Source organism: Saimiri boliviensis, chromosome 12 (assembly GCF_048565385.1).
Source record: "Saimiri boliviensis isolate mSaiBol1 chromosome 12, mSaiBol1.pri, whole genome shotgun sequence".
Classification (NCBI taxonomy): domain Eukaryota; kingdom Metazoa; phylum Chordata; class Mammalia; order Primates; family Cebidae; genus Saimiri; species Saimiri boliviensis.
In genome coordinates this window covers 89,362,219-90,515,651 of record NC_133460.1, presented here as the reverse complement: position 1 = coordinate 90,515,651, position 1,153,433 = coordinate 89,362,219, and the positions used below count along the sequence as shown (strand labels likewise).

Here is a 1,153,433-nt window from a genome sequence, read left to right as displayed (position 1 = left end):
TAAATGTAAAACATGTGGACTATAGTTAATACAATTGTTTTGTGTTGGAGGTTTTTGTCAAATAAGTAGATTTTAGCCATTCTTATCACAAAAAGGAACTATATGAGATTATAGGTATATTAATTTGCCTTAATGTTATAACTATTTTTCTACCTATATATATCCCATAACACATACTATACACCTCAAATGGACGCAGTAAATTTTACTTAAAAAAAAAAAAAGAAAATCAACAATATCCAGAACTGTCAGTGTAAAACTCTATTTTGTTCACAATAGTATACTTACTTACTGTCCACTCCCCCAGCAAAATAAACTTGAACAAAGTAGATTTTATGATGTTTTACAGCAAAGACAGGGTTTAAGATGCTTCTGTTAGCCAGAAAACAAGTGTAAGCATAAAGGGCTTTGCCTGATTCTTCAGCTCACCAGTGTTTCCATGTGTTCCCTCTTCTGTTCTGCAGAACTGAACAGCTTCTGAACGTCTCCCTTTGAATAGGCAGCATATTAATTGCTTTACAAAGACAGTGTTCCAACCTGTCCAACATAGTAAAACTCCATCTCTACTAAAGATACAAAAATTAGCTGGGTGTAGCGGGATGTGCCTGTAGTCCCAGCTACTTGGGAGGCTGAGGCAGGAGAATCACTTGAACCTAGGAGGCAGAGGTGGCAGTGAGCTGAGACTGTGCCATTGCACTCCAGCCTGAGAGCGTGACTCCATCTCAAAAAACAACAACAACAACAAAAAACAATGTTTATTGGAGATAACCACAGATCTTCTGTAAACCTGTCACATATTTTAGCAAAGCCTTTAGAAGCAGTCAATTGTCCTACTGAACAAATATGACCAACTTTTTTGTAGCTGGATCTTACTACACATGCATCAGAAACACAAAATAGTATGTCATCATGAACATTTGTAGAAGTTAGGATCAATTAGAGTTGTTTGGGGAAAAAATGGCCAAGAAACTCAAGTGACCTTACAATCAGGAAAAAAAACACTGGGAATATTGATAGCAAGAAATCAGAGTATCAACCCACAAAAAGCAAGAGGGAGTCAGAATATATATAAATGCACCCTTAGTTCCTGGACCATATTCCTCTAGAGCAGTGTTCCAACACACACATAAACAAATACCCACAAGTAATACCCTCATGTTGGGTAATCATGACACAGTAGACACACACACACACACACACACACACACACACACACACCATACCCTTAAATCAGGTTATGTCCTGACATTTCCCTACTTTTGTTATTATGATGGAATAATTTACACATAGCAAAGTACACAGATTTTCGGTGTACTGTTGGATCAGTTTTAACACACATTTTAAAGTTTCTCCTGACTCTCAGGCACTTCTTTGTAGGCAGTGAGATTGTTAGCATAAGTAAAACAAATCCTCTGATTTCAAGAAACTTACATTCTAGCAGAGCATGCAGATGGTAAATTTATAAATATATAGGAAAACAGACTATAAGTCAGGGTGAAAAAGGGAAGGATGTATTATTCACAAATGGAGGTAATGGAACTTCTCCTCAACAAGATGACATTTCAGCAGATCTGAGAGGGGTGAGGGATTGAGCCATCCAATTCTCTAAAGAGGGCAAACACAGGCAGAAGAGAATGTATCCACTAATGTTACCATCACCCAAACAAGATACAGAACATTCCCAACACTCCAAAAGATTTCTGTACCCTTTTCAGTCAGCCCTCTCCTCTACCCCGATAACTACTATTCTGATTTCTTCTATCATAGATTAGTTATGCCTATTTATGAACTGCATATAAATAGAATCATACATTATACACTCATTTGCATTACCCAATGCATTTTACTAAATTCATTTTATAGCTCCCTCGCGGGTTGCAACCCAGTTTGAAAAACAAATTGATTTAACGGATACCATACATCAGATTGACTTGGTGGGCTTTAAAAAATTGCAAATTATCAGCCCCCCACAGAGATTCTGATTAAAATGTAGATTACTGGACCCACTCCAGATCAATAAACATACATCCTCATGTGGTGCTGCAGGTTGTTCCAAAACTACACTCCAATATGGTTTACAGCTGAGTTTCTCAATCACTCTAAACAATGCTTTCACCATGTCCCCACCTCTATCCCAGCTGAGAAAATACAATGACTCCTTGTTTACTGCCCACTGAATCAAGCCAAGTGCCCCTGTCAGACATGTGAAGGCTTCCATCAAAGAGCTTTGCTTTCCTGGCTGAAACACCTTCCTGTTACTCAGCAACAGCAATGAGAACCCCGCCTGTTTAGTGACCTCCTCCTGCCCAGTCGTCCCTCCACTGCAGAATTGAATTCTGCATTCAAGAACCTATCAATGCTTGTTAAGTTGAATGACAGCCTCAGATTTGTATTCCCTGGAAACCGTGTTGGTCATGGGTGGATCTGTGAATAATAGCTAAGTCTGTAAGGCATCACAGGTTCATGCAGAGGTAGATCAATCGACTCGTGTTGTTAAGTCTCCTCCATGAAATTGTGATCTGTGCTATTTCTCTTTTAAAGGGAGCATTCTTTGGCTCTACCACCTTGTTAGAACATTGGTACTATGTGGTCTCCTGGGTATATCTGGGAACAGATTGGCCTCATTTCTCCTTATGCTTTCTCACTCTGCAAATAGGAGGAAAAAAAGACTGAGTTATGGTTGAAACAAAAGTTACAGAAATACATCACAAAGGGCAGGAAATAAGGGGTAGAATAAAGAGAGGAGGATGGTAAATTAAACAAAACTTTCAATTTCTAATCTCTGTTTTACTCGCTTCTCTCTGACCCATAAAAAACACTGTACAAATGCATAGTTACCTTGGTTCAATACCCTTTCTGTGTTATATTTATTAATTTCTTTATTCTTTTATTTAACATACATTTTTAAGTTTCCCTTGGCTCTCGGGTACTTTTGTAGGCACTGAGATTGTTAGCCATAAGAAAAACAAAGCCCCTGCCTTCAAGGAACTTGCATTCTAGCGGAACATGTAGGTAGTAAATCCCACTGCCCTGTTGCAAGTTACCAATACGGTTTACTTGGCTTTGTGTAATAGCTGCCCCAATTCCTTCTTTCCCCGTTAGTCTATTTCAACACAGTAGTAAGAGTAAATCTATGAAAACGTAAAATATGTTACATGTGTCTCAGCTCAAAACCCTGTTTTAACGGACTCAGAATAAATGCCAAAGTTCTTACAACGGCCCAAAGGTCCCTTCGTATTCTACTTCCACAATCCTCTTCTGACCGGCCTCACAACAGCTTCCTTGCTATTGCCCAAACACAGGAAGAAGACGTCCACCTTGGGGCCTCTGCAGTTCTCTTCTGCCTGCATTTGCCCTCTTCAGAGAGTTGGATGGCTTAATCTCTCATCCCTCTCCGATATATTGAAATGCCGCCTTATTGAGAAGTTCCATTGCCTCCATTTGTGAATAATGCACGCTTCCCTTTTCACCCTTATTTAGAGTTTGCTGTAAACTCTCTGAAGAGGGCAAATGCAGGCAGAAGAGAACTGCAGAGGCCCCAAGGTGGACGTCTTCTTCCTGTGTTTGGGCAATAGCAAGGAAGCTGTTGTGAGGCCGGTCAGAAGAGGATTGTGGAAGTAGAATACGAAGGGACATTTGGGCCGTTGTAAGAACTTTCGCATTTATTCTGAGTCCGTTAAAACAGGGTTTTGAGCTGAGACACATGTAACATATTTTACGTTTTCATAGATTTACTCTTACTACTGTGTTGAAATAGACTTAACAGGCAGAAAGAAGGAATGGGGCAGCTATTACACAAAGCCAAGTAAACCGTATTGGTAACTTGCAACAGGGCAGTGGGATTAAAAATAGTAGGATTATGATTATATTCTGATGGTGGCAATGACAAGATTTGTTGAAGTGTGGTGTATAAGAAAAAGAAGATATCCCAGGATACTCCCAAGGCTTTTAGCCTGAACAACATGAGATATGAGGTTACCATTTACTGACACTATAGAAGGATTAAATTGGAAGAGGGTCTGGGAAGTCATTTTTAAACACATTTACCTTTTAGGTATCCAAACAATGATGTCCAGAAGACAGCATATGTAAAACTGCAGCGTTCACGTGACATGTTTAGTCAGAAATATAGAGCTTGAATGTCCATTCATGGATAGCATATATATGTACAGGAATTTTTTTTATAGATGGCATATATATATATATATATAGGATTTGTCAATTTATAGACAACATATCTCTCTCTATATATGTCATCTATAAATTGACAAATCCAATACATATATGCCATCTACAGATCCATATGAATGTGAATCTCCATGAGATTGGATGGTTGTGCAAGGAGAAGGAACAATGTCTAAGCGCTGAGCTCTGAGCTATTTCCAATACATGGCTGTCAGAGAGAAGTAGAGAAACAAAGAAGACAGAAAAGAAATGTTCAGGTATACAAAAGGAAAACCTTTTGGAAGAGGAAGTCGGATCCTGGAAGCCGAGTGAAAAGAGGATTTTAACAAGGCGTGTGTGATCAAACAACGATGTCAAATGCTCCTGATGGGTTAAGCAAGATGAGGTCGAGAATTAATTACTTAATTTCAGAACATGGAATTCATTAGTCATTTTGACAAGAGCACATTCAGTGGAATTAGAAGGGATGAAATCCTCATAGAAATGGGTTGAACACTGACGTGAAGGAGAAAAATTAGAGACAGGTTTTCTGTCTGAGAGTTAGAAACAACTCTCTCAAGGAGATTTGCTATAAAGTAGGTAGAGAAATGATAAGTAATTGAGCTATATGAACAGATACACACACATATCTCTTATCTTAAATAAACATACAGTACATTTGTGAGCTCAGGAAATAATCCAGTTGAGAAAGGAAAGAGCTGAAGATGCACGAGAGAAGTGAGGGAGTGAAACTTATCCCTGAAGTGATGTATTTAAGTAGGTGACAGACAGTGAAATCTGGAGCCCAGGGGAGGTGCTGGTCTTGGAAGCATGGATAACTCACCTATCGGACCAGGGGGGAAAGGGGAATGCATGGACACTGATGTTGCACATGAGGTCAGGGGAGCTGGCAGAAGTTTTCTTCTCGTTGCTACTGTTTTTTCCGTGAAATAGAAACTAAGGTCATCAGCTAAAACTGAAGATGCAGAAGGAGGTATCGAAGGAGCATAAGAATAAATACATCCTCTCGAAGAATTAGACTGTGAAAGGATTAGGGAAATGCAGTAGGATTTCTAGGTGTCACTGAGGGCCCACAGGAGGGTAGAGTCATCAGGGTAAAATATGAGTCAGAACTTCATCTGAGTTCATCTTTATTAGCCCTATCTTGCAGATGAAACAGACCCACCACGTGATACAATTGTCAGAGGTCACATAACAAGTATCAGAGATAGTCCCGGTCCTAGTTCACTGTTTCCACGTACATGCCCTCGTGTTTTGCCCTCAGTGCCATGTGTTTTGATTTGCTCCTCTTAGGAGATCTAAAACCCCTCCTGGACAGTGGTGTGTCTCCTATGCTACCTGAGACTTTCACAGGGCCTTATACTGTAGAGGATATAAACTTACTTAATTCCATCATTGACGTCTTTAGCAAGTGTTTATTTTCTGAGAATCAGAATTGTGACAGATGGTAAAGCATACCAGGTCTTATTCCCTTGGGGAATGCTCTAAAGTGACTATTCCCTAATTAGGGAAAAGAAAATCTACATAAGCAAAAAACAACAACAACGGCATGAGTGATCACCCCTCCCTCACCTCTAAGATTTTGTTCCCAGGAGGCAGAGGACTTGGTAAAATGAGAGGCCTCTTTGTTTTAGATAACAATAGCTGTGGAATATTATTTTATCAAACTTGTAATCATAAAACATTATAGCTGGGAGGGACTTTTTGATTGCCTTATGTAGAAAAGAAGTCCAAAAATCTTAGCAATGTGCTTGTCATTGATAGAAAACAGCATTGGAACCTATGATGACCAATTTTGCCTTACAAAATCAGAGGGATGGACCAGAAACTAAAGATGTTCTCCCTCTGTGCCTCTAGGTAGCCTGACTGCTTTGCTCTCTCCCTCTCAGGCTTGGGCTTGAAGGAGTGAATTAAGATGATGCATTTTTTTCTCTCTTTTTTTGCTTTCTTTTTTCTTATTTATAAAAATGTGTGAGGTACATGAGAAACTTTTAAATATATATAATTTGTACATAATGTATAGTACTCAAGCCAGAGTATAAATGTCCATCACCTGAGTACATTTTATAAACTATAGTCATCCTACTCTGCTGTCAAACATTGAACTTATTCCTTCTATCTTACTATGTGTTTGTACCCTTGAACCTTCTTCTCTTCATACTCCCCTCTTTTCTTCACTTACTCTTCCCAGTTTGTTATCAGTTTTTCCAATCTATACCTCAATGCGTTTAAAGTTTCAAAATTCCCACATATAAGTGAGAACATATAATATTAGTCTTTTTGTGCCTGTCTTATTTCACTTAAGATAATGACCTCTAGTTCTATCCATATTGCTGCTAATGAAAGCATTTCATTCTTTTTGTGGCTGAGTAGTATTCCACTGCATATATGTAGCACATTTCCTTTGTCCATTCATCCATTGGTAGACACTTAGGTTGATTCCATATCTTTGTATCATGAGCAGTGCTTCAATACACATGTAAATTCAGGTATCCCTTTGATATATTGATTTATTTTCCTTTGGGTGGATACCCAGAAGGATGAAATGGTAGTTCCATTTTTATTTTTTGGGAGAAATTTCTATACTATTTTCCATAGTGGTTGTACTAGTTTACATTTCCACCAACAGTGTATAAGAGTTCTCTTTTCTTTACATATTCACCAACATCTGTTATTTTTGTCTTTTTAATAATAGCCATTCTGACTGGAGAAAGATGATACCTCATTGCGGTTTTGATTTGCATTACCTTGATGATTAGCAGTGCTTAGCATTTTAAAAATATACTTGTAGGGCATTTGTGTGTCTTCTTTTTAGAAATGTATAATCATGTTTTTTGTCCACTTTTTGATGAGATCTTTTTTTTAAATTCCTGTTTTCCTTTTGAGTTTCTGTAAATTCTGGATATTAGTTTCCCTGTTGGATAAATATTTGCAAATATTTTCTCTCATTCGCTAGCTTGTCAGTTCATTCTGTTGATTATTTCTTTTGCTGTGCAGAAGCTTTCTCATTTAATTAAGTTTGATTTGCCTATTTCTGTTTTTGCTGCCTGCACTTTTGTAGTCATATTCACAATTTTTTTGCTTAGACCAATGTCCAGAAGAGTTTTCCCTAGATTTTCTTTTAGTATTTTTATAGTTTCAGGTCTTACCTTTAAACCTTTTAATTCTTTAAGAGTTGATTTTTGTACATAGTGAGAGATGGAGGTACAGTTTCATTCTTCTGCCTGAGGCAATCCAATTTTTCCAGCCCAATGTGGTGCATTTCTGAGCTCTCACAAGAGGAAACATTTAATTTTGTCACACCAAATTGCAAAAATTGAACTCTAATGCATCTGTTCTCAATAGATGGTCTGTCAAGGTCTTCCAGATTACAGATGCAGTGGACCTTCATAGTATTCATGTTAGAAGAAGAAGGAGGAGAAGGAGGAGAAGGAGAGGAAAAAGGAGGAGGAGGAGATGGGGAGGAGGGAGAGGTAAAAAGAGGAGGAAAGAGAGGAGGAAAAAGGAGGAGAAGCGAGAGGGAAAGGACAAGAAAACAAAGGAGAAGGAAGAAGAGAAGAAGACAATGGTCAAGCTTTCTTCTTCCTTGTGAATGGTTTACTTCCTTGTGAATAATTTTATTCAATTCAATGGAATTGAATAAAAACCAGGCTGGTCTTTACTTGTGTCTCAGAAGAAAGTCAGAAAAGTTCTTTCCATCCAACCTGCCTGTGTTTTTTTGAAGCTGATCAAAATATATTTTTAAAGCACCTACTAATTCAATACTGACCTAAACATGGGACTCATAAGAATGAGTTTCCACATACCCTAGTGGCTAAAAACATTGTCATTAGACTAAATAGACTTGGGGCTAAGCCCCATGCCACCATTTACTTTCTCTGTGTCCTGGGCAATTACATTTACTTCTGTAAGTTTCATTGTCTGGAAAATAAAAATAATGATACTGTAATGGTCATTAGTTCTATTCACTAAACGTTTCTGGTTCTCTCACCTTTCAGGCACATGGTTAATTATACTTCCTCCCCTTTGAAGTTATATGTGTTCCTGTGACCTGCTTTACCAATGAATTATAAGTTGAAGAAGCTTTAAAACACCTAGGCAAGATTAGTCTCACCCTTTTCTCCTCTAGCACACCTATTAGTGATATTTAAAATGGATGGTGGCTATTCCATTAGCCTAGGCTCCTGATATGGTTTGACTGTGTCCCCACCAAAATGTTACCTTGAATTGTAGTGCCCATAATCCCCATGGGTCATGGAAGGTAACAAGTGGAGATAAATGAATTATAGGGTTGGTTTCCCCCATCCTGTTCTCATGATAGCGAGTTAGTTCTCAGGAGATGTGATCATGTGATGGTTTTATAAGGGGCTTCCCCCTTCACTGGGCACTCATTTCTCTCTCCTGCCACCATGTGAAGAGGATGTGTTTGCTTCCCTTTCAGCCATGATTGTAAGTTTCCTGAGGCCTCTCCAGCTCTGTGGAACTGTGAATCAATTAAACCTCTTTCCTATGTAAATTACCCAGTCTCAGGCAGTTTATAATAGCAGTGTAAGAACAGACTAATACAGTCCTTCTGTAGGTGTGATGGAAAAGGCCCATGATAGACATATAGCAGAAAGTAAGAAATGTTTTTTTTGTTTTGTTTTGTTTTGTTTTGTTTTTGAGAGCATCTCACGCTGTCATTGAAGCTGGAGGACAGTGGCATGATCTCGGCTCACTGTGCAACCTCCACCACCTGAGTTCTAGTCATTCCTGTGCCTCAGTCTCCCAAGTAGCTGGTACTACAGGCGTGAACCACCATGCCCATCTAACTTTTGTATTTTTAATAGAGATGATGTTTCACCATATTGGCCAGGCTGGTCTTGAATTCCTGACCCCAGGTGATCCACCCACCTCGGCCTCCCAAAGTGCTAGAATTACAGGCATGAACCACCACGCTGGGCTGAAATAGTTGTCTTAAGTCACTGATGTGTTCATGTAGTGTGTGTGTGTGTGTGTGTTTTAATCATAATATTACTAATTTAATCCTTATATCACTCACATAAAGTAGTGGTATGGACTAACTTGTGTTTCCTCAAGATTTATATATTGAAGTCCTAACTTCCACTACCCCAAAATATGACCATATTTGGAGATAAGGCCTTTAATAAGGTAATACTAAAATGAGGTCAGTAGGGTATGTCCTAATATAATTGGACCGGTGCCTTGTAAGAAGAGGAGATTAGGACATACAGAGAAACACCAAATACGCATGTGCACAGAAGATAGTGCCTCTATATGGAGACACAGAAGGTGGCCATCTGCAAGCCAAGGGAAGAGGTCCCAGAAGAAACGAAACCTGCAGACGTTTTTTTTGTATACTTTTGACCTCCAGAATTGTGAGAAAATGAATTTCCAATGTTTATGCCACCCAATCTATGGCATTTTGTGATGGCAGCCTGATAAGGTTCAGATATTTTTCCCCTTCAAATATCATAATGAGGCCAGGCTCTCTGGTTCATGCCTGTAATCCCAGCACTTTGAGAGGCCGAGGGGGGTGGATCACAAGGTCAGAAGTTCAAGAACAGCCTGGACAAGATGGTGAAAACCCATCTCTACTAAAAATACAAAAATTAGCTGGGCACAGTGGCAGGCACCTGTAATCCCAGGTACTCAGGAGGCTGAGGCAGAAGAACTGCTTGAACCCACCATGGGAGGACGGAGGTTGCAGTGACCTGAGATCACACTATTACACTCTAGCCTGGGCGACAGAGTGAGACTCTATCTCAAAAAATGATAATAATATTAAAAACAAATATCATATTGAAATGTGCTGTGTTGGAGGTTGGGCATGGTGGGAGGTGCTTAGAGCATGGGGGTGGATCCTCTATGAATGGCTTGGTGCTGTCCCCATGGCAATGAATGAGTTCTTGCTCTGTTAGCTCATATAAGAGCTGATTGTTTAAAGAAGCCTGGTACCTCCTCCTCTCTTGTTCCCTCTCTCACCATGTGATATACTAGCTTCCCCTTTGCTTTCCACCATGACAGGGTGCTTTCTGAGGCCTTGCCATAAGCCAGGAAGATGCTGGTGCCATGCTTGTGCAGCCTGCAGAACCACTGTATTAGTCTATTCTCACACTGCTATGAAGAAATACACAAAACCAGGTAATTTACAAAGGAAAGAGATTTAGTTGACTCACAGTTCTGCATTGCTGGGAAAGCCTCAGGAAACTTACAATCATGGCAGAAGGCAAAGGAGAGGTAGACACCTTCAGAGTGTGGCAGGACAGAGTGAGTGCAAGCAGGGGAAATGCCTGACATCTATAAAACCGTCAGATTCTGTGAGAACACACTATCAGGAGAAAAGCAGAGAGGAACTACTCCCACGACTCAATTACCTTCACCTGGTCCTGCCCTCAATATGTGGGGATGATTAAGATTACAGTTTGAGGTGAACTTTGTGTAGAGACACAGAGCCAAACCATATCAACCATGAACCAAACAAACTTGCTTTCTTTATAAATTATCCAGTCTTGGGTATTTCTTTATGGCAATGCAGAATGGACTAACATAGCCCTAGCAAATAAATGCAAGTAGGTACCACAGATATCCCATTTTACAGATGGGGAATCTAAGATTAAGTATTTTCCTGAGGTGTTAACAATCAGAAAGTAATGGAGCCAGGGTTAGAACTAGGCACTGTTGAGTCTAAAATCCCTTATCTAGAATACCACTGTGAAAGATCTCTTTTCTACTTGCTTAATTTCTGACATCTCAACTAGATTAAAAATTCCGTGAACAAAATCAATCCTACCTGTTCTGCTCACTGCTGAACATGCACCTCCTTGAAAAGAGTAAGCAAAATAAACACTTGTTGAATAAAAACATATAGAAAGTACCAGACACATAAAATAATACCAGAATGAAGTGGTATTTTAAGGAGGATTTAAAGAAAAGACAACCAGCAGAGGTATGGGCAGGTTTAAAGAAACCTTCAAACTATGCTAAGTTACCTTGGAACTCGCAGCAGTAAAAAGCCATTACTATAACCAGACGTGAAAAAACAAAGAGAGAAAACAAAATGACCAGGGATTGATAATGAAAGAGCCGAGGAAGGATTGTTCCCTGCAAGAGAATGTCGTTATGGAGGGCTTCAGCCAATACCAGAAAGGTGCACCGAAGCAGGGAGGCAGTGGAGCAAGAAAAAAATGCCTGTCTTCTCCTACACTCCATTCTCCTTGTGATTCTCACTAAGCAAACCCAGTGGTAACCCCAAAAGGCAAAAGTGAGTGATGCAGTTCACAGGAGTCAGTCTCTCAGAATATCAAAGCCAGGGAAGAGTAAAGATTCAGGACATGGAGAAACGGAGTTTGGCTATGAAAAATAAGCAATGCCCTGGTGGTATTAAGCAAGGTGTCATCGGTATCTTAATATTCATTTTCAAGAACAAAATGTAAACACACGGAAAGACTTCATAAAGGAGTGGTAGTAAAATGTTTTCGTCTATTCATTCTTCAGACAAGTCCAACAAATGGGATGCTAATTAACCTGAAAGAAGTAAAACACTATCCAGAATTTATAAAAATCGACACCTTGCAATAAAGGACTATCATTCTAAGTTGCTAAGAGTTCAGAGCAGTTTGTTCTTTCACATCCCCTCTAATCTAAATGTGCTCAGCAAGGAAACGATACAGCTCAAATGTTTTCTTCCTCCCCGGCAGCCCAGCCTGACCATTGCTCAGTTCAACCAATTAGCAATTTGCAGGGAGAAATGTGAACAAATTAATGCTGATGACTTGGGGCCACTAATTGGCTGCTGGGCTGTCAGAGTGGCAGCGCAGTTGCTAAATCAAATTGATGGCTAAAGGCTGTGAACTGTTCAGCCGTCTGCTCTTCTCATTTGGGGCTTCGAGGCGGAGGAAGAAGAGTGTTTGCTGTGGCATTTAGGTCAATCTGCCAGGACCGGCTCATCATCCCCACAGCTGTGTATGGTCAGGGTGTTTACTGGTAATTGCAGGGCTGGTTATGAGGCTGTGGCTCTGAAAAGGCAAGAGGCTGCCACTCTTGGAGAGATGCTCTCATCGTTTCTGACAGGCAGCAAGCCACCTGAGGTGAACTGTGAAGCTGACGCTGTATGAGAAGAGCTGTGTGAATCTTCGGAGGCCACCTGTTGGAGGGCAGGTGCAGAGACTAGAAGGAAAGTAGAAGGAGCAGCTTAAGAAGTAGAAGAAGGGGCATCAGTAAAAGAAAGAATACAGGCTTCGCAGGCAAGACACCTGGGAGCAAGTTAAGTCACCTCACCCACGTCACCATGTCCCATGGGTCCCTTTCTTACATGATAAATAAGAAGATTGATAAGAAGCACTGCTAGCCTTTATAGGGGAAGATGTACTACATCACAATGAAATAAGGAGTTTAATTTTCTTAAATTTAAACAAACTCACAAGAACGTCAACATCAAAATCAGTGTTGTTTCCTATGAAGTAGTCCTATTTTGAAGGAGTTACTTATTCCAGAGATGCTATTGTTTCTCGAAGCATGTCTGGATATCTTTTTAGAGAACTGTCAGAGAAACAAACACTTGCAACCCATTTAACAAACAACTTTCCTAATGGTTGACAACAGTGCTTCTTCAGCAAGGATGACTTTGCTCCATGTCCCACCACCCACTTGGCAATGCCTGGGGACATGTCTGTTTGTTACATCTCTGGGCTGGAAGGGGTAAGGGGATGCTATTGATATCTAGTGGGTGGAGACCAGGGATGCTACCAAACAACAATGCGCTGGACAACCCTCCAACAACAAGTAATTATCCAGTCCAAAATATCAGTAGTAGCCATGCTGAGAAACCCTGATTTACACTAATGTCCATCAGAGGGTAATTTGGGTAACTTTGTGGATTTATCCAAGGTCAGTTGAAACTAAGTCTTACGATTGAGGTAGTTCATCAAGCTAAATAATACCATTCCTGGACTGAAATGAAGGGTGATTATAGAGTAATGAGACTGATTTTCTTGCTTGTCAATTTCCAACATGAAGTCCACAAAAAGGTTTCAAGCAATATTGGCATTCATGTATTAATTCCTCCATTCGTTACATATTTATTAAACATTTAATATGCACCAGGAACTTATTTGACAAACAAAATTCTTATGTTCAAGGTATTCTTTGTCTAGAGGCATACAGAGTAATGGGTCAGGGCTGTCTGGAAGGGCACACCCTTTCAACCCCTTCACTGCTCTGCTTCTCCAAAGATTGTTTCCTATGAGGATTGCATGAGTTAATATAGGTAAAATATTTGGAACAAACATGCTAAGCACTCAATAAATGTTAGATATGCGATATTATTACTAAAATATAATAACCATAGATGGCTTCCTAAATGGATTTCTTGGAGGAATAAATATTCTCCAGGAGTATACACTTGGGCATCCCTGAAAATATACAGATATTTCCAATTGTGCATTTTCTATATTAGGCTGTGATTAACAATGTCCTCCACCAAAGGAAATATGATTACATCCTCATCGAAGATGGTTAGTTCAAGAAAAAATAAATCAAGCATTTTGTAGATACTCACTAGTATTTCTGATCTGGAAGGCACTGTTCAGGTTACTGTCATAGGTACAAACTATTAATAATTTAGTCAACTATCTCTGTCCTCATTTGACTTTCAATAATCTTGAGAGACAAACCACAAGATAATCAACCAGGAGAAATAAGCAAAACTAATAAATTGTGGAGATGGTCAAACAAGAAGATCCTTCTAGGCTAAAGGGACAGCTTTCAGAGGAATGGCAGTGACAGAAAGAAGAGCAAAAGAGAGAGAGACTTTGGTCCTTCATTCTTCTCATCCATAGAGGTCTCAGCAAAATGTAAGGATATTAAATCGGATGATGTGCAAAGGAGTTGCCAGGAAAGACAAGGTTGGAATAGAGTCATGAGCAAGAAAAGAAAAGGAAGTGTTTAACTGCCTAGAAGCTAGGAACTTTGGTCTAACTGCTGATTCAGAATTATCTCAGACTGGCTTGATAGAGCCAGGGAGGCCTGGAATGGCTCAGTCAGGAAACTCAAAGCTGGATGCTCTAGAAGCCTCACTGCTATTTTCAAAAACCTGGCTTCTTTCCTAAGCTAGGAGCACCTTGATGATTCTTTCTGAGACTGGGCAAAAATTGAATATTCATGAGTATCTGCTAGAGTATCTGTTTAGCATTAGGCAAAAGAAAAACTAGAAAAAGGTGGTATGTAAATCGTATCTCTGTACATCTAACTGTACTTGAAATGCACTAAGGAGGTTCATTATTTAAAAGAACTTTATAGTAAATCCTTATGAAAATTAAGTAAGACCTCTAGGATTGTCCCGGCTCAACCATCTCCTAGCTGAGAAACTTGAAGTAAGTCATTTCAGTTCACTGAGGCTTATTAGGACCCCATATCATAAATAAAGAGATTTTTTTCTTTGACCTTTTCCAAGAGGTTCTGATAAGTCTCAGATGAGTTAATGTATGTGATAGCACCTGGTAGAGTGGAAAGCCACCTCAATTTCTTGAAGATAAGTAATTTGCATCTTACTGGTTGTCTTAGAATGGAACTGTTTTCTATTAAGTTGAGTCACTTAAGTTTATAAGTTAAGAAAAATCTGAATTCTGGCAAAGTCAAGATTTAACCTAATTATTTCAGCCTTCTTTGTACATGAAATAGTATCACTGAAGTCAACTTGGAGAAAGTGTGTAAGACTTAAGCACGATGAGTCATTCCCCTGGACTTGAAAAACCAGGGAAATAATGCTGAAACAATTTGCTCTACAGAATTTTGGTACAACAAAATGTGCTAATGGTTGAGAAAATTTTTTCAAGTTAATACGATTACCTCATTGCTATAGATAAAAACAATGCTACTTTTTTTCTTCTTATAGTATGAATTTGAGCTGAACTTAAAAACCATATGGTGAAGGTACATCTCGGTGAAGATTAAGGTTACCTAGATAGAACCTCTTCCCACCCCAGTCCACTCATGCAGGATGTTCTAGTATGTGTTTTAGAAATTACAGTCACTCCAGTTGTAAAATAACCTTGTAGTAAATCTTCATGAAAAGCAAATACAACTTTGGGGTTGTCCCAGCTTTATCATCTCCAGGTATGTGAGAACAGAAAGAAAACTCTACTTCCATACTGCCAATTATCTATCAGAAACTACACAATAATAAAATTCCATGGCTGGCAGGACTTTTATCTAAATAAAACCAGTATATTTATGCTTTCAGGTTTTCAGGAAGTAAGGAACTCACGTAGTGATTATTCTTAGTGTTCTATTAAACCAGTTCCAGATTGTTTGGCCCCTAGCAGGACTCCTCTGATGAAAAGGATAGGTCTAGGATGGCTGTAGCAGCCTAGCAAGCTAATTGCTTTGTAAGTGCTTTAACACAGTTTCAGGAGGCAGTGGAAACAGATGAACCATTAAAAGGAAAAGCAGGACTTTCACTGTCCCTCCCTCCTTACTGGCAGAGCTCTCTGCTCATAGCTGCCTGGAGGCTGGGAGTCAGCAATTTAGTTACACATCCATCTCAAGGGAAGAAATTGTCAATTACCAGAAACAAAATAAATAAATAACCAAACCTACCCAAACTTCTATTTATTTCATGTCTTAGCATTTCCCAGGCAACAACTGTGCCCAAACAGCATGCCTGATTCTTCTTGACAGTGATACATTTTAATGTTTAGTCTTTGGTCTCAAATATCTGTGCTTGAATTTGTGTTTGATGGGAAAAAAAAGTCTATAAGCTAAAAATGCCAAATACCATGAGCTGAAATGAGGGATACGTTACCATGAGCTGAAATGAAGGATAAGATACCAAGTCAAGTCAAAGCCTAGGCTGTCACGGAGATGGGGTATAATGATTAACCACCTTGAAGTGTGATGGTGAGAATAATCATAGCAATCCCTGATAATAAAAGAGCCCTTTATATTCTACAGAGGTGTTGAGATCCATTTGCCTCTTTCATTCAATCAACCTTAGGAATCACTTCTTATGTTACAGACATTTTCTAGGCGCTGGACTGCAATGATGATAAACACACTGAACAAGGTAACTATTTCCTGGGAGCCTAAATTCTAGATGGAAGAATACGTACACAATAAAACAGCACTGACAAGTGCGGCGATGAAACTGAGCAGTCGCCATCACAAGCCAGTGAAACAGCTCAAGCGGGTAACTGGGATTTCTATTTTGTAAGAAATTATCGAAATGTTCTGATTAAGCCAAGTTCAGATAGCCAGGAATCACCAAATCAAGTATTAACTCCATGTCCAAACCTCTCTTCTCTACACCATACTGACTTTTAGCAGCATCTTATTTTTATTACCTGCATATGGCTAGATGTTTCCACACACTGTTTGCACACACATGGCCAGGTGTTCGCACACACTGAGATCCTAGCCTTATGAAGACTCAGGACTGAAATTTATCAAACGATGAATAATGACTCTAAAGTTAGAGCCAACTTTAAATTCTGTCTTCTCCACTTACTGTTCTTGTAAACCTGCACCTCTCTAAGCTTTCATTTTCCTATCTGTTAATAGAGATAGTGGTTCTCTATAGATTATAAGTTGTTAAAAATGTTGAAAAAAGATTTTATTGTGTTGTAGAATTGGTTGAGTAAATCATATCCGGTAGGATAAAGAGCAGGATGGATCTTCTATTAAGTGATTTCCTACTACCCATGCTCTCAGAGGCACTTAAACTTCCCTAAGAAACATTTCAGATGTAAAGACCTTAACATCAGTTCTCAGTACACTGGAAAGCTGGTTATGTACTAAAAGTTTTCAAATTTGCCTCTCTTTTTTGACATTCTTAAGTTCAAATTATAAGAAAAATATTTGTGTCTTTAAGAACTGAAGACTATTATAGCTGTCGTCTGAAGTTACAACTGAATAAAAAAGGACTGAGACTAACACTAAAATATCAATCATACTGATTATTTCTGAACTTGAAAAATTTGGATTTCAAAAGACTTTTATAGACCTCCAAGTCAGATTAAAGATCAGGTCACCTATATCTAAGAGCGCTGAGCTAAATTGATCAAGCTTCCAGCAAAGTAGACAGCCCACTTCCAAGGACATGTAAAGAAACAAAATTCATTCTTGCTGCAAAATGTTTATCAGTTGAGCTTTTTTTTTTTTTTTTTTGCAGCTTTCATGTACATCTAGTCAGCTGAGGTTCAAAAAGCAGCTTATGCATGGCTTAATGTTCCTTGTCAGGAACCAGTGATTTATTTTAGTGTCTACATTTTAGATTCTTTAATTAAATAAGGCTAATAATAAGCCTCAACTTATAGGTAAGTTTGGGAATTTTTCCAGCTTTATTGAGATATTATTGACAATGCAAGTTGTTTTGAAGAAAGGTTAAGGAAGACAATTTACCTCACTTATCGTAGGATCTGGCACAAAATAGGCACTCAATAAATGTTAGATATTATTACTGTGAATCTCTAGAAGTTGAATCCATTAAAAAATTTTTAAAGTGAAGCTGAAATAAAAGTTGTATAGAAGCAGAAATCAGTATACTAATCGTTTTTAGAACTTTTTTCCCCCAGTGGCTGTGAAGTAGTGAAAGGGAATCTGCTTCTACTTACAATATTTTGTGTTTACAGTTTTCTTAAGAAAAAATTCACCTTCTCAACCTCATTTACAAATATTGAATAAATATTTAAAGAATAGTCATTGGTAATGGAGCTTAATTACTGGCTTGCTTGCAACTTTCACATATCCTGACCAGGTTTTTTATATAGAACGTATTGCTAGAACATCCAGCACTTTATTTTACTCATTTTAACTACTGCTGACTTTCCCAGTTCCCCAGTTCCTAAATATCTGGTATCTCTTCTGATTGTGTGGTCAGTGTTTACAGGATGCCTGTTATAGCAATTATTTCTGTACCTGTCTGGATTCCTAACTTCAAGGAATATCCACTAGAGAAATAGAGACAAACCTTATGCATGTCTGTAACCTGCATGGGATGAACACTGGCACCCCCACGTTGCAGGGCACCCCCACATTGCCGGGCTAAATGAATGCTAGACACATGAATAGCTTTCTCTCCAGGGAGCAAAGAGAAGTGATGGAAAATTATGTGGAACCATAAAGTGCTCTTTAGATACCTTTACCGTGCCTTTCCATTGATTCAAAGGGATAAGACTGTTTTTTTATTTTTCTTCATAAAGCCCGTAGAATCTAGAGACTTCCTGTATTTTACTGTAATATTCCTAACCCATGAATACAAATGTAGGTTTCTGGATACTGACACAATAACTGAATTGTGTAGAAAGTTGAATTCAGCAAGGCTCTTTCCCTGAACCATATTGAACAGGGACCTTGAATGGATTTCTGTTTCTGTGAGCATTAAGCCAAGAGAACATCTTCCATTAGAATCCAGTTGATTCTGCTGTTCGCTTGTGTATATAGCTAAAAAGCTGAGCTATAGCTGAGTGGTTTTTTTTTAAGCTTACTTCTTTTGTTCTGTTTTTCCTGTCTATTGTATTTGTCTAATTCTATGTTTTATCAGCACGTTGGAAATGAGATTCCTACTACCAATATTAACAGGATGCAAATCAGCTTTGATTGAACTCTTGCAGACAGACACACATTTGCCTAAATACAGTCATTTGCTATGCACTTCTTTCTCGGGACACAAGAGAAGGAGGAAATGTGTATGTGCTTGGTTAATCCCAACCTCAGTATCTTTCTGTTTTAACGGTGCAATTAATGACTGCTGTAAGAGCAGGATAGAGGTGGAAGGGAGTTCTATTTTCAGCAACTTCAAACTACACAGCAAAAATATTTGCTTCGGCTGTGTCCTAGGCACTGAGTCAGCCCACCTCTGAGCAGGCAAGGCTGCTCCAGCACCACATTCCTCAAGGACTACAGAGTGCCGTTGGGTTTAGTACCCTATTACAGTCAGTAGGGAAAATCTAGGTTTGCTTCTCAGCCTACACACTCCTTATCTTTAGAATCATGTTTTAATCAATTACATTTTACTTTAAACTTTGAAATGTTGCTGCTCATCAGGAGTGTGGCATCAGAAGCTAAGGGGTTTACATCATGGGTGTTAGCCAGGAATTGATGTCCACTAGCAACATATAAATCTTAGCTAATAAACTGTCTCATCTGTATCCTTTTGCCACGTAGTCAACTCTAAACTGGAGCCCTGGCAGCCTTTTCTCTTGTCATTGGAGGGATGTCAGCCATATAGAACTTTCTAACCCAGCAGGACTGCTCAGTCCCATTATACACAAAGCTTGACCACCACCATCTAAAATGGTTTGGATTAATGGTCTTTTCGTTAAGAGTCAATAAACAAGTTCCTGGGTCCACACAAGCTTCTTATAGCAAAAGCTCAATGTTGCCATTCGTCATTGCCACCCGAGAACCAGAAACTCCATTTGTTTTCTGTGCTGCTGACAAATGTAATTTATAGGCTTTAAAGACCTAATTATTTTCTGCGATGCAGGATTAAATCTGAACACTTCTACCAGACAGGTGAAAGAGGTAGTGGATATTTTAGAAGTCAAGCCTCCAAACTGTTTCAAGTGAGAGGAAGTAATGGGTAAAAGAAACTGCAAGTTCAGGCCAATATGTAAAGAAGGCAAAAAATAATGTTCTTATAAAACCAGGATCCAGCAGAAGCATTTACTACTGATGTTCATTCCAGATTGTCTCAAATATTTTTGTCCATCCATCTCCTGGCCTTTTTATTTAGTGTTCTATCTCCAGGTTCTACTCAGAGGACTACCTGAGGACTGTTTTGCCTTCCAACCTGGAGAGCTAGAAGTGCCTGGATGTTTGCTTTCTTACCTTCTCCCCTGGGAATTCCTCAGCCAATGACGAATCAGTAGAGGAAAATTAAAACCCACTTCCCTTACCTTGAAGAATTTAGAACAAACTCCAAAGTTCAATTAAATCCCCAGGTTTTCTCTGCAAGATGAGGCCAGCTCTTTGCCTGAAATCTCTTCCTCACTTGGCTTTTTCCCTTTCCTTGTCCTTGTGTCACCACTCTCTTACTGGATTTTCTGGGGAGTGTCTCCTTGATAAATCACTTGACTATGAATCGTAGTCTCAGAATCTGCTTCTCAGCCACCTGCCTTAAAGCTTACATACAAACCAGCTTTATTAAAAGGAAAGTACCCATATGACATTGAAAAAGAGGTGGAAGTAGATATTCGTGACCAAAAAAGACACTTGACAATGACAACATCCACAATCTGTGTCTGTGCTGGGTTAATCCCATTTTAAACCTCCACTTGGCCAGTTCTCTTTAGAAAGGGTTGGCTTGGTAGGTGAGAGTCTGCTGAAGAAACACACTTATCATTGCAGGTACTAAATCACCTCACACCTAGGTGTACTTCAGCTGGCTAGCTATGACAACAATACTCTTCTACAACATCTAACATCAAGTGCAGGCACCACTCTGCATGCTTAAAGATTTCCATGACCTTTCCTTACCTCTCACCTAGCCAACTTCAATTTCTACATTACTCACCATGCATCCTCTATTCTCCAAAATATATTGACTCTTTATTGTCCACAAGATGTTTCATCCTCATGCCAACGCAGTGCCTTTGTTCATATTACTTGTCTACCTAGAATGCACTCTCTTTCTACCAGTGACTAATCTACCACAAATTAATTTTGACCCCAACACAGACTTGCGACATATATATCTCCTCCTTTCTTATTGTGAAAGTCCCTTCTTTGCCAATCTTTTACTTTTCTAAATGTGAGATTTTTCTTTCCTAGATGATGTATGAATTCTTGATATTTAATTGGAAAACACGACTTCAGTTTTTTCTGATTCCAGATGCGTTCAATTTCACTAGGTAACTTACAAGAGACCAAGAAATGAACTCAAATAATATCAAATATATATAATTTAAATTTTCCGCGCCTCTTAAACTGCAGAAAATGAAGGCCTGGCTAAATCCCTTTGTACGTCACTTGAACTTAAACCAGAAAGGTATATGGGAAGCTTGTCAGAAGCCCTAATAAAGAGGTTATATTTATCTGTAAACTAACTGAAAGCACAGACAATTTTTATTCTTGTAAAGAAAGACCACTCACTTCTTCCAATCTACTTGTCTAAAGTATGGAATAACATAGGTGTCTCTTTGGCAGAAAAGTTAACAGTATAGAGAAAACTCTATTGGCAGATAAATTAAACAAGTTGTCTTTGACAAACCGGCAGATAAACCAGTCCACCCCATGTGTATATATCTCTGGGCAGGTAGAAAAATAAGTGATCTCTTGCCCTCTTTTTGTATGTTTGCTTCTGAGAACTTGTCCACTGAGCTATAGTTGACTTCAACCATGGAATGAAGGCTGGGTAACTGTTTGTTATTAGCACGTGGTAAATCTCTTCTTGAGACCTAAGTCTGTTTATGTTACTTTATATGAGGCATATTATTTAAACTTTGTTACAATGTTGCTGTTATTTTGCAACATGGCTAATTTTCTAAACAATCTAGTTCAGTAGGAATGTATCTCAAGGAAATTCGTAGAATTTGTCATCAAACCCATTTTTCTCTCCTTTTGCAATGATATAAAAATGATTTCTAATTTTGGCAGTGCACTGAGATGCTATGAAGTCTTTATCTTGTTTGAGTTGGGTAACTTCACCATATCTCCAATTTTCCTGTCTGGAAAATGGGGAAAATCAAATCTTATCATTTCTTTTTCTTCCTGATTCTGTTGAGAGAGACCAGCCTTTATAAGTTTCATTTTAAGCAATAAAATATTGCCATAACTTAAAGATAATAAAGAACATTGAAGAATTACTGTGGTGCTCTGATAGTCTTGGGTGACAGCTACTATTTAAATACTAATTTCTTCTCCTGGATTTTCTGTATCTTTATATTGTTGTGGCGAAATATATTTCTCATGTAGGAGATTGGAGTGTATGTTCTTCCTTTATATATGTGAGAAGAAGCAATTAAGAATTTTATATGACTTTACAAAGACTACTTTATCATCCTGAAAAAAAACATATAGATATGGTGTGAGCTCATCACATCATTTTAAATGATGGCAACTATCTCTCAGCAACTGCTTTTTGGGAGGACAAGCAATATTTTAAGCTGTTCAGTGTGCTCTTTGCTGAAATGAATAGATGACTACAGTGATTATAGCAGCTAGGTTATGATCACAGAATAAAGCTACTTACACATTGCATCTGTTAAGGAGATATAAGGATATTTAAAAAAAACAACACTTCCAGCTTCGAAATTTTAAAACAAGCCAATAATTATTGATGGCCTATTATGTGCCAGATTTTAGGATTTATTTTACTTGATCCCCACAACAACCTTGTAAAGTAACTATGGTAATTATCCTCATGTTACGTACTAGAAAATGAGGTCCAGAAAAGTAAAGTTATCCCTTGTCTAAAATCATACTGCCAGCAAGAGGCTGAGTGAGAACTCAAACCAGACAGTGTGACATTACAGAGTTCTCACTCCTAACCATTGTACAATACAGCTTCTCACAGGCAGCCACATTTCACCTTCACCCTCAAAGTGTATGGAGTCAGGTGTTCTACATGTGGGATTGTATTATACAAGACATTTTCCTAGCACTTTGGGATGCCAAGGTCAGAAGATCATTTAAAACCAAGAGGTTGAGACCAGCCTGGGCAACATAGCAAGACCTCATCTTTATATTTAAAAAAAAAAGAAAGAAAGAAAGAAAGAAAAGTAAAGTAAAAGCTGGGCATGGTGGGCTCCCTCCTGTAGTCCCAGCTTCTTGGGAGGCTGTGATGGGAGAATCACTTGGGTTTGAGGCTGTGGCGAGCTACGATTACAACACTAAACCTGGGCAACACAGCAAGACCCTACCCCTTAAATTATTTTTTTTAAATCCTAGCACTTATACATTTCTTTAGGAGAGTGCAGACTAAAGAACCAGAGTACACAGAAAAAAAGTCTGTTACCTGGAATATCAGGGAATGGGTTTGTAAGATTAATCAACCCAGAAATGAGAAAAAATCAGGATGTATGGAGAATGAGAGACAGACCAGCATACAAATATCTCATTACCAGTTGCTCATGTAAAATAAAGTAAGTCAGCCTGAGTTGAACTACTCAAAACATCATAATCCAACAGAAGAACGGAACAGGTGACTATGGGGGTAAAGTCCTCACTCTTGCCTTCATAAGTGCAATAATTACATCTGAGAAACTTCCAAACTTCTCATTTCTGTCACGTTCCTTTTTCATAATTATTAAATGTAAGGATAGCAGATAAACTGTTTTCAACCAAACCCTAGAAGATACTAATAAAAATCATCAAGGAGGGTCACTTATTCATCATTTACCCTTTGTAAAGAGAAGGAAAACTTTTACATAAAATGAGTGTTCCAGTTGGGCAGGTTCTAGACTTAAGTTAGTCACTTCGCATTTGGAATCAGCCAAAAGATGTATAGACATTGCTGCTTTGAAACACAAAAAACGCACTTTGACAGTTGAAGAACAGACATGCCTTGAGGTAAGGCAGAGAGAGAACGACATAACTTCTAGCCATTTTGAGCATGTCATGATTTTGTTCCACTTTTCAGTACAGGGTGGCCATGCAGAAGGAGAGGAATGTACAAAGCAAAGGACATTTGGCTGAACATGATTATGAGCTAAATAATGCCCCCAAAATATATCCATGTCTTCATTTCTGGGAGCTGTGAATATTACCTTATATGGAAAAGGGGTCTTTGCAGTTATGATTAAGAATCTTGAGATGGGGTAGACTGTCATGGGTTATCCCTGTGGGACCAGGATCTTCACAAGAGTCCTCATAAGAGAGATGCAGAAGGAGTCAGGTCACTCCAGACGATGGAGTCAGAGCATATGATGAAGGAAGCAGAAATTAAAGTGATGCATTTTGAAGACTAAAAGAAAGGCTACAAGCCAAGGAACATTTTCAGGTGGCTGCTAGATACCACAAAATACAAGAAAATAGATTCTCCCCTCAGACCTTCTAGAGGAAACGACTTATAAAGACATCTTGATTTTTTGACACTTCGATCTTAGCCCAGTGAAACTGAACTCCAGCACAGTAAGAAAATAAATTTGTGTTGTTCTAATTCATGAAATTTGTTACAGCAGAAATGGGAAACTAATGCAATGTTCAAGGCACTTACTAGTCTTTACTCCTGTCAGACCATTTGCCTCTCTGGCCAGGTTTTCTAGCTCCTTAAATTAAGCCCTTACAAACTTAGAAACTCTGTTTCTGGATCACAGTGATCTCTTCCCTGTCTGGTACTTCCCAGTACTCTAGACCTCCTTAAAGCTGGTCCCTAGTTTGGCATCATCACTCAAGAACTTCCTAGAAAAGCACATTCTCATGGCTAGGCACGGTGGCTCACGCCTGTGATCCAGCACTTTGGGAGGCCGAGGTGGACAAATCACAAGGTCAGAAGTTCAGGACCAGCCTGGCCAACACGGTGAAACCCCATCTCTACTAAAAATATGAAAAATCAGCTGGGTGTAGTGGTGGGCACCTGTAATCCCAGTTACTCAGGAGAGTGAGGCAGGAGAATCACTTGAACCTGGGAGGTGGAGGTTGCAGTGAGCTGAGATGGGCTACTGCACTCCAGCCTAGACAACAGACAAACAACAATCTACAACAACAACAAAAACACCCAAGTGCTCTGGGGATAAGGGTGGGGCAGCAAGAGCTGTTTAAACCAGTCTTCCAGGTGATTTTGAAGCATGATTTGGAAAGCATGAGCACACCCATTTGATGAGGCCATGAGAGACACTCTCCATCCACCTTTCCTTTAACCTGTTACCGCCTTCCCTCCACAGGATGGTGACCTGGTCTTCAGTCTTTCTCCCTTTTCATCCTTCCCTCATTATTCATTCTTTCTTCATGACTTTGCCCAGCTAATTTGAGACTTAGATGGACTGGAAGTCTAATTACTTTTTGTAAACGTGCCGGACCACAGCCCACCTTTTTGGAGAGTACAGGTGCAGAAAAGGAGGACAGGCGGGTTACCAGAGTTTCTAGAATAAGTAGTTTACTCTGGATGATGGAGTGCTTATTTTATTCCAGATGGTTTAATCAACTCGCTCCCTCACCTATCTTTTTTCCTTCACCAAGGCGTCATATGGAGTTCTGGATTATGTGCTTTCTGAGACCTCATCATCCACACTTAGACTCTTCTCCAAGAAGATCACACATTTTGCTTCAAAACATAATTGTAAAGTTTTCTTTCAGAGGACAAAGATCCTATGTGTATGAACCCATGGGTAATGAGAGGGGGATGTGTCCAACTAGCTTAGTTGTTTTAAAAGCAGTTTACAGTTACCCTGAGGATTGCCCAAAGCAACTCCTGTCCTTTGTGTTAGCTGACAAAGTTTGAGCATCTCACCAGGTGTCTGTGAATTTACCCTGCTTTATTTTACCTTTTTATTATACCTTGAATCTGACTTAGACTGTTCTGTATCTTCCAATATTTACTCAAAATAAATGACCTTCTGCCGGCTACTTTTCTTGATTTGCAACACTACTATAGTGTCATTATTTTTTACATGTATTTTCTGTTACCTTAATGTCTTCTCTCATCATTCACCATTGAATACTATTCACTAAATTTTTATTTTGAGAGCCCATCCTGCAATCTTTCTAAGAGCTGAGGTCTGTGTGCTATCCTTTGGTGATTATTCTGGCTTCAGCTATCCTCCTTTTATTGAGAAACCCCAATTTAAATCCATAATGCTGTCAAGTCTTCCCTGACCTTTACATCTATTCGTCCAGGTTTTGCTGAGCATCCCTGCTTGTACCCACGTTTTTACATGTATTGCAAAAATCCACTGTATCTTCCTTTCTTCCTGAACACAAGGGTGAGTGGAAGAGAGAGGATCATTACTAAAACCTGGACGTCTTTCTTCTCTGTCGCTGATTTTCTTCTTTCTGTATCCTCTCTCAATCACCAAAGCATTGTGCTGGTTTTTCTTCCTGATGTTTTTCTGTTCATGTATTATTCCTTTAGCTTTGACCTCCATTACTTTTTGCCTGAAATATTATGTACTTGACTACTAAGACATCTTATCTCTAGTTTTGGTATTCATCTTCCTAACGTAAAGCTCCGACCATTCTCTAACTTAAATCTTTAAGTAAATTCTCTTATCATTCACAGGCTTTGGATGAACACTGTTTGGTCCAACTTACTCTTCATAATCTAATCACAATTTAGATGGTCTGAAATGTAACCTCTAGATCCAGCAAACTGGAATTTTTAATTAAAATATAACGTTTTCCCCCACTTTTATACCTTTGGTGTGCCCTATGTGACAATTTCCTGTATACTCCTTCCTCGTTCCACCTGGAGCAATCTACATTCTTCTGCAAAATGCCCTTACTACTCCTTATCTTTCATTCTGTATTTTTTCAACTCCCTAGGTTGAAGCTATTTGTCTTTCCTATAATTATAATGTTTCTATATATTTCTTATCTTATTCTGCCATGTATAATAAGTTTACCTGTCTTAGGAAATATGTTTCTTTAGGACAGGGACTCGTTCTTATCATTTTTTAAAACCCCCAGTGAATTGCACATCTGTAAGAACATAAATTTGAAGTGAATTAATTGAAATCAACAGTTGCTTTTAGGCCAGGGTGACTAGAGAGGTATAGTTTAGTAGTTAATATGTGCTTCCTTTTCACAGGTCATAAAAACACAGGAGTTGAAGAGTATCTGTTCATAACCTTTGTCCACTTTTGAATGGGTTTGTTTTTTTCTTGTAAATCTGTTTTAGTTCTTTGTAGATTTTGAATATAAGTCCTTTGTCAGATGGGTAGATTGCAAAAATTTTTTCCCATTCTGTTGGTTGCCAGTTCACTCTAATGATTGTTTCTTTTGCTGTGCAGAAGCTCTGGAGTTTAATTAGATCTCATTTGTCTATTTTGGCTTTTGTTGCCAATGCTTTTGGTGTTTTAGTCATGAAGTCCTTGCCTATGCCTATGTCCTGAATGGTTTTGAGGCCAAAGAAACATATGAAGAAATGCTCATCATCACTGGTCATTAGAGAAATGCAAAGCAAAACTACATTGAGATACCATCTCACACCAGTTAGAATGGCGATCATTAAAAAATCTGGAGACAACAGATGCTGGAGAGGATGTGGAGAAATAGGAACACTTTTACACTGTTGGTCGGAGTGTAAATTAGTTCAACCATTGTGGAAGACAGTGTGGCGATTCCTCAAGGACCTAGAAATAGAAATTCAATTTGACCCAGCAATCCCATTACAGGGTATATTTTTAAAGGATTATAAATCGTTCTGTTATAAGGACACATGCACACATATGTTCATTGCAGCACTGTTTACAATAGCAAAGACTTGGAACCAACCGAAATGCCCATTGATGATACACTGGACAGAAAAAATGTGGCACATTATACACCATGAAATACTATGCAGCCATAAAAAACGATGAGTTCATGTCCTTTGTAGGGACATGGATGAACCTAGAAACCATCATTCTCAGCAAACTGACACAAGAACAGAAAGCCAAACACTGCATGTTCTCACTCATAGGTGGTGTTGAACAATGAGAACACATGGACACAGGGAGGGGAGCATCACACGCTGAGGTCTGTTGGGGGAAGACTAGGGAAGGGACAGTGGGGGGTTGGGAGTTGGGGAAGGATAACATGGGCAGAAATGACAGATCTAGGCAATGGGGATGGAGGCAGCGAACCACATTGCCATGTATGTATCTATGCGACAACCCTGCATGTTCTTTACATGTAGCCCAGAACCTAAAATGCAATAAAAAATATAGATATATTAAAAAAAAAAACATAGGAGTTAACACATGACCAAAGTAGCAATAAGAAAATTAGAATGATAAGATAAAAATAGATCTCTGTGAATAGTATAACATGTGAAAAAGAGGGTGAACTGCTACTCTAAAAGTGAGCTTATGTCTTTTTCCTCTGCAAATTATCCTATGTACACATTCCAGATTATGTTAGATCAGCATTAGAATTTACAGGTTTAAGTTTCAAATAATTTGACTGGACCTGCACCATATCTAAATCCCTGAAAATACAACACTTATTAGAGTAGGGTTATTGTGCTCTTATTAGAAAATACTCATTTATATTAGTATAAGTAACATAGATTACCATCCTAAATCCTGGTAGGCACTTAAGGATTTGAGAGGTCTAATTTAATCCTCTCCAAATTAGCCTCCAAATTTCATTATCAACATTTACATATGTTTCTAACAGGCATGGGGTTGATTGTTTTTAGAGGTATTAGCTTATAGAGTTCTCAAAACAATTTAACTTCATAGATGAGGAAACTGAGACTAACAGAAGTCTGAATATTGCACAAGGTAGCAAAGCTCATGAGTTACACAACCAGGATTCAAAGAGATGTTTTTCTGCTGCAGAGCCCATAACCCGTAAAGCTGTGCCTAAATCACTGGAATTCCTGCTCTCTTTTGATGTTCTCTTACAAATTAGGAACTACTCAGGTGACGCATAAGCCTTGAACTGCATAAAGAAAGTTAAAGGCACAGTAAAAACCTCTATTGATTGATTAGAAGAATCAATGGTCAAATAGATGCAGATCCTTGTATTCTATGTAGTACTGAACTCTGTGCTTTCTCTCATCATTAGAACATTTTCAAATAGCTAATGCAAAAAAAAAAAAGTATATTGTGCAATTCTGTGTTAGATTTTTGCTTTTGTTTCTGTTCTTCAAAAGGAGACCCAAGGGGCTCTTGAAATGTCTACACCTGCAGCCTGAAGAAAGTGCCTCAGCTCAGATGAGTTCCTCTGAGAGATTATGTTCACCCATCTGTTTTCATAAAAGTTTAATGCCAGATAGCAAACTCATATATTGTTTTGTTTTAACTTAATTTTTATTTAATCTGTTGTCAGTAACCAGATTTCAGCAATCTGGCAGCAGGTGCATAGTAACAAACGCACAATGTGTTCTCTCCGTGCTTCCCCAAGGAACGGTTCACAGATGCACTGGCTCTACTGCACATGGCAATAATTTGGACCCTTGCTGGGAGGCAGCCATTGACCCTGGAGGTTTATATCTTCCCTTTTTAATCAGTACATCTCTTGTTACTCAACCAATGCCAAGCACCATAGCTTTTCTTCTCCCTTTGCCTTCTAAAATCTAGAGCCCAGGAGAACTGCCCTCGTTTCACCACCTCACTGACCCCCCCAGACAACAGCAAGCAAGTCATTTGCTCTAGTCCTACAGAGGAAGCGTTCCTGCTGAGTCTCAAGTTTATGTCCAGCACCAGTAGCCTCAGGCATTATTTTAATAACCCTCATCGTGTAGACAAGGAGACACTTTTTTTTCAGTTTTTATTATATGCTGTTATACTTCTGAGGAAGTTTCCCTCAACTTTCAGATAACACACTGTTTCCCTTCCAGTCAGCCACAGCACATGTTAGTGATGATTTCTCATCCTTATTTTTAACCTGTGGACCAAGAATAGTAGAATAGCTATAATTCCAGGCCCCTCCAAATAAGAGAGAGGCCCTGACCCTTAGTGGATAACTGAATAATCAACTTTCTAGCAGTAAAATTAGTGTCTCCTTTCAAGTAACTCCTTGTCAAAGAAGTTCCCATCACAAAAGAAAAAAAAAGAGAGAGAGAGAGAAAGAAAAAGCAAAGAAGTTCCCATCAGGAAAGGTGATGGATACGGTTGAATGAAACTTCTGTGTATGGTTTTGATGGCCTTGTCACTGAAAGTGATGAGTCCTTGCAAGTAATATTTAGTAACTATCCAGTATCATTTCATTCATTTTCATCAAGATGCAGAGATGAGATTGGCTCAAAGATAAGACCAGGATTAACATATGGGTAGAGTTTACATGATCTCAGCTGGAGAGATTAGAGTAAAGGTTTCAACCCAAGGGAACTTGGGAAACACACACACAAGAGTAGAACTCCACCAGTACTGATACTTCCTAATGCTAAGATAGAGGCAAAGAAAGAAAGCGACTCAATGTTTTAGTGCCATGATTCTCAAACGTCAGTGTGCACCAGAATAACTTGATGGGTTTGGTGAAACATAGATTGCTGGGCCCAGCCCCTGGAGTTTCTGATTTAGCCTGTTTAAAGCAGAGTCCCATATTTTCTAAGAGGTTCCCGGGTGATGTCCACGCTCCTGGTCTGGGGCCCACACTGTTCCAGTGATTCTGAAGTCCAGTTGCACATAAGAATCACCTGGGGAGCATTTAAAAAGCACAGATTATTTGGCCTTATCCTAGACCAATTAAATTATAATCCCTATGCCTGGTTCTCCGCATTATTGTTTTCAAGAGCTCCTTGGGCAATTCTAACATCTAGCAAGCTTTGAGGACTACTTTGATATAATTGTAAAAGACAAACTTTCTGCTGGACTTGTTCTCACTTTGTGCCTTACATTTCCAGGAAGAGGCTCTGATACTTCCTTCAACCTTAGATCATAGTTCTTCCAGAACATGCTGTACTTGATATCTTCAACTTCTCAGATCTAGTCAAGACATTTATTGATATAAAACTCTATTTTGTGCTATGGGAATGTAGAAAGATGGAAATTTCTCTTAGGAAGTGGAAATGTCTCCTACATTCCCACACCTCTCTCTTCCTTTCCTTCCCTCTTTCCATCTTTACATGGGAGAAATTTACTTTTTTTTTTTTTTTTAGCTCAATGCTGAATCTGACAGAGGGCAGGGAAGGAGACTGAGACTCCTGTTGTGTGATACACAGAGTCTGATATCCCCCATAGAGCACATTCATTCCCTTCCAGGAGCAAAGGGTGTCAGATAATTGCTCTATACTGGAGAGGCACCTCGAGTCAGAAGTTTAGCTGAATTAATTGGCAACTCTGAAAATAATGGCATGTTGTGGTGCTGGGACTCAGCTGGAGAGAGCACATCACAACAGACTAATTAACCATCCCCCAGCCCTCACTGTTCTCTGGCTTTTCCCTACAAAGCTCCTTATTGCTTCTCATCTCCCCTACTCAGTGGGTCTGGGGTGGAAGTAGACAGCACTGAAGGTAGTTTGAACAATGCTCTTTATATATTTTCAACTGAGATGAGAATTGCCCTGAGCCTGGGCCTGTGGATAGTCAACCAAATGAGCAAATAAATCATGTAGTCCGAAAGACTGGAAAGATGCTCTGTTTTCTCTAAAAGCCTAGGAGTTAGATAGAGGTTAGAAGACCGCAGCTTCCGGGGAAAGGTGTTTTTCCTAACGCCCTGGCTCATTAGGAAAGATTTATCTGGGTTGAACTAAACATGCCCTGAATTTATTTTGGGCACCTAAAAGACTGGAGTTTTTCTGAGTCTGAATGTGTCAGTATCTGAAATGTTGACACAATTTTCTTCTTTACCTTAGAAAGGAGCAGAAGGGTAGGACAGCATGATGTGAGTCTGGTTACAAGTTTTACTTTTCTTTCCAGCCAATTTGGACTTTTGTCTAAATTAAGATTTCTCAGCATGATCACTCCTGACATTTTGAACTGATCATTCTTTGTTGTGGGGGCTGTCCTGTGCATTACAGGGTGTTTAGCATCCCGGTCTCTGCTAACTAGATGCCAGTAGCAAACCACACCCCCACCCACCCAGTGCTGACAGCCAAAAATGTCTCCTGTGCACAGGGAGGGGGAAATCAGCACTTTGGTGAACCACTGGTCTTAAATACGTCATCCATTTCTTTTGACAAGCTTCATCAGATAGTCTGGCACCTGCAGAGGATTTTAAGCTTTAAAAGTGCTTTTTTGTGTGCAAATTTGCTAATTTGATCCTTACAAGTGATGTACAAGGTTGAAAGGAGAGCAGATAATTCTGGAAACAAGAAGAAATGGAGGATCTTGCTTGAGGCCATACCTGAAATTTGTGAAAGGGTTGGGATAACAGCGTAGGTCTCTAGATTTCCAGCTCTGCACTGTCATTGCCACCATTCTAAGTGGGCCATGAGTCTGTCACTGTGGTGTCATATTTAGACTAAGAATCGTGACTGTCTTGAGAACCCTCCTTATTACAATATCCTCATACATTCCCATGAGCTTGCATACCGACTAGAATCTACAGTGGGTAGCAAGTGTTTTATCTAGCTATGGTTAAGGCCCATCCATCATTACACTCTGTAGTATGGAAAGGAAAATGTAGACTAAAGGGAAATGATGATATATTCTTCTGTCTTTGGGTCTTTGTCAACTATAAAGTCCTTTTCTAAAATATTACTTGTGAAGTTTTAAGAGTCAAAAGACATGTTCATGTGCCTTACATCTCTGAGCCTTAGTCTTCTCAACCCACATGTATTCTTGAGGATTAAGCATGACTAACTCACTTGTCTAAGAGCCTGGATGTCTAGTTATACATACTTGGTTTGTGAAAAATGCCCAAGGCTATAAAAGTTGAGTTACCTAAGGTCACTAAAGCAGTCAGGAAAGTGGCATAACCAAGATATAGCCTTGGTTCCTCTCTGCTCAGACTTTTTCATGCTATTATTTTAATGAATTAATACGTAACTTAAATCAGCTCTCCTCTTTTTCCTAGAGGAAGATGGTAGAAGAGAAAGGAATAGGCCAACCCAGTTAAATTGATTGTTTATAGCATTCAACAAGCAAATATTGGGTATATTCTCTGGACAAGGTATTGTGCAATGCTGCCTCTCTTGAATTCTCCTTTGTAAACTGCTTCAAGGCTGCATTCAGTATTAAAGATGCACTGAAAAGCTGTCGATTATGTATTTGTTCATGATCTGTTGCTTCTTAGTAAACCTTTATGTATTTCTGTATTTTCATTATTCTTCTATTAAATTTGCAAGTCTTTTTTTTTGTTTTGTTTTGTTTTTTGAGACGGAGTTTCGCTCTTGTTACCCAGGCTGGAGTGCAATGGCGCGATCTCGGCTCACCGCAACCTCCGCCTCCTGGGTTCAGGCAATTCTCCTGCCTCAGCCTCCTGAGTAGCTGGGATTACAGGCACGCGCCACCATGCCCAGCTAATTTTTTGTATTTTTAGTAGAGACGGGGTTTCACCATGTTGACCAGGTTGGTCTCGATCTCTCGACCTTGTGATCCACCCGCCTCGGCCTCCCAAAGTGCTGGGATTACAGGCTTGAGCCACCGCACCCGGCCTAAATTTGCAAGTCTTATTCTTATTAACTGTTCACAGATATGTGTGTGTCATCACATCTAACCATAGCTCTCCATTTTCATAATGTTTTCGAATGGTCCATTCAAACTTTTAGTCAATTTACAGAGGTTTGTACAAAGAGTTGAACTTTCACCTAACTTCAGTGAAATAGCTCTTGGCTTTATTATCAGTGGCTACTTCTCCATGGAAAGAGAGACACTAAGTAATAATGTTAATGAACAATGATTTCTTGTTGTAGTTGTTCAAATGAAGACCTAAAATTTAACCTGGAAGAATTATTTATTTCCATTGGGCATGGCTTGCTTAGATTAAGAGAAAAAAAAAAAAAAAAACCTCACAGCTCTTTCCAGCTATCATAGGAAGGGCTCCTTTAACTTACTCGGTATTGATTGGAAGTGACTTGGATGGTGACAGAAGAGGAATAGGACTTATTAAGGTGGTGGCCTTAATTTATGAAGAGATTGGGATGGCTGGGCCAACTGCCAGCCCCAAGTCTGACTTACATGCCCCAGCTACCTGGGACCAGACAGGCCAAAGCAGACTTCTTTTCTCTCTCATATTCCTTTTTGATGGAAGCTGGCTATTCCAGACTATCATTTGTTACTCATCCTGTGCATTCTTCTCCCAATCACTCATCCTCAGTAGAAAATATCAATCAACAAACCATGAAAAGTCACATTACTTTAAAAACTAATTTCAGACTTTAAAAGCATCTGTCGAACTTTATTTTTAAAGGCTACAGTTCTCTACAGAGCCTTGGCAGGGGTAAAATATTTTCTTTTTGAAGAGGCTTTTTAAAAACAATTCAAGTGAAAATATTGGCAGCCGTCTCTGAGTTCTTTAGCAAATATAATTTCATTCCTCAGAATTAACTAAAAACTAGAAATGAAGAAAAAGCGTATTTATCTTCTTCCATTGATGTAATAGACAAACAGGTTTTCACTTTGAGAAATGTCAAAATGTTCTAATGTCTCATTGCATATTTTAATTTACAAATCTCTTATTTGTTTTTTTTTTTCCTCATCTATTCTTTAGAAATACTGCAAGCTTTGAGTTCTGTGTTTAACTACTTAGCCCACAATCTTTTTTTTTGTTTTTTTATTTTTTGTTTCTTGTTTTTCTTTAAGAACTTCACCGATGCTTTTTACCATGAATAGTTGGGAAAATGAACAAAGCTTTTGTAGATTGTGTCAGCCCCATGTTAAGCTATAATTTATGGAGTGACTTTGAGATTTGGAACAAGGTAATTGGTGGAGTAGTGAACACTGTGGGAAATGTTTTACATGATTAAAAGGGGGAAAATTAGTTAACCAATATTTATTTAGCAGCTGCTGTGTTCGGAACCCTTTGTTCAGCAGCTCTGTAGATAAGAAGGTGGTGAAAGAAACAAGAAGTGCTGAGAAGCTTACTCTACAGGTGGGGACCCATGGCCAGGAAAGTATTAAAATAATTTACAAAGGCCTATAACAAAGGGAAAAGTTACCTAAGACAAGACAGAACAAAATTCAATAAGCAAAATAAAATAGCAGAATGATTATCAGCTCATTCCAATACACTTGTGTTTAAAACATGGTTTCATCATCTAATGGCTATATGAACTTTAGAAATTTACACACTGTATGCTCTTCCAATGCCATTACCCAGAAGTAAAATAGGCATGATATTCTTTAGATAACAGAGTCAGAGGTAGTATCTGTGAAACACCTTGCACAATATCTGGCACATAGGTAGACACTGAAAATGTAATAATTTGTGGAGATGATGGTGGAGATTTTAATTAACTGTGATTACTATTGCTGTTGCTACTGCTAGCACCATCACTACTTTCATTACCACAGTATTGCTTTGTTCTTCCAATCATAACCCAAACACTTGGAAGGAAGTATTAAAACTTCATCATATATGTTCATTGTGGCACTGTTTACAGTAGCAAAGAAAGACTTGGAACCAACCCAAAAATGCCCATCAGCAATATATTGTTAGGATATTAAATAAATATCCTAGGATATTAAATAAATACCTAAAGTTAGGATAAAGAAAATGTTGCACGTATACACCGTGGAATACTATGCAGCCATAAAAAAGGATGAGTTCATGTCCTTTGCAGGGACATGGATGAATCTAGAAACCATCATTCTCAGCAAACTGACACAGGAACAGAGAACTAAGCACTGTATGTTCTCACTCCTAAGTGGGTGTTGAACAATGAGAACACATGGACACAGGAAGGGGAACAGCACACAGTGGGGTCTGTTGGAGGATGAGGGTCTTGGGGAGGGATAACCTTAGGAGAAATACTTAATGTAGGTGACAGGGGGATGGCGGCAGCAAACCACCATGGCATGTGTATACCTGTGTAACTATCCTGCAAGATCTGCACATGTACCGCAGAACTTAAAGTAAAATTAAAAAAAAAAAAAGATTAAAAATAAATAAATAAAACTGGACTTTAAAAAAAAAAAACAAAACTTCACTTTTTTTGGCTGGGTGTGGTGGCTAATGTATGTGATCACAGCACTTTGGGAGGCTAAGATGGGCTGATTGCATGAGTCCAGGAGTTTGAGACCAGCCTGGGCAGCATGTCATAACCCTGTCTCTACAAATACAATGCAAAAACTATAAACATGGTCATTTAAATATTTTCCGTCAGTGTGCTTCTGAATTATCTTGATAACTTTGTATTTGTTAATCCTTTACTTTTATTCATATGAAAAATTGGCCTTTGTACGTTTTCTGTGATCTTTGTTGGGTTTTAGTATCAATATTATACTGACCCTAACAAAAGAATTAGGAAGCTCTTCTTTTTCTATGCTCTGGAATAGGAAATCAGGGAAATGCAAATAAAAGACATAGTATAACATTTCAGATGCATCAGATAAAGCAAAATTAAAATCTGTCAATTCTACATGCCAGGAAAGATGTGGAGCCACACACCCTGCTAATAGGAGCATAATTTGGTAATACCTATTTAAAGAACAATTTGGTAAATTCTAGTAAATATTAAGGGGTATAAACCATGCAAGCAACCATTTACACTCACTCTCAGGAATATAACTTAGAGAAATTCTTACTTTTTTTTTTTTTTTTTTTTTTTTTTTTTTTTTTTTTTTGAGACAGAGTCTTGCTCTGTCGCTGGGCACCAGGCTGGAGTGCAGTGGTGCCAGCTTGGCTCACTGCAACCTCCTCCTCCAAGGTTCAAGCAATGGTCCTGCCTCATCCTCCCAAGTAGCTGGGACTACAGGCACGCGCCACCACGCCCAGCTAATTTTTGTATTTCTTAGTAGAGATGGGGTTTCACCATGTTGGCCAGTATGGTCTCAACCTCTTGACCTCGTGTTCCTCCTGCCTTGGCCTACCAAAGTGCTGGGATCACAGGCGTGAGCCACCATGCCCGGCCAACTCTTATGTTTTTTAATAAAACCTTGTAAAGGCATGTTTTTAGAACTATTGTTTTAAAGCAAAATATTGAAACCACATAAATGTCTATCAATAAGAGAACTGATAAGTCAATCGTGCCTTTGCTATATTTGAAATAAGTAAGTTGAAGCTATGGGTTAAGTATAAGAAATACATTATAAATATTAGAAAGCATGTTACAGAAAGATGTTACCTACAAAAAATATTTAAAATATACAAAGAAAATATTTCTTTGGTAAATATATTTAGACTATAAAGACATGCATTGAGTCAGGAATGGATCTCAGAATTTAATGCCTTATTGAATTTTAATGTCTTTTAAACATTTATGGACAAAGTTTTCTTTATTTGGATTAATTAATATAGTGAAATACATTGATAAATCTGATTTTGAAAGATTATTATATTCTTATTGTAAAATACACTTAAGTGTCAATTATTTTAATATGTTGCTGGATTATATTCATCTGGAATTTTTGCACTTTCATACAAGAGATTACTCTGTATTGTCATTTTGTAATATTTTTATTAAAATTTAATCATATTATCCTGAATTTATTGTCCTTATGCTGTACATTAGAGCCACAGAACTTATTTATCCTGCATATCTGAAATTTCATACCCTTTGACCAACATCTTCCCTTTTCCCTCACCCCACAGTCCTTGGCAAATCACCATTCTACTTTCTGCTTTTATGAGTTTAAATTTTTAGAGTCCACATATCAGTGAGAGCATGCTGTATTTGTTTTTCCATATCTGGTTTATTTCCCTTAGCAAAATGTCCTTCAGGTTTATCCATATTGTCCCAATTGGCAGGATTTTATTCTTGTTTAAGTTTGAATGGTATTCCATTGTATATATGTATATATAGACATAGCACATTTTTTTCTGTTCTTTCTGTTCATCTGCCCGTGCGCACTAAGTTCATTTCTATATCTTGCTGTTCTGAATAATGCTGCAATTAACATGGGAGTGTGTATCTTTTTAAGACACTGACTTTATTTCCTTTGGATATATACCCAGGATAGTTAGTGCTGGATCATGTGGTAGTACTATTTTTAATTTTTTTAGGAAACTCCAGTCTTTTCCATAATGGATCTACGAATTTACAACTCTTTTCCATAATGTATCTATTAATTTACATTGCCACCAATAGTTTACAGGGTTCCCTTTTCTCCACATCCTTACAAACACTTATTAGCATTCATATTTTTTATAATAGCCACCCTAACAGATGTGAGATTATATCTAATTGTGCATATGGTGTTAGATACAGATCCAATTTTATTCTCCTACATGTGGCTGTCCAGTTTCCCAACACCATTTATTGAATATACTACCTTTTCTCCATCTGAAGTTGTGGGATGCTTGTTGAAAATGAATTGACCATATATGCATGAATTTATTTTAAATCTGTTCCATTAGTTGATATATCTACTTTTGTTCCAGTATCATAGTCTTTTGATTCGTGAGGCTTTGTAATATATTTTAAAATCAGAAAGTGTGATGCCTCTAACTTTGTGTTTATTTTTCTCAAGATTTCTTTGGCTATTTAGGGTGTTTTGGGATTCCATACAAATTTTACCATACTACATGGACAGTTTAACAATAATAATTCTTCCAATCCATAAACACAGAAAATCTTTCCACTGATTTCTGTCTTGAATAATTATTTCTTTTATCAATGTTTTGTAGTTTTCATTATGCAGATACTTTACCTCTAAGTTAATTCCTAAGCATTTTTTCTTTTGATACTATTGCAAATGTCATTGTTTCCTTGATTTATTTTGGGAGTAGTTTTTTGCTAGTGTAAAGACCCACAACTTATTTTTGTATGTTAATTTTGTATCCTGAAACTTCACTGAATTTGTTTATTAGTTGCAACATTTTTTTGGTGGAATACTTAGCTTTTTTCTACAGATAAGATCATGTTACTTGAAAGCAAGGACAATTTTACTTCTTCCTTTTCAATTTGGAATGCCTTTCATTTCTTTCCCTTTTTTTTTTTTGAGAGGGTCTCACTCTGCTCACTCTGTCATGCAAGTTGAGTGCAGTGATATGATGACAACCCACTGCAGCCTCTACCTCCCGGGCTCAAGAGATGCTCCTGCCTCAGTTTCCTGAGTAGCTGGTACCACAGACACAGACATGTGCCACCAACCCTAGCTAATTTTTTATTCTTTGTAGAGATGGGGTTCTGCTATGTTTCCCAGACTGGTCTGGAACTTCTGGACTCAAGCAATTCTCCTGTCTTGGCTCCCAAAGTGCTGGGATATACTCACTTTATCTGTGAGCCATTGCACTCAACTGTTTCCTTTTCTCACCTAATTTATTTGGCTAGGACTTCCAGTACTATGTTGGTTGGAAGTGGTAAGAATGGGCATCTTACCACTGATTGTCTTGCTCCTGATCTTAGAAGAAAAGCTTTCAACTTTCCACAGTGGAGTGTGATTTTTGCTATATGCTTGTCGTATGTAGCCTTCATCTGAATAATTTTGAATTTTTTTCTCTATGTTCAAGTGAGTTTAAATAGCATTTTTTTTTTTTTTTTTTTTAAGAGATGGAGTCTTGCTCTGTTGCCCAGGCTGGAGTGCAGTAACAAATTCATGGTTCAGTTCTCCCTTCACCTCCTAGGTTCAAAAGATCCTCCCATCTCAGCCTCCAGAGTAGCTGGGACTACTGGTACATGCCACTATACCCAGATAATAGTGTATCTTTTACTTTTATCTTTTGTAGAGACAGGTCTCCCCATGTTGCCCAAGCTAGTCTCAAACTCCTGGCTTCAAGTGATCCTCCTGCCTCAGCCTTGCAAAGTACTGGGATTACAGACATGAGCCACCACACCCAGACTAAATATCATTTCTTCATCTATTCCTAAAACTTTAGTAGGATTTACCTATAAAACCATTGATCTTGATAGTCTTTTGATAACACTTGTATAATTTTTCACTATTACTCTATTTGCCTATTTTATTTTCTTCTCTGGTTAGATACAGAAAATTTTATTTGCTAAGGAAAGTATTTATTTCACATGGATTTCAATTCTATTTTCACAAACTTGAGCTAAGATATTTTAGTTTAATAACATTTTTTGTAACAATAGTTATTTCCTTGGTCTCATTTATTTTATAAGTGTGCTTCCTCTTTTAATTTTATTTCAATAAATAATCAATTTTTTATTTTGTTGCAGTTTTCAAATGAAAAGCAAATCGATTTACTTATTATGTTACCTATTTTTTCCAACTCATTTTTATTATATCTTTATTAATAGATTCTTCTCCTTCCATAGGTTTCTATTGTTGGTCACTTTTACCAGGTTGATATAAATGCTTAATTTTTACTTTTTATTATTTGAAAATTACTTATGTTTTACATTGCTTTAGCTGTATTTCATATGTTGAAATATAAACCTTCAAACTTTTACTTTTTATAAATCCTGTGATTTTATATTTTATTATCTCTTTGCATTTTTTGCTTTCTAGCTTGTATAGATTTATTAATTTTTACTAAAGAATGTCACCTATACCTTTTCTGGTTTTTTTAGAATTCATTAAATTTGTCCTAATTATTATAGAAATGTAGTGTATTTTCCCTTTTTGTGAAATATATCAGACCACATTAATTAGGTTTTTTTAAACATCTCAATTTTTACTTTTGCAGGTTACATGGTTTCTCATGGACATAGTTATGATTTGACATTATTTGTAATGTGAGGTCTATATCCTGTAAGTAGTATTCATAGCTAAATAAAGGTTTTTTAAGCAACATAGTAAGTGTTACAATACAATGAAATAGTATGAATTTTATTTTTAGAGTATCAAAGATCAGTCAATAAAAATTCCCACTTGTTTGCCTACAGTGAGTTATGTTATATTTGTGAGTTATGTTATATTTAAAGAAACTATGGAAGACCAGTGGATTCAGTTATTTCTAGTGTTTGCTCTGGTGAGAGTAAGAAGACTAGTTAAATACACACACACACACACACACACACACACACACACACACACATACACACACAAATATTTACATAGACATACAACTATCATATCCCCTGGATTTGCTCACATTTGTATAAAGGACTCTTTACAAACTAGTAAATACTCTCATTACTTACAAGGCTGGTTTATATGCTGTTACAAGTCAGAATAAGTAAACATATAAAAGTTCTTTTCTGTTTTGTTATCATATATACAAAGTAAAATGGCATGTACGTTTTTAGACTCACTATGGATTTCCTTTGCAAGATATACTCACTTTATCTGTGAATGAGTTCACAGGTGGTTGCGTTATTTCAAGTACACTTGAAGAACCAACACACATAACTCAGTTATGAGTTGGAGAGTGGAAGTGGGGAGAAGAAGAAAGCCAGTGTGAATGTCCTTGAACTCAGAGCTAGTAGGGAGTAGTTTCAATTTCATCACCATCACAATCTGAATATCTTTGTAAAAGCTACAATTCTATTTACATCTTTTAGTTTTGCCATCTGTGTAATAGGTGTAATTGCCATCTTCCTGCATACTTGATTGTGCTGGTTCATACACACACACAAAAATGAGATGTATTTTGACAATTCCGAAGCCAAAAAATCTCTAGATTCAAAATGATGGATGATATTGGTATTTCCTCCTAACCTCCTACCCCTAGAACAGATATATTTGTCCTCCTCTCCAACCAGCCCTTGAATGCACCGTATGTTGGAGTTTTTAGCTAAACTTGAGTTTATCTTCTCCCCCTGCTCAGGAAATCTCCTTTACTGTTTTGTTTACCAGCTCAAAATCAGGGGGTTTATATTCTAAGTGTATCTTCACAGAAATACAAATGCATTTAACGATAGCTGAAGTCAGCTGCTCAAGCACACTAGTTTTCTGACCTTTCGTGGTTGGTTTAGAGCTCAGGACATTTCAGAATCAAAATAAAGATAGGTCACCTGTCTGTGCAGGCAGTTCTACTCATTTTCAACATCCAGTCATTCACTTCTTACATGCTGTAACAAAACCTTGTGTTAGGTGCCTGGGAAATCAGCAAAGTGGATTGACATTATGTCCTCCAAGAGCTTCCAGTCGATTGTAGTTAATCTTGCTATTTTTCTCCTTACAAAAATACATGATTACAAGAAGCGTAATCATGTGGAAAGCTCACATTGGAGCTGAGAAGAAAATGGCTTCTAGAGTAACTTTCACAATTCTGAATATCATTAGCCTGTTTCAAAATAAGAAATTTACCAGGATTGTGGTGAGCCCATATAATAACAGAAACCTAAATACTCACAATGAACTGTCCTAAAAAGATGGAAAGTGAGCCATTTCTATGCAGTTTCTGTCAGGCTTTCTCCAAGGCAATGAACGGAATATAGGAAGCGTTATGCAGGCAAATGAGGTTAGCATCAGGCACAAAGAAAAGTCCCACTGGGAATGACAAATATGCTAATGCTCATTATTATTTTTTTTTTTTTGACTAATTGCTTAAAAATATAAGAAAAAGAATTATATTTATTTTCCTATGTTTGGGTTTGTTATTTGCTTTATAAAATGCAAAGTGCAAAAGAACCATATGTGGTGTGTCTGAGTGTCTACTTAAAGGAATCTTCTATGTACTGTATTGTTGCTATGTATTCATTTTAATATCAAAATTTCCTACCGAGTATGATTGGTTAGGGTTGTGTTTGTCCAAGGTTTGCATTCAAGACTCATGTCACAAACAAACAAAAAAGAAAAGGATTTGTATATGCAAGAGCCCAGGCATTGCCTCTTTTGAACTGAATCTTCTTACATGATCCACAGCTGTATACTAAAAATGGAAGAGCCTTTGTGTGTATACATCACACTATCTTTATCCATTCATTATTCAGTGGACATCTAGATTTTTTCCTGTCCATTCTGAATAGTGCTGCAATGAACACTCAAGGACTGTATCTCTTCAAGATCCCGATTTCAATTTCTCTGGGTAAATACCCAGAGTGGGATTGTTGGGCCTCGTTGTAGTTTTATTTTTAGTTTTTGAGTAATTTCCATACCATTTTCCATAATGGCTGCACCACTGTGCATTTTTACCATCAGTATTCAAGGGTTCTAGTTTTGTAACATGCTCACCAACACCTGTTGCCTTTTTTTTTTTTTAAACAATAGGCACCCTAACAAAGAAAGAAATCCTGCAACATGTGACAACATGGATGAACCTGGGGGGATTATGCTAAGTGAAATAAGCCAGTCAGAGACAGACAAATACAATGATCCTTCTTACATGAAGTACCTAAAATAACCAAATGCATAGAAGCAGAGAAGAGAATGTTGGCTGCCAGGAGAAGGGGAAAGGGGACAATGGGGAGTTGCAAGTCAACAGTTATAAAGTTTCAGTAATGAAAGAGAAGCAAGTTCTAGAGATCTGGTGTACAACACTGTGCCTATACTTAACAATATTGCATTGTATGCTCAAACATCTGTTTTGAGGGTAGATCTAACGTTAAGTGTTGTTACCACAGTAAAGATAATGTTTTAAATGGCAGAGTCTTGGGGTCACTATGCTCTTTCTCGGAGTGACAGTAAAACTACAGAACCATTCTGAGGGTCCCCACCATGGTGTTCATAAGCAGATAGTGTTTACATATCAATGCATTTTCAGTTCCCGTGTCTGAGTAAGAAGAATCTGAAAATATTTAGGTGGCCAAATGCACAATACAACATCATTCTTTATCTCTGTCAATTACTATCTGGGAAAATAAATCCCTGCCAATTTTGAGCAGCTTCTAAAAAGCTATTTATTGTGACTAATTATTCTGGGGCTCCAGAATATCTAGGCAGCTGCCCTGGTCTCACACACCTCAGTTGTTCGCCAGTATGTATGACATTCATGGGCACTACAAATGGGTTCTTAATACCTAGGCTCATTAAATCCATTTTATTTTTTGTTTTAGGGGTTGTTGTATTTGTAGAATTCTGTTCCTTTAAGCATGTGTTCACATGCACCCAAGCCTGAGTGTTTAATAGAACCTAGGTGACTCCATTAACTATCTCTCTGATGGCATCCATAAATAACTAACATAAAAACAAATCATTTTTATATTCAGCTGCTTTTTCCTAACCCCTCTTGCTCTTCCATTTTTGCTCATAGTTGCTGTTGAACATTACCCTGTCAACTCTTCAAGTATTTGACTACAAAATATTCCTGGTAAATAATATAGGGAGATTAACTAAATGGCACATAATTACCACAAATTTAGAGTCCTGTAAAAGAATATATTTTACCCATGATTAGAAGGCTTACAGACTTTCCAAATCCATTTTAATATATTTGACAGTAAGCCATGGGAAATTTTAAACAGCAGACAACGCTTATTCAGAATTTATAATGTTGGCCCTAGATTACCGTATTATTAAAGACTTCAGCCTATGAAGCTACTAATTTGTTTCTTTTCCTAAACACACATTCTCCCTCCCAGCACATTGCTACCACCCCCCATCAGCAACAACTATAAAGCTCTCTATGTTGAAAGCTGCATGGAATTGAAATGTAAGTCGATTTTTAAACTTTGCCACACTAACAAGATATTTCCAGTTCTGGCACACACTCAAACAAGTCAATTAAGTAAAGCAATGAAGCAGTACAAGAAACTCTAAATTTTTCCTTTTCTTTTTTTTTTCTTTACTTAATTGATGCTAGGGAAGGCTGGGCCCATTCCCTCTGGCAAAGGAAAATGTCCATGCAGTAATTGTCTGAAGAGCTTTGAAATGTCACTAAAAAAACTTCATCTTCTCATAACAGGTCTGTGATCATGAAACCAACATGCTTATCTGTGAGCAACTGGGGAGCCCTGTTAAGAACTTGCACAATTTTTTTGAACTGGTCATCAAATGGACCAAAATTGATGAATACATCGCATGTCTCTCTATTCTTTCTCTCCAAAAAGGTGTTTTCAAGTTGAAACAGCAGTGCCATCTTTATTCCACCCAGGACTCCTTGGCATTGACTCTTCCACCAGCAGCTGGTGGCATGACTCTTTGCTAAAACCTTCCATGGGATTGTGCTCAGTTTCCATTGTGCTAGCCATTGAGGCTAGACATGCATGAGAATGGACAGCCCAGGAGCTGCCCTAAAGAAGTAGGAACTGGTGAGTCAGCTTCCCTGCTAGTTGGGTGGCATGATTCTGAGTGTGTCCTGTACCATCTCTCAATGGGCCCCAGCAGGTTGAGCCCCAACCTACCAGTAACCTGCTCATTAATGCATCCTGTCATTGGTGTCCTTCCCTTCTCTCTCTAGTTCATTTCTCTCAGCGATGCTTCTTGGATCACTTACCAAATAAATTACACTTAAATATTTCTTTCAGGCCCTCCTTCCATGAGAACCCAATCAAAGGCAAAGCTTATTATAACTAAGGTTGTAAGAACATGGACTCTGGAGACAAACACCGGTTTCAACTTCGTCTCCATCAGACTAGCTGTATGATTTCGGGAAGCAGACTTATCTTTGCATTGTTTTGCTTCAGTTCACTCATCTTTTGTGATTATCACATGGAATACTGTATGCAAAACACACTTAAAATATTACCTGGAACATTGAAAATATCAAACAAGTATTAAGCTAAAATTAATTACTATTATTGTTATGGCCAAACATTGGGCTAAGTGCTGGGGATAAAACAAATTAACAAATTAGTTAAATAAGATAAAAATCAAATGCTCAAATTGCTCATAATCTAGAGGAAAGCTAGCCAAAGAAACAAAAGTCAGAAACAAATCAGTAATAACTGTTGTATATTAAATAGTTTGCTTTTATCTTCTATGAATATGTGGATGGATTTCTACTTGACATAAATGTGTTTATGTCTATAAGGATAGTTGGGTATAAATACAATTTTTCTTGTTATTTAAGTGAAATAATATAAATAGATATCTATAAGGATAGTTGTGTATAAATACAATTTTTCTTGTTATTTAAGTGAAATACTACAGAATTCTTACAAAACTAACACTAAAGAATCCTGCTTTAAATTAAATTTAGCAAACACCGATGCCCTGACTTACATGTTCTGTGTGTTATATCCCCTTAAAATTAGGCTAACCTGTACTGAAACACGTGTCAACTGCTGCTTGTAGCCTCCATTCATACCATGGTCCACCTTCAATCTAATACATAGAAAGACTGCAAGGGGATAAATGACATGGCCACCTGTTAGGCTAATGGATACACGAATGCAATCATTCTAATTCATCAGAAGGTTTCCATTGTTTATTCCTGGAAATATCAAAAGGCAGTTTTCAGAGGAGTCTTTCATAGTGTCCCAAAGGACAACTGATACAGGATAACAAGGAAGAGATGGACAGTAGAGCAGGATTGCTTAAACCAATCCCGATAATGCAGCGTACCAGAACATCCTTCTGAAAATGCACTATGATCACTTTTCTCTATTAGATAGAAATGTACCGAACAGAAGAGTTTTAAAGAGGAGACTTTGTTATCCATTGGGCCAGGACCCAGTTGGCTTCATGATGAACCTATGATTGGTTCTGGGATAGCAGCCAGTGCCATGTGGTATATACAGAGTACTGAGAGAAAAGTTTGTTCACTGGCCCAAATCCAGAAATGATTAGAGCACCAGCTCTAATTAGAAGGGGAAAGTCTGTTTGTTCCTTCTGTGTGCTAGCTCCTTCCCTTCCTCCAGTCACTTCAAATAATGATAATAATATTATTAATAAATTTTAAAAGACAAATATAAAGATAACAAAGGTTATCCCTTTGTTATCCCTTTGTGCCCCTCATTCTCATCAACAACTTGGAGCTGGTGCCTGTAAAATATCAAGTATCAAAAAAGGACAGGATATTTGCCCTTTAAGAGACAGCGTTTCCCTCCAAGCATGTTAACAGACTGACTATAGCTGGCGTGAGCTAACAGGTATGGCTGGTTTCTATAGATGATCAGTTCCTTTAGTCCCTTTGAAAACATACGCATTTGAACTGATGAAAGAAATTTTGTTGTGAGTAACAGGGAGACCTGCCGTGCTGTAACTTGAAAGTCCTTTAAAATTGAAACCCCAACCCAGCCCGTGGGGAAAAAATAAAAAAAGCAGTTCTGTTTTGCTTTGAGAAAAACCTCAAGTTTCAAGAGTGAATAATTAGAGAAAATCACAGTTGTGCCTTGCTGCCTTTTTTTTTTTTTTTCATTTCTGTGTTCTCCTTGGCAAGACCTTGACATTAACCATAGTTTATTCTTTCCTTCTAAGATTATGTAACTCAAAATGTGAACACTCCCTAATGGCTGTGGAACACGGACCTCTGAGTTTGGCATCAGTGCCACGTGGTTTTAGAAACTCATGGCTGGGCAGTTTGTTCTTATTGGATGATACCCCCACTGTGGATTATGAGGTGATTTCATTAGGACTTAAGAGAATTTATGAAATATTTTTTTCTTCAAATCATGACAGTATTTGTTTCCTACACCACTCATTCTGAAAGAGAATTGTCTTATCTTGGATTCAGCCCAGATAGAACTACTTAGCATTCATTAATCACACACCCTGATCCTTCCCTCTTTGCTTGTGAGTGCTCTTGCTTTAGAGTAGTAGTCTTAAATATCTGTATGCTCTTAAAACAATAGCTTTGTTGTTTTATCCTTCAAAGTGCAAATCAACTTATTTCATAAAGCTACCTTGATTTTTTCAGTAAAAGGGATCTTTCCTTCCTCCCTATAACATGCTATTTTTTACTTATATGCACCCTCTTCCTGTTGCCTGTTTGTAGAAGCTTCTCTATTTGACACCTCCTGACTAGGTCAGGAGGCTGAAATAAGCAATTCTAAAAGACAGAATAAACGGAGCTCTAGAGAAGAGGCATGTCGATGGATCTAAAGGAATGGCCAAAGGTGTGCAGATCTTTGTGTCTTACTTCAGTACCCAACAGAGATCTTCAACTGTGTATGAGGGATTAAGGGACCGGGTGAATGAATGACTCATCCTGTGGCTATCAGCCAGCTTCTGTGCTAGGCCACTCCAGGCCTGGCACAATGGGGCTATAAAAGGAACAGTCCTGGTGGCAGAGATAAAAGCTCTGAATGGACTGTCTCGTGACAGTTGATCTAGCCACTGCTACAACCAGTCAACAGCAGTGACAGAATCTGAGTGCTCAATATGGGACTCAATAAGATCAAACAGTTACTTGGTGGCAAGTTGATCCAATTGGAATCTTTCAACCCTGAAGAAGCAGTGATTCTTCCTTACTAAAAATGACAACTATTTCAAATATGGGTTTAACATGCCTTTCTGCCATACTCTGCCAACCTTACTATCTTGAGGGCTTATAAATTATTAAGATTACCATGATTTAGTGACATGGATACTATATGATATTGCTTTGGAACAAGAGACCCACTTTAAACAAGTGAGATATGACGATGGACTCAAGACCAGAGTGTTAATTCTTCCTACCATATGCTTTATCACCTCAAAGCAGATATCTTGATAACTTTTAATATATTATTAAAGGCTCAACTAAGGAGTCACCTTGGGAAAGACACACTAAAGGGGTGGGGAGTTCTTCGGAAGGATGCTATGTTATGCGGTAAACCCACCACAAGACACTGAGTACATCAGACTGGACACCAAAAATGAGATGTATGATTGGCCTCTTAATTACTCTAAGCAACCAATTATAAAATTTGTACTTTCTGGCCTCACAATGTTAAGCTTTGCTGGATTGAAAGCCCTGTTTTCCAGCAAGCAATATTTCCACCGAGAGTCACAGTGAGAATTCTATTGAGCTGTAAGTTACAGTTCCACCTGGTCACTTTGGGCACCACATGCAGGTAGGCTGGCCAACAGGCAACGAAAGTTTGGGACTTGCTATGGACTGAATGTTTGCCAAAATTCATATATTGAAGCCCTACTCCCTTGTGCAATTTCGAGCTGAGGCCTTTGAGAAGTACGTAGTTCTTGAGAGTGGAGCCCTTATGGTGGGAGTAGTGCCTTTATAAAAAGAGAGCAAGAAAGACAATCTATCTCTTTCCCTCCCTCTCTTTCTTTCTCTCTCTGCCATGTGAGAATAGAGCAAGAAGCAGGTCATCTAAAAACCAGTAAGAGGGCCTCCACCAGGTAACAAATTGGCTGATACTTTGGGATCGTGGATTTCTCAGCCTCTAAAACTGTAAGAAATAAATGTTTGTTGTCTAAGCCACCCAGTCATTGGTATTTGTTCAAGTATAGCAGCCTGAACTAAGACAGGATTATTAACACAGCATGAGGAGCTGGGGTTACTACCATATCACGGAGCTGAGAAAGACTATATGCAGAACTGTGGGAATTTACTAGAATGTAAATTTGGATTTTATGTCTGGCGTTAACACTGAGAATAAAATTGAGGAAAATAGTCTGACAATAACAGAAAATAAAGGAATTATCCCTCAAGGATGAAGGATTAGATCACCACAACATGTAAGCAAACTAGCCACTGAATTTCTCCCTCAAGGTAAGGGAAATCTACAACAGGTATGTCAAGCCAAAAGGAAGCTGAGGAAATATTAATACAAGCAGAGAGTTTATTTGGGCCAAGTTTGAGGATTGCAACCCAGGAGCACAGATTCTCAGTATAGAGTCTTTTCAACAACCTGAAAAGACTTTCTGATTACCATCAGTTACAAATGGATTTTATTTTTATTTATTTATTTATTTATTTATTATTTATTTATTTCTAGTGACAAGGTCTCACTATGTTATCCAGGCTGGTCTCAAACTCCTGGCCTCAAATTATCCATCTTCCTACCACAACCTTCCAAAATGCTGGGACTGTAGGCATGAGCCACCCTGCCTGACCACAAGTCAATTTTTAAAGAAAACGTAGGGACAGTTCCTGAGTAATTTACTAAGAATTTACATTCAAATAACATAAGCTATTGATTAGCTATAGATTGTTTTTTGTATCACAGATTGCAGGAATGTGAAGATAACAGGTGAGGCAGCTCCTCAGAACCAAAAAGACTTTAAACAATTGCCCCCAAGCATGAGGGAGAGGGCATGAATAAGTCCTAGACTCTTGTCTCTCTGAGCCTTCATAGTTCACATCACTTGAACTGCCCTGGGGTGTTTTTATTTTCTCAGGTGGTAAAGGAGAGGTATAATAAATGTCAGTTTTACTCTCAGAACTTAGTGTGGTAGGACATCTGTATTGCGTTCCATGAAACTGCATTTTTGTTGGGGTTTTTTTTTCTACTCTTTCTAGAGATCCTTGCCAAGTTCACCTCTCTTTGCCAACGCCAGCCCCTTCATAACAGGTCTTTATTGAATTTTCTTCCTTTCCTGTCTCAGTCTCTCTACTGTTATTGCTTCTGTTTGGAATTATTTTCCAAATAATCTATCGCAAATTAAGTCTTTATCTTGGGTTCTACTCTTGGCAAAATCCAAATCAAGGCAAGCACTATTTTTATACATTTTATAAACACATATGCTTTTGAATGTAATACATACATAATATGATTTTTAAGTAGAATTATATTTTGGAAAAAAATACTGTGCTGATGGCAAGTTGCTTCTGTCTTGACCAAGTCAACCTTAAAATTTCCCTCAGCTCCCTCAGACTTTAGACCCTTTCTCTCCAAGTCTCAAGGTCCAGGAACTCCCTTTCCTTAAGTTAGAAAACTTGTAACTGCAAATTCTTTATCTGCCCCTTTGAGATGTAAATCTTATTCCAGCCTCTGGCCAGTTTTGCAACCCAGGAATGTCTCAAAGACCAGGAGCCATCCTTTGAAATATAATCAACAAAGTAAATGGTGTCTTTTTTTCTTAATCTCTGAGGGAGCCTAAAAGCCTAAAGGCGATGGGTGTCTTGCTCCCAATTGTGAAAATATCTGATGCCATTAAGACAGGAGGCAGTTTACTGTTCTTTTAGGTGTGGCCAATTAGCAAATACAATTGGCATAAGATTGGGCCCCACCAGCTCTTAAAACCTCTCCAACCTCTTGTTTCAGCTTGGTTGAATTCTGACTGAGTTCCGGTTTCTTCCTGCTATTGCATTAGTCTTGAATAAAGTCTCTCATAACCGTTTAACTTTGTCCAGTGCAAAGAAATCCCAATCTTCTACTATGAACAGGGACTGTCACATATTTTTTCTTCTATAAGACCCTGCACAAGGCCGGGGCACGGTGGCTCATGCCTATAATCCCAGCACTTTGGGAGGCTGAGATGGGCAAATCACAAGATCAGCAGACGGGAACTATCCTGGCCAACATGGTGAAACCCTGTCTCTACTAAAGATACAAAAATTGCCGGGCGCGGTGGCTCAAGCCTGTAATCCCAGCACTTTGGGAGGCCGAGGCAGGTGGATCACGAGGTCGAGAGATCGAGACCATCTTGGTCAACATGGTGAAACCCCGTCTCTACTAAAAGTGCAAAAAATTAGCTGGGCATGGTGGCACGTGCCTGTAATCCCAGCTACTCAGGAGGCTGAGGCAGGAGAATTGCCTGAGCCCAGGAGGCGGAGGTTGCGGTGAGCCGAGATCGCACCATTGCACTCCAGCCTGGGTAACAAGGGCGAAACTCAGTCTCAAAAAAAAAAAAAAAGATACAAAAATTAGCAGGGTGTTGTGGCCCGTGCCTGTAATCCCAATTACTTGGGAGGCTGAAACGAGAATCAATTGAACCTGGGAGGCAGAGGTTGCAGTGAGCTGAGATTATGCCACTGCACTCCAGCCTGGCGACAGAGTGAGACACCATCTAAAAAAAGAAGACCCTGAACAAAAGTCTGTCTACCGTTATCTCTTCTCTGCCCATCTCAGCTCTTCCAAGCCTCAGTCTTACTGCATGCAGCCAGAGTTACATGCCTGCATACAACATTTCAATGCTAGGAAATCCCTTGTTCATGAGGTAAAGTTCAAAATTAGCATGATTTGCGTGATTTTGCAAGCTCTAACCCTACTTTGCCTTTCTAGATTCTTCAGTGATCATGCTCCTTCTCAAAATATATGCATGAAGAAAGTTGCACAAATATATTATCTTAGCACATAGTGCTTTTTCCATCTTGAAAATGTTTCCTCTCCAATGTTCCTTTGAATCCCATCCTTCAGGTCTCATTATTTCCTTTGAAAAGTTTTCTGAACTGCAAGTCTTAATTAGATGCTGTCTTATGTATCTTTGAACTTTTCCTATTTTTATTTTATTTATTTATTTATTTTTGAGACAGAGTTTTCACTCTTGTTGCCCAGACTGGAGTGCGATGGCGCAATCCAAAATTGGCTCACTGCAACCTCCACCTTCCAGATTCAAGCGATTCTCCTGCCTCAGGCTCCTGAGTAGCTGGGATTACAGGTGCCTGTCACCATGCACGGCTATTTTTTGTATTTTTAGTAGAGATGGGGTTTCACCATGTTGGCCAGGCTGATCTCGAACACATGACCTCAGGAGATCCACCCTCCTCAGTCTCCCAGAGTGCTGGGCTTAGAGGCAACTTTTCCTATTTTAGCACTTCATCTTTTCTATTCTCTATGGGCTTTTTTGTCTCCCTGCCACATCCACCCTTCCGTCCAAACTATGAGAATCCTACTGCCCAGCATATAGTAAACACAAAATAAGTATTTGCCAAATGAATGATTAAGAACCTTCATTTTTTAAATCATAGTCACATGCTACCTTTGGCTGATTGATATTTGATCTAATAGACAAGTCATCAAAAATAATAGAAGGAAGAAGAAAAATAAGCTTCACTTGAGAAAACATATTTCCAGTCTGGAAGAAACAAATGAGAATTTGAGGAGGCTTTATGTTTATTTCATTCCTATACTTTTCTAGAAATTATTGAAAACATTGACATTTACTTTCTGGTGCCTGATTTATATAATTTTTCCTAATACAAGAAAAGGTATTTCCCAAAGGAGAAATCACCCACTGAAGCAGAGGGCCAGGACTCACCTGTCCGATTTATAAGACCCTTGGAGGCTATGAATTCCATTTGCTAGTGAAGAAATCAATTTTTTTTTTTTGATACAGGAAAGAAAAAAAGTTCAGATTACAAAAACTTCATCTATCAGAGCACTGGTTCTTATAAAGTGATAGGCAAGTCTTTGAAAATCATAGTAGCAATCCGTTAATGTCAGATCATTAAAAATTACATGGCACATTCATATACCTATTTTTTAAAATGCTGCAACCAGATTGTGAGATTTACGTTATTATTTACAGATAAGGAAATAGGGCTCAGGTGATCTGTAAGGCATGGCCTTAGGTCAATCAGAGGCTCTGGCAATGGCCTCCACTCTCTCTGGCTGCTGTTTATTCAAAGGAGTTATGACTTATCTTGATCCTCTTCCTCCATCCATCATCTACATGTCCATGATTAGTTTGTATGCCAGCTGCCCACACTCGCCCTCAGGTTGCCTGTGAGCAGATGTACTTGATATCCCCATAGCGGCTCAGTTTAAGAAGTAGATGGCTCTTCCTCCCAATATGTGGAGAGTTCTTACCATCTGCCACAAGAAGCACACATATGGCCCCTCTGAAAGGCTGAAAGCAGCCTTCCACTTGGTGTCAGGTCAACATGCAGAACTGTTACAAAAGTTGAGAGCCTTCAAAGGCCAATCCAGATTGCCACCATAACTTTTGGTTTACAACAGCAGTGGGTACTACTAGGCAGAAAAGAAAGTACAGAGGTGGGAGAGAGATAAGCCACCCCACAGATGCAAGGAAGGGTCATTTTCTGATGTCACTAGGTTGCAGTTTTTTTGCTGATAAATGCTCATTATGGTGCGGAGTGGAGGCTGAGGAACTGCATCAGACTGCCATGAGTCACAAGCAGTGTGTTTTTTTTCACAAATTAGTGTATACTACGTACTTATACAGTCAGGAGAACCAGACACGACCAAAGATTGGGGAAATTAAACACCCACAATTTGTGCTTGATGAGTTTTTACCTCTTGTTTTACTTCACCTTCTTCCCTATCTCCTGCTTCCCACAAACCTCCGTTATATACAGCTTTTTGCATATTGCTATATATCACTTACTGAGTTTTCATTTATTGGGTACTCTGATAAGTATTGTGTTTTGGTTTTTTATTAAATTCTCCACAACCCTATGAAGTGATGTTAGTAAATCTCTCATCTTACAGAAAAGGAAACTGAGGCCCAGAATGTTAGAAAACTTGGCCAAGGCAACATAACTAGTAAATATTAGGAAACAGTTTTGAACATGTATTAGATTCTTCAATATTCATACAGTAATATTATCCAGAATCTTCCTCTAAGTTGACCAATTCCTGACTATGATATTACTTTGATTACAAGTGCATATATTTTTCTAATCAAATATGATTTGATTTTAATAGGTCATAATGACATTCCCTCCAAGAAATACATTTCTATTGGAGAAAAGTTAGGCATTAAGGGCAAGAACAGTATCTATTTCCAGCACTAGGCATGTCGATGCCTCTTCATATGGTGGAGATCTATGTTTCAAGTTGTGGTATGTGAGGTATTAATCACTCCAGTGGGATCTGGAATTGGAATGCTTATCTAGAGCTCAGCTCAGTACTGAGATGCACAATAACAAATTTTTTCTTTCTATCAGACAAACTTCCTGCAAACCTTTACTGAATGTGTGAGGTGGTCTGGTAGATATACACATGATTCATAAAAAGAACATTTGGGAGCTCAGAACAAAAAATAAAATATCTACATATAAAATTTGCACAATATTGTAAATAAAAATGCTAAAAGGAAAGTTTAGATAAAGAATAATGAACATTCAGGATAAAGTAACATTACTTTTGAAGTCACATTTGTAGTGAATGAGAAAGTGATTTTAGAGCCACACAGACCTTTGGTAGGAAAAAAAACCCAGCTTTTAAACCTCGGTTTCATGTCAAGTGAAACAAGTCACTTAATCTCATTGTGCTAGATGTTTTATGTATAAAATGAGGATTAAATTTATTTTTTATGTTAGACATATCTGTTCTATATAGATGTAGATATCTATACATATCCACACACACATCATAGTCTGTGGCTTACTGTAAGAACTCTGTAAACAATGTTTTACTTTCGATGGTGGGATAAGAGAAGAGACCACAGAGAAATAGCAAAGTAAGGAGTCTGATAAGATCAGGAGAGTTTGTCAGAGCCAGGAGGTGTTTGTTAGACAGGAAGGAGAGAGGATGAATCTAGGAAGAGTGAAAATCCTAAGTGATGCTAAGGTGAAAAAAAATGCTGTGAGTTGAATTTTCAAGACAAGTCCTTTCTACATTTGTTAGTACAAAGGTAAGTCAATCTGGAATGCCAGTTTAGACCCAATCTGGAGACGACACAGCAATAGACTAAAGAGTTTAGAAATATTTGTGAATATCACAGAGATTCACAGAAGCATAAGGATGTTACCTCATGATCATGTATATCCTTCTGGGAAACTATTTTTAAAAACGAAGTCAGTAACTGATTAAAAGAGGAAACTACTGTAGCCCAGGAGATCATAATAGTAGTCAGAGCATTGATCTAGGCGAAACTATTGAATGAGTAAATTTGGGAAATGACCTTGTCAATGAAATAATTTGGCCAGGATAAGATAGCTGTTGGGAAGAGTGGTGTATTGCTCAGATCAAAGATGACACTGGCATTTTGACACTAAAAGACTGGGAATGTAGTAGGATGTTTAATAGAAAATTATTTTGGAATATACAGTAAGGTTAGAGGAAGTGATCTGTTTTGGGGTTTGAATGTTCATAGAGAAATTTATAAAAGTAAGAGAAAGGCAGGAAAAAAACCCATCTTTTTAGCTTGGGAGAGAGGCTGAAGCTCTAAGAACAGGCTGTGTTTCTAATTTGCATAGAGGTCATAATAGAAGCTATAGAGTTATGTGAGGAAATAATAAAAAGTGATTTATTTAGGGACAGGTCCATAGAGCCTTACATTGGAAATGTAGAAGGATAAAAGATTTGAGAGTGAAAATAATCTTAGAAGTCAGATGAAAAGCAAAAGATAGAACATCCTGGGAGCTAATGTAAGTGTAAATCAAGAGGGATTTTTAAAAGTTGGATAAAAACCAGAAATGATAAAGACATGCCAGATAGTCAACACATTTGGTGGGCACTAAACTTTACAGAGAACTATTACTGACTAATGATATACAAGGAAAATTATAGGATGCAGGAATAAGTGGGTGAAGAGTACATAGAAATAATTAGTATAGAACAATAGTTCTCAACTGGAGGTGATTTTTCTCCCAAGAGATATTTGGCACTGTCTGGAGATGTACTTGGCTATCACAATGGTGGGGTAGGGTTCTGCTAGTGACACCTAGTGAGTAGTAGAGCCCAATGATGGTGTTAATCATTCTATAACACACAAGACACCGCCCCCACTCCCCCCGCCGCCCGCCACACTGACAACAAAGACGTATTTGACCCTAATGTCAATAGTGCTGAGGCTAAGAAACTGGTATAGAATGAAAGGAGAGTTGTTGGGAGTTTCAGAGAACAATAAGATCAAAGATGAATCTCTTATTGTACCATTAGGCAATGTTTGCAGGTGTAGGTGAAGTAGAAATTGAAGAGGAAATACTAACTGTTCAACTGAGAAAAGTTTTTATTGGTGGAATATTCCAGATAAGTTGTATATAAGATCAAATCAAAGACATGATTGGAGAACTTTGCCTTAAAGGGGTTTGCTTTCTCTAAATTGCTTAATCCAACAATATTTCAACCACACCCATTTGTTCCCTGTTCAGTCTTTTGACTCTATTACTTCCCTCACTTTCTCATTTTTCTTCTCATCCAACTTAAATTCTGTAGTCATCATTATAACCACTCTTGCAAACAACCATAACTTCCAGAACCTCTACTTTTTATATTACATTCACCTACAATACAGTACCACCAAAAATTAGTAAAATCCTATTGGTCCCACTTTTTACTTAGGATGTCAAATTTTAAAATGGGCTCTTAACACTGTCCAACTTCTCATCCATAGAATGTTTACACTTCCACTTTCTACAATGATTATTTTATAATTATCTCTTTAAACTTACTTTACCTGTTTACGTTCCTTAATCTCAGATGATGATGTAGCCCCAAACTTCACTTATAAAATAGGAACAGACAAAAATTTCTTAAGTTTCTATCACTAGTCTGTCACTTAACCTGCATCTACCCCCAAATCTCTGCCTCTCCTCTATTTACAACAAAATAAATACCCTTATCCTCATCAAAGGCCAAGCCCTTTATTTGCTCCTGGTTCCCCACTCCTTGTATGTATATATACACATTATTACCTTCATGATACGCATCATTATCTAAAATTATCATATTTATACATTTGTTTTTAAAAGTTTATCTTTTTATATTTAGAATTTAATTTCTAAAGAAGCAGAGAATTTTCCTTTTTTCCCTCTTGCATCCCAAGAAGCTAGACCAGTATCTGGACAAAATGGGTTCTTATTTCTATGCTTAATGAAAAAAATACCAAAAAAAAGGAGAAGAAAATAATTACATATTTCTCTTCATTGGAAAGGGAGTCTGAAACGATATATTTTCAGCAGGATTAAAGTGGTAGATATTCAAATTATTTTACCTCTATTTTGGGACTGTGTCTTATTCATCTGAGTCCATTCCAACTATGACAATGCCTAATTCACAATGGAAACATATTCAATATATTTTTAAGGAACCAGAAAACCAGGGGATGTGGTCTTTTGCAGATGTCAGAATTGAAGAAGCAGAGTTAAAGCCTCAAAAATAAGGGCCATGGGTAACTGAGAGACCTCAGGTAAAGAAAATACAGTTGAGTTGAATATCATGGATTTGTAATAAAGTCACAGCATCAGGAACCCTTAATGTACAAAGGTCATCAGTCTAAGAATACTTGACTATCTCCAAACAACCCAGCATGCTTGACATAAGGGAGCTCTTAATAAGGAGCTACAGCTCAAGGACATTAAATATTAACAAATATACTTTTTCCATTAACAATCTATAGTTCCCTTAACACCATTTGAAAAGCCTTTAGAGTAAACAGAATCATCTTTGTCTCTGGAGTCAATCTCAGCCTAGTAATCATTTGCCATGTACAGGACTGGAGGCGTCTGTGAGGTGTCTGTGTGTATCAGCATCAAGCATGGCCTTCACATATGTCTGCACAAGAGTTGGCAGTAATTGGCATGTGGTGAGGAGGCACTGGCCCTAAAGACTGAACAGTCCCTTATCAAAAATGTACCTGCCAGACAAAATTGAGGCCTGGCTGCAAAAACTGGAAAGAAGAGAGCATGTTTTGTCTCTTGAAACATTTTCAAAAAGAGTAGAATTCTTAACAGTTGGCAAAGTTACCCCAGTATTATGAATTATTTGAACCCAAAGAACATTGAACTGGATAGAACAGTAGCTTGAAACTTTATGATTGTCATCTATTATAGACTGAATGTTTGGGTCCTTCAAATTCATATGTTGAAATAATAACCCCCAATGTGATGATATTTGGAGGTCGGCCCTTAGAGAGGTAATTAGGATTAGATTACACCATGAGGTTCAGGTCCACGTGAATGGAATTCATACCCTTATAAAAAGAGAAGGAGACACAGGATCTCTCTCTCTCTCTCTCTCTCTCTCTCTCTCTTTCACACACACACACTACACACACACACACACACACATACACACACACACACACACACACACACACAGAGGTTTGAGAGACCTCTATGTGTCTAACTTTGTCCTCTATGATTTGGGGGACAGATAAAACATGTTGTACTTTTTAGTTACGATGAAATATTTTTCCCCAAAAAGTTTTGAAATTACTACAGCAAGACACAGAACTCTGGAAGCAGGTGGGGAGAATTAGCTGTAATGTGAGTCAGAGTAGTGCAGAGGTGACAGTCTCTGAGCTTGATTCAATAATCAGAAGTTAAGGCCAAATAAAGATGTGGCAAATTCAACCTCAGTCCTCAGACAGACATCCAGACCTAGAAGGACATGGTTCAGAGAACATGCTGGAGCAAGAAATCGTAAAATAGACATGGCAGAAGTGCCAGTGTTGGGTAACTTCAAGGTTTCTGTTGGAAGTCACCCTAAGGAAGAGCAGAATAGGACTCAGACCCTGGAGAGTGGAGCCCATAAGAAAACAGCAGGCATTTGGTGTTGCAGTCAGCCCACGTCACCTATTACGTGCCTTCTCCTTCATGAAATACATGTTTTGGATGAGGAAAGAAACAGACAAATTTTAATTTTCCAAGTAGCTCTGGAAAAAAAGGAACATAAGGGTTATCTCAACATACCCAGAGGCATGAAAACATGGCACCCCAGATGGGCCTGACCAATCCATAATTAGTTTCATGGGAAAGTGAGTACTCTTTCCAGAATGGCTGGGATATTGTGCAGCTGTGGGATGCTCAGACCAAGAGATTCATAGATGTGAAAAATTAAAGAACAGGGACTCAAATGTCAGTCCTGAGCACTGAGACTGTCTTTTAATCACTGCTTTGCCAGATATAAAATACTTTCCTTTTTCTCTGGAAGAATTTTTTTTTAAATTGTGCCTCGTAATAGATGTTTCTGAATGAAGATAAACAATTCTTCCAAAACAGTAGCCAGTTTAATCATTTATTCAATAGATTTGTGTTTAACCCACATTTTATGAAAGGCATGGAAATACAGAAAGGAGCTGCAAGTTTGGCAAACTTCTCACATGGCAGTCTTGTAAGAGAAGGAAATGAGAAAGGTAGTCACAAAATGCAAGTGTGCTGAAGGAGCCGATAGGAGGGACTCAAAACCCAGGCACGGCAGGGAGCTTCCCCTGGAGAAAGTGTTATCTAAATTGATTTCGGAAAGTCGAATTGGATAGCTGGATGTCAAAGAGATTGGTGGATAATGTTCTGTGCAAAAGAAAGAGCATCCCAAGACTTGGAGATAATACAGAATTATGGAACATTTGAGGGACAGGACAAAGTCTGATACAGCCAAGTTGTGACATGAAAAGAGGTTGCAGGGAGAAGACTGTAGAGAGATGAGATGGAAGAGGTAAGTGGTATGGATTGTGCAGGGCCACAGACATCTTGATCAAGCCAAGGAGCTTGACCACAAAGCCCCTCTCCTTCTCAGAGTTTCTCCAATAGTTGCTAATTGTATCAAGATATTTGCATTGGATCCACCCCGGGTACTGTTTACCATTTTGTGTGTGCTCCACATTCCAAACTAGTATACAAGGACATGGAGGAAATTAAAAAGCATTTGCAATTCTTTGGAATGTCCCCAGTGTTTAGACCAAGTAGGAATTGGATCAATATTGGCAATTGATTGGCTAATCCCAGTGAATGTTTCAAGACATTAAACCCACTACTATGAGCCAGATGAAGTAGGTCTGCACACAGATAAGATTGTCAAGCCTTGGAGGACAGAGGATCCACAAGAGGAGGCCGAAGGCCAAACAGGAGCAGGCAAAGTTCAAGGTGGCCGGAACAGCCTGTACATATCAAGATGGACAAAAAGAGTGCTAATATTTGTAGTCCTTGTAAGATACTACTCAGTGTTCTAAGTTCTTTACATCTATTAACTCATTTTTTCTTAAAGTAACCTAATGAGACCAGGAGGATTACTATTTTCCATTTTCCAGGTAAAGAAACAGAGGCACAAAGAAAGTCAGTAGCTCACCACAGATACTCATCTGAAATGCCAAAATGGAGACTCAAAAACAAGCATTCTGACTCTTCTGGGCAAACTTTATCTCTGGGGAATGCTGGATCCCAGTACACACACGTACAGAAACAAGCATGGTAGGATGTGCACTAAGCCATTACTCATATCCACCTCTTGGAAATAGGATTTTATGGACTCATTTCCTTTAGAATTATTTGTATCTGCTACTGTCTTATTGCCTGTGCATCACAGGTGACGTAGCGAGCAACAGGAAGGCTGTAGAATTCCAGAGCATCAAATCAAAAAGGCACCTGAGAAACTGTAAAAGCTAAGACCTTAATTGTAAAAAAAGAAGGAAAAAAAGAAAGAAGAGAAGGAAAGAAAGAAGAAGGAAGCAAGGAACACAGAAAGGAAGGAAGGAGAGAAGGGAGGGAGGAAGAAGAAGGAAACGAGACCAAATGAGGTGAGGTGACAGAGATCCTTTACACATGCAGTGCCTGCTCTGTGCCGGGAAGTGGTAGGTGTAGTGAATGTGTGGAAAACAAGAGCAATTAAAACAACAAGCCAAAGCCATCCTTGGATAGGACCGTCATCCTCCTGGGGAAGAATAGCAATAACAAGTAAAATAAGAGGTAGTGTCAGGTGGAGATAAATGACTGAAAATAACACAGAGTAAAAGAGGAATGGTGTTGAGGGCAGCCCAGGTAGAGAGGATGGTGAGAGAAGCCGCTCTGAGGATACCAGGTTCCAGTGCAAAGCCTTGTGGGGAGCCCACGAAGGGTGTCCAGTGGACTCCCTATCAGAGGGAGGCTCCAGGCAGAAACGCATCTGTGGATGAGCCTGGGAGCCAGCATGGCTGGAGTCCAGTGAAGAGAGGAAAGAGTGGCAGAAAAGGTGGGAGAGTTAGCCAGGGACTGTGTCCATTAGGATGTGGTAAGCGTTTTGGAGAATATTCAAAGTGGGATTTGAAGCAGGAGAGTGATCTGATTTGATTTTTGTTTTAGAAAGAGCATTCTAGCCAGGGACAGTGACTCATACCTGTAATTTCAGTACTTTGGGAGGTAGAGGTGGGCAGATTGCTTGAACTCAGGAATTCAAGACAGCCTGGGCAAGATAGTGAGACTCCATTTCTTTAAAAAAAAAAAAAAAAAAAAAAAATTAGCCAAGCATGGTGGTGCACAGCTGTAGGTGTAGCTGCTTGGGAGGCTGATGGGGGAGGATAGCTGGAGCGCAAGAATCTGATGCTGCTGCAGTGAGCTGTGATCATACCACTGCACTCCAGCCTGGATAACAGACTGAGACCCTGTCTCTCTAAAATTAAAAAAAGTGCATTCATATAATGCAATACTACACAGCAGAAACAAAGAGAAAGAGCATTTTGGCAGATGTGTGTAAAGATGATGGTATCATGCACTTTCATGGAATAATGATAAAGATAGAATTATTTCAATTTTCTGACAGAAGAAATGAGAAATATTAGATAAACAGACATGAAGGGTTTGGGGTCTGAGTAACTGAATATCAAAGGAGAACTGAAAACAAGACCTTGGTTCTCAATTCTTCATCTAAAGTTTTTGCTACTACTGCATAATGGTAGAGGCCAAAAAAATTATTGTCATTTAACTCCAGAGGAAAATCATGATAGAAAAACTGCAGTTAATAATGACACTTTGGTTTTAAATAAAAAGGTAAGAAAACAACATTCGGGGGATTTCACATTTCCCTACTTCCATCCCTCCACTCCCTTCAGAATTCAGGGTAAAGGGAATTATAACTTAAATGCCATAGAGAGGCAATAACAGTTTTATACATAAATTGGAGGCTTTGGAATACATGCTTTTGGCAAAGCAGTGGCTGCCATGTAAAATCCCCTCCTGTCCGGGGTAAGAATGGCAATGTTTTGGGGTTTTTTGTTTGTTTTGTTTTGTTTAAGCTCCTGGCTAGGTAAACTCGGGTTTTAGCAGAAACATAAGGCGTCGGCTGTAGTCTGAGGGTGAACAGAGCAATCCAGAGTGCGGTTGCTTTCAGATTCCTGAAATCGCTTTTGGGCAGCGTGCTCATTCGAGCTAGGCAGATTTCATTTGTACACCTCGTCTTCATCTGGCCTTGTCTTTCTCCCCTGTGCTCTGAGATTCTTGTAAGCACAGAAACTTATCTCTAACTGGACTTTTCAGAAGAGATGCAGGAAGAAATTATTGTTTCCAGTGAGACATTGCTGCAAGGCCCTATACTGGGGACCTTTTGTGAACAAAGCCCCTCGTTCCACTCCCTGGTCTAGAGGTTCCATTTCTTTTCAGCTGGCACATGACTCCTACTGAAAAACCATCACTAAGCCAAATGCATCCAGTCTAAACCCACAATCATTGCACGTGTTATAATGTGAACCTATTACCAATAATAAATAACCTTTTGAATCTCCATTTCTCATGGCTCCAAGAGTAATGATGATTTTTTTCCAGTCCTTTCTAATGCCACCTTTATGAGTGCCATTACTGAGGTAATAGCTGATGGAAAAGAATGAAAGCATTTTATTTCTCATTTTTCACTCACTCTCCAGGATAGCGAATACGGGGCTCAATTAAAAGAACATTGCTGTGGGTTAGCATGGACAATGGGGCCTTGAAGTCACTCTCAGTGAACAAGCAAGTCTGGGCCATGACCTTACTCTTTATCAGAAAGTCCTCACTAAGGTGCTTTTGCATTTCTTTAAATATCATGCTTCCGGGAAGCAATGAGACTGGGCCAATTTTCTAAGAGGAATAGAATGCAGTTTCTAAGCATCCTTCATCAAGTCACTGTTTGTAACAAAATTTTGTTTAATCCACTGAGTCCTAACCTTTGGTGGAGACTAGGGAAAAGAGTGGGTTACCCTGTTAAAAAAAATAGACCATGTGATGAAATACTTTGAGACCTTATAAAAAGTAAAGCAAATATTAAAAAATAGATGGCAATGTTATCAGTTGCTACTCTGTTCATGTGAAACCCACTCTGAATTTCTACTGCTGTTAGGGCTGACTCTACTTTCTATTGCTGTCAGGCCTGACTCTTCATAGTTTCTCAGGCAAGGTTCTCACATGGGTGGGATTGAGGGTGTTCAGGTTTTTATTCTTTTGAATGGTTGCTGTAGGTCAGCTGCTCTGGAAAAACAAGTGCTGTTGGACTTAAGGACAGGAAGAATGAGGAAGAAAATGTTGATGATTTGCTCGAAAGGGTGGGCCAGATAGGGAATTACAACAGAGTTTCTATATAGCCATGGAGCCACATGAGTGCTATCCAGCAACAGAATGGCTGGGAGGCAAGATTTTCTGGAGATGGATGAGAAAAGAGTAGTTCTCAAAGAAAGCACAAAGAAAGGCATGGGTTTTGCTTAAGAGTCTCGCTCTGTCACCCAGGTTGAAGTGCAGTGATATCATCATAACTCACTGCAGCCTTGAACTCCTGAGCTCAGGTGATCCTCCCGCCTCAGCCTTCTGAGTAGCTAAGATTACAGGCATGTGCCATCACACCCATGAGGCTATTTGCTAGCATTGGGACTTTAAGCAAGTAACTTACTTGTTTTAGAATCCTGAACAGTAATAAAAGTACTTAAGTCATAGAGTTGTTTTAAGTATGAAATGTATACATACAGGAATACCTAGCACTTGATCTAGCACATGGTAAGCATTTAATAAATGTCACACATCATCATCATTGACACTGATAATAGATTTGTAACAACATTACTTTGGGGCTGGACATGAAAGAGGAAGAATCAGAAGGAATTTTGTACCTAAAATGGAAACAGAAAGCCTAGAAAGAGAAAAACAGGTCAGCGTAAGCAATAGGAACATACCCACATAAAATGATAAAAGATATGGCACTGACCCAAACCTTGTGAAAGAGTCTTAGTCATCCAGTTCTCATGGACCTTAGAGTCAGATAGTGAAATAATTTTTATGATGATATTTTTGTCTCTCTAATTCGATTTTCATCTACAAGAATCGAAAAGGAGTGGGATACAAAAATGCTTTAAGAAGTCTCCAAACATTTGTAAGTTAACAGGCCATTCCTAGAGTCATGATTATATTGAAATTTTCTGCAGTAAAACAGACACTCAAAAGGAGAGGGACACCCTGCTTTCTGTTCATCCCACAGGGAGAAAGGAAAGCTAAACTTCAGCATAAGAGCTTAGTGTGTTAGAAAAGCCATCAGCTTTGGAAGCCTGGAGAGAGGGATTCCACCAGATACTCTATCACTTTCTAATGATGCCCCCTTGAGAAAAGTACATTGGATTTCTAAAGCTGAGCTTCCTCATCTGCAAAATGGAAGATGATAAAGTAGGGAAAAATAAAGATGTGATATCAACAGCAGATGGACATAAACAATTAACTTTTCTGGTAGCTTGGAATTGTATGGAGGTAGAAAAAAAGGGACAGTTTCACAATTGAATTACCTTAGTTTCCCACCGCTGATGAAAAAATGACCACATACCTCGTGGTTTAAAAGAACCCACATTTGCCGGGCGCGGTGGCTCAAGCCTGTAATCCTAGCACTTTGGGAGGCCGAGGCGGGTGGATCACGAGGTCAAGAGATCAAGACCATCCTGGTCAACATGGTGAAACCCCGTCTCTACTAAAAATACAAAAAATTAGCTGGGCATGGTGGCGCGTGCCTGTAATCCCAGCTACTCAGGAGGCTGAGGCAGGAGAATTGCCTGAACCCAGGAGGCGGAGGTTGCGGTGAGCCGAGATCGTGCCATTGCACTCCAGCCTGGGTAACAAGAGCGAAACTCCGTCTCAAAAAAAAAAAAAAGATCTGTAATTTAATCACATCTGTATGTTCCCTTTGTGATAGAAGGGAGAATTCACAAATTCCAGGGATTAAGATGTGGACACCTTGAGAGCTGGTAGTCAGCCTGCCGTAAGAGCCATTTACCTATTTCTTCACCTGCCTAGTTAAAGAAACAGGCAAACACACAGCCCAGCTATCCAGGATATAGGAATGAGAAGACACATAAATTGTGGGATAAGGAGTGAGATATAAGGCCACTGTTAAGTTCAACTTTAATAAAGATTTTGAGGAGCCTGGATTTGAGAGGCCTAAGATGTGGAAGATGAATATATCATACAGTTGAAAATGAAGGTTAGCCTCAGTCAGACACACCAGCAGCTGCTCAGACGGAGCTCTTCATCTCCCAAATTGCCTCAGCTCTAAGCCATCTAATCCACATCAGTGACTGACAGCTACGCCGGAGTAAGGTTATCATGAAAGCAACGCCTCAGCACTGTCTTGAGACAAACATGAACATAAGTATCATAACTAATCAATAATGGAACTGAACTTGCCAACAGACAACAACACCATGAAGACTAAGATTTTTTAAAAGACAGACTGTTAAAACGAGACTAGATAAAAACAAGCAAAAAGTACCATATTGTGTGAACTATGCTAATGTTTTGAATTCCCAACTATTTACTTGATACGTGCTGATAATTTTATTTCTAATTCAATGTCAGATTCTCAAATGAGCAGAGCCCTTGAAAGCCAGATGACTTACTTTGTCAGAATGTAGGCATACTTTGGAAATATTGTAGATTTAGTTCCAGATTACTGCAATAAAGCAAAAATTGCAATAAAGTAAGTTACACGTTATTTTGTTTTCCTAGTAAATATAAAAGTTATATTTGTGGTATACTGTAGTCTGTGCAGTAGCATTATAACTATAAACTGTATATACTTCAAGAGTACTTTATTGCTTAAAAAATGCTCTAACAATCATCTGAGCCTTAAATTAGTTGTAAAATCTTTTTGCTGGTGGAGAGTCTTGCCTCAGTGTTGATAGCTGCTGACTGATTAGGATGGTGCTAAAGTTTTGGGTGGTTGTGGCAATTTCTTAAAATATGACAACGATAAAGTCTGACTCTTCCTTTTACGAAAGATTTCTCTATACATGTGATGCTGTTTGATAGCATCTTACCCACAGTAGAAATTCTTTCAAAATTAAAGCCAATTCTCTTAAACCCTGTCACTGCTTTATCAACTAAGTTTATGTAATATTACTTTTTTTGATGCACTTCCTATTTATTTATGTTTGAAATTTCTTTTTTTTTTTATTTTTATGGATTTAGGGGTACAAGTGTGGTTATGTTCAATAAATATTTTGCCTAATGGTGAAATCTAGGCTTTTAGTGTACCCTTCACCCAAATAGTGTACATACTACCCAATAAGGTTGTATTTCATTCCTTACCCTCCTCTCACCCAATTTATATAATATTCTGAATCCTTTGTTGTTTCAACAATGTTTGCAGCCTCTTTACCAGGAATGGATTCCATCTCAATAAAACACTTTCTTTGCTCCTCTACAAAAGCAACTCTTCATCTGTTCAGGTTTTATCATGAGATTGCAACAATGCAGTCACATCTTCAGCTCCCACTTTTAATACTAGTTCTCTTGCCATTTCCACCACATCTGCAGTTACATGAGGGTTAGAATAACTTCTTTCAAACTCTTGGTTAATATCAATTTCTTGACCTTCTCCCATGAATCACAAATGTTCTGAATAGCATCTAGAATGTTGAATCCTTTCCAAAAGGTTTTCAGTTTACTTTGCCCAGATCCATCAGAAAAATCGTAATCTATGGCAGCTATAACTTGGTAAAATGTACTTCTTCAATAATAAGACTTGAAAGTTGAAATTGCTCCCTGATTCATGGGCTGAAGAATGGATGCTGTGTTAGCAGGCAAAACAACAACATTAATTTTCTTGTACATCTCCGTCAGAGCTCTTAGGTGACTGGGTGTGTTGTTGATAACAGTAATATTTTGAAAGGAGTCTTTTTTCTAAGAGTAGTTCTCAAAAATGGGTTTAAAATATTCAGTAAAGCATGCTGTAGACAGATGTGCCAGCATGCAGACTTAGTTGCTCCTTTTCAGGAGCACAGACAGAATAAATGTAGCATAATTCTTAAGGGCCCTAGAGTTTTTGCAATGGTAAATGAAAATTGACTTCAATTTAAAAATCACCAGTTGCATTAGCCCCTACCGAGATCGTTAGCCTGTCCTTTGAAGCTTTGAAGCCTGGCATTGACTTCTCCTTTCTAGCTATGAAATCCTAGATAGAATGCTGCTTCGTCTACATTGAAAATCTATTGTTTTGTGCAGTCGCTTTCATCAGTTATCTTAGATCTGGAGAATATGCTGCACCTTCTCCCTCGGCACTTGTTGCTTCACCTTACACTTTTATTTTACATATAAAGAAGGCGTCTTTCCTTAAATTCATGAACCAACCCCTGCTAGCTTCAAACTTTTCTTGTGACACTTTCTCATCTCCCTCTGCCTTCATAGAATTGAAGAAAGTTAGTAACCATTGGTCTGAATTATGCTTTAGCTTAAGGAAATGTTCTGGCTGGTTCAATCTTCCATCCAGATCACTAAAGCTTTCTCCATAGCACCTATAAGGCTATTTCACTTTGTTACTATTGTGTGTTCACTGGAATAGCACTTTCAAATTCCTCCAAGAATATTTCCTTTGCATTCAGAACTTGGCTAATGGTCGTGCAAGAGGCCTAGCTTTCAACATGCCATGGTTTTTGTCATGTCTTGCTCACTAAGCTTAAACATTTCTAACTTTTGATTTAAGATGAGAGATGTATGGCTCTTCCTTCACTTGAACGGCCATTGTAGAGTTATTAACTGGCCTAATTTCAATATAGTTGTGTATCTGAAAATAAGATGGCCCGAAGAGAGGGAGAGAGAGACAGGACACGGCTAGTCAATGGAGCAGTCAGAACACACACACAACACTGATTAATTAAATTTGCCATCTTATATGTGTGAAGTTTGTTGTGCCCCAAAATAATTATAATAGTAACATGAAAGATCACTGATCACAGATCACTATAACAGATATAATTGTTATGAAAATATTCAAAACACAGAGGAATTACCAATATCTGACACATAGACAGAAAGTGGGCATATACTGATGGTAAAATAGCACTAATAGAGTTTTGAGATGCAGGCCGAGCATGGTGGCTCACATTTGTAATCCCAGCACTTTGGGAAGTGGAGGTGGGTGAAGCACCTGAGGTCAGGAGTTCAAGACCAGCCCGGTCACCATGGCAAAATCCTGTCTCTACTAAAAATACAAAAATGAGGCCGGTGTGGTGGCGCACGCCTGTAACGTTCAGCTACTTGAGAAACCTCTTGAACCCAAGAGGTGGAGGTTGCAGTGAGCCGACATCATGCCATTGCACTCCAGCCTGGGCAACAAAGCAAGACTAGATACACCTTCAATTTATAAAAAATGCGTTTTCTGTGAAGTGCATAAAAGTGAAGTTCAATTAAACAAGGCATGCTTATATTGCTCCTGGAGTTCTGTTGTTTTATTGTGTGATCTTCCACTTTGATTTGGTTTCAAAGTTTTCTTTTTGCGTTTTTTGGTAATATTTGTATTTCTACTTTAACAAGTGACTGGCTTACTTATCTAATGAGCTATATAACTTTGGGAAAGTCTATAAACTTCCCTGGGTTCTGGTTACACTTTTCACCAAGCAATGGGGCACATCAAATGGTCTCTTTAGGCAGTGGTCCCAGTCATTATTCACCTCACAACTCCCATGGAACAAATTTTTTGTTTGTTTGTTTTTGAGACAGTCTCACACAGTCACCCAGGCTAGAGTGCAGTGGTGCCGTCTTGTCTCATTGCAACCTCCAACTCCCAGAATCACACAATTCTCCTGCCTCAGCTACTCTCCAGCCTCCTGAGTAGCTGAGATTAGAGGTGAGCACCACCATGCCTGGCTCATTTTTATATTTTTAGTAGAGACAGGGTTTCACCTCAGTGGCCAGGCTGGTCTTGAACTCCTGACCTCAGGTGATCTGCCCACCTGGGCCTGCCTCCTGCTACTTTCCTGCCTCCCTCCCAAGTAGCTGGGATTACAGGCACACACCACCACACTCAGCTAATCTTTTATATTTTTAGTAGAGATGGGGTTTCACTATGTTGGCCAGACTGTTCTCAAATGCCTGACCTCGTGATCTGCACACCTTGGCCTCCCAAAGTGCTGGGATTATAGGTGAGAGCCACCGTGCCCAGCCAGAACAAAATATTTTAATGACTTGTTGGAGTCAACAGATAAGATAATCCAAGGCCAGTGGTTCCTGACTCAGGGACTCTGCTGTCCAAGGCCCTACATGTTGCCCCAAAGGCTCAGAGGATCAATATATCTCCACATCTATAGCCCTCTGTGTGACTAGGCATATAGAGGGTAGCACTGCCTAAAAGAATTAAAAGTCTATGGGATGGCAGTTTGGAAGTGTCTTAAATGGATAATCTTTCTTAGCTTTGAACCTTTCTGCTTCCTTAAATCACATTATCACCAAAGTCATCAGTTATAGGTACAGAAAGAGAGATATCAGGCACATTGGTACCTTTTTCCTTTTGCTTTTACCTCATTCTATGTCTCATCCCAACAGACCCATTCTTTAATTCATTTGCTTAATATTTGTGTTGCTGGTCTCCCTAGCTTATTGTTTGGCATTTTTGTTCTTTTATACCTGAATGTTTTGGGATGCGTGTCATTGTCAAATGCAAGCCATTCAAAAAAGTGAAAGGGAAAAGTAAAACACCCCAAATTTCAGTACCTGGAAGTGACTACTCTTAACATTTTAGGGAAATCCTTCCAGATTTTTCTCAATGCCAATAGTATATTTTCATTCAATTTTTTTTTTTTTTTTTGAGACGGAGTTTTGCTCTTGTTACCCAGGCTGGAGTGCAATGGCGTGATCTCGGCTCACCGCAACCTCCGCCTCCTGGGTTCAGGCAATTCTCCTGCCTCAGTCTCCCGAGTAGCTGGGATTACAGGCACGTGCCACCATGCCCAGCTAATTTTTTGTATTTTTAGTAGAGACGGGGTTTCACCCTGTTGACGGGGTTGGTCTCGATCTCTCGACCTCGTGATCCACCCGCCTCGGCCTCCCAAAGTGCTGGGATTACAAGCTTGAGCCACCGCGCCCGGCTCAATTTTTTATATATAAGATTATCTTTACCCACCTTTGCTGCTAAGTGATCTATTGTAGTTGGACATTCATCTTCACTTTTAATGACCAAATAGAATGACTTTATATATGTTACGTTGATGATTTATTTTCCCTGCTTCAAAACAATATTTCAGATAACCACTTTGATGCATTTTTTCACTCTTTTGCAGTTAGTATTGAAATTACAGATATAAAAGGCATGGCCATTTATGTTTTGATAGATGTTGATTGAGCCTGCTGCCAAGGATGCATGAGCACACCCTCTTGCAGTTTTCTCTATTTTCCTGCATCATACTCCTGCCTGACACCCACAGCTGCCAAGAACTATCTAGCCCTATGCTTCAGTTGTAGTGTTACTGCTTTGGGGAAGCCTTTCTTACCCCGCTCAGAAATTGACTTTTATTCTTGTGTTTTCTGACAGACCCTTCTACGCACCTCTATTGTGGCTTTTATTACAAGCACACAACATATTCTGCATTTCTGTCTCATCCACGGCTGTTGGTCCCTAAAGCACAGAGCTCATAGGAGGTCATATACAGAACATGATAATATCTTGAGCTCTGGTTTCAATTGCCTGCACTCAAATATTTGCTCTGTCACTTAATAGCCATGTACTGTTGAGCAAGCTATTTACTCTCCTCAACTTTTTATTTCCTCATCTGTAAAATAGAGACAGATATAGTGCCTACTTCATAGGATGGGTGTGAGAACTTCAGTGAGATAATGCACAAAGCAGTTAGACTCCGTGACAAAAATGGCGAAGTGAACAACTTTCACTGAGTATTCATTCACTCTGTGCCAAGCACTATGTTGATACATAACGGCTGCCCACTGTATTTTAGATGAATGAAGAGCTCCAAAATCCTAATTATTTGGACCTATGGTTTTTCAATGAGCATATTCAAGTTATAAACCATACGACTTGTGTATGGCAATGTTTTTACCAAGGCTGATTGTATGTGTACACACACACAGGGCATTTATTGTTCCCTCTTTTCCTGTTGCCTTTCTGCTACATCTATGGTCATTGAGGGTTGGCGCTAGCCCCCTAATTATTCATTCTTTTATTCATACACCTCTCCTGTAGTATTTTGTTCTTAATATTGGGCCTGTTCCAGAACAAGGACTGTTTGGCTTGACTGTTAAGTTCCAACAAAGGACAACTATAGCAGCAAGGTCCTTTTAATTTTCTTGTTCTGAGCACTTGATTTCAAAGCGGCATGATGTTCAGTCTCTCTGGTTGAGTTAACCATAATAAAAACTAACAGTTATCTCCTATGGATATTATTTCTTGAGTGAAACCATGCTTTTCTTACCCATTTCCCCACTAAGACTTGTACAGCTGGCAGCCTTTTTCTGCACTATCTGCTACTGTACCTTGTGGTAACTCAGAGCCTTGACCCTACTGGGAACTTCCAGTCTACTTTGAGGTCCTCCACTGAGTTTTCTCCACCTGTCCCTAACACCCGCCCAAATTTCTGCCTCCCTTCTAAAACGTAAAGCACTTGACAGGGTTGTTTTTTTTTTTTTTCCCTCGTATTTTGAGTTGTTACATGTGGGTCACATCTCCCCACTGGATGTGAGCTTCTTGAGACAAGAGAGAAACACCACATCTTACATTTTATCTTTCTACATGATTAGCAAAGTTACTAGAATATGGCAAGTGTTCCCCCAAAGATGTAAGCTATTTTATATAGGTATTTCCTACCATAATAACACAAGCTAATGCTTTTGGAGTGCTTTTTATATAAACAATGCTGGTAAAGACTTTACATATGTGTCTTTTCTATTCTTCTCAGTTGCTATTATTATTCTCACATTCTTTTTATTGCAGAGAAAAACCCAGGCACAGAAAGGTTAAGTTATTTGCCTAATGTCACACAACTGTTAGCTGGTAAAGACAGTGTTTGAGTCAAGTCAGTATGACTCCAGAGACTGAGTTTTATCAGAAATAGAATGTTGCTGCCCAGAGGGATGTGTTTCTGGGAAAAGTGCATGAAGGTTAAACAGGATATGTGCATCAAAAAATAAAAAATAGCTCTCCTTCAGCGAGCTTAACGCAGAGGGACTACTCCAGCTTAAAGGACAAACAAGCCAAGAAGTCTTCTTCTAAAAGGATGGTGCCTTGCTTGGGATCCCATATTTGTCTTGTTTGGCTTCTAGAATCCGCATCACCTAGGAGTTAGTGTGCCCATCAATAACCCCTAAATGCAGATGCTTTTAAAAATGTCATACAAATCACAGCTGTTACATTTATGGAGTACAAAAGAATCACTGCACTTAACTCTATATAGAAATAAAAAGTAACAAAATTTATTTCTACTGTTCTCTTTATTGAATAACAAATAGAATGATGAAATGATACTTGCAGGCATCCAAAAGGCCACCACCACATCAAAACTGATCTTGAGACCTACTGTTTTCACCTGTACACAGCTTAAATCTATAGTCATAACCCAAATTTTCTTTTAGAAAAAAAGGTGAGAAGACAGGGAAATATCACTGCTGCTGATTTTGGGAAACATGGTATTATTTGTTGTTATTTGAGAGGATTTAATTCCAAACTGTAGTGTTATCAAAATACTTTACAAGTGAGTGGCCTGCAGACTCCCCCAAGGGCTGTACACCTGTGACATGAGACACTGTAGCAGATGTGCTAGAAATTAGCCAGGCCAGACTCAGGACCCACTCTACCAACACATGCGTATTCAGTGCCATGATACAGCTAGAACAGGGCTGAGCACTGTGTTGATTAACAAACTCTGTGTGAGCCAAGTACTAGAGTGTTGGCCCACGTGCTTTGCACTATTAAACCAAGAAGGCATTTAGGATTCATTGAGTGCTAGGTATCATGCCAGGCAATTGGGTGAGTGTTTTTAATCTCTGTTTTGCTAATGAGGGATTGAGACTTTGTATCCTTTAGGGTTTGATCAAGAAAACTAAAGACTCTCCAAATAGTCCAAGTAAAACTATTTGCATGCAGGAACTAGAGGCTTGCACAATTGTTGGAATCTCTTCCTGGATAAGGGAGCTGAAAATCAGAGAAGCTTCCAGCGGAATTCCAAAACCAAGAAACCTGTGCACAAGATCTCATCACCTGTGCCACTATAGCAGAAATTAAAGGTGTTCATCCAGAGGAAGATGCACACATAACAATCACAGGGAAGAGCTGCCAAGGATCTCCACTGTCTGTATCACCTGCCTGGGTACTTCCCCAGGTACCCTAAGTCATGGTTATGACATTCTTGTCTTCACATGTTTCTGTCTCTAACCACCACCAGAGAAGAAGTGCTCTCCTTCTCATCCAATCTCTGACAGTGCTCCCATCTACCCTTTAGGAATCTTGGGGCCATATAGGAAAAATGTTTCTGGGTATTGTTGTTGTAGACTTTCCCGCTTCTATACAGAGGACAATGTAAAAGGGACTGGTAGTGATTCCAAATTGACAACAGAACATCGGATATGTGCTGAAAAATGTGGTGAAGCTTGCCTAACAGCATACAAGTCATTAGTAGTAGGAGTGTCAGGAATGAAACCCTCAAGGGTCTCACGCTAATGTGTGTTCCACTGAATGATTGAAATATATTACAAGAAATATAAGAAATATTATATTACAAATATAACACAAGAACATTAGCCTAGGTAGCCATGAAAATTTTCAAAGAATAGGTATAATTTGAGTTGGTTGGTAATGTTCTTTCTCTCTCTCTTTTTCTTTCTTTTTTTTTTTTTTTTTTTTTTTTTGAACAGGATTTTGCTGTATTGCCAAGGCTGGAGTACAGTGAACAATCATAGCTCACTATTACCTCCAACTCCTAGTCTCAAGCAATTCTCCTGCCTCTGTCTCTTGAGTAGCTAGGACTATAGGTGCATACACCTAGCTAATTTATTTTTTTGGTAGAGACTGGGTCTCATTATGTCACCAGGCTGGTCTTGAACTCCTGGGCTCAAGCAATTCTCCCACTTTGGCCTCTCAAAGCATCGAGATTACACGTGTGAGTTACTTTGCCTGACCTCGGTAGAGTTCTAAAGGGTAGATGGGAGCACTGTGAATATGCCAAAGGGTTGAAATGGCCTGAGCAATCAGAGAGAAAAGAGTGTTGGTACATAGCAAATCGGTTTGAAGGACTATAAATCTGAAGTGCATTTTTGTCACTTCTTGTCTTTGTCTCCAGTTCCCCGCCTACCCTGGGCAGTGAATGAATATTGCTGAAAATAATGACAATGACCTGTAATCAGCCATGTTTAGAAACATCTGGATCCCTTCAGGCAGTGGCAGTGGACTGAAAGGGCACATGTTATGCTCCTGCCTTCTGTTACCCCTGGCTGAAAAACAAGGTGAGCTGGGGAAAAGGCCAGGACCAGCATAAGTCAATGACTTGCTTCTAATCTCAAAAAATTCTTACTGTGAGGCTGGGGTATTTTGCTTTTTTTTTTTTTTTTTCACACTGGGGTTTGTTTGTTTTTTAAATCCCATGTCTACATCAATATGACAGGATAGAAGAGGAAAGAAACGAAATGATAAGCAAACCGGATATTTATATGTAAATATGAAACTCACACTTGTTCTGCATTCAAGAGATACAGAATTTGACAATCATTACTTTGAAAACAGCTTTAGCTTGCTGCAGATTTCTTCTCTGCCCATTTCCAGCGACAGAGCCATCATGAAGAAGAATGTTCGAAGACATCGCATCTATAACCTTTGCCAAAGGCACACACAATCTTTGGAAGGAAGACTTTTATTTTCCCTGTCACCTTTAATGCTGGATATACCAGCTGAAAGTTGAATTCCAAATATAAGGTCACTGTACGGAGGCTTCCTACAGACACAGAGCTTGAAAAGAAATCTTTTCTGAATGTCACTCTCATTTCAGCTCACATTTTCCTGATACAGCACAGATGTACTAATTGGTCTTGCTGTCGACAGAAATAAACAAAACAAAACATTATTTGCCAACATCCCCCATAGAGGCATTCATGCCCATAATAAGCACAAGTCTCAGTTCAGGGTAATTAATTAAGACACACACAGGAAATGTCTAATGCACAATTTCCTTGTTCACATATTGTATGAATGTCCATGTTCATTCTTTAGAAAAGAATCCTGTGCATTTTGTCTCACTTGAGTCTTTGTAAGAGCTACTTAGAGATCAAAGCATGGGAATCAGATGGTGAGAGTTTACATTTTTCTCCACACATTGAGAACTCTGCATTTTATTCTTGTAGAATCTACATTTCACAACAGTACCCCAAATAATGCCTCCTCTCCTCTTGCAGTAAACATAACAAGACCTGGTGTCTTAAACTGATGACCTACTCACCACATCTATTTGGCACACAGGTCTTATTTTTTATTAGAATAATTTTAAGCAAACATAGCAAATTGGCTTCTTGCAACTGAAAATTTCACCAAAATTCAGATGATTTGCGATAAGAGTAGGCCTCTATCTTTACACAGAAACTGGCTGAAGTTAAGTAGCTTCCACATCTTTTTAATGAAGTAGACTCTTCAATGCAGCATCCTCTTAGCCCTGTTCCCCTTACTGTGCCACTCACAGCGTGGCTCGCAGAGCCACAGGTCAGCACCCCTGGGAAGTTTATTAGAAATGCAAAGTCACTGACCCCACTCCAAACAGTTCAATCAGAATATCCAGGGAAAAGGCCCAGCAATATGAGTTTTAATAAGATTCTAGATGATTTATTTATTTTTTATTTTTATTTTTTATTGCATTTTAGGTTTTGGGGTACATGTGATGAACATGCAAGATTGTTGCATAGGTACACACTTGGCAGTGTGGTTTGCTGCCTTCCGTCCCCTCACCTGTATCTGTCATTTCTCCCCATGCTATCTCTAGATGATTTAAATGAATATTAAGAGTTTGACAAATTCTGCTCTCTACTAATTCACTTAGCTGCCCAACTTTGGTTAGCATTTACATTTATACCACTAACCTGGGCCCAGCAAACACTGTTATTTCCCTAGGTTTCCATTACCTCAGGAATCTCACAAGAAGAGCAAAACCAAAACCATTGGGCTTTATCCACAGTCAGTTAATTATAATTGATGGAATTTTCTTTTCCCCGGCCTCGATTATATTGCAAGCACCCAGTTGCTTTGCGACCTCTTAGAAAATGTGGACTTAGTGATAGTGGGTGAGTAAAAGCCGTTGGCACCTTTGGATATTAGTCAGTGAGGTATCCCTGATTTGTTTTGCTTTAGAGGATCACTGAAAACTGCTGGATTTATTTTTTTGTTTTCTGGAGCTCAGTTATTTTGCCGCTCAGATTTTATCTCCTTCCCAAGGGCAGCAAACTAGTTTCAGGCTAAAGCAAAAAAGAAGGCAAGGTAGAGTGGTCTTTTCCCCAGCCATGTTGAATCGCACAAGGTCCTCTGGCTAGAGCCATGTGCCTGCACTAGAGTATAAAATTAGACCTCTCCCAGCAGCGGCAGAAGCTTAGCATCCTTCAATCACCATTCAAAGCTAGATCTTCTCTGCCCTAAAAAAGCAGTTTTAAATGGCAGCCCCACTGAGTAACATCATAGCTGATAATAGCTCTGTTAGATGCTATGTAAAGCATCTTGGCTAAACTCTTCATTACCATTTGAAAACATCAGATGCTTTAGAATTGCTTCAGGTCTTTAAAAATCCCATCTTCTACTCCTGGCAGGACTAAGAGATTCAGTAAGCTGGAGTCATGGCTCAGCCCAGAGATTCAAAATCACTGTGCCATGTAATGGTATTTCACATCTCTCTTTAGATCACCCAAAGCTGAATAGTCTAATTGTTCACGCTCAATTTATTTGTGCTCTCGGTTGCATTCGCGTGGTCAGGGTGGACAGTCTAAAGGGGGAGCAGAGTGTAAAAATCATTCAAATTAGCAACTGATAGTTACAGTAATTGAGGAACCAGCCTCGAGGTTAAGGTATTGATTCATTTTGATAATATTATATAGGCTGTGAAATTTTCTGATGGTTAAACTACCACTGAGATCTACTGAGGTAATAATACACACTTACTAATATTTCAGACAACACCACAGATTTGAAAATGTATTTCAAAATATGCACTTTTCAGCTCCACCATAAATTAGCATACAGGGATTCTGTGGATGCTGGCATTGGCTCAGAATTTCAAAATTTCAGAAAACATCCCTGGCTTCAGCAGAGTTGGGGATGTTTTCCTATCAATAACTTCAAAATGAAAAAAAAAAAAAAAAAAAAGATCTGTCTCCTTGTCTCTTTGCACCAAAATGGAACTTAAAATACAGTCGCTCTTCTCAGGATCCAGGCCAGAACTGCCACAGTCATCTCTGAGCTTGACAGAAAAAGAAACACAGGAAAACCACAGGATGCCTCTAGGTACTCAACACTGGAAATTGTCTATGCTAATAAAGAGAAGGTGTCACCTACAGCAGCTACTGGTATTCGTCCCTAAATGAGTGAGGATATTTGCCTCCTGGGACCACTGTGGAGGGGTACTGCAAAGGACTCAGTCTTGGAGGAAAAGCAACTGAGAATATATTCTCTGCGGCTCTGCCTTGAAATGTTTGTCAGCACAACTGAGAGAGTCCATCTTAGAGCACAAGGACTTAAGAGAGCAAATGAAAATGCTTTTGTGTTGGGTGAAGTCCAAACGGTTCACTTCAGCATTCAAAGCCTCCCAGTGGCCCTCTCTCCCTCTAACTTTGTCTCCTAGGGCTCTGAAGCAGGGACCACATGCCCCACCCTTCCCCTAGGGACTAACTGTGCCTGTCTTTGCCCGTCTGACCGCAGAGCTTACTCACAGACTTTGCCCCTACCTGAAGAACATCATGCTTTCTCTCTGGACCTGAAGCTTTTTTTTTTTTTCTTGACTGAGTTTTGCTCTTGTTACCTAGCCTGGAGTGCAATGGCACACAATCTCTGCTCACTGCAAACCTCCGTCCCTGGGTTCAAGCGATTCTCCTGCCTCAGCCTTCCCAGTAGCTGGGATTACAGGCATGCGCCACCAAGCCCGACTAATATTGTATTTTTAGTAGAGACAGGGTTTCTCCATGTTGGTCAGGCTGGTCTCGAACTCCCGAACTCAGGTGATCTGCCTGCCTTGGCCTCCCAAAGTGCTGGGATTACAGGCATGAGCCACTGCAGCCAGCCTTCCTTTCTTTTTAAGACTAGCTGTGTCCCACGTTCCTTCTCCAGAAATCTTTTCCTACAGCCCCAGGTCTCCCTTCTTCCCTTCTTCCCTCTGCTGAGCTGGATCCCACGGGCGTAGGGTGGGTCCCTCGCAGTCACTTGCCTTGCTGTCCTTTGCAGGATACACACTCAGTGAGCACTTGATCTGGAGGAAATGTACCTTTTGCTTCTATTCCTTGTTCTTGTGGTTTATGTTGCAGGTGGAAGACCTCTGCGTATCATACACTGGCTTGGCACTTTCATTCACCATTTTGAAGGCAGCAACATTTCTTTTTTTTTTTTTTTTTTATTATTATTATTTTTATTTTTTTTATTGCATTTTAGGTTTTGGGGTACATGTGGTGAACATGCAAAATTGTTGCATAGGTACACACATGGTAGTGTGCTTTGCTGCCTTCCGTCCCCTCACCTGTATCTGTCATTTCTCCCCATGCTATCTCTTCCCAACTCCCCACTCCCCGCCCCTCCCCCATTTCCCCCCAATGGACCCCAGTGTGTAGTGCTCCCCTCCCCGTGTCCATGTGTTCCCATCGTTCAACACCCGCCTATGAGCGAGAATATATGGTGTTTGATTTTCTGCTCTTGTGTCAGTTTGCTGAGAATGATGGTTTCCAGGTTCATCCATGTCCCTATAAAGGACCTGAACTCATCGTTTTTGATGGCTGCATAATATTCCATGGTGTATATGTACCACATTTTCCCTATCCAGTCTATCATCGTTGGGCATTTGGGTTGGTTCCAGGTCTTTGCTATTGTAAACAGTGCTGCAATGAACATTCGTGTGCACGTGTCCTTGTAGTAGAATGATTTATAATCCTTTGGATATATACCCAGTAATGGGATTGCTAGGTCAAATGGGATTTCTATTTTTAGGTCCTTGAGGAATCGCCACACTGTCTTCCACAATGGTTGAATTAATTTACATTCCCACCAACAGTGTAAAAGTGTTCCTATTTCTCCACATCCTCTCCAGCATCTGTTGTTTCCCGATTTTTTAATGATCACCATTCTAACTGGTGTGAGATGGTATCTCAATGTGGTTTTGATTTGCATTTCTCTGATGACCAGTGATGATGAGCATTTTTTCATATGTTTGTTGGCCTCCTGTATGTCTTCTTTTGTAAAGTATCTGTTCATATCCTTCACCCATTTTTGAATGGGCTTGTTTGTTTTTTTCTTGTAGATCTGCTTTAGTTCTTTGTAAATTCTGGATATCAGCCCCTTGTCAGATGGGTAGACTGCAAAAATTTTTTCCCATTCTGTTGGTTGCCGCTTCACTCTACTGACTGTTTCTTTTGCCGTGCAGAAGCTGTGGAGTTTGATTAGGTCCCATTTGTCTATTTTGGCTTTTGTTGCCATTGCTTTTGGCATTTTGGTCATGAAGTCCTTGCCTACACCTATGTCCTGAATGGTTGTGCCTAGATTTTCTTCTAAGGTTTTTATGGTATTAGGTCTGATGTTTAAGTCTTTAATCCATCTGGAGTTAATTTTGGTGTAAGGTGTCAGGAAGGGGTCCTGTTTCTGCTTTCTGCACATGGCTAGCCAGTTTTCCCAACACCATTTATTAAACAGGGAGTCCTTTCCCCATTGCTTGTTTTTGTCAGGTTTGTCGAAGATCAGATGGTTGTGGGTATGTTGTATTTCCTCTGAGGCCTCTGTTCTGTTCCATTGGTCTATATCTCTGTTTTGGTACCAGTACCATGCTGTTTTGATTACTGTAGCCTTGTAGTATAGTTTGAAGTCCGGTAGTGTGATGCCTCCCGCTTTGTTCTTTTTGCTTAGAATTGACTTGGCTATGCGGGCTCTCTTTTGGTTCCATATGAAGCTTAAGGTGTTTTTTTCCAGTTCTGTGAAGAAGGTCATTGGTAGCTTGATGGGAATAGCGTTGAATCTGTAAATTACTTTGGGCAGTATGGCCATTTTCACGATGTTGATTCTTCCTAACCATGAACATGGAATGTTTCTCCATCTGTTTGTATCCTCTCTTATTTCGTTGAGCAATGGCTTGTAGTTCTCCTTGAAGAGGTCCTTTACGTTCCTTGTTAGTTGTATTCCTAGGTACTTTATTCTCTTTGTAGCAATTGTGAATGGCAGTTCGTTCTTGATTTGGCTCTCTTGAAGTCTATTACTGGTGTATAGGAATGCTTGTGATTTTTGCACGGTGATTTTGTATCCTGAGACTTTGCTGAAGTTGTTTATCAGTTTCAGGAGATTTTGGGCTGAGATGATGGGGTCTTCCAGATATACAATCATGTCATCTGCAAATAAAGACAATTTGATTTCCTCCTTTCCAATTTGGATACCCTTTATTTCTTTTTCTTGCCTGATTGCTCTGGCTAGAACTTCCAGTACTATATTGAATAGGAGTGGTGAGAGAGGGCATCCTTGTCTAGTGCCAGATTTCAAAGGGAATGCTTCCAGTTTTTGCCCATTCAGTATGATATTGGCTGTTGGTTTGTCGTAAATAGCTTTTATTGTTTTGAGATACATTCCGTCAATACCTAGTTTATTGAGGGTTTTTAGCATAAAGGGTTGTTGAATTTTGTCAAAAGCCTTCTCTGCATCAATCGAGATAATCATGTGGTTTTTGTCTTTGGTTCTGTTTATGTGGTGAATTACGTTTATGGACTTGCGTATGTTGAACCAGCCTTGCATCCCCGGGATGAATCCTACTTGATCACGGTGGATGAGCTTTTTGATATGCTGTTGCAATCGGTTTGCCAGTATTTTATTGAAGATTTTTGCATCTATGTTCATCATGGATATTGGCCTGAAATTTTCTTTTCTTGTTGAGTCTCTGCCGGGTTTTGGTATCAGGATGATGTTTGTCTCGTAAAATGATTTGGGAAGGATTCCCTCTTTTTGGATTGTCTGGAATAGTTTCAGAAGGAATGGTATCAGCTCCTCCTTGTATGTCTGGTAGAATTCAGCTGTGAACCCATCTGGACCTGGGCTTTTTTTGGGTGGTAGGCTCTTTATTGCTGCCTCGACTTCAGACCATGTTATTGGTCTATTCAGGGTTTCGGCTTCTTCCAGGTTTAGGCTTGGGAGGTTGCAGGTGTCCAGGAATTTATCCATTTCTTCCAGGTTTACTAGTTTATGTGCATAGAGTTGTTTGTAATAATCTCTGATGATGGTTTGGATTTCTGTGGAATCTGTGGTGATATCACCTTTATCGTTTTTTATTGCATCAATTTGGTTATTCTCTCTTTTCTTTTTTATTAATCTGGCTAGTGGTCTGTCTATTTTGTTGATCTTTTCAAAAAACCAGCTCCTGGATTTATTGATTTTTTGAAGAGTTTTTTGTGTCTCTATCTCCTTCAGTTCTGCTCTGATCTTAGTTATTTCCTGTCTTCTGCTAGGTTTTGAGTTTTTTTGATCTTGCTCCTCTAGCTCTTTCAATTTTGATGATAGGGTGTCAATTTTCGATCTCTCCTTTCTTCTCATGTGGGCACTCATTGCTATATATTTTCCTCTAGAGACTGCTTTAAATGTGTCCCAGAGATTCTGGTATGTTGTGTCTTCGTTCTCATTGGTTTCGAAGAACATCTTTATTTCTGCCTTCATTTCATTGTTTATCCAGTCAACATTCAAGAGCAAGTTGTTCAGTTTCCATGAAGCTGTGCGGTTCTGAGTTAGTTTCTGCATTCTGAGTTCTAACTCGATTGCACTGTGGTCTGAGAGACTGTTTGTTATGATTTCTGTTCTTTTGCATTTGCTGAGGAGTGATTTATTGCCAATTATGTGGTCAATTTTAGAGTAGGTGTGATGTGGTGCTGAGAAGAATGTATATTCTGTGGATTTGGGGTGGAGAGTTCTGTAAATGTCTATTAGGTTTGCTTGTTCCAGGTCTGTATTCAGGTCCTGGATATCCTTGTTGATTTTCTGTCTGGTTGATCTGTCTAATATTGACAATGGGGTGTTAAAGTCTCCCACTATTATTGTGTGGGAGTCTAAGTCTCTTTGTAAGTCATTAAGAACTTGCCTTATGTATCTGGGTGCTCCTGTATTGGGTGCATATATATTTAGGATCGTTAGCTCTTCTTGTTGCAGTGATCCTTTTACCATTATGTAATGTCCTTCTTTGTCTCTTTTGATCTTTGTTGCTTTAAAGTCTATTTTATCAGAGATGAGAATTGCTACTCCTTGAAGGCAGCAACATTTCTTTACCTAACATTACTAAAAGCTAAGAGTGTGGGGAGGGGAGTAGGAGGCAGGTGGTATGTGTATGCAGTTCTCCTGGGACTTCACAATATGCATGTGGTGGAGGGTGGGGAGAGCTCCACTGTCTGAGTCGGTACAAGGGTACAAGCTTAATAAATCAGGGAACTGAAAATAAATCAGGGAGTGCTTAGAGAACTCCACCAAACATTCATCCTTCTGAATATGATCTAAGCCCGGCCAACAAGGGTAAGGGAGCTTATTCACAAAAACGTACTTAAAATCTCCATGTTTTTAGTAAATTTCAGCATTGCTTATTTATTAATTCAACAAATATTTATTGAACATTTATTCTATGAAAGGAGCTGTTCTGAGTGCAGGAGTTGGGGCAATTCAGAAGGCAGACACTGTTCCTGTCCTCATGTACCATGCATACCAGTAGCAAGAATACTCCATATGGGTGGCCGAGGGATTCAGTTTCTTCTCTGTCTCTAGCATTTAGGTTTTGAAATGGGTTTTGCAGGATGCATAGGAGTCTTTGAGGAGGGAACAGCATGCACAAAAGCATAAAAATTTAAAACCATGTGGCTTAATTAGGAAAATGCAAACAGAGGTTGAAAGAGCAGAAGCCGTAGTGGCCAGGACCCTTTTCATAGAGAGCCTCAAATTCCCACTAAGTCAGAGCACTTAGAGTAACAATAATAAAATATGAGAATAGATTTGCTGTAGCCTTTTCTTCTCCTCTGAATTAAAGCACAAAATAAATTTAAAAATCTTATTCTTCTTCAATGTCCACTCTGGCTTCAGAAGCGGCAGATAGTAGACTGTATATATTGAAAAAACACAGACAGCTTTTAGTTCCTCTTTCCTCTGGATCACTCTCTAGGCCTCCTTTTGGTTCCTGTACATAGTAATAAGGTTTTTGCGAAATTATCTAAAAGTAGACACAGCTGATGCATAGAAAGAAAAAGGAATAATCAAATGCCCTAGCAGCTCACACCCACTTTACTGTGATAAAGAGCCTTTCTATTGGAGAGACCTTAGCTGGAGAAGTGGCTCCCACATTGCCTCTGATCACTGTCAGTACATCTTTATGTTCTTCATAAATTACATCTTTTATCTCATTAAATTCATGTGTTCAATGGTTATTAAAATGGTGCACCATTCCAATAACTTTGTGGTAGTGTGCTGGGTAAATATTTTATTTTCTGATGAGTGCTTGAGTTTTATTTGCCAGCATTAAAACTAGGGCAGAATGACTGGAAATACGAATAGAGATATTTGCCAACACAAGGAGATGATACACAGATGTTAATGAAAGCTCTGGGGGTAGTTTTCTGGGCTGTTGAATATAATTTCTCACATCCCCAAAAGGCTATAATAGGGAAACACCCTGAAAAGAATTCTCTAATGTCTGTGCATATGCAGCAGAGGACCATTGGGAAGTTAATGTGCTATGCAAGGCAGATATTCATTCATTCATTCACTTGGATGGTGTAAGGCATAGAACTGAACACTGGAACTTTTGTGCCTCTCTGTCTGCCCATTTGGTTTCCTTACCACAAATCCCCATTTCTGCCAAGTTAGCTTCCCTTCAAAGATCAAGGCTAAAGCTCTTATTTTACCTCCTCTTATCACCTTCCCAAACCTCCCAGACTGACTCATCTCTACTCATAGAGAACCATAGACACACTTCTGTTAGAATAATTTGCACATTTATTAACTCTTTGCTTATCTCCTTGTGTAGTTCACTGAATTATGGTTGCTTAAAAGCAAAGAACATGCTTTATTCTTCATTATATTGACTCCAAAACCCCTCTCCAATGAGCCCTGTATTTAGCAAAGATATCACCATGTGTTAATCTACCCTCTCATTATTCCTGGTACCAAATACCTGTTTATTGAATGAAAAATGAGTCAGTGAGGCAGGAGACCTTGGCTGACTCTACCAAAGTTACCTGATCTTTTGTGCACTTTTCGTAAGCTTTATGGGCTAGAAGTCATTTATATATTCAATCATTTTATAAGCATTTAATATGTCTTCAATATGAGCAGGACACTGGGAAGATGCAAGCATCTATTCTCAAACTCCCTGGAATCCTGGAGGGAGCTAGTAGGAGTTATTGCCAAACAAATACGAATGTATGTTGCTCAAACCATAGCTAGAAAATTTTGAGTAAATACAAAGTAAGATCATGATCAAGACACTATAATTTTGCTTCTAACTTCTTAGGTCTACCCATGACTCTAGAAAGTGGCTAGTTGTTCTTTGCAGGCACAAGGCACAGAATATATAATGTACAGCTGTTGACTTTTGTCGATTCCCAAATCCTAATTCTGGCACCAAGATGGTAATTTTTATATGGAGGAGAACCTATCCCGCAAGATCTCAATTGTTCACCCTATGCTAAAGATAAGGCTCCAACCAATGATCTCATCCTAATCAGTAATCAGATCGATACCTCTGAGACTCATGCATCTGTTTGTATATTTACCTAGGATACTTCTTTAAAATAAACCATATTTCCTCCACCCAGTGCTCATTAGATGAGTTCAGTCTTCTTGAGGAAACTTCCTGTATCTGCGAAGAGAAGTCTCTTATAATAGAGATTGCAGCTCTAGTCTCTAAAAAGAGCCTTGTGTACTATGTCAATCCTCTTCATTCCTAGATACTGTTCATTACACATGCCACATGGTCTCTAGAAATAATTTGGCACACACACCATGGCTATTATCTGAAAAGGAAAAGAGAACACAGTAATTGATAACCCAACCCTAAGAAAATTAATTATCCCCCTTTCTGATTTTCACTTAGAGCAAAGTACACAGTAACACTGCAGTCTATTCCCAGCCCTAACCGAATCCAGCAACTCCCTACTGAATGAGCAATTAGAAGAACTATATATTGCATGCCAAGCAAACTCTGCCATGATAAAAGAACTTGTTTCATGTTATCTTTTCTTTTGTATGCCAAAGATTAGAAAATACAAATTCGAGTGACTGAATTATCTACAATACAAATTGCTGATAATTTTTTAATGTGCCCTCAACTACATGCAAGAAGGAGAAGAGTAAAGAAGCTAGAAATGAGTGCCTTATCACAAGAACCCATCGGTATGTTTCATGCAAGAAAAATAAGATGACATGATTTTAAAACTAGTCTGATGAGTCTATTTCCAAAGTCCTAGACTTAACTTGGGCTTTGGAAATAGAGAAAATGCCAAATCATCTCTACCAAAGGTCAACTGAAAGAGCAAGTGTGCAGAAGGGCCTACCTCCTGGCTTTCTTAAAGGGGAGCCTTCATCATTGTGTTCTGGCTTGGATTCTTGGGGAAAAAAATAGAAGAAGAAGAATACTGGATCAAAGCAATTGGGTGCTCTGTGACAGGGACGCGGCTGCAGATGGAAATACGTAACCATCTCTGCCACTTTGATTTGCTTTTGCATGTATTGAGACAGAGGTGCCTAGAAGACCAGTTTCTGGAACAGTCTGAACAAGTATAAAAGGGATGTTCGGTGCCAGGCACCGTGGCTCACACCTGTAATCCCAGCACTCTGGGAGGCCGAGGCAGGCAGATCACGAGGTCAAGAGATTGAGACCATCCTGGCCAACAGGGTGAAACCCCGTCTCTACTTAAAAAAAAAAAAATACAAAAAAATTAACTGGGCATGGTGGCATGTACCTGCAGTCCCAGCTACCGGGGAGACTGAGGCAGAAAAATTGCTTGAATCCGGGAGGCGGAGGTTGCAGTGAGCCGAGATCGTGCCACTGGACTCCACCCTGGTGCCTGGCTAGAGTGAGACTGTGTCTCAAAAAAAAAAAAAAAGAAAGAAAGAAAGAAAAGGATGTCCATCCTTTCATTTTCCTCATAGTCTCTTCAATTGGGAAAGTCCTGATCTTCTACACCATGCATAGCATCCCCGCCTGCTCCTTGCCTCCTAGAAGCCCAAACGTGATTTTGGCATGTCACTTGTAGGTTGGCTCTGTCCTTACTCCTCACCATCTCATAAGATCCTCAGCTTTCTTTTGCTATATTTGTCATTTTCTTATTTATTCCCTATCCCTCCATCTAATTCCCTTATTCCCCCATATGACTTCTCAACTAGTTTTTTGCTCCTATCAAACCACCTTAGCAATAGCCCTCCAAATGATATGTTAAAGTTTTAGTTTAAGTATAATAATAATAATCTTCTAATTATAAGGACCTTCTTTTTCTGCCATTATTACTTAAAGTCATGCCTAATATTCCAAATGTTAATCACTTTGCATTTCTTGCAAAAGTTAATGCAAGAGCAGTTGCAAACTTTTGGTGCATGAAGGTGAGAGAATGAATAAATGGTTTGGCACAGTTTAATTTTGACTGCAGAGTAAAGAGAAGAACCACTAAATTCATTTCTAGAAAACAAATGATTATCATGTGGGATGAATAATTAATATCAGGTAACAGGTATAACACTTTATATATTAGTTAATTTAGTCCTTACATATTTTACAAATGAGCGAATTTCAGAGACAGATCCAATAATTTGCCCAAGAGCACATTTGTAGCAAATGGCTGAACCAGGACTCAAATTATTTGTCTGTGTTGTTGATAGGTGTCTATATAATATGAATTCAGTAGGAAAGGAGGAAGGGTAAGAAAGGGGGGATCAAAAGGAATTCATGCCCCATCTAGATACATTCCCTACAAACTCTCCAAAAGACTTGAAATTCCAGAATAAAAGTGTCAATTCCTTTGCTTAAAATATTGTTCATTGAACAGCATATAAAAGTGATGTTTGAAAGATTAACTTTCAGCTCTCTGTCATTGTCACATTCATGACAGTTACCTTTGGAACTCTTCCTGAAAGTTGACTTTGATAGTCAAAAGAACCGGTGTGCCACAGAGAGCTAGTACCCTATATAAAGAGCCTCAGGCCTAGGGATGAGGTGAGACCTGCTTTGGTACTTTGGTCCTGGCACTGCGTAATGTATGTCTTTCCTAGATATTCCCAAGGAAGTGTCCATAACTTGAGAAAATCTAATTTGAAAAAGAATTGGAGAAGAATAATGATTGAAACACCTCTGCCCTGATTCAGTATATAATTTAACACTAATTCCTCAATCCTAAAGAGATGTTTATGCCATCTGTTTAATGCTGCCTACACAGCCAGCTTCATAATAGTTTAATCTTGGTCTCTTTGTATATACTGCGTTTCTTAAGGGTTATTAACAAAAAGGCTTTTTGCTTTCAGATATGGCTTCTGGTTCGTAGGTTCGTAACAATTCAAGAGCAAACAGATTGATGCTGTAGAGTTTAAAGATCTGCCCATCCTAGAACCAAGCAAGGACCAACCAAAGGTCATAGAGCAGGTCTACAGACTTTAAATAGCTGTGGCTTGGAAATAAAAAGGAAAAAAAAAAAAAAGAGAGAAGAAGTGAGGAAAGAAAAAAGGGAAGAAAGGAGAGAACGGAGAAAAAAGGGAGGTGGGGAAGAAAGGAAAAGTTTATCTTAAAACTCTGTCTTTTCTTTTATACAATGTCTTTTCCAACCTGTTTCCAGAGACTTCAAATATTATTATCTACATAGTTCATATAGTTGAGCTGAAAGCTACCTCAAGCTCCATGCTTTTGTTGTTGTTGTTGTTGTTGTTGTTGTTGTTGTTGTTGTTGTGAGACAAAGTCTCCCTCTTGTCACCCAGGCTGGAGTGCAGTGGCACAATCTCAGTTCACTGCAACCTCCGCCTCCTGGGTTCAAGCGATTCTCCTACCTCAGCCTCCTGAGTTGCTAGGATTACAGGTGCCTGCCTGGCTAATTTTTGTATTTTTAGTAGAGACAGGTTTCACCATGTTGGCCAGGCTGGTCTCAAACTCCTGACCTGGGGCAATCCGCCTGTCTCAGCCTCCTGAAGTGCTGGGATTACAGGCATGAGCCGCGGCACCCAGACAAGCTCCATGTTTTTATTGGGAGCTTCTATTTTCTTATGTACTGTCATACAAACAAAATTTATTCCCCAACACCAAAGCATGGGTTTTGTCTCTGTTAGACCTCTAATATCCCAAACTTATTTCCAACTTGGCTACTGCCTGCAAAGAAACAGAGAAGAGTTAAACATAATGAATGACCAATAAATGTCAACTATGATGATGATGATTGACAATGATGATTGAGACCATTTTTGCTTATGAGCACTTAAAAGACATAATTCACATCATGTGACTGTTCTAATTTCCATGTCTGCATGTACCTTTTTGGTCTACTTAATTTTAAAGTCATTGCACAAGTGTGTGTTTGGATACGTACACATAGTCTACAATTTTGAAATTTTTAGTTTAGTATTATCCAAGGAACATAACATTTATCATTTTAAAAAATTTCCTTTTGTCATTTCTCCCCTTCCAACCCCAAGAGAAAAGTAAATAATGCTTCTTTAAAGGTAGTATTCCCCAACTCACTCATAACTCACCGAGGCCTCCTGGAAGAGCAGTGCTCTCATTCTTGGGAAATTCATACCTATGAGAATCATAGACAGAATTTTACTTCTCCTTCCTAGGAGAATTGGAAGAAACCACTTTCCTGTAATGAGTCAAAGCCTCAGAGACGAACAGCTTTCTCAGTACTTAGTGTGGATCAGCAGCTTGTGTTGACTTAAGGGTCTGGGAGTATGCTTGGGGAACTTAATGTCCTCCTTTTAAGAAAAAGGTATTATTTGGGGTATGAAGTAGTTTCAGAAGACAAATTATAAAAGTCATCTAACCTATGTGTTACATTGTTGTTTGTTGTTTTTAATTTAAGCATATGCAAAAGTCAAGTAGGGAAACATACCAAAGAAGGTACCTCACATCTTTCTCTGTATCTACAGATCTTATTATGATATACATGACAGACACCTAATACATTATGTCCAATAATCAATTTAAGAGATGCTATCCCTAAGGAGTCTCATGAACTAGTGTCATCAGATATTCAAGAGGGAAAGAAAGGTAATAAAGGTATCTTCATGGTGAACATGGACTTTGAACCCACTGCCATATCTTCAGAGTGGGTGAAAATGGAGTTTATTGAAAAACAGAGTTCATACACTTCAGAAGCTTGGATCTATGTAGCTCCTAGAAATCAGAACAGTGGTGGGATTTTAAGTTAATTAGGGCATGATCAAGAGTACTCAAAAAAAGTTTACAAAGACCATCTGCTTAAGGTAAATATAATAAATCTGGGAAAATCCTCCCAGTAGAGGGGGCTGTAGGTTTAAGAGTTGTACCTGTCACAATATGCAAATAGGGCAAATCTTAAGATTCCATTTATCTGTATATTCCTGGTAGATTTTTGCTGTAGCAAGATACATATCAAATATATCTATCCTACATCAAATACACACATATCTATTTATCCGTTTATCTACTCAATACTTTTATCATCATCACAATATAAAAATTAGACTTCTGAATGGGGCTTGGGTGTAGAGAGTAAACAAAGAGAAGGTTGCATTTAACTCCAGGAATTGATAAGGGGGAAAAGTAAGGAATTGGAAAGAAGTATTTTATATGGTTTTCAAAAACTTGAAAAATTCTGAAGGTTTACAGGAAGCTAAACACAGAAAGACAAATACTGCAGGTTCTCACTGATGTGTAGAGTCTAAAACAATTGAACTCATAGAAGCAAATAGGGAGAGGTGTTTACTGAGACTGGACGGTAGAGGAATGACGAGATGATACCAAAGGGTACAAAGCCTTAGATAGGAGGATGAGTTGAGTTTGTTTCTGTTTTTTGTTGTTATTGTTGTTTGTTTGTTTTGAAGATCTATCGCAGTGTGGTGAATATAACTAATCGCTGAGTACCACATATTTCAATACACCTGAGAGAGTAAACCTCAAATGCTTTTATCACAAAAAATGCCAAATATTTGAGGTGATGAATAGGTTAATTAGCTTGATATAAGAATTCCACATTGCATTAAAAATCATCACATCACTTTGCACCCCATAAATATATACAACTATAATTTGTCAATATAGAATTTTAAAAACTCATTAGAGTGAATCCATTTTCTTGGTCCGCGTGGGATTGATAGCAAGCTCATGTTCCACTTAGAAAGTTCTGACATACTAGGAACATGATTCCCAAGGTCAAGGTAGAGTGGGATGGTGGCTAATATGCTTATCTATTTCCAAAAATCTGCCACTAGCAAGCACTATTCAGGTTGTTTGGAAGCTGGTCTAAAGGACCCCTGTGGAAAATGTTAAGGCTGGGAAGAAGTACCCAGTACATAGAAATTATGACTCTAAACAAATAAGGAGACAAAAAGACTTACCCAGAAAAGTGACTGGCAAGGTACTTGAAGCAAGATCTAAAGCTGATTGTTAGTAGGATAGATACAGTTAGTTGTAACAATCAATTGTTTTCTGATCCACACGCAATGGAGCTGTTGATCCTAGTTCACCAAAGATAGAAAAAAATAAAACAGTCAATCTGACTAATAGGAAAGTCATTAATAAGTATAGCAATAGTGGAAAAATGTCCCTTTCTTCTCCTATCAAACAGCATAGGGAGCTATAGCCAGCAAGGCTTCAGAGCCCAGCATAACTAGGATTTGAAGACATAACGTAACACTTGTGTTAAGGGCTTGAGATGCACAAAGGAATAATGCCAGGAGGTGTCACAGTGGAAACTGATAAGCTGCTCTAATTGGACTATTTTAACAGCTCCCAAGAAGATTGCGTAGGGGCCCAGCAATCTCCCATTGCAGGAGAGAATGTTAAAGTCCTGGTAATTCCAGTGGTGATAGCTCAGAGCCAAACAGATTCCGATCACCCTCAGTGTTATTGTTCATACTAAAAGTAAAAACACTTCAAGTTATATCTATCTAAAATAAAATATACAAAAAGTCATAAACTGGCTTGTTGCAGGTTCAGGGATTGCCTCTGCCAGTGAAGACACATTGTCAATTTACTCTGTAAACTTTTCACAGGCGACATGGCTATTTCAAAATATTTTCAGTGAGTTCTTCATAATAGAATAGCAGAAATGTGAGATTTGCAGTGACCTTTTCATATGCCTTTAAAATATTTTTTTGAATTGATCAAGTAACAAGATAGAAAACTTGCTGTTTAATTCAATGTCACTGCTCTGAGTATAATATCCACCCCCTTCTTCCTCCCTGTCCCCACTGCAACAACAGATTTCATTACACTCATTTTAATAAATGGCCAGCATTTCACAACATAAGTTTATATTATCTTAAACCTGTAATCCCTTAAATATGTGGAGCATAATAACTTCACGTACGAGATAAAATAATTTTAGAGCTAATGTAGACTTTAGGAAACACACCGTTAATGCAACCATTTAAAGATTTAAAAAATAGGCTAAAGTGATTCAGCAGAACCAGAAGTACATTTTAATCTTTTAATTCCAAGTCTTTTATGTTTTTGCTTTTTTTTCCTCCATTGCACTTTTATTTGAATGTAATATTTGAGACAATTATCCAAAAGGGCCAATATTTCCCAATTTAATCTGAAATCATAATAAAAGAAGCAACAAAACAGTGTTTGGGATTTTCAGTTTCTCACCCTTATCATCAAGATTCACTGCTTCCCATCATCAACATTTATTGAGCATTTACAGTGTACTAGGCACAATTAAACATGCAGAAAACATTGTCTGTGCTCTTGAGGAGCTTACATTCTACAAGAAAAAAAATACACCTTTTAAAATGGCATTTTTGTTTGGTGTTTTCTACAAAGTACTGAGGAAATATTTTGTAAAGTGAGCTTTGGGTATAACTTAGTCCCATCATTATTTAGAGAATAGAGGAAGAGAAAGACGAAGGATTTTAAAGGCAGACAAGGACAGACCATTCAGGATAGGCAGGGTTTTAAAAGGAGATAAACACTTTCTCGTCAATTAAGAAGAGATTTGCTGCAGTAAACAGGATGGAGGAAATAGTTTGTGGGATGCAAGCAAAGGAAGCAGGGTATCTTAGACATTGAGTGGAGCCAGAAAGATCATGCAGCCTTTTTCTAAGTACATGGCCACCAAGTAGGAATGGTTGGTGACAAGACAGAAGGCTATAAAAGGAAGGTAATCTTGTGCACCTAACAAATAGAAAGAATAAAGGTTCAAAACTGAAGGCAGGCTATCAAGAAATTCTTAAAAACCAAAAAGTGATTTGGAAGGACAAAACTTATAGTTAGTGCTACCTAATGTCATGTGGGCCAAGAACATTGTGGTTTCCTGTTAGAAAATGCCATATATATACCAAAATTTTAAATGGAACACATTACTTCCCCCCACTCCACCGCTGGAAAACATAGGAACTCATTTTTTTCAGGGTGGGGAGGAAGAGAAGGGATCATGAGACATGGTTGGAAACAGTAGTTATACTAGTAGTATTTTTGTTGTTTAAACTTTGTGTTTAAATTTAGGCAAACACATTAGCTGCCAAGAGGGAATAAGGAATAAATTTCTAAAAATGCACAATTTCCTGTAGAGAAGTTTCAGAGCCAAAAGACTAATATTCATGAAAAGCTGTAGAGAAAGTAGTCAAAAAGTCCACTCATAAAACTTGTATTTCACTTGCATGAATTTAATACACATGTTCTTAACAATTATGCTTGAATTGTTCATGAGAATTTCATAAGACATTAAACAAAGCTAGGCATCATCTCAAGTTATTTCCTGGTTAACTAATTTTACAACACATACATGTTAGGCAAGTTAAAAAAAATCACAAAAGCAAAAAACCTTTAAAAAAATTACATACATGGGTTTTTGTGGTACTGCTGTGCTTGATATACATGAAGTAATGAATATCAAGCAATTCACTTTTACTGCATCTTTACTTTTTCATTTGTTCTTAGGTTTCCTAAACCTTTAAATACAAATAAAATGAGTGTAGCAAAAATAATGAAAGTTATTAAACAGCAGGTAACTTTACTAATAATGAAATGTGAACCATTTCTACCCTTATCCAGAGTAAAATGGGTCACAACATTGTATAAATGAGCACTTCTGCAGCTGTAGTCAGAGGTGCACACATTGAGATTGACTATTCCACAGATACACATGGTTTCACCTGTGGTATCCATGGATATCTGTTTCTACCGCAGCCTTGAAAGTGCTCCAAACCTTAAGGTACCCACAATTACTACACCTGTGACTGGAACCCATGATCCCTTTTATTCCCCACCAGGACAAACTAATATGTAGGCAGTTTTCTTTGCTTAGACATGGAAGCAGTTTTAACACTGGCCCTTGTGAAGCCACAATGTACCAAAAGTAGTGTGCCAAACATTTCTCACATGTATAAAAATTCTACATCCCCATATTGGCCACCTGAAGATAAAAACAGATAACTCCCTAAATGTTAACTGGCTCTACTCTCCTAATATTAAACATAAAAACCACATGGGAAATACAGAAATACAAATAGGAGCCACACAAATCTGTCGTAAATTGTAAACAAAAAACTATTTGTGGGACAGCATGGGTGATAAATGGTTTACTGTGTGAATTTCAGAATGAGGCAGACAAAAGTTGGAAGGCAAGTTAATTTTCCCCTCCTTCTCCTGCTTCAGCTTCATCTCCTTGGGAATCCGATGTCCGCAATGTCAAGTTGTCTCTCAGTAATTGCATTATTAGCATGCTGTCTTTGTATGACTCTTCACTTAATGTGTCAAGTTCAGCGATGGCTTCATCAAAAGTTGTCTTTGCAAGAGAGCAGGCTTTCTCTAGGGAGTTCAGAACCTCAAAATAGAACACAGAGGAGTTAAGAACCAGACCCCATCATGTGTTGGTTGCATTTCCTTTCTGCTGATTTCAAAAGTTCCTTGGTAGGCTTGTTGTGACTGATCCAGAATCCCTTTCTTGTCATCACCAGCGGCAACCTCAGCCAAGTTAACTGTAGTAACCTCTTCACTTTCAAATAGAAGACTTTGCTCTTTGCTTGTGGAGCACTGGGGATCAAAAACTTTTCCAAAAGAGACAGTACATCATTGCAGATATCTCTTAGCTCTGTCTCATTTTCTCTCTATATTCTCTAGCCATCTGCTGTTTTATTTCTCAGCACCTTCCATTTTTTGTTCAATACCTGAGATGACCCTCCAAAATGACCAATGGGCTACTAAAACATTTTTATAAGCAACTGAGAGAAGATTCTTCTCCTCTTTGGAAAATTGAGCTCCTCACTCAGTTATAGACTTCATGCAGGCTGCCATGTCATCATATCTCTCAGCCTGCCGTGTCAGTTTGGCCCTCTGAACCAGCTCATTTTTATCCATGACTGGATGTTCTGTGTCCAGGGTGGCTGGTGGCTGTGGATGGGCAGGGGCTCAGCAGTCTCTGGGCAGTAGTGGCAGCAGCAGCGAGACTGAGACTCTGTCCCCAAGTCTTCTATTTTTCAAGGTTAAAGTAAGTTTCATCTAAATAAAAAAAATAATATCAGGAATAATAATAGTGATTCCAAGATTCTGATCACTGCATTTTATTTTAAATGCCTTCAGAAATTTAATTTCTTAAAGCAAGTGTTTTAATCATAGGCTAAATTTCTGTTCTTGGGTAAAATTAATTCAAATATGACTTGGACTCTGTCAAGATATTGAATGGCTTGAGCAGAGATTGCTTGAATTTATTAAGACCAGCAAGCAGAAAGAAAAGTAGTCAAATAATTTAGATTATTAAAAAAGAAAAGAAAAGAAAACGGTCCTTTTTGCAGATGCTGACACTGCCTGGAGCCCCCTGCCACCAGCCACGGCCAACCTCACAACCCCTGCCACCAGTCATAGCCAAAAAACCACTGTGTTCTTCAACATCGCTATTGCTGGTGAGCTCTTGAGCCAAGTTTTCTTTAAGATGTTTGCAAACAATTTTCCAAAGACAGCAGAAAATTTTCATGCTCTGAGCACTGGAGAGAAAGGATTTGGTTATAATGGTTTCTGGTTTCCCAGAATTATTCCGGGGTTTATGTGTGAGGGTGATGACTTCACATGTCATAATGACAGTGGTGGCAAGTCCATCTATGGGGAGAAATCTGATAATGAGAAGTTAATCCTGAAGCATACAGGTCCTGGCATCTCGTTCATGACAAATGCTGGACCCAACACAAACAGTTTCCAGTGTCTCATCTGCACTGCCAAGACTGAGTGGTTAGATGGCAAGCATGTAGTCTCTGGCAAAGTGTAGGAAGACATGAATATCATGGAAGCCATGGAGCACTTTGGGTCCAGGAATGGTGAGACTAGCAAGTAGATCATCACTGCTGACAGTGGACAACTCTAATAAATAGGACTTGTGTTTTATCTTAACCAGCAGTCCATTCCTTCTGTAACTCAGAAGAGCACCTCTTCACCCCGTTTGCTCACTGTATTCCATAACCTTTGTGCTCTCACTGAACTCCCTTTCCATTTCCTTATTCCTTTCCTTGCCTAGTGGAATTGTAGAGTTAAGTTTATGATTATGAAATAAAAACTAAAATAAAAAATACTTATAGTTCATTTCAGAAAGGTTTTACTTAAAAGGAAGAATACCAACATATTTCCTTATACCATCCATTAATAGATACCTAGAAGAAGGAAAACAATCACTGGGTTTGTGTAAAGTTTACAGACCATACAGTGTGGTAGTGAGGGTCACTCCATCAGATCACTGAGTAGAACCTAAGATGGAAACATATTAGACAAAATATCATATATAATGCAGTGCATGTGCTTTGCTTTCTCTATATTGTCTCAGTAATTAGGTGGGGTTAGATGAGCAGCCAGCCTATTTAGATTGAAAATAGGTGCCCTATACACAGAGGAAGAAAAATGAAGTACCATATAAGGGAAGGCAGCAAAGGAACAGAAGGAACTATTATGCTGTATTTGTGTAGGGCATAACCAATGAGTGTAGTGTCATAAAAACAGTATGTCGGAACAGAAGGATGGCTAAGCCAGAGGACAAATGGGATGCTTCCTTTCTGTGCAGTGGTGGCGAAGAATAGAAACCTCTTTCTTACTCTTTTCTTTTTTCCCCTAATTCATTTAATGCCCGACCAAGGAAAGGATACTGCCTTTAGTTATGTAGATATAAGTCCGAAATAACTGTAACTCCAAAACAGGATGAAGCATGGCTATTATATATACTTCATTTATTCATATATGTATTAACATAAAGCAGATCTGTAAGTATAAGATTGTCATTCCTGACAGGGATAGTGATAGGATGACTATTTTTAATCTGTTGAAGTTAGAAGTATAATCAGCAAATCATTCTAACAAACATGGGTTTATAATGTGAGAAACTGGTTCTAGAAGAATGACCTTAATGAATCCCAAATTGCAGTAAAAGTGATTTGCAATTTATAAAAGCAGAAAAATAAAAGTGAATAATCAGCAGGTCAAAAATGTTGAAGGCTTTCTAAAAGATAGAACATTGATGAATTGAATGAAAGAAAGAAACCACTGACCAAAACACATTGAAGAAAGGTAATTAAAAGCGAGGCATAATTTCAGAGGTTGTTTAGACTAAGATGTGACAAATTAGGGAAAATAAAAGGCCTCTAAAAAATAAGCAGATGCTTAACTGAAGACTCTTTTAGAGCATCAGGCTGGTGGAACCTCCACTTACACAGATATTTGCTGATGGAGGATTTTATCATTTGGAAGGAGAATCAGGGCAATGTATCAAGCGGGTGTCTCCTCCAAGAGAAACAGATTCTTTACCCCAAATGCAAAGCATTGAGCACAACTTCTTCAGTAGCATATGCAGCCAAACTCTCAAAGATTTCAGAAAAGGTCTTCTGTAGTCAGAAATGGCATCCACATTAAGTAGACCAAGGATACTAAATGGAAAATATAGCCAAACATTTGAAGAGGTCCTACAACTTGAAAGAATGGCAACTTACTCCACAAATGAAGGAACTAATACCCAACGAGGCAAGACACATTCTACTTATTTTAAGAACTTCCTATAATTTGTTTTGAATCTTAAATATTCTGGAGGATATTACATTCCATCCATTTTTAAAGTACCCATAAATCACAAAAATAGAAATGTAATTATAAAAATGAAAACCTGAGACTTCTAGTTCCAGCTTCAACAAACACTATGGAAGTCGTCACTCCTGTTCATACTACAAGAAAAAGTAAACTAAAACTCAACAATTTTTCTTGGACGCATTAGAGAACTGAGATTGCCCCAAATCTGGAAAAACAGGCAAATTCAGCGAGTCACAGCCAAGAGCCACTTCCCTGAAGAAAAAGCCACTGTAGCCATAACTTCTAATGTAAATTAACTGCTGAAGCTGAATGTACACTAGTTTGAAAGTGAGAAATCCTGGGTGGAGTGATGTGTGCTGCTAGGAGGACCCTACATTTTTGTGGGTTTTATCTTCAGGAACTATATCAGATTCTTACTGTGAAAAGCTAAGAAAGATTCTCCACTGGCTTTATCAAGGGAAAGGAAGAGTAACCATTGTGAAAAATACACCGAGTATTTTCCAGAACAAAGGCGTTACTCTTCAGGGGAGATGATTTCACTAGACTTTTATCTGGGGTTAGGGCATGTCTCCAACCCTGCCCCTCTCACCTTTCTGTGTCATCTAAGAGGGAAGAAATAGGTTTAGAGATCCAAGCATAGGTCACACAGCCTTGGGACACATTGATAAAACTGAGATTTAATTATATGATTACAGAATATCCCTTCTTTCTCACACTGTACCATCATACCAACAGGGCTCCACTACAAATTAGTAGCTGAAAGAGCCACAAGATGCAAATCCTGTCTGAAAATGAGTCTTTAGGAAATCCCAAAATAGCACAGGAGGCAAAAATAAGGATATAAGAGAAATGTGAAGCCTTTGTCACCCACAGCTACAGTAAACATAAAACACAGCACAACTCTTACCCAGATTAACATAAGATCACATGCTGAAGGCCTAGAAAAATATCTAACTTTTTATTACGTGGCATATCATGTCCAGCTTTAACCAGAAAATTACAAGTCACACCAAAAGACAAACAAAACAAAACAAAATAATTATCAGAACCATGCTCAGATACTACATAGAACACAATGTGTAAAGTAATTGTGTTAAAAGATCTAATGGAAGAAATAGGTAAAAGCAAAAAAGCATGGGCAAACTATACAAAGACATTGAAACTCTAAGAGAGTATCAATAGAAAATGCTGGAACCAAAAACACTACAATGACAATGAAGAATGTTTACGATACACTTATCATTAGGTTAAACACCAAGAAAACAGTGAGCATGAAGATAGGCCAATAGAAATTTCCCAAAATAAAATAACAAAGACAAAAATAATAATAAAATTATCTTTTTTTTTTTTTTTTGAGACGGAGTTTCGCTCTTGTTACCCAGGCTGGAGTGCAATGGCACGATCTTGGCTCACCGCAACCTCCGCCTCCTGGGTTCAGGCAATTCTCCTGCCTCAGCCTCCTAAGTAGCTGGGATTACAGGCATGCACCACCATGCCCAGCTAGTTTTTTGTATTTTTAGTAGAGATGGGGTTTCACCATGTTGACCAGGATGGTCTCAATCTCTTGACCTCGTGATCCACTCGCCTCGGCCTCCCAAAGTGCTGGGATTACAGGCTTGAGCCACCGCGCCCGGCAATAAAATTATCTTAGAAATATAGGATACTTTGTTTAATTGACATGTGGAATTAGAATATCAGTGAAGAAGAGAGAGCAGAGCAGGAGAAATATTTCAAGTGATAGCTAATCAGAACTTCTCAAAACTAATGACATATACCAAACCACAGATCCAGAAAGCTTAGAGAACACCAGCCAGGAAAAGTGCCAAAAACACTACAACCAGTTATATCATATTCAAACTGAAGATGAAGAGAAAAATCTTGAAAGAAGCCAGATAAAGTAAAATACTTTACATAGAAAGGAAAAAAGATTACAGTAGACTTCTTGTCACAAACCATGCAAGCAAGGAGAGAGTGGACTAAAATACTGGAAGAGTTCAAAGAAAAACCACCAATCCAGGATTCTATATCCTGTTTAATTGCCCTACAAATTAAAGAGAATTAAATACTGTCTCAGAAAAACAAAAAAATGAGGGAATTAATCACCCCATTAATTACCTTTCTGCCCTACAAGAAAGGTAAAAAAGGATAATGAAATGAAATGGAAATTATATAGTCTGAAAACTTTGATTTACATAAATAATCAAAGAGTGTTAGGGAAGAAATAAATGAAAACATATTTTTTTAAATTCATAAGTAACTTAAAAGATAAGTCTGTTTAAAGTAATAAAGGTAACAATGTAATAGGTGATTTTAGCATTTTAGCATATGGATAAGTAAAATGAATGACATCAATTTCACAAGGTATAGGAGGGAGCTACCAGGAATATTCTGCTATACAGTATGTGAACAATATATGAAGTATATAGAGTTATTTGAGAGTAGACTAAGATTAGCTTAATATTATTTAGTACATTGCAAACTCTATGGAAAACACTAAAAACTTTTGTAAAATGAGAATAACTGATATGATAATGTTACAGGAAAGGAGTCTGGATCCAGACCCCAAGAGAAGGTTCTTGGCTCTTATGCAAGAAAGTATTCAGGGTGAGTCCACAGTGCAAAGTGAAAGCAAGTTTGTTAAGAAAGTAAAGTAATAAAAGAATGGCTACTCCATAGACAGAGCAGCCCCAGGGACAGCTGTTTGCCAAATAGCCTGTCTGCAAGCACATTAATTCTTTCTTCCACTATTAAAAGACTCTGAGGCATTGTTCAGTATGCCAACTGCAATTTTCAACTCCAGAATTTCTGCTCATTTCTTTTTAATTATTTCAATGTCTTTATTAAATTTATCTGACAGAGTTCTGAATTCTTTCTCTGTGTTATCTTGAATATTTTTGAGTTTCTTCAAAATAGCTATTTTGAATTCTGTCTAAAAGGTCACGTATCTCTGTTTCTCCAGGACTGATTCCTGGTAACTTATTTAGTTCATTTGGTTAGGTCATGTTTTCCTGGATCATCTTGATATTTGCAGATGTTTGTCTATGTCTGGGCATTGAAGGGTTAGGTATTTATTGTAATCTTCCCAGTTAGGGCTTGTTTGTACCCTTCCTTGTTGGGAAGGCTTTCCAGATATTTGAAAGAACTTGGGTGTTGTCATCTAAGCTGTATCTGCTTTAGTGGAACCTTCTATTTGTCATATTCCAATTCTTTATAGAATTAGAAAAAAAAAATTTAAAAATCATATGGAACCAAAAAAAGTGTCTAAATGGTCAAGACAAAAAAAATGACAAAGCTGGAGGCATCATATTACCTGACTTGAAACTATATAATAAGGCTACAGTAAACCAAACAGCAAGGTACTGGTACAAAAACAGACATATAGAGAAATGGAACAGACAGGAGAGCCCATAAATAATGCTGCACACCTGCAACCATTTGATATTTGACAAACCTGACAAAAACAAGCAATAGGGAAATAATGCAAGTAACTGCTGCTGTGGTAACAAACTAGCCATTTGCAGAAAACTAAAATTGGACCCCTTTCTTAGATGACATACAAAAATTAACTCAAGATAGATTGTAGACTTAAATGTAAAACCTAAAACTATAAAAGCCCTAGAAGATAACCTAGGAAACACCATTCTGGACATAGGCCTTGGCAAAGATTTCATAAAAAAGACACCAAAAGAATTTGCAACAAAATTAAAAACTGACAAATGGCAAAATTAAAGAGTTTCTGCACAGGAAACAAAACAAAACAGCAACAACAACAACAACAAAACACTATCCACAGAGTAAACAGATATCCTGCAGAATGGGAGAAAATTTTTGCAAACTATATATCCAACAAAAGTCTAATATCCAGAATTTATAAGGCACTTAAACAACTTAACAAGCAAAAACCAAACAACCCCATTACAAAGTGGGCAAAGGACATGAACAGAGACTTTTCAAAAGAAGATATACATATGGCCAATAAGCATATGAAAAAATGCTCATCTTCACTAATAATTAGAGCAATGCAAATCAACACAATGAGATATCATCACACTAGTCAGAGTGGCTATTTTTAAAAAGTCAAACAATGGCAAAATTGTGGAGAAAAGGAAAGCTTATACACTACTGTATAGTGTAAATTAGTAATATAGGAATGTAAATTATTTCAGTCATTGTTTGGTGATTTCTCAAAGAACCTACAACTGAATTGGATATACACCCAAAGGAACATAAATTGTTGTACATAAAGACTCATGGAATCATATGTTCTTTGCAGCACCCTTCACAATAGCAAAGACATGGAATCAATCTAAATGCCCATCAGAAGTAGAATGAATTATAAAAATGTGATACATATACACAGTGGAATACTATGCAGTCACAAAATGAATGAGATTATGTCCTTTGCAGCAACATGCATGAAGCTGGAGGCCATTATCCTAAACAAACTAATAGGAACAAAAAACCAAATACCATTTGTTCTCACTTATAAGTGGTAACTAAATATTGAGTATACATGGAAACAAAATGGGAACAGAAGACAATATGGCCTAGCTGAGGTTTGAGGGTAAGAGAAAGCTGAGAATAGAAAAACTATCTATGGGATACTATGCTGATTAAATGGATGATAAAATAATCTGCACATCAAACCCCTATGACATACAATTTACCTATGTAACAAACCTGTACATGTACCCCTGAACCTGAAGTAAAAATTGGGAGGAAGGAAGGTAGGGAGGGAGGGAAGGAGGGGAAAAGAAAGAACCATCTTTCTATTTTACAGTTTACGTTATATTCAGTGGTAAAAATCTAAATCCTTTTCTCCTAAGATCAGGAACATGGCATGTATATTCTCTCTTAGTACTTCTATTCATTATCATAATGAACCTCCAGCCTGTGGAATAAGAGAAAAAAAGGAAATAAAATGTATATAGTTTGTGAAAGAAGAAATAAAATTGTCTTTGTTCACAGATGACACAGTTGTTCGTGTAGAGCATCCCAAAGTATCAACAACCCCAAAACTCCCAAAACTATTAGGCTAGTACTGCAAAGTTGCAGAATGTAAGGTTAATATTCAAGTCAATTGTCTTCTTTTTATCAGCAATGTATAATTGGATTCTGACATTTTGGAAAAAGCAGTACAATTACAGTTGTAAGGGTCAAGGGGAAACTATCCCTTTGCCTTCTGAAGATTCACTGAAAATTAACTGACCAAAGGCAAAGAAGTGGGAAAAAAAAGTCCTACAAAATGTATTTATGTGCACATATGTGCACCGGAGTCATACAGAACATAAAAACTCAAAGGAAGAGCCAGATAGTTGATGCTTTTGTACCATCTTGAGGTTACAGAAAGAATAGGAGTTTCGAGCATGGCAAGACGTGTTAACAGAGGGAGAGAAAAGGAAAGGAATAGCTTGTGAAGGTGGTCTTGTTACATAGCTGCTGCACAGGTAGTGGCTCTCAGAAAGAGTAGATTGTGGTTGAGTTAATCTTTCTTAGATGCAGACAATGGGGGAGGGTCTCAGAGAAAGCCTGGCTGTTTATTTCACTGATGCAGATTTTTCTCTACATGCAAATCTCCTCCATGAAAGGCAGCTTTGCAGGGCTATTCCTGTCTGCAGGCTCTCTGAATAGCCATCTCAAAATATGTCATAGAAATATATTTTGGGATAGACAATTTTTGGTTTACTCTACAATCAAACTGAAAATAGAATAAAATATTTAAGTCTTTTTTTTAAGTTTAGGATCTATATGTGAATAACAATAATACTCTAATGAAATAAACAGAAGACCTAAATAAGGGAAGAGACATACTGTTTTTATACATTAGAAGATCCAATAGTGTTAAAATGTTAATTCTTCCCAACCTGATCTATAGATTGCACACAATCCCAATTAAAATCTAAGCTAGCTGTATTGTAGGTATCAAAAAACTGATTGCTATGTTTCTCTTGAAAGGTAAAAGATCTATAATAGTCAACATAATACTGAAGAAAAACATAATTAGACTCATACTACCAGATGTCAAGATTTATTTTAACGCAATAGTAACCAAGATGTCAGAAGCATTTGAACCAGAGCAACTCCATCTTGAATAGGGACTCAGTAAAATGAAGCTAAACCCTACTGGACTGCATTCCCAGATGGTTAAGGCACTCTAAGTCACAGGATGACATAGGAGGGCAACACAAGTTAGAGGTCATAAAGACCTTGCTGATAAAATAAGTTGCAGTAAAGAAGTTGGCCAAAATACACCAAAACCAAGATGGTGACAAGAGCGACCTCTGGTTGTCCTCACTGTTACACTCCCACCCGCGCCATGACAGTTTACAAATGCCATGGCAACATCAGGAAGTTACCCTATGTGGCTTAAAAAGGAGAGGCGTGAATCATCCACCCCTTGTTTAGCATATAATCAAAAATAACCATAAAAATGGGCAACCAGCAGCTCTTGGGGCCGCTGTGTCTATGGAGCAACCATTATTTATTCCTTTACTTTCCTAATTAACTTGCTTTCACTTTTTGGACTTGCCCTGAGTTCTTTCTTCCTTGAGATCAAGAACTCTCTCCTGGGGTCTGCATCGGGACCTCTTTCCAGTAGCAAAGACAGTGTGGTACTGGTGAGACTAGTTACATAGATCAATGGGTCAGAATAGAGCACCCAGACATTGACCCACACAAACATAGTCAACTGATCTCTGACAGGGAGCAAAGGCAATTCAATGAAGAAATAATAGTCTTTTCAGCAAACAGTGTTGGGACAACTGAATATCTACATGCTAAAACAAAACAAAACAACCTACAGCATTACTCATATCTCTTACAGAAAACAGCATACGTTGTATCATAGACCAAAATGTAAAACACAAAATTAGAAAACTTTCAGTAAAACATAGAAGAAAATTTGGGTAACCTCAGGTTTGGCAATCAGTTTTTAAATTAAAATTAACCTAAAGCTTCCTCCTTACATAGTTTAAGTTTGGCCTAAAGTTTTCTCTGCACATGGTGAGTTGTAACCTAATGGGATAGGTAAACACACGTTAACATACTCTCGTACCAATCGCCAGTTTTCCGCCCATCAAAGGCAGCAAATTGCTCAAACCAAGTTCAAATAAGGCAAATGCCAAGCTGTAAGCAATCAGCTATTTCTGTACCTCACTTTTGCTTTTTGTACATGACTTTCTTTTTCTGTCCATCAATCCTCTGCAACCACATGGCAGTGCTGGGGTATCTGAGTATATTCTGGCTCAGATGGCTGTTAGATACATGAATTAAACTCTGTTAAATTGCTCACTTAAACTCTGTTATTGAATTTATCTCAAGTTTTTGTTTTTGTTTTTGTTTTTTAACAGATGATGTCAGAATTGGAACATGAAGTTGAGCTTCCAGCAACCCCTAGGAGCATTGAATGACCCAAAGAGGTAAGCCCCCAGGGCCCATTGCATCCATTGCTCTCTCACAGCCACTGGGAATCATGGGTAAATTCCCTCTTAGATTGTGAAGTTTCGCAGATTTGTGGTTTGTGCTATCTGAGTTTGTTTCATTAAATTTTTATGTGAACTGTGCTCGGAAGTCACGACAGAAACTAGACTGGGTCCAGGATAAGATTAAATCCAATAATTAATTGGATTTGATCCAGCTAGAGGCTTTAGATGTCTGAATGACTCAGAGGGAAACTGGCAGTAAATGAATAATCATGAAGAGGATGTAAATTTTGGTTTTAGGAAATTTACAGGGATTTTTGTGTTCTATCCTCTTTGTTTCTTCTTGCATGCTTAGGTAGGGAAAAATCATTGGCTACATTGATCAAGGGGAGCTCAGAGTCACAGCTAAGATTCTGCATAAAAATGAGAATGTTGGTTGGTCTCGATCTCTAGACCTTGTGATCCACCCGCCTCGGCCTCCCAAAGTGCTGGGATTACAGGCTTGAGCCACCGCACCCAGCCGCTTCATCCTATTTTTAAATTTTAGGTAACAATATATTTTATAGTTGACTAAGCTATTTCTAAAAGTAAGTTAGTTATTATACCATAGAAAAATAACCTCTTGGCTGGGCGCGGTGGCTCAAGCCTGTAATCCCAGCACTTTGGGAGGCCGAGGTGGGTGGATCACAAGGTCAAGAGATCGAGACCATCCTGGTCAACATGGTGAAACCCCGTCTCTACCAAAAATACAAAAAATCACCTGGGCATGGTGGCACGTGCCTGTAATCCCAGCTACTCAGGAGGCTGAGGCAGGAGAATTGCCTGAACCCGGGAGGCGGAGGTTGCGGTGAGCCGAGATTGCGCCATTGCACTCCAGCCTGGGTAACAAGAGCGAAACTCCGTCTCAAAAAAACAAAACAAAACAAAACAAACAAACAAAAACAAAAACAAAAAAAAACAAAAAAAAAAAAAAACGAGAATGTTGGATAGGCAAAGTGGCTCACACATATAGTCCCAGCACTTTGCGAGGTTGAGGTGGGCGGATCACAAGGTCAGGAATTCAAGACCAGCCTAGCCCCCATAGTGAAACCCCATCTCTACTAAAAATACAAAAAATTAGCTGGGCGTGGTGGTGGGTCCCTGTAATCCCAGCTACTCAGGAAGCAGGAGACTTGCTTGCACCTGGAAGGAATAGACTGCAGTGAGCCGAGATATCAGCATTGCACTCCAGCATGGGAAACAGTGTGAGACTCTGTCTCTAAAAAAAGAAAAAAAACAATGGGAACCTTAATTTCTAAAGAAGTGAGTACTCCACCGTCCAGCTATGCCTATCTTTACAGGTACAAGTATTAGGCCCTGAAGAAATAAACTCTTACAGAAATGGCAAAATATTACTAAAAATAACCTAAAATTTCAGTGGACTGTTCCAAATGAACAACATTGAACTTTAAAAAGTGCATTTAAAAATGAGGGCTCCCAAATTAGGCTAACCAAGCAATGTCTATTAATGTGCAGAAGCTTCTGTAAATATTTCAATATTTTTATTTATTTTTCAAAAAAGACTTTATTCAATTATTTTTTTTTCTGGAGATTGGGCCTTGCTGTGTTACCCAGGATGGTCTTGAACTCCTGGCCTCAAGTGATCCTCCTGAATTGGCCTCCCAAATGGCTGGGATTATAGCATGAGCCACCACACCCGGCCAACATTTTCTTTGTTGTTATAAAAGGCAAATAAAAAGCTTAAGCAGCCAAGTGACAAGAGTAATTAAATGTGCTAACCTTTTGGCTTAGTTACTGCCCTCCTGAAAGGCTAAAGGAAATCTGTAAGGGTTAATGCTGAGTTTTAAATGAGGAAACTGAGGCCAGTATAAGAAAATTAAATGCCAATTTATTCAGCTGCCTGGTGAGCTTCCATGGTCCCAGGGAAAGGGGCCAGAGAAGTCGTGCACAGCTTCCCGAGGCATGGGGTTTTATAGGGTGAGGGTGTCTTGATTGGCTATGAGGGAACAGGACATGGTTGGGGCAAGCTGCTATTGGTAGGTAGGCGGGATTTCCGGTGAGTGGGCTACCTAGGGGGAGTGGGACCTGAACAGGGCAAAATGCTATTGGGCAGGTTTTCGCGGGGCTCCTTTTAAATTTTGGCGGGGTTTTCCAATGGCAGGCTAGGTGCCAAGTGCAGAGCTTGGTGTCGGTGCAGAGTAGTGAGGTAGTCTTCAGGCCCAGAGAGGGATGGGCGTGTTTGAGCTCCCGCCGAGGCAACCAGCCTTACAAAAGCTATGCTGGATACAGTGTGTGTAAAAGGTAGGCCTTCGGATAATGTAGACATGCTTCTTTTTCAAAACTATACATGATGAATCCTCGCATAGAGAATGCTTTTTCATCCTATTCCTTAATGGGATCTACTCTGAACTTAGTATTTTAGCTAAGAAACAGTACCTTAGTTAAAAAAAGACCACCCATTTAAGGACATCAGTCTTGCAAATACATCTTTATGGCATTTAGCTGGCTACTTTGAAATCCTTTTGTAAACAATTAAATTTTCTAAATTACCATTTTAAGAGTGTCTGCCTTTGTACACCACAATAGAGGAAGAACTGAGTCACTAGAAACTTTTACAATTAGTTTAAATTTATATCATAAGACTTAAGCTTTGCTTAAGGTGCTCTTCCTGTCTATCTTGTCTTAATTGCACTTTTACCTACAACCTTTTTTCTTGGTTTGAGCAAATCATTGTACAGTATTTGGCTTAAAACCTCTGCTCTGTGCTTTTGAGATATGAATTTTCTGTCTTGTTTCACCAAAAAGTCATCCCTTTATAAATGCAAATTTAGAGTTGCCCAGCTAAAAATTGCTTAGGACAATGAAAACACTAAATTGGAAGGGTAATACTTTGAATGGGGAAAATAAACTCTATTTGAATGTAAATGAGAATTGTCTATGAAATCAGTAAGATTTGCTTCTGTCTGTTTGTCTGTATGTTTATATCTCTATACAATTATGTGTATGTGATAATATTTGGTAAGTAAAGCCAGTTTTAAACTTGTTCTCAGAATAAAATAGGAATGTCTTTAGAATTGTCCATTACATATAATTCAGATATTTTTGCCCAGGTCTGTGAGTCAGAGACTATTATGCTGTCTCTCATACATGTTTTAAGTTGATAAAACTGCTGCTCAGTAATATTTTTGGTACTTCCTTGATTTGTCTGTGAGATTGCTTTTGTATTTGGGACCTCTGGATTCTGAGGTCTGAATAAATGACCATGGTGAGGCTTGGGTTTATGTCCTAAGCACTTGGACCACCAGCTTCACGGCAGAGGAAAGTACAATATCATTTCATCCTCCCTGTCTCACCTTTGCTTTCTAGCCAGGCTGACAACAATTAGATCAGATCTTCCATGCATTCTCTTCACAGCTCTGTTCTGTGTCCTAAACACCACACTTCGTATGTAAATTGAAGACCCAAATGTACCATATCTTTTGTAGACTTCTTTGGGTAGCACATTAGTACTTGGGATCCAGGACAACAGGGAAGACATTAGGGAGGGTATCTGTGTCATAAGATCAAAATTCTTTTCAGTAATATAATGTCTTATGGTCATGTTATATTAAATTAAGTAATAGACAATCAGAGAATGGGTGAGTCATTTCTAAGTAAGTTAAAACACTGAGGCTGGGCGCGGTGGCTCAAGCCTGTAATCCCAGCACTTTGGGAGGCCGAGGTGGGTGGATCACGAGGTCAAGAGATCGAGACCATCCTGGTCAACATGGTGAAACCCCGTCTCTACTAAAAATACAAAAATTAGCTGGGCATGGTGGCGCGTGCCTGTAATCCCAGCTACTCAGGAGGCTGAGGCAGGAGAATTGCCTGAACCTAGGAGGCGGAGGTTGCGGTGAGCCGAGATCGTGCCATTGCACTCCAGCCTGGGTAACAAGAGCAAAACTCCATCTCAAAAAAAAAAAAAAATTAGCTGGGCATGGTGGCGTGTGCCCGTAATCCCAGCTACTCAGGAGGCTGAGGCAGGAGAATTGCCTGAACCCAGGAGGCGGAGGTTGCGGTGAGCCAAGTTTGCGCCGTTGCACTCCAGCCTGGGTAACAAGAGCAAAACTCCGTCTCAAAAAAAAGACAAACAAACAAACAACAACAACAACAACAACAAAACCCACTGAAATATTAATTAAACATAAGTTTAAGTTTGTATAATTTGGCATCTTATTTTTATATGGCATAGAAGAGCTAATTAGAGTTTGAAGGTTGAGAAAACATCTTTCCACAAAAATTATGAAATGTTTTTTATCTACAAATATTGATATAAATTAGTTCAAAAATTATTTATTTCCTAGGTTTTCATTAGAAATTGGGGCTACTAAGAGTTAAAATTGTGGTTATGTAATTAAAATTACTAGAGATAAAGGAAACAATTCTATATACAGAGTTTGCGAAGAAAAAATGTTTTTGATGAGATGAATCATAAAGGCATGAAAATTTGTGTTTAGTAAGAAAAAAATAATTTCGTGTTGTTAAAAGTTAAAGATTGTTTCAAGTTGAAGGAATAAATAAAGATATACATAACTAAATAAATATGGAAAGTTGTAAAAAGAAAGAAAAAAATTGTAAGAGATTATAAAAGCTTTATGAAAATCTTTTGTGGTCAAAAGCTGACTGATATTGGATAGATATATTCTTAAGGTTTATTACAATTTATTTTAGTATTGATAATTTGCTAATATAAAAGTAAAATTAGGTTTCCCTTTTAAATAATAATTTCATGTAATATTAATAAGAAACAGTAAAAATAATTTTACTCACCTTTTGAGTAAACTCCAAAAAATGACAGAGAAAAGGAGAGATGGATTCAATCTTATGCTTTCTTTATTAGGTCTTTAAATTATGTGAAACACAGAATTTCCTCTTTATCAAAATAAAAAAAAAGGTTTCACTTTTTAAAACCTTTTAATTATCATTTTGGCTAAGTGAATGTTATTATTTTTATTATTTTATAGTGACTTGTGATTCCATTTTGATTGTGTTTTAAACACTTGACATATTTGACAGACTTCCTGAAATCAGATTTCGAATTCAAACTTGTCTTTTGACCAAAACTAAATTTGAGGTGTTACAGAGGTCTTCTTCAACATCCAAGAGAGAAATAGCAAACAGGACTATTTGATATTATAAATTACATAAAAAACATTTTAAAATAAAATATAATGTTTAACCTTCTTTGAGTTATATTTTTGGATATGTTAAAATATATTCCAAAATTGTATGAGATTTCTAAAGTTCTGATGTGTCTTGGTATGTTATTAATCATAATCATGGCTATTATGTTAGATTATTATAGACCACAGAAATAAGCAAATTTTCTTTTCCCTTGTATCTTTAACCATTACCATATTAAGTCTTGTGCACAATTAATTGCTCAATTCTGGTGCATTTTCTGAAAGCTCTTTACAAGCAAACGAAATTCTAAAGTGTTGTATCTTCAAGGAAGTTCATGGAAAGGAAAGAAAGGACCCTGCTAAGCACTCCTAAATATATGTTCCTGATAACTTTAGGATAATATTACTAAGACTGGGTAAGAGTTCTCAGAACTCTAATAAGGAAATTGGTTTATAAAACTGCTGACCTTAGTAGGACAGGAGTTCACTGAATACCATAAAAATACTTCCCAGATTTTTGTGCTAAATCAGTCATTACTGAAGTTGTTAAGACATGCCATTTGAATGAACTTTGTGATCCAGGTTAAATTACCTATGATAACCCGTTTAATAAACAGTGCTATACACCTGAATTAAAAAATCAAAATTAATATATAAGGATATAAATCCAATGTTAAGCTTGGATATATAGGAAGCCTGAATGGCTGCCTGGTCCTTTATGTTTTTTAGAAGTTCCACTATTAAGAGCTCTGCACTCCATGACTCATTATGGAAGAGAAAATGAAATATATATATATATATATATATATATATATATATATATATATAAATATATATTAGAACAACTTAGAACAGTCATCACACACACACACACACAAACACACACACACACACACACACACACACACACACACACACACACACACACACACATATTGGTTTATCAAACCCATATTCCTGGGAAAACACTCAAAACTTCAGGTACATTTCTGCTACCTGATAGGCCATTTGAACCCTTATAGAGGAGTTTTACGCAATTGGCATTTCCAGTGCCTGTTTTATGGTGTTGTATAGAAGCTTTCTCAAGCAAGAGGGTTGTTGTTATAACAATAGCTAAAAGGTTATACAGAAATGTGTTTTCCATATGGGACATTCCTGGATAAATCTCCAATGATAGAGGTACTTGTTTCACTGGACAAGTTATAAAACTGTGAAATAAGGTATTGCAGATACAATAGCATTAGGAAAAGCTAACTGAATTGACTGGATTGCCTTGGTCAAAGGTATTGCCTGTTGATGACAATCAGATCCATTTAGAGTGGAAACATAAGTTGACCCCTTATAAAATAGTCACTGAAAGGCCTATGCATATAATAATAGAACTTCATGTATCTTTTGCTACTGAACTCTCGTATGACTATATTCTGCAAAGCTCTAATGAATTATGTCAGTGTATTTTCACCAGATTATGAAAGCCTTTTATGATCCACTGACCAAGGACAATAAAACCCTTCACAACATAGAACCCAGAGACTCGATTTTCTAAGAATGACATCGAAGAAAGACTTCCCTTATCATCACACTGCAACAGAACTTAGGACCTTGACATTTGTGTTTATAATCTTACAGTGCAATTTCCCTATCGATGAATACTTAAAGGCCCTTCCAGACTCTTGGAACTGAATGTCATTGGAGGCCTTAAGGTAACGCTAATCAGGGCAGTTTCTTAAGGTACAGCTAACCAGGGAGCTTTACCCAGAGTCACTCATTCCATGAATTTGGCATTTAAAAAAAAAAAAACTTTTGTGTTTATTTTTATATTATTATTATTATTTTAGTATGCCCACAATGTTTTTCATCAAATAAATTTACTCATCCTGGCTGGGCACAATGGCTCACACCTGTAATCCCAGCACTTTGGGAGGCTGAGCTGGGTGGATCACCTGAGGTCACAAGTTTGAGACCAGCCTGAACAACATGGTGAAACCCCGTCTCTAAAAAATTAGCTTGGCAAGGTGGCAGGTGCCTGTAATCCCAGCTACTCAGGAAGCTGAGGCAGGAGAATTGCCAGAGCCCGGGAGGTGGAGGTTTCTGTGAGCCGAGATCACACCATTGCACTCTAGCATGGGCAACAAGAGGGAACTCTCAAAAAAAAACAAACAAAAAAATTAACCTTGTACACTTTAATGGAAACTACTTTTTTAGAGTACTCTATCACTGGTTCCCAATCTGGACTGTTTCCTCTGTAGGCCTGCTCTACAGTTTTCATTTTTAATTTGAGACATAATTTTAAATTTAATTATAATTAAAATTTCTGCAAATATGCTCTTGTTTTTTTTTTATTTCTTTTGCATAGCATTTTGTTTTTGCTTTATAGGTGTAATTTTTAAAAATATTTCTGAGCTTATTCATTACTATTCCCTCCCCCAATTTCTTTTATAATGTCCAAGTTATCTCCATTTCCTCTGGTGTCAATTTTTAGTTTCTTAATTTTGGCTATTCTATCTCATTCTGCTGCTTTACTCATATTTCTGGTAGTACCAACTATTAAAAAAAACTATCATTAATAAAAGTCCATGACTTTTTTGTTAAAACTAATTCCCATTTGGAATTCTCACTTGGAGTTCTGTGTAAAGTAAGCAAATATGAGACTTTGCTTTAGGGGGATCAGCAAGAGAACTAGGAAGCCATCTGTCAGGCTACAGAGTCACTCAACTTCAAGAGTGAAGGTTTCACTACAGACCTAGCAATTTGTTCAGTTTCACTGAGAAAGTGTCAACTGTTTTTGCTGGAAGTAGATGCCAGCTGCCTGATTTTTGTCTGCATTACAGTAGGGGAAAACAAGTGAAAAATTGCTCTTTTACAGACCTTTGATTAATCCCTTTATCTTCAGTTTCTTTTTCTCACCCGTCTTAAACCTTTTATTTCTAATTACATTAATCCAATATGGATCTATAAAAACACACAATTTTATTACACATGTTTATTTTGTTCTGGTTGTTTGGATTTGGCTTATTTTATATAAAGGATATAATCTTTACATATTAATCTGCATGTTTCTTCTTTTTATTGAACACTTGGAGTGAAACATCTTTCACTTGGACGTCTATCCATATCAGGATATAAATCTACCTAATTTTACTTAACTGCTCTATTTTCCAATATTCTATTGTTTATCTTACAATTTTCCTATTGATGCATATTAAGTTGCTTCTGAATTTTAGTCTGCCATGAGCATCTTTATGCATGCTACCTTGTGCACATGTGTCATTTATTTCTGCTGGATACACAGATACCTGAAAGTGATTATCAGAATGAAGAGTATGCTCATATGAAATGCAATAGCTTATGACATATTGATTTCCAAATGGGTGTACACATTTATCAGTGTAGTATGAGGTAGTATTTTTCTACAGTTTTCCAACATTTGTTATTAAACTAATAGCTGCTGAATGATGAGTGAAATCTTATATTGGTATAATTTCCTTTTCTCTTATTGTGAAATTAGTCATGTTTCATGTTTATTGTCCATTTATGTTTGTAGTTTTGTGAATTGCCCCATTTGATATTAGATTTCTCTATGTTTTTGTTTTGATTTTTGTCTTATTGGCTTGTTGAGATTATTTAGTAATTTTATAACTTAATCCTTTGCATATTATATGAATGGTAAATAGTTTTACCCAATATGACAGTTGTCTTTTGATTATTAAATGATACATTGGATCATTTTTCCCATTTGGACTTTTACACATATACATTCATATGTTGTAGAGAATAACGCATTATAAAATTATTTTTGACAGTGAAAGTAAGACAAAAGTAGGAAGTATCTAAAAAACATGCCAACCAATATAGGGCAAAAAGGGGCCAAAAGGCACATACACACATGAACACACACATACATCATTTTAAAATGCCTTCCGACAATCTCAAAGGGAAAAAATATAATTGTGACAAGGTCCTGGAGCAGGTGGCAAAGTTAATAGAATCAGGTTTGCCAAAGAGAACAGAAGCCTTCTATTCCTTTGAAAAGAAGGAAGGATAAGAGGACTGACTTGGAATCAGTTAGACAGGGAATAGAAGATGGTAAAATAGTGAAACTTATATATAGCATTACCAGATTTAACAAATACAAGTATAAGACATCCAGTTAAATTTGTATTCCATACAGTAAGAATTATATCATGAAACACCCAGTTAAATTAGCATTTTTTTCTTAGTCAAAGTGTATCTCGAACAATATTGGGACATACCTATACACAAAAAAGTATTCATTGTTTAAATTCAAATGTAACTGGACATCTTGTACGTTATGTGGCAATCCCATTCAAGCTGTAGCTCTATTATTGATTGAACAGAAAGATCAACTATGAAAACTTGGAGCTTTAGTCTGAGAAATATTTAACAACTGGATATTTTAATGATTCTTAATGACTCACAGACTTTCTAACATATTATATTAAAAAACAAACTGCTAGGCTGGGCACAATAGCTCACACCTATAATTCCAGCACTTTGGGAGCCTGAGGTGAGATAATTGCTTGAGGCTGAGTTTGAGACCAGCCTGAGCAACACAGCAAAACTCCATGTTTTTACAAAATAAAAATAATAAAATGACATCCTGAGTTACTCAAGCCAGAAGCCCTTCCTTGACGTCTTTTTCTACCTTCCTGCCAATATGTAATTCATCAGCAAATGCTGACCAATCTGCCTTCAAGATATACCTGAAACCCCATACATTTCTTTCCATCTCCACTTTGTCATCTGTTTTGAGAACACCTAAATCCCAGGACTGGATTATTCCAGTTGACAGAAGTGAACTTCATACATTTCCTCACCACGCATCCAGAGTGGACCATTTTCCCCCCAGCTTATAGACCTTTAGTTGATTCCGTGTAAATCCATGCAAAATAAAACTCCTTATCATATCCTACAAGACTAAATATGAGCCAGCCTCTGCCCATCTCTCTACTGTTACCTTGTGCTGTCTACCCTCCCAGTTGGGTTTCTGCACCTTTCATCTTAGTTCCGTTTTCTTTCCTCCCTTGTTAACACATTTGCATACACTATGTTCTTGGTTTTCTCTAGGTTTTAGCTGAATATTACCTCTGCAGGACACCTTTCTTCCTGACCGTATTTAATATTGGCCTAGCAGGCTGGGCACAGATTTTACTTCCTCCAATGATACCAACCTTGAGAAAAAAAATGTGAGTGACTTTGAAGGATGTAATTCTGAACCCCACAAGAATGAATGAAATGAGCACATTCTGGTCTCTATTCTCTTTTACTTTATGTTCCCTGTGAAGTTTCTGCTCCAAGCGAACTAGGTTATTTCCTTCCCCAGATCATTCCACATGCATGTATTGCAAACACACTTCCCTTATTAGATTGTCTCCCCCAACCTTTAGTTTGTCTGGGTAATAATTTTCCCTCAATCCAACTGAACTTCTACTCCCTCCATGAAATTCTGGGGCATTCCTCCTGCCTTCTCTAAATTTTACCTCCCTTGAACTACTATTATTCTGGGTATTGTGTTCTGAGGCAGAGAATGCATGGAGCCAGACATTCTTGGTTTCAGTCCCACCACTGCCACTTACAGACTTTCTTAACTCCTCAGAGCTGTAGATTCCTCATCTATAAAATATGGAGGATAAGATGATACTTACAGATTTGGAGGAAAAAAAAACAAGATATAATAGCAGAGTACCTGGCACACAGCAGACAGTTTACATTAGCCTCTGTCTTTCTTTCACTTTATTTTGTTTGATATGTAGAATATGCCACTATAAGATCTGATGGGTTAATATAGATTGATAAGAGCACACTAATAAGGAAGAAAATTAATAGAGTCCCAGGACCGGCAGAAATCTTGGAGATCACTGAGCCCCTGATTAGTGCTCTCCTTAGGTCATTCCAGGCTCTTCCAGAAGAACAGCTATTCTGTTCTGAAATGCCCCTCTAAAGATTCTATTACGAACTCATCTCCAAGAGGCTCCTGAAGGAATTAGAGACTGAAATTTATTCTTTTCTCATCATAGGAACTACTGGAAGATGGACACCCTTTTCCTTCGTATTCCTGCTACACATAGACCATCTAATTCTATCTCCAATATGGAAGATTCTGATAAACTAAAAATATTGTGTTCTAAGTGTTTACTCTTTAAGATGAATACCTTTAAGATACTGATACTGATATCTTTAAGATGGATATCAGTTATAGCTAATTGGGGTCATCACACTTGCTTCCAAATTACATTTACTTTAGTCTAAAGTGAATAGTTTCAACTTCTACAATGTTTCACTTTCAATATCTAAAACATTATTTTAAATGTATTTTAACTTGAAAAAGTTGCTTATCTCTTTCTCCTTGGACCCTAACAGGAAAAAATTTTCAATTAAGGGAAAGGAGAGATCATTTTGTGGATTTTTTTTCTTTTAAAAGTATCTGTATTTTGAAAATGAAAAACATAAATTTTAATTCTGAAGGAGAAAAACATCACAGTGTAGATTGTATATAAAGTTATTACACGTACAATGACTAGAAAACACCATACTACAGTTAAATTGGCATGGAGTATTCATTTCTTACCATTGTCTTAGACAATGGCAACATTAAATCTGATGACATGATTTACCTTAGCGCAAGAACCTTAGTGCATTCTTCAGTCATTGAAAGTCTCTGGAACCTGAGCATCTTTCCTTCCAGTCTCTCTAATGGTCCCTAGCTGGATGCAGTGCAAGATGCTGAGCCTCTTCTTTGCATATCAGATTCTGCTCAAGGCCAATTGTAAGGTGGCTAATACCTCAGTGTGATCCCTTCTCATTTCCTTTTCCAAGGTCTCTTCATTGGCTGGAGAGAAACACAGATGAAACCTCTTTCAGGTTTTGTTTGGAGGACAATATGGCTTTGAAAAGTCAGATGAGGAAGCTTGAAAGAGGAAACACCATTTTCCAAGTGGATTTGGTTCTAATCTGTCTGTTCTGCCGAGAAATTTTTAAGTGGAGGGAAAGGAATGATTTGATCGCGAGGTTTGGGGCACTCTGGAGGCCTATTAAAAAGTTCCATTTATTTGTATTTATTTACATTTGTGCCAGCAGTGAAACCTTTCGAGGAAAGTACACTGTATGTACATACTAAATATCAGTTACATTGGGTTCCCATGTTCACATCCCTCATAAAGCATGATTGGAGCACAATAAATACGGAAATACGAAATGCATTAAATTAAAGTGTTATTAGTTGAAGCAGTTGTAAGAATTTCTTATACATAAACATAAAGCCATGGCTCCCATTAAAACATCAGGGAGGATATTTCAGGCAACTTTTCCCCTGCAGACCTGGAAAGCATTAGACATTATAAAAATCCTTGCTCATTTAAAGTAGATTTATATCAGCCACCGAAAAGACCTAAACTGTCAGTACTTTGTATGTCTTATATGATAGACTTTGTTTCCAGGTGAAAAAAAAACTATAGAAGCCAGAAGAAATGTTTGGCTCTCATTTTGTTTTGGAATTCACCTACGCTAATACTGGAGAGTGTGATTTTCTAATTTTTATCATCTATATATAATATATAAGAGAATAATGATTAAGTCAATTAATTTTAAATGTATTTCTTCAATAAGTAGCTTCCAATGTGACTTTAGGCAAGTCCTATGTCTTTTCTAATGTCTCCCTTTCTCCAGTAATTTAGGACTGGAGTGGCGTTAGTAGGAAGGAAGAGTCTTTGAAGTTAGATACACCAGGTTGTAATTGCACTTCCACCAACTAATAGGTCTGTTACTTTATGCTGTTTATCTAACTTCTCTGGATCTCTTTCTTTTAAGTTTTAGATAAGACGGGAAGTGAGTAGAGTAGTGTGATAACCGGTGCCTAATAAATATTAACTTTTTTTTATTATTATTGAGTAGCTATTATTGCAACACTTATTATGTGTCATGTACCTGGCAGACATAATATAAAAAATAATATAGGAATACGGATTCCAAGATGTCAACTAAATGCAATTGTATATCAGGCACCTACCAAAAGGAAAACATTCTACGAGACATTTTTTTTTTTTTTTTTTTTTTTTTTGAGATGGAGTTTCTCTCTTGTTGACTGAGTTGGAGTACAGTGGCAGGATCTCAGCTCACCACAACCCCCACCTCTTGGGTTCAAGCGATTCTCCTGCCTCAGCCTCCTGAGTAGCTAGGATTACAGGCATGAACCACCACATCTGACTAATTTTGTATTTTTAGTAGAGATAGGGTTTCTCTATGTTGGTCAGGCTGGTCTCAAACTCCTGATCTCAAGTGATCCATCTGCCTTGGCCTCCCAAAGTGTTAGGATTACAGGCATGAGCCACTGCACCCCGCCTCTGTGAAGCTTTGTGAAACCACAAAAGATGTATGTGATAAAGTACTGCCCTTTAGGGTTCTTTAAAAAAGGAGGAAGCCTGTCTAATCCTCTCAATGACACTGCAGATGAATAAATATTGCTGGCATCACATCTTCAGTATCTAGCAAAGAACACTAGATCTCTGGATAGAGCTATTCAAGCATGACTTCACAAAAACGATGACACTTGAGGAAGGGAAAGACAGAAAGAAACCAAAGGTTCAAAAAAGTGTTTCAGACAGGATGAAGAGCATAGACTAAAGCATTGAGTCAAAAAGTATATAGCAGCACATTTGGGGCCTGGGGGAGTAGTAATCTCAGCTAAAGAAGAGGCTTTATTTAGGCCCTAGTAGGAAGAAAGCAAGACAGCTAGGCTTGGGCTTGTAGCCACGTAAATTCCAGAGCTACAGCAGTCCCTAAATTAAGGAAACAGTCCTAAATCATGGTTATTAGTTGTTTCAATATAGTAAAGCATCTAGTACATACCATGTGTGGCTACCATAGTTAGAGAAGGGAAGATGTCTGTGGTGGGGAGACTGGGAGAGGAACAGGATGTGGATGATTTTGGATCTATCTTCTTTTTTTTTTTTTTTTTTTTTGAGACAGAGTCTCACTCTATGGCCAGGTTGGAGTGCAGTGACGCGATCTCAGCTCACTGCAACCTCCGCCTCCCGGGTTCAAGGAATTATTCTGCCTCAGCCTCCCGAATAACTGGGACTGCAGGCATGTGCCACCAGCCTGGCTAATTTTTCTATTTTTAGTAGAGACGGGGTTTCACCATGTTGGCCAGGATGGTCTCCGTCTCTTGACCTCTTGATCCACCCGTCTCGACTTCACAACGTGCTGGGATTACACTTTAAGAGGCCACCTGCGCCTGGCCGGGTCTATCTTTAATTATTCCGTTTCATTTCCAAAGAGGAGCATCCACAATGCATTCTTTGATAAACTCTTGTCTACAATATGTTATGGGTTCAATGATTAGCTTAAATTATTGAAAAGGCAAGCTAGGTCTCTTCTTGCAAGAAACATTGTTCTTTTCTTTTCTATTTTCTCCTGTATGAATATGTACCCTTTTCTTTGCTGGACACCATTAAACTTGTTCTCTTCCTGGAGAGCTTGAGAAAATGTGCTTTTCAAAAGCCCTTAAGAGCAAATTGGTGAAATAGCACTGAGAGTGAATGTGTTACACAACGAAAAAGCCCTGTTACTCTCCATCCAGGCAGGAAGGTCTGAGCAAAGAGCATTCCACAGGAGGGGCCCCCCATGCACCCCGTAAATGGTGTGAAGTGCCTGCTTAACACTCAGCCTTTGTTGGCTGAGGTCTGACAGTTTACTTTGAGCACTGACTCCACCAGGGTTGAGAGCAACATAACGTGGCTCCGGAGACTTGAGGCTTCATCAGGAGTGGAAGAAGGAAGCCATGCTTGTGGTTGTTGTTACCACTGCGGGATACTACAGAGAGCTAGTCCTAAGAGAGAACCTAGCTGTGCAAACTGGGCAAGCCCATGAAAAATGTGTAAATTCAATGGAATAGGAGAGGTAGTCAGTGGAAGAATTCGGAGGCTAGTAGATTCCTATTTGGTCTTTTGCCCTAAGGTGCTCGTTCGCAAAGTGAGATTCTCCTGTCGGCATCATTAGCATCACCTGGGAACCTATTATAAATGCAAAATCTCACCTCCGCCCCAGACCTCCCGAATCAGAAACTCTGGAAGTGGAACCCAGAAATCAATGTTAACAAACCCTCTCAGCTCAAGAACTACTGCCTTAGGAAATAAACTCAGTCCCCAGATCTTTTCCTTTTGGTGCTGGGAACCTATGAAATTTAACTTAGAAGTTAGTATATTACAGGACTCAAGTCAGAATTTCGCTTCTGTCTGGTGATCTTTTTATAATGGCGTGATGAGTCTAATCCACTACCAATGCAAATCAGCATTAAACTGACACTATTTCAAAACTTCCAAAGGTTGTTGATAGGAAGAATGAGAAAACTCATGCTAAAACTTCCTATCTGGTTATGCAATTGCTCCTAAATTCTATTGCATTTTGAAATTCAATCCAAGATTTTTATTCTATTTTAGGCATTTTGTTCTATAGTAATAGACACTTAAGAATCTTGTGGGTTTTTTTATGCATATTTGAGGACATGCTTTCTCATCTAATTAATTTTTTCATCTCGGCAAAGTAAAGGATGCATTTTTCTAGATAATGATATCTTTGGAACAAGACTAGTCACATACTGGCCTGCTATCAAATGACTATTTCTAATTTTGACTGTGTTTTAGGTAAGCACTCACTCAATCAGCACTAGTTTATTGAGAGCATTTTTTTCTGCCCAGGAATGTACTGGTCTTCTGAGTATACTGAATTAGATACAAGGCCACTACCCTCAAAGAAATTTAGATTTACATAAGGATAAATCTGTCAGAAAATAGACGAAAGCGTCAGAAAATATACCAAACCATATTCAAAGGTAGCTGATGTAGTACAGCCTGAAAATCCCATAGGAGGTGCCAAGATTCCTTATTTTCATTTGATTCTAATTGGAGAACTAGTAGTCTGAGTTCTCCTTTATTTTTTTCTATGATATAAATGCTATCTTCTGAAACTATTATTCTCCCAGTGCTCTATTGTGTTATTCATGCCTTCTCTCACCTGTTTATGCCTGAATATCTTGATTCAAGTCGACCATTTATTGAAATTACATTTGAGAAATCAAAAGAGCAGCTTTTCTATGGAAAAAAAAGTGAGAGTGAGGGTGTCAGTGTGGGGCTGACAAATGGTGTATGCAGGTAAATCCACCTGAGACAATTGATGTTCCTCTACAATAGGAAACTAAACAAGATGAGTTTTTCCCCAGTTCTCTGGGGAAATCATTCAAATATACACTTTTATCAAACTCTAATATTGTTCTTGCTTTTTGCCTATTTGCTTTGATGAAGCTGATAATAACAGAAATTTACATTTATTTGCATCTTTCTACTAGAAGTCACTGAAGCATCTCAGAACATCATTTTAAAGTGCATATGCCTATAAGTGGCAAAAACATGAAATGTCATACAAATGTAGGCAGTGGAGTTCAGGAATAGAATCGTTTCAAGAATGAGCTGTGAGCTTGCATTCCTCTTTGTTTTTGAACTGGGTAGTACGTAGGGAAGCATCTTTTTCTGTGAGTCTTCTTCAGGCTGAAAAGATTGTAAAAGCATTTCTTCCCAGCAGTGAGACTAAATCTTCCCCCATTTCCGTTTCCATTTCTCACCATCCCCCAAACACATGCACACCACACACACAAACTGATTGAAAATAATACAGAAACCAGCTTTAAAGATCATCTATTACATTCATTTCACTTTACAGATTTGAACAGTGTATCTCAGAGAAAATAAATGATGACTCCAAGACCACAAAGCCAAATCAAACAGCAGATAGAGGCAGAAAGAAGGAAAGCTGCCCCATTCCCATAGCTGTACCCTCTAACACCTCAGCATCCTGTAGTTTCCACACTCAAGCTCAAAACTCACATTAGGAAATCTCACCTGCTTTTTTAAAATTTCATTTTTAATTTTAGGCTCTTTCTTGATGCAGATTGCCTTTTTCACTTGATTGACTAGTTGTGAAAGAATACTGGTCCCTTCCAGCTCTGAAATGTTGAGATTCTATGATTCAGGTTAATTTGCGTGAGTCAATTCTAAAGGCATTTGCTGAAGCTGACGCAGAATGAAAACAGACCTTGACAGTTTCAGAGTCAGCTACTCTCTTTTATACACTTGTAATTTTGTGATTGACTTCCTAGGAGTTCTAAGGTACATCGGTGGCCATGGGGAGGCATGATTTTAAAGAGGAATTAAAATAGAAACTTTGGAAAACTTACAAAAATAAAAGACAAAACCTGAGTTCACAAGGTAAAAAACAAAACAAAACTTTCTGCCACTACAAAGCACAGAAAGTCCCCATCAGTCTCTCAGAAAGTTTCCATCAGTTTTTCAGCTACTCTAAGAGATAGAGAGAGAGAGGAGGAAAGCAGATAGAGGAGGAAAGAAGGAAGAGTAGCTGAAAAGAGCATTTCGAGATGCTCTCTTATCAACTGGCAGAGAACCTAGCAGACTATGTGGCAATGGATTCCAGCATCATCACCTAGTACTGTAACTGGAGGATGTTAGACAACCTCTCTATACCTGGGCATCTTCATCTATGAAAGGAACAACAGTAGTACACACTTAGACATTTGTTATTGTGAAAAATGAGTTCATACTTGCAAAGCTGTTAAAACAGCATGTGAAATAATAAATGCTCAAAGATGTTAGTAAATTTTTAAGTTATTGTTATTATTAGTGCTGAATATAAAGTCCATCAAGTTGGAAAAGCCACTTTTCTATAAAATAATGAACAATTCTGTGGCACTTCTCAGTGCACAAAGTCTTTTCTGCTATCTGATCTTATTTGTTCATCACACTAAACGTTGAGGGAGAAGAGAAAATGTTTATTATCCTAATTTTATAGATTACATATCTGAGTTAAAATTTAAAAGGGGGAATATAAGCAACTTTTACACAGGAAAATGGGATTTGAACTCCTGACTCAAATTTCATGCTCTTTGCATTTACTACATTTAGTTACTTACAGGCAAACGATGCTATTTCAGATTCCTGTATTTAAGTTAGAGTGAATGTTCCCAAATAGAAATAGTGCTGATCATATGAACTAATATAATGTATTAGTTATATGTAGCTAACTTTCAAAATATTATTCATGCATTATAAAATTGGAAATTAATACAATAGTATAAGTGATTTAAAAATTTAGTCCCTATCCCGGTTTTCCAGTCTCAGAATCTATTTCTAAAACCAAAATTAGTGTTTCAGAATAAGTTCATGCAGGAATTGAGCATAACATACATATTGTTCTGCAACCTGTTGGGTTTTGTTTTGTTTGGGGTTTTTAGATTAGCCATGTTTGTTGGATATCATTCTATGCAAGCATACCTATTTCTAATTATTTTCAGTGTTACAAAGTATAGCACTGTGTGGATATAGAGTATCTTAATCAGTCATTTTCCTCAATCTTTTACTATAACACAAAATACTATAAACATGGACCTGAAAGGCTGTTGGAAACACAAATATTTTTCTTTGTGAAGTTTACCTATCAGACTTGATGTGTTCAGTTTTCACATTGCAGCAACTCCTTTCATGAGTTGACCCTTCCTGAGAAAGTCTTTGAATATTCTTAGCATTTTGGGAGTCTTTATTTCACTCCCACAGGAACAAAGCAACCATTAACCAAGAGGACGATGAAAGGGTAAAGAATGCAGAGAAGAGCTTTCTTTCTGTGTTTCATTCTCCTCATGATGATGGGGTCAACTGTGGGAGGAACAGAACATTGTAGTCATATATCTGAATATTATTATGAATATAGATGCCACTTCTTGTTCTAGGGCCATTTGAACATCATCCAACAGACAAAAAAGTGATAACAATAAGACAAAGAGCATCAATTTTTTAAAACCTAAAATGAAATCTTATTCTGCAGCCGACTGTTTCTTTGTTAACATTAAAGGAACTCCCTCAGTGAATGAAAAAAAGCTTTTTTTTTAAATCATTTAGCTTATTTAAAATTAATTTTTAAAAAATCATAGTGTCATTTATCTATCTATGGTAAAATCATCACTTTTAACTATTAATTATTCCATAATCTTCAATTTTAATAAATTGCATTTACTGTGTTTTTTTCCCAATTTTATAATATTTGTTTCTTGCTAAAATAGTTAAGAATTTTTAGCTCTATACCATACATACCCTATACAATTTATGAAATTGTGCCTTCCACTGCTGAAATCTTTCCAACACAATTGTATCACTCTTAGGAGAAACTTAACTGATTAAGTTTGACATTACTATAACTATTTCCATGTGATATTACAAATCTAGAATGTATGCAATTACATTTTTATTCTTATATTTCTTTTTTCTCTGTGTGATAATGGCTTTTTCCCAGTAAACTTTTTATGTTTTGTTACCAAGCTTTTTTATTATTTGTTTTTCCCCCTAAATGTTCTAAAAGATTTGTCAAATGTCTATAAGTTTTGTCCAAATGCTCAAATATTTTCAAACACACTATAGAGTTCTAATTCTTTTATCTTTGAAGCCATCCCTCGCAGTCCTTCAGCTTCCTGCTTTCATGTAAACTATTTGCTGTCTACTGCAGACCTGGCACCTCTCATCTGGATGGGATTTCCTGTGTCTTGAATCCTAAATCCCATTATTTTTTTCTTTACGTTGCTGAATGCACTTGCTAGTAGCTTATCAAGAAAGGGTGCCTGAAAGCACGTTTTTAAAGTCCTCTTATTTATAGAAATGTATCAATTATGCTTGAAACCAGTAGTAATGGTTAGCTGGATAAAGAATTAAAGTTTGAAAATTATTTTTTGTCAACATTTGGAAGGTTTAAGTCTCCAGCCTCCAGGCATGTGCCGTGGCTGGAACATGTGATGCCGTTCTTCCTCCTGGTCCTTTGAAAACTCCATTCTGCTTTTGCTGTTGCAGTGGGGCCTGATAGGATGTCCCGGTATGGATTTTTTTTTTTTCTCTCTCTCTCTCAGTGGCCTCTTTCAATCATGAGAATACATGTCCTTCTGTCCTGGAAATTGTTTCTTCTGATCTATTTGATAATCCCTTATGCTTCATTTTATCTGTGCTCCCTCTTTCTAGGGAATTTCCTTGACTCTATGGTCTAATGTTTTGTTGTTGTTTTGTTTTTGTTTTCTTTGCTATCATATTTGTGATTTCTAAGAGCTTATTTTTGCTTTTTGTTTTCTTATCCCCCTTAAATCTTATGTCATTTATAGCATCCTGTTTTTATTACATGGTTTGTATTAGTCCGTTCTCACATTGCAATAAAAAAATGCCTGAGACTGGGTAATTTATAAATAAAACAGGTTTAATTGGTTCATGGTTCTGCAGGCTGTACAGAAAGCATAGTGACTTCTGCTTCTCTACGGAGGCCTCAGGAAGCTTACAGTCATGGTGGAAGGCAAAGGGGAAGTGAGATGTTCCATATGGTGGGAGCAGGAGCAAGAAGGAAGAGATCTTATACACTTTTAAATGATCAGATGTCATGAGAACTTGCTCACTATAACAAGAACAGTACCAAGAGGATAGTGTTAAATCATTCATGAGAAATCCGCCCCCATGACCCAGTTACCTCCCACCAGGCCCACCTCCAACACAGGATTACAATTGAATATGAGATTTGGATGCAGACACAGATTCAAACCATATCATGGCTATTAAATCTTGCCTTAATTCTCTAAAAAAAATAACAATAGACTTTTCTTTTAAATTTTATTCTTCTCCCTGTGTTGGATCAATTTTTCTGAAGTCTGTTGTCTTTGGCCTCCATCTTACATATTGAAGTTCTCATCAAGTATTTGATAATCTTTGGTTATTGATTTGAATCACAGAGTAAGACATTGAATATCTCATAGAATCTCTAGATGCAGCAGAAGTTCTTTCTGACTTGAGGCCTTTATAGTAGGTTGGATAACAATTCTGATTCTTATTATAAGCCCTTCAAAAGCTAGTATCTGTTTTCCATAGAATTCTATTTCCCCTAAAAAAAACTGCTCTAGTCCATTTCCCGTGTGTTTCTTGTGCTTTACGTGGATGGGTGGGTAATACATCTCAGCAGCCTTACTCTGGTAGCTGTAAGGAAAGAAGACTGGGTGACTTATGATTCACTTTGCATACTTTCTTAATGCTCATATTTTCTCTCTTGTACCTCAATACAGTTTACCTACCACAAACACCAGGACCAGCTACATAATTTATAGGGCCCAGTGCAAACTAAAAATATGGGCCTTCTTCAAAATTAAGAATTTCAATTATTACATCAGAGTATTAAACAAGTGTGAGGTTCCTCTGAGTGTGGTATTCTGTATAATTCCACAGGTGTTACACCCATGAATTTGGTCCACGCAAACACACACTCTGTCCTCTGCTTGGTTCAGTTTCTCCAGAAAAGAATGAATATGCTGTCTTCCAAGAGGCTCTCATCATCTGGCTAAGAGGCATGAGAGTGAGGCTCTGGGGAATGAACTTTAAGCCAATCCACCTGTTTCATTCTTACACCTGACTCTCATTTCCTGCAACTCTTGGTACCGCTAAAAATTCAGTCTTTTCAGGATTCTATGAAACAAGACAGGTCATTCCTCCCATTTTCATAATTATCACTCTCTGGAGGCATGGTCTAGTCTTTGAAAATGAATTGCTTCTTCACTTCATTTTTCAAAACTCCACTGATAATGATTATCAGTTTAGTCTCCATTCTCTGGATGTTTGTCCATATGTGCTTGTATCTTTTATTATTTTAATGTAATTTTGGGAGAATATCAAATGGAATAGATATAAAAGCATTTTGTTTCCCAAATTATAATATCTAACCAGAGCAATGATATAGTACTTAGTCATTTTCTTATTTTAATATACTTATAAAAATACCTCATTTTACTCTCCAATGACTTAATATGTGTCACCTTTGGCTAAATTTTACTTTACTGAGTCATTTAAGATTTTGAGATCTAAGTTTGAATGCATTTTGCTCTCACATGCCTCCAATTTCCACCTCCTCCTCCAGATCCTTTAAGAAGAGGGGGTGGGTGTCACTTTTTCTGGAAAATAGAATAGATTATGTGGTATATTTATTGACCCAAATATTTCAAGACAGTATATGTCTTGTTCCAGCCAAATTGCTGGCTGAATAAGATAAGATATTGAATTTTTAATTGCAAGCCATTATGAAACTAGCTGTTTTATATCAACTAACATATAATCAGTAGTTAATGATTCTCCATTGGTTTCAAGACAAAAACCTTAAATTTAATTAGTTCTCTGAGGCACAGCCAAGAATTTGGTGACTGATAACCATTCTGACAGAACTAAAACTTGAGGAAGCAGAATGTCAGTAGAAACCTTGAATCCTAATGAGGGAATGGATTATTTTGACCTTACAGTGTTTGCATATACCAATGTGATACCATTTTAAACAGAATTTTTGGTTCAGACTGCAAACAGCGTTATTTCAACTCTTCCTTGCTGGAGTTTCACTTAAAATTAATATTAGTGTGCTGTCAGTACCCAATTGTCTAGCATAACTGAAGAGGTAGTAAACTATCAAGACAATTAATTGGACCAGATTCAACTTGTCGATAATGTCAGCCATCTCAGAATCATAGAAGCCTAATAGATCCCAGCTCTCCCAATTGGTTGTGCATTGACTGTCTAATTAAGAAGCAAAACTGTCTAAGGTGATTTAAGATCTAGCCTCATTCTAAAGTGAGATGGATGTCTTGTCAAAAATCTGCTAAAATATTCACCACCACAACCTATTCAACCCAGATGCTACTCAGTCAAATGTGGAAAGAAGAGTGGGAGAAAGAATATGCATTTTTTTTGTGTGTGTGAATTATTTTTTAAAATTTTTGTAAGCACTGCTCTCCTATTTTATTTCCCTAGGACTGAATGGATATCTCTCCTACACTTCTTAGGACTAGGAAAATAAATGAGTATCTATGAGCAGATATGTCAGAGAACTATTTTGTAGGAAGGTGATTAAGATTTTCTTCTTGTAGTATGACCTGCCCTACCGTGGCCTCTTTTGAGAGAAGGAAGCAGAAGTGAAAGTCCAGAACTAAGTATCTTGTCACCCCTGATAATAGAGAAAGAAAACTTTTTTTTTTTTTTTTTTTTTGAGACGGAGTTTCGCTCTTGTTACCCAGGCTGGAGTGCAATGGCGCGATCTCGGCTCACCGCAGCCTCCGCCTCCTGGGCTCAGGCAATTCTCCTGCCTCAGCCTCCTGAGTAGCTGGGATTACAGGCATGTGCCACCATGCCCAGCTAATTTTTTGTATTTTTAGTAGAGACGGGGTTTCACCATGTTGACCAGGTTGGTCTTGATCTCTCGACCTTGTGATCCACCCGCCTCGGCCTCCCAAAGTGCTGGGATTACAGGCTTGAGCCACCGCGCCCGGCCTAAGAAAGAAAACTTTGACGAGATCTTCACATCTCCCTGCCAAAGGACTTCCCAAAGTTACTCTCCATGAAATTTAAGGCTGCTGCCTTTAACTCTTATGAAGCCAAAGCACTTCGCTTTTATTTTTCCAGCAATGGAAAAAATACCCTAACCATTCTTGATTTAACAAAAATAAAATGGAAATAATTAAGAATGGTGAATTCTCTTTATCTGACTTTTTTATAGGCTAGGCTTTCCACTGACAACATGTAACTTGATGTTCCCCAAAGTAGGTTAAATTTGTGATAATGTAGAAAGAACACCTACCTACCTAGAAATTTGAGTGTCCAGTTCAGTTCTTTGATCTTCTAGCTGTATATCCTTAGAAAAGTCTATTAGATTCTTTGGATCTCAGTCATCACTTTTTAAATTGAGAATAATAACACCTGCTCAATTGTTTGTGTAATTCATTAAATGTTTCCTCTGGGTCACACCTTTTCTATACACTCATATTAAAGCTATCATTTTATTTTAGTCTGCACAATAATCCTATTAGATGTAACATAAATATAGGTTCAGAGAAGTTAAGCTACTTAAAGAAGGTCACACAATTTATAAGCAAGAGAATCAAGATTCATAGTTAAGTCAGTATGGCAATGCAATTTATAACCCAAAGCCATACTGTTCTTTATGGCAAACCATTCCATGTCTTTTTGACATCAGGTTCTTATCTATGAAGTGGAGCAAATAGAATTACTGTTTTCTAGGGTTGTGAAAAGATTAAATATGGCAAAGGATGCACAATAATTAGACCTGTGCACACATGAAATAAAATCATTGATATTATTATAAGAAAAATAACAAGTATTAGTAAATGATTTTTAGCATCTTCAGGGCTTATCACTTAGGATCTGTTGCCTTTCATTAGCTGGCTGAGAAAGTTCTAAATTAGGAGTACACAGGACCTCACTCTACTCTCTGGGGCTTAGAAGTCCATTATGCCCCATTGTTTTGGGGGGATTTCATCTACCATTCCTAGAGGAAGTCTGAGCACTGTACTCTTTCTCAGTTTGTATCAGCAATAACAAGCTTCCCCTGCTAGCCAAAACTCCCATGCTGATACCAGAAAGTGTTTAGGACAAAGCAGATGGTTGTTCTCTTCCCCAGTTTCAGGAAATCTCAGAGACTAGACAGATTATACATAGTTTGGACTTGGAAAGGAAGGGTATCCTAAATACTAGAGTATCCTAAAGATGGTCTAGAAACTGTGAATAATGTTAGTAGGTTTCTTTTTTTATCATGTGAGCATTACCTCTTCCCACTCAGATCCCCAGAGTGATGATACACTGCGTGACTTCTCAAAAACCAAACACTGTAAGGCAACTGCAGGTGGAGTGGTATTCTGGTAACCAGAACTCGTTCTAACTTTCTGCAAACATATTGGTTAATTCCTATAAGCGCTGAAGCGGTGGTGCTACAGACTGTGAGTGGGCCATTTGAGACTGAGACGTATGCATTTTCTCAGATTAGGACTTGCAGGGCATCCACAAATCACATTACGTTGCTGTTCAAGTCCCCCCTTTCTATTCCTCCCCACTCCCTGGCCCCCACAACATTATATGAAACTCCAATCTCATCTCAGTCAAACAGGTAGCTGCACAGGCCCCTGGAAAGCCAACAGATATATTGGAAGTTTGGATTCTGCAGCACAGCCCTCAGGGTGTCTGTGCAACTGTCAGGATTGATGCGCTTTAATGGTTGTCTTGCAAGAAGCCGCCTTGTGTGAAATAGTTGGCTCTTGAACTGGTCAAATACTTGTTACTGATCTCCCCTGCTGTGAGGTGGGATGATCTCTGACAGATAAATAAGAGCCTGAGTTAAAAGGAATCCTCTTAAAATAAAAGCAATTCATTTCCCTTTTCTATTTTAAAGTGCAGCTTTGCAAGGGGCCCTCGTCTTATCTTCCTTTTCCCTGTTGCAGTAGCCCCCATAATGAACTTCCCACATATAAAGAGAATGTATATGTGTAGGGCATCATGGCCTGCCCCTATTCTGGGAGAGCAGAGTGACAATCGCTGCTTGTTTATTACTTATAACTGAAAGGCATAAAAGAGGCTGCTGCAACAAAGCAGTCTCAGAAGAATCACTGGGGGGGAAGGTGAAAGCCCCCAGAATGAATCTATATTTATGGAAGGACAAAGATGGTTTATCAGAGTGGCCCTTAAAGGAAAACACAATAATCAGAGCATGCTGGGGCCCGTTTTAACTGTTTGCTCAAAATATATATGTTTCTTACTAAAGTTGGGGGTTTTGCAGGTTAGTTTACTAATGGATTCCATAAATAGAACAGAGGCAAGCCCTTAAAAGGAAAGATCAGAAGCAAAGGTTGTGGTGAGGAAGAGTAGACGGGGGCAATATAACAGTTTTAAGCATGGCATTGGGAAGAAAGAATAGAGTTGAAGCAGGCAAGGAATTAAGCAGCAATCGGGTTATGTGGGCAATTTCCGTTTGCCGATGTCTCTGCAGAATAGGAGGGGGTCTTGCTTTAAATATTTTTGTCTGAGGAGTGACCCAAGTACAGGCACAGTTTAGTTATTTTAGTTTCTGAACCGTTTTTAGCAGAAGAGTCATTTGTGCGTTTATTCTGGAGACCAGAGGAAGAGATAGCAAGCAAATACTAAGTTAAGATAGCTAGTCAGGAAAGCTGGGGATAAATTAAAAAAAAAAAATTAACTACATTAAGACACTTGCTTCACTTGTCGGTTCTGTTAAGGACAAGATTGACTCTTGTCAATAGCAGTAAAAATAGAGAATTAGCAAAATATTTCACACATCTCTTGAATTCAAAGGTGGAATTTTGTGAGAATCTGGAAGTGTTAGGCAAATAGTTTCGTTTGGAGTATTTTGAGTTCATCTGTCTAACAGTGAACTGCTTTACAGACTTTAAGATACATTTCCAGTTTAATATATAGGTGGAAAATAACTTCTTCCCTCAGTTCTCAGTAGGTCTGTATATGTTGGAAACCAATTTTTAATATTTTAGATTTGAATCAGTTAAGCTGTTAAGTGTGAGGATTTTCAATTATATGGAGATTATTCTGGATAAGAAAAACTTGACTGCAGGTAACAGTACTTGGTCTCAGCAGAATTTACAAACTAAAATAAATTAGGTTTATTTTATCAAATAGCTATTTATGTCTTATTAACTATCTTTATTTATTGGAAAATGATAACATCTGCTAATCCATAATACATAAGCACTCTTGATAATCAAAACAGCAAAACACTTTTTAAAACATCATTTGCTAGGAGATGATGTTTTAAATGAGTTTAAGATTTAGCAGCTCACTTTCACTTCCTGTTGTCTAATTTAGGCCAACTCTGGGGCCTTCACTTTAGAAATCGCAATTTTTGGGGGCCATTCATAACAGCTTTATGCTGTGAGATTTCAACAATAAAACGTCCCTGTTTAAGGATTCAATTTTCCCATCCGCTGACATAGGTCTGAGGCAGTTTGTGTTAAACTGCCTTGCAGAGTAAGGTTAAAGGCTTTTGAATGGGATCAAATGTAGGTTGATGAATTCAGGCTTGCAGATTTTTTCATTATAAGGAGCACTACCATGCTGCAGCTGGAACAATTGTTTTTAATTAATCTGAATAAACAGTGGGGCTTTCACAAACAAATAATAACCATCAAATTAAATAGCTTTCTGGGAGGAAAACCTTCCAAAGTGGCAGTATTGCCTTTGGGCTTTTGAGAGATTATATTTAATAAGAGGCTTGCTGCTTTTTTTTTTTTTTTTTTTTTTTGAGACAGTTTTGCTCTTGTTGCCCCAGCTGGAGTGCAATGGCGCAATCGCGGCTCACTGCATCCACCGCCTCCTGGGTTCAAGTGATTCTTCTGCCTCAGCCTCCAGAGTAGTTGGGATTACAGGCACGCGCCACCACACCTAGCTAATTTTTTTGTATTTTTTGTAGAAACTTGGTTTCACCGTGTTGGCCAGACTGGACTCGAACTCCTGACCTCAGGTGATCCACCAGCCTCAGCCTCCCAGAGTGATGGGATTAAAGGCGTGAGCCACGGTGCCCGGCTGGCTCACTGCACTTTTTCAGGAAGAAAGGGAAATAGAGTTTTTATATTGAGATCTGGGGAGAAGTATGGGACTTACCTGGAATTGCAGGAATGTGAGAACAATATAATTTTGGAACTGAATGGGATGTTGGTCATTATGTATACCAGCTAGCCATCATAATGTCCAAAATGGGGGTAAAATGAACTGCAAAGAGCAAACAAAACCTGCCCAAGGTTTTATGTTTCATATTTATAGGAATAATCATGGATTGTAAGAGTAGGGGAAATCTACATTCAGCTTATTCTGTTTACTAGGAAAGGGACTGAAGGGGAAAGGGAAAACCTCCCTTTTGCCCTCTACAGTTTAAGTGAAAAATCAACTGAAAAACGGCAGATGAATAGGAGAAAAGGCATGAAAATGTGTTTAATAATAGTTTTATGTGACACAGGAGACTTCAGAATGAAGACCTACAGATACAGAGCAAATTTTCCATTGTTACACTTAGGTTGAACAAAGTATAGACAGCTGTGTAGAACTGTGATTGAACAAAAAGCATGTGAGCTTAGAGATGGAGTGGGAAACCCCAGCAAGGCCTGCCTGCTTAGATTCTTCTTGGCCTCTCTATATAGCCTTTCTTCCTTCTGGGTGTGGGGCTGGATCCTCTCTAGAAAAAGGTCTTATGACCTACAATCAAACTAGGTAGGTCAAATAATTTTTTTTAGGACCAGATCTTACACAGAAAGGCAAAGGAAAGTTAGAGTCATATTTTTAGGTTTTATGGGCTGGCTTTGGGGAAAAGGGGTTCTGGTTTCTATAATCCGGCTTTGAGAAGAGGGATTCTAGTTTCTATGGCTAGCCTTGGGGAAAAGTGAGGAGGAAGAAATAAGAGGCCAGAGAAAAAGAGGTCACAGAGAAACTATTGCTTCTGATGCTACTTCTGAGGCTTTCGCTTTGGCAAATTATTTTCTGATTCCAAACAGAATGCAATTAAAAACTTTATAAATCTTAATTACAAGGTTCTGAGTTTCCAATAACTAGAAATTCATGATACTCATAATGTCTTCAGAGGTTTGCAGTAATGAGGGACCACCAACCTCTGTTATATATGGGGCAGAATCATTATCAAATGCATTATCCCAAGAGATCTGTGTCATCAAGATTTAACTCAGATCACCATATTCTAGAACTTGCTGTTTTGAGTAGAAGCATTACATCTATTTAACCACCTTTCCCCATTTGTGGAATCCAGGCAGTTTGACTAGAAAGGACTTCTTAGTAAAGCAGCATTAAAAGCTCAGCCTGCTATGACCCTGCTCATCATTGCTATTCTCCATGATCTGCCATATAAAAAGATGAAGAGCCAGACTGCTGTGTCTCCTCTAAGGGGTTGTTCCTTCAATCCTGGGGTGTGAGTTGTGACACAACACCAATTCTAGTCAGTCGTTTTCCACCTTCAGTCACTTCCTCCAGCTCCAGACTCACCTTTCCATTTTGGGTGGGATTTATGGGCACCTTTTGTTAAGCTATGAGCAAGGGGAAAGATGATGGCCAAAATCTAAAGTGAAAAATAAACTTGGAAAAAACAAAAAGGGTGCTGCACAGGTGCCACAATCTCTATTTGTACCTAAATCTTTATTTTGTTCCCCTTGTAATTCTTTATTTCTTTTTCTTTTCTTTTTTTTTTTTTTAAGACAAAGTCTCACTCTGCCACCCAGGCTGGAGTGTAGTGGTGCAATCCTGGCTCACTGCAACCTCTGCCTCCTGGTTTCATGCGATTCTCATGCCTCAGCGTCCCAGGTAGCTGGGACTACAGGCACCTGATTTTTGTATTTTTCTATTTTTAGTAGAGACAGGGTTTCACCATGTCGGCCAGGTTGGTCTCAAACTGGTAGCCTCCATTTATCCACCCGCCTAAGCTTCCCAAAGTGCTGGAATTAGAGGCATGAGCCACCATGCCCAACCAAATGTTTCTTTATGGAGGCCAGCAGAGTCTTGATATGTTCCCAGACGTTTAACTTGGGCTTATTGGAAGGTTTACTCTACAGACAGGACATAGATGCATAATTTGGGTGGCAAGTGTATTAATGTAGATGCTAAGACAAACAGCTTCCGTGATACCTTTTTTAATGCTTCATTGTGTTCATGGTCAAGTCCCTCTATGTGAAAAGACGTATCTTCTCCCTTACGATGCACACACAATACAGGTGCAGCTCTTACAAGTTTTTTAAAATTCTACCTTAATTGCAGGAAGATGGATATAGAGTATTTTAGAAGGAGGAGCAATCGGGTGGAGGATGGTAGTAAAGAGGATCTGAGGCTGGTGGCTGCACTTGGAGAAAGACACAACTCAAGAAGCAGCTTGTTTTGCCTCCCTCTTTTTCATAAATACCCTCATGCCACCTTACCTCCCACATCAAGATATGCTTGCTGGCAATTTATGCCATCCTACATTCATGGCATGTGCACACACACATCCATACACACATTCTCACAAATACACATAATCTTGTACTCACACCATTCACCTACCAAAAGAGTCACATGTATCTTCTACAGCAACATCCCAAATTTCTTACCACCTTCAAAGCCAACACTTACTTTCTCCCATCTCTGTTCTCCCAGAGTGCCTAATAAAATATATGTTCTGATGAACGTTACCAAATATGTCCAGGACCATCTAAGATTATGTGCTAGGATTCATCTGCTGACAGCAGCCCTAGGAGTTTTTGGCTCATTTAAAAAAGGAGACATCTGGCTTGGTGTGCTGGCTCATGCTGGTAATCCCAGCACTTTGGGAGGCCGAGGCAGGCAGATCACCTGAGGTCAGCAGTTCAAGATCAGCCTGACCAACATGGAGAAATCCCATGTCTACTAAAAAAAAATAATACAAGATTAGTCCAGTGTGGTGATGCATGCCTGTAATCCCAGCTACTCCTGAGGCAGATGTTGCAGTGAACTGAGATTTTGTCATTTATGCTAGTCTGGGCAACAAGAGTGAAACTCCATTTCAAAAACAAAAAAACAAAAAAACAAGAAGAAGAAGAAAGAGAGAGAGAGATCTAGAGAAGAGATATTTAGCTAAAAGCAAGACCCAGAAGGCTAGTCCCACTCTTGAATGTTGTGGCCAAAGTTTGCTTCACTAGCAAAGAAGTTAGCTTGTGATTCTACATTCCTCCTGCGTTGTCCAGTAAAGAGCATCCTGGAAGAGCTTCCACGGTTTGTGGATGGTAGGCAAAAGCTTCCAACAAATCCTCAGATTAGATCCCTGGAGATGGTGTGTGTGACCATTCGCACGTGATTGTGTCATTGAGTGTGTGTGTTAAGCTTTTCCTCACTGCAGAAAAACAGAGAACCTTCCACTGGGAAAGTTTTCAACAAGGATTAAGCAATAAAAGTATTGCCACTCTCTCTGTTCCTTGCTGCTGTGTAAGGCGTGCCGCTTCTGCCATGATTGAAAGTTTCCTGAAGCCTACCCGGCCCTGCAGAACTGTAATTATCCAGTTGATATTCATCTTGCTCCAGTCACCTTAAGAAAGCTGTTTGGTCTGACCACACTGTGGATGGCATGGCAACGTCCATGACCCACAGGTACACCTCTGGAGGGCCTTCTGGATTTAGAAAGCCTGAAGTAACTGGGAAGCGGAAGAATGATCAGCCCCTGTGGCACCTAACTAACCCGAGACATTCTTCAATTGTTTCTTATTCCAGCCTCAATTGACAAGGCCATTGGACTTTTTAACTGACCTTGGTCAACCTCGTGACTCCAGACCCTATGACCCCTTCCCAGCTTGCAAAAACCCACCCTAAACTGTAACTTCTGCAACTTTCCACTGCCTACCCCAAACCTATAAAACCAACTCCTATCCCTCCAGTGACTCTGTTTTTGGACTCAGTCTGCCCACACCAGGGTGAATAAACAGCCATGCTGCTCAAAAAAAAAAAAAAAGAAAGAAAAAAGAAAAAAAAAAGAAAAAAAAAAAAGCTTATTTCTCTCAAAGACAGCTGGATGATTGTTCTCTACTGAGAGTTCTCTACTGATTTGCAAAATGAGATGAAAAAAATGCATAATATATTTTTCTCCAAAAATACAAAATATAGGACATGGAGTAAGTAATTTGATTCAACAGGGAGATGTGGGAGAGTGAATTAAAAGTAACTCTACTTAGCATTTATTTACTATCAACTACGGATGAAATGCTATGCTGAGCATGATATATAACTTGTATATCCTTCTCATGTGAGCCATGTAAAATGGCCAAGGTTAGCCAATGCTGGGTCAGCTGGTGCTATCATCCACATTTCCCATTGTACTGTTAGCAGCCTGTCCTAGAACACATCTGTATTAGGGTTCTCCAGAAAAACAGAACTAGTGGGATATATGTACATATGAAAGGGAGTCTGTTAAGAACAGTTGACTCGGCTGGGCGCGGTGGCTCAAGCCTGTAATCCCAGCACTTTGGGAGGCCGAGGCGGGTGGATCACAAGGTCGAGAGATCGAGACCATCCTGGTCAACATAGTGAAACCCCGGCTCTACTAAAAATACAAAACATTAGCTGGGCATGGTGGTGTGTGCCTGTAATCCCAGCTACTCAGGAGACTGAGGCAGGAGAATTGCCTGAACCCAGGAGGCGGAGGTTGCAGTGAGCCGAGATCGCGCCATTGCACTCCAGCCTGGGTAACAAGAGCGAAACTCTGTCTCAAAAAAAATAAAAATAAAAATAACAGTTGACTCACATGATCACAAGGTGAAGTCCCATGATAGGCCATATGCAAACTGAGGAACAAAGAAGCCAGTGGTGGTTCAGTCCAAGTCCCAAAACCTCAAAAGTAGGGAAGCTGACAGTGCAGCCTTCAGTCTGTGGCCAAAGGCCAAGAGCCTCTGGCAAACCACTGATTAAGTCCAAGAGTTCAAAAGCTGAAGAATCTGGTGTCTGATGTTTGAGGGCAGGTAGCATCCGGCATGGGAGAATGATGAAGGCTGGGAGACACAACACATTAGCTTCATCCTGTTTTTTCTAGCTGCGCTGGCAGCTGATTTTATGATGCTCACTCACATTGAGGGTGGGTCTGCTTCTCCCAGTCCACTGACTCAAATGTTAATCTCTTCCGGCAGCACCCAGAAACACCCAGATACGTCCAGAAACAGTCCTTTGCAAGCTTCAATCCAATCAAGTTGACATTTAATATTAACCATCACAGCACCTGTATAAAGACAGCAAAGTCATGTCAAAGAAATGGAGAATTTTTATATAAAAGGCTTCCCAAATAGTATGCTTCTTAGATAGGAAGCATTTTGTTCTCTTTTATAGCAGAGTTGATTTAGGATGAATATGAGGATTTTTGTGAGAAACAGATTAAAAACTCAAAAGTGAGTTTTTAACCTATGAGCTGCCCAGCTATGGAACAGGGACAGCCATAGGAAAAACATGACCATCTGTTCAGGAGTCTATAGAAGAGGATTGTATGTTTGTATCTGAGGAACTGGTTGTCAGGGAACTCCCAAGCTGTAAAGTTCAATGATTCTGCTAACTGGTAATAGTGTTTCCCAAGCTTGGTAGATTTTATTTGCCTGCACTGCACCTTCCCCCCTAATGTCACGTTTACTCTGACTGCATTAACTAACTTTTGTGTTGCAAATTTCATGCTTACCATCTTATAGTTAAATAGTAATGAATCTATATTTTTATTTTTGCGTATTTTTGTAAGCAGCATTTGAGAAGCCCTTAGGGACAGTGTAGTATGTGCTTCTGTGGTCACAGTGATAATATTTTAATTATTTCCTCGAGATCAGAACTTTAATCAATAAAATGAGTACTCTTTAAAAAATTAAACTAAGAGATGTATAAACCACCAGAATCATAAAGTCATCAGCATACAATATTCCGTATGACTGAAACAGGAAAGGGGTCCCCATTTAGACCGCAAGAGAGGATTCTTGGATCTCGCACAAGAAAGAATTTAGGGCAAGTCCACAGAGTAAACTGAAAGCAAGTTTCTTAAGTGGAGGAATTAAAGAATAGCTACTTTATAGACAGAGCAGACCCAAGGGCTGCTGATTGCCCATTTTTATGGTAATTTCTTGATGTCATGCTAAACAAAGAGTGGATTATTCATGCTCCCCACTTTTAGACCATACAGGGTAACTTCCTGATGCTTTTATGGCATCTGCAAACTGTCATGGTATTGGTGGGAGTGTAGCAGTGAGGATGACCAGAGGTCACTCTCATGGCCATCTTGGTTTTGGTGGGTTTTAGCCAGCTTCTTTACTGCAACTGTTTTATCAGCAAGATCTTTATGACCTGTATTTTATGCCGAGCTGGTATCTCATCCCGTAACTTAGAATGCCTAATCGTCTGGGAATGTAGCCCATTACGTGTCAGCCTCATTTTATCCAGCCCCTATTCAAGATGGAGGTGCTCTGCTTCACACACCTCTGACATGACCTCCAACAAGTTGTGAACATTGGTAAGAAGGAGGTCTAGCTTGTTATAAGAAATACCTTGAATTTAGTGCACTTCGGGTCATATTTCACAAAAATAATCAGAGATTTGAACAAAACAGTGTATTTTATCTAGGAACCATAAATTTACCTTAGAAGTTAATTTAGAACTTCTAAAGACCATAGAGTTCATTACCTTCTTTACCTCCTTTATTTGTACACATATTCACAACAGGATTTTACTAGTTTGATATAACCATTCCACATCTCTATTTTGCATATATTTTGTTATATTCTGTATGATTATATTATTTGGAATGTTGTGCTATTCGTCAGTATTAAACACTATTAGGCTTATTTTGTTTCTCAGTAACAGAAAATTAGCTGAAGCAAAACAGGGAGATGAAATTTAGGATATACATGTAGTTCAACGACCCCAAAGGCAGGACCTTGAAAGTGAGCTTAGGACCTTCAATGTTGTGAGGAAGATCTCTCTTTTTCTGTTGTTTCCGAGTGTGGTTGTTTGGTTGTTTGGTTGTTTGCTTTTGCTTTGATCTTATAGCTGTGTCTACTACATTCATCTCATACTTTCTTCATGTCAATTTCATACATCTCCAATTCACTTGGAAACAAACAAACAAAAATTAAAAACCACTGCCAACAAACCATAAATCTACCCATACAAATCTGACAATTCAGAGAGAGCCTTACCTCTTGGACTCAGTTGCAAAGTTTCAGGAAAGAAAAGCAGATGGGCTAGATTGGGAGAAGCCAATTGTTTCTGGCCAGAATGATTCATGTTTCGCAAAGGTGGCTTCTAGGAACTGAAGGTACGTGGATTGGAAAATAAGGCACAATTCCTCAAAAACCCAGAGAGGTCTGTCTAGACAAATCAATGAATTTAAACCAAGAATGGCAGATGAACAGCATAGTGCTATAGTTTTAAGCAAGGGTTGTATAGACATACTGCTTGAGTTAAAGTTCCAGATCTGTCTCTTCATAATTGTGTGGTCATGGGCAAGTTACATAATTCCTTTTTTTCCTAGATTCTACCACTTGTCTTATGCAAGTAATAAATATCTACCTCATAAGGTTGTTGTGAAGATTAAATTAATAATTATATGTAAAATGCTTTGAATAGTGCCTTCCATATAGTACACAAATAATGAACACAGGGTAATGTTAGCTGTGATTCAACCCAACCTCTGATGGGTAGAACACATCCAGAGATTGTCTTGCCTTCTATAAGATTGGATCTGGTGGTAAATAGTAGGACCCCCCCCTCAAAATAAAAAGATTCTACTGTTAAAAACTGTATTTAAATATAAATGTCCCAGTCACTATTTGCTCCTTCTCTCTTTCTTTTCTTTTTTTTTCTTATTTAGTTCGAGTATAAGTTAAAGCAAATCCAATAAATAAAATTCACAATAAATCTCGCACACAAACATTCCCAAAATGCTTATTTTCAATATTGCCTGCTAGACTTCAACCATAGGTTGAAACAATTTATGTGGCTTTAATTCCAGTATAAATATAATTGTTTACTCAGCTTCTCTTCCATTTACATCAAACATTTTTATGTTATTTCTAAGAGTTGTTTTAATGGTTAAATGATATTTCACAGTGTTAATTTATCATAATTTTATTCCATTTTTCATTCCACTATTGGAATATTGCTGGATATGTGTATATTTCTTTTCATTATAATGAAGACATAATCATCAAATTGTTTTCTAAGATAGAGTAGGAACTGTGTTTATAAATAACCATTGACTCAAAATCAATCAGTTTTTGCTAATTAAAATGTTGCTTTCACAAGTAAATTGAAGAATCAGCTAAGAACAGAAAGTTCAAACAACAATATAGACAATAATATAAATGATAAATTTTTTTAGAGAATTCACACAATTTTTATGTAAATGTGAGATGTCTTCAAATGCTCCAAGTTATAAATATCTGCTGAAATTTATTATATAGAAAGCATGAACTTTAAACATCAGCTTTACTAATGTGGATTTGTGTAAGCCTAAATAATATGTATAAAATACATTTTTTTTTTTTTTGAGGCAGAGTTTCGCTCGTTACCCAGGCTGGAATGCAATGGCGCGATCTCGGCTCACCGCAACCTCCGCCTCCCGGGTTCAGGCAATTCTCCTGCCTCAGCCTCCTGAGTAGCTGGGATCACAGGTACGCACCACCATGCCCAGCTAATTTTTTGTATTTTTAGTAGAGACGGGGTTTCACCTCATTGACCAGGATGGTCTCGATCTCTTGACCTCGTGATCCACCCGCCTCGGCCTCCCAAAGTGCTGGGATTACAGGCTTGAGCCACCGTGCCCGGCTGTATAAAATACATTTTAATGAAATTTATTACTTTCAAATACTGAGAGCAACCAATTATAAATAAGCGTTTCTGAGCAAACCATGGTGGACCCTAATTACTTGATAACCAGTTGTAAATAACAGTCCTTTGCATACAACCAATTAATGAACTTAGGTCCTTAGAGCAGTTGATTCTTTTTAGTAGGTTACATATAGTTTTATAAAATGTCATTCATACTAAGCAAAACTTAACAAAGCTTCTCTTCTTATTGAGAGTCAAAGGTAAGTTTAAGCCCAAGCTAAATCAAATGAGGAATAACTTCCCAATTATTAGAGTGTGAATTAATGTAAAATTTTTGTATGGTACCATAGGTGGAGAAAGAACGTATTAGCTTCTTAAGGCACTTTTCCTTCTTAAAAATAAGTAGTAAGTACAAGGTTTGATGCTGACTTGAACCCCACTGGGATTGGCAATGACTCAGATAGCCTCTGCTTCTAAAATCTAGACTCATGAGGTCATCTTTATGTAATTATCATCTCATAAATGAATATAAATATTTCTCATTAGAGTCAATGAAGTTGCAAACAGATATTGAGGAAAATACACTTGGGTTTAAACTTAAAGGGTCTCTTCATAAATCTAGAGGTAGTTTTTATTCTCCTGTTAACTCAAAGCAGTGATAAAGATTTTCTTATTGAGGCTATTGAACATTCTCAGCCCTGACCTCCTTGGGTAGTGAAGCTAATATGTTTTAAAAATGTAGCCCTTTTTTTGCACATAGATACATTTATGCTATAGTAAAATGGAACCAGGAGTAAAAGTAGTCCTCAAAATGTGTGCCACACCTTCCTGATGATGAGGAGGAGGAGGAGGATGACAAAGACAATACTATTATTATGTGCTTACTGTCTTCATTGATAATCATCTAAGTGCATTGCATGTTTTCATTATTTGATCCTCACAAGTCAATGAGGTTAATAATGTTTTTGTTCTCATTGTACAGATGAGGAAACAAGCTTAAGCTCATGATTATCCAGATATTATATACTGGAGACTGGATTGGCTCCAAGGCAGTCTGGTTTCAGAGTCTATTCTGCTTTTCTGGTGTTGGTAGAAATTAATCATGAAATTAACAAGTTGTCTGAAAGTGCTGAAAAAAGTCATCTCACTTAGCACTTGTCAAGTACTTATGGGCTCAGCATTTAGTATGTATTTATAGATAGACCAGTCAAGCCACATCACTTAGTTTTGTTTAGGCAACTGTCTTAGTTGGATGTCATAACAAAATACCATAGACTGTGTGGCACAAACGGTAGAACTTTATTTCTCACAGTTCTAGAGACCGGGAAGTCCAAGATCAAAGCACTGCTAATTCAGTTCTTTGCAAGACTCTTTCCCTGGCTTGCAGATGGCTGCCTTCTCTCAGTATGCCTGTATTAGCCCATTTTCACGCTACTGATAAAGACATATTCAAGACTGAGAAATTTATAAAAGAAAGAAGTTTAATGGATTTACAGTTTCACATCACTGGGGAGGCCTCACAGTCATGGCAAAAGGCAAGTAGGAGCAAGTCATGTCTTACATGGATGGAAGCAGGCAAAGAGGAAGCTTGTGCAGGGAAATTCCCATTTTCAAAACTAGCAGATCTCATGAGACCCATTTACCACCACAAGACATGCCTCCACAATTAAATTACCTCTTACTGGGTCTCTCCCACAACACATGGGGATCATGGGAGCCACAAGATGAGAGCTGGGTGGGGATGTGGAGTCATACCATATCAGTGCCCATATATCTTTTCCTTGTTTCATAAATGTGTTTTGTCTGATCTTATAAGGGCACTAACCCTATCATTAGAGCCCTACCATGGTAACTTCCTCTAAACTTTATTACCTCCTACAAGCCCCATCTCCAAATATGATCACACTGGAGTTAGAGCTTTAACATATGGATTTGGGGAGGGACACAATTTAGTCCATAGCAGCAACATTTGAAAATGTACACTTCTATTCTCTTTCTATCATCATTTCCCGGTAAATTAATCATCTTATCAAGGATATAATGGAAGATAGTCTGATTTGGAAGGAACCGGACTACTTTTTCTTTCTCTAAAGTTCCTTTTAATTCTAGAATGTTGTAATTCCATCAAGTTACTTCTCTATAGTTAGCACCTGTGGAAGTTCATCCTTTTGGAGATGCAGATGATTATTACTTTAGATTCTTTTAAAAATATGAGCTTGATGTAGTAAACTGGATCTCTGAAACCTTTTTGCCATATCTTAGATCAGAATCATGTACAAGCACATGCCTTTTCACTAACATTGTCACTGGTTGATCCACCAGGAATACCTAGTTGTTGGTGGAAACAGAAAACGGTATATTGGCAAAATCTGGGTACCATAATTTTATTGATTTATTTGCGCAGGGCTTCTTTTTTTTTTTTTTTTTTTTTTTTTCCTTTTTTTTTTTATTGCATTTTAGGTTTTGGGGTACATGTGATGAACATGCAAGATTGTTGCATAGGTACACACATGGCAGTGTGCTTTGCTGCCTTCCGTCCCCTCACCTGTATCTGTCATTTCTCCCCATGCTGTCTCTTCCCACCTCCCCACCCCCCACCCCTCCCCCATTTCCCCCCAACAGACCCCAGTGTGTAGTGCTCCCCTCCCCGTGTCCATGTGTTCTCATTGTTCAACACCCGCCTATGAGCGAGAATATACGGTGTTTGATTTTCTGCTCTTGTGTCAGTTTGCTGAGAATGATGGTTTCCAGGTTCATCCATGTCCCTACAAAGGACGTGAACTCATCGTTTTTGATGGCTGCGTAATATTCCATGGTGTATATGTACCACATTTTCCCTATCCAGTCTATCATCGTTGGGCATTTGGGTTGGTTCCAGGTCTTTGCTATTGTAAACAGTGCTGCAATGAACATTCGTGTGCACGTGTCCTTGTAGTAGAATGATTTATAATCCTTTGGATATATACCCAGTAATGGGATTGCTGGGTCAAATGGGATTTCTATTTTTAGGTCCTTGAGGAATCGCCACACTGTCTTCCACAATGGTTGAATTAATTTACATTCCCACCAACAGTGTAAAAGTGTTCCTATTTCTCCACATCCTCTCCAGCATCTGTTGTTTCCCGATTTTTTAATGATCGCCATTCTAACTGGTGTGAGATGGTATCTCAATGTGGTTTTGATTTGCATTTCTCTGATGACCAGTGATGATGAGCATTTTTTCATATGTTTGTTGGCCTCCTGTATGTCTTCTTTTGTAAAGTATCTGTTCATATCCTTCGCCCATTTTTGAATGGGCTTGTTTGTTTTTTTCTTGTGGATCTGCTTTAGTTCTTTGTAAATTCTGGATATCAGCCCCTTGTCAGATGGGTAGACTGCAAAAATTTTTTCCCATTCTGTTGGTTGCCGATTCACTCTACTGACTGTTTCTTTTGCCGTGCAGAAGCTGTGGAGTTTGATTAGGTCCCATTTGTCTATTTTGGCTTTTGTTGCCATTGCTTTTGGCGTTTTGGTCATGAAGTCCTTGCCTACACCTATGTCCTGAATGGTTTTGCCTAGATTTTCTTCTAAGGTTTTTATGGTATTAGGTCTGATGTTTAAGTCTTTAATCCATCTGGAGTTAATTTTGGTGTAAGGTGTCAGGAAGGGGTCCTGTTTCTGCTTTCTGCACATGGCTAGCCAGTTTTCCCAACACCATTTATTAAACAGGGAGTCCTTTCCCCATTGCTTGTTTTTGTCAGGTTTGTCGAAGATCAGATGGTTGTGGGTATGTTGTATTTCCTCTGAGGCCTCTGTTCTGTTCCATTGGTCTATATCTCTGTTTTGGTACCAGTACCATGCTGTTTTGATTACTGTAGCCTTGTAGTATAGTTTGAAGTCTGGTAGTGTGATGCCTCCCGCTTTGTTCTTTTTGCTTAGAATTGACTTGGCTATGCGGGCTCTCTTTTGGTTCCATATGAAGTTTAAGGTGTTTTTTTCCAGTTCTGTGAAGAAGGTCATTGGTAGCTTGATGGGAATAGCGTTGAATCTGTAAATTACTTTGGGCAGTATGGCCATTTTCACGATGTTGATTCTTCCTAACCATGAACATGGAATGTTTCTCCATCTGTTTCTATCCTCTCTTATTTCGTTGAGCAATGGCTTGTAGTTCTCCTTGAAGAGGTCCTTTACGTTCCTTGTTAGTTGTATTCCTAGGTATTTTATTCTCTTTGTAGCAATTGTGAATGGCAGTTCGTTCTTGATTTGGCTCTCTTGAAGTCTGTTACTGGTGTATAGGAATGCTTGTGATTTTTGCACGTTGATTTTGTATCCTGAGACTTTGCTGAAGTTGTTTATCAGTTTCAGGAGATTTTGGGCTGAGATGATGGGGTCTTCCAGATATACAATCATGTCATCTGCAAATAAAGACAATTTGATTTCCTCCTTTCCAATTTGGATACCCTTTATTTCTTTTTCTTGCCTGATTGCTCTGGCTAGAACTTCCAGTACTATATTGAATAGGAGTGGTGAGAGAGGGCATCCTTGTCTAGTGCCAGATTTCAAAGGGAATGCTTCCAGTTTTTGCCCATTCAGTATGATATTGGCTGTTGGTTTGTCGTAAATAGCTTTTATTGTTTTGAGATACGTTCCGTCAATACCTAGTTTATTGAGGGTTTTTAGCATAAAGGGTTGTTGAATTTTGTCAAAAGCCTTCTCTGCATCAATCGAGATAATCATGTGGTTTTTGTCTTTGGTTCTGTTTATGTGGTGAATTACGTTTATGGACTTGCGTATGTTGAACCAGCCTTGCATCCCCGGGATGAATCCTACTTGATCACGGTGGATGAGCTTTTTGATATGCTGTTGCAATCGGTTTGCCAGTATTTTATTGAAGATTTTTGCATCTATGTTCATCATGGATATTGGCCTGAAATTTTCTTTTCTTGTTGAGTCTCTGCCGGGTTTTGGTATCAGGAGGATGTTTGTCTCGTAAAATGATTTGGGAAGGATTCCCTCTTTTTGGATTGTCTGGAATAGTTTCAGAAGGAATGGTATCAGCTCCTCCTTGTATGTCTGGTAGAATTCAGCTGTGAACCCATCTGGACCTGGGCTTTTTTTGGGTGGTAGGCTCTTTATTGCTGCCTCGACTTCAGACCATGTTATTGGTCTATTCAGGGTTTCGGCTTCTTCCAGGTTTAGGCTTGGGAGGTTGCAGGTGTCCAGGAATTTATCCATTTCTTCCAGGTTTACTAGTTTATGTGCATAGAGTTGTTTGTAATAATCTCTGATGATGGTTTGGATTTCTGTGGAATCTGTGGTGATATCACCTTTATCGTTTTTTATTGCATCAATTTGGTTATTCTCTCTTTTCTTTTTTATTAATCTGGCTAGTGGTCTGTCTATTTTGTTGATCTTTTCAAAAAACCAGCTCCTGGATTTATTGATTTTTTGAAGAGTTTTTTGTGTCTCTATCTCCTTCAGTTCTGCTCTGATCTTAGTTATTTCCGGTCTTCTGCTAGGTTTTGAGTTTTTTTGATCTTGCTCCTCTAGCTCTTTCAATTTTGATGATAGGGTGTCAATTTTCGATCTCTCCTTTCTTCTCATGTGGGCACTCATTGCTATATATTTTCCTCTAGAGACTGCTTTAAATGTGTCCCAGAGATTCTGGTATGTTGTGTCTTCGTTCTCATTGGTTTCGAAGACCATCTTTATTTCTGCCTTCATTTCATTGTTTATCCAGTCAACATTCAAGAGCAAGTTGTTCAGTTTCCATGAAGCTGTGCGGTTCTGAGTTAGTTTCTGCATTCTGAGTTCTAACTCGATTGCACTGTGGTCTGAGAGACTGTTTGTTATGATTTCTGTTCTTTTGTATTTGCTGAGGAGTGATTTATTGCCAATTATGTGGTCAATTTTAGAGTAGGTGTGATGTGGTGCTGAGAAGAATGTATATTCTGTGGATTTGGGGTGGAGAGTTCTGTAAATGTCTATTAGGTTTGCTCGTTCCAGGTCTGTGTTCAGGTCCTGGATATCCTTGTTGATTTTCTGTCTGGTTGATCTGTCTAATATTGACAATGGGGTGTTAAAGTCTCCCACTATTATTGTGTGGGAGTCTAAGTCTCTTTGTAAGTCATTAAGAACTTGCCTTATGTATCTGGGTGCTCCTGTATTGGGTGCATATATATTTAGGATCGTTAGCTCTTCTTGTTGCAGTGATCCTTTTACCATTATGTAATGTCCTTCTTTGTCTCTTTTGATCTTTGTTGCTTTAAAGTCTATTTTATCAGAGATGAGAATTGCAACTCCTGCCTTTTTTTGCTCTCCATTTGCTTGGTAGATCTTCCTCCATCCCTTTATTTTGAGCCTTTGTGTATCCTTGCATGTAAGATGGGTTTCCTGGATACAGCACACTGATGGGTTTTGGCTTTTTATCCAATTTGCCAGTCTGTGTCTTTTGATTGGGGCATTTAGTCCATTGACATTTAGGGATAGTATTGTTATGTGTGAATTTGATGCTGTCATTTTGATGCTACCTGGCTGTTTTGTTGGTTAGTTGATGCAGATTCTTGATTGTGTTGCTGCTTTTTTACCATTTGGTGTGTTTTTGGAGTGGCTGGTACTGGTTGTTCCTTTATATGTGTAGAGCCTCTTTCAGGAGTTCTTGTAGAGCAGGTTTGGTGGTGATGAAATCTCTGAGTGCTTGCTTGTTCACAAAGGATTTTATTTTTCCTTCACTTATGAAGCTGAGTTTGGCTGGATAGGAGATTCTGGGTTGAAAGTTCTTTTCTTTAAGGATGTTGAATATTGGCCCCCAGTCTCTTCTGGCTTGTAGGGTTTCTGCTGAGAGATCTGCTGTGAGTCTAATGGGCTTCCCTTTGTGGGTAAGCGCAGGGCTTCTTTAAGGGCTCCCATGACACACTTAAATGTAGGATTAAAGACTATTAGCTCTTTCATAAAAAGGTGAGATGTGAACCATAGAAGCATAGCATAGGTTAGGATATCTTTTATTGACCTATGAGATGAAAATGTAATTCTTGAACTTCTCTTGCAAATTACTGAGCAAAATGAGGTCAATTTGTAGAAATTAGATTTATGTGTGTCTCTTCAAGAGTATAGCTGCTGCAAAAAGTGAAACATGCCTATGTCAATAAGGCAATGGTTGCAGAAAAACTTAATGATGTCAAAATCTTGTGCTTTGAAAGTCTTCATGATGATTTAATGTCAGTTTCTCAATAGAGGCCTGCCGAAGAGATTTAGATTCAGAACAGGCATAATCTGGAGTCCAAGGGAACATGACCTTGGGCACATTTTTTTACTTTCTTTAAGTCCCATTATCTTTTCATGTAAAATAGACAAATATTGGTACCTTCTTGTTGCACCAGCCACAAACCTTAGGGGTTTTCTTCTTAGATAAAAGTAACCCTCAAAGAAATTTGAAATAGCAGACAGCAAGGAACTAAACCAAGCTAAACTAATACTTCTGTGCAAATTCGAAAAGTTACCACCTTCTAGAGGGACAAAGTGATAAAGAAAAAAGGGATATACTCATGGAGTTTCTGCTACCCTGACTGGAACAGAGCTATTGGAGAACAAGGCTGGATTCAACCTCTATGTGCTCTCTTGGCCTGAAAGCCACAAGAAAAACACACACTTTACAAACAAATGTGATGGCTTTATATGCGATTACAGTCTTGCTACTGGGTTATAATGAAACAAGTTCAGAGGAAATTCTACACATATAGTGACATGTACTGAGTATTCCATAGTAAGTAAAAAACAAACAAACAAAAAAAAACAACCACTATTCTGTAAACTCAAAATTCACTTCTCTCTCCTTTTAGATGTTCCAACTACTCCTTGCATGAAATGCTTGTGCAAGGCAGATGAAACAATATTTCAGAGGTAGGGTACTGTTTTTCTAGTGATTGGCATAAGCCAGTCAGGAATTCTCCAAACCAATGGTACAGGTCTGTTTAAGAATAGAGTTTCAAGTGCCAGTCCCAGAAACAGAGCAGGCTCCACCAGGTTCTTATATTCTATTTTGCAAAAGAAGGGGAGAAACTCTCTATTTTCGTTATTGCATCTATTGAAAATGTTCATGGCATTGATGAAAGCCCACTTCTAACATTTGTTATGCCATTTAATAAGCTTATAATTTCATCAATAAAGTCCACTTCTGAAATTGCTAATTAATGAACCATTTAGTGTTTTATTGGATATGAATAACAAAAATGTTTGGAGTAGTTGCCTCTGAAGCATGAGCTTCCTGATTAGATCGCTAGCTCACTACTCCCGGAGTGTATATTCCCGTTAAAATCAACTAAACCTAAGTTGCTGTTTAAGAAACAACCATATATAAATAAAATCAAAAACATTCATGCACTATCATACTCAAGGACAGAAATTACAAAGCAAGTGATACCACTCAGACTGTCTTGGAGGGAGAATTTGATATCATTTATGCAAATGCTTACCATGGTTGCTAGTAATAATAGGAACTTGAACTTGAGAGATTTTCATATTCCACTAAGTAGAAAATATTTATTGTAAGATGCGCCATTATTTTATATATGTCAGAGAGAATACCCAAACTGCCCAGGATGGGAAAATTAGTGAGGAAGTGGTATGGAAAGCCATGATAATAAAGAGCTCTATGCTCTTGAAAGGGTTAGCGGAGATTAAACCCACCATGCAGAAAGGGATCACAAGAAAACATGCATATCTCAAACTTGACACCAAGCAGAAGGAACGGAGAGAAAAATCTCTACTGAATTTGTTTGTGTTTTGTTTTTTGTTTGTTTGTTTGTTTTGAGATGGGGTCTTGTTCTGTTGCCAGGCTGGAGTGCAGTGGCATGATTTCTGCTCACTGCAACCTCCACCTCTTGGGTTCAAGCAATTCTCCTGCCTCAGCCTCCCGAGTAGCTGGGACTACAGGTGCCTGCCACCACACCCAACTAATTTTTGTATTTTTAGTAGAGACAGGGTTTCACCATTTTGGCCAGGATGGTATCAATCTCTTGATCTCATGATTCACCCACCTCAGCCTCCCAAAGTGCTGGGATTACAGGTGTGAGCCACCGCATCTGGCCCACTGAGTATTTTTTTTAACCAAGCATGTACTCATGCAGGTTTAAAGTCTGAATGCAGACTACCAGTACAGTTTTAAAACCTTAATTTAGTTTAAAGTATCTCCAGTGAGTAGTGCCCCTAGCCAACTGACAGCGGCCAATGTAAATCCTCTCTGAAGACAATAGCAACAACAACAACGTCTGTCCCAGCAATGGAAAGACAGTGGATTTTTTTTCCTTTCTTTTTTTATTTTCTTGAGACAACATGTTCCTCTGTTGCTTAGGCTGGAGTGCAGCAGCATAATCATATTTCACTGCAGCCTCAAACTCCTGAGCTTAAGTGATACTCCTGCCTCAGCCTCCCCAGTAGCTAGGATTACAGGCACGCACCACCTCTCCATATATATAGTGGTGGTGCTATACATATATGTATATATACATACATATATTTATACATATACATATATATAGCCTGGAGCGGCGGTGCACACCTGCATTCCAGCTACTTGGGAGGCTGAGGCAGGAAGATTTCAGAGATATTAACATGTGAAAAATATGTGCATATTATAGCCAGTGAAAATGTGGTTTATTTATTCCTTTGTAAACTGACTGCATTGAAGTCTGTAGACAGTGGGTTTCCTTTACAATGGGCATTGAAATCCTACAGAGGAGTTAAGTATATTTTGGGTGCAGTTAAATAATAATTATTGGCTATACCTATAGTGTCAAAGGAATTGTGATGAGTGTGGTGGAAGGAGATAATTTCAAAGCTGTATTCTATCATCTCAGTGGCATTAAAGTCACCTGGCTCAAAGAGAAAGGCTTTCCTTTTGCTGACTTCTCATCAGTCTTCTCTAATGGAAAAGAAACCCTTTGGAGAGAAGGCGTCTAGGAAGCCTCTTTTATAATATTAAGTTCTTTCAGGTTCATCCTTTGATTTTTCAGTAGATCTCTAGCAGATAGTTCTGTGCCTCTGAAGTACAGTTGTTGGGAGTTTTAACTTGATTAAGCTGTCACTCAAAATTGTTGTTTATATTATTGATCCAACATCAAAAAGCTGCCACACCATGGATCTGATGTCAAAAATTTTCAGAGTGACAGCAGGAGGAGCAGATGGAGTGTTCCAGCTTGGATGCTCATTTCTAAACCTCTCTGAGGTTCCACAACTACCTGTGGAAAACACGAATCCTCAGATTAACCCCAGGACATGTACAGAGAAAACTGAATACATTGTTTGAGTTGGGAGATAGTTTGAACAGGGAGGCTTCTCAATCTTATATTTGAAAAGAATCACTGGAGATCAAAATATGTTTGTAATAAACTTTTTATACTGTAATCATTTTAGATTCAGAGAAAAGTTCCAGAAATAATTGATCTCTTATTTACCCCTCACATAGTTTCCCCGAATGGTTTCATTACCACAGTACATTTGTCAAAACTGTAAAACCAACATCCATACATTTAAATCCTTTGAAAATAGTCAGTACCCACTGTGAAGCTCCAGATAATACATAAACACAAGAGAGAATCTACAAAGCACCCTGGCTTCTTATGTATGCTAAGCTCTATTTATTTCTCACTTTGTTGATGCTATTCCCCCCTCCACTCACTTCCTCCTACCTAAAGTTTAGATAAAGAACCTTACTAAGGCTCAATTTAAAGCTCAGCTCTTCCACGCTCTGCTTTTACTATCAAGGACTTACTGTTCCCCAAACTCCTATTCTGTATACGGATTCCTACACAAGTTTGCAACTATTTTATTTTTGATTCACACAAACATATTTTCATTCATAAATATATTCTAAGCTGGGATTTTGGGATATATTCCAAACCTGGGTTTTTATCCTGATTTCCCCATCTTCCATAGCTGTATAATCTTGAGCAAGTAGGAGTAGTGTTACCACCATCTACCTGATAAGAAATGTCAATATTTAACTCTTACAGTGCTTAGTACTTGGGACATAGGATGGGGCAATAAATATTAACTATACCTACCAATACTGTCATCATTACAAGAGCAGGGTTCGGCAAACTCTGGTTCATGGGCCAAAATTTTCCCACTGCTGGCTTTGCCATAGTCCATAAATTAAAAATGGTTTTACATTTTTAAGTAAATGAAAACGATTTAGAAGAAGAATATTTGGTGACATATAAAAACTATGTGAAATTCAAATTCAGTGTCCACAAATAACTTTATTTCAACCGAACAATGGTAATTGGTTTAGGACTTTTCTTGGTGTTTTTGAGCTGCACAGACAGAGTTGTCTAGCTGCAACAGATACCACCTGACCTGCAAAACTTAAAATATCTACTATCCAGACCTCTTCAGAAAAAGGTTACTGCTGCTTGCTGTGTAAGCTTTGTTTCCTATGTCTCTCATATTGATCTCTGTAGAAAAACAATGATGTCATATTTGTTTATTTACTTTGTAAGCTGTGGATACTACCTGTCTTAGTCTAATGGGGCTTCTATAACAAAATAACATTAACTAGATCACTTATAAACAACAAAAATTTATTTCTCACAGTTCTGGGGGCCAGGAAGTTCAAGATTATGATATCCATAGATTTGGTGTCTGGTGAGGGCTCACTTTCACCTTCTGTGGTCTCACATAGTAAAAGGAGCAAAGCAACTCTGTGGGACCTCTTTTATAAGGTCACTAATCCCATTCCTAAGGGCTCTACCCTCATGACCTTGTTACTTCCCACAGGCCCCACCTCTTAATGCCATCACATTGGTGATTAGGTTTCAATATATGAATTTTGTGAGGACACAAACATTCAAACCGTAGCACTACTTAAGGGGAGCATAACAGCATCACTCTGAACCAAAGGTTCTTCATCTCAAAATGGAGGTAATAATGAACATCACCCGTCTCACATAACTAATGAGGATTAAATGAGAATGCATGTGACGTGCCTGTCAATGTTTCAATCACAAAGTGCTCAATGAAGTGAGTGTTTTTCTTTAAACCTGTCTGTGTGATAATGAAAACCCCTTAGAGCTATTTATGACAAACTCACAGCCAATATAATACCAAATGGGCAAAAGCTGGAAGCATTCCCTTTGAAAACCAGCACAAGACAAGGATGCCCTCTCTCACCACTCCTATTCATCACAGTATTGGAAGTTTTTGCCAGGGCGATCAGGCAAGAGAAAGAAATAAAAGAGTATTCAAATAGAAAAAGAGGAAGTCAATGTCTTTGTTTGTAGACAACATGATCCTGTATCTAGAAAACATGATCTCAGCCCAACAGGTCCATAAGCTGATAAGCAACTTCAGCAAGGTCTCAAGATACAGAAATCAATGTGCAAAAATCACAAGCATTCCTATACACCAAAAATAGACAAGCAGAGAGCCAAACCGTGAATGAACTTCCATTCACAATTGCAGCAAAGAGAATAAAATACAAGGGAAGTGAAGGACCTCAAGGAGGTCCTACAAACCGCTGCTCAAGGAAATGAGACAGGACACAAACAAACGGAAAAACATCCCATCCTCATAGGTAGGAAGAATCAATATCATGAAGATGGCCATACTGCCCAAAGTAATTTATAGATTCAGTGCCATTCCCATCAAACTACCATTGGCATTCTTCACAAAATCAGAAAAAAACTACTTTAAAATTCATATGGAACAAAAAAGCCTATACGGCCAAGAAAATCCTAAGCAAAAAGAACAACTGGAGGTTTCACACTACCTGACTTAAAACTATACTACAAGTCTACAGTAACCAACACAGCGTGCTACTGGTACCAATATTAGATCTCTATTCTGTTCCACGTAAAACAGTGGAACAGAATAGAGATCTCAGAAATAAGACCCCATACCTACAATCATCTCATCTTTGACAAACCTCACAAAAACAAGCAATGGAGAAAGGATTCCCTATTTAATAAATGGTGCTGGGAAAACTGGCTAGCTATATACAGAAAATTGAAACTGGACTCCTTCCTTACACCTTATACAAAAACTAACTCAAGACGGATTAAAGACTTAAATGTAAAACCCAAAATTGTAAGAACCCTAGAAGAAAATTTCGGCAACACCATTCAGAACATAGGCATGGGCAAGAATTTTATGATGAAATCACCAAAAGCAATTGCAACAAAAGCTAAACTTGATCTAGTTAAACTAATGAGCTTCTTCACAGCAAAATAATTTATCATCGGAGTGAACAGACAGCCTATAGAATGGGAGACAATTTTCTACCCTCTGACAAAGGTCTAATATCCAGACTCTATAAGGAACTTAAATTAATTTACAAGAAACAACCCCATTAAAAAGTGAGCAAAGAACATGAACAGACACTTCTCAAAAGAAGACATTTTTGTGGCCAAGAAACATGATAAAAAGCTCAACATCACTGATCATTAGAGAAATGCAAATCAAAACCACAATGAATACCATCTCATGCCAATCAGAATTATTTAAAAGTCAAGAAACAACAGATGCTGGCAAGGCTGTGGAGACATAAGAATGCTTTTATACTCTTGGTGGGAATGTAAATTAGTTAAACCATTGTGGGAGACAATGTGGTGATCCCTCAAGGATCTAGAACCAGAAATGCCATTTGACCCAGTTATCTCATTACTAGATATATACCCAAAGGAATATAGACCATTCTATTATAAAGATACGTGCACGCATATGTTTATTGTAGCACTATTCACAACAGCAAAAACTTAGAACCAACCCAAATGCCTATCAATGATAGACTGGATAAAGAAAATGTGGTACATATACACCTTGGAATAATACTACGCAGCCATAAAAAGGAACGAGCTCATGTCCTTTGCAGGGTCATGAATGAAGCTGGAAGCCATCATCCTCAGCAAACTAACATGGGAGCAGAAAACCAAACACTGCATGTTCTCACTCATAAGTGGGAGCTGAACAATAAGAATACATGGACACAGGAAGGAGAATAACACACACCAGGGCCTGCCGGGGGATTGAGGGGCGGTAGAGCATCTGGATAAATAGCTAATACATGTGGGGCTTAATACCTAGGTAATGGGTTGATAGGTACAGTAAACCGTTATGGCACACTTTTACCTTTGTAACGAACCTGCACGTTCTGCATATGTATCCCAGAACCTAAAGTAAAATAAAAATTTTTAAAAAAGAAAGTTTAAATCTCAGACAGTTCTTTCTTAAGCTATTCTCCACACTATATCAAATGCCAAATGATCAGGATTCAGTATGTATACGGTCCTAATATCTACAAACACTGAAACACATTAAATATAGCTCATAATACAGTACTGTCATTGGGTACTTTTTCAGTTACTTGATTAATTTATTCTCATTTCCAAGTGGCTTATTATCAGAGATTAATTGATAGAAAATAACTCCTTTTTTGTTAACTAAAGTTAATATGGCTCTTGTTTAATCTTGATCACACACCCGAGAGACATGCATTCACTGAATCTTGAACTTTTCAGAATTAATTATGTTTCTGTTATTTTAAGTTATTCACTAAGTGCAACACTAGGCATAGTACCATTTGCAGTGGATAAAATAATGAACCCAAACAGACTCGACAGAATTTGCAGCCTAGGGAAAAAACAGACATTACTGATATTTCATCTACAGGCATGCTATATTGCCCTGTGTTAAATGCTATGAAAAAGAAGTATAGGGAGTTATGAAAATCTTTGACTCAGTCAAGGATAGGAGTGAAGGATGACTTGGAGTTGACTACACTGCAGGAGACAAGATTTAGAGTAGAAATAGCATTATATACAAAGGCCCAGTGGTTTAAGGGAGGACAGAGAACAGGAAAAGTGCCAGGCCAAGGGACAGTTAAAAGGGAACAAGCTACCACTTGGTCAAGTCCTTCCTTCTTCCAGTCCCTGGTTTCTTCTCCAGTCCCACCAAAGGACTTGACCAAGTGCTAGGTTGTTCCTTTTAATTATAAGACCATTGCCCTGGATATCTCTGCTGCAAAGTGAAACAATCCATTTATTTAGTAAATATTTCTTAAGTACCTACTATGTGTCAAGCAGGTTCTAAGCAATGAGGGTACAGCAGTGAAAGAAAAAAAAAAAGGGCCTAAATTCTTGTGCTTACGGAACTTAAATTCTAGTGAATTCCTGCATAAAACTTAGTAAAGGATGATACAGCACAATGTTTGTTCAACATATTTTTTCATTACCATCCCTCACTCCCAACACTCACACAAAGAGCCCTTGAGACTTTTTTTTTTACCTGATTATTCCCTCCATGAAATTATAATACCAGAGATACACCATATATCTGTTTAGGTACTATATATGTTTCTGTGTTTATACAAAAAACAAGGAAGAAATTTGGCCCTCCAAGAATTAATTTTTACTCCCTTGAAGGCAATATTACTTGCATTAAGAAGGCATGATATACAAGTATGAGCTTACGATTAAAAAATTTTCTTTTTTTTTTTTTTTTTTTTGAGACAGTGTCTCACTCTGTCACCAGGCACCAGGCTGGAGTGCAGTGGTGCAATCTCCGCTCACTGCAACCTCCGCCTCCTGGGTTCAAGCAATTCTCCTGCCTCAGCCTCCCGGATAGCTGGGAGTACAGGCACACACCACCATGCCCAGCTAATTTTTTTGTATTTTTAGTAGAGACAAGGTTTCACCATGTTGGCCAGGATGATCTCGATCTCTTGACCTCATGATCTGCCCACCTCAGCCTCCCAAAGGATAAAAAAAAATTTCTATTTGGTAATAGCTGACCAGAGATTACTTACAAGGCCACTTGACTAATATTAATTCTGTATATTTGTCATTGCCTTGATTAAAAATGATAAATTAGCAACACTTTTGTTAGCTTCCTGGTATTGACCGATTTGCTTTCCTGACCCATTTCCCTATTCTGCACATGTCTATTTGTCTCAGTATCTCACACCTTCCCATCATTCTTACTTCCTTAGTCAAAACCTTTTTACTCCTAGCACTATTTACTTGAAGACCTACTTTCAAATTATTCTGTATTAGGATACATGCATAAAGTTTCATGATTCTATAAATAATTTTATGTCGCTAGTTTAATTCTATGCCACAAAATGTTCATTTATTTTATTTAGCTTGAATCACATTATTATTAATAAAAATAACATGTAAACAACAAGACTATGGGTGGTTTAGGTGACAAAGAAAGGTTCAGGACTGTGGGTAGTTCATTTGTATGCAAATATGTTAGTCACTGTGCATATATTTCAGTGAAAAATTAGTAAACGACTTCATAAAATGCAAGATAATTGGGAAACACCAAAACGGGTGAGTTCTAAATTGTTTTGCAAACTTTATATAGATGTGTTGAGCAAATCATATTTTAGGCTGCCAGTTTTTAGTGCCGTAAAATGCATTAAAAAGTGCTGGCCATATATCTTGGATTTTGTTTTCTCTTTGTAGAATTTAATTCCAGATTTGCTTTGATCTCATTCTTGTATTTACATCTTGCTCCTTTGTTTAAACTGTCTTCTTTTATTTACAATATGCAGAGAGGGAAGCAGGTTTAAGTCCAATTACCATAATTTCTGCTTGACTTACGTGCACTTAAGCAGTTTAAATCTTGCTTTGGTGACAGGAGACTTTCCCTTCAGGATTCCACAATAAATCCTTCCAAACTGATGAATAATTGGATTTACAGTGAGTTCCTTCAGTGCATAAAATACTTTGGTTCCTGGGTCTCGCTAAGTTTGAGGAGGAGACCTTGCATCTGGAACACAACTTAACAGTAGCGACATCCCTCAGCTGTGCCAAGTATGGAACACATCAAACCGCACTGCACAATTCCCTTTCTCTCTGAAAATATAACACACTCTCAAGTGCTGAATCAAAGGCAAATTCCTTATCTTGAGATTTCTTAAGGTTCTACTTGAAGTGGCTGCCCAACTTTACTTACGCTTGTCGTATTACTCTCAGATCAAATGTTTGGCCTCAGTGGGATCTTTGTGTCTGTTCCGTCTCCAGGCCCTGGCTTGTGCTACACACCCTACTCGGTTGACTATTACACATCTCTCTACCCAAATCCTACTCATCATTCAAGGGCAAGCTCACATTTAAATCTCCCTTGGCCACTTTAGCTCCTGTCCATCTAACCCTTCTCTAACTCTTACGGATATGTATTGATATTCATTTATTTTCACCAAGATCCTCACACAATTTTGTTTTCTTATTATTAAAATGTTCAAAGTGAGTCTGTAAATGCAAGCATTGCCATTATGCAAACTCGAATCCAAAATGTCACCTGTCATGGTTTTACCATGTGTGCACATTCCTTTGGCACTCCTGTCTTCAAAAAGTGAACGTAATTCCCATCCCCTTGAGTATGGCTGGATTAATGACCCATTTCTCCCGAGGAAGACATAGTAAAAGTCAGTGTGTGACTTCTAAGGCTAGTTTATCAAAGGTTACTGCAGGATCTAACTTGCTCTGTCTCTTGGATCACTTCTTCTGAAAAAAAAACAGCTGCCATTTTATAAGGACCCTCAAGCAGCCCTATGGCAAGGCCCACACGTGGATAAATAGGAGGCCTCGGCCAGCAGCCATATGAGTGCATCATTGTGGAAACAGATCTTCCAGCCTCAGTGAAGCCTTCAGATGGCTGAAGCTTCAGCTGATGTGTTGACTGCAGCCTGGCTGAATGCACCCTAAATTCTAACCCATAGAAATCGTCATATGATAAATGTTTGTTATTGTAACTGCTTTGCTTGGGTGTAATCTGTTATGCAGTAATAGACAACAATACAGCATCCTTGACTCTTCCTCTCTCACTTGCCACGTCCCTCCTACCCATCATTAAGGCCTGCCTAGTTTTTCTCCAATGTATATCCACAAAACGAAATTTTCTTCACCTCCACTACCAGCATCAGCTCTCACTACAGCATTATCTTTCTGACTGTTATTCCTGTTTTATTACTTGTTTTCCCTCACACACTCTACTCCCCACTTCCTAGTAAATCCTCCTACTCCATCCAGAGGGATCCTTATGCAACCCAGTTGTATAAACTAGTTGTGCTTTGCAATGGCTGAAAAGCATACCGTAATAGGCAGGCTTCTAAGATGACCCCAAAGATACTTGTCCCCTGGTAAAACGCCTTGTATGATCCCTGTCATTCGAAGGTGTGTAAGACAGTAAATACGAATATGGCTGTCACTCTTGTGATTAAGTTATATTGTATGAGAAAGGTAAAGGGATTTTGCAGATGTCATTAAGGTCCCAAATTAGCTGCATTTTCATTAATCAGAGGTGCTTATCCTGGGTGGGCCTGCCTGAATCTGGTGAATTCTTAAAAGGGACTGAGTCTCCCCTAAAGGGAGAGATTTGAAGCATGAGAGATTCTCCTGCTCAATTTGAAAAAGTAAGTTACCATGTTGTAGAGAGAGTCATGTGGCAGGAATTGCTGAGGGCCTCCATTCCAACAATTATAAGAAGCTAAAGGCCGGGTGCAGTGACTTAGGCCTGTAATCCCAGCACTTTGGGAGGCCAAGGTGGGTGGATCACCTGAGGTCGGGAGTTTGAGACCAGCCTGGCCAACATGGTGAAAGCCTGTCTTTACTAAAAATAAAAAAAATAGCCTGGCATGATGGCGGGCACCTATAATCCCAGCTACTCAGGAGGTGGAAGCAGAAGAATCACTTGAACCTGGGAGGCAGAGGTTGCAGTGAGCCAAGATCGTGTCACTGCACTCCAGCCTGGGTGACAGAGTGAGACTTCCTCTCCAAAAAAAAAAAAGCAGCTAAATTCTGCCAACACTCAGTGAGCATGACAAGAAACTTATGCCTCACATGAGATCATAGCTCCAGGAGACCTCTCTCTCCATTTGAGCCTTGTAAGATCCAATCAGAGAACCCAGATGCGCTATACTTAGCCTGGTGACCCATGGAAAATGTGAGACAATAAATGTCTTGTTAAGCTGCCAAATTTGTTAAGCAGCAATAGAAAATTAATGTACAGAACCTGTCACCACCCAAAAAGAAACAAGTACATCAGTAATCCACTGGCATAATTCTTGATTCATATATTTGATCCAGCATTTTCTTATTCACATTGCTGCACTTAAGTCTAACTTGAAAAGGTATTTATCACTCAATCCTCACATTCTTCACAATAGACTGTATATTTATTTAAGAAGCAATTATATAGCTCTTACTATGTTCCAGGCACTGTCTAAGCGCTTTAGAAATATTACCCCTTTTAGTTCTCCTAACAATCCTAGGACATTGATACTATTACATTATCCCTATGTCAAAGATGGGGATGCTGGTATGCAGCTGTGATCTCAGTCACAAAGCTCTGGGGCTGACAAGAGATTCTTGTTCACCAAGAGCCACTATTTATTTAGGGAATGAGGGTGTCACTCCTTTCTGGTAGTAAGGATGTGGCCGAAGCAGTGAAATAAAGAAAATGGAGAAACCTGGAAGATGTGAATCTAATAAAGTTCCCATAAAGAAAAAAGAAATAAGTGAGTTCCCATAAAGAAAAAAGTGAGTTTTTTTCTCAATACATTAAAGATAAAATCTGAAATGCTTATTTTGCCTTCATGCCAATGCATAATCTTGTCTCTTCCTCTTCATTTCACACTCTATAATTAGCAAATTTCCATGCCTTAGTTATATTGACAAATCTCTGTATACAAAACAGGTGTATATGGAAAATTTACTATGTGCTAAATCAAAGGAATACAAGAATGATGACATGGACTCTACTCTTAAGCCATCAAGTAGAGTGGATAAGCATATAAATGCTTATGGTATCAACTGATAAGCACAAGCTGGAGAAATCAGAATCTCTGCAGAATCAACTTTGGTATTTTACATTCTTATTTGTCCAAATGCAAAAACAGAAAGATTGTGGTAACTTTTCAATCAGTGTCTTTTACATTCTAATAAAACCATAATTCTTAGTAAACAAACAAACAAAAAAAAGGAGCAACTATCCTGGTTTCAGTGAGAATCAGAGATTACTAAGGAAGTGGGACTTGTGGGCTGAAATCAGGATAGCCCTAGGCAAACTGAAATGTTTGGTCACTCTGCATTTACACCAAACCCAGCCCATACACATATATTCAAACATATTCCATATGTTTCTACTTACACGGATACAATTGGAATACGTTTTGTAAAACTAATTATTCTTATGGCATGTATTAAATTCCAACATTTTCCTTTCCAACATTTTCTTTTTTTAAATGATCTTTATGGCTTACTAATTTTTTAAATATTCTCCTTGATTTTGATTTGAAATTTGAATAAAAGAGTTCTCAATGTTTTTGATTTGTTATTTTTGTCCCCTAACTTATAAGTTACTTATGAGTACAGACTGAGCATTTCCATTTTATTTTATTTTTTCTTGGGGGTTGACAATGCAAGCTCAGATTTATTGAGGTATATTTTACATAGAGTAAAATTCACACTTTTTAGTTAAACTACGAGTTTTGGCAAATGCATATGGTCATGTAACCACCACCTAATCAAGATACAGAGCAGTTGCATCATTTTCTCACCTCTATAAAGCCTCAGTTTATTTGGTATCATTCAAATGTATTGCATTATTTTTTCTTCATTGCACTGTTCTTAATATATATTAAGTGCTCAAGAGATGTTAACTGTTGTTTTTGTTAATCTTTGTTGTTAATTTTATTGCAAATTAATTTCTGTTGTTAATCTTGCAAAAACAAGGGAATGAATGGTTGGTTGAGCCAGTCGCAGCAATCAGGCATGTATCACTAAGTGTTATGGCCTTTTGTAAAAATTAGGCTTGGTTTTTAATAGAAAAGAGGCTAGAATTTTGAAACTGCTACCAGAGATTTATTGCTGTGCGCTGCAGGGCATCAGTCCTCCACATATTGGTGAATGTCACATTCAGAGAATAGGATCTTCACTAAGAAAATACCAGAGTTTTACCTACAGTAGAATCAAGCCCAGGTATTTCGTGTGGGGTAATATGGCCCAGCACCTCACCTAGGTGCTCCAGAGGCACAGCAAAATAGCATTACCAATGCTATTTTGTTCTCAGTTTATAGACACGCCAAGAATACAAGGGTAACACGTAAAAGAGCAAATAATATATGACTCTTAAGTTCAAGATGTTCTAAGGAGAAGGAAACATGGAGTATGAGCTGGAAGAGTCAGAACAAGCTTTCTTGGAGTGAGGTTGAAACTGACTGTACCAGGCCTGGAGCCCTTGCTCTCTGCTTGACAACATCCCATTTAATCTTGATATCGGTAAGAATTCTCTTCAGCAGCATATAACAGAAGACTTTTTAGGGGTCTTTTAGTAAGAAAGGGGCTTATTTTTTTTCTTGCATAATAAGAAATCCATAGGTAGGAAGTCCAGGCAAGCTATAGTACCTCCAAGATGTCATGAGGTAAACATCTCCTGTGTTTCTTGCTCTGCTGAACTTTACATGAGACTTTCATCCTCATGTTCTCAAGTTATTTGCTGCTTCCACACGCTTTGGCATTTACCCAAGAAAAAGAAAAATCTATGTCCATGCAAAAACTTGTACACAAATGTTTATAGCAGCATTATTTATAATAGCAAAAAGTGACAATAAATGAAATGTCCTCTAATTAATAAGTGAATAAATAAAATATAATCTAGCCACATAATGGAATATTATTTAGTCATCAAAGAAAATGATGTACTGATGCATGTGACAACATAGATAAATCTTAAAGACATCCTTACGAGGCCAACCATGGTGGCTCATAGCCACCATGTAATCCCAGCACTTTGGGAGGGTGAGGCAAGAGGATTGCTTGAGGCCAACAATTTCAGACTAGGCTTGGCAACATAGACCTCACCTTTACTAAAAATATTCTAAAAAATTAACTGGATATATGGTGGTGTACACCTGTAGTCTGGATACTCAAAAGGCTGAGGCTGAAGGATCACTTAAGCCCAGGAGCGCAAGGCTGCAGTGAGCCATAATAGTGTCACTGCAATCCAGACTGGGCATAAGGAAGGAGTCCAGTTTCAATTTTCTGCATATGACTCACCAGTTTTCCCAGAACCATTTATTAAATAGGATATAGAGAGAAATCCTTTCTCTATTGCTTGTTTTTGTGAGGTTTGTCAAAGATCAGATGGTTATAGATGTGCAGTCTTATTTATGAGTTCTCTATTCTGTTCCTAAAAAAAAATACTTCAAAATATGTTAGGGAAAGAAACTAGACCACAAAGGTCATACATTGTATGATTCCATTTATAGAAAATGTTCAGAGTAGGCAAAGCTATAGAGACATAAAATATATTAGTCCTTGCCCAGGGTTGGGTTAGAAATTGGGGAAATGAAGTGATACTGCAAATGGGTACAGGACTCATTTGGGGGTGATGAAAATGTTCCCAAATTGATTATGGTGATGGTTACACACCTCTGTGAATACACTAAAAACCACTGAATTGTATACTTTAGAGGTCAGTTGTATGGTATATGAATCACAGCTTAATCTGTTACGAATATATGGTAATATTCATAAATATATGTATATATTAATTGTAAAATTCATTTTTATAATTGAAATAAACAGAATATACAATAATTTTTAAAAAGATATTTGCTGCATTTCTTATTATTTTTATCCTCTGGGCAAGTTTAGTGGAGTAATGGAAAAAGGCATATCCAACCAAGTCTGACTCTTCAAGAATCTTTCTGAGAAACCTCACCCAGAGTCTTTGACTTATATCTCATTGCCCAGAAGCAGGTCGGTTATACAGACGCTACTAGCTGCAAGGGAATCTGGAGTGGTTTAGTTGAGCATACTGTCATTACCTTTCTTTTAAAAGGAAGGAGAAGCCAAGTGTGGTGACTCACACTTATAATCCCAGAATTTTGGGAGGCTGAGACAGGAGGATTGCTTGAACTCAGGAATTCGAGACCAGCCTGGACAAGATGGTGAGATCCTGCCTCCATTTATTAAATAAATAAATGGAAGGAGAGAAGAGACATTGAGAAGACAACTAGCAGTGTATGCCACAATCCTGCAAACAAACAAATATCTCGAAAAGTGTCAAAGCCAAGAAGACCTATGGAGACATGATACTTTAATGTAATGTTGTATCTCAATGAAATCCTAGAACCAAAAAAAAAGGCTGTTAGGTAAAAACTAAGAAATTCTGAGTAAAATATGGATTTTAGTTAAGAATATTATGTGCATATGTGTATATATGGAATAATAATATATAATATTGTATAATAATATTAGTTCTTTAATTGTAACTATGTATTATAGATGTTAATAATCAGGGTACTCCCTGTGGGTATATATGGGAATGCTACTATTTTTGCAACCTTTCTGCAAACCCAAAGCTATTTTAAAATAAAAACTTATTTTTAAAAGCAGTCAGAAGCATACTCTAATGTCACTTTTATTGCCTCCATTATACTCTTGCAAAAACAGACTCCAAACATTGAAGAGGTTTATCAAGGTCAAACAGCAGGTAAAGCCCAGCATAGCAGCTCATACCTGTAGTCTCAGCTACTCAAGAGGCTGAGGCAGGATGTTTGCTTGAACCTAGGAGTTCGAGGCTGCAAGGAGCTATGATCATACCACCGTACTCCAGCCCAAGCAACAGAGAGCCTGTCTCCATCTCCAAAAAATAAAATAATAATAACAATTTTAAAAACAGCAATTAAGAGAAGGACCTAAGTGCAGTCTCAGTGTATTATACTGCATTATTTTCTCAAAAGGAATCCTTCTTGAGAATTAGGGCAAGTTCTCATTAAATTGCTAGAGTCCTCAGTGGATGAGCTAATTTCTCTTGTGACTGTGCCAAGTGTTTTACATGGCAAAAAGCCTGTACCAAGCAAGCCTTAGAAACAGGTGCTAAGAAAACCTAGGAAATCCAAGCCAGAGTAATTTATAAGAGAAATAAACATTTACAACAAGGAAGTTCAGAGCGTTTAAGGCCTACTGCCTGCTATTAGATGTTTGCTAACACTGCGAACTCCAGGAGGACTCTGAAATTTGGACTGTGACTTACACCCTTGATAGTACCCACAGCATTTATTACAGATTAGACACACTTAAATGTGCTTCTTGATTGAATACATCCGTCCGAAACACCATATCCATAAATCAAATACTGAAACGTACAGTGAGAGAAAACTCAGACCAAAGTCCGAAGATTTCATGTTCTATCTGAGATACTGTGTGCTTAGGCTTCTTTGACTGCCTTCTTCCTTCATCATACATTTAGACTCTTTGCTGCCACATTACGAATAAAATCCAATTAAAATTTTTCATGAAATAGTGCCTTTCGATTCTTTTCTATTAAAAAAGCCAGAATATCAATTTTATTATCTGCTGCAGAGCACCAAGGTTTTCTTTTGGGGCAATGCCTGTCTGAAGTGGCTGCTCTCTTGAGGTCTCCCTGGCCTTTTCTGTAAAAAGGAGCAAATTTTTCCATGTATTCCAGCAACAATCATGTTATTTAAAAAATAATTAATTAATTTAGAAACAGGGTCTCTCTCTGTTGCCCAGGCTAGAGTGCAGTGGTGTGATCACGGCTAACTGCAGCCTTGACTCACTGGGCTCAAGTGATCCCCCCACCTCAGCCTCTTGAGTAGCTGGGACTACAGGTGGTCACCACCACGCCTGGCTACATTTTAATTTTTTTGTAGAGACAGGGTCTTACTATGTTGACCAGGCTGATTGCAAACTCCTGGCCTTAAGCAATCCTCCCACCTCAATCACCAAATAACTAGGATTACAGGTGTGAGCCACTATACCCGGCCTCGACAATCATTTCCTGATGGCTCATCTTTGCCAGGCTCCATGCTAGGCATTAGAGATAGAATGGTAAAAAAGATAAAGCATCTCCTTCACAGACTGCAGCTTTTTGCAGGGCAAACAGACAATTCACATATGTTAACACAAACAACAATATCAGTGTCATTGCGACAAATGCCATGCTGGGGAGGTTACTATGGAGGGCTTTGAGAGCTTGTAGTAGGTGGTATAATATAGGCTGGCATGTTGAACATTTAGGGAGCACACAGAATGAAACCCTCTCTCTTCTGTGCTTGTGATTAAGTGCAACTGAGAGAGAGAAGAGTCAGAAAGATGAGGAATTTTTTTTTTAAAAATTAGTAATACAAATTTACTTATTAAATTTATATTTAGTAATAAAAATATCAGAGCTGATACGTGGCTTCTGCAGGAAGGTAAGTCCCAAGCAGTCAGAGGGGAAAGATCAGTTGAGCCACACATGTCCAGTTTTTCTCCCAACTTTCCCAATCAGATAATTGCATCCTTCTCTCTTAAGACAGGATGAGTGAGGCCGCAGAGAAGGAAAGGAAGGAAGAACAGCATTCCAGGAATGAATGCGAAGGAAAGGGCAGGAGAGAAAAGGTCCATGGGAGACAGTTACTTTGTGCATGTAGCTTGAAAGGCATGTGGGCAGCAAGACCTGATCAAACAAGGCTTATGGGTCCTGTTAAGAACTTCTCCCCCTTGCATTCTGAATGTAAATGTAATTTTTGACTTGGGAACAAATTTGCATTTAAAAAGTAGTTCTTTGGTAAAAGAATAGAACATTTTGACTTTTTTCATGGTACAGTGAGTAATGATGGTGGTTTGAACCAGATCATGACTATGGAGATCAAGGAAATTTGTCAGCTTTGGAAATTATTTACAAGGGAAATATAAAGAGTAGTTTATTGGATGCCAGTAGACTGGTGAGGTCAAGAAATGTACTAAGCATGGCATCTGGGATTCTAGTTTTAGCAAGTGCAAAGGTGTTTCCATTTCCCAAGGGGGGGCATTGGATGAAGTCTGGCTATAAGGATGTGAGCTTTGCTTTTGACTGTTTAGCTTTAAGTGCCTTATGCTATCCAAGGAAGCTGGAAGGTAGGTAGTGGGTTATGCCCACCAGGATTTTGGACAACCTGTTGCTGCTTCTTGCTATTGTGAATTTCTGGGTTGCCTTGCTATCTTCTACTTGTATCCTTTGCACTTTCATCACTTCTGTAACAAAATCAGTGTATTAATTTTTTTGGCCAAAGCATATATGGTGGTTTCTGTTTTAATGTCTGGACCCTGGATGAGGTTCAGGTTTGAACACAGAGCTGTTCCAACTAAAAGAACGAGGTGGAGTGGAGATAGCCAGAAGAAGACACTGAGAAAGTCCAAAAGAAGAGCGAACACTTTAAGTGTTTGTTTTCATGGACACTAAGAGAAAGGACTATTTCAGTAAGGGAATTGGTGCATGTTTAAAAAATGCTGATGAGGAATGAAAACGTCCTGAGTTTGGTAAGGTGGGTGCCATTGGTGATCTTAGCTGTGACGGATTTGGTATGATGGCGAATGCAGAAGCCAGATTTAGAGTGGAAAGAAGGCCACGAGAAAGGAAGAAAGAGGATGTGTATTTTCAACTATTTTGAGTAATTTTGCTATAACGAGAGAGGGAGAGAGAGAGAGAGACAGAGAGAGAGAGAGAGAGAGAGAGAGATTGAGATTGAGATTGTGGGAGAAATAACGGAGGGAGAGAGGAAGAGAAGCAACATAGAGGGTCTGGTAAGGTTTCTTTTGGTTCTATTTGTGTTTGGCTTATTTCGTTTAGTTTGGTTTGATCATTGATTAGTTTTCAGTTTCTGCTGTGACTAATTACCACAAACTCAAACTAAGAAATTACCACAAGCTCAATGAACACATATTATTACACTACAGTTGTGTAGGTCAGAGCACTGCAGACAACTGGGTCTCACCAGGCAGAAATCAAGGTATCTTTAGGGCTGCCTTTCTTCCTGTAGGCTCTGGGTAGGATGCTTGCTTTCTTTTTAGCTTTTCAACGCCACCCATGTTCCTTCGCTCATAGTTTCCTTCCTCCATCTTCGAAGTCAGCAAATTCATGTTGAGTCTTTCTCACAGTGTACAATGTATCACCCTGACCTCTTCTGCTGCCTTTCTTGTCCACTTTTTTTTTTTTTTTTTTTTGAGATGGAGTCTCGCTCTTGTTGCCCAGGCTGGAGTGCAGTGGTGCAGTCTTGGAACACTGCAACCTCCACCTCCTTGGTTCTTCCTGGGTTCAAACAATTCTTCTGCCTCAAGCTCCAGAGTAGCTGGGACTACAGGTGCACGCCACCATGTCCAGCTAATTTTTGTGATTTTGGTAGAGATGGGGTTTCATCATATTGGCCAGGCTGGTCTCAAACTCCTGACCCTGTGATCCACCCACCTCAGCCTTCTTGTCCACCTTTTAAAGAACCTTTATGGCTACATTTGGTTCACCTGGATAATCCAGGCTAGGCTTCTTATTTCTGAGTGAGTTGATTAGCTAGCAACTTAAATTCTACCCAAAACTTCAATTCCCCATAGCCATGTAACTTATTTTATTCACCATTTCCAGAAATTAGGAGGTAGCTATTTGGCAGATGTGGAGAATTATTCTGCCTGCCACAAAATGTTTTATGTGCTGGATATAATAATAAAAATCTCATCTGATAGTTATCTTTTTTTTTTTTTTTTCATGAAGAATGAAGCCAAGCCACCGTTGACTGAAGGAGAAAGGTGGAAGAGAGCATTCGGATGCCTGAGGGGTGTATCGAAGATATGAAGTAATCATTTAGGAGGCGCACAAGAGACAGACAGAGAACAAGCTATGAAACACAGGAGTACGCTAAGAGTCAAACAGCCAATTCTAACTGATTCTCAGAACAAGAAAAATAATTTTATAAATTCCTTTTTTATGTTCAATATTTACTTTTGATATGGACCAACCTAAGTTATGTACAAAGTACATCTCAATTTTGTGAAATGCTACTAAAATGTAGAAGAAAGAAGATTAGAATAAAAAGAACATCAGAAAAACTAAAAATGAGTTATTAGGTAGAAAATGGTATTTCCAGATACACTAGATAGTTACCTTTCTAGAGAAAGAGAATGAATAAATAGTCCATTGGCATTACAAAGACATATATGATGCTGCATAATTATAAAAATTGAAATAAAAGAAAAAACACAAATGTGTGCAGGACGGAAGAGGGTAAAACACACAAAGATTTGAACTTTAATGTTTGCCCTGTCTGAGCAAGTTACAATCCAGAGATCTGAGTATCCTGAAATACTATAAAAATGCTTTCTTTGGGAATCCAAGAAAAGGAGCCAGGATAAAAGCTCCAATTTCTCCTTACGTGCTGTCTCTAGCATTGAGGTCAGGAGTTCGAGACCAGCCTGGCCAATATGGCAAAACCCTGTCTCTACTAAAAATACAAAAGTTAGCTTCTCCTCTATGCTTTGTGATCGGGGTGACTATGACACATTCAGCTATGCTCATTTGAAAGGAATGGCTGACCTTGATCACCGAAATGAGTGTTGCCTAAAAACCTTAATCTATAGACAGGCTTGGCCTCAAATCCTCGTAAATAGTGGTAAGAAACATCAGCCGCACGCCATTAAATCTTTCATCTGAGAGAATAAATTGTTTAAATACCAGGAATGAAGGAAAAGGAAAAGAAAATGAAGAAGGTATTTGAACAGAAAGCCAACAAAAGTTCCTTTGATGCAGTTCCTGCTGACACCCTGGGCAAGATGTTCATTGTGTAAGATAGATCACAAAATGCATTAAGAGATATTGTGCCATACACTCCAATTAGCATCACTAGTATCCTTTTGCTGGCTCACTGTCCAAAAAATTAATTTTATTGCTTCCAGAACTTTGAACAAACTCATATAATCCTTCAAGCAGATGTACGAGGCATTAAAAACCACAATTACATTACTTCAAAGCCATAATTAAAAAGTTTGGTCCTCATTCCAGGCCTACTATTGATTTCTAAGAGAAACATACTTCAGATCTGATGTAAGATTAATAAATTACCACCTTCGAGCAAAATAAGTTTAGCTTCCCATAAAGAATAAAATGGGGTTTTATTGTGGGAAAAGGGGAAGACTAAATGATTGTAAATTTGTATTGCATTTTTATAACCACTTGGGTTGGAAGTCAAATATAATTTGACATTTTATTGATATTTCCAGTGTTTAAAACTGACAAGAAGTACATTAAATTTTACCATGTAAATCTGATATGACAATAAAAATCCTTTTGCATTTCTCAATGGAATTGTTGCAGTAAAATGAAATAAGAAGTGCCATCAAAAAATAATTTTTTTAAAGAAGGTCTGAGCTGTCAGGAGTTCAGGTGTCTGTTTTTTGGTAGAAATAGACTTTTCCTCCAAAGGAGTGAACTTCCAACACTTGCAAGTAGGCCCCAAGCTACGCCTCACACCACGCTCATCCCTTGGGGGCTCTATTCTATTGGTCTTCTGATGATAACAATAATAACTGTAACAATCTGTATTAATTTCCTAGGGGTGCTGTCATGAAGCGCCACAAACTGGACAGCTTAAAACAATAGATTTTTCTATTTGTAATTTTAACTTTTACTTTAGATTCAGGAAGTACAAGTGCAGGTCTGTTACATGGGTATGTTGTGTGAATGCTGAGGTTTGGGGTAAGGATTCTGTCGCCCAGATTGTCAGCATTGTACCCAGTAGGTAGTTTTTCAACCCACATCCGCCTCCCTCCCCACTCTAGTAGTCCCCAGTATTCCCCAGTATGTATTGTTTCCATCTTTTTTTTCTTTTTTCTGAGAGAGAGTCTCACTCCGTCATCCAGGCTGAAGTGCAGTGGCACAATCTCAGCTCAGTGCAAACTCCACCTCCCAGACTGAAGCAATTCTCCTGCCTTAGCCTCCCAAGTAGCTGGAAGTACAGGCGTACACCACCAAGCTCAGCTAACTTTTCTATGTTTAGTAGAGACAGGGTTTTGCCATATTGGCCAGGCTGGTCTTGAACTCCTGACCTCAAGAGATTCACCCCTTTCAGCCTCCTAAAGTGCTGGGATTATAAGCTCAAGCCACCATGCCTGGCCTATTGTTTTCATTGTTCTATTCATGTATACACAATGTTTAGCTACTACTTATAAATGAGAACATGCTGTATTAGGTTTTCTGAACAACAGAAATGTACGTCTTACAGTTCCAGAGGCTAGAAGTCTAATCGAACTGTCAGCATGGACATGCTCTCTCTGAAGGAAATGAAACCCTTTCTTGCCTCTTTCTAGCTTCTGGTGCTTTGCTGGCAACCTTCCACATTTCTTGGCTCACAGCTGCATAACTCCATAACTGCCTTTGTTGTCACGTGACATTCCCCCTGTATGTCTCTGTTTTCACATTGCTGACTTCTTATATGGATAACAGTCACATAAGATTAGGAGCCACCTTATTCCAATATGACTTCATCTCGAGGTAACCAATCAATCTGCAAAGACTCTATTTCGAAACAAGGCCACATTCTGAGCTATCAGAGCTTAGTTTATCAATATATCTTTTTTCGGGGGAAGCGTACAGTTCAACTATACCACAACCTTTATCGAAAATCAACAGTGCAAAGACATCCACTTCCATTGCAGCACACAGGCATGGCCCTCAGAGAGAAGCATGTGTTGCTGTCAAGCTGTTTTTAAAAAGTTATATTTAGTAAAACCGGAACCTGAGGTTTCTCTTGCCTGGTGTTCACAGCCTGTCACATAGACATCCATCTGAAGCTACACCAAAAACATCATTTGACACTGATGAAATTAAACATGAAGTAGGAACATAATGTAACACAACTCGGCAGCAGTCTCAACCAGAATTGGCCAGGACATATGACCTAGCAAGGTTGAGCTGGATCAAAAATTACACTTATTCCCAAATACAAAGGTAAAATTTCCCTCTTTCCAACACTAACAACAAAAAAATCCTCAATCTATGATTAAGGTTGCCAGATAATCTACAGGACACCAAGTTATATTTGAATTTCAGATCTACATCAAGTAATAGGATTTTTAAAAAAGTTTTTTTTTTTGAGACAGGGTCCCTCTCTGTCACCCAAGCTGTAATCCTCCAACCTCAGCCTCTTGAGTAGCGGGGACATACCACCATGCCCCTCTTTTGTTGTTGTTTTTGTAGAGACAGGGCCTCACTACATTGCCCAGGTTGGTCTCAAACTCCTAGCCTCAAGCCATCTTCCCACCTCAGTTTCCCAGTGTCGGTATGACAGGAGTGAGCCACCATGGCCAGCCCAAATGATAGGTTTTCAGGATATCCCATGCAGTATTTGTTTATATAAAATTAAAACTTAAATGGCATCCCTTTTTATTTTTTGGATCTGGCAACTGTATCTATAATGCAATGATTGCCTACTAAGTGTTTTTCAGTTATTTTCCTGGTGTGTATGTAGAGTATGGTGGTGTGTGAGGGGGAGCACATGCATGAATAAGCATCTGCAAGGTTCATTTATCTTTTGCAATTGCTTCAGTTCAAAGGTTACACATATACCAAGGTTGATGATAGAAATATAAATGTGCGTGTGGAGTGTGTGTACATATGCATTCATAGACATGTTGTGCACTGAATTACATGCCCCCAATATGCATATGTTGAAATCCTGACCCCCACCCCACGTGACTATGTTTGGAGATAGGGCATTTAAAGGTGTAATTAGGTTAAATTAGGTCATATGAACAAAGTCTAATCCAACAGGACTGGTGTCCATATAAAAAGAGAATCACCAGAGAGCTTTCTCTCTGCGGCACAGGGGAAAGGACAGGAATCAGCAAAAAGGAGCTGTCTGCAAGCTCAGTCTCACCAACCCCTGACCACCTTGATCCTGGACTTCCAACCTCCAGAACTCTGAGAAAATCAATTTCTATTTTGAGCCACCAAGTCTGTCTGTGGTATTTTTGTTAAGGCAGCCTAAGCAGACTAATACATTAGTTGTAGCCATCAGAAATATATTATTACTGGAAACTTTTAAAAGATTCAGAACTTAATACACTGCTTTAAGTTTAAAAAGTACTTATTGATAATCAATGACATTGGTATCTGATGTTAACTTTGAATTACTTATTATCTATATGGATATTGTATACCTTTTTGTAAGTTGAAGACATCTTTTGGGATGGATTAGAATACATATATTTTTATCTCCTTACATTAATTTTATCCTTATTTCACATATAAGATTTGTAAAAAGACATATTCAGTAAAATGCACACTAGATTAAAGAAGAATTTATTTGTATGTTTAACTGGAAAGATTAGGTATAAAGATTTGATTTAGTAGCTTTACAGTGGTGGCAATAAGGACCTACTTTTCTTCTGCCAGGTTTTCTCTGGTCATTTTTAAATGACTCTCAATAATTTTTTAAGTTTAGCTTTCCTCTACAACCCAAGAGAAAGATCAGATGGTTTCAGAAACTCTCCAAAGAGTGAGGAAATTTCCTTCCCCTGAGGATGTCAACAAACTTCACTCAAATCTTAATAGCCTATCTTGTGTGTGTGTGTGTGTGTGTGTGTGTGTGCGTGCGCGCGTGCATGCGCGCGCGTGTGTGTGTATACATATTTATTTTTGTGTGTGTGTGTGAGATGGAGTCTTGCTCTGTCGCCCAGGCTGGCATGCAGTGTTTCAATCTTGGCTCACTGCAACCTCCGCCTCCCGGGTTCTAGCAATTCTCCTGCCTCAGCCTCCAGTGTAGCTGGAACTACAGGCACACGTTGCCATGCCCGCTATTTTTTTGTATTTTAGTAGAGATGGGGTTTCACCATGTTGCCCAGGCTAGTCTGGAACTTCTGAACTCAGGCAATCCACCTGCCTCGGCCTCTCAAAGTGCTAGGATTATAGGCAGGAACCACACCAGGCCTATATCTTCTTACTTGAATCAGTAACCATGGATAAGAGATTGGATTATCTGATTAGGTTAAATTTCAGCTGTCTTGACCCATATCCTAAAACACAGAAAAACACTAGTTTTGTACAAATGCAAGAGGTACACAAGTAAATTATATGTCCTGAATATTCACAGCCTTCCTGAGGAGACATATTGTATTGCTTTTATTTACCAATATTTTACTGTGAAATTTTTCAATCATAAAGAAAATTTGAAAGAGTTGTATAATGAACACCCATATATCCACTATATAAATTCTGCAAGTGATGTTTTATTATATTTGCTTTATTACATATCTAGCAATCTATCCATTGCACGAGATTTTGATGATCAAATAAAGGTATTGGTACCTACAAAATCCAATGTATTTCTAGAGTCAATTACATTTATATGAGCTTATATTTGTTTGAAAACTCCTTTCACAAGATAAGTGAAAGTTAATCCTCAAGCTGCACATTTTGCATTCAAAGCTATCTAAACATGTTACAGCCTCCATTTTCTCAAGGTTCTGCTTCTACATTTGACCACTTTTACTGATTCTAATGGCTTTCAAATATTTGCTCATTCAAAGCTCAATTCAATTTTCACCTCCCCCCATAGAGTTCCCACACTTCTATATTTAGCTTTAGGCTAATCTGTCAGCCTGAGTGTAATTGTACATTTTGTTATGATAATACTCATCATGTTATAATTAGTTGTTTATGATCCTGTATCCTTGACTAGAGTACTTCTATTATCTAGCTCTGCCTTTGTGATTCCTGTCACATAGTGGGTTGTCTGTAAAGGTTTGTAGAATTAAAGTCAAGAGATACACGTTGGACGTTGGATTCTTCAACATTTGAAACTAACAAGGAGGAAAGCTTCACCCTTCACTACATTTAAAAAATCCCCATTAGATGCTTCAAAAATCAAAATCAGCTTGGCAGTATATCAAGTTATTTGTTGTAAGTATCACTCTTCCCAAAATCATGTAACAAAAAAAAAATCACCCTAGGTATTGTACTTTTATTAAGCCACAAATAGCATAAAGAATAGGATTAATCAACATAGAAAAGTGATGGGTTCAAGAGATAAAGTGATGGGGTTCAAGTTCAAGCTCTGCTCCTTTTTAGTTCTAAGACCTTGAGCAAATTATTGAAACTTTTGCTGCTCAGTTTCCTCGTCTGTAAAATGAAGATAACATTACCTACTGCATGGGGTTGTTGGGAGCATTAAGTTAATTTACGTCAAGTTTACGGTACCTGACACATAGTGTAAGTTTCCAGTAGATGCTAGTTTTAAAAGAAAAGGTATGGTAGACAATATCGACTGTTTAAACAATGTCCAAACCTCCCCAGTCCCATATTTGTTTTCTAAAAAAAATCCAGATTTATTCAGGCGGCAGAGATCCCTTGATCTCAGGATGGCTGGACTCCCTTAGACTCCCAGAGTGGTCTCCATGAGGAAGCAAGGAGGGAAAAAGTCAGCATTCCAAGGAAGGTGGAGAAGACAAGTGGAAAGAGTCTAAGTCTACAACATTACTGAGCCAGTGCAGCAACACTAGATCACCTACCTCTAGACTTCTTGTTAGACAATACCTGTATTGTGTAATCATTGTGGTGCAGTTTTCTAACACTCCTAGTTAACACAGCCTGACTGGTACAATGTTATACAGCCTAGTTTGGTGCTGTGGGACTTTCTCTGTAGTCTATGTATCTTTACATGATAATAACATTCTCAATGATAAGAGATTTGTTAAAAGGTAGACTAGTAAATACCACGTTGTAAACACTTTATTTTGTAAGAGGTTCATCGGTCATTAAGAGTTCAGTCCCTGCATGATCCTTCAATTTCCCCTCTGCTACAGAGGAAAGTTATACCATCAGTCTTGAAATTCTCTTGTTTTGTCAGCTTGGTCTTTAACTACAATGAACTAGAGAGGAGGAGAAAATAGGTGACTCGGAACCGATTCCCCACCATCTACTGAAAAGATAAATCAAAACAGTCTTCTGTTTGAATGAGTAAATAGCAGTTTGAAGTAAACCCCAAGAAGACATTTCTAAAGTAAAATAAACAATGAAAAATTTAGGAAACTGGCATTTATGTCAGCCTGTGACAAAACCAAACAAATGTGGGAATATACAACTTTGAAATTTGCTGAATATTCAAGAAATATTTATTAGGTGTGTATTACATGCAAGGCACTGTGAGCAAAACAAACCTCACCTTTGTGCTTACGGAGGTTACTATCTTATGAGGCAGAAATATTTTGGGGGTTTCTTAATATAAGCGACGGCCAGATTAAGGTTGAACCCTAAGTTATGAGGGAGGCCAAGATAAGGTTGGAGACTAGCTTCTTTTCGCATAAATGAAAGATGTGATCATAAGCTGTTAATACTGTTGTCAACAGTAGAGAAAATGTTTGAACTTCTGATAGGAATCACCTTCTGAAACTAGTTACACTTATAGAATCAAAAGACCCTCACAGAATTTGCTCTCCACCTGCTTCAGTTATATACATTCCTCCTGTCTTTTGGTTCATTTTTTGAGTTCAGAAGTATTAAGTCTAGCCAGATCCCTGGCTATACCTTTTCAAGGGAATTATCAAGGGAATTCCCAGCTTGAAAGTACAGGAGCTGCCAAATAATACAAGTGCCATTATCTTAAGGGGTGTAGGGGTGAGGGTCAGGATGGGGAGGAGGTTCTCTAGTATCAGGATAAACTGCAACTGCATAATTTATAGAATCTTTGACTTCTTCAAATGCACTTACACTGAAAGCAATATTTTGTTAGGATTTGTGAAAGAAAAATTATACCAGTCCAGTTAAAAAGCAAGGAAGACTTTATTCAAGACTATTGTAGTAGAGGAGAGAGATTGACCTCAACTCCACAGAAACAAAAAGCTAGAGGTAAAGTACTGAGGGGTATTTAGAGGGAAGATTGGCTATGTGAATTAGCCCCCTGTGTTTGCTAACTGGTGTTCATCAAAGTTATTCTCCTACTCTCTCTCAGAGCCTGGGATATGGTGGGGTTTTTTCTTGATGATTGCATTTGAGGTAGATTTCTCTGGTGTCCTTAAGAGAGACTTGGTTTGTAGAAGATTTACATCTCAAGGGGGCAGAGAAGAATTTATAATTTCATGTTTTCTAAAGCAAATGGTCTAAGTAAAGGGAAGTCAGGTACTTTCAGTCAGGAAGAAACTTGTCTAAAGTTTAGTCCATCTGAGGGGACTATTAAACTTAGAAAACCATTTTAAAGATGCCTGGTCAGTTTCTTACCACCATCAACAGAGTTGGTAGCACCTAGCACCATCCAGTGAAGGAAAGGTAAGCCACTTCCCCAAATTACTTTTAAACTTATATATATATATATATATATATATATATATATATATATATATATATGCAAATCTTACCTCTTTTGAAAAGGTTTTCTTTTACTTTTTCCTTTACCTTTAAAATAGAAGTTTAAAGCAGGGTAGAGTAAGAATGATAGAGATATATTGATACTATTGATACATGTTTAAATGCCTCAGAATCAATGAATCAATGAAGACATAGGTGGAGAAAGAACTATCCCCCAAAGCCAGACATCTCCCTATTTCTCGCCCATTTTCTCCATGTATCTTCAATTGAATTAATTTTGTCTCTTCTATCTCAATCCATTCCCAGCATTTAGAACAAACAGATAATTTTATGTTCAACAATGTCAATTATTAGCTTATGTTAGGTCACAAACCATAAAACTATAGTAATCACACAGATATTTATGTCCTTCAGTTAGGACATAAAGGATTAAATACTAAGCAGTTTTATAAAAGTATCTTAATGAGTTCTTATCAATCCTTAATTTTCTTCTTTGTTAAAGACAAAGAATTCATAGGGATCTCTACCCCTCTTCTTTGTTCTTCTATTACCACATACCCCAACTGTTCTTCTATTACCACATACCCCAACATACCTCTGTCATCTGGGGTTTTATCTGACTTTGCTTGCTCCTTTTTTTATTCCTCTCTGGCTCCTATTGTATTCTGTTCTGGAAAGAATATGGAAATCTGGGCCAGGCACAATGGTTTATGCCTGCAATCCCAGTATTTTGGGAGTGGATCACTTGAGATCAGGAATTTGAGATCAGCCTGGCCAACATGGCAAAACACTGCCTCTACTAAAAATACAAAAATATCCGTAGTCCTAGCTACTCAGGAGGCTGAGGCAGGAGAATCACTTGAACCCAGGAGGTGGCGGCTGCAGTGAGCCAAGATCACACCACGCACTCCAGCCTGGGGGACAGAATGAGACTCTGTCTCAAAAAAATTTTTAAAAAAGAATATGGAAATCTATACTTGACAGTGGGAAGACTGACAGTTCTATGTGTAATTATTATGAACCTCTCTACAAACTCAAGGAATTGGAGAGTGTGATGAAAGACACCATTACTAATCCTAAACAGGTTTTCTACTACCTCTCTAAGAAAAGAGAGAAACCACAAATGTAACCTCTGGCAGGGTATCATGTTACATACCAATGCTTTTTTTCTTACAACATCTGCCTTCTGGCAATGCAATTCTCATTTGCATTTCAAAAGCAGCTCCTATTGGCTTTGACTACATTTCTAAAAATACTTAAGCTCTATCTCCATTTATATGTGAACCCAGATGACTCTGCCTACCCTGTCTAGGGTTGCTCTTGGAAGGATAATGAAGGGCATATCCCTTTGCAAGGTAGTGGACAAAACACATATTATGCTTATGTAAAAGCATAGAGAAGAGCAGTTAGACTTGTCTAGAGATCAGTTTCTTGGTAAAAGTTTAATATGTTTAAAACGAGTATGTGGCAGGTGTGATATGCACAAAGGATTCCTAAGAACTGAACTGATCAGAAAAACAAAGACATTTTCTTTTGGTCTCATAATGAGATGGATTTCACAAAAACCAGCCATAGTTGCTCAGGACCATGGAACTGTTAAAGGAAATATAAAAATAGAGCTGAAGCTAGGAACTTGCAAAAGAGAGCATATGATAATGAAGATTTAACATTTGGCATGTCCTAGTCATTTCTCCAGAGTATTCACATCTAATCATAGACTGAGGTGTTGAGTTCTCCAATACCCTTCAATAGAATTGCCGAAAATGTTAATTAAAGGGTGCAGCATTAACTTGCTGACAAGAGTCAGAATTTCTCCTTCTCAAGGAATGTGCAATCAGTGTTGCCATTAATTCTTAAATGGCTTATGTTCGTATTTGTTAAAATAAACTTTTCATTTGAAAATAACATATATAAATATAGTAAAGCCACAAATCATAAGGGTACTCCTATACTCAATGAATTTTCATAAAGACAACACACTCATATAGATAACACCCCCGATCAAGAGATAGAACATTCCACATGCTGTGGAATGGCACCTGTTATTCCTAGCCAGTCACTAACTACATGCACCACTTTTCTTAAGGCAGCTACTACTATCCTGACCTCTCAAACCACAAATAGGTTTTGCTTGATTTTGACTTTATGTAAATGGAGCCATACAATACGTATGCTCTGCCTGGTATTTTCCTCTCTATGTGATATCTGCATATTTCATCCATATTGCGGAATAGGACAGTAGTTTATTCATTCTCATTGCTTATATTTTCTTATAACAAAATAGAATATATTTATGTATACTACTATTATGGATGTTAGGTTTTTTCCCCCAGTTTAGAGCTGTTAAAATTAATGCTGCTATGACTATTGTTGTTCATACCTTTAGTATTCATGTGTTTGTATTTTAGTTAGATATGTGCCTAGAAATTGATGATCTGGGTTGTAAGGTTGTTAGGTAGAAAGGGCCCATTCCCCATGCCCGGGACCCACATCCAGCGGACCGCCTCCGGAGCCCATCCCCTCTTGCCACATGGCTCTTCCTTCTTCTTTGTTTAACCTCCACCAGTCACTCCATAACACCTCACCTGTACTCCCCACCTTAGCCCGCCAAAGCTAAGCCAATCCCTGCACTCCACAATACTCCCCCTTCGCCCATGCCCAACCGCCACCAATCACTTCACAACGCCTTGCCTAAACAGGCCGCCGCCCCTATAAAAACCCTCTCCGGCAGCTGCTGGGTGCAGCTCTTCCCTCTCCCGCTCGAGTTGCCCGTAAACCCCAATAAACCTGGACTCGGCCCAGCGGTTCCTTGGACTGAATTATTTCGGGAAGGGTCTCTACGGGTCGCACATTTGGTGCCGAAACCCGGGAGGTGTGGGCGGCTGGTCCACCAGCGGCCCCCTCCCTTTGGCGACCCCCTTCCTCTGAATTGGCCTCCACACTCCGGATAAGGTAAGTCCATTTACTTGCCTATCTTCCCCGCGGTGCGTGTGGTGGCCTCTTTTCCTTTTGCGTCTCCCCTTCCATGGATCCCTCGCCAAGCGCCGGCCGGCCCGAGAGTCAGATCCTCCAACCAGGCTCCAGGAGCCTTGGAAGTGATCAGACGAGGGACGCCTCCTCTGGTCCTTCCCCCACTTCCACTTCCACAATAGGAACGGTCAGACAAGGGGACGCCCTTCCTGACTCTTCCTACCGTCCTCTAGAGGGGCTGTGGGACAGACGGGACGCCTCTTCCCACACCGCTCTAGCCCAATCCCGCTAAAGGAAAGGTCCTGCCACACGCGCCATGGGGAACACGGAGTCTCAAATTCCTAACAACACCCCTCTCAGGTGCTTACTCCTCAACTTTTCTCAGCTGGGCTACTCCCAAATCCTCCTGTCTCAAGTGGCCTGGCCCCAATACCAGCTTAATAACTGGTCACATTGGCCTCCGACTGGTACTTTCGATTTTAACGTCCTACGAGACCTAAACAATTTTTGTCGCCGTACTGGCAAGGATCGTGAGGTGCCGTACGTCCAGGCTTTTTGGGATTTGCGTCCCCACCCCGACCTCTGCTCCTCCTGTTCCACTCATCAAGTTCTCTTAGCTCGCACCCCTCCCAAGGTCAGCTCTCCCCCTCCTTACGAACAGCAGGAGGAGCTGCCTGACCACCTATCCCATCCCCCTCCTGCTCACTCCAACTCCCTTCCTCCGCCAGTTGCAGACCCTGCCCCCACTCCCACAGCTCCTCCTCCTCCCTCCTCGTCCTTCTCCTCCCCTCCAACTGTTGCGCCAGTTGCAGACCCTGCCCCCACTCCCACAGCTCCTCCTCCTCCTTCCTCGTCCTCCTCCTCCCTTCCAACTGTTGCGGCGCCGCCCCCTTTAAGTTCTCCAGTTGCGGCCCGTACTAGATCCCACCCACCAGCTGTCTTGGCTCCGCTCCGCGAGGTGGCCGGGACGGAGGGACTCGTCAGAGTTCACGTTCCTTTCTCTCTCCAAGACCTGGCTCAAATTGAACGCCGACTTGGATCTTTCTCAGCCGACCCCTCCACCTATATTAAGGAGTTTCAGTACCTTACTCGGGCCTATAGTCTCACTTGGCATGATATCCATGTCATCTGCACCTCCACTCTTTCCGCGGAAGAGCATGAGCGCATCCTAGCAGCAGCTAGGCATGCAGCTGACAGGGACCATGCTATAAACCCCAACCAGGTCCCCGTTGGAGCTGAAGCTCTCCCTAGCACAGACCCCCAGTGGAATTATCAGGAGGGGCCAGGATCCCACATCCCAGCTCGCGATCGCATGCTCCAATATCTCCTACGGGGCATGGATACTGTCTCCAATAAGGTAGTAAACTATGACAAACTCAGAGAAATAACTCAGAAGCCAGATGAAAATCCCGCTCTCTTTCTCAGCCGCTTGCAAGATGCCCTTGTCCGTTTCACCCGGCTAGACCCTGCGTCCCAAAACGGGGCAACTGTTCTCGCCTCTCATTTCATCTCACAGTCTGCCCCTGATATCCGAAAAAAACTAAAAAAGGTTGAGGATGGGCCGGAAACCCCCATACAGGACCTGGTAAAAATGGCCTTTAAAGTTTTTAACGCCCGGGAAGATGCAGCAGAGGCAGCCCGCCAAGCCCGGGAAAATGCGGCAGAGGCAGCTCGCCAAGCTCGAATGAAACAGAAGGTCGCTTTACAAACCCAAGCCTTGGTAGCAGCTCTGCGGCCGGCAGGAGGCGGAAAAACGGGTGGCCGTCAGCGGCCCCCCCCGGGAGCCTGCTTCAAATGCGGGAATGAGGGTCACTGGGCCTCCAACTGCCCACAACCCCGTCCGCCTACTAAGCCTTGCCCCCTTTGTCAACTCACGGGACACTGGAAGTCAGACTGCCCTAGTGCGTCCGAGACCTCAGCCGCCCCTGGCAGAGGGATTGGATCGCGCAGGGCAACCCCGGATGATCCAGCCTCCGGCCAAAGTGCACGGAAGTCGGATTCTTCCGGAGGTTTCGGCCCCGAGTTGCTGGGACTCTTAGACGACTAGGGAGGCCCTGGCTCTTCAACCCCGGTTACCCTTGCCGAGCCCAGGGTGTCGCTTCAGGTAGCGGGTAAAAGTGTTTCCTTCTTACTCGATACGGGGGCTACCTTCTCTGCACTCCCTTTTTACCATGGCGAAACTCGTCCTTCCCAGGTTTCTGTTGTGGGGATTGATGGCGCCCCTCACGTCCCACGGCAAACCCCTCCGTTAATTTGCTCATACGGTCCCACTTTGTTTAGTCATTCCTTCCTAGTCATCCCCTCCTGTCCTGTACCCCTGTTAGGCCGAGATATTCTTGCCAAACTCCACGCCAACATCACCTTCCCTCCTATCACCAACTGCAGCTTCCTAGCGCTACTCCACAGCTCAGACCCTACGCCAACTCCCACTAACTCTCCTTCCCTCCTCCCGGACGTCAACCCTCAGGTCTGGAACACTGAAACACCCACAATTGCAAAACACCACCAGCCTGTCAAAATTTCCCTTAAGGAACATTCTCCCAGATTCCTCTGTCGTCCCCAGTTCCCCATCTCCAGGAAGCATCGCCTTGGACTTTCTCCCATCGTTAACAGACTCAAAGGTCGTGGCCTCCTCATCCCCATCAACTCCCCATGTAATACTCCCATCCTCCCTGTTCGCAAACCGTCTGGAGAGTATCGACTGGTCCAGGATCTCCGCCTGGTCAACGATGCCGTCATCCCCATACACCCGGTTGTCCCCAACCCCTACACCTTGCTCTCAAAGATCCCCTCCAACGCTGCTTTCTTTTCAGTCCTGGATCTCAAGGATGCCTTCTTCACCATTCCCCTTCACCCTGATTCGTACTTCATTTTCGCCTTCACCTGGGAGGACCCGCACACGGACCTTTCTCAACAACTCACTTGGACGGTCCTCCCCCAGGGCTTCAGGGACAGCCCTCACTTATTTGGGCAAGCTCTGGCCGCTGACCTCCTTGACTGCAACCTCGCTCCTTCTGTTGTCCTTCAATATGTTGATGACCTGCTGGTCTGCTCCCCCAGCCACCCTGAATGTATTCGGGCCACCACCCTCTTGCTGAACTTTCTAGGCGCGAGGGGGTACCGCGTATCCCTCAAAAAGGCCCAAATAGCCACCCCCTCTGTAACCTACCTGGGCCTGCAAATAACTCCTGGGAAAAAATCTATCACAGCTGACCGCTTGCAGGCCCTCAGGTCCCTCCAACCGCCCCAGACGGCAGCAGAAATACTCTCCTTCCTGGGAATGGTTGGGTTCTTCCGCCACTGGGTCCCAAATTTTGCCCTCCTGGCAAAACCATTATACCAAGCCGCCGCGGACACTCCTGAGGGACCGTTGTCCTCTCCAGGCGTGGTCGCACGAGCCTTCCACACCTTACTCCAAACTCTATGCGCCTCCACAGGCCTGGCCTTACCAAACCCTAGCCTCCCCTTCCACCTGTACACTGACGAAAGGGCTCATGTGGCCCTAGGAGTCTTAGTGCAGCCCGTTGGCCCCACCCTTCTTTCCTTAGCCTATCTCTCTAAGCAGCTGGGACCCACCGAAAGAGGGTGGCAACCTTGTCTCCGGGCACTGGCGGCAGCCGCTATTCTCACTCCAGAAGCCCTCAAGATAAATTTGCAGCAGCCACTTCAGGTCTTCTCCCCCCATAAGCTCCGAGAACTCCTTTCCCATCAGTCCTTGCCACATCTGGGACCTTCTAAAATCCAGCTCATGCATCTACTTTTTATAGAAAATCCCAACATTACTCTTTCCCACTGTCCTGCCCTAAACCCGGCCACCCTCCTTCCTAATCCCGCTGCTCCCTCCCTGGAGCATAGCTGCCCCGAGGTTCTATCTGAGGCCCAGTCCCCCCGATCAGATCTACAGTCTACCCCCATAGAGGCAGCCGTAACCCTCTTCGTAGACGGCAGCTCTTTCTCACGTCCCTCCAAACCTCGCGCAGCTGGGTATGCCGTCGTCACCCACTCTGAAGTCATTGAAACCCGCCCCTTACCTTTAGGTACCACCTCCCAACAGGCAGAGCTTGTCGCGCTCACCCAAGCTCTTAAATGGGCAAAAGACAAAATTGTCAACATCTACACAGACTCCAAGTATGCCTTTCTTATTGCACATTCTCACTGTATGATCTGGAAAGAAAGAGGGTTCCTCACCACCAAGGGTACCCCGGTAATCAATGGCAAGCTTGTCGCTGGCCTCATCGAGGCCATCCAACTGCCCAAACAAGTAGCCATCATTCATTGTCGGGGACATCAGTCCTCGGGGTCTCCTGAGGCACTCGGTAATGCATTTGCCGACAGGACAGCAAGGAACACTGCGCAAAACTGTCCACCCCCAGCCAAAATATGTTTTCTATCTCATTGTTACAACCCCCAGTATTCTGACACCGAACTCCAAACCCTGCAACAAACCCCTGGTGTTGCCTTCAGGGATGGATGGGCCTTTAAGCATAACCTACTTATCCTTCCCCAGTCCCAGAAAACCACTATCATACAGGACATCCATAACTCGCTCCATATTGGACCAAAAGCCTTACTTCACTTCCTTACACCTCTGCTACACCCCAGTGGACTTGCTCAAACTATCCACCAAGTCCACGCAAGCTGCTCCACGTGTGCAAAGACCAATTCTCAAGGGGCGTGTCACCTCCGCCAGCAACTTCACCAACTTCGCGGGTTTCTACCGGGTCAGGACTGGCAGATAGACTTCACCCATATGCCTAAACACAAACGCTTTAAGTATTTGTTAACCCTGGTTGACACTTTTTCAGGATGGATAGAGGCTTTCCCTACCACCTCTGAGTCGGCTGACCAAGTAGCCCACCATCTGATCCAGGACATCATTCCTCGTTTTGGACTCCCGGCTACCATCCAGTCCGACAACGGTCCTGCCTTTATCTCCAAAGTCACTAATGCGGTCTCTACCTCCCTAGGAATCCAGTGGAAATTCCACGCGGCCTACCATCCTCAATCTTCTGGTAAGGTGGAACGGGCCAACGGGCTCATCAAGGAGCAGCTCACCAAACTCTCCTTAGAACTCCGACAGTCGTGGATCACCCTGCTTCCCTTAGCCCTTGCCAGGTTGCGGGCACGTCCACGGGGCTCATCACAGCTCAGCCCGTTTGAACTCCTTTACGGGCGCCCCTTTTTGCTGTCCACCCCTCCACCTCCAAACACAACCCCTTTAGAAAACTATCTCCCCTACTTCACCCTCCTCAGAAACCTCCTCAGGGAACACGCCAACTCCTCCATACCCCATCCCTCTAATTCTCCTACCAGTTCCAAGGGTATCTCCCCTGGTGACTCAGTCCTCATAAAAACCCTTACCCCAAAGCCCCTAGTTCCTCGGTGGGAGGGTCCTTACACAGTTATCCTCGCCACCCCTTCAGCCATTAAGGTCGCACAAATCCCGTCGTGGGTCCACCTGTCCCGAGTGAAGAGGTGCCCTGATGGCTCTCTCTCTCCCCGCTGGGAGTGTACTCCTACTGGCCCTCTATCTCTCAAGCTTACCAAAACTTAGCTCCTCTCAGTATGTCTGGAGATTCTTCCTTACTGAAAACTATACCAAAACACAACATATCTGTGACCCTCCCCCTTACTCTCACAATTATCTTCTAGCCACCACTGACTGCCCCACAACGGGGTGCTCACGCCCCATACAGCTCAACTTTTCTAGGTTTTACAATTCCAGGGTCCCCTTCCCTGTTCTCTGCTACCATTACAGACAACCTAAACCCTGTAAGACTTCTACCTGGCATTCTTGTCTGGGTTGTGTCTGGATGAACTCCTGTGCCCTGGAAAAAACTCTGAAAAAAGGCAGAAACAGTCTCTCACGTCTAACCAAAACTGACGCACTCAATTCCCAGGGCGCCCCTACGGGAGACGACCAATTCACTCTGCCCATTCCCGACCCTTGGGACCCAAGATGGACCAGCCCCCAAAAGGCAGCACTCTATGACTTCCCAGGGCAATCGTACCCCTCCTCACACCTTTACATATGGCGCGCTTATGTGCTCACTTCTGTAAGCGCCTCTATACAAAAGCAGGAACAAGTGCTAACCACCCAACTCCAATCCCACAATACTCCCTTTTCCTGGATAGCCCTCCTCAGGGAGGGGTTAGCACTTGCTAACCAGTCCGGACTTACTAATTTAACCTCCTGCCTTCTGTGTGCCACTCTAGGACAGACTCCTCTCGTTGCGGTACCAGTTCCCTTTCCGCGTAATGCTCCGGGATCATCTATCCCCTTTACTCCCATTCCTAACGTACAACTCTATGCCTTACCTGAGTCTCAGCTCCCGGCCTGCTACTCCCTAGGCCACAATTATTCCCATTGTAACTACACCAGACAGGTTTCGACCGACCTAACCGCTCCACGAGGCATTTTCTTCTAGTGCAATGGCACCCTAACCAAAAACCTGTCCTCTAGCCAACCTCCAACCCTCTTATGCCTTCCAGTCACCGTAGTACCTCGACTCACTGTCTACTCTCCGGCCAAGTTCCTCTTACTACAGGTCCCACAGGCTCCGTCTCATCGCACCCGAAGGGCGGCCTTCCTCCCGGTGGCTGTGGGCCTGTCCCTTGCAGGCTCCGCGCTGGCCGTGGGGTTAGGAGAAGGGGCATTGTTCCATTCTCACCAAGCTCTGGCTTGCCTTTCCTCACAACTTCAGGCAGCCATCGAGGACTCAGCGGAGTCTCTAACATCTTTCCAACGACAGATCACCTCGGTCGCCCAGGTAGCCCTACAAAATCGGAGGGCGCTGGATCTACTTATGGCAGAGCGTGAAGAAACCTGCATCTTCCTACAAGAGGAATGCTGCTACTATGTCAACGAATCTGGACTGGTAGAAACGCGAATCGAAAATCTCCAAAAAATCAAAACCAGCCTCCAGAATTACAAGTTCTCAACAGAAGCCTCCGCATAGTGGTCGTCTTCCATGTACACCCTCCTATCCCCATTACTCGGTCCCTTACTGGTTATCTGTCTTGTTCTGCTCATTGCTCCTTGTTTTTTCCAGTTTCTCCAACGGCGGTTCCAAGAACTAACCCGAGTTACCATCAACCAGATAATGCTACAACCAGTCTTCCACGATAACACCATACCAACACCAGCCCCCCGGAAACAATCACGTCACTTCCCACCCACCAACCTCCATGGAAAGCTACGCCCTTCTGCCCACTTCCCAAACCCCCTAAAGAAAATCAGATCCCTCCGCCGCCCATTTTCAGCAGGAAGTAGCCAGAACGACCTCGTCGCCCTTTTTCCCTTTTTAGGGAGTCGGGAATGTTAGGTAGAAAGGGCCCATTCCCCATGCCCGGGACCCACATCCAGCGGACCGCCTCCGGAGCCCATCCCCTCTTGCCACATGGCTCTTCCTTCTTCTTTGTTTAACCTCCACCAGTCACTCCATAACACCTCACCTGTACTCCCCACCTTAGCCCGCCAAAGCTAAGCCAATCCCTGCACTCCACAATACTCCCCCTTCGCCCATGCCCAACCGCCACCAATCACTTCACAACGCCTTGCCTAAACAGGCCGCCGCCCCTATAAAAACCCTCTCCGGCAGCTGCTGGGTGCAGCTCTTCCCTCTCCCGCTCGAGTTGCCCGCAAACCCCAATAAACCTGGACTCGGCTTAACAACTCCTCACTCTCATTTGCTTTGGGAAGGGTCTCTGCGGGTCGCACAAAGGTAAAGCAGAGGCTCTCGGTATTTCACTTATAACCACATGGTTCTCACCATTTCTGTCCTTTGCATGAGGGCTTTTTGTGGCCACTGAAGCTGGCTGAACACCCTGCTCCCCAGACACATGCACATATATACACTGAGTCATACATGCACATAGTGGGCCTGAAGTCAGGGCATTAACATCTCTGCTAGTAGCCGTTGAACAATGATGGACTCTAATCCCAGTGCATCTTCTACGCTGTCTCCCAAAGCTCTCTAGTAAATTTCAATGGTTAACCATGGTAATTCACTTAATAATTCACCCACGCTTCTTCAGCTTTCTTCCCTGCCCTTTCTCCCTTCTCCAAATAAACTTCTTGCAATAGGATTGTCTGTGTTTGATTTCAGGGGAGTACAATCTAAAACAAAGGGTATGGATATGTTCAGTTTTGGTGATAGTGCTGGTTAACACCTCCCCCCATCACTGCCCCACAAGACTAGAGTGTATGTGAGTTATAAGTGCTCCACATCTTCACAAAATCTTAGCATTGAGTCTTGACAGTTATTATGATTGTGCCATTGCACTCCAGCTTGGGTGACAGAGGAAGACTCTGCTGCTAAAAATAGATAGACAGATAGATAGGTAGATAGATAGACAGACAGATGATAGATGATAAAATTTAGCTATTTTGGTTGGCATATGGTATATAATTCAATTTTTTTTTTTTGCATATTTCTGTTCATGAATGATGCTGGGATATATACACATGCATATGTATTTGTCTCTCTGTGTGTGTGTGTGTGTGTGTGTGTGTGGTTTAGATATTCTGTTTTGTGAAATGCCTATTCAAATCTTTCTCTATTGAATTTCTCACTGAATTGTAAGATTTCTTTACATGCCTTTTTTTATAATCCCTTTTCTGGATATTTGTGTTACAAATATGTTTTATTTTGCAGATTTTTCACTGTCAGAATGCTGTTTTTTAACGGATAAAATTTTTCCTTTTAATCTACCTAATTTGTCATTCTTTTAACGTTTAGTGCTTGTTTTGCATATAAGTAGTCTTTGTCTAACTCGTCTTGAACATATTCACTTTTATTACCTTCTAAAAGCTTTATTGTCTAATTTACACCTACGATCAAGTTGGAATTGATTTTTTGTGTTGCATAAAGTAGAGTCAAGAACTATATTTTCCATACTGGTATCCTATTGAGCCAGCTCCATTTATTTAAGAGGCCACCCTTTCCCAATGCTAGGTACTCCCCTCTTGGTATGATGTCCCATTGGCAGCATAATAGTCAACCAATTATATGGGTGTGATCTATTTCTCTACTCCCTATTGCGTTCCATTGGTCTATCTGTTTTATTCTTGTGAATACAAGTGTTTTAACTACAGCTTTTTAATGTCGTAAAATCTAATAGTATGTTATCTTATTTTTTGTATATCTAAAAATATTTTCAGTTAAACTTATTTTCAAAGGAATATTTTCACTACATAAAAACAGTAGACAAATTATTTTCTTTAAGCATTTAAAATTTGTTATTTTCTCATTTTTGGTTTTGTCATTTTTATCTAACGCAATCAACCGTCAGTCCTATTCTTCCTCAAAAATAGTATATCTTATTTTTCTCTGTCTTTTTCAACTAGAAGTAGACAGAAAGAAGTCTCTTTTTCTTTCTGATTGTCTTTGGGTTCACTAGGTTTACTCTGATTTTCATAGTAATGGCTTTGCTTATTTTTCTCCATTGATGTTTGCAGCAGTACTTAACTATGTACCTTAATTTCTTTCAATCTATTTAAAAATGTTTAACCTTTAGCCCTTCAAATACCATATTCCCCTATTCTCTCTCTATTCTCATCCTGGGACTCCCATCAGAGGTTTTCACCACAGCCCACCTGTCTATATACTCTTCTGTATTTTCTTTCTTCTGTTTTCATGATTCAACTTGGATATTTCTATCAGTCTTTCCTCTAGTTCACTGATATTATTTTCAGCTGTGTCTAAACTGATATGAAATGTGTAAATTCTTCATTTCAGTTACTATATTTTTTAGTAGAACTAAAAGTTCTATTTTATTATTTTTATAGATCCCTTTTTCTGTTGAAATTTGAAGATACAAACGACTGATATTGTAAATCTATGTCTGAGAACTCCAGTACCTGGATTGTCCCTGTATCTGTTTATACTGAGGGCATTTTTACCTGTTTTTCAGTTGTTTGGTTTTATCTCGTGCTATACATAGTAAATTAATTAAATGATGAATATTATATATACAAATTATAGAAATAATTTAATACTGTGGATGATATTGTGTTCCACCAAAGATAATTTACTTCTGATTATTGCAGACTGGTAGAGGAAGCATGAATCAATTTACTTCAGTCTGGGATTGGGCTGATTTAGAACTGGCTATAAGTCTTTATAATGTCTGCCCTAATTTTGGCTGATCCTGATGTCCTACCTTCCTAATGAAAGCTATGGTATAGCTAAAGTATTGTCCAGAATCCTCCCTCAAGGATCTTAACCCTCTCTCTCTCCAGATAGATTAGATAAATAGATAATAGATAGATAGATAGATAGATAGATAGATAGATAGATAGATAGATAGAGATGATAGAGATGGATGATAGAGATAGATGGTAGATAGGTAGATAGATGATAGATAGATAGACCATAGATAATTCATTATACATTTGTGTATATACACAGTCATTCCTTGGTATCCACAGATTTTGCATCAGTGGATTCAATCAACCACAAATAAAACAATTATTAAAAAATACAAAATGACAATACAATAAAATACAAATGATGCAGTATAACAACTAGTTACAAAGCGTTTACAATGTAATAGGTATTATAAGCAATCTAGTGATGCTTTAAAGTATATGAGACGATGTGCATAGACCATATGCAAATGCTATGTCATTTCATATCAGCATCTTGAGCATCTGCAGATTTTGGAATCTGCAGGGGTCCTGGTATCAATCCCTTGCAAATACTAAGAGAAGATAGTATATGTATACATGTGGAGACAGAGAGAGAGAGAGAGAGAGAGAGAGAGAGAGAGAGAGATCCAAGACTGCCATTATCTCTACTACGTTTTTCAGTCTTTTATCTGATATTATTTGTTGGTATTGTTTGTTCCTGAGAAAAGACATCTAAGGTTAAAGGGTACCAAATATCAGGTCCACCTCAATGGGATTCATCTTTCTCTGTAATAATAGCCCCCAAGTCATGGCTATCTTAAGCTCTGGGATACAATTTTTATCTTCCCAGCTGAAATTGTTGACAAATTGCTGTTTTTCTCAGTTTCTTAGCAACTGCTTTCACCTTAATTTCTTAGCCTCTTGATTCTACTTCTCTTGGAGATCCTGGTCCCTCAAGCCTTGGATCTGTAGTTAGTTCTCTGAGGATATCATGCTTTCATGCAGAGTTTTAAAAATTATATTTATCTTGTACAGTTTATCTTGACAGGCCAGTTTCTCTGCTACAAGCTAATCTGTCATAGTTTAAAGAAGATATTTCTCTATGTAATATTTATTCAGAAGAGTCTGCAGTACCTAAATGGATAGCATCTATTAATTTTCAAACCTGTGTATTCAGTACCCAGATTAAGAAATATAACAATCCCCCATGACACAAGTGTACTTACGTAAAAACCTACATTTGTACCCCTGAATCTAAAATAAAAGTAACCAAAAGAGAAATATGACATGGCTGGAATGCAGAAACCCTTTTTCTGCCTTCTTCATGTCACAACTTCCACCAAAGGACCTTTACTCTGACTTGTAACAGCTTTGATTCATTTTTCCTGTTTTTGAAATTTATGCCAATGGTATTACAGAATATGTATCCTTTTTTGTCTGGCTTCTTTCATTCCATATTAGGCATATGAGATTCACTCATGTTTCTTGTAATATAGAATCATTCTTATTACTGTATAGTATTTCATTATATGTTTAAACCACAATTTATTTATCCTTTCTGTTAAAGGTAGAAATTTGGATAGTTTCCAGTTTCTAGCAATTACTAACAGTTCTGCTTTATTTATGATTTAATAAATGTATTTTGGCAGATCTATGTATGAATTGCATTAGTTACATGTCTCTCATTTATATTTGATGCAAAAAAACACTCCTAAGTCTCCTGTTTGCAATTAGTCAAAGAACGCTCCCCCTCAGCTTTGGTATCTGCCTTTTTTTGTGTGTTCCACAGGACCCTATTACATGATGAACGGATCTCCTCCTAGAATTCATCTAGCATCATGTGGAAAAACCAACATTTTTGCTTGTCCCACTCTGTTTCTAATTTGGCAAAATAGTTTAGAACTTTATATATCTCCCCAAAATGACCACCCCTCCTACTCATTTCAGTGTATGGCCCATCTCTTCATTGTTGGCACAGATGGACATTTTTCAGAGTGAAAGAGGGGTTGGTTTTGTGGCCAACCACATCCTAGGGGTCAGGATAGATATTCTACCTTTTCTACCTGTCGTAAAATCTTCCCAACTATACCCCATATCTGCTAATCCTGAATGATTGTTGTTAAGCATCTTGGTCTCATCATTTCTTGACTTTTTCACCTTGGCCTCTCTTCTAAGTTCACATCAACACCCTAGAACTTATCATCACTGAGGACTGGGATACCTCAGACATTCCAGTCTCATTTGATGAGTCTTTAATTCTTCCCTCTCCTTTGGGCATCCACTCTCACTAAAATTTCCTTGGGCTTTTTAAGAGTCCATAGCTGGTTGACCTCTTGATGTTCTCAGGTCCATCAGACTACACAAGGATCATTATTGTTACCACTCTCTTCACTTGTATTCTTGTCTCAGTACCTCCTTTCTTGCAACCCTGTCCTTTAAACATGTATCTCTTGCCTCTTCTACCACAACCTACATCCAGTATAGTCCTACATAGCCTTTTGAGCATTGTCCCGCAAAGAAAATAAGTAAGTAAATAAATAAATGGATAAACTAAAAAATTTCACAGCTCCACAGCTCTTCAGATTGCAGCCCTAAATAATTCATGGCCATCACACCAGCCAGGATCCTGACAGCACTCAATGATTAGTTGAATTATCAATTTCTTCTGCCATTTTATTCAGCAACTATTTAAAACTTCATTACTCTTCTCAAGTTCCTTAACTTCCTACTTAAGACCCAGTTCTCTCATTCTCACCAAATAATTTTCTTCATAAAATTCAGAGTGGTTGAAACAACTAGGAATGGATTTCTTTAATTTACCACATCCATTATATTTATTTTTATTCAGACTACCGTTTTGTCTCAGAAGACCTGGTATTTCCCTTGCAACTCAAGATCAATTTCTCTATTGTGAAAGTAGATCTGATCTCATCTTAATTTCTCCATGCCTTTCTTTATCAGTTACTATCATTCTCCCCTCATTGTATTGTTAATATTTTAAATATTTCTGACTCTACTTGCTTATGAAAAAGTTCAAATCAACTTAATGATAATTATTTTAAATGCTAGTCTAAATTATTTCCTTCACTTTAGCTCCGCCTTTCATTTTTCTTATGAATTTCAGAGCCATGAGACTTGGGAACACGGTTTGGACTTGCTATTTCTGCTTATTCCTTACCTCTTAATTATGCCTTAGCCACAGCAATTTGTCTTCTGCCCCTAATGATTTCACTGGAACTGTTCTTGTCTATGGAAATTGCTTCCTTGAAACCCTCTTAGCATTCGTAGACTCCATAGAAACATATTCTTTTAATTATTTTCCTATCATTTTTAATGCTATTCTCTCCTAAGCCATTCTTTTCATTCTTTCTTTTTTTTTTTTTTTTTTTTTTTTTTTTTTTTTTGAGATGGAGTTTTGCTCTTGTTACCCAGGCTGGAGTGCAATGGCGCGATCTCGGCTCACCGCAACCTCTGCCTCCTGGGTTCAGGCAATTCTCCTGCCCCAGCCTCCTGAGTAGCTGGGATTACAGGTACGTGCCACCATGCCCAGCTAATTTTTTGTATTTTTAGTAGAGACGGGGTTTTACCATGTTGACCAGGTTGGTCTCGATCTCTCGACCTCATGATCCACCCACCTCGGCCTCCCAAAGTGCTGGGATTACAGGCTTGAGCCACTGCGCCCGGCCATTCTTTCTTAATATAACCCTTGAATACTGATGTTTCCCAAGGCTCATCCTTGGCCCACTAATCTCATTTCATACATTCCATGAAACAACTCACTTCTCATCAGGACTTTTTTTTTCTCCTTCTAATTATAAAATAATACATACTTATTATAGAAAAAAAATAAGACAGTAATGCAAATTTAATGAACAAACTTAATTAACTGAAATCCTGTCTTTAATAAATAACTGTAATTATTTTTACTATAATTTTTCCTGTTTCTACAGGTCATTTAGGTGTCTCGGATTGAGCAGAGGGAGAAGTTGAGCTAGGTTGCTGAGGCAGTTTTAAAGGAAGACTCAGCAGACTCTAAGAAATTCTAAGGTTTATCCCTCAGAGTTACTCCAAGTAGGGTGGGGGAAGTAGAATTTTATGCTCCCATGTCACTTAGTGGGTGTGGGCCACTCCGGAATGGGGCATAATCTTGATTGAGGTAGCTCCATTCAGTAGAGGCAGTCTCTGTAAGGAGTTGACAGTGAAGGGATGGGGCTGCAAGTCCTTCCCTCCTGAAGATCTGGGTCGTGCATTGCCATATCAACCACAAAAGCCAATAGTCATTTCTTCATGTTTTTTGGAAACCACTGCCATCAAGTTTTACATTTTAAAAGTGAAAAAGTTAAATGCTTTTAAGACATAGTCTTGGAAGTTAATTAAGCACCTAATACTCATTTTAGAAATGGAAGTTCCTGGTATCTCAGTAACCGCTGAAACATTTCAACAATGAAATTATTTCTATTGTGATCCATCATTCACTTTTACTCAGCATTTTGAAGTCAGTCATAAAATAATCCAACAGTCTTGTTTGCAAATGGAACTCAGGAACCTACCTCATTGTTACCAGTGAGAGAACATCTGCTCTTCCTAAACTAAAATTTTCAGGTCTCCTTGTGAAATCTTGTTGTTTACCTCCCCAATAGTTCTAATAATGTTTCTGGTTCCTTATATTCCTTAATGCTTAGAAAGTTTAGAAAATGGTATGAAAGTTTGTATCCTCATTTGCGGAAACATATATTGTATTCTTTTCAGCTGTGTTCAAATACAGCAAAATGCAATTTGACAATCTCATGGCCTCATGAAGGTACTTATAAGTAATCCCTATGGTGTGTGCATATTTATTTATTTATCTTCTACTAGAGTGTAAAAAAGGAAGAAGAGAAAGCCAAGTGAACTTGGGGACGTACTTAGTCTTGGCATAGCCCTGGGTCACAGCTCTTGCTCACTGTACATGCAGTTGGGAGATATATAAATAAAGCTGGAATCCCTATACCAGTGATCGCACTATAAAATAAACATTCACATAAATTTCTCAAGTCTGTTGTACATGTAAGCTACAAGCTTTGGCTTTAACCCAACTAAGTCACATCAAAAGTGTTTGGTTTGGTCACCAATTAAGTTATATGGAAGGGCCAAATTCATTTATGGCTAACAAATGAATTTGGCCCTTCCATATAACTTAATTGGTGACATCTAAAACATCAGAAGGATAATGCACAGAACAGCAATAATTTACATGCCTATTTTCTCTTCATTCATATTCAACAAATCAAAAACAATCCCATTCAGGCATACTGAAAGTTCCTTGTAACAGATACAGACAAGAGCATTAATAAATTATGACCATCATTAGAATTCTTAAGTCAGTATTTGCAATCAGGCATGCTTCTTGTTATCAGTTTTAGAATTAGATAGAAATATTGCATATATGGAATGTTAATTAATGAAATCATTACAGTTGACTAGTTACTGAAGATTACCAGCAACACAATCATGGTTTAGAAAACAGTCAAGGCCAGGTGTGGTGGCTCAAGCCTGTAATCCCAGCACTTTGGGAGGCCGAGGCGGGTGGATCACGAGGTCAAGAGATCGAGATCATCCTGGTCAACATGGTGAAACCCCGTCTCTACTAAAAGTACAAAAAATTAGCTGGTCATGGTGGCATGTGCCTGTAATCCCAGCTACTCGGAAGGCTGAGGCAGGAAAATTGCCTCAACCCGGGAGGCGGAGGTTGCGGTGAGCAGAGATCACGCCATTGCACTCCAGCCTGAGTAACAAGAGCAAAATTCCATCTCAAAAAAAAAAAAAAAAAAAAGAAAAGAAAATAATCAAGAAATTTGATTGGCAAAATGTCTATGGAGGCATGTTGCTGCTAATAAATTTGCACATCTCGTGACCATGCATACAAGCCTTGGGCAGAGTGAGGTGACCCTGATTGTTTTTGTGTTTGTGCATAAGCTCTCCATCTGAGCCCAACTTTAATCAACTGTGTCTTTGAATTCACATGATTATATATGCAAATTGTGCACAGCAAAGCCACATAGGTATAAACTGGGATTTGAAGAACCAGATGAAATTGTATCATTCTAAGTGCTGTGTAGCTTACAGCAGATGCTGAGAGCTAAAGTTTCTACACAAATAGCATTAGACAATTAGTGATAGCCACAAATAGGACTCCAATTACATCAGCAAGCTCCACAATACCAAGCATAAGTTTCTGATACAAGATTTTAAAGAGGCCACACAATCAAATTAACATTTCAGCAGCTTCTGAATCTTTTAGTCTACCAAATCCTTCTTAATTCCAATTGAGGTGGAAAATCTTTTTTTGTCTATTCTAGCTCTAGCTGTATAGTGAACAATCTTAGAAAACTGGCTGGGCACAGTGTTTCATACCTTCCAGCACTTTGGGAGTCCAGTCTGGGAGGATCCCTTGAGGTCAGGAGTTGAAGACCAGACTGACCAACAGGATGAAACCCTGTCTCTACTAAAAATACAAAAATACAAAAATTTTTGTACTAAAAATACAAAAACCTCCCTGTAGTGGGAGCCTGTAATCCCAGCTACTCAGGAGGTTAGGGCAGGAGAATTGCTTGAACCCAGGAGCCGGAAGTTGCAGTGTGCGAAGATCATGTCACTGCACTCTAGCCTAAGCAACAGAGCAAGACCCTAGCTCAAAAAAAAAAAAAAAAAAAAAAAAAAAAGAAAAGAAAAGAAAAGAAGCCGGGCGCGGTGGCTCAAGCCTGTAATCCCAGCACTTTGGGAGGCCGAGGCGGGTGGATCACAAGGTCGAGAGATCGAGACCAACCTGGTCAACATGGTGAAACCCCGTCTCTACTAAAAATACAAAAAATTAGCCGGGCATGGTGGCGCGTGCCTGTAATCCCAGCTACTCAGGAGGCTGAGGCAGGAGAATTGCCTGAACCCAGGAGGCGGAGGTTGCGGTGAGCCGAGATCACGCCACTGCACTACAGCCTGGGTAGCAAGAGCGAAACTCCGTCTCAAAAAAAAAAAAAGAAAAGAAAAGAAAAAGGAAGGAAATTGTGTTGATGTTTGTATTAATTTATTTAAATTTATTTTTTTAAAGAAATGGGGTCTCATTCTGTCACCCAGGCTGGAGCGTAGTAGCACAAACACGGCTCACTGCTGCAACTTTAGCCCCCTGTGCTCAAGCAATCCTCCTGCCTCAGACCCCAGGTGGCTGGGACTACAGGCCCAGGCCGCTATGCTTAGCTGTGTCAATGTTTTAATAAGAAAAAATTATATGGGAAATAATAAACATGCACTATATGAAAGCCACCCATCCCCATCTATGCTACAAGTACTTAAATGATTTTTTAAACTTTATTAACTTTATTTGAAAAAAAAATTTGTTTTAAAATGTGCTGATACCTTTGACTATTTATGACAAGCACTTAAAATATTAAGAGGCTTTGCCTAAATGTGTTTTTCCTTGAAAGGATGATATCTTCAAAGGCTCTTAACAAACATGCTGTTATTCAACCCCTTGTTGCGTCCACATATTTGTCAAGTGAACATGTAGTTAGGACCAAGGCAAAGTGGGCATTATTTACTCAATAAACCTTAATAGCTTTATGAAAACACTCTAGATTTAGCTCTTACGAAATACAGATTGTTTACAGCATGGGATCTTACTGGAATTTGTCTTCGATGGACTTCGTTCTAACAGAATTCAAGTATCTATAGCAAAGGATTGTTTCTGCAACAATGTGATCATAAGCTTAAGTTGTCATTCATTTTCCAACTGCTTCAGGAAGTGAGGAGGAGATGGTAGTTTATGGTTTAACTTTAAAGTGAGTTCTCTATGATGGCAGGCTAGATTTTGGCAATTATTTGAGTAAGACACAAAGGCCCTGTTAGATTGCCCTTTTCATGTTAAAATTACTCCCCTTTTCTGGGAATAAATAGACTAATGAAAACATTAGTGCACAATGAAGTGTAACTTTTAAAATTTTAAGTCAGCTGGTGTTCAGTTCAAATATGATGTTTTCAGTCATCGTAAATATAGGCTCAAGTACTATCCCCCAAATACAGTATCACCCTAGCTGTGAGAAGACCAGTACAAGTTGGAGTTAGTTAAAAAGATTAAAGAGATTTCTCTTGTCCCGGATGTTAAAACTTATTGTACCCTCCTGTCTGAAAAGTGGTTAAATCTGTCTATATCTTTATGCTAGGTCACTTTGCCCTTGCTCTGTAATCTTTGTCTAATTCTTCCTCTTTTCATTGTATAAAGAAAGGGGCTCAGTCTTTAAGTAAAAGCAGATAACATGTTGAGGTGCCCTAGCCTTGCTAACAATTCTGTCTTCTTCCTTTAATTGTCATCACCTTAAAGTGAATTGGGAGCAGGGAGAGGCTGTCAGTCACTGAAAAGTGGAAAGGGAGAGGATTGCACTAAATTCTGCAAAAGAGAGAAAGAGATAATAAAATAAAATGGGTGATCATTCCAAATAAAGCTAGGTGGCTAGTAGCAGACACTTATTATAATTAGAACTTTACATTTTTACCCCTGAAATGAAACAGAGAAAAAGAAAATCTAAATTTTAATTTTGGGAAGCAATTCAAAAAATACATATCCAATAATAAGTGTTGGATTAATCATCTAATGGAAGTATCTTGACTCATGATTAATGGTATACTTCACTAGATAACAGACAAATCTGAGTGTTATTAGTGATGAAGAAAATCTAGTTTCATCTTAGTCAAGCAAGGTTTTGTTACCAGTCTTTTTGACTGATTCATTCATTATTCATTCATTCAAGAAAATTATTTATTAAGGGCCCACCAAGTGCCCAGAATTATTCTGGACTCTGGGGATAATAATAGTGAGCAACAAACTTTCTGCTGTCAGTGAGTTTCTTGTTTTGTGGAGGAGGAGAAGAAAATAAAACTGTATACAAATAAATGATTTAAAATTTCAGGTACTAGCCAATGCCCAGGAGGTTAGAGTATAATTGAATGTATGCAGACAGTGTAAGATTATGTGACCAAGGAATACCTGTCTGAGGAAGTGATGTTGGTGGCAAGTCTGCCATGATAAAAAGGTGAAGCGCTGGGAAAGAGTGTTCTAAGTAGCGAAAAGAACAAAGGACTTGAGATGGGAACAAGCTCAGTGTGTTTGGAGGTTAGAAAAATGGCCAGTGTGGGCAGACCATGTCAGCAAGGGAAGTGGTATGAGACGGGTGCAGAGGCAAGTTGAAGCCAAGGCATATAAAGCCTTGGGCACATGGAAAAGATGTGGATTTTATTAAAGTGGTGCTTTAAATCCCTTGAAGTGTCTCATCTATTCTTTAAGAAGAGTATGTTTCACTAGCTGTTGTGTGGACAATTAACTATACAGAGGGCAACGTTTGAAACAAAACATCCGTTTGTAACAGTACTTTTGAACCTAGGAAAGTCCATGGCTTGGACTGTGGTGGTAGCAATGGAGATGGTGACAACAGTCATATTTAAAATCGATGTTGTAATAAAGTCAATGGGCAACACTGGGTTGAGGGGGTCAGATGTGGGACATGTAATTTTAAAAAACAACAGTCACAACTGGGCACAGTGTAATCCCAGCACTTTGGGAGGCCAAGGCAGGTGGATCACAAGGTCAGGAGATCTAGACCATCCTGGCTAACACAGTGAAACCCTGTCTCTACTAAGCATACAAAAAATTAGCTGGGCATGGTGGCACGCACTTGTCTGAGCTACTCAGGAGGCTGAGGCAGGAGAATCACTTGAACCTTGGAGGCGGAAGTTGCAGTGAGCTGAGATTGTGCCAATGCACTCCAGCCTGGGCAACAAGCTGTCTCAAAAAAAAAAAATCACATATAACTTGTAGGTTTTAGATCTGTACACTAATTAGAGTTACAAAGAAATGTTACAAGGAAGAAATGGAAGTGCAGATGCTAAAGACATTACTAAAAGTCCCACAGCTAGCTAATACCAGGGCTGGGACTACTACAAAGCCCTGAGAACCTATTCCATTTAATTTTCCTCATTTCAGATAGCTCCCCAGTGACCTTTTCTTCTATGATTTCCTTTGCTTTCTTTTCTCTAGGTAGAAAGAAAAAGTCATTCTAATACGTAAACATTGTGTGTTCTCAGAAATTATTTCCTTTACTTCTCTCTCTTCCCCACTTTGTTCATGATTTGTTTTTCCTTTACTAACATTAATCATTTCACAGTATCCAACTAAGGCTACACAGGAAAAGGAAGCATTTATATCAGATTTATGGCAAAATATCAATTCACTTTTAATAAATTGATAGAGCCCACAGGCTCAAGTGAGTCTCACATAGGGGGTTTGCTATATACAGTTCTTTGTCCCAGAAGAATCAGACCACATTCTCAATCCTGTTTCGTTTTTTATCATTTTTCTCTTTTAAGAGTCTTTCATCCTTTTGTTGTCTGATTCTGCCATTCTTACAAATTAGTAGCAGTATGAGTATAGAGAGTCAAAAGATATAGAAGACATGTTGCAATATTTCCTGTATCTTCTTTTATCCCACTAAGGAGTTCTTGAGTGGGTGAAAACCTAGGCATGCCACTAAATTTATGAACACAATAATGACTAGGGTATGATCTTAGGGAAGACTTAACCAGTCCATGAAATGTGAACAGTGGCTTCAAATTAAGGCAGTGATTAAACATGCAATTATGTTAAAGATATATAGAATGTTATGCATGTAAATGCAGATTTGACATGTAGTTAGCACTCTTTGGCCTATGTCTACTATAAATAATGTTTTTGAGATGCAGTGTTGAACTCATATCTTGAGTCTTCATTTTAGCATATCTCTGTGAAACAACAAGTTATTAGACTTTAAGAATTTATGAGAACATAAAACATTTTCAACCAATCTACAAAGTTCTGGGCACTATTCTGGGAGTTAGCATTTTAACAGTGATAGGAAAACGTCTGCTCCTAATGTAGTCTGTATTTCAGGATAGGAACAGACAGGAAACATATGTAAATGATATCTAGAGAGGGAGAAGAATTACCAGTAAAATATAGTAAAAGAACAGTGGGTTCATCTAGGAGAGGTACTTTAATTAAGAGGGGTAGGGAAGGACTTTCTGAGCAGGTGATCTTTCAGAGACCTGGATAAGGTGGAACCACATTCCAAGAAGAGTCTTCTGGTAAAATTAAAGCCAACATACTTCCTGTCCCATATCCCTTAACACTCATTACTCTGAAATTTGAGTCCACTCATGACCCAGCCTTGAAAATGACATCTCCCTCTTCCTTCCACTTCACCTTCCCCACAACTGCCTACTGCCTGAAGAAGAAATTTAATCTCAGAAGTTAGGAGAAGGGGCTCACTGAGTCTATTTACAAAAAGTCCTAAACAAACAGAATCAACTAAATGTTTAACTCTCCACCATATTTTTAAAAGAGTCTGTTACTGCTAAGAGAAGAGTTAACAGATTCTGTTGGTAGAATCTGAGAATCTTTATTTTGGGTGGTGAAAGGAGAAAAGTCAGGGTCATGTGTACTTGTCTGGTTACATTTTATTGTGTGGAGGAATGGCTCATCTATTCCATCTGACTACACCGATCCCCATGTCTTAAAGATATTTTCCTTCACACCCTTCCAGATCTCTTCTGATATGTATTTATTGTAGGGAAAAAATGTAATACAGTCAACAATGGAGGTAAACAGAGTCAGAAAATCCAAAACAGACACTACCGTAGTTATTCACATTCTCGAGTTCATTTAACATATAGATGCTTTGTTTTTACATACACAGAATAAACAAGATCCTTATCTTAAAAATGATAATTTTAATTTTTTAAATATTTATCTAAAAGTGGTAGGAGTTTTGTTTCAAAGAGTGTCCTCTTTACTGAAACCAATGCAAAGCATTGGATGTCATGAAATTATTTTAGTCTCAGCCAACTTATTGTTAACCTACTGGGTTTTTGCTGAACTTATGCTTAGTTTTAGGCTTTTAAATATTTTTTAAATGAATCTTATGGTGTTAAGCATTGTATCTGATAAGTGAAAGAGCAGTGAGAGTATTGAAAGAGTTTATAGGTAAAGCCTGAAATTACAATAGAAAATTTGAAAATTGAGGTGACTCGAGGAGCAAACTGTGGGAGGAAGTGTTTAGTAGGGGCTTGTGCTTGCTCCAGGACTGAGTGTGTTCACAATCAGTTGTATAAGAAGTTTTCCAGCATTCAGCCCACATAACGGTACTCTGCCTCACTCTGTGTGCAGATGTCCCCAGGATTTCTGCAGAAAATAATATATTGGCATTTCCTATGTTAAACATTGAAGGGTCTGAAGGAAAACAATTTGAGGATCCCTCCTTAGGAGAAAGAATACAAAATTTCAACCATCAAATGTGATGCAAATGTGATTACTGAGATAAATCAGAATAAATCCAGCAAAAATGTTTAAAGGTTCCATTGCTATCAAGAGTTGGAAAAGGTGTTTTCAGTTTTAAAACTTATCATTAGTCATGCCATGCTCACTGTAGGCTTCTTAATCATGCTTCTTTCATATGTGACCTATGATATTTCAAGGCATTTTAATTGTTACAGGAATGACTAATATTAATCTTTCAATGATCATACTCATTAACCAGTTTGTCAATGACACACTTTTTGTCATAATACATTATGAATTTTATATCTTCACTTACTTTAGTCATTTATTTTAAATGAGCAATAAACCTAAGCCTTTGTCTTTTGCATTTACATGATCCACTCCTGTTCATTAACTGGGTTATCAAAGAGTTCAAGAGCCTTATTTATTCATTTAATTACTCTTTAAAATTCCTAAAAATATGAAAATAAGGAACACATAAAAACAAGTGCCTGGGGCCGGGGGCGGTGGCTTACGCCTGTAATCCCAGCACTTTGGGAGGCCAAGGCGGGTGGATCACAAGGTCAAGAGATCAAGACCATCCTGGTCAACATGGTGAAACCCTGTCTCTACTAAAAATACAAAAAATTAGCTGAGCATGGTGGCACGTGCCTGTAATCCCAGCTACTCAGGAGGCTGAGGCAGGAGAATTGCCTGAACCCAGGAGGCGGAGGTTGCGGTGAGCCGAGATCGCGCCATTGCACTCCAGCCTGGGTAACAAGAGCGAAACTCCGTCTCAAAAAAAAAAAGAAAAAAGTGCATGTAAAATAGTCATTACATAATACTGAGCCACATAATTGCATAATCAAATAATGATCATGTTACATACATTAACTTACTGGCGAATATATGTGGAAGTTTTAGAATTGGCACACTTGTTTTTTCAAGCTTTTCCCCTTTGTTGGTAGCAATGTTGTTTGCCTTTTTGCCTGAACTAACAGAATTCTCTTCAGGATAAACTATGTCAGATATGCTCAAAGTCTCATATGTTGGAATGCATAAATGCTGCACACAAAAAAACATACTTAGCTTTTGCAGTGTTTATGTAGCTTTGTGCCTTGAAAATGAAAAATGTTGATATTTCACGTGACTTCAATAAAAAGTAATGTTATAGTTTCAATTGCATATTGTCTACATTATTAAGCATATTTCTTATAAGCGTAAACTTTTGATTGATGAAAATTGAATCTATCACTTATACTTTCACATGTCTAAAGATTAGAAGAATATTCTACAGACTGGCTTCTGGTCTGTACATTTCACATGTTGTTTCTTTTCCACTATGTGTGTGCTTCTAGTGCCTGGCATCAAAGAACATATCATATTCCTACTGTACACTCTGGCTCTGCACTGTCATGCTACCACACCAGAGAAGTTGGTACAGTGGATGGCAGGAATATTCTTAGAAGCCATTCCTATGCCAGAATAATTAAACACAGTCACTAAAAACTTCATACACGCATCCCACTAAACCAAAACTAAACGTATCTTTATTTCAACTTTCTCAGTTTAACTATGATAGCCACTAAAGAGTCTCTTATGATACTTAGAAAGATCATTAAGAAAGAGATTACCTCATTGAACATATTTTCAGAGCACTTTAAGTTGGTCTATTTTGAAATAAAAAATCCTACTCAAATTTTTCAGCAATAAAAAAGTATGCCAGATTTTAAATTACATTTAAACTTCTAATTTTCTTATCAACTTATGCACATCAAAGACATCATTAAAGAAATAAAAAGGCAAGCCACAGACTGGGAGAAAATATTCACAATGTACGTATCTGACAAAGCACCTGTATCCCAAATATATGACTATTGTAACTCAATAATAATAATACAAAGAACTCTACATTTTAAGATGAGAAAAATATTTAAACAGACACTTAATAAAAGCAGATATACAAATGGCCAATCAACATCACTAATCATCAGCAAAATTTAAATTAAAATCACAGTGAGATACTAGTAAATATTTATCAGAATGGCTAAAATTAAAATGACTAGGAATACAAAGCCTTGGCAAAAATACGGAGGAAGCAACTAGAATGATCTTTTTGTAAAATACAAATTAGACTTCTCTTTGCCATTTTTGTACCTCTGAAACTGTAAACCTTAGCCATTTTAATCCTAGGTATTTACCCAAGAGCAATAAAATATGTCTACAAGAAAACTTTTTAAAGAATGTTCAAAAACTTTATTTGAAAATAACCAAAAGCTGTAAACAATCCAAATGCTTATCAATGGAAGAATGGATAAAAAAATTGTAACAAACTCACATAATTACAATTCCACAATAAAAATGAATGAACTGTCATTCTTGCAACAACATGCATGAATCTACAAGGCCAGTTTGTTAAGCAAAACAAGAGGCACACAAAAGAGTACTAGCTCCAAGACTCTAACCAAATGAAGTTCAAGAACAGGCAAAAGAAACAAAAAACTAGTCATGATATGTATCAGAAAAACAATTGCTATGAAAGTGTAGGGCTAAGGGTTGACTGGAAAATGGCATGACAATACTTTCTGGCTTAATTAAAATGTTCTCTATTTTGATTTGGGTGGTAATAACAAGGGTGCATACATTTGTCAAAACTTATCAAACCATACACTCAGTATCTATGTTTTTCTATATATCCACATTATGCCTTAATTTTAAAAAATGTATTTGGAGATGACCAGTCTAAACAGTTCTTAATCTCTTTGAACTCACAGATAAATGCATTGATGCCTTTGAGATCCCAGCCTGCTTGTAAGTTAAAACAAAGAAAAAACTTTCTTTTACAATTTCAGAGGTACAAAAATGGCAAAGAGAAATCTAATTTGTATTTTACAAGCTTAAACGTGTAACTGCAATGAATTTGCTATCTAAGTTATCATATCAGAAGTGGCACCTAGCAGTGACATTTTGGGTCTTTTCTGGTGGCTTTTCGCATACCCAGGGTGGAGACAGAGGAAATCACAAACAAAAATCACTAGAACACAACCTCATAAATCAAGATCTTGTCCTCTATGCAAAACAGATCATGGGGAAGAACAAATAAAAGAAAATGGCAGAGGTAGATTCACATCTTTAAAGATGTCATGAAACACTGAAATAATCACAAAGTCCTACAGAATTACTTTTGATCAGAGAATTTTTTTAACAGAAGAGGCCTTGGTCATTATTATGAGATATAGTAACAGAGATTTCTCTGGATTGCCCATTATTCCCCTATTTCCTAAGAGATTTGGGATCTTTTAAGAAATAATCTTTTTTTAACAAAGAAATAATCTACATTGCTTGAAAATCTAGATAGAAAATGCAGCTTAGAACTGCAGGTACATCAGGCTGCCCCCTGTGAAAACAGAAACTGGCAAAGTTCATATTTAAAATTCTGCTCTGGATAGAAAAACAACTGAGATTAGAGACTCAATTGTTGGCTAAGAAATTGTTAATGAAGCCATTAAAAAATGGGAGAATGTTGGCACAGTTCTTAGAGAAGCAATCCTGGGCTGTTATTACATCACGTTAGATCAGTGAAGAAAAAGATCAGGTGTATATTTCCATACTGTTTTCATAGAATTTCAGATAAATTTATATTTGTTTTGTATCTTGTAAACTAAGTTTCATTTATCTCTGATTTTTCACTAATAAACACAAAGGTCTTAATTTCTTTAAATAGACAAGAACCACTGATTTATAAACTTAAGATTAAAATTTGTTATTAAAAGTCTCAAAGTTATTATGAAGAAAACTATTATTTATATTAATCTATGCTTTTCATAAGAAGTTGACTTTACTGACCAAAACTTTGGGAGTAATTAAATTTTCATAACCCTATTATCAAGCTCTAATTAATTCAAATATATGTTAAAAAGACTGTGCTTAGTCTTTAAAAAATGGTTACATAGCTAAAGGCACTTTCTTCCTCTATAAATATAGTTTATGAGTAAAAATGCACTGGCTCAGACTGAGAATCTCAATTTGCTTTGACATACTCTAGTCTAAGTATTGGAACCAATGTAGGTTGAAAGTTGATTTGTTAGTTTTACAGAAATGATCATATTCACCCATTCAGCCACAGGCTCAGAAGGTGAAGAACTTTATTTCAACTTCCCAACCAGCTCAGCTTTCACCCTCAGTACCATTTCTGTCACCTCAAAAGTGACTGCTAACTCCATGAAAAAGACTCCATTTCCAGTTAACAAGCAGGAAGATCCAGAAGAGACAGGTGGAGAGAATGTGCTGCCAATGCTCAGAACTCTTCTCCCTGTATTACCCATCACTCAAGTCATTCCTCCTCTGTGGAGCAGAAATGAGTCATCGAGAAGGGCAGAAACAAGATTTTCATACTTCCCACATGGTACAGTTCCCAATTTTATGGACCTGGGCAGAATAATCAAGAAAGAGGAGAAATGTTTCTCCATAAATTTATCTGCCTCAGATATGTTTCAGAAAATCTCATCTCTCTGTGACATAGATATCTATGGAAAACAGACTGACTTTAAAACTGGTTAATGGGAGGGATTGCATTTATATTTTCCAAAATGAAGATTCATGCATATTTTATTCATATTTATTTTGCAAATTATTTTTCATTTAAGCTCATTTAGTTTGCTTTTCTCCAGAACATTCAAAGTGGGAAGCAAACAAGAAAACCTAAGAAAGACCATGCTGATTTAATATAAAAATTTTATGGAGCATCTACTATGAAAAAGAGAGAGAGAAAGAGAGAGAGAGAGAAAGAGAGCATACTGATATTTGCATAAAATATTCAATGATTCAATATTATGCAAAATAACTTTTGTATTTTTTCAGAACCTTGCAAGTTAGATTCTTTTAATTGTGGAATTCTGAAAATAAAAAAAGTATTCTTTGTTCGAATCACAACAAAGACCCCAGTGATGTTGGTAATTGAGAATAATAATTCCTGGCATGCTGTAGCAACAAAATTCCTATAACATTCACTTGTGATGGATTGAGACTATGGAACAGTTTAAAGTGAAGTAGTAGTTTATATAGTAATGCAGGAATGTAAAGACCTTCAGGAATGTAAACACAGTTGATTTGGAAATCTTAAAGAAAATGACAAGCTATGAAAATCAGAAGACATCCATAGCAGTGTTTGAAGAGATCTTTATTTCCCACAGCAAGGAAGCAGACCGGGCTGAAATTCATACCCAGGATTTAGTTGTAGAGGTGGCAGAGCTGCAAAGGAGACTGAACATATAACTTAATAAGAATTGGTCTGTTAGGTTACAATTAGGACTGTTATAGGAGGACATAGTACCTGTAAACTGAACTGAGGACATTTGAGTGACAAGCCTAAGAATCTTAAATTTCCATCTTGCCCTGTCACAGGGGACTAGCAGAAGTAGAACTCATCTCCTTGCCAGAAAGAAAAGAAAGAAAGAAACAAAGAAAATTAACTTCACCTGGAGGGCTTGCAAAAGACCACACTTGAAGCAGATTACTTTCAAGAGAATGCTTGTTTTACCCCGTTTCTACTCATGGCCTTCAGACCACTAATGAAGGACAGGTTTCAACATAAGCTGAATAGGAAAATATAATCCCTGTTTGGAAGGAAAATCGCTTAATCACCAAAATAACGGCAAGACTTGGCTGATCCAGAGACAAGTGTAAGAGTGGACATTCTTCTATGACTCAGGATTTAATGTCCCAGGAGACACACCTGCAGCCTACTTTAATGTGTTTTTGGGGTGGTGGTTCATCCAGGTAATAAGGCGAAGACACTGCAACAGCCTCGTAGAATGAATTACCTGACAGCAAAGAAACCAACATGACTAAATTGCCTAAGAGGGCCCTAAGAACACCTCCCTTCATCAAGACAATTAAAAATATAATGGGAAACCAGTAACATCCAGTATGGAAGACCTCAACAGTCTTTTTGTATCTAGAAAGGGTAAGATTTTACCCTTGGGGGCAAGAAAGAACAAGCTATCTACAATTTCAACATTGCTGTCATAGATGATACCATTGATTTGTTCTTAAATTCGAAAGTTAAATTTAGCCGAATTAGGGGGCAGTGGTAGCGGTTAGAATTTAGAGACTTATTCTCAAGCTGAAAGAAAGCTATCAGAAAGATTTTGGGACAATGAATAACATTAGCAGACTGTTTGGGAAGATCCACTTGGCAATGATTATGTTCACTTGAAAAATATTGGATGGGTAGATCTTAGAAGTAGGAAGATTATAAAGTTGGCTTTTGGATTAGCCCAGGCTTGAGGCTTCCAGATCCTGAATTAGAATAGGAAGTGTAAATTTAAAAAAAAAAAATTATGCATTTATTTCAAGTAAACCATTTTCCAATGAATTATAACTATGTTTAAGACACGATTCAAGATGCTAAGGTACTACACTTTGTGGTCTTAATTTCACTCAGATAAATATATTTATATCTAGAGGTAGTGGTTTATATTGAGAGGTGATTATTTTTTAAAAGGGATTTAGTGAACCTTTATTCCTCAGTGTGCAAAACTACCACTTAAATTATATTTAGAGGTAAATGCATTATTACCTTCATCTCCAATTTCCCCGCGTTCATTCTCCAATCTTGAAGTACAGCCAAGGCGGTACTTCAATACCAAGACCTAGAGACTTGGGATACATTTAGAGAGAGAAAATTCATGAAGCGTTTGTATGCTGGTGCTTATGGTAGTATGTCAAGCAATTTTAAAGGTCACCTTTCTGAGAAAGCATATTAGTTTTAACATAAGGAAGAAACAATTGAGTGGACAAATGTTAAACCTGGGTTTCAGGAGTTTCCCGATTGCTCCAATTTTTTAGTGTAATTAATGTCAGACTACAAATGCTTCATGAGGGTGGGAAGGCAGCAATTGAATAAGCTAACAGATAGAGGGCAAAATTTAAAAAACAAAGTTTTGCAGTAATAGGTTACCATGTGTATATCCATAATTTAAAACAATGAAATAATTTGCTCTCTTGGATTAGGCAGTGATTCATTTTGCTATGGTGTGAAACCTGTACTAATTAACATTGATTTCTTTTAGATACGAAAGTCCTTTTAAACCTAACATCACAACACATCTTCCCCTGTGCAGAAAAGAGTTAACACAGAAGGTCTGAGACTGCTACCCCTAAAAAGACTTCTTTGCAAGGTTGGGCCTTGGCTGGCATCTGAAAACTTGGCTCTTGGTGTATTCCCAGTCAAGATCTAACTAAGAAGGGTGAATCACTGTGCCAGGCTGTTTGTGCAAACAATATGGTTTATACTGAACACCTGCTTTATTTCTGGGCATCTGGAATTTTGGTACATGTTAGGCAGACAGTGCCTTTGGGATCAGCCTCCAATAAAAACCTTGGATGCTGATTCTCTAATAGACTTTCCTGGGTAGAAACATCACAAACATGTTGCTACATTTTCATTGCTGGTGGTGGGGATAGTGTGCTCTGTGTGACCCTTCATGGGAGGGAGAAAACATGAGGAAGTCTATACATGGATTCCACAAGACTCCAGCTGTGTCTTTTCCCCTTTTGATGTAGCTGTATATTACTATTTTCCTGCTATAATAAATCTTGGCTGTAAGTACAACTATACGCCAAGTCCCAGGAGTCCTTTCTAGCCAATCTCCAAACACGAGGGTGGTCTAGTCTTGGAGACTCCCAACACAACCCCTTTCTCACAGACTTAATAATTCTGGGCAAAGACATTTCATCATCTTCTAGAGTGAGAAATAGCACTTTTTGTATCCAGCTGAAGATTGGCTTTCTTTTTTTAAGTAGAAAAACAGACACTTCTTAAAGAAAAAGAAGCCAATGTTAGCCAGAAGTACAGAATTTATTTTTCTACCTATTTGGGTTGTAAAATGCTCTCCTCATTCACACACAAATGTTTAATTGTTTCAGTAATCTTACTTGGCAATCTGCAGCCAGCGTCTTGAGTTCATTATAGGCTGTGAAGTTTCCTTTCATTTGTTTTAAACCTGCGGCTTTTTGATTCCCCCAATTGAATGAGTGCCCTCTTGTTGTTCTGTTACGGGAAGGGGTAAATAAAAATGCCAGCTGGCCTTCCCCAAACCATCTATCATGCTTTACTACCTGCGTCATAATTCTTTCCTATTTTCAGCACCGCTGAATGGTACTCAATTCCCTCTCCAGAAAAAAGCTGCTTCTCTCTTCTGAATAGCGTGACTAGAGGTGTTGTAAGCCATTCTCAGGTCACCATTTGGGTGGCTTCAAAGCAAGTGTTTAAGACAATTATAGATTACAGGTTGGCAGTCAAGCAAAGCATCTGGGTACTAAGGTACTCTATTAAGGTTAAAACAACTTCTACCTTCCCCTCTTCACTCTTCATCAGATTGCAATAAATTTATTTACCAAGAGTGCTGAAAGCTGACCAGTTTCTCCAGGGCTCTCAGAAACTATATCCAACAAAAAATAGAAGTCCATCATCTCCACTCCATATTGCTACTTCTGATCATCCCAATACCATTATCAGAATCTTGAAACATTTTCTAAACAAAAGGTGTTTATATATTAGTAATTCTCACATATGTATGTGGATCAGAATTTTCTATTAAATTTTGAAAATATACATTCCCAGTTCACACTCTCCTGAGACTCTGATTTTGTACATCTAAAAAGGGACCCAGGAATTTACGTTTTTTAACAAGTTCCCCTGATAATGCTCTATATAAAATGATGTGATACAAATGTAAAAAATCTTATACGTGATTTGAGAAAAATATCAGAAAGAACAACATTTTCACGTATTTCTCTTGCTCTTACATGTTTATCTTAAAGAGGTGAAAAAGGGAGGCACTGAACAAGCCAACTAGCCATGGCTTTTAAACCCAACAGCTTTCTGCAATACGTATGCAGCAGGAAGACAAAGAAAAATGAACTGACCTCTTTGGGAATTATCTTTTCTTCCCCTTCTCCTCCCACTCTTCTGTGAATTTGCATAGATTTTCATAATCTCCCAGTCTCTAAATAGAGCTGTTCCTTTTATTTTTTCTATGCATCAGTGATGAACACAGTTTGATGAGCATTGATGGTAAGGAAGGACCTGGAACAGGGAGTCCTCAAAGGACTCAGCCTAAGAAACAAAGAAGGGGCACAGGGAAATCGAATCTATTTGCCTGCTTGTTTGGAGGTCTTTATAATTAAGAGGAACATGCGATGCACAAAACTATTTAGCAATTATAACGCATAAAAACAGATCAGATTTAATCCATCCTGGGCCACAAATGACAGGACACGCATACTTTATAAATACTTCTGCTAAATTAATTTGAAATTCTTGAGACACCAACCTTTCAGGAGTTGGTGCAGATGCTTTAAAAAGGAAGGAGAGGCTGGGCGCGGTGGCTCAAGCCTGTAATCCCAGCACTTTGGGAGGCCGAGGCGGGTGGATCACGAGGTCGAGAGATCGAGACCATCCTGGTCAACATGGTGAAACCCCGTCTCTACTAAAAATACAAAAAAAAAATTAGCTGGGCATGGTGGTGCGTGCCTGTAATCCCAGCTACTCAGGAGGCTGAGGCAGGAGAATTGCTTGAACCCAGGAGGTGGAGGTTGCGGTGAGCCGAGATCGCGCCATTGCACTCCAGCCTGGGTAACAAGAAGTGAAACTCCGTCTCAAAAAAAAAAAAAAAAAAAAAAAAAAAAAAAAAAAAAAGGAAGGAGATCTACTTTTTCACTTTTCCAGTTGGCCATCTAATGCATGAAGACAGCTGCCCAGGATACACCTCATTTAATTGCAATTGTTGTGAATAAGTTTACGATTCTCTCTGAAATGTGGAGCTATCATTTACAGTCTCATTTGTTCCCCTCTCTCAGACACTCTTGGCAACCTTTACTTGTTTATTTTTCTCCCCATGTCCTAGTGTTCTTTTCTTTTTCTCTCTCTCCACTCTCTCTCCTCCTTCTCTCCTCTCTCAACATTTTGTTTTCTCTCTCATGCATCACACTCTGCACCCATCTGGAAAGAATATCTATGAAGTCAGGAAATCCATCCTTGTCTGCGCATGCATTTATAAGTATGTGCACACATACATGCAGACACAATTACATGTATATATGTGTGTATGTACTTAATAGGCAAGTCCATAATTTCCACTGTTAGATTATACCTTATAAATACAACCTTTAATTGCAGTCTATTGAATTCATATTCACTCTGATTCTGTCATTCTCTATTTGTACTTAATCATAGCTTTATGCCATCTACAAATTTAATAGCATATTTCTGATGGCAGTGGGGAGCACTCTTGAGCTGCTGCTGCCATCACACCAGCCGCAGCAGGGAGGTGGGGCTGGGACTACAGGCTCCATAGAGCCTGCAAGAGCTGGGGAAAAGCAGGAGCCATGCCTCTTACAAATTGGGGAGGGAGCTCCTTGGGTGCCACTACAGCTGCCCAAATCACTGCTGTGGACTCAGGAATCTCTGCATTCCTGGGAGCTCAGGAAGACTCCCCCACTGCCCTTCCAGGCTTGTAAGTGCCTATTCCCACTGCCTGACTTCTCCCTGCTGTCGACACTTGCTCAGATTTTGGAGCGCTGTTGGGCCAAGCCCTCCAGTGAGGCCCCACCTTCAGGCCAGGGAGTGCCTGATGTCTGGGGTCCAGGCTACCGGTCCCGTAGACTTGGCTGGGAACTTGTGGTGCCTTTTCTGGGCTTGCCTGTGGCTGCCCATGGACCAATCAGTGTATACATCCTCCCTTCTGGGGCCTATAAAAGCCCCAGGCTCAGTCAAAGCTGAGCTGACATAGGGACAACCATCTGCAAAGAGGAGCTTCCCACTCTAGGGCCCCCTCTGAGCTACTGTAGCTTAGTAAAGCTTTTCTTCACCTTGCTCACTCTCCATTTGTCTGAGTACCTGATTCTTCCTGGGCACAGGACAAGAACTCGGGACCTGCTGAATGAGGCTAAAAGAACTGCAACACAAATTGGGCCGAAACATGCCCCTTGCTCATCATGTTGCAGTCAAATAGGAGAGAAGAGCTATGTCCCTTTGGGGATCCCAGATCTGAGAGCTCACTGAGCCAAAGCTGTGACTCCCTCTTTGAAGCCCTGTGGCTCCCAGTGTCTCCAGCTTCTGGGTGCCACCATATTCCCTGGTGCCAGCTCTGGAAGCTGCTTGTGGTGTGCCTGGTGCAGCTGCAGCCTCGCAGAGAGCTGGTGTGCATGTGCATGTTAGCACCTAGAACTGCTAGCCCTGCTGCAGCAGCCAGCATGTTTGACTGTGTGCAGTGGCCAAACCCTGTGCTCACTCACATACCCCTCCCTGTTCCATGCCTGACTCGCCTTTGGCAGGCATGGGACCTGGCCTGGTACCATGAGCTGAGCTCCTCTTGCCAGGCTGAGTAGGTGAAATGAGCCCAGCAGGCCCAAGCAAAATGGGTATAGGCACCACTGGCCAAAGGTTTCCTGCCAGAACGACACTGCAAAGATCTCAAAACATTTCTATGTCTTTATTCAAGGAATGGTTCAAAGCTGACTATGGTGAATACAAAGATAGAACCCAGAGGCATAATATGAATGACTAATTTGCTTGTAGTTCTTGAGCTATTAAATACACGCTTTCAAGATACAGTGATGAACCACTTAAAGTCTCCGTAACTTCTCTACCTCTTCTTTGAGAACATAATGCTCTACTGAATTCTTAACGCCCATCATTTCCCCAGTACTCTAGTTCAGTATCAACATCTTAGAAAGCACAACGGCACCCAGGCCCTAACCTTCTCCCCATTACCTGTGGTCTCATAGAGTCCCAGGCCACCATGGGGAAGACCAGAAATATTGACTTCCAACTTTTTTAAATTTGGGGACCCATGTTTTCTGGCAGTACTTCATGCAAGAAATATGATGTCCTAAAGTTGCTTCAGTGAAATACATGTTGATGAAGAGATTCCAAGAAACCTCTCTATTCTGGCCTTTGCATTCCACAGATAGGTCAGACACTTTCAGGGTAAGAAATCTGTATTTGATATTCCCTCTGTCTTCCATGGATGGCTTCTTGTCATCTCAGCTTCAGCTCAAATGTCACCTTCGCTAGAGGCTGTTCCTACTATCTTATCTTAGTCTCTGATCAGCTGTGAGACACTGCCAAGCTACTTAACATCTCTGGGCTTCTGTTTACCCCTCTATAAAAGAAGGGTAAAAATTCTACCTACTTCACTGAGCTTTCGTGAGAATTAGATGATTAATAAATGTAATTCTCTTCAAACAGTGTCTTTGCATGTTAAACACTATTATAGTAATAAATTGCTATTATTACTATTATTATTTGAACACTTACTTCCTTTCCTCCCAGTGACTGTCACATTTTTACCTATTTAATTTTCTTTAAAGCATTATTACTATCTCAAATGACCTCATTCACAATTTGCTTGCAGATTGTAGAACAACCTCAGCCTGATGGATGGGTACCTGGAGAATGCACTTGTCTCTGCATGGCTGCATATCTGTTGACTAGAATGGTGTCTGACATAAAGTAAGCATTCAACACCGTCAGTTGATTGAAAAAATTAAAGTACAAATGCATGAAAGACAGTCTTCTATAGAATAGTTTTATAACTCTACTATTTCTTGGCATATGGAAACACCAAATACATGTTTTTAAAGTTGAAATGGGGAAGCTTCTAGCCATTCTAGACTTCATGGGATATAGGAGATTTATGTTCCTAAATTTGGCCTGTAAGCATCTCGTAATTATCATATCAGATGAGGAAGGAAGAAGAAACAGGATTATATTCATGACTGAGGATGATGGACTATTTTTGTAGAGAAAAGTCCTGAGAGTAGGACTTGCCAGCATGCTGTATAAAGCAAATCAGTAGCTCTGAAAAGGAAACATGGAAAACACCATACAAATAGAAGCACTGAACTATTTGGGGCTAGTTTATCCAAAGAAAATGACACCTGTAATCCCAACTCTTTGGAAGGCTGAGGCAGGCTGATCACTTGAAGTCAGAAGTTCAAGTTCAGACTGGCCAACGTGGTAAAACCTCATTTCTACTAAAAATATACAAAATTAGCCAGGCATGGTGGCAGGTACTTGTTATCCCAGCTACTTGGTAGGCTGAGGCAGAAGAATCACTTGAACCCGGGAGGTGGAGGTTGCAGTGAGCCAAGATCATGCCACTGCACTCCAGCCTGGGCGACAGAGGGAGACTCCATCTCAAAAAAACAATGCAAAACAAAAAACAAATCCTTGTCACACACAAAAGAAAAGTAGGAAACAGGTTTTAAAGTATACTGATTAAATAAACTATGATATTTTATACAATGAAATGTTCTGCAGAACTCAGTAAAATAACTTACATCTTTCTTTGTTTTGAGAAATATGTGTTAGTATTTTTAATAAAAGATTCAGAATAGTTTTAAGAAAATATGACATCTTTGTGTAATAAAAATATAATCAAAATATTAATATTTATTTTTCCATATGTGTAAATAAATTGGAGAAATAACAAAAATTTACCCAAAATATTACTATTTATTTTATCCATTTAGGAGTGAGTGTGTGTGTGTGTGTGTGTGTGTGTGTGTATATAAATAGGAGAAAGTATGGAAGAATATACTAAAATCTCCAGTGGTGATCATTTTTAGGAAAGGACTGAGGAGAACAGAACTGGTTGAGGTAATCATAGGAGTCTCTAGACTCACTGATAATGTTAAATTTTTCACAGGGAACTATATAATTGTGCCTTGGTCGATTGATGAATTGTTTTAAATTGAAAAGTAAAAAATAAAATACATTTTCCATTTGTGTGGCTATTGCCCTCAAATTCTGTTTGCATGTTAGACTTGTATATGGCTAATAAAACCGTAATACTTATCAATATCACTTAACAGAAATGAGATAGTTTGGCACATATTATCCTGAATAAACTTAACGCTATACTGAAATGAATGTAGTTTTCTTTTTCAAGTGCAGATAAACATCTGTTTATATGTCTTAAAATTTGGCAATAGATTGTTAGTAAACTAATGTATATTTCTTCCCCACAATCTATTTTTCTGTCCCTTTAAAAATAAACATTTTTTTTCTACTTTCAGTTGTGGGGCTTCTCTTCCAAACTCTAAAGCCCATCAAAAATTACTGATGGTTTCAACATGAAAACCTTTATTAATTTTTATCCACACCCTTGAATTAATTCTATCTGGATCTGGAGACATAAGCTTATTTACTATGCCTGAAAAAAAAAGTATTTCTTTATGCAAATCAACATCACAATGAGATACCATCTCACGCCAGTCAGAATGGCAATTGTTAAAAAGTCAAAAACAACAGACGCTGGTCAGGTTGTAGAGAAAAAGGAATGCTTTGTACTCTTGGTGGGAGTGTAAATTAGTTCAACCATTGTGGAAGACAGTGCAGTGATTCCTCAAAGATCTAGAGGCAGAAATACCATTTGACCCAGCAATCTTATTACTGGGTATATACTCAAAACAATATAAATCATTCTGTTATAAAGATACATGCACACATATGTTCATTGCAGCACTATACACAATAGCAAAGATATGGAATCAACCCAAATGCTCATCAATGACAGACTAGATGAAGAAAATTTGGTACATATACACCATGGAATACTATGCAGCCATAAAAAGGAATGAGATCATGTCCTTTGCAGGGACAACGGATAGAGGCAGAAGCTGTTATCCTCAGCAAACTAATGCAGGAACAGAAAACCAAACACATGTTCTCATTTATACGTGGGAGCTCAATGATGTTTCACATTGCAGGAAACAACACACACTGGGGCCTTTCACATGGGTGGGGAGAGCATCAGGAACAATAGCTGATGGATGCTGGGCTTAACACCTATGTGATGGGATGATCTGTATAGCAAACCAACATGACACACGTTGACCCACGTAACAAACTTGTGCATCCTGCACACGTACTCCTGAATTTAAAATAAAAATTGAAGAAAAAATATAAATTAAAAGTTGAAAAAAGCAAACAAGTATTTCTCCTTCTTTGGATTTTTGTTTCTGTCTCATAATGAGAAGCCATGCTTGTTGTAGGGTTTCCAACTGGGGACAAAAACATCTGGAAAAGGTTAGAAAAATAAGAATATGTAGATGTGTTCCTTTCTGTCACAGGTAAATATACTGCTCTCTGTCCCACTAGATGGGCTGTCTCTCCTTTTGTTTGTTGCCCCGCCTGTTACACAAATCCCAGTTAATTTAGTCCTTTGCATCCTGATTCACTCTTAGATCTGTACCCATTTTTAGGTTCAGTCCTTTCTTCTATCTCATATCGTTCCCATGTTTAATGGAAGTCACACAGAGTTCCCCAAGACATGGCATTGGTTTTCTTAGCTGATTCTTTTCTTCCTGATGTGGAATACTTGCGATGGATTGTATGGTCAGATTTTCAGTTTTTAATCTTCTACTCCATTTGAGCCACATCCTGTCTTAACCACTAGTTACCAAATCCTCCTTTTCTGTGAATGTTTTGAAATTTGTTCTTCATTCTCCTGTTACCCACAATAAAATATACACTGACATGGTCACTTTCTCCCACAGTTCTCATACCCACAGACACCAGTACATTCTTCTTTGTTGGCCATAATTACATCCAGAGGGGCAGTTACACTCACTTCTTTCTCCACTACTGACATTGTCAGATGCTTGGCTCTAATGCGGATGAAATTTCCAGCTGGTATCTGGATAACTGATGTTTGTAGCACCATGATGTTTGACAATGTAGTATCTTTGTCTGGCAAGAAAGTCCCTTAGTAATTATTATTAGTGGGTTTTTTTGTTGTTGTTTCTATTTCCTTTAAACTTCATCCAAATACTGTACCATGTGTGGGACCTGAGAATCTTGACAGCTATATGTAAAGATTTTTCCTCCAACTGGAAAGCAAATGGGATTTTTTTTTTAAAAAAATGAACTGTTGCTGTTTTTCTGTTCTTAAGAAAAAATATCTTTGTGTCTCTCTCAAGAGATAAACAGTAGTAAGGAAGGGAAAAACCATGCGAAGGCTGAAAATTCCCTGCTACATGTCTCTTTTGCTTAGATTATTTTTTATAATTCTATAAAAGAATAAGGAAAAATAGCTGTGACAGACACCACTGTGTGTTCACTATTTGTATTCCTATTTCTTCTTCCTCCTGCGTGTGCAGGTCCATTATGTTTTCCAGTTGCCCTGGCAGTTACAGGCGGTTGTATTAGTCTGCTTTCACACTGCTGATAAAGACATATCCAAGACTGGGTAATTTATAAACAGAGGTTTGATGGACTAACAGTTCCATGTGGATGGGAGGCCTCATCGTCATGGCAGAAGGTGAAAGGCATCTCTTACATGGTGGCAGACAAGACAGAATGAGAGCCAAGTGAAAGAGGCAACCCCTTGTAAAACCATCATATTTCATGAGACTTAAACCACCAGAACAGCATGGGATACCACACCCATGATCTAATTATCTCCCTCTTGGACTCTCCCACAACACATGGGAATTACAGGAGCTACAATTCAAAATGAGATTTTGGTGGGGACACAGCCAAACCATATCAGAGGTCATGCAATTGGGTTCTGGCTAGTGGAATGTTAAGAGATGGGATGAGCATAATTTCAGGGTCTTGCCCCTATAAAACCTCCCACGTGGTCCTCCATACTCTGGCCTTCCCACAGCCTCTGAATGAATCATGGGATGATGGTGACAGATCTAGAAGATGATGGCAGAGCCATACCATGGAGGGAGTCTATGTCCCTGCAAGGCTGTATGAAGCAGAATTCTCATTCTGCTGGTTAATTCACTTCAGTCTAGTGCCTGTATTCACAGCCCACACAAACCATATTTACTGAATTTATGATATTAAATCCAAGTTATTTTTTTAAATGCATGTACTCTTCCTCCTTCATTGTATTGTTCCCATGGGCCACACCTTACTTCATCAATATCTCTCCATCCTTGAATGCTGTGGCATTACCTTTTAGAGTTTTCATGCTCCCTCTCTAATGATTTTCTACCTCTTGGAGTTCTTCTTTTGATGAGGATATTTTTGAAGTTCTGTTATCATCTACATTTGTTCAGCATGCTCTTTTCAGTGTTTAATTCTATTTCTATTGTTTTTAACTAACAATAGCACATTTCAAAATCTGGCCCCAAGCTGTCTCCAACTTTATATTTTTTTTTACAATATACTCTGCCTTCACCCCATGTGTTGGTAATAGTGTACATCTTACACTTCCATGGATATACTGTACTATTGTATGTCTCTCTTTTCACAGATAGGCTTCTATGCATTTCATTTTAAAACTTCTATCTTCTCAAGGAGACAAATCACCTTGAGTTTCTCTGAAGTTTTTTCTGTCACTCTCTAAGCAGAAATGGGTTCTCCCTTCTTGATAATCTAACAGTAATATCCACTCATTTATATTATTAAAATTTTTCACAATTATTTTTACATACTATATTTACATAGCCAGCAAGTCTGTGAATTCTTCAAGGGCAGGTTTCATATTGTACTCATTTTTTTTATCTCATTTTTCAGTATAGCACCTGTCTGCCACATTAAAGGAATTCAGTGAAGGTGAGTGAAAAAAATACGAAATGAAATTATATTTCACTAAAACTATTTTTTGGATATACCAACATTTGAAAGGATTTAATTTCCTGGGCTAGACCCAAGCAATCTGTGGATAGATGTTTTGTCTTCTTCCAAAAGTACCAAGAAAGAACAAAAGGCCTGCTTTTTGTCTTCTTCCAAAATACCAAGAAAGAATATTTTTTGTTAGTCTGATGTAATGTGGTTTGATTGGTGGTTGTGATAAACACAGAATGGTTTTGCTTCTTGTTTATACTGCAGGCCTCTATGGAAAGTATTGGATTTTATAAAGTGAGCATTTAGGAGTAAGGAGAGATGTATAGGAACACCCTCCTAGGGACAAAAATTATTGTGAGTACATAATTATATTTTTTATAATTCTCTGATTTCACTTAGGAGTCAAAAACCAATACATTACTCAGGGAACACTGACTATAGTAACCAAAAAATTTAAACCCTAAGTAGTTATTTATATCACAGTAGAAAGAACAAGTCTAGAGAGAACTCTATCTATAGGCTTGAGTAAAAAGAAAGGAGAAATGGAAGTCTGCAATTGAATAAGGAAGATATAAGATGGAGAAATTTTATTTTACTCCCTTCACTACATCCCTCATTGGTTTTAGGATAAAAATTGAGCACATTTCTACTGAGGCTTTATTTTTTTTTAACTTACATTTTAGGATCAGGGGTACATAGGCAGGTTTCTTATATAGGTAACTTGCATGTTCCAGGGATTTGGTATACAGATTATTTCATCACTGAGGTACTAAGAATAGTACCCAACATGTAGTTTTTTGTTTTTTTTTTTTTTTTTTTTTTTCGTCTTCTCCCTCCTTCTATCCTCCATCTTTAAGCAGGTTCCAGTGTCTGTTGTTCCTTTCTTGGTGTCCATGTGCATTCAATGTTTAGTGCCCACTTATAAGTCAGAACATGCAATATTTGGTTTTCTGTTCCTGCATTAGCTCACTTAGAATTATGACCTCCAGCTCCATTCTTGTTGCTGCAAAGGACATGATCTCATTCTTTTACATGACTATATAGTATTCCGTGGTGTATATGTACATGTTCTTTATCCAGTCAGTCATTGATGGGCATTTAGGCTGATTCCATGACTTTGTTATTGTGAATAGTGCTGCAATGAATATATAAATGCCTGGGTCTTTATTGTAGAATGATTTATATTCTTTTGGTTATATACCCACCAGTGGGATTGCTAGATCGAATGGTATTTCTGTTTTATGTTCTTTGAGAAATCACCTAACTGCTCTCCACAATGACTGAACTAATTTACATTGCCACCAGCCATGTATAAGTGTTCCCTTTTCTCCACAAAATTGCCAGTATCTATTATTCTTTGGTATTTTAATAATAGCCATCCAGACTGGATGGCCTCTCAGTGTGGTCTGATTATCATTTATCTAATGATTAGTGATGATGAGCATTTTTTTTATTTGCTTGTTGGCCTTGTGTATGTCTTCTTTTGAAAAGTGTCTGTTCATGCCCATTGCCCACTTTTTAATGGCATTGTTTTTTGCTTGTTAATTTGTTTAAGTTCCTTATATATTCTGGATATTAGACTTTTGTCAATGCATAGTTTCAAATACGTTCTCCCATTCTGTAGGCTGTTTGCTGTAGTGATAGTTTCTTTTGCTGTGCAGAAGCTCTTTAGTTTAATTAGGGCCAATTTGTCCATTTTTGTTTTTGTTACAATTGCTTTGCTGTCTTTGTCATGAAATCTTTGCCCAGTTCTATCTCCAGGATGGTATTTCCTAGGTTATCTTCTAGGATTTTTATGGTTTTAAATTTTATATTTAAGCCTTTATTTTATCTTTATTTGATTTTTGTATATGGTAGAAGCCCAAAAATCTATCCATAGATTGCTTGGGTCTAGCCCAGGAAATTAAATCCTTTCAAATTTTGGCATATACAAAAAACAGTTTTAGTGAAATATAATTTCATTTCATAATTTTTCACTCACCTTCACTGGATTCCTGTAATGTGGCAGCCTGGTGCTATGCTGAAAACTGAGATACAAAAAAAAAAAAAAATGAGTACAATATGAAACCTTCCCTTGAAGAATTCATGGCTTACTAGCTGCACAAATACAGATTTTTGTATATCATAGAAGAAAGGGGTCCAGCTTCAATCTGCATATGGCTAGCCAGTTATCCCAGTAGAATTTATTGAATAGGGAGTCATATTCCCATTCATTGTTTTGATCAACTTTGTCAAAGATGAGATGATTGTGGGTGTGCAGTTTTGTTTCTGGGCTCTCTGTTCTGTTGGTCTGTGTGTCTGTTTTTGTACCAGTACCATGCTGTTTTGGTTACTGTAGGGGATATGGTTTGGCTGTGTCCCCACCCAAATCTCATCTTGAATTGTAGCTTCCATAATTCCCATGCATCATGGGAGGGATCCTATAGGAGGTAATTGAATCATGCCAGTGGGTCTTTCCCATGTTATTCTCTTGATAGTGACTAATTCTCACAAGATCTGATGGTTTATAAAGGAGAATTGCCCTGCACATACCCTCTTTGCCTGTCACCATGTAAGACGTGGCTTTGTTCCTCCTTTACCTTCCATCAGATTGTGAGGCTTCCCCAGCCACATGGAACTGCAAGTCCATTAAACTCTTTTTTCTTTATTAATTACCAAGTTTCAGGTATGTCTTTATTAGCAGCGTGAGAATGGACTAATAAGGTAGGCTTGTACCATAGATTGAAGCCAGGTAGCATATTGCCTCCAGCTTTGTTTTTTTTTTTTGCTTAGGATTGCCTTGGCTATTCAAGATCTTCTTTGGTTCCATATAAATTTTTAGTTGCTTGTGCTTGTTGGATATTGCTCAAGAAGTCTTTGCCCAGACCAGTGTCCTGGAGATTTTCTCCAATGTTTTCTTGTAGTAGTTTCATAGCTTGAGGTCCTAGATGTAAGCCTTTAACCCATGTTGATTTGATTTTTGTATATGGTGAGAGATAGGAGTCTAGTTTAATTCTTTTCCATATACTCAGTTTTCCCAGCACCATTTATTGAAGAGACTATCTTTTCCTCAGTGTGTGTTATTGGTACTTTTGTCAAAATGAGTTCACTCTAGGTATGTGGATTTGTTTCTGTGTTCTCTATCTGTTCCATTGATCTATGTGCCTGTTTTTACACCAATACCATGCTATTTTGGTTACTGTATTTCTGTAGTATAATTTGAAATCATGTAATGTAATTCTTCCAGTTTTTTTCTTTTTGCTTAGGATAGCTTTTGCAATTCTCAGTCTTTTGCAGTTCCATATAAAATGTAGGATTTTTTTTTCTATTTCTGTGGAGAATCCCCATTGGTATTTTTATAGCGACTGCATTGAATCTGTAGATTGCTTTGGGTAGTATGGACATTTTAACAATATTGATTCTTTCAATCTAAGAACATGGAATACTTTTCTATTTTTTGGTGTCTTCTTCAATTTCATCAGTGTTTTATAGTGTTCATCACAGAGATCTTTCACTTCCTTGGTTAATTCCTAGTTATTTAATTTTATGTGTGACTATTGTAAATAGAATTACTTTTTTATTTCTTTTTTACATTAGTCACTGTTGGTATATAGAACGATGTGAATTTGTAAGTAGCTTTTTTTAAATTCTGTGAAGAATGTTATTGGTAGTCTGAAAGAAATAGCATTGAATCAATAAATTACTTTGGGTAGTATGGCCATTTTAAGAATATTGATTTTTCCTTTCCATGAGCACAGAATATTTTTCCAATTGTTTGTGTAATCTCAACTGAGGCTTTCTTTATTAAGAGGAGGAGCACACCTCTCTGCTTCAAGACCCTATATTCCTGCCTCAATTTTACCTATGTTCAGAAGACAACCAGCTCAAATGCCACCTCTTCCATGAAGTCTTTCTTGGTTCTTCCTAACCAGGGGCAAACTTTCCCTGTTCTGATTTCAGTAGTGTTTTGATTCTGTTTGTCTAGTGATATTTACCACAATTTTTATTGCCTTGGCATATCCATTATTCCACTCTGATAATTCCTTGAGTTCAGGAACAATACCTAATTTTACATCTTGGTATGATCAATAGTACCTAGGGTAGTATCGGATACATTCTAGTTTTCAACAGGCATTTATAAAACTCGCATTAATAACCAGTTTTCTCTTATGTCAGAATGAAGCCTATTAAAACACACACACACACAAAACTATCCTCACTGCTTCCTGTACATGGAAATTTCCTAGCAAGAACATTTAAGAATATTTACCATAGGCACTTATTTGTGTGAAATGAATCCTCCAGCAGGTAGCTGCTGGAATTAAAACCAACATTGAACATCTAGTGAAAATGAAGGATTTAAAGAGACTGGTGTTTAGAGTCAGCCTTTTGAAATTTCAGATGCTTGCATCGGGGAAGAATGAAATTCCTTTAGCTGGTAACTCTAACCACTTGGCAATGATGAAAAGAAAGTCCTTGGTTAGATGTCATATATGTGTCCCAGAGAAATTCAGAGAGAAAAAATAAATGATTTTTGGAAGATCTAGATTCAATGGTCCAGGTTAAGATTCCCTACAGAGGCAACTACTGTGTTTTGCATCTTTGTACTCTCCAATTAATTCAAACAAATGCTGAGTGGAAATGGAAAGCTGGTTTGTTATTACTGAACACGGGTGATAATGACTTTGGAGTCAATACTTGCTGAATCTTTCTCCCTCTCCTCTTTAAACATACAGATGCTGCTCAATCAAAGACAGGATTGTTACAAAAGGATTGATTTCCCATTTCCCAACACACATGGCTTACCTTGCAGCCAATTATGTGAGTTACATTCAACCCTTTTCTAGTAGAAAGAAGGCTGTAAGTAAGTAAATAAGGGGGCTGTGTTTTTCTACCTTCATAAGAGTAGATTTCTGAGCTCCCTTCTTTCTGGAAAAATTGATGCAGTATGTTCTGCTTCCAGCTCCACACTGTAAATAACATTTTGACTTTGGGCATCTTGGTGAAATATACTTAAAAATAAATCAGATGGGGCTCTAGGCAAAGATAAATTTGGAAGCTGATATTTGCTATGGCTTAGGACTCTGTTGCCATAGGGCTATGCAGCCCAAACTGTATTCCTCTTTAGGCCATAAAAAGGAAAAATGTGTGTTTGCAAATTATTATGTGCGATTTTTTTTTTTTTTTTTTTTTTGCCTGTTGCTACCTCATACATGTGTTTCCTGAGGATGTCAATAGAATGGGTTAGCAAAATAATGATAGATGGCAGAAACATAATTCTGAAGTTTTTTTGTTTTTATTATTATTGTAAGGCAACTATTATAGACACCCAACTGCACTCATTTTTAGCCAGAGATTTTGCCATGCATTTTCTTCACTCCTTAGAGCCAGTTGCAATTCCTTGCTCTAACAAGGGCAAGTGGTAAGCACTTTGATACTCGTCCAGACATTTCAAAATTTGAGAGAAATTACTATAAGCCAGGCACTCAAAGTGCAGGAGAGAAACTAAGGTGACAAAATGTCTGGTGTGAAAACTGATCGCAAAAATAGTTTCAATTATCTACCTTTCCCTAGACTCAAGTACTTTGGGTTGTAAACTTCCCCATTCTTGTCATCAAGGGTTGGAGATCATTTTCCTATTCCTTAAAGCTGGCTTTTGTGACTTGTTTTGCACAATAGAACTCAGCAGACAAATAGGGAGTTAGTTTTGAACTCAGAGCTCAAGAGGCCTTATGGACTAGACTCTGCTCTCTCAGAACTCTACCACTACCATGTGAGCAAGTCAGACCTATTTTGTGGGAGTATAAGAGATGACATGGATGACAGCTCAGTTGTCCCAGCTGAGGTCATCCCAGTCTAGTCTATACCAAGCCAACATGGAAACATATGAGAAAAACCAGGTAAGGGCAGCAGAGTTGCCTCTCCCATCACATACTGACAAGAGATACCTTGTCAGAAGAATTAGCCAACTGAGCCAAACCTTGAGTGCTGAGCTGAAGAAACATGAGCTAATTCAATGGGGGTTGTTTTAAGCTATCAAGTTTTGGGGTATTTTCATGCAGAGATCGCTAACTAAAATATATGGTATAATGAAATTGGAAGCAGCTATTGAGTTAGATTAGCTGGTGTTCAAATCCTGGCTGTAGTATGCAAACACTAATTTTATTATTTAAAAATTAGTGATGATAATAACACATTTGTGTTGTTTCTAAGGAAAACAAATTATACATGCAAAGCATTTAATCCTAAGCATATGACAGCTATTACAATTAAAGAGAAGTAACTATGGGTAAAGAAGCAAAGAGAACAACAGTGAGAGAGATATGAGACTATCATAGGACAGATCGAAGAGAAAATAATAGGAGAGTGGAAAGAAAGAGAGAGATTTAAATATTAAAGTAGGACAATCCAGAGTATAGAAAATTGAGACTGGAAGAGTGATTTCAGCTTCTTTCTTAAGCCGAACCCATGTTTGCCATCTGTGTGTGTACACCACATTACTGGATTAATAAGAGAAAAACACAGCTATTATTTATTGATCTCATAATACATTTTGGGAAAGTTTCAGCTGAGGCCTTCAGAAATAATATTTCAGTTAATCCTCATGGTACTCCTATTAAGTAGTTGTGATTGTTATCCTCATATTACAAATGAAAAAACTGAGGCTTAGAAAGTTTAAGGGGCTGCCTAAGGCCACACAGGTGGTGAGGAACAAGGCTAAGACATGAGTTCTGAGTGAAGAAGATGGGCCCTTAAGCACCATTCAGTACCCCCCTATTTTTGTAGAAAGGCTGTATTTAGTGAATAATCTGATATTACCAAACCTACCATAATAGACCAAGAAAAGACTCCTCTATAATCAAGAAAGCTTTGTAAATTAGATGTCTTATTTGCCTATTAAGCTTCATAAATCAGACACATCCTGGCTCATCTTTAAAACATCAGGGAACCTGATGGGGGCCTAGTTGGTTCTTGGTGACAATTCTTTTGTCTTCATCCTTCTCTTCAAGAAAAAAGAGACCTTTGCAGTAGAGCCAGAACTTGGCAAGTTGGCAGGTACATATTTGATGGCCATTAATGCAAGAAGTAGAATTTTATATGAACCAGGTCAGAAGCATTACTTTGAATCAGAACTTAGACACCAGTTACATGAGGCTATGGTTTGAATGTTTATCCCCTTCAAAGTTTATATTAAAACTTAATCCCCAGTGTGGTAGTATTGACAGGTGGGGCTTTTAAGAGGTGATTATTGGGTCATTACAGCTCCACTGTCATAAATGGATTAATACATTCATGGATTAATGGAAGAAGGAGCTAATGGATTTATGGGTTATCATGGGAATGAGACTGGTGCCTTTATAAGAGGAGAAAGAGAGATGTGAGCTAGCACATGCAGCCACTTCACCCTGTGATATCCTGTACCACCTCAAGACTCTGCAGAGAGTCCCTGTTAGCAAAAAGACCTTTAATGAATACAGTCCCTGCACCTTGGAAATCCTAGTCTCCATAACTAGAAATAAATTACTTTTCCTTATAAAGCACCCAGTTTCAAATATTCTGTTATAAGCAGACAGAAAATATACTAAGATACATAATATTTAGTTAACACCACATTTGCTATTTGACATCTTTCTCCAACTGGAAGAAAGGTAATCTGAAACAAACTCAGAAAGCCCAGGGGATTTTGGCTCTCTCACATTTTGAATATGGAAATAAGGGACCAAATATGCTTTATTTCTAAGCCTTGACTGTTTTTACACAATTCTGAGCTGTCATTTTCCTTACTCCATTCAACATATGACTTTCCTTACCATTACACAATTCAGTGAATAAATTTCTGTCTCTGAATTTGTGTTTCAAAAAAATTATTTTACACATTGCTAGAAAACCTGGTGAGCTTTTAAAATAATTTAAAGAATATATATACATACATACACACATACATATATATAATACATGTAATATGTATCATACATGCATATGTGTGTGTGTTTGTGTGTATGTGCATTTGAGCTGATTTGTAACCTCAAGGTATTTATTTATTATATGGATAAACCCATATTTGAAAATTACAGTCTTACTGCCTTCAAATAACTTATAATTCAGAATTGCGATGAAGTACCACAATTTCCAGTAGCTAAGAGATGTCTTATGTTAGCAAGGGTTTCAAGTGACCCATCTCAGGCAAAATCAAATGTGCTTATAAAATTATCTCCAAAGCTCTTATGCATATCCCAGAGTGTTGTCTTCTGAGAGAGAAAAAGAGTCTAAGCACAGCAGGGTCTGAATTGATGGCAAGACTATTACAGAGTTGATTGTAGCAGAACCAAAGAAAAAGGAAAGGCATCTTTCATGTTTTTCAGAACGTGAAAATCAAATGTAAAAATGTGAGAGTGTTTCAGTCACTTTTCTTAGAATGGTCTCCCTGTGATTTAACCAAAAATCTTCCCAATATTCAAAGCACCACAAATTTAAATATACAATTTTTGCCTTCCAGAAAGATTTCCCCAGAACCTTCGTCCTTATGCATTATTTATTTTTAAACTCAACTTTTCAACCGGCTAAGGAAATCCTCTTAAAATGAAGACTCTTGAAAAACCATAGCCAGATTTCTGTCTGGTTGTTGACTTAATGGCAACAGTATTTTATAAAGCCAGGTATCCTTTGAGATGCCATGAGTACTTCTAAACCACTTGCATTTAGGACATTGTCTTTATCCAGTCTGTCATTGATGGACATTTGGGTTGCTTCTATGTCTTTGCTATTGTGAATAGTGCTGCCATGAACATATGCGTGCATGCAACTATGCTGGTGAGCTTGTGGAGAAATAGGAACACTTTTACACTGTTCGTGGGAATGTAAGTTAGTGGAAGACCATGTGGTGATTCCTCAGAGATTTAGAACCAGAAATACCATTTGACCCAACAATCCCATTACTGGGTATATATTCAAAAAAATATAAATCATTCTATTATAAAGGGGCACTTCTTGAATTCCTACTATTATCCTGTTCCTTAAACATTCATCTGATTTTCACTTAATTCCGAGAACTACTCACTGACTGCAATAAGATTACAATCCCCAATTTGAATGCATGAGAAAATGGAAGGAAATCACCTGCTTGAGGACAGGTAGCACCGAGGAAGTCCTAGCATAGAGATCCCAGTTTTCATCCATCTGGGTCCCCATTTCCGGTTCCTTCCCCCTCATTTTGTTGCCTTTCTGAGTATATATGTTACTGAATATATGCTCACCATGTATTTATCCAGTCTATCATTGATGGGCATTTGGGTTGCTTCTATGTCTTTGCTATCGTGAATAGTGCTGCAAGAAACATGTGCGTGCATGTGTCTCTGAAGGGAGTCTCCTTCTCCCTTGAAAACTTAAGAAGTGATATGAATGAAGTAATCTGTTACTTGCTTGTTTCTCACAGTTCTACTAGGAAAAAAATGTGTTTTATTCCCTCTATTTTCTACTTTGCTAGCTTTTGTCCTTGTTACTGTATAACCCCGATTTTTTTTTTTTTTTTTTTTTTTTTTTTTTGAGACGGAGTTTCAGTCGTTACCCAGGCTGGAGTGCAATGGCGCGATCTCGGCTCACCGCAACCTCCGCCTCCTGGGTTCAGGCAATTCTCCTGCCTCAGTCTCCTGAGTAGCTGGGATTACAGGCACGCGCCACCATGCCCAGCTAATTTTTTTGTATTTTTAGTAGAGACGGGGTTTCACCATGTTGACCAGGATGGTCTCGATCTCTTGACCTCGTGATCCACCCACCTCGGCCTCCCAAAGTGCTAGGATTACAGGCTTGAGCCACCGCGCCCGGCCCTTAACCCCGATTTTAATACTGTCTGGACTTCTGTTCTACTAAAAAATGAACAACTTCTATGCGAGTAACCTTCCCACTGCTCCCAGAAGACCCAGATTTTTCCTGTCACTCTGGAAGGCAGATAATAATCCAGTGACTATGTAAATAGCACTTTACACAAAACAGGCCTAGGAAGTCAGTGAACCATGAGTACAACAAGAACAATTTAGCTCAAAAATACAGTTATTAATTCACACCATCAGGATTATTGCTTTGTGTAAAGGTATTTTTAATGAGGAGAGATAAAGATTTTAAAAATGTATGCCACTTTAACTCTGGATCATTGATTTTTAATGATTTCCTTGGGGTGTAAGTATGCTCATAAAAATTTTTTGGTAGGGGTGAGATGTTTGTATTACATAAACTGATATGGGCAAAAAGGTCTTCTGCTTTCTGCGAGACAAGGGACATTTATATTATTGTTCATTTTTATTTATGTAACTGTTATCATAGACTTTCCAAAGAAAACCTGAGTGCACGCATGTATGAGTGTATATTCTTTTTTAACCCCTCTAAATTCTCTTATGTGGAAAGAACACTCTGAATTCGTATGTGTAAGATACAATCTCTATCAGTGTCTAGCTTTAAGTGTGTGTGTGTGTGTGTGCATGTGTGTGAAAAGTGCTTTTCGTAGGCTTGCATTTTGTACTTATACAACATTCAATGTGCTTACGAGACCCAATGAGTCCTCCAAGAGTTTATAAGAACAGTTGCCTCAGGGATGCCAGTCTTTAATCACTCTTGTGACATGATCAGATATACTACGGTCCTCCTGCTTTCTTCATAACACTTCTGCTTAGAAATACTACAACTCACTTATGAACATAGCTTGTCGGACTTTGCAAATGTTATCACAGCAACCATATGTTTGTAGTTAGAAGTTTATATAACCTTTCCCAGGTCCTGCAAGACATAAGAACCATGAAAAGATCCTACTGAGAATCTCATAATTCCTGTTGCTCTGAACTGAAACCTGAATGAGGACAATTATGCAAGATACACAGAAAGAGGACCTTAGAACTTGTATCAGACTCTATAACTGCCACAGAGAAAGCCCTTGGTTCAGTCTATAAAATCCAGCAGGACTAGGACCACATCTAGCTTATTCCCTACTCAATCTCCAGCATTTAGGACAATATCTAGGACATGGGTTGTTTTAAAATGTTGGTTATATTATTATTCAGATATGGTGAGGCTATCAGATCAGAAGACAATTGTTACTAAAAAAATAGGTTTGTTGTCGTTGTTGTTTGTTTTGTTTTTGAGATGGAGTTTCACTCTTGTTGCCTAGGCTGGAATACAGTGACGCAATCTCAGTTCAGTGCAACCTCTGCCTCCCAGGTTCAAGTGATTCTCCTGCCTCAGCCTCCCAAGTAGCTGGGATTACAGGCATGCCACCATGGCTGGCCAATTTTGTATTTTTAATAGAGATGGCGTTTCACCATGTTGGCCAGACTAGTCTCAAACTCGTGACCTCAGGTGATCCACTGGCCTCGGCCTCCTGAAGTGCTAGGATTACAGGTGTGAGCCACTGCACCTGGCCCCAAAAAAATGTTTCTTACTCATGGTTCCCAAGAAGAAGACAGGTCATGCCATGCCATACAGAACCACATGGGGAAGCATCAGGGTTAGCCAGGAGGCAGGAGGAGTAAAGGAAAACTGTGGGCAAAACTCTTTATTGTGATTTTTGTGGAAAGAAGTGGGGGAGGCAAGGTAAGCCAATTTAGGATTGTCTAGTCTGAATAATTTCAGTGGACTCTGGGTATAGAGGCCATCCTGAGTTGTCTGGTACCTGACCCCACATTGATTAAGGCAGGAGAATATTGGCTTGGCAAGAGAGAGTTCAATAAAGAAAGTAGTTGTGGAACACGGGCAAAAAAAGATTAATGCAATCACGCAATACTTATATATTAAATGAATGAATAAATGAATGAATGAATAGCTGATTTTTACAACTCTGGGTTATAAGCTTTGTTCAGATCTTCTCTGACCCCTCTGAAAATGAACAAATGATCTTAAAGAAAGCCGAGTACAGACATGTCCCAAACTTTGCCACTCCAAATGTTATTTGAGTTATTCAAGTTAGAGATTATACTCTCTCCAAAAGCAAATACGGAATATGTAGACATGACTGCATCTAAAACTCGGAATCCCCCAGCTTTGACTACATCTAGGTGCTGCGTGACACTGAATGATTCATTTTTTCACTCTGAGTCTCAGGTTCCCACCTACTGAAGATGTCAGATCTTTACATTAAGTAGACGTCAGGGGTACTAAGACAAACTGTAAGCTTTCAGAGAATTAATTTGAAGTGAGTATTTTAAGGAATAAATGAAAGAAGAAGGTACTTATTTTAATTTCTGGAGCCCTTTAATGACTATATGATACACATTGAACCCACCAAAGAGTAGCACTGCTATTGGAACTTTGTTCACACAAATAAATTTGCAAGGACAGTTTAATGACATTTGCAATTAAAATTATTCTCCAGCACTGGAAGGACGGCTTTCAATTACATGTAGATCATTGGATTCATTTAATTCATGTGACTTGTAAATTTGAGAGTCTGTGCTTCTAAAAATAAAGCCATGAAATCCTTCCTGAATATACACAACTCCATTAACAACTTCCTTAATTAAAATTATCAACAGTAAATACGTTTGATTACAGTTGCTATATATCATGCCTTATTTAATGTTCCATCTATTTTATATATTATCTTATTGGAATTTCCAACTATTACCTTCATCTTCATATATTTAGGCTTACTAGAACTTTATTTAAATTTTGTTTCCTTTTTTAAAGGAAAAGATTTATGCACTGTGTTTTACTTACAAGCATTTATGTTGAATCCAATGGAAAAAATTAGTCAAGAAACAAAAAAAGAAGCAGTTGGTCAGTCTACTTGACTAGGCAAAAATGTCCATCACGGCAGATCAGATGCTTAGACAGGCAAGTCCAGAGTCTGAGAGAAAGGATGCAGAAAAAGTGGCAATAGCAAATGGAAGTGAGGTTTTGGAGACTCTCGGCTGAGTGGGTATGATTGGGATTTGCTATAAGCATTAGAGAGGAGAACTGCAGTGAGCATCTTGTTTCTGCCAGATGCAGAAAGAAAGGTTAATCTCATAGTGAAGCTTTTACTGCCATTTTGCAGCATTGGCAAACAAACAAAATGGCATATACCTAAGGCAGAACAGCTAAGATTTGGCTTAAGAGTGATTCTTTGTTCATCTCCAATGAGATTCATGTATATTCCATGAGCCCAATTTGTGTATGTGGTTATGACTCTTTGGCAGAAACAGGCCTTGTGACAAACTGGCAAATGAGGTCTGTACTTTAAAATGACTGGATTTAGAAAAATTATATTCATATTAGAAAAATATCAAAGTATGTTATGCTGTATTTCTTTCAAGTAAATAACTGATTTAGTATCATTAATAAGAGTGCATCTTGAGATGAATAGGGGTGGTCCTGAGATTCAGGCATAGCTGGCCATGTATGGGGCATGGTCACCAGAAGTCTGCTTACATGAGGTTGAAAAAGCTCCCTGGAAGAACCTCATCCTAGGACAAGTGATCTGCAGCTACCGTCTCATGTTAATTACAGCAGATGATTGAGTTCATTACAGTACTTGTCATACAAATTATCCTATTGCCTAGCCAGTAGGGAGGTTTGCTTAGGGTAAAGAAGAAAAAACATAATGTTAACAGAATATCTCTCAACAATGCGCATGGATCATTGATCTCAGCCCAGTGTTAACAGGATTGGCATTTCAGCCTCAATAACATTATTGGAGGGATCTGAATTAGCACCAGAGGTTTTTGCATGCTGGTATTAGGAAGAATGAGCAGGGGTTAGAGGAAGGCCTGAGGAGTGTGGTATAATTGAAGCCAACAAAAAGAATTTTCAAAGAGGAGCAGATTTTTGACTATATACAATTATAATACTGTAGATATGATACACAAACCCCAGTGAGAGGTCAAGTAAGAAATACGTATTTCTATAGAATTGCTATATTGAAAAGGAGGTGAAGGGACACTGTCTCTACTATTAAAAAAAGGAAGAATAAAGATAGATTTATCTGGTCACTGGAAGCTTAGAATGTATAATAGCAGACATATTCCAGTTTAATTGAATATCAAATTATGAGATAACAAGGAGATCCTAGAGCTCCTTAATTTATAAAAACCTATTTGAAATTAGAGACAGTATTTTTCTTTCAGGAAAAGAGATACCAAAATAAAGTGACTTTTGGAGGGGATATTCTATTGTTCTTATGATCTTATTTTCAAACGTGCTGCTTCTGTTCTTCCTACCTGTGGTGCTGAATGTCTCCGTGTGCTCACTTCCTAACAGAGGCATCATTATATATTCCATAATATCATGTTAGGTATGATTTAATTCTGTAAACTCATCGAGGGGTTTCTAGCCTCTGGAACTTAAGGAAATCAAGGTGTATTAGGTCTACAATCTGAAAATAAATATAGCATCAGTCATGAGTCTGGAATTTGTTGAAAGGGAAAGTTCCCCATGAGCTGAGAGAAGCACAACCTCATACTTCGTAAAATATAGAAATTTTGGCCGGCTTTCCCTAAAATGATATCAAGTATACCTTCCTTTCGGAAATTACTTGATATTAAAATTATTAAAAGCAGATCATCAAAGCATGTGAATTATATTTTTGGCCTTCATTACTGAATGTAGTTTGAAGGAATAGCAATACATTATTAGAGTCAATATTTATGGAGTATGGTATTAGATGCTGGTGCACTAAATAGCAAATTAACATAGAACTTACTTTCAAATGGCCTATTAACTGAATTGAGAGCAGCTAATTAGATAGATATTTTAAAACAGAAGTTAATATATTTTTTACTTATAATTTTAAAGGCTTTAGTGCTTCAGGAATTCAAGGGTTGCATTAGTCAGGATTCTCCAGAAAATCAGAACAAATAGGATATAGATATAGATGTAAATATATAGATATAGATATGCAAACTTATCATAAGAAGTTGGATAACATGATTATGAAGGCTGAGACATTCCAGCCTAGGTCCAAAGACCTGAGAAAGAGGAGAGCCAATGGTGTAAATTCCAGTCTAAACACAAGTCTGAAGTCAGGAGTAGACAAAGGTCTCAGCTCAAGACTATAGGCAGAAACAAAGAATTCTTCTATCTTATTTTTTTCCATTTTTTTCTTTTTCTCCCTTTTCTTTTTTTTTTCTTTTCTTCTTTCTTTGAGAGTGAATTCCCTCTCATTCAGACTTTCATTGGGCAATCTACTTTTCTCAGTCTATCAATTCAAATGTTAGCATCATTCAGAAAAACACTCACAGACACACCCAGAATAATGTTTAACCAAATCTGGAAACCCTATGACCCAGTCAAGGTGACATAAAATAAACCATCACAGGCATGAACAGTCATTGAGAAATCAGATACTCAAAGAAGGCCTTACTGAGAACTCCTAGCTGGCTGGGTAATGTTCCCTAATGTTGTCATTCTAGGTCTGACAATATGCACCAATATCCACACAGCAGTGAAGTTCTGTGCATCTTTCTAATGCTGTTCTGCCACTTACTACCCAGAGCAGGCACAGACTTAACAGGTTGGGGGCACAGTCCTCCGTAAGACTCCCATCACTCCAGACACCAGCTATGTATTCCCAGGCTACCCACACTTAAAACCAACCAGCTACAAATTTGAGGGTTCCCACTAGCTTCCTAGGTTGAATAATTACCTGAAAAAAGTCATAGAAGTCAGGAAAGTGTTTTACTTATGATTATAGTTCAAAATTCTAACCCCCAACGTGACTGTACTTGGAGAGAGGACCATTAAGGAAATAATTAAGATAAAATGAGCTCATAAGATGGGCTCCTAATCTGATAGAACTGGTGCCCTTTTAAGAAGAGGGAAGGATCAATTATTCTCGCTCAATCTCTCTGCATGTGCCCAAAAGAAGAGCCATATGAGGACACAGTTTCAGAAGGTGGCTGTTTACAAGCCAGAAGGAGAGGCTTCAGCAGAAAGCAACCTTAATGCCACCTTGATCTCGAACTTCTAGCCTCCAGAACAGTGAGGAAATAAATTTCTGTTGTTTAAGCCACTCGGTGTGTGATATCTTGCTATGGAAGCCCAAATAAACTAATACAACATCTATTAATGTTGCAAACTCAACAATGCATTGTTCTAATTACTCTCTCTTATTTTCTCAGCCCACTACACTTTTGCTTCCATCCACCCTCTTTGTGCTGTTATGGATGATTTTTTTTTCTTTGAGAACTTTGTTATTCTGCTTCCTTCTGGCTCCCTTGTTTCTGCTGAGAAGTAATCTTTTAATCTTATTGAGGTTCCTTCACAAGTGATGAGTTATTCTTTTGCTGCTCCCAAGATTTTCTTCTTATCTTTGACTTTCAGCATTCTTGTTATGTGTCTGTTGGTGGACTTCTTTGTATTTATCCCAGTTGGAGTTCTTTGAGCTCCCTGGATATGTAGGTTGTTTTTCAGTAAATTGGGAAGTTTTTTGTTAACCAAGAATTCCAAATCTAACAAATCTATCTTTCAAAAACAAAGAAAAGAGAAGGACTTTCTTAGATAAACACAAACTAGGAGAAATTGTTGCTAGCAGACAGTGATGGTTAATTTTATGCATCAGTTTAAAACTATAATATATAGAGAGGAAATTTCTGTATATTTGCTTTTCATCTCAACCTTCATTGTTCTTAAAGCTTGAACCCTTAGGCTTGAACTTCACATTCTGTTTAAATGCAATCAGTTATTTGGGGGAAGAGACTAGAAGCTATCTTTTTCTTTTTGCAGAAAAGTGATTTTATTTAGGTAGAGAAAGAGAAAAAAAGGAGAAGAAGAGAGAGAACTTCCACAGGAGACACACACACACACACACACACACACACACACACACACACAGAGAGAGAGAGAGAGAGAGAGAGAGAGAGAGAGAGAGAGAGAGATAGTATGTGGAAGGGGAAAGTTATCTTTTTAATGGGCTTGTTCTCTCCAAGGCAAAAACTTCTGAGCCAGAGATCTGGAGCTGTGGTTGGTATCAATGGCAAGCTTCTCTTTGAAGCACACTTTGGATCTTGGTGCTAAGCACTTGGTAATGAGGAGCAGCAGCAGCAGCCTGAGATCCTCTTGGCCTGTCTCTTCTGGTGTGGTAGTACCTCTTCACAAACGAGGATATAAATAATCAGGGCCCTAGATTCTCAACATCGTTGAACTCTTCGTAGAGCCTCCATGCCATGAGTTAGAAAGAAGGGATCCCCAACTTCTCAACTGCACTTACCCAGGATTTAGCCTCAACTTTAGGAAGCTTGGGTCAGGATAACAAATAATGAAGTCCTACTCTTCTCAGGAAGACGGTCCTACAACTGGGACTGATAGAGAGAAGGAGCCTTACGGTTTTGGCTGCAGCAATCTGGATGAAGTCTCTGCCTCACTGAGCTGAGATGAGGGAAGGGGGATAGTTTTGATTCAAGTACCACATACGGTTGCCTTTCTTACAGAATTTTTGTAGTTTTTGTTTGCTTGTTTGTTTTGTTTTGAGACAGAGTCCCGCTCTGTTGCCCAGGCTGGAGTGCAGTGACGCGATCTCGGCTCACTGCAACTTCTACCTCCCAGGTTCAATAGATTCTCCTGCTTCAGCCTCCCAAGCACCTGGGACTACAGATACCTGCCACCACGCCTGGCTAATTTTTTATATTTTTATAGAGACAGGGTTTCACTGTGTCAGACAGGATACTGGATCTCTGGACCTTGTGATCTACCGGCCTCAGCCTCCAAAAGTGCTAGGATTACAGGCATGAACCACTGTGCCTGGCCTGTAGTTTTTGGATCCCTTTAGTAATAATTCTAATTATCATACTCAGTTATACTGCTTCAGACTGAGGTAAATAAATTTTTTTGTCTCTGTACAAATGATGTCAAAGTTCACCATTCTCACTAGATTTCTCTCCTTTTCTCAAAAAAATCCGCCCCCCACAACCCAAATAGGCAGAAAGGGATATGTGTCTTTAGATGAGGTTAGTAGTTGGATCAAGGGAGAAATGGGAACATGCATGAGACAGTCACAGAATATGAATCAATTATTTTAGCAGTAGATTCTTTTTGATAGGGAGTACGTGAAGAGAAGAGAAAACATGGCATTGAGTGGCATGATGAGGAGTTAAGACAATATTCTGAAAGAAACTTAGGAGCTATAGCCCAGAAGACCAATAGTAAAGGAATATTTTCTCAACTATCAAAATCCAACTACAGTACCAATGTCTTAGGTGGACATTGTGATTGTGGGTATAGCTTCAAATTTTTTATTCCACTCCTTCAATAATTAGCAAAGTACAATGAGAGGTCATAAGTTAAGTCAATCTTCCACATGTAGACCAGGTATCTCTATCAGATGCTATTACAGAAATAATATACCTCTCTGTGTTAGTCCATTCTCACACTGCTATAAATAACTACCTGTGTTGGGTAGAAATAGCCCATTCCCCATATCCGGGGCCCACATCCAGCAGGCTGCCTCTGGAGGTTGGTCTGCCCAGCAACAGGACTAGCCAATTGCTTTCCCGTGTCAGCCCGCCAAAACCCGTACACGCCCCGACAGCAGCCCACCAAAACCTAGCCACGGGGCTCTTCCCTCTTCTTTGTTTAGCCTCCACCAATCATCTCCTCACTTTAGCCCGCCAAAGCTAAGCCAACCCTTGCACCCCACGATATTCCCACTCCGCCCATGTCCAACCTCCACCAATCACTCCACGACACCCCATATACGCGGGCCCCCTCCCTATAAAAACCCTCTCCGGCAGCTGCTGGGTGCAGCTCTTCCCTCTCCCGCTCGAGTTGCCCGTAAACCCCAATAAACCTGGACTCGGCCCAGCGGTTCCTTGGACTGAATTATTTCGGGAAGGGTCTCTGCGGGTCGCACACCTGAGACTGGGTAATTTATGAAGTAAAGAGGTTTAAGTGACTCACAGTTCTGCAGGTTATACAAGAAGCACGACTTGGAGGCCTCAGGAAACTTACAATCATGTCAGAAGTGGAAGGGGAAGCAAGCATGCTTCATCATGGCAGAGCTGGAGAGAAAAAGAGAGAGGAGAGTTCAACACACTTTTAAACAACTAAATTTCCTGAGAACTCACTATCGTGAGAACAGCAAGGGAGAAATTTGCCCCCATGATCCAATCACCTCCCACCAGGTCCCTCCCCCAGCATTGGGAATTACAATTTGATGTGAGATTTGGGTGGGCACACAGAGCCAAACCATATTACTCTCATTCATGGTAGTGATTATAGCTATGACTTCACATTAATTGTGTGTTAACTTGACTTATGCCTATCTTCTCACAAGTATGAAATCCAGAGGGCAGGAAATGTGTAGTGTGTATGTGTTTGTCATTTATATCTCCACTGTCCACTTCAGAGTCTGGGTAATGGTACAAGTTTAATACACATTCCTTGCATCAGTGGGTAGATAGGTGGACAGAAGATGGATGAATTAATAAATAGATTTTTTAAAATCACCAGTCATCTTAGTTTGCTGCACGTTAAATTTGAGATGCTTGAGGCCTTTCTCTTGTTATCAAATTCAGTGAAGAAAAAAAACCTGTATTCCTTTAATTGCAAAAAGACCTTACATGCCTTCTCTTGAAGATGGTATAGCTATCCAGAGGTTGGTGAAGCTCACCAAATGAAAGGTGCCCCTGGATACCAGTAAAGGTTTATGGTATCGAATGAACTGACCAGGCTGGCTAGGGCCATATAAAACCATTCTAAGAATGCTACCTTTAAATAATCTTTTATTCTTAAGAAAATATAGATAGCGTTTCTAATACAAAACTGCTGAGCACTGTTTTTTCCAATCCATCAAAGTGTAAAGCAGTCTATACACAAATCAATTTTGGGGGTGTGCAAAGGAGAGGAAAGGAAACTACCAAGACAAAAATATCCATTAAAAGTGCAAAGTACAGTCATGATTAGGAGTCTATACATACTCAACCCTCACAAATGGCAGCAACAAAATGTCTCAGTAAACCTCCCTCAAGTAGGTCAAGGCAACAAGGATTAGCTGAAGGTGAATGGACAGTAATGGAATCTGATCAATTGCCCTCAGTATGCTTTAGACATTTCGAAGTGTCAAAGCAGCTTGATCCGATTGGTTGTGTCAAGGGTTGGCTTGTCAGAAATTCAATTCACATAAGTTGAGAAACCAAACAAACTTATACTTCTCAAGGGCAAACTTTGTTGGAACAGGAAGCAGACACCCTGCAGATTTCAAACAATTTGCATGGGATATATCCTAATATTAATTTTTTCCTTTTACCTGCAAAAAAATAGTGTCTCATCTAACACCACGTCCCCAAAGTCTCCCACTATCTTTAGATCCAATTACGGTGGGTTTCATAGCACTTAACATTGGCAATCAAATTTTGTTTCTTTTTAATTGTTTTTAAGCTCATGAAATGAAGCTAAAGAAGTATTACCAGGTCAAGTGTAGCGGCTCATGCCTGTAGTCCCAGCACTTTGGGAGGCAGAGTCGAGCAGACCACCTGAGGTCAGGTGTTCAAGACCAGCCTTGCCAATATGGTAAAGCCTCATATCTACTAAAAATACAAAAGTTAGCTGGGTGTGATTGTGCATGCCTGTAATCTCAGCTACTCAGGAGGCTGATGCAGCAGAATCACTGGAGGAGAAGGCTACTGTGAGCAGAGATTGTGCTACTACACTCCAGCCTGGGCAACAGAGTGAGACTCTGTCTGAAAAAAAAATAAAGAGGTATCATCAAATCTTGGGTCTATGCCCACCATAGCCAGATAACTTCTGGCAAGTACAGACTCAGAGATGTAGGACTTGGCAGAAGACTAAACATGTCCAGGAGAGAGGTTCACGCTCCACAGAGCTGCTCCAAATGCTGGTGTTGAAGGAAGCATCACTCTGACTGGCTAACCTGACACAATGTCATGGCATAAAATGAAGCAGTCCTGGCTGGCAGTGGTCTACTCTAGAAGATGAGAGTATAGCATAAAAAGAGAGACCCAGCAGAGAAAGACCATCATGGATCCTAAGAAGCAGGCAATTAACATTAAAGATAGCATCTTAGGCAAGACTATAGTCCTAGCAGGCATTTTTATTCATTCCTTCCTCTATTCACTCACTCAACAATATTTTTGAGTACCTATTTTGTGACAAGCACCAGGAATATAATGTGCTTAAAAAAAGGTGGTTTGGTGCATTGCCAGTTACATGGAAGGATGAGGCAGGAGGATTGCTTGAGCTCAGAAGTTTGAGTCCAGCTTAGGCACCATAGTGAGATCCCCATCTCTAATTTCGTTTTACTGTGATTCATGCCCTCATAGATTTTACTATCTATTGAGACAGATGGACATTCTTATAAAAAGCATGCACGTAGATGCAGTCTCATAAACAATGTTTAACTATAAGAATCAGAAGCTCATAGGACTATGGGTGTGATAAGAAGAAGCCCTGAAGTAGACTGGTTTGTATGGTGAAGACTTGTTTCTCAGGAAGAGACATGTGAACTGAGATATGAAGAAGTAGAAAGAAAATGGGAGGCTGGAGGCATCCTTAAAGGAGCCTCAGGGCTCTCAGATGAAAGATAATTGTGCATTTGAGGAATGAAAAGAGGCCAGGGAAGGTGAATCACAGAAAACAAAAAGGAGATTGTCGAAGGGGTGGAGGAGGAAACAAGCTTGTGAATCATGATAAGGATGTTGGTCTTCATTCTAAAATAAACAGTGTTTTAAATGAAATGATGACATGATTGGGTGTGTTTTTATAAGATTACTCTGATTAAAACCTGGGGAAAGGGTTGTGGGTCAGGAGGGTGGAAAGAAAAAGAATAAAGTGATTCTGGTGCTGGAGGAACTTAGAAAGCGTTTTGTGGTTGTTTTCTGATGAGAAATGATGGCAATCCGGATTAGGGTGCTGCAGGAGGAGATGATGCAGGGAGGTGGACATATTAGAGGAGGTGAGATCAACAAGAGTGGTGATGGATTGAAGAAGGTGTGTGGGTGGCTAACAGAGAGATGTCAGAATTACACCTCCATTATTGCAGAAGTACCTAGATGGTTTACCAAAATAATAAACATTAGAAGAAGAGGAAGTTGGGATGGAGTAGAAGAGAGGACTGGGTGCAGTTTTAGACATCCTAAATATGAATTCCCTTGAGACAATCTAGGAGAGATGCCGAGAAAATAGTTGGACATTTGAGTCTGCAGCTCAGAGTAGAGATCTGGGCTACTCAGGTAACATTGGGACTTATTTGCATGTGGGCGAGGGTTGATAGTAGAAGCATTTGTGAGTGTTAGATTACCTAGGGAAAGAGTACAGAGTGAGGGGGAAAAAAAGCTTTAACAACCAAGCCATCAAAAAGTGGGTGAAGGATATGTACAGACACTTTTCAAAAGAAGACATTCATGCAGCCAACAAACATGAAAAAAATCTCATCATCACTGGTCATTACAGAAATGCAGTTCAAAAGCACACTGAGATACCATCTCATACCAGTTAGAATGACAATCATTAAAAAATCAGGAGACAACAGATGTTGGAGAGGATGTGGAGAAATAGGAACACTTTTACACTGCTGGTGGGTGTGTAAATTAATTCAACAATTGTGGAAGACAGTGTGGCAATTCCTCAAGGATCTAGAACTAGAAATACCATTTGACCTAGCAATGCCATTACTGGGTATATATCCAAAGGATTATAAATCATTCTATTATAAAGACACATGCACACGTGTTTATTATGACACTGCTAACAACAGCAAAGACTCGGAACCAACCCAAATGCCCATCAATGATAGACTGGATAAAGAAAATGTGGCACATATACACCATGGAATATGATGCAGACATAAAAAAAGGATGAATTCATGTCCTTTGCATGGACATGGATAAAGCTGGAAACCATCATTCTTAGCAAACTGACAAAAGAAGAGAAAACCAAACACCACATGTTCTCACTCATAAATGGGTGTTGATCAATGAGAACACATGGACACAGGGAGGGGAACATCACACACCAGGGCCTGTCAGGGGGTGGAGGACTAGGGAAGGGATAGCAGCGGGTGGGGGAATAGGGGAGGGACAGCATTAGGAGAAATACCTAATGTAGATGATGGGGGGGATGGATACAGCAAACTACCATGGCACATGTATACCTATGTAACAAACCTGCACATTCTGCACATGTACCCTAGAAGTGAAAGTATAATTTAAAAAAGGGGAGGGGGGAGAACCAAGCCTTGAAAACTACCAATACTTAGAGGTTAGGAACAAGAAATGAACCAAAAAGCTGCTAGAAGTAGTAGGCAGAGTTATAGAAAAGAAGTCAGAAGTGTGTATGATATATCACAGAAAACAAGGAAAGAGTATTTTAAGAAGGAGGGAGTGATCAACAATATTGAATGCTGGTAAGAAATCAAGTACAATGAGGACTGAAAAAATGTTCATTTAATAGTGACATGGAGGTCACTGGTAACTACAAAGAACTTTTTTTAGTGGAATTTTTGTGATTGTTGATATTGTTTTCTCTCCAAATCAATGAGCCTCTTTCTCTCACCATCAATAAACCTATTGCCTTGCTGATTAATGAATTAACAAAGAATTTCAGCATAAAGCAAGTTTGAAAGGAAGAAGGTAGGAGGCAGATGAGGGAGGGAAGAAAGATGCACTGTAGAGATACTCTAGGAAGTGTGTTAAAAATGCAGACAACCTGTATCCAACTTCCCAAGATTTTTACACCACAGGTGTAGGGTTGGGTAAAGGAAGCCCTCTGTAGGTAGGTCCCATGACCATGCCTCCCAGCGTTCTTGCCCTCGCAGGGTTCTCCACACTGGCTCGGCGGCTCCTCCGTCTGATTGACTTAGGCTAGTGGGATATTAGTGTGAAGCAAGTGAAGGCGTGAGAAGTGCTTACCTGCTGGAGCCTGTCATCTGAGAATGTTTCTTTTTGGAACTCAGCCAGCAACGGCGAGACAGCCCTGACTGCATCCTGAAGAAGCTCACGGGGAGAACTGTAATCTAGCAAAGCTGAAAGCCCCAGCTGAACTTGCAGCAGGCAATGAGTACCATCTGGGGGAGTGAGGCTATTCCAAGCCGTTCCCAGATCCCAGCATCTCTGTTAACCCCACTTAATGCAGCCAGTTCAGCTCACAAAATCATGGAAATCTATTGACTTGTTTTTGTTTTACAACACTATGTTTTGGAATGGTGTGTGATGCATCAATGTGAGCAGAAAGAGTCCCCATTGTAGCAAACTCCCCAGATGATTCTAATGATACTTTTCTTCGGTGTAATGTATTAGCGCATTTGGCATTTGCTACCATCTTCTATCCTCTTGTTCCTTCTCTCCCTTCTTCAGATTCTGCTCTTTTCAGCTTCCTGAATGAAGGCATGGAAGATGAGAGGATTGAGCAGGAATTTGAAATATTCCCTCACTCACTGACTTAATTCTAGCAGCTCCCGTTTCCTCATTTCTAAGATACAGATGACATCCACTCCGTCACAGGGAAAAGTGAGGGGGTATGAGTGTGAGAGCTGGCATTTGGGAAAACTTAGCTCTTTTCCCCTGTCAACTCTTTGATTTTTCCCTTGAAGTACTCCTTAGCATATACGTCCAAGCTATTTTACTCATCACTGACAACCTCTACTTTTATTGTCTTCACCGTTATCTATGCTTATAAACAATAGGGCTTTTTATAGATTTACAAATACAGTACTAATAGGATTTCTGGAGGGGTTAGTCTCTTTTCTGAAAATCTTCTATACTGAAATGCAGTCTTATAGTAAAGCAATCATTTGATGAAGTCAGGTAGGTGGGGGCTGCACAATGAGTGCCCTCTCCCTGCACCTGAAGGTTTCAAGGACTGCAGATTTTGCATAATAGAAAACTTGTGGCTTTAGAGACACCCAGGAGAAGACAAAGTTCCTATTATGTCGCTCAACTCTTCTTTTCTGCTTGAACAAGTAACAGCATCACTCACCTATACAAGCTATCTATAGGAAATTCTGATATTCTCTCCCTCAGGACAAATCTAAAATAAATTGTCAGGAGCCTGTAATGGTACCAGGCTCTCAAACAACCGGAGTCTCCAGGCATTTCTCAGGATAGATAAGGAACTGGTGAAACTCATTGTGTTCCCCCATCTCCTCTGAGCCCTCAGTGACCTGTTATTGTGGCGGATCTCTGGTTGTTCTGCTTCAGAGTTGCTCATGCAAGTGATTGGAGGTAGAGCACAGGCAGCAACCTAATCAAGCCAAGGGCTGCACAGCTGGGAATTCACTTGTGTGGCTCGGCTTAGTAATATGCATCATGGTCACACTGGACCGCTCAAGGAACTTAGCGGGGAATTTAGATTACTGGAGAAGTGGAGGAAGGTTTTACTTTTCTAAAATCACTAAAAGGGGGCTTTGTGAAATCTGCCACCAGTTTGCTAGTACATCATTTCACACCACTCATTTGACACATAATCCTTTAACAGGTAAAAAGGCAACATGGCTGGCCTGAGTCTTAGAGAGAAGATGGTAGGCAGATCATCCTAGAGTTTGAATCACTTTTAAACTTTTTTTTTTCTGAAATTTGTTCTAGAGGTTAGAAAAAAAATAGTCCCTTTCTCCCAATTAGACTAAGACGTGCCATAGCAGAATTGCTAAGAAATGCAGATTCCTGGTCCTCATATCCAGAAATTGTAATTCAAAGGATCTAGGAGGGGCTAGGAATCTTTGTTTACTAAACCTGCTTAAGGCAGTGCTGTTGCAAGGGGTGGTGGCAATATCACCTATCTTACTCAATGCCTTTCTCTGGGATACTAAAGGAAGTTTGTTAAGAGCATCATCCTCTCTTTGCCTCTACTCTTAACCCTCCAGTCACTGATAAACAAATAATATTCATTCTTTCATAAGTATTTACTATGTCTAGATCCTATTAGATGCTGAGGAATCAGAAATGAATATGACATCGTCCCAATAAAATAAGCAGACTACTAGGGAGAATAGACATGTAATCACGAAAGTTTATACAAGATTAAGTGATAGCTCCAAGAGCAGAGTGATTAACTCTGCCTGAAACTGTCAAAAAAAAGTCTTTGGAGAAATGACGCCACTCGATCTGCATTCCGTAGAAGGAATGGAAATTCTCTGGGAGACAGAGATAGAACTCATCTTGTTGTGAAAATACCCTAAGTATTTTTTATTTCTCTTCATAACCAATGACACATCTGTATTCTTGGTTCTTGGCCTGGGGGTCTGTAAGAATCATCAATGGGACTAAAACCAAACAAAACAAAATTTTACTCAGTATGTGGACACTGTAAGGTACTGCTCAAATCTGCCCTCGGGTTTCTGGCAGAAGGCCTTCCACTGTGAGTCCCTCTATAGATTGCTGAGCCTAAAGACTAAGGTCTCATTTACCTCCTGGGGGGATTAGGGGGAGCCAACTTCCCATGACTGATCAGCATGGAGGTTTGAAGGTTCCCGTTCCCTCATTCCAGTTAAGAACAACTCTAACAGGACAGCTGAGGTTCACAATCTTGTGGATTGGCTAAGGACTCTGTTGAGACAGCTTCACAGCTCATCTCTCTCTGCCCAATCTCCTTTCCTTTCAGAGATGTCACTCTCCAGAGCCCTCTTTAATAGATCCCCTGAACAAAAATCTTTCTTCCTGGGGAACCCATTCTATGATCCTGGCCTCCTTCCACAGAACCCTGAGTTCTATTGTTCTGAGCACTGGTCAGCATAGTTTTGTAAAGCTCTGCAGGTGATTCCAAGGCATGTCTCTTTAAGAACCACTAAGTGGTCTTCTCAAAAAGAGATCTGAAAACCTCTTGCAACAGAACCATCTTAAGGACTTTTATTAAGTGAAGATTCCTAGGCCACCTCCCAGACCCTTTGAATTATAATTTCTAAATACGAAAACAGGGACTCTGCATTTTTAACAAGTTCCTGGCTTTCTTCATATGCACACAGGTGTCTGAAACCACTAAAGCTAATTTCAGGCTTTCATGAATGTATGTATTCTTTCATAGTTAAGCAAATAGAGGAATAGGATCTTCCTCTCTGACCATGAGACTTTCTGCTCCTTGTATCACATGCAGCTTTGGGTAAACAAGATTCAGCAAGAGAATTGCTGGGGTTACACCGGGAGCAGTTGTTACCACCCATGCTCAATATCTGGGTCTTGATTTAGTGACCTCTGGTCATATGCCAGAAGAGGATGTGCCTTTTAAGGACTTTTTTTTTTTTTTTTTTTTTTTTTTTTTTTTAGCATCTGAACATTTCTGTTTGGTAGCCCTAGTGCACACTAGGTCTCTGATTTTGATCATTGCATTTCTCCCTGCTGGCAAGCAGTCAATGTCAGAGATACAGGGCTGTTGCTCAATGTATCCTAACCCTTTCAAATGGAAGCCTCTGGATGATCAAGCATGACTCCTGTCAGCTCTTCCAGGCCCTTTCTCTGTCTTTTCCCCTAGTATACGTTGCTAATAAATTTTAAAATAATCTCCAGCCATGTTGCCTCAATAACCCTTCCTTGGCATGCACTCCATTGTCTAAATGAACTCCTAACGTATTTTCCTTCTCACTTCCATATTTTCTCACTCTTTACTCAAAGAAAGAAAGAAAAAGAAAGAAAGAAAGAAAGAGAAAAAACAGAAAAGAAAGAAAAAATGACAAGGATAAAAACAAGGCTATTGCTTCTTCATGTTCTTTTCTTCTTCAGTGCTGCTCTAAAGAGAGAACAGAAATACAGCCAGTGTGATACAGTTGTTAGCTAAGCCCCTGATGTCAAACTCTCAGGGTCTGAATCCTGGTTCTGTTGCTTACTAGCTGCATGATTTTGAGCAAGTTGCAAAATCTCCCTTTTTCTTTGCTTTTTGATCTGTAAGTTTGAGGTAATAGTGCCTACCGCCTGGAGCTGTCATGAGGATTCAGTGAATTCTCACATATAACGAACTTTAAGCAGTTCCAGGCATGGAGGAGATGGTGTTCAATACATTCTATCATTGTCATGAATGTGAGCAAATGGGAACCAAGCTACTTGCCTGTTTTTCATTTCTGGGTTCTATTTGCATCTTTCAAAATTAATTCAAAATAAAACTCATCAAATTAATAAGAAATGGGCAGAAAAGATTTGATCAGAGTGACTTTTCATAGAGATGAATAGAATCATGGAGGGTAAATGTACTTTCTCAAGTAAGAGCCCAAGAACATGCCAAGGTGAAGAGGTCTCAGATCTAACACTCCTGAAGGCAATCTTTTACCCAAAGTATTACAGATCAGTGTAGGTTTGAATCCTGTGTTGCCAAGCTATCTGGATAGTTGTGGGGAAATTGTTTAACCACTCAAAACCTCAGTTTCATCTTTAAATTTAAATTACTCACTGGATGGTAATAAAAGGAAGTGACAGGTATATGCCATCTCTGGCCACAAAGTTGGCATTAATTAAGCATCAGAGAAATCCAGCGAATACTAAGATAGAGGGAGTTGGAGATACAGCAAGAAGCAGAGAACACCCCTGTGAATGCCAGAAAGAGAGGGCTTAACGCTGGGCCTGCATGAGCTGTGATGCTACAAACCCAGCATGGTCTATTTAACTTCCCTCTGTTTTGATACTCCCAGCGGTGGCTGCCTCAGGAGTAAATACTGATGGCTAAGAAATGTATTTGACAAATGAAAGTCAGTGACAGTCACTCTCCCACACAGCAGGCAGCCCCCGGAACAGGCAACTTCTTCCCATGCCACAGTCCCTGGAGGGAATCATAGCAGATCTTATTTTTAAAAGGTGAATTTCTGACTTTTCACCTCTGCTTTGAATTCCACACACCATTGGGCTTTAATGAACAAAAGCAGTCAACCCCAGGATCCCCTGCACAGGACTTATTAAATAGACCCAAGTAGAATCCACAAGGTTCCTTTTCCCCGCTAGACAATTACCCTGATGAATTACACATATCCACAAGCTTAGATACATGTTTCCTTCTCCTAGATTACCTTTCACCTTCATCTTCAGAGATGTGTGGGCAAAGAGAAATAATTAACATATGTAAAAATAAAGCCAATGTTTCCTAGAATTTCCTATGTGTCAACACCTTTATGCTTTATATTTAATTTTCACAACAGCAACAACTTAACGTAGATAGTCTAGTCCCAATTTTACAGATGAGGATACTGTAAATAGATGCAGAGATGTCTAGTCATTTATCCTAGGTCACACAGCTAGTGAATAGTTGGCTGGAATGCAGATATATTTTTCTGGACTCAAGGCCCATGTTATTTCCATTGCAGCATGCTGCCCTTCCCTGAAAATCATTCAGGCTGATGACGATAATAAACAGGAATGAGAGAGGATAGAATTTCCCTCATTTGCAAGTAGTCCAAGAGTGTCTCTGCTCGTTTTAAAACTAAGTTGACTGTTTCTGCCTATAGACTCCCTAAGAATCAAACGGCAAATAAAACCATTACCTAAGGTCCATGCTTGGGATAGTCTTGCAGTGATTCTTTGGTTATAAAGTGATTCAGAGAGATCCAGTAGTGATGAAGTTGTCCTACTTGGCCTCTCGGAAAAACAGAGTTTAAGCACTTCATTTCTGGCATTGCACGAATATATTCAGTTAAATTTTTCATCTTTGTTATGCAGAAGAAAGAGATTCAAACATTCCACAAACATCTATCCAGCATCTACTGTGTGACAGTTGCCATTCTAGCACTTAAGGTGTATCATTGAATAAAACATATAAAGATGGCTATTTTCAATGAGTTTATTTTGTCAGATACTCATAAATCGCAAGAAACAGGGAGTCTTAGAAGAGAGGCTGAAGCAACTAGTAGTACTCTGAAGTAAACTGCAACTTTCAATACATGGGACTAGCAAGCATGTTCTGTTTCCACAGTTCTAGGTGTCCATGACATAGTTAAGAGCTATTGCAAATGGGCCTTTGTAACATACAAAAAGATGTTCTTTGACAATTGCAGTGTGTTCAGTAAAGAAGACAAGGCATAAGGTGTGCTTAGAGGGAAATTTCTAATAGCAAAAGCAATTCAGTAGCGTACAATGATAGCAACTCTGGTGTTATTTTACAGCTAGACCTGGTATAACAACACTATAGCGACCTGTGCTATGGAGCAAAGAGGAACCGATACAAGTCCAAATTCCAACTCTGCCACTTCGTGGTGTAACCTGGGACAAGTCAACTGGCCTATCAGAGCTTTTCTCATCATCCAAGAAAGATGAATTGTGTTGACATCGTTTTGATTTCACTTTTTGTGTGTATGTGTATCTTTTTTCTTTTCAAAAAAATGAAAGATACGCATAGTGTCATACATTCGCATAACTCTTTATAGCTTACAGAGTAATTTTTATCACTAACGACACCAGGGTATATTTCTTGTCATCCTGCCATCTCCTTTACTTATATTATTAATTCAATATTTCTTTTATGTTGTTTCCAGTTTCAGGTTTTTTTTTCCTCTTGCAGTAGTGCGGATTCCCAAGGCCTCACTCCTGGAATACCGTAACAGCTGAACATCTTTCTGGCTCTATTCATTGCCTGTTCCAATTCCACATATTTTTGACAGATGAATCTAAATTAAAATAGTTCTTCCATTAGAAACCCTATTTTTCTACTACTGCTGAATGTCCTGTGTTATACATAAAATAAAGCACAAAGTTTGTATATTAGATCATAACTTATTTTTATATGTCTTTACTCATCAGACACTAAGATTCTCTTTTTCTGACTATGTCTTCTATTGTCTTACACCAGAGTCTGCTCAGACCTCTCTCATTGAGCAGAAGCCCGCTTTCCCCATCACCATGCATTACTCTTGATTGTGTACGTGTCTGACATCTCTGAAACATATAAGAATGTTCTTTTATTCTTATCACTGTCATTAGTGCCTGGTACCAAGTAGGAGTTCACCGAATGCTTGTCAAGTTGAGAAGAAAAGAACATATCAATGCATACTTAATTGACGAATTGATTGATTCACTCTTCACAGGGTAATTTCCAGGTATTCTATGCATTTCTGAAATTTCTGGGTATTTTTGGAATTTTCAGTTCATTCTTTGATCACGTAAAAAACTACATTTCTATGGCATTGTAAACATCTGACAAATTATCTAATGACATAATGAAGACCTCAAGATTAATTTAATAACTCAATTCTATTATTTCCTTGGCCCATAAATCATTGTATTCCCCATCATTCAACATCTAACTTATTAGGGACAAACAAAAATACTCACCATTGCCTAATTATCTTTCTTATTTATTGATTGATTTTCAAGATGGAGTCACACTCTGTTGCCCAGGCTGGAGTGCAGTGGCGTGATCTCGGCTCACTGCAACTTCCGCTTCCTGGGTTCAAGTGATTCTCCTGCCTCAGCCTCCCAAGCAGCTGGGACTACAAGTGTGCACAACCACACCCCACTAATTTTTGTATTTTTAGTAGAGATGGAGTTTCACCATATTGGCCAGGCTGGTCTCGAACTCCTAACCTCGTGATCCATCAACCTCAGCCTCCCAAAGTGCTTGGATTACAGGTGTGAACCACTGCACCTGGCCTATCTTGTTTATCAAAACATGTAATAATATGGAGTAAGTACTTTATCTTATTTTTATTTGTATTCAAATGCTGGGAAAGGGGTATCATTATATCCTTCTTTTGCAGGTAAAAATTTGAAACAATGACTTAAAAAATTATTCAAACGCCTATAGTTTTCTCAGAGGCAGAGCAAGATTTGAACCCAGATCTTTGTAATCCCCAGTCTGGACAATTATTCAATAAATAAGTTTATATGTCTATGTGTGATTATCCATTTAAGTTATATTGTCTCTTGTCTTGCTCCCTCAAACAGATATTCCATAATGCTTTCAGAAATTATTTTCAGATATCAAATGTTTCTCCTCCACTGGACATCCTTCAGAGGCTCTCCAAGGCCTGCTAGATGATGTTCAAATTCATAAGGTCCTTCCTGACAAGAGTCCTGCCTTTCCAAACACCCCAGGACTCCTCTAGAACCATTCATTCCACTAAATATGCCCCAGAAGATACTGTCTTCCTCTGAGTTCTGTTGCCTTTGGGACATGCCCCAGGCTCAGTGGCTGGACAGTTAGCTTCTCATTATGGATCAGAAGAATACATAACTGTGACCCCTCCATCCAGAATGCAGGCCTAGAGGAGGTTGCCTGGAGAGTGTAGCCTACTCTGTCAGTGGGGTCCAACCCCTATTGTTTGAAAAAAAAAAATTATGGTTGAACAGAACACAACTTGACAATATCTTCATATGTGCATAAACACTTCAGTCATTGGGGGAAAAAAACCTTGATTTTGCTTGACAGACATGTAGCATCTATCATGAAAGAAAGGCAAATGTGTGACAGGTTGTAAAACGGAAGGCAATATCACCTCATTAGAGTTCATTTTAAGTTGGTTTTAAGTGACGTTTTGTCATGCATCTAAATAACTTAAGTGGGTACCAGGAATGTGTTTATCACATTGCTTGGAACAAGCTGTTTTTTTTCCTCTCCTAAATATATACCTTCTCAGAATTGCAAAGAGGAGAAAGAGCTTCCTTCCCTCCAGGAGGCTGTGAGTGTAATCAGGACTTTAATGACATTTTCCTCTCAGAGCCTGCCCTTGTCTTTTACCAGGAGTGGCTCAAAGCAAGAAAAGCTAGAAAAGTCACCGTTCTGATGGTTTCTTTCCTTTAGGCTCATGTCTCCCTTGGTGTTTTTACAAAATTTTGTTGTAAACATGACTAAAGATGCAGTAGATGGAGTGGCTAAGAGCATGGACCCTTTGTGTCGGACTGCACTGGTTCTAATTCTGACTCTGCCACTTAATAGCTATGTGACCTTGGACAAGTTACATGTTCTTTCTGCAACCCATTTTCTTTTAATAACAACTTTATTGAGATGTAATTCACATACCATACCATTTACTTATTTGAGATGTACAATTCAATTATTTTTAGTATATTGACAGATCTGTACATCCAAGGACACAACCCATTTTAGAATATGTTCATCATCCCCTACCTAAAAAGAACCCTGTACCCATTCATTAGCAGTCACTCCCCATTTCCTCTCTTCATTTTCCCAGCCCTAGACATCCACCAATCTACTTTCTGTCTCCGTGGATTTGCCTCTGGACATTTCATATAAATGAAGTCATGCAATGTGTAGATTTTGTGTCTGGCTTCTTTTACTAAGTGTAATGTTTTCAGGATCCATCTATGTTATAACATCTATCAGGGATAGACTTCGTTTCTTTTATACCACATTTTTTGGCTTACTCATCAGTTGACGGACATTTGGCTTCTTTCCACTTTTTGGCTATTATGAATAATGCTGCTATGAACATTCATGTGCAAGTTTTTGGGTAGACATATGTTTTTATTTTGCTTGGAACTATACCTAGGAATGCAATTACTGGGCCATATGGTAACTCTATGTTTAACCTCTTGAGGAACTACCAGACTGTTATCCAAAGCAATTGCTTGATTTTAAATTCCCATCAGCAGTGTATGAGAATTCTAATTTCACCACATCCTTTCCAACATTCATTATTATTTATTTTTTATTACAACCATTGTCTTGGTGTGAAATGGCATCTCGTGTGGCTTTCATTTGTTTGCTTAATAAATCATTCTACTATAAAGACACATGCACACGTATGTTTATTGCAGCACTATTTACAATAGAAAAGTCTTGGAACCAACCCAAATGCCCATCAATGATAGACTGGATAAAGAAAATGTGGCACAGAGACACCATGTAATCCTATGCAGCCATAAAAAAGAATGAGTTCATGTCCTTTGCAGGGACATGGATGAAGCTGAAAGCCATCATTCTCAGCAAACTAACATAGGAACAGAAAATTAAACACTGCATATTCTCACTCATAAGTGGGTGTTGAACAATAAGAACACATAGACACAGGGAGGGGAACATCACACACCAGGGCCTGTTGGGGACTGGGGGGAAAGGAAAGGGAGAGCATTAGGAGAAACACCTAATGCAGACGGGGCTTAAAAACTAGATGATGGATCGATGGGTGCAGCAAACTCAATGGCACATTTATATCTACGTAACAAACCTACACTTTCTGCACACGTATCCCAGAACCAAAGGTAAAATTAAAAAATAAAAAATTAGTAGATGTCATGTTTCAAAACAGTTTAGATTTATAGAAAAAATCAGCAGATAGCACAGAAGGTTCCCATATAACTCCCTGCCCTCCAACACTTACAGTTTCCTCTATTATTAACATCTTACATTTGTATGATACCATATGAGTTTTCTAGGGCTACTGTACAAATGACCACAAACTCAGTAGCTTAAAACAACCTAAATAACCTTCTTCCAGTTCTTAGGGCTAGAAGTCTGAAAATAAGGTGCTGATAGGGCCATGTACCCTCTGAAGGCTCCAGGAAGAATCCCTTCTTGCCTCTGCCCAGCTGCTGGTGGTTGCTGGCAATCTTTAGCATTCCTTGGCTGTGGCTGTATCACTCCCATTTCTGCCTCTCTCTTCACCTGGCCATCTTCCTTGTGTGTGTGCCTGTGTCTCTCATGGCCTTCTTAGAAGGATACTGTCATTGGATTTAGGGCCCACTCTAATCCAGTATGACTTCATTTTAACTTAATTCCATCTACAAAGACTTCATTTCTAAATACAGTTACATTCACAGTACCTAAGGTTCGTATTTCAACTTATCCTTTTGTGGAACACAATTCAATCCTCAATAGGTATATTTGTTATAATTAACAAACCAATGTTCTTACATTACTATTATTATTAGCTAAGATTCATAGTTTATTCCGATTGCCTTATATTTTACCTAACGACCTTTGTCTGTTCCAGAATTCCAGTCAAGGTACAACATTACATTTTGTAGTCATGCTTCCTTATGCTCCTCTTGAAGGTAAGTTTCTTTGCCACTGGTTACTTTTGATGCCCTTGACAGTTTTGAATACTAGTCAGGTATGTTATAGGATGGCCCTCTATAAAATGTCTGATGTTTTTCTTTTTTCTTTTTTTGAGACATAGTTTCACTCTTGTCATCCAGGCTGGGGTGCAGTGGCACCATCTTGGCTCACTGCAACTTCTGCCTCCCTGGTTCAAGCAATTGCCCTGCCTCAGCCTACCGAGTAGCTGGGACTACAGTCACACACCACCACGCCCGACCAATTTTTTGTATTTTAGTAGAGATGGGGTTTCACCGTGTTGCCCAGGCTGGTCTCGAACTCCTGAGCTCAGGCAATTCGCCCGCCTCAGCCTCCCAAAGGGCTAGGATTACAGGCGTGAGCCATGGCGCCCAGCCTTGTCTGATGTTTTTCTTATGATTGGACTGAGGTTATAGGTATTTGGGAAGAAGACCACACAGTGTCATTTTCATTGCATCACATCAAGGGTACATACTATCAACATAACTTATTGTTGATGATAACCTTCATCACCTGGATGAAATATTGTTTGTCAGGTTTCTCCAGTGTAAAGTGACAAAGATCCCCTCCTTCCCACATTATACTCTTTGAAAGAAAGTCACTCCACGAAGCTCATTCTTGAATAGGGGATTTTTTTTTACTCTCCTTGTGACCCACATTTTCATCTGTAAAATAGGGCTAAAAATAGTACCTATCTATTCAGAGAGATGAGGTACAGACTTATGAGTTAATTTAGGTAAAGTTTTAGGAACAATAACTCACACTGGGTAATAATTAATAAACGTTAATGATTATTAGCATTATTATCATCATTACGAAAGTCCTTACCACCTTTTGCCTTTTATTATTATAGATCTGTGTGTATGGCCTCTCCTAAGTACAATAATTTCCTTGAGGTTAGACATATATTATCTGAATATTTCCATAATATCTGGAAATGGCAATATACCCCAATAAAGTGGATGTTCAGTTTAAAATGTATGTATATGTATCTATATCAAAACACGTCTACATCTTAATAAATCCCTATCTTGCCCCCAGTATCTTTAGCTTGTTAGGTTATTCTAAGAAGAAAAAATCATTTAACTGACCTTGTATGGGTGACCACAGAAATTGAGGGATCCTTATTTGAGGACCACTGCTCAAACATATTTTTTTAAATGCTCATGCACCATCATTATAATTTATCTCCTTAGTGTCCTGAAGAATTTTTATTTTCAATTTCCAAGTTCACCATCATTATAATTTATCTCCTTAGTGTCCTGAAGAATTTTTGTTTTCAACTTCCAAGTTCTGAGGGCAATACAGAGCCATTAACAGATGATGAGCAACTTTGTAAGTTCAAACTGGGTTTTATTGAGGAGAGAAATCCATGGTTTTGGTGGAGAAAAGTGTATTAGGTTTACTTAGCTTAAATAAATTTAGAGAAACAACATGCATTAGAAATAACTTGTTGAAAAGAAGACAATAAAAGGGAAGGGAAATTGCAAAATGTTCACATTCTTATGACCTTAAGAATGAAATGAGCTGGGTGTGATGGCTCATTCCAACTACTCAGTAGGCTAAGTCGGGAAGATCACTTGAAGCCAGGAGTTCAAGACGAGCCCGGGCAATAAATCAAGACCCCATCTCTAAAACATTGTGTTTAAAAATTAGCCAGGCATGGTGGCATGCACCTGGAGGCTGACACGGGAGGATCACTTGATCCCATGAGTTCAAGGCTACAGTAGCCATGATCATATCACTGCACTCCAACCTGAATAGAGCAAGAATCTCTTAAGAAAATTAAAACACACACACACACACACACACACACACACACACACACAAATTATGCAAATGGACAAGTTACTCAGAAGACCTAACCATCACAGTCTTCATATGTTTGTTGCTTTAGTAAAGATGGTTCCTACTCACGTTATTATTGTAATGAAGAAACAGCACAAAAACTCTAATAAGGTTGGAGCAATGTACAGCCCAATTAACTCTACCTTATAGGAAGACCTAGAGGAGTATGGAAGGTGTTGGTGCATTAAAAATAAATATTAAATATCCTTTAGATTTAGCTTAAAAATAAAAATGAATATACTAAACATAATCAGGAATTCTTGGTATTACAGGCAAGTTGCATTCACTGCTAACTTAATCATAGTCAGTTTTTATAAACAATACTCTGTATATCCATGTGAAGATCATTTGTCCTCCTGTCTGATGCCATCATGAGTTAAATGGGTTGATAACGTGGGGAAATCCATGAAGGAAACAAGACTGAGGAGTCCGTAATCAGAAAGCGTATTTTGACCATAGTATTTGGAATAGATTGGAGGACAAGACTGAAGTAAGAAAATAGGAAGACTGTTTCAGTCAATTACAAAAGACTGAATAAAGCAATGTTTAAAGTATTTTCTTTAAAATTATAGATATCCCTGAAAAAACAAATAGCTTACACAATTTCATGATTATGTATCTAGCTATGGAGACCCAAATGTTAGATTTACAAGGCATCGCCCCTTCTATGGAACAGCCTTGTTCATCCCTCTCCATTAAAGAAGGAAAAACAGAGGCTTAGAGATGAGGGATAAAATATTCAGGTCTCTAGAAGAATTAGAGGAAGAATTGGGACCAAAACTGAATTCTATGGCTTCCTGACCAGCCTGCTTTCCAAAAAACCATATTTGCCAGTTATAAATCTAGAGGACTGGTAGCCAACTGAAGGAAAGAATGAAGAAGAAACAGGACCTAAATGTTGAGAAATGTGGAATCAGCATCAATAATTGTAATTATTAACTCAATATTTTCTTTTTTTTTTTTTTTTGAGACAGAGTTTTTGCTCTTGTTACCCAGGCTGGAGTGCAATGGCGTGATCTCGGCTCACCGCAACCTCCGCCTCCTGGGTTCAGGCAATTCTCCTGCCTCAGCCTCCTGAGTAGCTGGGATTACAGGCACGTGCCACCAGGCCCAGCTAATTTTTTGTATTTTTAGTAGAGACGGGGTTTCACTATGTTGACCGGGATGGTCTCGATCTCTTGACCTCGTGATCCACCCGCCTCGGCCTCCCAAAGTGCTGGGATTACAGGCTTGAGCCACCGCGCCCGGCAATATTTTCATATTAAAATAATAAAAAGGAAGAGAAGAGGTCAGAGAAAAATGAACTTTTCCAATTAACATTTTTGCTAAAAGGTAGCCCATTAAGCCATCATAGTAATTTTCAGCCTATGAAAAAAATAAATGTACACAGAATTATCTTTTTAATAAAAAGTATTTGCCTTGAGACCCTATCCCTTTCTAGGCACCAAACATGGTTTAACATTTTTTCTTTTTAACTTCTCCAAGCATCACTGATTTACAACCAGTCTCTTGAAGAGTAAAATAATTAAAGGTTAGCATTTTCTAAAGACCATATGTTAGAATGATCATCAAGATTTAAAAAAAAAAAAAGCCATTCCAGGCCAATGTAACAGATATTATATGAATAAATATGACTAAGAGATAGATAAAATGTCTTTATCCATGATGATGACTCTTTTCTGCGTGAACTAGAGATAGTCGCGTGACTTGTTTCCTTATCCATAAAATGAAAAAGATGCTATAAACCTTCTTTAGTGGGCATTTATAAAGGCTTATGGCAACATGCTTTTAAGATTGAAAGCTCCGTGTAAATCGAATTGCACCGTAAGTTGTTAATGCGCTCCCAAGTTCTTTGAGTCATACACTAAAAGATCTTAAATTTAGGCTAAATTAACTCAAGCTTTTCAAGCATTCCAGCAGAAGGTAGGCTGAAGATTGTTTTATAATGTTTGTTTTGTTTTGCATATAAACATTACATATAGCTGGTGTAGAAATCTGTAAAATTAGAGCCTGGCTAAGGGAAGCAGTGAAGCACAATGATTAGGTAACAGCTGGCTCTGCCATTTATAAGCAGTTTAGCCCTGTACTTCAAGTAATATCTTTCAGCAAGGGTTAAAAGGAGAAAATAACAATGGCTGCTTCTTAGAGTTGTGGTGAGAATTTAAGTTCTTGTAAGATGTAAAGTTCTTAAGAATTATTTTTGGCTCCAAGTTAAATACTCAATAAATGTTAGTAACTGTTATTACTATTATCATTTTTCTTCCTTTAATGGTAGATGATTTATATAAGTAAATTATGCATGCAAGATAGATAACAACACAGGTTAAGAATTACAAACACTTAACTGGCACTTTTGAAGCCTTACCCCTCTTCCTGATTCCTTCCTGATTCCAAGCCTCTCTATCCCAATGTCCTGAATTTGGTGTATATTATGCCCTTGTTATATTTCCTAGACTCTTTTTAAACCACATTTATGTGTATTTCTTAGCAGTTTTATATAAATAAATTTATACTGGCGTATTATGTAGCTAGATTTTTTTTTTTCCTCACAGTATTATTTTCCTGAAGTCCATTCAATTGATTCATGGAGTTGTAGATCACTCTTCCTCTCTGCTACATGGTATTTGATCATGTTCCATAGAAAACATTTCAAATGAAAATTTATATTGGTTCCAGTGTTTTTGTTTCTTTATTTCTATGGATTATGATGTTGCTATTAATTTTCCTGCATATGTTTCCTGAGGTATTAGTACAAGATTTTCTCTAGGGTAAATACCTAGGAGTAGAATAGTTAGGTTGTAAGGTATGTACCCAAACTTGAACACTTTTCTATTAATAAGCCTATTCATAATTAGGCTTAGACATCAGTCATATGTTGGAACTGTTCCCTAGAGAAAGGAGGAGGTATGGTCACTCAAACTCTTCTATGTAATGCCACATTGCTTTCTAAAGGATTCTAATTTATTAGAATAATTTCTAAAGGCTTCTAATTTATTCAGCAAAGTATTTTAAAAAATTAATTTGTTCATTTTAATATACAAATAATAATTGTGTATATTTATGTGGTACAATGTGATGTTGTAATCTATGTTTTCATTATAGGTTCAGTCAAGCTAATTAACATATTCATTGCCACACCATTTTATTATTATTTGGCAGTGAGAACACTGAAAACCTATTTCAGCATTTTTTTTTTTTGAAATATACAAAACATTATTATTAACTTTGGTCAACATGCAGTACAATAGATCACTAAAACTTATTCTTCCAATCTAATTGAAACTTTGTACCCTTTGATCAATATCTTCCTTTTCCTCATCTTCCCCCTTCCCTTTACCTCTGATAACTACCTTTCTACTCCCTGTTTCTATGAGATTGACTTCTAAAAATGTTTCAAAGGACATGAACAGGTTCTTTACAAAAGAAGACATACAGGAGGCCAACAAACATATGAAAAAATGCTCATCATCACTGGTCATCAGAGAAATGCAAATCAAAACCACATTGAGATACCATCTCACACCAGTTAGAATGGCGATCATTAAAAAATCAGGAAACAACAGATGCTGGAGAGGATGTGGAGAAATAGGAACACTTCTACACTGTTGGTGGGAATGTAAATTAGTTCAACCATTGTGGAAGACAGTGTGGCGATTCCTCAAGGACCTAAAAATAGAAATCCCATTTGACCCAGCAATCCCATTACTGGGTATATATCCAAAGGATTATAAATCATTCTACTACAAGGACACGTGCACACGAATGTTCATTGCAGCACTGTTTACAATAGCAAAGACCTGGAACCAACCCAACTGCCCAACGATGATAGACTGGATAGGGAAAATGTGGTACATATACACCATGGAATATTATGCAGCCATCAAAAAGGATGAGTTCACGTCCTTTGTAGGGACATGGATGAACCTGGAAACCATCATTCTCAGCAAACTGACACAAGAGCAGAAAATCAAACACCGTATATTCTCACTCATAGGCGGGTGCTGAACAATGAGAACACAAGGACACAGGGAGGGGAGCACTACACACTGGGGTCCGTTGGGGGGAAATGGGGGAGGGGCGGGGGGTGGGGAAGTGGGAAGAGATAGCATGGGGAGAAATGACAGATACAGGTGAGGGGACGGAAGGCAGCAAACCACACTGCCATGTGTGTACCTATGCAACAATCTTGCATGTTCATCACATGTACCCCGAAACCTAAAATGCAATAAAATGCAATAAAAAAAAAAAAAAAGACAATGTCCTACTTGAGGAACTTAATTTCTGTAATAGATAGCCTAAGTGATAGTAGGTGCTGAACTAAGCAACTCCCTAAATCTCCATAGCTAAACACAACCAAAGTTTATTTCTCATTTATATCATAGTCTAACGCAAGTCAGCAGGTGAGTAGACTCTGCTTCACTCAATCAGACAGGGATCCAGGGTCCTTCTATAATGGGGCTCTGCCATTTTTAACATGTGCTTTCATAGTCATCCTGATATGGTTCAGATAACAAATGTGTGTGTGAAGGAGTGGGTGGGTAGAGAATTTGGAAAAGGTAAATCTATTCATAACTGGCTTGAACTGGAAGTGACACATTAATTTATATTCCATAGAAAGGAAATACACAGATCATCCCATCTAAATGCAAGAGGGCTGCAAAGTATACTTTAGCTATATACACAGAGAAAGAAAACAGGATGGTGAACATTTAGCCAGTTCCTGGCACAAATTTTATGTGTGAGTTTTAGTTATTTTCAATAGGAGAATTGTTTAGAATACCTCGTCTGGTCCATAGCTAAAAATGAAAGTGTATTTTTATTTTCATTATTCTCGATCTAGTCTGAAATTAGAGTTTTTGACTCCCCTATGAGCTAATGGTTTCATAAGAGATTTATTTTTAATTCTCTGGGTAATAGATTTTTTTTCTTTCACTTCTGTTGTTAATTACTGTTTTATGTCATTATGTAAAAATAATGTGACTTGTATAATTTATGTTATTTGCAACTTAATGATGCCTACATTTAGACTAATATGCGGTCATTAAAAAATAAATGTTACATGAAGGATGGAAAATAAGGTAAATGAGAAAATGAGAGGCTTAATTTCCAATTACTTCCCATCTCACTTAACTAAAATTCTGCTTCTCATAAAGCTCTAAATGACATGATCGCTGTCTGTCTCCCCACATTTGTCTCAATCACTTTCCTTCCACTTACCTGTGAAACTCCAGTCACAATGGCCTCTTTATTCTTCCTGCTTTGGGTCTTTGCATCCGCTATTTCTACTGTTTCCAGGCCTAGCCCTTTTCGGTCATTTCGCTCTAGCTCAAATGTCTCCCCTCTGAAACCATTTCATAGGCCAGCCCAGTAACATGCTATCATATCACATTATTTTATTCTTTTCACAGCATTCATCACTATCAGAAATTAAATTGTTAGTTTGTTTGTACATTATCCGTCTTCTCCATCTAAAATGTCATTATATGAAAGAGGAAATTTTGCCTTTCTGATGACTGTTTTATTCCTAATGCTGACTAGAGTACTGAGAATACAATAAACACTAAATGAATACCTGTTGAATGAACGAATGTATGACTTATCTCACTTTCTTATCCAGGCCTAACTCAAGATGCACTGAACCATTTAAGAGCTGCTGTTGCTTCTCTCTCTCTCCATCTCTTTCTTCTTCCCTGCCTCTCTCTCTCTCTCTCTCCTCCATTACGCCTTCATCTTCTCCACGTTTGGAGAAGTTCGTCTTGCGAAGGTGAGACGTGCATTGAAAAATACATTTCTCAAGATAAAACTTTCGACTGGGATTTGCTAAATGACTTTTTAAAAAATGTTTTATTTACGGTTCTATCATCACATTTTATCATCTTATGTATCTTTATTTCTTATTTTGGTAAAAGAACAACAAGAAATGTCTCAGTGACATTGAACCATTTACCATGTTTTTCCACAACTCTAACAGAGGTTTTATCTGTGCCCTATTCTTCAAAAGATTATTTGAAAAAAAAAAAAAAGAAAAATCTATATAAAATCTCAGAAACAAATTGGAGCTTTTCATGCAAATACATTTTTCAAATGTTATACCAGCTCTCATTTACACAGGCTTGACATTGTAACGAATTAGTCTTAATCTCTTTATGGAAGCACTGCACTCTAGAAATCCTGCCTTGATGACATGATGTTGCAGTTGCCTCTGGTATTGGGTAAAAACAATTTGATTCCCCCTTAAACTCATTTTTAAATTCTAATTTCTATATCTTCAGTTATCTACTTACCTGATTACTTCAAACTAATAATGTTTCACTAAAAAAAAAAATTAATTTGATACTAGGTCTAATTCACTGTGTACATGTCAGAGAGGAGGTAGCAGCACCATCTCCATCTGTCATGGAGGTTGGGGAAGGATGTAAGGGTTTTTTTCCAGTTAAGAAAATGAAAACTGATTCAAACTGTGACAAGGGTATTGTAAACATGTCTCATGGGTGAGGGCTGGTGGCCCAAGGAAATTTCCTGTTATTCAGGTCCCTTAAGAATAGCGGGGTTATTTTCAAGATAATCTATGTGGAAGGGGCCAGGTACTGCCTTCAAACTGATGTTCATTTGGAATGAAAACTGCCAGAGCAGTTTATGCACATCCTGTCCCACGTCATGTCTGGTCCTGATTGTTCTGTCCAAGGTAGGGTATCTTGAATTCTGTGGAAAGCTCAGAATATGAGCCTCATGTTTTACTCATAAGAAGTATCCTAGCTAAAGGAGGAGTCAGTAGGTTGGAAATTCATATAGGATCCTTAGAGAACAGTTTTTTTTTTTTTTTTTCTGGGGATGAGCACTATTCAGTAAAAGGGTGATTTCCTCTGGCATCTATGAGGTTGAAAGTAATTAACAAAAGTAACATAACAGAAGAATTATTGAGAAAATTTTTTGAGTAGCAATGGTTTAGCACGTACATAATTAATATTTGAATGAAATAACAATGATCACATTTGACACTGAGTGATTACTACATTCTGGACCCAGTGTTAGGCATTTTAACACTTTAACTGCTTAATTCACAGCAAGGAATCCATGCGCATTATTATCACTATTACCTCAATTTTATACAAGAGGGAACTGCAGCTTAGGAAGGTTAAGTAAATTGTCTAAGGTTGTATTGTTACTAAGTTGAGGTTCAAGATTCAGAAATTGGCCGGGCGCGGTGGCTCAAGCCTGTAATCCCAGCACTTTGGGAGGCCGAGGCGGGTAGATCACGAGGTCAAGAGATCGAGACCATCCTGGTCAACATGGTGAAACCCCGTCTCTACTAAAAGTGCAAAAAATTAGCTGGGCATGGTGGCGTGTGCCTGTAATCCCAGCTACTCAGGAGGCTGAAGCAGGAGAAATACCTGAACCCAGGAGGCGGAGGTTGCGGTGAGCCGAGATCACGCCATTGCACTCCAGCCTGGGCAACAAGAGCGAAACTCCGTCTCAAAAAAAAAAAAAAAAAAAAAAAGATTCAGAAATTCAGCAATGAAACTCCAAGGCCCATGCTTTAGTTGATCATGTGGATGGATGGATGGATGGATAATAAACAGCAATTGAATGGATGGATAAATGTGTGAGTTAATTTTTATGCGGTGTCAGATAAATGTAGGGAAATCACATGTATTTGAAAACTTGGTTTTAAGTTGATTTTATTGACCTTTCAGTTAAAAAGACACTAATTTTTCTCAAAGGGCCAACTGCAGTGCTGCTGTCTTCTTTAAGGTGTCTACACTTCATGGAAGCTGTCAAACAGCTTTAATCTCTCATTAGCACAAAGAAACTTACTACCCATAGAGTCACCTGTCCCAAAGGAAAAGAGCTGGTGGTCAGTTCTGCTCATTCATTAACACCATCTGAGGGCCAAATCAATGTTTTACATTATTTACTTGCCTCTCATTAGAAGCAAGGATGTAGCACCATCCAGTTCTCAGAGCAAAACACCCCAGAGCTTTCTCACATACAATTGCATATCATATAATGTTAAGGGTTGTTAAAATACGACATGCTTGCAAAATTTTTCAATAATTGCCACAAATATTCACCAGTGGGAGAATGTTTATTCATTTCCTTAATTTCTAACAGTATATTCTGCTATGGTAATATTTTGTTAGTCTCTCTACATTTAATTTGGCATCTGATCAATTGGATTTATGCTTTTCAGCAAACAGTACAGGCTTTGAACGTTTAGTATCTCATTCATGTTATTTGTTCTTAGATTTAGTACCCTGTTGGCCATGTTACTTTCTAATAAGACTTTTATAAAATGCCTTGGAGGCTCATTACAGTTTGAGTGCCTTCAAATACACCCTATTTTCAAATACAGCAATTCTTGCCACTGAATGAGCTTTGGCTGTAGAGAACACAAGCTTTTCTCCAGAGAGCCCAAGTTGCTGCTGGAACTGACAATGCCAGCTACGTGTGTGATGTTAAAGCTCACTCATCTAACCTAAGAGAGCTTTCCTTCATTTACAAATCTTGACATACCTTCTACCTCTCAGCAATTAAGGTGAACATTGATTCCAGGACATTTACTACTCCTGGAGATTCATATACAGCCTTATATATTATAATTCTTGACATTAACTCTGAGAGTATTATCATTATCCTGTTGAGAAAACTGAGACTCAGAAATGTCAGACAACTTGTCGGTTATCATCTAGCTGGAAATTCTGGGGTCTACATTCACACACATATCCTCTAACTCAAAAATCCCATGTTCTTTTTCCATAACCCCCTCAAATACACTGATATCTTTAGTATTATACTACCTCACTCTAAGATACACATTTCTTATGTGAACAGATTTTAATATTAAAAATGTGTTTTATAACATCAACCATGTATTTTTATTGTTACCTGTTATTTCTCACGGAATTAACTCTCCATTGTCTTCCATATGAACACTTTTAAGTACTAGGACATAGAATACATAGCATAATTTCTTTTTCTGCTATTCTGCTAATAAAATTCTCTAATTTCTTTATCTGTGACTCTCCTTCTTGTATACATTATAGTTTGCCTGCCTGTCATGGCCACTTTTCTTGTAACCTGTTTTATTTGTTTAATCTGACCTATGCAGAGTAGAACTGTATGAGCATCTTCCTATTTCTGGACACTCTACTCTGGTTAATGCTACCCGATGCAGTATTGTTTTTGTTTGTTTTGTTTGGCTTGCGCACTACAGGACATGGTTAACCCATGCTATTTTTACCATGGGCCAAGTCGCCTTAATCATTCTCACGTAGTTGCTAAAGACGTCCTTCTCCTCTACCTTGCATTTTTACAGGTAATGGAGAAAATGCTGTGAATCACACACCTCTTATGCATGACAGTTACTACTTCCAGCCACTGCTGTGGAGGCCAACTCTGCATGGTTCTGTCCTTCTGTACGCAGGGACAACCCAACAGCATCTTAACCTCATTCCCCTGCACCTCTCTTGCCCCTCACACCAGGCTTTTGACCTGCAGCAAAGGGGCACTGTGAGACTTCACATGGATCCCCGTTTGTGCAAATCAGAAATGTTGGGGGCGGGGTCAGAGTTAATACCTTTTGGAGTGAATTTTTACCAATAAGATGCAGGTGCTGATGGATAAATCCTCTCCCCAGACAAGCTGTTTGAGATACAGTTTAGGATGCTTCTCGGAAGGTGGTTCCACAACATCAAACAGTCTTCCTCAGTGGTGCCAGCTCGATAAAGCCCTTGTGCTCGTGCTCCCTCCTGCTCTGCTGTCCTCTCTTTTGTTCACGCCTGCTTTTCTCTGATTTTATTTGCTAATAAAATACTTGCTTATAAATCTTGGGGTCAAGCTCTGCTTTCTGGAGATTCTAGCCTAAGATCAATTTCAGAATTGTTAACATCTTTAAAGTTTACTCCATTTTAGATTTTAAGCATGCAAATGTATAAAATATTTTAATTCTTTTATGTAGAATATTTATTTTTATCTTTATGTTCTTAATTGGGTAAGAATTTTCGAATATATGATAAAGCATTGAACATATTAATACTAATTGGAACCTATGTCGCTGGACAACTTTTTAGTGTCAAGATTTCTTTCTAAGCAAAAATACTTTCTTATGAAAGAGATAGGGGAATGAAGGAAAAGTACTTAGTACCTATACTGAGTAAAGGTACAGGAGGAATAGCATTTTCACTACAAAGATTCCAAATTAAGGTAGGCACATCTAGCAGGATTCAAAGAGCCACATATTCTGCTATAATAAGTGCTACTTGCCATTCTTTTGAACAAATTTTACTTCCTAAACTATATCAACTTCCAGGATCTATTCTAATATTAGTGAGAAAACGATATCATCAACGACCATTTTCAGTTTTAGAAAATATATCTGACTAAAGACTGCTTACGTATGTTAAAATTAAACCTTGTAACTTATTAAACATGGTCCTTTGCATAAAGAGTGTAGCTGGAAAGAACCTTAAATATTTTCCAATTTTTGCTTCTCACTTACACATTTCAAAAAAGGAAGCTAAGGCCCAGAGAGGTAGAAAAACCTTTTCTAGGTCACCAGGAAAAATCAGCATTAGAGCTTGGACCAGATTCCTAGACCCAAGGGCTTTTCTACAACACTAATTTCTGAGCTTTAAGAGTGAAGGCTTTTTGTCCTATTCTCAGAAATTCCTACTGGGAATAGTTCATTAAATCGTGGAAATGTGGCTGAGAAAAAATACAGTTTGTGACACCTATTTTTGGTATTATATCATTTTTAAGTCTCTCCTTAACCCTTGAAAATAAGTGTCTTCTCTTATTCTCATATACCACAATTCGCTTAACCCCCAATCTTGACAGCTGTAGTTGAAGATTATATCCTGAATCTGAGCATCCTCACCTTCCCCACCCTTTAACTATGGTCCAAAAAATCATCATCTCCTGAAAGAGCACATAATTAGTCTCCCTTCTTCCTCTCTTGCATCTTTGTAGAGAATTATCCATAAAACAGTGAGTGTGATCTTTCTAAAATGTAAACCAGACCATGCCATCCCTTTGCTCAAAATCTCTAAATAGCTTCACAATTTGAAGAAGGCCGCCAGTGTCTGCATGGTCTGGTCCCTGTCTGCCTTTTCCATCTCATTGTCTAGAACTTTGTCTTTGCTCATTTACAGAAGTCAATATGGCCATTTAGCATTGCTTCAAACGGGCCTTTCTTATCCTCACTTTAGGCCCTTGAGACACTTTACTCAGAACATCCTTTGCCCAGAACATCCCTCTCCCAGATTCATCATTTACTCCTCCATATCATGCAGGCTGTTGCTCAGAACACTTTCAGAGTCCTCTCCTGACCATGTAACACCTCTTTTTATTGCTCTACTATCAGATTTCACTCTTTCTTATAACTGTTGTTATAATCTGGTTTAAGATAATGATAATTATCTTAAACCAGATTATAACAACAGTTAAATACATAAGTTTTGTATGTTTCTTACTAGAATAGAAACTCCAGGAGGTCAGAAAATTTGTATTGGTTATCTCAGTAAACACAGCACCTAAAGCAATGCCTCACACTAGAATGGTGATGAATAAAGGTTTATTAAATGGATGAATGCATAAGATTATAAATATTTACTATAGAGAAGTCATTTTCTGCCTACATACGCTATTGTGATTTTACTTCCCATTCCCCAGCAGTTATCATGTTAACTAATTAAACAGTTTATCATTAATAGTCAATCAGGAAAGCAAGCGTTCAGTTCAAGCTGTAAGAGTACATTGAATTACCCTCTGCATGAGAATGCTTGGAACCTGAATGTCAAAGCTATTTGGCTGACATTATTAACTGCTTTTGGACCACAGAGATGGTTATTTTTAAATGATCTCATAATACCAGGAGAGCTCCTAGATGGTTTATCATTAATTATATTATTACTTTATGTTCTGTGAGCAATATTTAGTCTCCAAAGCATCCCTGGTTGGGAGCAGAGGGAACTAAAAATTCTTTTTGATAGACATCATCATGGGTGACTTCAGTGTATTAATGAGACTCTGAGTATTCAAAGAGCAAGCTTGCTTCTCTCTTTCAGACCTGCTATATCTAGTTTATAATATTCACTGAACAAATAGCATAGTGAATCTTCATCTATTTGTATTTCTTGCCTAATTTAAGAAGTTGCAGTTTACCTCTAAGATACTAGGACGCAAAAGTTTTTTAAATGAACATTCAGTGATGCACTGTTGGGGGTAGAGATTTCATCAGGGAGTGGAAGAAATTTAGAAGCAATATAACATAGTGAATAATGGGATTCAGCCAGAATTAAATTCAAGTCCATGCCCTGCACTTTCCTATCAATACATTTGGGGGATCTTAATGACCTTGCTTGAGACTCATTGTCTTTATCTGTAAAATTGAGATGACAGTACAACTCATCTTATATAGCATTGTGATTACTGCAAGGAGACAATGCATGAAAGCAATTAGTCAAATGCCTAGCACGGCGAGGGTGCTCTCTATAGCGTAGCTATTATTACCTTTATTTTTTGTGTGTGTGCATTTCCACCATCAATCAACAGGTATTTATTGAGGGATGTACTAAACTAATATAATGTAATTGAGTAACTAATATGTAACTGACTCTGCCTTATAAGAGGTTATGATCACTTTGATGAAATATGGTAAAATATATATTTGTGTATATAAACATATATGATAATAAAAGTTGGATGCAAGAGATTTTTAGGCTGAGAGAACCTGTTTTGTCTCAGAAAGGTGGACAAAATTCAAGGAGTATTGAAAGAAACATGGCAGGAGAATTGCCTGAACCCAGGAGGCGGAGGTTGTGGTGAGTCGAGATCGCGCCATGCACTACAGCCTGGGTAACAAGAGCGAAACTCCATCTCAAAAAAAAAAAAAAAAAAAAAAAAAAAAAGAAAAAAAAAGTTAGAAATAGAGGTAGAGAGATTCTTTGGTGGAATAAATTATCCTGATTTCAAGTTCCTATTATCTGGGTTCATTACTGTTTATCTTGTGGTTGTTTCCATTGAATACAAGGCCCCTTAGAGAATTCCATTTTGGAGATACTTTGTTAGCCTCATTCTCTAACATAGTTTTTGTTCAAGAACTTTATTTTATAACATATCTAACACCTCATTTTGCATATTTGAAGATTCAAGTGTCCGTTACAGTTAGTTTTTGTTCATTGTATTATAATGGCTAGTTGAATAGATGTAGTGAATTAAAAGTAAGTATTAGAGACATGAATAAGTAAGCTTGTTCTTCAAGGGAAAAAAAAAATGACCCTACTTCTAGGCCACACAAAAGAAGTAAAACGATGAGTGGATTTGATGCTTTTTCCCCTACATTTCTCCTGAATGCATTTTTTTGGTAGTTAGCACAAATTACATTGCATTATGCTTGTTAAATATTTCAATAAAAAAGTGAGACTGTAGCACAAAATGACTGCTGTATACTGAAAATGGAATTTTTTACAGGGCTTTTATGGGGTATGACCTCATTGCATTATTAATAATGCACTTTGTGAGTTTTCTTTCATCCGCTGATCTTGTCGAAGCATTGCTAACATTAACTAATTAATCTTCTTGTCATCTCCACGAGAAAGGTGAGGCATTTACTTAAAGGCTTACTCTGCTGTGGAGAAACTTGGGTGAAAACTATTTGATAGTGTTTGATGAGTGTGTGGCGCCAGGTGACAGGGAGAGTGGACTTTTAAAGGAAAATGTCTGATTCAACTTTCCTGGCACAGACCCCTCTATCTCACAAGCAATCTGACCACTTTCTTCGTATATTCTTACTGACTCAAATCTATCCCCATCTGTTTGGAAGGCATAGTGCCCAACCAGGCATTGGTCAGATCCTTGGTGCTGATCTTGGGAGACAAGCACTTTCTGGGTAGTCTGTATCTCCCTGCCACGTTGCATCTGTTTTGCCAGATGTCTCACCTCTGGGTCCATTGGTATGCCAGCCCTGTTGCCGCAAGTCTATTTACAGCACATCTGCTGCTGTGTAAATGCCAAGCAACAAAGTAAATGGCAGAGCTGTGTGTATATGTGCGTGTGCATGTGTGTGTGTGCATGCCCACGCGTGTGTGGGGGTGTTGGCAGACAACTAGAGCACAAGATTCATGATGCACTCACATAGCATTGCCCCTATAGGCCTTCTCATGATGGTGTTTGCTTCAGGCTACAGCTAGGGAACATTAAGACACCTGCCTTTAACCATCAAAATAAATGCCTTAAAGTATATTGCTTCCAGAATCAAATATTGTTAAGACTTCAGCCTCTCAAGTCTGGATCACAAAGTTAAAAGGATTATAACATCTCTCCCAAATGGAAGCAGTAATAAGGCATATTGGAGCTCACCTTAATGGTTCCTTCATGTCATCATTTATTCGTTTATTTAACAGATATCTATTGAGTAACTACAAGGTAAGCAGTCCTATAGTAGACGAATAAACAACTGTAGAGAAATGATACTTGGCCTCCACCTAGGGAAACAGGATACAAACATATGAAAGAGTTGAGTGACCACACAAAGTAGTCATTGGTAGGTGTCCGAAGAAGAAGTTTTTGTGGGTTACAGGGAAAAGAGAATGATGCCTTAATGGTGAAGGTGAATTTCCATTACATTTGCCTTAGAAAGAAACAGAAAATATTCTGGACACAGAGGAACAGCCCCAGAGATGGCATGAAGGAAGACATTTATCTATGTTGTTTTGTCCTCATGTATAAATAGTAAAATATATGTGTTTGCACTGTTCAACTCTAATCCACACCCTACGGTCAGTTAGACTGAATCTGAAGCATTTTCATCAGAGAGGTATACTCCAAAGTACTCCAAGGGTAATTAGCTAAGAAATAAACTATCCCAAGAAGGAATTAACACATTTAAATGTGGTTATTTAGTGCTTCATATATCTTTGTTAAAATCCACACCAGAAGGCCAGGCGCGGTGGCTCAAGCCTGTAATCCCAGCACTTTGGGAGGCCAAGGCGGGTGGATCACGAGGTCGAGAGATCGAGACCATCCTGGCCAACATGGTGAAACCCCGTCTCTACTAAAAATACAAAAAATTAGCTGGGCATGGTGGCACATGCCTGTAATCCCAGCTACTCAGGAGGTTGAGGCAGGAGAATTGCCTGAACCCAGGAGGCGGAGGTTGCAGTGAGCCGAGATCGCGCCATTGCACTCCAGCCTGGGTAACAAGAGCGAAACTCCGTCTCAAAAAAAAAAAAAAAATCCACACCAGAGAGGATTTAAAAAAAAATAGCCTAGTGATATTAGAAATTAGAATTTGGTTAGAAAGATTGCTTGGACTTTGCCAACTTTTGAGAGGTTTAAGGACTCAGCAAACTTTGCAGTCCAATAACATTAGGGCAACATTCATTCGAGTTTTAGAGACTTCTTGGACTCACATCTTTCAACAACCCTGCCACTTGGTTCAATTACGGTGTTAGTGGATCTTGTCATCAGAGTTTACTGTATCTACCTTGGAAAGAGCTTTGTATATAAGGTGACTGTCAAAGTGCCTTAGAGCCAGAGAGTAGGAATTTTCTGACCAAGAGTACAAGTAATACTTTTGTGCCAGTTTACCAATGCTTGTTTGTACGCTCAGAATTTGCTCTATATCTTGCTTTTGTTGTAATGTGTAAACTGACAAGGAACCTATACCCTTCCCAAGCTCACCTCTACTACTGCGGTTTAACCATAATCTCTGAAAGAATCTGATATTGGCTCAACAGAAAACTGGCTTCAGCGTGTTCTCTAGTATGAAGAATAGTTGGTAATTGAATTTAAAGACAATAGGCAGAGGACAGGCACATGAACCATAAAATACAAAATTCCGTAACTCACTGAAAATCATGGTTTACAATTATTGACACTCACACAGGATAATTAAACAACGATGACTAAATTGGCAGAGCTTGCTTCTAATCCCTCTCTTATTTCCCCCATCCCACCTTGTATATGTACCTGGCATAAACTTTTAAACCATTCATAATCCTAAAATCACTCTTCTCCTGAGGACAGGTTATCTTTTAGCAGTCATGGCTGATCCCCTAACATTTATAATAGCAACTGACATATTTTTGAAATAATGATGGTGGCTTCTTCCTTTGGATTCCTACCAACAGATGGTATTTTAATAGATTCAAGCTACACTGAAGTTTTCTATGCAGCTCTTCAATTTAAACTTTAGTAACCTTTTATACTTAGAAACTAAAAATTCAAATAAAGAAAATATATTCTTTTAGCTCTAGTGATAGGGTTTAATAAACTCTGACTTTGGACACATACATTCCAGCTCATCAGCCCTAGGGTGTGTTGCTTGTTTGCTTCTTAATTTTACTAATTTATTCTCATTTTATGGGGAATTTTTAAACTCCAAGATAATTATTCAAAGTTGGAATCCTGCTGAAAGGCTTCTACCCGTCAAATCTTTCAGTAATTCTTCCATAGTTATAGAGAGTTCTGTGGGAATGCGTTGGTAATTTCATCTGTAGGTGGGATATGTAAATGAACAAATGCAGGAGAAACGGGTTTTCAGTCATGTAAATCAGTTCCTTTTCTTTCTCTTACTGCCTTCTACTTTTTTTTTTTTAATGTAATCCTTTTTCCAGTACCAAATCATAGTACACATTTACAAGACATTTTCTAAGGACATTAACTGTATGTATATGATCATTTTGTTCTTGAAGACTATAGCTAGTCTTAAATATGTTGACAATAGGCCTGTTGAAAATGTCGAATTAGGTTCACTCAAGGGACAACCATGAAGACTTTTGTGCATGTGTGTGGCATACAATCCTAGAACATGTCATTTAACGAAATCCTGAAATCACAGAGAAGAAACAGATTTAACCCAGTTGTTGATTCCATTATTGATATGTTAATCTCGGAACAGTGTTTAATGTGGATGATAAATGTCTTTTTAAATGTGACAATTTTGACAATGATTCTGGTCTATGTTGAAATGTCAATGGGAAGAAATACTAACGGAGCATGCATTTAAGCTGATCAGAAAAGGTAGCAGGGGAAGGTAAAGAAAACATGGGATTTGAATTCATAGACTATTATCCCACCATAATGGAGCCTTAGTCTTCTCCTCTTTAAAATAGAAACCATAACAATCACTTCATTAGGTTAATATAGACAAAAATCAGATAAAACACGCAGGGATTGGCACACTCCACACCTATTCTCAACATTTTCTAGCAAACGTTTTATACCACAGAGCTGGAAAATCAAAATTCTTTATTTTAGAGACTTGCTTGCAGTTAAACCTGCAGATGCTACCTAAATTCTGCCACATGGTTACACTTGCATGAAGTTTGGAAGGAAGAAATGAGAAGTTGGCATTTTTCAGCTACACAGATGCATTCTGCTTGCAAGAATGAGGGGCATAGGCACTTGGTTCTTATGGCAGCTGTGGTAAAAATTCCAGTCACCAGACCCAGAGCATCACAGGTTCCAACCCACAGCCTAGGGGGCCATTGAATTTTCCCTAAAACCCTTTTTCTCCTAGTTGTTCTTTCTATCTGTATAGCATTCACATATAATCCCCTAATCTTCCTAGAAATTATTATAAGCTACTTAATGCCATCTAACAAATCCCTTCCTGTTTAAACTTATGGAAATTAATCATGAGAACTGCAAACACAATCCCTAACTGAAGCCATATCTGAAGAGTATGTTGAAAATGATAAAGATACATTAGCTGTTTTTCAAAGAAAGAATCATATTACAATTGTATTTATTTATTTCAAAGTGTAATAACATTATCTTAAGAAACCAACTTTCAGAATCAGAGTGTTGAGAATGTAACTCTTTAATATGCCTCAGCACAGGTATTTTACTGATAAGGTCTCTATATTCTGGGTAGAAATTTGATTACCAGATATTCCTAAAAGTTACTTTATAACACATGATTTAAACTGACTTTGCAAAATTTTGACAGTGAGAGAAATCTGGCATAGTTGACTCCAGCTTGCTTCTGAACTGCAAGCTGCTCATGGTCATCCCTGGGCATAGGCCAAGCTAACTTTGGGAAGAATTTAGTTTATAGTTTAATTCTGAAGTAAGGATGACAATGATAGAGACAGGAGACAGCCAAGGGGCCCCAGCAAAACCCCACCTTCAAGCCTAAAACAGTCTGAAGGCTGGAAAATTGGATGGCTGGTCCCAGATGAAGCCCATCCTTTCCCAACGGATACATTCATAATAATGCCCACATGTGCACTGGAGGAATGGGGTGGAGCTCCAGAAATCGGCATCTCTTAGCAGGGGAGGAGCCTGGCCTCTTCAGTTGTGGGGCAGTGGCCTGGGATTCAGTCGATGGGACGGCATCCTGTTAACAGGTCTCCCTCTCACTCTACTGAGTCTTTTGTTTGTTTGTTGTTTTTCCTATTCACCAGATAAATTTCATTGTTTCTCACCCTTATATGTGTTATTAGTCATTTGACAAGTACTCAGTTTTAGCTGAACTAAGGAGAAAGTTCTGCAACAATAATATGACCTCCCTAAAACTAATCCTCTTCCTGTTCTGGGGCTTGTAACACTAATGAATTGGTTTTTCTTGTAACACAAGAATTGGTTTCTGCTAAAATGTAGATGTAATTTCTATAATCTCTTACCGCTCAGGAGTCATGTAGCCAGAGGTCACAACATTTGTGATGTCCCTACTTGTTCCTGTAGATAACACCACTATTATAGAGCCTAAGGTTTGTTTTTAGATGTCTTTCAGACTGATCTCACCTGGATTCGTGACTCATGACTCAGTCAGTCCTGTGGCCCCAACCCGAAGCAGACTCAGCACAAAATAACCATTGCCCATACTCTGGTGATTTCATCACCACCAATCAGTAGCAACCATTCCCTAGCCCACTGCCCACCATTGTGCATAGAAACCATCACCACTGAGCCCTCAGAGAGACTGATTTGAGTAATTACTCTGTCTCCCATGTGGTCAGCCTGGCATCAATTAAACTCTTTACTGCAATGCCTTGGTCTCAGTGAATTGATTTTGCCTATGTGGCAATCAGGAAGAATCTCTCAGGCAATTACAGAATGATTCTCTTTCTTTAGTTATGCTTTATTGGCAACTCCACATCTACTTCCACCCTCACCTACCCCAATTCATATCTACAGGGAAATCTGATGTTTGGGGTAAAAAAAAAAACATATACATGGACAAGATAGTGAAGAGCATCAACACAAAATACTTGTATAATCATATAATACCAGTGTTGGGGCTCAGAAACAATACCCCAAAGTCTGGTGCTTTGGCATGCTGAGTCCTTGGAATGAAAGGAAACTGGAAGGTCTTAGAGGCAGCCTTACAATTACGTTCTCTGACCTTCTCCTTTCCTCCTGTCTCCTGCCCTTCTTTTTCCCCTAAAGCACAGGGAGGGTCTCTCTGAAATTTTCTTATCTGCCTAAAGAAAGGTCCTTCAGAAATAATGCAATTGTTATGAGTCCCCTCCCTGGGAATCTCACTAACAGAGAAGATGAACTTATTAGAGAGGAGACTACTCAGGAGGCTGAGGTGGGAGAATTGCTTAAGGAAAGATTTGAGGTTACAGTCAGCTATGATTGCTCCACTACATTTCACCCTGGATGACAGAGTGAGACACAGTGTTTTAAAAATTTTAAATTAAGATTTTAAAAAATAAGAGACTAGAGGCCTATATCTGACACAAATCAGACTTTTTCACAGACTATCACCCATTCTGAGGGCTGCTTAGAGACCAATTTTATTACTCAAGAGACGTTCTAGCTACATAACAAGGCAACTTTTGTTTATCATTCATTTTCTCCCCTCGCCCTTCCATTACTCATGTTACTATCCCTATATCCTGCCCTGTGAATCTCCAGGCCCCTATTCCTTTCTGTAGATCAGGATGCTTTAGAAGTTTCATCTGACCCTTTTTTGAGTCTCATATGCATACAAAGTAGAACTCCCATGGATCTGCATGTAATTAAAATGACTTTTCTCCTGTTAATCTGTCTACCTTTCAGTTTATTTCATAGACTTAATTATCAAACCCTCCAAGGGTAGAGAGATAGTTTTCTCTCCCCTACACCATAATTGAAATACAGATATTATCTGTAAGAAGTTGACAACTGGCTAGGCATGGTGGCTCACACCTGTAATCCCAGCACTTTGGGAGGCTAAGGTGGGTGGATCACTTGAGGTCAGGAGTTCAAGACCAGTCTGACCAATATGGTGAAACCCTGTCTCTACTAAAAATACAAAAACATTAGCCAGCTGTGGTGACACATGCCTGTAGTCCCAGCTACTTGGGAGGCTGAGTCAGGAGAATCACTTGAACTCAGGAGGTAGAGGTTGCAGTGAGCCAAGATAAGAGAAAAAGAAAAGTTGATGATTTAAGAGTATTGGTTATAAGACAAAGGCTCAAATCAAAGGTAAAAAAAAAACACAACTGAATTTATTGGTCTTTGTATCTGGTACAACTGAGTGTAGGAACTTAGAGCTGACCTTCACCTCTCTTCTTTCCTTGTGTTTTTCTCAATTCCAACTCTTATGGGGAAGATTCCTTCTTCCAGTCCCATATTAATATAGTCCCAGAAACATAATCAAAAGGTACAGTGCCTTTTCTTAAGCTCGAAATGAAAACTACTTGGGAAAATACTGATTGCTAATATAAAACTCAAGCTCAACGCAGCATCAGTCCCTGTAGTCTGGGTGTGGTCTGTCCTAGACTAAGGCTGGGTCTTAGAAGCAACAGAGAATTTCAGAACTGTAGTAGGCAGTCCCAGCAGAAGAAATTTCCCAAAGGAGGTTTGGGTACTTAATAGAAGAAAGACAAAGGAGGTCTGCTCCAAAGTATTCCTAAATTTAAAAGAACAAAAGGGATTCCCAGTGCTCATTCCTATTAAAAATACATCTCTAGGTGTTTCTTTATTATTGAAGATATAATTTCTATATCCCTTACCTATTTATGTCAGCATGTGAATTCCTTTCCTCCAAATGAGATAGGCAAGATATAATCACATGCACTCAACAATAAAGAATTTTTAAGGAAAAACTAAACAAAAGAACAATACTTACTCTTAGATTGTATCCCATCACCTCTCAAAATACAGGGCAATAATATCTTGGGACAACTTTAGTTTTTAACATTGTATGTCCCTTTATAATCAAAAGTGAGTATCTTGTCTCCTTTAATCTTTGCAATCACTCTGTTAGGTAGGTAATGATAATGATGAACATGATGAGGATGATTTTACCCATTTTATTACAATAACAACTGTTATTATTTCTACCAATTTAGAGAATATAATAAAATAGAGGTAGGTAAAATAGATAGTTAAATTAATAGAAACATTAAGAGGCAAATAAAGGATTTTTATCTAGGTAATGAGATACCTAAATAACTTGCTTTTTCCACCACTCTACTTAAAATAGACCAGTCATGGAGGTCAATTGTGGAAGATGAATTGATTAAATCTTTCTGATGAGTTCTGAAATACCTTGAGAACTGCAGATAAAGTGGCATGACTCTTTGGGCTGCCCAGTTTAAGGAGAATTACATTGACTGGAACAACTCAGAGAGCCCACACAAGTACTATTATGCAATGTATTATTGAAATGCTCAAATTTCTAACAATCCACAGGAAAGGAAGCTCCTAGCGTGTCTTCTCCCGGGCTTTGCCCATACCAGCAATCATAGGAAGCATCTCTCAAACACATTGGAATCGGGGATGTAGATCACTTCACTGATGTCCCCATCCTAGCTACAAGCAGAACCTGCCACACTCTCTTGATGAGAAATGCTTTTTTCCTTAGGTCCCTAGAGACCTACAGATGGTCCTGGACATATGCTAGGGTTAATACCAAATAAACCCATCTTAAGTTGAAGATCTCTTAAGTCAGTAATGCATTTCATACACCTAGTCTACCCAATGTCATAGCTTAGCCTAGCCTACCCTAAATGTGGTCATGACACTTACATTATCCTACAGTTGGGAAAAATCATCTGGCAACACAGTAAACTCGATTAACAGTCGTTAACCCTCCTGATCACCTGGCTGACCAGGAGCCGGGGCTCCCAGCTACTGCCCAGCATCACAGGAGTGTAACACTGCCTATTTCTAGCCTAGAAAAATATCAGAATTTAATATTCAAAGTATAATTTCTACTGAATGTATATCATTTTTCCATCCTCATAAAATCAAAATAATAAATCAAACTGCTGTAAGTTGGAGACTATCTGTATTTCAGCTCATCACGCAGATTGCCTCAGAAGTGAGTGTTTAGCCCCTACAGTGTACCAACTCACAAAGGAAGTTTTTTTCTGTTATTATTTTTAAATTTTCTAATGTTAGCTTCTCCCGTAATAGTACTTTCTCTCTCTAGGGCTAGCTAAGTGATTTTTGATCCACCAAAAACCTCTATTGTAAGTAACGTTTATGACTTAAAAGAGCAAAAACAAACAAACAAACAAAATCCAAAAGAAGTCTTCATTTGTGTTGTGCAAAACACTTTCAAACTCTCACACTTCAAGATCCTCACAACATCCCCGTAAGACATGCGGCACAGATATGCATATCTTCCCAAGACTGCCGGAGAAACCCAAACTGCAGTGACTTACCAAACTTCTCTACTTATTTAGTGCAAGTTAGGAGAAGCAGTCAAACCTCCATCCCAGTCCCAGATCTAAGCTTTCTCAATGTAATAAACCAGTGGATTTCAAAAACATCTTTTAATATAATCCTTCTTTTCAAATAAAATCTGACACTGATGCTCAATATATAAAACAGATGATAAGAGCGCTTCCTATATTGAAGTTAGAGGACCAAGAAATTCAGCTTCACGATTGCAACTCCTGAGTGTTCTTGCAAAAGGCCTATTGAAATATTGTTTGAGAATTGCAGAACTAGCCCAGTAACCATCCCCTCAGAACCACGTAACCAGCCCCAGTTACCATCTCCTCCTGTCTCTCTCTAGTCCAGTATTGCTGAGCACAACTTCTCAACTGGGATGCCACAAATGTTTTAAAGATGTGCTAAAATGTCGATCTCCTCAGCCACCAGGACTGCCCAAGAAGCCTAAACCCTCTGGGGTTGATCTTTAGCCAGTAACGGCCTTCTCTGTTTACTCCAATGTGCTATACAAATATCATTTATATGTACAAATGGAATTTTCACTGTAGAAAATTTAAAAGGGCTCAGAAACAGAACACTATTTTTCTCACTAGATTCAAGTTAACATCACTGATATTTATTGTAATGATTTCTCTCTTACCTGAATAGGATCATATTTTCTACTTATATTCATTATTTATTATATGAATTTTTACATGTGTCTAAAGCAGATGTCCTCAACAAAGAGATAGGTTTCCATAAAATTCCTACTTGGCCTTTTGTCTGATGTCCAATTAATTAATCGCTTGACTGATATTCATTGAGGGTGATCTCAGTTACCACTATGTTTTTAGCAGTTCTTTATATTGCTTCTCTAGTTGTTTTAATCACACCAGATGATGCATAATGAAATTCTTTCTTGGCTTCCCTTTGGCATTAGTAATTTTTTCCCATTTTTAGCAAATGGGAAAATTTGCTTATATATTATTCTATCATTATGCAAATACAACCTGAATTCAGTCCATCACCTCTTCATTCACTTTTTCAGTTTCCTTAATGAGCCACTATCCTTCTTGCCACAGGGCCTTTGCACATACTATTGCTCATACATGGATGCCATTCACCTCCTCTCTGTCAAGCTAGCTTTGCTCATCTTTGAGCCTTCAGCTCAGATGTCACCACCTGGAGGAGCCTTTCTTAATGCTACAGGTCTGATTGGGCCTTCCCATTATGCATCATGTGCCTTTTCTTCACGGTATGTTTTACATTGTAATTTCACATTCATTTGCATATTTAATTATTGCTGATCACCCTAATAGACTGTAAGCTCTGTGACAGTAGACAGCATGCCAGGTTTTTTTCACCATTAATTCTCATGCCTGGTACATAGCAGACCCTTAAACAATTCCTAAGTGGATTAATAAAGGAAGTCATTAACTGATGATGGCAATGACGACGATGGTGACAAAAACTATGGCTGGAGGAAGGAGGAGACCAGGCAAATTTAGCCCTTACGTGTCTATTTTTGATTCAAGGCGGGGCCATACAGGAAATTGATTACAAATCTCTTCATCTTGGGGAGATGAAGGGGATGCAGGAATTAAGGAGAAAAGATGCTACAGTATTAAATATCAACAAAAACAACAATAATGATGATAATGGATGATTTTTTCAAAATCTTCAAGTCATTAACTCAGCTTGATATTGCCTATTTCCCCAAGAATGAATGAACCCACTCTATCCATTAAATTTATAATTGCCCCAGTTTGAAGGGTTACCCCAGGCAGAATACATTTCAATTCATTCCCTATCTTGCTGTATGTCTTGTTAAAAGTCCCTTTGACTTTCTTTGCATTATATATTTTTTTATTTGCCTAAAGGGGATGAAAATATCTACATAACTATTTCATAGGATTACTGTTTTTTATCCCACTTTCTGGACTGCAAGTTTCGGGAGATGCTGCTGACCTACCCAGGAGTAGGGAGTCTAGGAAATAGTAAGTCCTTTCTTATGCTGAGTGGACTTCAGGGACAGGAAAAAGAGTCAGGTTCTGACCCAGCAGCCTGTCCCAAACACAGCTGATTGTGCAGAGGAGCTTTGGGAGAAACCAGGTGTAAAGCTGGAGACCACAGAAAGATAACTAGAGAGATTTGAACAGAGGATGGCAAGTTTCTAATATCAAAATAATCCCAAAGCTGAACAGCAGGTGCAGTATTCTGTTTTTGCTTTGTGTGTGTGTGTGTGTGGTTTTATTTTATTTCTTCGTTATAATCCTGTTTTCCACAGCCTCTGGAAGAAACATGCCAAAAGCTTTTTATGTAAAAGTCGAAGGCAAACTTTATAATGGAGAGATTAGATTGGTAACATCTGAAGGTGATGCTCACTCTTCACACTATAAGAAAGAGAAACACCCAGACACTGATTCTGCCAATATGATGAAATAGGTAGTATCCAGCACAACCCATGAAACAGTTTCATGTAAAAAATAATGACAGTCTTTTTTTTTTATTATACTTTAAGGTACATGTGCAGAACATGCAGGTTTGTTACATAGGTATACACAAACCATGGTGATTTGCTGTATCCATTCCCCTGTCATCTACATTAGGTATTTCTCCTAATGTTATCCCTCCCCAATCCCTTCATTCCCTGCTATTCTTTCTCTTGCTCCCCTACCCCCCTACAGGCCCGTGTGTGATCTTCCCCTCCCTATGTCCATTGTTCAAATCCTGCTTAAGAGTGAGAGCCTGTCGTGTTTGGTTTGTTCTTGTATCAGCTTGCTGAGAATGACGGTTTCCAGTTTCATTCATGTTCCTGCAAATGACATGAACTCATCCTTTTTTATGGCTGTGTGGTATTCCATGGTGTACATGTGCCACATTTTCTTTATCCAGTCTATCATTGATGGGCATTTGGGTTGGTTCCAAGTCTTTGCTATTGTGAACAGTGCTGCAATAAACATACGTGTGCATGTGTCTTTATAATAGAATGATTTATAATCCTTTGGGTATATACTCAGTAATGGGATTGCTGGGTCAAATGGTATTTCTGGTTCTAGATCCTTAAGGAATCACCACATTGTCTTCCACAATGGTTAAACTAATTTAAACTCCCACCAACAGTGTAAAAGTGTTCCAATTTCTCCACATCTTCTCCAGCATCTGTTGTCTCCTGATTTTTTAATGACCACCATTCTAACTGGCTTGAGATGGTATCTCAATGTGTTTTTGACTTGCATTTCTCTAATGACCAATGATGATGAGCTTTTTTTTCATGTGTTTGTTGCCTGCATGAATGTCTTCTTTTGAAAAATGTCTTTTCATATCCTTCACCCACTTTTTGATGTTTTTTCTTGTAAATTTGTTTAAGTTCTTTGTAGATTTTTGTTATTAATCCTTTGTCAGATGGGTAGATTGCAAAAATTTTTTTTCCCATTCTGTTGGTTGCTGGTTCACTCTAATGATTGTGTCTTTTGCTATGCAGAAGCTCTTAAGTTTAATTAGATTCCATTTGTCTATTTTGGCTTTTGTTGCCGTTGCTTTTGGTGTTTTGGTCATAAAGTCCTTTCCTATGCCTATGTCCTTAATAGTATTGCCTAAGTTTTTTTCTAGGGTTTTTATGGTGTTAGGTCTTATGTTTAAATATTTAATTCATCTGGAGTTAATTTTTATATAAGGTGCAAGGAAGAGATCCAGTTTCAGCTTTCTGCATGTGGCTAGCCCAATACCATTTATTAAATAGGGAATTCTTTCCCCATTGCTTGTTTTTGTCAGGTTTGTCAAAGATCAGATGGTTGAAGATGTGTAGCATTAATTCTGAGGCCTCTGTTCCATTTCATTGGTCTATATCTCTGTTTTGGTACTGGTACCATGCTGTCTTGATTACTATAGCCTTGTAGTATAGTTTGAAGTCAGGTAGCATGATGGCTCCAGCTTTGTTTTGCTTAGGATTGTTTTGGCTATGTGGGCTCTTTTTTGGTTCCATATCAAGTTTAAGGTGGTTTTTTCCAATTCTGTGAAAAAAGTCCATGGTAGCTTGTTGGGGGTAGCACTGAATCTATAAATTACTTTGGGCAGTATGGCCATTTTCATAATATTGATTCTTCCTAACCAAGAGCATGTAATATTTTTCCATCTGTTTGTGTCCTCTCTTATTTCCTTGAGCAGTGGTTTATAGTTCTCCTTGAAGAGCTCCTTCACAGCCTTTGTTAGTTGCATTCCTAAGTATTTTATTCTCTTTGTAGCGATTGTGAATGGGAGTTCACTCCTGATTTGGCTATCTGTCTGTCATTGGTGTATAGGAATGATTGTGATTTTTGCACATTGATTTTGTATCCTGAGACTTTGCTGAAGTTGCTTATCAGCTTAAGGAGATTTTTGGCTGAGAAAATGGGGGTCTTCTAAATATACAATCATGTTGTCCGCAAATAGACACAATTTGACTTCCTCTACTACTGATTGAATGTCCTTTATTTCTTTTTCTTGCCTGATTTCCCTGGCCAGAATTTCCAATACTATGTTGAATAGGAGCAGTGAGAGAGGGCATCCTTGTCTCATGCCAGTTTTCAAAGGGAATGCTTCCAAGTTTTGCCCATTCAGTATGATATTGGTTGTAGGTTTGTCATAAATAGCTCTTATTATTTTGAGATACATTTCATTGATACCTAGCTTATTAAGAGTTTTTAGCATAAAGGGTTGTTTAATTTTGTCAAAGACCTTCTCTGTATCTATTGTGATAATCATGTGGTTTTTTGTCTTTGGTTCTGTTTATGTGATGAATTACATTTATTGATCTGTATATGTTAAACCAGCCTTGCAACTCCGGGTTGAAGCCAACTTGATCATGATGGAAAAGCTTTTTGATGTGCTGTTGGATTTTGTTTGCCAGTAGTTTATTGAGGATTTTTGCATTAATGTTCATCATGGATACTGGCCTGAAATTTTCTTTTTTAGTTATGTCTCTACCAGGTTTTGTTATCAGGATGATGTTGGTCTCATAAAATGAGTTAGGGAGGATTCCCTCTTTTTGTATTGTTTGGAATAGTTTCAGAAGGAATGGTACCACCTTCTCTTTGTACCTCTGGTAGAATTGGGCTGTGAACTTGTCTGGTCCTAGCCTTTCTTTGGTTGGTAGGCTATTAATTGCTGCCTCAACTTCAGACCTTGTTATTGGTCTATTCAGAGATTCAACTTCTTCTTAGTTTAGTATGGAGGTGGCTTTCAATAAAAACCACCAATGTATCAGAACTCTTTTATAAGGCAATAAGCCAAAATAAAAGAAAAAAAAAAGGATAGTTACAGCAGCAAATCTAAGCTTGGAGAATATTCTGTAGCAGCATACAAAATGCTGTTTTGGCCAGAATCAAGCAAGAAACAAGTTGTACCACGATCATCACCCATGGGTCTCAGTTTTCGTATTCACAAAATGGGTGAAAAATGAAAGTTGGATGAAAACACTTTTAAGGTCTTTTGAAGTTCAGGTGTTTCTGGGAAAAACCAGTATGTACATTTCTGAAAATATTTCCTCTATTTCTATATAATGAAGCACTATCACAAGCCTAACGAAAAATTTGGGATTAAGCAGCTCACTCATAAACTGTGTAACTTTGTAACCAGAGAATTATATGAATAAATAATAATAATGATGAAAATACTAGCATGGTTTAAAAGGAATTGTTAAATTATAGATAAATAAAGCAATTCTACAGTACATAGAAGACTTTACATAAAAAAATAAAGGGGCTGGGGAGGAATATTTGTTGGTGGAAGCCTGTGTAAGGAAAGACTGAAACTTAATGGATTCAAGGACAAAATGTACGTAGGATGAGGCAACACATATAATTAAAACTTTAAGGCAGAGCATGAAGCCAAACGGAGGCAAGATAAAGTACATACAGTGAAAAGTCATAGTGTACAGTGTAACAATCCTCAGCTGACTGCTGCATTCAGCTGTGTTCACGTGCTTTGAATTCAATTACAATTACTTAATGGGGCCAACTATTAAAGTGCTGGGGAAAAATGAACCACAGGACTTGTACATTATTTGACATTGTATCCCTATTTGCTAATCAATATGAAATGTTTTACTTTAAGGAAACACATTGTATAGAATAGACTACATAATGGTCTTTGAATTCAAATAGAAATACACAGATTAATAGGAAGAAAAGCAACTGTGACTAGGACTTGATCAGTATTTTCTATCAAGATATCTAAGAGTTTCTATATTAGACTAGACACATTTGGAATGCTCAGTTGTATGTAGTATTGATTTGGCGATTACTGTGTAGGGGACTAAAAGGCTAGTAAGGTGTAACAAACAAAAGATATAGGAGAGTTATAGCCATGAGGAGGTTATCATCTAAAATGATGACCGGGAGAGAGAATGTGGGGTAATTGTTTAAAAAACTAAACAAAACATGAAAAGGTCATGAGAAGACGGAGATGAAAATCATGAATAAATTCAGAGTGGCCACAGAAAATCAAACAAAGAAAACTCGTTTGGCCAAAAGAGAGTTCATGGAAGATTCAAATATCAAACAGCTTTGAGAAAAGGAAAAGGAATTGTCCAGCCATTCCCACTTTCTGTGTAAAATTCTTTTAAACAAGTGTTTCTCACCAGTGAAAATTTTGCCTCCCCAGAGTACATTCAGCAACATCTGGAGACATTTTTGTTTGTTGTACCTGGGGAGGTGCTACTGGCATGTAATAGGTAGAAGCCAGAAATGTTGTTAAACAATCCACAATGCACAGGTGAGGCCCCTAAAACAAAGTATCTGGCCCAAAATGTCAATAGCGCCATGGCTGAGAATCGAGAATAAAGACAAGACTGCATAGTGAGTTCATCTCTCCTTGAGGCATTTTCGGTGAACCACTCTGCTTCCCATGACCTGAGTGGAATAAAGATTTTTTTTTCCAATTTCTTAACGTGATGCCTGTAAGATCCATCTGTTCCCACCAATCTCATCTTTGATACCTTTAGCTTAAGTTTGGCTTAACTGTAAGCCATATCTCATGTTTTTAAAAGTATTCCCATTTATTTCCTTCTTTTTTCCCTGATTTAGCTCTTCTGACCCCTTATGAATTAATATTTTGACTTATGGGGTGATGACCCTCAGTCTTACCTGGTCATGACCCTTTCTCTTCTTTTAGTTGTGCTCCTTCTCTGATGTCCTGAACTTCATTGCTCTCAAATGGTATTCAAGTTGATCACGTAAGTGAACAAAAAAACTAATTTGAACATGTTTTGTGTGCAACCAAGTTTCTGAATATTTGAAGTCTATTTTGTATCTCTCAAGGTATTCTGTCATGCTAAAATTATGAAAAGAGTCCGTAGATTGGCTAATACTTTGACAAAGGAGATAAAGTGAACCATGTGAAAACAAAAAAACTAAAATCAAAAGCACTGTTTCTAAAAAAGGAGAAGTATGTTCTTGTAATCACATGAGGAGGAAGACAACGGGACAAACAACTGGCTTTGGGATTTTTTTTCTTTTCTGAGATTCAGACCAAATTTCTATATGCTTGAGGTTTACTTAACTTAAAATTTTTAGTCTGGAAATCAGTAGAAACTCAGTTGACTGTTTTAGGGGAGGTTGTGCGTCGACAGTGGATTTTATTTAAATGGGACAATATTATGGAAAAGTTTGCCCTTTACTAGCTGTTGCAAATGCCAATTCCATCTGAGCCTTCTTCTATAAGGGGACATTAATGTCTTTTTCTGACACTTTTCCTCATGATTGACATTCACCAGAAATTTCTCCCCAGCCATTAGTTTCATTACCATTATTATTGCATTTGGTTGACATTCTTTCCTCTACCTAATCTGTAAAGATCAGATAGTATTTGTTCCAGAGATAAACTTTTCTTTCCCATACCCACACTCAGTATACAAGAAGCCTGCAGAATCTTACATGAAGGCAGCCTATGTAGACCCAGGCAGAGGGAGAAATTTTCAGTGACAGCCTATACTTCTCACTGATATTCCAGAACAGGGAGAAAGAGGAAATGTTTTCACCTCTGTGTAGTAAGTGTTCCTTATTTTGATGACACCAGAAAGCTATTTCATGGACATTGCATCTACCCTTTCTTTAGTCTAAATGGAAAACAGAATTACACAGTTAACCAAAGATATGCTGAAAAAGATTACTTAAAACACACTGAAAGATAATTATAGTAATTTATTAGCTCATCTCTTAGAGTACACGTGTATGTGTGTGACTGCATGCAAATCTGTGTGCATGCAATAATAAATGTAATTCACTTTTTTGCTTTTCACAGTGGATCCTGTATTTTAGGATTTGTGAGCTGTCAGAATTTCAATAAGTGAAAATGTCGCTCTATTTCTAATGATATATTTGATTAAACCATGCTGATATGTAATAGATGGTCATCAAGACTTTACTGAGACCAGTCAGTACATAAAATATTTTCTCTACTGGTAAACAATATTTATTGAATCCCTTCTGTGTGTGTCCAGGGCTCTACACATGTTATTTTATTTGATTCTCATATGTCTTAGAATTATGAACTCACCAAATCATTCCTTTCAAGAAAAATATGTTTTCCAGGCTCTTCAAGTTAGGTGGGACCATGGAACTAAGTATGGTCAATAAAATGTGGGTGTAACTAGCATATGCCATTTTCACAGCTTGTCCTCAGTAATACACACACACACACACACACACACACACACACACACACACACACACGCTGCCTTCTCATTGGCTGGCTGGATAGAGAGAGGATCCAGGAAAGGATTCTGAGACCCGTGATAACTACTGGATGCTGGATGACTGGAGCCTGGATTCCGTGGAGGAGAGCTCCTCGGGGAAGCTCATGGTGATGATATTAATTGATGACCTTTCATGGGCATTAAATAAAGTTAAGCAATGCTAAGAACTTAGATTTCATTGTTATTTTGCAGCACTGAGTACTATTAAACTCACCTAATGTAGCAACTAGTAACTAGAAAAGAGTGCTGCTAAAATACAAACCTTAATTATGTGGTATTTGCCTTATAGGTTGGATGATAAGCAGCAAGGAAATTGATGTTCAAGTCTGATAAGACAGAACTCATGTTACTCAGTGATAAACATTTTTTATAACTACCGCTTGCAATTGTGTTGAAGGCAAACCACATGCCCGCTGAGCCAGCAGCTCCAGTGGAAATAATTAGAAGAATCAACAGTTAGCATGTGTTGGATACTATTGGCTGCTTTGACAAGGTATTGCAATATTACAAGAAAGGAATGAACTCAGGAAAACCCTGGCTGGTTTGCAAGCAGAGATGAAAGGAAGCAAAGAGAGACACAAAGCAAGGACTTTATTGCTAAGAAAGCCATCTGCTTCTAGACGGAAACAATAAGATGGAATTTTGAAAGGTTTTAAATGTCAATGGCCAAATAAAACTCAGATGAATAAAACGTCCAAAACCAAATATCTAATTAAGAGTGTGGCTTTCCATTCAATGACAGCCACTATTTTCTTGAGAGAGAGAAAGGCATAGATATGAAGAAACAACAAAATAAGGGAGGCTTGATAACTTAAGTTTCAGAAGAAAATATGAATGTGGATACTGGCATATGTAACTAATTGTAATCAAAAGACAGTGTTATGGATTGGATTGTGTGCCCCCCAAATTCATATTTTGAAGTCCTGGCCCTCAGTACTTTAGAAAGTACCTTATTTGGAGATAAGTTATTATAGAGGTAATCAAGTTAAACTGTCATTAGAATGGGTCTCAACGCAATGTGACTGATGTCCATACAGAAAAGGAAATGTGGACACAGACTGGCACAGAAGGAAGACCATGTGAAAACACAGGATGACAAAGCAAGCAAGTGAATTATCTATGCTTCATTCTTCAGTTTTCTAAGTGGTAGTATCACTGTGGTTATCCTGACCCTGATCTAGCACTATATATGAGGTATTTGAGGAGGAAGGAGATAGCTTGTCTCTTTAAGTCATAGGTAGAAGACCAAGAAGAGCCCCATCTAGTGAGATGGAGAAAGTGTCTCATTACCCAGCAGTCCTGCTGGATGCAGTGCCTGGATGGAACTTTGGGATGTCTTCCTTGGGTGCTGTTAAATACATTCTATGTATGAGTAGAGCATAATTAAGATGCTATTCTTTGTCCTCCACACTTTTTCATTTCTTTTTGGGCAAACATACAAGCTACTATTGCAAGCTGCATTATGAGTAGTGAGACAATGTGAATTAGGTATGGTCTAAGAAATATCGGGCAAATGACCCATGAGTTTTCCAATTACAGGCTCTAAACACCTCTCACAAAGTCTCTTGTATGGAATCACTGGCTCAACAGATAAAGAGAATCCATGTAGAACTCCAAAGACTTAAGGGAGCTCACAATTTCTAGAATGGATGAAAGGAGCCCAGATCCCAGAGTCACTGCTTTAAGGGGTAGCTGCCAAGGAGAAATGCCCAATCTAGGGGATTTATAAGGGCCTTTATGAGAGCAAGAAATAATAAAGTTTTCTTCAGTCAAGTCATGAAATTTTAGGGTTTATTATCAAAATAGCTAGAATGACTTCTGCTGACTCATATACTTCTCAATAATCCAGCACAATAATAATAGCCTTTCAGAGTAGTCTCTTAAAGATTGCTAAATTGCCTAAAGTTATACAATCAATTAGGCAGTATAAAATGAATTAATCAAGTCACAATAGTTTTAGCCCCAGAATGAAGAAACTTGGATTTTATGCCACTATGTAAACACATAAAGCAATCTTTACAAAGTCATGACAGAAATATACATCTGATCTGTCAATAACACACACACACACACACACACACCCCTAAAGTTTGTATTCATTTTGTTTTTCTGATCCATGTGATGAATCACAGTGATTTAAGTAAATTAAGAAGAGAGGGAAATTACCAATGTTGGAAAAATATTAGTTGACTCTTATCCTTGCCAATTTATAGCAAGTATAATGGATTATGAACATTAAAACGTGAAAAAGTCATTGCAATGTTAAATGGCAGTTGCTATAGAATATGTTTGAATAGAAAAATTACTAATGAGGCAGTCTAGGTCTCAAGGCAGCTATCCAAATGCCAAGTACAACTGAAATAGTGCTGCAGATCAGGGAGTTAGTAGCAACACAAACACCAGTGAACAGACTTGCCAGCCCATAAAGAGAGCTGTGTGAGCTAAGTATGCTACCTGGAGATGGAAGCATTAGGCTATCACAGTTCACAATATGCATTAATGTCCTAATGAGAAATGTAATCCCAAGCTACTTCCCTGCTTGTGATTTCCAAGGATGACTAATCATAGAGGGAATTAAGAAACGAAATACTTTAGAATTAGTGCCATTATAGAAATCAAACTGTACTTGTTTAAGAAGAAAAACAACCGTAAGATTTTTTTTAACCAAGTATTCACAGAGACGTATTGGTTACTTTTCTTTGAATGTTGGAGTTATCTTCAACTTTACTGACAATGTATTATGATCAGACAGAATTTTGGATTTTTCTCTTCTATTCAGACATGATTAGGTGTTGACTGTAGATATGAACAATAGGCAACTAGAAACAAATGATCCTAATGTCACGGGAGAGATAAAACAGATCTAAAATGCTACTTCACACAGGTGTTCGTCAAAGCCTGATCTAGTCATTGCAGAAGGACTATGGGTCTATGCCTGGGTTTAGGTTGGCTTTTACAAGATATTTCAGCCATGTTCCTTATAACAGAGACAATCATTAGGGATGTTATTAGATCCTTGCTTCTCTCTTTCCCTTCTGTTTTTTTTTTTCTTCCTTCTTCCCTCTTTCTTTTCCTTCTTTCCCTCCATCTTCCTTTCTTAATAGATGTGGACTATGCTGTAGTTGATCTTTAAAGTCCTTTAAAAGGTCAGAGGCATTTCAAACACCTTTTGTTTTACAAAGATAAAACATTGTTTACATACTTCTAGGACAAGAATAAGCAACATATGACACATAGAAGGACTAGGGGAAAAGATAGGAGTTTTTTTCCTCTTTCTTTAGTATCTTCTTTCGTCACTCCCAATCACCATCCCTTCTGTCTACTCTCCCCAACACATTGTTTCTCCTCCCACCCTGTTCTTGCCGTGGGTGCAGCGGTGCATCCACGCACTTTCCACTTCTTCCCATAAAGTCTCAGTGAGTTAGCAGAGGATTTTCTACATTTGGTTTAACTCTTTTTTTTGTTCCCCATAAAGATTTCTCAAAACACGCAGACTAGGCCTTCTCTGAAGTTAAACGATCCTCCAATTATATCTTCCTACAGACATAGAGGGTCTAGGGACACAGGGAGTGTCTTCACTCACATGCCACATTGCTCCTTCTGCCAGCCTAACACTGTGAAGGAAGGTGGTATAGTGAGATGGGCTTTCTTTTACGCCAATCTGAGGTTAAGTCCCAACTCTGCCACAAATCTGCTGTTCTTAAAAAAATTCCTTAATTTTTGGTTCTCTGTTCCCTCATCTACAAAACGGGGATAATAACACTCAAGCCTCCATGGAACACGACAGGGCAGATCTGTCCATCACAGAATACAATGCATGGGAATTATCTGTGGCAGACTGTGGCCCATTGTTGGCACTCAGTGATTTTTAACTTCTTGGCAGCTCATTTCTTCTCATCCTTGCCATAGCCAGCATCCAGGCTTTTAATTGTTTTAAAATTTTTTCATAACTTCCTACTTCATCAGCTGGGAACTAGTCTTTCTGAATTGTCTTAGTTTTAGATAAAGGATCCTGTGGGCCCAGGATGGTGGGTAAGAACAATTTTCCTCTGTTTGCCTGCCTAACAAGGATAAATGTCTCTGTCTCCGTGGTTTATGTTGAATGCCTGATAATGCATCTCCAAGAGAAGCACTTAGCAAGAAAACTCATAAATATAGCTATAATGTTTATTCAAAGTACTCTATTAGCAAGGCCAAGTATACAAATGAAGGATGAAAACAGACAAAATGGGTCACTAGCATTAGCCTGTGCTGTTTGTGAGGCAGGTAATAATAATACAATGTGTTGTCTCTTAGTGCCTGTTTTTCAGGGAGTTTTAGTTACATAACAAAGATTTATTGTAAGAATAAGAAACTTATTCTCTTTTATCTTAATGGGACGTCTGCTGGTCTGGAAATGCAGATCATAGAGATGTATTGCCCAAAGTGCATGTTTTAGAAGGTCCTTTGTCTCCAAAACCTTGATACTTGCATAATATATAAAGTCAATTTATATTCCTTCATCATACACAAATACTGCATCTCTTTCCCTTAGCATTCTGGCAACCATGTCCCACAGGAATGGAATAGAACCTAGAGGTTATTTACCTTTAAAGAGAGACAAATAAAAGAACAGAGAATAACTGATCATGAAAGTGAAACTCAATTTAATCCACATTGATCCAGAGTTGAATGGAGGATAAATGGTTGAGATAGAAACAGGCAGATTTTTGCCTCAACAGAAGAAAGAAGGAAGCAAACTAAAAATAAGTACCTATTATATATGAACAGGTGTACTTAAAATGTTCATATTTCATCTCATTTATTTGTGAACTAAAAGTTGAAATTTTACCCTTTCAAAAAGTAGACAAGAGATATTTATTTCTTGTTATGGTCACTCAGCTAGTGAATGGCACAGTGGTGTTTATCTGAGTTTGTTACTCACTCTAAAACTCACACGTTCCATTCTACTGTTATATCGCTGTAACCTCAGTTAAATCTTCATGCCTAAAGCTGCTGAAAAATTTAATCAGTGACTGAATGGGTAATAAGTTGCTTATCACAAAAATAGGTGTCCAGAGCCTGCAGAAAAGAGAAGCCCCATAAAGGGTGCGGGTTGAAATTCTACAGTAGCTGTCATATCTGTGTTTCTGTGTTCATCTCTCTTCTTACTACCATTGCTTGTGGTCGGAATGTTGGAAGCTGCATATGAATAGTGTTTTAAACAGCAACTGCGGCAACAGTCGCATCTGTCCTCTATCACTGGGTGCCTTGTCAAGCATTTTATAAACGTTACCGCATTTAGCCCTTAGTACTTAATGAAATGTTGTTTTATTGCCTCATTTTTTCAGGTAAGAAACATTAATTTCAGAGAGGAAAATAAACTTGCTTAGGTGGGATATTTCAAACTTTGGATTCTAATCTGGATCTATCTGACTCAAAGAAAGGTGTAATATTTTGATCTGTATGTCAAACACCTCAAAACTCTTAGGGAAAAAAAATTACAGGAGGAAAAAGGTCAACACTTCCCTTTCAAGGAATTTACTTTACTCAAAATTATATCTTGCACAGGTAAACATAGAGAATGATAGAGGTGCTACGCCTGGTCTTGTTGGTTTTCCTAAATGCAATTCACCTTACATGTTTTCCTACTGTTTAGCTATCCACCGGACTCTCCTTTTTTATTGTTCAGCTTGTCAATGTTTCTCTTAAATATGAGAAAGGGTCTTGCACCCTGCATCTGTCCATCAAGCTAAACAAGTTGGTTAGAGCTGTTCGAGGAAAACACTGGTCTTGTCTATTCCTACACACACACACACACACACGCACACACACACACACGTACACACGTCACCCTCCTGACATTTGAGAGGCTAGATGTCATTGCCACAATCAACTGCATTTAAATTTGGTTCCTTAAATACGTAAACAAATACATACATACATGAATGAATAACTGAACAAATAAGTAAATGAATAATCAAGGCCAAGTGTGGTGGCTCACACCTGTAATTCCAGCAGTTTGGAAGGCCATCGTGGGCGGATCACCAGGTCAGGAGTTCAAGACCAGCCTGGCCAGCGTGGTGAAACCCCATCTCTAATAAAAATACAAAAAATTAGCCGGACATGGTAGCGTGCAACTGTAGTCCCAGCTATTTGGGAAGCTGAAGCAGGAGAATTGGTTGAACCCGGCAGGCGGAGGTTGCAGTGAGCTGAGAATGCACCATTGCACTCCAGCCTGGGTGACAAGCACTAGACTCCATCTCAAGATAATAATAACAATAATAATAATAGTCAAAACCTCATAACAGTTCCTTCACTTTCATTCCAAAACATGCATTCCTGAAAGGAAAGACATGGGATGAATTTCTTCCATGGAAACCTCTGCCTGATCCTCATACTCCCCAGGATTGCAGAGAAGTAGACTCACGCTCCACACCTGGAGCTCAGGTACGATGATTTGTAAGAGAGGGAATTTTTAAAAGAGAGATGGTTCTTTTAATGGAAGTCTTCAGAGTCTCTTCCAGTCCTCTTGCTACCTTCATCTCCTTTCAAACCGAATGTTCTGAACATGGATATCTTAGCTTTTCATATTGCTTTGAACAAAAGAAAGGAAGTTGGTTCAAATCAAGCAAAACTGTGCATTTGAAACATCTTTATAATCTTATTTTCGGTGATTTTTAAACCTTATTTTCCTTCAACTTAGTCATTAACTTCCTTTAGAGCAATGAGCTAGTACCCTGCATTAGGCGAACTTGCTGTAAATTAAATGCATCTTCAAGATTAGCACTACTCTCTGATATGCGCACCTTCTTATCTCCAAGTCTACGTGTGTTAGCCAGTAATGCAGGAAACAGAAGACACTCTCAGATTATAACAGTTCTAGAAGAATTTAATAAAGAGACTATTTTCAATCACATGGGCAAAGTTTAGGGAAATCACAGGAGATAGTAACACTCTGCCCTAACTCTGTCATTTCTTGGTCACAAGGGGAAAAGGGAGGAAGTGGTACTAAAACCAGACAGGAGAGAGTACACAGCGACCAAAATAGAAGCTGTTCTATCTGAGGATGGAAAGCTCCTAACTGCAAGCTTACAAGGAGACAGAAGATAAATACCAACTACAAACTCCTCCTCCTATCTTCTTAAGGGCCCCTTCAATGGGCAAAGCCCATAAGAGGCCTGAAGGCAAAAGGACTCATGAATGTAATCTAAACATCAGTCTACTGGAGTAAAGAGGTGAATGGAGAAGGGTGGACAGTGGATGTGGATGAGCAAAAAAGACATCACACCATGACTTCAGATTACACTCGGCAACTTCCTATGCACTATGAAACCCTTGTCACAATACTCCCTCTTTCTTTGAAAACTGTAACAATGAAGAAATTTCTTTCTAATCCTTTGCAGAATAATTACATAGACTCTCACTCATTGCTCATTTCATAGGTGGCTGATTTTCCAATTATATTAAATACTCTTGGAAGGGTTGGGACTACATGTAATACCTTGAAAAGTCTGGTGTGTGGAAGACCAAGACCCAAACTGCTGAGGTCAGTCTAATGTATGTGAAACAATGAAACTCTGGGCACTTCTCTATCATGAGTGTATAAATGAAATACCATTGCATTTAAGCAAATTGTTCAAAGCCTCACAGTGAATAAAGTTGAGAAAACATGTAGCCTTGTTCCAGATTTTATGCATTTAGGTTTTGTGACTTCATTTGCAATCAGAACTTCCCTCCTCTTCCCTTTCTCCCTCCTTCCCTCCTTCCTTCCTTCCCTCCCTCTCTCCTTCCTTCCCTCCTTCCTTCCTTTTCTTTCTTCTCCTCATCCTGTTTTTCTCTTCCTTCTTCTTCCTCTTCCTCTTTCCTACCTTCTCTTTCTCTTAAATTTAGACATTGTCTCTCAGACTAGAAATCATTTTTGGAAAGGCAATCTTCACCTTTTGCAAGAATTCATGTGGGAGAAGTTGATATTCACATGAATGTGGCAGGAAGTCATCATGTTCTGCCTTTCATTTTGAGTCTCTCTACTGTCTCACTCCCTCTAAATCACCGTGTAATCAATCTGAAGCAGCAACATGCAACAGCATTAAAATTAGGGATGTTTGAAGAGGGAATTAGTCTACTCACTCATTATTCTTGATTAATAGAAAATTATCCTGCTAACATTTACTATGCTATTCATTTGTTATTTGGAAGTGATTAGCCACAAATAGAAGTTAAGAACAAGCCAGCGCTGTGGTTTCAGCCACAGCTGTAATTACCTCCGTAGTGCCCCTTTCTTCAAACACACCTTCCTCACTTGAAAATAACTCATACCTTCCTTAAACACTGCCTCTTCTCCCATATCAGCTTTTCTCTTTCAACCAGAGAGAAATCGGCGGCCCTGCTCACTTTTACCCCGTTCATGAAAACACAGAAACCTCAGGGAGGAAATTAGTTTATGGCCCAAAGCTGGGAGAACTCAGGGCACAGATGGTTCTATTTCCCAGATATCCCTATTACCTAGATTCTATCTTCAGCCCTCAACGCATTCCTCATTAATTTGCTTTCCTTCAAGAAGAAACCTGAGAGCCTCAGGCCAGACACTGACCTAGCACCACTGCTTGCCTCTGAAATCTCTGACCTCTGTCCTTGCTTTCTGTTTTCCTTTTAAACAACCCTATCCTGAGAATCTTCTTTCTGGTCCTCAAGATGCCCTCAGGTTGACCAGTATTACCCTAGGCATTGCTAGATTGTCAACCTTGATTTCTCCCACCTAACTTTCCTTTTAGTGTATTTTACACTCAGAGAGAATTAGCCTCACCTAGTTGCCTCTTAAGAAAAATGCAAATAATTAATTTACCCTCAAGTGTTAACAATGATTGAAAAATGACTCGTTAAAGTGTTAATCATTCTGAGATGTTTGCATTTTGTCACTTTTAAAGCCCTAAAAGAGGAATTATCAGCCTGAACTTTTCACTATTGTCATCTCAGAAGACTTTTCTAAAACTACCAATGAATTTCTGAGCCTCAGCCATGTCAGAGTTTCTCATAAAACAGATAGGGTAGAACTGTACCTAAGAAATGGCTCTTGATAGTAATTTTAGTCATCCATAGCAAGATAATGAGGGCATATACACACACACATATATAATGTAGATTTATATGTATTATTTATATATGTAAAATGTGTGTATACACACATACACACACACATACATACTTTTTTGGTTCAGCTGACCAATGTAATTTCCTTACATTCATGGTATTTTGGGGATGCTCCTTCTTTCTCCCCCAAAGTCTAAAACTTCTGCCTACTATTACCAGGCCATTTTTTAAAAAACTGTTTTTGAAGAATCATTCAGGAGGACGGTGCCTATTCCTACACCCTATTCCAGAACTCTGCATTAGGATCTGTAGGAATCTGCATTTTAACAAATTTTTGAGACTGACTAGTGCATGCTCAAGTTTGCGAACCGCTCACTGCACTGGGGAAACTCAACAGCAGACTTATCAGGATTAGAAACTGATTGGATTTAGGGTTAATTCTTTCATTTCTTCAAGTTACCTTGCAGTGACTCATAGATCCCAGACATCAAAATATATGCCAAACTTCATCTTTGACTTATCGTAGAGAGTATATATATATATATATATATATATATATATATATATTTTCATATGGGATACATTTAATGAAGTTTTTGGTACGACATTTGCATTGCCTTATGTCCAGCTGTTTTAGTCAACTCACTATTTAATTTAACATTTAACTAGCATCATGTAGCATAAGTTACTGCCTAGCAATAAATGCAAACAGATTAACTTCCCTCGAGAAGCTTAGGGACCAGTCAGGAAGAATGATGTGAATGCAACTAACACAATGCTGAACGTGATAAGTGCTAACATCAAGATGTGGAACAAGAATAAGCACAAGAATATTCCAAAAGACTTTATTTGAAAAGGATAGCAGATGAGTTGGGACTTTAAGAATGGGCTATTTTACAATGGGCACTTAGAGACCAAAGACAGACAAACTACTGAATACCAGGATGGGTCTTGGCTCACGCTGTTCCCTCCTCCCCAATAGCTGTTAACACATCAGGTGTGTCTGGTGAATTCTTATTTATCCTTCAAAGTCTTGCTCTAGTTCTGCCTCCTCTACGAAGCCCGTTGATTCCCTTAGTGTTCAGCACATCACCCCTTCTTTGTTCTACTACTTAACTTCAACTGCTGCTATGCTAAAAGCATCATGCTAGTCTCAGTTGTATAGAATGATCTGTACACACACACACACACACACACACACACACACACACACAGAACTGACTCCACACTAGACTGTGATCAGCAGAAATCATGACTTACTCATCTTTGATTGTCCAACACTGAGCAGACCACCTGGTGTGTTGGATGTGGATGTAATACATGTTTGTTGATTTAAAACTTATATTGTAGTAGTTGAAAGCCAAACTGATTGGTTTGCATGCTAAGTCTATAACTTGATTGCTATGCGGAATTTGTAGTAAATAACTGAAAATAGTAAATAGCACTGATAGTAAATACTCCTAATATTGAAATAAGGATAAAATGAGTTAATACATGTAAAGTGTATAGGAGAGTTTTTCATTGTTAGTGTTTAATAAGTATTTGCTAATTATTAGTTTGCTTATAATTTTTGTTATTAGTAATACTGAATAGGTTGTTCTCTATATCATTCTCCATGGAATTCATTTTACTCTGCTATTTACACGTTGAAGTGCTAGGAAAAGTGACTATCCACAAATGCATCTGTGACATCTTATTTTGATATAGGACTCCCATTCCCCGCACTTAGAGTCTTTTATGGACATTGTCTTGAGTCACTACATAGCATAAGGCATCTAATAGCCAGTGATATAGAGAGGTCCCAGGGATTGTCACAAGCTACCCAATGAATCAGTGGAACAGCCCAAGCCAGACTCTAAACTTTTCAGGTCAATGCCACCTAGTCTACTACTAAGGACTGAGAAATTCGCAGAGTGAGTCTTAACTGTCAAACTATATGTTTCCCAAGGAGGTACATTCATAATATCAATCTCACCTTTCTAAATGAATAAATGGAGTTTCTCTCCACCTGTAATATAGAACAGGTTATGTTGTCTTTCCTTTTCTATTACTGGAGAAAAGTTCTGAAGCAGCTTATAGCTGACTTAAGTTATCCTGGAGAGGACCCCATTCAGTCCACCAATTTCAATCTCTAAAGCAGAAGTTCTCAACCTGGGGTAATTTGACAATGTCTGAACACATGTTTGGTTTTCACAATTGGAGGATGCTAGTGGGATTCTAATGGGTAGAGGCTGGGGTGCTGCTAAACATTCTACAGAACGGCACCTGACAATTAATAGTTGTGCCACTTAAAATATCAGCAGTACTGAGGTTAAGAAAATGTGCGCTAGAGCCAAGTTACTGCCTCACCTGAGCATGGGTTTTGAGAAATGATAAACATTTTAAACATCTTAAGTGCTAGTTCAGTTTGAGTTAGTAAAACTCATGGGAGGAAAAGATTAAACAAAGGGAAGGTGAGTTTAATAGAGAAAGACACAGAGGCTTGTTTTTGATAACTTCACTATTTGGATGCTTTCAGCTTTCTATATCCCAGCAACCCAATTTCCTACATTTTTCTGGTGACAGATATGCTGCACAGTCATTTGACTCTTGGTTTCAATGGTAATGATGCCCAGCAAGAACACTGAGCCTTAAGAGCAACTTTGTGGATTCTGTGGTCTGACCCACTGCCCTTTAATAAGACTAAGTTTTTTTTTGTGACTTTTCGTTGGTGAAAATCGGGATAGTGGGAGCAAAAGCCTAGTTTGATTCACTTTGTTTTCTAGTTTCCTTTACAATTGCAAACATCACCATGGAAGGCCCCAGGTGAGAAAAGAAGCAGGCATCAAATTGGATAAAATAATAAAGCAACTGAAGTCACAGCCCTTTCTTCCCCTGCTACCTTCCTGAGATGGTCAGTTTTCTGTCTATGAAGCAAAATCACCTGATGGTACCTACACCATTTGAATTTAACATGCATGTCACATTTTAGTAATTATTGCTCATAATTACAAAGAACCTATCATATCTTTTTTACAGAGAGATTATTTTAATCTATTAAAGCCAAAGTCAATGAATTAGCCCTAAGTGTGGACAAATTTTGTTCATGAATTGATGATTCAGAAGAATTTGTTAAGAAGATATGTGAAATAGTTTGTTTTTACAGCTACCCTCTCCTCAGTACTCCAAATTTATAATATTTAATATTTACCTAGTTTACAAATTTTTTTGACCTATGATGAGACATTGCTTCTCAGAGAAATTTAAATTTATCTCTGAAATTTTGTTATTAATGCATAATTAAAAGTGTAAGTTTTCATAATTTATTTATGATCTTTCTCTATCAGAATATATTTTTCTATTGTGATTTACCTAGTGTTCTATAATGCAAATTTATGGATACATGTTTGGAGATTCAATTAGCAGAAAAGTTTGCAGATGTTTAAATGTATTTCTTTTCTACATAATCCTTTTCCTGCTAGGTTATTGGGAGCAGGCTCAATGGAGACATCCATGAGCCCAGTGCACTCTGAAACCTATTGCAAATATGGTATTTCCCACTGTTAATAAAGGTGAATTCATTTACTCCTCAGTCTCTTTCAAATCCCAGTGCCAAATGCCTGAGCTTCTGAGTACAGTATAGAGATATAAGATAAACTACTCTGTAACACAACAATTAATAAAAGAAAAAAATTGTTAAAGAAATGAAGGCAAGTTTTCTTTACCAATATCTTCTTTTTGGCTCAAAAAGTATATTGACAAAGGATACCCTAGTTAAGAATTTTTGATGTACTGTAAGTAGAAAAGACCAATTCGTGTTAGTCTAATCAAAGCAGATGATCACTTTAAAAATGGACCTTATTTGCTGGGATAACTGGCTAGCCATATGCAGAAGAATGAAAATGTACCCTTACTTTTCACCACATAGAAAAATTAACTCAAGATGGATCAAGGATTTAAATGTAAGAACTTATACAAATCCTATAAGAAAACCAAGGAAATATCATTTTCAACCTTAGTCTTGGCAAAGAATATATGACTATGTTCTCAAAAGCAATTGCAACAAAAACAAAAATTGATAAGTGAGACCTAATTAAAATAAAGAGCTTCAGCATAGCAAAGGAAACTATCAACGTCGTAAACAGACAATCTAAAGAATGGGAGAAAATATTTGCAAACTATGCATCTGACAAAGGTCTAATATCCAGAATTAATAAGAAATGTAAACAACTTAATAGGCAAAAGAAAAATAACTCCATTAAAAAGTGAGCAGAGGACATGAACAGACACTTTTCAAAAAAAGACATATAAGTTGCCAACAAAAATATGGAAAAATGCTCAATATCATTAACCATCAGAGAAATGAAAATTAAAACCACAATGAAACACCATTTCAGACCAGTCAGAATGGCTATTAATAAAAAGTCAAAACATAACAGATACTGGGGAGGCTGCAGAGAAAAGGGAATACTTATACACTGTTGATGGAAATGTAAATTAGTTCAGACACTGTGGAAAGCAGTGTGGAGATTTCTCAAAGAACTGAAAACACAACTGCCATTTGACCCAGCAATCCCATTGCTCATTATAAATCTGTATTAGTCAGGACTCTCTAGAGGGACACAACTAATAGGATAGATGTATATACAAAGGGGAGTTTATTAAGGAATATTAACTCACACAATCACAAGGACCAACAGTAAGCTGTCTGCAAGCTGAGGAGCAAGGTTGCCAGTCCAAGTCCCAAAGCTGAAGAACTTGGAGTCTGATGTTTGAGGGCAGGAAGCATCCATTACCAGAGAAAGTTGTAGGTTAGGATGCTAAACCAATCTAGCCTTTTCATGTTCTTCTGCCTTCTTTTATTCTGGCCATATTGGCAGCTGATTAGTTGATGCCCACTCAGATTGAGTGTGGATCTGCTTTTCCCAGTCCACTGACTCAAACGTTAATCTCCTTTGGCAACACCCTCACTGACACACCCAGAAACAATAATTTGCATCCTTGAATTCAATCAAGTTGACACTTAGAATTAGCCATCACAATACCCAAAGGAAAAGAAATCATTTTATGAAAAGGATATATGCACTACCATGTTCATTGCAGTACTATACACAATAGAAAAGACACAGACGCAACCTACATGTCCATCAACATGTAGGTTTGTGGATTGGATAAGGACAATGAGGTACATATACTCCATGGAATACTATACAACCATAAAAAGAATGAAATCATGTCCTTTGCAGCAGCGTGGATGACGCTGGAGGCCATTATCCTAAGCAAATGAACATGGGAACAGACTACAAAATCCCACAGGTTCTCACCTATAAATGAGAGCTAAACATTGGGTATACATGGACATAAAGATAGGAACAATAGACACTGGTGTCTACTAAAGATGGGAGAGAGGGATGTGGAAAAGAGCCCAAGCCTCAGCTTCACATAATAAACCCATGTAACAAGCCTCACATGTACCCCTTGAAGCTAAAATAATTGTTTTTTAAAATTCTCACTTTACTCAATTCCTCACTTCACTCAAATGCCCTCATTTCGTTCTTTTTACTTCACTCAAATATCATGTCAAGGACTTCACTAGCCACCTGTCTAAAGCTGAACCTCCCATGATACTTCCCACGACATTTTAGTTTTCCTTTTACATTTGACACACCCACCATACTATTTTAATTATGTATCTTGTTTACTTTGTATTTTCAACGTCTGAATATAAACTTTACGAGGGCAAGGATCTCTGTGAATTTCTTTTTTCATTGCTATATCTACAACGCCTAGATTATTGCTAAGAACATAGTAGATGTTCAGTCAATAATTATTGAATTAAAGAATCAGGACACAATTATGCTTCATGCAACTCAAAGGCAAGTTAATTTAGGATTTACAAAAGACCAGGAAACAGTAGGAACTTTGGAAGCTTCTCTCTGTGGGTTTATAGGTTCTCCTACATGATCTCCATATCTGGGTCATTTGTGCTGCCTCATTTTCATTGATTCATTGTATGAAAATTGAGTTCCTATGAACTCAGTTCCAGCCAAGATCTCAACTAAATTCTCCAGACCTCCATGTTTCTGGAAGAGATCACAGGATTGACCAACATTGGGGTAAGGTGTTCTCCCCTTGTGGCCAATCAACAGTAGCTGAAGGAATAGAGTCGAAGCATGCAAACAGGGATCCAAGGGAGCATATGTATGGATGTGGGAAAGGGTTTACTTCATAGATTTGAGATATTTTCCAGATTCACGTTTATACCCTATAACCAATATATAGAAATACTCGCAGCAAATAAGACAGGTTTAGAAAGAAGACGGCTGTCTCTACTCTGGCCTTGTATAAATGAATACGATCCTCTGATAAAGAGGGTTCTATAAGAAAAAAAATCAGATTCTGCATAGCCACATCCTAGGGGCAGACAATCCGAAAGAACCAAGGCTATTAGTGGCAACCAATTTTCAATGCCTTAGGGTAGGATTTTTCAACCTTTAATTTGTGTGTGTCTCTTTTCATTTAATATTCTAATACCTCATGGGCAGCCTTCATGATGTAGTATAATCCTACTTGTATTCACCAATTGAAGGTGCAAGTAAAAGACAAGGAGCTATTAAGACTTAAATAACACATTTAAACAATTCTGTATTTTAGAAATCACAACAATATCTACACACAGTCAAAAAATAATAAGACATCTATGTGTAAGACTTGCGTCTTTTGTTGGCAGAAATTGTTTTACAGACGTTTCACAGCAGTTGTGCTAGTTCAGAAGGTCTGTGGGCCAATAGATTGGGAACTACCACAAATATACTCACTGTATTCAGGCCTTCAAACAATTTGTTCACTCTTTTATGAAGTCAATATGTTCTTATATACTTATTTTATGCTGGCACTATGCTAGTGATGCATAAGATAGATGTGGTGTCTGTCCACAATGAACATACATGGTTAGCCATTATTTGCTAGTACTCTTAGGCCTTTGGATGATCATTATAATTATATAACATATAAAAATAATATAATAATCTCTGTTCTTCAGATAAAGAAAGTGGGGTACAAAGTTGTCCAATGATTTGGCAACATTTATATAGCTGATAAGTGATGTAGCCAGGACTTGGAGCTCTAAGACTCACAAAGGAAGCAGCTGTGTGAAGGGATTATTAAAATACAACTCTATAAGTTTTTGAATATAGGATTTTACAAAGTTTTATGAGAGCTCACAGAATAGAGTGACAATCAGCCAATTCCTACAGTAGATAGGGGCAAGGAAAGCATGACATTTGCAGAAAGAGAGTTTGAGTCTCATTTCATCCACAAACAGTTTATTTGACCTTTGACAATTGCTCAACCTCTGACTCTCGTGTATGTTTATCAGAAAAAAATGAAAACAACACACAGCTTTTCACATTTTGTTTTGGTCATTGATAAATAATCAATATCAAATATTTTCCAGACATTTAAGAATTACAGTACTACATTATGGAAGTGCTGGTGCATAGTATTAGACTCAAGAATTATTAGTTTTATTCCTTAATTTTTGTTTTTCTGGTAAACTCTGAATGTATGGAGTAAGAATCTGGACAAAAGCTTTGTCATCTTTTTCAGGAGTGTTCATTTCACTTTGGTGTCTCTTGGACAAAGAACAGTTTTGACTCATTTCTGTGTCCTGACTGTCTTTAGTTCACTGATCTGTAACAGTAGTAAATATTACTTTGGCTGGGTGCCCTGGAGTCATAAGAAGTGAGGGGTAATTTTAGGTCTTGACTACTCTGCTGGCAACAAAAGGCTTAATTGGCAATCAATGTATGTAAAGCCATTTAGGAAAGAAAGAATGGGCTGTACATGGCCACAGGCTGCTCCTACAGTGGGATCACAGAGAACTTGCTCGAGGATCTGACCTTAGGGGGTGTTTTACAGCTCCTGTTCTCCCTGCTCGAAGGACAGCTACCTTTTCAGAGAATAGGGAAGCCATTCCACCAACTGTGACATTGCCATCATCCCAAACTCTGATATTTCTTACTAAAGGAATACCAAGATTGAAGGATAGTGGGTTAAATCTTGAATTGGCATTTAAAGAGGCCTGGGTTCCAGGCTCAGCTCTGTATAATTTGTATAATTTAATTAGCATCTCTGAACTCCATTTTCTCCCTTCCCAAATGGAGGAAAGGTGTATTGGAGTTGTCTATGCTCATTGAGAATCACTATGTGCTACAGCAACAATACATCAGGATATTCACATGTGGACAGCTTTCTGCACTTAGGAGACAGGCAGGCTCTAGTCATATGTTTACACTGGCATTTCCCTATTAATTACTTCTCCCTCTTTTTATATTTGTGGTCAGGGAAATCTTCCTTGTAGTGAAGAGGAGAGAAAAGGTTTAAAACAAAAGGGATGGGTTTAGCGTAGTATGAAAAGCTTTGAAGCGTTAAGAGAAAATACAAGGAGGGAAAAAAGATTTGAAGGGAACTGGGAATTTCACTGATTGTGTTGATGTTTCTGATTCTGTCTGTAACTAATTCAATTGACAAACACACCAGGACTCTGGGCTAGGAGCAGGAAGGGATAAAACAGATCTCTGTCAAGTCTTCTCCTCAAGGGACTCAAATTCTTACTAGAGAAATGGGACAGATGGGACAGAGCTGCCAAGGTAAGAAAAATAGTCCTCTCCGTTAGGCAGTGTATTCTTAAACCAGGTAAGTGGCATGGACATTGAGTTCAGATGTAGGGGATATAGGGTGACAAGGGAGAATGCAGCGAAACCAGGCCTTAGAGGCAAGTAAATGTGATTCGTCTTGTCGACAGAAGCAGAGAGGGCATGTGCATTCCAAGTAAGGAGCAACCTGAGCCAAGAGACACAGTTAGACAGCCATGGCTGGATTGAAACATTCTTGTTATGAAATACTGGTGCTTACATTAAAGGTATGTGTTAGTCACCTTGGAAATGATTTTTTTTTTTTTTTTTTTTTTTACACAGCCATCAAAAACGATGAGTTCACGTCCTTTGTAGGGACATAGATGAACCTGAAAACCATCATTCTCAGCAAACTGACACAAGAGCAGAAAATCAAACACCGTATATTCTCACTCATAGGCGGGTGTTGAACAATGGGAAATGATATTTAACATTGAATTCAAAGAAAGTCAGCTGAAAGTCAATGCTAATTATTGATGGTTGTTGCTAAGGTGGATCAGCCCTGAGTGTGAAGCAGCCAGTGTTGTGTCTCTCTCCAACTCTCTCCAACCTCCCCTCCTTCTTTGCTGTTCACTTCCATCTTCATGAGACCAATGAATATGACCAAACCCTGCCCCTAGAAGAATTTTAAAGGAGTCGCATGTGCTGTTGGCCCTTCTTCCAGGCCTACCATGTTTGTGGTGGCCTTAGACTGTCTTGCAGCATCCCCTTGTAGTGTCCCATATCCCTGTCCTTTATCACCTGTTGAACTTCAACTGTATCTGTCCTGAAGCTTCCACGTGCACCCCAACTCTGTTTCCTAAGACTACAGTTGGCTAAATTGATAAAATGATTGAGCTAATGGCTACGAGTGAACTCAAAAGAGACAGTTAGACCCCCGCCACCAACTCCACACACAAACTTTTTAGACACTAGATGTTCAGGTTTGATTTTGGTCACTAGAAGTAGTTGTTTTGCACAAATTCAAAGAAGTAATCCTAATGGTAAGAAATCCCAAGCAGGATAGGGGGGTGTAAGGGAGTATCACGTCTTTCAGCTTCACCTGCAGGTGAATGCAGAGGATGCTCTGTTCCAACTGTATCCCTGCCTAGAAAGTCTTGCTACAACTCTCTTCCTGTGAAAAACACTACTGTCTTTCAAAGGTCAACGAAAATATCACCACCCTTGGGAAGACTTCTTCAACACCTAATAATAATTAACTGCTTGTTCTTCATATCATCTTTAATAAAGTGGTTTCTCTTATTATCTTCAATTTACAAATGAGAAAACCAAAGTTTAAAGCAGTTAAGGACATGTTCAAGGTTACAGAGCTAGTAAATGGTTAGAGACATGGGGTCAAAACTCTTAACAACCAGTTAATCCATTAAAATTTTATCTCTTCCTCCTCTGAGCCCCTGAAGAATTTTGCTTATGCCTTTTATTATAATAACAACTAGAACAGTCTGTCTGGACTATGATAAAGTGTATACTCCACAGTTTGCCTCAATAAATTATAAACTTGAATTTAAGTACCATGTCTTATTTATCATTTTATCACCCAGAGCACCTATTATTTGATAAGAATAATGTGCTCAATAAATTTCATTTGAATTTTTGAAAACAAATCAAGAGAAAGCATGATAAAAATTTCCTTAAAGTTGTTGTTATTTTTCCCGTATTTACCTGTGGATCTGTGTGTGTGTTAACGCACATACGCACACACATTTATGAGAGATTCAGGGAAAACTTATCAGCCTATGTTCATGTCAGATGCCTGTTATTTTGCCTCCTGTGAATAGTGTGGAGGTAGAAAACACAGCAGAAATGGGTCCATAAAGTCACTGTTATTTTACAGAAGAAATTACCTTGAAATGTTAATGGGTTGTATCCACAGAACTCTCAGAGAACAAAGCCAACTGCATTCTAATGTATATCCCTGACAGAATTCCCTCTACATTTATTATTCAGTGTAAATCGTATGTTAATGAATTTTTTAGCTTTCTCCTCCTGGCTTTAGCTTTTATATGAAAAGGAATTCAGCCTTAACTCCAGTTGTTTTCAGTTAGGGGTAGGGATTTTAGAGGAATTTTAGCTTCCCTGTCTCTTCTTGCAGTAAGCACCATGCAGATAGGTTTTTCAAGATCAAAATGCATATTGATGCAGGATCAAGAGTGGTTCCCTTCTTTCCAACTCAGTAAAGTAAGATACCCTTGAAACACGCCCCAGGCCTTTCCTTGGCCGAATTGCCAATACAGTCACTTTCTAGAATCAAACCCTTAGCCAGACAGTATTTAGCCAGATCTTGTTTGGATGTTTATTCCAAAACATCTTTCAGCCGAAAAAGTTGTTCTGAATCTGTCTCTAGGAGTATAATCTCCCCAGGTCCCCAGGAACTCTCCAACTCTATCTGTTAAAAAGCAGATACATTCTAGCACTATGCATAGCATACTGTAGGTACTCACACCAGATATGGCCACACGTTATTTATCTTATGCAGATTAACAAATTCACCAAATGTAAGACACCTTCGAGAGACAGCAAAAGGAAAGCCCGAATCAGTTTTGTTTTCATTAGTAAGTACTACACGTTGCTTCTGTCCAATTCAGAACCAGTGCATCTTTAATCCATGTGTATCACAGGCCAATAAGCAAGAGAGAGATGGTTTAGTGTGCAAGGTCTGTTGTCAGAGAACTTGGATAAAATCCCAGCTCTGCAGCACATGACCTCCATAACATCGGACAAGTTACCCACTCTCATTGAGTCTCGGTTTATCAGCTGGATGTACAGCAGTGCCTGCCTCATGAGGCTGTTGGGAGGATTAAATAAAAGGCTGACCACAAAGCACTCAGCACATTCTCTGTTCTACACATCTGAGTTATCTCATAGTGGGTGTGGGTGTGTGTGAGTGTATTTTTTCATGTTGCCCAGGCTGGTCTTGAACTCCTGGGCTTGAGTGATCTGCTCGCCTAGGCCTCCTAAAGTCCTGGGATTACAGGTGTGAGCCACTGCACCCGGTCTCATAGTGTTTTCATCATGATAATCAAGTTCTTCCTATGACAAAGTGAGAAGGCAACATGAACTTGACTTCCTTTCTCACGTTACCATGCATTAGATGTGTGGGCTCAGGTAAATCCCCAAATATCTAGGAACCTGAGTCATATCTTCTCATGTGTAAAATTAGGCTAACAATAATAACCACTTCATTGGGTGGTCATGAGCACTGGGTACTAATGTGTGTAAAATCTTTAGCACACAGTCTGACTACACTGATGAACTTAATAAATATGATCATTAAAACTTATTAGCAGGCATATGAGTATCATATTAGTAGTAGTAGCATATTAGTATATAGTGTTTTGTACCCTATTAATATTATTATCGCATCATTAGCAGGCATATGAGTATCATATTAGTAATAGTAGTATTGTATAAGTATTATTATCATATTAATATTATTATCACATTATCATTACTATCAGTCAGTTATATGCTTTTTGGTACAACAGCAGACTTCTCTAGACTATCTATCACTGGCTGTCCTTAACTTTCCAAATGGTTTCAGATGCTGAACACCTAGAGCAGCACACCAGGGGGCATTATTTTGCCACTGGAAACACAATGTCAGCATGTGAGCAGAGTGACTGGCCATTTGGCTACAAATATTTCCATAGAAACCTGCAACTGAGCTCTCAGCCCTGGGAATCGTTCTCCTCCCTCCCTTCCTCTTTCTTTCACGTCACATGTAGAGTACACAGGTATTCGTTGCTGATGAATAATAGGAACTTCGATCCTAGGTTTAAACAGTCCTCTCTTAAATTTCTCTCTCTTTCTGAGAGTTTTTTAGGTTCTTTCCTTTTCTCTCCCTGTTTGAATTTTGTTAGAGGACAGATACCATGCTCTGACTCGGTGCTGTGATGGGCATCTCTTGTTTGTCACATGGCACTTCAGGTTTAGAGAGGAAAGACATTTGTACTCACTCTCACTGCTTCTTCAGACTCTCTATTTCTCAGTGAACAAACATCTGCTTTGTAACCCTTGCTCCCCAATGTGTACACACACAGACAATTCTTTTTTCAAGTGCATGCTTCCCCAGATGTCTAAAAACTTACTAGACAATAACTGTTTCTGCTTTACCTCCTGCCTCTCTGATTGTTCCTTCTCAGTCACTTTCATGCGTGCCTTTCCTCCATGCTTATGAAAAATTTATTCCAAATTCTACCTCCTTCTTCATAAATGTACACCTCCCCCAAGATCCTTGTCTTTAGGAATAGATCCACTCAGATTCTCAAGCCAGTAATCTGGACAGAGTCCTTGAATTCTCATTCTTCTTCATCAATACACATACACAGACACACATACACACACACACACACACACACACACACACACACACACCAGAAATCACTAAGTTCTCACTGTCTTATATTTCTTGAATTCATATATATCTCCCTACTTTTATTACCCTAGTATAGGCCACCATATGTCTTATCTGAATTACTACAATAGCCTCTTAATTTGTCCCCCATTGCTAATCTTATTTCATATCCTTCCAATTCATGTCCATAGTTTAGCTAAACTGATCTTTCTAGGCTATAAGCGTAATCTGTCTAGAGCACCATTTAAGCCTCTCAGTGCTTTCCTTGCCTCTCGAGCTTTTATCTGTCACCATGCCCAAACTCCACATTCTGACCATAACGGGTGCTTTCTAAGTTCCAGCATGCCATGATCTCCTGTTTCCATACATGGCGTTTGCTCTTCTTTAAACCTCTACTTGTTTCCTGTTATCTCAGTGTTATGATAAAAAAAAAAAGAATAAAATAAAAATTAACTATCCTCACCTTCCTCAAACAACATAACTTCACACATAACATAACCAGCTCCTCTTCCTGCGAGTTTCAGTGGAGAAGTTGCTTTCCCAGAAAGCCTTCCCGCTAAGCCCAATTTTTTTTTTTTTTTTTTTTTTGAGAAGGAGTTTCGCTCTTGTTACCCAGGCTGGAGTGCAATGGCGTGATCTCGGCTCACCGCAACCTCCGCCTCCTGGGTTCAGGCAATTCTCCTGCCTCAGCCTCCTGAGTAGCTGGGATTACAGGTGCGCGCCACCATGCCCAGCTAATTTTTTGTATTTTTAGTAGAGACGGGGTTTCACCATGTTGACCAGGATGGTCTCGATCTCTGGACCTTGTGATCCACCCGCCTCGGCCTCCCAAAGTGCTGGGATTACAGGCTTGAGCCACCGCGCCCGGCCCATAAGCCCAATTTTTAATCTGGAAATCCTCCTATGTGCTCACAGACTTACCCAATGAGAGCATTCATCTACATTGTAATTGCCAATCAGCTTTCTGTGTTCTTCACTGTAAAATTATTCATCATGAATGAGAAGGAACTATATAATTCTTATTCATGAATATAGATATAGGTGTGTGTGTGTATGGGTGTGTGTGTGTGTGGTGTGTGTGTGATTTTCCTTAGCACTATAATTTGTTCCCCCTTGGGGAAGGAAAGGAAGGAAAGATGTGAAGAAATAAAAAGATGCAAAGGAAGGAAAGATGTGAAGAAATAAAATGGTCAAAGAAACGTAGAAACGTAATCTAACCTCACAGATAGGATGAAGAGAAGGATGCTGTCACAACTTTCCCACATAGGATATCTCCAAAAAAATCATTTACTGATATCTACACGGATTTTATGCCCAGAAATTCTTTGCTGCTTGGTTTTATAACTGTTAAGTTTTCTCTTTTTTTCTTGCTTTGTTTAATTGCCTGACTTTTAAACAAGTACATTTGAGGTTGTATGTAGTTGAAATTTCAAGCATACCTGCAAATAGCATTAAATGCCGTTTTGTTTGTGGAAAATACTCAGAGCCTTTTCCCCTCACATTATTTATATTCGTTGATGCTTTACTCAACACAGCAGTGCTGTCCACACTTTGAACCAAATGTTCAAATTATCCTGTGCTTATATCTCCAAAAGCACTAATTCCTACCTGTTAAGTTGCAATTATATCCTATTAGCATAAGTGACTTAATTTTGAATCACTGTTTTTTCAGTCCCTAAATGCATGATTGAGGGAGGGGCATCTAAGAAAGCTGACAACAAAATGAATCAAAATTTAGCCATCCTCCAGAAATTAAAACAGCTCATCAACAATTTGGTAATTGGTCCAAGTTAGTTGCTTCAGCGTTCTTTGAGTGAAAAAGAGTTATGACTGGTGACAATTCTGATTATTAGAGTGATGGCAATGACGATAATGACGATGATGATGATGATGATGATGATGATGGTATTGGTCATAATGATGATGGATGATAATAGTCAACATTTTATAAACTCCCATAATATGCCAGGAAGGATGATATGCGTTTTTACATTGATAAGTTTATTTAATATTTATGATAAGCCAGACAGATAGATGTTATTGTAAAGTTTATTCTCTGTAGGTTTATTGCCGAGTTAAAAACGAGGAAACTGAGGCCAGCACAAGAAAATTAGATGCCAATTTATTCAGCTCCCAGGCGAGGTTCCGTGGTCCCAGAGAGAGGGGCCAGGGAAGTCGTGCTTGACTCCTCTCAGGAGTGGGGTTTTATAGGGAGTGAAGGCGTTTGATTGGATTGGGAGAAACAGGATGAGGATGGGGTGAGCTGCTATTGGTAGGTAGGTGGGACTTCCGGTGAGCAGGCTAAGTGCTGAGTGCAGAGGGGATTTCCAAGGTTGGGGTTAGGTGCCGAGTGCAGAGGGGATTTCGAAGGCGGAGCTAGATGATGGGCATATTCTGATAACGTAATTTTCAAGCAGGGAGGGAGATGGGCGGGTCCAAACTCCCAGCGAGGCAACCAGCCTTACAGTTATTAGTATTACTATGATTTCTATTTTACAGATGAGAAAAGTGAGATTTGGAAATGTTAAGTAATTTGGCAAAGGTCTTGCAGCTAGTTATAGGTAGGGAAGAAATCAAATTCAGATTATTTAATTAAAAAGACTTTGTGCATGACATCATGCCAAGGAAATTCTACCAAAGCAAGCTTAAAACTCATGAGGCTCTATCATCTTCTATTTAGATTTGTCAAGTTTAGCAGGCAACACTATTTACTTCCTTATTTGGTATTTTCCTCATTATTACAATACATTATGAGACTTCAGCTCCAGAGAGATCTGAGGAAGAAAGAAGCAGTTTCTTTCATTGCTTTCCTTATTTCAAAAATAGAACCCTTTGTTTAAAAATGCAAACATAGTACATTATTTTTTCAAAAGTTATTATACCAGATGCCGTTTGTATCACACGATAAACAATTCAGCCAGACTTTTAAAATATAAACACTTAGGTATAATTTACTTTTACATACAAATTCTTAATTTGTATTAGCCAATTCATAATTCCTCATCAGTCCTCTCCAAACTACATACCTTCTCTATGCCTCCATATTCTGATTTGTATAGTACGATAATATTATTAGCAAGTTTACTGGGGTTTTGTAAGATTTAACAGAGATAATTTAAGCAAAGCACTTTGTACCATGTCTGGGACATATAGTGGGCACTCAGTGAAGGCCAACTATTGTTATTATTAGAAGCTGAAGACTAGAAACTCCCTTTATAGTTTACCCTATAGGCAATTAAACATTCTATAAGGTGATTTCAAAGTTAGAGAGCATTTTGTCACCTGTCATTCCTTTTAGGGTTTGTCATATGTCTCAATAAGGCACAGCCAATTGTCCTCCTTGAAGATTTGTAAGCTTAAATGCATGGTATATCAGGCATTGCTTTCCTAGTTTCTAATTAGCTATAAAAGTCTACTTTGCCTTCTGCCTAACTTGCTTATTTAACCATAGAGCAAAGAACAGAAAGCTACTGTGGAGATGTTCTACAACTGCAGCAATAATTCTGTGACAATTTTTAAATTTGAATTTCTGGGCCAAAATTTCTTTTTATTCTTTTTTTCCCATATCTCATATGTATTAGGATTCATGTTTATTTCTTATGCTTGGTGTGTATGACATACATACACATGCACACACACAAACACAAACACAAATACATAAGCATGGTTTCTGCTTGCTTGGAAGCCTGTGGGAACCCTGTGTCATAGTCTCTGTGTAACTGGTTCTGGGCTTAACTCTTTCCATCAGAAATTTTCCTCAACAACTCTTGACTTTGCTAGCTGCTACTTGGCTTCATTGTTAGGCTATTTCCACATGGATATGGGATGGAAAAGTCAGAAGCTGTGGCAGAAACAGTAATACACACCTTCCTTTTACTTGCAGTTTGGTGGGTTATGTCATTGGTTCTAGACCAGGGGTCCCCAAACTACGGCCCGCAGGCCGCATGCAGCCCCCTGAGGCCATTTATCCAGCCCCCGCCCACACTTCAGGAAGGGGCACCTCTTTCATTGGTGGTCAGTACTAGAGTACTGTATGTGGCGGTGCTGCAAAGTATGGCGTTGCTCAGATACAATACTACTTCCGGTGACACGGGACACACGCGTCACAGCTCCAGAAGCACGTCATGTGACACACATCCAGTCTGCGGTGCCCCACATCACTGGAAGCAGTGTGAAATAACAGCAGAAGTAGGAAGAAAGGCAAAGCACTATAACCATTACTACACAGTACAATGGTCCCCATACTCCCCCAAATGTACAACATAATGGCCCTTATAACCTCCCTTTGCCCAAAAGTCTCCCCTCACATTACTACACACCATGTTTCCCCATTATAAGACCCTGCCTTATATTAATTTTACCCCCAAAAGACGGGGGCTGTCTTATTTTTAGGTGTCTTATAATAGGGGAAACATGCAGCAGTGGCCTTCCCACAGAAGAGGCCCACCGCTGCTGCAGATGTCCAGGACGCTGTATACACAGTGTCACAGGCTGATCAGCGCCATCCCTGTATACAGTACTGGAGGTGGTGCTGGGCCTGTGACACTGTACACCGCTGTCAGGGATAGTGGAGGCGGCAGCGCTGGCTGTGAAGGATGTCACACCTTGCATAGTCCAGCCCTCCAATGGCCTGAGGGACAGTGAACTGGCCCCGTGTGTAAAAAGTTTGGGGACCCCTGTTCTAGACAGTGCACTGCAGAAGGAAGTGACCCATGTCACTCTCAGGTTGATGCAGCGAAAAGTTCATGCTTGAAGTCCCCCATGGCCAGTATCATTTTACCTTCAACATTGACCAGAATTGTTTTACCTGAAATATTGCCCACAATGACACAGGTCCTTGATGAGAATTTTAATCAGACTGGACACATAAGTCACCATGTGGTGAACTTCTTAGAATGATGGTGAACTTCGTGTAAGAGAGAAATACAGAAATAAATCTTTGCAATGTGAATCTCTAGTGATTTGGGGATTTTGTTATTATAACAAAAACATATTCTATCTTAACTAAAATGAAGGCTATCAACTTGGTAGCTTACAAATACTAAAGCAAGAGACTGTCTCTCTCAATTGTTCTGCAACATTTTTCATAGGGTTCTTATAGGCCTGCTTGAGTAACACAATGATTCCTAAACTATCACTACGACTGCTGTGGATAAGTAATCTGAGCCTCTAGTCCTATGTCATAATCCACACCCTAGTTGGAGAAAAAAGGAGCCAAATAAAACCAACACTATCAGTTGGACTGGAAAGGACTACTGTGGAACAATGAAGGATTTGTTCTCCAAAGCATGCTATGTTTATACACTGGGGCTCTGATCATTTCCTGAGACCCATCTCTTGTTGACCTGTAGTGATCTTGCTGTAATAACAATATTGTGAAGAGGAATAATACATTTGCTCTTCCTAAAGTGCTTAAGTGACAGACAGTTTAGATTTTTACTTTTCATCAAACATTTTACTAAAAACATGAACCACACAGTGGGGAATGGAGAATGCTGTTAAATCCCAAGAGATAGACTTAATCTTTTATATTCTTTTATCAGATACATGCAATGCCTCACCTTCAATTCAATGCAACAAACCCATATAGAGAACTGGCTAACTAAAATATATTGTGTTGAATGGTATGGAGTAGTGGTCACCAACGCTTTTGACACCAGGGACCAGTTTTGTGGAAGACAATTTTTCCCATGGACTAGGGGTGGGGAGATGGTTTTTGGATGGTTCAAATGCATTACATCTTTTGTGTACCTTATTTCTATTATTACACTTTATATAATGCAATATAATTAGACAACTTACCATAATGTAGAAACAGTGGAAGCCCTGAGCTTGTTTTCCTGCAACAAAATAGTTACAGTTGGGAGTGATGGGAAACAGTAACCCATCATCAGGCATTGAATTATCATAAAGAGCATGCAATCTAGATCCCTCCCATCTGCAGTGCACAATAGAGTTTGCACTCTTGTGAGAATCTAATGCTGTCACTCATGTGACAGGAGGTGGAGCTCAGGCAGTAGTGTGAGTGATGGGGAGCAGCTGTAAATACAGATGAAGCTTCATTTGCTTGCCTGCCACTCACTTCCTGCTGTGCGGACCAGTTCCTAACAGGCCACAGACCAGTACCAGTCCATGGCCAGGGGTTGAGGACCCTGGGTGTGGAAGATAGGGCCAGTGGGACAAAGCATGAGAATAGTCTGATTAATAATATAAGTGGAAACCCAGAATAAGGAATACTTCTGATTTTTGGAAGTAGAAAAACTGAAAGGAAAAAGAGCAGCAATTGGGATGGACCCTGAATAGTTAACATGATGTTATAGCTAGAAAATGAATAAAATGGCTTTCCAGCCCCAGAGACCAGCACAGGAAAGAAGCATGGGTCTTTATGTTTGTTGGCGTGATGGAAGAATGGTCCCAAAGTGTACAGGATGGGCAGGAAACAAATGATAGGCTAAAAGGGTGATTAAACAGAGTCTAACAGGGACCTCTACAGGTATTGAGATGGATTTATGGGATTCGGGAAAGGCTGATAGAATGGCCCATGACTAGCAATAGCAAGGAAGTAGTTAAGTCAGATAATCTGGGACACTATTGGCACTCAGCGAGTTAAACTGGTGTTCATAAGACTGTTTTTTGGGTCTTTTAATATACTAAACTCTGAATCTCAAAAAGTGGAATATAATAATGTAGCATTTCCAAAATGCATTTGACCATGAAACTTTTAAAATATAGCATCTCTTGGTACTATATAGAGTTCAGTAATGCATATTCAGGAATAATGAATTGGGATAAACTCAGTTATTCTCTTTTGGTTGGCTGTGTGTTATATACTTACATTGTACATTTTAACCTATTGAGAACAAGAAGTTCCCTTCTATATTATTCTTGCAGCACTATTGCTGGTGTGTTGTAGATGGTGAGCATAGAAGAGGCCTCTATCTGAAAGGGATCAAAGAGTCAAAGGAGGGCAGTGAGACATATGATAAAACTGAACTGTGGGCAGTGGTGTTACTGGAGAACAGTAATTAGAAAGGTACATGGTACTTTTGAAAAGATTAAGCCACATGGAGGCATCAAGTTGGGAGTGAAAATTGGAAAAAGACCTTCAGAACGGTGTAGCCACACACAGAAAATGTGGCTGGTTTGCCAAAGCAGTAAGCAGTTTCACGGGATTAAGAAACAATAGTTACTTTTTATGATTGCATAGTATTCCATGGTATATGATGTGCCACATTTTCTTTATCCAGTCTATAATTGATGGCATTGTGGTTGATTCCATGTCTTTGCTATTGTGAATAGTGCTGCAATTCAGGGACATGGATGAAGCTAGAAGCCATTATCCTCAGCAAACTAACACAGGAACAGAAAACCAAATACCACATGTTCTCACTAATAAGTGGGAGTTGAACAATGAGAACACAAGGACACAGGGAGGGCAACAACATACACCGGAGCCTGTTGGTGGCAGAGAGTTGGGGGAGGGAGCGCATCAGGATGAATAGCTAATGCATGAGGGACTTAACAGCTAGGTGATGGGTTGATAGATGCAGCAAACCACCATGGCACACATTTACCTATGTAACAAACCTGCATGACCTTCACATGTATTCCAGAACTTAAAATTAAATTAGAAAAAATTTATAAATAACAATAGTGCTAATTAGGATGAATGGGATTTATCCCCCCAAAAGCATGTGCCTTTTCACATCTCAGGCTCCTTCTCCCATGGTCACTTATTTTTCATCCTAAATGTACGTAAAATTGAATGTTGTGCTTAGTGTTGTATTTTCTGAAAAACATTGTAACTGGTGGAAATCCAATAATCATTTGCCAATGACTGAAGAGTAATGTAATAGTTTGTCAATATATCACTCAAAGATTTAGTGAACAGAATATTTACTATCTATTATACAGAATTTTGTCACCTACTCCCTTCTCTCATATTTTATAATTAACAAAAGTAAAAAAGAGTATGCCAGATGCCAAAAACAGTCTTTAAATTAATGAAACAGGAAAGCAGAAAGAAAGAATGCCTTTTGAAATATATGTAGTTAAAACAGGACACAAATTCTTTAACTAATATGCCATATGCAGTGTATGCATAGAATACACGCAGACAGACAATATTTTCTGTTCTCTCATCTCTCAATCTATTCCAGATTTCTGCAGGAACCCACTGTGGACCAATCAACAGCCTCCCAGCAGGGGTCGCAGAGTTCCAAAGTTCCCATTTCAGTGCCAACTGAGAATCCATTTGGAAAATAACAGAGCAAAAACTCTGGTTTGGAGAAAGCTTCTGTAATGTTTTTCTTTTTTCCTTTTTTAGTGGAAGAATAAAGCAGGATGTTGCCTAGTAAGCATACAAAGAAAAAGTCATGCCAATTTCACTAGAATTGCTCAGAACCTCAGCTCTGGTGAACTGCAGGTGACACTTTAAACTACACTGTGTATACGATTGGGGGCTTCCCTGGAATCCGTGCTGACCCCAAGAGGATTGAACATTTGGAGTAAAACACTTGATACCATTCGTAAAATTGGATTCAAATGAAAAGTTTAATGTGGAGCCATTCAAATATAACACTAAGAGCTCTTCCCTAAATTCAAAGGAAAAGCAAGGAAAACAGGTTAGTCTCAACAGGAGCCAAGACTGTAGGTGGGGAAAGGTGGAGAGGACACTCTTTTTGTTTTATTATGTTTGCTTTTCTCTTACTGAAGACTAAAAGGTGGATGGCTTGTTGTCTGAGGTAATTCAGTACACTGCACCAATTTGGAGATAGTCATTTGTCCATATTAAGTCTCAGAAATTATGTTGAAATATTATAATTTCTGTAAGCTGGAAAGGTCCTAATATGGTGGTTGTCATTGCCTGGGCATGTATGAACTTGGCAGTGTTTGGTGGCATGATTAGAAAGACAACTGCAACAACCCCTTGACACTTAATTCTAGAAATCATTTAAGAATCACTTGAAAAAGGATATATTGTTGTTGCCCTTCCAATAACCAATTGTCTTCTGAAAACCTTTCACTGTCGCTTTCTGGTACTACCCAAGGACCAGAACTTCCTGAGTGAGCATTAACAGCACAGAAAAAAATCTGAGAGATAATGGTGGAATGCTGTTAAGAAATGCTATATCATCAACATTGTTAACACATTTAATGGCAGGAAGAATAATATTAAAAGAAAATATACAGATAGTGATGACTCTGAGTCAGAGTGACTCGAATCTAATTCTGAATGTGAAGAAGTGTGGGCCATCTTAAACTTACTTATATTTTATTTTATTACATACGTACAAGACTTATGTAAGATAGCAGTCAATGTCTATATAAGTTTAAAAGATCCATTTCTTTTTTTTTTTTTTTTTTTTTTTTTTTTTGAGAGGAACTTGTTGCCCAGGCTGGAGTGCAATGGCACGATCTCAGCTCACTGCAACCTCTGCCTTCTGGGTTCAAGTGATTCTCCTGCCTCAGCCTCCTGGGTAACTGGGATTATAGGCATGTACCACATGCCCAGCTAATTTTGTATTTTTAGTAGAGACGTGGTTTCTCCATGTTGGTCAGGCTGGTCTCAAACTCCCGACCCCAAGTGATCCTCCCACTTTGGCCCCCCAAAGTGCTGGTATTACAGGCGTGGGCCACGGTGCCTGGCCAAGATCCATTTCAACAAGTATTAAAATATACGATCTAAATGAAAATGATACATTGTTTTAAATTTTAACTGGCATTATTCTTTCTTAAGTGTGCATTTTAAAAAATGGCTTATCTGGCAAATCACGGTGGCTTATATTTTATAGAAAACAGTAGAACAGTAGATTTCTTTCTCTTGAATGTTGTCTTCCTGACACTAAAGATGCCAAAGACAGTTGCAGATTGAACTGGGGTTGGAGCCCAAGCTGTGACCCATCCATCCTACTCTCCCAGAATCAGAACTGTTCTTATTTGACTTTATCCCTTCTGTTAGAAACATCTTGACTTCAGCAAGGTCACCACCCACTCTGAGAATGAGTTCTCATTAAGCCTTCAATGTGCATGACCCAGATACGCTCCCTCAGCTATATGAATCAACTGCACTGCCTGCCTAACCACCGGTCCAATAGCAAGCAGCTGCTACCAAATTTTCCTTTTTCCCTTATCCTGTTGAAGATGAAGTTTCCATACTTCCAGATCACTCTAATGGAGTATCGCAAAACTTTTCCATTAAAAATGTCTTACTGTATGAACACACTCTTCTCTACTCCAATTGGTGTTATAGAGTCGAAATTGAATTGTACAAGATTATAGAGCAGCACACACACACATATACCCCCCCCACACACACACACAGACACACACTTTCCCTTTTCTTCTCCGTCCTTTTATCTTAGGAGAAATGATTTTTAGGGCTTTCCGTGTTCAACTTTCTTTCTTTCCCTTCTTACTACCAAAAGGAAGTAGAACCTATGCTTAAAAAAACAAACCAGCATTTACTCATAAACGGTGATTTCGTTTTTGTCTTTGGGTAGTTTCCCTACTTTGTCAGCAAATTACGTGTTTACCTACAGGTCCTTCACTGAATTACCATGTTTAAACAACCACTCCTGCCATCACAGTGAAGAAAAATGATGACTACAAAGAAATAATTATTAGAAATTTGAAGTGAATCATTCTTTCATGATCCTGTACAAAGACTGCAAATCTCCCTGAGGGAGATGACCAGAGAAATATTTAAGCCTCTCTTTTTCAGTTGACATTTTTATCTAGAAATTGGAATAAGGCCGAAAAAGAATTGAGTATTCAAGTCTTGAGTAATGAGCTAATTTTGTTATTGTTATTTGAAAGATTTCAGGGAAAACATGATATCCACAGAGGAAGAAATGTGTCTGAAGTTTACAATATTTGACTTTTTTATTTTAATGATAAAAAAGGAAAACTTCAGCTTTTTAATGTTCTCTTAAAATACTGAGCTGCGGATCCGCTTGAAATAAACAATTTTATGTGTCAGTTATTTCCACTATGATTAGGTCAGTATTCTATCATTTATTGAAATTGTCTTAAGGTAGAATAATGTGAATAATTAAATTTTTTACATAATAGAAAAATAAAAATTTTAGGTTTATTGCTGACCAATGGGAAACTTAATTTAAAATGTCTTAACATTTCACTACCTTAGTAAAGAATGTAAATGAAACATAATTTCACTTTTCATTGATAATAGCATTATTATAAGCATAAATTACTATATATCATGGGGAATTGCTCTTCTATTCTGGTCCTCAGTTTCCTCATTTGAAATAAGGAGAAGGGTTAACTAGGACAATCTTAAGGTCATTTTATGCTTTGAACATCTATACTTTTATTCTGTTGGAAACATTCACATTTTAGGCTGGGATAAAGCCATCAGGCTTCTTCACCCTTGTGTTAAAAACTCTAACCGAGAGTGTGTGTATAGGTGCAGTGGAAGTAACAGCATAGCGAAGTCTGGCACTGAGACAGTCTGTGAAGTCACCAATTCTCGGTCACAGTTCCCTTCTCTGTAAAGAAGAGCAACCGTATGAGGGGTTCATAAAGCTCTAAACTACTACTATTTTTAATGACACAAGTTTAAACATATAGAAGTCAGTGGAAATTAGAGATAGTCTTAGACTCTTTGGCTTGCTCTTGTGGAAAGCAGTTGTAAAGTGAAATCGCGAGTGATATTCTGAGCAAACTTCACCTGCGGCATACAGGTAGAGAGTAAAGCTTCCGCTGTACTTCCTCCTGCTCTTTGAATGGCTGCCATACTAACAGAACTCAGATCTCTGCTAATGTTTGCATCAGTAAACCAGTGCATTAGCAAATACATATCAAGTACCTATTTTATGGAAGGCATAGTTTTAGGAGTTGACTTTCCTGTCATAGAGAGACAAAATCTGACCAATTTATTCAAACTAAGCTTAGGGACTCCTAACAGGGAAACAATTAGAAACACAGATGACCCTTCTGGTAGTGGAAACTCTGCTCCCTCTGTGATTAAGGGTCCAATTAACAAGGCTAGTTTAGTAGTTACCATAGAATTATTTGCAGGGTGCAAGTGTTTATGAAGGTAATTATGAGTTGGCTCAGTTTTGCCTGCTCAGAAAGAATCATATACATGTATTTTTAAGTTTTTCTTGTGGAACCATTTGGGGCACAAAAAATTACCTAAGTTCCCAGGATATTTCAAACCAACAAACAAAAAAGATTTTTTTTTTAAATACAACACCCAAACTCTCTATTGTTTCTAGATCAAAGGAATATTTAGAAATTTCCCACTGATTATTGTTTTGAAATTTTAAATTTCTTTTTCTTCAAACATATGAAAATATCTGATGTTATGTAATCCCTATAATACTGGCTTATATTATTACTTCCATTTTTGAGTTTAATTGTTTAGTATTCATGTAACACATAGGATTTGTAAATCAGTTTACAATAATTAATTTGTTGAAGAAAAACACAGATGGATATTTTGGTATTCAAATTATATTGCACTTTGGTATTTCCTTTAAATATGTATACATGTATATAACCAAACTGTTTTATAATTATGAACATTATAGTTTTTTTTTCAAAACAACTTTCTATTTCCACCAAAACTCTATTATGTTTACTCTTCTAAATATCATGTATTTTGGCAAATAAATATCAACAACTGCCACTTTATAAATTCCTCGGTATCACAGACATTAATGTAAAAGCATTTTTCTACAGCCTTCCTTCACCAAGGGGTCATACTTAGCAGGCATTTAAGAAGATTCTCTTGAACAAATAAATGAATGATTATGGTTTTTTTTCCCCCAATACTTTGTTCGATTTTTACATTGCTTGATATTTATGGGCTCTTTTTCACATCTCTGAACCAGGCAGTCCTGATTAGTAATAATGTATGCTGCCCTCTGTTTCTTCACCCTTTCTCTCTTCTTTAGATACATACAGATACCACGGTATAGTAAATCCCATAAACGTTAAGTGACACTGCACATCTAATGATAAAAATAGCTTAGCTTGGAAGAAGAGAACATAAATACAGGCATACCTTAGAGATATTGCAGGCTTGGTCCAGACTACCACAATAAAGTGAATACTGAAATAAAGTGAGTCGCAATTTTTTTTTGTTTCTCAGTACATTTAAAGGTTATGTTTACACTATAGTATAATCTATTAAGTGTCCAATAGCATCATAGCTAGAAAAATCGCAAATATACCTTATTTTAAAATATTTTATTGCTTAAAAATGATAATTATCTGAGTCTTCCGCAAGTTGTAATTTTTTTTTTTTTTTTTTTTTGAGATGGAGTCTCACGCTGTCATGCAGGTTTGAGTGCAGTGGTGCAATTTCAGCTCACTGCAACCACCACCTCTCAGGTTCAAGTGATTCTCCTGCCTCAGCCTCCCCAGTGGCTGAGATTATGGAGGCGTGTGCCACCATATCTGACTAGTTTTTTGTATTTTTAGTAGAGATGGGGTTTCACCATGTTAGCCAGGATGGTTTTGATCTCCTAAACTCATGATCCGCCAACCTCAGCCTCCCAAAGTGCTGGGATTACAGGCGTGAACCATGGAGCCCGGCCAAGTTGTAATCTTTTTGCTGGAGGAAAGTCTTGCCTTGATGTTGATGGCTGCTGACTTATCAGGGAGGTGGTTGCTGTGACAAAACTAAACATACAAAAAAATTAGCCGAGCATGGTGGCACATGTCTGTAGTCCTAGCTACTCGGGAGGCTGAGGCAGAAGAATTGCTTGAACTCAGGAGGCAGAGGTTGCGGTGAGCCAAGATCGCGCCCTTGCACTCCAGCCTGGGTAACAAGAGCGAAACTCCATCTAAAAAAAAAAAAAAAAAAGCATAAGGCAACAATAAAGTTTGCTGCATCAATTGATTCTACTTTTCATAATAGATTTCTCTGTAACACACGATGCTGTTGGACAGCATTTTACCAACAGTGAAACTTCTTTCAAAATTGGAGTCAATTCTGTCAAATCTTGATGCTGCTTTTTCAACATTTATCTAATACTCTAATTTTTGGTTGTCATTTCAGCAATGTTCACAGCATCTTCACCAGGAGTGGATTCCATTTCAAAGAAACACTATCTTTGCTCATCCATAAGAAGCAACTCCACAATTATTCAAATTTTATAAGATTGCAGCAATTCAATCACACTTTCAGGCTCTACTTCTAATTCTAGTTCTCTTACCATTCCCACTACATCTGCAGTGACTTCCTCCACTGAAGTCTTGACTCAACTACAAGTCATCTATAAAGGTTGGAATCAACTTCTCCCCCACCCTTTGTCATGTATTATCGTTTTTGCATATTGTTGGATTTGAGTTGCTAATTTTTAAAAGAAAATTGTTGAGTCTAAGTTCATGAAGGATATTGGTATATATATATTTCTTATAATATCTTTCATTGTGGTATCTTAGTAATGCTGATTATGGGTCTCATTATATGAACAATGACTTCATTATATGAGCTGAGAAGTGTTCTGTCCTTTTCAATTTGGGGAAACATTTTACATAGAGTAGTATTGTTTAACCTTAAATATTTGGTGTAATTCACCAGTGATATCATCTATGTCTGGAGTTTTATTGTGGAAAATAATTTAACTACTCATTGAATTTACTTCATATATGCATATAGATACACACATATATATATGTGTGTGTGTTTGTGTATATATGTGTGTGTGTGTGTGTGTGTGTGTGTGCCCTCTCATGTTTATTGTAGCAGTATTCACAATAGTCAAAATATGGGATCAACTGAAGTGTTCATCAACAGATGAATGGGTTAAAAAATATAATATATATACACAATGGAATATAATTCAACCATAAAAATAATGAAATCATGTCATTTGCAGCAACATAAATGAAGTTGGAGGACATCATGTTAAGTGAAATAAACAAGGCACAAAATGCAAATATCACATGATCTCACTCATATCTGGACTTTAACAAAGTTAATCCCATAGAAGTAGAGTAGAATGGTGGTTACCAGAGAAGGAGGTGGTTGAGGAGAGACATTGGTCAAAGGATCCATAACTTCTGTTGGATAGGAGACATAAGTTTAAGAAATTTATTGCACAACATGATGGACATAGTTAATAATAAGATGCTATTGAAAGTTGCAAAGAGAATAGATTTTGAGTATAATCTCAAAAATGACAAGTATGTGAGAAAATTAATGTGCCATTTCACAGTGTACACAAACTTCAAAACATGTTGCATGTGATAAGTATATATAATTTGTGTCAATTAAAAATTATGTTTTAAAAATTGAATAAAATTAACAAGAAAAGACAATGAAGGAAGTTAGCCTTTGTTACATCTTCATTTAGTTTACCACTCTGATCTCTAAGAACAATATAGATACTATTGTACATTACTGTAAAGTTAACCAAGTAGTAGTATCAACTGCAGAGTTACTTCACCTCCTGCTTGTAGGATGTGGGCATTGAACCAATGAATGTTTATGTCTCATCACTATCAGGAAGAAGAACCAGAAGCAGGACACCTTTATGTGGTAAAGACAATGTACACTTATGGTCTTTCCTAGGATTATATTAATACTCACATCCTTTGTCATAATATGTCCAAGGGTACTTGGATCATCTGCACATCTTGCAGAACATCACATTGATACACCATATCAGAGGCATTACTCTAATAAGACTGAAGGAGCAGCAAGAAGTGGAGGCCATAGTCAGATATACATGCTCCAAAATAGTGACATCAGTGAAGTTTTATGGATTTAGTAGTCTAGGATATATGAAGTCATTCCCTTCCTATTAAGAAATAGATTATACCTCGCACCAATCAGAAATTAGCAAAATGATTGAAAGGCCTCTTCATGTTCTGAAGGCAGCATATTCCACACTTGGAAATACTATTCTGATCCGTTTACCTGGCGCTATAATTATTTTCTAGCTTGAGTAAGACTGACAGAAATAAATGGCTCTACAACTGGTCCAGGCTGCTTTACAAGCTATCCTGTCACTTGCGCTGTATTAACAAGCAGACCCTAATATATTAGGGTACAAATTTCCATGTAGAGTTTATAAGTCCAAATAGAAGAATCACAACATAGACTTCCAGGGCTCTAGGGCAAGCCTATGCCATCTGCAGCAGAAAACTACACACCATTTGAAAAGCACGATATGCTACTAGGCCCTGATAGACAATGAGCCTCTAAGCATGAGATATCAAGTGACCATATGGCAGGAGATGCCTATGATAAGTGAGTTATTCCAGACCAACTAAACATAAGGGCAGGTGGATCCAGCAGCAATTTATTGTAAGACTGAAGTGGTACATCTGGGCTGGAACACTAGACGGGCCAGAGGGCACAAGTAAGCTATGAAAGCAGTGTTTCAGATCCCTATATATTTTTTCAACCACTGTTTCACTGGCACCTCCCCATTAGCTCACATTTATGGCCATGTCAGTAACCTTTATTATCAACAGAGAAAGGAAAAATATTCAGCTGTGTTCATGGATAAGTCAGTTTAGTATGTCAGTGAGAGCTGAAATGTACTGCATGTTCACCATAACCCCAAGCAGGAGTGGCCCTGTAAGAAAGCAGTGGACCAAATTCTTCCTGATCATCTAAGTATTGTGGAATGAGAAGTGACCTGAAATAATAATGTACATGGACACATAGGCAATGTCGAGTGACCTGGATGGTTGAGCAGAGTCCTGGAAAGAGAAAAACTGGAAAGAAACTTGTAAAGAAGAATGTAGATAGATCTACAGGAGTAGACCCAAAATGGAAGATCTTCATATCACATGTTGAAGCCCACTGAGAGTATTCACCATTTAAAAAGCACTGAATCATTTTTTAATTTAAATTTTTAAATTTTTATTTTTTATTATACTTTAAGTTCTGGGATACATATGCAGAATGTGCATATTTCTTACACAGGTATTCACATGCCATTGTGGTTTGCTGCACCCATCAACCCATCATCTAATTAGGTAGTTCTCCTAATGCTATGTCTCCCTAGTCCCCCATCCCCCGATAGGCCCCAATGTGTGATGTTCCCCTCCCTGTATCCATGTGTTCTCATTGTTCAACTCCCACTTATGAGTGAGAACATGTGTTTGGTTTTCTGTTCCTGTGTTAGTTTGCTGAGAATTATGGTTTCCAGCTTCATCCACGTCCCTGCAAAGAACATGAACTCACCCTTTTTTATGGCTGTATAGTATTCCATGGTGCATATGTGGAATAATTTTATTATTTTTTTAATTGCATTTTAGGTTTTAGGGTACATGTGAAGAACAAGCAAGAATGTAGTATAGGTACACACATGGCAGTGTGATTTGCTGCCTTCCTCCACTTCAGCTTTATCTGGTGTTTCTCCCCATGCTCTCTCTCCCTAACTCCTCACCCCCTACTGTCCCTCCCCCATTTCCCCCCAACTGACCCCAGTGTGTAGTGCTCCCCTCCCTGTGTCCATGTGTTCTTATTGTTCAACACCCGCCTATGAGCAAGAATATGTGGTGTTCAATTTTCTGATCTTGTGTCAGTTTGCTGAGAATGATGGTTTCCAGGTTCATCCATGTCCCTACAAAGGACATGAACTCATCGTTTTTGATGGCTGCATAATATTCTGTGGGGTATATATGCAACATTTTCCCTGTCCAGTCTATCATCGACAGGCATTTTGGTTGGTTCCAGGTCTTTGCTGCAATGAACATTCATGTACACGTGTCCTTATAGTAGAATGATTTATAATCCTTTAGATATATACCCAGTAATGAAATTGCTGGGTCAAATGGAATTTCTATTTCTAGGTCCTTAAGGAATCGCCACACTGTTTTCCACAATGGTTAAACTAATTTACACTCCCACCAACAGTGTAAAAGTGTTCCTATTTTTCCACATCCTCTCCAGCATCTGTTGTCTCTAGATTTTTTAATGATCACCATTCAAACTGGCATGAGATGGTATCTCAATGTAGTTTTGATTTGCATTTTTCTAATGACCAGTGACGATGAGCATTTTTTCATATGTTTGTTGGCCTTATATATGTCTTCTTTTGTAAAGTGTCTGTTCATATCCTTTGCCCACTTTTGAATGGGCTTGTTTTTTTCTTTTTTTTTTCTTGTAAATCTGTTTTAGTTCTTTGCAGATTCTGGGTATCAGCCGTTTGTCAGATGGGTAGACTGCAAAACTTTTTCCCATTCTGTTGGTTGCTGATTCACTCTAATGACTGTTTCTTTTGCTGTGCAGAAGCTGTGGAGTTTGACTAGGTCCCATTTGTCTATTTTGGCTTTTGTTGCCAATGCTTTTGGTGTTTTGGTCATGAAGTCCTTGCCTACGCCTATGTCCTGAATGGTTTTGCCTAGATTTTCTTCTAGGGTTTTTATGGTGTTAGGTCTTATGTTTAAGTCTTTAATCCATCTGGAGTTAATTTTAGTGTAAGGTGTCAGGAAGGGGTCCAGTTTATGCTTTCTGCACATGGCTAGCCAGTTTTCCCAACACCATTTATTAAACAGGGACTCCTTTCCCCATTGCTTGTTTTTGTCAGGTTTGTCAAAGATCGGATGGTTGTAGATATGTTGTGTTGCCTCCAAGACCTCTGTTCTGTTCCATTGGTCTATATCTCTGTTTTGATTTAAAAATTTTTTTAAAAAGCACTGAACCTAGAAAAAATTCCATGCTCATGGACATGAAAAATCAATATTGTTAAAATGTTTATACTTCTCATGAAGTCCTTGCCTATGCCTATGTCCTCAATGGTAATGCCTGTGTTTTCTTCCAGGGTTTCTATGGTATTAGGTCTTATGTTTAAATTTTTAATCCATCTGGAGTTAATTTTTGTATAAGATGTAAGAAATGGGTCCAGTTCCAGCTTTCTACACATGGTTAGCCAGTGACATCAGTGAGAGTATTCACCATTTTAAAAGAATCATGTATTAAACAGGGAATCCTTTCCCCATTGCTTGTTTTTGTCAGGTTTGTCAAAGATCAGATGGTTGTAGGTGTGTGGCATTACTTCTGAGGCCTCTGTTGTGTTCCATTGGTTTATATCTCTGTTTTGGTAGCAGTATCATACTGTTTTGATTACTGTAGCCTTATAGAAAGGCAACAAAAGCCAAAATAGACAAATGGGACCTAATTAAACTTAAGATCTTCTGCACAGCTAAAGAAACAATTATTAGAGTGAACTGGCAACTAATAAAATGGGAAAAAAAATTTTTGCAAGCTACCCATCTGACAAAGGGTTAGTATCCAGAATCTACAAAGAACTAAAACAAATTTACAAGAAAAAAACAAACAACCCCATCAAAACTTGCGTGAAGGATATGAACAGGCACTTTTCAAAAGAAGACATTTATGTGGCCAACAAACATATGAAAAAATGCTCATCATAACTGATCATTAGAGAAAAGCAAATCAAAACCACCTTGAGATACCATTTCACTCCAATTAGAATGGTGATCATTAAAATATCTGGAGACTACAGATGCTGAAGAGGATGTCGAAAAATAGGAATGCTTTTATATTATTGGTGGAAGTCTAAATTAGTGCAACTATTGTGGAAGACAGTGTGGCAATTCCTCAAGGATCTAGAAATAGTAATACCATTTGACCCAGCAATCCCATTACTGGGTATAAACTCAAAGGATTATAAAACATCCTGTTATAAAGACACATGCACACATATGTTCATTGTGACACTGTTTACAATAGCAAAGACTTGGAACCAACCCAAATGCCCATTGATGATAGACTGGACAGAGAAAATGTGGCACATATGCACCATGGAATACTATGCAGCCATAAAAAACGATGAGTTCATGTCCTTCATAGGGACATGGATGAACCTGGAAACCATCATCCTCAGCAAACTGACACAGGAACAGAAAATCAAACACCACATGTTCTCACTCATAGGCGGGTGTTGAACAATGAGAACACATGGACACAGGGAGGCGAGCAGCACACACTGGGGTCTGTGAGGGGTAACTAGGGGAGGGACAGCAGGAGGTGGGGAGTTGGGGAGGGATAACATGGGGAGAAATGCCACATATAGGTGATGGGGAGGAATTCAGCAAACCACACTTCCATGTGTGTACCTATACAACAATCTTATATGTTCTTCACATGTACCCCAAAACCTAAAATGCAATAAAAAAATTTAAACTCAAACAGTGTTAGATTTCCCCCCTTACGATATTGGAACAGAAACTGAGAACAAACGCAATAGCTTCTTTGCTATCAAGACAATTTGTATTAAATAAAATGTCCATTTCTTCCTATGGAATAATCTCAAAACCATGAATTTGACATGGGTATAATGTGTGTCATTTTATCACAGGTGAGTATTTTTGTAACCACCACTGCAATCAAGATACAGAATGATTCCATAACCACAAAGATCTCCCTCATGCTACTCTTTGTAGTCTGGTAAGGAGTAGAATAAGTACAATAGAAGGATCCTCACACTACTAAGGCCCTTGGGATTGGATGCCAAGAGGAGATTTTCATCTACAAACTTATGTTCAGTCTGGGCCATAACTGAGTTATGAGTAATGAATAAAACAGCAGGCAAAATTGCCTACACTATCTGAATTTTTCTTTTTATAAAAAAACTTTCATGTTAAATTTAGGAGTACATATACAGATTTGTTACATAGGTAAACTTGTGTCATGGGGGTTTGTTGTACAGATTATTTCATCAGCCAAGTATTAAGCCTAGTACCCATTAGTTATTTTTCCTGATCCTCTTCCTCCTCCCACTCTCCACTGTCCAAAAAGACCCAGTGTTTGTCGTTGCCCTCTCTGTCTTCATGTGTTCTCTTAATGTTTGTTTCTACTTTCTTAACCAGGCATATATACACAGTTAAATCTGTGAGCATTCCATGAATGTTTTTGGTGATTTTAAATTCCAAAGTTGATCAATAATTACATCATTAGACAAAAATCAGTACTGCTTAAACATCATCTCTTCTTGTTTCATATGTGGATACAGTAAACGATGGGTCATTGTCTCCACTGCCCAATTTGAGAGCCTCTGCTCTCTCATTCTGAGTAGCGTGTTTACAGATAATATAGGGGAACACACCAAAATATAAAAGCCAACAATTATGTATGACCTTTACTTAAAAAACACAATAAATTTTGGGGAATTACCATACTGTTTTCTCAGTATGGTACATCATTGATTGTTGATAGGAATATAAAATTGTAAAGGATGTACAATTTTATATTCCTATCAACAATGTAAAAAGATTTCTATTGATCTACATCTTTGCCACATATGTTGTCTTTGAAATGTTTTTATACTAGCTATTTTAGCAGGTAAGAGATGATACCACATAGTGATTCTGATGATTAGTGATGTTGAGCATCATTTCATATATTTGTTGGCCATTTGTATGTTCTCATTCAAGAACTGTCTATTCAAGTCCTTTGTCCATTTTTAAATCTTTTTTTGTTATTTAATGGTGGGAGTTTCTTATATATTTTGAAGATTAACCCCTCATCAGATATATAGTTTTAAAATATTTTCTCCCATTCCACAGGTTGCTTTTTTATTCTCCTGATTGTTTCCTTTGCCGTGTGAGAGCTTTTTAGTTTAATGTAACCCCACTTTTTCACGGTTGCTTTTGTTGCCTGTGCTTTCAGTGTCACATCAAAGAAATCATCGCCAAGAGAAATGCCAAGAAGATTTCCTGCATATTTTCTTCTAGGAGTTTTACTGTTTCCAGTTTTATGTCTAAGTCCTTAAACCACTTTGAATTTACCTTTGCATGTGATGTAAGATAAGGGTCCCATTTCAGTTTTTGCATGTGAATATCCAGTTTTCCAGCACTATTTGTTGAAATGATGACTTTTCCCTATAGTGTATTCTTGGTAACTATTGATAAAGATCAGCTAACTGTGAAAGTGTAGGGTTAATTCTGAGCTCTCCATTATTTTTAACATCCTAAAAGAGGATGAAATACAGACGTTTCTTCTCCTTTGTGGAAAGATGAGGAATGGAAGGGATATGCAGTGAGGAGATAAGTGGTGTAAGGAGGCAATGTGAAACTGACGGTGCTTTAACAGTTTCATCCATTTACTTCTCCAAACAACCTATGAACAGGATGGGTGGATTATTGCCATTTAAAATGTAAAGAATTTGTGCTTCAGATAGATGAAGTGCTTTGATACCTGCTGGCTCTGTAATACTGGGCAAGCTCAAGGTAAAAATGGAAATCCAACTGTTTTCAGTTCTCAGCCTCCATATACCATGCTGCAAGAGCTCCATGATGAGTGTGACCAACTGGGAAACAACTTGGTTTATTATATACGGGAACCATCAGGACAGACTAATACGTGAGTCCCATCTGGTAACCAGAGAAACCTCGGTCTCAATTTAAAAGATTGCTGTCATAAAAATCTAAGTTTTTGTATTATTTAGTTTTTTCTTACACGGTGCTTTACATGTGTATAACATATGCACATACAAATACAGTACATATGCACAGTTTGATATAAAAATTTAGTCTGTGCATGTATCAGAAAGAAGGAAGATCACATACAAACTATTTTATATGTATTGTTCTACTTCACACTTGGGACTCTTCTTGTCTTGGGGTGTAGCATTCTAGGTATTTAATAGGGATTCAGCTCTCTGATGGACTGACTTTCTGTGGCATACACAGCAGTGAATGCAGGGCTTTACCAAAAGGAAAATAAAGACAGACAGACAGAGAGAGAGAAAGAGAGAGAGAGAGAGAGAGAGAGAGAGAGAGAGAGGAAATTATTGTCTCATTAAGCAGATGATAATTGCAATTATTCACTAATAATTATGAATCACAAATGTGGATTGCAAAGTCAATTGGGAAACAATTTGGCTATAAATACTCATATTAAGCAGTCTAATAAAATCCACTATGCTTTAGAAACTTCCACTCCTGTTTTCATCAAGTGTTTTCTGAAAGTGCAAATCTTGATGAATTATTTATGCCAACTTGCAATTCAGAAAAAGGAAGAAAGCAAAGTACTATAATAAGCATGTTGATAGCTGCAAGATCTTCTCATGGTAATAATATCACCTACAATTCAATTGCACAAGTTTTTCAGGCCTTCCTAACCCAGAATCATTATTTCATGTGATGGTCACAACACCACGTAATATGAAGCAAGACAAATAATAGATTACAAAATTTACAGCTAAGGAAAATGTAGTATACAAAGTTATAATGACAGCCCCAAGGTCATACAGGGGGTCACCAGAGTAGAATCCGGGTCTGCTTATTTCCAATGATGAGATATTTTTTCCTCTAAATCACATTGCCTCCAATATTTATTTCAGTACTTTTAGTTTCATATTGAAAATTGAACTAAAATTGACTTGAACATCAACATAATTTATTGGTTCCTGCAAAGAGTAAGTACAAATGTCAGTAGGTAGGTATGCTAGTCAGTTTGATATACTAATTCAGCATATCAACAAGAACTTGATTTCTTTCTAACTCTTCACTTTCTGCAGTGCCTTCCTTTTGTGATAAGAACTGCTCATTCTATCTCATAGCATAACTATCAAAAGCTTTCAGAAAAAAAAGAGAGGCAGGGAGGTACGAAGAAAAATGAGAGAGAGAGGGATTATCACAAACACAATTTCTAGACTTATGTCTGATGAGCCACTGTAGTTTAAATTGCATTTTCATATCCAATAACTGTGACTAAAGCAATATCATGTACTGATTGGCTTCAAGCAATATTAATGACCATTTCTTTACCAATTCCCATGACAAAGCCCAAACTGATGTTGAATGTGTTAGAGCGCCCAGCTCTGGAACCAGAGCAGAGTGAATCCTACCTAAACTCAACCAAGTAGGTGCTATGCAATGATGTGGGATGATTATTCCACAAAGAAAAATCCCAGTGAAGATAGAAAATGAACTATAAAATGGGGAAAAGACTGTCTCACCAATAAATGATATTGGGAAAATTGAATATTGAGACATAGAAGTATGAAATTGGACACTTATCTCACATCATGTAGAAAAATTAACTCAGAATACATCGAAGGCTTAAACCTAAAACCTTAAACAATAAAACTCTTAAAGGAAAACAGGGAATAAGCTTCTAAACATTGGATTGGGCAAAATTTTCTTGAAGGTTTTACTAAAGCACAGGCAACAAAAACAGAAATGGACAACAGGAGCTATATCAAACTAAAAAGTTTCTCCACAGTAAAAAAATAAAAATAAAAATAAACAGAATGCAAAGCCAACCTATAGAATGGAAAAAATATTTGCAAACTATACATCTGATAAGAGGTTCATATCCAAAATATACACAGAATTCCTACAACTTAATAACATGAAACAAATAACCTGATTAATAAACAAGTAAAGGACATGAGTAGACATAAAAAAAAGACATACAATTGACTATTAGGCATATAAAAATATGTTCAACATCACTAATCATCAGAAAAGTGCAAACCAAAACCACTATGAGATACTACTTCACACCTATTAAAATTACTACTTTCAAAGAAAAAGAAAGAAGAAAAAAAAAGAAAGAAAGAAAGAAAAAGAAAAGAAAGAAAGAAAGGCAAGTATTAGGAAGAAGACAGAGAAAAGGAACCTGTTTACACTGTTAGTGGGAATGTAAGTTAATGCAATCACTATGTAAATAAATATGGAAGTCAATAAAAAAAGAAATACTATTTGATCTAGCAACCCCACATCAGGTATAAATCCAAAAGAATTGACATCTCAAAGAAATAACTGTATTCCTGTATTTATTGGAGCATTATACCCAAAAGCCAAGATATGTCAACAATCTAAGTGTTCATCAATGGATGAATAAAGAAATGTGGTATTATGTATAATGGAATTTTTTCAACCTTAGAAATAAAGACATCCTGTCATTTGTGACAGTGTAGATGAATCTGGAGGACATTAGGCTAACCAGCCAGGCACAAAAAGACAAATACTGTCTGATCTCACTTATACGTGTAAACTAAAACAGTCAAACTCATAGAAGCAGAGAGCAGACTAGTGGTTATCAGGGGTTGGGTGGAAGGGGAAGTGAAGAAGTGTTGGTCAAAGAGCACACAATTTCAGTGTCCAAGATGCATGAATTCTGGAGATCTAATGCACAGCAATGTGAATATGGTTAATGATATTCTTTTATGTACTTAACATTTGCTAAGAGAGTAAGTCTTAAATGTTCTCACAAAAAAAGAAAAAAGAGAAAAAAATGGTAATTATATGTGAAATGATAGATTTGATTGTGAAGAACAATTCAGAATATAGATAGATAGATATAGACATAGATAGATATATATCTCAAAACACCAAGTAGTACACTTTAAATGTATACAGTTTTTATTTGTCAACTGTACCTCAATGAGGCTGGAGAAATAAAATGGAGTTGTGTATAAACAAGTGTTTGAAAAATCACAAATGAATTTCCATTCTACCTCTAAATGTGTCACTGATTAAACAAAAATGAGCAGAGCCTAGAGGTAGCTATACATGGATCTAGAACATGAAAGAGACAGTCCACAGCTGCGAATGAGAAGGTTATGAATGTACATTTGTCAGGTCGTATAAGAGATTTGAGATGGGATAAAGAAAGAAAGTCCAGGTAAAGAAACAAACTACTTCCTGTAGTTTGAAATAAGCTATGAGGTCAGTGAATCTTCAGTGATCTTCATATTATAACTATACCCATCTCCTCATTATTTTGCCCCATTTTTATAGCTTTTTCCTAATATTAGACAGCACTGGTATTTACCCTGCTAACTATTGATCCTATCCAAATCCATCTGGCTGCAACTCTAGCTGTGTGATCTTATAAAAATTATTTGATTTCCCTGGGCTTCAATTTCCTCTTTAAAAAATTTAGCAGTTTTATAAAACTAGTTATAAAATGCTTTATAATCATTCTAAAGTCCCTTCCAGTTTGTATTTATTTATTCATTTTATTTATTTATTATTTATTCATTCTTTCTTTTTTATTTTTGAGACAGAATCTCTCTCTGTCACCCAGGCTTGAGTGCAGTGGCACAATGACTGCTCACTGCAGACTTGATCTCCTGGGTTCAAGCAATCCTCCCTCCCCAGCCTCCCAGGTAGCTGGAACTACAGGCACTTAACACCATGCCTGGCTTTTTTTTTTTTTTTTAAACATTTTGTAGAGACAAGGTCTCACTATGTTGTCAGGCTGGTCTCAAACTCCTAGCCTCAAACAATCCTCCTGCCTCAGCTTCCCAAAGTGCTGGGATTATAGGCGTGACTCACTACATCTGGTCCAGTTTTAATATTTAGATAACTTTCCTGCTCTAAAGATGAGTTTGTTCCCACATGGGAATTCTGATTGGAATATTATAGTTGGATTTTTCATGTATGAGAGAGAAAGGCAGGGAGACTTGGGCTAGAAACTTCGGTTTCGCATTTTATTATACACTACTGTTTGCTTGAATAGAAGAGGAATTGAAGAACTTTTTGCAATTTGAAATTGACCCCAGTCTTCTCTTGTCTGGCTGGTAGCAGGCAAAAGATTACATGCAAATAAATTTCCACTTTCTTACCAAGGACTTAGTTTAGTTTTTACCATAACATTTGGTAACCTACCTGAACAGTGGCTATTATTTTAATTGAACAGTGTTTCAGGAATAACATCTGATGTTCTCTTTCAAAACCTTTTGGTTTGACAGTTTAACCACCAGCTCTAATCATGCATCTAAACTTTTGCTGTTACTAATACTCCTTCCATAAATAGCATTTATAATTTTACCCATATATCTTTGGAATAGATTTTAAAAAGTGGAATCAGCAGGTCAAAGAAAAAATATGTATGTGATTTTGCTAAATATTGCCAAAATCTCAAGGATAAATGTTGTACCATTAAAGTTTGAGAATACCTGTTTCCCCATAAATTCACAAATAGTGAATGCTGACAAACTTTGGAATTAGAGCCAATAGGTGAGAAATTACATTGTTCTAAAGTTTTCATTTGCATTTACTTTATGTAAGTGAGGCTGAGCATGTTTCATGTGATTAAGAGTTATTTCAGTTTTGGCCTTTTTTTCTGTTAACTCTGCTCACTTCTTTAACCCATCATCCTACAGGGTAATTGAGGGGTTTTTTTTTTTCTGTTTTATTAAGTTCTTTAAATATTAACTCTTGTCTGTGACAAACAAATGCAAATGTTATTTTTTCCAGTTATTTCATTTGTCTTTTTGCTTTTATTACAGCTTATTTCTCTTGGAGGTTTTATTATTATTATTATCATATAATTTGTATTTCTTTATTCAGATGCCACTTAGGGTGCTGAGGTAACGTCTCTCTGGGGAGGTAATATTAAACCATTAAACCTGAGAGGCCTCAAGGCAGGGTGGCTAATCATCCAGGGCTGCTAGCACTAGGGGACTTCTCAGGAGTGGGACTTTAAGTGCTAAAACTGGGGAGGTCCCAGGCGAACTGGAACGAGCTAGTCACACTATCTGAAAGTTGAGGGGAGTCAACCAGGTTGAGAAGCCCAGTAAGAGTGTTTTGAGTTGCATAAACATCAAGAACAAGCTCTAAAGCAGGAAACAAACTGAACATTTTTCTAAGAAATGCCTTAAGACCGTTGTAGCAAGAATATAGCAGAGGAAGAAGAAAGTAGCTTAATTAGGTAATTAAATAGAACTTCTGGAGATGAAAACCGCAATGTTTGAAATGAAAAACACATTGGGTAGAATAAACAGTGGGTTCAACACTAAATGAAATAGGATCGTGAAATTGAAGTCATAGCAATAGAATTATACATAATAAAACCCCTAGAGAAGAAAGACTGAAAACACAAATAAGCAGAGCATCAGGGACCTTCAAGCAGCCCAATATAAGTGTAACTGAAGTCCTGGAGTCCCTGATGGAAAGTGGAGGGTCCAGGAAAATGTTTTAAATAAATAATGACTTAAACTTCTCTAGATTTGATGAAAGCTATAAATCTGTAGATTCAAGAAGCTCAACCAGCCCCAAGTATAGGAAGCAAGGATAAAATTTTATTAAGGTATATTGTAACTAAATGGCTTAAAATAAAGAGAAACTCTTCAAAGTAGCCAGAAGAAAAAACTACAAAGTTGTGCTGTCTCCCTTAGATTGTGGAATGCTCAATTCCACACACCCTGGCCTTGGGAAACCATAGGAGATGGAGATCTGGGACCTCTGGAACTAGAGAACGTTGCTTTACTCCTTAAGTAGTATTCCCAAGTAGTGTAGAATATACTTCCCAAGTATTATAGAGTATAACAGAATATGAGTTATCAACTATGGATTTATTAATGCTTCTCCTCAACAGGGCAGGAACCAGGATAATCAACACATCAGGTACAAATTTTAAGGGGTACCAAAACATAATTGAGATAAATAATATTTTCATGTAATATATTCAAGAACCAAAATAAATGCCAGAAAATCCATGATTATCAAAATATCAAAATTTATATTAAAGGCAGGGTCTGACCCTGAAAAAAGAAGATAATTAGATAGAAGGGCTGGATCATGCAAGTGGAAATAACTTGCATTTATTCTAAAAGCATCCAGATGTCATTGACAGGCGTTAATACAAGTGTTAGGATCCATTTATGTTATTTGAACATAAATGGATGTTTATCTGTCACTGATAGAGTGTTGGCTTTTGGTCCAGTTTTGAATTTTTGCACTGCAGTCTCTCTATGAGAACCGTTTTCTGTTATACTGAATCTCTTACTCTCCACTTCAACAAACCCACATGGCATCTATTGTAAAGGCCTGCACAAAGAGTGATGAAAAATCCTTGTTGGATAAACAAATGGCAGAAGGACTGAAAAGCGGTTCAGGCTTCCTACACATCAACCCTTTAAAAGGCCTTCTCAAGGGAAAAAGCCAATAGGAAAGCTTTTACAGGCCAGAAATCCCCTCGAATGTAATACATAGCCTTTAAATTTATAGCAGCTCCATTTTTCTACATCTTTTCTTGAGGTTCAAGGGGGAAGTATTTATAGGTTTACCCTCTAGTACCTGGATATTTTCCATGTTGTTGTACCTTTTTAACTTTAAGTATAAAAACAAAATGGTTTAATTATTCTGTCTTCAATCCCTTGTACAATCATATTCTGTCAAACCTCTTTTTGGATTCCTTAACAATATTGTAGGTAGATTCCCTGATTTTAGGTTATTAGAAAAGTCACTGAGCCCAGAACAATGCAACACTTCGGTCTCGTATCACCCACCCCAGGAAAGGCCTCACTTTACAGCACTTGGAGTATGAATGGGATATGGGGTTTGATTTTAGATTCTCACACTCTGACAGCTTAGAGAAATGTTTGCTTCTGGAATCTCTCCTCTCTCCTCCCACTTCTACGTCTAGCCATCTGTGTAAGCAGCGGATAGGAGGGAGTAGAAAAGAAGGAAGGGTATTGATGGCGGAAGTATCCTGTCTTACTCTGACTCAGGTTAATTCTATTTGTTGCTGAAATTATTTACCAATGTGGTAATTTCTGCAAGTATGTGAATAGTTTTCTTGAGGTAGGAATTAAGTTCCACTCTGGCTCCATCTATTGTTAAACATGCAAAGAAAAGCAACTCTTATCTCCTTTCAACACTGAGATTTCCACAAACCCACTTCTCTCTCTGTCATTCTCTCTCTCTCTATGTGTGTGTCTCTCTGCCTCTGCCTCTCTCTCTCTCTCTCTCTCTCTCTCTCTCTCTCTCTCTCTCTCTGTGGGCTTTCCATCTTTCTCTGAAGCACAGTGGGCAACATCACATTCCTTCTTCTTGTTCTATTCAAGAGGTTTTCACCCAACTTGAAGGCACAGAGGCCTGCTGAGATGCTGTTACGTATCTTCCAAGGGTAGAATTCAGGCATTCTCTCCAGCATTCATTTCCTCACACATCCATTTGTTAACATCATCCAGGTTTTCTTTTAAGGAATGACTATTGCCTTTACCATTACATTATTGTGTGGCACCTCTCTGGTTTGACTTTGGTTTGGATTTACTCTACCTTAGTTCTAGAGCTGGGCTTTGGTTGTTCAGAAGCAATTCACCTTAATTTAACTATTTGCCAGATAGGTTGAGTATGAGTTCCAGTCTTCTTCCTCCTAAGTGTACAATCCAGTAACTCCAAATTGCTCTGTTGATCTGGGAAATTCTGTCTCCAAATTTATCCAGGGTGACAAGCAGTCTTTTGTCTTTTTGGAAACTCCCCGCAAACTCCAGTAAATAAATGCCAAGCTCTGCCAAGAAATTAAGATTCATTCTCTCTCCTGTCTATGCCTGCAGATTCTATAGCTGAGTAATCTAGCAGAAAGGTGGTGACACGTCAGCATGTCCTTTTTGTAGACACCCAAAGTTCCACTCATTTGTAGAGTTTAGAGCCCCCACTTGCATGGCTTTGGATAAAGGAAAGTACCTACAGCCTCCATGGGAAGGAGGACAGGAGCTACAGATTCTCCTCTCCTCTCCCCAGTCTGGTAGCAGGTATGGACTAAAAGGAAATGGGAAGGAACAGGGAGTACAAAGAAATGGGGGTGAGGTGAGGCACTAATAAAGGTGCTGCTAGTCCACATGGCCTCTACTAATGAATTAATGAGCAGTAGTTCCGCTCTGGAAGAAGATAGCTCATGCGTACATGGCTAGGTTTACAGAGTTCAGGCTACATTTCAGTCCTCATTACCTTCTTAGCTTTGCACATTTGGACAATAAGCAAACCGCACAACATAGCTACGGGCTGTGGTCCTGATACTGCAGTGATAATCAGAGACACTGGGGCAGGTTTGGCTACTGCTTAATAAATACAAAAGAAGGGGGTTTGGCCTCAACCAGTAGTTGCTGTGTACTAGCTGTATCATTCAAGCAAGAAGCCAGATGAAAATTTTCACACAACTTCCTTCTGAATAAATATAATTACTTACAATTGAACATTGTGTTCAGTGACTTGCATTGCTGCTTGGAAAAAGAATGTTTTTAAAATAATATCCAAGGTTAATTTGAAAGAGAAGCTATTGCTTATAATAATTTAGAGGAACCTGGTGCTTAAAAAAACAAAACTATATTTTGAGAATAAGTCACACTATCTTCACCTAACACACAAAATAGAAGGAACATATTTTAATTAAGAGAACCAAACTCTGGAACAAAATATAAAATGCTCTGAGAAAGTCACACACGCACAAAATAGCTTGCCTTCAGCCTACTGAGAATTTTGATACAGCCAAATCTCCCCAATATTTTTGTTGTCTTTGGTTTGTTAATTTGAAAGAGTTTATTTTTTATTTCTCTTTTTAAACAATGTAGAGTTACTCATATTCTTTAGTTCAAGACAAAATCATCATAATTTCCTCTATGATTTACTTATTAATTAGTCTCATGTTTCTTCATTCCAGATTGATTCTTCTCCCACCAACAGGTCACTATTTTAATGAGTTTAAAATATATCTGTGAATATTTACGTATCTTTGAAAAATGCATGTAATGTGGAAACATTTTCAAATCCTTAATTTTAATTATGTTAAAATTATTGTATATCTATGTTTTTATAATTATTTTATATAAAGTTTAAAAATATTTACATACAATATAGAATTCTTTCTATTTCTCAGTTTTGTATTTTCAGCATTGTTTTTAAGATAATTCATTTTTATTGTGTGTGCAGGACTGTGTGTATGTGTGTATATTATCCTTACTTCTACTTGCGGCAGAGCATTTTGTAGTTTGTATTTACCACATTATGGTTATTCTTTCTTTTAATAGTAGATTTTCTCCAACTCTGCACATACTGATCGATGTGTCCTTGTGAACCTGTATAAAGCTTGGACAGCTGTGTCATAGGATATATGCACACTTACTGTGACTAAATACCACCATGTTGCTTTCCAGAATGGCCGCAACGTTCTACACCCTCACCCCAAAGAATTATGAGCTCTCCACTTTTACCAACAAACATCACCTTTACAGTTATCTTGCTGTGACTGTCTTAAGGGGACTTTCAGGAGAATTAATGCGAATGGGTATGTGTATTCTCGGAGATCCCTGAGAAGAAGTTGTGATGAAGACAGCTATAAGGTGTACAGATAGGTATAGAGAGGATATTAACATTGTTAATGAGGCTGATTCCAATTGAATAGGCTAAATAGATGGTGGTTAACAATATGAAAAGAAACTAGTTGTATTACTCTCTTTTGTTTTTTTTAATTAAAAATATTTTGTACATTTAACGTATAGAATATAATGTTATGGCATGCAGACTGATCTCTTACTCTCTTTCAGAATCATATTCTGATTATCACAGTCATACATGCTTATTACAGATATTGGTAACCTATAGAAAAGTAGACAATGAAAAAATAATGTTTTTTTCCAGGTGCTGTGGCTCAGGCCTGTAATTCCAGAAATTTGGGAGACTAAGGCAGGAGGATTGCTTGAGCCCAGAAGTTCAAGACCAAACAGGCAATATAGTGAGACTCCATCTCTACAAAAAATAATAATAATAATAAATAAGTTAGCCAGTCATGGTGGCACATATCTATAGTCCTAGCTACTTGGGAGGCTGGTGGAGAAATTACCTGAGCCCAGGAGGTTGAGGCTCTAATGAGCTGAGATTATACCACTGTACTCCAGCCTGGGCAACAGAGCAAGACCATGTCTCAAAAGAGAGACAGAAAAAAGACAAATTTGTACCATGTTTCTTATTAAGAAGCGATTAGGCTAGGCGTGGTGACTCATGCCTGTAATCTCAACACTTTGGGAGGCTGAACGAGGTGGATTATGAGGTCAGGAGTTTGAGCCTGGCCATTATGATGAAACCCTGTCTCTACTAATAATACAAAAATTAGCTGGGCTTGGTGGCATGTGCCTGTAATCCCAGCTACTTGGGATGCTGAGGTAGGAGAATTACTTGAACCCAGGAGGTTGCAGTGAGTGGAGATCACGCCACTGCACTAAAGCCTGGGCAACACAGTGAGACTCCCTCTCAAAACAAACTAGCTAACAGAAAAAAGAAGTGATTATTCTGTTCTATAATTTTAAAATGTATTTTTGAGATTTCATGATATAGTACATTTTCTGTACTTTACCCAAAATATGTTTCATATTTGGTCCTGTATAATTTAAAGCTTTTCTTCAAACAGTATTTTAAAATGCTACTTAATTTGTTACATTATATGGATAATGCCGACTTACATCTCCATGTCATTCTTTAATTTATAATTAGAAGTTATGGTGATGATGATAAATCCCTGCAAATCTGTAATTTATGACACTCCATGTAAAAACAAAGACTTTTGCCTCTGATACCACTGCTTGATATCTCCCTTGATTCAAGAGTAGTAGCAACTTCAGTTCTTAATCAACTTGCTTTCTAGCAGTCCAACTTTAAGAATATTTGATATCTAGATGAAAGTTTTCATTCACATTCTCTAAAGAGAATAAAATTGAAAATGATAGGGCAGGAAGTTATGATGGAGTCTGGGGAGGAGTCTCCTAATTTCACCTTATAACATTGTTAGGAAATAATGTTATTAAACAAAGAGGGAGGGAACAGTTAAAAAAAAAAAAGTAGGACTTGTTAAATTTATCTTTGGCATTGGAAAGGCGATGGGGTTGTCAGCTTGTCTAAACTTCCCACTAAGAAAAACTAAACAAGTTGGACAAAATTTTCTAAGTTTTTCTGAAGTCATAGGAGAGCTAAAAAAGAAGTCAGAATTTTTAGGGCCGACATTCCAGAAAGTAGGGAAGCCCAAAATGATGAGCCTAACAGTTGGCACTGCATTTCTCTTTGAGGCAGTTGCTGATTTTAAAACAACAGCTGAGAGGCTACAAATGTAAGCATAAAGTAGAAGCTGAGAATATTGGCATTCTCACAGGTCTAGGGGTGAAAATAGAGTTCAGGAGCTGTCAAAAAGGAGGAGTCTTTGCTTACAAATGAGATTTAATTGGGGCCCAGAAGGATTGCATTGTAAAGATACATATTAACCAGATATAGATTAGGTTCTACATGGACTCAAATTTAGCTTTGAAATAGCTCAAATCATGATGGGATTAAAGTACTACCCCTTGCAAAAGTCCTGTTTGCACTTCTTTCTCTAAACTATGAAATGCAGAATGTCTAGCATTCATTAATAAAGTAACAAAGTGTATCAGTCAGGGTCCAGTTAGGAAACAGAAACCAAGCAATGTATTTCAGCAGAAATAATTTAATATAAATAATATTTCAATGAAAATTGAAGAAAGGGCCAGGTACAGCGACTCACGCCTATAATCCCAGCACTTTGGGAGGCCGAGGGGGTGGATCACTTGAGGCCAGGAGTTCAAGACCAGCCTTGCCAACATGGGGAAACCCTATCTCTACTAAAAATACAAAAATTAGCCAGGCGTGGTAGGGGGTGCCTATAGTTTCAGTTACTTAGAAGGCTGAGGCAGGAGAATTGCTTGAACTTGGGAGGCTGAGGTTGCAGAGAGCAGAGATCACGCCACTGCACTCCAGCCTCAGTGACAAAATGAGACTCAGTCTCAAAAAATAAGCAAAAAGAAGAAAAGAAAAAAGAAAAAAGGAAGGAAAAGAAAATTGAAGAAAGGGTTAAAAAAAAAAGAACATTAAAGTATCACAAAGTTAGCAAATGCAGAAGCAATTTCTTCACTTACAACTGGTGGAGCAAAGGAAAGAGGTTGGAAATATTAAAGCAGAGATTGGAAGAGAGGACCCTTAAAGATAAGCACTGAGACATTAAGAAGCATTTACTACATAGCTGCTGGTTATCTCCGAGCTTGAAAGAGTACTCTTGAGGGGCTGAAACCCAGAGTTCTCCGGGAAGTAATGATGAGCAGCCTTAGTAAGGATGGGTCTGTGTCTGCCTGAAAAACTGAAAACTGGAATCAGTTGCTGCTACTTAAATGAACACCTGCTCTGGAGTGAAAAAAAAAATTTTAAGATAATACTAAGTAATAGGAACACGAAGAAAATAGCGAGAACATCCCTCTGCCTTCTCCAACCTTCCAGTCTCCCTCATGTGTTCTTTACTGGCAGATCCTAACAGGAAGCCAATGGAAAATTAGAAATAATTTTGCATATTCTCACCCCCAGGGCAAAAGTATAGAATTATGGGATTGAGACTGAGAAAATGTAGCTCAACAAGTGCCACACCAAACATGTAAACACACACAACTGACCAAGTGCAAGTGAAAAACCAGACAGTAGAACAGTCGGAGGAGATCCAGATATCAGAGTTGCCTAATTATTTTCAAATAACTGTGATTAATACATTCAATAAATAAAACGACAAGACGCAAAGAGTTTTGGCAATGAACTGGCAACTACAAGAACCCCTCCCAAAGGATTATAAATCGTTCTATTATAAAGAGACATGAACACATATGTTCATTTTGGCACTGTTTACAATAGCAAAGACCTGGAACCAACCCAAATGCCCATCAATGATAGACTTGACAAAGAAAATGTGGCACATATATACCATGGAATACTATGCAGCCATAAAAAAGGATGAGTTCGTGTCCTTTGTAGGGACATGGATGAATCTGGAAACCATCATTCTCAGCAAACTCACACAGGAACAGAAAACCAAACACCTCATATTCTCATTCATAGGTGGGCAATGAACAATGAGAACACATGGACACAGGGAGGGGAGCATCACACACTGTGGTCTGTTAGGGGGGATCCTAGGGGAGGGACAGCAGGGGGTGGGGAGTTTGGAGAGGGATAACATGGGGAGAAATGCCAGATATAGGTGATGGGGAGATGGAGGCAGCAAACCACCTTGCCATGTATGTACCTATGCAACAATCCTGCATAATCTGCACATGTACCCCAGAACCTAAAGTACAGTTCAAAAAAAAAAAAAAAGGAACATAGAAAATATAACTGGAAACTAAGAACTCAAAAAAAGTTCAACTTCTGATTAAGAAGTGCTAATCATAATTAATAACAGAAAGATATAAAAGACATTCATATCCACCAAACCGTTAAGAAATCAATTTAAAATACCATCCACTATTTTCTTTAAAGCCATTAAAGATCTGAGGACAAAAGGAAGCTGAACATTTCAATATATGCAGAATAAAATATTTGACAAAATTCAACCTCCACTGATGATAAAAACTCTCAGCAAACCAGAAATACAAGGAGACTTCCTCAGCTTAATAATGTATAATATTTAAAATATAGTAATAGGGAATTAGAGATTTCTATATGTTAAATACACATATATATACATATATATGCTAATTCACATATATAAAGGAAATATATAGAGACTGGAAATGAAGATAAACATTTCTCATTATTCATAGATACAATTGTATATGTAAAATTCAAATGAATCCATAAACTACTAGAAATAATAATAATTTGTCAATATTTTGTTGGAATCAAGATTATTTTACAAATATCAATTGTATTTCTATATAACAGCAATATGTTATTAGAATACAAAATCTTTAAAAATGATACTACACACAATGGCATAAAGCATCTAATTACTCATAATAAATCTAATATAAGGAAATGAACACCTCCATACAGAAAACTTCAGAGTATTATTGAGAGAAATTAAAGACCTAAAATACTGTTTACTATGTTTATGAAGCAGAATACTCCTTACCAGCAAATTGTTTATTTCCAAATTGACCTATAGATTAAATACAAAATTGGATCAAAATTCCAAGAGAATTTCTTTCTAGAAATTTAAAACCTAATTCTCACTTTTATATGGAAATGACAAGAATCCAAAATAGCCAGGAAAATCTTGAAGAGAAAAAACAAAATCTTTCTGCAACAGATAGCATGGTATTGGTGCAATGATACATAAATACAAATAGACAAATGAGAACTATATATATCCTATTACTTCTGTTCCTCTAGGGAACCTTGACTAATACAGATTTTGGTACCAGGAGTGGTTCTAGAGGAACAAAATATTAAGGATGGAGTTCTTTCATTGGCTTTGGGCTTTCTGGAGTTGGTTGCTCAATATAAGACTCCCAAATGCTAAGGACTCGACTTTTAATAGTATAGAGAATACTGATAATCCCTGGTATGAACTGTTGAGAGAGTTATGCAAACTAAGTGCATTTGAGACTCTTGACTTACTGCTCATGAGAAGGAAGGAGTTTAGTGACCCTAGGGGTTTAGAGAACGGAGGAACATAATGAAACTGGTTGGTTGCTCCTAAGTTCAGTGGACAAAGTGATGAAAGAAAACGATGAACTCAGGGATTCTGTCTTCCAGCTTCAGAAGCAGATACTAAGCCTCAAATCTGCTAAGATTGTCCTGAGTCTTGTCTCCTGTAGAGAAAAAGCTGAAATTGTGGAAAAACAAATATATGTTCTAATCATGCAAGTGGCTGACCTGCAACAAAAGGTGCATGCACAGCCTTACCAGGTGTCTCCTGTTGAAGTGAGGACATTGGGAAAAGAATGAGACCCTGCCACTTGGAACAGGGATGTGTGGGAGGACCCTGATGAAGTTGGGGACACAGAGTTTGTAAACTCTGATGAACCTTTTTTGCCAGAAGAAACAGCTTCCCCATCGCCAGTAGTGGCAATATCCCCTCCCTGACCCATGCTGCCATCAGCATTTTCACCTTGTCTGAGGAGATAAACCCTGTGCTGCCTGAGGCAACAGTGATGGCCTTCTCTGAGGCAGTTGCCAAACAAAATCATGTTGATTCTCCTCAGGAGCCATCCCTAACACCCCTATTTGCTTCTAGACATTATAACTAAAGTCCCAGTGGACCCCAAAAGGTGAGGTTGAGAATGTGACCCATGAGGAGGTGTGCTACACTTGAAAAGAACTGCTTGAGTTCTCTAATTTATATAAACAGAAATCTGGAGAACACGCATGGGAATGGATGCACAATCTATCAGCTGCCAGTGAATATAAAGCAGGCAGAAAAATGTAAAAAGACAAGACTGGCCTAGGCTCTCAGCCTATATCTTTCTCCCCTGCTGGATGCTTCCTGACCTTAAACATCATACTCCAAGTTCTTCAGTTTTGAGACTCACACTGGCTTTCCTTGCTCCTCAAGCTTGCCTACAGCTATTGTGAGACCTTGGATTGTGTGAGTTAATACTTAACTCCCGTTCTACTCATATTAATAAATACATATATTTATTAACATATATTTATATATAAGATTAATATATATAATAAGATTATATACAAATACGTGTGTGTGTGTGTGTGTGTGTGTGTGTGTGTGTGTGTGTATCTCCTATTAGTTCTCTCTCTCTATAGAACCCTGACTAATGCATTATACCATATATAAGGGTATGGGATGTACAGATGTACATCCAATGTACATTTTTTTAATTTCACTTTTGAATTCAATAATTTCCATGAGTTTCAGTAGCATTTTGAGCATTAGAAGTTAATTACATTTCTAATGAGATACCCAGAATGAATAATGTTCACATATATGTCCCCATAGTATTTGGTAGGTGGAACTCTGCCTCTAAAGATGATTCAAGAAAACTAATCAGAATGTGGATAATATTAAAAGGACAATATTAAATTTTACTCTAATAAAAATTATACACAGACTTCAGGATTTACTGTTAGTAGTAAATTACTTGTTACCTCTCTTCTAATTGAAGATGAAAGTCCAATTATTTAAAACATCAACACTGAAAATGTTAGTTCTCAATGGAAAGTATGCTGGTATGAGCTTTAGAAATAAATTTTCTATATGCAAGTTCTGTATTCAATACTTACTAATTATCTTACCCTAAACAGGTAACATAACCCCCATTCTACTCAATTTGTACATATGTCAAATGGAAATTAGTTAAATTTAATTCCCATCCTAGAATGAGTGTACTATGTCAATACATGCCAAGAGCTCATAACAGTTTCTAAACCATGGCAAATTTTGATTAAATACTAGATTTCATAGTATTAAAATATTAATCATCATAATTTAAAATAATTTGTGTAATTTATTAGATATAACCAGGAAAGTGAAGTATGAAAGAAGATACTGGAAATCAAAGTTGAGAGAATTCTGAAGCACTTCATTTGCACCAACAAAAAATTTTACTTTTATCTTCTAAGTAGTTTACCAGTTAAAATATTTTCTAACCCTGGTCTCCAAACTTTTGAATTTATAGCCTCATCCCTAGCCAACTCACATTCCCTGGAGTTCCAAGGTAAAGGTAGCTAAACCTGATTTCACACTGCCACTGAAGTTTGTTCTAATACTGGTAGCTAAAATATATTCTATGATTCATTTACAGATTTGTTTTCTCAGGGAAAGTGAGTTTTTCAATTGCAGTGATAACTGCTTAGATTTTTTTCTATCCATTCCATAAGAATGTTTCTGGCTTGTTTATTACTATATGTCTAGTGTTTAGTGCAATGCCAGAAACATAGAAAGTACATAAAATATTTATGAATGAATAAATAAATCTATGTTTTTAATACCTAAAACATATTTGCTCCCAAAAACTTTTATGGAGTGTGTCAGTGACAGATAAAAGGATAAAGACAGATAGATGGCTGGATTAAGCTAAAGTTTATACTTAGGGAGAAAGATGCCTCACCCAAATCTGTACTAGAAAAGCTTCAAATGTTTGAGAGGCTCCAAAAAAAAAAAAAAAAAAAGCAGTATAGGAAACAGCGTATCATTCCAGGGTTAGTTTAAATAATATTAATCTCTGGTTTTACTTAGGTTGTTTTATGGCACAGAATTGATGAGACTTCTACACATTACATTAAAAACATTTACTTATTTCTTACCTACATGGAATAAAGGATTTGTCCCTACTGTTTAGCTTTGTATATGTTAAGTCAAGTAGTTTCAGAATTTCATTATATACAAGTTTAGAAATAAGATTTTTTAAACCTCTAGAAACAATATAAATATATATTAATATATATAATTTATATATATGAATTTATATAATGCATAAATAGTAAATGCAATATAATATGCATTTATATTACCTAAGTTAGCTATTTCTTGGGCATTACATAAGTCTCATTGGGGTCAGGACCATGTATTCCTAATATTGTGACATGTACCTTATTGGTAATTGATAAAAAAATATGCTGAATAAAATCTACAGAAAAGTTAAGGCCAGATATGTTTTAATTTGTGAAAAGAGAAGAGCATAGAGTTTATATTTTGAGAATAATTCTTAGGTTTTACTTTTAAATGCCTGTATTATCCCATTAAGACATATGGGACAACAGGACTAGAAAAATCTAAGAGTGATCATCATAAAGATTTCCACTGACCAACAGGATCTGGTAGACACAGAATGCTGAGTCCAAGATAAATAAGGGCAAGTGTCCAAAAGTTTCCAGTATCCAGAAAGTCAAAGAGTTGGTAAACATTGCATACTAATAGCAATCTCATTTGCATACATTGTAAAATTTGGGTCACAAATCAAGGCATTACTTTCTTCCTTGTTCATACCTCTGCTGAGTGAATGTAGCTTGGGTCAGCAAATGTTCATCCATCCATCTAACCACACAATAATTTGCTGAATAAATATTGGTCGATTATCTACTAAGCATTAAAAACTAAGCACAAGGGGCCTAGGGATTGGTAACATAGACACGTATTTACCTTCAGGAGCTTAACGGCTACAAGGGAAATAAATCAATTAAATTATCCATTATAATAAAATATGATAATGCCATCGGGCTTCATCTAGAAGAAAGAGCAGGAGTAAATGGCCTTTTCTAGAGAGGATCAAAAGTAGGATTTTGTCTGAGTGGAGAATTAGAAGATATATAGGAATTTACCAACTGAGGAAGTGAGAGAATATTTCAGATAGAAGAAACAGCAGTTAATGGTATTAAGAAGATGGACATCAGCCTGAGGATAAAGACTTCCTCTTATGTAGCATAGCTTGAGAAAGCCTGAGGTCACCTCAAGACCCACACCAAATGGAAATATGGATGCAGCAGGTAGAAGGTAATTTTACTTTCTTATTCTTTATAATTATCAGAAAGTCAGAGAAGTTCTTTGTAGACAAGAACACTGATAGCCACACTCTCAGGCAAGACAAGTGAATATCCTTGAAATGATTTGACTACTACTGCCAACTGAGAAATCAAGAAAATTTCAAACAAATTTTGGACAGATACTTGGGTTGTTTTATTTAAAAGAGGGTCATGGGACAAAAGAGCCAATATTCATAAAATTCAGGCTTTGGGATTAGTGGCACTTATTTTAGATCATTATATGGTTGAGCTTCTTGATTCTCCTAAGACTCTGAGCCAATGTACACTTGCGATATTACTGCTGGAGGTATGCACAAATGTATTGGCCACTGAATTCGTCTATTCTAACCCTAAAAAAGACATATCTGAGACTGGGTAATTTACAAAGGAGAGAGGTTTAATTGACCCACAGTTCCACATGGCTGGAGAGGCCTCACAATTACGGTGGAAGGCAAGTGAGGAGCAAAGTCACATCTTACATGGTGGCAGACAAAGAGAGCTTGTGCAGGGGAACTCCCATTTATAAATCCATCAGATCTCATGAGACTTATTCATTACCATGAGAAAAGTATGGGAAAAACTGCCACCATGATTCAATTATTCCCACCTGGACCCACTCTTAACACACACACGTGGGGATTATTATAATTCAAGGTAAGAATTTGGTTGGGACAGAGCAAACCATATCAGCCACCAACCATTCCTTGGTGCCCTAAGTTTGCCTCAAGCACATAGTTAAGAGAAAACCCTTATTTCAAGACATCTTCCAATCCTATTGATCTCAGATGACAAGAATAGAACTCTGTAAAACTACACATACTTATTCTCTGAGGTTCACAGCTATTCTTAGCTCTCTTTGATAAAATGGTCCAAGAACCCTGGACTTTTGCCTGCTTCAGGGCTTTTATGCTATCTGTGAAGACCTTCCTGATAGACACAAGAATTATGTTAACATATTAGGAATCATTGTCCCATAATGGCTCAGAGTAAGCCTATGCAACTGTATTGGGTTCTATGCTCTGCTGGTGTTAATGGTGAATTCCAGTAAAATTTTTCTCTAGAATTGACTCCAAGCCATCTTTACCTCATGATATTTATTGCCCAATTTGGATTTCAATATTTCCAGATTGAACATTTACAGCATGTACATTTAAGAATATTCCTCACCCAGATTTATCTATAGAAGAAAATAGAGAACCTGCAAATGTTTAAAATAAATATGTGCTGAGTCTGCAATGCATACTTGGTCTTACCATTTCTTAATATTTTTTGTGTTAATCTATTTTTTATGAAACATAAGTATTTTTCAAGACGAAAACCATTTTGGTGGAAAGAGTGGCATTGCTTTATATTTTTAATAAATTTCTTTTATGCCAGGCTTAATAGAAGACAGTTGGACTCTCAAATTTGCTTTTACATTCAATCTGGTACATGTCATTTTATCTGAAGTATATGAAGAAAATATGTGCTCACATAGACAAATATTTTAGGAGCAGAAGACCTTACAGAATCCCTGAAAGAAGATTGCAGGGTCCTCAAAGCATACTTCAGAAATGCTGATTAACCCACAGTGGGCAATGAGTATTTACAGAATTTGGAGAAGAATGAAACAAACCCTTGACAGATGAGGAAGAAGAGTCAGAGAGAAGTGATTGTAAAATTTAGTTAATGCTAACATAGAAGCAGCTTCCCTTCTTCTGTCTTCCTTCTCCTCCTCTTACTCCTCCTCCTCCTCTTCTTCCTCTCCTTCTTCTTCCTTTTTCTATCGATTCTTCTTTATAGTAGTGTTTATTTATTACTGGGAGGAAATTAATGTCTCTATTTTTTTTCCTTATCTAAGCATTTGATGGTTTTGTTACAGCAACATGGGCAAAAAAACTGGTAAAAATACAGCATCACTCATTAGACAATAACCTACTCTTCAGGGCACAGTTTCTACACTGCCCTTTCCTTAGAGAGGGGCAAGACTATTCTTTGAGTATTCAGATTTCAATGCACTTGATCTTATTTTAAAATACATATGAAACATCTTGTGTGGTTCATCTCTGTACTACATTCTTAATTATTTGTTCATATTTCTTGAGTAGATGAAATTTATATTTGTCATTTACCTTCTCTTACTACACCAAACAGGAAGTTAGCAAGGTAGAAACTCATGAGTAAGTGTAACATTCAGCAAGCACTGGTTGAATAAGAAGATTAAAGGATTGGTTTTGAAGATGAATCTCTCTACCCAGACATATCCCCATGCCTAATTTAAAATTAAACCTTTGTGTGGGGCTTGTTACTTTTGAAAGAGCCTGAATAAGGTGGTGTGACATCCTGCAGCAGTGGCGGGGACTTCAGCCACTTGGCACCCAGTCCTATTCCATGACATTCTGAAATGATTGATGCTTATTTTCTCCATTTCCAGCAGCTACAAGTTGGCTGATATAAAATGAATATAATAGTAACTCTCAAAAGACTTTGGAGCTAGAAATTTTGTACTTTGAAAATATTCAAAGGGATTTAGAAAAATAATGTATACAGAAGATATTAATAATAAAAGTGTGAAAAGAGATGAAACAATTCTAAATAGCACAGCTCCTTTGAGAGGCCCAGTTCAAACCCATTTCGATATATGTTTATTCTTTATTTTTAAAATATTTAATAGTGCTAAGTGCTACTCTCTTTATATGAAGGTGAAAATATTACAACAATTTCTCTACATCTGGGAAACAAAAGGGCACTAATCAGTGCCATCAGCCACAGACAAAACTAAATGGTATCACACTCCAAAATATGCCTAAAGAAATTCGTTTACATGTTTTGGTAAATGTATAAATATCTGTTCGTCTAAGATAAATACACTTTCTTCTGTCATTTAAACTAGCTTATTTTTTGAGGATCCATTTATTGTTTCCAATGCTCTATTTCACTTAGAACCTTAGATCCATCTTTTCTAAGTGTCTTTTGTTTATTGAATATTTGGGCTTTTACAATAATGATGTTTTCATTTTTGAATTTCCCACCCACTACACTAAATTATATACTGCTAAGTTTCTTCAACTACTTAAGATCCTTGTAATGTTTTTATTTATCTTCAGTAATAATATTCGAACACTTCCATGATATCACCTTGGAGATGGAGCCACTGGCAGACATTTTGGTAAATAACTCACTTTTATAGTTTTAATTTTTAAAATATGTAAGAAAAATATTTGTTCACCCATACATCTTATACAGACATAAGATACAGGTAAAGACAGATTGATTAGGAATAGTATCCCAGATTTGCTAGGGATCTTGAAATACCATATGGAATTTACCCATTTATCAAACCAGCAATTGTTGCTGAGCGCCTGCTGTAGTATGATAATATATTGAAAACTGTACAAATTACAATAAATCACAAGACTTTGTCTTAGAGGGACCTACAATAACATAGATTAAAAACATTCAAAAATTTTTAAAGTTTAAAAAAACCCGTCTGACAAGACTGCATTGCTTGTTTTGTTTGTTTGTTTTTTATATTTTTTAATTGTATTTTAGGTTCTGGGGTACATGCGCAGATCATACAGGATTGTTGCATAGGTACATGCATAGCAATGCTTGTTTAAAATAGAAAATCAGAAAAGGTGGCATGTTCCTCTTGATTCTTATCTGCATAGTTAAAAACAAGTGTTACAGAAAATGCATATTTCTGATATTTTAATTTTTCAAGTGTGTTTTCTAGGGTATCTTCTTTTTTTCTTATTTTACCAAATTTGATGCACACTTCTGCTTAAATGATGTATCTAAAATAGTCAAACTCATTGAAACAGAAAACAGAATAGTGGTTGCCAGACACAGCGGGGAGAGAGCAATGAGAAGTTGCTAACCATTGCATCTAAAGTTTCAGTAACACAAAATAAATAACATCTTGAGGTCTGCCATACAGCATTGTGCCTATAGCTAACAATATTATACTCTAATTTAATATTTTGTTAAAAGGTAGATCTCATGTTAAGTGTTCCTGCCATATTAAAACAAAAATAAAAATTTTAAAACAATACAGATTCAATTGTCACCTATATGCCAATGATTAGTATATGTCTACACATATACATACATAGATACACACACACATATATATGTAAATACACACATACTTATGTATCTTCAGTTTATATCACAGTCTTATTGCTTAGCCTTGTCTCTTAGCCATTAAGAAATGCCAGAACACTGCGGGGCATTTGCTGAATAAATTATCTGATAAATGAATTAACTACCACTTCCTTCATGATTCTGACTAACAAGGAAGCACCCACTGGTGATTCAGAGGTGAGTATGATATTTTGAGAAAGCACCATAAAAGGGCAGGCAAGAAACAAAAGGAGACAGACTTGCGCTCTATATTTGGGTAAAGCAGATTCAACATATTCAGAGAATATTATAATAGTACCATATAGACACATGCTATTAAAGGAAAAATATCCCTTGACTCATCCAGCAGTATTTACTGGTGGTTTTTACGTACCCACTGTGTTAGGCACTGGGACAATTTCAGATAAAGAATGAGAAGCCCTAAAAAATGAATTTCTGACAATAAAACTGATCATAAGAAAGCTGATCTCAAACACCTTCCAATCTAAGATTATGTGAGTCTCTAATCCTTTCTGTGGATAAGAGGTTCCCACCAAGTGAGAAAAAAGTCATTGTTAATCTGCAAGAACTGGAAATTTTACAACCCATTCTCCCTTAAAAATTTATAACCTATGACAGAAGCATGCTTCAAACAGAATATTGGTGTGAGACAAGGTCAATATCACTAAATTTCATTTGAGATAAAGTTTCTCTTACTGTGAGATTATTCATAAACATTTCTTTCTTATCTGCATGAAGCTTCTCTGGGGCAAAAATATTTTCTATAATTTTAAATCTTGTATTTTGTTTAAAAATAATATATAGAGAGTAAAATTTAGAATAGAGAGTAAAAAAGTATAAAGCACACAGAATAAAAAGCATAGAGTATGTATATTGTAAAGTCACCTGTAATTTCATTGCCTTACTACAAATATTTTTATATTGTATTCATTAAAAAATAAACTGGTAATATATGCTGCATGTATTTCCTTAAGTAATAGTTTTATGTTTTATACATTGGATGCAATCTATGCTCTGGGAATGAGAATTTTATTCAGAATGTGAACCAACAACAATGGCTGAGAAATGATAATAATATGTTGCAATCCAAATCCAAAGAGAAATTATCTGAAGACAGTTTGTTCTTTCAGATACTAGCACAAATAACCAAGGTTGACTCCATTTTACTGAACTGTATGACAGCAAATACAATCTTAGCTTTCACTCACTCACTGAGCATTCATTGGGTGCCTGACATGGAGTTGAGCATATCACATGTTCTGTAGACTTTTCCAGAGTTCTGAAGTACCTTAAGCCAAATTTAACTGATCGAAAGAGAGATGGGGATGGACAGAGCATGGCTTAGAGTTCCCCTGGTCTAGGTAGATAAGGTAAACTGAGAGCAATGAAGCTTCTCCATTTTAGCTGAATTATCTCAAAGGCGATTCTCACACACCTTCAGAAATCATTCCTTTTTTTTTTTTTTTTTTGAGACGGAGTTTCACTCGTTACCCAGGCTGGAGTGCAATGGCGCATCTCAGCTCACTGCAACCTCCGCCTCCTGGGTTCAGGCAATTCTCCTGCCTCAGCCTCCTGAGTAGCTGGGATCACAGGCACGTGCCACCATGCCCAGCTAATTTTTTGCATTTTTAGTAGAGACGGGGTTTCACCATATTGACCAGGATGGTCTCAATCCCTCGACCTCGTGATCCACCCACCTTGGCCTCCCAAAGTGCTGGGATTACAGGCTTGAGCCACCGCGCCCGGCCAGAAATCATTCATTTCTAAGGCAAGATCAACATCAGTTGCTAAAACCAGGCAAGTTGAGCATGTCAAAGGGACAGCCATGGCATAAAGGATGGAGCTCTGAGTCATGCTGAGCCATGCCCTTAGCCATGCAAACAGCTCTGTCTGTTCGTTCATTCCAAGTCCCCTTTTCTGTGATTGCTATCACTAAACTTGCGTATTCCTTTATAATATACTGTTGGTTACTCCAGTAAAGGCAGATTTTAGAAGGAAAGCATGCCAACCTGAGAGGATGGAGCGAATATTCCATTGATTATAGTATGGAATGTATCTTGTTGGACAACCATTCAAACTGAATGAGTTCTCCTATTCAAAGGCATAAAATATTGCAGGAATGAAAAAAATGAAAGCTCATGGATGAGGACCAAACATGTGTAGGGATTATTAAATCATTCTCCTAATGGTGGGTGCAAGGATCCCTGAGGAGACAGAAGAAAACAGAGGGACAGATCCAGAGAAAGGCAGTCCTGCTGGCAAGCGTAGTGTGAGCAAAGCAGATCAAAGAGAACTCTGAAACAAAAAGAAACATTTGTGTAGCTAAGGGACATGCTGCAGAGCTGGTCAGGCTGAGTCAGCAGAGCAAAAGGAAGGTCCAGGTTTTGCTGAATGGACACCGCTGCCTTGGCTCATTCCCCCTCATTCTTGTGCCTCCACTTAGTTAGTCATCATTTTTCTGGAAAGCTTGGGTTACTTGCTCCTCCAGTGGTCTCATATAGAAGCCTGACTTCCTAGTCTTAGAAATTATCAGTAGAATGCAATGGTCAAGTATGTGACTCTGGCAATCCTCAGTTCAAATCTCAGCATTATCACTGACTGATTGAATATGATTTTGGCTAAAATAAAGTTGCTATACCTCCATTTTTTACCTGTAAAATGACATTAATGGTATTATCCAATTAGTTCATCGTGAGGACTAAATGAGTTAACACATGAACACAAATTTAATACTATTCAATACTTAAGAAAGTATCTGGTAATAGTCATTCCTCAATAAATTTTGGCCATAGTTATGAACACTCTTTATAGTTTGTATTCTTGTTTGTATTCCCCACTAGAAAGTAAGTTCCATGAAGACATGGATTTAGATGTTTATTATTATAGGGCTTCTCAAATCTTTATAACCCACATAGTCCCTTTCATATACAAATCCTCTGGGGATCTTGTTAAAGACAAATCTTTCTCAATAGACTTGGGCTGGACTAAGTTTCTGTATTTCTAATAAGCTCCAAGGTGGTCAACTATCCATTTAGATCAACAACACACTAAAAATCAAAGTCACCTGACAGCTAGAAATGCAAGTCCTGGAGGATTTGGCCAGCACCACACCCCTACTTCCTTCTGCCTTGGTTCCATGGAATAAGTTTTACATCCTATTTGAAGATGGCAGGACTGCCCATGCCACTCCTTCATTTTGCTTCTGTAAAGTCAGTACCACTGGAAGAATGAAATCTCAAATCAGTTTCTCTGCGTGGTGAGTTTCCCAGACTCCTGTTACAGTGTCTACTCATTTCATCAGGTGGCCAGAGACCCTGAGGGAGAGAGGCTGAGTCGACTCTGTAAATTGTAGCCAACTGGGTTTTCCCAGCTTCTTCTGGTCCAACAGATAGATGGACTTCTGAGCAGTGGCTGAGAAACTGGTTCTCTATCAGAAAAGCAGTCACCTCCTTTGGTTGTACATGAAGTTTTTTGTGGGTTATGAAAACTACCCAATCACCAATCTGAGGGTTCAAGGAGTATCGCCCAGCCGTGGGTCCAAATTTTTAAAGATTTCTATTTGATGGCTTGTAAGTAGCTACACAGTTTTCCCACTATTGGTATTTCTTTGTGGAACTAGGCAATATGATTATGTTAGGATGGTAATCATACATGGTGGGCAAAAGATATTGCGCAAATACTTAAAAATGGTTGGTTTTACATACAGGAACACTAGTGAGTACGACTGCCTAGGCAAAAGCACTTACAGGAAGGTTCTTTTGATTTTTGTAATACCTAGTTTCTTCTTTCTCTGAAATCATACTACTAAAATAGTCTAAATAATTAAAATTTGGGACTGGGTATGGTGGCTCACACCTGTAACCCCAGCACTTTGGGAGGCAAGGTAGGTGGATCACCTGAGGTCAGGAGTTCGAGACGAGTCTGACCAACATGGTGTAAATACATCTCTACTAAAAATACAAAAATTAGCTGGGTGCAGTGGCACAGTGCCTGTAGTCCCAGCTACTTGGGAGGCTGAGGCAGGAGAATCATGTGAACCCGGGAGGCAGAGGTTGCAGTGAGCCAAGATGGCACCACTGCGCTCCAGCCTGGCAACAGAGCTAGACTCCGTCTAAAAAAAAAAAAATTAAATTTGGTGTTTGAGCACCATTCTTAAAAATATCTTATTACAGTCTACTGTTTTTCTTTTGTTAAAATCTAGTTTGCAAGACTGGACTATACTTCCTTTCAGTAAGTAAAGACCTTGCCTGTCTCATCCCTTTGTCAAAATGCTAGCTTAGTGCTGAGTGCCCAAAGCATTCCTGCTGCACTTGGGAATCTAGTTATTAGCTTCCTCTTGGACATTAACAGCAACTAGTTTTGAAGCAACAGAGACTGGAATCTCAAACTGTTTTTTTTTTAAGACAGAGTCTTTCTCTGTCACCAAGCTGGAGCATGCAGTGTCATGAAATCAGCTCACTACAACCTCCACCTCCTGGGTTCAAGCCATTCTCCTGCCTCAACATCCCATGTACTGGGACTACAGGCACACACCACCATGCCCGGCTAATTTTTGTATTTTTAATAGAGATGAGGTTTCACCATGTTGGCCAGGATGGTCTCCATCTCCTGACCTTGTGATCTGCCCGCCTCAGCCTCCCAAAGTCCCGGAATTAAAGGTGTGAGCCACTGTGCCTGGCCTCTTCTCTATCTTTAAAGGAAATAAAGGCCTTCTAGGGTACACTATATAAAAATTGGATTAGACCAAACTTGCAGGAAGGTTTTCTGTTTAAAAAAGTCCAGCTGTGTAAGGTTTCTTACTTTAGGGATTTACGATCCTTAGCATATATGATAAATGATGATCAAGTAATTCTTTGTCTCTGAAAAAGCCATGTGAGAATTTGATAAAACATACCAGATAAATTGCATTATGCCTTTGTGTGTGAGGGTGTGTGTGTGTGTGTGTGTGTGTGTGTGTATGAGAGAGAAAAACAGAGACACAAAAAGTAACAGTGGAATATATTTTATATATATATATATATATATATCATATCTGTCTATATATATATAATTGTATATACCATCACATATAATAAACAAATATAAAAATAAAATCATTTCTTCTCCAAGTCTAAAAGAGAGTATGTAAACATAATGCTATGATTTATAGGTTACTTAATAGGAAGATTAGGTCTAAGAGTACCAGTAAAGCAGGAATATCAAATAAATAATAGGAAATGATGAAAACAACATTTTAAGCATCAAAATTGCTTGGAGAAACTCAGGTCTACATTGGCCTTTCTTCAGTTAATTTTATGAATTACTAGTACTTCAGTTTTTATTTTGAATTATATATGGCCCTATTCTCTTTTCTATGCTTATAGTACTTGAAGTTCTCAATATTGTTCTGGGAAAACCAAGAATTTTAGGTTAGCAGATGACAGAGATAAGAAGTATACAAAATCTGTTCAAACCATGCCTGAAGAGTCTGTAGCACAGGTCCAAATTCCTGATATGATACTAATTCATATAATATGGTACAAATCACTTCACCTTTTAGAAATTTAATTTTTATCAGCAGTTAAATGACAATAGCAACACTAGCCTTTTACATAACAGAGAAATTTTCAGACCAAAACAGAGTAGAAGTTGTTATGAAAATGATATGTGAAGTTAAAGTTTCTGTACAAACAAAAGCTCTTAGCAACTGATGGGATGTGAGGGACTAGGTAAAGAGAGAAAATGAAACTAATTTTGTGGTTTCCTACTTTAGTAATGGGAGGAGAATAATGTCGTAACACTGAACAATGGAGAGGACTCATTATAAAGAATTCAGAGAATTGTGTTGAGCTGGAGGCAAGCTGGAATATCTAATAAATTTTGTGAATTCTCTGCACGATATGATCTTTGTACATTGTCATTCTTAGAAAATAGTCAACTTTTACATACAACTCTTGCTACATTTTAAGGTTTTTTTTAATGGTAGAGACGGTCTTAAACATCTTTTTATACTTTTCTAGGGTTAAGGCATTGAAATGCACAAGATTTAGTTAGGTCTGGGTATTTTCCCATAATTTCAGATGGTAGTCCATCTTAGCTTTCTTTCTTCTAGATTAATTTGCTTGGCAGAGTGCTTGGGCTTCTGATTTAAGCAAGACAGCTGTAGTCTCTTTATCCAAAGTCATTTCTGCCTGTACAGTATTTATAGTACTTCCTAACACATAGCGATATACAAATGTTAGCTATTATTATTCTTTTTAGTGATAAGTGCTAAAATTATAGGACTATGAATTTTCCTCTGAATAAGATTTTGGCTGCTTATGTTGCATTTTGAATCATATATTCTTAAAATTTCAGTTGTAAGAGATCATATTGGTCAGCATCCTCATTTGTTAAGAGGAAAATATCAGAAAATTGGAGTCGGAAAATGACTTGACCAATAACACAATACTAGTTTCCAAAATATATACAATTATACTTGGTAAATATAAAGCAGGAAAAAATTAATCTTTATTGTCTTTTGACTGACTTTTGGAGGACCTAATAATATATTAATCCCTACAGTTACAATCAATTGAGCTATTGCTATTTTCAAGGAAGTTCTTTCATAAGCAAATAATACCTAAAGTAGATAGCAGGTTCATGGGTGCAGCAAACCACCACGGCACGTGCACGTGTATACCTATGTAACAAACCTGAACATTCTGCACATGTAGCTCAGAACTTAAAGTACAGAAGGGAACAACACTCACTGTGGGGGGATGGAGGGGAGGGGAAGGGAGGGACAGCGGTGGGCGGGGAGAATGGGGAGGGATAACACTGGGAGAAATGGCGACGGTGTAGGAGCGGGGATGGAGACAGCAAACTACCACGGCATGTATGTAGCTATGCAACAACCCTGCAGGATGCAGGATGTGCACATGTACCCCAGAGCCCAAAGTATCAAAAAAAAAAATCAAGCAAAAAGAATGGAAATAAAAAATTAAGCCAATTAAACAGCAAAATCTGAGCTTCATTTTTCCAAATAGACAATTAAGGTAGATTCTAAAAACAAGATCCATAGCTGTTTTTAATTACCTGGATAATTATTGCTTTTTAAAATCAATTTTGACAGTGTAGATCTAAGCCTTTCTAGGTTATATAATCTAGGATGTATTGACAAAATTAGCTATTTAGTTTCCTTCCTTCAGTGTCAGTTTTAAGAAGAAACTGCTGTATGATTGTACATTCATAACTAGAAATTGGTTTTGAAAAATCATCCACCACTTTATGATAACTCATTTCCTTTTTTGTTATACAACCCTAATTATTATTATTGGCATATTCGGGTTTTCCTCTTTGGAAAGCTTAAAAAAATCTCAACGCCACTGACTATATAGAGTTGACATGCCCTTTACAAAGTCTCATTATGTGTCTCATTTGAAAAATGTGAACCAAATGAACAAAGTACAGGTTTAATTTTGTTTCATTAGATTGTGAAGAGATCAACATGAATCAATTAATGATATCTACAACATACTTCACTAATATCCTGCCAACACAAAAATTTCCTACAGTGCCAAGATGAGAGACATGTTCAAGAGGATAAGAGAAATGTAAGTGAGTTGATGCAATTACTACAATTATTGCTGCAAAGAGTTTAATTGAAAGGAGATTTTGCATTTTGGGGGTAATAAGATCCTTGGCTAGATATTTAACTTAGTTTTAATGACATAATTCATGTTAAATGGATGCAAATGAATTATTAAAGTATATTTATTGTTATTATGTACACAGGCTTTAACATCTTAAAATGACAAAACAGGGACTTTCGAAAGGTAACTCAGTTACTTAGCCCCCCATTGAGTTGAAGTGATGGTGAGTTGGTAAGAAGACTTGGATAATTTCCATTTATGTGGTGAGGAAGTTCTCCTTAGCAGAAACATGCTATTGGTAAGGCTTTGCCTTCAGGTATACTATGTCTCTAGGCATTTAAAATTTGGTACCTTTTCTTAGTAAAACAACACCTATTGTATATGTGATGAAGTTTTCAGCAATGGGAATGGTGTGTTCACTCTACGTATTGCAATATAAGTCAAACAATGTTAGAAAATTAGTGGCAACGTTTTGTCCTCTGGAGTTCCTAGGGAGCAAAATATACATTCCAATAAAACAGAGGCACAATGCAAACTGCAGAGCTAAATAATGTATATTTGTGTGTATGCCACATAAAAATTGCACACTGCAGTGATTTCTAATGATTTTCCTGTGCTTCAGAACCACATCCAACAAAGAACTATAATTCAGTCCTTACTCCTGTAAAATGTTCTCTGTGATACTACTAGCTGTCACTCAAAGACAGCAGCAACTTAAATGGCAGAGACGCACCCACTATGCAGACAAAATCTTTAAATATGTCCTGATTACTTAGTATTTGCAAAACACATGCCTAAGCTTTTGGGAAATGAGGGAAAATTCCATGACTTGGCCCCTTTTCTTGAATTTCTAATGATACATTTAGGGACTCAAACACATTATTATAAGAAAGTAATTTGCATTTCTCTGGTGATTAGTGATGTTGAACTTTTTAAGAATGTGTTTGTTGGCTGCTTTTGCTTCTTCTTTTGAGGACTGTCGGTTCATGTCCTCTGCTCACTTTTTAATGGAGCTGCTTTTTATTTGTTCAATTGTATTCGTTTCTTATAGATTCTGGATATAAGATCTTTGTTCAATGCATTGTTTGAAAATATTTTCTCCCATTCTAGAGGTTGTCTGTTTATTCTGTGGAGAGTTTATTTTCCTGGACAGAAGCTCTTTCTTTTAATTAGGTCCCACTTGTCAATTTTTGTTTTTGTTGCAATTGCTTTTGAGGGCTTAGCCATAAATTCTTTGCAAAGGCCAATATCTAGAATGGTATTGTCCAGAATGGTATTCCCAGGTTTTCTTCTAGGATTCTTACAGTTTGCAGTTAATCTTTAATCCTTCTTGAGTTAATTTTTGTACATGGTGAAAGGTAGGGGTCCAGTTTCATTCTTCTGCATATGGCTAGCCAGTTGTCACAGTACCATTTATTGAATAGGGAGTCCTTTCCCCATTGCTTATTTTTTGAAGATCAAAAAAAGGTCAGCTTTATTGAAGATCAGCTGGTTTTAGGTGGGTTGCTTCATTTCTGGATTCTCTATCCTTTTCCATTGATCTATATGTCTACAGTTGTATCAGTGCCATGCTGTACTGGTTATTGTAGCCTTACAGCATAGTTTGAAGTCATGTGATGCCTCCAGCTTTGTTCTTTTTGCTTAGGATTGCTTTGGCTATTTGGGCTCTTTTTTGGTTCCCTATGAATTTAGAATAGTTTTTTCTAATTCTGTGAAAAATGATATTGGTAGTTTAATAGGAATAGCAGAGTCTTTAGATTGCTTTGGGCAGTATGGCCATTTTAATAATATTGGACCCTCCAATCCCTGAGCATGGAATGTTTTTTCGTGTTTCTCTTATTTATGATTTCTTTCAACAGTGTTTGTAGTTCTCCTGGTAGAGAACTTTCTCCTCCTTGGCTAGCTGTATTCCTAGGTATTATACTTTATTTTTTTATTATGGCTATTGTAAATGGGACTGTGTTGTTATTTTGGCTCTCAGCTTGAATGTTATTGATATATAGAAATGCTACTGATTTTTGTACACTGATATTGCATCCTGAAACTTTACGAGGTCATTTATCAGTTTCAGGAGGAGCCTTTTATTAAAAGTCAAAAAATGACAGATTCTGGTGAGGCTTCAGAGAAAAGGAAAGGAAAACTTATACAGTGTTGGTGGGAAGGTAAGTTAGTTCAGCCACTGAGGAAAACATTTTGGAGATTTCTCAAAGGACTAAAAATAGAGTTACCATTTAACCCAGAAATTCCATTACTGAACACTGAATAAATACCCAAAAGAAGATAAACTATTCTTTGAAAAAGACACATGCTGGGTCATTACAACACTATTTATAATAGCAAAGACATGGAATCAACCTAGGTGCCCATCAATAGTAGATTGGATAAATAAAATGTGGTACATATACATCATGGAATACTATACATTTATAAAAAGAACAAAATCATGTCCTTAGGCAGCAACATGGGTGCAGCTGGATGCCATTATCCTAAGAGAATTAACACAGAAACAGACAACCAAATACCATGTGTTCTTACTTGTAAGTGGGAGCTGAATATTAAGTACACATGGATGTAAAGACACAAACAATAAACACTAGAGATTACTAGAAGTGGGAGGTAAGGAGGGAGGCAAGTGCTGAAAAACTACCTTTTGGGTGCTATGCTCACTACTTGGGGTCAGGACCATTTATACTCCAAACTTCAGTATCATGCATTAACCCCATTTATCAAACTCACACACATACCCCCTGAATCTAAAATAATAGTTGAAATTATAAGTACAAAAAAAAGGAACTTTATGCTAAGCATTACCATGATGTGAGATGACAGTCAGCCTTGACTTGGACCGTTTAGGAAGTCATCAATGAAGGAGTAAATAATAGATGCAGAAACTGGATAGGCAGGGGGATAGAAGAATGTTCCAGGATGGGAAAAAATAGAATTGGAGGCGATTTTGACATGCTTATGAGACAGTGACTAGAAATAAATTCTCATATGGGGGAGTAACATAATGTCAGATGGATGGAGTACAGACTGAGTATCTTGGTGGCAAATAGGACGAAACCAACATATGAGGAATAACAGTCACCCTGTGATATTCTTAAAAGGCGGCTTCTAATTCAAAAGCATAGCTTCTTCCTCAAAGTGAAGCTTTTTAGAGGTAAGTCATTGTCAAGATAGACTTAAGCTTCCCAGGCACTGGGATTTGCTAAAGTGAAATCTCCAAGAGTTTTCATTCAAATCTTAGAGATAGATGCCTGATTTCCCTGAAGAAAAATGGCATAGAGTTCTCCAAACTTCTGCAAAATAAAGAGATTTAAAAAAAAAAAAAAAAAAAAAAAAAAAAGATGTGTTGAAAGGATACAATGACCCTAGGGAATTGTGAGCAATATGGTTTGTTTAGAAAAAGATTGAAAACATCTGAGTTGATGTGGCTTGAAAAATGGTAGGGGACTTCCACCATCACACCACACCACCACCACTGCCATCACTTTACAAGCCAAGTTGAAACATCGAAGTTCTAAAAATTCTATGATTTGGAGAATTATCAACTTTATAAAATTATTTATGCTTATGGATGCTAACAATTAAAGAAGACTTTATTTAGTACGAAGATCCTAAAAATACTAAAAGATGAGATTGCAGCCCTATGAAAAGAGAATTTTATCTCCACAGCTTCATGTACTTTAGAACACATGAAGAATTTGGGAACATTTTAGTGTCTACTTTCAAATTATGAAAAAATATTTAAATATTTCTGGAAATTTCAAATTCAGAAAAAGTTAAAATATGACTTTAATAAATAAAATATAGCTATAATAAATTTTTATATAATTTATTAATTTTATATGCTAAATTTTCATTTATTTTTAAAGTCATTCTTTTTTTAGAGCAGCTTTAGGTTCACAGAAAAATTGAGAGGAAGTTACAGACGTTACCCACATAGCCCCTAACCCCATATTAGCATCTGCGAAAATGGCACATTTGCTGCAATTGGTGAACCTGCATTGACACATCATAATCACCCAAAGTATATGAGTCCATTCTTGCTGTTGCATATTCTGTAGATTTGAACAAACATACAATGACATGTATCTATTATTACAGTATCATACAGAGTATTTTTACCACCCTAAAAATCTTCTGTGGTCCGTCTCCCCATTCCCAACCCCAACTGCTGGCAAACTCTGATATTTCTACTATGTTCATAGTTTTTCCTTTGGACAAACATACAATGACATGTATCTATTATTACAGTATCATACAGAGTATTTTTACCACCCTAAAAATCTTCTGTGGTCTATCTATTCATCTCCCCATTCCCAACCCCAACTCCTGGCAAACTCTGATCTTTCTACTATGTTCATAGTCTTTCCTTTTCTGGAATGTTATATAGTTGGAATCATAAAGCATGCAGCCTCTTCAGATTTGCGTCCTCACTTAGTAATATACCTTTAAGATTCTTCATGTCTTTATATAGTTTGATAATTTATTTGTTTTGGGTGCTAATGTTCCATTGTCTTGATGTAGTACAGTTTATTTATTCATTCACCTACTGAAGGATATGTTAGCTGTTTCTATGTTTAGGTAATTACAAACAAGGCTGCTCTAAACATTTGTATAGAAGTTTTCTTGTGGATATAAGTTTTAACTCCTTGGGGTAAATATCAAGGAGTATAATTGCTGGACTGTATGGTAAGAGTATATTTAGCTTCATAAGAAACTGCTAAACTATTTTCCAAAGTGGCTGTATCATTTTGCATCCACCAGCAATGATGAGTTACCGTCGTTAGGCATCCTTACCAGCATTTGGTGTTGTTAATGTTCTGAATTTTGGACATTCTAATAGGTGTTCAGTAGCATCTCACTGTTTTAATTTGCATTTATTTTTTCTGATGACATACATGATCCATCTTTTTATATACTTACCATTGTGTATTGCCTATAGCATTCAGTACAGTAACATGCTATACAGGTTTGTGGCCTGGGTGCAACAGGCTATACCATATAGTCTATGTTTGTAGTAGGCTGTACCATCTAGGTTTAAGTACACTCTATGATGTTTGTACAACAACAAAATCACTGAATGATGCATGTATCTGAACATATTATTATTAAATGATACATGACTGTACCTATATATACAGTCATACATATATATGACATGTATAATCAAATGTCATTACTATCATTATTTTAAACAAACTGTTATCCATTAGATCTATTAAGAATAAAATAAGTTTTTTTTGGCCGGGCGCGGTGGCTCAAGCCTGTAATCCCAGCACTTTGGGAGGCCGAGGCAGGTGGTTCACAAGGTCAAGAGATCGAGACCATCCCGGTCAACATGGTGAAACCCCGTCTCTACTAAAAATACAAAAAATTAGCTGGGCATGGTGGCACGTGCCTGTAATCCCAGCTACTCAGGAGGCTGAGGCAGGAGAATTGCCTGAACCCAGGAGGCAGAGGTTGCAGTGAGCCGAGATTGCGCCATTGCAGTCCAGCCTGGGTAACAAGCGAAACTCCTCCACCTCAAAAAAAAAAAAAAAAAAAAGAATAAAATAAGTTTTTATTTCACCTTCATGTCTTCTTCAATGCTCTATTTTTTCTTAGATTTGATTTGCTGAACTATATTTTCTCTAATGAACTGCTTTTTAAATTTTATTTTTAATTGAAAAATAATATATATACAAATATATATTATCTATAAAATGTATTTACATATAAATTATATATAATCTATATACATATAATTTGCATGTATAAAATTTATATATATATGGGGTGCAATGTGATTTTTTATATATACTTATAAAGTGAAATGAGTTAAATCAAGCAAATTAACAAATATATCACTTCATAGACTTATATTTGTGGTGAAAATACTTAAAATCTATTCTCTGTTAGTCTGTTTTGATGCTGATAAAGATATAACTGAGACAGGGAAGAAAAACAGGTTTAATGGAACTACAGTTCCACGTGGCTGGGGAGGCCTCGCAATCATGGCAGAAGGCAAGGAAGAGCAAGTCACATCTTACATAGGGCAGCAGACAAAAAGAGAGAGCTGGTGCGGGGAAGTTCCCCCTTTTGAAACCATCAGATCTCATGAGACTTATTCGTTATCATGAGATCAGCACAGGAAAGACCTGCCTCTATGATTCAATTACCTCCCACCAGGTCCCTTCCACAACACATGGGAATTGTGGGAGCTACAATTTGAGATGAGATTTGGGTGGGGACACAGTCAAACCATATCGTACTCTTTTAGCAATTTTAAAATACATGGTGTATTATTATTTTAGTCACCATTCTGGGCAATCTACCACTAAAGCTTATTTCTCCTGTCTAACTGAAACTTTGTGCCCTTTGACTATCTCCCCTTTTCCACTCCCTCCCTCAGGCTCTAGTGACCATAATTCTACTCTCTACTTTGAGGCCAGCTTTCCATATTTCACATATAAGTGACATCAGATGGTATTTTTCTTGGGCCTAGCTTATTTCACTGAGAATAATGCACTCCAGATTCATCCATGTTGTCTCAAATAATAGGAGTCTTCACCTTTTTAAAGGCTGAATGCTATTCTATTATATGTGTGTATATGTATGTGTGTGTATAATATATGTACATTACATATATGCTGTATTAGTCCATTCTTGCATTTCTATATAGAACTACCTGAGGCTGAATAATTTATAAAGAAAAGAGGTTTAATTGACTCACAGTTCCATAGAATGTACAGAAAGCATGGCTGGGGAAGTCTCAGGAAACTTACAATCGTTTCCTGAGGGCACAGGGTAAGCAGGCACATCTTCACATGGCACAGAAGGAGGGAAAGAGAGAGAGAAAAGGTAAGTGCTACACACTTTTAAACAACCAGCTATCATGAGAACAGCAAGGGGGAAGCCTGTCCCCATGATTCAATCAACTCACACTAGGCCCTTTCTCCAGCAGTGAGGATTACAATTAGACAGGAGATTTGGGTGGGAACACAGAGCCAAACCATATTTTATATATATATATATATATATATATATATATATATATATATATATAATATTTTTTGTTCATTTGTCTAATGATAGACATCTAGTTTGCTTCCATATCTTAGCTATTGTGAATAATGATGCAATGAACATGGGAATGCAGATATCTCTTCAGCATACTGATTTCAGTTTTTTTGGCTATATACCCAGAAGTGGGATTATTGGATCATATGAAAATTACGTTTTTGCTTTTCTAAGGAACCTCCATACCATTTTCCATAATGGCTGTATTAATTTACATTCCTATCAACAGTGTACAAGGGTTCTCTTTTCTCCACATCCATGCCAATAGTTGCTACCTCTCATCATTTTTTAAAAAGGTGTAATAGCCTATCAGGCATGAGGCGAATTTTATTGTGGATTTAATTTGCATTTCCCTGATGATCAGTGATTATAAGTAGTTTTATTTCTCTATTCGCCATTTGTATATCTTCTTTTGAGAAGTATCTACTTAGGTCTATTGTTTATTTGTTTTCTCGGACTTTTTGTTTCCTTGTTGTTGAGTTGTTTGAGTTTCTTATGTATGTTACATAGTAGCCTCTAATGAGATGGATGGTTTGCAAATATTTTCTTCAAATCTACAAGTTGTCTCTTCACTCTTTAGTTGTTTCTTCTGCTATGCAGAAGCTTTTTAGTTTGATGCCTTACCATTTGTTTATTTTTGCTTTGTTGCTTCTGCTTTTGGGTTCATATCTAAGAAATCTTTGCCCAGACCAATACTGTTAAGTATTTCCTTTGTGTTTTCTTCTAATAGTTTTGCAGTTTTAGTTAACAATTCTTGCAAAGCAGATTTACTGACAATAAAGTTTCTCGATATTTTTTTCTAAGAAAGGCTTTATTTATCTTCTCCTTTGAAGAATACATTTACAAGGTACAAAATTTTAGGTTGATAGCTTTATTCTCTCAACACTATGCTCACTCCACTCTCATCTTTCTTGCGTGGTTTCTGAAGAAACATTAGATGTAATTCTTACCTTTATTTCTCCCCAGATATGGTATTTTCTCTCCTACCCTGAGTTGCTTCAAATTTTTATCTTTATCTGTGATTTTTTGTAGTATAAAGATGACATACTGAGGCAGAGAGTTTATTGTTGTTGTTGTATTGTTTTGTTTTGTTTTCTGACATTTATTTTGCTTGGTGTTCTGTGAACTTCCTGAATCTGATTTGGTATCAGACATTCATGTGGGGAAACTGTCACTCATAATTGTTTCAAGTATTTTTTCATTTCTTTCTCTCTTTATTGTCCTAGATTCACATTACATGAATATTATAACTTTTGTACTTAGATTTTCTGTTCTGTTGTTGTTGTTGTTGTTGTTATCTTGGTCTTCATTCTCTTTGTTTTCAATTTTGGATGTTTCAATTGATATATTCTGAAACTCAGAGATTATTTTCACAGCTGTGTCCAGTCTCTTCATAAGCCTATCAAAGACATTCTTTATTTTCATTACAGTGTTTTTACCTCTAGCATTTCTTCTTGGTTCTTTCTCATGATTTTCTTCTCTCTGTTTACATCGTCTATCTCTTCTTGTAAGCTTTTTACTTATTAGATGTTTTAACATATTAATTATAGTTTTTTTCAAATTCCAAATTTGATAATTTCAGTATACCTGCCATGTCTGGTTCGATGCTTGCACTGCCACTTCAAATTGTCTCTTTCTTGCCTTTTTGTATATTCTGTAATTTCTGTGTTTTGTTTTGTTTGTTGTTTGTTTTGATAGCCAGGCATATCATACCAGGTAAAAGGAACTGCTGTAAATAGGCCTTGAATAATGTGGTGGTGAAGTTGTGAGGGGAAGGAAAATGTTCTATAGTCCTATAATTAGGTATATGTTTTTACCGAGCCCAGGACTCTGGTCTGTGAAATTCAGAATAGTTTCTCAGGTTTTTCCCCCCTTAGGTCAGACAGAATGGCTAAAGCAGGCTGGAATGTTGGGCATTTCCCTTCCCTCAGGCTAGCTGGGCACTGATAATACCTGACAAATTAGGCTCCACTTAACTAGTTTCTTCTGAGAGAGAGCCTTATTAGGAAGAGCAGCATACTGTAGCATATTTCACAATGGTTCCTTTTCCCTACTGGAAGAAAAAGAGGATTTTTCACCAACAGTTACTGTGAAAACCTGATTGAGCTCCTGGAGGTAGCACTCACAAAAGGGTAGCTTCCCTCTATGACTGTCCCCCGCTGGAGATTTTAACTCTTAGATTTCTCCACACTGAGCTTTCAGCAATTCATCAATTACAGTTCAGGTTTTCCTACCTACCCGACACTGCATCCCTTGGCAACTTCCCCTCCTGAGTCTCTGCTCCTGGCATTTGCCTGTCTGTCTCTCCAGTCTCAGGGGCAGCAGTTTGCCCTGTGTCCTCATCTCTTTAATGGATCCAGAACCATTTATTTTTTAGTGTGTTCAGCTTTTAACTTTTTGTTGGGATGCAGTAATGCACACTTCCTACATGTGGAACCAGGAACTTGATGTCAAATTTCATTTAACTTTGCTTAGTTGTGGTAGCAGTTATGCCCTTTGCTTGCTTTTCTCCACACCCCCTACCCCAGGAAAAAAAGCAATATTCATCCCATTTTATATGTCAGATTCCATCCTACCTCTGTCACTTAAAACTGACAAACTTCCACATTGTTTCTCTGTTTTGAGACCTCTCCTTCCTCAACCCACCCCTATTTTCTATCTTCCTCCTTAACTTGTAGGTTAGAAGAAATATTATTATTTTCTCTTTTAAATAAATGAATGTTTATACTTCTTGCTATTTCTTTAAAACTAATGATTGAGTGATTATTATTTTATCATCTTAAAAAATGAATTCACTAGCTACTTAACTGTGAAACTACTCATTTGTTTTGCTCTTGAAAGACACCTACTCTTTGGACAATTAGTAGTAGAAAAAATACTTATTTCTTTTTTTCTTGTAACTAGCACTTTAACCAAATGAATCATGGTTACAAACACACCCCCACGTGATTTGTAAGCAAGCTTCACGTCCTAGTTTTAAGACAGAAACTCACTTCCACCTCACTTCCACACATCCTGCCTAGAACCAGGTTTTCATGATCTACCATCACCCTTATTAAAAAGGACGAAGGGTTTTCCTGTCCTCTGTGTGTGCAAAGCATCAGCTGATAAGAGTCAGGAAATGGATCTGAATTCCCAGAATTGCCATGTGAAGGGCAGACAGAGGACTCTGTTCCCACGTCTGCTGCCATCCCCTTTCTTCCTGGCTGTGGCCTTCCTTTGGCAATTTGCCGTCACATAGGGTCAGAAGCTAGAGTCAGCTTCTGAATGTAATGTCTCTGCTCTGTTTACGACATTTCACTCACCATGACAAATGGGACTTGGTCAACCTCACTGTATTCTAAAGCCATTCCCGGTGGGTTTCATCATTTAATTCTTTGACCGAATGTACATTTCTGAATATATATCTGTCAGGGCACTCCTGCAGAAATGCTGAAAATTTAACCCTAAGTTAGATAGATGCTAGAAACAGAACTTTAAAAATAAATTAACAAATGCATTTTAGGGTGTTACATTCTGATTTTTCCCCTTTCAGATGAATCATTGACTTGTCAGTCTATAAGCAGAATTTCATGCCTCTCAGATTACTCTGGGTCTCTTTGACAATTAAATCCTCAATCCATACTCTGCTAATGTCAAGATTCCCTTTTTCTTCTGGGTGTTACCATCTCTCTTCCTGTATTAGAATCTATTTAAGGAAATTATTCCATCTGAATTGACTCCCATAGACCTTCTGTAAACCTCCTCTGTCTCTCCCCTTCCTTAACCTTATGAAATATGGCTTTTAAAAATCCATCCATTCAATAAATATTAACTGATTATCTCATTTCTTTTGTTTTTCAAGTAGAGTATTTTAAGTTACTGTTAGTTAATAATTACCTTTTGATCACATAACTGAAAAGTACCAAGAATAGCCTCATGTGTAGATATACCCAGGATATGGGAAAGAGGGTTACAATGATCTTATCTCCTTTCTCTATCTTCACCTCTGTCTGTCTGTCTCTCTCTTCCTATCCTTTCCTGTGATTATAGGTCTTGCTTCTTTTGGAGTATTCGCCTCAGTGTCTTATTTAAAATGTTTTATTTCTCCATGTGAGGGGTAAAAAATAGCCAGAAGATGTTCATCTTGGGTGTCCTTAGAGCTCTGACTCTAGAATAAGAGAACATCTTTCTCCACACTCTCTAAAAATTCTGGCTTGATCTTATGCCCATCACTAGATTTAAAGGGTCCAAGAACAGACACAACAGAATCACATAAAATTAGTCCTATGCGGCTCCTAAAAGAAAGAATTTTAGGAAACACCTTACAATTGGGCTCATAATACTAGACACTGAATACAGATGTAAAAGCCATGCCTATTAAGGAACTTGTATCTGCGGAGGAAGCAGACAAAAACAATTCTAATTTTCTGTGATGATTACTTAATGTCCTTATGCTCAGAGTGTTCTGGCAGTGCAGATGAATGCAAACCAGAGGAGGGGTCACAAAAGGATTCCTGGGAGAACTAAGCCTTGCAGAATGCTTAGGGGTTTGCCAAGCAAAGAAAGTTGATGTGGGTTCTGCAACTATTTGTAAAAACATGAGAAAAATATTGCAGACAAGAGATCCTGATGCAGTCCAAGATCTGCAAGCAGTTCTGAGCTCAGAGGGGAGGGAGCAGAAGAGGGAAGAGAGAGAGAGAGAGAGAGAAGGATGAAATTGGAGACTTAGATAAAAGCTAGACCTTCAAGAGTAAGATTCAAAGCCCTAAAAGCAGCATGCTACAGGGAGTCATTAAAACCTATAACATGATTACATTTATGTGTTCATAAAAAATAAGTTTAGAAACAGTAGAAAGAATGAAACTGTGTGTCAGGTAAAGGAGGGCAGAGAGAGCTTTCAAAAGGTAGCTGTACTGATCTCCATGAGAATTTACAGGGAAAAGGAGTAGCAGTCAGGAGGGAACTTGAAGACAAAACTGGGTGACATATTGGGTAGGTTGGGACAGTACCTACAGTGGTATCTAGGTTTGAAAGGATGATAGAATCGGAGAGGAATGATAGAATGAAATCAAGATGCAAAAGGCTGCATAAGGAATAATACTGACCAATTATTTACTGTAAGTCTACTCTGCAAGCCTGCTGACCTTTAAACAACCTTAAGCAACTACCTCAGGCAAACATCATTTGATATTCCATTTTTTTTCTTCTGAATTTACTGAACTTCAACATCTTTTAGCCCAGAAAAAAACTCAATTTTATGTGATTTAGTCTAAAACTAAGGCCATGGTTAGGTCCCAAAATCAGTGCCACTCAATATGGTATGATGTTTAGGTAGATGTAATCCTGGATCTGATGGAGAGCTCTGACAGAGAGATCCTGGCAGGAAAACAAGGATGTGAAAGAACTGAGCATCTGGCAGAAGAGACCACGTACTTTAAGTTAGTTAGACCCAAAGATGCAGAACGCGCTGATTATTTACAAATGCAATTAGAAAAATGTGGAGATCAGCTTTAAATTGTGAAGCTGCATGTTCACTTGCCTGTCTTTTATATGCATTTCATTCTCTCTCCTCAAAAACACATCTATTGTAAAGCTTCTCATCTCAAAGCGTCAGGTTTTTGAAGATAGATTGAGCATGAGCTAGCCACCACTAATTCAGTTATCTTTAACAAATAAAAGTGGTTAAAATAATGCCAAGAGTTATTGAACTTTTATTTCTCTCAGTCTTTCTCTTTGTTTTTACTCCTGTCTCTTATTTCCTGCTCTCTCTCAATTTCCCTTTCACTCTTCTTGGCCAAGATATTTGCTTTCTTTACAGAATAAACAGCTGAAGTCCTCATAGTCTGACTTCTTACCTTGACATTCCATAGAAAAGGCAGGCTATTAATCATGAGGTAGACTTACCTGAACTACTTCTCAAAGACGAGCAAGAGAAAAAGGAAACATTTATAGGATGATAGATCATTGTCACTGATTCCTGTCTATGGGGACAGAGGGCCATATTGTTCACATGAAGTACCATTGCCAAGGCAGCAAGGATGAGATTAGTCTAATCTTTAGCTGACATTCTCAGAGCTACAGCTGAGAAACCTAACGCAAACCAGTTTCTGAAGCCCCAGTGGTGTCGCCCACCCCCACTCCCTAAAAAAAAAAGCAAACTCCTTCCAGCTCCTTGACTATTTGATTTATCTTCTGGCCTCTTCATTTAATCAGTCCTTAGCTCTTCTCAAGGTGTCCACATACTAGGCCCCTCTCAGTCTTCTCCCTTTTGATTATCTCAACTGATCTTCTTGCCATATCCTTTGGTCAAGGTCAAATTCAATATGTACTTCCTCCAGATAATATCCCCACGTCATCTTTACCTGAAAAACATCTTTTCCAATTAGTAATACTTTGAGATGGTATGTGTAAAACTACACCCATCTCCGTGTAACTGTCTACTGTTCTGCATTATTATTCTAGCTCATTCATTTGGCAGCTGTGAGACCAAACACTTGTATATGAGTACAAGCCCTGGGCTAATCACCGGGGACAGAGTGTGTATTAAACGAGATATGCTCCTACATCTCAAGGAATTCATGGCCTAGTGGGGATGCACTAAGTAAACTAACAGCATCCATCCAGGAAGATACATTCTAGCTGGAGATACGTACAGGAGCTATGAGAGCTCAGAAGAGGTATGTGAATTTCAGACAGGGGAGTCAAGAGAGGTTTTCTGGAAGATATGGTACCTCAGATAAGTTTAAAATGGACAAGAAGTGTTAGCTTCTGGGAGGTAAAGGTGAAGAACTCCAGAAGATTCGAAGCAAGATATTTAGGGAAATCTTAGCAGCTTGGCATGGTTGCAGAAGAAAATGCATGTAGTAAGTGGTGAAAAATAGGCCTGAGAAAATCTGATAAGACAGTCTCGACTTTTAACTATAACAAAATTTTGAACTACATCACCTAGGGAATTTACTAAGCGATAGATTTCTGGCCAGATCCAGGAAACTTGGTTCAGTGGGGCTCAGTATCTACATTTTTAAAAGGAAGCTGTCTTTATGAAGCACTGTTCTGGATCTTGAAAAGGATCGAACACTAAGGCAAAGACTTTAGAAAAGGATTCTGAAAGATTTGAGGAGCCATTGAAGGGTTTTATGTAGGAGAAAGACAAGACCCATGTGTGGAGCAGAAGTTGACATAGAGGGGACCCAGACTGAAGACTATTTGCAAGGAAATTTCAGGGATCCATTTGTTACATTTATACATGATAAATGTTATATCTTACTGCTACTTTTTAAATCCCCCAAAGCAGTGTTTGTAAACTACATCATATCATGATGCCCTGAGATGTTGGAAAATAAAAATTCTGGGTTTCATTTCTTGCGTATCAGAATCCCTTCAGTGGGTCCCATTGATCTTGCTATTTTCACAAGTTCCTTAAATGAGTCTTATGTACCACAGTGTGTCTCCAGAGCATTGCAGAGTGAACTCAGTTGGCGCCTTTCAATCCAACCCTTTAGGTGAATACAATGGTCTCTAATCTGAATGCTTTCCAGCCTGCAAGCCAGAATTCATCACTGCCACACCATCCCTAGAGTCTTTGTGACATAATATTCTGTCACCGGAAGAGTATCTCCACACAGCAGGTAATTGCTATCCCCATCGCCGTTAGAAACAAAACAAAACAAAGCACCCTTCTGCAAACTTTCTAGGCTCATGATTAAAGAACAGCAGCCTCTGGAAGATACGCGGAAGTAACCGCATATTAAGATGTATCTTTGAGAAAAGCTGCCAATGCTGCTGTGAAGTTTAAGAAGCTTTTCTCTAAGAAGAAATCAGGTAATTCGTTTTGAATTAAGCACTTGGCTTAGTTCTCTTTCATTTTTCTTCTTGTAAATCTCTGACTAAATTAATTAAGTGGGTGTTTAAAACTGGCAGCCATTCTGACACAGGAGGCCATGCGGTAAGCTAGGTATGGAGGATGAAATTATAAAAAAATTTAGAATATGCTGCTTGGGTAAAGCAGGCTGCTGTCTCTCTTCTCCCCTTCCTCATCCCTCAGCATGCCCACAGATGGCTACCAAGACCTCCCTTATTGAATGCTTCATCCTTGAGTCCCAGAGCTGCCTTTTTTTCTTCTGTTATAGATAAGTAAGGTAGGATAAACACACGAACGATAAAAAAAAGAAGCTCAGCCATTTCCACTCAAAGTTAACTGCATGCACAGTTGCAGCTGATCTTGCAATCAAAAGCTAGACCAAGGCAGAATGCTCAGGCCAATGGCAGCAGAGAGCCTGGCCAGAGTAGCAAGTCCTGGAGGTGCTGAGATTCCATCAACACCAGGCACTACAGCATAGACCCATGTGCTGAAATTAATCTCTTTTCCTTGCTCCCTCCTTTTCTCTTTGCTTCCTCTCTTCCTTCCTCTCTTCTTTCCTCCCTTCCTTCATTCCTTCCTTCCATATTAATTAAACACCTATTATGTGCTATTTAGGCAACTGAACTGTTTAGGTAAAGTGAACTGTTTAGGCAAAAATCCCTGCCCCCTTAGGGAGCTTGCATTCAAGTGAAGAAAGCAGATAATATACAAGTAAAACAATTAATGAGTAAAGTAGTTATAGACTGGGACACTGTTATAAAGTAACAAAACAGAGTGTCCTGGTGAAGAATAAGAGAGAGGGCCTTAGGGTGGAGACGGAGAGGAGTGCTTTTGAACTCAGACACACAGCAGGACAAGGAGCCAAGAAAGCTTGTGGCAGAGGGTCCCTGGCAGTTAAGAGAGTGAGTAGAGGCTCCTGGCATGATGCTTCCAGGATTTGTGTAGAACTTGTTAGTCTCTTAGAAACAATCCACCTCTATTCTTTTTCATTCCCTTTCAAAAAAATTATGTTTTCTAAGTGATCTAAGTGGAAATTTCACAGGGATGTGTAAAGAAATCTCTGGAATGAAGAGATTGCTTTCATCCTTTTTTCTTGTGCGCTTAAGACATAAGTAACTAGAGTGCGTGAGGATCAAGGCTCCTTCAAAAACACCAGTAGACCTTGACGGCAGCAGAGCTGTTCCCTCACCATAATTACCCTACATTCTAAGTTCTGTGTTCAGCACAATTCCTCCTAGCGTTGACTACCAGAAAGAGGAAGGCAACCTTGTCATCTGCAGTGATAATATGGGCTCAGTTATTTGAGTCCCTGAAATTTGTTTGACTTGAGGATTAAGGCAATCTAAAGCACAATTTGTTTTGGTTCTGGGGTGAGGGTGTGGGGGTCCTGAATGATGATTTGTGGCAATTTTGAAATACCACCTGGACCCTGATAGGACCAAGATTGGTACAACCCTTTGCTGCTCTGATTTGTGCCTGTCACCTCAATGCAAGGTGATGTGAGTTGACACCAATTAGCTGGTGTGAACAAAAGTCATCTCTTCCTTTAGTTAGCAGTAACTGTACAGTGCCATACACCTCTTCAGACACGACAAGTGAAATACAAGTCATTGCCTTCCTTAATTCACATCAGGCTTGACAGATGGTGATTTACAGGGAGATGCTTGAAAAGCGGAAAATATGATTGGGCACAAACATAGAATCAGGGATAATAAAACCTCCCGATGTTTGGACCAGATGAAATAACCAGGCAGAATTTAAGTGTATTACCGCCCAAAGCATGAACTGGCAAGGTGCCTGTAAACATCCTTTACATCTCAGAGGACTCATTGATGTAGGAAGAGGAAAGATGCTTCCTAGACGATTCCCAGGGCTGAAATCTTTCTTGTGTAGGGAAGATTGACACATTAACTGACTTCCAGAGAACATGTAAGTTTATAGTCTTCAGAAGCTTTCAAAAATTGAAAGCATTCTCATGAAGAAACAACAACAAAAGCCTAAGAGTGTCTTTGATGGCCATCACTTTAAAATTTATAAATGTGTGTGTTTGCTTGAAATCATGAACCGCAATGCATAAAAGCAGGAACGTGCATCATAACGAACACTATTTTATCATGCCGCTGATTGCCAGAGCTGAACTAAAACTCTGCTCTTCCATGCTCTCTCCCAGCCTAGGAACTAATGGGATCTCCCATTTCTTGTAAGATCCCAAGACTCCTCAACCCAGAATTCTTTTCAATTCATGCCTTCCTATGCAAACTTCTGTTTATGAAATCACATCTTGTAGTTTATACTGGTCCTCTTCTTGTCTACAGTGTGACATCTACTACAAAATTTTATGCAGTTTTAAACAGAATAAATATATATTCGAAGGACAAAGAAAGATCCCCAGGGGGTATCTTAAGGTAAAGAAAAGCCAGGAGTAGAACAATATATATTATGTAACCCTGTTGTTTTTAAAGACTATATATTTATATACTCATTATGTTAATGGAATATGTTAAAGCCCAATGAGAAGGAAGCTTAAACTTTTTTTTGTGTGTTCTTCTGAATTTAGAACATTTACAATTACCATGTATATGCATGTATTGATTATGTTAACTTTATAGATGTATTTTACTAACAAGAACTCAGGATCTATAATGGTACCTCAGAAGCCCATAAATAACTCAGCATTTGTTTGTTCATAGTACTTGCAAAATAAATTAAAGCTGTAAGAAAAAAATGGAGACAAAATGAGTCAAAGGAAAAATAAGAGTAAAAATTGAGCCAACACAATGTTCACAGGACACCTGCCAAATTCAAAAGCCTCCAGCAAAATCCCAAAGAACCATAACACAAGGAAAAAATGATTTACATATCCAACCTAAATCAGTTTGTTAAAAAGAAATAGACTAGTCAATGACACGTCCTCCTCAGTGTTTTCAATATTGACAGGAGGAAGTTTATCCTTTATTCCAACCAGCTTGAGTAATGACATGTTTAACTGGAATCAGAACAGAGCGACACTCCAACTCTTAAATTCAAACTCAAAAACTCAGTTGATAGAAATGATATTTATGACCCATTGCCTGAAGGAATGACAATTCTGCCATGTCCTTCAATCAGCATTTCCTAAGCATGTTTTTGGGACATAAATTCCACAACATGTCCAGTGAAGAAAGAATTATTTGGTCAATCAAGTTTGGCAAATGCTACATATTATATTTCTTCCTTCCCACCCCTGGAGATTCAGAATACACATGGTATACAAAAACGTCTGAGAACTCATAGAGGAAGAAAAAACTTTTAATTTATTTGATAAAGAGCCAATTTTATGTAAAATCTTGTGAAATATACTTGAGACACACTATTCCAGCTATTCCCAATGTACTTCTAGTTTATAACCCCCGAAACATCTAACTCAATCCTGTTGTTTTGCCCATCCCACCTGCTACTCTGAAGAACTGCAATTACTAAACTGAAAAGAATGAAATTACTAATCTGAAATTTTTCTTGATGATTTCTATCTCTTTATATCTATGTACGTTGAAACTTGTTATTTTGATCAATGGGGAAAATTTTTATTTGCACAAAGAGTAAAGAGTCATTAAATTTTAGCTAGTACTATAAATAGGCACAATGATGAATTCCTATCATATATTTTTCAAAGATAATCCTCAAAACAATCCTATAAGGTGAGCACTGTTGTTCCTAATTAGTGATGAGAAAAAGGGCCTGAAGCAGTTCAAATAACCTCACTCAAAATAACAGACTGAATACATTACAGAGCTTGGAGTCAAACCTAAGTTCCTGGGCAAATGACTTAACCATCATTTAAGCTCTGAATCTAAGGTAACCCATGAAGGACAATTCCCTATCAGAAATAGTTTGACTTGTACATACATTTTTATTGTTTGTTTTTATTTGTAATATTTTGCTAATTGTGTGTTGTAAAACGGGTGTGTTTCCCTCTTCCCAATGGTGCTCAAATACCTGCAGCCCAAATTGTGGTCTAGCGGATACAGAGGAGCTCAAGACATCTCTGTAATGGACCAAACTTACAAAGGCTCTGTCTGACATTTTTACCCTTATTTTCCTTTGCCTCATTTTGCCTCATTGTGTTTCTCATAAGCTTTAATTATTTCTATTGTTATCCTCTGCCAATGGCATACAACTATAAGGTAGAGAGGTAATAGGAGCACAGTGCATCTCTTAAATCTTCTACATATCCCTTCACTGTCATAGACTTTTTCTCTCCAGCTGCATCATCATAAAATATCATCAGGTAAATGAGCTGGATTTGAGTCCCAGTAATAAACACACTTTTACCAGAGAGCTTTACCCCTGGTCAGTCAATTAGCACACAGTGTATCACATGGGAGAAAATTTGTCAAGTGCTTAATTTGTCATCAACAGATAAGTAAAAGGTAGTTAATGTAAATCTCATTTCCAAAATTCATTTCACTTAGCACGGTTCAGGAAGGACCTTGAAATTGCAATCTAAAGATGGCAATGGGAGTGAATAACGTGGCGGCAGTTTCCATTTATGTGAGCATCTTTCTCCAGAGAGCATTTTGCAGGTGTCCTATTTACTCCTCCTCATTATACTTGTTTGGTTGCACCAGTGTGTTAGGAGAGCATTGAAACCCTAGCAAACATTAGTAGCAGCTCCCGAGAGCACACTGCTTACACTGTGTTAAGAGCCCTAGCTCAAACCAAGCTCAAATAAGCATTACTTGCCTTGCGTCAGGAAAGGTCCCCATTTCAAAAATGGTTGCTCATATCAGAAGCTGATCTGGTTCACCTGGGCAGCAGGCTAGCACATGACCTTGTGGTCATCTGTTTTAGTTATCAGAATAACCAAACTGAAGATCAGATTCAGGGTACAAATATTCAACCAATATTTAAAATACAGATATACACAAAAAAGACGATATATAGTGCCAAAGTGGTCTTCTGGTCCTTGGTAACCTGGGTGAATTATTTCCAGACTTGAATATGCATGTATGTGCATGCACGCATGTGCATATGCGCACACACACACACACACGCTGTATGAATTTATGTATGCATACATGTTTGTGTGTATGTATGTGTGCATGTTAGTTTTACAAATCAAGCCCAAGAGTCAGGATTCCATACTTTCACTCAAGTACCTGGTAGACTTGTATTACTCTTTTCCCATATATGGCTGCTTTCCCTGCAGGAAGATTTTATTTTCCTATCTCCTTGAAGTCAGAGTTGGCTGTGTCACTTGCCTTGACCAGTGAAATATGAGGAAACTGATGTGAGACACTTATGTATGAAAATGTTAAGAGCCTGTGCATGATTCACCATGTTCTCTTTTTTTTCCTCTCCATGACAACCACTCTGTCAGCCTAGGCTTTAAAATGATGACAATGGCGGTGCAGTAGCAGAGCACCCACCCAGCTCTCTGTGGACATGTATGGTGAGCAAGAAATAAACTTTTGTTGTTTAAAAAATCACTGGGATTTGGGGATTGTCACAGCATTACCTAGCCTGCACTTACAGCCACACCACCTTAACATAAAGCAGTTACAGTCAGTTTAAAATGGCCATGCCAAAGCTAAAGGAGCTGTCACTTAAGGAGGTCATACGAGGCAGCCAAAAACAGCTATGCTACAAAAGATGATCAGCTAATGGGGTGAGCCAGGTTCCCTTAAAAAGCCGTGAGTTGAAGGTAGGATCTTAGGTTTTGCTTCTCCTGTGACCATCTCCATCTTTGGGCAGCTTGAGATGCTATAATAAATTTCCGTAGACCACATGGTTTAAACAACAGGCATTTATTTCTCACGGTTCTGAGGCTAAAAAGTTCAAGGTCAAGGTGCCAGCAGATTTGGTGAGGCCCCTCTTCCTGCTTTGCAGTTAGCCATCTTCTCGTTGTATCCTCACATGGCAAAAAGTAGTGAGAGGAAGCAACTTTTCTCAGCCTCTCATCACGAAGGCTCTATACTCACTGCCTCATTGAAACCTGATTACCTCCCGAAGATCCCGTCTTCAAATACCTTCCCACTGTGGATTAGGGTTTTAACATGTGAATATGGGAAGGACTAAAACATTCAGTCTATAGCACATACATTCGAGAAATTTAAGTGTTTCATTTTCATTAGTACAGTAATATCCTGCCATATATCAATAGGTGATGTCCAAAAAATTCAAATGTGTAAGATGTGGTATTGTATTCTTGCAATGTTATCTGGCCTCTGCCTACCTTTATTACCAATATTTATTATCTATAATTATCTGGCCTCTGCCTACCTTTCACATTCCCCTTTTTTCACTTCATAAGAGAAGAACTTTAGATGTTTTCTGCTTAGGAATGAGCTGGGCAATTGAATCTGATATTGTGTTATCATGAAAGTCATGGAATTTCTTGTTTCCTGAGACACAGACACTCAAGTTTAATCCAGAGTAGGTTGTCTTGATTTATTTTTCAGTGTTTTCCATTTCTACTGCTCTGCAATGTTGTAACTGGGTATTGTGCCATCTGAACAATTTAAGAGGCTCTTTGAGTATTCACTATAATAAAATCCCCTTAAACGGAGTTTAAAGTTTGATACATTTCTAGTGGACTTAACATCTTTATTCTAATAAAATTTAAATGTAGTCCACACCAAGTTACACAAATAAAATGACATAGACTATTTCCACCATCACCAGAAATCATTTTAAAATAGAAGTTGTGATAACAAAAACAATGTTGATCATATAACAAAAATTATTCTAATACCTCATCCTTACTCATCATTCAATACATATAGATAAACAAGTCAAGGTGAAGTGTTAGTAACTAACTCAACAAGGTTTGAGAGCTAACACAAGGTTTGAACACAGGTCTATGTGACCTAAAACTGTTGTCCTATCTTAGTCTGGTCCTCAGATATCCAGGCAAATTTAAATACTTGCAAACAAAAGAGATGCCATTTCTATGACTTCAGAAGGCTTATGATATCTCCTGGAATAACAGTCTCTAAGAAACACCTTTATGAGAAAAAAAAGAAAAGGGATCATGTTTTGTTCTTTTAATCTGTCCATCAGTCAGCATGTTGTTAAGTCCACAAAAATTTACTGAACACCAACTATTTGACAGGTGCTATGCTAGACATTGGGTATACAGCAGCTAGCAAGAACATCTAATATCTCAACCCTGTAAAAAGTTAGTCTTGTGAAATATAAACTAAATGTAAATAAATAAATGGATAATGACATAAATGAAATCAACACTGTTTGTGATAAGGGTTGTAAATGTACTATACCACTGGCACCCTGGGAGTTGTATATGTGGGTGGACGGGGGGCAGGGACACTTTAGAGAAGATAACAGGATAAACCTCTCTGAAGAGGTGATATGTAAACAAAGAGTTGTAGGATAAAGAGCCAGCCTTGAAGAGCAAAGCAAATCAAAACTTGCAGGAGAAACAGCCAAGGCCCTGGAAGCAGAAAAGGCTTTGAAAGATGGAACCTGTGGGAGAGGGTGTCAGATGAGCCAGAAAGCCAACCAGGACTTTCATATTAAATGGAAATTAGACTGGTGTTTCTCAACTTGGTAAGAAAGCACCCAGGATTGAAAGAATATTCAAAAGAAGTGTTTGACATAGACAGAAGGGGCTAGTTATGGCCAATGAATCCAATTAGGTCATATATGCCAGGTGCCTAGAACACAGCCCAGTGCTTAGAAGATGCTTGGTATATACAAGTTCATTCAGCCTTTCCCTCTCCTTCTAACAAGGCAGATCTCTTAAAATCATTTGCAGGATATTCTCATCTGAGGCCTCTGCTGACTACTTCAGCCCTCTACTGCCGTTCGACTAGAGAGTCCTCAGCATAATCCCAAAGACCCCAGAATGCCATCTTTAGATTATTTTGCTGTTCTAGTTTACAAATAATTTGAGCCAAAAGCTTGCATGCATTTAGCCTATGTATCAGTAATCTTTCTTATAGAATGCAACTTTGTTAAACACTTTTACAGAAAAATATTTATAAAGATGAATCCCCCATAGTATAACTATTTATATCTTGATAGACATGTAAGTTTACATAGCTGTAATCAGTGTTTAAATATAGTTGTGTGGCATTTTTAAAATTAACATCTCTTGTAGGTATTTTTCATGCTTCTATAGTTTTGATGGTCATCATTTTTACAGCTGTAAACTTCTAAGAGGCCCGGGTTTAATAATTTTTAGTTGAGAAATATATCGAAAATCCATGAATTTTCCTTCTCTAAATGAGTTCCCAGGTCCTTCTCAATATATTTTATTATTCTTCCATGTTTCTAGATCACTTGTGACCTTTTCAAATAAAAATGAAAATTAAAGAAAAATTATATTTTAAAACTATTTAAAAAATATTCCTGACATTCAAAGATATTTTTCTTCCTAATTAAAAAATAATAATTTCTACAAAGTGTGTCTAACTTACTTTGTTCACTATTTTAGCTTTATTGCTAAAAATCTCTACTGTGTCTTTGCCCTTCTCATTAATCTTGGCTCTTCCTTTGGTTCCATTTTCATTAGACCTGTGAACCCAGAGTAGCTAAATCACTGGATTCTATTTTCTCACACTTTTTGAGTTTGAATCTTTTCCTTTAGGGCCTGAAGTTTCTTAGACTTCTTTCTTTTGAAAGAGAATCATGACTGTTTCTTCTTTTTGTTTCATTTTTTCAACAGAATTAGGGTGGCTTACCCTTTAAAAATGTGGAAAATATGGGAAAAATAAAAAGTTAATATATATGGAGCTCCACCCCTGAGCTACACCTAGATTTAATTTGTTGACATAAAGTGATCCTTTTCTTTATGCATACTAAGTTCATAGCTGTAATCATGCTGAAAATAATTTTATCTCACTTTCCCATTTATCCTTACCCAAAAAGCATTTTTCATATTATTACAATTTTTTCAGAACCAACAATTTTCAAGGCACCATAAACTTTTATTGGTTGGTGCCATAATGGTTTTGTTAACCATCTCTACATTCTGTTTTCTAAATTTGTGTGTCAGTCTGGTTTACTAAATTCACTGGTTTACCAAAAAAGCAGAAGACATCCTTAAAGCCCCTTAAAGCAGTGTCTCCATTGTCTCCTGGGTTGATGCTGCTTTTCAGGTGTTTGCATCTTATTTATTAGGAAGCATTTTCACTTTCTCCTGGCTATTTCTTTTCTCTGCTGCCCTTTCTACCTTCCAACACAGCTTGGAATTCCCTGTGACAAGCATTTGATTTGATTTCCCCCTTGTTACAAAGCATCTTCTAATCTGTCAGGAAAGCTCATGCCTGACATTGCTTACCCCATGAACTGAAGCCTAGCAGGCATCAATGATTGTCAAACACATCATAAGCCCTGTAAAGATGAGCCCAGAGGTCCTACACATTCAGAGAAAGGAAGAGGGAGAGTGGAGGAGGGAGACACAGAATATAGGTGCACCTCCTCTGTGAGAGAGGGAAAGAGTAATGACTTTAAAAAGTGAAAGGGCAGCTTTGGTTTCTAGAAGAAACATTCTGCAGTGAGAAATGCCTAGGAATGAAATTGACTCCCATGATGGATCGTTACGTGGATAAGGGAGACCTGGAAAATGGCATTGGTTAAACAGCACTATCCATTCAGTGCATTAATGAGACAGCTTTCAGAATTCACTTATATAAAGAGGACCATCAATATTGGAAAAGTCCAGGGGTGCTGTGGCAGATTAGAGCAGGATGAATGTTTGCCAAGGGGATGGGTATTTTTCATGCTGTTCCTCATTTTCCTGTACACCACCATCAAACTCGGCAATGCCTAGAAGCCTGAGAAATCCAACCTCACGCTTGCAATAACTGGATGATAATTTCATTGAAGCAAATGTGAAGAGCACGAGTGGATTATGCACTCTCATCAGCTGTTGAAGCTGACAGCACATGCAAGGGATATAGGCTCCACCAAGCCCTGAGAATGAAAACATTTTACTGTTCAAACAGATATCCAAAGACAACACTGTATCTGACCAGACTTTTTTTCTTGTTGCTGTGTTATTTTAATAATGGGCATTTATTGTTCATTCATTCATTTACATATACACTACTATGTATCCCACAAAGGATTTGAAGCAGTTGCTAGACTGTCATTAGAAAAGATAATTAGGTTTTTTCAACAGAATTATTAAAAACCAGCTATCAGTCGTGAAATATTATGCACTGTTATCAGATGAATTTCACTGGTAGTGACCAGAGTGCTCCATCTACCAGCTTAAAATATATCATTATGTGTTATATACTTAACATATATTCCATGAGGTCATTGTTTATGTTGCCCACTAATTATGCAACAATTGACAATTTCAATATAAGAGCAATTTAAAAACTTTGTAAATCACAAAATGCCAATTACATATATGAATTAATCCTTGTATCCTCACGAAACTCCCCTAAGTTGTGAGAGTGTAAATAAAGATAAATTATAAATATACAAAAGGAACAGACCACAGAGGGGATTTGGAGTTTATAGAATATTGGAAGTGGAGGAAGGGATTAGGTTTTCTAAAAAACCTGAATCCCAAAGGCTTGCACAAGTGGAAGACAATTAGGACAAAGTCAATGAGAGCTTCAGAATTCAGGAGCACCAATACCACAGAAGATAATGGTGAAGCACTGGGAAAAAATGTGGGGACATTGCTAGAAAAGTCAGTACCCTTATTCTTTCTCTCTTCCACCTGGTTGGGCAACTTCACTTTGCCCACCACGGAGTGGGGTTTATCTGTAGAGAATTCAAGTCTTAGAGGTTTCATTCTAGGAAACACTCGGTGTGGCACACAGTGGGAGAGACACCTTGTGGTAAAAACAAAGACGCTAAGTTGAAGTTACTCCAGCCACCAATCACAGTTTTTACAAGAATTCTGGAACTGACTCTCAGACCTAATAACCCATCCAAACTCTGGGCCTAACCTTGGCTGAAGATAAATAAAGTCTTTTGTTTCATTCCTACAGAACAAGAATACGTGAGAGAAAAAAACCTGAGAGACATAGCTAATTAGTATTTCCATAAGAGCAATTGCCAGGATTCCAACCAATCACTCAACAATGTCTCCTCATGTTCCAATCAGCTATGTAGTGCCCAGTCTCTAATATAAATTTCCAAACACCAGAGATAAAAATAAATTTCTAAAAGATTCTAGACAACAAACAAGCAAACAAGGTCATAGACAAAAAGATAGATATCAGAATGATATAGGATTTTTCACTAGCAACACTAGAGCTGAGTGAAAATGAAGCAGTGCTCTCAAAATTCTGAGGAAAAATTCACTTTTGACCCATGATGCCATGCCTGGCAAAATTCTCAGTCAAGCATGAAGAGAGCAAATAACACTTTCAGAAATGTTTTAGGTCTCAAGATTCCCTCTGATGCCTTTATCTCAATAAATCACTTGAAAATGGGCGTCTCCTAAATTAGGGCATAGAGCATGAAGGGCAAAGGCACTTCATTCAGGAAACACTGGATCAATCACAGGAGAAGCACAGAAAAATCCCAAAAGTTTAAATATACTGCTCAGAATGTCACCAGTCTAGAGCAGAGGTGGAGGTTGGAAGGCACAGGATGGAGGACTGTTTCAAAGGGAAAAAGAAATATTTACTTAGCTACTACAGAAAAAAAGTATTCTGAAGGATTCTTTGCTTCTTTTGTCGAGTTTGCCGAAAAATGGTGATACTAGTATATTGAAAACTAAGCAAATTTCCATATAAAGGCAATTATTAACTACAATATAAAAAAGTGATACCAGTCAGAATATGTAATCACAGTACTCTGCAGTTGAACAATACCATGTATCATAAAAATACAGTAAATATATATTTACTTTAACCAAAGTTGGACTGCAAAAATATTGTGTAAATGGAGGGAAGAAAAGAGGTGTACAGAGAGAACTGAGGCAGGGTATAAGCCTGTTAAATCCTTATTTATCACACAACCAAAGCCCAGATCCTTTAATAGGTTCTTTTAAATACCATCTTAGCCAGGCGCGGTGGCTCAAGCCTGTAATCCCAGCACTTTGGGAGGCCGAGGCGGGTGGATCACGAGGTCGAGAGATCGAGACCAACCTGGTCAACATGGTGAAACCCCGTCTCTACTAAAAACACAAAAAATTAGCTGGGCATGGTGGCGCGTGCCTGTAATCCCAGCTACTCAGGAGGCTGAGGCAGGAGAATTGCCTGAACCCAGGAGGCGGAGGTTGCGGAGAGCCGAGATCGCGCCATTGCACTCCAGCCTGGGTAACAAGAGCGAGACTCCGTCTCAAAAAAAAAAAAAAAAAAAACAAAAAACCATCTTACTGAGACAATGCATGATTCCCCATGGCGTCTGTCCTTTCTCTCTCTGCAAGTAGTAATAATCAACCCTTGTTCAATCAGCAGTGTGCTCCAGGTGAGCTTTGGCTGGAGTTCATTGATACTATGGATTTCTTCTGTACATGGAAATTTCCTAGGCTGAGTACAGAACAAGTTTCCATGTGAACAAGAATCACTTTTCTCTGACAATAAATACAGTGTGACTTGGACGAGGAGCGCTTTAGCCCAAGCAATGCACCCGCTTCTTCCATCCTGTTAAGGAACTCGAGTTCTAGATTCAGATTGCCAGATATCAAATGTCCACAACCCCACTGCTTATTGTTTCTTTAGTTACCTAATCTCCCTACATCTTAGTTGCCTCGCCCTAAAGCTTGAATTATCCTACTCCCAGCCACTTAAGGTTGCCATGTCACTTAAAGAGATGATGATCATCGGTCAAGTGGTATTTCTAGTTCTGGATCCTTGAAGAATCACCATACTGTCTTCCACCATGGTTAAAGTAATTTACACTCCTGCCAACAGTGTAAAAGTGTTCCTATTTCTCCACATCCTCTCCAGCATCTGTTGTTTCCTGACTTTTTAATGATTGCCATTCTGACTGCTGTGATATGGTATCTCATTGTTATTTATTGCATTTCCCTAATGACCAGTAATGATGAAAGTTTTTTCATGTTTTTGGCTGCATAAATGTCTTGGATCTAGAACGAGAAATATCATTTGACCCAGCAATCCCATTACTGGGTATAAACCCAAAGAATTATAAATCATTCTACTATAAAGACACATGGACACGTACGTTTATTGCAGCACTATTCACAATAGCAAGGACTTGGAACCAACCCAAATGCTCATCAATGATAGACTGGATGAAGAAAATGTGGCACATATACAATGTGGAATACTATGCACCCATAAAAAAGGATGGGTTCACGTCCAGAACTGAAAGTATAACAATAACAAAAAAAGAGATGATGATCATGAAGGATCTAGCATAGGGCTTGGTGCATTTCAGTTCTTAACAAATGTTTACTATTATTAACATCATCCATTGCCCACAACAGAATCACTTTGAATGAAGGAAGTTTAAAATTAAGTGTGGAGAAGAGAAGTTTATTTCATGTCTTTTGAAAGTACCTAGCACATCATAGGCATTCCATACATATTTTGGAATGAATGGATAAAACTTATTTTGTAATTGACTTTCTCACAGAGTGGAGTGTCAATTCCATTTTTAAAAAGTGAAAACATACTAGGCACGTTCAAAGTTGTCTTCTCGTATAACACTAGCTAATGTGAATAAACAAAATTTTGGGACTTATTTTTAAACTTGAGGTTGCTCTCACGTGAAGTGTGTATCTATAGTGTTGTCAACTACTGAATTTTTAGAGCAATAATGTGTCATCGGTGCCTTTTATTGAAAATATATTGCTTTTGCTCAAAACTGGAAAACATTTATCTACCTTAATTTCATACCTCAATCTTTTTTAATGGTGAAACTTCCCTAAGATGTTTTTGCAAGTCTTATCAATAGGTGGACTATTTTCACACATTTTCACCCACTAAAGTGTCACTTGTTTTTAAATAAATTCCTTGCTTACATTTTGAAAAAATAAATATATCCATCTATCATTCTTTTGAGATTTTAGAAGGAAGATGCCAAAGTCAACAAGATATACCTCTGGCAGCCATGATTTAGAACATATTGCAACAATCAAGTATGACATTGTTAACAGTCTACCTGGCTCAACCTGAATTCTGATACGCTAACAAGTGATAAGCTGGTGATGCAGAAAAACAGTGTGTAGATTATCTAATGTTTCAAACGCTCAGTGAAGCTTCCTTCTAAACTATTTCCACTTCACTCTGTGCCCTAACTCCATCTTGGAATAATATCTTTCACAGGCTTTCAACTTTGTTTTGTTCTTGTTACACAAGACAGAGTCAGGAGTTAACATTACGTATTTAAATTGATCTATATGTCTGTGTGTGTACATATACATGTTTATATGTTTTCTGTCAAAATATCTCTAGTAAAATCTCAATAATGTGGATTTTAAAAATATAATTTACACAGTGTGTTGGTTGAATGGTACTTTTGATTTATGTGTAAAAAATTTCAACCAAATTAATCTACAGCAGCAGCCCTCAAACTTTTCTGTGTTCAAATGAACTACTGAATTTAGAGGTTTTGATGCTGAGACTGTACCCAGTTCCAATGAAATCCCTGGGTGTAGAAACCAGTAATTTTATTTATTTATTTATTTAGAGTCTTACTCTGTCACCCAGGCTGGAGGGCAGTAGCGTGATTTTGGCTCACTGCAACCTCCACCTCCCAGGTTCTAGTAATTCTCCTGCCTCAGCCTCCTGAGTAGTTGAGACTACAGGTACATGCCACCATGCCTGGCTAATTTTTGTTTTTGTTTTTCAGTAGAGACAGTCTTTCACCATATTGGCTAGGCTGGTCTCAAACTCCTGACCTCAAGTGATCCGCCTGCCTCTGCTTTCCAAAATGCCATGTGTGAGCCACTGCACCTGGCCAAAACCAGTTATTTCTGTTTTCTGAAGCTTCCTGACGAGTTGATTCCAATGCATAGTAAATCTGAAACCAGTGATCTAAACAGGCTACTCTATGAGCAATTAATGGGTTAACAGCACAGGCACTATCTAGAGGCTCATAAAAAAATCAGAGTTCTAGGTTCCTCCCTAGACCTGACCTACCGACTTAGAAGCTTATCCAGACCGGTGCTTTCCAAACTTTAATGTGTTTTCCAGTGACCTAAAGATTATTATCACAATGCAGATTCAGAGTCAGTTTTCTAGCCAGGGGGCCTCAGACTTTGCATTTTTAACAAGCTCTCAGGGGCTACATAAGTTGCTAGTGCAAAGACTATGCTTTGAGTAACAAGGATCTAGCTAGTACAGGAGGAATCATCTTTCTCAGAACGGAGAACAGGAGGATTATGGGAAAAGCACAGCCATCACATTCTCCAATTTAGCAAAGACAAAAATAACTACAGTTTTAGGCAACTGCTACATGCCAGATGATGAGCTAAGATGATAAGATGATCAGCTAAGATGATGAGCTTGTAGACCTTTCTCTACAAGCTCTATGAGGAAGAACTATGAACATTTATTTTCTGAATGTTTTACACATATCGTCACAGAGCCTCTTGGCATTCATGGAATTAGCTGTTAATCTTATTGGGGATCCCTTAAATAAACAGCATAACTTTTCTACTTTAAATAAATAAATAAATAAATACAATAAAAAAGTAAGCTGAAGTCCATAGAGGTAAAGGATGTGGCTCAAACCTGAGAATTTAGGTCTGTGCTTCCATAACAAACGTTTCCTCTCCGATATTGAGGGGTCTCAGACTCTGTGGTGATTATCAATCAACTGATGTGCTTATAATTTATGCTTACACCACAAAATCACAAAATCTTATTCAGTGTGGTTGAGATGAGGGGACCCAAGAATCCATTATTACTCCAAGAGATGGTCTGAGTCTCTCCTTAAGTTTCAAACAATGACATCCAGGCAACAGGTTAGTAAAGTGTTCCTCAATGGAATGTGCCAAATTAATCCAGGAGGATTTCTATGTAGCAACACTTTATGAATGTTGGTAATAGACAGTTAACTCTATGAACTTAAAGTAACAAGACATACTATTGAAATGAATTTTTCAAAGGATGAGTTTCTTAAGTTTTTTAATAAATGGGAAGACACCATCACTGTGATTACCACTCTGTGACATACAAAATAAGCTTAAGATACAGCACGTCTATAAAAGCCACTTTCACAGGAGACAGATATCAACCCATAAAGTAGTTAAATAGTAACACACGGTGGCATATGCTAGATGCCAAATGAGCAGTAGAGGCAGCACTCATGATAATAGCAGCTACCACATATTGAATGCTTATTATGTGGCAGCTGTTTTATGCAAAGTGCCTCATTCAATCACTACACTCTACATGAAGTTATAATTAATATTCCTATTTTAAAGATAAGGAAAAGAAAACTTAAGGAATTATATGATGTTCCCACAGACTCATTGATATTAAATGCCAAACTGGTATTCCAAGTCTAGGTCTCCAAACGCAATACTATTTCTGCAATGCCTTACTGACTTTCTTACACCACACAGTCTCCTCTGTATTCTTCTAAGTCAGTGAAGAAAACACACAGCAACAGAGAACGCTTCATGGGGACATTTTACATGAACTGCTTCTGTAAAGACTGAGGGATTTAGACAAGTAAAGAAGGAAAAAAAAACAGGGAGCAGAGTTAGGAAGCATGGGGTATTAAGGTTGACAGAAATAGCTTGTTTGGGGGAGAAGTAAGGGGAAAAATAAATGAGACAAGGTCACAGATAAAGGACCTTCAAAATTAATCTCAGGGATATTAGTCTAAGGTCAGTGTGTCTCACAGAAGTTTTTAGCGGAGGAAGAGAAATGATGACCATGGAGTTTTCATAAAATGAATGAGACTCCAATGTGATGAATGATTTGTAGTACAGGAAAGAAAGGAGTTTGTGACATATATATATTATATTATATATATATATATGCATATATATACATATATTATATATATAATATAGAATATATATAATATAGAAAATGTCTTCTATAGGTTAGTATGACCGGTTACAATCTAAGAAAGAAAGGACTTTGTGACATATCCTAACCAATCGCATTTGAAGATGAGAGGGTCTAATCTAAGATAGTGGAGATGATACAGGTAAGAAAAGGATGGATGTCAGGGAGATTGCAAATGTAGGAATTGCAAGGACAACATCACCAGCAATATTAGGTAAATATGATACCGTTTATACATTTTTTTCAACAGTTAAGTAAGTACCCTATGTTGCCTTAGGCACTAGTCTAGGAGCTGAGAATCAACACACATGGACACACACACACACACACACAGACACACACACACACAAAATGCAAGTACGCAGCTGTTAGAAACAGTTGGTTAGATGTACAGATAACAACGTGAATGGACCTTAAAAGCCCTGCTAAAGAAAAAAAGTCATTACATTTGTAATTTATAACATACCATCACATTTATGTTAAAGTATATGTAAATTTTTTAAAGTATACATTTTGCAAGAATAAACACAGATGAATATGCACATTAAATATGTTAGAGTTGTTATTTATGGAAGTAAAGTGTAAAATGGAAGGGGAAATGGGCACTAATGGGGAACAGATGATTAAATAAGAGAGCATATGTGCAGACAATTAATGACGCTGTGTCATGAATTGAGGAATGTAACTAATTAGTACCATTTAGAGTCTAATATACACCCAAACAAAAAGGTGAATAAGATTTTTATCATATGTTCAAAGGGTCACATCTATTGTAGATGATAGAATGTTCATTGATTCAATGCCTACATTTAACTGCTTTTTATAGCACTCTGTTAGATGCTAGAAATTCAAAGACAGAGTTTCGGGAAAAAAGCGCACAATAACAATGAATTGTGAGAAATAACCATACACACTGATTGCAGCATTTATAGATGCACAGAGAAAAGAGCCACCTGACCCAGACAGAAGACTAGTGCAGGCTTCCAAGAGGAGCTAAACCCGTGCATAGCTTTAAAAGATGATATGTTAGTTTACTAGAGCTGTACTACAACATGTACCACAGACTGGTTGTCCTAAGCGGCAGAAACTTATTTTCTCACAATTATTGAGGTTAGAAGTCTGAGATCAAGGTGTTGGCAGGGTAGATTTCTCCGGAGGCCACTCTCCTTGGCTTCTAGATGGTCATCTTCTGCTCTCTGTGTATTCACATGCTCTTCCTTCTGTGCATGCCTTTGTCCTTCTCTTCTTATAATTAAGGACATCAGTCATGTTGAATTAGGGCCCATCCTAATGACCTCATTTTAATTTAATTACCTCTTCAAACACTCTTTCTCCAGATCCAGTCACATTCTGAGGAACTGGAGATTAAGATTTCAACATATAAATTTTGGGAAACAAAGTTAAGCCATATGAGTAAAAATTAATTGATCAATTCTGCTTTACCAAAGGTAAAGCTTCCAATGGAAAGCTTGAGATATGGGACACCATTAAGTCTCAGGATGTTGAGTTTGGAGAAAGGGCAGCATGGCCAACAGAAAATATGGAATGAGCTCTTGAAGACATACACCTGGACCCCTGCTGTATGAACAATAAAACGCAGATGAAGAACAAAAATAAATGGAACCAGAAACAGAGAAGAGGACAGGTGGTTGGAGACAGTCAAGCTCCATTTAACTGTATTAGAATCTGTTATGTAGAGCAGAAACTGGAGGCTTTACTAAAAAGATTTTTGACAAAAGAAGTAAAGATGATATAAACATCATCCTGATACCAAAACCCGGCAGAGACTCACTTCCAAATATATATTTAAATGCTATGTCATAAATTCAAAGGGCATATGTAGAGGGACATTTGAAATAAAAAAGAGAAATTTCTGGAAAATATTTGATGAAGTAAGAACTAAATAGTGGGTTTGCAGATTGTTTAAAGATTTTGTGAGTCTTAGAAACTTTTGGATATCTGCATTCCCATAAGTATTGTCAAACTTGATTTGATTGGACTGAAGTATGTAAAAGCAGAGAGGCATCCTAAAATAGAGTTCACTTTGTGTCAGAGGAATTATTTTGAATTTATATTATATGGTTATAAAATCTTCTTCTATTTTGACCAATTATCCTTAAATTATATGGTTTAGCATGAGTTTATATAATAGGAACATTTCAGAACTTAGTGGTTTACCACTTGAATATTTTTTAATAGGAAAGACTTTGGGAGGAGTTCTGCATTTGCTTAGGTTCTGTAAGCTGCAAAGAACATTGCTCTCACCCTAAACCTAAGAAAAATGTAGATATATGCAAACATAGTTTTTGAGCCCATCCGAGTTGAATTCCAAAGGATAGCAAAATCCCCTGAGGACATTTAGGACAGATGAGCTATTTTACCTTTGGTAAAGCAAAAGAAAAAGATGTGGAAGCCATAATAGCAAGTAAGAAAAGAAACTGTATTGATATCTAAAAGACCTAATGTGGGTGATTGAATAATATACTCACTTTCTCCTCTGAGTATATCTATGTCTTAATCCCCATAAACTGTGAATGTTACATTATATGGCAAAGAATATGGTTGCAGATGCAGTTAAGGTTGTTAATTATTTTACCTGGAGGTGAGGAGATTATCTTGAATTATCTGGTAGACCCAGTATAGTCACAAGGGTCAAAATTGGAAGAGGGAGGCAGAAGAGCTAGAGATTGGAAGATGCTACCCTCTTGGACTTGAAGAGGGAGAACACAGACATGAACCAAGGAATGTGGGTAGTTTCTAGAAGCTAAAAAAGGCAAGACAATAAATTCTTCCCTAGAGTCTCCAGAAGGAATGCAGCCCTGATGACATTTCGGTTTTAGGGGAATGAGGCCCATTTGAGACTTCTAATCTTTAGCACTGTACAATATTACATTTGCGTTGTTTCAAACCACTATGTTATGGTAATTAATTGCAGCAGCAATAGGAAACGAATATGTCTCCCATAGGTTAGTATGACAGGTTACAATCTTGGAACCTCACACCCAAGAGGAGTCTATACTCACTCACCATTTATTTTACACAGACCTCCGCCACATGTTCATGTGAAAGACTGAGGACATGGGAGACCTGAGGAAGACTCTCTTTGTAGGATAACTGTGTAGGTTCTTACAAGATCTGTGGGTATAAGCAGTATTTTCAGAGGCCCATTGCATGCTGGGACTTACATGAGTACAAGGTGGTGATGGGTTGCGGTTAGGGGCAGAAACAAAACATGATCTAGTCCTGACCTTCACACACACACATACACAGATAAGAAGCAAAAACCAGTGGGTTCTGGGGGTGAAGAAAGACCTACCCCTGCTGTGGACTTAACTATACTTTAAAACAAGGAAAAAGCCATTCACTAATGAGCAGGGTAGGAAATCCTTGTGTCCTTAGTCTAGACAAATTAGGTCACTATTAGAGAAGGCATAAAAGACTTGAACTCAACACCAGATACTAGGTAAAAATTCTCAGCTGCTGTAGAGGGGAAGAAGACTCACTAATTCCCAGAATCATTCACTGAAACAAAGCGGAAGTCTGCTACTGTCTGGGAACACCAAGAATCTTGTCATTCCCACCCATCCTTCCAACAATACCTGCGGGAATTTAGTTTCCATCAAGAAAAATGTAAACTCGACCTGTGCTTTAAGCTCTGAAATCAGGAGAAATTAGAGCTTTCCTGCCACTGGGGAAGGGGCAATAACATTGAAAAAGCCTGAGACCTGAGATGTAGGCACATAGACCTGCCTGCCTAATACACAGGTTGAAGAATCGAGGAGGGAACCAAGAAAACTTTCTGCCTCCATTAGGAGCTTTTCACTGAGAAATGATGAGCCGCAGTTTACCACTGGGGGATTGGTGAGAGCTCAGAAACAGACTCACCATAGGGTCTCGGAAAGCTGAGAGTAAAGAAAGAACACTAAGAAAAGTCTAACACTTTAGGCCTCAAATTAAGAGCTAGGTAATGTCAGTCCACAACTGGTAGAATTGGAAACTTGTGGAGCACTGACAGTAACTATAGCAACAACAAAACCCAAACACAATTTAGTCACCAACTGAGTGGACTCAACCACCATACTAATTGCCTGAGAGAAGAAATAGCATTCCAACTTCTGAATGTAAATAAAATTTATCTCAGCTTTCTCTGTACTTTTAGAAATGTTAGACCTTCAATAAAATATTACACATACACACAGAGATACACACATCAATAAAAAAAAAGTGCCATTGCCAAGAAATAAAACAATTGACAGAGAACAAGAGCCAAAAATAGTCTAGCACTTGAAACGATTAGAAAGGGACTTTAAAACTGTTATGATTAAAACTGTGATCAATATGATTGAAGGATCTAGTGAAAGCAATAGACAACATGAATGAACACAAAAGGAAATTTCAAAGAAATGAAAACCATACATTTTAAAAAGACAAATTCAAATTCTAAAAATAAAAAGTACAATCTTTATGCCAATAAGTTCAATAATTTAGGGAAAAAATAGACACTTTTTAAAAACACGCAAAACAACAAAGCTAACTCTGGAAGAAACAGATACTACGAATAATATTATGTCTAAGACATTAAATAAATGAGATTTATAGTGAAAATGTCTCCCATAATGAAAATTTTAAGCCAAAATTGGCTTCACTAGAGAAAAGACAAATACTTAAGGAAGAAATTACAGCAATTATACTCAAATCATTCCAAGAAATTGAAAAGAATAAAAAACTACCCAATTTGTTTTATGGGGCCCACAAAACCATGATAGCAAAACCAGATGAAAACATCACACACACACACACACACACACACACACACCCGGCTACAGACCAGTATCAGAACATAGATTTAATAAAAACCTCTGAAAAACTTTCAGCACGTTGAATCTAGCAATGCATAGAAAGAATTAACACATCATAACCAAGTGGGATTTATTGTAGGACTATAAGACTGCTTCAACATTTAAAATTAAACAGTATCTATCTATATACACAAACTAAAATAGAAAAGCCAAATGATCCATTCATTCAATATAGCAAAAGCAACTAAAAATGTAATATTCATGCAGAGTACAAAAATATTTCTGCAAAATGGGAATAAAAAATAACGTCTAATACAGGACACCTACAAAAACCTAGGGGTACCTTACATGTAATGCTCAATACTTTTCCCTTAAGATTCAAACAAGACAAAAATATCCAGTTTAATCATTTTATTCAATATTGTACTAGAAGCCCAGACTATCATAATACAGCAAGAAAAATTTCTAAAAACATATAGATTTAAAAGGAAGTAGTACGCCTGTGTTTATATAAACCTAATTGTCTATATTAAAATTCCCAAGAAATCTATTAAAAAGATACTAGAACTAATAATACATGAGTTAAGAAGCATGAAAGAATATATAAAGCATTTCAAAAAATCAACTACATTTCAATATATAAATAATGAACAAAAGCAAATCGAAATAAAAGAAAAATAATACCACCTAAAATAGCATTGCAAACCAAGAAATACATAGGGACAAATTTAATAAAATATGTGTTAAGCCTGTGCAATGGAAACTACAAAACATCTCTGAGATAATTTTTTTTTTCATTGTGCTTTAGGTTCTGGGGTACATGTGCAGATCATGCAGGATTGTTGCATAAGTACAAACATGGCAATGTGGTTTGTTGCCTCCCGCCCCCCGTCACCTATATCTGGCATTTCTCCCCATGTTATCCCTTCCCAACCTCCCCATTGCCCTGCTGTTCCTTCCCTGCCCCCTGCAACAGACCCCAGTGTGTGATACTCCCCTCCCTGTATCTGTGTGTTCTCATTGTTCAACACCCACCTATGAGTGAGAATATGGTGGCTTAGAGTTAATACGAAAGACAAAAGATAACAAGTGTTGGCCAGGATGTGAAAATAAGGGAGCCCTTGCACACTCTTGGCGAGAATGTAAATTAACACAGCCACTATAGGTAACAGTATGGAGGTTCCTCAAAAAATTTAAAAGAACTACCATATGACTCAGAAAACCCACTCCTGAGTATAGAGCCAAAGGAAATGATACCTGTACATTGAAGAGATATCTGTACTCCCAGGTTAATTGCAGCACTATTCACAATAATCAAAAGAAAAAAAAAATGGAATCAACTATTAATTAACAAATAAATGGATAAATAAAACGTATATATACACAATGTAGTACTGTTCAGCCGTTAAAAAAGAAGGAGATTGTATCATTTGGGACAACTTGAATGAACCTGGAGAACATTATGCTAAGTAAGCCAGGCATAGAAACCCAAATACTGCATGATCCCATTTATGTGTGAAATCTAAAAAAGTTGATTGGATAGAAGTAAGAGAGTAGAATAGTGGTTATCAGAGGTTGAGGCAATCAGCAGGGCAGGGGTGAATGGAAACACGTTGGTTAAAGGAAACATATTTACAGTTAGAGATATTCAATAAGTTTAAGATATATATTATACAGTATGGTGACTACAGCTAATGATTATATATTTTATTCTTGAGAAATCCTGAGTGAAAGGTAAGTGTTCTCATCACAAAAATGATAACTAGTGAGGTAATGCATTTGTTAATTAGCTAGGTTTATCCATTCCACAATGTATGTCAAAGCATCATGTTGTACCATGTAAATAAATACAATTGTATATGACAACTTAACAATAAATACATTTGAAAAAATGTAACATTTTAAAAGCCCAATCAAAAAAACCCAGTGGACTTTTGAATACAAAATTAATGAACTGCTTCTACATTGTACATAAAAATGCAAAGAAAATCATTTTTTAAGACAAAAAAATTGAAGGATTTGAACACCTGATTTCAAAATTTAATATATGTTTACAGTATTCAAAACAGTGAGGTATGAGAGCAAGGGCAGACAACAAATGAAACAGAACAAAGAGTATGTAAATAAACACAGATTCACCCACATATGGTCAGTTGAATTTTGAAAAAGAAACCAAGATAGGCTGGTCTCAGTGGCTCACACTTGTAATCCCAGCACTTTGGGAGATCAAGGCAAGTGGATAACTTGTGGTCAGGAGTTTGAGACCAGCCAGGCCAACACGGCGAAACCTCGTCTCCACTACAAATACAAAAATTAGCTGGGCGTGGTGGTGCTAGTGGGAAATCTCAGCTACCTGGGAGGTTGAGGCAGGATAATTGCTTGAACCTGGGAGGCAGAGGTTGCAGTGAGCTGAGATCACATCACTGCACTGGAGCCTGGGTGACAGAGTGAGACTCTGTCTCCAAAAATAAAAGAAGAAAAAAAAGCAAGATAATACAATGGTAAAGAATGATGTTTACAACAAATTGTGCTGGCATATATGTAAACAAACTTGGACCCTTAATGTAGCATAATATATAATACCTAAAACTGTAAAACATCTAGAAGAAATCACAGAAGGAAATCTTTGAAACTTTGGCTTTCACAAAAACTTCTTAGATAGAATACAGATAGCTCAACCATAAAGAAAAAATGATAAATTATTCTTTATCAACATTATATAAATGGCAGGCACAGACCAGGAATAACATACTGGAAGAAAACACTTTTTGAATATTAGGAAAAAAAGACATAGAATTTATAAAGGATTCTTAAAATTCAATAATAAAAGGCAAGAAAAAAATCACATAAAAATGAGCAAATAATGTAAATAGAGGCTTAAGTAAATAAGATATACAGAGGACAAATAAGCCCATAGAAAGAGGCTAAACATCTTTACTATTAGGAAAACACAATTTAAATTATGAGATTTTACTTCATGCCCACTGGAATGATTAAAATTACAAAGACTGACAACATGAAGTGTTGACCAGGTAATGGAGCAACCGGGGCTCTCATATATTGCCAAAGTTTTTATGAAAATACCTGCTCCATTTTGTATTTATAAATTATTTTTGTTTGCAAGTTAAACAATTATTATGACTCAGCAATTACATTTCTAGGTATTTATCCAAGACTAATGAAAATATATTTCTACACAAAAGCCTGTATGGGAATATTCATTTCAGTTGTATTTATAATACTCAAAAAATACAAAGAATCCAAATGTCTAGAATATCTATACAATGTAATACTACTCAGAAAAGTAAAAATCAGTAATTTCCAGGGGATGTTAATGGAAGAAGAATGAAAATATTCTGTCTCAATTATAATGACTGTTACACACATTTGTTGAATGTATATAATTTTGACATTATATACATTTATATGCAAATAGAAATTATATACACTTGTCAAAGCACTGTACTCTTAAAATGGGTGAATTTTATTATATGTAATTATACTATAATTTTTTTAACGATGAACATACATTGATTGGGTTGCATTTTCTGTGCTTTAAAGCAAACTATTTTCTTAGCTTTGTGGTCTAAAATGAAGAGATTCTAGAACAGAAAGAGAAAATTTGTGCTATCAATGGCTATTACTTAAATATTTAGTATAGCCCAGTCACTTTGCTAGCATCGTAGATATAATGATGTGCGAAACATGACCCGATATCTAAAACACACGAATGAATACGTTGGCTTAGAGTTAATACAATTCAGCCAATAAGAAGTCGTTCTGCAGCAGGGTGATGCAGAAAAGTTCTGAAATAAAGAGGAAAGATTTTATGTGGTAAATGGCAAAGCACAGCTTCCATATAACTAATATGAGCTAGTTGAAAACAGAACAAGTTATTTTCTAGGAATAGTGAAACTATCAAATTTTCTGGAGTAGAAGGTTTCTTTATAGAAATTGAAATATAAGCCAATAATGCCTTGATACATCCAAATTATAGGGGGCTAAGGGATTTGAAATTTTTCCTAGGCAATGGAAAGCCATTACAAAGATCAGTCAAAGACAGTAAGAAAATAGAAAGGCCTCTCGGAAAACAACTGTTTTGAAATGAGGTAGTGGCAGTGGAAATGGTAATGAAGTGATACATTATAGGAACCAAGAAGTGGAGTTAAGAGGTGACTGATTAGAAATTTGGTATTTGTATTAGTCAGGGTTCTCTAGAGGGACAGAACTTAGGATGTAAATACATATCCTATTAGTTATATATATATATATATATATATATATATATATATACACTATTATATACAATGTTTATATTACATATAACATATATATTATATATTTATTATATAGGATATTATATATTTATATTACATAGGATATATAATTATATATTTATATTATATCGGATATTATAAATTGTGCATATTATATATACTATAATACATATTATATAGGATAAATACCTATATTATGTACAATAACTATTAAACATAATAATTAAATATATATCCTTTAAATTTTTTGTAGAGACAGGGTCTCACTGTATTGCCTAGGCTGGCCTCAAACTCCTGGCATCATACTCCTAGCCTCAACTGATCCTCCTACCTTCGACTACAAAAGCACTGGGATTATAGGCATAAGCGACCATCCCAGGACCATTTTCTTTTATTTAAATTTGAAAGGATTTATAATAAAAGAAATTTCACTATTATTCATCCTATACTACCTTTGGTATAAATGTTTTTGATATCACACAAGAATAATTCTTTTAGAAATACTTTCTCTATATATATTTATCCATGTAAGTTTTAGTAGATTGGTCTGGCTGAAAAAGAACTTACTTTAAAAAAGTTCTGGGAAAGAATATGTTTTTCTCCAAAGGGGTTTATATGAAGAAAATTAAAATTGCATAGTGTAAAATCAAGTATTATACTAAATGTTTTATATGTTTATGCTTTGTATCATCATTGAGATTGCAAGCTTCTTGAGGATTGAAATCAACATTTTGTTTCTCTTATAAACTCTGTTATGATAGAATATCTCAAAATAACTATTTATTGGATTATATATTTTTTACAGTATATGCTGCTAACAATTTTGCTGTTTATTTTCTATCTATATTTGCATTTTTTGAAAATTTTGTTAACAATTTACTATTTATTTATAATTATGTTGACTTTAAATCAGTCATTTAGAAAATAAAGCAAATCTCAATTTTCTTCTCTCAAAAAAAAATATATCCTTTTACACACACACACACACACACACACACACACACACACATATATATATATAAAGGGGAGTTTATTAAGGAGTATTAAATGCACATGATCACAAGGTCCTGCAATAGGCCATCTGCAAGCTGAGGAGCAAGGAATCCAGTCCAAGCCACAAAGCTGAAGAACTTGAAGTCTGATGTTCAAGGGCAAGAAGCATCCAGCACGGGAGAAAAATGAAGACTGGGAGGCTAAGCCAGCCTAGACTTTTCACATATTTTTTTTGTTTGGTTTGGTTTTGCCTGATTTATATTTGTTAGCAGCTGATTAGACGGTACCCACCCAGATTAAGGGTGGGTCTACCTTTCCCAGCCCACTGACTCAAATGTAATTCTTCTCTGAGGATACCCTCACAGACACACCCAGGAACCATATTTTGCATACTTCAGTCCAATCAAGTTGACAGTATTAACCATCATAGTGTTCTAAGAGAAGTCAAAATGACCAGAAGAAGGTGCAGTAGTCCCTGGTTATCCATTATCTGAGGTTTTCCTTCCCACAGTTTCAGTTATCTGAAGTGAAACAAGGTTGAAAATATTGAAAGGAAAATTCCACAGACAATTCATCTGTTTTAAATTGCCTGCCATTCTAAGTAGCATAATGAAATTTTGAGCCATCCCTCTCTGTCCTGCCTAGGAAGTGAATCGTCCCTTTGTCCAGCATATCCATGCTGTAAATACCGCCTGTTAGTTGCTTAGTAGCCCTCTTGGTTATCAGATTGGCAGTCACAGGATTGCAGTGCTTGTGTTCAAGTAACCCTTAGCCTCAAATCACAAGAATAGTGATGCTGGCATATTGTTATAGTTGTATTTTATTTGTAGTTATCATTGTTAATTTCTTACTCTGCCTAATTTATTAATTAAACTTTATCATAGGCATGTATGTATGTATATTTTTAAAAAATAGCATATATAGGGTTTGGTACTGTCTGCAGTTTCAGGCACTTACTAGGGGTCTTGAAATATATCTGCTGCAGAAAAAGGGGGACTACTATAATTTCTGGGAGATTATGAGTTATTTACTTGTTTGTGCTTAAAATCTAGACTTTTTATTTAATGTGTAAAGGAAACTCAATACCAAGCAAGATTATTTTTCGTTTTCAAAATTCTGTGGCAATAATAATGGTAGCTTAGGTTCGTACACTATTGTGTTTTATCTTATGTTTGTCTTAGTCACATGACTCTCACATAAATCACCTCATTAAAATCTAACTTCTCTATGAAGAAGTCAGGGTAGAAATTATTGCCTACTTTGTATATGTGAGAAAGTGAGACGGAAAGGTTCTGTCATTTGCCCAAGGTCACTCAGCATGTGAGTGGCCAGGTTAGAAGTGGTCCCTTGTACTGTATTTTTGAGATGAAGATCAGTCTTCTATAGCCAAGACAGAAACCCAAGGCAGGAGCAGGAAGGCCTGACTGAGGATGAGCACACAAATTTCTGTAGCAATGTGTCATTCGTTCAATTAGTCTATAAAACAGAAGACAATTCAATAAAAGTAGATAACAACTTTGCACTTTAATTGTCATTAGGCTTGAATTACAAAAGTACTTCTCATCAGTTTCCAGGAAAGTCAGAAAGCAGGAGGAATGAAAGTTGGAAAAAGAAGTGGGCTTTTTTTCTTTTCCTTTTGAAGAAAGTCTAAATGTGTGTCTAAATGTGGAATTCCTTTGTGTGAATCGCCGATCCCTTAATTACTGATCTCCAGGGCTGTTTATCTGCCTGATCCAAGAAAGCCCACCTCGAATGAAGGTTCTTGGGTCAACAGCTTTCAGAAACTGATCAGGACCCATCCATAGAGCTCAAGCATGGAGGCATGTATTGCTCAACACCAGAATTTTATTTAAGATTTCTCAGACTTCAACTGGGCAAGGTGACCAGTAAAACCCTAAGGTTCTATATGCCTCTACTGATATCTGACACTGCTCTCTTGAACTAAAAAAATAAAGTGGGAAATTCTGGAGGCCTAAATACATTGCCTATATATACCCCTAAGGAAAGTCATTTAATAATTCTGTGCCTCACCTGCCAACTGAGAATAAAAATCATCAATTTCCACATTTTCTTTATCCAGTATATACACCATGGAATACTATGCAGCCATAAAAAAGGATGAGTTCATGTCCTTTGCAGGGACATGGATGAAGCTGGAAACCATCATTCTCAGTAAACTGACACAAGAACAGAAAACCAAACACTGCATGTTCTCACTCATAAGTAGGTGTTGAACAAATAAGAACACATGGACTCAGGGAGGGGAACATTACACAGTGGGACCTGTTGGGGGTGGGGGGACTAGGGGAGGGATAGCTGGGGTGAGGGGCTTGGGGAGGGATAACATTAGGAGAAATACCTAATGTAGATGACAGGGGATGGATACAGCAAACCCCCATGGCATATATATACCTAAGTAACAATCCTGCACGATCTGCCCATGTACCCTAGAACTTAAAGCATAATTTTAAAAAACAGAAAAAAATAATCAGTTTCTAAATTTATTCATTGATTCATTTAATGAATTGAAGACCTTACTACATCGTCAAGTTTAGTGCTAAGGAATAGCATGTAATAATACAGGTTCTAGCCCAAATGAATTTTAGAGACCATCTGTAGAAATTAGTATTAAACAAATAATTACAAAAATAATCATATTTAACATCATTAACAGCTAAAAGTTTTAAGGAGGCTTTGTAAAGTGAAAAGACTTACAGATATAACATATAAAGTGCTAGCAATTTTAAGAGGAAGGAAGAGAGCTAAACTTATTCAGCCCCTGCTCTATATTAGGTAGTATGCTAGGATGCTTATATACATTTTCTAACTTAATCCTCCTCTCAAACATACATTATTTTCTGTTATGTATGTTTTCTTATAAAAGAACAAAGGCCCAAATAAGTTAATTGCCTAAATCTGTCATATCGTGATATGTACAACCCCAAACTCTGGAGTTAGGCGAGGTGGATTCAGACCCCAGATCTCCATGTTACTATCTGTGAACTTGGGAAGTTACTTAACTTTCCCATATATTAGTTTTCTCATCCATGAAATGCTAATAATACCAACCTCATGGAGTCGTTGCGAGAATTAAATGAGTTCTTTGTGCCTGGCAAATACAGAGTGCTACATAAGTATTAACTATCATATTATTCTTAATAGACACTTTTATGTGTCAACTTGGCTAGGTGATGGTGCCCAGTTGTTTGGTCAAACATCAGACTAGATATTGCTGTGAAAGTATTCATTTTAGCGGTAATTAACATTTATTATTTATTTATTTATTTATTTAGAAATGGAGTCTCGCTCTGCCAGTCTGGAGAACGGTGTTGTGATCTCAGCTTACTGCAACCTCTGCCTCCTGGGTTCAAGTGATTCTCCTGCCTCAGCCTCCTGAGTACAGGCACCCACCATTATGCATGGCTACTTTTTGTATTTTTAATAGAGACAAGGTTTCACCGTGTTGGTCAGCCTGGTCTCGAACTCCAGCCCTCAAGTGGTCCCACCGCCTTGGCCCTCCAAAGTTCTGGGATTACAGGTGTGAGCCACCATGCCTGATCTGTGATTAACATTTAAATCAGTAGACTTTGAGTAAATCAAATTATCCTCCGAAATGCAAATAGGCCTCATCCAATCAGTTAAAGGCCTCAGGAAAAAAGACTGAAGTTTTCTGAAGAACAAATCCAGTTCTGTGGACTCCAGTGTAAAAAGCCTGCCTGAGATTCCAGCCTGCCTGCCCTGCCCTTTGGAATTCAGACTCAAAACTACCACAGGCGACTCTGACCTGAATTTTCAGCCTGCTGGCTTGCCTTATGGATTTTGGATTTATCAGCCTCCAAATTGGATACAGCCTATTGGTTCTCTTTCCCCAGAGACTGATTAATATCGGTGGTAAAGCCTAAATGTGAATCCAACTCTGATTGCCAAGATCCGTTCTTTCCCTTCTAGTCTGTGGCCTCAAAGTTTCAGTGAACTTTCATGTAGTCCAACTGGAAGCTGTTCCATCTGTGCTGCCCTCTTTTACCAATTGGTTTAAAAACAAACAAAAGTTTTCGCTGCAAAAGGCAGTAACAGTTCCGTCAAAACAGACCGGACTACAGGTCTTTTCTCCTCCCACTCCAGAATGTTCCTTCCCTGAGGGCTTTGTCATGGTGAATAGGGGCACATCTGACAAGGTATATTTCTTTTGTAATAGAGAGAAAAGTTTAAAATGAGATTCTAGGCTTTCACTAGTTTTTCTGCTGCCCTAATTTCTTTTTCTCCTTTGCTTTCAAATCAGCTGCAGACTTTAATTAAACCGCAGCAAGTCTCCTCAACTTGGCGGGCTTTCCAGAAAAAAAACAAGGGCATCTTCTCCCAGGGCAGATTTTTTTCCCCAAGCCCTCCAGCTCGAATTTATTCTTCCCAACTGTCTGGAGTAGTAGCCAGAAACCTTAAACGTTCTCAGATCAGGTTTCCTCTCTGCCTTCACTCTCTTCCACTTGGGTTTTACTGAAAGTTCCCTATCCACGTATTACCATCGTGACTAATTCGAAGAAATATTTCATTGTTGTAATTATGGTAAATTACTACATTGGTTTATCATTTTTGATTCTTTATTTTAAAGCACTATTCATAGCCACAGGATAAAACCATCATATCTGTATTTAGTGATTGAATGTATGTCTTTATTAGAGACAGTGATAAAATGAAAGGTGAAAAGGAAGCATGATCTTACTAGGCTATAGACAATGACAAATACATTAGGAATCTTCTCAAAATGCTCCTGAAACTCAGTGGCTGTGTGCACTGGCTCTGTTTTATGTACCGATTTTGTGATTGTCAACTGTAGAACACAAACAACTGAAACTTACAGGTAAGCACAGCACTGCTTATGTGACAAGGTCGTTTAAACAAACCAGTATCTTTCTTTACTTAACAGACCATTTTCCTCTGCAGAGATTCTTCTGCAAGCTGCATCACTAAACCCCTCACACCTCTAAATAATATGAGACAGTTTATAGGAAAAGTGCAGAAAATGGTGATGCAGAGACACTATGGACTGAATAAATTAGGAGACTCAGTGGCTGGACACTGACAGGGAAAGAAATCAAGAACAAATGCTGGGTCGGGCAGGTGGGAATACGCACATATCTTCTGCCGAAGAGTGATAACAACAACGGAGGAAAGGGATACTGGGAAATGATGGCTGGAATAAATGGCTTTCAACACAAAATAGGTACAATTTGAAATGTCCAGAAAACAAGCAAGAATACAGAGAAACCTAAGACAAGTCATCTTCTGAAACTTAAGCAGGATTTGCCTGTATTAAACAGCAATCTTTCCCAAACATTTAACTTTTTATGCACAAATACATTATAATGCAAAATAGGCACTGAATGTAATTAATTCAATAAACACTTGTTGAGTCTCTTTCATGTCTCAGACCCCCAACTAGGCACAGGAATTTAACAGTGAACAAGACAGATAGGGAATCTGCCTGCTTGACGCTTATAGTTGAATTACAGAAAGACACATTAAATAACCTTAAAATAGCTTATTATATTTAAAATTGCTATAAATTCTCCAAAGAAAGAGTATTAGGAGAGTACATCACAGGATAGGAGTTAACTGGTCAGAAATCTCAAAATAAACCTCTATGAAACACTAACATTTTCAAACCTAAAAATGAATCAGGCTTTGCACAGGCTGGTCCCTCTGCCTAGAGCCCCTCCTTTCCCTTAATCTGGCCAAGGACCTACATTGGGAAGAAACCCATGTTCAGAGTGAACATGCTACCAGGACATGAGTGACTAGAGAGGAATGGGGTGAGGGTCGGGGGCAGGGGGCCTAGAGAAAGATTGCCGCTGAGACTTACAGAGCACATGAAGAGTTTGGGCTTCATTTTCACTGCAAAGAAAAGCAACTTAAATATTCAAAGCAGAGAAATAACATGATTGGATTTACATTTTTAAATGATGCCTTCTTTTGAGACCCCAGCATTGGTAGAAGAGCAGGTGTAGGGACAGTTTGAAGGTAACCTCAGCAACTAGCTCAAATTGAGAGCCTGTTAGGCAGCAGTCCATGCCCTGTATATTAGCTCGCTTAACCTTGGCCTCCACTCTATGTGACCTATTCAGGGCAGAACTCATGGGTGGGCATGCTACAGCTCAGTAGAAAAGTGCTGCTGTACAGAAGGCCCCAGACTTGAGCTCTAGGCTCTGTGGTCTATGTCTTGACATTTTAAATAATTTTTATCATTGACTATCTTTCGTAAGCCAAGTTGCATGGGAAATAAAGTGCTAGAGGGATTGCAGCCTCAGCCCACACATATTTCACCTCCGTACCCTCTCCAGATGGGTCCCTGGCTACTTGCTCCAAGCTCCCTGGTACTGAAGCCCCACCAGGAGCCGCCCTCTCCATCGCTTCCTCATGACGACTGCCAGCTTCGCCACTACTCCCTCTCCTGCAGTGACCAAGTGTGTTGTGTGTTGGGGCTGGGAAAGGCCTGCATCCCACACTCATCCTTAGTTCCCAGCAGTGTCCTCTGCAGCAGTGTGTAAGATGGGGAGGTCAGGGGCAGGGGGGGCAGCCATTCCTGCCCTGGGCTGTCACCGCAATAGAGAGTGTGTTTGGTGGGTGACTTGCCAGGGACAAGCTTCTCAATCTAGGTACTGAGCATATCCCGGCACAGAGGTTGAAACCTTTGAGGATCCCCCATCAGCCATGGGGTGGGGAAGTGGGTTCTTGGGACTAGAAATTGACTTCCCTGATGAGACTGGGGCATGGTGCCTTGGTCTGGCAGCTGGACGACCTGCTGCTACCTTCCGTGGCAGGGTGGGGTTCCTGCGCACTTGTGAGAGTCTGCCTGAGCACTTCCTTACCTGAAGGAGCATGACATTAAATAGCAAAAATGAAAACCAGAAACACTGAAAAAGTTCTGTATCTTAGTACCTTTAATAGTATTTTATCCTACTCTTTTGAACAAGAGGCCTTGCACTTCCTTTTGAAGTAGGCTCTGCCAATTATGTAGCCCCCCGTGCATGCTACTGCTATCTCATTTTACAGATATGGAACCTATTTTGTGTGGCTGGCTGTGCAACACTAAGCAATTTATTCAAGCACTCAGAGTCAGGCTCTTAATCACCACGTACGACTCCCTTTCTAGAAAGGATAGAGTTTTAGATACATTTATTAAAGTGCCATTGAGGCATCTAAGTGGAAATACAGAGATTAGATAGATGCATATGTGTGTATATATGTATATATACAATTTTTAATTACTTCTTTGGATATGTAATTTAGATTTGTAACTCCACCAGTCTATCTATTTACGGATCAGAATTTCAAAAGAGGGCATTGGATTAAATTATAAATCTAAATTTTGTCTCATGAGGAAATTTTGGGAATCAAACCACATGTTCTAATGATAATTCATTGATTTAAGAAACATGAATTGACTTTCTTCTAGGTACCAGACCCTGTTCTAAGTGTTGGAGATTATAGCAGAGAACATAACAGATGGGTTAATGCTCTTGTGGATTTCATATTCTAGTTGGAAGGTGACGTAATTACATACATAACATAGCTAATGGAGAAAAGCAAGCAGGTAAGTACAAAGGGGCGAAGCAAGTTGCTACTGTAACAGAAGGGTCACGGAAAACCCGTTTCCCTGATATACATGAGCAGAAAACCCTGAAAACAGTAAAAAGGGTGAGCTCCATGAGGAAGGAAAGCAGTCCAGCAATGCAAAGACCCCAAAGCAGAAGCTTGTTTGTCTGGTGCAGGAACAGCAAGGTAGCCAGCATGGCTGGATTAGAGTGAACAGGTGGGATAGGAGGAGAAATGCGGCCAGAGAGGTGATAGCAGGGGCAACAGGAAAATAGAGGCTTTGTAGGTCAAAGTAAGGACTTTGTCTCATACTGTGAGTGAGAAGGGAAGCAAGAGGTTTTCAGCAGAGGAGTCACACGATTTGATTTACGTTTTAACAGACTCACTCCAGCTCTTTTGCTGAAAATAGACTAAACCGAGCTAGGAGGGAGTGAGGGCAAAATTGGGATATCTTGTTAAGAAATGTTGGATAGGATCCATCTAAGAAATGATGCAGGCTGGTGGCATTGGATATGCTGAAAAAAGGCAAGCTGTAGATGCTTAAAGGTCAGCTGTAGATGGAGATAGACTGGTTGCAAGGAGTACAAGAATAAAGATGACGCCAAGATTTTTGGCCTGAGCCGTCACCTGTGACCAGGATGGTTATCGGACCAGCAGGTTTAGCAATGGAATGCCAGGAGCTACTGTGCCAAACCTGTGCATCTGCCACATAGGGTCATTCCAAGCGTATGCTTAAAGTTACTGCTCTCAGGTGCATTTACCTATTAACCACAATAGGGAAGGCACCAGGTTCAAGAGACTGAAGAGACCCAGAGCCAGCAAACAAGACAAAGGTTTTACGAGGACTTACATATGAGACAGAGTCCAATGGTGGCGGGCTGGACAGAAGAGGTGCCTTTCACGCAGTCCACTGGTGGCGGGATGGGTAACGCTCGGCCCAGCGGCAACAGGCTGAGCAGGAAATCACAACCACCTGCAAACAGCACGGAATTTATAGGGCATTTTCACTTACCACCTTCCCCCTAAAGACCTCCACCTGGCAGCCTTTATTTAACCCAAAACTCAGGGCCTCCATCCCACGTGGGGCTCAGATGTTTACTATAGATAAGAAATGAATCTCCAAGATGGCCGCTCCCAGATTCCCTAGGTAGAAACACATTCAGGTGCATCCGCCTCATAGGGTCATTCTAAGAGTATGCTTAAAGTTACTGCTCTCAGGTGCATTTACCACACAGGAATTCATTTTGGACCTGTTAGGTTTGAGGTGCCTAACAGATATTGAAAAGGCAATGAGTTGGCGGGTTTTCACATAGTCTGGGTTTCAGAACAGAGGTCCTGGCTAGGGATTAAAATGTGTGGTCTTAGCATATTGATGGTACTTAAAACCACACTGCTAGTATGAGATTACCTAAAAGGAATTGTATAGAGAAAGAACATGATTAAAATGTGAACAGCATGCAATATGTGGAATATACTTAGTTTAAGGAAATTTTAGTGTCATATCACAGACAGGAAATAGAGGAATGTTAAGTAGCTTACCTACATTTAAGTAGGAAATGACGATCAGATCTCAAACCCAAGGCTCCTGGTTTCAAAGCATGCTACTTAGTATTACTGCCTTGATTACTGTGTGCTCTGGGCACACAGTTTTTCCTCAGTGTTTGTTATTTTCCCCCCAGAGATTGTAAATGTTCTTAGGCATCAGTCCTCCTCTGTGCAAAGCACCTGGGGGAGACTGCTGCAGGAGAATGGCTACTGTTTTCACATCCTCAGCCCTCTTTATTAGTGGAATCATTTTTACCTTGAGCCTCCTGCCTTGCAAAGAATCCAGGAGGGACTCTGAGAAAGGAGGTCACTGGAGTTGTGTGATTTTGCTGCAGAACAAAAGGACCACAGGATTTTATGCACAACCTAAACCTCAATGTTCCCAAAGTTGATAGCTAATGCCAGAAGGACAGGCATGCCCTAGAGGCTGCTGTGAGCAGCAAGGTACTAAATGGGTAGGAGCATGTGCTGGAATCCATGGCCCTGTGAGGCAGGGCAGTCTCCAGCCCATCCTCTCCAGGGGCAGCAGTCTCTGCTTCCTAACTTGGGAAGCCCTATGAGATTCTTGTGTTTGGTTAATTTTAACTACCTCCCTCTCTCCCAAATGCACCAGGTTTTACAGTATTCACAGCTGTTAATTAATATAGACCTCTTTCCCTGAACAGCCCCTGGCATCCTTAGTGAAGTTATAGATTTTCTTTCTCAATTGCTCTGGAGTCACCCTGAGGCTCTTAATTTGGGCTATTAGCCATGGGTGATTTCAAAATCTATATTGATAATGCTGAGGCTGTGTGGGCTGCCTGCTGCATGGGCTTAAGTAAACAAATGAGAGCCTTCTCCATTATTTCTGTGGCAGCCTGAGTTTTCAGGGATGTTTTCCCAGAGCTAAGCTGGGTCAGCTCACTATTGTACAAATCCTGCTCAGCAGCAGACTGGAGACCATAACTGGCTCTTATAATGATAAAAACAATAATAATAATAAGGATAATTTGTTAAGATAAATTAACACTAATTTAGCACAAATTAACAAAGTATTAATAGTCATTATCAATAAAAAAATTTTATTAAAGATAGCTGTTTATATTATAATTTAGTGAGTAACTGCTACTTAAAGGCAGTGTAGTAAGCAATTTGTTTTTCACTGATTCCTCCCATCTTCATTGTGACAGCTTTTGTTATTATCACCATTTTACAGATGAGTAATTTAAAGTTAGAAAATTTATGCAATTTTCTCGATCACAAATTAAATGGCCAGGGCTCAGATTTACATCTGAGCCCCAAGCCACACTTTTAAACTGTGGTTTCAAATATTATAACTACAGACTGACTGCTTCCCAACCTCTTAAAGGTGTTGGTTAACATACAGATAATCACATCCCATTCCAGACCCATTTAATCAGAACCTCTGTAGCAGAACCCAGTAGTTATAGAAAGAACAAACTCTTCAAACAATACTGACAACGGTCCTGTCTGGAAATCTAGTGTAACTGCTTCATCCCACACATTTTACAGTCATAGATGATCAGACGGGACTGCTTCTGTGTGAATCTCTAATTAATTATGTATATTTGATGTATATCATTGACAAAGTAACTTAATCTGATCTGTGCCTCAGTTTCCTCATTTTTAAACGGAAAGACAGTGTTAAAACCTACTTTAACGTGTTGTTCAATACCCATGTTTTGAGCACTTACCATGTGCCAGGGTGGATGTGGCCAGAATTAGGTGAATTAAAACATCTCATGGATTTTCTAACAGTGCCAGGCATACAGCATGTGTTATCATCAATACACTGGTCTCTGTGGGAATCAGAGCACAGCAGACTGTTAATCCAAAGCAAATCCCTTTGTATTTTTAATCCTTAAACACAGCCACAGTTTTAAATGTGGGTAGAGTAGATGCTTCTCAGCTTGATAACTCAGCAGGATTTGTCGTTGAAAGGCCTCAGTTGGAATCTTACTATTCCAACTCTTCCTATCCTGTGATTAGTGTAAAGTCACATTAGCTCTTTTTAATTTAGCTGTAAAATGGGTTAATAGCAGCTACTATGCACTGCTTTGAAGAAACAACAGACATGGACATGCCCTTTGCAATGGTAAGAATTGTTGCACATGAATAATTGCTGACTTTGAGAAGAACTAGAAAGAACTCCCTGTATCATAAATCTGTGCTGCCTCACCATATGAGGACTGCTCTAAAGACTTTAGCATCCACGATGGAGAATTTATTATTTGGAGTTAAGGCACTATTTCAGGTTAGAATGTAAATTATGAGCATGTCTTACACATGAGTGCGTCCCTATTGAATAAGCCAATAACAGGTGTGGATTGCTGGATGGAACAGATACAGACATCACTCAATTTACTTATCTCATATCACAGAGGGACATCAGTGTAGACATGCAGGGCAGAGTGTTCATAACATTCTCCAGTGGGAGCTGCTCAGTAAATAAATGCACTTAAAGTTTTAAAAGCAGGAAGTGTCCCACTTTTTCCTTCGTTTGCTGTCAAAAATTGTTATTTGTATGTTTTTCATTTGCTCAAAAGATCTACACTTAAGGGTTTCTTAGTCTTGTTGTTCCTTGTTTTTGTTGTTAGGCCATGACTAGTGTGGGACTTGACAAATGAGATTATGAAAAAGCTAAAGGAAGGAAGTAAAAACCATTCATAAAACTCTCCACACACAGATATAGGCATGTTGACATATTTCCTTCCAAATATTTCCTATGAAAGGTCTTTCTGATGAATAATGTTGCCTTTATTTTTCACTTAATATTTGTATCATAAGCTTTCTCTATCTTTGAAAATTATTTAAGGACATAATTTTATTGGTATTAACAATGTAGATGCACCGTAATTTATTCAGCCTACTACTGTTTGACATTTCAGTAATTTTGAATTTGTACTCATTGTAAAAATGGCAGCATGTTAATGTGTAAATCTTCATCTTTATCACTTCTCATTATAATATTTATCTGTAAGAGTGTCCTCAGAATAGGTTTATGAGTTTCCACTTCTTTTTTTTTTTTCGGTTTTTTTTTTTTTTGAGACAGAGTTTCGCTCTTGTTACCCAGGCTGGAGTGCAATGGCATGATCTCGGCTCACCACAACCTCCGCCTCCTGGGTTCAGGCAATTCTCCTGCCTCAGCCTCCTGAGTAGCTGGGATTACAGGCACGCGCCACCATGCCCAGCTAATTTTTTGTATTTTTAGTAGAGACGGGGTTTCACCATGTTGACCAGGATGGTCTCAATCTCTTGACCTCGTGATCCACCCGCCTCGGCCTCCCAAAGTGCTGGGATTACAGGCGTGAGCCACCGCGCCCAGCGAGTTTCCACTTCTTTAAGGCTACTAATATTCCCAACCTACTTTGCAAGAAGGTAGTATCAATCCACATTCCCACTAGCAATATATTAAAAAGTTCAATTAACCACATCCTTCAGAAAACCTTCCTTTTACAAATAGTAAAAAGTTGGGATCATCATAAATTTTGAACAAGCAAATTTGAAATTAATCTAATTTTACTATATATTTACTTACTAATTATTAATCATGTACATTAACCAGTCTAATTCAAATCCCATACACAGAATTTTAGATAGAAATAAATGGCTCTGCAAATCAGACTGAAACAACCTTAAGTTCACATATTTGTAGGCTATCCAACAGACCTGATTTTTTTTGTGTGTGTTTCTCTGCCAGTCTTACTGTAATCCATTCACTCATTCCACAGATATTTTATAAACTCCTACTAGAATCACCTCTTGATTCAATAAATAATTGTTGGAATCTTACTATAAGACTCCAGACTACTATAAGACAGGGAACCAACCAGATTCTAAGGCAACATAGAGCTAAATAAGGCAAATATGTCCTCAGGGAGCATCCACGTAGTGAAGCAAGAGATATTCAATGAGTAATTCCAAGTTTGATAAATGTCGGGCAAGACAAAGGCAGAATGTCCTGGGAGCAGATAATGGGTACATTACACCTATTTGAAATATGAAGGATGAGTCATAGTGGGTTAGCTGAGAAGTAGATGGAAGAGCATTATGTAAGAGAGTACGGCAGAGGCGAAGAACTTGGAAAAGGAAGGCAAGTGACATCCTTGAGGAACTGGAAGAATACAAAGATGGTCACAGCACTGAGAAGAAGGTGAAGAAGGGGACTCTGTATGGGTGGAGAGGGTGTTGGCATAGTCAGATCTTGCAGGCCATTTAAGTCAGCACTTTGGCCCAAACACTGAAAACAATCAGATGCTTGAAGGCTTTTGAGAAAGAAATGCAATGACTATAGTTGCCTTTTCAAAAAGCAACTCCAATGGTTGTTTAGAGAATAAATTGGAAGGGCTAGCTGGAGGCTGGTTAACAGGTGAATACAATCCAGGAGAGAGCTGTGGAGGCTTGGACTTCTAAAGCGGCAGAGACAATAGAGAGAAATGGGAATCTTAATATTAATCGCTGTAGTGGCAAAGCATATGGCCATTTGAATACCTTATCTAGCTGCTAGAGAATCTTCTCATCCCTTGCTTAGTGAGGATAAAGGATTGCTGATTCCCGTGAATGCGGTAAGATCTTTCTCCACATACGACCTACGGTATAAAACCTCCCCTGGCCTTGCCTTTCCTCAGGCTAAATAATCCCATTTCCTTTTACCTTAACTCAGGATATACCAGTTCAAATTATTTAAGTTGTTGTTACAAAATTTATTTTAGGGACTGGTGGAAGGAAAGCCCCACAGTTTTAAAAGGTGAATGTGTATTTTTTTATCTCCCTATTAGGCAAAGGGCACTTGTGGAATATTTTCAATTGGTCCTTATAGAAATGCTGCATGTATTTAATAATCTATTAACAAAGTGCTGGAATTTTATGGTCTATAAAACCATATTTTAAATTCCATTTGTTTTGTTATAATTCAAACAATATATGATGGGACAGGAGAAGGAAATCTACAAATGCATATTTTTTTGAAGCATAAATACAGGCGTTTCCTCTGTTATAGGTAAAGTTGCAAGACTCAGAATGGTCTCTTTTCTGGAATTCCATCCAGTTATTTTTGCTATGGAAGTGGGGACGGTGTTGATTCCCTAGACACCTCTACTGACTTGATCTTCAATTATGTGCCCTGTTTCTGCTAATCACCTTATTTTAAAAGAGAGAGAGAGAGAGAAAGAGAGAGAGAGAAGGATTAAGGAGATACCCTGGGTGACTTTATGTAGCTTCTCAAAATCGAAGTGCTATATATATTCAGTGCATTATGAATCTGATTGTGTTTGTATTCATGATTTTTGCAAACATCAACTCAGCCCCAGAACCTTTCTAATTCTGCATTCAGGGAGGAATCCAGTATTAACCCCCATGGCTCCATGCTTTTGTTCGATACCAAGAAAGAGGATGCAGGCAGCCTTCATTCATCGTTTATCTTTTCAACAGCCAGTTCTTTTCTCTTTTACCAAATCGTCAAACTTTGTGTCTTTCTTTCATCTCAACCAGACACAGCTCTACCTCTAAATGGCTTCACAAAATGACTGTGTACCCTTTAGTGATTGCCTTTTACCCTCTCATGAGCTAGCTTGCCGCTGTTGATTACATGCTGACTTTGTGAATTCAGAGAGATGGAAACTATAAAAATCAGAATGATATTTTTTCTGTTATTTGCCTCATGAATTTGTACACTGACCCCTTATCATAGGCTTCTGTATTGTATTTGATGTTGTCCATTACATTACTTTTGATGAAAGTGCTGGGCTGAGAGTAACATTCTACCTAACAATGTCAGGCAAGCAGGGGTAGCAGGAGCTTGTCTCCCATAATTTCATGAACACACCTCAACCGTGACCTTTAATTGTTTCCCAGTCCTCAGACTTACCTCTCATGACTTAAAACAATTATTAGATGCACTCAAGAAAAAGGCATTTTGTTAGGCTCAAGGAGTGCCAAAACAAGCCTCATGTTCTTGTTTCTTTGCTGTTTTCAGTGTTTGTAATGCTGAGCAAGATAAAACCATGGAGAAGTTAGAAGAGGCTGTGAGGGAGGGATGAGCTTCTCCCATTTCCCCTACCTTGAGCATTATGTATCCCAGTAATGATGAGGGAGGGTCAGAGCACTGAAAACCTGCAGCTGCTTCTATCACTTCCTGCAACCCGCACTGAAGCTTGAACTGTTTGTTTATTCTCCTTGATTAAATTCTTGTTTTTATTTATTTGTGATTTATAAAATTGCACCCTTGACAAACTGTGGGCTTTGGGGAGCAAGTGCACAGCTGAAACCAGCCAGTAAGTCACCTAAATACCAGTATGGCAATCAACAGCTACTATCTGCAGGAAGTGACCTAATGACCCCACTTCCTTCACACCAATCAGGGCAGGGATATTTACAAAGATGGGGCTTCCTCTGAGCCCTAAGAGGAGGAAGGTCAGGTTTCCTTCTCTGAAGAGCCACAAATCCTCTTAGAGCAATTCTGCCTTCTTTGTCCTCCTACTTGATTGTTGACAGCCAAGAGAGAAATTCTACTCCTAAAATGTCTGGGAAAATCTCTTAAACTCAGCGAAACCGTATTAATATAGATAGAGCCTTTCATACCTAGCCCAGGGTAGTACATGGAACAGGTGAACATTATTTAACTCTTTATTGAGTCAATGTCTTCTCTGTAAAGGACAGAAATTGCAACTCTTTCTAATCCACGTCTCAAGGACTTTTAAAAGACAGTTCCCATGGCCTCTTTAGCTAAGAAGTTGCAGGAGCAGGGAACCAGCCCCAGCCAATCAACTTTGTAAATGAAGGAAAATAGCAAGCGTCTTGCCAGAAATGAGGGTGACTGGGGAATCTGTGACATTTTGAAAATGTGGGCTTGCTGTGCTCTATATTTAAAAGACACTACACAAAAGCTGCCTGATGGTTAGCTCTCCGTGTACATATTTTCCATTATGACTGTCGTTACTGCTAAAGTATGATGGGTGGACACTCCCCACTCTGGTTCATCCTCCACCCTCACCCTCCCCACCATGAGTTACACACACACCTTTTCTCTTTCACGATCCTTCCCACAGTAGAGGATGAGAGGATCAAGTATACCTTTAGAGTCTGGTACACCATTAATTCAAATCTTTTGCCATTTTGGCTTTGTGACTAGACATTTCATTGACACATCAATGCATGACAGCCCATTGATTTCACCGCTATAATTGTGGATGTTACCTTCTCTGGGCCCTGGTTCCTCATCTATAAAAATTAGGCAAAAACTTACCAGACAGGCAGGGCATGGTGGCTCATGCTTATAATCCCAGTGCTTTAGGAGGCTAAGGCAGGTGGATCACTTGAGGTCAAGAGTTCAAGACTAGCCTGACCAATATGGTGAAACCCCATCTCTACTAAAAATACAAAAATTAGCCAGGCATGGTGGTGGGTGCTTGTAATTTCAGCTACTCTGGAGACTGAGGCAGGAGAATCGCTTGAACCCAGTTAGCAGAGGTTGCAGTGAGCCAAGATTATGCCATTACCCTCTAGCCTGGGCAACAAGAGCGAAACTCCATCTCAAAAAAAAAAAAAAAAAGGCAAAAAATGTACTAGGCAGGACTAGTATGAATATAATGCATTTTGACTTTGACTGTCCCTAACTTCCCCACAGCTATATGGCAAGGCACCTTCTTCACGTACCCTCATGTACCATGTACCCCATTGATGTTATTTCTAGGCTTTATATTTATATGTGCATATTATGATCTCAACCACAAGTCTAAGTTCCTTGAGGGAAAGGAAATTATCTCTTTCTAGATTAGATTAGCAGATACCATTACAGTAATTAATAAGTACTCAGAACTATGAAATGGGTGGGTGGGTGAATGGCGGATGAAAGGATGGATGAATGGATGGGTGCATGGATGGACAGACAGATGGATGAGAAACCAGTTAGGTGTTTGGCCCTTAATATAATCTGAATAAAAATATTAATGTCTTTTCTTCTAATGTTGCCCCAGGGCACTCCACTGATATGCCTGTGCCAGAGTTCTCAGACAGAGCTCCATTTCTGTTCCTCTCTTTTTTCCTTTCTCATAGTCATCAGTTCTAATATGTTTCTTATTCTTTTTTTAAAATATATTTTTTAATTGCATTTTATGTTCTGGGGTACATGTGAAGAACATGCAGGATTGTTGCATAGGTACATACATAGCAATGTGGTTTGCTGCCTCCATCCCAATCACCTATATCTGGCATTTCTCCCCATGTTATCCCTCCCCAACTCCCCACCCCCAACTGTTCTTCCCCTACTCCCCAACCACAGACCTCATTGTGTGATGCTCCCCTCCCTGAGTCCGTGTGTTCTCATTGTTCAACACCCACCTATGAGTGAGAACATGCAGTGTTTGATTTTCTGTTCTTGTGTCAGTTTGCTGAGAATGATGGTTTCCAGGTTCATCCCTGTCCCTATAAAGGACATGAACTCATCGTTTTTTATGGCTGCATAGTATTCCATGGTGTACATGTGCCACATTTTCCCTGTCCAGTCTATCATCGATGGGCATTTGGATTGGTTCCAAGTCTTGGCTCTTGTAAACAGTGCTGTGAAGAATGTACATGTGCGTATGTCTTTATAATAGAACGATTTATAATCCTTTGGATATATACCCAGTAATGGGATCGCTGAGTCAAATGGAATTTCTATTTCTAGGTCCTTGAGGAATTGCCACACTGTCTTCCATGTTTCGTATTCTTAATGTGAAGCTAATGACAGCTAGCTTTCTAGGTAGAGGGAAAAAGGCAATCTCATTGCCATATTGGTAAGAAATAGCTAATGACAAACATGTTAGAGATATTTGTATTTTCATCAATGACAGTGCCTTAACTGAGGATGGGTATATAGAAATGGCTTTTCAGGATTCAGGGAGCATTTAGAAGCTGGATCTTTCTATGGTATCCAGCAGTCATAACCACCCTTCACCCATCTATCCCTGAGACATTTAAGTATAAAGTTAATTATGAATAAGAATACCCATTAAAAGTCTCCTTTATTCCTCCTTTGATCAAGAAGAAACCTATCACCAAGCTGTACCACACCCCCATCAATTTGAAATATACATCTATGAGGTGTATTTGGATTTTTGCCTGTATAAGGTGAGGGCTGGAGGGAAGTCTATTCCTGGTTTAATCCTGCCACCAAGCACCTGGTCCTCCCCTGACTAGGGCCAGCACACAAGCACTACTATCACTACAACAGTGAATGTGGCCTAACCCAAGATCAGGCCTTGTGCTCTGACAGCAGAAATTTTAGAACATAGGCTTATAGAACATGTAAGTAGACTTACAGAACACAGGGAGGGACTTGATTAAATCCAGACTTCCCTAGAAAAAGTCCAATGTGGTATTCTCCCACACCTGTGTAAAGAGGCTGCCTTAGCCCTAGCAGATTAGCCCCTGGAGAGACTCATCTGACTTAGCCATGTGTGACCAGTGCTATAGAGAGGCTTAGCATGCAAAGGCACCATCACGTTTGCAGATATCAATGGGCATCTTAAAAAAGGTCATGTAACAAAGACACGTTCTTCCAGCCATGTCGAACAAGGAGAAGAGAATTTTAAAATCTCATGTGTTTTTATTTTTGCAGCTGGTAAAGTGATTTCTCTAAGGTCATCCCTCTATCAGAGACAGAAATGCCCTGTGTTAATGCCTTTATAAATTGCATACAGCATTTTCTTTTTAAAATATGTTTTCATTACATTCGATTATTTTTAAAAAATAATGTGGCGTGGAGGACAAAGTCATACTTCCATTACATAAATAAGGAAATTGAGAATCAGAGTGGCTTTCTTATACCAAGTCCGCTGATGAACCCAGGACAAGAACTGTTATCCCAGCTCACGATCGGGGGGACTTTCTGTGTCTTTTGTATTTCCTTTGTTTGATAGGTTATGTTTTAGTTTTGAAGTATAATTCCACACAAGACATATTATCTTCTCTGCTTGAAAGAAGTAGTGCATTAGCAAGAGTCGTGAACTGAGTTATCAGAACCTTCCCTCCTCTGTCAGGATTCAGCTAGGGGACCTTGGCATTGTAGGTCATGGCTCTGGGCTTCAGGCTCTCCACCTTCAACATGGGGGTCATGGGATGGGTACTACGTGCTACATGGTCTATAAGACGCTTTCCAGATCCTTCAAAGAACAGTCACAAGCTTTGTTCCTACTTTGTGCCAGACAGTTCTCCAGCAGTAGTCACACATGGGTCTGTCCACAGTCCTTTAATCAGGCGTCCCCAAACTTTTTACAGAGGGGGCCAGTTCACTGTCCCTCAGATCGGTGGAGGGCTGCCACATACTGTGCTCCTGTCACTGACCACCAATGAAAGAGGTGCCCCTTCCTGAAATGTGGCGGGGGGCTGGATAAATGGCCTCAGGGGGCCGCATGTGGCCCGAGGGCTGTAGTTTGGGGACGCCTGAGGGATGTGAGACCTGTTTCTTCTCTTCTGGTCTCAGGGAAAAGATAAAAGTTGGCCACCATTACAAACCTGATCACCCAATGCTTATTTATTTTTGCATCTTATGCTGAAAAGCATCCTTTCAAGAAGGCAGCACAAATATCATAGCCCAAACTTCCAGGTGCTTTAGCAAAATAATTAAGGCTATGGGGTCTAAAGTGGGATAGAAATGGGAATGAGTCCATGATTCACTAAAATCTAAAAGAATGACCTTCTAAGTGCTACTATTAGAGTAGCATTAGTATTAGTAATCAGAAACAAACCCGGGGAGAGTTAACTGCTCCTCACAGCTAAGCTATGGTCAGGCACAGCTGCTTTGTATAATAGGACTACAGAATAGTGAACCCAAATATAGGCGTGATGGAGGAGGGAAGGGAGGCAGCACATTCAATATAATAATTATTGCTATGTTATAATTTAGTATTTAAAAATACACATCTTATTTTTGGTAACATACAATAGAAAAAAAAAAAAACCTGCCAAATTCTTAGGATATCCGGGGATTCATGGCATGTATCAGATTTTGCAAAGGAAAGGCGTTTCCTGTGTTTTTCAGATGCAGATCTGGACTCACAAAACTGAGAAATCCAAAAGCAGCTTTGCCGCTGTGGGACCTTGCACAAGTGGCTTATCCTCTCATGGCTTCAGTTTCCTCCCACCTTAAATGAAAACTTGTACTCAGGTCTTGCAGAGCAGAGCAGGTGTGAGGAGAAACCACTTCCCAGGTAACATGGCAGACAGTGGGAGTCACTGTTCCCTTCCTCCTCCCAGCACCAATTGCCCATCTGGTGATCACTTTTGTACCTCTCTCTGCCTTTACCCGACAGACACTCCAAAGAAGCCTCTTCGCTTTCCTCTCCTTTAGGCTGGGTGTTTTGCTTCTGGCTTCCCTGACAGAAGAGGTGCTGCTAATTACTGCCTGTACTTCTACTTCCCCAAACGCAGGAGCCAAGAATGCCAGCCTCTGAGGTTTGACCTTGCTGTCTCACCCAGAGTCTTTCCTCAGGCCTAGCCGACAGCAGCACACATCATCTCAGAAATTTTTGACCTTTTCCCAACGTCTCTTTGTTGGTTGCCTCTGTCCTTTCTAAAAGCTTCATATTGATGTTTGCCCCTAATAGAGAAACGTAAACAAGAGGTAGATAAAGGTTAACAATACCCAATCAATGCTGTGCAGAGACGCTGCACAGGGAAGGATGTATTGAAAGGCCGAATGTAAACGGAGCTCTATTGACAGTTTAATGGCATTTATTCCACCCTCCAGCCTCCTCCCTCCTGGCCCTTATGTGTTAAACCGATAACAGGGCTGCCCAGTAGTCTTTCATTTCGGCTGTGGTGAGTTATTTCTGGTACTTTTTACTGCACGGGAAGAAAAACCTAAATGTAAATAGATACAGTATTGTTTTCCTAATTTTTAAAAACTCACTCTTTCCCAGACATACTCGTAGGTTGTCTATTTTCAATTGTATTCTAATTTACTCTCCTGGCCTGTGAAACATGCTCCATCTCCTCCTCACCTTCTGTTAAATTTAACCCATCAAGGAAGCCAAATTCCCCTGGTGGCCTCCCCATGAAGCAAGTCTTGAGGCCCCAACCTACAAGAGGAACCCCTTTCTCTAATCACAGCCATTCTATCATAGCTTCCTCGGATCTATCTCCCTCAGACTAAAATCCTCCCCAAAACTCATACTGTGTGCAAGGCAGATATTAATATAGTAGACAGAAAAAGAAAGTAAGGCTTGGAGACATTATATGCATTTCCTGTGGCTGTACTAAATGTCACAAATTTTGAAGTTAGAAGTTAGACATAAGATGTAACGTCTACTGTATTTTCCATCATGTTATGTACTTAATTTCATTTCTTTTAAAAGCAGCACAAGATTAATCAGTTGATAGCTTCTATTTTAACTATACAGGAAGGAAGGAAAGAAGGAAAGGGAATTATGACAATGAATAAACCATCCACTGGCAGAAGACTATAGATAAGGATCAAATGTCTACTATTTAATATCAATATTACTTTTCCTTTATAATAATTTATTTTGTTATAAATCTTGTTTTCAATACCTATGCCTCCCTATTACCCAGCTTATAGTATTCCAAGAGCAAAAATTATACATTATCTCCTTTAAAAGAAACTGATAGGTAAAAACCTGAAATTGAAGAAGAAATCATGGGTGGTTGTAGGAGTGTCACTTAGCAAAACAAAAACAAAATTATGTCTAGACAAGTCTTCCTTTATTTTACAAGATTGGGTTTCTCAACACTTGATTTTCAAGTTTCAAAGTATAAAAACACACATGTTGCAGAATATTAGGGGCATCTGAATAAAAAACCTGTGTTCTTTCTGCCTTATCTATCATGAAGCTTGTCCATCTCTGTACGGCTTGCAAATAACACCATACATGTCTAGAAACCTCATACCCCATGAAACGTATACAGAATAATGGCTTTATTTGAGCTGAGATTCTGCAAGCCAGTAACTGCATGGTTCTATCCAAATATGGGGGAAATGAAACCAAGGTTTCTGCTCCCTCCAGAGCACAGAAGAGGGCAGAGGGTGCCAACAACTGGGAACCCAATTCATTCTCTGTGTTCATCTCCATTTATATGCTACAGGAAGACAAACAGCAAAATAATGTTGCATCGGAGAAAATTGCATCAATTTTTAATTATGCATTTAATCATCCTCTTCCAGAAGGGCGGGCTGTCTTTCGTGACATTTTTACATATTTGAAAGCAGCACTGTGTGAACACAGAACAAGACATTTGGTTTATTAGATGTCACAGACAATTTTGACTGACACTGATGGGTTGATTCATGGGGCAAAAGCCTTTTAAGGGATGTGAGAGCCAGACACAAAAGAGACAGGCAATACACAGTCTCAGAAATTTTTCTTTCAATTAATTAATTTGCAAAGGAATTTTATATGAGGTATAATGTGTTAAATGTTGGAAATATGTAGACGAAAGAGAGGATGTAGTCTGAAAAAGTTCACAGTGTAGTTATTGAAACAAGCATCCCAATAAATAAATGAAAGTATGCTGAGATAAGATTAAGAGACACATGAAACGTTGAGATTGTCTTTATCTAAGGAAATGTAACCACCAAGGTTTCTGGCTTTTCAGAAAATATTTAGAAGATTCTGAGTAGGGTTTTGAGGGATAAATAGGAGCTTTGAAAGGAGGCAATATGTTATTGTGTGTATGCTTGTGTGTGCCCTTCATATGCCCATGGGCACACTTCCGAAGAGAAGGAGGTGATTTCTGTTTAGAAGAAACAATGTTTACAAAGGCCTGTCGATATTTTTTAAGGTAATTTTGTACCTTTCACAATAGAAATGACCAATGGCAGATGCAGTGTACAGATACTGAATTACTTTTCATAGTTCTGTCAACACAGCATATTTGTGTGCGTAATACAACCGAATGCAATCAAGGTAAGATATGAGGACAAAGCTGAAATTCTTGTGGTTGAATCTGGCTTGACTTTTGAAATGTATCAAGGTGTCTTTACTTCTTTTTCATTGTTGTTTCTAGGCTGTATTTATCTATTTTTTGATTGTGGCAAAATATACGTAACACAAAATTTGCCATGTTAACCATTTTTAAACATACCATTCAGTGGCATTAAGTATATTCACATTGCTGTGTTACCATCACAATCATCTATCCACAGAACCTTTTTCATCGTTAAAACTGAAACCCTGTACCCATTAAACAATCACTCCCCATGCGCCATTTCCCCACATTCCTGGCAATCACTATTCCACTTTCTGTCTCTATAAACTTGACTATTCTAGGTACCTCAGGTAAGTAGAATCACAATATTTTCTCTTTTATGATGGGCTTCTTTTACTTAACTTATTGGCCTCAAGATTCATTCATGTTGTAGCATGTGTCAGAGTTTCTCTACTTTTTAAAGCTTGATGATATTTCATTGTATGGACATAAAACATTTTGTTTATACATTTTATTCATTTAGCTATCGATGGATATGTGGGTTGATTCTACCACTTTGCTGTTGTGAATAATGCTGCTATGAACATGGGTGTACACATATTTCTTCCAGGCCCTTCTTTCACTTATTTTGGGTACATACCCAGAAGTGGAATAACTGGATTGTATGGTTCTTGTTAAGCGTAATGCTTGGGATATAGCTCAGACGGCTGATATGGTTTGGAGTTGTTTCTTCACCCAAATTTCATCTCAAATTATAATCCCTGTGTGTTGAGGGAGGGACCTGGTAGGAAGCTATTGGATCATGGAAACTGTTTCCTCCAAGCTGTTCTATGATAGTGAGTGAGTCCTCATGAGATCTGATGGCTTAAAAGAGGTGGTGTGGCCTACACTCTCTTTCTACAGCCTCTTGTAAGACATGCCTTGCTTCTACTGCACCTTCTGCTATGATTATAAGTTTCCTGAGGCCTCCCCAGCCATGTGGAACTGTGAGTCAGTTAAACCTCTTTCCTTTATAAATTACCCAGTCTCAGATTGTTCTTTATAGCAGTGTGAAAAGAGACTACCACAATACCCGATTCTACTCTGTGGGAAAAGTCTTTGCATTCAAAGTCAGAAAACATGGACTATCATCCAATTTGTATGATGAGTTGCCATACAGACTTGAGTAAATCACTTTAGTATCTCATACTTAGTTTCCTCATTTTACAAAATAATAGGCTGGACTAAGTATTATCTGAATCCATTTTAGCAGTAGCCATCCATATTGCTATGGATGTGGTAGTTGTGTCTCCCTGTGGGCTGCTGAAGGAATGAAACTTGCATTATCTATTATCATCATGTTATATACCCACATTCTGCCTTGTCCTAGGCAGGCTGAAGTAGCATAAAATTTGATCACTCATGAAAGCAAGGATAGTGAGAAGTCTAGTTATAAATGCAAATTTAAACATTCAACATCTAAATCATAGCATATTACATAGTCTAATTACAGGATAGTACTTTGTCCTAGAGAATCTATGGCAGTGGTGGTGCAACAGATCACAGTGCAGCTTCTGGAGCCAGACTACCTGTGTTTGAATCCTAGACTAACTAGCTGTACATTGTTTAAACATCCCATGTTTTAGTTTCAGATTGCAAGAATAAAACATTTCCAGTTGGTTAGATTAGAATGAGGTATGCCTTATTCTTTCTAACAGTTACAAAGCATTCCATTGGATGGATCTAACATAGGTGATTGATATAGTGTCCTATTGAAAGACGTTTAGATTATTTTCAGTGATTGGCTATAAAAAACGATAATTCAGTGATTTTTCTGTGTACCTGTGTTTATTTTGTGAGAACATTACTGAGGAATAGAAACCTAGAGGAGGAACTGAGGGGTCAAATAGTATGGATGTGTTTTAATTTTTTAATTTGTTATAGATATATACTAGTTGTACATGTTTTGTGGTTATTCTTGGTGGTGTTGCCTTAAGGCAAAATTGGGGACAATTTGTATGCCATAATACCAGTTCTATAAAAAAAAATTTCATGCATATTGATGGCAAGATACTGGCAGTAGCAGTGACCTCCGGAAGGTGAAACTGGGAGACCAGAGGATGGGGATGGGATGGGAGAGCAGTATGCCTTTCAAAGAAAACTTTTTGTTGTGTTTGCATTTTCTACCTTGTGCATGTGTTACTTATACATCAACATAAACTATTTTAATTAAAAATTAAATAACAAAAATATTAATATATACTGCAGAGTATATTCATAGTATTGTTATGAGTGTTAAATAATTAAAATAGCTATAGCAGTGCCTGCCTCTTGTCCACAATCTGCTTTTATGGTCCTATATATGTTATTTGCCGCTTCTTGATAAACTCTGCTTACTTTCCCTAGCAAAGAGTAAATGTTAGAACATTGTAATCTGAAGTATTCTGAAGCTCTCAGATTCTGTGTCCTCACCTTTATTTTAACCTCAATTTCTCTTTATCTTGTCTTCTTATATTTCTCTTTCCTCCCATCTTTGTCCACTTTTATTTTTGATATTTATTTCTTGTCTTTCTACTTCTCCACTCATTCTTCTCATTCCTGCTGCTACCTTCTGGTCTTTCTATCACTTTATTTATCTTTCTTTTGGCTCCTACATTGAAATAAGCTCTTCGATACAGGTAAAGCATTTAAGATTCTCAAATAAAATGAGGTCACAGATTAGATGCTGGGTCCTATAAAGGCCCAGGATACTTAGTGAGCATTTGCTAGGATCTTGAGGAAAGGACAGGAAAAGCTGAATTCTAAAATAGCTCCAACTGCTTCTGAAATCCTGTATCATTCAGTTTCATTTTGTCAAATTAGTTTCCCGAGTACGAAGTAAAAAAGAAAACAAACACCCTTCATTCAAAGCTTTCTTTTTTCAAAAAGAAAGGTATTATTACATAACTACAAGTCCATTTTCAAGGCTAACAGTAATAACAGTAGTTTTAAATATTATCTAGTATCTATGGTTGTCCACAACTGTCTATAAACTGTCTTTTGTTTAATTGATGTGTAAGGAAAAGGTCCATAGTAGGTTGTTCTATGTCTTTTTCAGCCACTTTTAGTCTAAAGCATGCCCTTTCTTCTCTTTTTTTCACATTTGTTATTTGTTTTATAAACTGAGTTTCTTGTAGAAAGTTCCATATTCTTAATTTGACTAATTGTTTACTTGTGTATCATTTACTTGTCCCCCATCATCTGTGGTTTCTGCATGGCTTGTAGACTGTAAATTAGATTCAGGTTAAATAATTTTGGTAAGAACGTTTCGCAGGTGGCTCTGTGTGGTTCAGATTGCATCCTACCAGGCAGCACGTGGTGTCTGACTTTTAGTGATGCTGAGACTGATATCTCGGTGCGTTCAGGTGGTGACAACATAGCTCTGCATTGCTCTGTGGTTTGCATGCCCAGTCTAGATTGAGTCACTCCTGAAGTACCATGGACAGCACCTTTCTGGCCATCATGGGGATTTTCAATAAATACTAAAAGACTGGGTAGCTAGATAAACACCTCCCTTCTAGAACTGATGCACCCTTTAGAGTATTGAGAGTTCGCAGTTGGCAAGAACTATTCTAAACACTTTACCTGTCGTTTTTTTTTTTTTTTTTTTGAGACGGAATTTTGCTCTTGTTACCCAGGCTGGAGTGCAATGGCGCGATCTTGGCTCACTGCAACCTCCGTCTCCTGGGTTCAAGCAATTCTCCTGCCTCAGCCTCCTGAGTAGCCGGGACATTACCAATCTTAATCCATTTATGCTCACAAGAGTCATCTACATTTTGCAGGTGAGACACCTGAGATAGTAAAATGTTACAAGTTACTTACAGTTCAAACTTAGGAAGTCAGATCTCAAAACCCCACTGTCAACCACTTCCCCTCCCACCTTTTCTGCATAGGTCACCTCAAACCTGATTTTTTCTAGGAAGCCATCCTTAACGGCTCCAGTACTTTTCTCCAGCTCAGCATAAGGTAGCACCTAAACTGTAGAATGCCCTGTGTTCTGTATTATTTGCAGAAGAGAGCATAATCTACCTGAAGACATGATATGGGGGACCTAGAAAGGGAAAGTTTATTTCAGGCTGTTTCTTTCTAGTTTCTCTTAGGGAAATTTACCTTCTATGGGCCTGGTTTCTTGCTTTAACAATATTTCTCTCTTGCAGTCTTTATGAAACTTTGACGAAAAACCATAAAAGAACTTTGTAACTTTAAAACATTGTCCCAATATTTTTCATTTGTTCATTATCTCTTCCCCTTTTCCTCTCTCTCTCTCCCCCACCCCCCGTCATACACACCCTCTCCATAATTAGATTATGTCATTGTGTCATTCTCAAAGCCCAGGGCCATCCTATCTCTTCCTTTATTCTCTCCCACAACTTCCACTTTTTGTTTGTTTGTTTGTTTAGGACTTTTACTGGGACATCAGTCACTAAGACTTGTTGAACACTGAAACATTCAGGGACTCTGTCCTTATATACCATCAAAAGCTTTATTTCTCAACTGACTCCCATGCCAAAGATGACTTAGGAACCCTGCAGGTCCTCAGGCCCTGGAGAGACGCCAAGTCTAGCACTCTGACAGCATTACATAGGAGGCAAAGAACATCATTTATATTAAAGTCACACTGATTTACATTCTACTTAGTTACATCATTCACGCATGGTAAATGTGCTTCTAATTCAGAACCACCCTTGGGCAAGATTATAAGCTTACCTAACCCTTTGGTGTCTAACCCTCCAAATCCTCCCCCCTCCAATCTGCATGTAGAATTCCCTTGATCTTCTTTAGGGTTAATTAATTTTGGGGGTGTGTGTGTGTTACTATAAAATGGAGGTATATGTCGTATTTATCCCTAGTACAAATGAGAGATTTAACTGAAGTCTTTGAATGACTATAGTTTTACACAAGAAATTCACTCCACTAGTAGAAATTTTAAGCATGCTATTGGTGTTAGAGCCAAATAGGAAGGGATAGAATTTGAAACGCACAGCCATTTCAGAAATCATCAAAGGAAACAGGCAAGGCTGCCCATTCTACTATCTGCAAGGCAAGTCTATTTTTGACATAAAGATTAAGGAGTTCTGACTAATTATTTCTCATGTGAACTTTTAGGAACTTCCCATAAAATGAGCTGAGGACAGTCTGAAGCTCATTGCTGTATTACAATTTGAATAAAGCTTCTAAAGGTTATTATTTGCATCTTCACCTTATAAAATGAAACACCTAATTTCTATGTGTTGACTATAGTCAATTTAATCAGACTTAGTGAGCATTTACTCAGTAGAGCAGGTCGTTTAAGTTGAGAAAGATACTAATGCCTCCTTCCAGATGTTCACACCTAGGCAGAACCATGCAGAGAAATGGAAATGGATGGGTGTGAGTTCAAATCTTGGCACCACACTTACTAATTAAAAGGTTACTTAACTTCTTGTACCTTAATTGCCTTCTCTGTAAAGCAAGAATAATAAGTCTAATATCCCAGAGATCCTGTTTTATGTGTATCTTAAAAGAAAATACAGGAACGTACATGGCATACCATGGTCTTTCAACAAATACCAGTTTCTTTTCTGTCTAAATATGCTACAGATTGTGATATTTCTGACATAAATATAAGACACCACAAGCCTAGAGAAAACAAAATAATTTTGACAGAGAGATGTTTCACAGTAAGACCGTGTCATATATCCTGTATGACCCTTATATTTCATATTTTACTTTAATCTCATTTAATTTTATATTCTAATGTTCATTAATCTCTTAATTTCAAATATGTAGAGTTTGGTTTTAAAAAAACATTCTCATAGAAAAATGTTTTCAATTCAGACTCTACCATGTCCAGGAATCTTACTTTTGCCCAGGAAGTAGAGATTTTCTCACTCTGCATTCTCTATCATTGTCATCTTTATTTCATTTCTCAGCCACATCTATCCAGGGTGATGAGATCTTTGAGCGTTATTCCTTAATGTTACCATGTATCTCCCACAGTCAAAGCCCCAGCAACTCTATGGTCTTAGCCTTATTTCAAACACACACACACACACACACACACACACACACACACACACACAGAGAGAGAGAGAGAGAGAGAGAGAGAGAGAAGAGAGAGAGAAACGGGAAACTGAGTTTTTAGTAAGGGGTTAGGTTTTTGGTTGTTAATTTTATTTTTAGAGTAATAAAATTACTCCTGGGCTCTTAGTTTATGTTTACTATTTGCAGACAACCTAAATCTCATAACATTTCCTCACTCATTCCTTCTTGTGTATTTTGTGTTTGTTTCTGTTTTTATTTTTGTCCTTTCTCCTCTCTTCTGTTTTCCTTCTCCTTTCTTACTGAATACTTAAGTACCCACTTTATGCTCTGCATTGTTCAAACATAACCAGACACATTCCATATTCTTCTCTTATGTTTCAGACAAATGGGTAAATGTCTGATTGAAGCACATGAGAGTCCAGTCATCAAAAAAGGAGCTCCCACAAAGCTCACGTGGGTGCCCAGAGCCAAAGCCACACAGCCAGAAAAGGCCTCGCATTCTGTCATGCACACAGATGTTTTTTTGTTCCTTATAGAAAACGAGGTGAGTTAGTGAACATTTGGGTTCCCAGCATGGGTGCAAACACTCACTTGCCAAGTCTGCATTGCAGGTGGTCATAAGGAGAGAGCTACTCATGTGAAATGGGCTTATGCCATTTTGAAAATACACAGACACAAATTTACTTTTATAGTTGCGTGTACTGAAAGATCTGTGTCTGAAGCAAGGTTTTTTTTTTCTTTTTACTGTTGTCTTCAGCTTCATTGTTTAGCCCTTAACCTACAATGCCTTGTAATAATACATTTTCTTATTTTTTAAATTACACTTTAAGTTCTGGGGTACATGTGCAGAACGTGTGTTTGTTACACAGGTATACATGTGCCATAGTGGTTGGCTGCATCCATCAACCCGTCATCTACATTAGGCATTTCTCCTAATGCTATCCCTCGCCCTTCTCCCACCCCACAACAGCCCCCGGTGTGTGATGTTCCCCTCCCTGTGTCCAGGTGTTCTCATTGTTAGATTCTCACCTATGAGTGAGAATGTGCAGTGTTTGGTTTTCTGTTCTTGTGTTAGTTTGCTGAGAATAATAGTATAAAACTTGATTTCTGCACCTATAACCTTGCATCAAATAATTGAAAACACAGTTTTCTACATTTGCCACTCCAACTACTTGGTTATTTGATTGGTTTACAAATAGATCTGTATTATGGGATTTAAAAAAATCTTCCTTTGCCATTTTGTACATTGCTTGCATCCACCTGACTCCAGCTAATAAATCCTTGAGAATCACCATCTAATCCCCTGCAAAGAAGTAATAATAATTCTACATTAAGCTATACATTTGTTTACTGTGAATTGGCTTTTCTCTTTGTGCTGGACCCTGCACAGAGGCAGCTATGATGAAATGAGATTCACTTAACATCCTTGAGCCACAGTTTTCTCCTCCATAGAATGAGAATAATTATTTTGAACCACTGAGGATAGAATGAGAACTTAGTTTTTTGTAAGTCACAAATTACTATACAAATGTTTGGTTGACATCATTTTCTTTCCTGGCTTATTTTCACTTCTTTTTAATATACTTTTTTGTTTTGTTTTGTTTTGTTTTGTTTTAAAGCCCAGGTAGTGAAGACTTCTCAAATCCAGTCTATTTTATGAACACCTACAATGACCTTCTATTATCTTCACGGTCTGAAAAATAAAGTATATCATGTAATTCCTGCCTTACTTCTTTTTAGTGGCAAGCAAAGAACTGATTTCGAGAAGTTTAAGCAAATAAAACCATATGTATTTGTGTTTATGTGTTTAAGATAAAGTGACTGTCTCACAAAGACAAAGGACAAGGAATTCTGCTTGGCAAAATAACTAAAACCAGGAATGGAAAAGATTTCAGAAACAAGCCCCAAAGCGCTATACTTCTTTCTTCACATCTGCTTTATTCTCCTCTCTTCTTCATGCCCATGCTGAAGGATCATGCTCTATGACTCCCAGGTATATATAACCACTGTTGAAGCAAGTACACTTCCAAATTTCAAGTAAAGAAATTCCGGGCCAGGCGCAGTGGCTCAAGCCTGTAATCCCAGCACTTTGGGAGGCTGAGGCAGGTGGATCACGAGGTCAAGAGATCGAGACCATCCTGGTCAACAATGTGAAACCCCGTCTCTACTAAAAATACAAAAAAAAAAAAAAAGTTAGCTGGGAGGTGCGTGCCTGTAATCCCAGCTTCTCAGGAGGCTGAGACAGGAGAATTGCCTGAACCCAGGAGGTGGAGGTTGCAGTGAGCCAAGATCGCACCATTGCACTCCAGCCTGGGTAACAAGAGCGAAACTCCGTCTCAAAAAAAAAAAAAAAAAAAAAAAAAGAAATTCTAACTGGCTCATCTTGGGCCTGATATTCACTCATGGCTCCTATAAGATGGCTGCCCCTGTTCAGCCCTTTTGGTAGATAGAGTAGGCATGGGGTATGGTGGGACAGCTCTCCTAAAAAGATGATTTACAAAAGTTACGTGAGTGCCTCAAAAGTTGCCTTGTATAATTACATTCTCTTCTGTTGTATTTTCTAATTATTTTAGTTCCCAGAGAGATTATAAGTTTGTATGGCACCATGTTTAACTAAATAAGAAATATTCCTTGCTTATGTGTTCCCTACACCCACCACAACACACAATGGCAATTAAGAAATATTTACTGGTTTAATAAAAACCAAGCATATTAAATAGACACACTGACATGTTCTATATATTAGAAAAATAGCTATATATACTATTAAGTATTATATATTTATATAAATGTATATTTATATTATTTTTGTAGGTATATGTTTTTTAAAAAAAAATTTAAGCCAAGACCTGAATGAAAGTAAACTGTGAATCATTTACTGATTAGTATGTTGGAAAGAAGCAAAAAAAGTTGACGTGTCCTTTGAGCCAGATGAAAAATGTGAGGGGAAACAGTTGATGATGGGCAGTCTTTCCTATGGACAGTATGTGAGACCTCTCAGTATGTTTCATCATGAAAAATCCTTAGACTGGGGAGAATTTCAAGAAGATTAGCAGCTCCCTTATAAATATTCATAATCACTTCTATTTAGAAAAATTAGGGATTCTGAACTAAGGCAAAAGGGAAAGAAGGATTTGGGAGATAACTGTCCTCTTTGATCATCCTTCCAAAGGGAAATTGTAAACATTTCAGTTTTACTATCCATTTTCATTGACTTGGGAATCTCTGCCATGGTGGATTTATGAGACTTTAAATATTTACCACCATAATCCATGACTTAAAGATGCATTATTATTTTTTAACCAGCATTAAAGTTTAAAAATGGAATAAAGGCTTTGCTCCGTGATCAACTAGATTATCTCTCAGAACAATGAAATAGAAGAACAAGTCATATAGCAAGATTTAGAGTTCATGGGGAACACATTTTATGCTGTCTCTTTTGAGGGAGCATTTCTTTGTGTATGTTTCCCTACTCTGAGGGTTTGGAAAAGAAAGCTCTTTTCCAGGTTTTGTATTTAACTATATTTAGCACATTTAAATTTCAGAAATGGGGAAATGATCTGTAAACAGAATCAGATTGCTAGCTCGTTGCCCTTGGATAGGATCCAGTCTGAATAGCATTGGCCTTGGATGGGATCCAGTTAGCACAGTAGCAGCTATTGTCTTTCCAAATTAAAATTAATTGCCAACTTTAAAAAATCTGGCATTTTCACATTAATTTTTGGAGATACAGCTTTATCCTAAGAGATTTACAATTCTATGCAACAACCCGCTGAGTTTAGAAGAAGTCGACTCCTTTAAGTTTTTCTATGTTCTATGTTGATCATAGTCCCATGCCTCTGTCGTCTTTGGACTCTGAGGTTGCATGGCAGTGATCATTTAAAACAGCATTCTTTCTTTTGTTTCTCTTATTATACTGTTAAGTGGAAAGTGTTTTGGCTCTTGTCCCAGCACTCTATTCAAAGAAAGTAAACCAAAGAAGCACTGAGTGACCATATGTTTCCAGAAAAGTGAGAGAGAACATATGCCTTTCTGGAAATAAAGGACACTCTTCCATGTGTATATGTAGGCAGGGAAGTAATATAATTTAAGTCCCCACTATAAGATAAACCCAGGCTGCTTCATCCACTTTCTATTAAACACTCATCGGAACCAGGTCCTTGACTCATAGATTTATTAGACCTCCTCGAATTCTAATACTCTGTTATTCTACAGAAAATTCTAAGTGTTTGATTCACCATTTTGACAAATATAGCAAAATAATTTCCATGTACTGATGAAAATAAATGGTGGAAGAATAAATGGCAATATTCTTTAAAGAGATAAACACAAAACTAGGGATAGGAACTCAGAGCTGGAATTCAGGTCTCCTAGGTCACAGCCCAGGACTGTTTCTACTTACCCTGTCTTAGATGCAGTAATCAACAGCAGAAGCATTACTGAGCTGTTTGGGTCTCTAAGCCTTTTTTCACTGAAAAAAAAAAAGTACAAATCTCTTAAACTTCACAGAAATCTTCTTTTTCATCTTCTGAATGACTTTGCGTTTTACAATGATAGCATATATTTTTCTTTCTTCTATAAGCATTGCTCAGATCCCTTTGGAACAGCCATCTCTCTTCTGAGCTCTTAGAATGTTTATTTTCTACTGTCTCTAAGACTGTGAACATTTTCTTGGTTTACCAATAGGGTAGGCTTGGTTCTCAAGACACATACTAATTGTGTTTGGTGCAAAATTGCCTATTGCATTTGGACCATTAATAATTCATGGTGTTTTCTATTCCTCAAGCAAATGCCAAATTGTATACTTTCCAGGCAAGTCCATAGCTTCTGCCTTTTCCTGCCTGAAGAAGTTACTTGGGTTGGATTCACAAGGACTCCTAGTTCATCAATTTCATAGAAAACAGAGGAGATTGCATTTTCAGGGGAACTGTATTTCAGGAAGTCCAAATAAAACTACAGAAAACATGGAGCCAACATTCCTACTCAGATCAGAACTAAGGCTCAGATTGAGGCTCTTGCAAGAGAAGAAAACACTGGAAGGTTTAGTGCTAAGAAGCCAATTACCAACGCTTTACTGTGTGTTTTAAAGTGGAGTAGTAACACATTATGAAACTGTATGGGAGTGTCTTTTCTGCAAGAAATACTTGTTTAAAGAAATACTGATTTATTTGCTCTAGGTGATCTCACAGGAATTACTCAAAGTTTCTCAAAAACTAAGATTTGTATTAACATATGCATCAAGGCCAGATTTATATCTGAATCTGCTAGAAGGCAACCTCATTTGGAAGAGGCCTGCAAAATCAGAGCCCAGAATATTGAAGTTGCTAACTAATATAAAATGCACATTGTCCCTTCTATTAAGGGTCAATTAGTACAAGACCCGTGTCAACTTAGATAAACAAATTTTATTTGTCAAAATAAGCATATTAAGTAAATGATATTTCAAAAGCTATGTGAAGCCAAAAAAGTGGCCATGATTTGTAATATATTTAATAAATAAAACTCATTAGCTAATAATAATAATAATAAAGGGGAAAAACCTCATTTACTATGTTAGAGGTGACTATTATACCAACATAATTTAATTCTTTCAACAATAATTTAAAAAGAATAAGATGATAATAAAATTGTTAGATAAAACGTTGATGGGAACAGGATAGTCTCACAGTTTCTAAGTCTCACTCTAAATATGTATTTGCTTTTTATGGCTGCATAATGAATTAATGCAAACTTAGTGGCTTAAAATGACACATGACATAAAAAACAGGGCTGCAATCAAGGTGTCAGCAATGCCTACTTCCTCTGGAAGCCAGCTGCAATTTACTGCCAGATGAGCTTCTCAGGGCCCTTTCACAACATGGTGGCCTCCTTTTTCAAAGACAGAAAAAGGTCAGGAAGAGGAAAAAGAGAAAAGTCATTGTTCAGTAGGCATAGAGTTTCAGTTTTGCAAGATGAAAAAGTTCTAGAGATCTGTTACATGAGAATTTGCATGTAGGTAATGCTACTGAGCTGTGCTTTAAAATGGTTAAGATGATACATTTTACATTATTTGGATTTTTATCACAATTTTTAAATAAATAAATAAAAGAAGAAATACAAAAGACCTTTTCATTTTGATGATTGGTATTGTGGAAGTACATTAATATCAACCTTTATTAGGACTCCTGGAAATGTTAGCTCTAACTATTCTGTGTTACAATCAGTGGCTCAGTTATTTAAAAAAAAAAAAAAAAAAGTTGACACATCAGAGAAAGTAGATGCTTCTCTATTCTAAACAGTCAGAAATGCTAAAAAATAGAAAAGCTTTCCTGGGAGAGATTTCTCTGTCACTGACTGTGTGCAAGAATAGGTGAAGGTGTATTCAACTGGTGCTTCTTAAAATTTAACATGCGTAAGAATCACCTGGGATCTTGTTAAGCTAGAGATTTGAAAGTCATAAGTCTGAGATCAGGTATGAGGTTCCAAAGTTCTAACACTCCCAGGTGGTGTTATTGGTGGTTTGAGGGCTGCTCTTTGAGTAGTAAGAACTTAAAGAGATTCAAATAATTAGTAAAATTTGAATGAGCTGAGCATTGTTTACCACTTTCATCCAGTCATAAGAATCATCTAGTGCTCTTGTTAATAACAGTGTCTAGGCCTCTGCCCTGAGAATTATGTCTTAGTTATTAGTGGAAGTCTAGAATCTGTGGTTTCAGTCTGATGATTGTTAGAATCAGCCTATTTGGGGAAATACTAAATAAATGATCTTCAAGATGGTTTTCAATGTTGACTTTCCATCATTGCTTTATTTACTCAGAGAACTAACCACACAGCAGGTTTTCAACAGATTCCTGTCTCCAGCTTTGTCCTGGTATGTTGTTTCATCCCAGAAACATTAAAAGCCTTACTAGAAAGAATAATGTCCATTTTGTTTTTAATAACCAGGAATGAATATTCAATATGCAAACCTGCTGTTATCATCCTGTAGTTAAGTGCTTCAGTGAAGTTATGTACCAATAGCTGGTCCTTCAGACCCTGGATACTGTTCACCTGTAGTACAGCCTCCCCTTGTGTGCTTGCAAGGCACAGTGTCTGCACACTATTAACATCTTCTGCCCTTCTCTCCTTATCATGTTCACCATGGCTTTATGTCTCCTGCTCAGGACTTGACACCGAGGTTTGTGGCTGCTCTCCCCAGGACTTCGAGCCCCGAAGATCAGCTCTGATTCTGACCAGCATCAGGTTCAGAATTGCTCAGTTCAATATCTCTGATCTTTGAGAACATCCATATTCAACTCAGTCTTCAGAAAAAGCCAAACTATGATCCAGTGAGATTCTCGATTTTAGGCTCATCAGCACAGCAGTAAAATGCAATTCCTTGACTATTCTTCAATAAGACCACCTGTTCTGTACAGAGTCATGTGGTAGGGCTGGTGGAGTGGAGAAATGAGTCTTCCTTGATGGTTTAATATTGCTTTTCACTGATCGTTCTTGTGTCTCTGTGGTTATCAGTACAAATTTCACGGAGATCATTTATTTATTTAACAAATAGGCACTGGGAACCTACAACATGCCAGGCATATTCTGACGGCTGGAGACACCCTACTGAGCAAAAAGTAGGCACAGAGGCTGTCCTCATGGAGGTGATGGGTTTTAAGCAAATAGCCATGATAATGAAAGTAAAAGTACAAGCCATTATTGGGATCATGAAGGAAAGAAATCTAGTTCTTTGAGCGTTATATAACAATGGAATCTGACTTATATGGAGGGTCAGACAATAGTAATAATAGTCAATGCATACAGATCTTGTGTGCTGCTGTATATCCTGCACTGTGCTGAATTCTGAACATGAGCGCTCCCAAATGTCCTCCAAACAGCCATACAATAGTGACTTCATTTTATAGGTAAGAAAACTGAGGCTCAAAAAAGCTAATACCTAATCACAAAATGTGCTTCCACCAATCACCAAAACAACCTGCTGACTACTTACTACATCTTGTGTGGTAGAGACAAATCCTGCCGTTACAGTTTTAATGCAGAAGAGACTGCTCCACTCTGCCACCAGTTGGAATTTTCTGCCAGAGTTCCCAAATCCTGATTAATCTTGAGACTAAAGGTGAAAATAAGGCACCTACACCTTGCCTGACTTGAGATATGTGCAGTGTTTACTATAGTAAATTAATTTAGAGGCTATTAAGTGTGGACCAGTGTCTACACAGAGGGGCTGGGAAAGGCAATGGGAAATGGCCTCGAACTCAGTACAGTGCAAACATGAAAGAAATTCAAAGGTAAATTATCACAAATGTTTAACAGCCTGATGGTCAAATCTGAAAGAGAAACACGACCACTGCACCAAATTTACCACTCTGTTTTGGAGGGATAGCTTTGCTTTTGTGCTTTCTAGATTATCACTGGAAGATTAAAAGTAGAATCCATTTAATGATAAGTATACTTTATAGCTTCCTAACCCTTTAGAAACTTAACTGTTCATACAATGTATATAATAGTAACTTTGCTTTTGTGTAGAACTTTAAGATTTTTCTCAATGGGTTACTTGGGTCAGGTTTGGTCCCCCAAAATCTTGTGTAACTAACTCTTCAGTTGCTAATACCTAAAGGAGTAGAGCCAAGTTCCTATATTCACAGAGCAAATTAGTGGTCCGATTTGGGTTACCATTCAAGATTTTCTATATTTGATCCTATGTACTTTAAAGTTTTGTTTACAAAATTGCCATAATTTAAATTAATGAGACTATTTTAATATTCAGACTAGCTTATAGCATAGACTTACTTGAAACTGTAATAATTGTATGTAAAATTTTACATTAAAGCATGTCAACAGGCTGGGCTTCATGGTTCATACCTGAAATCCTAGCACTTTGGAAGGCCAAGGCAGGCAGATCTTAGGAGTCTAAAACCAGCCAGGGCAACATGGTGAGACCTCTTCTCTACAAAACACAAAAAAAATTAGCTGGGCATGGTGACACATGCCTGTAGTCCCAGCTACCTGGGAGGCTGAGATGGGAGAATCACTTGAGCCCAGGAGGCAGAGGTTGCTGTGAGCACAGATTGCGCCATTGCACTCCAGCCTGGATGACAGAACTAGACTCAAAAAAACAAATAAATAAAAAAGAATGTCAACAAAATATTGTATGCTGTTATATAGATTTTAATATATGTCAAGGCATGCCATGTTCACTGATATAAAGTAGCCGATATGCATCAATTTTGAAATAACAAAATAGCTTTCTCTGCCATATTCTATCAGTAGTATAAAATCATGTATATAGAATATTATCTCAAACTTATAAGTTTTTGATCCATGTGCTTCCATCCCATAATTGTGCCATGTTTAAAAGAACACAGTTCATGCAAGAAAATTAATCATAATTTAATTTTCCAACTTATATTCTAGGCGATTGCAGGGGAATCATAGTTGCTTGGATATCTTTGAAAACTTTCCATTTCTCTCTCCTGTCTACCACATCAGTCTTCAAAAAACCGAATCACCTGCCTTTTCCCCTACTGTTCCACCACAGAAATCTCAAGAATTGATCTGGTACCACAAAGCAGTTTTCCCTCAGACTGTGAAATTCAAAAAATAAAAACAAAGCTGACCAAGTCACCTAATTCAGAAAAGTAGGAAGGCTAGGATTATCAAAGATTATATTTTATTTTTCCCCATCACAAGTATTAGAGTTTCACTGAGCACATGTTGGGCATTACTCAAGGCTGATAGTACACACAGTCTTACTAGGTACATTAACAATCAATATGAATCAATATGTTGGACAAGCCTCCCGATGGAAATCAGACAGAAGCAGTTGGCCAAGGAAATCCATTTATGTTCAAGTTCAGAACCATATAAAAATAATGACATTGAAACCCTTCTCAAAATGTAGCTTTTGAGGCAATTTTTTCTTTTCTTTATCTTGAGATCTTTTGTGATTCACACCCAGTCTTCTACTGGCCACTAGCCCAGTCCTTATTCACTAGATACACTGGCACTTTGACTGTTCTCTTGAAGAAATATGGTGCATTCTGAATGACAAATAATTATATCATCTGCTCCCTATTTTGTTTTTAAGCTGCTTTTTAATTTTTGTTTCTGTCCTTCTGACCACTTTTTGATTGATTAACATGTGCTTATTAGTATTCTCAGAGGCAAATGCTGATTATTACTTGGAAATGCAACTGTTTGAATTCTAAAAGTACCTAATTAAGCATCAGGCAAGAACCTGAAGACAGGGCTCATGCCTAAACAAAACTCTAAATTGTCTAGGGTGACTGGTCATCTTGGTTTTCCCTAGATTCAGGGGAGAGGAGGTGGTCTGGGGTGAGAAACTTTCCATGATAAAACCAGGATTATCCTAGGCAAACTTGTGTGGCTGGTCACCACATAACTGGCTGCAGTTATTATGAAGGGCTTTGTCCTCTTTGCTGTCCCTGCATAGCATTCATATTCCTGGGAAGTGGGTGCTGCTTTTTAACTTTTTTTCTGGCTCTGCTTCCTCCTCCGGTATGGTTACTATGGACCAAAACGAAAAGGTTCTGTTTTTAAAACTGTTGAACATGTAATAGGGGGTACTCACTTTTTGTTTCTTGTTTCTTGAAATTTATAAGATAACATCTCATTCTCACAGAGAAACTTACAAGAAAGACACAGGCTAGCTAGAGTGCCAATCAGCCTAGAAAAGCATGGTTCACTCTGACATACAGATTGTTACAGGGCATTTGCTGGAAGTCCCAGGCCTTTGCTCGAGGTCCAAAGAGATGTGAAGCCAAAAGCTCACAGAGTCCTATTTGGACATGGGATTGGCTCTGTGCACTCCCTTAGATAAGCAGGTTACAGATTTAGGTCTCTAGCAACTATACAGCAGAGCTGTTTTATTCTTGACTTTGTCTATATAGGCATGACTTGGGGTAAATCACTTCTAAGTATCCGTGTCCTCATTTGTCAAATGAAGACGTTGAAGTAGATAATTCTCAGCCATTTCCACCCTGGAGTTTTATGAGAGCTTATCCTGTGACTGGTATCAATCTCAGTATTTCACATGTTTTATGCCATGCAATCCTTGCAATAACTCTCAGAACTAGATGCTAGCATCATTCCTGTTTGATAGATACATGTTTGCTTTTCTAGATCCAATTTCCATTATTCTACATTCTGCTAGAATACTGGGGAGGCTAACTGATGGAAAAGATATTTCTTTTTTCTGGCTTCTGTTTCAGTTCCAACAAAGAGGAGCAGGAAATCGGAGGAAAGGATGAGAGTGAGGTTTGGGTACTTGTTCTCCAGCTCCCTTATTGTGAGTCCCCTTTGGACGGCTGCAAGTCTTGATGAAAGCCTGAAAGCCTGCAGCTTATGCCAGCCAGCCCTTTCCTTACAGCTCTCCCTCTTTCTATGGGTTCCAACATTCTCTCTCCTTTAGCCTTTAGAATAATGGAAAGTGCTGGGTTCCAACCCAGACTCAACCCAAATTACTAGCAGTGAGATCATGAGAAAATTACTCACTAGATTAAACTTTTCCACATCAAAAGTCATCCAGTTTAAATTAATTTAACAAATGAAAGTATCGTGTTAACAAAGCATTTCAGATAGTGCCTGAGACAGAGTAAGGGTTCAGCAGATATTAATCTTTCTTCTCTTCTCCTAAACTTCTATTTTATAATTTCTTTGTAGGTCACTGAGTCACAATTTTTTCCTATTTGTGTTCTCTCTACCCTTCTCAAATGTGATCTCTATTTCCCATTGGAAAACAAAGGTTGACACATGCACTGTGCACCTAGTAGTTCTCGAACACAACTTGCCGAATGAATAAAGTGAATTTTTGGCAAGGTTTCTGATCAGGATCTGGTTTCCTAGGTCTTCCCCTATTCCAGAAAGGACCTTTATCAGATAAGGTCACTGATATATACTCAACTTACTTCTCTCCTTTGGACATTCCCACTACTGACACAGCCAGAGGGAGAAACATAAAACATTACAACTTGTTCTTTACAAAACAGTCATGTGAAATACAAACTTATTCAACTACTAAGAGATATTTCTACAAATGACTATTTCATTACCAACCTGAGGCTAGGGATTGATTGATTAAAAACAAGACAGATACAGATACTTTGATTCACATCTTCTAGGGCGATTGAAATCTTCCTCTCAATCCTCCTGCCTAGGAAAGGCCTGTAGAAAGTTGCCATTTCATGGCGTAATTTTCCCATCTCATCTTTGCTGGAGATTAGCAGCCTCTCTAGCAAAGATGAGATGGGAAAGTTATGCCATGAAATCCTTTGGAAGGGTCCTTTGTATTAACTATTGTCATAAATGAGGATTAAACATTTTGTTTTCCTCTAAGATTAAATTAATTCAAGACCCAGAGTTTGCTCACTACTGACTTTTTTATACGTCTCAAAAATTTGGGTTGTTATAAAGGAAAATTGAAGCAAAGAAGATTTCAAATTGAATAGAAATGAAAAATAATCTGTGAATCCTCAGTGCATTATTCTTCTCTCTATAGTGAATGTGGGATTTATGGATATTTAAAAGCAAAGGAAAAATATCTGTTTCCTTACAATGTGTTAGTATGTTAACTGAATTACCCTCTCAGATACTCAGTTTACCTCCTTATAAAATGCAGGAGTTGTATTTGATGGTCTATAGAATCTTCCCCACCTCCCATCTGGAGAGTGTATGATTCTCTCAGACACTGCGCTGAAGGAAGTGTTAGAGTATCATAAAATAAGCACAATACAGGCCCACCTACCAACTGGCTCTGAAGATTAAAGGAGCCTCAGCAGTAACTTTCCTTGAAAATGTTGCACCTTTAAAATAACTACTCTTGTGAGAAGAGTTATGTGACTAGATGATTAGAGTCTTGAGGAAATAAACTTGACCCCCTGCAAACATGAAACTACCCTCTTGTAAGAGAAAGCCTATACTATCTCCATGAGCCCCTCTCTCTCTCTCTCTTTTTTTTTTTTTTTTTGCGACGGAGTGTCGCTCTTGTTACCCAGGCTGGAGTGCAATGGCGCGATCTCGGCTCACTGCAACCTCCGCCTCCTAGGTTCAGGCAATTCTCCTGCCTCAGCCACATGAGTAGCTGGGATTACAAGCACGCACCACCATGCTCAGCTAATGTTTTGTATTTTTTAGTAGAGACGGGATTTCACCATGTTGACCAGGATGGTCTCGATCTCTTGACCTCGTGATCCACCTGCCTCGGCCTCCCAAAGTGCTGGGATTACAGGCGTGAGCCACCGCGCCTGGCTGAGCCCCTCTCTTAAGGCATTCTCTGAATGCTGAGACCTGGCCAGGACATGTAGAAGACCTATCCTTCTTCTCTTTGAGTTCTTTGTTCTCTCCTGCTTTCAGGCATCTCACAAGAGAGTTTCCAGTAAGAGAGTTAATGTTGTTGCAAGCTGGTATCATCTGACATCCAAAGATTCCTCTGAGGATGTGTTTTCAAAACTTTTACTACCTTGGGGAGTGGTGTATAATTGTTGCTATAAAGTAAGGCACTGCAATAACCTTGGGAATTTGAAATCACTACAGGAAATTGAAGAGTAAATTCCTCTTAATAAAGCAGGACACAGCAAGATGCTGAGGAATGAAAAATTAACTCGTGAAGCAGTTGTTGCTTAGCAGGGAGGAGAGACCACCAACTGCAAGAACTCAGCAGGGTAGGCTTGAGATACTTTTTCCACCAACAGGCCCCTGGCCTATTCCAGAAGTGAGCATATTACATTCTGGATGAAGAATTTTCAAAATAAAGTGATTCCTCTGACTTAAGTAGGGAGGCAGCAAGGTGTGGGAAATAAAAGCTCCAGGCAGCAGATTCCAGCCTAGGTTTTTCCTTTATGGCTTAATCTTTTTTTAGGAAGACCCGGATTGTGTCCTGCCAGCCTCAGTTTCTCCAGAAGTAAGTCTAACATTAGAATGCACGGTGACTCTTCTTTCCCCAACATCTGGAGAGAAAGATAGCATCTGTTGTGCTGTATATGAGAAGCCTACAAGACAGAAAATATGTAAAGCTTGGGCAGAAAGGCACTACCTCAACACAAATTACAATGTCAATGTGACAGCCTTGCTGTTCGAAATACTTTGTATGCACCTTGTTCATCCTTAATGATTTTTTCTTTCATTAAAAATAGAGCAGACAACCTGTCTAGGCAGAAGAAGGTGAAAACAGCACTCAGAGTGGTATTGTCCTGATAAGACATGAATGTCTCTTCAGAACGCCCTGGATGCATTTGTCTAAGAATTTTAATGTGTTGTGGTGAAACACCCAACCCCAGGGAAAGTTGATGTCTGCAGGCTTGGTACAGGCATTGCTTTCCAGCACAATCTTGATTCGACTTCATCCTGCCTCTCTAGACCACTTGGGTCTCCAGCTCAATGCATTATTAGATACTGTCAACCTTTCTCCTTGAGCAAACGCCACTTTTTTCCTAGCCCCACAATCCTTTGCCCTCCCACTCTAATCTTTTGGTTTCCAACAGACCTGGTTATTAGCATAGACTCTGGAATCTAACCCTGATATGATTGAGTCCCAGTTCTGCTATGTATAAACAAGTTATTTAATTTCCCCCAGCATTAGTCTTCCCCTCATTAAAATGAAGAAAGGACTGCTATAAATATTAAATAAGACCAGCTATACAAAACATATAACAGAGTTTCTGGCATAAAATAATATCAATACATTTTTTACCTATAATTATTTTTGTTGCTGAATGCCTATTTGGACTGGCCTATGATTTGCATTTTGAAGCTTTCCTTAAAATATGTCACCTTCTCTGCTCTCCTTCTCTTCTGATTGTCCAAAAAGCTCTTATCCTAGACTAAATTACTTAAACTTTCTAGATCTCTGTTCTCTCATCTGTAGAATGGAGAATAATAACAGTTATTCTCTCGTAGATTCTACTCCTGTGTTTAGTGGTCTCATCTCCTCTCCCAGGAGAGTCAAAATGCGTAAGACAGCTTGTCAACTATCCAAGTCAGATCAAACAACATAGTTTTATTTATTCATCTTATTTTGATCTGTTCCCCAGGTGAAATTATTTCTAAGCTTTTCCCCATCCTACTTCTCTCCTCTAAATTAATTGACTAGTCTCTGTACAACCTTTCTATAAAGTGCTAAAATTATGTACAATACGCTCTTAGTCCATTCTAGGCTGCTATAACAAAATACTTTAGTCTAAATCATGTATTAAAAATATAAATGTATTGTTCACAGCTCTAAAGGGTAGAAACTCAAAAATCAGAGCACCAGAAGATCCAGTGTCTGGTGAGGGCTCACTCCTCATAGACAGTCCCTTCTATGTGCCCTCGCATGGTAGAAGGGGCAAACAGTCTCTCTCAAGTCTCTTTTCTAAATACGCTAATTCTATTTGTGAGATCAAAGCCCTCATGACTGTCACCTCCTAAAGGCCCAACTCTTAATACAATTGCATTAGAGATAGATTTCAACTTATAAATTTGGGGGAATCACAAACCTTCAGACTATGGAAAACACCTCCTCCCGTAAATGACCACTCCAAATAAAACAATACCACCTCTTACCTCCTGCACTTCCTAAAATTCTCCTCAGATTCTATACATCTCTCAGTGAAGCACAGATCTCATTAAGGTTTTCACATGTCTTCTTATATGTTGCCTATCTTGAGTTTTTTTACTATAAAAATCCCTAAGTAAAAATGCTAGGTTTCATCCTCCCTTTTCTCTATTTGTGCAATTAATATCCTGAACTTAAAAAGCGAGGTTTCACTTGCATTAAATTTCATATAATTAGATTCAGACCTGCATTTTAGTTGGTGGATGTTTTTGTGAATACTGATTGTTTTCAATCAACATAGTAAATTCTCTCAACATATTAGCCTCTCCTCTCAGCATTTTTTTTTTTTTTTTTTTTTGGCCACAAATGTGATAAAGCCTCGCTTTCCATTATTTTTCTCCAGGTCCATTAACAAAAGATTTTAGTCAGAACCAAGGATAAAACCCTGGATCATGCTATTAAAAAACTTCCTCCCAATTTTCATCCCTCAAGCAATTCCCTTTGGGTTTTTTGTTGTTGTTGTTGTTCAACCAGTTACAAATCTACCTAATTGTTTTTATGTATTACCACCATTTTTCCATCATGGCCCAATTATGACATACAATAACTTGTTATGGGCCCTAGTGGCTTCCCAGATGCAACAACTACCATGTTTCCCTAAGGCTGTATACACGGTTGTTATAAACTTGAGCACTGGAGTTAGACTAGTGTTCAATTCAGTACCCACCACTGGCTAGCTGTTGTGATCACGAACAGGTTACATATGCTGTCTGTCCACAAGTCACAAAGGAAGAAACTAAGGTTTCATGATAGTAGCTACTTTATCATGGTAATATTGTTTCTGTGCAGATGTAATATGATAAAGCATATCAAATGCTTACAAGCAACCACTTGCACCTAACAGGGACTCAATAAATATTCATTCTTTTTCAATCCACAAACAATGTAACGTGACCAAAAAGGATAAAAGGAAAAATCAGGTTACCCTGGCCATATCTTTGCTGACTTCTACCCCAAGTTTGTTGCTTTTTTTCTAACACCTATGTTTCTTCATAGCTCTGACCTCTGTCGGTAATCATGTATTCACTCATGATTATTTATTTAAAATTGTCTCCTTCATTCAATCACAGTCTCCCTGGGGACAGCCTCCATGCCAACTTTTGCACACCACTGCCTCCCCAGTATCTTGCACAGTGCTGGACAGGTACTCAGTGCATATTGGTAAATAAATAAATAAATGATCTCTGTTAAATGTGCATTGATAATACCTCAGACACAAGAATGGTCAGTGAAAAACATTATTAAACCATCAAGTAAAACTTATTTCCCTATCCCACATGGCTCTGTACAGATCAGCTGGTCTGATTAAAGAATAGTTAAGGGAATACTTTTTAATGTTGTGCTGAAGAGACTAAAATCAAGAATCTCCCTGGATCATAGTTTGGCTTTCTCTGCAGACTGAGACGGATATGGAAAACCAGAGATATTGTACAAAGCAACTCAGTACCTGACACTGGTCAGAACCAGGGCTGATCTTTTTGTACCTGGGGAGAGCAAGCACAAACCTCAGATTGTAAAGTCCTGAGCAGGAGACAAAAGCCATGGTAAATGGAGAACTACAATAGGGAGAGAAGAGCAGAAGATGCCAGAAGTGTGCAGACATTGTGCCTCACCAGCACATAGGAGGAGGTTGTACTGTGGGCGAACAGGGTCCACTGTCTAAAGGACCAGGTATTGGACTGAGATGAGTCACCCTGAACTCTATAACTGCTTCCATCCTGTGTGACTTTGAGCAAGGCATTTTGCTTCTATGGACCTCAGCTTTCTAGTCCACACATGAAGGAACTAATATAAACTTCACAGAGTTGTTATACAGAGAAGATTACATCACTTCACCAGATCACTTAAGTACCAAGTGATAATAGTAGGTGTATTAGTTCATTCTTCCACTGCTGCTATAAAGACCTACCTGAGACAGGGTAATTTATTGAGAAAAGAAGTGTAATTGGCTCACAGTTCTGTGGACTGTAAAGGCTTCTGTGAAGGCCTCAGGAAACTTAGAATGAAGGCAGAAAGCAAAGGGAAAACAGGCACCATTTTCACATGATCAGAGCAGGACAGAGAGAGAGCAAAGTGGGAGTGCTGCACACTCAAAGAACCAGATATTGTGAGAACTCACTCACTGTCACAAGAACAGAAAGAGGAAAACCTGCCCCTATGATCCAATCACCTCCCACGAGGTCCCTCCTCCAACACGGGGGATTACAATTCAACATGAGATTTAGGTGAGGATACAGCCAAACTAGATCAGCAGGTTTACTCATTCAGCACTTATCTTGGTAATTAACAAATGAAAGGGAGGTTATTTCATTATTCCTTTTGATAACAATCTTACTGTCACTGGGATAATAAAAAAAAGACAAAAGAAAACAAAAAGAGTAGACAAAATAATTTTAGGGGAAAAATATATGTAATAGTTAGCCGTGGCCAGGCACGGTGGCTCATGCCTGTTATCCTAGCCCTTTGGGAGGCTGAGGCAGGTGGATCACAAGGTGAGGAGATTGAGACCATCTTGGCCAACATGGTGAAACCCCATCTCTACTAAAATGCAAAAAATTAGCCAGGCATGGTGGCATGTGCCTGTAGTCCCAGCTACTCAGGAGGCTGAGGCAGGAAGGAGAATCACTTGAACGTGGGAGGCAGAGGTTGCAGTGAGTCAAGATGGTGCAACCGCACTCCAGTCCAGTGACAGAGCAAGACTCCATCTAAAAAAAAAAAAAAAAAATCCATACGGGAAATACGGAAAAATAGCATCATGAAAAGATCATAATGATCTACCTAGTGTTTCCCAAATTCACCAAATCATAAGAGTGTCTTTGTTAAACATGCAATATTTAGACCTCCATACCAGATGAGCTAAAGCACGATCTCCAAAGAACCTATAGAGCTGTATTAAGCATATCAAGTGATTCCAGCACTTTGGGAGGCGAAGGAGAGCACATCACCAGAGGTCATGAGTAGGAGACCAGCTTGGCTAACATGGCAAAACCCCGTCTCTACTAAAAATACAAAAAAATTACCTGGGCATGGTGGTGCATGCCTGTGATCCCAGCTACTCAGAAGGCGGAGGCAGGAGAATCGCTTGAGGCCAGGAGATGAACATCACAGTGAGGTGAGATAATCCCAATGCACTCCAGCCTGGGTGATAAGTCAAGACTCTGCCTCAAAAAAGAAAAAAAAAAAAATCCAGGTGATACTTACAAACCAAACAAAATTGGGAAACCCTGGTTTAGTTCAATCTTTTCTAATTACCTGCAAGCCCTCAAGTGTGTTCCAGGTATCAGCAGCTTCGAAATCACCTGGGACTGGTTAGAATTTCAGCCACACAGGCTGCACCCCAGACGCCTGCAGACTGCACTTTGAAAATTGCTTCACTTCTTTGTTTTCTGAGGACATTTTTCCTCTTTCCTTAATACTTTATTTCACTTTTTCCTTAAGGATTGAAACATTTGCCTTGCCTTGGTGCTCGGGCACCCCTCCTTTTCTCCACAATTTGACCATGGTGGGTTTTATTGAAGGTACTGATCAGTGTTAAATCATCTTGGTATCTGTGATACCCTTTAGGAGCTCAATAATTCATTATACTTGTAACTGCCCTAAAGTAAAATTTTACCTACAGTGATTCAATAATCTAATGTGAAAACTCTGTCAGTTACCTAAAATGAAAGACATTTCTGGATGTAATGTATTTAATTTGTAATGTTTTATTATCTCTCTGTATCAGAGAGGATCCTTCCAAGAAAGCAGAAGTCACTATATGTATTTCAAGTTTTAATTTAATAGAGGCACTTGCTGATGAAAGTTAAGAAACATCTAAAATGCCATATGGAGAAGTGGGGCCAATGATTTTAGCCACAGAAAAAACCATTATCATTCCTAGGATACAAGGAAAAAGGTAGAGAGCCACAGCTGTTCTATGCCAGGACTGGTGTTATCCAGTGACAACCGAAAGTGTGACAGACCTTTATAACAATGGAAAGAGTGAGAGACACAGTCATTGCCGGAGATACTCACTGAGGCAGAGAGACCGAGGGAAACATGATGGCTTCTCCTTTCCCCTTGTGCTCTAGTTTCCTGACAATGCCTTCCACTGGCTGAACCCAGCTGGGAGACAATTGACTCGGAAGTCTACAAAATGCAACTACAGGGAAGCGCAATGGGATAAAGGGATTCAATAGCAATCAAGACATGGACAGGAAAGAAACTAGAAAATGAACAGAGTAAAACCAGAGAATGTATAGGGTGGCAATAAATTAAAAAAAAAAACAGTAATTAATAAAAAGGAAAAGCAGAGCAAGAAGAAATAACCAACAAAACCAAGTTCAGTTCTAAAGTCAGCAACCTAAAGAAGAAATTGCCTGTATTAAAACAAAGAGAAAATGTTCAATAGATTGAATAGATCAGAGAGAAAACATGCCAAGGACTGGAACAGCTTAGCTTTGGTCTGATAGTGATGTAGAGGAACACCATTTACACATTTTTTTCAGTGAATGCTTATTGAGCACCTTCTATATGCTTGCCCCTGTTCTGAGCAATGGGAGAACAGAAGTGAGCAAGAAAAGACAAAATGTAGAGTTGGTGTACAAATGAGAAAGGCAGCCTGGGAATAGTGGCTTATGCCTGTAATCCCAGCACTCTGGGAGGCCAAGGCAGGCAGATAACCTGAGTTCTGGGGTTCAAGACCAGCCTGGCCAACATGGTAAAACCCTGTCTCTACTACAAATACAAAAATTAGCCCGGCATGGTGGCAGGCACCTGTAATCCCAGCTACTTGGGAGGCTGGGGCAGGAGAATCGCTTGAACCCAGGAGGCGGAGGTTGCAGTGAGCTGAGAAGGTGCCATTGCACTCCAGCCTGGGCAACAAGAGCAAAACTCCATCTCAATAAATAAGTTAATTAATAAATTAAAGACTAAAGGTGGACAAATAAACCCACAAATAATAATATTAATTTACAAAAAATTAAAATATGATGATGAGATAGAGAGTGATTGTGTGGCTCTTTTAAATTGTGAGTATGTGGGATTGTGGGGAAGACACTATTATTTAACCTGAAGTATTGACAAAAGAGATCATACTTGTGATGATCTAAGTCAAGAACTTTTCAGATCTGAAGGACAGAAACTAGCTTGACATATTAGAGAAACATAAAACAGGTCAGTGTGGTAAAAGCAGTGGACAGAATAGAAAACGAGGGAGAGAGTTAGATGAAGTCCAGATCGTACAGAGATTTATAGGGCCAGAGACATTTTCATTCCAAGGTGGTGAGTATTTTCCTTTATTCTAAATGCAATATAATGTCATGGAAGGATTTCAAACATGGGAATAGCATGAAATGACTTCTTTGAAAAAGGTATGTGGATGGCAAGTATTGAGGAAGGACCTAGTCTGCTGCTGTATTCATTTATTTGAGAGGTGATAGTGGCTTAGCCCAGGTTAGTTGTCTAGGAGATAGGAACACGTGATAAGATGTAGGTAATGGAATTTACGGAGACACCATGGGAATTAGAAGTGGGTTCCATTTGGAGGGCAAGAAACAGGAGGAAACAAGATAAGAGACAGATGACTTGGACATCAAGGGCATGTATTACCAATGAGGTGATATTGCCTTCAAGAGGGTGAAATTGGGTGGGGGGGGCGCGGTGCTGGGGGACAAGAATGTCTCACTCTTTTGTATGTACAAAGCATAGCTATTCCTAATACAGTAGCAGGTATACACTATACCTCTGATGTTAAAACCTCATGGGTGAGACCAATTAGGAAAAAAACAAAAACAAAAAAAATTTAAAATGGGGATAGTGATAATAATCTAAAAAAAAGCAACATTGATCTAAGGCTATTGTGGTGCAATTTCCGAAGATGGGAACACCTAGGCAGAAGCAGGATGCGATTCTCTTTTGAAAATGGTAAACTTGAGAAGCCCATGAGACATCCAAGGTAGACATGCCAAGTCTACCTTGGCACATTGAGGTTTCTGGGAAAAAGAAGGAAGTAGATATTCAAATTCGTGAGATTTGTGAACAAGTATGACATTTAAAACTGAAATGACATTGAAATAATCCACTTGGAAAGGTGTATAGTTAGAAAAAAAAAATGGGAGCTCAGATAATACCTAGGAGAGCCTCTAACATTTAGAAGTCAGGCAGATAAGATAAGGAGGAGCTAGCAACAAGCCTGAGATGACACAGCCCGTGCGATAGAAACAAAGGCATAAATCATAGAAGTCAAGAAAAGAAAGTGCTTCAAGAAGGGAGAAGTTAAGTTGAATACTGCAGAGGTCAAATAAAAATGGAGAAGTCTCCCTACCTGTGTTCACATACAGACAATTGTGACAAGAGCCACATCTCTGCGTGGAAGGAACTATAGTCTGATTGTCATGGCAGGACAAAATATGCGGGGAGAAGATTGAAACAGCAAATACAACGTAACTCATCCTAGAGGATTTTCTTTGAACAGGAGCACAGATAGGGCCTCAGCTAGAATGAAAGTGGACTCGAGGTAGAGCCTACCCCCAACACCTAAGATGAAAGATGCTAGAACAAATGTGTTCTGTGTTACGAACATTTGATTGGAGAGTGACATTAAAGATGCAAGAGAAAAACAGGATAATTCCAGTTAAATTCCAATTATTAGCCGGGCGTGGTGGCTCAAGCCTGTAATCCCAGCACTTTGGGAGGCCGAGGCGGGTGGATCACAAGGTCGAGAGATCGAGACCATCCTGGTCAACATGGTGAAACCCCGTCTCTACTAGAAATACAAAAAAAACTAGCTGGGCATGGTGGCACGTGCCTGTAATCCCAGCTACTCAGGAGGCTGAGGCAGGAGAATTGCCTGAGCCCAGGAGGCGGAGGTTGCGGTGAGCCGAGGTCGCGCCATTGCACTCCAGCCTGGGTAACAAGAGCGAAACTCCGTCTCAAAAAAAAAAAAAAAAAAAAAAAAAAATTCCAATTATTGGTAAGAACAAGATATAAAAATAGGTGGCTGAAGTAGGATGAAAGAAAGATTATTGGCGGTCAAGGGAACGAGACAAAATCTGCTAAATGTGCATTGAGATAATTGAAAATGGCCTGAGGTGGAAAGAAAGACAGGCCAGGGGCAGTGGCTCACACCTGTAATCCCAGCACTTTGGGAGGCCGAGGCAGGCAGCTCACAAGGTCAGGTATTCAAGACCAGCCTGGCCAACATGGTGAAACCCTGTCTCTACTAAAAATACAAAAACTAGCCAGGCATGGTACCACGCACCTGTAATGCCAGCTACTCAGGAGGCTGAGGCAGGAGAATTGCTTGAACCTGAGAGGCAGAGGTTGCAGTGAGCTGAGATCATGCCACTGCACTCCAGCCTGGGTGACAGCAAGACTCCATCCCCACCTCAAAAAAATACAATGAACCAGGCATTATTGAATGCCTGAATGAAAGAATAATATGACTGCAGTAGGATATGTGGTAAGATCTGACAGCATGATTTTCACAGAAGCCGTGGTTTTGAAGGAGGAGGAAAGGGTAGTTTATAACTGGTTATCTTCATGCTCTGAGGTTATTGAGCTAAAAGAAAAATAATGCATCCCATGCAGCTCTCTTTAGAGGAGATGATGTGTGGGGAAACATCTAGATTTCGGTTAAGGCAAGAAGGTGAAAGGGAAGTTTAGAGAAAGGACCATGGATATAGGGTAGTTTACAGCTAAGAGATTGTGAATCCAGAGAGCACAGTGAAAAAGTTATGTGGAAAATCAGATGTAACTAGTAACTGTACAGTGTAGGATGAAGAAGGAGTCCTTGCAGTAAATGATTTAGGTGTGGTGAGGACAGAAGAGAATGGGGACGGAAGGCATGATTGGATTAAGAATCTCCTGCAGGGAGATGGTAACCAGGACAAGCTAGACATCTTTCTGCATGGTCAGAGGGCATGGAAAGCAAAGAATGACCCATGAGCCATTCAGGGTTTCTCTCTCAGTCAGCTGGGACATCCCAGAGAGCACACAATACGGCAGGCAGCACCGAGATAGGAACGGGGGCTGGTGCTGAGGATCGTCATAACTCTGAAGCCCTCTCAGTTGTGGTAACACATGTGACACTGGTCACTGTTAATCTTTCATGAGATATGTCCATGGTGAAGGAAATGCTGGAAAATAATGAGTGGGTTTCAAATGTTTAGTTATGGAACACTTTATTCAAATGAAAGTTGATGTAAAGGTCAAACACAAAAATAGTACAAAACAGACCCACTTTTATCTCTCAACTCCAAGACTTGGGGGAATTGGAGAGGCATGCTTTATATACTCCTGGACAGTCTGATCTCTAAACAAGTTCCAAATTTTATATTCTTATATTCAGTGTTGATACTGCTCACACTGTTCCAGCTACTCTCTGCATCGATGACACATGTGGTAAAGCCTCATTAATTTTGAATAATGAGACTAATATGATTTAGTAACAAATCCAAATTATGGAGGTTTTGTTAACCAAATTCAATTTTATTATTCTCAAGTAGAGAATATGTTACAAACTGAGCTATAAATGGGTATTATTAAGCTAAATGGAATAACTTTATATAAAATCACAACTCACAATAGGCCTATATAACATGGCGATGTATCACAAACATGTCAATCTTTTAACGTGAGAAAAATAATTGCTGTGGTTGAGAAATTGAAAGCTGAGCAAAATTTATTGAGTCCTTGGTTTTCAAAGCCACTACCTATAGCATGAAGTCTGCCTTCAACATAATACCATGAAGAATCAAAGGCAAAGAAATCATTGCAGTATTCACTTGGAAAACATAAAGTGTACAAACTTACTGAAAATCTGAAGTGAATAAGGTTGGAGTTAATAAAAGACCATTAATCATGGCCTTTGCAACGACAATGGATACAGCTGGAGGCTATCATCCTAAGCAAACTAATGCAGTAATAGAAAACCAAATACCACATGTACTCACTTCTAAGTGAGAGCTAAGCATTGGGTACACATGGACATAAAGATGGGAACAACAGACAACAGATAATATCAGGGAGAGTAGACAGGGTTGAAAAGCTAACTACAGGGTACTATGCTCACCTCCTATGGGACAGGTTCAATCCTACTCCAGACCCCAGCATCATTCAATATACCTTTATAACAAAACTGCACATGTAGTCCCAGAATCTGAAATAAAAATCGAAAAAGACAAAAGTAAAACATAATTATATTTTAATGCCAAAGAATGCTAATGAAAAAGAATTGTATACCTGGGTATAGGTCTTTGATGATATTCTAAGACAGTCCCTTAAAGAAAAATTGACAGATACTGAATTAAGTAAGATCAGATAATTTATATGGGTGCAGGAGTCCTAAAAAATTTAATAATCTAAAGCAGAGCAGATCAATCATTAATGTGATTGTGAATCACCTGGGGATTCTGCTAAAATGCAGATTCTGATTCCATAGGCCTGGGGTGAGACCTGTGATTTTACATTTTTCATGTGATGCAAATGCTGCAGGTCTAGGGGCCGCACTTTGATGAGAAAGTGCTAAAGTACATGCAGACTTTCTGTGAGAGTTGAATAGACATAGTGTAGCAGTTCTAATATTGCATTTTTTTTTTGTGGGAAGATGGAGGAAAATGTTAAGACTATTATATTATGAAATTTGTGCATATGACTTACCTTTACTGAATAAGATGATTCCTTAAGGTCAGCCCATTGTTGGCTTTCTCATCCACACCTCCCCTAAGTACGAATTAAGGAGCATTTTGTTGTAATGTATTAAGCAAATTATGTACAAAAATTAACTAGAGTATTTCATTACCCAAATACCCTGATGTTGACACTGGGTCCTGCAATTGGCTCTCTTTTCATTAAAAAAGTGTTATTTTCAGGTAAATTTATTTTAGTTCACCAGCGTCTTTTGGTTAGTAACTTTACCTGAACATACTTTCACAAAAATGAGTTGATTCATTAAAGAGTAAAGACTGCAATTCCTCTTTAGAATCATATACTTACAAAATTTTACATTTAGCAGGTTATTAAAGTGTGTGTCATCTAAAGTACTCATTTCTCAGATATATAGAGATCTCAGAGACATCTTATGCTCAGCATCACACAGGAATGTAGAGCAAGAATTGGTATCCATATCTTCAGTTTTTCTTTGAACTTTCAAGGAAAAATGTGGGCCTCGGTGCCTTTTTATCATAAACTCAAATATTGCTTATCTTGTGAAATTTCAACTAATTAAAATCCTCATAATATTCTTGGTTTTTCAATGTTTCTTGTGTTGCCATATTTACGTACACCTATGGTGTAATAATAACTTCTTCCAAGTTTTCTGGATTTGCTTTCATGGGAGAGAAGTTTTTCCTAAAGACATACCTGTAGTCCTGGTTACATGAGGAATTTTACCTTTGCTTGTGAGCACATGCAGTAGTATAGTTTTCATACGATCTATTTAGCTGTAAACACTGTCCGTGATGTTTGTAATTTCCTCAGTGGCTTAGGGTGTGGTTGTTTGTGGAGGGTGTAATGATGTTTTGCTAGAAACAAAGACATCAGGTAAACCATTCCTCAGGCCCCATTAGTGGCAGCTGCAGGCTTAGCATGCTCGTCTGGACCCCAGCATAGCATACGCTGGCACTGGTATTAGTGGGTACAGGCAGGTGCATTCTTGAGCCTTCAGATGTCTTGCCTGGGTGATGGCAGTGGCAGTGTTGGACTGGACACATGAATGAGTCCTCAGTTCCTGGGCCACAAGTGTGGCATCACTGATGGCAGTAGCAGTGGTGGGACAATTCTTTAACTGTCAAGTGGTCCACACTGGTGTTGATGGTGACTGTGATAGGTTGGGTAGGTCAGTCCCCTGGTCCACAGGTGTCATGTGGGGGTTGGTACCAGCTTTTGTTGCAGCAGTAGGTTGTGTGTGCACATACTCTGGCCTCTTAAAGGACTGCTCAGGTGTCAAACAATGGTAAGTGGGGCACTACCCTCCCCAGACTCCTAGATGGCATGTTTGGGCACTAGTGGATCAGAGTGGAGCCAGGCGAGGTGGACCTATTCTCAGGCCCTCTACCAGTGCATGAAGAGGCTGGATATGGTAGGCAGAGGTGAGTTGATCTCCAAATCCCTGGTGGAATGCTCAGGTGTGGGTGGCAGTGGCTGTGCTGTGGCCTTGCTGCTGAGGAAGGTTGGGTTGTCTTCAATGGTAGTAGCTGTAAGCAGGTAGCTGGGGAGCTTATGCTTTAGCCCCAGGTGGTGGCTCTAAGCAGAGTAGCCCTTCCTTTAGGTGCTTTTAAATTCATGGTGACCTTGCTACTGAGGAAAGCAGGGTTGTTGCCAAAGACTCATGCTTCTGCCCTAGTGGTGACAGCCTGCAGTGGTGCCTGGCTCCAGGAAGGGGATATCAACAGGAATCCAGGAATATAGAGACGCAGGGGCTGTTGGGCCCCAGGCATTACTGGGACCCTGAAATTAACATAGGGAACTACCTGGGGACCACATGGTGGCAGTGTTCCAGAGAGGGAGCTCACACTGCATCCTCAAAATACCCGGAATCCTAAGCAGTTACAGCAAAGCAACATCTTGAGAGCTGGGCTCTCAAAACGAGAGGCCACATGTGTAGAGGGGACTGTCCTATGGCAAAGATGGCAGGAGTCCATGGTGGGAATATGGACTGCTGGGGGTCACTTAGTTACCCTTTCTCCACATTGGGAAGCCTCTTTAGGTTCTTAGGTGATCTCAGCCGACCAGGCTGCCTCACTCCTCTCTCTTTCCTTGTCTTAGGTGCCTCCTGTCACTTCTCTGTTGAATTGCAGTGTTCTCTCTTGGGTGATCTATTAGAAGTGTGATCATTTACTCTCTATTTTGATTCTTCTTTCTGGAGGAAGCGAATACCAGATACCGGTAGTCAGCCGTCTTGAAGTCTGATTTCTTTCTGAAAGGCATAGTGCAGCATGCTGAATAATAATAATTGAGTACTGTACTTTTCAATATTGCTAAGAGAATATGTTTCTAATGTTCTCATCACCAAAAAAGTCAAATATTTGAGGTGATAAATATTTTAATTAGCTTAATCACGCCACATTGTATTCAAAAATCCTAACACCACTTTGTACCCCACAAGTATCTACAACTATAATTTGTCAATATATAATAAGCATTTTTAAATGACTTTCAATTATAGTAGGGATAAGAAAAACCATGTATGCGACCAATTAACTCTAAATCAAGGTAGACTGTGATAAGTGGAACAAAGTCTAAAGAGAATCAGAAGAAAAATGAATTAATTCCAAAGGTGGAGATCTAGAAGGACCTTCTGCAGGTGATGGCCACTCAACTGCATCTTCAAAGATGGCTGGAACTGTTAAGCATCTGTGAGGACCACTAAGTGAGCATCAGGTGTCTGTGGAAATCCTCCTCTCCAGCTACACGATAGTCACCTGTGACAGGAGCCACATTGCGTTCCTCTTTTCACTGGTTTCTGTTCACAGCACAGGTCTCGGGCATAGGGTGTGCTAATGGTGTTTTAATTGAATTATTTGGATTAGAATGTTTTTGTTGCAATATTTCTTAGTTTCTTAAGGACAAATTGGTAATAGTTTCATTTTTAACCTGTTACCTGGAAACTCTTAAGCATATCTACTAGAATTCAATACAAACACTCCAAGGACATTAGAGACATTTCATCAAGTGCCGAGTTTCCTCCAGAACAAAACGTGGAGAAATGTCATCAACGAAATGGAAAACAAAAGTCAAGTATAGACTCATCCATTACAAAAATAATTTGTAAGTATACTGTCACTTTAGAACACACGAGTTTTATGCACCTCTTCATGACATTTTTCTTACAGTTTTTTAGACACTAAAATATTTGTACCTTGAACTATGTCAGGATGAGCTGTTTTAAGGTTTAATGCCAAAGTTCATGGTTTAGGTCCATATGGGCCTACGTTCACAAATATCTTTAACCAAATGACCATATTGTCCTAGAAAGAGATGTGTTCAGGGGAGATGTAATGCAGGTTCAGGATGATAGCCTTCCACAGCCTCTGGTTATTGTCCCCACAGGGCCCTGAACATCCCCAGTAATCTGTGAAATATGCCGAAGGTAAGCTCTCCAGCTTGAGTTCCTTGCCACTTAGCCCTGGTGAGCTGGCTGGGCTCCAATTCAGGTAATTGCATCCTGTCTGCTTAAACTTCCTTTGCAATTTCAATCAGATATGTTATCCTCCTTAGCATAGCTGCCCAGAATGATAGTTCAGGATTCCTTTACAGCTGCTAAACAGATGCTGTGTTCAACCCAAGAGGTGACTATGTTTCAGTAGTGGGTAAAATGATTCCTTGTTATTCCTTTTTGCCATCACAGAGGCATTGTGAGGCTTAATTAATTAAAATGTGTACAGTTTCCAAAGTGCAAGTTGTGATAAAGATAGCAGACGTTAAGTATTAAGCATTTTTAAAGATCTGCACCTGGCTTTCCCTGAAAGTGGAATCTAGAGATGAGATGTTCCTTATACTATGATACATCAAGTTTAATTTTAGTAAAATATTTTTGGAAATGGATATTGGCTTAATTTAGAATTATACAACATGTTATGTCTTTTGTCACTGTAAATGATATTCAGTACTAATGAATCAACCTCCCACTTAAAATTTCATTAATAAACTTTTCACTGATGGCTCCACATTACTAAATGTGAGGGCGTTGACCTTTTTTGTCCATCATTTGCCTAATTTTGCCATATGACTTTCTATGCATGCACCTTACTCATGGAAATATGCACCGTTTTTAAAGCTATCCCAAAATTTAATGGCTTAAAACAATCATCCTTTTATTACATTTTATGATTCCGTTGGCAAGGAATTTGAAAATAGCTGGGAAATTCTTCTGCTCCACCAGATATTGACATATCCACCAGATATGTTCAGCTGGGGTGGCTGCATTGGACTGAAGAATCTGCTAGCTTTACTTATATGCTCTGTCCCTTGGCAGAGTTAGATGGAAAGCTAAACTCAGCCAAGTCTCTCTTCATCTAGCATCTGGGCCTCTGCAGATGGTCTCTCCAGCAAAATAGTCCAACTATTACCTGGAGACTCAGGACTTCTAAAGCCTAAGACAGAAGCTTCCAGTTCTCTTGAATACTGAAAAGAGCTAGAAAAGGCACTTGTCACCATAATTCTATTTGCTTGATTAAAATAGTCACAGGCCAGCCCAGATTCAAGGAGAGAGAATAAATAGGTCCACCTCTTATGAAAGAAATACCAGAGAATTATGGCATCTTTAATCCTCATACCGACCACATGACTAATGTTATTATTCGTGGTAGTTTCAGAGATCTGAGCTTTCCACAAGGGACCCTCCACAATTAAGTACCCAGAAATAGAAACAGAATCAGTACCAAACTTTTGGACTTCACATTAATCTAAAATACCATTGAAACATAGCAAAAGCAGCTACTTCTTCAGCATTACCACCTGTAAAATGTGCTAACTACAATAATTCTTACTTCTCTTCCCTAAATGATACACTACCACTTCCCTGACCTATTATTTTAAATAAAATTGCAAAGAGTTTTAATTCTCCAAAGTGATTTTATGCCTGAATACTTTAAAAGACTTTCAGTGGAGATGAGTCAAATAGTTTTTTTTTTTTTCCATTTTGCTGTTGATGAAGTTGAAACAGAGGGAGGTGAGAGATTTAATAGGTCTCCAGGCAGTAAGTGATGAGTCACTCATTGATGGCCATCCCATTCAGGAGTCTGTTCACTTTACTCCATATGCTTTCTGCCTACCAATAGTTCATTCACAGTCTAAACATCTTTGATGAAATTCAAGCTTCTAACTTCGCTACAATTGAGATATTTTTGCAAGTGGGTAAAGCAGCTCTCAAGCTAAATTTTCATGGAGCGACATCTAAGTAGGGCTTGCTGTTATTGTTCCTACTTAATTTTTTCCTGGGCATGGAGTAGGAAAGTCTTGCATGATTGAACAATATCTGATTTTCTCTATTTAGCCATGTCACAGCCAGAGATGTAAAGCTGTTCAAGTCTTCTGGATTATTTTTTCTAAAGCAAAATGGATTGCCTATATTATTCTTGCTCCTTTTCTGTAATTCTTCATATCCTTCTTAATCTTGAAGGCTCGACTTAGTTCTCCAAACTTCTCTGAAAGACTTCACTCACTACCTTAATCTGCATTTTACTCTTACACATGAACTCATAGAATTTTATGGTCTGGAGTATGCATTATCAGAAATCAATCATTTTCATTTTTCTACCCAGCACGATGTTTTAAGCACCACCCCTGTGTATATTTCTAGGTTATAAATCACCCCACTGATATAAAACCAATCATATAGTGATCCTGCTCCACAGAGCTAACAGCATTTCTAGGGAAATTCACTAAGAAATCACTCCACACACTGTGGACTTCATATACTGGGATTTCACATAGTTTATCTCATTGACACCTCATAACAATTCCGGAAGGCTTTATAGACAGTGCAACTGGAGCTCTGCTAAGTCAAGTCACTTGTCCAAGGTCACATTACTAGTAAGGGGCAGAGCAAAGAGTTAAGCCCAGAACTGTGTAAGATCAAAAACAAAGCACTTGGCCATTAGGCTATAGTGTCTTTGAATAATTGTATTATATATATGCACTTCCATGTATTGGTATGTGTGGGTAGTCTAGATATAATCATCCAGAAAACTGTATGGTGACATTTATATTTCAAATGTAATATGTAGCATAAAAAAGAAACTTTCAACTATTAATAATAATGGTAACCAACAATTTTCCAACACTTTCGCCCTTTTATTGGACCTTCACATACATTATCCATTGAATTTTAAATAGACCACAGATTCCACAAGTCTCAGAATCATAGGCTAACAAAGTACTGTGGATATAGTTTCTATTCAAAATCTTTGATTAAGTTACTAATTAATCTATAAGCTGGCATTTTCCCTCTCTTCTTGCAGCCATTATCTGAGGTGCCTCTACTCATTGTTATGAAAACAAAATAATGATCACAAATATAATGACAATACTTTCCAACAAATACATTAACATTAATATTCAATGTGAACTAAATAATGTGATGAATTAATAATTTAATGAATTAAATAATTTAAACACAATCATATAAGATATGTATTATTATAAGATACTACTATTATTTCAGTTGATATATAAAGACATGAGACACATGTGAGAACACGTGAACACACAGAGGAACACCACACACTAGGGCCCATTGGAGAGTCGAGGGTAGGAGGAGGGAGTGTTGCCAGGTTTTGGGGTATAGGAGAGTGCTAAGCTCACCTGAGAGGATGTTTTTTCCAGGCTCTTGGACTCTCACTCACCCAAGAATGGGAGAGGGGACCATGCCAGGTGTGATACACTCATAAACTAAATACCGAACCTCAAAAAGTTTTTGCAGAAAGTGATTTATTTAAGTAGAGAAAGAGAAAATGGAGAGAGAAAAAAGGCTTCCACAAAGAGTGTGGATGGGGACCCAAGTATGGAATCCAAAGGGGTGTGGAGGAAGCGGACTTTTAACCTGGGAGGAATTCCCTCCTTTTCCAAGTCCCCTGGTCAATTGAAAGAGTTCCTTTAAACTTCTGCTGGAGTGATTGACCTTTGGTCCTTTCCCATGTGTGTGAAAATTTAAAAAAAGACTGTTAAGTCTCCTGGATGGAGAGGCATGGGAGGGGGGCATGGTACTGGGAAGTTCTTGCCCTTAAAACTATGCACCCTCAGCCGGGCACGGTGGCTCACACCTGTAATCCCAGCACTTTGGGAGGCCAAGGCGGGTGGATAATGAGGTCAAGAGATCAAAACCATCCTGACCAACATGGTGAAACCCCATCTCTACTAAAAATACAAAAAATTAGCCTAGCATGGTGGCGTGTGCCTGTAATCCCAGCTATTTGGGTGGCTGAGACAGGAGAATCGCTTGAACCCAGGAGGCGGAGGTTGCAGTGAGCTAAGATTGCACCATTGCACTCCAGCCTGGACAACAAGAACAAAACTCTGTCTCAACAACAACAACTACGCACCGTCGTGGACCTGGCAAGAGAACACATTCCCTCAAGAGGATTATGAAAAATAACTAGTGGATACTAGGCTTAATACTCGGGTGCTGAAATAATCTGTACAACAAACCTCATGACAGAAATTTACCTATATAACAAACCTGCACATACACCTCTGAACCTAAAATAAAAGTTAAAAAAAGGTGTTGGACATCCTAATCTAAATAGGGATATTTGTCAAAGCAGATCTATATTTAGGATCTAATTTAATGACTGCCTACGTTGCAAATCATGAGTTTAAACTTGACTGCATTCTCTTGAACTTAACATGTCAAATGTCTGTAAGGGAACTTGAAAACCAGGAGATAGAAAAAAATCATAACTCCCCAATCCAAAACAAGACTCAATTTTCAAATCCCTACAGGTTTTCTTCCTCCTAGCAGCTGGCTGCCAAGAATGAAGTGAATTCACCACAGTCCTGCACAAGATTTAATGGGGTAATTTAAAAGTGGGCTAAGAGTTTGGCCCAGGACTTGGTTCTGCCTTTGCTCTGCAGATTTTATGATGGTGGAAGCAGTTCAGGCAATCTATCATTTGTGCTTGGCGATGCCAGTGACACAAGTCAGTTCTTGGAATGCAGTAAGGAACAATGGTACCAGGTGAATTGCCCAAGTTTGGCAGCAACCTAGAGAAGTTTTAAGGACCCCTTGGCTGTGGTTACTGTTCCTCTCAGATAACCATTAGCAGCAAGTGACAGGGGAAAATGGGGCTTCCATTCCTTCAATCTGCCCAGACTTTGCTTCCTTTTTTTTTTTTTTTTTTTTTTTTTTGGCTTACTCTTTATACATCTATAGGCAGATTGCAGATTCACTTTTATAAGAAAGCTTCATATGATATTACTAATCTGATATAAGTGAGAAATGGTATCTTTAGAGTATTGTGAATGTTATGCATGAGATAGATCATCCTTTCAAATGTTGGTGAGCAATTTACATCTCCCTTTCCATGAATTGTCTGTTTATTCCCTTAGGCAAGCATAATACAAAACAAAACAAAACAAAAACTGCTGTAGTGAGCTAGGAAACAGGTATACACCTATGATGATTGTAGAATTACAAACTGTCCAGTAATTTCTCAATAATTTGCTGAAAATTTGAAAGTTTTCATTCCTAACAATTCAATTTCTATATGTTTATCTTACAGACACATTTATATGTGTGCCAAATGGCATACTTATATAAGACTTTCATTGCCACATTTCAAGTAAAAAAATAAGATAGAAAACAGCATAAATATTAATAGATATCTGGTTAAATAAAATATGGGAAGAATATCCACTTCCAGCCATGATGGAGTAACTGATATGAACTAGCTCACCAATCATAAATACCTATATCACTGGATAAAATATACGAGATAATATTTTCAGCATTGGACAACAGACAGCATAAGAATGTGATCCCGGAGAGTGGAAAGACTAAAAGCGTGAGATCCACAATTGCCCAGCCTTCTACTTGGGGATAATCTCCTGACCATGGTACAATGAGCTGAAGTAAGGCAGGCCATGGCAGACATGTCAAGGTGAAGAAGCAGAAATCAGAATTTGGGGCAGCTGAAATGCCTGGAATCTGCTGCTTAGAATAGCAAAGACAAAAGGGGAATTGTATTCAGAGGGGGCCTCAGTGAATCTACACAAGAGCCTTATTTGGCAATTGAAATAAAATATAGTATCATTTAGAAAAGCACAGAACAAAATAAAATAAAATACATTGGGATAAAAATACCAAATAGGTACAATATTTTAGGCTAAAACTACAAAAATTGTTGAAACAAATCATAGAACAGTTAAAAAACAAAATAAAAGATGAATCACATTAATGGATTAGAAGTTTAATATTGTTAAAATGTTAATTCTTCTATAACTGGTAAATATAATGCAAATCTCATCATGAAAATGCCAAAATTGATAAGAAAGACCAAAGGAAATAAAACAAACAATTTTGATAAAGAAAGACAGAGTTGGGCTAGGCGCAGTGGCTCACGCCTTTACTCCCAACATTTTGGGAGGCTGAAGTGGGTGGATCACCTGAGGTCAGGAGTTTGAGATCAGCCTGGCCAACACGGTAAAACCCCATCTCTACTAAAAATACAAAAGAACTAGCCAAGCATGGTGGTGTCTGCCTGTAATCCCAGCTATTCAGGAGGCTGAGACAAGAGAATCACTTGAACCTGGGAGGTAGAGGTTACAGTGAGCCAAGATCGTGCCACTGCACTCCAGCCTGGGCAGCAGAGCAAGACCTCACCTCAAAATAACAAAAAAACAAAAAAACAAAGTTGAAAGTCCCATACTATCAGGTTTCAAGATTATTATAAAGCTACAGTAACCAAGACATAGACAAAAGGAACAGAATATAGTACAGAAACGGTTCATATATATGTGGTCAATTGATTTTTGACAAAGAAGCTAAGGCAATTTCAATTAAGAAATGATAATATTTTCACTGGGTGTAGTGGCTCACGCCTGTATTCCCAGCACTTTGGGAGGCCCGGGCAAGTGAGTTACCTGAGATCAGGAGTTCAAGACCAGCCTGGTCAACATGGTGAATCCCTGTCTCTACTAAAAATACAAAGAGTAGCTCGACATGGTGGCACAAGCCTGTAGTCCCAGCTACTCAGGAGGCTGAGGCAGGAGAATCGCTTGAACTTGGGAGGCAAAGGTTGCAGTGAGCCGAGATTGTGCCACTGTACTCCAGCCTGGGTGACAGAGCAAGACTCCATCTCAAAATAATAATAATAATAATAATAATAATAATAATAATATTTTCAACAAATGATAGGGAACCAGTTTGCTATCCACATGTAAAAACAAAAAAAAGAAAAAGAGCCTATTTCTTAGGTTAGACCAGGCGTCCCCAAACTTTTTACACAGGGGGCCAGTTCACTGTCCCTCAGACCGTTGGAGGGCCACCACATACTGTGCTCCTCTCACTGACCACCAATGAAAGAGGTGCCCCTTCCTGAAGTGCGGCAGGGGGCCGGATAAATGGCCTCAGGGGGCCGCATGCGGCCCACGTAGTTTGGGGATGCCTGGATTAGACAAAGATTTCTTAGATAAGACACAAAAATGATACATATGCAATTAAGAAAATGAAAACGCAAGGTACAGACCAAGAGAAAATGTTTGCAACTTACATATTAGGCACATGGCTTGCATCAAGACTGCATAAGGAAATCTTGCAATAAAATAGTGATAAGAGAAACAACCCAGCTTTAAACTTGAGGAAAAGATTTGGAGAGGTAGTTCAATAAAGAAGACATGCAAATGGCTAATAAAAATGTTCAACACCATTTATCTTTAGGATTCAAATTAAAACACAGAGAGATCTTTTCAAACACCCATTAGAAAGGCTCCAATGTAAAAGACCAGTCATACCGAGAGTTGGAGATCATGGACAATGGGAACTCTCACACACTCCTGGCAGGAAAGCAAAAAAAGTATAATTTGGAGAATGATTTGTCAGTTTACTAAAAATGTAAATATATAAATACTTTGTTACTCTGCTCTTTTCTTCCTACATATTTACCCAAGACAATGAAAAATATATGTTCATAAAAGACTTGGACACAAATGTCCATGGAATTTTTTTTGTGTGTGATAGTCCAAAGCAGAAAAAAAAAGCCAAATGCCCATCAACCATTGAGTTGTCTAATCTACATTTTATTTGTATACCATACGATAGGTATGGTAAATCGATATAAAGGAATTCTACTCAGCAATAAAAAGGAATAGACTACTAATACATACAACAAAATTATGCAATCTATGATGCTAAGTAAAAGAAGTCATAGAAAAACATGGTACATATTGTAAGATTACATTTGCATATAGTTCTATAAAATGCAAATGACAGATGCAGGCAAGTGATTGCTTAGGGATAGGGTAGACAGAGAGATGAATTCCAAATGGGCATGAGAAAACTCATGATGAAAATACTGATTATCTTAATTGTAATGATGGTCTGACAGGTGTATACATATGTTGAAACCTATCAAACTATCCTTTAAATATGTGCTGCTTAGTGTACTTCAATTATACCTCCCTAAAGTGTTTTAAACAATTACATGGCCCACAAAGCACATCTTTCAGCCAGAGTGGCCTGGCTGTGGCCCAACAGGTTGAATTCTCAGATGTCAGGATTATCACAAAAGCCAGAAGGACAACCTGAAACAATTAGAATTCTGCCACAGAATGACCCAAGATTGCGTATCTATGACATGCCGATGGGGAAAGGAGTACTTTCCTTCTCTGTCTTATAAGATTTGAGGAAAACCAGCCTTCCAAAGAACGGTTGTGCTGTGGCTGACTGCCTTACCCCACCTCGTCATAAGTTGTCAAGCCATAATTAGTTTGCTAGCGCCAGGCTCTGCAAAGCCAGGGGGATTTCTTGGGTTCAACACCCAGTTCCTAAAGATTCTAGAGGACTTTTATATCAGGATCCCTGCTGTTATCAACTGCTGATTTCAGTGTGTTAGTAGCAGCCAATAGAGTTGGCTATAGTCAAATCGCAAGGACTCCTTTGGTTTAAAAGATAAAGTAAATCCCCTGAGGAATTTTCTAGCCAGCCTCAGTTAGCAAGATGACTTTATCACATCTGGGACAGGAGAAAAATTATTCTAATTACATCCTTTGAATTTTTTATTCCAGGGTCCACTTAGAGGTCTTTCTCTCTGGCGTTTCTGCCTTGCAGAGCTAGCTTCGCAGCTTGGAGCTCTCATGAAGCCATATCTGATGGCTGGGCAGAAATGTAGGAATGCAGAGGAGAATTTGTCTCCTCCAGATAGAGGCACCCAAAGCACAGCAATGCACACTGGCCTCCATCCTTCCTGCAGTATGCTTCAGCCCTGGCATAGAGAAAAGCCAGCTGCAGGCAATTCAATGCTTTCTCTACTAACAAAATCTATGCCAGTTTGGGGAACAAAGATGATTTAGTCTCTTTTCTGTCACTGGTAGCCAGATCAACAGGTAACTCAGATATAAGGGTCCTCACATGACATCATTTCTGTTAGCCTCAAGACACCTTCCTAACTATCAGAAAAAGCATTTCATTGCATCTTGAGTAGGACAGATCATTTAACTTCTCAGTATCTCATTTTCCAGTTCCTCATGCATTCATCTATTCAATGAGTAGTTAATATATACCTGCTATGTCCAGGTCACTCACAGACTTTTGGTAGGAATTAAGGTTAAAATCTATATCTACTGAAAACCAAAACAATTCACTTTTCCCTCCATCATTAATAAGATAAACTATCTTTTTCAGCCACTATTATGCACCAGCTGTTTTTCAAACATTATTTCTTTCCTCACAATGCAAATTAAGTATTATAATAATCATCTGATAGTTAACCAAACAAAAGTTAAACAATTCACCCAAAGCTGCAAGCTACATAATTGCCCAAACTAGAATTTGAACACAAATTTAGAAATATCTCAAACCCACGCACTTTCCACACCGCCAGGCACCTCAATAGATTACCCAGCCTGTTTTAGTGGCTTCAATATGGTGATGCTTTCCTATATTTTAGCACTTCGGCAAATATGTTCACATCTATTATCTTTGAAACGTTTTATTGGGCATCACAGTGATAAGAGTTTTCTGGCTGTTTAGGCACTTGGTAAATTCCCATGGTGCAGTTGTGGTTCTCAGCCTTTAGGTTCAGAAATAATTTTTTCTGGGCTGGGCAAAGTGGCTCATGCCTGTAATCCTAGCACTTTGGGAGGTCAAGGTGGGTGGATCACTTGAGGTCAGGAGTTTGAGTCCAGCCTGGCTAACATGGTAAAACATCATCTCTTCTAAAAATACAAAATAATTATCCAGGTGTGGTGGCATGCGCCTATAGTCCGAGCTTCCTGGGAGGCTGAGGCACAAGAATCACTTGTAACTGGGAGGCAGAGGTTGCAGTGAGTTGAGATGGTGCCACTGCACTCCAGCCTGGGTGACAGAGTGAGACTCTGCCTCAAAAGAAAAAAAAAAAAAAAAAAAGCAAGGTCCCGGCTATCACGGTGACTAAGCTGTTAGTGCTATGATTCAGATTGCTAATGCTAAGTGGGAGAAAAACAGACACACAAGTCATGGAAGTCCAGCCTTTACTATGTAGTTTGAGGTATTTGTGAGTTAGCTAAGAGGACATTTTTGGGAGCCAATTTATGAAGAGCCAATTGTTAAATTTTCAGGAATTTTGTGAGCAGGTTGATGTAACAGCCATAGTCGGTATTTTTACACCATGGCAATTGACAAACTTCAAATTAGGGCTTCTGTTTTCTCTTCCCATGACAGCTGGCTGTTCAAGATTTACAAGCACATTACCAGGTAGAGGCAGAGAAGGCTGGATACGTGGACCAGGAGAAAGATCTTAGCTTCCTTGGCTTCTAAAGTTGTCTTTAGGCATTGTTAGAAAACAGAGGGTAGTTAAAGTCTTGGGATAGACAAGCTAGCTTTGGAGAGAGTGATAAAAGCAGAGAGTGAGAAGACAGTGAAAAGAAAGAAAAAGAAAGAAGAAAGAAAAGAAAGAGAAAGAAAGCAAGAGAGAGAAAGAAAAAAAAGAAAAGAAAGAAAAAAAAAGAAAGAAAGAAAGAAAGAAAGAAGAAAGAAAGAACAGCAAGAAAGAAACTCCAATGGTTAGTAGAGGAGCAAAACAGGGAAAAGCCCTGGAAGAGATTTCAATGAATCAGGTTTGAAGTACAAGGAAGACATTTCACAAGAAAACGGCAATAAATTTCCGGAAGAAGTGTTCCACTTTGCTGTGAATCCTTTAAAACTAAAGTTTAAAAACTGTCTAGGAATTTGGGTGGCTAGGGTGGGATGACTTGTTGATAAACTTAAATTTTCCAAGAGTGATGAGGAACGAAGCCAGATGCAGAAAGGTGAAACGTAAATAGGATATGTATTGGAGATTACAAGGATACAGGACCAGAGAGTGCATGTCTGTTGACTGGGAACCCCTTCCTTAAAAGAGTTGAATCTTCTTTTTCCAGGTCTTACCCCTTGGATTCCCGTTTTTTTTCTTCATGCAGGATATGCCCTTCTGTTAGCATATTCCTTTTTCACATGGAGGATGAAGAAGACAACAGCTTTAGCGCTGCTGAGCAACCATGCTCCCCTGAGATTGATGGCTCCCAAATCACTGAACCTGGAAGTTCATCTGCTTATCGTTTAGGATAGGTTTTTCCACAGATGGTTAATTTCATTTCCCACATGTTGAATTTTTTTTCTAGCTTTCTACTCAGAGGGGAATCTAAATTTCATGCTCAGGGAGTGCCCTGCTCTTACCCCGTGAACATATGCTCTGAGAGAGAATGTTTTCTCTGCTCATTTTTAATTCAGAAAATATGCAGCAAATTTGTGGGAGAGGAAGAAAAAGACAAGAGTACATAACTTACATTGCCTGCTTGGCAGTAATGATCCCATCCCAACTCAGAGGGTTGCCTCATCTGCATGTGCATTGAGAGGGTGTGGTCAAGCTCTGGACCATGATGTTCTACTCCCCAGGTCTCAGCCAGCTGGGTTGGGGAGGACAACTATTCAACAGATGGTCATCTCAAAATCTGGACAGGAAATTGCTGGCTTACAAAGACAAGCTGAAATAATCAGATTACCTCTCTCTTAAACTTCCCTCTGGGACTCTTAGCTTGACTCCTTCCAGCATGGGCTGGAAGGGCAAATAAAATAGCATATGGACAGGCAGAATGAGAAAATCAGAGCAGAGAGATGAGCACATGATTCCCAAGAGACATAGAGTATTTAAGGCTACAACTGAGCTTTGCAAGAACTGGAACTTTGGAATTGAAAGATTGGAAACTAAGGACAATGTCAGATATAAGGATAATTTACTCAAGGTTCCAGTTTATTACAACAAAAGAGCCCAGCTTAACATTGATGTGGATTTTGTCAAAGACACTATATTTGCATTTACCAAACACTTACTCCATACCAGGTGTGGAGTGTTTAGTAAATGCAAATGTGATGCATAGAGAATGAGGCTCTATCTTCCTTGTCCTCAGTTCTTTGAGTAGAAAATAGGAAAAAGCAGTCCTTGAAAAAGAGAAAAAGGAAAATTAGAAACAGCACCTAATGTCACAATTTGGGAGTAGAGTGTTTATGCAATAATTGAAGGTCAGGCTGAATTTCTATCAGCAAATTGAGGACAACTCAGTCTCAAATAGCTGGCCACATAGTATTTGCAGCTTATATGTTTACAATCATTGGTTTGCCACTTCCGACAGTGGAGATCTACTAGCCCATTTGACAGTCTGGTTGGTTTCTCTCTGCTACAAGGCCACAGTCTGAATGCCATCTCCTGGTTTTCCCAAGGGGAATATCTTGAGGTGGTATGGCTAATTCTTAAAAATACATACTTTCTTCCCTATTAAGACCCCCAAAACCTGTAAACAAGAATAATGCACAGACTTGAGGCACCTAGATTAGGATTTGGTAAATGGGAGCTAAGTAGGATGCAAGAATTATCTCACATAATCTTAGATAGTACCATAAAGTGCCTACTATTATTATTTCCTTTCTTTTCAGACAGCATCTCACTCTGTGGCCCAGGCTGGAGTGCAGTGTTTCCATCGTGGCTTACTGCAGCCTCCACCTGTTGGATATGTGGACCAGGAGAGTGATCCACACGTGATCCAAGAGGTCAAGTGACCCTCCCACTTCAGCCTCCCAAAGAGCTGGGACAATAGGTGTGAGCCACCTTGCCTGGCCCATTATTTACATTTTGAGATTAAGAAAAAACAAAAACAAAACTAAAGGTTACTGAACTTAAGTCAACATGCCAAGGTCACCAGCCAGAGGTAATGGATTAGATCTAATTGTATTTCCATGGTTTTCATTATGACACTATGCAAGAAACATCATGCTTACAATAACAAGATAATCGATAGTGTAAGTTATACTTTCACTTACCACCCTCAGAGTAGCTGTGCTGTTTGGGAAGAACAGTTGCATAGAACAACCTAGAAAATACTGAATTTAATCAAATGAAGGATAATGCATAAGTAGATATTCAATCTCCTTATCTCTCATACATGCACATAAAAATAAAAATGTGTGTGTGTAAATATTAATTAATATTAAGGCCTATTAAAGCAAAAAAATGAAGAAAGAGAAGGAGGGAAGGAAGGAAGGAGGGAGGGAGGAAAAAGAAAGAGAAAGAAAGTAGAAAGCAAGCAGGAGAGAGAAAAGGAAGGAAGAAAGGAAGGAAACCACAATACTTACAGCAATTGTTAACAATGGTGAGCTGGTCATACTTAATTAGTAATAATTGAATAAGGTAATACATCAGTGTTTTCTTTGGTAAACAAAGATGCTGGAAAGTTTTAGTTATCCAGAAAATCTCACAAGCTGTGGCTTATATCCCTTCCAGGCTTCCAAGGGCTGCACAAAAAAATAGTTTGTGCAGTGATGGAAACACAGAGTTAAATAACGAAGCAGCTCTCCCATCTCTGGGAGGGAAGCAGGGCAGCTTTTGAAACTCTTCACTTTAGGGCTGACTGGCGGGAGGAAAGACAAAATAAATAAATAAGCCTTCCATTCACACACCAGATGTTCCCACTAAACAAACACTTTGAAGAAAGCTAAGCTTGAGCAGATGATAATCATTGTTGAGTTTGGGAGCTCAGCAGCCATGGAAGAAAATTCCTGGAGGGGCGAGAGCTGCCTGTTGCTGAGACACGCCATGGTGTTCTGGCCTTGGCAAGGGTATCCATGTCTCGGTATCTGACGAGCTACAGTAGCCCCCTGCCTATCCCTAGGTTTGCAGAGTCCTCTGCTCTGGCTCATTGCTGGAGATGGGCACTGTGAAACTCAGCTGTTCATGTTCGTGGGTGGTTGGAGGAGCTGCCTTTCTTGCTCCTTCAGAATATGGCAGTGAGGAGGGGGGAACTGCCTTACCTTGTCCTACATACCTTCAGTCTGTAAAGACATTCTGAATCACAGGGATGAAGAAGCAATCCTTGGTTTGTGGTCCGACCACCGCAGGATGGTGTCTTAGATCAAGCTTCCTAGAAGCACAGCCTGACACAGTGATTTGGGGCATGTAGGACACTTTTTTATTTTATTTTCTATTTTTATGTCTTAAGACAGAGTTTCGCTCTTGTCGCCCAGGCTGGAGTGCAATGGCACAATCTCGATTTACTTACTGTATCCTCCACCTCCCAGGTTCAAGTGATGATTCTCCTGCCTCAGCCTCCAGAGTAGCTGGGATTATAAGCACCTGCCACCACACCCAGCTAATTTTTGTATTTTTAGTAGAGGTGAAGTTTTGCTGTGTTGGCCAGGCTGACCTCAGGCGATCCACCCACCTCGGCCTCCCAAAGTGCTGAGATTACAGGCGTGAGCCAACACACCTGGCCAGGGTACTTATTAAGAGAGTGCTCTAAGGGAAAGAGGGAAGAAGGATGAAAGAAAGAGTGGAACAAGCATGTAAGCTCAGGTTAAAGTCAGTTTTGACCTGACAAGGAGCGCAGAGGCATGAATTATGCTACAGACTTGTCCCGTCAAGGAGTTGGGGTGGTTACTTCCAGGAAAGATGGGGACTCTTGTGGGGCAGCAGCTATGGAACATTAGCAACCAACACTCACAGATGCTAGTGTTAGAGGCACCACTGTCATTAAAGTAATGCAACTGTAAGTCAAGACGGAAACCAGGGAATTGCTTTCATACTTAACTCATTATTATGGTAGCTTGAGCCTGTACATTAAGTTCATTACGGAATAGTGCATCTCATCTGATACATGTAACGACCTGATAAGGTGGGCAGGGAAGATGTCAATTCTTCGTCAGTACCGAGTGCTATTTTACAAAAAAGGAAATGTGCCCAGATTGACTGCATTACTGGCCTAAGTAACCCAGATTATATGAGAAGAGTTGCAACTGGAATTTAGGACATAACTTCAAGATCTGTGTCCTTTCTGCTATATTGCTCTGTATCTCGCATGGTAAAACATAAGAAAGCTTAAATGGTGAGAGCAAGCATACAGGTAGCAGAGCAAATACTGGAAGAAGTAAATAAGGGTGATAGGAATTGAGTTGAACTCAAAAAAAAAAAAAAAGGTATGCTGGGGGAGCTGCATCTGTGCTGGCTGGATTCTATGATGGTTAAGATTTAGCTTGATGGAAAGATGAGACCTTTTCGGGCTCAGGTCGTCCAGAGACCAAAATGAGCTAGGGTACATCTGGTCAGAGCATGTTGCCCATTCTGGAGAGAGACTAGAGTAGGATGAGCAATGGTAAGTTGTCTGTTGTGCTGGGGAGAGGGCTGTCAACCACTTCAGCCTGTCTCTCCTCTCACTTTTCTCCCATATGGTTTTCTCTCCATCTGCCCCACACACTCTTCTCTAGGTTTTTAATTTGGCTATCACTTCTGGTTTTGTTAACTCCTGAATGACTCGTCCTGAGCAGTGGAGAGTTGCGTGAAATTGCTTTCTTCCAGTAGATGAACCTAAATAAAGGCATTTAAATTCAATATGCATTTCCTATGAAGCAACAGTAGGGTTTTGGAGAATGAAGATGGTTTAGGAGAGGCCAAAGTACTCAAAACCGCTCCACTCTTATCTCAAACACACCTATCCATGAGGTTCCCAAGAGTCCCAAGGGGAAAGACAAAAGAAAACAAACTGCCCCATTCCTGTTCCTAAGACCTGGATCACTAACCCTAATGCAGAAGGTTTTCAGAAACCTGAGTGAAGCATGTGACCCAGCCTGGATATTTATAAGTCCTCTTCACCAGCCTCGCCTCTCCTGGAAGCTCCACAGAAGATCATGGGATCTCATTCAGTCTATTTCATGAAAACACAGAAAACAGAAAGCGTGCATATGAATGAAAAGTCCCTTCTTTCTTGAGAGACGGCCACATCATAGCAGCAGAGTGGATCCTACAACTAGAAAAGGAGCCCCACTTGAGTCCTAGAAACTGGAAATCAGATCACTCTCTTTTCTCCTTCAGGAAGAATTGGGGGCAGGGCCATCAGTGGGAAATTTCTTATTAATAAAAAACCCCTAGGCGTGTGTGATTAAAGGGCTTATATAACTGAAGGTACCTAACAATAGTAGTTTACAAAACACAGACTACAAAATCCCAAAACAGACAGCCCTGATTCACTCTAACCCACGGAACTGGCCCCTGGCCTGTCAAGTTTTGATGGGAAAGGAGCAGCAAAGGAAAAGAAATGGATGTGGAGCCTGGCATTGCATGCTAACAGCTAAGTACTGGGAGAGCTGCTGTGGGATCTGAGCTCCCACACAGATAACTGCTTACCTTAAATGTTATCCTTTTGCCTGTCTCTTTCTTTATCTGTTTTTTTCTCAGGGAGAGGCCTGTGTCATGGGTTAAATAGTGACCCTACACAAGATATGTCCATATAGAACATGAATATGACAGTCTTCTTGTTTGAAAAAAAAAAAAGGATTTTTGCATACATAATTAGGGATCTTGAGATGAGATCATCTTGGATTAATAGGATGGACCCTAAATCCACTGACACATATGTTTATTAGGAAGAAGGGAAAGTTTAAGGAGAAGGTGATATGAAGAGGGAGGTGGAGACTGGAGTGGTGCATTTACCAGCTAAGGAATGCAGAGAAGGGGGATCCAGCAGGCACTGGAATCCAGGAAAGAGAAATGAAACAGATCATCTCTCAGAGACTCTGGAAGGAACCAACTCCACCAACTCCTTAACTTTGGACTTCTGGCCTCTAGAATTGTGAGAGAATAAATTTCTGTTGTTGTAAGTTACCCAGTTTGTAGTCATCAGTCACAGTACCATAGAACACGAATGCAGGCTTTTTTGCTGTTCACGCTTAGGTGGTGACAACAAGTTGGATGAACCCCAGGATGTCCCCAGCCCAGGTACCTCAGCTATCAGGGAACAAGACCAGCTGTGAATCTAATCTGCACTGAAACTTAGGAGGTTCCATAGTCCATTGAGGCCCATAACGGACCTCACACAGAAGCTCCTGCCCTGGGCTCATCAGGCAACATCGCTGCTCAAAAACATCCCATTACACCGGACTCAAGCACATCTCAACACACCTGGGCAATAAGCTCACGTGGCAACTGCTCTCCTTTTTGGCAAAGGTCTTTTATCAAACAATACAGACTATATTTTCAATCATTCCCACATCACAATGAAGAGAAAAACCCTGTTAGTGTGTGTTCACTGAGAAAAGAAAAAAAAAAAAAAAAACCCGAAGGTAAAATATCACACTTGGTACATCCAGAGACTAGCAGGGGCTTTGAGGCTCCATGCATTTTAGCAGATAGCTGACAGGATGTAATTCAATCTTTTTAACTTCATGATATATATTTAGGTCAGTGACTCTAAGATAAAGAAAAGACTCCAGTCAAAAATGAAACTTCCGATGAATAACGTGGAGAACGTTGAATAATATACAAACATGTCTTTCCCCTCAGTCAGAGAGATTCTGTGTTCTGCTAGTTTCAGTTCCTGTCCCTGCCATCCTTTTGTGCAGAAAACACTCTGGGAGGAGGAAAGAAAAGAAACAGTAGCACTTGGGGTAGAAAGAGGGAGGATTTGAGGGTGTTGGGGAGACTTTAAAAAAAGGAGAGGAGGGAAAAAAACCTCAGCATGGAATAATTGAAAGATCCTAAAAGATGCAGGGAAATTGCCGCATTGTTGATAATAACCATAATAACAAAGCTAATGATAGGCTCCTGGAGAGGGAGGACTTTGCATGGTGTCATATTTGTTATAAAGAAAAGGAGACGTTCAGTTGGCAGGGACGGCTGCCTTTAGCAATTTGGCATTCATCCTGCAGCAGCCCACCAGCCACGTCCTGGGTCAGCCACTTGTCTCCTACACTGTCCTGGCTCTAATTTTGCTTCTACAAAATTATCAGTATTGTGGTTCTTCTCTGAGGCTCAACAAAAGAACAGGTGTGAATGTTAGCGAGGTGGTGGGGTTGGTTTGGGGACCATCTTTTCAAACTTTGTTTCATTGTTTCCTATGAGATGGAGGAGAGGCACCACTAACTTGTTGGATGGGTCGGAGTAGAGCCCTGGTGAGCCGGCAGGCAGGTTGCCTCGCAGTCCGAACCTTGCTTTGCTTCTGCCCAAGCGAAGACTTACCTAGAAAAGCACAGAAGGGTAGGGTTGGAGGAAATGCTTATTGTTGCAAATCTGTTAAACTTCAGATGCTTTACATTTATTTATATTTATTAATGTATTTTAGAGACAGGGTCTCTGTCACCCAGGCTGGAGTGGAGTGGTGTGGTCACAGCTGACTAAATCCCTGAACTTTGGGGCTCACATGACCCTTCCTACCTCAGCCTCATGAGTAGCTGGGACCACAGGTGCTCACCATCATGCCTGGCTAATTTTTAATTTTTTGTAAAGAAAGGGTCTTGCTATGTTCCCCAGGCTGGTCTCGAACTCCTGGCCTCAAGAGATCCTCCCACCTTGGCCTCCCACAGTGCTGGGATTATAGGCGTGAACCACCATGCCTGGCCAGCTTTATATTTATTATTTTATTTTCTTCCCAAGGCCAAAAGAGAAAAATGAGGCTTGGAGAGGTCAGAAACTTACCGAAGACCATATAGCTAATAAATGCAGACACTGGAATTGAATGCAGATCTCTAGCCTTTCAAAGGCGAAATTCTTATGACACATCATGCTCCTGTCACCAAAGGGAAATAAAATGTCCTTGATGAGTCTGAGGTGGGGAGTGGTGACATCAATTCTGAGAGCTCAGAGTTGGAGACAATTCATCTGAAGCAAGAAAGGTTGCACTGCATGTCAATAAACACTTATAAAAAGCGCATGTTGTAAATGGAAAATATTTATGAGTAGACCATTTTCCAAAGTGGATGGGGCTAGTTTGAACCTGCTCACCTTCCAGTCTGTCTTCCAGGCCCAAAGCTTCCAGAATTCCAAACCTGAATCCCGAGCCATGACCTTGTACCAGAGCATCAGGTAGGTACTAAAGATCAAGGAGGAAATTTCATTGGAAATTTTCCTTCTGTTTAAAATATTTTCTCAGCACTGGGAATGCTTTCCGCAAGCTAAGTTCTTCACCTCGCAGTTTATGCAGAATCTCTTGCCATGTTTGATAACCACTTAAATCCTTAATTGGTGTTGTTTTGTTCCAACATTTGTTAACAATGGCAATTACTTATGGATGGGACATTGCCAGCAAAATTACTACCCAAAGAAGTTTCTCTGCTTTTGTGAAAGGAAAAAGATAAAAGAGAAGCAGAGAGCAACATTAGAGCCATTTTCTTTGCCAAGAATCTTGAGTAATGATTTCTTTTTTTTTTTTTTTTTTTTTCTTTTTGAGACAGAGTTTCGCTCTTGTTACCCAGGCTGGAGTGCAATGGCACGATCTCGGCTCACCGCAACCTCCGCCTCCTGGGCTCAGGTGATTCTCCTGCCTCTGCCTCCTGAGATGCTGGGATTACAGGCACACGCCACCATGCCCAGCTAGTTTTTTGTATTTTTAGTAGAGATGGGGTTTCACTATGTTGACCAGGATGGTCTCGATCTCTCGACCTTGTGATCCACCCGCCTCGGCCTCCCAAAGTGCTGGGATTACAGGCTTGAGCCACCACGCCCGGCCGAGTAATGATTTCTTGTATCTCTCTAATACTTATTGTGAAGGACCCAACTAATTACAGTTTCTTTTTCCACTCATAAAGACCAATAAACCATCCTCTAGCAGATACTATACTACAAGTCTCTCTTGAAGTTATCTGTCTTTGACCTGTGAATGTTCCTATTTTAACTATGCTTAATAATCAGTATTGTGGAACAATCTCATTATGTTTTTTAAAGTTGATTAGGAGATATCCAAGATGGCTGATCACTAGCAGCTCGGGATTGTAGCTCCCAGTGAAAGCGCAAAGAACGAGAGGACGCCATACCTTCACATGAATTCTTGTTGCTCACGCACCAGGAGATTCCCAGCGGAGGAGCCCCACGGGTCGCCAGCGCGACTCTTGTGACCGGCGAGGCGGTTTTGCTGGTGCCTCGGAGCGTCGGTTCTTGGTGCAGAGTCAGAAAAGCACCATCAACCTTAATGCCGCTGATTTAGTCGGCGCAGTGAGTTGCTCAGATTTCGGCACTGAGAATCAATAAGTTGGACGTCCACTCAGAAACCCAATTACAAAGACGGTAACTATAAAGACCACAGATGGATAAATCTACAAAGAAGGGAAGAAAACAGCCAAAAAAGGCTGAGAATACCCAAGATCAGAACGCCTCTTCCTCAGCAGGGGATCACAGTTCCTCATCAGCAACGGAACGAGGCTTGATGGAGAACGAGTGTGTTCCAATTACAGAAGCAGGCTTCAAAATGTGGATAATAAGAAACTTCTGTGAATTAAAAGAAGTTGTTCAAACACAATCTAAAGAAACTAAGAACTTTGAAAAAAGGTTTGACGAAATGTTAACAAGAATACACAATTTAGAGAGGAAAATAAGTGAATTGATGGAGCTGAAAAACACAATACGAGAACTAAGTGAAGTATGCACAAGTTTTAACAGCCGAATTGATCAAGCAGAAGAAAGGATATCAGAGGTCGAAGACCAATTCAATGAAGTAAAACGAGAAGACAAGATTAGAGAAAAAAGGATAAAAAGGAACGAGCAAAGTCTCCAAGAAATATGGGACTATGTGAAAAGACCTAATCTACGCTTGATAGGTGTACCTGAATGTGACGAAGAGAATGAATCCAAGCTGGAAAATATGCTTCAGGACATTATTCAGGAAAATTTTCCCAACCTAGTAAGGCAGGATAATATTCAACTCCAGGTAATACAGAGAACACCACAGAGATATTCCTCAAGAAGAGCAACTCCAAGGCACATAATCGTCAGATTCACCAGGGTTGAAATGAAGGAGAAAATACTAAGGGCAGCCAGAGAGAAAGGTCAGGTTACCCACAAAGGGAAGCCCATCAGACTCACAGCAGATCTCTCAGCAGAAACCCTACAAGCCAGAAGAGAGTGGAGACCAATATTCAACATCCTTAAAGAAAAGAACTTTCAACCAAGAATTTCACATCCAGCCAAACTAAGCTTCATAAATGAAGGAAAAATAAAGTTTTTTGTGAACAAGCAAGCTCAGAGATTTCATCACCACCAGGCCTACTTTACAAGAGCTTCTGAAAGAATCACTACACATAGAAAGGAACAAACAGTATCAGCCTTTCTAAAAAATACCAAAAAGTAAAGAACATCAATATAATGAAGAATTTACATCAACTAATGGGCAAAATAGCCAGCTAATATTAAATGGCAATATTAAACTCACATATATCACTATTAATTCTAAATTTAAATTGACTAAATCCCCCAATCCAAAGACAGACAGCCAATTTCGATAAAAAACTAAAACCCATCAGTATGCTGCATCCAGACCCATCTCACATTCAAGGATACACAAAGACTCAAAACAAGGGATGGAGAAAGATTTACCAACCAACCAGAGAGCTAAAATAAATAAATAAAAAGCAGAAGTTACAATTTTTGCCTCTGATAAAATAGTCGTTAAAGCAACAAAGATCAAAAGAAGCAAAGAAGGACATTATATAATGATAAAAGGATCAATGCAACAACAAGAAGAGCTAAAGATCCTAAATATATACGCACCCAATACAGGAATACCCAGACATACAAGACTAATAAAGAGACTTAGACTCCCACACAATAATGGTGGGAGACTTCAACATTAATATTAGACAGATCAATGAGACTGAAAATTAACGATATCCAGGACTTGAACTCAGATCTGGAACAAGTAAATGTAATTAACATTTATAGAACTCTCCACTTTAAATGCACAAAATATACACTCTTATCAGTACCACATCATATCAACTCAGAAGTTTAAATGAAATGTTGGTTGGCTCCTTGTTTGTTATTCTCTTCCCTCATTTTCTTTCATGTCTCCATTATTAAGGACAATTACAGGCATACCCATATTTAGATTGCATTCTAGCCTGGGCAATAAAGCAATACCCCCATCCTCTCTCCCTCTTCCTCTTTCTCTTTCTTCCTCTTCTTTATTCTTTTTCTTATTATTCTTTTTTTCTTTCTCAAAAAAAAAAAAGTTGATTAGAAGGACTCTTAAGGCAATACCCCAAAATCCACAAAACCTGGTGAACCATTATAAACATCTGATGTGACTTCTACTTTCTTCTTTTTAAAAAATAATTATGAAATGAATATGTGCTTATTTTAAAAAACTTAAAATGACAAAGAAAATAGATGCCTTGTCATTGCAGACTGGGAGGTTCCCAGCTCACTCCTGACTATCCATCCTCCCCATTCAACCTCCAGTTCTGCCCCTTCTCCCAGCTTCAGCATTCCAATATTTTGCCCAAGAGAAGAGGAAAGGAATATTCCAGATGGAATAAAAAATTGTGATAAAATTCCAACATTTAAAAATACCTAGTGTAGATGAAATTTCCTCTGAGAATTCTTCCTTAACTGTCATCACAGCTTTTCCTCTGGGGAATAAAATAATTATTCCTTTCCTTTCTCTGTTACCTTTCCCTAAATTATTAAAGCACTTTGTCTCCCTAAAGAGTGTAAATGTAATAGAAAATTAAAAACTACTTACAGGAATGTTCCTTAAATGATAAGAAGTTCCACCAGACCAAGAATGAAGTCTTGTATTCATATCTGAAATTCCAACATTTAACATAGTACCAGCCACTTGGTTTCTTAGTTTATGCTCAACAAATATTCAAAGAATAGTGTGATTTTTAAAAATCATTTGAGGAGTTATTGCAGTGGACATTCATTCTCTGTCCAGCATCCATTCTGCCTTCAAAACCATTCACTTATTTCCTTAGGTGGGAACAGGGGAGGTCACTTTTGCTGTAGCATATGTTGTATAAGAGGACCAGTAACGCCAAATACTTCTACTCCTACTTCAAAAGTCAGAGCAATACTTAGGGATTTATTCCCTCATCATTTTCTTCACTGTGTAGTGTTCTGGGGCTGTCATAACAGTACTATAGACCAGCGGTCCCCCACCCCCAGACCGTGGACCCATACCAGTCCCTGACCTGTTAGGAACCTAGATCCCCAGCATGCGCAGGTCACAATAGGGTCTGCACTCTTAAGAGACTCTAATGCAGCCAAGTGATCATCACCACCTGAGCTCCACCTCCTGTCAGGTCAGCGGCAGCATTAGAGTCTCAGAGGAGTGTGAACCCGGTCGTGAACTGCACATGGAAGGGATCTAGGTTGTGCACTCCTTATGAGCATCTAACTAATGCCTCATGATCTGGGGGTGGAACAGTTTCAACCCTGAGACCATCTCCTCCACTCCTATCCTCCCCACTACCAATTCCTAGGAAAAACTGTCTTCCGCAAAAGCCATCCCTGGTGCCAGAAAGGTTGGGGGTTGCTGACTTAAATAACAGAAATTTATTTCATCACAATTCTGGAAGCTAGAAGTTTTGAATTCTCTCCTTGGCTTATAGATGGCCATCTTCTCCCATATCCTCATGATCTTCCTCTGTAACTGCCTTTGTCCTAGTTTCTTCTTCTTATAAAGACACCAGTCATTGGATTAGGTATCATCATATGACCTCATTTTAGTGTAATCACCTTGTTGAAGATCCACTTTCCAAATACAGTCCCATTCTGAGGTCCTGGGAGTTAAGGATTCTGACACATGAGTTTTTGGAGGCACACAGGGCAGCCTGTAACACTCACTGCACATGCAGTGAGCATGGGCCCTAAACTTTACCAACTGGGGAATCTACCTGGAATTTTTAAACGTCAGTAACATGAGGGTAAAAGAGATGATTACAGGTCACTCATCCCAGAGGAGGAGTCTGAAAAGATCCTGTCTGCTAGGAAAATATTCCTAATCTTCCTGATTCTCATCCCTCCAAAGCTGTCTTGGCTCTGCCTCTTTCCAAGCTAAGTGTTCCAAACTTGATTCTCTGTGAGTTCCTGATAATCTGGTAAGAAATTCCTTTGGCTTGAACAAGCCAGGATCAGTGTCTATTTTCTGCAACCAAGAACCCTATTTGATACAATATTTCAAAGACTTTCAAAAACCATCCCAATTTGTGCTCACTTACCTCTGAGTACATTGGAGTTCACCACCCCCATGAGACACCAAAGCTGATGGGAGATCTTCACCACTTCCATGAGACACCTCTGAGTATGGTGGGGTTCACCACCCCCAGAAGACACCAAAGCTGATGGGAGATCTTCATAAATATAGTTTTGGGGCTTAGAGGGTTGAATTTTCAGTCATAGATCAGGATTTGAAAGGGAAAAACACTAATTCAAGGGTAAATGGAACATGGACACAATCTCTGACTTTGCATAAGTGGTTTCTCTGGATTTTAAGTTAGACTGATCACACTTCCTGGTTTTCTTGAGACAGCCCTGTTTCATGCTACTTTTCCGAGAGTAATTATTGATAGTGTCTCATCCATCCCAAATGTGTTCCCATGTGTATATAATTATATATGGCCACCCTATTTTACATGTGTCATGGCCACTGACATATTCCCAGTATCCAGAACAGGGTCTGGTAAAAAGTAGGTGTTTAATACATATTCTATTAAAGAAAGAATGAGAAACTCAATGAAAGGGGTCTTGCCCCATTATCAGCTACGGATGCACTTTACATATGTATTTTTCTTCAGCTTGATGCCTCCTGCTGGTCTATATCATCTAGCCAAGAGGTTTTGGAAGGACAGCATCTCCTTATGGAGAGCTCCTAGACATAAAGGAGACATGTGTTTGGATACTTGCCATATTCCTGCTAGCACCCATGGACATGGCGGCTCCCTCTTTAAAAAAGGATGGATTTCAAGGCAAGGTGCGAAGCCCACCTGTTATTAAAAAGCCTGCCACGATCTCAGCTCCACTCGGTTCAGTGTTCCTTCTCCCTGTACCTGCCCTCCCCATGCCTATTGCCTGGATGAGGCTCCAACTTGATCAGTAGGCAACCAACATGCCACTAATTAGGAGGCACAAGGCATAGCAGAGGATGATTAGCTCATGATGAGCACACACTGCCTAGAGTTGCCTTGTTACTATTATAAATAGATTAGAAATCTGGGGAGCATCTGCATTTCCCCTCACAGAGGAGACTCTGAAATTGACAAGTTGAAATGAAAATGTGTCAAGCAGAGCTGCATAATTGACAAAGATTAACTTTATTTCTCTAGACTCAGCTCTCCCTTCTTCTTCTCTTGATCCCTCCTCCCTTGAAAAGCCCCAGTTGCCAATGGAAGAAACCCAGCAATTCTCTAATTGAACCATAAGATCTTGGAAGGACAGCACAAGAAAACCATTCTGGCACTCAAGGACCAGATGTGTTGTTTGCAGAGAGAATTATGTGCTTCCCAGGTGAGTCTACCTCGAAACCAAGACAGACAGAGTGGTGACAAGAAAAACGATCCTGTTTTCTCTCTGTTTGCTACCACACACCCTCCTTTCTTCTCTCCCCATGCACTGTGGTTGGACAGACTGCTAATTGCAGCCAGTTCCTGGGATACTGACAGCAATAACCCTTTGTAAGTGGGAGTAAACAATGAAAAACCTTGCATAGTAGGAAGAGTCTTCTGGGAGAGACCCCAGGGAGAAGAAGTGGGGCCTTTTTGGTGGTAAGAGTGTCCCTGGAGCCCAGCAGCTGTCTGCACATAGGACACTGGGCACAGACATTTCCACTGAAGAAGTCTCTATTCTTTGGGGAACAGACCACACATTTCCTCTGGAGCAAATCACTGAAGGCTCCACATTATCTGGTTCATTTTTAATAGCTGCAAACACCATTGTTCCCCAGAGACTAAGCTGTAATGACAGATGGCATGTGTGCCCATCAAAATCTATTTTCCTCTGTCTTCCCTGGCATTTTGTAAAGAATCAGCATCTTGCATGTACTCTGGAACAGCTCTCCTTGAGCTGTGACCAAGTTGAAGGCAATAGGAAACTGTGCTCTTAGCACCTCTGGGTATCTAAGAGGTATGTTTTTGTAAGTAATTGTGTATTGATTAATTTTTCAATGTGTGTAGACAAAGGAACCCAAGTCAGTGACCCCTGGACCTGAGACTACACACGTCCTCATGAAACAAAAGCACTGTATGGGAAGAGAGAATGAGGAAGATGCAAATTATGTTAATAACACCTGAGCTGAAAAACATAAGAAGCAAGGTCAAACTTTTTGTCCCATTAGCATGGCTACGTCTGGGGCACCCACACATGGTCAGAGCCTGTTTTAGAAGGTAAGAGCTTCCAGTCATTGATTTTATGAGGCATTCTTGGCAATCCTGATAGAAGAGTACACCTCTTACCCCTTCCATATGGTCCAAGCAACATTAGATCAGTCATATTTTGTTTTAAACACACAAAAAAGAAGCAATGACTTTTGAGATCAATGTGTAAGTAGTAAATTTTAACCAAAATTCTCTTCTTCCTAAAGGGGAACTGACGGAGACAGCATGTATCTTTAGGTAAATCTGAATTTTTTTTCCCTGCAGGTACAGCCCTAAGTGAGACTGCTTAGACAATTTTTACAACTCGAGGTCAGAGACAGTGTTAGGTGGGCAAAGATCCAACGCAATAAAACTAGCACTTCTCAGAATCAATTTATTATTTGTGTCTTTACCCAAATTATCTCATTAAATCTGGATTCCAACCTTGGGAAGTAAGATGTCAGTATTTTTAATTTATAGGTAAGGAAATTGGACCTTGATTATGTCATTTGACCCCTCTGAGTCTCAGATAATTAAATAATGATGGATCCAAGGTTTAGTCTCCAGTGAATTGAACTCTTAACTGAGGCTCTCCCCGTCTTTTTGTATATAATGTTCGATTGGTTCCTCTCTGAGTGCACCTATGTCTCATCATGATACATGGTCAGAAATGCAAAAGGCCTGTTAAAGGACACTCTGCTACTGTGAAGAACAGGGTGATTAAACTTCAAGGAATATCAAGATGCATAGTGCTTTGGGAATTAATGGTTGGGCTACCTCTTGTCCCCTTTGGCAATACTGTTGGAGCAGACAAGAGAATTTTGGTAGGATGTGGTATAATCTGGATGAGGCATCCTCATTGCTTATGTTGTTCTCTGGCCTTCTTCCCTCTGAGCAAGACTCATCACTTTAAAAGGTGAGCAGCCCAGCAAGTGGAACTGGAGTGAACATCTGTCTGCTGAGCAGTCTTATTTCAGTTCAGTGGGAGAAGCAAGGGCATCAGGCCATAGGCTGCTAAACAGGTGGGTCAGAAGGGCAGTGGCATAGGAGGGCTGTGAGCCATGGAAGGATGAGCATACTTGGGATGTGAGATTCTGCACTGTTCTGGACATTATGAGAGCCATATGACTGGCACTACCATCAGGCTCTTCGCTGTTGCCCAGGGATACACAGTTCAGTCTATTTTGCATTTTGAGGGAGATGTGTGATAGTAAAAATCCTGCCTTATTATAACAAACACTGGACTCCATCTTCATCTCTGCATACCTTGCTTGGTGACTTTTGGAGTTGCTTTCCTCTCTGATTATTGCTCTACGGAAGGGAGTTCTCCTAATACTGACATAATTCTGAAATTGGCAATGTGCTTTTAACACCTCTGGAAATCAAAACGAGCCAGGAAGGCAGGCCATGAAATGTTTTCCTTCTACAAATAAGGTACTTGTGTCCAGAATTACTTGCTGAAAGTTAGAGGTCTCCTAATTACTAGCTCAGTATTCTTTTCAAGGCACAATCTATCACCACCTTAACTCACAATGTATATTTGTCCCAGATAACTCATTGAGTGACTCTCTAAGTTGCAGCTGTTGCCCAGGAAGAAATGAGCAAATTTGGAAGCTGTTCTCGTTTCTGTAGATTAAGGTGCCTTGTATTATGATAACAGGAGTCAAAGGAGGTGATCCCTGAACTTTTTAGTAGCAGATAAAGCAGTTATTCTCAAATTTTCATGCACATGAGAATCCTGGAAGAATCCAGCCCAGGGTGCTTCTATGGGCTTAGTTTTTGGGTTTAGAATTCCCTTATAGGCAATTCTGATACAAAGAGTGTCCTCACCACTGATAGGAAACCCTGCATGAAAATAACTGCAAAGCCAACCACACTCTCTGCCATCTGCCTCTGCCTCTGCCTTAGTCTACTACTATGGAGAAATCTGACAAACTCATGCTGATGGTGAATACAGAGGCTATATTCTTAGCCATGGCTTACCCAAATGACCCAGCTGACTCATACATTCTTACTGCTTTACTTCTCTTTCACCTCTCTTAATCTGAGGAAGAAACTTCACCAACCTGAACATAAAATTAACAAGAAAAACTCAGATCCCATTAGGAAGCAAAAACTAATGCATTTACAAAATTTGACGTAGGATAGAAACATTAGACACTTCACATTATTTGACAGCTCCAAATCATTAAAAATCCCTTAAAGAAGTATAGGCACTTAGACAAGAAAACCCCTGCTTCTTTTTGAGATACCTAAGAGACATTCTCAATATGCAAGGCAGGTACTTACATGAATTTTTCAAAAGGTGAGTATAAGTCAAGAAAATTTATAGCAAGAATTACACGATTTTAAAATAAATTCCTAAATCAAAAGAAAATCACCTTTGTTTAGTTTTTTTATCATCAATTTTAGTGCAGCAAATATGATTCCAGATGATTAAGCCAGTTTTCAAAATATGCAACTAAATTATGAATAAATGATTTCTGGTTTCTTGGATCCATGGAACTTTATCACATATGTTAAACACTAAAGAAATAAGAGACAACATCCAACTTCAGCCCTTATTCTGGGTGCCCAGTTGACCTTTCCTTATTTACCTGGTTAGAATAAGAGCCACCAATAAACAAAGAACCAAGAAAAAGGACATTTGCTGTTGGTTACACGCACTGAACACCTGGAAGAAGGGAAAAAAAGGGACACATGTTGTTTTTCTCCTTTTCATTCCTTTTGTTTAAATCTTCAAAGGTGAGTTGGCATTCCATCATCTCTACCACTCACTGGGAACTGATATCAAACTCAAAGTCCTTGCAATTACCAAGACTTTTGCTAAGAGGTTCCAGCCATATACATGTGAATGAAAACCTTTGACATGGGTTCCAATAGGTCATTTAATGAAAGCTCTCCATGGGGGGCAGTGGAAAATGAATAGGCAGAGTAAATCGGATTATTGTTTCCAATTCTAGTGCCTAGTACCAGAGTAGGAATAATCTATTTCTCTAACCATGGAGGTTGGACCTGGCTGTGTGATTTTCCTTAGTCAATAGAATGTGGATGATGATAAATAAAGTGACCATTTTGAGTCAAGGCCTTAGAGACATAGGTTGTTCTGTTGGCCTCACTTGGAATTCTACAATCTACCATGAAAATACATGTCCTGGGTAGCTGCTGGTTCCAGGATGATGACAATTCATGGAGCAGACTCAAATTACCTGAAACCTTCTTCCTGATCAGACCAGCAGAGCCTGGTCAGTCCTGATCTGTTCAGCCAAACCAGAGCCAACCTAAAGATTCATGAGCAAAACCCAAGTATCTGTTGTTATAGCCATAGATTATTTCCATGCAGCATCACCGTAGCAATAGTTTATAGATACAGTGGATAAAGAAAACTCCCCGAAGAGAAAACTCAGCCAAGTATGTAGCTTTGATGTACAAAAATACATTTATTTTCAACAATTTCAAAACCACTGCCTTTTTTTTTTACAGTAGAAATATTCAAGTGGAACAATAAAACCAAGAACAGTATATGTACATATACTGTATATATAGATATGACTCATGCATTGTATTCCAGTGTTTAGTACAAGTATTGCAATTGTCTGCCCCATTTAACCCTTGAAACAAAAAAAGCAGGATCTTTAGAAATATTCCTAATACTGATCTATGCTGTAGCCAGCCAGATTTCTCTATATCACATTCTCTCTCTGTCTCACAAAGAAGAATGGGAACAACATCCCACAAAAATTAACAGGTACAAAATGTGGCCTTTCCTCCCATATATATACATTATATCATTTTCAAAAATAAGTGTGCTCAGGCTAAGCCTGAAAATAAAAACAATGCTTACAGCATGGCTTAACATGACCCTATGGAAAAAAAAATTGGTATGTGCAAATGTGTGAAGGGGCTGAGGTGCTGGAAAAGCTAACAGGCTTTGAAAGCCACTCACCCCAGAGGCAAGAACTACCTTAAGGGAACTGAAGGCAGACATTTGACTTTAAGGAAGTTGTGTACATCTGACAAGCAAATAGCACAGCTTTGCCAAAATTGCCTTTGACTAATATCTTTAAAGGCTAGACCCCTATTTGGCCTGGAGAGTTTTGTGAACTCATAATTCCAAACACCTCCTCCCTTCCAACCTCTGTAACTCTTCCCATGCCAAGAGACATTTACTGGGCTTTATCTAGTGCCCAGGGGACTTTTCTGAGCTCAGAATAGCCTGAGAATTCACCCTAAGCATTATACATTTTCATATAATCCAATTTAAAAACATTGTCATTTTAAGGTCCACTGACTGCTTTCTTTAGAAAAAGATATTTTCTCAGGCTGATAAATATCAACTTTCTGGTTTTAGAGAGGAAGCTGTTTTCCCCCCATCTGAGAGGACTCAGTATGAAGCCTCTAGGGGGCCTCTTCTTCACCATTCATGCCATTCTTGGAACAGAAACGATTGCCATGTTCTATGCTGTCACTAGAGTCCTTCCTTTATCAACTGCCACAGAGAAGCCCCTCCCCCCACCCCCCTTTATATACATAAGTAGAAACCAGCTATGGCATGGACAAGGAGATGCCAGAGTTAAGTGTGACAGACAACAGGAGAGCACCCAAACCCAACACACTGAGCAGGCCTGGAGGGTTGGTCAGCTCTGAGGGCCAGTCTGTAAGCCAATACGCGCATCTTTCTTTTTTCTGTTTTCTTTTTTACTAAACATTAAATTATTTCTTAGGAAATAAAAAGCTATTTACATTGTAATTATATACAATAAGCCATCCGTAGCCTCACCGTGGACATGCACAAGGCAGGGCCTCTTTCACAAAGTTGTGCACGCTTTCTGCAGCTACACCCACGCCCACCAACCTACTTCCTGCGGATCTAACTGGGAAATGATCTGTGTTGTATGTGTGTGCGCTGAGGAAGGGGAGAGTGTTGGTGATTCTGCAGTGGGGATGAGAGGTTCACAAAAAGCCAACCCAACTTAAATTTTGAAAAAAGACCACATGGAAAAAGAAACTCCTTAAGCTACCAATGGCAGAAGCGAGTAGGCTGTGGGAAGATGCATCCTTTGCTTTTAGCACAAATACAGCCATTTATTCCCTTTGTCTCATTTCAATCAGCTAAGAATGCCTTTTTCTCCCAAAGCTAGGCATTTGCCCGCTATTTGTGAAGGGGCCCTTGGTAAACAAAAGGTAAAAAAGACATTTTTATTTTTCCATAATAATTAGTAATAGTAATCATCAAAAATAAAAAGTCAGAAAGGTGGTTGACCACGTGGCTTGCTGGTATTAAACACTAGTGCAGTTGGGGATCTCCTTTGTGCTTTCGCTGTTTGCAATGGTGGCAATGCCTCCTGCAGGGAAGAGAAGACACAGGGAGAAATGGAGGTGAGTTCCACAAGGGCAGGGATCTTTGTTTTATTCACTGCTGAATACCAAGCCACCTAGAACAGATGCATAGTAGGAATTTATTTAAAAGGCACCTGGATATCCTCACCTATCAGCTCACTGGCTTATGTCATCCATATTTAAAATATACTACCTCCCACATTAGCACATAGGTGGGATCAATACATTGACTACCATCTTATACTCTATTGATAATAATAGTAACAGCCAATGTGTATTGAAACTTAGTGTGTGGCAGGCACTGGGCTAATGACTTAACAGCATGGCATTATCACAACAGTCTTAGAATTATTATTTTTAGTTACTACATAGAAATAGAATCAAATCCTAAGTACTACTATTCCCATTTCACAGATCAGGAATATGACGCACAGAAAGGTCACAGAGTCAGCAGATGAACAGGGCAAGAAAATGGACCCAGGGCTATCTGATGCCAGATTCCACATTCATGTAATTATTAATAAGGACATATAATACTTTCGCTTTATAGAAAAAGAAGACAAAGCCCAGCAGTAATGGATAGTTGGCTTCATCCCTCTCCAACCCAGACTCCAGCACTTCCAATCCTGAATGACTTCTAAGGGGGAAAAAAAAAATCTACCAATTTCTTGTGGCCACAAATTTAAAACAGGATTCTGTCACTGTACGTAGTTGTCTGTCCCACCCTCCAGGTTAGTAGTGTCTAGAGGACAGATGAAGCAGGACAGTGTTTAGAGGACACAGGATAGAGGAGCTTAGTGAAGCAGGCGCATGTACCTATGACCCGTGTGTCCAGCTCTTTGTCCAGCAGCTCCTCAGGCTCCGTGAAGTCACTGAGTGTGATTTTGGGGGCATTTTCACTTTGGCTCACTGATCCAATCATCTCTTGCTCTTTGTCGTGTTGGACTTGAGCGTAGATGTTAATCCAGGGGATTTTCCTACATGGGACAGGAGCAAAATCAGATTAAGCTCATAGGGTGTGCCAAACTTGGCCAGTTGGAAATCCTGGGTAATAAGGGGAGGAAGAAGCTATTAACAGAAAGTGTCAATGTCAGGGAAAGGTACTGGTGACCCCAGAGACAAGGAGGACACGAGGCCAAGGAACACAAGGCCAGCCAGGAACCCAGATGCCTGGGGAAGATGTAAATCACAGAACTCCCTGAGGAATGCACCTTTCCTGAGGGTAAAACACAAGCAGGTATAAATAAAAGGGCAGTTAGGTACTAAAACCCTATAGATATTTACCTGGTGTTAAGTTTTCAAAGGAGCTGGACTTTGAGACTGTGTACAGAGTGAAAAGACCTTTTTTTCTAAGGTTGCATCAACTTACTCAATTCACATTGGCTTATTTTATAAATAAGAAATAATACATGCATAGCCTTTGCTACAATTTTCAGAGCATCACTTATGGGATAAATACCTTAAACATTTTGATAGTTTCCTCATCTGTTTAGTGAGGATGACAATAGCTTCTTTTTGGATTTTGGAAATGATTAAGGATTAAGAGAAGATAAATAGCTTCATTCAAACATACAAGAGTAGTAGGTGGGGTTTGGAAACACAAGGCAGACTGGCTTGGGGTTGGAGAAGTGGGCAGGTCCACAATGAAATCTTCCTGAGGCATTCATCTTTTGGCCCATCTTCATTACTTCCTCACACACTGTGCGTTCCAGCCTCTGTAGCCGCCTTTGTATTTCTTTAATCCAGTGCTTCTCACACATTAACATGCCTAAGCATCACCCAGAGTCTTCCTTAAAATGTGAATTGTGGCTGTGCAAGTCTAGACTGAATGAGTTGAGATTCTGCAATTCTGCCAACCTCCCAGGTGATGTTGATGCTACTAATCAGTTGGAGACCCAAATTTTGAGTTGCAAGATCTAATACATGCAGCTCTTCAACATCTTGTGGACTTAGAACCAACTGTTCCCTCTGCCTACAACACGCTGCCCTCTGCTCTTCTCAGAGCTTGCCTTATATGTCATCTCTGAGATGCCCACTCTGACCATCCAACTTTCCATTATAAACATGTAATTATGGAACACTGACTATGTAAGAAATAAACATGGTGTTGGTTTAGGGTGATGTAATAGGCAATATTTATTGACATGTTTTCTGTATTTCTGTCCCACTAGACTAAAAGCCTCATGTGGGCAAGGTCTACATTTTCTATCCTCTCTGCTATCCACCTGACTTAGCACAGTGCTTGGCACATGGTTAACATTTATTAAGCATTTGTTGAATCAATGAATAAAGTAGCTTAAAACCTGTGCTCTTTCTACTTTACTATATTCATCAATAAAAAGATCATATTTTTATCTTAGAATATCACTTCTAGAAGAGATCCCTCTTACCTCATGAAAGGATGGGGAAATTAGACTAATGTCTAGACATTGCACAAAGCCAATTACTAGCATAGTAATTGGATTGAAGCTTGGGACATCGGACACCCACCCCAATCCAGGACATCCCATGCATCTGTAAAGGAAAACTACTTTGTGGTCCTGGGCCAAGCAGTGGTATTCTCAAGCTTCTACATTCCCCTCTACACTCCAGCCCCAAATGATGTGAAATGTGGAAGCTCTTAATTAGGTTTTCCTGCAGCTAATTCAGAAGAAAAAATATGAAAATAGGTTTAAAACACTTAGTGGTTTCTAACTACTTTTAGCATTCAGTTTTTGTCTTTAATTTTTGCTTTCCATATCTTACAGGAAGTGTCCCTGTGACCCCTACTGGTCTAAAACAGTTTAATATAATTTACAAGAACCTGAAGTAAACAGCATCCATGTGAGGCAGCACAGTAGGCTCTCTAAATGTGTATAATTAACATTTAATGCTGGCCTTTATATTCTTTTTATCTAAATGAAAATACAGTCTAATAACTTAGTTTCCTTCCAATTACAAAAGTACATCTTGCTCATGAAGTTTGGGATAAACTGTAATATTGATTAGGTGTTGGAGGTGGTCAAACCATTCCTGATCACATAAGTATGTGTACTTCAGAGTTGTAACCAGAGTCCACTGCCTCCCCTTTTCTGCTTTGCTCACAATACGTATGAGAATTTGGATAAGCCTGCCCTTATAGAGATTACTCACTTTATTTCAATTTCCAAATAATACATTTAAAAACCGGCCTATTTTTTATCTTTTTGCAATCGACGATTAGAAGAGAATAAATTTTGCATCTCAATTTGCAGAATTTTAAAAATCTGTCAAGTTGCTTTTCATTCTTAACACATCTGCTTGTAGGACTGTTGAGAATATAAGTCAGAACTCCATTTCTGCATACAAGGAATGTGGGAAATGAAGAGATCAAGAGACCTGTCCAACATTCTTACAGGTTTAAATAAGAGGAGTAATATGAATAGGCCCAAGTCTCCCACCAAAAATCAAAAACAAAACCCAACTGCAGTTTGTATTCATTTGTCCCAGGTATGATGAGTGTTAGAAGCCTGTAGGAGGAAATTTAGAGAGAGCAAAGCAGGCTTTGGACTATAAGGAAAGCCCTACTATAAAAAGATTGGAAGGAATATAAGAAGCTCAGACGTTTTCTTGGATACAGAAAAAGCAGATCTTCAGTTACGGAAAGAAACCACTCTTGTTAGGCTGTTTTCGGAAAGTAAAACCATCTTATAATGCTTTTTAATTTTATTGCTCAGAATATCAGAAAATAGCAGTCACTATCCAAGAGCAAGACAGACTGCGAGAGGCCAGGTAATATTCATTTAAAGGAAGCTTGGGGCTCACAGTAATTATATTCTCTTTTTCCATGTGAAGTGACCATTTGGGACACTGAGATCATTTCCAGCACCTGGAACACAGGAAGTACTCAATAAATGTTTGTAGGACGAATGAATGTCCCAATGTGTTAATGCTGGCAATTACAGAGAGGAAGTTTTAGATCTGGAAACTCAGTATGGCCAATGATCTGGACACAGAAACAGAAATGTCTTTACACTGAACTGTGCTGTTCAACAGAGCATTTAATGGCCAGGTGTTGCTATTTACACTTAAATTAATTAAAGTTAAATATAATTAAAATTCAGTTCCTCAGTCAGACTACTACTGGCTACTGTATTAGACAGGACAGACTATAGAGCATTTTTAACATTGCCAAAGTTCTGTTGGATAGTAATGAAAGAAACAAAGGAGACTCTGGGAATCCAGGGCTAGGAACCTGACCTCTGTATTTGTTGTAAGCCAGGCACCCTTTATGTTGCCACTACTGGGGTTCCATGTGATGAGAGGGAAAGGAGACCAAAAAAAGAAAGAAAAGGAAATCCAACAGATTTTCAACCAAAGGGCTTGAGTACTGGGAGTAAAACTTCCAGGAGAAAGAGCTAGAAAAGTAAAGGTTAACTGATGACTAATTACTCTTTATCTGATGCTGCTATTATCCAGTTTGATTGGCATTTATTTCCTGTGGCCTCAGCTGCATGATTCACTGTCAGGGACACGGAAAGGGTGGGCTGATACCTGGAAGCTACGAAGGTAGAATTTTTTAGAGATGTCATTACCTGGCCTGGATTCATTATTAAGGTGTACACATTTAGAGATGCCTAAATTAATAAGTTGACTATCTAGGGAGTATAACAGCATTTATTTAAAAAACAAACAAACAAAAACAGAAGTTTTCCAAGTCCCAGTATAAGTGATCCTTAAGTATCTTTACTTTGGATCAACCTGACAATAAAAGCCTCTTTGCAGGATTTCTATTGGCCCTTGTCCTCAGCAACTATGCTGTTCTGGGAGTCAGAGATGAGACATTTGGTTTAGTTGATTGTCACGCCCCAGCAACCACCAGACTTCCCCACAATCAAATTCTTGGCTGAGTGAAAAGTGAAATGTTCTTTGCATATAATTGAAGTACATCTATAAATAAATGGGTGTTGCCTTAACCAGGCTGTTTCTATATTCAACCTTTTCTCACGAATTTTGACATAAAGGTTTTATCCACCCTTCAAAGGGAACAGAGGTATATGGGTTGGCACGTCTTGAGCCAAGAGGACATGAACTCACATACCGGTCTATAAATTGAGTAGGAAGGTGAATCTCACTCTGTCCTCCTAGAGTGTGTGGAGGGTGTTGATAGAATGCCTGCTGCTGCGGCTAATGTATATTGAATTAAACTGGTGTTCTTAAGCAACTGAAATAGCCACTAAAGGAGAGATAAGCAGGATGAAGGAGGGCAGGAAGAGTCAGGCACCTTTACCACTGACCTCTACCAAAACCTAAAAGCATTATCTTTACTTCATAGAAAGACTCCCAGGACCAAAAGATGCTTTAAAACTCATCTGACAATCATTAATGACATTTTTACTTTACCCAGGCTTCCCAGAAGCACATTTCTCAACTGAGGGCCTAGTATGTGACAGTTTATGGCACAGAGGGCATCTTTGGCAGGCATGTGCTTTGTTATTTATAATAGTATAGCTTTGTTGATTACTTAGTACTTAGCACCTACACACATTATGACATTTAAATCATATACCAAACCTATAAAATATTATTGCTATCCTCATTTTACCAGTGAAGAAATTAAGACTTAGAGAGGCAAATATAATTGTCCAAGGTTACAAATGCTAAAACTTAAAATTGGGTCTTATTTCAGAGTTTACATTCTTAATTATCTTAAATGGTATACATTCTAGTAGACATTATAATTTGAATGTTGGTACAGAATTATTGATTTCAATTTTATGCTTTTAATAAGTATCTGTTACATCACCCCTTCTGTAGCTTTCAAAAATAATTTCTCAAGACATGTGGAGTTTCATTCTCCTAATCAATTTCCCTTTAAAACAGGAAAAAGAGGGAAAGGGATGATAGCTGAATATGTTTAGCACACAAATTTAAACAGAGACACTAAATAGCCATAATGGGAGACAAGAAAATGCATCTGTGTCTGTACATGTGAGTATCAGATTCTAACTGCATTTTCTCTATTTAACCACCTGAATGAATATTGATCTGTATAAAAAGATCTTCTGCATATATAAGACCTTACTTTAGAAATTTGATTGAGGTTTGAAAACCTCTTACATTTCTCCTGAAGATAATAAATTGACTTCATTGGCCAGCCTTTATTTACCTAACTCATTATATCTATAAATCATAATAGATAGAGTTCAGAGGCTCAGCTCATTTATTCCCTGACCCTCAACCATTTTTGTTTCTATTCATTGTCAAACAGAAGTTCAAGGAGAATTAAAGTCACATTCTCGAGGTGAGTTTAGTAAAGTTAGTTACAGGAGGAATCATTTGCAATGACCCCAGCCCCAAGATCTAAACTGAGTGATAGCAGCACATACCTTTTAAACTTGTAGATCAAAAACACAGCCAGGCCAACAAATACCACCGACAAGAGCATAAGCATGGCTGAGCTGCTGTGCCCAGTACTGGAGTCCACCAGTGGAGCTACGAAGGAAGAAGAGATAAGGAAAAGAACAGATATGTTCACTTGGAAGCTGTTAGCTGGAGGAAGTATTCATTGAAGGAAGGAGGCCACTGATCTCCATCCTTCTGTCTAGTCTCCAATTACCCTGCCTGATACCTGGGTGCAGAGAGCCTGGCTTCAATGATGAGAATGGTACCTGATTACCACTCCTTGGGGAAAGTAAACTTCTCTGTTCAGCCTGGGGAAACTTGCTAGTTCTTGGTATAAACTGAACAATGGATGTCCAGCTCAGGGGAGTGGAAGAAGGGCTCCAATGCTATTTCTCTTAGATAGCCTGTGTGCCTGTCAGCATAATTACAGGCAGCCCATTTGAAACTTTGGGTTAAGTACTAACGCAGTATTTCATTCTCTTCCTTTACATTGTTCTGGTAAAAACCCACTGGATGGGCACATTTGTGACCTACGCAGTGGAAAAATCTTATATTACTATGAACCATTTAGCAAACAGACTCTCCCAGAGAGCCAAAAGTAGATGCCCAATGAGCCATGCCTTTAAAATTTTTCAATAAACAGACCAACTAAAGTTCGTTCCTGTTTCTACTTTGACTCATACATTGTAAACTAGAAGGGAGTTTTAAAGTTCTATGGCCTACCATCCAAGGTTCCTAAAATCAGAAAATCATATGAATGAAGAGAGCTAGGACTACCCCATGTAATTCCAACTGTCACAGACAAAATAAATAAATACACAAACAAACAAATAAATAAGGTTAAGACCCAAAGAAATTGTAGGTTTTCTCCAAAACGATCTAGAGATTCAGTGGCAAAGCTACGCCTAAGAAAGTGTTCCTGCAGGATGCCTTCAGAACAATTGACTGATGTGACCAATTCTTCGGAATATTCACTACAAAAGGGACCCTTTTACAAAGCCACTTTCAGGCATTATGGAGCAGGATTTCATGATCCTCTCCTCTTTTTCTCTCTGGGATAACAGATTATCTTTCCCATTTCCCTGGTTCCCAGAGGCACTTACCTAATGTCAGCTGTGTGACATACACAATGACTTGTACTCCCGGCTTCAGCTCAAACTGGACCAAATTTTGGTTGAGAGCATTAAACAGTGTTTCTACAATCTGAAAAACAAAAAGACAGGATGTGTGGCATGACGTGACATGCAATGATGCTCCCTCATGGGGTAAGAAACCAAGGAGAAGGTCAACAGGTAAAAAGTGACCATGGTTCAATTAGGAACAGGATACTGGAACATATTTATCAGTTTGGTTCTCACAGCCCTTGGAGCCTTGCAAAACCAAGGAAGTATAGTTGACCCTTGAACTATAGAGTTTTGAACTCAGCAGATCCACTTTTATGTGGATTTTCTTTTTTTAAAGTGGAGGAAAATAGAATATTCACAGGATGTGAAACCTGCATATACAGAGGCCAAACTTTATTTATTTATTTATTTTAAGATAGAGTCTCACTCTGTCACCAAACTGAAGTGCAGTGGCCTGATCCTAGCTCATTGCAACCTCCGCCTCCTGGGTTCAAGTGATTCTCCTACCTCAGCCTCCTGAGTAGCTGGGATTACAGGTGTGTGCCACCATGCCCAGCTAATTTTTGTGATTTTAGTAGAGACAGGGTTTCACCATGTTCTTACATGCAGACTCTGCAGGGCCAACTGCAGGACTTGAGGATGCACAGATTTGGTGTATCAGGAGTCCTAGAATTATTTTCGTGTGTATACTGAGGGATAACTATAGATCAGGCATCCCCAAACTACGGCCCGAGGGCTGCATGCGGCCCCCTGAGGCCATTTATCCGGCCCCCGCCGCACTTCAGGAAGGGGCACCTCTTTCATTGGTGGTCAGTGAGAGGAGCACAGTATGTGGCGGCCCTCCAACGGTCTGAGGGACAGTGAACTGGCCCCCTGTGTAAAAAGTTTGGGGACGCCTGCTATAGACGGTAATATTTGCTTATTCGGAAGAGGAGAGTAAGACAGAAAGAGGCATGGCTACAGTCACTGGTGAATTAGAGCTAATAATAATAGACTCAGGTGTTTCATTCAACTCCCAGTTCACTGCTCTTTCATCTGCGCCTTTATAACACCGTAAGAAGACCTGTTACGGGTTCCAATGAAAGAAAGTCAACCCATCATTAGCTCTGTAATCTGATTAAGTCATACACACAGGGGATGTAGGCCCTTGCCAGGATTAAAGCAGGCACATATACTCCCAGCCCACTCCTCTGTGTTTTCTATCTTAGAGACAATGGGAGGTGAACATCAAAGCAGAAGCTGCCTCCTTTTTATGGGATAATTTTCGCTCTTTACTTTTCCCTCGCAAGTCTCAGAACACATAACATCGATTTAATCACTCTGTAATTCCCACATGAAAGCTGAGGCCGACTTAGGCTGTTGTCCCTAACTCTTATCTTGCTGTACGTGCCTTAATATCACAGCTGCTATTCATCACTGTAATTACCTATTTATCTAAATGGATGGATATTGTAGCTTCCAAATATAGTTCACACATGCCACTTGCTATTTCAGAATAAAGAGGTCTTGTAAAAGTGATATATGCATTGAGAAGCTAAATTTATTTCTGGCCAACTTCAATATGCAACCCTGCAATGCAAGAAATTATTTTCCAGAGAAACTGCAATCACATCCATACTGCTCAAGGTCTGTGGATGGCTGTAAGGATGAAGTGATGGTCAGTGAGTCTCATAGGGACATAAAATATATCTGTACAATGATCACCTCATATGGGAGCAAATGTATTTTATTCATGCCGATTTTCTGCAGCCTCATGCTCACTTATTTCTACTTCATCTGACTTAGCATCATGAGAAAGAAAGGAAGCGTGAAACAGTGCAGCCATTAAGACCTCAGGAGGACTAGAGGGTGACTAGGAGAAACGCCGGCCTTGCCATTCCCTGTACTTCCAGGACTGTGTGCAGATCACAGTTGTTTTATATGCCCATTTGATAAAAACAGTAAATCACAATCCCTTTTGGAAATGTTGCTTCCTTAGTTAAAGCAAAGTGAGGCAATACACCCCTCTCCAAAGAATCATGTTTGAAAGCAGTTCATTTTCTCCTCAGAAGCAGAGCTTAAAATTGGCCAGGATCTCTAGGGGCTAGCGCAGTTTAAAGACAAGAGGCACATAGTCCCAGAAACAGACAAGGAAATTCAAATTCTCCCCACCCCTTTCTCTCTCTCTACCCTGCCTTCCTTCCCCTGTACCTCAGGAGGAGTCATTGGGAGGGAGCCATGAGCTGGTGCAGGGATGTCAGACATTGGAATGAATAATGCCAGGGGTGCAGTTCCTTCCTGAGTAGCTGAATGCTCCAGTCTATTTGCACCTGTGTTTATTCTGGGTAAGGGTGACTGCACTTCAAAACCTTGGCTGTTGGGGCAACGGAAGAGAGCCTGTCTCCCTTTCTGGCTAAAAACAGCCTCGCGCCCCCGCAGGGTATGGGGTGCAGGCGAGGGTCCCAGCCAGATTTGCTCTCACTTACTTGCTCCAGGTCCCCTTCGTTGCCTTTCCTCCTCTCTGTCAGGTTCTTGGGTGGGAGAATGAAAAGCTCTGCTGAAGTAGGGAGGCCAGGGAACACGGCAATGAGGATCTGGTCCTCTGGGACACTGGTTACCTGCAAGGATGTTTAGACAAAGAGAGGTTATGGAGGAGCCAGCCCTCCCCAAATCAATGACAAGGGCAGAGTGTGCACAGCCAGAGGGCTAATACGCGTTTTTCAAAGGCAGCTTCTTCGGCACAGGCTCCGGTACACGCTCAGGCTTTCTTTCCGTTTTTCCCTTAGATCTGCTGGGTAAAAAATTAGTTTCACGACCTCCTCTGCCTTTATATACATTTTTACTGAAACTAGAATGGTATTGCAAATGATTTTCAAAACATTACTTGCTGGGGACATTTGCAAAAGTTGCTCTCATATTTTCCATTTTTCTATGAGGGCTAGAGCTTCTGGCTGAAACACAGGATGGCTGCAAACGAGGAAAAAGGAGTCATAAACAAACACGGGAAAATGCAAATTTAAAGAAAGCTGAGTGCCACTTACTTTCACTTCTTAAAGCAGGATTTTTGTTTAAGTGTAATCGCTAATATTGGTAAGACTGCAGTGAAGGAAGTTCCCTCATTTGGCGCTGGCAGTGCTAAAAATTGGTACATATTGCCAATTTGTTTTCTGAAATACTTAATTTAAAGGCCATAAAAATATTCATACCCTTCAGTCAGTAACTGTAACTTGGCGAGTTTGTTCTAAAGACATAATCCAAAATATAGGAAAAGCCATATGCAGGAAAAAAAATACAACATTACTTATAATAGTAAATAAATGGGAAAACCTCCAGTAGTCAAAAAAATTAATACTGGTATAATCTCATATAATATTATGCTACCATTAAGATGGTAATGAGTACTACGAGACAACATAGAAAATTACTTGTGATAGCTGCATTCCAATCTATTTCCTTACATTTCTTTGGTTACAACTCTATAAAAATACATATGTACAGAAGAAAAAAATAACAAAATACTAAAAGCTGTTAAGAGGCGGGGCATACAAGTGAATTTGTCTATTCTTGAGTGGTTAGTAAAAGGATGATACTGCTTTTGTGATAGAAACTAGAGTGAGCTTCAATCTGAAGGCAATTTTTTAAAGAAAACAGGATGCAGAGTTCTTCCCTGTGAAGGATATGGTTGTTCTTTCCTATGTGTCTCCTGAAGATCTTTTACCCAGATCACCGGCGCCTCTTCTGCCACTCCAAATACATAATTTGTGAAGCAGGTGAAGTATTCCCATCCCCCAAGAAGTGCCCCCGACCATCTCTGCCTGCAGTGGTCTCTTCCACTTTAGGTTCCCACCCCAAACACCTCCAAATGACCATGTCCACTGTATTTGAGAGATATACAGATCATGTCTACCATGACACAGAATTACACCTGTCTGGTGCAGTCTTTTCTCAGATAGATTCTGATATGGTTAGGCTTTGTGTCTCCACTTAAATCTCATCTTGAATGGTAATCCTCATACTCCCCAGCTGTTGAGGGAGGAACCAGGTGGAGGTGATCGAATCCTGGGGTGGTTTCCCCCGTTCTGTTCTCATGATAATGAGTGAATTCTCATGAGATGTAATGGTTTTATAAGGGGCTTTTCCCTCTCCGATCTTCTCCTCTTCTCTCTCCTGTCACCATGTGTAGAGGTGCCTTCCGCCAGAATTGTTAAATCTCTTGAAGCCTCCCCAGCCATGCAGAACTGTGAGTCAGTTAAACCTCTTTTCTTTATAAATTACCTAGTCTTGGGTCATTCTTTATAGCAGTTTGAGAATGGAATAATACAGATTCTTATGGTGTGATTGCCCAGATATTTCTGTCTGGGGTCTCACTGTTTCAAAGAATGTTTGACACAGAGTAAAAACTAAATAAATAGTTGCTAGATTGAACAGAAGCAGAGAAGTTGGTTGTTTTCCTTTTGCTCTGTTCTGATTCCTATTTGGAATTAGGCTTACAGATTGGAGTTAACTCTCAGGGATATGATAAAGAAAAGTAAGAGAGCCAGCCTGCAGGGAAGTAAGAAGCAGCAGTCAGAAGCCTGAAGAGTCTACCAACTAAGGAGGCATCCTCTTAAAACCTTGAGGTGGTTAGCTTGATGCCTCAGCATCCTTCCAAGGCATGATCTTGGGTAGCAGGAAGTCTCAATGCCCAAGTCTGTAGGACAGGAGGCCTTCTCCTAACCTTAAAGCAAGTCTCAGGAGGCCAGAGTTGAAGTGCAGAAAATCACCCAGTGGAGTGAATGATGGGTGGTGAGTTTATTAGTGCCTTGCCTGAGACCCTTTGTCTCAGGAAAGAACAATGTCAGGGAGTGTCAGTCCATCAAGGCCCTTGGAGCTGTGTATCTAGATTCATTTAATTTATCCAAAGGGACATGTGAGTGATTGGTCCTTGTGAGATTTGAGGCCTGAGAATCAACTGACAGGACTGATTATTATTACTGCAATTACCAACTTACTTCCTAAAAAGCTAGCATGTTTTTAATGAATATAACCATACAAAATACAACCCAATTCCGGATGCCTTGCAACCAAATGCTATGATCTGAATGTTTTTGCACCCCCACCCCATTCGTCTGTCAAAACTTAGTATCTAATGTAATGGTATCGGGGGGAGCCTTGAGAGGTGATTAGGTTGTAAGGGTGAAGCCCTCATGAATGGGATTAGTGCCTTTATAAAAGAGATCCCAGAGAGCTCCACTGCTCTTTCCACCATATGAACACACAGCAAGAAGGTTCTGTCTGTGAACAAGTAAAGAGGCTTTCACCAGACATCAAATCTGCAGGCATCTCTTACCCAAATCCAGAATTGTGAGAAATACACATCTGTTGTTTATTAGCCACCCAGTTTATGGAACCTTGTTATAGCAACTCAAACAGACTAACAGACTAACACAACATACATAGCAGTCTCATTTTCATCCCATTCTTTGCAGTGGTGTGATCTCGGTTTACTGCAACCTCCACCTCCTGTGTTCAAGTGATTCTCCTGCCTCAGCCTCCTGAGTATCTGGGACTACAGGCACGTGCCTTTTTTATTTTCTTTTGGTAGAGACGGGAGTTTCACTGTATTGCCCAGTGAAACTGGGCAATCTGCCCACCTCAGCCTCCCAAAGTGCTGGGATTACAGATATGAGCCACTGCACCCAGCCCTCATTCTCATCTCTTTCTACAAACAGTCTCTCTCTAAAAAGATTTAAAGTGTAGTGACTCTTACAGACCACTCCACACAAGAATGCTCTTATGTCATTCTCTCCTATTTAGTCTTCTTACTATCTGTCAGCTCCTTCTCCATGTCTTTCCTGGATCTTTCTTCTCTGCCTTGGGGAACCACCAGCAGTGTGTCTGCCTTGCCCCTCAACTCCTCTTTGGAGAGGCTAACAACCTCCACAGCCTCTTCTCTTACATCTCTCCCTCCAATATGAATCTCTGCTTGATCTTCAGATCCATATTTTCAACCCTCCTGATCATCTTCACCCAATTTTCTCTCATGTGCTCCAGACTTATATTAAAAGTCAAATCATTATTGTTTCCCAAGCGTGTTTCTCCTACACAGTCCCCATCTTGATTAATGTAAGGCTATCTCTTACCTGCTCTTGTCATCAGAGAATTTCTCTCTCCCTCTCAGCCACACTACATTTCATTAGTCACCAATTCTACTGTTCAACTTTTTAAGCAGCCATTGCCTCTTTTTCTTCAGCACCTTATATTTCTGGCCTAGTTAACTGCAGTGGTCTTTTAGCTGGTCACCTTTTGAGAAATGTCTCCCCCACTATGTTCCTTTCCTATCTCAGCTTGTCCTCTGCATTGCCACCAGAATGGGTTACTGAAATATAAATCTATTCTCTTACTGAAATTAAAACAAACAAACAAACAAACACACTTTTTGTACTTCCCAGTGCCTAAAGAATAGATGTCAAGCTTCGATTGGCTTCTCAGCCCTATACAATATGACATAACCATCCTAGTTCAATTTTAGCTGCACCTGCTCTTATAACCTACAGACTGGCTACACCAATCTCTTTGCCATTTCCCAAATATGCTGTTTCCTTTAAACAGTCCATGACTTTGCACATGCTGTTCATTCAGACATCATCCTGCCCCTGTTAACTGACATTCACCCTTGAAAACAGTTCAAGTATCCTCTCCAAAGCCAACTCTTCCAACAGTTCAACAACTATTTATTGAGTTGCAAATCTGTGCCAAGTCTTCATGTCCCTAGATAGAGTGAATCACATTCTTCTCTCTGCCCCATAGGGATGCTGGCCATGCCTCTAGCTTAGAGCTGCTTATACATTAGACTTACTTCTACATTTCAGTTGGCCATGTTTTATTCATCAATATATTCTAGTGCCTACCTCTGAGAAAATGTTTAACAAAGCCCTTTTACTTTCTCTAAGGCGAATCTGACCTTGGATTAATTCTGTAATTCTATTACCCTGCTGGAATGCTGTTTCCTGGCCTGTAGCATTCTGAGTGCCACCTGTGGCCAATGGTAGTCTTGTGAGTGTAAATGTTTGGTTAAGAAGACCCTCTTGGTGAACAAAGAGCCAGCCAAGTGCATAACATTAGTAAAAACTGAGTGAGTGGTCCATCGTTAGTGCATTAAACAGTTCAAGCCCCTGTCTCAGGAAAAATTCATAATAAACATTGGGCCAGTTACCTTCCTCAAACATTGAACTAGTCTCTCTTTTATACTTTTCTCTTCCTCCTTCTTTAATCCAGCAAGTTTTTCTTTTTTTCTTTTTTTTTTTTTTTTTTTTTTTTGGTAGAGTCTTGCTCTGTCACTCAGGCTGGATGCAATGGTGCAATCTCAGCTTACCTCAGCCTCTACCTCTAGGGTTCAAGCGATTCGATTCTTGTGCCTCAGCCACCTGAGTAGCTGGAATTACAGGCGTGCACCACCATACTCAGCTAATTTTCATATTTTTAGTAGAGACAGAGTTTTTCTATGTTGGCCAGGCTGGTCTCAAACTCCTAGTCTTAAATGATCCACTTGCCTTGGCCTCTCAAAAGTGCTGGGATGAGAGATGACAGGTGTGAGCCTCTGCGCCCAGCATTTTCTCTCACTTTATACAGAGAAATAATCTCTGTTCAATTGTAGAATACAGTTTTAATCCATGCAAATCTACGGTGGACCATACCATCTAGTTATTTTCTTTATTCACAAGCACTTAAAGATAAAGCCAACTTACTTTAACCAGGGCTCGCTTGATAACATTGCCAATATCTTGTCTCCATTCAGGAATGTCAGGATTGTGGTAATCCAGATTAGGCGAGAATGATAAGAGCTGGGACTGGAAATACTCTGCAGGGAGAGAGAGTATTCAAGTGAGGCTGGGAGAGTGAGAACAGAGAGGGTGTAATTGGTGCGGGGCTCCACCATCATCGGTAAAGAGTCTACTCTTTCACAAGGCTTCTGATATAATTCCTTGTTCTCAGCTTGTTTCCTGACCTCTGAAAGAAAGTAGAATTTGGTGATTAGGAGTAGATTTGTGTTCCTACCAGTTTTGTCAGTTCCTAAGATCTTAAGCCTTTCTTCTTGTATATTACTTGAAATGAAAGACAAGCATGAAACTCCAGAAGGAGACTTCTGCTACTGTAGGTGGTACCATGCAGAGCCAACACAAAGCATTAACAATTTAGGCTTGGTTGGAATGGAATTTTTCATTTCTCCTTCCTTAATCCCTTTGCCCATTGTGCTAGAAACTGCCTCTAAGGATTAGAAAACAGGTTGAAACTTTGTATCTTGACCTTATTGGTGAGTATACAGGTGTATTCACTTTGTGGCAATTCATAAAACTAAACATTGGTGCCCTGTACACTTTTCCCTATAAAATTTAAAATTCAATTAAAATGTTTACTTTGAAAGAAACACACAAACCTTCCACGTGCCTCTTGAAGAGCCTGAGAAGTTTGCAGAACTGTAGGAAGAGGAATTTACCTGGCGTGAGGCTGGAGGAACATAATCTGAGCCAGAGGATTATATGCCTTCATTTAACTTTCTAGAAAACCACAGTGATAGTGGTTGTGTCTAGGGGCCTGGGAGAGGTTGTGTGAAATGGCAGTAGTTAGGGACTTTCAATGATTCTTAAGTTTATTATAAACTTAATAATTTATAAGAATCATTCTGCAGGAGTGAGAACAGAATGGTAGTCCTATTTACCACTCTTCTGCCTTAGTCCTAGCTTATACTCTTAGCCTTATTATCTAGTTTCTGAAGCCAATGATATCCAAATCTCCAATAATCAAGAAAGTCATTGGTTGTGAATAGGTCATCTCATTAACTGAGCAATGAGTCCTATAAGGCAGGGATCATAACTCTTGACCTCTGGAAATCACTGGTGTCATCTCACAAAGAGTGTGTCCTGCATATATGCTGTAGATAACTCAGCTGGATGAAAGATCTAGCCCTTTCTATGACAGTCTTTCTATCTTTCAATTCCTTCAATTTGATACGTCTTTGTCTAATGAGAACCCCAAATGGGTTGTGAGACAGACATAACACAGGGTACAATGAATACCTGTTTGTGATATACTTCTCTTACAACCTCAATCTCTAGGTAGGAGGTAGGTTTGGAAGCTCCCTGTGGACCTATGTAATGTTCCCAGGGGCTGAGGAATTTCCATGACACTCAATGATTGCAGGGAGGGTGGGCAGAGGAGATTAACTGAACGGGAAGGAGCATGACAAAACAATTTTCATGGCTTACCATGAACTGCGATCTCCTTTGTGTCCTGGATAAGAGCATTTCCAGCAGCCACCTGGACTGTGATGGTGTTGGTTCCCTCTGCAAGGAATGTGAAGGAAATGCTGCTGTCCAAAGTGATGAGAGGCTACAAGAAGAAGTAACAATACTCATTCAGTCTTGTGTGGGATATCAACTTTCCTTCCTTTTCTGAAATTCTCAGACTGCCATCCTAACTTGGAAAAGAAATTTTAAAACTTTATAGTTTCCTAAAACTGTGATTATTCTTCCAGTATCTAGGAAAAGTATTAGTATACTTGAAACACATTATAAAATGTTAAATTCTAGAAACAAGGATAAGACTGGGCATCCCGGATTTCTGAATATCATTCCTTCTCCTGTGGCAAAGTAGAAACAACTTTTGTAATGTGTTTCTGTTGGCTTTGGGAATAAAAGATCATTTATCTTCTCCTCCAGTATCTGGTATCATTTATAGTTTCATCCTATATTTCATTGGACTATGAGACCTTTCTGAGAAGTGATCACATTATGTACTTCTGTATTGCCCACCCTAAGCACACTGTCTTTTTATTTTTTTGAGACAGAGTCTTGCTCTGTCACACTGTCACACAGGCTGGAGGGCAGTGGTGTGAATTTCAGCTCACTGTAACCTCTGCTTCCTGGGCTCTAGCAATTCTCCTGCTTTAGCGTCCTGAGTAGGTGGGAGTACAGGAATGTACTGCCACACCCAGCTATTTTTTTGGATTTTAGTAGAGATGGGGTTTCACCACATAGCCCAGGCTGGTCTTGAACTCCTGAGCTCAGGCAATCCACCTGCCTCAGCCTCCCAAAGTGCTAGGATTACAAGTGTGAGCCACCACGCCCAGCTGCACATTGTCTTTCACAGAGCAGAAAATACATGTAAATTAGATTCATCATCAGATTACTGACTTTTTACATTATTATATCTGTGTTTTCCATTGCTAGACATTTTTACCATTTTTAATGGGTTGAAAAATACACAAGCATTCATATTTGGGAACATTTCTCAATCTTTTTTCTCTTTCTGGTTTTTCCCCCTAATTATCATAACAGATAGGAACTTCTCAAGGATGAAGAGAGAAACAGAATACAGTTTTTATTTTGGTATTCACAGAGGGTAGGTTCCAGGACCCCCGTGGATACAAAAATCCATGCATACTACAATCCCATTGTAGGCCCTCCATAACTGCAGGTCTTGCATTCTTTAAATACTGTATTTTCAATCTAAGTTTGGTTGCAGATGTGGATCCTGCTGATATGGAGGGCTGACTGTATTTCTTGAAAAAAAACCCCCACGTAAAAGTGAACCTGTGCATTTCAAACCCTTGTTGTTCAAGGATCAGCTCTAATTATATCTCTTTTTTTTCCTGGAAAGAACAATCTTGATAAAAAGCAGATGCTTATTGGTGAGAAGAGTGTACAGATCTTGAAATTGAAGACTCATTATCCAGTGGGCATCTTTAAGTCAATGCCCTCTCAAATTCTCTATTGTTTGGAAAGTAAGATGTTTAACAGTTGGAGGCTGTTCTAAGGCAGCTGATAGAGAGATGCCACAAGAACGGATGAGCAGCCTCCCTCTCCTCTCTTGGTGTCAGGATGACAGCAGGATAGAGAGTAGCAATGTAGCCACTTAGGAAATGCACAGAGCTGCCCTTTAAGTGGGGCATGACAGCCCCTCATAGCACACCCATGTATGGCCTGGATGCATGTATACAAAGCCTGTAGAGGCTCCCAGACGAAGCTTTCAGATGGTGTCACCATTGTAATACTGAAATTCCTTTCTAGCTCAGAATTTTTAACTGGGCCTTTGAAACAATAATTTAATTCTTCTGCTTTAAAATTCTATTGCTCTCTTTTATGATCAAGTTGACGGCTAGAGTTGGACAGGATTAGAGATACTGCCCTAAGCATATGACATACTTTCTTTTTCTATTTGGCAAATGAAAGGAGAAAGGGAATATGGAAAGAGATATACTACTTGCTTTAACTAAGGGCAAACCTCAGGGTTCAGGCATTCTTCCCCATACTTATGCCTGGGTGATGACACGCACATGGTGTGACCTTCTGAATTAATCAATGGATGAGGTGTTAAAGTAGGTTCTGACATGGACATAAAGTCCAAAGGGTCAACAGTGGCTGTTTATAGCTCTGTTTGGACAAGGAAGCTGAAGTCAAATTGGGCTCAGCACAGCAACGTCAATCAGGGCCATGGAATAAGGGAGTAACTACATGTGTTACCACAGAGTCACCGTTTCTAGTATAATTAGAACAGTGACTTGAAATTCACTCTGTTACAGTTCGAATCAATAACCTTAGGCAAAGTTTGTCCCCATTCTGGGCCTTACTTCTTTATCTGTTAAATGAGTGTTTTGGGTTAGGTGATCTGTGAGGACTCATTCAGCAATCAGAATGTGTTGCATTGACAAACTGGTCTAGGCAAAATTTATAGTTTCTACTGATCAACCCGTCAGGTCTTAACCTGTCAGAAAACCTTCAATTGCTTTGCCTCATTCTTGAAAGAGAAAATGAGATATCTCTAAACACCTAACAGAGTGGCTAAATACATATATGTGTGTGTGTGTGTGTGTGTGTATATATATATATATAAAATGATGATATCAAGTAATATTGAAGATGCAGGGTAAGGGTAATTAGGACTCATAGAATTTTGGTAGAAATGTAAAATGGTAGAACCACTTGGGAAAATATTTAGTTTTATAAGAAATTTCAAGAACTTTTTCCAGAGTGGTGTGATAGTGACAGGGGGCAGCCAAGTGCCTAGGCCAATAGGGGCAGGTACCCAGTGAAGCCCCTCCTCCAAGCCGAAGACACTTTAAAGCCTGAAAGCCAAGCTACAAGTTAAATTTTTGGACTGGATTGAAAAACCTGTCTTCCTGTTTGGCATACTTTCTCTGATTGATCCCCATCCTTCACCTATTTTACATATACCTACCCTTTCCCAGTTGGTTTTCTATACCGTCATGCCCACCTTTGAGTGGTGTCTTCACTTTATCCTTTTGTGCATACTCACAAACTAGTCAGCACACACTCCCCATCCTGTGCCTATAAAGACCTCTCAGTCGGTAGAGGAGGAAACGGCCTGACTTCTGGGAGGAGACAGCCTGACTCCCCTTGAAGTCAGGGAGGAGATGACCTTCCCTTTCTGTCCCTTCTCCAGCTTCCCTCTGATGAGAGCTGTTTTCAGTGCTCAATAAAATTATCTGCCTTCACCACCCTTCAGCCATCCATGTGACCTCATTCTTCTTGGATGCCAGACAAGAGTTCAGGACCCCCCGAGTGCAGGTACCCAGAGAGGCTATCATACTGGCCCTTTCCTCTCAGTGGCAGAGGGCAGATGCCCCACATGACAAGGCAAGGGACCAACTGAGCTGCTAACATGCCACTGTCCACAGATGGTAGAGCTAAAGGAGCACTCTAACACCCCCTCTGGGGCTTCAGGGTGGTGAGCACCCTCACCTGGGTACTGCTACGTTCCCCCTGAGGTAACACACCTGGTCTGGCCACAGGCCCTCCACAGAGCTTGCTCCCATGTCAGTACCTGGAGCCTCTGGCCAGATCCCACACTCCCTCACTCACATGCTCCCTTCTGCAAGGGGTTGAGCATGGTGAGCCAAGTAGAGGAGGTACCCCTGCTGCAAGTTCAGTAAAGGGGACAAGAAAAATCCTGCATCAGTTGAACCATATGCATATATTATGATTTGGCAACTGAAATCCTAAGAATTTAGCCAAGAGAAAAGAAGACACAAGTATACAAACAACAACAACAACAACAACAACAACAACAACAAAATGTTCATAGCGGCCTATTCATAGCAGCCCAAAATAGGAAGCAGCCCAGGAATTCATTAGTAGAAAATTTAGTAGGAAATAAGTAAATATATATATGTATTTTTGTATTTTATATATAATATAAATATTTATAATATATTTATATAAATATATAACACACAAAGACAAAGGAATAAAGCAAAATAGTATTTATAACTACTAGTTTAGCTTTAAACTATTAGTTTAAAGCTAACATAAATATTTGTATATTTTACATTTATATATGCATATATAATCAATGTGTGTGTATAATCAGTATGGATGAATCCCCAAACCAGCAAATCTAATTTATGATGAAAAAGTAGAATAGTGGTTGGTTCTGTTGACTGGGCTGAAAATTGACTGAGAAGGGGCATGGAAGGACTTTCTGGGAGTTTGGATTACACAGGTGAATGTCTTTTTCAAAACTCAGTAAATGCACACTGTTGATTTGTGCATTCCATTGTTGATAGGTTTTATACCCCCACAGAGGTAAAAGTGTAAAGAAATATTCAACTATAGTTAATGATTTACAAGCTGAATCATTTAGGACAAAGTATATAGGTGTCTTAAATTTACTTTGAAATGAATAAAAAATCAAGATAGACTAATGGATGGATATTGAAGGATGGACACACAGACGTGTGATAGAACAGACTGAGCAAATAGACTACATGTGGTGTGTTTGTGGATGTTCACTGCACAATTCTCTCAGCTTTCCATTTTGTTTTACTGCCTTCGGCTATTTCTCATCTTTTACCACCTATTACAACGAGGCATTTTTCTCCCTTAACAGTTTTCTCTTCAGAGAATCTTCACTACTTCCAGCTCATCTTCTGCTGCTCTCAGTAGTATACATGGCCCTCTCTCCTTTTTCTGCCCACTATTCCTAAGATTCAGGTGGCTGGTGCTGTCCTGGGCAATGGAATCTCTTTTGAGAGGAATGGAATTCCTCCTGACCTAGCAGATTTGATCTTGTCTCCATCTGGCTGTTTCCCTAGAAGATCCAGGGCCCAGCAAGGGTGCAGGAATGCAGGGCAAAGGGAATGCCATCTGAAGTTTAAGAGAGCATGTGCCCTCCTGCCAGCCAGTCAGGGCACTGAGCCACAGCAGACAAACTGCACCGAATGGGAACACTTGGTCTCCAGGTGGCGAGCCACAGACTCTTGTGTTGGGAAATGGCAGGAGCTAATTTTGTTTTCCAAACTGCTTTTGTTTCTCATCAGCTGTTATGGCAGCATGGCTGATTTCACCTTCCTTGCAAAGCTGGAACACTCAACAGGATTCTTGAGTTCTTCATCAGCCACTGATATCTGGTGCCCAATGCTAAATTAAATCAAGTATTTTAAGGTTCATTTACTCAAATATATTAGGCAAGCAGACACATTTATTAAGCCAGACCTCTGTTAATCCCAGCAAATTGGCCTTTCAGAGCCTCACAAATCCAACAGGCAGCTGATTGACTTCTCTGTCTCTGTGCTTCATCCAATCTACAGAGCCAGCCCACAGCAAGGCCCCTTAGAAAAATATCTCATGCCATGCCTAGGCTGTGAGCTACATCTCTCCCCACAGAGAATCCCTCATGTGCGACAGGTCACATATTATCCACTGAGCCTGGCAAGAAATCGACAAAGTTGTGTGTGACTATTTGGTTATGAGATTTCCACTTGACTAATGGAAATAAGCAAGCTGCAGGGAAATCTTTGCATGCAGCCTACATCGGTTTCCCAGACATGGTAAGTCAAGTTAAGATTGCACATTCTAAAATCTCTACAATTTAAAATGCATGCCTTGATAAAAGCTGCCAGTCCCACATTGGACAGACTATGCAGTCACTATGCTTGCCTTATTTAAAACCTTCAGCAGATTATACAGTAATGAGTGCAACGTTCTAATCACATGCAGTGCAAAGGTTGGATATATAATTGTGGATTGTGGATCTACCACATTTCGAACTATATAAAAAATCTTAAGAACACAAAAAGACAAATAAATAAAGCAAAATAGTATCTATAGCTACTAGTTTAGTTTAAAACTAAACGGAACTAATGATAGAAGATAGAATCAAATTCATGGTTCTATACATTAGTTTAAAATTAAACTAGTAGCTATGGATACTATTAAAGAAATAAAGCAAAATGGTATAGTAAGCTAATCGTTTAAAGCTAAACTAGTAGTTATAAATACTGTTTTGCTTTATTCCTTTGTCTTTGTGTGTCTTTTTAAGGGAGGAAGAATGACTGGTGATAATAGGTGGGGAAAGATGATAAATAGTTGAAGGTAGTAAACTGAAACTCCCATATTTTTATGCCTATGAGATTAATGTGAAAATTCACAGGTTAAAAAAGCACTTTTCCCCAAATATAGATATACAAACATAGGAGTTAAATACATCCCAAAACTGTTTGACAGTATCTGTCTAAAGTATCACTGTCCAGGAATCTGGTTCTATTTTTATATAAATCTACCCTAAATCAGAATTTTTGTGACAAAAGGAAAAGCATGCATTTTTATCATTCAAAGCTATCTGTCATCTATCTTCCTCACCTTTCAGCTTTTTCTCCAACTTCTGCCAAAATTAATCCTCTAACCAGCACCAAAGCCTAACCTCTAAACAAAAATCCCTCTTTCCTCTCTGCCTCAATTCTACTACTCCTTCCATACCAGCTTAGGCTCCACTTTGTATACAACTCACTCAGTGACCAACAAAGTCTGTATCCAACACTTGATAGGCTGCTTGACTTCGCCAGTCATTTTACATTCCTATTGCATACCTTCTTTTATCTTTTCTTGAACGTTAGCCTCATATTCTCAAATACATTACATGTTTCTTGAAAGCAACAAATGGAATTTACACTGCTCTGTATTCCTCACAACATCTAACACAAACTACAGGCTCTTAAAAAAGATCCACAAAAGTACTGATGCAATTTCACACTGACCACTGATAGGCTTTAGGCACATGAGCCTATAGTTGGATTTCAGAAATTCTTTCTCTTTTCTATTTACCTATACAACATATTTGCTTGCCAATTATTGCATATGTGCTCATTGTGCTTTCTTATTGGGGATACAATCTCCCTGAAGCTAAGGAGAATGTCATATGTGTTCTTCTATCCGTTTTAGCAGCACACAAAAGTCTGATTATAAAGGCAGCAGGCCAATTCACTTTTATCAGTAGGATGATTTAATTCAACTACTTACATAGTAACCTAGTCACACAAACAAACACAAATACCTAAAAATAGCCATAAAACATCACCTTCCAAGGTTATTGTCTTAATTGTATCCTCTGTAAAATGGAATAACTTCTATTTCATCAGTGATGTTCTGATAACAATAAAATAACATGTATAAAGAGACTAGTATACAATGAGCAACAGAAATACATGCTCAAAATTAGTATTAGTTACTTTTACAGGTCAGTTTGCTAGTCAAAGGGAACCAAATAGCTCTAAAATCACAGTACTCACCACATACCCAGAGACATTCACTCATTTGCCAGCCAAACATAGCGCTTGCTGGATCAACTAATGGGTGCCATGGCCACCTTGATGTGTTTCTGGCATGGGGTTAGCAAATAGCACTGCACTGAAAATGCACCTCTTTCAAATGAACCAAGTAACCATTTTTAGAAATTGGAGTATAATCTATGGAACCAAGTCAGATTTTTAACCTAAATACAAATACCGTTTATGCAAATGATGAGCACAACAGTGACTACTACTTCCAAATGCTTGATGTGTTGTTCTAAACGTTTTCTAAGCCTTTCTTTACTTAATCTTTGAAACAGTACTTGAGCATAGATACTACTGTTATTACCCAGACGTTACAATCAATAAAACTGACTCAAATAAATTAAATGGTTTGATTACAGGCATAAGGCAAAGAAGATTCTGTCTGGACTCCAACTAGGTTCGTCTTGCTCTGAAACCACTCTATTCTTCTGCCTCTCATGGATTATCATTCTCTTAGTTCTTTGGGAACAAAACCACCTAGTAAAACCTCTGGGACCCGGGTATTTGTGCAGCATTTCATGCTCAAGCTTTTGGATGAAAAATTCCTAACCAAGGGAATATCTCTGGTCACCATTAAAAAAATAAAAACCTATAATGTCAATATGTAATTTTAAAATGCCCTTTCATAATATGGCATAACATAGGTAGGTAGGTAGGTAGGTAGGTAGGTAGTAGACAGTAGATAGATAGATAGAAGCGGAGAGACAGGCCGGCGCAGTGGCTCAAGCCTGTAATCCCAGCACTTTGGGAGGCCGAGGCGGGTGAATCACGAGGTCAAGAGATCGAGACCATCCTGGTCAACATGGTGAAACCCCGTCTCTACTAAAAATACAAAAAATTAGCTGGGCATGGTGGTGCGTGCCTGTAGTCCCAGCTATTCCAGAGGCCGAGGCAGGAGAATCGCCTGAACCCAGGAGGCGGAGGTTGCGGTGAGCCGAGATTGTGCCATTGCACTCCAGCCTGGGTAACAAGAGCGAAACTCTGTCTCAAAAAAAAAAAAAAAAAAAAAAAGAAGTGGAGAGACAGAGAGATATACAGTAGATTTCAAATAATAACTAAGTCATGTTCATATATTACATATTATAGTATCCTTGCTTTAGAGAAATTGATACAAACTCAGATTGACTCATTCAATTTAACATAAATAATTATTTCAGAAATATAAACTAGAATCCCCAATCACTTTGTCCATTTATTTGTTTTTAATCAAATACCTATTAGACACTGCATGGCATTTCAGGTCTTAGAAGCAGCACTCAAAGAAAAAATAGAGCTGTAGAGAAACATTGTGTCTTCCATTCCTCCGAGGCTGCTGAGTAAATCACTGTGTTGCTAACAGTCAAGAACTGCCCTTCTTGCTCACAGAAATTTCTCAGAAAAGATCACAAGGTAAATGAACTAAAACAAGAAATAATTCTCTGACTTCACAGCCAAACCTTCACATCCACACAGGAGAAATGAACTTAAAATCCTCCTCTTTCTAACTTCTCCCTGAATGACTTTCTCTTTTTCCTTTACTATGTATATCTGCTGGTTTTTGAGGCATAATTTTAGGTTATGTAACCTCCAGAAGATAAACACCTCTAGTGGTGCAGCTAAAGCAACTGGGGCTGGGAAGAGGGTGTGATAAATGGGAATTCGTAGGCCCGAGTTTTCTGTTTGTCTCTGCAATTAACCAAGTGTTTGAATTTGGGATGTTTATCTCAGACAGGGAGCTTAACTTCTCCAATGTAACAAATAGGGCTTTTATTAAATGATCTACCCATCTATTGTCCTGGTGAAGAATAATCCCAGAAATGGAAATGCATTAGTCATCTCTACTGAGAAATTAATTTGAAAATATGAGGCACAAATAATGCAAACAGAAAAGGGTTCCCTGGTCCATGAATCTTGCTCTATATTTTACCAACCCATGCTAAATATAAGTTCTAATGACGTAATAAAAAGTATCCATTTATTGAGTACATAGTCTGTGCCAAGTAAATAGTGTTAGCTTAGTTTTCACCACAATCGAGTTGAGATAGGCATTATTCTTTCCAGTTTATGGTGAGTCAATTTTATCTTAGGACAGATAACTTTATCAAGTTCTCACACAGCTAAGAAGTAGCAGTTTTGGAAATTTCACCCAAGAAACCCTAAATCCTAGGTCCATGTTCTCTCCACTGTATTATGCTGCCTCCCTAAAAAAGATCAGGGATAAGTTATCTCCCACGTATGCAGAAGTAAGGGTAGGATGAAGTGTTCTTTGGTGTTACTGACCAGAATCTGAATATTTATTTCCCTTCGTTTTAGATATCCAGCATTTCCAAGTCTGATGCTATACTTTATTTAAATTATGTTTTTTAAGTTAAAGCTTTCTCTATGACAGGAATGCTGATCACATTATGACTTTTCAAAAACAAACAAACAAACAAACAAAAAAAACAAACGACAGTTAAAAAAAAACACAAGTGTGAGAGTTCAAAATCCCAGGGGGATTCAGTCATAGGAAGCCTCCCATGACTTTGTGAATTTTATCAACAGTAGGTGACCAGTTACTTCCAAAAAATGTTAAAGAAAATTGTCCATATGGTTATAGCAGAAGGAGGGGGAAAATGATTATTTTGAAATACACATCAGAGCACTACGTTCTTTTTAACAAGATCTGCTCTCAGAAGAAACTTATAAATACGAGCCTAAACTGAAGGGGTTTTATAGTCCAACTAAGCTATGAGAATTAAAATACACAACTCCATCTCACTTTTTCCTTCCATATGAGAGAACGTAAATACCTACCTACAGTCCACTCTAGCTAATCTAACCAACCTGGGGGATCAGGAGAGGGAGAACAAATAGAAACACCTGTAAATGCCTGAGACCTAATCATAGGTTGATAAAAGCTTCCCATCCTTCTACATGTTACCACCATATTACTAAAGACTTATTTACAGTCATTCCTTTCACCCACTATATCATGTACAGCTATGAAGAAAAATTTACAAGGTATACTAAAGGAGGAAAAAACATAGAAGAAACAGAGCAAGTATCAGAGTCAGATATAACAGGGATGTTGCAATGATCAGAGCAGGAATTTGAAATAATTTTAATTACTGTGCTAAAAGATTTAATGGATAAAGTAGACAGCATGCCAAAACAGATGAGTAATGTCAACAGAAAGTTGGAAATTCTAAGTGAAAAACAAACAGAAATGCTAGAGATCAAAAACATTATATTGAAATTTTAAAATGCCTTTGATGTGTTTATTAGTAGACTGAACACACTGAGGAAGAATCTCTTAGCCTGAAAACATCTCAACAGAAACTGCCAAAACTGAAAAAAGCACAGAGAACAAAAGGAAAAAAAAAAGAATAGAATATTCAAGCATGAGGAACAACTGAAAATAGTATAAATGCATGTAATGTGAATAACAAAAAAGAAACAGAAAAAAATCTTAATAATAACTGAGAATCACAGCAAAGTCATGTCAGATGCCAAACCAGAAACACACAAAACTCAGCGAACACTGAGACAGATAAATGCTGAAAAATCTATACCTAGATGTATTGTTTTCAAACTACAAAAAAAAATCAAAGATTAAGAAAAAAAATCCAGAGAGAAGCCAGAGGAAATAAACACCTTCCATATAAAGAAGAGATGAGAATTATATCCAATGTCTCCCCAGAAACCACGTAAACAAGAAGAAAGTATAGAGAAATATTTAAAGGGTTGAGGGAAAAAATTCCCACAATCTAGAATTCTTTACTCTGCAAAATTATCCATCAAAAGTGAAGAAGAAAAAAATACTTTCTCAAATAAAGAAAAAAAATTAAAAATGTACTGTCAGTAGGCCTGTTTTGCAAAAAAACATTGAAAGTTCTTCATACAGAAGGACACATAGGTCAGAAACTTAAACCACATGAAGAAATGAAGAACACTGATGAAGAATAAATGAAGGCAAACTTTTTTTAGAAAACTATTATTCTCAGTTGACTTAACAGGAAAAAAATTGTTCAACATAATAATATGAACAAAGTATTTGATTATGTATACTTATGTATATATCTTATGTATGTTCATATACAAGTGAAATGAGTGAAAACAGTGAGAGAATTGACAAGAGACAAGAATTTATAATTTTTACTAAAAGCCATTCTCACTACTATTGAAGTAGTATAGTATTATTTTAAATAGGCTTGGATTCACTGTAAATGTATATAGCAAATTCTAGAGCAATCACTTTAAAGAGTTTTAAAAAAGTATGAGTGATATACAAAAATAAAATTAAATCAATCAGGGCATAGTTGAATTTAATAATGCCATCACTCAATTGGCTATAACTAACATCTATAGAGTACTTTATCAGACAACAGCAGAATACACAGACTTCTAAAGCCCACATAAACATCCACTGAACTACACCACATTTTGGGCCATAAAACACATTTTAACAAAAATGAAAGAATAGAAATCATACAATGTCTGCTCTCAGACTACAGTTAAACTGAGCAATAAATAATTAACAGAAAGATAACTAGAAAATCCCAAAATACACAGAGATTAAACAAGACACACATCAATAACACATAAGTCAAAAAATAAATGTCAAGAGAAATTGAAAGTATTTTCAACTAAATAAAAATTTAAAACAAAACTAACAATTGTGGGATGCAGCAAAAGCAGTACTTAGAAGGAAATGTATAGCATTCAGTGTATATATTAGAAAAGAAGAAATAGCTAGAATCAGCCATCTAACCTCTCATCTCAAGAAACAAGAAAAAGAATAAAACCCAAAGTAAGCAGAAAAAAAGAAATAATTTCTTTATTGATTTCTGTAAATCAATCAAATTAAAAATAGGAAATCAATAAAGAATCAATAAAACAAAAATCTGGTTCTTTGAAAATATCAATAAAGTTGATAAGCCTCTGGCCAGGCTAAAAGAGAGAGGACACACATTACTAATCTCAGAAATGAAAGAGGGGACATCACTACAAATTTTATAGATATTAAAATAATGACAATGGAATATGTTGTACACTTCTATGCCCACACATTTGATAACTCAGATGAAACAGATCAATTTCCTGAAAGACACAATCTGTTAAAACTCATACAGGATGCAACAGAATATCTGAACAGGACTATATCTATTAAATAAATGGAATTAGTAATTAATAACTTTGTGAAAGAGAAAACACCAGTCCCAGATGGTTTTACTGGTGAATTCTACTAAACACTTAAGGGAGAAATTATGCCAATTTTTCCATATTATTTTTCAGAAAATAGAATAGGACAGAATACTTTCTAACTCATTTAATCAAGCCAGCATCAACCAAATACTAAAATCAGGTAAATATATTACAAGAAAGGAAAACTAAATATCAATAACTCTCAGAAACAAAGATGCAAAAATCCCCAATAAAACATTACTAAATTGAATCCAATCATGTATAAAAAATGACCAATATCAGAATTTATCCCAAGGCTGGTTCAACATTTAAAAATCAATTAATGTAATCCATCACATCAGCAGGCTAAAGAAAAAAGAACATGATCATATTAACATACACAGAAAAAGCCCTTAAGGAAATCCAACACCCATTTATAGTAACAACTCTTTATAAACTATTCTTAGTTTATTGGGAAAAAAGAAAGAGATTATTTGACTTAGAGTTGTTATTATAACTTCCCCAAGATGATAAAGAACAAAAAACTTATAGCTAACATCATAATTGATGGTGTGAAGCTAGAAGCTTTCCCATTAAGATCAGCAACAAAGCAAGGATGTTCCCTCTCACCACTTCTTGTCAACACTGTACTGGAAGTCCTGACTAATGCAATAAGACAAGAAAATAAACAAAAGTTATACTGATGGGGAAAGAAGAAAGAAGACTGTTTTCTCATAGATGATATGACTGCTTATGTAGGCATCTAAGAGAATCAACAACAACAAGCAAAAATTTCCTGGGACTAATATGTGATTATAGCAAGGTTACAGGACACAAGGTTCATATACAAAAGTTGATCACTTTACTATATACCAGCAATGAACAAGTGTGATTTGAATTAAAAATCCAATACCAAGGAGCTTCAAGATGGCTGACCAGAGGCAGCTTGCACTCATCCTCTCCATATAAGAACCAAAAATAGTAACTAGACAATCACACTTTGAATAGGTCATCTAAGAAAGAATCCTAGAATTCAAAAGAGAAGTCACAGGAAGCACATAAAGCAGTGAATGACATGGAAGCAAGGCAGCCTGCTTGGCCAGGATCAGCTGTGAGTTTGGAGAGATTCCCCAGCGTGGAAAGGGACTCCCCAATATGAGAAAGGGGTAAGTGAGAGGCCTCCAGAAGTCCACATTCTTACCATGGACTCCTACAACCCTAGTCACTGGAGAGGCCCTTGACCATTGTGGGCCCTGAAACGAACATAAGCAGCTCTCCTGGAGACTGTAATGTCAGTGCTCAAGAGAGGGAGCTCACACTGGGCTCCACACATCCAAGTCCAAAGTAGCTGCAGCAAGGTGCCAATTTGAGAACCCAGTTCCCAACAGAATTCACCCTGCTCTGGGGCCCAACAGCGACTACATCTCCTTATTCCTGAAGCCCTCTTGACATTCCCCACAGGCAGTGTGGGGAATGTCAACAGTTAGCTGCTGCTATGTGGACCAAGGCACAGGCCACTGGCAATTGTCACACTTGCCACCAGCAGCAGAGCCACTGTGCATTTTCAGGCACCCAAACAGAGCCCCTCTCCCCACCCATAGCTGCCATTACTATGGGCTGTTGCCATGGGCTGGGAGGTGAGTGAAGTGTGAGCTGCTACAGTCGAGGCTAAGACATGAGTAAAGCACCAGTTGCCAATGAAGTTACTGAAGTGCAAGTGAAATATAAGTATCTGCCACTTAAGCTAAGATACAAGCAATATATCTATTTCCTACCTACCTGACTATGGCCACAATTAAAGCAACCCTGTCCACCACTAAAAGCAACTCTGCCCTCCCCAGTAGCAAGGCTATAGTACAACCATTTCCACTGCCCCACCTAAGCATCCCACCTGGGGTTTAGTAATCACCCCACCACTGTCTACTACAGCCCACCTGCACACAACACCAGGGGACCTGAGGATATGACTTCGTAGCCTGGCTTTGCCCTCCCCTGACCCAGAGCACTCAATCTGAGAGTGTAAGGGTCTGAGGATCACACTACCTAGTCCACCACAATCAGTACCTCAGCATTCCTCTGAGACACCTGAAGTTGAGCCCACCACCCTGCCACCACCACCAGGTTGGACCCACCACCCTGCCACTACCACCAGAGCTGGCACCCACCTGCATTAACTACTGCAGATATGAAGACTGAACCACCCAGCCCACTGCAGCCACCAGTGGGAACTGCTCAAGACCCAGAGGGTTGTCCTGCCACTGCTACTACCATCACCTACATCACACCTCCTGCCCAAGGGGCAGAGAACCCACTCATCTACTTGGTGCACCACTATGAGTATAAGCAAGATACTTGGAGGCCCAAAAATCAGTGCAGTTGGGCCTTCTAACACCAAGGCCGACATACACCACCCTGAGGTCCCTAATATGCATAATCAGCCCACTGCTGCTACCCTAGGATGCCAAACCCTGGCCCACCTAGTATCCCAGACCCCTGCAAAAATTTTCCACAGCCTCCACTAATAACTGCCCCCTGATCTGGCAAGGAAATCATAGCTGCCACTGATGCTATTTAAGGTACAAGAAATCACACAGAGATTATACTAATGCATGCACTCAGAATAATAGCCAAAGTGTCCTACTCAACCAACACCATACAAACATCTTCAGGAAAAAGTCCCTCCCTACAAAAGCAAATTCAAAAAATTGGAGGAAGTGACCATTATACCAGTTGCACAGGTATCAATGTAAGGACCCAGAAAACATGAAAAAGCAAGAAAAAGTGACAACTCTGAAGGAATACAATAATTCTCCAGTAATAAATCCCAATCAAACAAAACAATTATAAAATCCCAGAAAAGAAATTCAAACATTGATTTGAAAGAAGATCTGTGAGATAGAAGGGAATTCACAAACACAAGGCAAAGAAATCAGAAAAACAGTTCAGAGTATGAATGAGAAATTTACCAAAGAATTAGACATTTAAAAAAATGCAGATGAATTCTGAATGGAAGAACCCACCAAATGAATAACAAAATACATTTAGCCAAACAAGACTATATTAAACTAAAAATGCTTCTACACAGGAAAGAAAACAATAGAATGAAAAGATAACCTGTGGAATGGGACAAAATATTTGCAAACTACTCATCTGACCACAGACTAATACCCAGAGTATTCAAGTAACTCAAACAATTCAATAGTAAGCCAAAAAACTCTTAAGTGGACAAAGACATGAACTGACATTTCTCAAAAGAAGACATTTTGACCAGTACATATATTGAAAAATGCTCAATATCACTAATCACCATGGAAATACAAATCAAAACCACAATTAGATGTCAACTTACCCACGTTAGAATTGCCAATATTAGAAAGACAATAACAGATGCTGTTATTACATAACAGAAAAAAATAACTCTTATACATTGTTGGTGGAGATGTAAATTAGTACAGCCTCAATGAAAAACAGTATGGAGATTTCTCAAAAAAACTAAAAATAAAACCACCACCCTATCCAGTAATCCTTTTGTTGATTATCTATCCAAAAGAAAAGCAATCAGTATATCAAAGGCATTCCTGCACTTACATGTTTATTGCAATACTATTCACAAAAGGAAAGATATAGAATTAACCCTAAGTAACCATAACAGACAAAAGGAGAAAGAAAATATGATATATATAAATAAATAAAATATGATATATATTATAAAAAGGAACGAGCAAAGTCTCCAAGAAATATGGGACTATGTGAAAAGACCTAATCTACGCTTGATAGGTGTACCTGAATGTGACGAAGAGAATGAATCCAAGCTGGAAAATACGCTTCAGGACATTATTCAGGAAAATTTTCCCAGCCTAGTAAGGCAGGATAATATTCAACTCCAGGTAATACAGAGAACACCACAGAGATATTCCTCAAGAAGAGCAACTCCAAGGCACATAATCGTCAGATTCACCAGGGTTGAAATGAAGGAGAAAATACTAAGGGCAGCCAGAGAGAAAGGTCAGGTTACCCACAAAGGGAAGCCTATCAGACTTACAGCAGATCTCTCAGCAGAAACCCTACAAGCCAGAAGAGAGTGGGGGCCAATATTCAACATCCTTAAAGAAAAGAACTTTCAACCCAGAATTTCACATCCAGCCAAACTAAGCTTCACAAGTGAAGGAAAAATAAAGTTTTTTGTGAATAAGCAAGCACTCAGAGATTTCATCACCACCAGGCCTGCCTTACAAGAGCTTCTGAAAGAGCCACTACACATATGAAAGGAACAAACAGTATCAGCCTTTCTAAAAAAATTATCAAAAAGAGCATCAATATAATGAAGAATTTACATCAACTATTGGACAAAATAGCCAGCTAATGGCAGTATTAAACTCACATATATTATTATTAATTCTAAATTTAAATTGACTAAATCCCCCATCCAAAGACAGGCAATTTGAATAAAAAACTAAAACCCATCAGTATGCTGCATCCAGATCCATCTCACATTCAAGGATACACAAAGACTTCAAACAAGGGATGGAGAAAGATTTACCAACCAACCAGAGAGCATAAATAAATAAATAAAAAGCAGAAGTTACAATTAAGCAAAAAAGATCAAAAGAAGCAAAGAAGGACATTATATAATGATAAAAGGATCAATGCAACAACAAGAAGAGCTAAAGATCCTAAATATATACGCACCCAATACAGGAATACGCAGACATACAAGACTTATAAAGAGACTTAGACTCCCACATAATAATAGTGGGAGACTTCAACATTAATATTAGACAGATCAATGAGACAGAAAATTAACAACGATATTCAGGACTTGAACTCAGATCTGGAACAAGTAAATGTAATTAACATTTATAGAACTCTCCACTTTAAATATACAAAATATACACTCTTATCAGTACCACATCATATCAACTTAGAAGTTTAAAAGAAATCTTGGTTGGCTCCTTGTTTGCTATTCTCTTCCCTCATTTTCTTTCATGTCTCCATTATTAAGGACAATTATAGGCATACCCATATTTAGACTGCATTCTAGCCCGGGCAATAAAGCAATACCCCCATCCTCTCTCCCTCTTCCTCTTTCTCTTTCTTCCTTTTGTTTAAAAAAAAAAAAAAAACAGGCAATAAGATAAATGTTAAATTTTGAATAGAGAGAAAAAAGAATTTGGCTAATTCCTTGGAATTCATTTTCATGGTCAAAGGGTTGAAAGCCTCAGATTAAACTATATACTCATTAAGCGCCTATGCCTTGACAAAGACCCCCCAAAAAAAAAAAAAAAGAAAATATGATATAAATACACGATGGTATACTACTCAGCCATAAAAAGAATGAAATTATGTAATTTTTAGCAACATGGATGGTCAATATGTTAAGTGAATTAAGTCAAGCACAGAAAGACAAATATCACCCATTCTCACAAATACATGGGAGCTAAAAAAGTTGATCTCGTGGAGGCAGAGAATAGAATGATAGATACCAAGGGCTGGAAAGACCATGTGAGTTGGAGGGGAAGGGAAGATAAAGAGAGGCAGATTAATGAGTACAAACATACAGTTATATAGAAGATATAAGTTCCAATGTTTGACAGCAGAGTAGCATGACTAAAGTTAACAACAATATATTATATATTTCAAAGTACGTGAAGAGAAAACTTGAAATGTTTCCAACACATACAAATAATAAATACTTAAGGTTGATGGATACAGTAAATACCCTGACTTGATCACTACACATTCTATCCATTTAATAAGTACCCATATTCTATAAATATGTGAAATATTACATATCAATTAAAACAAAAAAATAAAATACCCAATACCATGTACTTTAGCACCATCAAAAATAAAATACTTCTGTATAAATTTAACAAAACATGTAAAAGATCCATGTAGAAAAACTATAAAACTCTGTTGAAAGAAATCAAATAATAACTAAATAAATAGATGTTCCATGTTCATGGATAGGAATACTTAAAATTGTGAAGACGTCAGTTCTTACCTATTTGACTGATAGATTCAATCCAATGCCAATAAAAATCCTAGCAAGGTAGTTTGTAGATATCGACAAAGTGATTTGAAAGTATACATAGCGAGGCAAAAGATTCAAAATGGTCAACATAAAATTGAAGGAGAACAAAGTTGAAGAACCGACTCTACTCAACTTCAAGATCTATTATAAATCTATGGTAATTAAAACAGGTTGTATTGGTGAAAACAGGCAAATAGACTGATGAAACAGAATAAATAGCCCAGAAATAGACCACATAAGTGCAATCAACTGATTTTTGGCAAAGGAGTAAAGCCAATACAATGGAGTAAAAATAGTATTTTCCACAAATGGTGCTTGAACAACTGGACATCAACATGCAAAAATAAATGACTCTAGGCATAAATCTTATTCCTTTAAAAAGATCTCAAAATGGATCACAGATCTAAATGTAAAACTCAAAAGTATAAAACTCAAACGTATGTAAAAAAAAGTATGGTGAAGTCATTTCATGTACAACACAAAAGTCATGATTCATGAAAAAAATAACTGATAAACCAGACTTCCTTAAAATTAAAAACTTTTGCTCTACAAAAGACACTGTCAGAAATTGAAAAGTCAAAGAATGGAAGAAAATATCTGCAGAAGACATATCTGATAAAAGATTATCCAATAATATACAAACAATCCTTAAAACTCATTAAGTAATAGAACAATCTGATTTAAAAATAGGCAACAGACCTTAATAGACAACTCACCAAAGATGTTATATACTTGGCAATAAGCATATGAAAAATTTCTCTAAATATGTCATCTGGGAAATGCAAGTTTAAACAAAAATGTGATATCATTACATGGCCATTAGAATGGCCAAAATTCAGGACACGACATCACCAAATGCTAGTGAGGATATGGAGCAACAAGAACGCTCATTCACTGCTGCTGGAAATGCAAAATGGTCCAACCAGTTTGGAAGACAGCTGGTGGTTTATTTCAAAACCAAACATATTGCTACCGTAAGATCCAGAAATCATGCTCTTAGTATTTATCCAAAGTAGTTGAAAACTTATGTCTATACAAAACCTGCACATGGATGTTTATAGCAGCTTTACTCATTACTGCCAAACTTAGAAGCAACCAATATGTTCTTCAATAAGTGAATGGATAAATAAACTGTGATACATTCAGACAATGAGATATTATTCAGCACCGAAAAGACATAAGCTATCAAGCCATGAAAAGACATGGAAGAAACGTAAATGCATATTACTTAGTGAAGGAAGCCAGTGTGAAAACAATGCATACTGTATGATTCCAACTATATGACATTCTGGAAAAGGCAGAACTACAGAAACAGTAAAAATATCTGGTTTCCAAGGATTAATGAGGAGGTAGGTATGAATAGGTGGAGCAAAGAGCATTTTTTAGGGTAGTGAAACTCTTCTTTTTGAAACTATAGTGGTAGATTCACGTCATTATACATTTATACAAACCTACGTAATGTACAAAACCAGAAATGAATCCTATGGACTCTGAGTGATAATGATGTATCAATGTAAGTTCACCTATTACAACAAATGTAACATTCTGATGGGGATGTTGACAATGAGGGAGGCTATACATATGTAGAAGCATAGCATATATGGATCCAAAGGATTATAAATCATTCTATTATAAAGACATGCACACATACATTCATTGCAGGACTGTTTACAATAGCAAAGACCTGAAACAAACCCAAATGCCCATTGATGATAGACTGGTCAGGAAAAATGTGGCACATATACACAATGGAATACTATTCAGCCATAAAAAATGATGAGTTCATGTCCTTTGTAGAGACATGGATGAACCTGGAAACCATCATTCTCAGCAAACTGACACAAGAACAGAAAATCAAATACTGCATGTTCTCACTCATAGGCAGGCACTGAACAATGAGAACACATGGACACAGGGAGGGGAGCATCACACACTGAGGTCTGTGGGACAGTGGGAACGTAGGGAGTTGGGGAGGGATAACATGGGGAATAATGCCAGATATAGGTGATAGGGATGGAGGCAGCAAACCACATTGCTGTGTATGTACCTATGCAACAATCCGGCATGTTCTTCACATGTACCCCAGAACTTAAAGTGCAATTATATATATGTGTGTGTGTGTGTGTGTGTGTGTGTGTGTGTATAATTAAAGAAGCAGCATAGAATATATATATATTTTTATATACATATATAAAGAATATATATAAATATGTATATAAAGAATATATTATATATATTATATATGTTTTATGTGTATAATATATAAAAATACATATATAATATATATGTATAATATATATATATAAAGAAGCAGCATAGAATATATGGAAAATCTCTATGTACCATCTGTTGATTTTGCTGTGAGCTTAACAACTCCACAAAAATGAAGTGTTCTTTATAAAACAGGAATAGAGAAGAACATTAAGAACATTAATCTGAGGAATTCTCACCCAAATTGCTCCCAGCCTCTGTCATACAATTGTGATCATACTTGACATAGGTGTTGCCATCATCATGGCTGGAAGCAGGGAGTATATGGCAAGTCCAGAGTTTGGCCTCTTTCCTTCCTTTCTTTGAGATGTGGAAACCTCACTACCTTGCCTAAAAAGAATGCTAGCATTTCTAGAACAGCTAGCAAGTATTGATAAGGATTCTTCACATGTGTTATCTTGTTTAATTTTGACAACCCTACATTTAGATATCTAGTTCATATTTGACAGATACAGCCACTTAATCTCAGAGATGCTAACTAACTTCCTTGACATTGTATAACCAGGCCAAGGCCAAGATTAAAGCAAAATGGAACAAATTAAATTTGAGAAATATTGATTAGAGAAGGAAGAACATGCAGGTTTGTAGAATTTCTCAAAGTACTCTTTCTTCCTTAGGATTATTTGAACTTTCCCTATTAAAGTAATGAACGTGGTGTGAAGAGGTATGTTTTATTCAATTTTGTGGGTTCAGAGGTTTTATCTTGTATTGCCTGTATTCTCAGTGCCCCCAGTAGCCTAATAAAAGCTGGAACATGAGAGCATTCAGTACAGATTCAATTTGACACCAATCAGAAAGGGCCGAACCTTTGTGCTGTTGCCGAACCACCAGAAATAGGTAAGCGTCCCCAGTTGACTGGGCCACACGACCGCACTGATGTTGACCTCCTTATTTCTTATGGCAACAAATGGAACTCGGAGATGAACATGCTCCACAGGACCTAAGGAAACAGAAAAAACAATGTCAGTGTTTATATTCCTGGATGTGGTCAAACTGTATCATACCCCTAAATTCTTAATTTCTATTAGCATCCCCTGTAATAAAGGAAGGGTCACAAACCCATACACGTTGGGAGGTGAGTACATGCACTTGAAATGAAGCGCTGGGTGTAACAGGGAACTCAAATCAAGTTTCAGATTTTTTGAGTGGCATCTGAACTAAATTTACATCTGATAAGCTTAACCACAGATGCTTATGAACCCCCAACACAAGGACAAAGCTAGTTTACTAGACACTTAGCCAATAAGTGGGAAGATAAACAGCAGTCCATTTTGTTTTTGATGATTAGCCTGTATTATGATTTGGGATCAATGTATTATGTAGAAGGCTCTTTTATTATTCTTGATTGTCAATGGGTTTCCATCTCCTTCAACAATTGGCCATTGTGCCTCATCATCTGCAGTACACAGTGGGTGTCATTCAGAAACTGGCAAGGCCGTTTTCCAAAAAGGGAAAAGTATATCTTCCTAAATCAAAGGAGAAACAAATGCCAGGTTCCCAAATAATAAAAAATCTGCTTGCACAAAGGTATCCAGGCTTCTCATTCTTTCCCTCAGAAAACAGATATAAGCAGCATGACGTTCTAAACTAGCAAACAGAAGAATATACATGAACACACCCTAGGCAATAAGTGAGGAGTTTAATTCAATTCATCTCCAAACTAAAATGAGGAGAGGACAAAGCTGATGAAGAAGTGTTAATGTGGTCTCCCTTCCAAGTACTAATCAGGCCCGACCCTGCATAGATTCCAAGATCAGATGAGACCAGGCACATTCAGGGTGGTATCAAATTGTCTCTATTTGCAGGTGACATGATTGTATATTTAGAAGACCCCATTGTCTCAGCCCAAAATCTCCTTAAACTGATAAGCAACTTCAGCAAAGTCTCAGGATACAAAATCAATGTGCAGAAATCACAAGCATTCCTATACATCAGTAACAGACTTAAAGAGAGCCAAATCAAGAACGAATTGCCATTCACAATTGCTACAAACAGAATAAAATACCTAGGAATACAACTAACAAAAGATGTGAAGGACCTCTTCAAGGAGAACTACAAACCACTGCTCACGGAAATAAGAGAACACAAACAACTGGAAAAACATTCCATGTTCATGGTTAGGAAGAATCAATACTGTCAAAATGACCATACTACCCAAACTAATTTACAGATGCAATGCTATCCCCATCAAGCTACCAATGATCCTCTTCACAGAACTGGAAAAAACCACCTTAAACTTCATATGGAACCAAAAGAGAGCCCCCATAGGCAAGACAATGCTAAGCAAAAAGAGCAAAGCTGGAGGCATCATGCTACCTGACTTCAAACTATACTACAAGTCTACAGTAATCAAAACAGCATGGTACTGGTACCAAAACAGAGATAAAGACCAATGGAATAGAACAGAGGCCTTGGAGGAAATGCCACACATCTACAACCATCTGATCTTTGACAAATCTGACAAAAACAAGCAATGGGGAAAGGATTCCCTGTTTAATAAATGGTGTTGGGAAAACTGGCTAGCCATGTGCAGAAAGCAGAAACTGGACCCCTTCCTGACAGCTTACACTAAAATTAACTCCAGATGGATTAAAGACTTAAACATCAGACCTAACACCATAAAAACCCTAGAAGACAACCTAGGCAAAACCATTCAGGACATAGGCCTAGGCAAGGACTTCATGACTAAAATACCAAAAGCATTGGCAACAAAAGCCAAAATAGACAAATGGAACCTAATTAAACTCCAGAGCTTCTGTACAGTAAAAGAAAGAATCGTTAGAGTGAAACGGCACCAACAGAATGGGGAAAACATTTTTTGCAATCTATCCATCTGACAAAGGGCTAATATCCAGAATCTACAAAGAACTAAAGCAGATTTACAAGAAAAAAAAAAATAAACAAACCCATTCGAAAGTGGGCAAAGGGTATGAACACTTTTCAAAAGAAGACATTTATGAGGCCAATAAATATATGAAAAAAATGCTCATCATCACTGGTCATTAGAGAAATACAAATCAAAACTACACTGAGATACCATCTCATGTCAGTTAGAATGACAATCATTAAAAAATCTAGAGATAACAGATGCTGGAGAGGATGTGGAGAAATAGGAACACTTTTACACTGTTGATGAAAGTGTAAATTAGTTTAACCATTGTGGAAGACAGTGTGGCAATTCCTCAAGGACCTAGAAAAAGAAATTCCATTTGACCCAGCAATCCCATTACTGGGTATATATCCAAAGGATTATAAATTGTTCTATTACAAAGACACATGCACACATATATTAATTGCAGCACTGTGTACAATAGCGAAGACCTGGAACCAACCCAAATGCCCATTGATAATAGACTGGACAAGGAAAATGTGGCACATATATACTGTAGAATACTATGCAGCCATAAAAAAATGATGAGTTTGTGTTCTTCATAGGGACATGGTTGAATCTGGAAACCATCATTCTCAGCAAACTGACACAAGAACAGAAAATGAAACACCACATGTTCTTACTCATAACGGGGTGCTGAACAATGAGAACACATGGACACAGGGAGGGGAGCATCACACACTGGGGTCTGTTGGTGGGGAATAGGGGAGGGACAGCAAGGTGTGGGGAGGTTGGGGAGGGATAATATGGGGAGAAATGCCAGATATAGGTGACGGGGGGATGGAGGCAGCAAACCACATTGCCATGTGTGTACCTGTGCAACAATTCTGCATGTTCTTTACATGTACCCCAGAACCTAAAGTGCAATAAAATATATGTATATAAATAAATATTTTAAAAAGTGTTAATGTTGTCAGGTACAGTGGCTCACACCTGTAATCCCAGCACTTTGGGAGGCCAAGGCGGCTGAATCACCTGAGGTCAGGAGTTTGAGGCATGGTGAAACCCTGTCTCTACTAAAAATACAAAAATTAGCTAGGCATGGTGGCAGGCGCCTGTAATCCCAGCTACTTGGGAGGCTGAGGCAGGAGCATTACTTGAACCCAGGAGGCGGAGGTTGCAGTGAGCTGAAATTGTGCCACCTGGACAACAAGAGCAAGACTCCATCTTAAAAAAAAAAAAAAAAGTGTTAATGTATCAGTGTTGCATCTGAGAGCTAACAGTTTTTTTTAACACTGCAAGATTTTCTCTCCCCCACACCTTCTTTTTTCCTTCCTTTCTTCCCTTACTTTCCTATCTTTGTCTTCCTCTCTCCTTTCTCTTGTTTAATCCTTCCCACGTAACCAAATCCAACTAAATATTTTAATTATCTTCCTACTATGACAGAGCACATTTTCTTGGTTTCCACCATTATCAATCTGATGAGTATTAAGTAACTGAAGAGACTTCTATAGGGAGGTCTTAAGCCACAAGTGTAGAAAAGACATCTCTTCAGCCCGGGGGCCTTGAACGCTTCTTACTGGTGGAGCATTTTTCAGTCCATCTAGCCTTCCTTATTTGCATCCTTGGTAATTCTGGAGACAAGTCAGTTCAAAGGGAAGAAAACAAATGGATGTTTCTCATTTCATCTCTGGCACAAATATACCCATGTGATCTTTTCCTTTATCTTACAGGATATTACTCCTACACAGACTATTACCTTGTCCTAAAAATAAGGGACAACATTTGCTCTCTGCCTTCCTTATAGTAATAAGAACATATGAAAGTGTTATTGGTTGTTTAAAGGACTATACAATTAATGAAAAATGGCATGATTTCTACTGCCCACTGCCACCACTGCCATCACTGTTTCTGTCTGCCATTGGGTTGAGGTCCCTCTAAAGACTTCAGTGAGCATTCTCCTGAGTCTAACTGGACATATTCTGTGTCACAGATAATTTTATATTGAAGGGGAAAGTGTTTTGACAGCGACTGCTATTTGGGTGAGGAGACCAGCCAGGCTAGTGTATGTGCAAAGGATAAATGCTTGAGGAGGATGGATGCCCCAGTTTCTATGATGTGCTTATTTCACATTGCATACCTGTATCAAAACATCTCATGTACCCCACAAATATACATACCTACTATGTACCCACAAAAATTAAAAATAAAATAAAATTGAATACTTAAAAGGAAGAATATCCACAGCTTGAGAATGCTTTCTGCCTAAAGCTCTCTGCCTTGGCCCCAGACATATGGCATCTCAAGATTTCTCTTACCAAATACTTTCAACTTTGTCATTTCAGATACACATTTGGTTGAAGGTTGAATTATTTTAAACAAGGAAATTATTATTTTTGTATGATTTGTTTGTTCAAGAGAGTAAAAAAGGCACAAGATGTGAGAAAATAAAGGATACTTTTATTGCTTTATTTACTCATTTTTAGGAGTTTACCCAATTTATGTCTTTTATAGTTTGTGTTTTACTGACCAACGTGAAAGAGAGACTGTGGGGAGGGGCTCCTGGCTAGTCCACATCCAAGGAAGGAGATGAAAAACATCTTTCTCCATCCCAGATTCAAATCTCTCATTTTTCTCCTCGTAGGAAAAGGGCCCCTTTAGGGTACCTTTTACCCTTAAAGTCACTGCTTCTGTTCTCATGCTATCCTCCAGAAAGCATGAAGCCCAATCCCCAAGATACCTCATGGGAACCCTAGGCTCTTCCACAGTTAAGCCGCGATGCAGCTACTGTTCATGGTCCTCAGTTTCTTCTTGGCTTTCTGTTACTTGGGGGCCTTGGCTCCGTGACAGCTGACACTGTCAGGTCCTCTGATACCCAAGAGATAAAAGGAGGCCCCCTTCTCCATAAACTCATGCCAAACACAAAAAGGATGTGGCATTCACGACTTGGGAGACCATCGCTCATGGTTGCTTTTATGCTGCTTCAGGACAACCACATTTGGTTAAAAATAATCCAAAGAAACACTACCAGATAGCAGCTTTTTAGGGCAAAGATTCTGAGCTAAGAGCTCTGGACTTTGGTGTGGAGACAAACCAAGGATCAATGACAAGAGAGGAGAGCTGAACAGATTCAGGAAGAAGCAGAGCAAACTCCTAAAATCCTCACTGTCAAATAGTGTCATTTTTGATAAAAATCTAATAATCTGTGCAAGATTGGTTATTATGGGCAGCTAACAACTACTTTTGTTAGCTAATGGCCCAAGGTAAGGCCAAGAGCAGTTTCCACAATAATAACTGTCTGGAAAATGCAGCCATGATTGATTTGGAGGGAATTATGAGCACGATAAAAGTTTCAAGGAACATTTCCTCCCTCATGCACATAAGCCACAGTATAAACCTGCTGTTGCTTTTTTTGCCAGTAAGATACATTGGTTGTCACACCCTGAAGGCGAGGCCCACACTTGGCAGAGTCAGAAATGTGGATGGGGAAAGTCTTTGGACTAGAGGAATGTGAAGTTCATTTTCTTTCTTTGTCTTCATTTTTAAATACAGCAAAAGTGTCAGGTATGAAATTAATGGGAAATATTTAGTAAATACTCTAATGCCAGGTAACATTTATCATGCACCAAGCTAGATGCTAGGCAGCATTCTGCACACTGTGCCAAAAAATAACATGGACCTGAAATTGCTGTCCTTAGGAAGGTGGCATGCAAGGTTGGCCCCTGGCTGGTATCTGGGAACATGGCTCTGGGAGTGTTTCAGTTAACTGTTAACTGATGAGAGTAGTTTGCTCTGCCTGAACTGTTCTTACAAACAGTATGGTTTACCTGGGACACCTGCCTTCCACTGGGAATCTGGAGTTTTGGTATATGCCAGGCAGAGAGTACCTACATGACCAGCCCCCAGTAAAAACTATGGGTACTGAGTCTCTAATGAGTTACTCTTTTAGAGAGCCTTTTTATACATGTTACAATTCATTGCTGGAGAAAGGAGTGTCCTGTGTGACTTTGTGGGGAGAAAACTCATGGAAGCTTGTGCCTGGCTTCCTCCAGACTTTGCCCCTTGAGCCTTTTTCCTTTGCTAATTTTGTTTAATAGCCTTTCACTGTAATAAATCATAGTCATGAGTGAAACTCTAGCTGAGCCCTGTGGGTCTGCCTAGTGAATCACCAAACCTGGTGGTGGTCTTGGGGATACCCAACACATGCACACTTCATCCAGTTTGATTCTCACAGCCTCCCTTTTAGCTAAGTATTGAAGATAAGAAATTGGAGGTTTATAAAGGCTAAGAACATTGACAAACAGTAGACATTTAACAAAGGAACGTGATCAGAATTCAAGCACAGGTCTCCCTTGTTCTAAAGCCTAAAGCCTGGGCTCATGAATACCATGCACAGCACCCACGTGGGTTTCTGACTGGTGCTTCTGGCACAGAATGGTTGCAATTGGTGTGGTGTGGTTCTTACCACTTTGCCTATTTATGGCTCATTTTTGGTAGTATCCCACTTCCCTACCAGAGTGGAAACTCTGTAAGAGGAGGGCCACATCTGCATTGTGCCCTCCTAGTGCCTAGCAGAGTGCCTTGTATATTTTAAGACTTCAACAAATGTTTGTTGAATTAATTACTAAATGATTGGGTGTTTTGTGTGTGTTTACTATTACAAAAGCCCCGTGAGGCAAGGTGGCAGTCAGAATGAAGCCATTTTTAAAATTGGAGTTCAGAAGACCCAGAGATGAAATCATTCATCTCATGGCATGTAGCCTGGCATTTTTAGGGACATGATTGATTTACATAATCCAGGCCTCCTCTCACATACTCCCTTCATCACTTTTGGTCCTGCACTAGCATTGTCACTGGAGAGCTATGAGACTAGCTAGCTTACTGTTTGTCAGGGACCTCTTAGGTGTAGGTTGTTTATATGATAGAGCTGATGCCATCACTGAGTCATTAATAGGAGGGTGCACCTTGTTTTCATTTAGACTCTTTCAGAACTTAAAACTTTCACTCTATGTAGCATATTACGTGGAAACCATTGTGGGGTATGAAAATAAGAACCATGAAAGTCCTTAGACCTATGAATATCACAGATACAGGTGTGGGAAACCAATCCCAACCCCATGACAATGTTTCCTTGACCTGACATCCTAAAACCACAATATTAAACTTTCAGTCTACCTCCATCAAATTCTAGAATAGACAATGCACAGAATGCATCTAGCACAAACGAAATACTTTGGAACACCAATTGTTCTTTTGGTGTGTGCCAAGCAACAGCCAATAGCAATGAAATAGACTCTAGGACAACAAAGCATTTTTGGAGAGTTATTAAGATTGTAAAAACAATGAACTTGCAGTAACCTTGTATGTAAAAATTAATTTTGTGTGTGCATTTAGTTCTACATTTAAAAAAATCTAAATGTGTTTCTTTAATCTTTCTTTGGCTCTTATAACACAAATAACAATTGACTATGATTTGTGTAGTCTTCACTCACAATAGATTGAGAATGAGCCTGAGACCATCAACCAGATGGCTTGTTTCTATCTTTTACATTTTGAGGGTTCTCCAAAAGGAAGGGAAGAGGCTTTACCTGAATGTGTGTGCACGTACGCATTTATATCAGAGCAGAGTGGTGCTGAAAAGGAGAGTCCAGTTGCTAATATGTTATCTAAACTTCAAAATAATCAATTTATTTCAGGACCATAAAACTCAGAAACACAGATGAGTACATATCACCACCATTTGGTTTGGGCAATTACAGTACTGACACTGAACCTCGTCTCAGCTCTGAATTCTAGGAAGTCTGAACAGAGCAAGTTGCCAACTGGGAAGAAAGGGAAAAAGGCGCTGCCTGCTACTTACAAACCACATGCAGGAAGAGGACAGCTGTATCCGAGCCAAGGTTGTTCTCTGCATAGGCTGTCACCTGGAAGATCCCCGCACTCTTATACACATGCTTGATGCCGTCTTCAATGGGGCTGAAGTTTGCGTAGGACACAGCAATCCCATCTCCAAAGTCAAGCTGGATGTTTGTCCTTTGGAGATCACCCTGCAAGACGGCATAGTAGATGGGTCAATACACATGGTACAGCCAGACTCCTATCTGATGCTTCCTCCTGTGGTTTCAGCATCAATCTCTGACGACCTATAGTCTTTCCCAAGGGGCTGAAACACTTGCAACACAATGATCACACTCATATCTGATCCGCAGGGCACTATGGACCTATTGTCCTCATCGCTTAAGCTCAGAGCAGCCTGAGTGGGTATGATACTGGCAATAGTGGGCAAGGTTGACCCTCCATAAAGTTCTGAAGAGAAGCCAAGGATTTCATCTCCACATTTGTTGGGGACAAAAATAAGTAGTCAGACCCAGTCTGGTTTCAATAATAATACTCTAAGTTGCCATGCTATAGTTATCATTCTTCCTATTTTGTAGTATTTGCTATGTTACCAGAATTATGAGGGAAATTGTGGACTTCCCCTCAATCTACCTAAGCTTCCTCTTCCCTGAAGCCTTTTCAAATCATCCCAGCTCACAGATATCTCTGCCTCTTAGAAAGCCAAGAGCTCTCTGTGTACTATCTGGTAACACGACGCCAATGATTCAGGTGAATGCATCTCACCACCCCAAGCCAACATTTAGCTTCTTAAGGGCCTATGCTGAACCCCATTCTTATTGGTCCTCCCACAACCATTATACTGGGTGAACCCTTTGGATCAACACAATGCACTTGATCACAAAACAAAGATTCTATATGAAGAAAAATAGCATCACTCTGTTCACATGCAAAGATGAATGATAGAATAAAGAGAGAAATACATCATTTTGGAATTATGAGCCAATCCTTCTGCCCAGTGAATGTGCACTGATCACAGTTTCACTTTCCATTTCTTCCCCCATGGCAGCCCAGATGTGAATGAAATATTGATAGGTGCTCTCTTGCCCCCCACACAATGTCAACTATCCTTGAGTTTATGAATATAAATTAAAGTGGAAATGAACTAGAGACAATTCAAATGGATAAGATCATGGCTCTTCACATCCATTCAAGAGAAGGTTTTTATAGCTGTGGTCCTGGAAACTCCCTAGTGGAAATGTGATAATGACCTCATCTGAATCTTAAAGTCCTTTAACTCAAGTACCTGCTATGAGTGAAGGCTGAGAAATCTGTCAACCCAGGATAAGGAACCTTCACCACCCTGTCCAGTGTGCTCCTGACTTTAAAGGTTTCTGAAGTGCTCATACTTGTGAAAAAAAGACTCCTGGCCTGTTTGCCTTCTTTCCAAGATCTCAAGAGCACAGAGCAATTTGCATGTAAATTTAGAGGGCTCTGTCAATCAGCCAAGCCTTCCTGCTCCACCACTGAGCAAAGTACCTAAAACTCCCTAGTTTAGGAAGCAATTCAACAGTTTATACAAGAAGCAGGCAACAGAGATATTCCCATACTGGAATCACTGTATGCAGTCTGATTTTACAGCCCAGATTTCAGAAGATACTACAAAGTGAACAAATAGAGCATCTAGCTGATGGAAAAGCAACTAACAGAACATTCTTTATAAAGATAACAGTGAAGGATTTCAATAATCTTCCCCAACCTCACACTCACACTTTCAAGACCTTGTGAAAGCTTTGTGGGCTTTTCTAATCAGTGGGATTAAGCGTTAGAATAAAGCAAAAGAGGTTCCTAAAAGCAACAGATAAAATTCAAATTTCCTTCCTCTGGCCAAGTTTACAGTTTATGGGCTTACGGTAATAAATATTCCCTCAGCAAAGCAAACTTTAATGCAGACCCTGAAGAATATATCCAGATCTGCACGCCCCAGAGGCAAGTAGGTTCCCATTGCGGACTGGGTCTTTATTGTGAGATGAAGGGAGGGGGGTCTGTAAATACCCCAAGCCCTCTTTCACCCTTAGCTGTCTTCTTTCCGGAAGTCTCAGCTTCTCACCACTGACTTTGATGCAGGGGCCTGTGGGAATGTAAGATCTTTTCCCATTCTGGGAATGGCCTGGTTGGGAGCTGTGACCTCAGAGACCCAGGTGAGCACCTACCTCCTCCATGAGGATGATGAAAGTTGCATTGTGCCCCTGCTCTGCCACCAGGCGCCCATCAGTCGTCACCACATGGAGGCCCCGAGGGGCTTTTCCAGGGCACATCTGGGCCTTGGCAGTGTACTTCTCCCTTAGCCCATCCGTGCAGTTGTTGGACACGATCCGCCGATACCTAAGGAGAATTGACAACTGACAGTGATTTGTGTCAAGTGTGTTGTGTGTGTATTATAAAGGGACTGCAAGAAAGCAAGAGCAAAGCAGGTGCTTCACACAGCTGCCCCTAGAAGACAGACAGTCATTTATGAAGCTAAAGAAATGCTGAGGACCTGCTATTCCTCCATCTTGGGAAGAGTAGCTCCTTAAACATTATTATTGATCCTACCTGGTGAGCCACAGATTGGATCAGTGTTTAAACCAGACAAGAAAAATCAATGTCTGACTCACACTCAACAAAAAAGGAGGCAGACTTATTGGACTAGGGAAATGGGAAAAGCAGGTGCTTCTACTTGTGAGGGAAAGACCTGTTTGTATCTCCCTGAGGCCATCTCCAGCTTTCTCCGTACCAGAATGCGGCTAGAACATCAGACTCTAACTCTGATTAATCAGGAGGCTGCTTTCTATCTTCCCTCTTCCTCCAAGGCATCATTCCTTCCCCTCATGCCTAGTAGCCCTTGCTGTGGAGCCACTGGACTATTTCATAGCACATTTTTTTTTCTCTGTGCTAATATTTCATTTCCCATTCAGCACAGACACTAGATTGAAAGCACAAATTGAAACTCCTATTCAATCCCACTATCCCAACCTGTAAAATCATCTTATAGAAGAGGCTGGCATGGGAAAACCACCTGACAAAGCACTGTGATCTTCTGTGACAAGGACATCATGTGTACAATGACATGATGTCATCTTCCCTGCCCACCAACTCCAGCCCATGAAGTCAAGCCAATAGCTTTCTTACAACACTGAGCTGCATGATCCAGGTATATCACACCACCTATAAGGCTGTACTAAAAAAATAACTGTTCCGGTAAAATCACATGAAAGAAACATACCACCACTATGACCATCATAACCATCACCACCAGCAGCATTATCATCATCACCACCACCATCACCATTACATCCCCATTATATTTTGTCTTCTTTCGCCACTATGTCAAGAATAATTAACAAATCCATCTATGTTGCCTTCCTATGGTGGTTTCAAAAACAGTAATTTAGAATTCTTTTTAAATATTATTCTTCCATCGTACCTGACATTTTCCCTGGGTTCCACCTGCTACCCCACTGCCGAACTATACCTTCATTCAGAGATCCCTGGGGATATTAAGCAAATGTTGTATGTAGTTATTGTCTCAGATAAAATTATGATATATTCTCTTGCAGATATATACCATTTTTATTTGCCAACTGAGCTTATAATGAGTCTAAAGCTATTCTCGTTAACATGGTACCACTTGTTCACATGGTAGCCAATATGGTAGTACACCTTGTGGCTACTGAGCACTTGAAATGTCATTAGTGTGACAGTTGAACTAATATTTTTGAGATATTGGATGATAATATTTTGGAGATAAAACATTATTAAAATTAATATAGCCTTATTTTTTTTTTTTGAGACGGAGTTTCACTCTTGTTACCCAGGCTGGAGTGCAATGGCGCGATCTCGGCTCACCGCAACCTCCGCCTCCTGGGTTCAGGCAATTCTCCTGCCTCAGCCTCCTGAGTAGCTGGGATTACAGGCACGCACCACCATGCCCAGCTAATTTTTTGTATTTTTTTTTTTTAGTAGAGACGGGGTTTCGCCATGTTGACCAGGATGGTCTCGATCTCTTGACCTCGTGATCCACCCACCTCGGCCTCCCAAAGTGCTGGGATTACAGGCTTGAGTCACCGCGCCCGGCCTATTTTTTTATATTTTCAATGTGGCTACTAGAAACTCTAAAATTATATATATGCCTCGTATTATAGTTAATTTGGTCATCACTGGTCTAGACAGTCAAGCTTTTGTACTCAATTTATACTTTCTTACTGATGTTTAGCTACAAGATACTAAGTTTTTACTGACAAGAGCTATTTCAGGGGGTACCATGTCCTAACAAACTTGATATCATCTATTCTTCTTCTTCAACCTCAACTGGCCATTAACTCAGCTGCTTAATGATTTTTAACATAAGCCAACATTTACACAATCTAGAGATATTGGTAGACATCTGTAGCATATTTGTTTTCTTTCTTTTTTTTTAATAGCCATTCCCTTTTATTCTCCTGAATTGTTTTGTTAGTTATTTGGGATTTTGGCATACCTAAGTTGTTTAAAATGTGGTCTACCTACACATGTCACATGAACATATGAAATGTTTTAATTCATTTCTTTTACAATTCTGTTTTAACCTACAATCACGTTCAGGTCAAGCCCTAGCTGGGAATTTGGTGGTTCAGCTAATGACTTGTGCCCACAATAGTCCCTTTTCCCAAACTTCCAAGCACTTTATTCTCTAACACCACATCTCTTTAAGTTCATGCTGTTGGATCTGCAGTTTGAATGGCTTAAGTCCCTAAACACGCCTACAATTAAATAACAGCAAAGGTCCTTGAGCCCCAGCTCAGGCTCCAGGAATAGCCCTCCCAGAACTAAATATTTGACATGCATTTCAGAGTATCTCAGACCAGTCAGCATTTCTTTTTCATCATATTTTTTCCTTTGTTGACATCAGTTGGGTAGATAGTACCCAACACTATGTTACAACTAGCTATGGTAAAAGCATCAAGAATATGAATAACTTGACTGAGATGACAGAAGATCCATTGGGAGAGTTAAGACTGGTGTCCAGAACAACTCAGTCCCTTACTACTCAAAGAGTGGTCCAGGGACTAGCAATATTAACATCACTTGGGAGCTCACAGAAAGGAAGAATCTCACCCCCACCCCAGATCTCCCAAATCAGAAGCTGCATTTAAATAAGATCCCCAGATGATTGATAGATTAACATTTGAGAGGTGCTGTCTTAGACCACCCATCCACTTGCCAGTCTGTTCTTGGTTATAGAGGCAGTAAAGGAAAGGGCAAGACAAAAAGTCTTCAAGAAAACGTTTTTCAAGCATCTGAAAGAGTAATGAATACATGAACAAAGACATAAAAACACATATAATTTGAGAATTCCTGAAAGTGACCCTTGACATTTTTATTCCAGGAATTCCTAGAATGGAACTTTTGAATTTTCAAGTTTTCAGCACGAGTGTCAGAGTTTCAGTTCATCTTTCACTAGAGAGCAGTGTAATATCTGCACATCCCTTGTATTAATTTAATTCATTTGTGTTTCAAGGAATAAGGCTACATGTCCTTCCAGAAGAGAAGGATTAACCAAAACAATAACTATGGTCTATCATAAGGAAATACCAAAAGGTATTGAAATCTGGTTGATCAGGTATCTCTTCTGATGCTCCCCAAATAGATACTCTCAGATAAAGAACTCCTCGCTTCCCTTCAAATGCCATTTGTTATAAACAGACTATCTACACTCCATTGTATTCAATAGCAATGCACTTCTTTTGGTCTTAGTTTAGGGAAAGAGGAAACAGTGAGCTGAGTTGCTGTAGGTATTTTACTTACCCAGTGCTGTTAAGGTAGCTTTGACCAAGGCTGCAGTCCTTTGATGGGGATGCTGGATTGTACCAAAAAGCTGGGACACACTGGCTCTCCCCATGTCTCTCATAGCCATAGTCACTGTCAGGAAAATGAATATTGCATTAGTAGTATACATGTATAAATGCTAAAATACCTGCAGGCATACACAAACATATAAATGGCCCTATTGCCATCTAGAAAGTCACAACGCATTGTTTTAAATATCCCAGTGAGGGCAAATACTCATATTTTGAAAATGAAGTTTTAGCTTTATATATAATTCCAAGTCATTTGGAGTCCAGTCTAAAAAAAAAAAAAAAAAAAAAACAAAACCAAAATAGCAAATCAGCAAATAGAAATTCTAGGTTTTAAAAGGTATTAATATAAATAATGTGGCAGGTATACTGGCTTGGGAGTAAATGGGGAGAATACTGTTAAAAGTATATTTTAAATCACAGTAGAATTATTGAAATAAGTACATGACAACAAAGACAATGACTCACCCTCTCTGAAACAGGTACATACATGTCCATTCACATGAACACACAGAGCCATTCAAACTTTTCCTGACTACATGAAACACATTTTATTTATTTCCCTAAAAATGAAATAAAACTACACTGTAGCTCTTTTTGCGTGTTTCTTTAAAATCCTAGCCATAACACAATGAAGAAAGAAAGTCCACTGCAATTTCTTTCCCCTCTTCTCCCTGATGCAATATAGGAAAATAATAGACCAGTGTAGAAAAGGAGGTCCCCTATCTGAAGTCCAAATGGTGTTTCCCTGCTGCTTGGAGTTTCAGAAGCCTCCTGGGTGTGTAAATGTCAAAGTACAAGAACAATAAAGTAGGTAGAAGGGATCCTGAAGCCAACCAGAGATCACTGAGGGCAGCTTCACTTGGCAGAACAATCCATGTTTCTAAGTTAAGCATCCTAGGGTTTTCTGAAACCCACTGACTGGGCAGAATAAACTGTGCATATAAATATAAATCCATCAAGTATTAATAAAACATAAAGCAGCAGAAAAGGAGTTGCTTTCTCAGAACCCACAACTCTTTTCTTTTTCTGCTTCCCTCATATACTTTGAGCCAAGATTTTGTGGAAGTCCAGTGAAAACAGAAGCAAATTGTCTGCGTGTATATCTAGAATAGAAATAAAGGGGAGAGGGGACTAAAAATTTAAGTCACATCCATTCATAACTCAATATGTGCCCTGCTTTGTAAAATAAAAATAATAATAATATTTTTTAAAGTGTGACAATCCCTGTTCTCAAAGGGTTCAGTCTTTGGGGGAGAGACAGACAGCGTACCCCAAACATGACTAAACAACAGAATAAAACAGTATGTAGCATAGCACTAAACAGTACAGCTAAAAAGAACCAATTGATTAATGAGATCATACACATTATCTTCCGAGTCTGACCCTGCCCCACCTTCTTACCCATCTTCCCATCAAACTCTTAACTGAACACTTCTAGTCAACCTTCTCCACCCTCTTTATCTTTGTATACATAATCCCTAAGGCTTGAAGCATTCCACTTTTTCCTGTTTGCTAGTTTCCTACTTATCCTTCTGTAATATCTAGGTCATAGAAGGCCAATGGTGATTCCCCAATCTTTGGGGCCATGACTTGTTGGTAGCTATAAAAGGAGGCTACAAAACAGCAGGGATATTTGTCCATTTTTTGTTTGATTTTGGCCAATAGGAATTTAGAACAGTATTAGGACATTTCAGGAATTAAATATTTATTGGGTTTAATGAATTCCAATTACATTAAAAGAAATTGTGGGCAGGCATGTGGCTCATGTCTGTAATCCCAGCACTTTGGGAGGCCAAGGTGAGTGGGTCATCTGAGGTCAGGAGTTCAAGACCAGCCTGGCCAATGTGGTCAAACCCCATTTCTACTAAAAATACAAAAAAAAAAAAAAAAAAAAAAAATTTAGCCGGGCGTGGTGATGTGCACCTGTAATCCCAGTCACTTGGAGGGCTGAGGCAAGAGAATTGCTTGAACCCAGGAGGCAGAGGTTGCAGTGAGCCAAGATCCTGCCACTGCACTCCAGCCTGGGCAACAGAGTGAGACTGTGTCTCAGAAAAAAAAAAGGCGGGGGGGAAAAAAAAGAAAAGCAATTGTACTAATCATCCCATTGTATTACATGATTGCATTACATCTATCTTTGCAGGAAGACTGTGAGCCCATAACTGATGCTACAGTGTAGAGTGCAGAGAGCAGGCCCAAGTGCTCAACAGATTCCTGTGGACTAAATGCAACTAGAATCATGCATTGCTACATAGAAAGGGGGAAGTTGAGATCAGTCTTGATATCGGCATGTTTAAATGAAATTGGAAGGAAGGAAGGAGAAAGAGACATTTCTGCCAAGTAAATGTCTTGGCCAAGCCTCTTGATTAACTACTGGGGATCTCTCAGCTTGACAGTTCATATGGACTCAGTGTTGTGCCAGCTTGTAATAGCCCATGAGAGCTCACAGTTAACATTTCAGGAATTTTGCAAGCTAATTAATGGTTGTTAAACAAAGCCACTATAAAAATGAAATTGAATAAAATTTCAATTATATAAATTATATTACAAAGGTTATACTTAAAACATCCATTCATGATTACCATATTTTTTATTATATATAATTATACTATATTATATACAAAATATTCTATCATTCTATTGTCCATACTGTTGAGGTGCTTTACATCTATGTATCTGTATGGTGAGAATATTACATAATATTGTGCTACTACCTATCTCTCCCCAATTCTATCTTCACTAATGTCAGATTAGTAACTTGAAATCTGCTATGATGGGAATACGTATGATGATCAGTAGATACCACTAATCAGGGATTATTAATTTGTTTGTTCCCAGAGAGCCAGCAGTTAAATATTTACCAGCATACCACTGAATCTCTTATTTCTCTCTCTCTCTCTTTTTTTTTTTTTGAGACAGAGTCTCACTCTGCCACTCAGGCTGGAGTGCAGTGATGCAATCTCAGCTCACTGCAACCTCCACTTCCCAGGTCCCAGTGATTCTCCTGTCTCAGCCTCTCGAGTAGCTGGGATTAAAGGCGCCCACCACCATACCCAGCTAATTTTTGTACTTTTAGTAGAGATGGGGTTTTGCCATGTTGGCCAGGCTGGTCTTGAACTCCTGACCTCAAATGATCTGCTCACCTCTTCTTCCCAAAGTGCTGGGATTGCAGGTGTGAGGCCCGTGCCTGGCCTGAATCACTTATTTCTAAGCATTATTTATCTGTGGAAATAATGGTCTGTGGTGTGTCCTTACTACTTCTCAAAAATTGTCCAGTTGCCTTCTGAGGTAAAGCTATTGAATTACCTACTAATCCTAAGAATTACTGGTAATCTATTAAGGAAGGGTGCTCTCTCTTAAGCAACTTTAGGAATGAAAGAAACATCCTATGCTCTTTGCTAAATGTAACTGTGTTTAGCAGTTCTGTTCAGCTCTGCTACCTGCTAGCAATGCAGTAATTTTGAAAGGTGCACCAGGCATGCTGCTTTGTCCCAAAGAGTAAAAGAATTTCATTAATATTTAACAACATTAGTGGAAACTGGCTGCCTCCAAGCTGTGGACTTCTTTACTAATTTCTGCTAAATGTATATTAAAATATCACAGCCCAACCTCCTTCCCAGCTCTGAAGTCTACATGATTTAGACAAACAAGTAGCTCAAGCTGCTGCTCCAGCTTCCTGGGGAAAGGTGTTTTTCTGCTGAATTGTGAGGTTTGGACAGAATGCATCAGAAAGTTTGATTTGCCTCAGGGAAGTATGTTGCTGCAGATTCTGCAAACACACATGAAGCTTCCTTTAAGAAATAAGTCACCTCTATGTCTTTCTCAACTATCACAGTTTTAGAACTTCTAAAAGTTTAGGGACAACTTTTTCATTTTTGGGAACGTGTATGTCTTCCAAATCCCATCCAGGAAAAAGGCTTAGATTCTAAAGTAGGGGTAGCCAGGACAGTTCAGAAATAAAACAAAATTTCTGCATGCCAAAATAGGAAGGGATACTTTTATTCTTGGGGCTAATCTCCTAAGTTGGTAGACTGCAAAAGAAAAGCAAAAATAGGGGAAATGACTTTGCCAAAGATTGTAAACAGCTGACAGTGGCAGAGGTGATAATGAAGAATCCTGGTCCTTGTTCAGCATTAGTACAATCCCATGGGGCACCCACTGGATCATCAAGGAGGGCCTCTGGTCCCCAGGAATGACACTCTCAGACTCTTGGAGCCAACCAAGAAGTCATGGTCTCTTCCAGACAAGCTGCAGGGACTCTTAGACCATGCACAGCACATCACAGCCTCCCTGATTCCCATTTCCCCATTCTCCCATCTGCCACTTAAGATTCCAGTGCCAGTGATCTACAGGCATGCTGTTCCAATTTAGCAGGGAGGACAGCATGGTAGGTTTAGGATTAGGCAGATAAAGTTTCTTGGTAGGCGTGGAGTGAGCACTAAACAAACAGAAGCAGGCCCAACAACAACAAAAAACAACGGATTAATCATTAACATCATCATTTAGCTAAGACATAAGCCCAAATACAGCCATAAAGAAAAACTACAATTATATCCAAACCATTTCAGAACCTGTGTGGAAAACCCAACAATCATTGCTCAAATATTTCTCCTAATCTAATTCCTGTCCATCTGCCTTGTCCCTTTACTCACCAAAAACCTTCTTATATATCTGTTATCTTAAGGTTTATGTTTTCTTTCTGTTTTCTCAGTCTCTTATCTATTGCTTTGAAGTACTGCCTATTTTTCTTTTCTTCCTCAGCAGGAAGTCTACATAGTGCCACCACCACCTCCTGCAGGAAGCTTTCCATAATTATTTCAGTCCTCAGTGATAACTTTTTCTGTGTATTCTGTGTATCTATAGCACTTACAGTCACAACCAGTGCTGTTCAACAGAACTTTCTATGATTAATAGAAATATTTTATATTAATACTGTGTAATATGATAGCCCCTAACTAGTGCAATGGAGAAATGACATTTTTAATTTTACTTCATTTTAATGTGAATAACCACATGTGACTATGATAGCTCTGGACCATAAAATTCAGCATTTAATTATACTGATTATTTTCTGCTATGCCTTTACTGTAATAACTCTTTTGTATACATTGTTTATTGTCTTGTTTATCCTCTGACTTGTCCACTGAAGAAACACATGCTTGCTTTTGCTCCATAGGCAAAATACTGAAGCTTATTCTGGAGAGTCACTAGATTAATCTACTTCAGATACATCTGAATGTATGTGCTGTGACAATCCAAAATCTCTTCCCTTCTGTCTTCTACATCACCACTCAATAAACTTGCTTTGTGAATCTGGCACCATACCAGACATGGAAGGTAGCAACTAATACAAACTAAGACTCAGGACTCCGAAGTCAGAATATTATCCTGAGTAAGTTACTTCTCTGTGTTCCATTTCTTTATCTGTAAAATGTCTATAGCAACGGACTCTCCTCCTGGGAGTTCATTGAGAAAATTAAGTAAGATAATTCATCTCAAAGACTTGGTAGAACATCTGGTTACATAGTAAGTGTTCAGTGAAAGTTTTTGTTGAGTGAGAAGTTAGATAAATGAGTGAAAGAAAAGAACTCCTTTTCTTTCAGAATAATCTCTGGTTCAACCTGGTTTTTCACTGAACCAGTTAATTCAGGTCTCCTGGAGGGCTACTCCCTCTCAAGAGCCCTCCTGCTACTTTAGAGGAGCCCCCTCGTGCCCCGTTTCTGACTACCTGCTCATCTCTGACAACCTTTACTCTCAATAAGAATTTTTTCCTGGTTCTTCTCTAGTGCCATGATGGAGTTGCTGCAAAGTGGCTCTCTAGAGTATGCTTGAGGCTGGGGGATTTATGAGGCTCTACAGTTGAAACATCAATCTTTATGCAGAATTCATACTTATTACTGATGCTCACTGTGGAGAAAGTTGTGGAAGTGAATGTTTTGCTACAAATAAATGCTTCTGAGAATCTAGAAAACTTCCTCTTTTCTTGCAGAAGAAGGACAGAGGTAGAAAATACCTTCCCTTTGTGAATCCGGGTTGAATCCCTCAATTCTTCCATCAATGTGAGAACATTTAATCCATCCCTCCCCAGCCTTTCCTATCCCTTCCAAATGGATTAAACTAGGTGATACTCTCTCTCTCTCTGCTGTCTCTGAGACTTAAACTTTTCCTGTACCAATCAAATGAACCTGCTCGAATTTGGCCTAGGAAAACCCCTAAATGGATTGTGCACAATAATCACTGGTACTAACTGCACTGGGCATCTCAGATGCCTTGGCTAATGATACTAACTACTGGAGAGGACCACTGAGAAGGGGACAAGGCTATATGTCACATGCTGATTTCTAGTATTAGCATTAAAGACCAGCAAACAGACAAACTGTAGTTGATGGAAAAACTGTGTATTTCAAACAGTCGCTATGCTTATTGAGGCTGACTTAAAAATAAGCAGACAATTTCAAATATTCAGTCTCACTGTCCCCCCAAAAATTGCTGTAAATAATTCAGAAATTTCAGTAATCAAAAATGACTTCTCCCCTACTCAGTAGTAGTGAAAAAACTTTATAGGCCATATGATTTTTATTGGTGTTCTGAGATTATGACCATGAATCCAGCATCAAACCTTGTCTACTTCTCTACTCTATTCAACTCAATTCAAGTGATTCTCTTCTTTTTTAATATGAGGTGTGATTGGCTATAGAAATGCAAATATACACTACCTTATATATCAAAAATAATTCTATAAAATCTTCTTGGAGACCATACAGCTATTAGTATTACAGTACCAGTGGTCAAAACTACTTCACCCGAAATTGTTTTAGTGTTATGGAAACATTCTATGTTATATTTTCATCAACAGCAGTAAACCCAAGTCATTTGGGGATGAGTTTTAATTTTAGAGTAGCTAAACTTGGAAACTCTATTTTTTTCTAAAGCAAAGTGAACCTAAAATAATAAAGACTTGTTTGATTTCTTGAGAAATGTCAGGGTGTAGAGGAGAGAACATGAAATTTAGCTTGATCTGCACTTGAACCCCGGCTTATGCTCTCCCAGGGATGTAATCTTGATCAAGTAACCTATATTCAAGATGTTTCTTCTCATTAAAATGGCTATAATAAAGATCCCGACATTACAGGGTCTTGGATCCACATGGTACCTCTACCAATGCAAATGTGAGAACCACAGAAGGCCTTGTAAAGGCTCCTCCTCGCCTCCCCTACCATGCTTTACTTACAGATAGATTCTGACAGAACTCTTAAAGAAGGGTCAGAAATACTTTGAGCAATGCCATCAGTATTGAAGTAAATGGATAACACACCAAGATACTCTCTGAAAACAGTGCTTATTTGGATGTATAAGTTTTCATTTACTTGCAAAAAATACCATAGGGACCACCTAACCCTAGGGTATAAGAATAATAGCAGAGCAGCAGCATAACTAGCATATGTTGTATTTCTATGTGGTACATCAGGAGGATAAATGCCTTATCTATATGAATGATGTATATTAATATATTAATTCATGTATTCTTCCTTAAGACCCAAATAAAGTAGTTATGTATCTTTATTTTGCAGCTATAGAGATGAAGTCACAAAGATTAAGAAAACTTCCCAAGGTCAAAAACTGTGACTCTCAGTGCTAGAATTTTTGCCCAGACTAGTAAATGTTAATGGAGCAGTTCTTGTTTCTTCTTACTTGTGAGGCTACCCAACAATGGGTGAGGGTCTATTACGGCTCAGAGAGACACAGGAGAATATGTATCACGACAAATTCAAAGATAGTGTGCCTCAGTGGAGTTAGTCTGCAGAAGGACATAAGGAAGCCTGAAATCAATATTCTGAATATGCAGGTTGACATCAACATGTCACAAGCCATAATTTTGAATGGCCTACTGCACTCATTGCTATGACTATTTTTGCTTAATTGTGATTAATAATTGAAAATATTTTTCACAATGTGAAAATACGCTTCGTTCCCAAGGGTTCAAAATGGTCACAGAAGGGACCCTGCTAGTCAAATTTGAATTCCATCTCATTTGAATGAATTTCACTGAGGCCATGCTTTCCCAGGTATGAGTGCAAGGATAAAGAACAGGTGGAGAGCAGTCACGGTCACTCCTCTGGCTTCCAGTTATATTTCTAGTAGAAAATGGGAAACAAAGGATAGTTTCTAGTACAAACCAGGCTAAAAAACCAGATGGATGAAATGAGGCTGGAAGGAGTGAGGCTGCCACTGAGGAGCAGATGCTCTGTGCCCACTTGGACTTACTTTGACTATTCGACGCCAGAGAAGCCCAAATGCAACTCGATCATTGCCCTGCCCCTCCCAAGTTGATAGGCCAATGTCCAAGCCCTTAGTTTTGTCTTTTAACAAAGACGAAGCTGGGATGGGCTACCAAAACAATCAAATTGAACTTTAGCTTTCTATTGTGATGCAGAGGAAGATTTCATCCAGCTGGGATCAGAGTGCTATATACCCATTCCCAGAACTGGGGAGGTTTTTGACCCTCCTAAAAGGAACAATGTTCAGAAGCATGCTACAACTATTTATTAAATGTTTACTCTAGGCCAGGCACTGTAGATTCAAAAACAAGGAAAAGTCTAAAACTCCTGCAAAAACAGCACTTAAATTCTACTGGAAAAAGACAGGTGATAGTAGAACAATCAAAAACATGTTCATTTTGTATGGCAACTAATACTAAAGGGACAATAAAACAGGAATGTGCTAGACTGTGCCAGGGTATAGGTGAGATTCAGTGGTCTCAGAAGGCATTTCTGAGAAGCTGATTTTTTTTTGGCTAAGACATAAGGCCATAGTAAGATCTGGAAGAAATTCTTCCATTTTCTGCTCCCTGTGCTAGGAATGAGCCAGGATTAATAAAGGTGCAGGAGAGGTAATGTGGTTGCCGTATATTGAACGAGTTAAGAACAGTAAGGAATTTAGACATAAAGGTAGCACAGGGCCAAATCACCTACAATGGAGGAAGCTAAGGAAAGAAGACTGGATTATATTTTAAGGGAAGGGGAAGATATTGGAATACTTTAAGTATAGTAGTGATAACATACGGTTTGTCTCAAAAAAAAAAAAAAAAGTGTCACTCTGTCACCCAGGCTGGAGTGTAGTGGCGTAGCGTAATCTCAGCTCACTGCAACCACTGCCTCCCGGGTTCAAGCAATTCCCCTGCCTCAGCCTCCCGAGTAGCTGTGATTACAGGTGCCCACCACCACGCCTGGCTAATTTTTGTATTTTTAGTAGAGACAGGGTTTCACCATGTTGGCTGGGCTGGTCTCAAACTGCTGACCTCAGGTGATCCACCCACCTCAGTCTCCCAAAGTGCTGGGATTACAAGCGTGAGCCAGGTTTGAGTTTTCAAAATACCATCTCAGTTGCTGTGAGGAGAATGAATTTTAAGTGACAAGTGTAGATGGGGAGAGAGTTAGGTTCCTGGAGTGATACAGACAGTTGTGAGATGGAAAGAAGTGCTTTGAGTTAGAATGTGTTTTGGGGATAGAAACTGCAAGGACTCGCAGATAGCCTGGATCTGACAGTGAAAGAAAAGGAGAAACCAAGCCCTTCTGGAATCTTAATTTCAGCAACTGTGTGGATAGCTGTGTGTTTTATTGAAGTTGGAAAAACTGTGCAAGGGCCCTCTTCCAATGAGGGGGATTCAAGAAAAGCTTTACTTTGGCTGCCTTAAGTTTGATATCCCTGCTAGTGAATCAAGAGGAGATGAATCCTCAGCAGATAATCAGACACAAATGTGTCCAACCAAGAGAAGGGGGAGGCCAGGACTGAGGTAAACATGTAGAAATTTGGGAGTATTTGTCTATAGGTGAGATTTGAATTTCATTAAGTGAAATCTAAAGTTGTTCCCTGATGTTGTTATCAGGGGGAGAAAGAGGAAATGATAAGAAAGGGCTCACATGGAAGGGCACAATGAGAGTGCATGTGGCTGGAGGTAACAGCAAGGCAGTAGCTCTCTAACCTTAACTTCAGTTCCCAGCTTAACTTCGCCAGTACTTTCCAATACAACTGCCCACAGCAGATGAGAAGAAGCCCCCTGGAGAGGCTGCTCTAACAGAGCAGTGACCCTCTCTGTGAAAATGCCTCAGCCTGTCCTCCTTCTGGGGGTACAGACTTCCCTATCTGGCCCAGTAACTGGGATGGTTGGGCCCACAGGCCAGCAGATACACCTATCTTAGGGTCATGCCTTTCTCTCTTAACTTCATCTTCACCCCATCCCACAGACAGGTGAACAACTGGTTGGAATTGGTAATAATATGCCAAATGACTCACCACTCGAAATCCCAGTTGGCGCAGACACAGGGTTCTGAGACCACTGATCCTGAGTGGTCTCGGCCCAGAGCACACTGAGCTCCTGGCTTACGTTTCTTGAATATTTTCCTTTCTCCCATGACACAAGGCTCTCCCTTAGAGAGAAATTCCATAGTGAGAGAGACAGAAACACAAAAAGGTGGTGAGATAAACCAGTTGTCAACAAGAAGCATTAGTCTGTTCATTATCATTTGGTTACTTTATGTAGCAGTCTTATTCCCAGTAATGATCCGGGAGTTTCAAGAATAAAAGTGCTTATCTTTTACTACCACATAAAGGGAACATTATGTGAGGTTGGCCCACTTCTACCCTCCACCCACCCAAGTCAGTGATGTCTACGTCATCCTGTTTCTGCTCCACCTCCATAGAGAATGTAAGGACTCCAGGCAGCCTTACATACCACCAGCCACTTGCCCAAATGGCTTCAGTAGCAATTCTACTGGAAAGGAGCCCATTTGAGGCACATTTTTCACATCATCCTCAGAGGAAAATTGAATTTGACCCAAAATATTCCCTTTCTATGAAAAATGACCATGCCCAAATCCTAATTCCTAATCAAGGACAAAGAAAGGAGAAGTTGATACAAATTACAAGGCCCCCGTGGTTCTGAAGAATGCAGAAGCCTGCCTATTTTGCACAGCAGTAAATATCTACCATTGCTAGACCTACCCACCTTGACACCCTTTCTCAGTGGCCCTATTCCCAATGTTCTGGGGCCCTTATTTCAGGCTAGTCTGAGAAATGCTCTCACCCTGCACATTGTCAGATAAAATGAGCAACTCTTGGAGGTCTCCTAGCTGTAAAAAGCTCATTTTTCCATGGACAGAGCTAAAACCCCAAGTTATCATCGTCACATCTCCCTCAGGCAGCTCAGTGACCTCAATGAGTAGACAGGATCCCAGGGTGTGAGATGGTTCCTAAACATCATCTGGCCCTACTGGACCTGAGTGTGTTTCACCCTTTTCTCCAAATCCACACCTACATCCTCAGAGGGCCCACTACCTTCCTCCCACAAATAGGAAGGCTCAGATAAAACTCAACTGGGATTGCAGTAGCTCCTCCTCCTAGAAGCCAGCACTCCACCTCCCTGGGGTATACCTGATTGAGCAGGTGCCAGGTCTGATAGTCCTCCTTGGTGCAACGCCGGCTGAAGATAGATTTGTAGTCCACTTTTACCAACTGCCATTCGGAGCGGAGGCTGAAGTGGCCAAAAACTCTGTATTTAGGGGAGGAGTGTGAGAGACAAGTGAAGAAGGCCCCATAGTCAGTCACTAATGTACAGAAACTGGGAAGGAGATAGAGATTCACTACAGCCTGAACTTTAGTTGTTCTTCCAAAGTGAGCTCCTTGAGAGCCGCTGAGGAGAAAGCCCACTATCCATATAACTCAACCACTCAACCAACTGGCATGTCATTCACAGCGGGTTTTAAATAAACCACTTTTTAAATTGCAGAAGTAACATATGTACATTACAGGAAAAATTTAAAATATAGAAAGCACAGAAAAGAAAAAAAAAAATGGGACATGTAGTCCCAAACTCACCACCCATATAAAACCATTGTTCAGATTTAGATACACAGCCTTCTCATTTCTCCTTAATGCAAGCACTGGCATTTTATCTACCCATGTCCACTGACAGGGTCTTAGTTTCCTCATCTGTAAAGCGGATTATACATATATGTGTTGGGCTAGAAGGAGTGAATTTGCTTATTTAAAGTACAACTTTGCCAACTGCAGAGTCCCAGCTGAATTTAAGTGTGTTAGTTGAAATTCCCACTGTTTAACACACATGAATACCTACCTTCCTCCTCCTTCCCTGAAAAAAAATAAAAAAAAAATCCCAGCAGACTCTTAAAAGGAACTCATATTTGTGAATAGTAAAGAAGCATACCATCTGTGTGACTTAGATAATCAATACTGACCTTTTCAAAGCCCAGCAGTTGACTGCCCTATAAATATGGATGATCAATCCTTTCTAGAAAAATAGAAAAAAAAAAAGACTGATCATCCATACTCTACTCGGGTGACATGTCTTGCAATTACAATGCAAGGCATCTATCATAGTGATGTAAAGGGGAGACCAATCATGCTGTGAACTTAAAACAACTGAACTCTTTCAAGGAATTGGAATGGATTCCATTTCAGCAAGACTTAATCACACTACCAGCGCCGGATTCTCCTCTGCCCAAGTTCAGATACTGTTATGGTGACACCTACAAGATTAGCTCTCTTCCTGGGTCATTTTCTTATGCTTTCTAAAAGATAGATGCTTTTGGGAAAGGTAGAGACTGACAAAACTTGTGAAATGAGGAAGAATATAGAGTTGTTTTTGTAGATCATCCAATTTACATCTCAGGATCAATTTTAAATGTGCTTCAGATAAAAGTTAAATAAAACATTTGAGAGGCTTATCTAAAAGAAAATTAAGCAGACTTTGAAAGAGACAGGATCTCTTCTTTAGTAAAATTATGTGGGTTTTGTATGGATCTAAGCTCAGCATGGGATAGGAGAAGCTCTGAGCCTAGAATATCCAACATATGTGGCTGACACTGGAGCAAAGCAAACTTAACTCTCTCTCCCTGGGTTCTCTCTGTTCTCTTGTATTCTTGCTAAATCCAGTGGTTTCCAAATCCAATTAATCGATGCCAGGTCATCCACTGAGGTATTTCCATCTCTTAGCTCTGCATTCATTTTACACAGAGGTTACCAGTCAGTCCATTTTAAATCTTTAACAAAACAGCTCTCTCTTATCAAACATTTTTGCTTGTTTGAAGAGAGGACAGTTAAACCGCTAAGCTCATCAAGGGGAGGGGAGTGGAACAGAAAAAAACAGTGGGAAGAGACCTTGACAGATATCTTCCTTTTTCTCTACCCAGCATTCAAAACTCTCCTGCATTCAGATGCCACTTCCAGCAGTAATTCTTCCCTGATTGGAATACTCCTAGTGCAGGAGGCTAATGATGCTAAACCAAATATTTCTGCTAACTCCAAACAGTTTAAATTTACTTCTTGGATCACAAAAGACATCATGTCAGATTAACCACATTCCTTTCTATGAAAAGATTACTAGGCAGACAGAAGAGGAAAATGTGAAGCACATGATTTACCTGGATACCAGCATGGCACTTGAACAGGGTCTGTCATAGGAATCTTGACAAAAAGATTGAGAAAATATGAGCCAGGTACTTGGTAAAATTATGTGGCTGAACAGTACCTAATTAAGACATTAAAATAAACCAGCAAGGAGGTGTGAGTAGTGTGCTGAAAGATACTGTTATCTGCTCTTTCTTGTTCATCATTCTTATTAATGACTTGAAGACATGAAAATAATGGTCATCATTGGAAACTGAATTTTTTGATGACACAAAGCTGGAGGAAGCACTCAATATGCTCAATGGCAGAAGCAAGACCCAATAAGTTTGCAACAGACTAAAGAGATAGGCTCAACTTAATAAGGTGTGATGTAACCCAGAGAAATGTTAGCTAGATCCTCTCCCTGGTAATTACATAAGTATTGGATAAAAGAAATGGAGCTTGGTACTTTTCAGGTTTAAAAATAATAATAAATAATAATAACTGCAGCTTAAGAATTTCCATGCACAATGTGATCAATTTAAGTGAACACTTCAGGGAGACAAAATATTTAGGATGATCTTAAAATGCAGTAACAGAATTACATATATTATCTAGAACAAAAGAGGGAGTAACCTAGTCTTTTCCACATTAAGCAGATCACCAGGAAAATTGTGGTTGCTTTTGGCTGTTACCATTCAAGAAGGATACAGACTGATGTCTGAATCTATAGTACATGTTTGGGCTTTGGTAGAGGTGGTGAAGTCTGAATATGCTTAAATTATAAACAAGCAAAAATGTGCTTACTGGTACATAGGTATTTATCTTTGAATAAAAATCACATATATTTTATCAGATTATTCAAAGGGGCTCATAGTTGCTAAAGTTTAAGGACCACGGAAGAAGAGAGTGACTAAGATGGTGCACTGCATGGAATGGTGACCTCCAATAAGATATGACCACTTCCTATTCCCTGAACCATGAACGTGACCTTCTGTGGGAAAAGCTTCTTTGCATTTGTCAAGGGTCTTGAGTTGAGATCATCTTGGATTATCAGGGTGGGCTCAAAATCCAATGACAGGTATCCTTATAAAAGACACAAAGATGAGGAGCAGGCAGTGAGGAGAAGGCCATGTGAAGACAGATGCCAAAATTGGAGTTATGCAGCCCAAGCCAAAGAACAACTGGAACTGCAGGAAGGTGGAAGAAGCAAAGAATGAATTCTCCCCTAGAGCCCAGAGGGGGTAGAGGCTTGCTGACCTTTTGATTGTACACTCCAGAACTACAAGAGAATAAATGTCTGTTCTTTTAAGCCACTAAACTTGTTACAACAGCCACAGGAAACTAATACAGGTGGCAATATGAGCCAAGACCACTTTTATCTACCCAAAAAGTGGTGTAAGAACTAGGGCTGGTTTTCCTGAACATGACTTAGGAAAGTGCAGTGAGGGAAGAGTAGCAGGTGGATACTCTAGGGAGCTCTCTGTCATGTAAAAAATAACCAAAAATAAAAGTGTGAAAGCTTATAAAATGTGAGAGAACTTTCTAACAGACAAAGGTGCCAACAGGAGAAAGAGATGCTCAAAAGTTAATAAGCATAAAACTTCAAGCTCAGCCTTGACTATTTCCCAGGGCAGATATGGAGCAGCATGCAGGCATCATCCAGGTGTACATCCTAACTAAGCCCGAGCCTCTAAGTATGTCCATGTTGTTGGTCTTTCCAGCTGTTTGAGATATCCATTACTGATCTCACAGCGCTCATTTCAGGACAGAACACAAGAATGGATGCTCAGTCAGGACTTAACGGCCTTGCTCAGATTCTTCTGTTTTGCAATCTTTGCAGGTACATTCCTGTCATGTACATTTATTTGGCTTCTTTCCCAGATTTATTTTGTTTCCCAGGTCTTTCCCCAAACTGTAAACTGCTACATTAATATGTTCACTCAGGAGTGTGCTAGTCTGCTCTCCTGTGAGGTCACTTTCGTGTATCAGATGCAAAACTTTAATCACTTAAACACTGGTAGGATTATGAGCTTTGCTCATTTTCTCAATGGGCCCCCAAATAAGATCAGTGGGGTAAAACCCCCTAGCAAGTTTCAGACATTAATGTAGTCCCTATCAATCTACCCATTGTTAGCTCTCAAGAAGAGCAAAGTTCATTGTGTGTGGGCCCTTTTCCTTGGGGCATAAATAACTCAGACACATGGTCTCTTTTGCATAGATCCAGCTTCCCTAATTCTGTTCAATATCACATTAATTCATTGCTCTTCTGATTAGAGCTTATGGAAGCTGAAGAATGACAGAAACACAGAAAAATAAGCAGGAGATGAAATTAAGAACAAATTCACATTCAAGTATTTTTCTTCTCTTTTCATGAGTACCTGAGGAACAGATGTTAAAATTTACAACAAGATATGTGAAAGTGAGAAACCAACAGATAAATTGAAGTGGGCATCATCGTAAACCACGTCCATCACTTTGGAGTGATAAACGCTGAGAAGGTCCTCTTGATCCTGAATTAGGAAAAGAGAAAGCCCAGACTGCTTCTAATTAATAATATATAAAAATTCTGAAAATCATCAAGTTCCAGATAAAAGTTTCTCATCTGCTGGAAATACTCCTCAGGTTAAGAAGAGCCTGTTACTGGCAAAATAGGTACAGCACACTCGTCATATGTGTAGTACTTTTATGACAGAGGCAAAGTGGTTCATGTATCAATGGAAGATGAAAGCCCAAGAAATGGCTAGAATGGAAGAACCAAAGGCATGGAGCATTTTTAAAAGGATACTATAATTCTCAAATCAGGTGCTACGTATTTCACAAAGTCCTCTATGATTCCTCTGGCAACAGTGAGTTCTTTCCTAAGAAGCTCAGATGGTCCTGTTATTTACGGACCAGAGGTTCTCTGATGTCTACATCAGAATCACCTACTGGGCTTGTTAAACATAGAATGTCTCTCTCCCAGAGTTTCTTAATAGCACATTTGAGGAACCTAAATATTCGAATTTCTAATAAGTCCCAGGCAATGCCGATGCTGCTGGCCCCAGGACTGTATTTTGAGAACAATTTCTCTAGACCACCAATCCAAAATTTCATAATTTTCTTGTATCTTTGGTGAAATTTTTGTCAACCAATTAGAAAGCTTTTTAAGGCTGGGGATACTTTTAGTACTTCTCTGTATCCTACAGAACCTATCAACAGTAATAATCGCTTGACAAAGAATGGCTAACTGATCACTGAGTGCCAACAGAAAAAAACAAGGCAATTCTAGAGGGTGGAATTTTATTCTCAGGTCTTTGTCAAAGGGTAACTAATTATTAACATGGCCAAACTCGCTGTTATTAAATCCCACTTCCTTGTGATTACCAAGATAAACTATTTTGACCTACTTTTCCAGAAATGCATTTCTAGCCCCCTTTTTAAACTCAAAGTATATTTTCACCAAAATAATCAAACCCCCATCATGTGAGATAATGTGGGTGAAAATCTTGAAAATCATGACAGACAACAAATATTTATTACCATCATCATCATTTTGACTACTGGAATCCTCATAGACTCACCCAAGGACTTTCTCATCAAGGACTTTAAATAGTCTTGGATCAAAGTCCCTTTTTCAAGGTACATACTAACTTCATATGCAGAGACCTTCTTTTTTTATTTGACATCTTCCTAGTGAGCCTTGGAGAAAATGAATACCTCATATATAAATATTGATGATCACCTGGAAACAGGTAAGCCTTACATTTCCTGAGGAAGTCGTTCTCAACCACAGGAACAAAATAAATGAATTCTCTAAGCTATTTCTCACTATATAGATTTTCAGAAAAAAAATCAATTAAAATTTATAACTCCTATTTTTCTTTCCTTTTATCTTGCCAGCTGGATCTTTCATTAGAGTTTTTGACAACTACTCAAGATACACCTTCTTCTTGGACTATACAAACTTAAGAGGCTATCTCTGTCTTTTTCTAAAACTCTTCTGATGCCAAATGCTTATACTGCTAACATGACTATGGTTACAGATGGTCTTCCAGTGCCCCTGAATTATTGTTAACATATGGGTGGTCTGGGCATGGTCGCAAGAGTACTGGGCAGGGAAATAGAAGACTTGGCTTTTCCTAGACATGGTTTGTCATTAATTAGGTAGGTGACCTTGAGGAAGTCACTTCATCTCTCAAGGATTCAACTTTCTAATAAAAGGTTATTTGAAATCAGTGACATGCACTCAAAGAATTAGTTGTAGAAACTGACTATATGGAACGTGGCCCTTTCAAGACCATTTCCAAGAGTTTATTTTCTTTCAATCCCCATGTCTACCTCCGGGTATACAAGCTATCTATCTCCCGGTAACCCTATTCACAAAAGGTTTATCTATTACAGTTATTCATCTTTGTCCACATTGGTACTTCTTTCATATAACAGATGCTTAATAATAGTTCTGAGTTGATTAATGATAGAATTAATCTAACAAAATCATTCACTTCTTCCAAAATTGAGGTAATAAATAGTTTCATCTGCCCTATTTCTGGGTCAAAGAATGTGGCTGAGTTGTGTGTCATTTGGAATGTAGGATAGAAACAATGTCAGGCAAGAAATTGCAACAAATGCTCTGTCCCTTGTCACCCTGGACTGTGCTAGGATTTCCACAAACAAATATGATTTGCCAGGACCTTAAATAACCCACCTCCTTTAATCCACCATTCAGACCTGAGTAAGCCTTTCAGTAAGGGGAGTAATTAATTTGAGGGAGGGAGGCAGTTCACAAAAATAAAAGACTTCATTAGAATTCTATACACAGAGAAGGTTAGCTACTCATTAATTAAATGATTTCAAAGGGGATCTCTGTATATAATTGCTATAATTTAGGGGGAAAGAATGCCACACTAAATGTAATTAGAGGACTAGGGTCTGTAAAGATGTTTTCCTCTTTATAAGAGAGCAGCCCTGGGTTACCTAGCTCTCCCCTGCATACTCATTTGATTCTTTTGTAGCCTCCCAATTATGCCAACTTTATGCATAGTTACGACAGCTGAGAGAAGAAGAAGAGAACAGCTGACCACGATCCTTCAAGAAAGATCAGAATTTGTTTCTAAAAAGCCACTACAAAATGTCGAAAAGTAAGAACAAACAGTGCTTTGGGAGTTAGATTAGCAGACTTCACTGCAGTCTGACTATTGAGTGCATCTTTGATCAAGCTCAGCTAAGATAATACTGTGTTACCATTGACTCACAACTGGGACATCTGTCTTTCCTGTCCTCAGAGACTCCAGTGCCTGCAACTTGAGTTCTAACCACCAACTGTCCCATTTTTATCTGCCTGAATAACATTTTCAGAAACAGAGTAGGGCAAAGCCAATTCTGCCAGACCCTTCCTGAGTTTCTTCTTTCTGTTACTGCCTTGCCTTGATTGTCAGTCTTTAGGCTAGAAGCCTTTGCATCAAGAGACCCAGCCCTCAACCTGCTTTTCCTCTGCTTGGGATGGCTTTCCCTACACCTTGTCTTATCCAATTCCTACTCATTCTGTAAGCCTCGGGTCAAAATATAGGCAGCAGGTTTTGGATGGGGGATAAATGGGGCAGGAGTAAAGCTTCTTCAATCTAAATAGTACATAGAGATAATCCTTATTTCTTCTTCAAGAAACAAAATGAATCTTAAAGAACTCATGGCTGTGTTTCCAAATATATGAGGTTTCTTCCTTTTTCTTTTCAAAGGTATACAAATTTATTAATGTGAATATGGGCATGGAAGTTCATACAAAATATGAAAATCTCTGAGGTCATTTATTCTTTGTTTTCGTCACCATTTTATTTAAAATCTCTTCCTTAATTGCAAATATTTAGAGAGAATGTGGTTTCAGTGATAATCAGCTCTTTGAAGGTAATCTAGACTTTGTATTGGGCTCAGTGTATGGTCAATATTTTAAAATATATTAAATGTTTAGGAACAGGGACACACAGCAGGAGGTGAGTGGCCAGAGAATGAGCATCACTGCCTGAACTCTGCTTCCTGTCAGGTCAGCAGTGGCACTGGATTCTCATAGGAGCGTGAACCCTACTGTGAACTGTACATGTAAAGGATCTAATCACAACCTAGATTATGAGACTCTCACTAATGCCTGATGATCTGAGGTGGAACAGTTTCTTCCTGAAATCAACACCCCTCACCTGCGTCCTCATCCATGAAAAACTGTCTTCCATAAAACCAGTCCCTGGTGCCAAAAAGGTTGGGGACTGCAGCTTTAAATCAAGCTTTCTAATAATGTTATTCAATAAAAATCGTACTAACCTTTGGACTACTTGGTCTATTGGTTTCTAAGTGAGATTTATCAAAATATTTTTCTATGATTGCAAACTTTTCATTTCTCCTTGCATGTTTTACAGTGTTTATACTATATAACCACAAAACTATATAGGTTTTAAGATTATTCTATTTTCTTGGTAAATTATTCCTTTTAGTTTTAATTCAAATACTATTTTTCTATTATATCCTCCCTGATTTTTCCTCCTTGCTTCTTTTCCTTCATCAGAAGAAAATGAAATCACTCTCTTCTGAATTTCTGTAGCATTTTATCTGTATTTTGGGTATGACCCACACAGCACTTCCAAAATGTATCAAAAATCATAGCATATGCACACAGTCTTATTCTCTTTGCTCAATTTTAACTTCTTAGAACTTTGCAACTCATGTAAGTTGTTTCTTATGCATCACAGGTGCCTGTCATATATTTACTGTCTGAGAGGCTGCAGAATAAAGTGTGTAAGCACAAAGGTATTCATATCAGATGGCCCAGATGAAAGCCCCATTCTGGACCTACAGAGGGTTCCTTACACATTTTAAATTTACCTTCCTCAAGTGCAGAATGAGGTAATAGCAGTATTGAACACGGTTTTGAGGTTAAAGTGTGTTACGTTTTATGATGATTAGTATAAATTAACAAATTAGTAATTTAAAACAATTATTAGTATAGTTATATATTATGATTATTCACTTTGTCTTTACTGGCTGTCTAAGAATTTTGTGGGCAGACAGTGTGCCTTATACTTTTGTATCCCCATGATCCCTACCCATAAGACTTTGTAAACAGTATGTACTCAGATCTCAGTCGAATAATAATATTTAATATTACTAATATTAGTGATAAATTATTGAACACTTGAGGGTATGCTAACCACTATGCATGGATCAGCTCATTTTATTTATTATTCCCATTTAACAGATGAGGAAACTGAGGTTCAAAATCGTTAAATAGCTCATCCAATGGGGTTACACAGCAAGTAAACGATGGAGCCAGGTGTTAAACATAGGCATTTGCAGCAACCATTCTAAAACAATTCTCAGCAATGTGCATTTTCAGCAAGGCTGTTACTCTTTTTTAAGTCCTTCATGACTTATTAGCAATCATTTGACTGCACGGTTTAGCACTGAGGCATGGGCATGGGGATCCTCTTCCTTCCATCCCCTAATAGTCTGTTTGCATAAAAGGCAGAAATACCTTGAAGTATATAAAACTGAAAGTACAGTTGGAGGAAAAAAGAAAGTAGAACTCTGCAGAAAAGAGGTTATCTAGAAAGTTCCAATGATGACCTTATTTGTCTCAATGTCTAAAGCATCTACTGTGTGAAGGATTATGTACTTGACTCTGAGCTATCATTCTTTATTGGCTTGGCCTCCAGTTGGGAATCCCTGAAGCATACAAAAGAACAAACAGAATTGTAAAGTCTCAGTGCTGAAGAGGTCTTTAGGGATGAGTTTCTGACCAACCCTCTTCACATGCTGGCTGGGGAAACTAAGGCCTGCTCACAGACACAAAGAACTGGAACCCAAGTCTCCTGGCAGCCAGCTCTTTCTCCCAAACTGACTGCTCTTCATGGGAAACATTTTCAGCTTGCAGGCAGAGTCATGGTATGCACAGGTGACCACAGCAGCATGAATACTTGAGGAATGCAGAACAGAGAAGGGATTCACATCCAGGGCTGCATTTAACCAGGAAAGTCTTCAGCCAAGACCTACTTTCCAGATTTCACTGGCTTTTCTCCCAGGCTCCTGCATCTAAAGGGTACTCTGCATTTTCCAAACTCCAGCCTGCCACTCTGGAACTATAGATGTGTGCTACCAGTTTCTTCTAAGACAGAGGATCTTCTTTGATATGTTAAGATGTGGCATTCCCCTGAATGGCCTTTCTCCCCTCACTCTATTGGATCAAATGAATCATCAGAATGACAGGGACAGGGATGAAATGAGCCTATTCCTACCAGAGACAGCTTAGCTATGCTGCTCATTCAGCCACTTGTGTGGGTTAAAGTCAGAAATACTAGGGTGATAAAGTCTAAAATGGGTTTCATGGGTAGCCAGCAAACTGGGGGCAGGAATAGACCCTCGATTTATAAATAAAGTAGAACCTCTGCTAGAGGTGAGGGAAGAAGAGAAATTACCCCATTAGTCCAGGGGTTTCCCTACATTCATATGTAGACAAATGAACTGTAATCAACTGACTGCTCCACAGTGACTCATTCTGGTTACACACAACAAACATCTCCCTATTGACACACTGGATTTATTTCTCATTCCTCTAAGCCAATAGTTAAACCTGCTATAGATTCCAGTGAGTCATATACCATCTTCTCTGCCACCTTCATCCAGGACTAAGAATTAGCCATTGCTAGGTAACCACAAATCCCAACTCAATCCTTTTACCCAGCTTCAACTCCTTTTACTGGCTGGATATCATTAATTTGAGAGCAAATTATTACAAACCCAGAAAACAGTTCTAAAATGCCTGTAGATTTATGATGAAGTCATTTCACGAAAGGTCACAGGCAACCCTGCTATAATTAAATCTTTCATTAATTTTTAAAATACACAATAACTTACAAATGCAGCATAAATTAACCAGATGACCTTGAAGAAATTATTTAGAGACTGCTTTGTCAGAAGCCACTATTTAGCAATTTCCCAAATTTTTATTTTACAAGCAGAATTTGTCTATTTCCCATTTTTACCTCTTATTGGGTTCTAGTACTATATTTATTTGAAATGATTTAGTATTAATTTAGTCAGGGCATTGGTTAGCACTGGGAAGTGATGGTACACAGATGAGGCTCTCTCTTCCTCCAGATCATGAGCTCAAAGGTAGAGTAAGAGTGACCTACACCATCATCAGCATGAACTCAAATGCATCCCCTCCCTTGCATTATCTGGGAGATGATTTTTTTTTTAAATGTGTACATTTTGATACACGATTTTCCTTTTTCTCATAAAAATAGTGCACTCTCATCATGAAAAAACTGAAAACTGAAAAAAACTATAGATAAGAAAATAAAAGCCCCACTGGAGGTAATGCTTTTAATATTATGTGATGTTCCTTTAATTCATTGGCATGTTATTCTTTCTCAGGCTAGGCAATAAGCAAAAATCAGGGTTAGAATCTTTGGAAGTTAAAGGTACCCTGAGGCCTAAAGCACTATTTATCTGCCCCCATTTTTTTTCTTTCTTTCTTTTACACACATGCACACATGCCACCACCAGCAACAGCAGCACCACCATTTAAAAAGCTCAGAATTGGATTACAGAACAGACTCCATGAATGCCAGGGCTGAAATAAACCTCATTCAAAATTGGTCTTTCCTCTACTGGGGATGGAAGTGGCTTTTAAAATATAAACTTCTTAACAGTTTATGCCCTAGTCCAGCTTCTAGAACTCCTACAACAGTGCCTGCCTTGTAGTGGGCTATCAATACATATTGTTGAGTAAAGAAATACTAAATGTTCTTGTAATAGCAACACTTGATTCATATGGATATCCGAATCCTCTTTTAAATGTTCCTATAAGAGTTCAGTTCTCTTTGAAAGGGCTGGCTTCCCACGCCTCCTGTTGCCTCTGCCTCCAAAAGCCCTCCCTCCTCTTCCTCCCTGTATGGAGGAAGCTGCTGAGGATGGATTTCAAATCAAAGCAGAAAGAGCATAGTTGTGGCAAAGCTAGACATCAGCAGACAACAGTTGTTGGTCTCCAGAAATTCAGGCCACATTTTTGGCTATTGATGTGTGTCCATGCCACCTGATGGTTTTCACATTAGGGTGTAGATGAGATTAGCGGTAAAGGAGGTCACCGGCTACAGGGGGAATCACATTGAGTGAAAGCCAGACGTGAACTAGACCTTATTAGAAACAAGCCGGGGTTCAACAGCAAGAATCCTGCAAGTGGGGCCTGTGTTAGTTACACAATACAATGATTGGCAAGGTGGCGGAAAGTGGCAAAGATTAAAAGGCTTGAAAATATTTCTCCGCATCCTCTCCAACACTTTTACATTGTTGGTGGGAGTGCAAATTAGTTCAACCACTGTGGAAGACAGTGTGGTGATTCCTCAAGGACCTAGAAATAGAAATTCCATTTGACCCAGCAATCCCATTACTGGGTATATATCCAAAGGATTATAAATCGTTCTAGTATAAGGACACATGCACACGAATGTTCATCACAGCACTGTTTACAACAGCAAAGATCTGGAACAAATCCAAATGCCCAATGATGATAGACTGGACAGGGGAAATGTGGCACATATATACCATGGATACTATGCAGCCATAAAAAAACGATGAGTTCATGTCCTTTGTAGGGACATGGATGAACCTGGAACTATCATTCTCAGCAGACTAACACAAGAACAGAAAATCAAATACCGCATGTTGTCCCTCATAGGCGGGTGTTGAATAATGAGAACACATGGACACAGGGAGGGAAGCATCACACACTGGGGTCTGTCAGGAGGAAATAGGGGAGGGACAGTGGGGGGCAGGGAGTTGGGTAGGGATAACATGGGGAGAAATACCAGATACAGGTGATGGGGAGGAAGGCAGCAAACCACATTGCCATATATGTACCTATGCAACAATCCTGCAAGTTCTTCACATGTACCCTAAAACGCAATAATATATATATATTTTAAAATTTTTAAAAAGACTTCAAAATAAATATGGGGGCAAGAGGAGGTTGGAAGGAAGACCAAGAATGAAACTAAAAAGTATTGGAAGAGAAGCAGCAAAAGAGAGAAAGATGATTTCTAAAATGAATAAAAATAAATCATCCTATGTCCAAATAACTTTGATTCTTTTCTCAAAACTAACAAAATCCCTTTAATGGGCTGGAAAGTGTAAGGTCAATAACTGTGGGTGAAAAAATGTGGTCTGTGAAGCTGTAGAAGATGAGTCTGGAGCTGAGCAATGAGAGAGAATCTAAGAGATGGAAACAAGGGAGAAGATGAATATTTGAGACAGGATTTAGACAGAAGGAAAGACGGAAATAAAAAGAGCTATAAGAGAGGAAGGGAAAGAGGGACGCTGTGTTTTCTTATGTCATTAAAATGTCATGACGTTTCCCAGTTTCCTACTTTGTGTCAACTCCTCAACCAAAAAATAAAAAGCAGAAAAAAGTATAAAGTTCAGTACCTGCTCTTAAATAGTTTGCCATATAGTCCAATAGAATTACCCACTTACCATATATTTGCTGAGCATCACCTGTGCATGAGCACAATCACATTCAGTGCTGTGGGGGATAATAAATCAGAGAGTTGCCAGCCTCTTCAATCTTACAGAACAACAACAACAAAAAGCCCTGACATTCTACCTGCAAAGATAACCAACATGTAAAACAATCAGAAAACAGTGCAAGAATTATTATTGCATTATCAGTGCATAGTAAGAGTGCATTATTTGTGATGATGCCAATTCACCATGACCCCATTCCACTTCTGGCTTGCAGCTCAGAGAACTTCTTGCATGTATGTACCTGGAGGCATACATAAAGATGTGGTAATACTGTTCATAAGACCACATATCTAGAAATAAACTAAATGTCCACTGTAGAGAAAATAGAAAAATAAGTTGTGCCTATTTATATCATGATAACATGCCATATAGCATGAAAAGTGCCTGGACCAGATGAATATGACCCCAGATAGATAATATTGAGTGAACGAAGCATGTAGAAGAATGTTATTTTTATAAATTATAGCCTTTAAAAACATATAAAGTGATATCACATATATTTCTATGAACAAGTAAGTGCTAAAAGTGTCAACATATGTTCTAGAAGGGTTTGTGCAAGGATGTTCTATGTTCTAGAAGGGTTTGTGCAAGGATTAAGGATAAGAAGTCTGAGAAGGACAATAATGAAAAGATCAGCTCCACCTGGGACTTCCTTTTTATTTAAAAATCTGAATCAAAGTGATAACAGGCTAATATTTATTAATTTCAGATGGTGGGTACACAAGCTTTGTAATATTATTCCTTATATTATTCTGTATTTCTTAAATTTCCAAAAAAAAAACCCTGTAAGACAAGAATATAGTTATGAAATTGCAGATATAGAATCTAAATTGGGAATTGCAAATTCAAAATCTTACCAGAGCAGGAGGGCAACTTCAATGAACAAGGAGTTAAATGGAGGAGCCAGAGAGGGCATGTGTACACCAGGTGAGGGACAGGGTCGAAATAACACACCCTGTCCAAAATGGGCAGGTGCCATGCAGCTTTAGCAGAATGTTGGACTACAGGGAGTTGGACTTGGTGCTGCCAGATGTTTCTGATTTTGCAAATGTTGGCTCCATTGGAAAAAGTATACACCAAGCAAGATACACCTGTGAGTCACGGTGAGGCCCATGAAAGGAATTCAATTATAGAAAATGAGTAAGGACTTGGGCTTCCTGAAGGAGCTGTGACATACATGTGTGGTTTTGATAAGGAATTAAGAGTGGGTATTTTTGTTTTGTTTTGTTGCTTAACAAAAGCTGAATGTACCATTTGTGACCACATTGGTGAACCAAGAGGACATTATACTAAGAGAAAAAAGCCAGTTATAGAAGGACAAATACTTTATGATTCTACTTACATAAGGTATCTAAAATAGTCAAACTCAGAAGCAGAGAGTAGAATGGTAATTGCCAGGGGCTGGAGGAGGGGAAAATGAAGAGTTCTTCAATGCACATAAAGTTTCAGTTATCAAGATGAGTAAGTTCTAGAAATCAGATGTACAACACAGTGCCTGTATTTAGCAATACATTATTGTACACTTTAAAATATGTCAAGAGAAGGCCAGGCACGGTGGCTCATGCCTGTAATTTCAGCACTTTGGGAGGTCGAGGTGGGTAGATCACGAGGTCAAGAGATTGAGACCATGCTGGCCAACATGGTGAAACCCTGTCTCTACTAAAAATACAAAAATTAGCCGGGTGTGGTGGCACGTGCCTGTGGTCCCAGCTACTCAGCCTGGCGACAGAGCAAGACTCCATCTCAAAAAAAAAAAAAAGTCAGGAATTATGTTAAATGTTCTTTCAAAAAAAAAAAAAAAACCGCAAAATAATAAAAGGTAATTTTTGGCAGTGATGGATATGTTTAGCAACTGCGATTGTGGTGATGGTCATGGGTGTACATATACATCCAAACTCATCAAAATGTGTACATTAAACATGTACAATTTTGTATATATCAATTATACCTCAATAAAACTTTTTTAAAGAAATAAGGAAAATTCCAAGCCAGTTCATAAAAAAATACCTTTTTCAATACTTCATAAGGCAATGCAATTGGAGAAACAATTTATAGATAGGGAGAGTATGTAAAAACTGTGTCAAAAATACAAATGACATTTTTAATATATTTACAATGGATAAAACCCCATGGGTATTCTTGTTTGGGGTCAAATTACAACCCATGGGCCATGTCTGGCTAGTTCTATATTTTGGATGGCCCACAAGCTGAGTTATTTTTACATTTTAAATGATTGGGGGAAAAGCAAGTGAAGAATTGTACTTTAGGACATGCATGTGGAAATTATATGAAATTTAAGATTCAGTATTCATAAAGTTTTATTGGAACACACTGATGCCCATTTTTCTCCATACTGTCTATGGCTGCTTTCACCCACTAGGCTGGAAGGGTTGAGTAGTTGAAACAAAAGCCCTGTGGCCAGCAAAGCCTAAAATCTTTACAGTGTGTCCTTTTGCAGAAGTCTTCCAACCCCTGCTCTATTTGGCCATCATTCTTCCCTGCAGGTGGCCTGTTTGTTGATCATTAAATCATGGAGATTATCAACATCTCCAGTGTTCCTCAATAGAGGTTATTATTTCACTTAATCCTCACATCCATGTTAGGAAATAAGAGCTCAGAGTGGAGTGAAGCAAGACACTAAAGTCACATAGGCGGTAAACAGGAAGCTGAGCATTATCCTGGAAGAGTGAATCTCCAAAGTCCATGCTCTCAGCCACCACACCATCCCTCCTCCTGAGCCCACACGCAATTCACTGATCAAAATAAGCTTTTCCCTTCCAGGCTGCTGCCGGTCCCCAGTATACCCTACCACCATCCAATAGCCCTTCTGCAAGCATGCATTCTGCTTTTGTGTTTCTTGCCACAAACAGGAGTGTGCCTCTGAGTTGCTGGCAAGCCTGGTGACAATCTGAAGGTTATGAATCAAGCAGCCAGCCTGAGAGGTGAGGACTTGGAGTTCCACTGGATTTGCCAATTACTCGAATGACTTACTTTGGGCAAAGTAAAATCAGTCTCCTCCAGCAAACAACAGAGAATTGAAAAACAGATCAATGGAAGCAGCTCTGGTTCATTTTCAAAGACTTTATCGGATGCAGTTACTAGAGGCTAAACAATGCATTTAAGCTGAGGGCTGAGCCTCTGCGTTGTGCTAAGGCTGTATTTAAAAGAATGATCCCTGCTAGGCATGTGGTCACAGTCTTTTAAGTGGAAAGGGCTTCGGGGGAAAAAAAAAGAAAAAAAAAACCCAAAACTCTGCAGCTTTGGGGTTTATATAATTTTCTAAGCAAAATGATCTCTCTCCCCTTCACTTTGGCTGTTAGTTCTGCTAGTGGAACAACTAATCAGAGATTTATGCCAATTAGAATTGGATTTATAAGAGCAACCAACAAGACAACTGGCCCTAACCAAAGGTATCTCTAGCCCTTTTCACCTCCCACTTTCCTCTACTGTCCAGGCACGTATCTACCACTCCATGTCTGCTCACACCGTTCCACTCACCAGGAATATTCTCTTTCCCTCTTCTCTGTATAGCCATGAAGCCCTTTACAACCACTCTATCTTCAATCATGTCTTTGATATCTAATGGCAACTAAAATGTTTCCCATACTGCCCAGGCACACTGGCACATGTGTCTGTAATTCTAGCACTTTGGGAGGCTGAGGTGGGCAGATTACTTGAGCTCAGAAGTTCAAGACCAGCCTGGGCAACATGGCAAAACCCCACCTCTATAAAAAATCAAAAATTAACCGGGTATAGTGGCATGCACCTGTAGTCCCAGCTACTTGGGAGGTTGAGGTAGGAGAATCACTTGAGCCCTGAGCCTGGGTGGTCAAGGCTACAGTGAGCCATGACCGGGGCAACATCACTGCACTCCAACCTGTGTGACAGAGTGAGACCCTGCCTCAAAAAACAAACACAAACAAAAACACATTTATATCATACCTTACCATTTAATCATTCCCTAATTATTTCATGTGTTTATTACACTTTTTCAAATGGACTGTGAATTAACATCAAGAACTAGGTCTGCTGGGACTTGAGGTCTGGTAGCACAGCAGTCACTCATCATACTAAGTGAACAACTGGTATACTGCTACTGTTTCTCCACACACCTTGGTTGTCCTTGGCTGAACAAACCTTAGAGAATTACAGTACCTTCCTTCAAATTTTACTTCCAATCTTGGTGCTCGAAATTCACATTCCTTGCTCTTATTTTGCCACTTTCTGAACATGTGAGCTGAACCTCAGCAACTCATCTGCCCAATGATGCCAATCCTATCAACCTTTCAGAGTTGTTGGGAGATTTCAATAAAATCAAGTTTGAAAAAGTGCTCAACACGATATACCTGGCACAAAAAAAGATGCTGAATAGTCACAAGTCAGCTGCAAGGTCTTCACTAGGTTCCTCCAGATCAGACTAAACGCTCCTTAAGCTTTTTAGACATTCACTCACGGTAAAAAATACCTGATCTCTTTCAGGGAAGCTGTGCTTCGCCCTACTAAGATTTTTTTTTTTTTCTTGGAAGCTGCCAAGTTGTCTCTGGTTCCTGTAAAAGTTTAGCTAAATCGTGGCCACTTGGTTCTAACAGTCCTTATCAGGAAAGAATTTCAGTAGCTTTGAGGAGGCAGGAAAGCAGTGTTTTTCTATCTGATTCCACATCTGAGTCAAGTTAAAGAAAAGCACTCTTTAAAGTGCTAATCAAGGGGCAAACAGCCTTTCAAGAAATAGTGGACCAAAGGGGCCCAAGTGCTACAACAGCCACATGCATCTCATCAGCTGGAGAACCACTGCTTGAGATGGCAATAGGCCCTCCAGCTTGTCAATCAGCCCTATCCTGAGACTTCAGTAATAAGAACAGGCACATTTCATTTTGAGTTAGGCTAGACTAAATGGTTCCCATCATGGTTAACAGGGATAATAATAACATTTGAAAAGACAAAAGGAAAAAGAGCAATAAAGCTAACCAAGTCCCAGGACTCCACTCTGGGGACTGTCTCCCATGCAAATCATCGTGCAAAGCTGCAGTGGTAGAAGTGTCCATGTTCCTGGAGCACTGGCCTCCAGGAGAAATGGAAATTGGGCAGATTCTTGTGAAAGGTGGAGGAAATCAGAATCATTCCCAGTAAGCTCCTCATTCTCTAGCTCAGGCGTCCCCAAACTACGGGCCGCATGCGGCCCCCTGAGGCCATTTATCCGCCCCCTCCACCCGTCGCACTTCAAGAAGGGGCACCTCTTTCATTGGTGGTCAGTGAAAGGAGCACAGTATGTGGCGGCCCTCCAACTGCCTAAGGGACAGTGAACTGGCCCCCTGTGTAAAAAGTTTGGGGACGCCTGCTCTAGCTGCCCTTTTGTGCCCACATGCCATTCCACCCCAATGCACCATAACCCCCATATAGACACCTCTACACACACACACAGTCTGCTCTGATTCCTATTCAACCCCAACCCCCATGATTTGCAACTACTGCATTCTGATCATAGCATTTCAGAATCTCCAGAGATCTATAATAAACTTTCTAACATGCTAGAGCCAAGGGCCAGAAAAATTACAACAATCAAAACAATGGTAAGATTTTTGGAAGTCACTTGATTCATTCATTTAATAATTCATTCATCCAGTACATATATACTGTTAAATCCTCCATCTTAGCACAAGCCTGGTAAATATATGGCACTGAATGAACAAGATACACAAGATTCTCCCTCATGGGGAATTAAACTCACATGCAGGGATGTCTGTGCCCGTGTGTGCATCCATCTATCTGTCTTAAGGGTAGATGAAGACAGAAGGAAAGATACCTAACAATTAACATCCTTTGGATTAATGTTTATTATCTAAAGAGCTATAAAGGAAAAAATAAATAAGGCCAGATAACATATTACATGGGAACCCACCCTGATCTGGTGGGCTATCAGAACTGATATTTAAGCTGAGATCAGAAAGATACTTAGAAATTTAGCTGTTTAAGTAGGAAAGAGAGGCCCATTCTGGCAGATACAAAGACAAAGAACCGGGGAGTGGGAAGGTACCAGTGCATCAGGAAAGGGTGGTCAGGTCAGGGAGGTCAGAGAAAAAGCCCTAAGCAGGTGGTCAGTAGAGGTACTTGTAGGCCATTCTATGAGTTTAGACTCTATCCTAAAGGCAATGAAAAGGCCTCCATGGATTTTAAGAAAACTGGTGATTTGATGAGATTTTTTAATTTCAAAAACCTCACTCTGGATACAGGTCAAATGCCTAAATATGACCTAAAATCTTTCAGTCTCACCCCCTTAACACCCAGCCACTCTCTTTCATGTTCTCACCTTTGTTTGTGTCCTTTCCTTTGCCCTGGAATCATTCATTCGTTCAACGATTACTGACTTCCTACTACATGCCAACCACTGCTTTTGGCACTGAGTTATATTAGTGAATAAAACTGTTAAAAATCTACGCTTTCTTGGAACTTACATTTCATTGTCTATTATATGGTTTTCCACTTGTGAACTGCTATGAAAACTTCCAGACCAACTCAATTGTCACCTACTGTGTGTGTGAAGTCTTCACTTTCCTCTGCTATTGCCTGGCTGTATAACTAGGGTATGGTGATGATTACTTTATCCCCACTTACTCTCACCACTTTGGCCTGAGAGCTCCTTGCAGACAAAGAACTTCATCTGCCTTTGTAAAATCTCCTAAGATCTAACAAGGTCTGATATGTATTAGAGGCTCTTTAGTTGTTAAATATATAAATTCTCCAAATCAATGGATAAGAGAAGGCAACAGAACCTTACAGTGGCTGGTTTTTCTTCCTGATCACACTGAGCTACAGAGAGAATCAGGGTTAACAGAGAGAGGAAGGGTATAGAATTTGAATGACCTACTTTATTAATAAGTTTTTAATTCAATGGCAAAGCTAAGCATTCTTGCCCCCAATGGACTCCTTGTCCGCGCAGTTCCTACAGAAATATGTAATTTTTTAAAAAAAAAATCCTGTTTCAATCCTTGCCATTGCCATTCCACAGCTGGACAACCCTAGTAGGCTACTTGGTTTCAATGCTCTTTTCAAATTTGGAATAGAGACAGAAATTATGTCTTGGCAACCCTTCCAGGGCTTGTCCAGCTATCTCAAGAGTCCTGACAAAATCTGTGTCGTTTGCATACAAAGGAAACGCTGAATTTAACAAAATGTTAAAACAAGTAACTTGAATTGTTTATACCCACTTTGATGAATGCTTCCAAAATCCAACTTAACTTCATAAAAATACAAATACCTCTGCTCCCCCACCAGATCTTCTATAAGAAAATAATTATGCTCTATTCTCTAAACATTTTATCTGGATAAGCCAGAGAAAACAGGCACAGAAGCTCTGCCAAGCTCTGAGGGAGTCTTGACTAGGAGGAAAGGAAAACAGAAGGGCTAGCTCATCTTTTCAGTAAATGGTGTGGCTCTGAGGTCAATTTCCCTCATATCCATGTGACCAGCTAAACTCCATCTGAAGCTGAGAAAAAAAATTATTACCATTTAAGATTAGATGAACATAGAACTTAAGCTGTGGCCTTAAACTTGCTAGGGAATGCCAGGCCATGCAGAGATTGGTATACACATGATATTGTTCAAAGTAATGCCCAACAGAAGATGCAATGAGTTAAAATAGGCCTCATAGAAAAGAATGGGGCCAAACTATGAGATTTGATCAAAACTGCATAAACACAATTACAAAGATTTTTTTTTTATAACTGATCACTTATTGGTTCCTAGTTTGGCCTTTCCTCCAAGTGTATAACCGTTGGAAAAAGACTATTTCAAACTATAAAGAAATCTATGTGCACGAAGGTTAAATCAAGAGCAGTGTCCCTTAGAGTAGTAAGATCATACAGCCTTCCACCAAACCAGCACAGATACACACTTTGAGTCCCTCTGTGCCAAACCCACATGACAGCAAACACCCCTTATTTTTACCCAACAGGACTTCTGTCTATCCAGTGAAGAACTAAGATGTAAGGTGCTCAAGGCCAGTATTGGCTGGTGGAGGATTACAGATTACAGTTACCCACTCACCATGTACACATGTGTGCACACATAAACACAGGTGATCAACTTCTGAGATTAAATCTCATTATAAAGGAGTACGGAGGGCAGGCATGGTGGCTTATGTCTGTAATCTGTAATTACACGAGGATCTGTGTATCACAAGGTCAGGAGATCGAGACCATCCTGGCCAACATGATGAAACCCCGTCTCTACTAAAAATACAAAAAAAAAAAAAAAAAAAGCTGGACGTGGTGGCGCATGCCTGTAGTCCCAGCTACTCAGGAGGCTAAGGCAGGAGAACTGCTTGAACCCAGGAGGCAGAGATTGCAGTGAGCCAAGATTGCACCACTGCACTATAGCCTAGGTGACAGTGTAAGACTCCATCTCTAAATAAATAAATAAATAAATAGGAGTATGGAAAAAATTCACAGCAAAATAATCTAAAGTGAAATAATTGTGGGGAGAGACACAGAGAGAAAGAGAGAGAGTGTGTGTGTGTGTATGTGTGTGTGTTTGTGCGTGTGTGTGTCGGGGGGGATCTCTTAAAATATTTCCTGATTTCAACAGGCTGGCTGTTTTATTCCCTCCATCTCTGCCTCTGCTCCTTATCTCTCACTAGACTATTTTGGAAACAGAGAAAAATCCATCTAATGATAGAAGTTTTCTGTTTGTTTGGGTTTCAAATAAATGGGAATTTGCTATAATTCTTTAAATTCTATTAGAAACCTTGACTGTTCAATTAGGATCCAAGCCTCTCTAATCCTGGCAGTAGTTTTTTGAGTTTGTAGGTACAAAAATAAATATTTCCACTTTATAGGTGAGGAAATTTTGGCCCAGAGATTGGACCACTTTGGTGTAGGGCTCCCTGGAAAAATCCAAGGGCTCAATGAAAGAACCAGTGTCTCTGATCGTCTTCCTACCACAGCAAAAGAAGTACTCACGTCATGATGTGGGTCTCCATTCCTGCCTCCACCAGAGCCCCGTCAACAAAGAGAGGAACTGAAGTGAAACCATACTTGTCCCAAGAGTGGCCCTCATCAAAACTCACCCTGTGTTGGAAACAAGTACATAGAAAAGACAGGTGAAAATAAGGCCACACTCTTCTGTAACCATTTTTCAGGTTATTAAATTTTCCTCTGTATCTTGCTTTCTGGCAGTGTGGATTATCAATAGGTTTTAATCTTTAACATCTTTCCATATTAATATGAGATTTGATCAAAGCTGCATTTCTAGACCTGGAGGGAGACAGCACCCAGATCTGCAGATATATTTCAACACATTAGAATCGACAAACAACCCAAGCAGGAGGGCTTAGTGGATGAAGTGTCATGTTTCAAGTAATCAGAATGGAACCTGAGGTTCAATTTACAGCAGAATCCATTCAGTCCTTGGAGGCTCTGACACAAATTGAGTAAGGTTGGTGGATCCGATGGAAAGAGAGAGGGTTTGTCTTTCAGATCAAACCTTGCAAACAGCAATTTCCTATTTGTTCAAAATAGATGTTAGGATTATTTTCCTTCCCCAGTGCCTCTTTTAGGGGCTTTTAGGGACAATCACTGAAAGTCTGAGATGTTCTGAGCAACACTGCCCCATCTTTCATCCAAAGGTAAGAGGACTGTCTGGCCCCTTGTGGACACAGAACCTGCAATGCTTTAAAGAGATGTGACTAGTGGAGGAAACTTGAGCAATTCTGAGTGCTTGTTTCCTTCCCTTTCTTGATCTTATCAAGGACCTGTCTGCCCCTTGATTTAACCAGGGGGCATAGCCCAAGGACTATCTCCTCTAAGAAGCTTTTCTCAGCATCCATTCTTCCCCAAGACAGCCCTAGTTTCTTCATCCTCTATGAATATTTTGTTCTGGCTGATTCTTAATTCTACTCTATTTCCATAATTTAGGATTAAAATTCCCTTTGTATGTTTCCATAACACCCAGGCCTTCTCCTATCACAGTGCTGACTACTGATTCCTTAACTGATCTTGAATATCTCAACTCAAGATTATAAACTCTGGGATTTCAGAGATCATGTATGTCTTATCATTGAACGATCCCTTAATAATAAATATAACAAAAATATATCTCCGTTACAATGCTCCTCATAGTATATGCACACACATACACACACACACACATCCTAATATATATATATATATTTAATATATAATATATATATAATATATAATGGTAAATAATATGTCTGATTCTCCCACTACACTGTGAAGGTTTTGCTTTTTGTTTTTTTAAAGACCAAGGTTCTCACTCTGTTGCTCAGGATACAGTGCGTTGATGTAATCACAGCTCCCTGTAGCCTTGAACTCTTTAGCTTACGTGATTCTCCCACCTCAGCCTCCTGAATAGCTGGAACTACAGGTGTATACCACTGGACCTGGCTAATTTTTTTTAAATTTATTTTTGTAGAGGTGGGGTCTTGCTATATTGTCCAGGCTGGTCTCGACCTCTGGCTGTAAGTGATCTTCCCACTCGGCCTTCCAAAGTGCTGGGCTTACAGGTGTGAGCCACCATGTCCAGCCTAAAATGGCAGTTTTTTTAGGTCAAACACTATACCATTAATTCTTCTATTCTTAGTACTTAACACAAAACCTGGCATATAGTTGATATCATATATATGCTAAATGAATACATGAATGAAATAATAAGGAATAATGAAGGACCCTCTTTAAATCTATCCAATCATTTCTCAAGCATGACTTATACTGGCATTCAGAAGCTGGGTGTGAATGACCACCCATTACCAACCAGTCTACATGGTTCACTCTCTAGTCACTTACTTCTTTGTCTTTCTCTCTGTCTCTCTCTATTTCACTCTCTGTTTTATCTTCTGTCCCAATGTACAGATTAAAAACAATAATAACGTCAATCTCTTAACCCTGCTAGAGTAACCAGTCTCCCAGCCTACAATTTTTGCATTTATGGTATACCTAGATCCATGTTCATGAACAAAATGCAGACAGTCTGCCAAAAGTTTTTATGAGCTCCTAAATTGTCAGCATCTGTCTTGAATTTTAAGAACTTGATTATTTCAGCCTTTTAAAAATATATATTGAAGACTAAATAATCATTTAAACTAGCCCCAAGAAAGTTGGGCATATCTAAATTGCTTTTTGTAGAAATGGGTTTCTCATTTCAAAAGTGAAAACACATATAATTGGGAATGAACTTCACTTTTCTTACCATGTATTCCATCAGTTCCTAAAATAATCATAGTTGTTACGGAGCATGTTGTGACCACTAACGAGTCAACTCTGGCCGATAAGTCCAGAAGGTAAGAAAATATTAGTTGGGTTTCTTGTTTTGTTTGTTTTGGTGACTTTGGACAAATTAGTTATTGTCTTGGCAGATGGAAGCCAAAGTGTATTTAAGACCTCTCTCTGTCTCAGTCTCAGGATTTCCTTACCAATAAAAGGTCAGCATGGGCTGGGCACAGTGGCGCACACCTGTAATCCCAGCACTTTGGGAGGCTGAGGTGGGTGGATCACCTGAGGTCAAGAGCTTGAGAACAGCCTGACTAACGTGGTGAAACCCCATCTCTGCTAAATACAAAGAAAAAAAAAGTTAGCTGAGCATGGTAGCACATGCCTATAATCTCAGCTACTAGGGAGGCAGAGGTTGCAGTGAACTGAGATTGTGCCATTGCACTCCAGCCTGGGCAATCAGAGAGAAACTCCATCTCAAAAAAAAAAAAAAAAAAGAAAGAAAGAAAGAGAAAAAAAAAAAAAGGTCAGCACTAGCAGAGCAAATTGCAGTGAGTGCCATGAGCATTGCAGGGAAGGAGCCATCTTTCGTTTACACAATGGAGAGAAGACCCACAGAGAGCAGACATGGAGAGACCATCACAGCCTTCCAGTATCGAGATAGGCACTCCAAGGCAAAGCTAAGTCCAGATGGGGAAAGAAATTGTAGATGATCAAGAATCTGCGGCATGAAATAGTTCACATGGCAAGAGCAAAATCCTTGCTAGAGGGAAAAGTGGCATCAGCAGATGCCTAAAGGGAGGATGAGAAACACCAAAGTCCAGGTAGGAAAGGAAATTGACAATAACTAAAGTCCAAGGATGATATAAATAAGCACGAGCAAGTGGACAGGACTCCAGAGGTAGGGTGATTTGAGATCAGTTTCTAACACTTTATTCTAACACTGAGGCAGTTACGAAGAACAAAATTCCCTAAAGAAGCTCCAAAATATATAACATTAGAAAACTTAATCTCTTAGTTATAAAATATTTGGTTCTGAATAGGCTGCAGTTTGTGAAACTTATTATTTTTTTGATGACTAGGAGTTTTCAAATGTCCTGAGGTGACATATTATATATTGAATTCTATATTGAATGGTATCTCCAAGGGATGTACCTTCTCTTCCTCAGGTCAATTGCTCATTAATGGCTAAGACAAAGGCACTGAAAATTCCTTATTAGCTCCACAGGTAAAACTGCAATCAGTAGGATTGCCGATACTGAGGAAGATAGAAGTAAAATTCCAATTGATTTCCAAATAGTGGCAACATAGGACTACAGAATCAAAGTCAAATAAAATTAATTTATCAAAATGTGACTGATGCCCACTACTGTGTGCCTCATCCAGCAGTGACCTCAGTTCTAGGGATACAGAGATGAACAGAAAAGGGAAGGTCCTAGCTTCCATGGAACTTACGTTCCAGTTTGAGGAGATGAACAATATGAAAATAAATCAATGCAAAAATATGAGTTAGAAATAAGTATCATGGAAACAACTAAAATAAAGTGATTTGATTGTCACCAGATAGCTACTTTGTGCTCAAAATTTAAGAAAGCTCTTTCTAGGGAGATTGACATTTAAAGTAAAATCTGAATGATAAGTGGAAGTATCCATGTAAAGATTCAAGAGAAAGTCATTACAGAGAAAAGACCTAAAATATAAAAAGCTGTCCTGTGAGAAGAACAGAAAGATGGTCAGTGGCTGTAGCTTAGTGTGAATAGGAATTAGTTGAAAAAATCTGTAGAAGAAAATAAGGTAGAAGCCAGATCATGAAGAACCTTATTTTCAGTTGAGATAATATAATTTGATTTAAGTTTTTTTTTTTTTTTTTTTTTGAGACGGAGTTTCGCTCTTGTTACCCAGGCTGGAATGCAATGGCGCGATCTCGGCTCACCGCAACCTCCGCCTCCTGGGTTCAGGCAATTCTCCTGCCTCAGCCTCCTGAGTAGCTGGGATTACAGGCACACGCCACCACGCCCAACTAATTTTTTGTATTTTTAGTAGAGATGGGGTTTCACCATGTTGACCAGGATGGTCTCGATCTCTTGACCTCGTGATCCACCCGCCTCAGCCTCCCAAAGTGCTGGGATTACAGGCTTGAGCCACCGCACCCGGCCTGATTTAAGTTTTAAAAGGTAACTTTCACTTCTCTGTGATAAATGGATTGTCAAGACCCAAAGTGGATTCGAGGAAATGAGCTGGGGAGGGGTGATAATTTAAGAGACCACACAAAGATGGGGCTAGAATGAAGATTATTATAGTGAAAAAAATGGAAATATTTAGGTTATTCTTAGAAATAAAATCAATGAATTTGGTAATAAAATTTATAGAGATTGCATGACCAATAGAAAGAAATCATGGAAAATATTGATTTGGGGGAGTGTTAAGTAATTGAGAGGGAAATCAGAAGAGTTAGAGAAGCAAAGCTTTTTGTTTATCATCTGTTTGTTTCTGTTTTGGTCCATATCAAGATTGACGCTTTTTGGACTTCCATACTGTAACATTGTTAAGAAGACCTCTGGATGGATAGATCTGTATTTCTCATCATAATTGGGTATGTAAATTTGGAAGTCACTTACAAGACAGAAACAACTTAAAGCATAATACTTAATACACAAAAACAAACACACACACACACACACACACACACACACACAACACCAAGCCCTACAACTAGATGAATGACATTGGCTACTAAAATATATAAAGCTAAAAAGATACTGGAGTCATAGGCAAACTACAAGTTAAATATTTTCTGGCAATGGCACTATTATGAGAGGTAATCAAGCCACTGTGAGTCTAGGATGTGATCACAGATATACTACAAGCCTAAAAAAAGAAATAATCCTTCTACCCAATCCTATATACTATGTTCAATTTTAAAAATTGTAGAAAAACTGACAGCAAGTATAGTTAAAGGTAAAAACCAAATGGTCCTAGAAACAGATTATATGAATTTTAGGGAGCTTAGGGAAAAGAAGAAGAAAAACTGAATTAATTACCATTGCATATTAATTTTTGTAGATGAGAAAGTTTCCAAATATTTTTAAAGTTCTATTTATCGACTACCAAAAGGGGGTAATGTCAGTGAACGGCATTACACAGAATGTAGTTAGATACGTGGAACTAGTAATTGTTTAAAATACAGAGAGAATAAGAGGGAAAAGATTTCCATGTGACTCTTCTAAAGAGAACAGTCAAGTATTTGTGCATAAGAATGTAAGTTCCCAAGTACACAGTCCCATTCAACAGCATATTCCAGCCCCTGTACTAATGCTAGATAAATAATATATGCTCAACAAATATGTATGCAATAAATGAACAAACAGATAAAATCTGCCTTGAGTTACATATCATGTCATTTCCCAGAACTTAGAAAGGCTTTTCTAACCTAAGATATTTCTAAGAAATACGTTGAGGTCCCTTCCAGCTGTACCATTCTAAAAATCTTATGTAATTCTGGAGCAGACTTATTTTGCATAGATCTGGGTGGCAGAATGCAGGTCAATGGGCAGAGATTACAAGTAGATTTATTATTGCTCAACATGAAAAACAATCTAACAACTATAGACGTTATACAAGATGAGAACTACGTATGTTGGGTATTTGCAGGTTGATTAGCACTGTGATATTCTGGTAAAGGGAGGTGACATTTTTGGGGTGTCCCCAAAGTATCAGCTATACCAGGTATAATATGGTATTATTATTATTATTATTATTTTTGGAACGCCAACTATGTTTACTCAATGAAATAAACGACTCTGCTCCTAACATACTCAAGAAATCATCCAAAAATAATTAGTAAGCTCTACCACCACCCCCACCAGCCCCTTCCCCCCACCTCCCCCACCTTTTTTTTTTTTTTTAAATGACTTCTATAAGGCCTTTTCCTACTTCATGCATCTATGACTACGATACTGAGATGGCATAAACTAAAAGGAATAGAATCTGCCAATAACAATCAGAATCCTCCTCAGAAGTCTCTAGCACAGAAATAGGGAGCTACAGCGGTCACTGAGAATCAGTGTTCCTCCCTCTGGTAAGGTGTACTGCTCCATTTCATTTTATTCCCAGTATATGAGGTGGTGACATTTTAGCCACCTGGAAGTTTTTCAGAACAGCACATGCACTTTTGCTTTTTAGAGGCAATGTATTGTTTGGAACAATTGTTTTCATTTGAAAGTTTCTCTGAACAAAATGCTAGTGCCCACAACCAAAGAAACACAAAAAGCCAGGTGATATTTTCCTTTCTGTTTCCAAGAACATCCCACTGAGAGGCAGTGACAGCTTGTCAGGGTTAAGCAAACCGTCACACCCCTGTCTACCTGCCCCTTAGGTGCTCTGCCTATTGTGTTTTCATTAGAGCTCTGTATTCAGTGGGAGTCCATTGTTTATCTCACTCTAATGCTTCTCAGGCACAAAGGGAACACTGGATGGAGGTTTTCTCTGAAATAGCACTTAGTTCTAATCTCAATGCATCCAAATGTACATGGTCACAAACTGATGGGTTCATTTGTATGCTGTTTTGCCTTCATGCCTACCTGGCTACCTATCATTTCAATCTGTAGGAAACAATATGCCTTGTTAGCCTAGCTAAAGTTTTCCCAGCTTTTCAATTATAGCTCTTATTTTCTCTTAAAGGTAATGTAGCTATTATTTAAATCTGAGAGCCACCACATCCTGGTGGGTAAGTTGGTGTCTTTTTCCTGTTCAAATATCAATATATATATATAATAAATATATATAAAACAACATCAGCCTGAGATCTACAACAGAAAATGGCAATGAACTGATTACCTATTTTTCTCTTAAAATTAATGATTTGTTTACCTTGAGGTTGTCATTTAATCAGAAGCTCCTGGTGAAGAAAAACCTGGTTTAAGATTTCAGAAGCTTGCATCTCATAAGCAGGAGACAAAATCAGTCAACAATCTCATAAGAAAACACTGATGATAATAGCATGGTCAAGCCCTTACAAAACACTCACTTAGCCTTTGAAAGAGGAGTGGAAAGATAATTCCCAAATGAGTTTGCTGTTGTTGTTGCTGCTGTTTTTTAACACATATACTCAATAGCTGGCATTTAACCCCTTCCAGGAATTGCTTCAGAGAATGGCATTCACAGACAGGCAAGTAAGCAGAAATCATGGTCTCTGTCTACATTCAAGAAAACATCTATAGCATTTGTGACAAGTGGCAGTATCAACATCCTATAAATGGAAATAATGCCATTTCAAAAGCTTAGTTTGAAAAACCCTTTTTAATACTTTGTAAGTTAGAATGGTCAAATGAAGGTTGATATTACCATTATTATTATAAAAGGAAATTCAACAGGAGTGCAGTTCTTCTTTTTTTTTTCTGAGTTCTATAAACATTTTTACCAAGAAAAGAGATACTATGTTGAACAAGGGAAAACTCAAACGTTGTGTTGATGACCTTAAGAGTCATGATTTGGTCCTATATAAATATCCCTAAATGAATATTGAATAATTTTCCCAACTTGGATAATTTCCTTCCAGGGATAATCAGACAGGCACTCTTTTTGGAAGTGAGATGGTCTCTGGAGATGAACTTTTGTGGCTGAGACTGAACAGTTAGATGTAAGGATGCTAAGATTTAACAAAACCAAAACCCACTTCCATGTACTCCTGCCGTGTCAAATATGCTCTCCTCTTCTATCAACAAAAGGAATCGACAAAAATAAATTCTTTCTTCAGCACAAGAAAACCTTTGCAGAATGCTTTAAGAATCAATGATTAAGTAAGTGCTAGGTTCCTACCATAAACAAGGAAAGTGACGGCCAAGTTTAAGGGTTAGTTGCTAACCCCTTCTCTAGGACTTATGCGGAAGAAACCAGGATAGCTAAATTCGTCTGTAGAGCATTTATCAATTCACTTACGAAGATTTAGATGGAAGTTTTTAACATGATGGGAGCTAAGAAACATTGCCTTTCTTGGTTAAAAAACAAGCTTGTTTTAAGACTCAAGCTATCTTCTCTGAAAGTGCAAGTCCTGCTCAGTCCAAAATAAAGACAGCTCTTTCCTCTACAGAGGCAGATGGGTTTGATATCAGAAAAGTTACCTACCAGATCAACTTTAATTCCTGAAACTGGCCTGTAAGTTCATCTGAGTATTACCCAGCTCTACTTACATTTTTGTCTCAATCAAATAGTGTCCTGAACACTCCCTACATTACTTGAATTCTGGACTTTAGTCAAAGTTTTCTCTTTCCCTGGCTTGCCTCTCACCTCTCTTGTAACTCATGGCATCCCTCTCTCTCAAAAATCCTGCTGGAGGAGGTGACATAAGGGCTGACCTTTGAGAGAAGGATGCCAGGCTCCATACACACCAGGCTTTAAGATTACAGCAATACACACAGCCGGCATCCGTTAGCAGATATTGCTTTCACTTCTAGTCATGCGTGGACTGACTAAACACCCTGAGTATAAGCTCCTGGAGGGCAGCGACTATGTCAAAAGCCTAGATGTGCTTGTTACAATACCTAGAAAATTAGCAGCCAGAACAAAAGAGCATCCATGACAGAAACCTAACTTGGTGCTTCCAGGTACTCATGTCTAGCCTTGAAGAGAGTATTTAACATACTTGCTTCTTGACGCCATTATAAATGGGTGATAAAAAGGTACCCACATACATAGGTTGTTCAAGCATCAAATGAGGTAATTCATGTAAATGGTTTAGAACAGTTCCTGGAATGTAATAATCCCTCAATAAATGTTGACTATCAGTTACATCAAGTGATTCTAGTTTTGGATACTACCAAAAAGCTGTATAAATCAGCAGTAAAAGGATAAGAAACAATTATACTGGGAACTTTTACAAGCTCATCCTTGAGGTGGGAGAGCACTCTTCTTACAAATGGCTCCATGTATCTTTTCAACATTTATTTGCACAATCTCTCTGTACGATAATATCATAGTAATAGAACTATTTCACAACACACTAGGTTGAGCTTTAAAAAACTGGCAATATTTGATCATTTTTGACCTAAAAATGGTGATTTCATGTGGTTTCACTTAAAATAGTCAAATTGAGAGAATCCTTCTTAAGTCCTAGCCAAAGGGACTGAAGCTTGGATTCGGCATCAGGGAATCCTATGCCATTCCTGATTGCAATCTGATCCTTTCAGTAAAATTCTTGCTCTAAATGTCTTTAGCTCCCAAAATCTAAGACCTGGTAGTTAGGCCAGGGTCCACCCTCCTGCCCATGTGAATCCTACCAACTGTACTCTAGATAGCATAGCCATTCACTCTTCTAAATATTCACTTTGCTGAATCTGAAACCTGAAATTCTTTCCCTTCAGGGCATGAATACACATGAGACTCGTCCATTCCCTGCCCAAAACACAGAACAACAGCAACAAGTCATCATCACCATCACCAACATCATCATCTATTCTCACTCAACTCTGTCCTTGTGGAAGGTCTTGCATATATACCCTCAGCTCCATTTCATAATCTTACTCTTTGAAAGGAATAATCTATACTGTCTCTATTTCATTTCATTGCTTATCATCCATTCAGTCACTCATTCACTTATAAATCTATTACAGTCTAACTTTCATCCCCACCTCTGTTTCAGATCTACTCTGACAAAAATCATGAATAACCTCCTTTATTGCTTAATCCTCGGTTGTTTTTTATTCCATAACTGACTTGATCTGATTGTAGAATTTGATGCTATTAATCACCCCTTTCTTCAGCATTCATGAAAATATTTCCTCTGAGTTTCTATCTTTTTGGTCATTTATCTTTAGTCTGTCCCACAAATTCTTCCTCTACTCTGCATATTGGTTTTCAGCAGAGTCCATAGGAGTCCCTGGTTTCTCCTTGTTGTACACACTTTCTTGAGGCATCGAGTCCACTTCCACAGCATTAACTAGCACCTAGTGGCTAATGACTTCTAATCTAACTTGTCAGCCCAGACCATTCCCAATCTTCACGTGAATATATTTGACAATTCATGGTCATTTTTGCTGAAATAACATAGAAACCACTAACTCAGCTTATCTAGAACTGAACTCGGTATCTGTTACATGTACCTAACCCTCCTCTTCCAATTTCCATCTCTCCTGTTTTGGATTACTGATCTTGGCTACTTGAACTGCAGGTCCTTCCTGCTGTCTTCTGCCTTATCTAACTATTCATTACCTTCGACCCAATTCATTACACCTCCCCATCTGAATTATCTGGCCTACTGTTGCTACCCATGAGTTAGATTATATAAAGGCTATTAAATGATGGATGGATAAATAAATGGATGAGGAAATGCACAAATGGGTACAAAACCATGCAGAATAACTCATCACAATCCTCTCCACTAAAAAGCTGCTCATTAGCTCATTAATAGGGTAGGGAGCTCTCCTTACCACAAATGCCTGACTGGCAGAGGTGTGTGTTTCATGGCCACGAGGGCGCCACCCCAGTCTAGGAACCAGACATTGTACTCTTCATCAAAGATCTGGAACAATAATAACAACAACAACAATCATAGCAACACCTTACATTTGCATAGTGCTTAACAGTTTACAGTCTTTCACATATATTGTTTCATCTAGGTTCTGAGTCTTCCAACAGCACTATCAAATAGTTTTGTAAGTATTATCTCTATTTGATTGATGAGGAAATGGGCTCATAGAGAACACATAACTCTCACTAGGCCACTCAAATTGCATTTCCAGGGTGCTTTCCACTAGTACTGTGAACCAGCATGCTACATGAACGTGAGGCAACAAGGTGCATGCTCAACTATGTAACCTAAAGAAGTATGACTTCGAACAAACTCCCCCCATCTTTCTAGCTTACTAAGTTACTACTCAGCCTTCTCTTCATCCTTGTATATTCAGATGTTTGCTAATTTGTCAATGGTCTGTGTCTTATACATTATCTAGGAACTTAAAAGACAATTTCATATCCACTATGGTAAAACTAATAACGGAACACTTAGACAAAACCATCACCTCCCAGCAGGTTGGATGAAGACCCAAGTTAGGTGCCTATGAATCCCTACTCTAAGTGGTCATTGGAACGCAGTACTTCCAGGGGCCTGAAGTTATTCATTCTTTACTTCAGCTATTTGTCTGTTATTTATCCATCCATTCAATCATTCATATACTTTATCAGTGTTCTATCCATCCATCCATACCTCCCTCTACCCATTGGCATTTTCTAAGCACTAACTATAGTACAAGGTTCTGAGTCAAGAGGACTTCAGAACTAAGCCCACATGTATCAATGCTGATACCAGATATGACTTTTATATCTCTAACCTTAAACAGGAGAACCATTTCTCCAGCAGAGAACTAACCTCAACTTTAGATTAGGGAAAGTATGCTTGGAGAATTCCTATATCACTTAACCACTGATGGTGGTTCATGCAGCCTAGATGGAGAAGTTGGGATGGTGGGTTAAGTGAAGAGGGCTAGAAGAGGAAAAGACAGATTTAAGCGGGGAATGAGCAGGAGGAATGGGGCCTCCTATATATATGTTTCAGGGAACATTAGAGAGAAAAAGTAATTTCTCAGCCCTAAACCTCTTTTTTTCATATTTTTCTTCAAAGAAAAATAGAAAGAAAAGAAAAATGCCCCTACTAATGATGAGCCTCAATGCACAAAGGACCTAAGGGTGCTTCACTTATATTCCAGACATATATTCTGAGCCTGCAATGCTAGGCTTTTCAGAGTTTAAAGGATGGCTTTGTGATAAGCCACATAATGGAGTTGCTGGGGTGAAGCCTAAGGATGAGGAACACAGGAAGAGGCACTGGGGAGGAGGAAGAAGTTATCTTCATCCTTTCCTCTTAATTTTACCATCTGGTCACTGCTCATTTTTGCCTTGTCTAGCACTTCCTTAGCTGTTTATGAAAGGAGGAAAGAAAAAGTATTGACAGTATTAGTCAGGTGAGCTGCTTCTGAGGTAGAGAGACCTCCAGAAATGGTTTGTCTATGAGGAGCTTTTGTACCAAATGAGTTTGAATTCCAGTTTCCATCTGCCTTTGGCTCTCATAATAGGTTATTTTACATTTTGAAGGGTATGATCTTATTTATGTAACTGTTCCCCAGCTACCTGATTATGGACTTGTGGGTAGGAATCCTGACTTATTCTTTACTGTGTGTCTTGCAGTACTTGACATAGTTGCTTTTGTCTAGCAGGTACCCAGTAATGTTTACAAGCTGGTAATGGTGACACTGGTGGCAATGGGGATGACGATGATGGTGGTGATGATGACAATCTTCACTAAGGATCCAAACAGGAACGTGTGTAACTAAAGTTCATATGGTGACTCTACCTTTACCATCAAGATACTCAGTATCCTTCTCTTGTCTTCTCCACATAGAAACTGTCTCGCTTTTAAGACTTAGTAAAATGCCACCCCTCCTTGTGATGTCTTTCCTGGTTTCTCTAAGCAGGATCAAGCCTCTCTTTTCTTTGTATGCTAACAATGCCACTGAAATACTGCTATCACCCTGAACTGTAGTTAGTTATGAACCCATTCCTTCTATTTAATTTTGAGCTTTTTAAGGAAAGGGACTCCAAAGTATTCAATTGCCTCCTGGAGCCTGACACCTGGTTGACAGTGTATAAGTCTACTTGTCCAACATAGTAGCCACAAGGGAATATTTAAATGTAAATTAATTAAAATAAATAAACTTAAAAATTAGGTTCCTCTGACACGATAGTTATATTTCAAGTGTTCCATAGCTGCATGGACAAGCACAGATACAGAACTTTTCTAGCATGGCTGAACATTATATTGGACAGCATTGCTGTAAGTATTCGTAAACTAAATTAACTTTTCATGCAGTCGTGTATCTATTAAGCTGTTTCATATTTACTCAAGACAGTCTACACAATACTTAAACAACCACTGACTTCCATGGTTTTGTCAGTTTTAATGTTCTAATCCTTGCATTTTGTAGATACAGAAACATACCCCAAAAGGTGAAGAGACCAGCTTGCCAAGAACTCTTGGCACACTAACGATAAAAAGCTGTATCAGTTGCATCCCCAGCAACCAGCACAGTACTTAGCATCTGGACCTGTTACATACATATGGCTGAAGGAACAAATAAGTGAACTGGGAAAATTCCAGTACCTCCCATTCCCTGCCCAATGCCCTTCTCATTTTCCCCCATTACCCCTCTAATCTGCCAGCCAAATTGGCCAAACTGAACAGTTGCTTCAAATGTTTTGAAACTACAAAGTCATAATGAGATTGAGAATCGATAGGAAGGGGAGAGAGATTGGTAGAACTTACTCTAAATGTCTCCTCCCTCTTCCTGAATTCACCCAGTTACCTGTCTCCACGTGTTGCCCCCATCGGAGGAGATGAACACACCAATATCAGTGTATGAGAGCTCCGGGCCAATGTTGCCTGAAACATAAGCAGATCATTTGAGATTGTCAGGAGCTTACCGATGAAGTGTGCTTAGGGCTGGGGGAGGGGGTAGCAGAGAGTAAAGGTTTTCTAAGTGGTATTTACAGTTAATTTGTGCAGTTTCTTTCTTGGTGTTATATGAAAAGCTCAGCAGGAAGAAAAACCCAACACGGGAAACATTTAAATAGTATGACAGAAATGCATCTTTAAATGACATGAATCAAAGACTGAATATCGATTAGTTCAGGTCTCTTGAATTATTCACTGTGTATACCAATAATCTCTTACATTGCTCCTGACAGGTATCCCCTGAAGGAAGCAAAGAGTGAGAGAGTAGACACATATGAGGAAACTGGGCATGGAAGCCTGAGAAAAACTGGTGTGTGTGTGTGTGTGTATGTGTGCGTGTGTGCACACGCATGCACGCATGAGTGTGTGCTCACGTGCATAACGGTGTGTCTATATTTGTGTTTCCAACTTGTCAACATGTCTTTGAATGCCAGGCAGTTGAGTGACCCAATGGTACAGATAATATAACCTAAATTATAAAGTGCCCAGAAGAAGATGACCATACTCAGCATACCATGGCCATCAAGCATGGCAGGAAAAGAAGTCACCTGACTTACACCTAGACAGACCATACTTGCTGGTTCCATCCCTCACGCTCTCCTCTTCTCTCTGCCCTTTCTCTTCCCTGGCACTCCTTCACCTTGTGGCTATGCTTATTAAAAAGAAGATGGTCAAGCTTTTCTAGTCCACTTATATTGATTCAGTTTTCCCAATGGGCAGCCCTCTTCTCAGAGCCTAAAAAATTCCCCCAACCTAATAGTGCTCAATAAATAACTGTGGAATGAATGAATGGGTAAACAATGATTGAATCATGTTCCAATGTTGATGTGCACTTGGGGAGGTACTAACAACCAGAAAGGAACCCTAAACATGTAAGAGTTTATCATATTGACTGATATTTTCTTTAAAAATAGCAGGAAAAGAATGTTAGCTCCCACACATCTGTAGTCTAAATAGGAGCACAATAAAAATGCAATAATGAAAATGTTAATTAAGCTCCTGACATTTAATGCTTCAAGATGAGAAATTAAAGCCAGGCTACAGCTTGTCAAGCTCCCATCAGCATCAGGGAGCACACGGATAGCCAACTTGTTTTGAGATTCAAGTTTCCAAAAATAACTCCTGGACTCAGGGCTCAGGGTTTAGGCAGTAGGTGTGAGAGAAGTAGGGAGAGGCTTGGTGAGTAGATTTATGGAGTTCTGTCTGGAATTTGGAATTTAACTCCCCAGATACAGATTTTAGAAGACACAGGTGAGGAAAGTCAAGAGGAATGGGGAGGAGAATATCTACTCGAGTCACTGGGGCTTATGTTAACCTGGAGCATTGTGTTAAGAAGGATTCAGATGCCACATTTGGTTTTGACAGAATAGAATGTGGTGGTGATTAATAGATGCCTACCAAGGGTAACAGAAAGAGATGGAGGCAGGAGCACAGTTGCCCCAGAGCTGTGTATCTTCCATCCCTGGCATGGCTTCTAAGGGTCTAGCTTACTATCCCTCCCCTTCCTTAGAAGCTGGTTCTGTCAACATCTTCAGTCTCTCTTTCAAAGCTCGGCTAGATGGATTTGGAGGGCCTTATGATGGTAAGAACCCAAGGCTCACAGTGAAGTCTATTTCTGGAAATATCTTCTGTCAATTGAAAGGACCCCTGAAAAAAAAAGTGCTACTGATCACAGAGACTAGAAAGTTGGTTCCCAGATGAAGGGACAGAAAAGATATACCCAGGAAGAATTGATCTTTGAACATATACAGTCCCTAGGTGGCCCTGTGTGTGATCTCAGATAGGAAGAACTTCAGTTATGGTGTCAGAGAAGGAGGATTTGAAAAACGAGTCTTGCTGGCTGAAGTGGAATTGGAGCTCAGCTAGAGTGGCTGCCAAACCACGTTGGAAGAAGGAGATGCAGCTTTTACCCACTTGAGTGGTATGATGAGAGAGGAGAGAGGAGGGGGAGTAAGATGGAGAAGAAGAAGGATCTTTTCTTGGCTGGTAATTGAAGGAGAGCCCACTGCCCTTTTTTGGAAGCTTTCAACAACTTGCTTTTACTCTCATTTCCTCCCAGTGCTATCCTTCTCTTCTCCTTAAATATTTTTGAAAAAAAATAAAAGGGAGAGAATTTTGAAGTCCTCTGAGGGCTAGTGATGCTTCTCTCACCATCACTGATGCCAGAGGGAGTTGCTGCCTATACAGGGTAGTTACAGGCTCAGTGGGGGAGGAAGCTGACAGTGTACAGTCAACTTGCCCTTGCAGGGGCAGAGGCAGGAGGAGGGCCTCCACAGAAGGAACAACAGGAGGGTGCGAACATTCAGAGTTTACAGGGAGCCTAGCAGGTAGTCTGGTTAGCTGTGGAGCTGGCACAGAAAGGGGCTCCGAGATGGGTCTGGCTGGATAGCTACAGAACAGAGCACTAGAGGTGGAGGCAGGGGAAGTGTGGGCTGGGACATGACACCTGTTTCCACCTGCCCACAGCCTCTTCACCTCTAAACTGAGGAGGATAGTAATCGCCATTTCTACATCATCGTGGAATTGTGCAATCAAGGCAAGGAACGTGATATTTTGCATGCTGTAAGGCACTGTGAGGATGTGAGGTCTTTACTACGAGCTTGAAACCACAGTGTTAAGGATATTAGGAACCCTAGTGTTTCCGCTTGCAAAAGGCAATTGCCAAACTCTTCATACTGGAATTCCATCTGCCTTCTGAGATGTCTTCAACAGAAGTTAGATATGAATCCCAGGATATACTTTTATCCATGCAGCTTCCCTGGCACCACAGCTCAGTGCAAAGTGGGAAAAGGGAGTCAGCAGTGGGACTGGAGAGAGCCCAGGGTGGCTGACACCTGAAGGCAGGTGGAAGGCATGGATGGGGGAAAGGACCCTGCAGAGGCAGGCTCCATGCCGGCCACTGAAGGCATAATTGGCTGACTTCATGGTTATCGTCCTGATGACAAATAACTTCCCAGGGTGACCATGGCAAGCAGGATAAGGAGAAGCTGCATATAAAGAGGTACACACCAGTGACTTAGCCCTGGCTTTTCATCAAGATCTCACCAGCTGAGTTATATCCCTCCAAAAGATCCAGGGAATGGCAAAAAGCCTCAAGAATTACAAGGGGAGATAAAAGGGAATTAGCGATTCTGATACACATAGACAAAAGAATTCAAAAATAAATCTTTAATGTCTGTGTGTTTGCTAATTTACAAAGTACTAATTTAGAAGCAATATGATGGTCACAGGTAATAACAGCTACCATTAATCCTCCCTTACGATGCTCTGAGCACATAAGTGTGTGTCTTGTAAACACACACTTCCATCTCTATTTTTTACAACACCCTCACAAGGCAGAAAACATTCCAATTTTACATATGAGAAAAATGTAGCTCAGAGGTTAAAAACTAAGCCAAATGCACAAACCTATGAAGTATCAGGGATCAGCCTGGAAAGCAAGAGGACTAGTTCCTGAGTTTCTCTGTATGCATAGTGTATGCATAGAATTTACGGATTCTATTGAAGGAGATGAGCACATTATATTCTTCTGATTAAGAAGAAGAGTTTTAACTTCTATAATATTAATGATGATAACGATACATGATAAGTAACATGTACTGAGTATTCAATATGCCCCAGGCACTGTTCTAAGCATTTTATTTATTTATTTATTTATTTATTTATTGAGCCAGAATCTCACTGTGTCACCCAGGTTGGAGTACAGTGGCACCGTCTTAGCTCACTGGAACCTCCACCTCCTGGGTTTAAGCAATACTCCTGCATCAGCCACCTTAATAGGTGGGATTACAGGCATGTAACACCACACCTGGCTAATTTTTGTATTTTTAGTAAAGACCGGGTTTCACCATGTTGGCCAGTCTGGTCTTAAACTCCTGACCTCAGGTGATCCAGCTGGCTTGGCCTCCCAAAGTGCTGGAATTACAGGCATGAGCCACTGCGCCTGGCCATTCTTCTAAGCATTTTAAATTCATTGCTTCATTATATCCTGCAATTCTATTATTTTAGTACTATTATCTCTACTTTGTCAATGAAAACACTTAAGTTCAGAGTGGTCAAGCCACAGAGAACAATGCCCGGCTACACACTAAACATTCAGATAATATTAACTTTTATTATTCATCCCTACTTTTTGATGTAGTTTCCAGTTCAGCCCTGAGCCTCCTGTAGGTCTTAAGGAGAGTCATAGGGTCCAGCAGCCCCTGAGTTGGATAAACCAATCCACATGGATCGTATAGTCTGAGGATCACTCCTCCAGCCAGGGGAACAGCAACACAGCCTGCCCTCATCACTGCCTACTCTGGGACCCCCGAAGCCAGTGGTATTAAGCATAGTTGCTCCCAATCATCTGGTGTTGATAGGAGTTGACTGAAATGCCAGAAGGCTATGCCAGCTGTCAATCTGATGAGAGTGATTGGCCACTGGTGGTATTTAAAGGCTCACACAGTTGGAGGCTTGGAGAAGGAAGCCATGTCTAGACAGTAGGAACTTCAAGGACCAGAGCTTCGGGTTGATGAGAGAAAACAGAAGGTACCAGCTCTGAAAGTCACTGTGAATTTATCTGCTTTCATTAGAAAAACAAGCTGACCAACACCAGAGCTCTAACTTCTAAGATTAGCAGGCTGCCTTGCTTTATGCCATCAATGTATTCCTGAAAAGGTGTATGGAAATCCACTGCATGCTAATCAGAGCATACTCCCCGAAGACTTTAGCTTTCGTCTCAGAGTTGCTTTATCTTCATTTCTGATTGATGCTCAGTGGACAGTGATTCCAACAATGCAAGCTTAAGTTTTTCTGCCCTTTGCCCTCAGGCCCTCAGCCCAGTGGTTAATAATGTGTAAACAAACCTTTACATGCACCAGAGACCTCCTGATTAAAAACAACTCTGGGATGGAACCCTTTGTAAAGAATCATCTGTGTAAAGCAGGCGTCCCCAGACTTTTTACACAGGGGGCCAGTTCACTGTCCCTCAGACCGTTGGAGGGCCGCCACATACTGTGCTCCTCTCACTGACCACCAGTGAAACAGGTGCCCCTTCCTGAAGTGCGGCAGGGGGCCGGATAAATGGCCTCAGGGGGCCGCATGTGGCCCGTGGGCCGTAGCTCGGGGATGCCTGGTGTAAAAGGAAAACTACCCCGACTTACATTTGGTGAGCTAGGAGGTTCATATATCATGTTTACCGAAAGTGTGAATTCCCTATTACAAACAACCATTCTGATTGGTCAGTTTACTTTGAGAGAAACTCTGGCCTCTTGCTAAGCACAGGTGACTGCTCTGTGTCTGGGGGATTATGCATAAACCTAGGAATCAGAAATGTCTGGGGCTGTTTGCGTCTTAGGTTCTTGGATGGGTATTGGGAAATCCTGCATATTTTCTGGGGAGAGTGCCCATAGCTTTCATCTGATACTCAAATGAGTCCATGATCCAAAAATATGTGACACTTTTATTCCAGAAGTTCTTAGTGAGGAAGAAGTCCAGGAAATGTTTTCCTTACCTGTAGCCACCACAAGTCCTGGGGCTGTCTCCTTGCTAGAGATTCTTCCTGAGGAATATGGATTTTCAGAGAGCTGCAAGTGCAGATGTAAGGAACAGAAGGGCTAAAATGGAGAAGGAAATAGTTTCATTCTAGGAAATTCCAGACACTTGTACCCCTGCACCACTAGAGATGGGCTTCCCACTGTTTAGCTACCGAGGCATTGGACGGTGAGCCACACAGTTTTGGGGCAGCAGCACTTGCGGCCAGAGGTACTATCTCACATATCATGTCTTCTATGGTGCCTACTCCAATATTCCCTACAGTAGGAATCCTGGAAATGCTGATGGATTAATTGTTCCATATGGACATTCCAGCCTAACCCCCACCACCACCACCTTGGGCTCTCAAGGCAACTTTTGTTTGCCTCGCCATCTAGCCAGCATTTACCAAAACATGATGCATTGTGTCAGTATCAGTTAACAGATGTATTACTATTACTGAGCTGTGCCTGGGACCCTTGAGCACAGGCTCCTTCTCTCACATGTTTCTTTGCCTTACTATGAGATGGAGCACATAGTAGATCCTCAGTAAATGCCTGCATAATTCAATTGGGCCTTTCACCCAATTGGTCTGCAGTCTGAGTCCACAGGCCAATGCCTTTTAGAAAATTACTGCTCAGCACCACCTGAGTTTTTTTTTTTTTTTTTTCGATGGAGTTTCGCTCTTGTTACCCAGGCTGGAGTGCAATGGAGCATCTCGGCTCACCGCAACCTCCACCTCCTGGGTTCAGGCAATTCTCCTGCCTCAGCCTCCTGAGTAGCTGGGATTACAGGCACGCGCCACCATGCCCAGCTAATTTTTTGTATTTTTAGTAGAGACAGGGTTTCACTATGTGGACCAGGATGGTCTCGATCTCCTGACCTCGTGATCCACCGCCTCGGCCTCCCAAAGTGCTGGGATTACAGGCATGAGCCACCGTGCCCAGCCAGCCACCTGAGTTCTTAAGACCCTTTGATGAAAGAAAGCCTTTGACACAACTTCCCCACGTGGCTAGCCTGCCCTGTGAACTTCCCACGAGGCTGAGTGACGGACCAGCAGACAGTGCACTGGACCTCCTCTCAGGTCCACATCCGGAGCTTGCAGCAGGCGCCAATCCCTGCCTTTGTTGTAAGTGATGTAGGTCTTCACCCGGTCATCCACCTTCTTGTTTGCCAGAAATATCCCTTTGATACCTGCTACCTAGGAAAAAAGGTGAGAGATGGAGAACCATGTTGGGCTAACATGCCTGTAGTCCTGGAGAAGCCCCCAAATTTCCCATGGCATGTTGGGGTTTCAAGCAAGAAGAGGAGGAACGTGATAGGAAACGTTGTAAGCCATGTGATCTCTGAAAAATGTTTAAGAAGTCCATCTCTGAACCTTATGCCACCCCCTAAATTTAGTCTCTTTCCAAGCTTTTTCCCATCTGCTTTTTCCCATCTTGCTTGTCTCTGTACTTTGCTCTACAGGACTTTATCTTACTATTAACATCCCCCCTGAGGTGAGAGTGGCTGACAAGAACTAAAGGAGTTACCCTACTTCCAGCAAACATGTGTTTCTGCTCAGGAGAGGCCTGTAGATGGGTATTCCATAACAGTGGAAGTTGTTAGTAGCAAGAAAGATACCCTGGGGCAGATGATCCAGCTTGGAGACCTGGCATATATCTCTTTCCATGCCACTAGCTCACTGTGTGATTTTGCATAACTCCCATATCATCTCTGGGTCTCAGCCAATGGTCGCTTTGAAAATGAAGGAATAAGCTCTTCTTCTTCCCAGTTGGCTGGCAAAGGATCCATGAGACTATGCAAAGCACTCACCAGTGTTCCCATGTTTTGAGATTTGCATGCCTTTGATATTCTGATGGGAAAAGAGCATCACCACAAAATAAGCAGCTAGAGGATTAAAGGAGATTTGTCACCCAGAAGGGTTCCAGGGTAAGCATAAATTCTACTTAAACTTTTATTCCTTATAACATGTTGGGGAAGGAAAGCAGATATTTAGAATGACAACTTCCTGCATCAAAGAAAGATTCCCTTAACTTTTTTCTATGTTTCAAAGGCAAATAGCATGTTGCAAAAGGCAATTCAATTACTTTAAAAACATATAAACAATAGGTTCAATGGCAGGTTTTGTGGATGACACTCAGATATCTTAAGTTTTAATGGTATTTATGCCCCATTCTTTGAGTATCATGGTTAACTGAGGTTTACTGCACTTTGCAGAGAATGCCAGTGGGAGGAAAGGGTAAGAGTTTCACAGAAGTGAGCTTTTTACTTTTTTTTTCTAATGACATAATTTAGTTGAGGAAATAAAAAGTCTTCTTTTCTTTAAGTAACCTGATCGACCTTGAAAGAGAATGCCAGCCCAAATAAAAATAAACAAACAAACAAAAATGGACAGAGAATGTCAGGAGGAAAATAGAATTATCTGGAAGGACATCAACAGGGGAATTTGACAAAAGGCCAACAATGGAATTGATTAGATTCCTACCTGGAACAGAGGGTAGGTAGGCAGAGAAACCAAGGTAGGGGAGGGGCATGATGTCTGAGCCATGCCCTCCCAAGAGACCCCCACCCTGCCCTAATGGCTTAAGGTCAGGGCCATTCTAGGAAGGACAGCATCTCAAATGCTCATCTAGGGAATATGAGCCCCTCAGATCACCTCAGTGTTTAAAACCAACTGCAAAGGTACATCTCTTAACCTGATTACTAATCATTCCTCACAAAGAATGGAATCTGGGTTTCTCTAGAACCTTCTACCTGATAGAGGCCTTACAATACTCTGTTTAGCCACAGAGCTGATGCCTTTTCTGCTAGACCACCAGCTAATGATTCCAGAGAATTCAGTCCCCTAAATCAGTCACCCCCTCCCACACATACCCAGGGCCTTGCTATTCACTTCTTGGATGAAAATATTTGGATCTGACTCAGACACCTTGGCCCTGGTTCAGTTGTTCCTAGGGGGCTGCTATGGCCCCTTGTGATACCCCCAGCTCAATGCATCACAGCAAGAATTCCAGCCACTCAGCAACCTCTTTTGCTCTTCCAGGTGAGCAGGTTTAGCAAATTAAACAATCACTACCATTACCATGTTTTCCCACTAAGCACTCCACAACTTGAATGGGCATTTTCTGTGTGTCTCACATATTCTAAGAACAAAATCAGGAGAATGGGGACTGAAAAGACGTAGAAAGGAGAGACTCCCAGGGAACCCACTTGTGCTCTAAAGGTGTTTCTCTTGCAGTCGTACAGAATGCCACAGCAATCTCCTTGTCTGAAAGAACCAGAACATTTCCCACTTGTGTTTGGATAGTTCAAAGCTCTGACATTATACTGAACTGCTTTTTGGCTTCGTGTCTTGTATAAATGGACTGCAGGTTTGGAGGGTACTTGGCTTTTGTGTGCCCTAAGCCAACAGCTTTCATACTTTTTGACTGAAACCCAGGTAAGAAATACATTTAAGTTGCAACCTAGTAGACTCATACTCATATATGCACGTCTGTGTGCACATGTATGTACACATATATTTCTGAGACAAAAGTATTATGAAAGACTGTTTACCTTCACTAAATGCAATGTAAAGGAATTGGAGAATGAGATGCATTTTTACTAGTCCTCATCCAAGGAGGTACATAGCATTGAATTAACTTTAAACATGCTTCTTCCCACTGTTGTTTGAAATCAGATGTTTGGCTGTTGCTAATGATCTCAGCAGTCCAGGGAGAAGGGTACCAGTTTGTGATGGTGCTCACAGAAGAGGGTGATACAAGGTGTCAAACCTGTGTGGCCCACTTTCCCTCTGGGAATCAATTTGACTGCAGAGGGAAACTGACAGCAGGCCCCTTGGCGGAATGCTGAGTCCAGGTGGCATGGTCATCTGTCAGTCACCTCCCAGGGACCTCAGGACAAAGAAGCCAGGGCTCTGCTGAGAAAAGCAATTACCATGATCTGCCTTGGGCTGTCCCTAGAGTCCCATCTGTAGTTAGGGGATGAAGAAGGTCGGTTCAGGGAAAAAGTCCCTGTGGGGTCTCTTAGCAGCTGTCCTTCTGGCCTGATAAGGGTCACTGAAGGTCATGATAAAGCAGAGGAAAGATGACGGGCTCTAGGGAGAGTAAAAGCAAGAAAACATCAGTAAGATGGGCAGAGAGACCAGAATGCTGAGGCTGGCTCGGGAAGTTTCATTTTTTCCATCCAGGTATACGGATCCAGTTATTTAGTCACTAAAGGAAAGCAAATCACACCACGATGAGTTACCACAAAACCCCCATCAGAACAGCTTCTCTGTCTGTCTGTCTGTCTGTCGGTGTCTCTCTCTCTCTCTCTCTGTCCCTCTCTCTCTCTCTCTCTCTCTCTCAAACCGAACAAGTATTGGTGAAGATGTGAAGCAACTGCTACTCTCATACCTTGCTGGTGGAAATGCAAAATCACACAGCTATTTTTGGAACAATTTGGTGGCTTCTTGTAAACATATACTTACATTCAACTCAGCAATCCTACTCTTAAGTATTTACCCATGAGAAATAAAAATTTACGGTCATGAGAATGTTTATAGAAATTTTATTCATAATCACACGAAACCCAAAAAAAAAGTAACCTAAATGGTCTTCAGCTAGTGATTGAAAAACCACCTCTGTCACATCCACACAAGAGAATGCTGCTCAGAAGCAGAAAGAACCGACGTATTCAACAACGTGGGTGAATCTCAAATGCATTATTCTAAGTGGAAATAAAGCCAGACTGAAAAGGTTACCTACTGTATAATTTCATTTACTCACTCTCTAGAAAAGGCAAAACTGACAAAAAAGACAAAACTGACTGACAGATGACCATGCCACCTGGACTCAAAGAGAGGTCAGGTTGGGGTTTGTCAGTGACTTTTGGGTATAGGAGGGTGGACTACAAAACGGCAATAGGGAATATTTTGGGTAATGGAACTGCCTATGTCTTGATTGTGATTTGTACACACATTTAGACAACCATATGCACAAATCAAAACTCACAGAACTGTATACTAAAAGGGTAAATTTTACTGCACATAAATTATACCTTCATAAAAAAATGCATTGTGAGAAAAGCCTAAGTGTTTTGTCAAGCAGACATGGATTTCTTCATATGCAGTGCCACTAGCTGTGTGGTCGGAGCCAAGCCACAAAATTCTCTGCATCTCTGTCATCTGACAGGCCCAATGAAGAATGTGATATTGTGAGAGATAAATAAGAAACAAAAACATAAGTTGTTTATGACTGCAATCCAATACAGTGACCACTGACTACAAATGACTACTTGAAATGTGGCTAGGGGAACCAAGAAACTAATTTTTAAATTCATTTCATTTTAACCAATAGAAATTTAAATTTAAGAACTGATATGCAATTCAGTTATTGGCAAACATTTAAGTATGTTAAGAATAACATGGGTATATGGATCTTCTTTTTTTACTGTACATTTCAGGAAATGTTAAATAATGATCAAGTATTTCTGATAAAAATTTAGCATATAAATTGAGATTCATGGGACATGTAAAATACATCCAGGGGATTTTACAGACTTAGTATGGAAAATATAAAATAACTAAATAAGGCCGGGCACGGTGGCTCAAGCCTGTAATCCCAGCACTTTGGGAGGCCGAGGCGGGTGGATCACGAGGTCAAGAGATCGAGACCATCCTGGTCAACATGGTGAAACCCCGTCTCTACTAAAAATACAAAAAATTAGCTGGGCATGGTGGCGCATGCCTGTAATCCCAGCTACTCAGGAGGCTGAGGCAGGAGAATTGCCTGAACCCGGGAGGCGGAGGTTGCGGTGAGCCGAGATCACACCATTGCACTCCAGCCTGGGTAACAAGAGTGAAACTCCGTCTCAAAAGAAAAAAAAAAAACAAAAAACTAAATAATTGTTTACATTGAGTGTATACTGAAATGACATTTTAGATACTTTGTTTAAATAAAAATATTATTACAATTAATTTTGTCTGTTTTTTAATTTTTTTTTTTTTTTTTTTTTTTTGAGATGAAGTCTCGCTCTGTCACCAGGCTGGAGTGCAGTGGTGCGATCTCGGCTCACAGCAACCTCTGTCTCCCTGGTTCAAGCAATTCTCCTGCCTCAGCCTCCTGAGTAGCTGGGACTACAGGTGCATGCCACCACCCTAGCTAATTTTTGTATTTTTAATACAGACGGGGTTTTGCCATTTTGGCCAGGATGGTTTCGATCTCTTGAACTCGTGATCCACCTGTCTCTGCCTCCCAAAGTGCTGGGATTACAGACGTGAGTCACTGCGTCTGGCCTGTTTTTTACTTTTTAAAATGTGGAAAGCAGAAATGTGAAAGTGTGTATGTAGCTCACCTTATATGTATTTATTTGACAGTGCGGTTCTAAGGCATTGCCAGGTACACTGTGGTTATTATTGCAAGGAGTTATAAGTTGGATGCAAAATATCCAGGAGAGCATTGAAGAAAATGTATCACACCAGCAGCTCAGAAAATGTTGCCATGGTATAACTGTGGGTGTTGGAAAGAATATTTGTGTCTTGATTTATTAGGGAGAGTAATTAAAAAGAAATGTAGTTTACAGCTGGGGATGTGAGGGCACTGCCGTAGAGCTCTACATGAAAAGAGTGTCATGAGAATAATGGTAAGCACACACAATAGACTACATTCACTGTTAATACCAACTTGGTTTTGAAGGAGTCAGCTTCTGACACCTCAAGGAGGAGATCAATTATTATTTGGCCTTCAAGTGTTATTTTCTCTCCAATTATATAATTATAGTCATGACAATATTATACTTTGAGGCAGGAATTCAAGAAAGAAAAAGCAAGAGACTCTCTCTACAGCAGGAGACAACTCCAACAGATTTGAAATGGAAATTATCTCAGCCTTGTTAGGTTTTGGGGAGTTCAGTGGGGTTGATCTCCATTGGTCCAAGGATTTTTCAGTGCCAAGGCTTGCAAGGCAAATTCCCAAATAAGTTCTTGTTTCCTTTGTCTCCTCTCCGTTATCTAGAAGAGGCTTCAGAGGTCCATGCAGAAGATGGAGTGATATACCCATGACTTAAGTGGTCAAGGTCAGCCCAAGCCACCTGATATCTGAAAATTACCTAAAGGCATCTCCAAACTTTTGAGTCAAGGGGAAACAGGTATAATGCCCTGTTGTAATATAAAGTTACAGATAACCTGGCACAGGGGACTATATCATACATGAAAATATTTTCTGTATATGTAAATATGAGGGGAAAAAGAGAAATACTAGCCCAGGCCAGGTGCGGTGGCTCACACCTGTAATCCCAGCACTTTGGGCAGCCAAGGTGGGCCAATCACGAGGTCAGGAGATCAAGACCATCCTGGCCAATATGGTGAAACCCTTTCTCTAGTAAAAATACAAAAATTAGCCAGGTGTGGTGGTGTGGGCCTGTAGTCCCAGCTACTTGGGAGGCTGAGGCAGGGGTATCACTTGAGCCCAGGAGGCGGAGGCTGCAGTTAGCTGAGATTGCACCACTGCACTCCAGCTGGTGACAGAGCAAGACTGTCTCAAAAAATAGAAAAATTAAAACTAAAGAGAGAGAGAGAGAGAGAGAGAGAGAAATACTAGCTAATGTATGACTCTTCAGTCAAGCTTTTTCCCAGTATATTTACAATCTTCATCCCCACTGCTCCACAAGGCCACTCAAGATTTCACAAAATAGGATGTCTACTCATCTAACTGTGGTTCTCTTATTTCCAACAATTTGTCTATAATTAAGCTAAACTCATCTATAAGTCTCCCCAAATTCCTCAAATTAGAATTAACCTTTTGTGACTCCAAAACCTGGTAGAATCACACCTCTAATACAAGTTAGGCTGTGATAATTACCCTAATAGAGTCACTTATATCTCTCCAGTAATTATGAATCTGATGTACCAGTCCTAATATCATCAAACAAAATACACTTCACCAAAGTGCATTAATTTAGCTGAATTGAATGTGAAAACTTACTTTCTCAGCTGCATTACTCAAGGGCATTTCGAGTCCAGAAAAGTTGTAGTCTCTTTGCTAACTGGCCATATGGTACATAATCACAGTTTCTGTGAGAATTTCCAGTAAAGAAGGTTAAATTCTAATGACCCCTAGAGACCAATTAAATTGAGCTTTATCTCCAAACCACAGAATGTATCTCCAGGTGCAAAACAGCATTACCCTCTAAAAATCTTCAATATGGTCATGGTCTAGATAATGTCAGGTTGCGATTTATTCACTTGGTATTACATGTTTTCTAGAATCTGAAATTCGGCTACTTATCCAGCCCTCATTCTTGTCCCTGACAAGCTTCTATTCCACACAATTAGCCTGGCTAGCTTACTTTCTCACAAATCTGCACCATCCGTTCGGTCCTTGGCTCATTCCATTCCTACATTTGGAATGCCTCCTACTTCTTCACTACTTCCTCCCCAAAGGAAAATGATAATCAGAGTGGTAATGTTGAGAAAAAGAAGTGCGCGTGTACAGCTCATCCCCATACCCCTGCCCCTCTTTTAGGATCTGCCTGCAAAGGTCACATCCTTTGTACATCAATGCTGCACGGTGTCATAGGAACAGGCTTCTATAGGACAATCTTTGATTTATCGTTTCTGCCAGGGACTGAATGGATGAATTCAATTCTGGGGTACAGTATTATCAGTCCCACTTCCTTGTGCATAATTTCTAAAAGCAATAAAGCTGTGCCTGCTATCCATTTGTCTCATCCTTTGTTGCTGTCCTAATTGGCCAGGTAAATAAGGAACTTTGTTTACTGACCCCCTCAAAACCCAACAAACTAGACTGCAAACTCTCTGAAGGTAAAAACTATGTCATAACTCTCTCGCCTTCCTCATGGGCTTGAACATAAAGTACGGGTGTGATCAATCCTAAAATTGAATAGAAAACAAGATCAAGAAAGCTGTTTTTATTTTCTGTAAAGTTGCCCTGTCTGTTATGTCTTCTCTGCAGATGCAATGACACCATGCATTTTTTTCCTTCAGTAAGACTGAAAACACGAGACCAACTTCAGTGGAAAGAAAAAAAATTATAGGGATCTGGGCACATTCTTCATTTTGATTCATCCTTCATTTCAGATCCACAGTGTCTCACTGTTGTAAATGACCAAGGAGTTTCAGGCACCCCTTCTTAGAAAAAGAGCAGCATAGTGGCAAACTCACCCAGGATCAGTGACACCAGAATTTCTTGACTGCAAGGTGATCTGCAGTAATGCCCACCCTCCCTATTTGGGTCTGATCACAGGGACATGAATAACAGTCTTATCTCTATGGCTTTACTTGTACAAACAGGAACTTGGAATGGCCTCCGTCCTGGGAACATTAATCCAAACTCTCCCACAAGATGTGACTTATTGTCCAATAACAAAGGTGTATTTCTGCCTCCTGGTATGATTAGAGGCACAGAAATGTAGGCTTCCCAAAGGTATTTACTCCCCTTAGTCATCTCTACTAGTCTCTACATCTTTATGAAAAAATCTGGAACATTTCCCAAACTGGGTCCTTGTTGTTTAAGGGAATTATTTCAGCCCTTATCAGTTACTCTCTAGGAAATCAGCGTATTTCTACTGATTTTGTTTTCTACCCAATGACATTCACTCTTTGTTTATTGATTTGCCCAATGCCTTTATGTTGTCATCTCTCTACCTAACAGAACAGGTACAATCTTAAATATTTCTACCACTCTTAGTGTTTTAGTCCATTCTCATATTGCTATAAAGATACCACCTGAGACTGGGTAATTCATGAAGAAAAGAGGTTTAATTGACTCACAGTTCCACATGGCTTGGAAAGCCTCAGAAAACTTATAATCATGGTGGAAGGCAAAGGGGAAGCAAGATATGTCTTATATAGTGGCAGGAGAGAGAGAGGGAGCAAGGAAGTTCCACACGTTAAAACCATTGGCTCTTGTGAGAACTCACTCACTATCATGAGAACAGCATGTGAAAACCACCCCTATGATCAAATCACCTCCCACCAGGTCCCTCCCTCAACACATGGGGACCACAATTCGAGATGGGATGTGGGTAGGGACACAGAATCGAACCGTATCACTCAGTAACTGAGTAGCCAACTTAGATGCCAATTTAGGGCTGCTGCTGAGACTTGGACAGGCACTGCTCAGAAACCACCATTGTAAAGCAGAAGCCCATGCACTTAGCCTTGTGTTCTGAAAGCCACTCTTACTCTTCAATAGGAAAACCCACAAGGGAACAGCTCACCCAGCTCTGAGGCCACCACCCAGAATAGACAATGTATCTCTTTCTGTGAATGATCTCAAACATCACAGTCTGTATGGGTGTGGCCAATGGTTACTGGTGAATATTGGATAATGATATACACCTTCATTGCTCAACTCAATCCTTCATATCCAGTTGGTCAGTCAAGTTCCTTTACTGGGACCAGGGCTGTCAAAGGTCACATACTGTCACTATAAAAGGCACCACATCTTTTAGGTCACTGAAAGCAGTTCTCTCTCTCTCTCTATCTCTCTGTCTCTCTAATTGCTACATGGAGTCACTTGGTTTCCTAAGTAAATTATTCTTTAGTGATCACATTTTTTTTTTTTTTGAGACAGAGTTTCGCACTTGTTACCCAGGCTGGAGTGCAATGGCGGGATCTCGGCTCACCGCAACCTCCGCCTCCTGGGTTCAGGCAATTCTCCTGCCTCGGCCTCCTCAGTAGCTGGGATTACAGGCACGCACCACCATGCCCAGCTAATTTTTTCTATTTTTAGTAGAGACGGGGTTTCACCATGTTGACCAGGATGGTCTTGATCTCTTGACCTCGTGATCCACCCGCCTCGGCCTCCCAAAGTGCTGGGATTACAGGCATGAGCCATCGCGCCCGGCCAGTGATCACATTTTTTAACAAGCTCAATATACATGACACACTCATGTCAAGGCCAATTTTTTATCCTGCACAGATGTTGGCATCTGGTGGCATCTTAGAAAAACTTCATTCCCACTACTGATATTCACTTTTATTTTCCTATAATATTTGTTCATAAAACAGGACTTTCCAAATAATTTGAGGCACATAAATAGCACTATTCCCTCCATTCAGGGTCCACCCAAGCAATATCGCATTTACAAAGCTATTTAAAAAATCATGCAAGCCAAGTACCTTAATTTCTGTCTGGTAATTCATTGTTTATACACACAAGAATACTAACTTTATTGAGTTGGCCACCACACTAGATGCATCACATCCATCATCTCTTATCCCACAACAATCTCCTTAAGCAAATATTTTATCTCCATTTTACTAGAATTGAGGCATATAGAAGTTAAGTCCCTTGCCCAAAGTCACACGGTTGCTAAGTGGTAGAGCTGGAATCCGAACCAAGAACTCCAGTGCTGGTGTTCATACCATTAAAACTCATGAAAAAGACAGGTAGATCCGAGGGAAGGGCGATGTTGGCTACATACCTCATACAGTTCTATGATGATGTTCCCCATTAGACCTCTGCTGCTCTTGATGTTCTCCATGGCCAGAGTGAAGTAAATCCCACGTGTGTCTGAGATGTAGAGGTTGTACGTGTCATTCTGGTTCCATTCCTGGACCGCTGCAAACACTTGGTTCTCATCTGTACTGATGATGTGCATGTCCTGAAAGAAGATGGAAGGCTTGTAAGGCAGCAGATCTCCATATGTCTCTGCCCACTGGGATGCCAAGTAATTACTATGACTTACGAAATTGCTGAGAAAAAGCTTGAGTTATAGGCAATGTTAAACAATTCCATGTTGAACCAAGGCTATAAATTATGAGCTTCATGATTTTTGTTCCTTGCAAAGTGACAGCAAAATGGGTGTAAGGGGCTTTAGTTGATATCATTTTCCATGGCTTCCAAGGATTCATCTACTTTCATTTTTTATTTTTATACCTAAAATCTAAGAGTGCCAACAGAGACAGACAGCCTTCCTAAAGGAAGCTCATGCATGCAATGAAGACAGAGCCCGTCTTGTTATCAGATATTCATTTATGTTTTTAAATTCCGTAGTATGGTGGTTTACACACTTTACTTTAGAATCTTTGGAGTCATGAGGATTGCAAGAAATGTGGCATGGAGGTATAACCAATGAGTGGGGCTCTAGACTTGTAATCCTGTTTCATTCAGAGCAGAACCAACTGTATCTGTTGTAAACACTGGAGTTCTGTGTAATATTTTAGAAGTAAAAGGTAAGGGATGTTCTGCTACCAATAAAATTATATTGAAGATCACTATATGGAGAAAAGGATACTCAACCTGGAACTTAATGTTCTGGGTCAAAATATAAGCATTGCTATAAGTAAGCTGCATGATGCTGAATGTGTCAGTCTCTCTGAACTTCAGTTTTCTCGCCTAGTGAAGAGGTTCAGCTACCAAGAAAAAAAATCCATTTGGGTACTATTCTAAGCCATCTAAATGTATTTTTTCAATTCAAAATGAAAGTCATTTTGTGAGGGGGTTGGTATGATTATTTCCATTTTACTGAAGAGCAAACTAAGGTGCACAGAAGTTTACCAATCTATTCATGGTAGAACCAGTTTTTGAAACTCTGTGGTCTGACTCCAACCTAATGAATAGTTTCCGGTCATTTGGATATATAACCTCTAGATTAGGGATTTCAAACTCATGATTCATGAAGTAAATATGGATCACAAATGTTTAATTGGCCAAATTCTGTACTGAAAACCAGAGTCTCTGGTCTTTCAGGTGGAGTCAGGACCCTGAGTTAGGATCTCAGCCCTCTATATCCATATGTTCTTATGGTCTGCCACTTATACACTGATGTTAACTTCCTGGTTCCTGACATCACTTTAGTTTTAGTCCTGGACTGGATCATCATTTTTTAATGAAAAACATTTTAGAGACAGGGTTTTACTCTGTTTGGATCATTTCTAAAATCAAATCTAGTAGTTTACAATTAAAATAATTTATAAAAGCCAGTTTGCCTATGTAGGTAGGCACCATACAAAGATTATCGCAAACTTCAGCCCATATCTAGAGAACGTACATAGTCAGGAGGACATGTTGACATGGATAATCATTTGCCAGAAATGGAAGTAGTTAAAAAATGCAAAACATACGATGTATAAGCCAAAGAGATAGCAGAAAGAAAGGCAACCTTGTTGTTGGGATGGAAAGCATTGGTAAAAGGCCAATGGGTGACTGGAGCTGACAGTAACTTAATAATCGGGCAGGGTCTAGCCTTTACTGTGTTTGACCAACCTTTCCTAGAAACCGTTTCAAGTAAAAAGAAACAGCAATGTCTGTAATGTCAGCACCACACAGAGCCCCTCCAAGATGATTTATAAATGAGTAAACCCATTTGATTTGGACAACCTGGAGGTGAGAGAAGTAGAAAAGCAAGTTCTGGATCTTTTTATTGAAGATTCTTTGTCAAATCTCAGCCTCTGGCCTTGAACTCTCTAGGTCACCTTGACTAAGACCTCACTTGCTCATTTGTGCTAACACACCTTGTAGAATTACAGGTTCCTGCTGAGCTGCTTGAAAATGGAAAGAAAGCTTACTCTTAAAAACCATGTGATGAAATCGTGTTGTGTTGGTGTGGAATGAATGCCCAAGAACCCAGTAGGAGGGGAAATCGCAGCTGCAGGAAATACGAATTAAATTCACTTACCCTGTTAAAAATGCAATAGAAATGCCTGGTTTTTCCCAGATGTTTCGGTCATAAAAATGAATGAGCTAAGTTATTTTAGACTAAGCTAATGTAAAAGAAATGGGAAAAGAACAACTTAAAATACCAGGACATGGTCAGAATTGGAGGCAGCCAGGTTCACTGTGAGTGCATATTAGGTTAATGCTGTCCTGGGGCTATGTCACCTGGAGTAAGGCTGCTCTCTCGTATCCAGAATTCTGAGATATCTGTTTGAGAATACCTTAATTTGCCAAAGCTAACAAATGACATTACTAAGATATAAACCTACAACTTAATCTTAATTTAAACCTAATCTTAATCAAGAAGCTAACTTTGAAACACTGTATCAGTGGGGATATAATTTGGTGTGCATCAGAATGACCTAGCAATCTCAATAGCATGTGGACTTGTGCCAAGAACATTAACCTAAAATGCACATACAGCAAACCTGGCTGCCTCTAACCCTGATCACTGCCTGAGATTGTAATTCAGTGTATCTGGCGTAGACCCTTAGATTCTACCATCTGAACAAGCCCTCCAGATGATTCTGGTGCATATAAGTCCAGGTAATCACTTACTCTGAAATACTCAGAAATATATAACCTCTGTCTAAATAGGTCTTTATGGTTGAATGGGGTCAATCAATAGTAACTAGAACATTCAGTCTTCAAGAACAAAGAAAAGCATAGTTAAAATTAATCCAATAGAGACCCGAACAATAATTAAGCTTATTTCTTGAACTGAGTTACCTCAATCTAGCTCCAAAGCATGTGTCATTGCCTTACTTGTTGATCCTAAGAATATACAGGAAAAAAATTGGTGATAGAGAACTCCAAGGAAGGAAAATGCAATAAGAGTAAATTTAGGCTGGGACTTTACTAAACTTGGAATTTGAAAAGCATCAGACATAATCACATACATATTTATATTTGGAAAGCAATTATAAATAGCATTCCCTGTCTGTCCTGCCAAGACAATAATTTGGGAGAGTTATGGTTGCTTTTGAAAATGAAAACCTGTGACTTCCTAGGTGAACAATGGTGAAAACACTTCACTGTTATTGAGGCACTTTATAATCTGGACCTAATGTAATTTTATTCATTGTAATAAATATCCATGTTATTAAGCATTGGCCATGTGTCAGATAACGGAAATACAGAGAGGAAAAAGAAGCAAAACCCCTGCTAAAGAAGATGGCTTCTGATGGTGGAGACATCACATACTCTAGTGGCCTTTATCAAATTTGACTGAAGTGACTATGTGCTATGATGGAGGTGCTAAAACTGGTGACTGGCATACAAACACTTACAGGTGACAATGAGGATGGCACAGTCAAGGAAATGTATGGGAATCTGTAGAGCTTAAGAGCAGTTTTTCTCTGAAGGAGGTGAGGCAGAGAGGGGCTACATCATAAGGGGTATGATGGCATATCTAACTTTTACCCAAAGAATAGCACGAAATTATCACAAGATTGTAAGCAAGAGAAAGGCATGATTAGAATTGGTTGATACAGAGATTTGGTTAGAGAGGACAGGGATCCTTGCATGAGCCAAGTAATTGTGGAAGCATTGTGAAGATGGGACTTAAGAGGGGCAATGCCAGAGCCAGGGAGAAAGGCTTAACAGGTCATGGCAACAGTCCAGATAATAACTCATGAGGGCCTTAACCAAGAAAGCCAGTTCTCTAAGAGGTCCCTAGGAGACAGACTGGTGAGACAGTAAGGAGTTAAAATCTACAGGGGGAGAAGGGAGTAGGACAAATACCTAGTACCTCAGATATGTGACTTATAAAACTCTGCTTTTCCTTTATAGCACTCAATACAAGTATAATTAAATAGTCTCTTATGGAATGTTTTGTTTGATGTCTGTCTCTCTCATTAGATTATAAGATCCCAAAGAGCACACACCATATCTTGCGATGTATCATTTTGTCTCTGATACTCACCAGAGTATCTGGCACATGGTAGACATCCAACAAGACTACTGAATAAATAGAGTATACAAGTAAGCATAGGAGAGAGACGGGATATGAGGACTATAAGGTGGAGGCTAGAAGCTTCATTTCAGACTTGTTAAATGGGATCTTTAAGAGGGTCTACATCAAATAGGCAGTCGGATACGTTGTGTAGAGCTCACTGGAGAGAAATGGGCTGTGGTTGTAGACATAAGAATCACCAATATTGAAAAATTGGTGAGGGATGAAGTCACCCAGGAATCATGCAGAAACAGGAAGAACTCGGGAACACCAACCTTTAAAGAGTGGTTAAGAAGGGGATCCAGAAAAAAAAAATCATTTAAAAAATATTACCAAAGGGAAGAGTATCAAGTATGGATTACTTTTGTCCATGTGAAATGTTTCAGAATGGTGAAAAACAATAAAGATGTAGGCATCTACTGGATTTCAAATGCAGTTGGCTACTGCAGCAATAACTGGTGATTTTTAGTGACATAGATGGATCTAAAGGCAGAGAATATGTAGCAGAAGGTTGAAGAGTGAATAGGAAGAGAGAAAAGAGATTAGAATTATAGATAACTCTTTAACAAGTGTGGCCGTGACACAGCAGTGAAGGATAAATTAGCATTTGGGGAAATGTAAAAACTAAGGAAACAAAAGGTTAATATCATTGTCATTATCATTATAATGAATTTTCTAAGACATATTTCCCTTTCCTCTCTTCTGTTATTCAAAATGGAATTAACCATATTCTACTGTCAGATAAAAAATGAACCCAGACTTAGGTAAGAAGAGATTTTATTTGAAAAGACTTGCAATATCTGCAAGCACCTTGGAGTGAAGGCACAGAAGAATTACTTTCATGGGGAAAAGTAAAATAAGACTAGAAAGAACTGGGTGTGAAAAGTAGGATGAGCAGGTGGCATGACTGAGCAATTGAACAGGAAATTATTTTCTTTGGGGTCAGGAGATTCTCAGAAGGCCTGTTAAGGGGGGTTGTTTCTCATTGCCATGCTTGCTTCAGCACCCTTTGCTTATAGAAGCTTAAGAGTTGGTCAATGTTCAGGGGCTTGGGGAAGGAGAAAAGCTGGTTTGAAGTCGAGCAAGTCAAATACCAGGCATTTTGTCCATATTGATCAGTAGGACAACATTTTAGCAAATCATTTATGAGACAAAGCATGGGAATCTGGTCTCATTATAGGTAAACAAGGCAGACATCTGAGTCTTATCAAGTCATATGGAGAAACAGGGTGTGCAATCAGCCATTTCCCAAACACAAAGGGTGGAGAGTTTCTTAACCATGGTTGTTTTCCAGAAGCACAGGTCTCAGGCAAAGATCACTTTCAACCTGAATCCTTACAGAAAGAAACAAAAATCTTTTCTCTTGCAGAAACAATTTATTAGAGTAGTAAGTTAAGAATAAGTCCAGAATCTGAGACAAAAGAGGGTATATCAGGCTCAGAGTGGTAAAGTGAGCGTTTAAGGCAATATTTACTCCAAGGTGAGGAAGGAGGGTGAGAGGAGGGAAAACAGCAGAAAAGATAACTTAAATACTGAACTTAATACCTGGGTAGTAAAATACTATGTACAACAAACCACGGTGACACATGTTAACCACCGTTAACAAAAGGCTGGGATATGACCCCCCATTATGGACACGGATCAGGGAAGGTTAAGAGCCTCAGTATTATTTCCTCCCAGACCAAAACTGTTCCTTAGATTTGTCGAGCACTTTACACTTCACCAACATGAGCTATTCATTAAATCCTCTCAACTCTGTCCAATAATATTATCTCCATTTCACAGACATGGAGACTTGGGCTCACGGGTAAGTAAGTGGCAGAGCTGGAATAAAAGCTCAGGGTTTCTGCTCATAAGTTCACCTGTCTTTTCTCTGGGTTACCTGCTCCCTGTCACCTGCCCCACCAGGCCCTCTGCTGCTGCATGCTTTTCATGCCTCCTGGACTGAGAGCACCAACCTGATGCCCAGGGACTGAGGAATAAAGGGCTCAGCACAAGGCTGGGGCTCCCAACAATGCTGCTCATTATTAATGGCGCTCATTTCATTCTCTGCCAAACACTCCAAAGCCGTGGAGTGCCCCAGGACAGCATACTCTGAACATGTATACTGGGAGCAGAGGTGCAAGGGCAATGATGACAGGGAGCTTTTCCATGCCTTTGTTTCTAAGCAAGTCACCTAAAAGCATCAACGATACTGCGTGGAACAGCAACAACTTGCTTAAAAGCCATTTCCATTTTCAAACAATGAAAAGAACCAATATTCCTCCACTCTCTCTGTCCTCACCTCTTCAGCTTTGACTATGAAAACTGGGCCAGCATTGGCTAATAAAGGAGATCAATAACCATCCAGCTATTTTCACAGCAGCCTTCATATTAATGAGAAGCTGCTCTGGATGAGGCTCTATAAAAGGGGCTGAGTGGATGGCACTCTACCACAAAATTGCCTCGGGGTTGCTAATCATTAATGGAGTGTTCTGTGGCTGTGATCAATTCAGGGCCTCATTTGTCCCCACCTGCAGCCACACTGTCCAGGAGAGTGAATGGTTTGTTTTCCTTCGAAAGTTAAAAATACATAAAATACGCAACACAGAGAGACAAAATAAGCTCTACCTCAGGGAGATGGCTTGGAAAGTTCCCTAAACTCATTTTCTAGGCTTAGAAACTTGGAGACCTTTAGGTTACTGCAACGGGGCATTCTCCTTTAGAAAGAGTGTAACTATGAATGTCCCCTTTCTAATCTTCTCCAAGCTGGAATACCTCTTTCCTGTTTGGATTTAGAATATCTGATGGATACATCCTGAAAACACAATACTACACAATGGTCCCATAAAGCTAATCAGAGAGAGGGTATAAAAAATGAGAAATTGGTTTCCATGGCCTGTGAAGCTACTTAAGATGGTCTCTACTGACCTTATCGGTCTTTCTGCAACCTAGTCTCTCAATATGGCTTTTTAGTTTGTTGAATGAACTGTGCTGTCTCTTAAAATCTGGCTATGATATATTTTCTATCAGCTTCTCCCCATCTTTGTTTGCAGAATTAACTCCTTTACTTTTCTTATATCAGCTTTAACATCACTTTTACTGGGAAACTGCCCTCTGTACCCATAGTCAACAGAAACCATATTTTATGCCAAGATGGTCTTTGAATTTCTATAACACTTTCATACCTACCATTGCTTATTTAGTGTCTTTTTTACCAGAATATGAGATCCATGAAGGCGGGGACCATTTGTGTCTTATTCACTCCTCTATTTACAGAGTTTAGCTCACAGAGTAAAAAAATGGAGAAAGAATAGTTGAATAGATGTTTAAAAGACTAAATGAATGAATACATACATGCATAAATTAATGAATAAATAACAACTGAGGGTAGGAAATTATCCACTTTCTCATGCCACAATTTCTCTACCTTTGTAATCATTTAGCCTTTCATAACGTTCCTTAGCACTAGCTTAGAGACCCAAGTCTTTGCAACATTACACTTGATGTGTCCATCCTGAGATTTTACTTCTTTGTAGCCTCATTAAGTGATGCATTCATAACTTGTACATTTTCACACTGAGATTCTAAGGTCCATCTCTCTCCAGAAGCCAATGTTCACAAGGAATGGGGTCCCCAAAGTAAGTTTTATGATTTTTCAATAGAAGAGTTAAAATGTCAACATTTGTTATTTACATTCTATTAACTTACCCCTTTTTAATTACTCACAGTGGCAGGGGAGAGTAGAAACATAGGCAGCACATTTCTATTTAGCCTTAATATGCAGAGAGAAGCCAGAAAACCACCAGATTTATCTGTGCACTTTTAAATATAGGATCTGTTCTCCTTCCTGAGTCTGGCCTTCTATTTGGTGACAAAGCCCTTTTCAAAAGAGAGAGCCCCTCAGAGGAGATTCCAAAGCTAGTGTTCCTTTCATTACTGGCCCTGGGAAATGACCCAAGGTTATACCAGACCTTTGATTCGCAGGAAATCAAAGCTCTTGGCTGGTACCCAGCTGAGACAGGAATACAGAATCCAGGCTGTGCACCATTAGGGGAGGCCAAGCCGCTAGGTGGTGAGTCAGTCTAAACGCCAACAGCCTTCCAAACAGATCAAACCTCCCACTAACCCAACAAGGCAGGCTCTCCAACCCTCCGTTTGCCTGGAGGGACCCAGGACCACTGGTGGTGCATGCAGTACCTTTGGCAATGAGTACTTAGGCAGCTTTATCTGAGCAAAGGTCTCTCTTCGATAAGACACGTAGTAGCTGGCTCTTCCACCAGTTGTTACCTAGATTGTGGGGGAAACACAAAGAGATCAGATGGGGCCACAGATCATGCACAACTTGGAAAGTATGAGCTCTTCTATCAACAACCACAGTCGGTTTGAAATTACCTTTTAGAGAATATTCCTTGCTGGCTTTGGGTCTCTAACCCCATAGCACTCTGAGTTGCTCCCATTGCCTAGTGCTTAGACCACAGGTGGGCAATTACAACAATCTTTCCCACTGGCAGACATTCTTCTTCAGAACAGGGACTAACTCTATTTGGTCTGCACATTGTACATACCAAGTAAGCATTTTCAACTAAAAACAGAGAAGCTATCAATGTGGGCAATATTCGTGATCTATTTATTTTGTCTTTTTGAATTGTTTATTAACTCATTGCAACCATAACACAATTGTCAAATGTACTTTTTCCTGATATGAATAATTAATATTGTTCAAAGCTCTCATTAGCTTGAAATGTAATCTCACTTCTGATCTAAGCACCATTCCATGCATTGAGCAGATATTTGTTTACTCTTTCCATGTACAAGATACTTAAAAACATCAAAAGCTAGAGGAAGAACTCCAAATTTGAAATTCAGAAATCCTGGGTTTGAGTCCCAACTCTGTTATCCCCAGCTAGAAGGTTGAGGGACAAGCCCTGTAACCTCACTTGTGAAAGGATAGGTTCTTAGTGGGGGCAAAGTGGAAACCACTCCAAGAAATGGTCCTCTGGCTAGGACCTGCTGAAAAGCCCTGCCAACATGGCACAGCTCTGCAGATGGCTACTCTCAGTTCAATTATCCTAACTCAGGGGAAATTAATATTCACAGGAGAAGATAACATGGCTTGTTCAGAGAAAATAGCAGGACAACAATAGCAACCAGGCTGCTGCGCTGACAAGGCAATTACTCCAGGCACATGCTCCATTCTCACTAAGGTCCAAGCACAAACTGGAGACAGGCCAGTCCTCCCAGTCTGATCCAAATCTGGCAGCCATCCACAGGGCCTGCTGGGAGCAGAAGAGCTGTAACATCTCTACTGAAGCCACCCATCTTTCCTCACTTGGGGAGATAACATCTCCCACAGCTACCCCTTGCTCTGCACAGATCGGAAGCCCACAAAGCATGCACCACATGCTGCCAGGTAGAGCAGATGTCAGAGTCAGCATGAAGGCAGAAAGTTGGAAAAAACTTGGTGCAAAGGCTTATGCTGTGAACCAAGAAGAGAGATTGGTTTTCTCCCTAATGTTCAGGAAGAAACATCCATTTTTAATTGCCATCATTCTTCCCTTGTATTTCAGAACTTTAAAACTTTTTTATTTTGATATGACATCTGTTCTAAATCTATATTGTTCTGTGTTGGTTTAGAGGTGGGTATTGCCATATTAAGATCAATAGGTTGCTAGGAAGTCTTTTTCCTTTTCCAAGTAAGTCTCAAGTGCATAAAATATCATGCTTAGATCTGAACATACAGTCATCATTAGTCCTCACATGACTGTATTTACTTGTTAAATTTGGTTTTACATTTAATTAGAAAACCAACACATCTAAACATACCTGCCAACCCAGAATCTAGATCAATAGATTTTAAACTTCAGCATGCATCAGAATCCCCTGGAAAGCTTGTTAAAACTTAGACTACTGGGGCCCATCTGCAGCAGGCATCCCCAAACTATGGACCGTGGGCTGCATGCGGCCCCCTGAGGCCATTTATCCGGCCTCCCGCCGCACTTCAGGAAGGGGCACCTCTTTCATTGGTGGTCAGTGAGAGGAGCACAGTATGTGGCGGCCCTCCAACAGTCTGAGGGACAGTGAACTAGCCCCCTGTGTAAAAAGTTTGGGGACGCCTGATCTGCAGTCTCTGATTCAATAGATCTGGGTTGAAGATCAAGAATTTTCTTTTCTAATAAATTTCCAGGCAATGCCAATACTGCTAGTCCAAGAACCACACATTGAACACCCCAGAACTAGTCTTTTAACAACAATTTGCATAGACCTCTGTGCTCCTCACCTGCTTGGAACCCCAACAACCACCACCTCTCTCTCTCAGATGTAGATATGTTCCTGACTTCTGTGTTTACAATGATGAGAAGATGTTGGTTTCCTATTTAAATTTGAGGTGAAATTTACATACTTATAATGATTTTCAAGTATACAATTCAATGTCATTTAGTACATTCACAGTGTGTGATCCAGCCAGATCCTCTATGTAGTTCTAAAACATTTTCATCACCCCCAAAGGAGTCCTTATATCTGATGACAAAGCTTTTACACCCCCAAAATATATCCTCTGGTCACCTATCATATGCTAAATAACCATCTCTGAACCTCACCAAGCATGTTCTTGAGAAAGTAGTCCAGCATCTGAAAAGGCAAGTCCCATCCCTGAATGCTGGCCAAGAAATCACCAATTAAAAGGAGCTTCTCCTTGGAAGATCCAGCCGCCTCCACAGGAAACAAGATGACAGCACCACTCGTCCTCTTATCAGAAGTCCAGGGCAAGGCTGGGTGCACTGGGGTTTCCAAATCACCAATTGCCAAAAGAGAATAGAGTGGTCCTTTTGATAGTGTGATCAGCCCCACAGACTTGAGAACTCATCCTCTCATGTCTATTATAGCCCTGCACAAGCACAGACTTTCTTACAAACATGCACACAACCCAGGAAAGTTTGTGCTTCAGTAAATAGTGAAGATAGAAATTATACTTTAAATGCACTGTTGAATGGTCCAAAACAGGAAGGGGCTACAAGAAGGCCACAGAGCCCCGTGGTCTCCAAGTATCTCTGGTACTACAGTATCTTGATCCTACCAATTTTCTTTTGTCCTGTGTCATTCTCTGTACTTGTCAAAATCCAACTGATGCATTAAACCTCAGTATTAATCCTATGAGTTCATGGGAAGGGTTTGCTGAATGCTACCAATTCATTCTAACTTCTCCTATCTCTCAATTACTGAACTTTGTTCTTTTGATTTCTATAACACTTTCAACATTCACTCTCATGGCACACACACTCCTATAATTATTCTTCCATAGCTTATTACAGGGTTGTGACCTACTTCATTTCTAGGCAATGCTGGTTCTATGGTTTGAATGTTTGTGTCCCTTCTCAAAATTAATGTTGAAAATTAGTCCTCAATGCAACATTATTAAGAGGTGGGGCCTTAAGGACATGAACTGGAACATGAGGGCTATGCCATCATGAAGAGATTAGAGAAAACTAGCTAACCCTCTTTTTTCTCTTTCATCCCTTCTGCCATGTGAGGACACAATGTTCAAGGCACCATCTTGGAAACAAAAACCAAGCCCTCGACAAACACTAAACCTGCAGGTGTCTTGGTCTTGGGCTTCCCAGCCTCTACAGATGTGAGAAATAAACTAACTATCTAGTCTAAATCATTTTGTTATAGTAACAGAAATGGTCTGGGACAGAAATTGGTACTGAATTGGTATTGGTATTGCTATAATAAATATCTAAAGATACGAAAGTGGTTTTGGAACCAGGTATTGATTAAGTAGGAACAATTTTGAAGTGAATAATAGAAAAAAGAAAAACCCTGCATTGCATTAAACAGAGCATTAAGGGCAATTCTTGTGAGGGCCCTTCTTCAGAAGAAGAGGGAGGGAGCTGTAGAGAGAACTTAAGTCTTCTTAGAAATTACTGACCCGGTCATGAACAGAATACTTGTAGAAATATGTATGGTAAGGGCAATGCTGTAGAGGTCTTAGATAGAAATGAGGAGTAAGGTGCTGGAAATTAGAGGAAAGGCCATCCTTGCTATAAAGTGGCAAAAAAAAAAAAAAAACCCTTGGCTTAATTGTACCTGTGTCTAATGCTTTGTCAAAAGCATAAATTGTAAGCAATGTACCAGGATATCTGGAATAACTATCAAAGCAAAGTGTGGAGGGTGCTGCATGGCTTCATTTACAGTAAAACACAAGAAGAGAGACATGAATTAAAGACAGAGCTTACAATTGAAAGGGAAACAGAACTTAGAATGGTATAGTGGATTTGGAAATTTTTCAACCTGGCCATGTAAAGTTTAAAAAGGCAAGTTTGAGAGAGAACACCAAGGTGTGGCCAAGGGACCATTTGATAAGGAGATTAGTATGGATAGAAGGCAGCCAGATGTTATTCATTAGAAAAAATGAAACAATGTCCCAGAAGGCATACCACAGATCTTCCAGGCTGCCATGCCCATCACAGGCCCAGAGTGCCAGGACCTTGAGGGGAGAACCATTTGAAGGGAGAAGCCAGGCTTCCATGGGACGCTGGGGCTCTCTGTACGGTACCTCTTCAAGCCTCTGATTGCCACATTTTGGTGCAGCATTCCTTGAGCAGCTGTGGCTCAAACAAACCCAAGTTTGGTTCAAGTTGCTGCTCCGGAAGACACATGCAATAAACTTTGGCAGCATCCACATAGTGGTAACTTTGCAGGCACACAGAGTACAACAGCTGTGGAAGCAATACTACCTCCACTTACATTTCAAAGGATGACCAAGAGAATCTTGGAGCCCAGGCAAAGGACAGACATAAGGGTAGGGTTGTAGCAGAGTCTTCACTAGAGCAATGCCCAGTGGAGCCATGAGGGCAGGGCCACTGCCCAGAGTCCCCACTAGGGCAATGCTTAGTGGAGCTGCTGTGAAGGGGAAGCCTCCACCAGACCCCAGACCTATAGGTACAACACTAGACTGGGAGAGCCGCAGGCATAAACTCTAATCTGTGACAGCTAATACATGTGTTACAACTAGCCAAAACCATGGGTGCAGAGTCCTCTAGAGCCTTGGAGACCCAAACCTCACCCCAGGGTCTGGAAGGTGGGACATGGAGTAAAAGAAAATTATTCGTAAGCCTGAAGATTTAAGGTTGTTGGCTGGGTGAGGTGGCTCACCCCTGTAATCCCAGCACTTTGGGAGGCCAAGGCAGGTGGATCACGAGGTCAGGAGACCAAGACCATCCTGGCCAACATGGTCAAAGCCCATCTCTACTGAAAATACAAAAATTAGCTGTCGTGGCAGTACATGCCTGTAGTCCTAGCTACTTGGGAGGCTGAGGCAGGAGAATTGCTTGAACCCAGGAGGCGGAGGCTGTGCTGAGTGGAGATCATGCCACTGCACTGCAGCCTGGGCAAAAGACTCCATCTCAAAAAAAAAAAAAAAAAAAAGGAACTGTAAAAAATACATTTCCATTGTTTATAAGCAGAAAGGGACTGAGACAGCTGGTCTTCTGGCAGATGACCAGTAGATACATAACAATAAAAATAATAAGACGGTCATTAATTGAGTGCATCTACCATTCTCCAGAACTGTGCATAGCCTTTATGAAAATTATCTAATTTAATCCTCATAACAACCCTACAGAGGCTATGAGGTTTTGAGTGCCTTGTCCAAGATAAGACAGATTTGAACCTCAAAAAGTTTGGCTCTAAGCCTCTGCCCCTCCTCCTGCAACTATGAAGAATCCTCTGTCCATCTTTCTTTTTCACTGCAACAACACAATAGATTATCTTGATTCCAACATATTCTGTGAAAAACTTTTTAAAATCTCTGTAATTGCATGCGTGTACGTGGTTTTGTTTCTTTGCATTGCGAGAAAATCTGTTTTCACACTGGTGCCGTATTTTTTAATTTTCAATTTTATTTTATTTCGTGAGACAGGGTCTCACTGTCACCCAGGCTAGAGTGCAGTGGTGCAATCATGGTTCACTGCAGCCTTGACCTCTCCAGCTCAAGCAATCCTCCCACCTCAGCCTCCCAAGTAGCTGGGACTACAGGCCCAAACCACCATACCTGGCTAATTTTATTTTTTATTTTTATTTTTGTAGAGACTGGTTATCCCTCTATCGCCCAGACTGGTCTCAAAGTGACCAAAGCAACTCCTGGGTTCAAGCAGTCTCCTGTCTCAGTCTCCCAAAGTGTTGGAATTACAGGCATGAGCCACTGCATCTAGTCTGGTGCTATATTTTTAAAACAATATCTTCTTAGAAGGGCAGAGGTGAGGTAATAAAGCAAGAGTAATTAACTACCATGCAAAGAATATTTCATACAGATCAGAAAACCAAAGCTTTGAGAGAGCAACTAATTTGTCCAACATCATGCAGGTTTTCACTATTACAGCCAGAATATAAATCTGGGCTTTCTAACCCCAGCCTACACCTAAATCCTTATAAACCTGTATTTTCCAACTCTAGTCTGCACCTGAACCCTTAACCAGGAGTGAGCAGGATACTTCACTGAAGCAGGTACACAGCAGGGGGTCAGTCAACAATAACAGATTGTTGGAATTAATCTGGTTAAGCAGAAAGATTTTGAGTTTAGTTTCCACCACTGTGTACTGACTAAAACATGGATGTAGTGAAGAACTCCCATCTCCTGCCTGGTTCCTGGATGGTCAAAGGAATTTATTTTCAAATAGAACCTCTTACACACTCCACTCAGGGGCAGAGTCCTCACATTAGGGTAAAAGCAGGCTGATGCATTTTCCTGCTTCACTGTGATCATGGGGCTCTCTGGCACACAAGAAAGAAATAAAGTTTAGTGACTATTAATCTGTTTTGATGAACTTTTCTCTTCCTTACAAGCAAATTTGCTGGCATTGTAAATCCCAAAGATTATTACCACTTTTCCTTTCAATGACACCTTTTATTTTATATTTGATGAATGTCATCCAATTATTTGCTCTGGGCCCATCTATCATGCTAAACACAGAATTAGCTGGGTCTTTTCCTTACTAATGACTAGCTCGTTAATCTGATTTTCTGGATTTCCATTTTACAGGTTTAATTGGGCTCCTGGCCAGTGAAAATGATTCCTTTGGACAAATGCATTGGCCATTAAACACATCTGTCTCTTCTGACTTGTTCCCACTCTTGCTGTGACCAAGCCTAACCTGACAGATCCTTTATTTTTTCATTTATCCTTGTTTCTGGATGATGGCTTGCCCTGGAAGAAAGACAGAAATCTGCCCCCAAAAATTAGAACCAAAGGACCTTGAGTCATTTCCTAGCTACCTCTGGGGATTTAGAAGTTGAGCTTATTTCTGCCACAGGAGAAAACTTACACTGTCTCTTGAATTTATAAGTAGACACAGGTAATCTTAAAAGAGAGTCAGAGCGAATATTTTTGAGAATCTGTTCTATGTTGGGTGCTTTACTTTCACGATATTATTTAATATCCACAATAATTATTATTACTATCATTATTAATAGCACTACTAGTACCATACATGGTAAAGATATCAATAACATTTTTGAGCATTTATTACATGCCAAGCATTCCTCTGTACATACTACCCTTCTATTTTATGTTCAGGTGGGGAAACAGGTGTAGGAACATTATGTAACATACTCAAAGACACACAACGAATAAATGATGGAGTTGGAAATTGAACCCAAGTTTAGCTGACTTTTAAGGTTTATGCTAGTCCCTCGGGCTATGTGAAACTTCCAAACCTCTATGTAGAAGAGAATAGATCCCATGTCACTTAATTTCCAATTCCCAGAATATATGTCCACTGATATAGTTTGTATGTGTCTCCACACCCAAATATCAGACTGAAATGTTGGAGGTGAGTCCTGGTGGGAGGTGATTAGATCATGGGGGCAGATTTCTCATGAATGGTTTAGCACCATTTCCCTTGGTACTGTCCGTGCGATACTGAGTACATTCCTGTGATATCTGGAGCGTGTAGCACCTCCCCTCTCTTCTCTTGCTTCTCCTCTGGTCATATAATGTGTTTGCTCCCCCTTTACCTTCTGCCATGATTGTAAATTTCACAGCATCTCCCTAGAAGCTGAGCAGATGCCAGCATCATGCTTCCCATACAGCCTGCAAAACCATGAACTAATTAAATCTCTTATTAATTATCCAGTTTCAGGTATAACAATACAAGAACAGACTAATGCATCCAGGGCTAAGGCAGATCTGTCTATGTGAAAGTTCCTATTAGTTTCAAAGTTCAGAGAAATCAATGCTACAGTGTTGCACAGAAGCGCATCCTCATGTTGCTATGGGAACTTTTGAACAGGAACCATCATTCGGCTTACACAAGAGCTGTTGTATTAATAAGAAATGACATGTAGAAGTTTTTCCAGTTAGAGGATTGTGCTGCATTGAATATTATGTGAATAATGTGTCTAAGCCAAGAGAAATGACCACCTTTAAGGGCACACCTTAGTTACTTCCAACACTGCTTCTATAGTGTTTCTTCCTCTTTAAAGAAACAGAAGGAACAGCCAAGATGTTACGATGCACAACTGACTTTTCCAATTCCTTTGTCCATTAATTCAGTTCATATTATTTAAAATAAATCTTGATGTTTTAGGGCTTTTCTCTCTCCACCTACATAATTCCTTCAAAGATCATATTTATCTTAAGAACAAAATAAAACAAAACAGACTTCCAAATATTGGGCAATAGGAGTCTATAAACAGTCACAATTTTCATCAGGAAGTTGCTGTAAATGTCAGTCTAGCCATGGAGTCTTATGTGTGGATGAATATGTTGCTTCTGCCATCTTGAGCTAATTTTCCAACACTGCTTTCCTAGGGACCACACTATGAGTCAGAATCAAAAATGTGGTACAGCATTTGGAACAACATGGCATTCTATCAGCAAGTCATCTCCTCTGTTAGACTGTTTGACTTTGAATTTAGTGTTTGTCTAACTGGTGTTTGCTCATTTTATGTCCTTGAGGCTCTGCATTATTGATGCAGTTTTATCTGCCTAGAAAGAGTGGGTCTATTACCTAACATGTACATCACACTATGGCTAGGCCTCCTTTGAAACAGATTTGCACATAAAATCTTTTATTGGTGCCCTAACATAATAGCCCCCAAATAGTTTCAGCAAGAATAGACCTGGGATTATAAGACAGTTGACAGTGAAGCCAATATTGCTCTGGGGGTGTGTGTGAGTGTATAGGGGTGTAGGGGAGGTGCTGAAAGGAAGATACATGCTGAGGTTGTCAGTCCACTCACTCATCAATAAATACTGAAAAAGCAACTGCCACCTTCAGCAGGCCTCCCAAACAACTTCTTGAACCCTTCAATGCCTCTTGGAAATAACAGTACTGCAGAGAAAGGGTGGTGGGTCAGGAAAGCATGGGACAAAAGTTTGTGTCTAGACCACACACAAGACTAGAAGAATAATTATGTCTGACCCTCTGACACTATTCCTTCAAATACAATAAAGGGTCTGTACTCAATCCGTTTCCAATTGCATATTAAGTAAGAGAGTACATTAGTTAGGATCTCAGAGCTGTGTTTAAATCCCATTCAAACCACTTTCTGGTTTGGTGACCTTATACGAGTAATTTAACCTACCTAATGTTCTCTTGCGGAAAACGCAGATATTAGTCCTATCAACTGACAAATTATCATGAGGATCAAATACAATTCAATATAGAAAGGGCTTTAGACCTGTAGCTGGCACATAGCAAGTACTCAATGCATATCATCTGAGTCAGCAGAACTGGAGAGAAAAATGCCTACACTAGTCTGACATCTTAGAAGCCTTCTGGAGACTGACTATGGCGGCAGTTTATGTATGCAACCTAGAGGCTTCCAGGTGTTGGGGGAGCCATGTGTGCCACCTGGTCCCAGTTGAACATGGAGAGAGGATAGAAATTCTCCTGGCCCTCAGCCAAGATGAATTCCTAGAGGAAACCACAGATGGCGATCTCCAAGAGATTTGAGCATTAATGGCTTCAAGTTTTGTCTTTGTGTTCTGGTTTTCATAATTTAGAAGGAGGGGAGGAAGTTCCCGGGATGCTCACCTGAGCCTTCAAAATGGAAGTGTTTTGCACTTTCTCTTTTCTGTGTATGTGTGTGTGTAAAATGGCAAAGATAAGGGCAGAAATAAAAAAAAAAAAAAGGATAGATACAAACTTGAATTATCATCCTAGTGTCCAAAATCTGGGCATTTGATGACTCCCAAATAATGTAATAAAAGCTAATACTTTCAGTGTTACTCACAGGAACACCAGAGCTTCAGGGAAAAGAAAAGGGAGGCACTGTCCACGAAACCTCTAAAGAGAAATCCTCAAACTCGCTATCGAAACATTGCCCCCTTTCTGTGCTCAAAAATGGTTCTGTTCCTTGTGGACTGTGGATTAATGTAGTTTTGTTTAAAAAAAAAAAAAGGAACTGACAGGGATGGCGGCTAAAGAAGATATTGCAAGAGGTCTAGCTTGTATAGTTGCCCGATACTTGTGTAAGTTTTCATTCAACTTGATATGTCAAACAGCCTAATTCCTTTTTACGGGTGGGCACTATGAGGTCAGTTATTTAACTAAAATATTCTCAAACTAGATACTAGTCTCTTTCTTTTCTATAGTATCTCAGTACTTTAGAAAATAAAATCAAAACGGTGAGAGAGGAGAAGGAAAAAGGTGGGAATCCTATTCCTTCATAGTATAACATCTGTGATTTTATTTTCAGCTCCACCGTTTATTAGACATGCAATTTTAGGCATTGTAACCTATACCTTGGAGTTTGGGGGCTATTTTTATATCAAAAGGAACTAATAACATTTATCTTTCTCTCACAAGATTCTTGTGAGTAAATGAGACAATACAATGCTTTCATGTAACCAGAAAATGCACTACAAACACAATGATTAGATTGTTATACTAGCCCTATGGGATGTTCCCAGGAACCCAAGCTTTTAGAAGTTTATTCACTAAAAAATTACACTGTTGATCCACAAATTCCCATTCTAATAATCGTGTGGGGCACTCAAGTTTGCCAATGTAGCTTCACCTATCCACAGAATGAAGAGCTACAGGCAATACACAATATGAGAAGGAGAGGCAGAAAATGATGGGCACAGCTATAGAACAGAAACATCTTCATTCACATGGGATGAATGCCAGGTGCATAGAACTGCTCAGAGAATCATTTTATTGCTATGTTCAAAATACTTTAAATATCCTGAAAGGGCAAGGCAAACAAAATCATTAATTTTCTAGAGAAGTAGGGATGCTTCTTTGGAACATGGGATTTCTGGAAGGCTTGGAGATACATGTGGGCTGCCAGATACGACAGCAAAGTTTCACCAACATGGGATTTGCATGTCTCATGAGTGAATTTCGAGACAGCAGCAGACGGATTTAAGCCATCTGTCAATCTGCTTCTCAGAAAACACTGCTGCCTCCCGAAGAGAGCCTTGAATATTTGTGAAATGCCAACTGCTACTTCTTGGAGCTTCCCCATCATGCTCTCGTGTCATGCCTCTCCTATCCTCTGCCAGCACAAGCAACATTGTTGGAGAGCCAGGATGTAGGCTCACCATGAAATATGCACTGTCTGCTCTTATACACAATGACCCCATGAAGTAAATACCAAGAAGCCTGCTTTGCCGATAATTTAACTGACATGCATCAGGTATTGGGCCCCAAAGTGGCAGAGCCAGGATTTTAACTTGTGTCTCTAAACCCTGACAATGTCCACGACATGGTGCAGCCACGAATGAACCTCAAGTGCCTACACAAGAGCCTTTCCAAAGAATGGCTAGTATAGGACAAGTTATTGGAGGGGCTCAGCCTTACCCAGATCACTCCAGCATCAATGAATTTCACAGTACCTTGTGTCAAAAGCTTTCTCCTTAATTAAGCTCCTCCCACCCCAGTTTCTGGGTTGGAGTTCATCCTTCCTTCCTCTGATTCTCAGGCTCTTTGTGGCTCTCTTGTTGCACTTACCAGCTCTTGTCTTGAATTAGAGGGAAGAGGGTCCTTTTGGGATCTCTTGCTGTATGACGTAGATAAGGTTCTTGTTCATCTGTAATAGTCTCTTAGTACCTAGCACTCAGGTCATAACAACTAATATTTGTTGAGTACTCTATGCTATTAGTTTTCATTATTGTACTGAATCTCATTTGATCTGAGCACCACCCTGCAAGTGAGGTCTAATTACATCTTCATTTTAAAATTAAGAGGCCTGAGACCTAAACAGGCTGCTTTAGGTCATGTTGGTACTAAAAGGTGAGACTTAAAGCCGAGCTTGTAACCCCAGGCTCTTTTCCCTTTGCTAGGCTTCTAAAATCTGTGTTTCCAGAGTCAGAATAAGTAAAATACAAAGAAAAGATAACTTCATGAATTTTTACAAGTGGGTAGTAAGTTTACATCAAATACTTCTTTGCATGGTTGATAACACTATGCCTTGAAAAATCAGGGGCTATAAAAGAGTTTGGTTTCCTGTGGGGAAACAGGGAAGCAAGGTACAAGATGTTCCTCCCCACCCACTACTGAATCCACATATTAATTAAGGGTCTGGCCAAATTTAGATCATTCCTTGAACATTAATCATATTTAAACATCTCATTATGGATACTAGCCCCCATTCCACTACGTCTTATATTTGTCAATCACCAAGTACTTATTCAGCACTTTCGTGCCCAGACTGTATTAAATATCATGGGTCATGGAGTTGTGACCTCATAGAGTTCACCATCTTTTGGGAAAGCAAACTTAACATACAAGATGTACAAATGACAATATAAGGCCAGTGATAATGCCATGGTACTCAGCAGAGTGAAGATCTGCTGCTATAAAATCCTTTCCTCAGAACCACAACAGTTTACTCAACGTATTCTCATGCTCCTTCTACAACTGCCATAAAATCCACCCTCATATTATCTCCAGTTTGTGGGTGAGAAAACCAAAACGCAAGACAGCAAAGTCACACAGGTAGCAGAGAGCTGAGATGAAATGTAAACTCATGTTTGTCAGATTCCAGATATTGCACGCATATGGATTCTCTTAGATCACCATCTTCAGAGTGACATGCATACACACATGCACACGTGTGCACATGTCCACAGTGTAATATGTAATCTAAAAGTAAGTGTGACTTACACTCCCACTGTCTTAAAAGTAGAGTAGGTTCTCAACACTGAAGGACATTTTATTTGCTGGATGTGGTGATGGCGGATTTCAGTTGGAACATTAGAGAAACCAGTACCAGGTGGAATTGTTCTGCATAACAAATGGAGAGACAGAGATAAAAGGTCGGGGGAACCTGAAGGAGTAAAAGACTACCAGTGAAGCTGGAAAGGTTGCAAGGCAGAAGTGCCACGGTGAGTTGTTAGGACCAAGAGAGGTACTTTTGGGGGAACAGAAAGAAATAATCAGTGTGTGTAGACTTTTGTTTGTCTGCTGTGTATTGCGTGACATAAACGCTCTGCTTCATTTCTATTTGACATCTTCAACAAAAAGTCTATACAACACTGCTTAACACTCTTATTATTTTATTCATTGGTTTGTTTATCTTTGCAAAGGCAGTTCACAGCAAGAATGAAGTTTTGCTTCAATAAAATGCCCAAGAGTTATAGCTTGGTTACCAGAAATTTTATCTTTGTTCATCTTGAAGTTACTTGTTTTGTCCTTCGTTATGAAAATGAACAAGGAACCTAGCAACCAAGCCTGGACTTGGATTCCAACCCCCACCCTAGCCTATCGGTTATGATGTGTCTGGGAAAATCATTTAAGTACTTCTGGACCTTGAAACAGACAGCCACATTCATAATGTGAGGCCCAACATGTGCTGACACAAAGCAGGGACTCAGAAATGTCACATCACTTGAGTTCCACGGCCCCTGGCTTCTCGGTCCTGCTTTCCTAAGCTGAAGGTCTTCTTCAACTGCAATATCTTAAGATTCTAAGCTGCCAGCTTCTTTTGTGGACACTCAAGATGGAACATATATGTTTTAAGGAGCTACTTTGTGTTAAAGCTGTGTGTACTTACTCACTGTCCCTTACACACTTCCCGACCCAACTTGCCTCCAGCAAATAAGAAAGTGTAGGTTGTTGTGACTCTTTCTTGTTTAAGGAGGAGAATCATGCAGTATTTGAAAAAGAAGGCTCCAGTGCCAAACTGTCTACATTAATATCTCCACTACATTGCTCACTGGCTACGTGGCCTTGGGAAAATGGCTCAAACTCTCTCTGCCTCTCCTGTGAAACAGAAGAGTTGTACTTACCCCATAAGCTGTCATAACAACTAAATTCACTAATTTTTAAGCCTAGCTCATGCTGGCCACTCAATTGGTATTAGCTGTTTCTACTAATGAAATTGATTCTCTAAAGAATTACAGATTATTCAATAATAAAGAAATTAGCCAGGAGGTAAAAACCAGGGAAGAAGGTTTATAACAAATCTTTAAAAATAACTATAGTGAGAATGGGAGTGTTTCTAATATAGAACAGTTAGGTTCAATCAAGTCACAAGTACTAGTGGCAATATCTCAGAGGAAGTAAGGAAGCTATCTCTTCCACCCCTTCCTGACCCCTCACACAAAGAACACCTAAGAAGAAACTATGTGGCACAATGAAATAATAAAATCATATTAAGAGCACTTTGATTGTTTCTCCATGCTGCAATCTGGAAACAGTTGCTACCTGGGCAGGCAGTAAAACTGAAAGCATTTATTCCAGAGAATCAGACAGAAGGTCTTGGGTACAGCAGACTTCCCGTTCTAATTGCATTCCGTGGAATTACCCCTGCACATTATTACAAGGTGTGTGTCTCTCCGAGAACACTTTTCACAGAAGAAAGAAGAAGCAATCTTGCCTGGCCTTGAGAGGTTACAGGCTAGAGGGAGAGGTGGGAAGTGGCTAATTTCATGTTCCCATCAAACAGAAACTGGATTAGAAGAAAACAAGGGAGGAGGAGGAGAGAATGGAGATTAAAAGAATAGGACAATTTTAAAGCCCAAGAAATGCAGAGAGGAAAAAGCCAATCTTTTTAATGTACATTTTTTGGTAACAAATGTTTTGCTTGCAGTTCCAAATTTAATAGCAGTTGGTATAGTAAAGATGGAATAGTAGAAGGAAGAAAAAGAAAATCTAAAAAGAGAGAAAGGGAGTCAGACTGGCAAACAAGAAGCTAATGCCCCTCCATCTTCCCTGCTTCACCAGGTTCTCTCTGTTGGGTGCAGGCTGTATGCCCTGCCACCTTGCCTTCCTGACAGTTCTGGCTTCTTGCTAACAGCAGCCCTCTGTCTATAAGCATTCCTCCCCAGGAAAGTAGGGGTAATCAGGCCCATCCTTTAAACATCTTCATTGTATCACTTTCATAATCAGCTTATAATGTTCTGTTCAATAGACACGGAGCCAACCAGACCAACTGCCTGAACAGAGGCTCGAGTCGTGGAGCTATTCTCTGTGCCATTGATCATAAAGACAAAAATCAATCCTGGCTAAGGAGAAAGAAGTTAAAAATAAATTGCAGGGATTGATTTCTGTTCAGGCCCTCTGACTCCCAGTTTAGAAAGGGGAAAGGAAGAGTATGCATGGATCTGTCAGTCATGAAACAGAACTCAGTCTCAAAAGCAAAATCTGGGGATATTTTATACACTCATATCAATAATTGCGTTTTATGTTTTTATATTATTTTATTTTTTATTCCTAATAACTATAAGAAATGAGAATCCATCTAAATTGCAAACTCCCAGGGGGAAAGTAGTGGTGTTTGTCTTCATCTCCAAAATCTCCAAAATGAGGGCCCATGTTTTGTGGATAGCAGTAACTCCAGAAATATTTGTTGGGAGACTGGCAGACTAAGTGAATAAATGAAGCACCCTCCCTCCTATTATTGTCTCTCACAATATGTTTATTTCTTCATAGATTTATCATAGTATATAATTACTATTCTTATGTATTTCTTTGTTTATGTAGTATCTCTCCCTCACTTGACTATAAACCCTCTTATGGCAGGAACTGTGGTTTTCTTATTTACATATTTATTTCTTATATATAGCACAATCTCCAGGGATCAGCACTTTCTTATTTACTTTTCGGATTTTTATTTCTTTTTTTCTGCATTATCTCCATATTATGCCCCAAGTAGATATAAATGGAATGAAGAAGTGAAGGAAAGATTCAGCAACTTTCTTGAAGAATTAGCTACATCCCAAGTATCTTTTTCTGGCAATGACATTGGAAAAATGAATTGAGGCAATCCCTCTGAATAGCAATCCCTTTCCTATATCTGACTAAATGGAGCCACCTGCAGAGCGAAATAACTTGTGGAGTTTTAGGATTAGAAGGTAACTTCTAAAGTGATACAGTCCACTGTTTTCAAAACTGAGTCTATGGTGTTCTAAGTTCTGCAGAGATGCCTTGGGGTGTCCCCAGAGAGATGAAGAAGAAGCTGGGTGGGTGGTGATGCTCACACAGCCCCTCATCCTCTTTAAACTATATCTATTCTAACTGTATCTGTTTTATATATTGGAATTCCTTCAAAAATTTCTCTGGAAGGCAGTTCTCCAAGAACAACAAAAGAAGATTTGAAAGCCCTTCTTTAATGTAATCCTTTTATTTTGCCATAAGGAAACTGAGCTTCAGGGAGGAAAAGTGATGGCCCAAGGTCACCCAGAGAGTTAATGATGAGGCCAGACTTAAACCAAGGAACACCACTCCCCTCACCTGCACATCCATCCAACCTCTTTCCAAGGGTTGCTTCCCCTTGGAGCACAGACTGGTCCTAAAGTTAAGCCCCTCAAGTAAATTATCTGCTATGAGAACTACCATGATCCTTGCCTCCTCAAAGATATCTTCTTTAATTGTAGATCTCCTTCACTCTGGGAAGCACTGTCCTGGAGAGTCTAGCAATTTCTTAAATATCTTTGAGCATTGTTTGCGGACAGTGTCAGGTCAAACAGCTCTATCTCCTCACCAAGACAATGCGAAATAAAGACCAACACTTTGTTAGTGTTGAACCATCACATGCCCTTCATTTAGAACCGTATTGGGAGCATATTAAGTGCTCAATAAGAGATTATTAAATGAATGGAAGAATGAATGAATCAGTCACTCAATCAATCAATACTTCTATCACAGAGAGAAGTCACAGTTCTGGGTACAAAGTAGATCCTCAGTCACATCAAGCTGATTGGTTAATATTTGGCTCTGCCACTCTGAAACTCCAAGAAGTCCTTATTCTGGCTGACCATGAGGGGTTTCAGAATTCTTAAAGGATTCTGATTCAGATTCTTAAAGGCTACTTGCAGAAATTCAAAATGATTATTACTCCTTTAGCTAGTCAGAGTAAGGCAGAGTGATTAAAAATTTTTGAAGCTGAAACTCTGAAACAGAGATATACTCTAGTTAGAACGGTAATGGGAAGAAAACTGGACTAAATAATCTACTTCTCAGTCAACAGCCCAACTAACTTCATTATCAGCACTGCTGTTTTTACAGCAGTATAATTAACTTTATTAGGAAAAGGACCCAGAAAAGGAATTCTCCAGGGAGCTGGGCTTAGCAGAGGGGGTGTGGAAGACTTGCTGGCACTTGCAAGGGAAGGAGAATGGGGAGACTCATTGAGGTCATGACTCAACAGCTCCTCTGAGTCCTGGAATGGAACCCAAAAGAAGCCCCTCCTCCCACTCCAAATGCATAATGCGTGGCGAGAGGTACGTAGAGGAGGAAAGAACTGGAGAAGAGCGCAGCTGCGGATGTCAGGATGTCGTAATGATTCTCCACACTACCACCCAGACCCCACAGGGAGCCCCAGGGATGGGTGTTTGAGTAAATCCTTTAAGTGTATCTGAGGGACAGCTCTCAGAGGGTCAGGCATGATTACACTGTACTGAATCCCATTAAGCCTTTTTTGGTTAATGATGCACAAAGTTTCTGATATGAAACAAAATTGAAACAGATCCTGATAAAGAGTCCACTGAATAGGGAATGGAGCAAGGCTTTCCAGCCCCTAGTATCTACCAAGATGGGGGCAACATCTGCCTATTTTACAGTCATCTAGAAAAGTATCTGGGAATACAATTATTAGGTGCTAATGTTGAGAAAAATGAAATGAGAAATCTATCATTGTCCTCCTGTGTCATCCTTTATATATCTAGACAGCCCTGAGGTTATATATCCTTGACCTTGCCATTTCCTGAGCTATATGACCATGGATGATCACCTAAACTTCACTGGAACCTGGTTTCCTCCATAGAAAAATAAAGATGATAATATCTGTCATATTAAGATTCTGTGAAGATTTAAGTTTTATTAAATAAAATAAAATGCACACATGCTGGACATAAATTTGATGCTAAATAATTGCAAGGTACATTTTCCACTATAACAATTCTTTCTGTTTGTTGACTGGTAAGTAAAATTGGTGGTGAAGCTAGGGAGAAATAATACTCTTAACAACCATTGCTTTGGAGGTACGAAATTGCAGATTTCCAAATAGTGAAAGAGACTGAGAGTGCATAGGCGATCTCACTCCTTTAAACTGACCATAGAAACTCTTGTAGTCTCCTGGATAACACATCTGTCTTTCTGACCAGAACCATATGAGCCACCTGAACAATTTTATTTATTTATTTATTTTTTGAGACAGAGTCTTGCTCTGTCACCAGACGCCAGGCTGGAGTGCAGTGGCGGGATCTCGGCTCACTGCAACCTCTGCCTCCCAAGTTCAAGCAATTCTCCTGCTTCAGCCTCCCAAGTAGCTGGGACTACAGGCGCATGCCACCACACCCAGCTAATTTTTGTATTTTTAGTAGAGATGGGGTTTTACCATGTTGGCCAGAATGATCTTGATCTCTTGACCTCATGATCCGCCCACCTCAGCCTCCCAAAGTGCTGGGATTACAGACATAAGCTACTGCACCTGGCCTGCCTCCTGAATAATTAAACACCATGAATGCCACCGTTCCTGCAAAATGTACTGCATAGCACACTTACCACCACCCTTCCTTCTCATGCCCATGGAGATACTACTAACAATAGAAGCTTTTCTACCAAGCCACAATAACACAGCCTTCTATGCAGCTACTACCAATAATTCAGGGGTGATACACAAAATGAAAACAATTTAATACTCTCGTGCTAGACATGGCCCATTCATATACTATTAGAAAGGCAAACAGTTACTATATAATGTGTAGCAAATTACAGAACCATTCGCTGACATTAAAGGAAAACACACTTTGCTATATTGGCCTAGTAAGCAACAGGTATTGTAACTTCCATGGAGCCTCATTAGATCTCTTTGGAAGAAACAAGTCTTAGTAATTTATAAGTATCATGCACAGTAGTGTTCTGAATGGAGCAAGGAGATTGCCATACTTAAGGGATTGATGGGCATCCTGTAAAGAAAGACCCCTTACTAGAGCCTCCCAGTCTCTGTGTCATGCTGAGAGGATCGGGGACACTGAGGTCACTGGCATTCAGATAGTAACTGATACTGTAAAAGTGGATGGGAAGGGCTTACTCAGAGAGAGAGGGTATTAGTCTGTTCTCACACTGCTATGAGGAAATATCCAAGATTGGGTAGTTAAACCTCTTAAGAAAAGAGGTTTAATGGACTCACAGTTCTGCATGACTGGAAAGGCCTCAGGAAACTTACAATCATGGCAGAAGGTGATGGGGAGGAACAGGACCCTCTTCGCAGGGCAGCAGGAAGGAGAAGCGCGAAGCAAAGGAGATAAAGCCCCTTATAAAACCATCAGTTCTTGTGAGAACTCATTCTCTATCACAAGAACAGTGTGAGGGTAATCACCATGATTCAATTACCTCCCACTAAGCCCACCCCCCATAACACAAGGGGATTATAGAAGCTATAATTCAATATGAGATTTGGATGAGGACACAATCAAACCATATCATTCCACCCCTGGCCCCTCTCAAATCTCATGTCCTCACATTTCAAAACACAATCATGCCTTTTCAAAAGTTCACCAAAGTCTTGCGTTATTCCAGCATTAACCCAAAAGTCCAAGTCCAAAGTCTCATCTGAGACAAGGCAAGTCCCTTCTGCCTGTGAGCCTGTAAAATCAAAAGAAAGCTAGTTACTTTCTAGATACAATGGGAGTAAAGGCACTGGGTAAATATACCCATTCTGAATGGGAGAAATTGGCCAAAACAAAGGGGCCACAGGTCCCATGCAAGTCCAAAATCCAATAGGGCAGCTATATATTAAATCTTAAAGCTCCAAAATGATCTCCTTTGACTTCTTGTCTCACATCCAGCTCATGCTGCTGCAAGAGGTGGGCTCCCATGGCCTCACATAGCTCCACCTCATAGCTTTGTAGGATATAGCCCCACTTCCAACTGCTTTCACTGGCAGGCATTGAGTGTCTGTCACTTTTCCAGGTGCACAGTGCAAGCTGTCGGTGGATCTACCATTCTGAGGTCTAGAGGATGGTGGACCTCTTCTCACAGCTCCACCAGGCGGTGCCCCCGTGGGGACTCTGAGTGGAGGCTCACACTCCGCATTCCCTTCCTCACTGCCATAGCAGAGGTTCTCTAGGAGGTTCTGCCTCTGCAGCACACCTCTGCCCAGACATCTAGGAATTTCTATACATCTCTGAAATCTAGGTGAAGATTCCCAAACCTCCATTCTTGACTTCTGTGTACCTGCAGACCCAACACCACATGTAAGCTGTCAAGTCTTGAGACCTGCACCCTCTGAAGCAATGGCCTGAGCTGTCCATTGGTCCCTTTTAGCCATGGTTGGAGAAGTTGGGATGCAGGGTACCAAGTTTTTGGGCTGCACACAGGAGGGGGGCCCTGGGCCCAGCCCACAAAACCAATTTTTGCTCCTAGGTCTTGGGACTGTGATGAGAGGGGCTACCTCTGATGTGCCCTGGAGACATTTTCCCCATTGTCTTGATGATTAATATTTGGCTTCTTGTTACTTATGCAAATTTATGCAGCTGGCTTGAATTTCTCCCCAGAAATGAATTTTTCTTTTCTCTCACATCATCAGGATGCATATTTCCCAAACTTTTATGCTCTACTTTCTCTTGAACATTTTACCGCTTAGAAATTTCTTCCACCAGATACCCTAAATCATGTTTCTCAAGTTCAAAGTTCCACAGATCTCTAGGGCAAGGGCAAAAAGCCACCAGTCTCTTTGCTAAAGCATAACAAGAATGACCTTTACTCCAGTTCCCAACAAGTTTGTCATCTCTAAAACCAGGCGTCCCCAAACTTTTTACACAGGGGGCCAGTTCACTGTCCCTCAGACCGTTGGAGGGCCGCCACATACTGCGCTCCTCTCACTGACCACCAGTGAAAGAGGTGCCCCTTCCTGAAGTGCGGTGGGGGGCTGGATAAATGGCCTCAGGGGGCCGCATGCGGCCCGTGGGCCGTAGTTTGGGGACACCTGTCTAAAACCATCTAGGCCCAGACTTCCTTGTCCATATCACTATCAGCATTTTGGTCAAAGCCATTCAATAAGTCTCAAGGAAGTTCACAACTTTCCTACATCTTCCTGTGTTCTCCAAACTGTTCCAACCTCTGGCTGTTACCTGTTCCAAAGTAGCTTCCACATTTTTAGGTATCTTTTAGCAGCACCCCACTCTCTGCAGTACCAATTTACTGTATTAGTCTGTTCTCACACTGCTATAAAAAAAAACTGCCTGTGACTGGATAATTTATAAAGAAAAGAGGTTTAATTGACTCACAGTCGCACAGAGTTGGGAAGGCCTTGGGAAGCTGACAATCATGACAGAGGAGAAGGGGAAGACAGGCACCTTTTTCACAGGGCGGCAGGAAGGATAAGCGCTGAGCAAAGAGGGAAAAGCCCCTTACAAAACCATCAGATCGCAGGAGAATTTATTCACTTTTACAAGAACAGCATGGGGGTAACCACCTCCATAATTCAATTACCTCCCACTGGGCCCCTCCCATGACACACTGGGGATTATGGGAACTCCAGTTCAAGATGAGATTTGGCTGGGGACACAGCCAAACCATATTAGAGAGAGAAGGAAGTAAACAGAGCAAAGAAACCCAGAAAGAGCGCTGAGTAAAAACCCATATTTAAAGAGCGAGCAGAGGAAGAGGCCCCTGTGTTGGAAAGTAAGGTGATAGTGGAAAGATGGCGAGATGAGAGGGGGCCATGAACTGTACCTTATCAAGGAAGCAATGAAGGAGATGGCTTCAAGAAAGAAGGAGCAGTCAAGAGGTTCAAATGCTCTAGAGAGGTCAACTAAGTTAATTATTAAGAGGCATCGTCCAGATATAATTCAAAGATACCTTTGAGGAACTTGGCAAAAGCAATTTCAGTGTAATGGCAGAGGCAGAAGTCAGCCTCAAGTGAGTTACAGAGACAAGGAAATTAGAAGATGGGGTCATGAATACAGATAGTGCTCAAGTAATTTGATTGTGAATGAAATATGGGAGACTTATAGAGGGGTGTGGGATTCAAAGAAAGTTTTACTCTACTTTGTTTTGTTATGTCAGGATGGTGGATATTTTAAAAAGACTGAAATATTGATGGAAAGTCTAACACAGGGAGAAGTAAGCTAAAGACAGGAGAAAGGAGGATAACCAATAATGGCAGGTCCTTGAAAAGAGGAATGGTATTGGGTGTTTAGACTGAGGAATGTCACTTACATGGGTATGAAAACAATGCCTTCTATTTCACTTATATAGTTCCCTCTACCTATAATACTGGATACATAGTAGGAATTCACAAAATATTTGAGGGTCTTTCAAGATTGCCTTGCATTAAGTTACCCCCAAAAGCAGAGCCTGAGACAAGGGCTTTTATGCAGTTTTTCAGATTTTTGCTTTTGTTTATTGAGGAATGATTTGGGGACAGGAGTGGTGGGACTAGGAAGCAGGAAACAGGGAGGGAGAGAAAGCCATTCTAGGGTACATTACTAAACTGGTTATTATCATCAACAATTAGGGCTCAATCCCACTAGAGAGCCTATGAAAATCACGTAGGAGGAGGCTCAGAATTGTCCATCTAACGTAAGAAGAGAAGAGTACTGATCCATTAGTTTTTTTTTAACTTTTATTTTAGGTTCAGGGGTACATGCACAGGTTTGTTATACAGGCATATTGTATGTCATGGATATTTGGTGTACAGATAATTTTGTCACACAGGTAATTAGTACCCAATGAAGAGTTTTCTGCTCTTCTGCCTCCTCCCAACCTCTACCTTTAAATAGGCCTCAGGGTCTGCCATTCCCTTCTTTGTGTCCAAATGTACTCAAAGTTTAGCTCCCACTTATAAGTGAGAATGGTATTTGGTTTCCTCTTCCTGTTTTAGTTTGCTTAGGATAATGGCCTCCAGCTCCATCTATGTTGCTGCAAAGGACATAACTTTGTTCTTTTTTATGGCTGCATAGTATTCCACTATATATATGTGCCATGTTTGTCTGTTTTTTTATCCAGTCTACCATTGATAGACATTTAAGCTGCTTCCATGTCTTTACTATTGTGAAAAAAAAAGCTGTGATAACATGTATGCATGTGTCTTTACAACAGAACAATTTATTTTCCTTTGGGTATATACCCAATAATGGGGTTTCTGGGTTGAATGATAATCCTGTTTTAAGTTCTTTGAGAAATTGCCAAACTGCTTTTCACAATGACTGAACTAATTTACATTCCCACTAGCACTGATCCACCAGCTCTTGATTCCTGTTGCTAAAGTTGTCCCAGAGTCTTGGCACCTTCAAAACTTGTATCTGCCCCAGAATAGCTAATGAGTCTCTTGCAAGCATCCCACTTGGGAAAAAGTCAGCCCTGGAACATGGGATCCACAGTGCAGGTGAAGCAAGGTGATAGCAGGCCACCTCTGTGCAAAGCTAGTAGCTGAGGCAAACATAGCTGGAAGGATATGAGACAGAGCATGCTCCATACAAAGGTCAAGTAAATATCATTACTTCACAATCAGAGCACTAATTTGTGTTTATTCATGGAAGTATTTCAAATACTAACAGCAAACCACTATAATCATTATACATGTAGGAGATGCATCCAAGCTATTTAAAGAACCTCCATTTGAGCTGGCTGTTGAAAACACTTTTACTTAGGATTCTGAAAGCGCTTCAAGAATATTCACCTGAAGATGTCTTTATTGGATTTGTTTTGAAGATTGTCTCTGTAAGTCTTACATTTTGCTTTTAACTCCTGTGTTGTAAATGTGTCCCTAATGATGAAATTGCTATTTATTTAACATTCAAAATCTCTCCCATTAAGACCAAATTAACATCATTTAAAACATTTCCAAATAGCTTTTCTTTGAATAATTACATTCTATTAATTTCTGCCTCAGGGTTTTCTTTCAGAAAGATAATAATTTACTGGGGATACAGTAGCCACATCATAGAGGCTTTTCTACCTTCCATGATGGTATATGAAGCAGGATCTTAGATGAAGTACCAAAATCCAGGTGAGCTGGGACCAAGATGCAACAAAAGTCTTGAAAGTTAATTAAATCCCAGAATAGTTACATCTCGTATCTATCATTAAAAGTTGGTTATCAAAGCAACCAACACGATGGAAGCTACGTGGGAAGGTTTTATCATGCACATATGTTGATACATGAATCTATGAATAATTTAAAAACAAATTTAGAGAAAATATCTAGTAATCTTTCATGTGATCGGCTTATAAAAATCCTTAAAAGAGGATCTGCATACACAAAACAGGGAGGCTGATTTTTGCATGTGGATTAGTCTCTCCATTCTTGCATTTTGTAGGGCTTTGTAGCGTTCAAAGCATTTCAAAGCCATTATTATCTCCCTTGATCCTCACAACAACCTTCCAATTTAGAAAGGGCAAGTAGCTCTTGTGTCAGTTTGCTGAGAATGATGGTTTCCAGGTTCATCCATGTCCCTATAAAGGACGTGAACTCATCGTTTTTGATGGCTGCATAATATTCCATGGGGTCTGTTGGGGGGAAATGGGGGAGGGGTGGGGGGTGGGGAGGTGGGAAGAGATAGCATGGGGAGAAATGACAGATACAGGTGAGGGGACGGAAGGCAGCAAAGCACACTGCCATGTGTGTACCTATGCAACAATCTTGCATGTTCATCACATGTACCCCAAAACCTAAAATGCAATAAAAAAAAAAAAAAAAAAAAAAAAAAAAAAAAAAAAAAAAAAAAAAAAAAGAAAGGGCAAGTAGCATGATTCCATTCTACAGAAATGAGGAAATTAGTACTCAGAGAGTTTAAGTGACTTGTGCGGTATTTCCTGGCTGGTAGGTGGCAGATTCCTGATAACAACCCAGGTCTTTAAGGTCAGGGCTCTTTTCTCCACATCAGACCACTAGATACTTGAATCGTAATGTGATGGAAAGCAGAGGCAATGCTCTATTGCACCTGGCATACTTCTAGGGTTCAACAAGTATCTGTTAATTATCTGCCAATCCTTGCTAATTGCTAGTACTTCTGGAACATCTCCCAACCCCTTATAACTACTATTTTTGTATGTTTATACATAGAACTCTTACAAACAGCAACATGTATCCAAGCTACCAACTGGCTTCATTGTAGTACTAGAATCGTCCTAGAAACAGGCTGATACATGTTATTGCCCCAACCTCAGAATTCCTTGTTATATAAGATTTCTTTTTCCTTCTCTGCATCTATAGAATACTACTGAGAGTTGAAAATACCACTGGGTAGTAGATGGATCTACACAGTGTTACCTGTCTGGTTGGCATCTTTACAAAGGTTTAGGGAGTAGCTGGCTGTTCCAGGTGCCACAGGTTCGGGAAGCCACTCTCTTCTCCTGACCTGAATCTGCACAAACCCTCACAGGCTCCAGAAGCCAACTATATCTTTAGGGTCCCTGCCCTTTCCTTGTGCTCAGTTCCTACAAAGCATGTCCTTCTCCAGAATGTTCAAGTTGCTGCACGTCATCTTACAGGGCACTATAGGGTCACCTAAAACAGTGAGGGAGAAGTTTCATTCTGTCATAAGGCAACAAAGACATCAGGGAGCATGTGGAGAAAGACCTGGCAGAGGCAGGATGACTGTCCCTCCTTCAAATTTTCTGCTTTCTTCCCACTTCTAAAGTACTTTATTTGTATCTTACAGACTTTTTTTCTCTTATGTTTTAAATATTTGAAGATTTGTCAGTACTATATCCCTTTTATGAATACAATTGCATGCGCAATGAAAGTTTATTCCATGAGTAAGTGAATTCTTACCACATTGAAGGTCACCCTCTGTGCCATGAAGAGAATATGGGCAGGGTTTCACACAATCCACTGCAGACAACATACACATTGCTGGTGATAAGTTACTAAGGGACTGATCTTGTTTATTCATCACACTCCCTAGTAGCAAGGGTAGCCAGGGTCTGAATCTTATTACTGAAGGAATTTTACTGAGACTGCTACTGAAGTAGATTCTCCAGTATGATCACTAGAAACGCTACTCTATAAGGAGAAAAGACAGGATTTTCAACCATCTTGGCTCAGAACACAGAAATCAACTTATTGCTTTTCCCTGCCTCTACAGAGGAAAGCCGATTTCTCTTTTATCCAAGTGGAACCGAGGCATTTCAGGCAGACTCTTCCCCATTAAAACAAGGGCTCTTCTGGGAAGGATTAACTTCATTTGATTTTGCTACAAAACCCCAGGTCCCTACACAGAAAAGGAACTGACAGATTAACAAATTTCACAGCTTTCTGTATATCACCAGCTCAGCTTGTCCAACAGCAGGAGATCAAACACTGGGTTTCCCCAAGCAAAACCATCAGGATGGCTACCATTATCTCCTAGTCAATAGGAAAATAAAACATGAGGTAGAGACCTTCGAGGTCTCCCTAAATTGTAGGAGCTGCCTGGGTGGTTTATGGACCCTTCTGTTGCACATGAGACACAGAATTAAAAATAATATGAATAAAAGTATGACTGAGCATGAGGCACCTTCCTTTACAGGCGCAAGCAGGAAAGGGTAAAATTTTTAATATCATGGGAAGAGGTTTAATTTAATAAATGAATATCATAAAGAGGTTATCAAGGTTTTTAATTATTTAAACTGTACTCTCAAACGCATATACTATACATTTGTATGTAATCTCTCACTCATGTGTAAACAATGACACATTAAATATGTGCATCACATTTATTAATATGCAGAGAAAAGATATGGGTCTGGATCTCACTTGCATTCCTCACAGTTCAGCTGTCCACACAAGGAAAAGCCTCATCTTTGCAACAGGGCTGCAAAAAGTTAGTGGTTTCCAAACATTTCTTAGCAGCAGGATCTTTTTGCCAAATGAAAGAGTATTAAGAAACCTAGTACACAGAGCAAACAAAAGCAGAGTTGCTGTTTGAGGAGGTGCTGAGAAGCCCAAAGCGCTTCCTTTCCAGACATCCTCCTCCATCTGGCACATAAGAGTGGGAAAGGATGAAGGGAAAGGCTGGTCGCCTTTTTGGGGTGAGTTGTTTCCTCCTTTCTTTCTCAGTTATATGTCTCTATTAGCACTAAAACCAAATATAAGACATCAATACTTTTAAAAGTTACAAAAATTAAGTGGATAAATCTCTATGTCATGAAAAACAAAACCCACCAAAGTCTCTTATCCTCATCTTGCTGTTATTTAACTGCTTAAATAGTAGGCATAAAAAATAATCTGCCTTTACATGGATCCCCTTTAAAAGCCAAAGCAGTAAGCATCCTTCAGTGGAATGCACAATCTTCAATCTCCAGCACTGCCTTGGCACTACTCCCTGCGGAGGCGACCTTGAAGTGACTCAAGCCTCACTGCTCCATGACTTCTTCTACCAAGACCATTCTTTGATAGACTGGTAGCCAGGAACAGGTAGAACACCACTCACTCTGAAGCTCCAATACTGTGTTCATATAGAATCTGTGCAGCTTCTCCAACAGAGTAGGAAAAGCTACTCTGTTGGTCTGTGAGTTTTCTGCTTTGACAAAGCCTGCAGAGGCAACTTTATTTCAATGAACAGAATGAAAAAGTTTGCCATTTTCTAGCCCAGAGGCAGATATTGGTCACAAGCAATACAAATCTTAACTTCTCCATAAAGCCTGTCCTGATCCTAACCCCCACCCAGCCCCTAAAAAATTAAGAAATGACACTGGTTTCAGAAAATCATTTGAGATGGTTTCTAATAATTTTTTTAAAAAACAATACACACAAAAAATAAAACAAAAAGAATATAAGAACACAGCGCAGGAATAAAAAATGACCAATGGCAAAACACAAAGGGATATGAAGAATAACAATACCATAAGCATTATGTGCGGAAGCTGCTAAAATTCACACAAAAGTTAGTTCTGTGCTTTCTAGCGACTATAAAGAAGGGAACACAACATTTCCTAGATTTAATTAAAGAAAACAGAAAATGTTCAGTTCAATTTCCCAACTTCTTTTTATTCTACTCCACTCCCTCCCACAACTACAACTACCTGGCTAATTCTGTTTTCTTACTACCTTAACTTCACCCGAGCCTTCTCCTCTGGGCATAATGCTCTTTCTCCTTCACCTACTTAACTGGTACTCATAGCCCTCCTTTGAGAAAGCTTGTACTGACCCTCTTCTAGGGTAGGGAAAAGGCTCTTTCTCCAAGAGCAACATGTGCTTTCCACTAATACAGCTCTCATCACATTACATCATAATTGCTTAGTTATGTGCATTTCCCACTGGGCTGAATGTATTTTAATATATTTAAATGAATAAATATAAAAAGGACAGTGAACAATATATTGGGTAATTCCTGGACAGCAGTTTTATAAAAATGCAGAGACACTGTACATATGGTCATTTCTTATGCAGTGAGCAATTGTCAATTAGGCTAATTTGTATTGTTAGCTGGAGAAACAAGATTCCCTTGCCTGAAAAAGATAACTAACTACACTTCCTGAGAATAAGGATGGTGTCTTATCTTCTCGTTCAGTTCAGTTCAACAAACATCTATTGAGTACCAGTCATTATGCTAAGAGCGGGAGAAGCAATGATGAATAACACACAGTCCTATTCCTTTTAGAGACCTGGCTGGGGAAACATAATGCAAATGGATAAGTAGTTAGCACTGGAGCTTGGTCGGGTCCAATCCCAACTCAGGATGTCAGAGGCTTCCTACAGGACGTGCTGTCTGTCCTCAATTCAAAGAATGAATTTGTCTGGTAAAGGGACATCTCAGGCAGCAAAACACATACATTATATATATGTGTGTGTGTGTGTGTGTGTGTGTGTGTGTGTGTGTGTGTGTGTGTATACACAAAAGGCATATAAAGTAAGAAATGGCATAGTTTGTGCATGAAGACTAAAGGGGTTTATGTTTATTGAAGGTTAAAATGAAACAAGGAAGGAATGTGAAGAGCAGTGGTGGGTAAGGAATTCATATGCAGCTGATGGAGTAAGTAAGATGCAGGTCACAGAGGTCTTTGTAGACAATGGTAAGGAAGCTGAATTTCACCCTACAGGTGATGAGCTGCCACTGAATATAGAAACACTGAATTAGTCCTGTGACTGGCTGGTGGGGCGGGTTGGTGTTGATATGGGAGAAGCAAATCAATTAGTAAGCTCTTGTAACATTTCAGAAAATATACAATAAGGATTTATAAATGGTTTTAAATAGCCAAATGATGATGTGTCTCTCCTTTCCTGTTATAAATCACCCTAGAGCAATAAGAAAAATAAGAAAGGGAAATGCAAACTCTCTACTTAATGAAAATCTAACTCTGAAATAAACCAAAACAATAAAACTGAAATAAAAAATATATTTCAAGATACGTCACAGAAACTCTTGAGAAATTAAAAATAAAGAAAAAATTGAATCTATTTAACAAAAGAAATTAATATTTCAGAAGAAAGAATCAGTACACTATGGCCAACCACAAAGCATACACTAACTAATAAGTAATTGGTATTAAAATATTTTTTAAAGGATTTAAGTATCAAAGTTAAAAAAACAAAACAAAACAACAACAAGATGCCTTAAAGTAAAATCTTCAGACTGGCCTGACATAGTAACAAGTTATTGTAGTAAAAATTCTCATGGAAAAAGGATGACACACATTTTATACCCCGAGAAATGATATTAAAGCATAAAAAGATATAGACAAACATATTTTCAGCATTCAAAAATTAGCCTTTCTTGGAAGACAAATTTCAGATAAACAAGAGATAAATGGGAAAAACTATAGGAAAAAGATTTCTGGAGACAGTTGAATACATTTATCTGTAAGACTAAAATCAAAATAAATGCAGGAATTGCAGTGTAGAGCAGAAGGTACATGCTCTAAAATGATGGCATTAACAAACTGGGGCTGGAGAGAGAAATGGGTCAAGAGGTCATAAACACACGATTTTTTCCACCTTTCTTCTGTAGTGCTTAATAAAATATTTAAGTCTAACAGAATTATATTTTAAGGCAGTAAAACAAACACTAGGAAATAATTATTCAAAATTAGGTAGTGGAAGAATTAAAGATATGGTAGAAAATAGAAATGCATGTAAATACACTGATTTTGTAATTGCTCCCAACAGGAAATCAATAGATATTGTCCAGAAATGAAAATTCAGTATGTTATATAAAGTTCTATTCATAAAGCTAAGCACTTAGAAGAAAAAATACAAATACTCAAAATAATCAAAGAGACACACAGGAAAACAAACAGACCATATAATGGGAATTTTAAAGTAATCACAATGAAACACAAAGCATATAGTGTCAGAACTAAGACATGTATGTCATAGTTGTCAATGCAGATGGCCAAACTCGCCCGTGAGAAGAAAAAGGCAGATTAAATGCTGATGGCCCACTGATTTCTATTTGTACCTGCACTGCATGCAGTTGTTTACCTGCAACCCATTGGCATTCTTTTACAATATTTCAATCTTAGCTAATTGATAGTTGCAAATACCACTGCGTAATCTGTGTTTAGTTGATGATTAACAACATCCAATGTTTTTTTCAAGTTTATTGGCCTTTTGTATTATTTGGGGCATTGTTAATCCATTGGGCCCCATCTCATTGATAGTAAAAAAATAAAGCCTTCAAGATCCTATGGGATCTAGCACCCTCTACCTTTCCGGCTTTGTCTCTAAATTGTCTGTCTAGGTCTTGTTACAGTTTCCTGCTCATCTCATTGAACTCTGATTACTGGAGTAGGCTGAGGTAAAGTCTTTGGATTGTTTCTCTTTTCTATCAATATTTATTTTTTAGTGGCATAAGAAATACCATCAAGATGCTGGCAACTTTACAATAGATCAACTTAGCTGTAACTGGCAATTCTGTGGTCTAAAAATGTCATCAATATGCCGGCAACTTTACAGTGGATATACTCAGTGGTGACCGCTCCATGACCCACCCCTTCTCCTGAACCTAGCCTCAAATCTCTAACTGCTCACGAAACATCTTCATGTGGGCTCAAGGGAGCCAAGGCCTAACAACCTGGCTCCACGCTTCTCTCTGACTGCACTGTCTTCTGCTACCCTGTTCCTAGTTCACCTAGGACCCTAGAACCCTAGAGTAGTGACGTGCTGTGTATTTCACAGTGAGGCCTTCCATGTCTCCCTAAATAAAACACTAACACTTTTATGCCTTCAACATTCACAGTCCCTGATTTATTTTTATTCATAGCACTTGTCATTATATATTTTGTAGATAGAAAGGATAAATAGAAAGATAGAAAGCAAATATTCATATAACACAATGTTTCTAGGGCATTGTTTTGCTGCTTTACAGATAGCATTAATAAATGTAATCCTCCCAGCAACCCATGAAGTAGGTACTACAATTATCATCTTTTTATAAATGAGTCCAATGAGGCACGGTTCAAGGTCGCACGCTAAGTGTGAAATGCCAGTCTCAACAAATGCCAGGTGTTGGGCTCTACATTACATGTCCTTAACCATTACTCTTCAGAGCTTTAATATCTATGTATACGTATATGGATGTTCATATCATACACATAGTTTTTCCTATCTTCCACTAGAATTAAATACCACTAAGGCAGAAACTTCGTTGTGTTCACTGTCTTAACCCCAGCACCTAGCACATGTACTCAGCAATGAATAAAACTTTATTGAATAATGAAACCTCATATCTTTTCAAGGAAAATAAAAATTGATGCTAATTAAAGACAAAACTTCTATCCGCTTCCAGTATAACAGAAATGGAATGCTTCAGGATATATATATATATTTTAATCTGTATATCTGTCTTCAGAGTTACCACAAACTTTATGTAACACAAGAAAAAATAAAAAATGTATGAACATTTTAAATTCTAAGTCATGTTTCCGAGAAACAATTCTGCCATATTTAGCATTAAGGGAAGGGCAATCCAATTGGCAAATTCATAACTCACTCCTGTGCTTCCACTGTAAAAAAAAAAAAATCTAAATATAAAGAGATAAAGGCCTTAAATGGGGACCACAGCCATGAGAATGGAATAAAAGGAAACACTAGAGGAATTATGAAAAGTGATATTAGCAGAGGGTGTGGGTTCATTTAATTTGGCCACACAGACTGACCTTGAGTGACCTGGTAGGGGGTTGTGCCACAAACGGTGTCAGGGTCAAGGTCAAGCATGACCTGTTGGTTCAGTTTTGCTTGTGGAACATCTATGTTGGGATGTTGAGTAGGTTATTTGATATTGAAGGCTGCAGTACATGGTAGAGGTCACAGCTCACTGATTTGAAAGCCATCAAACGTAGGAGATGGTCCTTAAAACCAGGGGATTGCTCAGGACAAAGAAAAGCAGGTCAAGGGGAGAAATCTGAGGAACCCTAGAGTAGTGATTGGTGCTGTGTATTCTGCAGTGTTCATGTTCAATAAACAAACACTTATGAATAACAGAATAAGAGTGCCGTTGGCCTGCCAAGACTTAGAAATACAACCCTGAGATTCTGGCTTTCAGGTGAGAAATAGGGATTTTTGAAGCCACAGAACCTTCCTCTTTCACTCCATCATCTAAGATGTTTTTTGAGTGGTTAACCACTTTTCCTGTATTTTACTAGACTTCAAAACTCTATGTAACTAAGTTATAGAGGGAATTAACTGTGATGCCTACAATTGGTCAATACAACAAATATTGACTACCTGAGCAAACCTGATATGCAAAGACATCTCATTAGGGCCAAGGGAGAGGACTCAAATGTGTGTACTAAATATTGTCCCCATTCTCAGAGTTTGTAAAATGCAATTTGGAGAGAAGACAGATCCATTGATATTTGATAAGTAATGGCTCCTGATAGCCTGTGTGCTGGAGGAATGGTATAGACCATGGAGCTACAAGGGTTCAGAGGACCGCGAGTCACACTGATCTTGGAAGTTCATAGAAAGTCTCCTAGAAGAGATGGGATTGATCTGGACTGAAATACCAGGGGTCAGGCAGAGAAAGTCATTCAGATGCTTAGGTCTGAGCAAACTCAGGGAGTTTTCAAAGTCCAACTTTCCTGTAGGAATAGTTTGTAAAACAACTGAGAATAGAAGGGTAAAAGTCTGAGTGCGGGAAATCAAGGTTGCAGTCAAATGCCACGTTTGATTTATCACATGCAAACTCTGCTAGTCATCTGGTGGAGCATCAGCTTTTGTTCCCCTTATTTGTGCCCCGTTTTGTACCTCCTTGTAGTACACAGTAGACATAACCAGACCCAAAGTGTAAACGAAGGCTTCCCTGGCCTGCCTAAATACATGAGTCCCATCTAATTTTTCCTGAGACTCAGTTCTAGGAGTAAACTCTTTCGTGGACATTGAGGAGGTAGTCAGCACTGGAAAGAAGGGGAAAATTTAGGGAGTACTAGATATGTCCAGAAAAAGAATCCCAAAGATGTTTAACTTATTGGGGATTTTCACTGCCAAGTTAGATAAGTCACTTTGGGTAGAAATAGAATATGGCTTTGATAAATTACTGAATGTCAAATCCCATATGATATTTTACTTAAAGTTACCTCAAACCCAGCTCAAGACCTAGTCAATTCAGACAACTCAGGTGCTATAAAGTGACAATCCACCTGAAAAATTCAGTGCATCACTAAAATCAGTAAAGTCTGGGCTCTCCCCAGAGGACTGGGTCCCTGAAGCAAAGGAGAGATAGTGTCTCAGCTCCACATCTTCACAGTCTTGGGAAAGCCACCCTCCTTTTCCTAGCAGGCAGCCAGCTTCAACGATGCATCCTCCTACCACCAACTACACTTTCTGTACTCACCTGAATGAAGATATATTCATCCTGGACAACCAGGGAACTGATGTCAATGGAGCGGGCAAAGGGGCCACTTCTAGTTGTCTCAGCGCATTCCTGGATTCTGCAGGTGAGGTAGTGAGCATCTGAAACAGGAGGGCAGAGTGATGCTTAGACACAAGTGGAAACCCTGATGGAGCCCCAGGTAGCACACAAAGCTCTACTTCATGGGGAAATCAACAAGGTAATTTAAAGTAACAGTGAAATTTTATGTTTCTGTCCACAGAGTTTGTAATAATACCCCCCAAAATGGTAATATCTAGTTTGGGCAGAGACAGGGAAAAATAGTTCATCTCATATCATACTGCTGAAAGAATAGGTTGGTATAGCTTTTTGGAAGAACAAATTCAAAATATGTATTAGAATTTTAAAGGTACATATCTTAGTAATTCTAATTCAAGGAGAATCTGTTTTCTCGAATTCTCTAATTAGAGAATTCTAATTCTCTAGATGTTGTCTAGAGAAAGACTCATATTTTCACAAAGAGGCAAGGGCAATAATATTTATAGTGGCATTGTTCACAGTAGGGAAAACTATAAATAAGTTAAATGCCCATGAATTAATGATCACCCAAATAAATTAAGATATATGCACATGACAGAGTACTATGCTGCAATTAGAATAATTTGGTGGATACATATGCTTCAACATGGTAATTTCTCTAAAACACACTGTTCTAAAATCTTTCAAAAATTTGTTAGCATCATATATAGTATGATACAATTAGGTTTGTGCCACACTGTACAGAAAAATGTTTAAAGGATACATAGGAAAATTAGCTATGATTACTTTTAGGCAAAAAAAAAAAAATGGACTCAAGGAATTAGACAGAATTCAAGTAAAACCTTTGCTTTTCACATTATATACATTTGTATTATTTTTATAAGGATGCATTCACTTCTTACATAACATTTATAAAGCTTACATAATTTCTTGTAAAAATATTCTCAAGATCTCAAAAGCTTAACCTTCCTCCCTCACCTCCCAAAAACTGTTCATGGTACCAGCTGTAGCTGAATGGGAAATATTTGGCTCCAAAAGACATTCTGATTATGACTAGAAGGTTATCCAAGGAAAGGCAATCCCTTCAGTTTTTTGCTCTTTAATTGAGAAAAAACTACAAGTGAGTCTGTGAAGAATCCACCATAAAAATTTGCTTTAAAAAAAAGATAATTATTCATTTAATGAAATTTAAAAATAAATGATCAAAATAAAAAGTAGAAATCACTTTAAGATTAAAAGTAGAGAAATCTTTATTATCTAAAACCACATGCATGATTACACATGCCTATCTAATGTGATGCTTCCTTGTATGTGTGCATACGTGTGCAGAGGTGTCAGGGGCTACAGAGAAGGGAGAGGTAGGCAGCAGATAATAAAGACAAAAAGCTTACAGAAGCAAGAATGTACAACAATTGAGTTTAAACTATGAGTCCCTTGTCTCTGTTTATCTTTAAGTAATTGATGGATGGATTCAACAAGTATTTCTTATGCATACACTATATATTGGGTATCATTTGGGTCCTAGGAATAAGGCAATGAATTAGACAGAGATATTCCATTCTAAAAGAACCTTCTGTCTAGGAAGGGGTTTACTTATATATGTAGCTAGTTATCATTATTACACATATTAATTTAGAAACATGATGCTGCTTTAAGAAACATTTTAATAGGAAAAGAATTCATTACATGCTGTACATAACTATTTCTTGAATATTCAAATCTGAGGAATGTCTGTTTGCTTTGGTAACCATAATCTGACTAGATCTAGTATGGATTCCATTCACCCCATTAGCAGTCATCATCTGCCCATGAGCTCTTGCCTCTAAACTTTTCTTTCTTCCGAATCCCATACAATCCAGTTGGTTCCTAATCCTTGACAATTCTGCCTCTTAAGTGTTTCCATAGTCTCTTCTCTTCTTTCCATTACCTGCGCCACTTGCCTGGAACACTTTCTTGTCATCTGTGTTCCTTCTGCACTCATTTCACATCTAGGGTCCATGTGGATGACGTATTGGAAACTGAATGGACTCGAGACAAGCAGCCAAAGGCATCTCTAAAGCCTAAGCCTGGGCTAATACCTCTCAGCATCAAAATCACCAATATTGCTGAGTGCCTTGGGACACGGCCTGAATAACTTTCTGTGACAGGGCAGGCCTTTACAACTATCTTAATAAATGCTTAAGAAGCCATGCAAATTATGTGTGGGAGTAAAATTAGCAGGGATACATGATAAATGGTGGCTGGCACAGGGTCTTAGTGTCAGGAATCTCTGAAGAGCAGCAGGGACCACACCCCAATGGCAAACATTCCCCTCTTTTAAAGGGGAACTGCTTCTCAATGCAGCATTCATATGCAGAAATAAGACATTCTGAGTTTTTTGTTTGTTTTTGAGATGCAGTCTCACTCTGTCCCCTAGGCAGAGTACAGTGGTCCAGTGCACTGCTAACTCTGCCTCCTGCGTTCAAGGGATTCTCCTGCCTCAGCCTCCCAAGTAGCTGGGACTACAGGTGCATGCCACCATGCCCGGATAATTTTTGTATTTTCAGTAGACACAGGGTTTCATCGTGTTGGCCAGGATGGTCTTGACCTGCTGACCTTGTGATCCGCCCACCTCAATCTCTCAAAATGCTGGGATTACAGGCGTGAGCTACCACACCCAACCAACATTCTGAGTTTCTAAGAAAAGCTAAATGCCCCTATTTTTTAAATGTCAAATTTTCTAAAATTGAGAACTAATTTAAATTTAAAAGATGATGTAAGCCAAACACCATGAGGCCAAACAAAACAAGCCTACACTCCAAATGAAACCCAAGAGCCAGTGTTTTTTGTTTTTTTTTTTTCTTTCCAACTTTTACTTTAGGTTGAAGATGTACATATGCATAGGTAAGCTGCATGTTGTTGGGGTTTGGTATGCAGATCATTTCATCATCCAGATAATAAGCATAACACTCAAAAGTTTTTCTCTTTTCATCTGCCTCCCAACCTCCATCCTCGAAAGTAGGCTGTGGTGTCCGTTCTTCCCTTCTTTGTGTCCATAACTCAGTGTTTAGCTTCCACTTATAATGAGAACACGTGGTTTTCTTTTCCAGTTCCAGTGTTAGTGTGCCTAGGATAATGGTCTCCATCTCCATTCATGTTGCTGCAAAGGACATGATCTCATTCCTTTTTATGGCTGCATGATATTCCATGGTGTATATGGACTAAATTTTCTTTATTCAGTCCACCATGGATGAGTGTTGAGGTTGATTGCATGTCTTTGCTATTGTGATTAGTGCTGCAATGTGCATGTTCAATTATTTATATTCCTTTCTGCTCTGCAATTTGGTGACAACCTTCCTTGCAAGGAAGAGACAGGCTTTCTTACCCTCATTCCCTGATGCTGTAGCAAGACCAGCTTGTCCAACATTCTTTAAGGACACCTGTATGTCCCTTTCTTTTTGATTTGGTCTCAGAGAAAGCCAAGAGTGGCCTGGATTTCCATTTTTGGCTGAAAGGAGAGGGGAAGGCAGGGAACCCAGGCTGTGCTTTGGAGCACATTGCTGGCCCACCAGGAATATTCTCGGAACCATAGTCTTAGTATTTGCTTCTAGAATAAAGCACCAAAACAATGAAAAGCTGCAGTAAAAACATGCAAAGAAACCACAGGTGTTGACATGGCAACCTGTTTCCTTCTTAGCCAGTGTCCTTGCACTGGTAATCAAAGTTGCACACAGAGGGGATACCTGCTTAGCCCCATACACTGGTTCATTTCCCCCTGGCTATTTACTCTTCACTGTCTCATTTGGACACTTTGAAGAAAGAAGCAAGTATATTCAAGGCCACCACAAACAAAATCAAAACCTACCTAAACCTTGACCCATAGCAGATATAATGTTGTGCCAAGCTCATCCTACTTCTTGGCTCACTCTCTGCTTGCCACTGCTCAGCATGGAATGAAAGGTCCAATTTAATAGGAAGACAGCACTGAAATGAATTTTCGAAAATCACTTAAAATTTGGTGGCCTTGAAGTCTTAGCCGGACTCAAATAGTGGAAGTCTCAATGCTTTTATTGTTCAAAACATAGAGATTGCATAAGCAGCACAATGCCCTCTGCCAGGTGAGAACCAAAGTAGGAGCATGGGGAAACTAAATTGTCAGGCAGGCCTGGTGGCCAAACAAAAGTGACTGAGGGTCATGGGGGAACTGTGGCTCTCAAGGGTGAGTAGGGAATACCATTTGGTTCCAACCTCACATATGCAAAATGTCTCAAATTAGAGCCCTAGACATTATCTCCAAATGAGGCTGAATACAATTACAGAGGATCTATGATGAAATTCACAAAGGTATTTATGACATAACTTAAAATCCCAAAATAGGCTTCTTACAAGCGTGGCCTTCTTATTTGTTTTTTAATAACACCAGATACAAGATAAAATGAAAGTGGTCCAGATCTCTTGAGCACACTGCAGTGGTTTTGAAAGCAAGGACTCCAAAGTTAGAAAGTGCTGAGGTCAAATCTGGGACTTACTATGTGCAGACCGGCCTTGGTCAAGTGGCAGCATGGCTTTTCATCTGTGAGGTGCAGACAATTTAGTATGTGTCTCTGAGGACTGTCGTCGAGATTAAATAAGATTATGCATGAAAAATGCTTAATACATTGTGGATACATTTTAAAAGATCAATAACTGTTAGTTACTTTTTATTATGAAGAGAAAGAAAAAGGAATTCAACTCTCAGCATCTTTTATACATTCAATTTATAATAAATGTCAGGTTTTGTTGTGGAGGATCGAAAGACCATAATATCACAGGTTCTATAGTGAAGTCATAATCTGAATTTAAATCATCATGTCCTTTTTTTAAGTGCAATGAGTGTTTGGACAGGAAAAAATATATATGGGCTGGACAAATCAAGGAGAACTTCAAAGAGGAGGCATACCTTGAGTTTGATCTGGATGTGAAAGTGTGCTATGTGAGAAGGAAATTCCTGAACAAGGGAGTTAAAAATGCACATGGAATTGTATGTAAGTAAAGCTCATGAAACACATAACTGCATGTTAATGAATTGACTTTGATTAATTCTTATTCATAAATTTCTGTTTTCTATCTTCTCTTCTGAAACATCCTCAAATGAAAAACTAGAAAAAAACAGACAGTAGAAAGATCTCATTTGGATATCCCTATGTAAAAACCAGAGAGTGATTTCCTAAATGATTAATCTTCATGATTAACGTATTTCTAAATGTAAAATACCTTTCTAATATATTTCTAAGAACCCATGTGGTCACTGATCCACTTACAAAAATAAAATGTCAAAGGCTTTGCCCCCTGGGCACCATGAATAGAAAATTATTTTGCTATTTTGGAAATATGTACCCCTATTTCAAACTAGCTCTACAGCTAGCAGGACCTTTCAGGAGAGTTGTAACATCACTTAAATGGATCCAGCATCCATGTCTTCTCATCCTACAGATATGGGACCAAAGATCTCATATGGTGAGAAGGGCTGCCACACACTGACTGATTCATTCCTCTGTATTGGTTCAAGGTGTGTAGAGAAGGTGCAGGTGTCACACACATCCTGAGGTTACAGGAAGCAGGGAACATAAGACAGGTTCTTGCCCTTAGAATATTATTTTGCCCATGATGGAGACAGGACATTCACAAATGAATATGCCTTAAGATGCTTAGAGAACTAGTGAATGTGGGAGGAGACATAGCGACTATCTGACACTCCTAGCCTTCTTTCCATCCTAAGGGATTGTATTTCTGCTTGAAGTTTCACAGGACTCAGGGAGGTAGCCTCAGTCTTTCTCTATTCAGCAAGACAAGCCCCTCATCTACATCTACAAATTTCACTGTAAAGCCCAGTTTTGCTTCTGCTATACCTTTCCAAAAAGGTCACCTCTTTACCAGCAGAAATAAAATCTTAGCTGTTTTTCTCTTTCCTGGGCTGACTTTATAAAGCTTCAGTAAATGATGGTTAAACCAAACTGAATGACATCAAAAGCCTATACATTTTATTATGTTTAATTACATAGTGACTTGTGATTATGTTTTTCCTTTGAGAATTACTAAGCATTCAAACTTCCTAGACATCAAGTCTCTTGTCATCTCAGAGGAAAAAAAATTCTGATTTACTCAACTTCCATTCCTTTGGGTAATAATATACCTACTGTCAGAGATTGAAAAAGTGAATTAAAATTGTGAACAAAAAGCAAATTCAGCTCTTCAGGCCTTCTCTTAGAGAAATACCCATGAGCTATTTATTTTATGTAACATTAACTCTCAAATGAAAATAAGTGAAAACAAGCAGATTCAAGGTAACTCTAAAAAGTTATTTAGCTTCCATCAGCATCCTTTTTCTTGACGGGGTGTGCAACTAACCTATCTGTAAAGACAGCACAAAATAAAGGAAGTAATATTGATGCAAATACCTAATATAGAACTCAAAGCATAATAGGTTCTAAACACAAACAAAGGCAACAAACAAAAAAGGGAGCTTCTCTTCCTTCTACTGAGCTTATGGATTTTGAACCTTGGTGAAACTTCTCCTCTCCCACAGGAGAATCTGGCGTTTTCTGCCTTCTTGATGGCACAGGAGGAAATCTGGCAGTTACAGATATTTAGAAACCACAGTGACATTAAATATCTTAGCAGTCATACTATCCCATTCAAGGCTATTTCCACTCTACCTGCCAAATAAACTTGCCCTGAATAGGATGACTATATGAAGATGATGATGATGATGGTGATGATGATGACAATAGTAGCATTTGACTGCTCACTCTGTGTTGTCTGGTGTTTCAGGAACTATATGCATTAACTAATTTAGTTCTTGCAACAACCCAGGGAGTTATAATTATTATCATTTCCCTGTTATAGCAGAGGAAGCTGAGGCACAGGATGATTAAGTAATTTGCCTAAGTCCCACAGCTCTAGGAAGCGACAGAGCTAGACTTTGAACCCAGGTGATTTTTACACCAGTACCTATGATCCTAACCTTTAGGTACTTAAACATGGAAAGAAATTTGGACTAGGTATTTGACAAGAATCTACATACTGGGTCAGTCCCTGTCACTGGCTGTCTATGTGACCTTGGGCAAGTTATTATACATTTTTATGCCTTTTGGAATGTAATACTACGTGGAAAACACTTACATGTTCTGACTTTTTGATTCTGGAATCCTTCTATCAAAACTCACTCATAAAGTGAGTTGCAGTGTGCCTGCTGTAGCTGAACAGAAGGCAAGAAGTCCACAGTCCCATTGCCTTCGCTCCCACTTTGTCCTCACTTTGGCCTCTGAAGTCGTAAAGGGCTGCTAGACTCTGAGTTCACATAATTCCAAAGTTATTGAACTAAGCAATAGTCTAATGTTTTTAAAGAGCCAATAATATATGTATCTAGAGCCTAGAGTTTAGTCTTCAAAGCCAATAGTTTCACTTGTGTGCCAAGCTCATTTGATTACTTATGTATGCCTGGAATGCTCTGTTAAGAAGTATTAGGCTTTATCTTGTCTTGGAAGACAGTGCAGTGATTGCTTAATGAGGGTTGATATTGAAAGAAAGAGAAAGGATGGTGGCTTATGTTCTATGGGTTTTGATTCTGGACATTTCTAGAATGTCTAGATGCTTTGAATGTTTTGCACATGTTCAGGTTCACTCACCACAGTGCCCCAAGGGACACCGTACTTGGGAATTCCATGCAGGGTAGGTTACCACTTCATAAAACAACTTAGGTCATCTTTGGGTACTCTCCGTTGTTACTGCTTTGTTCATTGAACTGAAATCTCCCTTGTCAATTTTACTCTACAATAAGATCTTCATTAGTAAACTGATGAAAAAATAAATTATGAAAATACTTCTTACATTTGTTAGTATTTTCAAATAAGTAAAACACTAGACCAAAGATCAGAGGAAGGCTAAGAAATTTGTCCAAGGTCCAAATGACAGACTTAGTTCTACAACTTTTTTTTTCCAAATCTCATGTTGAATTGTAAGTTCTCCAACTTTTAGGTCACCAAGTTAAGGCTCTCTCTACTGACACTCAAGTACCTCTTAAATGGAGGGTGTGTGTGTCCTTCTGTCAGTCTGTGACTGAGGAACTGTGTGTGTCAGAGAGAAAGCACGTGCAGGGACATTCAGAGAAAGATGAATTCCAGAAGCAAATGGGAGGAAAAGCCATTTGTATCCTGAATCTTATGGCAGAAATAGGATTATTCACACAATTGTTTACCAAACCGGTCAGCTTTGCCCTGTTTAAGCCTTGCCAGGACAAAAACATAATTCAGTGCTTTCAGTTTAATCCAGGAAGTCTGACTCCTATAGAGGGAGACTAGGACTAGGCCAGAGGAGAGATTCCAATATGCAAACAACAACAAAAAAGAGACCAGCTTATGCTGGGTTAGATCCAGAGTGTGGGAATCAGGTTCAAAGTCAGAACTGTCAATGCCACACCACACAACTGAAAAGGCTGTGCTCTGTGCTGCTTCTCTGGGGCTCCTTCAGGCTACCTAGAACAGCACCATCCAACAGACATACAAAACGAGTCACAAATGACCTTTTAAATTTTTCAGTAATCATATTTTATAAGTAAATGGAAAACTGAAGCTCATTTCTATGTTTTATTTAGCACAAAATATTATGTCATCAATATAAAAGTTATCAAGGAGCAATTTTTCATTCAGAGTAAAATAAACCTTTGAAAGCTGGTATGTATTTTATACTTAAAGCACACCTTGATTTGGACAGCACCTTTCAAGGACTCAATAACCCCTAGTGACTAAATGGCCACCATATTGGAGAGCACAGCTCTAGCATAACTTTCCCACACCCTATTTCTGCCATCTCTCTGGACAGTAGAAATCCATCCAACTCATCCCACAAGATGAAGCTTAGCTAAGGCCTTTTCTGTGCAGCCTTTGGTCACTCCTAAGCAGTTGCACGATCCTTCCTTTGGGTCCCCACAGCACTTTGCCCATTATATTTACAGCAGATTCTCTGTGGCCTTTAGCATAATGTGCTGCAACAATGATCTGTGTACATATCTGCCTCTCCCATCAGCCTGTGAGCTACTCAGTGCTGATGGTGTCCTTTTTATCTGAATCTACCCCGCAGCTCAGTGCAGTGCAATGTTAATCAAAGTATGGTCCCCAGACCAGAAGCAGCAGCTGAGAGCTTGTCAGAAATGAGGAGTGTGTATTTTAGCAAGCTCTCCAGATGGTGCATGTGCATGTTAAAGTTCAAGCAGCTCCCATTTAGTGAATTGGCTCGATTCCACACATCCTAGAATCCGCAGGACAACTTTATCTTAGGAGATACTTCATTCATTGATTTGTAGTGGGACCTAGGTATGAGTGTGTGTGTGGGTGTTTGTGTGTGTGCGTGTGTGTATGTGTGTGTGTGTGTGTGTGTGTGTGTGTATTCGTGAGGTGATTGTAATGCTTGGTTTGAGGACCACTTGTCCTCTATACCTGAAGAGTGTTCCATTACAGCAGAGTGAATTATGAACCAATGAGCAAATATAAGAAAATCACAAATTTCTATATTAATATTTGCACAGTATACCCATCTTACTCTGGGAACTACATACAACAATATTTAATTGGTGTTTTATAAGCAGATCTTATTTCTGTTCCCGGAATGAATAAATAAATCATTAATTCTGCTTCATTTTATAATTAGGAAAAAGGAACCTAGAAAGGTTTATGTGTTTCCCTGGCTCACAGAGCCTCTCAGTGGAAAAACCGGAACTAGAATTTAGGTTTCTACTCTCCATATCTGCCTGCCGGTGAATAGCTAAAAACCATATCCGTTTATTCCTCAAAAAGATAAATACAAACGGCAAATGTGGCTCCCGTGGAGATCGAGCTCAAGGCAGTATAAGTCTCTACCAGGGCTTAGAGAGTCAGTCATCTCAACTTCCCAGGCCCACCTACCTGCCTAGGCAGAAAGTGCAGGCAGACTTGATGAGTCCAGTGTCATGAAGCAAGAAAAGACCTGGACACAGAGCTGAGGGTACTGGATAAGTCTGTCTGCTCACAGCACAGTCCTTGAGAAGCAGGATACAGGATGTTACCTGGCCTCATCACTGATGCCAGTCTCAGGTCTGCTCCACCACCACAGTCAGAGTCTGCTCCTCCATCACTTGTCTGGGGCCACCAGACAGGTCTGCTGACTTCCCCATTTCTCAGAATCATTCCTGAGTTATGAGCCAAGTTAGTCTGGATCGGGGGCCAGAGAAACAGAGCAAAAGCTGCCGTGTGCTCCAGAGATGGAGGCTGGGATCTGAATGGGCTAAAATGAATCCTAGCTTTTCTTTTTTTTTTTTTTTTTTTTTTTAATGTTTTCTTTTTTTTTTTTTTTTATTTTTTTTTTATTGCATTTTAGGTTTTGGGGTACATGTGATGAACATGCAAGATTGTTGCATAGGTACACACATGCCAGCGTGCTTTGCTGCCTTCCGTCCCCTCACCTGTATCTGTCATTTCTCCCCATGCTATCTCTTCCCACCTCCCCACCCCCCCGCCCCTCCCCCATTTCCCCCCAACGGACCCCAGTGTGTAGTGCTCCCCTCCCTGTGTCCATGTGTTCTCATTGTTCAACACCCGCCTATGAGCGAGAATATATGGTGTTTGATTTTCTGCTCTTGTGTCAGTTTGCTGAGAATGATGGTTTCCAGGTTCATCCATGTCCCTACAAAGGACGTGAACTCATCGTTTTTGATGGCTGCATAATATTCCATGGTGTATATGGCCAACAAACATATGAAAAAATGCTCATCATCACTGGTCATCAGAGAAATGCAAATCAAAACCACATTGAGATACCATCTCACACCAGTTAGAATGGCGATCATTAAAAAATCGGGAAACAACAGATGCTGGAGAGGATGTGGAGAATTAGGAACACTTTTACACTGTTGGTGGGAATGTAAATTAATTCAACCATTGTGGAAGACAGTGTGGCGATTCCTCAAGGACCTAAAAATAGAAATCCCATTTGACCCAGCAATCCCATTACTGGGTATATATCCAAAGGATTATAAATCATTCTACTACAAGGACACGTGCACACGAATGTTCATTGCAGCACTGTTTACAATAGCAAAGACCTGGAACCAACCCAAATGCCCAACGATGATAGACTGGATAGGGAATCCTAGCTTTTCATCTATCAGTTCCTGTATCGTAAATGTGAAACAAGCAGACAAAAGAGGCAGGTAGAAAGGAAACTGCAGTGACCAGAGACTGACTGGTACCATCCATATCTAAGACTGCAGCTGAGGGAAACAGAATTGCTTCCTGAAGGTTTACCATTATAAACAGGTAAGGATGGCCATAGACGGCTTGGTGTGCAGCATGACCTGTGGCTCAGGAAGCTACCTATCTGTTCCCACATAGGTCCTCTTCAACCCACCTTCACTAACCTATCTCTATTCATTCTTTTCCAGATCATAACCTACAGCCTTGCACATACCACTTCTCATGATCCTGGGAACTTGCAAGGTTATTCTCTCTATCCAGAATGCTCAGATAATTTCCTACTAATCCCTAGTACCAAATAAAAACATTTTCTTTTTCTGAGATGGTTCCCCTAACTTGCTTTGGTTATTAGTCGCAGTCTCATTTATGATTCAACACAATATATTCCCAACTCCATTAAAGTCCTTGTCAAATTGTGCTAGCATCATTCTAATACTTGCCCATCATTCGAACTGTCCATCATTCAAATACAAGTCTAGAAGCCTCTTGATGGTAAGGATAGTATCACATTCACGTGTATGTCCCCTCAGTGCCCAGTATATATAGATTTTAAATAAATGTTGATTGGATAAAAGTAGAAGTAAGGTAATGAATAAATGAATTAATGAGAAAAGCAGGAATTGCTATAGAAGTCAGGAACTGTGCTTCCTATCTTTTATCAGCCATAAATTTTAATTGCTGTATTTTTAATAAGAACTTATATTTTCCAATGTATACACAGTGAGTTTTGGCACACAGTTCTGTAAGTTTGAACAAATATACAGATTTATATAACCACCACCGCAATCAGGTTACAGAACAATGACATCATCCTCAAAAAACATTTCATGCAGCTTTTCATGTCAAATACTTTCCCCATTCTGGAGACCACCAGTAACTTCTCTATCTATATAGTTTGTCTTTCCCATAATATCACATAAGTGGAATAATACAGCATGTAACCTTTTGAAACTAGCTTATTTTACCCACCTTTAAAATTCATATTTGTTGCAAATATAATACCAAGCAGTATCCTATTTTGTAGATATGCCACAGCTTGTTAATACCTTCACCTATTCAAAGACATTGGTTTCCAGTTTTTGGTGATTATTAATAAATCTCTATTTGTGTACAGATTTTAATGTGAACATATTTTTTTTCATTTTTCTAGGTTAAATATATAGCAGAAGTGGGATTGCTGGGTTTTAAGATGTGTATAACTTTATAACAAACCATCAAAATATTTTTTTCAGAATGGCTGTACTATTTTCCATTCCCACAAGCAATGTGTGAGAGTTCTATTGCTTCACTTCTGTGCCAGCACTTGATACTGTCATTTTTGTTTATTTTGGTGATTCTAATAGGTATACAGTGATATATCATTGTGGTTTTAATTTGCATTTCCCTAATATCTAATAATGTTGAGCACTGTTTCATGTGTTTATTTGTTATCCTTATATTTTCTTTGCTAAATGATCTGTTCAAACTTTTTTTAATGAGCTCTTTTTTATAGCTATGTTTAAAGCATTCTTTATATGTTCTGACTACAAGTCATTTGTTGGATATATGATTTGCATATATTTTCTCCCCAGTGTTTTAACAGCATCTTTTGAATAGCAAAAGTTGTAAATTTTGATGAAGCTCAATTTGTCAATTATTTATCAATTTTGTTCTTAGTGTCATTTTTAAAAACTCTGTCCAACTCAAGGTCATAAAAAGTTTCTTCTATGTTTTCTTCTAAAAGTCTTATAATTCTATGTTTTACATTTAGCTCTATGATCTATTCGGAATTAAATTTTGTACATGTTGTAAATCATAGGTTGAAGTTAAACTTTCCCCAGAGGACTGCCCAACTGATCCAGCACCATTGATTGAAAATAATATCCTTTCTCCACTGAATTTGTTATATCCTGCAACGTTGCCCAACTCATGTATTAGTTCTAGGAGCTTTTCTTACGGATACCTTGCCATTTTCTACATAGACAATCATGTCAATGAGAATAGCAAGTTTTATTTTCTTCTTTGTAATCTATATGAATTGTATTTCCGTTTTCTTGCTTTATTGCACTGCCTAGGACTTTGCAAGTGTTAAGAGTAAATATTCCTGCCATTTTACTGCTCTTCAGGGAGAAAGCACTCAGTATCTCATCATTAAGATGATGTTAATTTTAGGTCTTTCATACATGTCCTTTATCAGAAGTTTCCTTCCCACCAGTCTATTGAGAGGTTTTTGTTCTAGCTTAAAAAAAAAAAAAAATCACTAGTTAGCTATGTGAATCTGGGCAAATTTGAGTTAAACTACCATGTCAGAAAAAAACGTAAATAAAATATTTTTATACTTTTGATAATGCTCAAATGATGGTAGAGATTGTGTGTGGGGGGGTGGGGTGTGTGTGAATGCATGAGTGTGAGGCAGCACTCACTGTGTACCACAAAGGAAAGGCATTATGCACTTTGTTAGGATATATAAATAAAACATGCCCAGATTAAGGCAGTTTTGCCATGTGCACTTTCTAAATAAAGCTGAGTTAGTGCAATTTACTAGATTGAAAGAGTATCTTTAAACTATTAAAAATTGATTTTAAAAACTCTGGAATTCCAATGGAGGATTTATGATGAAAAAAATAAAAAACCTAGAAGATGGAACGGAACTAATATATTCTATACTTTAATCTAAGTCCAGCACATGACATTTATCCCTGTTATATTTCTGCCTGCCTTTATTCAATTATTGAATTCTGGCAATAGGCCAGAAACTGTTCTATGTGTTTTGCATTTGTAATCTCATAAAATTTCATGAAAGTCCTGCACCACAGGCCTCATTCGAATCTGGAACAGAATTCTTGAACTTTAAGAAAATAAATTTTAGCTTAATGTAAGAAACTATGTTTTTTTTTAAAGGAGCTGTCAAGCAGCGAAAATGATGTCTTAAGCCTGAGTTTGTGGATCCTGAGAACGCACCATCAGAGTTTTGGGACAGAGGATTCCTACACCAGGTCAGAACTCAGAGCATCCTCCAACTCTGAAATACCCTGTCCATGACAGATCACAAATATGGCCTAAACAGGTTGACTTAGGAGGCAAAGTCCATGCAAGAGCTGTCCTGAAAACGGGCCTGTGGGTCATTTTATGAGACTGGCCGTTTGCTGTCCTCCTGTCCTTGTATGCTCCCTGAAACCACTATAGCTCATTCTTCTCCCAGTTTCTTTCTCAGCCATAAGAATTGAATAATATAATTTTGAATCCAGGCTCTACCGTCCTTATGATAAGTGATTTAACTGTGTGACAGTATCTTCTTAAATTCCCCATAGCTCTTCAGTCAAAAAATTAAATCAAAAAGATTGTGGGTCATCCCTGGCTGTCTCACAAATTTACACCTATCAAGGATCAAATGAGATTAAATGGAAGGAAGGAAGGACAGAAAAAGGGACGAAGGAAGGAAAGAAGGAAGGAAGGGAGGGGAGGAAGGGAAAGAAGGAAAGAAGGGAGAAAGGTAGGAAAAGAGGGAAGGAAGGAGGAAGGGAGGGAAGGAAGGGGAAGGAAGGAAGGGGAAGGAGGAAAGGAGGAAGGAATAGAGGGAGGGAGGGAGACTCAACAAAGTGGCAGAAATAAGGTAACAAGTTCTGATTACTTTATAACTCTATGCTTTTGTTTTTGTTTTTTTTATTGAGACTGAGTCTCACTCTGTCACCCAGGCTATGGTACAGTGGTGTGATCTTGGCTCACTGCAACCTCCACCTCCTGGGTTCAAGCAATTCTCTGCTTCAGCCTCCTGCGTGGCTGGAATTACAAGCACCCACTGCCAAACCTAGCTAACTTTTGTATTTTCAGTAAAGACGTAGTTTCACCATCTTGGCCAGGCTGATCTTCAACTCCTGACCTCGTGATCCACCTGCCTCAGTCTCCCAAAGTGCAGGAATTACAGGCGGGAGCCACCATGCCCAGCCCCTTCTCTTTTAAAAATAAAAACAAATAAAATAAAATATATTCCCCCAAATGCATGTTTCCGGCATGCATCTGTAGTTAGTCTCCAACAGTAGATTTCTCATGCAGAAAGCACATGCAATTTTCCTTAACAAACTGAATGATACCACAATGCCAATAGCCAGGTCAAAACAGAATCATCTTACCTTTATATATTTTGTAGCTTCTCTGATTTTCACCTCTGTTTGATCAACCCGTAACCCTGGGTGGTGCTCCGGGCAAGGATGAGTATTCTCAGGTCACAGAGGAAGTTACAGCCCAGAGAGGTTAAGGGGTTTTTCCTGGTCTCAAGGCCAGAGGGTAACAGAGCCAGGACCCCAACTCATAGGCAGGTGCTTGTTCTGCTGCCCTCTGCATCATCACTATTAGACTATTTGGTTCTATTCTCAATATAAGATATGGTAATTATATTTTATATGTTTGTTTAAGCTCTTATTTTCCTGGATAGAGAAGAATCCTCTAAGTATAAATAACTCTGAGAAGAATAAAATGCTTAAATTCGTACAAAATGATGCTTTTTCAGTCCAATTTTGTGTAAGAAGGACACAGCTGTACAAGGTATATAGCCGGTCATGTGTTTGAAATCTTGCAATTGCACTGCTAGAGGAGTCCCTTTTCTACAAGGTAGAACTTGCTCATCACCTCTCTCTCTAGGGCTTAGAATCGTGTCTGATATATAGCAGGCCATCCCTAAATAGCTTGAATAGATGAATAAACCCTATTACATTTTTTGGTAAGTTTGCCTATAGAAAGGGTTGATACTTTGAAGCAGGCAGCCCCTGCAATTCACCATATGAATGTAAAATACCATGATGAGTTATGGACATTCCTCATCAAATGACTCTGAAGATGCCAAAGAAATTACAAATGGGAGCCTCAAAATTCATCACATTAACTCGTATCCCCAGAAAATTCATTCCTGAGAGTCAATGAAAAGTCTCCCTTAGGACAGGACTTCTCACCCCCACTCTGGGAAATAAGAATGGATATGGCTGTAATGGAGATCAGGGCTTTTCATCTTCCCAAGTCATTAAAATGCAAATTGGGGAAGGAGAGAGACCTGCAGGCAGATCTCCCTGGGCCTAGCCTGGCATTAGCAGAACTCACATCCATCCGTGGTCCGCACCTCCATGTGTACCAGGTCCGCCTCCTTATCCAATCCAGCCACTGACCTGGGAAAGAAAGGGAGAGACAGAGTCTCAGTGACAACACAGACATCAGACAGCAAAGTGGGACACACTCAGGGCCAACTGCTACTCAGAAAACCACGTTCTCCAAAAGGACCATCCTGCAATATGGGAACCAGCAGAATGTGGCTCCCCGCAGTGTGGCTGCTCCCAGGGACTGTCAAATGTAAGGGTCACAAGACATGAGTACTGAATGGTCAATGAGTCAATGATTCAAAAAAAAAAAAAATAGAGAAGAATACAAAGTGCCTAGTCATGCTGGTCTACACCTTGCTCCTGGCCTTCTCTACCTTGCGTTTTCCCAGAAGTTCTCTTCCCCAATGTCTTCCATCTGTCTCTTCTGTCTTAAAGGTCTTGACTCCTTCCACCACTTCCTCCTCCTCTGCTTTCTCACTTTACCTGCCCTGTTCTACTCCATGGGGAAGACAGTATTGCCTCAGTTTGGGCTGTTTGCTTCAGGTACTCCTTCCTTCCTAAGTCTGATCCTAGCTATCTTTCTTTATTCCTGCCTTGAAAATACAAAAAGTTTGGCAACAGACATTCAAAATCTGGTCTCTCAAGGACAAAATTATCCTGGTGACCAGGGTAGGAAACTGTAAAGGTCTCTGGCCAATAGCTAGACGATGAAAGCCCAAGAATTCCTACAAATAATTCTTGTGGGCCTCTGACCTTCCACACATAAAGACCAGTCGGCTGTCTCCTAAATTAGAGAGCCAGTCCAGAGTAAGGCCCAGAGAGTCCCCTGAAAGGAGCTGACACACACGTTAAAAACTTATTTACTAAAGATCACACAGTCCACTCTCTGTGACATGCTCTTACTTAAAGTTTATTGACTCAGATTTTGTATGCCATTCTAAGATTGGTATTCTGGTTTTCCAGTGTTCAACAGGGAAGCAGCAGGAAGTTAGAAATGGAAAGCAGAATTGAAAATGGTGAGAACCAATAGCTGATACTTGGATAGCCTGAGAAATGGAAAACTTATGAAAAACAGACCTAAGAACTCAAAACCCAATCTTCCACACCACAAACCCCCACACTTTTCAATAGCCCTGGGGGCATTACTGTGACACAGCATAGTTCAGTGCTGACATCTGTGTTGAGGGGCTGAAGGCAGAGAAGAAAAGAAACAGGGTTGATGGCATCCTGGTTAAGAAATTAGGGCTGCAAATGGTATGTTTTAGAAAAACTAAAACGATTTTTGTTGGTTAAAATTATTACTTCTTGCAAGTTTGAAATTTAGTTATCTACAAGTTGATTTATGTAAAATACTTCTTTCCTCAAAGAGTCTGAAAAAATGAGGCTTTACTTTAATGGATTATTTTTCCCAATGATCATTGACATTCTACTGTTTCCTTTTTCTTTACCTCATTTGATCCTAATAGCAAACCCCTAAGGTAAGGAGAGCAGGCATCATTAGTCATATTCAACTGAAGGAGAAATTGAGGTACAGAGAAATGGATGTCTGTCTAAGGCCACACAGGGACTAGGCCAAAGTTAGACAGACTTCCTGACTTCCCAGCAGGAAGAGCTTCGAAGTCCTTATCCACTCATCTCCCCACCCCTCTCCTTCCTTAGCAAACTCTCATTCCTCTTTTCAAGCTCACTGGGCCTTACCCCTCCAGCAGCCCTTCCTTCCCTAGTATCACCGCAGAGCCCCTCCCCTGCTCTCAAAGCATCCTTATCCCAGTGGTTCTCAGACTTGGCTGCTAATGACAGCCCTGGGGGTAACTTTGAAATATACAGATGCCTGGGTCCTCTTTGCCAGACCAATGAAATAAAACTTTTACAGATGGGACCAAGGCATCAGTAGTTTTTAAAGCTCGCAGGCGATTTCTATGTGCGGCCAAGTTTGAGGACCACTGCCTTGCATGGCACAGTCGCATCATGTATGCAACTGCTAATTCATTTCTACGTCTTCTCTACTTGGATGTAAACTTTAAAGGAGGACCCTGTCTTATTTATTTTTGAACCATTGGGACCTATGTGTGTAGTACATATCGGGTAATACTTATATGTCTACTGAATTAATAAACAACCTGACTTACCTGTGATAATGGCAACATCTCAATGTAAAACACTTGAGGCCAGACACACAGAGCACTGAGGGCACCACTAGACCACTAGGGACTACATGGACACTTTTTTTGGTCCAAAGCCTCCCTGTTTCTTTCTTTTTTTATTTTTTTCAGAAGAGAAATGTCTCATTTTATTAACCTAATGTATCCCAAACATATTTGACCACTGTAAATTTTTTTAAATTTACTTTAAGTTCTGGAATACATGTGCAGAATGTGCAGATTTGTTACACAAGTATACCTGACTTCAAACTATACTACAAGGCTATAGTAACTAAAAAAGCATGCTACTGGTACCAAAACAGATATATAGACCAATGGGACAGAACAGAGGCCTCAGAAATAATACCACATGTCTACAACCATCTGATCTTCGACAAATTTGACAAAAACAAACAATGGGGAAAGAATTCCCTATTTAATAAATGGTGCTGGGAAAACTGGCTAGCCATATGCAGAAAACAGAAACTGGACCCCTTTCCTTATACCTTATACAAAAATTAACTCAGGATGGATTAAAGACTTAAGCATAAAACCTAAAACCATAAAAACCATAGAAGAAAACCTAGGCAATACCATTCAGGATATAGGCACGGACAAAGACTTCATGACTAAAACACCAAAACCAATTGCAACAAGAGCAAAAATTGGCAAATGGGACCTAATTAAGCTAAAGAGCTTCTGCATAGCAAACGAAACTGTCATCTGAGTGAACAGGCAACCTACAGAACAGGAGAAAAGTTTTGCAATCTATCCATCTGACAAAGGTCTAAAATCCAGAATCTATAAGGAACTCCCTGTTTCTTTATAGCATGCTGGTACTCTCAGGATTAGAAGCTTCTCAGTTGCTATTTTTCCATTCTCTCCCCATGGTCACTGGCAGAGTGGCATTCAGAGAACTGGCACCATATTGACAAAGCCTGACTGTGGTCAATAAATACCATGCTCTATTAACAAAGAAAGAAAAGTTCCTGCCTCTTGGGAGCTTAAAACAAGGCAACCAAACCAATAAAACATGTGCAGAAACTCTCCCCTCATCAGAAAGGCTCACTTCCTTCCATCTAGTTAAAATCTCACACACCTTTCAAGGTTGAAAGCAAGAATCAAGTCCTCCTGGAAGCCTTCCCTGGTCACTCCAGCTCACACTGATCTCTCTCCTTTACACTTCTAGAGAACACAGAATGTAGATCACAAATCCTCTAGCACTAGCACTGTTATTAAGCTGTTCTCTTGAGTTGATCTTGGCTCACTAAAGTGGACACCTGTGGTTTGGGTCTGCTCAGTACCCCTTCCCGTCATCCTTTATGGAGCTGTCTACCTGACTCCAGCCATGTGCTTTTGTCCAGGCTGGTCAATCACAGCAGCCCATCCCTCTGAAGCCCTGGGATGTCACATCATCCAGTAGAGTCATAAGATATCTTAGCTATGGTGATTAGGTGATCACAATTAAGACGACATCCTCAAGATTTCTCTTACTGAAGCTGTTAGGAATGAATTGTCATTCAAATCTGGTCACGAGGAGAACATGCTTCACCATAATCTAAGCTGTGGCCTGAGGCCCTCCTCCAGCCCACAGAAAGAAGCTGCTGCCCACCTCTGCCATGCTGACGGCACTAGCCTAAAGCTTCTCAATGCTGGCACTGTTGACATGTTGGGCTGGGTAATTCTTTGTTGTGGAATTCTTTGTTCCACATATATTGCAGAATATTTAAAAGCATCCCTGGCCTCTACCAGATGCAGTAACACTCCCACAGTGGTGGCAACCAAAAATGTCTCTAGGCCAAGCATCCCCAAACTTTTTACACAGGGGGCCAGTTCACTGTCCCTCAGACCATTGGAGGGCCGCCACATACTGTGCTCCTCTCACTGACCACCAATGAAAGAGGTGCCCCTTCCTGAACTGCAGCGAGGGGCCGGATAAATGGTCTCAGGGGGCCGCATGCAGCCCGCAGGCCGTAGTTTGGGGACACCTGCTCTAGGCTCTGCTAAATATCACCTGGAGGGAATTGGTGGCAGAATCACTCCCAGTTAAGAATCAGTGCCTTAACTGGACACCCTTGATTCCTGCTCGTACTCTGAGCCTCCCCTGGTAACAAGGCAGCAATCAGGAACTGCATTTCCCCACCTAGTGCAAACTGCTGAGAAGCCCATGAACTTATTGTTATTTTGAGCCATATCAACTCACCAGGAAACTATCTGACATTCATCAGGTATAAGCAATCAGGTCCCTAATCTTAAAGTCCCAACTCTCCTCTTCTAGAAACTCAATGCAAGGAAAGTACACACGAATACACCAAGCAAAGAAATACACGATGCAAACATTCAGAGTTTTCTTCTTTACGGAAAAGTGGAAGTCATAAGGGATAAACTTGTAGAAATGTTGGGGAAAGTGTGTATAATAATGATGACAAATGCTAATGGGTATTGAGACCATTTCTGTGTCAGGTGTTGTGTTTGGTGTTTATAAGCCTTATCTTAATTAATCCTCAAAAACTTTTAAGAAAGGTATCACTTACCTAATTCTCCTCTTCAGTAAAATGAGAAAATCACATGATAATAATTCATTGATATTGAGAGTACACTATGAGTTAGCAATATTTAAAATGTAAATGACTTCATCTGATCCTCGCACCAACTCTATGAGTTAGGAATGATTTTTTCTCTACTTAAAAAATCATTGAGAGCTTAAGCAACTTGCCCAAAGACATGTAGCCATGAGAGCTTAGTTAGTTAGTCATTGAGAGCTTAAGCAACTTGCCCAAAGACATGTAGCCATGAAGCAACGAAACTCGGACCTAAACCAGGCAGGTGGCTTCGACCCACACCATAAGCTTAACTTCTCTTGTAAGCTGCCTCTCCTACCTGGAAAGAAGAATGGGATTTGTGCCCATCCATCTCCTTGAGTGAGGATCATAACCATCGTGCCTCATTGCTTCCCTCTTCCCAACATGTAAGTCCCTTTCAAGCAGCATTTAGGAAATACAAATGCATTCTGTATACATTTTCAGTATTGCCAAAAATGTTGGTTCTAGACTACATGAACTGGAAGTCCCTCATATTGAATGTAATTAGTAAGAAGGAGAGGGTGGGAATAGAAAAAGGAGGTTGGGCCAATGGTAGAGGGGTAGTGAGTGAAGATTTTTGCAAAGAAACCTTAAGAAAGATTAAACATGGCTGAAAGAAAGAAAACCTGGGGCTTGGGCTTGACTTTTTTGAGGTCTATGATGATAGAATGAGATGAGGCAGGTGTAAGAGGGGCTGTGACATTGCCATGGGTATTAGGGTGGGAAGGAGAGGCATGCCTGCTCAGATACGCCAAGCAGGTTAATAATTGCCCCTGGCACCTCTTTCCTCCCAAGCATCCAAGTTCCTTCACATTTCTAGAACCAAATTTAGGCCACAAGCAGTATTCAGTGCAGAACTAGCCACAGGCCACATAAAGCTCCCTGTGCTTAAGGTCTGCAAAAGAACAAAGATGAATTTTCAAGCATCCTGTTAAAACTGCATGGAAAAAAAACTCCCAGAAAGTTTCTAGAAAGCATCAGATGGTAAAGATAAATTGAAACATATATTATTATTGCTAATGTAAACAAGTAATCAATAATGCCTTTGAGTATGTTGTATCCTACTTTTAATTAAATGGCTATAAAACAAAATTTTATGGGACAAAATAAAGATATCAAGATCAGGTATGAATCGATGAAAATCCTATGAACATTTAAAAATTACTCAATCATGAATTCTACCACAGGGATTTTCTGAAGACTAACATTCATGACTGGGGAACAACTAATGTTTTCCAGTAGATTTTTCCAGTCTTTTTCAAGAAGGGAACTAGGATCAGGCCCTCTGTGTAAACTCTTCATCACATATGTGCAAATAATGATTTTTAGTTTCCACATCTATAAAATGGAAGATCATAATACCTACTTCATAGAGTTAGAAGAACTGAAATGAGCTAAGTAGTAATCCCTCAGAACAGTATCTGACACATAGAATGCAGTCTTCACATTTTAGCTATGACAGTATTATTTTCTATTTGAAGAACAGGATAAACAAATATACTTTCCTGCCTGTCTTCTTCCCTCAACTCCTCCACTGATACTTCTACATTTGTTGACTAACTAGCAATGGTAGTGTTATTCAAGGCACCAGATATGAAAAGTACCTGCTATTTTACAAAGTTCAGTTTGGGTACCTTCTCCCTCTCCAGATTGTATACCACAAATCCTCAGAACCAGCTCTTGATAAGGCTCCTGTAACAATCTGGTCTCCTCCCTAGTGTAGAAATTTTTGCACTGGGTTGCGGTTACCTTTATTCTTCCTTATTAGACATAATGCTTGACCTCACAGGCTTTTACTGGATAGTGTATCAATTGATTCTATTACAGAATTTGGCACATAGTAGATCATCAGTAAATATTTGTTGAATGAATGGTTATAACACTTTCATTCTGTCACATAAACTTCATAAGCATGTGTTTGCATCAAAGACAAACCCTCTTATAACCTAAAGAGATCTCACTTCCCTGCCTGTGTCTCAGGTCAGGTTTACCTTGTAGATTGTTCACCGTCCTGAGGGTATTGTCATTAATTGGACAATAATTAATGAGCTCAATAATAGCACAAGGATCATCTGAAAATCTCCATAATTGGGAGCCTTCTGAGTTCTGACCAAAGACCAAGAAAGGACACAGGGAACAACAACAACAACAACAACAAAAAAATTACGGAGTCAAAACTCCAGGGAAGAAATGGAATTAGCTCCTAGAACCACAAACTCACAGATGTTACTAATAGAACTGCCAGAAAAGGTCGAATGGCTTCAAACTTATTTTTAGCAACTTAACCCTTTGCGCAAACACAGTCTCCAAATTCTGCCATATAAAATAGGTCATACAGGAACTACCTGGGAACCGCAACTGCTCACCCAGCCACAAAAGTCCCCAAGAGAGCTGAAGGAACCGTAGAAACGTCACAATCCTGTTCAATCCCATTCATGCCATAGACCAGAAACCAAGCCTTTGCAAAGACACAGGTAGAGTTTGTGTCAGCGTCCCTAGAATCCAATATGGAACATCAGTATCTGCCTTTTCATAACACACTTAGCTCTTGGTCTTGGAAGGGAATGTCAGGACCAAGATCCTGTGTGTTTTTCTCTCTTTGTGAATATTATTTCCAGGGCAAAAACTTCCCCAGGAATAAAAATACTGACTATTGGGGTATACAAGAGGGAAATACTGAGGGTAAAATACTGATACGGTCAAAGTATGAATGCTTTATACACTGATTAGCTAGACATTTAAATTAAAAAATAATTTTATTAATATTATTTTAAATGACAAATCATAGTTGTATACATTTATGGGGTACAATGTGAAGTTCTGATACTGTTTATGATGCAGACTGATGAAATCAAGTTATTTAACATATCCATCACCTCATTTATCTATCATTTTTGTGGTAAAAAATAAATTTGAAATATGCTTTATAATTTTGAAATATACAATATATCATTTATTAATAGGGAGTCCTTTTCCCATTGCTTGTTTTTGTCAGCTCTATTGAAGATCAGATAGTTGTACGTGTGTGGCCTCATTTCCATGCTCTCTACTCTGTTTCATTGGTCCATATCTGTTTTTGTACAAGTACCATGCTGTTTTGGTGCTGGGAAAACTGGCTAGCCAAATGCAGAAGATTGAAACTAGACCCCTTCCTTATATCATATACAAAAATCAATTCAAGATGAATTAAAAGCTTAAATGTTAAACCCAAAACTATTAACAAAAATCCTGGAAGACAATCTAGGAAATATTATTCTGGACATAGGAACTAGAAAAGATTCCATGATGAAGATGCCAAAAGCAATTGCAACAAAAGCAAAAAATGACAAATGGAATCAAATTAAACGAAAGAGCTCCCACATAGCAAAAAATACTATCAGTAGAATAAACAGACAACCTACAGAATGGGAGAAAATATTTTCATACTGCATCTGACAAAAATCCAGCATCTATAAGGAACTTAAACTTACAAGAAAAAAAACCCAAACAACCCATTAAAAAGTGGGCAAAAGACCTGAACAAAAGAAGATATACAGGTGGCCAACAGGCATATGAAAAAAAGCTCGACATCATTGGTCATTAGAGAAACACAAGTCAAAACCACAATGAGATACCATCTCATGCCAGTCAGAATGGTGATTATTAAAAAGTCAAAGAATAACAAATGCTGGTGAAGTTGAGGTGAAAAGGGAATACCTGTACACTGTTGGTAGGAGTGTAAATTAGTTCAACTGTTGTGGAAAGTAGTGTGGTGATTCCTCGAAGAGCTACAAGCAGAACTACTTTTGACCCCATCATCCCACTATTTGGTATATACTCAAAGGAATATAAATCTATCATAAAGACACAAGTATGTGAATGTTCACTGCAGCACTATTCACAATAGCAAAGCCATGGAATCAACCTAAATGCCTATCAATGGAAGACTAAAGAAAGAAAATTTTGTACATATACACCAGGGTATACTATGCAGCTATAAAAAATAACAAGATCATGTTCTTCGCAAGACCGTAGATGGAGCTAGAGGCCATTCTTCTTAGCAAACTAATGCAAGAACAGAAAACCAAATGCCACATATTCTCACTTATAAGTGGGAGCTAAATGACACAAAAAAAGGAGCAACAAACACTGGGGCCTACCAGAGGGTGGAGAGTGGGAGGAAGAAGAGCAGAAAAAATAACTATAGGGTACTAGGCTTAGTACCTGAGTGATGAAATAATCTGTACATCAAACCCCCATGACATGAGTTTATCTATATAACAACCCTGGATGTGTACCCCTGAACCAAACACAAAAGTTTAAAAAAATGAAAGCACATTGAGACCAATTAAAAAATATATATACAATACATTACTATTGACTAACGTCACCCTGCCATATTTCAATATATTATCCCAATTCACATCACAAACTTTCTCTACCTTTATGTGTTTGTTCAGGCTGCCTTTCCACCTGAAATACTCGCTAGTCTACTCTACATATTCCCTGCTTATGACCAGCTCAATATTTAATTTCCATGGAAGCTCCTGACCCTGGCTGAATATTAGAATCACTTGGGGAACTTTCCAAAAATATTAAATACCAATGCATAGGCTGTACTTCCAGAAATTCTGATGTAATTGGTCTGGAGTAATATTCTTCTCATTATGATTCTGATTGTAGCAGCTAACATCAGAATCTTTTGGTGGGCTTGTTAGAACACCCATGCTGGGCTCACCCTCAGAGTTCCTGCTTCTGGAGGTCTGGGTGGAACGCACGAGTTTGTGTTCCTTTTTTTTTTTTTTCAAGACAGAAACTTGCTCTGTCACCAGGCTGGAGTGCAGTCGCGCAAATTCCGCTCAACTCAACCTCTACCTCCTGAGTTCAAGTGATTCCCCTGCCTTAGCCTCCTGAGTAGCTGGAACTGCAGGTGTGAGCTACCACAGCTGGCTAATTTTTTTGTATTTTAGTAGAAATGGAGTTTCACCATGTTGGCCAGGATGGTCTCGATCTCCTGACCTCGTGATCTGCCCACCTTGACCTCCCAAAGTGCTGGGATTACAGGTATGAGCCACCATACCTGGCCAAGAATTTGTATTCTTAAGAAATACATAGATTGCCAGGTACAATGACTCACACCTGTAATTCCAGCACTTTGGGAGAACAAGGCAGGCAGATCATGAGGTCAGGAGTTCGAGACCAGACTGACCAACATGGTGAAACCCCATCTCTACTAAAAATACAAAACTTAGCTGGGCATGGTGGTATGCACTTGTAGTCCCAGCTACTCAGGAGGTTGGGGCAGGAGAATTTCTTGAACCTAGGAGGCGGAGGTTGTGATGAGCCGAGATTGCATCACTGTACTCCAGCCTGGTTAACAGAGTGAGACTCTGTCTCAGAAAAAGAAAACAAGAAAAGAAAAACATAAGATGACATGATAATGGTGGTCAGGATTCATACTTTGAGAATCACTAAGCTGGAGTCAAGTACAGGAATTAATAGCTTTTAGATACTTTCGAGTGATAAAAATGTGAAGTCATATCTGAGAATCACTTATTAGAGTCCAAGATACAATCTCAGACGTAACAGGTGCTCTTTTCCACAGATCACCAATGCAACTAGGAGCATAAATTCCAGAGGCAGACCTTGGGTTAGAGTCTTGGCTCCATCACTCACTCACTGTGGGATTCTAGGCAATTTGCTTAATTTCTCTAGTCCCCACAGTTTTTTCACGGTGCAATGGGGAGGTAATAATGGCACCCTTGTCATTGTTTTTATGAGAGCTAATTGGTTAAATGAGTGCAAAATATTTGGAAGAAAAAGGCACATGTTAACAGTTTGTACTGTGTAACACTTAATATAATATTGTTCAAAATATCTTAAGTGCAACTAATATTTATTGAACACTTTTAATGTAACAAGAATTTCACTATAAATTCAAATATCTCAATCTTTAAACAAACTTTGAGATCACTACTATAATCTTTTTTTTTAGATGAGAAAATGGAGACTTTAAAATATCTAGTTGTGTAACTATCGACACAGGGTGAGAAAGTAATAGAGCCTGGATTCAAGCATAGTCTGTCTCACTCCACCTTCAGCTATTTGTGCATGTGAGTTTTATCTCCATCTTGATTTCATTCTTTTTAAAGATGGGCTCTAGATCTGATTACATTACATTTTCTTCTAGTGCCTAGCACTGTGCCTCTCTGCATTTCTTAAATATCTGATAAGTAGGTGAATAAATACATGCATGGGAGCAATAACCCCAGCAGTATGTTTAGGAGAAATGTTTAAAAGAGCTCCATAATATGGTGAAACAGATTTCATTCATTTAATTAATCTCTAGGCAATTAAGTAAATAAAGTCTTCATTTTATATTATTATGCTGTTATTTTCACCATTTATCCTCAAAGCAATATTGGAGCTGTCAAACACAGTCATCTGTGATTTGTTTGACAAATGTGATCATCCCGTGAAAATGCTAAGGCAACAAGAACTCAGGGATCTCATCCAGCTCAAATAAACATGGCTCCTCTTGTGGCCACATTGGGAGCTTTCCTCCCAAATTATAAATATTCCCCCTGCCTCTGTCAACTGCTCCTTAACCTCAGATTCACAGATTTTTAGGTGCAGACCTCGACACCTATGTCTGTACTATGAGATCCTGCCTCTTGTTAACAGCTGAGTAGATCAGGCTTTACCCACAAACCAAGCTGCATCAAAGAAATTCTTTTCCCAGACTTTGGGATTGGTTTATGAGACCATAACATGAGACTAGGAGCAATTAGTCTTGGATATCTTAAACTAGTCTTCTAGATAGAAGAGAGAAGCAGAGACAAGAGACAAAAAAAAGAACACTCTATGAGATGCTGGGATAGGGTTCTTCCTAAAGTCTAACTATATGTATTTAATGTATTTATTACTTGGATCCTAATACCGTGCGTGTGTGTGTGTGTGTGTGTGTGTGTGTGTGTGTCTTTAAGTCAGTTTCATGGAACCAGAGAGTCATTACTGATACACCCCCTAGGAAGTTGCTCAGAATATGCAGGATCTTAATGACACCTGGATAGCTATTGCCCCTTCATCCTTTTGGTTCCCCCAGCAAATTAAAAAGTTCACCGACTAGATTAGTGTTTTTCAAACCATGGCATTGGGACTCATTAGTGGGTCATGAAATACATTTAGTGGATCACAACACCAATAATGTTTCATAAAATAGAAGAGACTGGAATAGAAAATATGAGAGTGCATCTAATGTAGTGGACTAAGTACTTTTCATGTAACTTTTGCTGGAGTTATGAAAACACATAGGTTTATACCGGGTCACAAATATAAAACAATTCCTACCAGGGAAGAAGGAAGGAAGGGAGGAAGACTATATGGTCTAATTTAATCTAATATCTTTATACATTCTCTATGGCTGGACCAAATCCAGCAATCACATGAAATATTTTCAGGACAAAGCATATGCCTGTCAAGAGGCCACTCCCCACAGGTAGAGAAGTTCAACTCAACTGAAGAATCTCAGTGAACTGTAGCCATCGCCACATCATATGCTGGCAGTAGTCATTTTAATCGAAGATTTGGTCCTTGGGATTTTACGAATGTGTTAATGTAGTGAAAATCCACGAGAATTTACCTAAAGACAGTTGAACAACTGCTCTACTAGGAATAAGGCAAGTAGTCCCTTGGCAAATACTTACTGAATACCTACTATGTGTATGCACTCTGGGAACTGTCACACAGCCTACCACATGGCCCATTTGTTTACTGCATATGTGTGAGTTACAGCCTAGCATAGCTCCAGTGAGCAGTTCCACAAATGGTTGGGTCTTTAAAAGTGAGCGTAAAAGAGAGGGGCATCTAGGTGAGGCACAAATCGTCCTGCTGGCCCACCAGTTCACCCTGTGTCTCCTAAAGCAAGTACTTCCTAAGGGCTGCATGTGTACCCAGCATGAAGTCCAGTGATGATTTGAGGATCAAGAGGCCACGGTGGATGGAGGGGTTGGTAAAGTGAGGAGTATGTAATTTGAGAGAGAAACAGGTTCAGAAAGGCATAGAGACTACTTAAAAGAAAACAACTGGGAATGAACAAAACTCTCACTGTATTTCTCAAGCTCAAGCTTATGATAACATAGTTAGTAGTTGTGGAGATCTGACTTACACACTGGGCATTATTTCTAACTCATCATGTGCATTTTGGACAGAAGTTTGTCTCTCCTAGAGTCCAGTGGTTCAGAGAGGAGCTTTGGCATCATAGGTCCTAGATTCTAATCTCAGCTCTACACTTACTAATTGTGTTACCTTTGGCAAGTTACAGTTAACCTCTCTGAACCTTCAAAGTGCAATTATATATATATAAAATTAAAAAAACAAAAAACTTCCTGATTTGGTCATGGAAAGGATAAAATGAAATGATGCATGCACACATTAATGAACATATACACCAGGTTCCAAGAGCTTTATGGAACATACAGAGACACACCGGCACACATATATACAGACACACACACTCATTTCCACACTTCCTGATTATGTACAACATGTCTAATAAAAACTTGTGTTGGAATGTAATAGAAAGAGCACTGGAGTGGGAAAAAGACCTTGATTCTGATCATGGTCACACTGACCAGCTGCGTAGTTTTGATTAAGTTACTTATCATTTGGGGTACAGTCTCTTCCTCTGCAAATTGAAGAAGTTGTTGGGGCTGGGAATTCTGAGAACACTAGGCATCCCTTCCCTCTCTGGTCTCTGCTGTTCTGTGACTCCACAGCTCAGGAGGAAGGGGACACTATGATTTTCCCCTCTGCACTGACAGCTGTCACACTTTTGATTGTTAGAAAGCCTCTGTTCTGCTCCGTCTCCTCTTGCCCCCTTCTTTATAGGGAAACTAATGAAGAGGCTGTATTAAAAGGAAAAGGAACTACCTACTGGTGAGATCCCCAAGGTGTTACTCCCCATCAGCAAGAACACCACCCATCAGGAGAGGGTTTCTGTGAACATTCCTGTGCTGCCAGAACCCACTTGCACCTACCCCTAGGCAGACACCAGAGGATGGAACAGGGAGGGCATGAGCAGATGAAGGAGCCGCTGGGATCAACGCATAGGAGATCCCAGGACTTGGTATTTCACAGAGCATGTGCACATTTTCTAATGTTAATAGCCATCATCTTAGGAGGTAGACATCATTGCTCCCATTCCATAGATGAGCAAACTCAGAAAGCCGAGTCGCCTAAGATCCCAAGCCAGGTGAAGGCAGAGCTGTGACTCACCCTGGACTCTGCTGACTGAGTCAGTGCTCTCCTCTCAGTACTGCAGGCTTTCCATGCCACCTCTCAGATGAGCCACCAGGCCACATGTAATTAGATGTAAGATGTGGTACTGACTTTAAGTGCTGGAAGAATTCAGGGACTTAATTTTAAAAAGTCAAAAGGCATTAAGGAGACAGTTTGGGAGTATGGGAGGATGTTCTGTGGAAGTTCTAGTGAAGAAAGAAAAAAGAACCAGGTGTATTTATAGGCTAATAATAAGTAGAAGAGGGAAAACTGTGCTGCCTCGGGCAACTTTCATCAAGTTAATGGATGTTGCCAATTACTGTGGTAACATTTTTAATTGTATCTCAGCTCTGAAGAGAATAAAATCAGAATTTCCGATTCTTTGCCTTGGGACTGCTAGGGGCACGCATTCTGGTACATGATATCGGTGTGGACAGACCTGGCCAGAGCCCACACTGATGGCCCACTTCCTGGGAAAGCCTTACTCACAGCTATCCCAGACACAGACTGAGGTTGGAATAAACAGTAGAAAATGGGCATCTGCTTTATGGGTTTATCGTATAAGTGGGTCTGGAAGACAACAGGGAAGAAGTTGTAATCATGTGGGGACCCCCAGGAAGAAGACAATAACCATGGCAGCTCCAAGGGTAATGTAATGATAGCTAGTGATTTGTGCACTGTCTTATGGGGGACACGTTCCTGTGATAACACAATGCTCTGTATATGTTATCTCACTGAATTCATTATTTGAATAATGCCTGCCTCCCCTCCAGACTACAAGTTTCTTGAAGGGAGGAATCTTGGCTGCTGTGCCCACCATGGTAACTTCACTTCCTGGCACAAAACTGGCCCTTAATTATATTGCTGAACAAATGATCAAAACTCCAACGAGGAATGTATTATGTTTGTCTGCATTTTACCAATGAAAGACTAGAGACTCAGATGAGCTAACGGACTTGTCTAAGTGACGGCAGCTGATAAATGACAGCTCCCAATTCAAACCCAGCTCACACAGACATGACTCCACAGCACATCTGGTGATGCACCGTGCAGGCTTGTCTGGACAAGACAAAAAAGGGAGGAAAGAGAATGCCCAGCATATATGAATCAGCTACTCCATGCCAGGCACCTTCTTTCTTTATATCACTGAATATTAAGAAATAACCTGGCCGGGCGCGGTGGCTCAAGCCTGTAATCCCAGCACTTTGGGAGGCCGAGGCGGGTGGATCACGAGGTCAAGAGATCGAGACCATCCTGGTCAACATGGTGAAACCCCGTCTCTACCAAAAATACAAAAAATTAGCTGGGCATGGTAGCGCGTGCCTGTAATCCCAGCTACTCAGGAGGCTGAGGCAGGAGAATTGCCTGAACCCAGGAGGCAGAGGTTGCGGTGAGCCGAGATCGCGCCATTGCACTCCAGCCTGGGTAACAAGAGCGAAACTCCCTCTCATAAAAAAAAAAAAAAAAAAAAAGAAATAACCTGTAAAGTATGTATTGCCTACAAGTTGAAGATGGGAAAAATGAGGTCCTTGCTGAAGGAGAGTTTAAGCGATTTTCTTAAGACTCCTCAGGCAGCAGAAGAAAAGAGGGAGGACTGAAATGATTCCACAACCTAACTTCAGCAGACTTCCCTTTACTTCATGGCCTCTCGGAGAATAACACACACAGATCAAACTGCATCATGAAATCGCAAAACACTGAGGGAAAGAAAATAAACGTCTATGGTTCCCTGTTCCTTCAAACAGATCCTTTAGAGACCACCTGAGGACAAACTGTGACATGAATAATTCTTTTCTGATGCCACACCCCCACCCAATCCGTGGTACCAGCTCCCCTGGCAGAGCTTTTCCCTCTGATCTTTACGTCCAGTGGCCCCATGCTTCTCACCTTCATGCCTCCCACCCTCATGCCTCCACCCGCACCCCAAAACAGAAGATAGTTCCTCACTTAGGCCTGCCCTTGCTGCCTAACATTCTGTGCTCTAAAATCAACTACCAGTAGCCACATGGAAAGGCCCAAGCCCACAGCCAATAGCAGCCCAAGGAAAGAAATAGAATAAACGAGATATTCAGCAACAAGCAAGGGTATCTTGGGTGGGGCTGCACAGCACATCGGCATTAACCAGTTAGAACCCCTACGTGTGTACCAGACTGAACACCTTGTGTCCAGCGTCATTCTCTAAGCAGGAGAAACATGGGTGAAATACCCTCTTTTGCCCAGCCCTGAAAGGAATCACAATCTAAGTGCATGTAGATGTGCAAATCCCCCCAAGATCTCCGTACCTGGAACCTACACATAGAGCTCATATCACAAGCCCAGTCTTCCTGGTTTAGAAAGCTCAACCTGGCTGATCTGAACAATAGCCAGCTCCAATTAATCATCACTGGTCCTTACCTGTCTCTTCTTCACTTCGACCTTGTTCAGTATATTTTATTACGAGGTAGTAACACAATATGGTAGGGTGAAGTTTGTTGACTATAGAGAGAGAACTGGGTTTAAAGCCTGGCCCCACTACCCAACAGCTACATGACCTTGACATGCTTCCCATCTCTCCGGGCCTCAGAATCCTCATCTCTAAAAAGGGAGTAACAGCAATATTTACCTCACTGGGTTACGGTGAAAGTTAAACCAGATAATACTGTGATACCCCTAGCACAGGCTTAGCAGTACTCGCTACATGCCTGCCATTGGTGTTTGTGGTCTTACCGAGGGATCATCAGTCCTTGATCCCAATTATTGTCATGTATCCTCAACTCCATTTTGCCTGGATAAACACTGCTGTAGACACATCACTTGGTTATGGGGAGAAACAGGCAAAATTGTCAGATCCTTTTTTTTTTTTTTTAAGATGGAATTTTGCTCTTGTTGCCCAGGCTGGAGTGCAATGGCACCACAACCTCTGCCTCCCAGGTTCAAGAGATTCCCCTGCCTCAGCCTCCCAAGCAGTTGGGATTATAGACATGTGCCACCACACCTGGCTAATTTTTTTGTATTTTTAGTAGAGACGGGCTTTCTCCATGTTGCTTAGGCTGGTCTCAAACTCCCGACCTCAGGTGATCTGCCTACCTCGGCCTCCCAAAATGCTGGGATTACAGGCGTGAGCCACCATGCCCAGCCACCAGATCCTATTTACAAACAGAGCTATTTAATCTACCTCCTTACCACCAGAGAGAGAGAGAGAGAGAGAGAGAGAGAGAGAGAGAGAGAGAAAGGTTTCCTTCTAAGCCCCAGCACATTCCAGAGGCAATATGTGAGAAAGTCTAGGCCCTGGAAAACAGAGTGCAAAACGGGCATGCATAACATATGCCTAGCCCTGGCACAGAGCGGTTAGCCTCCTGTGAGATACTGCTCACACCTGTATCCATCAGCCTGGGAAGGGCTGCTCAGGGGAAGATCAAGAAGTCACACCCTCTGGGACAATTAAAATTAAAAAGAACCAGACACTCTGGAATCCTCTCTTGGGAGTCATTATGCCTAGTCTGGGGCTGGGGCAAGATCCCTTAATAGGCCCTTTCTCATCTTTAATTTCTCTGATTCAGAAAGTTTACAAGATCAATTGCTAAAAGGGCTAATGTGAGAAGATGAGGCAGACAGTTTCTCAGGGCCCAGAGTCAGCTAATTCCTTAGCTTCTAACTAGAGCCCAGAGGGACCCACATACATAAAGCTTGAGAGCTCCTCACTTCCCATTCCAAACCCTCTCTAAATAATGAATTTGAATTGCAACCCAGCAAGAATAGCCTGTCAACCTCCAGCCAGCCAACACTTCCCAGGTATCTCCGTAATATCCTGCTTAGAATGCTGATACTTCTGCCCAAAGTAGGGCTTATGAATTCAGAGGCTGCTCTTCTCAATCTTTACACCAAGAGACCCAGGAACTTTGCATCTTCAAGAGCTATATGAAATGATGCAACATTATAATAAAGTCAATAAGCCTTCAAACCACATTGGTTTAAATCTCATTTCTATTTCTTTCTACCTGTGTGACTTTGGAAAAATTACACAATCCTAAGCCTTGGTTTCCTCATCTATAGACAGGGATACAAGAGAGCTTTGTGGGTACAAAAAATAGAATAAATAAGACCTACTATTTGATAGCACAACAGGGTGGCTATGGTCAATAATAAGTATACATTTTTAAATAAAGAGTATAATTGAATTGTATATAAGTCAAAGGATATATGCTTGAGGGGATGAATACCCTTTTCTCCATGATGTGCTTATTTCACATTGCATATTTGTATCGAAACATCTCATATGCCTCATAAATATATATACTTACTATATGCCCACAAAAAATAAAAATAAATTTAAAAATTTAACAAACAAGAGCTTTGTGAGCATTTAATTGATGTCAGCAATATGCTTACCATGGTACCCGTACTCAGTAAATACTAGCTAACATTCATTGCCCAATATGCTTAGTCCACCTGGTGCCAGCACATTGTACTCCTTCAAGGATTAAGTCAAGACGGGCCAATACCAGGAAGCTCATGTGTTTCATGAGAAAAACAGGACTATATACAGACTTCATTTTAGCCAGTATTCTAATAGCTGTTCCATCACAAGAGAGTAGTGACAGCCTTTCATTCATTTTATTATTTTCCTTGTTGCTTTTATTCCTGGAGTAAATTAACCCTTCACTTGATTCCCTCTCCATGGGAAGCCACAGACAGGAACAATGCTGATTGATGATAGTTTTATTATACCAAATGATTCCTAGAAAGAGCATGAAAGAAGAAAAAGTTGCCCCCTTCCAGGAGTCCGACACTCTCCAAATAATGAAAACACAGCCCAGAAGGGGAATAGTTCATCCCAACTGGACTGGACAATACCTCTCCCAGGACTCTTCAATATTCCTAACAGGATACTTGCTTCTCTTTTTCCATCCTTGTCTGCATATTTTCCTCAATGATGGCAAATTAAACTGAACTTTTTCTGCACAACTGGCTCTGGGGGATTCTAGAAAGCCTGGGAAGGAAGTTTCAATTTGTTCACTTGCTGAGAATGAATTCTGCCTCATATAACTCCTGACAAATTGCCATTTTTAAAGGGTTTGTTAATTTCCAATGAGCAAATGGCACTTCAGATATCTTGTTTATTCAACAGATGCTCCTGAGCTAAACAAATGATTCTTGTTTAACAAACATGGAAACATCTTGTCAGCTTTGTTGAGATCATCCTATTTAACTATCAAGGGACGGTCCTGTGATTTGTTGAGAAAACATGGACTGCCTCTTTTCCATGTAGAGTTCTTAAAAGGCCTGAGGACATTGGTTCCATTGAAAGAGATGATGTAAGGCTCCTAGATCACAGGCAGAGAAGCTGCTCTCAAAGAACCTAGGATTTCTCCCTTTCTCTGAAGATGTCACATATTTCTGATTCAGATCTACTTGATCCAGAAACCTCCCTGGTGCTGAATCTGAAAATAGCCTTGAAGGAGACACTCATTGGAGACACTGAGGTGGTATAAAATCATAATTAAAATCTCAGCTTTAGAGTAAGCCCCTGCATTGGATCCTGGGTCTACCACCTACTAATTAACTTGGACTGATAACCACCCTCAACCTTAGTTTCCTTAACTATGATATAGATCTAGTAACACATGAAAGGTAAAGATGCTGATGATACTGATAAACGTCCGTACTTTTTTCCTAATTGCATTTGAGGGAATTTAAATGGAGCCGAACCCAGGAATGAATCTCAGGAGCAGAGAGAGAAGAGACATCGGAAAGAGCCCACTTCCTATGTCCTCCATTATTTGGAAGAAGTATGTGTACAAGCTAAAATGTATGTGTACATGTTTGATAATGTGGTAGCTCACTGACACCAGTCAGAAGTGAAATCTGAACAGAGTAGAGCCCTTTAAGCCTCAAAACTTCAGCCTGATTATCATAATTACTTTCAGCCAGCAAGCTATGGATCTGGCTAGGCTGGGGGATAGGGTGGGATGAGGGGGGACTTGGAAAGAAAGAAGGGAAAGAAACCAACTTGCCAGGGGCATGCAAGGACACATGGAAAGAGATGATGGCTGACCTCTGTCAAGTCTGAATGTGTGATGATAAATCCATCTGTTGGTAGGTGCAGCACAGTACAATGTATTAATTATAAAAGGGACAACATTTCAAAAGCTCCCTGCTGGAAAGTATCACAGAGAATTACCTTGGGGCAACACCGAAGTCACTGAAAATTAATTTACTGCACAGCTTAGATGCTTCAGGAAGATGCAAAGTGAAGTTGACTCCAGCTGAGCGTGGCAAAGCCGAGCCCCGTCTGAAGGAGTTGCGGATATTAACGGATCTAAGCTCAGGCAGAGCTGCAGAAGAACTCCCTAGGCATGGTTAATTATCTTATGGAATCTTCACAGCAACTCTTTGAGGTAGATGGCATGATGATTGACATGAGGCTGATGAGAAAACTGAAGTTTAGAAAATCTAACCCAAATATTAGAGCTTCCAATAGAGAAGCCAAGAGGTTTGTCCTAGAAACATGCTCTTAACCACAATGAAAAGGTGTTAGAGAGGATTCAGGGAGTTTCCAAAGTTTTGAGCAGAACTTTAAAAGATAGTAAGTGGATTTCCTGGATTTGCCTGGAATTGCATGCCCTGCCTTCATTGGCCTCGCAAAAGGGAAGGCTTGATGGAAGACCTGAAGGTATACAATCTTAGGCATGTAAGCAAAACAGTGACTGGCATGTGGTATGGGTGAGGAGATTAAGAAAGCATGTGACTATGAGTTTGGAAAGATGTTCCAGAAATCTGTTATGAGGAGGCATTCTGTGTCACACTGAAGGATCTGTACTTTAATATTGAGACTAGTTTTTGTCTATCTTGGTTCCAGAAAAGATCTATGATAGATGCTGTTCACATGTCAATCAGGTGAGCATATCTTAATTTTGAGCAAATCTCAAATAATCTGTAACGAAATCCTGCATAGCAAGAACAATGATTTACATTCCATGCATATCTTTATGATCTAAAAAGGCATCTTACTATGGTCAGTAAGAAATATTAAAGAAGCTGACACATTCGTTGTCATTCAATTGATTTCTATTCATTTAGGAACGCAAGCATGTAAGAATGACATAATTTTACTGATAACCTTGAATTGCCTCAAATTTTCAAAAGGAAAAGGAGGGAGCTAACTCATCAACATCGGTTCTTTATTACTGGCCACAAAACTTTTGTGACACATGCACAAGGAATCAGGACTCACTAGTGTGTCATTATACTTTTTTTTTTTTTTAATTATTCTCTCTTGACTCGAGCAGCAGAAGTTTTGAACCAAAGAATAACCTAATTTAGTTGTTGTTTTAGGAAACAAGACATCATAAAGGACAGACTCAAGTTTTGGTGGCAAAACTGAAGGCAGAGAAACAGGAAGCTGGTCCAGGCAAAAGAAGAGGAGGGCCTGGCTGAAGGAAGTGCTAACAGGGACAAAGAATATGCATCTAGGGAAGGGGTTTGAGGGTGTAATAAATTCAGCAAGGGGACCAAGAGGGTGTGGGCAGCTGGACCCTGCTGGTCAAAGGAACTGGTGCAGTGAATGAAGGCAGGGAGTTATTTGAGATTTCTAGGTCAGAAAGTTAGATGGATAGCAAGATTGTTAACTAAGACAATCTGAGAAATCAGGAGAGCTCATTTAATCAAGTTGGGGAAAGGAGGAGATGCAGTTCTTATACATTTGGGGAAGTGCAATACGTCCTGTTATGGACAGTTGAGTTTGAAGTGTATAGTAGAGCTATCTGGCAGTAACAGAGCCATATTAGGGTAGAGACGTTGTGAGAGGCATGAAAAGTGTGTGCCTGAAGTTCCACAAAGTGTAGGGTGTGAGATAGGGTTTGGTAATCTTTAGAGGAACTGAAGTATTGATGAAAGTGGGAAAATGTGTCTCTCTGCAAGCAAATGAAACAATGAAGAGAGCATCCTGGAAACACTGACATGGATAGAACCTCCAAACCAAGAGAAGCCAGCGAAGATGCAGCAGAGGATGGTCATGAAGGTAAAAAGAAAAAGAAGAAACTCGGGATCAAGGAAGGACAAAAACTCCTGAAGGAAGTAGACAACAGTGTCACAACCACTAAAGTCAGGTAGGATAAGAAATGAAAGGGGAGCATGGGATTTGGACGTTAGGAGGGGCCTGATGGTTGCAGTAAAGGAAGTAGTGGTGGAGGGAACAGGTGGAAGTGGGTTTAAAGGTGATTTGAAGGAAGCACATTCATTATAAATAATTTCATACAATTTTGCAATAATGAAAAGGAGGCAAACAGGGAAGTCACCTAGTAGAAAAGAGAACAATTGGGTTTTGTTTATTCTTTTACATTAATATAAAATTGAATATATTTATCATATAGAATATGACGTTTTGAAATATAGATGCACTGTGGAGTGGCTTCTTTTTCTCTTTTTTTCAAGATGGAAGAGAAATAATGAAGTTTTCAGTGGAAAGGAATAAGGAATTTGAAGACAGTGAACCAAGAGAGAGTTAACTCATGAAGCAAAATCCCTAAAAGCTATGAAGAGACAGGATTAAAAGTGTACCTAGCAATTTAAGTTCACAAAGAAGGTACAGCTGTTCTTCCAACATCTCGGAGAAATACAGGGGAAGAGTAAGAACTCTGGAGGGTAGCTCAGGGGCAAAGGAAAGCCAGGTGCATTTACCACCTTGTAGGCTCCACTTTTTTGGTGAGAGAGAAGGTTCAACGATTCCTGGAAGGAAATGAAGGGAAGGGTTGGGGGTTAAGTTAAGTAGTAAAGGTATGGTCACGATCTGGAGGAGCCTGACTAAGGAATAGGAGGGGAAGCCAATTAGAGAAAAACACCAGGTAGCAAAAGCAAAGGCTACTTGGTTAATAAAATATGAAGAGTGGAAGGGGTCTGTCTTGGCTGGTGCTGAGCTATGATGATTCTCTTTCTTTCAGAACGGCATGAAATGCCGCGGGTGCCTCATACGCACACACAGCAGGCAATGGTGTCAAATACAATAAAGTCAAATAAAATAATGTAACGATCCGAGTGTGAGGCAGTAAATCCAAGACCCCACACCAGCTCTGCTCCTGGCAAGGAAAAAGCAGCCTTTTGTGGCCAGTCAAGGGAGAGCCCCAGCATGTTCCTGATTCACGTTCAGCTTTTCCAAAACCGGCTCTCAACATCTAAACCCAGATCTTTCTCACCCTGTCCATCTCCGCCTCCTCAAGTGCACTGCTTCCTAGTAAGATCACAGGTCTAGAATAGATGCCTGCCCTCAATGTTGAGGAAGACAGAGCTGCTTCACAGGGAAAGATTTCAGTAGAGATGGGACAGGGGAAGGCGTGATTTGCACTGTTAATGCAGGCCATTTGTACATCGTGGTCACAAAATGTCTACCATGCATTTTTCCACCAGATGAGCCCATACATGAATATTAATTTTTGAAAACTCTGAGTGTTAGCTTTTTATAAAGCACAGTGTTTACCCAAGGGACCATCCATAACAGCAGTTATACAGAAATATTCCAATTTATGGTATTTCTAGGGTCTTGGGAAATAGAAATCCTTTAAGTACCTTTACTCTGCTTCACAGGAGCTACTTTTCAAAGTTTAAATTGTTTATATTTTAGACTACTCACTACCCAAATTCCATTTATAAATCAAAGGAGGTTTTGAGCAATTTGATGGGACTTAAATGGATTAGGAAAGAAAAAACATCAAATATATATATTTGGTTATCTGAGTTTAGTGGATTTTTCTTTTTTTTCTCTTCTTCCTCTCTTTTACAAATGCTCCAAGTTAGGTCTGGTGTTTTAAGCTGTAGCCTGGAAATTAGGTGGATTTCCAGAAAATGACATGGTGTGGCTGTCTTCTTAGAATGACCAACTTCTGACTCTGCTGGCATTATGACTTCTGTGTTCTGGACCCAGGCTAAAAACATATTCTTTATAAAATCACATCGTCTCATTAATAACCACTCAACTCCAGCCTCTAGAACTTACACTGAATATTTTACAATGCTGCTCTAGAAGTTTCTACCCCAATCCAATTAGAATATAACTGGAAGGGTTCTCAGAGGTCGTCGTGTACAGCTGGTTTTCACTCCACCTGGGGTGAATGCGTTTTCACAGACTGATTTTTTTTTTTTTTTTTTTTTTTTTTTTTGGTAAATGCAATTAGATTATTGTAGATTGTCAAACTGCTACACAAGTTTCCAAACTCTCAATAGATATACTTATCTGTATATTTATCTCATCACAGACTAGTAGCAGTTTGTGGAACAGCACCCAGTTTCCTGACCACACGTTGAGTAGGTATGATTTTAGTACAAACTTGTCACCCTTTAGGTAAGGAACCTGAAGAGTACAAGGAGGAGGCAACCATAACCACATCGTTTCCTAGTAGGTCAGTTAGGCTGCTAGCCAGGGCTACTGATGTCAGCCACAACAAGTTAATCTCCCCATATTCACTCGTATAGATCAAGGTAGATGGATTGCCCCACCACCACCACAAAGACTCATTACCTGTACCCTACATGATTTAGTTTTGTTAAGTATATTTACATATTTGACTAGGTTAGGTTTCCTGTTATATATACACTAAGATGTTTAATTTTACATGTCAACTTGATTGGATTAAGGAATACATAGAGAGCTGGTAAAGTATTATTTCTGGGCATGTCTGTGAGGGTGTTTTCAAAGGAGATTGGCATGTGAGCCAGTGGGCTGAGTGGGACAGATCTGCCTTCAATGTGAGCAGGCATCACTCAGTGGGCTGGGAGCTTGCAGAGAACAAAAAGAGGAAAGGTGAACTCTTTCTCTCTCCCTTTTAATCTCCTTCCCTACCTCCTTCTTTGCAGCCCTCTCCCTCTCTCCCCCAGAGCTGAGACACCCTTCTTCTCCCACCCTTGAACATCAGAACTCCATGATCTCTGGACTTTGGACTCCTAGACTTCAATGAGCAACCTCCCAGGTTCTTAAGCCTTTGACCTCAGACTGAGATTCACACCATCAGCTTCACTGATTCTGAGACTGTTGGACTTGGACTGAGCCATGCCAGTAGCTTCTCCAGGTCTCCAGCTTACAGAAGGCCTATTGGGGGACCATTCAACCTCTGTAATAGGAGCCAATTCCCCTAATAAATCCCCTCTCATCCATCTATATCTATTTATCAGTTATCCATCCAGCTTTCTAGCTATATATCTCCTATTGGTTCTATCTCTCTGGAGAACCCTGACTAATTCATAGATGATTAAGGCTGGTCTTTCAGAGTTCCAGTCAACACTAGATCCCTTGGTTTTACACTCACCATGGCAATCTTTAATCATTTTAAATTGCTGTTACCACAATTAGAATCACAACTTTAATTGTCTGATATTTGATCACCTCCTGTTTCCTTGCTACACCTTAAGTGCTAAGAGGGCAGAGACCATGTCTGTTTCACCCACCATTGTTTCCTGATGCCTAGTTCAGAGCCTGGCTCCTAGTAAATGTTCAACAAATGTTCCTTGACAGAATCAATTAATGAGCGGTGAAGTAATGGTCCGGCAGCACTCTGGGGCCATCTGCAGGCACTGTGGGGGAACTAGCAGCATGCTCAGAGCTGCTACCATAGTGAGAACTACAGGAATACCACAGAGCTGAGCCTGGCTGTACAGGCTACTGGCTGATTTGCTCAGCTTTCTCCAGCTCAGCATGCAATACCTAAGCATCAGATCTCCTGGCTGGATTCTGAGCCCTTTGAAGGAAGGGACATGGCTGGCGTCTATCCAGTGTTCCCACAGTGCTCCAAATGTGAAGATGTAAATGCTTTGGTGGAAATCCCTTGCAAAGCCCAAACAATTATTGTTAGTCAATTTACTGGGTTTAACTTCACCAAAAACATGTAAAAGCAAATTCAGGGAAACAAATATAAATGGTAGTGACCAAAATGCATGACACATTATCTCAGAAGTGGTTACAGTTTAAGTTTTAAAGAGTTTTCCAAGATTCAATTTGCCTTTTATTAAAGAGACAATAGGATGGCTGGGAAGAACAGGACAAATAAATAATCATTAGTAACATCAGCACAACAGATGCAGTGTGGCCACTGTGTCTACACAGTGATTCTGGGTAAGTCACTTTATATCCCCGGACCTCAGTTTCCTTATCTGTAAACTGAGAGTGTTCTAACTCCAACTGTCCAGGTATCCTAGAAACCAGCCCTTCTCTCAGGTTCCCAAGGTCTGTAGCTGTTCCAAAAAAATGGCCGCTGATTTCCTGCGAGCAGCAGGAAGGAAAGATTCTTATTCATTACACAGTCTCATAAATCATCGGGAGTCCATAGGATGTTTAATATGGAATCACTTAATTTAATAGTCGTTTTGACATAAAGAATTGTTTTCTTAAATCTAGCACAGGCTGTAAAACCTCAAGTGATATTTTATGGCTGCCATATAATAAAATCATTCAGCAATTAGTGATTAATGACATACAACAGTAAGTTTCTTCATGGTCACTTCCCCCTGCTGCTGTTACTTTCATTTCACCCACTTCCCAGTTCCGCAATCAGACCTGAGGTGACAAGCCTCTTTAGATAACCAGAGAATATTTCTGAGCCTAAAAGACTATCACCTCCACCAAAAAGTGTCTGACGGAGGCTGGCATCGTGACGAGGCTGAATGAAAGTGCCTCACAAGCTCAATCCAGGGTTTGAGGGCAGTCAAAAAACGGGGTACTTCCTTGGACAAACAGACAAGGGTGGGGTTCAGTACAAAAAGGAACAAAGTTTTGAGTCTCTAGGTTTTGGGTTTTTTCTAATGCTGGGGCTAGCCCTTGCTAGGGAAGACAGGTAAACACTCACTATGAGCTTGACGGTCCTCCACACCCTTCTGCCTCTTACCCTTCTATCCTTCACTGCACTTTTAACCTTGACCTCTCCAACCTCTGAAATACCCTCCCATTCCAAGGGTCTCTATTGTGGCACCCTGCTCTGGTCTACCGTCCCACAAACACCAAAATTAAATTTGACAACATTGGCTTTGAACCCAGAAAGAACAGCTCTACCACTTTTTTTTTTTTTTTTTTTTTAACGATGGAGTCTTGCTCTGTTGCCCTGGCTGGAGCGCAGTGGCACAATCTCAGTTTACTGCAACCTCTGCCGCCCAGGTTCAAGCGGTTCCCCTGCCTCAGCCTCCTGAGTAGCTGGGACTACAGGAGGGTGCCACTATGCATGGCTGAATTTTTTTGTGTTTTAGTAGAGACGGGGTTTCACCGTGTTGGCCGGGATGGTTTCAATCTCCTGACCTCGTGATTCACTCACCTTGGCCTCCCAAAGTCCTGCGATTACAGGCATAAGCCACCATACCCAGCTCAGCTCTACCACTTTCTAGCTCACAAATCAGCTCCACTATTTTCTAATTTGTATAACACAACCCTAGGAGACAGACTGCTGTTGTTAATAGAATACCATTTTTTGAATGAAGAAACTGAGGCCCTGTGTGCCCAAGACACACAGCCAATAAGCAGTACAGACCTACACAGTCTGCGGCCAACCCCATATGTTGGGCCACTACAGTATTCTGCCTGCATGCTTCTTAAAATATAGTTGCAGTAATACATGCTGTGGACTGAGTACATTGCTTGACATAACATAAGCCCTCAATCAATAAGCACTTCTTACTGTTATTGCTATTCATGTATTATTTCATTGTTATTTACCACCATTACTATCAAAATTAATTTTGCCTCTTAGGAAAATAACAAGGATTTGGAATAAACTCTCTCTGAAGACTGATACCACCTGGATCCCCCTCTGTCCCAGGATTTTCTCCTAAGTGCTGAGGTGTGGCTGGCTCTTGGCTCTCAGCTGAGTCGCTCTCTGGGAAGTCTGCCATAGCTGATAACAGCCACCTCACTAGAGTCACAACCCTCCCCTGGTGGCAGCCCACATCTCATGGTTAGTCATTGTAGAGATATAAAATCCCAAACCTTTGGTTCAAGGCTGGACATTTCTAAAGGGCCATCCCAGCTACACAAGTGCTGTAAGATCAGCTGCTGCAGCCGCATCACAGGCAGCCTCTCTCCCTACCGTGTTGTATCCCTCACTCCTCAAAGGCAGTGTTGCTCCTGAGAGCTCCTAAACCTCCTACACACAACTCTTTTTTTCCCTTCTTTTTTTTTTTTTTTTTGAGATAGGGTCTCGCTCTCTACTTAAAAAAGGGAACACCACTTACAACATCTCTCTCACCCTACCTCACCTCCCAAAAATAAAAAAATAAACTACTCAGAGAACTTTCTTTAGTGCTGTCTTACCCTGGAAGAAATGATATATAAGTCCAGAGCACAGCTTTCTGACAAAAGTGTAAATATTGTGCTGAATTCGAGCCCTTGTTAAAAAAAAAAAAATATTTGTAAAGTCTGCAAGTTGGTGGCCACCATAACTTGTGAATTTATTTCCAAGTAGAACTCTAGTTTCTAGATATTACACATTCAAGGACTGCAAAAGAATTTGAATTTATTTTCTATACTTTTTTTAAAAAACTTTTTAAAATTGCAAACCACATCTTCTAGAATTCCCTGGATTTCCATCTCCTCTTTCCAGGACTCACTGCCCCCAGGAAAAAAAAAAATAGCCTTTTAATTGGCCATCTGGTCCCCAGCTCTTCCTTCTGTAATTTGCCCTTCACCCTTGCTGCAAAAATGAGCTTCCTAAAGACCAGTCCTGAACATGCCCTGCCCTGAATGGAGCCCTTTAAAGGTGCTCTGTATTAACTGCAAAATCTTTAGCCTGGCATTTAAAGCCTCTAAGTTATCACTTTAATCTTCTTTTCTAGGCTTATCGGTCTCTCTCTCTTTCCAACCATAGAATCTGAATTTCCTGACAGACTGACCTACTAACAATTTACTAAACACAACCCATGCTTTCCTGTTTTGGAACTCTGCTCTTTCTCCTTCCTTTAGGTGAAATGTCTGCCATTACCCACCGTGTCAGAGGATCCACAGTACGCACACAAGCTTGCCTGTTGAAATTGAAACCATCTTTCAAACTCCCCTCAGATGCCAACTCCTCCATGAACACATTACTGATGCCACTCCTCTGACACCTCTATCACAGGCTATAGCTGTCTCCTGGTACCTAACAATCGTCCTTTGTATCGGCCATTTGTCCATTTGTCTCAACTTGGCTTTGTCCTACTGCTGTATGATAAACTACACCTCAACATTCAGCAGCTTAAAGCAACAGTTAAGTATTTTGCTGATACATCTAAGAGCCAGCTGGGATCAGCTTTTCTAGGTTGGGCTCAATGGAAGGCTCTCCTTCATGCTATGAATCCAGTAGAACCTGGCATCCCACAGACGGGAAGGCTCAGGTTGCTCTGTGGGTTCATTGTGGGGCCCGGGGTGAGGGGCCACAGCTACAATGCAGTGGCAGAGCTTCTCCTTGAGTCACATTTGCTATACTCAGCCAAAGCAAGTCACGTGATGAGCCCAAGTCAAGGGATGGGGAAGTGCATACTGCATACAGTGGAAAAACACTGAGAGTCACATGGCAATGGGCTTGACTGCATAATTTATTACCTTAGAGTTAGAAATTGCAACAACTCATACCTACTGTCCTTTGTATCCCTTGGTACCTATACACTGTACAAAGAGTGAGGACTCAAAAGTGTCTCTTCAATGGAATTCCTCAGTAAGTACATCTAAACAGGCATAGATAAAATCAGCAACCTCATTCATGCCATAATGTCAATAAAAACTACAGGCATTCTTTTAATAAAGGCTAAGAACAATATAGCATTGTACAGTTACAAAGCGTTTTAAAGATGCTTTGCAAAGCACACTGAAGTATATTATCTCATTTAGCAGGGACTGTATGCATTTTGAAAAGATGCCTGGAGGTGGCAATGTCTTCATTAGTTGGAACAACCCTTTCACCGTGTATTTCGAGCACTGTGGAGAAAGGAGGGGGTTTTTGATAAGGAGAAACCAGTCTGTACTACTCAAAGGGGAACACCTGGGACTCCACGAATGTGTCTCCCTGGTTTTCAAAATGGCCCCTTAACTATCTCCCCTAGTTCTCAAAATCTAGTATACAAAGGCATTACCAGGAGAGCTTGTTTAGACGGAGATTCCTGAGGCCCAGGTCCAGAGATCCAGATCAGGGGTTTCCAGGTGGGGCCCAAGAATCTGCATTTTTAAAATTTATTTTTATTTGTGCAATGTTGTGAGGTACACAATTTTTTACATGTATATGATGCATATTGTTTGAATTAGGGTATTTCAGGCATCCCTCACACAAGCACAATACATTTTTTTAGGTATAGTTATTCTACTCTGCTATCAAACACTGCATTTATTCCTTCTATCTAGAGTCTGCATTTTTAGCGAGCACCTCAGGTTTTCACTGCCAGTTCTCCCTTAGTCATCACCCCTTTGAATTTTACAGAGGAGGAGACAGAAAAGCCAGAGAAATCCTACTAGTGCCCCAAGGCCTGGCTGCCCACTGGCAGACATAGAATTAGCAACCAGAAGCCCTTCCTCCTATTCCAATGCTCTTTCCATTACATTTCAGAGTCCATAAACTTTTTCTTTCTTCTTCTCCTCCTTCTTCCTCCTCCTCCTCCTCTCCTTCTCCTTCTCCTCCTCTTCCTCCCCTCTTCCCCTCCTCCCCTCCTCCCCTCCTCTCCTCAACTTGAGTTTCTCTGAGTTCTGGAAAAATCCTTTAAAAATCTCATTTTTAGGGGCGGGGCGTGGTGGCTCAAGCCTGTAATCCCAGCACTTTGGGAGGCTGAGGCGGGTGGATCACAAGGTCGAGAGATCGAGACCATCCTGGTCAACATGGTGAAACCCCGTCTCTACTAAAAATACAAAAATTAGCCAGGCATGGTGGCGCATGCCTGTGATCCCAGCTACTCAGGAGGCTGAGGCAGGAGAATTGCCTGAACCCAGGAGGCGGAGGTTGCGGTGAGCCGAGATCGCGCCATTGCACTCCAGCCTGGGTAACAAGAACGAAACTCCGTCTCAAAAAAAAAAAAAAAAATTTTCATTTTTTAAAAAGAAAAGAAAATGAAGGTATGCCTCCCTCAATTATGATTTAGAATATGATTTCATGTTCTAAATCTCCCTTTCTTTAAAAGTGGAAAACAGTCATATAACCTAACTCCATTTGCTCTATTTTACTGTCACATCTTTCCAGGACACTGTTAAATGAAGACACCGATGTTAAGAAATGTCAGGAAGCAGGATGGGATCTCAGACCTCCCCAGTGTCACTTGGAGAAGCGCGTGGCCATCCCATTTTAAATCCCCTAGTGCTTTTAGCCCACTCTTTGGCAATCATTGCACACTGTGGTGCCTTTTATAGATCAGACTGGTACCAGGGTCTGACCTTTTCAATGCTTCAGTTTCCTTGCATTCATCCAAAATGCTAAGTCTACAGAGCTGGGATCCCCCAGGGGTTCCCTCTCTCTCCGCCTCCACTGTGCACAGTTCTGCCCAAATTACTTGACAGCTCTCTTCAACACACTGATAGGGGAAAAGGTTGGAGAGTATCTGAATATGGCATGGCAGGCCAGCGGGGAGAGGAGAGGAGGCGGGACAAGCCCCTAATCCATCATCCAGGCTGTCTTTTCAAAGAGCAGATGCAGGTGAGGTGCTTAAAAGGGGAGAATGTGTTCTGGTTTGGAAATGTTTGAGGATTCCTAAACAAGAATTTTGTCCCTCGTTGCATTTGTAAGCAATGGGGATTGAGGTGGTAGAATATGCTACATTCAGAAATACAGACAGGTATAGAGGAAGAAGACCACTGCCTTTGAAAGGCAATAACTGACAGCTGAAAAAGCCTAACCGCTTGAAGAATCTATTTTAGGCATCTCTTTAAGAACAAAACAGGCTACAGTGGGACTGAAAGATCCTTCGTGCCATTTGCCACCAAGTAAATAAAGGGCTCTATTTCTTCCAATCCAATGCATTAGCACCAAACTTGCCAAAATCATGTTCATGTGAGTGTGGCCAGTTATCTTCTCACCAAATCAGAATGGGCCCACTGATAGAGCAATGGGTCACCAGGTGGCATCCTCCTAAAATAATGGTTTGGGTAGTTTGGCAAAGATTTTAACCATTCAAGGAGTGTCTACACTATGGAATTAGACATTTCAGGGTGGTGTGAGCATTGAGGAAAGATAACCTGGACACTGTTATAGCCATGTGCGGCTTATGTGAAATGAAAAGACCAATCTAGATCAATGATTTTCTAAATATTTCTATTTGCTTCTTTAATGAATGGTCTTCTGTCATTAAAAAAAAATACTTATACAGAAGTCTAAATATAAAACTAAGAATCTGAGTAGTTCTGGCTGGAGCAAAAATGAAGGGTATAAGAGCTTGATTACTAAGCATCCCACAGCATTCTCTATACCAAATGCAGTCCCTTAGGCAATGCATCAGACTACCCATCACGCTTCCAAGAGCACTGCTGGAGAAATCACTAGACTATATAACCTCTCACAGTTCTTCCCATTCTAACTTTTCTATAACTCATTAGTATAGATGAAAGTGTATCAATTCAATGAAATATTCTGCCACTACCAAAATGATCTTTATGAATTCTATGTACACATCCAGCAGACCGTTTGTTAGGTGTAAGTTTTTTAAAAAGATGTAAAATAGTCATACAATCTAACTGAAATTTTGAGAGAAATTATTTTCATGTGTACAAATCTTAAAAGAGGGCAATGAAATAAAAAAGTATTGTTTTAAAATGATTATCTTCAGTTTAATTTTTAAAAATGTTTAATGCTGTTGTTTTCAATTAAACAAAAATGTTATGGCTTCAAAAATGTAAACTTGGTACACACATTTAAAGTGTACAGTTGTATAATTCTTCACTGGAGAATAAAACTTGAGATCAAGATGCTTTAGAAGATTTGCATCTGTCATAAGTCAGTGCTCCTCTATTGACAGATAGTTGCATATAAATGCACTTAAGCATCACAAGAAAGCGCCAAATGTTAATAAATCTTCAAAAACATGGATATCATGCCATTCTCTTGCACAAAAGATGAATGCCCTCTATTACCAAGAAACACAAGTCCAAACCACTCACCTGGCATGTGAGGTACTTTGCAATCTGAATCTGGTTTATATCCCTGCTTTATTTCTCATTGTTCCTCAATGCAAACTTCTTTTATTTTCTAACACAGTTGCTGGGAGTGAGAGGCAAAACATTTTGTGCCTCAGAGCACATTCAGCAATGTCTGCAGACATTCTGGGGTTGTCACAACTGGAGGAGTGCAGGAGGCACTCACTGAGTAGAAACCAGGGATCTGGTCAACATCTTAGCATGCAAAGGACAATTATCCAGTCCAAAATGTCAACACTGTAAAGGTTAAGAAACCTTATTCTAGCAGATCAACTAACTACTCTCCAAACATACGATCTCAGCTTTTATCCAATAGTTCTTCCTTCCAGGAGGATCTGTTTCACTTTCTTACTTGCCAATTCAAACCATTCTTCAAGATTCTTCCATCCTATCTCCCCCAGAACTCTTTTCTGGGAACACCAGGGTGACATGAGACCTTTATCTTCTAAGCAGGACTAACACTTCCTTTAATACTCTTTTGGTGCCTCACATTTCTGGCCATGGTCCCTCTGCAACATTCAAGAATTTGTCTCAACATTTACATCACATCTGCTAAAGTACACATGATCTGATACAACACAATCTTTAGTTTATGGACTTTTGAATTTTATTTAATTTTGTTAACATCAAGCCAGAAATATTTTTTCTCTTAAAATAGTGGTTTTAGCAAACATAAAAATAAGCCATATGCTAATTGCTGGAAAAGCAGGTTAGAAATACAAACTCTGACTATGAGGCAATGGGATTTGAATGTTTAAAAAAATGCAGATGGTCTCTAACTTGCTTAGTTTCAAAGTGATGCTATGTACCATTTGCTACCAAATTGACAAGGATAGTCATTTATTCCAATTATCTTCTCTTATTATAAGCTGTTTTATTATTAATTTTATAGCTAGTATTTATTAAGCACTTACTGTGCTCCGGGCTAAGAAGAATGACATTCAGCCAGGAGGGAAAGGCAGGATTTAGCAGCTGGTATCCTTTCTGACTGGCGGAGCACTTTGTCACAAAGGTTAAATGCAACTTCCAAAAACCACATAGCTATTAAGGACAGAGTTTTTCTATTTAGATCCCAAATATCCCCACAGGTATTTATCACTACGCATATCATACTCTTGTAATAACGAAGCTTATAAAGTATATTTTCTTTGTAGTCTGAAGAATTTTAGGGCCTCAACTAGCAACTACATGTGCACTTAGGCAAATTACACGTATATCTAAATGTTACCCTGTTCAGTCATGCCAATCTGAAGAGAGATGCTGTGTGCAACATGTCTTTACTTACAATAGCACCAAAAGTGACTATTCATAGGAATGACATTAATTAAAAACATGTAGGGCTAATATGAAGAAAACTTTACAACTTTATGAAGGAATGCACAGAATGAAATAAAAAGAGAGACAAATCATGTAGCCAAAAGTGAAAACTGGATATTGAAAAAAAATCCATTATTTTCAAATGAATGTACAACTTTGAATTAGTTGCTTTATGGGGAGGGGATGTAAGAAATTTCGAAACATGAAAAGGTAATTCTAAATTCATTTGGATGAATCAGTGAGTAAAATAGGCCAAGAATATTTGGAAAAATAAGAGTTCTATTTTTGTTTTATTTTGTTGTATTTTGCAGAGAGGAGACTTGCCCAGCCAGACACTCTATTGTGTTATAAACAACGATTAAACACAATGTGTTCTGGACACAGGGCACAGAAGACTGACCAATCCAGTGAAATGAAAACTGGGAAATGTCCCCAACCTTGTGATTCGAGGGCCCCTAAACTCTGACCAGAGTTTATCTTATGTAGAAAACCATCAGAAGAAACCAGACCAAAATATGGAAACAGAATTAAGAGAAAAGATGCTCACTGCACTTCATTTCTATTTTCTAAAAAAATAGAAATCCTATAAGTCTTAAAAATATCAGTATGAAAAATTATTAAAATGATTAAATTATTATAGAGACACTAGATGAAATAGATAATTCAATATGAGATTTCTAAAATATAATGTTGGAAAATGCTAAATATTTTTATGTCTTATACATAATATATAATACATAAGATGGAATAAGACAGCATTTCAAATTTTAAAAGTCTGTATTTACATGATCACAGGTTATGGGTGTTAGATAAACATAAAGTAATAAAAAATTATAAAGAAAAATGAAAAGATTCAATAACATAAATATTTGTAAATATAAAGTATGCTAAAAAGAATAATGCAATCAAAAGCCAAAGAATAACAGTATAATATTGAAAATGAGAAATAATATAAAGAATCCATAATAAAGAATAAACAAAAACAGATGGTCACATAAAAGAAAATACAATGGTTAATAAATATATGAAAGCATGTCTAAACTCACTGGTCTGTTAAGAAATGCAAATTAAAACAAGGAAAATCCATTTTTGCTTATTAAAATGGATTACTTCCTTAAATTAAATTTTTGTGAGGTATTGTGAAATGGTATTTTAGTTGTAGTGAAAACTGGTGTAAATTCTTTGGATTTGGCATGACAATATTTATATACATTTTTTTGGTAGTCTATCCTTAAAAATCATAATAATCGGACCTTGGACAAATAATTACTTAAATGTTTCCACAACAGCATTATAATGCTTTCTTTAATAGTGAAATTTCAGAAGCAGGGTCAATATCAAATAACAAAAGAATGATTACATTATTAAATATCCATAGATTAGAATGCAATAAAATTAATACAACCTTTAAATTATGTTTAGAAAGAATAGAAGATGGTACAGGAGAATATTCAACTTCATTTTTAAAAGACATGAAATTTTATCAAGGATACAATCTGAATTATAATGAAATTTAAATATATGTTTAAAATTATACTATATTATAATAGGGAAAAAATGCTATGAAGAAGTACTTGATTTTTTAAGAGGTATTTTCTGGGCAGTAAAATTATAAGTAATTATTTTCTTTTTATTTTCTTGCCTTCCCTTGAATCATTACACGATATATTGTGTTTTCAGTCCGAAAAGAAAATGGCTAGTGTGTGTCTGTGTCTTTTAAAAACTACATTTGTATTTCTGGCATTGCCTTTCCACTTCCTCCACAAGCCTTAGCCACTTCTGCTCCAGGACACTTCTTGGTGGAAGCATCTCTAGAAAGTTTGCATTCCTTTCCAAGTTGTTACCTGTTTTACATCCTGCTATGGACTGCATTGTATCTCTCCAAAATAAATATGTTGAAGCTCTAACCTCCAAATTGATGGTGTCTGAAGACAGGGCCTTTGGGAGTCGATTAGGTTTGGATGAGGATGGGTCTCTCATGTGTGATTAGTGCCCTTATAAGAAGGTGCACCAGACAGCTTGCCCTTTCTTTTTCTACCACGGAAGGATATACCCAGAAGGTGGGCCTCTGCAACCTGGAAGAAGGCCCTCACCAGAAACCAACCATGGCACCCTGATCTCACATTCCAGCTTCCAGAACTGCAAATTTCTGTTGCTTAGGCCTGGACCCAGTCTGTGGTGTTCTGTTTTGGCAACCAGCACTGACTAATGCATAGCCCTAGACCAAACTGAAACAGAACAATCAGATTTCCTTAATGGGGAAGAAAGGATGGTTTCTCTTAGCTGCAACCCAGTATCCAACCTGCATTTTATACAGCCTCCAAGCCTTCGGTTTGGTACTTTCTCCTTGGGCTGCTGAGCTTAACATTACCGTCCTCTCTCTAGGCCTCTCCCTGGCCCTCCAATTCTCCTATTCCTGCTCATGGGACTAAACAACTCATCGCCACCAACCTATTCAGTTCTCCCCACTTTTTAATGTAACAGGCAAGTCCTAAAGGCACTGTGAATTCCAGGAAGATGGCAGTAATAAAAAGCTCTTTATATGGGGGCTCTTCTAACCCTCCACTCTCATAGGACAATATGATACTGAAATCTCACCCTCTGTGACAACAGTAAAATTTGCTCCCCTCTGAAAGTTTATCAGTGAGTGAGAATAAAGTTAGACGTCACTGTTTCTGAGCCAAATGAGTATTTCTCATGCCCTTTGCATAATCATCTTGGTGGAATAAGTATTTTGAAGCCATGTGCTTATTCTAACTAAGGAACCACTGGCCATAAACCCAGAGAAAGAGAAAACAATGTTTCCATGTACACTATGGAATTTTTGCTACACTGGATGAAGTGAGTGGATGTGGCTGTCACTGTCTTTGAATTCCATGTTTAATGCATACAAATATTTTCAGATCTCTCAAGGCAGAACCAAACATGACCCCCACTTTTCATAGCAAAGAAGTCATTAGGTGTATAGCTACATATGTCTCCCCTACCTAACAGAATTCACATGTGTTAAGCATAATCATCAAGACCCCAGCACGTCTTGACTTCATCCAAAGAGTTGACTATTCTCTCTTGCTCAGTGCAATGGTTAACTACCACGTGTACCTTATGAACACTGCATTTTGCTCTTAGCACTAAGACAGCTCTTCCACAGCCAAGATGCAACCAGACATACAGCATGAGTAGCCCCCATCAGCAAAGTAGAAACTGCTTTCTGCTTGCAAGCTGAGCTTTCACATTTCCCCTCCTGACCTTGCATGTATTATTTTGAATGTAATGTATTTTTAAATTGCTGCATCATTTAAAAAATGTAAAGGAGAGCTGAATTAAATATTATTTGTGGCATACCCTGGTTCGCAATGGACTTAAAATCTGATCCCTTATATCAGGTCGATGCCTAAATCCCATTACTTGAGATGGCAAATGACTGTGCTTGCAAAATTGTAGATGTACATTTAGAGGCAGCTTCAAAACTTCGGCCCTTAATGTTAACTTTGTTTGAAAAGATCTTGATTTTCCAGGAAGCCATCTCAAGGCATTCTGTCTGCTTCTTAACTCTGGCTCTGTCATGGATAATATATTAATAGCCTAAGGATGACTCGGCAGCTGACTCTTCAAGAACCATAGTCTAGGGTCAAAAGAAATTCCTAAATGACTAAAAGGAGCCCCTTTTGAAGCAAATTATAGGATATATTTCAGGGCAGCTGAGATCTATGGAGCTCAAATTCAGGCAAGAAGTGCAACAGTATTCACTTCAACCACATTATCTCCAGGTAACTATCCCCAATTTTCACTTCCTGCTTCTCTGCCCCATGTCCTCCACCCACAGCTGCTATTAGGCTGAGATGAGTGTCTAAAATCTGACAATGAGATTCATATTAGTACTTCTAATAAAGTATTAGTACTAATGAAATGAACACTTCTCTAAATGAGCATGTAAATACCAGACTTCTGTGCATGTATACACACAGATATTTATAATAAACAATACCCTTAGAAAATGTAATCCTGCCATTGAAATATAAAATAATAAAGTAGGATAAATTCAGGCAATCTCATGATATTAAGTAAGCCTCACTCAGGCTGAGGATAGGGCTCTGAGGTTTGTTGATCAACTGTCAAATCCCATAGAGTCTGAGCATATGTCTCAGGAATACCAGAACATGGTGATATTTCTCTATTTCAGTGACACACCAAACAATGGGCAAAATGAAATATTTGAGGTTGATACCAATAAAGAGGAAACAGAGGAAGTAGTTCAAGACAGAATTAGTTGTATGTAGACAGGAGGTGATGTGTAGACAGAAGTAGAACTTTATGCTCTAAAATAAACAAGCAAAGAGTAAGGATCAGATAAAAGTGTATTGGTTTTCTCTTAATAATTTTGTATAACAGATTACCACAAAACTTAGGAGCTAAAAACAACAAATACGTATTGTCTCACTGTTTCTGTGGGTCAGGAATCCAGGCACAACTCATCTGGATGCCTCTGCCTGAGGGAGTCTTTTACAAGGCTTCTATCAAAGTGTTTGCCAGGGCTACAGTCTCATATGAAGGCTTGACTGGAGAAGGATCTGCTTTTGAGCTCACTCACACAACCGCTGATACAATTCATTTCCTTATTAGAACGAAGCTTTTGGGCCATTAGTTCCTCACTGGCTTTTGGCTGGAGATCTCTCTCCATTCCTTGCCACGTGGGACTCTCAATAAGGCAGCTAACAAAATGGCAACTTCCTTTCCAAAAGCAAGCATACAAATGCACCCAAGATAAAAAACATTATTTTTGTAACCTACCCCCAAAGTAAAACCTCGTTACCTCTGCCATATTCCATTCAGGAGAGGCAAGTCACTAATCTAGTCTATACTCAAGAGGAGAAGACCATTGCCTAGCAGGATTTCCAGAAGGCAGAGATCAGTGGAGGCCACTTGGAGGCTGTCTCCCATAAGGAAGAGGTACATATTAACTAAATAGACCAATACTGCCATATGCTATAGGTGGGACTATACAACAGAACAGTTTGGGTAATATTTTGAATGACAGGCTTTAAGATGTCCAAAATGTGTGTGTGTGTGTGTGTGTGTGTGTGTGTGTGTGTGTGTATACACACATACATATACATATGTAAAGTTTTTCCAGTGTTCTATTTATTTTTAATGTCAACTTTTATTTTAGAATCAATGGGTACATGTGCAGGTTTCCTACAAAGGTATATTGCATGATGCTGAAATTTGAGATACAACTAAACCTGTCACCCAGGTAGTAAGCGTAGTACCCAACAGGGACTTATTCGGCTCACACCCTGTTGGTCGTCTCCAGGCTCTATTGTTCCCACCTTTATGTCCACATCCAAGGTTTGGCTCCCACTTATAAGTGAGGCCATGTAGTATTTTGTCTTCTTTTCCTATATTAATTCACTTAAGATTATGGCCTCTAGCTCATCCATGTTGCTGCAAAGGACATGATTTCATTCTTCAAAATGTGTATATTTTGATATGATAAGCTTCTTCTTATAGTAGTGGTTACACTAAAAATACTAAAATATTAAACCCTAACTATTACCATGTTCTAATTATTACCATAGTTCTAACTATCCTCCATGTTCTAAGGGATGTGCATCTAAGGAATCTTACATTTAATTCCTGGGATGGGTGAGGGTGATAGGTGGAGGGTTAAAAAGAGAGTGTATATTATTTTATATAAGAAAACCTATAATGCTTAGGGGAAAGTGTGTGGGTGTAAGGGGAGTTCTCGAAAGGGATGGACCATGGAGAATAACTCACTGTGACAAGAATAGTTTAGAGTCCATGAAAGGGAAAGAGAGGATTAGAAAGTGACTCCCATGATGGTCAGGACAGATAGGAACAGAGGAGTTTTAGGTAGACCTGTGTGTTGTCGATGCAATGCTTTTTTGTAATCCTCTTCAAGAAAAGGTTCAATAAAAAGGTACTTTGCTGAAATACTGTTGGTGTTGAATTGGGATCTTACTATTGAACTGTGACACTGTTGATCTTACTATTGAACTGTGAACTGAGACCGCAAAAAAAAAAAAAAAAATGTAATCAAGTCTTTATTTGGGCTACCTAAAACACCAGTCCAAGAAAATAATTCTAGATATTAAAGACCTATGCATACAAACGTCAATAAAACTAGTACTTATGATAATTAAAAATGTGAAAAATTTCAATGTCTGATAAAAATAAAACAGCAATAAAGTATGTGTCTTTGTGTAATATGATCTTGCACAAATAATTAAAAATGAGTATAAAGATTTTATAATGACACAAAAATTGCAAGAACAGAATATTAAGAAGAGAAAGGCAAATTATATACATTCACATGTATATATTTAGGCTACATATAAAAGAACATATGCATACAAAAAAAGACTCAGAAAGCTAAAATCATGATTAGAAAGGAAAGACTGTCATGAAAGGGTTTTTAGTCTGTCTTCTTTTTTCCATACCAACTTTCTCTTTTTAAGGGACACTTCCCTAGGACCTCCTCTCTACACACACCAGGAGGGACACACTTTGTCCTTCCATTCTTCTTCCCTTCCCTCATGGCCTTTCTGCAAAATCAGATAAGAAGCTGCTGGCACAAAATCACTAGAAATCCACAGTGTGTAAGCCATCCTTAAGCAATATATAATAAAGACCTAGACCCCAACCTACCTATCCCTACACATCAGCTACTTTTCATCCTGAACCAGGCATCATAGCAGCTACAGCAATCTTCAAGATACACATTCCCTGCGTCAGCTAACATGATCTGATCTAGAACTTCTAATATGTCTGTTGTCTTCTTAAAGGTTTCCTAACACTCAAACCAGTCCATGTTGCAATCCAAATATCTCAGCAAAGGAGTAAGAATTGAAGTCCCTGATACCTTAGAGTATATTGCTTTATCAGAACAATTTCCTGCAGCAATGATAAAGAACAGAGACCAAAAAAAGGATCTTATTCTTTTAAGAGAGAGAATAATTAAGGAGAGGAGGAGGGAAATCAGTAAAGAGGAAGCACTGGAGACATTTCTTCCCTATTTTAGGACACCATACGAGTGAATGCCATCAGAGACCAGAGGCACTTTGAGGTCATTCTAGTTACACAGAGAATTTGGGAAGGCCTAGCACACCTGTGACTTCATTGGAAAAGATATACAAAGAGGATGAGCAGGTGGGGAGAGCACAGGGTGAGGAGCAAAGCTGAGAATCACAACAAGCACTCACATTGGATGTGCAAAAGAAAAAAAATGTCTTCCCACTGCAGAATATGCCTGCCTGTTAAATATCTCCCAAGGGAAGAGTGGAATATTATTCATTTGTAGCTCAGTAGGATTTTTAAAAATATTTTTAAAAACAGAGAAACTTTTCCCTCATGACAACAACTCTGCCATAGCAGAGCCTAGGAAGAATAAAGGGAATATGTTAAGGACATTTGCTCCATTTATGTGCTCTCCCTGCAAATTATCATTTTGGAAGCAGCTGAGGTTAATTAAAAAAAAAAAGCAGGGGGAGCATTAGATCTCCCTGGTGATTACCTGTTGACCAGGTATCAAGTGAGTGGAAGAGTCACATATAAACAAGGAATGTTCATGTCAGTTGCCTTTCTACTTGGGGCATGAGATTGATGGTTGAGTCACTCCATGGTGTAAGACTCCTAGGTGACCTATCTTGATTGGATTAGAACATCCAGAATTCATAAAAATATTTCTAGATGAAGCTCTTAGTATTGATACTAATGAATATTATGCTCCATGTTCTGCCTAACCCACAATCAGGGTGGGGGACTAATGAAGAAGTGGATAATAATAACTCCTTTCAATTTTCAATTTACTTTCACAACTATTAGAACAATCGTCACTGTAGATGAGAGAGCAGATGAGAGACATGCACGGGGTCCACTCTTTCTGTTGTATCCTCATCAGAAATCACTTCTGGAGCACAGTGTTCTTCTGCACAAATCCCCCTGTAACCTGCCACTTGCCAACAACTGAGAGAAGCGTGAGAGAAAAAACTGAGCACTCATGAAGGATCTATCCTTTAGACACCTGCAAATATCCAGCTTATAAATAACAATATTTGATCAATATTTCTTCTAAATCTTATGTTCACTCTATTTGTCTACATACCATAAGTTAAAAGTCTTTTTAACATCATCTCTCATTTCAATGTCTTGTTTTAGCATACCTGTTTTACATTCAATGTTCCCCAACCAGCCTCAATACCTCTTCCCTCTACACCCTCTCTCCCAAAGAAATCATTTTCATGCATTTTGTTTTGTTTGATCACTTCATAAGAATTATGTGAATTATGACCCAACAAAAAGTAGAGAATAATGTTAGGCTGAGGTGTGGATTCTAGGCAATAAATCACACCCATTCAGTTGTTATCATATGCCCATGGGTCTTACCATACACGAGACTCACATTTGTGGCCAGTAAAATGAAAAATCACTTATGTGACATGTTCTTGAGGATTGGTAATAAACATAGTACTTAAATCAATGGAGAAGTGAAATTTCCAGGTGTCCACTTGATAGATCTGATTCTTTCAATAACCTTATGAAATTAACAAGAAAAATACTGTTTTCATTAGATGGATGAGGGGACCACAGGTTAAAGAGGTCCCACTTAAGCCAAGGTTTGTTCTATACCCCCAAAAAAATGCACATTCAGTCTTTCTCAAGGAGATAACAAGTTAATATTTCCATGCCTAACCTATACAAACCATGTCTCTTCAACATACATGATTTAGAGCTTTAGACAACTTTGTATTCTGTCTTTGGATTAAAAAAAAAAAAAGTGTACGTAAATTGAGCTCTTTTGCCATGACTCATATGACACCTAAAAGAATAATCACAGCAATTATACATCAGAAAGGGAGAAATAATAATTACAAAAATGGAATATTCAATTACCACTTGGCTAGGCAGCATGGCATAAACTTTTATATTTCCCCTTGGTGGCATATATGAAAGCAGCACAGAGTGAAGAGAAAAAACACAATTATCAGAATCTAGACGGTTGTTCTTCTTTACTGCGTAAAGGAAGAGGGTGGATGATAATAGCTGGAACCTTTTCCTCTTACTCTTTGCAAAATATAGGAAAAGGTTGCCTCTTATGCACTTCACTTCATCCGGACACAATGGCACAGCTCATCTAGCCCAGTGTGCTTTCCTCCTCTACTAACCGGACTTCCTAGTTGCCAAGTACCTCACCATCCCATGAGTTTGTTCCAGAAACAGCAGAGGGCTCTTTTTCTTTGCTTTCTTTCTTTTCTTTTCTTTCTCTTTTTCTTTTTTTTTTTTTCTTTTGAAGGACTTCTGAGTGATGGCACACTGAGAAAATGGACCATCTCAGCTCAGCAAAGACTGTAGTTCTATAGGTGAAATATCAGAAAAACAAATATTTCCTTTTCTGCCTTAGTCTATTGAAAAACCTCTGTAGCTCCAAATACAGGCAAAATAACGGTTGTAATAACAGCTACAGATAAAATAGTAGTTGGCCTGTAAGGGGCAAACATGCTAGAGATAGTCCAGGTGTTGAGTCAAGAGCAATACTCCCAACTCCCTTTTCTCTCCCAACTACTCTGAACCATGTACAAAAAAAGAAAAAAGAAAAAAAAAACCAGTTGCTTTTCATAGAATTCTTAAGCAATCTTCATTTTAAAATGAAGATTAGACATAGTTTTGTGGATGCAGAGGGATAGGTTGAAGCCATTGCTTCCAAAGATGTTGGTGTGAATGTATGTATGTACAAGGTATTTATCACCACCATCCTCAAGTTGTGTAAGGCATTAACAGCTATCATATGAGTTTTTAAGGGAGTGGACATAAGATATTTAAAAGAGACATGGAATTATGGAATGCATACGACTTCCAAAAAACTTTTCTTTTTTTTTTTTTTTAGACAGAGTCTCACTCTGTCACCCAAGCTAGAGTACAGTGGCCTAATCTCTGTCACCCAAGCTATAGTACACTACAGCCTTGAATTCCTGAGCTCAAGTGATCCCTTCATCTCAGCCTCCTGAGTAGCTGTGACTACAGGTGCATACCATAATGGACAGCTCATTTTTAATTTTTTTGTAGAGACAAGATATTGCTATAATGACCAGGCTGGTCTTGAACTCATGGCCTCAAGTGATTCTTCCACAGCGTCTCAAAATACTAAGATTACAGGCATAAGCCACTGTGCCTGACCAAGCTTTTCTTTTCCTTAAGCATATAATTAAGCATTCTATATACTTTGGTATATGCCTCTTGATCTCTCTATTCCTTTAGCCATCACCTCTGCTGAAATGAAAGCAAGATACAAGAAAGAAGCATTTTCACATTATAGCAGGCAAGCGTAAAAGGCAAATTTGTACGAAACTTGTTACAAGCAAGGTAAAAATAGTATGCATGCATAAAGGAATACCAATTAATAAAACACTTTCTGATTAGGAGGAAGGACTAATTTTCCATTTGAAACATGTATTCATTCTCATAAAAGGTTTTTAAAAATATGGCCCACAGAGGTAGTTCTGAAGGATTTATCACATGTGACATGAGAAAAGGATTCTGTAGTGAAATAAGTTTGGGAATCACTGACTTCAAGTTTGGCAGGATTCTTCATTCAGTGCTTCTCCAGAGTCTTTAATATCCTAACATGAATCGTGAGTCTCCAGGAGTATAAAATTGGATTATCATAACCTGAATTTATTTGATCACAGAAGCTCTTATGAAACCAGAAGCATTTTATGGAACTGTTGTTCTCCAGAGTACATTTTGGGAAAATACTGCTTTTTAGAATATGTATATAAAATATATACACTTTTCCAAAAAGAGAGGGTTAGTACATAGCAAAGAGCACCTGAACATGACCATTCTTACAGAACTCTCTAAACCCAGTGCTTCTCAAACTTTCATGTGCACATGAATCAGCAAAGGATCATGTTAAATGCAAATTTCAGTACCGTAAGTCCTACTAGGGCCTGAGATTCTGCATTTCTAACAAGTCTCCACGTGATGCTGATGTTACTATTCCACAACCCACTCTATGCAGCAAAGGATTAGAGCACATTTGTCTTCAAGAGCTTCAACTGTCCAGAACTGCCCAGAGTGCTATGCTGTCTGATAATTCTTTATCTAAGAAGTTAATGAGTTTGTGGATAGGACTTACCAGTAAAACCTGTTGGGTGTGATGCGTTCGTGCATGAGTTGCCACCGTCTTCCAAAGTCCATGGAGCTGTACAGCTGCAAAACAATGAAGTGAGGAGAACGTTAAGTCTCCAGGAACCACTGCTGAGCATGAATACAGATGTTTTCCCTGCACCATCCCAGTACCAGAGTGCCCAACACAACCAAGCAGGCATTTATTTTATCCAGCTAAAAAGGTAGGAATAGGACTGTGCCATGCTTATCATGGTAGCTTCTAGCATCAAGTGTGTTCTCAATATACATCCAATTAACTGATATTTTTGAGCAGAGTATAAATCCACTTCTGATGGCCGTCATTGTCTCCATTAGGAGCAAATCCTTTAGTATAATTATGTCTTCTTTTTTCTTCAAATTCCAATTAAAACAATTCAGCAATACTTATTCTAAAATGATTTATTATACAATTCTTACATGTAGGACACTCAGAGTCATGAAGACAAGAAGAGGCAGATTCTGTGCTCCCAGGAAAAATGAGACATACATATAAAAATGCTCATCAGCTGATACATGAGCCAATATTACATGCAAAATAGTGTGCTTTTACTTTCATTTCTTACTGTTCCTATAGCTCATCTAAATGAAATGGAACTCTTCAATGCTACCAAAAAGACCAGGCTCATTTACACTTCTGTTTTTGCAAGATGGCAAGGCTAGGCCACTCTAATAATTATTCCATGTTCGCTTATTTTTTGGAGGTAGAGTCTGACCTCTTTATAACATCTTAGGGATGGGCCAGCATCCCTGTAAGTGACTAAGAGTATTGGGTGTATTTTCAATTGAATATCTAGAAGTAAAATATCTGATTCTAACTGCCAACGGAATAGTAACAACAACAATGATAATCCCACCATATTGTTCTTTCATATACATTTGAGCCTTACAACAATCCTGAAAGGAAGGTAGGGCAGTTATTATTACCTTAAATCCCTGCTCTTAAGCATTCTGCAATCTGCCCAGACAGAGTTAATCACTGCTTCCATGGTGCCACCACTGTATTTACTGTCTGCTTCTAAGAAGTTGTTCATAGTAATCCATGTCAAAGGGAAAACTGGGGCAAGGGCCAAAGTTCTAGACGTTGACAGATGGGAAAGATTAACAGGGGTAGAAATTAAACAATGAGGCCTCCTGGAAAAATGTTTTGAGCCAGGCCGTGAGACAACAGGAGCAAAGGTGCCAATACAGCCTAGTGTTGGAGGTTAGCTCTGAGAGTACCTTTAAGAAAAAGAAGTGATGTGAGGACTGTTGTTGTCCAAAAGTGGTAGCTACTGTCTGTCTGTCCTTCCATCTCCCTGTCTCTCTTTCTGTCCCTCTGCTCATCTATTAATGGATATTTCTGTATCTATCTGTATCTGTATTTATATTGGGAGGTAGGGAAAAGGAGCAGGTTTATAAGGACCAGATCATCCCATTGGGAAGAATATATCCATATATTTTATTGCAAAGACTAAGTTTTTCATGAAGAGTTTTAAAAAATGGATCACTCTCCTTCCTATGGCAGGTACCTGAGGGACAGATGCTTAGACTTAAGACATGTTTTCCAATTAAGTATAAAAGAGAATTTGGATGGAATCTTCTCGAACCCAAAGTTCAGAATCTGCCAACCCTGATTCCAAACATAGCAAAGTACTAAATTCTTTCAACAAAATCCAGCATGATTGTGTCTTCCTCTGCTGCAAACTCTTGAGACACGCCAGGTAAAAGCCACGAGAGTCACACTGACACTGTTAGAGTCTCCATCCTCCAGGGAAATCAGTTCCATCATGGAGGAGCTGGTGGTGGCAGCACTCTTGCTGGGTCACCCTTCAGAACAGTATGGCTCCTGTCCTCTCACGCTCTTTCCAACATAAAGAGGGCGAGAGGGCCACTGCTGATCTCCTCATTCAGGCCTTTTCCACCTCCTGCCTCCCCTATCTCTGGTTTTGCTTTTTCAGCTCTTCAGTTTGACTGATGAAAAAAAAATTGAATTGAATTACTTGCCTGGAGGCTGATTGAGATGAACAGAAAGAGCGGGTTCCTATTCATTAAGGGCTTTGAGTTAGCTACCTTGTCTCTTAATCTGCAGTAAGTTGCTGAGTCTGAAATGTATTTTATTCTACCATGAGTTGGATCTCAAAAACCTCTCCATTTACACATCCACTTCTTCATTTAATCACTTATTCATTCCCTAAAAGTATATCAAACAACTACTAAGCTTCAGGAACTGAACTAAGAGCTGGGGTTACAAAGGTCAAAAATGCCATGATGAGGGAATCAGGAATGCATGCAATTATTATACTGCCATGCGAAGTATGCCTTGACATTAATACCAGTTATTTTTGCAATGGCAAGACTATGGGCAATTAGCATTTTCTCCTTTTCATCCTCTAGATTCTTTAAATTATTATCAACAAATATTACTTTTGTAATTATAAAATTATAGGTCTAAAATTAAAATGAAAAAAACACATGTCAACATTTAATAGTAAGTTTTAGAAGATTTAATGATACTAAAATTCTCATGACATTATTAATTTCAAAAAGTTATAAAACATGTATTTACTGATATTGATATTAAAGCATTATAAAAACTTGAAACATATTAAAAGGAAATATGCCAAAATATTAGCAGTGGTTTATCTCTGAATTGTGAGATTATGGTTAATTTATATATTTTTGAAAATTTCCATCATTTTCAGATGTTTTAACAATAAATATTATATTTCAATAGTAACATAAGCCTATATTTTATTCTATTTATATTTTTGTGACAGTAAATTTCTAATTATAATGTGTATATTATATTTCTCTCTCAAATGACCTTTTAAAAGGCTATGAATTAAAGTTGTATTTTTTATGAGGAAACTAGAATTAGACAAAGCAATATTAAATTTTCCAAAAATAAGAAAATGTTACAGAAATTATCATGGATCGTGTTGAATCCTTCCTTAGACAGGCACTGCATCAGTTCACAGGAGGTTTACGTAGTCCTGCATGGCTGCAACCCAACATGCTTCGTGCAACATTAAAATAAAGTGTTTTCCAAACAATGAACATCTTTAAAAACATTCCTTGTTTATGCAGTTAAATAAATGAGGCCATGTTCTCTTCCATATCCTGCCACATCCTGCCTTCTCCGGTAAAGATGTCCCTCCTACATTACCAGAGACCAATCGAGATCCTCTCCTTTCCCTTCTTCCACTATATGTCATGGCCACATATCTCTTTGGGCCACAAGCACAAATTCAGCAGCAACAAACACAGAGCGAGGACTAAATGAATCATCGGAACAGCTGTAAAATATGAAAGAACACACTCTTTTCCTTATTGATTCAGTAATTAGTTCCCTAATTACATTGGCCTGCCAGAGAAATGCATCTGATAGCTGAAGAACTAGAGAGGCAATTTAATCAATAGAATATTCCACAGGAAGAACAAAAGATTGTACCTGGAAAGCCTAACTTCAAAGATTAACAGGAGAACACAGGAGAATCACAGGCATTATTATGCGTTGAATTTGCGTCCCTCAGGAAAGACATATTAAAGTCCCAGCCCCCAGATCTCATAATGTAACCTTACTTGGAAATAAGTTATTTGGACATGTTATCAAGTTAAAATGAGGGTGGTAGGGTGGGCCCTAATCCAATATGACTGGTGTCCTCATAAGGAGAAATGTAGGCTCATAAGCAGGCAGGCAGGCAGGGAATCCTAGGTAAAGACACACAAGGAGAACACCATGTGAAGATGGAGCATTAGAGTGATGCAGCTACAAGCCAAGGATGACTTAAAACATGTTATCTAAATCAGCAACCACCAGAAGCTAGAAAGAGGTAAGGAAGGTTTCCGCTACATGTTTCAGAGGGAGCATAGCCCCCGCCTACTAATATCTTGATTTTGGAATTCTAGCCTCCAGAACTCTGAGACAATATATTTCTGTTCTTTCAAGTCACCAAGTTCATGGGACTTTGTCACAGCAGCTCTAGGAAACTGACATGGGCATCTCATACCCCCTGCCAGGACTAGGCAGCCTGGAGAGAGAAAGCAATGACAGAGATGCTACATTTCTCTGTGGCTTCCCTGTCACTACCTACGCATTTAGTTGTAAAACTAGAATCTAATATCTGTGGCTGGAAGTTAAACCCTCATTTGCCTACATTTCTTCGTCCTATGCATTTTCATCATGCCCCAGGATACTTTCTAAGAAATGTGAATTTATAATGATCACATGAGGGTGACTAGACTTAGTCAGAAGAGGCAACAAAATGTGACTTTACGGGATCTTTCGGTGTTCAGGCCAGTTTCTCTTGAGCCAGTGTATCTCCCAGGTAGAGGTGAAAGGATGGGCTGAAATAAACTCTCTTCATAGGAAAGCCAAACTTAATGTATAACTGTCCTGATTCTTCATTCAAAACTTGAGTTTAGGTAATATTCTGCTGTATTGTGCTCGTGATGATCTTTGTCTTTCAAATAAAATGAGGCTGGTTCTCTTTAAAATGAGTTCTCTGCCTCTCTTTCCTTGGAGGCACAAGTGTAGTGTAGGAAAGCTTGGCTGGACTATGCGGAGCTGCAGGGAGAATCCCTTAGTTTGTGGTGGCATTTGTAATAGACAGGGAAGAAATCAGAGTCTCACAGCAGCAAGGAGTCCTTTCCAACCTACGTCTTCAGTTCCTTCCTCAGAAAATTTCCCATGAACCTGTTTCTTGATAACTGGTGGGGAGATTTCTAAGCTCTGGGTACACAGGCAAGAACTTCCACCTCCAGCTGCCACCTTTCTTTGCCCTCAGGAGATATAAGGCATCTATAGCATAAACGTGTTTATTTTAAAAAGACATGCTATTCCCCAAGCTATGCCATCCTGTTGCAAAAGGCAACATTTTTCTTCCCTGTTTAAAATTTCTAGCCATCAAGGTTTTATCTCTCTCCAGTATTTTATTATCCATTCCTTTATTTAACAGATATTAATCCAATGTCAATTAAGAACCAAGCACTATTCTAGGTGGGGTTTAGAATACCTCAATGAAAAAAAAAAAAAAAAAAAAAAAAAAACCAGAGAAAAATCTCTGCCCTCAGGGATCTTACACTGTAGTGATCAATAACTCAAATATCCTCAAGTCCACAGTATTCACACATGAGGGAGATGTAAAAGAAAAAATAGTGTTGTTATTTGAATTCTTTTTTTTTTTTTTTTTTTTTGAAAGAGAGAGAGTTTTGCTCTTGCTGCCCAGGCTGGAGTGCAATGGAACAATCTCAGCTTGCCACAGCCTCTGTCTCCCAGGCTCAAGCGATTCTCCTGTGTCAGCCTCCAGAGTAGCTGGGATTACAAGCATGCGCCACCATGCCCAGCTAATTTTTTATTTTTAGTAGAGATGGGATTTCTCCATGTGGGTCAGGCTGGTCTTGAACTCCTGACTTCAGGAGATCTGCCCACCTCAACCTCCCAAAGCGCTGGGATTATAGGCATGAACCACTGCACCAGGCCCTGTTATTTGAATTCTTTAGACCCAGGTTCATTTTGCTGGCATTTAACACTGTTACCCAAGAAGATGATTTTCTCCACTTTTATTGGAACTCTTGGCCTTGCAGGGCTATCTTCTATTTTTCTGCTTTCAACAGATACACAGGCTCAAAAAATGTTTCACTTTCCTCTCAATTCTAAAAGCCACAGTGCCAACGTGACAATGCTTGGCAGGTGACATGTCACCACACTGCTGGGTAGAAATAAGGAAGCCAGCAAGCCCAGGCTCCTTTAAAACATTGGCTGAGCTATCCCTTAGCTGATGAGGAGAGCTGAACTGGTGTTAAAACTAGATTCAAGGGAACACGAAAATTCAGGATTTTGTGTGAATCTTCTCATTTTCCAATTTTGGCAACATATTCAAAACTTTGAAATGTATTGCATGGCAAAAAAGACATTTATTGATCCAGATACAGCCAAATACCACCTGAAAGCCACCAATTTGTGACCTAAATTTTAGCATAGATGTACACCTATCTGAAGGAGAGGCTGGACTATTTGACCTTGAAGTAGGGTTGCCAGATTTAGCAAATAAAAATACAAAACACCAGGGCCAGGTGCAGTGGCTCACGCCTATAATCCTAGCACTTTGGGAGGCCAAGGCAGGCAGATCACAATGTTAAGAGATTGAGACTATCCTAGCCAACATGGTGAAACCCCATCTCTACTACAAATGCAAAAACTACCTGGGCATGGTGGCGTGTGCCTGTATTTCTAGCTATTTGGGAGGCTGAAGCAGGAGAATTGCTTGAATTCGGGAGGCAGAGGTTGGGTTGAGCTGAGATCATGCCACTGCACCCCAGCCTGGCAACAGAGTAACAAGCAATGTCTCAAAAAATAATAATAATACAGAACACCAGATAATATGAATTTCGGAAAAATATATACTTTCATATAAGTATGTTTGGTGTTTATATATATATATATATATATATATATATATATATCTTTTAAAAATCTATCAGAAATTCAAATTTACATGGGTGTCCTATGTTTTATCTGGCAACCCTACCTTGAAGGCTTATCTGAGACTCGACTATAAATATATCCCCATACATTATGCTTCTTTTTCTCTTTGATGTTAGGTACTTCCAAGTGAATAAAAATATCCTGAAATCATTATAAATTACTTTTTATAGTCAATCAACTCAAATTGTTTTACTCATTCATTTATTTCTTTTGCTTGAGACAGAGTCTTGCTCTGTTTTCCAGGCTGGAATGTAACGGCATGATCTCGGCTCACTGCAACCTCTACCTCCCAGGTTCAAGCAATTCTCCTGCCTCAGCCTCCCAAGTAGCTGAGATTACATGCACCCACCACCACATCTGGCTAAGTTTTGTATTTTTAGTAGAGATGGGGTTTGACCATGTTGGCCAGGCTGGTCTTGAACTCTGACTTCAGGTGATCGCCTGCCTCAGCCTCCCAAAGTGCTGGGATTACACATATGAGCCACTGCTCCCAGCCAGTTTCATATTAATTAAGCACCCAGCATGAGCAAGGCTCAGTGCCAAAGTATGATGATACAAAGGTGAGCAGCACAAAGTTCCAGGATCTCCAGAAACTCAAAACTTAGATGGGCAGACAGACATATCAACAGGTAAGTACAGCACAGGGAGACCTGTGCCAACAGAGATAGAGGAGCATGGACAACTCAAAGGAAGGAGTGATCAGTTCCTCTGGATTGGGCGCACGTCCACGAGCTGAGTCATGATGGATAAGCCAGAGCTGGCCTGAAGGATGTGTCCTCCCCCAAAATTGTGGCTAAGAGAGGTGAAAAATCCTTGTCATTAGGAAAGAGTTTGGAAACCTAACAGAAACATTATCTCATCCTCCTACAAAAATACAATTCACTTGGCCCTGGATCAGTGTGCATTGGTCTGCCACATCTTAAAGAGAAAAAGAGCAGAAGTGGAAAAGGATCCAAACAAGGTCATCTAAAGAATTCAAGGAGAAGTGAAAGAGACAACTCCATGAAAATGTGGATATTAAGTACAAAATCAGGGCTTTAAAATGAGCTGTGAGAACAAAGGCTATAAAAGCAGAACAATGTAGGTAGATGCCACTTATTTTTCAAATTTCAACACATCTCCACTTGAAGTCTGAAACAGGCAATGTTATAATACCAAAAATGAAAGAGTACATTGCAAGTAAATTCATAAAAATTCCTATAAAAACTTGGTGGCCAGGCTCAGTGGCTCACACCTGTAATCCCAGCACTTTGGGAGGCCAAGGCAGGCAGATCACATGGTCAGGAGTTCAAGACTAGCCTGGCCAATATGGTGAAACCCCATCTCTACTAAAAACACAAAAAATAGCTGTGTGTGGTGGCGGGCACCTGTAGTCTCAGCTACTCAGGAGGCTGAGGCAGGAGAATCACTTCAACCTGTGAAGCTGAGGTTGCAGTGAGCCAAGATTGCACCACTGAACTCCAACCTGTGTGACAGAGCAAGACTCCATCTTGCAGGGGGAGGGGGAAACTTGGTGAAAAGGGTATGGTATTTTATAAACAGTATCAAAACAAAACAAAATTTTAAAAGACATTTTAAGACTCACAGCTTCTCAAAGTTTTCCATCAAAGCATCTCCAACAGCCAGACAGAACACAGCATCCCCCAGGGAATCTGGGGACTTAATCTTAAACACAGGGGCAAATATGTTTAGGTCTCTAAAAAAAATCTCACCTTAAAATTCCATGGATATTTTGTAATCCATTCTATACTCCATCTATGCTCAAAATACATTTCTTCATAAATCTTCAGTTAAAGCAGACCCTCTAGAAAAACACTCTGCATTACACTCCCTTTTTACCACTGACCCCCAGGAGTGTGTTTTTGAGCCCCAATTTGAGAAGGAGGGAGCCAGTGACAACAAGATCACTGATGCATAATTAGGGAGCAGTGATATCCTCATGATAGGGAGCAGGTACTAATGCTTGGGTTGACTCATTTAATTGCCTCAAGTGTGTTTTGTGCAGGGTGACTACAAGAGGGAACCGTGGTCATTTCTAGACTTGATATGAAGAGATAACTGTATGGGCAGTGTTTCCATTTAAGTCTCCTTAATTATAATGAACAAGGGAGAGGGAAAGAAACATAGTCAGACAGTGTCATGCTTGCAATAAAGCAATTCTAGTAGACTCTATCAGTTAATAGGGCCGCCTTATTTTTGCCATGGTTTTGTATGATTCTTCAGGTTTATCCTTCTGACTTTGCCTCCAATTTCACAGGACACTTGTATCTTTGGATGATCAAGCCTTCTGTTTCCCAAGTCAGTGTCTTCCTCTCTGGAAGACATGCTTACGCCCCTCAAGATCCATTTGAGATCATAGATGAGGCTTGCCCCACAGACCCCAGTGCCTACACTTTAATAAAATAGAGTGATTTCCTCCAGTCAAGCATGCAGAAACTGGCTTATACTGACACTGACGTTTACACTCTGTCCAATGAGCGGCACCATGCTCATCTCTCACCTGCCTTTTCCTCCAAGATTTCTCCTCCCCACTTACTTTCCACATTCCAGTTACATTGGTTCCCTTTTCATTTCTCAAACATGCCATGAACTCTCTAGTCTCAGGGCTTTTGCACGTGATACTCCCTCTATCTAGAACACTCTTCTTCCCCTGGGACTTCCTCCTATTTTCATGTGTGTACTGAACTCCTACTCACATGTCAGGCATCACTGGAAATAACACACTTCCTCAGAGAAATCCTCTTTGGTCACTTCCCACCCCAGACAGCACCAGGTCCATTGTCATCTGCTCTCATGGCTCTTATTCCACAACATTCATCAAAGCATGAAAACATACATTTGTATAATTTCATGATCAATATATCTCGTCTTTCTAGATAGTGGGAATTCGCTCTTTAATAACCTCAAGTGCTTAATACTGTGCCAGGTACGGAAGAGCAGATGCTCAATGAATATTTGCCGAATGAACACATAAATATCCCTTTTCAGATCTTTTAAAGGTCTGTTCTTTCCACCTGAAAAACAAATCCTCCTTCCTTTTCCAAATTTGTGTAAGTTCTATCCTTCTCTCGAAATTTGTTCTAATTCTCTTTTCCATGAAGCCATCCTTAGCCAAAAAAGGGTAAGAGTACAATACCAAAAACTATGAACCACTTCAAAAAGAAACTGAAAAACCCATTATTTATAGGAAGTCAGTGAGAGAGAAACAGTATCCTACAAACACCTCTCTTTTTTCATATTTAATGCCAGTGTCCAATTAGCTTCTAATAACAGGCTTCTCTTACTGCTCTCTAATCGTTTCGATGTAACTCATTCAAACATTGACCTACTCATCCATTTACCTGCGCATCAAAACTCCAGGCTATCTCTTCAAGTAGATTAGAAGTTCCTAGATGAGAGGAATCCCATCCAAAATCTAAATCTCCCAAAAGAAACTGACACTGAGCTGCTTAACAACATAGGATCAGAGAATCATAAACTTTTATAATTGAGCACGGCCTTAGCGATGACCTGGACAGTTCTTTTCACACATAGAGAATCTAAAGACCAGAGAATCTAAGTGACTTTCCTAGGTCACACAGCTAGTCAGCTGCAGAACTGGAATTCAAACCCAAGGGCCCTGACTCCCATTCAATGCTCTTTTTATTATACCATACTATCTTTTGTGTTACCTGCTTGCTGTTGCAAGAAAAACAAATTAATATAACCACACAGGAATAATGTCTCATTTCAGTATGCTGTGCATGAAGGACACTGTACCTTGAATTTGTCTAGCACCTTTATTTACAAATCATTTCCACAATTCATTTTATCCTCTTTATACTGAAGAGCACTTTCTGAGCTAATAGTCACGTCAGACAACCATACAAACAATTTACATAGTATTTACTGAAGTCCGTTTTTTGTCTCCGCAGTCAATTCCCTCAACTATTTCCCTCTGCAATCAGATTCTATTCATTTTATATGTTGCAATTCAGAAATGTCTCATATTAAGCCATACCCTTTGAACACAAAACTGATATTCTGCTATGAGCCAATGCTCCCACATTCCCTCATTACCCTCTACCTGTGTTTTCTCTTTCTCTCAGGATTTTACTTTCACATTATTCACTATTGTTAACATCTACTTTATTGCCTGCTTTCCTGGCCTCCTTGCTGTGTTCAATTTGTCCTTAATTATTTTCCAGGTTCAGATTTGTTTTTTCTTCTCAAAGGCCTGAATCTAAAAGAGGTAAGAAGAACCTAAATCTCTTAGTTTTAGGTCATGTATTTATTTAAATTACTATCTCTAAGTATCAAAATAATAATAGCTACCTTCAACTGGGAAGAAATGAAAACTTTGCTATTCCTACCACATGAAATGCCATTTGAAACATAATTCCAGGGAGACATTTAAATATGCTCATAATTTTAGTATTAGTAGTAGCCCAGAAAATCTGAGAGTTCATTCAAATTCAAAATATTATAGGAAAAAAAATGGGTACTTCAAAGGCTAGTCTTTCAGAGGAGTAAAAAAGGAAAGAAATTCACATATATGGAGGGTTTTCCCTGACAGGCATTTCTATACATGTTGTAGTGTTTACTGTAGTGTTTAACTGACATAAAATCCACACCACTGATGGTGATTTCTGTCCATACTTCCTGAAGTAGGATACTGAGGTTCCATGGGTGTTATGAACTTGCTCAAAATCTCAAAGTAAATTTCAGGATATCTGATTCTAAAAGCAATGCTAATCCCAAAACCCCTGGCTGCCACTGAGAAACATTTTTAAGGAAACAATCTGAATTGTTGAGGAAGCACAAAACTATACGCCAGGGAAAAACCATAGAAACTTGTTCTAGTTGGTAGAGAAGACTGAGTAAGGAGGAAAGGTGTTGATAATTGTTTTCAGGTGTAGGAAAAGGTTGAGAGGACAATGAGACATTCTTCCATGTAGCATTGGAGGGCAGAAGTAGAACCAAAATGAGAAATCTATGCAGAAGCAAATGTTGGCTTGATGTAAAGAAATAATATCCTCATGATAATATCCTCGCTGAGGCTGGAAGGAGCTGCCTCACACAGCAGCAATTTCTCTAGGGAGTAATGTGATGTGTTTCAGCAGAAGATGGATGACCACTTTAATTAAGGGGACATTATCAGGAAATTAAAGTATCAGCTAGGGTTCAAAACAATGAATTCTTAGGTCCTTTTAGATATATAATTTTTGATTCTTCATCCAAAAGCAATAATTCTAGAAATGGAACCCAAGGGAATATTCACTACTGATGCTCCCTAAACTTTTGTAAAACAAAAATATATGTTTTGCGTGTGTTTTTGTTTTGTTTTGTTTGTTTGTTTTTTGAGACTGAGACTTGCTTTTGTCACCCAAACTGGAGCACAATTTCTCAATCTCGGCTCACTGCAACCTCTGCCTCCCAGGTTCAAGCAATCCTCCTGACTCAGCCTCCAGAGTAGCTGGGATTACAGGCCCCCCACCACCACCACGCGTGGCTAATTTTTTGTGTGTCTTTAGTAGAGACGGGGTTTCACCATGTTGGCTGGGCTGGTCTCAAACTCCTAACCTCAGCTGACCCACCCACCTCAGTCTCCCAAAGTGCTGGGATTACAAGCATGAGCCATCATGCCCAGTCAAACATACATGTTTTAATTAAAAGTACTTGATTGTTGTAGAAAAGGCCCAGGTCTCTGTGTGACGGTCTTTGGTAGATTTATTCACCCTCCCTGTATCTAAGACCTTTGTAAAAAGAGATCCTCAAGCCAGGTGCAGTGGCTCACACCTATAGTCCCAATACTTTGGGAGGCCGAAGTGAGCAGATCACCTGAGGTCAGGAGTTCAAGACCAGCTTGACTAACATGGGAAAACCTCATCACTACTACAAATACAAAAATTAGTTGGGTATGGTGATGCACGTCTGTAATCTCAGATACTTGGGAGGCTGAGGCAAGAGAATCCCTTGAACCCAGGAGGCAGAGGTTGCAGTGAGCCGAGATCGCACCATTGCACTCCAGCCTGGGCAACAAGAGCAAAACTCCATCTCAACAACAACAGAAAAGGATCTTCAACATCTTCTTCGGAAAGCTAGAATTTCTTTCCTCACCTCCTAAGTCTAGAGATTGTCCTCATTCCTTGTTGGCATCAGAATTGAATGTAAATGACAGTTTCCCAGTTTTGTGCAGAAGCCTTGGACACTTCCAAACTTTCAGAATGTTGTGAGCATTAGGTAAGCACAGCCATGCTAGCCTGCTGTAGGTAAAAGGCCATATGGAAGAGAACCCAGATATCCCAGCTGAGACCATCTCAGACCAGCATGCAATCAACTTATCCAAATGTAAGAGAGCCCAGCCAAGATCAGAAGAGCTGCCTCTTAACCACAGTTAATAAGCACAGGAGTGAATCTAGTTGAGACGAAAAACATTACCCATATACGTGGGAGCTATAATGAATGTTTACTGTTTTAAAATCATTAAGTTTGGGGGGAATTGGTTATACAGCGTTAGCTAGCTGATACACAGGTCAGATCCAAGTCCTAGCTTCAGCAATGAGCTAACTGGGCTGTTTTGAAGAATACTTTAAATTCCTCAATCTCAGTCGTAGAATGAAGGGCTCTACGCCAAAATAGCAGCTCTCAAATTTCAAAGTTATCCAGATACCTTGTTAAAGATGTACATTCCAGTCTCCCCTCTAGAAAATCCAATTCAGTGGGTCAGGACCAGAATCCAGATGTCTGCATTTTAACAAGCTCCCAGATGATTTTAATGCAAATGGGTAAGAAGGGAGAAACTCTTTTCAGATAATTCTTGAGGAAGCCTGGATATTTATGACTAAGCTCATCCCCCTGTCTTCAGCTAACCTCTACCCCTATATCAAAGGGGGATGACAGCTGAGTATTTGAAGCTTCTTAGAAGGGAGTGTCATAAACTTCTTCTAGGACTCATTAAAGAAGAGTACCTTGGCCTTAAGACAGAGATCTTTTGACTCCTGGGAGCCCACTCCCAGCTTCATCAGAGAAACCATGGCCTTGACAAAGGAGATTGGAAGACTGTTTTTACTCAAAACCATTCTAACTGCCAATGCTGAAAACAATTAGACAGCAAAAAGCACAGCCTCAGCTAAAATGCAGACTAACAGCTGGACTGTATCCCCTGAAAGTACAATTCATTTATTACAAAGATAATTAGGTTTCCCTCTAGATACAAAAGGGATATGGTCTGTGCATTAAGCAAAGAAGATTTACTGAGGCTGGCCAATTCCTACCCAAAGCCCTCAAATCATGCTTGTCCTTGGATTTTAAAATGGGGTGAGAAAGAAACTTGGGTTCGGACAGGAAGAAAGCATCTGCTTTGAGATTCTTCTGCCCATGGCTTTAAGGATCCAAATCAGTGGTTCTCAACTCTGCATCAGAATTACCTTGGAGTTGTGATTCATTATTTATATTCATACCTGAGACCCACCCCAGAAAAATTAAATCAGACCTCTAGGAATAGAATACCTGGCCAGAGGTAGTTTTAAAGTTCCCCAAGTGATTCTAATGCATAGGCAGGGTTGAGTAGCCTTAATTTAAAGCAGAAGTTGGACAACTATGACCCACTTGTTTTTGCAAAGATAGTTTGATCAGAACATAGTCAAACCTTCATTTAGAGTTGAGTTGTTGTGGCAGAAATCTGATGGCCAGTAAGCCTAAAATATTCACTTATCCAGTCCTTTACAGGAAAAGTTTGCTGACTCCTGCTCTTAGGTACCAATCTGGAGAACTCGTTAAGGGCTGCGACTGGAAATTTATCCTGAGTGCCTACTGGCTTGGTTTGGCATCTCCTTGACCTCTACCACCAGGAGCCCAAAGCACATAACAACAATAAGAACTAATGTCTAAGAAATACTTATTATGTAGCAGGTACTAGGTTAGGTGGTTGCATCATCTCGGTTAATCCCCACAACCATCCTGTGAAGGATGTTTGGTTACCCTCATTTTATGGAACAAAAAAAATAAAGCTTTAGAGAGTACTAAGTCCAAATACACAGACTAAATGTGGAAGTCGGATTCAAACCAGACTGTTTGGTTTCATGGTCCATGTGCTCAAACACCACACCCACCAAGATTCACAAGGTGGGTATATGAAGAGCCAGACCCAGACTGTCTGTGATCTTGAGTGGGCAACTTCGAAGGGAGTGGGCGAAGAAGCTGCTAATAATACTTACTTTGCAAGGACATGGCAAGAGTAGAGATCAGCAAGATGACTAATAAAATTAAAGCCCTAGGAAACTTACTTTGTCAATTTCTTTCTCTGAGACATTTTTGAATATATTTCATTCCTCTGTTCATCCATTTGATCATTCAATAATTGAGTTAGCACCTTCTATGAGCTAGGCATGGTTCTAGGTGCGGAGAAAACAGAAGAGAGTAAGAATCTGGGAAAACACAGGTTACTGATCCCTGACTCCATGGAGTTCACATGGTAGTCAGAGAAACGGGCAATAAGAAAACCTACTTATATATACATAAGTAAGCAAATACACACACACAATTGAGTCTCATTATTTGTGGTAATTATGATCTATAAAGTCACTGCAAAAAGTGATTTAGCGAACAATACTGACTATTGTTCCTAGGGGAAATACAAGGAAATCTGTGAGTCTCTGGTCACAACAATTTTATAAAAGCAATCAATATGCAACCTTGTTTTAGGTGTGTTTCTGTTTAAAGATACCTTTTTAAGTATATATATAGTGATTGATTAACACTGAACTCACGCCAACAGGAAGGAAGCTGCTCTAGCACATGTGTTTCGCCATAAGGTACATCACAGTCTCCTTGTGCTCAGGAACACTAGGAAGCCCTTCCACACCATGTCCTGGGGCCATTTTAAACAGGGAGATTACCAACATAAAGCACAAAAATGCAAAAGATGTGGCACAAAACGGACCATAAAAAGGACACTGGTGGACAGCATCAGAGTGGAAACCAGAAGGCAGAGTGTGATGGACAGTGTCAGAACGGAAACCAGAAGGCAGAGCGTTGCTTGTCGAATGTCAGCTGAGTATGTGTCCATCGTGTGGCTCACATTTTTTGTCACTCTCTGCATGTCTGTGAATGACCATGAAAACATGGTGAGTATAGATGTTAGGCTTACAAATAAACTGCTGCACGTAGGCACAGTCGGAAACAGGGAATTGCAAACAATGAGGATTCACTCATTATTGGATAATATCATGTAGCGGTAACTGCTATGAAGAAAATTAAAGTAGAGAAAGTGGATAGAGCACATCAGTGGTACTTTTTTTATGGTGCATTGACATTTTGTACTTGCATAAGTTTATTGGGTACAAAGTGATATTATGATCCATGAATACAATGTGGAAGAATTAACTCAAGCTAATTTTCATAAAGTCCAGTGGCATTGTTTTTAAGAAAGCCAGAGAAGACCACTCTGAGGAACTACCATTTGAGCAGAAACCTGAAGGAAATGAAAGAGCAGGCTGGGCGCAGTGGCTCATGCTTGTAATCCCAGCACTTCAGGAGGCCAAGGCCAGTGGATCATGAGGTCAGGAGTTAGAGACCAGCCTGGCCAATATGGTGAAATCCCATCTCTACTAAAAATACAAAAAATTAGCTGGGCATGGTGGTGGGCACCTGTAGTCCCAGCTGCTCAGGAGGCTGAGGCAAGAGATTACTTGAATTTGGGAGGCGGAGGTTGCAGTGAGCCAAGATCAAGCCACTGTACGCCAGCCTGGGAGACAGAGCAAGACTCTATCTCAAAACAAACAAAAAAAAACTAGTAAATGAAAGAGCAGGTGATGTGGACATCTGAAGGAAGAGTCACACAGGATGGAAGGCAGAAGTGGGTGCTTCCACAGTGTCTTAAGGAACAGTACAGGCCAATGTGACTGGAGCAGACAGAGCAGGAGGGAAGTACAAGAGGTAAGGTTAGAGAGAAAGATGGTGACAAGATCATGTCAAAGGCAGGTTTTACCTGGACAGGGTCTGGGGGTTTCTGTACAATTTCAACTTTTATTTTAGATTCAGAAGGTACATGTGCAGATTTAAAAGGATATACTGTGTGATGCTAAGGTTTGGGGTGCAATTGAAGCCATCACCCAAGCAGTGAGCATCGTGTCCAATAGGTAACCTTTTACCCCTTCGTCCCCTTTCTTCCCCTCCCACTTCTTGTAGTATGTATTTTTCCCCTTCTGTGTCCATGAGTCCCCAGTGTTTAGCTCCAATTTGTAAGTGAGAACACATGGTATTTGGTTTTGCGTTCCTGCCTTAATTCACTTAGGATAATGGTCTCCAACTGCATTCCATGTTGCTGCAAAGGACATGATTTAATTCTTTTTACAGCTGTCTCATATTCCATGGTGTATATGTACCCCATTTTCTTTTTCCAGTCTGCAGTTGATGGCCATCTAGGTTGATTCATGTCTGTGCTGAGCTGTGCTGTGATGAACATACAAGTGCATGTGTCCTTTTGGTAGAACAATTTATTGTCCTTTGGGTACATACCTAGTAATGGGATTGCTGGGTCAGATGGTAATTCTATTTTGCTTCCTTTCATGCATCAAGGAAGTCTACTGATGCATTTAAAAGAGAAGACTACCACAGTCTGATTTAGTAACTGTAAAGATCACGGGCAGCTCATGGAGCAAAACGTGGGGAACCCACACAGCAGAGCAGCAAGTCTAGAGAAGACTGGTTGTCCAGGATAGAGGGCAGGTGGCTTGGACTAGTGTGTTAGGGGTGGAATTAGGGATGTGGAAGGATTTGCAAAATATTCCGGAGGTAACACCAGTAAGATGTGGTAACAGAAATGGTTCTGAGGTCTAAGGGAAAAAGAGGAGTCACAGATAGCTCTGAGATTTTGGGCCCCATTGACTAAGTAGTGGAGGAGAACAAGAGAACTGATCATGTCCAGGATATTTTTTGAAGGTAGAAGTGACAATTTGCTGCTGTACTGAAGATGAGTTTGAGAGAAAGAGTCAAAGATGACTTCCAGATTTTGAGCCAGCAGAAAGGGGTGTCACTTACTTTAACTTAAATCTGGGAGAGTAATGAGTTGTGAGGGTGTCAAGAATTGCATGCATTAACTTGTTCTTCATGGGGGGGTGTGTGTGTGTGTGTTTGTGTGTGTGTGTGTGTGTGTGTGTGTATGAGAGAGAGAGAGAAAGAAAGAAGACATAATTATAAAGCAGTACAGGCATCAGTTATTAATTCAATATTTACAAATTGTCTATTATGTGTGCTCTGCTAAGGGCTGGGGATAAGGTAGAAACAAAACACAACTTCCCTGGAGGAACCTGAAGTACTCGGGGAAACAGACAACCAAACAGGTGACTAGTAAAAGAAAAAAACTCTCAATGCAAGTTCTGAAGCTAGAAAATGCCAGGCAATGTTCAAGGTTTCATAGAAAGAGCACTAGAGTGAGATCCAAAAATTCCAGTCTATAGAAACTCCAATTTCTCTGAAGAAAGACATGAAAAAGTATAATAGTATGGCCTCAAACACACAGTCAAAAATTTTCAGCTCAGGTGATTCAGCTGATGATTAAATTGCTTCTAGAATCTCCTTGGGAAGAAAGGGTTGTGAGAAACCTAACCAGGCAGCCCCATAGCCACCATAAATGTAATGCCACATAAATGCCTCATTGCTCAAAGGACAGCCCACAACTATCAGGACCTGTCTCTCCTCCCAACATTCATTCATTCTACCAGCTGATGTTGCCTCCAGATGTGTTTGTTGCTTTTAAAGCATAACCAAGGGCCAACAGAGCTAAAAGGCCTTATGCAAGGGAACTGCCTCCACAAAAAAAAAAAAAAAAAAAAAAAAAAAAAAAAAAAAAAAAAAAAAAAAAAAAAAAAAAAAAAAAAAAAAAACACACAAATTCCTCCAAGGTTTGAGCAAGGGCAAAACAGCTCTCTTGAGGAATATCTCTGTTGAAAGCAGGGTACTTTTTCCTCTGAGTTTGTTTCTACCTTTCTCTCTGGTCCCAGCACTGGCAGAGATGAAACTAAGAAATGAGACACAATCCTTTCCCTTAGTTCCCTTGGTACAGCAGCTAGAGGCCAGCATTCTCAAAAAGAACTCACTATAGAAATTCAAGAGGGAAATAAACAAAGAGTATAAAATCTGTAAAATCGTTCCACTTACAAAGCAGAGGTTTGTAACCTTACAATAGCTAAGAAATGTTACTTACCAGGCACAGAGGCCTGTTTTGTTATACATTCTGTCTGAAAGCTTCAACCCAGGAAAACACCTTTGTTTAATTCTTAAGCAGGCAGCTGGTGCACATGCGTACATGTATATGTATAAAATAATGAGGCTTGCTTTGCTGTCTCCATTCTGGACGATCACTGAAGTGAAAACTCTAGTCGAGTGGCTGTTTGGAGGGTAATGAGTGGGGATTGGGGCTGTGGAAGCCTCCTTTGGCAAAAAAAAAAAATGCAAAATTCATATGCCTTCAAACATGTAACAGTAAAGACATGGGTTAGGCAAAGATCTGATCTCTTCTTCTTCATTTCCCTTTCCCTATTCTCTTCCTATTTGAGGGCTGTGGGTTCCCATGCAATCAATGCTGGAGTTCTTTTCTAAAGCTAATAACCCTGACAGATGGGCCTACATCCTTGTCTGACTGCACAGTGACCCCACACCTCTCCAATGTTGGCAGCATGACACCTCAAAGAACAGTGAGAGACAAAACTCAAATGCACTCCTAGCTATTTTAATGGACATGAGAACAAAAATAAGTGTGCACCACCATTTGAAGAAAACCAGTAAGGTCACCCACAAAGTCACAGTAGGGTCCATGGAATTTACTCTCACCCACGGTTTACTTTTGTGTTATTCAATATCACAAACAATACAGCGTGAAGCACATATAGCTACAGATGCCTCCTCCCATCACTTTCTTTTTTTGACATGAACATTATTGCACAAAGAACACTGAACACTGACAGTGTTTCCATGACAAAGTCAAATTACAAAGATAAACATAATTAGGCTGGGAAAGGAAAGGCTGGCTTCTCCTTGGACCAGTGCCTTCCCATCTCCTTGGCTGCATGAGTAAGTGAATTGGAACTACTCTGCATTTGAGCTTGCCCTCCCGTTTCCAACTGGATTTTATGGTTTGATAATTTCGTACTACTTGTCTCCCCACCATCCTATCCCCATCCAGATTCATAATTTGCCAGGAAATTTAGAAGTTATTTTCCATTTCTTCCTCACTGTATTGCTCAGCAACCACAGAAATGCCTGGAGCTGATTTTCCAACGCCCCCCACCACTGTCCCCAGGCAAGGAGCACAAGTTTCTATTGGACCCATCATTTGGATGTGCTCACTCTCTGTGGCATGATTTATAGAAAGGCAGCCTCAATTACAATTTCTCTTACTCCTTGCATTGACTAAAATGCTGAAAATACAGAATTGCCAAGATGGCACGGTACACAGCCTGCGACTCAAACAGCTTACTGCCGACAGCCCCAAGCAAAAAAAGAAAAAACCAACAACAACAACCAAAAAAAAAAAAAAAAAAACCCCACCGCTCTGCCAAGAACAATCGCTCACTCCATCAGTGCCAAAGATGGGAAGACCAGGGTATGTTTCCCTAATTCAGAAAGGAGGCTCCCACCACAGCTCTCCACCCTCCAACCAACATTGGGAACTCTCCGCTCTCTTCCTTCTGGCTAGGAGCTTAGAGGCAGTCATTGCCATGGGCCAAGCAGTTTCAGGAGCAGCAGCCAGCAGACAGGAATCGGGGGATTAAAGAATAAATCTGCGTATGTGCTTCTATTTCCAGCCCTTGTTTACACACAGTCATAAAAAAATGAAGCCAGTAACTGAAATGAAAATAAATAGACCCATCTATCTGTGGGCTTTGGTTTCACTTAATTCTATGGATTTGAGACTGGTGAGAACTCTAAAATCATGCCATCTCACCAAACCAGAGAGTTTGTGGGAACAGCCTACCCTAGTGGCATATAGCCACATTCTCCTATCAGAAGGTGAGCCTGGGAAGAGGCAGATAGTGGGAAAGGTACCTTGACATTAGCTGGTAGAGTGAGGAGCATATTAAAACCAGGTTACCCTTGAATTACTCTCTGCAAACCTCTCATTCTTTTTTTATTTTAATCCTATTTCTTCTCAAGCCCTTTTCATTATACCATAGCCTTAGTGATCATCATGGCACCTTAGAAAGTCCTGTTTTAAAACTCCATGTCTGGAAAAGGTGCTCAGAGTATGTAACACATTTTGGGCTTACCAGGTCTACTTCCAATCGAGGTGCTCACAGTCACAGTAACGGTATCCTTTCCCCACACTCCCAGTGTGCCCCACAATCACATTCTGGGTAAAAGTTCAAAGAAGTCATCTCTTGACAACTGGGATACATTTTTATTGTCCTAATAACTTAAACTGAGAATTTTTTTTTAATTAATATTTTTAGGAGAAATTTTAGGCTTATAAAATGAATGGAAAGTAAACAGAGAGTTCCCATATACCCTGTCACCCCACATATTTGTAAAATTGATGAGCCAGTGTTGATACATTATTAACTAAAAGACTATAGTTTGCATTAGGGTTTACTTTTTTGTCTCGTACATTCACACAGGTTTTGATAAAGGAATGACATGTAGCCGCCACTATACTATGATGTGGAATAGTTTCACTGCCCTAAAAAATTTCCATGCTCTGCCTATTTATCCCTCCTTCCCCACAATCCCTGGAAGCTACTGATGTTGTTACTGTATCCACAGTTTTGCTTTTTCCAAAATGTCGTAGTTGGAATAATACATTATGTGGCAGCTTCAGATTGACTTCTTTCACTTAGCAATAAGCATTTTAAGTTTCCTTTGGTTCTTTTCATGGAAGAACTACTTTTGTGTTTGGTTGGTTGCTAGAACGGAAAGCTTGTAAGCACAGGGCTGGAAGTAGCAGCTTTTAAAATTGTAAAACTTCTCTCTGAACTTTCTCCTCTCTCAACTGCAAGCTCCAAAGCAGAATGGAGACAGCATGAGAAAACAGATGAAAGCTTGCAACTTCCTGGTACTTGAAAAGGTAAAATCACAGAGATTGATTTTATATTATGCAGTGTGTATTTATAAATGGGTCATGTGAGTCACCCAAAATTATCCCATCGCAGGGAACATTATTACAATTACTAGTTGTTCGAGTTATTCATTATTAAAATTGGAATGTGTCAGAGTTCAGGTAGAGAAAGAGTGCTTGAACTCTAAAAGGGCAAAGAAAAGATATACATCCTATTGACTGGTTAATAACATTTTAGTTTATGCTGCAGTTTGAATGTGTCCCCCAGAAAACATGTGTTGGAAACTTAATCCCCAGTGCAATAGTGTTGGGAGGTGGGGTCTAAGGGGAGGTGTCTGGTTCATAAGGGTTCCACTCTCATGAATGGATTAATATAGACCATAAAAGAGTTTGAGGCTGAGAGTTTGATTTCTTGCTCCCTCTTGCCCTCTCTTGGCCCTTCCACCATGGAATGATGCCACAAGAAGGCCCTCTCCAGATGCTGGCCCCTCAGTCTTGGACTTTCCAGCAGCTAGAACCATGAGACAATAAATTTGTTTATAATAAACTACCCAGCCTCGGGTATTCTGTCATAGCAGCATAAATCAAACTAAGAAAGTGTACATACATGCTGATGGCTCAAGTGCCCGCCAATGGGTGCCATCTGAGACTCTAGCAATGGCTAGGCTTTGTGCAATGAATTTGGACATGCGGATGTCTAAAACACACACTCTGAACATTGCAGTATACAATCTCCAGGAGGAGGGTGATGCTTGCAATAATTACTACAAAGTTAGATATTATGTACTAGGGCCAAGGATATAGATGATGAGTATCATGGGGACTCAAAGAAGGGAAATACTTTCTGACTAGGTGACATGTGATGTGGTATCTCTCCACAGATGGCAGAAAGTCCTTCATAAACAGTGGCACAGTAACAGCACAGTATAAAGTAAGTAGAGGTGATGGTGAGAATCAGCTACTTATTTATTTGTTTATTGATTAATTGGTACAGAATTCTCAATATTGTGATCCATGGGTCAAATCCAGCTTTTATTATTTGTCTGTGATAATTTTTTGGAGAAAGGAGAGTTGTTTTGGTTTATTTATTTTTATTTTGCTGAAATAGTATTTTAATGAGTTTAAATATCTTTAGGCAGAAAATGTGCTAATTTACCATAGTGTAAAACTATTCCTGCTTATATAATCTTACTATCCCCAATGTCCATCTGACATAAACCTGGTGTAGAGGGTTTGCACAGAGAATAAGATGACACATCTATGTCACATAGATGTGTGACACATCTATGATGCAAACTGTGAAGGGATTGAACTGTAAGTTTGTATGTTTGTAGTTTATCCTGACAGCAAAGTAGAGCCAACAAAGAAGACTGGGTAAGTTCATTTGGAATAAACTATTTTATGTGGTCAATATTTATGAGGCTCTTAACTTAAAAGACCTTCTTTCCATAAAGAACAAACCCCACGTCTTGGATGTCCAGTGACCGGTATATGGACAGCCCTATGGATACCAATTACAGAGCCAGAAAACTTCCTGATGCGTAACATGACCACAGCCACTAGGGCTTAGAAATGAGGCAATGGATTTCCTAGACAGGGAAAACAGGCACTGCTTTAGTCACTTGGGTTAAGTAAAGCCACAAAGCATTGGAGCTCTAAGGCCTTAAAATTCAAATGTAAATAGCTGATGCTTCTGAAAAATTCATGGAATGGAAGGAAAGAGAAGTGAATGCATTTCTATGGAAATCAGCGGCCTTTTAATACAGAAGAGAATCATCTACAACATTAGTCAAGAAAAATGAGCCCCTGCAACAAGCTAATCTTTAATTTAGCCTAATTGCATTTTCTTTATTTATTCACTTATTCACCTATTTAACAAATGCCTATTGATGGTCTTCTATGTGCAAGGTATTGTGATGGAAGAGTCACGCTGATGAAATGACAAATTCTCTCCAACATGATTCTTAAGTGAAAATACAAAATATGCATAACAGAACATGGTAGAATAATTGCTTACCAAAAGATCTGTGGCACATAGGAGACACTTGATAAATGGCCACTCTTAACTGATTAGATGAAAGGAAGAGAGAAATGTTGAGCTCCAGAAGGGTGTGATCAATTTCACTGGTGACTGAAGGAAGCCTTGTGGAAAAGTGGCATTTGATCATGGAAATACGTTAGCATGTGAGTTGTAGAGGTCAGAGAAGAAATGGAAAGAGGAAGGCTAGCAAATGTTTATAGAAAATAGAACATGAAGTATATGAAGAGAAGTGGAAATGCTAGGTGGGATCTAGACTGAGAGACACAAATGCCAACCTGAAGTATGGGCAATGGAGAACAACTGGCCATTCTCCTATGTGGAATGACATGCTATACAATATAAACTAGCACAAACTGATTTAATGACATTAAGCAATGGTCATATTCTTTCTTCAGTTCTATCTAAAATGAGCAAAGAGTGGAAATGGCTTCTGAAGAATGGTCAGATATGGGGTTTTGTAGAAATTTTAATCTGGTGTTAGTACATAAAGAAGCTTCAATGGAAGGGACAAAGAGGGACATTTGAAAAATTAGGAAGCCACTAGAGGTGTTGTCAAATAAAGTTAAAAACTGATGTGATAACAATTAAAATATAAGAAAGTGAAGACAGTGATAGGACAGCAAGATAAAATTTCAACATGGAAGACAAGGAAGAGATGGAAGTCTGAAGATTGAGTGACAGGAAGAACGGCTAGGGCATTGACATACTAGGGAAGATGAGAAAAAAAATCAGATTGCAGTTTAGCGGATGATGTGGAAAGATTTTAAAAATATTTCATTAGTGTAATCAAGAATACCTGTTTGAGAGAGAAAGGTAATAGAAAGTGAGAGAGAGAGAGATTCACTTTAGAGTATGTAATTATAATTAGTCAAGGGAGAATTTGAAGGAAGAACTATGTCTATGGCCTCTTCTAGCCTCTCCTGAGAGAGACAATTCAATTTAATCTTATTGAGCCTGTTGAATGATTGCTGTATATTGTTTTCAAAACTTAGGGGAAAAGAAAAACATAACCTCATATGTAATAACCTTAACCTTTAATTGAGAAAAATGTCAAACTCCTGTTTCTACATGGAGCAACATAAAATATCTTTGATATTTGTTTTCCTGTCCTATGCCAACTTCCACATCTACCAGCAACCCCTAATTGCCCTGGGACCACTCCTCCTTCAATTAGTTCATGAGATTTGCATAAAACTCTCTCCCATCCTTGAGATCTGGATTAGCAGACGATTCAGGTCTAATCTAACTCTGGTGGCCTTGGCCATTAATTTAGGGTGGGCATGCCAGGCAATGAGAGGCAATCAGAGCCTCCAAGACTTTGTGCTTGAAGAAGGAGCCCTCTTTCCACTGGAATTACTGAGAGACTAGGAAGAGGCATGGAGCTGACGGTAGCCATCCTGACCCTCTGACAGGAATGTTTCCTGAGAAGAAAAACACAACCAGAAAAGAGAAGCAAAGCACTGAAAGATCAAAACAAGAGAGCACCACTGGTGCAGTATTTGCTCTTAGACCTGACTGCACTTGAAGGCTGTTTTTTTCTTGAACATCACAGCTAACTTAGCCCATAAATTCACCTTTGGCTAATTCAACTGGGGTGTCCTGTCACTTTCAACTATCATTCCTTACTCTACACAGCATGCAACCACATGTAAAACTTAGAAACCAGGACCAGAGAAATAAATGCAATTCACAGGTTACATCAGCCAGAAAACATTCCAGGAAAGAGGGCAAGTCTTAGAGGTTGCTCCATTGTGTTTTGGCTAATACAGTTCTTATTCCACTACAGAGAATATAAAAAAATGATCGCGGGCCGGGCGCTGTGGCTCAAGCCTATAATCCCAGCACTTTGGGAGGCCGAGACGGTTGGATCACGAGGTCAAGAGATCGAGACCATCCTGGTCAACAAAGTGAAACCCCGTCTCTATTAAAAATACAAAAATTAGCTGGGCATGGTGGCGCACGCCTGTAGTCCCAGCTTGTCGGGAGGCTGAGGCAGGAGAATTGCTTGAACCCAGGAGATGGAGGTTGCTGTGAGCCGAGGTCGCGCCATTGCACTCCAGCCTGGGTAACAAGAGTGAAACTCCGTCTCAAAAAATAAAAATAAAAAAATTTAAAAAATGATTGCAGTGAGCTCCTCATAATCAAGGACCTCATGATTTCAAGTGATTAACAATTGCATGTTTAGATGCAACAAAAAAGTGAGCACAGTTTAAGCAATAAAGAGTGGATCTTAACAGAGAAGGATCTACCCTTGTGAAACAAATGAAACTTAAGGAAGAACATGGCACTTTAGAATGCAGCATTTGTTAAGTAACACTTTATGTGCTATGACTTCTCACATCTCCAATCTCCATATTTATTTCCAGCAGTAATAATAATAATAGAAGCCATAAAGCCTCTGAGTGCCTCCCCATTTTTTTAGACTGGACTGTGCCATCTAAAAGTCCATGCTTTAACCATATGCTATACTGCTAGCAAACCATTGCAGAGTAGCTAATCCAACCAGACTTTGCAGTTAATTGACCCTCTTTTTCATCTCTGAATCAGCAGAGAAGATGCTTTATTTGTCAGCACCAGTTGGAAGCGGGAAACCAGCTTCCTATTCTTTCCCTGGATCTTGGAGTCCTTTGATTCACTTAAACACAACGGTCCCTGTAAGGCAGGGCCTTTCTACCAGTACCACCACCACTGCCTGTGTGTAGACCTCCATCTCCACCCCAGCTACAAACCCCAATTGTATAATCATGCAGAGAGCAGCAGAAGCAGATGGTTCCCTAAAAAAAAAACCCTTCATTGTAACAAATAACCTTGATAATTACCCAAAGTGGCAGAAGGAAATTATCAGTATCATGAGAGAACAAGTAAAACTTAATCTTTAAGTGAGATGTAATGGAGTTTCTTGTATTTCATCAAAGTCATTGTTAAAAATGCTATCCTAGAAATGAGTATACTGCTCTCTTGATTCCAAGAGTCAAAACAGTTTAAACATCTCTTCCCCTCAGGGCAGTTTTCAAGATTAATAATATTGCATATATTGTTTTAGGAAACGGTTTTTTTAAACTGCAGCTCAGAATAACATTTATTTTGTGAGTTTTGAGTAGGCCAGCCCTCCATTCCCCATGGACACAATGAGCGGAGAGATAATGCGATCTTTGCCAGGGACAAGAGATTAAAGTGGCAGACTGAAATAACACTCTCTGCAGTCTGGGTCCACCTTCCAGCCAGCATGATAGAACCTTCAGCAATCTTCATCTTCTATGATAGTAATTCTTATAAGAGGGGATACAAAAAGTCATCACCAGTTGAAAGAAATCATTACCATTATAACATTGACAGCTATTTTATATTGTTACTTCTATTAGACTACAGACACAGTGCTGAGCCCTTTCAGCTCTACAATTTCTTCAGTGTTATGTGTCTGCTCACTAAAAATCATGTAATATTGTATGTTTATAAAATATATATTCATATATTTCTAATATGTAATATATAAATTTAGGTTATAAAACAAACAATACTAACACTTGTGATCCTACCACCAAAAGTTAAGAAGTAGAATCTTATGGCCAGGTGTGGTGGCTCACGCCTGTAATCCTAGCACTTTGGGAGGCTGAGGTAGGCAGATAACTAAAAATACAAAAATTAGCCAGGTGTGGTGGTACACATCTGTAATCCCAGGTACTCAGGAGGCTGAGGCAGGAGACTTGCTTGAACCCCAGAGGCAGAGGTTGCAGTGAGCCAAGACTGCACCATTGCACCCCAGCCTGGGTGACAGAGTGAGTCTGCTGTCTCAAAAAAAAAAAAAAAAAAAAAAAAAAATAGGGTAGAACCTTATTTCTTCCATTGAAGTTATCCCCATGGTTCTCCCTGAATCCAAAAGGTAAGTATTTGCCAGAATTTAGGCTTTATTGTCCCCATCATCTCTTTGCTTTTAAAAACAATTCTATCCCATAGGCATGTATCTCAGAACACAATGTTGTCAGGCATTGCTTGCTTCTGAAATTTATGAAAAATGGCATCATCCTGTATAAAGCCTACTTTGATGTGATTTTCTTTCCACTCCGGATTGTTTTTCTAAGATCCATCCATGTGGTTAAATGTAGACTTAGTTCATTAATTTTCATGGCTAAATAATATTCCACTGTGTCAGTATAACATAATTTATCCATTCTCTGATTTATGGGCATTTGAGTTACTTCCAGCCTTTTTGCTATAACAAGAATTTATGTGTAAACATTCATGCATATGTCTCCTGGCAAGTGTTTCTCCAGGGTTTATATCCAGGAGTAGGTTGTTCAATAGCAGAATTTACACTTATTTGGCTTCAAATGTACTGTCAGCTTGTTTTCAAAAGTAGCTGTTCAAATTTATACTGCTACCTAGGACATACTAGGGTTCCCATCGAACGTCGACTTCACCTATACTGAAATTACAATGTTCTTAATTTTGCAAGTCTTGTGGGTAATAAATGGTCCCTTACTATAGTCTTAATTTGCATTGCTTTGGTTATTAATGAGGTTATGCATTTTTCATGTTAATTTTCTGTCTTAGTCCGTTTGGACTGCTATAGCAAAATACCATAAACTGGGTAGCTTATAAACAATACAAATGTACTTCTCACAGTTGTGAAGGCTAGGTAGTCCTAGATCAAGATGCCAGCAGATTTGGCATCTAGTGAGGGGCCACTTCATGGTTCATAGATGGCACCTTCTATCTCTGTTCTCAGATAGTAAAAGAGGAGAACTTTGATCTCTTCAGCCCCTTATAGGTGTGTTCATCACATTCATGATCTGATCACTCTCCAAAGGTCTCACCTCCTAAATATCACCTTAGAGATTAGGTTTCAATGTATAAATGTTGGGAGAACACAAACATTCATACCACAACATTTTTTGTCAGTCTTTCCTATAAAATGTTATGCCTTTTCAACTCCTTTGGCAATCATTTTGTTGGGTTATCTATCTTTTGCTTATAAACTTATAATATTTCTTTATACAAATAGATACTTATCCTTTGATAGGAATATATGCAGCAAGAATCTTGTCCAAGCTTATGGTTTATCTTTTCACATATCATTTTTGGAATCTTTTAATGAACTACTATTCTTCATTATTATAAACTTTAATACTGTTAAATACACTCATCTTATGGCTAGCATTTTTGCATCTTAATTCAGAAACTCCTACCTGTCATAAGGTATAAAAACATAGTTTCCAAAATGTTCTTCACACATGTTGATATCTGTCTTACACAGTTAAGTCTTAAGTCCATCCGAAATTTTGTTTTTACATCTGTTAGCAGGTTCCCATCCAAATTTATGTCTTTCCTATGAATAATCAATTGTCCCAGAATAATAATTAAATAGCCCACTCTATACCCATTTTTTTGGCTATCAAAACTTTGTTATATTACATTGTTTTTTATATATATATAATATTATCTATATTTATAATATATATAATATATAACATATAACATTGTTATAACATTGTTATATATAATATACATAAAATGCATCTATTGTTATTTATATATAACATATATGTATATGTATAATGTATAATATATATTATATAAATATACATAACTATATATTATATATTATTATATTATATATAGTTATATAAATATTACAATATATTATATGTATTGTTATATATAAACATATATATATTTAAATATGTGCCAGGCTCTCTATTCTGTACCATTTATCTTTTCCCATGCATGTGTGTGTGTGTGTCTACACAAACTAAGCAGGAGTACAGAATAAAACAATAAATTCTGATATCTCTTAAGTTAGCAACCCACTGCAACCACACACCCTTTATTACTTCCTCTTCAGGTGAGTCTGGTTTGCTCTTTGACCTTTGCTATATTCTGTGCATAATAAGTTCCTACAAGCAGCTGTTGCAATTTTGATTGAATTGAGACAGACAAACTTACAGAGACTTTATATTTTCATGCTATTGAGGATTCAAGTAAATGTACATGGTGTTCTTAATTCACTCAAATTGGTTTTCCTTAGTGTCTTTTAAGAGTTTTAAGACTTTTCAATAAACACCTTGCCCAACTTTTGTTTTATCTATTCTCGTTGGATACTAAAACAAGATATACTGTGCAAATTATATTTTAATTGTGTTTTCTAACTCATTATTGCTGGGGAATAAAAATCCATTTAATTTTGCTTAAAATAACTTAAAATTATTAAGTTTAATAATTTGCCTGTAATTTGAGTCTTAAATGTATAGAATCATATTATGTACAAATAATGACTTTTTTCTTTTTTCTAATTTTCTTGTGATGAATAAGCCTCCAGGTACACTGTTGATTTCAAAGTTAGTTCTGAGTATCCATGAGTCCTGATTTTAAAAGAGATGTTTGTAATGTTTTATTATTAAAAATAATGTTATGTTTTTGGTAGATAATCTTTATTAGGTTAAAGAAGCACTCATCCCCTAGTCTGCTACTAATTTTTTTTGTTTACTCCTATGTTTTGCTTTCTTGTTTTTCTTTTGTAAATCATTAATGGGTATTCCATTTTATTCAATAATTTTCGTAAGTCAGTTGAGAGATTGAGTACTTTTTATCTCCTTAAACTTTTAGTACATAAATTCCACTTTTAGATTTTTCCAACATTAACATCTAACATTCTAGAAATAAACCGCCTTCAATCATAATGCATTTCCTTTCATATACATTGCCGGGTTCAGTTTATTTCATTCAATCTTCACATTATGAGGTAGGTGCTTTACAATCTTTCTACAGCTTATTATTTAGTAATGATATGACCATGAATAAAGGCACAACTTGACATCAGGTCTGACTGTAAAACCCAACATTTTAATCATCTTCCGTGCTTCTCTGGATACTCTGAAGTTAACAACTCACGGGAATGCTTCAACATACAATATTTTCATGGTGTCCACTAGCCATCTATCTAGTACAGGTCTTTTGTTCTTGAGGTGATAATTTACTTACACTTGACTGGTGGACCTTGGAAGTCAACCTCATAGATATGCATGTGGAGTGAGAAAAGGAAAGGTAGAACTTCTGGCATTAAAATGCTTAAAAATCAGAGGGTAGAGTGTGAATCAAGACTTTAGGCATGTTAGCGGGGAATGACTGGAAGATTCTCAAGTTACTATCTTAATAGTTAAGAAGGTCTCCTTAACTCCTTTCCATATAGACTTTCTTGTCAGAACACTCAACATTGTCAACCGTACTAAACTTTAGGGCGAGAGAATGTTCACCAGGAAAAAAGTGGCAAGATCTTCCCAAACCATCCAATGCCAAAAAAAATCCAATCAGATTTCCTCCTTAGCATGACTTTCCTTTACTTTGAACATACATTTTTTTCTTGACCTGCTACAGTTTCTTCAAATTCTTTTCTAAGAATAGTAGCCAGAACCAAACATCATACAGAACTCAGATGAACTAGGGAGAATACCTAGCACTAGGGAGACAGAAGCCTTGGGAAACACAAGTATGGGTGCCATGATGCTTCACCCCTTCTGTGCACCTAAAAATCTGCCCACATTCAGGAGATCATGCTCTAGATATCACTGTTATGCTGGAGACCCAGAGAACTGGATGAAGACTGCTCTGAAACTTTTGCTCTCTTGAATGTCACTGCCTTGACGAGACCTTCCCGGAACACCCTATGTAAGGTGCAGCTCTCTTATCCTAACTTTCTCTATGCTCCTTTCTTGCTTATTTTCCTTACATTTACGACCAACAATACGTGTTGTTGATAGGCCAACTATAACAATAAATGCTGTAACTTTTTAAAATTTTACAGACATAATAAGTTTCACAATGGGAAGGGCTTCTGATTCTGTTTCATGATGTATCCAAGTGCCAATAGCAATGCTTGGGACATAGTCAGTGTTCAATAGACACTGGTAGAAAGAGGAATGGAAATTTGAAAGGAGGGTTGGAAAGAGGGGAGGCCATCTCTCAGGATGCAACCTAGACTGGAAAATGCTGATCATGACTGTTGGCCACTAGAGTGGGCCATATGCCCTCAAAATGTAGTGACACACTATCTCACCCCAGATACACATAGGGAGTTAGTTACTTTGGCGCTGGAACCAGCAATATGAGTCATGAAATAAAGATAAATAACTGTGTTCACCTTAAAACATCATACCCTACTCAGCAATAAAAAGGAATGTACTGCTGACAGATACACATACCAACATGGAGGAATCTGAGAACTGCTATGCCTTAGAGGAGAAGTCAGATACACAAAAGAAGTGCATATTGTATCCTCTACTTGCATACAATGCAAATAGACAAAAAGCAGATTACTGTTTCTCTGGGATCAGAGGAAGAAGGAGAGAAGGACTACAAAGGCATGAGAAATCTTTGGTGAAGGTGATGGACATGTTCCATATCATGGTGATGGTTTCACAGATGCTTACAACTGTCAAAATTCATTGAAGTAAGTACTTTAAGTGAATGTAGTTACTACACATAAATTATTTTTCAATAAAGTTGTCAGGAATAAAATATTGTAGCAGGCACAGAGAGGAGCAGATGGGATTTTTAGCCTGGTTTCCTATCTAAAGAACAACAGCACTCAGGCTTTTCATACAAAATCATCAAGCTGGACATCCACAAAGTATAACATCAGCCCAGAAGTATGATTATTTTCTCTGCCCTTCCCCTTCCTCCAGCTATCACTCCTCCTCCTGAGACTAGGAAATCCTCTAACAGTAACTCATACATCCACCAGCTCCCTTCGCCAGCCTCACTGTATGATCACATCAAATACTGTTTATATCACCTGTCACTATACCACTATATGAGGTTTAGCTAACACTCTGTCAGGGCCAAGGCAGCCATAATCCTGAGCATCTCCCTGGAGAATCTCACCTTGACCCTAGCCTGCCGTTCCATTCTCTTAGAAGTGTTTAAACATCAGAAAAGTACCACCGATTAAAGAGAGAAGAGAAAGAAACTATGCTTCCAATGGAGAGATTTTTCATTTAAATGCACTTCATTGTGTGATGTATTCCTTTAATTAAAGTATGTGTCTGGGTGCACTGGTTGCTATTACAGTGCAATCTCTCATGTTTATTGAATGCAAGAGTAGCTGGGGCGATGCAGTGGAAACTCACATATTAGCTAGAGCACAACTTAAAGCTATAGTTCCCTGATCTTCTAAGCTTCTAAAAGGTGTATCATCTTCAGAGTGATCTTGGTTAATGGCCAGTGTGATAAGATGCCCTCTGTCAATTTGAGTAGGTCTTGTCTGAAAAAACAATTATTTCTCAAAGACCTTGTTTGACTTTGTCTCTCTGATTCCGTCCTTCATTTCTAGCAGACGCAGAAGGAACACCCAATTACTAGAAGGTTTGCAATGCCTTCCAAGAGCATTTTAGGGAAGCAGAATTATCAACAATCTCTGCCATTCATATGTTACCTTACAGTTTACAAAGTACTTTCATGTATCTTCATGAGCAACTCTTAAGGGTCTTGTGGAGTACATATCATTACCTCCCATACTGATTTGGAAACTGAGACTCACAGCATAAGATAGCCAAGATGCATGGGAAAGAGCAGAGGTGTACTTGAGCCACACCCCCGAATCTGGGTCCTGTGCTCTTTCTGCCACCCCAGAGCTGAGAGTCAGATTTCTGTTCTGATTGTGCCTCAGGATTTTATTGACTTTGGGAAAAATCTTGGATTATGTTTGGGTTTTCATCTCCTCATCTGTACAAAGAGGGAATATTTCAATAGCCTTTCAATTATTAAATTCTAAGTCTCTGTTTCCACAAACTGAAAAATGGGAAGTCAGGGAGAAAGGGAGTTTTGTCCTATGATCTTCCAAAAGAACGGTAAATTTTCTTCCCAGCCAGGGCCCTGTTATACTGCAAAGGAAAGCTAGGTTTTCCTTCAGTTTTTGAAAATGACTGAAAACACATGAAAAAGCAGAAAAAAAATATTGACAATTATGGAAAATTTTGAATTATATGAAAATTATTGAAAAAAGTCATCATAAAAAAGCACTCAAAACAGTTAAGTATTAATAACTCTAACAGATTAACTGTTTTCCTTTCCCTATAATCTCTGGCCTTGCCAACACAAAATCATATCCTCTCACTATAGTTTTTTCTTTACAGGGAAGAAGATCTATTCTTTTATTCTTCTCTGCAGCAAAAATTGTAACTCCTGAATACCTTTTCTCCCCAACTAGATTATAAGCTTCTTGAGGGCAGAAACCCTACATAACACCCCTTGGATGTGCCTCAGCATTTAACATTTACAGCTAGGATACAATAACATTGCAAATGTTTCCTCTGTTTCTTGAATTCTTCCTTCTATAATGTAAGCGCCACAGTTTTCCAGATTCTCCTAAAAAATTAGTTTCTCCTTTAGCTCTGACATACACTAGGATCCTCCTATTAGTCTTAAATCACTGACTTCCCTATGCTCTGTTTTAAATTCTTCAACTTGGAAATAAGAAAATAAGAATCAAATTCACTAGGTTATGATATTAAAAAAAAAAAAAGGAAAATGCACATGGAAGCACGTAGCACATGACTGACACACAGTAACTGCTCAGTAACTATGCATTAGATCCGGGAGTCTAAAACAGTATTTATCTGTATTCATAGTTTTCCTTAGGGCTAAGAGGGAAAAGAGAAAAAGAAAACATGCAGCCAAAACTCAGCTCAGGCCAGTCGCAGTGGCTCACACCTGTCATGCCAGCACTTTGGGAGGCCTAGGCAGGTGGATCACCTGAGGTCTAGAGTTTGAGACCAGCCTGGCCAACATGGCAAAACCCTGTCTCTACTAAAAATATGAAAATCGCCAGACATGGTGGTGTAATTACATGCCTGTAATCCCAGCTACTTGGGAGGCTGAGGCAGGAGAATCACTTGTACCCGGGAGGCGGAGTTTGCAGTGAGCCAAGATCCTGCCACTGCATTCCAGTCTCAGTGACAGAGTGAGACTCTGTCTCAAAAAAAAAAAAAGAAAGAAAAAAAGAAACACATACACACACACACACATACAAAAACCTCAGCTCAATCTTACCTTCTCAAAACTACCGTTCATTGTACTTTCAGTAATATTAAGTAGAGCAGAGAGCATCCTCTAACAACATTGTGCCTTCTTATAAGTCAACAAAAACCATAGTTCAGGGACCAAATGTTAGCTTAAAGCCGCATCTGAATGATAGATGCATCCAGAATGGCATCACAGCTTTCAAGTTCAGAAAGGTTTGAATATATCTCCTTGGTCAGAGACTGCTAAAGTGAAGAAGGAGATCTCTTCACAAGGATTTTTCATTAGACATCAGTGAAACGCACACCCTCATCCAAGAACAGATTATTAAGTATTTGCTACAGGCTGACTACTAGGGATTCACAGAAGAAAAGACAAGGCGTCTTGTTCACTATTGCTTACAGTCTTGTGCAAAATGGGGTGGTTACAATATGAGGTGGTGAATGCTAAGATGGAGATATGTCTGCAGAAACTGTAAAGGCCCAAAGACAACTTGGCAGAGATCAAAAAAGCTTCCCAGAGATATTCAAGCTGAGTCAGAACTGCTAAACAGAAACCACACCATGCAATCAGTATCAGGGCTATGCCAGCAATTTCTTTGTTCTTGCTTTTCCATTCCTTTCCAGCTACACATTTTTTCCCCATCTTTTAGGTCAACTGTAAATCCCTTTTTTTTTTTTTTTTTTTTTTTTTTTTTTTTTTTTTGAGACAGAGTCTTCCTCTGTCACCCAGGCTGGAGTGCAGTGCTGCAATCTCGGCTCACTGCAACCTTTGCCTCCCAAGTTCAAGCAATTCTCCTGCCTCAGCCTCCCGAGTAGCTGGGACTACGGGGGCATGCCACCACGCCTGGCTAATTTTTGTATTTTTTAGTAGAGACAGGGTTTCACCATATTGGCCAGGCTGGTCTTGAACTCCTGGCCTCATGATCCACCCACCTCAGCCTCCCAAAGTGCTAGGATTACAGGATGAGCCACCACACCTGGCCGTAAGTCCCTTCTTTATTGTGATAAGTCCAATTATCCAGCCCAGAGGGACTTCTTCCAAGGAAATAAGTCCCCATATTTCTGGATTTCTAGTGCATGTCCTGATTTCAAATTTCTGTCCTAACTTCTGAGTTCTTTCAAGGCAGGACCAGGCCAGGGGTTACTCATCATTTTATGCCCAGCCCAAGCACACCTGCTTGGCACCTAGTAAGCACTCCTATAAATAACCAACCTATGACTATTTCAAAACATGACGAGAAATGTTCATGTCACGAACTGACCTTTTGGCTGGATTTTTTTTTTGGGGGGGAGGGATTTCAGAAAATATGATCTGCAATTATGGCTCTGAGAGTCAGGCACGTAGATTTGAACCCTGTTTCTGCTATTTCACCCACTTTCTTCCCTCTCACAAACTCACACTCACACATTCATCTTGGAAAAGTTACTTCTGCTTTCTAGGATACTGTTTTCTTATCTGTTTGTTTCTCTGGGAGGAAGGGAGTGATGGGTAAAACAATGGTATCTTTCTCACGGTGTCGTAAAAATTAAATGAGATTCTGAGTGTAAGGGTTTGGTGCACTGCCTGGAAAATAGCTATTCATATTAAAACCAGTGCCTGGTATTATTGTTGTTGTGTGTGTTTTCACCTCAATTAGACTATAAAGATCCTTGAGAACAGAAATTATATCACATATTTTTTCTTTCTCTCTCTTAACACCCAACACAGGGCTGCACAAGAATTAGATTCCTCATAAATGTCAATTAACCAACTGGTTAAAATGCCCAACCACTAGATAGAACTTCAGGATAAAAGGAAGTCACTAACACTAGATTAGAGTAACTTCCTTTTCTTCCTTGGGGAAGGAGCTTTCAAGGATGAGCTATCACTAGAATGAAGATCTTGTGCTGAGACTTTTCTGCACTCGCTTATCCAGATGCCCAACAGGTAAGTCTACATCACCCATCCTATGCAGTCTGGGACAAAGGAGACCAAGTCCTCACCTTCCTAGAGCTCTAATTCTACTGGGAGTAACAGACATGCCACAGACAAAAATTAACATGCTGGATGATGGCAAACTATTATGAAGAAAAATAAAGCAGGATAAGGGGTGCCTGTTGTAAGTGGAGAAAAAGTTAGATGTTACATAGGATGGCTGGGGAAGGCATTTCTAAAATGGTGTGATTTCAGCAGAGACCTGGAGGTAGTGAGAACTTGAACCAAGTGGATAATCATATCCCAAACAGAGTGCAAGATAGGATTGTGTTTGTCAACTGGAAGAAAAGCAAAGAAAATTAAGTGGCTGGGGCACAGAGAGACAAGGTCAGAGAAGGGGCAAAGGCAGAGAGAAGGGGAAATTATGTATAATCTTAGGAGCCATGGAAGACCTCAAGTATGTTAGTGAGATGAGATCCACTGGAGATTTTTGAGCAAGGATGACATAATACTACCTGCATTTTAGTAATCGGTCTGGCTGCTTTATGGAGAGTAGCTAGTATGTGGATTAGGGAAGAAGAGGTTGTTACAGTAATCCATGAGAGAAGGATGAAGGTGACATGAACCAGATGTGAGCAGAGGAGGAGGAAGTAAAGTGTTGTGATTCTGTTGGTATTTTAAAACTAAAGGAAAGACAGTCTGCTTAGGGACCGATTGCAGGGTATGAAATGAAGAAAAGAGCCAAGACTCCAAAGTATTTTACCCTGAGAAACTGGAAGAATTAAACTGCGAGAGAAGCAAATTTAATGAAAGGAAATGAATAGAAACCGGGTGCTAAATTTTAGAGTGGATGATTTGGCACATGTATAAGATATCCATGTCGAGACATCAAGTAGGTCGTTCAATGAACAAGTCTGCTATGTAGGGGAGAGATCTGGGCTGATAATCAGGACAAGTAAGTGGTATGTAAAACCGAGAGCTGGGTGATCTCATGAAGGGGGGGAGTGAGGGCAGAGATGAAGGAGGGTCTGAGAACTGTGCCCAAGAGCTCTTCCTTCTTTAGAGAGGTCAGAAAGATGAGGCAGAACCATGAAAGTCTTCTGGAAAAAGCAGCCAATGAGGGAGAAGATCTGAAAGAGAACAGTGTTCCATCTTACATATAATTCTACCCCTGCTGTTACTCCTGCCCCTGCTACACCGAACACTTCACTGGCGAGCATCTACTCATCCTCCAAGTGTCAGCCTTTGTATTTCTTCCTCAGAGAGGACTTCCCTAATCCCCAATATAAGATTTTCTCTCCTCTTTTATCACCTTGGTCTTTAACTTCTTAACACTTTGGGTGTAAATAGGCATATATGTCTATAATTAATATAATTGTACACAACAATTTGTGTAATTCCATGTTTGTTTCTATATACACACAGTGAATATCCACCTTTAACCTCTTGGCTACCTGAATGCAAGGGACCTGGCTAATTCTACTCAACCAAGGGTGCATTTGTTGAATGAATGAGAGAATGAACACCGGGTCCTAGGCTAGGTGTATTATATTCATTATCTAATTTCAACTTAATAGTCATCCTGTTATAGTTATATAATTAGTCCCACATTACAAATAAGAAAATTGAGAAAGAGAAAGTTTGAGTAACTGGTCAAAGGCTACCTAGCTAATAAGGAACTATATCACAATCACAAAGAAAACTCAGATCTATCTAATTCAAATCAAATGCCTTTCCATATTCACAATTACCTCTCCATGGTTATTGTTGAGTAAGTATTTCATGCTGGCCTGTTTAGAGAGGAGTTGATAATGAATGGTAGAAAAGAAGGGGAGACTTGATAAGACTGAACTTCACATTCTCAATGCACTCCTCTCCCTCTCCCACCTCACTTCACCTTACTCTATTACCTTACATTCACAACAGCTCTCCACGGCTGTTTATGCTGATTATTCTCCTTTTGCCCTCACCCCAAAGTCATTTTCTGACCTCCTCTACTCTATTCTGTACCCCTACGACTCACCCATATGGCTGCATTAGCCTACCTGGTTTCCTTGACTTTTGTCATCCTGTTGCCTTCAGAAAAAAAAAAAAAAATGCCAACAGGAATCTGGCAGATGAGAAAGGGAGAGGTTAGAGTTCATCTTCCCCACTTCCTATCCTGCCTAGACCCCACATTTCTGACAGAGGCTTCAATTCTTTTGACTTCAGCTGTTGACTCCACCCCTTAATTCCAGCTCTGTCCAGAAATTCAGTAACATGGTTTCCTGTCCTTGCTCCTTCAGGCCCAAGTTCCAACAGCTTCCTACTGCTGCTAGTTCCTGGCGGCCTTGCCATGCTGTGTCGCTTCCTTAAACTCTGCATGTCCCTCTGTAGAGAGTCCCTTCACTCTATTCTCACTGTAATTCCAGCCAACGTCAACCTTCTGCTGGCTAGTACAGCATCAAAGCCCACACCCCTTCTCTGTCCATGCTGCTCTGGCCCCAACCCCTCCCACAGTCCATGCTGTCAGATAGAAGCTGCACTGTGCCCACTCAGATTTTATAGCCATCCACAGTCCCATAAAAATCAATGAAACAAAAACTCAGAGAACTTTTATCACACCTGAGAAATCTCCCATAACTGCTCTGAAATTATCCTGGATCTTCTGTGGCTAAAAAAGGGGTGTGGGGAGAAGAGAAAAAAAAGGAGGGGAGAGGGATAGGAGGAAACAAGAAGGTTTGACATCCGGGTGTAAACTAGTGGAAATTCCCATCTTTTCCCTGACTGGATGAAAAATGAAGTGCACACAAGGAGCTTTGCCTGTCTGAAGACAGAGATAATGCCCTGGGTGCTGCCAGTTCTAAGGACTGCACTGTTTGCATAAACATTTTCAAAGCCCCAGTTCCCAAGTGTGCAGAAGGGAGCCCATGGCATAAATCAAAGACAGGTCCAAATGAAAAGTGAGGGGACAGGCACCCACATCAAGTTCCCTGCCTCAACATTCTCCTGCTAAGACGCTGGGTAAGCACAATTAATGAAAAGTGGTTTGTACAGTTTATGTAAACATATTAAACACCTTGCTCTGCACATTAACCTGACATTAAGTGATTAACCAGTTGCATAAGCTAATATTTATACATAACTTTGAATTGCACAATGCAAATTAGGCTCCATTTATCATGGAATCAGAGAGTTTGGAAAAAGCAAGCATAGTTCAGGGACATTCTAGTTCAATCTCCATTATTACAGATGAAGAAACTGAGGCAGAGAAGGGCAGTGACACATCTGGGGTAGGGAAGAGTAAGGCTAAGGACTGTGTCTCCCACTAAGCTCCTTTTTCTGCCATGTTTTGCTATTTTCTGCTAACAAGAGGAACAGGCTGTCCACCCATCCTAGATTCCCAGAGAGAATAAAAATTAGAGTTTCTCTAAATTCTCTGAAGGCCAGAATACTATTATAATAACTAACATTCCCTCAGCTTTCCCTCCATGCCAGGCAGATATTACGATCTTAATGGAGAAAATGATTTAATTCTCCCAACATCACTATGAAAGCGATGCCACTGTTAGAAATTATAACAAAGACAGAAAGCCCTGATTCTGGATCTCAGCTGCCAGAATTATTTCCAGTGTCACCATGCATGAGCTGCATGAACTTTTCTGTGCCCGCATCTATACCTATGAAACAGGGACAGCAACAGCACTTACCTAGAAGGGTAGTTGTCAATATTACATTAATTAATACAAATAAAGTCATTACAATGGTGCCTGGAACACAGCGAGTACTCTATACAATATTCCCTATTTTCCTGTTCCAATTGTGCTCCCTATTTTATAGGCAAAGGAAGAAAAGAAGAGATATTAAGGAGCCCACTGAAGTATACACAAATACATAATGCTAAGGAACAGAGCCAGGTTCCAATCCAGGCCTTCTGATTGCAGAGCCAACACTCGCTTTCACTGACACTGTCCAGTAGAACTTTCTGCAATGATGCAAAAGTTCTATATCTGCTCTACCCAAGAGGGTAGACACCAGTCACATGGGACTACTGAACATTTGAATTGTGGCTAGTGCCATTGAGAAACTGAATTGTTTTATTTATTCATAATTAATTTAATTTACAGCCACATGTGGCTAGAGGTTTCTGGGACAGCTCACCTCTTCACTACCTTATTCATTCTATAGCCCTTATACCCTGGCTCAGTGCCTGATGCAGGGCAGGCATTTCGTGTTACTCTCTAGGATATAAATCCTTATTCCTACCTCTCTGAGGTTAATGCCTTCACAAGTCAGTCTTCAATAAAAGGTTATTCTGTGAAAATGAACTCATAAATGTTTGTAGGAAAAATGAATAATTAAACGCATGAACCTGTCACCTCCAGCTAGGTTGAGAAATGGAATCATATGAAGCATGGTGGATCTCTTGGGCTCCCCTCCTTTGTCACGATGCAGGCACCCCTTCTGCAGCCTGCACCACTCTTTTATCTGCTCTTCAGGAGAGATCAGTGGGTCAAAATCAGAGGTTATGAAGGTCCATAATCACCCATCACCTGGGGCCTATCTGGGCACACATCTTAGTGTCTGAAAGAGAATTTGAAACCTATTGATCTCTCATTTTAATTTTGGCAGTCACATTCCCCACATGTCCAGGGAAATTTCAAGAACCACTTACAACAGATCCCACTGTGGGACCTGAAGAATTAAGATGCTTTGCTATGGAGTCAGACAGGTCTGTGAATCTCAATTCTTTCATTTCTGGCTCTGGTAATTTGAGTCACTTGGATGCTCTAAAACCCTAGTCTCCTCATCTCTAAAATGGGAACGATTGTGTCCTTTTCCAAAGGATTGAAAGAAATATTGTGCCTGAAGAGCTTAGCATTATACAAAATTACTTGTCTGTGTTCATGAAAGAATGTTCCACCTCTCCTTTCAAATTTAAAGTTAGCGAAACTGCTTCCTTTAATTGACCTGTCACTAACTGATCCTTTCTTTCAATGTTTTTCCCTTAAAAGGGTTCTCATTCTTAGCAAACTGACACAAGAACAGAAAATCAAACACTGCATGTTCTCACTCATAGGTGAGAGGTTGAACAATGAGAACACATGGACACAGGGAGGGGAGCATCACACACTGGGGTCTGTGGGGGGGAGCTAGAGGAGGGACAGCAGGGAGTGGGGAGTTGGGGAGGGATAACATGGGGAGAAATGCCAGATACAGGTGATGGGGAGGAAGGCAGCAAACCACATTGCCATGTATGTACCTATGCAACAATCTTGCATGTTCTTCACATGTACCCCAAAACCTAAAACACAACACACACACACACACACACACACACACACACACACACATTTTTAAAAAGGGTTCTATAGGCATCCATCAGAGAACAAGTATATTCAAAGGGTAAGCATGAAGCTGAACCTGACCTGATATTCTTGCATAAGTTTTGCAAATGGAAAGTACTATTTCAAGGAAATGTTTTGGATAATCACCATCACCATCAAAAAACATTTGAGTGAGTGCACATTTTCAAGTGGTGCTAAAGGAAGCACACAGGACAAGACAATCCCTGCCCTCTGGGCACACTTCGAAGAACCATTCAGACACAATCTGTTCTCTCTAGAAAATTGCCAAATCCAATACTTTTCTCAGCCCTTGCCCCTCCCTCTACAGTATTTGATTCTTCTCCAAACTTTAAACCATTCTCCTTCCATGAATTCAAAGGTACCGCTCACTCCTGGTTTTCTTCCTGCTTCCAGACACATTCTTCTTCTCTCTCCTTTGCTGGCTCCTGCACGTCTCTGCTTGGTCGCTTACTGGCTGTGTGACCTTGGAAAACTTACTTAACTATCCTGAACCTACATAACATTATCTGTAAACTTGGGTTAATGATACCTATCTTACATGGTTAGTCTGAAAGTTATCTAGGAGAAATAGAAAAGCCACATTTCCAACTGAATGGAACCCCATCTCCCAACAAACATTTCAATCTAATAGATAAATTCAAAATCTTAAATAATTTCTGAGCTTCAAATTAAATTTCTGAGTGTCAAAATCAAACTAATAACTCAAAACTAAAGCAGGACCTGACTCATGGTGTTTTGGGAAACACATATATATTCTGTGAACTGATGGGTGAGTTATAATACCTACATATGAAAAGACACTTATCTTTATGGCTTATGTGGTAAATAACTAGAAATGAGCCCAATATACAAAGTTCAAAGTGTTATCTGATATGATATGGTGCCTTGCAATATGTTGGCCACTATCTGGGCATGCAGCAACAAACTGTCTTCTGACTAGAGCCTTGTATTAGGGTGCAGGGGTTGGGAGTAGTATAGGAATACACACACTAAAGAAAATAAAACCCCAAGTTAGCTGTAGCTATAAATACGGAGTTTGAACTCACAAAATTTGCACAGCAGATGCAGGAACTCCTAGTAGATAAATACATATAAAACTGTCTATGTCCACTGATACTCCTACAGTCCAAGCAGAAGCCAAAAAAAACCAAACACCAAAAACCAAAAAAAAAAAAAAAAAAAAACCCCCCCCCACACACACACACACAAAGCACCTATGGGGGATCTTTTACAATCCAGGGCACCTTATAATAAAGCAGTATAGACAAGTCCATGTGAAATGAGCTAATATTAAAAACATGCATAGCTACATACATACACACAAATGCACACACATCCACCCACACAAAAAATAAGTACCACAAGCCTTGGCATTAATGAACAAATAAAGGCTAGAATATTACAATTAGCAGAGTAAAACACTTAACACAGTGCTTAATATAGATTATGTACTTAATAGTTTCTATTCTTACTCTCTTTTCTTCTATAACCTAAACATTGGTTCTAGGATTCTGTCCTTGTCTCTTTGTTGGTTTGGGACATTTATTTTTAAGTTTGTTGTATTTTGTTCATTCATTCATTCATTCAGCAGGTGAATGCATGACCAGAACTGAGCTTTAGGAAGACTGTACTTTATGCTACCATCATACTGAATTGTTCATCATTGAAAAAAACAAAAAACGTTTTTGGAGGATCAGGGGCCAACTAAGAGGCAAGTAGTTACAGAGAAAGGAAATTCATCTGCTCATCAGAAGAGGGTGGCCATATGAAAACCCCTGAGATAAAATAATCACAGAATAAGGAGCTAATACAGGGAAACCACTTTGGAATCTGAGTCCCACTTGTGGCCTAATGGGGTGGACCACGACGATCCCAGAGTAAAGGATCATAAAGCATTCTTCCAAACTCTCTGTATGCCTGAAGGGCCAAGGGTGGCCCCCTAGGGAATAAACCCTTCTGCCTCACCCTTATACAACAGGGCCATAGATCAGGGTTTTTAGAAGTGATCCTGTGGAGCAAGAGATGCTCGTCTTAAATAGGACAAGGGTAAAGGAACTCGTAGAAAGGACATCTATTTGAAGTTATGCAGAGGGAGGGGAGGACTTGCTTATGGATTTCAGAGCAGAGGACAATATTTGAACAAGGTAGTGAATAAGGGGAAACTATCTCCAACAGGTAGAAATTTAGATGAAGCGGATTTTAAAACTGGAATTGTCTGCTTTCTGAGGGATTAAGCCCCCTCGAACTGGAAGTATGTAAATCAAAGCTGCGTGGCAGTTGGTCAGAGCTAACATAAAAAAGGTTTCAGGGTTGGATCTGTCTAGCTCAAAGATTCTATAGGAACCAATTAAGAAAAAGTAGAGGTTAAAAGCAGCAGCAAAAATGACGAAAAATAATTTACCAATGAGAGTATATAAAATAAATTTTATAACTAGAAGTATTAGTAAAAAACAAAGAAGGGATTGTTTTAAAATACATGATGTAAGTATTTTTCTCTCTCTCTTCTTTCCCAGTTTTACAACAGAGCATGAGTGCATGCATCTATGCCAGCAGTAAGAAGGTTTGCCACCAAGTGACACTGGCACTGCTGAAATGCTGAAAATGTCATTGTTCACACATCGTTATAACTTTGCTCTCGGTGTATACTTTCATGATCAAGACAAACATCTGGATCATCTGAGTATTCCTGTCTTTAATTCTGTAATTAGAGAATGGGGGCCTTGATGCATTGCAAATGGAGTCAGAACCCCAGCTTGTGACTTAACAAGAGAGACCACTCACAGATGTCCACACTTCATATTAATCAAGGGCTGATGATTCTCCCCTGGGAAACTGTCCTCAGTGATGTAGGGTCCCATTAGCCAACCATTACCCGGCTGGCCTCCTTTGCCTGAGACCTCTGGCCTTTCTAGTTCTGAATATGAACAACTACGCATTAAGAAGACTGAAGGTTCAAAGCATATTAGCAGATGACTTCAGTCCAGAGAAAGCAATCCCTGAAGTATTAAAAAGATTAAAATTCAAAGTAGCAAAAGAAGAAGAGATACCAAAAAATAACTACCCTGAAAGAGAAAGAAAGATTCTGAGTTGAGTTAACCAATTCAGAGGCCAAATCATATGAAAACTGATGTCATGTACTCAGCTGTGAGGGCTGGAGAAGTCTACAGAGCTGATTTATGACAAGCAGAGATCTCCCAAGAAAACGGTGCTTAGCATGTCTGTATAATAATTTCTCCTGCATGATTCTTACCAGCACACCTGTCAGCTTTCTATCATTATTCTTCATGTACAGAAAATGAGGCAGGTTCAGAGAAGTTAAGCCATCTACCACACATAACACATCTGGGGAAGAGAGAATCAGGGAATTAAATCCAGGACTTTTGAATCCAAGTCCAATTCTCTTTCCAGAGCCTCACACTGTCTCTTTCAAAGAAGTCTATTTTCAACTGGGAATAAACTATGAGATTTCTACCAAATTATATGTTCTTCCCAACTGAACCTCCTTTTTCATAACTGACTTGTTGTCAGGCATGTATTGAGCACCTAATAAACACCCAGTAGGTTCTTTTCACTGGTAAAATCCCCCTCACCCTCCAACATTCAGCCCTTTGCCCTTCCCATTATGTACAGTCTACAAAGACCGTTTCCTGCTGATCATCTCAGACCTTCACTGGGTCCCTAAGGTTCCGATAACACCAGATGTTATTAACAGTTCATTACTTTTTCCATCCCCCCAGATTGAGATACTTCATTGATTCAACATTATATCTACACGAGCATTGTGTACAATTATTTAAATCCATCAAGTCCTCAGTAAAGATTTGCTGAATGAAAAAGGAGGCTCTGGCATGAGAAAATTAGTCACGTTACAGAGCTAAGATAGATACATGACACAGACATTGAAGAACAGGAGATTTGTAAGTACTAAACTGTGAGTCCCAGATTCTAAAGGCTGTAGAGATAATCCCCAAGGGATAGACCCCAAGAAAACAAAAAGCACACATATGCATCTTCCTCAGCCTCAATCCCTGATGTACCTCCTTCTCCCAAGACTGGAAGCGTCTACAATGGGCTTTTTCCTATGATTATAACAGCAGAGGTTTAAAGTCAGAGTCTCACCTGATTTAGACTTGATTTCCTAGTTGGGGTCAGATTACTGATGGAAATGTCAAGTCTCAAAACAAGAGAAATACAATCAGAAATGTTCATGTCTAAAGTTATGACACAAATTAGGGATTCATATAAAATTGATGAAAGACATAGCTGAAGATTTCCTTCAGGTTTTCAATGGTTAGTTCATATGAAAGAAATTACCTACTCAAATAGCCTTTGTTACTTTAATAAATATAGACAGCTCCTAACTTCCATATGAACCATGTTTAAACAACAACAACAACAAAAGTTTCCTGTCTCTACATAATAAAACAAATTTCCCAGATTAGCACCCAAATACCTCACTCTCTCGAGCTCAGCGTAACTTTTGATCAAATTTCCTATTATTCCCCATCAAATTTCCCTATTACTCCCCTCTTAGCTATAGACTCCTTTCTCCACCTTCACATGTTTACTTGAACTGTTTGCAGTATCTAGAATATTCTCTCCATGTGCAAATCTCACATTGCTTCCAGGGATCATAGAAAAAATAAATACCAGTCTTATCATCCAGACACTCCCACTGGATCTCTGTCCACTGGACTCTCAAGGTACTCACTTTCTTTCTTCAGTGGCAAGTGAGGACAGAAATTTGTACTGAATTGACATTTGAAGTCACATTTTGGTAGTAAAGATTTTTTTTTCTATTATTAATTCTTATCTCTGAAAATCCCTCTAATTGTTTCAAAATGCTTTCTTACACATTGGGTAATTTTCACACTTCTCAGAAACTAGTAAAATATCATTTTCCAGATTAAAGTTACAACATTTGTATTCAGTTATAAATGGCCAGAATATGGCCCATCTTGATAAATGTTCCATGGGCACTTGAGAAGAGTGTGTGCTCTCCTTTTGTTAGATGAAGTGCCCTAGAGATCTCAATAAAGTTAAGTTGGTTGGTTAAATTGTTCAATTCTTTTATGTTCTTACAGATTTTTCTATTTGCTTTTTGGCAACAAAAAAATCAGAAATTTTTTAAAATACCGTTTAAAAAGTCAAGTTTATGCAATGTTTAGGAATAAATCTGATAAAAAAAAGAGGTGCAAGACCTATACACTCAAAAGTATAAAAAATCACCGAGTCAAATTAAAAGGAAATCAAAACAAAAAAAGAGATAACTACGTTCACAAATCAGAAGACTCGGCATGTTTAAAATGCCAGCTCTCCTCAGATTGGTCTGTTGGATTTTATATAATCCCAATCAAAATTCCAAAAGCCATTTTTTAGAAGTAGGGGGTACAAATGAGCAAATTAATTCTCAAATTCATACGGCAATGTGAAGTACCAAAATGAGCAAGAAATCCAGATACTGTAGGCACTGGTGTCAAGATAAGCAAATAGATCAACGTTACAGAATAGAGTCCAGACACAGATCCACATATAAATGGTCAGTTAATTTTTGACAAAAGTGTAGAGGCTATTCGACAGAGAAAGAATAGTCTTTTCAATAAACGGTGTTAGAATAATTTGGTATGCATACGCAATAATCATAAACTTTGATCTATACCTCGCACCACATAAAAATTTAACTCAAAATTGATTATTGGCCTAAATATAAAACTTAAAACAATAACAGCATCTACTAAAATGAAAAATAAAAAGATATTTGTAACACTGACTTAGGCAAATATTTATTAGATATGACTCCAAAAATATGATCTGAAAAATTGATAAATTGTACTTCATCAAAATTATGAACTCCTCTTCATTAAAAGACACTGTCAAGAGAATTAAAAGATAAGCTGTAATATGAGAGAAAGTACTGCAAATCATGCATTTAAAAAAGAAATTTTATCCAGAATATAGAAAGACTCTCAATACTCAATAGTAAGAATACAAACTGCCCCATTTTAAAATGGGCAAAAACCATAGAAAATATATGGATAGAAAATAAGCACATGAAAAGATGTTCAACATCCTTAGTCACTAAAAGAATGGAAATTACAATCACATCTATTAGAAAAGCTAAAATTATAAAGACTGGCTATTCCAAGTGTTACTAAGAATATAAAGCAACTGTAAATCTCATGGATTGTTAGTGGAAATAAAAAATTGCACAAACACTTTGGGAAAGAGTTTGATGTTTTCTTAAAAATTTGAAACTACCTCTACCATATGATCCAGCCATTTCAATACTATTTGCCTAAGAAAAATGTCCATAAACACACTCATACGTGAATTCTCATTGCAACTTTATTTGCCTAGGTTCAATCCAAATGTCCATTAATGTGTGGATGGATAAACTAATCGTGTATGTCCACATAATATAATACTATCAGGAAAACAATAAAAGAGGAAACTATTGAAACACACAACATAGTTAAATCACAAAATAATTATAAGAGAAAGAGGCTATGTAAAACAGGGTTCATGCTTGATGGTTCCATTTATATAAAATTCTAGAGAATGTAAACTAATCTATAGTGATATAAAGAGTATCACCAATCGTGATGGGGAGGAAGGCAGCAAATCACACTGCCATGTATGTACCTATGCAACAATCTTGCATGTTCTTCACATGTACCCCAAAACCTAAAACGCAATTTTAAAAAAAAAGCATCACTATTCATGAATACAGTGAACTGATGAAAAAGGATGGAAGAAAAATATTACAAAAGAGTGGAAACTTTTGGAGGTGATGAATTTGCTCATGTTTTTTACTGTAGTGATGACTACATGGATGTATTCATATCAAAATTTTATTAAGTTTATATATTTTAATTTGTAAGTTAGTGTCAATTATACCTCAATAAAGTTGTTTTAAAAATCTGAAGGCAACTCATAGAGTGAGCCTAGTTTTATTTTAAATAATGTTTATGAGCATCTAAAAAGATATCACCCTCAGTGAACACTTTAACTCTTCAATACAGAAATCATATCAAATATTTTTGAAGATAGGTCAGACCTCCTTCCTAATATCTACTCTAATCATCTATGTGCTTCTATTTTGCAACACTTATTGCAATTGCCATCAGTTACTTATTTGATCAGCATTTCTCTCTTCATGATAGCAAAGATGGTAACGGAATCCATTATTGCATCTCCAGTCTTGGCAAATGGTAAGTGCTCGATAAGTATTTGTTGAATATCATGTACTTTACTATCTGGGTAATAGAGAGTAGGTTGCTGATACTCTCAATGACATGTACCAGAAGGGAACAGATGATTTTTGCTGGCTATGCTTCTTTTCTTCATTTTCCAATTTATTTTACCAGTATTCATTATGAGAAAATGTCTTTGAGATTTAAAAACAAATATTTGTTAGAATTTGTTAGACTCCGCCATTGAGCAGTAAGCTACTTTAGAGAAAAAAAGACAAATGTTGGGGCATACTTTTCAGTATATTTAATGATGAAGTCATGATATCTATAATAGAGATTAAATGAGCTTTTTACCTGATTATTAAACTGGCATTTTCAGCATCCAAATAAAAGGGAAAGACATTGCATAAACCTGAGGGTAGGTAGATTATACCAAGAGTAATGATCTACTAATGAAATTTGAAAGCTCCCCTCAGGGACTGAAGCCTCTGGGCCAGAAGGTTCAAGAGACCATCTATGCCTGAGATAGACTCAAGGGAGAGTGGATTTCCCAGCCACCTTTCAGCATCTCAATTATGAAAACATTCATGCCCAATATTAACATAATCATATTTGAAGAAAGAAAAGTTAATATATCTTTTTCCCCTCACTCATTCCCTAGCTGCCTATTATAAAGCTTCTAGATTACAACCCTGGTATCTCTACCAAGCACTTCAAATTTAAAAATCTCTATTTTTAAATGCCTGTTTCAATAACTTAGACAGCTATTGCTAGATGCTGCCTCCAGCACTGAGAGCAGCCAAGGGAGGCATGGGGCAAAATGTCAGAAAAGCAACTAAAGGCAAGAACAACCACAAAGGAGGGTCATTATCCCCTCTACAGTGCACCCTGGCAACCGCACCGACCAGACACTCCCCTCTTCCACTAAATGCACTTGGGAACCAAGCATCTCTTTTGTCAGGAAAGAAGTGTGCAATGAGCAGGCACAGCCTTGGCCTTAGATATTTTTGTAGGCAATCAGACCATCAGATCTATGATGTTCTTTGATGCTTGTCATGGTCAGGGTTACCAGGCACCCCCCTCCCTGTGACTTCTAAGCAGTCAAAAATTCTTATTCTATTTTCAAGTCACTCAAAAATTTTTCCCTTTCTTTTCAATCCCACAATTATAACCTTTATACAGGTCCTCTTTAACACTGATCCAGGTATGACTTCGGTCTTTAGATGTACTAAACGCTGAGACAAAAAAAAACAAAAACAAACCAAAAAAAAACACCCAATAAATGTAAAACCATTCAATAAAAAAGGTCTCAAAAAATTGCTTCTTTCTAGACTTTTCTAAAAAAAACTAGATTAGTTGGGGTTTTGTAAGTAAAGTCTGTCTAGGCAAAGCTTTCTCAGGAAAGTTTTATTTTCTTTGAGTTTTGAAAGGTGAGCAGGACTCAGAACTAGCTAGATGAAGATGGGAAAGAAAAGGCCTCCTAGAAGGAAGCGCATGTGCCCGGGGCACTTTGGTGTGAAATAGGAAGACACATTCCTTGTTGCATGAGTGAATGAAGTGCTTAAAAAGAGGAAGCAGAAAGTTAGGATCCACGGATCCATGTTAAAAGGCTTTCTGTGCTGAGCTAACGGCTTTCATTTTATCCTCCAAGCTAAGGGGAAGCCATGATAAACTTTAGGAAGGCTTGCAACACATTCAGGTCGACCAAGCTTTCTGTAACTTCTGTCACATCTGAGATCTGGCAACATTTTCAAATGCAAAAAGAGAACAAAAACAAAACGCCAAAACTGAAACAAAACACATGTAGCTTATACAAGCAAAAAGCCCACGGTTCTAAAATATGAGATTCTACCTGAGGCTTCTTTTAGACTCTGATCCCTCAACGTTCTTCCCAGTGGTCTTCAAGGTCTGGGCACCCATCTTTTTTCTTGTACCCTCCATGATTTCCTAACCTTGTCCACGGTCAAAGTCAAAGACCAGCTTGGAACCTTCCTGACCAGGCTCAGGGCCCCCCACATGAACCTGGTTTCAATCTTGGGAATAAGCCCCACTCCCTGCTCCCTCCTCCTCCCCGACACCCCACTGCCAATTTTCCTGGTGGTTGGTTCCATTCCACATATTTCAGGAATATCTTACGCCACACAGCGGGAGGAGACTTCTACTATCCCCTCACACAGTGCAGCAGGGACACAAAGGGCAATAAAATTTTTATTACTCAGCAACCTTGCCATGCATATGTCTTATGGGCGGAAGTGTATCCCCCAAAATAACCCCCAGAACCTCAGAATGTTACTGTATTTGGAGACTGGGTCTTTAAAGAGGTAAATAAGTTCAAATGAGGTTATTAGAGCCAGCCCTAATCCAATATAAGCGATGTTCACACAAGAAGAGGAAATCAACCAGGCATGGCGGCTCACATCTGTATTCCCAGCACTTTGGGAGGCCAAGGCAGGCGGATCACGAGGTCAGGAATTCAAGACTAGCCTGGCCAATATGGTGAAATCCCGTCTCTACTAAAAACACAAAAATTAGCTGTGAGTGATTGTAGTCTCAGCTACTTGGGAGGCTGAGGCAGAAGAATTGCTTGAATCCGGGAGGCAGAGGTTGCAGTGAGCTGAGATCACACCACTGCACTCCAGCCTGGGGGACAGAGCAAGACCCCATCTCAAAAGAAAAAGAAAAGAAAAGGAAGAGGAAATCAGGACATAGAAAGACAAGCAGAGGAAAGACCACATGAAGATGCAGGGAGAAGCTGGCCATGCACAAGCCAAAGACAGAGGCTTCAGAAGAAATCAACCCCGCTAACACCTTGATCTCAGACCTCTGGCCTCCGAACCATGAGGCCATACATTTCTATTGTTTAAGCCACTCAGTCTGTGGTACTTTGCTACAGCACCCTGAACAAACTCCTACAATATGTAAACAATATAGAGAATATATTTTGTTCTACCCACCTCTGAGAAGAAACTCTAAGACCACAGGAATCATTGTAAACAGGAGTCACAAGTATATCCTGGATACACCATATCTGGGTCTGTGGATGCCTGGGCTTTCAGGAGCAGACGGAGACAAGCAGTTTATTTTGCTTGCTCTGAGAGAGGAGGTCAAGTGAAGCCAAAGGAAGGGCTGGTAAGTATGTTAATTTCCTATTGCTACTGTAACAAATATCCCCTAACTTAATGGTTAAAACAACACGGATTTATTATAGAACAGCTCTAGGGCCAGGCGGGGTGGCTCACGCCTGTAATCCAAACACTTTGGAGGCCAAGGCAGGCGGATCACCTGAGGTCAGGAATTCAAGACCAGCCTGACCAATATGGTGAAACCCCGTCTTTAAATAAAAAATAAAAAATAAAAGAACAGCTCTGGAAGTGAGAAGTCCGAAATGAGGCTTATGAGGTTGAAATCAAGGTAGGTAGACTGTATTCCTTCCGGAGTCTCCAGGGGAAAAACCATTTCCTTGCGTTTTCCAGCCAGGCCTCATCTTCAAAGAGCCTGGAGCAACCTCTGCTTCCATGTAACAACTTTTTGTGACTCTAACCCTCCTGCATCCCTCTTAAAAGAACACGTGTGACTACTTTGGGTCCCTCAAGAACATCTGAGATAATTTCTCCATCTCGAGATCTTTAACTTAATCTCATCTATAAAGTCTCTTTTTCCCTGGAGTAACATGGTCACACGTTGATAGCCTGGGGAGTTGGAGGGGTTCAGGAGAGATTAGGAACATAGAAATGTCAAAGGGTCATTTCTGGGTGGAAACCTAGGTTTTGTGATCCCCATCCTTGACCTCACAAATGTTTAGCTAGCACCACCAAAATCACCAAATATTTGGCACAACTGGTTAGAGTCCCTCCAGGCACAGACCCTGAGACAAGAACTAGAGCGTAAGTAGTTTATATGGGAGACGAAAAAACAAAACCCATTGGTATTAAAGTAGAGAATTACCCAGGTAACAGAAGGCAGTCAATATGTGGTGTTATGAAGCCAGCTAACTTTGCAGGCAACGAGAGTTTCGTTCCACTGGGAAATTCTAGATAAAAAGTTTAAGACACATGTCTCAGAGTTACCATACATGAGGGTAAGAGAGCTGAGTATCTACACACCAAAATCTGCTATTTTTGTAAGGGCTGCTCCTAATTCCCAGCTTGCTGCACAAAAGGGTGGAGTAGCCTCCAGAAACTTCAGAGAAAGCTCTCAGGCAAAGAGATGCAAATACTGGCAGTCAGAAGTCAGCAGGAGCACACTGGAATGGAAACATCTAATGGGTACAGGTAGGACATCAATCATGTCTAACATGGGATTTCTCACAGAAATCAGTGACATGGCTGAGTTTTGCCTCCTCATTGATGTGGGTCAAAATAACATAAATATGAGGCAACAGCTGACATCTGCATTACACAGAGAAGAAACATCAGGGGAATCTCAAGCTTCTATACTTGCTTTATACTTTATGCCTACAGAACCGCCACTATTACAGACCATTCTGCCTCCTCTTCCACGGAAAAATCATCCTTGAACTCCTTGCTCTCTGGCCTCAGTTCGGGACTTCTGTGGAGTCCCCATCTGCAGCATTTCCCTGGTCTGGAGCCAATTTCCTCCCTCCTCCCACTCGCATCACATTCTGCTTAGACAGAACATGAATCTGCATTGCTACACATCTCTATTGCTCTTTTGAGTAGATGAAAATACATTGGATACTATTTCTCTCCACCTACTACTTCCTCCCTTGATTAAAAAAGAAATTACAAAAAGAAAAATTCCAGAGTGTTATTTTCTCCTTCTATTCCACTCCTAGTCCTCTGCCAGGCCCTTCCTCTCCATTCCCAGCCATAAATCAGGTAGTTTTGAAATTCCCACGCCCAAATTCACAAGGACAATATGCACGTGGGCACTTTTAAATAAGAAGTCAATGTTCTATAATTAATTTTCTCCTCTCACATTAAACCTGCCATTCTTTGCATAATCTGAGTGATAAATGCAGAGTCAGACTTTGTCTTCCTAACATTAATACCCATCAGTACTTCAAATGCAAACAATTGTGATATTCGACTTTATAAAAATTACCAAGTGCACAAACTCTGCTTAATTAAACCATTTAAAAGTTGCTTTTGTTACATTTAATGAATGATATATTATACTGCAATGAAACATGCAGCAATACAAATACTTCACAATGCTTCCAATTAAGACTCACTTCACTTATGCCAATTGACAACACAAGTGTTCCACACTTCATTCAGTTTGTGCATTTTAAATGAACTGGTTAGTGAGAAGGGTGCTTCTTTGCTAATGAGTTTTGTAATCAAGGCATCTATTTTAATTTCAAATTGGCTAGATTGGGGGAAATTGCTAGACTAAATGACTGGTACTAATTAGGATTATAAAAATATTCATCATGCCATGGAATTAACATGGGGGTCTGATTTTCCTACATTTGCATATTGCTTGAGTTTTGGGGGGAAAATCTTGACAAATTGTCTTCTCTTTAGCAAATTGAACAAACACTATATCTGTTTTAGTCCTTCTTTTCATTTAAAGCATAATACATATTCATGATTTGTAAATGAAGTTAAATGATTTCAACTTCTCTCTTCATTACCATATTAAAGATGTTGTCTCCATAAGCTTCCTTTAAAAATTTCAGATGATAGTATTACCTAGTTAAATGACAAACACCTTGGTTTAATCTATATATTAACTCAAAGATTTGAATAAATTAATGGGAAAAGCAAGCAAAACTGGACAAAATCCCCTTAAAACACAACTGCCTTGTTGTTGTTTGTTTTTTGCTCGAGGCAGAATTAATTAGTCCTATGTCTTATCATCAGTAAGCAGTCTGATGGCTTCTGCCCTTAAAGTCCCACTCCAGAAAATGCTATCAGCTGAGAAATATGCCGTGAGAACCACTGCAATCATTTGAAGGTTTGGTCCCCACGTGGCTGATTTTGTTGTCTTACTCTTGTGCCCTCTGGAGCTGAGGTTCAGCGTAAAAGTGGCCCACTTGCAGCTATGTCTCAAGGCAAGGGACAGCCTACCTATCAATCAGGAAGAGTGGGGTGTAGTGGCTATATCTCAGCCAGGCCTAGGATAGGGAGCCGGCTAGGCCCCTCACTGGCTGTGTGACCTTGAGCAAGTTAGAATGCCCTTCAAGAGTCATATGCTCATCTGTATCTTGGAAATAATATCTACCTAGCAGCTGCTTATGAAAATTCAACATAATCACGTATATGAGAGAATTTCTCAGTGCCACACACAGGAGGGAGGTACTTAAGGACATGTATCTCTATTTCCAAGGAGCAGCTATACGTCCAACTCTGAGCAAAGTAACATGCGGCATGTAAGAGTTCTTAGGCTCAAAGCTCAATGCATTAGAATTGTCTATAGCCCTTGGCTCCAGAAGCATTTCTTTCCATTACAGCTGTCAAAGCAAATAAGCAAATACTAATTCAAGTTTGGGATGGAGCCGGAAAATTCATTTGAAAAACTACCAGAAAAAATCATTTCCTTAACATCTATCTATGGTAGGTGATTTCTAAAAAATAAAACCTGTGTTTGTTGCTGGGTTGTAAATAATATAGATTGAGGTTACATCCAACAAGAGTACACTTTTTGTTAGGAGAAAAAAAAATATTCCTAGAATTTCAGAGTTCTAAAGGGATGACAGTGAAAACAAAGCCGAAGAAAAGAGCAATCTCAGGCTGCATATTTTCATTCAGGGAAATTTTCTTCTTCAACATACTGCTTCTTGAAAAGGGATTAAATAATGATTTGAAAAGGTTTTACCAAATCAGCCCTATTCACACCTGAAGCATTTTTTAAGAGCACTGCCTTATAAGTAGGATAAACATAAACTATTCATGGCATATTAGTTCACAGAATTTTTAATTATGAAAGCAATATAATGAAATAGAAAATTTGAAAAAGAAATGGTATGCTTAAAAGAAAAGCTCCACAAACATAATTCCGTCATCTTAACAGGCCTAGCTAATATTTGGGAATATTTCCTTCCATGTTTTAAAATAACTTTTCTGCATTTTTTTCTTCCTTCCTACATGTATTCCTTCCTCCTTTCATTTCTTCCTTCATTCCTTCCTTTACCTTATTTTTTGCATACTTGTATTTGAAGGTTTGTCTTTTATATGTATTATGTATGCATTTGTATATATTTACATATGTAATATGTAATGTGTACAAGCAAACTTCATTTCATTGTGCTTCAAGATACTGTGTTTTTTATAAATTAAGGTTTGTGGCAACTACATCAAGCAAGTCTTTCAGCACCACTTTTCCAAGACTATGTGTCTACTTTGTGTTTCTACATCAAATTTTGGGAATTCTCACAATATTTCAAACTTTTTCATTATTATTATACCTGTTATAATGATCTATGATCAGTGTTCTTTGATGTTATCACTGTAATTGTTTTGGGGCACCACAAATTACACCTATAGAAAATGGCTCACTTAATCTATAAATGTGTGTGTTCTGACTGCTCTGTCTACTGACAATTCTCCTATCTCTTTCCCTGTCTTTAGGCACCCCTATTCCCTAAGACACAATATTCAAATCAGCCAATTTATAACCTTACAACGGCGTCTAAATGTTCATGGGAAAGAACTGCATGTCTCTCACTTTAAATTAAAAGCTAGGAATAATTAAGCTCAGTAAGGAAGGCATGTTGAAAAACAAGAGGCTGAGTGTGAGGTCTGTCGCACCAAACAGCCATGTTGTGAATGCAAAGGAACAGTTTTTGAAGGAAATTAAAAACCCTACTCCAGTGAACACACAAATAATAAGAAAACTAAACAGCGTTATTGCTGATATAAAGGAAGTTTTATGGTCTAGATACAAGATCAAACCAGCCACAACATTCCATTAATCCAAAGCCTAATCTAGAACAAAGCCCTATCTCTCTTCAATTCTATGAAGGCTGAGAGAGGTGAAGAAGCTACAGAAAAAAAGTTTGAAGTAACAGAGGCTAGTTCATGAGGTTGAAGGGAATAATCCATCTCCATAACATACAAGTGAAAGGTGAAGCAGCAAGTGCTGATGAAGAAGTTGCAGCAAGTTATCCAGAAGATCTAACTAAGATCATGGATGATGGCAGATACACTAAACAACAGATTTTCAATGAGCAGCCTTCTGTTGGAAGAAAGTGTCATCTAGGACTTTCACAGCTAGAGAGGAGAAGTCAATGCTTAGCTTCAAAGCTTCAAAGGACAGGAAGACTAACCCAGGCTAATGCTGCTGATGACTTTAAGTTGAAGTCAATGCTCACTTATGATCTGAAAAATCCTAGAGTCCTTAAAAATTATGCTAAATCTATTCTGCCTATACTCTATAAATGGACCAGTAAGGCCTGCATCACAGCACATCTTTTTACAGTATAGTTTACTGACCATTTTAAGCCTACTCTTGAGACTACTAAGAAGAAAAAAAGATTCTTTCCAAAATATTACTGCTTATTAACAATGCATGTGGTCACTCAAGAGCTCTGATGGAGATGTACAAATAGATTATTATTTTCATGCCTGCTAACACAATATCCACTCTGCAGACCATGGATCAAAGGGAAATTCCAACTTGCAAGTCTTATTATTTTAAGAAATACATTTCATAAGGCTATAGCTGCCATAGACAGTGATTTCTCTGATGGATCTGGGCAAAGTAAATTGAAAACCTCCTGGAAAAGATTCATCATTCTACATGACTTTAAGAACATCCACGGGAGGAGATCAAAATATTAACATGAACAGGAGTTCGAAAGAAGCGGATTCCAACCCTCATGGGTGACTTTGAGAGGTTCAAGACTTCAGTGGGGGAAGTAACTTCAGACACAGTAGAAAAAGCAAGAGTAGTAGAATTATAAGTGGATCCTGAAGAAGTGACTAAATTGCTGCAATCTCATGATAAAACTTGAACAGATAAGGAGCTGCTCCTTAAAGGTGAGCCAAGAAAGTAGTTTCTTGAGATGGAATCTACTCTCAGTAAAGATGCTGTAAACATTGTTGAAACGACAAGAAATAATTTAAAATATTCCATAAATGTAGTTGATAAAGCAGAATTTATCAGGGTTGCAGGGCTGGAGAGGATTGACTCCAATTTTGAAAGAAGTTGTACTGTGGGTAAGAAGCTGTCAAACGGTATTGCATGTTATAGAAAAATCTTTCTGAAATGAAGAGTCATCAATGCAGCAAACTTCACTGTTATCTTATTTTAAGAAATTGCCACAGCACCCCAGCCTTCAGCAACCACCACCCTTAGCTGTCATCTATAGCAAGGTAAGATCCTCCACCAGCAAAAAGATTATAACTTACTGAAGACTCAAATAATCATTAGCATTTTTCAGCAATAAGGTATTTTTAAGTTGAGGTATGTACATTTTTTAGACATAATGTGATTAGACATTTAAAAGACTATCATATAGTATAAAAATAACTTTTATATGCATTGAGAAACCAAAAAATTCATGTGACTTGCTTTATTGTGATATTTGCTTCATTAACTGGACCCACAATATCTCCAAGATATGCCTATATGAATTGAATAGGTATTAATATATACCTATGTTGCTACATGGTCATTATGATCACTATTTTAATGGTTGCATAATATCCCAGTAAATGTATATATCATAATTTAAAGTCCTTTAAAGTTAGGAGGTCAGTAAGTTTCCTTCTAATTTTTCCCACTATAAATGACTTTGATAAGCATCGTTATACCTAGAGCTTCACAGGTTTATCCCACTGGTATATTCTCAGAAGTGGAGCAACTGAACCACTGGGTCAAAGTCATGAATATGTGTATGTTTTCTGATAGATATTGCCAAGATATTTTCAAGGAAGGAAAATTCATTTGCACATCCATCAATACTATTTCAAAATATAATACCAAACACTGGTTATTATGATTATGATACAGAAAGTAATATATTTTTTAAAATAAAATCTGTTAAATTAATTTTAAATGAACACTTTTTCAAAGTGTCCTTATGAATTTTCTAGATTAACTGGGCTTACCGAATGTTACTAAATTCTTGCATTTGGTTTAGTCTAGTACTCTAATATTAACATTTCAAGTATTTCTTCTTCTCTATTGTTTACCTCCCTTGCTACCCTTCTAACATTTCTTCTGAGAAATGTATTTTATATCTGTTGCTTTCCTAGTTTAGCCAGCCAAAAATCATCTGCATGAAATAAAAACTGAACTTGACTGACAGTGATTCCACTGAGGGTGGAAGGTAGTGGCTGAAAAAGCACACAAGTAATTCTCAGATGCCAATGGTGTTTCTTAATCAAGTTGCTGGTTTCATGGGTGTATTAGGTTAATGAAAATTCATCAGACTCATAGATGTACACTTTTCTGTATGTATGTTACAATCTCATTTTTTAAATGGAAAGAATGACTCTGAGTTTAAAAGGCCAGATGCTGTCATACCAGGGTGAGTGGTCAAGAGATAGGCAGAGAATAGAGGGAGCATTAAGTGGCCTGGCCTGGTTGGGCAGACAGAGCTTAAGGTCATAGGAACTTGCAGAGGAAGGGACAAGCAGAAGAATTCCTGAGTCCAACTGAAAAACCAGAAATCTAGGATCTGGATTCAAGCAAAGTGGTCAGCATTAGGGCAGTGTTATTAACACAAAAAAATCAGCATGTACATAAAGACAAGGTCAGTCTATGGAAGAAGCAGATAGAAGAACACAGAGAAAACCATGAGGCTGCACTGCTCCACCTCCTGGACATCCTGCTGCTGGAGCCACCTATCTTCACTAAAACACTGCCATGGCTGAATTTCTACCATGGGAACATAATTGCTTTGGGAAAGGTACTGTTGCCTGCCTGAGTACCCTTCTTAAAGCATATACATGCTGTATCTTCCATTAATAATTTTAGCAAATGTGATTTTTCCTCAAAGAAATGTATCAGGTTACTAAAATGGATACCCAGAAGACAGAGAAGGAGACCAGAAAATCTAGGACAGCATATAGAAAAAGTACGCTTGGAGCTGGGCACGGTGGGTGGCTCACACTTATAAATTCCAACATTTTGGGAGGCTAAGGAGGGCAGATCACCTGAGGTCAAGAGTTTGAGACCAGACTGGCTAACATGGCAAAACCTCATCTCTACATAAAAATATAAAAATTAGCCAGGAATGGTGGCAGGTACCTGTAATCCCAGCTACTCGAGAAGCTTGAATCCGAGAATCACTTGAATCTGGGAGGTAGAGGCTGTAATAAGCCGAGATCGCACCATGGCACTCCAGCCTGGGCAACAGAGCAAGACTTCATCTCAAAAAATTAAAAAAGAAAAAAAAAGGCATGCTTCGGAGACATAGGCCACCAGAGCCATAGTTTTGCTAAAGGTTGTTCATTTGAACGAATGATCTTGTAAGCAACACCAACATGAATGGAGATCCTTACTGCACTTCTCTCACTGAATACAAGTTCATTCCTAACATTAAACCAGCTTTGTCATTCAGAGCTCGGCTCAAATATATGAGTGGTAATACTGAAGTATCACAGAGTATCTCTGATTATGGGCCACAATCATTAGGTGGTTGCTCCACCTCCTGGTGTTTCTGTGGTAATGGAGATAGCACACTTCCATTGTACTGATGAGACACCTGCAAGAGCAGTGGCCACTTGCTGTAGGTGAGCAGAGCTAGAGATTTTTCTTTCTCTTAAATTATATATAAATTATTTTTATAAGAATGGAAAAGGACCTAATAAAAATACAATGTTTTAATTTAAATCAAAAGTCCCCTTTAGTCCCATTCCTATTCCTCAGAGGAAAAGCTTCAAAGCCATGGTCATCCCTAGTTAATCCGCAGCAGCTTTATCTCCACCAGGTGAGGAGACAGGAAGCCTGTTTCTGCCAATAGCTACTGAGAAAGTTATCATTGCCTACTAATCCCAGAGGATCTCAACACAATTACATTTTTAATCTGAGGGTTTTAAATGAGGATATAAACGAAAGGCACAGTTTCTTTGGATCCGGTATTCCAAAAGTACAACTTTACGTTTCCTTTTGAATCTTCAGGCCCTCCACACTCCAGATACACTCCAGCACCTGCTCATGATGCAGCAGCCCCAGTTATGGTCCAATTGGCAAAGCCTGCGTGGGACAAGCACCTCCTCTATACTGGGCCCTGTGTTGCCAGCTACCACGCCTAACACTGCATCAGCTGCTTAACCAGTCTGTCAATCTGTCAGCTACTATTGAACTTGTTTGATAGGAGACGATCAACAAAAATCCTTAGCTGCATGCCCACTCCCCAACTATTAATACTATAACAGCAACCCTTCATTATGTGTGCTAGTGTTTCAGAAAGTGCTTTTTACATCAAAATTGCTGGCAATTCTAGACCACTGTAGCCCAGAAGTGTCTGAAAACAATGGATTCTGAAATCCCATTGAGTTCATCTCTGATCTCCAAAGCCAGCTGTATTTGTTAAAGTTTCATTTTGCCAAGAATATAAATGGTATTAGAGAGCTTTGCAGTCCTACCTCTCACATAGAAAAAAAAAATAGCTATTTTCAGCTCTCCATCTCCTACAGAAGGCCCCCTGTGCCAGGATGTATGCATCTGTGAATACATGAGCTTGTGCCCATTTTTTTAAAAACTGCAGTCTCTTGTCAAAATGAGGAATGTTTAAACATTCAGCTCTGTACAGCGATGAGAACAGCAGCTATCTATTTCTAGGATTGCATTGTCTTCAAAACCTATCTCAAAATCTTTCCAGAAGTCTTAGTTTTAATAAGATTATTGAGCCCTCTAGCTAATCTAAACACATCACAATATAAGCTGTTTCAGTCATCAGTGAGGAAATAGCCTGATGGAAACAAAAGAGAATCCTACCGCTTAAATAACTGACAGAGATACAGCCCTCAAAAGAAGTTGTAGAGCTTTTGTTCCATGATGGAGGGAGGGGAGTAGCTTTTCTTTTGTCATTTCCAACTTGGTTAACCATAACCTATTACTTCCTCTGCTTTTTTTAAACTTCAAAAATTTGTATAAAATATCTTCAAAAATACCCAAGAATGAACATCTTATCTTTATTGAGTTCTTTTAAATTAAAATGCAAGACGGCAGGAGAATCTATAGGCTAGAGAAGGAGCTGGCATGGGAGTAGAAGGAATGGGGAAGCTTGTATGATGGTCAGAATAGAAGGAATTGATCAAATGCCCAAATTAAGTTGATCAGAAATCAGAAAGGACTTCAGTAGACAGACTTGGGTGCATCAAGATTGCAGAGGTATGACCCTCCAGCAGGGTCAAATGGAAGGTACATTTGCCCCCACTCCCATCCCTTTGCAGCTTTGAAGGACTTGGATCATCTTCCCACACCTAGGCCTTGGCCAGTATCAGGCAGACACATTTTCCAGTTAACTCACAAACCAAAATCCACATATCAACTAGCAGAGCGTGATGCACATCTCTCGATTTCTAGATGCAATTTTGTTTTACCCAGAAGGTCTGTCCTTACTTAATTCTCCAGCAGTGCCTTTACCAAGTAAGATCTACTGGCAAGTCTCCTGTAGCTTTGGGGTAGCATTTGGGAAAGTAAAGCAATTGGATATTGTCCCTTTAAAATATCATTCAATTAGGTCTTTTGTAATACATACAACATAACGAGATAGCCTTACCAACTCTAAAGAAATTGCTAGTGCATTTCATCAAAGGCACAATAATGGAAACATCGATTCACTCCTCACCACAAACATCTCCCTTTGATGCTGCAGTTACCTTAACACTAGCACTTTTCATTTTCTCTATAAGGAAACAGCTGCCTTCATGCATGCACATCAGAGAAGGCTCTAGTCTGAAATAACACATTTGTATATCAATCTCAACTACACTTGCATTTTCATTTGCTGCTGCACACCATCACTCTCCTTGACTCTAAATTACCCCCAAAATAAAGAAAAACACTTCTGCAACCTGGATGACTGGGGCTAGGTGTTTTATGCCATCTTTGCAAGTGTTGCCAAGGGCATCATCTGCCTTCACACATCATTTATTTAAAAGAAGAACGGCCAAGCACTGGTTAGAAACTTTATGGGCCCAAAGAACATTCAGCCACTTTATGCAAAAGATGTCAACAAGAAAGAGTACCTAAGGAATAATACATCTAGAAATGTGCAGTATGATTAGAAAAATCCATCAACACCCACTGCCACATTTTCAAATATTTTTGCTAAGCGAAAGAGCAGCCACCAAGTCTGAAAGTATTTTGAATGCATTATATCCACGAGGGTACTTCATGAGCAACACCCCAGATGTTCTCAATGCTGTGGAGATGTAGGGAAAGGGTACTCCTAGATACACAGCAGACATAATTGCATTTGGTTTATCAACTTCTTGGTATGAGAAGTCTATTTGCTCTAACCTAGCTTGTCTCTGTACAAATAAAAATAAGCTTTAAGAGTTCTGAGCTTCTTATAAATAAATTACCATCCAACCATTTAATGACATCTGAATAATTTACTTTTTTCAATACTGTTTCAAAATTTCTGGTTATACTGAGCCTCTAAAGTCACAGACTATCTGACATTTGGCTAAGTCTTTCATACAATATCCACTTGATGCTATGAAAGAAATGTATTTGCAATGGCTTTTCCTCTGCAAATGTCATGTGGGTGTCCTTAGGGGATGGCATTAAGCACCTGGGGCCCACTATGAGGCTTGGTTAACGAGACATAGAAAGGTTATGTTAAAATTATTGTTTAAAGGTGTTGACATCACATGAATGAATGCACACACACACACACACACACACACACAAATAATAATTCACAATCACATATTCAAACATACACTGAGGAGCAACCGTTTCAGGATTTAAGAGAGCAGAGTGAAGAAGCTATTTCAGCCAAGGTAGTTCTATGGCTATCTCTATGTAAGACAGTGCTCAGAATTATCTGTTTCCTTTCACTGATTTGATTCCACAATATTATTACATAATAGTTTGGCATCAGGCACTGTACTAAGATTCTGGAGATGTCAGGAAATACAAAGAGGAAATAATCTAAAATCCCTTTTCTTAAGTATAAATTGATCAAATATAGAGAGCTACAGAATTTAAGCATTCAGCTGCTAATTCATTCATCTAACAGATAGACACTGATGACTGATATAGTAGCAGGTACTACACTAGGGACTGGTGCTACAAAAGTGAGTAGAACAAGACAGGGCCCTGCCTTTTAGATTACAAGATAGAGCTTGTCATCTAGTAAGGAATGCAGATGACCCCAAAATCAACACAAAATCTCATCTGTGACAAGTGTTCTGAATAGGGGGTCCACAGTGCTATGTAAAAGGACATCAAAAAGGATTTGATTTTGTCAGGGAGTTTAGGGAAGGTGTCCTAAGGAAGTGATGCTGAATCTGAGATCTGATGATGATGAGGCTTACATTAAAGAAGAGGATTCCAGGCACAGGGAAGGGAGCAAAGGGGACAGGTAGGGCAAGCAACTGAAAGAAGATAATTCAAGGGGAAGTGATAACAGTGAGCCAGGAGAGAGAAGGAGGGACCAGACCAAGCAGGGGCTGGTAATATCTATTAAGGACTGTGGTCTTGTGAACAAAGAGGAAATGTGAGAGGAGTTTAAGCAAAGGCATGCAATCATTGTATTTGGGAAATATTTTTTTCAGGTTGTAGTATGAACACACTGGAAGAGAGTCTAGCAATCAATCATTCAGATAACAAATGAAACTTACATTCGAGTGGTGGTAGTAACATAAAGAAGTAGATGGAATCAAAAGATATTTACAAGTGGCAACAGAAAGAAGTGGATGGAATCAGAAGGTATTAGGTCCCATGATGGATCACAGATGGCACGTTCGGAACAAGGAAATATTAAAGAAGCCCCCTAGGTTTCTAATTTTGCAATTAAATGGCTAGAAATTAGGGAATACTGGAAGAGAGCCAGCTAGGCTGGGGAGAGATCTCCAGTTCGTTTCCGGATACACTGAGTTGAGAGGGTTTGAGGCATACAAGAGACAATGTTATGTATGCAGCTGAACATATGGATTTGGAGCTCAAGAAGGAGGTCTTATTGGGGTCACTAGATTTTTAACATTGTTTTTAGAAATTAACAAAATGGACTTTGTTTAAAGCTTCCCTTCTATTACTCAACTAAGATCAACGGCATATTCCAATGTTACCAGTCAAGTGGCATGGTGTGATCGAATATGCCTAGATGTGGAATCTGATGACATGCACTTAAACCCTGGCTCCTCAGCCACTAGTTTGGAGGGTTTGAACAAGGACTTAGCCTTTCTGTACCTTTGATTACTATGTCACTATAAAATATTACATATGTTCTACTTCTTTCACAGGGTTGTTTTAAATAAGGTCAAATGAGTAAAATTATAGAGAAAGCCATTTTTAAAATGTGACATAATAGCATTGTCAATCGTGAAATATACCTGTTTACATATTTTGATACTTAAGGGCACCAAAGTTGGTTGCTGCAGAGAAAATCAGTGATGGAATGATTTGGGTTCAGACGATGAAATGATTTTGTTTTGCTCAATCCAGATTTTGAACTCCATCCAAAATCTGGATTGAGCAAACAAGTGATTTTCACATGGTGGTACCTGGGTGACAAGATGTGAATGAACATACTATTTATTCACCTTTTGATCCAAACTGTAGGCCAGCACCCAGTCCTCTTGCTTGGGATGAAAGAGTAGGCTCTGGATATAGAAGGTGAGCCGATACTTCTGATAGGTCGCCCCTTCATCTGAGCTGATCAATATGCTGCTCTCCATTTCAGGATCACTGAGAAGCATAATCTAAAGAAAGAACAGAGGGAAAAATACAGAGTTAGTAGGAAAGAATGAATACAATAACTTTAATCATAAATAAGTCATCTGCATTTGTACACCATAGCATATAAAGGGGCATCCGGGCCTCTGTATAAAATATTTGTATTACCTTTTTTCCTGATTTAGTCCTTCATTGTTGCATTGAGGTGAAAACAGGGGGCAAAGCTAGGTCTGCATATAGAAGGAGGTTTCATTTTTGATGTCTGTCTTTTAAGTGCTGGGAACATTTTTTGTGGTCTTCTGTCTCCTGACCTTGGGCTCGTGCGCTCTCTCTCTCTCTCTCTCTCTCTCTCTCTCTGCGCCCCACCCCCATCCCTTCTCCATGTCATTGTTCATCACAGCATTGTTCTTAATATTGCTCTTTAGTCTTGAGAAGCTCCCTCCCCGACTGCCATGCTGCCAAGATCCCATTGTTTGTTTTGTTCTTTCTGAATTGTTGCATGCATTTAATTAAGTGGCTTTATGATTCCTCTGTTAAAGATATTTTCCAAAGCATATAGCCCCAAAGGTCCTTGGGCAAATATTGCTGCCACAGAAGGTTTGTCATCTTTCAGTCAAATGGACAGAAATACTGTAATGAAAAATCTTTGCCATCAGAGACTGTAGGTTCAAATCCCAATAGTTCTCTGTTAATATTGTATCATCTTGAGAAAGTTAACCTAACTTCAGTTTCCTCAATAATAACCTGAGTATGATAATGTCCAAACTGGCTTTGAGCATATGGCATAATGTATATTCTTTGTTGTTGTTGTTTTTTTAGTACAGACAGGGTTTTGCCATGTTGGCCAGGCTGGTCTCGAACTCCTGGCCTCAGGTGATCTGTCTGCTTTTGCTTCCCAACATAATGTATATTCTTAACAGTGATAGCTATGATTACTAGTAAACTGCCCTCCAGCCAGTGCAATCTGGCTACTACCCACAGTGCCACAATTACATTGATCTCACTAAGTATATGATTGACTTTTTAGTATTTAAACCAATAAACGCTTAGACACTCAGACTTTTCCATTATTTAAACTTATAGCAGCCTTTGATACCAGAACAATTCCATCTTTTTTGAAGCATTCTCTTCCAGGGTCTTCTATAACACCAAGTTCATCTATTTTTTCCTTTTCATTTCATTTGGATACTCAGTTTTCTCTGATTGTCCTTTCAATGCGGCCACTCCTTAACCCTCCATTTTGACTTTCTTCTTTTTCACTCGATTTACTATTACTCAGTGACACCTTCCATTCCTGATTCTCTTCCTTTTCCTTTTTTAAAGTTATCATCTCCTGGGGACAACTCCTAAATCTCTGAGTCTCAGTCACACAGTTGAAAGCTCAGCTGCCTGGAAGATGCTTCTATTTAGGTGCCCCCAAGCACCTTGAGCTCCAGGTGCCCCACAGTGGTAACTGATCCCAGCCCTGCTGCTTGTCCAGTATATCCCAGCTCCATGAGTGTTTCCACCAATTATCCATGTTTAGCAAAAGCCCGAGATTCATCCTTGACTCTGCTTTCTCACCTCCTGAAAGAATAAGTCTGTGAGCCCAGTGTATTTTGCCTTTCAATTAACTCTTAACACCAAATCCACTATCTCCCTACCCGTTGTGATTGTCTTAGTTCATAACACGCTAATCTCTTTCCTGGATTACTGCAAGAAACCTCTAGTCAGTCTCACCACGTTAGCCTTGTCCCTTTCAATCCATGTTTCACACTGTGGCCAGAACAATCAACCTATAATACAAATCTCATTCTGACATTCCTTACCTTAAAACCATTCAATGGCTTAATCAACCTTCCTATATTCCAAAAATCCTTAAAATATCCTAGCAAAATCTGCACCCCTGTTCATGTCTTTGACATCTTCAGCAGCACAGCCCTTTTGTACTTTCTTATTCAGTTCAACTCAACTTCTCTGAGTTCCTAAATGAGCAAGTGAATTTACTTCCTCTTACAGTTTTTCTCCTCTTTGTCTATGTTGCCACCAATTTTCTATTATGTAGTCTAAACGTAAGATCCAAAATATAAAATACAGCCCCCAAATTTCCATACCTTATAAAAGTGTTAACTAGCAGGGTTTTTAAAATGTTACCCAGAGCATATATTAGTATTATAAAATAAGCTTTAAAACAAATTTAGGCCTTTTAAGTGCTAAGATTCATAGTCCTTTCCTACTTTTATTCCTTTACAGCTTCTAAGACAAGCTTACTTTCTTTTCTCAAATATTTGTTTTGGCTTCATTGAAATAGTCATCACTAGTTATCAGCAGATTTTTAAGAAATGGAGCAGTAAAATAACTTTTTTTTTTCACTCATGGGTGAATAATGCAGGGAAACACTCTTAGATTAATCATAAACCAAATAACTTCCTCTTCCCATGGCACTATGAACAGCTGGGGAAACTGGTCAAAGCACTCAAGCTGCCCTTGAGAAAACCTTCGAGGAAGCATCTGTGGTGCTCGTAGAGTTTAAGAGGACGAATGCACTGGCATTCCAGCCCTTTGAGAGGCTGAGACAGGCGAATCACTTGAGGTCAGGAGTTTGAGACCAGCTTGGCCAACATTGTGAAACTCCATCTCTACTAAAAATATAAAAGTTAGATGGACACGTCTGTAATCCTGGCTACTTGGGAGGCTGAGGCACAAGAATCACTTGAATCCTAGAGGTGGAGATTGCAATGAGCTGAGATCATACCACTGCACTACAGCCTGGGTGACAGAGTGAGACTCTGTCTCAAAAACTTAAAAAAAGAGGCTTTCATAACTGGCCTCACTTGCTTCACATCATGTACCAGTAGTCTACATAACAGGCGATGAAATCATTTTTCCCCTGGTGCATAAAAATTAAACTGCTTATTTTATGCAGGTATAAAAAAGCTTCATGCCTATGACTTTAATTAGAAGACCAACATCATAAATGAACTTTATTTTATACACCGTGAGTTACCATATACTAAATGAGGGTTACTATTGAATATCTTGTGAAATGATTTTTCTCCTTCTAGCTCTGTGCACACATGAAAAGAGACATACACAAGCCCACTTGCATACCCAAAACACACATTAATCCACATGTAACACATATATGTGAGCACATATACACTAACATATACACAGATGCTTCATTTATGTGCACACACACATACAGAAATTTATATATAATAAAGCATCTTGACATTGAGTGGCGGTTTTATGGAGCTTTTGTTGGTGAGAATACATTTTTATTACCACCTTTCTCTGACATTCTCATCAAAAATTATTTGATATACTTTGATATCACTGGCAGTGTGTCTCTATTCAACATTTTGAGAAGCATGAAAGGAAGGGAAATAGACACCTACATATTCTGGATTTCTAACCTATGCTGGGCATTTTACTTGATTTTTTATTAAAATCTTACACAAATCATGTGAAGTAGTCATCATGACTTATATTTTACAGATAAGGAAACTGAGGCTTAGGAGAAAAGCAACTTGCCTATTACTCCTCCAGTTGCCTCAAAACCCACACCTTCCATGCTGTGTATACACACACAGACACACACACACATATACACACACACAAATTATTTAAAGCATCTCCAAGAAACCCGCCAAAAATAGCAGCTTCAAGACAGCTCATTACTTCTTCACTCGTCTCAACCTTTGACCAAAGGAGCAGCAAGCATTTAACGAGCAGAAATCTACGAGGGGGGCCAGGCACAGTGGCTCACACCTCTAATCCCAGCACTCTGGGAGACTGAGGCAGGTGGATCACGAGATCAAGAGATCAAGACCATCCTGGCCAACATGGTGAAACCCCGTCTCTACTAAAAATATTTTTAAAAATTAGCCAGGCATGGTGGCACGTGCCTGTGGTCCCAGCTACTTGGGAGGCTGAGGGAAAGAATTGCTTGAACCCAGGAGGTGGAGGTTGCAGTGAGCCGAGATTGCACCACTGCACTCCAGCCTGGTGACAGAGCAAGACTCCATCTCAAAAAAACAAAACAAAACCAAAAAAAACAAAACAAAACAAAAAAAGAAATCTAAGAGGAAGATATAGTTTAGTTGTAGGTGCTAAAAAATAAAAAAGGAGGCCATACTATTTATATAAATAGAATCAGAGAGCAAATACTTTGTTAGAAGTTAAGCCTCAAGGTAAAATATGTGTATTGTATATTCATGTACCAAATCTATAAAGAAAATAATCCCATGCTCACTCAAATTTTTCCTGTTACACATGGATTTCAAATCCCAGCGCCTATGAGGGCAAAGCAGGTAAAGTGAGCAAGTCAGGCAGAAAAGGCAAGACAAGGACTGGTGAAGACCGTGTCAAATTGGCAAGTGCACATCATTCTCTCAAAATATTGAAGACTGGGTTTTTTAAAAGCACCATGCTCAAATTAAATATATCTATGGACTGAATTTATAGATGAGACATGTGACGCTTGGTAAAGTTGTGGTAGCATGTTTCTACAAAAACAAAGACATTTACAAGCTTATCTTTCAATGTTTAATTATAGGTAAATAGTGTATGATTTATGGCAACGGCTGTTAAGATATCGTGAGTTCTACATTTACGTAATTTTGACAGTACAAACAGGACAGAGATCCCACTAGAGAGTTTTGTTTTGTTTTGTACATCATTCTGCTTTGATCCTTTATGCAGCCTGTCCTGACATAAGACCTGCAGTGGGTGTATGTGTGCTGGAAGGGGAGGAGAGGTTTTTCAAATATGGTTTTGCAGTTTGTTAAGGTTATAGGCTGTCAATGAAGATGTCTTTGGATCAGATCCTCAGACTAATCCTTCATGTGTAAACAGAAAGAAGTTACTCAATTATTCCAAGTCTGTTATCTCATCTATAGAAAAAAGGAGATAGTAATTGTACCTACCTCATAGTACTATTGAAAAGATTAAATGAGATAATGAATAAAGGGGCTTAGCACAGTACCAGGCATGTAAGTGCTAAATAAATGTTAACCTTTATCTTTAAATTACCCAGGCTAAGGGCAGGCATGGTGGCTCACACCTGTAATTCCAGCACTTTGGGAGCCTCAAGTGGGCAAATTGCTTGAGCTCAGGAATTCAGGACCAGCCTAGGCAACTTGGTGAAACTTCATCTCTACCAAAAATAAAAACAAAATTAGCTGGGTGTGCTGGTAGGTACTTACAGTCCCAGCAACTCGGGAGGCTGTGGTGGGAGGATTGCTTGAGCACAGGCAGTCCAGATTACACTACTACACTCCAGCCTGGACAACAGAGCCAGACCCTAGTCACCTCCCAAAAATACAATTACGTAGGATGAGAGCACAACTGTGTTTTATATTTTACATGCATTCTGCATTTTTAGTAGTTGTAAGAAAACATACTCTATTAACCAATATTAATACCACCAGAGTAAACACCAATTGGTAGATAATTGTCAATTTGCTAAACACAATTGCTGCTTTGAACAAACTCTCTCATCTCTTCACTGGATGGTTATATCCCATGAGGAAACTAAACATGCCACTGGCTTAGGATGAGAATGGCATACAATCAAATTCCTATGATTTAGCCATTCACTGTAAATGAATTGTCTATGTCCAAGACTAGAGATGGACAAGCTTTAGAGATTACCAACATATAAATGGTGCAATATCTTTATAAAAAAAAAACTTATAATGCTTTCTGCAGGAAACTCCTGGAAACATTGAATAATAGTGGTCCTAATTTTAATGGTATATTGCAAATGGCAAAGGACACTCATAGAAGTCAGAAGCTGGGCAGAGGCTATGCTTAGTCAGTGCATACTCTCAAAAGCCTGTCAGCTTATCTATGTCTAAACCAGTCAACATTAATATTGGAGATGACAAAATCCTCCCCAGATATCTTTCCACAGTGTACCCTTTCCTGCTGCTGGATGAGTATTACAACATCATTGATGAATATGTCACTTTATTCGGTTGCCTATTCTGTTTCTCCTTTGTGCAGTCTATTACAATCAGGTGAAAGCTAAAGGTTTCTCAGTCTCTCACTCTGCCAGAGATGCAGAAAGTCAAGGAAAAACACTCCAGTTCAACGCTTTGGGCTTGTTCTCAGAATAAGAGCAAATAGACCTTTCTCTAAATAGATAAGGAGAAAGGCTATAATTTACTGTATAATTGAGTCCTATTGGCAGACTTTTGGCAAAGTTAGTGTTCAATAAGAACAACAATATCAATATGAGCTTTGAGAGTATAAAAAGATGACAGCATAGCTGTCCCCAAACCCATTGATACAACTGATAAGTTGTTGAACACTGACTTCCACACAAACAGAGCCTGCTATAGATATGGCTTTTATTCACAATATACTAGCATTCATTTTTCCTCTCATCTACTATCTGTCTGTCTGTCTGTCTATCTATGTATCACTACCTCTTCGAACAGTGGTTATCAACTGGGGGAAAAAGGGGTCATGCCAAGAGGACATTTTGCAATGAATGGAGACATCTTAATTGTCACAGCTGGAGGCAGGGGAGAGACTTCCGGTATCTAGTGGGTAGAGGCCAGAAATGCTTTAAAGCATGTGACAAAGCACAGGCAATGACTCACAACAAAGAATTATCCAACACAAAACATCAATAAAGCTGCAGCTGGGATTATTACATGTGAAATATGTAAACTACATATAAATGTCACAGAACATCAATATGTATTTTTGCTTATATATATGCTGTCCAACCTTTGGCCACAGTACCTGACATTCTCTTTGCCAAGATTAGACTCCCCACCTTTCCGCTCTAATCCATTATATTAAGCTTATTTATACTTGCTCCTCAGGATTTAACATATGCATCACCAATAAAACCATAGTCACAGACGCTATTCAAGAAAAAAATGGAAAGTACAAAAATAGCAGGAAAACAAACAACTCTATTTTCAAAAAAATGGGCAAATGCCTTCAACAGACATTTCTCCAAAGCTATGCAAATGACCAGTGAGCAAATAAAAAGATGTTCGACATCACTAATCATTTAAAAAATGCAAATCAAAACCACAATGAGATACTACCTCACACTCATGGCTACTGTTTAAAAAAATAAAAATAAAAAATCAGAAAATAACAAGTGTTGGCAGGGATGTGAAAAGTTGAGACCCTTGTGAACTGTTGGTGGGAATATAAAATGGTGCAGCAACTACAGAAAACAGTATGGTGGTTCATCAAATAATTAAAAGTATAATTATCATATGACCCAGTTACTCCATGTCTGAGAAAATACTCAAAAGTGAAAGTGTCCAGCTGTGTCCATTGCAACTGATGATCAAGAAAGATGAGTACCAAGAACTGACCATGGAATGTAGCACTGTGGAGGGTATTGGTGACCATGGCCAAGGCAGTGGAGTGAAGTAGGCAGGCAGTCAGCGTTGATGCAAGTATAACTTGGCATGACTTAACATGACTGCTCTAAAATGCAGTGTGACAACATGAAACAAGACTCTTGCAACCGAAAGCAAGGTCTCAAAGAGAGATATGTTCATCCAAGGCTTGTAGCAGCACTATTTACGATAGCCAAAAGATTAAAGAAACCCAAGTATCTATCAATGAATGAATGGATAAACAAAATGTGGTATATACTACAATAGAATATTATTCAGCGTAAGAAATTCTGACACATTCTACAACATGGATGAACCTTGAAGACTTTACGCAAAGTGAAATATGCCCATCACAAAGAGAATGTATTATGCAATTGCACTTATATGGGGTACCTAAGGTAGTCAAAATCATAATGACAAAAAGTAGAATGGTAGATACTAGGGCTAGGGAGAGAGGGAAATGAGGATTTGTTGTTTAGTACGTATAGAGTTTTAGTTTTGCAAGATGAAAAGAAATTTTGAGATTAGTTTTACAACCATGTGTACTTAACACTACAAAACTGTATACTTTAAAAAGGGAAAGATGGCAAATTTCATATTATTTGCATATCCCTACAATTTTTAAAGTACAAAATAAACATAAAAATTAGACACAAGACTAGAGATAAAATAACAGACTAATGAACACTTTAATCAAACAAACACATACGTACCATTTATTCATCCAACCTATTGACTGAGGCTTTACTCCACGCCAGGCTTTATTCTAAGGACCTAGATCAGGGCAGTAATCAAACTAGAATGAAAATCCCTTCCCTCATAAAGCCTACATTCTAGTGAAGGAAGAATAAACAACAGACAGACAAAGGAGTAAAACGTGGCATATCAGATGGTGATAAGGCCTTTGGAGTGAAAGAAAGCAGAAAAGGGAAGGAGGGGTGCTGAAAGAGAGGCTCTGTAGTTTTAAATCATGTGGCCAGGAAACAGGAAAGGCCTCATTGGGAAGGTAGCATTTGCAAAACGATGTAGGAGCCCAGTGAGCTGGAACAGAATAAACAAGGTGGAGTGTTGGAAATTAGGTCAGCAAGGAAACGCTGACCCAGGCATTGATATAAGAACTCTGGCTTTATAGCAAGTGTCGTGGAAAGCGTATGATACACATACAATAAGCAAGGCTCTGATAGGCTAGGGCTTGTATTTTAATCCTCTCACTCTGGGTACCATGTTGAATAGAGCATTGGAGGAGGTGGGGGAAATAATCAAAGAGACCGGGGAGAGGCTCTGTAATGACCAGAAGGGACAGACGAATGGCCTGTACCAAGCTGGAGCACTGAGGTGCTCAGAGGTGGTGAGTTTCTGGGTGTATTTGTGGAAGAAAGGTTAAAAAGATCTGCTTACAGACTAGATGTGGAGTGTCAGAGAAGATGAGGCGACCCCTTAAAAGATTGTTTAACTGTACATTTGTCTCAATGTTTCTAATAATTACATATTGGAACTAACTCCAATTATCTGATAGGTTTGGGGCCTGAACAACTAGAAAAGTGGAATTAGCGTTTATGAGATAGAAAAACAGATTCAGGGCTTTAAAAATAAGGAATTTGGTTTTGAAATGCTTAATACACATCCAAATGGACATGTTAAGTAGAAGAGGGATGTACAAGGTTTATATTCAGGAGAGCAGGCTGGCCTGCAGATAAGAATCTAGGAGACGTCAGAGTCTCAATAACACTTAAAGACATGAATCTGGAGATCACCCTGACAGCAAATACAGATAAAAGAGAGTCCAGAGAACTGAGCTCTATAGCATGTTTAGGGTCAAAAAGATAAGGACAGACCAGGAAAGGAGCCTGAGAGGGAGAAGGAAAACTCAGAGAGTGAGACACTCTTAAAACCAAGGCAAGAAAGTATATTAGGGAAGAGTGTCCAGCTGTGTCAAATGTAATTTATGGCCAAGTACAAAGAGTACTGACAATTGGTCACTGAAGGTAGCAACAGGGAGGGTACTGGTGATCATGGCAAAGCCAGTGGAGTGAGCTAGTAGACTGTCATTGTTGATGCAAGCATAAATTGCCATGACCATTCTGAAAACCAATGTGGCAATATGGAACAAGATTCTCATTAATATTTATAACTTTAATCCTGTAAATTCTCTTCTGGGAATCTAAGGAAACCATCAAAACCCCAATAAAAGGTTTATGCACCTGTAGGTTGAATGCAATGTGTTTTTTTGTGTTTTTGTTTTTTGTTGCCCAGGCTGGAGTGCAGTGGCATGATCTTGGCTCACTACAACCTCTGCCACCCAGGTTCAAGTAATTATCTTGCCTCAGCCTCCTGAGTAGCTAGGATTACAGGCACGAGCCACCACGCCTGGCTCATTTTTTCTATCTTTAGTAGAGATAGGGTTTCACCATCTTGGCTAGGCTGGTCTTAAATGCCTGACCTCGTGATCCACCCATCTCAGCCTCCTAAAGTCCTGGGACTACAGGCATGAGCCACTGTGCCCAGCAATCAATGTTTTTTATAATAATAGAAAATTAGAAATAATACATATATTCAATAGGACAATGACTAAAGTGAGCTAAAGCCATTCAAAGGAATATTATGCAGCCATTAAATGTGAATTCAAATACTTTCAGGACACCTGAAAAACAACCATATGTTTAAATAGTGCATAAAATGCAGGCTGGACACATATGAAGCATCATCTCAATTTTGTTAAACATTGCTTATATTACTTGTCTGTACTTATCCATAGTAGATGACTTGAAAGAAAAATTCACAAGTTAACAGAGGTTATTCCTGAGTGGCAAGATCATGAGTAATTTTTATTTCTGTCTCTATACTTTTCTACTTTTCCCCAATATTCTGCAATGAGCACATATTTCATTTATAATCATAAAACATTATTGGTCTACACATACACATATATACACATGTATATAGTCTTTTTTTTTTTTTTGAGATGGAGTTTCATTCTTATCACCCAGCCTGGAGTACAGTGGCATGACCTCGGCTCACTGTAACCTGCTGGGTTCAAATGATTCTCCTGCGTCAGCCTCCAGAGTAGATGGGATTACAGGCACCTGGCACCACACTCACCTAATATTCTGTATTTTTAGTAGAGAAGGGGTTTCACCATGTTGGCCAGGCTGATCTTGAACTCCTGACCTCAGGTGACTGTGTTATGCATTGCCTGCTCTTGGAAAATTTGAAAAGCTAGTAATATCTGTCCACACTGTGAGCATAACTCATAGTGCAGGAGAGGTGTGTTGTGAGAGTGGGGTAGTGAAAGAGCCCCAATATGGACAGGAAAAAGAGCACCACCCAATTCAGGGAGTGGTGTTACTGACCTCCCTTCTGGAATAAGAATCTCCTGCCCCAAACTATCTCACCCACCACACACCGAATGGATTTCCCCCAACCCAGCTCTGATCATGGAATTTCCCCTCCACAAGAAATGTGAATACCCTCTGCATGTCTTTAAAAACATACCCAGCATCTCAGGCATTTAGTGGGCTCCCATGCTGTTTTCAGGCTTGACCTCTTCAACATAACCACTTGGTCAAGCCAAGCTGTGCCTCAGAGTTTTTTCAAATCACTGTGCTTATTACAACATTCCTAGCTGTGCCAATGCTACTCCCCTACCTAGAAAGCCCAGCATCCTTCCTGCCTTCCATCAAGTCCCATTTTAACTCAGTCCCTTCCATGAAGCCTCCTGAGTGCTCCAGACGAATGATCTGTCTTCCAAGAACTCCATCAGCAAATTCATAATCACATTGAACTATGATTTTTTGTTTAAATATATTTGAAATTTATAAATATATTAATATATTTTAAAATACTGGTTATTTTATTTATTTTTTTAAATGTTTTACTTGTATTTACCTCACTTTGCAACCTTTATATTAAGTTCCTTAAAGGGAGAGAACTTTGGTTAAACCACATTCTCTGGTCTTCTTTGCTGCACTGCCTGAAGCACATGCTCAATAAATCATGCGATGCATGATTGAGTGAAGGTCACTCAAAGGTTTCTCAGTTTGCTTTACCAAATATTCACTGCATTATATTTGGGGCTCATCAGTGCCCTACTAGACAGAGAAGCTAGCTTCACCTCAATAAGAGCAGTCAGCAAAACCTTTACCTGAGGCACTGTCCCTCTGCCAGTCAAGGTGTTACCAGCTGCTGATGCAGTATTGGCATTCAGGTCAGTATTTCTCTCCTACTTCACATTCTTCTTTTGTAGACGTTGAATACAGACAAATTTAACAAATTGGTGGCCACATTATTTTTCAGCCAGATGTTTATTTCCAATAATTTTAAAAAGCAAATCTAACACCAGGAGAGAAATATAAAGAAGTTTTATAACCAAAAAAAAAAAAATCCAAGATACTGGATTGGTTTCAAAGTCATTTTGCTTATTTTTAATGTTTTGATGTGGGCCTTTTGTTTGTTTTGTTTTTCTCCACATTAGGAGCACTAACGCAAGATACAAACCCAGACGTGTATTGCTAAGACCAGATGGACTAAGGCGCAGGTTAAACAGGATGAAGACGTGAGTTGGCACACTATTACACTATTTTCACAGGCATAGATACATAACCAGGTGTGTTTGGTTTTCAGAAATATCTAATGAGTTAAATCAAGATCATCCAAGGCATTTGCTGCTTCAAGCATCCAAGTTGCTACTGTGCACATCTGGGACCACAGTGGGACCCCAGAGTTAAGAATCACTGGTCCAAAGCCTCAAATCACAAAGCAATGACTATACAAAAATATAAAGCAAAAGCAAAACCAAAAAAATGCCCAACAGCATGCCTATTATCTACCACAAAACAAACCTAATTTATAAGCATCTTGTTGAAGCTGTGTAGGAGGAAAAGCCTGAAAAAAATTGAAGTGCACAAGAGATGGTAAACAGAAACTAATTGTACGGTATCCATTATGACTAATTTAAGAATTGCAAATTGTCACTAATACTTATTATTTATTGTATTACCTTATTTCTTCTAGTGAACATCAAAAATGGGGGAGGGCTTTCATAGGTTCACCTGCTAACCCTGTTTTTTTCATTAGACCTTAAATTCTTCCTATGGGAAGCCTCAAACTTAGGATATTTTCAGGGATTGCTATGGTTTAAATATTTGTCCCCTCCAAAACTCATGTTGAAATAATCCCCTCTGTGGCAGTCTTGAGAGATGGGGCTTTTAAAAGGTGATTGAATCATAATGGGTTCTGTCCTTACTAATGTCTTAATCCATTCATGGATTAAATGGTTAATGGATGAGTGGGTTATTATGGGCATAGAACTGGTAACTTTATAAGAAGAGAAAGAGATCTGAGCATAGCATGTTGGCATGCTCAGTTCCCCTTGCCATGTAATACCCTGTACTACCTTGAAACACTGCTTAGGGTCCCCACCAGCAAGAAGACACTCACCATATGTACCCCCTTGACCTTGGACTTCCCAGATTCCAGAACTATAAGAAATAATGTTTCTTATAAATTACCCAGTTTTGTGTATTCCATTACAAGCAACAGATAATGAACTAAAAAAGGAACCTAACCCTAGGTATCTGGGGAGGATTATTATAGTTAGGAGAAGGAAGATAAGCTTTACATTATCATGAGGAAAACAATCTTGGGAGTAAATATACTTGAAAATATCCTATATTCTGGTCTAGTTGAAAGAGCCTAAGCAGCCAAGGGCTTCATCAGCATTGGTAACAATGTCAGTATATCTGCGGGCATTGCATTGCCTGGTAAGAATCATATCACATGAACATTCCTTAGAACTCAACTGCCCATCCCAGTGACTGACTACATGCGTGAGGGGCCAGGACAGGCCCCCAAACATCTAAATGCTAGATGTGATCAACACAGAGCAAAGGCATCTTGCTGCTGCAACAACCCTTTGAGACAATGAACCACATTAGAGACCAGGCTGCAATAACCAGTGGTGCCTTAGAGTGTTGTCACCCATGCAGGAACTGTCCTGAGGAAAGGACAACGGGGACTAATCCCATTCTACCAGAGGAGAGACATTTAGCTCCCAGAAAAAAATGAAAACAATAAAGAAATCAGGTTGTGCAAGGAGTTTGCAGATGTTCAAAGCATTTAGCTGGTTTGTGCTTTTACCCCCAGCTCAAGACATCTGTGCTGCATGCCTTCACCCATAGGCAGAGTTGATTCCTACCAAAGCCTTTGGATTGCATTGCATTTCACAGCTTGCCAAGTTCTTTCACAGCTCTTGTCTCCTTGATCCTCACGCTATCCTGCGAGGAATGCAGAACAGGTATTGTTACCCCTGTTTTAGTCCACAGGGGCTCCTATAAAAGAAGATCGTAAGCTGGGTGGCTTACACACAACCAACATTTATTTCTCACAGCTCTAGAGGCTGGAAAGTCCAAGATCAAGGCACTGGCAGATTCAGCATCTGATGAAAGCCTGATTCCTTGTTCATAATTAGTACCTTCTCACTGTGTCCTCCTATGAGATGAAGAGGCAAGAGAGCTCTCTGAGGTCCCTTTTATAAGAATACTAATCCCATTCATGAGGGCTCTGTCCATGACATAATCACCTCCCAAATGCCAGATATCCAAATACCCTCACACTGAGGGTGGTTAGGATTTCATATGAATCCTATGACTCGTATGAATTTAGTATGTGTAAGGGTGAATAGCATTCACTTCTATAGTATCCCCTCTATTAATTTCCTGTTGCGGCTCTTACAAATCACCCCAGACTTGGTGGCTTAAACAATGTAACTTTATTATCTTAACTATCTGCAAGTCAGAAGCCCAAAATGAGTCTCACTGGCTAAAACCTAGGTGTCTGCAGGGCTGTGTTCTCTCTGCAGGGGAGCCATGTGGTTTGGCTCTGGGCCCCACCCAAATCTCATCTCAAATTGTAATCCCCAGGTGTCAAGAGGGGACCTGGTAGGAGGTGATTGGATGATGGGAGTAGTTTCCCCATGCTGTTCTCATGACAGTGAGTGAGTTCTCACAAGATCTGATGGTTTTAAAAGTGTGGCACTTCCTCTCTCTCTCTCCTGCCACCATGTAAGATGTGCCTTGCTTCCCCTTCACCTTCCACTATGACTGTAAGTGTCCTGCAGCCTCCTCAGCCATGTGTAACTGTGAGTCGGTTAAATGTTTTTCCTTTATAAATTACCCAGTAATTTATACATTACTAGTAGTTTTTTTATAGCAGTGTGGAAACAGATTAATACCAGGAGAATCTGTTTTCTTGCCTTTTGCAGCTTCTTGGCCCCTTCCATCTTCAAAGCAAGCAAGCAGTCAGTCCAGCCTTTGTCATACCACATCACTCTAGCTCTTCTTCCTCCCTCTTTCCCATTCTCTAGATTACAATGGTTCACCTGATAATCCAGGATACTCTCTTTAAGATCAGTTGATTAGTAGTCTTAATTCAATCTAGAACTTTAATTCCCTCGTCATATAACTGAACATATTTACAAATTCTGGGGATCAGGACATTTTTGGAGGTTGTCATTCTTCCTATCACACCCATTCTACAGGAAAGATAATGCCAGGGCTCAGTAACTTGCTTCTCAGTGACAAGTGGTTACTTATTGACAATTGGCTACTTGGTGACAATTGACTATTAAGTGTTAAGACAGGTCAAACTCAGAGCTTTATCTCCCAAGTTGAGCGTTTTATCCTTCTTGTTGTCCTCTGTATTGGTGACATAACAAAGGAGATAGAGGACACAGCAAGGCAATGACAAAGAGTTAGTGAAAACAGAAGCAGAGAAGAACCAAACAGAAAGCATGAGGAAAAATGAGAATTTTTTTTTTCTTAACTATCAGGTATTCTCCAGGCGTGTTCTCTCATCCTGCCCTACCCACAATCATCCTATCTTTATGGGAGCATCCCTTCAGCTGCAAATTTGACCCCATTATTCCAAAACAAAAGAGCTTATGATCAGTAATGTTTGGGTGTTTTAGGGTGTTTTTGTTGTTTGGTTTTGCTTCCTTTCTCAACGTGAGCAGAAGAGGAGGGGACCGAGAGGTAGCAATTTTGCCAGGCAAGTACTCTCTGTAATGATCCATCATCCCATGCCAGGTGGTCCCCAGACAGACAGGGAAGAGAAAAACACAATAACAGTAATAAACAGAGAAAAGAGTCTTCCAGGTAACTATATAATGAGAAGCCCCGGCTGCCTCAGCCAGAGAGGGTGGAAAGAGGTAGGAGAGGAAGGACTGAAGAGGTAAGAAATGAAGAAGCCCAAATATGATAGTTTTGTATTTTGTCCCAGTGACTGGTCTGCGTGTGTGTTTGTGTGTGTGTGTGTGTGTGTGTGTGTGTGTGTGTGTGTGTGTGTTTCCTTCCTTATTGCACAAAGAAAGAAAACAATACCATATAAACCCTCGCAAACTTTTTGTTGTTGTTAAGGACAGAACAGCACATTTGTCAAAAGGTCCAACTGCCACTTTTGATTCCAAAGCTCCACAAAGGATCCACCCCTATGGTGATTTAGATTAATCGCTTCTCATTAAGAGCCAATAAACAAACCGCATTCAGAGCACTCCTTTCTGCCACAGCCCACTGTTGCCATGTATAATTGCCGAAAGGGAAAGCAGAGGAACACCAGAGAGTTGTCAAGTGTAATTTATAGGTTAAGATCGAATCATTCTCTATAATATTAGATTAAATGACAGTCTATATTAAAGAGGAAATTACATTTCACCTTGCTTTCTTCACTTCCCCATCTCTGCGCATTTTGAGCTAGGGTATTAGAAATGCTCTAATCCCAAAGCAAAGGGCCAGAAAATGTCCTGTATGATGCACCTGAGAAGGATCATTCAATGAATGTCCATGCACCCAGCATCTGTCCAGAGAAGACGGACAAGAGATAAATGAGGGTATTCTCTTAGCAGAGCCAAATTATCTAGGAACCCCTCAGGACACCCTACACTCTTCCACCAAAGCTGTGTCATCAGATCCCAGCTAAACTCACTACAGCTCCAGGTGTTCATTTTGGTGTCTGGAGGTGGGCGGGGGTGGGGCGGGTAACAAAATTACACAGAGTTAGTCAGTCGTCTTAGTGGAATCTCATCACCTTTGGGTTTAGACTCAAACAGACCTTGCTTTTTTATTTGGTCACTCGGTTATGTGGTCAGTCATTCCCTCACATTCATTTATGGAGGCTCTAACTATGGGATAGACTCTACAGTAAACAGAGAACACAAAGATGAGAAAGACACAGTCAAACCCCAACTCTATCATCTATTAGCTCCTTGACTTCAAGGTTTTAGTTCTAGTCAACTGTCAAATTAAAAAAAAAATAAATAACTTCCACCTTGACCATCATGATGGGATGAAAGGAGACAATGAGAAGGAAATAACATTTGGAAAAGTCTTGTCACATAATACGTGCAACAAATATTGAGGCTTTTCTTTCCCTTCCATGACCCGTGGTGTTTGAGAACAGTTATTCGCAACTGAGATGAGGACAAACGCAGGGAATCAGTTTGTGTAAGGACAAGAGTACCTCAGATTTCACAACTGAGATGTATAAAGTAAAAAGAACAATGTAAAGACTGATAAACACTATTGCAGAAGGATGTGCACATCCCCGAAGAACAAGAAAGGAAGAGTGGGACAGTCATCCATTATTGAGATGAACTTGTCATTTGTAATGTCAGAATATAGAGAGCCAGTTCTTTAGCCTGGAGGTCACAGTCCTTCATTCACTGATTCCAACAGATTGTTTCAGCCCCATGTCCCCAGAATGCTTATATTCCTGAAAAGAATCATCCAATTCACAGTTCCCCAAATACTCCCATTCTTTGTCCTGGAAGGCTCTTTTTTATACGCCATACATACCCTTAAACCATATCACTCCCTCAAGGTCATATCCAAATACGATCACCTCTAAGAAAGCTCTGTGGATTTTTCCTCAGCTCTCTGTAGTACTTTGTAGTCCTTAAAACTACCTGCTTGAGGGTGGGAGTACTGGAGAGGGCTAACATTAGGAGAAATATCTAATGTCAATGATGGGGGGATGGATGCTGCAAACCACCATGGCACGGGTATACCTATGTAACAAACCAGCATGTTCTGTGCGTGTATACCAGAACTTTAAGTTTACATTTTAAAAACCTACCTGTTTAAGTTACAGTAAAACTGTAAGCTCTTTTGTGGCAAGAAGAGTTTTTCTCATCTTTTTATTGCTCCCAGAGCCCAATTTAATGTCTTTCAGGGAGGGCTCAAAAAACCTACTGCTCTGCTCCATGGTACGCCTGCATTTATGAACCTGGCCAGAAGAACCCCCCAGGTCATCCCTGAAGGGCTTCTGGATGAAGGAAAGGAGTGAAGGCAGAATCTTGAGATGATTCTTATTCCATTCAGCAGTACTTTGCATTCACAGGCCAAAGTAAGTTACGGAGCCAAGCATGCTCCCATTGAGGGCTAGGTGTCTAATCCTCCAAAGAGGGAAACCCAGTAGCAGGGAATATTTTATACAAATAACACAAATTTAACTTCTAGATATACACCCAAAGGAATAAAAAACAGATAAGCACATACACGTGCATGTCTGTTCACAGCAGCACAATTCACAGAACGTGGCCAAAACGTGGAAACAATCTAAATGTTCATTAACAGATGAATGGATAAACTGATTTTGATAAACACTCGATGCAATATTTTCAGCCATATAAAGAAAAGAAGTAGAGATACATGCTACAATATGAACAAAGTTCAGAAACAAAACACTATGGCAGGTAAGAAGCAGCAGAAACCAAAGGTCTCCATTTACATGAAATGTCCAGAATAGGTACATCTGCAGGGAGAAAATGCAGACAGGTGATTGCCAGAGACTAGTGATGTGGGGCAATGGGAAGTGACTACTTAATGGTCATGGGGCTTCCTTTTGGGGTGATAAAATGCTCTGGAACTAGATAGAAGTGGCTACACCACATCATGCATGTACTAAGTACCACTGAATTGTTCACTTTAAAAATGGTTAATTTTACATCATGTGAACTTCACTTCAAAAAAATCTACACTGAGTCCAGGACTCATTGGTTTCTGCCTTTCTCACCTACTCAGAAAAACTAGGATGACAATGGTCAATAAAAAATAGGAGTAAACAGAAACTAACTCCCACCTAGCTTGTTAAGTCTTCTAATAAAATCTCTCTGCTTAATGGAAAGTAATAACAGTAGATCTAAACAGACAGCACAGACCACCACCACCACCAGGTGAACAGCTGCACTGACCCCACAGCCAGCTACTGGCTAGTGAAACTTGTTGCAGTCTGGCCTCCTTTCTGCAATGCCCACTTCCAGCTCAGGCTGTGTCTGGCTGATGTACATGACAGTTCCAAATGAACTACTCTTCTCAGAAACAAATCCTATTCTACTTGTCCCAAGCTTCTTCTTCCTATTTCTTAAAAATCAGTATTACCAACAAGTTTAATTAACAAGCAGAGGCCCCCTCTTGCCCAAATGCTATGCCCAAATGCTCTCATGTAAAAAGATTGTATACAGGCACTTGCTATATACAGCTTTATGAAGCATGTGTTATAAAAGTATCTCACCCATCCAGCTTTTTAATACCCTTCAATTCAATCCCATAAAATCCCAGCAATATTTAAGTGCTAAAGGTGACTTTCACTATATTTATTATTGGATAATGAAAAATGGAACAGAGAGCCTTCAAAACCCCAGGCAATGGAGTGAACCACATCTTTTCTATGTTTTTAATAATAGGACCACCATTTTTTTCCCTGGATATTACAGAGATCTCCAGTGTCCCTTTTGAGATTCCCTCTTGGACAAATGAGTTTTCTTAACAATTTTACTTCTTTGTGACCAAACCCCCTATCAGTTGAAGAAAAGTCAGTTAGTCAAATATATGGTTCTGCCTTCTCCATTCAACTGAAACTTTTTAGGACAACCTTGAACTTCCCATGTGACCAAGAGTCCCCCAATATGCCTGGCCTCACCCAGTACAGATTGCTATCAGAACACACTGGGAATTTACTATGTGTCACTATTTCCAGTGCTGGGTCCCCACTGGGTCCTGTGTTAGGTTGCCATTTTACCAGCTAATATGCTTTTGTGCCATTTACTGCTCTGTATGTCTATGACCACATCAGACTATAATATCTCTCAGAACAGCAATTTGCCTGATTTATCTTTCTTATCTCTGGAATCCAGCACAGCGTCTGGTACATTGCAGAAGTTAACAGATATGTCTAAATGCAATCATAGTTAACTAACTCTGGGAAAACTATTACAGAACAGAAAGGCAAGTCTAAGACCATCTTTCTCAACTATCCCAACATACAGTGGAGGACATGTGACAAATGCAGTCCCCTTTCTAAAATCTCATAGGTACCAATGGTATTAGCCAATGGTGGCACCTTGGAAAATGCCATCAGCACTGTCTGAAGTGCTTGTGAAACACTGCATTTTCCTGGATCCTACCTCAGACATCTTAAATAGGAATTTCTAACTCCAAGAGCAGAGTCCTGAATCTGCCTTTTAGCAAGCACACCAATTACTCTAATATATACATGAGGGTGAGCATCACCATTTTAGAATATCTACAGCAAGGACATGATGATTCTCACTTCCAGTTCCTTGCAGAATGGAGGAAACTGCCAGTGCCTGGTAGCCCCCCATCAAGGATATGGCCACAGAGAGTGTGGAAGACTCAGTACACAAAATGGAATATGTAATTCAGCAGAGCCTTCATCATGATGGGTCAGTTTCCTTAGACCCAGGGAGAAGTTAAACACTGCAAAAGAAAACTATGTGGCTTTGGGGCAGAACTAATCATTTGGGCATTGGGACATTATTTGGTTAACTATCCTCCTATGAATAATCTTGATTCCCCACTACTCTGTCAGAGAGTGGGGTTCCCAATTATTCTTACTGTAACTTCACTACACAATAAGCCTCAGAGGATGCATGTCTTTTCCTCGGAAGAGCCTATGTTTTAGGTTTTCTAAACACTGCCTGTTTACTCATAACATAGTTGGGAAATAATTAGCATCAACTGTGGAGCAATGAGCTGCTGCTTTAAGGTTCTCCACATAATTTCTAAAATAGAAAAGGGCAGGAAATTAGCCATCTCTTTCCTAATTAATGGGCAACAACTCCCATTCCTGTTAATTTACAACATGTTAACACAACTCTAGCTACTCTCTTGCTGTTATGCCTAGCTTAAGGTGACATCAAAGGGAAACAAAAGCATTTGGTGTTCATGTGTGCATGCATTTAGGATGGAGAGGCAAGCATGTAGAAAGGGAAAGTAGACTTTTATCAGAAAAAAATATGCACAGCTCTCACCTTGGTCACAAGGCAGAAAATGAAAGAACTTTCATTTGTTCCTGTACCATGGGTGAACAAAAACCCCAAGAATCTTGGACATTGAGACTAAGAAAAGCCAAGATAAGACTAAGGAGAGAAAATACATAATTTAGAGTAGTGCTTTTCAACCTTTAATATGCTGATGAATCACCAAATATCTTACTAAAATACAAATTTGGATTCAGTAGGTATGTAGAAGAGTGAGGGATTCTATACTTCTAACAATCTTACAAGTTAAGCCAAGGCTGCTGGTCTGTGGACCAGACGTTGAGTAGCAGGGGCTCAGAGTAGGTAAGGACTATTAAGAGCAGCTGGTGTCGTGCTGTGGTTCTCAGACTTTTGTGTGCATCAGAATCACTTGGAGAAGGTGCTTAACCACAGATAGCTGGGTCTCTCACAGAGTGTCCAATTTAGGAAATCTAGAGTGAGCCTGAGCATGTGCTCAGGTGATGTCAATGCTACTGGTTCAAGAACACACTTGAGAACCACTGGTGTAGGAAACGGACACTGGACTTGGAATCAGGTGAGACTGGATTCAAATTGTCACACTGTGCTAACTTGCTTAGTGACTTTGGTAAGCTACTTCATATCACTAGACCTAAATGGGGATAATAGCAGCCATTGTTTGGTTCACTGGTTTTGGTAAGGGTTAAATGAGATAATGTATATGATATATATACCACAATTTGTTAAGCCTTCAAAAGTGGACACTATTGAACTTCCTTCCTATGGTTGAGGTTAGCCAGATAGAGAATGGCTGAATTATAAGAATATCCTGGGATGTGACTTCTCTATAAAAGGCTTCACACATCAAAAGCCAGTTTTGTCCAGGGTTCAAAATAATCATGAACCTGCATTGAGCCTCTTTGTATTGCCACCTCTGATCTACCTCTGACACACAGACTGCTATGTAATCCTAATAGGTTGGTTTAGATTTAACTATGGTGGCTTATACCTGTAATTCTGGTACTTTGGGAGGTTAAGGGGAGAGGACTGCTTGAAGTGAGGAGTTTGAGACCAGCCTGGGCAACACAGTGAGACACCCTACCCCAGTCTCTGAAATAAATAAATAAAAATTCATTGGGTATGGTGGCACGTGCCTGTAGTCCTAGCTACAGATCCTTTTCTTAAGGATCACTTGAGCGCAGGTGCTAGACATTATAGTGAGCTATAATCACACCAGTGTACTCCAGCCTAGGCAACAGAGAAAGACAACGACCCTAAGAAAAAAGTAAAATAAATTTTAAAAAATCAAGTCTCATACTGAGGAAGGCAGTACTGAAGGTATGACTGGAACTGGATATTGAGCAAGATTGTTTCTGCCCTCAAGAAATTTACAGTCTAATAGAGAAGAGGAAATTCAATCCAAAAGAGCATGCATTAAAGGGCCTGTTATTTTTCAGAAACCTATAGGGAACATATAAGATAGAAAATATAGTAAGCACTAGTGACGACTAAGAAGGAAATTATCCACAAACAGTAAAGATAACCAGAAAATTTAAAATATTGGCAGTGTCTGCTATCAGTGTCTAAGGGTCTATATAGGAATAATTATTCTCCTATAGACATTCAGGTCAAGAGAGTAGCCTTACTTCAAAACAACCACCAATTAAATATGCTACTGCTAATAAAATTGCTTTGCTGAAATAATTTATATTTAGGAGCTGGCCTTTTATTTAGAGTACTGAGGAATAGCCATTTGTACATAAGCTCATGGGTTTCAATGTTCTTACATATAGGAATCAACTAGAATCTTCACTGAGCATTCAAATTCTTGGCCACATGCTCCAGAGATGCTGATACTGAAGTTCTGTGATGAGACTAGAAACCTACTCCTCCCTTCCTTTTTAAAATAGAATTTCTCCCGTCTGTGTCAGGGAAAAATGTGGCTTTTCCCCATGCTACTTGTGCTAGCCCTTCTATTCAAACAGAATTTTCCAGTAGATTTTCTCCAAAACCAACTTATAAAATATTTTTGTAACTAAACAAGATCTATAAAAACAGCCTTAAAAATATATTCACAATCATAATAGCTAATACTCCTTGCACTTGCTATGTGCCAAGCTATAAAATAAGATATTTTATTTACATGCAATGCTTCCTTTAACTTTCTCACAGACCCTATGAATTAGGACTTTTTATTAACCACAGTTTTTAGAGAAAAGTCCGGTGAGGTTAAGCAACATACCCTAGATTATATGGTAACATTACATACTAGTAAGTAATGTTTCAGGAACTAGAAGCCAACCTTTTTAACCCCCAAACTTACTGTCCTAAAATTAGCTATTTTTTTGTCCAAACACGTAATAGGCAGTATCTCACTGGTTATGGGTAGTCATTGCACATGGCTTTACTTCTGAGGGCAACATTTTGAAAAGGATATTGAGTGGAGTAAAGGCTTAATAAGAAATAAAAACAAAAGGGATTTCAAAGAAGGGAGCAGAGGCATAAAGACGGGGAAGCTCAGAAGAGGCCTGCTTGCTCTGCTCGCTCTGCTCGCTCTGCTATACTTTCTTTTTACACCCTCATCTCCTCATCTTATCTCTTATTGTCCTGACTTCTACCTTTGCATCTCAGATCAATGCTGCCCGTGATTCACCTGACACCTTACAGGTAGACTCAGGCAACTTAAGCCAAAACTGATTACAAATTGAACTTTTTGTAAATTGAATCTTATTCCTCTCTTAACTCATTACCATTTCACTTTAAGTTGATATTCAATGTGCAATTTAAAGTTTCTCTTCTCTCAGTCATCTGTCAAGTGTCTAATAATCTGCAACTGAATAGTGAAATACACTAACAAAATTAATTGACCATTTTCCCCACCTCTCCTTCCTTTATGTAGACAGAACCTCAAGGCGTATATATTTTATACATCAAAATGGTTATGTAGTGGGTTTTCTTAAAAGGAACACTAACTTAAGCATGCACTTGGTTCTACTCAAAAGGCCATAATGAACAAAGATGCAAAGCCTAGGCTAAGCCAGACTGCTACTGTAAGGTTCTCCTTATTACCTATCCTGTCTTAAGAAAAATAGAATGTAATCATGAAATACTATATAAAGGACTCCAAAAGGGCATCAAATTTCTTAAAAAGTAGAAGAGGGAAGTCATATTTAACTTCTTTTCTTAATACTACACACTTTGAACCCCTAAGAGAATGCCTGCTCTGTTAAAGTGTTTCGTTCTCTTACTGGGACAAATAATTCAGTTCATCTATCATTCCCCTGAACAGCCAATCTAAACTGAAAGCCTGACTTCCCAGACTCAAGCTACTTTCAAAACTATTTCTCTTTCCCTATGGCATATAGGCCAAAGTTCCTTCCACCACTCATGTCTCCCCACTGACACTCAAACACAAACCTAGTATCTTTGGAAAACAGCAATTTAAAGACAAAGCAAACATAGCAATTTTAAATAAGACTAACTCTCAATTTTGTGCCTGTGGAGTGGCATGGTGATTATGTGTGCTGACGGGATCTATTGATTTTGTAAGCATAAAAGAAAAAACACACTTTGTGGTCATTGTCAAAGCTTGGTTATTCATACAATGGAAAAGACCTGGATGGATGTGTGATCCCAAATGACGACTAATAAAAGCATGTTTTCTACATATTCTGGATGGTAGACTTTTATGCAACAAATTGGCTTGAATTAGCTTGGGCTACTGTAACATGAATTTGTATTCCTTGACAAAGTAAATAGCATTTAGTGTGTAGCTGACAGGAATGAGGGTAGTGACAAGAGGTGAGGTCTCTATGGGAAGTATTTTATGGGTGCGAGGCCCTGGAAACCTAGTAGCTAAAACCCAAATATAGCCCTGCCCTCGTGGTATTAACTTTCCAGTACGATGTCTGCCCACGCTTTCTTTTACTTTGACCCTAAAATGCCTTACGGGTTGAACAGAAGTTTCTTAAAGGGAAGGAACCTCTGCAAAAGCATGATTATTGTGGACCTGAAGGAGTGAAGATTTGATTTGCCTTTTCTCAGGGGTCAGATTATTTCACGTTCAGGATGCTCTTTGTTTATTCAAGTATTGATTATTCACAGTGAGGTCTCCATGGGAAGTATTTTATTGATAAAATACAGTAATCATACTTTTGCAGAAATTCCTTCCCTTTAAGAAACTACTGTTCAATCCATAAGGCATGTTAGGGTCAAAGCAAAAGAAGACGTGGTCAGACATCAAACTGGAAAGTTAATGCCATGAGGGCAGGGCTACATTTGGGTTTTAGCTATTATGTTCCCAGGGCCTGGCACCCATAAGATGCTGTGAATCAAGTTAATTCATCTGTAAACTCAGTTCCCAGCTGAACCACATCTGTCTTGATAAATCCCTCATCCTATTCCACTTACCACCACACTGACAGTTCTTGCCCATTTTTCTAATATCTGGCTTCCAAGCCCCTTTATGTCAGCTTTTCCATCTTCCATGATGCAGCCACATCTGAATTTATTGGTGATGACCCACTAATTTTGCAAAGCTCTCATTTCCATGCTTTCCATGCTACCCTTTGCAACTTCTGTCTAGCACAGCATAACCCCATGGACAGACTTAAACAGGTGAGGTCAAGCATAGGTAATGCTCCCTCAGAAATAAGCAGAGTCTAGGGGCACTTAAGACACAACCAGGCAGGAACTGGTGTCCAGGGAACCTGAATCAGGCAGAGAGGTGGACAATATACAGTTGGGAAAAGCACGATATTTGTGTATATGTTATTTGCTCCTCAATCCCAAGCCGACTCTTAGCCTATTGCCAGTTATCCTATAAGGAGCACATTCTCATTTATTTTTACAATGACAAAAATAGTTCTGGTGTCCAGACAAAAGGACTTTTTTTTATTTGTTTTTGCTTTTTTTTTTTTGAGTACTTATGCCCAAGGTCTTTAAAAACCACAACATCCAGGCTGGACAAGGTGGATCACACTTATAACCCCAGCACTTTGAGAGGCCGAGGTGGGCGGATCACTTGAGGTCAGGAGTTCAAGACCAGTCCAGCCAACATGGTGAAATCCTGTCTCTACTAAAAATACAAAAATTAGCCAGGTATAGTGACATGTGCCTGTAGTCCCAGCTACTATGGCAGCTGAGGCAGGAAAAGAGCTTGAACATGGGAGGCAGAGGTTGCAGCAAGCCAAGATTGTGCCACTGCATGCCAGCCTTGGTGACACAGGAAGACTTTGTCTCAAAACAACAACAAAACAAAACAAAAAATACAACAACTAGGTTATGAAGCAAGCCCTTGTAAGCATGGCCACTGTCTGAGCCCGTGCAGATGATATATCACTGCAGTGCAAGTCAGCCTTGCAGTCTGTGAAGGGACCCCATCTCTGTGTTCAGAGAGCCTTTGTGCTTTTGAATTTATTGTGCCTCCCCAAAAAGGAGAGAGAATGAGGCTCTTCTCTCTAAATTCCAATATTTCCTGAGCCTCCCTCTGCCACAGTTGGAGAATAGGTTCCTAGTGTTATCAGCCCTTCTTTCTGATATCCACAGAGAAGGGAATGTCCCCCCAATCTGCATAAACTACAGAATGCATGGACCTTGCCACCTTTTACTGCACAGAAGCTTTTTTTTTTAATGTGAATGTCTCTCCAACAGATGCCTTCCTTGGCCAATCACATTTCCTCCTGGAAGGAGATATGGAATAGCTCTTTATATGTGAGTCAAAGAAAAAGTAAAGGGGCAGTTGAGGGTAAGGGTAGCACATTAGACCACAAATTGGTACCGGTTTGTACAAGTCATCCCTTGCTTTTCCTAGAATGTGAGCTGCCATCTACTCTCTCAATCTTCCATGCCAGGGACCACAAACAATCTCAAGCTACCACTCCCAGAGGTAGGCTGAACTTCAGCACAGTTTCATCCATCCTGCTGTCCCCATTCCTGCTACATTTGCCCTCCCATATCACCACACAAAATGACCTCAGAGCTAGAAGGGAGTAAAGCCTTCTATTTCTCTAGGACTTAGAAATTCCACTAAAGAAACATAAACCTATCGATTCCAAATAAAAATCAGCATGCTCTGATGCCTTTTCTCCCTTGGGCCACATGTGATGGGTTCTTAGGCAGAAGGAGAGGAGAAAGAAGGTTCAGTTAACTTCATACCCACAGGGAGGTAGGGAGAGGCACAGAAATGAGTGACTCTGAGACATGGAAATTCTCTGCCAGTGGAAACAGCTTCTTGTTTTGTTTGAAACCATGGATTCAGCAAGACTACCAACCTACAGGCAACTTCACGTCAAAGCAGGAGATGGGTTCTATTGTTTACAGTTTTATGTGCCCTGTCTCCACATCAAAGCTCCTGTGATGGCATGACTATGAAAAAGCACTTATCGAACAATTTTGGCTTCTGCTGATAGCAGGGAAATAGGCTAGCTCCAGCATACCCACACAGAGCATGCAGAGAGAAAGACAGAGAGGACGTGAGCCAGGCAGAGGGCAATCTGCTGGGACTCACTGAACCAACTGGGACAACAGCAGATGAGGGGGGTGCAAAGGGGTCCCAAAAGAAATGATAGGAGACTAAGCACCAAAGCAGAAATAACAACAGCCATCCTATGTTTTCAGCTCTTTAGTCTCAACCCCCTAAAGGTATCTTAAACAGCCTTCCATCCCTCCTTATCTAGTAGTCATAGTGTCATCACCACCACCTGTCATTGATTGTGCTTACTTGATGTGCCAGACACTGCACTAAGCTCTTTCATTGATTATCTCATTTGATACTCAACAGTACCCTTCCAGAGTCAGAATTAATATCATCCCCATTTTACAGATATGGACACTGACATTTCCAGAACTCAAGATACTCAATGAAAATGACACCATTAATAAGAGGTAGAGCCAGGACTAGAACTCAGGTCTTCCTGAAGCCAGGGTGGGAGCTCTTAAAAGAATATAAAATGCCTTGAAAATAACAGCTGTCTGAGTCCAAGCCCATTCCCATAGCACCTGGAAGTGTTGACTAAGCCAATTCAGCTTCCCCAAAGCATGTGATAAAGCAAACACACTTAAAAAGAAAAGAGAAGTTGGTGTTGTGTACATGCACACACACATGCTTAATTTTGTAAAAAAAAGTGTGTGCTGGTGAATTGAGGTGCCTCCTCCTTAACATTACAAAATAGTTTAAAGTAAACCTTGTATTAAGGTCAACATACATAACGTTCATAAATCATAATGGTACAACTTGGTAAACTTTCAAAGATGAGTGTGCCGATGTATTCACTTCCATGATTAAAAACTAAATAAACAAAGAAACAAACAAAACACACATACATTAGGCCAAGCACTGTGGCTCACACCTGTAATCCCAGCACTTTGGGAGGCCAAGGCAGTTGGATCATTGTAGGTCAGGAGTTCAAGACTAGCCTGGCCAACATGGTGAAACTTCATCTCTACTAAAAATACAAAAATTAGCCAGGCGTGGTGGCACACACTTTTAATCCCAACTGCTTGGGAAGCTGAGGCAGGAGAATCACTTAAACCCCAGAAGTGGAGGTTGCAGTGAGCCTGAGCCAAGACCATGCAACTGCACTCCAGCTTGGGTGACAGAGCAAGACTCCATCAAAACAAACAAACAAACAAACAAACAAAAAACAGAACATTAGTAACACCTCAGAAACCCTCCTCGTATGTCCTCTCCCAAAAATAACCACAATGCTTTTAGTTCTATTTTTAAATGTTATATAAACAGGGTCATACAGTATTTATTCTTTTCTATCTCAACACTCTATGACATTTTGTGGCTGAATACTCTATAAGATTAATTCATCTTATTGCTTGCTTATAGCTGTAATTCATTCAATATCATTACCGTATGGCAGGCGTCCCCAGACTACGGCCTGCGGCCCCCTAAGGCCATTTATCCAGCCCCCCCCCCCGCCGCACTTCAGGAAGGGGTACCTCTTTCATTGGTGGTCAGTGAGAGGAGCACAGTATGTGGTGGCCCTCCAACAGTCTGAGGGACAGTGAACTGGCCCCCTGTGTAAAAAGTTTGGGGACGCCTCCCGTATGGTATTCCATTGGATGAGTTATTCCACAATTCTTTGTCCATTTTGCTGTTGGCAAATACGTGAGTTGGTTCCAGACTGTGGCTTTTATTGCTATGACCTTTCTTGTACATGTATTTTGGTGCACATACGTATTTCTGTGTGATATTATACCTAAGAGTACAATTTTTGGGTCAAAGGGTGTGTTTATATTCAGCTTTAGTAGACACTTACAGTTTTCCAAAGTGGTTATAACAAGTTACATCCTTTGCAGTATTGTATGAAAGTTCCAGTTGCCTCACCTTCTGTCAACACTTGGTATTATCTATCTTTTCATTTTAGCTAATATGTTGTTATAAAAAGACATCTCAAGTGATGTAATTTTGCATTTCCTGATTACAAAGGAAACTGAGCTACTTTCAAATGTTTGTTGCTCATTTAGATACCTTCTTTGGTGAAATGTCTGTTGAAGTCTTCTGCCCATTTTTTTTAAGTTGTCAGTCTTTTTCTTAATAATTTATAGGTATTCTTTATATAGTTTAGATATGAGTACTCTGCCAGATATTCACATTGCAACCATCTTCTCTCATTAAATGCTATGACTTTTCATTTTTATATAATGCCTTTCTTAAATAATTCTTTATTTCATTGAAGTCCAATATATCAATATTTTCCTTTATAGTCAAAACATTTTGGAGGCTTACATAAGAAATCATACAAAAGTCATGAATATCTTATGCTTTTCTTGAAAAGCTTTATAGTTTTAAGTTTTATATTCATATCTGCAATCCAGGAGGAATGTGTTTCTTGTGGGAATATAAGGAGTCAAGATTATTATTTTTTAATATTACGATATTCAATACAGCTAGTTATATTTTTTAAAAGCTCACACTTTTATCACTGCATTTCAGTGTTACCTTCTGTTATAAATCAAGCAACCAAAAGTAGCTGGGTGTGGTGGCATGCACCTGGGAATCTTAGGTGGGAGGATTGCTTGATCCTGGGAGGTTGAAGCTGTAGTGAACTATGACCATGCCACTTCACTCCAGCAAGAGTGAAGGCAACAGAGCAAGACCCCATCTCAAAAGAAAAATTTTTTAAAAAGCAATTTTATTTACACACACACACACACACACACACACACACACACACACACTTGTGTGTTATATATATATATATATGGATCTAATTCTGGACTTTTATTCTGTCCCACTGCTCTACTTTTCTATCTTTGCGCAAATACCAAACTTCCTTATTTACTGCAGCTTTAAATAAGTCTTGCTCTCTAGTAATATCTCCAACTTTTTGTTTCAAAAATTCTCTTACCTATTCTTGATCCTTCACATTTTTCTATAAATTTTAGAATCAGCTTGTCAAATTCCACAGAAAATGTCCATTGGAATTTCCACTGGGATTGTTTTGAATCAATAGATGAAAGTGGGGGAAAATAATCATGTTTATAAAATTAAGTCTTTCTATAAACCATAAACATGGTTTTCTCTTTACCTAGGCCACCTTGAAATTTTTTCAAGAATACTTTGTAGTCTTCTATATTGAGGCTTTGCTCAGCATTTATGACTTGATTTGTTGTATTACTATATTATTTACATATTTATCACATATTACTTGATGCTATTATACATACAACTATTTTTTAATTGCATTTTAGGTTTTGGGGTACATGTGAAGAACATGTAATATGGTTGCATAGGTGCACACATGGCAGTGTGGTTTGCTGCTTCCTCCTCATGTTATCCCTCCCCAACTCCCCGTTCCCCACTGTCCCTCCCCAATTTCCCCCCAACAGACCCCAGTGTGTGATACTCCCCTCCCTGTGTCCATGTGTTCTCATTGTTCAACACCCTCCTATGAGTGAGAACATGAAGTGTTGGATTTTCTGCTCTTGTGTCAGTTGCTGAGAATTATGGTTTCCAGGTGCATCCATGTCCCTACAAAGGAAACGAACTCATCATTTTTATGGCTGCATAGTATTCCATGGTGTATGTGTGCCACATTTTCCCTGTCCAGTCTATCATTGATGGGCATTTGAGTTGGTTCCAAGTCTTTGCTATTGTAAACAGTGCTGCAGTGAACATTCGTGCGCATGTGTCCTTATAATAGAACGATTTATAATCCTTTGGGTATATACCCAGTAATGGGATTGCTGGGTCAAGTGGAATTTCTATTTCTAGGTCTTTGAGGAATCGCTACTCAGTCTTCCACAATGGTTGAACCAATTTACACTCCCACTAACAGTATAAAAGTGTTCCTATTTCTCCACATCCTTTCCAGCATCTGTTGTCTCCAGATTTTTTAATGATCACCATTCTAACTGGCATGAGACAGTATCTCAATGTAGTTTTGATTTGCATTTCTCTAATGACCAGTGATGATTAACATTTTTTCATATGTTTGTTGGCCTCATCGATGTCTTCTTTTGTAAAGTGTCTGTTCATATCCTTCACCCACCTGGTTTTCTCTTTATTTAGGCCACCTTGAAATTTTTTCAATAGTTTGTAGTCTTCTATATTGAGGCTTTGCTCAGCATTTATGACTTGATTTGTTGTATTACTATATCATTTACATATATATCACATATTACTTGATGTTATTATACATATAACTATAACTATTTTATATTTGGCCAAGTGCGGTGGCTCATGCCTGAAATCCTGGCACTTTGGGAGACTGAGGCAGAGAGATTACCTAAGCTCAGGAGTTCAGCCTGGGCAACAAGGTGAAACCCTGTCTCTACTAAAATACAAAAAATTAGCCAGGCATGGTGGCATGTACCTGTAGTCCTAGCTATGCAGGAGGCTGAGGCAGGAGAATTTCTTGAACCCAGGAGACTGAGGTTGCAGTGAGCCAAGACTGTGCCAACGCACTACAGCCTGGGCAACACAGCAAGACTCCATCTTAAAAACAACAACAAAAAAAACTATTTGATATTTATTTTCTGTTACATTGTCTAAAAATAGTACTTTTATACATTGACATTATATCCAGTGACCTTCTCATATTCACTTATTAATTCTAGGAGTTTATTTACAGATTCTTTTGAATTTTCCACAGACAGTTATGGTATTTCTTTCCCTCCAATCCTCATACCTTTCATTTCTTTCTTGCATTTTGCACTGACTAAAACCTTCATTATAATGCTGAATAAAAGAAGTGTTAGTAGGCATCCTTATCTAATCTTAGATTGCTAATCTTAGAAGGGAAACTTTTAAGATTTCACCATTAAGTGTGAAGTTTGCTGTAGGTTTTTGGCTTTTTAAAAACGATATTTTATCTCATTAAGGAAGTTCTCTAGTTGGCTAAGAGTTATTATCATGAATGGGTAGTGAGTGTTATCAAATACTTGCTCTGCATCAATTATCACATGATTTTCTCCTTTATTACATAATGGTGGTAAATTACATTTGATTTTTTAATGTTAAAGTGACCCTGCATTCCTAAAATAAACTCCGTTTGCTTGTAATACGCTATCTTTATTTATATTTTATTAGATTTAATCGGCTAATGTCTTAAGGACTTTTGCATCTATGTTCATAAAAGGATTAATCTGTAATTCTTATTTCTTATAATGTCATTCTCAAGTTTTATGTCAAAGTGATGCTGCCCTCACAATGAGCTAGAAAGTCTTCTTTCTTTTCCTATTGTCTAACAGAATTTCCGTAAGATCTCTGTTAAGTTTTCCTTAACATTTGAAAGAATTCACTGGTGAGGCCATCTGGGCCTGGTGACTTCGCGGTGGGAAGACATTTAATCACAGAATCCTTTCATCTGATAAATACTGGACTCTTCAAGTTTTCAATATTCCAAAATATTTCAGCAGTTGCTCCAGGAAACTGTGACGTTTGACTCCTAGAAGTCGTGGGAAAATGCTGTGAAATATTTCACTGGTCAGATTCCATCTATGATTCTCCTTCCAGAGCAATGGCCTTCTAAATTAAGATCTCTTTGATCCTCATCCTGTCTACGCATTACCTCTCTAGTGAATACAAGATATTTTTATCATTTAAAAAGAGAGAATAAAGATAATCCCTGTCCTTATAGCAGGGCGATTTATTGAGAATTTAACACATAGGATAATCTATTAAAATATTAAATTGTGTCTTTTTACTCAATACTCCTGACTCATCAGGCTAAAACAAAAGCTAAGTCTCAATTCCCCACATAAACTCTTCCAGACATCCAGCCAGCCCTTTGTTTCCAAGGCCTGGACTGTTTCCTCCAATGGGGACTTAACAGCTTTTTTGTTACTTTGCTTTGGAGCCAGAGCAAGAAGAGAAAGAGACTTATTCCTAGAAGACAATATTACTATCATTTTTGCTTCTCTATAATCTAGATCTATCCAGGGAATTAAGCCAGGTTGTCTGCATTTTGGTGTTCTTGTTGAAAAGAAAAGAGTCCAAATTCTTCAGGTTTTATCTGATAGCAGTAATGAGGGTGGTAGTTCTCAGCCTGATAAGCAATACCCTACCCCAGTGGCAGAAACTCAAATGGGAGTGCCTGTATAAACTGTGAACAAAGCTGTGAGCCTTGAGAACCCTGAAAAAGACGTGCAGCAGCCTAAGTCAACACAGAGAATAAAAACACCTTCAGAATTAGCCGCCTTCTCCTCTGAAGAGACCATGCAGACAAGGGCCAGGTATAGTGAAGACCACTCCCAAATAAAGTGAAAGACATTTTCTATTCTTCCTTACATTGTAAAATCCAGCATGTTTACATAGCCCAAGGGTATCAGAGGTGTGCAAATCACAGTGACTCCATCCTGAATAGGGCTGGGTAAAATGAGGCCAAGATCTGTTGAGCTGCATCCCTAGGAAGTTAGGCATTCTTAGTCACAAAATGAGATAGGAGGTCACAAAGATACAGGTGACAAAGCCCCACTGATAAAACAGAATGCAATAAAGAAGATAGCCAAAACCTGCCAAATCCAAGATGGCAACAAAAGTGACCTCTGGTGTACTCACTGCTCATTACATGCTAATTATAATGCATTAACATAATAAGAGACATTCCCACCAGTGCCACCGACAGTTCACAAATGCCATGACAACATCTGGAAGTTTCCCTATATAATCTAAAAGGAAGAGGAACTCTCAGTTCCAGAAATTCCCTGCCCCTTTCCTAGAAAAGTCATAAATAATTCACCCCTTATTTGGTGTATAATCAAGAAATAACCATAACAATAGCCAACCTGCAGCCCTGGCTGCTGCTTTGCTATGGAGTAGCCATTCTTTTGTTTCTTTACTTCCTTAAACTTGATTTCACTTTATTCTGTGAACTCGACCCAAAAGTATTTTTTGCATGACATCCAAGAATCCTCCCTTAGTGTCTGGATCCAGACCCCTTTCTGGTAACAAAGTCATGGGGAAGAGAGCCAAAAAGAATCACTGAGATGAAAAAACTCTACTGATTAAGGGCTCGAGCTCCCAATTTCTTTTCATTTTTCCATGGAAAAATTGTTTAATATGGCTTATCTTTTACCCACCCAAGTGTTGTGGAGCAAGACAAACCCATGCCCAAATCCCTTCTAGTCTTGCTCTTGGGCTATTTGGACCAGAGTCAGTGTAGAGACCCACTAAGAAATTCATTTTCTGAGTAGCTTTTTGGTAAGAGCAGTTACTTCACAGTTTCAGAGACAGTTTGGCTGGCCTTGGCCTCCCTCTTCACCAGTGGTAATTCCACCCAAAGGACAGAAAATGTCCCTCAAAGCTCCAGTGTGCAGGAACTTCAGGCCCACCAGGACGTTCCCTCAAAAGGACTATCCTATGAGGGATATCCTATGAAGTGCAGAGAGTATATCTGCTTTGATTGGACATTTTGTGGGCTATTCTGATTTAGTAATCACTTGCTGATTTCAGCTTAGTTGAAATAAATATTAACCCAGTGCCAGGGACTGTGTTAGGTACCAATAAGCAGGAACAGATAACGCATGGTTCTGGCCTTGGGGCATTTATCACTTAGCAGGGGACACAGACATGAACGGCTGAGCTACAGGAAGACACATGCTAGGAAGGGAGGTAAACAAGAGTGCTATGAAAGCACCAAAAAGGGGGTAATCAACTCCACCATAAATGTCCCCCTTACTCCTCCCTCCTCGTCTCCTCCAGCCAGAGGTACTAGACTCTGGATTCTGGCAGAGGATGTTAGAGGAAGTGTATAAGCTCTCACAGCTGGAAGCCATTAATCCTGTAGCAGTGACAGGAGAGGCCAGCAGAATGCTGAACACAGAAGGTGCGTCCAGAATGCAGTAGCCAAGTGCAGGTGCCATCTGGAACCAGGAAAGCAGATCTGGGAAGCTGGAATAAAACCTGAAGCAAAAGCCCTCTTCATTAGTTAGCCCACCACAGGCCTTGTCCAGGGAAAGATTGAGAACCATTGACAAGTGGCTGTGATCCAGCTACCCTGGAACTGCCTTCAACACCTGCATCACGGCTTCCCTGCAAGGCAGCAAGAGAGCCTGCAAGACACTGTGCCAGGCACTATGATGGTTCTAAGAATGGGGAAAACTCAGCGCCTAACCTAAAAGAACCAGCCGTATTTATATAGATAGGAACATTAAAAGATAATATGTTGGTGTAAATGTGGGAGGAAAGGCTGGGCCAAGATGATCAGGAAGGGCCCCCTTGGAAATGACTTCTGCACAGAGTCCTGAAGATGGCTGGAATTCAAGTAAGTGGAAAAAGGTTAGGGAGGATCATTTTAAGAAGCACTAGTGCTTCTTGGGGAGTGTAAAGGAAACATGGAGACTCTAAATTCAAAAAAGGTAGAAGAGTATGAGTGAGATAAGGCAAGCAAAAACATTGGGTATAGATTATGAAGAAGCTTTAATCCCATGCTGTGAGTTTGGCCTGAATCCTATAAGCAATGAGGAATCACTGGCGGATTTTGATCAGAGCAAGGACTGAATAAAAGCAAATTCTGTCACGTAACACTTCTTCCTGAAAAACATCCCTCCCTGACCAATGAAGGCCATTCAGTTGGAAGATGTCAAAGCCCAGCCTCATTCCAGGTTATAAATTTATCTGCTAACGACTGAGAACCAAATCAGCTTGAGAAAGTTTGAGTCTCTCTGATGTATTTATTTCCCAGTCAAAAATTTAAGGCACTAACGACAGTAAAGAAAGAAGCAAGCTGAGGTTGAATAGGCTCGTGATGCATAGGGAGTCCTGGAAGTGCAGAAAACACATTAAACTGCAGCAAAATCAAACGGTAATACCAGAGTCTAAACTCTGTCAATCTGTCATCCTTCACCAGGTCAAGCGTCTACTACTTGGCTGGCTTCCATCTCCACTGGCATCTGCATCCAAACCACTGTGCACTGCTGTGCCTTGTAATTAACGGTAAAAGCACACACATGCACTGCCAGAGGAGAGAGGCCAAACATGTGGGAAAGCATCATTTGGAAGTGCCCATTAGTGTGGCAAGGTCCATAAAGCAATGGGATTCTGCCACCACTTTGCTGAGTGACCTTCAACAAGCTCCCTTGAGGTGAGCAAGAATTGACTCACTCATTCTTTCTGTATTGACTCAGCCATGGGGAATGAGGCATCTGGCTGGAGGGAGTGGGGGAAAGGTTGCCCTTCCAAGACCCAAACTTACTTTGTTTGCTCTGCACTGAAGGAAAACCTATCGTATGCACCATCCTTCTTGACTCAGATATTCAACGTTGTTTTGTCTCATGGTAAGCGAAGGTACGATGAAAGAGAAACTGACTTTAAAATACTTATTCTATGTTAGCTATCTCTTAAAATAAAACTTGGATTTGATAGTGAACTCTCCTAATGAATTTATATGTTCAGCTTTCTGTCATTCAAATTAACACCTACATTTTCTGGAATCTGCTTAATTTCTAAAGTGAAGCCCAATTGCAATGGGAATGCACAAAACCATTCATCCACATGGCAAACTCTTAACTTACCTGTTGAAGCAAGGGTCCTCAATCCCTATACCAGTCTGTGGCCTGTTAGGAACTTGGCTGCACAGCAGGAGGTAAGTGGAGGGCAAGCCAACATTAGTGCCTGAGTGCCATCTCCTGTCAGATCATCAGGCATTAGATACCCAAAGGAGCATGCACTGTCCTGTGAACTGTACATACAAGGGATCCAGGCTGCATACTCCTTACGAGAATCTAACTAATGTCTGATGATCTGAGATGGAGCAGTTTCATCTGGAAACCATCCCCCTGTGCCCTGGTCTGTGGAAAAAATGTCTTTCACAAAACTGGCCCCTGGTACCAAAAAAGGTGGGGACCACTGTTTTGAAGCCTAGTCAAATGTGACCTCTGCCTCATCTTCCTCTAAACATTTATGGTAGATTAATCCCTCCCTCCTTTGTGTTCACCAAAGCACTTGATAGATTATATGTTTCCTTGGACAGAGACCAAGTCTTGTTTATTTGGTGATCCCTGTGCCTGGCAGCATGTCAATCACAGAGAAAGTTTTCAAAAACTGTTTCCTGCATTGATAGCAGGCTGGGTTTATTTGCACTTGATCCTATGTTCAACAACAAGAATCCCAAACATCCTTTATTGTTAAATTCATCTTTGTTTGCCAAGGAGACTTATGTGTGCTCTTAAGCTCAGGCCTGTTTCCTAAGATTCCAATGCATAAATCCAACAGCTTAACGCCTTTTCACCTGGATGTCCCATAGTATCAAACTCGGCATGCCCCAACCAAACTGATTATCATTCCTCTACTTCTCTCTCCATAGTCCATCTACATTTTGTCAATATGCCCAGTTCCTCGGCAATCTTTCACTTACCTAGACCTCAAGTCGAAACCCTGGGAGCCATCTTAAAATTTTCTTTTCTTATCCCAACATCCAACACTAATTTGGGTTGATTTTACTTTTCTAGCATTGTCATAGCTGGCCCCTCCACACCTTCCTTCTACACTGCAGGAATCCATGTCCTTGCCATTGCTTGCCTACAACACCATGTTAGCCATACTTATTTTCTTGCTCCATTTCAGACATACAATTCTACAACCTGTCCTTTTTAAATGTATATAGTGAATAGCTTTCCATATCAATGCACATAATCTTTAATCATTCCATCGTATTCCATCATATGAATGTATGATTAATTTATGGGTAGAACTGTCATGGTTAGGCCTTCAGGTGGCTAAAATATTTTTTGCTATTGCAAAGCAGTGTCATATTGGACTCTATTAGTCTCACCTTTCCCTTAAATCCAGCCTTCACTGTTTCCCAAGGGACCTTCTAAGACACAGACCTGATGCAACGACTCCCATCAAGAAACAAAATCTCAACTCCTGAGCCCTGTATTGAGCCCAAGAGACCTTTGTTCACACGGTTCCTAACCACTTTCCTTCCTCCTCTGCCACCACATCACGGGTGCTCACCTTCTCACAACTCAGTGCTACAGCATGTGCTATTTCCTCTGCCCAGAAAACCCTCCCCACCCCAGCCCACCATTAGTCCTCAGCAAACCTCTACTGATATGTTGACTCTACTTTGATACAGCTTCCTTCTCAGCTTCCAGATCCTGCCAGGCAGAATCAGTGCCTCCTTCCTCTTGTGACTTGCAGCACTTATCACTCTCCTGGGCGTGCCTCCAGCAGAGAAAAGACCCAGGATGCAAAAGACACTAAATAAAATTTGATGGATGAATGAACTTTTTTCTCTCCATCTAGACCCATGGCTCTTGATACTGGAAGCACAATAGAATTACCTCAAAAGCTTTATAAATTCCCAAACCCAGGACCCCACCTTAGATGTATTTAAACATCTCCTTGGCTGAGGCCTCAGTCATGGGTATGTTTTAAAGCTCCTCCAGGTAATCCCAAACAGCAGACAGAGTTGAGACCCAATAAAATAGACTCCAAATCTGCTGAAAGCAGTGATACATGCCTTCTAGTACTCAGTAGAGTGCAGTGAGTCAGAGCCTGAAATCCTGAGTCAATCAAATCTGGGTTCATAACCTAGGTCAATAACTTCCTAGTGAGATAAGTTTTTCATCTCTTAGCCTCAGTTGCACAGCTGCAAAATGGGGATAATTATAATACCTAACTCACAAGGGTCAAAGGACTGCTTTGAGAATTAATCATATACGATCAGCCGTGTCTCTGGCACACAGTAAGAATGTCATGGGCTATTATTTACTATTCCTTTATAGTCCTTCTCAGTACCCAAACAAGCCAACATTCCCCATGGACATTTAGAAAATACTCATGGACCAACTGAATGTTCCGCTACTCAGAATCTCTCTCAGCGTCCTTCAACTCCGACTACATGTACTACAACTCACTGCTAAGATCATCACTGCTGAAGTAAAGTAGTGCAAAAAATGCCCCTTCCCAGTTTTGACTGTTTTCAGAAACAGTATTAAGTCTATTTTTATTTCTTCCATCTCTGCAACCTTAAAGGAAATCACAGTCAGACCTTCTAACTTGGTTATAATTCTGAAAGGAGGATGAGAATTCTTGACAGAAAGGCTGAAACTGAGCATAAGGAGGCAGGCTGGTCTACCTCTTTGGCAAGAAGTGGTAAAGGACTAAACCAGTAAACGTTTTTGGTTGTAAATCTTAGAACACTAGAGGTATGGATAAAATGAGTACACTCATGTGTACATCCAGAAAGAGTCTGAAAAACAATTTTAAACCCTCTCACTCAAAAGGTTCAGTAAAAACACAACTTTTAAAAAATTATTGATACTGTACAAATATGACCAGGCTATGTGTTAAGCAATACTTAGGGATACAAAAACATACAAGATACAGTCCCTGCTCTTCAAACACTGAGCTTGAAAAGTTATCTCCTATCTTTGCAGTCCATAAAGCCCATATATTAAGCAAAAATTATTCCAAACCTGATTATACATAATTAATGCCTAGGTCTACTGTCTAATACAGGCGTCCCCAAACTTTTTACACAGGGGGCCAGTTCACTGTCCCTCAGACCGTTGGAGGGCCGCCACATACTGTGCTCCTCTCACTGACCACCAATGAAAGAGGTGCCCCTTCCTGAAGTGCGGCGGGGGGCCAGATAAATGGCCTCAGGGGGCCGCATGCGGCCCGTGGGCCAAAGTTTGGGGATTCCTGCTCTAATACATAGCCTTAACCTTTCTCAGACCTGTAGAATCAGAATCTCCATGGCAGGTGAGGTCTAGGATTCAATATTACACAAGTTCCTTTGTTATTTGATACAATCAATCCATACACTGCCATAGAACTTTGGGAATTAGGGACAGAAGTTTCATCCAGGGTTAAAAATATGGGTGAAATAGAGGGGCATCTGGGAAAATTTCAAAAAGGAGAGAGAGTCAGGCAGGCATGCTGGCTCACGCCTGTAATCCCAGTACCTTGGGAGGCTGAGGCAGGCGGATCACCTGAGGCTGGAGTTTGAGACCAGCCTAGCCAACATGGTGAAAGCCCGTCTCAACTAAAAATACAAAAATCAGCCAGGCATGGTGGTGCACACCTGTAGTTCCAGCTAGTCGGGAGGCTAAGGCAAGAGAATTGCTTGAACCCAGGAGGTTAAGGTTGCAGTGAGCCAAGATTGCACCACTGCACTCCAGCCTCGTAACAGAGTGAGACAGAAAAGGAGGGAATCTTTAAGCTGAATACTGAAAGAGGAATAAGATTTTGATAGGCGGAGTGGACACACATCAGTGGGAGACCCAGCATAAAGATGGGAATGATAATAGCAGAGATGTTAACATTTACATGATTTACATGGCTCATGTCACTTGATTCTCAAATGACCTGTATGAGGCAGTGCAGCAGACATTGTTGGTTGCCTATTATTATAACTTCAATCAATGCACCTCTTTCTACCTTCCTAACAGAACCTGTATTTTGTTACAGTATCCCGCTCTGTGTGGGCCTATGCTTAGAGGAGGCTGGGCCCCATTTTGTCTCCCCTGGTTTACTCTGTCATGACATGATGCATACATTGTACACTGCTGGGAGTTCTGAGCCTCTGGAAGCAGTTGCCTCCACCTGAAAATGTGTTGTCTACTATTCTTCTTCTGAACATTTTAATGTCTGAATGGGTGTGATGCTAGAACCTCTGTTAACCATCTTGTCATCCATCATTTAAAAAATAAATTAGCCAGAGGACAAAGAGCAATGCTCTAGATGGCAGAGCAGAAAGACAGAAAGGACTTTGTCCTCCACAATGTCACTGAACCAAAAAATTAACAACCTGGAGGTATCTACCCTGAGACTCTATCACATGAACCCATGTGTTTCCCATGCTTCCATTTAAGGCAGAGTTTTCTGTAACTTGTAGAGCCAAAGCATTACTGCCATAATACATAGGGAAGCATTATGATTCCCATTTTATGGAAAATAGCCTGAGATTTGGAGCATTAAAACTTGTCCAAGGGGTCAAGCACAGTGGCTCATGGCTGTAATCCCATTGCTTTTGAGGCCAATGCAGGAAGGTCACTTGAAGCCAGGAGTTCAAGACCAGCCTGGGGAACAAAGTAAGATCCTGTCTCTATTTTGTAAAACAAAAGGAAAGAGAGAAAAAGAAAATTTTTTTAAAAAATAGCTGGGAGTGGCGGTGTACCTGTAGTCCCAGATACTCTTGACTATGAGGTAGGGGGATTGCTTGAACCCAGGAGTTCAAGGCTACAGTGAGCTATGATTGCTTTACTGCACTCTAGCCTTAACAACAAAGGCCCCATTTCTAAAAAATAAAAATTTAAAGTGAAAATAAAACTTGTCCAAAGCATAGAACTAATACTACAAAGCAGTACATAAAAAAGGCTGAAAAGATAAGCTGAGAACCACACAATGTAAACAGAACCACATGAACACAAGGCTAATGATGTAGATGTTCTCCTATGGACACTGGGAAGCTGTTGAAAGTTTCTGAGTGAAGATTGACAAGATCAAAAGGGTGATTCCAGAAGATATGTAAAAAGTTCTTACTGCATGACTTTTTGAGGGAATAACTGGGGTAGAGTCTGCTTCCTCACCACTTCCTTCCTCATTTCCAGGGGCTGACAGTTCAGGCCCATGTGTCAGCCCTAAGATTTCAGCATGCATACATTCACATGCAAGCAGCTGTGAGACTAAAGAGAAGCAATCTTTATAACTACTTCAGAGAAGAGAGTGGTAGGGAATGCTCCAAACCACTTACAATTTGCTTAGGGTCTAGCTGAGGCAAGACAGGTTCTCCAGAAGCTATTAATGCCAAGAAAATCTTCTCAGAGAAGTAATTTTTTACAACCTTGGGTCTGCAAGGCTGATCTCCTTTGAGCTATGGAATGCTGATGCTCTGTGATTTGGGATCAAGGCAGGGCGGCTGAGACCAGGAAGCCAACAGTTCATTATTTCAAGCTGAGTTTCCAGAACTAAACTGCACGCTAAGTTTCTGCTCTGACATCAGCTCACTTCTCTCCAAAGGTCCGGAGTGGAGTCAGGAAATCTTTCATGCATATCTGTGCTGCCAGTGCCTCCCCCGGAATGACTGAAGACTCGAGGTACAGGCCAAAGACCACTTTGGATAATTGCATCCTATCTTTGTGTTACTCTTCCTCTGTGACTGTCCTTCTTGACTGGCCTGGCCTAACTGCTTTAATCAGTCAAGTGCCTCTCCTGCTACTGCCCTCACATAAGCAAAAGTTGCCCTATAAAAACAGGCTGTCAATAACCTCATAGTCTCAGTCCTGAACGCTATTCCCAGCCCTGTCTTACAATCTATCACCTAGGTTGGTTCCAGTCTTTCTAGAGCCTTTCTGGAGGTTGAGATTCCTGTTTGGAGCCTTTTCTCAGCCTTTAAGTGTCAATAGACATTCTCCAATTTGGACTTTTTCTTTGTTCAACCCTGACTCAGATTCTCCTTTGATTTTGCTGCCTCTGGTTGCTCTGAGTACAACTTGGCCTTATAGGTCTTATTTATGCCCTTGGGCAGGTTCCCCACCAGAGACACATGGTTTGAAAGTTTAACCTAGCTGCTTCTACTGCCAGCGCCCTGGAAACTCTAGATTTACTGAACAAAGATAAGAGCACCTCAAAGCACCCTATTGCCAGTGTCTTCTGTAGCTACCTATCTGCCCACGTCTGCCTGTATTGTGCAGTGTCTTCCTATGTAATCTAATCAGAAGATACTGGGCTTGAAGCCTGACACCTGATGTCCAAAATCATAGTTCTACCATCAAGTGGCTGTGTAACCTTGAATAAGTGACTCCTCCCACTGAGACTCAGTTTCTTCATCAATTTAATGAGAGGCTTCAACCAGACAAATGTTGAGTCACTTGCCAGTTCCACACTTCTCCAAACACTCACCAGATGCCTGAATGAGGGCCATAACTTCCCAGGCTGAGTGTCCATCATAAATGGATAGATCAAACATGGAATTATCCTGTTTACAGGGGCCCATTGTCCTGAGATTACAATGAGGACAAGAGTAATAATAAATAGTGTCTATTTACAGGATACCATGGGTCAAGTACTTACAAAGTAGTCACCAAGATTTCTCATTTAACCCTTCTATCAGCTTAGGAGATGTGTAGTAGTATCATCCCAAAAACAGAAGCTTAGAATTATTTAATGATATGTCTCAGTCACCAGCTGCTAAGAGGTAGAGTGAGGATGTCAACAAAGTAGCTTCTTGCCCAAGTGAAAAAAGGCCCTCAGGAACCCAGACAGCCCCTGCCCTATGGGGACTTCCAAGTGGAAATGCCAGTGCTTGGCACTGATGCTTACTCTTGTGAATTACTGAACACTAAGGCATTTTTCAAAGGCTATTTACTGCCCCCATCAACCCTAGTGTATTGTTTGTCCTATGTTTAAGAAAACTCAGCAACTCCTGAGACTTCTCTCAGCAGGGAATATTTTTCAGAACTTCTCAGCATGGAGCCGTGATATTGCTGGACTAGAAGGAAACACATCCCTTTCCATATCTATATTCCTTTTCATAGATATATAGAGAGATGTTATGGAGGGTCATGGTACTCTAAGCCAGGAGAGGCCAATACAAACAGTATTAATTTTTCTTTTATTTTTATTATTACTTTGGAGCATATGTTTAAAAGTTGCCAATCTGATTTCAAAACCTGACTTGGCCACTGCCCAACTGGGAAGCTTTAGTCTTTTTGCCTCAATGCATTCTCTCTCAAATTAAGAATAACAGTATTTACTTTATATCTTTTTTTTAATTAGAACAATGCACAGTAAATGTTAGCAATTACTTATTTTTTTTTATTATTTCAATCTCTTTGTTAAATTTCTCATTCTGATCATTGATCATTTTATTTCATTGAATTATTTCTCTGTCGTTTTCTTGATATCATGGAACTTCCTTAGAACCGCTACTTTTAATTCTTTGTCAGACAATTCATACACGTCTATTTCTTTAGGAGTAATCACTGTCTCTTATTCTGTCCCTTTGATGAGGTGATTTCATATTTCCCTGTTTGTTCTTGATCCTAGTGGCTATGTATTGGTGTCTGTGTAATTGAAAAAAAAAAAAAAACAGATGCTTATTCCAGATTTCGCAGACTGGCTTTGTCTGGGAAATTCCCTTAGTAGTCAGGCCATCCAGAGATTCTAGGCAGACTGGTTAGCATGGTCTATGGGTGGGCCTGCTGTTGGAGTCCTTAGACTGACAGGCCTGCAGCCTGGATCTACCTGGGTGGACCTGCTGATTGAGTCTGCCGTAATAGGCTTAGAGCCTGTGTCCCCAGGGACACTGGGGCTGGCCTGTTGCTGAGAGCTGTCTAGGGCTTAGAACCTTTGGGACTAACTCAGTGCTGGTATGGGCCGGAAGCCCAGGGCCACTGGGCCCTGCCTGCTGCAGGGCACACAGGCAGATGAGTCAATAAAGTATGAAGCAGAAGGGATACAGTGGGGTGGGGGTGGAGTAATTTGTTTTATTTTAGAAGTTGAAAGAACTTTGTCGAATGCTGATATAAAGAAGTATAGATCCTTCTTTGAGAATAGAAGGCTGGCTACACCTATATGGAGTGCCTGGGAATTGGGAGGTGTCATTGAGCAGTGGGGAAAGCCAACGAGACATTCATTTAACTGAGGAAAAGAAAGTCATACCTACTCTCTGCCAGGTACTAAATATACATTATGTTATTTAATTATGAAAGCTGTTTTTTTTTGTAAAATACTATTGTGAGCCCCATTTACAGATTTAAAAACTAAGGCTCAGAGAAGTTAAATAATACATTCAAGGTCACACGGCAAATGAAGCATGAGCTGCATGCTGAAGCTCTTTCTTCCACATCATACTGCCTTGCTGGACGGTAGGGGGAAAGCAGAAATAATTAAGGAGCTCTAAACTGACCACCACTTTTCCTATCTCTGGCAGCCCTGCCAAGGAGATAATCACATACATTTCTCATACTTCTATCCTCTCTGGTTCATTTCTTTCCTCTGTTCGGTCATCATAAGACAGCCCAAGCCATTTCTCAGAGTTAGATTCGTGCTGTGGGATGACAGGGCTGACTGTCTGCATCTGCTCTCAGGAGGCCCTCGACATAGGGCTGCCAGCACTGACAGAGGCCTCTATTTGTCACTGAGGCCAGCATCTCACACTTCCCTGCCAGCTCAGACCTCAACGTGTGGGGACAGACACTCACTGGCTCCAAACCCACCCCTGAGCCATCTGGCAGACCCGAGGATCCGAGGACACTTGCCCCTCATCACCCGGATATGCTCACCAGCAGAGTGTGTACCAAGTGCTGATGTCTGTCATTCTGACCTTGGGCTAATAATAGGGGTATGAATTGGGGGCAAGGAGGCATGTTTGGTTGAGATCACCAAGGAAGAAAAAAAATTGAGTCATTTCTTTCACCAGTGGTGGTGGTTGTATTTGTTACAGATATCTCTACCTCAGGGGTACTGAGATCCATTTGCTATATGGCTGTGTACTGGAACATTAGGAAGAACATATCACCCTGCCTTCTGAAGCACTTTGCTAAAATTGCTCTTGCTTGTGATGTTCAGAAAACACACCCAGAAGGTCTAGTGAGGGCAGCGCATGTGAGAAACAAGAGCAGAGTGGGATGCTTAACACAGACATTTCATCAGTCCAAGAGGCTGGTTGCCAACCTTGCTTAGACACAGGTCTCACGCTCTCAAACCCCTGCTCAGAAGCCTGCTATGGCTCCCCAGGTCTTTCTTCCCTGAGTCCTATCCCCATCCCTGGGGTTTTGGGAGTCTATAGTATCTAGTCATATCCTATTCTCTCTCCCAACTTGAAACTGCTGAAACCAACATGCTTAAAACCTCTATACTGTCATTTCCTTATCAAATTGCCCTTTCCTTTCCCTCCTTTTCCAAATCTCAAATTTTCTTTCAAATCCTGCCTGGTTTTTGCCTCTATCTTTTACCAGCTTTGATTATGCCACAGCATAACATCTTTCTTTAAGCTTGGTGCTGCATTCACTCTTCTAGACTGGGATACACTGTCTTGTTGTTGTTTGTTGTGTTGTTTTTAAGACAGAGTCTCACTGTCACACAGGCTGGAGTACAGTGACGCGATCTCAGCTCATTGCAACCTCTGCCTCCTGGGTTCAAGTGATTCTCCTACCTCAGACTCTTGAGTACCTGTGATTACAGACACCCACCACCACGCCTGGCTTATTTTTGTAGTTTTAGCAGAAATGGGGTTTCACCATGTTGGCCAGGCTGGTCTTGAACTCCAGACATCAAGTGATCTGCCTGCCTCGGCCTCCCAAAGTGCTGGGATTACAAACGTGAACCACTGTACCTGGCCCACTGTCTTCTTTTTAAAGGCTTTCAAAGGATAAAATACTCATGGTCTCCACTGGTCCTTCAGGCACGGCTTAGAAGCCCCCATCAATGTTCAATGTGTTCCTTTCCTCTTATCCAGCCTGACTCTCTTAACGTACAGATCAATGGCCTCTCCTTTGGGTCACACCCTTGATTTTCCCACTCCGATTACTGGTTCTGCCCCAACCATTACTGTGCGCTCTTCGCTGCCATTTAACCTTGAACAGAATCCCTTCTCAGAGGCTTTATTGAGCAACTATGATGGTTAAATGAGCCAGGCAGCGAAATGAAACCAGCATTGTATGTGACCAGCCAGGAATATAAGCTTCCTTAAATCCTTGGTTCAGCCCAAATCAGAGTTCACACAGAAGAGGAACAGACATTTTTTCTTATTTCTTACCTCTCAAATTTTCACAATACTTCGTGAAACGGTATACATGCATCTATGCACACCTTGATGCACATATACACACATGCAGACACATAAAACTTCAACAATAGAAATAAAATTTTAAAAGTAGGTTGGGCAAACATAAGTACCTAAAAAGTACAGTAAGTGTCTAACTTATTATTCCTCTAAAATGTCTGCGTACTCTTACTGCAAATCTTTGTTATCTTTATTTTAAAAAAATATGATATACTTGATGCAAACCCTAAAGGGCACATTGGAAAAAAGCCAGGCTATAGGTTTATATTCTTCCCATTTTCAAATAAAATGCAAAAGAAAAAACTAGTAATCATTTTAATGAGTCTTTAAATAAATTTTTGGCCAGAGCACACTGCAGTAATTTATATAGAGAACCACATACATAATTTGCTGAGAAAGGGAGACTCAAGAGTGAATTTCCAAGAATTACTCTAGATTCTTTTTCCTTTAAGTGATTAGTTTGAACGGAAGCACACTCACAGCCATTCCATCCCTGGGACACACTTGCAAAGGCAGATGGAAACTCTTAAACCAGCGTCCGTCCCCTCATTGATTCTGCTTTCTGCTTTCTTAGCCCTAATGGGGTCTGATATTTTCCCTTTTGGGATGCAAGGGGGTCTTTTCTGGTTCTTTTTCTGGATACAACGAGAAAAAGATTTGGACTTGGAATCAGTAAATGAGGGAGGTTTGGTTCATATTTTGTTCCTTTCCTTTTTTTACTTCTTCCTTTCACACATTTTCCCCTAACCCATCTCCAAAACACTGCTCTAGCCACTTGGTAACTATGTTAATTTATGAGGCAAGAAAAAATGAGGTGGCTGTGAATTAACAAGAGTGGAACCATTGCTCTACATCAGCAGAGCAATCATTCTCTCTCAGGCAGTCAGCAAGTTTGGTTTTAAGAGATAAGGAAGAAGATGGGGAAAGAGAAAGAGGCAGCATGCCTCCTGGATAAGGCAGACACGAGGCTTTTTAAAAATCCAAGTCTCGATGGGCATTTGGGTTGGTTCCAGGTCATTGATGATAGACTGGACAGGGAAAATCTGGCACATATACACCATGGAATATTATGCAGCCATCAAAAACGATGAGTTCGTGTCCTTTGTAGGGACATGGATGAACCTGGAAACCATCATTCTCAGCAAACTGATACAAGAACAGAAAATCAAACACCACATGTTCTCATTCGTAGGTGGGTGTTGAACAATGAGAACACATGGACACAGGGAGGGGAGGATCACACGCTGGGGTCTGTTGGGGGGAAAAGGGGAGGGACAGCGGGGAATGGGGAGTTGGGGAGAGATAGCTTAAGGAGAAATGCCAAATATAGGTGATGGGGAGGAAGGCAGCAAATCACACTGCCATGTGTGTATCTATGCAACAATCTTGCATGTTCTTCACAGGTACCCCAAAACTTAAAATGCAACTAGAAAAAGAAAGAAAAAGAAAAAAAAATCCAAGTCTCTGAGGCCTATATCCTTTCCAAGGAAGCCAAAAAGCAGGCAGCTCACAGCACAGCAGGGGAGGCCCAGCAGCCACTGCGGTCAGCACTAGAGGCACAGCCAGGTGGCCAGACCCTAGATTCCAGTCTGCAATCTTGATGCCAGCTCCATCCCAGTAGTAACACTCTTCCCCTTTCTCTAGCTGATTTCTTTCAAGCAAAATTACAACTCCCATTTTCTCCTAGTTATGTTCTTTATTTTTGCCATGAAAAAGCTCCCTGGTTTTATTTGATTAAACAAAAATAAAATAAGCTGCGTAGGAGCAATTTCAAAGTCTAAAGAAACACTAACTTTGTTTTAAGGCTGTAGTAACTAACACAGCATCTCCTTGCTACCTTCTCCAACTTTCTCTGTGGGCCACAGCGATACGTTCAGAAGCCTATTAGCTAACATGTCAATGTTGGGACACTTTTCCATTGGTTCTTCACCTACTCATTGCCTGCTATACCTGCAGCCTCCAATAGTAACACTTGAGATTTAAAAGTGAAAACCAAAAGAGGAAAAAGAAACCTAAAAGCCCCAAACTAACAAAAACCCACTTTTGCCTAAAGGTTTGGGGGAAAATATTCATTTTCCCACCCATCCACTGAATTGATGGGATTCACACTACCACAGCAATGCCCACTGAAAAGTAGTAATAAGCAGTCAGCACATCAGATGGGCACGGAGCACGGTTTCTGCAGCCAGGGAGAGTTATTCTGGTAGTACATATTCCTTATATCATGTCTGCCTTGAACAAATAAAAATTAAGTGGCTTAACCTAGTCATTCTAACATAAAGCAACATGCCTATGTTAACTTCCCCAATTCAGCATTTACTTTTCTTTAAAAAAGAAAAAGAAAAAAAAGACTCAGCTGAGTCATGTGTTCTACAGTTAAAAATTAAAGCACTTTGAGTTCCTGTCCTTTGCAGGAACGTGGATGAAGATGGAAACCATCATTCTCAGCAAACTAACACAGGAACAGAAAAGCAAACATCACCTGTTCTCACTCATAGTGGGAGCTGAACAATGAGAACACATGAACACAGGGAGGGGAACATCATACACTGGGGCATGTGGGGTGAGGAACTAGGGGTGGGAGAGCTTTAGGACAAATACCTAATGCATACAAGGCTTAAAACCTAGATGATGGGTTGATAGGTGCAGCAAACCACCATGGCACATGTATACCTATGTAACAAACTTGCACATTCTGCACATGTATCCCTAAACTTAAAGTAATTTTTTTTTAATTAAAGCAGTTTGCTGACCAGGCATGGGAGCTAGTGGACAATAGTAAACATGATTTATTAAAAAATGCTATGAATTCGTATCCTTTGTAGGGACATGGATGAACCTGGAAACCATCATTCTCAGCAAACTGACACAAGAGCAGAAAATCAAACACCGCATGTTCTCACTTATAGGCGGGTGTTGAACAATGAGAACACATGGACATGGGGAGAGAAGGACTACACACTGGGGTCTGTTGGGGGAAAATGGGGGAGGGACAGGGGGTGGGGAGGTGGGGAGAGATAGCATGGGGAGAAATGACAGATATAGGTGAGGGGAAGGAAGGCAGCAAATCACACTGCCATGTGTATACCTATGCAACAATCTTGCATGTTCTTCACATGTACCCCCAAACCTAAAATGCAATAAAATAAAATAAAATAAATACTAACAACCATTCCACCTACCGAAGTATACCTAACAGGCTAGTTATGCTTCTAAAAGGCAGGGACAGGTAAGTAGTAATCTTTTATCCCCATTTTACAAATTGCGAAGGTGAGGATCAGAGAATTTAAATGACTTCCCAATGCTATACAGTTAGTTAGCAGAAAGGCCTAAATCAGAAATCCTGATTATTTTCCCAGATAGCTCATCTCCCAGGGACCCAGCCTCTTGTTTCTTTATCAAGACATCTGGCCTTGGTCAGGCTGCTCAACCATTCTGGGCAGTTTTCAATGCAAGTATTTGGTTTCCCAGGTTCATGTGAAGTGAGATTTCAGCTGCAATACCCTTTGGGCTTTGAGAGTGGAGTACTGAGAGGTGGATATCTCTTTAAGCCGTAGAGCCACCACTGACATTCAGCAGGACCCATGGGGAATGCTATTTTCCTACCATTTCATATTTGTGCTCATCTTGTTCCCAGTTGAGGTTCTCCATCAGATCAGAATCCTCCAGTTATCATCAGCCTTATGGGCTTGGCAAGGAATGCTAGACTAGGAGTCAGTAAACTGATCCAGCCCCAGCTCTGAGGCAAATGAGTCTATGACCTCAGACAAGTCCCTAAGTGGCTTCTTCTATTCAATGAGGGTCTGCACAGTCTCTGAGAGCCCTTTAAGTTCTAATATGCAGTGTGTCTAATAATTAAATATGAGTGGAAATGAGTTAAATGAGCACATTAAACCAAGGCACATGACCATTAGCAACAAATCTGAGCAAACTGCTAACATCTCAGTGCCAAACGTCCATCATCCGTAAATTGCATGATGACATTGCTAACATCACAGAGTCACTGTTTACGTATTAAATGAGTTAATTCATAGAAAGCATTTAGGATAATTTTCAGCATACAGCAAACTCTCAAAAAACTCTAGCTCCTTCTTGTATTATTATTGTTACTGTCATTTTCATTATTATCATAGATACTTGTTGCCTTTATGAACAGAAACAGATACTAGCACTAACAGAGACTTCTTTGCTCCTTAACAGACATGTTATTATGCACATTTTATGAAGGGAAAAAGAAAGGCTCATAGAGGAGAGACATCTGGCTGATGCGTCATTAAGTCAATGGCCATGAAGGAGGGAGTGGTACAGCAGAGCTAAGCTTCCACTTCCTATTCCTTGGTATCCTCTATTCCAGGTTACCAGAACAGATCTAGGCAGCGTCTCTAGCTCCCTTGCCTGCAGGAGGACAGCTGAACATCCCTGGATAACAACTGTGATGCTCCTATTAAGTTGCATTGGCTCATGCTGATAGAACCCCTCAACTGTGCCATCAAGTAGTGCTGCTGCTCTGACTTCTACCAGCAGAGCCAGTGTTTTGCCGAGACCCAGCTTTTGACCAAGGAACTATAACTTCAGAAAAGATGGCCTGGGTAACAGGGCTTGGTCAGACAACATGTATTCATAGAACTAAGAGCTATGAGGATTACAAGGACTATGATTACAAGAGCTATGATAGCCTGTCAAGGACTTCCCAGCAGGATATCCACTGAGCCACAGAATCCACAGATCATCACATGGTACCGCAAAGGCCTTTGAGAAACACTGTCTATCCAGACCACCTGAGCTGGAAGGGGCTTCAAAAAGCATAGAACACAAACTTGCCATTATACAAATAGAGAAATGGAAGCCTTGAGAAGCAACTGGCCTATATAAGGACACTGAGTTACTCAGGGGCAAAGCCAAGAGCAGAAAAGAGACATCTGTCTCCTACCCCTACTCTAGTGGCCTTACCCAATAGTGACACAAAAAGTCCCTTTGCACTGAAGGATCAACCATGTGCTTCATTTGAGTCAAAGGGAAATCTTTGTAAGCCACACTCGACTTGGTTTATCTGTCACACAAATCATAAAGGTATTAGTGCAGCTCCCCAACAAGAAAGTCTACAAAGTATTCTCCTGTGACTCCAAAGACCACTTTGCAAATACCAGCTTTTCACCTGTAGATTTAGTTACCACTCCGAATATGCCACATGCTGCCAACTGGAAACAAGGACAAAAGTAGATTTGGTACTGCCTGTTAGCCCCCAACCCCTGAAATCCACCTCCTAAACATTTCGAAACACAGATGTTTCATATTAAAATCTATATAGAAAAATCTCTTTAAAACTCAGAACATGCTAAAAGGGATGTTAACAATAACTGGCTATGCTGGGCCTTCATTTTCACATGATAACAGTCATTTGGAGCCCAGTGGTGAAAGGCACTGTAGAGAGGGGCTGCCAAGTCTCTACCTGGCCCACGTGTTCCTTGGCATTATCTTCTGGCCCTGCATGCATCAGAATTTGAGATCTAGGTCTATGTAGGTAGTCATTTCCTTGCATGTATCTCGTCTGCCCAGGTAAATTGCACATTTCTGAAAGCAGGAAACTCCTTGCCTCACAACATCCTTTGCTCAGAGGTAGACATTTTTAAAAGATTGTTCAACAGCCTAAAATTACCCTTCCACCTTTTTTGGCCTTACTTTAGTGTAAGAGACTTTAATATTTGTGGATTGAAAGTGTGTTACCCTAATGCTTACTTTCCCTGACCCTCCAACTATCTTGGGAGTCCAGTATTTTAAAATTCTGTGCTGTGTTTTGGATAAAGGGTTTCCAGGGTTTTAAAGACAGCTCAAGGTTATATGTTGCATCTAGAGAGCAAAATTGCCATAACCAGCAACCCACCACACACGCGGTGCCTCTTGAACAGCTTGACAAAGGCAGCTTGCTCACTGTAAGAATTTCACTAGTAATTCCCATTATATTTCTGAAGGGTAGCCTAGAACTAATTATCCTTCTCACTGGTAAATCAATTAGGAATGCAGGACATAAAACTGCCCTCCTCCTCCAGCAAACTGCTAATCCTGTAACACTAATGAACAGAAAACCCCAGGCAACAGGGTTACCACCAATAGAGTGATGACTACAACTCACCTAGTCTTTATACCTGTGGCAGTGGCACCAACCCTGTGGTCAGATAGATGTAAACAGGAATCCTGGATCCCCTCTTATTAGCTATTTTCTAAAAGTAAGTGTCCATCTGCTTGAGCCTCAGTTTCTTCATCTGTTGAATGGGGATAAAACTATCAGGCTCAGGCTGGCGCGGTGGCTTTGGGAGGCCAAGGCAGGCAGATTACCTGTGGTCAGGAGTTCGAGACCAGCCTGACCAACATGGAGAAACCCTGTCTCTACTAAAAATACAAAATTAGCAAGGTGCGGTGGCACATGCCTGTAACCCCAGCTACTTGGGAGGCTGAGGCAGGAGAATCACTTGAATCCAGGAGGCAGAGGTTGTGGTGAGCTGAGATTGCGCCATTGCAGGCCAGCCTGGGCACAAGAACAAAACTCCATCTCAGAAAAACAAAAACAAAAACAAAACAGTAACAACAACAAAAAACTACCAGGCTAAGGAGGTTAATAGTAAAACTTAGAATAAAGTGTAGTAAGGAACTTAGCCCAGTGCCTAGAACTTATTAGAAGCTCAATAGAAGGAACTCATTAGCCTATACTGATGAAAACTATAAACCTTATAGTTTTTATACAAACCTTACAGTTTTCATCACACACACACATACACAAACACACACACACACACAGAGGCACATATACCTCTAACTGTAGTAATTTGGTCACATTCTCTGGCTGTCAGACCAGTGTGCACTCTCTGCCATTTCCAATACACTCTCTCCAAAGTTGCAGGTGGCAGTCACTTTGGAGTCAGAGTAATTATACAATAACATGCCTGCATTTCCCGGTCCACTCAGAGATTCATTCTCAAATAAGCTTACCCATGGGAGTCAGGCTCCTCTCTGGTTAAGGCACAAAGACTTCAGCCTGTTTTTACAAAGCACAGCAGACTTGACCTTGGCACTTGCCATCCTGCATGGGCCTGAGGACAAGAATCAACTGACAGTAATGAGTTCTGGGAACCCAGGGATGTTTATCTCCTGTGCAAGGGGAAGGAGAAGCTGTGAGCTAGTCCCCACCATAATGGAGCCACTCTTCTGGGAGGCAAACCATGCACTCACCTGCTTCCAGAGTTAATATACTGTTCCTCATCTTTAAGCACCAGGCTCAGATACATTCAGCAATGCTGGGCTCATGTAAGGAAGTTGGGCTCAAACCCAGGCTATGAGCTAATTGGCCAGTAGCCGGAGAAAGGCAAAAAACTGGGATGCAAAACTCACATCAAATGGTGTGGGTCAAGGTCGTTAAAATAATGCTGATGCCAACACGCCACAGAACAGCAGTCTAGGACAACTTCAACTGAAGCAGCTTCACGCATTTCTTATCAATACTCTCGTTTAGACAGGGAATTATAAAACCCACTAGATGAAATGATTATACCCTGCTCACAGCCTGTGAGAAAGATAGCACTTCCAGTCTAAATCCCAACTACCTCCAGGAAGCCCAGAATTGCGGAATGACTAACTTGTCCCCAAAATAAACCCATTGGGAAAGCTGCTGTAGATCTGCCATTTATAGCAATATAGTCTTGGGGTAATTTATTAGAGTCTATTTTCTTACCCTGCCTACTTTCAAAGTGGCTGGGAGGATTACAGATCATGTGGATAAAACTCTTAAAAGGGAGCTTAGGATAGTAGGTGCTCAGTTAGTGCTAACTGGGATGATTACTGGTAGAGGGAAACTATACACAGGTTAACAGCTCTGCTTCCAACTTAATGGTATATTAACGATCTGTATTTGGATAAATTTATGTTGTTCAAAAATGTTTTAAAAATCAACAATTAGCTTTGAGAGCAACTATATAAATACAAGCTCAATTTACTGTTTTGCCAGGGGCAACAGATCTCATTTGATGTATTCATAGCCTCTAAGGAAAGCAGCAGCCATCTGTTAAGTAAATAACTCATTAGGTGAAAAGTAAGTGCTTCTACAAGATGAACTCAAAAGTCTGCCAGAGACTACTGCCATTGGCTGACTAATGAAATGGGTTGCTACAGATCATCTGGGTACTAACAGAATCCAAACAATCTTGCCTAACACAAACTGAGATGAGTATCCATATGACCATAGGTTTAAACGTGAATGCATACTTAAAGAAGGAAACTTAAAAACAAAGTTGCATTACAAGGTTCCAGAGCTCTAGACTAATAAAGAAACAAATAAGAGTATTTTTATTTATATCGAACTGTCGTTTTGCCTAAGTGGCTGGAGAAGGGGTATTTCTACTAAACTGAATATCCTGGTTATGAGAAAGTTAGAGTGTAGATGATGTGTGTACTGTCAACATCAAGAGGCTCAGAATATAATACATACCACTTAGGAAAATGAAATTGAGTTCAATTTCATTTTTCCTTGGATGATTCAGAAAGCACTTCAGATCACATAGAATCCTTACAAATATGAATTTCTATTGCTATTTTCTAAAAAATAAATCCATGCCATTGGCCTGCTGCTTATCTTGCCCTAACCTGAGTGAAAAAGAATTGTCTGTGCTTTTAGCTTTCTGTGTGGCAGTGCCTCCTAGATGGGAGTTAACTAAATTTTGGTGATGTTTCTTAGACTGGACAACAGAATAGGCCTAACTCCTGTTTACTGAGCAATAGTGTCTGTGAGAAATTGCTCCGGAGAGCCCACTGCCTGAATGTCACCACGGAAAAGGGTAAACAGAGGCGGTATCCCTATGTCACTGATCACCAAATCTCAACTCTGTGTTCCTTCCAACCCACAAAATCTGCCTTAATCTGTCCTTTGTCTCCATCACTTCTAAGAACTTCTTAGTTGTGCTAAGGAAAGTTCAGACTGTCAATAGAAAAAAAAAAAAAAAAAACAGCAAAAGATGAAAAGAAACATTATTACGATAGTGTCCAAGAGGAAATATACATGACAGATGACTACCCAAATGGATACAAACAGGTACAAACCTTCAGGAGACACTTAGAAAAATCCTCACAAAAATGGCCTATCATCTGCATAAAAATATGATTAATTCTGTTGTGGCCCAGATATAGGACAGAGATCAATGCTGTAGGGCACCTTTCATGTGCCAGATATCCAGTTCTTGCTTTGCCCAAAGTCCATATGCCCACTGAGATCCAATAAGCTCAATGCACTTGTGTGGGATAGGAGAAGCACTAAACCAGGACTCATCAGACCAACCAACAAGGCTGCCACTCACCTGCTGAGCTGCCTGGGTGGCAGTTGTTCTCTGTGGGCCTCCGCTTCCTTCTCAAGAAGGGAGAAGGGCAGGAGGAGAAATCATACCATCACCGTTGGCTTGATTCAGTCAACTTTTACCAGGTGCCCATCAAGGACATGGCACCAAGCTTTACTTCAAGATCATAAAGCAATTTTGAACCTCTACACTATGACTGTTTAAGAGGAAAAGGGGCAAAGAATGAGATGATGCAAATAAATCGGGTCTGACAATCAAGAGTCCTGAGTTCTTGCAAATAAATCTGGCATGACAATCAAGAGTCATGGGTTCTGATCCCGGTTCCTTTTTCTACTTGGCTACATGAGCTTTTTTGGCTTCAGTTTTCTCATCTGTAAAATGAGGTTGTTGGCATGGATACATGATTTCTAACCGAGACTCCATGGACATCTTGGGTTCATGAGTCGGAAATGAGGTGTCCACACTCCTCAAAATGTCTGAAAATTTTTGTGGCACATGCATATTTCTAGAGAGGCCACCTAGAACTTTAATCACATGTGTAAAAGAGTAGCAGTTCAAAAACTGTTAGGCACACTGTTGGTGGGAATGTAAATTAGTACATCTATTATAGAAAACAGTATGGAGTCCCTCAAAAATTAAAAATAGAGCTACCATATGAACAAGCAATCCCACTACTGGGTATATATCCAAAGAAAATGAAATCAGTATGTCCAAGAGATTTCTGCACTCTCATGTTTATTGCAGCACTACTCACAATAGCCATGATATAGGATCAACTTAGTGTCTATCAATAGATGAATGAATAAAGAAAATGTGGTACACAGACACAATAAAATACTATTCAGTCATAAAAAAGGAAATCTTGTCTTTTGTGACCACATGGATGAACCTGAAGACATTATGCTAAGTTAAATAAGCCAGACACAGAAAGACAAATACCACTTGATCTCATACATATGTGGAATCTAAAAAAGTTAAATCTCAGAATTAGATAATAGAATGGTGGTTACCAGCGGCTGAGTGGTTAAAGGGGAGGCAATGTTTGGGAGATGTTGGTCAAAAAATATAAAATTACAGTTATATAGGAGGAATAAGTTCAAGATATCTATTGTAGAGTATGATTACTATAGTTAATGGCAATATATTGTTTTCTTGAAAAATGATAAGAAAGTAAGTATTAAGTATTCTCACCACAAAATGATAACTATGTGAGTTACTGCATTTGTTAATTAGCTAGAATTAACTACTCCACAATGCATATGTACTTCAAAACATTATGTTGTACAATATAAATATATACAATGTTAAACGTTAATTTAAAAATAAGCAAATTAAAAGAAACTATTAATAACCACTCGTCTAGGTGAAATCTGTGCTTTCTTCTAGCTATAAATCCAGTAATTCAAATAACAATACTGATAAATGTGAAAATGACAATGCTTTGGGACAAAGAAAAAAGAAACTACTCAACTAAAACCAGTAACAGGTGCCTACACAGCCACCCTGATGATGACGGGTTTGGCACTTGGCTAGTAGGCACAGTCTAGGGCCTGGGAGCCCCTACAGCTAACTGGATCCTTCAGTTATCTATCATTAATGCTGAACCAGAAGCCAACAATTCTGCTTCCTCCCTTTGCTAGGTGTACTTAGGGGCACTGGAGGTGGAGGTGAGGAGAAAGTCTATGCATACACATTATGCTGCTAAGGGCTCAGAGCAAAGCTGCTCCACTCTGAGCCGGTCATAATTCTCAGCCACAGCTTGGACTCCACCATGTTAGAAGTCAGAGATATCCATGCAATGGTTTGAAGCTCAATCCTGAGCTTACCTGGAGGAAAAAAGCACTGGCAAAACCACTAGGCAATGGAAATCAGATTGCAAGTGGAGAGCTTGGTGGAACCGTTGCTTTGTTTTTAGCCTTTTAGAAATATTAAAATGACCTTTAATGTAGTCATTTTGGTGCATTTATTTGAATCATGTCTGCCTAAGTCTCTAAACAGCAGTGCTTTCTTAGCTGGAGAAAGAGCATGTCTCCCAAAAGATAATACATAGTGCAGTGTTTGTTTTCTAAAACTGACCATTGTTCCATAGAATCCAGGCCTCCCCCTCCTCCCAGTAGATTTCCATGGCCAAGGTCTGACCTTAGATGATTTCATCCTAGCTGCTAATTCAAGAGGCAAGCAGAGAAGCAGAGGTGCCAGAGGAGCCGGGTCTACCCTCTGCCTCAGAAGCAGCTCAGGATCAAGTTGAAGAAGCCAGGAGCTGTCTTTTCTTCACATGGCAGAAACAATCTCCCTGGGAATAAGGGGTTCTCAAAAAATGTACCAGCAAGAGGAAGGCAGTGGAAAGACTCAACTCTGAAGTTGAGCAAACCCATGCTCACATTCTAGATCTGTTACTTACCACCATCTGATTCAGGGCAGGAAGTTACTTCACCTCCCTGAGCTGCTTTTCTTGCAAAATGAGGACAATAATAATTTCTATCCCATAGATTCATTGTGAGGATAAATGAGATAAGACGTTGGTACATACTTTTACTGGTGGCATTACTACCACTGCTGCTGTCACTACTATTATTATTATTAATATCAAGGCTGTTGTTAGAATTACAAACGGCGTTTGTGAAGTTCCCAGCATATAAACCAGGCCTCTGTAAGTAACTCCATGACTACTGAGTTTTTTCCTGAACTGCTGGCCCTACTCAGCATGGCTACCCAGCAGGAGTGCTCAGGACCTACCGACCCAGCCTCTTACCTTCCTTTTGTTGGTGGGATTGACATAGAGGTAACTGAGGACAGTCTTCAAACCCACTTTGTCATTCAGCTTTTCATAGGTGGTACCATAATCTGTAGACCTGCAGGTAAAAGAGAAAAAGAAAAGAGAGATCGTTTTATCAACGGGCAGCTATGTCTAAAGGAAAACCAGGGTCTCCCCTGACCGACCTGCACCTTTCTTCCCAAACACCAAATCGCTTGAGTGCTTCAAGTGATCTTCAGAGACAGAAAGCCCCATTAATTTTAGAAGAGCAATTAGACTAATGCATCTGCTTACTACCTAAGTGTGCTTCCCTTTGCTCCCAGCCTTTCTCAGAGACCTACTTTTTTGCCCTTTGTGAAGTTGTTTGGTGAAAGGAGCTGCTGGAGACTGCCTGACTCTCATGCTGCTCAGCCCCGCACCCGACCCCGGCTCTATGTGGAGCTGTGGAAGCGCACAAGTTCCCACCAACAGACTCTCTGTACCGGAGTTGTGTGTGGAGGCCATGGGAGAGTGACCAGGCTGTCTCCTGAGGTCACCAGGGTACAATCAACTTCATACCCACTCTATTGAGCCTGAAGCAAGCTACCCTTGGAGGAGCAGGAAGTGCCCAGAGAACTTATAGGGTTCAATGGCTAAATGAGACCACACCAGGCAGAGGGTTGGATGCTTTACACAGGGACAATGATGTGGGTGTGTCCAGGGAGAAAAGCCTGTGACACTGGGCTGCTTACGGCAGGGGCGGGGGGTGAGGGGATGTTCATCATTCCAATGATCTCACCAGCTACTTGCCCCTCCTTTCCAGCACACTGACCTATACCGAAAACAGCAGCAGACGCTCCTTTTTTTCCATCCAGCCTTCCATGATGGAGGAGGGAGAGAGGGTGCCAAACAGTGGGATTTAAGTAGTTGACCGCCCTGCCATACTGTTCACCTGTCCCCAAACTCTGCCTCACAGAGACCTCCCTCCCTTTTTCCATCACCTGTATCATCAGTTATCACCTCTTCTTTCTGTCATCACCATCCTTGGCTAGACTTGCAAAACTTCTCCAACTCAGGCTTTAGAAGGGACAGAGGTCAATGCATTTTCTCTGTAGTCAACTGACCTTGTAGGAGCCTGAAATCTGCCACAGTCTCAGTTCCAAACTCTGGCTCTGAGCCTTGCTTTGAACTGGCATTTGACACCCTAGTAACTAACAGCCCCAACCTTTGATTTGAGCTTTTATCCACCTTCTAATGATAATCAGTGCTTCCCTGGTCCACAGCTTAGCTTCAGAAGCTTAGTATTTAAAACTACATAATAACGTTTTTTCTTTTTTCTAAGAGACAGGCTCTCACTCTGTTGCCTACCCTGGATGGAGTATAGCGACACCATTACAGCATCACATCAGCCTTGATTCCTTGGCTCAAGTCATCCTCAGACCTCAGCCTCTTTCCTGATGTGAGGACCCTTAAGAGTCACTCCCATCCCCATCCCCATCATCATCCAAGCTGGAAGATTCCTAGTCCCTGGGCCCAGTGCAAACACCCACCTGCACCTTCTCTGTGAAAGCTTCTCTAGCCCTCTTCCCAATCACTGCTCATCTCTTTTCTATACCAGAACAAATTTCCCCCTCCTCAGGCACCCAAGGCACACTGTACATGCCTCTTCTCTAACTCTTCAATAGTATCATGATTAATTTCCGTATGTTCTGCTTCCCAACCACAATGTAAGCTCCTCAAACAAGGAACCTCACAAAACTTCCTTCATAAGAGAAAAGAACATGAACTTTGGGTGTCGCAAAATCTCTGTTTCATTCCTCTATCTATAGATCTCTGGTTGCATGACCATGCACAAGTTATTTACCCTGCTGAGGCCTCAGGCTTCTTATCTGAAGATTAAAGATGCTTGGCATGGTGGCTCATGCCTGTAATCCCAGCACTTTGGGTGGCCAAGATGGGCAGATCACCTGAGGTCAGGAGTTTGAGACCAGCCTGGCCAACATAGTGAAACCCCACCTCTACTAAAAATTAGCCAGGCATGATGATATGTGCCTGTAGTTACAGCTCAGAGGCTAAGGCAGAAGAATCACTTGAACCTGGGAGGCCAAAGTTGGAGTGAGCCGAGATCATGCCACTGCACTCCAGCCTGACTGGCAGAGCGAGAATCTGTCTCCAAAAAAAAAAAAAAAAAATGGGGATAATTTAGTCTCATGAGGTATTTGTGATGTCACAAAAATATAACACATGGGAAACCTCCTAACAGAATGCAGTATGCTAAAATGTTAAAAAATAAAAAAAAGTGAAGAGGCATTCATTCATTTCTCCTTTCTCCAAAATGTACAGGACAAAGTTTTACACATTACACACACTCAGCATGTTTACTGAATAAACAAATTGTCAATTTTTCAAACCCTTCCCTAGGCTACTGGCTCCACATGGTCATCAGTTATGTTAACTTTAATCATCAGTCCCCAAAAAGCTGACTTCTTATTCTCTGTCTCTTGTCTACCGCAGGCACGGAAGCTCTGGAAATAGCTCTGAATCTCTCTCCTCGCCTTATCTCTAGAACCCAGATCAGTCTCCAAGTCATAATGATTCTATTTCCTAAATAACTTAGATCCCTTGTATTCTTTCCATCTTCACATCAGCGCTGTGGCTCATACATCATCATGTTTGCAACAATCCCCCAATTTGATGCTCTTCTTCTATTCTTCTCCCTCCCCAACCCATCATCCTTGCTGTTACCAGGTTATCTTTCTACCAACCAGATCTCTCCACCTCGCTCCTTGGTAGTAATCACCCGCTGGAATCAGTCAAGCTGCATCTTCCAAGCTAAATCTTATAAAATCTGGCTTCAACCTCCCTTTCTGGACCCATTCCCAGCCACTTGCTCCTCTGCTCCTTTCTCTCCAGCCTCACTAAACTTTCCTGAGCATGTCTTACATTTTCACTGCCCTCTGCTTCTGTACCCATCATCCCCTTGTCTGCACTATCCATCCCTATTTCCTCTACTTGGTGAATTTTCCTCTAACCCTCAACATCTAACTCCAGCATCACTCTTTTTCCAGCTTTCCTGGGGGGAAATAATCACAATCTCCTTTGTGGTCCCATACTATCTTGTACATATTTCTATTTTAGCATTTATCCTATTGGTTTGGCTATACTGTCCTTATTCTGGGACTTCTTCCTTGATTGTAACTCCTTGAAGATAAGAACCATTTTTAAAATTTATTTATTTATTTATTTATTATCTTTATACTTTAAGTTCTGGGGTATATATGCAGAACATACAGGTTTGTTACATAGGTATACATGTGCCATGGTGGTTTGCTGCATCCATCACCCCATCATCTATATGACCATCAAAGACAGACTGGATAAAGAAAATGTAGCACATACACGCCATGGAACACAATGCAGCCATAAAAAGGGATGAGTTCATGTCCTTTACAAGGACATGGACAAAGCCGGAAACCATCATTCTCAGCAAACTGACACAAGAGCAGAAAACCAAACACTGCATGTTCTCACTCATAAGTGGGTGTTGAACAATGAGAACCCATGGACACAGGAAGGGGAACAAGAACCATTTTTTATAATAGCTCCAGTGTCTTTTACCATGTCTAGTACAAAGCAGGTGCAAATGTATTAGTTTTTGTATTGTTCTGTCTTTATTTGTAAAAATAAATGGAAGAATGAGCTTATCCTTACCAACTCACAAGTTTTTAACCAACTATTGATGTCTATTGGTAACTCAACACACAGCAAAAATTACGTAGAAAATATGCTGAGGCTTTGGATGCTAGCACAACAGTGCAGATGCTACAGTCTAGCAAGGTCTTGTGCCAGGGAAAGGTCTGTAATTCATTTGTACTAGAATTAAAGTTAAATAACAAATCACCTCGAGCAACTATCCTAGGCAGTGCAAGAGTGGAGATGGACCAGGATCTCTAGAGGCTGTCATTTGCATTTTTATTAATCCAAGTAAAATATTTTATAGAGCTAATTACTTCTTAATTCTACACTCTTGAAGGCATAAAGGCAGCATGGTGTGGAGAAAGAACATTGAAGCTGAAGCCTAGAAGTAGAGAGTCCAGAGCTGATTTTTGAACGCACTCAACGTGTTTCCCTGGGCAAGCCACTTTTCGAAGCCAGTTAAAGAAAAAATTATTCTGACACTGGTTAAAATGATAAAGTAAAGTTTATTCAGGACTACTGCACTATGTATAAGCACTACTGCAATGGGATTTTGCAGTAGGGGAAAGACACAGGGCTCAATAGAACAAGGAAAAGTAGGAATTTTTGATAAGGGGCAGAGTAGAGGTCAGTGGATAAAAAATTACTAGCAGGGAAGGATAATTATTTGCTAAACTGATCTAACAAGATTCTTTCTGAATAAAAGTCAGGGTTATCAGATATTACCTAGATTATAGTGGAAGATGAGGACTTTGATTAGAAACAGAGGCTGGGAGATGCTGGCTAACCTGACTTACAGGGATTCATGTTAAAAATTGGGCTCTTGATAACATGCTCAAGGAGGGAGCCTAGTTTAAATAGAGCTCAGAGGACTCTAACTCAAGTTTGCTTAAGGAGAGCATCTTTGTCAAGCTCCATTCCATCATTAACATGAGAGGTCTCACTTACATAACCCTAAGGTCTCTTGTGGACCTTAAATTTTATTAAACCACCAACACAATGATAAGTTGTTTTCCAACTAGCATCTTTTCTTCATACTATCTATAACAAAAATCTTAGAAGAGCTAAATTCTCAGGGCTCGCTGTAGGACTGATGGAAGTCACAACAAACTTCCTTCCTGAATTCAAATAACTCTTACGAAAGATAGTACGCTTATCACCACACAAGGTCTCACTTTAACTGGCTGCATAACAGATTAACACTGACTTTGCTATTTTCCAAAAGTGGCTGCTGAAAGGAGGGACTTCCCAACAAAAGACACCCTCTATGTCTCAGCCTCCTCCATGCCTCTGGCAGGTTCTGCTCATTTGGTCTGAAAGGAACAAGTACCATTTGATGAAGATACCTCAGGGAGCCAGCGAGCCTGTGAAACCAACAGTGCCCTCAACTCTGTCCTTTCCAGGATGGCCGCTGCACACTGCCCTGACCACAGAATTCTATGGGCCCACTTGGCCTGGGGTGAAGGGCAAATGGTAAAGAGATCTCAGCCCCATTACCAGAGACAGCTATGCTGGCAGAACTTGCTCTTATAAGAAAGCAGGCCATCCTCTCTATGATTCCAGACACCAGCCAGTAGGGTCACTTAGAGAAAACAGGCTCATCTCATCAATTTTAAAGCGAGCCTCTCAAATCTCGACACTAGGTTCATAAGACTAAAATGTTCAGAACACTGGAACCATGACACCTATGTGCTAAGCTGGCCATGGGCCTGGCACTCTGCCAGTTACCATTCAGAATTGTTCAGTGCATACAGCTAGCCTGGAAGGCAGCACATGAGGTGAGTGTAGCCACGGGGCTCTGGCTCCCATGCCCTCGCTCCAGTTATCCCAACCCCACTCCACTGTCATGTATGTGTGCACACAAGTGTGGGTGTGTGTCTCTCTCTCCCGTGTTCTTTTTTTCTTATGAATTATTTCCAGCACACAGGAAAACACAATGCAATGCCAATCATTTGGCCATTATTAGATTTAACAAGTGTTTGTGTGCATAAACGACATATAATCTTTTTGAGTGTTTTTATAGGTGTCTAAGCGTTATCACCGAAGGATATTACGTTCCGCAGCTTGCTTATTTCACCCAATATTCAGCTTGTGAGATGTATTTGTGTTACACACCTAGCCTTCAATCACTCACTTTAACTGCTATTAGTGTTTCAGCTTATGAATAAACCACTGTTTACCCTTTCAAACCACTGAGAAGTAATTTTGCTTTTTTTTTTCCTTCTAAAATTTGCTATTATAAACAATGTTACAATGAACATTCTTAGATGTAGCTTTTTGTGTATTTGCGAAGATTTTCTGGGGTGACATCTCCATGTGGAGTAACTGGGTCACCTCTAGGCATAACTTCTACTTCACGGGCTATGGACAACATCATCTCCAAAGAAACACCGCTCCTTGGCCTCACCACCTGCTCATCATCTGGCAGGTCCTGCCAGCTACCTATTACTCGCGCTACTCTCCAGGTACTTGACGCCGAGTGACAGACTAGGCATCTTCCCTCTTCAACTTTCCAGAGATGCTCCAGACTACTCTATGTCATCAACTCCCAGTCTGAGTCCTGAAACTGTTCACTGAGTTTTTGTGTCATCTGGAGGCATTCAGAAGGACTTAGTGTGGACTGATACATTGCGGAAGGAACGCCCAGACTGATCTGCCAGACACTTGGTCATTCCCCCAGGGCTACTCTCCCACTGACAATTTCAGGAGTGCTGGTGTGAGTTATTGTATGCCTTTTATCTACCCAGCAAGCTCCCACTCCTCTAGTGAACTTCTAGGGGAGAGGCTAGTGGAAATAAGCATATGGGCTACTATTTTAAAAGAAAAAAAAAACAGAAAAGACAATCATCCAATCAACACAGCCAAGTCAACCTCTCAGTAGAGCCGAACGGCAGCTCAACCTCCCTGTCCTAATGCCCCGTTCTGGCCAGAAACAGGAACTCTGCCAGCTCTCACAGGGCCATCTGATATTCTGGATCTGGGTGAGCACATGGCTTTCCTTATCCAGTCAGCACCTTCTCCTGGTGTTTACCACCGTGGTCCTCAGCCTTCTCATTTCCTCTCCTCTTCTTGCCCCTGAGCTCTGTGAAACTAGGGATCATTACCCCTGGCATATTTCACCAGTCAGAAGTCATCACCTCAGTGGCTTGCCTTCTGAGGGATACGATCTAAAACTGGCCAAAAACCACAACTGTGGTTGTTCCTTTCCTGTTAGCAATTGTTGCTTCGCCTTGTTTGGTTCATTCCTTTGCATACATCTATCAATCATGGCATCTGCCATGGGCTAGGCACTGTGCTTTGCTTCACCTTTGTGGCTATTTCAAGTAGCTCTGGCTCAACTTGGCAAACTTTTTTTTTTCCTGTAAAACAGCCAGATAGTAAATATTTTGGGGTTTGCGAACCTCCACCACAACTACACAACTCTGCCCTTTTGCTGCTCCAAACAAGCCAAGCACAATAGGAAAATGAAAGGGTGCTTTCGCAAAAGCAGGAGGGGTGTGATTTGGTGGTGCTGTTCTAGCCGATATCAGCTAGAAGTAGAGAATATCAGCCTCTACCTCTATCCCAGCCCCCAGTCATGTTCTCACCCTGCTTTTGTCTATAAGACAACTTCTCAAGAGTCCTGCCTGGATCTTCAATGCTCTACAGCATCCTTCCCTGCCTGGCTGCCACACCAGGTCAAACATCTGCTTCTGTCTGGTATTCAAGGCCTTTGTAGTTCACCTGATTTGCCTTCCATTCCCCCCTCCTCAAGGACAGCCATTGTCCAGATTGTCTCCTTTTTTATTCCCAGCTCCAGTACTCATTGTACTACAAAGATCTTTCCTATAATTCCCACCCACACCCTCCTCTGCATTTATATCAATTGCACCTAGGAGTGCCCTATTTATTCTCTGAATATACATACGTGCTTTTGATCTTTTCAGCAATTGCCAAAAGCTTCTTAGAACAATAACAAATGAAATTTCTAAAAAATGTTCTTAAAGTACAGAGCACAGTTCTACATAAAGAAAACAAAACTGGAGGAGTACAAAGACAACTGGACTCAGAGCCAGAATTAGCTGTGCAAGCTTTTCATTCCTCTGCACCTCAGCTCAGACAATAGGGTTGTTGTTATTCAGATTCAATGAAGAGTAATAAGATACCTAGCCCAGCATCTGCTAAAAGCCCTTGTTCCATAAATGCTTACGGCTGTCATTTTAATGAATTCCCGACTGTATTGTCCTCAAGGGAAATCACCTTGTTTTCTTTGTCTTGATTTATACTGCTTATGCTTAATAGGGGTGAGGCATATGGATACCCAATAAATCATTAAAGGATCTATAGCCACTGTTTCCAATCATCACTGTGAGTGGATGACAAGACCCAGTTGCCTGGAGAATCAGAAGATAGAACTATGGTTCCATGTGCCAGGCCTTGGGGAGCATCCACTAGCAGTTCCTTCGGGTATACTCCACTGAGATACACCAAGGACTGTCAACAATCAAAGCCCATACGCTATTAGGTGCTCTGATATGTGGCGAACCACAGCCCACTCCAAGGTCAGGGTCAGGAGTTCCCACAGCACAGCTCCAGACCAAAAGCTGCTCAGAGAATTGTTGTGATGAAAAAGCATCGATGTTCCCCTCTGGCCTGTTCCACTCCTCATCTTAGGGCCAGTGCCCAAAGCCACATTAATCTGTATCTTTGCAATGGCAGAAGCCCAGCCTGACCACAAATAACCATCCAGATAACTAATTTCAGACCTCAAGCCAAAAGTCAGTCATTTAAATAGCTTTATTCTGCAAGTGGGTATTGCCTCACCCTCTGCTTCAGAAACTCCACGGTCAGGATTATGCCAGTGCAGAAGCTTATACAACTCTCCCTGACCTCTTCTTATTACCCGACTCCTGAGCTGTATTGTCTAGTCTCACAAAGAGAGACACAATGATACAGGATAATTAATTCATCTCTATTTCCTCCTGCTCCCACTATTTGAATGAAAGCCATCACAGGTTCTAAATGCAGAAAATTGGAAGTTAGCTGTCTGGAGAATAGTCATGCAGAATTCATGGTTTAGATCAGATAAGCTATAGATCCATCAGCAGCAGCATCCCAGCACATGTTTCAGCTAGGACAGAGGCGTAAGTATGTGGGGTTAGATCAACATTCAGATCTTCAGTTTCTTTCTTTCTCTTTTTTTTTCTTGCTGTGAACACATTAGTTCTCACTGAAGACCCTCAGTTCAGATAATAGGGGGCTAGGTTGTTATATTTAGGTTGTTATATTTAGGTTTTAAAATGCCAGAAAATCCAACCTATCAGCCAAAAGACGTATTTGTATCATGCAGGTAAGGGAAGGAAAGAAGCCCTCCAGTATCTCTGTTGGTATGAACATAATTGAATAACAATCATCAGGGAAAGGCTAAAGAGAACATATTAGACACATACACACACAAACACACACACACACACACACACACACACACACACACACTACTATACAGCAGCATTCAAGAGTAAAACAGATATCAGAGTTACTGACCTGAAAAGTCTCTAAAACACAATACTAAATATATTACACACACAGTATATCCAGATACAACAAAGCAATAAATTTCCATTAAGTTTATAAGTGTGTAAACAAATACATATAAAATCTAGTGGAAAATACCAAAAAAAAAATCTACTAATAGTTACCACTGGATAGGGAACCAGGGTGGGCTAGGGTGGTATAGCTAGAAGGACTTGAGTTTACCTGTAATGTTGAGATATTTTCAAACAAAAATGTATCCAAGTATCACTAATGCGTTAAAAATTATAGCAATAAGGTGATTGTTACCAAACAGTCACAATGTTAATCAGCAAACAAATCAACACATCTGTAAGAGAACCCCTTTACAAATAAGCTTCTGCATTCAAAAAGGCACATCAACAGAATCATAAGAGGATTCATTTCAGAGTCGAGCAGATTTGGATTCAAATCCAGTCTGTGGAGCCTGAGGCTAATTACATAAGTCTCATGTTTCATATCTGCTCAATGGGAATATTAATGTTGCCATCTTAGGATTTTTGTGAAGCTTATATAGCCCTAATATCAGAGGGTTCACTTTGCTGTCAGTTGTTGGGCAACACCATGGTAAACCAACAATATTGTCACTGGAGGAGAAATTGCCTCATACATTTCTGGGCAAATGGCAGCTGTAGTATAGTTACATAACCCCCAGTGGATAGGCTAATGCTGTCTCATTCTCACCATATCAGCATTAAGCTACCAAAAGACACATGAGAAGATGGGGGGAGGGGCTGCTACACGTAATCAAAGATAGCCTCCAGCAGGTGGCCAACACTTACAAATTAAAGTCTAGGGAAAACAGACCCAACTTTTCCACTAAGTTTTCCTGGGGAAAAAAAAATAATGAGGCCCATACTAGCAGGTGCTGAACAGTTTTAGCAAGGCATCTCTGTCTAAAAAAATAAAGATGTTTATCATTTCTCTGTAAAATTACATACAGCCAGTCAGGGCCCTGTGACATGTGTACAATTATGTCTGTTTGGGGACATCCAGAAACCTCCAGGATAAAATGTGCAGCCGCCTAATGGAAGAATGTGAATAAATGGAGAGCTTTCAGACCATCTTCCTACCCTCAAGAAACTAAATTCCGGGTCCCACTCATATTTAAATATTTTCCTTCTCAGTAATAAGCACAATGCCTTGCACACGGAAGGCACTCGATGCTTTCATTAATCACTTTATCAATTAATGCAAGTTTCTCCTCTCCCAACGTCTTCAGTCTGGGAGAGAAGAGATTATCTCCTTCTGCTGCCATCCTCTCCCATGGAGCCTCTCATCTCACCTGCCTCTGCTTTCCCAGTGTTCAGCATCTTTGTCATCCTCAGAGAGCACCGTATCTGCTTTCTGGGACAACATCTTTTTCTCTTTTCTGCTGTTATTTTATGCCATCATTTAACTTTTTGTCCATGACACTTCTTTCTCCAGACAGAATAAGGTCTCTGGGGTCAAGGGACTACCTTGGATTTCTCTTTTAACCCCCAAATCATCTGAATAATGTCATGCAGGATAAATCCTCAGAGAAAATATGTCCCAGGGGCTGAAACAGTCACATTCAGACAGATTTCCCTCTGACTGAAACTCTTCTGGTGTGAGAAACTAAAAGCAAAGCACATGCTCCTTTGTGCTGGGCCAGTTCTACCAATTATCCCACTGGCCATCTAGAATAGAAAGAGGGCCAAAGTCTCCCAACACATGGTGTCTCCCAACACAGGAGACAAGAATAGGAAATACCCAGTTACCAAGGAATGAATTACATCTCTCTTTTTTGAGCCTCTAACACCATAGTAACTTCATCTCCTTCTGAGCTCAGAAACCTAAAATTTTACTTATCCCTTTCTTTGTAAGAATTATGGAGTGATTGCTATGCTCTCTGGCTGTGTTAGATACACATCATTTAAAACAATTGCCTATTGGATCCTACATTCTACACTCCTACTCTTCTTAACAATAGACCAGCATAGTACGGCATAAAAAACAGTATCAGTATTTTTTAAACTTTCTTTTGAAAGGCTAAACAGGAAAAAGCAATTAGCTAGAAGTTGGATTTATTGTCAAGTCATAGAATATGCTTTAAACTATCACAGTGGCTCTCAGAGAAGTGTCCCCTCCAAGATCTGAGGCAGTGCTTGCCTGAACCCACGTGACATGGGCTGGCTCGGCAGATTGGTTTCCACAGCCTTGGATAAAAGAAATGCCACATCCAAGGGTCTTTTTAGAAAATAAGAATACTAAACATTTATGGTAGAAATACACTTAAGTTAAAACAAGAAATAATGTGCAAGACAGCCACATCATATAGAAAAACCCAGTCAACATTTTGGTGTGTGTGTGTGTTTTTTTTTTTTTTTTGAGACAGAGTTTCGCTCTTGTTACCCAGGCTGGAGTGCAATGGCACGATCTCGGCTCACCGCAACCTCCGCCTCCTGGGTTCAGGCAATTCTCCTGCCTCAGCCTCCTGAGTAGCTGGGACTACAGGCATGCACCACCATGCCCAGCTAATTTTTTGTATTTTTAGTAGAGATGGGGTTTCACCTTGTTGACCAGGATGGTCTCGATCTCTTGACCTCGTGATCCACCCGCCTTGGCCTCCCAAAGTGCTGGGATTACAGGCTTGAGCCACCGCACCTGGTCAGTGTGTTTTTCTTTAATCTTTGTGTGTTTACAAAATTTGGGGTCATTATTTATAGAATTTGGGTCTTGACTTTGCATTTAACATAATATTGTAAGCATTTCCACATACTGTTACATATTTTTCAAAAATATCATTTTATTTTAAAGCCTTATAACATCCCAGCACATGAATGTATCATAATTTACTTTAACTATCTTCTCTGGCCAGTTGGTCAGTTTCTAGCCAAATTCTTACACATAATATGTGTACTGTCAGACATAAACCTTTGTAAGTATCATTTGTTTTCGTAGAATAGATTCGCGTAAGTACAATTACTAGTTCAAAGTATAAAACTTATCATTAAAGCTGTTGCTATAAACTGCCTTACAGACATACCCTGGCCAATCTGGACTTCTACTAACAATGAATACAGGTACCAGTTTCACTTCATACTTAGAACATTGGGCATTATCATTTTGAAATTCCTGGACATAGATGCTCTAACATACCAAAGGAAACATACACTGATGCTGAAGTATGATAAAAAATATGAGACCGTTACCGTATCTCCATACCAAAATACTATGTCTTTAACAGTGTTTGGTTCTCAAATTTTATGGCTCAGGACTCCTTTATACTTTTAGAAGTGACTAAGGATCCCAAGATATTTAATTCAAATGTATTATATCTAGCAATATATATTACAACAGAAATTACATCTGAGAAAAATTTACTCGTTTTAAAATAACAGTAATAATCCTTTACATGTTAACATAAATAACATAATTTTATTTTAAAAAAACTAGTTTCCAAAACAGAACAATTTCATGACAAAACTAGCATTCTTTTACTTTCGAAATATTTCTTTCAAAGCTCTTTAATATCTGGTTTAACAGAAAATACATGGATTTTCGTATCTGTTTCTACATTTAATCTATGATAATATCACGTATGTCAGGCAGCCTCTAGTAAGCTCTACTGTACAGTCATAAGAAAATAAGATTTTTAAAAGCATATCACATTTTATTATCATTAGAGGATCATTTTGACTGTATTAATCCTCTGAAAAAAGTCATGGAGGCCTCCAAGGGCCCCTGAATTATACTTTGAGAATTGCTGCTCTATGCCAAACAACTACTGGGTCTCAAAAGGACTGTACTTACAACATGCCTTGTTTTTATTTGTTGTTTTGTTTTGTTTTTTTAATTAAATCTATGGCCCACTTGCAAATCTCCTCTCACTGCAAACCTTTACAGTTCAACTCCAGGCTCCTGTGTAAAGCCCTCTTATCTTCCAGGCTCTTCCATTACCTTTCCTTTCTCTGGTTTTCTATTGTTTTTATATATCTGCACACAATTTGCCTTGTCCCCTCTGATTTTTATAGTCTCTTGTCCTCACCACAACTATAAGCTTCTTGAGGTCAGGGATCAAGACTCCGGCACATACTTAGACTCTGTAATTAATTTCTGGGAAGACTGTCACCCTAAATCACTGTGGCATTAAGTAACTTACATTTGCATAGTACTTTATACAAAACACTTTCTCTTAAAACAGTTCACTGAATCCTCAGCATGACTCTCTGACATAGGTATTTTATCTCTGTCATAAAAATGAGGAAACAGAGGCTCAGAGAGGTTAAGTGACTGAACAAATGACAATCCTGGAACCAAACCCAGGTCATATGATTCCAAATTCTATGTGTTCTACTTCAATGCCTGACTGTTTATTTAAATGGTAGTAACTGAGTGTCTGCTTCATAAAGTTATCACACGGCAAGGGTTTTACTGACTCATCTTCTCAGGGGGTTTCCGTGGGCACTTCCTATTAGAAAGCCATAGAAATAGAAGAAGGAGAATGCTTAGAGTCAAAATTAGGTTAGACTGTCTGCTCTTCTACTTATAGCAACATGACAGCAGAAACAATGCCTAATGTTTCCAGGCCTCAGTTTTCCCATCTCTAACATGGGCATAATAATTGCCACGAAGCAGTGTTGTTGTTAGAGGATTCAATGAGAAAACCGTCCTACATAAAGCATAGGGCAAGAATCAGCTTAGTTCCTTGATAGGCTTTCATTCCTTCCTACACTGTCTTACCACCATTCCCTATTTCTCCTCTGGAAAATAAGAAAGGCTTCACAAGATGAAGACAGCCACTTCCTATCATCTGAGCAATCTGACTATTGAACAGAAAAAGCATTTTATCTCAGACACCTGGATCTGGAGTCTTTGGAACAAGAACACTGCAGAAGCCCAGGCAAAAAGTATAACTGGAAAGAAAAGACAGCCATTTTCATGGTCAATCTGTGCAAAAGCCTGCAAGTATCTTGGCTCAAGGAGCTAGTTCCTCACAGCCCATTTCCTTCAAAATACAGAGACATTCTTCGTGTCCATGACCTCTCAGAGTCACTGGAGCTCAGCACTTACCCTGAGATGTGTGCTCCTCTGGGAAAAGGGAACAGAGCAAGTCAAGGCGCAGAGAAGAGCCAGAATCCCAGTCAGAAATACAGTGTCTCTTAGCCAGTTAACAACCATCAGGACTGGCAGCAACATGGTCCTATCAGTCGTCGCCAGTGGCTCAAACTCAAGCATTCAGCAAGCCCCATAAGTTCTGGTTTATTGGATTTCTGGTCTTGTTGTTACAGATACTCTTTGTTTCCAACCAAAAACAATGCTTCACAGTGTGATTACTCTCTTTCTCTGTAAAATGAGATGGGTGGAATCAATGATCTCAAAAGTCCCTGCCATCCCCAGCATTCTGTGCATCTGATCAAGCTCCAAATGGCTTCTGGTTGCTTCCAAAATGCAGATCGATGCTCCAAAGATGCAGATCTGTCACCACTGAGAGGCCACTGAGGTCCTGCAAAAACTGCCTAAGCGAGGGCAATGTCTCTGATGTAAGCATTCAACTGACAAAAAATTTGCCAGTATCACCTAATCTAGGCATCAGTGGGAACACTGTCAGAAAGAATAATATGATCTTAGGGAGACAAGACCATCTCTCACTAGGTAACTAGAAGCAAGACATGAGCAAGTCCTGAAGGCTAAGGGCTGAAAAACATCATTGTAAATCTAAAACCAAGACCACCAAGAAATGCTGGGCAAGACGACATAGCACATTGGTGAAATTCTGAGATAGTCCTCTCCTGGAGAGATTGCAGGTGAGGGGGAGGTGTGAGGAGGGAGGTGGTAGGTAGGAAAGGGGCTCAAGGGTGGGATTAGATAAAACTCTGAGGACTAGGGCCTTACCAAGTCTCCAGTGCACACTCCCTGACACATTGCAGGAACTCAAACGCTATCTTTAATGAATGAATGAGTAAAAGATATATGAGCAGGAAGCAATTAAGCCAAATGGAATATATTAGCAGAGTGGTTAAGTGCACAAACTTTGAAGTCAGATACATGGTTTCAAGGCCTAATTCCACCACTTGGTAACTCTGTGATCTTGACCAGGTCAATTAACCTCTTTGAACTTCAGTTTTCTTATCTATAAAATGGGCAAAACTATGTAAACTAAGTACTTCCAGGATTGCTTGATAACTCAAGGAGAAATGGGAACATAAAGCCTGTTTGAAAGGACTAAGCTGTTAGTGATTTATATGATGATTTGGTGAAGCATGTGCTCCAGAGGTAAAAAGACTTGCCAGGAATCCATCTCACTATCCTGGATGACTGTAGGTTGCAAGAAATAAAACACGGGGAGAAGCACAATCTGTTTACTGGACATGGTCAGATGTGAAGGATAAGTAACAGGTAAAGATATCTTAAAGATACCAAACCTGAGTGCCTAAGAGAATAGTGTTATCATTGACAGCAATGAGCAGAGCCAGCATCTCTGTAGCACGTTATAAACTGACTTTGAGGAAAAAGGAAAACATCCTAAGCTCAGTTTCCTAAAATCAGAGTGCAATTTGGGATTTGGAAGCTCAAGAACTATAGTGGGAGTGCTCTCAGGCAAAACCTTAAGGGAGAGAGGGAAGCAAGACTGGAAAGAAGCAGAAGACAAACAAGAATGTGGTTTCCTGTGAAGCCCCAGGGAGGCTTTGGGGCCGACACCTTAGCACACACATGTCCCACTGTAAGGCAAGAGAGTCGGGTTTTTGTATGCCGTATCAGCTAGGCATTGGCCATCCTAGATGTAGGAAAGTGGTAACCCCTGGAGACAGTCACAGTGCTAAATGGCAACTGAAGGATGGGTAAAGAAAATGTTGAACTAATGCTTGGCAATATACAGTTTAAAAAGTGCCTTCTATTATTATTATCTTAGCATTAGGATGATGGCAAAATGTCCAAGATACCCAATGAATAAAAGAAAACAATTTTGAGCAAGTACAGATATCTGCCTGGTATAACTCCTATCTGGGAGAGTAATTCACTTCCCCTCCATTTCCTGACCTACTTTGTGGAAGTAACAGAAGGCTAAGTAGTTGTCATTTTCTGGGTTTATCAACACTGGCCATGTAATTCATCCAAGGTGTAAGAGCATAAAAGAAAAGTTAGGTGAAGCTTCCTACAAATGGGGAAAGTTAGGTTATTTGCGTATGAAACACTGGATGTGGGTAGGAAAACTTGGCATGGATACTCCATTTCTTCTGGGCTCCTGACATTGACTGCTAGCTCATACATCCCTGGCCTAAAACCCTCTCTCCTGGATGGAGCCTACCTGCGATGTTACTCTAACACATCTCGAACTCTGGACAGCTGAATTGTCCTTTTATATGGCAGGAATCTCCCTGAAAGGCTGTGTGTAAGGCTGTACATTTTAATGTGCCAGATAAGCTGAATTCTCTATTTAAAAACTATATACTAAGTCCCATAGTAAAGAAGAACACTCAAATGAATATTTCCTCTGAAATGTCAGGTCTGCCTAATGTAAAACATGCTTACATTTTATAGGAAGCTGCTGCTTCATTCTTTAATCCAGAAATCAATCAACAGATGTTTACTGAGTGCCTATGGTATGAAGAGAGCTATGCTGGGTGCTAGGGAAAAAAAAAAAAAAAAGAAGCATATCTGGGGGATAGTAAATAGGCATCCAGGCTAAAGAATAAAGTGAATGTGAGAATGGGAGGGCAGGACATGCATTTTGGAGATAGTAGGTATTGAAGCATCTAACTGCAACAGCAAACAATACCAACATTTCAGTTATTTAACACAATGTTAGTATATTTTTCACTCATATCACAGCCCAGCATGAACCAGCAAGTTGATGGGGGGAAATAGGGGCTCTGTTCTATGCAGCACTTTCAAGACCCAGCCTCCTTTCATATTAGGGTTCCTCCCTCCTCTAGATCTCAGGAAATCTCAATTGAATTGGTGAGTCAGAGCATGGAAAAAAATGTGGGAAGTGTTTTTGCCAGGTAAGAAAGTGGCATCTATCACTTCTAGCCTCTTTCCAGGGGCCAGATTTCAGTCAAAAGGCTATACCTAAATGAACAAAGACTGACAAATGTAGTCTAGTTTTTGCTCTGAGTGAAGGTGAAGAGGAAACAGGTTTAGTGAGTATCTAATCAGTCCTTGCCACAGGAATATAACATTGAGGTTCCAGGATTTTGAAATTAACATTTTATCTCACACATAAAAAGAAGTTAATGACTTATGGCCCCCAAGAAAACTGAGCTAACTTGAGACACACAGAAACACACCATACACACCAAAAGAAAAAGAAATATGATTTGCTAAGTCCCTAGTCTTCATTTTCCAAATATTTATGCAGTGCCTATAACTTGCCTGACAGTATTCTAGATGCTCAGAATACCACAATGAAACTAATTATTGTATTGCACACTGTATAATAAGATAGATATTTTTACTTTTATCCAATATTTCAATAAAGAAACTAGGCTTAGAGAGACCAGTGATTTGCTAAAATTCCTTTAGCTAAGTGGTAAGTGGCAAAGTGGGTGTCTGAAAACAGGTTGTCCTGGCTTTAGAACTCACATTCTTCAGATACCATCCTGGCTCTAAGAAAACACTACATAGAGCCAGGGAGACTGGATGCCTTACAGAGAAGCCACCACAAACCTACCCTAAGCCATTCTGTCAAGGGTGCAAAGGAACAGATGTGCAATCATGGAGATGTAACGCTCTATTTTCCACCTCCACTAAAATGAAAGAGCTGAATTAAGTGAATGTGAGAAGTCAGTATGGGCTGAAGATATCTGAATGTGTGTTCTCAAAGGCTGGCTGGCAAGCATACATGGGACTACCCAAGACAACCCATTCAACTCATAGCGACCAGCACAGGACTTGCTCAAAGCGTTCCATTTCCAGGAGCACCCAACAATTGCTTAACTTGCAAGAAAGACAGTACTCTACAATCACAAAGGAAAAATGAAATCAAGCTTTCACTCTAGTTTCTGTCACTGATTTCTAAAATTCCTCTATCATTCCATAGTTGACCAAACCATAAAATGTATGAGAAAGTCAGAGAATTGGATGTAAGGGAATAGTAGCAAAGAAATTAAAATCTTAGATGAACATGCAGCTTCTCAAAGTGAAAATTATCCTGCTTTTAAAGAGAAGTGCATTGATAACTTCAACTATTATAAAAATGCCTTTTGAATCATCTTACGTATTTTAGCAGAACTGCTCTTAGAAGCTGTATATGCTGTGATGAAAGAAGGCTCCCCTCTCATAAACTGTCTCCAACAATCTGTCCAGGCCCAAAAGGCTACCTTTAAATATTCATTCCTTTGGGTTAAGAAATATGCATTTCTTGAGATCACTGTTGGAAAAGACCAAATTCTGGAAAAGATATTAAATAGTCAATGTCTTTGTGTGAATTATCAGAGAATTGTTTTGCAGGGCCCTAGGATGGAGTAAAAATATGATAGGCCCACAGACTGTTGTTACCTTTTGGACAAACTGAGAAAATAAATCCCCGTCTCCCAAAGCTTAGCAAACCTGAAGGTGGCATTGCTTTGACATTCTCAGGGATGCATGTTTGCCTCAGTTTTGCACATTAAATGAACTGACCTGCCCCTAATGAATTTTATTCTATGAGCAGCACCCAAAAGAGTTAGCCCAGCATGCTAGAGTTCAGCACCTAGTTTTAAACCCATCACCCACCCTAAGCTTGCTCTCCATAATTCCCACCATAACTCCTGGTACCCTAGACCAGTGGACAGTAAACTTTTTCTGTACAGGGTCAAAAAGCAAATATTTTAGGCCCTCTGAAGCATATGGTCTCTGCAACAGCTACTCAACTCTGCCATTAAGCATAAAAGCAGCCATACACAATAGGTAAGTAAATGAGTACAGTTGAATGTCAATAAAATGTTATTTATAGACACTAAACTTTGAGTTCACCTTATTTCTAAGGTATTACAGTGTAGCAATCTTTTGATTTTTTTCAACCATTTAAAATGTGAAAACTGTTCTTAGCTCATAAGCGGTATGTAAGCAAGAAGTAGGCTACATTTGGCCTGGGGGCCACCATTGGCTGACCCCTGCCCACTTACCCGATCCCTTCCGTGGGCTTTCATTACCTCTTGAATCGCACAACTGCTCTCACTGACCTTGCAGCACCAACAGTCTGCTTTTCTCTTAAACCAAAATCTGCACTCACACTTTATGCCTTCTTTGAGTTGCCCCCCACTTCAACCATTCCAGTCCCAGAACCCTATCCTGGCATTTGTCTTTGGTGGCTAGCATTGCCCAGCTGATTCACTATAACTTTAGTGGCAGGAAATCAGGTAAAAAGGTTGCCAAATATTGTAAGGCTGAGGTCTTCTGGATCCTTCTCATTCCCTTAATTCCTTTGCCATAAAACCAGCAAGAAAGTTTGTGTCCTGCAAAGAGGGGAACTGACATCTCCAGCAGCAGAAAAGATGCGCCAAACCCATCTGGTCAGAACAATCTGGCCAGGCCCATGTGGCTATTATCACATTGCCTTAGAGCAACAATTTACCTCCAGGTTGGAAAACGGCAGTAATAAAAATTAAATGGAATCTGGCCAGATAACTCCCAGGAAAAAGGTACTCTGCATAAGAAGAAATGGAAGAAAAATATTTATATACATATATAAAGACAGACATTATCTTTTCGTCCAACACATTTTTTCTGAAGTTACAAATCTATGCTTTCTATTTATTCCCATTGGAGGGAAAAACAAAAACCCTGAGATTTATGAGCAGTGTTGTTTATTTATAATCCAAGAACTCTCCTCATACCATATGGTTGGGAAATTTACAGAGAAACAAAGTGAGAGGAAATTGCCTGCTTCATTCAATGGCTTTGGCAAAGCTAGCAGACAGGGAAAGCATCTGAAACTCTTCCCCTATCATACATGTAAGCGTGTACAGGCATGGAGGCAGGCATTGAGAGCAGAGGAGCCCTTTCCTTGCCGTCAAAGCCAGAACTCAAGTGTAGTGGATGAGAACTGCTGATGAGACAAGCTGAGGAAGCAGGACTCATTAGATTCTTATACACCACTGAGACATAGATGCTGTGAAAAGGAAGGGAAAGGAGAGTGTGGGCTGAGGGATGCTGGAGCAGCCAGTGTCTGGACAAGGAAAGTAGATACACAGTATAGGAGAGTTCTTAGGAAGGCAAAGTGCATGTGAGTCTCTACAACACTTCTTTTTTTTCTCCCTGCTGTTAGTGGGACATAAGAAGTAGTTTCTGATTCAGTCTCTGCTGCCCAACATGCTTTCCAAAGAGAGGCTATAACTTACTACCTTTAAGGGAGGGGGCACAAGTGTGCGTCTGAAGGGCATCTTTTCTCTGCTCTCTGCCTGCTACTTTCAGATTAATCACAAGTGGAGAGGAAGGAAACATTTGGGGTTGAAGATTATAAGCACAAATGAAAATTATGCCCAGATGTGGAAAGGGATTGAAATGGGTAAAAATAGAAACAGCATGCTAGGTGAAGGCAGAGGAAAGCCTCAGCCCCAGCCCCACCTCTTTGAGGAAGTCCTCCCTGACAACCCCTGTCATGGTACTCCACCATCCCCTGAGTGTCCACAGCCCACAGGGCCTATCCATACCACACTGGAGCCCCACACCTGCTGCCTGCACTGTTAGCTGCTTTTTAATATGCATATGGCTGCTCCTCTGGTTCACCTCCCACTTCTATTTGGATGACTCCCAAACTTTATCTAGCTCCAGCCTCTCCCATGAGTGCCTGTCCCACATTTCCAAATGCTGTGCAATGAACCGTTGCCATTTCAATTACAGGATGCTAAAAATGAGCTCATCACTTCTCCCATCATCATTCTCCTGCACCTACCTCTCCTCCCCCACTTCCTCCCTCCTTCGCCTTTTGCATTCCCCAATTTGGTAATAGGACCAAATTCTACAACTCTTCCTGGTCCAAAACTTTAGAATCATCATGACTGTTCTTCCTTCCCTCACCTCTAGTTGCTGCCAAGTCTTGCTAGCTCTGAAATACCCTGTGCATGGGTCCTTCTTGCTCTCTCCTTCTGTATAATTCAAATTCAACATGATCAGCTGCCCGACAGGGTACCTGGGATGCTCTAAGACTCCCCTACCTTACATTGCTCTACTTCTGAACTTTTTCCTCCTCAGTCCAGGTTTCAGAATGGTGTCAAATCTGCCTTGCTAAAGCACAGCTAGGAGCACAAAGTCATTTTCCAGCTCATGAGCCTTCACGATTCCATATTTGCTGTGAGATATAACTCTGGTATTCAACACCCTGTCTCCACTCACTGTTACCACCACTGCTCATTCCAATCCAGGGTGTTGCACACAGTTGAATCTCTGCAATTGCTTGATGATTAAATGGTTAGTAGATGAAGAATACCGAAAATAGCAATGCCTTTTTCCCTCCTCTAAGGCTATTTGAGAGAAACACCACAGTTGAGAGGACCTGTGGGCTTATAAAATGGAACTGATTTGACAGTTACATGTGTGTAAAACAATGATAAGAAGGCAAAGGGTGGAGAGAAAAAAAGGTGATTACACCAGAGTTCATGACAAATAACAGAGAGGAAGCCTGGTCGGTGAGCAGCCAGAATAATTAAGAACAAGCCCCCAAAAGTCTGTGAAAAAAAAAAAATAGAAAGGCCTGGGCAAGCCAGAAAGAAGTAATTTATTGACAGGAGTAGACATAGCTAAACAATGAAATGAATTTGTCGGTTAAGAGTGTTGCAGAAAGGGAGGATGGAACAGGTGCTAGAGAAAGCCATAAATTTGGCACAGGAGAAAACTCGAGGTCCTTATCAGAATGGGTGAAAGAGAGTCTCAGAAGAGCAGAAAGCTGACCAGACTATTAAGTGTGCCAGTGCTTGCCTAAGAAGGAAGTAATTGGAAAAGCAAGGAGCTGTTCACTTCGCCTTTGAGATTGCTGAATTCTTTTTGACATGCAGAGCAGATATGGCAAGGCATCTTGGGCATGTGGAAGGAAATGAGCCCTAATTCCTAGAAACAGATTATACAAAGGACCAGTTAAAGGTCTCACACCAGGGGACCGGGTGGCCAAAGTCAGTCAAGGTATAAAAGGGGACAAGTGGGACAAAGGGCTTGTCATCTGTCAAAAACATAGAAAACAGCCAGTACTTGCTACCGATAGAAAATCACTCTACAAGTGAAATCAAACTGGAGCGAACTGCACCCTACCCTGCTCTGATCACCAAAGCTGACAAGGCAGACAGTGTGGACAGTGGACAAAAGGTCATTCTATACTCAGAAAAAGGTTATGCTTTGCACATGGTGATGCCCAGGAGACCGACTAACTACCCTTGGAGATTTAATTCCACAAGTGCCTGCTAAGTATCTACCTTAGCCTTGCATTATGTTAATCTTTTATAAACACAAATCCCAACAAGTGTAAACTAAATACTTGCCCACTGTCCTTGGGACCCAAGTCAACTATAAGTAATAAAGCAAACAAAGTCCTGGTTCTCATGAAGCTCACAATCTAGAGTGGAAGGTAGACAATGAACTAGTACACTAATAAGTAAGTTGAAAACCTGAAACTATGAAGTACAATGAAGGAAATAAACAGGAACCATGATGGAAACAGAGAACAACTCCTTCTAAAAGGACATTCCATTTAGGCTACACCTGAAAAATGGAGTCATGCAAAGAGTTAAATAAAGAGCTTTGCAGTAAGAATGGCATGTATGAGGATCCTGGGCAGAAAGAGATTGACCTTTCAAAAAGGCTGAAATACAATTAGCAAGAGGGAGAGAGGTATACAATGAGAACACATTATGTGGTACAGCCTCCTAGGAAGACATAAAGTGGGAGGAAAGAACTCACATGTATTAAGTACCTTGTGTCTCAAGCACTAGGAGGAAAAAATTCTTCTTTTGAGACTAAGTCTCACTCTGTCACCCAGGATGGAGTACAGTAGTGTGAACTCAGTTCACTGCAACCTCCGCCTCCTGGGTTCAAATGATTCTCCTTCCTCAGCCTCCCAAGTAGCTGGGACTACAGACACCCACCACCATGCCTGACTAAATTTTGTAGTTTTAGTAGAGATGGGTTTTCACCACGTTGGCCAGACTGGTCTCGAACTCCTGACCTCGAGAGTTCATGTGATCCACCCACCTCAGCTTCCCAAAGTGCTGGGATTACAGGTGTGAACCACCGTACCTAGCCAGGTACTATTTAATCATGACCTTTGCCTTTGCCTATAGAAGCTTACAGACAAATAACATATGTGAAACAGAATAGTCAGTCATGCTGGAGATACTTTTGTTGGTCTTGATTTGGTAAGAATTGTGAGTAAGGCAAAAATCTCACTTTTACCCTCAGCCAAAACAATACCTAATTCCAACTAGCTTAGTGCATCTCCCTAAACACAGCACTGAGCTAGCCCATTATTAACAAGTTGTTAGTACACTTACAATCTAGGTTTCCTAACAAGAGAGATGGGCAGACCCTGAATGGACATTTTAAGCATCAAGCTGGAATTTTTAAGGGCCACACGTTTTTACAACTGCCAACAATATAAAGGTGTAAAACTTAAAACAAGAATCTTCACAAAATATTCATGCTGACAAACGGTCTGCATCTTCACTGAAGGGTCACAAACCTATTTAGAGAAAAATATGTTTAACAAGGATCAAAGAGGAGCAGAAATTCCATGAGGTTCATCCTCTTTTTGATTTAAATCTTGTCTTTGAAGATCTAGGAGCCAAATCACTACCTTTGGAGGTGGTAGCCACAGTGCGTTATGACTGAAAGCAACAACCTTGAAGAAAGAAATCTAGGTCCAATGCTAGTTCCGCCACTAACCTGGTTCAGTAAACCTTAGGCAACAACTCACTTTTTTGGACCTCAGTTTTATCAGATATAAAATAAAGCATAGGCACTTCTGATTTTGGACAAGATGGAGTAACAAAGAGTGAATTTACCGTCTCACATGAAACAATTTAAAAATAAACGAAACATATAAAACAACGATTTTCATGTCATTAGACACCAAGACAATGAAGGAGAAGGAACACTAAGGGACAGTAAACAAATTAGGTAAGCCTTGCCATTGCCCCGTTCCACTGCATGGACACAGTTTTCAGGCCACATTAGGGAAAAGACACTTAAATGAAGCCCAGTGATTTCCCTGAGTTCAGCAGACAGAACAAGGAAGTCTAAGGCAGGCAAACTAGCTAGAGTCTGCAAAAGGCGGCACCAAAAAAAAGGGACAGCTGCACAAGTAGGGAGAACTCTGGATATACAGAGAGGATTCCCTCTCCTACTGAGTCTTCAGCTGACTATTGATTAGTGCATGTATGTGAAAAATACCCAACATCAGAAAAAGAACCACCTGAAAGAATTAGAAGGAATAATTCCAGAAGTTCACACAGGGCCAATAACAGTTACTGTCACCATAAGCCAGAGTGGCAACCCTCATAAGCCATGAGATATCAGGTACAATACTTCAGAAAAATTCCTGCCTTAGTAGTGGGGCAAAACACTTGTAAACCCAAACAAAACATGTGTAAGAATTCAGCTGTTTCCAAATAACATAATCATATCCCAGAACAAAGCTCAATAGTATTTTTAGAAATTTTACAATATCCAGCACCCAAAAAGATAAAAATCACAATATCTGGCATCAGATAAAAAAATATTTGGCATGCATAGCAGCAGAAATCGACAACCCATAAAAAGAAGAAAAATCAACTAATCTAAACCAGTAGTTCTCAACTGGGGGTGATTTCTCACTGTCTGCATCCTGGGAACATTAGTCAATATCTGGAGACATGTTTAATTGTCATGACTGAAGATGGGACTGGCATCCAGTAGGTAAAGGACAGGAATTCTGCTAAATATCCTACGATGCACAGGAAATCCCCCACAAAAATTGTTAGCCACTCAAAAATGTCAATATTACCAATGTTGACAAAACTTACTGAAAACCAAGTCGGAAATAACACAGGTGACAGAATTAGTAAATAAGGACATTAAGCCAGTTATTATTAACTTTATTCCATAAGTTCAAGCAGCAAGAGAGAAAAGTAGAGACATGAAGGTAGAGACATGAAAGATATAAAAAGACACAAATCAAATCTTCAGATATGAAAATTATAATAAATGAGATGAAAAGTACACTAAAAGGGATTAATGACAAATTAGACATTACAAGAAAGAGGTAAGTGAAATTGAAAACACAGCAACAGAAAGTATCCAAAGTGAAACAGAAAAAAAAAACCAACGGGGAAAAAATGAACAAAAAAATCATTGTGCTGCAGGACAACAATTGTAATCAGAGTCTCTAAAGGCAGGAGGGGGTGTGTAGGAGGGGTGGGTGTAGAAAAATATTTTAAGAAATACTATTTTCAAACCCTGGTGGAAAAACTGTAAGTCAATGTCCAAGAAGCACACAAAATTCCAAGCACAAGAATCATGAATAAAACAACATCAAAGCACGTCATAATCAAATTGCCTAACATCAGTGACAAAAACATAAGAATATAGAAAAAAGATATGTATATAGAATGGAACAAAGCTATGAATCAAAGAAGATCATGTTATAGAAATAATATAAATGATAAGAAAGTACATTTTTAAAGTACAGAAAGGAAAAAGCCAATTAAATTGTATTTCTTTGATAAAAGCGAAATAAAGGTTTTCTGAAAAACAGGTGAAAGAACTGTCACCTATATACCAGTACTATAAGAAAATGTAAAGAAAGCCTTTTAAGCAGAAGTGTTAGAATGATACCAGATGGAAATATGTATCTACACAAAACAAAGAGCACCAGAAATGGTGACTACATGGATAAATATAACTCCTTCTTAATATTCAAATATCTTTCAAGAATAAAATACTTGAATAAAAATAATAACAATGTATTGTGAGTTTTATAACATGCATAGAAATAAAATGTATGGCTCTAATGGTCCAAGGGCTGAAGATGAGGGTTTGTTTGAGGGTTCTTATGCCTGTTGTGAGATGGTAAACTGTCACTGGCATCTAGCCTGTGATAAATTAAAGATGTGTACTATAAACCCAAAAGCAACCCCTAACCTGACACAATAAATAGTTACATCCACTAAGTCAAAAAAGAAGATAAAATGGGATAGCAAAAAAAAAAAAAAAATCCAAAAAGAGGAAGTTAAAGAGGCAAAAATGGAACAAATAAAAACAGCACAAATAGAAAATAAAGAGGCAATAGACGTAAAACATCAATAATTACATTAAATGTAAAAGATCTAAAACTTTAATTAAAAAGCAAAGATTGTCAGATTAGATTTTTAAAAAAAAAAGCACAGGAAATTATCACAAATATAAAATGTCTACATTCCTCACTGGGGCCTTTAAAGACTCAACTAGATGATGTCTAAAAGAAGTGCACTTTAAATATAAAGTTGCAAATCGCTTCAAAGCAAAAGGATGAGGTAAAAGTATGTAACGATAAAAAAAAGAAAAGCTTCAGTAGCTATATGAATATCAAGAAAAGTAGATTTCAGAGCCAAAAAAACAATTACTACAGATAAAGAGAAACATTTTCTAATTATAATCTTTCCAGAAGATATAACAATCCTAATATTTATGCATCCACTAACAGAATTCTAAAATATATGACATAAAATAAGGAGTAAGTAGGGCTAATATTCAACCATAATAATTTTAAAACAATTGGATTTAATTTTACAATTGGATTTTAATTTTAAAACAAATGGCTGTTGCCCTTATGGTCCCCAAATATCTTCCAGCCAACTCAGTCACTCCCCAAGGATCTTCCCACAACTCAAAAACTAAAAGGCTAACACCTGTATAACATGGATCCTCCCGACTCTATTGGTCTTTATCTACTCTGACTGATTTTGTTTTTCTCTACCCTGATGACTGGAGTATTGTCATATGAATTGTTAAGTATTTAAAATGCAACCTCTGGGCTTAGATGAAGGTAATCTACAAATTTCCTGCCATTTCCAAGGTTTTACTGTTGCTTTTAAGTTGACTCAACATAGAGAAAAAGGTGAGTACAGGAGAGGCAGTTAAAAGTAGTGAAATAAGAATGGACAAAATCTTTACTTTGCATTGGTAGCACATGTAGCTCACATGTTTGTACAAACATGGAAAACAAGAGCCTCTCCTACTGGTCCACTTCGCATTTTCCACTGCATACTGTAAGGTCTTTGCTCCTTAACAGGAAAATAGAATGAAGCTCAATTTCTGGGATTGGCCAGCATACGAGTCTCCTGGTCCAACTACTTGGCCAGTCACACTTTGCTCTGGTGGTAGCTGGGGATTTGTGGATTTGATTTCAACATTTAATTTTCCATTTTATTCTCAGTAGCCAGGGAATAAAAGAGTAAAATTGTTTAAAAGAGGTTAACTGTTAACAATCGTATGAGACTCTAAAAAGTAAAAGTAAGGGGAATTATTTTTACAATGCTCACTAAAAGAAATCTATGATGTCTCTCAATGCAGCAAGCAAAAGTAAAAGAGTTTCTAGGGGAGAGCACAGCTTCCTAACTGCCTTCAAAAAAACATACCATAAACCCAAACTCTTAGAAGCACTCTCATTGGTCTCATGCTGTCTTCATGGGCTTGCTCCTCCCCATGTTGCTGGGAAGGTACGGAAGATAAGAGAGATAACTGGTCTTGTACTAAATGTGCAAGCATCTGTACTTAGATACCTAGTGCAGATCTGATAGATGCAGTAGATCATGTATGACAGATAGAGTAGAAATTAAAACATCCACAGAAGCATAAGTAGAGCAACAAAGTAATAGAAATGAGAAATAAGTGAGCTCAACTCTCAGAAGTGGTACCAGTGGAAAACAATCCAGTTCACATGAGATCTAGATAAAATTCCGGCAGAGGACTACAACCACCGACATCACCAGTTGGGGATCTTGAGGCAGACAAGATCCCAAAGTAAGCACCCAACAACCTGACCCAGAGTGACAATTCCACCCCTTCCTATAACTGAACTCTTGTCTAGGAGTGGCATTCTAAGTAACAAGCCACCAGAAGGAAGTCTAAACTCCACACTGGAGTCTTTAAAGCCCTCTAACATCTCCATCTTCTTTACTCTATATCAGTAACTATATCTTTGGTTATTCCTATGCACTTCCCCCTCCACGCCAGCAATAGTGAATGACTCCAGGTCTCCCCTAAATCCACATTTGTTTCCAACCCCAACATTTTGCTCATGCCATTCCTCTTTCTAGAATGTCCTCTGTGCCTCCTCTCTGCCCATCACTTTCCTGTCCATCCTTTCAGCCTTAGGTTAAGCTACCCCCACCCAAGAAGCCTTCCCAACCACTCCCGTCCACAATTATCATTTTTTATCCTGAAGTTCTTCAGCATTTATGAACTGTAAAGTGTCTATGCCATTTGTTCACAGGTTTTAAATTTTCATATAATCACTGCATGTGAATCTTTTGTCTCCCCAACTAAATCATAAATTCATGTAAAAGAGACACTCTACAATGAATTATTTCCCCTACTATGCTTTAGTGAGGTATTCATTAAATTACTTGCTGGATGAAAAAATTTGAATCACTAGGATTACTCAAATATTCCCACATAAATACTACTTTTGGAACACTTTCCTCCAACTAGCACTGCAACTGATCTCACAGGCAGGACAGTGAATAGCCTGCATATGTTCTAATTAGGCTAATCTAACTCAGAAAGTTGGGCCAAGAAGGTGGTGGATAAATTGTGGGAAGAAACCCCTCAAGTAAGCCTCGAAATTGTCCCCATCAATACAGGAAAAAACATTTTCTTTAGGAAATCTAGAAACAAATATTTTCCCCACCTTCTCACAAATTTTAAATTAAACATAAAAAGATGGCAAGTAGATTCTGCCTTGCAAGTCATTTCCCACCAATGGCTGCTGTTTTAGGCTCCCACCTAAAGAAATATTCTAATTCTACATCTAGGTTTGGAGCGGGGAGGTAGGTCAATAGATAGATTGATTGACTGATTGATAATGTTATACATTATATATACAACTGTATATATTATATGTAATATATATACACATACATATAACTTATTACATATTTGGCATCTGGACATATTCTATGTATGTGCCTATTGTGAACACACATAGACACATATGAAACTAAGTTCATAAAATAAATGGAATAATTCACCATTATCCTTATGACAGAGATATTCAAATGTAATTTCCAGGAATACTGTAAAGAGAGAAACACCACTTAAATAAGAGAATTTTAGAATGGCTACTAAGAGTAAAGGAATCCAAGTAGATCTGGCTGCCCACATACAGGGCTAACCAATCATTATGCATTATGTGCCCCAAAATAAAAGCCTCCACCTCCACTTCATTGCATAAAACCACAAATCAAGTCAGTCTTACTACGAAGAAAAGTATTAAAGATGCATTTAAGGACTATGAAGCATGGAGCCAACAGAGAAATTCTAATCCTTGTGCAGCTGCTATCTCTTAACAGCTGGGTGTCTATGAAACTAACATCTGATATTTATGGTTCCTCAGTCTTTTCAGCTGTTAAACGGGAGGCATAGATAAAATGTATTTTTCAGTTCTAGTGTTCTTGCTTTACTTTGACAATTATTAAGTCATCAGTCATAGAAAACAGATATAACATATTCTTCTTTTCTTTCTTGCTCTCCTCTCTATTCACATATCACTGTCTTAACTATTCAGCTTCAGATCATGAGAGCTAAGAGAAAATCTCAGAACTCTTAAGGAAAAATATAGAAATCCTTGGTAGTACTAAGATGCACCCAGACTTTCCAAGAATAATGGGATATTCATCATATGTATGTTCCAACTAGTTTGATACAGCCATCTGCTTAACATCACATATTCACATAAGCAGGATGGCATGAGAATGGGAAAGATGTAGAAAGAAAAATAATTGTTTCTTGGCTATGTATTCTATATTTGAGGGGAAAACATTTTCTTCTAAGCATTTATACCCTGCAAGCATTTAAAAAGATGATGACCATTAACACTGTTCTGGTCCTAACAAAATTAAAGTACATAAAGATGTGGTTTAAAAGTCCTGCTGAGTACTTAATACCATATTGCCACAAGGGCCACCTACACAGCAGGGTCTCTGAGAAGGAAAGGAGTATCTTGAACATTTTAAAAGTGCTTCTTGCTCACTTCAAACACAAGTGGTATGCTCTCTTAAATCTACCAAGTCTCCCTGGCAGTACAAACTAAAATCTGCTGTCCTTGAGATGTTTGTTGATAAGATCCTGAGAAGGGCATGGCTTGTGATTCCAGAATGCCCAGTAAAGAGAAACTTTTGACAGAGGAGTCAGTGTTCCACTAAGCTGTGTCCATGAGCATCTACAAGAGGACCTGAGACAGTGCTCCCGGTGTGGGTGAGCAGCAGCCCAGTCTCCTTGTCATCAACCTTGCTTCTGGGCAAAGATCTGTCTGTCCACTTTATTCCCAGCCCCTGGCATGGTGCCTGGCACTTGATAGATTCTCAGGAACTCTGTTAAAATACTAAATTTAAAGTTTACTACTAGTCCACCCACACTCTCCTGACCTCCTACTGTCAAAGTAGAATAAATGGTATGAGAAAAGCAATCTAGAAGCAAAAAATGTAAGAGGTGCTCTGGGCAGAATAACCAGTCTAGGCCCACTAGGATTGTTAGCAAGCACCCCTGGAGGGACATAAGAGAAAAAAAAAGATAGAAAAATATATGGGACCAGATTATGGATAGCTTTGCTGATAGGTACCTGATTTTCTACCCAAATAGCCATCTACGAGAATTTAAAACTATTTTAGAAATGTCATTTTTTCCTTATACCCAAAGGCTCTATGAAGTGTGTTGAATTTTATATCTATATTACCTCTCAAAAAGGTCACCTCCTATCTATACCTAATGGAACCTGACCCTTCTTTCTCTAAGAACAAACTTTTACACACTTCTCATACAGTATAACATGATTATTCTTCCCAAATTCTATCCCAAATACTCAAACAGTTGAAAACCTTCAATAGCTCCCCATAGTCTGCTAATTGCTTCCTTTCCCTGGCACCTAAAGCTCACTATACTGTGTTTTCTCTAAATTTTACAGTATATAATGTAAAATATATAACATTAAAGGTCTCCGATACAACATATGGATTTTTATATCATAGATCCTAGATGTTGGTTTGCTTTATATCAATGGTTGGATCTTATTTATCTTTCTGTCTCTTCCAGGGTAACCCAGCAATAAGCAATCTCAACATGGTTGAGTAATGAATAAATAGATGATGAGTGAAATGAATGACAAAAGGATACCTATGTTAAATGCTTCCTCTCTCCTCTAAAGACCTGTACACCTGCAGGGCTGCAAACTGGAAACTCATAGGCTAAGTCCTTCTAAAATTGTATGACTTGGCCTGCCGAAAGATATTTAGAAATCTGAACTTGAATGATTCCAGAAAAGTACACCAATGCTTCCTTTGAAGCATTGATAACCCCTCTGTATTGCCTGCCCTGTTTTGTTACAGGTGCCTGTACCATCTGCTTGATCAGTTCTCAACAGATAGGGTAGGAACCATTTTTTCCCCTATTCCACGGCAGACGGTAGATGTAGGTAAGTTCCCTGAACCTCACTGAAGCTGTTTGCCACAGGAAAAAGAAAACCCGGGAGTCTCCACGTTGGGGTGAGCAGATTTGACAACAAAGGCAGAAGGAGTCTGCAGGAAAGAGCTTCCTAATTAATAACAAGTTCTAACAAAGCTACCTTCCAGCCTCCTTGCAGGAAAAGAAGTTGAATTGGCCCAGCCTGGCTTCCTAATACTTAAGAGGCTCCAAATACAAAGACCCCTGTCTCCTTTCAGAGGATTCAAAAGTTTGAAAGGGGAACAGAGCAGGACCAACAATAAAAAATAAGACATTCCTCATAGATACCAGCTGCTTTGAGCGGTATCCCTAAAGACTTGACCCAAAGGAGGCATTTTTCTTAGCTCAGACCCTCCACCTAGCATTTTATGATGCTAATAAATGAGGTAAAGTCTAAGGTTTTGCCTTTAAAAGTACATATTTCAGAGTTTTCTTTATCTTTCTTCCATTCCCGGTGAATCACCCAGAGTCTTCGCATAGCCTTTGCTCAAAGGCACTTAATCTTCTCATCTAATGACACCGTCTACAGAAAGAAGCCACAGTGTCTCCATTCACCAATAGCCAGATCAATCATGTGTCTCTAAGAAAATGAAGTCATACCAAGATGGTTTTTAACTTTACTGAGGGTTGTCGTTAAGACCTCAGAGACTCTTACTGCTGAAGGGCTCTGATAGCTTGTGATTAATTAGGCAGCTCTTTCCTGTAGACTCCTTCCACCTCTGCTGTCAAATCCACTCACCCCAAAGTGGAGATTCCTTGGCTTACTAGACCCTGTGGCAAACAGCTTCACTGAGGTTCAGGAACCTTCCCCCTACCCCCATCCACTGCTCTGCTCTGGAATTTAAAAAACCAAGCTCCTTCTCTGTCTACTGAGAATTGACTGGCAGGTGGCACAGCCACCTGTAATCTTAAAACGTGTGTCCTTCCTCCCTGTGATTCCATGATGTTGGCCTCCTGGGAAGCAGAATGATTTCTTCCACACTTCACCAAAAATCAGCAGCATTCTCTTTGAAGTGGAAGAGAGGGTCAAGAGAGGAAATATCATGTGCTAATGAAATGATGAATTAGCATTCCTTTTTCCAGTCCAAATGTTCACTAGCTTTTCAGATATCTGCAAAGATGCTCTCATCCCAGTCTGTGGCCAGGAGTGGCACTGGGTGGGGAGATGGGAATAAGCAAGAGGACTGGGCTATATCAAACTGGAAGTCTGACCAAGGAAATAAAAAATCATAGTGTATGTTATGGGTATAGGGGTGGCCATCTGGATGTATCATCCCTAAACAGGAGTGTTGAGTCAAATCCATAAACACATTTCCCAATGCTTTCTCTCTCTGTGGGCCTCAGGTTCTTCACTTGTAAAATGATTCTGTAGAATTCTACAGTTCTAGGAGGCCATGCTCCTTCCCAAGCACAGACAATGAGACTATATTTACCAGAATTACCCTTCAAAATCTTAAGCATTCTGAGGATACTTGCCTCATAAGCTGATGCTCTGATAGTCACTTTTTCCATTTCTCATTCCAAACACTAAGCTCTGCTCTAAGAGTGTCTGAAGCAAGGAGATTTCTTTTGACCAAAGAAATTGTCTCACTTTTGATCATGCATCAAAGCCAAACAAAAATAAATAAATAAGTGACCTGGGAACCACCTTTGCAATAAATCTGGGCATTTCAGAAGCAGTCAGATGTTTCATTCTAAGATGGATTAAGAACAAAGCAGAGGTATTAGGTGAATCAGGTGGATTTCTACCCACAATTTGTTGTGAAAAGAAAATCCAGATATTTCCTTTACTCTATAAAACTGGGATATTAATCAGTGGCAGATCAGTCAAAGGGTTAAAACCCTTTAAAGGAAAATCTACCTCCTAAATTTCACTGTGCATCCACTGAGCAGCTCATCACCACTAGCTCCATGCCCTATTTGGAGATTTGCATTTTTCCAGTGGGAATAGGGATGCTTACCCACTGCTGAAGATATAAAGAGTTTTTTAATCCCTTTCAATCTATATGAAAACCGTGTGAATTCCTTAAGGTAAGTAGTGTTGTCTCCATTTGACCAGTGTGAAAAACTGAGCCCAGAGAGTAAAGTGGCTTTTCCAAGGTCATATGGCCAGTTAGGGATGGAGCTGGTGCTAGCATTGCAGCTGATGTCACACCTCATTTCATAGTCTTTCTGCTTTGGTTTTTGATGCAAATTACTACACACTTCTTCAATCATCCATAGATCAAAGAATCTGCCTTTATAGCTGCTCATGTGTGTACTCGTCTATATTTAAATACAAGCAATTGAAAAGTGAACAATACTCACCCTTCCATTCTTAATATGAGATTCTTTAATCTGTTACTTTTTTCTCTATTAAAAGAATTCTTTTTAATCAAGGAAAAAGGCACAGACCCTGTGCATGTTGTAGGTTCCCTCACAAGCTTGGTCTTTGCAATATTTCCATTTAAATGCTCCATGAGTTCAATCAAAATGTTAATATTCTGATTACAAAGTATCATTCTATGCATTGCTAACTGGCTTCTTTCACAACTCTTTCCTCCCTGCAAAGCACCCAGCTAGAGTTCACAAATAAGACAGGCCATTTTGATTTAAAGAGGACAGTTGCACACCACGAAGCTACAGTCATTGATCAGCAGAAATATTTCGGTAGATAAACTACGATCTATATGCATCCACCCACATTTGTATCTCTCATTGTATTGTGCACGTAGCTATCAAACAGCTGCTAACCCTCTGTGTTTGTAATGATGAGTGGGACCAGTAAACTAGCAGCTGTCCTTTTAAATCTGCATTAAATATGGGTTTCATGATGTTAATGGGGAACGTAACACCTTTTTCATACTTTGCTGTATAAATGATGCTGAAGTTGGAGCAAATAAATAATCATAGTTTCAACTCCAAGGCATTATTTCTCAGATTTCAGAGGTAATAGATTTTAACAAGTCAGATATGCAGAACAATCTCAGGAATTTTGAAATGTTAGTATCTTTCTCCCCTGGATATAGAGTACAAATATGCAGTTTTGAAATCCGATTGTGACTCACATCGTGACATTCCCACTGCAAAATGGATAGCTTGTGAAGCAGGATCTCATTGCACATGGCAACCCCAAAAGTGACCCCCAAAATTTTCTGCCATGAGACAGGAATGCATGATAGCAATGGCTCAACATCTTCACATGGAACACTTGGATTCATTTCCATTCATAAGTTTTTCTAAAAACATCTACAATTTTATAACCTGGCCCACTTGCAACCATTATCACAGATTTAACTGACCATTAAACAGTAGTTGCCAGCATTAAATAGCTGGAACACTTTCTGCGTATTAGTAGTGTCTTTTGAAACTACCACCCAAGAGTATCACAATTACAAATCTCATTGTACATGGCAACCCCAAAAGTGACTGATGTCCTCAAACTCCTTGCTGATCACTGAGAGCTGTATTCCCCAGGTACTTAAAGAAACACTCTTGCTTCTCCAAGAATTGCTTGTTCATCTCAGTATATTTCTTGCAGGGAGTGGCACATGGTGATTTGATGATTTAGTACCAACATGTGCTACCTCTGTGTTTATCTGCATTGTAATATTACAGAATAAGGCAGGGGTGCCAAAGGGATGGATAATGTACTTGAAATGTTTCCGCAAGAATGTTTCCTTCCTCCAGGGGACAAGGGAGGGCCTGCTGGAGGCACTGGTAAAAGTACCAGCAACCTATGGGATAGGATATTAGAGGTACCAAGGAAGCCCCCTGCCCCCAAAATGCTTCTCCCACCTGCTCTGACAATTCTTTTAACACAAAGCAGACTTTTAATCCTATAATTAGTCATCAAAGGCATGTATTCCTTAAGGGCAGACCACAGTGATAAACTCAATCATGCTTGAGCATCAATACCAACTAGCAGATCTTGAAAGAGAAAAGGAAAGGCAGGGAGCATAGAACAGCCATTGGACAAAAGAAAGGTCCCATTGGGGGAAAGGATTGTTCAAGAAATGGGAAGATGGAGGAGAGAAGGGGAACTCTGCTGTCTAATACTTTTTCTCTATATTTCTATTTTTTTAAAGATAATAATGGCTTATATTGTTAAATCCTAAAGGTCTTTTACAACTATCATTACATTTTATTTCAGTCATTGGTGCATTTATGCCACATGTGTTAAATATCTAATAGTAAAGTATAATAAGCAACGTAAGGGGAAGATAATGTAGGCTTGCTGCCCTCCAGGAAGTTATAGCCTGCTTAGACAGGTGGCACATGGTTATTTAAAACTATAAATGAAATGATGAGAAAGTGAATCAAAGTGGATTGGGTACTGAGAGGATCAAAGCTGTGGAATCCCTAGACACCCCAAGGCTTAACATCTCCATCACCCCAACCCCATTCTGAGAAAGAGGTGGGGGATTAAATTCACCAGACTTCATCACTTCTCTTCCAAATATTGCCATCCATTGATTCTACCCAGGGCCTCTGTATAGTTTTGAGCAAGTTAAGGCATCCCATCAAGGGTAAGTGTGGGTCTGAAACCTAGCCTGTGCTGTTATGGAAGCTATTAGCCCTGGCTCAGGGCAGCCTCTGTCTAGAAGAAAGGATGCCTTTTCTAAATTCAGCAGAAACCCCTTTTGCTCATCAAGTAGCACTGCCCAACTAAAGGAGGCAACTTTGTCTGGCTTGCGCAAAGATAGTCAATGGGCTCATACTGGCTAGCCCCATCATCTTTTTCATTAGCATAGTGGTGCTCAGAATAATAGCCCCAGATGTCTCTGGGGCCGCAAATATGGGCTTAGCAGATATGGTTGAGAGTAGATACTGAAATCAGGAGATTATCCTGGGTTAGCCAGGTGGGCCTAATCTAATAATATGAGTCTATATAAGAGGAGATTTTTTCCCAGCTACAGTGGGCCAGAGAGCAGTGAGGTGAGAAGGACTTGACCTGTCATTGCTACCTTTGAAGATGGAGAAAGTGACCCTGAGCCAAGGGATACAAGCAGCCTGTAAAAGCTGAAAAAAGTTAGTAGTAGATTCTCCCCTAGACTCTTCAGAAAGGAACACAGTCTACTTCACCTTGATTTTAGCCCAGTGAGACTTGTATTGGGCTTCTAACCTACAAAACTGCAAAATAATAAACTTCTGTTATTTTATGCCACTACGTTTTGGTAATTTGTTACAATAGTTTGAATACAAAACTAACATATGCTGATCCATCACAGTCTGTCCATCATAAAGTCCTCCAAAGTTGAATCCTAACTTGTAGCAAGTCTCAGGAAAAATGGGTTGCAGTCTTTTCTAACACAAATCTGACCCTGAGAACCACTGAATTTGCTGATGGAGTAGGCTGGGACTTACCAGAGGTTCCTGGAGATTTGTGATGCCTTTAGGGTGAGCCCTTAAAAAACATCTACTGTGGCTCTGCCAGCTGGAATCACTGGTTGCATCTATGCCTGTGTTTCCTAGCACATCCAATACATTGTGTCAATCCCTCTAATTCTCTGTATTTAAGCCTTCCACACTTGGAATATATAGAGTACATTCAGACTGAAACATGATTGATAATGGTATAATTTTATGTACTTACATTCTAAACCGCATAATTATTTTATGCCAATATTGCATTACGTTATTTTTAAAGCCCCTACAAAATCTTTTAAATGGTCACATAGTATTTCATCATATAAAATAAATTACTTAACCCTTCTTCTAATTGGAAAATACTGCTTTTTCTCTTATGAACATCTTTTCATATATAATACATACAGCTTGTGTGCACACACACATAATTAAAGATAATAAATACAGAAGGCAATAGCTCAAATTTTTTGCAGATTTTGAGTAAACCTTCTTGAACATCAAGTACCTTCTGTAATAAACTGAACCCTTTGCCCAAAATGCTAATATAATGAAATTCTCCATAGTCCCAGCCCATCACCCTCCTTTGCTTATCACAGCACCTTTTATTTCCTTCACAGGATTACCAGGTCTAATAATGTTGTTTTATTAATTTATCTCATTGTTTGTTGTCTGCTTCCCTACAAGAATGCCAGCTTGTCAAGGGTAGGGTTCATGAATGTCTTGTCCACATCTGTATCCCATCTTGATGGTCAAGATATTCCATACAGGACCATATGAAATCCCTTCTGGAAAATGGTAAGGTATGTATGTATAAATAAGTGAACAGATTTTCAAAATATACATGTTATTCTTAAAGAAATCTCATAAGGAAACTAATTTTATAATTTAGAGAATAGAGAAGACTTTGAAAATCATCATTAACGTTCAATATACAGTTTTTGTGTTTTAAAACTTAGGAAAATGATGAAAACAGTAGAGCAGAAATACCCTATGTGGTATCCGACTCCTTCTCAGGAAATATTTTTCTTATCACCTCGTACAATTCCCTTCTTGCCTTCTCTTATTCTGCTTTCTGTCCTTAAATGGTATTCCCTTAGATGGCCTTGCACTGAAATGATTTGTGTACATCTTTCCTTATTTAATTCTGAGCCGACTGAGAGTGTGACCAGCATCTATAACCCAGTGCCCAGTTCAGGCCCAGACATACAGGGCTTGAAGGAAGAGCAGAGAGCAAGATACATTACTGGAGTGGGATTATATTTATTGAAAATCTTTTATGGGTCAAATATCTGTGCACTTAATCTTCATGAGAGGTATTGTAAGTGTATCCACTTTATATAAGATAATACAGGTTCTGAGGGGTAAATAAATTTTTTAAAGCAGAAACATTGATCACTGTGGATTGGAAGGAACTGGGGCTAGGCAATGAAAGATGGAGAAAGTGAAAAGGCAAAGAAAGGGTGGAAAGAAAGACATTTAAGGGGAAATAATAATGTGGATAACCATAGGGTATGCTGGATAATGATAAAGGACTAGCTGAAATAGGGGTTAAGAATTACTATGAAACAGTAGGTGCTGTGATTTAAAAAGGAAGATTTGGCTGGGTGCTGTAACTCACAGTTGTAATCCCAATACTTACGGTGACTGAGGCAGGAGGATTATTTGAGCCCAAAAGTTCAAAATTAACTTGGGAAATGTAGGGAGACCTTGTCTCTATAAATAAATAAATAAATAGCTTAGGCATGGTGGCATGTACTTGTGGCCCAGCTACTTAGGAGGTTTGGGCCTGGGAGGTTGAGGCTGCAGTAAGCTGTGATTGCTCCACTATATTCCAGCCTGAGTGACAAAGTAAGATCTTGTCTTAAAAAAATAAAAATAAAAATAAAGAGTAAAACCTGTGTAATGCATGTGTGATGTGCCAGCATCTGGCCATGGCATGGAGTTTTGGGGAAATAAGAAAGAGAAATACTCCTCATTCTAAAGTCAACAAGGTCAATGCCATGAAAAACCCTATTGAAGCTTCTAACTTCCAACGCAGGCTCTCTCTTTTATAGCACCCTGAGATATTACTATTTTCTGGAAGCATCAGAAAGCTTTTTTGGATATTTGATATTGTGCCTGTGGAAACAGGTCTATAAATGCCATACAACCTCTATGCTTCTACAGATTAATGTGAAGAATACATATCTAGAAAATATTTTGGAATCTTATTTTGTTACTAGCCACATGAAAAGACAGAAACCCAAAGATCAGGATGACAGTATTAAAAAAAGTACCATCCTCCATCAGCCAGAAAAATCAAGACAAGTAATTAGCATCTGATGACACGTTTATACAACACAAACTGGCTATAACAGGAAATGATTACAATCCTTAGAATAAATCTTCAGGAATGTTTATTGCCCTTAGTGACTTACAACAGTTGAAGTCACAGACCTTTTTGTCAGCAGGCTTCACTGTTTTTCTCAAGGAATGACAGGTCTAACCACCATGTCAAGGTGGGAAATACAATTTGCTACTTATTGGCATTTGGCCTTGATGTATGGAGTAATAGTAACTAGAGAGAAAAGACATGGTTAGAAACTCTCAGATAAACTTTTAGAGCCTGTGGGCTTATGTTTGGTAGTATCATTTTTAAAACAGCCATTTTCCTTTTGCCATGTGAGTCTATTTCACTGTTCTAAGGCTTTCCCCTTCATGTTATAGTGTCTTGAAACCACGAATTACTATACCCATTGTAAAGCTTTGTACTAACCATCAGCCTAGCACTTATTCAATCAGACAGGCATGCAGGTTTTACAATACAGAAACATTTCTAATATGCACCATTGAGCCTGTGAGACCATCTATTTTTTTGGTAGACATGGGCAGGCCAGGGGTAATAACTAACTGGGAATTTGATTAGGGCAGCTAGGTCTCAATCACAATTTACAGATTCAAAAGTCTTCAACATTTCAATGCTGAAATTTCAAAGGTTTATATTAATTAAACATCAATCTGAAACTCCCAATAATATAACATCAACTATTTTTAAGTCTACTAAGTTCAGAGACTACATATGCTCATCACTTTACAAACATCAACTAATTTAATTATCATAGTTACTTCATATAGTAGATCCTATTATTGTGCCCCATTGTGCAGATGAGAAAATTGAAGCTAAGGGAAGTAGCTTGTCCATGGTCACACAGCTATTTAGTGGGACAGTCAGGACTTGAACTCAAGAGAGATTGTTCATATAAGCCACTACTGTAAAGCCAAAATGCAAATAAATGCATATGTCCCAAGATGGCATCCTTGATACAATGCATATCCCATTTCAGAAGTCAGGGTATAATTTTCTTCTTGATTAGTCAAACAACACTCCTGACTTAGAAACATCTACCAACTGACAAACACTATTCCATGCAAAGCATTAAGCATGCAGAAGACTTGATTCCTTTCTTTGAAGAGCATATAATCTTTCAAGGAAGATAAGACATGTGACTTGAGGACATGAGAATAAGAGTTGAGAAAAAGTAAGACATCATGTACTCCAATGAAAACACAAATTCAGCAAATGTAAGAGTGTAAGAAAACTGGATAAATAAGAGACTGTGATCAGATAGGGTAACTAAAGGGTTCAAAATATAGGTAAGGTAGTTTCAAATGATGGTGAAAAACAAGATTTGGTGGTACTGGTAGGTGGCTGCAGAAGACAGCTGAAGAGCATGAGGTCAGAGACCCAAAGGTGTTTTTTGTTTTTTGTTTGTTTGTTTGTTTTTTGAGATGCAGTTTCGCTCTTGTTACCCAGCCTGGAGTACAATGGTGCGATCTCAGCTCACCGCAACCTCTGCCTCCTGGGTTCAGGCAATTCTCCTGCCTCAGCCTCCTGAGTAGCTGGGATTACAGGCACGCACCAACATGCCCAGCTAATTTTTTTGTATTTTTAGAAGAGACGGGGTTTCACCATGTTGACCAGGATGGTCTCGATCTCTTGACCTCATGATCAACCCGCCTCGGCCTCCCAAAGTGCTGGGATTACAGGCTTGAGCCACCGCACCCGGCCCCAATGGTGTTTTCTAATGGAGAAGTCATCAGGAAGTATTTCCCAGAACATGATGCAGAAGAGAGCTGCAAGCCAGGGATATGGTAAAGAATGTGATGAGTTGTACTCGAGGTTAGGTGTACAAGCTAAAGGAGTAACAGTAGGAAGGACAATAACCCTCCCCCATTATGACACCTTCGCACAGCTAGAATATACAGTAGCCATTCCTAATTCCACCCATCCCAATTACATATAAGGTTTACTTCCATTTGTTTAAAAAAAAAAGAAAGAAAGAAACCTACCATCTAGGGGTTTCCAGAGGGCCCCTATAGTTTGGGATGTTCTGAAATTTTGGTGAACTAATCAGTCTACAAACATCAGAAAGTATAGGTGACACACATTGGAAAGGCACCAGTATACACAATTCACAGGGCAATAAGGCCTATAAGATGTTTATTATAACAGTAAGAAAAGCTCTCAGCAGCAGATATTCCTAACGTCAACTGGAATGGTGATGTGTGCCAGAGACAAGAGAGCAAAGGAAAAATGGAGGTAGAAGAGAAACCCAGCTGAATGGACATGCCTTCTTGGTGGCAGATCCAAATGGCAGATATCTAAAACCAAACTAGAAACTATCTGAAAATCCCCAGTATTTTGTCGTTTGTCAAAATTTGTCAGCATGACCAAATCCTCTCAAACAAAGAAGGTAGGGGTGAGAAGGAAGCAAACAAGATAGGCACACTGCATTTTCACCCTTATTAGTGTGATTTCTTTGCTTGACCATGTTCAGGATAAGCTCCCTTCACTGTGTTAGCCTTACCATGGCAGTGAATTTTTAATGGAAATCAACTGTCTAACCATATTTGTATTACAATAATAACCTGAAAGAACTTGTTTAATATTAGAAGACTTAGTGGAGCAGATGAATAGTTCCAACATGATATCCATGGGATAGAAATTCAATTAAAAACTGCAAGTAGTGCTGGAGAGAGGTAGTTATTGTTCAACACATACCACAGGGCCCTGTGCTGAAGCTCAGCTATTAGCTGAACTGGTTGAGAAATTCTGTTTTCCTTTATGGCAATCTGTTAGCTTGTACAAAGTTAAATTAATAAAAACACCAAGCTGCCTCTGTGGTGGGAGAGCAGAATGAGGCCAAGGGCTAGTTGCATATTTTATAATTATGGATTAAGTGCATTATGCCAAGCAAATTAAAGATATGCCACAATTACAATAAAAATGAGAGATTGCACATCTCCAAATGGTAACTGTATGACTACTGCATCCAAAAGAGAATGCTGGCCCTCTACCCTGAAAAGGCAATTGTTTCTGCTATTTAAAAAAAAGGAGAAGGAAATTACCTTGCATGCACACTTTCTTTCTAAAGGTATAGCAGCACTTCTTCTGAAGGTAGTCAGCTCAAAGCTAAATGGGGCTGGTGATCGCATGCGTTCAGTGCTCAGAACTGGCTCCCACTGCTCAACAACTGTACATATTCCAAGAGAAGCACTTTGGTCTAAGTGGAAGCTGTCAAGCCCATTTAGGAATGAATGGATTTCCAGCAAGGAAGATCTGGTCAGGCACCAAAGAAGAATGAAGAACCAAGGGTCTTATCCCACTGAGAGAAAATGGGTCCTGGATGAGGAAATTCAGCATTCTGCATCCCTTACTGCATTTCTGCATCTGAAACCCTTGCTACGTTTCTATTTTCTGGCAGTTTTGAAAACAAGAAACAAAAGCCCTTCTTGTGAAAATGACTGACACACTGGTGCGCCCTGCTCTCTGCTGCAGAAAAGGCAAAGATTCTTCCTATCTTTCCTTGCTCTTAACATATTTATTGTGTGAGATCTTACGCAAACGTGTATGTGCATCTGTGTGCTTGTGTGTATGGATGTGTGCATGCACGTGATTGTAAATCATACTCTGCAAATGGCATATCAGTCCTTCCAGCCATAAGCTTTCACGCATGGCAAACGACGATGCTTTCAGCGCATAACACAATTTTCCTTCTGCCAAGACTTCAGCATATTGTGCTTTTCAGAAAACAAACTTTTCAACCCATATTGTTTGTAATGGTGCGTGGGAGTGGACATGAGCGTGCACATTTGGGTAAGCACACCAGACACACAGGAGATAGAGCTAAAGAAAGGAACCTCAGCAGAAACCCAGATATCCCAAAAGGAGGTATCATTGCAAGAATTTTCTCCTTCATTCGTCTTTTATTCACCTGCTATTTCAGAGATTCCTAAATTGGCTCATGGACTAACAGCATCAGAATTCCTGGGATATTCGCAAAAAAAAAAAAAAAAAAAAAAAGTCAAAATGAGGATGCCTAGGTCCAATGTCCAACTTTTCTCAACGGGAAGCCCTGGAGGATGGGACCCAGAAGCTGACGTTAGCAGGACTGTGGCCTGCGGCAGACAGGTAATCCTGACGCACATTCAAATCGAGACTGTGTCCTCTATTTTCTTCCCTGGGCCAAAGACTCCAGCATACAAATAGATTCTCAAAAATACTTAATCAGGAGTATCAGACACAACATTTTCATTTTCCTAACAATGAAGCTAAAGTCCAGGAATGAAAACCGACTTGCCAAGGTCACAGGGGAGTCACTGCTGGAGTTCAGTCCAGGCTGAGGACAATGCCTGCCATTTATGATTTAACATATAATTGAGAAGTACTTTCACAATTGTGATTATATGCATCCCTCACAGTACATTATAAGCTTCATGCAGCAGTTATCATTATATTTGTATTACAGTTGTGGGTAGAGAGCCTTGGAGTAGGGTATATGTACCCTTTATGTACTTTATTCAGCCAGGTAGATGAGCATTGGGCTACATTTGTGAATCAACAGGTTAGTGTGAGCAGAGTAGCCTTAGAGTGTGAGACAGCAGGAGACACCTCTTGTCTAGTTCCAATCAATTAAGATTATCACCAGAAGTAAGATGAAAAGGGTTAAAACTGAGTCTTGAGAGTACTAAGCAAGCACCTCCCATAATCCAGGATCTGCCCATCACCCCAGGAACTCCCTGCCCTCACCTCGACAGGTTTATGGGAAGGGCAAGAACAAAATCACCTTTAAGCTATGTCTAAGGGGCACATGTACCTCAGGCTCAATTCACAAATATTGATAGAAAGGATTCCAGCAAGGTGGCTCAAAAATGGATCAAGGATTCAAAACCAATTACCAGAGCATAATAATCTCACTCAGATGGGCACGCTAAGAATAATTACTCTCCATAAGAAAAATGTCTGCTGCAGACACATTGCAGAAGGCTGCATAATTAAATACAGCCACCAATTCTCATTTATCTTTCTAGCAATTTGCATTTGAGAGTCCACCTACATTGCCAAAGGCCCAGAGCTGGTGCACATAGTGGGGCTGAAAGCCAGAAGCTCAAAATTTTCTAAAGTGGCAGAATTCTTTAAAGAACACTGAACAAATGATGAATCCTGACTCTTAAAAATTGGTTTGCACTCTGGCCAGGTGTGGTGGCTCATGCCTTAATCCCTTTGGGGAGGCCAAGGTGGGTGGATCATGAGGTTCAGGAGTTCGAGACCATCCTGGCCAACCCGACGAAACCTCGTCTCTACTAAAAATTCAAAAATTGGCTAGGTGTGGTGGTGTGTGCCTGGAATCCCAGCTACTTGGGAGGCTGAGGCACAAGAATTGCTTGAACCCAGGAGGTGGAGGTTGTAGTGAGCTGAGCTCACACCACTGTGCTCCGGCCTGGTGACAGAGTGAGACTCCATCTCAAAAGAAAAAAAAAATTGGTTTGTACTCCTAGTTTAAAGAGAGGCCTTTCTACTTTTCTTTCTGGAAAGCTCCCTCTTTTCCCTTTGTATAACTAAATCCTACCCATCCTTCAAGTTCTAAGTCACAATAGAGACCCCTGTTCCCTGTGCATTGATTTCTTTGTCTTAAAACAGATATAATTCAAGTATTCATTTCTTGGATTACTGTGAGAATTAAAAAAGTTAACCCATGTGTAATTTTCAAATAGTGTATGACACACAGTCATCTCTCATATGACTTCATCCAGTGGCTCCTCTGGGTAACACTGGTTTGCTGCTTCTCCAGCTACTCATACCCTGAAGCAGAGGATCACCCCCGCCCCTGCAGTATGGAGGGCTGCTCTGCCACTGTGCTTCTGCTCACTCCTGTGCTTTGTGTGGCTCTAATCTCTAGGCTCCTGAGGGCTCGTGGCTTTTAGTCCTTTGGCCTCCACTAGATGTTCAAGAGAATGGTTGACAACCTAGTCAGAAGGATGCATCAGAGGTGGGTCCACTGGAAGATTCCTTCCAAGAAAGACACTGAAATCAGGTAGTGGGATAAGAGAAAAAGAGAATGTGGATGTCTCCTCCCCCATTCAAATCAGGCAGAGCATAGCCCAGCGAGGTCACATACAACATGGGAAATTGACCATGTCACAGCCAGGCTCTCCCTCTCCAATGAGCTGTTTCTCCTTCCCTCCACTCCCCTGGTTACCCTGAGATCTACCCTCTCAGCTACCTGCCCTTTGTCCTTTGCTATCCTCAGGCCTAAAACAACTGACCCATCATCCTTTCCCCAGTCCTCCCTCAAAAGTCTCTCTCCAAACCTTCCCTCACACTGAGGTGCTAGGGGTGGATGGCAGTTTTAGGTGTTACCCTTTCTTGAAATAATAGTTTCTTTTTTATTTTTATTTTTATTTTTATTTTTTTTTGAGATGGAGTCTTGCTCCATTGCCAGGCTGGAGTGCAGTGGTGTGATGTTGGCTCACTGTAACCTCCGCCTCCCCAATTTAACAATTCCCTGCCTCAACCTCCCAAGTAGCTGGGATTACAGATGCCCACCATGATGCCTGGCTAATTTTTTGTATTTTAGTGGGGATGGGGTTCCACCGTGTTGGCCAGGATGGTCTCAATCTTCTGACCCTGTGATCTGTCCACCTTGGCCTCCCAAAGTGCTCAGATTACAGGCATGAGCCACCACTCCCGACCAATACAATCATTTTTAACAAGAAAAAAAAAATTAACTAAACTAATAATGATCTGTCATTTTCATTAAGAGGCTAGCATAGAGCCTGGCACAAAAGGCTCAATAAATACCTGTTGCATAAATGCATGCACAAATGAATGAATGACTCTCTACTCATTGTCATTTACTAAAAGTGGATCAGTGTTTCTCTTTCCTAAAGATTAAGATTGGCCGAGAGGTACAGGACCAATATATAAGACCACTAATGAAAAACAAAATATTAATTTAAATATGTGCTTTTGTTTACATATATTTCATCTGCATGACAAAAAATATGGTAAAATGTGCACCATTCTAAGAGAATTGTTGACACGCATCAATTCTGTAAGAACAGAAATAATGATAATGACAGCAGTAGAGAGCATTACTAGAGCTCTTACGCTATGCCAGACATTATTCCAACATATATATCTTTCCATATATCTACTCATTCATTTACTCCTCACAGCAACTCTGTGTGATAGATGCCATCATTATGTCCATTTTGACAATGAGGAAACCAAGGTACAGTGATGGAAAATTACTTGCTGTAGCTAATAATGATGATGCTCTAGTCTCCAAGGTCTTCAGGGCTAGCAGCCTGCAGTCTTTTGGCCTTCACTATAAAAGGTATTTAAGTGAATGGCTGACAACCTAGCCAGAAGGATGTCTCAGGTAGGGAGAACTCAGGTAGCCAGCACTTTACAATATGTGCAGTAATTATGCATCCTGATATTCCAACAGAGTCCTGATTACAAATGATTACAGAGTCCTGTTCAACCTAGCACATTTAAACATGGATTATGATGTGTTCTACTTATGGTTTCAGAAGAAATAGTTGGTAACAGTGCCTGCAGGGTCCATATGAAAGATGCTGTGATGCTTAGTTTTGTGTGTTAACTTGACTGGGCCACATGATGCTCAGATACCTGGTTAAACATTATTTTGAGTGTGTCTGTAAGGGAATTCCCAGAAGAGATTAGCATTTGAATTGGTATACTAAGTCAGGCACATGGTCCTCTTCAATGTGAGTGAGCATCATCCAACCAAATGAAGAGGCCTGAATATAACAAAAAGGCAGAGGAAGGTTGAATTCTGTCTCTCTTCTTGACTGCTTAATCTTCAACATTAGTCTTCCCCTGTCCTTGGAATGGAACTCACACCACTGACACTCTTGGTTTGGACACTCTGGCTTTTGGACCAAGACTGAAATTTACACACTGTGAAACTTTTCAGCCTCTAAAATCACATAATCCAATTTTGTATACATATAAATATACATTTCTATAATATATTTCACACATACACACATATTCATCCTATTGGTTCTGGTTCTCCAGAGAATCCTAATATATATTTTAGTAGCAGAAATGCAGTGGTTCTAGAAAATGAGTTTTCTCAGTTGGTTCTGGTGTTTCTGGAATGAGCTTTCTAATCTGATTAGATGTAAAGGTGCTAATGACTCTTGCCAGTAGTGAAAAGAATACTGATACAGTCCATGGCATGAACTGAACTTGTAATAGAGACATGCAAAATATTTGCATTGGATACACCTAATCAACCACTTATACAAAGAAAAAAGCTGTGTGACTGTGTATATGATACTTTCACGCATTTTTAGAAAACTAACAAATATAATGAGGTTGGCTAGTTCTTCTAATGTTGCTAGAAAAAATGGTGAAAAAAAAAAGATGAGCTTAGGGACTCAAATTCCCAGCATCAAGCTCCATATAAATGATGTGAAGGTGTCTATGTGTGCCATAAAGGAGGCCCTTATTTCCTATAGCCACAGGACTGAGCCTGCTGAAAATCAAACATAGAATCTCATCCTGCCACTGGCTGAGATGCCATGAGGAAAACAGAGCCAGGGGAGCTATCACTGGACTAGTTGGACAAAGCCTGGCCTGGAAGCCATGTGTATGGACCAGCTTGATTAAGGGGGCCTCTATCTGAAATGAAAGATGTAAAAGTGAGAATCTCTTAAAAACTACATGAAGTGTGGGAGGTGGGTAGTCCCATGAGAATATGGCTTTTTACTAGTTTAAGATTCCGTCAGGGAAGCTGTCTTACAGACCACATTAGAAAGAGCAATGTGTCAATGCATTGCTCAGGAGTTAGAACTTTGCTCATAGTTTTGGAACTTTGCCATGTGGTGTTTCTCAGTGATGTATTAGTATTGTTGATGTGTTTTTAATTAATAGTCTATAGTTGCACATGTTATTTATAAAGAGACATTTCCCCAAGACAGCAGCCAAGACATTCTCCCTTAGTCAGAGAACAGACCCCTGAAGCATTCAGAAGTCAGAGTGAAGGTGGAAATGGAACCACCTGCGATGAGCCATGAGGCTCCTCAGCAATTAAAAACAATTGTATATGAAAATATAAAGCAAGGATAAGGGCCTCTGTTACTGGAAACCACAGGGAGTCAGATTTCTGCATGCTAATGAATACAGAGAAGCTCAAGGTTGTAAAAACAAGATGAATACCACCCCTCATTAGTGCTGCGTTTGATGGCTGTGTAAAAGAAGAAAATGATCCACTTAAAAAGGGTCTTTAACATTGATGGGTCAATTTTGGCAATTACAGGATTTACACAGATATCTTTGCACCACATTGAAATGAGCCGCAGCAAACACTATCTTCACTTGTTTAGCTGATGCTCAACCATGCCTTTGAAGGCCTGTATCCTTATTATCTTTGAGGTCCCAACTCAAATATCACCTCCTAGGCAGGACTGGGACTAGGATGAGGCAAGCAAGCAGGGCATGTAGGGTGCAAAATTTTAAGGATGCACTTGCAGGACCTAAGAGTGAATGCCTCCTTAAATATTGTACACTGGGCATCTCACTTTCCTCACCCTAATGCCATCCCTGCTTCCAGGGAGGTCTCTGCTGAACACTTTAAAAAAAAACATACCCTCCTCTTCTCTCCCGTGCCCACACAGTTCCTACCACACCACCCTGCAGCACTAGCTATATTTAGTTATTAGCTGGCTTATTGTGTACTTATCTGCTGTCTGTTGTCCCCATTAGTCTGTCCACTCCACAAGAGCAGGGACATGGGTCTATCCTGTCCCCATCCCAGGAATCCCTAGTTCCTCACATGGTGCCTAGGCCATGGTAGGCTTCTAGGAATGAATCTGTTTAATGAGAATAAAACAAGGATGTGAGAGCTCTTATGAGAATGGTATTCAGCGAGTAGACAAGCCAAGAAAATCTCCCTTAACCCTAATTCTTCCTGCACTAATTAAAAAGTATACAGAACCAGCATGCTTTAATAGTGGACAATCAAGGAGCAAATGATAGGTCCAAGCCTGTCTCTGATGCAAAGACATTGGAGCACCTACCAGGTCCAGAGCTCACTGGCTGATGTTGCCCATCACAGCACACAAAAAGGCCGTTAGGGGGCAAAAATATCACCCTGTGACACCCTATGGACAAGTTTTCTGAAGCTTAACCAGGCACCACTCCAGGTATACACTGGCAATGGCAGGGAGCTGAAACCTGAAGAGACTGAGTGTAGGTTTGGTGCCAGTGCACATAAAAGGTCACTGAGGCTTCCTAAGATCCCTAAGGCTGGATGGGGCCCCCTGAGACCATATTTGTCCAGTCACCCCAGGGAGGTCATGCACATTGAAGATCCAGGGCTATGGCTGCAATAACACTAAGCTCTCCCCTACTCCCATGGGTTCCGAGCACAGAAAAATCTTTTAAAAAAAATTAGGCTGGGCACAGTGGCTTGCACCATCCCAGCAATTTGGGAGGCCAAGAAAGGGCAGATTGTCTGAGCTCAGGAGTTTGCGACCAGCCTGCCTAGGTAACACAGTGAAACACCATCTCTACTAAAATACAAAAAAATTAACTGGGCATGACAGCATGCACCTGTAGTCCCAGCTACTCAGGAGGCTGAGGCAGGAGAATCGCTTGAGCCCAGGAGGCAGATGTTACAGTGAGCCAAGATCACACCACTGCACTCTGGCCTCAACGACAGAGTAAGACTCCATTTCAAAAAAAAAAAAAAAAAAAAAGGCTTTTACAAACATGTAACAATTTCTGATATTTCTGAAAAAAATAGCAAAGCCAGAAAACCATACTACATCCCTATACACTCAAAGTATCATATTCAGCTCATGTCATACCCAGTACTTTTCTAAACATCTTGCCATCAAGGCAAGGAGGTTTAGATTAGGATAATATTGGAAAGTACTCATTCTTGGCACACAGTAGCTATTCAATATATGCTAGCAGTTATGATAACCACCCCCAAGCACATAATGCCCTCACTTGTCCTCACATCTCCTGGAAATGTCCCTTGACAACCCTGATAGGCAATCTGGCAACTGCCTCAAAACAGCCAGTGAGTTTTGACAACTGTGGCATTCTACATGTGCCATTCTCAGTCAACTGCTGGCTGTACTCCAGCACATGCCCTCCATCCTCTACCATCTAGCTGCGACAGAGCAGAAAACACCATCATTGCAAAGCTAGGGATAGGAGCAGACAGGGTACCAACAACCAAGTGTCCACAGGAAGCGACCTGATGCTTGAAAGACCTGTGGCTGCTAAACCTAGGCAGGCTTTCAACAGACTCCTAACCTCAAGATCGAGGAGACTTAAATGGATCCTGCTCCTCTCTCTACCCGACAGACACTTACTGAGCACATATAACACAGCCAGGTGCTATGGGTAACCTCAAGACATCGTTCACAGTAAGACCGGGTAGCAGATGAGTGAGTAGAAAAGCAGATTCTAAGGGACTCAAAAGGAAGAAGTGAGAGGGTGCTGGGCTAGGATGCTCAAGAACAGCTATGGGAGAAAACAGAACACACGCTGCGTCCTAAAAATGGGTAAGAGGAGAGAAGAAGAAATTCCAGAGCAAGACATGGCATCAGTAAAGGCAGAGGTGTTTGAAAGCAAGGCAGTAGCCTGGCTAGAACAGCTCCATAGAAGCATGTGTTCTGCTAGGGACATCATAGCTTCCCCCTGATAATTGGGTTCCAAGCTCTGAAGTGAGAGGGTGGAGGCCACCCAAGAAACCACTCAGAGCTTCCAGCTGAGAAACTCCTTGGGTAACAGGGCCTGCCTATTTGAGTTAATCATCCAAATCCACCTGGATGTCTCTCAGCAGACTTTACACATTTTATTAAAGCCTCAGCTTCCCCCTCTGCAAAAAGGAAGAGTATAACAGTACCCACTTGGGGAGGATTTGATGAGATAATCGAGCACAAAACAAGCAGATGTTTCCCCAAATGAATGTCACAGCTTCCTCAACAATTTTTAGCACACATTTCCCATCTCAAGGATGAATTTCCTGCAGTGTAAGAATAGATTTAAAAGGTGGGAACTCTTCAATCTTAAAAAATGAATCTAAGAAGGAATGTGACTTTTAAAAATTAAGATTTTTGCAGATTTGTTTGCAAAATATAAATAACACTTCCTGATCCCTTACTTTATGAGAAACAACGCGATAACAGGGAAAAAAACAATGAGGGGAATATTGGCATCTGATTCAACAATGCATGATATTTAAAAACACGTAAATTCAGTTTATGCATATTTAAAAACACATACAAATGATAAGGAAAACAAGTCCCCAACAGATAAACTACAAAATATATTAAAAGAAAGTGCATATAAGGAAACACAAGTAGAGAACAAAATGGAGGAAAAGTTTCATTCTTAAAACAAATCAGTAATAAAAACGTCTATAATAAATTTTTGAAACATTCATTAAAATATGCCACTTATCTGCTCAAAATGATTTCCCACTGTGCCCAAAGTAAAACCTAAACTGCTAAAAATTGCTGACAAGACTCCACAGGACTTGTCCTGTGCCACCTCCCACACTCTGGACCACTCTCTCCTCACCCTTGACTTACTCTGGCTCCTTGAAAAACCACACTTACGGGAATGTGGACCACTGAAAGATTCCAGTCAGACCTGTGCAAAGATCTATGGTCCATGTACCATTATGCACTCTTTTTTCCCCAACCTTTCAGCTCCTGGTTAACTCTTCCTCATCCTTCAGCCCCAACTCTGGGCACTTCCCCAGTGTTATGATTTGAATTGTGCCCACCCTCTCAAAATTCACCTGTTGAAGAACTCACCCTGAGATCTCAGAATGTAACCTCATTTGGAAACAAAGTTGTTGCAGATGTATTAGTTATGATGAGGGCATACTGCTGTAGGATGGGCTTCTGATCCAATAGGATTGGTAGTCTTATAAAGTGGAAATCTGAATACAGGCACACATGAGGAGAGAAAAGCAGAGGTAAGGTGATGATGATTCTACAACCCAAGGTGCACCAAAGATTGCCAGCAAACCACCAGGAGCTGGGGGAGATGCATGCTCAGAAGGAACCAACGATATCAACACCTCCATCTCGGACTCAGCCTCCAGGATGGTGGGACAATACATTTCTGTTGTTGAAGCACCCAGTCTGTGGTACTGTGTTACGGTGGCCCTAGCAGGCTGACATCCCTGGGAACATCCTCCCTGATCCTCCCACTGGGTGAGGTCCTGCTGTTTCACTCTTCGTGCTTTCCCTGTGACACTTCAGAGAGAACTGGATCAGAGGCCGCCTCCACACCAGGGCGAGCACCAAAGGAGCAGGGTCAGGGGAGGCATGTGTTGAGGATGTGGGGAAACACAGGAATGAGTGCCCAAAGTCAGCAGACCTTACTGGAGTCCTGAGGGATTAGAACAAAAGGCAGAGCAATCCTGACAGCAATGGAAGCAAACCCTATAGACAGAACATGTGCTTATAAGTCTCATCACTGTTCCAGCACTTTACCATTATTAACTCAGGACATCCGCTCAGCTGCCCAGCTGTTATCACTTGCACTTTGGACATGAGAAAGTGAGGCCCAAAGGAGTTACTGCCTAACGTGCACAGCTAGAAAGTGGCATAACTGGGATTCAAACCCAGGTGGTATGGGCCAGAGAGCATGCTTTTCACCTCTATATACAGAGACTCCCAAGGGTGTGCGCATTAAGCAGGTACAGGTAACAAGTATGACAGGTACAGAACAGGTAAGCTTCTGTTTGACAAGTCCCTCAGTAGTTATTAAGGAAATTGACAGGGAGTTGAGACCTATTCCAAATCTTTACAGGAAGGAGACTGGAACCTTCCACACACCTCGCCTTGATGAAGCCATATTAGGCAGTGCATTTGGAACAGTCTTGGGTCTCAGCCAGGAGGAAGTGGATCCTACTCTTCACCCTTCACATGAGGTATTGCACCAGGGTCTTCCACTGAGGGGACTGTAGATCTTACACTGTTGGGAGCCCCAGTGACAACCTCCAACTGAGGCCAGGTCTTATTCAGGGACTATCCTGCAGAGGCTCAATTGCACAGGCTCTAGAATCAGAGAGCTTAAATCCAAGTCACAGCTCAACCACCTAGTAAGCACTCCAGGAAAGTTACTGAAGCTCTCTGCCCCTCAGGTTTTTCAGCTGTAAAATGGGGGTAACAGTACTTATCTATTTTTCCCTGATTTATTATAGCAATGAGTTAAACATATGTAAAGCATTTCGATTAGCACCTGGCACATGGTACTTGGGAAGTGTAAGCAAGTATTATTATTGATGCTGCTGTTGTTTCCATTTTATAGATCAGATGGACCTGGATATTTTCAGTCACCAGGAGAGAGACACATTCTTCCTTGAGTCTGGAGATGCATGATTTCCAGAGATTTCATTATCCAAGTCTTCTCATAATTTTACAATACTTTTAGGTAAACTAGTACCCTAAAGCATGTAAATGAATGTGTGCTATATACACCCCCCCCCCCACACACACACACAAAGTGAATTTTTCTCTTCTAATTTCAGAGTTTGGCTTTTCCAGGATAAACGTCTAAGAAATGTACACTTCTTTTTGCGTTTTTAGAAATGTAGACGTCTCATAACCTACAAATCTGAAAATGTATGCTAAGAGTCTTAAAATTCATCCTCTAAAAGTCTACCTTAAGGAAAAAAATTCTATATGCATATAAAAACAAAGATTGAAGTATCTAGATATGCATCAGAACATTTTCCAAGTAGTGAAAACCTGTCAAACAATCTAAATCTCCAAAACAGATGAATACTTGAGTAAATTATGGAACAATACACTATTATGCAAACATTAAAATTATTTTTGCCAAATATTTTGATAACAGTTTTAGTCAAACATTGCATAAAAATAAGAAGAAAATCAAGAGGATCTCAATTAGGTAAAGATAAATGGGTAAAAATACATATATATGTAAGTATGCACAGGCCAAAATATAACAATGGTTTTGAATGGAATTTAGATGATTGATATTTTTTAACAGTACTCTTTGTTTTACAAGCTTAGGAAATTTTTTTTTTTACTGCGGAAAAATATTTTTTATTAGTGAAATTATTACTTAGGAATTTAAATATTCACAAAAGACAAAAATTTAGAGCTTTGGAAACTCATTGTTTCTTCATTGTTGAACAGATGAAATCTCCATTTTCATGGCTTACAGCATTCAAGCGGATGGGTTTGAAGAGGATGCCAATATGAAGCATCAAAGTTTCAAAGTAAATTAGAATTAGGTCCAGTTCCAAATTCTTCAGTTTTCATTGTTACAATGCTCCCCCACCCACCACCCATATCCTCACAGACAGCCACAGCGAGGAATGAAATGGGATAAGTTTAAGAAGTCGTGTCACTTCCTTTATCCTCTGCCCCACCATTACAAGAGGCCTGGTTTCCCTACGGAGACTGTATATTTTCGGATTGTCTGATCTTTCTCTGGGTACAGTATGCCAGTAAAGCCTGGTACCTGATAGCCCCTCACCAGGAAAGACTCAGTGACACCAGTCAGCACACCTAACCCCAATGGTGTAGAATCCATGTTTATACAATGGGAAGCCAGAGATTCCATTCTTCTGGGGAAGTTGTTTTTGTTTCCCCTCAAACAAGGAAGCTCTGAACTTAGACTTCCTGCCTTCCTTATTTCAGATGCATTGAACATCAGATCATTGGATTCTACAAGGGTTGGCAGATAAATAAGCAAACAAGCAAACACATAAATGCATAAATTAATTAAATGAATGAATGACTGGGAAAAAGCAATAAGAATGTCATAACATTGTGCAAATTGTTCCTCCCTGCTTACAATTTCTCCCCATTCTAAATCACCCTTGCTAAACACATCTCTCTAAAACACAGCAATTATTCTACAATATCTGTCTACGACCTTTACTCTTTCCTCCCTACCACACAGAAAAGATTCCAAACTGCCACCTTGGGCACCAAAGGCTTCCACAATGTGGCTTTCACTTCCCATCCAGCTTCCTCCTTGCTCAGCTTCCCTGAACTGCATTCACAGTTTAACTCCACTGCCTCCTGACCATTTGCCGGATTTCCCCTAAACATTCTCTCCTCCTAAATTTAATCTAACTATACTCTTTATCTAGCATGCCCATCACCTCACACCACTCGTCAAAGGCTTTCTCTCCCTTCAAGGCCTAGCTCATATTCTGCTCCTGGCATAAGAATTCTCTGATCCTCCAAAGCTCAAATCAATATGTTTCTACTATGCCCTTGTTTTAAAATTCTATTATTTCTTACAGAATATCATGTAACAGTGGTCTCTCTCCCTTTCTATTGCCCTCTCTCTTATCTTTCTCTCTATATATACATATCTATTCCTCTAATTTAGATACGGGCCTCTGATTTTGTGCGTGCGTGTGTATGTGTGTGTGTGTGTGTGTGTGTGTGATATACGTATACATATGTGTATATATATAAACATACAGATGTATAGAGGGAGACCACTGTTATATGTGTTATAACAGATAAATGGTTAAACAAACTGTCATACATCCATATACCATGGAATACTCTTCTCCTCATCAATGAAAAGGAACTACTCATACACAAAGAAGTACATTAATCTCCAGGGAATTACGCTAAATGAAAAAAAAAACTGAAAAAAGGCAATCTCAAAAGGTTATATACTGTATGACTCTTTCTATAACATTTTTGAAATAATAGAATTTTATAAATGGAGAACAGATTAGTGGTTACCAGGGTTTAGTGATTAGGGGAGTTGGGTGCGGGAGGTAGGCATGATTATAAAATGGCAAGATGAGAAATTCTTGTGGTGATAGAGCAGTTCAGCATCGTAACTATGAGGGCAGATAGACAAACCTACCTTCCTCCAAACCCCCACAAAAACTCACACCCAACAAAATTGGGTACAACTAAACCTTAGATTATCTGTATAAAGTTGGTGGATTATATCAATGTCAATATCCTAGAGGGATATTATATTGTAGTTTTGCAAAATATTCACAGGGACTGAGTAATGTTTATTACTCTCTCTATATTATTTCTTAGAACTGCCTGTGAATATTCAATTATCAAAATATAGTTTGCACTTAAAAAAGTGTGAACACAAATGGCACACTCATCCCAGACAATAGTCTATAATCAACCACCACTTTTCCTAAGAGGAATGGAGAATTTGTGAACGATTAAGAGCATTCTACTTGCATCTCTTGGTGTGGGAATGGGTTGGGAGGAAGGCATTATAAGAAATAAAAAATTTTAGAGTTTGTATCTGACCAATCATATCATCTTCATTTATGAAGACCCTACTGTTAGGACTTTGGTACATTGTCTATGGTTCAGGAGAACAGATGTGGAAATGAGCGTCCAGGGCTGAGACAATGTTCAGGAACCAAACTGGGAGGTAAAAGTTATTTGGGGAGACAGCAATGGGCAAGTGAGACAAGCATGAATTTTGGCATTTTACAGACCTGAGGTCAAACTTCATCTCCTTTGCCCACTGGTGGCAAGAACCTTTGGGTCATCATCTACCAATATGGGGGAAAACCCTTGCCAGGTTTCATAAGTGGTATTTATGAGTAAAGCTCCTAGCACATTCTCTCACACACAACTGAGGGTCTCTTAAATACATACTAAAATCGGAGGGATGTTCTTTAAAAATGTACATATTTAATTTACCTGTACACTAGATTCCATTAGGAAACCTATGGTAGCTGTGATGTCTGGGATTCCCAGAACCCTTCCCTGCCCTGCTGCTGATCGTCCAAGTCTCTCTATGCATAGAGATGAAAAAGGAGGCCAACTGGGTCAGGAAACTCTCACCTACTGAATACAGTTAAAGCTTTGACTCCTTGACTCAAGTGTTCTCTTCAGTTTTCTCCTCCATGAATTTAAACCTCAGAGAAGGCAGTTGCCATCTGAAAGCAGCTCACCAGAGAGTAAATCCATGACACTCAGCTGCTATGATTGCTGGAGATGCCTAGAATTTTGTCATTGCTGGGGTTTTGTTGTTCAACTCTTCTTCCAAATGTTGAACCAGTCCAGTATCCTTCTAACAAATCCTGTATCTTGCTTAAGTTAGCAATGGTTTCTGTTACTTGCAATCCAAAACCTTTTACAAATAGAAAGACTTCAAAAGACATTTGGAAACTATTCCCCAGTTTTTGTGTCCTATGATCCCCACTAGAACCTAGATTCCTGGTGGCCAACTCACTCTCATAAGGCCTATCTCATGCACAACTCCAGGGGAGCAGCACCTCATGACCATTCTCTTGAGGCACCACTCCCTAAGATCAATGTTAACTGCCCAATTAAACAGCCCTGATGCTGACAGAATGTGAGCTCATTAGTAAGTGCCAGAGCACATTCCAATTATTAACCTTTATGGTTGTCATTATAAAGACGAGGGTACAACTATGGATTTCTGCTTGAATGATTACACTCATCACTCTGAGCTAGCAGCAAGAAAAATGGGTGGTAGGAAAAGTGGTACGCTGCAGGTGAGTTACCCAAAGCAACTTTAGAAGCAAATGACATTTTAGAAGTAAAGATGGCTATAAAGTGCTTTAAATCAGTGGCGTATCAGAATCAAGAGGGGAGTTCTTTAAAACTCTAAGTTTATAGATCCTGACCCCAGAAATTGATTCAGTAGGTTTAGAATAAGGCCTAGGAAACTGAATTTTCTTAAATTTCCCAGGCAATTCTCATAATCCACCTGAACTGAAAATCAGACAAATATATCCAAGGAAACCCATTATTAATTCCCAAATTAGTCCCTCAGCCATAGATCTCATATGAAACATGAATGGTTGTCAAATCAGTAAGGCCAGGAAAGTGTGCTTAACAACATGACAGCAAGAACAAGGGGTTGCTGAGAACTGGAAGGTCCAGGTTGGGGCCCCAGATCTGAAATCACTGACCACCAACCCACTAGGGGCCCCAGATGATGCATCTGTGAAATGGAATGTTTGATTACACAGGCCTTACTTTCCTCCCAGAAATATGAGAACTGTCATGTATTCATGTGGACAGTGACCACAAATAGTATACAAGTTTAAGAGAATAATAGCAGTGAAGGGGGTAATCTTTTACATGAAAAACCTTATGTATTGGAAGACAGCTTTAGCTTTAACTTGGGCACAAAACATTTGGAAGCAACATTAATATATGAAACACTTCCTAAGCTCAGTAATTCGTATAAAGAAATCTCACAGACGTGTAACAGGAAGAAGTCTTTCATCAGTTTACATTTTTTCCCTCGGATAATGTCTAACGTAGTGGTCTTTGCAGGGAATTTGCCAGAAGCCTCCTAATGACATTTAAAGACTATGTCCAATAAAGTAATTGGCCACCAAATGATGAGAAAGTAACTATGAAAGTTTGACTGCCTAATCTTTATAGTCGTTATATATATATAAGCAGGAATGGGGTATGTCAAATCACTCTCCTATAAACTTGAAAATAGGCTCTGTGTGAATTAAATTTTTTTTTTTTTGCTTCAAACCACATTCCAAGGGCCCACCTATCATAGTTTTACACATATGGACATCTGGCAGGGAAATAAATTAAGGCCTACCTTAGAGAGCAAGGAAATGCATCCACTTATAAATGTTATTTTAGAAGGGACTGTCTGATCCTGTTCCCTTATTAACATCATTAGAAGGCTAATGAATTGACTGCTGAGGAAATGAGAGGGAGCTCAGTCTGTGGACAGGGATGAGCAGAATTTCACACCCTTTATCCAAATGGCAGGGTTATTTATGACTGCGATAAAATGGTACTGCATTTGGAGGAAAGGGAAAACAACATAAAATAACAATCCACAGACACAATCCATACAAAAGTGCTACATTCTCTCAGCCACTGGACAAAAATCTAGATTTATGCATGCTGTGGTCCTGACTAGTGAAAGAAGAGACTGGGCCATAAAAAGAAGCCCTCTTTCCCATAATAAATAGGAAACATTAAATCTGAAATCCAGATCTGCTTCTCCAGTGTTCTCATTTCTCAATTCTCTAGCAAAGTAAGATGTCTGAGGTCCCAATATTTAGAGCAAACTCATTTCTCATTCTATTTTTTTCAGAACAAAGACTTTCATAGATTGCATGATGCTCCCTATGTTTAATGAATTTAAACTGAGTAGTTTGGACAGGTGCTCTGGCTAATGTCTGCCAACTGGATAATATCCATCAGTGAACAGCAAGTTAGCAGAGTGTGTTATTTTATTGACACTTGGATTGCAAATTCACCAGCAGATTTTATAAAGGAAGGTGGCTATACTCAGAAGCAGTGCCGTTAGCTCAGGAAATGTATCTTTTGGATATCATAAATACTGTATGTGCTTCCTGTTTGACTTTCCAGGACAGCAGAGACTGTGGACTCACAGTCGAAAGATTTGAGAGATCGTTTCATGTAATACCTTTATTTGTGAGGATACAGAAGGATGGCATGAGTAATCTGATTAATTAGTAACAGAGGTTGGCCTAGAACCCAAGTTTCCTTGGGTGAGTTCAGTGGTTCTCAATCCTACCTAGGATCAGAATCAACCAAGGAGCTTTTATTTTCTTTTTGAGACAGAATCTTACTTTGTCACCCAGGCTGGAGTGCAGTGGCTGATCTCAGCTCACTACAGCCTCATCCTCCTGAGGTTCAAGGGATCCTCCTGCCTCAGTCCCCTGTAGCTGGGACTACAGGCACGTGCCACCAGACCTGGCTAATTTTTTAACATTTTTTGTAGAGATGCTGTTTCACCATGTTTCCCAGGCTGGTCTCAAACTCATGAGCTCAAGCAGTCTTCCTGACTCAGCCTCCCAAAATGCTAGGATTATAGGTGTGAGCCACTGCAGCTGGCTGAAGCTTTTGAAATAATAAATTCCTGAGTAATGGCCAACCTTACTAAATTGGAATCTCTTGGGTAAGACCCATAAATTTAGATGTTTAACACGTTCTACAAGTAATTCTGAGGATGCAGCAAGTTTGAGAAACATGCGTGGCCCCGCCCTGCCTCCCATGTTAATTACTTGGGAGACAGCAAAGCTCTTCAATGGGCTTAGATCCTCCAAAAGTTGCATGAAAAGAAAACCAATAAAGACTGAGTTAACGCTAGGTTGAGAAAATTGAAAATCAGGTTGTACTTTGCATCCTGTACCCAAAATCAGCAGCAGTGGCAGCATCTGGTGCATGAAAACCAAGAAATATATTAACCTTCACCTTCTCCTAAACACAGATGAGGACATAAAAGGGAAGACAGGAATATTCTCTCTCAAGTAGAAATGTATCATTTCCAGGCATGTCTGGAGTCCAGATTTGTTCTGTACCCCATCCTCCTAAAGGTATCAGCACAGTTGTCATCTGGAGCCTGGCTGAGGCTGCTGGACTAACAGGGTAGTGGTATATGAACAAACCATATTATTATATTAAATACTGACTAAATTGACAACATTTGCATTCCATGCATTATTTCACAGAATTCCCACAAAACCTACTATGAGATAGACTTTATTATCATTCTATTTTTATGGAGAAGTAAACTGAGGCTCAAAGAGATTAAAACATTGCTCAAGATGGTATAGCCAGTAAGCAATAGAGCTGGGACTCACATCCAGGCTATATGAATCCAAGACCCACCCCCTTCAAACACTATATACGCAATCCCATCTATCATCAGGTGTTTCTAGGAACCATGGGAACTACCAGTACTTGAAATAGTCTTTCCTTTTTTTGAGATGGAGTCTCACTCTGTTGCCCACTATGGAGTTAAGTGGTATAATCTCAGCTCACTCCAACCTCTGCATTCCGGGTTCAAACAATTCTCCCTGCCTCAGCCTCCCAAGTAGCTGTGATTACAGGCACCCACCACCATGCCTGGCTAGTTTTTGTATTTTTTAGTAGAGACGGGGTTTCGCCATGTTGGCCAGGCTGGTCTTGAACTCCTGACCTCAGGTGACCCACCTGACTCAGCCTCCTAAAGTGCTGGGATTACAAGCACTTTGAGCCACCATACCCAGCCATCTTTCCTTTTAAGAAACTCACACATCCTAATGGAAAAATAGGATAAAATATATTAAATAGCAAAACAAAATCTATTTGCCATATTGTTCTCTTCTCCGATTCATTCCTAGAATTGTTTTGTATTTTTTATGGAATGAAGTGGGGTGATAATAATAAAAATATAAGTATTTCCAGAGCACAGCCAGTTATTGCAGAATGCACTGTATTTTGTGGATATGCATATATTCTTGCATATGCCTGTTGTTATTTCCCATGTACATTCATCTTATCTTCCAACCAAATGAAACATTCCTTGAGGATAGCAATCATGACATACTTTGCATTCCCAGCAATGAGCAAAGGGCTGCTTACATAATGGATGCTCAATTAATATCTGTTCAGTTGAAAGTTCTGTGACCCATTCAGTAGTTTCCACCAGATTGATTACCACAGCAAGCAAATAGGAGACCATCCCAGTTCTAGAGGGAGGATTTCACAGCTTATATCAGCCCAGCCTTGGGGACCTCACATATGAAGAGCCTAGCGAATGGGATGGAAGGCTTTTAATTAACAACCTAGCAAAAAATGTCATTCCAATCTGCAGATTTGTTTTCACTAATTCACTCAGATTCAGCAGGAATTCCACCAAGGAATTGGGGTGAGCAGCTGTAGAGGGAGGGGAGTGCATAAATAAATCATGAGTGTCATTAAAATTTGTAAACTAATAACTTCTGGGAAGTCTTAGCAATTATTATCAGGGTTTTCTTGGCAAACAAAAAATTAATAAATTCAAAAGGTCTCCATTTTCTATTTAAAAAAGCAGCATCCCCAAGAAAGGTCACTGACACAACAATTAGGGAGGAAATAAATAGTCCAGACAACAGCTTGTGAACCAGATGAAAAGTCACAGAATCCCCAAGTGGCAGGAGTATGAGACAACTCAATACAAGGAAAGGGACACAGAAAGGCGGGGCTGGTGCTGGGATTGGTTGGGGGCTATTGAAAACTTTCATCAGGTCTCCAAACCCTTATTTAGTATAGTTGAAGTGCCAGGAATTGTCAATGATCCAGAAACAACTAAGGCTCATGGTCCCTGCCCTTGAGAGGTTCACAAGCTAGGAGCAAATCACCAATACAGTGTAAGGATATAAAGCTAGCTATAAGCAGAGGAGGAATCTCCAGGCCAGGTAGGTAGGTCATGGAAGGTCTCCAGCAGGAAGTGCCTGGGAGTCTGTCCTCTCCATACACATCATAATCAATTATGGTGTGTCCTGAAGCCAGGCATACAGGAGGAATGGCTGTGCAGTCTTGTTGCTTTTCTAATAGCAAAATGGCTCCCATACTGCTGGGTTAAGGGTGGGTACAATAAAGCAAGAGGAGAGAAGTGAAGAACCAAGGTCTACTAATTGAAGGGGATCATCCTTTGCAAATGATTCCTGTTTCCTCTCATGCCTAGACAACTGCAAGTTCATTTACCTCTGTGAGGACCTTAGTCCAGTAGCCAGAGAACAACTCCTGCACAGACCTCATACCTGCAGACACCTTGTACCTGTGGGGACCGACCGCATACCTGTGGTGACCTCACACCTGAAGTTCCTTTGCCATGTGTATTTTGTTCTGAAGCTGATCAGTCAGGGACCCTTGATGAACAGTCATGCTTGGGACAGACAGACAGAAGCTGGAAAATTGCTTGTAAACTCATTTCCCTCCAAAATGGGGTAACTTAAAGTTTCTTAAAAAACTGTATTTGCTTATTCATTCAAGTGATCATGTCCAAGACATAAAGAAATGAGTCCAAGAAGTGATTTACCAGTCAGAAACATAATTCCTGACCAGGACATATGTTCAAAAGCAAATATTTAATAACCTCAAGCAGTGGATTAATTGGTACTATCAGAGTTTCCACTTCCAGAGAAAAGTGATGTCCTTCTTCCCTAATTGAGGACCATGAATGCCACCAAGGGAGACAGAAATGCACATGCACCTATGAGCACAGAGGGCATAAATATGGCACCAAGCCATGCACCATATGCAGTTCTCATGGAAATGAGAAAAATGTGGTCCTCCCTTTGAGTCCATGACACCAGCTTACCACATGACAAGAGGCTACATTTGTTGGGAATGGAAGAGACATGAATAGGAGGGTTATCTCTATCTAGCTGCAGAGTTTCCATTCTTGAGAATGACTATATGACACCGTGGAAGGAGGCTCAGATCAAGAGCCAGGGAGTGTTCCTAATCTCAGCCTTATTACTCAAGTAACTCAGGGAAAGCCCTGCGTCCTTCAAACAAGTCAGTCCCCGGCCTCATTAATTCTCTAAGCATGATATCTTACAGGTGAAGTGTTCTTTGACTAAGGGATACAACAGATGGTTGTGCTAAATGACAAATTTACGTGACCACCCTGTTGGTGGTAGAGAAAGAACCTTGACCACCACCAGTAGAAGAACACCAAGGTATTTGAGAAAGAATGTCACAAGGGCACAAGATACTGCTAGACAACTTAATGCTTTTAAATAGTCTTTTGTCTATTTAGTAGTAGATGGCCTCTGAATTATTAATCCAGTGAGGCAAATCATTGCATCACATTGCAACCTGACAGGGGGTGTCATCTCGTCATGGCAACTGCTGTTTCAGGCTTCCTGGTTGTACAGAACACTGAACACGAATCACCAAATCAATTTCAACTTGGTTAAACATGTTAGGCTGAATCATGAAGCTAAAAGGTTACATGTTTCATTTAGTTTCTTTTCTCTGCACACTGTATTAGGAAGGGAAATCCTACTGCTCTGGGCTCTAACTATAAAACACATCATTATCAGACAGGAAAAGAGGAGATACAGATCTTTAGAATATTCATGGGAAAGACAGTAAAAAGGTAGAAGACTGCCGAGGAGGCCCCAGCAAACAGGGGAACCCCCAGAAAGCTTAGGAGCAGTCCCTTTTGTCAGTCACTCTATCCAGGGTTTCCTAAGCTGGGCTTTATCAGGTCCATGAACCTCCAGAAACCTAATACCAAAATATACTCATATATGATACTGATCAACAGGGAAAGCACATAATACCTACCAGCTTTCCAAATCCCCAAAAGGTCACCCCATATGTAATCTGTGATCTGTAAACTCCCTTTGAGTAACTCCCTTTGCTTGGGCCCCTTCTGTGAACCTGGCCAATCCCCACATCCTTCCGACCTGGCCCAGCACTCAGTTGGTCTCTCTGCCTCCTGTCTGACTCCATCCTCTCCCACAGACCAGCCTCACCCGGACTTTGCCTTGTGGTGGGGACATTTCTCCCCTTGCCAAACTGCATCCCTCCCTTCATGCCAACACCCAGCTTGGAGAATCTTTTCTATAAAAGAATATCTTTGACTACATAGAAATTGGTATTTCAATTCCTCCCAACTAGCACAAGAGACAACATTCTAAATCACTTTTCTACCCTGCCCAACCCTAGACTTTCATCCTCAAAGATCTCAGCTAATTCCTAGAGAACACAGACTACACCCCCTTGGTGTCTAATCATTTCCTGTACATGCACCTCTGAAGCAAGAGATCCTTAAAAACAGAGTAAATAATGTGATGAAAACTATCCAAACACAGGGTTATGATGATCATTAATAATTACAACTAAGTAAGCACTTCCTACATGTGAGTTATTGGACTGTTTCTACATTTATTTCACTTTATCCTTAAAACAACCCATTCATTAATTTATTCATGAAGCAAACATTTATTAAGCAGCGCTTGTGTGCCAGATACTCTTCTAGGTGCTGAGAATACAGCACTGAATTAAAGTGAAAAAAAATTCCCTCTCTCTACAAGCTTAGATGTGAGTAGGTGTGGGAAGACGACAAACAAACCAACAAGTAAATATTTATCATGTCAACCAGTGATAAGGAATAAGAAAAAAAATGTAGCCAAGTGATGAAATGTAGAATCCTGGGGAAGGGCCTCATGATAGGTGACCTGCGATCAGAGGGGAAGGAATTAAGGTGTCCACTCTGGCACCTGGGAGCATTAGGCAGAAGAAAAATCTGAGTGTAAAGGCTCTTGGAAAAAGTGTGATTGGTGTGTTGGAGGAACAGCAAGGAAAATGTGGCTAGAGCAAAGATATGTTCTGTGCTATCCCCAATTTATATGCAGGGAAACAGTCTTAGTGAAGCAGGTTGAATGATAAACTCCCTTAAAAGATATGTGTCCCCAACCTAACCCCCAAAATTTGTAATGGAGCCTTATTTGAAAAAAGAGTCTTTGCAGATGCCATTAAGTAAAGGGTCTCAAGATAAAGTCATCCTGGTTTATCCAGGAAGAGGCTAGATCCTCCAGAAGGAGCGTGGCCTCAACACCTTGATTTCAGACTTCTGGACTCCAGGAGTGTGAGAAAAGACATTTCTGTTGCTTTAAGCCACTCAGTTTGTAGTAGTTTATTATGGCAGCCTTGGGGAACTAATATAGAGAGATTAAGTAAAATGCCCAAAATTACACAGCTTCGTGGTGGGCAAACTGGGACTTCAATCCTGGCAATTGAACACCAGCATACCCTTATAGACACCAAGCTATGCACTCTCTTGGTACATGCTGATGAATATTCTGGCGCTTACAATTGCGAGAAACACCCTTTATAACTTGAAGGTGTCTAGCATTAAGCAACTGGCCTAGGTTCCTATACTTGCCTGACCTGCTCCTAGAAATGGCCAAACCTTTTCTGCAACATGGGGTACCAGGAATAGCTGTTTTCCAATATAAAGATAGAACTTTCTGGCTGGTTTCATGATTTGACCAAGCACACACCACAGGAATGGGGCTTAAAGTATCACACAGCATCACTGCGCTTGGGCTTGAAGGAATGTTTCTGAGGCTCTAATTCCCTGGGAAGTACTGTGTGAGTAGAAATAGTCATGCTTTCATTTATTAGAGGCATGCTGGTTACTTATACCTCTGCCAATTTTCACTGAACAGCAAAATTAGGTTTTAGACACCATGTGAAAATTAAGGCAGGCCTCAGTCGATATGAGCAATTAACCCCTAAATATTTAATAGATGCTGTGACTGCTCCCTCTTCCCTGGAGAAAAGCTCTGCCTAGTTCTCTACAAACAAACAGGTAAGATGAAGAAGCATTTCACAGCCCAGTCCCCTCTGCTCCAAAACCCCAGGAAAACCTTAGGGCAGGGATGATGATGCAGCCATATGCATGGTATTTTGTGACAGTTTCCTCTCCAGTATTGACACATCACAAGATAAATGGGAGAAAATGCACAACACCTCAAGTCTCATGGACCTAGCAGAAAGGGTGAAGCACCAAGTTCCCCAGTGCCTGATGAGACCCCGCTGTCGCCCAGTGTGACTGCATGTCAGTGTGATCGTATAAGTGCATATTTCCATGAGGAAGTATACCTAAGAGTGTGTAACACATGGGTGTTCCCTGTCCTGAGAAACTCCCAGTTTCCTAGCTTTATTAAAGTCCTCTCTGACTTCACTCACGGACATCCCGTTTTCCTTTGTCCTGTGGGCACAAGCATTGCTAAAAGGGCTGACTTATCCACTAAGCACAAGAGGTACAGCAGCTAGGCTCACAATACTTTCAGAGGCCCCAAAAATGTTTCATCTTAAAATCTAAAGAATGAATAAGCTGAAAAAAGTGTTTTAATATATGCTATTAATGCAGTTGTCTTTTTACCAATGTAGTGGTAAAACAGACCTTTTAATATTATTTTATGGGGAAAGAGGCCCCTGAAGGCAAAAATGCCTGGGGATCAGAACACCATCATGTGGACTTGTATCTGTATCTCTTCCCATATGTATCTGTCGCCATGGTACTGGCTTCTCAAGAACCACAGAATCTCACAGATGCAAAGGGCTGGAGACAGTCCTTTGCCCAAGACTCACATCCAAAGCAAGAATCCCTCCTACAGCAGGCGTCCTGATCAAGAACCTCTCCTCACTCTCTCGTGTATGTTTGTCTGATCTCTCTAGCCAGACCCCACCTTCTTCAAGTAGAATGAGACACTACAAAAACCCAGAAGCAATGAGAGGGCCAGGGCAGATGTATAACAGGTCCCAAAAGACATAAGCAGAACAGAAAGGGAATTCACAGGTGGGGGCCAAAAGTTCCACCTGGAGCATTAATGTGGGCTTCTAGGAAAAGGATGGATCTTCGGTTCTTTCCAACCCACACTTCCCAACTGCTTGGCTTGCATTTCTCATGTGAGCCAAGGCAGGGTGGCTCCTTAAGAATCTCTAATACACTTACCTCCAAAGTGAACTCTCAGTCACGCTGCCCAGGTTGAAGTCATACAGCTTTGTCAGGATAAGTATGACCTGCAAGGGGTTAGGGATAGAGGGAGGGGAGAGGAGCAAAGGGGGGGAAAAAAGGAAGCTTACTTTAGTTTTTGTAACAATATACAATGCATCTCCTATCACCCAGAGGAGGGCTTAGTATTTATCCATTGAGTTGAGGGGAATTATAGGATCAAGCAACGGGAAAAAAGTTATTAACGTAATGCATCCCTGTAAGTGGCAGCATTTATTTTAATCCTGACAGTGCTTTGCATTTGAAATAAAAACATGCCAAGAGGAATTAATTGGCTATTGACAGTTGTTGCTCCACATCTGTCCTCCTTCAAGGTCAGGCACAGGCCAGCTGGCTTTGTTCACAACCAAGGCCACCCAGAGATCAGATGATAAGCTTGCTTTTGATCCAGAGATGACTCTGATCATTCAAAGAATTGGACCTAAAAGGGTAAAAAGGAAGTGGGCCTGATTCTGTCTGTCTATAAAAGGGGTTCAGGGAGATTCTGTGTCTCCATCAATAGGGCCTTGGCAGGCATAAATACCTGAATGCAGGCAGGCCTACTCCCCTACCTCTCCTGATACCAACTGCCTTTGACTGTGCAGCATCTGCCCCTGTGCTATGGAGTAAGCAGATCACTGGACTCCATTGGACTCGGCAACCACTTTCTTGACACCAGTTGAAGTTAAGTAACACAGAAGGAAGCTGGACATACCAGAGAGCTGAAGCTGCCTGTAAACCCATTGGTGGTTTTCTTAACCAATCTTGGGCTGGCCAGCCTGTTCCCATGCCCTTTCTCTAGCTGGGGACTTGGTTATCTGATGTTGCCCTGCCTGCCTCTCACGCATCTGGACCGTGGCTTAGGCACAACTCCACATCCAAAAAAGGATGCTAAGCGCATGCACCTCAATCAATTTTAATCAAAACGCAGGTGCGTAATATACATTGCCTGCCTGCATGATAATCCAGTTACACATAATTGTGTTTATCTAAATTTAATGCACAACTCATTTTACTTTTTTCTGCTCCTTCCCATTCCACAATTTAACTTTCTCCAGTTCATTTTCACAGCAACCATTAAATTCCTTCTGAGATAATGAATTCCTGCTACCGAGATGGGACTTTCCCATTCTAGGTATCCACTTAAGACTAAAGAAAAATAATCAGCCATTATATTGAACATTTTTATGGCATTTAACTAACAACAAAATGCTCACTTTGAGATTTATTCTCATCCAGCACTCCATGGGGTCAATCAGCCCCATTTCCATTTCTTCTTTATAAACTAAGAAAAAAATTAAAGGCAAGCGATATGACCCATTATGTGGCAAAGGTGACTGGGACATTCAATTTCTCTGCGATGAGGAATGGCAGGTTGGCAAGAAACATCATCAATGGCATGGCTATTTGTAGAATAGTAGAATTTACCAAGCTATCCGTCCTAGTACCACAGCACAAATCAAAGAGTATATATTAATAGCATACACCAGTGGCATGGCTATTTGTAGAACAGTAGACTCTACCAAGCTGCCTGTCTTATCACTACAGCACAACAGCAAGGGTGAGGAACCAATGCAAAGAATTGTTCTCTATAGTCACTTAGAGATCTTTGTCCCTCCCATTCATAACTAGTTTTCTTGTTTATTAAAGCCAGAGACTAATAAAGACAATAAACGTATCCATAGCCTCACCAGACAAATGTCTAGCAACTTGTCAGATAATTTCTGTTTGTTGAATCAATGTATAGGGTACACACACACACACACACACACACACACACACACACAAAGAGAGAGAGAGAGAGAGAGAGAGAGAGAGACCAGAGTTCTTCTGCCCTTCATTTGACCTTCTTTCATGTATAAAGTTACTCTTAAAGTCACTATGTAAAAGTATGAGAGGCTATGTGCAGGCCATGCCAAATTCCGGAAAAAGTTAAAAAGCTCAAAAGTGATCTACTAGGAATGAGTCAGAATGACCACCTCAGGCTCTACAGAAGCAAGTCAGACCACCTCATTTTTTTTTTCATCCAACATCAAGCCTTTAGGGAACGTGCCTCCAAAAAGTGTAAAATCCAAGTAGAATGAAGAAAGAGATGATGATAATAAGAGTTTCACTTAAGTAGCAGAGATTCTAACCACTGGATCTGGAAAACTCTTCTTACTCAAAGCCTGGGCCACCCTACGTTTTTCCCTCCCTCCTTCCATCATTTCCTTTCTTCTTCTATTCAATGACTACAATATTCTGGCCACTGGGCTATACATGGGGGATGAAGAAATAAAAGATCCAGATTCTTCCCTCTAGAAGCTCAGTCTAATCTAGTAGGGGAGAAACCTAAGAAATGAGCAGGCAATCCCGATACAGAGTGATAGGTGCTGTGGTGGGGAATGCAGAGAAAAGTGGGGGATGTTGAGTCACCAAATACAGAAACTAGATAAAGAGGTCAGGGAAGGGTTTCTAATGGTGAAACCCAAATTAATACCTAGAAAGAGTAGAAAGTGACTAGCTAAAGGGGGATGCTGAAGTGTCGTTACACAGAGGAAGCATCATGAGCAAAGACGCAGGCGTTCTGTAGATTAACCATCCAAGAGAATACAATCTTCTTAGTTTCTCCTTCCCCTCAGTAGCTGCCATGAGAACATGCCTCTCAGATCTCCCCCTGCAGGAAGCATAATTGACTAAGCACTCAAGCTGTTGTGCTCTGAAATTCATTGCTACCTTCTTGCCAAGTCCACACCCCCACAAAAGCTGCTCTTGGCCAATGGTTACAAGCAACAGGAGTACTAGGCAGACACATTCCTGGGTGACAGGACTCCTCTGATGCATGACATTGATGCTGAGATCTCCTAACAGCCTTGCTGAACATTCCACAGAACCTCACTATGGTCTGAGATGTTCCCAGCCAGCCTGCCTTCCTTCCTTACCCATTTCCTTCACTGGGGGGCCAGATCTCTATCTCAGCCCAGCAGTTGTCCCAATCTGCTCTGGTTCCTTTCCCATTTTCTCTCACAGGCGTTTTTCCTAATACGTTTCTCAGATATCTTATTTCATCTTCATGTCTGCTTCTTGGAGAATTCAGACTAACATATCCTTCCACATCTCTATGAATACTACTTCTGCCTTCATGGTAGATGGTTTCAATTTTACCTCTTAATTCATGCACTTTCTTGATCAGAAACCTTTACTAGGCTTCCTCTCCCAAAGGGTGAAATCCAGACTTCTTAGACTGGCACACTTAGACTCCACAGTCTGGCCCATGCATACTCTCACAACCATTTTTCCTGTCCTCTGTTTTAAACAATCTAAGTCTTTCAGGGTACCTCAGGTGAGACAAACACATTCTCACATCTCTGCTTTCTTTCATCCTGTATCATTATATCACTGCCTGTGCCCCATCCTTTCATTCTCCCCTGTACCTGCCTGCCTGATGTTGGAGAGAGTCCAAAGCCCACCCCTTTCAGGTAGCCTCCCAGGATTATCCCAGACGTCAAAAATGTTCTCTCCTGTGAAGTCGTATTTTGCTTAAAATGGAGTCATGCAATTTATCACAAACACTATTTTGATAGTTTCTGGATGTTACATGAGTGGCCTTCTCAACTATAGTCTAAACAACTTAAGGTCAGGATTGTGTTTGGTAATTCTGTCTCCTTCACAGACAAGCTCGGCATATTGAAGGTTCTTACAAAACAATCATTTTTGAGTAAATGAAAGATATTGATGTTGTGTTGGTAAATCACAGACTTCAGCAGGAGATGCTATTAAGCAGTCTGTTGCTCTCATTTTATAGGTGAAAAAAATGGAGCCTCAGAAAAAGGAATATGATTCAAGGTCAAGCCATAGCAATGTCTGACCTTGACCAAGTGCTGCCAAGGTAGTGCTCTTCCCATTCCATGAAAGCTGGAGCCTAAGGGCCGCTGGAGAGCCTGTTAAATGCTGATTCCATAGCCCACCCCCAGCAATTCTGACTCGATGGACCCTGAGTAGGGTTCAAAAATCTTCTTGTGGCAACCAGAAGACCACAGTTCCAGAAAGGCTCCATCATATCATGGTTCCTTTCTCACCTCTGTGCTACAGTGACACCACCTACTCCACCATGGGGAGATACTAATCTAGCAAAATGCTGCTTCCTTTACATTGAATTTAACCTTACAAGTAAAGCAGGCAGTGTGACACGTATGAAGAGGATACCTCAGCAAGGTCACACCAGCATTCCCTAGAGGAAAAGTCAAAACACCAAGAATTATAGGCTGAAAGCTCCTTCCCCCCTGCATTGGAGCCCAGCACAGAAGGACATTAATAGAGCCATGAAGAGATGATAATGTAACTTTCAGACTTAAGACATTCTATGCCAAGCAAACAAAACCAAAAGCAAGATAAATCCTGCCCACCACCCCTATCCTCTCCCACCACTCAGAGCCTTCCAAAGGTTACTGAGAAGGAGTGAATTTTCAGGGAAGAACATTGAAAGCAGATGCAATAAATCCACCTAACAAGCCCCAGGTTGTTGGGCAAGTGCATAGACAAGAAAGAGATGAGAGTGTGGCTGAGGAAACCCAGCAGAACGGATGTGGTCAGCAGGACAGTGGCGAGGGTAGTCCTGGATCTACAGCAAAGCCTGACTTGATTCCCCTCCAGCTGACGGACCCAGAATGAGAATGGAACTCAGATTCAAAGAAGGAAAAGCAGGAGCTAACATTAATTGTACTCGTAAGTACTACACTGGGCAATTCTCAATCTTCACAAAAAAAAGCCTTTGAAACAGAGCAGGTATTATATAATATCTCCCATTTTACAGATAAAGAAACAAACCCAAGGGTTAAGCAAACTGCGCCCATAGCACACAACCAGCAAGAGTCAGAGCCAGCATTTCTGCCCATGCCTATCTGACTCAACCATGCCTGTTCTGCTCTAATGCAATGCTACTACACTCAGTGAGCATTTATGTGGGCTTCTGTGCATGGCAATGAACAGAAATAGAGAGAGAAGAAAAACACACCCTTGCCCTCAAGGAGTGTATCATTCATTCATGAATTCCACAAATATTTACTGAGCACCTCTTAGATGAACTAAAAAGACACCTGCTAAATTCTGCAAATCAGGAAGAGATCCAGGGCTCAAGGCCCAGGGATAAAGATAACTTTTGTTTTCTTTGCTGTTAGAGAGAGAAATAGAAAACAAATGTGTAATGAGAAAAGAACTAGGCAAATCGTTGGGAGATCCAGGTTTACCAAATAAGCTTTGTCAAAATAGTACCTTTTTGACCTAACTGGTTATGATCCTGGGGGGATTTTAGACAGAAGGAGAAATGAAAATAAATTGGAATAATTCATGAGTAATAGCACTTCTCTCCTTACAAGCTGCATACACATATACACACACAGAGAATAGCAGAGAAGTGTGTGTGTGTGTGTGTGTGTGTGTGTGTGTGTGTGCGTGTAGCTGGAAAATTACATTTATGGAAATACATACAGGCACATATAACTATTTTAAATTAGCATGTGATATCTTATTTGGAAAACACTGTTCATATATCTCTTACAGCTTTTGTCATAGTGGGATAATATGATTTCTCTGGATGTCTGTCTTCCCTGTTAGACTGTGACCTCCTTGAGGTCAGAAATCAGGTCTCATTTGGCTCTGCATTCTTACCACCAAGCACAATGGCTGACACATGGCAGGTACTATACAAAGTCCTTTAGATGAATTATAAATACATGGCAATAAAAGAAGGGATGAGATGATAAATGTAGGAGAAAGGTATGGATAATGTGCTGTAAGATTTGAGAAGAGGAAAGCAATTAAATCCAGAAAATGCGATTAACAAAGTCTTCATGAAGGAGGGGTTATATGAGCTGGATCTTAAAGCATGGTAAGAATTTCTGTATACTGAAATGAAGTTCGTCTGCTTTATTTCTTTTTCTCTTTTTAATTTGGATAGGGTAGATAGAAAAGAGCAGGGGTGGGGCAGCATTCTAGTTATGAGAAGCTGCATGGAGATGGAGCAGTATGGGCTGCTTTGAGGGCACCATGATATATGCAGAATCCACTCAGAGACACGGCAAGGCTGGGCCAAGGTGGGAAACAAGGCACCAAGACAATGGAAGGGCGAGAAGGAGAGTGGAATTGCACTTGATATAGTTAATGATGATTTCATTAAGAGTTTTACAACAGTGAAGAGGGTGGTGACAATAGGAGACTATATTATAAGGGACCACCATAAATAAGGTGACAATAAGGGACACAGCTGGCCTCTTACAAAATCAGGTACATATAACTATTTTAAATTGGCATCTGACATCTTATTTGAAATAACACTGTTCATACATCTCTTACAGCTTTTGTCATAGTGGGATAATATGATTTCTCTGCATGTCTGTCTTCCCTGTTAGACTGTGACCTCCTTGAGGTCAGTTGGTGCTGTCTTTGTTGAGCATCCACCTCCAACTTTTGTGTCCTCAAGAACCTAGAAGCTTCTTTTGTCCCCGAATGCTCAAGCCAGCTTCAGATACATGCAACACCAGCAACTAATGCCTTTATTTCTCACTGTTTCTCTCTTTGATTCATCTATTCCTGCCCAATGCCAACCACAATATAAGAATCTTGGTAGTAAAGTGATTTTTTTAAATGGTTGCTGCAGTCTTGATGTGAGTATACACATCCCATTTTCTATGTGAGAGGAAGTACCCACACTCTGAAGTTTTAGTCTCTATTCCATCCAAAAATCCTAAATATCTTCCGGTCTAAAATCACTCACCCTCTGTCTCCTGGAAGGAGCTTTCAAAGCCACATGGAAAGAACACAGCATCTGAAACCAGAGGGCTGGACTCAAGAATCAGCCTTGGCACACGCTGCTACATAAACCCGAACAACTCATGAACATTTTCAGAACTGGTCATGTTTAACTGAAATGGGGTAATGGTAAACTTTCCCTGCCATGCTCACAGCATTGCTGATTCAAAAATAAGGGATGCCAGCTTGCTTCATAAGCTGTACTGTGCAAACATGAGTTATGAGTGTGATAATCCTTCTTTAGGAGACAAGGGCTCCTAGTTGCTCATATTTGGTGGAAGGGTTTCAGTTTCTAGAGTTGCTGAAATCCTTCTTAAAAAAATGTTCAACCATTCTAGACACTAACTGCAATATAGAAGACCGCAAATCAGATCCAGTGTTCTCACCTGGCACCTCCACTCAGCTTTGGAAGGCAGGCAGAAAGCCCCAGGGGATTCCTGTCCTCTGAAAGGATAATGCATAATCTGCAAATTCTTAAATCACTAGGATGCTCTGGCCCGTGAGCACATTCAGTGAAGTGAGGACCTTTAATGCCTGTAAAATTTTACTCTGAACGAAAATTACTTTAGTTCATTAAACCTTCCTAAAATATTGGTGCCTTTAAATCCATAGGGCTCTCTGCACAACCACCTCCAGGTACCCTCACTCTTATGACCTCACTCCTGCCAGGACCTGATTAATTCTTTGCTTTCAGCCAAGTGGAATAGGACTCATTGACTTTCTTTATCAGAAGTGGTAGACAATGGTAACAAAAGCAAGAAAGTTGCTAAAACATACACTTCGGGGACTGCTTGCAAGAGTGTATGTTAAGTCTCAGCATGGTCTTGTGAGTCTTGGCATCTTCCTCCCACCTAGAGGAGCCTCCCCTGCAGGGAGTAGAAATCAAACATCTATAGTTCAGAACCCAACTGAACCACAGTATGAGAATGTCTGGACACCAACTGGGTGTCCAGAATAAGATAAACAGTGCCCACTGTACACCACGAGTTCATAATCTAGCTGGGAAGACAAGGAATTATTAATAGTACAAGAGATACCAACTTTGTCAGTCTCTGATGTAAGAAATTTTAGAAAACTGTTAACCCCTTTCCCTGGTTTGTTTAGGGGAGTATTACCAACAATGTGATTCAGCAGGATTCCTTTCTCATCTTACCCATAGCAAGCAAATCAAGTCTCCTGAAATGTGTTGGGGTACACTGCATTGACCAACTTCAGGTCCTCATAATTTTTCCATTCATTCACCAAACTAATATGTATGGAACACTTCCTTTTTGCCAAGTGCTGTGGAATCAGCCGTGAAGAACCAGACTCTCTGCCCTCACGAAACTTATATCCTAGCAGACAAAAAATAAATAAATAAATAAATAGGTAACCAATGCAGTAGTCAAATGGCAGTGAGTGCTATGGGGAAAAAAATAAGCAGGAAATAAGAGAAATAAAAAATAAGAAATACATTAAAAAGTGCAAATACGCAGGGGTGGTTCCAGGGTGGGCTGTGGAGTGGCAGGTAGGAAATGAAGGTTGTAGAGGTAAATAAGGAGCTCAGAAAAGGCCTCTATGAGAAATTGACACTTAAAATCCTGAATGAGGTGAAGGATGAAGTCACATGGCTCTTTTGGTAATAAATAAGACAGGCAGAAGCAGCAGCAGATGCAAACATCCAAAGGCAGGAGTGTGTCTGGCGTATCCAACGAACAACAAGAAGTTAATAAAGCTGGAAGTGAGGTGAGGGAGATGTTGGGAGAAATAACTCACTGGGCCTTGAGAAGCATTGCAAGAACCTTGGTTCTTACTCCAAGTGAGATAGGAAGCCACCAGAGGATTTACAGGGAGGACTTCGATCAGATCACTCTGGTTGCTGTGTTTAGAAAGGCCATGATGGGGAAATGCAGGGGAAATTCCAGAGGAAATGCAGTGTGGACTGGGCCAGAGTAACAGCAATGGGGGAGACAGGTGAAGAGGGCCAGGATCCAAATATATTTTAAAGATAGAGTCAAGGAGATTTGCTGACAAATTAGATATAAGATGTGAACATAAGAGAATAATCAAGGACGACTCTCAGCATTTGAGCCTAAGTGGCTGGAAGCATGGAATTGCTGTCTCATGAGATGAGGACCATGAGAAAAGAAGGTTTGGAGGAAATATTAAAAGTTGAGCTTTGGACGTTAATTTTGAAATGCCTAGGAGATATTCAAATGGAGAAGTCAAACAGTGAGCTAGATAAATGAATCCGGAGTCAAGAGAGTCTAGGCTAGAAATACCAGTTTGGGAGTTGTCAGTGATTGCATGGACATGTAAGACATGAGTCTAGATTCAGTCACTAAGAGACCAAGTGTGGATTGAGCAGAGCTATGAGGATTGACAGCTGGGGCATGTCAGCATTTAGGAATCAGTGAAATGAGGCAGAAAAACCAGTCTGTTTGGGCCTCTTGAAATTGGCACAAGGGATATTTGTGTCCTGTATGAATGCTCACCACATGGTGTTTACTACAGAGACTTTCAAGCATCAGATGGGCAGGATGTCATCTTCTTTTGAGACCACGGAGCCTCTTTCCCCAGTTACCCCTGTGTTTGCTCTGTGAGCTCCTGTATAGAGTGGCCATTGCGGCAGAGATAGAGGCTTTCCTTAGGCTCACCATGGAATCTCCCTCACCAAGGCTGATGTGGAAATAATCACTGCTGAGTTCCCAATCTGCCAACATAAAAAAAAAACCAATGCTGAGTCTCAACATCACGTGTGGTGGCAGGTTGATTGCACGGCACCCCTTTCATCTCAGAGAGGGCAATTTCTTCTCACTGAAATTGCTTTCCCTGCCTGTAGTGATTATGCTAGCATCAAATATTTCAATTTCAGATTGCCTTATTCACTGTCGTGGTGTCCCATACAACATTACCTCTAACAAAGAAATTCATTTCATGCAAATGAAATACAGTCACTGGCATGTCCATGGAATTCACTGGTCTTACCACAAACATGATCACCTGGAGCACCTGGACTGATATGATGGTTGAATGGACTTGTGAAGACTCAATGACCATACCAGCTGGAAGATGACACCCATGTGAGGCTGTGGTGCTATCTTCTAGGATGTGGGTCCAACAAAACATGGTCCAGATACCAAGGTCTGAACATAAACAACCAAAAGTAGGAACGACATCTCTCCTTATCACACCCAGAAAGACACCACAGAGTATTTTCTTCATGTCCCCACAACTTGGGCTCTGTTAGTTAGTAAAGAAGTCTTGCTTCCCAAGGAGGGCATTGTTCCAAGAGGCAAAATATCGGTTTGTTTGTTTGTTTGTTTGTTTGAGACAGAGTTTCACTCTTGTTGCCCAGGTTAGAGTGCAATCATGTGATCTTGGCTCACTGCAACCTCTGCCTCCTGGGTTCAAAGAATTTTCCTGCCTCAGCCTCCTAAGTAGTTGGAATTACAGACATGTGCCACCATGTCTGGCTAATTTTTGTATTTTTAGTAGAGACGATTTCACCATGTTGGACAGGCTGGTCTTGAACTCCTGATCGCAGATGATCTGCCCACCTTGGCCTCCCAAGGTGCTGGGAGTACAGGTATGAGCCACCATGCCTGGCCACACCTGTTCTATTGAACTGGAAGCTGAAAGGAATATCCATCTGTTTTTAGCTTCTCATGCTACCACTGAACAAACAGATAATGAAGGGGTTACTTCAAGTTGGGATGATTTGGCCCTATTGTCAAGGAAAAGAGAGATGGTGTTTTGCAATGAGGACAAAGAAAATAATGTCTGAAACTTTTATTATTATTATGCCTCTTATTAATTTCAAGTTCTTCTATTGTTTTCAAGTCCTGAAGTACAAGTTAACAGAAGACTACAGTGGTAAAGGTGGAACTATTAAGGACTAAGATTCTCCAGGAATGACTGTTCGAATTATTCTATCACACCACGCGGTGGAAATCCTCCACCCTCTGAGGTATTTGCTAAAGGCAAAAGAAATATCAAATGGGTAGCTGAAGAGACGGTCTATTAACTGTGCCTCAGGACTAGTAACAGAAATGAATATAATAGCAATTATGCATATTTCTCCTTGCGTGCTGTATGTGTGGGTGCACAGAGATGAGAAAGCGTGAGAGAGTAAGAATGCATGATTCCCTAGTTCCACCCCCACCATTACCTGCTCGCTTTCTGTGTTCTGATTGAAAAATCAGAGTGCTTAACTGTTCTGTGACCCAGCCAGCTGCAGGTTTTCCCCAGCAGGCTTGAACTCACACTGGGCTCTTGAACATTCCCAGGAAATGATAAAGGTATCTAGGTTGTTGTCCAAAACACTGAAAGAAATGAGTCCTGGCCCTGAGCCAAATGCCTTAAACTATCTCATAAACTCCCTTCCCTGACCATGTTGCTTGGACAGACCTAGGTAGATCACCCCTTTTCTCTTCCTGTCTGTCATGAGAGGGTCACTTCTCCCTCCTCTGCCAGTCCCCACTAATGCCTTCTATTGGCTAAGCTCATCTTGAAGCCAGTTCACAGGAGAGTTTTAGAAATGTAATTTGTAGGGCCTTGGTTACCTGCCATACATAGGCAGGATTGTGGGGTGAGAGTAAACAGCACAGTCTACCCAGTTGGCTACTGTGAATGTTCTTTTCAAACCTTCTTTCATATTTCACATTGTGATTCTGCCTAATATAATGCACTCACTTCTTTTTTTTTCTTTTGAGGCAAGGTCTTTCTCTGTCACCTATGTTTGGAGTGCAGAGGTGAGGATTGCTGCAGCACTATAGGTAAGTTTCCCTAATAAATGCTTTGCACTGATCACCCTGGCGTTTAGAGCTTCTTTCTTTGGAATCTCAACTGGCCCTATCTTGGTACCATTTGGGGCACTCCCTTGTAAGAATCTCCCTTCCACCACTTTTGGTGTAACTCCAACCCCAGGTTCAGCAGGGCAAAACAGATAAATAGATCGTGGCCCAAAATTACTCTCTTTTCTCCTACTCTCTGTTTCTTTTCTTTTATACAAAGAATGTTAGTGTTGGTTAACTTCACAACTACTTTAGGTCATACGATATCCACACAGGATTATAAAAGGACTACAAAAGCAATTAACATCACCCAGAGGAGGTACAGCAACTAATGAAACTTGATGTATCTCTTTCTTGATAAGAGTGACAGTATCTTCATGGTATAAGTTGTTGTGGCTGGGTGTGGAGGCATATGTCTATAATCTATAACCCAAACATTTTGGGAGGACGAAGTGGGAGTATCATTTGAGCCCAGGAGTTAATAACCAGCCTGGGCAACATGGCAAGACCTTGCCTCTGCTAAAAATAATAGCAATTTTTAAAAATTAGCTGGCCATGGTGGCACACACCTGTGGTCCCAGCTACTCAGCACACCGAGGCTGAGGCAGGAGGAACACTTGTGCCCAGGAGGTCAAGGCTGTAGTGAGTTGCATTGACACCTCTGCACTCCAAACATAGGTGACAGAGAAAGACCTTGCCTCAAAAGAAAAAAAAAGAAGTGAGTGCATTATATTAGGCAGAATCACAATGTGAAATATGAAAGAAGGTTTGAAAAGAACATTCACAGTAGCCAACAGGGTAGACTGTGCTGTTTACTCTCACCCCACAATCCTGCCTATGTATGGCAGGTAACCAAGGCCCTAACAAATTACATTTCTAAAACTCTCCTGTGAACTGGCTTCAAGATGAGCTTAGCCAATAGAAGGCATTAGTGGGGACTGGCAGAGGAGGGAGAAGTGACCCTCTCCACGCATCTGACTTCTGATGTGACAGCACATCAGCAGCAACAGAGCTGGTGGAAGCAATGGGGATGGGTCTCAGTAATCAGCAGCACAAGTTCCCAGGTTCTTCTGATGCACCTCAGCACACACAGCAGAAACCTGGGTAAAAGAGACCCTTGACCTCTAGTACTGCTTCCTCTCCTGGGCAGTGGTGTGACGGTTCCTGCAGTTACCGATATTTGAGCAGCCTTGCCTTTCCTCTTTCTTGCTCTTTCTTACTCTTCCAGCCTTTCCAGCACTCTGACAATCAATTCCTGTATTCAATCTCTTCTTTTAGAAATACTATGCAGCCACAAAAAGGAATGAGATCATGTCCTTTGCAGGGACATGGATGAAGCTAGAAGCCATCATCTTCAGCAAACTAACACAGGAAGAGAAAACCAAACACCACGTGTTCTCACTCATAAGTGAAAGTTGAACACAATGAGAACACATGGACACAGGGAGGGGAGCACTACACGCTGGGGTCCGCTGGGGGGAAATGGGGGAGGGACGGGGAGGTGGGGAGGTGGGAAGAGGTAGCATGGGGAGAAATGACAGATACAGGTGAGGGGAAGGAAGGCAGCAAACCACACTGCCATGTGTGTACCTATGCAACAATCTCGCATGTTCTTCACATGTACCCCCAAACCTAAAATGCAATAAAAAAAAAGAACATATGGACACAGGGAGGGGAACCACACACACCAGGGCCTGTGGGGGGCTGGAGAGGGGAAGGAGAACATTAAGACAAATACTTAATACATGTGGGGCTTAAAACCTAGTAATGAGTTGATAGGAACAGCAAACCACCATGGCACATGTATACGTACGTAACAAACCTGCATGTTCTATACATGTAACCCAGATCTTAAAGTAAAATAAAATTAATATTAAAATTTTAAAAAGAAATATCTCGAGTTAGAGGCCCTGGCTGACACAGAACAGTCTGGGAGTTACAAAGAAACCAAGGAGGGCGTGGGTTCTGGAAACCGAGTGAGGAAAGCATTTCAAAGAAGAGGGTGACCAGCTCCCTGGAAAGGGAAATACTGCTGACAGTTTATGTACAAGAAAGATCAAGAATGTACCATTGGATCTGGCTAGAAATCTAGTAGCTAGATTACTTCAAAGGCCTTCAAACTAACTCATTTACTTAATTTCTTACAAAAATTCTCTGGTGGCCTCTCACTGCCTTTAGGATCAATCCAAATTCCTCATGGCATAAAAGGTCTTCCTCAAGCTGGCCCTATATGGCATTTTAAACCTCTTCTAGAGCCACTTTCCCAAATGACCACTGAAAGTTAGCCATGCTAGAATACCCCTTGTCCCATTCAATTTTTCCAGACCTTTCCCTGTGTTCTTCTCCCTCCTCTGAAAGCCCTTCTCTTGTTCTCTACCTGATGCTCCCCTTCCTTCTTATGTTTCCAGATCCAGCTCAAGTATCAACACTGATGTCCCAGCTGTTCTCAAAGACAGAACTGATTTTCCCTTAATCTGTTTCCCTAACTTGTTGTACATACTTTCAATTTTGCTACTCACTAGACTATAATTTTCTATCTGCATGTGTATCTCTACTGCTAGGCAATATGCTCCTTCAGGACAGGAACCCTGATTTTCACATCATCAGAGTGTGAGAGTATTATTAAATGTTTCTTTGATATGGCACCTATTAATCAATAGAGATACAACAAATTTCTTGAGTATAAAATATAACCAGAGGTGTTCAAAGGAGAAGAGGATGAATCTGAGCTGAGGTGGTCAAGACATCCTCACAGTGGATGAGAGGCTTTAGTGAGATGATAAGAGATGGAAAAAGTTTAAACTCTCAGCCCTCTCCTTTCTGGGAGCAATGTTTCTCAAGGATTTCTTTTCCTTACATAAGCTAGTCTTCCAAGCCTGTCCAGAGGGGAGAGTTCAAGGTGGCTTTGAAATAACTTTGAGAATGTCCACAAGAGGATAAGGAAAAAGGAACTCAGGAGCAGGGAGGGAGGATAATGAAAACAATCTTCTGAAATCAAACCGTATTAAGTTTTGAAGAGTTATCATTCTCTAAGGGCCACTAGAGAAGACAAAGGTACCTCGTTTTACTGTGCCTCACTTGATCGTGCTTCACAAGATACTGTGGTTTTCTTTTTCATTTTTCCAAATGCAAGGCTTGTGGCAACCCCATGTCAAGCAAGTCTGTTGGCACCATGTTTCCAACGGCATGTGCCCACCTTGTGTCTCTGCGTCACATTTTGGAAATTCTCACATTTCAAGCTTATTTGTTATTATTATGTCTGTTACGGTGACCTTTGATGAGTGATATTTAATGTTACTTTGTAGTTGTTTTTTGGGCACTGTGCCCATATAAAACAGTGAACTTAATTGACAAATGTGCTCATTTTGACCGTTCACTGACCAGTTGTTCCCCATCTCTCTACTTCTCCTCAGCCCCCACTATCCCATTCTCTGAGACACAATACTGAATTTAGCCAAGTATCAAGCCTACAATGGCCTCTAAATGTTTGAGTGAAAGCAAGAGTCACACCTCTCTCACTTTAAATCAAAAGTAAAAATGATTAAGCTTAGCAAAGGAGGCCCAATTAAAAATCCAAATAGACTGAAAGCTAGGTCTCTTGGACCAGAGTTTACCAAGCTCTGAATGCAAAGGAAAAAATCCTTGAAGGAAATTTAAAGTGCTATTCCAGTGAACACCTAAGTGAAAAGAAAAACAGCCTTATTGCTGATATGGAAATAGTTTTAGTGACAAAAGATCAAACAATTCACAAAGTTCACTTAAGCCAAAACCTAATCCATAGCCAGGCCCTAACTCTCTTCAATCCCACGAAGGCTAAGAGAAGTAAGCATCAGAAGAAAAGTTTGAAGCTCACAGAGGTTGGTTCCTGAGGTTTAAGAAAAGAAGGGATGTCCATAACATACAAGTGCAAAGTGAACCAGCAAGCGCTGATGGGGAAGCTGCAGCAAGTTATCAGAAGATCTACTTTACATCATTATTATTAACTATACAATAGATTTTCAATGTAAAGAACAGCCTTCAATTGGAAGAAGATGCCATATAGAACTTTCATAGTTAGAGAGGAGAAGTCAATGCCTGGCTTCAAAGCTTCAAAAGACAGGACAACTCATCTAGGCTAAATCCAGTGCTTGTTACCATTCCAAAAATCAAAGGGCCCTTAAGAATTACGCTGAATCTCCTCTGCTTGTGCTCTATAAATGCAATAACAAAGCTTGGATGACAGCACATCTGTTTACAGCACAGTTTATGAAAATTTTAAGCCCACTGCTGAGACCTACTGCTCTAATAAAAACATTTATTTCAAAATATTACTGCTTACTGACAATGCACCTGGTCATGGAAGATTTATGATGGAGATGTATAATATTAATGTTGTTTATATGCCTGCTAAGAATATGGTACATTATCCATCATGTACCCATGAGTCAAGGAGTAATTTCACTTTCACATCTTATTATTTTAAAAAATAAATTTCATAAAACTATGTTGCCATAAAGAGTGATTCCTCTGATGAATCTAGGCAAAGTAAATTGAAAACCTCCCAGAAAGGATTCACTATTCTAGATGCCATTAAGAACATTTATGATTCATGGGAGGAGATCAAAATATCAATATGAATTGGAGTCTCAAATAAATTGATTTCAACTCTCATAGATGAGTTTGAGGAGTTTAAGACTTCACTGGACAAAGTAACTGCAGATGTGGTAGAAACAGCAAGAGAACTAGAATTACAAGTGGACCCTGAAGATGTGTCTGAATTGCTGCAATCTCATGACAAAATTTAAACGAATGAGAAAATAAAGTAGTTTCTTGAGATGGAATCTATTCCTGGTGAAAATGCTGCAAACATGATTGAACTGACAACTGAGGATTTAGACTATTTCATAAACTGGGTGGATAAAGAAGTGGCAGGGTTTGAGCAGACTAACTCCAATTCTGAAAGAAGTTTACTGTGAGTGAAATGCTAACAGACAGCAACACATGCTACAGAGAAATCCTTCATGAAAGAAGAATCGGTCAATGCAGCAAACTTCACTGTTGTCTCATTTTTTGAAATTGCCACAGCCATCCCAGTCTTTACCAAGCACAATCCCAACCAGTCAGTAGCCACTGACATTGAAGCAAGACCCTCTACCAGCAAAAAACATGATTTCTCAACTAAAGGCTCCAGTAATCATTAGCATTTTTAGCATAAAATACTTTTAATTCAAGTATGTACATTGTTTTTTAGATATTAGGCTACTTAACACTTAACAGACAGCTGTATAGTGTAAGCTTAATAGTTATGTGCACTGGGAAACCAAAAAACTTGTGTGACTTGTTTATGGTGATATTCACCTTATTGTAGTGGTCTGTAACCCACAATATCTCTGAGGTATATGTCTGTATACTCCTGTACCTAATGGGGTGTAGATGAAGGAAAACACTAGATCTCCAGACAAAATCACAACTTAATTTAACTACAGTTTAGACAAGAGAGAAGCAAATACAAGAAGGACCAAGGCGGGCATGCTAACATTTACTAAGGACCTACTAAGTGCCAACCACTGTGCTTGATGCTTGGTGTATATCATGCAGATAATGGGTATAACCATGATGAAAGGAAAATAGCATTATCCACATTGCCTAGATGAGGAAACTGCCCAGTTCATGCAAGTAGGAAGAGGTGGGAGTCAGCATCCAAATGCAGGTTTAGCCATTCCAACATGATCCAAGGGAGAGACAAGACATACAGAAATTAATAAGCATTAGTCATCCTTACTTAAAAGTGGGCCATTGTTAAGAAAGTACTTTGCAGAATTTTTTAACTGAATCAGGCAAGTGACAAATCAACGAAACGAAAATGTGATGTTGATGAAACAAGGAGACTGTGAAACATGGCTGTTGAATAGTGGGGGGTTGTTCTGGTTTTGTGTAACGAGCCATTAAAAATTAATTAAAAATCCATTCACTCTTATTCCCTAAGGGACTTTGAAAATGAGAAGGCCATTCTTGGAAATGATTTAGGTAGCATGCAGCCCAGCAACAGGGGTGGGGCTAAATGACCACACAATTCCTTGCCAATTTCTGTATTCCATAATAATGTCTCATCAGAACATGGGTTAATTCTCTCCGAAAATGTGCCATTAGGTAGGAGTCTGAGCTCATACCTTTCTGCCTGCCCATCACTCTATCTATCCAACTTCCACTAACACCACCCTGAGGAGGAGGCCAAGGGCACAAACAGATGTGAGCTCATGAGAGAGGAAACTGGCTACAATGCCACTAATGTGAAGCCTCCAGAGATGATCATCAACACAGAGGAAAATATTAATATAAGCGACCTGTTTGAGAAGAAGTGAAAGCATTAAACCAGAAAGTTTTGGTGTAGAATCCAGGCTCTGCCACTTACTTAGTGCGACCTGAGGCAAGGGGCTTACCCTATTGAGCCTCAGCGTCCTCATACTAAAGTAAGCCAAGATCACTCCCTTCATTCAGTTGTTTTGAGAATTAGCTAAAGGGTATTGTACTGCCAGGCACACAGTAACCCGTCAGCATGCATTAAGTTCCTTCCTTTCCCTGTCTCTGAGCAAACCAGGTCATTTGCCATTTGAGTGGGGAAAAGCCACGTCCTCAAGAAGGGGCATGTCACTTTAGTGGTGACAACTTGAATCTCACAAAATAAACAGCAACCTTATCAGGCCTCTCACTGATGCAGAGATAAAAGCCTGGAATTCCCTGCATGCCAATGCTCGGTTTGTGTGGACATGCATTGACAGCCTCCGCGATGGGAAGATCACAGGTCCATCCAAGTCTATTTTGCCTTGTGTGCAATCCAACCCACTTGTCTCTTTTCATTTCAGGGGCTGTCTCTGCTGGTCCAGCCTGCAGGCACATACACTTTCCTTTCTTCTGCAGCTTCTGTCAGGGCAGTGCTCCCTCTTGGGTATCAGGAGCTAAAAGAGCTCCCAGCCAAACAATTTCAGCTGCTGACTCCAGTGAATTTCCTGGGGATCAGCAGCTCTCCATATTAGAAGCAGTCACTAGCCTGAGCTGCTTCAGACGAGGGCAAAGGCAGATGCTTGGCTAAACTGTAAGATGCTTCAGGATCAACCCCACATCTGTTTCATTTGCAATTGCATCTCCAGCACCTGGGACAGCGTTCAGCACCTCTGCGGTAAATAATGGTGAAGTGAATAACCTATCACCCAATTCCTGATTTGGCATTTATCACAACTCACCTCCTATTCAATCCTACAGATTACAACAGAGTCTCTCTTACAGGCAACACATCATGCTTGGTGCTAAGGGGATGTAAGGAAGAGATGCAAAGTTCCTGACCTAAGGCACTTTCAATGCAAGAGGAGAGAGATGCTTATACAACTCCCTACAAAAAAAAGTTTGGAACTGGTCTGACTTACACTAGGTTGGAGACATTCTACCCATTGTCATCTGAGGCTAGAGCTTCAGGTACATAGAGAAGAAGATAGAGATGCCTACTGGGGCCACATAACAGTGGTTTTAAATCCCAGGTGTGTAAGTTTTCTATTGCTGTTGTAACAGATTACCACAAATTTAAAATAACACAGATATATCATTTCACAGTTTTGGGGGTCAGAAGTCCAAATTGGGTTTTACTGGCTATAATCAATGTGCTGGCAGGACTGTGTTCTACATTCCTTGTGGAGGCGGTAGGGGAGAATCTGTTGTTTTTCTTTTCCCAGCTTCTACAGGCTTTCCCCATTCTTTGATTCATGGTCCCCATCAGTCTTCAAAGCCAGCAATGGCTGGTCAAGTCTCTTTTGTATGGCATCACTCTGACAACTGATTCTTCTTCTTCCCTCTTCCCCGTTTAAGGACCCTCATGATTACAGTGTTCCCAGTCACATAATCCAGGACAATCGCTTTGTCTTAAACTCAGCTGACTGCAACATTATTTCCACCTACTGTCTTAATTTTCCTTTGCATTATGACCTAATATATCCACAGGTTCCAGCAATCAGGTTGTGGGTATCTTTTGGAGGCCACTCTTCTGCCAGCTACACCAAGTTAAAGAGATTTGACTCAACTCAGTAAATACCATGAAGCTGTCTAGTGAGCTTGAGCTTTTTGGAAATGAAATGGCCAGGAGTATGAAGGGTGGATCGGTGAAGATGAAAAGCCGAAAGTCTAGTGAGGATACTGCAATGGTCCAAACATAAGAGGTAGGAAGTCTGAACTGAGGCAATGGCCTTAGGAAAGAAGAGAAGGGAGGCAGATAGAGGAGGGAATCCCTTATGAAAAAGCTGTTGCTAAAAACTGCAAATGGCACAGAACAGAAAAAGAAAAAAGGAAGTGTCTCAGAGATATCCAAGAAGTCAGTATAATTCATTTTAATCACAAGCCTATGTTTGAAATCCAGCTCCAATACTTAGCAGAGAGCCACTTAAGCGTTCCCATGTCCTAAACCTCATTTCATGCTTCAGGTTGGCTACAGTGGTTTCCAACCTATTTCCCCACACTTGTGCATCCTCCCTGTCTTAGAAACCTGCTCTTGGCCTAGGTTCTCATTCTGCCCTATTTTGTCCTTACTCATCTGCCTCTTGGTCTTATAGGCATGTTTATCACTCTCTGTCCAGTGCCTTCGGAGAGTCTCCTTTCTAGCCTTACTATCTCCTAGGCTCACCCTCATGTCTCATCACCTCTTTAGCTCCTCTCACAAACTGCTTACCTGGATCTCACCTTGCTCAAATGAATGTTCTTTCTGAGTTGGCTTTGGTCTAAGTCTTAGCCCAGAACAGTAGATAAAAGGGCCATGGCAGCCATATCCCAAGATATAAGAGATAAAGAGCCACCCCATTTATATAGTGGGAAGTTGACGGAGGTGTAGATTTTAATCTGTCCAAGCTCTTCGATACATACTTGATTAAAATCCCCAGAGGTCGGTCCCATATATCACAGCAGAACGACCATTCATTCAAGTAGGAAAGTGGTCATAAATCCCAGACATTAGAGGTAGAAAAACTTACAGTGTAATGAGGGCCATGCCAGACTCTGAGAAGAATTGCTCCCCTCCAATGTTTTGCAGAGGCTAGCATTCCTCTAGCAGCCTCACCAGTATTCCCACCAGAAAGTGATCTGGATTGCCTAAAATAACATAAGCCTGTGCTTGTCTTCATATAACTCTTTAGAAAGGAGCAGAACCTCCAGCGGCTGATGGTGGATGATTTAAGAGCCCTCTTTCGTGTAGCCTAGGACATAACAACAAAGAACACATAATTCATTTGTATTGATTCACCAGCACACATTTGATCATATCTCCTTGTCCTTCCTTTTGCTAAGAATCCATGGCCACCATCCTGAGAAATTTATCTTTGGCAAAATACCTCTGTCAAAGTAAGTTGCTCACATATTTTAGCTACAGCAAAAGAGTCCATGCCAGGAAAACTTGCCAAGGAAAAGGGGAAAGGGACACAGTAGCCCTTCTTGTGTGTTGACTCTGGTCTAAACAATCTCCCTCCATGATAAGAAATAGACAATGTGTGCTTGGGAATTAAGGTCTCAGTTCTGAGACCTGACTGTCAGATACAGATACAGAAACTCAGGACAGAACAGATTCCTGATCTAGAGGAACAACCATCACAGAAGAGCTGATCAGGCTTCAGGAGTAAGAGAAGGAATAAAAAATAAGGGGTAGAAACTAATGCAGACCTTGCAGTAGACTGGGATGGGATGAAAATGCCCAGGTGCTTGAATGACTGCTGTCATTCAACCTTGAAGTTCCATTCAAGGTTATTTCGTTACAGTAACCTTGTACACAGCACCTACTATGTACCTGGATCTGCTTCAGAAGCTGGAATGTGTTTCACAGTTTTTTCTCTCCCAAGACTCTCAACCTAATGGGGGACAGACAGGCAAGTAAGCACATAATTGATTTAATGCGATTTCAGTGCTAACAAGGGCACTTATTGTGCCAACTCAAGGATATTAGTGAATCTTCCAATCCCATGGTACAGAGGCTCCTCTTGCCCCAGAATAGAACTGAAAACAAAGCGAGAAGTCAGGAGAAATGGTTTTGCATTTTAAGAAGCCTGATCAACTTCGTGGGCACAGGGGACTTTAAACCTGAGGTTGAATATGTAGGAGAAAACCAAAAAGGACCCATGTGCTTTGAAATAGCTGAATGTTTTGGTGTTCTACAGATAGATGGCAGCAACAGACTCCATTTTTAGCCTATTTAATTGCTCTGGGTGGTAAGGAGGCATCTAAAAAACCCAAAAAGGAAATAAACCCTTACCAGAGTCCCCAAGAATGTGTACATGTTACATGTTCTCTTCCTGCCCTTCTCTGCCTGCCAGCTTCCAACCATCCACTCTTTAAGCATCAGCTCAAGCCCTGTCCCCAGCAGGGAGTTATCCCTCATTATCTCAGTCCACACTCATCTCTCCATCTGTGACCCATTATATTTTCTGGTATCTCCCATTCTAAATGCTTATCTTACAATTTGACCCTGACACACCCTCTGTTGAGAAAGGGGGTCTATGTTCCTCCCTTCAAAATTTTGTGACTGCTTCAACCAACAGAGTATACAGAAAGCCTAAACTTGCTGAAGGTACATAGTGTGAACCTGAAGATGCAGCCAAGAGTAGGAATACTACTACTACAAGCCAAAGTAGGAATACTAAAAAATCTAAGTCTTTGATGACATCATTTGAGCTGGTGGATCGAGACTGCCCTGAAGCCATAAACATCTGATCTTTCTGTTCAGTCAATAAATCTTTCTTCTGTTTCAACCTATTTGTGTTCCTGTTATACTCAAAATACTTCTCCCACCCTTTTAGCCTCAGATCAGAATTACTTCTACAAGTAATCACTTCTCCAGACAGATTCTGTTGCTCCTTCTTTTACATAACTATTGATACATCCTAACATCACAGCAACTTTTTATTGTACTGTAGTATGAATATTTATCTTCTCTCACTACCTTGTGAGATATTTAAGAGCAAGTGTTGAGCCTCTTGATTTTAGGGGGAGTCAAAAATAGTTCACATTTGGTACAAATATTCTAAATAAAATATTGACAAATTCAATTCTTTATAATTAAAAGAGCATGACCAAATAGAACACAGGGCTGCAGAAAAGCAGAGTATTTTGTTCACAGTATGTGCTTCAAACACTTAAAACAATCCACAGTAGGTGTTCAAAAAGTTAACTGCAGAATGAATGACCAAATGTTTTTTCTTGCCTCTTGATCTTTGTTATAAATTGGTAAACCAATAAATAAATGTAACCTGACTTGATAAATAACAGATGTTTATAAACATCTGTTGATAAGTAAATATTTATGAGATAAATGTTAGCCAGTTGATAAATTCCAGTTAATGGCAATAATAAAAGTAGTAACAGAAGTCATCATTTATATCTGTTTTCTCGTTTAACCCTTACAACAATCCTATGATTACTATTATTCCCATTTTTTAAAGGATGAAATAGAGACTTAGATTAGATAACCAAGCAAAACCCCATGACATGTAAATGGCAGCACCTAATGTATTCTTACTCTAAAAAGTCTGTTCGCTCCTCATGCTTCAAATTCCACCTCCTTACTGATTACAGGGTGTCAATTAAGGCAGCAATTTTGGCACCCCTGAAGTTACCATGGCAGCTTGGTGCCTATGAGAGCCTCCATTGGAATCTCCTCAAGACTAAGTTTAAAGTAAATCCAACAAAATCTTCAAGATAGGATCAGAGACTCAATGTCAAGCCAACTTTTTATTCTAAACCCTGTGGTTAAGAAAAACACAAGAAACTGCAGGTCTGATTTCATAGCTGCATGAGCAATCTTGGCTATGGAAGTGAGGCCACGTCACTGCCTTCTGCATTTCCCTCCTGCCTCTCCACCCTCCTAAAACCCAAGTTCCACATCCCAGCTGTCAAGTTACTCTCCAGCCCTCAACCTCTCTTCCTCCAGGCCACACACCTGGCAAGGCTTAGATGACAGGCCCTAGTTTTCTTCTAAAATTGGAATTTTGACTCAAATGAGTAGGTTGCATGTGAGTAGGGAGTGGATCTGGGGAAAGAGAAAAGATGCACCTGCCTCCCACTGCCCAGTACACAGAGGGTCCAAGTTGATAGTATGGAGTGCAGCCCTGCTCCAAGAAAAAGTTCATCCCAGAGTAACAGCCAGGGATAATTGAACCAGCAAGCACTTACTTGGCACTTAAAATGTGCCAAGCACTTATCGAGTGTTGTGGGCATAGGAGAAGAGGAGACCTGAGGAGCTTACTGAAAGAGTAGATATGTGCGTGGGTGGGGGAGAGTAAAAGAGAGAAAGAGATGAAGATACATGGGAACCTACAGACAGACAAACGGATACAAACAGATGTTCCAGGTAAGAATCTGTCAAAGAGTGGCTCACAGACTCCTTGAGCCAGACTTGTCTGAGAAACTTACTTAAAAACGCAGATTCTGGTCCCTTTCATGCATTGAGTGACCTCTGGCAGGGACTGGAAATCTGCATTTTATAGGCTATCCAGGTGAATCTTGTATACACTGATGTGTACTCCCTCAGAATTCTCAAGTGACACTGCATGAGATTCTTGCAAATCCACAAAGCCTCAAATACAAAAAAATCCTGTCACCCCCTTGGCCTTGTCCCCAGTCACATCTCCATCAAGAATCATGACATAGTTATTAACCTTTTCCATTTTCACTCATTTTATCACCAACTTGGATGGATATTTCTGCACGAATATTAAGTCTGAATTTGGTTCTGATTCATTTTATTTCATTTTAATCATACAGCAAAAAGCTACCAAGTAAAAAAGCAGCAGAAAAACCAAAAGATCCCACATGGATGTGAACGCCATACTTAGCCAGGCTCACTGAGAAGTGTACTCATCCCCACACACCAGCTTAGAAGTAGGCATGGTTCAAGTTGACACCTCTGCAAATTTCCCACTTGGGACCCATGATTACTCTGCAGGTAGGTTGACAATAATCAGAAAAAACATTCAGCTGGCAGAACCCAGGGCATCAGGGTTAGAATCTTTCTGAAGACAAGCAAGGGGCCCTATGGAACTAACATAAGCTCAGAGTACAGGGTGGCACAGAAAAGCAGGGGATCCTATAGGAGCCAAGAACGGGGCTGCAGCTATGACTCAGGAAGGGACTAAAGCAGGCCTGGGAGCCTACAGGGCCCTCATCTCTCTTCTTTTGAGGGAAGGCTCCATTTAACTCCCGAAAATCCACCTGGAACCCCTTGGTCCCTCCCTACCTCTTAAGATTCGAATGCTAGAGGACCAGCTGAAAGAAAGAAAAGAGGGGGAAAAAAAAGAAAAGAAAGAAAGATGGGAAAATTGTGAGCTATCTCTTGTTCCTAACCTCCAAATTCTAGTAAGGGATTCTAATTGGCTTAACTTAGGTCAGACACACACTCTTGGAGACATGCATTTTTGTCAAAAAGTTGGGCCACATTTACAAACAACTGCCCCTAGCTCAGCACACGAATTACAGAAAGAAGTGAGGGGAGGTGAGCCAGCAGGAAGGTTTCCTGGAGCAGAACACACAGCAGTGTCCTGACTAACCAAGTGTGCACAGGTGTGTGTGTTTATACAGAAGTACATAGATAAGGCAACCTGCATGGCCAAATGTGTTTAATCATTCAAGGCATTAAATGAGAAATGTTCAGTTGGTGACCTGATCGGTAAATCTCAAAGAAAGATGGAGGCAAAGAAAGGTAATGTGTGGTAGAAAGCTCAGGGAAAGCTTCTAGGAGGTGGTAAGGGACAATATCGGGGCCAGCAAGCTTGGCAGAAAGAACATGGACTTTGGACTCAAATAGATTTCAGTTGAAATTTTAGCTCTCTACTTCCTATTGTGTGAGTAAAACATTTATGCTTCCTGACTCATTTCTTCAACTGCCCACCCACCCCTTTACTCACTTGCCCTCCATCAAAAAAGGGAAGAGGAGGAGGGGAGGGAAAAGGGTGAAAAGAAAGGGGAAAGAGGGCCGGGTGCGGTGGCTCAAGCCTGTAATCCCAGCACTTTGGGAGGCCGAGGCGGGTGGATCACAAGGTCAAGAGATCGAGACCATCCTGGTCAACATGGTGAAACCCCATCTCTACTAAAAATACAAAAAATTAGCTGGGCATGGTGGTGCGTGCCTGTAATCCCAGCTACTCAGGAGGCTGAGGCAGGAGAATTGCCTGAACCCAGGAGGCGGAGGTTGCGGTGAGCCGAGATCGCGCCATTGCACTCCAGCCTGGGTAACAAGAGCGAAACTCGGTCTCAAAAAAAAAAGAAAGGGGAAAGGGGACAAAAGAAGGAGAGGGAGGGGTGGGAGGAGGGAGAAGTGGGGGGGAAGGAAAGAGGAAGGATGGGAAGAGAAAAACGGGGAGGGGGAAGGGAGAAGGGAGTTGGGGGAGAGCTAATAATCCACTAAAACCACAAACCTCCTCCACTTGGGTGTACCTATGATACGTGACATTTGTGTAATGTGAAAATACACTGCAGGACAAAAGAAAAATAATTAGCAAAGTGATAGGGCACAACTCTATTTTCCTTATATTGGAAATGACAACCATTTGTTAGTCTCAGACCCACCAGAGCAAGATGAGGATGCCTGAAATACAAGGACAGGTAGTTTATACACAAAGAAAAGTAGAGAGTGAACCAATGCTGAAAAAAGGCCTGGCTTTCAGCAGATTAAAGAAAAGCAAATTAACTTGTTTCTGAAATGCCAAAACGCCATTTGAATTAGTGAATATTAATTCCAAAGTTAGGAAATTTAAGGATATTATAAAGAAACAGGTATTCCCATATTCTCCTGGGAATAATGTGTGCTGGCCCAGGTCTGCTAGGGAACATTCTGGCAGAATGACAAAGCTATTTATGCCCATTAACTCACTAATTCCACTTTAGGTAATATACTCTTATATTCCATTGAAATAATTCAAAAGAAAAAAAGCTATTTGTATGGAAATATTTATAACAGTGCTATCCCTCACAGGGAGAAAAAAGCAATTAAGTATCCTAAATACCCAATAGCAGAGACACATTCAAGCAATTAATAGCTTATTCTATGATAGATTCCACATCATTACTACAAATTGAAAACTGGAACTACATAGTCTATATTATGGGGGAAATGTATGAAATTATTAATTACAGCAAAAAGTATGCTCATTCTTATCATAGGTATATGGAAATATATACATATGTGTACACTGATAAACTGGTTCTTGGTGTTAATGAGATTATATCTTATAAAGTTAAATGCATCACAAAAAATTGTTTTTGTTCTATGCATTGATTTTGTCTGAAACCTACCTAAAAAATAAAAATAAAATAGCATGTCTATTAGGTATGTCATTGTGGAAATGCAAGTATGTAAGTGACAATCAAGATAGAATAATATTTTTGAATAATTAGGAGTGTGGTGAATTCGTAGCTCAGTGTCAAATCTTTATTTATATTTAAATATGCCCAATAATGTTATGCTCTTAGATACCCAGTGGGTGACTTTTTTTTTTTTTTTTTTTTTTTTTTGAAACAGGGTCTGGTTCTGTTTCCCAGCCTAGAGTACCGTGGCGTGATCTTGGCTCACTGCCACCTCCTTCACCTAAGCTCAAGTGATCCTACCTCCTCAGCCTTCCTAGGAGCTGGAACTAACCCCCAGAGTATTTCACATTTAGTGAGTCAGATGTATAAACATATCATGACAATATAATGAGAGTGTCTCTGATAGACTGGTAAGCATGAGGTACTGTCAGTGAACAGAATTTAACAATCAGGACAGGCTTCCAGAAAGAGAGTGATGTCCTAGTTGAGTCCTAGAGGATAACTAGGGATCTGCACATAGAGACAGGCATTGGTGGGGGATAGGAAGGGAACAAAATTCCACACAAAGGGAACAAAGTATACGAAGGCAGGGGCCTGCTGATCAGAAATAACAAAGACAGCGGAAATGTGGGGTCTTAGTTCAGGGCTGCTGAGGCTGAGTCAATGTTAAAGCCAGGCTTTGGAGGAGGGTCTAGTTCAAATATTTTGCATGCTATGTGCCTTTGGAGTCAGAAAGAAGGGCAGGAAGACTGGAGGGAAAGAATACAGAAAAGACCAGTAATTTTACTCACTACAGGTAGGAAGAGAGGGAGGATGTAGAAGGAAGGTCAATGAACCCCATCTTCAACAAAAAGGAAAGCTCATTTAACTCCCCCCATGTGCCTTGAGACTTCAAATGCTGCCCATTCCACTGCTGTAAGTGACTAGCCCCTTAGAAGCTATTCAGGAAAGAGATATTCTAGAAGAGTCTGTGTATAAGAGAGGAGAGAACACATAGGAATTTCTACTTAAGTTGCAAAGTGATTCTGGAATGGGGAAAAAAACACGAGTCTTCCTAAACTACTCATAAAGACCAACCCCTGGCAAAAAAAAAAAAAAAATTCCCTTAAATATACTTTATCAGTGAGATAATCTTTTTATTTGCCCAGAGAAACAGTATTTGAAATTTCCAAAATGATCATGATAATGGTGAAAGAAAACAACTTTTTTTCCTCACACCCATGAAAACATTATTGTCCTGGTTACTATTTTCATTTCACAGCAGAGACGGATTATTTTCCTTTAAAGTGATTCTTGCCAGCCCCTGGAGCATTTTCAGTGGGATCTTCTCATTTGGGGCCATCAGCTCCACCCAATCCATGAAGGAAGGCTGAGGGATACAGAACGGGGCCATTAGACCCAACCCTGAATAGCAGAGATCCATCCTGTTCTGTCCTATACACACACCCAGCACACTGGAAATGAGTTGCTAAGGCCACGGAAAGGAAATGGCTCAGGTTCAATCCTTCCACAAATGGTACTGAAGCCCCTTCTGTGATCCCGTCACTGAACTGAGTATGTAGATTAGTATATTAGTCCATAAAGCAGGCCACCCCTAAATTCATGGAGCTTAAAATCTAGTCATAGGGGTGAATGAGTCTTATAAACTAAACAAATAAATAAATATAGAATCCCTAATTGCAATGAAGTTTCCTGAGTTAGAGAATAATAAAGTGGGGACACCTTTCATAATGTGAAGTCACAAACACCCTTAGCAGATGGTGAACAGGTCGTGGGGACTACCTGGTCACTTGAAGAAGAGCAGAAGGAAAGGCACTGACCTCACAGAGAACAGCAGTGATGAAGGCCCTGAGGCTGAAAAGACTTTGGCACATTTAAGAGACCAAAGTAACATCAGGGAGCTTGGAGGGTGGTAGATAAATCTGAGATCAAGTTGGGAAAATGGTGAAGGAGACCAGGGCCCAGTAGGCCATGGAGTAAGACAACTATCCTAAGATGATTTTGGAACTAAAGACCAAGGCCGTGTGTTTTGAAGTTAGAGCTGGGGGCAAATTGTAGTGCCACAGAAAAGAAATAGGTGGGATCTACATTCTGATTCTTAAAAACTTAAAATCCATATACCCGTGATTCACCCACAGCATCCCCATCAAAGACATGGGGGTGAAACCAGTGCATACTCACCCAAATACTGCTTCGGTTACACTTTGGGAGCGGCTTTTGTGTTCTACTGACTCTTGATGCTTACCTTTCCAAGTTAGACTTCACAGCACTGCCCTGCTGTCTGCCCTGCCGTCTGCTCTGCCAGCCCCTGCTTATAGCCCACACACTTAGGGCCCAAGCTCCACCTGGGCCATCGTAAGAGCAAAACCTGGTTCCAATGGAAAAGGCCCCTGTTAGGGGCCAGAGCTTTCAGGTCAAAGTCGCCCCATCCCTGTGTGCTAGTACCAATGCACGACTCACTGGAATATTCCAACATTGTACATTGTTATTATTTGAGGAAACCAAGGTTTTTATTTTTGGAATTGCCAGCTGGGAGTAGAGGTAGAAAAGGCAAAGGAAATAGTAATTGAGTAGAAGAGATTTTGTTTATTTGCTTTAACTGAAATAATACAACAAAAGCTAGGTCTGAATTTGTCCACAATTTTGACAGAATTCATAAGGAAACGAAGTCTTGGAAATAACTAAGTATGGACCTAACTAGTGGAGCAGTGATCACTGGGCTAGGATATACTGCGTCCTTACTCTGACATTTTAGATATGCTACCATGGGAATAAAGGAAACAAAATCTTGGGAATATCTAAGGATGGGCCTAATTAGTGGGGAAGTGATCACTGGACTAAGATGCACGGTGTCCTTACTCTGACATTCTAGGTATGCTACTACTGAACAGGATAGTTCTCCAAGATAGAAGGAAATCTCCATCTACCCTTCATCTGGACTCTTTCACGGTGCTAACCATCAAATTATTTTTTTTCTCTTTGGCATTTCCATTTATTCATTCATTTCTTTTCTAGGTTGTTAATTCCTTTTCTTTGTTTATATAAATTTATAGGGTACAAGTGTACTTTCATTAGATGCATAGACTGCATAATGATCAAGTCAGGGCTTTCAGGGTATCCATCACCCAGATAACATATATTGAGGCCAGATTAATGTTTTCTGATGCACATCTCTTGGCAGGCCATTCCTTTGTTCTCAAAACATCAATCATTTCCCTGCCTACGAAAGTCCATTATCCTTTAGCCGAGAATGTAAGGCTCTCTGCTATCTGGCTGCCACCATCATCTGCCCTACATCAATCCGCTAAATGAGCCTCTGGTGTCCGACCTGACTCAGTGCATATGAACCTCTTCCCACAAGATGCTCCTCTTGGGTAACTCCTGGGCTACTTCCTCCCCAACCTGCAATGCTTTTCCTAAATTCCAGTCCCTCTCTAGAGATCTAGTGACTAGAAAAGAAAGCACACATCTAGGCAAAATTTGTGACTCTGCCACTCTTGAGCGGTATGACCTTTGGCAAGACAACTTCACTTAAGCTCTATAGCTTCCATTTCCTCCCGTGTAAAATAAGTGTGAAAGCCCTGCCTCACTAGGCAACTGAAGCAAAGCACTGTGTTCCTTCATGTCTCCTGTCAAGCTCCCTCTCTTCTCAGAAACCAGCCTCACTCGCCCAGGCAGGTTCTGTTCTCTTGCATGTGCAACTTAGAGTAATTATCATGGCAGTGGTTGATTGTTTGCAGGTCTGACTCCTACGAAGCTGGAACCTCTTTGAGAGCAGGCACTCAGGTTTTTCATCTTTGTAGTCCCAGGAAATGAACAAATGAAAGAATGTGTAAAACATCTGGTCCAGTTCCTGGTATACAAAATATACCAGCAAATATTTTCACTTATTATATGGTACTTTTAATATGCTGTTTTGTATTGTAATTATTGTGTGCATATCTTATCTCTTTCCCTAGATTTTAAGTTCCTTGAAGCTATGTGCTTAATCATTTTTAGAATTTTATTTTTTAAATTTATATACAGTAAAATTCACTTTTTGGTGTACAATTCTGAGTTTTGACAAATGCATAATATTGTGTAACCATCTGTCTTAGACATTTTTATTTCTCCCTAGGTACTTTATCTCCCTATAAATGTTTACTGAATAAATAAATGAATAAATAAATGAAGGAAACAATAAACAAACAAATATTTGCTAGGAAAGTTTCCACAATAGCCAGCCAGATAGTTCTCAAAGCAAAGAAAATACAGAGGATAAGAATGTAACTGCTATACCACCCTTCAGCAAAGTAAATTCCCAAAATCTATCAGAAATTTTTTAAAAACACTTATATCCTCTGGCCCAGTATTTCCACTTCTAAGACTATACATAACAGAAATAATCAGATGCCCACAATGATTTAGGTTTCAAGAAGGTCATAAAAGCATTATTTATAATAGCACACTCTCAGAAACAACATACATAGCCAAACAATAGGGTAATTAAACTGTACTACTTAAATATGAGACAAATTATATTTCCACATTCTTACTTTTAAAATGCCTACTTGTATAATGTTAAGTATAAAATATGACCTATAGAATAGTACATACAACATTTAAAAAGTGTTTAAAATATATATCTACACTATATGACAATGTTAAATATAAACTTTTATATAAAGTATTCATCTAACTTTACAAAATAAATGTACACGTATGTTAACGTAATCACCAGTGGGTGACAGGCCATTTCTGTTTCCCTCACTACATGTTTTCAGATTTTCTAATTTCTTACAACAGATACTCTTATTTCTTTTATATTCAGAAAAAAAGTGTTATAAAAATAGAGGTGAAAATCCTTTATTTCTGCTTTTAAAATCTCATAACCTTTATTTTATCTCTAGATGATTCAGTGGTGGCTAAATTTTAACATTCAAGATGTGGCATATGGCTCTGCTTAAACAAGAACGTGCTTTCTGTCGGAAGCATGTTCAGAAATAATCCATCCCACTGGTGGGTGACACATTTCATGCAAAGTTCCAGGAAGCAACCCCTATCCCAGGGGGCTGAGGCTTCAACATGGTTACACCAGGAGAACATCCAATAAAGGACATCTATGGGTCAAAGAACAACTTCACCTTCACACCAACAGGCTACATGACCATCCTTAACCTCAAATGCTGGGAGTACATTTTATTCATTTCTCTATCCCCAAGCAGCTAGCAGCGCAGCTATCCCACACAACAGACAACCAAATAATGCTCACTGAATGAGGATGGAGACATCATGAGTAAAAGCTGGAAGGTGGTACAAGATGTGCTCTAAGCTATAAAGCAGTCCCACTTGCTTGGAGAACAGGTGTGGCCAACTGCAGCAGTGGCCATGATATCACACATTCCTGCAACCACCCTCATTTCCAGTTGTGACTTGAGGGTCTTCCATCAAAAGTCAATCACTCTAGGCTTTAAATCTAGGTTGACTTTTTGCTTGTTTTTCCCAATAGAATATGACAGAAACAGTGGTGTTACAGTTCTGAGCGCAGGTCTCCAGGGACATTGCATGTTTCTACTTGCTATTTTAGAACCATGTCTAGTCACAAGGCGAACAAGCCTGGGCTAGCTGATTGGAGGATGAGACACATGTTCAGCTTCCCTAGCACTCCAGCTGAGAGCCAGCCGACCCCCAGGAACAGGTACAGCTAGCTGGCATGGGCGTGACTACAAATGTAAGAGGAATCCCAACCAAGACCAGAACAACTCACCAGCTGAACCCAGCCAAAACTACCAACTCACAGAACTCTAAGCCAATTAATTAAGATGCTAAATCTTGGGAGATTAATGACAAATAGGCCTTTATTTCCGCTTTTAAATCTCTATTTGTATATCCTAAATGTATCTAAAACTCAGCACATTTGAGACTGAACCCATGTTCTACCTCCCAAAACTTCTACTGTTCAGTGAATGGCATGACTATCCTTCCCACTGTATATGACAAAAATTGAGAAATCATTCTTAAATCTTTCCTTGCTTTCTCCCTCATTTTACTATAGCCAATGAAATCGATGAGTTGATTTTGCCATCAAAATATTTCTCAAATCCATTTACTTCTATCTCTATCACCAGCACGTCTTCAAATTACCATCAGTCCATTTCTGCTGAGTGACCTTTGACAGGTTACTTCATTCTTTGTTCTCTGACCTTTCATTTCCTTGACTGCAAAATAGGGATAATTCTAATATCTGCTTCATAGGATTGTGTACATCAAATGAGATGATGCATCAAAGTACTCAAAAGAAGAACTGATGTAGAGTAAATGCTGAATAGATGTTAGTTACTTTACCTTCATAAGATGGCTGATAGAGCTTGTTTATGATGGGCTCCAGTCTCCTCTATTGACAGTTCCCACCATCTCATTTACATGGAAGCAACTGCAAACTGTCTTCACCCAATGCCTCATTCTCTTTTTTGACTCCAGGCCTTCAGGCATGTGTTTTCCTCCATCTGAGTGTCCTTCCCATCCACCCATTACAGATGAATGCCTGTCTATTCTTCAAAACCCAAATCATATATATTTACCTCCATATTTTCATTGTTCCCTGTTGCCCCATTTAGAGTCAGCCGTCTTTTTCATGCTATCTCTGTGCTCCATGCATGCTTCTCCTGTATTACACATTATCCTAACTTATTTATTTATATCCACTTCTATTTTCCTGTTTACTATTTGAAGCAAAAGCCATGTCTTTACATCCTCAGCCCCTAGTGTCCAGAATACTGTACTTGCTAAATAAGTCCTTGGTAAATGGATAAATGAAGATCCACTCTGATGTCCTTCACCAACTCACAAAAGCAGAACGTATCCTGCTTCTTCTGCTTCAGAAGTCCTAGTTCTGCTGGTGCCAAAGCAACTGGCATCCATTCGGAAAATATTTGCTCTCACTCCCTCCACCCAGATTCCAAATTCCAGTTCAAAGCCAAGTGTCTGTCTCCCCGCCAGGGCAGCCCACAGTTTTACTGCAAATGTTTCCCTCAGCTCTCCCCTGTGCATAACCTTAGCTATATTATTTATGACTGTGAACACCATAATATGCATTTAAATATGCTGTAAAGGTCAGACAACTGAGCCATACCCCTTCCTGGGAATCCGTTTCATATCATGGCAGAGGCGGGCCTTCCAGCCCTCACTCAAACCCAGATTTGAAAGTAAATTATGAAGCCTTTTTTTCTGGTGTGAGGACAACTCTATCATGCATCATATTCTATGGAATCATCGCTATAAATCCATCTGTTACAAGCTGGGAGAGCAGCAAGTGTTGGAAGCCACAGAATGATTTTTAGCTTTTGAGTTGTCATCCTCATATTCAAGAAGTTCAAGTACAAAAATCAGCCTCACGTTTCAAAAAAAACAAAGAGAAAAGAGGTGGAGAAAGCACTTGGAGAACAGATGTTGCTCCACCCTCTCCCACAACCTGAGGTCCTTGGAACACAGGATTCTTAGACTTCTAGAAAGCCACTCATCTCTTCTCTTCTTCCAATGTCTTCCAGTTTAATAGCCTCCATTTTTTTCCTTGCCCTGTTAGTTCATGTTCAATTGTCTTAAATTCAGAGGCTTTAAGAGGTCTTAAACAAAATGATTAAATGGCAGATACTCTCTCCAAAGACATATATAACATATTCACATAAAATTTTCCATTTCATATCAGGTTGTTCATGAATTCCTCAAGACCTCTCCATTGGCCAAAGAACCCCCAAAAAGAATGTACTATATTGTCCCTCAGCTGAAACTGAAATAAAAAGTGGTATGTGTTTTGTCCAAAAATTCATGTACACATGCACGCCCTCGCACGCACACGCGCGTGCACACACACACACACACACACATACACAGAGTAAGGAACTTAGTGAAGAGATTGTAAAGAGGAGACCATTTCTCAAAAGCAACAGTCCATAAGGGTCTGAAAATGCTTCCTTGGAATGCACATCCTAGGAGATTTTCCCAGAGGCATTCTGGATGCAAGAAGAAGAAAAGATGTGAGCTATGTTAGGATATACTGTAAAGAATCTGGTTCTTCCCAATAAGCCCCCAAGGTCCAGAAAGTTTTCTAGAATGTGCCATCATCCAAAATGGAAAAGGAGATCTCAACAGCTCAGACAGAGCAAACCCTAAAATGGTCAACACCCCTTATTTCTCTTCCATGAGTTTCATTATGAAAATCACAAAACACCAAAGATAATTTGTAGGGGAATGAAAAGTTCACCCATAATCACACTAGCCTCTTACAATTGTTTCTATCTTTACGATTTCTTTCTAGTTGGACAAAATGTAGACCTTTGTACAGAGTTAGGATGAAGTACACATACTATTTTAAACTAATATATTCTCATTTTTCCACAAAGTCTTCATAATGGTCATTACTGTAATTACGAAACAAAACTTGTGTTATTTCCCTTTTAATGTGTGTGGGGTTTTTTTTTTGTTTTTGTTTTGTTTTGTTTTGTTTTTGAGACAGAGTCTCACTCTGTCGCCAAGCACCAGGCTGGAGTGCAGTGGCACGATTTCTGCTCACTGCAACCTCCACCTCTCGGATTCAAGCAATTCTCCTGCCTCAGCCTCCCAAGCAGCTGGGACTACAGGCACACGTCACCAAGCCCAGCTAATTTTTGTATTTTAGTAGAGACAGGGTTTCACCATGTTGGCCAGGATGGTCTCAATCTCTTGACCCTGTGATCCACCCGCCTCGGCCTCCCAAAGTGCTGGGATTACAGGCGTGAGCCACTGTGCCCGGCTTTAATGTATTTTTCATGCATTTAGCATATTTTCTGTTTTGAACAAGTCCCTAGGATAAATTCCAAGGTGTAGTATTATTTAGCCATAGGTAATAAACAATGTTGTGGCTTTGGGTACATCTTGCCACATTGGCTTCCAAAGCAATTGTTTTGATTTACAATGCCACTAGCAGGATTATTCTCATGTCACCCCACCTGAAGAGGGTTCTAGAACTTAACAACATCATAAGTCACATTCAGAGACATTATGCTGCTGTTTTTTGAAGCCACTATCCATAATTCCATTGTGTCATCTATAACTGGTCTTCTAACTTCTTTATGCCCAAATTTACCCTCTGGGCATGCAGGAAGGACACTCAGAGGAGACAGCTAGAATGGTGGAAAAACCTAGTATAGGTGGTTAGTCATGAATATCCTGTTTAGATTCCTGGCTTTCTAAATTACTAGCCATGTGGTCTTAGAAAGGACTCTTGGCCTCTCTGTGCTTCTGCTTTCTCATCTGGAAGCCAAGGATAACTTGGCTTACTTTCAGAAAGTAAAAAAGTGGCCAAAACTATTAACCCCAAAATATTCCAAACTTATCTCCTACCACTTACTCCATTCCATGGGCCTCATAATGCAGACCAGGGGGATCTGTAGGAAGAGAGGCAGGATATCTGACATAGGGATTACAAAATACTAAGATTTACACAAGCAAGAAAGAAAATAAATAAAGAGGGGAAAGTAGGAACAGAAAGAAGAGAGTTTGTGTAATGGTAGAGTGTGTGAGGTATGAAGAGAGAAAACCTGGAACCACAAACTGAAGCAGGAAGAACACGAAAAGTCTGGGAAATGACAAGAATTAAAGGCCAGGGAAAGGGAAGGGAATATGAGAACAGGTGCTATGGCTTTTACTTGCATCAGGTCCCTCCCTTGCTCTGCATGTCCCACCATCAAGAAGAGTAGTTACAACTGATATCCATCCTCAAGGATCGTCAAATTCTATCATCCATCACTCAGAAACTGCCATTTCCCCTGTTACCTCCCAAGGGAAGTCCTGACTCCTCAGGGTGACTCTTAGCTCCACCTCCAATTTCACAAAATTGACTCCATCCCGCTTTTTAAAAAAAAAGTCTTCTACACTCTTCTAGCCAAAATGGCTTTCAAACAACATGTGGAAATTTTAGATTTCCTGACTACCCTTTGCATTTTCCATTTCTGAGCCTTTGCTCATGTTTCTTCTTGAGGCTTGGATGCCTTTCGGTCACCCTCTCAAAATCAGTCAAGCTATTTAACGAGGCTCCTCCTCCATGAAACCTTTTCAGACCCTTCAACTGGAATTACTCTCATCCTCTGTGTTTTCAGGACAATTTGCATCTGCAGCTCTCCTATAATACAAATAACATTCTAATTGTATCAGTTATTTGTATACATGTATCTCTCCTTCTACTCAAGGGTAAGCAACTGAAGTGAAGGGTCCATGGCTTATGACCCCTTGATGACCCACAAAGTAACAGAATGAGTGTTCATTAAGTGTGAGTGAGGTGTATTAGAAAGCTGAGTCAGTTCTATGCAATATCTGAGAATCAACCAAGGGTGACGCTCATGGTTTGTCTTCTCTCATGTATCTACTTATCTAAACTCCACTTATTTGAGTGACTAGATAACATCAATGCACAAGCGAATGAATGAAACCTCAGAGTATCTAGAGTCCACCCTTTCCTAAGGCACAAAGGAGGCTCACACCAACCAGTTAGTCAATCACAGGTCTTTCCAGTTGAAACTAAATGTTTGCCCAACTCATGTCAGATAATTTGGCATCTATTCTGGTGTCCTAAATGGTATCAAATCTCCAAATCTTATTCTATTTCTGCCTGGAGTTTTGTTGACTTCTGAAGACTGAATATCAACCTTCACAATAAATGCATTAAGATCCTACTTCCATGATGCAGCTCAGCTCATGGAACAGGACTGCACTATGCCCTGGTTGATGGATTTTACTGCTAACTGTGTGATAGTGGTAGAACCACTTCCTCTATCATGGCCTCTGTATTCTTACTTGTAAAATGCAGATAACCACACCCACACTGCCCACTCCCAGGACTATTGTGAAGAATATATGAAATCATGCAACTGAGGGCACCTTACAAAAGGATCAGGTAGAACAGGGAAGAAAACTAACATTTGCTTTGGGCCCCTCCTATGAAGCAAAGATCATGAAACTTTCAACAACCTGTTTCATGCACCCTACAATCCATATAGTCAAGAGTTTATGTACATGAAAGGTAAGGCTGGAAGAACTAAATTCAAATCCTAATTCTGCCACTTAGTGGTCATATTACCTTGGGCCAGCTTCCTTTGTCTTTGACAAGTACCTGCCTCCTCATCTTCAAAATTCCCATTTTAGAGGTGCGCACCTTCTGGACACTTGTCAGAATCAAGTGAGATGATCCATGTGAAAAAGCTGTGGAAACTAAAAAGCCCTAAGAAATTTCAAAGTATTATTAAAATAAAAGAACCGTTTATGCCAACAAGGTAATCAGATAACTGGAGGTGAACGGTGATATATCTCCACAAACTGGTGAAAAGAAATCTCAAAACAGTTATCCAGGGCTGACTTGGGTCCCAGTCTTGTGTGGTAAAAGAGGATGGGGTGGATCTTTCCCTGGAGCGGGAAGCTGGAGATCCCTGTGGCAGCAGTAAATTTAGTCAAGAAAGGAGGCCTTGGGCCCTGGAGGAGGCAGAGAACTCTCCAAGGAAGAGCTAGAGGAGAAAATGATCAGAAACATAATACTGCCTTTCATGAGAAATGCAGAAGTAAAAAATGGGGTCACTCACCTGCAGTGAGAGCTTGAGTGAGTAAATGAGCCTGGGGACTCATGCAGAAACATAAAACGCATTCCCTGTAAACAGCAAGCCAGAGACAGACAGAGAGTGGCAATAAGGGAGAGGGGGAAAAAGTGCTAATGATGGGCAACACAGAGGATTATAGAAAGTGCTTACAGAAGTGGTTTTCAAAAGTATTTCCTCCCAGGAAATCTTTAAGGGAAAGTTACGTGGAAACCCAATGCATAATACAGGTAAAAATCCAAGTGAGCTGGCTGAGTAGAGGTTTGGAATCCCAATGTTCAGTGCTCAGCCCATAGCCTCTCCATTCCCCTACAGGCAGCTCCTGAGAGGAATCTGAGGAATCCTAAGGGACCTCACAGCAGAATTAGAAAGCCACTGACAACGGAGTCTTGGGTTCTGTAACAGAGACTACCCACTGTCCTCCCTCACCCATACCCTCTCCTTCTTTTAGTAACAGAACCACTTTGACAAAATTTCAGTCTCCATACAGCTACAGACTTCTCTCTACTTTCCTCACAGTCTAAGTTTTTGTTTTGTTTTGTTTTTTATCCTGTGAAATGCGAGTGAAAGTGACACCTGCAATTTCTGAGTCGCTTCATTAAAAGAAATTTCTGTCTCTCTTTCAGCATGGATATGACAATGACGAGCTTCAACCATGTGAAAAAGACAAATTTAGAGGATGGTAGAGCAACAAGGTGGATGGAGCCTGGGTCTCTGGATGACCTTATGGAGTAGAACCACCTTCCCTCTCTGGACCACCCATTTACACCTGGACATTAGAAAGAAAGAAATCTCCCTATTATCCAAGCTTCAGCTTTCTGGGTTTCATGACAACAGAAGCCTAGCCTGTGCTTCAAAGTAATCAGGGACACAGGAGGGAAAGATAGAGTAGAGAAAAAAAAAAACAACTCAGTTTGGTATCTCCTACTCTCTACTCTCTCTCCAAGATCTTCCCCAAGCACATGACTCCCAGCCCCATGACCAGAATGGTGCCTCTTCAATCTCTGAAAGTTGTGCATAGTGTTGAATAGCAACAAATTCTTTTTGTGCTTCATTTTTTAGGGAACCAGATTCTGCAGATGCTCAACAGGTTTTAATTGGACTCTTAAACCACATAGTGGTGAAATGGATTCTCTTTCCTCCTTCGTTTTTTGCTCCATTCAATCAGGAAACCAGATTTCATGGTCCTGCGCATTCCCCACTTACCCAGCTTTGCTGCTTCCTGCCTATCCCAGGATAAGTCAATTACATTTTGGAGGAACTCATAGCCTAGAACCTTTGTCTTTAAATTTGAAAGAGATCCACCAGTTGAAGTTTAAAAGTGTTATCTCAATTGCAAAAACTATTATAAGATTTTAAAAAATCAACTTCATACAAACTCTATAGTCATCTTTGTTGTGGCTGCTTTTCAAATTTTCTTTCTTGCTATTTTCTCGTCTTGATTGCCTAATGAAAGCAGAATATGGAGATTTTAGGCCCTCCCTTCGTATCACCTGACAGTCTCCCCACTCTTGGCTTCAGAGATCCAGAATATTTGCAAAACCATTGTTAAATTCTAGGTCATTACTGAAAATGATGGTGAGGTGTATAAAATAAACTTAATGCCTTAGAATATAAAAGCTATTCTAATCACTACATCTAATTACCAAGAAGAATGACTCACCAAAATATTTTAAATGCCTTAAAATATAATAAAGTAAAAAGAGAAAATGTGAGCAATTGCTTAGTGAGCTGGCAATGAGAAGTAGGTCTCAGAGAATACAATTCCCATTTTAACATCAAAGAAACCAGGATCTTTCAGAATCATTGTAAGTTCTATTCTTATCAGTGCTTAAACTTAAGACCTTCAAAAGTGGTAGAAATCTCCAGTTTTTTAGCAGATCTGAAGTTTGCCCTTGCTGTGTACTACAATGACACTGTAAGCGTTTACATATCTGTAAATTCATGTAAGATTTTGGTGTAAGAATTAAATGCATCCCTCAATGCTTTAGTTCTTCCTTTCAGGCCCTGCTTCAAAACATAACATCCCTAGATGAAAGTCCTAAGATGTAAAAAATCATGTCTGCAACAGATTCGTATCTTACCCTCAAAGGATCCCATCTACACTGAACTGCAATACATCATTCATTCCCACGCTCATTCGGGCCTCACTATGCTCACAGCAGCATGAGTGACAGGCACAAAAGGGATATTCACTTCAACTGAACGTTCATATGTGCCTGGTGGGGAGCTGGCCCTTTAACAGGGGTGATGTTTTTACATTCCTCAAAATTACACTGACAAGTAGGCCTTCTTAGTCCCATTTTACAAGTGAGCAAATTATAGTTTGAAAAGGTTAAATAATTTTTCCAAGGTTGTAATCAAAGATCTGTTGCGCTACAGAGCCTGCCCACTCCCCTACACTGCCTTCCTCTAAGAGAAGAGAGGAAGCAGAAAACTAAAAGAAGGGCCTGTGTTCTAACTTAGTAGCCCAGACTTCCATATGAAATAGAGCTTCTTGACTCATCCATTTTCACAGGTGAGGGAGTCTGGGCACAGAGAGAATAAGTGCTATTCCCTAAGTCACACCAACAATGAGTGGCAGAAATGGGTTTTGAACCTAGGCCATTTGACTGTATCCCTTACCATTTACAATAAAGCTGCCTCTCTATACTAAAGAAAGTGAACATACACGCATGGAAAAAGAGCAATAAAATAGTGACTGATTTCTACGAATTCAAAAGAAGGAAGACTCATTCCTGACTAGCTGAATAATAAAACACTTCATAGAAGCAGCGGACTTTAAAACCAGTGATATAAAGAGAGGATCAGCCCAAGCATCAGGGGAACCAGGAGTGGAGGTGGAATGGAAAGGAGACATATTTACTCAGTGGTCTGCTGGTGACTGAATCTTATAACCCAATAGTTCTTAGCTATCCATGTGTTTAGGAATTCTGGAGAGCTCTTGTTTTAGATGCAGGCTGACACCCTTTTCTCACTCTACCCCTATTTGGATTCACTAGGACTAGGGCTAAATTGTGGAAGCTGAATTTTCATTACTATTTTCAGATAAATCGTATTTGCAGTACAATTTCAGGTTCAGAGCAAAATGGTAAGGATGGTGCAGAGCTATCCCATCTACCCGCTACTCCCACAACACACACACACAGCCTCCCTTACTTTCAGTATCCCAGCAGCACCAGGGTAGCACAATTGTTACAATCAATGGACCTACACTGACACATTATTATACCCAAAGTCCACAGTTTACATTAGGGTTCACCCTTAGAGGTGGTTTTGACAAAAGTATAATGACGCTTATCATTGTAGTATCATACAGAATAGTTTCACTGCCTTAAAAATACTCTGTGCTCTGACCATTCATTCCCCTCTCCTTGCTAACTATTGTTAACCATGGATCTTTTTACTGTCTCCAGGGTTTTGCCTTTTCCAGAATGTTATATATATATATATATGTATATATATATATATATATATATATATATACACACACTATATATATATATATATATATATATACACACATACACACACACACACACACACACACACACACACATATATGAGAAATCATATGGTATGCAGCCTCTTCAGATTGGCTTTTTCATCTAGTAATTTCTATTTAAGGTTTCTGCATATATTCTCATGGCTTAATAGCACATTTCTTAAGGTTTTATCATCTGCATGTATCACAGTTATCCATTCACCTACTGATGGGACTCTCAGTTGCTTCCAAGTTTTGGCAATTATATATAAAGTTGCTATTAACATCCATGTACATGTTTTTTGTAGACATACATTTTCAATGTGTTTGGGTAAATACCAAGGAACATGAGTGCTGGATTATATGGTGAGTGCCAAACTGTTTTCCAAGGTAGCTATGCCATTTTGCATTCCCACCAGCAACAAATGAGAGGTCCTGTTGCTCCATATGTTCACCAGCATTTAGTGTTGTCATTCTTCTGGATTGTCACAATTCTAATAGGTATGGTGTGCTATTAAACTGCATTTTTAAAAAGAGTTTCTTTGTGATTGCTACACAGATGACTCAGGCTTTGAGAAATATGAGGTTTAAAGAAGAAAAAACCCTTCACACCAGCTTGCAGTTTCTTACATGTATGTTACCAGGATGGATAGTCAACTGGTACTCACTTACACAGCCACATGAGTTAAGATAGTGACATGCTCCAAGGCTCATTAGTAACAAGCCATTGCTCCAGGTTCCACATGTGTCCTACCACTACCCAGGCACCCCAGACCTGCACCTTAGAGCTCCCAAGGCTTAGCTCCTGTACCAAAGGAGTAAGGCTTGGCACGGAGAGTCTCAGGACCTGCTCCAGGTCCAGCCAGAGCCCTTTCTAATTGATGAATGCCTAGGCCCTTACTGGTTATTAAAAATTTTGAAAATTACCCCTAAAATTACCCTATGGGATTATGCACCATTTCCCATCCTTCCCTGATGACTATCAACACTTCTGGGCTTGTTAGACTTACGATGAGGCCTCACTCTCAAAAATGCTAATTCAGTAGCTCTCAGCTGAGACCCAGAAAACCGCATGTGAGTATGTTTTCTTCATATATTTTCTTCATTCTGTTTTGTTTTCAGCACCCAGGATACTTTTTTTCTTCAATCTCCCAAGATTCTTACCTTTGGAAGTGTCTTGCAATTAAAAGGTAGGGGAACAATATTTCAACTGAGGCTAGATGGATTTTTTCAAGAAAAAAGCAGCTAAGCATGGACTCTGGATATATAGAGATCAGCCTTGAGATGTGAAATTCAGAGCCTGGTCCCACTTATCTACCGTGTGACTTTAGACAGTTCACTTAGCTAACTTAGACATTGCGAAAAAGATGAGATCAAATAAATGTGTGAGGCACATAGTAGTCAAACAATTACAAACAACATTGTAAATACCAACCACATTTATGAACTGTCTCTCTCTAAAAAAAAAAAAAATCAGCTTTGATTCAGATTCAAGGTTTTCTACTCTCCAAGCAGTTAAACTGGCCAAGGTTGGCTTATTAAACAGCTCGGCTCCACCAAACCAATGGCAAATGTGGCTCCTATCATATTTATTTGGTGGGCATCCAATCCACATCAAGACTTGTTGTAAAAAAATATTTGAAAAAAAAACTTACTCTATTTTGATTTAGAAAACATTTACCTGAAATACTATCATTAGTCACTAAAGGTTTCATTTTATAGACCTCTTACCTAGGCTATTTATTCTTTTCTGTTTTTGAAACGGCAAATGTTCTTAGCCCCGAGTCTTGCATTGTTCCAAACTGAGGAGAAAAAATGGGAAATGTCATCTTTCAAGGAATTTCACCCTTAAAGGCAGAATGATTCTTGGGAATCCTGGCCCATCCCACGTCATTAGGGATGAATGCCACCTTGTCGTAAGTGCTAGGCTGCAAAGAGTAGAGAAATGGGTAGATAATGAAATTACTGAACACTCAAAGTGTCAGAGACTGACAGGCTGGGGCCATCCATCACCGATTATATGAGGCATTAACATGCTGCTTTCCTATCCAGGAACAAAGACTGCAACAAGAATAGTAAATAGTCTGGAGTGTGTCTGTGCAAAAAACTAATAATTTAATGAACTGACAACCAGCCAATACCCAGGAAGTGTGGCCTGCTTCTGCCCCAGAACTTGTTTTACACCCAGAAACCTGCCTCTTGAATGATACAAAATGGCAATGTTTCCAAAACTTAAATTATTCATGTACTGTCTTCTTCACAAGCCACATTTATATAACACCTATACTAAAGTTGATGTATTTCTTCAAATTGGCTATTCTTTTTTTTTTACTATAATTAATTGACTTTAAAAGAAAACTGTTTATCTCCAACAAAATGGAAAAACAGTATTGCCAGCCATAAATCCAGAGTAATCACAAAAATAATTGTGAAGCAGGGAAATAAAGCCATTAAGGTCCCTAGTCAATACTGCCCCCCCGCTATGGACTCTGAGCCTGAGGCCTGCTCTTTTCTTTCTGAAAATTGGAGATTATCAAGTTAGAAATGAGTTAAAGACACACTACCCTACACTGAGATATTCTCCTTGATATCCTAAAGGGATTAAAAGCAAAATGAAGAAAGATGAATTTGGTCACCAAATGAGCCGATGCTATTTGTCATATCCATGTTCTAGATGAACAATTCTTACACTGTAGAAAATACCACTTAGAGCTTCATCTATAGAAGGTAAAACATGGACAGGCTTTCACAAATCCAGAACAAACTATGGAATTCCCAGGTCCTACCTACTAAACTCAAATGTGAGAACAAAACTGTGCTCCACTTGGCTGAAAGGGAGACAACTCATGTAATCCCTCTGAATTTTTTTTTTTTTTTTTTTTACTTTTAAGTTCTCAGATACATGTGCATATCTTGCAGGATTGTTACATAGGTACATACATGCCATGGTGGTTTGCTGCCTCCATCCCCTCCCCGTCACCTATATTAGGTGTTTCTCCTAATGTTATCCTTCCCCAATCTCCCCACCCCCCAACAGACCCCAGTGTGTGATGTTCCCCTCCCTGTGTGCATGTGTTATTATTCAACAACCACATATGAGTGAGAACATGTGGTGTTTGGTGTTCTGTTCTTCTGTCAGTTTGCTGAGAATGATGGCTTCCAGATTCATCCAAGTCCCTGCAAAGGACACGAACTCATCCTTTTTATGCCTGCATAGTATTCCATGGCATGTAAGTGCCAAATTTCTATATCCAAACTATCTTTGATGGGCATTTGGGTTGGTTCCAAGTCTTTGCTATTGTAAACAGTGCTACAATGAACATACATATGTATGTGTCTTTATAATAGAATGACTTATAATCCTTTGGGTATACACTCAGTAATGGGATTGCTGGGTCAAGCGGTATTTCTATTTCTAAATCTTTGAAGAATCACAACACTGTCTTCCACAATGGTTGAACTACTTTACACTCCCACCAACATTGTAAAAGTGTTCCTATTTCTCCACATCCTCTCCAGCATCTGTTGTCTCCAGAGTTTTTTAATGATCGCCATTCTAACTGGCGTAGGATGGTATCTCAATGTGGTTTTGATGTGCATTTCTCTAATGACCAGTGATGATGAATATTTTTTCATATTTTTTGTCCACATAAATGTCTTCTTTTGAAAAGTGTCTGTTCATATCTTTTGCCCACTTTTTGATGGGTTATTTTTTTCTTGTGTATTTGTTTTAGTTCTTTGTAGACTCTGGATATTAGCCCTTTATCAGACAGGTAGCCTGTAAAAATTTTTCCCCATTCTATTGGTTGCTGGTTCACTCTAATGAGTATTTCTTTCGCTGTACAGAAGCTCTTAATTAGATCTCATTTGTCTATTTTGGATTTGTTGCCATTGCTTTTGGTGTGTTAGTCATGAAGTCCTTCCCTATGCCTCTGTCCTGCATGGTTTTGCCTAGGTTTTCTTCTAGAGTTTTTATGGTGTTAGGTCTTAGGTTTAAATGTTTAATCCACCTGGAGTTAATTTTTATATAAAGTGTAAGGAGTGGGTCCAGTTTCAGTTTTCTGCACATGGCTAGCCAGTTTTCCCAACACCATTTATTAAACAGGGAATCCTTTCCCCATTGCTTGTTTTTGTCCAGTTTGTCAAAGATCAGATGGTTGTAGATGTGTGGCATTACTTCCAAGGCCTCTGTTCTGTTCCATTGGTCTATATCTCTGTTTTGGTACCAGTACCATGATGTTTTGATTACTATAACCTTGTAGTATAGTTTGAAGTCAGGTAGCGTGATGCCTCCAGCTTTGTTCTTTTTTCTTAGGGTTGACTTGGCTATGCAGGCTCTTTTTTGATTCCACATGAAGTTTAAGGTGGTTTTTTTCCAGTTCTGTGAAGAAGGTCAATGGCAGTTTGATGAGGACAGCATTGAATCTATAAATTACTTTGGGCAGTTGATCATTTTCATGATATTGATTATTCCTAACCATGAGCATTGAGTGTTTTTCCATTTGTTTGTTTCCTCTCTTATTTCCTTGAGCAGTGGTATGTAGTTCATCTTGAAGAGGTCCTTCACATCTCTTGTTAGTTGTATTCGTAAGTATTTTATTCTCTTTGTAGCTATTGTGAATGGGAGCTCGCTCATGATTTGGCTCTTTGTCTGTTATTGGTGAACAGGAATGCTTGTGATTTTTTGCACATTGACTTCATATCCTAAGACTTTGCTGAAATTGCTTATCATCTTAAGGAGATTTGGGGCTGAGACAATGGGGTCTTCTACATATACAATCATGTCATCTGCAAATAGAGACAATTTGATTTATTCTTTTCCTAATTGAATATCCTTTATTTCTTTTTCTTGCCTGATTGCTCTGGCTAGAACTTCCAATACTATGTTGAATAGGAATGGTGAAAGAAGGCACCCTTGTCTAGTGCCAGTTTTCAAAGGAAATGCTTTCAGGTTTTGGCCACTCAGTATGATATTGGCTGTGGGTTTGTCATAAATAGCTTTTATTATTTTGAGATACATTTAATCAATACCTAGTTTATTAAGAGTTTTTAGCATAAAGGGCTGTTGAATTTTGTCGAAGGCTTTCTTTGCATCTATTGAGATAATCATGAGGTTTTTGTCTTTGGTTCTGTTTATGTGATGGATTACGATTATAGATTTTTGTATGTTGAATTCGCCTTGCATTCCTGGGATGAAGTCTACTTGATTATGATGGATAAGCTTTTTGATGTGATGTTGCATTTGATTTGCCAGTATTTTACTGAAGATTTTTGTATCATGTTCATCATGGATATTGGCCTGAAATTTTCTTTAGTTGTATCTCTGCCAGGTTTTGTTATCAGGATGATGTTGGTCTCATAAAATGAGTTAGAGAGGATTCATACAAAATTACTTAGAAGTCATGATCCTTTTCTCCTTTTGATCCCAATAAGAAGGTGCAGCCAAAGCCACATGACAGCTCAGGAAAGTTCTTAGGTCCAATGCAGGACAAAGAGCTCTGCTAGTGTTCACATAACTCACCGTATGAAGAAGGTTAAAGTTGGTAACTAAGGTCTTAGATCAGAAAGCCTGGATCAAAAATTTTAGTTGCAGGTACAACATGGAATTGGTCAAGCCAGTAGGAATCAAATTCGGTTGCACCAAAATCTAACTAGTACCAGGGATAGCTCCTCGATAGGTACCAAGAATTGATCATAGAGGATAACTGCAGCTTTTCAGTTCCCAGCATCTCTGGTCTCTTCTTCCCACCACCAACTTCAAATTAGTGGTTATAAACAAGAATGCTACTACCCCTTAGGGGGCATCTGGAAAATTTGGCAGAATGGGGAAATACTGGATTTAGTGAAAAGGCAGGAAAGCCAATCATTCTATATCATGTTGTACTATGAAAAATTGTCTGACATTCCACACAGCATGAAAATATCACATGAGACATTCTTGTAGGGAAGAACCTGTTTGTCATGAACCAAGCCTATAACCTAAATTCACTTTACATATAAGCAAAAAATATTTTTGTATAGTGTTAATGGACTGAATTTTCTAGGAATACAAATACTATGTAAATGGAAGGAAGACTAACTTATTTCTTAAAGAACTTTACAAAAAGCTGTTCACCATTTTTTAATTACATAGTAAATGTCAATGCCATTCATAGTGTTTGAATTGCCAATAGCACACATCTGATCAGTCTGCCTTTATAGCTCTTATTCATGGTGATTCTATATATAGGAGGAAGCATCTGATGACTTCATTATATCTTCAAGTACAGTCACACCCAAGTATTTATTGAAATATATACTATTTTGTTATAAGTTACTCTCCTCTTATTTCTGCTTCATATTACAGTTTATGCTGATTTTAATTGTGTGTGTAGGAAGGTTACATTGTTTGTGAATATCATTTCAGTATTGTAAAGTAAGTGTTTCAAAATATTTGTTATAAAAAGAGGAAACTGAGTCTGATATACATAAGAATACAGCACTGAAAAGACCAGCTTCCATTGTGGTGGCTCTTACTCATCTCCATTTATCCCACTGAGACCATCTATGGCCTATCTTAGGGTAGAGGAAAGCACGCTACTCCTTCTCTCCAAGCTTTAAGTGAGTTTTAGGCTACGGGATTCCAAGAGACAGAGCAGCCAAGGAATTTGTCTCTGATGTGCTTCCTCTTGAATCTTCTTGCTACCACAGAAGTCTCTTTTCCCTGGCAGCAAAACCTGTGAGAACGCATGTGGTATATGTTTCCATTGAAGTAACCTTCTAAATCTCTTCCTTTTCTACTATGCTGGATACTAATCTCTCTCTCTCCAACCCCCCCCCCCCGCCTCTCTCTCCAACCACCCCCCAACCCGCCTCTCTCCCTCTCTCTCTCTCTCTCTCTCTCTCTCTCTCTCTCACACACACACACACACACACACACCCCCACCATCTATCTTGATATCCCTCCTTGACTGTCTGTTTAAATCCTTCCAATGGAGGCTCTTCTGGTCCATTTCCTCTAGATTCCTGTGGCTCTTCTTCCTCTGGGATCCTGAAATGCTCTCTACTCTATTCAACAGGCAACTACTCTGGGCCCCAGAACTCTCTTTATCACTGTTTGCCTTTCCTATCCACAGTGGCCACTTGGCTATTCATCACTTTGGCTTAATAATAGAAAAAGCCCCAGCCATCAACTCTTGAAGGAAAACAGGCTCACTGGGGAGTATCTCATTCTTCACTCCAGAGAGCTGATGAGTGATACACATGCCATATTTTCCAAATCAAAAACCTGGACACAAGGTCTGACAAAAATATGGGTATACAGTCTGACAATAGTACAAAGTATTTGGAATCATGACTGCTCCAGAAATTCGAAGATGAATGACCCTGTTGGGGAGATCTTAGAAACTCTTCAGAGAAAGCCACCATGGAAAACAGCAGCTACCTGCTACTTTTCTCTGCCATGAAAACTGAGATGAGAGAAAGGCCAGTCCTTATTCTCCTAAAAGTCTGCTGACCTCTTCTCAGCTTTGCATCACTGACCTGCCACTCTCTGACCCTTAAATTTTGGTCATTCCCAAAGTTCCATTTCAGCCTCCCACCCCATTCCACTCCTGAGAAATTTTGTTGACTCTGACAGTGTCATTGCCACCTAATTGCTAGTAGATCCAAATTTTCTACCTGCCATCCAGATCTCCTTCACCTCAGTCCAATAAATCCAATTGCCTCCTGAAAGACACCAACCTTTTGAACTACAGGTATACTTCAATCATATGTCGAAATCATACTCATTATCCTTCCTTTTAGCTTGCCAAATAATATACCTGCTCCTCCGTCTGTGTCCCTGTCTTGGTTCATGGTGTCACTGTGCTTCCCAGCATCCATAGAAAAATACTAAAAGTCATATTACTGACCTCATTGCTCCCAAACACATTCAATCATTACTAAGTCCTAACAATCCATCTTCTGTATTCCCACAACTTCAGTCCAGATTTCCATAATCTTCTTCCTGGAATATTATAATACCATGGACCTCAACTTATTCTTCTTTCCTTCTTATAGCTCCCACCCTCCCTGACATCCTACCAATTGCACCCTACTAAGACACACATTGACCAATCTCACTTTTAGCTCCCCAACAAGCTTTCAATGGTCACCCATGATGCATAATCTAAATTCTATTATTATTTTCTTTCAACCATAAAAAATTAGAGGTATTTGAATCATGCAGACGTGGGATTGAACTATAGGTTCACAGGTTACTGGCTGTATGACTTTGGGTAAGAGGAAGAATACAGACTCATTATTTTAATTACCCTAATTGTAGAGTCTGTGTATTGTACAGAGTTCAACTTCTTATTCTACTACTCTAGGTGGGGAAAAAAAATCACCCATGAGATGGGGTTATGTTATCTGGCATTCAAAATGACTCAATTCTAAAGTGACAAGAATCTTTTTCTCAAAAATTAAGCTAACAATGTTTATCCCAGGTTTGTTGTGATAATTAAAATAGAAATCATACGTGCCTGATTCACATTCCAAGGCTCCTCTCCTTCTTTGCCCAACCATGATATTGATGTAGTGAAATCACTTATCAAGGGATAAACTTGGGGAATGAATGACCCCAAAATAACTTAGTCTTAAAGTAAGAACACAGCCATTGTGGGAGATTCAAGGAGCCCAGATCTTTCTAGGGAAGAAGAATGTGGAAAAAAAAAAAAAAAGTCTGATACACAACCTACGAAAAATGTAGGAAGTAAGAGAAAGTAAACCCATGTAAATCCAAGTCATAAGTTTTATGAAAGAGGCTGCTTTCAAAAAATCTTTAGAAGAAAATAATGATAATAAAGTAGAAGAATTTTAGCCACCTTGATACCAAGAATACTTAAAATTTTACTTCCCAAAGCAGGAAATGTTCCAAAGACCGTAAGGATAAATGTCCATTGCATTTCTTCTAACTGCCAGACACAGTGCAAGCACTGTGAGCAATCCAAGGGGAATAAAACACTCACTGCCTTGAAGGACCAAATGGTCTTATAAAGTCATTAACATGCTTAACTAGTGAAGCAAAGCAGAACGGGATACAGTCTCAAAGAGGGACCAACCACATGGTTCTGAAGAATGAGACTATAAATGGTCTCAAAGCTGCACTGGACAAATACGGAGCAGTGAGCCAGGTTAGTGTGAAAGCCCTACCACAGATTTTCTACCATCTCCCCACCAAGCCCACTTCACAGAGACATCTGACAGAATAGAGATGCATGTTGCTGCAGGAGTTTGTCAGAAAACTCTTTCCCAGGACCTGAGTTTTGAATTCAGATCAGCACTACCTCATAAACATGAGCTTCCCTTTGCAAAAAAATGTAGACACTAACCCATGCTTCTCTCCATTCTTATGCCTCCAGTCTAACCCCTTCTTTTCTTTCTGAATTGTTTCCAAAATAGAACTATAACAACTCTGATCTCGGCAAAAGATTTTTAACTACTGACTTTGTTAAGCAGGAAAAAAAAAAAAAGAGGTATGTGAAATGTAAATACCAGCTCTGACCACCCTGTCTAAAGATTCCCAATTTAGAATGAGCTCTCATTTTTCCAGAGTTGAAGAGAACCCTAGATGATACTTAGGGGTCAACAGAAGAATTAATTTTTCTGTTGAGAATGAACTCTTCATTTATAACTAACCTGTTTATGAATGAAGAGCAAAGGACGGAGAAGACACTCCGGCCCCATGATTCTGTGTGCTTGTGGCTGCTCCAGCTCCAGACCATCTCAGAGAAGCACAGGCACCCTAAGTTGTCCTGTGTTATCTATATTGCAGCCAGAGTGAAAAGATGTCAGACACCAGCAATCCCATGCTCCAAGCTATGGGCTAAAGGCATGCTTAGTCAGTCCCTGCAGAGCCTGAGTTTCACTTGAACGCATAGCCTGATTCTGCTGAAATTTAATTAGAAAGAACATTCACAAATAGCTGCTCTACACTCCACTAATCACCACTGGACTGCCATCAACTAGACAGCTCTCCTGGACCACGTGGTCTTAGACCCTTGAACCTCACCGAGCCTCTTTTAAGTCATCTGTTAAACAGAGGCAATATCTTACTTGCATAAAGGCTGAGTCAGATGGCTTCCTGTTATCTTCCAGCTCTAACCAACCTGTATAGCAACCAGAAAAATGAAAGGCTGTTTGTTGAGTTTGACGAAGGACTGATTTAAGCTAAGTTTTGACTGATATGTTTGTTTACATGGTTCTGAATCTATAACACCTCCAGGAGCCTACAAACACCTGCAGAATGACCAGTGAAAGAGGAAACTGTCCGTGACATTGACTTCTCTAGTCATCTGAGCCCAGAGTTAGCCTGCCCCAAGACCTAGCCACCCATTCCAGCATAGTCCTGCTCCTCAGCTCATGAAATCCTTTTCTAGCTTTACTCAGACATACAGACCACCCACTGGCCTTGCTTTGATCACTCCTTCGTGTTCTTTCTTTAGCTCTCAGTGAACCCTGGAAGCTGTATTCCCAACTATGGGATTAAGGCTACCTCCAGGTTCTCCCAGCCCCACTTATTCATCTGTGAAACAACTGGCCAAGGGAATGATGCTGCTTGTAGACTATAAAAATAGAACCAAAAAAAAAGTGTTGCCAGTTTTAGTCCTTATGCAAAGTAGGAGTATCATCTTACAAAGTTCAAGTAGTCATGGACCTCAATTTATTCATCCTTAAAACAAGGAAGAGAGGGTTGAACCAGGTTCATTCAATAGAGATTGCTCAAATACTATGCAAAGAACTGTACTCAATTCTTCTAAAGGTAAATATCATTAGTGTTGAGACCATGTTTTGCTCATTTCATGATGTCCCCTATAGCACTGAGCTTGGCGTATACTAAGCAGTAGAATAGCTTCCGAATTGTCAACCACCAACTCACAATCTCGGCCTTCAGAGAGCTTATGCATTTTTAGGGGGAAAAAAAACCATGGACACAAATAATCATCATTAGGAATAGAAAGTCAGCACCGAGAGAGACAAGCAATGCAAGAGACTAAATCTTGGAGATAGAATTGTTTTCATCTGGAGCACTGGAGAAGGCTTCAGGGAAAAGGTGGTATTTGAGCCCTAGATGAGAAAACTGATAAACTGCAGAGATGAGACCTTCCAATGGTAATCAATCCATCTGGAGTTCCAACTCAGGACCAGAAGCTTTTCTCTTCCACCATCTGGAAAAGGATCTCTACGCTTTTTCTTCCTTTTCTCTAACTGCCTTTCCAGTATAGCTTACTTTTTGTTCCCCCTCTTCTCTTATTTCTTCAACCACTAAAAACTCCTACCAGGAAGTGGTTTGTTAATGTTCTTCCTTTCTTTTTCTCTGCCCTAAGTTAATGGGCTTCTGGCTAAATACCTGAATTTATACGCCTTACATTATCTTTTCAGCACTGTTATCAGTAATTTATAGGAACCAATGTCTGCTGCATCATGTTATTTAGTACTGTGGTGGCTTTCAGACATGATCTGCACCTTGGTGCTTCTGCAGGGGGAGAGAAGCAGTTATAGAACCTGAACAGACTCTCCTGCTCTTGTCCTGGGGAAGACACCCCTGTACAGGTTAGTTATTGAAAAGAGCTATGGAGGCATTGGTACAGAATCCCGAGTCATTCCACACCCTTAGGAAAAGACAGGCTGAGGGAGGAAAAGTCCTGAATTATCCAACGAAGTTGCACAATGGGGCAGCCAATATCCTTCCTAGCCAGAAAAACTAAGCAAGGGAAACAGTGCCTCCAGGATCACACAGCCAGAGATTCTTTTGTGGGGATGGTGGCAGAGAGTTTTGAAGTAGGACAGACAGAGCCCATCCCCACATACAGCTATACTTTCAAAGAACAACAAATTGTCACCAATGCATACCAGGTTTTTTTCTGACTAGACATTGTGCTAAGAATGCATCCATTCATTTATTTTTCTTAGCAATTGTAGTTTTTACATTTCCTGTCCGAGAAATACATCCTGAGAAGACGTTCTTCCAGTTGTAATGCTAGAACCCAGTAACACCCTGTCTGACTTGGGTTTTCCAAGAAAAGCCTGGGCAAGATGTGTTAACCTCTGCCCTGAGTGTAGAGATGAATAAATCCCTGCCCTCCATGAATCTGAAGTCTGAAACAGGAGATAAGATCCCTTTTAAAGACCTTGAAGCTAAATGCACTCAGATGCAAAGAGCTGAGCTGCCTCTGGCTATCTGGTCAAGTTCCCTCCACAGTCTCCCAGCACCAATGCCCAAGAGGGTACTTCCTGACTCATGAGACACCTATCAGATGCCCAAGGCTGGGCATACAGAAGGAGGAGGATGACCTCAAGGAAGTGTTCAAGAAAGGCATTTAGAAGCCTGGACCTTGAACAAGGTATGAACTGCAGGTATTTTTTTTTTTTAAGCTGAATTTGATTGTTTTCAAGAGAGACACACGACACTAGTCATCAAGGGCCTCATCACTTCTTACTGTCTCCCACTTGGCCATTCCACACACTGAGATTACCTCTTTGACTTGTGTCCACCCCACCCTGCTGAAGAATAACCAGACACTGGCAGAGGAAGCTGGGAGCCCAGGTGGGGGAAGATAAAGATGTCATTAGGAGGGAAGTTCCAGCTTCTAACATAACAAATTGGTGTGGTGTAAAGGCAATTTATGTGGCCCATAATGTACTCAATTCATCCCCATAAATGAAGGTAAAACTGTACCTCGGCCGACAGGTTCTAGTTCTTACTTATCATTAGCAGTGATAAATCCCACATAATAATGAGAGTTCCTGGAGACACTTTTCATTTCTGGGTAGCTTCAGTTACTCACATTCAAACCACAATTTGCTCATCTTTCCAAAAGCAAGCCTTGCTAGCCATTTGAAATTCATTTTTAACATTAAGTGATTTGAGAAAGTAATACAAACACATAAAAGAAAAAAAAAACAAAACAGAAATCCAGAAGCACTAAAGGGTTTTCTATGAAAGCTTTTCTGGCTCCCCTGTCCCTCAATCAAGAGCTCCCTTAGTGGCAAACAGGATTCTAAGTTTCTTGTGAACTCTCCCAGAGATAATCCTTGTAGATGCAAGGTACATACTTACACATCATTTTTATACAAGTGGATTCATACTATATATACTGCACTGTATATTTTTCCTTATTTTGCATTAATACATTTTTTCCTTATTTTACATTAAGGACTGATGGAGATCAGTTCTGATGAGTAGAAATAAATCTTTTTCATTCTTCTTCACAGCTGCATAATATTCCATTTTATAAATGAACCATAACTGATTTAACCAGTTCCCAATTGACAGACATTACCATTATCTTTCCACTCCTCAGTATCCACAATGCAACAGTAAGTGGCCTTTTAACTCCGTTTTAGTTTTCTTTCAACTCAGTCATCGCCTGATTCAGTTATTCCTCACCTAGATTCAGAAACCTACTTCAGGAGAGAGAATAAGTGTCTCTGCAGAGCTGTGGTTCTCAGCAAAATAAAATAAAAGCCTTCCTCTCTAGGCCAATCTGGAAGAAGTAGCTTCACAGTGGCTCATGCTTGTAATCCCAGCACTTTGGGAGGCCAAGGCGGGCAGATCACGAGGTCAAGAGATCAAGACCATCCTGGCCAACATAGTGAAACCCCGTCTCTACTTAAAAAATACAAAAATTAGCTGGGCATGGTGGCACATGCCTGTAGTCCCAGCTACTTGGGAGCCTGAGGCAGGAGAATTGCTTGAACCTGGGAGGTGGAGGTTGCAGTGAGCCGAGATTGTGCCACTGCACTCCTGCCTGGTGCCTGGGGACAGAGCAAGACTCTGTCTCAAAATAATAATAATAATAATAAATCTCTTCTGACACAGGAGCTGGGAGGAGGCTTCCCAGACCACAGTGATGGGCTTCTCAGTTTGAGATGTTGAAAGCAGAAAATGGAGTCATATAAATCTGTAATTGTAAGCCCTGGTTTTCACAGGCAGAGAGCTGCCTGCTTGTAGCTGGCTCTCATTACCTGCTTACAATTGTAATTTCTGTGCATTCTTTTTCCCTGCATTGCAGTTCACTGGGGATTCAGAGCCAGGATAGGGGGCTGGGTATTTTTTAAAAGAGAATGAAAAAGATACCAATTATGAAAAAGTGATTTCTTCTTTTCAATTCAACTGCCATGGACTTCATTGTCCCTCTTCATGGGAGAACATCATGATATTGTAGAGACAAAAACTGTTTCTGGAAAAAAAAAAAGTCCCAATTGCCCATCCTGATCCACCAAGAGCATCAGATGGTTAGGCTGGACTTACAGCTAAGTTCAAAGTACTCACCAACACAAACTAACAGACCACCTCATGCTCTCCCAGGTTGCCTAAAGTGTATGTCCTAGCTAGAAAGAAGATATCTAGTTGTTTCATTAGATTCATTATGATTCCTTAAGGAGCTTAACAGTGCTGACCTAACAGAGGTAACTGTGGCATTAACATGATTCATTACAAAGTCTTCATCATTCTGCAAAATTACTATTATGCCCTCAACAGAGACTCCAGCATCAGTGAGCCCCCATCAACAAGAATACTAGGATTAGAAAAGTCAGCCTTGTCATGTTCTCACTCAAAAGTGGGTGTTGAACAATGAGAACACATGGACACAGGGAGGGGAACATCACACACTGGGGTCTGCTGGGGGCCAGGGGGCTAGGGAAGTGATAGCAGGGGGTGAGAGGTTGGGGAGGGATAACATTAGGAGAAATACCTAATGAAGGTGAAGGTGGGAGAGAGGCAGCAAACCACCGTGGCATGTGTATACCTATGTAACAATCCTGCAAGTTCTGCACATGTACCTCAGAACTTAAAGTATAATAATAAAAAAAAGTCAGGTTTACCCACTACAACTTATAGCAATGACCCAAAAATATGATTATGCACCCCAACCCCACCCCCAGCTGCCTCATATCCTCCTCCTTCAGCAAAACAGATCACAACAGATGAGTCAAGTCCTAAAATCCCAAGGTGAGGACTCTGTGTGCTCCAACTCCTTGCCTATAACAACTATGGGATGTCACCAGAGTAGCCACCACTCTTGGTGACTGTCAGGGACAGTCTGCTGCTTTGTTGGTTTGCACTGGTGAGTACTCTGAACCTAGCTACAAGTCCAGCTTAGCCATATGATGCTTTTGGTCGGGCAGGATGGGCAGATGGAATTTCTATAGCATTCTGCAGAGGGCACTGAAAAGCGGGAGTGGGCACTGCTGCCTTGGGGTGGTGGAAAGTTCTGAATGGTTTCCTACAATATTATTAAAATGCTTCTTAAGCAGAGCTTCAGTCCACAACCAAGTGCCAGGCACCAAAGCAAACTCTGCCTGTTCCTGCACAATTCTTCAATTCCAAGAGGTAGATCACAGACCAGGGGAGCCAGTACCCACAGAAGCAAGTTCCTGGTCTCAAATGGCTCATGCTCACCCAGCACATGCTCTGCACCTGAACCTGAAGCCATTCCCCTCAGTTTCTGCCTTCAGAATTCAATTTTTTCTTTCTTTTCTTTCTTATACTTATTTTTATTTATTTTTTGGCTTTCAATTCCTATATCCTTTATCATTGAGATCAAGGACGACTATCTACCTTTTACTCCCCAGTGGTTAAAACAGAACTTGACATATAGGAACTAAGTAAGTGCTACATAAATGAATAATTGAATGAGTCAAAACACAAGAAAGTAGTAATTCATTGTGTTGTGAATCTCCAAGAATAGCAGTGCTTAGACATCAGAAACTGAAGAGGATCCTCCCATTATGTACCCTAATGTTGACAGTCAGTACAGACTCACAAAAGCAATTACCGTCTCCAAGAAGTGTCCTGTAAACTTGTCATGTCAAACTCCTTGATTACTAACACCACAGGTCCATGCACTACCTCTTATGTAAAATCATATGCACACATCCATCAGTATGCATTTTTCTGCAAGACTGACTACTTTCACCAGATTCGCAAAGGGATCCATGGCCCCAAGGAACTTCATGTTCACTAACTTAGAAAATCAGAACACCAGAAAACTAGAACAATCCCCACTGCCCTCCTTGAGATGGAATGGGATTGAAGGAGGAGACTGCACGTGTGAGTTCTGCTGACTAACAAGCATCATTGCTCTGCTTTATGGAAACAGATAAATCACCAAGACTTAAAGAATCCCTATCCCAGAAACACTCTTGTGCTTGACAGCAAGCATATTTTTTTTCACCAAGTCAACATCATCTCCAGAATGAGCTGCAAAGCCCTGTCAGCCCAAGAAAAAGAAGAGGTTTGAGGCAAGATTAAAGAAATAAATAAAGCCCAATCTGCAAGCTGGGAAAACAGGCTCCTCCTGTAATGGTGTTAAACTGCTTGATTCCAGGAAGGGAGGATAAGACAAGGTGATAAGCTATGTCAGCCTTGATTCCAGATGCTCTGCACTGAGAAGGGGCCTTTCATCCCAGCCCACATCGTGCAGAGTCAGGGAAGCTGACTGCTGCCTCTGCACTTGAAGGAGAACTCAGCTCTGAATTTGTCATGGTCATGTTCAGGGAATTACTATCTGGGTGCATCTCCTTCAGCATTGTCCAGAAAACACTCCTCGTCACAAAAGAATTTGCTTCAGTGCTTGATTGTGAGGGACTGTTAAAAATGGTTCAAGGGCTGTTTGAAAACTCACTTTGTCCCTGTCTATTTCTAGAACAGTTTCTCAATCTTGGCACTTATGACATTTGAGGCCAGATAATTCTTGGTTGTAGGTGACTGTCCTGCGTATTACAGGATGAATAGCAGCCTCCCTGGCCTCTACTCATTAGATACCAGGACACACTCCCACCCTACCACCAAGTTGTGTGCACCAAAAATGTCTCCAGACTTTGCCAAAAGTCCCCTGGGGGACAAAATCACCACAGGTGAGAACCACTGCTCTAGAGTCTCCCAACTATGCTCTGGGAACACCAGTTTTGGGGGGTTTAAACAGTAATTACCTAGAGAAAAACAAGATGCTGTGGTCAAATCATTTGGAAAACCTGGGATTAAACAAAGATGAACAGGACTCTTCCCTATGGATTTCTCAGATCCTGAAACAGATCAAGGTGCACTGTGAATCTCTAAGAGGAAAACATAGTACCCAGTATTTTCCCAAAGGCATCTGGCCACAGAATCCTTTTATCTCAGAACATTTAGGATGAGTACTCCAAAGGATTAACTTTGGGAAACACTTCTGCAAGGCAAAATTACAAACACACCCTGAAAAAGGGATGGCGAAGAATCAGCTGAAAGATGTAAGGGAACCACCCATCCACAACTTCCTGTAGCACAGTTCATCTTCAAGCCTCCAACTTCATCATCCGAGATTCATTTTCTCTCTCTCTCTTTTTTGAGACAGAGTCTTGCTCTGTCACCCAGGCTGGAGTGCAATGGTGAATACCGGGTCACTGTAAACTCCACATCCTGAGTTCAAGTGATTCTTCCGCCTCAGCCTCCAGAGTAGTTAGGATTACAGGCACCTGCCATCATGCCCAGCTAATTTTTATGTTTTTGTAGAGACAGAGTTTCATCACGTTGGCCAGGTTGAACTACTGATCTCTGGTGATCTGCCCACCTCGGCCTCCCAGAGTGCTGGGATTACAGGCGTGAGCCACCACGCCCAGCCCTGAGATTCATTTTTTGGGAAGAGGTTTAGACTTTCAGGCTTCAAAAGTCCCAAATATTTTGGAAGATATTAAAACTCTAAATCACCATCAGCTAACACTCATTCCAGGATAAGGTGATCAGACAATTTCCCCTGTCAGATCTGGGCAGGTCCAATAGTCTACTGAGAACAGGAAACAGGAAAGCACTTGGAGTAGAAAAGAGAGTAATACAGGAGAGGAAGTAAGAAAAGAGGACACCAAAACAGATGTCTTAATATCTACAACACAATCTGCATGTATGGACATTAGGAAGGTGAAGGATATTAGAAAAGCTGTCTTATAAGAGGAATTAGAATCATTCCATGTAAAAAGAATTTAAAATAGTATTATTCTATAACACTAAGTAGATTGTTGTAATTTCTACAGATTTCAAAGATCATAAAATATGAGAACTGGAAAGAATCTTGAAGGATCCAGTCTTGTTTTTTTAAACTTGTTTAGCTACAAAAATCATTGACTCAAAAATCCATATGCAAAACACAAAATCATAACAATTCTCATTTAGTTTGGCTGGATTCATGCCCAACGCTTGATCGGCACCTTAATCTTCTTTGCAACACCTGAGGAATCTTACAGAAACCCCAAGCATCTCAGAGCTACATTTGAAACCCAATTTACCCAATTTACAGTCAGAAGAAACTGGAGCCCAGAAAGATAATGTGATTGCCCAAGATCCCATAGTTTATCAGTAGTCAGGAGAAGGATGAACTCATGCCCAACTCTTGGCCTAATGCACTTCCTATCTCACCACATGTTGGCCATACATAAGAAGAAAGAGTGTTCTAACCCTACAATAGAATTAGCTCCCTTGGAATGGAGTGATCTCTTCATTCTTCAGATATCCAAGAACAGACTGATGACCGTTGTAAGGTGTAGTTTCTGCACTGATGAGAAAGATGAACCAGATTAAACATCTTTGCAATTTCTTATTGCAAGTCTTGCTAGCACTACTAAGTCATCCTCCCAGTTTCCAGTGACAAGGGTGCCCAGAGGAGCCTGCTCTAGGGAGCTACACAGCCCCAGTAAGGGGCAGACCATTACCCATTCTGCCTGGTTTCCAAGTTCCCTGCCTTCTCTTGGTGGAAGCAGGTCAGCTGAAATGAACAGCAGGCTCAGCGTGGGTGAGCAATGCTAGACAACCAAGCGATACATCCTAAGCCAAGTCAACAACTCCAGGCTCAGTATTAGGTAGATTTATGACAGTGCCTGTCAGTCACTGGAAATATCATAAGGGAGGTTTAAAATAATAATGCTGCCTTAGAACCAGTAATACAAATGATCCATGCACACAGTGGCATGATCCTACTCCAAGTTATTAGGTGTGGAGAAAAAGTTCAAGCTAAGCACATTCTTGTGTCTGTGGGTACACAGGCGCACCAAAACACACACACACATGCACCCTACTCTACATGTAGATAAAAAAAACCATCAGTGTGTAAAGTGGTAAAGCTCTGTAACTCCATCTTAATTCCATCTCCATTCTTTTATCTAAAGGAGACCCCAGTGAGCAAATAATGGCAGGAGAATGGAGCAGACCCAGAGGTGTCCAGGGCAGGAAGACCGATCCTGATACCAAAGGCCAGGACAACCATAAATACCCAAATCAGGCCTGATGAGCAGCAACAGGATATGGGGGCACCTGCCCATCTTATGCTGTTACATTATGGAATGCAGGAAAGGATAACTGTTAGCTGGTAATTAGCAAGGTGCAATAATACAGTAAATATACTTCACATTTGCAGCTTTCTATTATTAATTTTTTTTTGTTCTGTGTGCTTTTCTTCTTTGTTTCTTGAGAAGTGTGGGTATGTGTGTGTGTGTGTGTGTCTTTGTGTGTGTTTTCTCCAGGAATCAACATGCCCTCCTAACATATCAGCTAGCAGATGGTTCAAGGCCACATCCTCCACAAATCAATTGCCCCTGAAATGCCCAGAATAGACCTGACTCTACCTCATGCACTCCACCTCTGTGACAATCAAAGGAGGTAACTGATGTGAAAAGACTTTGAAACCATAAAGCACTGTGACACGAATACATAACATTCTGTGATGCCAGCAGCTGTGGTGGAGTGGGCCTGGCCATGGAATCACAAGGGGTTCCAATCCCAGCCCTTCCACCTACCAGCTATGAGATACAAACAAACTCCTTAACTTCTCTGGCTTCAGATGACTTGCTCTTGACTGTTGTACAGATCAAATGAGATGCAAAGGTGAGATCTGAGCTATAAAGCGTTCTGCAGATGTTAAATATCAGCATTAGTACTACACCTGCCTACTGAGTTTTCTATCATCTGTAATCTCCAGCGATACTCATTTTCTGTGCAAAGTACATCTATACTGGCATGACACTACTTTTCATCTATTACTGCTAGTATCCAATAAAGCAATATAATGTATCTTATAATAACAGTACTCTGATATTAGAGAATGTTATTCCTAAGCTGTGCTGGAAATAGTAATAACAATATTCTACACCTAGTACCTGTGTGTTATTAGTCTTTCCCTAAGAAGGGGGTAAGCTCCTCAGGAGAGATTTTATCTAATCGTTCCATGTTCCCTGAAAGAGAAGGATCATCTGTCAGACACTGATGATTGTCAAAAGACACAGGCCATTCCTGGTTGGTGAACAACTCTAGGGCTGGCCTCCCTCTAAAGGTAGTTGGTTTCAGAGCCGTAATTCAGTATATTCTAGCAGAAAAGGTCCTTATCTCCCATGCCACCCAGAGATCTGGTTTCACAACTCAGTAGCTCACAAAGGGAACATGTGCTTTTGGATCAGAGGCCCCTGCAGAGCCAAACAGGGGCAAGCACGGGAACTGACCAGTTCATCTAACAAAGCAGCCCATTTGGAAGAGCAAACAGCTACCAAGAGGTCATGATGCCAGACCAGGTGGGCTCACATGTCTGGGCCAGGGAGCCAAGTATGCATGGATCAGTGTGGGAGAAGGGTAAGGGAAGGCTGAAGGCTATGTCTAAGGTTTATTAATAGCTTCCCTTTCCACCTCCCTTCCTCTTAACTTTCTCATCTCAGGGTGACCTCCATAAGTCACACCACAAGAGAACATTTATTATTATTATAATTACAGTGATCATATTGGTATGTATGCTCACAGATGCCTCCAAACGTGTGACATGCTAGTTCTCCTGCATTTCCTATTCACAGTATCTTGGAGCCAAAAATACTCTGCCATCAAATTGCTCTGTTGCGGCCTAAAGAAAAAACTGCCAGCTGGTTGAGGTGGTTCACGCCTGTAATCCTAGCACTCTGGGAGGCTGAGGTCAGGAGTTCATGATCAGCCTGGCCAACATGGTGAAATCCCATCTCTACTAAAAATACAAAAATTAGCCAGGCCTGGTGGAACATGCCTGTAATCCCAGCTACTTGGGAGGCTGAGGCAGGAGAATTGCTTGAGCCTGGGAGACAAGAGGTTGCAGTGAGCCCAAATCATGCCACTGCACTCCAGCTTGGATGACAGAGCAAGATTCTATCTCAAAAAACAAACAAACAAACAAACAAACAAACAAATCTGCATCCTTTCTCAGGGCAATTCTTCCCAATCCTTCAACAGTGCAGCCAGTGTGATCATTTGTACCACCCCTCACTGCTCCTCCCGCCCTGCTGCCCCACCTTCTACCTCCCTTCCCTTCTCCATAAGCAAAATAGCAAAGTGCATGGCTAATTCACACGTCAAGCCTCCCTCAGAAGAATGACAGGTTAATGATGTGCACGTCTCCTTAAATAATTCATACTTCTAATAACCATGTTAATCAGCACTGACATGCACCACCCTCATCAAGTGATGTTGGGTAGCACGCAGGGTGAGGCAGGGCAGAGTAGAGACTTGTGTGGCTGATGAAGATGGGGAATGAAGAGGGTGTCACTTGCAATCCTCATAGTCACAGGAAGGTATAAGAGGCTCTGGGAATACGTTGGTCAGCAGCAGAAGCCACGCACCATGTGGGAAAGGAGAGGGCAGGAGACCAGGTAAAGGATCAACATCTAAGGAGCCAATGAGTCACTGGGCAGGAGAGAAGTCATTGTTTCCAGGATACCAAGCTGTCTTTACAAGGCACCAACTGCATATTTCAGGGGCCAGCAGCCTTTCCACTTCCTCCATGGAGTCCTCCTGAATGTACAGTACCAGTGTGGAAGATCCTCTTACTCTCAACTTTTTCTCAAGTATATTTTCATTTGTCCCTTGCTGCAAATTCCCCTGGCTTTTTTCAGTTGTGTGTACATGTCCTCTAATCAGTCAAATGGGAGGTGCCCAACTTCCTTGTGCCACTCTGCAATGCCTGGCACAGAGCTCAGCATCTCTGGATATGAGGCCAGAGGAAGAGAATTCGTTTCCTATGGCTGCTACAACAAGTGACCACAGCATGGAGCTTAAAGACAACGCAACCTTATTTTCTTCCAGTTCTAGAAGTCAGAAGTCCAGAATGGATCTCGCAAAGCGCTAACATCGAGATGTTATGGGGGCTGGCTCTGCCTGGAGGCTCCAGGGAAGCATCCCTTGCCTTGTCTATTCTCAATTCCGGAGGCCGCTGACATTCTTTGGCTCATGATTCCTTCCTTTTGCCACCCAATGACTAGCTTCCATTGTTACATCTGCCTTCTCTTATCACGTGCCTCCCTGTTATAAGGATACCCATGATTAGATCAGGCCCACCCAGATAATCCAAAATGCTCTTCCCCTCTCAAGATCCTTAACTGAATCATGTACACAAAGTCCCTTTTTGCCATATAGGGTAACATCCACAGCTTCCAGGCAGGGAGATCTGGACCTCTTGCAGGGGTGCCTGGAGTTACACCTTACTCAGCCTACCACAGGCCAAGTACCCACAGTATGCCCCGGCTATAAAACAGCACTGCTGTGAAGCTAAGGAGAAAAGATATTATAAAATTTAATTATGTTTTCTATTTTAACATGGTGCCTGCAATATTAGTGGTTGATGACTGTTGGGTCTCATTATTACTGACAACTTAAGACATTACCAACTCATCTGACAGGAGTGAACACCTACTGCCAACCATGAACTGAGCCAGTGCTTTGATGCATGTTATCACATTTTATGCTCACTGCAAACCATGAAGTGGATGTGATCATTCCTCTTTGAGAATAAGACAATGCAGGCTGGAAGAATAAGTGACTTGCCCAAGGTCACACGGTTGATAAATGACAGAGCTGAAGTTAAAACCCAGATTTATCTGAATAGGCAAATAACAAATGTTCAACCGATACTGCACCTGAATCCATTATTTCCCCAAATAGGCCCAGTGTCAGAAGCACCTTTGAAGCAGAGTAACAATATCAATTCCCAGGCCCATTCCTGGAGATTCATATATGGAGTAGGGCCTAGAACATGTTAACTGGTACATAATGGTTATACATATTTTGCAGGTACATATGACATCCTGAAACATGTATATGATCAAATAATGATCAAATAGGGTAACTGAGATATCCATTGTCTAAGACATTTGTCCTTTTGTGTTAGGAACACTCCAATTATTCTCTTGTAGCTACTTTGAAATATACAATATATTACTGTTAACTATAATTTCTCTACTGTACTATCAAATGCTAGATCTTATTCCATCTAACTGTATTTTTATATTCACTAATGAGCTTACCTTCATCCCTCCTTCCCCTAGCCCTTCCCAGTCTCTGGTAATCACCATTTTACTCTCTACCTCTATAAGATATAATCTCACCCTAATAAAAATTGGGATTTTTTTTTTTAAGAAGCCATCTGTATAATTCAAATGCATGGGCATGTTTGTAAAACAGGAACCTAACCCATCGCCCTTAAAATGGTATCAGTTCCCCCACTGCAGTCACAATGAGCCGTAATCTCTTTCAAATACACTACCCCCCGACACACAGTCACACACAAAATCAGGCAGAGCTTTGCAACAGCAGCACTGTTGGCATTTAGGGGCAGATAACTTTGTTGTGGGGGTTGTCCTGAGCCTTGCAGGATGTGCAGCAGCATCCCTGGCCTCTAACCACTAGATGCCAGTAGCACTCTCCCCCTCAGTTGTGACAAATGTCTTCAGACATTTCTGAATATCCCCCGCAAGGCAAAATTGCCCCTGGTGAAAACCCGCTGAGATGGGGGGTAGGAAAGAATAGGCTGCAAGGGCAAAGGCACTGCCTGCTGCAGTCCCAGTCTTTGCTCTGCTCACACCCTTCACACCCCTCACTGAGTTACAGCTGGTTGGAATGCGGCAGCCAGGAAGTGTACAGCCTGGGAATTAAGCACGTTGGGGTCTCATCCCCCTTGCTGGCAGCTCAGTGTGTAACTTGGCAGCCACTCCTGGAGGAAAGACAGGCTCTCATTCGTTTATATACTTGTCAGTAAACTGGGGGCAGGGCCTGAATTTCCCTTGTCTGGGTCTCAGTTTCCTCATTAGCAAAATGATGACATTCAACAGGAATATCTCCAGGGTCTCCTCAAGTTCCCGGTTCACCGTTTCCAGCCAACTCTCCCAACTATAAGAAGGTGATGCTAAATGGATGCTTAATTCTGGGGTCCCAGGAGGGAACAGACACAGACATCTACAACACAAGAGGAACCACTGTGACCTAGGCATGTAGGACCCCCACACACAGTCTCCACCCCCATATCCCTTCCTCACTCTAGAAGCAACCCTACCTCCTCATTACCTTTTTTGTTCTCTCAGCCTGTCTGCCTGTCATCATTTAACAAAGTAAAACTATATGGAGCTTTGTGAGGTTTTATTTTTCTCCCCTGCTGCTGTATAAGCCTGGATATTTTTATTTTTGTTAAAGCTGATAGCATTAGTGAAGATAATACAGAAAGTTCTCTGAGTATTACAATTTTTCCTGACCCAGGTTCTTGGAGAGGGATGAGCTGATACAGAAATCTTGGGTCAAAGACTAAAGAAAAGGCTGTGAGTGGCTCTTGGAGTGGGGCGTGGAGTATGTTTGGATTCTGGACTGCCCTTTAAGAAAAGATAAAAAGACGATCTTCCTTGCAAACTATATATTTGATGTATTTGGCAAGGGTGTTCTACAAAGAACAGACATTTAATTCCATTTGAAATTAATAGTATTTCACTAGCAGAGTGTGACCTGAAAAAGAAATGTTTTTAAGCCAACAACAAAAATACCCAAATATTAAGCATAAATGTCTTGTCTCATTTTCCAAAGGCAAATGTAATTGACTTTCAGATGAGGGCTTCCTGCCAGCCCCAACTATCCTTGCAATGTCTGGCAACATTTGAGCTAGCCTAGCAGAAGGAACTCAAAATAGACATAAGAATTCCCCAACCTTGCGGAGTGTTAGGGACGAGCTCTGTGACCTGAAGGGAGACATTAGTAAATAGCTCAGAGCTCGCTTCTTCCAGAAAACCTCCCCAGACCACCATGGACCCACAGGAACCCTTTCCGTAGATGCCTTCACACAACCATATGTTCCTCACCTGCAGGTGGAGTCTTATGACCTTTCACCTCCCTCCCTCCCCCTGCTCAGAGTACCCTGTCCCAATGTCCCTAGCACCTATGATACTTTGCTGAGTATACCTGCCTACATGTCCATCTCCCCCGTCACACTGGAATCTTCCAGAGGCAAATATCAGGTTCACTCACTACTAGACTCTTAGTGCTCAACACCAAGTTTTCAATTGCTGCTTCCTTAATAAAAGAAAAGGAAAGAAATAAAGGCAAGAGGGAAAAGTTCACATCATCAACCACTTGCCAGGGGTCAGAAGCAGCTAACCCTCTCTGCTTCTACCTTTTTCTTTTTTTCTTTTTTTTTTTAGATTTTTAAACAATTTTAATATAGAAGAAATTAAAATAGAAAGAATCAGAAAATAGAACAGGCCTTCTGAAGAACACATGAGTTGGTAAATCCAATTCAAAATATGTCCATTATAATACTATTCAAGTGAGCTTGAATAGTAATTTTGTCTTCCAGAAAAGCAAGAACCCCCTGGGTTTCAAGAGTTGTTTTTTCTAAGCTTTAGAATCCCACTCCCATGGTGCAAGTCCAGCTCTAGAAACATAAATGCCAATGATGTTCTGTCTGGAGAATTTCAACTATGCTGCTGCCAAGAAGGACTATCTAAATCAGGTGTCCCCAAACTTTTTACACAGGGGGCCAGTTCACTGTCCCTCAGACCGTTGGAGGGCCGCCACATACTGTGCTCCTCTCACTGACCACCAATGAAAGAGGTGTCCCTTCCTGAAGTGCAGTGGGAGGCCGGATAAATGGCCACAGGGGGCTGCATGCGGCCCGCAGGCGGGGCCGTAGTTTGGGGATGCCTGATCTAAATGCTATTCCCAAACTTAAAGCTGTGCTGGAGGCTGTCATTCTGTCTTTACAGAACTGGCCACAGCTGCACTGTATTTTCCTGTACTGATTACCACCAGGAGCACACTGGCCATTGGCTTTCTAGTTCGGTACTCTGAGAGCTGGACATCTCATCTCTTATGCACCGAACCATCATTTTCTTACTGCCCGTGCTGATCATCATCACATACTGGGCGTCTATGTGTCTAAAGCCAACAGATGTCTTGCAAGCAGGAAGCCCCTGACTTACACACATCTCTGCATTCCTAACACCTAATAAAGACCTGGCATGGAGTATAGAAAAATAAATAACACTTACTGAGCACTTACTTGCCTTAAGCATTGTGCTGTATGCTATGCACACATTCTCTCATTTATTCCTCAATGAAGAGGCTCTTTCTATGCCCATTTTATAGATGAAGAAACTACCACTCAGAGAACTTAAATCGCTATGTGCCCAAGGCCAAAGCTAACTAACAGAAAATCTCAGACTGAAACTCAGGTTTCCAACTGCAAATCCCATGTTGCATACCGTATTTCATCCCAAGAGTGAACACTCAATAAATGCTTGAGTTAAACTGAATTCCCAGAACACTCCAAAACTGAAAACACACACATCCCAGGCTCCTCATAGCTTACTGCTGCTTGTTAAAATTATTCTTGACTAACAAGAAATAATTAGAGTCTCTGGAGTACAGTCCATTAGAAATATGTCCTTGGGAATTAGAACATAAAACAAGCCTAAATAGGAATGTCTCTGCTCATTGGTGAGGTTCATAAAATCAGGGAATCTCAGTGCTGAGAGAGACTCTGGAAGTCATCTAGTTCAAGCCCATCCTTTTACAGAGAGGTAAACTAAGGTGCAAATGGAAAATGACTTGGTCAAGGTTACACATCAAGTTTTAGCAATGACAGGGCCAGATTCCACATTGATCACTCCGTGACCCCTTTTTGTTTTAAGATTCCGGTTCTAAATGTCCTGGGTATTATTTCTCACTACCTGCAGCCCTCAGAAACAAGGCTCAAAGAAGAATTCTTGGTCAAATCTATCTTTCTTGTCAGGTAATTGGGACTCATGGCCACAGACAGAAGCTGCCACATCATCTCAACAATTAATCACCACAAAAGCCATTTCCCACCTCATTTTCTCCACTGCCAGAAGTATTACCCTTAAGTAATCAACACATGGCAGACACCCTGTGAGGGACAGCACTGCTTCCCCTTTCCCCAGGGAAATGACAGCATCAACACGGGTTGCGGAGAAAGAAGGGGCCCTGGCATACCTGAATACCTCCGAGGCATAGGGGTTAACAACATGGCCTTGCAAAGTAGTCATAAATCCCAAAGAGCCTCTAGAAGGAGGAGAGCACTCTTCCTGCTGTCCCAGGGAAGGGCTGGGATAGAATGCTCAAGCAAAAGTAAAGGCTGATGTCCCACTGACAGCTGTGAGAATTGGGGTAGGAAGTCAGGGGTGATAACTGCAAGTGAACAGAATATTCACAGTTTATGCTTTATAGGAAGGCATGTATCCCATCTTCATCCAGAAAGAATGGGAGATGGCTTGTGAAATTAAATACAACAGAGAGTATTATACTTTTTAAGGTAAAATTTAAAATGATACTCGAAAACAGTCCAGAAGGAACAGAAGACAGGTACATCCCGTTCTTGAGGATACTTGAGTAAAAGAGGTCGAGGAAATCAGCCTGGGCTGATGCTGCTGATCTAAGCTGAGGCTTCTGGTTTGAGCAGTTTGTGTCACTTCTTTCTCATATATATATCCTTTCAGATCTATCTAAATGTACCATTTGGTAAATGAGGAAACTGACGCTCAGAGAAGTTGACTAACTTTCCCAGCAACACACCACGGTGTCTGCCTCCCTACTGTGAGTTCCTCCTCCTCCATCCTGCTGCCTCCTGCTCTGTATGCTCAGTCCTGCATCAGCTGGCAGTGGTGTGCTGGTAAATGTTTAAACACCAGCTCACTGAAAGGAAAAATAAAAGAGCGCAGATTTATAGCATTTACCAATTTCCATAGTGTAAATATTCTCATCATGGCCAATTTCTAGCAACCGATGTGCATTAAACAGCTCACAGAATTTCTGACAATTTATCAATCAGCTTGAAAAGTCACTAGGCAACAGCATACCACTGCAGCTGGGAAGGAATCCGGGAGTTTTCAAGGGTTCTTCGTGCAGCCCCTGCCTGCAAGGAACTCATAGCCTAACTAGAAGAACAAGGAAAGACTAATACACATGCTAGCGAGCTGCAAGGAAAGGCCATGCCTCGGATGGTCTCGGATCCTTATGCACCTGTCCCTGCTGCATGAATGTCACCTCTCCAGCCTCACTGACCTCCTTGGGCCTCACATGTGTGCTGCTCCCCTGCTTAGATACCCATTCCTTTCAGTACTCATATTAAACGCTGCTTCTTCAGGGAAGCCTTGCCTAATACTATATCTCCCCATGAGATATCCCCACAGTACCCAGCATGCCTTCTTCCAGCCCACTCACATTTGCAATTAATTTACTAATTATTGGTAATGGTTTAATGAACACGTCTTCCTCCTGAAACCATAAGGCAGAGGTCAGCTGCCTAGTTCATCTCTTGTGTCCTTAGCATCTCCCTTGACTCATATGTGCCAATATGTGGTTTTTGACAGACTGACTGACCATACGTGCAACAGAAGTCTGGTATAAAAAGAGACTGGCAAGGCCTAGAATGATCAGAAAAGGCCTCCAGGAAAAGGTCAGAATATGAGTCTTCAAGGACAAGTAGGATTTGGAGAAATGGAGGGAAGAGGTCTTTCCCAGCAGAGAACAAAGGCACAGTGATGGCAAAGATCATGGCATCTTTTGAAGACTAGGAGAGGCTGAATCAGAGAAGAACAGAAGGTGAATCCAAGGGAAAGCAGGGGAATAATGTCATGTGGGACAATAAGTGAATCCAAGAGGAAAAACAGGGCTTGATCAGGGCTGAAGAATAAAGCTCCACAGCCCCTAAAGTCCCCAGCAGACATTGTTGAGTGACAAGATAATGACAGAGGCTCAGGTCCAGTCAACCTGGTGAAACTGCTAAGGCTCCTTCCCTGAGCTTAATCAGAGACATCAGAGAAACAAGGAAGCTGGATCCTAGGGCCAGTGCCAAATCTGTGAGACCACAAGGTCCCCGTGTGGGAGAGCAAGCAGCTGGGAGTGTGAGAAGGGCCAGGGCAGTGGACAGGTAAGGTCCAGGGAGAGCCTGCAGGTACAGATCCTTGCCCACCCATCCCTGCTGCATGATCCCCCGCCACCACCCCACCAGTCCCCTAGAAACAGAGTTTCTAAGAAGCTTCCTAAGAAACAGTGACAGAGGATTCTGGAAAGGAGCTAGAGATGACAGGCAGGGAATATTATTCCCGTCCAGACTATAACACTCAAGATGCCTATCCTGGGGTCACCCCCACACCCAAGCCCCACCTGGAGAAACACAAGTCTTAGCCTAAGCACTGGCCCCTTCCTGCACCCAGATACACATTCCTAACTCAGAGAATCAATCTGAGCGTCCCCAGAAAACTTTTTGAGGAGGCCTATTGGAAAAAGACAAGTCAGAACATGTGACCCAAGAGGAAGCCAAGGCTAGGGCTATCAGAGGAGACGAGAACCTCCTGGAGTCAGCCTTGGTCAACTCACTTTCCCTCCCACACAGTCCTTCTCATTGACTCTAGCATGATGCAGGTTGCTCAGGAAGGGGTCGACCAGCACCTGTGCATGCATGAGAAACTGTCTAAAATCCCTGTTGTGGTCCTGGATTACTCCTTACCCTTTCAGTTCACTGGCACTTGTACCAACACTCCGCCCTGTTCTATCTGAGAAGTAGTCAGGATATTTTACCTTCATGGCATAGTGAGCAAGGACAGGCAATGCCTGTGCAAACAGTACCTCATACTCAAGGTCCTCCTGCTGCGTGGCTAGGCTCTGTCTCAGTGATAGCCTGCCACCCCAAAAGGTCAGCACCTTTAGGTACCAGGGATCAACCCGGGCCAAGACTCAAATTAGAATTCATTACAGCATGATGTGCACATCTTCTGCCCAGGGATCCCAGTGCCAAGCAGAGATTCCATGAGCCACCTCTATTTTTGCACACAGGGGCCCCTTTTTCTCTTGTTAACTAACAACATCCACACAGAATTCAAGAAACAGAAAACCTTGAAACTGGAAAAGAGATCATCTAACACAGCGCTTCTCAATTTCCTGCAGAATCCCTGGAATGGTGCTACATGGAATTCTGATTCAGTAGATAGGAGTGGGGCCTGAGAGCCTACCTTTCTGACAAGTTCCCAGATGATACTGACACTGCTGGGTTTTGGACCATACATTGAGCAACAAACATCTCATAGAACTGCACCGTCCAATACGGCCACCATCAGCCCACATGGCTTACAAGCACTTGGATTGTGGCCAGTCTGAACAGAGATGAATGGCAAGTGTAAAATTTGCACCAATTTAGAAGGCATAGCAGAAAAAAAATGTAAAATATCACAATAATTTTACATAGGTTAAACATTTAAATAGTATTTTGGATATGCTAGGTTAAGTAAATTAAAAATAATTTCACCTGTTGTCAGATTTTTTTGTTTTCTTTGAGATGGGGTCTTGTCCTATCGCCCAGGCTAGAGTGCAGAGGCTTGATCACAGCTCACTGCAGCCTCAACCTCCTGGGCTCATTTGATCCATCAGCCTCAGTTTCATGAGTAGTTGGGACGACAGGTGCATGCCACCACACCCAGCTAATGTTTCTGTATTTTTTATTGTAGAGATGGGGTTTTGCTATGTTGCCCAAGCTGGTCTTAAACTCTCAGGCTGAGGCAATCTGCCCACCATGGCCTCCCAAAGTACAGGGATTCCAGGTGTAAGCCCCCATGCCCAGCCTTCTTTTCACTTTTTTAATGTAATGACTAGAAAACTTTACATTTCATATATGACTCACTGTACTTCTATCAACAGTGCTGCCACAAATCATCCCATTAAATATAGTTAACCCCACAAACACGGCATCCCCACAGATACCCCATGGAACTGCTTCTGTGGCCACCAAATAGGAGTCCCCTTTTCCGCTTATATACAGGAAAGTCCCACACTCAATTCTGGAAACACTGAGCTAATCAAAAGCAAACAGATTCCATCACTATAAGGTTTCCCAAAACCTTTATCCAGATCCTGTGCATTATGAACCTGCAGCGAGGGGTACAGTGGACAGGGCTTCCCATCTTATCTGACCTCTCGACAGCAGCACACCAATCCAGACTCATTCCTCATGCAAATCCTCAGGTCCTGTCCCAAGCCTGCCGAATTGGAGTCTTAGCGAGTAGGTCGCAGCCCAGAAATCCAACTTTTTAATAGCTGGACATTCCTGAAGAAATTGTCTTAGAATCACTCATAAGTGCTCTTTGATGACTGTCTGAATACCCCTAGTGACAAGGCACACATGACCTCATACGGAGCCTGCTTCACTCTTGGGCAGCCAACACTGCTGTAACAGTCATCATTATCATTATCCCAAATGGCCCCCAAAAGAAAAGCCATCTGACAAAAGTGTGTAAGACTAAGCCAAAACTTAGGGCTCAGCATACCTAAACCCCTCATTTCACAGACAAGGAGCTGAGACACAGAGAGAAAGTCCTATTCAGGGTCCCACGCACAGAGAGAGGAGACTTAAGACTCAGAGTCAGTGCTCACTCTTGGCAGCATCATCAAGAAGGGGGAGAGAATGGGAGAGCACAGATTAAGTGGACCAGCAGCTACATGCTCCCTGGCTCCAAGCAGATGTCCCAGACCTCCTGGAAGCTGGGCTGGGTACCAATTCTTGATGAATCTCCCCTAGCTCTAGCAAGTCTTGAAGACTCCCCCCATCCCTTTACAGAACAGGATGCTGGTAATGCTTGCCAACTTCTTCTATGATATGCTGAATCTTACACCTGAGTCCCAGGCTCCTCAGCAGGCATCTCCCCAAACTAGGCACATTCCCCACAGCAAAGACCATGGCCAGCCTCCATCCAAGAGGTAGGAATGTCCACTGTGGTCCTCCAGATAACTCCTTGGACACTTAGGTTCCAAAACTGTTTCCAGAAGCAGAAATAGCCCACAACACCCCTGTGGGCACAGCATCTGGGATAACTTCCAGAGCCAGCCCTGTGAAGTGGCCTCACCCTGGCTTTTCCTCTTGCTGTGAGCGGGTAGGGACCTAACATGCAGCAGTCTAGAGCCCCTGGATGGAGTGCCATTCCTCCTGATTCACTGCTCTTCCCTATGCAATTGTGACGAGCCCACAGGCAGGTGACTCCCTTATCCCTGGTAGGGACACATTTCTCACACTACATGACAGCTCCACTTTCTTAAATGCAAGTAAATTGACAGTTCTTTGACCCTCTCTTCTGTCATTCATGAAAACAGGAGAGGTGGAAGGTTGGGAAGGCAGAGTGGTAGGAGAGGGGAGACACATAAGCAAGGAAGAAACAAAGTGAAGTCTGTGTCAATGTTCTGCAGAGAGGGTGCCGGAAGCTGGAGCTACTACTCTCTAAGGCCATTTGGATTCAGTCTGCATAGCCAGCTCCACATTCCGCTCCTGCCCCTGTACCTCCCTCTTAGCCCAGATCTTTACACACTTATCCACACTCTCTGTGCACTCTCATTTTGCCTCCATGACAGGTCACTCCAGTGTCATTCAGGAGGAGGAGTGCCTCCAATTAGGCAGAGAAAGTAGATGCTTCTTGCATAGGAAATTGGGTTGGAGGGAGCATGGGGTAACCCCTGACTTGTGAAGCTTCTGAAGAGAAAATTCTCCATCAGCAGAAGCTGAACAAACACCGAATAATTAATAAGCACTGCAAGAGAATGAAGCTTCACCAATTTCTTCAAGAGCCCTGGTGACTTATTACAGGTGCTCTGTTTGATAGTAATGGATACCACACCATTGAAGAAAACAATAGACAGAAAAAAATCTTTTTGCTTATATAATTTGTTTCCTCTCTTTCTCCCATTCTCCCTGGGCCCATCTCAACCACAACTTCTCCTTAAATATACTTTGTGTTATAAAATACAGTTTTAAAAAAAAAGAGTAAGTCACAGTTTTTTTTTTTTATTATAACAAGCTCTCAGATTTCTCACAAACTGTCTGTCCTTCACTTCCTTGATACTGAATTCCAATCCAATGTGCCTACTTATCTCCCTCTAAAGAAGGAAAAATGACTGCTCTAAATGGTTCTTAAACTTTAGTGCATGTAAGAATCATCTGGGGAGCTCCTAAAACAGTGCAGATTCATGGTGCCTTCCCTATGGAGTTTGATTCTGTGCATTTACTTTGGAGCTCAGGAAGTTGTACTTTAAACAAGACAGGTAACTGTAATTCTAAGGTAGTTCTCCTGTGAACCACACCTTTAGAAGCTCTGATCTACAGTTCTGATCCAGGTCAAGGAGAACATATTTAGAGGTTTATTTTCAGAAAACATTTGACTCTAAGTGCCAATTCTGCTTATTCAGTTAAACGTCTGGGTTCTAGTAGGTCCCTGAGTATGCCAGGTATTGGAACATGATGAGCAATGCCTACAGTAAAACTATTCAGAGAGTGGCACCTACTGACCATCTTTTATACTACAGGCAAGCTCTAATAGACGTGTAAGTTTACCAAAAACTGAGGAGAAGGAGGGGGAGGAAGGGAAGGAGGAAGAGGAGGGGGAAGGAGGGGGAGGAGGGGGAGGAGGGGGAAGAAAGGGGGAAGGGGAGGGGAAGGGAGAAGGGAAAAGGGAGGGGAAGAGGGAGAGGAAGGGGGAAAGGGGGGAGGAAGATGAGAAGTGGGGAGGAATGAAAAGGGGGAGAGGAAAGGGAGAAGGGAAAGGGGGAAGCAGGAGAAGGCTCCAATCCCATAAAGAAATATTGATACCCAACTAACCCAAGCTTGCCACAGTCAAGTACTGTGGAGTCAACATTACAAAAATACGTTGTTTCTGCAGGCCTGGGATGTAAGACTTTGGCTGTATCTTAAGGTGGAACTTTATTGAGCACGTAGGCCAGAGATCCCAAGGCTCCTCGGGGCTTTTCATTTACTCAGTGATTTGCAAAGCAGACCTTCCCACCCTCTTGAGAAGGTTATTTTTTTCCATTGCTGCAGCACAGATTAAGTGGACAAACACTGCCCACTACTCAAGTATTTACCGATCATTTTCTCTATGTAAATCCTGAGCTGTGTCAGCACAAGTCACAGAATCAGCTCTCAGAGGGCTTACACTTAAGCTGGGAAAATGAGATGTTGAGAGTCAGAACCATATTTAATCAGTGGTAAAGGAGGACTCGGGGATGTGAAGCTATTCACCAGAAGTACTGAAGGAATGTGAATCTGAGAACAACCACTTTTCCCATCCTTCCTCTAAATCCTGAAACATTAGAAACCTGAAAGATCATTACCCAGGGATTAACGAACCTTGCCCATACTACTAGAATACAGGTAATATTTATGTTAAATCAAACCCCATAGTCATGGTGGAGAAAATGATCGGAGAATATGTCACCAGAAGGCCAATATTCGCCCTTCGAAGGGACACAGAAAGGAAAGTGTGATTTTCTCAAAAATCATTCAAGTTACAATGGAAAATTATAATCCACTGTACACAGCACATTCAGATGTACCGTGGCCCCACATCTTCTGGAACCCAGTGTGTGCGCTCTGCTTCTCCTTCCATTTACCACCTTCCCAAATCCTATTTCCAACATGGCCCATAAAGTGGCAGCAACAGAAAGTCAACGTGAATGCTCAACTTGCCACTATGAAAGAGGACAGCACTCTCCAACAGTCAGCAGTATGGAGGGCCTTGTTTTGAATAAGTCATTTGTTCATGCTTCATTTACTGCTCTGTGCCAGGCACTGTGCCAGTGCCTGGGATGCAAGAGTGAACACAAAGACACAGCCCCTCCTCTTCCCACAGAGCTCACGAGACACAGACAAGCAAACAAGCACTGTGAATGAAATGTGCCTGGACAGAGGTACGGATGCCACTATTTGCTCCCTGCCATGGGTCCTCTCACCTCCCAACACATGGGCGTCAGGGTGAGGGCTCCAGTACTAACTAAAGAGACAAATACAGATCTGGTGAATGCATCCATTCTGCCAAGACTCTCCTGAATCCCTGTCTGTACTTTACTCATGAATACCACAGCAGTCAGTCCATGGCCTCACACTCATGTTTCTCTCTGGTCTGATTTAAAAGATTCAGTGGGTCTGTCCCAGACTTAGTCTCAACTCCCCTCTCTCCCAGGCTGACATTTTCCCGGGCCATTTTGGGGGAACCCTACTGAATCCAGCAGAATGATGCAGTAGAGTCAAGAAGCATTGCTTCTAGAAAGTCCAGACAATCAGGAATTCTCCAAGAAACAAAGCAAATCCCTAATCTCTAGCCCCAAAGGGCAAGTTAGTAGCTGTGGATACCAAGATGTTCCCCACACAGGCCTAGACGTGGCAACATAGTATGGTGGCTAAAACACAGACTCTGGAGCCAGACTCCCTGGCTGGGAATCCCAGGTCTGACACATCTGAGCTGAGTGACCTTGGGAACTGCAGCTAATATCTCTTTGGCTCAGTTTCCTCATCTGTGAAATAGTAACCAATTTACAGCTATTATAAAAATTAAATGAGCTAATATGTACTATGCACTTTGAACTATTCCTGGCATAGTCAAGAGTCTTGGGAGTTTTTATTAAATAAAAATAATTGTTGTTATTTCTCCCCATCTAACAGCATTCAGGAAGGTCATCTAGATTCGATGCCAAGGAAGCTCTCTAGTCAGAATCTCCGCTCTATGTCAGCGTTGCTGACAAAGTACACAGGGGCTGGCTAGAAGAAAGGACCAACCGTGACTGAATACCTGCTACCTTTCAGCCACTGGGTAAGTGTTTTCATATACACTGTATATCACTAATCTCTCAACAACCCTGAGATGTCAAAGTAATTACCCCCCCCCCATTTTACAGATAAGGAGACAAGGACTCAGAAATCCCTCTAATCTACTTAGGAGTTGGAGACTAGCTCCATGACCATGCAGCTTTGCAAGGCTCCATAAACCTCCTCATTTCTCCATGTTGGTGTTTGTTTCTACAAAAGATTGGGAGTCAGGCCCATAAGGGAATGGGGCTTCCAGGGAAAAGTGGAGTTGAGGAAACTGTCCTCCTCTCTCATCACATCCAAGGAGAGAGAAATTACAGGGGACAGAGGAAGTATGGTTCAGATAGAGAGAAGAGACTAGGTTCCAGGGGGATCTGAAGGAAAGAAAGGTAAACACAAGGACCTCCGACAGTCAGCAGTATGGAGGGCCTTTTTTTGAATAAGTCATTTGTTCACAGACCTAAAAAGAGGTCTCAGAGCTTATTAATAGGAGCCTCTGACTGTTGGTAGAAATTCAAACCTAAGTTAATCCAGCTCTAGGGACCAGCCCACCACCTTCCCTGACCTCTGTGTGATGGCAGACATCACTGATCCATCACAGCACTCATGCCTTCAGGCCCAAATAGTCTCAGCATTTAGACTCCAGAAAGCCTGGACAATCCATCAGAGTTGACTACCAGATAAAACCTATTTGTCATTTCTTCTCTTCACCATCCTGCCAAAGGGGGTTTAAGAAACTCCCTGCCTCTGAAAACTGGAATAATCTACTTAGGGAACTGATTCATATGACATAGGAAACAGGTGAAAACTACATTCCGAGAACCTGCTGGGTGAATCTTAGTTAAGCATTCTGAAAAAAAATTACCCCACTGCTAAGGACCAGGCAATGCAGTGCAATTAACCATGCTTTGAGAAGCTAATACTTCATTACCTTCTTGGCTCAAACGTCTAGAATACTTTATGATTTACAAATTACTATCACTTGACCCTACAACTACCTCACCAAGCAGCTAGGCAGCTCAGAATGTGTAAAGCATAAAATTCGTATTAGTTTTAATGGTTTGTAAATCTTTTCTGTACGCAATCATTTTTGCAAATAATTTCCTTTGCAGTTCTCATACCACTTCTTCCTTTTCCTTATTTTATTGCATCCGCTAGAATCGCAAAGCCTTACTACTCAGTATGTGGTCTATGAGCCAGCAGCATTGGTATCACCTGGAAGCTGGCTAGAAATACATAATCTTAAGCCCGACCTCAGACTGCTTCATCAGAATCTATAGTTCAACAGGATCCCCAGGTGCTCACATGCACATTAAAGTTTGAGAAACACAGCACTGTTACTGTTGAAAAGCAGAATAAGTAAAGGTATCAGGCTTTTTTTGCTCAGAATGTAGCAAGAATGTATCACTATTTTCATCATTATGATGTCTATTATAAGTTTTTATAGATATCCTGCATCAGGCCAAAGCAGAAAACTATGTAAAATTAATGTATTAGTCCATTTTCACACTGTTATAAAGACATATCCAAGACTAGTAATTAATTTAAAAAAAAAAGGCTTAATTGGCTTACAATTCCACAAGGCCAGGGAAGCCTCAGGAAACTTACAATCATGGAGGAAGACAAAGGGGAAGCAAGGCACCTCTTCACAAGGTGGCAGGAAAGAGAATGAATGCAGAAGGAGCTACCAAACACCTATAAAACCACCAGATCTCCTGAGAACTCACTCACTATCAGGAGAACAGCATGGGGGGAACGGCCCCCATTATTCTGTTACCACCCTTGACAGGTGAAGATTATGGGGATTAATTTTCAAGATGAGATTTTGGAACACAGCCAAACCGTATCGATTAATAATTCTGAAAACTTAAGATCTAAAGAAGCATTGGCCACAAGATCATCTAGCTTGTAAATAACAGATGAAGCACAGAAGCCCACGCCTATTTTGCCCTGATACAGAGGGGCCATCATAAGGGAAAATGGACGAAAAACAAATTATTCCAAGCTATCAATGCATCCTTGTTTAATGAAGAAATTTCACTCTACTTTGTTTAATATAATAGGTATGTTTCTACACAGCTGAATGAACAGTAAATCCTAGATCCTTCAATATTTGTAAGCCACATGATTCAATGTGCAAAAAGAAATCTCTATTTTAAGATACTCTGTACTAAATCTTCTCACAAAGAGGAAAAAATAGCTTGCTTCATGAAAATGTACTCCTTGATAGATTTTAATCAACAAGTGTTGATTGGGCACAGCTGTGTGCCTATAACCGTCTTTAGTTTTAATAAGTATTCAGAAGATAGAAGACAGTGGTTCTCAAATTGGCATGCATAAGAATTACCTGGAGGGTTTATTAAACCGCAGAATGCTGGTCTAATCTCCCACCCCGAGTTTCTCATTCAGAAGGTTTGGGGTGTGAGCCAAAAATCAGCATTTCTACCAGGTGCCAGGGACCACACTTTGAGAAGCACTGAAAAAAATATCCTCCCTTCCTTTAATGCAGCAGTTCTCACTTGTGGCTGTCAATCACACTCAACTGGAAAGCTGCTTAAAAATACTTATGCCTGGGTCCTTACCATGACCAACTGAATCAGAAATTCTGGGGGCAGAGTCTGAACACTAGTATTTGTCACAGATTCCCAGGTGTATTATTCTATTTTCAAATGTCTATAAAGATACTACTTGAGTCTGGGCAATTTATAAAGAAAGTAGGTTTCATTGACTCATAGTTCCACATGGCTACAGAGGCCTCAGGAAATTTAAAATCATGGTGAAGGTGCAGGGGAAGCAAGAATGTCTTACATAGTAGCAGGAGAGAGACAGCAAGTGAAGAGGAAGTGCCATACTTTTAAAACCATCACATCTCGTTAGAACTCACTATCAGGAGAACAGCATGGGAGAAAATGCCCCCAGAATCTGATCACCTCCCACCAGTTCCCTCCCTCAACATATGAGGATTGCAATTGGAGATGAGATTTGGGCAGGGACATAGAGCCAAACCAAGTGTTTCTAATGTGAAGCCAGAGTTAAGCACCACTGAGGCTTAGATTTTAGTTGGATAGTGAAGAAAGACATGCAAAGACAGTTCCAGGGCCCTCCATGCAGTAGTACGCTATAGCCAGCTGGCACCAACTGGGGAAAAGCAAATGTGTTTCCTGTTTCCCAGCTCTGCATTCACTAACACTACATTGTTAGCTTGAAATCAGTTATGGTAGAAGTATTTACACTACAGAAATCGGTAAATGCTACAAATCAGGACTCTCTCCCTCCACCTAGAGAACACTGACAGCACACCACAAATGGTCAGGCAACATGCGCCACAAAAAATGGGAAGATGAAATCCCAGTGAACTGGAATGGACAGGAAGGACTTACGGAGGAGATGGGGCCAGAGATGGACTAAAAGGATGAACAGGATCTGTAGAGAAAGAAAGTTATCCACCGGGGTGAAAACATGAGCTCATATTCAGAGGTGGGCACAGTGAGGGGACTGTGTGCACACACTTAAGAGAAGGAGTCTTGTGGTAGAGAGGTTTTTCCATGAAATTTGGTTTCAGAAGTTTAGAATTTCACATAATGGGTCTCCACAGGAAAGCACACACAAGCAGTGTAGGCCCATATAATGGCCAAACTTAGATTTAAGAATCATTAATAGGCAAAAGCAGCCAATGTTGCAATTGCAGCTTGTTGATAAGATACCACCCCAACCCTATCAGTGCTTCCCAGGGATCTCCTGACTTTGTATCAGGTGGCAGTACCTAAGAGGTACCCCAGACCTGTCCATCCAGCCCCCATTTTCTCACATCAATGGCACTAATCTGTTTAATCCTATTCACCCTCTCCCAGAAGCCTTCAGTGGGGAAATTTACATCTTCAAAATCTTTTTTATTCCCAAGTGGAGACTGGACTGTAAACATCCATTCAGGATCCTGGATACTCCGCAAGAAGCAAAGGGATCTCAGCTTACTGGAAAAACAAGATTTCAGGAAAATCAAAAATAAGGTTAAGGATGGAAGATGGAAGAGCCTAGCCCTCCAGCAATAGGCCTACAGGAACCACTTCTGCATGTTTCCTGTACTCAAAACACTTGGGCCTGTATCTATTTTCTTGCCTTCTCTCTCCAGGTACAGTATGTATCTTCTCTCTCCAGATACACTTCGCTCCTGTATCTGGAGCAAGAAGAGGTAAGAAAATAGAAAAATACCCATGAATATTTCATGCAGTGCCTCTGCTGATTTTTTAGTTCCCTGAACACCCATTAAAATGCCACTGTAATAATGTCATTGTTTGCTCGTCATTTTCTACCTGGCTCTTAGGGAGGAAAAAAAACAGAAATAATAATTCCTTACTCTGATTGGGAGGTCACATGAAATCATCTACCACTTGTACTAAGACTTTTGCAGATCAAAGGGCTAAACAATCACATTTTCATTTATTTGGCATCATTCAAGGAGGTAAGATTCCATAGAAGTACATTTTCCGGATAAATGAAACTTATCCTTAAGCACCAGATTTGTTTTTGAATTTTAACCATTTCAAATGTAAATTATTCTAGAATGGTTTCTACTTCCCTGTTTTCTTTGATAAAACAAATGGAGAAAAAAATGTAACCTGTTCTGCAGTACTTCAGAATCCACATTGTAAAGAGCCTGTATTTTTACCATGCTATCATGCATGATGTCTCAGGCTTACTGTGATAGTTAAGACTGCATGTCTCTGAATGAAGAGCCTCGCACTGATGAGCTTTCTGAAGTCCTAGCTGTTACCTTCCTAACGAAAGTCTGTCTGTCTGCCATCACATCATACTCCCATCACTGTGTCTGCCTCTCGTGTCAATTTTTCAATCCCTAGTTCCTTCCCAATGACAACTTCTTGCTCTAAATTTGCTAGAAACTGAGAAAATTAACACCCAAAGTTATTATAATAATATGTAAAGAAAGTCCTATAATAGTACATCAAGAAATAGTCACTGTGCTCTGAACAAGGGCCAAAGGCAATATTCCCCAAGAAAAATGTTCAACTTGGAGCACATGAAACTCTTGACATCTTGACTTGGTGTCTCTGAATTGTGTAAGTTTCCTTGTTGCTTCTTGATGCACCCTGGCTAACCCTGCCTAAGAAGCAATTCTTAGGTAAATGAGGTGTTGTTGTTTAATAATGTTTGATTAACAGGTATATATACAAGTGTTCATGGTTATTCATACATATAGTATGCATTGACTGTGTGCCAGGTGCTGTAGTGACAAACGTTACAAAATCCTTTCCACGGTAAATTCACAGTCTGGCTCTTAGACAAGGCCCACAAGACCCCACTCCTGCTAATCTCTTCAGCCTCACTCCTGACTCTCCTGCTCAGCTGCCATTCTCCAATCACGCCATCCTGAACACAAGACAGGTCCCCACTCTGGCCCTTGGCACCTTGCTCTTCCCCAGCCTGGGATTTTCTTCTGCAGATCTTTGCATGGCTGACTCCTGTTCTTTCAGATCTCAGCTGAGCTATTTCCCCGCTAGCCCCTGTATGTCTAGCCGTTCCTTGCTTCCCCACTAGTACGTTACTTTGTTTTGGCTTTTTCTCCAGAACCTTCCAGAATCTGAAATTATTCTGTCTGCTATCTTGTTTACATCCATTCACCCCACTTCTGTACAAGCTCCCCAACTACAGGGGCCTCCTCTGTGTCAGCCACTGCCCTAGAACCCCTGAGGACAGCACCAGGCCATGACAGATGTTCCACAGAACACATGGTGAATTAGTAAATCAACATAAATAGAATACAATGAAGTAAGTTATGGCACAGGAGAGCAGAAAACACCTACCCACACCTGGGTGTACACAAAGATATCTCAAGGAGGGGAGGGCTGAGTTGGATCTGAAACAGTGACTGGAGCACAGGGCAAAACAAACCAGAGGGTATTCCAGATAAAAGGCCGCATATAAACAATACACTGAAAATATACACTAAACTAACCCTCACAAAATCGCAGCATAATATTATCCAGGAATCCCTTGCACTGCTGGAATGGTAGTGAGAAAGAGAAAAGTCCCTCTTCAGTCATCTCCCCTCCCAAGGGGATTATCCGGCCCTCTGCAGATCCTAGAAAACACTCTCAAATACTCTCTCTATGAGTTTGCTAAGACTACTGTAACAAAGTACCACCCAATTTGGGTGGCTTAAACAACAAATATTTATCTTATCACAGTTCTGGAGGCTGAAGTCCAAGATTAAGGTGTGGACAGAATTGCTTCCTTCTAAGGGCTTTATCAAATTATCTTTTCCAACCTCCGGCCAGCTTCTAGGGGTTTGACGGCATGTTTGGCATTCAGCTGCATCACCCGGATCTCTGCCTTCATGTTCACATGGCATCCTCCCTATACATGTCTGCCTATGTCCAAATTTCCCCTTTTTATAAGGACTCCTGTTTCCCCTTTAATAAGGTCTCCTATTCTTCCAGATCTCCGCAGGGTTATTGAGGTGATATAGCTGGTACTCTGGGATACTGCAGCTCCTGGATCAGGGCCTACCCCACTCCAGCATGACCTCCTCCTAACTAATCCCATCTGCAACAACCCTATTCCCAAATACAATCACATTCTCAGGTGCCAGAGATTAGGATTTCAACATATAAATTCTAGGGAGACACAATTCAAGCCATACAAGACCACATGTTTGAAGGCAGTTTCCCTAACAGGATCTACTTCTTCAGAGTGAAGTCATGTCTGGGTCAATTCTGAGCACTGTGGAGGCATATCAGCCCTGTCCAGTCACTAAAAGGGAAGCACAGAATGAATGGACCCCTGGGCTGGAGGAGCTGCTTGGGAGAAGGACTAAAAGAGAGATGTAAGCCCATTCCTACTCAGGGTGGAGCTGCAATATCCCAGGTACGAGCTAGATCACCTCACTAGCTGAATAACCCTGCAGGGTCCCAGCTATCATCTTAAAGTGATGCAGTATAGGACTTCCAGGAATGGAGATATCCCAAAGCCAGAATATTCAAAGGCCCGGGATCTTGAAGAAACACCAAAAAAAAAAAAAAAAATGACAAAAATAGAGATGAAGTTTCCTCCTCTGCAAAATGAAAAGTTGGACATTGGACCCTACAGAAGACTACCCCTGCCACCTTGAATCTACAGTTCAAGGCTGGGCCATGCTTTATACTGGGTGGCCACTTGATAAACACATATCAAATAATTGAAGGAAGAAAGGAAGAAATGAGTGAGTCTATAGCCATAAGGACAAAATGCAATAACCCTCATTATGGTTATACTCCACCCACCTCTGCAAAAATAAAGTCCAGGAATGAATCTGAGTTAAAGATCATTGCACTCTGGAAGTACTTAAAATGGAATAATATCATAGTCACTGCAACAAAGCAGTCCAAACACACAGAGGGCCTAATTAGACCACAATATATACGCAAACGGGTCCTGCCCAAATTTTCCTTGCCTCGAAACACAGATCTCAGACCCTTTCTCCCCATGCAAGTCCTCTCCATTGCGGGGGCTTAGTCAAGCTGCATTCCTCAGTGTTGAGGCTCCCAAATGATCTACTCTGAGAAGCAATTATTTCCAGGGCTAAAAATTCTCCTGTTCTTACATCCCAGCCTGATGTGAGTTCCTCCTGCAAAGGGCTGAGCAGCTACAGCCAAGAATACAATCACAGAGAAGGACAACCTGTAATCTTAACTTTCCCTTTGTACTTTAGACAGCCACTATCAGCATCAAGGCAGGGGAGGGGGACTGCAGGGGGGAACTGCAAGTAGAGAATCAAGCACACACCTGTGCTGTGAGACTTCTCCAAAAGAAAATGAAAACACCTCCATTTAATGCTAGGGTTTAAGAAGATAAATCTCTTCAGAAATGTGAACTCAAAAGAAAATGGAAAAGGAGAATGAAATGAAGAAAGTTCACACCCCCAAGCTGAATTTCAAGCCACCACCACAAAACAATATCCAGCTTAGAAAAAGCAAAAAACAAAAATCCCCCCCAACCCAACATTAAAACAACAGCTCTCAAAATACACAGGAACACAGACACACAGAAAGCAGCTTGTTCTGTAGCAGAAGCACAAAATTCATGGTAACATCTTGAAACACAAAAGCAGCTAGAGACTGTGGCCCACGGGAACTTGCTTTGCTGATGCACCTGCCCAGTGTCTGAAGGACAAGTATCCCCTGCCCTGCATCAGAGAGCTTTGCAAATCAGATGAAAATCTGCCTGCAGTGAGACTCAAGATGCACTGAGGACAAGAGCTAATGGCAATTATTTAGTTTTAATAACTGGGTAATTGCTGACCAGACCAACAGAAGCCAAAAGGCCAATGCCTTTGCTTTGCCAAGAAAGCCAAGGGTTCGATGTTAACTGCATACAATTAAGTGGACGGCTGCCCTGGTCACCTCTAATTGGGTTGTGCTGCCACATGATGTGGGGACAGAACATTTGGGTCAGGGGGCCTCTGGCAGACACACCTAGACAGAGCAAGCACAAACTTTTGTGAGCTGTAATTGGCTTTAAAACACACACACACATACACACACACACACACACACACACGCACACACCCCTTAACTTGGACAACAACAGCTGTTCAGTGCTGCAGTAGGTTAGAGGTCCAAGAGGATAATGGCTGTTGATATAGTACATGGACACAGACCTTTCAGCTTCAGTAGAAGCCAAGCGACTATCTCTGGGGGTCCTGAAAGCAGGTGGAACTGATAGAAGGTCCAGTCCTTAACATTCAGTCCCAGAAATTATAATCCAAACATCAGAATGTTCCCCATACACTAGCACAGAGCATGAACATTCAGGATCCCAGCCAGTGCACTGCCAGCAACTTCTGAAGATAGGTACTTCAGCTCACAAGGGAGCTGTCTTGAAAGTGTCACCCTGACCACTGTCTGAGGATTGGTACCATCTGAGGCCTGCCTAGATGCCACAGGCGGCCTCCATTCTGCATCCTCTTCTAGGCTGTGTCCTTGTGGTTTTTCTCCACTCTTGGGATGCTTTCTCCACTCCCATTCAAACCCCAGCTGATAGATTCCCAATGCCACCTTTCACCCCCCTTACCCTGCCTATGAATTCTGTTTATGAAGAAGGTGCTGAATCAGCATTGCCTGCCCTTCCTACTTATTTACCCCTGCTGAACTCTTTGAGCTCTCCATCAATTTCAAACTAAAAGGGTCCTTAGAGGTCATGCAGTCCAACTTTACAGATAAAAATAAACATAGGCCCAGGCAGATTCCATGGACTATTCAAGCATTCTTTTATGTCTATTGCATGTAGAGGCACCTCATTAGTATGTCGTGTGCCTCTGAAGGACAGTGCTCCTATGTGATCCTATATGCACCTTTCATACACCCCCATAGTATTTAACATAAGTGTGAACAGAAGTAGATCCTTAGTAAACAGCTCTCCATCAGTTCACCACCATTTGTCCCCTTCCTCATGGTTCACTGACGGCCTAACTCTAATAATAGTGCTGCGAGGCTCAGAGTGACCTCAACTCCCTCTAACCACATGGATGAGGAGCCACATAATAACTTAATGATTTTATAAATGAGAAAACCACTATGGCTGATGTTCAACTTGTAATAGGCAGCAAGAAAGGGAAGCAGGGGCTGGCTCCCCACTGCCTCATTCCAGACATGTCCATAGTCAGTCCCCACTCACTAACTGGGTGCACGGCTTTGTTTAAGGGTACTTAAAAGCAAAAAATAAAAATAAAAATACTCAGTCCTTGATCTTAAGGAGTTTCATTTGAACAGGGAAAACAGCAACATGTATCATTATGATTCTGTGTGACAAATGTGATTGGAAAAGGCAAAAAGAGTATTATTCTACATTATTAGATAAAACTCCATATTGCTTTCCTGCCTCACAAACATGTTACCCATGATCAAAACTTGGCTGGCCTGACTGTGAATGCCCTGGCATACCTCTGCCTCTAGGTTTCTGCTCACACCATTCTCCCCACCTGGAATGTCCTCACTCCTATGTAAATCTATCCCATCTTAGAAATTCAAGTATCAAATTGAATCCTAACTTCTTCAGGATTATTCTTTTCATCTAGGTTTTCCTTAGCTATTCTGCTATTTCCTTTCTGTTACACTTATTTGGTCTCTTATGATATTTCTTGTCCAATTCTTATGTCCTTATTCAACTCTCATGCAATCTTACTATTGATCTAAATTTTAAATTCCTTAATGGTAAGTCCCAAGTTCTCTTCTCTAGAAAATTTACATATGGATAAGTCCCAGATACACAGTGAATGTTCAGTATATCTCCCTGCAGAATGAATGTATGAATGAGTGAATGAATGAATATCATTATGCAGAATGAATGTACGAATGACTGAATGAATGAATGAATATCTCCTTGCAGAATGGATGTTTGAATCAGTGAATGAATAAATGAACCAAATCATTGGTCAGGTTTCAACTGTTGGTCAATAGTTCCAAATAAAATTTATCCACTGCCTGCCTCCTTTCCCCCGTTACAAACCACACATATTTATTTACATACGATTAATATTATTTTCAGTCATCCCAAAGGAATTCATCTGGAATGCATTAGCCACAAAGCTCTGCTAAGATTAGTCAGGTTATTTCTATTGTACCTTTTCTAATTTAATTTCTTCTTTGGCATCCCCCTCCCACCGACCCTGACTCCATCTGGATTATTTTTGTTGGTGGTAAAAAGGAGAAAACACATAAATGAGCTGGCAGGAATAGGGAATAATTCTAGGGTTCAAATTGCCATCCTCTAATGAGTGGAATAAATCTTTATTGATGCAAATAAACAAGATGCCAATACATGGGCTCGGAGGTCAGGGCCTAGCCTAGCAAGGCCCCAACAGGGACTGATTTCTGTAATCAGCTTTCATTTCTCTATGAATAGCCCAAGTTACAAACAAGCTGGATGAAAATCATTTCCTAGGTAAATTTTCATGTCCTAGAACAGGAAGCAAGGCCCTGAGCTCAACACTGCTCTCAAATCCAAGTCTCAGGGAAGCTTATCTATCTTTGAATGTCTCTCCTGACTTCTCCCTTAATAGCACCTAAAACCAAAAATGCCAGGGGAGTAAAGTTTTTCTCCCACTTTTCTGGACTTTGCCTCTAACATCTGCCATATCTATAAGTGTGCAGCAAAAGTCTTGCCCTCTAAAGGTTGTAGTATAAGGACAAGCAATGATGCACAAAGGTGCCCATGATTCCCAAACCTGGCCCTACAATCCAATCACCTGGAGATCCAGCTAGCAACAGATGGAGAGATTCTGATTCAGGAGCCCCTGGGTGGGATCTAACAATCTCATGTTTAACAGGGGCCCCAGATGATTTTGATGTAGCAGACCCATATGACAAACTGGTAGAGAGCAGAGAAACTCAGTGTGATGCAAACAGCATGTGCTTTTGAGACAAACAGGCCTGGGATGAAATCCCAGCCCTATCACTTACTACAAACCGGGGTAAACTCTCCTGCATTTACTTAACTCTTATCTCCGGTCAAGTTTGTTTGATCTGGAGGAGAACGACTAACCTCGATGTAAGTACAAAACATTCACAAAATTAGTAGCATGGTGTCCAACACATAGCAGAATTTTAGTAAGCAGAACCTGCCTAAATAGGGTACCTGAACTCTTACCTCTGAGACTGTCTGGCCCAGTGCAAATTCCACTAAATTATAGTAGGTCTACTAAATTAAGACTCTTTACAGGATGTAACTATGATTTCAGACACATAAATTCTCAATCAGGAAAAAAAAGCCTATTTGAGGTTTCTGAAAATATGGTTACCATAATGATAGCCCAAAATTGTATAGCTATAGGCCAGCCTTGGACCTTTTGGTCATTGATCTCTGAAGAATGTCACAATAAAGCTGCCTCATTCATAACATCATGCCATAACATAGACCCCAAGGACAATGTCGCACTAGAAAATAAGATTGTGGATAAGAAAGTCCTTTGTCCTACTATAAAAGCCTACTGTAAGGTAATGAAAGTATCTTTTAAAACCACATTTGGAGAAGAGGGAAAAATCATCAACAAAGTCACACATTAGGATCCCTACACTTTTATTATCAAGGTTAATCATTCGTATAGTATTAGAAAATGAGCTCTTGATTAAAACCTAAGTGTTTCTAGTAGCAAATACTTAGACTTCCTGTTCTTCCTTTATTCAAACATTTTATATTTAGTGCATCTTTCAGAATCCAGCCTTAAGGGAAATTTTCATTTGGGGCTTCAGTGCATTTGTTCTCCCCTTGACAAAACCTGGCCCAATCACTACATGAATGTAGAACGCTTTTCCTTTTATATTTCTTGACAAGAAAATTTTCTGGTAAATATCATTTAACCTTTCTCAAACTATGAAAGTGGTCCTGGTTCCACCCATCAAATGGATCCCTCACTCATAATTTAACAAATTAGAAGCTGCCCTAAATATTTTCCTGTGGGGAAGACCCAAGTAAATCTTATTTGGATAGATTACCCATGGTTGTCCAAAGTCAATGCCAAATTCTTAAAAGACACCTAGCCAGGTACAACATTTAATTAAAAGGTCAGTCAATAGAGAGGACATACTCCTACTTCAGTGATAAATTGCTAGAAGAGTTTAACAAATTACTTTTGAACCCAAAGTCCCAGTTTCCATGAAGGTTTGCTTGTTTATTCATTCGTTTGTTTGTTTTGTTGGTTGGTTGGTTGGTTGGTTGACTTGGTTTAGTTTGGGTTTTTTTCAAAAGCCCCATGAATTCCAACAAACCCTTTCCAAGGCTGTTGAATAACAAATGACAAAAATCTGTCTACAGGCAGCTAGGATGTATAGAAAATACTTAAACTCTCTATTTTAACAGAAACTCATCAGTAACTTCATTATTATATACTACCTCAGACTGCTCTATGATCTTTTATCTTTAACATAAAATGTTCAGATGAGAGTAATGAATTCCATTTCAAGGAATCAAGTGCTGATGAAAGGAAGTTATATTTCAATCACTGCAAGATATAACAACAATCACAATGAGACACACCTAACACATCCCTAAGATCTTCTTCTTAGGGAGATCTTTTTAGGAAGGCTAAATGTATCTGTGGACCAACCTGAGAGCTGGCTCAGCCCACAGCAAAACTGTGAAGTGACTTAAATTTGCCCTTTGAAGTCATTCCACTTTTTTGTAAGCAAGGCTTACCCTCAGTGGTGATTCCCCTCCCTTGCTAAGTTTGCGAACTGTAGCACCTTACTCAGCTTTGCAATCCAAGCAGTATCTCATGCTCCAAAATGATCTCTCTCTTTTCCTTATCACAAAAAAATTTTAGCCAGGTGCAGTGGCGCATGCCTGTAATCCTAGCACTTTGGGAGGCTGAGGCAGGTGGATCACTTGAGGCCAGTAGTTCAAGACCAGTCTGGCCAACATGGTGAAACCCCATTTGTACTAAAAATACAAAAAATTAGTAGAGTATGGTGGCATGCACCTGTAATCCCAGCTACTTAGGAGGCTAGGGCAGGAGAATCATTTGAACCTGGGAGGCGGAGGTTGCAGTGAGCTGAGATCGCACCACTGCATTTCAGCCTGGGTGACAGAGCCAGCCTTTGCCTGGAAAAGAAAAAAAAAAAAGTTTTAAGACTCTATGCTTAACTAGAGCTTTTTTTAAAAACTACATAAAACCTCGTTCCTACTGCTAGAATTAAACTATGATTTAATATATATCCTTCGCATTAGCATTTCCTTTTTTTAAGTGAGAATATAAGAACTTAATCCAATTGAATAAAAGCCCAATGACAAAATCCCAGTCACAGTATAAAGTCACTGTGAGAGAGTATCTCTGGGTAGGAACCACCTCCATTTCCCTCCTCATATCAGACTACTTAAGTGAGCAGACACAGAGCTATAAATGCACCTTCCCTGCGATGGAATTATTATAGCTTGTTTTCAGCACAGAATGTCATAAATGAAATGGATCCTGATTTTAGCCTCTCAGCTCACAGCTGAGGGAAATACAGACCCCAGTCAGTAAATTATTGCCCCAGATGCACAGCACGCTTTAGCTATCTCACATTCACTCACTGTGCCTTGCTGGCCCATCTCTTGCAGGATGATGAGAATCCTGTAACTCATCGCTCAAAATTTTTAGAGTATCCCCATTCCAGGACACGCCTATAATCTATAGTAAGGCCATTTGAGAGCAGTCCTACATGATCTTCCAGGCTAGGATTTTTAATCTCCCATAACAGAGAGTCCAGCACCTCCCAGGAAATCTCATCTCATAACCAGGCATTCCCATGAGAAATTTATTCCTTATTTTGATCCTGAATCTATCCCTCTGTGGCTGCTACAGATTAGCACAAATTCTGTAATCTGATACTGCATTAAGCGATCCTAATATTTCTTGTACTTCATACCCCTTCCTGCATCTAAAGGCTGCTATCATGTTGCTTTTTTGCCCTCTCTTTCTTGCTGTGGGCTTCTTCCTCTCTTGTATGTCTTCCAATTTGTCCATATCTCACTATGTACCTGCCAAGGCAGAAAACTTATTCTAAACTAAAATATTTCAGACACAATATTCCAAACTAAGAAATGCATAGTTCCAAGAAATTATCCCCATTCGCATTCCAGAATATAGGTCTATTAACATAGATTAAGACTTTGTGAATTTTGCTTATTATATCACAGAACTGACTCATAGTGAACTTTGAGCTTACTGGGTCCCAAGCTATTTAATATTTTACTCATGCTACTAATTCTCTGAAACATCTACCTCATCCTATTTTGTGCAGTTTAATTTTGGGATTTGTAGAACTTTACATTTATCCCTGCTACATTTCGTTCCGTTAAGGCTTGGCCCAGATCTCTATTCTATAAATATCATTTTATATCCTGTGTCTGTCTTAGTATTCACTGTCCCACCTGTCTTCGTATTATTTGCACACTGGGTGAGTTTGCCATCAATATCTTCGCCAACCTGAGAAAATAGAAGCCTGCATCTCTTAGGTACACTGGAGGACAGGACCAAGGACAGAGCCCTTAAGTCAGCTACATGGAACACTATCTTCAGGTTAACTTTCAACTACTGGTCAGTATCCTTTGAGTACAAACATTTAACCAATTATTAATCCATCAGTTTCCCTTACGTACAAATATATTCCATAGTGACCACAAAGATACCCCCAGAAAGTTGTTTTTTTAAATTGCATTTTAGGTTTTAGGGTACATGTGCAGAACATGCAAGATTGTTGCATAGGTACACACGTGGCAGTGTGATTTGCTGCCTTCCTCCCCTTCATCTATATCTGGCAAGTTGTTCAGGAATGTTGCCGAAGTCCATTCTGCTTGTGATTTTATTTTCTCACCTAATCTGTGACCCTTAAAAAAGCAGTAAGATTTATGCTAGCATGAATTGCTTACATCAAGCCCTCATTGCATCCAAGTGATCATCACCTCCTCTTCATTGTTTTAGCAGCCTCTTCTGCAGTCTTTCCCTGGGTCATTTTCAAGTCCACCATTATAGGATCATGGAAACCATCATAATAGGTAATAAAAGCTAGTGCCACCCACTAACTGATATTACACACACCTTGTCTTTGCACATGTTTTCCAACACATTACTTTAAAAATCTGTCTGATGCTGGTCAAAAAATTAATTACATAGCAATTTAATAATTTAATTTTTATCATTTGTTGGTTTTCAAAAAAATAATGCTCACTTTCATTGTTTTGCAAGGAATCTATTTTATAATTAGATAGTATAGACTCAGGAAATACCAGTGAGACCATGGCTTTAAAAAATAAAAATCTTTCCATGAGGAAATCAAAGAAATAAAATGGAAAATATTAAATGGATGCAAAATATGAAAAATAATTTACCAAGTACTATGAAAAGTGACATGGCTGGCCCTGTCCATTGCACTGGGCTTTTGAGTCAGCAAAGTTGAATTCAGAAGCTTTTGTTCAGTTTGTACTAGTTGTGTAACCTTGAGGAAGTTACCTCCTCTTTCCAAAGTCTATCTCCCTCATTTGTGAGATATGGATAATCCTAGTGCCTCTGCTGAGGGGGCCAGGAATATTCAATGAGAAAATAATGAATTTGTACAGTTATTGACATACAATAAGAACACACAAAACTCAATAGTATTTTATATGCTTCCATTTTAAATCCACCCTTTATATTGAACATTTGAGCCAAAGATGCCCCAATTTTTAAGAAGCATGAAATATAAAGAAGACATAAATATTTAAGGAGAAAAGGAACTAGGAAAACAGCTGATGGAGAAGTCACAATCATGTTGAAAGTGATAAAGCATTCCTTGATCTGATTATGGCCTTGCACTTCTAAGGACAAGATCCTTGAAAATCGTTTCTTTGTGACTATTACAGACATGCACACACACACATCCTGTATCTTGCACAGAACAAGGTATATGGTCACTGTTTAATAACCATACTTAATTAATCCTTAGAGTTAAAAAACAAGAAGCAAAAATTAACTGCAGTAGGTTTGAAGCAGGTTACCCAAGAGCCCCTTCCCTGGGAATTGCCTGTCCCCGCTGTGGAGTGGTCACCTTTTCACAGCCATGCTCCTGCTTCAGGGCTCTGCACATTGGCCTCAGCAGATTGGTTTAATGGTGGACATCTGATCACAGCTGGGAAAACTGCATTCCCACTTTTGAGAATCTGCTGGAAATCTAGTAACACTATTGGTGAAGACCTGGAAGGAAAGTCTAGAGAATCCTTTTTTTTTCCCCTTTGAGATAGAGTCTCCCTCTGTTGCCCAGGCTGAAGTGCAATGGCACAATCTTGGCTCACTGCAACCTAAGCTTTCTGGGTTCAAGTGATTGTCCTGCCTCAGCCTCCCAAGTAGCTGGGATTGCAGGTACCCTGGGTACCTGCCACCATACCCAGCAAATTTTTGTATTTTTAGTAGAGACAGGGTTTCACCAAGTTGGCCAGGCTGGTCTCAAACTTCTGACCTCAGGTGACCCACCCTCCTTGGCCTCCCAAAGTGCTGGGATTACAGGAGTGAGCCATCGTGCCTGGCAGAAGTCTAGAGAATCCTAACCCTGAGGCCTGGATTTTCCCTGGTCCCTACCATTTTGAGGCTCAGTTTTTTCCTGAAATACCTACAATATCTTTCCAGTAAATTTTCTTTCCTTCCTTAAGTGGATTCCAAACAGTTACCATTGCTTTAAATTTTAAAAGAAAGGAAAATAAACTTAATTAATATACTGAGAATATTGAAAAAAAGATATTGATTTTATTGGGCTGGCCCTGTTCATTGCCACACCTGCTGTGGCTGACACAAATAACAAAAATAAGATTTAATTGTATATTATTTGCTAGAACAAACTGAACAAGACTCAGTAAGGTTTTCTAAGAGAGAGATTATAGAATCATGCCATCGAAATATATCAGCCAGATCTATAAAAAGAGAATGAACTTTAGATTCAGACCACATGACATCAGAAAAAAGCCAGAATTTACCAAAACAGAGATTTTTCTGAGATTAATTGAGACCTCACGACAAACTTAAGAGCCAATATTGGTTATGTGCTTGCTACATGCTAACTATTGCTCTGAGAGCATTTATGTGCATTACTCATTTAATTCTCACAAAAACCATGTCATATTGGGCTACTATGATTCCCACTTAAAGATGAAGAAACTCGGGGAATAAGGGAAGAACTTTCCCAAGGTTTCATGGGTAGCAAGAGGCAGATCCAGGCTTTAAATCCAGTTTTCTTCGTGGTACACAGCTGGCCTCTTATCCCTGCTGACACACTCAGTGTGGAAGTGCAAAGGCAGAGACAGGAGACTGTTCTTCCAGGAGTTGTTTTACATTTTCTACTGATGCCTCCTACATGCCAGGAACTGTGCTAGGTGCTGAGAATGGTCCGAGCAGTGTCTCTTTCAAAGAACATGAATTCTTGGAGTTATAGGATAATGCATAGAGCATAGCACAGTATCAAGTAGACGTTTGATAATCAAAATTCAACCTATACACCACATATGGGAAGCATTTCTTGTCTCCTTGCAATCTATAGGTTAGGTTAGCACCTCTCACTCCCTCCAGGAACACCATGCATCTGTCATAGATTTCTCAGAGTATTAGAAGTATGGGTATTCACTCCTCTCTAAATATAAGCAATTCATGTGTGTGACTGTGCTGTTCATCTACCTCCCTAGAGCCAAGAAGCATTCCCAACATGGGTAGATGCTCAACAAAAGTGTGTTGAATGGACTCCTTAATATGACTGATTACTTCCCTAGAAGCCCATCCTCTAAAAATAAAAATCATTGCAGGACAAACACTTTGAGCACCTGGTTCATCAGCAGAGTTGGGTTTGTGCTAAACCATCAGCGGAGTTGGGTTTCCCATCTATCCTAGAGGTGACCAGCCAGATGGGGGAAGTGCAGACTGACCACAGAACAAAGGACCAATGTTCCCTGGAATTGGCATCCTTAGTTTTGGCCTTCAGCCACTTAAAGGAAGTGAGCCACCCTTAGCGGCACAAGCATGAATTTGAATTCAGACTTGGAGTTGAATCCTGCCCTCAACCCAGTAGTTGTGTAATTGAGCAAATAAAATTCTCTGAGCCTCAGTCTTCTCATTTTAATACTTGCTTCACATAGTCATTCCGAAGATTAAATGAAGATCACATAATTTAGATACCAGGACATAGTCAGTGTCAATACAAGTGAATATCGTACCCCTGGCTAATGCAGCAGATGTCTTTTAAAAGTATATACTGATCCTTGAGTCTGGAGGACATTATGCTAAGTGACATAAGTCAGGCACAGAAAGACAAATATCACATAATCTCACTTGTATGTGGAATCTAAAAAAGTTGAACTCATAGAAACAGAGAGTAGAATGATGGTTACCAGAGCCTGGGGAAGCAGGTGGATGCAAAAAGGACAGATGGTGATCAATAGGTACAAAGTTTCAGCTAGAATGGAGGAACAAGCTTTAGTGATTTTTACACAGAATAGTGACTATAATAAAACGTAATGCATTGCATATTTCAAAATTGACAAAAGAGTAGATAGATTTCCAATGTTTTCACCACAAAAATGGTAAGAATTTGAGATGATGGATTTGTTCATTAGCCTTATTTAATCCTTAGAGGATTCACATTGAAAACATTCATCAAAACACCATATCACATGCCACAAATATATATAATTATTATTTGTCAATTAAAAATCATATTGCAACACCACCTTTAAAATAAATGGGGTCATAATTTCTTCCTCCAAATAAGTATGTACTGACCTTTTTGATATGGATGCAACCTAAGTGTCTATCCATGGCTGAATGGATAAAGAAAATGTGGTATATGCATCCAATGAAGTATCATTCAGCCCTAAAAAAGAGGAAATCCTGCCATTTGCAACAACATGCATGAACATAGAGAACATTATGCTGAACGAAATAAGCCAGACACAGAAGGATAAACACAACATGATCTCACTTATATGATGAACCTAAAATAGTCAAACTTTAAAAAGCAGAGCGTGAAATGCTGGTTTCCAGGGACTAGGATGAGGGGGAAGTGGGAGGTATCCATCAAAGGATACAACATTTTAATGATACAAGATGAACAGATCCTAGAGATGAACAGCACAGCATAGTGCCTGCTGTCAACAATTCTCTATTATATACTTAAATATCAGCTAAGAGGGCAGTTCTTGTGTTAAGAGTTCTCATTACAAAATAATAACTAATAAAAAGGGTAGAAGGAAACTTTTGGAGGTGCTGGATAGGCTTATAGCATAGATAGCAGTAACGGTTTCAAGGGTGTATACCATTTCCTAACTTGTCATTTAATATTTCACATATATAAAATATGTACAGCTTTTTGTATGTTCATAACTTGTTTCTTCAAAAGTATATTTATATATAAGTATATACTAATTAATCCTTTTAGATGTTTCAGTCTACTTTTCTATACCCTCTGTTCATTTTTCTCAGTTGGTAGGCTTTTTGATGTAGATGTGACAGTAGAGAACAGCTGTAAGACACAAATGATTAAGAAAGGAAAACCGCAACATTAATTGATGATAGTCTCATTAACTCATTTTTTTTTGTAAAATCTTGAGTGAGAATCCCCCTTGAACCCTCTCAACTCGCAAAGACCCAAGACTTGTAGTCATGTTCATCACGCAAACGGAGCATCACTCCTCAAATCTCAACTAATTTTATGTTTAACTTTTTATTTTTTTGAGATGGAGTTTCGCTCTTGTTACCCAGGCTGGAGTGCAATGGCGTGATCTCGGCTCACCGCAACCTCCGCTTCCTGGGTTCAGGCAATTCTCCTGCCTCAGCCTCCTTAGTAGCTGGGATTACAGACACGAGTCACCATGCCCAGCTAATTTTTTGTATTTTTAGTAGAGACGGGGTTTCACCATGTTGACCAGGATGGTCTCGATCTCTCGACCTCATGATCCACCCACCTCGGCCTCCCAAAGTGCTGGGATTACAGGCTTGAGCCACCGCGCCCAGCCTGTTTAACTTTTTTAAACAAACCATAACAAATGCTAAGTGTGTCTAATCATTGCCTGATTCCTTTGAATTCTTTGTAATAGCACTAATTACGATAAACACATTTGGAATTAATGTGCATGTCTTATACATATATCAATTGCATTCTAATTTGCCATTGATTAACACCCATGAAGTGGACAACGTGTCTTCACTTTCAATACACCACTCACATCTTGGACAGCACAGACTTAAAATGGGTCCCAGGAATGCAACACCCAATGAACAACCTGCAGAGAAGCAAAGGCAAGAAGGAAACTGCAGGGAGAAAACTCAGCATGTCCTTTACTTCTTAGTGTTCATGATGCGTTCCGGGTGTGCAGGTGGAGTCCAGATTCTGCAAACCTAGCAGCAGTGTGAGAGGAAATTAGGTTTTGGAGTTAAAAGCATGCCTTTTGAAACAGACCAATTTCAAACCCTGGTTCTGCCCCTTATTAACTATTATGTTTTAGGCAAGTTTCAAATGTCTGTAACCTTTAGATCCTTCATTTCTAACACGGGAGATAATTATAGGTTCTCCATAAGATTGTTGTGAGGATTACGTAAGAAAAATCAAATACTTTTCTATTGCTGACATATTGCCTGTGCTTTAATAAAAAATAGCATTATAATTAATAATAATCACCATTATTACAATAGAAAAATTACCATTGTAACCTAGAAATCTCATTGAACAGATATACTGGCATAAATACTACCTAAGGAGGCCGAGAATGCAAAAGTTCCCAGAGCATCACAGGAGAGGGAAGGCAAAACAAAGGTATTTTCTGACAGTCTATTCCTTTTCAGTTCTTTTGCTGTTGTTGTTGTTACTGTTTTTTTAAGAGGCCGTTTTAGAGGACTGGGTTCAAAGGGGAGATGATGATAGAGGCAAAGGAGAAGAGCTCTAGAATGAGAAGGCTGCTCCATCATTCTCCTGCCAGCCACCATGGGCAAGCCCATCAAGGATTTAAGGGTTGATTTCTTCATCTGCAATATGGAGATGATAATGTCCATCTCACAGTGTTGTGAAGATCAAATGAGGTGACGAACCGGGTAAATGTAAAAGGATCATTACCACAGTTTAGTATTATTATTCTCATTGTTAGAATAATGATCATAATCATGATTAATGAATGAAGATTTAGTAAAGCCCATTCTGAAATCTTCTTATTGTAGCTTTAGCCTTTAAGCTGATGCCTGAATAAAAGAATACTTTTAATTTCCTGTTCCTAACCTCGCTTCCAAGTCCTCATATCCACATCTGTACAGACCATGCAGATTCCTGTGTTCCCAGCTCCAGCCTAGTATCTCACAGAAGCACATTCGGGTTCACAGGGGGCTTAGGGGAGAATATGGAGAAAAGAACTCAGTCCACAGGCTGTCCTGAGAGTGGGTCAGTAACACCCACGAATAGAAGGAAACTTATTGGGCATGGTTAAAAAGCACCTAGAAGTTCGCCTGCTTTACCCCCAAGATTATCCATCTGGTCCAGGAACCCTAGCAGAAGGTGAATGCCTCCCAAGGCGCATCTCCCCCACTGCCTTCTACTATATAAGGAATGCATTAAGCTTGGCCTCCCTGCACTAAACCATGAGGACCATCGCCTGGAGAAACCATGTGGACAAAGAAGACTTTTGCATTCCCAATGTCAGTTATTAGCATACAGTGAAACGCTTAACAAATGTTTCCTGAATGACTGTTAGCAGCTTGCAGGAGCACCAGTGAGTTTCCTGAGACATGCAAAACAAGGTGCAACTTCACCCCACTATGGTAGAGACAGTCTTCTAGGTCATGGTTGCTCTGGTCTACAGATGCAAAGACTGAATTACGTAAACACCTGGCACTTACCAGAAGCTGCAGAGACTAACACTCAGCACATCCCTCTACAGCCCTAGACTTCAGAGTCTGAAGACCCAAGTTCGAGCCCCAACTCCATTTTACAGAGCATTTTCATCTCTTTGAGCTCCGTATTTTTCCTCAAGAAATGGAATAACAATATACATTCTATCCACCTGACAGGATTACTAAGAATTTTTTAAAGGTAATATATATAAAATGCTTTCCATTCTGATTTCAAGACTTACTAATGCTTATTTATATCTAAGCTTCTTACACACAGGGCATTCCTAGAATTTGAAGTAAATAATAATAATAATAAGTGCTCTTTGTCTCTTTGTGGCCAGTCTTATGAAGTCTCAGCCCTAAGTCAATCATGACAGTGCAGTTGGAGCCCTGTTCCGTCAACAGACTTAGTACCACTGACTGCCCTGAGCCTCCCTGCGCTTACTGTGCTACACTTACTATTTGACTGGTTTAGTTGTCAAGAACTTTGCCCTTATTTGTAGTGTCCAGATGCCTGCTGGATGGGGCCCAGTCCTGGCTCTGATGTTAATATCTCCTGAGGCCCCAGGCCCAGTTGTCCAAGGTCTGAAGCCCAAATTTGGGCCTACATCAAACCGAGTCAAATTCCTGGAGTCATGTTACTGCTACCTGCTGGACAATGAGTATGACCACTACCTACTGGTATCCTCCTCTACCCAAGCTCCTTAGAGGTCACTACCAGGAAAAACTGGACCTGAATTTTCCATACATGCTTAAACACTGTGATTCAGGGGGCTGGTCACACTTCTCAGAGATCCCCTCTGTGCTACTCCTCCGGCTTTTACTCAGCATATTACTAAGGTTATAACTTGTCACCCAGTAGATTACAAATGCAAAAGTTTGCACATCTTTTCTGTTAAAGAGATGAGAAAAACAGTTTTCTGGGAAACTTCAAGAGATGATGCTTTGGCCTTTCTGCATGTGTCACTGTCCAGCAGTAACAACGAACCTCTTAGGGTGTCAATCTAAACTTTCTTCCATCTTCACCTGGCAGTGACAAGGTACCACCTCCCCTCCCCTGTTCCCCACCACTAGCATAATATAAGAGAAAACCTGCAAAAATAGAAGATCAAAGCAAGATCCAGCGTCATATAATATAGTACCCAAATGTCCAGGATACCATTTTTTAAAAAAAAAATCATTGATAACAAGTACAAGGAAAATCCCAACTTGAATGAGAAGAGACAATACGTGCCAACACTGAGAGGACACAGATGTTGCAATTTTCTGATAAGAAGTTTAAAGTAGCCGTCATAAAAATGTCTCAATGAGTAATTATGGATACGCTTGAAACACATGAAAAAATAGAAAGTCTTAGCAAAGAAATGGGAGATATAAAAAAAAGAACCATCCGGCAATTTTAGAACTGAAAAATAAAATAACCAAAATTAAAAATAAAAACTCAAAGCCTAGGCAAAAACAAAACAAAACAAAAAAAGAATGGAAAGGAAAGAGGAAAAAATAAATTTGAAGATAGAAAAACAGAAAATATTTTTCTGAGCAACAGAGAGAAAATAGACTGAAAAAAAAAAAAAAACAGAGTGTTAGGGAATTACACAAAGATCTAACGTTTATGTCCTAGGATATCCTGGAGAGAAAAAAAAGGTAGAGCTAAGAAATAATGACTAACATTTCCCCAAATTTGACAAAAGACACAAACCTAAAGATTCAAGCAGTTTGGAAAACTCCATGCAAGATAAACCCAAGAAATGCACATCAGTTCTTGGAGGCCTCTGCTCCGAGTGACTGTGAATATCTAATGGGACAGATATGCCTACCAGGACCACAATGGGCAAATGGACTGTTATGATGTTTGGACACTGAATGTCAGCATTGCCTTCTGGCAATTAAAAAGGAAAGGGATGGGCCGGGCGCGGTGGCTCAAGCCTGTAATCCCAGCACTTTGGGAGGCCGAGGCGGGTGGATCACGAGGTCTAGAGATCGAGACCATCCTGGTCAACATGGTGAAACCCCGTCTCTACTAAAAATACAAAAATTAGCTGGGCGTGGTGGCGCGTGCCTGTAATCCCAGTTACTCAGGAGGCTGAGGCAGGAGAATTGCCAGAACCCAGGAGGTGGAGGTTGCGGTGAGCCGAGATCACGCCATTGCACTCCAGCCTGGGTAACAAGAACAAAACTCTGTCTCAAAAAAAAAAAAAAAGGAAAGGAAAGGCCTGACTGGGACTTGTGGCTTGTGCCTGTAATCTCACTACTTTGGGAAGCTGAAGTGGGAAGATTGCTTGAGGCCAGGAGTTTGAGAACAGCCTGGGCAACATAGCAAGATCCTATCTCTAAAAAAAATTTTTATTAATTATCCAGATATAGTGGAATGCATGTGTAGTACTAGCTACTTGGGAGGCTGATGCAGGAGAATCCCTTGAGCCCAAGAGTTCAAGTTTACAGTGAGCTATGATCACACCATTGCACTCTAGCCTGGGTGACAGAGGGTGACCCTATCTCAATAATAATAATAATAATAATAATAATAAAGCAAAAAGAATATAAAAGAAACGTATATATAAAATATATAAAACGTATATATAAAAATATTATATATTAAAAAGAATATATTTTAAAAAGAAAAGAATAAAAGGGAGGAAAAAGCCTTTAATTTACTCTTTGAAACCGAGATTTTCAAGATGAGAAGCTACTATTATTGTTAATGGAAAGATTAACTTTATGTTAACCTAATAAGACCAACTAATTGACAAGATCCGAGAAGAAAATTAGGCCCTCAAATCCCCATAACCTCATCTGTTCTACATTATTATTTCTCCATACATATATACAAACCACTTTCCTTGCCTTGACACACAAAAGCAAGGAAACCAAAAAAAAAAAAAAAAAAGTATCTTTCATAAAACCTCTGTGCAATGCATGTTAATCCATTAACCTTTCATTGAGCAATGCGTTAGGTACCACCATGGGCTGGAATCCCTTCCAGGGAAGCAAACAAGGAGTTCATGCCATTATGGAAGTTATCTGGAAGACAGACACTAAGAAAGCGACACTTTAATATGTGCTGTGAAGGACAAAGCCAGACGATGAGAACATAAACAAGGGGATCCTTAACCTAGAAGATGAGATAAGCCTTCCTGGGGAGGTGCATCGAAACAGCATACAGAAGTAGGAGTAGGTGAGATGACAGCAGAGACTCACATGTATTCTACATATTTTGATCACCATCTGATCCAGATAATTTCCTACTTTTGAGAAGCCTTCATTTTATCAAGGGGTACAAAACTGCAAATTAATTATTTAACTCAGCGGTACACAACTGAGGAGAAAGGGAGCCACAAATTTCTAGAACTACACAGTACAGGCAGATTTTCTGAAGGAATTTGTCATAAATAATTAACTTTGACCATTTCAGCCTTATGTAATAAAAATATCACTGAGTTTGCCTTTGTTCGTATGCACTGAAAAATTTTAAATGCATACCTTTTTGCATGTTTTAATCATGCGAAGAAATACATTCTATGCATAAAATAAAGAAAATACCTCCCATTTGTAAAAGGAAAGACAGGCTGTTTCGTGGTTCAGGTCTTTCCTATTTAACATTAACATACTGTATCTCCTTACCTACTTCCTACACAAAAGAGGTACCAAGTGAAATTTTGTTTGGTGGTTGAATACACCCAAACCTGAAAATTAGCACCCAGAAATCCTCCCATCCTACAAAGGTAGATGAATTCCTTGTCTTATTTTGCTTGGCCTTCTAATGGAAATCCAATCAAATGACTGAGTAGGTGAAATAGATATAGGAGGCTGTGGGGACACAGTCTGATCTCACTTGTCCCAGTAAAAGCACAAGAGTGACTCCAGATCCTTCAGACACTCGGGATCTTCAGGGCCAGAAGCCTGAAGAGAGGATCTCAATTTAAGAACATCTGAGACTGAACTCCAGAAAGCCCTGTTGACTTCCCCCTGCTGCAGGGACTATGCCAAAGAGCCCTGCTCTATGAGATGTAGACATGGCCTCTGTTTAAAGTGCCTTGAATCTTTGGTGATGAAGATGGATAAAAGGGTTATAACCAAGTGCTTTCAGTACTCCTGGGAGAAACAAATTCAGGAAATCCTGGCAATGGGCAATATGGTCAGCCTTATCAGAGAGCTGGAGCAGTCATGAACACAGGCCCAAATTTGCCATGAGGTGGTGAACTTCTATGTGGCAACAGCAGAAAAAAAAATTCAGAAAGAAACTGATCCATTTGCCTGACCTATTTTGAAGACCCCTATTTACTATTCTACAAATACAACTTCTGCTTTTCTTGTCTCAGACATTTGGAGAGAGTGAACCAAGACGGTCTTTTCATTTGTCCCTAGTGTCTAGACATCGCTCAGACACAGAGAGTCCAGATGAGCATGGCCCTGAGGCAGCTGGCAGCAGAGATGAAAGTGACTGTGCCTGTGTGGGCAGGCACTGCTGGAGGCTGAGGTTTGTGTGTGTTTGAGTCTGGATCCAGCCATAGCCAGTGGCTTCCTCATGTGTTTTAATGACTTGCAGAGCATCAGATGTATGAATGCCCCAAAGAGACCGCCAGAGAAAATCTTGAGACATTCATCTCTGCAGCTCATGTCCTGGGTTCCTGTGGCTTTCCTTCCAGCTGCTACTGTTGGGAGGAGGTAGGAGTAAGAGAATCAGCTGACTCACCTGTTAATGTTTGCAGGGAATTTGCATATTGCCAAGGAAGTTTTCTTATATTTTCTAACCTTGGGTATTGGGAAGCCCTTGCATCTCAGGGGAAAATATAAAGTTGCTATCAGTTCTCAATAATGAATTGTTCTCCATGTGAACCCAATTTTGTCTGTGACCTGAAAGCCATTTCATTTCCCAAGGCCTGCTGGTTTCCTTCTATATACATTCACACATGCGTCAGCCTCAAAGCCCATGTGTCCATTCTTCTGCCTTGAGATCCCAGGAGAGGGAGAACACAGAACCCATGAAAATCTGTCCCAAAGAAGCTACAGGTACTGCAATTCAGCCACAGTCCCCTAAAGATGACATGCAAACTATAAAGAAAGAAAAAGCAAATAGGTCCATATACTTTCAGGTTCTTCTGATATTAACAGGTGTTTCTAAGAGGCTACATTCATGAACTGCTCCTTCAAGATGAATCAAGAACTTGTTTCTGGAAAGTGCCTCAGCTGGATCAATACAAAATGTCATGGATATGTGGGTGAGTTGTGAACAAGCAAAAAGTCATCACATTTAAAATCTGAACTATCAAGCAAGAAAGAAGACAAATAACCAAATCGAGTTTCCAATTGAAAAAGTCAAAGAAAGACTCTGAGACTGAAGTATTTTGAAAACAAAAAGTTCACTTGCTGAGAGTATAAGGGAAACGGATTTCAGAACCACTCACTTCCTAGAGAGCAGAACAACCATTTAGTATATAATATACTGCAAAATTATCAAGGTAATAAAAAATTACTATAATGCCATAGACATTGGGGGGTGCTGACAATAATATCCAAAACCATGACTTTTAAATTCAACAATTTCAATTTAAAATACACTTCTAAATCTTGACAGAATGAAGTGTCATTTACACTCAAAAACCCAGCCCTTCTGTGCAACAAAACATGTGTCCGTGTACCATGTGGAATGTGTTCTTTCCACTTGAGTGTTAATTTCTCTCAGGAAAACACTAGAACATTAAGGAGAAAACTGCACCTTCCACCTAAATAAGAAATATTTGTTTATAGCAAGCTCAGTCCTGCCCCCCTCACCGCGCCCCACTAAGGCCTCCTGAGTACCATCTAATCAGTTCACAAGAGGGTCTCAGGTAGGGCAAACAACTGGCCAAGTTCAGGAATGACACTCAGGCCTGAGGCCCAAAAACTCAAGTGCTCAAGAATTAGGATGACAAATTTGGTCCAGTCACAGGAGGACGATTAAGAAGGCTGGCTGGTTTGTTTCATAACTGGATTCCTGGGCAGCCCACGTATGACAGCTGTTTAACACCAGCCCAAGGGGGTTGAGCTGCAATGAAAGAGAAAATGAGTTTAACTGAGCCTCATTCTGCTATTAAAAAAAAGAAGAAGAAAAGGAAAAGAAGGAGAGATTCAGACATTTGGCATCACCTTGGGCTACTACTGTATTGTGTTTGCAGGACTGGATTTTTTTTCTTGGGGGAGGAGGTGGTCAGATTAGAGGGAAAGAAGTTATATTTTTAAAGAAAAGCATACTGTCATTAGTGAGCAAATCAGAACCCGTTCCAGAAAACCTGAGTCCTGGCTGGAGCCCATGCTATGGGCAATAAATGTATCCCAAACAAAAATCCTTATCGGAATGCTCATCCCCAAAGCCGACTTCAATTGCTGCCTTTTCATCTCAGCAGCTACCAACAGGCCAGGAGCTCAGCAGCAGCTTTCATTAATTTCCACTATCACTGCTGATCTTGAAGCTTTCGCCAGGAAGGGAGCCAAGGGCTCTGTCTTTTTCATAGGTAATTTACAATTACAAGGGCCAGTTTCCTTGAACCCTATGGTGGGGCAGAGGGGACTGGGGAGCAAGCTTCTTTCTCTCCTAACGAAACAAAGGGATTGATATTAAAAAAAAAAAAAAAAAAAAAAAAAACGGTGAGAGCTCATGAATACCCCAGCTCTGGCTCCAGCCAGAAATAAACATGAAAAATAATGAAAGTCCTGAAAGTGAACAGCTGAGGACGCATCTCCGGCTGCATTTGAGGGCAGCTCTCAAAAGCCACCTGGAGTTTCCTGAATCCCAAGTAATAACTTTCAAACTATTTTCTAAGCCAAATTTTTGAGAGCCCTGAATGGTTGGCATAAGTGCCAAGAACAATGCAGTGGCACAGCTTCCCTGGGAGCAGCCCGGCCCCCTGCCCAGCCGACAGTCACCAGGCAGGAGAGCCATGTGAAAGGCAAGCAGCAGGGAACAGCCCCCTCTGGGAGCCCTTCTTTTTCTTGATGTGCTTCATAGGCTCTTGAACTTACACTCCACCCATTCTGTTCTGGGGAAAGAATTTCTAAGCCAAACACGTTAGAGCATAATTTTTTTTAATTAACTGCAAAAAAATTATTTTTTAAAAAAGAGATACCTAAATTGTTATATATATTAATAATAAGTCAATAACAGGTCATACACATCTCACGTAATACTCCCATCACATGCATGAGGTCAGTGTTGATTTTATCTCTGATGATCAGAGAGGTTAAATGTTTCAGTCAAGGTCACAAAGCTATTCCTTAGATAGGATCAAACCCAGGTCTGGCTAGCTCCACCCAAAGCCTGCAGATGTATTTTCATTGAAACACATGGTCTCCCCTGTTAAGGGAGAACAATATCAGTGCAAGCAATGGAGAGGGATTTCAGGGTAAGCCCTTCTGTCCAAGTGTGGATTTCTCATTCTCACCATGATGACTGCTAAAGCCATCATGCCTGCATGAGGCGAGGACTCACAGCCTGAGTAACAATAGCATGCAATGCTCTGTGCCCGGGCACAGTGTCGTCTGTGCTCTTGGTAGTTGGTAATCAGTTCTCACAGAGAAATACATACTTAGTTTTTGAAGTTCTTTCAATCTACCTGACAAGACAGGACCAAGCACACCTACACAAGCTCTCCAGCTAAATAGGCTTCTCTCACTCACATTATAAAAGCAGCTGTTTGTTTTTGGTGCCTGAGCTTTGTTGTCACTTTCTCTGTCCTTTGCCCTTTTCCAGGGCTCCAGGCCCTCTCGCAACTGTAATTTCTTCTACAGTTAAAAGAAAAGAGCACTGACTAATTCATACTAACATGTGCATGACTACAGATGTTCACCCTTACAATAAAGAACTGCATTTCTAATGGTAAAAATTAGAGCACACTGGGCTAGGTAATGGGATATATTTCTAGAACAGAGATCTTTCTAGCATCTCTAAAAACAAACCACACAAGTAGACATATTTTGTTTACATTTTAGATTAAGCCAACCCAACATACATCTACTCACACACACAGACACAAATAACTTAAAATGGTAATATCTCAACCACCTCAATCCAGTATTGTCTGCTGAGTGCCTCCTATTGCATGAGGGCAGACTGCTAACACAAACAGGACCTCAGAACCTTTATGAAGTATATGATCTGTCCAGGCATCAACATGCATCTAAAGGCATCACTGGGAAACATCATAACCCCAATCTTTTGGTTCCAAGAGGATGCTGAAAAAAGAACAGCCCTACATAAATGGGGTTAGGTTTGCAGGTTTGCTCAACAAGAGGGCTCCTGGCCTCCCCCAAACCCCACAAAACAGGGGACTGAGAAAAAAGAAAATGAAACCTTTGGGCTTCACAGCAAAGCACCAAACCTGGAGCTTCCCAGAGGAAAGCTGAAGGAGAAACACTCCAAAGCTGCTTTATTTAAACGCATAAACTATAGGGATCATTTTGAAGACAAGCCTCTGATCTCTGTATTTCTTAAACCTAACTCAATGCTTGGCACCAAAAATAATGGCTCAAAGAGCTTGGTGAACATAGTGAGACCTTATTTCTACAAAAGAAAAAAATGTGTTAATCATTGGGGCATGGTGGTGCACACCTGTAGTCCCAGCTACTTGGGAGGCTGTGGCAGGAAGACCACTTCAACCTAGGAGTTCAAGGCTACAGTGAGCTGTGATGTCACCACTGTACTCCAGACTGAGCAAGAGCATGACCCTGTCTCTAAAAAAATAAAAAAGAATCTCAAAGATTTGATAATAAGTGAATGCACAAATGAAGAAATTACAGAAATCAGTACGGGCAACAGGTCCAGCTATTTGAGGACTAGCTTGATGGCCTTGTGCAGATCCCTCAGCCCTCTGCACCTCTGCTGAGGGAAAGCACTACCTGCCTTCCCCACCTCTCAGGGTTCCTGGGGGCATCACAGGAACTCATGAGCCCCAGAGCATTTTTAGCAGCATAAAGAATTCTGTAAGTTCAAGAGTTGTTATTATTTTTTTGCTTACACCCATGACAATCCACATCAGTTCTTGTATGGATCGAATCTATCACTGATTAATCAGCTTATTAATCGCCCCCACTCTGCCTCTGGGCTCCCACCTCCACTGTTTGCTCAGCCCCTTGACCTTCAGATATGAGAGCCCAGGAATGAGGCCTGAAAGACGCCCTCCTCTTCCCCTGAAAACTGGGCCTACATGGGTTCCAGCAACCCCCATTCCTATGCTGAACCTCATTCTAGATACACCACCCAGCACACCTACACAAGCTCTCCAGCTAAATAGGCCATCTAGATGTTAAAGCACTGCTGTGGCAGACCCTTTTCCCATCCTGTTTGTTAACATGCTGATTTTTTTCAGGGAAGTGGAGAGATAGCTCTGCCCACAATATGAACATTTTAGCCCAAGATAAAAGCTTTTAAATAGCTGCGACAGCATGCATGAATTCAAGAGCAGAAGCTCATCCCAGTTAAGGAGACTGACATGGGAGTTCATCTTTCTAGTAAATTTCATACTGCCCCCACCCTCATGGGGGTGGGGGAACAGCAAAGGCGCTGGCATTTGGCATTTTTAACTTCCTGCAGCAGAGCCTGGTTCTGAGTGTTCTTCTCTTGCCAGCATCTATTATAATCTTTAAAAGCAGTGTCGTCCCAGAGTGACCTGCCTTTCAAATGCAAGCACCACGGTTTAGGAACATCGCGTTCAAAGACAACAGAGAACACTGATGTAACAATGGCCCTGACCTCATGCTTCTGTTTCTCATTTTGTACACAAAATGTCTGCTATTAAGCCTCTAAGCTAGCACAATCCTGTTTTATAAATGTGGCAGCCCCCTTGCCTGAGCCGTTTCTTGCTTTGCGTATGTTGGAGTTCTTATCCAATAAGCACTCAAGATGGACTTAATTGAAGGCCAGTTAAACCCTAAGCCAGCAGCAGGAAATAAAAGGTGCTGTTCTGTCCTCCAGCTATTTACACGAGAGCCAATGCATATCTCTGGAATGTTTGTTGTGATCAGTAAGAGTATTGTGTCCGTAATCTCATTTAATCCTTCCAACCCTATGAGACATTCTCCAGTGTTAAAGAGACTGAGGTTTAGAGAATTTAGCAAATGTGCCCAAGTTACTGGAAGGGCTGAGATTTGAAACCAGGCTTCTGACACCTGAGTCAATAGCTGGAAGGTGGGATCAGTAAGTCACCACCATGAAACAACCAGAAATGAATGAAGGGCTCAATGGTGCTAACTGGTGTTCCTCCCTTCATTTGTCCTCACTCATGCTTTGAGCAGTGTCTACTGAGCATCTAGCAAATTCTAGATATAGGGATGCATGTCCCTGCCCTTAAGTTACTCACAGCTCAGTAAACCTACATGAGCTCAATAACCTGGACAGCTCCATGAAGCAGGGTTGATTTGTAAATTGGAAAAGTATATAAGTTCCAGATGTACAAAGGACATAGAAACACATCACAATGGGCAGGGCAGTATGATTCAAAGCCTAGAGTCTGGACAGTGGACTAAAGTGATAGAGAAACTGAGGCTTCCAAGCAAGTTGAAGGGGAATGTCAGAGTGGGGACACTCAGGGATAAGGTAGCCTCTTGTGGAAGTGTCCCTGGCAGTGACTTCTGGGATAGAGATGATTTAGAGTTAGATCACAAGCTCTGCTCTTTTTCCCAGAAGGAACATGACTCAGTAAATGAAGATGCAGACTAAGAAGACACATCAATTTACATCTCTGCCTTGGGTTGGGACCTAAGAAAAACCTTTGAAAAAGGTAGCCATGATATCCTCAAAGATCATTTACTTTGTTCAATGTCAGGGAAGTAGCCGTCTGGTGCAGATGTGAATGAATGCAGGGAGATAGTGTTTCTCAAAAGCTCCCTCCAGGGTCCTCACAAGGAGTTCATGTCAGCAGAAACTAGACAGGGGAATGTGGGCTCAGCAGGGACACCAGACAAGAAGACAACTTCTGGCTCTCTTTGGCAATGCATTCACTCACACAGTTAAACCCCACTCAGTCCCTGCCCTTCCAACCATGATAAATACACTCCACATCCAACTCAACCTTGGTCCCGTGGCCCCAGACCATAGGGCAATCCACAGGGTAGAATATAAAGCCTAAACTCAGCATTTTTCTCTATGTGAGACATACATTAGCAATTGATATGGTTTGGCTGTATCCACACCCAAACCTCACCTTGACTGTAATAATCCCCATGTGTCAAGGGCAGGACCAGGTGGAGATAATGGAATCACAGGGTCAGTTTCCCCAAAACTGTTTTGGTGATAGTGAGTCAGTTTTCAAGAGATCTGATGGTTTTATAAGGGGATTCCCTCTTTGCTTGGCTCTCATTATCTCTACTGCTGACTTGTGAAGAGGTGAATTCTGCCATGATTGTAAGCTTCCTGAGGCTCCCAAGCCATGTGGCACTGTGAGTCAATTAGACCTCTTTTCTTTATAAATTGCCCAATCTCAGGTATTTCTTCATAGCAGCATGAGAAAAAACTAACACAGCAATTGTTCACAAAAAATGCCCTAAGGGCCCAGCTGAGGAAAACATAGATAAGTGGGAGATAGAAGCAGGGAATGAAGAGAGATGTCCCATCTGGTAGGTGGCTGGTACAGGACTTACACTGACAGCTCCTTGGACCCAACCCAGATGGATCCCATTCACCACAAACACCTCCTCTAGCACCTGCCAATTTTTAATATTCTTCTAGAACACAAGAGATGCAGCATAGTAGTACAGATGAGGAGGCAGAAGATCAGATTCTGGCCCCAGCTGTGTCCCTGATTAGCTGTGGTGCCTTGTTGTGAACACATATTCGCTGAGCCTCAGTTTCCTAATCTGTAAGATGCTCATACAAATAGCATATACTTCATTGGACTATTCAGAAGGGTAAATGAGAGAATCATATAAATTGTTCAGAACAATGTCTGGCAGGGAATAGGCATACATCTCACATGCTCTGATATCCACTCTTCTTCAGCAATTCTTTCAGCAAAACTTTAATTAACATGAATTTCAACTCTTCTTAGAATCTTGTTCATTCTCATTAGCTGGGACAACAAAAAGAAATTCAAGATTTGCTGAGCACTAAGTCTGAGCAAGATGATGTTCTAAGCAATACTCATAAATTGCATAATTGTCAGAAAACTTACAAGGTAACTATTATTGCCCCATTTTACTGATGAGAAAACTGAGGCTCGGAGAGATTAAGTATGCTCCCCAAGCTACCCATAACCTGTTGGCAGATTTGGAAGTTATCATGTGCTTTCCCCTACAGCACACTGTCTGCCTTTTATCTCCAAGTGCTGAGCCCAAAACGAGTCACACCTCTTGACAGGTGTGGTAGAAGCAGTGCCAGGGCAGGACTCTCTATCATCATAGGTTCTGTAGTTCCACTTGCACTGCCTGACACATACAGCACTTGACACTTAATATCTTCTGAAATATGGACAAGCCAAACCTCCCCATCACACATTTGTGCAGTTGTTTTACTTTTTTACTGCAAGGATAAAACCTAGCATATGACCCTATTAACCATCACTTTGATAAATTAAGTTCATTTCTTCAAGCCTGAACTAATCACTTTGGATCTGAATTCTTTCATCCAACATATCCATTATCTCTCCCATCTTCGTGTCACCTACATATTTCTTTCTTTGCCATTGATTAAAGGAAACGTTAACAATGCAGGATCAAGAATAGAACTTTGTAACTCTGGAAACCCGTCTCTAGCTTAAGAGTGCTTCATAGTCTGGGCGCGGTGGCTCACACCTGTAATCTCAGCACTTTGGGAGGCAGATCATGAGGTCAGGAGATCAAGACCATCCTAGCCAACATGGTGAAACCCCATCTCTACTAAAATAGAAAAAAAAAAAAAAAATGGCTGGGCATAGTAGCAGGTGCCTGTAATCCCAGCTATTCAGGAAGCTGAGGCAGGGGAATCGCTTGTACCTGGGAGGCAGAGGTTGTAGTAAGCTGAGATCATACCACTGCATTCCAGCCTGGCCGACAGAGTGAGGCTATCTCAAAGAAAAAAATAAATAAATAAAAAGTATCATTCCATGAATAACTGATCCAGCCCAAAGGTCTCAGCCTTAAGCCTGAGGTAATCTAGAGAAACTTTTCAAGTGCCTTGCTGAAATTAGAATACAAACGTGTGCCACAAAACAGAAAATGAGGTTAGCAGAACAAGATGTGCTTCTTGTGTGATTACTATTGGCTTTTCCAAAGTTACACATACCATCTTTTAAATAATCTATTGTAGAATCTTTTGCCCAGGATTTTAAACTAGCTCATGAATCTGAGTTTACAAAACTATTTTGAAAATAGGAATAATTGCTTCTCTCCCATCTTCCAGAACATTCCCACTCTGCAATAATTTCCTCAAATATTACTAGGAATGTTATATTACATTATAGTGTAACATCTGGCCTGAGATGTAATTGTTGAGATTCAGAGACTTAAGGCAGATGGAGTCTTCTTTTAACTGGGTCACCAGAACTGGTCACTTGTACTCATTATTCCTAATCTCCCCCAGGTTTGTGATTTATAGGACTAGTCTCCCAGTGAGCCTAGACTTCCACCATCGCTTGCTGAGCTCAGAAAACCTAAAGCTAGAAAAGATCAGTCAGATACTAGGGTTTTTCCAGGGATCATATAGAGATGCTTTTTGAGTCTACAAGCCCTAGGAGACCCCCATCACAGAAATTAGCCTTTGATTTCTGGTAGGTCAAGTGTAAAAGGCCTCGTGCCTGAGGCAGGATTTACCCTAGCTTCAAGGTCCTCAAATTTAGTGCAATATATCCCCAGGTCTTTGTCCTGACATCACCTAATCTTTCTACTCTCACTGCCCTAACATGGTTCCCAACCATTTGCCTAGCTTCAACCAACTTCCTATTATCATCCCAAACACACACATACTCCCACAATCTAGATCAACCATAAACCAAGTTAATTATCAGTCCTGCCTAGGTTTTCTCAGCCCTGCAAGAGAATTAAGTCTTCTCAAACCTTCATTGTCCAAGTCTTAGAACAGCACTAGAATTGCAAGATCACGGGTTAAGCTGACCTGCAAACTACAAGCAGCACTCTGACTCTTAAAATCATTCAGAAGCCTTTAATCTTAGAAGTAGAATTTCTACTTCTAAGAATTTATCTTAAGAAAATAATGAGGGATGGAACAAACAGCCATAAGAGCCAAATTTCTAAAACAAATGTCCAAAATGGAGGATTGGTTTAAAAAGAAAAAAAGTTGATAGTATGAACACAAATGGAACAAAATAGATGACAGATAGATTAGATATACATGAATGATAGATAGATAGGTAGGTAGGTAGACAGATAGACTGTTATATATATAAAGCAGTGATCCCCAACCTTTTTGGCACCAGGAACCAGTTTTGTGGAAGACAATTTTTCCATTGATGAAGAGGTGGGGTGGGTGATGGTTTCATAATGAAACTATACCATCTCAGATCATTAGGCATTAGATTCTCATAAGAAGCACGCAATCCAGATCCTTTGCCCACACAGTTCACAATAAGGTTCACACTCCTGTGATAGTCTAATGCCACCACTGGTCTGACTGCAGGCAATGCTCAGGCAGTAATGCTCTCTTGCCCACCACTCACCTCCTGCTGTGCAGCCCAGTTCCTAACAGGCCACAGACTGGTACTGGTCCACAGCCCAGGGGTTGGGGACCCCTAAAAATAAAAGACAGATATATATACATACATACACACACACACACACACACACACACACACACACGTATGTGCAACATATATATATATACACACACATATATCCCTTCTAAGAATATGCAAACTATATGTACTATAAGATCCAAGTATTTTTTAAAGACATGAAAATATGTAGATGATGGCTGGACAGACAGATGGATAGGAAGGAGAGAAGATGTCGGAGGAATGCACACAAAGATATTCATAGTAGTTACGTATTTCTGGATAGTGGATTTACAAGAGATGTATGTATGCTTTTATATTTTTCCCAAATTTTCCACAAAAGTACAATGAATGTTTATTACTTTGTAATCAATATAACAATAAAAATTCATCAATGTAGTTACAATGCATTCTCTCATTACAACTATGTAAATTATTCATCATTCCTTCATGCAGCAAATAACATCTGAACAGCTACCATGTGCGAGGCCTGTCCTAGGTGCTCGAAAGGATCCACAGAATACGACATGATCCTCATCCTCAAATTACTTACACTTCAGATGGAGAGACAATAAGTAAACACAAACACTTATGGCAAAAGGCAATAAAAACAGCCTGCGCCATATGGATGGACAGACAATCAGAGCTAATGCTCAGAGGCTCAACAGCAAATTCAGCAGGACCCTACGAACAGGCAAATGTCAATAACTAGACATGGTATAGGAAGGGGGAACATAATTGAATACTGGAAGTCCTGCATCCCAAGCAGTCCTAGTCTCAGGTCTACTGAGACTGCTGGTCCCATTCTGGGAGCGAAGCTCTGGGGGAGAAAGGGCAGAGGAATGGAGTTGGGGCAGTCAAGTCTCATTCAGTGGAAAGAGGGCAGTTTACCCAAAGGATGTGTAAATAGGAACCAGATTACAGATGCCTCTGACGTCCCAGTGACAACAGAGAGTTACTGAAGATTTCAGAAGAGGTGCAATTTTGAAACATCAATCAAGCAAACTAGGTGGGGAGAAAAGGAATAAAGGGATGCCCAAGGGAGAGCCCCCTGGGGGCTGTGATATGGTGCGATGGCACAAATGCCTTCCATATGCAACATGCATGAGACAGGAGAAGCTTGGGTTGCTCCTGGGGTTTAGGTCAGACTTCCCCACTCTCATGGCACACAAGCCTCTCAGTTGCACCCACCCCTCACCACCCACCATGTCGGCCTACAGCATGAACCCAGGTAAATTAGCACAGGTGTAATTCCAAGCAAAAACTGATTGCTTAATAAAGTGTAAAACCATTTACAAATGAGTGCCCTCATAGTCAGGAAGAAAGGCTAGGCATGAGCACTCAGGAGAAGACAAGACCAGATGTTCTCTGAGGCTCCCAGAAGGGAAGGTGTTTGTTCTCTTGAGTACAGGTTGGTAACACAATGCCGTGAGCTCTCAGAATTCAGAGCCACTGAACCCGTGAGTAAAGGGAATTTGCCTCTGATAGCTCTGGCTGCCAGACTTGTTTACTTTAAAGACCTATGAGCAGAAAGCTCAGCTGGCTTTCTAATTAGCTTTCTAACATGAACTTACACATAAAGCGGTAGAATCTATCAGACAACTTTCAGATCCATATCTGCTTGTTCCCTCTCACCCCAACACATATACAAACACACTCTTCCAATCTTCGCAAGAACATAATTCTTGTTCACATAATTCTCATGGTTTCCTGCTGGCAACGAAGTCACCGTTGCACAAAGAGAGGGAGACAACCCAGCTGATTTTGACGATTTTAAAATAACAAACAACTTGACATACATGCATGGTGTTTTTACCTTTCCAAGTGTCCTTTATATTCAGTGTCCCCTTAGCCTCAAAACGTTTCTGGAGGCATGTATAAATGATCCCACTGTCCCCATTTAACAGAGAAGGAAAGAGAGGAGCAAAGAAGTTAAGTAATTTAGCCTAAGATCAGATAGAGATACAAAGTAATATCTTTCCCTGTGCATCCACCATCTATTCTCCACAACCTTTCCATTCTTTCAGAGGAATACAGAAGTCAAGGAATTCTTTCAGCATCAAGGAATATGGAAATAAAAAGACATAGCTCCATTCTTGGATTACTTATATTCAATCACATTGACAAACCTATATCCTAAACCGTTAACCCAAGCCACATGCAAGCACACACACCCTAGACACTGACGCATGAAGGACAAGTAAAACGAGGGAATGCTTATAATGAGGAAGGAATAAAAGAATCAGGATTTTAGAGAAAAAGAAAGGACTTTCTAGACCCATGCTGTCTAATACAGCAGCCGTTAGCTCCATATAGCTACAGAGCACTTGGAAGGTGGCTAGTTGGAATTGAGATGGGCCTAGGTGTCAAATACAGGATTTCAAAGGCTTAGTATGAATATATAACATTAAGAGTTTTATAGTAGCTACACATTCAAATGGTAAGATTTGGATATATTGAATAAATTTAAATATATCATTCAAATTAATTTTACTTGTTTCTTTTTCCTTTAACTTGGCTATGAGGAAATTTTAAATTGCGTACGTGGCTCATGTTATATTTCAATTGGACAGCACTGCCCTAAGTAGTTCCCTTCTTTATTTTTATGAAATAAAACCAGAATTTTCCTTTTTTCCAATATTCTTAGTAAGAGGATATAAAAAGTCATTTCCATAATGTCATATTCCTGACATTTCTCCCACTTTCCTGGACTTCCTCAAGTCCCGCAGGCCAACTTTGTTCATCACATTGACCTCAGAACTGAGTGTCCTTCTGCTGTGGTCTTTACTGAAATTCCCACATTCAACACACCTAATTCCTCAAAGCAGGGGCACATTACTGAAGTCTATTCCTCCTTGGATAGGCTCCAGATTTATTTCCTACAATATGCATCATTAGGGAAGGATCAGGGTGGAATCAGATTTCTCAGACTCTAATTATACTTCAGAAGCCCCCACCCCACCCACTAAACATTTCTTCTACAATGCTGCGGTTTAACTTGTCTCCCAAAGGGCATGTGTTGGGAACTTAACCCCCAATGCAACAGTGTTGAGAGGTGGTTACATGTTAAGAGTTGATATGTCATGATGGTCAGAGCCCTCATGAATGGATGAATGTCGTTATGGAGGGAATGGGTTCATCACCGTGAGGATGGGTTTGTTATAAAGGCAAGTTTTGCCCTCTCTTGCTCTCTCATGCTCTCTTGCCATTCTACCTTCTGTCATAGGATGACACAACACAAACACCCACACCAGCTAGGGGCCCTTGATCTTGAGTTTCCCAGCTTCCGGAACTGTGAGCCAAATACACTTCTTTTTTTTTTTTTTTTTTTTTAATACAGTCTTGCACTGTCACCCAGGCTGGAGTGCAGTGGCACAATCTCGGCTCACCACACCTCTGCCTCCCAGGTTGAAGCGATTCTCCTGCTTTAGCCTCCTGAGTAGGTGGGATTACAGGCACCCACCACCCTGCCCAGCTAATTTTATTTTTGTATTTTTAGCAGAGACAGTGTTTCACCACTTTGGACAGGCTGGTCTCAAACTCCTAACGTCAGGTGATCCACCCGCCTCAGCCTCCCAAAGTGCTGGGATTACAGGTATGAGCCACCGCGCCTGGCCCAAATATATCTTTTGTTTGTTTATAAATTAGTCTGTGGTATACTGTTACAGCAGCCCAAATGGACTAAGACTTAGGATAACACAATTCAATATCCCAAGGCTTTTTAAATCTTAAATTTCATCCAACTGCCCAGCTCTGACCCTCTGTTTTCTGCTGTAATTGTTCTCCATGGACAGTGTGACTATCCTGCAAGCACAATATGCAGGTGGTGCCCTCAAAGGTCTCCTACTTGTCACTGCCCCTGGGTTTTGTATGTGATCATCAAGTAGAAGACACTCCTCAACAAAAATAGCAACTGAAAGGAGAAAAGAGAGGGACCCACAAAAAGTCCGGTGGAGAGGATCAGCTCACACAGACAGCAGGCAAAAATGTTGGGCGCTTTGTGGGTGAGCTCTGAGTATCCCGGACTGGAAAGGAAGAAATAATTATCTGAGTAGGGACAGGAACTGGAGAACAGAAGGAAACCTGAAGGAGGTCAAAACAGAACATGTCTTTCCTCTTGTTTTACTGCATACTGCCATTTTATTTTTAAGTTTTTTTTTTAGAGATAGGGTCTCCCCTCTGTCACCCAGGCTGGAGTGCAGTGGTACAATCAAAACTCACTGCAGCCTCAAACTCTTGGGCTCAAGTGATACTCCCGTCTCAGCCTTCCAAGAAACTGGGATTACAAGTGTAAACCACCATGCCTGACTAATTTTTTTTTTTAAAGAAATAAGAGGCCTTGCTACGCTGCCTGGGCTGGTCTTGAAATCCTGGCCTCAAGATATCCTCATGCCTTGGTCTTCCAAGGGCAGGAATTATAGGCATGAGCCACTCTGCCCCAGCCCATGCTGCCATTTTCAAGGTTAGAATATACTTCTTTTTTGGTGGAGAAGACGGTTAGGAAGATGACTTCTCCCCTGATGGTAGGGAAACTCTTCAAATGCTTTCTCTCTTCCTGTCAGAACTGCAGTACCAGCTGACATCTAACTCACTAAGTGAAACCCTACAAATAGAGACGACAATGGTCCACCATGGAGGGAGAGCTGTCTCCACTGACCTGAGATTCAACTTCAGGGAACTTGGGGGAGATAAGGAAACTCTCTTCCCACCCCAAAACATTACACAGACAACCAGATCTAAAAGGTCCTGGAGGAATTAAGACGATTTCTTGTCCGAAAAGGACTGCCTGCTGACTAAATGTGGGTCCTATTTGCTCTCCTTGGTCCTAATGATTTCTTTTAAGTTCAATTCTCATTTTCATTCATATTCTGATCCTCATTCTTCTCTCTCTCTCTCTCTCTCTCTCTCTCTCTCTCTCTCTCTCCCCACCCGTCTTGGGTTAATGTGGGTTTTGGCATCAGGAAGCCCTGAATTTGAAACTCAGCTCTCCCTCTTTCAAGCAGCAGCATGTACTCAGCCTTACTTCTCTGAGGCTACCTAATGTTTACACGATGCACCCCATCACTCAGTAAAGTTTAACACTCCTGCAATATTTATTCTTTCATATAGTCAAAAAATGTTCACCAAGGACCTTCCATGTAGATATCGGACTCCAGAAATGCAGCAATATCAAAACAAAAACATTGTCCTCGTGTATCTTATATTCTAGTTTGGGAAAGATAATCAATACATAAAATAAATAAGTAAATTATATGTCTGACATTGAAAATGTCATGAGAAAAAAATAATGCAGGAAGGGGGACTGGGAAATGCAGAAGAGTGCAAATTTAGAAGACTTGAAGAAATTGAGGAAGCAAGTTGAATAGATTTGGGGAAAGAGCATTCAGGCAGACGGAACTCCAGCGCAAGATCTCTGAGGTGGAAGCAGCAAGGAGACTCCTGTAAAGGTGTGGTCGGGAGAGAGGTGAGAGCAGCAGGGGAGAAGGTAAGCATTAAGAACTTTGACTCTGCTTGGCATATACGAGAAAGCCAGAGAGGGGGTAGCATGGCCTAACTTGTGCGTAAGGGAATCATCTGGTATGACCACACTGCAAGTAGGCTGAAATCAGGGAGAATGGATCTGAGACTACTACAATAAACCTAGTGAGAGATCAAGGTGACTCTACCAGGGTTTTAGCAGTGGAAGTGATGAGAACTAGTCTTTATCTGCTTTATTGTGTTCTACTAATATGTTCCATACATTTTAAAATTCATCCCAAAACAGAAACAGTAAAAAGATGAGATTCAGAAGATCTAGTATTTCACCTATCCCTTTGATATATCGTACTGTATTAGAGCTCTCCAGACAAATAGAAACAGTAGGATATACAGAGATATACAAGAAAAGATTTATTATAAGAATTGGCTCACGCAATTATGGAGGCTGAGCAGTCCCATGATCTGCCGTCTGCAAGATGAAGAACCAGGAAAGCCAACGGGCAATTCAGTCCAGGTCTGAAGGCCTGATAACCAGGGGAGCTGGCAGTGTACTCCCGTAATCAAAAGGCTCGAGAACCAGAAACTCCAACACCCAAGGACAGGAGAAGATAGATGTCCCAGCTTAAGAAGAAAAGAGAGTGAATTCTCCCTTCCTCCTCCTTTTTGTTCTATTTGGGCCTGCAACAGATTGAATGATGCCCACCCACCATGGTGAGGGTGGATCTTCCTTACTCAGTCTACTGATTCAAATGCTGATCTCTTCCAGAAACACCCTCACAGATACACCCAGAAATAATGTTTTCCCAGCTATCTGGGTATCCCTTAACCCAGTCAAGTTGACACTGAAAATTAGCCATACACCTACTTTGGAGAGTACCAAGGTAGATCATACAAAATAACTGATGTGGAGTATTGAGCTCAGGTGGTAATACAACACAAGCTTAATTACACTCATTCTTCCCACCCACGCACCCCCCCCCCCCGTATAATTTAACCTGTGACCCACCACCCAACTCCTCTGTCCTCTTGACTCTGGTCTTCCTAATAATGCCTGTAACTTGGTTGCTTGTCTGGTTGAAAGTTATCCTCATTTAACTTTTAGCCATGCTGGGACCTTCCCTAATGGGAAGACAGCATTGTACGGGCTCAGAGAGAAAGGTGGGGAAGCCTGTGGTCTTGATCTAAATCTAAAACTAGCAGGAAACTCCAAAATCCACCATCTAAAAACAGCAGAATATGTGTTTCTTCTCAAGCTGACATGGAATATTCACCAATATAGATCACATTTTGACCAATAAAATGTATCTTAACAAATTTAAAATAGAAATCCTTCAAAGTATGTCCTCAGACCACGAATTAGACCAGAAACCAATAACCAAAAAAAAAAAAAAAAGTTGTAAAAAATTCCAAATATTTGGAAATTAAACACATTTCTAAATAACTGTGGGTCAAAAATGAAGACAATTTTAAAAATATTTCTAACTAAATTAAAGTTAAAATAAAACTTATCAAATATGTCAGATGCAGGTAAAATAGTGCCTAATGGGAAAACTATAGCATTAAATGCACATGTTAGAATATAAGAAAGCTATAAAATCAATAACCTAAGATTGTACCTTACAGAACTGGAGGAAAAATAGTAATTTAAGCTTAAAGCATGTGAGAAAAAAAGACATAAGAAAAATTTGAGCAAAACTCAGTGAACTTGAAAACAGAAAAATAATAGAGAAAATTAATTAAACCTATGCTGGCTCTTTGTAAAGATCAATAAAAATGACAAATATGAAGATATCAGGGGAAAAAAAAGAAAAAAGACACAAATTACCAATATCAGAAATATCATGGATTCTGCTGACATTAAAAGATAATAAATTATTGCTACAAATAACTCTATGCTCACAAACTTGATACTTCATATAAAATGGATCAACTCATTGGGAGACAAAAACTAGCATAACTCACACAAAAAGAAATAAATAATTTGAACATTCCTATTTCTATTAAAGAAATTGAATCAATAATAAACCTTCCAAAAAAGAAATCACCAGGCCTAATGATTTCACTTATGAATTCTACCAATCACTGAATAAAGAAATGATTCCAATTTTCTACAATCTCTTCTAGAAAACGAAGTATTCTCTAATACCCCCAAACCAGATAACAGCATTAAAAGAAAGGAAAACTACAGACCAACTATCTCTCATGAACACAGATGTAAAAATCCTCAACCAATATTAGTAAATCAAACCCAACAATGAATAAAGAGAATTTACACAGTGCACCCAAATGGGATTTATCCCAGCTATGAAAGCAGTGCAACCAAATGGGATTTATCCCAGCTATGCAAGGTTGGTTCAATATAAAAAATCAATTAGTGTAAGCCACTACATCAACAGATAGAAGAAAAGCCCTGTGATCAAATCAATCAATAAGAAAAAAAGGATTTGATAAAATCCAACATCTACCATGATAAAAACTCTCAGCAAACTATAAATAGAGGGGAACTTCCTCCGTTTGGTAAAGAACATCAACCCCCAAAAAGTACAGCCAGCATGATGCCAGGAAATAAGAAGACAGAAGCATCTCACAGAAAAGGACAAAAGGTGAAAGGTGATTTTTCCTCAGGTTTACAGGAGGCTGTAGAGGGTGAGGAGGGTTGGGATTCCTTCCTCGTTACCACCACCCAGATGCAACAGAGATGACAACCTTGTGTTAGGAGGAGCACAGATGAGGAAAGGTAACATAGCACCTGCCTGGGGTAAAAGCTTTCTTGTTGCTCTGAAGTTTGATTTGATATGCATCCACACACACACACACTACACATGCACACACACACACACTTGAGAAAGGCTTGGTATATTGCACTGCCTGGCCCTGTGTAAATTTTGGGTGTTTGGGGTTTTTTAACAAACTGAATGCACATCTTGAAAATAAAAAAAAAACCAGGCCAGGTGCAATGGCTCACATCTGTAATCCCAGCACTGTGGGAGGCCAAAACAGGCAGGTCACGAAGTCAGGAGTTCGAGACCAGCCTGACCAACATGGTGAAACCACGTTCCTACTAAAAATACAAAAATTAGCTGGGTATGGTGGCAGGCATCTGTAATCCAAGCTACTCAGGAGGCTGAGGCAGGAGAATTGCTTGAAGCCAGGAGGTGAAGGTTGCAGTGAGCCAAGATGGCACCATTGTACACCAGCCTGGGCAACAAGAGCAAAACTCTATCTCTAAATAAATAAGTAAAACCTGCCCAGTTACTCTAAATCCTATTTAATCTGAAATTTCACCCATAGCACATCCCATACCCTGTTTTATTTTTCTCTATTTTTGTTTATTGACTATCACCCACTGGAAAGCAAACCCCTTAAGGCCATGGGTTATAAATTGCTACATCCCCATCACACAGAAGGTGCTTGTTAATTTTCCTTGACTGAATAATCCAGTTTGTCCTCATCTGGGTTACTTAGGGGCCAAGACCACTGGGAAAGAGAGTTCCTGTGTTGGAAACAGTAGGTCCACCACTATCTTTCAGCTATGGGCATTTTCTCAGCAAGAGGGACACTTACTGTTACATGATGGAGGTCTCCTTTGTCTCTTCCTTCCCTAGACATACTGGCTCTCCAAGGAACATGCCGCCATGCTCTGGGAATTCTAACTAGCTCACCTATGACAAGAAAGGAATCCTATCCCTCCTCAGCCTCTACAGCTCTCCCCCAACCTGGATTGGCCTTCTGAGCCAAGAGACCCATATGTGAGGATGGCTTAGAAAATAGCATCATGCAAATGTTTTCATTCAGCAGCAAAATCATTTGATTTCACTCAAGCTTGTCTTTGCAAGAGCAACTGAAGCCAGCTTGACAGTCGTTAAATAGACTAATTAGGAAATAATTTGGAGGGGCTGCGTGGCAGAGAGGGGAAGAGTTAAGCAACTAGAATTGGGCTCTGGCACAGTTACTTAGTAGCTGTGTGGCAACAGGTAGGACAAGGAAACTTTCTGAGTATCCATTTCCTCATACTGGTAGAGGCCCGGAATAATGGTATTTCACAAGGTTGTTAACTGGATCAATCAAGGAGATGATGCATACATAAAGTACTTTGTAAAGTGGGAAGAAGTAGCCAAATTATTTGTTGCTATTTTTGATCATTGTTATTATCTGGAAGAATCACGAGAGTAGGAAATGGGAGAAACTTACGTGTTGGAAATGCAGTACGGTAAGAACAAAAACCTAAAAACTAATGGTAACTTAGTTATTGGAAGGGCGCCATAGAAATATTATGAGAAGTATGGAAAAGCAGGGCAGGCAGTAGTAATTAACTTGCCTAAACTAGCTCCATTCTCCTTCCCTTCCCATGTCCTCCAGGCACAGAACTCATAGGACATCACCCTTAGCTCAAATTTCCCCAGCTCTGAACATTCCTCAATGTATCCCAGAGCCCAATACCCTGGACTCAGTAGCCTGTGATGCTTCCAAAAATCCTTCCAGTACAACTAGATCATCATCCCCAGAAGCCAGTTATCACCTTAAATCTGTCTCTAAAGAAATGCAAGGCAGAGGCAGGGGCACAACTTGGTGTTAGGAAATTGCCCAAGGCGGGAGCTAGCCCTGGTCCGCCCTCCACTCCCAGAAAGTGAGTGTGGCCTGAGCTGGATTGCTAGGAGGAGCCCCTTAGCAGAGCCCTTAAAACTCAGCCTTCTGGCCAAAAAAGGTTAGATTTCATGTTAGATTCTGGACTCTGCAGCTGCCCAACTATGTGGCCTCCAGTAAGATGCTTGACCTTTCTAGCCTCAGTTTTCTCCTGTAAGAGAACTAAGCTGACAGTTCTCACCACAGTGCACAGCCCACGGTATATTACAGATGTTCATTCCCAGACTCTGCAAATTTAAAACCTGGATCAGATGTCAATGTGCAACCCTGGGCAATTATCAACCTCTCTGCACTTCTGTTTTCTCAATCATAAAACATGGACAATAAAATAACCTAGGCTTGTTGTGAGGATTAAATTAGTTAATCCATGTGAAGTGTTTACAAAGTGCTCAATAATAATGATAGCTAAGATTTGTTCAATAAAAATAAATAACAATAATAAATTATTGATGAAGGGACTTGCATACCAAAGTGACCCCACCCCATCTCACAGGCTCTAGCACAGAATACGAAATTGATAAACATTTACAGTGGATGATCCTGGAAACTTCCATCTAATCTCCCAACATTATGTTCCATCTACTCACAAATGCCACTGCTTGGCCAACAGAGGCAGAAATCCCAAATCCATGATACTGTCCCCTCCTCTTCATGTTTCACATGTTGCATTTTTATGGTGATGTTGTCTACTATAAACTTCTTAATGAGAGAGAGACGCAGATGAAAATAAGCATTTTCCAAAGGAGTTGGTCTGGAGAAAGCTCCTATGAGCCACAAGAATGGACAACTACAGAATATTCAGCTCAGGACAATTCATTTCTCTGCATGTGGTGGGGATGGGGGTTTGATCTGAAGATGAGCATAAACCTCATGGATGTACTGTTCCCTCTGGCTGAAATGTTCTTCCTAACTTCATTCTGGCTTTTCTCAAATATCACCTCCCCAGAGAAGCCCTCTCAAACAGCAACCCCAGCATTCCATGTGTGTTATCTTGCTTTGCTCTTCTTCATAGGATTTTACATTGCATTTGTTCATTAGTTTATCTTCTGACTCCATCAAGAGAACAGCAAAGAGACTTGCCCATTTTGTTCACTACTGAGCCAGAACAGTGCCTGGGACATACATAGACATCTAAGAAATACGTGATACATGAATAAATGAAGCAAAGTTCCTTCCTCAGCACAGGTGACTACTAGCAGTTCGGCTGGATTGCACGTTTGACAGCTCTCAGCCAAGCAACTTTTCTCAAGCCCAGGAGGATGAGCTGGGTTGGGCTATAGGGCAAAGGAAACTGAAGACTCAGGTCTCAGCTCTGTTTTTTCTAAAGGATGGGAAGATGTTGGCTGTCTTTTATCTGTAAAATACACTCTGTGACATTCCATCACTCAATTAGAATGTTAGAGAGTTGCAACAAAACTAATTTGCTTATCACCAGGGAAATTAAAGTGTTTGCAAATAAATTCTACCCCTGCAGGCCAGTTTCAGGTGGTTAATACATCTGATGTGTTGGCAGCAGTAAGAACCAAGAGAGGAATACTGGGAAAACTAGTTTCTAGCTAGAAGAGAAAATTCAGCAAAGGTTAAAAAAAATTTTTTAATTAAAAAAAAAACTAACACTGCTGCCTGAGTTTGTGTTTTCAATGCCTTCTCCAAATTGGACACACTTTTTTTTTTATTTTATCATTATTATACTTTAAGTTCTGAGATAAATGTGCAGAACAGGCAGGTTTGTTAAACAGGTGTGGTTTGCTGCACCCATCAACCCATCATCTGTATTAGGTATTTCTCCTAATGCTAATCCTCCCCTAGCCTCCGACTCCCCGGCAGGTCCCGGTATGTGATGTTCCCCTTCCTAAGGACACATTATTTAAGGGAACCAAAATACAGGCTATACAGATAACATCTCACTCTCAAGCAAAGAACAATTCAGACATTAACTGTATCCCCAAGTGACTTGAGTCTTGCAATTTAGCACAGAGTTTACGAGTATGGGCTTTACAATTAGTTAAGCCTAGATGTGGACTCCATCTTTGCCACATACTAGCTGTTGTGACCTTGGAATGTTTCCTAAGCTTCTCTGAATCTGAGTTCCTCATCTGTCAAATGGACATCATAAGATTAATCTCACGGGTTGCTGAAAAAATATATAATTGTACATAAAGCAGAGCAGGTGCTCAGTACAGGAAATGTACTTCTATTATGACATGAATGATGTTAAATATTAACAATGTAAAAAACATACTAATAATAAACATAAGAGATGATGTATCTCATGCCTATAAAGGGATGGTACATATTGAAAAACAGGGGAGAAGTGGCACAAAATCCCACCCACACTTTAACTTCTTTTAGAGCTTTCCTTGAAGACCTCTGTTCAACGCCCAGTATGACATTCCTGATCCTTGCAGGGACAATATGAGGTGGCCTGGAAGGATCTCCAAGAGATGAACGAATTCCATGTGACACATTCCCAGATCCAAACAGGCAGCCCAAATCTCTCCCTCTACCTCGCTGTTTCCAACTCCCTCTCTACCCGCTTCCTCTCAAACACACAGTAGGTGGATGCAATAAAAAAGGAAAGAAGTAATTTGGGAAAGCCTCCAGGGAGTGTGAGGCTGGAGAATGACTGTGAGAGACTGGAGGGCTAGACAAAATTGCTCTCTAACCAAAAGCAAAAGCGAGGAGATGGGCCAGGTGGCCATGGCAGAGGAGGAAGAGAAGTGGGCTCCACTGCACGCTAATGAGCCTCCATCATAACGGCATAATAGCAGGCACAGCCCTCTTGCCACTTTCCCTTTTGCAATAGTACTCTGTTTTCCTGAAGTCTCCAGCAATTAAAAAACAAAGCTTATATGCCTCAAAAGGGTTTTGTGATTGCCTAAGGAACAGGAGCAAAGCATGAGCTGGCAAAGGCACCCAATGCAGCCTGAGGCATGGAAAAGATATAATCCCAAGGAAAGAGAGATCAAAATGTGGCTGCTAAAAGGAATCCCAAGTTAATGCCAGAGGCCCAAAAATTGATGATGGGGAGGAAAAAATAGTGGCCAGCCCAGAGCCAGCAATTTTGGGAGATTTACAGAAAGACAGGATTTATGACCCAACTCCCCAGCCCAGAATCCAAACATGAATTTTTGCTGGCTATATGCACGAAACAAGTTATCAGAAGCAATTTAGCCATCAGCTAAGCAAAGATAAATGGACTTTCTCTTCTTTACCAACTTCTTTGGCCTGACCTCTCGCATTGTACAATGACAGCTGGAACAACAGGGAACCTCACTTACCTTGCTAGTCTTGGTCTCTCCGGAGAAAGGAGGGCCAGGACCAGGGCTGGTAAAATTCTGTGCTTAATTGCAAGACTGTGGTGGCATGCATCGCTGTTAGGAAGGCTGCACCAGGTGACACTCATGCAGTCCATATTCATTCACAGCTGTGGGTGGGCTGATCCGGGGCACCAATTATCTAATTGCTGCTAATGTTCCGTATATTTACTCAGCTGCAAGTTTGCAAGATGGGGCCTGACTCACAAGAAGGAGATAATAATGGAAGAGATATTTCCATTTGAAAATTCATGAATAAACAGCAAGAGCGCTATTTATTAAAATTCAGATGCAGATAAACAATAAGTGTAGTTCCAGGAATAATTGCAGGGTTTCCACAGTTACAGAAAACCAGCCCCTTTGTCAACACTCTATTGTTCTATTTATACCTTGAGAGATATTGCACTGAGTTTCTATAAATACAGTGGAAACTCATTCATCTCAACCCCTCTCACGTGTCATGTCCAACCTTCTCTGCAATAAAAGATCTGCATCCCAAGTTTAACTGACATTAGGTCTCAAGACCGTCATGGGCAAATCCTTCTTAATATAAGGGATAATGAAGAACAGGATTGGAGTGGGCTGGGGACGGGGGAGGGGAAGCAACAGGCATTCTATTCTGGTTTCTGAAATAGGCAGGAAGCAGATACATTTTAACTAGCTCTCAGCCTTTGAGTGTTAAGAATCTCAGTAATTAAAGGTGGGTGAAACAAACTGCCCAGGGTATCTTAACCCCTGCATGGGATGGGATCTCATCAGTGATATTCATTTATGTATTTTCCTTGAATGTGACTCAGGTCCTCCTCTATGGATGTTAGCCACCTCTCCTATTATACACAAACCTGTATTGTAGCAATCACGAAATCTACTTCATTGATTTCCCCTAGGCCCAAAGTACCTAGAACTACACTTCACTGCACGATGTTAATCAGAGAGTCGGGTTCAGTGAAGGTCTTCTGATCTCAACTAGTGCCAAAAAGTGCCCCCACAGCAGGTTCCTGTGCTGTCCCCAGATACAATTAATATTTATAAGAATATCACATTTTTAAGGGTCTTACTGAATGTCAGGTACTGTGTAAATTACTTTATATATAAAAATCTAATTATCATACCAGCTCTGTGAAGGAAGTCCTATTCTCTTTCTTACGTACTAAAGCATGAAGCAGTAAGGTAAGTTGCCCAGATATATAGCTAGTAAGTAGCAGAGCCAGATTTTGTACACAGAACAATTTGAAACTAGAAAATGTGCTCTTAGCCACTACATCAGTATGTTTTTCTGGCTCTCGGACTCAATTCACACTGCTCCTTCTTGTGGATAAGCCTGACTGCCTGATCTCTATGCCAAGGCTCAGACAGATCATGCTTCTCTCCATTAACTCATTAATTTAACCAACCCCCACCTCAACACTACACACACACGAAAAACTTAAGTCTGTCTCTCTCCACAGTCCCTAGATTGCAAGAGCTGACCTTACAACCACAGCAATTTTCCACGTGCCAACACTGATCTGTCTCATGTTTAGAGGAAAAAGTCATAATAAAGCTATAGCTTACAGATATACATGCATACATTATGTTTGTGTGTATGTATATGTTTATGTAAGTATAAATAAAATACATAAATGTGCATATGTGTATGTGTGTATCAGCTTCTCGTGAGTGCCTCCCTATAGATACGGTAATATTATCCACTGGGAAGTGCAGGTATACCAGGAGTAGGACACTGATGCATACATCGCACCCCTTGCCATCTGACTTCCCACATGCTACAGTGGAACCAGATACATTAAAGGACTTGACACATACTGAATTTTAATACAGACAGCTTCTTTCAGTGGTATATTTCTCAAGAAACACTAGTCTCCGAACATTTCACAGGTTTCAGAGCCAAAGTAGAGGAGCTTAAACAAGGAATGGCAGGGAGGACATCCAGGGAACAAGGAGGGAGACCTTCATACTCAATCATCAGCAACAGCTAGCAGCAGCCTTGGCAAGAAATCTGTGCCCTGTTACTGGAGAGAGATTTCTCTTCACAGTCTCATTTCACAGACAGTGGGAAAGTTCTAGTCTTTTGATTCGGTCCTAGCACCCCTCTAGATAGAGAAGACAGCCAATTATGAGTTCAAATTCCGTGGTCCTGAGGCTCATATCCCCAAAAGCTCTCTACTTCCTGTATCGTTCTCTTACCTACTTAACAAATTATTGAACATCTACTCGAACAGGCACCGGACTAGCTCAATCTATGTTGCTCCCTTAACTTGTGCTCCACTGAGCTGCTGGGTTAACTGGGATTCTCCGTTGCTTCTGATGACTACTTCGTGTTACTCAGACCAGTCAGATACCTGTTATTTCATTCTCATATACACAAGCATTGCTTCTCCTGTAACTGAGGTATGTGTTTACAGGCACCAACTGTGTCCGTTCTGAACACAATTTATCATTGTCATTACAGGTTATTATATTATGTTATTTCATTAAATAATATGTAAATCAACAGAAGATGAGTACCAAAAAACATTTCTATCAAAGTTTAGCTAAGTGTTTTGCAAAGGCCTGTTAAGGTAAATCACTTAAAAATGTAGTTCAGCCTAATTCAGTATGAGTGGGAAAAGGATAAAATACTGTGAGTGGGGAGGAATCTAGAGTCTTTACATTGCTTTGTCAGTTGGTTTCTACTCCATGAAAAAAATATCGGGCACTGGAAATTATAGATGATGTATTATGAGTGTTATGTAGACAAGAAAGATAATCCAGAACTCTGATCAGCACTTCAATATGCAGAGAAAAAACCTAGAGCCTACCCATGTCAAAATATGGGCAAATAAGTATACATCTCTAAGCTTTAGGTTAAAATAGTATGTCCAGGGCATTACGTTTTTTAATGATTCCCCTAAAGTTCACACAAATTTTTCAATTGCCAATAATTGGTCTCCATCATAAAATACAAACAACTACAATTTATTGTAAGCTATAATAGACACATCTGGGTTGGGAAATGAGGGAAGAAGGTAGAGAGCATTTGAACCAGACTTGTGGTGGAGGAGGAGAAGAGAGAAGAAAACCTCCAGGAAGGAAAGGGCACCTGTGTACACTCTTAAAAAAGATGCAAGAGCTAGCAAGGCAAAGGAGAAGGGGAGGGTATGCCAAACACCAAAACGCATCTATAAAGGCCCACGGTGCATTTGTGGATCTGCAAATGAGTTGGTATGGCTGGAACACTGAACATATGATGGCAAAGGTGATCCTTTCCACAATAACTTGCATGTCTGCTATTTTACAGGGACCATACAAGGATCTGTATGGATGAAACAAACATTCCCTAGAGCACTAGGGAAAAATTGGTCCATTACACTTTACAAAACCTTTTCACATTCATTCTGCAGAAAGCCTATCTTCAGAAAGCTGCAAACAGATCTGCCTCTGATTTACTGATCCCTGTACCTATCCCTACCCCAACCCCAGTTTTCCTCCTCACCTAGGACCCAGAGATCTCTCTCTGTAAATATCGTAGTTGAACCTGTAGAAGTCAGCTGGGACATAGCGACTCATTCCTGAAATCCCAGCGTTTTCGGAGGCTGAAGCCAGAGGATTGCTTGAGCTCAGAAGTTTGAGGCCAGCCTGGGTAACACAGAGAGATATCGCCCTATAAAAATTAAAACAAAAAAAATAGCTGGGCATGGTGGTGCACACCTGTGGTCCCACCAACTCAGTAAGCTGAGGTGGGAAGATCACTTGAGTCTAGGAAGTCAAGGCTACAGTGAGCCATAATTGTGCCAGTACACTCCAGCCTGAGTGACAGAGAGAGGCCCTGTCTCCAAAAAAAAGAGTCACAGAAGGAAACTGGGATGAGCTATCAGGTCTGGCTGACAACAAATCCAAAACTGGCCAAAAGGCCTCAGAATTTCAAGTAACCATGTTTTTCTCCTTCCTGTTCAGTGATATTTACTTCTAAACTGAAATGCTTATCCAACCACCCAAAGGCCACTGAAGTAGGTAATAGATTAGATTATCTGATACACCTCTACACCCTCCAAGAAATTTCCTAGTAATCACAGTCACAGCTATTTTTTTCCAGCTGCTTGCTGACAACATTTCAAAATGAATTCTCCTACACTCCAATTTTTACCCTTGACTAGCTGACTTTAATGGTAATCTCCTCAGGTTTGGAACCCTGATGGAGTTGAAAATCTCTCTAATTTCTTTCAGAAGTGAACTTCAGTAGAAAGCAGCTCTATCAGGCCACTTTTTTTTCTTTCTCTTCTTCTAAAAACAAAAACAAAATGGGATACATGTGCAGAACGTGCAGGTTTGTTACATAGGTATACTGTATGTGTGCCATGGTGGTTTGCTGTACCTATTGACCCACCTTCTTAAGTTCCTTCCCCCTTGCCCCCCCCACCAACCCCAGCCTCGTAGCAGGCCCTAGTGTGTGTTGTTCCCCTCTCTGTATCCATGTGTTCTCAATGTTCAACTCCTACCACTTATGAGTGAGAACATGTGGTGTCTGGTTTTCTGTTCCTTTATTAGTTTGCTAAGGACGATAGCACTAATCATCAGAGAAACGCAAATCAAAATTACAATGAGATACCATCTCACACCAGTCAGAATGGTGATTATTAAAAAGTCAGGAAACAATAGATGCTGGCAAGGCTTTGGAGAGATAGGAATGCTTTTACACTGCTGGGGGGAATGTAAATTAGTTCAACCATTGTGGAATACAGTATGGCAATTCCTCAAGAATCAGGAACCAGAAATACCATTTGACCAACCAGGCCACTTTTAAACTTGGTTTTCATTTTTCCCTGCCCTGGCCCTCAACTCTAATCATCTTATCTAAACTGTCATCTAACTGGCTTTCTTGATAATTCAACTTCTTAATAAAAAGACTAAAATCTCCCTTGGACTTTGGGATGCTATTTGTTTAAAATAGTCAGGAGAATGTAATCTCTTATATAATCAATCAATTTGAAGTGTTCTCTCCCTTATATCGACAAATTTGATCACTTGAAAGTAGGCTCTATAAGTGAAGGCCTTTCCCGGTTTTGTTTACCATTATTTCTCCAATGCCTAGCAAAAGCCAGGGCAGGAAGTAGGTGCTCACTCAAGAGAAACTCAATGAAGCATGAATGAATGATCCTTAGAACAACGCTGTGGAATGAGCAAGCTAAATCTTCTTACAGATGAGACCAGACTCAGTGAGGTCAAGTGGTTTGCCCAGGGTCAACCAGTCTAGCACTCTAGTATCGTTTGTCTAGTGCCATTTCACAAGACCATGTACCTGAACCCCAGCACCACAGCAGGAAGATTTTTATAGTCTTTGCTTCTGAAGAACTAAAATCAGGCCCCTGAGTACAGTCCAACATCCATAGCCCTTAAGATGAAAATGCAAACATTGGAAATGGAGCCCTTGGAAATGCTACTTCAAAACTGTATCCTGCCAGGCACGGTGGCTCACACCTATAGTCCCGGCACTTTGGAAGGCCAAGGCAGAAGGATCACTTGAGGTCAGGAGTTTAAGACCAGCCTGGCCAACATGGCAAAACCCCATCTTTACAAAAATATAAAAATTAGCCTGGCACGGTGGTGGGCAGTTACTTGTATTCCCAGCTACTCAGAAGTCTGAGGCAGCAGAATCACTTGAATTTGGGAGGGGGAGGTTGCAGTGAGCTGAAATCACACCACTGAACTCCAGCCTGGGAGGCAGAGCGTGACTCTGTCTCAAATGATAATAATAATGATAATAATTGTATCCTGTAACACAATTCTGAAGGGGAAAGGAAGGGAACTGGATGGCAGCTGCAGAAACCATGGTAATACAGTGAGTTTCCATCATGCTCAGAGAGAAGTGTTCACATAGATAGGATCTAGGAGACTGTATACACCAGCAGTCTGCACGCTACTGCCCATGAGCCAAATCTGACCCTCCATCTGTTTCAGTAAATAAAACTGTATTGGAACATAGGCTTACCCATTCATGTATGCACTGTGTATGGCTGCTTTCACACAATAGCGGAGTCCAGTAGCTCACTCTGTTGTCCGCAAAACCAAAATACTTAGAATCTGACCTTTTACAAAAGAAATTTGACGACTCCTGGCACAAACCCACATAATAACAAGATGAGCATCAACACTAGCAGTCAAAATTAAATAAAACATTACTGATGTTCAGAGAGCTAGAAAGGATAATTTTTCTATCCAATGCCCAAAAAAAAGAATTTATTTAATACTTGATACCTGCTTAAAAGCGTCTTGTCAATAATATCTACTTTTGCCTGAACTCTTGAACCAGACAGCTACTCCCTTCATTACCACTGCACTTAGGATTAGCAATCAGTGAGAAACCTATAGAAAACAAACTTTTTTCACTCTATTTTTTTAAAAAATCAGAGAAATACACATTGAATGCAATGCTACAATAAATGGAAACTCAGCATGTCTTGTAAAATGGTCTAGATCTCATTAAATGATTTCTTGGCTATTATCCTTTGGGCTCACCAATGGATTTGAATGGGCTCTCCAGTGAAAGTGACTGTTTAAGGTGCTACCCTTTTGAAAGAAAGTAACATACTGGAATCAGAAAAGACAAAGACCAATTGTTAAGAAAACTGATTTGTAATTAAGAGTGCCACTTTCTGTCTTTAGGTTTGGCCACTGACATTCCTTTGAAAATCTCTTAACCCTCCTATGTCCTACTTCCTGTATGTACCAAATGGAGAAAATCAGTTCCATCTCCCACCCCTTCTCTTCTTTCTCCAAACCAATGATTTGGAAAGGATGTATTTACAGAACTTGCTATGAGATTTTTATAAGACCCTAACAGATAAATGCAAAACATTGCTTATGTATATTTCCTCCAAGCCCAAGTTGTTTTCCAGAGAGGTGGAACTCATTGTAAATAGGAACATGGCACAGTAGAACAAAAGCCAGGGATTTTATCTCCTACAGGAGACTGAGTCCAAGCACAGCAAATGCAAGATGGAAAACTTTCCATGGATTAAATTCTGTTAACTTCTAAGGAAAGAACATCAACCTCTTCTTCTGACGGCTAAGCAATAATAGTCTTCTATCAGTATGAATAACTTTAACTGGAATTTGGAATAGAAATTCAAAGAGGTAAGTCACTTTCTACAGACTTGAAAACCTTGGGTTGCAGCTGGCTGTGAGATCCAATAGGTCCATGTCTCTGATATTCATATCCTTTGTTGTACTCCAGGCTAAGGCTGAGCCCCTGCCTTTTGTCCTAGGCACGAGGCTGGCTATGTGGACCTGAGAGCATCTAAAGGCAAAAGACCGTAAAGCCCCACCCCCATGACAGTCGGAATCAGTAACACTTTGATTTCTTCCTCCCTACCCACCCCCACTTTAGTGTGGCCCATGTCCCTTCCTTTGGAAACTGCCCTCCTCGCTCCATTTTATTTTCATGAGGCTATCAATTAGAGAGTTCTGCCTCCTCAAGGTAACCAGTAATTGGTCCAGAAGTCGGGTGGATACGTGATCCAAGTGGGGTCAACAATTTCAGGGAAAAGAAAGAAAGAAAGAAAGAAAGAGAGAGAGAGAGAGAGAGAGAGAGAGAGAGAGAGAGAGAGAGAGGGAAAGAAAGAGAAGAGACGAGACACCTACTTTCCTTTGGTCAATGCAAGCTCTAAATTGTCAGAACACACCTTACCCTCACATGGAGACTGCTGGAACATGAAGCTAATGGTGAGGAAAGCAGCACTGGAAAAAGAAAGAGAAAAGGCCAGGCTCATAACCACACAGCCTCTGGCTCCAGCAGTGACTGAAGCCACTACTTCCATGCTGGATTTTTAGTTAAGTTTTTCATCTGGTTAAGTTTTGAGTTTCATTTCTTTCACCTGTCACCCAAAGCTTCCTGACCAGTAAAGGGAATGCACACCTCAGGCCACCTTATTTTCCTACACAAAGTATTAGAGAGCAGAATGCAGATGGCTCAGGGCAAAACACCCACTCCTAAAATTACAACTCAGCATCCATGCAACCACTGAAGCCCAACCTTAGGCAATGCTTTGATTTAATTCTGGTCTGTGGCATATTATGTTTGCAATTTGTCAACAGCCCCTTGGATGGGTATTTATCACATTTTTATTCAAGACTAGGTGAGAAAATAATCTGTAAGTATCTCATAATGAATTGCTACTAGACTAAAGCTCACGTTGCATTCAGATGCAATTACCGTAATGGGTAACAGCAAATCATCCATCTTTTAAAATCATTTATTTTTAAAAATCTATTAGCTCCTATGATTTTTCTGAAAATCTAGAATCTCCTGATTACCTTTTTGGCTTTTAAATACATTGTATCCAAATTCTTAGAGGTTTTAAACTGACATTAAAGACCTCATATCACAGGCCCTTTCTCCTCCTCTTACCTAATCCCACAAGGGCCCTGCTCTTCAGAAAACCTGGTCTACTCTTTCTCAGACATGCCATCACATTCTTACTTCTACACATCACCAAAGGGAGCTCTCGTGACCTGAAGTGGTCTTGCCACTCATCTTCCACTCACTCATCTAGCATGCTAAGCCCACATACTTGTCAAGAGCCAGTTGGGTCCCAGCTCATCTTTGAAACCATCCTAGATATCTTAGCCCAAAGTTAACTCTCCCCTCGGAGCTCATACTTGTTTGCTGTTTTGCATTTACTTGGTAAAATACTGATTCATATTTAGGATCAGTTTTATATTCTGAGGAGACTCCATGGAAAACAAGTTTTCTAATGCCATCAGAATCCCCCATCAAGAACTCTGCATACATGTCCCACGGGGATAATGATGATAGTGATGACATAGCAAAGATGACTAGGAAATCTCAGACACCCACAGCTAATGGCCAAAGTATTGAATCTGCAAGACATCAGGTGGTCCAGGCTTTTATCCTTTTGTATCTAAACCCTTGAGACTTTTCTCTGCAAAACATCCCAGGAATCAGTGATTCAGACACTCTGTAACTTCCTCTGAAAACTAACAAATATAATCAGAAGATGATGGATCCCTTCTTTTTACAACTATCTGATGTTCCCTCACTGTGCCCCAAATTTTTAGAGCTTGTAGTGTGATAGAATGCTCTTCCTTTTCCCACTTCCTTCATCCAAATGCTACCTAGCACCTAAGATCCTTTTGTTACAAGAACTTAAGGACCCATGCTGCTTCCTTGACTTCTCCAGCCCACAGTGGCCCTACTTTCTCTAAAATCCTAGGGAAAGAAAGGTTTTCATAGCTCATGATGGACAACTGATTACACACTTCCCTGTGTTACCTAATTGCAGCTTCTTATCTCCCCAACTATACTGCAAGTTTCTCAGGGAAGGGACAATTCTTTGCCAAGTTTTGTCCTTCCTTATGTCCAGCCTACAGTTACACAGCATAGCCATTTGTTCAATAAGGTGTCTAATTATGAATGAAATCATTCCTCTTTCTTTCAAAGTAACTTTTAATTTATTTGTGGGAGCCCTGTGATAATCTACAAATGCATACTTGTATGTATGTGCACCTCTGTTAAAAAGAACATTCAACAACAGGTTGAAACATGGGTATAGCAGTAAAGAGGTACTGTTGAGTATCAAAAGCAAAGCAAAATCCTAACAACTCTTATCAGGAATTTGCACATATTAAACTCACTGTGTACTCAGCGTGCCATTTGACGTGTCCAGTGGGTTATTATTTGCAAAAAAAAAAAAAAAACTACAATGACCACAAAACAAGAAATCTGGGCTTGGGTCTCAGACCTGCTACTGGTCCCATGTGACTCTGTACAAGCCACTAAACTCTGACCCTCAGGTTTCACATCTGTAAAATGTGTCTGGAAATGCCTGTCTTACTTCACAAGAGTGCTGTACAAAAGAAATGAGAGACTGCTTCGAAAAAAATAAGAGTGCTACAGAATGGACTCACATGATCCATGACTTCCTAGAAAGAGTTGTTCCAATTATTTCATGGCCCTCATTAAAACTTCTTCCTCTGAACATGTGGTAATGTAGTACAAAAAAATTTAAAAGTCATTCTTTGCTAAACCACAACAGGTGCAAGTAGCATCCAGTGTGCTGGGCTTGCCTGGATTTTTGAGTGATAGAATTAAATCAGAGACAGGACCATGAATATGCTAAGTGGCATCATTAAACTGGATCCCTCACTTAGACACATTAATGGGTCTGTGGATCAACTACTATGTCATAGAGCATATTCTGGATGCATCATAAAATTAATTATTCATAAGTGATCATCTTCAATACTTATTTACATGTTGGAGGCTAAGCACCAGCCACCTGTTGTCTTTGAATAGGCCCCCTTGCCATGTAAAGCCAGAAGCACCTGTGAACATTTTAACAGACTTGGGTAACAGCCCTGTGATTATCCCTAAATACACTCAGATCAAAGCCCATGCCCCAAAACAGCAAAGGAAGAAAACACCAGCTCTCCTAACATCAGGGTGCAGGCTAACCCTGATGTACAGAAAAGGTTTTCTGTGACATGAAGAATGGAAAGAAGACTCAGTAAGTAGACCATCAGACCTAAGCAAATTCTCACCCAGGAGAATTTCAGTGCATCAGACTCTTTCCTTGTCCAAATCTACATGATGGTCAATCTCTCCTGAAAAATCAGCCCCAGTTGTGTGCTAAGGAGAGCTATGCCTCTTTGGTCTCTTCAGCAAGCTGCATGCACATAGCCTTCAATTCAATTTAATAATTATTGACTCCACACACACTGTGCATCCAACCCTATGCAAGTCAAGGTCATATATCTAAATGGTATCATGGATATGTGAAAAAGGATATTCACTTGCAGTACTGTTTACTATATTAAAAAGCTGGAAACAACATGGATAACCATCAGTGACAGTTTATTTATTTACTTATTGATTTATTTTAAAATACTTGTCAAACAAAAGTTGAATATTTTCAAGGTATTCAATATGATTATTTGATTTACACTGTGTAATAATAACCAAAATCAAATTAATACACCCATCACCACCCATGCTGGACATTAGTTCTCCAGAACTGGTTCTGCTTATAACTGAATTTTGTACCCTTTGTACAACATATCTCCATGTTTTCCACCTGCCAGTCCCTGGTACTCCCTGCTTCTATGAGTTCAACTTGTTTAGATTCCATATGTGAGATTATGCAGTATTCGTTTTTCTGTGTCTGGCTTATTTCACTTGGCATAATGTCCTCCATGTTATCCATGTTGTCACAAATAGGATTTCCTTTCATTTTTATGGCTGAATAATATTCCATTATATATATACCACAATTTCTTTATCCATCTAGCCACCACTGGACACTTAAGCTGTTTCAATATTTTGACTACTGTTAATTGATACAATGGTGGTCATTTTGAATAAATTTTAATGCAGCTATTTAAAGGAGTATTATGCACAAATATTAAAAAGAATGAAGTCAATCTACATACACAGATCTAGAAAGATATCCAATAGAGTAGGTGAATAAAAAAGCAAATTACACAGTAGAATACATGATGAGACCCATTTATTTTCAAAAAGATATATGTACATATACATACATACCCATATTACAAATGTGCATGCATATGATCACACGTGTAGAGAGGAAAGCTGAGGGAGACAAGCACTAAACTTGTGACAGTGGTTACCTCTGAGGAACAGAACGTACGTTGGGAGGCAGGGATAAAGAATGGCCTTTCATTTTTCATCTTATCCATTTCAGTAATATGTGCATTTTCTTCCCATTTCTTTTCTACTTCTTTTATAACAATCTACAAGAGATTTTTTTAAACGGTATACTAGATCCTCTTTCCTTCATGGAGCCCCCAGTGTCCTGATCACGCCCACTGGAAACCACCAACTAAGCTCTGTAACCCTCCAACAAATAAGAAACCACCAATACATCCTTAGGAATACACACACACACACACACACACACACACACACACACACACACACACACCTCCCTGCTACTGGATATACAACATTTCTTATTATTATTAATTCCTCACTAAAAGATTGAGTTTGTTTAATCTCTTTCTATTTAAGTGAAAATACCTCTGGGAAGATTCTCCTTCAGAGAGTATATGATTTCTTGTAAAACAGACAAAAATCACCATGATAAAATTCCATTACACAAAGCTCATCTGAATGTCCCAAACCACTCCTGATAATGAAGTTTGACATGAATCAACAGAAGGCCTTCCTTCATAGCTCCAAAGGATTCCTATTTTCTCTGCAAAATTTATTGAGCCCTGATCATGATTGTATACTCAATACTTTCCCAAAATACAGAAAAGCTGAGTTTCCGTGAAATTTTAAAACCAACAAAATACAAGCTACATTTCCAACTTCCCCCTCCCAAGTTCCACTTGTATCAGTAATCTCATATAATCATCACAAAACCCTGTAAGTGAGGTGTCTTAAGTTGCATATGCAGGACTCTGGGACAGAAATGTGCATGAAGGAGGTAAACTAGTGTCATAGTACCCAAAGGACAAACTCCTGTGGGGAATGAAGGCTAGGCAGGAGTTAAGCTCCTTCTGTGAAGCAGCCATAACAGAGGCATATGCCCACCTGTGGGGAGGTTTGCATCTATCCTGCCTTGAGACAAGATGGCCAAGCCTTTTCACCCCTGACATGGACATAGGCTGTCCCCAGGGAGTGGGATCACCTTGGGCTAGGCAACCCTTTATATCTGAGTGCAACTCCTAGAGAGAAGCTTAGCTGCCAATACTTAAAGCAGCTGGGGAATGAAGGCTCATCCTGAACAAGGGGTCCTGGAGATGTGCCTCAGCATCCACCACCTTCAAAACCCTAATATCCATATTCTAGGAATCAGGACACAGCAACTGAGAGAAATAAAGTAACTGGCCCAAGGTGAGCTGGAGACGTAGGATTTGAACCATCTACTTCCAAAGCTCCTTCCCTAATACCCTATTACTTCCCCAAACCAACAGCTCACACAGGGGCCTCTCAGAGAAGGGTAGTTTCTGTCTCTGCATCTCACCTTTAAAACTTGGGCTAAATTTTTTGTTGGTAAGCATGTTTCTCTGACCACCAAGAAGAAGGGGAGAAAAGAACTCTTGAATCTAACGTGAAAAGGAATCTATCAAGCAGAAGACATCTGTCACAATCACAGGACAGGGGCTTTGCTAACAACCACACGAATCAAAGCTCTGTTGTTTTGTAATGACTTCAGGTATCAAATGTCCTGCATAGAAACCTGTACTCATCCTGTGTGTCTTGCTGAAGAGAGGTTTGGTTTCAAATGGATGCTTTAAAAAATCTATTTTCTATTGCATTTCCACTCCCCATGTCCTATAATAAACTACCAAAAATAGAAGCTATATAGGATAAATTGGATGAGAGAGGAATGCACATTTTGGCACATGGGGGAAGAGAACGAGAGAGAGAGAAGGGAGGTAAATAAAAGAATCGCCTTCTTGTATAATGTTTCCAGCCTAGGGACTGGCATCAAATCTTGGATCCAGCAATTACCAGCTACAGATCACTGGACATGTTATTCCTGAAGCCTCAGTTTCCTCAATTGTTAAATGGTGCATGGTGGTACACAGACATCACAGGGCCATTGAGAAGATTAAATGAGACAAGGAGCGTTCAGGGCTTAGCACTGTGTCTGTATGGAGTGGACTTACTAAATGTCAGCTCTTGGTTATTATTGTCAGGGTTGTTACCATAATCCTCAACTGCCACCCAAGAGCCAAAATGCAGCAGGAAAAGTCAGAATGAAAGTGCAGTATATTGGTTGGGTTTTTCTGAATTCTCTGCAAAGTATGTTGGCTTATAAATAGCTTTGCTTTCCTGTCATTAAAGACATCCTCTAACATTGCAAGTCATCTCCTGGATACTCTCTATTCTCTGGTGCATTTCACAGCTCCCATGGTATGGCTTGCTGAAATGACAGCTCACCCTCATCACCTGTGTGTAAATCTCACAAATCTGTGAGGGCATCCTCACTTTCCATTCCATACACTGGAGCTCAGCCAATCTGCCTCCTGGCTACACAAGCGAAGGATGACGAAAGACTAGATTGATGCTTTCTCCTCTGCTTGGGAAGGCAAGATTCCTAGATCTGCCAGTCCCACAGAGGCTACCTTACTGCTATTAAAACTATTTGTGAATTCCCTAAGAATTGCAAGCCCTGAAGCTTATGTGGCTCAAAGAGGCTTCACTGTATGAGGAATGTCCCTGGGGTAGACTAGCATTTCTAAGTGTGTAGTCTCCAGGGGACTCCCATCAAAAGCATCTGGGTAGCTTGTTAAAAATGCAGATTCCCAGGACTGCTGAATCAGATCTTTGGGCCAGCCCTCAGCAGCTGCAGATTTAAACAGATTTCTGGATTATTCTGATTCAACTGAAGTTTGAGGCCCCCAGGAATACAGAGTTCTCCCACTGGGCTGCAATGACAGCCCTGCTTAAAGAGATACAAGCTTTTTCTTTACAGCCTAGACTACCACCAGCCTTGGTTATCATGAAGTTTTTCTGAACTTCCCCAACCCCAAGTCCTACTGCCACATACTCCAAATATTTGCCCCCAATGGTCAACAAATCCTTATTTAACACTTGAAAATGTGTAATCTATTAATATCTCTGAAGTGTGGTGATCCATGGAGAAATGTTTCCTTTTCCCAGTTAGGGTGTAAGCTGGACAAAGACAAGAATGATGACTCATTCAATAAATACGGAGCACCTACTATATGCCCATCCCAGTGCAGGCACCATGGAGGACAGAGAAGCATTAGGTTGGTGCAAGAGTAACTGCAGTTTTTGCCACTGAAAGTAATATAAGCCATGGTCCAACTTTGTAGGAACTCGTTGTGTATGCGAAGACAACTCAGTCCATCTTGTGCCCAAAAGCCTCAGAGACATTCTGCATTTAAAGCTGTCCTTGACCACTGAGGCACTGTGGTGCAGACACATGATGAAAAACCTGACATTCAGTTTCTTTCCTCTGCTGCTTCAGGCACAGATCTCCCTCATCCATTCTTTCCTCTGTTATTTCTCCACAAGGCCTACCACACTCTGTACAGCCCCCTCCCCTTCCTAAGCTGAGAAGGAAGGAGGAAAAAGGTTCAATCCCTTCCCCAGATCTTTGGTGAGATGATCCCATGTCAACCAGGCTGCTGACAGACATCAGCCACAAGAGCCTATAGACAGTTACCTAACCCCAAATCAAGTCTGGATCAGCTCATGAATATCTATATGTGTCTACACTACAGGGAAGAAAAAAAAAAAACAGACCCTTGTCTGGGGTGGAAGACAAAGTATCAAAGGAAATCAAGCTTGGACGACATAGCAAGATCCCATCTCAATAATAACAAAAAATTAGCCAAGTATGATGGTCCACACCTATACTCCTAACTACTCAGGAGGCTGAGGTGAGAGAACCACTTGAGCCCAGGAGTTCAAAGTTACATTGTACTATGATCACACCACTGCACTTCCGCCTGGGTGGCAGAGCAAGACCCTATCTCGAAAAAGAAAAGGAAATCAAACACACATTATATAGTTCATTTCATTAACTAAAATGGACACATCAACAATTACATGCCACACGATAAGAACGTAGATAGCGAGGGAGGGACAGAGCAGCCGATTATTATTTCAGCATCTGCTCCATGTCTTGAGTTAGCAAAAGGAATAGAGAAAAACAAAGGAGGAAAACTGGAAGTTAATGTTATCCCCAGAGCCAGGGTCAAATGTTCCAGACCAGACAAGGAAGATGAAAACTGAATGGCCCACGTTGGGAGAATGAATCCAGAAACACTTCCCAGAAGAGGTGATTTAAAGCTTGGCCTGATTTTTGTTCTTTTTAGTTGGTACTTATCCAGCAAAGACTTCTATTCTGTCTCTTTTCATAATTTTGTTTTTTTGTTTTCCAAACCCACACAAACAACTCCTTTCAATCCTCCCACTGTCGTCTTTTTCATTTTCCTCCCACCCTCACCCCCACCACAGGGGACCCAGCCTGGTTGCTAATGCAGTGGGCTGGCCTGAGTCTGATAGGTCCAGGGGTCTCCTTGTCACCATGTGGATAGAATTCCTCCATTTGGTTGCTATGACACCATGGTGCAAGAGCTCTTCAGCCTTGTTACCATGGAATCCTTCCTTCCCATCTTTTACTGCATGTCAGGAGGGCAAGAGCACTGCAGGACAAGCTGCCCACGAGTGCTGGCCAAGCCCATCCCCCTGAACACCGTCCTAAAGTATTCAATGGTCTGAGCCTGAGCCAGCTGTAATCACACACCTGAACTAAGCCAGGCTGCAGAAGAGTTTTCCAGTGGACCCTTCAAAAGGTCAAACATACAGAAATAGCTTTGTAAAATCTCTATCCAAACACGAAATGCTCTAAACATACATAGGGGCTCTCTTCCACAAAGGAAGCATTGAGTTATTGCTATCAGGGTCTTGCCTGGTCCCTAGATGCACAGCCAGGGGTCGGCAGACCTTCTTTGGATCATGGATCCATAGGAGAATGCCTGTTGTCCACTACCTGGAACCCAAGACCTTGTCTTCATTAACTCCATGTTCTTATGATGATGAACATGGAGGGAAAAGGAGGAAGTGAAAAAAAAGAGGGCTCCTGTTTGTATAGTGAACATAAATACAAAGTTTCCTGCAACACAAAAGCCCACACCTCCGAATTTACATTCTGGATTACATGAGGGTCTGCCTATCCCTAAGGGTGAAGCACTCCAGGGGAAGTGGTAGGAAACCTGGGTTCCAGTCCTGCCTCAACCCTGTGACTTTGGTCAAAGCATTTCTTCTCCATGAGCCTTGGTTTCCTCATCTGAAAAGTATGGGCTCTGAGAAGATCATGTCTCCAGGCTGTTTCCAGACTGGCATTCTTCACCTCTCAGTGGGGGACTCGAGGGATGGGGACTTCTGAGTCGCCATTCCTGAGAGGAGCACAGCAGCAGAATGTGGGTTACTGAGGACTGAACTCTCAAATCCATTTCCCACTCCCCTGCCTTGAGGAGTCCCAGGGTCCAGAGAAGTACTTCAACCGCAAGAATTATGCCTCTGTGGGTACTGTTACCCAGGCTAGATCTATGCATGAGTGAGTCTCCCAGCTTCCCAGCTACAGACAAGCAATAAAGAGCAAACTTCAATTCTTTGGTGAGCCAGACCCAGAGCCAACCCAGATACTGTGGCCACTCCCTTAAACATCCCACATGCTTTCAGAAAATGAACTCTTCTGTTGGCTGGACAGCAACCAAACTGAAAAATTCCAAAAATAGACATACATTAAGACTAAAGCATGCCAAAAGAGAGGCTGATGCACAAAAAGTACCTGCTGTGGAATTAACCAGTTAGCCACAAACAAGATGGGATGGTAGTTTACAGAGAAATCAGTCTGAAAGTTCAGAAAATCCTGATCTGGAATTCCTTTTCTCCAGGCTCTCGGTGTTTCTGTTCTCCATGCCTCACCATCCAGTGCATCAGCACGTGGCACTGGGCCAGCTGTTGGTTATATGATGGGGAAGAAGCTGATAAGGCACCTGCCCTCAAAGATGTTATCATCCAGTGGTGAAGACTGACAAAATAGAAATAAATGTCAAGTTGTAATAAACCATTGAGAGATAAAACAGGGTCCTCATATAAACAAGTTTTCAGGGTAAGGGGAGTCAGGGCAGGCTTCTCTGAAAAGGTGACATTTAAGCTGAGATCCCGTGAACAGTGAGAAGATGAGAGTGTCCCATGTAGAACCAACAGCTTGTGCAAAGGCCCTGAGACATGAATGATTAAAAGATACAATTCACAGAACTTCTCAAGAGACAGACATGCAAACAAACAACCCACAAGACCATACATTGTGGAGTGTGGATGGCAACATGGACAAAGTATGCAGAACTTAAGAGAAAGAGCCCTGAAAGCCAAGTTGGCCAGTGGCTGTCAGGAGGGCTTCCTGGAGGAAGAGGTATCTGAGCTGAATACTGAAGGATGAGTGGATCTTGCAGAGTCAGGAGAAACACAGAATGTACACAGTCCTGGAGATGTGAAGGACACAGAGCTTTCTTGGAACTACAAGCAGTTCTATTTACCTGGAGCTCCAGGTGAAAGGAGAGAAGCGATGGAAAGTGAAGGAGGAACAGCTAAAGAGGGCAAGTCATGCAGGGCCTCATATGCCAAAGCAGAAGAACAGGGGCCAAAGTGTGAGTCCCCTAAGTAGGTGGAGCAGCAGGGTGTTAACTATGTAAGAGGCCACTCTGAGCTATATGCCACATGTGGGTAACTCTGGGTAGCACATTCTTACTTCCTTGGCATCCATGCCCATCTGGAGAGGCCAGGGCTTGTCTCCCGTGGGTCACACAGAACCTGCCCTGGGCATCTCCTTGTCAGTGAGGGCTCAAGGCCTTGCTGCCAATAACTGGCTATGTTGGGCAGGTTCCTGGGAGTCGGCACATGGAGGAAACAGAGCCTGCAGGTATGGAACAGCAGGTAACTAAGGATGCATCAGAATCCCACCCACAGAGGCCCTTCCTGAATGGCTGGTGTGGAGGGAATCTGAGAGAGAGGGTGAAAAGAGAGAAGAGAAGAAAATGATAGGGGAGAAAGAAAAGAGGAAAGAGAGGAGACAAAAAGAGCAAGAAAGTGAGAAAACTGGAGTTGAGGCTGACCAATCCACCCATTAGGGGTGAGAACACTCAGAGCTCTGCAGGCTGCTTCTTTCAAAAAGAAAACAGAAGCGGTCCCCACCGCTGCGCTCCTGCACGTATCCACACACACACACTGCTACTCTCTCTGCCCACGGCTGGCTGGCAGGCACTGGAGTCAACGTGCTCTGATTCACAACGCCCTCTGCATCCACCAAGCTCAAAGCTTCTGCGCCACGGCTGGGTCCCCCGCTTCCAACTTCTCCCACACATGCAGCCTCTGCCTGGGCAGCTCCCATCACCTGAATCATCCCTCCTTCAGAGCTTCCAGCCTCCAGGCTGTGGGGCAAATGGCCAGTGAGCATGCAGGGCTTCCTTGCTCCCCGCCCAGCCCTGATTCCTGGGAGACTTCCCTGACCATGCAACTGTCCCAGTTTGGGACCAAGATGGAGGAGGTAATCCAGACCCAGCTTCTGGGAGACTCAATAGGGTTGCCAGACTCAGTCCAGTTAAATTTGACTCTCCTTACCCTAGAAAATTACTTTATTTATATGAGGACCCTGTTTTCTCTCTCAATGGTTTATTACAACTTGACATTCATTTCTATCTTGTCAGTCTTCACCACTGTCAGATTTAGCAAATAAAAATACAAAAAAAAAATTATTTGCTAAATCTGACAATGCTATGATTTATGGTCAAAGTATGAAAATCTCTCCTCCTTTTGCTCCAAATCCCTCTCCTAAGCTAGAGATGAGTGATGATGATCACTAACATTCTTGGGCTGTAAAAGCAAAGGACATGCTTTATTTCAGCAAATCCTCAAGGCAACGCTATGTTGTCAGTACTATTATTGTCCCCATTTAACAGATGAAGAAGTTGAGGCTTAGAACTTGTCTTAGGGCACACAGCTAGGAAGCAGGGACTGAGATCAGAGCCACTAGAATCAAACTCCAGAGCCTGCGCCTTCCAGCCCTCTGCTCCCCACCACCCTCTCAGACAGGCAGTGGATCCAGACATACCAGCGCAACAGAGTTCTCATGCTCAAATTATTGCCTTTCAGCTTGAAACCTGAAGGCTTCTTCTCTGCTGCCCTGCTCCTGCATGGTATCTACCTACACTTTAAGCTCTCTCCTATCCCTTACCCCCATTGCACAAACACACTCGGGGAAGAAATTCACATAGATCATTTACACTTTAGTGTGTACTTATGTTTGGGGTGACCTCTCCCAGGCATCTAAATGTGGGGTTGTCGCACTTTGGAGAATAAATACATTGCTCATCATTAAAGGAAGCTCAGTCACTGGTGAGTACTTGGTGCCAGGAAAGACTTTTTCATCCAGTTGCCCTCTGCATGGAGGCAGCTGGAAGAGGTAAGGACCTCAGAGAGCATCAAAGTATGTTAGACAGCACCCCATCCTCTAAGCCATATTGGTTGGATTATTTTTTTAAAGTCTGAGTCAAGAGCTCTGATCTAAGGAGCTTACAGTCCAGTTGGAAAGACAAGGCCATCGTGGTGGACAGAGGATGTAAGGTAGGGCTGGGATGGATGAATGCATGGATGCATGGATAGATGGATAAATGGATGGAAAGATGAATGCATGGATGCATGGATGGACGGAAGGATGGATGCATGGATGGATGGATGGATGGATGGATGGATGGATGGATGGATGGGTACATGGATGGATGGATAGATGAATGGAAAGATGAATGCATGGATACATGGATGGATGGATAGAAAGATGGATGCATGGATGGATGCATGGGTGGACTGACAGATGGATACATGGATGGGTACATAGACGAATGAATGGATACATAGACAAACAGATATATGAGGATCCTGAGAAGGGGTGAGTTTGTAGTTCTAAGAGGGACCACCAACTACACAGGGCTCCTCCCAGGATCCTGGATCTTTTCCATCATGTGCAGTGAGAGGTTTTAATGACAAAGAGGGAAGAGGGAAGGATGGATACTGGACAGAGAGGAAAGGGTAAGGAGAGAGAGCAAAGGAGAAAAAAGATGGGGGAGAGGATAGAGCTGTGCGGTCTTCTGAATTCATATGGCTCTCCCCCAGGGTTTCTGAGTCTTCCTGGCTGTTACATCAGAGTAGAAATGGCCTCACAGGGACCCTGGCTTTTCATCTCTGCAATTTACCAACTGTGGGTGTCCAGAGCTCATGACAATTGGTTATTTGTTACTTTATTTATCCAGGAGGCTGGTGCAGGGGTGAGTCAGGAGGCTGAAGTCACTCCAGTCTGAGCCTGCAGCAGTTAATGATACCCTTCCATCATTCCCTGTGCTCCTGCACCCAGGGATGCACCACTGCCCCTGTTGTCCCACTCCCCCAACCAGGAATATCACCCTCCCAAAACCAAGACCAGAGAACAAACCTACAGAGCCCCTGTTTGCCTCAGAGAAAGCCAGGTCCCTGCTCAGAGCCTCACTTCCAGAGAGCAGGCCACACCCTCCAACCTGACCTTCCCCAACCAGAGAGATACTGATGGTGGCCTGTACTAGCTACCTTTATTCCACTTGAGATGCCTGTGCCACCTACCTTATTCCACTTGATTCATTTCCCCTTGACACCATTCCTCCCATAAGCTCCCTCTCTCCCACCCCAGGACCTCACTGCCAGTAAGGGGCAGATAAAAGGGTCAGAGAAGAGAGGGCCAGGCAATCCCAAAGTGGAAAGAATGTCAGCAAAGAAATACAGTATAGAAGAAGCAAAAACTTATCCTATCTCAGCTTTACTGGGTCTCACTAGGGGATGTTCTACTCCCTAGATAACATTTGTGGGGGCAAAGGGAAGAGGGAACCAATCACATTTAAAGGGCAGAACTAGGGATGCTAAGTTATGCAATTCACATGATAGTCCTGCACTATTGTTCCTGCACAACGAATAATGTTCTACCTTCCCAAAACATGAATTGTTGATCCTCCTAGAAATCACTGTATAGAACTGGGCCTTATTTCCAAGTATATGTAAGTTTTTTTAAGGGCTTAAAGATGGGGAAGGTAGGCCAGGGCTTGGGTCAGAAAATTAAGGAAATTCAATAAACTGGTAGAGGCACTGCTTGGCTGAGGGGTTTATAAACTGTTCAAACAAACAGGAGGGATGTGACCTGGGTTAGGATGTGCCAGGGCATCTCATGCAGGCAACCTTTGCAGCTGCTGCCTCTTCCTCCTGGCTGGGCAGGGAAAGCTGATCCCAGCTTCATGGCCCCATGATCTCACTCTAGAAGAACACTGGTAGATGGTCCTAGAAGCTTCTTCCCACTGTAGGATTCCAGTGGAGCCAGGGAGTAGCAGCCTGGGTGTTAGAAGCAATCCAGGGTGACCAATGAGCTCATCCTTGGACAGTGAATGCAGCATCCTTTCTCTCTGCCTTGCGGGCAGGGTCTGTGCTTCCTCTGTGCTCCTACAATGCTTATAGTTCACTCTTCTTTCAGGGATTCTCGCATTGCATGTCTGCTATCCATTTATTTGTCCCTATTCCAACTATTCATCAACATCAACATTTATTGAGTACTTTCAGGCCAGGTATGGTGGTTCACGCCTGTAATCCCAGAACTTTTGGAGCCTGAGGCAGGAGGATCACTTGAGGCCAACAGTTCAAAATAGCCTTGACAACATGGCAAAAGTCCCTCTTTACTGAAAGCACAAAAATCAGCCAGGCTAATGGTGGCCACCTGTAGTTTCAGCTACTCAGGAGGCTGAGGCAGAAGAATTGCTGAAACTCGGGAGGCAGAAGTTGCAGTGAGCCAAGATCATGCCACTGCACTCCAGACTGGGTGACAGAGTGAGACTGTCTCAAAAAAAAAATTATTGAGGACTTTCCAACCAATGCCTGACATTGTGTTCTTTATATTTACTAGCTCATTTAACCCCTCAACTATCTCATAAGATGGATATTATCATTATCCTCATTCTTCCGCTGAGATACCTGAAGAACAGAAGCAGTTAAAAAAAAAACTGCCCACAGATCCCACGAGTGGCTGGTGCTGGAACAGGCCTGAGCAGCAGAAGGGTCCAGCAAAAAGCCACAAATATACCACAGCCCCAGGGATGGCTCCCATGCCTGGCACACAGTGGGTGTTCAAAAAATGTTGAACACTAGAAGAATTAACTGAATGAATGAATGGGCTTCCCCTATCCTGTATGTCACTATTTCAGAGAAGGAAACCAAGTCACCAACTAAAGACAGGAACAAGAAATGAAGCAAAGCACCACAGTGCTTAGAGAATACAGGTAAATTCACAAGGCAAGCTTTGTGAATGGCACCTCCTTTAATCCTCAGACACCCTGTAAGGTGATACCATGCTTCCTAGCATTACAGCTGAGGAAGCTGAGACTCATAACCCTTCACTGGTCCAGGGTCACATCCCTGAAGAGTGTCAACACCAGGGGTGCCTGGTACCAGAGCCATCCCTGAGCCACTGCAGAATTACCACCTTGACTCCTGGAACCTTCAAGATCCAGTTCCTGTGTCACTTCTCTGAATTCTCCTGGTGGAGATGACAGGATGTAAATATATAAAACTTCCTCTGTTACTATAGAACGTCCTATAAACCACTATTAGAGAGCTTTGCAGACTTTCTAAGGCTCTCCTCCCAGATGGTTATAACTCAATGAGAGGGCCTTGGTCTTACTATCTTGTATCCCCAGCACAGAGCCCTGAGCCCAGCATATACAAGGTGCTCACCAAAGATATGCAGAAGGAATATGCAAACTGTTTGGCTGGCTGGACAGTGAGACTTTTCATGAATATGAAGGGACCCATCACAGGCCTTGCCAGCCACTGGTACTGCCAGTGAGCCAACGGGTGAGCCTGTCACTTCTGAGTCCTAAGGCCAACCCCCCCATATCTAGCTTCACCACTCCAAACTGCTGTTTGGCTGGGACAAAAATCAGGTGACAAACATCACCTCACCTGGCACTAAAAATTACCTGCGGCATCCACACAATGAGCCATCATGATAGCATCAAGGCAAAAGGTTAAAAATACCTTTCTCTCCTGGTCACTCCTCTCTTACTCAAGACTTCATGCTGAGGGCAAAAATCGTCCTGGAGATGCAGTGACTCACCAAATAGGTCTTGGTTGGCCCTTTCTTTTATCTTCCCCATAAAGAACAATTATGAGGAACAGAAGTGGGCAGGCAGTGAGGATTCATTTCCAAGCATCTGCTTTCTCTGAATCCAAAGTACCCTGAGTCTTGGGCATTCTGGCCCTGAGAAGTATATCCTGTCTCTAAGACCAAGGGGTAAATACAGGCTTGTACTCAAACTTCCTACTTGAGTACTATGCCCTAATTTAAAAAGGCTTTCTCCTTCTCAAAGTCTTCTTTGGCTTCCTGGACTCTTCATGACCCAGGTTCAATGTTACCTTGACTTGAATGGTCCACTGTAAAGTTGGCTGGGGATACACCAGGTTGAGAACAAGTGTCCCTACTCCTAGGACATTTAGGGCCTGCTTCTGAGCTCTGTGAGTCCCTGGGCCAAAGCATGATTAGATGTCAAGGATAGGTAGAGGTCCCAGAATACTGGCTAAAAGCCAATGGCTCCCACAATAGCCATGATGCCAGGGAATGACTAGATAAGATCCTGGACCAGGACTGAGCAATATCTGAGAGCAGAAAGCTTCACAAGCTGCCAGCATCTGCCCTCAAGAGCAGGTCACGGCTTGCTTTAGGAGCCAGGGCCAGGCACCTCCACCCCAACCTTTTTCCTGGTACCAGACCCACGGCATCCAAGTTTCCTAACGCAGGTGTCATTTTGGAAGATGTTTCTGCCTGGATGTGCTTCTTCAATGATTTCAGCAAAATCAATAGGCTGGAGAAAGCTGTCTCTCTTGCAATTTGTCCAGCAGCCCCCACCCTCCTCCAGAGTAGTCTGGGAGGCAGGATGCATTAACCATCCTATTGCCTACAGGAGTCATTCCTTAAGGAGTTGACCCAAGTTCCACAGGAGACACCCCTCTGCCTGGGATTAGAATGTTACAGCTGAAAGTACTTTTAAAAATAAAAGCTAACCTGCTGAGAACTTATAAGATTCAGGCCTTATTCAGACTCACACAGACTCCAAGAACCTTACAAGGTAGTTACCTCACTTACCCCTTTCTACAGGAAAGGGAGCCAAAACCAGAAAGGCTAAGAAACTGGCCCAACTTTACAAAGGCGATACATGCAGGAGTCCAGGCCATGCAGCCCCAGGACCTGGCCTCATATCCATTCATTCACCAACTATTAGGTACCTACTTTGGACCAGGTATGCCAGGTGAGATGCTCATGAACCAGCATGAGGATTTTTTCCAAGTAAACAAACTGCTTTCTGGAGAGACTATTAAATTTCATGGCTCTGGAGATAAAAGAGCCATAAAGCAGGCAATCACAAAATGGTTCTACCACCTTGCCTTGCTAAGTCTCCCCACCTCTATAATACTCTCCCCACCACCCCCTTTACAGCACCACGTGGTAGCTTGGAAACAAAACAGACAAAATCTCTGTCTTCATGGAGACTGCATTCTCACCAGAGGACAGGCAATCAATAAGACAAATCATTAAAATATACTACATGCGGGACAATTACAGGAGGAAAACTAAGGCAGAGAAAGAAGAAAAGTATCTGGAGAAGAACACAATATTAGACTGGGTGGCCAGGGCAGGACTGACTAAGAAGACACATTTAAGTAAAAACCAGAAGAGGAGAGAATGAACCATGGGACAGAGCATTCCGAGAACGGGAGCCATCCATGCAAAGGCCCTGGGGCTGGAGCTCTGCTAGGGTGTTGGTGAACAGAGAAGCTAGTGTAGATGAACCCAAGAAGCTAGAGGAGCAGACACGAGGTGAGGTGAGGGTGCAGCTGGCCATGGAAAACTCTGGGATCAATCCCCTAGTGATGGAGGAAGAACCTAGGCTCAGAGAGAGTTGGTGATTCCCTAAAAGCCCCACAGGGTTAGAGTGTAAACCAAAGCCCCTACATCACATCAACCTGAACTGTTCATTCCAGCAAGCAGGGCCCCAGGGCCTCTTCCTCAGCCCACATCCCCTGGCAGCCCATCTTGGACTTCAAACAGCTACGGGATGAACTGACGCAAAAAGACGAGCCTGGCGGTGTTCCGTGGGAGGCTGGAACCTGAGTTCGCTCAGCAGCCCCCACACTGCAGGCAGGGGCGAGGGAGGATGACGGAGTCAGCTGGGGAGGGACTCCAGGGTGCCAGGAACCCTGCGGCGGCGCTGCTGTGCTCTCCAGCTCTCCCTCATCTCTCAGGCTGGAAAAAGCAACCGCCTCTCCAAAAAGTGGGTTTGTTTACTTGGAGAAAATCCCCATGCTGGTTCATGAGCATCTCCCCATGCCTGTGCTGCAAATAAATAACGCACATTTCCCATTTTAAAGTGGGAAAGTAGGGAGACCGGCATGTGTTACGCCGACGCGCATGCGCGAGCTCGTCTTCCTCTCCGGAGAGAAGGTTGCAGACACGGAGCTCTGGGGGAGTTTGCTCTCTGCCCTGGCCCCTGCCCCTCCTGCTCTCTGTTCCCCGCAGGGACTGTCTGGCTTCCTGCTCCTTCTGGAGGCCGGTGGTCTGAGAGGTATTTGCTAAGGCTTTTCGTTGCCTCCCTCTTGCTGGTGCTTGAAAGAAGCTCTCAGGAGCGAAAAAAATCTAAGCGATTCCGAACCCTCCACAAGGGCGCACCTGCAGCTCGCCTGTCTCCTACGGAACAAAACCTCACAAGAGCCCTCCAGAGAACCTGAAAGTCATGGATCAAGGCCTCGGCACAAATAACAACGCGTGTCAGCATTTTGGCACTTCCAGTGTGCCAGGCATTGGTCTGTGCCTCTCACGTGCAGTTACTAGTTTAGTCCTCACAACAATCTGTACAGTAAGTTCTATGAATTATCCCCCTTTTACAGATAAGGAAACTAAGGCACGGGGAGGTTAAATGACTCACCCAAGACTACGCAGTTGGAAAGTGCCAAAGCTGGGATCTGAACCCATGCAGCCTGACTTCAGTCTATAGATGGGACAGCCTCTCCAGGGGAAGAGGAGAAGGTCAGTGGCCCACCTGCTTCTGGCACACCCCTAGAGATGAGACTCATGAGGCTGAGAAAAGATGCACTGAAGGGAGGACTAATAAACTATTAAGTCCTGATGGGGACCACCACCTCTACCACCCCAGGCAGTTGCTCACTCACTGGCCCCGTGCGAATGCTGTTTACGTGCTTACTTGTATTTACCATGCAACTCTGGCATGGCTGATTCATGCAGCTGCCTCATCTAGTACTCACAGTGAGTGTCTTGGGGTCCGTGTTCCAGTCTATTTGTATCCCTTGAGAGGCACTAGGAAGACTCATGGTAGCAATCAGTAAATGTGTGCTGAGTGAAATAACGAATAAATGTGTGAATGGGCCGGGCGTGGTGGCTCAAGCCTGTAATCCCAGCACTTTGGGAGGCCGAGGCGGGTGGATCACGAGGTCGAGAGATCGAGACCAACCTGGTCAACATGGTGAAACCCCGTCTCTACTAAAAATACAAAAAATTAGCTGGGCATGGTGGTGCGTGCCTATAATCCCAGCTACTCAGGAGGCTGAGGCAGGAGAATTGCCTGAACCCAGGAGGCAGAGGTTGCTGTGAGCCGAGATCGCGCCATTGCACTCCAGCCTGGGTAACAAGAGCGAAACTCCGTCTCAAAAAAAAAAAAAAAAAAAAAAAAAAAAAAAAAATGTGTGAATGAATGAATTAATGAATCCAGCCAGGTACGGATGTTTTAAAGGACTCTTTCACATACTTTAGGACAGAACACTGCAGCACCCAGGTCAAGGTTTCCCATCTGCCTCCCACACAGTCTCACAGCACGACTGAAGTAGATAACAATATATGCTCTCTCTTTTTTCATTTTATTGCATTTAATCCCGTGTTTCAGTTTAATTAAAAAACACAATAGCTTAAAGTGTTGGATCTTGATACACTGTGCTTTTCATGAATATTTATCACTGTGGGCTATATAAAATTGAATAATTATTAGCCATTAAAAGAAGGTCAACAGAAGGCTTTCTGAAGCCCTCCACCAAGGCAGGGGGAAAGAAATGGAACACTGTAATCAAGAGCCCTCGGCAAGGACTCTGCAGGAAAGAGAAGAAAGTCTTGACTGACAAGGCAAAATCCAGTGCTTAGAGGGCCACCCAAGCCCCAAGCCCCAGAAGAAAATTCCAGAACAGTTTGAAGCAGGGATATTCTACCCACAAGGTATTTATTTAGATGAAGAAACATTAAATTTGGTGTAAAAGGGATCCAATTAACAACATAGTGTTCCAGGAGATGATTAAGACAGGGAAAGATGAGCCGTGGACTTACTCCACCTCTGTGAGTATGTTTCCTTCAATATTAACCTCACAGTGTTATGAGACAAGTAAGTTCATGTAAAGAAAGCATCTGGTAAATACTCCCGATTCATAGTAACTGGTGGGTCCCTTCATTTCTCTTTCAAAGCAGACAAGGTTCTCAGCAGCCCTAATTGGTCTACACAGGCCACTCCAACAGCTTTTATTTCCCTCCCCACATAAAAGAGACCCCAGTTCTCATCTTATTTAATTTCTACTTTAAAAGAAATTCTGAAGGTAGATTCCAAAGTCCTACACACGCATTAACCACTCAACAGGTACCCGAACAGATCCCAGGACTCTGCTAACCACTTCTCTCCATGGCATAGTTCCTCTTTACGGTGCAACTAAATATACCACCTTGCAACTTCGCATCCCCGTTCTAACTTTTGTCCTCTGAGGCTGCAGAGAACAATTCTTATCTTTCTTCTATAAAAAAGCCCTTCAAATGTTTATAGCTCTCATCCCCAAAGTCTTCTCTCCTCCAGAGTAAAGGAACCTATATTTGTAATGGTTTATTTTACAATAGGGTGCCAGTATCCTTCCCTGTCCTGATCTCCCTCAGTGTATGATTCTCTTGTTTGGCTTGGACTTCAAGACCTGAACACGACACTGGGAGGGGAGAAGACAGGGCAGGGTTTTGTGATGGGCATGTGGCTATCGTTTCTTTAAACCTACATAGCATCAACTTTGAGGGATACCACAGATGTTGCTGACTCATTTTTAAAATATCATTCAATTATTGCAATAATATAGTTTGAGCATATCATACTCTATTGGCCAGGAACTACTGAGATAGATGTGGTCCCTGCCCTCAGGAGGCAACAGTAGGGGCAGCAAGTCCTGAGCACATGCCCCATTAGGTTAGGCGCAGAAGAATCATCAAAGAGCCAGGTAAAACACGTGGACACATCCAGTCTAACTCACTTTCCAGCACTGGCTAGTTTCTTTCATCCTAAATGAAAGACACTCTGACGCTAGGGACTTGGTTACCCTACTAGGGACTTGGTTTTTAATCTTTACTTCTGTTTCATCAGTAATAGTCATATTCACTAATATTGACAGAACACTTACTATGTGCCAAGGATGTGCACGTGCTTACACATATGAACACACTTAACAGCTACTTTCTCAGCTCTAAACTATCTAAAAGTCACTTGTGTGAACTGGGTCTAGTTCACCCAACCAGTCAATCCCAAATAACGAGAACCTCCTTGTTTCCACAGGGCTTTTTATTACTAAAGCCTAAAGATGTCTTCCATGTGTATTCCTAAAGTATATTATCTTTATTGATGATTCAGTGGGTCTATGCCCAGCTAAGAAATGTAATTTTGGCATCTTCACAATTGTTTAATTGTTTGAAGGCCAAACCATGCACACATGTGTCTAACACTGGTGTGGATTCTGTCATTACTAGATTGCAAGCTCCTAGGAAGTGGGTGTGCCTCCTGCTTTAAACAAATGTCTAGTCATCATCCTTCATACTTTAAAACATTGCAAAAGAGAGGAAAACAAATATTTTAAATGTAATAATGAGATTGGTCCTCTTTGCTAAGTATTTACAATTTCCCTACTGCGCTCCTCTCACTGACCACCAATGAAAGAGGTGCCCCTTCCTGAAGTGCGGCAGGGGGCCGGATAAATGGCCTCAGGGGGCCGCATGCGGCCGGCGGGCCGTAGTTTGGGGACGCGTGATCTTGATTTAGCCACACATTCTCCAGAAATTCACACTCAGAGACAACTGGCTAGTGGGGTGGGATATAGAGTACTATCTTACAGAACAACTGGATAGTGGCAGATAATGGCCTCATTCCTACCACGCTTCACTCTTTGAGCCAACTGCTCTAATAGCAAGCCCTGGGGACCAAAGGGTGTTTAATGTTTCAATAATGAAGATGGTGGTTCAGGAGGCCTCAGGCAACTTCTCAGCCCAAACCTCAGCCTCTTCTTCAGCAACATTTTCTGCCACACAACAAATACACCAGGTTCCTGGGCAGGCTGGCTAATGTTAGAGGAACACCCTGAACACATTAAAACACTGCAAAACACATTTGCTTTCAATCTTTCCTTATTCTGTTTCTTCTTCAGTCCTTTTTTACGGTTGTGGTATATTGTTTTCGCTTTAAATGGAACCATCCCAATTCAGTCAAGACTAGAAAACCAAACAATAGCCTCAGGATAGACTTTGCAAAAGAGTATGCAGACCCCACAGGGAAGCCGGCCCAGCTACCAAAAGCTCAGGCAACACGGGAGTAGCCTCTCTCCCAAACATGCCCAGGCTGGGTTTGAAACAGAGTCCACAGCCACAGGAGATAAACGTAACTTGTCACCACAAATGACTGGACTTCTCAGGGGCAGTTACAGCCTTCACTGCAGCCTGAAGCTTACTCAACCCTCTTATTCCATGTGTCCCAGTGCCTGCTGGATAGCCATGATTTGCAGAGTGCTGATAAGGACACCAAAGAGGATCCAGACATGACCATTAATCTCATGCCCCATCCATTGTGATCTGAGTGACCAGGGTCAACTGGCATTATGTAATGGGTGTCTCAAAAGCTGAATTAAGATAAGAGACGTCTCATAGCACAAGAACCTCATATGATCTGGATGGAAGTGGAGAGAAGGCACACACTACCATTCGGCCACTGGAGAGAGAATCAGATCAAGGTAGAATTCAAGATCAAAGTCAAGTCCTAGAAATAGATGCGATTGAGAAAGAAACAGAAGAAAAAAGACGAAGAGAGACAGAAAAAAGAAGCGGTGACCTAGGTTCACAGGAGGATTTGGGAGTAACTGCTCTCTTTCTTACAAATCTTCCCTTTTGTTTACTCTCCCTGTGAGTGCAGTAGAAAGAATAAGCCCTGATTCTCAAAAGACCTGGGTTCTCCTCCAGCCTCTGGTCCTCACTAGCCTTGTGACTTATCACAAGTTACCTTACCTCTCATAGTGCCTGGAACATAGGAGGCACCCAAGAAATTCTTCTTTTACTCTCCTGTTTAACATACTCCGTTATCTCATTTTCTCTCTTGCTTCTCTTGTTCTTACCCATGTTATCATCATTACTCCTTCTATATATTAGCTTTTCCTTTTTTCCTACAATTAGAGGATGTCATCAAAAGTTAGACTTGAAAAACAGGTTTTTATCCATAAAATGGTATAAAGTATCCATAACCTCCTATAGCAAACATGATGATTCTTAAAGAAATATTGAATGTTTTCCCCTGAACTCAGGATAAGAGAATTATATCCACTACCAACACTTCTATTCAACACTGTGAGTAGGTCACAACCTGTACAATAAGGCAATAAAATAAAATAAAATGTATTAAATAAAAGATAGAAATACCACAGATAACAAAATGGTATTCAAAGACAATCCAAAAAAAACTCTAAAGATAATACTTTAGATATAGATAAAGATAATAAAGATACTATCTTTAGATAAAGATAATAAAGGAACAAACATTAGAAAATAAAAAATGTTAAATTCCCACTTAAAAAGGTATCACAAAGCACCAAATCCCTGGGAATAATCTACTGAAAGATGTAGAAGACCTTTCAACTGAAAAGTATGAAACACTGCTGAAAGAAATTAAGGAAAATTTTAAAAGGTTCATCTTCCCCAAGCTGACTGATTGATATAATCCTACCCCAAAATCCTAGCAGGATTTGTTGTGGAAATTGGCCAGTGATTCTAAAATATATGTATAAACACAGACAGTCCAAAAGAGCCAAGACAAACATGAAGGAAAAAAAAAGATAAGATTGGCAAACTTGGGTTACCAAATAATAAGATTAATTATAAAGCTACAGTATTAATACAGTGTGGTGTTGGTGTTAGGATAGGAAAATAGACCAATGGAACCAAATAGAGAGTTTATAAACGAACACACAAGTAAGATGCAACAAAGACATCTTTCCAATAAATGGTTCTGGGCTATTTGGAATTCTATATGAGAAAAGAAAATGAAATTGACCCCCTCTGTTGCATCAGACACTCAGCACATAAAACAAATTCCAGAAGAATCACAGGCATAAATGTGAACGTTAAAACAATAAAGTTTCTAGAATAAAACATAGGAGACTATCTCCCTGACCTTGAGATAGACAAAGATTTTATAACCTTAAAAAAAGTTACTCAATTGCATTTCATTAAAATTAAGAACATCCTTTTGTAAAAATATACCACTAATTGAATTAAAAAGCAAGACACAGACTTTAAGAAGATATCTACAATAAATATATCTGACAAAGAACTTAAGTCCAGAAAATAAGAAACTTACAAATCTAACTTAAAAATAGACAATGCAATATAAAAAGGATAAAATAGTTGAACAGGCATTTTACTAAAGAAGCTAGTCAAATGGCCATTAAGCATATAAAAAAATGCTCAACATCCATCAGTAATCAAATTGAAAACCACAATGGGATGTATCACCATACCTGACAGAATGACTAAAATGAAAAACTATTTTTAAAAAAAGGCATTGTCAAGGAAGTGACATGATTGAAAATCTCATCCATTGCTAGAGGGAGCAGAATCGGTACAACTACTATGGAAAATTACTTGTACTATCTACTAAAATCTTATGATCCAGCTAGTCTACCTTGGGTATATTCTCCAAAGAAATAAGTACATATGTCCAAAAAATGCACAGGAATGCTCATATAGCCAAAACTTGGAAACAAGTCAGATGTCCATTAATTACAGAATGGATACATAATTTGGATTCTTACACTGCAATACTATTGAGAAATAAAAAGAACAAAGTAAAGTTAGGTATATCCACAGGGATGAATCTCACAGACATAATTTTAAATGAAAAAAAAAACCTTGACACAAAATACAAGGATTATACATATTAGTTATCTATTTTTGTGTAACAAATTATTCCAAAACTGAACAGCTTAAAACAACAGATATTTGTTGTTTCACAATTTTTGTGGGTCAAGAATGCACGTGCATCTTAACCTGGGTCCTCCAGCTCAAAGATGTCAGCCAGACTACAGTAATCTCAAGGCTTAACTGGGGAAAAAAATTTTAAGTTAGCCAAGCATGGTGGCACACACCTGTAGTCTCAGCTACTTGGGAGCCTGAGGTAGGAGGACTGCTTGAGCCTGGGAGGTGGAGATTGCAGTGAGCTGAGATTGTGCCACTGTACTCCAGCCTGGGCAACAGAACAAGACTCTGTCTCAAAAAAAAAAAAAAAAAAAAAAGGAAGAAGAAAGGAAGGAGAGGGGAGGGAAGGGGAAGGGGAGAGGAGAAGACAGGAGAAGGAAGAAGAAGGTGATAAAGAGGAGGAAGAAGGAAGAAAGAAGAAAATAAACAAGAAAGAATAAAGAAGAGGAGGAGGAGGAAAAGGAAGATAAAAAGTAAACGAAGGAAACTACCTTAAAATAATAGGAACTATACATAAAAAACCCACAGTTAACATCATACTCAATCATGAAAGGCTGAAAACTTTTCCGCTAGGATCAGGAACAAGTCAAGGAAGCTCGCTTTTACCAACACTGTTAAAGACAGTATTGGAAGTTCTAACCAGGGCAATTAGGCAAGAAAAAAAAAGGGGCATCCAAATCGGAAAGAAAGAAGTAAAATTATCTCTGTTTACAGATGATACAATGTAGTAAGTAGAACACTCTAAAGATTAAAAATAAGATTAGAACTAACAAATTCAGCAAAGTAGCAGGATACAGATTGCATATCTTTACAAAGTGCGTATCTTTACACTAGCAATAAACAATCTGAAAAGGAAATTATGAAAACAGTTTCATTTATAACAGCAGTAAAAATAATAAAATACTTAGGAGTTATCAAAGGACAGGAAAGACTTGTACAATGAAAATTATAAAACACTGCAGAAAGAAATTAAAGACATAGAAACACTCTATGTTCATGAACAAGAGACTTAATATTATCAAAATAATATCATCCAAAGCAATCTACAGATTCAATGTAATCTCTACCAAAAACCCAATGATGTTTTTTGCAGAAAGAGAAAGGTCCATCCTTAAATTTATATGGAATCTGAAGGGAGCCTAAATAGCTAAAACAGTCCTAAAAAAGAAAAACAAATCTGGAAGACTCATACTTCCTGAATAAAAGCTTAATACAAAGTGTGGTACTAGCATAAAGACAGATACATAAAACAATGGAAATAGGGTCCAGAAATAAACCTTCGTATAAATGATCAAATGATTTTTGACAAAGGTGCCAAGACCATTCAATGGGAAAAGAACAGTCTTTTTTTTTTTAATTGCATTTTAGGTTTTAGGGTACATGTGAAAAACGTGCAAGATTGTTGCATAGGTACACACATGGCAGCGTGATTTGCTGCCTTCCTCCCCTTCACGTATATCTGGCATTTCTCCCCATGCTATCTCTCCCCAACTCCCCACTCCCCGCTGTCCTTCCCCTATTTCCCCCCAACAGACCCCAGTGTGTGATGCTCCCCTCCCTGTGTCCATGTGTTTTCATTATTCAATACCTGCCTATGAGTAACAACATGCGGTGTTTGATTTTCTGTTCTTGTATCAGTTTGCTGAGAATGATGGTTTCCAGGTTCATCCATGCCCCTACAAAGGACACAAACTCATCATTTTTGATGTCTGCATAATTTTCCATGGTGTATATGTGCCACATTTTCCCTGTCCAGTCTATCATCAATGGGCATTTGGGTTGGTTCCAGATCTTTGCTATTGTAAACAGTGCTGCAATGAACATTCGTGTACATGTGTCCTTATAGTAGAACGATTTATAATCCTCTGGATATATATCCAGTAATGGGATTGCTGGGTCAAATGGAATTTCCATTTCTAGGTCCTTGAGGAATCGCCATGATGTTGATCTGTCTTCCATGATGGCTGAACTAATTTACACTCCCACCAACAGTGTAAAAGTGTTCCTCTTTCTCCACATCCTCTCCAGCCTCTGTTGTCTCCAGAATTTTTAATGATCACCATTCTGACTGGCATGAGATAGTATCTCAATGTAGTTTGGATTTGCATTTCTCTAATGACCAGTGATGATGAGCATTTTTTCATATGTTTGTTGGCCTCATGTATGTCTTCTTTTGTAAAGTGTCTGTTCATATCCTTCTCCCACTTTTGGATGGGCTTGTTTGTTTTTTTCTTGTAAATCTGTTTTAGTTCTTTGTAAATTCTGGATATCAGCCCTTTGTCAGATGGGTAGATGGCAAAAATTTTTTCCCATTCTGTTGGTTGCCGATTCACTCTAATGACTGTTTCTTTTGCCGTGCAGAAGCTGTGGAGTTTGATTAGGTCCCATTTGTCTATTTTGGCTTTTGCTGCCATTGCCTTTGATGTTTTGGTCATGAAGTCCTTGCCTACGCCTATGTCCTGCATGATTTTGCCTAGGTTTTCTTCTAGGGTCTTTATGGTGCTAGGTCTTATGTTTAAGTCTTTAATCCATCTGGAGTTAATTTTAGTGTAAGGTGTCAGGAAGGGGTCCTGTTTCTGCTTTCTGCACATGGCTAGCCAGTTTTCCGAAAACCATTTATTAAACAGGGAATCCTTTCCCCATTGCTTGTTTTTATCAGGTTTGTCAAAGATCAGACGGCTGTAGATATGTTGTGCTGCCTCCAAGGCCTCTGTTCTGTTCCATTGGTCTATATCTCTGTTTTGGTACCAGTGACAGTATTTTCTATAAATAGTGCTGAGAAAACTTGATATTCACATAGAAAACAATTAAGTACCTAACACCGTATATAAAAATTCACTCAAAATGAATAAAAGACCTAAATGTAAGACCTAAAACTATAAAGCTCTTAGAAGAAAATTTATGGGAAAAGTTTCACTACATTGGATTTCTTAGATATAATACCAAAGGCATAGCCAACAAAAGAAAACAGACAAATTGGAGTTCATAAAAATTTAAAAATTCTACATATCAAAAGATGCTATCAACAGAATAAAAAGGCAACCTGCAGAATGGGAGAAAATATTTGCAAATCACACATCTGATAAGGGGTTGGCGTGCAGAATGCATAAAGAACTCCCAAAACTCAACAACAACAAAACAAACTACCCAATTTCAAAAATGGGCAAAGGACTTGAATAGACATTTCTCCAAAGAAGATACACAAATTACCAATAAGCACAGGAAAAGATGTTCAATATCATTAATCATTAGAGAAATAAAAATGAAAACTACAATAGATACTACTTCACTTCCATTCAGATGAGTACTATTAAAAAAAAAAGTAAGTATTGGTGAGGTCATTAAGAAATTGAAAGACTTGTGCACTATTGGTATGGCTACTATTAAAGATAGTATGATGGTTCGTCAAAAAACTAAACATAGAATTACAATATAATGTAGCAATTCCACTTGTGGGCATATCCCCAAAAGCAGTAAAAGCAGGATCTCAAAGAGATACTGGTAAACTGTATACCCATGTTCATAGCAACATTTTTCCCAATAGCTGAAATATGAAAGCAATCCAAGCATTCTTCAACAGATGAATGGATAAACAAAATGTGGTAAATACATACAATGGGATATAATTCCGCTTTAAAAAGGAAGGACATTCTGACACATGTTACAACATGGTGAACCTTGAGGACATCATGCTAAGTGAAATATTCCAGACATAAAGAGGCAAATGCTGTATGATTCCACTTACTGAGGCAGCTAGAGTATTCAACATTATAGAGACACAAAGTAGAATGGTGGCTGTCAGAACTGGAAGTAGGGCAGAATGGTAAGTTATTATTTAATGGGTATGGAGTTTGTTTTGCAAAATGAAAAGTGTTCTGGAGATGAATGGCAATGACGCTTGCACAACATTATGAATGTACTTAATACTACTGAACTATACACTTAAAAATGGTTAAGATGGTAAACTTCTATGTGTATTTTGCCACAATAAAAAATAATAAATTTTTTAGACCTGTGCACTCTAGTTCATGTATGTTATACATCAATAAACATGCTGGAGGGAAAAAGCATATAGTAGCTACCCCTTTTTCCCCTTCTATACTGAGGATTTGGGGGCCCAGAAAGAGGAATTGACTTCCTAAAGTCATAGAGCCACTTTTGAGTGGCAGTGCTTGTTCTTACCACTTTTCTCTGCTGAAATGTATGTGCCTATCAACACAGAAACACGTCCAGCTGAACTTCCCCTCTGGAAGATAACTCTCTGCTCTCAGAGGAAGGGGAGTGCACATGTTTAATCTGCTTTAACAGTCTTAATGTCAGAATCACACTTGGGGAAATATCTCTAATATCTGACAAAGGTCTCAGGAATTAGTTCCAAGTAGGAATTATTCTTCCTAGACTCCCTTCACCTGTGGTGCCTGTAAATGGCAAACAATTAAAATGCCAATTATTCTGACCCTTCTAATTCAAACTTGAGAAAGTCTAGATATGATCTACGCTATGGTTCAAGTTTTTTGCCAAGTTCAAAAAGTGTTTGCATAATTTTTCAGGAAAATATGCAAATGGTACATTTGGCCCACTTAATCGTAGTTAACTTTGATGAGACAGACATCATGGTAAGACATTACAAGTGTATCTCACTGAATCTGAACATCAATATTATAAAGTAGGTACTAATATTCATGCCTATTTTGTGAATGAAGACATTTAAATATAGGGAATATAAGTAACTTGCCCAAGATCATATAGCTAGTAAGAGGCTCAACCAGGATCAAACTGTTAGGTCTCTCGTTCCAAAGCCTGTGATCTTAATTCACTATTGACTCCCCATGTAGCACTTAGAAAATAAAAAGAGGGAAAAAACCCACTTAGTAGTTTCAGATGTGCCCATCATAATTGGTTCTGATAGAGTCAATAAAGCAGATCCAGAAGGGCCCCCCTAGAAGTCAGATCAAGTTAATGTAGGTCCTGGAAAGAACAAGGTTGGATTCTAACGGCACTTAATACGGTTTATTAATGAAGATCTGTATGTGTGCATGCATGTGCGTGCACACACACACATACACATGGCCATTGTAATGAAGTCTAATTGCAGACCTCCAACCAGTAAGGTGCTCAGCTGGGTCAGGCAGCCCAGAAACTGGAGACCAAATTGAGACCAACCTGCCTACTTTAAATCCTAGGAGTGCAATGAAGGGGCCTTGAACTCAAGTAGCAAACACTCCTAAAACTGAGATGAACCAAGAAAAGCTCAACAAGGTGACACAAATGGAAAGTATGAGGCTTCCTTACATCCATCTATTGCCAGGTGGCACCAGGACAGCAGCTCCCAGTGCAGGTCCATGGTAAAGCAACCCCAGCTCTTAGAACCCTGTGAAGCACTAAGCTAACTGACACCATCCTGCAGACTGAGACCAGTTGTATTAAGAGAAAAGATACTAGATCACATGAATACAACTTGAAATCACAATTAGAATGAAACCATGCAAACAACAATGGCAAACAAACTGTAGAACTACATAGGATTGGCCATTTACTCTGGGGTTTTGTTCTGTTTTAATGTTCACTTGTTACTTGTTCATTTATTTATCAGCCAGCATTTGATAAGAAAAGTCTACTGGACAATAATTTTTAACTGTGAAAAATGTAGTCTTTTTTTTTCTTTAAAAAGGGACATTGCTCACTTATTTCTGCAGCAGACCATAGAAGCAGACCTAGATCAGGCTAGAGCTTGATCTTTGGGTAAACCAAGATATAAAACAGGGGAGCAATTTTCTCTCTCTTGAGGAGTTTGTAGTCTAGAGAAAGAGATCAGAGATCAGTAGGAAGAAACAGCAACAAGGGAGAAGGGCAGGCAGGAAGACCTCAGGAGAAGGGAGAAGGCAAATGGAGAAGCAGGCGGTGCAGGTAGATGGGGCACATGCAGAGAAAAGCAGCTAAAGAGAAGGGTATTGGTCATGGGGCCCAGCAGGTGAGCTTGGGAAGGTCAGTACATATATGAGCATGGTGCCTTGCATATCTAAGTACACACTGACTAGGTTCAGAGCCTTGTCTCAAATGTAATAACATACAAACATAAGTAGTTCTCATGCATACTCCAGTATCTCCTCACTGAAAACATCATGTCTATTCTCTTCATGACACCTACCACAATTTTAACTATGTATATTTTATTAACTTGATTACTGTCTCCAACATACTCTCTCTCTCTCTCTCTCTCTCTCTCTCTCTCTCTCTCTCTCCCAACTCTAAGCTGCATGAAAATACAGTTTACATCTTATGCCCCTAATAATTTTCAGCTCTGTCATTTTTCAGCTGTGTAACCTTAGGTAGGTTATTTAATCTCACTGATCCAATAGTCCAAAGAGACTTTGTGAGGATCAAATAAGAAATGCATATAAAATACAGGATAGACTATCCTGGGAAACACAGTGAGACCTCACCTCTATAAAAAATTGTAAAAAGTATTTGGGTATGGAAGCATGCACCTATAGTCCCAGCTATTTGGGAAACTGAGGCAGGAGGATCACTTGAGCCCAGGAGTTTGAGGTTGCAGTGAACTATGGTCACATCACTTTACTCCACTCCAACCTGGGCAACAGTAAGACCCTGTCTCTAAAACAAAATAAAATACAGGATAGCTCTCATTAAAATTATTACATTTCCCTGAAGAAATACTACACAGGAACAAAAGGTCCCAGGTCTACATTCTACAAAAGCTCTTCCTTCTTATGCTAGATAAGGTTTATTCCTTCAGGCCTTGGTTAGACTCTCCATTCAAGCATCCGGACAAAAAAAAAGTCCTATATTTCTGCCACTGCATACTATTTTATTGACATTTTATCCCTCCAGGCAGTTTCAATCCTCTCCCATTTCCTCTTCTCCTCCTCCTGCCTGATGCTATGATGCCACAATCCAGTCTCTGTGACTCGGGGGAAATGTTTCCATGGTGATGAGCAGTGATGTCATAAAGGGGGGATTGTTACAGGGTTGAATCAAATCTGGCACTAGATGCACTCTGCCTCTTTATATAAGAGGGGGTGGGAGACAAGCCCTATCAGCACATCCCAGAAAATGGGAAACCGAATCACCCAGGGGATGACAAGGAATGACCAGAGGGAGAGAAAGTTCCAGTTCTGTCCACGATGCACTACCAGCCCCATTTGGAAAAGAGCAGATTTAACAGACCTTACCAAGACAAGAATTGTTTTTCGTCAAAGGAAATCAAAGGAACAAACAAGAGGCAGTGACTACCAGAGACGTCACCTTTTGGTCTAGGAAAACCCAAGCAGACAGTGTCTACATCCATCAAAGCCTGATGTATCAAATATTTATTGAATAAAAACCCACGGACTCTTCCTTACCAGAGCCTTAGATTGCCATATGTGTCTGATTGCTCCAAACACAGACTATTGTGATTTCAGCCCCATATGCATTTTAGAGTAACAAGTCTTACCAGAAAAATAGCAGCCAGCCTGTTTAATTCCTAGAGAAACTCAAACCACCTTGTTAAGAATATTCCCAGAGGAGATTTTATTCTAATGAGCACCCACAATGCTGTTTGCCTTCTCTGGGCCCTCTAAAAGCAAACCCAACCTTGGAAAAGGAATGCCTGCCACCAGGGAAACGTAGCTGTACTGCTGGAGGATGAACTTGACCATGGCAGGTAACGCTTACAACTAAAGAAGCATCTGCTGCCTTGGAAAGGCTTGGTCAGGGCAATCATTGTCATAGGCCACTTTTTTCTCTGAATGTTTCTTGGAATTTCAGAGTGTTGTGAGTGCCAAGGAATAGACCCTGATCCATAAAAGGTCTCCCTTGGCCCTACAGGAGACTCTAGGAGCCAGTGCTTTAGAGGATGCATAGTCCCTCATTTCTTTCTCTAGGCAGCTGAAGGCTCTGCTCCCAGCAAGCACAGTACACAAGCAGTAGCTAAATGTGTGCGGTGCATGTGTACTTTTATGGGCTTCATCATTATTTATGAACTAACTTCAAAGGGAAGTCATTTCCATCCAGGAAACCTGACATATGCTTTTTCATACTGACACATGCATAGAGATAACTGTGGTTTCTTATTATTCCAGAGAGCAAGAGGCAGTGTCTTCCAGAAGTCAGTGTGGGCAGCACCAAACCATCCACCATATATCAGAGAAAAGCCAGATGGCTGGAAGGCTCTATTCCCAGGCCACTCTCCAGTCCTCAAACATGTCACCATCTCTCATGCCTCCTTACTCAGCCCAAGCTGTTCCCTTGACCAGAAATGTCCCCCACCCCCATCCTATCCCAATTGTCCCTTAACAATAAGATCTGGGCCCAGCAAATGGCCCAGCTCCTCTTCTCTAAATGCTTCTTTCATGTCTCTGAGAAGGAGTTCCTTCCTCCTTCACCGACAATATCTTCCACCACATGAGTGGGTGGAGGGAGCTCTTTGAAGACAAGGGACCCTTCCTTATTTGTATTTGAATTCTGGGCCCAAGCACGTGCCCCTAGCATCTGCAATACACACATACCAAGGTGAAAGGAGAGATAGATGCCAAGATCCTTGAGCTCTGCACATCTTCACTGCCAACTTCAACTACTCCAAAATAAAGTCAAATTTTTAAAAGTAAGTTCTGGTGACTCCAGCAACTAATTTTATGGACAGGGACCCCTTAATGAGATCTAAGAGGATGAATGTGGTGACATGAGCAGGTTGGGGCTGTGAGACACTGAGCAAACAGTTTATCCTCCCTGAGCTTTGATTTTCTCACCTGTATAAAAGAAGAAGGGTAGAATTTTGCGCTCAAAGTCTATCTCTAACATTCTAACTCACTGAAGCAGCCTGTGGCATTTTCACATCCTTAAACAGAAACGTGTTACACTTCAAGGATGATTCCTCAAGGCACTTTGCTGCCCTCCTGGGTTGATATGTTTCCTTTCATTTTCACCTTAAGTCCCACTCCTGTTTATTGCTCACAGTGCACTCCAGGCTGGGGATGGCTGACAATTCCCCCATGAAGGACACACTGTAGAGACAGATGGAATTGCTGCCTAGTCAAGCTGCACTTAATGCAACATCACCCCAAGACAGAGTGCACCCTCTTTCCCAATGCGTCTGAGCCTACCCTTAGCCAGCCTTCACCCCGCCTCCCCAAACAATCAACAAAGCTCCTCCCAAGTCATGCCTTAGCCCAGATAATTCTATTATTTTACAAAGGCATCTCTGTGTGCCCATATATCCTGTCATTCTCCTTGTCCATGATAAATGCTTGGCATAAAAGTTACCTTTGGAAATGTGTTAAGGCAGGCAGCATGCACATTCAGAGAGGCTGGTGGCGGGTGGAGGGAGGCAAGAAGCCTGGGGCATGATGGAGATGTTCTTCTTTATTATGTATCAGAAAAACAAAAGAAGAAAGAGGAGTAAGGGCCTCCAGGGTGAAGGAAAAAACTCTTGGTTCATTCACCAGCAGCATGCACGTGTTCAAAGTCTGTCCTAGTTGCTCAGCAACCAAGAAGACGCATTTCAGAGAGCAAGAGGCTAATTGGATAAATGAATTAATTAGACATTTCCAAAGTCATTGCCGTAAATGACAACAGGCATATGTGGCCAGTATTTTGCTAGTGAAAACGTCTTCCCTTCCCTACCTGAGCTTTGATCCAGAAAAATGTGGAGAGCTGGGGAGCGGGGGAGCCACCACATAACAACATATCAGAGATGCTATGCTGAGAGGGGAAGGCAATGGAGGAAGCCCTGCCTTGGAGGAGAAGTTGAACTAAATGGCCTTCGAAGTCTCTTTCAACTTTTAATATTTGATCAGTTTTGCACTGCAGGGTAGGGAGGACAAGAAAAGAAGTAAATCTCCACTCTGCCAGCCTGAAGGCAACTTAATAACCTGCTTTCCCACACCATCCTATGGGGTTTCCCTCTGCTGTATTTAAAGCAAGCAAGTGCCCATGAAAGGCGACAGACAGCAGTTGTTACGGAGTTTGTGTGGTGTTGGTGGTTGCTTTTTTCCCTTGCTCTGCTTTGCTTCTCCCTGTTGGCTTCCTTTAATTACAACAGAACCCCACTGGCTGCTCTAATGATGGAAAGGACTCCACTGTGCCAGGAGGGAGCGGGCAAGAGGTGGGAAGGGAACAGGCAGAGTGAAAGGAAGGCTGCCGGCAGCTCCCAGAGCTGGAAGGAGAGACAGCAGTGTGGGCTTCTGCTGCTCCTTCCACTAACGAGTTGCTGAGCAACTGCAGGCAAAGGCTCAGCCTCTCTGAGCCTTTTTTTTCCCTCTCATGCAGTAGGAGGAATGGATTTTGTGGTGTTTTGAGGACAATCAATGCCATTTTTAATTGCATGCTTCCCTTGCTCAAAATTACTAAGGGTTCCCAGTGCCTACAAAAATAACATGCAAGTTTGCCAGTAGGCTATGCAATGCCTCTCTGATCTGGCCCCATCTCTTCCTCCCTCTCCTAGTTCCCAAAAACACCCTGTTACTTCTCACCTCTAAGCCTTTACTCATCTTGTTCTTTGCCTGGAAACACCAGAGCTTAAGTACAAATACTCAATAAAGGCTTCTAGAAAAGAATGTGCCAGTCTAACTGAAAAAAACAGCCCAAGAGGTGAAACCCATCTTAGCCTTCATAAGGTCAGCAATTCAACGTCATATTGCCAAGGCCTTGCTTTCCTTGCTGTTCTGCATTGAAGAAGTGGGCTCCGTGACTCATCAAGTGAGGAGCTCTGAAGTCCGATGGTCCATATAGGACTTGCAGCTCTGTCACTCACCAGCTGTGTGACCTGGGCAGGCATTGAGCCCCACCATGCTTTTATTTACTCATCTTTACAATGTGGCTCATAATAGTAGAAACTTCACAGAGTCACCAAGAAGATTAAATAAGACACTGAATGCAAAGGCTATAGCTCAGTGTTTGGCACACAGTATGAGTGCACTAATTGTTGTCAATTATTTTTGTAAAATTATATGATTTTAAAATGAAATAAAAGCTGATGTCTTTACCTTCTCCTACCCTTTTGCTCTGATTCTCTTAACCTATCCGCACTCACAAACTCTGTAATATCCTGATTTTAACATCAATAATACAGTAGACTCAACTACCTTACATCTGTATTTTCCTCTATTTCATTACCAAATCTGCAGCTTATTAGCTGCGTGAGCTTGGTAATCTAACTTCTCTTCATCACAGCTTTCTCATCTGTAAAAGAGAGATAAAAATAACCTCCAATTCACAAAGTCATGAGGGGAAAATGAGATGACACAAATAAAGCACCCAAAACTAGCACCGGCACATAGCAGGCCTTCAGCAAACGCTAGATTCCATCCCCAGACACTTCACTTTTGCTTCCAATATTGATTTGGATTTCCATCCTTCCACCTTCACATACTTCTCTTAGATTTCAAGTTCCCAAAAGGCCAAGATCAAGTTCAAACTGTTCCTTGTTCAGCATCAATCACAGTACTGAAGTACAATTAGGAATCTGTTCAAGATAAAAACTGTTTAATGCAGAATGATATGTATCTACCTATCTATCTATACCCAAATCATTATTGCACAGCTCATAATCTACTACCTTAAATAGCAATGATATTGATGAATATATAGGCAATAACAACTCAACTATGAAATGTGTTTGATCTCAGCTATGTACAAGCAAGTCTCCTATTAAAAAGGCTTAGCCGAGACTAAGTCACAGTGTCAAGACTGCACTGGACAAGGGCAGTTCGCCTGTTGAGGCATGCCACTGATGGCTAGGGTGCTCATGATGGTCAAGGAGCGTATAATTTGGCATTACTCATCCCTTCTTCAGGAGAACAAGTTAGGGTGGTGGAGCAAGACACATACCTTTCTCTGGGTGACAGGAGGTATGATATATCTTTATAAATAAATAACATGGCTCTCAAGAGTGAGATAAAAAGTATTCCCCTATTTCTTTTATGATGGGACAGGAGAAGGAAGAAGAAGGGAATAAACTAGAAATCCCCATATTTGCTCAGATGCTGAAAAAAAGAATTTAATTGTGTGAAGAACAGAGTGAGAGGAAGTTGTTCAAGTGGTACTAGAGTTTCTGTTTGGATGATGAAAAAGTTTTAGAAACATAGTAGTGACGGTTGCATAACATTGTGAGTGTAATTAACGCACTGAGCTGTAGCAGTAAAAATGATCCAAATGGCAAATTTTACGTCATATCCATTTTAAATAAATAAATTTAATTTAAAGAGGAAAAAAAGGCACAGAGCAAAGCTCTCCCCAATTACCCCTCCACTAAAATGAAGGAAAATCCATTATTGTAAGTACTTGACCAACACAGAGAGAAGAGCCCGTCTTTGGCCACAGCCCATGGCTCTCCTCTCATGGGAGCTCTTTGAGGCTCAGGCATGAGTCAGACAGGAAACAGGCATCTCTGGACCAGAAAGATGTCTGGACTGGCCTACCTCTCCCAGATGCCAGCCCTAAAAGTTGGAAAAATTAGGTAAATAGCACAGGCTCTGATTTCAAGCATTGCCATCCCTAAAACACCTTCCCAAACCATGCCCAACTCATTCACCATTAGGAGATCAAATTTAAAATGTGAAGGGCTCAAATTTAAAAAGTGAAGGACCAGTATTAGACCATTTTCCCTAGATCAGAAAGACCTAAGAAAGTGGACGGTGCTGGGTAGAGGGGAGTGTGAGGGCCACAGGACCCCATGTCCCCACATCCTTTGCTCTTATTTTATTTCAGGTAAAGGCTGGCCCAGCACCCATACCTGAGAAGGGACTCAGGCTCCGGGGTGTTTTCTATTTTCTTCTGTCCCTGGAAGTTCCTCCTCTACCTAAGCGTTAAACCATAGGTGGTCATGCTTTACTTTCTGTAGGTTCACTAAAAACAATAGGTCCCACCCAGCTCACAGACAGGCAGAATGGACTGCTAGAAGCAGGATAATAAACTCTCAGTTAAAAAACTGAAACCCACTTTTCAGGAAGCCACGTTAGTAACTTAAAATAAGAAGCAGAGCCACCTAAGACACAGAGACGTACAGCTATAGATGCAGATGCTTTGATTTATCTCATTTTTAGAGTCACCTGTCGTTCTTTAAAGATGTACATCTCCACCCTCCTACCATCCTGAGCTCCTTTAAAGGAAATTTAAATCAGGCTGGGACTGCTGCTGTCTGAGATAAAAGGGAAAGAAAGGGCTATTGCTAAGTCCCAGCTCATCCTCTGGCCAGTGCAGGAGTGTCCCCCACTGTGCAGGCATCTCTGCAGGAACCTTTCACAGAGTCCTCCATCCCCCATCCTGGGGAAGGGAACCAACAATGTTGGAGGGCGCAGCATCCCTTCCTCTTAAAACACACACCCTCACAGTGGGGTGAAAGAATGGTTGGCAGAAAGCAGACCGACTGTGAGGGAGATCAAGCTAATCTCCAGGATTTCTTATCTATCTAACGATAACCATTTCCCCCTCATTTAGAGTATCTTCTACCACAGGGCAGGCACCTTGGCAAGAACTTTAAACTCACTAAATCCTCACAAAGAATAGGTAAAATGGGAATTATATTCTGATTTTATAAAGGAGAGAAGCAGGTCTCAGAAAAGTAACTTGCCCGAGTTACAGCTAGCTAGTCGGGGTGGGGCTAAGATTCAAGGGCGGGTCCTTCCGACCCGAGCACTACTCTTCCACCTAAAGGGATCCCAAACCTGATGTTTCCCCAGCAGTCATCTAATTTATTTATTCTTCCCAAGGCTACATTCTGGGAGGAAATTCTCTAGACTAAAAATTTAATGGAATACTCATGGGCATCAGACTGTTACAGAAAGAGCACTGGACTAGAAATCAGAGAGCTAGATATTGGAGCAGGCGTTTCTACTATCTGGATGAATTTGGGCACTATACAATCTCTCTTATCCACATTTTCTATGTCAGAAAAAAGATGTAGTTAGGTCATTTTGTGTTCTTTCCACCTATAAACATTATCTCTGAATTATTTATATTTTAAGAGGACCTCAGAGGGACCAATGTTTAACATGAAGAATGGTCCTCTAATTGTGAAGATTCTGGAAAGGAAAGACAAAATCAAGCAAATAGTCCTCCTTGCTCCCCCTCAAAATCACGTAAGTATAAGCAACTTCCTCTACTATTTAATTACAACGATATTCCCTTAAAAATATCTGCACATTTATAGTTTATAATGCCCTTTCAAATACATGATTTCATTTTAATCCTTGCCACTATTGTACATATGAGGAATCTTGAGTCTCAGATGTTGACTGACTTGTACCATTTCATAAAGCTGGCAGATATTCATGTGAAGACTAGTCCTCTAATTTTAGGTTAGCCACAACCAAAAAAAAAAAAATGTGCTTATATGTAACCCTGCATTCGATCCAGAGTCCTATTGCAGGATGAGCCCATTCGGGTAACAACTGTAAGCTATCACCATCATCATCACCATCATCCACAATAATCTCATTTGAACATATAACAGACACCAGGTAATCACTGTCAAAGCAATTAAGAAAGGAGAGGGTGTTGAACAATGAGAACACATGGACACAGGGAGGGGGGTATCATACACAGGGTCTGTGGAGGGGATCTAGGGGAGGGACAGCGTGGGGTGGAGAGTTGGGGAGGGATAACATGGGGAGAAATGCCAGATACAGGTGATGGGGAAGAAGGCAGAAAACCACATTGCCATGTATGTACCTATGCAACAATCCTGCATGTTCTTCACATGTACCCCGAAACCTAAAATGCAATAAAATATATTTTTTAAAAAAAAAAAAGAAAGAAAGGAGATTTGAGGCCAGGCTCTGTGTCTCACATTCATAATCCCACCACTTTTGGAAGCCAAAGTGGGTGGATCACCTGAAGTCAGGAGTTCAAGATCACCCTGGCCAACATCATGAAACCCTGTCTATACTAAAAATACAAAGTGAGCCAAGATCACACCATTGTACACTCCAGGCTGGATGACAAGAGCAAAACTCTGTCTCCGGGAAAAAAAAAAAAAAAAAGAAAGAAAGAAAGAACGAAAAAAAAAGGAGACTTGTGCTGTTTCAAAACATATGCCTAAACACCAACTTCATTGCAGGTAGGCCCAGCTCTGCTTAGAAGCATGCAGACATAATACTTATGTGCAAAAATGTGACCTCTCTGCTATTTTTCTCTCCTCATCTCAGCTCCTGAAAAAAGCACACAGATGAGCGCTTTCTCCCCAGACATGATTCTTTCAGCATCCCTCAATCTGCCACTGCAAACAGGCTTGGTGGAAGCAAAAATCAGTTAACATGTGACAACAGTGTTTCATACAATATAATTAACACTGCCCCACCCCATTTCTTTAAAAATTAGTAAGTACACAAGAAAGAAAGTACAAAACAAAACCAGAAGGGAGAAAGGCAATTTTAAAATGAATTCAACTGCAGAAGCTTATGTTCCTGTAGGCATAGTAGATATTAATAATTCAACAAAATATTACAGTAATTACTATACTTTGCAAAATCACAACAGTGTACTTTAGCACAACTCCTACCAATCTCCCTGCTACTGCCATTAATAAATAAAACACAATTCCCTACATCAAATTTGTTGTTTAAAAGCTAAATATTTTATCGGGACTAGTATATTTTAAATAATCAGTCAAAACCAAGAAAATTCCTGGTCCTGAATTTCTCACCCCTTCAAGTGAAATTCCATCTTCACAGTTAGAGCTAAAATTGATTTCAAGTCCAACAAGAATACGCTAAATGTTAAGGTCTGAAGGCCCCTATTGAGGGAACTGAGAATTACTCAGCTCTCATGCTCTGCTGGAATCTGATTAGCCTGCCAGGAAGAGAGTGAAATGGAAAAAGAGTAGACAATTAATTCTTTTGGACTGTAAATCTGGCCTATAGCATTCAGCTCCAAAAAATAAACCATGAATAGTAAAGAGAGGCAAGGGGCAGGCAACCACCAAAAAAACAAATAAACAAACAAACATACACTCCTACGACTATCCCTGAGCATGTATGTAGGAGGCCAATGCTCAAAATACAGGTTTTTGAACCTCCCTTTTTTTTTGAACCTCACTTTACACTGTAAGTATGTTCCCACAAATCTGTTGCATCCAATCTCTCAACTTCTATTGATGTTACCTGCTGCAGAAATGCTGCAAAATAAACCACCTAAATCTCAATCACTTTTTCTCACAACAGTCAATTACTTATTCTCAGAAATATTCAGGGCAGCTGGTGGTTGGCTGATCATAGCTGGGCTCAGCTAGGTGGTTCTACTGTCCTGGCTGGGCTGGGCTGGCCTGGGCTGATCTAGCCTGGGCTTGGCTGGGAATGGCTGTGTACTATTTGTCTCTCCTCCTGAGACAATAGGCCATGTTTTTCTCATGGCCACCCCAAAGGCACAAGACAACAGGTAGAAACACACATTTCTTGATAACTAAGCTTGGAACTGGCACACTATCACTCCCACCCACCTCTTCTATTGGCCAAAGCAAGTCACAACACCAAACTGAAAGTTAGAAAATGGGGAAGAAGGCCCCACTCACAGAAACAGGACACTGCAAAGGCCCCATACAAAGGGAGTGATAACGAGAAGTGAAGAACTGGAGCTAATGACACAATCAACTGTATCTGTCAAATATTTCTTTAGTGGGCTCCTTCTTACCTACCCCCACTGCCACCATCCAAGCCATCATCCTCTTCAGCTACATCCTCTTAGCATTCATCCTTTTTTCCCTCTTACAGGGTGGTCAGAGTGATTTTTTTAATGTAAATTTAATTTTATCATTTTATCATTCTCCAACTATAAACCTTTTCCTGGCATGCCTTTTTGCATTTTTTTTTTGAGACAGAGTCTCACTCTGTCATCCAGGTTAGAGTACAGTGGCATGATCACAGCTCACTGCAGCAGCCTCAACCTCCTGGGCTCAAGTGACCCTCCCACCTCAGCCTCAGCCACCTGAGTAGCTGGGACCACAGCTGCATGCCACCATGCCCAGCTAATGTGTGTGTGTGTGTGTGTGTGTGTGTGTGTGTGTGTGCGCGCGCGCATGTGTGTGTGTATTTTTTGTAGAGACAGAGTTTCTCCATGTTGCCTCTAAACTCCTGGGCTCAGGGGACCTGCCCTCCTCAGCCTTCCAAAGTTCTAGGACTACAGGAATGAACTATCATGCTAGGCCATCCCTTTGCTATTAGGATAAAGAACTAAAGCCTTGCTTAATCCTTCCTATGCCTACCTGTCTAGCTCCATCTCATCTCTCACCATCCCCCAGCCCCTCTGCTCCAGCCACACTGTCCTTCCTTTCCCCGTCAAATATTTTGAACCTTCCAGCCATAGAAGCCATGTGCCCAGAATACTATGCCCTCCCCTATACACCTAATCCACCCTGCACATTTTTGCAATCTCAACTCATCTGCTTCTCCCTCTCTGCCCTTTCTAAGTTAAATGTCCCTAGTGTTGTCATGTACCTCTCAATAAGCACTGCTCACTATTACAGACTCAGAATCCAGCAGCACGTGGCACATAGAGGGGACTCCAAAAATATGTATTGAATATTGATATGTTAGTCCATTCTCACATTGCTGTAAAGAAATATCTAGGACTGGATATTTTATGTTTTTGAAGTTTAATTGGCTTACAGTTTTGCAGGCAATACAGGAAATATATTGGCTTCTGCTTCTGGGGAGGCCTCAGAAAACTTCCAGTCATGGCAGAAGGCAAAGGGGGAGCAAATGTCTTACACAACAGGAGCAGGAGCAAGGCAGGATGGGGGTGGGAGGCACTGCACACTTTTAACCAACCAGGTCTTACAAGAATTCATTCACTGTCACAAGGACAGTACCAAGAGGATGATGCTAAATCATTCATGAGAAATCTGTCTCCATGATCCAATCACCTCCCACCAGGCCCCACCTCCAACACTGGGGATTAAAATTTAACATGAGACTTGGGCAAGGACATAGTTCCAAACCATAACAATTGGCTATTGCTGTGGTTTTTAAAAATGATTTAATACCCACTTATGAGTGAGAACATGCAGTGTTTGGTTTTCTGTTCTTGTGTCAGTTTGCTGAGAATGATAGTTTCTAGCTTTATCCATGTCCCTGCAAAGGATATGAACTCATCCTTTTTTGTGGCTGTATAATATTCCATGATGTATGTGTGCCACATTTACTTTATCCAGTCTATCACTGATGGGCATTTGGGTTGGTTCCAAGTCTTTGCTATTGTGAACAGTGCCACAATAAACATATGTGTGCATGTGTTTTTAACAAACCTACACATTCTGCACATGTACCCCAGAACTTAAAGTATAATTTAAAAAAAGAGTAAGTGAAAAAAAGATTTTAAATGTGTTTAAATAAAAGTAGCTAAGGATGATAGCCTCCATCCATCCATGTTCCTGCAAAAGATATGATCTTGTTTGTTTTTATGGCTGCATAGTATTCCATCATGTATATGTACCACATTTTACAGAAACCAAATACCACATGTCCTCACTTATAAGGGGGTTTCCAGCTTTATCATGATATTTGGGCAAGGACACAGTTCCAAACCAAATTAATTGGGACATGGGAGCTAAATCATGAGAACCCATGAACAAAAAGGAAGGAATAACAGACATCGGGGGCTATTTGAGAGTGGAGGGTGGGAAGAGCAAGAGGAGCAAAAAAAAATAACTATTGGGTACTAGGCTTAAATACCTGGATGACAAAATAATCTGTACAACAAACCCCCACGAAACAAGTTTGCCTATATGACAAACCTTCACATGTACCCCCGAACCTAAAATAAAAGTTAAATAAATAAAACTACTTCTTTTATTTATTTATTTATTTATTTATTTATTTTGAGATGGAGTCTCACTCTGTTACCCAGGCTGGAGTGCAGTGGTGCAATCTCAGCTCACTCTAACCTCCGCTTTCCCAGTTTAAGTGATTCTCTTGCCTCAGCCTCCCAAGTAGCTGGAACTACCAGTGTGTGCCACCACACCTGGCTAATTTTTGAATTTTTACTAGAGACAGGGTTTCACCATGTTGGCCAGGCTGGTCCCAAACTCCCCACCTCAGGTGGTCTACCCACCTTAACTTCCCAAAGTGCTGGGATTATAGGCATGAGCCACTGCACCCTGCCTAAAACTACTTATTTTATTTGAGTTTTACATTTAAGGTATTTGGATAGTGAGTGTCAATAGCAAATGGCTCTGCAGAGTGTTTAATCCCCTACCTCATACTACCGACTTTGGGTAAATCCAGGTTTAATGCATTGGGCTTCCTCAAAGGGTTGCACATCACTAGTTTGAACAAAGTCACAGGTATCCCATGTTATGCACCTCCTTTTCCCACCTTCATCACTCCATGAGTAGAAGGGGAGACAAACACAACGCCAAAATAGCACATGATACAAAACCATCAAGTAAACGAAGTACTTCCAAGATCCAAGGAAAACTTTTTTTAACCCTAGATTTCCATGTCCAGATGAACTATCAAGCCAAGGGGAGAGCGAAACAAAATTTTAGAAATGCCAAGAATCTTTTTTAAAAGTGTATCTCCTGATCACCAGAGAAATGCAAATCTAAACGACAATGACATATTATCTCACACCAGCTAATGGCTTATAGCCAAAAGACAGATAATAACAAATGCTGGTGAGAACAAGGGGAACCCTTGTACACTGTTGGTGGGAGTGTAAATTAGTACAACTGCTATGGAGAACAGTTTGGAGGTTCCTCAAAAAAATTAAAAATAGAGCTATCATACAATCCAACAATCCCACTGCTGGGTATATACTCAAAAGAAAGGAAATCAATATATCAAAGAAATATTTGCACTCCCATGTTTGTTTCAGCACTATTCACAATGGCCAAGATTTTGAAGCAGCCTAACTGTCCAGCAACAGATGAATGGATAAAGAAAATGTGGTACATATACACAATGGAGTATTATTCAGCCATAAAAATGAATGTAGTTTTGTCATTTGCAACAACATTGATGGAAGTAGAGGTCATCACGGTAACTGAAATAAGCCAGGTACCAAAAGACACACATAGCATATTCTCACTTATTTGTGGGGTCTAAAAATCAAAACAATTGAACCCATGGACATAGAGTAGAAGAATGATTACCAGAGACAGGAAGGGTTGTTGGGCAAGGGAGAGGGAGATAGGGATTATTAATTTAATGGGTATAAAAAATAAAATGAATGCAAGGCCTAGTATTTGATAGCACAACAGGGTGACCAGAGTCAATAATAATTTAATTGTACATTTCAAAATAACTAGAAGAGTATAATTGGATTATCTGTAACACAAAGGACAAGTGCTTGAATGAACACATATCCCGTCTTCCATGATGTGATTATTATGCAATGCATACCTGTATCTAAACATCTCATGTACACCATAAATATATATACCTACTATATGCCCCAAAAAGCTTTTTAAATTAAAAAATTAAAATGGAGCCGGGCACGGTGGCTCACACCTGTAATCCCAGCACTTTGGGAGGCCGAGGAGGGTGGATCACGAGGTCAAGAGATCCAGACCACGGTCAACATGGTGAAACCCCGTCTCTACTAAAAATACAAAAAATTAGCTGGGCGTGGTGGCGCGTGCCTGTAATCCCAGCTACTCAGGAGGCTGAGGCAGGAGAATTGCCTGAACCCAGGAGGCGGAGGTTGCAGTGAGCCGAGATTGCACCATTGCACTCCAGCGTGGGTAAGAAGAGTGAAACTCTGTCTCAAAAAAAAAAAAAAAAATTAAAATGTATTACTATCTCCCAAGCACTGGGTGACCATATGATTTATCATCCAAGCCAGGATCTTTTGAGAGTCAAAATAAATCTATTCATATTCTATCAGGACAAGAGATATAAACCAAGACATTCCCATGCATTCTCTGAAAAAGATTACTTGAGGATATACCACAGAAGAATGAAAAGCAGCCCACAACAGAGGAATGGAATCCAAAAAACAGAGGCACTAATCCAAGAGTAAAATAAATAGAAATCTCAAGATGACAGAAGGGAAACAGGCCTAGAAAGAAAGAAATCAGTACAAATTAGAATATCTAATAATAATACAACTAAAAAGCTGGAATATCATAGTACTATGGTGAAATAACATATTCTTTGTCTTCCTATAAAGAAAATAAAACAAATAGAAACATAAGCTAAAACAGAAATCTCTATAAGAAAGTTATACCCTATGCTGACACGGCAGAATTCTGAAAAACTGTCAGAACAACAGGTAATCTATTTGACCTCAAAGCTCAGGACACTCCTTGTCAAGTGACCCAGGTTTGGTGATAGAGTACGACATTTATTTCTTATTGTGCTACTAGATTTTGTTGCAAATAATAAAAACAACCAGATTTTTTTAACACTTTCATTAATTTTCATTCACTGTGGTCTTGATTACGTTCAAGTTCTTTCCTAAGTATGCGCCGATTAGCATGTATCTTATGCTATCTCACACTGTTCTCTGCAATATCTATCCAACAGATGTTTATCACACACAAAACCGTAGGATTTTTGGAGTGTCCAGTCTGCATCACATGGATTTTTTTGCACATGCTGCCTCACTAGGCATGTAGCAGGTGCTCCCTAAACACTTCATATCACCTTGAAAAGAGTAAGGCATAGTATAATACAGGTCAAGACCCAAGGCAAATGTATTTGTGTGTGTGTGTGTGTGTGTGTGTGTGTGTGTGTGTGTGTGTGATGGAGTCTCACTCTGTTGCCAGGCTGGAGTGCAGTGGTATGATCCCGGCTCACTGCAACTTCCGACTCCCGGGTTCAAGCAATTCTCCTGCCTCAGCTTCCCGAGTAGCTGGGACTACAGGTGCGTGCCACCACGCCCAGCTAATTTTTTGTTGTTGCTGTTCTTTTCAGTAGAGACAGTTTCACCATGTTCCGAAACACCCAAGCCCTCTACAACCTACAGAACAGATCTTCGCTAGGCTGAAAAGCCTCAGTGAGCTGCCTGAACAGGGCAGAACAGCAACTTTGGCCACTGCCGGGACTGTCAGCATAGATCTAGGCAGAAGCATTGGCTGACACAAAAGCCAGAAAGCAGGCGAGATGGAGCCACCGCCCCCCTCCCCCCCACCAGTAAGAAGGGGAACTGAACACAGGGAAACAGCCCATACAGCAGGATGGGTCCCCCTCCCCCGCCCTGCACAAAGCCCAGCAGGCTAAAAATCTCTCACTCCAGAGTTTCACACTCAGAACATCAGTTAGAGAGCGACCAAGAATGATCAAGCTCTGCAGGGGAAGGGAAGCCGCCATTGCAGATGCCGGCCTGATTTTCCTAAGTAAATAAAAGACACAGCAGCTCCACTGAATCTGTGAGAGCCCACCAGCGCCTCTGCAGGCAGACAAAGGAAAGACCACCTCCTCAAGCAGCTCCCTGAGATAAAAACTACAGGTATTGATTGACTTAAGACCTACGCAACTTACGACCATTACTTTACAACCACAATCGCTAGCCACGACTGCTCCGCGTCTGGCAACGCAAACGTTGCCCAGCTGGGCATACGACAGTGCGGACCAGCTTCCAGCAGCACTACCATCTCCGCGTGCACCATTTCAACTGTTATCCCAGACTCGGTACAACAATTTGTGTTTTGTGTCTTGGATATTTTTCATCAAACCTCTCCCAAGAGGAAATTGTCTTTGTCTACACCTCAGCCTGCCAAGAAGGCTTAGATATCTGACTTAAAGATTTTGATAACATCATTTCACAGTACTGTACATATAGCCTACTCAACTTACGACCAAATTGTGTTACGAACGGTCTGTCGGAACCAACCGTGGTCATAAGTCAAACACTAGCTGTATATAAATTCAAGTAGATGGGAAGAAACCAGCGCAAGAAGAATATAACCATCAAAAACCAGAATGCCTTTCCCTCACCACGAGATCACAACTCCTCATCAGCATGGCAACAAAGCTGGATGGAGAACGAATTTGACAAATGAAGTAGGCTTCAGAAGGTGGTAATAACAAACTTCTCTGAGTTAAAGGGACATGTTCTATCGCAATGCAAAGAAACTAAAACCTTGAAAAAAGGTTAGAAGAAATGCTAACTAGAATAACCAGCTTAGAAGAACATAAACAACTTGATGGAGCTGAAAAACACAGCACAAGAACTTCGAGAAGCATACACAAGTTTCAATAGCCAAATAGATCAAGCAGAAGAATATCAGAGATTGAAGATCAACTCAATGAAATAAAACGAGAAGGAAAGAATAGAGAAAAAAAGAGTGAAAAGAAATGAACAAAGCCTTCAAGAAATATGGGATTATGTGAAAAGACCTAATCTATGCTTGATCAGTGTACCAGAAGATGACGGGGAGAATGAATCCAAGCTGGAAAACACTCTTCAGGATATTATCCAAGAGAACTTCCCCAACCTAGCAAGGCAGGCCAACATTCAAATACAGGAAATACAGAGAACACCACAAAGATACTCCTCTAGAAGAGCAACCCCAAGGCATATAATCGTCAGCTTCACCAGGGTTGAAACAAAGGAAAAAATACTAATGGCAGCCAGAGAGAAATGTTGGGTCACCCACAAAGGGAAGTACATCAGACTCACAGTGGATCTCTCTGCAGAAACCCTTCAAGCCAGAAGAGAGTGGGGGCCAATGTTCAACATCCTTAAAGAAACGAAATTTTAGCCTAGAATTTCATATCCAGCCAAACTAAGCTTCATAAGCAAAGGAGAAATAAAATCCTTTACGGACAAGCAATTGCTGAGAGATTTTGTCACTACCAGACCTGCCCTACAAGAGCTCCTGAAGGAAGCACTAAACACAGAAAGGAACAACCAGTACCAGCCACCGCAAAAAAGAACCAAATGGTAAAGACCAATGAGGCAATGAAGAAATTGCACCAACCAAAGGGCAAAACAACCAACCAGTAATAAAATGGTGGGATCAAATTCACACATAACAATATTAACATTAAATGTAAATAGGCTAAATGCCCCAATCGAAAGACACAGACTGGCAAATTGGATAAAAAGCCAAGAACCATCAGTGTGCTGTATTCAGGAGACCCATCTCACAAGCTAAGACACACAGACTCAAAATAAAGGGATGGAAGAAGATTTACCAAGCAAATGGAGAGCAAAAAAAAAAAAGCAGGGGTAGCAACCCTAGTCTCTGATAAAATGAACTTTAAACCAATAAAAATCAAAAGAGACAAAGAAGGGCATTACATAATAGTAAAAGGATTAATACAACAAGAAAACTAACTATTCTAAATATATATGCACCCCATAAAGGAGCACCCAGATACATAAAGCAAGTCCTTAATGACCTACAAAGAGACTTAGACTCCCAAACAATAATAGTGGGAGACCTTAACACTCCACTGTCAATATTAGACAGATCGATGAGACATAAAAGCAACGGAAACCCAGGACTTGAATGCAGACCTGGACCAAGAGAACTTAATAGACATTTAGAGAACTCTCAACACCAAATCCACAGAATATACATTCTTCTGAGCACCACATCGCACTTACTCTAAAATCGACCACATAATTGGAAGTAAATCACTCCTCAGCAACTGCAACAGAATGGAAATCATAACAAACAGTCTCTCAGACCACAATGCAATCAAATTAGAACTCAGGATTAAGAAACTAACTCAAAACCGCACAACTTCATGGAAACTGAACAATTGGCTCTTGAATGTCGACTGGATAAACAATGAAATGAAGGCAGAAATAAAGATGTTCTTCAAAACCAGTAAGAATGAAGACACAACATACCAGAATTTCTGGGACACATTTAAAGCAGTGTCTAGAGGGAAATTCTTAGCAATAAATGCCCACATGAGGAGCAAAGAAAGGTCTGAAATTGACATCCTATCATCAAAATTGAAAGAGTTACAGGAACGAGACCAAAACAACTCAAAAGCTAGCAGAAGATAAGAAATAACTAAGATCAGAGCAGAACTGAAAGAGATAGAGATATTTAAAAAAAAAAAAAAAAAAAAAAAAAAGCCAGGCGCGGTGGCTCAAGCCTGTAATCCCAGCACTTTGGGAGGCCGAGGCGGGTGGATCACGAGGTTGAGAGATCGAGACCATCCCAGTCAACATGGTGAAACCCCGTCTCTACTAAAAATACAAAAAATTAGCTGGGCATGGTGGCTCGTGCCTGTAATCCCAGCTACTCAGGAGGCTGAGGCAGGAGAATTGCCTGAACCCAGGAGACGGAGGTTGCCGTGAGCCGAGATCGCGCCATTGCACTCCAGCCTGGGTAACAAGAGCGAAACTCCGTCTCAAAAAAAAAAAAAAAAACTCTTCAAAGAATCAATAAATCCAGGAGCTGGTTTTTTGAAAGGGTCAACAAAATAGAACACTACCCAGAATAATAAAAAAGAAAACAGAGAAGACTCAAATAGATGCAATAAAAAATGATAAAGGGGACATCACCACCAATTCCACAGAATACAAACTACCATCAGAGATTGTATTCCACAGAAATATGAACTACCATCAGAGATTACTATAAACAACTCTATGCACACAAACCAGTAAATCTGGAAGAAATGGATAAATTCCTGGACACTTGCCTCCTCCCAAGCCTAAACCAGGAAGAAGTTGAAACCCTGAATAGACCAATAACAAGGGCTGAGGTTGAGGCAGCAATTAATAGCCTACCAACTGAAAAAAGCCCAGGTCCAGATGGGTTTACAGCCAACTTCTACCAGATGTACAAAGAGGAGCTGGTACCATTCCTTCTGAAACTATTCCAAACAATACAAAAAGAGGGAATCTTCCTCAACTAATTTTATGAGACCAACATCATCCTAATACCAAAACCAGGCAGAGACACAACAGAAAAAGAAAACTTCAGGTCAATATCCATGACGAACATAGATGCAAAAATCTTCAATAAAATACTGGCAAACAGAATGCAACAGCAAATCAAAAATCTTATTCATCATGATCAAGTAGGCTTCATCCCAGGGATGCAAGGCTGGTTCAACATACTTGCTTGCTGGTTCAAGCAAGACTATAAATGTAATCCATCCCATAAACAGAACCAAAGACAAAAAACCACATGATTATCTCGATAGATGCAGAGAAGGCCTTCGACAAAATTCAACAGCCCTTTATGCTAAAAACTCTTAATAAACTAGGTATCGATGGAATATGTCTCAAAATAATAAAAGCTATTTATGACAAACCCACAGCCAATATCATACTGAATGGGCAAAAACTGGAAGCATTCCCTCTGAAATCTGGCACAAGACAAGGATGCCCTCTCTCAGACTCCTATTCAATATAGTATTGGAAGTTCTAGCCAGAGTAATCAGGCAAGAAAAAGAAATAAAGGGTATTCAAATAGGAAAAGAGAAACCAAATTGTCTCTATTTGCAGATGACATGACTGTATATTTAGAAGACCCCATCGTCTCAGCCCAAAATCTCCTGAAACTGATAAGCAACTTCAGCAAAGTGTCAGGATACAAAATCAATGTGCAGAAATCACAAGCATTTCTATACACCAATAACAGACAAACAGAGAGCCAAATCAAGAGTGAACTCCCATTCACAATTGCTACAAAAAGAATAAAATACCTAGGAATACAACTAACAAAGGATGTAAAGAACCTCTTCAAAAAGAACTACAAACTACTGCTCAATGAAATAAGAGAGAACACAAACAGATGGAAAACATTCCATGCTCATGGTTGGGAAGAATCAACATCATTAAAATGGCCATACTGGCCAAAGTAATTTGTAGATTCAATGCTATCCCCATCAAGCTACCAATGACCTTCTTCACAGAACTGGAGAAAACCACTTCAAACTTCATATGGAACCAAAAGAGAGCCTGCATAGCCAAAACAATCCTAAGCAAAAAGAACAAAGCTGGAAGCATCATGCTGTCTGACTTCAAATCGTACTACAAGGCCACAGTAATCAAAACAGCATGGTACTGGTACCAAAACACAGACATAGATGAATGGAACAGAACAAAGGCCTCAGAAGCAACACCACACATCTACAATCATCTGATCTTTGACAAACCTGACAAAAACAAGCAACGGGGAAACAAGTCCCTGTTTAATAAATGGTGTTGGGAAAAATTGACTAGCAATGTGAAGAAAGCAGAAACTGGACCCCCTTCCTGACACCTTACACTAAAATTAACTCCAGATGGATTAAGGACTTAAATAAAAGACCTAACACCATAAAAACCCTAGAAGAAAACCTAGGCAAAACTATTCAGGACATAGGCATAGGCAAAGACTTCACGGCTAAAACACCAAAAGCAATGACAACAAAAACCAAAACAGATAAATGAGATCTAATTAAACTCCAGAGCTTCTGTGCAGCAAAAGAAACAATCATCAGAGCTAACCGGCAACCAAGAGAATGGGAAAAAATCTTTGCAATCTACCCATCTGACAAAGGGCTAATATCCAGAATCTACAAAGAATTAAAACAGATTCACAAGAAAAAAACAAACTCATTCAAAAGTGGGTGAAGGATATGAACACTTTACAAAAGAAAATATTTATAAGGTCAACAAACATGAAAAAGTGCTCATCATCACTGGTCATTAGAGAAATGCAAATCAAAACCACATTGAGATACCATCTCACACCAGTTAGAATGGTGATCATTAAAAAATCTGGAGACAACAGATGCTGGAGAGGATGTAGAGAAACAGGAACAATTTTACATTGTTGGTGAGAGTGCAAATTAATGCAACCATTGTGGAAGACAGTGTGATGATTCCTCAAGAACCTAGAAACAGAAATACCATTTGATCCAGCAATCCCATTACTGGGTATGTACCCAAAGAATTATAACTTGTTCTGTTATAAAGACACATGCACACATATGTTCATTGTGGCACTTTTTGCAACAGCAAAGACCTGGAACCAACCCAAAATGTCAATCAATGATAGACTGGATCAAGAAAATGTGGTACATATACACCATGGAATACTATGCAGCCATAAAATACAATGAGTTTGTGTCCTTCATAGGATGAATGGATGAATCCGGAAACCATCATTCTCAGCAAACTGACACAAGAACAGAAAACCAAATACCACGTTAACACTCATAGTTGGGTGTTGAACAATTGCAACACGTGGACACAGGGAGGAGAGCATCACATACTGTGGTCAAGTTTAGGGGGCTAGGGGAGGAACAGCATGGGGTGGTGAGGGTAGGGAGGGATAATGAGGGGAGAAATACCAGATATAGGTGATGGGGGTTGCCATATATGTACCTATGCAACAATCCTGCATGATCTGCACATGTACCCCAGAACCTAAAGTACAGTAACAAAATAAAATAAAAAATAAAAATAAAAATAAAGTGCCAACACCATCTAAAAAATAAATAAATAAATATAAATAAGCCTACAGGTACAAAAGGAAAAAAAAGAAGCATTTTTCATTTTTTAAAATCATAGTTGAAGACTCCCTCCTTACTAATAATGCACCCACTTAAAACATACACACACACATTTAAAACATATTTAAAACTGGGAATTAATCCCACTGTGAGCTCTGGGAGACTGAAGGAAACATGTCTCAAAGTTAGCCAATCCCAGTGGTCAAAAAGGCTGGATATTTATCCATGAACTCCCACCAGTCATTGGTAGGTGGCTGCTCCCTGCTCCCTCACAGGCATTAATTCCGTGACTCTTCCAGTGTGTGCCTTGTGTGATCAAAGTAAACTACAGTGGCCAGAGAAAGCTGTTGGGCAAACAGTCCCCGGTGCTGGTGGCTGGAAATCAGGCCAGCATGCAGAGCAAAGGAATACCGGGGGAATATGGGTTAGAGTACCAACAGATCTCCAAATTAGAATTAACATTCTTTTTTTTTTTTTTTTAAGATGAAGTCTCTCTCTTGTCGCCCAGGCTGAAATGCAGTGGTGCCATCTTGGTTCACTCAACCTCTGCCTCCTGGATTCAAGAGATTCTCCTGACCCAGCCTCCCGAGTAGCTGGGATTAAAGGTATGTGCCATCACACCCAGTTAATTTTTGTATTTTTTTTTTTTTCAATAGAGACGGAGGTTTCACCATGTTGGCCAGGCTGGTCTCAAACTCCTGAGCTCAAGTGATCTGACCTCCTTGCCCTCCCAAAATGCTGAGATTACAAAAATGAACATTCTTATGTTAAAATAGCCTATTATGCTAGGCCCTTTATAGGCATCATCTCTAAGATTCACAACAATCCTGCAAGTCTGGTATTATCATTTTATAGCTAGCAAAACTAAGGCTTAGAGACTTCTTCAAGGTTGCTGTTGCTTAGGGACCTTCTCATGACAGAAAAAACACTTTAGAGTTTTGAGAAGTTTTTCAAACAAAAGTTTGCTTTCAAGCATGAATAGCACTGAAAGCAACACAGTGAGATAAGCAACTCTTTCACCTCTAAGGATACCCTCCTCTTCCACCATCACTCTGGAAAACAAGTTTCTCTGTGTCACCAGCTTAATTGTCTCAAAACCCTTATTGTAGACAAGTTCCCACACTATGTGTAATCACATTCAGATATGTCAGCTTGAGCTATTTTTCCAGTCTTAAAAAAAAAAATGTTCAAGTCAGTAATTGTTCTTCATCTCCCACTGAGAACAGATTTTTAAAAGAAAAAGTTTATTTCTTATGCAGCAGTGTAATCTTTAACCTGATTCTAACCATCTGAATGGGAAACTGCCTACCTCACCATAGATGTCAAAAGGCTTTTGGGAGGATGAGTCAGGCATGTGGGACCTGAGAGTCTGTGAGAGGCAGTGCAATGTCCCAGGGTACGGTCCCCAGGCCAGCAACAGCAGGCCAGACACTTCTCCATCCCCAAGACATTTGTTCTTTACCCAGGCACTTTTAAGTATTTAACTTAGTATTTATTCTGTTCAATTCAATAAGCATGTACTGACTAACCACCAGATACAAGAGACCAAGGAGGCAAAAAGGAAGGGAATACAGAAGAGATGGGAGAACGTAGCCTAAGCATCACTCACAGCTGAATCTATTTGTAGAGTGTTGGTTCGGTCATTAATTGGCTGAGTATCTAACTGCTGAATGAACGTGTTTGTATCTACTCCCCTTTTTTCTGCAGGAAGAGGCTAAATGATCAGCCCCTCAGGACTGAAAACTGCCCTGCTGCCAACTGATGGGTCATCACACAACCCCTACATGATTCACTTACAGGCTTTCTCATCTTCTCTCCTTCAGAACAAGTCCTGGTAGAGCATTGTTTCATTATTTCATCCTATTTATTTTCACTTCTTTCCCAGAGCAACACTCCCTCTAGTGTCTACGTAGAGCTGTCAGGTTCCATTCTTGGTACATAGGGTAAAGGCAAAAAGGGAACTCAAGCCAGCAACGCGAAGGGTATAGATCACCACGAAGTAATTAGTGGATTGTACTAGCGTGATAATTCTGGAAAACAGGCTGCAGAAATTCTACAGATGGCTCCAATCCATGTGATGTTCCCACTTTACACCAGGCACAAATACAGAAAAGGAGAGGAAAAATGGAACATCAAGGTCTAGCCTATAACTCTGGCATAGATGAGTCTTTGGCACAATGGGCTCTGCTTGCCAACCAGCCCCAACAACTCATGTTCTCCAATGTTTTAGAAGCCACACACTTTACTCATTTCCCTCAAGAAATCTCCCTTGATTAGCTGTGAGTTGTAATCATGGATGCACAATCTGAGAGAAGCCACTCTTCATCTTTCTGGATTCCTTAATTCTCCATGCAATAATGGCCCTGAAATAATGCTAATCTTATTCATAGCTTGGTAGTGTAATCTTTGAATCTAAATACTCTATCTAACTAATATGATTCTGTTTCTATTACAAATTCTCAGTATGAATTTCAAGAATCCAGGTCCCCAGTCTCCCACTTCTAGATCCTTTCCAATGTCGACTTTAGCACTACACAGAAGATAGACAAGGCAAAGACTCGTCTGGCTGAGGACATGAACTATGGGAGGTGGCTGAAATGAGCATCTTGATGAGAACTGGGTTCCAGCCAAGGCCTTGCCATCATGTCACCGGGAAACTTTGAGCAAGTGCTTCCTTCTACTCCTTCAACATTTCCATCTGAAACTTAAGGGAAGGCCCCTTCCAGACATAAAAATAACAACTAAACTAAAAGTATCTTGAGGGCTTGCTACAAATGGGTCAGGCACTTCTTTTAAGCACTCTGCCCTGTACAGTCTCACTTAATTCTTACAACAGCCCAAAGTGAGAGATACTATATCAGCACTCCCCTTTTTCAGATGAAGAAACAGCAGAGAGGGTAACAACTTGCCAAATCTCACACAGCATTAAGAAAGAGAAGCAAGACTTGAACCCAGGCACCCGGCTGCAGGATCCATGATCTTATTTAGTATTTGACTTGTTTCATGTTCCCAGTCTATCCGTCTCAAGAAATCTGGAAGAGGGTTGCATTCTGGATGAACTCTCTACACAAATATGAATTCACATAAGTTGTACCGTTACCCATACTAAATAATCCCACACCTGTTAGGATCCTTGATTATCCGACATAGCTTCATTTCCAGGTTTTCCCCTAAACAAGGTTTTTTCTCCTTCCGATGTGTGCCAACTAACAGTCCCCTACTTAGCCAAGGGCACAGTCTTACTGACCAACAGCCCTGCTGGCCCCACTCTGCTGCAGGTCCCTCTCATCTGAACCAAGTAGGGATGGCTTCCTCTGCTTCCCCACATGCACTCAAAGAGGAGAAAGCAATTTTTGCAATCCTGAGGTTCTTAGAGTCCATTATTTTTTCAAAATTTACTATAGCACATTTTTTAGTGTACTATAAAGAACAGCATTTCCATAAATAATTAAACCCAAACTATGCTGATCAAAATAAATGAGCAAAATGTTCCTGGTTGTGATGTAACCAGACTTGATTTACTCACTAACTCAAATAAGAAGGTGACTCACAAGAGGTCCCCATTAACACTGGTTAGTAAGATACAGCTTGTCCAGCATTAACTAGCTTGTTATTTATTGTCTGCAGCCACTGCAGTGGGTGGGCAGGGTGGCTATAGCATGACTCCAGAAGGAAAGACTCTCTTCCTAAGTCTCTCTGACTAACCTCATATAATACACATCCTAGGACCTCAGTCTACCCTACCTGTAAAATGGGCACCTCACCAGAATGAAAGCACACAAATCCCCTTAGAAGGAAAATGCTCTATTAACTAGAGAAGAAAGGAGAAAAATAGGTGTGAAGGGGGAATAGCTCTTCCAAGAGAAAAAAAAAGTGGGGTCCAAAGTAGGCTGCCATGTTTCTCTCTGAGCCTCATATCCTCATCTCTATCCCGAGTGATTTGATGAAGACAATTCCCAAGTGCACTTCCAGCTTTGACATTCTGTGAGTCTAAAACTCCTGTAGAATATCCCAAAGGGATCCTCTCTTCTGCGAGTTCATAGCCTGGAACAATCACTTGACAATTAACCACACACCCCATGGCATCTGTCTTGTTGTCATGTGTTATTTAACTTTACAGAAGAGCAGTCTCACATCCAAAGCATATCGGCAGGACCATGAGGCAAATGCTGTCTTATCCTTCTTTTTCTCCCCTCTATCATACTTCTACCAACTCCACAGTTTCTAGGACAATCCCACATACACAGGAAACACTCAGAAAATGGGTGAACATTTTATGGGAGTGTCCATCTGATCTCTGAAGTACATGAGAAGCATAAGGACTGTTAACTAGTCCTTATTTCTATCCTCTTACTAACTAGGGCAGAGATCCCTCTGAATATTATGTTAACATTCATATATTAAATAATATACCAGTTGTATAAACTCAGTGTTATTAAGAGACAGTGTTAACCTGTTAGTCATCTTGGGGCAAAATGGTCTTCTTTCCTCTCCCCTTACCCTGCAGCTAAGTCACCATCCAACTCCCCAGGTGAGTTCAGTACTAGTGAGATATGTACTCCGTACGGCACATGCTGCCAGGCATGGATGAGAAGAACAGAACTCACGCTTGATGGTAATGTGAGGGAGGGGGTGATGTTTTAATTATTTTATCTCTTACCCTCAAAACACCCACCAAATAATATAAGACTAAAGTGAGTACTAAGCTAAATATAATTAAATGTGTAGTGTATTCTATAAATTCTATAAACAAGCAAGGAAAAAAAGAAATACATGCTTCTAAGGAAAATTTCATAGAGCCACTGAGGCTGAAAGTTGCATTGAGCTATGAATAACAGGTGCCCTTTCATCAAGAAAGAAGGGTACCCCAAGTGCAAGAGACCTCAAGGTGCTTGGGACAATGAACTCCATTCTGACTGATTTTACAGTCAGGGATGCAGGGTGGGATGTATCGGAGAAGAGCCTTCTCCAGAATGCAGCAGTCCATCAGGGAAGAGTCAAATCCAAAGTTTGAGAAATAGACTCAGGACATACATAGCCTTGAATGCCAGGCTAATGGACTCTGGATTTGAATTCAAGAAACCAAAGGTCCTCAAGCTAGAATGTAGATGCACTGGAAGAAACACTCCTGGTTATAGTATCAGTTAAGTTCTGAAATCATTGCTATCCCAGGCAACAACAATTTCTAATTCCTTTATAGCTTCTGCTTGATGAGACTTGAGACTGTCTCATTTACTTCATCAAACATTATCAAGTGCCAACCACATGTAAGACAAAGCTCCCTCATCTCCACTGACTACCAGCAAAATCAGAGCCCTATCCAGTCTTTCCTCAGTTACCCACAACACGGGGAGAATAAACTTGGTTAGCCAAATTCAATCTATTCCACAGAGCCAGTTCTGCTTACCAGAACTGCCTAGTGACCCACTAGGCACTCACATTCCGTATTTCCCACTGCATCCTCCACAAGGCCTCTTTTCTCCCCCAAACTTATTGCAGAATCATCCTTTGACATTTTTTCTCTATAAGAGAAGTGTCTCGAGCCAGCCAAGAGGCCAGAAGAAAGCAGAAAGTGGGAAATCAACAGGTAGGCAAGCCACAAGCCTCAAGTGACTTAGCCAATCTGTACCTAGCCTTGGATAAACCACTGGTCTCCAGCCAAATCTTCCTATCACAGAGTGTCTGCTTTGTCGCGCCTCTCTGCTCCTTATGAGATGATTCAGGGCCCACAGATCATCCAGTTCCAGGATTCCTCCACTGACAACAGATATACCCAGCCCAAGGAAAAAGCAATTTTCTCTTCTGTCCACTGAGCCTTCCTGCCACTGGAGCCACCAACTCCCCTTCCCTTAAATCCAACACCACTGGAGAAGTCACTTCCCGGCATTCCTTCTTTGCCAGCTGCAAAGCAAGTTCCAGCCACTGTATTTCTGTTACCGCTACATCGGGCCTCCCAATTAAGGAGTCTGCAACTTCCGCTCACCTTGGAAATCACTGCAGCATCTGAGAAGGAAATCACACCCTGTAATCCAGCCATCAGAGAAATCACAGAGCAGACAAACAGCCTGTGCCCAGCCCCTCCTCTCCCTACTGCCCCTCAGACCAACGATGACCAGGAGCAATTAGTGCCATTATGTCCCCATGCATTTCCCAGCCACATCTTAACTGAGATTGTTTCCCCTTGTAATATTAATTAAAAACAGATTTTTTTGGCAGACCCCTGAAGAATGGCTCCTGTGGCAGCCTTCTTTATTAAGCCTCTGAGAAGGCAGAATGCATTAAGATATTGTGACATGGGAACTGTGAGCAGGGACGATGAAGACAAGGCAATACAGCCAAAAGCTATTTGAAAAATCTGTTTGGGAGCCACAATTAGATGCTCCAGTGAGTGAAATACAATTAATCTGATCAAATCTGTCACTATTTTGCACATTAGGAGTAAATATTTTAGAACACAGTCCAGCTAAATTAGTTAAGGGTAGGAAATCCTGCCTGGGAGAATCTGTGTGTTACACCTACTACTGTGCTCAGGGCAGGGTGATCTGGGAGGACCTAGAAGTATCAGAACCTCCCCATTTCTCCTCACCAAAATGCAGTGTTGGGTACATTAACTGAAAACCACCTGGCAAGTATTCCAAGCAGACACACTGCAGGGGCAGCAGCCGGCAAATCGCTGCCACTACAAGTGAGCTGCTGGAAGGAAATCAGGACCAATGTTAGGGCAGATGCAGTGTTTTCACCTCAGCACCAGGAATGGGGGGCCCACGAAGAGTTAACCCAATGAGGAGGGAGTGTGGAGAAGTGGACTGTGCCTTCACAACTTTCCACTCTCCAGAGCCATTTGTCAACTCAACGAGCAAGCAGGGAGGCTTCTTCTTTCATTCAAAGTAAAAGGACAGAATAATGTTTTTCTGTTTCCCTGTAAGCCATGGGGACTGGGCTCCCTCTGGGTGTTTGTGAAACACTCTCTAACCCATTAGTCACCAGGATCCTAGCTGGAGACAACTGGAGAGAAAAAATGGCAAATGGCTCCTCCAGAGTAAAGGTTTCAGGGCCAAGTCCACTCACTTGCCACCCAGAGCACCTGGCAGGCAACATGGCCAGAGGTAATGCCCAGACCCCATGCCTTCCTGATCCCTTTGTCCAAAGCCAGCTGCACTCCTTTGCCTTTGCCTCCAAAGCCATCTCTCTCAGTCCTTGGACCAAAGCAAATACCCACTCCAAGCCCTGGACAAGGGTCTCCTCCTGCACCCTCAACCCCCTGGGGCACATACTGGACCAGTGAGGTGGGCTGAAGGCCCTTCTCCTACAAGTCCCACCCTGCATCCCTGACCATAACATCAGTCAGAATGGAGTTCCATTTTCAATTACATAGGGTTACTGAAAATGCTCCCCAAAGGGGACTCATATCAAGTAATCATGTTTGTCAGAGGCACTTGGAAGAAGAGCAAGGAAACCCTCATTGTGTTAAAAGTTAAACTGGTGGCCTCCTGAAGAAGGACATGTCTAATATTCTAGAAGCCAGAAGAAAAGATAAAATTCTCTTTCCATGTCAAAAGAGCCTGGAGCTAGGCCCCATGTTCTCTGTTTTATCAACATCTCCCTCCACTTTGAAGCCAATGATGAAGGAACCCTCCCAAAGCATCCTCATCCGCATCACTCTTCACTCTGGCTTTTTTTTTTTTTTAACAACACCTTCTTTTCCTGCCATCAGGAAAGGGGGACAGGAAAAAAAAAACCAACTGGGCAAATGTTGCTGAAATTGGTTTCCCAGTGACTCTCAAGGAGATTTTCCTTAAAGTCTCAAAGACAGGGCCATGTGAGTATGTTTCTCCATCTTCTTTAAAGAGACTCACAGACCTGATAATCAAGGATGTCTCTCTGGTACTGCCTACAAAATGTGATCAAAACAGGCAAGTCCAGCCTAGGGGGCTAAAGAGGCAGTTCTTCCCTAGATTGGAGAGAGAGGACAATGTGTGGCCCTACATCCACCTGTGGATGGGCAGTAAGGCTGGCCAAAAGCACAACCAATAAGTCCCTGGGGACTTACTGCTGTAGCACTACCAATCTCATTGCTGTAGCACTAAGAACTCCAAGCCCAACTGGTCCAGTACCTAAGCCCCTTGGCCATCGTTTGACTGAAGAGTCATTTCCCCAGGGAGCACAGGCCAGACTTGCTCCTCACCTCTTCTGCTACACAACTGCTTTGAAAATGAGCAAAGAAGGCCATGCACAGTTAACTGCTATTTGCAAGAAGCATTTTCTCTAAAGTCCCATCTTCAGAGGCTTTGTAAATACTCAAAAATAATCCTTAAAATAAAAGCAGAGACACAGAAAAACTCTTCAGGGAGGGTGAATTTACATTGTCCTAATGTGGCAGAAGTAAATAAAGCCACAGATGTGAGGACATCATATCCTCCTCTTCCTAGGACATATTTACTTCCACGCATCCTATCCAACCTCCTCACCAAGTAAGAACCCCAACACACACACACACACACACACACACACACACTCTCTCTCTCTCTCTCTCTCTCTCTCTCTTACTGATTATCAAACTACGATGAAGTTGGGATTCACAACCCCTGCTGTCAGAGAATCTCCCCACCAGCACACACTTCCAAGTTCTCTTGGAAGGGACTTGGAGGTCTTCAATTACCCAGCCTTCCAGAGGCGCACGTTGTCCACCCCTCTAGTCAGGGCTGTCAGCCCGAGGCTGCGGGGGTTTTCATCCAAGGCAGATGAAGCCCACCACCGCGCCCCTCTGGAGCTGGACTCCTCTGGTCCTTTGAGCTCAGCATCCGTTACCCAGGCAGGGTTGCCTGCACTGTGCATCATCAAAAACCGAGAAATCTGCACTTTGGTATTGCTTATGTGTTGCTTTCCGCAGACCCCTCGCTTCCCTCTTATTCGATACCCAATCCTGGACACCCCAGGCTCTGTTAAAATAAGGCAAAAATTTCCCAGAGAAATATTTTCAAACACGAGTCATGAAGAGAAATACATAACGGCAGGTTGCGGGGTGAGTTCCTAGCAAATCAATTCCCCAAGGCTGCGTGTACAGACACCTGTCATCCGCCGTCCGGAGACTGCACTCTACTCAACGCCAGGTTCTGATCTAAACCGTAGAGCCAGAGAAGAGGAAAGAATTTTGCAAATCTGGCTGAAGTAGTGACCGCGGGAGGGAGGGAAGATGGTGGGGACCTGTCCCCCGCCTTTTCTTTGCTTGGCTGCACCTTGGGTGCCGGCAAGGTGTGTGGTGGGGGGAGCCCCTCCGGGCACGCGCTGCGGGCCGCCGCAGCTGCCGGGCAGGCGCGGCGCTCAGTCGGGCGCCCAGTCCCGAACGCCCGAATCGGTCAGAGCGGGCTCCACGGCGCCACCTCTCGGTACATCCGTGTCCACGAGAACCCGGTGGCGGGGAAAAGCGGGTGGAGAGGTGTGCGGGAAGCCCAGGGACCCAACTCCGCGCAGGGAGCCGTTCGTGGCGCAGGACGCAGTGGCGGAGGCGAGAGTTTTCTGCTCAGCGACTTCCGTGTGCCTGTGCGTGCGCGAGGGCGAGCGCTATGGCATGGGCGTTGGATGGGTGTGGAATTTCGCTTCACGCTTTAAACTTTTTTTTTTTTTTTTACGGCCTCCGCTATGGCTTTCCAGGGCCTCTCCCTGGGCTTTGAAGGAGGAACCGGGGTTACCTGAAGGCCAAGGCTTGGGGCCGACTTGGCCCAGCCTCCCTCCTGGGCTGGCGGACGGCGCGCCCGGAGCGGAGAGCAGAGACGCCGAGGCGAGCGGGAGGTCGGGAGTCCGAGCGGCCTCCCGGGTTCCCTTTCGCGTGACGGGAGCGGGGATGCGGGAAGTGGGGAGCCCGACCAGTCGCAGGAATCCGTCTGTTCAGCGGCTCCCGCCCCAAGTGAGCCCTTGTCCTCATCCAAGAATTCAAGCACCCCTCAAACAGGAAAACTGACCCTCCGAGCCAAGTACGGGAGAAAGTGGGCACAGATCCCTCCCCCACTCATCTTTAGGAAGCCCCTTCCTCCCCTCTCTTCCCGGCGGCCCGAAGCCTAGGGTCTCCAGTAAACAAACGCATACAGCGTGTAACAACAAACTCCGTTAACCTGTTGGGGGCGTGGGGGGAACCAGACAAACCTGTTCTCTCGAAAAGTCCAGGCGTCCCCAGCCTGGAGCCCCGAGCAACTATCTGCCCCTCCCGCTCCCGCCCCCCACCCCTCATTCCCCTTCGGTGTCAGGAAATAGGCAGACCCGCCGCCGGGTGGGTACTCACGCTGCTGTTGTGTCCCGACCAGTGCACCATGGCTTGGTTGTGGGCCGAGTCCCCAGTCAACGCGAAGGAGGTGCTGGGCAGCCGGAGCTCTTCAGCCGCCAAGCCCCCAGCCCGCGGCACCTTCACCTCCTCCCGGGATCCCTTGGCCAGAGGACGGCTTCCTCTGGAACCATCGGCCGGAGCAGTAGTCCGGGTGTCCCCGCGCTCCGGGTCGCTGGGGGGCTGAGCCCGGCGACTCCTCCTTGCGCCACCAAGCTTGCCAGGAGCTGGGATGCCCCGTCCCCGCCGCTCGTCTGCCGGCGACGTCCCTCCGGCTTCCACCTGCATCTCACCGCCGCTGCCGCCGCCCTGCTGGGGCAGCAGCTCCGGTCCGGCCCGGCGCCCCAGCACGGCGGCTCTCCGCGCCGTCGCCAGCTCCTCCGGCCGCTGGCTGGCCACTGCCCGCGGCGAGAGTGGAGACAACGCCGGTGGCCGCGAAGCCGGGGCGGCCGGGCGCCCTGGACCGCCTGTCGCGTCCCAAGTGATCTCGGCGCCGGCCAGAACCCACGTCGACAGGAGAAGGAGCCCCGTCCTGACAAGCGGCGCCCCCGGCCAGCCTGCGGGGCGCTCCGTACGCGCAGCCTCCATCCCGCTGCGGCTACCGCGGCTCGAGCTGCCGAATGTGTGGCGCCCGCCGAGGTGCGGGTCCGGCGCGGGGGGTGTGCGCGCGCCGGCGAGCGAGCGAGCGTGTGTAGGGGGAGTGGGGAGGGGGCGGCCGGGAAGGAGGTGGCTCCGGCTGGCGCGCCTCGCCGGTCCTCTCCACTCTTTCCTCCTCGCTCGCGTTCGCCCGCTCTCTTGTCCAGAGGGGTATTCCAAACCCGAGGAAAATTAACAATTGCCCCTTCGGTGCTTGCTTTCTTAAAATCGGACTCCCCCCAGTCTTCCCCACTGAGCTCCTCCAGAAATTTCGTAAAAAGGAGTATTCAAAGGTAGTAAGACAATCTTCTTAAAATATGAAAATCAAGCCGGAGGCGAAGAGGCCAGCAATTAGACTCCAGTCCCGAGTCTCTCCGAAATCCAGCCTCCAACGTGCTCCCGGCGAAGAGTTAGGAGCCGCTTCTGGACGCGTTTGGGGGTTTACTCTTCGAGCCTGTTACGAGGGGCAGGAGATGGCGCGAGGGGAGGGCACACGGGTCTCGGGGGAGAGGGAGGAAGAGTTGAGTGCTCGGCGCCAGCTGTTCGCGTTCTAGAGCCGAGAGGGAACCAGGTGCCTCCGCGCAGGGAGGCTGCGCACGGAAGGCGAGCACGGGATGCACGCGGGACTGCTCTCGCGGCTCCCTGGCCCGGCCGCCTCCCCTCCACCCCAGGCCTCCGCCCCCGCGCGGGGGCGCAGGGAATGCGTGCGTGCGCGTGCGTACGCGAAGGCTGGCGGGCGTGAGGCGAGGGGTTCGCCGGGCGGTCGGCGGGCCGACCGGGCGTTGCTGGGTGGGGGCACTTGGCTGAGATGGGCCAGGAGCGCTGCTGGGTGTGAGGGGGCGCGAGGTTCCGTGCGTGCGCGTTTGCAAGAGCCTGTGTGCGTGTTGGTGTGAGCGATGGCAAGTGGGGCGGGGACCGGGGGTGTGCGCTCGGGCTTTGGGCGCGCGCGGATCACGCACGGGCTGTTTGCATTTCCAGGAGCCTGCTAGTGGTCAGAGAGGCAATACCGAGAACTAGGCAGGCCGCTCTAGGCAGCCCCCTCCTCTTGGCGTCCTGAGCACCCACGGCCCCCACCACTAGCAATTAGAACCTGATAAAGCCTCCCAGAGGGTGAGGGAATTGAGGCGGAAGTCCCCAGCGGGATCGGGGACTTGCCGGTTCTCCTCGGTTGAGGGACTCTCCTTGCCCGGACCTCCCGACCAGAGGTGGGGCGAGAGAGTAGTTGAGATGTCTGCTCTCACAGGGAGGATCCAGACCTCGTTCTCCTGCCTGGGATTTCGAGGTCGTGCCCTCACTCTCCTCGGTCAGTTTCTGAACTGGCTCAATTGTTTCAAAGTGTCGGCCGCCAGTTAGAGGGTACTCGTGGCAGCGCCGCGTGGGATTATCGGGTCCTCAGTCCCCCGCTGCAGGAGTGTCGCCTGCGCGCTTGGTGCAGCTGAGACCCTCTGTAACCACAGGAAGACGGAGACTTTGGGTGGGCTGGAGGGAAGTGAGCTAAACCCAAAGACGACCTCGAGCTACAGGCCCCGGGACATGTAGTGTAGCCCGCCGCCTCCGAGAAGCCCCCAGGATTTCAAGGGGTTGAAAAGTCAGAGACGAGAGGAGCTGGAGGAGGAGCTATTAAGAAAGGAGCAGGCCAGAGGGAGGAGGCTTAGGGAGGGAAACAGCCCTGCTCTCCCCTTCCGGAGTAGATGAAGAGTTCCTGCTCTCTAGGAGATGGTTAAAGTGGAAAGAGAGGGAGGGGAATGCGCGGAGAGGGAAGAAAGGTGAAAGGACAGAATGAAGGAGAAAATAGAGGGGGGAAGAGGGAGAAGAGAGGAAAGACGAGGCGAAGGAGAAAAGGGGCGAGAGAATGGTGCAAAAGGAAGAGGGAGAAGAGGAGGTGGTAGAGCTCCAGGTAAGAACCAAGAGGGATGGAGGAAGCAGAAGAGCCGCCTGAGAATCTAAGCTGGCAGAGGAAAAATATCCAGCGATTCCCAGGAGCCCCCACCCTCGTGAACTTGCTTTTCCACCCAGTGCCAAGATAGCAATTAGCAACAGGGAAGCTGAGCCGAAGAACGATGCCAGCGACAAAGTCCGGCCCAGAATGGGGCGGGTCCTGGCATCCGTGGGTTTCCGAAGACTGAGCGAGGCGGGCAGTCCCAAGAAAAGTTCCAGCGCTGCAGGCCCAGGTAGGCGCAGGAGCAGGCACTGAACGAGAGCTGGCCATCCGCGGGTTCCCAGCGCCCCTGCTGGAGGAGGCCGGGCGCTGCAGCCGGAGCCGAATCTCGGGGTTCAGGAGGGACGCGGCGCTGCTCTGCTCTTCAGGCTCTGGGCAGAGGTGCCACAGTATAGGAGGTCTGGGCTGACCCGAGGCTCAAACGGCCCGGAAGAGTGCAGTCTCCCAAGCCCTGTGTGCACTGGGAGGTGCACCGTCCAGTCCCCGCAGCTTCCTGCAGCCTCCGAGCAGGAGCAGTTAGTTGCAAAAGAGGCAGACGCTCTGAGAGGGGCTTCCCTCCCTCTCTCCTGTCTGAAGGAGGCCCTGCCCGGATGGAACCCGAGGAAGGGTTGGATCCTTGGGATGAGCTTGAGGAGATGCAGCTAAAAAGCATCTTTGAAAACGAAAAAGGAAAGAGTCTCCAAGTGTGACATATTCACATGCCTCCTGCACCAGTTCGTTTTCTTGGCTTTGCTCTATCAATTATAATCATCTTCTTCGACCCTCAGTCTCTCACTCCTTCTCCCTTTGCCTGAAAATCCTTGCCCTCAGCCCTGAGCTGCCCCTGCCCTTCCCTCCCCACCCCCCCGGCTCCCCCCACCCAACTGCCTCCAACCCCCTGCTTCCCAGTCCCCATTAGCCTTCTCTGGTACCCAAACTTTACCAATAGTTCTCACCTGTACCAACAGTATCTTCTTCCTCATTCCTGGACTTTTTGCAATTTGACATCTGCCTTTAGGTGACTGTCAAAGGCCTACCCCAACACACCTGACAGCACCACTCAACAACCGCTTCTTTCTGCATTTGTAAACTTGTCCCATCTGAAAAGATCTCCTTTGGTCCACATGGTACCAGGATCTCCTGGGTCCCCCTGGCCAGCCTCAGTCAAGCTTGTCTTCTTTTATCCACATCTTAAATTCTGAGCCCCAACCTCCATCATTCCCCCAATTCTCCATGCTTGGCCCTTATTCTGTTCTCCCTTTCTCCCTGTCTGAATGAGCCCAGTGATCAGGCCCATTTCTGTCCTTCAACTACCACCTCCTGGTGTTGACTCCTGCATCTACAGCTTCACCACATCCTCTCTTAAGCTTCACACCTGACTTCCTCATTGCTTCATACGTGTATGTGTTCACCTTGAAACCCATACACAGCAAAACATAAAAACCATCACCCCAACATCTTCTTAGTCAGCTAGACTAGACACTTAATTTGCAAGCTTGACTCCCTCTTTTGAATCCCGACATCCATAAAAACTCTCGTCCCATCCTATTTTAAAAAGCCTTCTTTACCAGTCCTCTCCTGTTCATTCCCAAAGTCACTCCCTTAGATCCGACCCTCAACATCTCTTGCCTGAGGTTTTGCAATAGCTTCCTCTCTTCTCCTGATCTTCAGTACTTTCCTTCTCCTAACCAGCCTCCACACCGGCACCTTCAAATAGAAATGTAATAGCTTTATTGCGGTGGCTTTATTGAAATAAAAAGAAACCAGTGAAATTAACTTTCATAATATATTTATTGAACTGACGTTATCAAAAATAGTTTCATTTCAACTTACAATCAACATAAAAATTATTGAGGTATTTTTACATATTTTTGTACGAAGTCTTCAAAATCCAATGTGTATTTTATACTTACAGCACATTTCAGTTCAGACCACCCACATTTTTTCACTACCACATTTCATAACCACATGCGACTAGTGGCTACTGTTTTAAACAACACAGCTCCACACTGTTGACAGAAATAGCCTCTTAAAACATAAGGAAGATTATATCATGAATTGTGCTCCTCAAAATTTTCAACAACCTACCATTATTTATAAAATCCAAATTTCTTAGAATGGTATCCAAAGCTCCATGTACTTGCTCCACCTCCATAAACGTTCTTACTATATTTCTTAAGCCTGGAATGTGTCCTCTGCCACAGTTTTCAATATGGAATGGGCTTCATGGGAAGAAGCCTTCACGGAAGAATCCTCTTCCATGAAGCTTGCCTCCACAACCTCATAATACTTGTTATTATATTATTATTATCACCATCATCATGTCATCATAAAATTATTTGTCTTCCTATAAGATAGGAGCTGTCCAATATCAATTTGGAATTTAAAAGAAAGGACTAAGATTAGAAGGAGCTTCCATTTCCCTTGCTGAAATAATACCTACTTCAGCTGGGAAAGGCAGGTTGAGAGTGAGGATTAGCCCTCACACTGTCCCCATCGGGACAACAACAAATGCCCACTGAGAATGCATTTTCCCACCAGGGCTTCTGTTCCTGTTAAAAACAACTGGAGAAAGCAAACTGTATACTGTAAGTTATCCATGAGATTACGCTAAATGTCATCCAAAGAAGTTTTCTTTCATGTTTTTTTTAACCATCATAGTGAAATAACACTTTGGGAAACAGTGCTTCTTCTCCCTGACATCATACACACACACACACACCCTTACCCTTCCAGTTCCTTAATAATCTAATAGATATTTTACCATCAGTACTCCCAGCAGGCACAGATAGAGAAGAATTAAAATGATGCCTATTTCCTTTTTTTTTTTTTTTTTTTTTTTTTGAGACAGAGTCTCGTTCTGTCACCCAGGCTGGAATGCAGTGGCGTGATCTCAGCTCACTGCAACTTCCAACTCCCAGGTTCAAGCAATTCTGCCTCAGCCACCTGAGTAGCTGGGATTACAGATGCACACCACTATGCCCCACTAAGTTTTGTATTTTTTTAGTAGAGGCAGGGTTTCCCCATGTTGGCCAGGCTGGTCTCAAACTCCTAACCTCAGATGATCCACCCGCCTCCACCTTCCAAAGTGTTAGATTACAGGCAAGAGCCACCATGCCCAGCCTTATTTCCATATTTTATAACATGTTCAGCACCTCTTACATGAGGACCTAAAAGCAAATTTATCCTAAAACGTGGGTTTCTCCTGTGAAACTGACATCCTTTCTTAAAGGCTCTTTTAACTGGCTCTGTCTTCTCACTTTGTCTTCTTCTTGTCTCAACAGTCACGCTGAGTACCAAATTAATTTGTTCTAAAGGTCTTCAGACAAGATTTTTATCCTCCGCTCCCTTTTTACTAAATGCTCTTTGTTTTTATTGTTTGATACTCTTTGATCTTACTATATCTGTGTATGTTTTTGATAAGCCACTTCACATTCTTTTTAGAACTAAATAGAAAATTAATTAATTGATTAACATCAAACAACAGTCTACATTGTAACTCTCTGAATTTCTATGGAGGCAAATGATTGTGAAACAAAACCTGAAATGCAGACAAAACCATCCAGGTGATCAGTGCAATTAGGACTTCCTATCACTGTGTGTCCATGAAGTGTCTGTTTTGCTCAATACTGTATCCTCAGCATCTGGCCCAATGCCTGGCACAGTGATGACCCTCAATAAATATGCAATAAAAAACAAAACAGATGAATGTAGATAAAATAACTCTACTGCAGCTACTAACCACCTGTTCTTTTTAGCATGTGTCAACTTTCTAAAGAGGCAAAAGCTCTAGGAATTGATTGATACTACTCTCCACCAAACCTTATTGCATGGTATCAATGTTCTTATTGTAAGCAACAGAAAACAATTCTGTCTGAAGCAGAAAATTATCTTACAAGAAGCAGCTGGGCGTGATGACTCATACCTGTAATCCCAGTCCTTCGGGAGGCCAAAACGGGCAGATCACTTGAGGTCAGAAGTTCCAGACTAGCCTGGACAACATGGCAAAACCCAGTCTTTACTAAAAATACAAAAAATTAGCCAGGCATGGTGGCGGGCACCTAAAATCCCAGCTACTCAGGACGCTGAGGTAGGAGAATTGTTTGAAACTGGGAAGCAGAGGCTACAGTGAGCCAAGATCGCACCACTGCACTCTAGCCTGGGTGACAGAGTGAGACTGTCTATAAAAAAAAAAAAGAAAGAAAAAAGAAAAGAAAGAAAATTTTCTTATGATAATGATATTGAGTAACTCCCAGAATTGCTGGGAGGTCTGGAAAGCTAGATTCAAGGGTTCTTCAGGCAGAATGACACCTGAAATTACACCACAGAACTCGTCCTATAAGGACCAGCCTAGATGCTACATCTCTAACTAGCACCACAAGAATTGAATGCTGAATGTTGCTGCCACCTCCATTGTCACCAGCTAACCTGCTGCTTGCTTTTTTGTATCACTAGCATCAATTGGCCAAACCTGGATCACTAGCCCCTACCCTAGAGATGGAACAAGGAAGCGGATCTGCCTCCTGAGATGGGAAATTCTCCAACACACAGGGAAGGGAGTTCAGATGTTGGGCAGCCACAGGATGAGGCAAGGTAAATGTCTACTATACCCAGCACCAAAAAATAAATAAATAAATAAATAAATAAATAAATAAATAAAAAGAAAAAAAATTTTCTTAGAGAAAGGGACTGTATTTGCTTTCATCTTGAACTTCCTGTAGAAGACCAAACAAAACAAAATCCTGACTAGGCAGCATTTCAAACAACACCTATGTGGAATTGGATGCTTAACCAGGGAAACCCTTCTCCCATGGAGAAGGGGAGAATAGGGGAGGGGTAACCATCTACCCAATGGTTACAGGTATATGAAGTAACATTAAGAATCCTGTCCACAAGGCACCAAATCCTTTCTGATGAAGGAAAAATAGAAGAGAAAGAGAAAAAGGCAGCAGAATGAAGGGGAGAGCAGAAAATAGCTACCTGAAAACTGACATTTAGTAAGGACTTCCTTTAAGTCAGGCAATATGTCTTCTATGGCCATTGCTTCATTTTATTCGGTCACTTCTTGGTTCCAATCAGTAGATTAAGAAATACATACAGGTGAAGCAGTGATGTTAGGAGAGATAATGTAAAAGATAATGATGAATGATAATTTATGCAGTGCACCAACTCTTGTCTAGAAATATGGTAAGGACCCACCAGCATTCTATTGGAGTGATTGAGAGTCCATACTTTAGAGAAAAATTGCCTATGTTCAAATTTCAACCCTACCAACTACCAGTTGTGTGACCTCCAATAAATCACTGAATGTCTCTATATACTTCAATTCCTCATCTGTAAATGGAGATAGTGATAATACTTAACATATGGGGTCACAGTTTAGATTAAATGTATTAATGGCCTAAAGTACTTGGAACAAGGTCTGACAAAGATTAAGTGCTAGATAAATGTGGCTACAAATGTTCTTACTCTCCCAAACAGTCCTGTGGAGGCTAGTACTTTGTCCCCGTTTTACAGATGAGGAAACTTTGAGTGAGAGAGGTTGGATTGCATAGCTTGTGAGTGACCCCAACTAAAGGATCTGTCTGATCCAGACAGACAGCTCTCACACGGTGGTCTACACTGTCTTCCTGATATGTCCCATAGCGTGCCCCAGGTAATATTTATATTTAGGTCTCTTTGGTTCTGAAGTCAGTGTTCTTCCTGCTGTGTCCTCTATCTTGCCACCCAGGAACATATCACTAGGACTAATGCTGGTAGCCGGTCCTTATTGGGCACATGGCTTCCACAACACTCCTTACAATTTAAGAAGAGGTTGGTGATTTAGTTGGTGACATGCCATTTACCTCCTAAAGAAAAGAAAATTATGGTTAGTGAATTCCAGGCCTGTGTTGAAGTATCAAGTTTGGGCTAAAGAAGAAAAGTCAGCAGTGGAAACTTAACAAGCTCTGGGAAAGAACATACATACTCATTAAGCTGCTGAAAATCATCAACAACTTTGTTGACATTTTCCTTCTAGTCATATCACCAGAAGAAAAGGAGAGCATCAATCGAATGAGGTGTATGTCACTGGAAAAGAAGTTTCACAGGAAAATAGGTTTTCATTTTATTCTTCTCCCTAATGATTCACAATGCAAAGCCACATTTCTTAGAGAAAAGTTTGTCTTGTACAGCATGGCTCTTGAATTATCATGCATTTCTAGGAAGTTCTAAGAAAGTTTGGCAAAGCTGATGGAAAGTTCTTGAGTCAAAGTCATTCACTATCCAAGGAGCCCCCTTCTGAGTCAAAGTCACTATTGGAAAAGTCCCCTGTCCCCCAGGAATGGGCCTGCCTGGTATCCCTGGTACACTCCATCGCTGGCTATGGAAAGCATGGCCTTGATACTGATATGGTAATGGCCTTCAGAGATTCACAGTGGGAGACATTGGTCAATTAGGCAGAGAGAGATACATTACTCTATTTTCCCATACTAAGAGAAACTATTTTAACATCTTCCCCATAATGTGGTTTTGAGAAGTAAATGAAAGAATATATGTAAAAGCTTAACCTAATGGCAGATCCTCAATAAATGCTTGTCAACTGAATGAAAGAATAATGGAAAGAAGGAACTTGTATAGAAGACAGAAAGAAAGTTTGGGCAATCTACTTAGAATATCCTTAATAAAAAGCAAGAGGTTATCTAGAAAAGGTGAATATGAAGATAGGAGAGGATTTAAAGTCTAGTCCTGGCTCCATCAGTGTTACTTGGGAGGTTGTAACAAGTCTCATTGTTGTAATAGGGTTATAACTGGGCTTGAGGATTAAAGGAGGCAGTTTATAAGGAAACATTAAGCAAACTTTAAAGAGCTGCATAAAAGAAGGCATGGACGTGTTGTTTTAGTTGCCATCAATATGGTTACACATTTCATCCCCTTCTATTTGGCATCTTCCTGACCCAAGCAGGCTATAGTTCTGATTTCTAGAAGCCAGTATATGCTAAAAGAGAGTCTGTTGCACCCCACCTCCCTCTCCTGTTCACACTCTTTATTCTGTGCTCCCCCATCAAAGTTTATAGACAACAAAGCATATCATAATTCATATCTAAATGGTGATGCCTTACTATACCCTTCCCCAGGAGTACAATATTTGCATTTAAAAAGGCACCACCAACTTGCTTCACCAAGTTTAACAAAGAGTTTAGACAACCATGGGCAACTCCAGGCAGCAATGACAGTGAGACCCAAGCAGAACTGACCTCTTCCCTGGGATGCCAATGGCAGGTTAAGGCCTGCATAACAAAGAAGAAAATAGAACTAGGGGGGAAACTGGTTAAAGCAAAAGGAAGAAGAGGGAGGGATGAGAAAAGGAGAAAGAGTAGAGGTGCCTAGGTGGTAGTATTCGGTATGTTGCGGAGAAGAGAGAAAATGCAGACAGATGTGTTTTCAGGGAGTAGAAATGACACATGGTATCCAGGGAGACAGTAGAGCCTAGGGGTCAAACACAAAGATTCTGGATTCAAAAAGAGTGGAGTTCAAATCCTAGCTCTGCCTTACCAGCTGTGTTACCAGGGGGAAGGTGTCTAACCCTTCTGAGCATCAGTTTCCCCATCTGTAAAGTGAAGATATCAATTTTCCCTCTCCCAAGGAATCTTTTGAAGATCCAATGACAGAATGTTTGAATAGTGCCTGGTACATAATAAAGACTTAATAAATAATTATTTGACCCCCTTTACCACCCATCCCTAACTCCATCATGCCCCCAAAAGAAGTATCTTACTTGGCTCAGTGATGCGGGTTTTCCTTCATGAGAGAGCAAACCTTTTTAATTTCCCCAGGTGAGATTATACTTCAAGAGCAAATAACCTCATATAAATTGCCTTGATGGCTGGCTTCAATGCTACAGTTCTGAATGAGAGGTGAATATGTGTCCAGCTCCCCCATTTAATCTTCCCAGAGTCCTGGAGAATCCGAGCCCCCAGGTCAGAATCTCTATTCCACCCGCTGAGACTCTGATGCTCAGAGAGTTAAACCCACCATCCAAGGCAAATGATGTGTCAGGAGCCGTTCCTAACAGCAAGAAAGAAGAACCAGGGTAGAGAAACAAAGAGAAAGGAGGAGCTCCCCAAAGGAGCAGGAACAGCCAAGTAAAGATGGGGATCAGAAGAAGCATGGGACTGGGCAAAGGAATGAGAAAACCCTTCAGGGATGGCCCGAGGCCACTTCAGCAGCTGCAGGATGGAGAGGGAGGTGTATCCCGGACACGTCTGTGACCACCCCCTCACGCGGGTGTCACAGCCCCGACCCATTCACCCATTGATGAGTCAAAATCGGCAGCACCACACTGGACCTAAGAGAGACAGCATCTTTGAGAAGTTGTTCAAGCGTGGCAGAGAGAGCAAAGAGGAAACTAAATATAGCCTCAAAACAAACACACGGTCTTCAATGGAACACCCCTGTCAGGGCAGCAGAAGAGAGAGAGCAGCCAGATCACAGGAATCAGAGCCAGAGGCCTGTTGAGGACTTTCCTGCTGGAAATCACACAGGGGCTTCTCAACCCTGGGAGGCGCGCAGAATCCGTGAGCAGCTCCAACTCCAAACTCCTCTTTCCATATGTCCGGGCACCCTCTGGCATGAGACTTTTGCCTGTATGGCTCTTCTCCTCCATGCTTGCCTGATTCGCTGTTATCTTCCTTCTGGTCCTCAGTCTATCTTCACCTTCCTCGAGGAGCCTCCCTTGGCCCCACTGAATGAGTCAGGATGCATCCCCCTCCCCTATTATTAAGGTGACTGCATATCCCGGTTTAGGTTAATTTTCCCAGTGTAATTACTAATAATAGCACCCCCTTTCACTCTCAATAGTATCTCATTTTGAGCAATAAATCATGTGATCACCCCATCTAGTATATGTTCTCCTGGTACTATATACCTCTTCTTTGAAGCATTCTTATCTTTGAATTTCTAAATATGTTTGTGTAGAGGTTTAATTAATGCCTGTCTCTTCCAGTCTATTATAAACTTCATCAGCAAAGAGGTCATACCTATTTTAATTAAACCTTATTTAGAAATAATTGTTGATTCACATGCAGTTATAAGAAATACAAAAAGGCCAGGCATGGTGGCTCACACCTGTAATCTCGGCCCTTTGGAAGGCCGAGGCAGAAGGATCCCTTGAGTCCAGGAGTTGGAGACCAGTCTGGGCAACACAGCAAGTCCCCATAGCAAGTACCCATCTCTACAAAAAATAAAATTAAAAAATTAGCCAGGTGTGCTGATGCATACCTGTAGTCCTAGCTACTCAGAGGTTAGGTGGGAGTATGGGTTGAGCTCAGGAGTTCAAGGTTTCAATGAGCTAGGATGGTGCCACTTCCTTCTAGCCTGAGCAACAGAGCAAGACCCTGTCCCTTAATGAATAAAAGAAAGAAATGAAAAAAAAATGGAAGAAAGAAAAGAAATAATTCTCTGGAGAGTCATCTAGGTTGCTTGTATTATTAATCTGTTCTTTGCTGTTGCTGAGTTGTGGATTTTATGGTATGGATGTTTACCTGTTGAGAGACAACTGAGGTGTTTCCAGTTTTTAATTATTATGAACACTGCTGCCGTAAACATTTACACACAGGTTTTTCCATGAATATGTTTTTACTTCTCTAGCATAAATGTCCAAGAGCATAATTGCTAGGTGATATGGCAGTTCCCTGTTTAGTTTTTTAACAACCTGCCCAACTATTTTTTTCAGAGTGGCTGTACCATTTTGCATTCCCACCAGCAAATATGAGTGATCAAGTTTCTCTGAATCTTCTTCAGCATTTGGGGTTTTTTTTGTTTTTTGTTTGTTTGTTTGTTTTTTGTTTGTTTGTTTGTTTGTTTGTTTGTTTCAATTTTAGCCATTCTGGTAAGCATGTAGTGAAATTTCATTGTGGCTTTAACTTGCATTGATTTCAGCTCTTTTCTTTATTATTCCCGTCCTCCTGCTTGCTTTAGGTTTATTTTCCTCTTCTTTTTCTAGATTCTTAAGGTAGGAGCTTAAATTATTGACTCGAAACCTTTCCTTGTTTTTAATATATGCATTTTGTGCTATAAATTGTCCTCTTGGCATTACTTTAGCTGTATCCCACAAATTTTGATATGTTGTGTTTTCACTTTCATTCAGTTTGAATTTTTAAAAATTTTCTCATAAGACTACTTCTTTGATCCATGGATTATTTTGGAATATGTTTTTGGGTTTTTTGCCAAGTGTTTAGAGATTTTTCTATTATCTCTCTGTTATTGATTTCTAGTGTGAGTACATTGCTGTAGCAGAATACATTTTATATGCTTTCAATTTTTTTTAATGCGTTGAGGTTTGTTGTATAGCTGAGAATATGGTCTATCTTACATATGTTCTGTGAGCACTTGAAAACAAAAGATATTCTACTGTTGTTAGTTGGAGGATACTGTAAGTATTGACTAGCTCCTGTTGGTGACATCGAATATAGAATTATTGAGTTAAGCTAATTAATATATTCATCATCTCAAATACTTATTATTTATTCCTCCTAAGTGAAACATTGTATGTTTTAACCAACATCTTCCCATTTTCCCAAACCCCCAGACTCATAACTATCATTCTGCTCTCTAGTCCTATTATTTTAATTGTTTTAGATTCTACATATAAGTGAGAGTATGCAGTAATTGTATTTCTGGCCTGGCTTATCCCCTGCATTCTTGAAGGAATTTTTATTGATGATGAAATTCTGGCTTGGCATTTCTTAATGTTCAGCACTTGAAATATGTTTCTCATGTGCAGACAGTGAGAAATTAATTGTCATTTGAATCATTTTCTTCCTATAAGTAATGCATCATTTCCTTCTTGTTTTAAAGACATTTCTGGCCAGGTGTGGTGGCTCACAGCTATAATCCCAGCACTTTGGGAGGCCAAGACAGGAAGATTGCTTGCATCCAGGCGTTCAAGACCAGCAATGAGATCCTGTCTCTGAAAAAAAACATTAGCTGGGTGTGTGTTTGCCTGTAGTCCTTGCTACTCAGGAGGCTGAGGCAGGAAGATCACTTGAGCCCAGCAGTTTGAGGTTACATTGAGCTATTATTACACTACTGTACTCCAATCTGGGCAACTGGGTGAGATGCTGTCTCTTTAAACAAACAACAACAACAACAACAACATCAACAACAAAAACAGATTTTCTGTGTTAACTTTTCAGAAGTTTGCTTGTGGCATGCCTTGCCATAGATTTTTGGAGAGATTATTCTACATTGGAGATTTATAGATTTGGGAGGAGATGATTTATATTATTCACCCCACTTCTTGACTATGTACGTATGTCTTTTTAAACTAATTTTTTCAAATTGAAGTATATTTGACAAAGACTACACATGTTTAAGGTGTATAATGTGATGATTTATAACGTGTGTGCTCGTGTGTGTGTATAAAACCACCTTAAACTAATTAACATATTTCTCACTTCAGGTAATCACTCGTCTCTTTCTTTTTTGTAGGTATATGTTTTGCCAAATTTGAAAGGTTTCAGCCTTTATTTTTCCAAATAATTTTTCACTCCTGTCCTTTCCCTTCTCTTCTTCTGGGACTCCTAGAACATGAATGCTAGATCATTTGTTATAGTCCCACAAGCACCTGAGACTGTTCTCTTTATTGTTTTCGGTCCACTTTCTCACTGTTGTTCAAATTGGGTAATTTCTACTTCAACATGCAAGTTCAATTATTCTTTCCTCTGTCCCTCTGTTTTGCTGTTGAATATCTCCTTTGAGATTTATATTTTCAGTGATTATGTTTTTCATTTCTAAAACTTCCATTTGGCTCTTCTTTATATCTTCAATTTTCTTGCTTGAACTTTCTATATTTTCATTTGTTTCAAGCACATTTGTAATGGCTCTTTGAAGTATTTTTACAATAACTGCTTCAAAATCTTAATCAGATAATTCTAACTTCTCTGTCTTCTCAGTGTTGTTATCTATTCATTTTCTTTTTGCATTCAGTTAGATATCTTCCTGGCTCCTGATACGTCAAATGGGTTTTGGTTAAAACTTGGATATATTTAGTATTATAAGATGCTGGATATTATTTGAACTTTCTGTTTTAGCTGACTTCTGTTCAGCTCCGGCAGGGGAAGGGGAGGGTGTCACCTTGTTACCACCAGGTGGGGGTATAGGTCCACATTCCCTCCTGGGCCTCCTTTGACACCGAGGTAAGTGGGGCTGGACAGATGTGAGAGTCCTCTGTCAACACCTAACCTCCAGTCATACCTTTCTGGCAGAGGGGGAGCGTGGGTGGGTAAGAATGTGCTCATTACTGCTTCCCAATTGGCCTCCACTGACACAAAGGGGTAGAAAGTGAAGGGTGGCTTCATTACCCCTAGGCAGGTGTGAAAGTCCTGACTCTCCACTAGGCCTCCTCTGACACCACCCCACAGGGAGGCACAGGGTGGCTTCATTATTGTTGTGTGGGAGTAAAGGTGCTTTCTACTGACACTGCAGGCAGGGGTGTCCCATCACCAACTGGAGCAGATGAAAGTCTCAGCTTTCTACCTGGCCCTCTCTGATACCATTCTTGCAGGGGAGTGCAGCACCTTATTACAGCCTCAAGAGGGTGGAAATCTATCCTCTCATGTAGCCATTGCAAATATCGGGGTAGGGCATAGCCACAGTTTTTTCTGTGGTGTTTGGCTAGAATAGAGCCATTAATGTTTGAAGGTCCCCTATCTTGTTAGGCTGCCTCTTTCCTGGTCCTTTGGCTAGAGACAGCAGGAATTGTATTGTCTGTACCCATTGCCATTTCTTGGTCACTGGTTTCTTCATCTCTAAGAAAATCCAGAGAACTCATCACTGTGTCATTTCCTTGGGTCTTAAGGTCTCTAGCAAATCTGCCTTCTTTCCATTTTCAGACTATTTTACGTTTGTTTTTAGACAATGTCCAGGAGGTTTATTGTACTTAGCAGAAGGAGTAAGGGAAAGTACATCTATTCCGTCTCCCCAGAACTAATCATATCTATTTTTATTTACCAATATATCTTCAACAGCAAACTAAGTTTCTAGTGCAGAGGAGAAGACCCTGTGTAAACAGTTGTTTAAGAATCGATGAACACAGCTAAATCCAAATTCTCCCAAGATTTCAGTAAACCTCTCCCACATGTAAGCTTTTTGGAGGATCCTGCCTCGCCCGCAGTCTACAAAGGGGCTCCTTTAAGAAGTAAGTGACCTTTCATTTTCTGTAGCAGGTGCATCCCTAAAGAGTTGTGTATCTGTCAAGTTTAGGTAATCATAAAACCAACATTATAGGTTGTGGTAAGGATTAAGTAAGGAATCCACATAAGCACTTAGAAATACCTCTGTCGAGTTGTAAGCTCTCAATAAATACTATTATTGTACAAAAAGCTGAATTTTTGTCAGTTGGATTCCATTTCTTACTGATTTGCTTTATCATTCTAGAAGTGATGTCACTTCATTTCTGACTCATTTTCAATTAGCATGGTCCCCAGTGCTTAGTTTCTCAGCCTCCCTCACAGCCTTTGTGATAAGCCATGGGTAATCTACAAATGGACTGGTAGTTGGTACAGCCAAGGGTCTTTAGAATTCGATGAATTCTGCTGTTCCTTCTTTTGTTCAGCACTTACATCACCCCCTAATTGTTCCATTTTATAAACACACATATTGGTTTCTTGAATTCTGCATGTTTGGAATTGAGCGTAATTAGCTCTTACATCCACATGCTATTTCTTATATAGGCTTTCCATTGGATCACTGTAGGTGGTACACGTATAATAACATCCCTTTTTTCTGTTGATAACTATCACCATAATAACAAAAGCATCTGTTTATGGAGCATTTATTATATACCAGGCCTTTTTTCAAAGCTTTACCAGCATTTTCTCAATTAACCATTATAAAAGAACTGATATGTAGGCCCTCTTACTATTCCCATTTTTCTAATGAGAAAACTAAGGTTTAGAGAGTTCTGTAAATTGACTAAGGTTATAAGGCTATGTTGTGTTGCAGCCAGCATTCCAACCCAGGCCTACTGGAGGCTCAGCCCCGGGCTCTTGCCTGGGGAGTGGGGCCACCTTAGCACCAACCACCACCACAAAAATCAGTAAGATTTCCCCAGAGACACCCCCTTTCTAGAGGTAAAGCAATTTAAATCCTGAGCAAATCTGGCTCATGTAAATAAAAAATTCAAAAAGGCTAACAGGAGAAGGTCTGAGTTCTGCTTAATTGACCTGGTGTAATTATTTCCATTGAATTGCTCTACCTCTGGGAATAGATATTTACTAAGCAGACTGGCCCAGTAGTTCCCTTCAGCACCTGCTTAGCCTGGAGGAAGCTAATTGAATGGAGAGTTTTCATCTAAATCACTGAGTTTCTTATCCCCACCAATGCAGGGAAAACACACACACACACACACGCACACACACACACACACACACACACACACACACGCACACACACAGTGTCTTATGCCAATAAGAGCTTTGCCAGAAGGACTTTCCCTTAACTCACTGCTGCTCCTGAATGAAAAGACTCAACCCATTTGGTTGACTCAACCCCATTTGGGTCTCAGAACCACAGTTACTCCAAATAGCCAGAACAGGCCTCTGCACTAGAAAGCACAGTGCAGTAAGCAGTGAGGTCTCTGGACCACCCAGATCAAAGAAAGATGCCTCCATCTCTACCACCAAAAGAAACAAACCTGGGAGAAGAGACAGGGAAAATATGCGTAGCCAAAGTTGCTTTTTCCTCTTTGTGAACACAAGAAGAAGATAAATTACAGCTTCTGTTAGTAACATAATTACTTTAATTAAAATCTAGGAGGTTGGAAATGCTAGTTCTGAATGTCAGATTTCCAGTGATGTGTGTGAAGCCTGGGAGAATAGAAATACAGCCCTGTAAATAACTAGCAGTATTATAACTGGAGCAGTGTGTACTGTTGTATTCACTTAGAGTTAGAACAGCAATTAAATGATAACCAGGATTCCATTCTCTGCTCTCCCTTGTCTCTGCCCTCGTTTCACACCCAGGTAACAATTATATGCATAAGACTTTGGTGGCTTTCCCCATTCCCCATAAGCAATAGTCATCCTCCAAAGCTCTTCTCAAATAATTCCTTGACTCCTTTCCTGAAGACTCTGTCCCACAGAAATCCTCCCATCCTAATCAGCCACTGTACAGTACTTGTTTTCTGCACCAAGTGTTTTCCCTGTTAATTGGACTGATTTCAGCTTTGTGCTCCAGTCTGTCATATACAGCCTTCTAACTGTGTCGTGTCTCCCTAACAAGATTATAAGCTCTCAGGAGGCACTGAACATGTCATATGAAAGCACAGATATTTAGAGCTGAAAGGATCTCAGACACTATACTAAAGATGAGAAAACAGGTTATACAGCTAGTCAGGGGGCCGAGCTGAGACTAGTGCTCAAGAATTCTAACTCAGCTCACTGTGCTTTCCAACTCTTTTTTTTTTTTTTTTTTTTTTTTTTTTTTTTCGTGGTTAGAGACAGGATCTCACTGTTTCCCAAGCTGGTATTGAACTAGCCTTGAGTGATCCTCCTGCACTGGCCTCCCAAAACACTGGGATTACAGGTGTTAGCTTCTGCATCTGTTCTGGGAGATTCTGAATGAGTTCCATCAAGTGTCATTTTAGGAATGAGTAAGAGAGTGTTAGGAGAAGCAAGTTGTGGGGGACTTAACCTCAGACCACTGTCCTCCTTTAAGTAGCTGGGGTCCAATCTTCATCCAGGGATGGGTACCATTGAGCAGGGTGGGAGGCAGGTGTGTCCACAGAAGGAAGGTTAGACTGAAAATTGAGGAGGGACTCCTCAATTGAGGCTGACAGGTGACTGACCAGCTGCTGTAATCAGGGCAGGAAGCAGATCTACTCTCTGAAGGACAATGAGAATGGCCAGGCTGGCTCGACTTCCCTGTAGCCCCCTGATCTGGCACAGAACCTGGCCTGTACTGAGGAAGTTTCTCCAGCACCTCCCTCCTCTCTTTTCCCATCCTTGGTGTCTTAGCTCAGGCTCCCCAGAAGTGGGCTGTAAGTGGCTTATCAAAGATGGTGCACCTAGAGAAACCCACAAGGGAGGCAGGGAATCATGGGAAGGAGGGGGAGGAAGCCAATCAAAGGTACAGTTTCATAAAAAGTCCTACAGAGGGGAGCTTCACCCAATCCTATAGGAATGCTCTGTAGGATGTCACCTACAGAACTGTCCCAACCAAAGGCCAAAACTGAACCCTCTCACTCCCACACCTTCAGGCACTGGCTAAGGACCAGCCAGGGAGACCTAAGTGCCCAGGTTCCTTATCTTCTTGTGCAGTTGGGCAGCATGGACTCAAACATATGCAAAAAGGAGCCACGGGTGCTGCCTGTTAGATGCTCAGGAACACTGATGGGTGGGGGCATACAATGGTGACAAGGGATTGAGGGACACCAGCATAAATCACTGACATTGTCAGTCTCACTAGGACTCTTTTATGGAGTTGAAAAGCAGTTTAGACACTTAATAAACAAGTAGCTTTGGCCTTTGCTTTCTGGTTTTATAAAGAGGTGACTCATGTCTCATTATCTGGACCAGAAGAGGTGGGAAGCAGGCAGGGTCTCCAAGAGGGAAAGACTCTCAGGGCACAAGTAAATGAATGTGACGCTTTAAGAAGGAAGGCATGCTGATTAATATTTTGAAATATTCTCCCACCATACTTACTATGTATGGTAATGCGGAATCACTAGGAAGACTGGCTGACAGGCCTCCAGTAACTTCCCAGACTGGAATTTACCTCGGTGTGTCAGGAGGCAGTGGAGCATACTGTTTAAGAAGGTACATTGATTTTGAAACCCAACCCTACAACTAGAGAATTGCAACTCCCTGGACAAATGACCTAACCTCTCTGAGCCTCAGTTTCATCATTGGTAAAAATGGGGAATGTTAAGAATTATCTCATGGATCTATTGTGAGGAATTAATAAGGGAGAAGCACGTGTGTGTGTGTGTGTGTGTGTGTGTGTGTGTGTGTGTCAGAGAGAGACAGAGACAGAGATTTACCAAAGGCATTGCATATAAGCAGCACTTGCAGCAGGTTGTATTTCCAAACTCCACAACATTATCTCCCATCCACATGTTCTTTAAAACCTTGGCATTTTCTTGCCAAGAGGTGAAGTCTATTTCCCTTCCCTTTGAATCTGAGGCTAAACCAGAAAAGTTGATAGAGCTTCTACCTGGTTCACCTGGAATCTTGCTTTTGGAGTCTTGGGTCCACCATAGTTGGAGGAAGCCCTAACCAGCTCACATGGGGGAAACATCTGGAGGCCCCAAGTCTGCAATGGAGAAAGAGATGCCAATAGCCCTCTGCTGCTCTAGTCGTTGTCTGACTACAACCCAATTCAGAACTGCTCAGCCAAGCCCTTCTAAAATTCCTGATCCACAGAAGCAGTGGGAAATAATAAAATGATTGTTTCTGATTTAGGTCACTAAGCAGTGATTTGCTATCCAGCAACAGGTAACCAAAGTGATGCTTTATGAATGCTGATGATTGACATTACTATTATTCACCACAATAATAGGATATCATTCACAGCCTCACAGGTTGTGAAATATGATTTTGTTTCATTCCACTAAGAATGAATAAGTATCTCAGGGATGGAGTCTCACTAATCAAGGTCACAGGGAAGAATGCCAATTTACTACCATAATAGAACTGCAAGGGATTTAAACATCCCATCCTGAGACCAGATTATTTCCTTCATGTAAGAAATTTACTTCCAAAACTAAAGTATAATCAGGTTGTCTAGCAAGCATGAAATGAGAATAAGGAAAGTTACTTGTCCTACTAAAGTGATTTGATGGTATCAGGTCAAGGAATGTATCTGGAAGGAATCTACCTGCTGGCAGGACCTGACAGCCCAGACCTCTGGCCAGACATCTTTAAATGGCCCTTGGATGGACTCTTAACAGTATTGGCCCCTCTGATTTTCTTTTTTCTGCCTTCGGTACACACCAATTCTTTTTCTGATTAGTAGAGCGTTTGTTTAGTCCAGCAGACGTTGACAATGTCCCATAAAAAATAAATAAATAAAAGTTTCATAGTATTCTATGAAAAACAAGAGAAAATCATATAAATTCAAGAACTATTAGATGCAACAAAGTTAAAAGGGCTCATTATGATAGCACTTCTCAGAGTCTTGAATATGCTAGCTCATCATGCAAACCATCAAAAGGAAGATATGATAGGATAATGAACTTTTCCATACAAAGACACTTCCCTCACCTCTAGATTACAAGGTGATAAATGCTGCTTTAAAAACAGCTTCAATCAAGTTGCACTCTGAACCAAGAATTATTCTGACTACTTATGAGGTCTTTATATATGACTTTTCTGGCCTATTGAGTTGATTTGATAATTTAACACTCAGAAGATTCACCCCATTTTCCTCTTGTCCAAATTCCACCCCCAACAGAAGGGGATGGCTCTGTGGCCCTTGAGAAGTATTGGTTCTAGTCAGGGAAGCAGAGCATGTACATAACAATTTGGGGAAGGTGTTAGGATAGAGATCCAAAGTATTGTGATACCTACTGGAAATGCCAGCAATGGCATTAGAGACAAGCAGCATTCATAGTGGGCTATGATGTCAAAATCAGAGTGTGGCAGGAGTTCAACAAGCAGAATGGAAAAAAAAAAATCACCTCAGGCCGGAGGAGCAGGGCGAACAGTGACCTGGAAAGGAGCAGGGAACAGAATATTTGGGAAATTGGGCAGAGCACATGGTGATGGAGGGATGAAGCTGGCAATGAAGGAAGAGTCTAGAATGCCAGCATACCCTGTCAAAGAGGCCAGGTTATGGGTGAAGGCATAGGGACCCGGAGATAAACTGTAAATGAGTGAAGCATGACTAGGCTCAGGTTCTGGGAAAATAACTCCGAAGGCAGTCCATGGGCTGGGTTAGGCAGATAAAATAAGGGCAGCCCGAGGAGTTACTGCAGCATCCTCCAGGAATGTTGGCGGATATTGAAAATACATGGTGGCTCCATCACCTCCTTTGTACTTTCCCATGCAATAGGAGACAGGCTATTAGAGCATATGCCCTTAACGAACAAAAAAAAAAAAAAAAAAACAAAACAAAACAAAAAAACCCAGCTCTGTGCGGAAGGCTTTTTGAAAATTCATCATATCATTTCAGGCATGCAGCTTCACACAATGACAAAACAAAGAGAAACTGCTCCTTGGTGACAGCATATAAGCAGACACATACAGCCAGCAGTGCAGACAGGAGGATGGGATTCACCCCAGCTCTTGCTATAGGGAGGCATGAGGAGTGACGGTTAATTTCATATGTCAACTTGACTGGGCGACAGGGAGCCCAAGATATTTGGTGAAGCATTATTCTGGGTGTGTCTGTGAGAGTGTTTCTGGATGAGATTAATATTTAAATCAGTAGACTGCGTAAAGCAGAGTTTCCTCCCCAAAGTAGGTGGGCCTCATACAATTTATTGAAGGCCTGAATAGAACAAATGGCTAAGAGAATTTGCTCTCTATGCCTGATGGTCTTTGAGATAGGACATAGGTCTTCTCCTGCTTTTTGGGCCATAGACTCTAGCCCCAACTCAGACTCACATTGTAATTATTCATTAGCTGTCCCAGGTCTCCAGTATCTGTCTAGATAGATTGGATGGATGGATGGATAGATAGATAGATATACATAGACATACAGATAGATTGACTGATTCTCTTGTCTCTGTTTCCCAGAAGAACTGTGACTAACACCTGAGGGCACAGCCAAACATCTTTAAAGCTATTATATGACCATATATATATATATATATAATGTCTCTTAATACTTTTCTCTGAACTCTCTCCCATATTGCTGGAGGGATATTCAGTTCTGTAATCTTATAGGGCTACCTAAAGACAAGGGGATTTCTTTCTAAAAATTTAGGGTATGCAAGAACCCTAGTGCTTTTGAACAGCACTAGGGTTCTTGCATACCCTAAATTTTTAGAAAGAAATCCCCTTGTCTTTTGTCTTCATTTATTACAGCTGGGTGATCTCGGTCTAAGCTAGTCTAGTCCTTTGAGGAGGAAGATCCAGGCTTGAGCCCAGAGATCTTCTATCACAGCGACGGGGAGCATATCCAGTCTCCCAGTCATCCACAAGTCACCTCACGGAAGTCCCAAAGTGGGGAGTTGGACTCTTCCCCTCACAGGGCCCACAAAAATCAGTGGTTTCAAGAATGTAAACTATTTTCTCCCTAGCTGCTTCCCTCTAAAAGCCCCATCTAGCCTGAATCAGAAATGTAAATCCCCAAGAGGCCTAGCAGGTGGTGCCAGTAAGTGGTACCTGCCCACTAGACAATATGATTAAATGGCAACTGACTCTCAAGTGTGGGGCAGGAAGACAAGAGGGAGTGGTAAAGACTGTGGCTAACCAGAAATGCATGCTTTCTAAAGGGGACACCACCACTGCTGGCACTGGACTGTGGAACCAGTATTGACTCTGCAATTTGCTGGTAAAAGCTGAAATCTGGGTTTATTTGTAGAATGTATTCATTTTTAAATGTTAGCAACATTTAGACTTAAACTCTGTACTGACTAATACTGTTCAGACCAAACCAAACATATCTCTTTCCTGCTTTCAGCTCTGGGCTACTTGTGTTAGAAGTACCTCTAACATTCCCCTTTCAGAGAGCCTGGGGAATACAAGAGTCTGTGTTTTCAATACAGGAGTCTGCATTAGTTTGGCAACACAAAAGTTCCAGAGGCAAAGGAACTCAAAGAATTGGCTATGTTCTGTGTTCTTGAAACAGGTTTTTGGATGCTCTGTGGTAAGAGATAACTACAACATGAAGCACGAATTGAATTCTCAGTAAAGAATGCTCATTGCAGCACTGTTTACAATAGCAAAGACCTGAAACCAATCCAAATGCCCATCGACAATAGACTAGATAGGGAAATGTGGTACATATACATCATGGAATATTACGCAGCCATCAAAAACGATGAGTTTGCATCCTTTGTAGGGACATGGATGAACCTGGAAACCATCATTCTCAGCAAACTGACACAAGAGCAGAAAATCAAACACCGCATGTTCTCACTCATAGGTGGGTGTTGAACAATGAGAACACATGGACACAGGGAGGGGAGCACTACACGCTGGGGTCCGTTGGGGGGAAATGGGGGAGGGACAGGGAGGTGGGGAGGTGGGAAGAGATAGCATGGGGAGAAATGACAGATACAGGTGAGAGGAAGGAAGGCAGCAAACCACACTGCCATGTGTGTACCTATGCAACAATCTTGCATGTTCTTCACATGTACCCCCAAACCTAAAATGCAATAAAAAAATAATTAAATTAAATTAAAAGAAAAAAGAATGCCACCACAAGTGATTTCACAGAGCAGCCTTGGATCTAGTAGAATGTCTATGGATTGCCAAAATCTCTGAAGAATTCCTGGAGAAGGGAGGATTATGAGCAGAGCTGACACTCAATTAAGACACGCCAGTTTCGTGATGCCGGCTGTTGAAATGCTGAATTACAGGATTCTTTCACCATCCAGACTCTTCCTATCCCACACTCAAAAATCAAAGACAATTCTGTTCCCCCTCGTTACCCAAGCCCATTATATAACTCACACCATTCACACTCAGGAACCAAGTCAAGACTGCAGTTCTGTTTTGGAAGATAAAATGTCTCTTCCCTGAGCACCCCAAGTAGACCTCCATCACCACAGCAGCCTTGGCCTTTCCCTCAGGACCCCTCAGATCTTTCCATGGTCCGAGAAGCAAAACAGTAGCACCTGGACCACTAGTAGTGTTGCAGGACTTTTCCTTAGTTCAGCTAAAGACGGGGTTCTTGGTCCCACAGCCATGAAAACTCAGGCCTGCAGACAATTTGAATGCTGAATAACACAGGGTTTTCTTGGGTGAAAAGGAAGAAAGAGAGAAACAGGCACTCCCACTAGGCCAGAGTCCCTGCTAGAGCACTTCCTGCCAGCCCTTGGAATCCCAGGTTCTGCACAGGAAGCGGAGGGGCCAGGCTCCTTCCCTAGGCGCCGACCCAGTGCTCAGGCTGGCTGTGTTTCTCTGGGGAGCCCCTCCCACCTGGCTGTCTCATTCCCCACTCTAAAGAAGTACATCTAACTGCAGTTAGATTAAGGACAAGGATGAAGCCCAATCTTAACTGCATCCTGCTGATAGGGAGCTCTGTTTTGGGGAAACAGCAGTTAGAGCTTCCCTAGAGGGCTATCTAAGAGTTCTCAGCAGAAGGGGGCCATCATCAGAGGCTCTAGTTGCATGACTATTTGGAGTTTGATGGCCTAAGGACAGACAAACCAGGTTATTAGGAAACATGTTTTAAAATGAAGCAAAGGGCAGAGTAAAGACAGCTAAAAAATTCTGAGGCCTTTTGCCAGTTTGCACAGGGAGAAGGAGGCCAAAAGCCTGACTGACAAAAAAAAACTTTACCCTTTTGCTGGAATGTTGGTCTTCTGGGTTCCTTTCCTCTGAGCCCTATCCTAAGCCAACCAGTTTAAGCTTTGGAAAATTAACTCTTTCCAATTTGGAGAATACATCTGAGGGGAGTATCCCATAGTACAGAGACACAATTACCTAGAGAGGACAGAGGAGGAGAGAGGAAAAATAAAGGGTATTTTTTCAGAGGAGTCCCAGGGGTTCAGGATGCATTCTAAAGGAAGATGAATGGCTATCTCTCTAGAAAGAGGGGAGCAGTTGTCCCTGGTTCCCTTCTCTTCCTAGCAGATACTCTTAGCAGATACCCAGGGTACATGAGGGAGAGAGGAAAGAGTGTCCTCTTTCCCTCTTCCATACTTGCATCCCCGAGTCCCGGTGACCTTGGCAGGTCCCACCATGAGTGCTAAAGTGGCTTGCACTCATGAAGCAGGGAGGGCCTTGAGAATAGGAATTATCCACTCTCACCTCTACCTCTATCCCCGCTACTGTCAGTAGCTTTGGAGTTCCCTAGACCTCATTTATGCCACGGATATTAACATGGCCTTTGTTCATGAAATAGGAAGCTTGGGAACAAGTCCCTGTCAGGAACCCTGTACAGGGACTGTGTAAACAAGGGAATGAGATCAGTTTCCCCACTGAGCTTTTATCAGCTCTGAAGTCAAGCATGACTCCTTAAAGGGAAGCATACCTTTCCAGTCAAAGCTTTGATAAAAGTATTAACTATTCATTAACTTTCTCCAATTGTTTTCTGTTGCAAAAGAAAAATGGATTCTTATTGCACTGATGCAAACAACTATATTGCCATAAGAATACTCCCAGATAGTTTCCAAATTCTAGAAGAACCAGGCAGAGAGAAACAAATATGCTCTGAATTTTTATCACAGGAGTGTATGTATACCTTACTTATTAAAGGCCATAAATAGTTCAAAATAAGTTTCCTTGACTCTGAAAAACAAAACAAGGATCAGCAATATTCTAAGCAAAAGTCAGAAAGATTTGCTTCCGCTTCCTAAGTTCAGTCCATTTAGTTAAATCTTGTTTTACTTGATATTTGTGAAAATTTCCTCTCTTTATGAGTCCTTCACATTTTCCTTTATTCCAATGTTACAATCTCTAAAGTATCAGAAGACTTACTTGGAGCACCTGTTAAAGTTCTATAGCTCATTATAAACCATCTTTGAAAAGGATTAAAACAAGACAATTGTATACGACAACAATAGCAAAATGTCCAGGGTAGTTAACAGTTAGAAACATGATTGACAAAGAAGTTTGGTTATCTCCATGGTTTATAATAACTTAACAACCTTAATTATGATTGACAGCATATTCTTTAGACATTAGAATTTTTTAAATCCCATAAATTGTTGGAACATATATTAGCATTATTCACAAAAATACAACCTAAAGAAGATTGAACATCATTCTGGCAATCCTATGTACCTAAACATGTCAAATTATCCTGTTTCCCTCTTTTTTCTGAATATTTCAGGGGCCCTCTGAAACATCCAAAAAGCCAGGCATCAGGAAAGACGATTTTGAAACTGAAGTTTTATTTGGGTAAGCCTGTTGAGTATCTTTGAGGTTTAAAACAGTTGATATTATGAAATAGAATTACAGATTGCCATAATTATTTTGCCAAAATGATGACTAAGAAATGTTAAAGCAAAAACCTTTTCTAACCCTTTGCAAATTTTGCCAAAGAGCAGATTAGCACCTTAGGAAAACCTCATTATGCTTTTATTTCAACGCGCAATTAACTGAAAAACCATATAATACCCTTTTTGAATTTAGTCAATATCTTCACACAGAGAATCTCTTTTGAAAAATTAATTTCCACAATTCTTCTACCACTTCTTTGAACCTTCAGATTTTTCCTAATTAAATCAAAACAATCCTTTAACCATAGGCAAAAGTTTATATTCCATGCCTTCTTATAACCATTTACTAAAAAACACATTTTATTGTTCTTACCCACCTTGCATGTAAATCTATTTCTGGTAGTTTCAATTCACTCCTAGCAATTTTTAACTTTAAGGTAAAATTTGGTAAGTTGCTTTGTGTGCTAGCTAACTGCAGCTAAGGTTAATTCCATCTGTCCCCAGGCCTTACCAATTGTGAAGCACACAAGTCAAATAGTTCTCAAAACCCAAAAACCAGTTTATAGCCTCAAAACACTTGACAAGTGTTGCATCTGACCTGCATTTTACCAATAACCTTTAGGGCTGCTTTTATTTCTCAAAGATTAAAGTCACATGAACTGAAAGGTACCACAGATTTTATGGGGAGAATTGCCAGATACAGGTGAAAGGGAGGAAGGCAGCAAATCACGTTGCCATGTGTGTACCTATGCAACCATCTTGCATGTTCTTCACATGTACCCCAAAACCTAAAATGCAATACAAAATAAAAATAAAAATAATAAAAAATATTAGATCCAAGCACATGGTTTTTTTAAGCCTAAACATCACACATAGTACATACATAGACAGGCAGAAGAAAATCCAGTCGCTGGGTGGAGTCCTTTAAGAGACAGAGCTAGGAAAACATGCAGATACCAAACCAGAAAGAAACTTACTCCCTAAGACAGAATTGCTAAGCAAAGCCTTGCCACAGGAGTTATCAGCCATGCCCTCAGGGTGTACAACAAGATGGAGGCTTGTTTTCACAACCAAAACTTTGCAGAGACTACACAGTGATGTTGATGAGGGCTGGCCTAGTAAAACATCTCCTAAAAGAAAAGGGGAAAAAAATGTAAAAGTTAACTACCAACAGGGTGGAGAAGAGGAAAGAAAAGAAACAGTTTTAAAATGCCTGGGGAAGAACCTCTTATTCTTATGCAACAGTTTCCCCTACCAGGGTAAAAAGTTTAAGCTTAATTACTGTACGGTGGAGCAAAGCCCTTGGCTGGGGAAGAGGAAGGGGAAGGGGAAAGGGGAAAGGGAGGGGAATGGGGAAGGGAAGACTGTGGCAGCTTGTGGCTAGGAACCAGCCAACCAGCTGTGTGGGACCCTTGGGCCATGCATCCCGGCACTGGCAGGGAGTGAGAAGTGGTGGGGAGCAGCTGCTCACCAGTTGGTCCCTGAAAAGGGAAGGAAAAGGCCATGAAAAGGCCTGGGAGTGACATGGGAGGGTGGTATGGTTTCCCCCACATTCAGAAGTCTGAGGATCAAAAGGCTTAGAAGCAATAGTGTGAGGCTTTGAGTCCTCATTTTACTCATCGCTTCTCATGCTCTATGTTAGGTGCCAAAAATGTTGCAGGACTTTTCCTTCGTTCAACTAAAGATGGAGTTCTTTGTCCCACAGCCATGAAAATTCAGGCTTGCAGACAATTTGAATGATAAGACAGGGCTTTACTGGGTGAAAAGAAAGGGGGAAACAAGGACTCTCCCTAGTCCAGAGTCCCTGCTAGAGCACTTCCTGCCAGCCATTGGAAGCCCAGGTTCCACACCGGAAGAGGAGGGGCCAGGCTTCCTGTGTGGAACTTGCAAACAGTGGGAACTTCCTGAGGCTCCACCCCGGTGCTCAGGATGGGGACCCCCTCCCACCTGGCTGTCTCAGTATCCTCTAAGACCTATGGCCAAATTCTGAAAAAGTGAGTCTCCCTTTCCTCAATAGCAGAAAGGCTTCACATTCTTCTACTATAGCAAAGAAAAGGATTAAGATGAAGCTGTTAATTTTCCATGGGTAAGCAATCTCAATTCATTTCTTGCTACAAGGAGGGTGTCATTAATTTGCCTCCTTGGTCTCAGATATATTCCTGAAAATGACATTTTCTAGACTTCTTGCTAGCTGCCTTGTAGACTAGCCAATGAGAGGCAATATTTGGAGATTGGAGGACTAAGAGAAATCAGGGCATTTCTCACCTTATTTCTGCTTTGACTGGCCTCTCCTCCATGGTCCTAGTTCACATCAGACAGTTTTTGTTGTCCATCCAGCTCCTGCTAGGAAGCTCACTCTCTCACTGTTCTTTATTGTGGAGATCACTTTAGTCCAAGCCTCATGGTAGGCGTGTGACCAAGGTCAGGCCAATCAGAGAGTAATATGCTCATGGTCATTGTGACTGGTTCAGATGTTCACATGATATAATTCAAGTCAACTAAGTCAAACAGAGATGACCCTGGGACTTGTGCTTGGGCAATCAAGTAAGAAGAATTTTGTTTTTCCCAGGGCTTGACACTGAAACATAATTCTGGAGCTCCTAAGAGGAGGGAGGCTTTTTCTGAGTGAAATGAGAGAGAGATGCCCTGTAGAGAGAGAAAAGAAAAATCTAGGTCCTGATGGTGTCATTTGCATCTCTACAGTTAACTGGATTCAAAGCTTGTCTGATGTTGAATCAAGTCGTTACATATTTCTGTTCCTAAAAGTTTTCTCGTTTCAGCAAGTTTGAGTTGAATTTCTGTCCCTTGCAACCAAAAGAGTTCTAACATACCTATAACAAGTAAGGCATGATGTTAGTCACTGTGAAGAATCTCAAGATATGTGAGCTCTCATGTAGTTTAGAGAGGAAAAAAAAATGGATCCATTACTTGAAGCAGAGGGTGTAATGGGAACAGGAGATAGAGAAAAAGCACAACTACTCTACTTCTATTTTGCCTTGACCCTTTCAGGGACAATAATCTTCATACAATGAGAGTAGAACAAATGTTTTTTCAGGGTTTGGAAATCTGAAATATTGTAGAAGAAAGCTCATCCTAATTGCTTGTCCCAACTGAGCCACACTGAAGTGAATGTAAAAGACTTAAGGATGAGAATGCCAAGCCACAGGGGGTACAATATGAAGGATTGTGGGAGTTGGAAATACATATGGATTTTTAAAAATAGGTCTTGTTATCTATAGTCCAAGGAGTTGTATTTAATCATTGAAAAATTAAACTATTAGTTTTTAATCACAATAGAAAAAGACAACAGCATGTATCCAAAAGGAAGTTAGACCAAACCACTCCAATCTCTTTTCCTTACTAAAATTATAAGATGGACATATAAAAGAGAACGTGACAGACAGAATGTATTCAAATGGCAAAATGATTGGCAGTCTTTTCTCCTAGTTTTGAAAATTCTTGTTTTCAAATGGAGAAACAAGTAACGTGATAGTACTACTCAGATGATTAATTGATCAGAGCCAAAGAGCGTTTGATCAATGGAGTAATGAAACTTGGAGGGCAGTCTCCAGGGAAACGCTAGGAAGCTCTATCCTATTTTTAATTACATATCAGTGATTATAATACTTACTGGGTTTTAAATTACATAAATCTGGGAAAATTTTGTTGATAAAATCAGAACTTAAAAGGTTATAACAGGCTATAATAATTTACCTTAAAAAAAAATATATATATATATATAATTTTTAACAAAAAAAGGTAAAGTCCTACATTTAGGTTAATTTTTAAAACTACACAAATGCAGAATGGAGACAATCTGTATTAACTGCATTTCAACCAAAAAAAAGATGTAAGTGTTTCACTTTGACCACAAAATATGATATGATGCCTCCACTACAGAAGACAATGTAGATTTTCTCATGTGGGGAAAATACCCATAATATTTTGTTAGGTGGATGACAACCAGGGTAGAATACACGTACTTACACACAGACATTAATAGGAAAAAAGGCCAGAAAGGTAGCAGTGGTTAATTCTCAGCAGTGAGAATATAGATGATCTTATTTTTCTCTGTGTTGTTCCATATTTTACACATTTGCTGCAATTACATTTTATAATTAAAATGTCATTTTAGCTTGATATGGATCAAAAGTATAACATGGCTAATAAAAACAAAAGAAATACAGACCTAGGCTGCCTACATAGAATTATATTTTCCGGAAAAGAGATGTTGATCAGTCCACATTGCTGAACTGAAACAACTACCTCTGGGATAAATAAATCAAAACCTGAAAACCATGTTTTATGTGGGACTTTGACAATTTGGACTGCACATGGGCGTTGGCAAGGATGCGAAGGATCTGAAGGTTAAAGAAACTGGTAAGTATGGCCTGTAAAGAAAAAATATAATGGTCTGTGTTTACTTTCTTCATATATATTAAAGGCTCTCATATAAAAGGGGCAATAGATTCGTGACAGATTGACTATGGCCACAAATTCTTTGAAACTCATTCCCTTAAAAGGCGAGAATATATATCCCCTCCATTTCAATGTGGATGATCAACAGACTGTGACAGAAGTGACCTTATGCCAGTTTCCAGGTCCAGACCTTACGAGACTGGCAACTTTCATACTCTCTCTTTTTGAACACCAATTCTGATGCAGCCAGTGGCCACATTAGAAGCCTGCCTACACTATGACCACCATGCTATGAGGATGCCCATGCTAGCCACACAGAGGTCCTGTATAAAGTAACTGATGTCTGACCAGCCCCAGCTGAGCCAGTCATCCCAGTCCAGGCACCAGACATGTGAGTGAAGAAACTTTCAGAAAACACCTTCTGTGTGCACCTGCATGAAAGATGACAAGCAAAAACCACCCAGCTGAGCCAATGGATTCCAGAATCATGAGAGATAATAAAGATAATAATAAATCATTATTTTAAGTTACTGAGTTTTAGGATAATTTGCTACAGAGCAGTAGAAAATTGAAACTCTTGTTATGTCTAGCTTGATCTTAGTATAACAAGTTATAGGAGGCCCTTGAGGAGTTTTGTGTAAGAGAATAACTATTGATCTTGTGTGATCAGGACTCTGACAATACAACGTAGGATTTGTGAGGGGTGTGTGGCACCTGAGACAGTTCAGGGATGACACCTCAACGTTTTGTAACAAGCTGCTAGAAACTGCCACCTGCAAAATAAGAATAAGCCACAAAGATAATAGAAGTTGGCTCCATCCTAAGGGATTCCCACATGGAAACAGAATCATGAGCAGAAACAGGAAACACAAGGAAATGGTGTATGAGTCTTCACTAGTGAATTGACACTAGTCGCTGGGCTGGTGTACCACTGAAGAAAGCGATGGAGCACTACTTCCTACCTTGTCAGTAGCATGCTATCCTACTTTTCTACTGCTATTGATATTTCTTCTCCCGAATGTTGAGTCTAAGAGACATCAGATCCCAAGTTTAGGGGGCTTCTCTACCCAATGCATGAAAATGAGTTTCACTGTAAGAATTTGGAGTTAGTGTCTAGGAGGAGGGAGAAGCACCCCATGCTTCCACAGCATCTTGGCTATAGCAATCCAAAAAAAAAGGAATACTGAATGCTTTTTAGCATTTTCCCAGGAATGGATTAACTGTATAGATATATTACATGCCTTTAAGACAAATTATCTGAGAAAACTTGCCACAAGGGTATGGTATATTTTACGGCTAGATCTATCGGCATATTGTGGAAGAAGCAGCACCTACTTCAACTTCGCTGGATATTTCTGTTCTAAGAATTGAAAAATTGAAAATGGGTTGGCCAAAAGCTTGGGCATTGTGCCTGACATTTTCTTCATCTATAACATTTAAGTTTTTGAGTTGAGTCATCTTGGAGCATTCTCTAAGTTTTTCCTCCATAATTTCGTTTTGCAATACCCCTGCTTTTTTTCATTCTGAGCATTTATTGCAATGTATAAAATGTATATGTCTTTTCTTGTTCTTTCATTGGCTATTACCCCACTAGCCTGTAAGTTTGTGAGGACAAAGGCTCTGTATGTCCTTGTTCACTGCTATATTCTCAGCACATTTGGCTATACCTAACACAGTTAAGACATTCAACAATTATTTGTTAAATAAATTAATAACCCAGGCTTTTTTTTCCTTTGCTCTGCCTGTTTTTGAGTCTAAGATTCATTTACTGGACACATATTTGAGAAACTTTTCACATCAAACTCAGAAAAGGGAGAAATAATGAAACTGCAAAAAACCAGTTATCAAATTTTCAAAGTTTGGGCTTGATACATATTCACAAATAACCAAGGGACAGCCACAGTATGGTAGATTAATAATAAATCACTTTCACCGTGATTAATGTTGCTATTTTACCAAACATTGTCATTTAGTCTCTTCTGACAGAACATCACCAGAGAAGAATAATATGACAACTGTTGTGGTTGAACAAACTGTAACAAGGTTACAATCTTTTGAGTGCTAGATATTTCTGTTCTAAGCATTCATATTTAAATCAGATTCTGAACAGATGAAAGGAATGTACAATAAGTTAGCTTGAGGAGAGAGACAGGCATTTTTGCCCCCACAGAAAACAACTGGGCCTTTGGCAGATGCCAGTATTTAGGGAAAGGGGGGCTATAGTTGGGAGGGAAGAGCTGTCAGTCTTTGTACCACTTTCAGATCATCAGTAAGTGAGATTCTGTGGGCTTATTACAGCCCAGAGGAGCCATGTAGCTCAAGATGAGGATTTCCATATGGTGATGCAAATTAGAACCCTTCTGCAGAGGTGCCTGAAAGGAGCCAATAACCTGGAGAAATGCTCAGAAACTGCTTGAAGAAAGGAAAGTTCAGTGAAAGGAAGGAGGTAAAACGTCTTTTGCTAAAATGAAGTTGCTCCTGTTGTTGCTGAAGATGTTGTTTTTAACAGTATTGGGTTCTGAGCCATGGCCACGGAGAACAAAGCGCTGGGTCTGTTGCTTTTATCACTTAGCACATTTAGCACTAAAAGAGAAATGTTCCCCTCTTCTACTCTGTCTGGTTTTAAGACCTCACCTGATTTTCCTTTGCATTTCTACCATTTTATCTCCTCACTGCCAGGGTGTGGGTCTGTCTTCTGCACCTCAAATACAAGGTGAGTTTTTTTCTATTTCCCCTCTAGTCCTTCAATCTAATTTACAAATGACGGCTTGTATCGTGCTTTATAGTTTGCTAAACATACCCACACACCTTGTCTCATTGAGCCTTCATGGTAATCTTTTAGGAAACTCAATGAGGAAAGAGAAAAAAAACATGAATAACTCCTAAAGGTACAGTCACTGGACTTAGAGCTGAGTTTGAGTCCCTGCTCCCTTACTTCTTAGCTGTGTGACTTCAGCAAGTTACTTAACTTTTCTGTGTCTTAATTTCCCTATCCCAGGCTTTTAGTCTAGAAAGTGATGTGGAATTTGGCTTAGAAGAATTAGACTCTAGCACCTGACTTCTTGGGCAGATTCTCTACCATTGGCCAGACATATGATCTTGGGCAAGTAATTAATAGTCAACATTTCTGTGCCACAGTGTCCATATCTGGAAACTGGAGATAATGATAGTATCGTTTAACCAGAAGCTGGTTGTTAGAATTAAAGAATACATAGAAAGAACTTAAAACAAAACCTGGCATGCAATAATCACTGTGTAAGTTTTACTGTGATAGTCATTATTTTAAAAAATATATATTTTTTGACCTGCTAATAAAATTAACACAGCGGCATTGTAGAAATCCTGGGAAATCTCTGTCTTCCCCTTCTAGTTAATTGTTTTTTAATGAGTTATAGTGAACACAGCTCTAAAATATTCAACCAATGCCTCCTCTCAATAGTACCATCCTCTCTCCCACGTGGTTGTCATAAAGTTGTATGAGTTAAAACACAGGGACAGATACACACTTCTCCACCACCAACAACACACAACGAAGAGAGAACAGAATTGAAATTAAGGTGAGAGTCTTTTCTTTAGGGCTGGTTGGGTGGTTGGTTATTTTCTGGGGGGTGGGGATTGTTTTCTTTTAATTTGGCCTCTCTTTGCTGCTCCCTTTCGGTAAACAGTCACTCACTTTCAGACTCCTGGAAGATGACAAAGTTTCTGTAAAGTGTAATGATTTGGAAAAAGAGAAAGAAACAAACACCTATAACTTTAGCAGGAGAAGGAAGGAGATGTTTTCTCCCTGGCCTCCCCTGTGTGACTCCCCTGACAATACCAGAGAAGCCCCCTTGCCCTCTCAATCCAACAAGATGCCAGTCACCCTTCCCAAATGCCAGGCGTGGCCAAATGGCACTTCCAGTCACATGCCTTTGAGCTAGAGGGGAGTGTTTGTCTTAAGTAAATCAAGTATCAGGAACCACATAATTTAACATCTAGCCCAGGATAGTTTTAAGGTGACAGGGGATACAGTTAAGAATATTGAATATTCTTAATATTGAATATGGAATTCAAAGACTGGGATGGGTGGCTACCCCAGAGGTGCTTGTGGCCACTTATCCATCAGCTGCAGTCCCAGGTCCTGGGTATACCAATGCTTTGTAGCTGGGGCCTCTTCATGAGCATGCTGAATCCTGGAGCCAAATCCCTATAGAAGATTCCTGACTCCTTACTCTCCTCCAGATTTTTGTACAATATTACAATGCTTTGGACTAGGATAGAGGAAGTAAATGTTCCTCCCAAACAGAAAAGATGTGCACATTTCCTCATTAAAGAAGGAAGGATTTTATTCCAGTACCAAGCCTACACTCAGCACAGGCTTCAGAAATATTTGATGAATGAATAGTGTTCTCAAGATGATAAAATGGATAACATCGATTAAGTGCTTTCTCTGTGACAGATACCATGCTAAGTGCTTTATACGTATTGTCTCATTTGATCCTCACAGTAACCCCAGGAAGAAAGAGACATCCCCAGATAACAGATGAGGAAATAGAGGCGTAGGAAACTTGAGAAACTGTCCAAGGTCACAAAGCTAGTGGTAAGTAGCAGTGCCAAGACACAAACCAAGGTCCACTCTTTTAACCACTAAGAACAATAGTAAGGAAAATGCTAATGGCAACAACAGCAAGAAACACTGTGCACCAGGTGCAGTTCCAAGCATTTTATGTATATTCGATAGACATGTATGGTTCCTGGGGCATTAGTGTTACCATTTTGACCCCTTTACAGGTGAAGAGACCACAGTTCAGAGAGGCTAAATGACATGTCAAAGGTCACAGAGCTCTTAAATACCTGAGTGAGATACCAGCCCAGGCACTTGGGTTTGGAGACCCGTCCTCTGCCACCCTTTTGCTGTCTCTCAGCCTCGCTGCTCTGTTACTTTTGATGACTCAGAACAACATTGTTTGACTGGGAATTCTCTGGCAAGACTCTGATAAAATTAACATTCAAGCAGATAATTTCTTTCATTCAATGTAATAAACTCTTATTATACTATGACTTATTTGGCCTATGGCTTCCTAGGAATTGTCAGGAACACACCAGGGGACACGTGCTTTGGCCCTCTAGAACCTTAAAGTCCATTAAGGGCTAAGATTCTGTAAGTGCTACATGTCTACTGAGTACCAGCTAGACCAGGCATCCCCAAACTGCAGCCCCCGGGCCGCATGCGGCCCCTGAGGCCATTTATCTGGCCCTCCACTGCACTTCAGGAAGAGGCACCTCTTTCATTGGTGGTCAGTAAGAGGAGCATAGTATGTGGTGGCCCTCCAATGGTCTGAGGGACAGTGAACTGGCCCCCTGTGTAAAAAGTTTGGGGACGCCTGAGCTAGACCAAAGTAACTATGCAGGGTCCTTCCACATTCCCTGCTTCCTTTGATCTGCACATTTATCCTGAGATGTAGTATTATTTTCCCCTATATTCAAATAAAGAAACAGTGACTTTCAGCAGAGAAAGAGATCCCTCAGCCATTGGCCCTAGTTCTACCTGACCAGGAACTCTCCCAGGCCACATATATGGGTTAACCAGCTTCCCACATCACAGAAGCACTCACCTTTAATTTTTTTCTTAATATTCTGCATACACACACACACACACACACACACACACACACACACTAGCTATTAAGAACTAAATATAGAACTGATTTTTGGGTTCAGTGTTTATTCTAATTCGTGCAGGTTCATAAAGTCCACTTTAGACAAAAATAAGGCTGACTCACATATGTAAAAGAAAATCAGTTCATATTTACAAGCTCCATAAAACTTGCTAGAAATACTTAGGTAAAAAGATACAGCAAATGCATTTATAGCTTTACCCAAATGTCTCACTAGCAGTGATCTGGAGGAGGTTCAGAGAGGGCTGAAAACCAAAAGCTCAAGTAATCTATGAGGATAATATATTCTAACTACCAAATGAACAGGGCAATCTGAAAATATTGGATTCAAATGCATTTTTCTGTGTTTGCAAAACCACTGCAGAACACAACATAAATGGGGCTTACGACCTATTTAAAGGACCAGACTTCCTGATTCAAATATTCTGGCAATTCTTGAAATTTCTTGGGGCAGACACTCTCCTTGCACCCAGCATGGTACTACTCAGGCACATTATTCACTAAACCAACAAACACCATGTCTTCATTACTTTTTTGTCCAAGGGGAAGATAAGAACAAATGTGGTTCCACCCCCAAGAAACTTACCATGCGACCCCAATGGATTTAAAGAAGAAATCAGTTGGGCTTTGACGTTGATTCCCTGAATCTTATTCCCACTTGGGAGAAGGGCCTTCTGCAAAGAGGCCACTTTCCACAGAGGGATCATAATTTACAGAAATGTCCACTTGTGTGGAAGTCAGAGCTGCAGCTACTATGCCTCCCAGGACACAGAAGGAAAAAGGCCCCCAAGTGTGTATACCCCTGAGCCTGCAAGAGAGTACATGGCCATTACACACCTGCCTCAGACCGGAACTTAATGACTTACAATATTATCTACTCTCTAAGCACTAATGGAGAGCCTGCAGCAAGCCTATGCCTGGCACAGGGGGATCCCAAATTAGGAAACACAGTCACCATCCTAAGGACTCTGGATCCTACTGAAGAGCACAAACACCCCTGGAACCAACCAAAATGTAAGGCAGAAGGTGGAACATGCCCCTAAACAAAGAGAGGAAACTAGCGTTTGTTAAAAGACAGCTCTACGCAGGCATTTAAGCCTCCCACTCCCCTTGAAAGACACATTAGTGCCGATTAACTCAGGCTCAGAGACCCAAAGGACTTTGTCGACAGCCACACTGCTAGCAACAGGATTTGGGCCCTGCTCTTTGCAAAACAGTAGGTGGCTTCCTCCTAGAACAATGCAATGTCCACAAGGGGTACAGAAGTCCCAGAGAATGTAGAAGAGAAAGAGGTGGCTCCTCGGGGAGCAGGCAAGACTGCTCTGGCAAGATTTCTAGTGAGGTGGAAGAAGTGTTACACTAAATTACTAATGTACTTTCAACAGTGTGTGCGGAAGCAGATGTTGGAAGATTTGTTTGAAGCAAGCACAGAAGGTGATTGACCATGATAAAGGCAGCCTAGGAAGCACCAAGAGCAAACCCCAAAATAGTACTAAATGAGGCCACTTAGTGTGGGAGCAAATAGATCTATATCCTCACCCAGTCCCATATTATAATGTTATATGGGTTAGTGTTTCTAATGTACTTGTGGATCGTCAAGAAATTGATACATTGCACTGACATGTCATTTAAGAACTAGAATGTGTCATTGGGACTCTATTTCTTGGCTCTGAAGGTATCTTGGGCTAGCTACGGGGTCTTGCACAAGTCAGCTAATTCTTCTGGACCTCAGTCATCTCACTAGAAAAATAAGAGCTGTGATAATTCTAAAAGTCTTTCATTGCAAACAGAGTGATCCCGGAGGAAGAAATCATTCCCTCGCATCCTACCACAGCAGTGCGGGCAGCCCTTGTGGGAGGTTGCCACATTCTTCCTTCTGGACCATCCAATCCATATGTGGTTGTTGACTCCAAAGACAGTATCTTACTGCTTCCTCTCTCTGCTCCATTTCCCTAAAAGCCCTTCTTCTTTGCAACAGCTCTCCTTTGCCCAGGTTGTCACTCTTGATATCATGATCATACATGTTTCAAAATCGGCGGCAGTTTGCCACTTAACAAAAAGGAAAAAACATAGATTACTATGGCAATTTTTTTTGGTTTGAGATGGATTTTCATTCTTGTTGCCCAGACTGAAGTGCAATGACATGATCTTGGCTCACTGCAACCTCTGCCTCCCAGGTTCAAGCAATTCCCCTGCCTCAGCCTCCCAAGTAGCTGGTATCACAGGCATGCACCACCACACCCAGCTAATTTTTTTTTATTTTTAGTAGAAATGGAGTTTCACCATGGTCGGCCAGGCTGGTCTCAAACTCCTGACCTCAGGTGATCCACCTGCCTCGACCTCCCAAAATGCTGGGATTACAAGAGTGAGCCACCACACCTAGCTGGCAAAATTATTTTTACTTAATATTTTTAAGGGCACAAGTCATGCTGTTTTGATGCTAAACTAGTTTTGGCATCTGTGGGCAATGTGATTTCTACAAAAATGAAAACATGTAGCAGAAAAACCATTGATGCCCCTGGCTTCTTCACTGAAGAATGCCAAGGCTGAATGCAGGCTTGAACAAGCCACCCCTGTTGTACTGGAAGCCTTGGCAATAATGTGGGAGGGCCTTAGGGTTCATTTTAGTTCCTGTCCCCATTGATTGCCCTGTCTCATGTTCAAAGGTCAGGGCCAATCCAGATCAAGGACTGATTTGAAGCCTCAGCCCCCCGTTCTGTCCAGGGAGGGTACTTGAAGTTACAGCACTAGAAATCCAGTCCCTGGAGACTTGAAGGCTTTTTAACCTTCAGAGCATACTGTTTATAACCAAATATCCCTGAGAGAGATAAGACCTTAATCTAAGGGTGATAAATAGGTTTCATCTAAAGTGCCAACTTTGATCAATTCAGTAATGTCTGCCTGGAGCCTTGTACTGAGAAAGATTCTTAAACTGTTCCCCAGAGTGATATTCAAAACGGTTAACAATTCACCAGTCAGCACAAATGGCTAACTGTAGTGCTGGCCACCCTGCCCTGCCCAACCCTCACCCTCACCCTCACCCCATCCCCTCTGGTTTGGGTGTTAACTCTTTAGTTGTTGGGTCAGTATAGGGAGGTCCAAAGGGAGCCCTCCAGGCCACAGCTGTTTACCAACTGCTGCAGAAGTGGTTCGATGTTAGAACCATCTGATTCTAAACTTAGTATCAGCTACAACTGTCTCCTGATCCATGGGAAGTGCCAGCAATGAATTAGCAGTGTCAGCCTTTGAGGGAGGAGGGGAAGAGAGTGTAGCATCGTGTTAAGTATGTATTTTACCTTTTAAAGAATCCATGTTTTTCTCAGTGGGTCATGGGACTAGAAACTATTGTTGTTGGCATTGTGAATTTTGACGGGACACAGAGAGTTGAGAGGGGAAACCTCAAACATATTCATTCTCATTAAAATTTACTAAAGAATCATGCATCTAAAAAAATTTAAATTTGCAAAATCAAGCTTAAGGAAATTGAACTTTTTTAAAAAAAAAGTCATTATGGGGGGAAAAAAACCTGAGTGATGATTGTTGAATTCTACCAAAAATTTGAAGAATACTAATCCTTCTAAAACTCTTCCAAAAAACTGGTTATATGGAATAGAATTTCTCATAATAAAAATGGAAATGAAAACCAAAATGATTGAATTTTTTTTAAGAGACAGGGTCTTGTTCTGTCACCCAGGCTAGAGTGCAGTGGCACAATCATAGCTCACTGCAGCCTCCAACTCCTGAGCTCAAGCAATCTTCCTGCCTCAGACTTCTGAGTAGCTGGGACTACAGGCTTGTACCACTGTACCCAGCTCATTTAAAAAACTGTTTGTAGTCATGGGGCCTCACTATGTTGCCCAGACTAGTCTCAAACTCCTAGCCTCAGGAGATCCTCCCACCTCAGCCTCCCAAAGTGCTGAGATTGCAGGCGTGAGCCACCAGGCCCAGCTTCGACTGGAAATTTTTAGGTGTATCAGATCAAAAAAAAAAAAAAAATCAAAGAAATAAATTTGCTCCATAAAATCATCTTAACACAAAATGAATGTTTTTAATACAAATAATTTTATTTACAAACCTGGCATCAAAATGTCCTTGGGGTTCAACATAGCAAGGAGCAAGCTTTCACTAAGTCAAACTGGGCTGGATTTATCAGCGCTTCCTATCATTTTGGGCAGCTACCCTGGGCCTTCCCTCACAGTTAGGATTTGTGTCACAGTCATGACATAAACTATGTGGCAATTGCTGGAGTGCAGGGGTAGGGCATGCCCCCCACATTCCTCCAGCAACAATATGCTGTCACACCCTCCAGGGGAAACCCAGTTGAGAATCACCACTGAATTGATACACTCTTCTTGCAAGTGCATGATTTTCCAACTAGAGCAGGAAAAAGTGTTTAAGAAATATTGCTTTAAATATTGAGCCTTTCCCTTATCTCCTTGTGTGCCTCTGTCCCACCCTCTGCACCCTGGGTGATTAAACACCTGTGCCCTGTTCACTGCCTGCTCCCTTCACTGTCTGCTCCATCACTGTCTCTCATTGGAGCACTCTGCAGTAACATCCTCGCCTGGCCTCCTGTTTCCACTCAGCCTCTTTACGGTCATCATTCATTCGGTAGCTGGGGAGATACCTCAAAAATCTACATCAAATCATATTGTTGCTCTTCTTAAAGCCATTCAACGGTTCCCTGTTGCATGTAGGATAAAGCATAAAATATAAAATCCTTATTCTGGTTTATGAAACACTTTACAATCTGACCCCTGCCTACTGTACCAAATATATCTTGTACCCCCTCCCGCCTTTCTCCTCTCTTCTCCTGCCTCTCTTTCATTCCTGTTAATTCCCAGCGTAGATCCTCAGCACTGGCAGTTTCCTCTACCTGAAGCATTCTTTCCCTGATCCTGTCCTGTTTGGCTGCTTCTTGATTTTCAGGTCGTAGCTTCTCAGTCTTCTGAAAGATCTTTTCTGACCATCACCCCCAAACTGAAGAAACCACAGTTACTCTTTCATCCTGCTTAAATTCTCTTCATTGCATTACATCACATATTTTTTATCTGTTCAATATTTGTCAGATACTTCATTACAATGTTTAAGCTCTCTAAGGGTAGGGACTAACTTGATCTTGTTCACCGTAAGCACCCAGTAGATATTCATGAATGGATAGATGAATGAAGTAATGAGCAAATGAACATAGGTAGTAACTTAAAGTCTGCTAAAATGTTAGGAGACAATGCTGGGACTATCAAAGAGAAAATAAGATAAGCTGGCTCTTCCTTCTCCCAACCTAAGATGCTGCTCAGGAAGCTCATGCCATCCACAGAGGCTTCGCTTCACTGCTTCTACGGCAGTGATACATTCTTGCAGTTAATTAACCCTTTTCTCCACGGTGATATCAGTGATGCCGCCACACTGCATGATTTTCCATGTCATATTGCTCTGCCTCTTCATCTGGTTTGAATCTCCCCAACAAGAATCATCTCCTTGCAGGCTTGAACTATATCTTTTGTGACCTTCAGTTCCTGGTAGGCACCTAATAAGTGTTTTATAAACCACAGAAGTTCAGGCTTGGGAGTAATTTTAGAGATCACTTTTTTGCAATTCCCCTTGTGGAGATAAAAGAGAGCAGAGACCTAGACACTGAAGTGAATTGTCCAAGATTGTGTGGCCAGCTAGAAAGAGGACTGGTCCTGAAACTTAAGTTTCCTGTTCCCAGGCCAGTGTTCTTCCTACTGTGTCAGTAGAGACCTTGTTAGAAATGCAGACTCCTAGGCACTCCTCTCAGATCTTCTTTAGGAACCTGGAATCAGGTCCCCAAAGTAACCGTGGTGATTGTGACTCCAGGGACCCAAAGATGGCACTGCTTCTGTGACCTAGTAACAGGTTGAATCATATGACACAGCTGGCAGTTTTTGACCTCCAAAACCACAATTTCATATTTGATCTAATAATATTCTCTTGGGTATAAAGCACTAAGTATGAAAGAGTAAGAGACCCAGGGAAGAGATGATAACGCTCCAAAGCAAACAAACAAAAAAGTTAAAATCTGAACAGAAGGATGATCAATGGATGCCCAAGTGGAAATGTCATGAAGACAGAGAGAGCTTCCTTTTCTGGACCAAAGCTGCCCTGAGGTCCCAGGGAGGTTATGGAGTGTAACCAGCCACAGCTTTGTCCTCAGCCCTGAAAAGATTATAGCAATAATAATTGTGTTTAAAGATGGTATTTTTTGAGAGGTTGTGCTTCTCAAAGACCTGTTCAGGCAGAGGTATCATTAACTCGTCCTTACAGCAATCCTACTGCCATCATTCCCACTTTACAGTTGAGGGACCTGAGACAGGGAGAGGCTAAGGAACTAGTCCAGGTTTAGGATTAGGAAGTGGTGGAGACTATTTCTGCACCTACTACACTATTTTAAAGACGTTCCAGGAAAATTGGATGACATTTGGCAAGGACTTTGGAAAGTCATCTCCTGCATGAAGTGAACAGTTGAATAAAAGACCTCCAAAGAAACTTCCATGCCTGGTGTTTTAGGAGCCTAGGATGCTGAGAGCACAGCTCCAGTAGAGGAATGCTCCTCCCTGCGTTCCTCCTACCTGCCTTTTTGTTCAGGCACACAGTGTTCTTGGGTGGACTTATAGGGGTCAATCCAGGAATGACAGGTTATGAATTTCCATTTATTCCACAGCTAATATTGTGCTAGGCACTACTGTACCCATAGAAAGCATCATGTATATATTCCTCCTAACACCTCTGAAGTAGGTACATGCCCTCATTTTACAGGTGAGGAGACTAAGACGTAAGAGAGGGCACTGGCCTTAGCTAGCCAGTGACAGAGCCAGGATCAAGAACATGAGTCCATTTCCAGAAGCCTTTGCTCTTTCAGCCAAACCACAGAATGCCTAGGAAGGTGCTGCAGAAAACAGCTGTCTCTTCCCTGTTCTTCTCCAGTGGAACCTGAGAGCCCCATGGAGCTAAAAGGCAAGGAAGGGAGTTTTAAAATTCTTTGCTCCAGCTGCAAAAGGCACATACCTTAGGCAGCCTCAGCCCCTGCATCAGCTAAGCCCACAACTCAGATAAACTTGTTCCTGGAGGTTTCATACTATTCCCTATCAGAAGGCATGTGGTGGGTTCACCAATGTGTCTTCTCCAACTTTAATTGGTCAACAAACCTGGAAAATCCCAAGAGTCTGTCCAGACAGTCCAACAACAAATAAAAGGAAGATCAAGGTGCATTAAACCTTTAAAATCAGGACCTAGCCCAGCCCTCCCGAACTGCTCTTCTCTTCAGGTGGAATTAATAGAGCATTTGCTGAGCCATCAGCTCCCCTTGCTGCTTCGTGAGAACCACTTCCCTGCAAGGCCCAGGGAGCAGGCACCTCCCCAGCATCCTAGCGCTGGTTCCTGCCACAGCAGGGACAGATGCTGTTTCCTTTCCTTTCCTGATAATGATATCATTTACCTTGCAGGTTCCTTTGGCTGGTTTTTGTTTTATATGCTACAGGAGTTCTCAATTAGCCTCTCCCCTCTACCATCTGCTGATGACAATGACATCATTTGTGAAAAGCAGCTACAGAGCCTCTTTTCCCTCTTTACTTAAAACCAGTGAGAAGGAGGTGTGGGGCCTGGGCTCCAGACCAGACTCATTGCTTCTCCACCATGGGAGACCAGGGCTAACTAACGTCTGGGCTTTTACTATCAGATAAGATAAGACACCACAGTTCTGAGGCCAACTCTACTCACTGGCTCCAGCTCCTGAGTCCCCTCTCTGGCTGAGCTCTGTCTACAAAGCCATGATCATCCCACTCCCCCTTCCAAATGTCTGCAGAGCAAGGGGCCCTGGCACTATAAGCTTGGCATTTGCCCAGGGACAGTGAGGGTGGCGGCCTGGATGGTGTTGACAAGCCCAATATATAAGCCATGTTTTCCAAATTGTGTTTTTCAGAATATTCATTAACAGATGTTCAGTTTAAGTGTCCCTTGATCAAATAAAATTAAACAATTCCACTCAGAGTTGTTTACCCAAGGGAAATGAAAATACACAGCCACACAAGCACTTGTACACAAATATTCATGTGGTTTTATTCTTGATCACCCAAAACTGGAAACCATCCAAACTTCCATCAGCTGGGGAGTGGATTCACAGTGACACATCTGTGCAGTGAAATACTACTTGGCAATAAAAAGGAAGAAACTACTGATAAACACAACACAGCTCAATCTCAGAAAACACCATGCCAAGGAAAGAAGCCAGAGACACAAAAGACTACTGACTGTATGACTCCAATGTTTGTGAGAATTCTAGAAAAGGCTCAACTCTAGTTATAGGACACAGATCAGTGGCTTCCAGGGGTTGCACGCTAGGGAAAAGAATTGACTATGAAGGGTCATGAGGGAGTTTTTGAGCTGATGGAGATGTCCTAGACCTCGATCGTCCTGTTGGTTACCGTGTGTACATTCAAAGTGATTAAACTGCACCATTAAAATCAGCAAGTTTTATTGTACGTAAACCACACCTCAGTAAGACTTATTTTTATTTTATTTTTGAGACAGAGTTGCACTCTTGTTACCCAGGCTGGAGTACAATGGCACGATCTCGGCTCACTGTAACCTCTGCCTCCTGGGTTTAAGTGATTCTCATGCCTCAGCCTCTCAAGTAACTGGGACTACAAGTGCCCACTACATCCAGCTAATGTTTGTATTTTTAGTAGAGATGGGGTTTCACCTTGTTGGCCAGGCTTGTCTCAAACTCCTGACTTCAAATGATCTGCCCGTTTCCGGCCTCCCAAAGTGCTGGGATTACCGGCGTGAGCCACCATGCTCTGCCAACATTGTGCATTTTAAATCTTTGAGGAAGAGCTATAACATCCAAGATTTCCCAAATTCACTTGACAAAGGATTTAATTTTAAAAAAAAAATTTTTTTACACAACACCTGTTACAATCTTGGGGCAACAGGTAAAAA

At 39.9% G+C, this 1,153,433-nt stretch overlaps 1 protein-coding gene and 1 pseudogene across 1 annotated transcript; both read right to left on the bottom strand.

Annotated features, from left to right (window-relative positions):
* Nucleotides 1–94,211: 94,211 nt before the first annotated feature.
* On the bottom strand, nt 94,212–94,973 carry LOC101039645 (14-3-3 protein zeta/delta pseudogene; annotated as a pseudogene).
* Nucleotides 94,974–492,515: 397,542 nt separating this feature from the next.
* Nucleotides 492,516–1,109,087, bottom strand: SORCS3 (sortilin related VPS10 domain containing receptor 3). Its single transcript, XM_003922497.3, has 27 exons — nt 1,107,770–1,109,087; nt 907,920–907,987; nt 840,158–840,257; nt 781,097–781,255; nt 715,416–715,489; nt 669,883–669,947; nt 653,534–653,652; nt 619,573–619,662; nt 611,206–611,385; nt 600,827–600,973; nt 599,753–599,855; nt 594,110–594,186; nt 591,182–591,273; nt 580,491–580,598; nt 558,019–558,136; nt 556,882–557,015; nt 546,539–546,652; nt 542,926–543,097; nt 540,738–540,924; nt 532,854–532,987; nt 511,234–511,357; nt 509,716–509,828; nt 504,475–504,606; nt 501,989–502,088; nt 500,870–500,975; nt 495,339–495,499; nt 492,516–494,527 (listed from the first exon to the last, which is right to left on the bottom strand). The coding sequence occupies exons 1-27, from the start codon at nt 1,108,394–1,108,396 to the stop codon at nt 494,463–494,465; spliced, it is 3,669 nt and encodes a 1,222-aa protein (XP_003922546.2). The 5' UTR covers nt 1,108,397–1,109,087; the 3' UTR covers nt 492,516–494,462.
* Nucleotides 1,109,088–1,153,433: the final 44,346 nt, after the last annotated feature.

Coding starts and splice junctions, on each gene's coding strand:
- SORCS3 (XM_003922497.3), bottom strand. CDS start 1,108,396: ATGGAGGCTGCGCGTACGGAGCGCCCCGCAGGCTGGCCGGGGGCGCCG. Junction 580,599..591,181: donor CTGCCAGTCAGGCATTTGTG/GTAAGGAGAGCT, acceptor TTTCCAACACAG/GGTGAGTTTTGATGAGGGCC. Junction 509,829..511,233: donor AAAGGAGATCGCAGTTCATG/GTAAGCCATGAA, acceptor CTCTCCCTGCAG/AGTATTTCCAGTCCCAGCTC.